The sequence below is a fragment of the Aythya ferina genome (assembly GCF_964211825.1).
Source record: "Aythya ferina genome assembly, chromosome: 1".
NCBI lineage: Eukaryota > Metazoa > Chordata > Aves > Anseriformes > Anatidae > Aythya > Aythya ferina.
The window spans coordinates 199,653,705-200,739,250 of record NC_140296.1 but is presented as its reverse complement, the minus strand read 5'-3'; the positions used below and the strand labels follow the sequence as shown (position 1 = coordinate 200,739,250).

At 44.9% G+C, this 1,085,546-nt stretch overlaps 14 protein-coding genes and 6 long non-coding RNA genes across 62 annotated transcripts; 12 read left to right on the top strand and 8 right to left on the bottom strand.

Moving 5' to 3' along the window:
• The first annotated feature begins 15,498 nt into the window (after positions 1-15,498).
• CAMK1D (calcium/calmodulin dependent protein kinase ID) lies at positions 15,499-235,684 on the top strand. Of its 4 annotated transcripts, none has more exons than XM_084517804.1 (11): positions 15,499-15,862; positions 111,120-111,251; positions 147,532-147,606; positions 189,924-190,062; positions 194,462-194,588; positions 203,293-203,368; positions 212,786-212,898; positions 214,910-214,988; positions 224,934-225,021; positions 225,491-225,629; positions 234,206-235,684. In XM_084517804.1, coding segments are annotated over exons 1-11 (1,062 nt in total). In that variant the 5' UTR covers positions 15,499-15,770; the 3' UTR covers positions 234,208-235,684. The 4 variants fall into 4 exon arrangements, with proteins under 4 accessions (XP_084373930.1, XP_084373929.1, XP_084373928.1 ...); XM_084517803.1 differs by having other exon boundaries at positions 231,792-235,684; XM_084517802.1 differs by having other exon boundaries at positions 231,766-235,684.
• A 12,471-nt stretch (positions 235,685-248,155) lies between these two features.
• Positions 248,156-288,035, bottom strand: CCDC3 (coiled-coil domain containing 3). The gene is made up of 3 exons (XM_084514542.1): positions 287,546-288,035; positions 286,481-286,655; positions 248,156-250,717 (listed from the first exon to the last, which is right to left on the bottom strand). Exons 1-3 carry the CDS (start codon positions 287,956-287,958, stop codon positions 250,442-250,444), a joined length of 864 nt encoding a protein of 287 aa, XP_084370668.1. The 5' UTR covers positions 287,959-288,035; the 3' UTR covers positions 248,156-250,441.
• On the top strand, positions 288,030-292,394 carry LOC311434383. Its single transcript, XR_014691441.1, has 2 exons — positions 288,030-291,040; positions 291,436-292,394. It is a non-coding gene; the product is annotated as an uncharacterized lncRNA (long non-coding RNA).
• Positions 292,395-292,843: 449 nt separating this feature from the next.
• LOC311434378 lies at positions 292,844-299,054 on the bottom strand. Its single transcript, XR_014691440.1, has 3 exons — positions 298,947-299,054; positions 294,600-294,849; positions 292,844-294,430 (listed from the first exon to the last, which is right to left on the bottom strand). It is a non-coding gene; the product is annotated as an uncharacterized lncRNA (long non-coding RNA).
• Positions 299,055-314,948: 15,894 nt separating this feature from the next.
• Positions 314,949-334,042, top strand: OPTN (optineurin). 12 transcript variants are annotated; one of them, XM_084517615.1, is made up of 14 exons: positions 314,949-315,118; positions 315,983-316,162; positions 317,931-318,133; positions 320,747-320,902; positions 321,705-321,781; positions 323,884-324,018; positions 325,155-325,236; positions 328,549-328,664; positions 329,347-329,496; positions 330,108-330,201; positions 330,841-330,999; positions 331,683-331,813; positions 332,773-332,852; positions 333,079-334,042. In XM_084517615.1, exons 2-14 carry the CDS (start codon positions 315,997-315,999, stop codon positions 333,198-333,200), a joined length of 1,671 nt encoding a protein of 556 aa, XP_084373741.1. In that variant the 5' UTR covers positions 314,949-315,118; positions 315,983-315,996; the 3' UTR covers positions 333,201-334,042. The 12 variants fall into 12 exon arrangements, with proteins under 12 accessions (XP_084373741.1, XP_084373737.1, XP_084373734.1 ...); XM_084517611.1 differs by having other exon boundaries at positions 314,951-315,118; positions 320,747-320,929; XM_084517608.1 differs by having other exon boundaries at positions 315,064-315,131; positions 315,951-316,162.
• Positions 334,043-338,614: 4,572 nt separating this feature from the next.
• Positions 338,615-354,423, top strand: MCM10 (minichromosome maintenance 10 replication initiation factor). Of its 4 annotated transcripts, none has more exons than XM_084517507.1 (20): positions 338,615-338,663; positions 338,993-339,067; positions 339,860-340,180; positions 340,975-341,079; positions 341,684-341,818; positions 342,301-342,475; positions 343,276-343,441; positions 344,174-344,341; positions 345,663-345,779; positions 346,744-346,943; positions 347,719-347,819; positions 348,824-348,925; positions 349,023-349,140; positions 349,834-350,062; positions 350,300-350,459; positions 350,765-350,883; positions 351,667-351,780; positions 352,298-352,443; positions 352,646-352,688; positions 353,053-354,423. In XM_084517507.1, the coding sequence occupies exons 2-20, from the start codon at positions 339,061-339,063 to the stop codon at positions 353,134-353,136; spliced, it is 2,610 nt and encodes an 869-aa protein (XP_084373633.1). In that variant the 5' UTR covers positions 338,615-338,663; positions 338,993-339,060; the 3' UTR covers positions 353,137-354,423. The 4 variants fall into 4 exon arrangements, with proteins under 4 accessions (XP_084373633.1, XP_084373634.1, XP_084373632.1 ...); XM_084517508.1 differs by having other exon boundaries at positions 338,648-338,669; XM_084517506.1 differs by lacking the exon at positions 338,615-338,663 and adding an exon at positions 338,670-338,758.
• Positions 354,424-359,472: 5,049 nt separating this feature from the next.
• Positions 359,473-368,427, bottom strand: PHYH (phytanoyl-CoA 2-hydroxylase). The gene is made up of 9 exons (XM_084517588.1): positions 368,164-368,427; positions 367,086-367,141; positions 366,576-366,686; positions 365,968-366,133; positions 365,794-365,875; positions 364,132-364,313; positions 363,181-363,330; positions 362,453-362,584; positions 359,473-360,464 (listed from the first exon to the last, which is right to left on the bottom strand). The coding sequence occupies exons 1-9, from the start codon at positions 368,254-368,256 to the stop codon at positions 360,411-360,413; spliced, it is 1,026 nt and encodes a 341-aa protein (XP_084373714.1). The 5' UTR covers positions 368,257-368,427; the 3' UTR covers positions 359,473-360,410.
• An 8,584-nt stretch (positions 368,428-377,011) lies between these two features.
• Positions 377,012-398,374, bottom strand: SEPHS1 (selenophosphate synthetase 1). Of its 5 annotated transcripts, none has more exons than XM_084517536.1 (9): positions 398,238-398,374; positions 395,571-395,838; positions 392,459-392,562; positions 388,250-388,357; positions 387,307-387,461; positions 386,443-386,533; positions 383,054-383,153; positions 381,611-381,823; positions 377,012-377,392 (listed from the first exon to the last, which is right to left on the bottom strand). In XM_084517536.1, the coding sequence occupies exons 2-9, from the start codon at positions 395,761-395,763 to the stop codon at positions 377,178-377,180; spliced, it is 1,179 nt and encodes a 392-aa protein (XP_084373662.1). In that variant the 5' UTR covers positions 395,764-395,838; positions 398,238-398,374; the 3' UTR covers positions 377,012-377,177. The 5 variants fall into 5 exon arrangements, with proteins under 5 accessions (XP_084373662.1, XP_084373663.1, XP_084373665.1 ...); XM_084517537.1 differs by having other exon boundaries at positions 395,571-395,834; positions 398,238-398,354; XM_084517539.1 differs by lacking the exon at positions 398,238-398,374 and adding an exon at positions 396,877-397,272.
• Positions 398,375-407,034: 8,660 nt separating this feature from the next.
• On the bottom strand, positions 407,035-453,189 carry BEND7 (BEN domain containing 7). Of its 3 annotated transcripts, none has more exons than XR_014692467.1 (10): positions 452,886-453,189; positions 448,875-448,958; positions 439,254-439,553; positions 432,987-433,109; positions 430,304-430,569; positions 425,284-425,509; positions 421,084-421,203; positions 419,139-419,249; positions 413,238-413,288; positions 407,035-409,000 (listed from the first exon to the last, which is right to left on the bottom strand). XR_014692467.1 is itself a non-coding variant. In XM_084517382.1 (10 exons), exons 1-10 carry the CDS (start codon positions 452,944-452,946, stop codon positions 408,939-408,941), a joined length of 1,353 nt encoding a protein of 450 aa, XP_084373508.1. In that variant the 5' UTR covers positions 452,947-453,189; the 3' UTR covers positions 407,035-408,938. The 3 variants fall into 3 exon arrangements, 2 of the variants coding, with proteins under 2 accessions (XP_084373508.1, XP_084373509.1); XM_084517382.1 differs by having other exon boundaries at positions 419,190-419,249; XM_084517383.1 differs by lacking the exon at positions 419,139-419,249.
• On the top strand, positions 453,087-454,603 carry LOC311435926. The gene is made up of 2 exons (XR_014692490.1): positions 453,087-453,216; positions 453,973-454,603. It is a non-coding gene; the product is annotated as an uncharacterized lncRNA (long non-coding RNA).
• A 1,253-nt stretch (positions 454,604-455,856) lies between these two features.
• PRPF18 (pre-mRNA processing factor 18) lies at positions 455,857-481,588 on the top strand. Of its 3 annotated transcripts, none has more exons than XM_084517405.1 (11): positions 455,857-455,954; positions 457,151-457,220; positions 466,288-466,365; positions 469,148-469,252; positions 470,493-470,606; positions 471,855-472,001; positions 474,000-474,068; positions 474,987-475,127; positions 475,603-475,674; positions 477,880-478,035; positions 480,900-481,588. In XM_084517405.1, the coding sequence occupies exons 4-11, from the start codon at positions 469,232-469,234 to the stop codon at positions 480,978-480,980; spliced, it is 801 nt and encodes a 266-aa protein (XP_084373531.1). In that variant the 5' UTR covers positions 455,857-455,954; positions 457,151-457,220; positions 466,288-466,365; positions 469,148-469,231; the 3' UTR covers positions 480,981-481,588. The 3 variants fall into 3 exon arrangements, with proteins under 3 accessions (XP_084373531.1, XP_084373530.1, XP_084373529.1); XM_084517403.1 differs by lacking the exons at positions 455,857-455,954; positions 457,151-457,220 and adding exons at positions 464,847-465,059; positions 466,492-466,518; XM_084517404.1 differs by lacking the exons at positions 455,857-455,954; positions 457,151-457,220 and adding an exon at positions 464,822-465,059.
• Positions 481,589-483,729: 2,141 nt separating this feature from the next.
• FRMD4A (FERM domain containing 4A) lies at positions 483,730-834,147 on the bottom strand. Of its 10 annotated transcripts, XM_084517308.1 has the most exons (25): positions 832,896-834,147; positions 832,662-832,796; positions 599,419-599,484; positions 572,626-572,720; positions 565,266-565,358; positions 553,977-554,061; positions 550,096-550,152; positions 547,428-547,450; positions 540,852-540,935; positions 534,505-534,570; positions 534,246-534,303; positions 532,369-532,455; positions 518,871-518,947; positions 515,627-515,765; positions 508,958-509,099; positions 501,684-501,817; positions 498,623-498,745; positions 495,575-495,803; positions 494,353-494,409; positions 493,912-494,149; positions 493,413-493,577; positions 491,020-491,879; positions 490,025-490,121; positions 488,370-488,441; positions 483,730-487,224 (listed from the first exon to the last, which is right to left on the bottom strand). In XM_084517308.1, exons 2-24 carry the CDS (start codon positions 832,704-832,706, stop codon positions 488,372-488,374), a joined length of 3,090 nt encoding a protein of 1,029 aa, XP_084373434.1. In that variant the 5' UTR covers positions 832,707-832,796; positions 832,896-834,147; the 3' UTR covers positions 483,730-487,224; positions 488,370-488,371. The 10 variants fall into 10 exon arrangements, with proteins under 10 accessions (XP_084373434.1, XP_084373431.1, XP_084373432.1 ...); XM_084517305.1 differs by lacking the exon at positions 488,370-488,441 and having other exon boundaries at positions 832,896-834,143; XM_084517306.1 differs by lacking the exon at positions 488,370-488,441 and having other exon boundaries at positions 833,257-834,143.
• Positions 671,763-688,540, top strand: LOC311435930. Its single transcript, XR_014692491.1, has 3 exons — positions 671,763-671,855; positions 672,461-672,606; positions 686,545-688,540. It is a non-coding gene; the product is annotated as an uncharacterized lncRNA (long non-coding RNA).
• A 63,685-nt stretch (positions 834,148-897,832) lies between the features above and the next one.
• Positions 897,833-950,444, bottom strand: FAM107B (family with sequence similarity 107 member B). Of its 6 annotated transcripts, XM_084517438.1 has the most exons (6): positions 950,305-950,432; positions 949,436-949,722; positions 932,511-932,724; positions 905,460-905,643; positions 901,151-901,304; positions 897,833-899,155 (listed from the first exon to the last, which is right to left on the bottom strand). In XM_084517438.1, the coding sequence occupies exons 4-6, from the start codon at positions 905,585-905,587 to the stop codon at positions 899,039-899,041; spliced, it is 399 nt and encodes a 132-aa protein (XP_084373564.1). In that variant the 5' UTR covers positions 905,588-905,643; positions 932,511-932,724; positions 949,436-949,722; positions 950,305-950,432; the 3' UTR covers positions 897,833-899,038. The 6 variants fall into 6 exon arrangements, with proteins under 6 accessions (XP_084373564.1, XP_084373561.1, XP_084373562.1 ...); XM_084517435.1 differs by lacking the exon at positions 932,511-932,724 and having other exon boundaries at positions 950,305-950,444; XM_084517436.1 differs by lacking the exons at positions 932,511-932,724; positions 949,436-949,722 and adding an exon at positions 913,970-914,161 and having other exon boundaries at positions 950,305-950,444.
• A 186-nt stretch (positions 950,445-950,630) lies between these two features.
• On the top strand, positions 950,631-951,514 carry LOC311429640. Its single transcript, XR_014688317.1, has 2 exons — positions 950,631-951,071; positions 951,170-951,514. It is a non-coding gene; the product is annotated as an uncharacterized lncRNA (long non-coding RNA).
• A 38,763-nt stretch (positions 951,515-990,277) lies between these two features.
• On the top strand, positions 990,278-1,000,482 carry LOC311429885. Its single transcript, XR_014688444.1, has 5 exons — positions 990,278-990,373; positions 992,166-992,487; positions 995,597-996,022; positions 998,296-998,372; positions 999,524-1,000,482. It is a non-coding gene; the product is annotated as an uncharacterized lncRNA (long non-coding RNA).
• Positions 1,000,483-1,033,933: 33,451 nt separating this feature from the next.
• HSPA14 (heat shock protein family A (Hsp70) member 14) lies at positions 1,033,934-1,046,245 on the top strand. 2 transcript variants are annotated; one of them, XR_014691940.1, is made up of 14 exons: positions 1,033,934-1,034,062; positions 1,035,153-1,035,233; positions 1,035,311-1,035,393; positions 1,036,148-1,036,196; positions 1,036,766-1,036,859; positions 1,036,978-1,037,068; positions 1,038,050-1,038,154; positions 1,038,982-1,039,143; positions 1,040,123-1,040,278; positions 1,041,423-1,041,525; positions 1,042,711-1,042,926; positions 1,043,362-1,043,486; positions 1,043,955-1,044,025; positions 1,045,558-1,046,245. XR_014691940.1 is itself a non-coding variant. In XM_084515735.1 (14 exons), the coding sequence occupies exons 1-14, from the start codon at positions 1,034,006-1,034,008 to the stop codon at positions 1,045,634-1,045,636; spliced, it is 1,521 nt and encodes a 506-aa protein (XP_084371861.1). In that variant the 5' UTR covers positions 1,033,936-1,034,005; the 3' UTR covers positions 1,045,637-1,046,245. The 2 variants fall into 2 exon arrangements, 1 of the variants encoding a protein (XP_084371861.1); XM_084515735.1 differs by having other exon boundaries at positions 1,033,936-1,034,062; positions 1,043,313-1,043,486.
• A 1,447-nt stretch (positions 1,046,246-1,047,692) lies between these two features.
• Positions 1,047,693-1,057,768, top strand: SUV39H2 (SUV39H2 histone lysine methyltransferase). The gene is made up of 6 exons (XM_084505579.1): positions 1,047,693-1,047,811; positions 1,048,788-1,048,933; positions 1,049,902-1,050,573; positions 1,051,994-1,052,140; positions 1,053,668-1,053,797; positions 1,054,703-1,057,768. The coding sequence occupies exons 1-6, from the start codon at positions 1,047,748-1,047,750 to the stop codon at positions 1,054,810-1,054,812; spliced, it is 1,269 nt and encodes a 422-aa protein (XP_084361705.1). The 5' UTR covers positions 1,047,693-1,047,747; the 3' UTR covers positions 1,054,813-1,057,768.
• Positions 1,057,769-1,058,055: 287 nt separating this feature from the next.
• On the bottom strand, positions 1,058,056-1,070,166 carry DCLRE1C (DNA cross-link repair 1C). 2 transcript variants are annotated; one of them, XM_084505577.1, is made up of 14 exons: positions 1,070,032-1,070,166; positions 1,069,784-1,069,835; positions 1,068,306-1,068,390; positions 1,066,393-1,066,452; positions 1,066,005-1,066,060; positions 1,065,275-1,065,376; positions 1,064,970-1,065,042; positions 1,064,660-1,064,800; positions 1,064,424-1,064,525; positions 1,063,841-1,063,977; positions 1,063,621-1,063,675; positions 1,062,501-1,062,589; positions 1,061,577-1,061,677; positions 1,058,056-1,060,406 (listed from the first exon to the last, which is right to left on the bottom strand). In XM_084505577.1, the coding sequence occupies exons 1-14, from the start codon at positions 1,070,138-1,070,140 to the stop codon at positions 1,059,418-1,059,420; spliced, it is 2,151 nt and encodes a 716-aa protein (XP_084361703.1). In that variant the 5' UTR covers positions 1,070,141-1,070,166; the 3' UTR covers positions 1,058,056-1,059,417. The 2 variants fall into 2 exon arrangements, with proteins under 2 accessions (XP_084361703.1, XP_084361704.1); XM_084505578.1 differs by lacking the exons at positions 1,069,784-1,069,835; positions 1,070,032-1,070,166 and adding an exon at positions 1,067,646-1,067,783.
• Positions 1,070,167-1,070,317: 151 nt separating this feature from the next.
• MEIG1 (meiosis/spermiogenesis associated 1) lies at positions 1,070,318-1,076,768 on the top strand. Of its 2 annotated transcripts, XM_084505580.1 has the most exons (5): positions 1,070,326-1,070,391; positions 1,070,863-1,070,954; positions 1,072,440-1,072,569; positions 1,074,431-1,074,593; positions 1,076,621-1,076,768. In XM_084505580.1, the coding sequence occupies exons 3-5, from the start codon at positions 1,072,466-1,072,468 to the stop codon at positions 1,076,747-1,076,749; spliced, it is 396 nt and encodes a 131-aa protein (XP_084361706.1). In that variant the 5' UTR covers positions 1,070,326-1,070,391; positions 1,070,863-1,070,954; positions 1,072,440-1,072,465; the 3' UTR covers positions 1,076,750-1,076,768. The 2 variants fall into 2 exon arrangements, with proteins under 2 accessions (XP_084361707.1, XP_084361706.1); XM_084505581.1 differs by lacking the exon at positions 1,072,440-1,072,569 and having other exon boundaries at positions 1,070,318-1,070,391.
• The last annotated feature ends 8,778 nt before the right edge of the window (positions 1,076,769-1,085,546 follow it).

The window sequence follows — 1,085,546 nt, the reverse complement described above, 5'->3', positions numbered from 1 at the left end:
GGAGGGAGATCACACAGAATCACAGAATTTTCTAGGTTGGAAGAGACCTCAAGATCATCGAGTCCAACCTCTGACCTAATGGTTATTGTGATCCAGCCAGTGTTTATACGTAGGTTAAACGTGGTCAGGATTTCCATGAAACCATAACCTGGTCAATGCAATGACATGGTGTCCTTCCCATTGATGGGTTTGTAGATTCTGAGCTGAGCCTTTCCAACAGAGAGGCACCCCTGCAAGTCAAACGCAGGCCTAAGTGGAAATGGATGTCTTTCAGTGTCTGAAGCTTTGATATATAAAAAATAAATAAATACAAAGGAAGAAGAAAACTTGCTTTATTGCCTATATCCTTGCGTGTGTCTCTGGGGTAGAGTAAGGTGACTTTTTGTTCCAGCTTGAGTGTTTTAGCTGTGCTTTAGGTATGTGGGTGGAGATGCTTTGTGAACGTGTATGTTTAGCTTTGTGCACAGTTATGCAAGAGCATATTTCTTGAATAAAGGAATCCTGGGGAAGGGAGAGACTGCAGATCCTTCCCTGGTGCTACCAAAACCTCTGCAACACCCTCATACCTCCTCTGAGAGTCAGCCCCATGAGGAGGAGGAGGAGATTTACACAGCACCGTGCTGCCTGGTGTTAATGGAAGTTGCCATAATCTGATTTTCTTCCAATAGTTAGTGGGGTTCCCCACGAGATAGCATCAGCCTAACTAGAGGCTCTAGGAAGCAACCTGTCCTTGAGATGGAAGGACAGTGTGCCACAGAGGTAATTCCCAGTGCCACACTTGAAGCAAAGCCCAGAATGGGCTGAGCCCCATGGTCTGGGGCATCCCAGAGGAGCTGCTTACATCTGAGCAAGGGGACCAAGTAATTCTGGAGAGGAGCCCCACTTGGCACAGCCCCCTTCTTGGCTTTCCCTTCAGCATCAAGCAGGAGCAGGGAGCTGATCCTCCCCCTGTACTCTGCTCTGGTGAGGCCGCATCTCAAGTGCTGTGTTCAGCTTTGGGCCCCTCAATACAAGGACATCGAGGCCCTGGAGCGTGTCCAGAGCAGGGCTATGAAGCTGGTGAGGGGCCTGGAGCACAAGTCCTGTGAGGAGTGGCTGAGGGCACTGGGGGTGTTTGGTGTGGAGAAGAGGAGGCTCAGGGCAGACCTCATTGCTCTCTGCAACTACCTGAAAGGAAGGTGTGGGGAGCTGGGGGTCGGCCTCTTCTCACAGGTAATTAGTGATAGGATCAGAGGGAATGGCCTCAAGTTGTGCCAGGAGAGGTTCAGCTTGGCAATGAGGAGCCATTTCTGCTCAGAAAGAGCAGTCAGGCACTGGGACGGGTTGCCCAGGGAGGTGGTGGAGTCCCCGTCCCTGGGGGTGTTCAAGGAGAGGTTGGATGTGGTGCTTGGAGACATGGTTTGTGGGTGACAGTGGTGGTAGGGGGTGGTTGGACCAGGTGATCTTGGAGGGCTTTTCCAAGCTTAATGACTCTGTGACTCTATGTTTGAGGAGGTCTTGGGTGCACCAGGCTGGCTTTTCACCTATACCATTCCTGTCCCAGCTCTTGGAGCATGTTTGGGAACCAGGAGCTTAGCACAGGTTTGTGGTTCCCCCCAAAAACAACCCGGGGGAAGCTGATGCTGCCTTCTGGGCATTCCTGAAGTACACCTGAAGGCTCTGCAGCTCCTCAGAAGTTCAGCCCTGTCTGTTCCATGCTCTGAGGCCGCACACCTCTGTGCCCTCCCTCCTCCTGGCTTCATTCATTTCCTTCCATGGAAACATTTCCGTCCTCCAAATGAGAGCTTTATCAAATTGTATTCACAGCTCATTAGGGCTTGCCAATTCATCTAGGGGAGCACAAAAGCTAATATTCCTTGTGAAAAGCCATTAAAGCTGAAGAAGAAAGGCACCCACAGGCCTGCTCCAACGCATTGTGGTGGTCTGCAGCACCAAGGCCCACCTGAACCTGGAAGTCTGAAAAGAAAATCCACACAAAACAAGGCTGGGGGCAGAACAAGTTACCCAGGACCCAGGGCCAGGGCTCAGCTCTGGATGTGATGGCTCATGGGCACTTACCAATTTTTTCCCGGGAACTTAAATGATGGTACCAAAAGCTGAGAAATGTGTTTTCTCAGGCCCAGGTGCCTGAGGAGGAAGGTGCCAAGGAGCACCTCCTGCCAGCCTCCCCAGGCCCTGCACCAGCTGACGCAGGGATGCAGCTCCAACAGCAGGGCAAAAGTTGGCAATGTAAATTGAAAATTATGTAATGTAAATTAAGGTAACTGTGATGGTGTTGTCCTATTACAGCAGCTGGGCTGCTTTTCTCTGTGAAGAAGGGCTAAACCACTAAAGCAGCAGCAGGTTTTAGATGCCTGGATTCCAATAACTTATTTTATAAAGGCTCTGGGTTAAGTAGCATCTGATACGATGGGTATTTGTGTGTCAGTCCTGGGGAAGTCTGCCTCAGTTACAGTCCTTGAGGCACTAAAGCATCATCTTTCCTTGGACAGCTTCTAGAACATCTGGAAAACTTGACAGGAGATGGCAAGAAATATTGCTGCCTGTTGGGCCAAAAATACCGCACTTTCCTGGGGCTGTAGAAACATTATCTGTGCAGACTGCATGGGCAGAAAGGCTTTTCTGCAGCACGTTTTAATGTAAGGACAAAGCCAGCTGCCCCGCTGTCGTTGGGGGAAATGCCACGAGAGAGTCAGGCACCCAGCATACAGATAAAGGGGGAAAATAGCTTTTCATCTTTGTAGTTGGGAACATAGGAAAAAGCCACTAATTCAGATTTTCAGTTGTGCCAAGGAAGAGAGAAGAAGCAATGTTTTCTTACGGTTAGAAGAACAAACTGTTATTTTACGCACTGGGGGAGAGCTGCTAGCAGGCCTTCAGACCTTCTCCCACACCAAGACGAGCCATCCTTTCATGTCAGATACAAAAGCGGGAGCAAACGTGCTTCTTAGTACATGCCTTCTTTGTTCAGAACAAGAAAAGAGCCTGCTTCTTTACTGATATAAATCAGCACAGCCCCAAAATTGCACTACCTGTGGAGCTGACCGTTGCTGCACCAGCGACTCAACGAGCAGCGCTGTGGCTCTGTTAGCATTCGCTGCACGCCAGCAAGGATAAACTCACAGTTATCTCCTTGCCGCCTTGGGCAATGCTTGGTGCAAACCAGGGCTTTGGCACAAAAAGATGTTCCTTGGGGCTGCCTGCGGCCCCGCCGATCTACTCAGCGATCTGAAGCAGTGCAGAGGGAAGCGTGTGCTGCATTTGGGATTCATCTCACCCGTGCCCAGCTGCTCTGAGTGCCCATGCTGGTGCCTGGTGTTCCTGTGCTGAGACATGGTCGGGATGCTGGGACTGCAGCTGTTTTCTCCCACTTTCAATTTATCTATTGTAAAATAATAATAATAAACAAGCAACAACAACAAAAAAACTTGTTATCTTTTATGTGCAATGCCACTTGCATTGTAGAAAAATCCCTTTAGCCCTGACTCTCCTCGTTCTTTTCAGAGCTGGTCAAAAAGGGGATGTTTTTCCCCCAAAGTGTTTCCAGGCTGCCAGGGGAGGATGAGCGAAGTGATTCTGGCTGGAGAGGACTGCATCGTCACAGCAGAGCAGCAGTGAAATGATGTTTCTTGAAGCTGTTGCAGCAAAGGAGGACAGATTTGACGGTGGCTACCATGTTGCTACCATGTTGGTTTGGGGAATATATTTTGGGAGCATCCCTCCTGCAGGCAGGGCAGGGTGGGAGGAAAGTGCTTGTTTCACAACACAGCTCTGCATTCGTTTTGCCAAGACTGGAAACAGCCCGACCAAAGAGACTTGCAAGGGAAGGGGGAAAAGCCTGCAGAAAATGGTAGGATTTATTCAGCAGCTTCTTGAGGATCACATCAAGATAGGCACCAACCTAAGAAAAAAAAACCTCACACAGATGGGTCTTTGCAGATTTTCAGAGCATGATAAGGTTTAAGTGGGAAAGATGGTGCCTACAGATATATATATATATATATATATATATAAAATATATGTGTATATATATAAATAAATAAAAATTCTGTTCTCTTCCATGCTGTGTCTTTCTTTCATGGAGTATGGAGTGACAGGGCTGCAAAAGGGAAAGCCCTTTGGTACCCACACAGCCATAACTCACCATGGCTGGGTGTCCCAGGATGGAAGTAATGCTGGCTTCTAGCCTAAAAATAACATCTTCTTAGTAATTTTTTCCTATGTTTCACAGGCCATCCTTTGTTCCTGTACTATGCCTGTAGCCAAAAAGCAGCGCCAATTTACCTTCTGCATACCCCCATCATTTCATCCTCTTTGGGTCCTTGCTGTTCTAGGAGAACCCCAAGCTCTTTTCACTGAGCATTGAATTTTCCCCTGGAGTGTTGTTACCAGGGCCACCCGCTTCAAAATGACCTTCAGGAAGGACAGCAAGTGACCTCCACAGAGGTGCCACCTTCATGTTTTTCAGCCATTGTTTGGCACATTGAGCACCAAAGTATTAAACCATCTAGCTCTGCTTGCTGCTTTGCCTGGGGAAGCAAACACCCTGTCCCTGCCGTGCATCACAGAATCAGAATCGTTTAGGTTGGAAAAGACCTTCAAGATCATTAAGTCCAAACTAATAGATCCTATGAATCAACATAAAGAGAAGTTGGCAGTACAGCAGAAAAACAAGCTGTCAGGATCCAATGAATCTTCCTGTCTTTTTCATTTTTTTTTTTTTCTCTACCCAATAACCCCAGATTTCCTACCCAATAACCCCACAGGAATGTGTTGCACACCGTAAGGAGAAATGGTCCCGTGCTGATCCTTATGAGACTCACCCCCATAGCAGCAGCTCTTTGCACCCTTTTCTCCCCAGCCATGACTGCCCCGTGGGACTTTGCATAAAAATTGCTTCCCAAAAGGAAACTGCTTAGACACCTGCATGGCCTGGCTTTTCCAAGTGACCCCCAGAAGGGAGAGGGCTTTTTGTTGCTGTTTTGGGAGGCATGGGGGCAAATGGGGGAGGAATAATAAGAGCAGTGAAAAATAAAAGAGAGTAAAGAAGAGGAAACAGCCTTTTTTCCCACATAGGATATCCCATAAAGAGGCCTTTATCAGAGGGACAGGTGGCGTGGAGCTGGGGGATGGAGGTGTTGTTGTTCTGGGAGATAAAGCGGAAAATAAATGAGCCTGTGCTGGGTGGAAAACATCACGGATGTGGCTGGTTCCTGGAAGAGAGCTGTTTGTCTGAACAGCGTCCTGCGCACTCCAGCCCCCGGCAAACACAGAGCCCAGGGTACGAGGAGACCCGTGTCAAGGCACCCCAATGAAACACGTGGCAGCAGGAACAGTACTGCCCCTTCCAGGAGACCAGCAGACGGCTCTAGAAGAGTGCTTTTCACTAATTAAAGCAGGTCATTTTGGAAATAAAACCGCTGAAAGCTTCGTGTTCCTATTTGGTGTATAAATTAAGGATCAGGCAGGCTGGGTCACACAGACTCTTCCCATCCACGTCCTTAACATGAGTAACCGAGGCTTTAGGGAAAAGGGGGTACAGCTCGGGTGCTAGTACAGGGTCTGGCTTACATGAGCTCTCTTTCAGGATGTAATTTTCAGCTCATTGCCTTCAGCAGATCTGCTTTGCTTTTACAGTCTGAAACCACCTCGGCAGTGGCCCTACTGAAGCTCTCCGCCTGCCTAACCTGCCCCGATGCTGTATGCATTTGAAGGCTGAAGATAGGCGAGATAAGTCCAGGTCTTTGTCATGGGCTTTGAGGCAGAGCTGCAGGTGTGTTGTGGTTTCTCCAGGCGTTCATCCACGCTGTGACTGCCCCACAGAACTGCATGGGTAAGAGGGCAATGGCCAATGCTCAGGGGGCGCACCCAAAGTCTACAGGTGAAGGCAAACAGCGCATGCACTGGGTTCCCATGGAGCCCCAAAGGCAAATTGCAGAAATGGCAGAGCTGAGGCATCACTGTGTGGCTAATCTCCTTGTCCAAGCAATTAGCCAACATTGAGTGACACTGGAGGAGCAGCTGGGGAGACAGGCACAGCCAGGCTCCTCGGCTGCTTTTCATACCAGGCTTTTATTTAGTTGGAGACATGGACCTGCTTTTGGGGGCTGAAGGCTTGTTTAGGTGTCCGTGAAGGGCTGTGATAAGGTGCAAGAGTTTCAGTGAGACTCAACACGATTAAAACATGCCAGTGACGCTGTTGATTGGGCTGATGGCTTTCCTGCACCTCTACAATGGGGATGAGGATGCTTACTGAACAGCGTGCAGCAAGCATAAACCAAGACAAGAGCTTTGACAACAAATAGGACTGAATTTACCATATCCCAGTAGGAATTGCTGCAAAGTCAAGGTGATGAGCCCCTTTTTGGCAGCTGTTGGGGGCTGATGTAGAGCAAATTTTCTGCAGCAGTCTCTGCTCAAAGCAGGTGCAAGAGGTGAGTGAAGGCAAAGAGCAGAGAGCTGCTAAATGGAGCTCAGGAGATGGCCTGAAAGGAACCGGGTTCAATAAAGCAGGCTGGCTTTCCTTGCTTTCTATGCCCATGGAAATTTATTTAAGGGAGGGTGCTTAAAATGCACCAGAGTTTATGAAGAGCACCAAGTGAAGCTCAAATCCGTTGGAGAAAGCCACCTGCATTGTGCTGCAAGGATTAGAAACACCTGTTTAATTAGATACTGTATAACAACCTTAATGGGGCTGTAGCTTTCATATCAATTAGATAAATGCACATTTTTTCCAGATGAGTTATAGATCTCTGGAAAAAAAATGAGATTCGTTCTTCTACTAGAATCCTTTCCCTGTCCACCATTCTGCATAACTCACCTTCTGGAGATCTTTTCACAGGCTGCTCACATCCCAGTAGCAACAAATTTGGACAGCTGGAAGAATTACAGTGGCTGGCGCTGGTGGCCTGGAAGATGGGAATTCCATTAAAACTTTCCAAAACACCCCTGCTTCTGCTAAATACTGGCACCTTCTGCTTTCAGCTCTGGCAGGGAATGAGACTTTTGGCAGAGCTGAAATTGCAAAATTGAACCCTTTCTTTGCTTGGCAACTCGGTTGGTAATTCATTTTGTGTAAATGGAGTGTGGCTTGCAAAGAGCAGAGGGCACTGATCTAGCCAGGGGGCAACTTTAGCTCAGCTCCGTCACTCGATTGCTGCTGGGGATGTGCAGGACGAGGCAGTGTTTAGGCCTAGATCAAGTGCCCTGCACCAAATCTTTGCTTGTCACTACTCTGACCCTGTGAACAGGATTATTTCTTGCATTAGTTGCCCTCTATCAACCCAACCAGTGGCATCATTTTGGGATGTTGACCCTCTATGCAGGAAGGGCTGAGCGCAGGGCAAAGTGTGAGGCTGTCCTGCTGGCCCCTTTCTGGAGGAACAAAGCTCTTGTCCTTTGCCTAAAGCACCTACTGAGTTTGGTTGCCTGCCAGGGAGCACTAGGGCATGACCTAAACCCAAGGCAAGAGCATATTTTATAAAAAGAACAAAAGTTGGGACTTGAGCAAGTTCTTGCTTAGCTTAAAGTCTGCATTCCCCTTCCATGCAGGTGGGTCGCATTTCTCCTGTAGGTTCTGTTGACTCATTAACTTATCTTCCAAACCAAGCATGAGCTTTTGATGGATTTCCCTGTGGATTTGGAGGTCTGCAGCTTCCTGTTGGCTGCTAAGTTTTGCCTGACTATTGCAGGCTGGGAAGTGGCAGGGGTATGCCTGGCAAGGTATCTTTTTCTTTCCACCATCATCCCTGCAACACAGCCCTGTTGCCAAGGAGCTGGTGCTAATGGCTTGAGCTTGCCTCATGCAGCCCCTCAGGGCACAAATAACGTGATGGAGAGGGAAATAGGGTGAAAAAATACGAGATCAGTCTGTGTTAGCGTCTTCCTAGCTTGCTGTCCAGTTAGCCAGGGATGCTGGTCCTCATCAGGGTATTTTTCAGGGAAAGGTGAGGAAAGTATTCCCCAGCAGACCTCCCTGTTAGTAGGCAGGCTGGCCGCTATCCTTGGAGATCTCTTTGTGGGAGATAAAAGTGCTGCCAGTTTACTTTTTTCACTGCCTGCTCCAGGGCATTTACTTTTTTTCCTGGCAGCCAACACCTGGAGTGAAAAGCCCAGGGGATTGTCTCAGCCCTCGTTTTATAAAAACAGCAAGTTTCGGTAGAAAACCAGGATGGAGAGACTGCCCCAAGTGTGCATTTCTGTGTCACATCATGACTGAAAACAAATAAAATCGTTTTAACCTGGAATCCCATCGTGATTAGAAACATATAGTAGGAAACCACAGAAAGCAGGCCTGAATAATGCATTTGGAGGGGGAATCTGCTCATCAATAAAGACTACAACACTTCGTCTGTCTTCTGGGATCAGTTTGGACATCAAGGCTCAGCTCTGGCTGTTGCCTCACGTGCTCATGCGCCGATGGCACGGCGCCTTTTCTTGCGTGCGAGTGCAATGTCAGCCTGGACTTAATGCAGTGGCTGCGGTTAATTAACAAAGCCGCTTCTCTCTTCATTATTCAGCAATGTTAATGGCTGTGAAAGGAAAGAACAAAATGAGCCAAGTTAATTTCAGTTCTGTGAGAAACACAGGAAAACAGAAATGTTCACCAAATGGGAAAGAGAGAAAATGAGGGAGATAGAAAAAAAAAATTAATTTCCAGCTTCTAAGAGGACTTTTACCAATAACAATATAAAAGATAGCTGAGTGTTCTGCTTAAATGAAAAAAGTGATTACTTCCAAGGCAAGTGAATGGCTTTCCATATCTTCTTCCTCTGCTTGTGTCATTTAATTTTTGTTTTCCTCTGCTTTTCACTTATTATTTGACTCCATTGATGCAGTGAGATGTTGCTGGAGGCTGTCAATATTTATCCTGGGTGCAATCAGAGGAGACATCCAGAATAAGTTCCTTCCTTTGGCTGAGATGACCCTGGGCTGTCACCCCTGCAAGAGAATTGTGTTTAGGTGACATTCATGTGGTTTGGCCATGCGTGTCAAGCTCATGGTGACAACTCGTGTAGGGCCTGAGCAGTAATATTGCATGAAGCTGGGGGGTTGTGATCTGCCCTCAGGGTGAACCTGGACTCAATGCAAGCATGGGCTGGGAGGGCAAAAAGGCTCTTCTGTGGTGTCAATGAAGTTGTTTCGTGGAATCATAGAATGGCTTGGGTTGGAAGGGACCTCAAAGACCCTCCCAGTGCCACCCCCTGCCATGGGCAGGGACACCTCCCTGCAGCCCAGGCTGCCCAAAGCCCCATCCAGCCTGGCCTTGGGCACTGCCAGGGATGGGGCAGCCACAGCTCCCCTGGGCAGCCTGGGACACAGCAGCACAGGGGCAGCTACACCAGAGATGCCCATGTCCTATGGACTCATATCTCCAGTTTTGTTTGCATCTCCCATGGGCTCCCTAGTGTGCAGCAAGGCGACCCGTCTCTCTGGAGGGGAATAGCCGGACCTTTTCTCTCTACTCTGCCTCCTAGCTCATTGAAATTTTCTCTTTTTGTGGTCCCTATAGTGGCATTATTTTTGGTTGGACTTGGTATCAGACTCAAAAGTTATCAGGGGTGGGGTAGGCTGACAGACACTGAGATAGTGCAGGGCGAGGCTTTGGTGAGATAAACCTCCCTTCCTCTGGACACGGGCTATAAACCCACATGTGGGCAACAGTGAGGTTGCAAAGTCAAGCTCTCAGGAGGAAATGCCAGAATTAAACAGCCCGCACAGCCATAATTTGGGCCTTTGTGCACATCGAGTGCGATGCATCCTTTAATTATCCGATCACCTATGATTTTGAGTTATTTTAATCCAGCGAATTGCTCTAGGCCACATTAACACACGCTGTTCAAACCACACGCTGAATTCAACATTAATTTCCTTGTGAGCTTCTCTGTAATGCTTCAGCATCTGATCAATATTAATGCGTTTATCTGCACAGCGCTCCTGCGATATCACCAGCTGGTGAACTGAGGCACGGGGAGATTAAGGCCAAAATGATCAAAGGCGCTTGCTAATTTTGGGTGCTCAATTTGCAACACCAGGGACCTGATCTTCCAGGGCCCTTGGCATTTTATAGCACTTGGCGCGTTTGAAGCACGGCTCTTGTTGGCTTGTTCCTGTCTCCAAGTGCGAATCCAGCCTGAGTGTCCTACAGGGTGTCAGGAAGATGGGCAGAGCCTTGTGAGCAGCTCCTTTGCTGTACGGGCAAATTCCCAGTGCTGAACCGTTCATAGGAAAGGAGAAATTCTGAAAAAAAAAACACCCCAAGAAAACCTGTAGCATAGTGCCAAATTGAAACTATTAGGACATCTTTCTTTTTTTTTTTTTTTTTTTTTAAATTTAATTTTATTTTTTTGTAACTTTTGAGTCTTTATCTCATAACCTAATTTTCTTTCAATATAGACTTTGTAGATGCAACATCCTAATTTATTTCTCCCTCCAAAAACCAAGCGTGCAAAGCCAAATCATAGAAGGATATAATAGTTTGGATTGGAAGGGACCTTAAAAATCATCGGCCAAGCCAAGGATGCAGTTCTCATTTAGACCCAAACTTGGCTCATTGGCAGGGCTCGTCCTTTTGGACCCAAAGCCCAGACCTCCACCTCGGCACCTCAGAGACTGAGAGGGAGACATGCGAGCAGGGCTTGTACTCTCGTTAAGAGATGCATTTTGGCAACAATTTCTTGCAGCATGGGAATGTTGAGATTTGGGACTTCAGAGCTCAACGTCAGGAAGGAAGGGGGTTGGGTTCTGTACCGTTTGCCCCCTGGGACCATCTCCTGCCCCTCATTCCTCTGTCCTACCCATCCCTCGGCTATCCCCTGCTCTCCTATCCAGCCTCTGCCTGCTCTCCATGGCTCACATCCTTTTTTACCAACATGTTGCTCCTCTTGCTCCTGCTTTGTCAATGATAGCTTTTTATGCCTCACCATAATTTTATATGACTGTGATTTATGATCCTGAGTTTAAAAGATTTATTGCAATGCACACATGGTATGGCAGGCTTAAAGGGAGGTGTTCAGCTTGGTTATTATTCTCTTAAATCCCATTTTTTCCATAGTTTAACAAGCAGCCTCCGCACCGTGTTTTCATGACTCTTGTCCCCTACCTTTCTTGGTTTATCTAGATGAGGAGAAAACCAGGGAAGAAAAGTTGCAGCTTTACAGCTAAGAGGTTGGCTGGCATCTATGAACCTCATGAGTAATGTAAGCACCTGGGCGCTTAATAAAGCACTGGATGGTCTTCAGGCAACTGGCTGCAGGGTGAGGATTCACCAGGATCAGCACTTGCTTATTCCACCTTACAGAGATGGTTTAAAACCCTACAGAAATTTGAGCTCCTTCCTCCCCATGAGAAAAGCAGCACATACAGCAAACATCTACTGTCTCTTCTCCCTTGCATTTGTGTGGTTTTGGACAGTGTTTTAACTGCCTAAGATGAGCAAGGGCCTTAGGTTGTCTTAAAGAGCTTAAACTGATCAAAAGCTATAAAGTGCTTAGAGGTGGTTTAAGGACATCGATTATAATTAACCAGCAAAAAGAACACAAAACACCACGTATCAAAGACCTGCGGCCACCTCTTGTTTGGGGAGGATTTTTTATTTTTTTTTTCTTTACACGCCTCTTGTACAGCTCAAATCAAAGTCCCTTGAAGTCACCAAAAGTCTCTGACGAGCTCGAAGGAGCTGTTGGCATGGGCTGCAGCAGGTTCAGCCTGGGAAAAACAGGCTGCCATGGCCATGCTTAGAGCTGAGCTTCTAGTTTTGTATTCTGGATTTGTGGTAGCAAAACAAGCCTGGCAAACATTAAAACGCAACCACAAGCACTAGTTTCACCCGTGGTGAAAACCAAAAAGAACCCACAAGCCCTGGTCCCCTACCAAAAGGCACCTTTCAAACTGTGGCTCTTTTTAATTACCATCCTGAGGGAAAAAAAAAAAAAATATATATATATATACATATGTATAAAATTTTCTTATATAAATAAACATTTAATTTTCTCATTTTAAATAAGCAATTTGCTCTCTCTTCTAAATAAACAATTCTTCTCATAAGTTAATTTTCTCATGACTCAGCATAAATCCCAAGAGGATTTCCTCCCAGTTTCCTACCAGGTCACCTTGGGTCAGAGACTGCATCCAAAGCATTCCCCTCCTTGCAAATACTGAGAAATGCTGAAAATGTATATAAAAGGGAGTTTGGAGGGAATGCTTATCATGCTAGTCAGACTTGGCACCTACTATAATTAAGACAGTTACACATGCTGCCAAATATGAAGACACTTTGCTCCAGGATTTTAATGTATCTTAGGCTCATCCTAGGGACTAGGAAGCATTGGGGATGTCACTTTGAATTTCTTGCTGAGGTCTGCACCCACGTGTGGCAGCGGTGCTATCAACATCCACGTGAGCAAAGCCCCAAATAGCATCAAATAACTTTGCCTCTATAGTTTGTACACATATAGTTTGGGTGTTTATGCGTGGCTGAAACCAATAATGCACCTTCCCAAGAGGGCTGGTGAAAAAAATGATTTGCCAAGAGCAGAAAAGCCGCTGTCAGATGTTGCTACGTGCTGGATTTTAACCCATGCCACGGACACGGACCTGTGGGTGCTCGGACATCAGGCTTAGACCAGGGCAGCTGAGGAAGAGAAATGTTCCTGCCGTTCTTGAACAAAAGTGCTGATTTGTAATTGAAGTGGGGAATTATATTGAATGACTCAGAAACAATGTTGGGGAAGAGATCTAATAGTGTAGTACTTAAACAGAAGAAAATCAGGTTGTAAGTGGAAGAGCTTGGAAAGTGGATGTGGCTCAATTTACACTCATTATAATGTGGTTTGCACAGTGCCAAATTAAGGGCCAACAGCAAATGTGGCCCTACACAGCCATCCCACCTGTATGTAACCCCAATACCGTTGGTTTTGGAGCATTTATTTGAAATACATTTCAAAAGTATTTGACAGGACTGAAGAGTTAAGGAGCATGCCCAGGCAATGAGAGGCTGCCACCAAGCAGCCATAAGAGGGCCCAGGACTGATGTCTCCTTGGCAATCATGATTCTTGCATTTCTGTGTGCTTCGTGTTGCCACTCTATTAATGTTTGGTAATCTGGTTTTAAGTAATCAAATACTGGATACAGCCATCTGGAGCCACTTCACTGCCGCATGTCCTGCTACAAAGAGAAGTTTCCTTAAAAGATTTTTTTTTTTTTATATACCTGTTCTTCAAATAACTCGGTGCTCCACAATGGCTCTGTGGGATATTGTCAATCAAGCAAAATTAGAGGCTGACATGATAGACAGTAATGGCTCTAAGGGGTTCGTTACCACCTATTGTGCCAGGGGGCCCTGCCTAATAGGAGTCTTCTCCACTTCTCATTAAAACTGCAGTGGCTCCCGAGATTTTATACATTACCGGTTATTTCAAATACAAGATATCACGCACACACACACACACAAAAGCACATTCATGGCATGTTAAAAGTGCAGGCTAAATTAGAAAAGGAAACTTAGATTTACAGGCTAGCATTATGCTCAGAAATTGCAGCACGGGCAAGGATTTGGGTAATTTTAAGTAAAATTTTTGTCCATTGAAAGTTGGAATGGCAAAGTGGGTGATGCTGCTTGGGTGGTGAGATTATAGCATGATGCTGTATGGACAGACATGGCTTCAGAGATAATGGCAGTGGGTGGTTTGGCTATGCCATGGCTCCAGGATAAATTATGGCACCAGCTTCTTGGACTGACGAATTCCTTTGGCCTCTGTCAAGCAAGGTCAGGGCAGATGATCGCCTTTGCCCCTTCTGGCCTCAAATTCTCTCAATTTTCTCCCAAGGACAGCAGGTTACTTTTGGCGGCCCTGTTCAGCAACCCCAAAAATCTCAGCATGGCATTTCTGGCCCCAAGCGATTTATTAACTTGTGAAAAAGGGAGAAAATACCACATTGGTGTGGGTTGAAGGGAAAATTATTCAGTGTCGGCTGCATCCTTTGGGGTCTGTCCCACCTCCACCACTTCCCAGGCGGGGGCCACCAGCTTGGGGATCCCTGGGGACATGGACACGGAGAAGAAAGGGTGATGGCATGAAGGGGATCCCCGTGAGGAGCAGGGGGATGTGAGTAAGACAGCAGCAGAAGGAAAGGTTTGGCTGCTCCAAGAAAACACTGGGATGGCACACAAGCACCCATCGCAGGGAATCCCGAGCAATTTGGGCCACCCATGTAGCGGGATGGCCACTGAAACATTGCATTAAACAGGGCACTAATTAATACAGGAGCTGGCACATGCTCAGCCGTGTGGCTGTGCCCAGCAGAGGGTAGCATTGCCCAAACACCCCGGCCTGTCTCGGTGTTTTCCCCAGATTTACACCTCCCCACCTGGCTGAGCTCCCCCAGGCACCAAACCCGCGTGGAAGTGGGAGCCCCAGGGGAAACCTCCCGGGCTCACCAGTGATGGAAAATCCCTTTTCAGAGTGGGATTTTAAGGATTTTGTGAAAGGACACGGCGCATTTTAAGCAGTTGGGCGCACATTCGCATCTGTTTATGAGTCGATGCTATTTAGTCGTGTCACGCCTCATTTTCAGCCGCCTCATTTGATAACCGAGGGTTTTGAGCCGCCCCCAAAAACACCCGAGGGTCCGCACCTGCCTCTTTAGTTCCCAACTTGGAGGAGAAATCCACTTTTTTATTTTTTTTTTCCGCTTTACCGATTTGCAAGACATTGGCTGGAAACCTACCCACGGGGACAGTGCGCATTTCTGCCGTGTCACCGGGGGCGCATCCTGCCCCTCGTCCCCGTTGCGGGGTGGGCAAGGGGCTGGGGGCCACGTTTGGCCCCTACGGAGCGGCTGCGCTCACGGTGGGCACCGCAAACCCAGCGCAAACCCCGCGCATCCCCCGCGCAACCCCCGCGCAGCTCCGGACCACCCCGGGCTGCCGCCTGCGGTGTGGTTTTTATTTTTTTTTTTTAATTTTTTTTCCCCCCCTGCTTTCCCTTTTTTTTTTTTTTTTTTTCTCTTTGCTTTCCCTCCCCTCCCGTTTGACGTGCGCGGTTTTGGTGCAATGCGAATTATCTCCAGTCATTCAGTCAGGAGGGGCAGCGCCAGGCAGCAGAGCAGCGGCGGGGCTGCCTCCTCCTCCTCTTCTTCCTCCTCCTCTTCTTCTTCTTCCTCCTCCTCCTCCCATTGCCATAACAACCGCGCACAGCCGCACCGCGCCCGGGAGGCTCGGAGCATCCAACGGGGCCCCCGCACGCCCTGCTTGGGGACAGCGGGGGGGTAGGGAGGGGGGGAAAAATCAGTGACCTCCCTCCAAAAAAAAAAAAAAAAAAGAAAAAAGAAAAAAAAAGGGACTTTTCCTCCCGGGGTGGGGGGAGCGAAGTGTCCCTGAGGGTGCTGAAGGAGGTGGGGGGGGACACGGGGCAGCCCCGGGGGCGGCACGGGGAGGGGCGAGGGGGGGAGAAAGGACGAGGGGAAGTGGGGGGGCAGAGAAAGTTGGGAGGAAATAGCCCAGGAAAAGTGGCACTCGTGGAGCCCGCCGGAGCGCGGAGGAAATAAAAGCGGCGGCGGGCAGGAAGTGTGAGGAGGAGGAGGAGGAGGAAGGGGAGAAGGAGGAGGAGAAGAAGGAGGAGGAGGAGGAGGAGGAGGAGGAGGAAGAAGAGCAAGAGCCGGCAGAGGCAGCAGCAGCAGCCGCTGCTTTCTCAGAAGAGAAAGCAAAAGCCGCAGGCGGCTCGGTGCCGCCCGGCATCCGCGGGGCTGCGCGGGGTTGCGCGGAGCGGCCATGGCCCGGGAGAACGGGGACGGCGGCGGCTCCTGGAAGAAGCAGGCGGAGGACATCAAGAAGATCTTCGAGTTCAAGGAGACGCTGGGGACGTAGGTGGCGGGGAGCGGAGCGGGGCGGGAGGCGCCGTCCCCGGGCTGCGCGGGATTTGCGCGGGGGGGATTTGCGCGGGGGCAGCCGCCGGGGTCGCTCCGAGCATCCCGGCCGGCAGCGAGCCGGGATTTGAGAATCCCGGGACCAAACGGCACCGGGGTGGGTTGGTAGGAGGTGAGGGGTGAGGATGGCTGCGGGGCAGGCGGCTGGGGCTATCCCCTAAAAAGAAATCAAAAAAAAAAAAAGAAAAAAAAAGAGAAAAGAAAAAAAAAAAGAAAAATAAAGAAAAAAATAAAAGAAAAAGGAAGAAAAAGGAAAAAAAAGGAAAAAGGAAAAAAGAGAAAGGAAAAAAAAAGAAAAAAAAAAGAAAAAAAAAGAAAAAGGAAAAAAAAAGAAAAAGAAAAAGAAAGAAAGACCCCCCCCTACGGTTTAAAATGTTAATAGGATGGGGAGAAGGGGAAAGGCTTTTTCTTGACGGTGCCGCTGTAAATAAATGCGGTCTGACTTGCGTGCTGTCCCCTAAAGCCGATGGCTGCATCCATTCGTGGACAGACAAGCAGAAATAATCGGAGTGGATTGGATGTGTTTTAGCTACGATGCTTAACTGTTGTTGGGCTTTATTTCTGTTATTTATAGTGGCGGGGCATAAAGATTAGTAAAACGTTAGAGTTTTTTTTTTTCTTTTCTTTTTTTCTTTTTTTTTTTTTTTTTTCGGAAGGCTCAGAATAAACACGCGCAGATGGTGGAAGGGAGCAGGGTGCAGGCTGATGCTTTTTTGGCTGAGCGGGGAGTTTTATTTCTGTTGAGAGAAATTTTCGCTCGTCGTCGGATGTTGTAGAGGCAGAGAGCCGCGGTTGCTGGGGAAGGGCAGGGTGCGGGCTGCCGTGTGGGTGGGCGAGGACGTGAGCGCTGGGTTGGACAGGACAGGTGCTTTATTGCCATGTCCCCTCCTGGTGTAAAGTCAACTTTGAGCACATCTCTAAGCAAAGCATCGCTGAGCCCAAGCAGTGCGTTTTTAATCCGCATGCCACTTCCAAAACACGGCTGAACAAGTTTCGGACGTGATATTTCAGTTTCTTGCTGCTTCCAAGGGAGGGCTCTCTACAAACGGAGTATTTCTGCTTCTGCTCATTTCCTACACACCAAGCACGAGTGAGAAGCAGGCTGGGTGCTTGGTGTGGAGGGGGGTCACGCTCCCATGTGGGGATGAGCAAAAAACACCGCCCAGCTGGTGGCATTCGTGTCTGCCCAGGGCTCTGAAGATGCAGGGTCAGGTGTCCCTGAGAGACATGTCCCTGCCTGTCACCTTCAGCACCTTCCTGAGCAAAAAGGGTGTAGGGGAGGCAAGTCCTAACGCCAGGAGACTCGTGGGAGCAGTAGGACAGTTTGCTGTGGTTCCCATCACACAGCCCCGTGTTATCTTCCAGCCTTTGGTGTATGAAGCACCTGCGAGGGTTAACTTGCACCTTTAGAGAGGTCCAGAGAGAATTAACACCGTGGACTTGGTGGGTATCCCACTGGAGCTGAGAGGAGCAGGTGTAGGTCCCAAGGTAGGTAGAGCTGGGTAGAGTTCATCACTGTGCACATTGGGGTGGCTGTTGTGAATGAAACCCACTGACCACTTAGTGCCTCGCACTCTTAAACATCATTGTAGCAAGGCCCTCATGATGAGAGGGCAACCTGTGAGGCTTTAAAACTTGACCTAACAGTCAGCATAGAAACTTTCAGAAAATTAAAATAACTGCATCACAACCCTGTGCCTGTCTAAAGGACGCAGAGCTGGTTTTTATTTTTTCCCATACACAGGGACACTATTTCTGGGTGTAGGTGCCTTTACCAGCCTACACCTCAGTCACCTCCTGGCTGTGTGCTCCCGAGTCACCGAGGGCAAACCGGGCAGATAAGGAGATGTGGATGTGAGTTTTGGATCTGCTGTGAAACTTGTCAGAAATCGAGATTATTACTGTGCAAATCATTACAGGATTTTTTCAGCTCCCACTGATTCCAACCAAGGTCTGTTCACTGGCCCCAACAGCAGATACACGGGAGCTCAAACCCTAGGACACATTCAGAGTTATTGATAGAAAAAAAAAAAAAAGAGGAATTAAGCAAAAGTCTAAATACCTTTAGAGCATCTGGACCAAAAAGCTTTCTTCTAGCTTTATTTAGGAGCAGGGATAAAATCTGCTTTGATCCCTCCTGCAGTGTAATGCTGAACTGTGTTGGACATGCATCAGTCGATCTCATCAGTTAATAGATTTTTCTCTAGCACGGCTGGGGCTCGGAGTGAAAAACCTGGCGTCTCGGCTGAGGTGTGCTGGATTAGGGTCGTGGCTGTGTTTTGCATTGCCCTGCCACCTTCCCTCTCAGCACCTTTAGCAGAAGAGCAGCTCTTTTTCCTGTAATCTCTGCAGCTCTCTTAACTCACTGTGATCAGCTACAGTAAAATAAGCCCCAAACCCCTTAAATCAGGGAAAAAAGTCAAAGAGAAACTTTAAAAACATGTTATGTCAAGTGCATGGGTTTGTGAATGTTTAATCTGTGTGTACTCTATTAATGATTTGCTCTCTGAAAGGAATCTTTCATTTGAATAAAAGGTTTTTACCAGATCTCTAGCAGGTGGAGAGATAAAATTGCTGGAATTATTAAAAAGATTGTAACTCAGTTAATCATGATACCTTTTGTGCTTCAAGAAACCTCTGATGAGTACCCGGTTCTCTTCCAGAACAGCGTTACAGCAGGAATTAATTATTTACATGCCCCTCTAAGTCATGTCCAGCCATATTGATAATGAAATAAGCATCCTGAATTGGACATCACCTCCAGAAGTAGAAAAACGGCCTTTTACACCCAAAGAAATGCTTCCTTCAGTGTCTGAGGTCCCTGCTGTTTGCTCTGCACAGTGCTGGTGGCAGTAGGGTTTTCCTAAAGGATTTCTCAGCGATGCGTCTGGCTCAGGTGGTACCGAACCCTGGGGATGGCTGCAGCCTCCCACAGGTACAATTTTTTTTTATTTTCATTCCTAAAGAGTTTTGCTCATACATCTCAGCTTCCCTGGTGATTGTGGAAGTAGGAAGAGGGATGGAGGAAAAGGATTTAAGGCAGACATCGGGGAAGGGCACTACAAGCAGAGGTGGAAGGAAAAAGGGGAAGGAGGCAGAAAAATGAAGGGGGAGGGGTGGGAAAGTTGAGAAACTGAAGACATAAGACTCACTTTTTGTTCTGTATTTACACCGTCCCTAAGCATGTGCGATCATAGGTTTGTGATTGCCATCTCTTGGGTATCAGGGTGTCAACAAACTATTTTGGTCATATTACTCATGAAAGTATAACAAAAGAAACGTGGGCAACATGCTGATAAAATGCGGTTCAGTTCTGTGGTCTTTAGATACAATTCCTCTTAGCCTCCAAAGTCAGGCTTTCTGTTTTGTGTTTGAGTTTTGTGGCCATGGGAGCTGTGGTCCTGATTCATCCACGTATAACTACGGCAGCACAGCAGTGATTCGTGCTCTGCATGAGCAGCTTCGGTGCAGGAAACTGGACCCGGTCACTCCTGAGAATTGAAACTGAGGTTACAGATCCTGAAAAAGTAGCTAGGAAGGAATACGCAAAGCAAATCAAGGAAAAATAAAATCATAGCGGCGGGCCAGGTGCTCAGTGGTTGCAAATTTGAATCTCTTCCAAGCTGAAACAGGTAGGCTTGAGGAAAGAAGAGGATCTGATTAGCTGTTTATCTTCTTAAATTTCCACAAATTCGCCTATTCGAGCTCTGCTCAATTTACAAGCCTGTCTGGAGAGGGGGATTTCTGCCCCTGGGAGACGTGAAGTTTCGCAATAGCAGGAATCTGATGAGAGGTCACTGAAATACCATTTTCTCTCCACGTTTAACTGATATTATATCTAAAGCATTTTAAAACTAAGATTTTGATGGTTTGAGAAGTAATGTTACACAATGCTATCTTCAGCTGAACAGAGGAAAGCCTCTGATCATTCGGTCCATCTAATCGGATCAAGCTGACATTTCTAAGATATCTGTCATTAGGCCTTACTGACATTCGAGTTATGATGAAGTTATCTTATTTAGGAAGGCTCAGGCTTAATAACTGCGGAAATATTTGTATTTTCTGTAAAACTGCCATAGTAGATTCCTTACAGCATAGTAATGATAACGTAGGGAGTTGCAAGAATGTAGCCACAACATAGTAGTAGCTGGGTAGGAAGACAAGTGCACTGCAATGATGTCTCCAGTACTTAAAAAAAATATAGTATAGAGAAAACCATAGGCAGTTCTGTTTTTCTTAGAGGATATTATTGTAATTTTTGTTTCCTCAATGTCCTGAGTCTCTTCCATAGTCTTATGATACCTGATGGGCTTCTGGTGCTCTGCTTGAGTCATTTATGCACCCATAGGGTGCTTGTTCTCAATGTGAGATGCAATCACCCGCAGCCCTGACCTCACATCTGTTTTCCTTCTCACGCATTATCCCAAACTCTTGTGCTTCATCTTCTGTGTTTTTGTCCTCTCATGTCCTTCTTCATGCCTACTCCAGTCTCATGCTGACACCCAGGCTTGTCCTGAGCAGCTCTGCCTCGTGCTCCCTTCTGCTTGTGGCTGCTCAGACCCTCACGGGGGACAAGGCTGATGGAGGTGATGTTGTCCCTAACTCAGACTGGGCATTAAGCCTCCTCTGCTACTGGGAAGTACAAAAAGATGCTTGTGGTAAGGATGGATCCTGGCAGAGGTTCTCCAGGTGCTTGAGATGCTGTGAAGAAAGGAGGTGCTGGGAGGTGCCATTAGGTTCAAGCTCTGCCTCTGTTCAAAGACCTTCCCTTCGCATCAAGCAGGTGCCCAAACCACCAGTTATTGTAATCAACCACTTGTTGTATTCAATACAACAAATTGTACTGGTTAGCTCATTAACTTCAGGCATTGTGCGAGCTACCCAGTTGTTTTTCTCTTCTGATTTTGGGGATTCTCAAGACTGAAAAAAGTATCTTTACTGATATTCTTGAAAATCTTGATATTTGGGCTTTTTCTGGCTGTGAAGACTGAAGAGTTTCTGATTTCCATGTTTGTGCTCACATTACGAGTAATTTCTGCCTCTCTTTTACGGCACCCTGGTGAGGCAGCAGTGGCTATGTCAGACTGTTTCATCCACTTCTCTGTTCAGTATTTGTCTGGTTTTTAATTAAATTAAGGAAGCATTTCACAGTGAAAAACATCTTAAAGCTAGAAAGTACAGGGTTCCAAAGAGCTGAGGTAAAGGCTTGTGTTTCCAGTAGGAAGGCTGATCAACCTCTGGGACAAATTATGAAGGCGAATGGTTCTTGTCTGCTCCAGGAGGAGTTGATGGCAGAAGTCCTTTTGCCATCTGAAAGCTCTCAGGCTTTGTGCAGGAATCACCAGACAAGAGCTTCTTGTCCGTGGGTAAAGGGGAGGACATTTCATGGTCCTTTCTTGACCTTAAAATCTGTGATTCTGGGAAACTTACCATCAAAACCATGGAGGTAGGGATAATTAGAGGTGTGTGGTACCCCCAGCACCTCTCCAGCATCTCTGGGAGGAGAAGAAAAAGCTGAGATATCTGGATATTAATATCTGGATACAGATATTAATGTTTAAGTGAATGCTGTGAAACAACAAAGATATTTTGGTTTGTAGAGAATGTAGAGAAACCAGAAAAATACTGAGATGACTCCTTTAGGGTGACATATTTGTTTTAAACTAAGGAATCCTCACTGCTATCATGTGATGTAGTTTTACTATCCAGTGTTCCTGCAGGCTTAAAAATTACTTGTCCCGGTATTTGCAGTGTGAATTGTAGTATCTTATGATGTAGATTGTTGGTCTCCCTTGAAGCATTACAGAAAATAGCAGGTTTGAGCCTTCAGCTGGAATTGAAATGGAAACAAAAAAAGGAAAGCAAGATGGCCAACTGATTTATAGGCTGAGCAAGAGGACTGGGAAAAAGTCTGCAGCCGTTGGTAATTTTCACAGCTCCCCAAGTGTGCTTCACGGGTGCATTTTGGACACCGCTTATTTGGAGCAACAGGGTAGCATAAAGGTCAATTTTCTTTCGTTGACTAAAAATAAGATTCCAAAATCCTCAATAGCCAGAGGCTTTCAGGAAAACACATCATTTTGAGGGCACCCGGTTTCCTGCATTGCTGTTTGGGCTGGGATGTAGTGTTTGAGAGGGACTGGAGACCTGGTGGAGTGCGTGGAGCTGAACCCAGCTCTTTGGAGTCCCCTAGTAATCCTTGAACCAAAAGTCTATTCTTCCCATCACAGTCACAACACAGTGGGTGTGAGAGCCTTCTTCTCCGCAGCTCCTGCCATCTGGAGAAGCCTGTCTGCTTCCTTCACCCTCCATCTGCTTTCACATGGGAGCTGAAATATCTCCTTATCCATTTTTTCCTTCCTTTCTCCTTCTTTTTCTCTCTTCCTCTGTGACTGACCTCAATTATTTCTGCTGCCCCTTGCACATGATTCTGTGTGCTATGTGCAGAATATCGGCTGGAGTTATTTAATCCTTTCACGCATCCAAAGATGCAATTTATATTGAATAAAGTTGTATTGTTTTGGCTTGCCTGACAATAACAAGCATTTATAATAGGATTCTGAATTTATTGCCAGTAATGGTATTCACTTAACTGGTGAGTCACAGTTTATGTTCATGATTACTTAATAGGACCTAATTTTCTAGTCATTTTAGATAGCATGAAAACAAGTTGGAACTAAAAAGATGCTGTTAGTAAACAGGTAATGAGTGAAAGGAGGGAGAAAAAGTTCCTTGGGGCATCAGTCTGTCATTTTTTGTTGGAATTCAAGCCACCTTGTATTGCAGTGGTTTTCTGTAAATAATAATTAACAACAATAACAATAATTTGCAAACTTGTGTGTGTGTGATTGGGCTGTTCTGGAATGACAAATAGCTCAGCAATCAGAATATTTCTCTTTATAGAAATCATACTGTTCCTTAAACCTTTCTGTCAAATCTTAGCACTGATATGCTTTTGTGTTCTCTGACTTGGCGGTTCCTGTAATTTTCCTCTGAATGTTGTGTCAATCACTTTTAAAAAGAAAACCACAAATAACAGATTGTTAATAAACTTTTCAAGGCCCTTCACTGCTGTTTTTATGTTGAAAGCTGTGTATTGAGCCTTGTGCCAGAATTACTCACCAAACAGATTGTATGAGGTTAAATTAAAATAATACTTTTAGCAGATTTTTTTTTTGGCTGAATTAAAACGCAGATTTTTTTTTCCCTAATTAATTAATTGAGTAATTAATTAATTTAACACTGGCTGTGCTAAGAGAAAGCTACTGGGAAGCTCTCTCAGATTTGCTCTGTGTACAGAACAGTTGAGCACAGGGCTGGAGATCCTCTGTAACAATAGATCACTGATTTTGCTTGATCATTTCCAGGGCAATTTCATATGCTAGATTTAAAAACATCAACAGCTTTGGACAAGAGGACTACATAACCACAAAGACAGTTCCTAAAATACCTTTTTCAAGGGTCGAAAGGGGAAGAGGCAAGTGAGAGAAAACATGCTGGCTCAGCTGTATTGAGGATTTATTTTGATTTTCGTTTGGATGTTCATACATTACAAAACTGAGCTAAATTAAACAGTTTCAGTCCTGTTCTGGTTTCCAGGAAGGACCAAAGGGAGGTTCTTTCAACAATGCAAATAAAAGTGAGCATTTACCATTGGCAGCAACAGGGCAAGACACGTCTCTCCCAGACCCTTTGCATGTGCACGCCTTCTGCTAGCCATGCATTCTGCTCCTAATGCTCTCCCTGATTTAGGCTGACTATTTGAAGGTGGGTTTTTCAAGCCTAAGTGGGAGAAATTTGGGACTTACATCAGATGCTCACGTTTCAGAGTACAAGACCTAGAAGCTTCATCCATAGCTGATGAGAGTTGAGCAAGTTCAGAAGTGGAAAGTCTGATGTCTGAGAGCCTTTAACCTCTGTGTCTCTTTCGGTGAGGGTTGATGTGTCAGTTCAGACTTCACCTGTAAGAAGAATTACATCCCCCGATCACCAGCAGTGGGATGTGAAGGTTCGCAGGTCTTTCCAGGAGCTTCAAACCAAGGGTTGGATATTAGGAAAAAACTTCTTTACCTAAAGGCTTGTTAGGCATTGGAATGGGCTGCCTAGGGAAGTGGTTTAGTCACCTATCCCTGGAAGTCTTTAAAGGACATTTAGATGTAGAGCTTAGTGATATGGTTTAGTGGAGGACTTGTCAGTGTTAGGTCAGAAGTTGGACTAGGTGACCTTGGAGGTCTCTTCCAACCTAGATGATTCTGTGATTCTGTTTCTCAGGCATGACCATGACCAAAGATGATGATCCAGTATCATCCAGTGCTTCAGAGTGGTTCTGTGATGTTGCTGTGTTTTAGCTGAGCAGTGTGCTTAAAACCTCCCTGCAGACTTTATGGCATGGGTATCTGAGGAATGTGGCTGCCCACCTACCACCAGATACATCAGGGTCTCAGAGATGCCTGGGTTTTTGTGGGTGGTGCAACAGAAACTCATGTAGCCACTCATGTTTGGTTTGAAAGATTTGCAAAATGTGAAAAGTCAGTGTGTTTTTTAGATTTGGACAGTAGAAACTAAAATATGAAGGGTGTAAAATACTTTTTGTATTTTTTTTTTAAATTTATTTCTATGACTTTTATTGGCCTATACAGAGACCAGACTCCGTTGTGCTAGGAATTCTATAAACAGCAGAGTGAAAGACAGCTCCTGCCCAGAAAAACTTGAAATTTAAATAAATAAGACAAAAACCTAACACGTCTTTGTTGAAGACGAGGCAGCGTGTCGGTTGTAAAATGTAGAGCTGAGCCTGAATCTTAACTCCAGCCTTATGCAACGGGCTGTCTTGCTTCTTTCAGCTTGTCAGCAGTGGCTTTTTCAGAATGTATTTATTTCTTTGTGAGTCACCCAGGGGCATCACAAATAATTAGTTTTTACTAGTTAAGGTTTGTAGAAGGCTTTGAAGATGCAGAGTGCTGTGCCTGTGCTGTTGGTAACAGCACGGGCGTGTTATTGCCGTGTTGTGTCACAGATGCTCACAGGAACTGAGGTTTTCCCAGGGCTATAAAGCATTGGAGAAGACCAGGCTGCTCTTGGGGCAACGTGGGATTGCTTCAGTGTCCATGATGGTCTCCGGTGGTGGCATTTCCCAAGGGTTGCTTTGCATCATTGATCTTTTTCCAGCATTTTTTTTTGCCTCTTCTATGCAGCATAATGCAATGCAGAGTCAAGCACCGAAACCAGAGTCACTATCTACGTTCCTACCACTCCCTCCATGCTGGGCAAGGGCTCAGAAGAGGGAAACTCTTTGACGAAAAGCTGCTGAAAAAGCTAAACAAAATAGTAATCCCCCAAAATGACGTAGAGGGAGTCTGGGTGGGGAGAGAAGAGTCTTTGGAGAACGTGCAGCCACATGGGAATCTCCTTGGGGAAGGCAGAGCTCATAATCAATTTCATCCGTGGTTGAGAGAGCCTGTCGGAGCATCCCTGAATGATCCTTCACTATTACTTGGAGCTGACTTGGAGATTTCCTTCCTCTGATCACTCTCATCTTCTGCTGCCTCCCAGCTTAAGCAAATTACTACACTATACCTATCCATGAAACCTGCTGTGTTTTGGAAATTTCAGGCACAGCGGAGTGCTTGGTGTGTGCTGTCAATCGCAGAAGACACTGGGAACATGTTCAACTTGTTTCGTGTTCCCTCCTTATTTTTTTGCAGAGTACTTGAACAAATTCAAAGGCTTCATCTTTTACTTGAGGACATTTTGAAGGTGGGGCCTGAGATATCTAAAAGACTATCTAAAGCTCTGGGATCACTGTGAGCCTCACACCTCTGCCTTAATGGGATTTCCTGCTGTAGGGGTGTAGTTAATTTGTTCAGGAGACAGAATATTTTTGAGGGGAAAATCTGACACCATTGAGCTTCAACTTGGGCTGATGATTGCCACAAAAACACCACCCCCCCTGAATACAAGCCACAGTGTTTTGATACACCTTCTCTAGCATAATTACATAGCAACCTGAATATTGCAAAGCAAACAAGCTCTCCTTCCCAACACAAAATCCTTCCAAGCTTTAACACCCAACAAAACAAACACACAAACCCATCTACTAGAGGGCTGCTGCATATGCACGTCCTTCTGCAGGGACAGAACAGGGAAGCAAATTACATGCGACACCTTAGCTGAGTTGCTTGATGCACCATGGGAAGATGCTTAGATAAAAACACATATGGGGCAAAAAAATGGTCTGGCTCCTATTGGCCGTATTACCCAGGTATAGGGGCATAAGACAAATAAATTATAACAAGGGAACTGTATCATGTCCAAGACTTGATTTATAGATTATGTTTTTTAGGAAGCTGGATGATGTATATTTAGAAGGGAGGGGATACACCAAGAAATGAGATAAAAAAAAACAACACAAACAAACAGGGTTTTCAAAAGCATGCAGACACAGGACCTAGAGGTACTGCGGGCTGAAGGCAGGCTTCTGCTCCTGGGTATGTTCAGGTGTTTCTGAAGTAATTTAACTGCCTAATTTTCCTGGCAGAAGCCATGTAAGTGTAATTTATGTTATAGACATAAATCCTATGCTCTTAAGAGACAGACCCCGAAAAAAATCTCTCAGAGCTTTATGGGCAAGTCCATTGAATACGATTTCTATTGTGATGAATCTTGTATTTTTAATGGAAAGAAAATCAATTGATTCTAGGATTCCTGAGTGACAGCTGAGATGGTTTGTACCCAGAGAGCAACCTGGTGCCCTTCTGGCACTACTGAAGGAGAATATAAAGAAAATGAAAGCTGAGTGCATGCTCATTCTGCAGGTGAGTGGAGCTACACCAGGGCGAACATCAAAAGGGAGAGGTTTGGGGCAAAGAATAACAATGAGGGTTCAGCTACGGATCAAAGCCAAGAAAGAGATGTCTAAAATGAGGTGGGGTTTAGCTTAATTGACTCCCACGGACAGCTAGCCTCCCATGCTTGTTCATGAGACACCCGACTGCAAAAATTTGTAGCTGCAGGTTCTTTGGGCAGAATTGTTAAAAAATAGCACCAGGCAACTTGGTCATTTTCAGTCAAGGGCCACTGGAATTACCAGCAGCCTCAGTGCCTGTGTTTGCTCTGCTGTGATGCTGCAACATCTTTACATAGCATTGCCACATAGCTACGAAGTAGGTGTTGGAGTCTTTTATATATATATATACCTATATATAGTGGTATATATATACATTAAAACACTATTTATGTGGTGATATATAGTGCTATATAGTGCTATATACTGATATATAGTGCTAATTTCTTACTGCACAGCATGCTGTTTGGCTTCATTAATAAATTCACAGAGAACGACCTGTGCCATTTTGTGAAAGCCGTTTAAGAGCACCATGGAGCACAGTTAATATATTCTGCAGTCTGAATTTCACTTCTTATTGGGGTTACATTTAGGTGAAGGCAGGAGATTCATGACTGCTTGTATCACCTAAGCTTCATTATTCCTGGTAGCGTCTTACTCAAAATTTAGTATGAAAATGTTTGCAGAGACGAGGTGATTTTTGCCCTTGGATGCAAGCTGACTTTAGCTGGTTTCTAAGTGCCTTTGCCTATGGCATGACTTCTTGACAGATGCTTTTGTGATGCCTTTTTTTGTTCTTCCATCTACTGAGATGAGACTTAAGTTTTACCAATGGCTCCATGTTTCTGCTGTTGTTCATTGTTCAGGGTTGCTTTAAGTGATGAAAGGGGAAAAACAGCTTCTTCCCATGCTGTTCTCCTCATCAGGACTTGGTAGTGCTGCCACAGCTGCTCAAATACGCAATGTTTGACCTTGCTCAGTTTGTGACCAGAGATGATGAAAAGCTCTCAGAGGTGGGAGGTCTTGGCTTTTTGATGCCCAAGGTTCCCCGCGGCCCTCTGACTCTGTTTCTGAGACCCTTCTGATAGGTCTCTCAGAAATAATTAATGGAAGAAAAATGCTCACTTTGTCCCACATTTAAACAGGAACTGCGTGGTGCTCCCTTGTTCATTTAGCTAATGGGACCGAATGCAGCCAGGACAGAAGTGTGCAAGGTCCTTCCCTGGTGCCACGGCCACATCCTGCAGGTGTGCACAGCCGGGAAGCAGAGCTGGAAGCCAGCACAGCTCCTTCCTGCGGGTCAGCCGAGGGCTTGGTTTATTTGGGTAGCACACCCTTCACGTGGGGAAGTGAAAGCGGCGTGCAGCAGATGGAGTCTGTTTGAGCTCGCCGGGTGCAAACTTGACCTCAAGCGTGTGGAAGGTGAATGAACAAACACGATGCTTGGTGCTAGCAGGTCTGGGAGGTGGGCCACTTCTGTGGGTGGGGTGGTTGGTGCATCTTCACCGACTGCATTAACTCCTGCTTGCACCACTGCTCACCAACTGATGGCAGCTGCCTGTTGCCCTCTCCTGCAGCATGGTCAGGGCTTGCAAGCTTGTGTCGATTAGAAACCTGCTGTTCTAATGTCATTAGGGAGGCAGGTGCATTAATTTCTGTAACCAGTTCCCTTTTCTGCTATTATTTAAGCAATACCACTAGGGACTTAACAGTGTCTTGGGTATTCTGGTACTTCAGCTAAAGGTGATAAATGGAAGAGAGGGAGGCTGATAGTAAATATATTATTTAAAAACACAGTTTTGCTTTTGAAAGGTGTCTGTAAAATGTCTTCCTAGAGGTTTCTGTGTGTGTTGGCTTAGTGCTCAGAATAGATCTTCCTGAAGTCAGAGGGTAGCACACAAAAGCACACCAGGTCTGTTTTCCTTCTGATTTCCTCTTAAATCATTTGTAGCAGTGCAAAGTGACTGTAAAATTCTGCCTTTGATGTGCACAGCTTGGAGGTTTTCCTCTGGGAGTCCAGAAAAGCCTGTATTACTCAGCATCAAGCTGGAACAGCAGCATTTTATGCTCCTTACGTTTGGGTTTCAAATGGCAATATAAAATTACAAGGCTGTGGAGAAACAGGTTGCGATTCCAGGCCGGAATAGGAAGGGGCTGTGCCTGTCCCGCGGGGTGGATTGCATCTTCTGCCAGCCCAGTTGTTTGCAGGGATGTGCCATGAATGTATTCAGAGAAGTGATAGAGGTTAAAAATAACCTTCCAAAAAGGAGGCGGGGGCAAAGGGACAAATACAAAGTTTTCCTTTTTTCCATTCCATAGAAACTATAAATCAGCAAAGAGGTGACATGTGTTGTTTTTTTTTTCTTTGTCTTGCATCGTTAAAAAATCATCAGCCACTGCACTGAAATGGTTTGCAAGAGCCACTTCGCCGGGGACAATATCTGAGTGAGAACAATAAAAAATTGGTGGATGCCAGGTCGAATTCGTGTGTCAGCAGTTGCTGAATTCAACTTAAGAGCTGTAAATGGAACCAATCATCATTTCTTAATGAGATATATGAGAACAAAGAATCACAATGCTTGAACAATCTGTCACATCTCCGTCAATGCTGCTTAAGCAATTATGCAGTGTGTTCAATGGTTTGACAAGGTAACATGACAAAATCAATTTACAAAGCGGATTAAATATAAATATGCAACACTTTTTTCCAGGAATGTCATTCTCAAAGCCTTAAGTTTTTTTATCTTAACGATCCCTACCCAGTCATCTGCTTTCAGGACTGCTTGGATGAAGTCCTGCATGGCCCACAGTGACATTCACCAGATCATTTTTCACTTATCCATCTCCAGCCTAATGATACTGTCATCTGGGCCATGGTAAAAATGAATGATGCATTGCTTCAATATACCGTGTAAGTATGCTTTTCACTCAGTGCTAAGCCTGTATTTTTCCAGGGTCCTTAAGGAAGCCTGGTCCTCAGCCCTTTTTACCACTTAATGTAAATCTTTCTGAATATTTGAAGTGTTTGGCAGCAAATGCAGGAGAAACTTGGTATTAGTTCCCTAGGAACTAAATAACAAGCAGTGTACATTGAGGTGATACAATCATCTATTTTAATACCAGACCTGTCATCACATTGCAGCAGACAGGGACTGGGACAGCCCCATCCCTGTTCACAGAGATGCGTATCTGCAGAAAACCACAAATAAGAAGAGGTTACAGGGACCATGACAATAAATGTCATCCTTGAGGATGAGGTGGCTGCTGGAGAGTGCTGGCTGTGTTTAGGTGCTGTAACAGGGCAGTGCTGGGGAAGCCAGGCTGGGAGAGCATTAAAAAATGAAGAATTGTGGTTTGTAGGACTGTCAGCAGGAATTGAAAAGAATTAGGAGAAATTGAAAAGATTAAGAAGGAGGGAGAAGCACTGTGAAATCTGAACTTGTTCTGCCCAGTGCCAGGACAAGAGGCAGTGGGCACAAACTGGAACACAAGAGGATCCCTCTGAACACCTGGAAACATTTCTGCACTGTGTGGGTGGTGGAGCAGTGGCACAGGATGCCCAGAGAGGCTGTGGCGTCTCCTCCTTGCAGATTGCCAAAAGCCATGCTGGGCACCCTGCTCTGGGTGGCCCTCCTGGAGCAGGGGTGGGACCAGACAGACCCAGAGGTCCCTTCCCACCTCAGCCACCCTGTGACTTTGTGTTTTGCTGCTAAATGGTGTGCAACAGCAGCTGGCTTCTTTCAGCTCATGTGAGTCTCCAGTCTGTGCGTATTTTCTGGTTTTACATTTTTCTTCCATAATCGAGTCTCCATCCTTCAAATGCACTAGTGTAGTGTGGTGTAATGAAGCTGGCACAGAAAACTTTATTTTTTTCCTCATGTAAAATGTATGCACCTCTCATCCTCTCCATGGGAAACTCAAGGATAGACGATTTCTGTTCCCCATACAAATAACTCTGGGATTCCCTCAGTCCCTTTGTCTTTTACAGTTTACAAGATGCCACTGGTGTACCTGGCTGCATATCTCATTTGCCTCTAACTTTGATTGCCACTGGGTTTGATATTGCAAACAACTTTTAGGGAAATGTAAGCATTTTTCTTTTTTATTTCAGGCAAGGTGACAGCATTCCCAGCAGCCTTTTAAATATACCAGAGGATCGTGTTATGGAGGAGAAGAGTATTTTTTAAGTTATCATTACCATATGACTCTTGTTGCTACAATTTCTGAGCAAATCTCAGTTCTTACAAAATCTGTGATACTGAAAACTCGTATGCTTGTATTTTTGCTACATTTATGCATGACATATGGACTTCAAGTATCTGGTTACTCAGTTTCTGCTCAACATCTTGTATTTTCTGATGACTATTGAAGTATCTGAATATGCATGGTATTTCCTTACGTACTATTAGTGTTGCTGCAGCTCCTCAGTCTTTTGTGGCGTGTTGGCTAACCATCAGATACTCATGGCTTCATCAACAAACAGATGTACAGGTCTACTCTTTGTTTTTGTAGCTGCACTTTTGACATATTGTAAACGTCCTTAATTGATTTTGTTCAGGATAATACCATCTGCTGGCATCTGTTTCTACTATGGCTCTTGCTAAATACTTGTGTGTATCACGGTCTGTAAGGACAAATTACAGAGTTTCAACACAGTATTATGTCTTTTTTTTTTTTTTTTTTTTTTTTTTTTCCCTGAAATAAATGAAAGCAGAGTTTGGACATTGAAAGACCTTCTAGAATCATAGATTCACTAAGGTTGAAAAAGCCCTCCAAGATCATCTGGTCCAGCCATCCCCCTACCACCAATGTCACACACTAAACCCTGTCCTTAAGCACCACATCCAACCTTTCCTTCAACATCCCCATGGATGGTGACTCCATCACCTCCCCGGGCAACCCAAAATGTGTTTCAGGAAAGAATTAGGTCCTGTGACCACATTGGTCTCTCTTAATCTCTCTTAATTAATTTTTGGCATACCTGCAAATGTATCAGAGCTCCCAGACAGGGAGAAAAGCAGCCTTTGAGTTTATATTTGGCTCCTTTTCATCACAGAGTGGTGTGGAATAAACTTTTAGATCTGCCTGAAGCCTTGACACGAAACTCTGTCTAATAAACAGTCAAGCTAAGTTATCTTTAAACATCACTTACTGTATCTGTAAGGTTGATGGACTTCTTGCCAGCTTTTAACATAGCTGAGCATGTTCTGCTATGAAGCTTTTGGCGGCAAAAGCAATGCTGGACGGGCACTGGATGAGATGTCTGCTGAGGATGCAACTAGGAAAATGCGTGCTGTCTCCTGAGATTCCAGACCAAAGTCCTCCTTCTTGTATAGCCAGCTGTCGTGCTGTGTTTAGCTCTCCATCCTCAGATCAGTCCTTTTTATTAGGTGGCATCAGCACTTATGGTAGATTTTATTACAGCTGCCATGTCCGTGTCTGAACTCTGAAATGCAATAGAAATTTCATTTCTTGGCATGTTCTGTCTCTGGTCATGACAAGTGCAGGCAAGCGTCAAAAAAGTATCCGGGCTGGGATTTATCTGTAGTGGCCTAACTGTGCTCCCAATAAAAATAATGAGAGCTGGCTTTTGATGTCAATGAGACAGCGTTAAACCAATTTTGATGCCCTTGAGAAGCCCTTCCCTCTCTCTGCACCACTTGCATGTGGCAGTGACAGAGGGAGGGGAAGTGGGGTCATGCAGGGCAATGAGAGCCCTTCAAACATCATCGAAGACAGGGAGTTACATGTGCTTAGTGTTTCTTTGGAATTGGCTCACCAGGCTGAAATACCTGGTGTCCCAGCAGGGTTGGATTATTTGAGCTGCTTTGTGATGCTTCGTATGGGAAGGATTCAATAGAAAACTTAAATATGGAGAGTCTTCCCTGCCATGCATGGGCTCATATGAGGGTAACTGCAAAAGCACAGGTTTCCCCTTTACTTTGCCAACCAGTTTCTTTGGCCCATCATACTTGCTGTCTCACCATGTTGGTACCACTGTATTGGTACCCACAGCTGGTCAAAAGCTCAGGAGTTTGGCTTTGTAAAGCCATGAACTATGGAAGTCAGGAGGACTAGTGGTAGAAACATTGGTGGCATTGGGTGGAAGAGCACTAGATAATGATTCAGGACACTTGGATTTCATTTCTGACTGTGCCACTGGGCCTTTTTATGACCTTGGAAAAGTTGCAGCATCTCTCTGGCCTGGTTTTCCTGTCTGTCAGTCACCAACCAACTTTGGAACTCAATTTGAGATGTAACTGATTAAAGCTTGCTATGCAAAATGTTCAACATGTACTGTGCAAGGTGTTGTTTTTGTTATGGCAATGTGGCAGCAATCTCCACTATTGTCTTATGTTATATTTGAGTGTGTTGGGAACTTGGCTGCGATGCTGGTGTTTTTCAGTTGATGTTTTTTTGTGGGACATGCTTCTGCAAGAACCTGCTCCCTTTCCTGACAACACCATTGACTCCAAAAGGAGGTGAACAGCCCTACCAGTTTCGAAAACACTAGAAATGGGACAACAGAGAGAAACCAACTGAAACGCATTTCATTTTCTGAGACTGTTGTAATTTTTCAGTGTGTTGGAATTCTGGCAGGGCAAAAAGACGTTCCAGAAATGTCTCTTAGCTCCCAAATCCCTCCTGCTGATGGGTTTTGCAGCAGAGGTTTGCTGGCAGATGGACATCAGGGAGATGATTGGAAGCAGCTGTAGAGCTGTGAGGCAATTTTCCCCTCCTGTGCAAGCCAGGTTATAAGTGGGAGAAAAAGAAAATGAGAGTGGTTTTCTCATCATGTTGCCAACAGAGTGGGATTTGCAAAGCAGTGGATGCAGATTTGTATTGCCCTGAAGAGCTCTTCAGTGATAAGACAACGTGGTCTTGTCTTGAAAATAACCCGGTATCATTACTGATCTGTTAGTTATCAGTTAATTATGTTTTTCAGCGTCTAACAGTTTTTGTCCCTCTTGAAAAATCACTTCAATTGCTGAAGTCAATGTGGTGAGTATCCATGGTGACCCTGAAGTTACAAGCTTTCTGAAGCACCTTCAAAGAACAATTAAAGCAATTGGAGTAATATCTTCATTTCCATGTCTTTGTGGGGAACACAGTGGTACCTGTGAGATGCAGCAGGAATGTAATTGTGTTTCCAGTCACTGCAGCACTACTATTTTTTAAAAAGCACATTTTTTTGTAGGCAGAATACATTCTGTTTTTTCTCTGATTCTGGAAAAAGTAGAATTAGTGCATAAATTGGAAAGCAGGATTTCATTTAAGCAGTGTGATTTGGAACTGCTGGTGAAGTTTGCTGCTATAGGGCATTTGGCGTTCATCAGAAAAATTTCCAAGTCTAAATAGCTTTATCATGCAGAGTTATATACTTGGAAGGTAAACTGCTGTGTCTTTTTCCACTTTGAAGACCAGTGCCAGCTGATGGATGTCCTGTTGAATTCCTCATAAGGTTGCAGGGGAGGTGAATAGCTGTAGGTTTCACCCTTCAACCTATGGCTGCTATAAGCAAGGAGCTCTGGGGGAAAAGGATGCTCAGCTCGGCCATGAGTAGGAGAATAGCCTTGCTGAAGGAGCCATGTGGGTGTTCTCAAATCATGTGTCAAACAAGGACTGCGTTAGCAAACCACTGATGCCTTCCTGGATTAAGGTCCCAATATTTGCATCTTTCCATTCAGATTTTATTAGTATTGCTTTTTATTCTTATGAAATACTTCCACTGCTCCACAGGCAAAACATAGTGCCCTTTCAGACCTGCATAGAGATGATCTTGAAGTGAATTTTCCTTCGTGATGTAAGGTTACAGTTCACTAAAACATTTATTAAGACTTTGACTTGTTTAGTGCATGATTAATTTGCTTATGAATATTGCCAGGTACACTTATCCCCAAGCACCTGCTGAATCCTATTAGAGACGTGAAGTCAAAGGGACTTCAGCAGGAGCCAAAATATTAAGCACGTAATTGCTTTTCTGATAGGCGTGGATGACTGAAAGGTGACCGAGAGCCTCCTGAGAGGTTGTTCCATACATTTCTTAATAATATAAGGGACCGTGTTTGTAATCCCACTGAGAGCTCATCACAGCAGCTGAAAAAAACTAAGTAGAATGGGAGCCATGAACCAGATCTCATCCTGCAGCAGCTTTGCCTGATCAGGGCAGCCTGAGCCATGGGGATGGTGTTGCAGGAACAGCCAGAACTGGTGGGGTTGCAGAAGAGACGTCTGGTCCTTGGTGGCCTTTATCTGCTTGGCACTGAGCTGCAACCAACATGAACCAGAGCCCTTTTAAGTCATTTTGTAAAACTGCCCTGCAGAAATATCTTGGCAGGGTGAGAGGGGGAAAAATGTATTTAGCTTAGCACGCTGTTGATACACCACAAATACTTTTCTTGGTGGCATAGAAACTGCAATAAGGGAACACCAGCCTTTATGAAATGCCCTTTAAAAAGAAAACTCAGCATATTAACAGGTCCTATTTAATCAAGCAGCCTTTTACAAATAAAATAAACTCTGAGAGCTCAGAAAAATAACTTTCCTCCATCACAGGCAGAGGAAATGTGTTGTTTCTTATCTTTGGATAGCTTTAGCTTTTCTGGGAAGAGGACCGTAGCAGAAAGAATAACCCAAGGCAATGAGCTGGGCCTTGAACAAAAACATTTTCTTGCATTTAATTTGGGTTTGTTCTCAGATGAGTCTGTGCTTTAGGTGAAACGTCTAAAACTTGGTTGTCCTTCAGAATGCTAAATAAATATGGGAAAAAATACATTATTTGTTTGCCTTGTGCATCACAGGATCTGCAGAAATTTAGAAAGCACTGCTCTTTTTCAGACTAATCTGCTGTTACCCAGGAATTTTTAAAAGCAGCAAAGAGGCTGGGGGGATTCACTGCACCGATAAGGACTGGGGGTAGTTACCTAAATTTAGGCATTCAGCGTCATTTGGGATGTCTTAGGGTGTCTGAAACAGCCACATGAAGACTGGATGTGCTGGAGACAGGCACCTTGTGTGAGCTGAAAGTTGGATGGAATAACAGAGAGGGTCTTAAATGGCATTAAATGGCATAGGGGTAGGATACTCTTACAGGTTTTTCAGTAGCATCCCTGACATTGGGGTCCTGAGATGAATGCAGGAGAGCCCTGCATGACCCTCATCACAGGAGGGTGGGGGAGCTGATGTGCTGGTGTCAGGAGGAATGAGCTGGGTGAACACTGTTGGTAATACAAACACTGCCCTAAGCTTTCTTCTTTGCCTCCTCATGGTCTTAGAGGTAAGAGCAAACATTTAATAGTCTTGGTGGTCTGCTGCAGGTAATGAACTCGTGTGAAATTAGGCCAAAGGTACCTCAAGCTGGGTCACCACAATCAACAGCCAGCTTCAAAATATAGGTTATGTGATTTGTCTGTATTCACCCTTGAGAAAATTGGTTGATTGTCATGTTTCTGAACCTGAAGCTCTTTGCTGGGACTATTGCTGGCCAAGTAAGTTAACACCAACGTGGCTTTGCGGGATTGTGTTCTTTCTGTGAGCTACACCCAGATGTCCCGAGGAAGTGATGGGTACGGCATCTTCTTCTTTCTTGTCTGGATCCAGAACTTTTACTTGCTTGCACAATTTTCTTGGTGTTATGGAACTACAACATACCTGGAAGACTGCCTTAGCGTGGCAGTCAGTGATGTGCAGTCAGGTAGAAAAAAGGACCCAAGGAGTGATAATTAAAAATTCAGCATGTAAAATCTTCCATTAAACAATGCTGGCAAAAGTCAAAACTTTTTTTTGGTTGGATCTCACTTTATGCTCTTCGCTTTTTCGTTTCATTTGCCAGATGTCCAATTATCTCTGGAAACTTAAGACAATCTTTTTTGGTCCGCTGAGGCTGGCGGTAGCACTGTTTTCTCTCCCTGGATCTGGCACAAAGCAGGCATTCCTTTGATGTTGGTCATTTTCAAATAACCTCTTGCAAAGAAAAAGTAAAACCACACACATCCCCACTCAAAGCACTCGGGTTGTTTTCCTGAAAAACCTCTGGTGTGAGAATTACATCCTGGGTTTGTAACCCGTTAGGAATCCTCTGTGATCTTTGTCCTTATAAAAGCAGCATCTACAGTCATTCAACATTAACTTTACCTTTGCTTGAAAATAGCTGGCATCATTATTCTTTGCAGTGGTGAGATTTTTTTATTATTATTTATTTATTTATTTATTTAGTGTGCATACAGCTTATAGGCCTTTAATGCACATGCCTGATTTTTATCTCAGTTTGTATTTGCACTGAAAGGTGATTCAGATCTTGTGGTTTCACGTCAACGTGGACAATCTGCTTAAAATCTCTTCTGGGTCATTATGCAGAAAGGCAGGATTTCTTTGCTCCAGGTTCAGTGGTTGGTGGAAGGAGCTGTTTTCTGCCTTCTCGTGGTAAAGTCAGCAAGAGTGGAGGCTCAGCCACCTGGGGATGTCTTTGATCGAGCATTTCTTTAGAGAAATGTGGTTTTGGGCAGAGGAAGGTTGGCAAAGGTATGGATGGGTGGGGAATGGAAACTCCAGCTCCACACCAGGGTTTCTTCAGCTCCCTTTTCTCTGAACCATCCTCCAGCTGGCAACGTCTTCTTCCGTCCTGTGGCAAGGGGATGGTTGGGCTCAAAAGCAATGATTTGGTTGGTTTTGGCAACTTGGTGTCCTGCTGGCTTTCATAGAAACAGAGTAGTGGCTGAGGTGGCAGGGACCTCTGGGTTCATCTGGTCCCACCCCTGCTCCAGCAGGGCCACCCAGAGCAGGGTGCCCAGTAGCATGTCCAGGCAGCTTTTGGAGATCCCCAAGGAGGAGACCCCACAGCCTCTCTGGGCATCCTGTGCCACTGCTCCATCACCCACACAGCACAGAAGTGCTGCCTGGTGTTTGGATGGATCCTCTTGTGTTCCAGTTTGTGTCCATTGCTTCTTGTCCTGGCTTTGCTGGTTGCATTAGTGCTGCTGTGAGAGATTGTGCGCATAAATCTGCCTCTCTTGCACCAAGCAATGATGGCTGGGTGTTACACAGCCAGTGGTTGCAGATTGCTGGGGCCAGAGGGTGAGCCCTACAAGAACTGGAAGAACAAACCAGACCCCTCGATCTTATCCATGTAGGTGAGCTACCAAATAAAATACAAGGGGGCAAGAGGGATGGGGAAATATGTATCATACAGGGATGTGCCACATTAAAGTTACTTCTTGGATGGTTTTAAAGGAAAAATCACAGAAAAAAAAAAAAAAAGAAAAAATAAGTTGGATCATTCTTGGATCACAGAACAGTGAGAAGCACTCATCAGCATCTTCTTCTGGACTCTGACCCCACAGTTAGATGATTTCCAGTTCAGGGCTGGCTGCTACCCAGCTGGTGGGAACATGGGCTGAAACATCTCCTCTACACCTCCAGATGTATGTGCCAGTCTAGCACATACGTCATGGCACAACATAGAGGTCAGGAGTGGGGGCAGCTCAGACACACACATCTTTTAAGGAGAAATTTGGTCTTTTTCAAATTTGCATGTGGCTGCTGAGCACTTTCCTTACCTTCTCCTCTCCTAATGGGAAAATTGTCTTTAAGTCTAGCAAATTTGCACCCTGTATAGTACAAGTGTCAGACCCTGTATCCTGGGGAATTTGTGATGATTATATTCAAAAGGAGAAGAAGTTGGTGAAGTGAAACTTGCTGAGATGCAAATGTTGCAGTGAGCAGGATGGGATCTATGGGTATCTTCTGCATGGCAACGTTTAAAAAAATGCTAATCAAGTAATTTCTGCCATCTGTCAGTGCCAGCCTCTCACTATATTTTGTATTTCTTGCCTGAATGGATGTTTTGAGCTCTCAGGGTCAGGGGCCAACACTTCTGTAATGATTAGTTGTTCATCTGTAGCAGCGTGTGGTTGTTTCAGCATCTTCCCCATCGCTTCCCCTTGACTAGGAAGCAAATCTCAGGAAGACATTTGCCTCGCTTGGCTGTACAAGAGCCAGAAGCGTGCTGTTTCTTTGAGGTTTTGATTTTTAACCCAACCAGCAACTGCAGAGATTGAACTATATTCCCAGGGAGAAGGTGCTGAGAACAGCTGTGCTTGAGTGACCCTGGGACAATTCGGCTCTGGTGTCCATGCTGAGGAGTCAGATCGGGTTCATCTGCATCTGATTGTAGACTCAGTTTAATTAATCTTTTCTTCAGAGTAGATTAAATTGATTGCTTTGCAAAAAAAAAAATAAAAAAAAAAAACACACACCAAAAACAAAATCTCCCTTTGCATTGTTTTTCAGTAGCCAGCTGGAAAAAACAAAAACAACAAAAAAAGAGAAATTACATGGGTTCAGATGGTTTTGACTTTTAAATCTTTATTCAAAAGGACCCATGCTATAGGGTATGAAATGAGAGGCTGTTGTACAGGTGGCCCCCTCTTTTTTAGTGTGACATGTCCTGCAAAAGGAGAGGCAATAATGGAAATAAATATTTGCTTTACAACCCAGTAAATGAAGAGAGACGCCTCCAGCTCCAACCAGTTCCCTTCTCTCCCTGGCAGACCCTATAGAGACCCCGTATAATGCATTAAAGCACTGCTATTTCTATCTGGGGTGTGTGTGCATGCACTCTGCCATGTGTGCCTAGAATATCCTTTGCACCTGGGATGGGATGGATTTACTACTTGTGTCTGGAGCCGGGGCTGTACACGTTGGATGAAAGCATACATTGATTTTTATGCATGCACATGAGCAAAGCATGTGGAGCTCCTGCCGACCAGGACTTACAAGATTTTTGGATGTCCTGAAAGTCTTGCATTCACTGCCAAGTCTCTCTTTTTTGCACTTACACAAAATTTCCAGACAGAAATGAGGATCTCTGTGGGGAAATTCAGAGAGACAATAACCTAAAATTAGAGTGGTGAACAATGGATTTGGGCAGGGTAGGTAGCCCAGACCCCCCTAAATGGAATTTTTGTTTAATTTTTGTCTGGATAATTTTTTTTTTTTTTGAAGTGAAATATTTCATGTGGCTTGTTAAATCTTTTTTTAAACATTTTCAAGTGTTGCAAAATGTGAATGTTGCCTTGAAAAGTGAGAGAAATAATAATAATATAAGATGATTTTTCCTTTCCAAACTGAAACTAGTTTGTAGCTAGTTCTAATGTCCTCCAGACCATATGGTCTAATGAATGTAATATTCATTATGGTATTTTTTACACCGCAACTGTTTTGTGTGTCAGTTTTTCCATCTGATAACTGAGGATAAAGAACAGGATATTCCTCTTTTCAAAACTGCTTTGAAATCCACTTTAAAAATCCCAGGCAAGTGCTGTCTACTGCTATTGACTGCAGGGAGGGATTGTGCAGAAGAGCTGCCTCTGCCTTGCCATAATCTGATTGTAATTTGCCTTAAGTTTCCATTTGCAGGTAACTTGCAAAGGGCTGAAAGGTAATTAGAAGACCTCTTGTAATAATAAATAAAATGGCCAGATGGGAATTATATCAGCATGGTGCCAGCAGCAGCCTGGCTATAACCATCCACGATCCCTCTTATAGGTGCACGTGTTCCCATCGCTAATACCTTGACCAGACGCGTTGGCCAACTCTCTCGTTTCATCTCAGCCATTTAATTGTGGGAATCAGGGTTTGGCCTTTGCCCATGTCTTCAGCTAATCCTCTGCCCTGGTCTTTCATCCTGAGCTATTCAGAGATTTGCTTCTTTGTGCCGTGTCCTCCCACTTAAGCTTTTTAGGTGGCGTGTGATCTCCTGTAGCACGTGTGAGTGTGGCTCTACCAGGTGCTTCCATATAGGCAGGGATACACGTGGCCAGACATAAGGGGCAAATTTATTCTCTTGTGAACTAGAGCTACAACCTACATAGATTCAAAGTCCAGACTGCAGCTTGTAGCTGACTGTCTCCTTTGGTGGCAGTGCTGGTGTCCCACGTCACTGTCCACTGAGCTGGGTTTGCTCCCACTGTGGCTCCTCCATTTCAGCCTGAGAGATGGGGAGACATCTGGGAGGAGACAAAGAAGTGCTGCCAGACAGACTTGTGGTCATAGTTCTCTTTCAAAGGCTGAGCTGGGCTGGCCTTTTGGCAGGTGATGGAGCAAAGAGACTCGAAGGACCCTGGGGTGTCCCAAATGTCTTTGACTTCCTGACCAGGGATGCTCCTTTCACCCAGGATGCCCAGGCTTTGCACAAGCATTCCCAACCTTCAAGAGCACCAAGACCCCAACATGAGGGATAATCCTCCCCTGCCAGAGATCAGCAGTGTTTAGGTACCCCAGTTTACCCCCATGCAGACCCCCCCCCCCCCCAAGGAAGAAAAAGTGTCTGGGAGTAACCTTGAGGCCTGTGAGAGCTAAAGATAGAAGTGTGAAATTTCCCAGTGGAAAAAGGACTTCTTGGATGACTAAGGCTGTCTGCAGCCCATAGTTTCCTAAAGCAATAACCAGGGGGTAGGCTAATCCAGGGCAGAGATGGAGGAAGAGATGAGAGGAGCCGGAACCATGACATCACTGTGTTTTCTTTCCTGGTGTTGCTTAAAGCATGTGGCTATGTTTATATGAGCTCAGTTTTATGGATTTAATATGTTTTGGAAGCTACTTAATATGAATGTAACTTGTCCATTTCTGTGGGGCGCAGAGATCAGTGGGGGAGCTTTGTGTCAAGGAAATCATTCAAATTAATGTAACTATCTGGTTGCAAATCTTGGTGGAAAGCCCTTTACCAGCAATGCAAAAACACCATCTATCAGGGTTCACTCCGGTACTTTTTAAGTACCAGATTTGCGTGGATACCAGGGAATTTTAATCTCCTGTTTGATACTGCAGGGATTTGATGAACCTGGAAGCCTGTGCACACTGCCTTGGGTGAATGGTGGGAGCATGGCTGCATTTTGGGATGGATGGGATGGCTGAAGAGAGCATAAAGGGGTGTTGTGCTGGGGGCTGGCTGGAGAACACCTCTGCGGAGAGGGGAGCTGTGTGCCACCAGGCTTTCTGCTGCACCATGGCCAAAATCTGTTCTCCATTTGGCTGCTTTCCAAAGCACGAGCACCTAATCTCACTGTGGCTTATTGACTTTAATGGAGTTTATTATTATAATTTTTACAATGGTGTAAGTGAGAGCAGAGTTTGGCCAGTAGCCACTACAGTGCTGGCAAACAGAACCGGTGAAACAGAAAGGGCAGAAGCAAACACAAGGCAGGGTGGCTTCAAATTTTGAGATACCAACCCCACTGTGACGGGCCCAGGTTTCTTGTTTTCCAGGATTGCTGGAAGTGGCCCATTTCTTCCCAGTTAAGTCTCACCACGTGTAGAAATAAAGAGTTTGGGGCCTTATTCCCAATTCTCATTCTTTTCATACCAATTGTTTCGCTATCCTCAGCTGTGTGTTTTGAGTTGATAAGATGTGTTGCTTTCCCAAGTGCTTCTTGATGAGACACATGCTTTTTCTCCCCAAGATGACAAAGACCAAATCAGAAAGAATGGGCAAACCTGTCATCTCTGTGCAGAAAGCCAACGTGTAACCATTGGCTCAGGATGACACATTGACTTGAGCGGTAGAGGCAGCAGTTGGAGCTTTCAGAAGAGCAGTAGCTGTGGTCTTTGCTAAGAAAGACTTTCCGCCTAGTGCCATCCTCCTAAATTTGCCCTTTTAGATACAGATTAAAGAGGTTTAAAGATGTGAAGAATGAAGCTGTACGTGTAGGTGTAATAGGAAATTGTTTATGTAGGCATGAGCAAGTGAGAGAGGAGAGGAAGGTGAGGGCTCAACCATGCACATAATTTCCTAATGACTTCTGTTGCTCTTCACACACTAATTTCATTGCCAATGCAGTGTCAGTAGCATTGTCTCTCCTCTTCCCTTGCTTTGTGGCCTCCACAAAATGCTGTGGAGGGAGACATAGAAAGCAGATGTGTGGGTTATCCTTCCCCCATTCCTTATTACATACCCTTTTTGATTTCTCATGCTTCAAAGACTGGTTTAAGCCCCGAATGTGACCTTCAATATGCAGTCAAAAAATGTTTACTCATTAGCTGTAACTCTGTTTAGTCTCATTATCTGTATAAATGCTCAGTAGTATCATACACTACTATCAAGTTGGACATATAATTAATTAGCTCATGCTTTATATTTGATCTGATGAGTTTTAGTCCAGCAGATGCTCTTAGCTGATCAGTGTTTTCCACTTGTATGTGGTCTTCCTCTCTTGCTGCAAACAGAAATGTGTTTATACTCATTGAACATATTGTAATCCACGCATACACAACATGTACAAAGGGATGTGCCTTTTGGGTGCACGGCACATGGAGAACAAGAGAAGGCACCTGTACGAGTGGGCCTTGGCTGCTCTCTGGTTTGTGTTTAACTGGTAGCCTTGCACTTGGAAAAGATTTCCTTCATTTGGCAGTGTCTGCTCTTTAGTAATGTTCCAATTTGTTTTCAACACAGCCTGAATGTAATTGAATGGCCTCTTTTATTTCTATGTAAAAAAATGTCTGGTTTACATGCCTCCTGAGGATTAGGCAGTGAATTAAAAGCAAGTGGTTTTAGAGAATCACAAATAAAGCTTTAACCTCCCTCCCCACTGAAACCGATGAATGATTCTCTAAATAAACAGATTTTCTCTTGTATATGTCAGGCTGGAATGAGACGAGAGTCTCTTTCCCAGCTGGCCCCCTCCAGACCCTGGCTGGACCCCAGTGGTATATGAGTTATTGTGGGTTCACCAGCCATGGAGTTCATCCTCCCTCGTGATGGGGAGCTGCTGAATTACTTCACACATGGCTTGCCTGGTCATCTGGGTTGGTTTTATCTTAAGTTGCATAAAGAGTTTAGAACAAGACTGTTCCTCCGTGGCTCTTTGACTATTTTTAGTTAATCTCTGTGACTTCCCTACAGCTCTCTCCCCCCTAATGCAGCTTATACTAATAGGCAGAGACAGTCACTGGGGACGTTAATGACTTGTCTGTTGAGGTCTGTCACTTGCTGGCGACTTGTGCAGTCAGGTTGTTGTTTTTCCCCTTGGAGCGCTTCACGATCCTTTATCTGAGCCTCTCTCTCTTGTCTTGCTGGGATTACTAGAGAGATTTTAGCCATAGATGCACTTCATCAAAGACAAAGTACTCTGCATTGTTTGCCGGGGTGTTTCTTTACCTCCTCACGTGTGCCTTATGGAGCTGCTTGTTAAGCAGAATTTTAAAAAAAAAAACCAACTAAACTTGCTCCTATTATCAAAGGGCTCAGTTAGGAGGGAACCAAGCATGTTTTGTATTGTGAGGGTTTAAGTCTGTATGGATTAATGATGGGTGACAAAAATATTGCGAGGACGGGAGGTGCTGACAGTTTGGATGATGTAAGTCTTGTAGCTCCTGTGTTGCTGCATTTCTCTTAAAGGGTCTGTCAACAATGTCCAGACTTTTGGATGATTTCCCTTCAGTCAGGTTTTCCTTTTACTTTGAGCTATTGCAGCATGTGGTTTGGGAGAGCATCTCAGGAGGAGCTGGGGGATGCCATAACCTCATGCCTTTGAAAGTGCTTGATTTTCTGAATGGATAATGTTGGGTTTAGTTTTATTTTTTTTTTATTTTTATGAAAAAAATCAGAGTTCTCCGTCAGAGTGGTTTCCCTCATCTTATCATGAACTCAGGCACCTGGCAGATGCTGCATAAAGTTGTCATGTATGAGTAGATTATTACCTAGAGCCTTGTTTTTGGTCTCCACTGCCACAGTAACGTACGGTCTTGCTGTCAACTTAATTTGACTGCAAAGTCCAGTCCATCAAGGAGAGACTTCCAGCTGTGCTTATGGGTTGAAACTGGGAGAGCATCGATGAGACCTTCACCTCTACCGTCTGACTCAGCAAGCAGACACTCAGTCTGGGTTCTATAATTATGTTGCATATTACAACTACACAAACATATAGGAAAGCCAGGTCTCTGCCCCTGGCTCTCGTACCCAGATCAAATGGCTCCACTTAAGGCTCAACTCTTCTGTGTATTCTACTTAGTGTGCTCAAGCTGTAGCTGAATACCTCCTAGTAGTACAAATCACATAGCTAATTTCTGTCATACAAAGTCTATATTTATTTCCTCTTATAAAGACAGTAGGAAAAAAAAAAAGTTAATCTGGAACACAGAATTGGTAAAAATGGAGTACAGAGCTATTGCCTTGTACTGCATCTGACAGCTGTAGATATCCAGACAATGTAGAATAGCATACCCACTCTAAATTGTCTCCCTTCTTCAATAAATACGTTAAGTAACAATAGTAATTTCACATGTGCCAGAGCTTTGTGAAAATTTGAGTATGAATATACAGGTAGCTTTGAATTAGGTAGTATACTCTTCTGTTGGGTCTAGATATGAATCCACATCTCAGCTTTGGGACTTTAGTTCTGTATTTAACCACAATAGTTTCAAAAGAGATGAAGGAATACAATAGTGTAAGAAACAAATGCATTAGAAACCCAAAGTGTTGCAATTACAGGGCCTAAGAGGTGGAAAGGGGATGTTGGTGTGGCATTTTGCATCACTGCAGGAGCTTTCAGGGAAGCAGAATTCTCTGCTGGTGTGGAGAAACCTCACCTGAGGTGTCACCTCCCCTCCCTGTGAGCATCTTCTTGTACCAGCAATGCTCTGATAGCAGGGGGGATCTCATGGGGTTGGAAGAAGGAGGCAGTGGCAGAGGTCATTATAAGACATAAAGGGAAGTGGGTTGGTGACTTCTGAGAAGATTGCCTTGGGGACATGCCTGTGGGGCACAAGGGTTGATATCACGGTGTGTAGGTGAGTCCCTGCTGTTTGCAGTGGAGGAGCAGACAGTCCGTGCTGGTCCTGAGGACATGGGGAGTGTGCGGGGGGTGTCCTTCAGGATAAGCTCATGCTTCTAAGAGGGAACTGGAGTCCAGGATCTCCATGTTAGCACTCTGAGATACCACCAGTGTGACAGGTGAGACTGGAAATGTGGGAGAAGATCTGTGGTCTCAGTGCTGGGAAGAGATGGTGTAGAGAACCAGAGGGGTAGTCTTTGGGTCTTCAGAAACTGGAGGACCTTGGGGGGACAGGAAGACACTGCAGAGTATCTATTTTTGTCAAAACAGATTGAGATTCAGAGCCGTGCTACTGGTAATGAACAATAAAAGGGTCATAGAGGAGCATTCAAACTGGAAGCTGGGAGAAAGCTGGAATAAGGTGCAGAGAAGTGCTTGGATTGGACTGGTGCAACCACTGAGCTGGATGTGATTGGTGCTCAGTGCACGTTTGGAAAGTTTGGGTGGACCACACAGCAAAACTGAAGTAAATGGAAAAGCTGAATCAGACTCCCCGCAAAAGCAGCTGAGTGACATCGCAATAACATCAGGTGCTGGAGTGAAGACAAAAGTGCAGGTGCTGGTACCCCAGTGCTGAAAGCCTGAAAAAATGTTAGGGGAGCCTGAGTGCTTGGTGTCAACTGACAACCGTGACATAGCAGGTACCTCGGGGACCTGGTGGAAGGCAGATAATTAGTGGGATGCAGTGTTGCCAAGCTACCGGTTTCATAAGAGTGCTGGAGTGGGATGTATAGGTGGGGGATTGACAGTGCAAGTGAAGGATAATACAAAGTGCAGCAGCGTAGAAGTGTTATGGGAAAAGAGAACCCCTATAGTATCCTTGTGGGTGGAAATCCTGACTCTAATAATAAGTATAATAATAATAAGTCAGGAGTTGGACTTGGTGATCCTTATGGTTCCCTTCCAACTCGGGATATTCTATATTCTATGATTCTATAGTGCTTAGGTTCTACTGCTGCCCCCCACCTCCCCAGTCAGGAAATATTAAGGTAGATTAAAGAAGATGCCAATTTGGGACGGGTATTAATAGCAGGAGATTTCAGCTACCCATACATAGATTGGCTCAGTGCCTCATTGGGATGAGATGTGGCAAGAAAGTTTTGGACAGAGTAAATAGTTGCTTCCTAGAACAAGTAATCCTAGATCCTGTAAGAAAAGACGCTATTCTGGATTTGGCCTGGAGTGGTGCACAGGACCTGGTCCAAGAGGCATTAGCAGACAAGCTCACTTGTAGGGAGTGCAATACAATTAGATTTAACATCACAGCAGAAAAAGGCAGGCCACATAAATCTGGCATGTAGATATTTGATTAGGTAAATATGAGGCAGACTTTAAAAGGAGCAGTTCAAAAAAGCAAGGAACCTACATGCAGCTGGAGGCTGTTAGCAGTAATGTGTGAGAAGCTAAGATAAAATGTGTGCCACAATTAAAATAGAAAACAAAGTTGACACCCAAATCCCCTGCAGATTCAGTAGGAAAGTTATGCAGCATATCATGGGGAGAAGGTTGGCACCTGAGAAATGGAAAGCTTGTTCAAATGAAGAGAATGGGAAAGCCTGGAAAATATAGCAAGCCACATGTAAACAGAGAACTGGGTTTGCAGAAGTCACTTTAGGTAGTCAAATGCCATGAGGCTGATGAAGAAGTCCAAAAAAACCTTGTAAAAATGACTGTGTGTCAGAAAGGTGGCACACAAGCTTCAATGTAGATAAATGCAAGGTAATCCATCAAGGGAAAAGTAAACCATGCCTTTATGATGCTGAACTCAAGTACTGGAAGTAGAGCTTGGGAGAGAGATCTTGGAGCCACTGTTGGCAGTTACCTGCAATCGCCTACTCTGTGTGCAGTGATGTCCAAAAAAGCAAAAAACCTTTTCCAACCTTAATGATTCAGTGATTCTATGCTTTGTTCCAAGCCAAGGGCTTCTTTTAATTGTGCAGAAATGTATTGATTGTAAAGGAAAGCAATCAAAAGAAGTAAATGGGCAGATGCATGGAGCCTCTATGATATGTGACTGGCCAGCAGCTGGCCTTATCTAAACATCAAACTACAAGGCGATGGCAGCTGTTGATACCTGGCAGTGTAATTTGACTTCTCACCAGCTTTACATTACACAATGCTCCTATGCAAATTAAAATATTGTCGCCCTTATTTCCCTTAAAGGACAGGAAGGAAGTGAGGATGGAGGTGGTGGGAGAAAGACTATGGGTGCGGATAGAAGGACAGAACATCTAGGGTAGTGTAAATGCCCCAGGTACAGAGGAGGGAGTGTGTGGAAAGAAAGTCCAAGAAAGAAGTTCATGGGGAGGGATTCAGAGAGCCCTGGTATGGGGCTGAGTTGAGGAAAGCAAGAGATATGTATTATGAGGGTGATTTTAGTACCTCTGTAGAAGCCAGTTTAATGTGCATCTAGATCTATTCACCCCCACACCAGACCATGGCACATATATGTGGTTAAGTAGTAAAGGGGTAAATTAGCTGGTTACTTCATAAATTAGGATCTTGGTGCAATGCTGATTGGTTGGTCTAGAGGTTCTTAAACCAAACTATTTTGATGCTAAATCAAATCTGGAAAGCAAACATGAATCCTGCCTGGTGCCATGGCTGTTATGAATCTACCCACCCTCAAACTAATTCTAATACAGACAGGAAAACATTTTCCTGATGAGGAAACTCTTAATAGAGTGCACGAATCTTAAGGCAAGGAGAGGACTGTGGGCTCTGGTGCAGCACAGCAGCCAGGCTGGGATGGAGAAGGAGACCAGTGGTATGAAGGATTGTCCTCAGTAGTTATGGCACGGGTGGGTGGCATTTCAAGATGACTATGACTAAGCTGTAGAAGAGACCCCTTTGTTTTGTGGTGTAGAGGCAGCAGATAGCCTCAGGGGTTGTTTGTCATGTAGAGCAGGAGAACGGCAGCACCCCATTGCCACAGCCATGCTAAGGTTGGCATGGAGGTCCTTGGCCAGCAACTGCATGAGTTAGTGTGTGGAAGTGGGAGTGGGTGCATTTTCATCAGCTTTACACCATTCTGAGATGTCTTTCCCAGTGAGAGGTGTTTCACTTCCCACTTGTCTGTCTCTGGGTTCAGTCAGAGGACTTGGAGCCCGTGGGGCCAAGCAGACGGGGATGGAAAGCCTCCAGGAAACTCAGCATTTTCCTTTGGCTTCCCCTGCTGTTTTTGTTACTTTCCTCCCCTCACTCTGCAGCCATTTGCACTGGCAGCCCTCACTCCCTGCGAGGGCTGAGGTGCTGAGCCTGGCAAATGTCCTGAGGGGCTGAAAGGGTCTGGGCTCCATGCTGCCAGCTCTGGCGAGGGGCTGGGAGGCCTCACAGCTCCCTGTAACCTGCCTAACAGGGCTGCGGATACCAGCTCTGCGGTATCTGGCTGCCTCTAGGCCTTCATCAGCTGTCTGGTTTTTGGTGGAAGCCCTCCTGTACGAGTCAGCTTGCTTATAATAAACTAGTGAGTCACGCAAATGCAGCGTTTCCTTCTGCTTTACCTTGGGATTGAGTTGGCATGGAAGCAGGCTCCACAACTTCGCCCCATGAGGCTCTGGTTTGCTTTGGCATCCCTTCGTCTCTCCCAGGGGGATGTCATTTTGTTGTACATTTTTGAGCTGCCCCACAAACTGCACACAGAAATACAACTCCCATGGGAGCAGCGAGGGTTCCCTGTCAGTCTGCTGGGGTCTCCAGCATGGCTGTGCTTGGACCCAGCCCCTCCACAGGCTGCAGGGCAGTGATTTCCCTTTGTGGTTTGCCCCACGTAGCCTCTGTGGGTCAATTGGTGCATGGCAGGTGGAAGAATCCTATGGCAGGCATCCCTTGTCCTGTGATGGAAATAACACCGGGGCCCCACTCTCAGGAATGTGTCACAGCTGCTCTATTTTGGGAAACAGCCCTACGAATGAGAGATTTCAGCAAGCATCAAATCCAGGACTTGTGTTAGGCTCTGGCAGGCAGGAGAAGGCTGGTTTGCTTTTACTAGGGGGACGATGGCATCCTCTGCTGTCCCTGGGAGCTGTTCCCATTCAAAGCCCCCTGAACCCGCAGAAGCTGCCCTATCATGGCTCCATGGAGAGCTCCAAACTCATCCTCAGAATTATTGGGGCAGGCAACAACGTTCCCCTGCAGCCCCCCACCCATGTCCTAACCACAGAGAAGGATTGTCACCATCCAGAAAGAAATGTGTGACGGGATCTATTTATATAGAGTCTTCCACCATAGATGATCCCTACTCATCTGATTTCACTTCTGGAGTTGGTTCTGTCATTAAATTTCAGGCCTGGGTTCTGGCTGACTAAAAAAATTGGTAATGACTTCACCATGAATTTGGTTTGACACTCTGAGTAAAGGCTCTGTGGGGCTGAGGATTTCACCTGAGCAAGGAGCACTGATGTGAACATATAGGATTTATACTTTGAAACCCTGTGGTGGTCACAGCAAATCTCAGTTGCCTTGGTGCTAAGGCTGTAAAATGGAATGGTGCCTTCTGCCCAGGTGTGATGGGCAGGGATAGATTGGGGGAGTAACTTAACTGTCTGGAAAGCTGCCCAGAAGAAAAAAAATTAAACGGGGGTGCTGGTCAACAGCCACCCGAACATGAGCCAGCGGTGTGCCCAGGTGGGCAAGGGCATTCTGGCCTGTATCAGAAATAGGGCAGCCAGCAGGACCAGGGAAGTGACTGTCCCCTTGTACCTGGCACTGGTGAGACCACTCCGTGAGTACTGTGTTCAGTTTTGGGCCCCTCACTATGAGAAGGATATTGAGTTGCTGGAGGGTGTGCAGAGAAAAGCAACAAAGCTGGTGAAGAGAGAAGAAAATAAAAGTTATGAGGAGTGAATGAGGTTTTGGGGGTTGTTTAGTCTGGAGAAAGAATTTCTTCATGGAGAGGTTGGTCAAGCATAGTAATGGACTGCCCAGGGACATCGTGGAGTCTCCATCCCTGGAGGTATTTAAGAGATGTGTGGATGTGGCAGTGAGGGACATGGTTTCATGATTTTCCAACCTAGATGATTCTATTATTTCAAATAATTTGTAGACCTTTAAGGCTACGGGGGAATGTAGTGACACAGAGTTGGAAACACGATCATAGGATCTAAATTTGAATTCGATGTCTACACCCTTCCCAGAATATGTACAGAACTCGCTTTTTCCAGCACGGAGATCCAGCCCACTGCAGTAGAGGCATATGCTTCATACTGCCCTGCTCATCTCTGGGTTGTGGCAAGAGATGAAAAACTTCATCATCCAATGGAAGAGCAAGGAGGTTTTAATTAAGCAAATTATTAATACCCAAACTTGGTTTTGCTGAGATAGAAGAGACCAGTGCCAGCCAACGCAATGCTTCCTTTCCCCATGGAGATGTAAAGATTTACACTAAACAAGGAGCTTCAAATGTGCATCCAGTAGAGGAAGTGTTACGTAGGATTTTGGAAGAAAAATATCTTCTGTCCCTTTTAAAAAAAGGAACACTACTATGCTGTTTTCTGCAACACAAATGGTGCCACACACTTGGAAGAGCTGGGACTGGGATGTGCTGGTGTCTCCTGAGTTCTGGAGCTGGTGGTGGGAGACCAGCAAGCAGAAAAGCCCCAGAATTGCTGCTGCTCAGTATTTTTGAGTGTTTTGCTTTGCTGAGTGCTTCCCTTGCTGAATTGTGGCTGCAGGTCTGGCAGACCTTCACCTGAACAGTGGTTGATAAGCTTCAGTCTCCAAGGATGGATTTATTTCAGAAATGAAAAGACAGCGGTATCTCCAAAGGTGGGAGGGTCTCCAGGGACCCCCCTGCCCATCCATACAAGGTGGGTTCGAATTCCCTCTCCAGCATGGCTTTGGCCCCAAAGATGAGATTGCTTTGCTGAACCTATTAAAAGCCAGATTAAGATCTCTTGCAGAGGTCATTTAGCAAGCAGTGAGACGAATTGGCAGCCCTTCTCTGAGGAATACTTGGTTTCCTCCCAGTCCTCAAAACAATTTGGGGAATGTGTTCGGAGCCAGTTTGTTCCTGCTGAATTTAACTCTCTTGTCCCCAGGAGAAACTATCCGTGTTGTGTCCAGGTGCCCAGGATGGGGAGAGCTCTTCCCCAGCCCATGGGGACCAAGAAGCATAAAGATGCTGTTGCAGCTTGTGGGATGGTTCTGCCTATAACCAGCTCCTGTCCTGGCTTTTTGAGCCACGTTGGCTTTCAGAAGCAGGCAGCAGGGTTTGTGATGTGTATGTGTGGGGGTATGCCTGCGTGTGCGTGACGGGAGGGTGACTAAACCCGGCTGCTGTGCGGTTACATAAATTTGCATCAGCCCCTATGTTGTGTGTAAAGCGCAGGATGACTCAAAGGCAGGATCTGCAGTGGCACATAGTGTCTGCTGGCTGCCACTGATTGTCAGCCCGGGGCAAAGCTGTTGGATTTATATTTGGGGCTGGCTGGGTGTCATCCTCACCTGCCATGGGCCATGACACTGGGGGTGCCGGCATCTCCTGCATCCAGGAGCTACCAGCAGGTCAGCACCACCTGGAAATGCAATATTGTGCATGCGGGCTGTTGAAATGCAAAACAGCTGATAGGAAAATGAGCCCCCTATCTCTGCTGTGGTGACTCCCCCACTGCCCGTGTGAGGTAAGGCCATGGTTAGGTGTAATGACAAAGGATGTGCTGCCAGCAGAGCTCAGCTCTGAGCCCTCTTGAGCTTAGGATCCGGACTAAAAGCCTAGCACAAAACACCGGAGCACAGAGAGAGATTTTGCTAATAAGGCTCCTTACTAATTTAAAACAAATAATAAATAATAGTTTTATACAGCAATTATTGCATTCTTTATGGCTATCCTCAATATTCAGAGTCATGCCTTCAAATTGCAAGGTTGAAAAAAAAGCACTAAATTTTTAATGTTCAAATTAGCTTTCTAGGCTTAGATTTCTTGCTTTACTTTTTTTTTTTTTTTTTTTTTTTTTTTTTTTTGGTAGTTCAGAGGTGTATTTGAAAAAAAATAAATAAAAGAAAGCAGCACCCCAGTTTCCTTCCCTTCTACTCCACTCCAAAACTCCTTGGGTAGCTGCTGGTTCTGGGAGCCAGGATGTTCAGAGAGGACCAAGAATTGCAGGATGAGCAGTTCACCCCAGTAATAACCACACTGAAGGCAGATGGTGAAGTGCATTTTTATCATGTTTTACATGGATTAATGATTTCAATAAACATTTTTTCTTATTTGTGTATGTTAGGGGAAGCATCTACCTGGCATCTAAGAAAACTCTGAGCTTTCTCTGGCTTTCCTGGTGGCTGCACTCGAAGGCCAAGTGTGTTTGATCTGCCTCAATCCCTCTAATGTTTGTCATCTGTATTAGCCACAAGACTGCAGTGAGACAGCAGTTACTGGTCCCTGAGGGGTCTGGTTTTCCCTTGATGTGTCTGTAACTCCTTTTACAATAATAAGAGTTATTTGTACATACAGCAGGGATTAGTTAATGACCTGCGATGCGCAATCCAGCAGGGCATGGCTCTCCAGTGACTGCCATTATGCGATGTGCCGCGGTGATTTCTGAGTGCTCCGGAGCCGTGCCTCCATTAAGCCACAGTGCATGGTGGAGACAAATATCCCTGCCCTTGTTTCAAGATGGGAAAGCTGAGATATTTCCCATTTTGTGGGTAAATAACGTGAGGTGCTGCAAAGCGAAACAATTTATAGCAAGCCAAGCTTTGTACGTATGGTCAGGGTGCTGTGGTTTAACAAGCCACATCTCCTCCTCTGTGCTCCTGCAGGGGCTGTGGGTGTCCTCTTAACTGGGGGTAATTGCTGGGAAATGAGCTTAGTCGAGGAGAGAGGTGATGGAGCTGGGATACGTGAGGCTAAGCTTGATGAATACATCAAGTGTGCTCACTTTTCCCAGGGCTTTGCTTATAAAGCTATTCAGCACCTCACCGAAAAGCCTCCAGGGTCGGGTGCGGGAACCAGGCTGGTGACATGCTTGGGTCCGGGAGGTGTGGGCCCCATACTACCTGCTCATGCATTTCTATGGCTGTCAGAAATGCTAGAAGCAGTCACCAAGGGAGAGGATGGCAGCAGGAAGGCTTGCTTTGACAAGGAGCATTCCTGCTGTTGCTCAGTGTCAGCGCTTTTACTTTTATATATTGTCCCTGTGGTGTATGGCCCTTATCCCAGGGTGGCGTACAGCAGCTGGGAATGACTCATGTAACCACAGTGTAACACATCTGCTCCTGGCCAGATGTAAAACAAACACACGGTTTTGGTGTTATCTTGACCTAGACTAATGTCGCTATTTTGGAGTTTTATGTCAGAGGCACAGAAATCCTGGAAATCACTGATGGAAAAGACCTATGAGATCATCCTTCCCACCCACAAGCTTGTTCCCTGCAAAATATTCTCCGTTGCTTTGTCCAAAGCAGGCAAAATTTGCTCAAGTGATGGGGATCCTAATGCTTTCCCTTGGGGGGAAGCATTACATCTTGCAACATACCAAAGACTCATTCATCCCCAGTCTACAGTCCAAAGTCAATTTTACTCAGTTTAAACCTGCCAGTCCAAGTTCAAATCCCTGAAACTGCTCCTCTTCTTCCTGCTGGTTGTACCCTGCATGGCACAGGGATTTCCAGCAGCAAGAACTGAAGGCAGGCTGCTCAGCCATCTGTAATGGGATGAGTTTGTCATCAGACCTCAAATAGTTGTGGGGGATCCCAACTACACAGCTCTCACAAGGGTGGTGCAGGAGAGTAAGCTTCACTCCACAGGGCTGCATCTCCTCCTTCTCCTTGAGGCACAAATTTCCCAAAGGGTATTTTCCATTCCATTGAAATATCTCATTTGTGGCTTCATGGGGATGTGAAGATCCAAGCTGGTAGCCCAGATTTTTTTAGTATCAAAGAAAAAGGCAAAATTTACACTGAATGGGAGAGGGCTGCAGCTGGTGTCTCAAGTTGCACCAGGAGAGGTTTAGAGTGAACATTGAGAAGAATTTACTCACAGAGAGTGTGGTCAAGCATGGGAATGGGCTGCCCAGGGTAGTGGTGGAGTCCCCATCCCTGTAGGGATTTAAAAGATACATAGACGTGGCACTAAGGGACGTGGTTTAGTGGTGGGACTCAGTGATATATAGGTTGATGATCTTGAGGGTCTTTTCCAACCCAGGTGATTTTATAATTCTAACTGTGTAGCAGCTATGTGATGGATGAGAGCTGGTTTAGACCATCTCAATGAGTCCACGAGCTTGAGCTCATGGGCAGGGTTGCTGTGGGCACCAAGCCTTCTGTCAAACATTGTCATGCCTGAGATGCTGCAAGCTATTAACAACTTCTGCTAATGAGCACCGTCACGTCATCGAGAAGTCTATTTTTAATGCAGAATGCAATCGCAAAAGAGCAAAAAAAGTCCCCCACTTAACAGATTTTACAGATATATTGGAAAAGAAAACACTCCATCTGCAGGGCGGGGACTCTGGGCGCCTGCTCCCTGCTCCGTCCCAGCTGTGTGCCTGTTCTCGCCCTTGTGTCCCCTGGGAATGGGGATGGAAACCTCTGCACTGGGCTTTGGCAGTACAAGTGGATGCCAGGGAAAGGTTTTTGCCAGGACTTAGCAGGAGCCAGCTCTTGCTTCACTGTAGCAGTTAAACACATCAGTGCAATGAGCTGGTGCAGTCCTGTTGGCAAGGACTGAATAGAGGTTTGTGTTTTCTTTTTCTTTTTCTTTCTATTTTTTTTTTTTCTTTGCACAGGGGTGGTTATTTTCTTCTTGGGCTTCTGAGCACTCATTTGAAACATGAAATTGCCTGACCCCAAAGCTCACTGTAGGGTTGGTGAGATCCATAATCTTGCAATGAACAACATTTTCCCTCCTTTAGTCATGGAGGAGTCTCCAGACCACAATCACTCAGCAGCTGGCAATTTTCAGACATCTTTCCTTTGTGTTTTCAGTGGGATTTGAACATCTTTGGAGAATGTCAATTTACAACAGATGATCACAAAATGAGGCCTCGCTCTGTGACCTTCTTTGGGCAAGCTTTCTGTAGGGACCAGTTGCCACCTTTGATGGGCTACAGTGGCCAAAGAGCTGCTCTGTGGGACCCACACAAGATGCATGGCTCCAGGCTGCACACAAGGGATGTGCTGCATTGTTCAGTGCCACAGTCTACATGCAGACTAAGGATTTATTTTTGCCTGACAGCAGATCCTAGTTAAACTGAGCCTTGTGCAGTGCTGTGCTGCTTGTCTTGTGGCACCCCATTGTGGGATGCTGATGCACAAACGTGGAGGAAGGAAAAGGTCCTAATGTCTGCAGAAAAGTCCCATATATTCTGAGCACTTGCTGGGGATAAAAGGAGTAGGGCAAAAAGTGTTTTTCAGAAAATCACCTCTTGCTGCTCCAGTGGTTCCAGCATTTTTACTGAAATCTGATTGTCCTACCCCCAGTGCCCAGGATGTAGCTCTACCTTCCTCCCATAAATCTGCCTCCTACTAGCAATATTCCTCCCATCTCACTCCCATTAATCATCCCATATTCATCTGACCTTCTCTTGTCTCATTTATTTTGCTCTGCTTGCATTTATTTGCTCTGCAAATTCCTCAGGCCAGGGGCTGTGTGTATAAAGCATACAGTGAATGTCCAGCAGGATTTCTCAGTGTGATTTTTTTTTTTTTCTTCAGTTCACAGAAAAAATGGCAAGTTCAGCCCTACAGGCTGCTTTTACAAATTGCTCCCTGTTTGATGCAACCCAACTTTTAAAAATGAGATTAATTCCTGCAACAAAAGAATATAAATCTTAGTTCTCATCAGACTCTGGCTCTACAATAAGTGAGTCATGTAGAAAGGAAAGATAAACACGCAAACATTCAGTTCTTCCCAGTACCAGGCATAAGCACTTGCTGTGCATTGGGTCATTTTTTTGTCATCACCACCTTACACGGTGCCTGCGCCCATTTCTTGCCACCCACAAAAAGTGCTTTTGGAGTAACCAGGCTGAGTCATTAGTGTCCTTAGCGGCACGTTTTGCTCTTCGAGCTTCACGCTGCTGCTTTGCTTAGCGCATTTGTGCCGATTCACTGAAGCTCAGTTCATTTGTTTTATCGATGCATCTGCGGGACAGCGGGGAGGGTCGAAGTCAGGCTGGGATTGCAGTATCGAACATTTTGTTTCCCAAATCATTGCAACATGCCCCGGGTCAGCAGGGGACAGCAGCCACCCCAAGTTGATGGCCTTTGTGTGACAAGCTGGAGGTCACAACAATGCTCATAGCAGCCACGTGTCCATTATGCTAAAAACTTGCATCTTTCCCTAGCTCAGGCAATCTTTTGCTCTGGTATTATAAACTGTAGACCAATTATTCTTGCTTCACTCATACAAAATTCAGAGAAATCGACTGTTGGTACAAAGCCCTTCCACATTTCCTGCCTTGCATTCATTTCAAACTAACAGTGGAACCACAAAATCTCTTGAGTTTTATTATAAAATTACTAAAAAACCAAGAGGCTGAATCTGCTTTAAGTGGAAGTCTCGGTGCAGCCTCAGTTATGAAGCCACTCTCCACTTTTGTAATTGCCCATTTGCAAAATGAGAGAGTCTGATATAACAGCCTCGCAGACACATTGTTGGAAATTATTGGCAGCACTGGAGACTCAGACCATATTTTTCTCTGTTGTTGGAGGTGCTCTACAAAAGCGTGGACTTGTGTGTTTATAGCTTGGACAAGGTCAGCCGAACTCTTGTTGCTCTCCATTATTTACATCCTTTTGTGTATAACACAGGAAGGAGTCAACCACAAACCCACCAAAGCCTGAGAATCATAAAATCATTAAGGTTGGAAAAGACCTTCAACATCAGCTGGTCCAACCATCCCCCTACCATCAATGTCACCCACTAAACCATGTCCCTAAGCACCACGTCGAAGGACAGCAGCCTGGTCATTATGCATATCACTTCACTGGGGGGCATGCAAGCACAAACCACTTCTGCTGCTTCTGTGTGTTTGTCGTGGAGCTTAACCTATGCCACACATATTGATCACTTGTCTCAATAAGATACACTAAGTGTACTTGAAGCCAGGGTAACCAAGTAGCTAATACGAATCTATAAACTTCCATCACTAAATCAGAAAAATGTTTTTTAACATTTTTCACCATTTTTTTCTCTCCTGGTTTTCTTGGGTGTGTCATGAGGACCACAGCCCATCTCCCAGAAAGTCCTTGTGGTGGAGCACAGACCGACTCTGAGGCATGGGGACATGGGAGAAGAGCTTCAGCCTCACCCCATTGCCTCTTCCTTCCCAGTGCAGTGGGGTTGTTCTCTGGGAAGAGGCTCCATCCCTCCTTTCTTTGGGGTATGTACTATTGGGTAGTGGTTTTGTTCATTGCAGGGTATGAGTGCACCTCGGGACACTGACTTTTTGTAGGAGAACATCAGGATGCTCTTAGATATTAAAGTCAAGTCATGCAAATGCAATGCCACTCCAGCTTGTTTGCTCTTCTCTGGTTAGTAGAAGAAAATCATACCCCTCCCCTTTAATTCCTCCTTTAATTCCCTTTCTGAGTTTCCATGGGCTGCTTTCTGCCAGCAAGTGTCCCTTTTGGCATAACTTAACCCTACTGAACGAGGACCAAACCCTGGCATTGCAAGGCTGAGCTGCAAATGCTGTGTTTGCTTTGGAAGCTGATCAGGAACACTTCTCATCTGTGCGGAGATTTCCCCTCAAAGAGGGTTTCACACTTGCAGGAATACTGGGGGCACTGTAGAAATAACTCCAGCGTTTGAGGGACATGAAGGGAGCAGTGCCTTGACTGCAAAACCATTCCTGTGAACCCTGATAATTCATAGGCTTTAAAGGTTTGTCCATGCCATGGACCCAAGTATCACAGAGCCACTGGTCTTGCCAGCAGCCCAGACTTGTTTGCTTCCAGCCCCCAGTAGGGCTTGCAAGGCTGGGCACCAACCCAAGGTGATGCAACTGAACTGCACCTGGAGCAACCTCATTTGGGGTATCCTTGTGTACTGTGTGGCAGGATCCCTTGCTATCCATGCAGGCTATTTTATTTTCACAGCAGCCATGTGGCCAAACTGTTAGGGTAAGGACTGGTTGACCCCAGGGATTTGTAGTAGCAATTAAATGGTAAAACTGTGCAGTTCCTTACCACTTGAGCTAAATGGCAAAGTTTGCCATACAGTGTTCTCATATCCTGCTGTCTGAGCACAGATAGGGGTCATAAGACAGGATCTCAGCAGGGGATAACTTTGTGGTGCAATCCTTCCTTGCTGTTTCACAACCTAGCCTCTTTTTTTTTTTTTTTTTTTTTTTTTTTTTTTTTTTTTTTTTTTTTTTTTCTGTGTGCAGACTTTCTAATAGAAACATTTGTTTGTGACAGGTAAGACTGCTGTCTCTCTTCTGATACTTTTAATAAACAGGAGAATGAAAGGTATGATCTGATTGTTTTAACAGGGAAAATATAGAGTATATATATCTATATAGTCGGTGGAGATGGCCAGCCCCAGAGAAAAGAGGGTATTTGCAGTATGATACTTTATATAAACAAAACGCTCTATCCAGCTCCCGTGGCATATCTGGATGATTAATAACAATAACATGCCAGTTGCAGTTGGCAGGAGACGCTCTTCAGCGTTGGCACGTAAGTGCAGAGAGCTGAGCAATCAGGAGGTTTGCATATTGTGTGGGTACAAAACCAAGATGTGGTCCTGTGGCTCCAGCATGTGAAAGATGCAGGAGGGTTATCACAATGAAAACAATCTTCTTTCTTTTGGCTGCATCATTTAAACAGGGTAGGCTTTATTAATGTCGATGGCACAGATTGGGTGTCAGAAGATGTTAGCTTTATTGCTGTTTCTTGCAGTGATTCCCTGCATTCCCTTCTTCCATAAGTATGACTGCTCATTGCCTCCATTTCATTGCCAATAAAATGGGGATCACAACATCACTTATCTCACAGGAGTATTATGAGCTTGAATGAATTAATATATCTGAAGCACTCTGATGGAAGGTAAAAAGTCTTTTCATTAGAGCTTACAATTCCAGCTAGAAAAGAGTTTTGTGAGATGAGTGCTGAGGTTAGAAAGGTGTGAAGCCAATTTCATTTCCAAATGTTGTGGGCCCTGATGCTGCACCAGATAGTGCCTGAATCCAGGTCCTTGACACTTTACAGCTTTAACCAGTACCAAACTCTGCCTTGTGCATACTGAAACCAATAGGTCTGTGTGCATAATAATGTAACTCTGATCCAAAATTTTGTTAGTCACATGTTCTGTGAGTGTTTGATTTTTTAATGTACCTCCTAGACATCTTCAAAGATAGAAATAATTCTTTCTTTTTTTTTTTTTTTTTTTTTTTTTTTTTTCTTCTCTTTTTTTCTTCTCCTGGGAGAACCTCTTATTTGCTGATTGGGAGCTTTTTTACTCCAGAAAAAAACAGCAGTCTCATCAGGAGCTGTGGCTGTGAAGTCCATCACAGAGTTAGCACTGCAGCAAAAGCTATTTTCCTGTTCGAAAGTTGGAGTTCTTCACAGGGCCATGTGTTTATGATGTCTAATTTCCCACTCTTATCTAAGAGTTACTTAATCTCAGAGTTCCCAGTGGGATAAATGGGACAGGAATGAAGGTGATAGTTTGCAGCTGTCAAGGTGAAAAGAGAGAAAATACCCACATATTGCACTAGGCGGGCACTTGGAAATGTTCTAGCTTTGCCAGGAGAGATAAAGGTCTCTCCACAACTGCAAAGTTTCCATGAAAGATGCTGTAAATGCTGCAAAAGAGGGAAAAAATGTCATCCAGATTGTACTTTGGGGATGGTACCCAGCCTGCTCCACAGACACTTCACGCTTCTTGGTCTTACCGACATAGTCATTGGCCATCAGCTTCAGCTCCTTATGAAAACCAGCAATAAAACCACATCCCTATATCCCTTGGGAATGCTTGATACTGGACATGTTACGTGACTGAGTGTGTTCAGTGACCCAAGGCAAAAAGCCTGTTTCAAGACACTGCTCTTCCCCTAAGCCTGTTGCATTCCCCTAAACCCACTGGGAAGAGAAGGGAAGTGCAGTGTAAATGCAACGTGGTCATACAAATAACTCTGATTCCTGCTCTGAGAGGTGTGAAACTGCAAAAGAGGGTGTTACACTCCCTAATGGAAAAATTTTGTATTAGCTATGGCCCTACTGTGGTGGTCTGAGAACCTTCAGGATCCTTTGCCAAGCATGGGTAGATGCCTCCATGGGAACTGCTCACCTTGGTTCCCTTTGGGGAAGGTCAGATGTAGCAGGTCTCTCATGGGTGTGAAGCTCTGCTATCATCGAGTGAGTTGCTGAAAGCCCTCACCCTCACCTCAGCTAAATCCTCAGGGGTTCCTGAATTAATTTTTAAATTAGGCAGTGGAATACAGTCAGATACATGTATCATGCGTATCATTGACCATACAGTCAGTGTTTCACTCCTGGGTCTTTAAAATGGATTGGAATGGTCAAACTCGTGTTTCTGGAGGTAGACATGTCAATAATTGGGTTTTATGGGGTTATGTAAGCCTGAATGTGGGTTTCTCATTATACAAAGATGAAAATTTTAGCTCAGGAATCACAATGTGCGGCAGCCTTAAGAACAGAACTGAAATCTGCAACGAACCGGCATTAGCTACAAGACTGCTTGGTGTTACACTCTGTCTTTGAATGTACTTTTATAGAATACCTCACACTGAAAATTTAATTAATCACAGAAGGGTTATCACATTACCAGCCCAACTGAATTATTTTTTATTGAAAAAATGTGTGTTTAAATGTCTAAATGCTCCTGTTACAATGACTAATTATCTCCAGAAAATTGAAAGCACACAAGAAATTATCAAGAAAGAACATTTAGACATCATCTGTCTTCCTAAAAACACTTGTCGGAATGTATTAAGGAGAAAATTATTGCAGCATAGATGTTGGCCATTTGGAATATATTTTTTCTGCCTTCTCTTTAAATGTATTTTTGCTACATTTTTTTTTTAATACAATGTCTGAATGGATTAAAGATTTATTGAAATTTTTAACCGGGATGATTCTCTGGAGCAGATTGATTTCTCTGCTGCCTCCGATTCAGTATAATTTTTGTGTTACTTATGAAATAATGAGAAATATACATCAAAGTAATGGGGAACAGCAATGGCACAAAGCACTAGTGGCATGCCACAACGTGTGGGTCAACAAGGAGTCTCGCCTCTTGTATTTATGGACCGTGACGGTATTGCAGAGATCACAGCTTGCAGAAGGAAACCAATTGCCAGAGGCAGAAACAGTGGAGTGTACACCCAGCCACCTATAAATCTGTGTGCTCTTATTATTTTTTAACTGAGGATCAGGGTTTATTAAATATATAGGACTTGATGACATATCTTGAAAAAAAAAAAAGGCATACAGTGAAACTGTAGCTTTACATAAGAAAAAACAAAGAGTGAGCTTTTACAACCCTGCAGGGGTTTAGGAAAGTAAAATTTATTCCTGCTTAGAGGGTTATACAAACCGAGACCATCCTTTAGCAATGGACCAGCCTTGTACCAATCATTTGCAACAGACTGATATGTGCAGCAGGGAAATGAATAGCATGCAGTTGTTCTTTCCTAGGAAATGATACCAGAAAACAAAACAAAACAAAAGAGAAGAAGAATCCCAGGCAAATAAATAAAAAGGTTATTTATGTAGATTACACAGAATGAATAGAGAAATCAGCATACATGTACCTGCTGACCACTTTTGGGGCTGACATAAGGCAGAACTAAGACTATAAATGCTACCTTCTGAGAAACAAACACACAAACAAAAACAAATCTCTGTAACAGAGAGCAGTAGTGGCTGACACTGTCTCTGGGCCAGTGTGGAAGAGAGAGCAAGGAGATGGGAACAAGTGCTTGAGGAAAGCAGATTTTTAAGGCATCCTTGCTCTGGAAGCCAGTGTCCCATTGAACTCAAACTTCTGTCCACTAAAATCTTTGGCTTGTTGCGCAGGGCTCAAGATCATGGTCTGAATTAAATCCATTTATAGTAGCTTTGGAGGAGAACTGGGCAGAGTGGAATGCCTTTAGAGAAGAAACTGAATGTTAATAACAAGCCCAGTGAAGCAAACAGCTGGCCAAAGAAAATAATAACAAAAAGGAAAATAAAGTACCTATCCCTGCTGCAAGAAGTCCTCAGTTCGGTCCTGCATCGATCCTTGTATAAGGTCTTAAAGTCAAGGACCTGAGTCATATGTAAGGACCTGAGTCATATGTCTGAGCATGGCAAGATGAAGTTTATTCTTAGAATGAACATTATCTTTTGTTTTCTAAACATTTCCAAGATTAAGAAAAGGACTCCAGTGTCCTGGTATAACTTCTGAGCCAAGTGCCCTGCTAGCATTCTCAGTGCCTCCATTCAGCAAGTTTAGGTAGGCTTATATATCAGAAATAGAGAGAAGAACAAAAGGAGTTAATGATCAGACCAAATTAATGGCCATACATAAACGAGTAAGTAGACATTGTGAATTATTCTCATTTCTTTTTTTCTAATGGTTAAGGAAGACTGCACTGGTGCAAGTAATAAATATATGCTGGCTGAGCATGTTTTGGAATTCCCGTGGAGCTTTTCATCAACAGAGAAGGCCTAGCCTTGCTGCTGTAATTACATGTTGCACATTGCTATTGTCTCACCCTTCCTTCTCCTTACATGAACAACAACCACTCTGTCATGCCTGCTTTAATAAAACAACCAATATCTCCAAATAATTACTTGGCACTAATCATGTTCTGAAAAATATTCCTTCCCAATAATGGCATCCCTTTATCATTGGTGCAGCAAATTAAGTTGCATTAGTTTCTGGAGAGAAGCAACATCAGCTTTCATCTTGTCTTTCTGACACAGTGAATCCAGACATCACCTAATGTGCTACGTGTATTTTCGATGAAATCCTTAACAGGTCTTAAAGAGATGCTGCAGCTGTTCTGAATTTCAGTGAGCATAGAAGGCTTCATAGCCACAGGTTGCTCCCTCCAAAACCTTTCTTTCTGAGCAGTGGGGGGATCTTTTATCACAAAACAATCAGATTATACCTGTTAAAACAATCAGATTATACCTTTCATTCTCCTGTGTTTTTCCAGTTACCTTGCACACAGTCACTCTTTCTTACTGTTAATTTTCAACATTCACCACCCATCTTACCACAGCATATATCCTATATAGATAGGGGCATATATAGGGGCAGAAAATCATTCACTTCAATAGCTGATAGACAAGATTACCAGAAAGGATTAAAAAAAAAAAGGCTTTGGGGGAAAGTTTTGTCCAGATTTGTCCTTAAGAGGTCTGATGATGTGTTTGGTTTAGGATAAAAGAAGCAGTGCTTGTGATCAGAAGTGGCTGCATTACCACCATTCAGTGACCCACTGCTGTGGTGGGTCAGGCTTTATCTGGCTGCTCTCATTGCAGGAGGAGGAGTGGCTGCACATGACTGTAAGGCACGTGTAAGTCCTTCACTTCTGGCTGTACATCTCTGCCCTAGGATTGCCATAAGATAAGTCTCTGTCACCCTGAAACATCAATTAACTCGAAGACGTGGAAGGCCACCAAAGTGGTGTAGGGCTGGAGCGTGTGGTGCAGCAGAAGAGGTTGGATTTGTTCAGCCTAGAGATGAAATAGCTCAGGGAAGTCCTTTTTGCTGTCTGTAAACTCCTACTGGGAAAACATAGAGAAGATGGAGCACAACCCTGCTCAGAAGTGTGGGGAAACAGGGCGAGAAGCAATGGGCATAAGTTGTGGCATGGGAAATTTTAATTGAATTCAGGAAAACCTTTTTCACCGTGAGAGTGGTCAACATTGGTGAAGGTTGCTCCAAGTGGCTGGGGATCTCTGTCTCGGCAATGTGCAGAATTTGGCTGGACAAGATCCTGAGCCATGGAATCTAGCTGGATGTGCTTTGTCTAGTGGGGTAGACTAGAGACCTCCGGGGTTTCCTCCCAAGCGAAATTATTCCATGAACTCTAACAAACGCAAGATATAAATAAAATTTTTTTTTTTTTTTTTTTTTTTTTTTTTCTGTTGGTTACCCCTGTTGTGTTGTGGGGCTGTGCTCATGGTGCAGACAGTGCCAGCTGGGTTAGAGTGGGTTGTGGATGTCTCAGAGGAAGATGAAAGCTGCAGATGGGGTTGGAAGTGAACATCTCTCAGTGTGGCACCCTACCTGGTGTGGGACAGGGTTTATGAGTTGGATGTGGAGGAGCCCTGCTGTGAGCTGAGAGGGGGCACTGGCTCTTGTGGGATCACAGGTGAAGAGTTTTTACATGCTATTCAGCAAGTCCTGACCTGGCATTCCTTGCTTCCTTGAAAACTTCACAGAGCTGAAATGGAAATTTCCTGCTTGCTGAAAATGCCCTCTCTACATCCTGCTTCATGCTTGCTAAAATGTGCCCAAGGAAGCAATACTGGAACAAAATGGGGGAGGCTCTCAGTGAAGCCCAGAACACCCTTCTGGAGTCAGTGCATTGCTATTTGCTCTCAAACTGAAGAAAAAAATCTCCTGTAGTTAAAATGGCTCTAAATTAAGCAGCTGTTTACTGGGTGGGCTCTTAAAAACGTTTCAGAGAAGTTAAGCACTAGAGAGTGGAGTGAACCAGACTTGCCAGGACATCAGTGTCCACAAACTGAATTTTCAGTTTTTGGAAATGTGACCAGTCCATCTGATTGCTTAATCTTCCAGTCATCCTCAGCTGAGTGCTTCAAAATATTTGTCATGTGTATTCTTGTCCACCTGCTTTATCTCTTCTTGTTGCTTCGTAACCAACGTGAGCGATATGTGGCTAGTGTTTACAAAAAGAAATAAGATTCATCATGATGCCAGGGGTTTGAAATGTCTTTACTTAAAAAATTTTACAACACAAAGTGGGCACCAAACAGTTAAACTTCAAAACATTTGGGGTTGCAAAGAGATGTAAAAATTGTTCTGAAACGTCTCTTTTTTTTTTTTTTTTTTTTTTTTTTTTTTTTTTTTTTTTTCCTCTTGCTTTTGGTTCACAAGTGCAGTCTCATTTTGTACTCCAAAGCCCATGTGTCCTGTCCTCCTGTCTGTGCTGTCCTGTGCTTGTGATGGCTGTGTGGCCTGGCATCCCATAACAAAGCTCTAGCACAACAAGGAGCAGAGTGTCCTGATCTCAGGCAAATTTCTTTCTATTCCTGAGGGAGTTTTTGCCCGTTTCCCAGCTAATTCCCTGGAGCACCGAGGGACATGAAAGCAATGGAGGGGGAGAGGTTGATCCTGGCTAGCAAAGGTCTAGTAGAAAACCACTCAGCCTTCCTGTTAGGCATTAAAGATTCCCAATTCTATGAACTTTACTGGAGTCATGGTAGTGATATGCAAAGCATTTCCCGGTACAGCCCAGCAGACTTCAGTTTAACGGCTTCCACAGATCTCTGCCCACAGAGGGGAGCGTCAGTGCCTGGGGCTGGAGCCAGGGACAGCAAGTGTTCATCTTATGGAGGCTTTTTGCTCTCTTAAAGGCTGTCTGGGGAAGAAAAAAAAGAAAAAAAGACAAATGTTGGTTGCACTTCACTATTGCTATAATAGGAGGATGAAGGAAAAAGTGGAGCCAAAAGCAGAGGAATGGGATCAGGGAATAAGGTGGCAGTGAAAACATTCTCCCTCTGCCTGGGATGGAGTGAGACCATTGCCCTTAAATCACGGGGTGCTGCAGTGCTCTTGAAATAAACTCCATGTCAGGCGGTAAGACAAATGGATTGGAGGAATGTTTAACACTTCTTTGGCTGCAGACCAGAGTTTTGGGTAGTTCTGTATTTTATAGTGTTTTGCCGATGGGGCTGGAGGAGATGGCTTCTGGGTAGGCTAAAGCCAAATCCCTGTCTGCCATGAGTTAATGAGCAGTGTGGGATGGAAAAAGTTGGCAGGGAGAGGTGGAGCAGAGCCAATTTCTCCCGATGCTGGTTTGAAAATGATGGTAGGGATGTCTGGGTGCTTAGAAGCTGTATTTAGGTAACATGGTCCGTGGTGTGACTATGTCTGGTTCACCAGCTTCCCCAGTAAGGCTGTATCCTTACTCATTTTGGGGTGAAATTGGCTAATTTCTTCACAAAACCGAGGTGAGTTGGCCTTTGTTGTTACTCAGAAGGTTTTGTTGTTTATTGGCTTGTTGGTGGTGATAATCCTGGCACTGTGAAAGGCACAGGGAGATGTGGGGTCTGCCATTTGTGTTTTACACTGTTATGTTTTGAATGAGGAGGAAAACTACCAGACACATTATTCACTCTTAATATCACTCTATGAAGCTTTTTGCTGCTTGCAGCTCCATGGACGTAATTAGTCGTGGGATCTCTTTTTTAGAAATAATTACTCCATTAAGCATACTTTCACTTCTATGGCAAAAAAATGCATGGTTGGACTCCGTAATTACACCACTTAATGACATTACATAATTCTACGTAAGCATATATGGAGCAAACAATGTATGGCTCAGGCTTCCTCTGCCTCGCTGCCGCTTTGATCTTCAAAACAGTCACTGGGTGTGCAAAGTCCATGTCCTGCATCTGGGTGCGCTGTGCCTGAAGGATTCATTTTCTACCCAGAATTACTCCCTCTGAATGTGATAAGGCTGCTCAGGTTCATGACTAGTTGAAGGATCCAGGCTTATGTCACCAGTTATGGTGTTTTCGAGCTTTTTGTAGAGGTGTTGAGTGGTTTAGAGACTCACCACAGCCCCATAGCTGTTTGAGTTGGTGTCTCCAAAGAAGGGAGAACGTTAGGGTCAGTCTGGTGTGGGAACAGAAATAGAAATAGCATGGAGGGGAAGAGCAGGAGTGTAGCTGCAATGTGAGAGCATGGCCTTTCTGGTTGGTGGGCCTTTGCCTGGGACTGGAAGCACGCTCATCCTTGTCTATCCTTGGCACTAGTAACTATAGACCTTAATGTGGGTGACACATCCGTTTAGAAGAGAAGGCAGCTTCAGAGCATATCTCAGATGTTTGCTGCATGGTCTCACTACATAGTGTCACCCACCTATGGCTGACACTGACCTTGCTCATCGCAGTGAGGAAGATGAGGATACGAGGTACTGAGACTGGCCCAACGATGGATGTGTCCCCAAAATGGGAGCTGGAAGGTACCAATAAATAAGGGTGCACACCCAGATGAAAATACTGCCCTGGCAGAGCTTGTCTTGCTTGTGGACATAAGCATAAGGCTGGGATATAGCCCAGATGATGTGGCTTTCATCCACCAAATTGCAAACCTGTAGTTAACTCCTCCTGGCCTAAAACCTCTCTGTTTATGTTTTCAATGTTTTATAGCTTTGACATTTGTTTTTACTGCTTGTTTGAAAAAAAGAAAGCAAAGCTGTGTTTATTGTGTTTCTTTAGTTAAAAGGATCAAATGATGAATTCAGTCTTAAAAAGAAATCAAAATCAAACAACACAAGCTTTGGAGCTGCACAAGTAGCTCACTTCCTCTGGGTTTCTAAATAAGTACGTGTCCATGATACATGTTTTTGTTCCTGTTTCTTCTATACTCAACAACACAGAAGCTTTAAGTAAAATCTGTCTCAAAATAGGCATCCCTGGGACATGCAGCTGCCAAAACAAAAATCAGGCAATAAAACTGGGCTTGTGTCCTGCAAACAATTTATCCTGTCACCCTTTTTTTTTTTTTTCTTTCTTTTTAATCCCTTCCATTTAGCTTTCTTGATTATTTTTTTTTTCTTTTTAAATAAATACTGTGCCTGGCCAAGGTTTTATCCTTCCCATTTGGGAGACTACAGCCATTTCAGCACAAGGTCAGAGTTTCTGGCAGTGGCTGTGTGAGCTGCCCCATGCCCTGCCCTGGTACATGCTGCAGCTGTAGGCATGGCTGGAACCCCATGGCACTGTAAGCTCAGGTGTGTGATGGTTTTGTATTTGGTGGTGGCTTGTCCACTACACATATTATATATATATATATATATTTGGAAATGGTGCAATGAATGGCATATTTGGGTTGATGCAATTAAATTGCATGTAGTTCTATGAAAGGCTGTCCTTACAAGGACAGCACCAGCTTATTGCATTTCTGCTGTCTGCATGGTTCCTAGGGCAGTTGAGGAACTTCTAAATTAGTACACTTCCATCTCCGTGTAAAACCACCTAATTCCCTTTTGTAAGCTACATTACTCTGCGTTTGGGCATCATGTAATGATCTGCCCTTCTGACACTTGACCAAAATAAATGTCTGCTTACATAGCATCACCTTTTTTATTTGAAAGGAAACTTTATCTGCTGCTAGTATTTAAAAGCCTATGCAACTTGTCTGTAATAAGATATAGTTCTCTTACAAGCATAGGAATACTTGTTTTCAGCTCTCAGGGAAATCTATTTTGTAAAAAAGCTTGGTGTTAAAGAAGATATTTATTCTGTCATGGAAAGGGTTACACTGTAAGCCTCACAGCTCAGAAAGTAGCTCACATTAATGGATTTTTTATAGGCAGTGGAGACACCAATTCTGAATTTAGGGCCAATCTAATATTATTCATTATAATGTTTTCTCCATCTGCATTTTTATTGTTGCTTTGGTAGCCTCTTTGTTCTCTATCTGATTCTGTGAAATTGCCTGCAAAATAGTAGTTTATTAAAGACCAGAGCAGCAGGTCTGGCAGCAGACTAGGAGTTTGGAGACAGATGCTGATCTCTGTCATCGAATAAGGGATAGAAACCGAGTTACTTCTGTTTGGAGGAGAAGGTGAAGGGCACAGAAGAGGCTGTCTTGCCCTGGCCAGTGCCCTCTGAAAAGCTGCTGCTTGAATTGGGGCCACTCCTAGGGCAGCTCCCCTTCAGTTGCTGATGAAAAATCATCTGATGTTTCTGCCCCAATCCCTGGTAACAGTGCTGGGGTGGATGTGTGGATTTCACGGGTCCCTACTTGGTTGTGCATGTGGTGAGCTGATAGTCACACACACTCAGTAGTGTCAGAGATGCAAAACTTGGCAGCAGTTTGGGAGCCTCTCTCAAAATGCACAACAAATTATGTGTAATTACGTGTACAGTGGCAATGACGGCCTTCAGGTTTCCTACCTAGCAATGTGAGTCTGTGAACGTTTTGTCTCTGTTTCTGCCCTCTGTCCTGGCTCTCAGTTGAATGCATCAACCGGTTTGCGTCCTGTGTCTGCTGCCAAAAAATCTTTCCTGGAGATTGTGACCACTACATATAAGATTTTCCCATGATGAGAATTAAAAGCATGGAATTTGTTGCTGCAAGTTATCAGATCTCATCTCTTTCCAAATGACATGAAAATCTTCATGCTTTGGCTTAACTCTTTTCACTAGATAAATTCTATTCTGTTTCTTTGTACATACCGAATGTGGATGAATGAGTGACACTCATCAACAGCAAGTGTTTTGCTTTGTTGAAGATACATGGACACAAACTCAGGAGAACAGCACTTTATATTACGACATTAGTGATATTGTGAATGTGTGGCACAATTTTGGGATGTCTAAAGAAAAATGCTGCAAAACTGAGACTAGCAATAGTGAGTGTTTTATACAAAATCTAGATTTTCTCCTGTAATAGCATTTATTTTCTCTCCAAAATATAGATTTCACAGGTTTATCTCTAAAACACCAAAGCCCCTCATGTGCAACCTCCAATTATATAAAATAAAGCAAAAGGAAACTGAGCAGGCCTTGGAGCAAGAAACATTTGCAATGTCTACAGCCTCTCTCCTACACTTAGGTGCAGTCATTTGGGCTTCTCTTGAGAACTGAGTTCCCCTCCACAGCGTCCTCATCAGCAGCTGAGTGTGCAGACATGAGCCAAGGGCATGGCGTGTAGCCCATAGCTTTAACCTGGACAATTATGCTTTGCAGTTATTAAATTGGATACTGATCTAAACATAGCTGATTTTCCAGTAGCTGAAAAAATCTTAAGTGCAGTCTTTTTCACCTGAATTACCTTTACAGTGCATTTTCACACACATACACATACACACACACCGCTTATAGATGTGTAATTTCCTGAAAGATTTTCCCCCCACAAATTTATTTTTAGGCTTTTGTTTGTTTACCAGAATCTGTCTGAAGCCTGGCTAGATAGCAATTTAATATCTACTCATTGATTTCTTAGCTCTCATTAGCTTAAATACTTACTTGAAGCTGAGGGTAAGGAGGTCTTCATCTTTTATTTTAAGAGCATTTGGTTTTAAGATGGTCTTTTGTGATCTGTTGCATCTGAATCAATTTAAAAGGGGACCATTTATGTTATCATTCTCTTTAATGTTTACTTTTTGGCATGAGCATCTGGCTGTTTCTGCTTTATAGTACTTTGAAACGGAAACTTAGTTAGATATAGAAATTAATGAGCTCACTGATCGTTTGCCAAAGAAAACATGACAGAGAAAATCTATGTAACAAATTAACCCTAAGATTTTCCTGAGAAATGGCCTTTCTTTTATCAGAAAAAAAAAGGAACTTGGAGGAACCTAATGATTAAGCTAATTATTTTGTTTGCGAGGAGGTCGTTGTGCTTTTTGGAAGGCAGAATTAATAAAGGTTGAATTGATCTTACATGTCCTGTATTAAGTGATTTCAATTTTTTAAGCCTCTGGTTACTGTCTATTATATCTAAAACTAATATATATATATATAATTTATTTATTTATTTATTTATTATTATTATTTTTTGTAAAATGCTTTGTGGCCCATAGGAAAATGCTCTAGAAGAGCCAAAATGAGTACAACATTTGTGTCTGTAGCATGATTTGAGCCATGCTTCAGCCTTTCATCTCTTCTCGGACAAGGAATGCATTCCCTATACGGTCTGTCCTGCTAAGCAATGTTTTATCCTGGTTGGTTGTCATAGCACGTAGGGGTCTGGCTTTTCTTACTGCCAAGGCAAGGCTTTAGGGACAAAGAGAGTCAATTAGCAAAAAATTTCTCTGGGGGCAGAAGAAAGATGATTCCCATGTAGAAAAGACCAAGAAGAATTGGACACTGGAAGTGGAGAAAATAAATACTACTAGAAAGGCTTTTTAATTTCTTTTTTCTTAAGATTGAGCCAGAAATGAGGGAAACTTTGAAGGAAGGAAACGAGAAAGAGGATTTGAAAATGTTGCAGTTACCACTTTGCATGGTTTTTAGCATAACCCCTTTCAATGCTCTTGAATTTTGCGACGAAGAAAAAGCATTTTTCATGGGGACACACCCAGGCAGCAAAAGTGTCTTGATGTGCTCTGTAACTTCAGTGAGTCTGACTGAAAGCCAGTGGTCAGCAGGCACGTTTTGTTTCTCAGCTCTTGCCAGCTAGCTAAAAGAATTTATTTTATTTTATTATTTTTTTTTTTTAATGTGTGTGTGTGTGGGTATGGGGGTGCAAATAAATTATTACATATGCAATATTGGTAACTTTGCTTCAGAAGGCAATTTTGAAATTGTGTCTGCTTCTCTGGTTTGCCAAAAGACTCAGCTGAATTACTGAGGATAAGGCAAACAAGCCCTCATGTTAACTTTCATTTGTCCACTTATGGCCTTTGTTCATGCAAGTGCACTATTAGTTATTGCCTAGATGAATTCTTTCAAAATTGGGCTCCTGGAGAGCAAATCTAGGAGCATGCACAAATACTCTTAGTATATTTGATTTTCAGCACCCCAAATGAAAAAAAATAAATCTTTACTGTTAGAGTTTCCAGCTCTTTGTATCCCTCTCCTATCCCTTTCTCTGCCCATTTCTACCTGGAAATAATAGGGAACAGATCACTTTGCTTCTCCCAGCCTGGCACATGGGATGCTATGCAGATCTTCAACTATTGATGGGCTATAAAAATGATCCTAAACATCCATCAAGTTCACCTTACTGTGAGCCCAAAAAATTAATGTGGACCCAACAGTAGATCTGGAAACATGCTTGGGCCAAGACTTGCAGTGTAGATAAATTGTCACTCTTCTGTCCAAAATAAGCGTGTTTTTTATGGGGATGGATAACGGATTGTCCTCAGACATGGGGCTCAGATTCATCATTCAAGCTGCTAAATCAGTGTGCTAGGCAGCCTGTCTAGCAGCTGTCTTCACTGACATCTGTTTGCAGCAAAGTACAGGGAAAATGAAAGGTGAGCAGATTGCAAAGGTACTTCTGCAGAAGGAATATTCATTTTTAATGTATTATGAAACTACAAAGCTCAGGCTGCAAGTGAGAATAATTTATTACAAAAATTCTGCAGTAAACAGCTAGCCAGAATACAGAATATTTCACAGGAGGAGGATTTACTGAAGTAGGCTGTTTTTTACTGGGAGAATATAATTGCAAATAAATGCAGTACTCTATAAAACATTAGAAGGGCAGCATGGCACACTTCCAGCCTTCTGTGCTGAAGTTTGATGAACAAATATTTGAAGGGGGGGAAGATCCATAGTATTTGCACAGGCAGATCATTTTTGGCCTGCAGTTGTTATGTTTCAGTAGGGAATCAGTAGTGTCAGCTGTTTAGAAAGCAGTGTCAACACAGAAATGTGGGCTTTAAAGAGTAAAATGTGTGGTGTCTTATCTTGCCAACTCATCTTGCGATGCTGTCGGTTGTCAGCAGCTGAGCAGAGCTTGGTTGGGGCTGTTTGTTTTGTTTTTATTTCTTATCCTGAATCCTACCTAATCTTCCTTCTTTCCTTCTTTCCTTCCTTCCTTCCTTCCTTTGGCAGGCAGGCTTCCTCTCCATCACTCAAGTATCTTTGCTTTGGAAAAAGTGTTGAAGAGTGTGCCTTCCAAAGCACAACTTTCATGGTGTTTAGGAAGCTTCTCAGAGAGGCTGGGGGGAGAATCCCTTGAGCTGGGGGAACTGGATATTTGTCTACTGGTGTTGAGAGAGCTCTGGTGGCATTCATTCACTTTCTGTAGACATCTTGGTTAGTTGTCTGAGCATAAGCTGGTTTTGTTTATGGTTATGTGTTTATGTGGTCAATGGGGGAGAGAGGCAACCCCCAGGGCTGATTCCTCTGTCCTTCCTTAAAACAGGATGTATTGCATCTTGGAGTATCTCTTTCTCCATAGCATAGACAAGGTTCTCAACTTTAGACATCGCCACTTGAGAGAACCAGATCCCAACCTCCCTATTTGTATTGCGGGTAGCACAAGTGGGAAGGGACTTTGTCTCTTATCCAGCCTCCTGCAGGTCAGTTCTGAGATCAGAATGGGCTGCTCAAGGCTTGCTTCAGTTGAGTCTTAAAGGCTGGAGACTGCCCAGCCTACTCAGTCTGAACCTGTAAATCATCTGAGTATTTCCAATGGTCTGCAACCCCTTGTAAGACTTATCTCAAGGCCATCTCTTATAAGAATCCCACACAGCCCACAAAGGCCAGGAGACTCAGTTTTGGGACAGCCAAGGTGACAAAATTTTTTGCCAGTAAGTGTAGGTTCAGATGATGTTTGAGATGGTCTAAGAGGTCAGACCACGTTTCTTGGATCACTCTGTTACTTAGTCATCCTTATTCCATTTGTGTTACACTTTAAGCACTAAGTGCTATAGTTTGGGAAGTGTTTTGGGGTGAATGGTGCTTTTTAAGTACACAGCTTCAGAGTGCTGGAAGAATTGGGCATTGTCCAGGGAAAGTGCTCTGGAAAAGAGCCTCTCTGGGTTATTTTAAGAAGGGATTTCAATTCTTGATAAGAATCACCTCTAAATGTCTATTCTGGTGCATATTCTGTGTGTTGTGTCACTGTGAAGTGTCAAGGAGTGCAAAATTCAGAGTTCTCACTCCAGCCTTTAGGAAAAAGGGAAGAAATAATGAATTTTATTTAACAAAGAACTCGTCAAGAAAATTAGAATAAAGAGTCTGGTCAAAGAAAAACTGTTTGGGTTCTTTTTGTTCACTGTTAGGCTTCTGAGCTTTTCAGGTTCAGGATTTCAAAGCTTTTTCCACATTCAAATGAATAATTGAGAGTTTCTGCTTTCCTCCCTTCCTTAAGCAACTATGCGTGGAGCAAATCCATAACTCCTGAGCCTCAACCTAAGCCCCAGTCCTGCTATTTTATAACAATGAGGCATCCTTCATGGTCTCATTTCCAGCTACTGAAGAGGACAAAACCTACTGCTGGGCATTAACAGTTGTAAACTCTGCATGTGCATCTATCTTTTCCTTCTGTTTCTCTCCTATCATTTAAGAATTATGTGAGAGCCTAAGGGTTTTATTCTTGAGATTGACTCACTCCCATGGTGGCATTTTGATCTTGTTGCCCAGAGAAAGCTACATGGATGCAGAAATCTATTGCTGTGCCAAATCTTTACTGGATGTAGAGTAATCGGCAACAGTCCCAGCTTTACCTTTTTCAGGGAGAGAAAGAACAAAGGAGATATGATATTACGCTTGGGCTGCAGTTGTTCAAGGAACTACCATAGATTGGGGTGATCCACAAGGGCTGAAATGGTCAAGAGCTAAATGTATTTATGGCAGTTTTCTCTCTTTTGTTTTCTTTTTAAATGATTTAAATTATCTTCCATATATGCATGTTATATCATTGCTTTGCTGATGTTTTTGAAGTATGGCATTTTATTACAGATGTCTGTGCATCTATGTGTGTTTATAGTCTGTATATATATATAAGCTTATATTGGAAAATATAGGACAATGTTAGCTTTAGTGTGTAATGTCACACCAGAATATCTTCTCTCTCTTGCCCACTATGTTTTTATTTCACTGGCCTTGCAAAGTGGAGTGCTTGGGCTCTAGGAGCATGGCAGTTCCCGGCTGGGACAGCTGAGACCTGAGTGGAACCTAAGGATGCCCTGTGCTCTGGTTCCTGAAAGGGGCGCTTCTGTGAAAGTCCTGTATTTCCCTGTGTGATTAGAGGAAGAGGACATGCCCCCAGTAGTTGAGACCTGGAAAAAGATTTGTCTTTGGACCTGAACTTTTCTGCAACTCCAGTTGTACCTGCTGAGCCTGCATTTGTCTCATGGCGTTCAGGGAGTTTCTTTTGGTGCAGCTAACCATTTTGACCATTTTAACCATACAGCATACATTTTGATCCTGAGTGCCTTCAGTCTCTTTAGGTACAGACTTATGCTTTCTGGGAGAAGCAGTCAGGAGTGGGGCTGGATCTGAAGTTCCCAACTCATCCCTCATCCTGAGAGATGTTGCAAACTCTTCTTGAGGGAGCCTTGTACCTGCATGCAGGTGACCTTTCAGTCACAGTGGTGGGGTCAGGGCTGGTCTGGATGTTCCTGAACTGCCTTTATAGTCACTAGCTTGGTCCCATTCATGCTGTAGGTGAGGAAGATGAGGTCTGACAACTTGGCTTGCAAGTCCTCCAGTAACCTTGCCCTTCGCACAGCCTGTATCTACACAGCTATGGTGTTGCAGATGTCTCATTTTGCAGTAATAGCCTCAAAATAAGACTCAGTTCCTCTTCGGCTTACTGCAATACCAGCATTGCATCTGAACAGTTGTCTTGTATGGAGTCCATTGAAAAGTTTCCCTTTCCACCATCCCATCCTTCGCTGGATGCAGCTCTTGAGTTAGCCTGTGTGTTTCCAGTGCAAGGCTTAGTGTTGTGTAAGAGTTTTGTTTGGGATTGTGCTTTTGGCTCCAGCTACACTTCCTTCCTCAGGGGAAGGATTGAAGGAACCAGCCCACGCATGGGGCTTTATATCAGGGTTATTGTAATTCTGTTTCGGGCCCAAGATATCGCAGTGATGGGAAATGATGCCATTAAAGGGGAAGACTGACGGGACCCAAACATACCACTAAAGCCACAAGGAGTGTTTTGGCACAGCAGGCAGTTGTGAGCCTGAGAAGGAGAGTTTGAGAAGGAAGCAGAGCCCAGGTCTGTCCTAGACACAGGTTTTGATCATAAATAGCTGCTTGCGGATAGAGACCTGTACTTTTAATAGCAGATCTTGTCTTCTTTACATGGATGAGGCAAGCCCCTGGATGGCTGGGATTGCTGCAGTTCATCGGTGTGATGATAAAGAGCAGCTCTGCGCTCAGGAGCCCTATGCTCTGGCATTTCTCTACGTTGGGCTCTTGGTCCCCCTCAAAGTGACACTTCTGCAGAGGTGGGTGTCACCAGAGTGATATTTTCTGTGAAGAGCAGGAGGCTGTAAGATGACGTCTAATAACCACAGCCATATCAAACCTGCACGGCCACCTACGATAAAAGAGGTGCTGGCACCTCACTTTGCATGCCAGGAGGTGCTGGTGGGGCTTGCACGTGTTGCTCTCGTGGCAGCCACCACCTTGGGGATGACGGGGTGCCCATGTCCCAGTGTGGTTCCCAAGGGGAAATCTACATACTTGGGCTTGTGCAGGGAGAAGAATATAGCACTATGTGTTTCTGCAGATTTTGGCTTCTCATCGGCATTGTTGTGGTGTGCTGGGTGGGAAATGGCACAGGAAGGTCACTGGGGACAAGTGATGCCAGCCAGTGTGCTAGGCCATGGGAGGGGAAGAAATCTCATGCATAGGGGGAGAAATGGCATTTGGGGATGTATTGAGTGAAAATTGGGTGAGCACAGAGGAGAAGCTATTTAGCAGGCTTCAGGGAAACCAGGCTTCCTTGGCAAGCAGAAGTACTGTAGGAAGTTGAAGACAAATTTATCCACGAATATAGTGATTTTATTGGGGTTATGTTAAGGATAACTTTGTCTCGGTAGCACAAGCCCTTTAGGGTGCAAAACACTTCTAACTGTTTGGTAGTAAGAATGATGAATATTTTCTAAACTTCAGTTTTTGGTCTTTTTTTTTTTTTTTTTTTTTTTTTTTCTTCTCAGAGATGTTTCTTAAAAGTCTGGTATGTTTTTCTTCTCTAGATATAGTTGAAATGTTTAAAAATTAAAAAAAAATATTTAGAAGTAGCTATTTTTTTTCATACAAATGTTTGTGGAAGGTACTGCTAAGCCTGTTTTTGTGCTGTTGTGCAATAACCGATCCGTTTACTTCAGAAGCTTTTGCTGATTGATTTCTTAGTTGCACTCATTTCCCTTCTTGGTTATCCTGATATTTAATTATTTTTAATAACAGGAATATGAATCATATTTTTCAATTTATTACTATTATTCTTCATCTTTTCAGGGACAATGGAAATAGATAAAATTGTGTATTTTGATGTGCTTGATGGAAAAATAATGGATAGGAGATATTTTTATTTAAAGGTATTAGTGCTTATATAGGCCCACATTCATTGCTTGCAAATTGAACCCAAATTAAAGTAGTGCAAGGAGGGACACATGAAATGAAGGTCCAGCACTGTAAACAGCTGTGAATGGAGAATCAGCATCCCAGAGAGCTTTCAGTGTCAGATCAAAAGTAAACTGCTGAGGTCTTGCTGGCAACCTGGAACCTGATGGAATGTGGGGTCAGACCTCTTGAGTTAAGTCTTTCAACCACAAGACCATTCTCCACTTCCCAGCATGGTGATTTAAAACTTAAGGCCAAGTTCTTCCTAAGTGCTGAGCATCCCAATGAGAAGAGGCACTGCATGGTGTTTCATTTTTTAAAAGCAGAGGGAAAAAGGTCCATGCTGAATATAACCTTCCTGGTTGTACTCTGATCATTTCCAGCAGGCTTTCTCAGCTGAAAGTCGGTGGTATATTACCGTGTTTTGTGAACAAAGTACATCTCTCTGTTGTACTTATATCCCCCTTAGAAGCTACTTTTTCTTTTACAAGCTGATATCTGATATTGTGCCTTTGGGCTATATCCTGCAGACAGGCTCAGACAGTGCTCCCCTCCAAGTCGTATCACATAATGACTTGTGAATGAAAGATATTTCTGATCAAGGAAAACAGGAAAGTTCAGTGCAAAAAAGTAATAGCACAGATCTTATCCAATTCTTTTCATTCCCTAATCTCCAAAGGGTTTGTGAAGGAAACTGTTCATTTATTCATGTTCTGCAGATGGGGAAACACCCAGCAGGTCCAGCATCACTCAGTAAAACAGAGTGAATCAGAACTAGGTTGTTCATCTCAAATCTCCAGGCCAGTTTCTTACTCTCTGCCATGCCATTTTCTAAAATTATTATTATCTAACAGAAGCTTGCATGGCTATTTTTGGTAGGATTTTTTTTTTTTTTTCCCTGAGTGAACACTATAGATTTTGACCATTCAGTTTTCCCAGTGAATTTATCGAAGAGATGTGTTAGAAAATGGGACTTTTTTTAACCGAGGCAACTGGACAGATACCTGTCATCAAGAGGATGGCATTGGAGGGTGTCGGAGGCATGGAGAATACTTCACACACTGGGAGTGACTGAACTATCAGCATCCCATGGCATACTTCAGTTGGAACACATGTCCCAACTATAACAGAGGGTTCTGCCAAACTGATAAGGCTTGAAAATTGGCCAAGAAAGCAATTTCATACTACGGATATTGCATAAGAATATATTGGCTTCTAATTTATTTAGAAGAGGATGTATATAAATCTGAATTCTCTTCTCTGGTTCATGGTTATTTAAAAGAGATGGGAGAAAGAGGTTGTAAAACCTTTTTTTTCTTCTGTATTCATTTATCTGTAGAGAAGGCATTGCCCCATATGTCGCTAGTATCTGGTGTGTGTGGTATTTCTGGGGACTTGGCTGCATTCAAGCCTGAGTGCTTTGCTAATTCTGATGGAGCACAATCTGTTTAAGATAACAACTTAAGGAAGCTGGATGTTCATGCTTGTACTCGTTTGATATGTAGGACAGTGGAAAATAAAAAGGGTCATCAGAGCCAGGTTAACATTTTTTTAATTTATTTTTTTTTAATTTCTGCATGGCCAAGACATGCTTAGTGATACACAAACCATGTAACTAGATGTTGTTTTTTAAAACAGGATGTCTTATTTTTTTTCAGGCTCTAGATAACTGTTTATCTCCTTGTAAAACCCTGTCCAGTTCCCCAGAAGCTACTAATTGGTAGGAAAGGAAGGAAAAGGATACACCTTTAGGCTTAGCTCCTGCAGCCATTCTTCATGTTTTCATCACGTTTAATTCACTGGTAATTGAGAAACACTGGTATCTTCTTCAGCCATGAATACTCATTGATCAGGGGTTTTCTCCTGATTTTTGTTTTTCTTTATCTGTGTGTGTGAAAGGAAGACCAGGGTTAAATCAAGCACTTAATTTTTGCGCGGAATGTGTGTTTCTGGTTTTGAGTAGCCAGGTCTTTAACAGGATGGATGGATAACTGGATGGATAGGTGGTCAGGGCTGTGGTGGGACAGGGCCTATATCATGTCGCAAGTGAGCGTTCAAAGTTGTGCTGTTATCTTTCTTCCTGTTTTTATCTTCCCTTCACCAACTTTCTTAATTGAATGCTTGGAAATAGGTGTTCTTACACCACCTGAAAAATGAACAACAGCAATTAAATTAAAAAGTGACCTTTTACCATTCCTAAGCCATTTTGGAACTCTGAAAAAGGCTGATCACTGCTGCAGGTCACAACACACCTGATGGAGAGATGAAGGAAGTGGAATTAATAATATAATAGGTACACATTCATTTTGCTCTTCAGCAGGTGATTTCATAGGAATCATGTCCCTGAAGAGTCTGATAAACCTGCTTAACTCATCAGAAAGTTATGCTGAATTGGAAAAAATAATGCTAGCAATATGTTAAACACATTCTAAGACCTACAGTGGGGCTTTAGAGTTTCCTTCCAGATTTTTAAGCGCACAGAGTTATACAAGCTAACTCAAATTCATTTCAGAAGCAGACTGATGTGGAATCCTATGTGGAAATCGGTGTTATGACAGGATTGGATGGAGCTGTCAGTTTGCTTTGCTTTGCTATTAGTCTGTTTACTAATGTTGAGTAAAGCCATCAAAGTTGGCTTTATGTGGATTTGGCAGCATCTACTCACAAACCAAAACTGGAACAGCTAGAACAACTCTAGACAGGCTTTTTTTTTTTTTTTTTTTTTTTTTTTTTTTTTTTTTTGACAGACCAGGGTATCTTTCCCATGTAATCAAATCACATGTTATGAGGAATCTGAACCAGGAGAGTTTATTTCACATCTTTCCTTGGTAGGCTCCCGAGGTTGCATTATCTGAGCTGGGAGTTGTGCAGGAGTGTTAGAGGGAGCGATAGCTTGCTTCAAAATTAATTACCATGAGATAAGGGTTGTGAAATAGAGCTGTTCCTCTTGGAGCTGTCAGCGTCTCCCTCATGCTCGTTCGATGGTTGTATTGCTTTTTGTGGATGCTGATGGCATCTCAGGTTATTAAAGCCACTTTGTAATCCATACCAATTACACAGGGTGTAGTGAGATCTGGGTCTACCTGATGACATTGAGATCTGGTGTTGCTGTGCCAGACTGGGAATGTTTTCTGCATTTGCCCTTTTGTTGGAAACAGTTGAGATCTGTTCTGAATGTTATCTACAAATTTCTCTGAGGGAGGAGTGTGAGAAGATCTCAAAGGTCTGCAGCCTCCTCAGGATAAGTCCAGCCAGGATCTCATAAATTCACGATCAAAATATGTTTATCTGATAAGTCTCGATGAATTAGTCTTTCAGAAGGAGTGTGTTGGAAGGGCTGTTTAACTGAACTGGCTCCCTGACTGTGCCCACATAGGCAGTTGGTTTGGAATTAGTTACTAAAAGTAAAAGGGTGGTGGGAAGAACAGTACTTCAATCTGACAGATCTGAAAATTACATAATTTCAATGGTTTGAAGAGTCTGTCACCTGTTAATAGTTATTGAAAAGCTTAAAAATAATGTTCTGAGGAAGATAGAGGCTAAAAAGTTGAACTTGTTATCTATTATTATTTTTATTGTGCAGCCCCATTGCCTCAGGCATGAACCTGTCTTCCCTCCTGTACCCCAACTGCTCTTGGTATTGTACAAGAGGAATAAAAATATAAGATTTTAATTGTGCACATGTAAAAGCTTGAGGTCTGTTTTAATGCCTGGGAAAGGACGAGAGAGGGAGGGGTATCTAATTTAGGCAGGGTTGGAGCATTTCTCCATGGAGCATAGCTTTGGACCATCACTTTTCAGTTGTTTTGTTACTCTTTTAACACAGTGGTAGCTACAGTAGTTCAAGCACTAGTACTAGGCAGGCTGCCTACTTTTCCTCTGCAGAGGAAACAGGACTCACTATACATGCCATATTTAGGATTTGGTGTAGGCTGTGGTACTAACACAGTTTGGTCTGTCTGTGCTTCTATCTTTCCATAAATTAAATGGAATAATATTTGCCTTCTTTCGTAAAGTGTGTTGAGGTATAAGGAGGAAAAAAAAAAAAAAAAAGAGAGAGAGAGAGAGAGAATCAAAATTATGGTTGTTTTATTTAGTGTTTTATTGATTTAATGTTATCTTATCGTTAGCTTAAAAGATTCCCATGGAGAGTTCCTAGGAATTCAGTATCTCCAAGAGGAAGAAAATTCACACAGTGCACTAAGCATGCTCTAAAAGAAAAAAATAGAAGAAGGTCTCTCAGATCAGATCTTATTAAAGGAGATGGTAGATGAGAGCCTTATACATTTTTCAAAATGTAAATCATACTTAGGGGACACATCTGAAGTTAATGCAATTAGACATAATGTGATATTAATGTACTTGTTTCAAATTATCCTGTAATCAACCCTTTAATGAAGGCACTAGGTCCAAAACCATATAAATGATAAAGATGAACGATGAGAAAGTGTTTAAATGAGTGAAGAGCAATAATAATAACAGTCTCTATTTCTCCTTGATTCCAACTAAGACCATCTTCATTGGGTGTGTCACTTTCCATGTGGAACTGCTGAGGCAAGAATGAAAGGGCCAGTGTTTTCATGTGCACCTGGTTTGTTGTCTGCATAGGATGGATGAATCATAGGATCCCAGAATGGTTTTGGTGGGAAGGAACCTCAAAGCCCACCCAGTGCCACCCCCTGCCATGGGCAGGGACACCTCCCTGCAGCCCAGGCTGCCCAAAGCCCCATCCAGCCTGGCCTTGGGCACTGCCAGGGATGGGGCAGCCACAGCTCCTCTGGGCAGCCTGGGCTAGGGCCTCACCGACCTCAAAGTAAAAATTTCTTCTTGATATCAAACCTAAACTTCCCCTCCTGTAGTTTAAAGCCATTCCCCCTTGTCCTACCACCACACCCCCTGACACACAGTCCCTCCCCAGCTTTCCTGCAGCCCCTTCAGGCCCTGGCAGGCCGCTGGGAGGTGTCCCCGGAGCCTTCTCTTCTCCAGGCTGAGCACCCCCAGCTCCCTCAGCCTGGCTCCACAGCAGAGCTCTAGCCCCTGGATCATCTTTGTGGAAAGGAAAGCATGACACGGGCTTTTTTCAAGGGTTCAGAAGAGAGAAGGTGCCAATCATGCTACCTTCCCTCACCGACTGCCAGTATCAAATATATTGTCAAATGGATGGGGAGCAATTCTATTTAATGACAGCCTTTAAGTTTATACTTTTGTGAATCAGATGTGATTGAGTCTCACTTATTAAAGTAAATATAATTTTGACAAATCTAGACAGTCACAACTCATCTGTGAAATAGGATGCATTAAATTTTTCAGTGAAACCAAATGAAGGAGATGTGAATATGAATGAATTTTACAAGTGCTAACCCCCTGTTATATATGCACACATCAATATATATGTGTACACACACTCACGTTAACCACCTCCAAACTTTGCAAAATCCCTTTCTGTTCTTTTGGCTGAGCAACAGCCTCAATTTTTGACATTTAAAGTTACAGGAAAATAAGACTGGCTTTTGAAGTTAGACCTCCATGAATTTTGACACAAGAAATCTTTTGCTGGGACTATTTCTCCCACTGCCCTTTAAAACCTTTTTTTTTTTTTTTTTTTTTTTTAAGTAAATGTCCTGTACAAAGATTGAATGCATTTCTTTGTTCTTCTGATTTGATGAGCCATTCTTTGAGTGATCTCCTGAAATCATCTCATTATAGTGATGGCTTTAGGATTTTTCTGGATTTTGAGTAGATAGTTTGATTGGACTCGTTCTGTAATCAGGATGGGAGAACAACTGAATCAATTTTAATCCAAAACTGGCTGCTTCTAGTAGCTTTTTTAATTTTTATATTGTGTAAGACTGCAGGTAAAGACAGAGCGTATAAATTGGTCTTGAGTTTGGCCAAGTATTTCAATACACTATTTTCTCTTTGTCTTCAATATATGGCTTTGAAATCTTTTAGATTGCTGGTCTCCTTGTCTGTCTTGTAGGACGTCAATTTACATTTAGTAGTGTGTGACTAGAAGAGTCCTCACCATGTCGTGTTTGTTAAACAAATTTGTTGCAGAGGACGGGAATATCTTTGGGGCAAAGCTACGATCTCTAGGAGGACAAGTCCCTGTCTCTGTAGGAGGTCTCAGCACAGGGACTGAGGATTAAGCAGGCAGAGAAAACTGTTACAGCTGCCAAAAGAGCTTTGAGACTCACTGCTGGGACAGCAGGAGGCTGTTGCTGCCTCTCACCAGTGCCGTGCTGGGCTCATAGACCTTGTCTGAGTGCTTGGTCCTGTCCTGAGACCTTGCTGGTCCAAAGGCAAGAAGAAGTAAGAGTGAGGAGGGGAGGGTGATATTGCCTATGTCTTTGTGTCCTGTTTTGAGGGTCTGGCATATGAGACCTATCTGGGTAGATCGAATGGGATTTCAAGAAAGAATTCAAAACTATGCTTTAAAAGATAGTAGAGCTCTTTGTATGCTTAATCAAGGACAAGTTTTGGAGGACTTGGTGAGAATTTTTCAGAGGTGTGCAAAGAATAGAAGATGATTCTTCAGCCTAGCAGGCACATCTCCCGGGCAGCTTCTTGGGATGCTGAAGCTGGGCAAATCTAGATCAGAAGCAAAACACAGATTTTATTGTAGTCATTCATCACTGGACACAAAATTGATAAATAATGCCCCGAGCAGGCATGCCCTGAGAAACATATTGTTTTAAACTTGGGATTAATTCAAGGAAGAGGTTTGATGGCCTGTTGTATAGGAGATCAGACTACCTGATCTTCACAGCCTGTACATTTATATTCATTAATGAATGCACCACTTTAACCATGTGGAGATGATCCTGCATGTTGGAAGATGAAGCATTTTGTGATTTGTCTTTCTGACTCTCTGATTTTTAGTCTGTTCATTTACCTAGATGGCGTTCCCTACCATGAGTCCCCCTTTCAGGGTGTCCCATCTGTGGTTCCTCACCTGCAACGCCTTTCTTTTCCTTTGTTCTGTCCCTTGTAATCACACACATGCTCATATTTTTTCCTTCCTAGACAAGTCTATACAAATGAATTCTGTAAGATATCCTGTAATTCTGAAAGATATCCTTATGATATCTTTCATAAGAAGGATGGGCTTTCACTATTCTGGAGAAATGATCCATATGATTTTTCAGTGAGTAGGTACAACTCAAATGCAGCTATCTCTTCCTTAAATAACTGTTTATGAAATGGGATGTACACAAAACATCAGGTTTTTCAATTTTTGTTTCTTGTCTGCTCATTTAGGGCTTTGCATACATAGTGCTTTTTTATTTAGTGGTTGCTTTCTACAGTTCCTCCAGTCAGCCTGAGTACACAGCAAGTCTGTTTCTGAAATCCTGGTCCTGTTTGCATCACCACATTGTGGGAGCCTCACAGATGTGGGGTGTTTACCTCTTCTTCTACCTGTCACTAACAGTCACTCCCTTTCTCACCAGCTTTGCTCCCATATACAAGGACATATATCAAGGTACACCACAGGGACTCTCGTGTGGATTTTGAATGTTACAGGCATCCTGAAATCAGAGCAGACATGACCTGCGAACACCTGTACTTTCCTATTCTGTTCAGATTTGATGTTATTTCTAATTCTGGTTAATTGTTTAATTTGTCTATTTGAATCAAAGCAAATGGATTTAGGAAGGAAGCTGTGCTAGCTGCTGTAATTTTTTGGAGATGTAAAAGGAAGCAGTGGTTTCCCCTTGCCAACTGAACAAACTGATGTGATTCTCCTAATCTCTTCACATTTACTGAGGAGTAACTAATTATGTCACTCAGTACAAATTAATGTTACATCAACACATTTATCCATTTGTATTGTTGAGTAATGCATCTTTACAGAAGGAAGGGAATCATGTAATTAAGGATGGGCAGGTACATTGACATGAATTTGCCTTCTTTTGAATGTTCCTTGCTTTAGATTTGGCCTGAAAATTGCTTCTAAAATTAACTGGGGCCAAATTCTGCCCTCAGGTGCATGGAGGTATGGCTGGTTGAGCCATCAGGTGAGATGAGTGTGTATCTGCTCGTACTGATCAATGAGCTTCAGATGGAGTCCTGCATAGTAAAAGAGACCTGAAATGTCTCACTGGTTTATGATTGCTTTCCAAAACAAATGTCACCTCTCTGCCCATCCATTCAGAGTGGGGCAAACAGATCTAAACAGTGCACAAACCTGGCCACAGCCCCTTTAGCACCAGCAGTGGACCAGGGTGGGTCCAGGGCCTGTTTTCAGCTTGTATCCACCGTGGCCTCCCTGGGCTTGTTCATAGCAGTGGCTGTTCCAAAGAACCACAAGCAATGAAGCTTCATTTCAAGGGAGATTCTCCAAGGTGAGAAATCCAAATGTCTGAAAAGAAGGAATTAAGGCTCACTCATAAGTCAAGTAAAGAGAATCAGCCTCTATCTAAATCCTTAATGGAAGACCTCTGTGTCTTCCATAAGGCAATGCTTATTTCATATTTCTTTCTTGCTATTGTTGTCTGTATTTTGTGCTATTGTATTTCTGCTGCCGTAGCACCTAGAAAACCTGGCTCTTACTCTTCCAGTGTCTAAGAGTGCTGTACCCAGAGGCTGCAGAATAAATGCATTAGAGCAAATTTACCCCACAAGTGCAATGAAGCAGGAGCAGGCTGACAGCCAGCTGTTGTCATCTGGCTGGTGGGGGATGAGCAGCATCAGTCTTACTTCTCTGCAGCCCAAGCATACGCTGAGGGGTCCTCTTTGCTCAGAAGGGGTCACAGTATAAGATGGACCAGAAAGCACATAAAAAATCACATATATTATCTCAGCTTCTAGCCTGTGAGGTCTCTTCCTTTTATAGAGTTTTATTGGAATTAAAGGCTTTTTTAATTCTTTTTTTTTTTTTTTCTTTCTAGTTGCTAACATCAATTATCCCACCAGCTTCTGTGAGCAGCTTTGATTTAGACCTATAAGCCTGTTCTCATAACTAATCAAAGCTTTTAATAACACTAGCTGTAGTGATGCCTTTGTAACGTTGCTAAAAATTATCTTAACACCTGTCAGGAGATTTGTTTTATTAACTCAAACGACAAGATTTATCCAGTCAGTATCCAGTCATTCTCTAAAGTAGCATTTTATTTTGGATGCCTACCCATTTTTCAAATGCTTAATATTTGCATGTTTTCCTCTGTCAGTTGCGAGTAACTTTAGTACACGTTCTGCTCGGCAGGAAAATCAAATTGAAGGTCCTTATCGTGCAGTGCTTGCAATTAAAATGAGAGTACCAGACAGCTGGCAACAGACTGTGGAGGGGTACATAGAAAGACAGAACAAGAAGAGACAGATACACATTCTTGAGGACTTTTTTTTTTTTTTTTACAAAGAGTACAGCTTGTATTATGACAACATTGGATGAGGAGAGTCTAATTGTGACCAGTGATGGGTTCAAGTGGGCCAACTATGTATTTGCATGTTTTAAGTACAAGGCATATGAACTTGGTGAAAATCTTGGTCCTTCCAAATCAATATTTTGCCCCTGATTTCAGTGCAGTCTTTATTCACTCTGCCATTTTTAAGAATTTTTCTTTTTGTCAATGCTGGCCTAGTCCACATGGCTGGGAGGATAGAGGCATTTTCTGGGACTCTTCCTGAAGACTGCTACCTCCTGTTTTAGAGAGTCCAGCATCTCCAAAGCACAGCGATTGCATCACATTCATCCCAGGGAATAATTGCCTTAATTCAGTAATGATCATATCTGCAGTTTGCTCTGTGAACCACCTCTTGGGAGAAATAACATCTTTGTCTATCTTCATCCTTTTTTTGCCATACTGTTGAGATTTTAAACATCTCATGAAGGGACTGTGTGTTGGTATGAGGTCTGAAATGCCCGAGCTCTGGTTTTGGTTGAGTCCTGATTTCATCGAGCACCTTTTGGTTAATCCCCATGGGAGGTGTGTTGTCATGTCAAGTGGGAGCACCTTGGTGGAGCTGTATTTGCTTCTTGCATAGGCAAATGGGGTAGCACTGGGCATCAATTTTCCACTAAAGTTTCCAGTGAGTTTTCAGTTCACTTTTCAAGTAAATTTGAAATTCAAATTTCCAAGCAAGTAAGTCCACTTCCCCCTCTCCATAGCCCCCATTTTTCACAGGTAAAACAAAATCATGAATGTTTTTTCCATTTCTAAATGCTCCACAAAACATGCAGCTCGTACTGTTGCCTAGGTGAGCACAACTCTCGATCTGCACCTGCTGGAAAAAAAAGTGCAGATTTTATTTATTTTCTGTCTACTGTCCCCTACCTACATGCCACATCCTCCCAATTCACACAGGGGCTTATAGAGGCAGTCTGGCTCAAAGTTTCTCAAATCAGGGTAAACAAAATGACCTAAATTAAGATTTTGTTAGTTTGTGTTGAGTATTCTCTACTGCATCAGTTCTGCAATGGAAATGAAGAAATTAATTCTTGTCCTGTGTGCTTGATACTTCAGCCTTGCTTACACAGCCAGGGTCAAGTCTGGCACAAGCAGTAACTGGATGTCTTCATGGGCACTGCCCAACATGCACTGTGGAGCAATTCTGGAATTAACTGCATTGCAATGTATATTTAATACCCTTACCTTTCAGTTAGGTATTGAAAACAATATGTCAAGTTGAAAGGCAAATAAAAACCTTTGTGTAAAGATACCCTGGAGGTAGGTTGATTGAACTGTATATATATTTTTTTAATCCTCATGTCTTGTGAGAAAATTCTTTGTTGGAGAGGTGATGCCCTGCTGGATTTTATAACAAAGTTCCAACAGAAGTTCTAACATAGTTATTTTTATTGGTTTGTTTCAATTCAGCTCAAGTGCTCTTAACCACACACTTTCTTACAAGAGTTTTATATAAATGTCCTGACCAATTCACATCAGCTTTTAGAAATCTCTCTCTTTGCCAATGTATGGTGCTGTGATACTAAGCATCTTTCTTACAGTTGTCCCCAATGGATTTGGTCGTGGTGGCAGACTCCCACCTTCTACTGTAGGCCCTGAATTTTGGTAGGTTCTTCAAATATTCATAATGGATTGAATACTAGCAGAGTGGTTTTGCTCATTTTATACTATAGAATTGCTGAGAAATTGCTGCTGTACATACATACATTAGATTTTATTTATGTATTTATTTCTTTTTTCTAATCTGATAGCATCTGAATGCTCATGTAATGGGCACACATGACCTAAGGCTGTGGTCAATAGGGAGAGAGGGATAGGGGGATCTCATCAGTGTTGCCTGAGATGCTTTGACAAACTGTCTCTCCTAAACCAGGGAGCTATTGAGCCCCCAGGGTTAAAAGGGAAGGAAAAAGAAACAGACCTTGAGCTATGGACATTTTGCAATTTTTGATTATCAGGAGTTTCATCATGAAAGAAAATCAGGTGCTAAATCTAACTCTACAGACAAGTCAAGTCTGAGTTAAAAAATCCATCATCCAGTGTTCTTGGAAACACATAAATCTCTCTAAAAATAGCAAGATTATGTAAAAAATTATAGTTGGGTTCCTTGTTTTGAGCCTTGAGGGTGTACTTGAGCCATGTGGTCAAACTGTTCCCTGTAACCGTGAAGGCTAACAGACACCAAAATAAAACAAAATAAAAATGAAAGCTGAGCCACAGCATTACTCATGTCTTTACAAGCTCAGGCTTTACTAAAAAAGCCCACAAATACCCAAAGACTGAGGACAAACTTATGAGCCTTGGCAATATCATTACTGCAGGTGAATGAAAAACAGAGAGTGAAGTTGTCTAGAAGCAGATGATGAACTTAGGTTGTCTGGCCTGAAATGTGCAAAATGAAACCAAGGGCATTATTAATAACAAGAAAATAAGTCCCTTACAAATTTTATTTATTTTTTTCCCCTGAAATATATAGTTTAAGATGCCATTTGGAACTTAGGAAAGAAAAAAATATTTTATTTTTTAAGATATACTCTTTCCAACTTGACAGTGTCCTTTTAAATAATTCAATGAGATTGGTGAGCAGAAAAGGGAGCCGTAGTGAGTCAACTCTGCAGCTCTGCAATGAGTGAGATGCACTGCAGTCTAACCATAGAATAAAAGGGAGAAAGAACGAGCAGGAAAAGGAGCCTGTAAATGAATAAAATTGGTGAAACATTCCTTAGAGACAGACCTGTGGAGCACAGAGACATACGGCCACTCTTTCTCATTCTTCATGAGGAAATTATGCCTTGTAAGTAGCCAGAAAAAAAATCATCATGTAGAGATCATTACATTTGCTTCTTGGATTTACTTTAATTTTTCCTTTGGTGGATTTTCCCATGGGAAACATAGGCACCAAATTTCATTTGAGTTATGCTTTACTGGATTTTTTTCTTCTTTTTTTTTTAAAAAAAAAATGATCCTTTCTGCTTTCTTCTGAAAATCAGGGAAAGAAAAGGAGAACATGACCTCAGTTGTTCATATGAAATATGACAGGGCAAGCAGTGGTACTAAAACAAGAAACTTCCCCTTTTCTCCTTCCAGTCACAGGAAAAGCTCACATCATCATTCAAACCGTGCATTTTAGGATTCTCTCCACTGGAGATGTGCTGGACTGCAGGGCTTTAACCACAGACTCTCACAATTTGCTCAGCTGATGAAAGGGGAAGTTCTCACCAGCAGATCTGTGTCTCCTGGGCCCATCTCTAATTGCACACAGGAAGGGGATGAAAAAAAAATAAGAAGTGGCTTCTCTGCTCTTGCCCAGCAAGGATCAGTGTGGGAACTTGAACTCAGCTCCCCGGCAGCTGACAAAAGTGAGAACTTTGCCCTGAACCTTTGAGGCAGGGAAAAATCCTTCAGTTTGCTTTTGTGTCCCGCTCTGGGGCAGGTTTAGGGAGCTGTCGAGATGTTGGCTGATCTCCCCAGTCCTGCCTAGATGGAAGTATTTTTGATTAACGCTGGAGCTTCCAGTCCTAAATATTTAATAAGCCTCCCGCTGACGCTAGAAACCAGAGCTTGGGCCTGAAATTGGCTTCACTGATCATAAGGTGACATCAATGCTTTTATGTGACAGCGAGCATGTTTGCTCTGGCGTGGCATGCAGCAGGGCACACGCTCTCCAGTGAGGACACTGGCACGGCTTGCACACAAACAAAATCTGGAAGAACTCAAAGAGAGTCAGCCAAGGCAATCATTTGTGGTGCAAGCGGTGGCACGGCTGCAAGCTGCCTGCCAGCTGGGGATGCCACCAGCATGTGGGTTTGAGGAAGGCCCTTGCATGTTTCACACCCAAAATAATTCCTGGACGTGACAATACAGGCAGGACACACACAGGGGTAAAAGCTGCCTACAGGAATATTCCCAAGGAAGTTGAAATTTGGAGTAGTGCCTCCCAATGGGTTCGGTTTCTTCCTTCAGCTCTCACTGGTGCCAGTGTTTTGTTGCAGGGGCAGCTGGAACAGACACAGTGGCATGAACAGAGATATAAAATGGACTTGGCTGTTTCTGGGAATAAACCCAGGTGCCTTCTCCAAAGCAGGATGAAGAAGCACATTTTTCAGAGCTGTGTGTGCAGTGTACTCATGGTGATGAAGGCCTCTAGTGTGTCCCATGCTATGTCCCCTGGCACCTTACACTAGCAGGGATCAGAACAACCCAAGGGATTTCAAAGCATAGAAAGGCCCATCTTGAAGGAATAAGCTGATATCTATGTAATGAGGGTTAGAAAGAAGCTTTTCCAGTGCTGGGGTACTTTGTCACAGCACCAGTGGCACAGCACCAGCTCAACAAAATCTACCTTCTTTATGGATCAAGAAGGTAGAGCAGAAACTGCATATCCCTGTATATCAGAGATCAGAAAATCTGTGAGAGCCAAGAGGGAGAAGAGGAAGACCCATCAGCTGATATAGAGCCGAACAAACCCATTAACATCAATGGCATGCAACTGGCACCAGATGTGGCTTGTGCTCTTGTACAGCTTTTCTCTGGGGAGCTGTAGCAGGTTGCTTGCTTGGTCAGGGGAAGTCAGGGGAGGGAATCAGGAGTCTCCCTACATTTTCTCTCTCTTTTTATTTATTTATTTATTTATTTATTTATTTATTTATTTATTTAATGCTACCATTAGTTACAAGCTAGGGGGTATTTAGCTAGACTGTCCTTTGGTGTGGCCCAGCATGGTGGCTCCTCTCTTCTTACCCACAGGCAGCGTTGAGTGTGCCAGTATTTTCTGCAGTAGATGGACAGAAGGGAAGACGCTATGACCTGCTCTGTTCCTCTTGCTCTGCTGGACTTAACTTCTCTGTTTGAGTGTGGGTGAGCAGTAAGAGTTCCCCTTGCAGGGCAGGAGCACGCTGGGGTGTTCTCCATTAGCACTTTGCAGTGTATGGGTGAGAGGGCAAGCCCCTGGCAGAATTACTCACCCCGTGTAGCATTTAGAGAGAAACTTGGCCAAAAAAAAAGTCTTGAAACCTGCAGAGTATTTTTTTTTTTTTGACGGTTGTATTTGTGCTGTAAAATTGTTAGAAACGCAGGCTGGGATTTCCATAGCTGACAAGCAGTGATAGCTCATGGGGCTCTGCTGCCAGAACCGAGGATGCACCCTACAGCTTCTCCTTCCCCTTTTCCACAGCTGGTGCTCTGGGCATCTGCCCTCTTCTTGTGTTTTATGTCACTTGGGATCGTCTGTATGAAAGCAGTAGCTTTGGCAATGCAGAGCTTGGTATGAGCTGATTTTCTTCTCTTGCAAAACAAATATTTTCTAGCTCATATCTAGCTCAGGTATCTCTGCAGCTGATCTAATACTGATATACAAGAAGGACAGAATTTAACTCTTGTTTAGTTGGACTGACCATGCAAAAGGAATGGGGGTAAAAATAATGAAATCCTAATTTTTATTTTTTTTATATCTTGCTTGGGAGTGCTCTTGAGGATGCAAAGAACAAGCAGGTTCGTGGAATAAGATGCTTTTACAGACACTTATTAAAGAGCTACACTTGAAACATTTTGTTTAGATTTTTAAATGTCAAGTCATTTTTACTGGTTAATTGAGATTTAACTACTAAATAAGTTCCCAAATAAGCAGAGACTGTGCAGTGTCATGTCTGATATTAAAACTGCCACTCAGCTACCTCTGTCCCCTTCCATTTAAGCAGAAGAAAATCAAGCATGTGTAAAATTTGGAAGGGGTGCATTAAAGGACTGCCTGCATTCCCTCATCCTCTCTCTTTGTTAAGTGCTTAATTATTTTTGTTGTCTCCTTACCTATTCATAAGTGGGAACTGCTCTGCCTCTGATGTGGGTGATTTCTCATTGCGTTGTGCCTCCAAATTGACATTTATGAATTAAACAGCAGTGTGCTGTCCCAGGGAGAGCCCCATTGTGGTACAATTAGGAAAGTAATTGCAGGGAGCCACCTGGGAGGCAGCTGGGACGAGGAAGGCATCGCAGATGCTAGAGACAAGGACAACATAGGTAACACTGATGTGCAGTACATCGGGGTGGCAGAAAGCTCACCCAGATGATCCCAGAAGAATTGTGCTTGCCGGTTTGCTCTGGGGAGGGAGGATGGAAAAGGCATTAGAGAGCCGATGGCTCTGCTTTCGTTGAACTCAGCTGAGATTTTTCCCTTTGACTTTACCCAGAGCAACATATTGATTCTTCATGTAGAAACCTTAGATGCCTTATGCTAAGCACAGAGAAAACACCAGAGTGAGCAATTAATTAGTGTCCCCCTGCATGCTGAGACCTATTGCTTGGGCAGTCCAGGGAGAGGACCGGTCCGTGGGTCCCTGAAGAGCCACGCTGCTGCCAAATACTCTCCTAGGCTGGATGTTCTCCCAGATAACATCAGGAGCCCTTCTGTGCTTTTCAAGTGATGGACCAGTAGCACAGGTTGCCCGGAGAGGCTGTGGGGTCTTCTTCTTTGCAGATCTCCAAAAGTCACCAGGACGTGGTGCTGGGCACCCTGCTCGGGGTGGCCCTGCTGGAGCAGGGTGGGACCAGATGGACCCAGAGGTCCCTGCCCACTTTGGTCTATGGGGTAATGCTGCACACGGCTGAGCTTTCTGATAAAGATAAGCCAAATGCAGGCTCAATGAACATGATGGGTGAAGCCCTATGCTTTGTAAGCTGACCGGAGTTATGTTTCCTTGGGCTTTTATCGCACATGTTGGCTTGTAGCCTCCTTGCAGATAAGATTAACTTCCTGATTGGCCCTAATGAGAACTGCACATGCTGAGGAAAGGGGATAACATGTGTTCCCTCTCCCAACATTGTTCTGTCTCCAAATTGCAAGTAATAGGAAAAAAATATGTCTTTCTTTACATATATCCTCTTCGCCGTGACCTTCAGCCCCTGAACGTGCTGAACATAGGATTGTTTTGTTCCTTTAGGCATATGGACAAAAATGTGCAGGGAATTTGGGGGGGTTGATTTTCCCCTCCTGAACTGGAGTTAAGATGAACCAGACAACTCTGAAGGCATAAAGCTTCCTACTGGTGACTGCTCCAGGTCCGTTCTTTGTGCCATCAGGGCTCGCCAGCCCTGCCTGGGGAGGGACAAACCTCCCATGTGAAGCCACCCGAGTGTTTGCAGCTCCCCAGCAGCATTGCCCGTGCACAGCTGGTGCCAGCCAATGCTCCTGGGTTTTGCAGCATGAGCACATGGCTGGGTCGAATCCATCAAATTTGTTTCTCACTGAGTAAACATTGCCAACGGTCATATGCTGGGGGCTGCTGACCCTGGCTGAGCTTGAGCACATAACCTCCTGGGGAAAGGGGCCTTGACAGCTTAGTGATTAACATGTTAATGGCACGCTAACAGGGGACTTTTTTTTCCCAGGAACAAATACCAGGAAAAACCCACATCGCCTTAACTGATCCTCTGGTTTGAGTTGCTGCACTCTTGTTAGGTGCACTGGGGGTGAGGAAGGAGAGGTTTCCTTGGAGCTCGCTGAGGTCCTCACTTATTGTTAGGAAGGCAAAAACCCACTTGCATAATTTTATCTCCTTCATTTTAGGCTTAATTAGATAAATGACACTTGGGACTGTTGGTTAGTCCAGGCTGTTTTGATTCTCTGGATGATGTGTGGAAGGATGCTCCCAGTTCACTGGGGTTGCATCGAATTTTGGAATTGGGTTTGGTGGGGCTGTGCATAGCCTGGGTTTTACTGAGGCTGGTAGAGCAGACCTTAAGCTATACTGGGGAGAAATTAGGTACCATCCTTTGTTTTTATGTGCCGTCTTGGAAGCAAGGGTCTGCTGTAGGCACAGGTGCAATATGGAGCAGCAGACAGAGACTGTTCCTGGCCTCACCGTTTACTCTGTTTACCAAGACTGGCAAGTGTGGCAATGCCCATGATGGGGCAAGAGTGGGCCTCCAAAGGCAGCAGATACCTCCCTAAGCCACCTTCCTGGTAACAGCAGGAGGAGGAGCAGCAAATATGCAGCTTTCCAAGGGTTCCTGCTCCTCCTGGGGCAGCAAAATTCAATCATCTGGCTTACATTGGCAAGGAGCTTCAAATTGACTCTGTTCTTACCCGACGTGACTCAAAGTACCACAAATCGGTATAGCTCCATCAGCACGGTAACACGGGTAAGTACCAGCAAAGGACCTGGCCCACAGATAACTTAGAAATAACATAGAAAGCCAGGGTTGAATAATTTCAGAATATAAATGTAGTCATGGTAGTAATAATAATAATAATATTTTCCCTAGTGGGAGAAAAATAGACCTTTCATGGTTGTTGTGCCTGGAGCTATTAAATATGGATGAGACAGATGAAATGCTGCTTCTCCTATTACACAGAAATGAATAAACAGTAATTCTCAATCACTATATGCATCTCAAGCTTAAAAAACCCACAAAAACAAGTTAAATATGAACACCTGCTACTGTTCGTGTATAATAAATGCTACTCTGAAGCTTTTGTCAACAAAGTGAAAAGATCTGCTTCCATATAAAGACTCTGATGGCAGCTTACCCAAGGTGTCTTTAATAAAGTTAGGAAACTGGTTGTGCTGTCAGGCATGGGGCCCCGATAAACGAGTTTATTTATCTGTCCTATTCAGTGGGTTGACAACGTTGTTGGTTACTGTGGGTTTAGTAATGTGTGGTGTAGAAAGCAAGAAGCACTTCTGAAATTCTAATTTTTCATGGTGAGATGGCAGACACTGCCAGTTTTTTACTGGATTGCTTTTCAGGGGAAGAGCTAAGCTTCAGCCCTTACCACGGATGGTGTGTGTTTTGGGACAGCTGCCTGTGATATGGGAGGAAAGGAGAGCTAAAGCAAAAGACCTAGGGAGAAAACAGGCTGTATCTGGGTCCCCTGTGATCCGGCAGCATGTGGAGATGCTCTTTTAGTTAAATAGTGGGCGTTAGACTGGGGGGACCTGGGGTTTGTCTGCTTTATGCCCTCTCTGCCCAAGTTCCAATGTATTTCATATGAGTGACAGTACTGCCTAATCCTGTAGGGATGTTGTAAGGATAAATGCATGAGAAATTTTGAAGTTTGGGTCCCTTGTAACTGAAGGGATGCAAAGGAGAATTGCTGCATTCCATTTAAGATGTTGTAACTAAGTCTTGGGATGTGACCTTTATTTTAATTAGTGGCATCTTCCCTCTAATCCTGCAAAGAAGAGACCACTGCTATCTGCAGTGGCAGTAAAAGGTGCATCACACGGTTAGCCAGATGAGAGGCAGCCAGAGGTTACATTTATCTGAGAGAAATCAGTTCAGTAAGATAACAAAGCCTGTTTCCTCCGCAGGTATGTGATAAACTTTCAAAGCTGTTTTTTTCCCTGGACACCTCATAACTCTCTGCTCCTCTAATTCCTCTCAAGTCATAGGCTGTATTTACTTCCAGATATCCTGATTGGGCTACTAGGGTGAAAATGGTCTCATTGGCATTGGACAGTACTTTACATGCACTTTTCCTTGCTTTTGCCATGGGTTAACCCTAAAGATGTTCCTCTTTGTGTCAGCAATGGGCTTAAATCCCCAGGATTTCACATGCCCATTTGTTATGTGAACTGCTGTTGGCTGCTGCTGGCTCTACCACATCAACAGACCGTAAGAACAGCTGTCCTGGGTCAGACCAAAAATGCAGCTCATCCCGTGCCCCATCCATGCAGCCAATGCCAGATGTCTGGGATGGAAAGCATAGGTCAGTGTTTGACAATAATGTAATTATTATCATACTGTGAGCACTCCTCTAGCATTCAGAGAGATGTGTGCAGGCATTTTCGGAGACTCAAATTGTGCATTTAGTAGTCTGGAATGGATTTTATTGTGAGTATTTTTCCAGTCTTTTTTTTTTTTTTTTCCCAATCCCTGTTAACATCCACTGTGTCACACAGAAAGTTGCATGAAGTTTGTTTGGAGGTGGGTCCCTGCTACCTTCATTTGCCATCACCTCATCATTGCACTGGAAGGAACAGCGGCACTTGCCCTCCTCCTCTCAGGGCTTAATTCTATCCCTCTCAGTTGTCCCTTCCTGAAGAGGCTGGAAAGACCCAGTTTATTTGGTAATTTCTCATAGTGGAGCTGTTTCATACCTTCAGTCTGTCTTCTGCACTGATTCTTCCATGTCCTGCAGGTGATGAGGAAGATCACAACAGCATGCAGCATTCAGGGGTGGTGAACAGCAGTCCTTAACACTGGTTATTTAATGGATTTACCATTTATTCCTTGCTGTTTTCTGTCTTTTCACTAGTTTTTTACCCATGCAAGAAGATTCTGCTATTTGTTAAGCTGCTCAGAGAGCCTGTACTGAGGCAGCCCCTTGAAATTAAGCTACATCACCACATCATTTCCTCATCTGCATACACGCTGGCCCCTTCACAATACTCCAGTACATTCCCTTTTCAAAAGTCTTTTTAGTTTTTCCTCCATATATCATGTTTTTCCAGGTGTTCAATAGTTCTCTCCTTTACTAGAGGGATGTTTATTACAGTTTTTACTGACTTACTGATGTCAAACTTGTTAATGTGGAGTTCCCTGTAATTCCCAAATTATTGCTTTGAACCCATTTTTAAAAAATCGTGTCACATAAGCCGCCTCCTTATTTTTGGGTACCCATAAAGCTTGAAGTAAGAAACTTCAGCCCATGGTTAGGTGACACTACTTCGGTAGTGTCACCTGTTAAGTTCCCCCACAATGTTTGGGTCAGTGCAGTCTATAACCCCTTCTGCCAACCTTGTAAAGGTTTCCAGTGTAAAAAGCTCCCCATACCTCTCTACCTCTCTAGTGAGAACAGATCCCCCCGAAGCCTTTATTATTATTATTATTATTATTATTATTATTATTATTTTGCTACTGCTGTGTGGCTTAATTCATGCTGTTTCTATACTTCATTTCTTCCTCACCCACCAGTGATCTTGCACGCTTCTGGCTTCTGATATGTGCAAATATGTCTTTATTGAATTATCTTTCTCTTGCAACTTGTTCTTCAAATGCTTTTTCCTGCCTTTCAATGTTTTCAGGTTTTACCCACTAGAACTTAAAAATTCATTCTCGTTTCCTCATTTGGACACGCATTTTCCGATATTTGAGGATGCTGTCTTCTCATAAGTTCCCTTTCCTGGTTGATTGGCCTTCCAGACTTCTCTATTTCTCAAGTTTTTCAAGCATTGATGTTTATAAACAGAACTTACGTTTCTTGCGAGTTTTAACTCTCTTGTTTCTACCTCCAAGGATCTCACTTCTTGTTAATAACTTTCTTCATTTTTATAGTTCTCCTTTCAAAATTAAATATGACGCTGAAGACTGAGTACAGAGATGTAGTACTCATTTCCTAACAATTTTAGGCTTTTCTCATGCATATCCTACTTTAGGTTGAGAGTTTCTTGCCTTGGATAGTGAAGGGGAGTCCCGTTCTGCAAACCCCTTTGCTGATCATTTCTAGCACAGCTCTCTAGTTGTTCAGTACTTTCTTGATTTAAAACAAACAAACACTTTACATGACATAGGAGAGCAGTTTTCTAGTTAACATCTTTAAAATGTGTTTTAATAGGGAGTTATGGAAAGAAGGTATTTAGCAGCAAATGTTAAAATGAGCAAACAAGGACTGCTTCCTCCTATAATTTGTGCCCAAACAGTGGAGCTCAATACTACAGGAGGCTGTGAAATTCAAAGTAGATGGGCTGAAGAAATTGAATTATACAGAGTAGTAGAGCATAGGTAGGTAATATGTGAGGGGTCAATGCAACTGTCACTTAAACAGAGATGGCTTTTCTGGATCACTGACTGCTGGAAGCTAGGGAGATAAACTAGGGGAAGTCTTGTGTTGCATGAACTCCACTTCATAGGCTCTTTCTTCAATTATCTGTTATAGCTATTACTAAAGAAAGGAGCCTGGACTGGGCAGATCTGGTTGCTTAACCCTGCTGAGAGGTTTTTGCCTTCTTAATTTCTTCCTATAACTTGGTAAAAGGATCCTTTTCATGAGCAAGTCACATGGAATTACAGTTCAGGCTCCTCAGCTCTCTATTTGCTTGGAATGACTTCTCATTCACTTAGAAGTGGAAACATTTTGATGGGGAAAGGGCTGTGTTTCAAAGAGGTCATAAAGTTTCTAATCAAATTAGGCTCTTATTCGTAGCAGAAAGCAAAACCTTTTTCCCCAAGGATGTATCTTGCTTTTTTCTGCTATTCTAACAGTTTCATAGAGCTCCTTTCAACCTGTCATATTTTAAAAGACTCAAAATCCATAGTTAACCTCCCATTTGATCGTGGTGAGGACAGACGCTGTCCTACATTGATCTATTCCTAAAAAGACCCCAGGGATCAACTTGTGCACTTGCTGGCAGGATTAGGTGTCTGGCCCTCCTTCCCATCCAAGCCCCTTTTCACTGACAGCAAACAGAAGTTCCCCTGGAGGGCAAATTGCTGGATTTTTTTTCTAGCTTTTTAATTTTAAATCAACATGTAACTTGTTTTGAGTACTCTGTAGCCCATTCCTTCTGTGAGCTGATGTACCAACTACAGCACATCCACAGCATATGTGACTTGAGGCTGCTTTTACCAGCTTCACCATAGCTCCCCAACTCACTGCCAGTGGCATGCTGCTGGGGGTATTTTGGGGAATTGGCTCCCAGATAATCTTTACAGCATACTGGGAGAGAGATTCCTGCAATCCCACTGCCCCTCCTCACTCTTCCAGAGCTCTTGTGCTATCCTTCTGGGGAATTTTCATATTCTGGGGTGCATGTCACCTGGGAGGATACTATGCCACGTCCTTTTTATTAATGCTTAAAATTATGATACAGATTAAAAAGGAACAGAAATTATTAGTGTCAGGCTTGTAGAGCTGTGTTCCCCTTTCCCCAGCCTCATCCAACTCATTGTGTGTGTTGGTACTGCTTGGACCTGCTGTCCAAGAGCTGAGCTGGGTTATCAGGACCCGTGTGAAGGCAGAGGAGCACGGTGGTTGTGCTGGCTGGTGTGTGTGTAACATGTCAACCTGTGTTGGAAACGAGTTCTTAGAAATTCCATTTGTAAAAATAGGCAGGCAGCGTGGCACTCATCTCCTAGGAAACCCCTCGTTGTGTTATGAGGCTATAATGTGCTATGATTACAGTTCAGATAAAGGGAAGCAGAGTTGCTGTCAGCTTGTTTCTGCTGGAGTTTTCCAACACAGAAGGTCACCCGTATGTAACAGTATACTCTTGCTGGTGTTTGTGGACTGGTTGGGGCACTGAGCTGGTTTCTCTTGTGCCGTTGCTCACTGGAGACTGGGAGGTGAAAACAGAAGCATGTGTAGCTAAGAGTTTTGCTGCGTGCAGAAACCATGGGTGGTTGGGGTCTAAAGCTTTTATGGGTGATGTGACAGAGATCTCAATGCCTGGTGGCTTCCATCGACCAGGCTCACCTCCCTGGGTGGGGAGATCTGTCATTCTGTCAGATGAAATGCAGGAAACACCAGCACCTTTTTCCTGCTGTAATTCTCTAAGAGGCTCAGCTGCTTTGGTGCAGGTGTGCATGCAGGAGGGACTACTTCCCTCCTGATGCTGTCTTCTACCATCATATGGAGAAGGCAGGAATGGCTCCTGTCCTCGGGAAGATTTCTGCATGTGCCACTGCCTTTTTTGGGTGATAACAGGATAGGATAAACCCAGAGGACTGCTTTTGTTGGGCCTCATATACTCTCTGCTTCATCTGGACACAGTGCCCAGGCTGGGCATAGTTTGGACAGAAGCTGGTGCAAGGTTCTTATCCTTAGATCACCTGGGGAATTTCCTCTTGGTCAGTCCCAGTGCAGTGACATCAGTGTCCCTTGACATCAAAAATGTTCCTTCAGAGCAGTGCAGAGGCACATGATAATAGGTTTAGGAGGGGAAAGTTGTGCTGGTGCTGCGTCTGTTTTGTGAGTAACTTCAGGAATCTGGACAGCACCTTGAAGGTGGAGCTGCGGGGAAATCCCTTGCCAGCAGAAGCTGATGGGAGAACCCTTTTTGCTCCGAGGTTTGAATGAGAGCAGGACTGAGACACATGCATAGAAACTGTGTGGCAATTCTTTTAGCAGAAGGATCTGTGAGTTTCAGGAGCGCCTGGTAACTGCTGGATACAGCTACGCTGAAATAATCTTTGCCAAAATGTTTGTTTGCAAGCCTGCTGGTTACCAGGCAAACCCGTCTGCTAAGATTTCTTAGCATACCTCAGCTCAGACATGAAACAACATGTGGAAACGCGAGTCAAGAGGTGGGGGAGAAGGGAAGCAAACACTCCTCTGGTGTTTTTAAAAGTGGCCATTGAAAGGAAGGCTTCAGATGGAGCTCTGGGTATATTGCAGTGGCTTTTCCTACCAGAGCTCAATTCTGAGCTACAGAACAAATTGCATTGCATTTTACTGAATTGTCCCTCCCCCCACATTTTATTTTTATTTTAACTCTAAGCTACTATTTGGAGTGGGCAAGGATACAAAATACACATCGTTTTTAGTCCAAATATTTAAAATAGATACACGAGACTGGCTGGATGGGTAACAACAGGATGAGAACAAACCCATTACAGTTTTCTAGAGGGACAGAAGGGCTCTTACATGAGGGGAATTGTTCAGCTGTGCTTGTGACAGCTCTGAACCCTGTGGCCTCTTCTTTCAGAGGCTCATCATGCTCATGGGGAGCACAGCCTGACCAGGGGCTGTCCACTGGGTCTGCACAATTGATCTGGAAGAGGCCAATCCTATTTGTGCCCTGGTTGTGTGATCTGATTAACTAACCTAAATTTGTCCTTGAAACAGGAAGGGACTGTGCTGTGATCAGGGGCATAAAAGCCTTATGAGTCTCAGTCCTCATTTTGATTTGAATATGTGCTTATTGTGCACACTCAGGTCCCGTGAATTAAGGAGGAGATTTGCGTGCTTAGCTTTCAGAGTGTCCACACTGCAGATGTTTTCAGTCGATCTCTCCCCTGGGGCTCCCTTTCTCTCAATGAAGATCCAGAGACGTGTTTAGGGTATGTTTTATCTGACCACTATTAGTTACTCCCAGACAAGCTGATGGCACTGCTGTATTGGCCATCTCTCATCTGTAATGCATGGGGAAGTAGCTCAGACATCAATAACATCCACGTAGTTGTGCTCAGGACTTTCCTTCTGGGTGGCCAAGCTCTGCTTTCTCTTGAAACAAGACCAGACCCTGAGGCTGAAATATATCTCAGCTCATTGCAGCTGCCGGACAGGCATTTTGGAGCTAGATCTGGGCATCTCAGATGATCTGTTTGACCAGAGGTAGGTGGCAATTGGAGCGTGGGATTTTTGGCAGAAGGGGCGTAAGGATTTGTGCAGTGCTATGTTGTGCTTCCCTCAATATATTTTAGGATGGGATGTAATTGCCTGTTGGAGATGCTTTTCTGAGTACAAAAGGAGTGTGCACTTTTAGATTATGCGATGTTCTTTGCTTTTAAATAAATGTTACTGAAGGATGGGTCCATGTGGTTCCTGTTCCTCACGTAGCTCATCTGTAGAATGGATCATATAGTTCCTGAAAGATGGTCACTGTTTGAAAACCACATGTCAAGTAATGCAGTCATTTGTTTTTGATTACTGAGGAAGAGCTCCAGAGATGATACTTAGGCTCTGATTCTTAAAGATGCCACCTGAAGGCATGGGGTGACATCTTTTGCAACTTGGATTTGAAGGTCCAGGCACCTTTAGGCAAAACTCTCGGATTAATTGGATTTTCCTATGGTTCAAACCCAACTGACAAGTTATTTGCTCTTTAGGCAAGTTAGGCTAGTTTCGTCTTTACTAAAGATGAACTGAAATTCACTTCAGAGGGAACATAGAAAATGCTGAAAGCAAAACTAGTGTTTACACTATCTTTGCTTTGCTCCAAAAGATGCAGTGTCATCCAGTTCCTAAATTGATCCAGCCTCTTTGGAGAGTGCCAGATCATTTCTTACATTTCCGCGTGGAGGAAGAGGAAGAAACGTGCTTTTTCAAATTGGTGTAATTTGCTTTATAAGGCCAGATAAGATCTCCAGAAATCAGATGTGTTGTAATAGACCCTGCATATATCAGTGTCAGAACAGGGAAATGCTTTGAAAAACGTTATGGAGCTCACTTATCCCTCAAGAAAGGTTTGCGGTCATTATTAGGAAAAAAAAAAAAAAAAAGGGTTATTTCCCAGTGAGAATGCTGTCATCAGATAACTCCTGGGAGACAATGAGCTCTTTTCGTCTTATAAGATGAAAGTGGAAAAAAGGTACTTAAATATTCACTTTGGAAAGAAAGTGATCATCAGTGGAGAAAATAAACTGCTTAACAGCCCATTTGTGAAATGCATAATGGAAGGAAGAGCTCAATACAAAAGGCTGTATGTTTTGCTTTTGATTCTGGGTAGCTTTACCATGATTACCACAGAGGATGTAAAGTAAGCATAATAGGCCTTTAAAGACAACACTTCCCTTTCTAATAGGGGTCAGGATTAATCAGAAAAGAGCAAACAGTTCAGGAAAGTAAAACACTGTAATAACAAACAAGACTGGGTATCTGTGCTGGGCCAGTTTCCCTTTTTAGCATCCATGCATCACTGTCTCAGACCAGACTGCATAGCATCCTATTGAATTAGCATACACCAGGCAGCTAAAACAAATTAGTTCATCTCAGAAAGGGAAGAGTTTCCGCAGAAACTTTTCGTTTTGGCTTAATTTTTGAGCATTATGTGGTTTACTCTCTTCTGCTCCTCAGTTTGATGACACCAAAACATGCATGCCTTGCTCTGCTCTGCACGTAAGGGCTTTATTTGCCCAGGGGTCTCATCAGCCACGTACTTCAGTGCCATTACCCTGCTGGTGTGTGAGCTGAAGTGCCCCAGGCCCTGGTGGATTCCTCATCCACGTGGCTGCAAGCTGTGCCAGCAGCTTTGCTGATGCCCAAAATGTCATATCTGGAGGAAGGGAAGGGGACCTGGCAGTGGCAGGGGGCACTGGCGGTGTGTGCCATGCCCCACTGTGAACTTGAAATTCATCCTGGAGTCAAAATTTAATTTCTCGCTACAGCATTCTTTAAATGGTTCCCAGCAATTTTTCCCTGGGTGAAAATTGTTGACCATTAAGGAGGCGGTTGTGTTCTGGTGAAAGTGGTCTGGGGGAAGAGGCAGGTCTGTGAAGTCTTCCTTGACTATATTGTCAAAATTTCATGCTTCATCATGTGCAACTTAAACTTCACAGAAGTCTCTCTCCTCTAAGTAGCTTTCCTTTAAGTAGCTGACATGGTTTTTCAATCTTAATTCTAGTTAATTTCTTTTTTTTTTTTTTTTTTTTTCTCTGAGAGTATAAAATACTGAGGAGTTAAACCAAGAAGAAATGATAAGCTTCAAATTGCCATTAAAATTCTCCCATCTGACTGGTGACAAAAACTGTCAAAACACTAAGCTGTTGTAATTGTAGATAATAGTACCCAAGAAAGTAGAAGTTAAATCCAAACAAATCCAGACGCTTTTGGTAACTGCACGAGATGAAAGCTTTGTGCTGCTTGTTCCATCGTAGTTAGCTGCGGTGTAATGGGAGGAGAAAACCAAACTGGTGTATAAGGAGGGGAAAAAAACAGCTCTACCTGGAGCATGAAGCTGTCATATGTCTGTTGTGGTCATGGCTATGAGTCCCAGCAGAGACCTGTGGGTTGTTGAGGTTCCTATCCCAGAAGCTGTACTTGATGGGGAGCAGCAAGGTGGTGGGAGAGGTGAAGCCATGAGCTTAGGGGTGTGCTGCCTGGCCCCATGCCCAGCAGTTCCCTGGCTCCTTTCATCTTGAGGGTAAGTGGGGACCTATCTGGAGAGAGATGTGTAACCCCAGTGGTCTTAAAGTGCCTTCTAGCTCGGACAAAATGCTGAGGGTATGGAGCAAGAGACATGCTAGTGGTGAAAATCTGCTCCTTGCTGCAGGAACATGCAGCAAACGGTATTTTTGCCCCTTGCTGTTGTTATTTGTGTGTCCATCAGGCAAGATCAACAGCATTTTTGGAACAGCTGGAAGTGCTGTTCATCATCTAGAGCATGTAATAGCAGCTCCAGCCCTGGGTACCAGGCACCTCACGGGGAGGGAGGTCGTTGCTGTGGGTGCAGGTCAGAATCAGCCCTGGGGAGGGAAACCAGGGTCAGAAATGGCCCAGGATGGCCAGCTGGGTTAAAGCAGATATTCACCCGGCCCTGAGGTAGAAAAGAGCATTTCTTAGGTTTTGGCTGGGTGGTTTGGTGGAAGTTAAACGAATAGGGAGGCTAAAAATACCAGCGTTAACAGTGTTAATCCTGGTCGTCCTGTGCTTGCAGAGGCAGAGGAAGCATTGCCATAGAAGGGGCTGCAGGGCTGGGATAGTGTGTTTGATGAATGAAAATAGCTAGAAAAAGCATTTGTCCTCTAAAGAATAGATGGAGTCAAATAGACCAGTATGCGTGTTTCTTTTCTCAGAAATTTATATTAAGCTTCTTGGGAATGTGTAGGGATATTTGATTTCTGTACTGTGTGTAACACAGCCCCGAGAGCCTCCTCTCTGCTCCTCTGAGTGAAAACACCCTCTTCACTTCAGTTTTGTTACCTTTGCATTCAAACTTCACTGAGCTGTTGAAAATTTCATTGTAAATTCATTTTCACACAGACCTCAGGACACTCGCAGACATGACTTTGGAGCAAAAAACAATTTCCAGCCTTTGTTCGGGTTTATGTTGGGAAATGCCGGGGATTTGGATGAGTGAGGGCATGTGTACAGAAATGACAGAGTAGAAAATTTAATGAAAAAAATAAAGCAACTTCTGCAGAAAAATGGCTTGGGAGAAAAATATTCTGGAGGATCAGAATCTCCTTGGTATGTATTGGTTATACAGAGCCTGAGCTCATCCCACCGTTAACTCCTTGAGGACCGTAAGAAAAGCCTTAAAAGTGCCAGAGAAATTTTTTTCTTACACACCTCCCTCTGTCTGTAGTGCAGCTCAAAGCTGCCTTTCTTTGGGGAGTCGAGGAACAGAATTTGTCTGTGGTTACCAAAGCCACGCTACAGAAATGGCTTATTGGGTTTGGTCGGTCTCACCCATTCTGTTGGTCTCCCATCTTGGGGTGATCTTCTAGGTGGATGTGGTAGATTTCTCAAACCATGAGCGTTCACTCATTTTTTCCATGGTTTGGCTGGGGCAAAGTACACACAGAAGGCCAACTGTACCATAATTAAGATCATTAGCTCCACACAGCCTGAAGATGTGAAATCTGTTTCCTGACTATGTCTGTTGATTTAGTGTGACAGAGCACCTGCTAATGTAGTGGAAAACTCTCAACGTGGAGGTCTCTGCAAATGGAAAAATTAAGTTTTCTCCCTCCGTCTACTCTTCGTCTTCATTTTGTTAGTGCTTTTGTAACAACATTTTTTTTTTTTTTAAGAATAAGAACAGATTTATTGTCACATTATATGTTGTATATCTATTTTATTTCAGAAATTAAGCATTCACCTTAAATTATAGTTCAAGCAGATGAGGAAAAGTTATTTGGCATTTATTTTACTTTGATCTGCAGGATAACCTAGCCTCGCAACCTTTGTTATCTAATAGAAAATCCATTCTGTTTGGATATGAATGCCATTCATATTGCAATGATAATCTTGAAATCCTAATCTGAAAATCTGAATTAAAGAAAATAACCAAATTAGAAATAATTGAAACAAAAACTATAAAATATTGACATCTCATAGGATGCTGACATATGCAAAGGGGTGAGGAGTCAGCAGGTCTCAGCCACCTTCCAGAGTTTGCCATCATCTCAATGTCACTTGTGCAGTCATTTAACCTTTTTTCTTTCGCACTGTTCCTAATTCATATGAAAACGATCTAGATCACAAAATTATTCCACACTTTAATTAGAAGTTTAACGAGAGCTGATCCTCTAGGGTAAATGATAATGTGGTCATAACTTTCAGAAGTAGGTTCTGTTGCCACACACTTATTTCAGCAGCTAGCTAGGTGGTTTAATTTTGCAGAAGTTTCTTGCTTACCCATTTCCACTGCTGTCCTAGTTCCTCAAAACTGTGATGCTTTTCCTATTCATTTACTCTGACCTCCAGGAAGGACCTGCAAAGCTCCCTGGGGGGTTTGTAGCCCCCAATTCAGAGAGGCAAAGGCTGTGTCCCCAGGCACAGTGGAAAGGTTGCTGTTAGCTATTTCCCAGCTCTGGGGAGTGGGACATCCCATTCACTGCAGATACCTTTGAAATGATGACTTTTATTTAATTAACCTCTTCTCCCTGCTTTTTAAAAAACCTGTGTTGGAGTGTGAAAATAATTTTTGGACCAATTTCTTGGGGGAAAGGAAGAGTGTGTGTTGTGGAGTGCAGTGAGAATAAAAATTCCCCAGATATTTTCTGGGTAATATCTTGGTAATTTTCAGAGTAAACACATTCCTCAAGATTTCACAGAATTTAAAAAAAAAAATAAAAAAATTTACCATTATTTGCTGGTATCCTTCCCAGAAATTGCATTTTTCCATGCATGAAATTTCAGATAAAAACTCATAATTCAAAATACAAGATTCACCGAGTGGCTTCCGAATCTCTTTCTGTCTCAGTGCTGATTTAACATCACTTGGTGATGTTTAATAGAAGCCACATCCTTTTTACAAGAAGTCTTGTCATTTCAGTGGTGAACAATGCATCATTTTCTAAACCCAAACACATTGAGAGAACTTTGGACACAATTACCTTTTAACCCTCAATTAAAAAAAATGCAATAAATTCTTAGAGATAAACTGTTGCCTTCATTTATGTCTTGATTTTAAAGGGCACATTAATTCTTTGGGGGGAAAAATATCTCCTTTAGTAAGCCTGCTAGACTGGTGTTCTGGGGATTTTTTTTTTTTTTTTTTGAGGAAATGGGGAATTTGCTGTAGGATATTTTACTGTTAGCAAGAAAACAAGCAGCTTTGTATTTCTTTCTCTCTGTTTTTTACCTAGTCATGTATAAGTCAAGAAAGATTTAGTGGAGGCTGGATTGGATTATTAAGTGTGGGTGAATTCATCTGTGTATTTGAAATTAAGATAATTACTTGTCCATCTATATACTATTATTTCTGGCTCTCCCTTGACTCCAGCACACTGCAGGAGTGTCTATGCTGCCTATTGCTTGGTGATTTTTTTCTGCTAATACTTCCTTTTTTTTTTTTGCCTTTCTTTCCTCCCCAACTGTATTTAACTCTCTGATCCCTATCTGCATTTCTTCCAGCACTCTTCTCTTTTCTTCCAGCACTTCTCTTTCTTTTGTCTGCTGCCTCTGTGCTTCTTTTTTTCCTTGCCTGTGACCGCAGGAACTGTGCAGCAGGAACACGTGTAGTGCAGCAGGAGTGTGCAGACCATCAGTGCCAAGGGCTGGCATTTATGTGAATGCTTTAAGTGAGGGTCAGCTCATTTCTTGCTTTAACAAGAAAGACTGCTAAGAAGATATGGAATTGTTTTTTACCAGTGTATATCAGAGTTCCCCCTAAAAATGCATTTATATACACAAAAGCTGCTCCAACCCCATAGCTGTCCTGGTATGTGGAGGAAGAAATCCAGTAAAATGGTGAATCCAGCTGAAATAGAGGCATTTCTCCAAGCTCAGTTTATTATATAGAAGGATATAAAGGGATTTCATTGATTTTGGCGTCTTAGAAGAGCAATGAAATCCCGATCAGAACGGGATCTCTGTGCTTTGCAGTGTTGTAAACACTCAGAGAGCTGCGTGAGCAGTAAATGACCAGTATGGATGTGCTGCTTCTAATGGCATTTAACTACAGCCAAAAAGATTATTCAAGACACAGCTAGAGTGAAGTGGTGAAAGCTTAAGTAGATAGGACTTTAAGGCGTTCATGAATTATAGCTGGGAGCTGCCCTGTGAGTTTCTGAGCATCCGAGTCTTCAGCCAAAGCCGATAAGCACTGAGGGGTCTCAGGATTTCCCAGTAAAGGGATTTTATTGCAATTCCAGTCTGGCTGTTCCCAGCATGAAGGTTAGAAAGAAAGCACCATTTGGTGAACCAAGTAATTAGGACTGTTGACAGGAAAGCAAAGAGTAGGTCTGCAAAAATACGTTGTGTGGCTCGATTTTCTTTTTTTATTGCTCCAGCCATTGGGACTGATTGCATGGACTCTGAACTGGAGTCTGTGATGCTCCAACATGCCGTGGCAGTTTATACACAATGCAGAAAACAAAGCTGTTCCTGTACTTAGTGCGGCATAAATGAGTCTGGACATTTTTGGGGTCCTTTTTGCCAAAAACGCAGGGCAAAGCATTCTTTGTTCAGAGGGTCACTGCCACATGGACACAAACCACCAGTTTGCAAAAGTCTCTTTTAATCCCTTCCTAAACTTCCCCTCTCATTTCCCTTTTGCTGCTAATGACCAAAACGTTTCTGTGTAAACAGGCACTTTCTATCCAGCATCCTTTTCTGTCTGCCTGCTTCGCTTACCCCTTGGCTCAGTGATTCACTCGGTCCTTTCGCAACTCAGGAACTGGTGCTGAGGTCAGGGGTGCTTGGTCGTGTCGTCGAGCCTAACTTAGAAAGGGAGAGACAGGAGAGGAAACGTTTCTGTTGGTCCTCAAACATCTAGGTAAGCAGTGACTGTGGGCAACAAAAGTCAGGGAAAGTTTGTGATAGCCAAATGAGGCTGTGATCAAATATTAACGTTTTAGGAGTAGGTTAGAGTGTGGTTGGGGTTGCTCAGCCTCTTTTCAGAGAGAGCTATGTAGAAGAACAGAATAACCTAGTGATGGATAACCTGGTGTCCTACCTCTTTTAGTGTTGTATATATAAAATGTGATCCTTCGGCTCTTGGACTTTGAGTTGGGATTTGGGTAGTGCTACGTTTTGGGTGGTGCTTGGCTCTGGTGTCTCGGGCAAGGCAGCTGCTTTGGGAGGAGGTTTTGGTGAACAGGAGCAGGGATTTGCTGTGCCTCAGCAGGCTGGTGGTGCTCTGCCATGCCCAGTACCTCACCGCTAAACCAGTAATGAGCTAAACCTGATAAACCAGGAATATCAGAGCAGCCCCAGTGTGCCAGAGTGAAAGTCCATCCAGATGCCAAAAGGTTCTGAAGGATGCCCAAATCTCAGAAATTCTCAGAAAGCAGCAGCAAAAGCACATAAGGGTCCTGCCTGTCACATGTGCCTGGCCTCTTTGGAGGATGCTTTGGAGGAAGACATGAGAGTGCAAGAAATAATACTGTTACGGAATAACCCAATGAAGGAGAGGCACTGCCCACTCCTGGCAATTAGCGACTGGCTGCTGTGATGATGTTTCTGCATCCTTTATTTGTGTAATCCTCTCTGGGGTAACTGCGGGGAAGCTGCTATTAAGGCAGACATTTGGGCTTGTGACTTAATCCGATTGTTTGGCTTTAGCGATTACACAGGGCAGTTTGTTTTGTGGAATAACTCTGTGTACAGAGAGGAACTCTGACGCTGCTTCTCCGTCTGAGTCAGGGTTGAGTGAAGGGTGAAGAGATGCTCAGAGAGGACCAGAGCAGAGGCCCTGACCTCTTGTGGTCACTGAGGAACCGAGAGCGCGTTTGGCACCCATGGGTCATTTGCTCCCAGGGACTTTGTGGTGCTGTGTGAATTAAACCTCAAAAAAACTTCAGAGAAGGGAAAAGTGCATCATTCATCATACGTCAAATCAGCAGCTTGGCTGCGGTCCTTGCCCTTGTGTATGGAAATGGCACTTTCTGATTTTTGACCTTTGCTCAAACTTCTGCTGGACTGTGGTTCTTTATTAATATTGTTGGGTTTGGTGAGCCTTTAATATTTTGCTTGAATGCCTTTATATATCTGTAAAAACAGTGAAAGATTCTCATAATGCTGTGGCTGTGATTAACGAGAGCAGCTATCAAAATCCACCAGAAGAATAGATTCAATTGCTGTATTTCAGATAACAGCTTGCGAAGAAATGACACCACTTAAAATCTCTGCTTTTCTTTTCTTCCTTCAGGGGCGCATTTTCTGAAGTTGTTTTGGCTGAAGAGAGAGCTAGTGGGAAACTATTTGCAGTCAAGTGCATTCCCAAGAAGGCACTGAAGGGGAAGGAAAGCAGCATAGAGAATGAAATTGCAGTCTTGAGAAAGTAAGTATCAGACCTTCGTTTCTGCTTCTTTGCTTCGATTAGGCTCCTGCGTTTCAGGCACAGGAGCAGTGACTGACAAGTGTGACTGACGGGTTGTTCAGCCCGTCACCGGCAGACAAGATCAGCCGAGTTTAAATGATGCTGAAAATGTTTTGAGAAATGCTTTGGTTTTCTTTTATATTAATCCAGCTGGATGGCTGTGAAATAGCAAAGAAAAGGAGTTAGGATGGAGTAAAAGCAGTGATGCCCTGTAAAAAACCTTACCCACTAATAATGTCAGCAATTGGGTTGTCGCCTTTGAGGAGAGCAAGAGTGGGGTTGTTATTTCCAGGTGCTTAAAGCAGTTGATACACTGATTGTTGTAAAACCAATTAGGCATGCTACAGATTGCTCAAGGTGACAGTGGTAGCCTGTAGTAGCTCTGTCACCTCTGCTCTATCAGAGTTGTCCATGGAGTGCAAGTTTTTCCTGACATAAATCAGACATAAACGAGCAGCTCAGGAGTGTGGTGAGTTCAGAGCAGTCATTAGAGGCTTGATCCGTACCTCTTCCTTACCTCATGCCCTGAAGGCAGGATTCATCTCACCTGGCTTGAGACACTTGGATCTGAACTTGTCACCCTTGCCTTTCTTTCTAGTTAGTGGGAGGAGATCGGTAACTTTAGGACTGGTCTATATGACCCATTTTAGATTTCTAAAAGCAGCTTTTCTTCTCATTTAATTCAAAGTAGCACAACTATATAGAAGTCTACATTGAACTGGGGCTACCAAATTCCTGCTGCTTTGCTGTACCTAGTGGGGCATTTTGCACCAGCTCTTGGTCATGTAGAAGTTAGTGGCTCATGGTCTGAGCACTGCAAGGCAAAAACTGATCCTAAATCTTTAGATACTTAGATACACTAAATGCTCAAGCAACCTAAGCCAAAGGAGCAGGTTCTAGGGCAAACTCAGCGATCTCAGGAGGCAGAGGGGGTCCTTTTCAGCAGAGAGGAGCATGTGGGGCTCTGAAAAAGTACAAGGATTTGTTGCAGTTGCTTTCCCATTGCTGGACCCATTTGAGGGAAACTCAGTGATAACTGCAGCATGTTGGCTTGCTGGTTGGTGGTACTGAGAACCCCATTGCCATCTCCATGACCAGGTAATAAAGGCCAATACCAGGCAGCTTGAAACAGTCTCTGTGGGTCTGTCCCCTGATACTCATACATTACTATAAGAACAGAAGAAGCAGCACCCAGGCTGGGCTATTCGTGCTGCAATGGCATGAGAGGGAGTAGGCAGAAAATTCCTCAATTCCATGCAATTAAATCTACTCAGTCTCTTGTCCTGTGCACGCTAGGGCCATGAGATTTTTCCTTTTTTATCTCCTGATGTCATCTACTTAGCTGTTGCTAATACAAACTTTGCATGTTATTGTATTTATTCTGAAAATAGGCATCTTTGCTAGCAGATGCAGTATTGAATTTGTATGCACCACCAAGAAAATGCTTAGAAAATAACATTCTGGTTCTGCCTGGGATCGAGGAGAGGAGATATCAACCTATTTCTCTGTTCAATAAATTATCTGCTTCAAAACCTGTCAGTAGAAATATATTTGAGAGGGGTGGGGTGGGTCTTGAGCAGCTGTTGCTAAGCTCCAAAGGTATCTAAGTGCCTTGCTTTTGTTTCTGATAGCTTCATACTGCGTAGGGATGGCTAGTGTGTGTGTTGCCTAATTAGTGGGTAGGATGCCAGGGCTCCAGGCTGCCCTGGATGGCTGCGAGGAGCCACAGCTGTAACAAACCATGCACTGAACTGGGCACTTCTAGGGAGGATGTGAGCAGGGGATGCCTGCAGGGAGGGATTTGTCCCTCTTCCCTGCAAGGAGTGCACAGAGCCATAGAGGATGGATGCAAAGCAGATATAAATCAGCACATGTGCTGTCCCCATTCTCTGTTTTTGCATCATGCTTTTGGGGGGTGCTTGAAAGCTGATAGGATTAAAGTCCCAAATGACAGCCTGTGAAGCTGAAATGCAAGCAAACACCTTGTGTCCTCTTAGAGGTTGCCTGTCAGACAGGTACCTACCAGGGAGCCACAGATATATTCACTGCATCCTCTGCCAGCTCTCTGAGCTGCTCGTGCTCCTGTGTGTGTGGTGAGCAGGGTTTTGGGGACAGTCAGAGGTGGTGCTGACTGTGTCCTTTGCACCCTTTGTGCCCTCTGGAGGAGGTTTGTCCTCCTGTTGGACCTCCCAGACCACCCACATCTGGCAGAATCAAGATGCAGGAGGGTTTGGATGCTGCTGTCTGTTGAACCTGCATTTAAATGATATCTTTTAAATTCAGGACTGAAAGTCTGTGCGTGGAGCGCTGTAGGAAGCAGAACCTGGTGCTGAAAGCATGAACTTAATGACCAAAACCCTTGCATCACCTCTCATTTCTGCTGCTGGCTTCCAGCATGACCTAAAGTGCCTTCTGTCTGAAATAGCTGTTGTCTGTGACAGAGCCAAAAGCCTTTAAATAAAAAGTTTTACCTTCAGGACCTTTGCTTTCCTTTTCTCATGTCAGCAGATGGAGAAGAGTGGGTCCAAGAGGGGAAGTTCCTGGTCTGGACTTTTAATGCAAAACCATTGCAGTGTCCCATCAGCCCTTCTCTGTCTTGGTTTAAAAAAAAAAACACACTGGAAGTGTTAAACCAAATATTACATGCTGGGGAAGGCCGGTGGTCCCCACATGTAGTTCATGGAAGGTAGGAGATTTTATCTTTTGGATGCTCTCTGTCTGTGGGCTTGGCCGCTGTTGCTGCCAAAACAAAATGACACATTTTAAAAGCGATGTTCTGCTAACAGAGGAGCTGCCAGCCAACTGATCTGCATGTTTGTGTGAGTGCCAGAGTGAATCATGCTCCCTCCAACATTTTATTTTTCCAGCCATGGCCAACAAATCTGTTCTTAAAAAAGAAAAAAGACGGAAGAGCCGTTAAGTCAATATTTACGCCTAGCAACCTTAACAGGGTTCTTCCAATATGGACTCTCTTGTTTCCCGTGGAAATCCATGGCAACATTCCCCGAAGACTCAGATGGGTGGGGATGCAGTGGGAAGGAGCTCGCTGTTGGACGCAGTGCTGGCAGAGACAAAGTCTGCAGCTAATCCGGGAGCCCCAGCCTGACGAATTCTTTCGGCCCCATTTCAGCAAAGCATTTAAGCATGTGCCCAATTCTAGGTGATAATTCATCCCTCTGAATTCAGCTCATCCTTCTGAAATCAGCTCATTCCTTTCAGTTTGAGCTCTCCTTGTTGAACTCAGGGCTAAAAGGATGCTCCATGACAGGGGGGAAATCCCACTGGGCACCTCTGTTCAAGTCTGCATCAGGAGTGGAGTTTTTAGTGTCCCCATTCCATGCCCATCTGATGGGCTGGTGCACAAGGACTGCTGTTTCTCATAGCTGTGTGCTGGCTGAATGGAGCTGGACACGGTGCAAAAGGTTGCATCTCAACACAAAAAAACAAGTGAGAAGCTGGGCTGCATCAGCTGCTCTGGGTTTATTTCTTTTGCAGTGGAAAAAGTACTATTTTTTAGAATCTGTCTGAGGAAGAAAACTGGATCTCTAGGGTAGGACTATCATGGCTGTGTAAACTGCCTTGATTGCAACCCAGCACACTGTGTTACACAAACTTTTTCTAACCTGAGATGTGGGCAGTTTCATAACCAGCTCAGAAAGCAACCCATTTCTGCTTTTTAAGCAGAGAAGTAAATGCAGTTCCTTCCATTGTTTGCTGTAGAATAGTGGAAATTTCTTCCCCGTATGCTAATTGTGCAGGTGTGAACACGCTGAAAGATGAATCGGCTGTTAGACGGGCTCCTGAAGGCAGTAGGTGGTGTGAAGAGCTGGACTGCAGTGAGCATCAGTTTGAGGCTAGTGAAGTAGAGAAAAACAACCTTGGAAGAGAAAAATATACCTGATATATGTGCCTTTCCTTTCCTTTCCTTTCCTTTCCTTTCCTTTCCTTTCCTTTCCTTTCCTTTCCTTTCCTTTCCTTTCCTTTCCTTTCCTTTCCTTTCCTTTCCTTTCCTTTCCTTTCCTTTCCTTTCCTTTCCTTTCCTTTCCTTTCCTTTCCTTTCCTTTCCTTTCCTTTCCTTTCCTTTCCTTTTTTTTTTTTTTTTTAAATCACAAAGAAACTTTCTAGCTGGTGGTATGTTATCGGGGTAATACCTGCACAATCAGAAAGGTTTGGTGCTGAGTCAGAAGAAGGCAAGGGGAGGAATCAATGCAGGTGTATTGATCGTAGCAGCCACGTGCACAAATTAGAGTCTTGTTAAACAAATGCTGTTTAGCTAGCACATCAGACTCTGCTTTAGCTAGTTTCTGCTGAATGGGGATTTTAAGAATCTTTTATAAACTATTTAGGTATCTCCCACTCTCCCCACCTGCTCTTTACTCTCCTAGATCCTCTGGGAGAGGCACCATAAAATTCCTCATTACAAATCCAAGCCTAATTGCAGTGAAGCCATTTTTTCCTGTTAAACAGCATGATCAAACCGTTTCTAGCAGGTCAGCTGTATTTCTGCCCGTGCTTTCCATTCCCATTTCTTTGGAAGAGGTGCTGGGTGTTCAGGCAGTGATTCATGCCCAGACGGCAGCTTCTCTCCTTATACGCCTGCACCTACAGCCAGGAGCTGCAGCTATTATAAAAAGGGAGAGAGGCAGCCTCCTGCAAAGTCTGCAAAACCTACCTCCAAACCCCCCAGAAAACAGAGATTAAAAGTTTTCATCAAGCAGGTGAAAGCGTGGCTGTGCTTGGTCACACCATTAAAGGGGACGTCTTTGATAAGGAATATAGAAAAATCACCCCGTCTCAAGATTTACCTGAAGGCTAAAAGGGGAATTTCAGAAGTCACACAGGTTTGTTCCTTTTTGGTAGCATATTGGCAAGCTTCCCCTAAAACCCCTCTGTCCCCTGCTCTTACCTCTGGCAGGGCTTATCCCTCCCAGGCTAACCCCATGGCCTCTGGGAAGCCAAATCCACGTTCAGTTTTGAAACCCATTAGTCACCCCTTATTAAACTCCTCTGTGCAATTTAACTCAGGATAAAAGGCTACATTAATTCTGAACAAAATTGATCAGGCAGAAATTTAATGTACCTTAACACAAATTTGGGCACTTAATTAATTCGGCTGAACGTTCCTGAGTGACTTTGTGGGACGGATCCTCCTATTTAAGCCGTGAATGTTTCTGAGTCAAAAAATAAAGCCCTTGCAGGCCTGGATGGTCCTGTGCTCTATTTTCCTAATCCAGAGTCTCTGCTGGTGCCCACCAGTGCTCTCCTACAACAATTATTTTTCTGTGAGAGGTTACCCAGCCAGAGTACAGGGCCAGCTAAACTTGAAGGGGAGGCAGATCCTGTGTTGATGGATTTAGTTTTTAGTGTAAAAACAATGTTTTAATGTAAAACCAATGGTAATTAGGTTGTGCAGCTGGTGTGTAACAGAACAACTGTGGGATTGAGGTTTAAGAGGTTAATGACTAATTAGGACTTGATGCCCCAGCAGTGAGAGCTCTTTTCCTATAAAGAAATGAATGGGATGGTTAAGAAAAGAAAACAAATTGAAAACACCACCAACAAAAGCCAAAACACTTGGCACCTCTGTCTGTCAGGTAACATTATTTCTCTGAAGCTTTTTTTACCCTATAGACAAAACAGGCTTGCTGCTTTTTTTTCCCCCTCCTATTTTCCCCCACCCTGTGAATAATGGTGAGAAGTTAGGCTGCCTCAGCAAGAACTGCAGAGACAGCTGGTTGTTATATTAAGTAATCACTTTCAGAGAAAGCTTTTATGTAGATTTACTTGCTAAAACCTGGCTTGCTCATGCTGTTGCGGTTGAGCCAGGGTGATAGGAGGCTGGCTCTGCCCTCCCCATGTGGCCATACTCTGAGCTCTGCTAATTGCAAATCCGGGGCATCCCAAAAAGTGCATCCCCAGCAGTACCCTGCGGATGGATTGGGGTGCCCAGGTGTGAGGTTGCTGCAACGGGGTGACCCTGGGTGGTGTCATAATGATGTCGATGTCAATGGTGAAAGAGTAGGGCTCCAAGAGAATATTCTATCTGCTGTTGTCCCACGTGGATGGGCTTTGTCCTTTGGAGCCACTGTTACTACTGCAGGCATGACCCCAAGAGAGGCAGGTTAGGCATGGAAAGGAGCCAGGATCCACAGCATGGCAGGATAGGGGCCATTTGGACATGCCTCAAGGCTGACATCAGCATTAAGCCATGAGATCATCTTCTGAATCAAGGAAGTGCAAACAGCATGAATTGCCCTTCTCGGGTGTCAGGCAAAAGTGAATCTGACCCTATATATATAGGTATGGCACAGGACAGCTCTGCATTGGCACTACAAGGTGGATTCTTGCTAAGCTGCTTATTTTGCTGCGAAGAATTCATGCTGATGGGAAACAAACAAACAAACAAACAAACAAGAAAAAAAAACACACAACTGAAACAAAGCTGACACCGTTTTTGATCACTGAGATGCTGGAAACTTTGCAGGGGAAGACTTTGCAGCCAGGACTGCCCAGATCGCATTTCATGCTAGATTAGATGTAAGCAGATGTACAGAAGCAGATCAAGGCATCTTAAAAATCCTAAAATACATTAGATGAGAAAGAAAAAAATCCCTTCTGAAAGAGTAAACACAAACAAAATCTCCGATGTCTTCTCTAGTCTTGTGGTTTTATTTACATGTAGCGTTCTCCTAAATAGCCGTGGTGATCCCGTGTTCCTGCCTGAGCTTCTCCAGTGTGCACGCAGACCAGCGTTACAGCATGAGAAGTCATTGCAACCTAATTGCTGGGTGACAACTAGGTGACAACACGGCTGTCCTCCCTTCTGGGGAGCGGTGGCTTACCAAATCTCCCTTGCATAACTGTTCTTCTTCAAGGTCAGCTCGTACCCTGACCCAACTCAAAAGATGGGCCCCAAGAGATGGGGGCAGGTCAGGGGTGATGAAAGGGCATCAGAGCTCAGAGCTCCAGCCTGAGAAATAATTTGGTGCATTTTGGAAGAAACAGCTGCTTTCTGAAATGGTGCTCCAAGATGCTTTCAGATTAGCAGAATGGGTTTTTCAGCCTTAGCTGGAGCCTGCTTCTGTGCCAAATGTCTGTTTTATGTGGACCCCATCCTGTGCATAGCTGCAATCACAAAGCCAGGGTCCTTTCACAGCTTCTAGCTAAAGAATGAGAACATAACCCTATTTTCATGTACTTATTACTCAGGAAGATGGTTACAATTGTATTTTGGTGATACAAGTACCTGATTATATGCGCTGTTGTCTGTTACCTAAAAGGAACGAATTGTTAACAGGCATAAAGCCTCTTTAATAAGATCTAACAGTTTATTAAATGACTCAGCTTTGTATCTGGATGCATCAGGTCTGCCTTTGTCACTCCCACATGTTCAAAGCTAAGTCACCTTATTTGCAAGAAGTGCCTTCAGCTGGGGCCTATGAAGCTCAAAGGATCTAAGGTGGGCCTGTCTGTGCATGGGAGGATGTGCATCTGTGAGACTAACCCAAGAGGTGGTAGACCTGGGGTAAAGTTTAGAGGCTGCAGGGTTTAGGGTAATAGCAGGGAAAGCATTTTCACAAGTGCTTGCAGCCCAGATACATCTTCCAGGATCTGTCACTGCCTAGAATCTGATAAAGATGTGGTCCTAAGTGGTTTCATTGGGTAAAATACTTCCTCTTGCTTTTGTTTTTGTTTGTTTTCACAGAGTTCTTCATAGGTCGTCTGGAATATTCTACCTAAAAATAAGTTGTTGTTGTTTTTTTCCCCATGAAAGTCATTTCTTCATTTGGAAAAGGTTTAAGAGGTTATTTAAAGGTCTCATGGTATTTACAAAATGAAGATTTGTGTCAACATGCTATCAACAAATTGCATTTTGCCTGTCTTTTCTAACTTAATCTTGAAATATTAACTGGAGGAATTAAATGTTAAATATTAAGCTATTGCGATGTCCTGTTAAATATTAAGCTATTGCAATGCCCTGCTGGGAGCCAGTTAGCTTAACCATAGGATGACCATATTTTAATGATGGGTAAGTTACTTACATACACAGTCCAAGCACCTCTATGATATTCTTTCATCTCACTTTCATGCTATTAAAATCTGTGGCATTAATTTACATAGCGCTGGAGAGTAGCGAATTAGGGTATAATTTTCAAAGCACTGCATAAAGTAAACCAAGTAAATGCAAGGTAGGATTCATCCGGCCAGCTGGAAGCATCCTCAAGGTACACAGCTGCATCTGAGCTCACATCTCACTTGTTGTGGAAATCATCAAATATGCATTTCTAAGTGGATCAGAATGTACAGGGGGGAAAAATACACAACACAAGTATTCCAAAAATGTCAGTTCAAGAAGGTAGAAAAACAGAAATCTCATCAGAAATGACAGTTTTCATGAGCACTCCTTGTCCAAAGCAGTTGTTTGCTCTTAACAGCATGCTAAAATGCTTTGTGAATACAAGTTACTGCATTTTAAGCCTCCATTATATGAAATTAGACTAGTAGTGTTATTGGTGGGCCAGTTTTTGCAGCATATGAGCTCGGTGCATATTTAAGAAATCTCCATTGGCAACTTCTGCCTTCTATTTTCATTTATAGAAGATGAATCACACTTACATTTTGTCCCTCAATAAGGTCAGGATTCCAGGTATCTTGAACCAGATGTTGACACGGGGGGACTGTCTCTGACCATAAGAAAATGGGTAAATATTTGTACTCCATCCCACTTGCAGTTGCACCAGGTTAAACCTAACAGCAGCCTCTGTGTTTTGAACGCATCCTGGATTGACAACTGCATAAATTAACTGGTATTTGGCCAACTGAGCCTACATTTGTCATCTGTACTACATATTGATTCAGTCTTACAATGCTTACTCATACAACACTTTGCTCAGTAGGAGTTTTCCTGGGAAAAAAAAATAAAAACCACAAAAGATATGCAGGTATGGACTTTGTCTTTGACCAAGGAAAGAGCGATCACAGTTTTGTTCTGAAATAAAAATTCATTTCTTACAAAAATCAGAAATTCAATTTCTTATCATGCCTTGCATTCATAAGGCATTGACTTAAGCAGAATAGATTGTTTTTATTCTGAAGTGAGAGTGGTCATGGTAGGAGGCTGTGCTTCTGCAACTAGAGGACGTTAAACCTATTAATCAAATCAGTTTTCAAAGTAAAGCCTAATATTTTCTTTCAGTATATTCATGTTTCTGTGTCTCTGGTTTTCAGATATATTGCCCAATTCTTAAGCCTCTGTAAGTGCACAAATCTTTGGGTTAGTTTTAATACTGACAATTTGTAAGTGGCCTATGAAATCATTTCCCTAAGGAAATGTGGCAGCTAGCTCTTGCTTTGCCAGATATTTTATCAAATTAAAATTATGGAGCATTACATTAAACAGGGATGTTGTTGCCTCCTTTACTTCCTCATTATTATTATTTTCTTCCGGAAATACACATAAGTGAATTCAAGCTTTCTTAGAGAAAAAATAATATTTTTTTGAAGGCATTTTCAAATATCTTAAGAGAATTCATTTCTTTTTCTCTAAAGTTTATTCAAAATCTTTGAGAAGGAATATTAGCAAGAAGCATAAGATAATAATCTAATGTATTTTATAGCTCCACATTGACTCAGAAACAACTGACAAATGCATAACAGTGAAGTGTGCCAGATATGTTTATGCACACCAGCACTGACTCCTTCTGAGATTAGTCCAAAATTTCTATATATAATCCATCGGGGTCCCACCAAATGGAATAACAGCCTGCTTCAAATAGCTTCATAGCTTTGTGATGTCTGCTGTCTTGACTGACGCACCAGGGATTAAATTGGGACCCTTTTGGACTTGTACATATGTATTTGTACAGCCCCAACCAAGCAGCTCCTCTCAGCAGGCAACTGGAACAGATTCAGACCATGGTGGACCAGGCACTGAACACAAGAGTTGACTCCTGCTGACATCCTTGTTTGAAAAATACACCACCATGGGTTTGTTTTTCAGATGTTTCAGACCCTTTTTTTTTTCTCTTTTTTTTTTTTTTTCCTCCATCCACCGAAAGCAGAGGAGTCCACATGCAGCAGCCGTATTTGGCATCATACACATTGCCAAGATGTGGCTCTCCGGAGCGATGCAATCTGGTTACTCCCATGTCTGCTGTAAACTCGGTAATTAGAACAGAAAACAGAGGCTGTTCACAACTTTTCTCTTAAAAGGGAGAATAAGGGGTTTCTGATTGCATGCAAAGAGGAAAAGGCTTTTTCTGTTAGTTTTTAAATGCTCTGTTTGTGAGTCACAACAAATATGTGAATGTGGCACGAACCACAAAGACGCAGTTTTTATTGGCATTTATATAGAAACGGCAGTTCTTCCCTTTCTAAAGATAAAATGTTGCTGTGATGGTGATGGCTGCCTGCTTTTAGCTTTGCTACACGTGGGTGCTGGAAGGGAAGCCGAAAACATTGGTGAACTTTGAAACTTTTCCTTCTGTGTTCCTTGGGCACATGAGAGCATTTCCTTTGGGTAGGACGGCAGCATGCCCCACAGTGTTTAGGTCTCGAAGGCATTGTCCTTCCCTTTTATGGTGTACAAAGCCACATCCAGGCCATGTGGCATCAGCATGGGTAAACGAGCGGTCGTCGTTAACAAATAGACATGGGTAATATGATCTAATGCTATTCTGGTCAATAGGAAAATTCAAAGCCGTTGAACTTGGTTACATGAATCTTCAAGGCTCCCTTGAGAATCTCAGCCCAAAGCAAAAGTGGAAAGAAGCCCAAAGCTGAGGGTTGCGGGGTTTTACCTTGTGCGGTCATGCAGTGAGCACGCAGGGCTACATGCACAGCAGATGTGCTGTACAGCATCCATTCCCATTTTCCTAACCTGCTACATGTATACCAGGAAAAAAAAGGGCAAGAGCCCACATATGTGGATTTCCTCTTCCAAAGGTAGTTACTCCATCTCCAGTCCCATGTAAGTCCAGCACAGCCAAGCCAACACAGGAGCCCAGCTTTGCCACTGGGATAGCTCTCCACCACCTCTGGGTGATAGGTGGGAGCAGTGGGTTCATGGGTGTGAACAGTGGGGTTTATGGTGTTACTGCTGTTTTAGGCTGCCTTGACTGAGTCCGGACTTCACCCTGCAGAAGGGGAATCTTCCAGGGACCGGCCATACCTACTCTTCTCCCTCCGTGTAACTTTGGAGCTGGAGCAAGGGAATCCAAAAACTTCTGTAAAAGGAATGTGGTCTCCATCTTACAAAATGGGGTTTTCTCCTCCTAGGACGTGCTGCTGGCATTCAGCTGTTTTTCCTTCTAGAAATGGAAAAGACCAGGCACAAAGTTCTTCACCAAACTTCATCCCGTAAAGATGGGGATGACACATAAAGGTTTTCTCCTCTTGGTCCTGATTTACTATGGGGGCCCTAAATTGCTGACTTTGTTTAAAATTCCTTCTTTCATTGGAAGCATATGTTTCTGATTTTCTTTCTTATGATGACACAGTTTGCACTCTTACCCGAGAGCTGTTTTCTTAATAGGACCAACTATATTTGGAATCACTCTGAATTGCTCTTGAAATGGAAGATTGATGTCAGTATTTCTGGCAGATTTTCACTGTTTTTCTTTTTCCTTTTTTTTTTTTTTTTTTTTTTAAAAATCCCTGTAGTTGAATGTAAAATAACTGTTCAGTCTGGGTGCACCTATACCATTTTACTTGAACACAATTTGATTTGTTTGATTTCAACATAGTATATGCTCCTAGTGTAGCTGATACAGGTAAATGCATTAGCAGAGCAGTCAGTGTAGGATTTTATAGAATGCATAAGTCAATGAGTATAGAGGGTTATGCTTTGCATCAGTTTATATACAGGAAAGTCTTATAAGCTTTAGAGACCTGGGTCAGGTACCAGTTCTCACATCCATGTCTTGGGTAGATGTGTGTTGCATTTTTAAAAGCACCTGCACAGGAGAGGGATCTGGATCCTACTGAACACCCTTAAACAGGGGATGTTAGGAGAACTCTTAGTTTTGGTAGTCAGCTATAAAATTTCCTATATCATATCAATTATGCCTTCTATTTATGTAGGTTACAACTGCTTTCTGTCTTGGGTTTTCCAGTCCCTTGCTGTTTTGGACCATAAATGAAGAAGAAATCAGCCCTAGCTCTCATGACTCAGTTGCCTGGAGTCCCTTGGTTAACGTCTCAGTTGCTCCCGGCACAGTCCTAGGCCTTCTGCTTACTTGAAGGAAGCAGCTCAGAAATCATGGAGTATCTCAAAGCACAGGGTTTACAGGCTCTTTAGTATAGATTGTATTTTTAACCCAAATTACTTGTCAGAACAGGTCTTTCACCATTATGGAAACATCTTTAAGATTTTTATAAAAGAGCAGCACACCTTTTTCCAGGAGAAAACCAAACCAAACCAAACCAAACCAAACCAAACCAAACAAACAAAACAAAACAAAACAAAAAACAAAACAAAACAAAACAAAAAAAAACAGGACCTGAAATGCCCAAAATCTTGTGCTCATTTTGAACTGGAGTTTAAGCTTGGGCAAGCCATGTAAAATCAAGCCATCCCTATAAAAACATGTATTTAATTCTGGAAAGAGAAATTCACTCATCTGGCCTGACCTTCTGCACCATGTGGATTCACCATGTGCACTATGGGATTTCATCTATTTACGTAGATGATGATAGCTGGATTTGACTAATGCATAGTAGTTAGGAAGGTAGCCAGGCTTGGTTCTGCCTGATGGGAAGTCTCCTGTTGTTCACTGGAACTGTGAAGGCATACTTTGTACTCCTATTTAAAAGAAAACACCCTACTAATTCCCCCTTGTTTGGATTTAACTTCTTTACGGAGTTCTTTTCTGTGTGTGTTTCTTGATGTATTAAAAAATCTGATATTAGTTTAATTTTCTCCCCATATGGGTTCTTGTTTTCTGTAATCAGTCTAATTTCAATAAGCAGAATTTTGCAGAGTTCTTTATAGGCACTGGCTGGTGCTTGGGGAACGTTTTGGTCCTTTCCCATGTGTAATCTGCAGCAAGAAGTGTTCTCACGGCACATCATGATTTATAGGGAGAGTGACAGGAGGAAAAAATACATTTGAGAGCACTGTAATCCTGAAAAGAGAGCTTGATTTGGTGATAAAACTCAGCTGTGTTTTATCTTCATTTATAAAGCTGATTTGGGGAGCACAGTGAGATTGGGAGGGGATGCAGGGGGGCAGGGTTGTAAGACATGGCAAGACCCCACAGCCTAGGACATGAAGCATGTAGAAATTGGGCAAAAATAGGGGTTTCTATGGGGGAATCAGCTCCTTGACTGATGTGGCCAATTTGCTTCTTGTTTTTAGGAAAATGAAAGAGTGGAAGCCCAAGAGTTTATTCTAAAAATGGCTTGATAACAGTGGTTTTTCAACCATTTGAATAGGCGTGTACTTTTCATTTTTTCCTCAAAGATTTGCACACCCCAGGGTGGAAACCACCACCTCTCTGTGGCATGGGGGGGATGAAAGGAAACGTTAAAAAAGCACCCTCTAGAGAAAGCAGAAGCTAGCCATGGCAAGTTAAAACCAGTACAGCAGAAAAATCCTGGGTGCCTCCAGTAGCAGTACAGTTGCTGAGGAGTTAATATCAGACACAGTTTTCAGGAAATCCCTATACAAGTATTTTTCCTGGTAAGTACCTGAGCCCACAGCATTATTCATCAGCCTTGCAGGAACCACAGCCAGCCCTTGCCTGTTGCTGCACTGTGGTTTTCCTAAGAATCACAGTGAAGGTAAGCTTAAAAAAAAAAAAAAAAAAAAAAAAAAAAAGCAGAAGAGGCATTCTTCCCCAGCATGAGGATTGCATGAAAAAACAAGACTTTTCTCCTCCTATTTTGGGCTAAACTTTTAGTTGGGGGGGTCCTAAAAGCATCTCCTCCCTGAGCCTCCTCCTGCAGCCATGCATACCACAGGGCTCGTCGGGTCGTTGCAGAGCCCCACTGAAATAACATTTGTAGCAAAATCATAAGCACTGCTGAGTTACATAAATATCAGTACTATTATGTATCAGCACTATTATGTAGAGCCAAAAGTATTGCCGGGAGAAAACAGTTAATTAAAAACTGCTTTGCAGTGCTGTGCATCTCTTTGTATTAAAACTGAAGTGGAACATCGTGAGTAGTTGGTCAAGCTGTTTTGTAAGCAGCATTCCTCGTGCTTTCTCCTCTTTAATTTTGATAACATTGAGGAATTATGCTGCTGATCAAAGAAGTTGCCTAGGGTCTGCTATGGTAGGACCAGAAGGTTTTCTATAGCTCCGCCAGGGAACCTTACTTATTCTATAATGTAACAAAAATGCTCCTTGCTTGTAGAGTATGCTTGTAGAATAATCCCTTCCGAGGGAGGCATAACACGTGCAGACATTACTCTAAATAGAAAATATATTTATACATGACACATGGCCACATAGATGTTTTATGACTGCATAATTAAAGAGAAAAGAGGAATGATGGAAGTATGGGAACAAAAAGTCAAGATTCAAGAAAAGAGTTTCACCAACTTGCATTCTGAAAGAGGTTCCTAAACAGTTAATTCCTGTAGTCAAGAAGTGTTGTCAAGTGCCAGGAATATGAACTGGAGCTGTGAACCCCCTTACAAAGTCTTAGTTTGTTCAAATTTGCCTTTAGTATTTTATAGACTGGAATTTTACAGGTATGCTCTGGAAGTTATAAGAAGCCAAGGGAAATGGCATGCCAGATCACACCTGCATTTGAGGAATTCCAAATGTCACCAAAGGTGCATCCCTATGGTTGAGAGGCAGGGACAGATTCCATCCATAGTCACAGCTGGAAAATGAACTGAAAACACTCCACACACACACGGGCTTGAACTTCTACCAGTCTTCATTGCCTGAGTCAGTGGGGGTTCAGGTGCTCGTATCGTGGGCTAACCCCATGTGCACCATGTGGGAACGGCTTGAGCTAGCGCTTCCAAGTCCTCTCTATTCTGCAGCCAGAAGCCCATGAGGATTTGTGTCAACCTGAGAAAGCTAGTTTTGTGTGTACGTTGCCTCTTACAGAGCACAGTGTGCGCCGTGTAATACAAAATAGATTTGTCTGTAAACGATGCTGACCTTTACCGTGGTGCGGTCTGCTTGAAAAGAATGCCCTGAGGAGACATATTCCACCGAGTAGACAACGCCGTGATTTCTGTAATTTGTGTGTGGTATTTCTGACTTAGGAAAGGCTAAGCCATTTCATTGCTGTCGCTTCCCACCAGACACCTTAACATCTTCCTGCCCAGGCTCTGGGCTGGTACCACTGCTATAAGCCCTATTTCATCTACCCCTATTTCTCTAGGGGTAGATGTGTAAAATGTAGTTCTCCCAAAAGGAACTCCAGTATTTTTTGCTGTTTCCTCTGGTTGGAGTTAATGGGGTTACTCACACAAGTAACCTGTCTGCTATGAGCAGAAAGGTGCAAGCTGTCATTGATGTGATGTGCACTGTGGTACGGACCATATTATAAACCCATTTATTTGTCAAGAGAGTGCAAATGTCTCTACAATTCCTAGTCCCAGAGGAACAACCTTTAAGCATCATGATTCATAGTAGTGCTTCACCATAGCATCTTGGCATTGTGTTCACAACACTGCAAACAATGAAGTGCATTAAAAATATATATATATATATAATATTATTTTTTCTCCACTTTAGGGAGGTGGCAATGTTTTCTGTGGGAAAAACTTACTCAGACAAACAGGTCTTTCAGCAGATTTGATGGGACATCAGTAAAAATCATCATTTGGTTTGTGATGGTGCTTCAGGGCTGAAATCCTGGACTAAGGCCTTGTAATAGTGATTCCCACAGAAAAACAAAGCAAAACATTATCTCACCAAGTCACATACTGTGTCTTTTCTGCTCTTCTTCAGGAAGCTCACCTAGAGCATTGGATCAGCTTCTGAGATCTTTCCTCTTTTTCCTTGGACCTATTAAACCAATCATGTCTGACAGCTACTACTGAAATAACAATCTGGTAGAAAGGAGGACGCTTTCTTGGTTAGTGTAAGCTTAATTTACTATGAGACTTTTTTAGATTAGTACCAAAAACTGTTCTTGATCCCCTACACAGCAGGGCACTGGCACAGGCTGAAATGCTGTGGTGTGAAGCAGTGCACAGATGTTTGATCACCCCATGGGGAGAATGAAACTAGGCAGCCAGCCCTGTTTCTTTGTTAGCTCTTTGATCAGATATGGGAAAGGCAAATATTCTCACCAGGTGTCAGGGTAGTGATCAAGTCCTTTTGTTTCCATCCTGGGAACTGGAAATGCTCCTACCTTGCTCAAGACATTGCCTGTCCTCAAACAGTTAAGTGCTGATGCTTGCATGAGTTATTTCCCTCTTCTGGGGAACGTGTTAAACACTAAATGATGCATGAGCCCCAATGGAGGGAAGTGATACATTCTGCACACAGACTGTTTATTTTTCACTGATGATTTTCTTCTGGTAGCCAGGTGTGGTTCCCGGCTAACATGACATGTTAAGGAGGCCCCGAGCAAAGCAGTCATTTGCGCTCCTCTAAACAAACACATCCTCTAATTACTGTTTTAAAGGTGATCTCACATAGCAAGAAGCAATAGCAAATAATTGTATAGGGTGGGACACATGTCGATCTGGCACTGGAGTGAAAGAGAACATTTTGAAGTTGTAACAACTTGTCTTTATACTTGGCTTGCTGCTTTGCTTGCCTCAAATTTAGCAAGAACTTGGGTGATATTTCTTAGGAAATTTTGTTATCTTAGGGATCAGTATCTGCCCCAACTGCAAAAAAGGTCTTTTTTTTTTTTTTTTTTTTTTTTAAATCACTTTGTTCTTTGCTTTATGTTTTTGCTTTAAGTATTTGCCTTTTCCATGCATATTTAACAGGTGAGCACTTGTAAGGTCAACTAGGGACTGAACAGGGCTCTCCTGTGGTAAAGACACAAGATGCTGTAGGTTGTTAGAAGAGCCCATCTCTTCAGGAAGGGTTGTAATAAGCTCTTAACAACCACAAATAGATGAAGAGGGTGATCTGATCAGGCAGTCATCAAAGTGTTACACCTTGAGGAATATGCAAGCATGACAAGCCAAAGCCTTTTAGTAATTTAGATTGCAGTCAACTTTCATTACAAAACCCAACTTTTGATCCTCTCTTCTCCCCCCTGGTCATGGCTTGCAAAACTTAATTGGCCTTGCAGATGACATATTTATTTTGAAATAGGTTGCTTTGATTTCTGCATTGTGAAAAGGAAATTAATCCAATTCATTTTTAGTGACAGACCACTAGACAAGTTGGCATTTGTTGAACACTGCAGCATGATCTTCTGAGGTTTCCACTCCTTACCTTTATGGTACCACCAGCAGTGATGCTGGGTGAGTTATGGGCCTTGGGCAACATCATTCTCTGCTCTCCTTTATGCAGGATAGTAATGACAGTGGCTTCAATCTGAGCTTTTTTAGTTCATGTGTTGACTAGCAAAGTTAGAAGATCTCCCATGCACTGTGTCGGAGATGAGAGGTATATAATTAATATCATTTATTGAGTCTCCCTAAGAATTCCCCAAATGCTCTTTATGCTATCACTTTAAAAAATGTATATATGAAATAATTAGTAAATATCAGGTACAATATTACATGAGATTGCCTTGTCTCCTGTTTATTTAGCTTGAGATAGTTTCTCTTGTATTTGTATGCAGCTTTTCTGTCATTTCTGTTACACATTTTGCATATTATAAAACACTCTTCCTTGCAGACAGAGAGGAAAGCAACGTGCCTGAAAAAAAAAACAACAACCCATTAAAAAACATCCCAGCACACGGGAACATTGTAGTCCATAGTTATTTAAAGATTTGGTCAGAAGTCCCTGTCATCTGATCGTTCCACGTTTCAACAAAACATGTCTGATATCAGCACTGACTGCAGACACACGTTGTAGCAATGTGGTCGGCAGTGGGGTTCATGTAGCAACACTTAAGATAATACCCAGAGAGATAACTGGCAAACAACATGGAGATATAAAGAATAGAGAAGGGGAAAAGGGCGCTTTTAGCTGCACTGAGCTGTATGAATCAGTGTGGTTCACCACCAAAAACCTGTTTAAATTTCAGAAAACAAACACTTGTTTAAACAATTTCTTTCCAAGAGAATTCAGTCAGAGGCTTCTTCATTCAGACTCTTCCAAGACGGTTATTTATTCTTCATCCAAAAATATTTTAGTTTCATCAGAGGGAACTGTAGCATGCTCCAGCTAGCAATAACTTGAATTTACACAGAAAAACATTGCATCCTGCCTTGGCAATAAACAGGGACTTTAGGAAATGTATGTTGCCTTTCCCAAGTGTGATTGTTTGTGATACATCAAGAATTGCATGCAGACTGAGGGATGTAGCTGTTGTTTGTGTGAGTATCATGCACAACTGAGTTTACATATTTGATACGATCCTGTCTGACTCCAAGGAGATAAATGAAATTAAGTTCTCAGAAGGGAAGTAATTAGGCCATGAAACAATGGCAAAGATAAGGCACTATGGGAGAAAATGTCCTTGAATAAATAGGGAGTGGAGGGAGCTCTTAGTGGAGCGATACAGTTTTCCTTAGCTCCAAATATATTAGCAAGGCTGAGGCTCTTCAAAATTAAAATGAGAACCAGTGGGACTGCTACAGATCTAAGATCCTGGCTTTGGGAAGAGGAGGGACAGATTGGTGGGGGAACAGTGCTGTCAAGAAATCTCCATCAGAGTGGGAGGAAGGACTGCAAGGTGGGATAGATCCAAGCTTCATCCTTTTTTTCTTGCTTGCTGCAGACCTTCTGTGAAATAGCATGTTGGCTTAAAGAGAAAAGAGGCTGAGAGGTGCCAGACGTAGACGGACGATTTTTATCTGGAAAACAAGGAGTCTGCTGATTGGAGATGTTTGGTGAGAGGGTTTGGACAGTGGCGTTCAACCCAGTGAGAGGTGGGAGAGGTGAAAGAAATGCTTGGCAAAGTATGCTGGCTGTTGACATGAATTAATTTCTTCTAAAACTGAGCGAATTCCCAGCCCTGAAATCTGCCTTTGAAGCAAATGAGACAACAGATTTTTATTATTATGCCTGACCTTTAGTTAAACAAAAAATAAATGCTACCACAAGGAAATGCTGGGTAATCTTCATTTTAAAATATCTAATAGCAAAACTTGTTTGTTTGGAGAACTGGGTTCTAAATCTCTTCCTAGTTACGTTAGTTTTATATCTGTTTAATTTCTTTGACTTCAACGAGGTTGTTTCTGAATTAAAATCTAACTGGATGTAATTAGCTGTTAGCATGAGCAGCTTGCGAACAGTGCCAGTGGGATGCTGAAGGGTTTTTTGTGTGGATCATCCAGAGCATCTGGAAACTTGCAGTTGTAAGAAGCAATGGCCTGTTCTCAGTTCAAATGCCAGAAAGTAGCTCTTGTTCCAACTTTTCTCATTGGATGAGAGATTATATTGGGATTGGCACTACACATGGGAGGGATCCTCTTTCTCAGACTACATTTAATCATACTGAATGCTTAGAAGTTACTTGGGTTTAAAATAGGTCATTGTCTTAAATGGACTGATTTTCAAAAATGCTTAACACTCCCCATTTCAAGGGCACTCAGCTGGAAATCAGGGGTCTCTGCATTAGAAATCCATGAATATTTGATTAAAAAGTCAGTCTGTAGATGAGGTTTCTCAGGACAGCTGGAAGCAAATGCTCATGTCAAGTGTTAGGGAGGTAGGAGCTTTGCATCAATTCTGGACCATGGTATGAAGCTCAGTAAAGAACTTGGCTTCTTGATTTCAGCTGTTGGTCTCATTCCCCACTGTGGATGGACACTTCATCCACAAACAAACCCATCAGCCTGTTTATAAAATGATGAAAAGTAAATCCTGTTTGAAATGGAGGATTAACATCGTCAAGGAGTGAGCAGAGAGGGTGCGCACACATCTGTCTGTTCTCTTGTTCTCTGCTGCAAACCACCACAATGACGTCTGAGTAAGGCACCAGGTAGATTAGGAATTGCTAGTTCTTTTCTAAACTTAATGGCATGTTAATCAGTTTGCTTTTGCTGTTATAAAATGCAGTCCATACACACACCTGTTTAATGTTTTGTAGCTAATTTTACATTTCTATGTTTGAAGCTTCTTTTTAATATAATTTTTGGGTGCAATAAGAAGGCAGCGAGATGTTTTAGTCTGGGAAGGAGTTAGCAACATTTTCCAGAAGGTTGTGTTCTGGCTTTTTCTAACCACCTTTAGAAATGCTTTTCACAGCTAATGTCCCCAGCAGGCACATACGCAGGCACACTCTAGAACGAGGCAGCATCTTACGCAGCGGGTGGTTTCATCCCAGGAGGCAGCTGGCAGAGTTATTTTCAGAAGGCAAACTCCTTCCTCGGGGTTTCTGCAAGGGAGAGGAAGTTTTCGGTAGGAGCTATGCTCACAGTCTGCCAAGTCAGCATATCCTCAGCCTGCTCTGCTTACGCTGCGTTCCCAGCTGGCATATCTGTCTCAATGGGTGCTAAGAGAGAGAAATCTCAGCTCATTTCCAGGTCTGTAGTTCCCTCCCTTGGTGAATTTTTCCACTTTCAAGGGCCATTTCTACTTTAATCAACTGGAAGTTGAGTTCCTTTGGACCATTAGACATCTGTGTTCTTCCTCCCAAGTGGATTGCTATTCTGGAGAAAAAGAGATGGAGGTTGTTTATCTGCAGCGATCTTTGGCCAAGTCCCGCCTTCAAACTGTAGCATTGTTATTTGGAAGGAAAAGGAAACACTGAGAGCCAGAGTAGGATGGAGATTTACTTAGTGTGGTCCAAGGCTTGTGGAAATGATCCACAGAAGGAGCTGGAAACCTTGGAGGAGCCTTCCAGAAAGTCAAAATGCTGGATGGAGATTTGCCCAGAATTAAAAAAGGCTCTGTGGAGCTTGGTGACCTTCTTGCAGGCTGTACATTGTCTGTTCATTCTGGAACCAGACCTTGCAGCTCTTTATGGAGATAGGCACCCAGTTGGGAGGGATTCACTGCTTTGAAGAAGTAGCAACAAGTGATTGTGTGGTCCATTCCTGGTGGGGACACATGGCCATGCAGGGAGAAACCTGGCAGCTCACCAGTTCCATCTCCCTGTGGGGGTTTGCAGCTGCCGCCAGACTAAGGAACCTCCTAGTTTTGGGTGTTTTCATCCATTTCTATTAAATTGGCACCAGGCATTGGGAGCACAGGATTCAGGGATCATAAAGAGACCATCCCATAATGTGATCACCTAGTTGGGGATAGGAGCAGGAAGATGTCTTTTCTGCTCCGCTCCTCTGTCTTAACAGGTGTTGGATCAGGAGCACAAAGGTTGCCGATAGGTAGAAGCTGTTACAATGTGGAGCAAAAATTGTTCATACTGCAGGGGCACATGTGGTATGGGAGACTGATGCAGGCAGAGGAGAGCACAAGGAATCAGGAAGATTGATTGGAGGTTTTTAGGACCCTCCAGTGATGGTCACTCTAAGTAAAATTATCAGCTACAAAATATGTGGACATCCAGCAAGTATAACTGGCAGCATAAAAGTACATGTTTGAAACTCTTGTTCTTTTCCTGATGGGCACCACCACCTTGTGAGTTGAGGTGAGGAGTGAGGTGAGGTGAGTATTCAGTGAGATAGGTAAGATGGGGAATAGGCTAAGATTCTAGAAGATAGCAATAGATGTGTTATATTTCAGGGAATAGATAGTGGTAGAACCACCAAGTAGTGTGCAATGAATAACATGGACTAGGAAATAAATGTTTTATGTTTCAGGGAGTATGTAGAATCACCAGGTAGTGTGCATTCAATAACACAGACTAGGAAATGTGCTTTGCTGCTGTATGAGTGCATGAAAAACACCAGAGAGGAGACTGCAGTAACCATAATATGTACATCTGGGGCTCTTCCCTCCCCTTCCTTAGCACATGTCCCTGATTGTCCCTCTGAGTGGGGTCTCACAGACAGCACAAATAGAAGCACAAGCCTTTGGAAGCCATACATGACCCTGTGCTGTTACACAGCATGAGTAGCACAAAGACCAGCTGCAGAGCCAACCTCTGCACGCCAGAGAGCCTGACACGGAGCAGGGAAGAGCTTTCCACCTTCAGGCAAACTTCTGACAAAGAGCAAATTGATGGGGAGGAGGCAGCTGAAACCAGAGGAGAAAATAAGAGGTGAAAACAAACCCGAAAATCCAAACACAATGGGAAGCACAGAGTAACAATTAAGCTAATGCAAGATTAATTTTAAGTGTTTTAACTGTTCCTGCTGAGTGATTAAATGCTCTGAGATTTGATGACTCTGATTATCTACTCAGAAGTATATTTATGCCTGTCAAAAGCAAAATGACAACTTAGAAACAGATCCTCACCTTCCCCACCTGTATCTGGTATGGAATTTGCAAAACATAATTCAACAGTCTTTATTAATCCCAGTGACAGCAGTGAATTGTGTGTGAATTAAGCGCATGCACGACTGATGTAATGTTAATTGCTCAGCAGATTTTGTACATGGGATTATGACTATGTGGCATGACCAGTACTACAGACATGGTTTTGGGTCACTGAAATCTGTGTTACCCCTTGGGGAGCTTTCTTGTCCGTTGTCTTGTGTGTTATGGCTGTCTCAGTGAGAAAAAACAAAAAGAAAAAAAAAAAAAAAAAAAAAAAAAAGAGAACATATTTTGGAAATGTGGATTTATGATTCTTTTTTCCTAAATATTTCCAGAGCATTTGTTTAAAATGTTTACCTGTAGCTTGTGCCAGTGTGAAGCCTGAGCATGTTTCCATGCTAAGTCTGGCTCCCTTTGAAATGCTCTTAACTTCTTGAACAGATTCCATTGGTTTTACAAGTTTTTATTTTTGGTCCTAGCTCAAAGGTGGATTTTTTAAAAGTGTGAGAACAGTGTTTTCAGTCACACTTCAGAGCTATGTGAGTGGGGAGAAATGTACTTTTTTCCATATGCTTGGTTTGAAGGTCATGATTTCATAATGAAAAATGGTCCAAGTTAGGAGGTTAATGGAAACTCAGAGCTGCAAGCATTAACTCAGCAGGTAGCTTCCTCCTTCTTGCAGTCCTATTGAGAACACACAAATGTCCTCCTGTCTGGAGGAAACAATTATTTGCATCAAATATGTTGTTATTTTAAAATCCCATCAGAGCACAGAATAACATAGTAATGCAGTAATGCACAAGCTGAAGTGTAAATCGGTGAGTATAGCAATAAAACGAGGCAAAAAGACTGGGATAGAATGCCTAAATAGAAACAAATGTACCAGGATTTACAATAAATTCCAATATCAAAGTAATTCAAAGTTAAACTGGAAGAGGTATTTCACATGAGAATGTGAAATGTGAGAAGACATAATAGATGTGGACCTGTGTAATTCTAAGTTTTAAGCTTAGGCATAAATTACAATTGTATAGGAGCATCTGTGCTTGTATTTGTGCTGCATCTGGAAGTGAGAGGTTCTATAAATTTTATTCTAAATCCACCTCTCAGGAGATCACCAGATTGTGGCTGATGAGACCTGTGAGAATGTCTACATTGGTCTAGAAATGAACTTCCAACCTCTAAAGTTTGTGATGCTGATCACATCACCGACTACTTTCCTTGCTGTTTATTTTACTTCCTGTGCTCATATCTATGAACTAATTTACTTGCAATTTGTATCAAGGCACTGAAGGTATGGAAGCTTCGTAAAGCTGAGATAAAAAAGATGCAGTTTTGATGTCTGTTTCATGAAGTGATGTAAACTTAATGCATTGTCTCAATCGAGCACACAATAAGCAGGAGTGAGTGCTATAAAATCACACCCTTTGCTTTGCAGCTCTTTTTTTCTTGTGGGAGAAGCAAGTGAAGGCTGAGTTGGAAAACGCCTTCTTCCCAAAAACATGCTCCACTCAGCACCCAGCTGATGCGCCCTTGGTGAAGCAAGATTTGTTGTTTTGGGGGTCCTCTAATATCATCCTGACAAGCACTATCAGCAGAAGCACTTTACAAAGAACACGATTTAAATGTATTAACTCAGTGTTATTTGTAGTGTACAACACAGAGGAGAGGGTGATGTTACTGGAATGCCCTATGTCCATCAGCTCCAAGGCTGCATTTAGTACCATTTATTTTAGACATCGTCTAATAGCTACCTTTCATTCTAAATACCTTGAATTAATTAGATGTATTGCTTAGGAAAAAATGAGTCACTGTGTGTGACTTGTATGTGTGACTTGGCTGCATAAAATATTAGAAATCTATAGCGCTGTAGTTTAGAAGTCATTTGGTTAGAAATCATTCTCTTAAATGCCATGAAACAACCCACTTTTTCATACTGATTTCTCCTTAGTTAAGTGAATAAAAACAGGAATTGATAAAGATAAAGCTGCTGTCATTATCCTTTGAAATATATTTATGAGCTCTTATTTTCCAACTATTTTCATTCCCATTTCAGCTTCATTGTGGCACATAAAGAATCAATGGGCAGTGATAAAACCTAGTAAAATGGAAAAATAATCCACATGTCGTTGCAATATTGTTCTTTAGCCCTGCTGTTCTTACAGTCTGACTTGCCTGCATTTTGCAGGAGGTATTTATCGTCTTTTAACATTAATAAACATTAATAATGTCATAAACAGTAGTTTATGACACTAATATTCTCCTTGTTGCTGTCTGAAGCACTGGCATTGTTAACATCCATGTTCTTGAGCAGGATAGTGCTGTAGTGACATATTTAAAAAAAAATCATCTGCAGTGATTATTAGGTTTTAAATCTATGGAAAGAGTCTTGGCTTCCAGCTCTTTAGTGCCTATATTACCCTAGCAATCATTTGCAGATATATTTTAAAAACATTTAACTATCTGAAGATTCTTGGGAATAAGTTTGAAAGTGCTTTGATGCATAGTTACTGTAGGAAGTTTCTTGCATCATAAGGTGACTAATAATCTCTAAAAGTTTGGTCCTTGACTACTAAGTGGGTGTTTTTGGAAATTTACTTCCATGCTATGGGCAAAAGAAGGAACAGCAAATTCAAGTACTCTTTATTGGGCGGGTGGCTGCAAGTATAGACCTGGCTTCTGGTTTAACCTCCTCTGCTACCTCCCCGATGGCACACTGGGGACATGTGAATCCAGGTTTCTCTCCACTAAAAATAGAAACCTATACATAGGGTCCCCGTACGCCACCGTAAGACAAGTAGCAAGAATAAATGAACTTCAACACTATTTAATTTTTAATTAGACCCTTTTTATCATATCCTTTGTAAAACTGGGGAGATTAACTTTTGCAGCCCTATTCTCACCTGGTTAAAAACCAATTAGCTGTCATACACAAGCCAAATGCATCCTTATTAGCAAGAATTTGTGCTAATTACACTGTTACGGTTAAGTGACTTTTCTGCCACTTGGTGCGTCAAGTTCAGATCTACTTTGTACTCTACAGCGATGTTGCCAAAATCTGAATCCAGCCAAGTGAGGTTCCCAGCGGCCTTGCCTGATTAAATATTTCAAGATTTGGCCTGGCTGAATTATGCCATGATTAATTCTCCCCATTGGGTTTTGGAAAACACTGGGAATTTCCTTTCTTTTCCATCCCTCTGCTTCTTTCCTGAAGATGGCGTGCAAAGCAAGCCCAATAGCAGTGGAAGTAGGAGACTTATTTCTGCCTCCACTATCAGAGAAGATTCAAAATAAATCAAGCTTGAACATCAGTAGCCTTCACTTAGTTTTAAAATGGCAGGCACAGTTACAGAGGACTGTACTTTCCTCTGTCATTACGTGATGTGCAGAGCAGTGGCTCCAGGACATTCGGGAGTCCCACAGCTTTCACGCCGGTTGCAGGAAACGAAAATCTGCCCTGGAATTTGGCTTTCTCAACACCATGATTGAGAACAGTAGCTCATAATGAACACAGAGCGCTGTGATCGTCCTCTGAGATCAATCCCCCGCTGTGCAGAGCTTTCCCACTTACTCTCTTATGTTATAGGGTGTATATGACTCACCCGAGGGCTATTGGCACTTCCCACAGGCAACTGGGGGAGCAGCCTTCTGTGTAGGAGTGTCCTAATACAGCGATGATGAAATGTGGAAACCTGCCTAGCCTCTTACTTATCCTTCTGTCTTTCTAAATAAATAAAATATATTGGCTTCCCAGTAGCTTGGTGGAGAAGAGGGGTGTTTCTGGCAGTTTTTTCCTCGTGGTTTGTCATGTGGCTCGTCACAGCAGACCAAGTGTTTGAGTCAGGCCAGTGCTGAGATGCCTGCTAAGGATTGCATGGGGGAATTGAGAGAGCTGGGCTGTCCACTGTGGTCTGCAGGACACAAATGTGCAAAACTGGGACTCGAAAGCACACGTGCTAGTGGAAGCAGAGTGATTATTATCCCCCCTGTACCCACAGACACTCCCACCGCTTTTGGAGAGCATTCATGTTTCTCACTGTGGGATACAACTGCAGCTGGGCAAATCTGACAGTGTTGGCCTCTAGCATGGCACTGAGGAACTGTCATGGGCTTTAATTATCACACACACACACACACACTGACAGGATTCAATATAGGCTTGTGATTTACCAGGCTGCCCAGCAACAATTTGTGATAGCCCCATCTGCAGCGCTGAGCATGCAAGGGGCTCATCAAGCTCACTGGGAGGCAAAAAAGTTTATGCTCAGGATGCCAGGCGTGCTTGGTTACCTGTTTGCTTTTCAGCTTTGCTTGTGGAAAAAATGTGATCATCCTCTGAGTATGTACATGATCCTCATTTTTTTGCCATTTCTTGTCCTTGCCATCAGCAGTATGGGTCCACCTCAACCATATGTACTGGCTTTTAGGACAAACCAATAACTAAAGATCCTGTGCAAGCCACAGCTTTGAGTCCCAGCTGTGACACCTGGGTGAAAATTACATTTATTTCCCATATGGTGGAATGAAATACTCAGTTTTGTTCTACCTCTCAGTCCCTTGCTCCTCCAAACAGGCAGTTTTCCATGTTTTTGTGTAACTTCTGTGTGTGGGTGGTATAACATTCACCCTTCATTAGTATGTATTCAAACCAATGAAGGAGATAATAGTAGGCAACTACATCCCCGTGTCTGTGTCAAATGGATATTTCACGGATGGCAGAACTTTCTTTTCAGAAGTGTACTATCTGCTGTCAGGTTGCAGATACCAGCGAATGTATGTGTACATACTGCACTCATCTGAGAACCAGGAGGCTATGAAAAGAGCATTATACCCATTATTCACCCCTTCATTTGCTGTAAACTAAATAAGGGCTTCTAATTTGGTGAGGCAAGGTACTGGGATAACCACCCTCCCCAGGAGTGTCAGCCTTTAGGGCAGTGTTTTTCATGGGTTTTGCAAACCTTGCCTCTTTTTTTGTTGATTTTTCATTGCATGAAACCTTGTCAGAGTGAGCCACCTCAGCCCAGGAGCTGCTCACCACTTTTAATGGCACATAGCTCCCACATCTCCTGGGCAAGGGAGTGGGAACCCGCTATAATTACTGGCTGCATATGTAAACCCACACTCCTCCACGCTGGAAAAACAACGCCGCTGCCAACAACTAAAAGATGGCTCTCTGTTTTTGGCTGAGATAAATCCCTGCAGCCACTACTTTTATCTTTTTCACCTTTAATGATTAATTCATTATTAATATTTGTTTTGATGTGTTTTGAATTAAACAGTCTGGAGAGTTTTTGCTCAAGCTTTGCAAGCCTTTTTGAGCACTGCCAATTGTAAGCCTCTGCTTGGAAACCCTTGTTCTGATGGCTTGGTCAGCTTCTCGTGGAAATTGGGGATATTCCTGAAATCAGGGATGGCATTTATGTAGGGATATCTCAGCTGGTTTATAAGCAGGTGCTGGTCCTATTGTAGGAGTCCAAGCATGTTAGAAGGTTATTTGGTCCTAGTCTTCCTTCTAGAGCTGTGAGTTTCTGCAATAGAACTTGAATTTTGCTTTCTTTAAAGGCTACTGAGCAGCCTTCGCATTAAAACACTCAAGACAAGTACTTCACTTATTTTCGTATCTAAAATAAACAGTTGGACACAAGTTTGGTACCTAAGTCTGGGTGTGCAGTCCAAGAAACCCTCACTTTTAGTCTCAAAGTGCCTACACTCATTTGATATGTTTGTATGGGGTTATAGTGAACATCAGTGCCTAGTGAAAACCCATATGTCTGTGCCGGGGATGTTCAGCCTTTGTCTGAGCTTTGTTATGATCTGGAGATAAGGCAGAACAGGGCATAACCTCAGCTTGTGTCCTGGGGAGGCAGCAAAGCCTGTGGGCTCACTCCTTGCATGCTTAATGCACACAGCAGCACAACAGCTGGAGCCAGCTACTTCAGAAACTGCCAGGATATTGCCTTCAGCATGCCTTTGGCATGGTGCCTGGCAGCTGGAAAGTGCCACCAGAAGGAAAATACAGATGCTGTGTGGCTGAGGAGGTTCATACAGCTCTCTCCCCTCCCTAGGAGGAAAACAAGCTATTTTTTAAGATGAGCAAAATTCCCCTTTTTCAAGCTGCAGTGCAGAGCAGAGTGGTAAAGGAAGAATGCCACCATGCAGGCTGCTCATCAGCAAGTGCCCCTGGTGGTGAAAAATCCAGACTAGTTTCTGCTCACAGGATCTGGAGAAATTAGAAATGAAAAGAAGGATTACATGGTTTGGGAGTACAAGACAAGGTAGGGCACAGAACAGAAATGGTGAGGTTTATGTGGGCAGGTTTTGTCACAGCCAGTTAGTGCTACAGCTGCTGAACTACAAAACTCAAGTTTCCAGCTGTGAAACATCTCCAAGTTGACACTGCACTGAAATCTCAAAGAATATATTGTGAACGTGGTGCATAAGGCTGGCATCGGTGCTAGAAGTGCAGTGCTGGGGAAGGAAGGCCATTGAAAAGGTTAGAAAGATTTCTGGATCTTCACCCTTGAGGAGGAACGGATCATGGAGATGATGGGTAGGATATGAAAGATGAAATGGAGAGAGGAGAACTTATATTAACACATGATGAGGTCTTCTGGCACATCTCCAACTTTTTTCCTCTGGGCAGAAGGTAATAATCCCAGGCAAGCCCTGAAGAAGGCAGCTCCATGGATAGCAGAAACACTCAGCACCATGCTGGGACACCTGCTCGAGACAAATCCCATCCCAGCTCATTTATTTACATACAGCAAATTATTTCTCAAATTGAAGTGCTAAATCATGAAACAACTAAACCAGGAAAAAAAATAAATGGAAAATTATTATCATCTTCTAAGGTTAATAGGAGAGGGCCTTTTGGTGGGCATCTGCCTCCTGGATTTTGGCTGTCCCTTCTTCCCTTTGAATGCCTGCTATAGGCTGCTTGCCACTGGCTACCAGTACTGGGGCTGAGGGAAGATAAATGAACTGATACATCCCACCACGTCGGCCTTTAAGTCCCATCTTCCAAGGCATTCAGGGTCTTCCTCTCCTTGCAGGTTTTTCAAAGCAGGCAGTAGGATAATATTTCCTATCCACTCCAGTTAACGTCACAGAAACGCAGAGATCCTAAAGATGCTAGAGAAAATGTTAATTTCCATCCCATGTTATGAACAGTCTGTGGTTTGCAGACCACATGTGACCTCAAAGTTCAACTCTTTGGCCTTCCAACCACAGAGGGTTAGCTATTCTGCCATATGGGGTCTGAACCATCTGGCTTTGAGCTGAAATTAGCTCTCCCTTGCCCAGTCAATAGATCCAGCAAGGCAAGGTGGGCAGTGTGGGTGGGAACAAAAGGTTTTGCAGTGGAAGAAGATCAGACGAGGTCAAAAATGCCATCTGGCCATGAGACATGGTTAGCAATGTTTCTGTTTTTCTGCTCATAATATGAGTTCCCTATTATTTCAATGCAAGTGAATATTCAATACTCAATCCAGTAATGCTCCTTCAGATCTTTGTAATAAGAAAATTAAGGATATAATTTAAAAAATAATAAAAAAGGGCAATCTACGTGCAGTTGGGGGAAAAAAAAACAAGATGTTTTGATTTTGTAAGCTCTGGAGAGCCACTTCTGTCAAGAACAACTGACATCTGCCTGCTTTTGTTCACACCTTTGCTCTGTGGCTAGTGGAGGGTTCTCTAAGTTTCCCATTATTTGCATGTGTGTTGTGAGTGAGCAAGAGGGAGACCACTGAACTGAGATGCCAGAGACCACAGCCCCTTCGGTAGCCACAGAACCCACCACTGCTGCACTACCACGTGCACGTTGGCTGTTTGAGGGGGAAAGAGCTGCTATAAAGTCATCTTTTAAAAGATACGAGGGAATCCATGGAGGAGAGACCTGATAAATATCAGCTGTGTGAAGAAGTCTGGACTGGAGCTTTCATTCCTTCTGTTCACACCAGAAAGTCCACGTAGGAGGGAAACCTGGACGATGGGAGAAGTGTCAAGCCGAACTCTGCTCATGCAAATAGCAGTGGAGCTATATGGGGAATATCCATCTGCAAAATACCCACCCTGGAGGATGCTTGGGGGCTGTGGGATAAGAAGGGGTGGGGATGGAGTTGGTGGTGTGACTCCTTCCATCATTCATGTCCAGTTGATTTTCAAAGATCCGACTTATAAGAGACCTCACGTGGAGAGGAGGCACCACAGATCCCACTGCTCTTTCTCAGAGAACTGTGATTAAAACACTTCCCTTGGCCAAGGGGTGAATTCCTCAAACCCGTAACCCCATGCTGCTGTGGGGCATAGGTGGAAATAACTGAGTACTCAATTGCAAAGGCATTTGGTTACCAAAAGCCACAAATACTTACAGACTCAGGCTTTGTTAGTTTGGGCTTTTGCAAAATTATTTTTGCTTTCTTGTGGCATTTCATCCCTGACACGTGCTGTTCGTGGAGGTGCGGCATTAAATGTCATGTCTTGGAAATGCAACGCTCTGGCTCGAAAAGAGTTGTTACATGGGAAACCTGCCCTACTTAAACAGCTCTCGTGTTTGCCCAAGGTTTATGTACAGTATTCTTCTAACTGATCCTCGTTTTCAATGTTAAATATGATAGATGTTAATATAAGTGATTCAATCACAGTTTGTAGCATGCCTTTGCAGATAGGAGATTTAACGCGCTCTCCTGCCAGCTTGGCAGCCAAAGGAACAGCAAAATCTGGGTCCTTGGCTTTCATCTGTGCTGCCCCTCTAATTAATGATCCGCAGCAATATGCAACCAGTTTTCTTTCATCTGCTCGGCCTCTGCGATGGTTGGGAGCCAGCAGAGGTGCATGGGAAGCTCAGTCATTAAAGGATTTAGCTTCCTTTATTGTACATCAACTTCCATAATTCAGTCCTTTGCTTCTTAATAGCAACCTCCAGCTAAAGCCTGCAGAGTATATTGATTTTATTATTTTTTTTTAATTTTTATTTTTTGTTGAATGTTGAAGTGAGCTTTACCTGTTGGGGCTTGTTCTGATCCTGTGGCACTTCTGCCCTTCTGGTGGCAGTGAGTGGGACGTGGTAGCTCTCTGCTGTCTAGTGATGAGAGTGGATTTTGGTATCACTGGGGTTCCTCACCACGTACTCATTGCTACTGCGACACCACAGCACACCCAGTTCGGCGTGATGGGAAGTGTTGTCCAAACGCCATTCCTGGTCAAGTCAGGTCTTGTTTCGTGGGCAGGTTTCAGCTCCTTCAGAGGAAGATATTTCTGCCTTTCAGCAGCACTGGGTGCTGTAGCAGTCAGGGAAAAATGACGAGTCCCCAAACGCTCTTGCACAATGACTCCACAGCAAGCAAAGAGGACCGGTCGGTGCTTGGTGCTCTGCAGCAGATCAAACGCTCTCCCGTCAGCCCTTGTTTGCACAGCTGCCATGCTTGGAAAAGCCACCCGAAGTCCTTGGTTGCCCTGTTCAGTTCATTCCTCCAAGTCCTAGCTAGCAATTAGATCATTGGTTCATATATGGTGTAGTTTCTTATATTCAATCTATAAATACATATATTAGATTATTAGATTCAATTCTTATATGTACATTAGGTTATCTATAAGTATTTTTATTAGATTTTTATATTTAATCTAATCTACAGTTTATAGTTCACACATGTTATATTGCTCAGGTACAGCACTGCCCCTGTTTGCTCATGTTGCTGACACCTCCGTAGAAGCACATGAGCAGAATAACAGACTGGAAAGGCCAGAGGGAAAATCCTATAATTTTATTCAGTTGCATCTGCATCATGCCTTGTGGCTCGTGTCTGCCTGCACAGCTTTCAAACCAGTGCTGCTCTGAATTTGATGAATCTGTCATTTCTTTTCCTAGTTTCTTACTAGGATTAATCACTCCTTTTTTTTTTTTTTTTTTTTTTTTTTTTTTTTTTTTTTTTCCCTATACTTAAATTTCCCTGATTCTCGCTTCCAGCTGTTTTTTCCCCTTCTTTGTCCCCAGGACTCCAGCAGCTCCTGGTCTTGTAGCTGAATCTCATGGGAGGTGGCACCTTCCCTTTGTGTCAAACACAGGGGGATTTCTGGGGACACAATGGGGTGCGGGAGATGGAAGCAGCACCTGGGGCTTGCCAGGAAGGAGGGAGAGCAGCCAGAAAAATATCAAGTGTGAGAAAGTGGAGGTTGAAAGAGTGATAAGGGAGATTTCCTCAGATGGATGTTTTCTTGTTTGTAACGATTTATATAAACTGATCTAAAATGCTTTATCCAAGCCCAGGTTTTGATGTTTGCTTTTGGGGCATTGTCACCACTGTGTCCCTCCAAGAAAGGAAACTGGAATAATGAGTCCCCCTGGCTTTGGGCAATCTGCTTCATCTTCCCATCAGATTGCAGATAACCCCTTTAGCTTTTCTGCGTACTGCCTTCCTTCTGCCAAGTGAGAACAGCTCCTTTGAAAGAATAAACCCCAGCAGGTGCTGAGGAGCTCAGGTAGCTGGGTGAGTATCTCTGCTGAGAGAGATCGCCATGAGGCTGCACAGAGGCGTTTTGAGCAGCATGAATCCCTGAACCTCTGAGATTCACGTGGTGCTTCTAAATGGGGATAAAATCAGAGTTCAGTAAGCCATCCCCAAATCCTTCCTGATCTGTGACCATCAAGTCACTGCCGCTGCATGGTGTTTTTCTCATTTCTTGATTTACCTGAGCATCTCTGCAAGCCAGGAGTATCTGTCCCCATTCCCCATGTGTCTGGTGCTGCTGAGGAGTGCCTCACACCTGCCTTGCTCCCCTCTGGGCTTTGCAGGGTGGACAAAACACCACGTCAGTAACACACCTGATCCCACAAATCCCGAGGTGGTGTCATAAAGAAAGGTGTTCAGCCAGGGAAGCTTCATTGTTTTGTAGCAGGACTCCAGGTGATCGCTCTCCCATATTTTAAAGTAATGAAAGGATTGCACAAACTTGCAGATTAAGCAAAGAGCAGCAGCGGTTGCTGCTGGCTGCAGTGACCTCTGCTGGGTAGCTCACAGCTTCTCGGCTTCACCAGCCCAACATGCAGCTGGATCTAACCCGTAGCCTTCTGCCCGAGCTAGCTCCATTGATTATTGTCATTTTCTAATTTTGAATTCCATTTTCCTTTAAATAGCGTATCGTTCGGGATTCCCTCTGAGCATGGAAATGTTGTGCGAGCCAAGCGATGTGCGCTTTGGCAGGAACATTAAGCACTGAGTAACAGCAAGGTGAAGGCCCTGCTGATCATGGGGAGGCTGAGGCAGAGCAGAAATAAATGCCTCTGACCATCACAGTGAGCCTGTCCAGTGCCAATGGTCGATGGGTGGCTGCTGTGGATGGTTGTCACCACGTAGGACATCTTCTTCCAAATATCTTAACCCCTACAGGGTGACTCCTTTTATTCTTTGGGGGTGATTCAGCTTCTGCTGCCTTCTTTTCCTTTCTTCTTGGGTTTTCTGTCCCCTGTCTCGCTCCTTCGTTCTGCTTTCTTTTTTCTCCCTGCATCTTTTGCCAAGGAATCGCTTTAAAGCTGAGCAAGTGCATCTGCCTTCAGACAGTGCAGCAGCACAGGGCCCATTTGCTTTGCAAATAAGGAAAGGGAGAAGGTCTTGTGGCAACCCTCAGCCTGCAGCGCTGTGTGTCTGATAGGCTCCTCTCTGCCCTCTGCCACCCCAACTGCTCGTCTTTGTGGGTGCTCCCCCCTGTTACCCACGGGCGTGCAACCGCTAGGTGTTGCTGGCAGCTGCCTCACAGGGGTTGGGTTGAGTTTGGAGAACCTCCGAGGTTCTCAAAATAAAAAGGAGGCTCTCGAAATAGAAAATAAAAATAGAAATGCAAAGCGTTTGATTTGCCACACACATATAGAAAGGCATTAATATATGTGTGTGGCAAAAATGTGCAGCAGACTACGTTGGAGGCTTTACACAGCTATCACTACTGGTATTAAAACCACCTTCTCTGTCATGATGGTATCAGGTACACAGACGATCACATGCCTGTGCGTGTGCATAAAGGAAAATGAATAAACACACATGAGAGTTTCCATTAAAAGTGAATATTTGTTGGAAATGTCTTTTGGGAGCTAAGAGTGCCTTCAGCTCACCGAAACAAAGCAAAACTGTCCTTGCCCTAATTGCAACCCTTAAGGGACCGTACAAAGCCAAGTGGGTGGTCTATTGGTTTCCTGCTTTCAATAAGAAGAACTTGATTTGTGATGGGGTCTACCAGGAAATTTTGCTAAAATATCATGGGATTTTCCCAATATTTAAGCAAAGTGAAGAGCCTACTCACGTATTTTCTGCTCTGACATCCTGTAGCGTATTGTATTTAGGCTCACTTGTTGTTGAAGTTAAATTTCCTGTACATGGAGGTCCTTATATGAAGACAGCTTTTGATGACTGATTGTGGGCATAAATTCAGGTCAGTCGTAATCTTTCTGGTGAATTCAGAGGAAATTGGATTAGTCTCTGTTCTTACGGGAAAGACCCTGCCAGGCACTGGGGACCTTCTGCTCTCAGCATCATCACACAGACATTGGGATGCTTGGGAGTGCTGAGGACAAGGTCTTGACACATAATTAAGCTTTTTAATTAATCCTCTTGAACCTTGAGACATGTAAAGAGCTCTGCATTTGCTGATAAGGCATTTTTACCTTCTTTCTGAGCATGTCCGTATGCTGTTTAATAAGCAGACTGTGCATGGCATTTCCCAGCTTTCTCTTGCTCTTAAAACAATTGTCTGTAATTGGTGTAATTAATATTCTGCCCCTGGAGTTGTACTGGTTGTCTCTTTAGGGCTTGCACAAGTTAAATGCATCCTTTGGAAATTGTTTGTTAAGTATTTAAGGAGCAAACCCAGAGAGGCTTTGCTCTGAATAGTTAATTACATGTATGTTTAGAGAGATGATTTTTCTCTTTAAAGCTACCATTTTGACAAACCAGAGGTCCTGGAGGCTTGGTGGGAACAACCCATGTCCTTAGCCCACCTGCTGGGCTGTATTTTAAACCTGGTTTCCTTTAGAAGTGAGGTTTATGTCACTGCATGATCTGCCTGTGCATGTCCCTCGTGAGAAGTGTCAGCGGAGGCTCAGCCCTTAGGAGACATCAGAAAATCCACATGGCAGAGCACCAAATTCAGTCACTTTTCAGAAATCCTGTGTTTATGTAACTGTGTTCAGAGGGAGAAGAAAGCAGCTCTATGGAGACTGAAGCAATTCTCAGGGGTGATGATTTGAAGGATTTCTTGCTCCGTGTCATGAGGGTGTAGAAAACCTGCCAGGAGCCTTTGGATGGAAAGCACGCAGTGCTTAATAACACTTCAGGGAAATTTGGGCATACAGACTGGGTGTGACATCAGAGTGGGCCAAATTCAGTGGGAAGGGGCATGGAGCTGTTGTATGGCCTCTGTACACATGCTCCAGCTTCTGCATGGGGGCAAAACCCTCCAGCCCCCACCCTGCCTCCATCTCCTTGCACCCAGCTTTGCTGCTGTGTGGAGACTTCAACATCCAAGCAACCATCTCCATTCACCTGACACAAGGTCTTTAAACCTCCAATGTCCCAAATACCTAACCATTGAACATTTTGACCTTGCAGCAGATTGAGGGAATTTTCTCAGAGTAATAACAGAATTCTGGGCTGTGAAGCACTTGTGACTTTATTTTGGTCAAGATCCTATTTTATGGTGCTGATTGGAGCACTGGCAAGTTGTGTCTGACTAAAAGTAGCTTTCTGCTTTGCAGCCCCTTTTTAAAAATCTCTGTTTCATCTTTTACTTATTCGTCTTACTTTTTTTTTTTTTTCCAGGATCAAGCATGAAAATATAGTTGCCCTGGAAGACATCTATGAGAGCCCAAACCATTTATACCTGGTCATGCAATTGTAAGTACTGAACATAATCAAGTTTCTGTGGCAAATCTGCCAACTCTTTTTGTTCTCATTTTGTTTTTTATCTCAATAGATGAGATAAGTGAGAAGTATCTGTCTTGTGTGCTGCAGTCTGCAAAATCTCTGGCTGGTGTTTAAAATAAACCTTCAGGTGTGATGGGCTGTGTTGTTGCAAAATTGGGAGCTAAGGTGTCTTGTGAATGGTCTTGCCTTTAAATTAAATCGGAGTAAACAGGGGATCCCTAAGGGATCAGAACTGGCCCCCCATGCATGGAATTGCCATGCATGGTTTAGTTCCCTTTCCAAGGGAACTTTTTAGTTCCCTTGCTCAGTACAGACCAGGTATCTAGTAGATAGCTGGTATCTAGTAGATACCTGGTCTGTACTGAGCAAGAGCTAACCCAGGATGCCACCATGTGCATGGGTGGTAGATTTGCAAGAAAGCTTGTCTCAGCAGCAGGACCATCTCATAACATGTTCCTTGACATATATTTCTCACCAGAGTCCGTCTTGTTCCCCATTTTCCCCCCACTCTGAGCCTGAGCAGAACAGGATCCCACCTGGTACGTGACGTGTTGTGGCTGACCTAGCCCTCCTGTCACATCCACTTGGTGGGAAGGAGGGAAGTAATGCTCATGTTGCTTTTGTTTCTTTTTGAAATCAATTAGAAAATATGACGTGAAGTTAAAATTTCCTCTTACCATCTTGCCTCTCCTTCAATGACGAGGTCACCTGAAACAAAAGTGGAGCAGACATAGGGCAGAGGGATAAAGTGCACCTGTGAAGAGCCAGATGTGCCATAGGGGAGCTTGGAGCATCTGACAGAGGCAGCTCTGGAGTTAAATACCCTGCAGGAAGCTGTTGGGGACCAGATGTCATTAATAGTTATCCTGCTGGCAGTGTGGGAGAAATACTGCCCTACGCATTTTTAGTTTGTGTTTGTAGTCCTACATTTCTGCCCAAAATGCTGCAAAACAATTTGCACAGGCACGTCAGTGTTATGCAAATTCCAGCACGCCAGCTGGATTGTGGGAAGTACCAGTTTCATGACCAGCTGATTTACAAATCCTTATTTGTGTTTCGGTAATTACTCCTAGTTATTATTAACTTGCTTAATGTAGAGTAACCCTCGCTTTTCCAAATTTCTTATGTCCATATCATTGGCTTATCTAAGATGTAGGGCTGTAATCATAGGTAACACTAAATATGTTATTATAAACAGAAAGGAATAGAACAGTTTAGTTTGAAGGGACCTTCAGAGATCATCTCATCCAACTGCCTGACCACATCAGGACCACTCTGGACATTGAGGGCATTGTCCAGATGCCTCTTGATCACTGACAGGCACAGGGCATCAGCCACCTCACTATGAAGCCTATCCCAGTGTGCAACTACCCTCACAATAAAGAGTTTTTTCCTGATGTCCAGGCTGAACCTGACCCAGTTCAGATTTGTGTCATTCCCATTTGTTCCCATGTGCATCGCTGGTGACTAGGGAGAGAATTTCAGCCTTATTGAAATTCTATTTGCTCCCAATTCAACACTTAGCTAAGGAACTATTCCTTCAGTCATAGCTGTATTTGTAAACCCAGACAAATGATTTATTTCCCAAGGACCAAGCATTTAGCTGTTGTAAAGGGACATGGTGTCACTAAAGAGGATGGTGGTGGGACGTCTGGCTGAAGTCAGCACTAGGAATTCATCTGGAGGGCTCAGGGCTGTGGCTTCTTCTACAACTGGGATGAAGAATCCAAAATTTGGGAACATTTTGTTTGAATTTGAGCACATATCTGAGTGTGACCAAGTGACAGCAATGTGAACTCCCACTCATGCAGACCTTGTGTGGTGAAACTTGTATGTGTCGTGCACTTAATGAGCCTCAGCTATGGGGTAAAACATATTAGTTTAAGATTATTTTATTAAAGACAGCTAATACCGGGTCACGTTATTTTTAGCCCTACTCACTGCTGCAAATCAAGACAAGGCTCTGTTGTCCTGTGTTCTGGACAGGCTGTATCCTAGGAATAATCTTCTGTGCTCTTTTAGAAAAGGGTTATGCAGTGCCAAGGTGGAGAGGATGAGAGCATGGTCGTCCTTGTCACCATGGGCATCACACCAAGGATGGTGCAACCTCTGCAACCCTTTTCTGTTCTGAGTTTCCATCAATAGCTGGGATTTGGGGCTGCATCTCTGCAAAGTTCAGAAGACTCAGAATCAATTCCGCATGCCTCCTTTCCCGGTTTCCATCAGGGAGAAGGCATGCATAAATAATCTCTTGTTTCCAAGGTAACACCAACTTGTTGATACAATAGCTCCGAAGCATTGCATGGCATGAGGTATCTATTTGTTTACATCTCTGCCCTATTTATTATTAGATTCCTTGTGGGTTTTGTAGCTTCTGATTTTTTTGTATAATTCTCCTAATCGAGGCAATGGTTATGAACGTTTAAAACTGGGGTTTGGTGTGAAGTAGAAGTGGTTGTGATCAAGCAGGTTCTAGGAAGCCCCATTAAGATAAAAATAATAGGGGGTAAAATTAGGACCAAAGACCGGTATCATGGGCAGAGCAGATCTGAAGTCCACATGCCCTTCTCTGTGACTCACTGCTTTCTAAGTGGGCACTTACTCACGATTGCCAAAGGAGATTTTCTGTTGCACGGGCAGCATTTTCAACACCAGCCTTCAGAGCACTCCTTGCAGTTTTGGGGAAAATCCACGTTACAGCCCCTGAGCATCTCATAGCTCACCGTGGGAGAAGGCTGTTGGAAGCACTCCATACCCCTGTGTATGTTTACCCTCTAGTTCATCTGCTATTACTTGAAAGCCGTGCTTGTTAGCCAGCCATCCTAAAGGATAAGTATTGCACCTCATTTGCTCTGTCAAAGATATGGGCAGGCACAGGTGGCAGCGTCTGCACTGGAGCTCATAGGAAAGGAGGTGAAGAGGCAGCTGTCTGCATCTACCTGACACTTAATTTATTTCTGCAAGTCCCTCTGGGAGCTGTTCCCAGATTTAGGTAGCTGTTGGTGAACGTCCTTTGTGTTTCCTGGCATGTTCTTGTGGAAATCTCACCTCCAGCTTTGGTTTCAAGCCCTTACTTTTACATACTTTTTATACAAGCCATCATAAAACTGTTTTGTCCCAGCCTTGTTACTGCAAGGTAGACCAGAGATCAGGTCAGGGATCTCCAGATCTGACAGCTCAGATTTTCACATGTTTTCTCAGGGCATTTACCCGTTTCTTAGAAATGTCTGGGCCATTATTCCTTCTTTTATTTACCTCAAATACAGGATACCTCAACCCAAGAACAAAGATAAACACCAAAATACCCTGAAGTTTTCATTCATTCTGGATGCTGGGTGAGATTTACCCGGAGGATATCAGAGAAGAGAGGGGGAAATAAAGTAATTTCAGAAATAAAAGCTCTATTGAACTATGTCTTGACATGACAGTAAACTTTGTTAGTGAGCAATTGCAGGTTGCTGCTGGGTCCACCTGGTAAGAATTACCCCACCTATATTCTAGACTCCCTGCCTTGCTTCATCTTGCCAGTATAAGGAAATTTCCTGTTGTGGTTCGTATTGTTAGATACTAACATTTCATTGGCATAAATGGTCTCTTTGGATATTGATGATTCATCCCCTGCATGCTGGAAAGTCATGCGTAAAAACGGATTTACATAAACATGCACTTTCCGTCCAAGTACTATGGGACCGTCTGGATGCGCTGTTTCAAAAGGTGCTGCCCGTGCAGGTCAGAGCAGATCCCCAAAACTCGGCTCTGACTTCATCAGTATTTTTTGCCTGCATCAGGGTGTGAAACAGCAAAGTCTGATCTCCTGCAGGTCTGTGTGCACCCTCCGTTGGGCATGGGCAATGCACGAGTCCCCTCCATGCCTTAATGGAGATGTGTTGCTCACTGCCACAGCCAAAGGGCTGGAGCTGTTGCCTCTCCAAAATTATATGGGCCATGTTAAAAATCAACGATGGTGTGAATTTCCTTGCTCTCCTTTATTCAGCCATTTTCTTAAAATGTGTAAGAACGTAATATTTTTGGCATTTCCAATCCTCTGTTGAAGTTTGACCGATGGGTCAGAAGTCAGTAGGATTGACAAAATGAGATAGACAGACATCAACCTCATGTGCCTCACTTCCTTTGGAAAACTGGCTAAAAAAATGTCTAACAGGCACTATGGCATTCACCTGGCCTGTCCTTAAAAATCTGCAGTCACACTCTCCCCAGGGAATCAACACCACTGCTTAACACTGATGAGCATGGAGCATTCCCTAATTACTCCATCTTCCAGGCTGTATTTTAAACTTATGCTGAAAGTCTTATTTCTCTAATTCCTCATGAAGGTAACAAGGCTGTTCAAATGGCTAAACGTTATGCCAGCAGGCCCTGGAAAGCATATAGCTAGGTAAAGTACTGATTGAACCTCAACACCCACCTCAGAGTTTCTCTGAACTTTTTTTCATGCCAAGCATAGTGCCAAATTCAGAGAAATTTTTAATACTAGGGTCTCAGAACATTTGCAACACCAAGCTTTGCAACACCAGAGCTAACTTTTGAGATGTTTCAGAAGGACATGGGGGTTTCCAGCAGCACTAAAGCCTCAGAGCTGAGAAGAAAGGGAGGGAGGTGCATGGTCCATGGTCTGGTTTGAGATCTTCTGGATTCCAAGAAGCGAAAGCTCCATCAGTGGGCTCCTTGGTGGCTGTGCAATCCAAGAGTGACCTTCTCTGTAGAAGGGCTGTTTTACCCAGATCCTGTCAGTCTGTGTTCCTGATTCCTGAGGAAGCTGGAGGATTTCCCCCAAATGAGGTTGTTTGAGGCCGTGTTGTTACTGCTCAGGGCAAGTTTTTATGGAGAGCAGCCTGCAGCAGCTGACCCTGAAATGCTTCTCTCTACCTCTGCAAAAACCAGCCCAAACTGAGCTTAATATCCTGACCTCAGGGGTTTTCCAGCTTGACATCTTAATTCTGCTGCATTATTCAGATTTCCAGCAAAGAAAAGCCAAGGTGATAGGGACTCCCCCAGAACTCATGCATGGAGAGCCCAGTCTTTTGCAGGCCCAGGGTTTTGGTGCCCCATTTCTGCTGTTTATCAGCTTTCTCCTGCCACACATGAACTTGTTACAACCCTGCAAGAGAGGTAGCTCAGACAGGCATGCACCTACCTGCAGTACAATCTACAGAAGGTTTTATTATTATTGGAACCTACAGTGCTTGTGATTTTGCTTTCCACCTGTATGCTTTGCAAATAAGCTTGCAAGGCAAGTGGAGTGCTAAGCTGTGATTAAGTGCTGAATTCCCTTTGTTTTTGTTTTTGTTTTTTTTTGAAAGCCAAATGCCTGAGCACACTCCGAGAGCAGCAGAGCATGGACAGGCTTTGCTAGTGACATTTCAATGAAAATATTCAGCCTCTAAGAAAAACAACAGACAATTGAGGGAAGTGCCTTGTTTGCCAGGTTCCTTAAGGAGCCTAGCAAGGACGTGCTGTGTTACAAAACAGTGATACACACGCCAAGCCGCTATCACATCAGGATGCTAATTAAAGCAAAACATAGATCTGCCGCACCGCATTCCTTAGATGGGATTTATTCCGTACTTCGTTTTTGTGCCCATAAAACATTATGTAAAAGACAGAAGGAAATCTCTCTTCATTCACAATGAGACTTATATGAAGGAGAAAAGCCAGCTGGGTTCTTTAGCAGCAGAGAATACTTATGTCCAAGCAGCTGAGAGAAGCCCCTCACATCACTGCTTTCTGTGGATGGTGTGTATATTATCATTATTAGTAATTATTGTAGCAGGAACAGGAGAAACAACTCCATTAGTGAACAACCCTGGAGCTGATTGACCGGGGGATTCACTTGCTTTTGTGGTACACAAAAAGTGCATTTTCAGCTGCACACCCATAAACTCTGCTCTTTATTTTCAGTACTACTGGCTCCTATGAGGCATTTCAAATTAATGCCTGGTACCCACTGAAAATGCACTGGGTCTACGTTGAAAGGATTGCATTCATGCTCCTGGCACCTCATCATGCTGCATAGGATGATAAGTTGATGTGGCAGTTGGCTCTCAGAGGGTTTAATGACTAGCCAGGGAAAGATCTGGCCAAGCAAATATTCATGAATTTTCTTTTTTTTTTTCTTCTTTTTGAGCAAATGTTGCCTATGAACTACAGCATGAGGAAGGCTGGTGCATATTAGGTACACTGGGAAGGAGACTGCAAGATGCCAAGGGAACTTTGCTTGGATTTTTACACAGCTGAGCAAAGCTGTAGGGGTTCTAGCTCGAAAGACTTCATTTCGTCACAGCCTGTGGGGTGAAGCATCACTGATGTGGGCAAAAATGCCTTTGGGAGTCTGCAGTGGAACAAGAAATGGCACTAACTATGTCCTGTGGTTGAGAAAAAGCCTTTTGGTGTTTCTATGGACCAGAGTTTTTTGACCAAGGGATAGGATGCTGCACAAGGAACAGCTCTCCAAGGATGGATCTAGCTAGTGAACACAGAAAATGAAGTGGGACAGCAGCAACAGGGTTGTGTATTTGTGGCATGGCTGGGAGAACCAGGCACGACCATGGGAGAAGTGCTCAGAAAAATGAAGCCTAGGCCCATCTCGGCTTTCAATATGGACATATCACAGGTGCACACCCAGACTGCAGAGCTGGGATGTTAGTTAGACTTTGAAATCTTTCCTCACTGTTTGGGTATGTACAACACAGGTTTTGTTTTCAACCCATTTCTAGTGCTTAATGCAGTCGGAGATTGGGCTAATAGTATAGCACAAAAAAGGTATCTTTAAAAAAGGCATGCCTTATCAAGGTCTTCAGAGGTGTATTGCCTGAATAACACAGGTCACCCTGTTGCAAGGTTAGGGGAATTAATCTGACTGTACTTCAGTACTTTCCCACAAGAGTTTTGCAAGTGCTGAGCAATTCATAAACTGACCCCTGGCATCATGCCCCTGGGAACTGGGTGGTAGTTATTAATCCAGCATCAAGTTCACATTTTTTAATTTTGGGAGACGAGATTATTGCATCAGTTGAGTTACACTGGTAAGTGTTCGATAGCAAGGAGTGTATTTGCTTTTCCAGTGGTTGAGAGGTTATAAGCAGACCAGGAAAAGTCAGTGTCAGGGCAGAGATCAGGGCATGGACAGATTTGTTGGTAACATTGATAGACCACAGAGTGATCTCTGGGATCACTTCTAGACACCTGCAACTGCCAGGATTGTGTATGGTCCCAAAAGTGCAATACATGCTCATCAGGTAGTCCTAGATGCCCTGAGCACTTGAGCTTTTCTCCTGCTTGCTTGTGGCTCTGGCAGGACTTTTAGTAGCTCCTGCTCCCCAAGTCCTCTCCAAACACAGCACCTTCTCCTGGGAATGGCACTGAGCAGCAGCCCTGTTGCTTCCTTGCAACTGTTTTATGTCTAAGGACTTCAGCCCTGGCTAGGAGCAGGACATCTCACAGTCCTTGTACATCAGCGTAGCCTTCCTCCAGAGAGAGAGAAATGAGAATCTTCTTCTTCTTGGGGACTGTGAAGGACTTTCTCATGATGATTTCTTTTGTAGGCAGTCACCTTCAAGAGGTGTAGACAAATGCCAATGTCCTTGTTCCTAAAATTGCACTCATTACCAATAACTTAGTATGAAGAGTCTTATATGGACTCTGACACATTAGCAAGGCAACACTGATTTTTTTTTTTATTTTCAATCAAAACACTGTGCTACACCTGATGGGGAGTGATCCTTTTTCTTCTGTAGCCTTGGGAATGAAGAGATAATAGAGAAATTTTTCCACATTTTCCTTGAACAGACACCGTGGTAATGTTGTTTCTTTCTGCAGAAATGTGAACGATTCAGATGAAAATGGATCTTTTCTTTAAGAGATTTATTGTTGTGAAGCTGCTCTTGTCAATAAAGAAAACAAGAGGTTTGTCCAAACCTCCCAATAGACCTTGTTCTAAAGTACTATTTAAAGTTGCAGAAAGGCCTGGGGGGCTCATAAATCAGATGGGCATACGATTATCTTTGGGTGAACACAGTAAAGAGTCCTTTTTGAGGGTACTCATTCAGGGCCATTCCTCCACCTCACAGCAACCCCTACCACACTCCCAAAAGAAGGGAATGAGCCCAAAATGAAAAACTTGCTTGGCGTAACCTCCAGTCTCCAGCAAGGACTGGCACCAAATCCTTAAGACAAAAGTATGTGAGTTGATTGTGGTTTTTTTTGATAGCAAAATTCTGGCAGCATCGACTCGAGTCTCTTCCATCAGCAGCTCCTTTGCTAACTCCCCACTGCAGCTGGGCACGGGGGCAAACGTGCCCCTATTGTATTGCTTGGGGCTGGCGTAGGCGATTCGCAAGGCAGCAATATATATCCGCCAGCAACCCTTTATAATATCACTGCTTCTCTGAGAGCAGGAGTGGGGCCTTTCTCTCCGAACAGCAGGCAGGTGGCTATTTAGAGCCCTAGCAATTTACACTCCATTCTGTTGGCTTTGGATAACCATCTCATTTCTTTCATGCCTTGCCCACAAGTTTCATCGCCGCCGATGTTTGTGTAGTAGCTGAATTGCTCTCGCACATTTAGTTCTGCATCTCTCGGTACCTGGTAATTTACGCTGCGGTGCACTTACTGCCTGCACTAAAATCAATTAAATAGCTGGTGTTGGCTTCAGGAGGAAGGGGCTTTGCAGCAAGGCAGATAATAAACGTTAAATCTATATATGCCCCAGCATGAGAATTCATTACGAGATGGTAGGATGCCTCTTGGGCACTATGCGGAGGCATTCTGATTAAATGGTTACACGTCCTTAAACAGAAAAGGACTTTCATAACAACCTGGAAAGCTTTGAATTGAAATACCACAGCACTGAAGCAAAATGCAAAATTAAAATCAGTGCTTACAGGTTTGTTCTTTCACATGGTGGCACCGTTAAAAGTTGTTTTTCCCTCCGAGTTGTCTTCTAGAGGAAGGCTGTACAGGCTGGAGACAGTAGGAGGCTCATGACAGTTTCATGTCAGTGTGTACCAGAAGACACCTAATGGGTTTGTGGCCAAAAAAATGCTTATTTTCCCAAGCATATCTCAGCTTCAACCTCTTTTTAAGGTAATATAGTCAGGTTATTCTGCTCCAGAGCCTATAAGAGAGCCAGTGTTGCACTACCTTGCAGTTGTATTTTTATTGTCTTATCAAGAGGCTCCGCGTAAAACTTTTAGAAGATCCCATCAAGAGCAAGGTGATGATGAAGCATTATTACCCCATACAAAAGCCTCTTCACACTGAAAGAGAAGATCTTTTGCTTTACTTTTTTTTTTCTTTTTCTTTTCTTTCTTTTTTTTTTTTTTTCTGGACCCTTCCCCCAAAGACTCTACATAGTATGTAGTTTCAAAGCCAGGCAGATACATACAGTTTTATGCGGTTGGGGTCAGGACTCTAAATGGGATTATGTAAAATGTAGATTTTTTAATGGAAATACCAGTTCCTGTCTAAAATCCTGTTTTGACTTTCTTTGGTAGTGCTGTGGTTACCTCTTCTGAGAGAAACTATTTTCGTAGAGCTAAAGAAGTTCTTGCCATAGTTTTCTGCTTTAAACTTTCTCCCTTGGAAAAGTTTTCAATGGAAAAAAAATCTTTTTTTTTTTTTTTTTTTTTTTTTTTTCCCCGAAACAGTGGTTAGGTCTGTTGTAGCCAAACTTTTACTTTTTTAAGCATTTTATAGAAAAAGAAAATACTGTTGCTGCTGAAGCCTTTCTTTGATGCATTTATTGAGCATATGCTCATTTTGTTCTGATCATGCCGCATGGTTATATCTTAACCTGTAAAGGCTGTTTTTTCCCCTAAACTGGATGAAAAGTGTGTTCAGAGACCAAAAACCTTGTGTCTCCCTTTTCCTTCTCTTAGACAAAATTCCCATGTGGGCCTGTGTGATCCTGGCTTAGTTGTCAAGGGATTTCTGGACTGGAGTGCTAAAAATGTTTTGGAGAAGTTTGGTGTATATTCTGTCTGATTATTCTCTTAGTAGCATTTAACCATTTCATAATTCTGTTTTCTTAATCCCTCATTGATAATACTCCAAGGAGCACTGGCATAATATCCATGAAAAGAAGATATTTCTTCCAAAAATGTATTGTAACAAAAAAGAACTCAGAAACATTCTTAAATCCACTGAAAGAAAGTGGAGATAGTAAGACCTACTCAAGCATACAAAGAGATTAAAAAAATAATAAAAAAATAAAAAAATACTAAAAACTGTGGTTTAAGTTCCTACATTAAAAGCCAGTTAGCAAAATGAAATTTTCACTATTCACCTCCAGCTTAGATTTTCTGCCATTAAAACTCTGACGTGAGTCTCTTTCAGCTCCTGAAAGAGGGAGAAAAATAGACGAGCACCCATCTTGGCACCATGGGGAAGCTCCTTGTGGTGGTGGGATCTGTGCTTGCTCCTAAGGGTTGTGGTCACCCTGTTGCCAGAAGCCACCAGCCAGGAAAATGCAAACACAATTAAGTGATAGAGAGAGCACAGAAGAGAGGAAAATGACCTTATTCTGATTGCACACCAGGAATATTCATCTTCTTGCAGCTTAGGGTCTCTTCCATTGACTCATGATGGGTTTCTTGTGAGCATGGGGCAGCACCATCCACAGAAAGCACTGCTGACATTTTGCATCTCAGGGCTGGAAATCCTCTGCCAGAAGCTTTTAAATCTGCTCTTTTCAGACAGTTTCACAGCTGGATTTGCCATGTAAAGGGTTTTCTTCACCTTGGAGCTGTCTTGGCAAGTTTGATGGGTGGCGAGGGAAATCTAGGTAAGATTTCTGTCACTGGAGATATCAGGTAATTCTTTAGACTGTGCCAAATGAAACGAAATATATTTTAAAAAATTATGCCTGGGGAAAGACATTTTATTGCACACCCTTTTCATCCTGGAGCTCAACTCATTTGTGTGTATGTTCAAAAATTTAATGCAAAAAGGCAATTTGCACAACAGTATGGTCAAAAAGAGAAAGAAGAGAAAATTAAAATAAAATAACTAATGCAGTCACTGTCTGTGGACAGGGCCCTTAATATCCTTTTCCATGTAACTAAATGTGACCAAGATAGTCATTCAGTACATTACCCCTGTGCCTGAGCTTCTTTACCTGCCCACACATGTGCTCCCAGCCTGCTCTGTTTGTGCTCATCTTCATCCGAGATGTTCTTCCTGCATGGCTACAGCTTGCCACACTTTCTGCTGTCCAGAACTGCTACATCACCTCAGGACAGGAACACCCCAAGGGGGACTGCCCGTGATACTCATCTCCTATTATGCCGCAGGTCCCTTAAAGCTGCTCTGTACATTACAACCCATTGGATGCTGGTGGGAGACAGGTGCAGGTATATTTTATTGCTCATTTGCTTTTCCTGTTGTGTGACAGCCTCCGGCAAGGCAAATGACTCAATGGTGAGGCTCTAAAGTCCTAAAGGACCAGTTGGCTCTGAATTTCAGCACTCAGGGGCAGGGGCAGAGGCAGAGGAGGCAGCTCACGGCTCAAAAGAGGAGGAGGAAAAAGCAGAAGCTGAACCATATGGTACAAAAAGTAGAAGCAGACACGGTATCTCAGTGGTAGGTGCTCATTAGACTGCTTCTGATGTGCTGGGAAGGCTGAGTGTATCCTGCTAGAGGGACTGCAATGTTCTTGTATAAGCTGAAAAACCTAGCAGGGCAAAGTGGGTAAGGGACAGGTCTCTTTATTTATGGAAAAATATTCTAGCTGTTTTCCAGAAACGTGTAACAAGAACCAGGGGCTGCTGGTCTCCAGAGTCTTGAGAAGATGTTTTTGTGGTTAGAGCACACAGGTCTGAAAATCTGGAGCTCTCGTCTAACTCTGTCATTGATTTATATTGTGGTCTCTGGTCATTTTGTGTTCTAATTTCCCTGCCCACAGAAAGGGAATACTTTCCTAATTAATTCTGGGTAAGATTATTTTTTTTTTCTTCAAGCCAGTGCTACTCTTTGTGCAGTAGGTTGTTACAAGAAATAATAGTGCTGCAGTCTGGCCTCTGGCTTTGTCCACTGAGGAGCACTGTGGTACGACTGGGGATGAGGAAAAGCCAATGGGTTTGCTTGCTGGGACCTGTGACTATTCTGAAAAACATATTCAGCGATGCCTTGATCCATACTATTTTTTTCTGTAGGTACCCTGTGCAGTAGCTTTTTCTCTCTATCCTGTCTTTCTAGGCAGAAACCTCTACAGATCATAACCCAGGCTGCCCACAGTGGCGCAGTGTATAACAGCATGACCAGTGATGGCCACCATCATCTCGTAGATTTATTTATCCTTATGGTGTTGCTGTGTGAGAATGTAAAACAGCAGCAGTATGACATCCAAAGTTAAAAATTCCACTTAAACAAAGCCAGGATGTCACCTACTGTGTGCAGATGTGGCTGCAGCCAAATGCATCATGCCAGTGATGGAGGGTGACAATGAGAGGCATCAATAAAAACTTCATTCAGGGAGAAATATAAAAAAGCAATTTAAACCCAGGCTGGATAAAGACCGAACAGCAGTATCCAGAACTTGAATATCCTTTTCTTTATGTTGCAGGTAGATGGAAATGGTTATTGCAAATAAGGGGATGAAGGCGCACTGTGTTCTAGGACATGGTACAGCAGGCTGGCTCAAAGTGATGGATGCTCCAGGATGCATTACAATGAGAAGATAACTAATCATTGGTCCTATGCCTGAAATAGTTATTGGCCTCAGTAGACAATAAACACCAAAAGAGGTCTTCAGGGAAGGATCCTTGGGGGCATGAGAACCTTAGACTTCAGACCCACAGACTCTGCTGGGAAGCTTGCCTAGATCCAGGCTGTGCTTGAGCATCTTCTTTTCTCTCTGGGGACTGGATATGAATGCAGGGGTGCATATGCGAGGAATGACCTTTTTGTCTACATCTATCCTAGTAAATAAAAAGATCTGTACTGGTGTAATTCACCGAGCTGTGTCCAGGTACTGGTAGGAGTACAGCTCGGCATGGGCAGCAACGCCTCTGTGCCTCTGTTCCCAGTTTCTGGAAGTGAGAATAACAGCCCTCTCTGCCATTTACTGGGGCTGTAAGGATAAATATATTAAACTCTCCAATGTCTTGAGATAATAATATCAGTCTAGGCACGCAAGTGCCTCAGACAAATCCTGTGTGCAAAAGCCAAGTTGTTGAAAGCACAACTTTTGGCACAGTGAAACTGCTTGAAGGAGACTTTAGTTTGATTTCAAAGGGTTTCTGAGAATAACTGTTCTGAATCCTGCTTCCTCCCTGAAAAAAAAATGAATGCATAGTGTCACGAAAAAGACATTAAAAGAGGAAAATCAAAGCAGTTGGAAGATTGCTCCTGGTTTGGCTTTTTAGATTTGAGAAGCACACATCAATTCATCTGTTGAGCATTGTTGGTCTGGCACTGGTATGACAGTCCGTCGCCCTGCAGCACAAATCACTGCTGCAAAAGCTTCTTCAGGACACAGTTATTTATAATCATGGAATCACAGTATGGTTTGGGTTGGAAGGGACCTTAAAGACCATCTAATTCCAGCCCCCTGCCATGGGCAGGGACACCTCCCAGCAGCCCAGGCTGCCCAAAGCCCCATCCAGCCTGGCCTTGGGCACTGCCAGGGATGGGGCAGCCACAGCTCCTCTGGGCAGCCTAGGACAGGGCCTCACCACCCTCAGAAGGATTAATTTCTTCCTAATGTCTAATCTAAATTTACTGTCTTTTGATTTAGAGTCTTTACCCTTTTCTGTATCATAACACACCCTGTTAAAGTGTCTGCCCCTATCGTTCTTGTAGACCCTCTTTAAATACCAGAGAGCTTTAAGTATTTAAGAGCTTTCTGGCTCTGACACAATTCAAAATTCGGTCTGTCCACTGGCATGGACATGGTTTTAGAAGTAGCTTACAGAGGTCCATTCTGCCACCCACCTCACACCTGTGGATGTCAGTCCTTACATAGCCACGGATATCTGCATGGTGGTGATGAGGTCTCTCCCAACTGCAGGACAAGGGGAGCAGGAAAAGGGAGAGGGAACCTTAATCATTAGCAGGAAAATTGGCCCTTTGTATGCATGACACCTTCCATGTGCCATCAATCATGCATGCAACACACCACGTGGCTGTTAGCACAAAATATACTTGCTGTTTGCTATTGACATCCTCTTGGTAGTAAATTACATTCATGGCCTCCGGGTTCTGGTCCTGTTGAATAGTTATTTGCAAAGCAAAGGAAACACATACTGTTTTTCTTCTATTTAGACCCAGAATGCATAAAATATTCTCTTTTCAGTCTGAACATGCAGGTGCCCTTTAGAAAGTGAATATTAACATTGCTTACGGAAAACATTCTTTATTTCCAGGTAGTTATTTCTCATGTAACAACACATCTTAGAGAATTCACCATTATTTATGTTTCTCAGAGAAGCTCCTAAAATAAAAGCTGTCCTACTTTCCTTAATCTTGAATCCTCACTTGGTAGATCGCATCAGATTTCAGTGCAGTTCTGGCTTGTGCAATTAACCTGTGAGGAAAAAAATCCCCAAACCTTCACCTTGTAAAACTCACTGGGCCAGACTGATGAAAAGCAGGCACAATTGCTTCTAAGGTTTTACTTCTGGTGACGTATTTACAATTACTTTGGAAAATTCAAAAACATTATGTTCTGACAGATCATGGATAATCAAAATTTTAAGAGAGAAATCCTGTAATTAGACACAAAGAAGCAAAGTTTAACCTGCACCAACAGCTAAATTAGACGTAATGAGACTTGTCCAAGGTTCTTTCATCAGGTATTTTGTTTGCTGGACTGATGCCTTTGCATCCTGGCTGTGCCACAGGATCTGCCTGTTCTTGGAGTTCCTCTGATGTATATGACATGTAAAAGACTTCCCTTATAAGCCTCATCTTTTAATTACTTGTCTGGGTGTCTGGAGGGGCTTTGCCTTGGCTCCTGCAGAGAGGCAATGCGATGGTGTCAGGCCATGCAGGGCGTTCCAGCCAGCCTTCTGCAGATGAATCATCTGAAGGGCTCTTTCTGAAAGGCTGGGCTCTTGCATTTATTTCATTCTCCTTGGTGAGCTGAAAATAGTGTGTATTGTTCTCATAATCCTTAGCAACTTGAAAACTGCCATAAATTGAATTCTTAATCTTTACCTACAGCAAGAAAATAGGCTAATTCAGTTATTCCTGCAGTTACTTAACTAATGCTAATTAACTGGGATTTTGATGGCTTTGTTTTTTTCAGCAGTTTTCTGAACATTTCACTTATCATTTCAATGAGTCCTGTACAAGTCTAAGCCATAGTGAATAGCCTTGTTTCTACGGTGCACATTATTAAGTCAGAGCAACATATGTAAAAATATATGTACAGGAAAAAAGAACTACTCCCACAATCTCATTAATCATAGATTAGCAAGATTCCTGATAGCTTGAATATGCTTTTTGTGAGGATTTTTTTTTTTTAATATAGCCATGTCACAAGGCAGAAATAAATGAAGACAATGTTGAGAAGTGGTGGTACAACTGCAATTTAAACATATTGGTGTAGTTGTAGGTTACAGGTCAGAAAATACAGACCCACCAGACCTAGCTATTATGCCTTGAATTTATCTGGAGGACTGTGAATTCCAGTTTTGGATATTTTGAGGACTATTTTGAGCTGCATTTGCTTTGTTTCCCTTGAAATCTTCTTCTCACCAGAGTTACAAACAACGTGTTGAATGACTTAGACAGGGTCAGAAAGATGAGGTGAAGGATCAGGTGTATCTTTGTACATAACTTCAGTCTGATGCTAATCGCTAAAGGGTTATAGGCTGCAGTAGGGAAGGTCTTCTTTTGGGTAACCAGCACAAGTGGCCACACACTATTTAATACAGAGGGAACACCATGTATGTGCCTGCAACATGATGGGTTTTGCCCTCAAAAAATAGTGAATGGTTGTTCTATGAGCCTATTATGTAGCTGTAATGATCCAGTGCTTGCCACCAGTTTAAGGAGGGGTCATAGCTATGTCTTGAAACCCCATAGACTCAGTGATTTCCAGCCTGTTCTGTCTCCTGAGTTCAACTGCATTGAGCAAAGGCTTGTGTCTTGTATCAGAAGTGCATTAAGCAATGGGCTGATGAAAATTAACAACCATCAGATGAGCTGGGAACATTAGATAATCTCCTTTCACATTCAGTAAGAAACGTCCTCCTTTTACTATAAGAACCAGATGCCTCAAAGGGATCTTCAAGGACTGTGTGCAGGGACTGAAAGCAAGACAGCAGAGGAACAGGAATAGTGGGATGAGGTTGTGGGTGAGTAGCACAGATCTGCTTTTGGTGCCCAGCTGAGAAGTAGCTAATGGCTCTGACACTCAATGGACCTTCCTCAACCCTATTTCTATGCCTTGTGGAGCGCAGCTGAGTGTGCCCATGCTCACATCTAGGGGCACAAAATGCTGGTGCTGACAGCAGCCAGAATTTTTCTCCTAACTTTGATAGGATCCCATCTATAGGCAACAGATTTGGTTTTGCCTCTGGATGGAGCTGTAATATTTGAACCACTTTCAGCACTGTATGGGATGGTGAAACACTTGTGATGTGCTAGGGATTTAGAAAAAAAGTGTCAAATAAAATTCTCTGATAAAATATCTATGTAAAGCCTGCACAGGTGATAATAGACCAAGCCTGGTACTCACAGTAAAGAACTCTGCATAGTTCTTCTGACTGTATTGGTTTGCTAAATAAAGAGTGGAAGGGGCTTGTTCATGGCCCTCAGGTCAAGTGGTTAGGACAGGCCTGCATCTGCTCAGCCTATGCCCATCCTGCTCTGCATCCCAGCTACACGGATGCCACAGAGCTTTTGGCCCTTGTTTTCCTCTAGGTATCAGATGGTACCATGGTGGCCCTCACACTTGATCACTACGTTGTTTGGCTCTTCTCAGTTCAGAGTGTCTCGATGGGCATGAAGGACTGTGGTGCAGTGCTCCATGATGGTGGGTGTGACATGCATGACCTGGGGACCAGCACAGAAAGCTGGAAGTGTTGGAGAGAGATCTTGCTGCAGTGGCCCCAAAAGGTCATGGTGTGAGCTAAAACAGTATCCATGAATCTCAGGCATTTGGTGCTTAAGTGAATGCTTAAGATCATTTCTTGGCCTTCTTTTAGCTGGTGTTGTAGAAGTGTCCCATACCTCCTTCCCAACAGAAGAACCCTGAGTCCTGAAATTTCATCTACAAGGTGAAGCAAATCCACAACCTCTTTGAGATGACCAGCTCTTCTTCAGCATGTTTGCCATCCCACCCAGTGTCAGGATTGGGGTCTTAGTGCTGGTCTTGCCTCTGGTCCCAGAGGCTGGCTGGTTGTTACCCCACCAGAGAGGAGAGGCCACTGCTGATCCCAAGTGAAGCGTAGCAGCTGGTAGGTAGGAGTCGGTGCTAAGGCAGCATCCTGTGCTTCCCTGGCGGTGTGAAGAGCTGCTCGGTGATGAAGGAGGGGAGGAGGGAGTATGCTGGGAGGAAGCTGTCACGGATCTGCCTCTCAGTGCTGCTCACAGTCCTACGCTGGCTGAGTCAGAGCTGGCGGGGAAGGCGAGACGCGTGGGTGGCCTCTGGGGAAAGTCCACGCTCGCATCAAAAAAAGGTTTACAAGGAGGAGAAAACCAACAGGACCCCCTCTGCAGTCTGAGGTCCATAAATCCAAAGGCCTGTGCCTGATGTTACACTGTGGATGAGGGTGAGGAAGACTATCCAGAGCCTTTCTTTGTGGTCTGTACTGCCTGGGTAACTACAGAGGCTTGCTGCATGTTAAAAGGCCTTCCCTCTGTGGTGGCCGTGCCTTTCACACCAATGGTACCATCCTGCTCTGGTGGTTGGTAAAAATTGGTTTCCATGCTGTGAGTCCCCTCGGGAGCAGGACGTAGCTGGTCATGGATAATGAAGTCTGATTTTTTGGGTAGGCAGGCTCTGTGTGTGCTCTTTGGGTTGTTTGCCACTGGCGAGTGGCACTCACCATCAAAAGGGCCTTGGTGGACACGTGTAGCTGGGTCTCATACCCTTGAGAACTGGGAATTTGTCAACATTGTTGGACAAAGCTGTGAGGCTCAGCCTTTAACATGGACCAAGCCACTGCATTCAAGCTGCTGAGAGCAAACGAGCTAGATGGTGAGATCTCCACCACAGCATCCAGCGAGTTTCCCTCCCTCACTGCCCTGCTGCCCTCATGTTGTGAACTCACCAGCACTCGTGTTTCCATCCCTACACACAAACACTGTTCTCATAGATAGCACTTTTTAAAAGTTCTCCAGGATTTACTTTAAAATGGTTGAATTTGTTCTTGGTTGAGATATGCAAAGCCAAGCATGGTGAGCTTTGAAATCAAGCTTATGTTCGGAAATAATCCAGAGACGAATTAGCAAAGACTTCAAAGTTAAATTAGCCAAGATAACATGTCAAGCCATTGAATTTCAGTTTAACAGCATGCCAAAATATCTCAAGATGTCTCTTATGATGTATTGCATTGTTTCTTACAATTTGAGCAGTAGAAAAGTGAATAAAAATAAGTCTGCATCCTTCTGTTTCTCTTTGATTTACTGTCTGAAAATTCAAGATGTTTAAAAAGGTATTTATAATTGTACATTTAGGCTTCGGCAGGCATTTATTTTACTGTGCAATTTGAAAGTGATTCAGTTAAGCAATTAAGGACTAAACTAAATTGTCACACACAAAAAGGGATATTTGCATACGTTACTTACAGCATCCATTTCAAGCTGATTTCCAGGAGTAAAACATGGGTCTTGCTGTTCCTTTCCCACATCCTTCCTAATAATTTTTGAAAAATTGGCCATTTTGAGCTGAATTTGATGAAGGAGTAGAGTTCTTGGGTATAAATAGATCCCAACGAGTTTTGTGAAGTTGTGTCCCCAAAATATAGAGCACCTGTAAGTGCTTCCAGCAGAAGGAAATATTCTTGTGAGTTTTGAAAGTGGTAGCACGTGCCCCATAAACAGCTCAGCATTTCCCAGTGGCTGAAGCAGAGAGGTGTTTCCTTTTCTAAGTATAGAGTGGTTATTTTGAGGGCTTGACAGGGGAATGTGGAGTTTCATGCATCACCCACGATGTTTGAAAAAGCATTAGGATATTGAGACTATCTGTGACAAGAAGTAGAGAAATGATTTAAGAGGCTGGCAGAAACACCAGGGAAGAGTTTAAAAGAGCTTGAGAGGTTAGTCTGACCAAGCAATGATTAATAACGGATATGTTATGCACAGTATCTGGTGGATGCAGACTGCTAGGAGAGACAAATTGGCTGTGGTTGGGCCTGTGTGACAGGCCTTTTCTGACTGCTCACTCTGACTGCAGGTGTTAAAGAAGACAGAAGATATGATTCTGCAGATCTGTTACAGAATCCCAGAATGGTTCGGGTTGGAAGGGACCTCAAAGCCCCCCCAATGCCACCCCCTGCCATGGGCAGGGACACCTCCCAGCAGCCCAGGCTGCCCAAAGCCCCATCCAGCCTGGCCTTGGGCACTGCCAGGGATGGGGCAGCCACAGCTCCTCTGGGCAGCCTGGGCCAGGGCCTCACCGCCCTCAGAGTGAAGAATTTCTTCCCTGTAGCTAATCTAAATCTCCCACTTGTAGTTTAAAACCACTCCTCTTGTCCTACCACCACATCCCCTGACACACAGTCCCTCCCCAGCTTTCCTGCAGCCCCTTCAACCCCAGCTCCCTCAGCCTGGCTCCACAGCAGAGGGGCTCCAGCCTCTGAGCATCCTTGTGGCCTCCTCTGGACTCGCTCTGGTCCATCCCTGTCCTTGTGATGGGCCCAGAGCTGAACGCAGGCTCCAGGTGGGGGCTGAGGAGAGCAGAGCAGAGGGGGACAATCCCCTCCCTACCCTGCTGCCCACGCTGTGTTGGTGCAGCTCAGCACACGGTTGGCTTTCTGGGCTGCAGGCGCACATTGCTGGCTTGTGTTGGGCTTCTTGTTAATCACCACCCCCAGGTCCTTCACCTGCTCTCCATCCATTCTCCACCCAGCCTGGATTTGTGCTTGGGATTGCTGCAGCCTAGGTGCAGGGCCTTGCACTTGGCCTTGTTGAACTTCATGAATGTGCATGTTAACCTGCTCCAGCAAGTACAGCTCTTTAAACCTCCCTTTCTCTGGAGGAGGATATCAGCAGGCACCCAGGCTAGGACTAGCTATGGCCTGAAAGGACATTTGTGTTACTACCTTATGTCTGTGGTGGAGACACTGCTCAAAACCATTGAAGTCACTGTGAGTTTTTCCATATGCTCAGTGAGCTGTGATTCAGGCTCTTGCAGAGGTGAGGACAAGGATGTATCCACTTTTTTAAGAAAAAGCAAATACCGTCTGCAGAAGCTTCTGTTCAGCAAGAAATTCCAAAGAAAGCTTTGGATCTCATCTCTTCTGTGACATTAAGTTATGGTAATTTTAACATATTCCTTTGAATTTTAAAAGTGAGTAGCATGTGCTCCGTAAACAGTTCCACGTTTCCCAGTGGTAGAGAAGAGAGGCGTTTGTGGTGTTGGTACCAGTGGTGGGGTTTCCGCACACCCTCAGGAGGAGGAGAAGGAGATCCTGATGTGGTTTGTGTTATAGCAGCAGTGGTGATTCCAGCATGGCTCACAGAGGAAGAACAGGAGAATTTTAGAAGCGTCCCTCTTGGTGCAAGACCATAGGAAACAGCCACCTGCCCAAAGGACGTTGAAGCTGAGGTTTCCGTGATGTTGCTCATTTTGAGACATCTGCTTCAGAGAGGGTAGCAATGGAGTAAAAACAAGGAAAGAATGAAAGACAAGGACATTTTTTTGATGTGTACCAGGACACACTTTCCTAGTGGTTGAACTTATCCTCTGAATGAAGCGTGAACAGATCTGTGACTCAAAGCTGAGCAGCACAGAGAAGTTGGGAGCAATTCTGCAAATTCAGAGGAAATGATCAAAAAATTGATGGACAAAATGATGCGTGAGCTTTTTTTCCCCACTTCTGGTTTCTGCAATTTGAAATTGCTTCTAATGCCAAGAAAATCAGAACAGAAACTGGCCAGTATTGCAGGTGCCTCGGGTACAGTCACGCCTGATATTTAAAGGACCATATAATGAATTTCCTCCTGAAATTTTGCAGAGTACATTTTGTATTTTAGTGATGGAAAGCTGGGCTCAGATTGATTCTTCTCTGAAGAGTGAGAATTTCTGGGTAATGTTGATCTTCAGGTTTTACCACATTTTATAAATGCAGTTCTGTTTTCTTTTTCCAGATAGGAAAATTCATGATGTAAAAGAAAATTCTTTTGAGACATAGTTTGGATAAAGAAACTACTTATGTGCAAATGTGAACATAAATTTAAGAGAAGAGACAAACTAAAAAAAAAGAAAAAAAAACCCTCTTGAGGTTATTACATCAATCTCAAACTTAATAAGCTGGAAGAGAATGCATTTTGGATTTTATATTAACTTCCTTCAGACTGAGAACCATTTTTCCTTGCACTTCGGTTTCCATCTCATTAATTTATTAATAATTAAACACCTGAAAAATAAAAGATCTGTTATTTCTCAAGTAACGTCAACCTATAGATTTCTAATTAACCAGCCTCAGAGCATGGAAAGCCGTTCCTCCAGCAACTGTTGCTACCACCAGCAAATTTTAGTTGCAGAAATAAAGTTTAATTATTTTTCTCTGCCAGAAGAGAGACCAGAGGACAACAGAGATTGTGCTTAGCACAAAGGCCGTGTCTAAGGAGGAAGCCTACAAGCATCTCTGGGTGTCCTGGGCCTGAGTATGGGCTCTAGGTGCATCCTGGCTTGTGGGGTGATGCATCCCGTCCTGTGTTGGTTGGAAAACCTGAGTTCACGGATGAGGAAGGATTCATCCATGCTCCCTGCTGTGTTCTTGAGGATGCTGTGCACAGGGAGGTTAGAAACTGCACGGATGCATTGCCCTAACCTTGGAGACCTCACAAGCCCTGGAGCTTCATAGATGAAACAAACAGCAGAAGGTGAAATGAAAGCATTTGGAAGAGGAATAAAAGTGGTTTAGGGCACAAAAGGAGCCTATGGTGGTGTCAGAAGAAAAATGCACCATTTTCCAAACCTGTTTTTGCCTTTTTCCAGGATGAATCTGTCTTACCAGCTACTCTCTAGCACTACAAAAACCTCCTGTGAGTTGTGGGCAGAGAAACTCTTTAAGGTGTATTTCATCTCATGATCCCGCAAACGTCTTTTGACGTAACTTTTACCCACATAAATAATCCTCTCTGCAGGGATTTGAGAATCAGGTTCTCAAATTATAGCTCCTGATGTGCCAAGTGCCTCTGACTATGTGGATCTCAGCCCACGGCAAATATCCTTAGAAACTTTTTTCCAGATTGATCATTATGTTCTTTTAGAGTCATTTAAAAAATAATAACATTTCCTGCCTCATAACTGAAGAGACAGCTGTGCATATAGGGTGAAACTGCAAATGCTCCTTGGAGCTCTTGTGTTCTGCCTGCTAGAGTGGTGCTGAGGCTCCTCCTGTGGGGATCACGGAGAAATACAAACGATGAAAATACTGGAAACAAGTAGGAAAGAGTGGCTGAGGAGTTGGAGAAGGGATACTGACTGGCAAAGGATGAAAGTCTTAGCAATGAATCATACAATGCCAAAAATATTAAACAAAAGCAGAATCTCTCCTCCCCTTGCTATAGAACTTCAGAAGTTCTCTATTGTTTCTGGGTTTCTCCTCTGTATTCATTGCTAGAAGTGGTGGCACCTATTCCAGCTGAAATCAGGGACCTGTAGGGTTTATTTTTAAGGAAATCCAGGCTGGTTAATGATACTGTTCAAGCTCAAGGATAGCTCTGATATCCTGGGGTTCAGCCTTCACTGTCCTCCAAAATCTATGCAGCTTCTCCCGATGTCTTGTCGTGTCACCAGCTTTCCCTACCCCTAGTTATCCCTTCTCCATAGTCCAAGGGGAGGTTTGCACAGGTACTGTTGAGACCTGTAAAATATAGCTCTGCAAAATTAGATTTTCTCCTCCAGAGAGTTCCTTATTGCTTGTGGCTGCTGCACCTGCCCTGTACTGGGTGGAGATGAATGAGTTTGGGGGGGGGGGAGGAAGGGAGAGAGAAAGAAATAGGTTGCATTTTTAAAGGCAAAACTGTGAAGTGGAAGGAGCTGTTTTCTCCACAGGGAATGGTGACTGAAAGGGAGATGGCTCAGTATGACCAAAAAAACAAACACACAGATTTATCTATGAGATAAACCCAGTTACGACAGCGATGACCTTGTTCCCCATTGGGTTTTCTCATGAAAATGCAATTAAATGTCTGCTGTAGCCCTACAAAATCTCTTGGATGCTGTTTTGCTGTATACACCCCCACAGCCAGTGCCAGCCCTGCTGGGGACCAGGAAGTGACAGAAACATTGTGTGCTGGAGGTGGGATTGAGCAAGAACATCCAGTCTGGCCCCGTCTGACCTTCTGTTTGTTCAAATCTGGAAATAAAACTTAAAGAAAACAAGGAAACAAAACAAAACAAAACAAAACAAAAAACAACAACAACAACAACAAACACAAACTAAATAAACATTTATGCAGGGATGGAGAGATAGGGGCCAAATGCAAAGAAGGACCTGGGCATCCAAAATTATGCCTAGCTGTAATGTAAGCATCGACATCCAAAGCTGTCATGGTGAGGACTTTCACGCAGCATCCCTACCCCCGAGGGTGCTCTTTGCAAATCCCTGCCCCAGGAGGTGGTGCCAGGATGCTGCCTCCGCCCTTTGCAATAGCAGCAGCCAGGTGGGTACCCAGCCAGGTGCTCTGATCCCCTCTGAAAAAAATGCCTGGGGAGTGTCAGCAAGAATGGATGCCTAGCTGCAGTTTTTGCTGTTTTACTTCTTGTATTTTTGTTTCCTACATTTTCAAGATGTATAAATTTGTGGGGAAAAATATTGAAGCTTTCTTAGAGACAAAACCTACTCATTCCATAGAAATGCAAAATCAACTTACTTAATGCATTGTTTTTCGTTTTCTCTCATAGGGGTGATTTTTGTGAAACTTTGTTCCACTGCTAAAGGTTTAAAAAAGATAAAGCAGTTCAAAAAAGTCGGAGAGTAAATGCATCATGGGTGCTTTGTAGAGAGCTCACATTTACAGAGTGGTGGCAAAATCTTCTCTGAAATTTTGAATACTTACATTTTATTTTCACACATCTTGCGATGCTCAATTTTTCTGCTTTTATGCTCTGGGCTGGCCAATTTAGCTCAGAATCAGAGGAAGTCAAGAGCCCAAGAGACGAATTTTAATTAGAAGGCAATCAAACCACCAGATGGCTCCCTGATGTCTTAAATCACCACTTGGGCGAAATAAATTGATTTTTCTTGAAAACAGTGCTAGAGTTAATTTTAAACAAAACCCCAAAGCTGAAACATAAAGTAGTTTTGCATAGTTGTGAGAATAATTTGTGGACTGTGAAGCATACATTGGAGTGGTTTATTTGTTTAATAAAAAGCATTAATAGCTGAAACGCTGGTTACTTTTGCAGCGTGCCCTGTGATCTGTTCTCAGCGTGGCTTTTGTTTAAAAATATGTTTAATGCTTGGATTTGGCTGTACTAAACAAAGGAAAATAGCACAAAAGAAGTTAATTCTTCCCAATCCTCAGTTTCGGTATCGTGCTGCTTCTGAGAGCTGTAGAAGTTTGGGGTCTGAACCAGCTCTGCGGTGTGTGTTTTAGAGGGGGCTGCCCTCCTTTTGGACCTTGCAGAGCAGCTGTGGGACCACAACTCTCTCCCATGTCCCACCTGCCACTTGAGGTCCAAATTCAAAGGCTGTTTGCAGCAAAACAGATGTCCTACAAGAAGGACATCGAGGTGCTTGAGCGGGTGCAGAGAAGGGCGACGAAGCTGGTGAGGGGCCTGGAGAACAAGTCCTACGAGGAGCGGCTGAGGGAGCTGGGCTTGTTCAGCCTGGAGAAGAGGAGGCTCAGGGGCGACCTTATCGCTCTCTATAGGTACCTCAAGGGAGGCTGTAGCGAGGTGGGGGTTGGCCTGTTCTCCCACGTGCCTGGTGACAGGACGAGGGGGAATGGGCTTAAGTTGAGCCAGGGGAGTTTTAGGTTAGATGTTAGGAAGAACTTCTTCACTGAAAGGGTTGTGAGGCATTGGAACAGGCTGCCCAGGGAAGTGGTGGAGTCACCATCCCTGGAAGTCTTCAAAAGACGTTTAGATGTAGAGCTTAGGGATATGGTTTAGTGGGGACTGTTAGCGTTAGGTCAGAGGTTGGACTCGATGATCTTGAGGTCTCTTCCAACCTAGAAATTCTGTGTGATTCTGTGTGAAAAATTTGTGAATATTTTTGTGCCATCTGCCTCTGGAGAGGCACAAAAGATCTTGTGATCTAAACCCACCACCAAGGAGGCACCACTCTGCAGCCACGTGCTTTTTTTGCACACTGTCTATATATTACCCTTGTAGCCTGGTCTCTTGCCTTGTGCTGCTGTGTCCCGGGGGGTCCTGGGATAATCCAGGGATGATCGATTGCAGCTGCAATGCCATTTCCCCTTCCACATCACCTGGCCACATTTGTGGGGGTGTCTGCTTCATCTACAAGGGACATGCACACATCAACCTGTCACCCAGCAGGTGACCCAACACCTGGAGTCTCCTGTATTAGACCCCAGGGAGCTGGGAGGTCTGTTCTTGCAAGCAGAGGTGTTTTAGGATAGTTTTATTATTCTACAATAATGTTGTCAGTCTATTGTACTGTTGATACCTGTTTGAATCCGGAGACACTGCTGTGAGCAGGATGTGCCACTTGATTTCCGTGTTATTTCTGCTGGCTAGCCTACAGGAGCTGAACAATGGGGAGAAAGAAAAAAAAAAAAAAAAAAAAAAAAAACACAAAACACATAATAACATAGTTTGGTTTTGTATCTCCAAACAGGGCTTTGGTCAATGCTGAAAGCCAAGTCCAGCTGGTTTCGTGGCTGAGCTTTCAGCGCTGGGGGCGCCAGGACACAAGACATGTCCTTGCCTCAGGTGCTGACCCTGAGCAGAAAAAACAACAACCGTAAAAAAAAAAAATATCATAAAAACGTCGGCTCCGTTTTCCCAATAAATATTTTATTTTAACCGAGTATTATATAGAGGTGCTTTTACGTACTGGCATAGCACTTTAACAAAAAGTACTTTAACAAGGGGGTTCAGCCCGGTGCTCAGCAGCTACGAGGTGGGGGGGAAACATTTGGCAATTCTGTTTTCCTAACCTCCCGAGAACACACCAGAAAGATTCCTCTTAATTGAACCCTTAAACTTTTAATGCAGTCCCTGGACTGATATGCGTTTGCCATATGTTTTACTTAGCTGTTAAATGGTTGACTAAGGCCTTTACTTGGCCTGTTAAGCTGAATTGATGACATTTTAATATTGTGCAGGGAATACCACAGCCAAATAGAAAACAGACGTCTGTGGTGCTGAGATGGGTCAGTGCTGGTGCAGGGTGCGGAGCCGGACCAGGGAGCTGCATTCTTGCAACCAGAGCAGCATAAATAACACCGGGAGAGCAGGAGAGAGTTTGCAGCAGTGGCTTTGAATGTTCATACCTAGTTATAACTCATTATTTAAAGGCTGTCTAAAAGCACTTTATAAATCACCAGCGTGAAATCTGTTTTCCATGCCTGTCTATAGCAAATGGCTAATATGAATGGCTCCTTCCACTGCATAAATATACCTGCTTTGCCTGCCTGAGGGACGGACACATTCCCTCTGCAAGACCAAACTTGGCTTGGAGATTTCTCAGTTGGTTATGGAAGACAAGGGATAAGATTACCATTTTACCAGCGTGACAGGACAAACATGTTTCTCAGAGGGATGAATTTGGCTCCACGCAAAGGTGAAGGGAATGACTGACGTTCATTTTAATGGCCCTCGTTACCACTCCGTGGCATTAGCATCAATAACGCAGTGACAGTGCTGAGTAAGTGTTACGGCACTGGGGGAGTCTTGAATTAGTTTCTGAGAAGCGGAACATTTTCAAACGGAGGTATGGAAAACACCCTGTGGTTTGAGGCACTTTCCAGGAGTTGGAGACGTTGGCTTGAAGCCCCTGCCCTCCCTTCCAGCTGGAGCAGGGAGTGGAGTTTGTGCCCCACGTCCCAGGAGCTTTGGTGCTCGCAGTTAGCTGCATGGCAGGTCTTGACCTGTTGGCAATGGGTTATCTGAACCACACGAGTGATACTAAATGTCCAATTCCCCCTTGAGACACCTAAGTCCCCTTTTAGGCTCACCCTTTGGTGATTTGCTCAGTGTCATGAAGGAAATCAGTGGCAGAGCGAAGCTTGAACACCGGTCTGCTGGCTGGGGCTCTTGCCATGGCCATGCTTTTGTGTCCCAGGGTATCATGATGGTCCTGCAGGTCTCACACTGCCCTGCCTGTTGGCATTTGGGGCTTGGGAAGAAGAATGATGGGGTTGTGTGTGGGCTTTTGTGAGTACTAGATGTAATTAGTGCAGTAAAAGTTGTTTCTTTGCCAGCCCTGGTGTTAGTGAGGCCACATTTGGTGTGGAACAGGGGTGGGACCAGATGGACCCAGAGGTCCCTTCCCACCCTGGCCATCCTGGGACTCTGGGATGCTTTAACAGGCCACTGGAAGATAACCAAAACACTTTGGTCTTTTCCTTAAGACCAGCATAACAACAGTTTGCTGATTTGACTGCACCGACTTAGAGAGACTCTGTGCCTTCCTGGCAGTGCCTTGGACTGAACGCCCTCCTTTTTATTACCATTTCCTCAGTTTTCAGCCTCAGAATTGCCATCATGCAGATAATGAGTTGCCCAGACACTTTTGCACTAATACTTGTGCATCAGCATGCAGGCTGCAAGGTGCTGGGTGGCAACAGGGGCAAAGTCTCTCCCTTGCATTATAGGCAACTACAAGGCACGGGCTTTTTAGGAGCTCAAACAGCATCATTCTTTGGCTAAGTGCACTGAGCTTCTAGTCCTGTGATAATCAGATCTTGTTTGTACAAGACAGTGTCTGGAGTAGCTACCATACACATGCTCCCTATAGATATGCTCTGTGCCAGAACAAACCTTTGTGCTCTGAACTAATTGCCCTGCTCCACAACTTGTATCACTGCTGTGCCACGTCCTTCACAACCTCAGGGTCGCTGCTGGTCTCACTGGCCACAAACTTGCTTCCTTGTCAAGTCCCAGATTAACTCTGAATGAAATCCTCCACCTCTGTAACCACTGCAGCCCCACGGGCACATCCAGGGCTGCCTCACTCAATATTTCCCCACTGAAGAATGCTAAAGCTGGATGCGTGCAGGACACTCAGATCACTGTGCAGGGCTTGTGAGCCCCACGGTCACAGTGTCTGCTTCATTTTTGTCTCTGAGCTTTTGCAATGCACTCTCACTACCATATTAGCAAAAAACCCCTCTGTATCCAGCTGTTTTCTCAACTCCCAGGCATTCTTAGTCTGTGTATAAATCACACAGCCCAGGAGCACAGTGAGAGCTATATTTGCTAGATTATTGTTTGGGTTTGATCTAATCATTAGTTTAGTTTCAGCTTGGGATGGGGGAGGAACTTCTGATTTTAATTTTCACATTGGGCTTGATCTAATCACTGCTTTAGTTTTGATTTGAGTTGGAGGAGGAACTTTTGGTTTTAATTTTCACATAGCTGTGTTTATAACACATGCAAAAGATGCTAAGGAGCTACAACTGGCACTTAAGAGTATGACTGTAGCATGAAAAAGGAAGATTAAAGCCTTCTTTTTTTTTAAATCACAGCTGAAATGGTGAAGTCATCCTTTTACCTGCAGAAATGCCCAGGATGTTATCAGATCTTACACCGGCCAAATGAAGTAGACAGCAAGTAAATGTAAATGAAATGTCCTATGAAATGCCCTATGAAATGTCCTGAGCTGTTGTGGTGGCATCTCAGAGCAGGTTAGCATCATGCCCATCAGCACAAATATTTATGTCCCCCAGAGGTGGGATAAGGTCTCAGACTGTGTGAGCTGGCTTGCACCTTGTCTGTGGCTGGCAGAAATGATGCTCTTGGGTCATCTCCTGCCACGAACCTCTCTTGAGAGCAGCAAGGCTGAGCCGGGAGGGCAGTTCCACGGCTGCAATCTGAAGGTGATGCAGTTTCACAGCTTGTGTTTTTGCTGTTGCTTCAGGATTGCTCATGAATGGGATTTTATGGGGCAGTTTAAGTATGAAATGTGAGACATGGGGGAATTATATCCTGTATGGTCCCCAGCAGGTAAAGCTTAAGAGAAAACTGTGCATGGGGCACAGCAAAGAGCAGGAGGCAGCAAGATTTTGGGGGGGCTTTGGGATAGTCCTGTTGGATGCTTTGTGGGCTGTGGGAAATAGGGACTGTGTCCTCACTCTTCACCCACTCTGCTTTGGGATGGTGCTTCCAAGGAACTGCCTTTGGGATGCTGCTCCTGAGAGGGGGATTTTCGTGGTGCTCTCATGTGGGATGGGCACGAGTGTCACCCAGCACCAGCAGTATCCTCAAGCTGCTGGTCAGACCTTGAGAAGATGACCCAGATACTTGCTGTAAGGTAGAGATGAGGCTTTGGATGGTGCTGTATTGGGCTTCTGGATGTGGTTTCTGAAGATCCTGCATCTGAGAGCAGCTGGTGCAGTTTTGCTCTTTTTTTTTTTTTTTTTTTTTTTTTTTTTTTTCCCAGTAATTATTTTTATATCAGTTATTTCTTTGCTTTTTCAACCATCAGATTTTCCAGTTTGTCATTAATTCACCTACTGAAACATTTTAGGGAAATAGACAAGGGGACAGTAACACAACCTCCTAAACAATTGAGCATGAGCTATAAGGATTTGCTTATTGGCATTGATTTGCTCTCCTGAAAATAAAATTACCATGGGGCGACTTGTGCTGATTAATGAAGAATTAGCCAGAGACTTTTGTTTTCTCTGTCAAGGCAACTCTGTGAAGTGCTGGAGTAGACAGCAGCTTTGGAGCAATAATGTAGAAGCAGATATTTACAGTCTCTCCCAAGGCCATGGGACAGACCCAGTAAAAACCAGAAGGCCTGGCAGTTGGCCAGCCTGCGCTGTTAAGAGGCAGGAGCAAATAGCTACCTTTAAAAATAACAGATATAAAAAATCTTCCCTCTTTTCCTGGAGTCTTCATTGTTAGCTTGAACATGTGTCTGTTTTCATCTGCATGATTAGATTCTTGGAATTCATCTCCATGATAAATTGATGATTTCCATTAGAAACATCTCAATGGCCTGGACTAAATCAGCCACCAGTAAGGCAACAATTGAAGAATTATTAAAATAAGCCCAAGGCACATTTCTTTTCTGCAGGACATTCTGAAAACTCTCTCTGGTGTTCTGTGCTCTGACTTTATCTTTCAACAAATGCTTTTCCTGCAGGAGTAGACAGGGCTTATCCTTTCAGAAGAAAAAGTCAGTTATTGCATGGAATAAAACCAGTAGATTTGTGGCTGTGGCACCTGGTTCGGGTCTGCAGTTCTGAACAGGACTGAGCAAGCACGAGGGGTTGGCAGCATTGTCCTTTTATCTCCGTGCCCAGCTGGTTTCACTCAGTGGATTCCCAGCATTTTTGGAGGCTGTCCTTTCTGCTGGCCAGTTTTGCCTGGGGCTTTGTCGGCTGCTGGTGGTACCTCATTCCTCCCATGTCCCATGGGGACACCATGGTCAGGGTCTCCTCGTGGAGTTCATGAGGAAAAATTGAAGAGCAGAAATAGCTCCTTGGTGGCTCACATGCTCAACTGAGGGTTTGGGGTTTGCTTTTTCCTTTTTTTTTTTTTTTTTTAGTATGAGGAATTAAGGCCAGATGTGGGTTTTTATTTCTTATCACTATTATTTTATTTTTGTAAGAAAATGTCTCTTTTGTGCATCATAAATCTTCTCTTGGGGCCATGAGAGAGTATTTGTGCTGCCCACCCTCCAACCAAACCACAGTAAATCAGCAGGTCCTCCTGGCCCCCAACATACCTTATCTGTGCAAGGGGCACAGCTCGGAAATTCACTGACAGTGGGAGAAGGCAGCTGGCAAGCTGCAATTAGATGTGGACCTTTAGTCACGAGCACTATTCCTGGCCCATCACAAACACATCCTCTGCCAGACTTCCTGCATGGAGCTGGGAAAGAATGGGTAACATGAAAAATTGCAATGAATGGGGTAGGTGAGAGGGAAGTCTCATATGGGACAGGGTAAGGTGTGCTCAGCATTGTGGATTGCAGAGGGGTTGGAGCAGTGGGGTTTAGAGCAGTATTTTGCCATAAACTGTTTTTAACAGCTTTGGGTTGATTGTGTGTGCAGGTCATCCTTGCTCACCATGCCCCATATCCACTGTCCCCTCTTTAGAGAAGATTGGTTAAGAGAGTAATCCACTTGCATACAATCTAGGGGTTTCCAAATTCAATTCGTGTTACTCCAGGTTCTTACAATGACATTACAAATGGCTTTGCAGCTCCAGTGGAAACTGAATTTACTGACTAAGGATATAATATTGCTCTGAACAGTCGCATAAGTTTTATTTAGCTGAGGCTGCATCCAAGCTGTAATAATTCAGTTTGGTCTCTGCCTCAATATTGGAAAAAAATCAGTCTCCACTGTAGAAAATGGGAATATTTTAATTGAACAGTAGTGAGATAAACATCATGAGATGTAGTAAGGTGTAGGACTGAACAAATGATATTTGGAAGAGGGTGGTAATTGGAGACTCTATATTTTATTTAGTTCATTCAGTATTGAAATATGGATATTTAGTACTGGTCCGTGTCTGGACCAGGCATGGCCAGATCATTACTGATGCGGATGTAAGCAAAAATTTTCAGCTTGGTAACTCTCTTTTCCAAATGAAAAGCCAGAAATAAGCATCACTGTGTGTGCACTCAGCTCCTAGGCATCATTTCACAGAGGCTGTAAAAGTAGCTGCTGAATATCATTTTTTGGGGGGGAGAAACATCAGAATAAGGAAGAATGAAGTTACCAGAACCTAAAAAGAGGAAGGTTGCTCTAAAGAGCAAATATCTAAGGAGCCTGGAGTCAATGTTTAAAGGGATCCAATGACAGGTTATCAAAAATTATCATTGGAAAGAAACCCAATGTAATTAGCCGGTGCATGTAATTAACCACTGGACAAAGCAGACAAGGGATTAGCAGTATCATCTAAGTCAAGTCTGGGCACTCTGCTAAATGATAGTCTTTTGCCTGGCCAGGAGCTATGGATCTGAGGCAAAAATTGTACTGTCTTTGTTTTGTCTGAGGTCAGATTGAATTATCATAATGGCTTTAAAATCTATGAATCTGTCATATTTGATTTTAAATGAGTGAATCAAAAGACTGCCTTAATGTAGGTATGCACATTCAGGCCAAAGTTGAGTGAATAATTCAGTAATTAATTCGATGAGCACGAAGATAAGATCATGAGCATTGTTTTATTGGGTCATACCAAGGATTCATCTCTTCTAGGATTGCTCCTCAGATGACAAAGGCTTCTGTCTTAAATCCACCACCTGCTAATTCTACTAGGTCCACATTTCTCGTATGTGGTGTGAAATAATTGCTTCTATTTCCCTTTTTCATCTTCTATTCTTTTCATGATTTGGTAGAGCTCTGTTGTATCTCCTCTGTCATCTCTTTTCTTTGTTAATTTGACCTCTCTTTTCATGGACATGCTGGCTACTTGTTTTTTTTCTCTGTACTTTCCTGGTTTGACTGTACTTTTCCATGTTGAGGCAACCAAAGCATCTTCCAGGCTTTTTTCTAGAAAAGGTCGTCAAAGTGGGATTTATCTGAATGAACACAGAAATGGACACTTCTGTTTGACTTATTCTGAAGTGTGAACCCAGCAGCATCACACCCTAGAAGTGCCTCCTTCTTTGCATTGGCTGAAGGAGCTGAGGGCGATAGCCTCACATATAGGAGCTTATTTTGTAGACATGCTACTTTGGGTGAGATGAAATTTGTCAAAATGTTAAAGGTGTGGGTGAACCATGGGTGTTTACAGGGAGAAATTATTTTCTCCTTTGCATTCAATTTCCTCTCAAACCTTCTGCTTGCTTTCTTATAGCCACAGACCATTTCAGGGAACTGTCAATGATACCTCCAACATTTCTTTCCTGATCTTATAGATGCTGTACATCCTAAAGTCATGTATGCACAATGGAATGGGGTTTTCTATGTATTATGTTTAGTTACTTACAAATTTCTTAAGAAATACTTCATTATAAGCAACTAGAATTTTGTGGTTTTCTTTATCAGTTCTCTGTGCAAGGTTCTTCACACTTCCTCAAGAGCTGAAGAGCTCACAAATGACTTTTTAATGTATATAAATATAGTTGTAACTTGATAAAATGATACTGTAATGTAAAATGATACGTAATTTAGAGTAATGTTGGTCAGTTTAGTTTAATATTTAGCTCCATGTATATTGTTTCTAGCCACTGTTTGGAAAAGTTGATTTCTGCAACAACATATCTTGCCCAGTTGACTGCATTTCTTTCTTTGTTTCAAATTAAATTTTGCTCAGTTGTGTTCATCTAGAACAGAGGAACAACTCAAAGTCCCTACATATAGTGCATCCTATAGAAAAACAAAACAAACACAGAATTTACATGAAATAGAGGTGATAGAAGGGGCTCCAAAGCTCTATCTGTGCTGAGGCAGGAATCACTCAATGTTATTTTAACACTGGCTGTTTCCGCAGTGATGTCTTTCTGAAAATTTACTTGTGAGAAATCATGGAAATCAGACACAGAAGAAGAAATACACATGCAAAAACACATTTTTATTAAGTATTATTCACGGAAAAGACGAGCTGTTTAAGCACTGGCTGAAAGTGATTTTAGTATATTTTCTGTGGTCCTATTTTTATATTTAGGACAATTCTTCCTACTGCATTCATCTTACATTTCATGATTGTTTACTGTACATTGCGTAATTTATGACATCCATTTTCAGTTACTTTGGTTCTCATAATTTTTAGGTCTGTTCTTCCTAGTTCATGCTGGCAGGACATTGAGGTTGGTTTCCACTGGAAAACAAGTCAAAAGGAAAACAAACCCAACCTATTAGTGCTGAAACCTGACCTACTTTTAAATTGCTGTCAGGTGAGGAATCTCCTCCAGATTTTAACCATCCGTTTATTTTATGGAGAACTTGAGGAATATGACAGCAGTTAGGAAGTACATTGTTCCAGACACTGGAAAACATATTTTGTGTGGTTTGTCTACAGAGCTCTACTCCTCTGTTTTCTCGAGGCAAAGTGAGAAAGACCGAGGCAACAAAATCACATGCATGTAAATATATGTATACAACGAGCAGAATAGTTGTACTTGGGCTGATTTACTGGCACCCAACATACAGAGATGAATTAAACAGAGTAATTGCTCCTTTAACACTAATTTTTTTGAGCTATTTAATCCATATTGTGCACGATCTAATGAAATTTTTAAAAATGCTGTTTTTTTCAGTGAAATCCGTGGTGAATATGTTGTGTGTATGGATTCATGTGTGACATCAAACTATTGGACGACACATAGGGCACAGATGGAAGTCACCATCACTGAGCTTTGTTTTTTCTTTTTTATTTAATGCAGAGCTATGAAGAAAAGCAGTCCCTATAACCAGCAGATATATCCGTAGGACTTTTTTTCAAATGGCAAGGAGCACACTTCAGTGGGATCAAGCTGCCAATGCTAGATGCTTCCTTGGCTTCTGTGAAGATGCCAAGCAAACTATGAGAGCTCAGATGAGTAGAAAAAAGATGTGCCCATCCTCTGCCCTTCACAGTGGTTGCAGACCTCAGGGGAGGGGTAGAAATATGAAAGTTTGCTACACTTTTCCTTAGGATTTGATTATATGGGGGGTTAAATCATCAGTGCAGGTTGCTGGACTATAGATATGTGCCTCATAAATAGCAATAGCAGAACTGGGGAGTTTTCTGCCGCTGACAGGTCCAATGTCTCCTGTGTGCACCATTGCTAGTGGGGACCAGCATAGATGGGAGCCCGTGGGCTGCTGATGTTTGAAGGACTGTCATAAGATGTTGGTCAGTAAGGTTTAGTCACAAGAGTTTTAAAAACCTGAGGTCTCTTGTTATTCATTTTCTCTTAGTGCTGTCCCACTTTTTACCACTGGTGGAACTGGGGAACTTTTGAATTCAATGCTGAATATTTGAATGCAAAATAAAATTGTGGCTAACACAAGATAGCATTGACCTCAAAAAGTCATGGACCCTGAAAGAGCTCTGGAGTAGGGATTCGAAGAAGGAAAATGTTGTCTCCAAAGATTTTATTTGCCAGACAACATTGCATCCCTGAGCAAGTTTGAGCTGAGCTTTCCAGAGACTTACAGTTTTTGCCCCTGTGGAAACAGAAGTGCTCTCCAAAGCACAGCCTTACTACAGCTGCTCAGCATTTGTCATACAACACTTATAATAGAAGGGAAAAAGTATTTTATTTTGCACAGTTTGGTTCTGAAAGCTGACAAAATCATTTCTGCTCCAAATTTCCCCCCCTGCCATTCCCAAGTGATTGCTGGCTGGTACAGTTGGACCCAACAAGGTGTTGGGTCATACCATGAACAGTGCAGGGAAAATGTACTGGTAACTGTTGGTACACTCACTGCCCCTGGTGCAACCACCATCACAGTGGAAATCCAGAATAAATCCCACAGCAATGTTGCTTTTAACAGTACTATCAAAGGGGAGCATACTAACAACCATCCATCCCTTTCTTCCATACGCACACAAGAGTATTGTAGAAAAATAGGCCAACATTAATCCTACATCCTTGCTTTGGTGGCTTTGGGGCGTATATTTATGTCACCATTAGATTTTAAGGTGGGTGATTTAAAGCTACAATAAGAAGGAAAGTCCTTGCCTTGTTCAAATTGAATATTTTATGATGTGCTGCAAATACAAAAGCTGGTGCAGTTTTCTGAGATGTATACTGAATAAGGCAAGTCTCTGCAGGACATACAGTATTTCTATAGCAATATATGCCCCTGCCTGGTTAACACCTTAGAATACTGGCGCAAGAAGAATTGTAATCGCATAGTTATTTTTTGCAAGAGGTCAGGTTGAATAATCATAATGTTCCTTTCTGGACTTAAAATCTTTTAATCTGTTTACTCATTTTCTTTTTATGTGTTGCATCATTTGAACAATGAGACAAGGGCAGCCAATTTCTCTTTCCTTTCAAATGCTGAAGTAGCCAGGTTTGCTCTCTGGTTCTCAAGCTTTTTCACAATGCAGAGGAAGTCTAAAGTCAAACAGAAAATCCCTCCATTAAAAACAAAATAAATTTAAAAAATGGAAATATTTGTATTAATAAGAATTCCTTCATTAGAGAAAACTAATACTCAAAGCCAGAACTTCCTAGAAACAGCCCTTTCAGTCTTTCTTATCTCACCTCACACTTCCAGCTTCATGCCCCAGGGGCTGAGGTATGTGCTTTTCCTGATTTATATTGTAGGAAACTGTGAGACCAGCGAGCTCTTCACTGTTGTTGGATAATGCTCATATTTTACCTATTTGATCCCTTCAGCTCCTGATTTCTGAGATCAACCCTCTTACCCCTCGCATCCCTGATGTGCAGGTTTCTAGCCCAGCCTGATAGTGCTTTGCTGATTTGTCCACCAGAGGCTGCATCATGGCTTGAACTGCAGTGAAGCATCAGGTGAACTCCATGCACTTCTGGAAGGAACCGCCTGCTAGCTCTGAAGAGCTTTGATGGCATTTTTTGCTTAAATCCACTGCTGATGAGTTCATCAATAAGACTTTTGATAAAAAGCAATTAAACTGTCAAGCAGTAAACAATCCAGAGCTACTCCAGCCTGCACTCCAAGAGACAGAAAAGAAAAAACATTGACGTTTTGCCAAATGGCAAAGAAGTGAAAGCCATATTTCAAAGGGTGTTATTTTTCAAGCTCCTAAAACAAGAAGAAAGGTTCCTACACTTATTAACAGCGGGGGATGCAGGGGTGAATAAATGAGAGGATTTATCTGTACACACAGATGGTACCAGCAAGAAAGAAAGGGTAACATGAATACATTACTAGCAATATATGACTAATGTCTTTGTAAATCCACCATTTGTTTGTTCTTCCATTAATTTATTTGTTTACCTGAAGGCTAACACCTGCAGCCCCAGCGCAGTGGGGGTCTGGCGGGTACCTGGCAGAGTCAGCTGCGATATAAGGTTGCAGGTGTTGCTCTGCTGGCCACAGCATCAGAAATCCAGACAGATTGGCTCTTGGTTTGTTGTTTACGAGTTTAGGAGCCTTAAATTCAGAGGTTTTGTTTGGTGCTTATCTTTAATCAAAGAGTTTATTCGAAACTTTGCGTGCTCAGCTTTCCTGATAATACTGCAACAGAGTCAGCTCCTTCAGAAAAAGGTTGATCCCATCATTCCTCCTTTCCTGCAGCAGTTATTGTTTTCTTTTTGTTTGTCAGTTTGGTTCTTTCCTGATGAATTTGTTGGTAAAATGGATTAACGTAAAGTCAGGGTGTACTACTAATTCTGAGATGCCTCCTTAACTCTCCCTGGGTTACATCTGTAAATTAGAAATTACAGAAATATAGAAATTCCATAGTGGCAAGGATTGACGCCAGCCCTTGAAGAGAGCCTCATTAATTACCAGGACATTGTTAGAGTGGCCCCTCCTTCTCCTCTAATAAAGACTGTGAGGTCTTTTGGGGTCTGTGCAGTGTACTCAGCCAACAGTGCACACACACATGCAGCCCAACTAACCAGGTAGCTCCTCTGTGTGCACAAAACCACTTGCATTCGCAAAATTGTTTGAATCCAGCCCTAACCTGGGATGTTCAGTATGACTTTACTGGATACTTGAAATGATTAAATGCCAAACTGGGAAGAAAAAGGAGACAAAATTCCCAAATCCATCCAGAATAAAAAAAAAAAAAAAAAAAAAAAAAAAAAAAAAAAAAAGAGAGAAGAAAAAAAAAGAGAAAAATAATAATTAAAAAAAAAAAAAGTGTAACAATGGGTGCTGAGTCTGTTTTGAATATCTGTCTCTGTTCCTTCATTCATCTCCATTAGAGTTATGCAGACTTTCTATAGCTGATCCCAGACCAGAGGACCTTGGGATTTTGTTGTAGACTCCAGCACCAAGCTAGGTTGCCTGACAGATTTGCTTCATCTGCACGATCTATACCTGACATCTCCTAAATGAAATGCTACATCCAAAAGCTTTTATCTCAGGAAAACCTGGAACCAAAGTGCAGTCTGTGTGCCCCCATGGGAATTGAAAATATCTCCTGTTTTATATCATCAAACTGTGTTCTGCTGCCCGTCTTCAACACGTTGGGTTTGGATGGTGATGAATCTTCCTCAGTAGGGTAAGGCTTGTGGAACAGGACATTGCTGTATGGCCTGCTTGTTTCATTGGGACTAATCTGAGAGTTTCTGTCTTTATTTCCTGCAGTGAGAAAATGGAAATAATGTTTCTTCCGGCCTTCTTCATGCCAATAGTCAGTGAAGTGTAATAAAGGAACATTATTTCCATTTTCTCATTGCAGAAAATAGCCTCAGGTAAAAGTTGTAGCAGAAGTGAAAAGTATTGATATTTATACCTTTTTTCAGGTGTTTGTTTTCTTTTTAAAATAAATGTGTCTTTTGAAATTGTTTCCTGTACCCCCAGAGCCAAGCAGGACATGTGCTCAGGGTGCCCATGTGTGATGTAGGCACCCAGCTTAGATCCTTCCCCAGGCACTGCACTTTTCCATGCCCCTTGATGAGCCAGAATCAGTGCTTGGAGATGGAGATGCAAGAGGTGGAGCAGCACATACTTGGAACATGGTCCCAGCAGATGTCCATGTAGAAGATACAAATGTGGCTGCTTTGCTGACTTTTTCCCAGGTCCAAGTCCCTGGGTGATGCTAACGGTGCTCTGGTTTGCAGCATGACACTTGAGCTGTTCCCAGGGTTATATGATTTTCAGGTAACTGCACTTGGCTACTCCTTTGAGTTTTTCTTCTCTGAAAACCTTTTGGCCTCTGAACCAAGATCAAAATCAGCAGGGGAAAGAGGTTCCTTGTGCTGATATTTGGGACAGTGTGTCCAGCCACATGAGCCAGTGCCAGCCTCAAGACAGGATCAGTCGTCCTCCACTAATAAGAAAGTCCTCCTGCCCTCTCTTTCTGCTCAGAAAATTTTGTCTTAAATTTCCTTCAGACAAAGACTTAATTCTGCTCTTGTTGCCTGCAGTTTCAGTTGTGCCTTCTGTGCACTGCTCAAAATTGCAGAGCTGGTGCTGTCGTTAAGGAAAAAGAAATGTATCCCAGAATAACAAAAGCTGGAACAAACAAATTGTGGCAGTGTTTTGTGAGTGCCCAGGTCTATTCAGAGCAGGACGCCAAGTCCCGGCTCAGTGGAGCAGAGGGGACTGGCATCAAGACCAGCTATAGACAAGCGGGACACATCTCCACCATGAGTTAAGAGCTCAGATGCTCTCCCACAGCTGCCCTTGCTGTTTTGCTCCTGACATGTCAGTCCCTGGGCACTGTACGGGGAACAGCATTCCCAATGACATTACATTTGAATTAACCCTATTTTGGAGGAGAAGAGCCATATGGCCACGAGCTCCACATGGGAAGTGGTACCCGTGGTTTCGGGTACTGTGTTGCAGAGCATCCTTGGGAGGTGGGACCCAGCCATGATGCTTTTCCCTAGGAGGGAGACATTATTTGTGAGTGCAAACATATAATTCAAATCCCAAATTCCATAACATAGAGTATCCAAAGAAACATATAGGAGCATGCATACTTCAACTCGTACCTTGTACCCAGGGGTGCCATTGACACTGTGAGTAAGCAAGTGGCTGTAAACTCACTGATGGCTCCTCTTGAGTCCTTGGATTAAGCTCCAGTTTGCAATGCATCATTTAAGAGGTTGAAAATATTTTCCGTGTGTTGAAAGAAAATTATAAACAGATTGAGCCTGGGTACACTAGATCCGCTGAACCCAATTTTACCAAGAAAAGCTTTTGGTTAAAGAATGAGGCATAAGGAGAGGGAGTTGGGATGGAGGACAATGTTGTCACTTTAATGGAAAAATGCATACAGAGGCATATTCTCTGTGAACAGGCAAGGAGAGAGACCTTGTGCAGGAAAGCACCTGGTGTAAATCAGTGCCTGCTAAAGCAGTCCATCACTTGAATATAACCAAAGCAACTGTATGAAATTGCGCAGCAGCACGCATGGCGTTTTCTTGGGGATATGTGCTGTGTTCAAGCGTATTAATTACTGCGTGGGCTCAATTTTCAGTGCAATCAATCCATGGGAAACAAAAGGGCTGCAGGGGAAATATAAAAAGACAGCCAGCTAATAAGAGCCAGATTCAGTAAAACTATCTGCCTACTCTGAATGGTGAGGTAGAGGTTGTGCTTGTTCTCCCTTGGCAAGGCACATGACGTTGTGGTGGGGCATGTAAAGGGTGTAGGGTTGAGAGGGGCTTGGAGCAATGTCCTGTGCATATATATATAAACATATACATAGTTATGTACACAAGGCACAGATCCTCTTGTGGGAAGCTAGGTAAGAAAGGATTGTAATTCAAGGTCTTCTGCAGAGTGTTCAGGGTGTGCTCTCAGTGTTGTGTGATGGCACTTCTGCCGGAGCATCCTCTACCTGCAGTCTCTTTCCCTGCCCTGCTATGAATCATGGGCTCATGGATTCAGTAGGTTACCAGGGGCTTTCCCTGCCCTGCTGTCATCCTGGTATGGCTACACCAGCCCCTCTCTGCTCGCAGCAGGCATCAAGCCCCACTGATACAACCATGGGGCTCCTGGGTGAACTTCACGTTTACTGCAGAACTTCAGTGTAATGCCAGTATTTTAGTAGACCATTTGGTCTGTTTGCCTAGCACTTAATAGGGGGATTTTTTTTTTTTTTTTTTTTTCCCAGATTGCTTTTCAATTTTGAAGTTGAATGTGCTCATTTTTAGTGGTAGCTTTCTCATGCATTCAGGCTCCAAACTTCCCTAGGAAGTGACTTCATGGCATTATTCATGCAGATTATTGCCTGGAGTGGCTGCTGCTGAATTACCTAGTGTTCATATAATGGCAAACTCGCAGTCCATATGTATTTAATGACTGTAATCATTTATTATTTTCCCTTTATTAGGTTTGTTTTTAAAGAAAGTTTTACAGTGCTATTTATGATATGCTAAGTGGTGCAACTTGCTGAAAAAACATATCACATTCATTTTATTTTTTAATAGGCTTTGCTTGTTAAAATGGAAATCTTTTATTTACCCTAATAGGGCAGTTTTTTGCTGACAGTTTTATTATTTCAATTACTCAGACATTTCTTTCCTCTTTTGTTTCCCCCAGTATTCCTCCAGGGAGTTTTAATGTGTCCATTCTTTATTTAAGATTGGGTTCAGAATGTGTTATTTCTAGCAGGGCAGAGGAAAAGCATAATATAGCAGACATTAAATAGTGAGATGTCAAGGTTTTATTTTCTTTCCTCCTTGAGTAGTGGAATCCTTTCCCCATCTGTGTCATCTGGTGATTAATTGCGTTCATAATCTGTGCTCCTTCATCAATAACCGTCTGCTATCAATGCCAGGCAGAGAGAGGCTGTGCTCAAGTAAAACGCATTTGAAAAAGGGTTTGTGGCTGCTGATAAATGAACATACCTTTATGGGTAAATACTTATTTACTAATTCACTAATGCTCTATAGGCAGTGAGTACTTTTCACTCACCTAGGGGGAAAGCAGGGTGGGACCTTGCCTCCAACCCAAGCCTTGGTCAGCATATCATAACCTGACCCCCAAGAGCTCATACTGGTGGGGAATGTCACAGCCTCCACTGGGCCAGGTGTCAGTGGGCAAGAGCAGATTAAATTCACCTCTACTACCTATTCACCTGTGCTATGTGAATTCAGTGTTTGCTCCCCTTGGCTTTTACTGAGCTAGAGAGTTATGACTTTCATTTGCAAGTCCTAGGAAATCTTTGACCACTCTCTGGTGGAAGGTGGTTTTATTTTCCTTTGTAGCATGGTTATCTCTGGTTTAGTTCTGTTATGTCTTTTATTTGCTCCTTGCTATTCTTCTGGTCCAGTCCTCAGACCACAACCAAATACTTGCTGGGAAATTTGGAGAGTTCCTGCAGCTCTAAGTGGATGTGTGCTTCTCCTGACAAGTTACTGCTTGGCCTTGGCCATTGTTTAGAGAGGTATAAAGCATCTTCAAAAGCACATCCTCATACCTCTGTATCCTGTTATGTTTTCCAGAGTGTCTGGGGGAGAGCTTTTCGACCGCATCGTTGAGAAGGGGTTCTACACCGAGAAGGATGCAAGCACCCTGATCCGGCAGGTCCTGGATGCCGTCTACTACCTGCACCGAATGGGCATTGTCCACAGGGACCTCAAGGTATGGCCAAGCAGCTTGACTAGGCAGTGTTAATGAATTTTGCATAATTATGCAAGTTTAAGGCATCTAAGTCCAACCTCCCCTGGGACTGGCTTTCAGTAATGATTTGCCATAAGAGGGATGTTCTAAAGTCTATGCATCCTTGCATTGTAATTGGTTTTAATGAGGACTCTTGCAATCAATGCTGTTATAGTCAATGGGCATTTTGCATGTATGATGTGGAGAAAAAGGCATTCATTAAAACCCAAAACATTACATTAAGACAAGACACTCAGCTGGGATGTGTTTACTGTTGCACGCTATCTTGTAGATTTGCTGTGCTATGTTTATTTTACTTAAAAATAATTAATAGCTAGAAATTGTGTGGGAAAGTTGAACACTTTCCTATCGTACTATTTAGTCCAATGTTTCTGGAGACACTTTTCACAGCAAGGATTCTTCCAAGGAGCATTTTGTGACAGTGTGATTTTAAGATAATCGTCCTTTCAGTTATGCCATGTTATCACATCAGAAACCCTCAGCTTTGCTGGTAAAACCATCACCAGCAACAAACAAACAAACAACATACAAACAAGCAAAGATTATTTCTGTTTTGTTTTCTCTTTATATCTCAAAATGTCATTAAGATAAACAGAAAGGCCTGGATTTCATAATACACAGACTTCCTGGTTTTAGCCATCTTAACTAGTAAATTAACAGTAGGCATTTGTAAAAGATACACATGTCAAAAGAAAGCTAAAAATTAAACTAAAAATTCTGTGAATAAAACAACACCACTGCTTGTGCTTTGGAGGATGCTAGAACCAGGAGTTGCCTTGAATGTTGATGCTGTAGTCTTGAATTGTCCTCACATAATGACAGTGGAATTTAGCAAAACAGGTCAAATTATATAAAGGCTGAATGAATATTAAAGTTGTCATGAGCCACAAAGAAGTCTTTCTTTTTAAAAATATTTAAATGCAATTTTAATTAAATTTATTTTAAAGTTATTATTTTATTTCCTATTGCAGTCCGGTATTAAACTGCAAGTTGGCAGTTTTGGCACATCCTCTTAGTGAAATCTGGAGTGCCTGGAACGTGACCTCATCATTTTGCCTTAAGATAGATGAAAAATCATAGTGATGAGAGACATTATTTATTTGCTTTTTTATCTCCTCCAGAACTAGTGCTGATAAGAAATGCTGCTTGGGGTAAAATAACAAATCCTGGGCTTGTTCCAAACTGTGATGCAGCAGGGCCAAAGCAGAGCCCGTTACCACTGTGGCCATCAGCAGCACAGCTCTCTAAGGTGAAGCAGAGCCCAAGCCAGACAGCCCTGGCCTTAATTTGGGAAAAATTCAATGCATGTTTTTCCCTCTGCTGATGTGAATCATGGGCCATGCATTTTAAAGAAAAATGCGTGGAGGAAAATAATGTTCCCCAAATCAGTGTTTCTGCTTTGGCACTGTGCAGTTTAGTCCTAAAAGTCCCAAATAATGTTTAGGAGGTTTTTGTTTGGTTGGTTTGTTTTATATTTTTCTTGGTTGGTTCCTTGGTTGGTTGGTTGTTTTGAGGAGACACCAGTTACTCTTCTTCAGTCTCCTACAGCCATCAAGTGCTGCCCATATTTCCCATTCATTTCCAGCTTTTGCTCTGAAGGACATTAAAACATTCTCTTTTTACTAGAGTTCCGCAGTGCTTCAGCATTGAAGTGTTGTTTAGTTATTTAATGTCCAACTTTCTCCCAAATTCATTTTGCAAGAAGTAACTTCAGACCTCTTTCTGCCGTGGGAGACTTTGGTGGAAGGTCTAGTCTTAATTCAGATGTTCCTCTGTATGAACTCTACTCTTCCTATCTGTCTTTTAAGGGGATGCTGTAGCTCTTGGAATCACAGAGTCATAGAGTCAGAGAATGGTATCTCTTATTTTAAAACAGATTAATCTTATTAAAAGTTCCCATAATAAAACATAAAATATTTGGAAATGGAAAGTGGATTAATTTGCAAATTGCTTCAAGAGTTTATTTAGGGACATGATGAATTTAGATCAAACGAATATCATTCTCCAACAGTATTTTGGGGCAAAGGCTAGCTCTTTTCTTTTTCTTTCTGTTTGTTTGCAAGTGTTTGTCAGTAGCATATCTGTTGTTAAAATGACTCATAAAATATGCTATATGAGGAACACCTGCTGTGAAATTTCTGTTAACGCAAACATTCCATGATGGCAAAAATAGGAATGGAATAAGGCTTTTTGTGGTTTCAAAATTTCAAGATAAGTGCAGGTTTCACACTGTGATCTCCCCAAATGAAACTCTGGGAAAGAATCCACTCTGTAAAAATACAATCCTTGAAATATCCGTAACAATTATTTATTGCAATTATGTGTTATTCATACACCAAAATAGTACTTGCTGTAGTTAGGAGAAGCAAATCTGTGCTCTAATCTCAATAAAGTAGCAGAAGCTAACAAGAGATGGCAGCAGATGAAGTCCAGTGAAGTCCAGCATTGGCAAAAGGAGTGAAAAGCTGGAGCAGTTCTGCTTGGTACAAAGCCATCTTGTTAATGCTTTTGGAATTAACCAGCTCATTTTATACAAAGTGGAATTGATTTAAACAGGTATTAAAAGAGATTTAAGTTTCAAATGGGTGGGTTTCTGGGCTTTGGTAAACATGAGTATATGGGGAACCTGAGATGAGTCAGTGGAAATAATTAGGAAATAGTTGTTTTTCCCTTAATACCAACTCTACCAGCCCTTCAGCTGATCAATACCAGAGACATTGATTTTCTGTTTAGTTCTACAATTTGGAATTGCTGCCTGCGTTTTGAAACTGGTAAGGTTTTCACTGGCTGGAGGCATCAGGGAGAGCACAAAGAGAAAAACTTTTAGTGGAGGGCTCAAGGGATGGCATGAGTTTGGAAAAGGGCTGCTGGTTGATCAGGAAGGCATATAAAGGCCAGCTAATGCACTGGACTTATGAAGTATAAGAAAAAAACATTAATGCTATCACTCTATAATTATTTTTATTTCTACGAGCAGTTATTTCCCTTTTTGCCTCAGTCCCAGCTGGTTCACAGCTGTGGCTGCAGCTTTCCCTTAGCTTGTAAATCCTCCATCGTCATCATGTCACATGGATGAAGCCATCACTATGTGGCTTTATGCTGTGACCAGGGAGTCAGAAAGTGCTTTAACCTCTGCTTGAGGTTGAACAGGAACCTCAGAGTAGGTTGGAGGCTATGTCTGCCCCCTTCATTTCATACCCCTTTTTCCAGAGAAGGAGGTTATGGTGAGGGAGAAGGGAAGACAGATGCCAACGCTGCTGCAACATGATTGCTCCTCCTCATACATCCAAGCTTGGATGTGTCCCAAGGAATTTAATGGTGTTGCATGGCCCCAGCTGCTTGTTGCCATTTTCTGGAAACTCACAGCTGAAGCACACAACGGGCTGATAGACAAAATGCATGTGCGTAGGTGTTTGTACCAGCTTCTAGGCAAGAAGTCCACACCAGGGTTATGTTGAAGCATTGGGTATCCATCATTTTTATCGATAAAGACTCGATAAAAATGATGGATACCATGCAGTGTGATGCCTTGCTGTTACTGCCAGGCTGTCAGGGTGCCAGCAGAGGCTGAACATTTTTGCAAGTCCATATGTTAAGCAGGGGAAAAGCCCCCAAAATTGTGCTCTCGCAGCACCTAGTGAGAGGTTTGCTGTAGGATATTCACAATGTATCGATGGAGAACTAGCACATTGGTACGTGGATGTTGGTTGGGCCTTCCAGCTTACTGATACTGATGTAAACCACCAGGTCTTTGTGGAGTGAGTCTTATTTTATCTCAGCATAAACAAGTCACTGTGCTCAGTTCTGCTGTATTTTTTCCTAATCAGCTCTAGCTAAAACATCCTTGCACAACTACGTTAACTCTAAAGGCATTTCCTCTTTCATAACCGTTGATTTCCAATGGAAAAAATGTAAAAATTGTCTTCACATCTACTGTTTTCCTTTTTATTTTCTTTCTTTTTTCTTTTATGTTCTCTTTCCTTTTCTTTCTTTTTTATTTTCTTTTCCCTCTTTCGTTTCTTTTCTTTTTCCTTTTTTTTTCTTTTCTTCTGGCATGTTGGACACACCTCCTGAGTAAGAGATAAGGATTTGTTCATATTTGGGGTGCCAAAGGAGGAGTTCATGATGACAGACAAGTTACTCAAAGCTCAAGGTTTCGGCTTCTCCCATAAGTCACCACACAGGAATCTGGAGAGGTTCTCCATATGGATTGTACGAGCAAATCTGTAGGATTTAGGCAGACTGAATGATGTTAGTGTATGTTATAATTAAGGATTGTGTTAAATATGAAGCATTAGCCAACAAGTGCTGTTACTGGATTTATACATTCAAACCCCACTTTGCTTATTCTTCTTTCTAGCCTGAGAACCTGCTTTACTACAGCCAGGATGAAGAGTCAAAAATCATGATCAGTGACTTTGGATTGTCAAAGATGGAGGGCAAAGGAGATGTGATGTCCACAGCCTGCGGGACTCCTGGCTATGTTGGTAAGAGGTTTGGTTATACTGTCCATCCACTCCTCCCAGCTACAATACAGAAGCATGGTGAAAATCAAGGTGGTTACAAACAAACAAAAAAACTTCTTTGCTAGTGCCAATATGTAGTGCACAGGAGATTTTACAGGTGTTTTCTAGATCTAGAGATTTCAGAAGTTGCTGGTGTTGTGTCCTGTGTACTCTTCTCTCTTGAGTCCCAATTTTGCAGTCCAGCTCAGGGTTTGTGGGATTAGCTTTCATTTCTTTACAAAAGGATTTTTCTTAAAGCCTCTGCCTGTACCTAAATTAAAAACATGTGAAGAATGTAGTCAAATACCTCGATTCTGCAAACACCTATAAAACCCAGACGCTTCCCATAATGTAGCATATAATTTTAATCACAAAGAATAGTGTGTCGCAGATTCCCCTGACAGAAGACAGTAAAACGAAAGAGCTACAATTATTCAGACATGTTTAGCCCCACCAAGTTACTGTCTCTTTGATATAATATTTAAAAGCTTTTTAGACCCATGAACCTTTCTTGGTGGTATCAATTTATTTCCAATCACATATATAGTTCAATATTTTGTCCATTCAGAAGTGATTGTACCAGGCTACTGATTAGGAGCACACTTACCAGCATCCTAATATGCAACTGAATATGAAAAATATGTGGCAGGTGATGACAGGGTCTGTTTGAGGAAACACTGAAAGGTTCACTTCATGCACTGGACATCCAGCAAGCCAGTGTTTCTTACAATACCTAGACAGCCAGTGAGGGGGTAAAATTAATCTTAGAATCACAGAATAGTTTGGGTTGGAAGGGACTTAAAGATCATCTAACTCCAACCCCCCTGCCATGGGAAGGGACAGGGACATTAATCTCTGGGATTTATCCACGGTTAAATACATGAAAGTAAAACAATTCCTTCCCAAAGGATTTTTTTATTTATTTTTTTCTTTCCAGTAGGAAAGACCTTATGTTTTCTAAGCATCAGAGAGAGTCTCCTTTTGCTTTGCAGCTACCACCTCACATCCATTTTCATACCTCCAATGATATCCTTGTATGAGAACCCAAACAGATTATGTGGTTATGACACGGAGATCCAGATTTGTCCCAGGAACATCTTTTTTCCAGCAATTATCTTTATGCTGCACAGGCACACTTTGTCCTGATAACGTCAGAAAAAATGTTTCCCATTGTGAAGCCATCAGGCCAAAGTTTTTTTATTTTAAGATATATGAGTCAGGATGCACTCTGTACATAACTGTCTTGTGTAATGACATTGGACTGGAAATCTTCTTACAAAGGCCTAGCAGGAACAGAGCTTAGACAGCAATTTTCATCATTTTTACTGTCAGCTCTTTTCTCTTTAATTAACATGTTTTATTTTGCTCTGAAATGGGCACTGACTAAAATAAGTCTGCGAGACTCATGGAAGTTAAGACGATATTTGTTGAAGCACTGATGAAAATGAGGGAGTGTGATTCTGCTCTGGCACTGTGTGATCTCATATGGCTTCTCAGTATATCCATTTATATAAGAAAACTTGCTGCTTTGGAAAGGAAACTCTCAGAGCACGTGACATGAATTGTAGCACTTGGAGAGATGTTTGAGAGCTTTCATTACTCATGATCTGGATGCTGATATGTACACAAGTGCCTCCAGGTCCCGCATTACCTTACTGAGCACAGAATTCACTCATCACAGTGCAAGAGGTCATGGCCACTTATTTCAGAAGTGCTGACAGGAGTTTTTCTCCTCTCACAAAGAAAACCTCTTAAAATATTTGTTCTATTCCTTTTCCTTTTTCCACAGGAGACAGCTCCTCTTACTGCTGCTTTTTTTTTTTTTTAAAGTAATTAGTTGCCCAGACAACATTTTCCAAGCACCGAAAATTTTTGTCAGTCACTACTATGATGCCCACAAATGGGCCTCTGTTACTGTTACACCTGATTACACATCTTCTGCATACAGTCTGCAATTTGTCTGCAACTGAAAGCATTCATGCCTTCCAGCCTCACTCCAATTTGCTGCACTTGCTTAATGACCTCAAATAAATGCAACAGACTTTCCCCCTAATGGCACAACAAAAATACAGTCAAACCCCACACCTTTCTACCAACTCGTTTTGTTGAGGGTGTGGTTTTTTTTGTTTGTTTGTTTGTTTGTTTTTTCCAAGATATTCCACCTAGCTTTGAAGTAACACTCAAGGATCCACAGCTTACAACATAATTCCTAACATTTTTCTTTAAAGATATGTAGGACATTCCATTTTCTAAGATTTAGTGAGAAATTACTTATTTTGGTCAGTTTAATTTGCTTTTAAAATCCTGATGGGGAAAAAAAAGATAGGCATATATCACATGCCAAAGGCACCAGGACTCAGTTAAGAAGTCATTAACATCTACTACTCTTTATACTTCTCCTCCTGAAATGGATCCCGTCAGATCCTGCTGTGCAAAATGCTGCTCAAGCTTCTGACTTTGTAGCAGACTTGATTCTAACTCAGGTCTGCTGCCCTTCACATTTGCAAGCATGCAAGGCCCGCTGCCATTTCTGTCTAATCTTCCTGAATAAGATATACTTTCAACTCCCTGCATTTCAATTTTTAACTCAGCTTTTCTTAGTTTTAGCTCTAAAGAATGGTGGTATCTGAGACACTAAATTCCTGTCTATGTGGTTCAGAAATTCACCAAATAAGGAAGGGTGTAATTATAATTAAGCTTCTTATGAAATATCAGTTTTCCTTCTGAAAATTGAATTGTATCTTATTGAATTGGAGGATGTCTAAAATGTGCATAACCAGTAATGCATGAGCACATTGGCCTGGCTTTTAAGGCTCTGCCTTACAGATTAAATTACTGTCAAGAGTTCAGAGACTTTATTCTTTTAGGAGACTTGTTGAAGATTATTGTCCTATCCTGAAAATACAATAATTTAACCCAATTAGACATGGTTGGAGCATGTTTATCATTTTTATTAAGATATAAATCTAAATGTTTACTTTTGGTCTGATAATACAACCTTTTCTAATAAGAAGGTCTTCCATTTTCTTACCTGCTTAACACTCTTATGTCCTTCCATTTCTTATGGGGGGAGTCCAGGTGATGAGCTGGGACTAGACACCCAACTTTTAGATAACAACCTAAACTAGGTAAAATAAGGTAGCTTCTGTGATGCATCTTATTGCAAATTATGTGTGGATTGGCTTGCATGCTTCTCACCTCTTCTAGAATGGAGTAGAAGTGGTGTTTTCCAAAGCCCCTGAGTGATCTGTGTGATTATGGGCAAGACCTGTATAAGCCATTAGTGATATGCCATTTTAAACATCACAGATTTGGGCTGCTTGGCTTGAGACCATTTAAAAGAGATTGACTTTGATGGAGGAAGTTTTCAAAACCTGTGTGAAAATGAGTTGTCCTTGAGGTATGTCAAGTTGGGCGCTCACTGAGTGACTCTCCAGTCACTCAGCAAATTTCTCTAAAGGGATTTTGGTTATTTGGGAAGTAGGTCTCACTGACTTGCTTTCTGTGAGAGCTGGTCTCTGAAAAGCTTTAGTTACTTTTGCAGATGGAACTTAGACTCACAAGGTACTTAGGAACACTGGAAAGTTTGGAAAATATGTTAGAAACTCTGTCTCAGCATTCTCATCTCCATTTGCAGAGACACTGAATTATTAACTGTGTTTGTGGCTGGCTAATATCTTAATCCTGCTGAGATTTAAAATTTTTGCTCAGGGGTCCAAAGCAACTTTAAGTAAAATTTATTTATATTTCACTGTTATAAGGATTGGGACGGACCCCAAATTTGTGATTGATCTCTGTACACCCCACCTCACTTGCTGTTTTTATTCTCGGTAGTGCCTTTAGGAAAGGTCATCTCACACCTTTTATCTCTGACAGAAATCCAGTAGAAGTTCCAGATCTTATCAAAGCCATTTCTCTTAGCCCTGTGCACGACTGAAGCACTTAAGTAAACAACAGATTTCCATGTTTACTTTTGACTTACTCAGTATCCTTTGAATAAAAGGTTTGAAAATATTCAATAAGCCTTTGGAATATACTTATTAGCAAAAAGCAACCCCAGGAATTGTTTAGGCAGTAACATGAGTAATAAAGTAAAAATAAAGCATGGGAACTGCTCTCATCAAGGCACAGGCTGGTGACAGTGGAGTTGCTCAGCTCCCTGAAATGGACTGTGCTGGTGTGTGGCTGTAGCTGCGTTATGTCCCATGATGGTTCCCTTCAATCTGACTCAGTAACATCGAAAAGGGACAACTGGAGCAAACGAAACCAGCAGGGCTACACCAAAACCCCACTGTCATTAATACACAGCACCAAACTGCAAAGTATTGGTCAACCAGAACAAGCTGAACTCTGTAGGACTGCGTGAGAGAGGGAAAGAAGTGCTTTTCATCTCAGGAGTCAGTGGAAGAGGGGCTCTGGTCTTGTGGTAAAGCTGCTTTGTATGCCTTTTAGCCTGTTTGCACTGTGAAGAAGATGTTGTGCATGGAAGCAGTGGAGTTTGTGCTGCTCTTGCACCATCTTTGGCTCAAGGCGAGAGAGTAGGCCTTGGTGCAACCAGCTGTCTGCTCAGTGGTGTGGGGTTCCTCTCTGTCCAACTTCTCAAGGTGGTACCCTCAAGAATCTTACACTACAGGGCTTACACCAGCTCTGTATGGTGCCCCTTGCAAACCCTGCCTGTTAATCATCCTCTTTCTTGGATTTCATGGCCGTCTTGTACCCGCCTTTCCTTGTGAGACTTGCTTACGTGATGGAAACTGGCACTAAATAGTTACCAGCTGAACTCCCAGCCTTGGCTTGTACAAGGCCCCTTTGTAGGGCAAATTGAGCTGCGTCCCTGCCCAATGTAAGCAAGTCCCTGATTATTTTAACTAGATTTAAATATTTTTATTTTTTATTCATCCTACATTTATGGCAGCATTCTGATTTGTCAGTCCTATGGGGAATCTTCAAAACCAGCACCCTTTGTTGACATGCATCATTCCTTCTGGCATGCAGCTTGTGGGAAGCCATATAAACCACAGAAAAAAATAGCATTAGATTGAGTTCTCGTGAGACAGCAAAATCTACGGGGAGTAGCACCATCATGGGAGTGAAGGACAACTGCTTTTAAGTATGAGGCTGGTATGAAGAGCAGGCACCCTCATGACTCACTTGTACAATTAGTTCAACAGGCTTAAAGTATCAGAGCAATCCCCATCAGTTGAGCTCTTTGCAAGAGCATGGCTTGCTGGTTTTGGCATCTAGCAGCTGCATTTTTAGGGAGCTTATCAGCATAGCTGTGCCCACTGGGGGTAGTGGCGCAGTTCTCTGAAAGGTTTCCAAACTTCTTTATTCTGAACCCTTTCTTAAAACCTCAATTTTAAATAAGCCTTCAAATTTTTCTCTTAATAAAAAAGAAAGAAAGAAAAAAAAAAAAAAAAAAAAAAAAAAAAAAGGAAAAAAGCACAAAACCCACCCCTAGCTGTAAATCAGCAGATCATCTGGCCTTGAAGTGGAGTGCCCTCATTATCCAAAGAAAGGTATAACTCACTCAGGATTGGTTTTCCTGTCCTTCCGATTGCTTTGGCTGCTCCAAAAGAATGAAGGTCTTCTTTCTGCTCAGCTGGTGTTTTCCTGGCACCAGAAATGGGAGTTTTGACTTTTCCATTCTCCTTACTGCTGTTTTGCCTCCTCAGTCATCTGTGTTGATCCTCTAACACTGTCAGCTCTTGGATTTTTTTCATTGCATTTCCTGCTTTTGCAGGCACTGATCTACTTTCATTTCTAAGGGCTTCTCTGACTTGTTTTTCAGCTCATTAAATATTTCCATCTTTTCTACATCTCAGACACAGATGATGCTTGGCTATGTTCTGCTTCTGTCATATATTTGCTCTTTGGAATAAAAAACAAAAACAGCCATTTGGCCTCAAAATAGTTATTTAAAGCTTCTGACTTTTTTCATTAAAGTTTACCAAAGGTGAGGTAATAGCCTTACATTTGCCTTGGGCTTCATCCTGTGGTGTCCTTACCTGCCACCATCCACAGCAACAATTGCCTGTTATCGGCGCACTTCACTCCTGTAAGACAGACAGAAATGCTTCAACACAGCTTTGATGTTTAAGAGAGAGAGAATCTTTATATAGTTCACATCCTCTCATCTCAGATTTGTTTTCTGTTATGTTAATGTGGCATATCTGTATAATGTCAGGAGCTCACTTGGATCTGTGGTGTTCAAGAGCCATTTGCATAATATTTTCTTTGGGGGATATGGAATGTATAATGTTTACCAATCTTGAAAATGGTGCAAACAGGAACAGACAGTCAAAGGTAGAAGAGATATGTGAATGAAATTTTGGAAATTTGGAAGAATAGGAGAGTTGGAAGACATATAAACACCTAAACACAGGGGAAAATGAACTCACTTCTTCAGCATGTTTTGTCACAAAATGCAGTCACAAGGGATGGGACAGAAAAAGGAGCCGAGTCTTACAAGCCCAATTTGATGCAAATTTTGGGAAGAAAAAAAGTCTTTTTAGAAGACTTGAATTTTGGTGAATCAGGAAAGAAAGTGAAGTTAAGGGATGCAAAGATTGTCTGGGAAGGTTGTCCTAATCGACTTTGAGGAACAACTGTTAAATGAGCAACAAGAGAAATATAAATTTGACATGCTAACAGCTTGCCAAGTCACCTGGGAGGCAATAACAAGCCAAATAGGATGGCTCTCCAGTGCTTCATTCTTTTTTCCCCAGTTCTTCAAATTCACTCCCACTGGATTGACTAGCACCAACCTGACAGACAAACCCTCACCCAGCCATTGGGAATAGAACTACATTTGGGTGGCAACAGAAGATGTCTTTTATATTCACACAGCTCCATTCACTGTTGTAGTAAGAACATTTTTATCTTTGTCTTGATAAACTACAGCAGTGTTCCAAAGTCCTGGAGGGAGTCAGGGACTTCTTAGGAACTGGGGTGCAGGTTTTTGCCAAGCACCCAGTGCCAGGTCAGGAACCTGAGTGCAGTGGAAAGAAACCTCCTTTACCATGCAGTGGATAGGTGTTGGGGCATTCCCACTTTGCAATACTGTAATAAGATTAACAATATATAACAGAAATATCATTTAAATTTCTTATGCATGCAACGATCCCAGTTTGCTGGATGACTTGAAGACTGAGGTTACATTTACCCTGTGCTGCAGGCTAGGGCAATCCCCACACTTCCAAAGCCTTCTCAATCTGTCTGCCAGCTATATCTTTACCCACATTCCCTTGAATTTTCTGCTTTTTATATAATATCTCCCCATTGTGACTCAACCCTTTCCATCATTCTGCTCCTTGTGGAAATACAACCCAGATGCCCTCGCTCATCTGCCCTGTCTTCCCTTCAGTCCCTTCTTTAAGCTCTTATGCCCAAGCACCAGAAAGCCTTTTCAGTTTCTCATTACTACTTTCTGTTCCATTCCTTGCTGGCACTTTTGACCTTAGTTTTGTTGGCTTGTCTAGCATAGGAAGATAACTCTTTGAAGAGTCCTTACCAGTACCCCAAGGCATATATAACAAATGAATGTGATGCTCGAGTTGTAATACATATATATGCTTCACACGTTTTTTCACTGTGCTTCAAGTAACTGATTTGTGGTTGTTAAGAATACTAGCATAGTAAGGCATAACACTACAGAAATACTTTTGATGGGACTTACCCTCCACTATTTTTTTTTTGTGGAGCATTTGAACTCCAGAGATCTCAAGAAATACTGTGTTTTGAAGAGCCCATGTGGTGAGTCTGCTTTAGGAATGCCACAAGCAGTGATTTGTTGCATTATTGTGGACATTTTGCTTTGAAAATGCTAAAGCTTCTTTACATGAAAAAGATTAGAGTCATGGGTTTTTAAATTTTAGGTTTAAGCATTTGCAACTAAAAGGTTCCAACAGGGAAAGCATAATGCTCCAGGCTCCCAAATAAAAATAAAAAGCACTTTCAACTCTCACTGGTTGAAGAAAGGAAAGCAGACTCACAAAGAGTTTCAATAAATGGCCATACTCTCACTTCTAGCAAATTTCAAGCTATGGTGGCAGAAAGCTATGTAGAGGCAGAGAAGGCTTAGTTCTTTGTGCATGTCTCCAACACCTGCTGCTTTTCATTTCTTACTTCCAGAGGCAGGAGGACAAATGATTCCCTCTGACTCTGACACCCAGGAGGCTTCGTTGATCATCAGGTGGTAGCATGGTGATGTCTCTCCTTCTCCTGCAAGCCTAGACATCATCTCCCCGACACAGTGTGCTTCCTAAATTGCCTCTTGAAGTCCCTCGTTTGGCAGCACAAAGTGCTGGAGTTGTGAGGCTGTCAGGGTGAATGTGCATCTCAGCACTGCTCCATTTTTCTCAGCTCCATTTTTCTCCAACTCTCCTAAAGTTCCTCTGGCAGGCAGCTGATGGCCCTACTGCCCTCAGACTGCTGTGTATTTTTATGTGCCTGCTTTTCCTTTCTTTACCTGGAGTCAGAAAATAGGGAATTTTCTCATTTTCAGGAATACTTCTCCTTGAGGTTTGAAAACACCATGATTTTTGCAAATATGAGGGCTAAATGTGGAAGGCAACAAAAAGCCTTTGGGAGCCTCAGGATTCAGGGAGCACTATCAAGTCCTACTTCTTGGCAACTTTCAAATGTTTGGTCTTGTAATGTGTGCTTGTTTGCCTTCTGTTTTCAGCTCCTGAAGTGTTGGCCCAGAAACCCTACAGCAAAGCTGTGGACTGCTGGTCCATTGGGGTCATCGCATACATCCTGTGAGTATCCATTGGGTTTTCACAGGTGGCTTTGGGACCTAAAACATGCTCTCCCATTATATATTTTCCCACTTAGCTTGCTCAAAGAAAGTTAATCTCTGACAGTTGCAAGCCAGTATAACGTGAACCTTGGATATGTCCCAGTTACGTAAATTTGGGCAGAAGCTGTAGGAAACGAACAAGAACCCTTCAAAATGGCAAAAATCCCTACTACTGCCTAAATTACATGTTGTATAATAGTATGGGCTTCTTCAGGTTGTGATGTCAATGAAGTTGTTCCCTTTTCTGCTCAGGTTATCTTTGATTAGAAACAAGTTTGGCATGTCCACAGAGCACAGCACCATGCCCATGGATGTGTCCTGAAGCGTCACCTCTCTTGAGGTGTCACTGTGTTGGCTTCCTTCCTTGGGGAGGGCCACAGGCAGACAAGAAGACAAGAGCTTTTTACATACCACTGTAAACTATTTCCATCAAAGTATAATGCAAAATATTGAGACTTATACTGAAAATGGAGGTCATTTTCTTTAACACATCCAACACCTTCAACTTTCAAGTCCCATAGGAGATGATGAGCTGATTCCTGCCCTGTCAATTCCATCGCTTTTCCGTGAAGCTGTTAAGCCTCTGCATTTGTAGCTGAGTTTGCTCCTCTGACAGGACTAATTGCTAGTCAAGAGTGTAGGGTATGGTTGCTTGAGAAAGCTACAGGACCAGGACTTTTGTGCATTTCCCAAAGTGGTGGATGAGTCTCAGAACCCATATATTTAAGGAGATTTAGTGCCTGTCTTCGTTCAGTATCTGCCACTCTTCTTTACAAAGATTTAATAGGACCATAGGATATTTAGGTTAAAAGGGTTCCCGGGAAAATTCTAGTCCTGTCTTTCAGGTCATACCAAGTTGTCCAAGGTTTTATCCAGTTGGTTCTTGAAGTCCTCCTCAGGGACTATACAAGGGCAACCTGTTCCCTGCTTAGACTGTCCTCATGGGGAAGAGGTTTTCCTTATATCCAGGCTTGTCTCCATGAAATGGGACAGCCGGTGCTGTGGATGTGGCTGCACCTTCAGTGTGTGAGCCATAGGAGTGGGTGAGCCCCCTCCTGTTTCAGTGACTGCAGAGGTGTCTTGGCTACTGTTGTGGTGGGGATATCCTGGTACCAGGGGTCATTAGTGCTACCCAGAGAAGAGCACCCCTAATATTTCAGGAAACCATCATCTGAATCCAGCTGAGTATATGAAATCACTGTGGATTGAGAGGGAAATGCAGAACTTCTTCCCCATGAACCTGTAGGAAGGCCTGCTCTAACTTAGGGTACCATCCTGATGGGCTGGTCTGTGCTCAGGGTCAGGTTCCTGAGCTCATGTACGCCATTCAAACAGCAGTTGTGTAGTTGCATCTTCACAGTGCAGCTGATTTTGAAGCAGGAGCAATCCCTACCTTGTGCAGGTCTTCAAGACGAGGTCAGGCTGTCACCATGGGCTGACTCAGGGAACCACACAGCACAAGGATCCTATTCCTTGTGCGCAGGAGAGCACATCTAGCTGTTGACTGCTACAGAAACAAACGCCTTTTCATGCCAGAACTAGCAGTGCTTTCCTTTCTATGTTTTTATTTTTTCCTTTTTACACAACTGTCAGAGTTATACAAGACTGCAGGAAAAAGGCAGCTCCAATGAGGCTCAGCATTAAAGCATTCCTGCTTTGTTCCCTTTCTCCTTATGCAAACATTTCATGGCTTGTCAACATGAATAACTTTTCGATGGTGTAGTAGAACTATTTTTGCCAGGACACACCTCATTGCTGCATTATCCACTCTGTGCAAAGTTCATTCTTTACATTTTCATTTAACCTTGAACATAAACTATATATGACCCAAAATAGCTTTTATATATTAAAATAGGGGCAGGATTTGTTTATTTGCATGTATGTTTATATATTTAAAGCAAAGCCCTGCCCACACACATCAGCCTTGTGACTGCCTTTGCCATTCTGCATGAATATTTGAAAAGTTCTTGAGTACAAAACTTTGAAGGGGGGTGGATTTACCTCGGAGAAACCATCAACAGCTGGATTCAAAAAAACTTTTGCATAACAAAGCAAAAATCAACAGTTCACTGACTTTTTGTCAAAACCCAGTGGGACATACCACAGCAGCAAGGAAGAGAGCAGACATGCCAAGATAACTTAGAGGCTGCTTCACACAATATTCCCTAAGGCTCTTTTAGATGAGGATGGGGTGTGCTGATGCAAGATTGCCATCTTGCACAAGCAAACATGAGCATGGGAGCCCTAGATATTTTCTTGTTGGTTTTGGCTCTTGCTAGCCATGGCAGGACAGCCAGGTAGGGTCGTTCCTTTTGTTTTCAGAGTACTTTGCTGAGTACCAGTTTCAGAGGGAGATAGAAAGGAGGCTGCAGGTGGAAGACAGCGGTATGTTGCCTTGCTTCCAGGCTTGACCACTCCCCAGGTTCAGTTTAATATCAAATTTTCACCATGAAAATATGTCTCCACCTGGCAGCCTGCAGGAGGAATGAACTATTGCATCCTGGTTCCTGGAAATAAACTTGGTTCTGCTTTTTGTCAGGTTTTCAGTCCCATTCAACCATGATTCATGCACCGAAGGTCTTTTCTGCTGGCAGACCTGATATGATTTCATTTGCTGCTTTTATGTGTGAGGAAAATAGGTGAGACAGAGCTAAACAATATCCCTGCCACCTCCTGGTTCATGAACACACCTTTCAGGGGGGAAAGGTTTCAATCTCATCCATAAACCTGGCGAGGCTGCTCTTTCTGTGAGGTTCACCTCAGCAGTTTCTTGCTCTTTTCCAAATCAGCATGTGCTGGTCTTGTCAGGCAAGGTGTATGCACTTCTCAAATATTAATTCACTATTTGCTTTACAGGGAATTCCCAGCCCTGAAGGCTTAAATCAGTTTAGTGAGAATGAGTCCCTATGAATTTCTTTCTGCAGGACAAGGATGCCTTTTGGGAGTTTCTGCACTTCATGTAATAAAGACCTGATTTGTATTATGTGCAGCAAAAATGAATGGCAATAATATGTTTCCTCAGGAGTGTGGTAATGTGTTCACCAGACTGTAACTCGGTCTGCTTGGGTGGGATTGGGTCTGAGATCAAATCACCTTCTGGATTATTTCTGCACACGAGCTACATCTTTCAGCTCCCTGGTACAGCCAGCAGCACTGCAGGACCCACGTCAGCTCCCTTCACATAGGTGCTATGTGCTGTTTTAGTCACTCACAGAGGCCCACCTGGTCTCAAGCTGTCACTGTAGGATAATCCAGCCCCCCATAGACCCGTGACCTACCTTGTCAGGTTGGGTGTCCCATGTGCTCCAGGGACATGGGTGTCCCAGACCTTATCCTGTGCCACTGGGCTCTTCACATGGGTACCTCAACCCAGCCCGTGTGGATGCAGGCAGTCCCTTCACTGGGATGTGCCATTCAGTTGCCTAAAATACACATTTAGAGCCACGCTGGGGTGTCCAGGACAGCCACGTGGATTTGGCAAATGTAACGCACTGCAGGGAGCTTTCTTCTGGAGCAGCAGATGGAGAATAGCAGGGTACCCACGACCATGTTGCACAGCACCAGATGCCTGTGTTTAGGCAACCAAATCACCCCCCTGCTCCATTCCCAACCCCCTGTCTTCTCAGTACATTTCCATTTGCTTTAACTTTCATTTGTGTCACTCTCCAGTCTTGGCTGACTCCATCTCTGATGACTGTACTGTGGTGTTAGAAACCCAACCCACAATTATGTGTCCTAATCTTGAACTGGATCTCCCCCTTACTTCTAGGAACAGCCAGAAGCAATAGATGTGTCCTTATAGAAAATTGTATGTGAGAGGAGCAGTAAAGATAGAGAAGAAGAAGGGTTCTTCCCACTCTGGAAGGAAGCAGCCCTTCCTGGGTGTCTGATACCACAGTGATGGGCACAGGTTTAACAGCTGGCTTGGTTGTCTTGCAAGTGCCACACCAGCAAACCAGATGGAGACCTATTTATGCATAGGGAAATCAGAGCCCATCAACTTGCATCACCTCCCCGCCTCTCCCACGACTCCTCACAGCCACTCTGAACAGACTGTTATCATTTAAGAAGATGGAAACTCAGGGGAATCTGACACAGAAGCCAGGCATATATTAAAGATGTTTTGAGCTATTATTACTGTAAGTGGCTTGAGTGCCTCCAGACACATGCTCGGTCTCACATGAGAGCCTTCAGTTTATGACACTGGAAGAACAAACTGTTTCTTGGGCAGCGAAGCTCTTGACAAATATTTGTTTCTGTAATAGGCAAGGTGAAGTATGTCTTAGGAAAGAATACCTTTGTTTCAGTGCCAGTCTCTAATGCCTCTCGTTAACGACATCCAGATTGCAGAGGCTGCACCAGCAGAGCTTTTATCAAAACCTGTTTTGCATGAGAAGTCATTATTCACAAGAACTAATTATAGCAGCTTGAAATTTCCTGTTATTCCAGTTGCAATATTTCTCAATCTGAAACAGCCTCATTGTTGAACTCAGCTTTCTGCCTATCACAAGATAGTTTTGATATGTGTTCAGCTTCAAAACATAAAACATATGAGCAGGAGACCTCACTGGATTCCCTTCAGCTGTGTTTTGGAGCTGCCTGGGTCACATGAGAGGTTGCAAAAGCCTGCAGAGCTAAAATACTGATACCATGTATACCTGATATAATGAAGATTAAGTTAACTGATTAAAAATAATAATAATAATAATAAAAATAAAATAAATGTTCCAAAGCTGGAGAAGAGCCTGGGGCCACAGGATGCTCTGCCTCAGCCCCTTGCCATTCACGCTCAATGCATCCTATCTCTTCTGCGTGAGGCTGAATGCATATTGCCTTGAACTTTCTTCTGATTCTGTTCATTGATAGGACAAGTGAATTTCTGTGGGTTTTTTTGTTTGTTTGTTTGTTTTGTTTTGTTTTGTTTTTCTATTCTTTTTATAAACAGTGGGTATCTGAGGTAATTCTTGGGTCATATTCTTTCCTAGACTATTTTTGCTGCTGATTTTCAAAAACAAGTGCATGAAATCATTAATGAAATGTTTGTATAAGAGGATTAGCCATGGACTGTACAAAGTATTCCAGTAAAAGTTTCTACCTTTGTCCTGAAAACATCTCGCCCTCTCAGTACCACACGCAAGCCTCAGCAGGATAGTGAATGATAACTTTACTTGTTTGGTACTGCAAGGAGAATTAGCAGAGGGAAAACACACATAGATTGATACATTGGGTTGCTCAGGAAGTCAGAGTTAGACTGGGAAAACAACCCCAAATTATTCCTCATCATTGTTTGCTTCTTGATTTATTTTTTATTCCCCACGCTAATATGTCCTTGTCCACAATTTCATGAGGGTACTAACATCAGCCAGTATGGAAGGCCGTTCCCAAAATAAGAACTACATGGGTTTAACCATATAAATAGAATTTGGATGACTTCCCACACCATACGTCTCAGGTCTTTGAGCACTTACTGAATTCTTTGCTCTAGTCTAACCAAAAAAAAAAAAAAAAAAAAAAAAAAAAATTTGTAAAACTAACCTCTGTGCCTCCTGCATTGCAAGCTGGACAATGCCCATGAGAATGGGTTATTTAGCCTTTAGCGTCACCCCAGTGTGTAATGGGAGCTTGCAAGTGTTTGCTTTCTCTGCAAGAAAGAAGGCATTGCTGGTATTATTACTGTGCTCTCCTGATGGCTTCTAGAAATGACTTCTGGCAATATCTTTCATTTGTTCATCCACCTGTGTTTATTTTTTTTATCTGCATCCCATTCTCTTTTAAGGCAAGACTGGGAATAGGAGGTTGATGGAAGATCTGTTGCTGATATTGTAAGGTTGTTAAATAATTCTAAAAAGCTTTTATTTGGTGAAACTGCTAGAAAATGATGACAACTAATAGCTGCCTGAAGCTCCCCCAGGACTAGGCAGGATTTTTTCACATTGAAGACAGAGAGGATATTTTTGTATTTCTGCATATCTAAATAAAAGCAGCAGAACCTCTGATAGTGAGGTCATTTTTTTCACACAGAAACATCCCAGCAGATGGAAATGAAGTCGGTGGGATTTTGATTCTATATGAATTAAATAAAAACTTAGTATGGACTTTGGAATGTGGCCCAGTCTTTGGAAGTCCAGTAAAATTTCCTCCAGCCATAAATTGTTTGTTGGGCTAATTTACTGGGGCTTTTCCATCCCTTGCTGCAAAGCCAGTGCTGGCTATAAGTTACAGTAAACCTCTGTGTCATCCCAAACTCTGATTTTAAGGTAAAGGACAACAATATTTTGGCTCCCACCACCTCTATGTGCCAGGATGCTTGAACGTTTCCCTTTCACGTGCCACATCCTCTGTCCTAGGGAGCTTGGTCTCTTCCTCTAATGCTTTCTACTGTAGGTTCTCGGTGGTTTGCCTCCTAGAGGAACATCTTTGAGACCCCCTTTGTGGGTCATTTGTCCCCCTGTTGTCCCCAGATGAGCCAGGACCAGCCCTTGCCCTGTTCTCAGCCTGCTTTGGGGCAGGAGGCTGGCTTGGAGGGATGTCCCTGCCCATGACCAGGGATAGTGGCCAACGCTTCTCAAGCCCTCCCCACTCATCACTGAAGCTGCAGAATTGGGAGCCTGGGGGTAAAACTCAAGGGGTGATCACAGGGCTCATCCTGCCACTGCTAAGGTGCTCGGATACCCAGATGTGTCGATACCCAAGGCACACCGAGGAGCTTGGGAAGCTCTTGGGATGTGTAGGAAAGGGATGAAAGGCTCTGGGAGGACTGGGACTCTTGCTGGGGCAAATTTGTCTCAGCTCTCCCCGCTTGCAGGGTTCCAGCCCCCCAGCTCTGTGCTGCTCAGCAGTTTGCTCCTATGTTTTGCTGCCACAAGCATATATAAATCATCGCTGTCCTAACTTGTGCTCTTGTACCTCTGCCAAGGTAATTAGTACGATGCACATTTTAAGAGAGTTATTTCTCTCTCCGGAGCAGCCTGACAGCACCTCAGCAGGCACAGTGCTGTCTGCTCGCCTTAAAATGCTTTATCAGAACACTTTGGTTTTCTTGAAGGAAAGTGCTGAGGAAGGCAAGAAATTAATGAAGGGCTGTCAGACTTCTTGTACGGAGCCCCCCAGGAAAGTGGGGCAGAGGAGGAGCAGTTTTCCACCAGCCTGGGCACCTCTGCACCAGCGGCTGTCGTAGTGGTTGCAGCAGCTGGCTCCAGCCTCTCCAACCCATCAGTAACACTCCCAAAATCTTGCGGGTTGTGTAAAAGAAGAGGAAGGTGAAATTCTGATTGTGTCCCCAAGACTGTGGGAGCTAAGCACTGAGATTTGTTAGATTAAATCATGATATACAAATGTTCTTCAAAGACATCTGTGGAGCTGGATCCAGTTTCTGCATTCAGTTACCAGGTTATTATTATTTTTGTGTGTATTATCCAGATGGAGAGTGGCTTTTGGGGGTTTTATTTAAAAACACCATTTCTAATGGCCCTTCCTATGTGCCATTTCCACCATGGGTCTCGTACAGGAATTGCTGCATCAAGCCCCATACACAGGCATGTGCCCGTCAAGTAGATATGCAGTCTTGCTCCAAATGTAAATGCTTGCCTGGCACGAGGTTATCTTTCTTGCTTTTGATAATGGCAGTCATCCAGTGGGACACAAATGAGGACTGACTCATCTGCTTTGAAAGATAAAGAGATGTCTTATTCGGTTGAAGCGCAGGGGTTTCATTACGATGCTGCAAATTTCAGCAGAGTTCTTCCAGGTCAATATGGATCTGACGCAGATCAACATCTCACTCTGCATTTAAATTATTTATCATGCACACTAACTCTTCAGAGCTAACAAAACACTGCTCCTTTCACCCTCAAGTGTTGAGTTGGTTCAAATAACCTCCAGGGCAGCCGACTGGCATAGGGTTATAAATAACTTGAGTATTTCATTTCTTACAGTTTTTTCCCCCCTTGCTCTGTTGTTGCTGCAGTGTGGTGTTTCAGCTAGATCTTCAGTCTGTTTATAAGAGCAGACTCTGCCCAGTTAAATACTTTATTGAGATTGATTGGTCTAGGGTTTAAGAAAATGTAGGAAAAAAATCATTTAATTATCAAGGAAGCATGTGGAAAAAATGATTTACACCATAGGCTTGAGGTAAGAGAAGAAATTAAGAAGAAATTAAGACGTGTCTATTCAGACACAAAAAAGGTCTGGGTAACTGTGAGCAGGATGGGTTGGCTAAAACCAGCCTCAGAAGTCAATCTGGCACTTTGTAACATTAAAACCTGAAGAAGGGATAGCTTTGCTGATATGTCCGCTCAGAAAGGGACAGACTATTGCACACAGCATCTGCTGGATGAGAAGGGTCTCTGACACACAGGCTTTGAAGCTGTTTTTGCTCTGTGCAATGCTGGAGGTAGTGCTCCTGTACACAGCATCTGCAGGGCTGGAGGAGCCGTGCCTCGGCAGAGTGGATGTCCTGCTGTCTGCAGCACTGCGAGGGTGCTTCACAGAATCACAGAATCACAGAATTTTCTAGGTTGGAAGAGACCTCAAGGTCATCGAGTCCAACCTCTGACCTAACGCTAACAGTCCCCACTAAACCATTTCCCTAAGCTCTACATCTAAACGTCTTTTAAAGACCTCCAGGGATGGTGACTCCACCACTTCCCTGGGCAGCCTGTTCCAGTGCCTCACAACCCTTTCAGTGAAGAAGTTCTTCCTAACATCTAACCTAAAACTCCCCTGGCTCAACTTAAGCCCATTCCCCCTCGTCCTGTCACCAGGCACGTGGGAGAACAGGCCAACCCCCACCTCCTCACTGCTTTAGTTCAAACTGTTCACATAACATTCAATGTCCTGCTTGTCCTGGGGCTTGGCTGTCTGGTTATAAACACTGAAGACCTGGGCAAGGATGTTATCCTTAGGCAGTTTGAAGAAGACAGAAAAATAGCTTGCAGAAGTGAAAGAAAGGGAGAGATTCTCCCAGTGTAACAGCAGAGCTGCACCCAGCCCAGGAAGGCTCTGCTGGTTTTGTACCCCATGAAAGCTCCTCTTACCATACGAAGGGGAGAGGATGGAAGGGATCATGTCCGTATTTTAAAACAATTCCTCCTCTATGCACCCAAAAACATGCAGAGGGAAGTCAGGGTATCTGTGGGTCACTGTAGGATCAGCTGCACCAGGTTGCAATCCAGAATTCCTCTTTGTCATGAACAGTGCTAATCTTCAGAAGTGTTTTTACATGTTTCTGAACAAAATTTTCTCATGATAGCCCTGCCCTGATTGAAAACTTAATGGGACAAGTCCTAAATAAGAGTTTCTCCTCCCTCCCCCTTTCTCACCTTCTTGGCAGAGATGGGTCCAAGTGTCACTTGCCTCTTCTCTTGTTCTCCATTAGGCTCTGTGGCTATCCCCCTTTCTACGATGAAAATGACTCCAAACTCTTTGAGCAGATCCTCAAGGCAGAGTACGAATTCGATTCTCCATATTGGGATGACATCTCTGAGTCTGGTAAGAAGCTCATTTATTTGCCACAACCAGGCATGCATGCAGCCATACCTTTTGTAGGTGTTCTCCATATGTGCTTTCCATTGTGTGTGGAGCTCCTTTTAACTAAAAATTATTGGGAATGGGCATTTCTTTTAGCTAAATAGTTACAGGAAGTTATTTTTGTGGGAGAGCAAATTAAGTACCATTTCATCCAGTCACATACAAAGCACTAAAATGTAGCTGGGACAGAAGAAGATAGCAGAAGGCTGTCCCAGAAAGACAAAGCAGTTCAATATCTCCATCACATCCAAATAAAATGCAGGTGTTTTATGTGTCACTAAGAATAGAGAAAGTAGTCCAGCTCTGTTACTAAAACTGTGCCGCAGGTCCAAAGTGAGTCTGCAGTGTGTACAGCAAAGACAAATGCAAAAAATTAATGGCTTCTAAACAAGGACAATAAGCAGATTTGGAAACTGGGAGTACTGTCCATGTGGCTGGATCCAGGCAGCTGCCCATGTGCTCCCCCAGTTCCCCACCCAGCAGAGAAGCCATTTAACCCATAGCACCTGCCTGTACCTGCAGAGGCTTGCCAGCATTGCATCCCATGGGTGCCACTGATGGGCTGTGGCCTCCAGGAGGTCGCACAAGGTTGGTGTCCTTGCTCTATCCAACCTGGAGAAACATCTGCCATTTCATGCAGGAGGAGAAATGAATAATAGGAAAAAAATATGATACAAAAATATCCTGGAAATACTTTTTTTATTATTATTATTTTATTCCTTAGTAATACCGATTACTTAGGTGAGACATTAAAGAAGTGTTTTATTTTAAAGATGATCCTTGTGGGTCCCTTACAACTTGGGTTATTCTCTGATCCTATGAGATATCCTGCTATCTCCTCATAGAACAACATTTCATGCTGCTTACATCTGCAGTCCAGATATAGTTGGGAGAGATTGCTTTAAAATGTATGTGATGAGAGGTTTTTTTAAGCTTGTAAGAGTTTTCTGAGCAAATATGAAGGTCTGCTGGCAGACTCCTTTGCATTTTGGGGGAGAAAGTCCATCACCTACAGCAGCGCAAAGATTTTCCTGCTATATATGGCTTTGCTGTTGCTCCTTCAGCTGTTCTCTCATGAAACTACTGGATACATGCCATGCTGTGATCTCCCTTCCCTCCATCCTAGCGTCAATTAAAAACACACTACCACATGCCCAAGGGAGTCCCTTTCCCTCAGTAACTGGTTTTTAAATACACAACATGTCCACTTCACTGCCCACGTGTGCGGTTGCTTGGAATGAGCCATGAAATGCTCCTCTTGCTGCAGTTTCTGACCTTCTCCTTGCCTTTCCCTCTCAATTTACTGACATCTCCAACAGGTATGGCCATATTCAGACCACTAAGGTGCTCAGAAGCACTTGTCTGACCAGGGAGCTAGGAGCTGGCAGAATCAAATTCTTCTGACTCCAAATTATTCACCCCACTCCTAAGAGTACCTGCAGGAGTAGAGGCCTTAGACTTCTATCTGTCACATTAAATTCCTTAGATTTGGTCCTAAGTCACTTTGGTTATGTGTATACCAATAAATGACAAATGAACTAGGACCATTTTCTGGTACTCGTGGCACTTGGTGGTCTGGTCCCTCTGTTAAATCTCCTTTTGCCTTCAGAGCAAGGGAGCATCCTGCTGACGGGAAATGGGCCATGCTTATTCCCAAAAGATGCTTGGGAAGGAGCAAGGTGGTCTTGAAGGCAATTTTAAGAGGGACAGCTCAAGAAGGTAGATGGTGGCTTTCCATCAGCTGTGAGCATTCCCTGACAGTTTTGTTTACTAGTTCACATATCATTTGTTTACTAGTTCAGACATCAATCTTTGTATTATCTGAGCAACGTGTTCCATACCTATGGGGAGCTATGGTTGCTGTTGTATGTAAATAGGAAACTTAAGTGTAGGTCTGGCTATATTGCAGAACTCAGTATTAAACCTATTGTTTTAAATGATTTTTTTTTAATTAATTTATTTTTTTTTATAGCTAAAGACTTCATTCGGAATTTGATGGAGAAGGACCCTAATAAAAGATACACCTGTGAGCAAGCGGCACGACACCCTTGGTAAGCAACAGCCACTGCTGTGAAACTCTCGGGACAGTGAACATTTTCCTCCAGGTTTTCCTGGAAAAACGTGATGGACTTTAATCTCGTGCATCAACCTGTTGAGTATCTGCAATATTTCAGTGAAAGGCTGCATTATGTTGACTGTAGTGCAGTGGTGGGATACACTGAAATGACTGAGCCCAGAAAGCACATTTGGGGTTGAAGGCAAATGGTCAGATTGTGCAGGTGTGCAGAAAGCTGGGTATCAACCTGCTCATAAGGTCTTTGTTAAGGTAACAGCAAAGCACCTAAGAGGACATTAGGAGGTAGAAAATTCTCCTCTGTGCTTCACAGATGGTAGCCTACCTCTTCACCTCATGCTTGCAGCAAAGGTCGGGTTTGGCGTGCTGTATACCCTGCCTTGTTGAATGGAAGAGGCAGAAAACACTAAGAGAGGGATAAGCTGAGACTGAATTAGTCTAACAATGCTGCTTCTCTGCAGTGACTACAGAAAAGTGCCTGGTCTGGCTGTATTCGTAGTTTGGCCCTCCATTAAGTGCTTTATATGAAATGATGCCTTTGAACATAGATGACTTGACCAACATTATCCACAGATCACGTAACTGAAACAGGAATTGCTCGAGGCCTTTTGACCAACTCGCTTAGCATCACCCCACACTGCCAGCTGCACCCAAAAATGGGCTTTAGACACAAGTCTTTTGTCAGGGATCATTACATATGAGGCAAGACTATCTTTGGTAGTTACAGTAGCTGCAAAAGAAAGGAGTCAATGATGGTATTTTCACCCCAGGTATGCATTAGACTGTGCTTTTATGTCATCACAATTACCACGAATACCATTTCCTTTTGCAATTTCTGGAGTGTTAGCTGGATAAGAGCATTAGGCTGTACATTTCTCAGGGAACAGAGGTTTTTCCTGAGTGTCTCTAGCCCCTCAGGAAAGCCACTGAGCCAGTGTCATAACTAGCTAAACAGCTTGATGGGCCTTAAAAACATCCTGGTGATGCAGTCTGAGCCCAGTGATTAACCTCACATAGTGCAGCTGAGTGTAAAATGCCTGCTAGGAAAAGCATAGGCAAAGAAGTTATTGGTGTTTTTCTGGGTAGTTTTGGCTTCAAGGTGTTTATGCTCCTCTCCCTGACCCCAGCTGGTTTGCCTCATCCCACTGCTGCTCTCAGTCCTGGGACAACATGGATGGTAAATCCGTTCAAAGGTTTTTACAGAGGAAAAAATACCATTTTGGCTCACTTACTGATGATATTTTACCAATATGCAGGGTGATGAATTTCCCTGATTATTAACTAATAGTTTTGCACTCATGAAGGAGGCAGAAAGTTACAACTACAAAAGTAGGACATCATGATGGCACTGACTTCTTCACGGTGGGAGTGATGTACCAACGTCTGACTGCCAGATGCTGTACTACAAATTATGCTGAAGATAAGATTGAGGGTCACCCTGTAGAATCAAAACAGTTCTAGGAACAGTTTCGGATGTAGAAAGAAATATAAATCATCGAGAAAATCAAAGTTGTTGCTTTTCATTTTCCGTATAATGACAACGAGAAAGATTTTACAGATGGTTATTAGCTGGGTCAGCAGGGTTATTGGCTGGCATCAATGCAAATGAGAGATGAGGGAAAGTCAAGACCTGGGTCTGCCCTTTTTCCAGTGCCCCATCAATAAACGTGTTTCCCATCAATAAGTGCGACAAAAAAAGAAATCTGGGAAATGAAATCTGACTTTGGTGAGAGGAAAAAAAAAAAGCATTTCTAAATGATACTGACCTGAGCCTCAGGAAATTAAACAAGTTACAAAAGTCAGTATTAGAAATACAGAATAAATAATGGGAAGGCAAATCCCAGCAGGGAATGAGGTGACCATTTGTATAACTGAGAGGCAGATTTTCCAAAGCCCCATATCCAAGATACACAAAGTGTAAGCATCCAGCTCTTGGCCCCGCTACATCTGTGTTGGTTGCTGGAGTGCAACAAAGAAACGTGGCACTTGTAACACACACAGCTTCTGGGCCCTCCTAAAGGAACAAAATGATAAAAAGAGTTTTCATTCTTTTTTTCTTTTCTTTTTTTTTTTTTTTTTTTCATGGCCCACAGCCAATGGAAACTCACAGGCTGCTCCATAACGTTTGGTATTTTCTACAGAATCCAATCCTCCATTGAAGAAACCCCCCCTCCAAAAGGGATTTCCCCCGTTTCTGTGGCCGGGGTCTTTTTCTGCCAGTCTGACTTTGCAAGGCAGTGGTTCATTTACAGGGCTGCCTGCAAAATTCCCAAATCCACCTCTCTCCCACATGATCTGCAGAGCACAGCAGGTGGCGAAGGCAGTACGTGTCAGTGGATTAAAGAGCAGAAGGAGGATTGTACAGTGAAAGCAATGCATGAGCGTATACAGAAAAATGGCTTTGGATCTGCCTTTGTCCTCCCCAATGTGCTCCTGAGCAGATGTCTCAATGACTTCTTCCTCCTGACTTTTGAAAATCTTCCTGTAACATAAATGTCGCTGTTTTGGACCTCTCTGGGGAGAGGTGCTGTGATTCTTGGAGGGTCTGGATCCTGTAGTGATAAACACTGCTCGATTGCCTTTTTGGATCATCGAGGCTGCTCTCCCAGATATCATCTGTTATTTCAGAGTTAGTGGTGAGACCTCATTTTGCCAAACCATTGCTCAAGAAGCATTTTCCACCCAGATTGCTTATGCCAGGAAATAATGAGGTTTTTACTGTTCCTGTTCTCTTTTTAGCCATTATATCTGTTGCAATGGCATCCTTCCCTCCCCTTCCAATGCAGAGGAGGAGGTGGAGAGCTTGATGGTTCTTCTCAGTGGTCAACTGTGTCCTTCCCTCAGCCTGCATATAAGCTTCCAGCAAGTCTAGGCTTGAGTTCCTCTGTCCTGTGTATTTAGTGTCCCAGCAGTCAGGGACAAGGGTGCAAGCATTTAGCCAACAGAGAGGGTACAGTGACTATTATAATGGGGACATCCTATCCCATCTTTTTGTCTAAACACGTATTTTTCAGCATACCTCCCTGTCGCAACCTCACCTTCCATAGTGTTTGCATTGTGTTATCTTCTGCATGTGATCAAAATTAGTGTAAGTGGATAAGTTTCCTGGCTTGGCTGGAGGAGATGATGAGGTAGAGAAGCATAAATGAGGAGGTGGCTCCATGTAGTGACAATTTCTAGCTTTCCCCTTTTACTTCCTCCTGTATAAAACTTTTCCTGCAGTGCCAGATCTTTGGGATCAGCCATAAATTAGAAAGAAATATGTCAAATCATGAATACTTCTAAACACATAGATTATAATCTAAATGTGATAAAAATATATATCTATACATAAATTGGCAACCTGGTCATGAGATTTTTTTTTGTTTCAATGTATAACATTTGTGAAAATCAAACTGATTCCAAAATATTCCACTGATTTTAGTTACTCAAACAAGTAAATTGATAAGGTTTCCAAGAACTAGATCTTGCAAGATATTGCATTTGTGCCTTTAAGGTTAATAATCTCCTGGAATTTCAGGAAAATGCTCAAGAATAGCCAGCTATTCACATGACTAAATGTTTGTACAGGATCAGACCCTAAAAAAAGTAAATACTTCTTCCTAATGGCCCACTTTTCTGTGCTGTATCTGCTCCCCACATGCCTGCATTTACGTGATGTTTTGCTATTTATAATCAAATGGCCTTGGCAGGAGGACAGTATGTTAAACTTGGAGCTGGCAGAAAAGGAGGCTAATAATTGCAGTGAAGTATGGTAGCAGAAACAGTACAATATGTAAGGCCTGTTGGTATAATGATTACACCGCAGCCTGCACAATCTGTGCATTTATACAGATTTCTCCAGTTTAATATATAGATGACTTATGCTTTCCATTGAAAAAGTGATTTGTTTTATAGCATATCTTTCGCCGAAGTTTGCACTGTTTATGATGTGTTGCAAAGGTGCAATGTTCTATTTCATTGTTCCATTGTGACTTTTCAAAAAGGACGTGGAAAATGAAGGTACCAAAAAAGTGGGGTAATTTTGCTGCAGCTTGATACATTTTAATGTTTCCCGAGCTCATATTAATGACAGCAATTAAGTTTATTAAATATATTGCCATGTCAAAACCCACATCCTGTTTAAGGCAGCAGCTCAGGCTGCAGTGATTAAGGGCGAGCAGCAGAAATCCACGGATCTGTTTTTTCCAGCTGTAGGACCACACTGTGCTCCCCATCAGGTCAAGCTGGGTCCTGGGTGCCCCGGGGCTGGCCCCAAAATCAGCCTTGGCCCAGGGGGAAAGAAAAGAGTCCTCGTAGGGAGAGGAGAAGGCCCAGCAGTTAAGAAGCTGAAGTGGGAGCTGGAAGATGTGCTGTGAATTTATTTGCTTTGTCACGCATTTCCCAAGTGACATTAAATAGGATTTAGAGCAGTGTGCTGCTGCTGGTTACAGCATTGCAGACAACTGGGGACGTGGAAATTGAAGGGTGTTATATGTATCACCTCCTTATATTAACTGCATAGGAGAGAAGAAGGTTGTGGCACTTAAATTGTTGTGACACCTGTGTTAGTGGATACAAGCGTGGCCTTCACCTTCCCCACTGCTCATGGGGAGGGAGAGCGGATACTTGGGACGTGCCGACATCCATCCCCACCTACGTCAGGAATCGCAAAGCTTTGGCAAGGATCGAACCCCTGCAAATTGTGACCATGACCCTGTGTGTTTATTATGTGCCAGAGAGCACGAGCCAGATAATAATTTCCACCCAGGGAAAGGACATGGTTTACAAAGAGCTCAGTTCTCAGACAATGTTGTTTGAAGTGCGAAAAGGGCTCTCTGAAGGGAACTGCTGATGTTTACAACATTAAATCAAACCCTTGTCGAGTTCATCCCCACACTCTATTTATTTTGGAGCACCACTGATACCGTATGCGTGTGTGTATATTTATACACATGCATGTGTGTATCTGTGCATATATGTGTGTGTGCGTGCATGTATAGAAGAGTTGTGATCCTTCAGCCTTATCCATTCCAGCTAACTCCACGCTTCCTGTCATCATACTCAAGAGTATTTCCAAGCACTGCTTGGCCAGCACAGCGTTTGAGTTGGCTGCCTTCAGTGAGTATGAAGGGTCAGAAAATAATGCTAGATGAAAGACTCTGCTTGCCATCATGGGCAGGGAGGACGCAGCGTGCAAGAGACATATGCTTGCGGTATGTTAACAAAGAACCATCTAAAAGGAAACTTACTGTTTTCATCTTTGTTGGATGTTCCTTTCAAAGCTTAGAAGTGCTATATCTAGATAAATTGCTGTGATAGCTTGGAACCAAAAAAAAAAAAAAAAAAAAGAGCTAACATAAATTTGAAATAATATCTGATCATTAGATTAGATTCCTCTCATGTACAGGACCATATTTGCTATGGTTATTCATGAGCAGAGTCCTTTTTAGCTTCAGTGGAAATATTTGTGGTGGAGAGTATTCAGATCATAGACCTTGGTATCTGATTCTTTGTGTTGAGACACTCATATATTTGTGACTTGATGTAAGCCCAGCTTCAGCACAAAGTTCCCCAAAGAGCAGTCAGGATGTAGCTGCAGAACAGGGTCCCCCAGAGAAAAGTCAGGTCCCAGTTAGGGTAGTGAGTCCTTGCTCAGTCCCGGGTGATGGTCAGCATGATAATAGGTTGCTTCTGATTGTTCAGATTTATTTAATTTTATTTTTGTATAAGTGTGTGGTAGGTAGAAGTAAAATCTTTTAGTGGACCAACATGTATAGTTGGTAGAAACAATGAAACCTCAGTGCTGACACAGTTAACATCAAAGTGAACTGCAAAGTTAAGAACTATTGCTCAGGGTTTGAGTAGATATGCATCAGTTTGCTTATCTCTGAAAGAGAAGATGGCTGTTTCTCAAGGCAAGTGGAGCAGATTCCTGTAGCAGAATGATATGTGCAGGGGAGGGAGGAAGAAGAAAAAATGCTAAGCTGTTTCTGTCCTAAAAGAAAAAGCAAGACGGCTTATATCTTCTAGATATGGAGAGTTAGAAAAAAGTGGAAGGGAGATTATAACATGCCCTAAAACCAATATCTCTAGTAGATCTCATGCATCAACTTCTCAGCATGGTAACTGAGTTTCATGATTAAACAGATTTAGTACAGATGTGATGATGCTCATGATCCCCACCTCAGGGTGAATTTGTGTGCCCAAAAGCTCATCTGACTTTTCAGACTCTACCAGTTGATTGTGTAAAAGATATGACTTCTACCTGCTAACTTCCATCTCTTTCACCTCAGTACTTAAGCCACCACATCTCCAGCAAAACACGCCAGAGAATGAGTACTAACTTTTCTTTTGGTTTCCTAGAAGTAAAACTATACTCTAAGCACTATAACACTGTGAGTATTTTATAAGATTTATAAGATTGAAGATCCTCCAAGTGCAAAGTACAGTATAAATGCACAGTCCTCATGTTACAGTGTTGCGCTGTTAACAGGATAATTCTTCAGAGGCGGCTTGGAGAGCAATCCCACAGCCAGCTTTGGCAGCTGGGGCTATGTTTTGGGCCACACCATTCAGCATTCCAGCACGTGTTTGAACATCTCCTGCTGAGCTAAACCAGCCCCAGCAGTGCTCTTATTTTGTTCTGATTAAAAACTTGCATCTGCAAGGTGCTAATGCTGCTGAAGAGACCTTAGACGTTGGTTGGTCCCCACCAGTGTAGCATTTCAGGTCTTCACAGGGTGTCTGTCAACCCCTTAGTGAAGTAGACAAGGACTATTCTTATTTGGGAAACATCCAAATACCAAGGCTATTTTTTCAGGATTACCAGAACTATGTCATCAACACAGAGTTAGTGGTGGTAGGAGACAGTTTGTGTGCTATTGGAACCAGCCGTTTCTTACTGAAACCACCGTCATTTTACAATATGATTCCTAAACTTAATATATATAATATATATAGTCTGTATTTGAGCTGCCTGCCTGATGAAAAGTTTCATATAGCAAAAATGCACTTGTGAGTCCTTCTGGAGACTGATGGGAAAGATCTTCTGGGAGACCTGGCAAGGGTAGCATACCCCAGGACCTTGTTCTGCCCATGTTTCCAGAATAAAATTTGACAAGTGGGAAATGTGATCTGTGCTTATACAGCTTGGTAACAAGCTTGTTCATAAAGCAAAATGCTTCATTAGCTTGGGAGGAAAAATGTGCCTTGCAAATGTAAGCAATCTTCTCTCTGCAGCTCTGTCATTTTGATCAGTTAGTGAACAGATCGTTTGGCTTGTAGTTGTCCACACATGAAGAGCTTGGCTAAAAAAATTAGTTTTCTTCCACAGATCTGTACTATGACAGGCAGTGCTCCCAGCTGGTACATGTTGAGGGCACATGTCTACACCGAGGAGGTGTCCTTGGACAGAGCAGAGTGCTCATGACATTTTGGAGTGACTCTGACTAGCAGCTGGCATTCCCATCAGGAAAATTTGCTAGGGCCCATGTGCACCAAAAGGCTAAGCAGTGTGCAAGGAGTGCACACAGATCTTCATGTACTTTTGCACCTAAGACAGAGAGCTGTACAGGCAATGCTGCTACAGTCTTCTCAGGCTGCTGGCTCATAGAAGTGACCTGGAGGCAGTCATGGATATTCTGTTACGTCAGATGGGTCATGCAGGCCTTTGGTAAAGCTGTAGAAACCACCTCACATGATGGTTCCATGACTGAGAAATACAGAAAATGCATGAAGGGTGCAAGGGTAGCTGGGCTCCGTGTCTATTCATGAGTATACATGTATGTTGTATGGGATCCATCAGGGACTGTGATGGGCCTGGCTGTATTCCCCATGTGAGTAGTGACCACAAAGTTTAAACTAGATGCTGCCTCAACAAACTTAGAGCTGCATGGACCCAGTGGGAAATCCAGGCCAACTTGCCTTGCTATCAGTGAGAGGTGATCAGGAGTTCTCTTGAGAGGAAGATCTGAAGATCTTCCATTTCTCCTCTCCATCACACCTCACCTTCTCCATCAACAGGACAGGGGCCCAAGAGGTGTCAGGTGCCACTTGGGAGCCCTGTTCTGTTCATGGCACCTGTTCTTTTATTTACTTTAGGTGGTGGTTATGTGGTGGTGGTGGTCAGCCAAGTACCATTCCCAGTTGGAGGTGGGCTACCCTGAGTGGGAACCCTGCTCTTGCCTGCCCACACTTCTCCTGGTTCCAGTACTATTGAATAACTCAATATAGAGTAGGTCAGCTCCAACTGACTGGAATTGGTGGCTCTCTTGTCTCATGAAGTGAAAGTTTAGTCCCTCATTTTGCCTCCAAGAGTAAGTATTGTCTCTTACATCTCTCACTTCTTGGGTGAGAGCTACCAGCAGGAAGGAGGGGAGCAGTTTGGAAGAGACTGGTCCCAGAGAGCACTAATTTGATGTGCCACTGACACGAAAGTAGAAATTGCGGCACATCCTTTGAAGAACAGGGTTACAGTTTAAAACAATCTGGGCAAAATGAAAGGAATGTCTCCAATTCATGGGATGCATAAACGGAAACAGCAGGCTGGGGTATGTAAGCAGAGTTTCATCTTCTAAGAAACACAAAGCAGTGCTGCCATTCTGCTGCCTTAGTTGGAAAAGAGCAAGGCTTGGGTACCGCCCTCTGAGGAAGATGTGGACTAGTTGGAGAAAGTCCAGAGAAGCTCACTAGATCAGAGGATTAGAAAATATGAGTTATGAAGAAACAGTGAAAGAATCAGTTTGTTTAGTCTAGAGCAGAGAAGACAGAGGGAAGACATGATAATAGTCCTCAAATATGTGAAAGGATGCTTCAAAGACAGAGGGAACAAACTAGTTTCCATGTCTTCTGGGAGATAGCGGGGCACCGGAATAGGTTGTCAGAGAAGTTTCCATCTTTTGCAGATCTTTAAGGATTGATAAGGCAAATACCTGTCAAAATTATTTTGACAAAGCTGGGGGGAGGGAGGGGAATAGATGATCATTGTGTCCCCCAGACCCTCTGGTTCTGCTATTGGAAGTCCCCAGACCAGAAGGCTCTGTCCCTGACAGATGTCTCATTTCTTCAATTTCTTAACATTTGCTATTGCTAATAAACATCAGGCTTCTACACTGGGGCTAAAAAATTGATTTCTGAAAACATCACATACAAGATAGGAGGCAATCTTTGCTTCTTGGCTTCACCTACAGCAGGTAGTGTTATTTTCCCCAGCACACAGCCTTTTAAACATTAGTTCACGAATATGCCTACACTTCCAAAAGATCTTGTGCCTTGGTGAGTTAAAAAAAATCAAGAAAATCCTCTTGAAATAATTATGTTTGCTAGATAATTGAATGTGTCTATCTGTTCAGGAAACTGCACAATATCAATGAAGTTTCTCAGTCAAGTGCTGTTCAGCTTAAGCTATTCGTGCAGCCTGTGCTAATTTAGTGAGAGTCCATGTATCTGTTTTACTGTTAATCTACATTAATCAAGACGAATGGCTATATACGTTGTCAGGTGGCAGGAAAATCTCCAGTGCAAACAGAAATCAGACAGGTTGGAGTGGCTCTGGAGGCTGCTGCATGGTTGAGGCTAAAAGTAGTCTCAGCCTGTTGATGTTAAATCTTTAGATGTAAAGGGAAAAAAAAAAAAAAAAGTACAATGTTTTCATCAAGGGCTGTAATGGTGACAGAAAGCAGCCACGCAGCAACAAATGGTCGTACCTCTTTGTAGCTGCCAGATCTACAAGCCTTATCTATGCTTGCTTTTATTGCCCCAGATTTTCCACCACTGCTGCCAGCAGAGACAGCGGTGGGAAGTTGGAGGCCTCATGTGAATGAATTCAGCATCTCTAGGAGCAATCACACCTTGGACCAGACTTATCTGTTGAGGAGACAAAGAATGGGTATTCAAGGAGAGCAAAAGATGTCTTAAAACCTGCCTTCTCTGCCTGTTTCAGGATTGCTGGCGATACGGCACTCAACAAGAACATCCACGAGTCTGTCAGTGCTCAGATCCGGAAGAACTTTGCAAAAAGCAAATGGAGAGTAAGTGACCCATCCTCAGAGAAGATGCTTGGATGCATAATTCTGCTACTGTGGCACTTGCACAGCCCTTACAGCATGTCAATGTTTTAAATGGAAAATTGCTTTTGTGGCCCAAAATTTTGGACATAATAGTTGGTCCCATCTTAGATTACATGGCTTTGCTGCTTATAGAGTGTCCTACATAATGTACATTAATGTAATGAGGACAAGAGATGGGGCCAGGACTAAGGAACCAGTGGTTGGAGAGCAGGGGACACAAAGCAATGGGGGCACCTGTGCATTGGTTCAAGGAAGGATATGTCCAACATGAGAAGGGATTTTGGGCTACGACATCCCATCTGATCAGATAGGGAAAAGTTGAGATGATGATGGGCTCCTCTACTTCTGCCAACGTAGAGTAACCAGGGGAATGGTGGAAGTTACACTTTCACCTCCACGTTTTAATTTTTCTTTCATTTTTTCCCCCCAGCAAGCGTTTAATGCCACGGCAGTCGTGCGACACATGCGGCGGTTACACCTTGGCAGCAGCCTGGACAGCACGAGCGCCAGCGTCTCGGGTACCCTCGGTCTCACCACGCCGCTGTCTGATGCAACCACCCGGAAAGATTGTGAGTAGGGGGGTGAAAAATCTCTGGGAAATGCTTTTTCTCTCTGCCCCCAGGCTGCAGTCCTCGCTGCCAGCAGGTGTTTGAAATGAGGACCGAAAAGGGACTGAGGCTTTCGTGTTTAGCTGGCAAAACAAAACAAAACAAAACAAACAAACAAACAAGTAATAATTTAATTGGAAATATTTATGCACTGAAAAACTGAATTTTCATCGCAGTGCATTTTTGGGAGATCCTTCTCTTGTGGGGCACAGAGGCTTTTGATTGGGAAAAAGACCCAGACAAACACAGGAAAGAGTTATGTATGTGGCTGAAATCTGGCAGAGTTTAATCAAAATGTTTATGTTTAAGTTTCCAGTTCTGTGATAAAACTTTTTTTCTCATAAAAATTGGCTTGCTTAAATTTTCCTTGCTCCTGCCAGTCCATCCCAGCCTGGGCCAAAAGAAGCTCCTGTACAGGAGGCTCACTTGTCTGAGCAGAGCTGAGGCTCTGCACAGCACCACAGGGTCTGGCCCCCTGATTTGCTTGTTCCCTGCTGCAACTGAGATTTTCAAGCTGCCCGATGGAGTCAGATGCTTGGGGTGAGTGAAGCCTATTTTTAATCTCTGGCTTCTGAGCATTTATTTTATTCCCTTCTGTCTATTGGTAGAGATTTTTATATCATGAAATGAAGGGACACAGACTTTACAACTTTGCAGAAGAGATTATTTCAAGCTGCAGTACCACAAAGCTAGTAGCCTGTGATGTGGCTGAGCCCCTTCCCTTTGCATCCCAGGTCTGACGGTGATTCATGCAAGAAATTCTGACAAAAGCAGCTTCTGTCAGTGCCCAACTGGTTTGCAATGCCCAGTGCAAAATCCTACAGGTGCTGCCAAAAAAGTTTCCCTGTGCTCCTGGTATGCACCTACCTCCTGCAAAGGAGCAATGCAGCCCTGACCAGCAGCAAAGCACTTTAGCCAGGAGCTGGCAATGCAGTGAGGCTGAAAACCCATTTCAGGGGAGAAATGCACCTTCATCTTGGTTCCTGCCTGAGCTGGACCCCAGTTAGATCTAGAGTATCTGGTGGGTGATTCATCTCCATCCGTGCAGTTAATGGATGATCAATACCAGAAGGCGATAATTAATTGCACCGAGTAGTCTGAATAATAATGGAAAAAAACATCCATGCACAACAAAGGTGGGAAGAGATTACAGTCTATTTAATGGCTACAGCAAGTCCAGAATCCAGCAAGTCCCTGTGCAGGACCTGGCCCTCTTTTTGCAGTGATGGAGAAGTCAACCAGGATACGAAGGTTAAAACCAGGTGTGTTGAGAGGTGATTTTTTTTTTCATGTCAGAAATACAAGGCAGAAAAGTATCCATCTCCAAGCATCCCAGATTAAGTCCAACAGAAGAGCTTGCCAGCAAATACTGAAGAGCTTCCCTTTTGCAAAGAAATTAATTAAAGAGAAAAGTTAGGAAATGCTGGAGCCCCTGAGAGCCAGTGAGAAGAGCCAGGAACACATGCAAGGTGTGACATTAAGAGGCAGCTGACATGTCAGGCACAGCCCACTGAATGCCTCCTGTTGGGAAAAAGGAAACCTCAGAGGTCTCTTCCCTGCCTCTTTCTTTCTCCATCACCTCTGAAGACAGATTTTGTGCATGGGAAAGATCCCATCCATGCAGCCAGTTACACGAAACATCTGTGTCACCATTACAAAATGCAATCCTGCCTAATGCTATTAATAGTGCATTTAATGAGCTCTTCAAACAGTTTCAAATGCAGTAGTTTCACATCACTGAGGGCAATTAAATACAGCCCTAGCCCAAGAGGAGCTTATATCAAGCTTTATCCTAACTCTGTTCTTGTATTAAGCCAGAGAAGATGCATTAGGCTGGGTTATGCTTCCTTTCAGGATGGTCTAAGTGAATCCGTTGGGATTTCTCAAGTGGATTGCCCTGATTTTCAGTCTTCTGTGCCTGGCTTATTCTGTTTAGACATGGTTGGGCTGCCTAGATTGATTACAGAACCCAGATCTCTGTGTTTTTAAGGTAATGCATAAATTGCAGCATGAAGCCAAGGTGTCAGCTCTGAATGCTGCTGGGAAATGGGATATGGCTGGGTGTGGGTACAGGATAATCATCCCTGAGGCTGAAACATCACCTTCAAGCTTGGGAAAGTAGGTAAAAGTCACAGCAAGCATCAAAAAGATCCTGAGTATTCAAGGGACTGTACCAGACTCTAGATTGAGATATATTAATACAGTTTTTAGCCATCCTCTACTCACCAGGCTGGAAAAATGAACCGTATTTCTCATCACACCAAGCCTGCGTCTTCTCAGAGCAAGGTCACCATGCTGGGATCCCGCTCAGCAGCGCAGGGGCAGGTCACCTGTGGAAAGCTATGGCAAGAATATATTTGAGTGCTCAGCATGAATATTTTCTAAGGGAACTGCTGAGGTTGTGCTCGAATAACCAAATCTGGAATCTGTCATTCCAAACCCAGCCTGCTTTGGGATTTTCAGGGGTTATTTGGAGGGCTGTGTTTTTTAGAGCTGTGCTGGAGGGTTCGCTGGAAGCGGACACATTCTATAAATATTCCTATTTAGCTAAATCCCCATTTTTTCATTAAGAAAGTCTGTGAAAAGTCTTTGATTAGTTCAAAAGCAGCCGTCTGGGTAAAAATTGGGTCCAGACACTCAATCCATGTCAATCTACATCTCTTAGCTGGAAGTCCTGGAGACATACCAGCAAAGCCCGAGGTGACATAAGGTGTCACTAGAATGATGTCCAGGTCACACAAATTTACCTTCTCTCTAGATTTACAGGAACTCACCAACGAGTTTGACCCACTGCACTTTTTATCAGCAGCTTTGCAGGATGCCTGGGGAAATGTGCTTAGCTTGTCTGTTCATTTAGCTAGATGGCCGTGATGAGAAGTTTAATCACCTTTGAGGTGCCCACGAGGAAAATTACCTTCAGCAAGCACAATGCTGGAGGGATTTTTGAGTCCCACAACTCTTTGTCTTCAGCCCCAGAAACGTGGCTTCGGTCTGGCTGGACACATACCAAAGCCAGGAGCACCATCTCCAGCAGCGGTCCCCTCTGCTCTGGAGCAACACCCACATTCCCCCCTCCAAAAATAACACTTCTAACTCTGTTTCTGGCTTTCCTTTTAGGTATGTCTCCATCCACTCTCTGTAGTTTTGTTTCATCTGCTTCTTCAGGCGTTTCGGCAGTAGGAGGGGACCGGAGACCCAGACCCACCACAGTGACCACAGTGCACACAGGGAGCAAGTGAGAGCCCGGGCGGCCGGGGCTGAAGGACTAGAAGAAAGAAGATTTTTTTATGGCCATATTTTATACTGCAATTCTGAAATGTTTCATTTATCACAAACTGCAATGACTCCAGGGGGAACGGATCTAAGTCTCTGGTGCTGTACATATATATACATATATATATAAATATATATATATATATGTGAGTCTAGCAATGTTCTAACTAATGAACACTCATTATTTTCCCCAGTGATTTACTCTTTTCTCAGTGTAGGTAACAGTATATGTTGTATTATTTGTTTTTTCCATTAACTACAAACATCTCAACTGGATTATTTAAATAGAGATACTTTTCTGAGCATTATATATATATATATATATTATTTTTTTTTCTTTTAAGAAGTACTTCCAGTAATGTCCCTCTTCCCAGTTTGCTGGGGGATAAGCTGTTTCTGTAGGTAGGAGTTGATGTTAACTTGGCAACCCAGGAGGATTTCAATGGCATGCCATTTCTCACTCCTCAGACTGGACTGCAAGCCTGGCTGGCTTTAGCAGAGCTACTGCTGCTCCAAGTAAGAAACCACTGCTTTCCCTCCCCTCCTCCTCCTTGAAAGCCATGGGGAGAGTTCAGTCACCACCAGCCCCATTACTGCAGTGCTGGCAGCCTGCAGCACCCTTGTTGGAGAGGAGAGGCTGGCACGCGGTACCTTTGAGGAGCAGACCAGAGCTGGGCAAGTGAAACAACAGAGCCTCATCCTGCAGCAGTTCCCTCCTTGGCAATCTCTTCCAGCCACTGCATGTGATGGGCAGAGTGAAATGATTTCTGTGTGCCTCGGTTTCTGCCCCTGGGAGAGGGCTAATGCTTGCACCCCTCTGTAGAGCTCATAAACAAAAGCTAATTCAACATTTTTTTCTTTTTTTTTTTTTTTTAAATTACTTAATAAATGCATTTCCCAGGCTACACATGCTGGTGCATGATTTGGGAACAGCCACCGTGTTGCATGTCCATGCACCCTGAAATAGAGAGAAGAGCAAATCTGCCCTCATTTGCCCAGCAGCCCCAGTTTATTTCTCTTGTACCCCAAACAGGCTCATCTCCACCCAGAGGCACAAGCCTTGTGCTCAGTCACCACGTTCATGTCCTTTATCCTGCACAAAACTTTGTTAAGGCAGTACAGGTGCAGCTGAACGGATCAGGCAATAGTGACTGTGCTGTGAAAAGCCCTAATTATTTGTCATTGAGACTTCAAACTCCTGCTTCAGCTTCACTCGGTTGGCTTTGACCAGCAGAGTTGGGATTTCATCCATCACAATTGGAGTGCCACTCCTTTGATGGCACTCAATAGAAGTCCAGTTTCCTTGCTCTTAAGCTATTCCCCATTTTTGGAGGGCTCCAGCACATCTGAATGAGCCCCGCTGCTGGGGACAGCCACCCATGCCTGCAGGGATTAGCAAAACCCTTCAGATTTGGGCAGACCAAAGGTAAAGGGATGTCCTTGCTGAAAGCCATGCTCCTGTCCCACGCTCAGACCACTGTCACCATGAGATCATTGTCACCTTGACAAAGGTCGCTGAAAATTGTTATCGTACAATTTACCAATGCCAAGGCTACTTTATTTCACCAGCCTGAGGAATGAAGCTTTAGTTTGGGAGACTCCTATCACAAGAGACTGGAGTTATTCTGCACCCACCTGGTTTCATACGCTCAGCTCTGCTCCGGATGTATGTATGTACATGGGCAGTCCCCCAGCTTGGAGTCAGTGGAATTCCCACATTTATGCTCATGCCACCAGAAGCAGGATTTGTTTAGGGGATATTTTGGTCTTTGAACAATTGCTGCTAAGGTTGGGGCTCAAGCATTCCCTCTTTGCATTCCCTCTTTTCTGAAACCCGAGGTTTGATTTGAACTCAATGTAGTTGCTGAAGCTACTATGCAAAACATAACATTCAAATGTATCTTGCAGGAAAAAAAAGAAAAAAAAAAAAAGTAGAAGAAGAAAAAGGAAGCGAATGGATTTCCATCTGCAAACCAAAGAGCAGTAATGGGAGTAAAGGTGGATGTGTTGTCCTGTATTCAGGGGGTTCTTGTACACCAGCTGCCCTATATGCTCAATGTTTTCTGTGTTTTTTATTGGAGGGGTATTTCTTCTTTCCAAACATGCAGTTCGCTTTTTTGTCCTTCTTGTACCTCGTATTCTGCCATAGCTGTGTAATTTATCATCGTTATCTTAGGTTTGTTATCAACCACTGGGATGTTAAGATGAGAAACAAGAGCACTTAGAAGCAAAATTGTTTTTTTCTGGTACATTTTTTTGTGGTGGGAAGCTCTTCTTTTGGATCGGTGAGACACAGCTGGGGACCTGACCAGGTTCTCCATGCACATAGGGTAGAGGTATCTCATCACCGAGTCCCAAAATATCTCTTGGATAAAACTTAACTCTGACCAAATCTGTTAACTGGGATGGCTTAGCAGCACTTGGGATGAGTGTCTGGGGGCTGGAGCTGTTTTCCCTTGAGCAGCACAGCTTGGCAAGGCAAACACCCCAGCATCACCTGCCTGGGATGCTCCAGTGCCACTGTGAGTCCTTCCCCTGCACCAGTAAATGGTGTGTGCAGGTGGGGAAGGGGCTGATAGCCCAAAAGTTGAAGGTTCAAAACAAACCAGACCTTGCCAAGCTGGAGTAGGTAGAACAATCCTTCTGGGCTCTTTCCCAATGGGCCGTCCTACTAAACAAGCTGTGATTTACTCCCCGCACGAGGACTTCAGCCTGGGCTTACCTGTCTGTTTCCCTTTTCTGCTTTACTTGACCGGCACCGATGTGTTTTCCATTTGTAACCTGTTTTCCTCAGCTCCTTCCCCTTCTTTTTCTTTGCTTGCAGCTTTGATTGTTGATTTTTACCTCCAGAGTCACAGAGGCCATCTTTGATGCCAACAGCAGAGTGCTCTTGCTGGGAAAATAAAACTAAAAATCCAGAAAACCTCCAGCTGGCCCCTTAGCCCGCAGAAGAAGGGTGAGGACAGGCTGCCCGTGAACTCTGCGAGCTGAAAGTCAGTGTTGCAGTGGCAGGGGCTTACGCTGCTGATTTTGCATGTGACTTCATTCCCAGTGCATCCTCACTGCCTGCTGGATCACCCCTTCTGCAGCACGGAGTGGACATGCCGCACGGGGGGAAGCAGGAGTACGGGGAAACCTGGCAGTGTTGCTTCCCTGAGACTGTGTTACCCTGCTGGTGATGTCTTTTCTGTCCTGGTTGCTCTTGTACAGGTGCCATTAGAGTAGTGGGGTAAGAAAAAAAAAATAATAATTGGATTTTACCTACTCCTCGTGTGTCTGTTTTGGTTGTGGCACTGAAATAAAACCAAGAAATGATAGAGGTTCATTCCTGAAATGAATTGAACCATGGAGATGGGTGTCTGCCCTCTGGTCATCATGTTCATGTAGTCTGCGATAGGCATTGGATTGGGTTTTGCTCTGTGCGTGTTCCCTGCATACCTCCATAGCTACCAACAGCATTTTTTCTGTAAGCAGTTCTCCTTCTTTCTGCTCAGCTCCAAGGAGCTCCAGAGCTTGCCCAGAACTATTTCCCAGCCCCAGGAGCCAACACAGCCAGAGGAATGCCCAAGAAGAACAGTGTCAGTGGCCCTGAGGCTACCCCTTCCTTAAATACAAGCCTGGTTTTAGCAAAACAAGCCCCCAGGGAAAGCCAGACAATATAGCCATTGGTGAGCAGGGAGAGTTTTGTCCTTCAATGTGAATTTGGAGTCAACTAGATAAGCTATAAGGAAAGCTCTGCTAACATTTCCCCCTAGGGTAATAGCTCCAGGTCTGAGCAGTGCTAGCTAGGTGAACTCTGCTTAAAAACACCAGTCTGACTCCGTCAGTGAGTTCAGGCAGACAGTAGGCTGTTGCTTTTGGTCTTTGTAAAGAGCTGAGGGATTCATATACCTGAAAAAAAAAGAAGCTTCTAGCCTGAGCCCTGAGGTACAGAAGTATCTTTCCCTCAGCACATGGAAATTGCCATTTAATGGGATTACTTGTGTTCCTGCTCTTACTTGCATGTTGATCTGGTTGAACTGGAGCCTGGACGCATCCCTGAAATTATTCATGGGAAGGGAGTTTTGCCTTCATTGTCGTGCTTCTTTGCACCAGAAACTTGATGCTAAGAACCACACTCATTCAAGCAAAGAGCAGAAACACACACAGAGACCGCAGCATCCAATGCAAATAGCATCAAAACGGAGCACAGAGGACACGCTGGCAACGGCTGAGTGCAGGAACGTGCCCACAAGCACTGTGCAAACAGGGTTTCCCCTGGTACATTACTCATCCCCGATTTCTCACCCAGCAGCAGTTTTATTCCATCCCTTTCATTTCCCCACCTTCCCTGCAGCTGGGTCCTGCCTGTCCACCCCTGCGTGCGTGTGTGTGTGTGCGTGCTCTGGCCCCAGGGATCGCAGGTCCCACTGCTGGGAAATCAGGAGCTGGTTCAGGTTTTTTGGTCCAACATTGTGCTGTTGGGTCAAAGCTGTGTACATAGTGTTTATAGCCGAGGATAAAGGCTTTTTATCCCAGACTCTGGTTTTCAAGACCCCTTCCCCACCTCAAAGCGTGCCACTGCTCTGTCCAGTTGGTTATTTTATTCCTCCTTTTCATAAACAGTAAGGTCAGAAGAGCAGCTCTTACATTTTTCCATGCCCCAGAGCAGAATCATGGCTTGTACACTCGCAAGCGCTGAACTAATGATGACACCAAAATGTCCAATAAATGCATGTTACTGCACTGCATGTATTAAACTGCTGTTCACTGTTTCTGTATTTCCCGAGCCTTTTCTTTATGCACATTCGATCCAGCCTTTTCTTCAAGGGGTTTCTTCTAGATTTTGCTTTTAAATGACTTAATGTATCTGTAACTTGAAATCCATCGTTAAGTTTGAGTAAATGCAAAAGCTGATGTTTTGTGAACAAGATACTGCAAAACCTGATAATGTATTTTGTCTTTCTGTGGAATGCTCCGCAGCATGTGCAGGAAGAGTCACCATCCAGAGCAGCTGAAAACTATGCAGCAGTCACGTACACACATCTAGAAACAGGGAGACGGGGAGGGTCCCCCTTTGAACATGATGTTAAAAGTTTGGCCTGCCTCTAAAATACCTTCCCTGGGTTGCTGATGCTCAGGGCTGCCAAAAAGCACGTCAGTGTGTCTCTTTAGGGTTGTTTTCCCCCTTTTTTTTGGTTCATTTTTCTTGTGAAAACTTTGGCTGGTTTGCTCAATTCTTAGTATTTTTCTCTTAGGAGATATTTCTTTCTTACCCGTTGCAGAACGAACTGCATTTTGTGGAGCAAGATGCTGTGATTATTTGCCTGCATGAAACAGGGCAACGAGCTGAGCTAATTATACCATCATTCCTGAAACATCAAATACAGAAGCGCCTTCCCCAGCATCACCACCTAAATACTTGCAACCAGTCCTTCAGTCTCCATGTAGCCGTGCCACCATTTATCCGCAGAAGAGTTTGGCATGGTACTTGTTCCACATGGGAAACATGGCCTTGCCTCATCTTCCCTTAATCATCAATCCATTTTCATGTGTGCTGGTCTTTCTGTGGCAGGGCAGGGTACAGGATGGCCACGTGTTGGTTCTAGCACATCTGGCCCAATCCTTTTGTGAGTGTTGGCAGGGCAATGGTCCCAGCTCCTCCATGGTGTGGAAGGTGTTTGTCTTCTCAAAGCTCAAAACAAAGACATCTGAAAGGGTTGGGTAGTGGGGTTGTGATAAGGGCATGCCAAGTAGAAGGTCTAGAGAGAAAGTGCTGTGTTGGTAGCATAGGGATCAGGTATCAGTCCTTGGAAATTATATCAAGGTTTGTTCCATGGTGGCTGAAAGCACCAAGAAGTCCTGAGCCCACCTTCAAGGCTGGTGCTCGGTGAGGATGCCGTGTCATCACCAAAGCACTGCCTGGCAGTGCAAAAATCATCATTAATGATAGTTGTAAATCAGCCCAAGTTCAGGTTGCTGAGGCAGCACATGGCAGGATGCTCCATAAGGAGGTGGACGTGTCCTGTGGTTCCCAGCGGTTGGGAGACCCTAGGAGGTGCTCAGGGCAGCCCTAAGCTTTTCCATCTTTCATCTGCATCCTGCCAGTCCAGCCTGGTGTTGTGCATGCTGTGTCTTACCAGGCCAAGCTGTAACATCACCCCCAAAGCAAAGAGCATGGAAGATCATACATAGCTCAGTGAGAGATGGGGCGTGACTCACATTTCTGGTCAATACAACGTCAGCACCTTGTTGCTTATTGGCCTCTAGTTAAGAAACAGCATTTTGGTCAGTTTGGGCCTTTTTTTTTTTTTTTTTTTTTTTAAGAGAAATATTTGAATTGGGTCAGCAAACAACCAAACAAAGCCCAGTCTGCCCAGAGCAGTGACTCCCCAGTGACCTCAACTGCAAAACATCTCTTGGTCAACTTTTAACGAAAATGCAAGCATGTTTTCTACAAAGGCTTAAATCTTAATCAAGGAATGTCAGTGTGCCTAATATTGCAGGTCTTGTGATTGATACAAGTTCATAACAGCATCCATGTCCAAAAAGAAGGGAGAATGTGTATTTACTCCATGCATGTATTAAGGCATCGCAAAAGTTTTATCTGCATAATGAGTTTGCAATACTGCAAATTGTTAATGGGGCTACGTCGCAAGTGGTTCTCTGCCTTGACAATCATGTATACATATCGAGATTTCTATCATAATGAGAATTTAAAGGGATGACTAATTGTTTTCCTCCAATAAATCCAATTAAATCACCCTGATGTGAAGTGTGTTGTTTTTGAGTGCATGAGTCTCCACCTGTGTGCAAGAAAGGAAGTAAATAATTTCTATGGTGCCTTTGCTGTTTTATGCAATGACTTCCAAATGAGTGTTTTATTTGTTTTTCCTCCCTAATTCACTCCATAAGGAAATGAATTAGAAGGAAATGAATTATTAGTCCACTAGTTATTTCCTAAAACTTCTATTGGAAGTGATGCTGTATGGCAACACACGGAGACACAGCTATCTCTTGGGGGTATCCTGGTACTCTCCTGAGTGTCCATGTGGAGCTGGGGTAAGGAGATGCAGTTGTTGGTGCACCTTTGAGTTGGTTCTGGTGGTTTACACGGCCTGTGGTGAGAATCGTAAAAGGAGATGGGATCTTTGCTAATGTTTGGGTCACACTGCAGTCAGCAGTGGTCTCCAAAAGTCATTGTGTGCATTTCATTGTTGGCTTCCTTTTCCTCCAGACTATGTTGCTGGTGTGTGTTGACTTGCTATTTCCTTTTTTTTTTTTTTAAGCCTGATTCTTCATTTTCACCATTTTATTTCTGCATTTCTGGCTTTCCCTCATTGGCACACAAGAATTCCTTCCCCTTCGTCCCTCCTTTACAAATAGCTAGCAAAATCTTTTTGCCCAGACAAGTATTGGGCGCCCAGCAGGGAGGTGGGCCCATGCTTGGGGTTAAAGCCAGGTGGTTTTAGATATCAGGTTCCATAACAGAGCTGAAATGAACAGCAGTGATAATGGCCAACCCATAGCAATATAAAGAAAAAGTCATATTACATAAATAGCTTTTATACTGCCAGTAAAGAAACAAGCACCAGAACCAACCTGATTATGGTTTCAAAGCTGTGGTATGTGACTGTGGCCACAGAACTAGGATTAGATGATGGGCTCCACAACTTGTCATTGTGCTTCAGAAGTACACATCTATAGGAATTTACATCTTTGGAAAACTACATCTATGCAAAAAATTATCACAGGGAGTGGGATAGATTTGCAACAGCCATGTTCTTGCCAGAGGGAAGGGGACCATCCTTGTTTTGAAGGCTTTCTGTGCATTGGTATTCTCACATAAGATGCCATAGGGACATGAGGGACATGTTGTTCCCATCACATTATGCTTTCTCCCAGCTCCAGACATATCCATTGCTGTGGGTATGTGCCCTGCCCAGCACATCCATGTCCTTAGTATGGCGGAGCCCTTCAACAAAGCCAAATTACTGTGTTAATAACCAGTGTTGATAAATATGGGAGTGGAAAGAACCATCTGGATCAGCACTGCAAGCATTCAGCTGAGTATTTCCAGATTGTTTGCCATTTGGGCTTTCTGGATTGCACTGGGATAAATTCCTGACTTCCAAGTTCTGTTTATTTAGCCTGAATACCACATTTTCTTTCTTTCTTTTTTTTTTTTTCTTTATAACTGCAACATTGTGATACAGTTACAGTCAATTAATGAGCTGTTTACCTTCTTCACAAAGTGTTTTGTTTATGGAAATTAATAATAATAATAATAGAGCCGAGAGGTAATTTGTTGTTCACATCTAACTCATGAGCTTTATGCTTTCCTTGGCGCCATATAGGCTCTTGTATGTTTTTCATTTCATTATCTGGGGCAGAAGCAAGAGCTGTGTTCACTTCCTTACCTCAGTTTACAGTCTAGCAGTGATCAGAAATGCTTCAAAAATCTCAAACAAATGCTTCCTTTTGCTGGAGGCCAGCTGGGCAGGTAGCCTCAATTCTGAAAAGGCGCACATCAGGTTTATACCTGAGCTGCTTCAGGTTTGTATTTGCTCAAAGTAGCACCTGGATAGTAACTTTCCTGATCCCTGATCCACTGCAGCTCAAAGAAACACCAGAGTAGATCAGATCCCCAAACAACTGCAGGGAAAAAATGTGCCACCAAAGTTATATTTACCCTGAGCCCAACCTGACCCTAAAGGGAGTTGATGAATAAACTCACATCTCTATAGACAGAAAAGCACAGGTATGTGATGAACACACACTGAAGTGTGTATATATGTTATACCACTATAATAATATATATCGTATCATATCATTGGGGTTCTTTGGCCTAGAGAAGAGAAGGCTCCAGTGAGACCTTATTGAAGCCTTCCAATACATAAAGAGGGCCTACATAAAAGGTGGGGAGGGACTCTTTGTCAGGGAGATTAATGAAAGGAGAAGGTGCAATGACTCTAAACTAAAAGAAGGTAGATTTAGATTAGACATTAGGAAGAAATTCTTCACTCAGAGGGCAGTAAGGCCCTGGCCCAGGCTGCCCAGAGGAGCTGTGGCTGCCCCATCCCTGGACCAAAGCCAGGCTGGATGGGGCTTTGGGCAGCCTGGGCTGCTGGGAGGTGTCCCTGCCCATGGCAGGGGGGTTGGAACCTGATGATCATCAGCAGAACCTTTTCACCAACCTGAACAGTCCTTTGGCACCTCAGTATATCCTCTCCACTGCTGGAAGATCTTGTATCAGATCTTGCCAGCTTTATCTTATCTCTCTCAGAGCCAAGATCCCAGCATTATTTTCCTGCACTCACTGCCTGAATTCTGAGGACAATGTTTAAATTCACAGCCACCAAATGTGCCAACATCAGAGTCCGCTGTTGAGTCAGATGATGATCACAGTGGAAGCCTGTGTTGGGGAAATTCTAATTTTTCTCCCTTCCTAAGTACTTACATGATTCCTAAAGCACTTTTCAGGGATTTTGAGTCATTACAAATAAGAAAATTGTTGAGAGGTTGGAAGGGACCTCTAGAAGTCATCTGGTCCAATCCCCCTGTTCAAGCAGGGTCACCTACAGCAGGCTGCCCAGGACACATCCAGCATCCAGGTGACATTTATTCATCTCCAAGGAGAATCCACCACCCCTCTGGTCAAGGACTTCACCAGTCCAGAGCAACAGACTGCAGAGTTGACTGAATCTTCACTATCAGGTCCAGATAATGTAGAAGTTAGTTAAAGATCCCAAGGAACAAAGAAATAGATTTTCAACCTTTACACTGTGTTTTCCTTTTTTTTTTTTTTTTTTTTTTTCTCGGAGAAAATGAGTCTCTGTACAAATACATGTTAATACATAGGTACTCAAAATGCTTTTCTGAAAGACAACTTGCCATGGTGCTTGTCAGAGGGTCATTCCCGGTTGAAAAATCACATTATACAGCAAGTGCCATGTCCTTAACTGTACCAATAGGTCATGTTAAATCTGGGCCGAAATGACTTTTCAGCTGGAAGAAAGGCAAAGACCTTCAAGAAAGAGCCAACAGTTGCACTAAATAAGGATTTGTTAGCAGGACACCATGGGACTTAGCTTAGCAAAGGAGGTGGTGACTGACCGATGAGATGATTCAGCTCCAAATGTTTCTAAACAGATGGGCAGGTTGCAGACAGATGCACAGGGTCCAGGCACCTGTGCCTGAAAGTCACCATGCCCAGGGCTACATGGCCACTACAAGGCCAAGGAGAGCTGTATGGCAATGCTCCTCAGCTGACTGATCAACCTGTGCCAGGCTGTGCCCATCACCACTAGGTTGGTTGTAACAAGATGAGCTGGGGACCTGAACTGGAAAGTATTTAATTTTTTTAATTCTCCCAAGGCAATGTTAATACAGTAAATCTGTTCAGCATCATCCTCATAAATTGTTTTGATTATCTGTGGTCTTATGGTGGTGATTTAAACCTTTTGATTTACTGATTCATTCTTAATTGGGTCCTGAATTGGGTTATTGCATCATTTTGTCTTTAATTGCTTTAGTGAAAGTCTAGTAAATTAGGCTGGTAATATGCTTGCTTAGGGGGATTTTTGTCTGTTCATGCTTCTTAATAAAATCCATAAAAAGTTAAAAAGGAACAAGCTTATCCTACTGAATTGCCACTTGTATCATGAAGTCTGAAGCTCAGAAAATCAGTCTACAGTGCCTTTGTCTCTTCATCCAAATACATGTCCTCAGAGTGAGAAAAAAATAGAAGCAAACATCCCCACAGCAAAGGGGTGAGTGGAAGAAAATGGTAAAATGTGAGTTTAAAGCCTAGGTTCCAGTTCCTGCTTTCTGGACTTCCTTTGACTTTGCATGCAAGTTATTTAGGAGAAAACCTAAAAAATGTACTTAAGATCCCAAAAATGAACTACAGCCCATGGCTAGAACACACCCTGAGAATCCTTCCTGTCTTGGGAGATCAAATCTCTTTTTTGTTTTGTTTTGTTTGTTTGCTTGCTTGCTTGGTTGTTTTTGTTGGTGGTGGTGTTTTGTGTTTTGTGTTTTTTAATTATTATTTTGAGGTCTTTCGTCATGTCCCAGATTTTTTTTCTCATCCCCACTCTAGCAGCTCGGTGTCCAGATGAACATTTAGGTGGAGGCACAGGCAGCACCTGTGAGAAGGACCACCACCTCCAAGGATCTCCCTACAGTATGTCCTGATATCCATGAGAAGAAGTTTTGGCCACCGTGGCTGCCCTACATGACTGCTAGGTGCTGCCCATTGCTGCACAGGTCTTCACAACCTCTTCCCTGCTGGATTTCCAGCAAGACTGCTGCATCTGCAGTGCATTTTCTACCCACCACTAATGAGCTCTGTGCTGCCAATGCTGCCTGTAACTTCTTACAGCTTCAAGCCCACTGTTTTATAGCTGGAAATACGCTGCTTCCTCCCATTCCATCAGTAAAGACCATTCATTGCATCTTGTTTGACAGTGGTTCCTGCTGCAGAGAAAATATTACTTCCCATCTGCAACACTGCTTTACATTATTTCCCCTCAACATCTCTGCTCCTACACCCCAAAGCCTGCTTCTATAAAGATTAAAAAGAATCTGCTCCAATCTGCAGCAAGATAAAGTTGTGAAACCAAAGAAAATCTGCAGTTAATTAAAAATGGTGAGAATTAAGCACAGAGCAAATGTGAATACAAAGTTCGGATCAGCTTGATCCCCAGCGTGACGATGCATTTTATTTTATCCATTTAGCAGAAGAGAGATTTTTGTCTTCACACAGGCTACAGAGACATGGCTGGAAAACTTCCACTGTCTTTAATTAAAACAGTGTGATTACATTTTCCTTTCTTCTTCCTATGTAGACCCTGAGTCAGTATGCATAATTAGGTACAGGTGGTCTGAGTGCAGCACTAATTTTGCTCTGTTACACTGGAACCAGACCCAACACCCTCATACCCCATCCTTGAACTGCTCAAGGCTCTCTATAAGAGCAGCACCATCCCAGCACACTGGGGCTGCCTCATTTGCTGCAGTAGACATCAGTTCTTCTAAGCCGGCTGCATCTGAATTCCTCATATGCATTTTAGGACAGCTACAGCTGGTATAAAAAAAGCTTGATGCCAGGTCAAACCTATCAAATATGAAGACGGAGATATTGATTGCAAAGCCAAGACCAACATGTTGTGTTTCAGTTTGGCTTGGAAGAGGAAGATGACAAGGTCTGCATTCGCTGCAGGATGGCTTCAGATTTGTTGCTTTTGATGGATTTTGGGCCTTACTGAGTCTGGTTTGGGAACTGTGTGAGCAAGCGTGGGGAGGGTGGATTTGCTTTTGCTTCATGGCTGCAATAGCTGAGACAATGACCTGGCCCACAGGAGTGAAATGGGCAGATTCAACACAAGGGAATGTGTGGAAACTAACCCTCTTCCCAGATCCCCTGGCCCTGGATAACCCACAGGACTGAAAGAAGAGCAGCCCTTGCACACAGCATGTAAAGCTCAATAGGTCCGTGTGGCTCAGGTTGGATGTTTTATCCTTCCTTATCCTCCTGGCACACGTGAAACACCTCATTAGTGGTGCTGATGTCTTCTGCCTCGGGCTGTACCTCAGCAAGTTGGGTGTTTGCTGTCTGTGCTTGCCCAAGCCTTCAGGCATGTTGTGGCATATCCGGGTATGTTAACCTCCAGGTCTGGCACCTTCAGGATTTCCATTTGAATATGTGCACTCTCCTGGAAGCTGCAAGGCCTGGGCCTGGGCCCTGCTCATTCCTTTTCTGTTAAATTGGATAAAAACACAAAATAAGCCCCTGAATCATGCTTTGCCATGAAGGCTTCTCCTTCGCTTTGGTGTCGGTGCCACCAAGCTTCAAATTGGCTGATCCTGGTTGTGCCTTGGTCCAGGCCTGGGTGCAGGCCTTTGGGGGGCTTCAGCCACTGCTGACACCTTGGGGACAGGATGGGTGCTGAGGGGGATACTGAACTGTATTTTCTCACTTCACACAGCCTACGTGTACGTAGTCGTGTGCTAAACGTTTTCTCACTTCGCAAGGCCCATGCGTGCATAATTATGTGATAAGCAGTATATTAAGCCATACATTAAAACCAGACATTGTCACTAAGATGGCAGTATTGGCTGGCTCCACCTTTATGGCTATTTTTTAAGAGATCTACGACTATGAATTTTGTAATTAATTATTACATTAATATTTGCTTAAATTTTCTTGTATAATTATTTTTTTTTTTACTTTTTATTATTCTGGTTATTTATTCTAATTTGATCTATTATTTATTTGCCATTTAATTTCCCATTTTCTGATTTTCTGGGATGTCACCTGGAGCAAAATCCCATGCAAATAGCTACCATACGTGTCTACAGGCAACACACACAGTGAATCAGTTGCGTACATTCCCATACCAGTTGTGCCCAGTGCCTGCTCTGAATGGAAGTACTTCGTGGTGCCTGGGAAACCATCCCAGACCAGTGGGGCAAATGTTATAGTAACAGCCCCAGAGAGGGGGTATCATTGTTGCCTTGTGGAAATAAGAAGGGATATATGTAAATCTGGGGTCTGGATGGATAAGGTAGCCTCGTGAGGTACACTGGCAGATGCTCAGGACCTTGTCCATCAGACAGTCCTGTTTTCTCCGTGCTCTGCTGACAGATCTGATCTAAACACCTAACTGAAGACATCTGTCATGGGGGCTTTAAGGACTATTTACTCTTCATGATTTCCAGGTGGACATTGGGTTTCCATCCCCACAGGGTGAGGTAGCACGTGTGTGGCCACAGGATGGACTTCCCTGGTGACATGAGGATGCAAACACATGCAATGCTTCCTGGCAGAGACTTTTAGCAAGTGGTACCACTTGACCCGTCATATTGCACCCTAATACCCAGCTGTGGTACAAAGCCAGCAATGCCACCAGTGGCCAGCACCAGCAGGATCCCTAAGACCAGGCCAGCAAAGCTGGTTAAGGAGTCTTGTCTGAGTCTATGCAGCTGAAGGACTCATAATTATTCATTAAAATTTAGGTGGACTTTCCACTGAAATAACAAACCTGATATAAAAATATCTTCATCAGACTCCAGCTTTGGAGATGGTGATGGTAAAAAAATCAGGAGAAATATTCAGAAAAAAAATAAAATGTTTTTCAGCTGCAGACAGCCTCAGAGATGGTTGACAGTTTGGAAACATTTTTTTTCATGCACTGAAGCAGAGACAGGGACCAGCATGGAAACTTTCAACTTGAAAAGTGTAAATACAGCTACTGAAAATGTTATAAAATCAGAGCTGTCTCACCCAGAGCAATCAGAGCAAGCAGTACAGGTTCCGGCTCCAATTATATGATCCATTTCTTGAGGCAGGAATTAGGTCTTCATCATCTGCTCATGGGGAGCAAAATGGAGCCCTCATGTTGTGCATGTGAAGAAAAATAGATTGTAAACCTAAAACTAGCCTGAGTCACCATCATAGACACAAGAAAAGAGAGATTGAATTAGAAGATATTTTCTTTTACTACAGAAAATGTTTTCCTTGCTGCCAGCTTCCAACTAACACTCTGTAGCTATTGGTACTTATTGCAATTTCTAACATATCTAAACCAAATAATTTTAAGATAGTGTAGCTTATGATCTGTTTTTCTCCAGCAAGAGCTGCTTTTCCTGGCATCAAGAAATAGGAAAAATAATTTATTGACAACAGTCTGTTACATTTCCTCCTCCTTATCTCTTGAGGCCAAGTCTCCAGCTAGCAGGGTATTTCAGAAATAATCTTAAAAGTAATATGAAAAAGAAGAGACCAAAACAGCTGCCCCATTCCCATGGAAATGCATGGGAACAGATCAAGCGAGCACCCCTTTGCGATGCAGGCATGTGTTTGTCCTCGGAGAGCATGCAGAGATCAGGCATCTCATCCCCTCTGTAGTCTGCTGGGGTGTTACTGGCATGGCAGATGAAGTCCCTTTTGCCCCAGAGGTTTTTCTCTGGGCAGAGGAAGTGAAATAGTATTGTTAACCTGCTGCTCTGTGCTTTCTGCCTCCCCTGGTGAAGCTCTGTATGATGTTCCCCTCTGTCCTCTTCCCAAACCACCAGAGCCCCAGGCCCCAGGTAGGCACCTCTGCCCATCAGGCTTATTTCCTCCTGGGGGAGAAAGAGATGAGGGAATGGGCCATGAAGGTTCAATGACCCCAAATAATTGTTGATGGGGCTGCTGCTCCCCTCTTCCTCTGCTAAGTCACAACACAACCCACCAGATCTCTTGCTGTTCTGCAGCAAGCTAATGAAACACCTCGAATGCAATTTTCCTGCCCTTTCTGTGCCTTTCTCATACCCATGAGGCAGATTTACTCTTTAATATGAGCAATTTGAACAATTTGAGCATCCAGCTCTTTAAAGACCTGCTTGTAGCTGCTGCCAGGGAGGCTGTGGGCAGAGAGGACAATCCTGAGCATGCAGGCTCCAGCACACTGACTCAGCTGAGCAAAGCCCTGGCAAAAGCAAACATTTCCTTTGGAGCCTGAGCAACGTGTGCATGGGGCAGGGGAGCAGAGCAAATGACAGGGCTGATACTTATAAACATCAGAGAGAGGATTTGATGGAGTTCTGTAAATTTAGGGTTTGGATTGTGGCCTATCTGCTAGAGTAAACAAGAACAAAATAGGAAAAATAGAAGTGTCAAAAATCCTCTCCTCTCTCCAAAGAGTGTTTCTAGCCTGCAGGGGCATGCTGAGAAACCCACACCAAACAGTGGATTTGGGTTTTATACAAACCAGTTCCTTCTCTTGACCCACTGTTTTGAAATGCTGTATCTGTTTTGATATGCTGGAACAGGCTGCCCAGGAACGTGGTCACAGCACCAAGCCTGATGGAGTTCAAGAAGTGGTTGGACAAAACTCTCAGAGATGTGGTTTGAATTTGGGGTGCTCCTGTGTGGAGCCAGGAGTTGGACTTGATGATCCTTGTGGGTCCTTTCCAACTCAGGATATTCAGTGGTTCTGTGATTCTGCCTGTGATGCCTACTTTGGCATCTCAGTTGTCTGTCTGGGATGAAAACTCAAGAGAGGCTCAAGAAGTCTCCGTAAGGGCATTCATTGCAGTTTTAGCCATGAAGCACTGCAAAGGCTTGACTGGGCATGCAAACATTGCAAAAATGAAATATTTCAAAGGCCTCCTGCTGATTTTTGTTTGGGGGATGGAGGTGAGGGGTGGGGGTCATAAGGATTTATGCCAAATTTCATCGTGACTCCAAAGCATGGGAGTCTGCTAAAGAAAACGCCACTTCACTGGTTGTATTTTAACATTGCAAAACAATTACTTCCACCACCACCTTGTTCTGAGAAATGGCTCCTTGTTTGTGGAAAATCTTAGTAAAAAGAAGACTTTTGCAGCAGGCAATTGCTAAGAAGAAACCCCCAACAGTGTCATGATGCCACCAAGCCCATAGAATGGAAAACCAACCAAATCTTGGACTACTAAGAGGTGGTTCCTTGGAAAGGAGGCATTGCTCCTGCCCCACTACATCTATATTTTGCCTACCTCCTGAAGTGTGAGCTCCAGGGAAATCCCTGCCGGGGTGACTTGGCCATGTTCCCCCGAGAGCCAAGGTGATCGGAGCCAACAAAACCTCCAAGCACACCACCACGTACTCTGGAACAGGCTGTCCCGCTTGCTCTGTTTGTTTTAGGGGATTAGGAGCATGCCTAAACCCAAGCACATGTTGGGAATGACATTTCACACGCAAAGCAGACTGGTTTGGAAGGAACTAGCGATATTTCTGTGATTAAATGAAAATAATTGGGGTTCAATGGGGAGGAAAATGAAATTTCCTTGCAATTACTTAGATTTATTGTAAGAACGAATGACATATCTTGTCAGTTTTATCTGTTCTCCCCAGTTTTCCCTGTATATATTTTCTCTCCTTTTAGAAATTAATTTAGGCTCCTTTGCCTCATTAACGAGAGATTACCTAGCTTGGTGAGAAATTTTGTGTATAGGAAGTGGGATTTACTGATGCAACTCTGAATCGCTGATATGCTTTTTTGCTCCAAAAGCCTTTTCTGCTAAAACCCAAACAGGATAGCATATGGAATTCATTCTCTTCTCAATGGTTTTGGTGTTGAGAAGCAGAGAAAGCTGCTAGTGTTGTCTGGTCTCCATAAATCCTCCTCTACTACTACTTCGTTCTGCTTGAGCTACCCACGTGCGGCTGTTGAATCAGGAAAATGTTTGTGATTTTATGAGGAAATAACAGAGCTTCTTCGGTGCACTCTGTTCTATAAACATCCCCATTAAAAAAATAAATAAATAAAAAATCAGAAGAGTTCTTCCTATTGTTCCCATTGTAATATCTAAGGACATAAGGTGCTTTTTGGGCCCAGAGCAGCAATAAAAGTATCCCCTTCAGCTCTGATGAGGCACAACCCCTAGAAAATTTTAACCAGTAAGTGAAATAGCACAACAGAGACCCTTGTTGGAGGTGATGGTAAAAAGAGGAAAATCTCAAGATTTTCTCTCCTGTTGCCTTGAGTCATTCTTCTCTCTCAGTTCATCTCTTCTGCAGCATGGGGTCCTGGAAAATATAGTTGCCTGCAATATGAAGCTAATCCAGATTTTGGATTTTTCTTGTTGCCTCTCACTATATATTTCCTATTAGATGCTTTTGTTTTTGAGGTGAGGTATAACTGCCCACTGCATCCCACATGTGGGCATACCTCATATTTAGAGGGTTAATTACGATCTCTATCCCTTTCCTAATGATTTCTACCACTTCACCTGCTTTTTTGATTGAATGTTGAGTCAATGTTTTCATTGAATGGTATGGAGTGATCTCTTCATGATACTAGACTGATCCAGATGATGGGGTAATTGATCACTGACTTTATCCAGTTATACTAGGTGGCCAATGCCTGCTCAGAGCATCTCAATTCACATGAAATATATATATATATATATATATATATATATATATAAAATATATATATATATTTAAAATATAATATATATATATAATATATATAATATATACATATATATATATTTTTTCCCCCCATGGATATCCTTTCACATTACTTACATTGCATTTCATTTATTTTTGTTATCAGTCACCCAGCATCACTCAGCTAATTCTCGACTTCATTACTGTTCCTACTCATTTGCTCTCTGGCTTTGCAATTTGTTAATATTCATTTTTCTCCTTAATTTCTTTTTGTCACCTTTCTGGTCCTTCAAGAAAGAAAAAAAAAAAAAAAAAAAAAAAAGATTGAGCCATGAGAGCATCCCTACATTCCTCCACAGTTAAGACAGAGGCCAAAACACCCCTTTCTGTCCCCAGTTCTGGCTTCATCTGCTCTGGGAAACTTTAGCACCAGCCCTACCGATACTCTGGTATCCTTCAAGCCCCTGATGTGTTCTCAAAAGCAAATGGTAATAATTTATAAAGGATCTTTGAGCTTCTTGTGTGGGGTGCCTCATTTGATGGTGTTTCTGAGCAATTGTTTCCTCATTGGAGAGAAATTTCTGCTCTCTCTTGCCTACTCACCTCCCATCCTCCTTTTTTTCCAGCATGCTCTCTGGGTTTCTATACCACCCCTTGCCAACTCACTCTGCACTTTCTGTACTTTCACCAGTCTGTCATGGGTACTTTTAAACAGAAACATACCCAGCCATGCTCTTCGCATTAATTTGGGAAATAGTAAGAATTTATGCCTTTTTTTTTTTTTTTTTTCATTTCTGGATTAGCTTGTCATTGAAATAGCTGCAGAGTGGGTCTGAAAATCAATGTCTGTGTCAGGCCCTATGTGATGAGTCCCAGACTGGGTTAAGATGCATAAACTACCCTTCACATTCATGCTTCCTGCCCATAAGACAGCCAATGATAACACTCCAATAGCATTTTTATTTTGGCATCCCCTATTATGTGTTGAAAGAGCTACAATGTGATCTGATCTGACTGCTAGTCCTTATCTCTGGAAATGGTCCAAAATCAAGGAGGAATGAAAGAGAAAATCCCACAGGGATGCACCCTCACTTGGTTTTGTACCAGGGGAGATGTTTTGGGTAGTGTTTGGATTTTGTATTTCGGCATTTTGTTTTCATTGTCTTAACAAAGTGACAAAACTCTCATGAGACCGACATGAAGAAAAAAAAAAAAGGTTTACTTTTTTTTTTTTTAAGCTAGAGAAAGAGCAAAAATAGGATGAAAATTCCAGTCTTTTCATCTAGAGACAAAAATATCACCCCAAAAAAGAGCATTTTCCAACATTGTGTTTGGAAAATTTGTAAGAATAACAAAGGTGTAGCTATATTAACTATACTTTCTCATCTTTATAAATCATTTATAAAACATAAATGAATAACAGAAGGAATGCTTTTATTAGCAAAATAAAAAATAAAAATAATAATAATAACACAAGCTTTTAATACCTATACCAGGAAAAACAGTCAATTTATTCAAACAGCAGTGTAGAAACCAGAAACAAACAACAAACAAACAAAAAATTAGTTATTTTCTTGTGGATTTACATTTCAGAGTTAAAATCTCTTGATGGCTTCTAGGGAAGCCTTAGGTCTGTAGTAGTTCTCAGGAAATAGCATTGCTGACTGCAGCACAAAACAACTCAAATTGTGCTGATTTGGTAGGCGAAGCCTTTGAAACCAGTGGAGCTTTTGGAGGAGTCAGAATCTTAAGAAATACAAATATTATTTCAAAGGGGAGGGGGAAAGCTCTATTTCCAAAAGGAGCAAAATTGGAAGGCAATTAAACTCTGCAGCATCCTAGAAGCCAACACAAGGCTTAACTTCTGAGCTCAGCTTGGACTGAAGCTCATGGTTGAAAGCTGATACGGGCTTTTCCTAGCGCAGGGATAGTTAAAGCATGGTCCAGCAGGGCTGCAGCCTGGATATATTCTATTTTTAAATGCTGAGACACAGCATGGAGACCATGCAGCAATCTGGTAAAGCACGGAGAGTTAGGAGCAGAGCGGTGGTTTTCACGGTGCTATTTCTGAGGACTTCACCTCTGTCAGCTGGATCAGTCCAGCTTGTATAAACCAGGTTTAGCCCTGGCAAATTGTTGATGTTCCCTGGTGCTGAGCATGGGTTGTCTGTCCCTGTCGAAAAGCATGAGGCATATCTACACTTGAGGCTCATGCTTGTGTTAAGAAAAACTATTTTGTGAAGGGAAGGAACACAAAAACTATTCTTCCACCTTCCTCTCCTGATGGTGCCCTGTTATGAACAAAGGTTGTTTGACTACCAAGACCAAAGACGTGCTCTAGTACATTAACACAGCTGAAAAATGTGTCAGCCATGGATACTGATGCCTTAACCTATGTTGCTTGAGCAGAAGTTTGTAAATGCCTAATGTAAATGTCTAATAAAGACTGTGATGAATTTTTTTTTAATGCGATAATGAAGAAATGGGATTTACTTCATATTTTAAGAAATTAGACTATATCAAATGTGTAATAAAAATATTTTCTATAGGATTTTAAAATATATACATATATAAACTACCTTAATTTTTAATGCCCTGTTGATATTGTTGTGATCTCTACAGTATCTAAATCTAACTAAACAAGGCTGCCCAGCAACCTCCATTATACCTCAAACAGTGATTTCAAAACTTGAAGACTTGTCCACACTGTAAATGAAACCTGCTTGAAAACAGGATCTGAAATTGTCTGCTGGGCCTGTAATAGTCAGGCTAAGTCTACTCCTGATTTTAGGAGCAGCATTAGGCCTTAGGCACAGACCCAAAATGAGGTGGGTTCCAACCCCTTTGGCTGGGCAACACAGAAGGCACCTGAGGGATTTATTGTGACTCTTAAGGCACTTCCTGGTTAAATGAAAAATATTAGAAATTTTGTTTGGAGTATTTAGGGATATTTAGAAACAGTCTTAAGACAAAGTTGAGCACATTTGCATTTCATTTTGAATAGGGGCCCAAACTGACCATAGGGGCCCATCCTGGACATAGCCTTTGCTCAGACACAGAAATATAGACTTTAGTCAAGCTTAAGGGAAGGGGGAAGCTTGGGGTCATGATGGAGCAAAGAGCATTTATGCCTGCATCCTTCCTACAGCACCCATCTCCATATATTCACTCGGCCTTGCTGGCCCAGTCCATGTGGAGCAGGTAAGAGGGCATCAGATCCTTCCTAGAAGAGCTCCTGTGCCTGCAATGGCCCATGGGGCAGAACAGGCACTTCCTTCACACCCATCCCACCACAGGCAACCTAAAACTGGTGACAGAGGCAGATGAATGAGGACCAAGAAGCAGCATGTGCTTTAGACTACAGTCTGGCCCTACATCCACCCAGGACACCATGGATTTGGGTTGGGATTGTTCCCCCAACATCCAGATAAATCCAATTTCCATTCCTGATTAATTCCTAGCACCATGCCTAGAGCAAGTTCAGATTCATTTTCCATGCAAGGTTTGAAGCACAGTGTAGACAAGGTGTGAGGGCCAGATCCTGATCTAATGCAGGCAAAATTTGTCATCATCTTTGGCCTGAGCACTTACCCTTGCATTATACTTTAAGGTAGGTAGCATGGGAGTTCTCCTGCTTTAAAGAGTTAATATAGGGGATTTGACCACCTGCAGAGGAAAGTTTCTCACTGAGCTTTCGGTTCATCTGCTCCATGTGCCTGGTGTTTTTCCTAGCTTGCCGGAGAGACCTCTTGACTTTTTTCACCCGATCTCGCAGCTGTTTGTTGCGCTTCTCCAGCGTCGCCACCTTCTGCTGCAGCTTCTTCACTCTGTCCTCCTCCTCAAACAGTGCTTTCTGCACCGAGGAGCACATGAGCTGGGGACATCAGAAATGAAATAGGAACAAAAAGGTTATTAAAGTAAAAGTTAACTCAGGTGTTCATAGAAAGACCTCACAGCTCTTCAAACATAGAACAACTTTTTTGAAATTCTACTTTTTTGCATCTTTCTAGTAAAATCCTCTTTTTCTTTTCTGTATTCAGATAATACCCCAAATTGTAGCTTTTGATGACACTAATAGTTCACAAAGACTTGTGTGAGCTACTTTGAGAGACCTGTTGAGCTCATTGAGGCTAACTTGAATTTAAGAAGGAAGGCTGCCCTATTCATGGTCTGAAACTGGAGTTCAATCTAAGGTGTTGCCACGATTGTAAAACTCAAGATTAGATTCAGCTCAGAAGCACTTCAGAAACTCCAGATTTTGACATGAGCCTGCCCTGTGTTCTTTATCTCAACATACAAAATAAAGTCAAAACCTGCAAAACACAGTTGTTTTTACCTTTTCAAGCACGGAGTTGCCTTGAATAGCTCATTACTTGGGCTTCTTTCAGATGAAACCTTAAAACATAAAATCCTAGCACTTCCCAGGAGCATTCAAGATCCCATAACTTTAACAAAGAGGAGGTGCCTGAGATCAAGGACAACCCCACCAAAAATTCTGTGATCTAGAGCAGTGATCATGAAACCTATTTCTGCTCAGGCTGACGTGCCCTCTTCTGTTTTTTTTTTTCCTACAAAAAAGCATCCTGAGATATTTCATTGTGCATGTGGGATTTCCATCTGATTGTCACACCGGTGTGCTATGGGGAAAGGCAGTGTCTTCTGCTGAATTTGTCTCCTGTATACATCTAGATTTTTAGTGTGTCTTTCAAGCACTCCTGGAGCCTAGATGGGCTTTCTCTGGCAGAACATTTGGAACAGTCAGGAAATCTAAACAAACAAGCAAATCCTCACTGTGATGATGAAGGATTACATGTTTCTTTCCATCTTCTTTTGTAGTACTTTCAACTAAAAGTTGGGGAGGGAGCCCGCTTTGATGAGTAATGCTTCGTTTGCTTTGGAAACCCCCAGCAGCCAAAAGCCGTGGCTGGTCAACACAGAAACTGCTTCCAGTAGCCATAAGCTCTTGTATCTTGTGCAATAGCACCACAAGGCTTTACTAAGAGGGAAATGCTTACCCTGGTTGCCCTCTCACCAGGGATCTTTTATAAGTGCCTGCTAGGAAAACAGGGAGTTGAGACTGAGAGATGAAGGCCAGAAATTGCATGACAGAGGAGAGAATTTGATTTTGATCACAGCTCATTCCAAGAGCTATTTGAAAGCAGCCAGCATCCCTTGGCTTCTGTGTTTGCCAAACCCTTGAAAAGCTTTAAGCAGACCAATTCTTGAATTTAAGTCCCTACACGGGAGAGCACTGTTAGGAAAAGATATTTGTTGGGAAGACAGAAGGTAGAAACTCCACATCCTGAGGGATTTCTGGTGTTTTTTATTGCTGCACCAATAGGCATGGCATATTACAGAGTCCAACACAGAGTAACAGAGAATTCATGCACCTCAAGTGTGCCATGATATGAACCCAACCATATCTCATCTACCTGGGCTGGCTGTGGGGGGCATGGCAACTTGTGATGGCTGACATCAGGGATGGCAGTAGCCTCACCCAGAGGTGCTCCCAAACCTTTGAGGTCGGTCCTCTGTCAGCAGAGGTAGTACAGGTGTACTGAGCCACTCAGAAACTTCTCAGGTATCATCAGAAAACTAGCCAGCTCATTTCCTTATGCCATTCCTCTTCCAGATCTTGACTTTCCAGCCTGAAGCCAATAGTTTAGAGCTTAAATCACCTGGAGATATCCAAAGAGATCACTGGAACAACACAAATATATGATTCTGTCGGACATACACATCTTTGATTACCAATGGGAAAATGATAGAAAGAGCCAAGTCCTGCAATCTCAGGACTACTAGCTGAAAAATGAACTCATTTGCTCTTTCTACATGTGGAAATAACAAAGTGGGGTCCTTGCATTCTCGCCAGCTGGTTACAAATGGCATTTTTCACAGAGCTCTGCAGTAAGCATCATGTACAAATGTGAGTGCTGTCCTACCCCTGCTGTTACTGCTGGAGCTGTGGCTCAGATGGATGCACCCAAGTTATTTTTAAATGATTAGATCTGGTGCTGAGAGCTGTGCAACTGTGGCAGCGTGGAGCTCAGTACAGCCTGTATAGCTCACTAGGAATAAATAAGTGAGGAGTTAACCAGCCCTTGGCCCATGCTGCTACTCAGATACTTGTTGCTTGCAGCCAGCTGAGATATCCCCGTGTTGCGCAGTCCTTCCTATGGAGCATATCTACAGGCAGGAATTTCACACCCTATTTTCTCTGGTCTCTTGAAACCATAAATGCGCATAGTTTGCACTGATTACCAGCAAGATCAAGCTTGAAACCAAAAGCATTGCAAAAAACTACAGAGGAGTGGGGTTTTTTTGTTTGTTTTTGTTTTTCCAGTCTGCAGCTGTCACTCCCCTTGCCTTTAGCAGATGTGCTTCAACATAGATCTCCAAGCTGGCACACAGTTCCCTCCTTCCAGGCAAAGAGGGATGACACCAAGCATCCCCTGGCCTGCCTGAGCTGGGCAGGAGTGCAGGCAGCCAGGTGGCACAGTGAGAAGATGCTGAGAGGAGCCAGTTCCACCTGGTGCCCCTGAAGGGAAGAACGGATCTGGCAATTAATGGACAGCTGATGACTCTTGTTCCCAAAAGGTATCAGCAGCAGACAGACGGTTAAGCAACAGGTCAGAAATGCTGCACTTAGCATGGCATACATGACCACAGACCTGGGAAACTGAGTGAATGACCAGGACATGACTCTTCAGACAAATCTATGAATTATTTTTTGGGGTTTCCTTCTCAAGTTACATTATCTAGTGACCTATGCAAGATTTATTCATCCTGAACATTTCTGATTGCATGTCTGCTTGTTCCACAGTTGTGTTACCAAGCCATGTTCAACAGTGTTTAAACAAATCCAGAACAGTGGTAGAAGATGTAGCAAGAAAGGTAGCACAAAAAGAACCATACATGTCCTTAGGATTTAGCCCAGACAGCCTACAGCTGTGACACCACAAATTACATATATTTCAGTATTTGTCTGAAACATCCTGTCACAAATACACCCAGACTGAAGTCTCACCACATCTAGATGATTTACACATTCTGTCCATCTGCCAAACACATCAGCACTGTGTTACTTCAAACTGCTTTTCTGAGTGTCACATTACAGGCATGTGAGCCCTTTACCAAACGCCCTGAATTGCCATATGTATAAATTTCTGTCAGACACACACATCTGCCTTCTATAAGCTTCATCAGAACGGGACAGTGGACAGAAAACCCTCCATGGACAGCGGTGTAGAGGGGGTGTTCTTCCACCCTTGTCCATCTGGTTGAAGTAAGTTTCAAAATCAGGCAGTGACCACCAAATCTTTCCTTTCATTTACCAAAGGGAGAAAAGTTAGGTTCTTGGTAGCTTCTAATGCATGCTCCCTACGGACAGCACTGGCACCCCATTAACTAAATGTCTTTCAGGTCAGGTCTCCTAAAATATCTTTCACATCAACCAGAATGTTTGGACATGGGGTGTCATCAGCTAAGATAGTAGTGGGAATGTCTTTAAAAGCATGACAGTCAGACCTAATCTCCTCTGCATGGACATGATGTTTTTAGAAGAACTGGGCATAGGCCACGTTGGTTTCTTGTCCTCAAATCTTCTTCCAGACCCACCCTGTTGACCGGAGCAGTGTCCAGCTGTGCTTGTGCTACCATGGGATGCTCCCTCAGCATCCCACACCCAGCATGGCCCCAACACAACCTGTTGGGAGTGTCCAGTGGAAGAAACAAGAGACAAGTCCCTCTGGAAATGCAGCCCAAGTGCAGTAGGTTGGCAAGCACAGCTCCTGCTCTGCTGCTGAGCCTCCTCCATGCTGCACCCCAGCCTGCTCATCACATCCCCACACCACTCTCCTCTCCCCTTTCCCTGCTGTAAATCTGCCCCACAGAAAAGATAAAAGCTGACTGAAGTTGCTGCATGTTGTCTCACTGCTCTGCGTTTTACCACTGTTAAAGTTATATAAAACATCTTAAACTGGAACCTCATGCAGCACGAAGCATGTTCCTCCATCTCTCTTTGTCTCAGCACAGCAATAATTCATGCACTCTCTCAAGAAGATCTTGGAAGCCAAACACAGCTCTTTATTTTTCTTTAACTCCACCAGGATTTATTTCCCCAAAGCCTTCTGTGTGCTCAGCAAGAAGGGCTCTGTGCTTCAGGGGAAGCTGATATGGATGCGACACAGCTCAGGCAGTCAAACCTTGCCTCTTCTAGCTGGAGCAGTCCTCCTTGAGCCCTGCCTTGCCATTGACAGATTTCAGACTCTGAGCATCACTTTCTCCTCTTGTTCATCTCCTTTGGGCAGGCTAAGTGGGAGTGAGCATGCTGGACGGACAGACAGACGGTGCGGTGAGGGATAGGAGGAGGGATCTGGCAGTGGAGGGTATGGGGTTTGGGATGGAGTCACTTAACCTCCAGTTACCGGGGCTTTTCAGCCAAGACTAACACTCCCGCTGAAGTGTGGAAAAGCCCCTGTCAGCACTGTTAAACTATCGTGCTGGATGGAGCTCGGTTAAACCACCTCTGCTCGCTGCAAGACTGCACCTTTGAGAGACACTGAATTAGGGTCCTGGGGCCAAATCCAGCATCACTGGCATTAACGGGGATGAGTCGAGATTTCCATATGGGTTCATATGGGTTCCATATGAACCACCAAGATATATATGATCTGGACAGAGAAGGAAATTGTGGTGGTTGTTCTTGCAAGGATAATAGGGTCAGCTCTTGCTGTGGGAGGTGTAAGGCTTGTGGCATAATCCAAACTGTTAGAGGTAAGGACTTCACTGGGGTAGGAAACACTGCCCACAAGGAGCCTCTGCCAGGCTACATCCACCATGAGGTGTCCTGGCACTGCAAACAGTGCCTTTCTTCCTCATACCACTGCCCAGTGAAGGCAGATTTTCACTTTAAAACTCTAAGTGCCTAGATAACTTGCTCGGGCTGAGGTGGATCCCACCCTGAGGCCCACAGAATGGCAGCTGGCACCACTAGCTACCCCAGGGAGGCTGCAGTGGCAGCATAAGTGTAGTTTTCTTGGAGTTTGGAAAATTTTGCCCTGGAAATGGACTCAAATCCATGTCTATGGTCAACTGGGAGGTTTTAAAAACAACCCTGTTAGTTCTGATCTGCATCAAACTGCTGTTTGGTGGAAAGCCACCTGAAGAATCATTCAAGGGCCTGCGAGGGCAGCTCTTGGCCTATGCCTTGGCAGGTCTCTTGGCTGCTGCTTGGCCCTGACGTTCCCCTGAGCAGATGACAGTGGCCCATCTCCCTGGAAAATAGGAGTGATGTTTACAAGCTGTGACAAAAGGGCCCGAGTGCCAGCAGCTCCACCAAGACACCAGCTCAGCACAGAGGATGGTTTACTTCCAGGGAAGAGTGCTTTTCAAAAGGAAAAAACACCCACAACTTAATCTTTTTCTTCTGATCTCTTTTTTTTTAAGCTGAACAACAGATTTGTTTAAAGAAGATACTTCCCCGTGATGAAGTATTTTGAAAAAACAGACCTTCCTCTCTGGCAAGGTGTCTGAATTTCTGGTGGCTCCTTGTCTGCAGTGGGTACGGCAAGCATTCATCATAAAACCCTGCCCTTTGCCTTCAAGCTTGGAGCCCTCGCATCCATGCTCCCAGATTAAGGGTGGTTTTGGAGGACACGGTAGGATTAGGAGGCACTTGAGGGCTGGTGAAAAGACTTCAGTGCTGAAGGTACATGGATAAAGGTCTCTGGCCCCCAAACCACAGACAGATCGTGGCCTGAGGCTCTTCTTTCCCTGGAGACTTTGAGCCCTGAAGCCTGAGATGCTGCTAAGGGGGAAGAATAGCAAGGATAGCAGGTGACAATCTGACCCCATCCCATGTGCTGTGGTTGGGGATGGTGGTGGAAATGCTACTCTGTGATATGTGCTCTGATCGTTGCCAGCACCCAGGAAGGGACCAACCAGCCCATTCCCTATTTTTGCAAAGGAAAAAAGGCAATCTTTAAAGAGGAGAGAAACCCCACTAACCAAGAAGTCAGGAAAGGAGAAAAAAAGAAAAAAAAAAAAAAAAAAAAAAGGGTGCATATGAGCCAGGCTGCCTACCACAGGCATTTAGCTTGTGCCAAGTGAGCAGATAAGTCAGTCCTGACAGTAAATCCCTAAATTCCCTGCACAGGAACCAGGAGACAGAAGGTCTCCAGAAAGAGAAAAATAAATCAAGAGGGCAGGACCTCACCCTGGGGCATCTCCAAGCCCCTTCCCTCTCCTCACTGACCACGCAGGCAGTGCAGCGTGGGTGAGGGATGCACACCAGGAGCCAGCCGGCTGCTTTTTCCAGGGGCTCTGCGCTCGCCTTGTTTCCTTTCAAAGCATTCCTCCCAGCGATTCGCCCGAGATGCCACAGGAATGCAGCGGTGAGGGAGGGGAGCAGCAAAGTCTTGTGTCTAAGCGGTTTAACAGGAGCAGCCGTCGTCCTCCTCCTCACTCCACTGGAGCTGCAGAAGCAAAGGCTGAGCACACAAGCGTTGGGCTCAGCGCTTGGTGTTCAGCCCCACCAGCCCCATACCTTGTGCTTTCTGCATTTCCAGGAGCTTCACAGCTTTTGATTTCGCTCCTGGCTCAAGGCTGGGTGATGGTTGGGTGTCTGAGATAGGGCAGGGCTGTGGGTCTTGAAGCCCTCCCAGGAGTTTAGCCCCAGGGAGAGGTGGTGCCACCCTGTCAGCCTCTTTGCTGAGACCTGCATCCTCCCTCTGTGAATTCCTTTACTTACAAGGAATTGCATTTGCAATTTATATCCTGCAATCAGCATCTGTTCTGGTTCCTTCTGAGTGCTGTCCCAGGTGGTAGATATTCCCAATACACCCGCACAGTTCCTGGGGAACACGGTGCAGCTATTGATTAAGCCAGTTGCTTAAAAGTAAATGACACCAAAATTTTAAGTGCACTACCCAGCTCAACCTTGCTGAGCATAAGGAAAACTATTTAAAGTGAAGACTAATGCATATTTTGAATAAGGAAAACAATGTCTTTTCTCTGTTGCTGGACGCAATTTAGGTGTTGAGAATGAAGGGGTTTGCAAGTCTGTCTCACAAGCCTTGCTGCTTCGTGGATTTTTGCATTTTGCTCTGCCTAAATTCTAAATTTTTTTTTTGCTTTTTTTGTAATCATTTTTGTCTCAGAGCTCAGGCTGCAGTTTCAGCTGGGCTTCAAAAATCTCTGTGAGACTTTTTTTTTCTATAACTCATACAGAAACTTTCCATTTCCACAGCTACCAAACTTTCCAAAACTCACAACCCACTTTAATTTCCAACTCAGCTTTTCCCCATGCAGTATTATTAGTATCACAATAAGGCTAATTACATCTGATATGCCTAAAACTACTTTGCCAACATACCTTTCCCCAAGCGTATTGTTCTCAAATTGAAAGTTGCTGCATGACCGTGTCTCCAGCTAACCTTGTTTTCCTTGGCTTGTATTTCAATAGGATTAGGTCACTATTCCCCCTCCAAACACAATGAATTAATTAAATATCAATGAAGGGATACAACAAACAAGACCCAGGCACAAAATATGTTGTGTCCTTCCCTCTCGCTGATGGGAACCCAGGGAAAGGAGACATGGCTGATCAGTGCAGCACAGCGTCTTATGCATTGCTCCTATTTATTGAGATGTCAGTGTTGATTTCTGAATGAGCTGGCCTCTGCTTCATGTTAGAGTAGTTCCTAGAAAGTTCATTTAATGGTCCTGTTAAATATGCACCCTTATATGACAGGGTAACAGTGAAGGAAGTGCAATATGTTCAAATAAATCTTCCCCAGATGTAGATGGAGATGAGAACCAGCATCAGCTGGTGAGGAAACATATGTACCTTTACCAATAGTCATTTCATTAAGAATAATATTCGTTTAGACCAAGGTTATAACTGATTTGGGATATTTGAGCATGGTGTATGTCACTGTAATGTGTTACAGCCTGGAGAATTTCCCTGGAGGCCCTGGCAGAGGTGACCAATGCTCTGGTGTGGTAGGTGCTGTCTGGATGGCTGTAAGCTCGGGCTTATATTAACCATGGCTCTTAGGAGTACAAAATAGGTTGGAGCCATGGGTGGTGGCAGGATTAGAGCGGCTGAACCAAGACGTAACAGCTGTGCATGAACTGCAGGTAGCACTTGGTAGCTGTGGCAAATGCTTACGAGGGCCCAGCGATGCCACATGCACCCAGGGGAGAGGCAGTCAGTGGCCACACTGAGCCCTGACCTTTTCAAATCCCCAATTCCCCATCCACAGTCCTAATATGGTGTTTAAATGGTCATTTATTGCACACAGGAAGGTTGTTGTATCATTTTTTTACACTCACACAGCACAGGAAGGATAAGCACAGGAATATAGCCACAGCACAGCCCCCCAAAAGAACCAGAGAATAAGGTACTTCACAAGAGGTGGGAAGAGATGGGGGCAGGAAACAGGGAAAAAACATCAACTGAGGGTTCAAATACTTCAAAACCTCCTGTGGGTAAGGTGATGCCAGAGCAACAGGTCCCCTGCAGCAGGTTCAGAGCACAGAAGCTGGGTGCCTGCACCCTCTGTGCCAAGAAGTTAAAGCACCATTAAGAGACCTCGCAGCCCCAACTCCTCTTCTCCCCCCATCCCTGGGGCTGGCTGCTCCCAGGCAGTGCATATATATAAACCTTTGTTCCCCTGTCACTTCTGGGTCCAGCTGGAGAAGGAGAGAAGCAGAGCAAATCCCAGCAGGGGTCAAAGAGTGAGCTCATTGCGTTAAATGTCATCTCGCACAAAAGCACAGAGACGGGGACATTTGCTGGAAGTGGAGCCCACGTCTCCCCCCCATCGCATATATCAGACCTTGGGGAAGTTTTATGCACAGGAGGAAAACCCGTGCTGAGAAAGGCAAATGTTTGAAGTTAACGCAACGTCTATAAAAGTCGTGTTCCCCTATAAATCCCTCTGCTCTGGACATTTTGGCTTCATACTTCACATAAGCTGCTGCTGCTCAGCTGCCTTTACAAACAGATAGGATTTCCTTGGCTGTAGGCTTGGCTGGGAACCCCGCTGCTGCAGGAAAACTTCTGGGTTTTGAAGAGCAAAGGCAGGTGCCCTGGTGCAACCTGCTGTCCTCTGGTGCTGCCGGAAAGCTGAGGTGTCCTCATCTCTCCTGAGCATCCAGAGGAATTGACAGAGCCTTTTTATTTCATTTATCAGATCCACTTGGGTGCAGGAAAGCAGGGGGATTGAAGAGGGCATACTGACACCTGCATTCAGCTGTGCTTGGTGCATCCCTTAGGAGAGTCTTTGCACCACCCTGCTTAATCTAACCTAGATCCCGAGCAGGAAACGTTGGTGTTATGGGCTCATTTGACAGTTACTGGAGAGAGAGAAAATCCTCTGGAGGATGAGTCAGAGAATCTAATTTAGAGCAGGGAAGCAGGCACTGGAAACAGCATGGAAACAACTCAATTCCTGCTGCTGCACACAGCTGGAGGAGGCAGGAGCAGCAGAGGCTCTACCAAAGCCCTTTCCTGTAAGCAATAAGAGATCTGTGAAACCTCGAGGGAAATAGCAGCAATGACTGAAATCAGTCTAGACAAACAAAGCCCAGGGGCTTGACAAAAGACATCTGCATCTGCAGAGAGTGGAGCAAGCTGTCCTGCCCCTTCACCAGTGAAGTCCCTTCCCCAGGACCCTATGGGGCTGTCTGAAAGGTTTTTTTGCTCTTCTTCCAGGATGGGGACAAAGCTGGGTGCTGGTTCCTGAGCTGCTCCACCAGCCCAGAGCAACCAGGAGACCTCAGCAAGGAGCTGTTGTTGATGGAACAGGTGATGAGGAATAGTATATACACAGCAGAAGACCAGGCTCAGTGCTAACCCAAGTGCAGAAAAGCTACAGGCTCCCAGAGAGGTGAGGTTGGGGGAAGCAAAGAAAAAGGCACGGAAAAACAAATATCTGCGATCTGCAGGCACTCTCTGGCTAACGTCAGCCTGCTGAGAGAGAAGCTGAGGAGGCAAAATGCCTTGGACAGTAATCAGCAGCTCCGAATAACAAACTCGGAGCACTAACATCTGGCTATTGGGATCTCGCTGCTGCTCACAGATATTCCTGTCCCACCAGGCAGCTCGGAGCAGCCTGTCCACAGCTCTGTCCGCTGCATGGGCTGTAAATCCTGAGCAGCCCCAGACCACCCTGGATGTGATAAATGAGCAACAGGCTGCTCTGAGCATGGCAGAGTTTGGTAAAGGACCAGTCTGGAAGGTGCAGAGATGTGGTGTTTAGGGGGTCACCTTTTTGCTTGCCTGGTTTTGAATGGCCCTAAGCATTTGGAGCATTAATTGCCATTTTCCATAGGAGTCAAAGACTGCTGCTTTGTTCCAGGACGATCCCTAGGATAGGATCATGCTCCTGCATCCAGTCTGTGAATTCTCTTGAGAAACTTTGGAAACTTGATAAACCCCTATGAGCTCCTGGGCAACCTACTGCCTTCTACAGGGAAAAGCTCTTCACACAGGGCTGGATTTAATGCATGTGGAAAATAAGGTCTCCAGGTGAGGATGAGTTCAGTCTCCCAGCACACACAAGCGTGCAGCCCTCTTCTCAGCCTGATTTCAGGAGGCAAGGAGGAGGATGGCACCTGCCCAAGTGACAGTCAGCACCGGACAACGTGTCCCCAAGCTGGTGGATGCCCTGCGGTGAACTTTGCTGTGCTAGCACCTAAATTACTGAACACACACTCAACTGCTGGTTAATGTAATGATGGTGGCTCTCGACTGTTTAATCCTGAGTTAATAATTGTGTTGGGGTGAGATAATTACATAGCAAGTGCCGCAGCACTGCACAGGGAGCACATGGTGACATCGCTGAGATACAGTCACGCACTGGTTTCCTTGGCTCTTTTGTGAAAAATTGCCCTGTGATCTGAAAAATCTTGTAAGATCCTGCTGCCATGCTCACTTACTTGTAAAATATGTCTTTATACTTGCCCAGTACTTAGGGTCAGGTACCAAATGTGTCCCTGTAGTCTGTTACCATTTGGGTATGAGTGTGCATATGAGGGCTTTAGACCTGATTATGAGCTTAATTTTCTGTAACAGTTTGAAAATACTGTGGATATTTATTTTGCTTTTCTTACATTTCTCTGACGTGGAAGTTATCCATGCTTCATCCGTTTTGTATCGCATCCTTTTAGCAATAGCAAGAGCCAGGACCTGGACAGCCCTGGAGGGCAGATGGTGGGAATTGTCCCCCAGCCATCCAGCAGCAGCAACCTCAGAAACACCAGGCACCATCCACACAACCCCATCTTTATAACCTCGAGGCCATAAAAAACAACAACAACAACAACAACAAAACACTGTGAGAAACCCGGAACTACCCAGATCTCCAGTCTATTCTCTTAACTAGCACGCTTTTGTTGTCTTTTGGCAACGGTAATTTTGGAAGAACAGAATTGCAATTCTTGCGAGCTGCATTATCTGAACAGCTTGTTCTCATTAAGCTACACGCACACTTCACACCTAATCAAAGTGGGCAGATAAAATGAGTGTTCTGTTCAGAGGAAAGGAACTGGATGTCTCCATTACAGAAAAAGCAATAATCAGTTAGGAGAAAAGCAGTCCCAACGAGAGCTAGTTTCTCTGAACTTCAGTTCTCCCTATCCAGAATGGGGATAACAGGAAATCTGCCATTTTCAGAGCTTTCTGAACTAACATATCCAAAAGCAGAAAGGTCTATATTCAGAGTTTGGATGGTACAAGGATGGAAGCAACTGGGGAGCCGGGATCTGTGGTCAGATACTTTATTTTCATGCAGAATGGTCTTGGTGCTTCCCTGACCAAATTCAGAGGTTGAGCCCAGAAATCAGATTTCCATGAACAGGACTGCTTCACATTGCGTGCCATGGCATTTCCGTCTCCAGCGACCTGGAAACCCATTTTCCTGAATCCTGGAGAAATCACCTGGCACTGGAGCACAGAACTAGTTAAGTTTTCAGTAATTATGGGTTTGGTCGATAAAAGTTAGGAATACAAAAACTGGATCTCTGAGTGTCACAGATAAAGGCATGTAAATCTACATTATCCAAGAAAGGAAAAATTCTAGTGTGAATGTTTGGGTCAGACAGGTTAGCAATGTCTATGGGATCTGGATGTGTGCTGTGTCACATTTGTGACAGACAGGAGTAACTCTCAGAGATGGGAAGATGACAGATCCTGATCATTGGGCAATTTTGGAAATCTCCCCATGTGATTTACCAAGAGTTTGCTCTAAGTCTTCTCTGAAGACAAGGGTAAGGTGGTTAAATGTGCAGAAATCCTGAAACCTTATTCCTTCAGATGCTGGAATAAACTGTAGAGTGCTTCAATTGCAGAAGCGATTTTCACCAGAAAAAGAGGGATCTCTGTGGTATTAAATAATTATTTTTTATCCATATTTTTTCTTCTTCACTGTAAAGCCTGCCTGTCTGCAGGACAAGGGCATACCTGTTCAAGTGAATTACAGTGGAGTTGTGTTGTACAAGTGCCTTGTAGATTAGAAAGAACTAAGACACACTGGGCTGTCATTTCATTACTGGAAAAAAAAAAAAATCTTTTGGGGGAGCTCAAAGCTCAAACCTGGGCCATTAATTGGTCGATTGAACACATTCAGATCACATCTGTCATCAAAATGGGACAACTGTGCCCTCTGCTAGGTGTGTGACCTAGCACATTCACATGTTGGCATTTGGGAGGGTATGGACGTGTTCATGCCCCTCCTTGGCTCCAGGTGTATCCAGCAGAGGACGCAGATGGGTAGGTGCTGTAGCCCCAAGACCAGAGTTTTCAAGCACGACCAAAGGGACAACTTCCATCAACTGTGCTCATCAGGACACGGATGAAGGAGCCAACCATCCTTTAGTCACCATTCATCAACAGGAGCAGAACAGGTGAGAGCACCTGGGCAACAACGTGCCAATGGTCACACCTCTTCTGTACTTAAAGGCCAGCAGACTAGCAGAAAAGCCAGCTGAAGAAACAGGAGGGCTTTTTATAGGAAGGATGGGAAATATATATTCTCATTCATTGGCTAGGACAGAAATTAATGGAAATTTGAGCTAGTGGAAGAGCAGAGCAAGAACAGAGCATATTCCCTTGGAGGGACAAGTACAGACCCTTTCCTGAAGGTATTTGAGGTCTCTTTCCATCATCCAAACGTGATTTAGGGTTAATACAAGTAAACTGCAGCACAAGCTCAGCTGGAAAGCCTGGATGACAAATTTGTTTAATCTGATTCCAATCCAGGCAGATCTCCCAGCTCTGCCTTGGTCTGTTTAATCCTGTTAATAAGTACATTACTGTACAGATATTCAGCACCTACACTTCTCATTGCAGCCAGTGTTACTGAAAGACAATCAAACCTGTGATCTACTCTGCTCCCGCAGTAGAGCTCTGAGCCATTTCAAGTGCAGAAGCACACACACACAAAAATTGCATCATTTCAAGAGTGTTTCCTTCTATCCACTCCCCACCCCAGAGGTCCTGCTACTTACTGACATTTCTTTATTTAATCCCTTCCTAAAATAACCTTTTTCCATTGAGAAATTTGGAAGTATTTGGGAGGGGGGAGGAGTTGTTTGCTGTTTTGATGGAAGGAAAGAGAGAAAGAAAATTATTTCCTGGCTGAGATTTATATGTCAAGTTTTAGCTTGCAGCCAGACTTTTTTAGCCAAGTTATAAAATCTGAAGATAATTCCAACTCTCCTCCTCAGTAACTTTTATGAAGTAATTCCTGATATGTGCCGAAATAAAAGAAGAGTTTGTGCCATGGAGGCTTTCAATGGAAATGAAGAGACCTATCCCTGCACAAAAGGAAAGGGTAGAAACGTGTCAGCCTAGGCAGAGCTGGTCATCAGAAAGCAGCAGCTCAACCCCAGGTCGCTAAAAAGCTGGCGAACACATTGACAAATCTGCACATCTTAAATAATCTGGATGCAAATTGAGAGCAAGGCATAGGTAACACAGGTAGCTTGCACTTGATGGTGGATAAAATGAAGCTGAGCTTTTTTTGAAGCATCAGGATTGTTGGAAACTTGAGAGCAAATACCTTAAAGATGCTCCTGATCTGCTGAGATGCTACAGCTCAACTGTGATCAGCTGGAAGGTGTTTTGATCATGTCTTCCAGCAAAAGGACACAGAAATCCCACATTGAGCCTTCGGCACTATTATATTCTTCCCTTCTATCACATTTGCCATGACCAGATGATGTTGGGACACTGAGGTGACCAGAACCATGGGTGACCAGTCACCCATGGACTGGCTCAGAAGGAAGAGCAAAGAAGCAGCAGAGATGAGTAACCACATCTTGACTGAGACTCTGAGAAAAGGCTAGGTCTGGTGGGTATGTCCACATTAGCAAGCTGAAGCAATAGGAAAGTATCTGCATGCCGAAGCTGAGATTGCTTTGATTTGATGTGACTTCTTGACAAACCTGTGATGGCTGCTGTTCCCCCAGGTGTTTCTTGTATCTGCGTGGCTTGGGAAAACTTCAGAAAACAGTAGCCCTTGCAATCATTGCACAGCTTGCAATGCAGCCAGTTGCTCTCCTGCCTCTTGTCCTTCCCAATGGGCTGGGTCCAGCCTCTCAAAACCTCTGAGCTGGGCTGCAGACAGGAGGTGGTGATGAATGTGCAACCGCTCCGAGCCACGCAGCTCTGGGATTGTGTAATCCGATTGTAACACAGAAATAGCAGCTGGCAGCTCCCCAGCGAGCCAACTACTACAGCAGCTTGCTCTGTTTCTCTCCATGAAGTTTCACTTGAGAGCTTGAGTGAAGTGGATGGCTGTCTGGGCTCCAAAATAGCCCACCGTAATTTCCCTCCACTCCACACCCTGCAAATCCTTGTGGTGCTGACATTCACGCTCTCCCAACCTCTCACATTTTTCAAGAACAGTTGAACCAAGTGCTGGGAGAAAGCAAAGCCTGTGAAGCCACCTTGGCTGTGTTTTAATGCCTTCTGGAAAGATCCTAATGCAACACAGACGTTCACAATACATTTGCACTTGTAACTAAGCTCTGGCTATGTTTGAGCTTGGCTGTAACGAGCTTTCCCCCAAATACCACACATGAAATACAGGCAAAGAGACAAGGGGATTGGTTTCAGAGTTACATGTGATGGAAGACTGAAGTCTAGGAGCAAGAATTGAGTAGATACAAGGATTCCCATACTCCTTCCCATTGCTGCTAATGACTGTCCACACCTAAAAACCTGCTTAAATTTGTTTTGATGCTCCATTTCTGAAGCAAGTCCCTTACACACAGCTAAGCCATGATCTTTAGGTATGCCACCATGCTAGAGCTGGGCTGCATTCAATAAAAGCCACAGATGCTCTGAGCTGCTCAAAAAATGCCAAGAAATTGAGGTTGCCCCAAACTTCTGCTTTGTGTGAGGGCATGGGAAGTAGCAGACCAAAGGTGATGCTCTGCTACAGGTTCAAGGTAACGAGTCCAAGGCTTGCTAACTTGACCAGGTAGAAATTTGGACAAGGTGACAGAAAGGAGACCAAAAGTAATGCAATAGCATCTAAATAAACTGCTGTTAGTCCAGCAGCCACATCAGCTTCCGTGTGCCTTTTGAAGTCAATTGTATCACTGCTGGATAGGCGAAAGCTCATGTCTTAGCTCACTAATTCTGAAATTGAGTGAAGACCATCGAAAATGCAGGCCACATCCCTGCGTAAGCCTTTGATCACTGAAGAAATGTTTCCCAGGCATTTCAAAGCTTGGATATTCAAAGGCCTTTTCAGGCAGTTAGAATAAAACCGATGTGTCTGCAACAATAATCAAGAAACAAGAAATTTATAGCTGGCAATCCAACATGAACACGAGTTGATTCAATTACTCATGTTCTGGTTCACCCTTGGGTTTGCAGACAGCCCTTTGCCCCTTTGTTTGGCCAAACCCAAACCCACGGCTACTCCAGACAGTGGTGAAAGAGCCTGTACAGCAATGCTTCACCATTACTGCTTTGTCTTATCAAAGTAGACCGATACTCTAAGCTAACAAAGCCACTTCTGTGAAAAAAATAAAAATAAAAATCTGAAAGTGGCTTCATGTTTCAAACTCATTTATTATTTTACTTTTATATGCATGAGTCACAGCTCACAAGGTCTACACAAAGCCACACATAGGGGAAGAGGAAAAGGGAAAGGTTCCTTAATAAATGAAAATGTAGGTGAGCATCTTCCAGGACCATCTCACCTCGATGTTAAATTACAAGAAGGGGTTATGCACGGTTGTAACTAAATAACAAATCAGCAGTTCTGAGCTGAGTTTTAAACTGTGGATGAATGGAAATGCAGTTTGCCTGGACTTTAAAAATCCAAGATAAGGAACAATGAAGTTACAGTAATGGCCACAACAAAGCATGTCTGTAGGATCCGCAGCTGGGCACTCCTCAGTCTTCGTCCTGCGTGTGTGTTACGCATTAACCCATGATAGGCATGGCAGAACACAAGTAACGCACACACAGCATCTGTGAGGCCTGCACAAGTCCAGGGGAAAAGGACACAGATGGAAGAAAACCTCTTCTCTGCTCTGACAAATTACAATTAGCTCACTGTTGTGGCTTTTCCACGTCTCTCAGGGCTACGTGGTGTCAAGGGGCACTTTTGCTCTTCATAGTCAGCAGAGTCAAACGCTTCCCAAAGACTGCCTCAAAAATCCCTCTCCCAATTTCTATCGGAAGCCTAAAAACAAAACCCTGTAACAGCTGTGTGCAGATGTTCTTCCAGCATCCCTTTCGACAGCTGCTGGACACCTCGGAGCGCGATGCACTACCGCATCCCCAGCCCGTGGTGGGTCAAACCTCAGGCTTCTTCCTGCTCCTTTTTTTAACTTCCCAGCATCAGCTGAGTTGAAGCAGTTTTCTGGATGCTTTCCCACTTCCTTACTACTTAACAAACAGCACTAAGAGCACGGAAAGGCTCAGCGTGCATTTTTAAAGGAACACAGGCTTGACAAGCACTACTTGGCTGTCACGGCTGTGATGGAGATGTATTGGCCTTTGGTTCTGCCCTGTTTTTAAAGCTGCTCTACAGAGTGTTTGACTGCATTCGATGAGGAACTTTAAAAGGCTCCCGTTCTGAAGTGATTTCAGAAGACAGCCTCCATGCAGCAATGCTTTTTCTCACCCTGGCTCTTCAGCTACAGTCGACCTTGGTAAAATGGTGGCTTGGACAACTTCTGACCTTGTTTTCAGGGCTAATTCTTCTTCAGCCCCATGGTTTGATTTCCTTGTGGATTTCCGTTCCATGGCTGTACAAGGTTCCCCTTGGCCAGGAGGGAGGCAAATCACTAAGGATGGGCTTCAGGGCAAGAATAGTGCATTCTCTATCAGGTGATGCATGGCCCTGAAAACCACATTTTTGTTGGCCAGACTAGAAAATACCTGAGAAATAACATGCTGAAAGATCAGGTCCTGTATGACCCAATGAAAGAAACAAAAACCAGTCCTGTTTAAAACAGATGAGTTTATAAAACTGATCTTCTGATCTGATTTCCTGTATAAAATTGTCCAAAGACATCTCTTGAGCTCAGTGAACGACTTAAGCAAGTGCATATCTTTCCTAGAAAAAAGATCCAATGTTTTTCTCACTGACAGGGAATCCATCACGACCCCTGGCAAACTAAAAGAAAGATTAATGATCTACTTGGGTCTAAAAATGCATTCAAGTTGGGTTACATATGGATGTATTGCTACCAATTTCCACTTACAGATTAAAAACTAATTAAAAAAAAAGATCTAAAGGAACACAAGTCCTGGTTTGATTTCCAAGTCAGGAAATCCTCTCTGTAATTGCAGTCTCCTAGGTAATTCCCGCTCTCCCACCCACACTCCATCCAGGTGTTTAAGGAGGTGCTGCTTTCCTCTCCAGGGAAATGTGGTAGCCTCCAGCAATCGCTAATTAACACCTTGCTGATCCACGAAGCACCGAAGAACACTTGCTTCTCTATCACTGCTGGCTCCGTAACCAGTAATTACATTCTTGTCAGGCTGCCAAGGTCCTCGCACACACCTGCATGCTGCCCGCACGGTCGTTAAGAAGAGATTTATAATAATTAATTGTAACATTCCTATCACAAACCTTCCCACCCACTTCCAGCAGTGGCATGCAAGTCCAACAACAGGCATGTCTGATTTCCCCTGCTTGTTAGCAGAGTTCACAGCACGAGAGTTAAGTCAGTTAAGATTGTCTTCTCTCTGCTTCCTTTGATGCTTTGATTTATTTTTTTCCCCTGACATCTTAATTTACATCCAGGCAAGGAACTGTGCTTTTTTTCTTCTCCTTGCCTGGTTATTTGTTCGCGCCTTCACGACTAGTCTAGACAGCCCTACCACTTACGATTTTCCCAAGGTGGATGCTTTCCAAACTGTACATCTCTCCTCCCACTGAAAGTGAGCCAAGCTTCACAAAACCAAACCTCTTCCCACAGCTCACCATTTCCCTGGCTAACAGTTGGCTTCCAGAGCTGAAGAGGTGGGAACTGAAGGCCGTGTAAGGCATTCGTCACCTCCAGTACTCTTCCCAGTTACCAGAGGTATCTAATGTTCATGCAGTGTCCCACCAAGCTGCATCCCTCATGTTGATATCCCTTCCCCCTCCTTACTTCATGCTCACCCTTTTAGACTCAAACTGATAAGGTTGACAAGCACAGCTTGGGTGTCTGCTGCGTTACTTCTCTTGCTGGTCTCGGTGCTACCCTTCTTTGAAAAAGCAAAAAAGCCCTGTTCAAATTTTCCTTCTCCCTGATTTACTTCTAATCTGTTTTGCATTTTATTCTTTTTTTTTTTTTTTTTCCTTCTTTCCACACCATATTCTGTTTTTACATCCTTCTCAGTTTTCACTTTCTCTCGCAGGTTGCTGGCACCATTGACATCCATCTGCACTTAATCTTTTTTGGGGTTAAGTCTTACACACAAATATTTGCTTTCCCTGTTGGCACTTTCAGCAGTCTAGGCAAAACTTTGAAATTTCCCTGTGGCAATAGCAGTGGGAGGTCCCAGACAGGCAGGAAAGGGGCTTCACTCCCTCATTCTTCATGGCCTTGCATCTCCGAGCATTTGTGGTAGCTGATTCCCATCCAGGATAGGACAGAAACAACATCCTTTGAGGCTCAACCATCAAGAACAGTCTGCAACCTTGGATTCTGTGCTACGAGAGGATACAGGATAGAGAGCTACACAATCGTGAGAGTTTACATGGAGAGTAAATAGGGACTAGGGGTTTAGGGAATAGGGGTTTACATGGAGAGTAAATAGGGACTGACAGCACCTTCCAGCAGGAGAACTGGCTGTGTCAGATGGTATAGTGGGCAGGAGGTTCAAAGCAGGCCGTGGTGATTCTCAAGAGGAGACTGGACAGCTTCATGAAAGATAAATCCACTCCAAGTCACTAAATATACAGAAAGAACTAAATATATAGAAACCAGTTCACACCAGAGAGTCCTTGAACTGATAACATGGGAGGCTGGGAGATCATCAGGAGGAATATCTCATTATCTCCTTCACGATCTCTTCTCTAAATACCTGCTTTAGATGTCTGTTGTGTTTCTTCAGGGGGGCAGGTGAAGGTGGACAGTCTTTCATTGCATACGGAAAAAAAATAAACTGTCACAACTGGTTCGTTTCAGCTCTTTCACAGCCAAGCAGTCAGCAAGGAACATTTCAGCACTGAAGCTCACCTCTGCCTGACAATAAGACTTTAGGTACTGATTCTGCACCCTCCAGGTGTCCAATGACATGGCAAACCTGGTTTTCACATCATGATTGCTCTTGATCCACAGAATTTGTGTCCTTCCTTTTTATTTCCATCTTCTTTGACATCAGTGGGAATAAGCATTTTTTGCCAATTTTAGGAGGCTGAGCTGTGAACAGTCTCTGGGCATGGATGCTTTGGCCATGGTGGAGACAGGCAACTGGCACAGAGACCATTGTTGTGATCCAATATAACCAGTCTCCATTTCTTACTGGTTAGATGGGATAACTATAAAAGCACTACAACCCCTTTTAAAATGGGTGGAATCATGCAGGGGAACAAGAATCTGCCTGTGCAAACAATGTTAAAAGACAGAAGGTGAAATCTTGATGGTGTCCCTGGAGAGGTCTGAATGCTAACTGTTGGCTGTTAATTTTTAACTTCCTACAAATTTCCTCTTGGCAGGAGCATTTGAGGAAGATTCTAAGAAGTTTTATTCCCCATTTTGAAAAAAACAACCCGTGAGTGTCATCTTCCACCATGACAAGAACAGCATGGCTGAGGCAGGCTGCATTCGGAGATTTGTCCCAAGGGGTCAAAGTTGCACCAAGTGGATTCGGCTCTTCACAAGCACTGGAGTAATGCCTGTGCTTTCTGACCCAAAACCAAGACCCCACACCCTATATACACCCACAAAGCATGTCTTGAGCCTCTCATTCAGCTTCTCCTGCCTGGGCAGCTCCCTCCCTTGTTTCAGCTAGTTCCCTGCGTGCTAACCCAAAGGTTTTCTTTACACTTTTTCCTATAGTTGATAGAAGTAGACCAAAAAGATACCCTCTTGGGTATGTACAGAAACAAAAACAAGCTAGCCATCAGCTCTTGGAGGCCAAAAAGAGGAATGACACCTTTCTTCTGGCAAGTTTCCCTGCAGCAGGTGCCAGAAAGAAGCTGCCACCAGCTGGGAGATGCAGCGGGGGTGACTGCTTGCACAACCCAACAGCACTTGGGAAAATCCCTCGCAGCTCACTAAAGTCACCCCTTGTTAGCACTGGAGTGAAACCCCTCCCTCTGGCTTCCCAACAAACTCATCTGAAGGACTGCCTGGAGCTGGCTTTGCTTGGCTCATGGATGGTAACTGAGATACCTCAACACTTGTCCCCTTCACACAAACTTTTGAGAGCAATTTTTACAAAAAAAAAAAAAAAAGTTTCATACTCTTATTTTCTGTTGTATTTTCACCCGTAAACATTTGTGTGTGTGGTGCTAGGGAATATGAGTGACTGCGATTTGCTGTTTACAGTTTGCTGATTGCAACTGTGCCTGAACACGTTATCCCAGCAAATCCAAACAGTGACAAACAAGGTCCCAGACACAGCCTTCCATCTCCAAAGGTCCCAGTTGGGTCTCCTGGCAATGAGTCATACGAAATAGAAGTGGACATGATGAAATTGTTACCAAAAATCCCTTGGTTCATCCACAGCTCCAAACTGCCCTGCTCTTATTAATACTTTTCTTTTTTTTCTTAAGGCTGCAACCGGCAATATTTTATTTTTGAAATTAGTGAAGCATATCACCATTCCCTTGTCATAGCCACACAAATAGATGATTTCATTTCAAACAAAAGAGAAGCAAAAACTTCAGCACTAGGGGTGGGGTGCCAGCTTTTCAGTTGATGAATCTCCATCGATTTCCCAGCCCTGGTTATCTCAGCCTTTAAGCTATTCATTGAGTTTCCCTGACATCCCCTGGGGGAAGACACTTCACTTAGCCGTGCCAATCTGCCCATGATAAGGGTGGTTAAATATTCACCTGATCTCCTGGGAATTTCTGACAGTGTGCCAGGGAGGGGTACTGATAAAAGCTGACCTTTGGTGGACAAAGCACTCAAGAAAGATGCCCAGGGAAACAAAAAATACATGCAAAATGTATGATCAAAGCCCCTTCTACAATATATGCTTGGAGATCAAATAGAAAGAGCCCTAAAATCACTGTTGAGCCCCATGTGAAAGGTCGTCTTACATGATGGTTCCAACAGTGTTGCCTGGATTAGAAAGCTTATTCTGAGTGTTTCTTCAGGTTCTGGAGTCTAAGACTTTCTATGGTCAAAGGTATTGTTCCCTTATGATAAAGTATTGATAATATATGCACCCTTTTTTTTTCTTCTCCTAACACCATTTTGATTTTTTTTTTCTTTTTGTAAATAAAGCCCTTTACACCTTTTGCTCCATTTCCTAAATCAGCCTGTAATTGACTGCAAGCATTTAAAAAAAGCAGCGACGGGGGTTTCGGAATTTCAAAACACACGGAATTGCTTTAAAGCAATTTAGAAAATTGGATTCAAATCCACAAAATAAAACTCAACGTCTTACAAGCATTCGGTAATTCTTATCCAAAAGGCTTTATAAGCTAGAAGATAAAGGCTCCAAAATGCATCATAAGCTCTAGGCAAATTTAAGCCACCTGCTCCACACAGCATCACACACAAAAGGAGGACTCTGTGCAGGCTGTGGTGCTTCCTTCAAGATCTGGTCTTTTCCAGGGCACACTGAAGCTAAGCCCAGGACCATTTTATGCTGGAAAAGCACATGGTGAGACAGAGCCATAGTCGTGGTTAGGGTGCTGTGTGGCATAAACGCTGCAGGACCACACCACTCCCTGCCAACTCACATATTATGCTGGGTATGGATTTCCAAGTCACTGAGCTGCTCTAGACAAGAAGACAGGAACACCAAATGCTGACACCGCAAGCACAACCTGGAGAAGGACCAGTCCTGATGTTTGGACCGATCCCCTTAGCCCTGCAGAAATCATTAGGCCTTGATAAATGTTCAAGACCTTGGCTTTGGAAGCACTCAAACCTCTACTTTGTCACTACACTGAGATATGACAGAGGCCACTTCCCTAACTATAGAGGGGGGTCTGGTGGTTCTGGCACCGCAGATCTGGAGCTCAGCATCAGAAATAGCTTTTATCTCTAAGAGAGAGCAACCAAGCCTTTCCTATAATGGTTTTCAGTGGAGCCTTTTCACTTCGGACTCATACAGGTCCCTGCCACGTCTTTCTTGACACAAGATGCTACCTTCGTCAACCTGTCACTTTAATATTGTTTTTTATTTAAAAGGCTAAATAAATCAGGGGAGATATTTCAGCTCAGACACTAAGACACTCCAGTTTAGATAAAGGTAGCTGTTTATAGAGAAGAGCAGTATCTTGGGTTTTCACAGTAGTGGAGATCTAGAGCCCAAACAAGGTGTCTAGCTCCTTCTTGGACTATTTCGTGAGCCAAACACATCATCAGAGGACCACAAATGTCTGCTCAGCTTGTCCTAAAACAGACACCTCTATTTGGGCAGCTAAATTGCTCTGTGTCCTCTTTGATCTGTACTGCCTAGGAATGGGATTTAGCTGCCCACCTTGCGACACCCAGTTCCACCTGAAATATCCATGTGGTCTCCAAGCTGCCAGTGCAGAAGGGGATGTTCAGGTGAGCATAAAATTTCCTGCTGTTCCTGGTCTAGTGCTTGCTCCCTGAGATCTCCCAGGACACCTCAAATGACCACAGGCACCTGCTTCAGGTGACAGAATTGCTCCCATAAAGGTAGGTGTCTCAGTCTTGCCACTCAGGGGTGGAAATGCCAGAGACATCCAGCTGGCCTCATCTCAACCTTCTGGGCTTGAGGGTGGAAAAAAAGAAAAAGGGAAAAAAAAAATAAAAGCTTTTGTTCTTTTAGTGGTTTCCCTTACTTAAGAAAAAGGCATGTTACACTAACTGGAACCACATTTCTAAGATGTTAAATAGCAGAATACCACATCTGAACATCTGCTTGGTGCTGGTGACCTACTAGAGTAGGCAGAGATGAAACTCTCCATGAAAGCACAAGACAAGTCTGCAATGACCTCTGTTCTGCTCTTGGGGTCCCACACTGCTCTGAATTCTCTTTTAGCTAGATAGGGAGCTTGTCTCCTTCCCTTCCCCACTTTGGTTGCTTTTGCTGCTGCCTTCAAGGACTGCCTACCTCTTTCCAGGATGGAAAAAAAAAAAAAAAGGAAAGAAAAGAAAAGAAAAATAAAAAGAAATGGAAAAGGAAAAAGGAAGAAGGAAAGAAGGGAAAGGGAAAGGGAAAGGGAAAGGGAAAGGGAAAGGGAAAGGGAAAGGAAAGGGAAAGGGAAAGGGAAAGGGAAAGAGAAAGGGAAAGGGAAAGGGAAAGGGAAAGGGAAAGGGAAAGGGAAAGGGAAAGGGAAAGGGAAAGGGAAAGGGAAAGGGAAAGGGAAAGGAAAAGGAAAAGGAAAAGGAAAAGGAAAAGGAAAAGGAAAAGGAAAAGGAAAAGGAAAAGGAAAAGGAAAAAAGGAAAACAAATAAAAAAGAAAAAAAAAAGAAAAAAAGGAAAAAAAAAGAAAAAAAGAAAAAGAAAAGTATCCAGTATCTGTAGGGAAGGGACAAGATACTGTTACTGATGAATACTGAGATCAGTGCTGCAATATGCACATCCCTAGCATGGGTTTAGGACCAACCCTGGACACCACCAATGGTCTGTTAATGTTTAAAGCTACACGTGGGTTTAGGAGCAGGTCAGAGTACACAGTTAGCCCTGGGCAAGCTTGAGATCTCTGCATTTGAAAACATAGGAAATGCTGTAAATACCACAGCAAATGTAATTATCAGAGCATGATAAACACCACTTCCTTAGCAGTGACCACGGGAGGCATCTCCCATTTCAGATGTTTCTGACAATGAGCAGAAACAAAACCTGAGGCTGATCCTGAAGTCCAGACACGGAACAGGGAGACAAATCCCTCGGGGATGCCTCTTGTTTGGGATTTTGTTTTTAGCCCTGATGTGTGTTTAGCCCCAGGTGCTGCTGCTGTGATGGAAGGAGCCACAGCACATCTTTAACATCTGTATGGCAGCAACGACCATCCATAAGAAGCGGGATGCACTCCAGCAGCTCCTGAGCACCGCTAACTTGGAAGCACCGGGACATTTCACAGCAGTATTTTAGCTGCTTCTAGACATGGGTCAGATTTAAGAGGGTTTTGTCACTAGATGTGCTTTTGAGCCGTTTTTATGGCAGCAGGAAAGATTTGAGCATAAATTACTATTTCCTGGATACATTTAATCTAAGTTCTGCGTTCTTTGGGGAAAAGACCCAAGAATCACATTTGTTCCCTGTCCTTTGAAACAGAGACTTAAGAAAACACAGGCTCGATTAAGATTTTAAAGGACAAATCATGAAGTGTTCCCTGAACTCAGACAAAACGTGCTGCCAGCCAGTGCCTGAGCCTAAACCACATGAAAGGCAGAACCACGATCACTGATGGCAGCAACATCCCTTCCATGGGTATTCTTAAAACTGTTTCCAATCCACAGACTTTTCTGAACATCTGCTATCATGTCCAGTTCTAGCTGTCTGCAGGGCTCGGGGAATTTGCAAGTGATTGCTAAAAAAATTTGCCTCCAGGTTGTCTTTGAGAATCTGGCAGATGGAGGGGGGCTGTGGATGCTGCTACCTCCTGGGGCTGTTCTTCCAAGGGGACAAGACTCTGCTGTCACCCCAGTGGGAATGGGAAGTGGACAGGGACAGAGCACACTGAAACCTTATATAGTCCCTCCCAGAGCCATGCCCCTTGCAATAAATCTTCCTGCAGACACAGGCAGCAAAAGGAGAGACTCTTCTTCCAAGCAACTGCCCCACTCCCAGCTTGAACCAAACTTCATAAATGATGGAGATCTCACCACATCAGTTGGTTATACATTTCAGTGGATTATGTCCTCACATTCTTTATTTTTTTTTCAATATTTTCTCTCATTTACACCTGTTATTTTTTCTTTGTCTCTGCTTAGAGCTACCTCTCCAGCAGAGGTAAATGCACACCAAAAATAAGTTGCCTGCTTCCTTCCCACAGATAAACCATGTACACGGAGATTCCCACATTAAGGTATCATTTGTAGACCAGGAATAAACTTTCAGCACCTCTCATCCACCCTTTTGAGACCTCAGAGCATGGACTGGTGTCCAGCAGAGCTCTCCCACAGGTGCTATCACTAAGTCCCCTCCTCATCATGTCTCCACCTCCACACCCCAAAATGATGTTTTTAGGTGGAAAAGAGCTTTCCTACTGTACAACAAAACAGATTTTCAGTGGATGTGGCTGTTATGTTCATGCTTCAGAAACTGAAACAGGATGTTTTCCTCATGCAATGGAAATGGGGACTTAGAGCATTTGAATTTCTATTCGTATCCTTGGCCAGCATCAGTACAAGCTGTTCCTCCACTCTGACTTTTCTTGCTTTCTCTCCCCAGCTACTATCCAGTTGTGCAACTAGCTGAATTTTTTCCACAATAAAAAAAAAATATATAATCAAAAACATCCAGGAGAACATAATTGTGTTCAGACCCTGTGCAAAGGCTCTGGAAAGACCAAAAGCAAGCCAAACAAGTGAACATGCTCCAAAACAGACTTACATTGAAGTTGAATGGAGGTGACAAACTCATTGCGTTTTGAGGCAATGAAAAGGATGTGTCACCATCCACCTGAAGAAGTCAGGCTTCGTTCCAGCCACGTGCTTTGGTTTGAGTAAGAATTAGACGAATAAGTTAAAAGATAGAAAAATATTCAGACTGCTGTTTCTAATCTTACTGGGGATAAATCCTGTGTCAAAGAGAATTGACTCCACTGGACTAGGATACACAGCCTATCATACCTGCCTTGATTTTACAAATCCACAGAATGGGAATGGTTCTCCCTCCACACTTCCACAGGAAATGAAGATGAGTCTATTTGAGGATGAAATTATTTACATACTAGCTTACATCTTTGTCTTACATCTTTTCTCATCTTGAAACACCCCATTGATTTCTGCAGGAAACACAGAAATACTGCAGAACAAGTCCATTAAAGGCTTTCAGATCTCAGGAAATATATTTTTTTGCTTTCTTGCTTTTAAGTTTCTTGGGCAGAAATTCAGACGTGGCTTTCTAGCTGTATTATTTCCCTTTCACATTACACAATGTCATGGAAACTTGCTTCTCCTTGAATGTGTTTTTTTCCTACTGGCATTCATTTTACAGATAACTGGACTGAAGTTGTAATAGTATCCTTCCAAAAAATAACTCTTTAATTGGGGCAGCAAAAGGAGGCATCCCCTGTGCCAGCTGCCAGAGGCACCTGCAACAATTTGGGCAGTTACTAGCTGCAATCAGCCACACCAAAACCCTCCCAGTCCCCCCCAAAACAGCCGTTCTGCTTTGTCACTTTGCATTAGCTATGTGTTTCCAGGCTGACATCAAAGCCAAACCTGCAACCACGTGGCTGCTCCTGCCCGAGCGCCACGGGGCAAGGATGCTTCTGGGGAATTTGGAAAGGCACTTGGCTGGTAGAGGCAGGACAGGCTTTAGAAAGCTCCGTCTGCAGCTTCCATTAGGGACTCGAGCTACCGTTGCCTCAGAGCCAACTTGGCTTGCCCTTCATGAAAATAAACATCAAAATGCACGAGCTGGGAGAAAATATGTCCCCATTTGAAAGACTTCATCTCCCTTCAAGGCACAATGGCTGATCCGGTTACAGGCAGTATCACAGGTGTCCCATCTGCCAGCTGCCAGCTGGATTTTCGCGGTTGTTGATTTTAGTAAACATTTTCTCCATCTCACAGGTGCATCAGGAGAGACAGAAGAGGAAAGAAAAGACTTCTGCCTGCATTCACGTTTGACTGTGTCCAGCAGCTAAACTAAAGTCCAGCCTTACCCACAGCCAGACCACTGTGTGCACCATGGACAGACCCTGGCCCAGGACTGCTGATCCTGGACCCCATGAATCATCCTTCCCAACTACTGAACTACACAAAGCATGGCATACACAAGAACATTTAATGTGTCTACAGACTCACAGATTTACAGAGGGTCTTGGTGGCTCCCATAATTGGGCTGACTATTCTCAGGCTAACTTGGTGCTGTCACTCTCTGTGGTTGAAAAATCATGGGACAAGTATGAATTATAAGTACAACTGGCTCAAAAAGGACAAAAACAAATAAGAAAGAAAGAAAAAAATAATAAAAAATGATCTGCTTCTTTGGGTCATAGATTCTGTTTTGCTTTGGGTTCACAGGATAATACACCCACCCTACAGGAACACAGGCTTCAACCCTCCTCCTTGGCAGCCAGGGATATCCCGGGCATCACCTTGCCTACAGGAACCTGTGTTGAGGAAGGTGATTTGGACATGGACAGAAGCACTTTCAAGCACGTGTTACCCCACGTCTCTTCAGGTCCCACCTCCAGTAACTGCCCAAGGCCCCACCAGCTGCCTCCCCTCACCCACCAGTGCTTTCAGCCTTCCCAGTCCATCTGCAGTGGGGTACAGACGTTCCCCTTCCCCTGCTGAAGGGGCTGTGAGCAGGAGGACCAAAAAGCAGAGGAATTACTCAAATGTTCACACATGGGAAAGGAGAGAAAGGTCCAAAGTCAGCCTTGGTCTCCTCATATCTTCTTGTCACTGCTTATGTCATGCCAGTGTCATCTCCAGAGATTATGGGGGGAGATTTCCATGTCTCACTACAGTGCTGCTGTTGCATGCAAGGTGGGAAGTAAAAAGGGTTCCCTCCAGACAGGGCAGCAATTTGGGTGGGGATTGCTTCTTGTGTCATTGTAAAAGTGGCTCCAAATACAGCTGGGATTCGTAGAAAAATAAAGTGTGTTTCTTCTAATATCTCTTCCCCTTTCCTCCCCTCCTCTCCTCTTCTTTCTTCTTCCAGGTGAGCAAAGCATTTGCAGCAGATGTGTTTCATTATGCAAATTTAAATAACGTATTCAGCAAGGCTACAGTAAAGCAAATAGTACCTTTGCACAAAGTTTCTGCCTCACCTACAAATGCCAAGCAGTTCTGAAGGCCTCCTGAACAAACTGCTTCTTCCCCACCATTACATGTGGGTGCTTATGGGGTAGTTTCAAATTTCCCACTGCCCTCCCCAGAAGGAGGTATCTCTCAGCCCAGCCTCTCCCAAACTTTTTGGTAGTGCAGAGGGAATGTGACCAGCTCAACAAATGTCCTGCCTCTCCTGGATGCTATGAGACCGCAGCAGTGACATCCTGCCTGTGCCACATGCAATGGAGCTGGCCCCATCCAGGCTGCTGCATCTTTCTTACACCACGGGAAACACATTGTGTCTACCCTTGGCTAAGAGACTACTTAGTCAAGGGCTTGAAATAAAAATAAATTTTAAAAATATCTTTGTCCAGTGGAGCAAACACTGTGGAAGGATTCGTGGTCAGCACCACCACCACAGGGCCTTCAACCACCTCTGGGCTGGGAGCCCCAGGGGTACAGCACTGCGGGGACAAGGCTCCCCACAACCTTGGCTGCAGAAGACAGGAGGGACACTGGGGTCCCTCTGACCCCGTGTTTGTGTCCCTTGGTGTGCAGAGCTCAGCCCCACCACCTACAGCCACCTCCACAGCCACCAGCAGTCTCCCACCCTGAAAGAGAAGGACCAGGCTGAGACCCAAAATGTCACACTGCGCTCAGGGCTCGAGGCCTGCTCACATACAGCAGCAGATAGCCTCATGCCATGAAATCCAGAGTGATTTCATGCATTTGGCAGACAGAATTTCTTGAAAGCGTGGCTCTAGATAATTAAAAGCAGCCTGGAGCCATGTGGGTGTCTGCTCATCACCAGCTCCTGGAAGAATTGCCTTTGGAGGCACATGCACGCACATATCCATGGCTGCCCAGGCGTCTCCTTGCCCCACAGGTTGGAAACAAGATATTTGTCTGGGTATCACACACTTTGAGGTGCATACATGTAGGTCAGAGAGAGCTGTGCTCTGGAGTAACCCGCACCTGCTGATAGGAGCAAGTTGGTCCAGACTCCTCCGCCAGGAGCTGGGACACCGATGTGGGACTCTCCTCACCTTGTCCTGAACCCATGTTGGTGCAAAGTCGGGGTCTCCCCTCAGCAGCTCCCAGTCGGTCACAGAAAGAGTTCAAGGGTGGGGAAAAGCTCCCTTTTCAGCCCCAGATTGGTTACAACCGATATCAAATTCAAGGCTCTTACACGCTACATAAGGTCAACCCTCCTGTGCTGTATGATGGCAAGCAGCCAAGCTGCCTCCTGACAAAGAAATAAGGTGCCTCTATAAGGCGACCTAATAATAGAGACATTTCCCCATTTCCCTTCTCGGAAGCATTCAGAACACTTTCTAGCTGCTATAAATATATATACTTGTATATATATATATATATATATAAAGACCATATGGACCATATGCAATGGAAACATCCCATGGATAAGACCATTTCGTACTCCTCCGTGATCTTTTATCCTCTATTTTCTCAGCCTGTGTGGTTGTGAGAAGACAGAAAACTGATAGGGAGCTGCCAATCACACCCCTAAAAATCCTCTACCACAGGATGGGTGGGAAGTTTTGGAAATGAGTCAATGCCATTTCCATGCTGAAAGCCTCTTGGGGATGTTACACAAATATATCAACTGTCTCGTGGTCTCCCTTCATCCCATACACTTGTCAGCAGTTCTCCATCTCATCTAATACTGCTCACAAATATTCAAATCAAACACAGATTGTAGGGATGGGGTACACTCGGGGTGGGTTACTGGGAGGAAAACAAAGACACTGTAAATCATTAATAAAATAACCCAGAAGCGATGTGCATTTTCTATCATGCTATTAGGCTGATGGAGAAAGAAAAAAAAATATCAAACCTCTATTTATTGGACCCTATTTTTATTAACTTTGAGGTCATTTTGCCCTGCCTTTGCCACGTTGGAGTGTTTTAAAGTGAGAATGCTTTCTGTTTCCCAGTCCTTAGGGCCAGGGAAGGGAGGATCCCTTGTGCAGCTCATGCCACAAGCAAACACAGAAGACCAGTAAGTGGGAGTTAAAGAAAACTGCCTCAAGCAAGCCAGGCTTCAGTAGCTGTCCAGGTTCAGTATGCTGCACACCATGCTCAAGGGCACGACAAGAGGCTGCCCATGACCTGCCCTTTCCCTGGATGCTTCAGGGTAACTGCAAGTGAAAACTGTTAGTTATCAGCTAGTTTTTCTAGTGCCCATGCTTTGCACGATTCCTGTAGAGGGGTCACCTTTAGCACTCCCTATGTTCCTCTCAGCCACAGCAGGAAGAGCCCTGGTCCCTGCACCCAACTCTGGCAGAGAGTAGCTCTCCAGCAGGCACCTGTCCACAATTTCTAGCCATGATATCATTTAATTACGGCTCAGACTCAAAATCAGAGAAGTCAGAAAAATTATGGAGACTTCCCCAGCTTTTCCTCTTCTTTTCATCTCTCTGGGGGTAGCAGCAGCCCCATGCCAGAAAGGGATCAAGACAGGTCCCGATGGCAAATATTATGTAAATCCTCCTCCAGTAGCCCAAAGAGCTTTTGTGGAAGCTGCTGTTTTTCCATGCCCTCATGGTCTTATGAAGTGTCTCTGAATGTGAGCCATGACCATCCGCCCAGCTGAGATCATTAAGGCAAGAAACAGGCTGCAAATTCACTGCTGCCCAGGGATGGGGTCAGGGAGTGATCCGACCCAGTGGCTCCCGGTGTGTGCACATGGTCTTTGCTAAAATACAGATAGCTCTGAAACTATTTCCTCTGCTTCCGCAGGGGAAGAATGCCATTTAATTTAGTTTTTGCTTTGCATAATAATGGGAAGGCCAATTATGCAATTATATCGCTTTTCTTATCTGGTTCTCTTTTTAGCTGCTCCAAAGCCTTGCAGGTGTTGTAATCAGGTCATTGGGTGCTTGTTACAGCAGCCAAAATGCCACCGGGAGAGGAAGACCTGAAGATGCTATGCAGATATTTGTAGATTGCCTGCTAACGAGCTAATTACCTTGCTTTTTATTAGGGTCGCTGACTATTCTCCTAAAAGCCTTATTATTACCCAGACAAATCTCTGAAGGTCTCCCAGAATGTGAGAATGGGGTAATTCAACTGAAGTAGCAGCATGACCTTGGATCTGATGCTTGAGAGGGGAAGAGGCAACACATGGAGAGACTTAATAAAAGATAAAATCTTCCCCTGCAACCTCAGCAAGTTTAATGGAAGTTACTGGGCTCCTCATGGAAGTTATGGGGCTCCTCAGCTTTCATGGGCTTTATCACCAGTGCCAGTGCTCTCAGTAGCTCATGGTCAGTTTGACATCCTGCTGTTAATTCCCTTGTGATGGACATGGGGTCATCTTGCAGCTCTTGGTGCCCTGCAAAAAAGCACTGCATGGCCTCAGGCTGTGAGCATCTCTGCAGCTTTGCCCAGCGAGCTCCATACGAGCTTAAATGGAGACCAACAGACTGTGCCTCCCTACCAGCTTGTTGACAAAACCAGGAGATGAAATTCCTTTGAATAACAAATAGTTTGACACATACACAAGGGCGTTTGACAGCTCCATAAGCCAAACCTCAAGTCACTGCGGTGTAATCCCTCCTGTGCAGACAAAGCAGCAAGGTCTCATTCAAGAGACTGCACAACCCTGCAACAGGCCAAGTCAGGAGGAGTAAAGGAAAAAGGCCCCTGGGCACTTTTCAGAGCCTGAAGGGAGATGGAGGTTGTGCCTTGGCCAGCACAGGGCAGCCTGGCATGGCCATTGAGGAGGCTGCCAAACCTTGCAAACTCTTTGATGTATCTGCAGGTCCTCCCTCAGGGCACCGATGTGAGGCTTGGGTACAAACAGGGAGCTTTTAAGAATTTTAATCAGGTTTTTATTACTCCTTAATTGGTCCTTTCTTTAATAAAAGCACCTTATTAAAGGAAACTGCTGCGACTGCAGGATTCCTTTTATAGGCAAATATTGCAGCTCTCCAAGGGGAGGGAGGGTGGGAAAAACTGACCGAAACCATAACTCCAAGGGGAAAAAGGGGAGTTCCTATGCCGTTATCTCCACCAACATCAGCTCTTCAGCTTTAAACAGAAGGGAGAGAAGTGGCAGTGACTTGTTACAGCCCCAAGCCCAGAGCTGTGATGGGAACTCGGGGCTTTGGCAGCAACCTAGCAGCAAACCTAAGTGAAGCAGGAGGTCTGCAAACATCACTAAGGGGCTGTGAGAAAAGTCAGAGCAGGGCCCTGTTAATTACAAACCTGGAAGCCAACATGCAAGTGCCTAAAGAAAGGACAGCTTGAGCTACTGTTGCTCTCCAGAGTGGCCAGAACAGGCACCTGAGTGAATTTACGAGACTGTGGGGTTATTGGAAAGCCGTGGAAAGCAGCTTCTGGCCCTCAGCCCAGATTGCAAGGGGCTTAAAAACGCAGCTGGAATCAGCTTCCAGCAGCAGTAGCAGCCCAGGAGGAGGAATGTGTTATCCCCAACAAGACGCGCCTGGGCTCTGGCCTGCTTTTCCCACGTGCCCAGGGGCTTTCTGAAAATTAAAAGGTCTTCCCATGCTCTGCATCTCTTTACTGTGTCAGTGCACCAAGGGTTTCCCACACATCTATTTGCTCTCTTTTCCATCATCTTCCCCAAGCTTCAGGCACAGCAGCCAGAAGGAGGAGAGGAGCCATCGGTGTTCCCCTCATTTCACCCCATGGGACAGCCGCAGTGAGGCTGGCTGCATGCAAGGAGCACAGGAAAAAAAAAATAATAATAAAAATAAAAGTCTTTTGGAGTACAGGATCCAGCTGGAAGCAGATTTCATCACTTCCAAACCTGCTAGGGCCAGGCTGCTTTTTGACAGATTGCTTTTGAAGATGTCCCAGGACTCAAAGGCAGGACCTTAGCTACTAGCTCCTAAACCAGACCTTCACCTTCTGGTCTGAGGATCTCAGCATCTCCATCTCTTCCTTCTGTCTTCACAAAACATTCGTGAATTATTTTTACCAGACATCTATGTCAAAAGACAGCTAGCAAGATCCCCGCCAGCTCACTACTGAATGTGCTTCATCATCTGTATAAGATCTGCACCACTTGACACCATCACAGAGCCCCTTTGGTGTCCCAAAGTCCCCTAAAAGCCCATTTTTCAAAAAGCTCCAATAAATAATTCTCCAAATCATGTTCACAGAGCACATTTGGAGATGGAAACTGTTCGCACCATGGTGGGATGCAAACAGCTGAAGCAAGCAGATGCAGGAAAGTCACCATTAGATGTGACATAGCAAAATGAGGAGCAAAACCCTAACCAGAGCTGCACCCTGGATGCAGGTTCCTGCATTGGGAAGATGTGGGGAGCACTCACAAGAAGGGCAAGCAAATTCCTAATGCAATTCTTATCCATCTCCCAAAATGGGAGCACAGATGCTCGGGCTGAATGGGAGCACAGTCAGCCTGAACTATTTTTAACTGGTGCAGAGGAAGCATTTACTTTTCATTGCTGAAGGAAGCAGTGGGGAGACAAAGCAGCCAGCAGTAGGGCTGAATTTATTCCCTTGACGGGTGTGTGCCAAAGTATTTAAAGCCCCCAGCCCCAGCTGTAATTCCCCCTTAATCTGCTCACAGCTGTGCAGGGTCATGTAGCACAGCAGCTGAAAGGCACTTTTGGTTCGTGCTCTCTGGGTTGCTCCAGCCTGCCCTGGGGGATTCTGCCTTGTAGTTTCCCTTCCAGGTAACAGGTGAGATGTACTGTTGGCATGAATAAGCACCAACCCACAGGTTCCCCTACATTTAGCTTAAAATGTATACTTGAGCATCACCATTCCCCCTTTTTTCCCAAAAATATCAATGATGGGAAAACTGGTGCTCGCAGGGTATCCCACAGACTGGGGTCATGCCCATTGTGCTGCTGGCCAGGTGGAAAAACAACAGCTCAAACTTTGCACATGGGTGGCCGGGCAGCTCGTGGGGGAAAAGGCTGGGTTTGCTGCTCAGCTCCCTCCCAAACGAGCCACCAGAGCTTCTGCTGCCGCACGTAAATATTGTGCCTTGCAGGGATCCACAGGAAACACGAGTGATGACACATGTCCCATCCATCCTGACCTAAAGAGGTGCTTAAAATGTTCTCAGCTACCAGTGGAAACCCCCCAGCTGCATAAAACGAAGTCTGGCACTAACACATAGAGGTCTCCAAGTTCCACTTTTGGAAGCGTGGATGCACATCCACAACATGCACACCCGTAACTGCAGGCTGCTCCCTGCTGCCAAGGAAGTGTTTAGTAAAAGGCTGCCTTTATTAGAAACACTGCAGCCCCATAAAGCTCAGAAACTAGTGGCAATGGGAACCGGTGGACTTCCTATGCTAAAAATGTACTTAAGGGAGGAGTGCCTACAGGGTGAATTACTTGTGGTGGTCTCCCTTGGCAGGAGAAAGAGGCACTTCATTCAGCCTGCTCTGAGGCAGGTGCTGGCACGGCTCGGTTAAACCATACCCTCAAGAGGCTTTTGTGTTACCCCAGCAGCTACGAAGGGAGCTTTGGGCACTTAGTCCAGAAGCAGATCTTTATGCTGCTGTGTGGCGTCAGGCAAGAATAATTCCCAAAGTCTGCCACGGCCCAGACAAGGGCACAGCTCTTGCTACCTGAGATGAGCACAGGAGCAAAAAACCCAAGCTCTATTCCCAAACGTTTCCACTTGAAGTTAAAGTGTGGGGGCTGCAAATAGCAAAACCTGGTCAAGGTAGGACAGGAGAACAGGCAGGGCTGGTTCCCAACCTGTTGCTCATGGACAGGTTGATACCAAGCTTTGCTCAGGTCCACGGGAAGTTTAAGAGCTGACACAGAAACCAGAACATCTCCTCAGCAGTGTGTAATTTTACCAGTGATCCTGCTAATGGGCTAGAATAAGAATTATCAGGTCACAGAATGGCTTGGGTTGGAAGGGACCTTGATGATCACCCAGTCCCAACCCCCTGCCATGGGCAGGGACACTTCTCACCAGACCAGGTTGCCCAAAGCAAGTACATATACACACATACGTTTACAAATGATATGAGAATGCCTGTGCCCACTTAGAAAACTGAAGAAGTAAATCCCTTACCCGGTTGTCCTCTTGAATCTCCCAGTCACTGGAGAAGCTCAGGGCATGCTGCGCCTGCGAGCAGTTGGAGAACTGGAAAAGGCTGGCAAACATCCTGCGGTTCTCCTGCGTGTCCGGGAAAATCGCCTCCTGGAAGTTCACGCCGTGCGGCAGGAGGATGTAATTCTCATCCATGCTGCAACACAAACCAGGCGGGCAGCCCACCGTGAGGCTGGATTTTGCTTTCTCTCCTGCCGAAGTCACCCTCCTGGCTGAACAAGTGCCACCAGAAGTTGCACGGACAGGCTTTTAGCCAACGCGGGGCTCTCAGCTGCCAACTTCCACCCCGGGGCATTTGGCCAGACAGCAGCAGCAAGGACCTAGCACTGATATCTGCTGCTTTGTGATAAAAACAAACCCCCAGATCTACACGGCACGTCTGTATTTTGGCCTTGGGTTCCTCCTGAATATGCATTGCCTTGCCCTTGATCCCCGGGTTTAAGGACTCCTTCAAGCAGTCAATAAATAACTGGTGCAAAACGTGCTTAGAGACACTGCCTCCGAGCAAGCACTGGACAGCATCAGAATGTGTTTTGCTACACACCCAGTGTAAGAATATACCCAGGATTTCGAAACAAGCCACTAAGTAATATTTCGCAAATGCTGCTGGATTGAAAGGTCACGGTGGAGCCTTGTTCCCACATCCCGGTTTATTTTTCTTCTTCTTTCGAGCAGCCCGGAGTTGGGATTTGGCCGGGGTTGGGGAGAGCCGGGAGAAAGGCTCCGGGTGCGTTATTTGGGGATCGCTCCCAAACCCCGGAGCCAAACTTTGCGGGACAGGCGGCTGGCCCGGCTCCAGCACCAGAGAGCAGCCCTGCCCTTAAAAAAAAAATAATAATAATAAATAAAAACCCGAGGGCAGCGGCTCAGCCTGCATCAGGAGCGCATCGCTGGGCACTTCTGGTCGGGGTCTGTTTTGGGGTTGAAGGATGGGATGCTGCGACCCCCCCCCCCTCCACCTTCCCGGTCCTGGAGCATCCCCTACAGCAGCGGGACCCTCCCCGACCCCCCAACCTCGGCACTCACCGGAGGAAGAAGAAGTAGGAGTAGCCCTGCAGGACGGTGTGCGAGTGGCAGGAGAAGTACCCGAGGCCGGTGAGGTTGAGCCGGGAGCCAGCGGGCACCTCCAGCATGCTGCCCCAAGCCTGGTCGCACAGCAGCTCGATTTCGGCCGAATAAAAAAGCCCCCCCGGGCCGTGCTGGCCACCGGCTGAGGCGGGGGGGTCCCTTTGCCAGGGGAGGTAATTGTAAGCCCCGTAGGGATCGGGATGGAGAGCCAGCACCCGGGCGTAGACGATGATCGCCGCCAGCTCGGCTCGGCAGCCCTCGCTCAGGGGTCGCCACTCGGCCGGCAGCTGGCAGCCCCCCCCGGCCCCTGCTCGCCCCCCCAGCCCCAGCGCCAGCCCCAGCAGCAGCAGCGGAGGCAGCGGGGGTGGCATCGCTGGGGAGGGGGGGGGGACACAGTGCAGGTATGGGGGGTAAAAGGAGGGGTGAGGAGGTGGGGGGGGAAAGTGGGGAAAGAGGGAGTGTTATTTGGGGGGGAGGGGGGAAGGTGGAAGGCAAAAGGATCCTAATTTGGGGGGGGAAAGTGTTAGGGGGGAAGGAAATGGAAAGGGGGGGGAGAAGTGGGAAAGGTGGCACCCAAAAAGATCCTTGGGGGGGAAAGGTGGAGAAGGGCTGGGGGGAGAAGGAAGCGAGGGGGGGGGAAGAGGAGTGGGGAAGGTGGCACCCGAAAAGACCCTAAGGGAAGGAGGGGAAGGTGGAGAAGGGCTGGGGAGGGGGGGAAGCGGCAGGGAGGGGAGAGGAAGGTGGGGAAGGTGGCACCCAAAAAAAAAAAAGACCCAAAGTGGTGGGGAGAGGCAAGGGGGGGAGCGAAAGGGTAAAGATGCGAAGGGGAGAGGGGGGAAGAGGGTTTAGGGTGCGGAGGGGCCGAGGGGAGAGGAGCGGAGATGCGGAGGGGAGGGATGGGAACGGGCGGAGATGCGGAGGGGCAGGGATGCGAAGGGGAGGGATGTAAATGAGAGAGGTGCCGAGGGGGAGCTGGAGAGGGAGGGATGAGAAGGGGAGGGATGCAGAGGCAAAGAGGGATGCGGAGGGACGAGGTGGCCGAGGACAGAGGCAGAGATGCCAAAAGGGCGACCCTAAAACCCAGCCCCGGAGAGGGGAACCTGCTGCGGGGCAACCCCTGGCCCCAAAGTGCGCGCTGGCGGTAGCCGAGGTTTGGGGAGGTGGAAGGGGGGTCTCAGAGGGCTGGGAGGGAGGTGAGAGGTGCTGGAGGGGCAGGGGGCTGTGCACAGCTCCTGGCTGGGGGGAAAAAGAGCCTGAGAAGCTGGAGGGGAGAGGGGAGAAGAGCCCAACCCTCTGCTCCCCCTCCAGCTGAGGCTGGAGGAGAAACTCGCCAGCGGATCGTTTTTCAAAACGCATCTGGTGGGAAGGGTAAAAATAAAAAGCCAGGTCTCCGTGGGTTTGGGCTTCCCACTGTCTCTTCCTAGGGCTGGCTCAGGCAGCCTGGGGCTTCTCCAGCTTTTTGGCAGGCGGCTGGGAGGCTGACCCCGCTCCTGGCACACGCACTGCTGCGGAGCTGCTCCCGAGCATCCCCGAGGGTCCCGCACCACTCGCAGCCTGAAATAGCTTCTTTCTAGCTCGGTTTTGTCCTTTTCCCACATTAGATTTCACTGGCAATAGTAGGGCCAAGAAGGGGCTTGGGATGCTTCAAAAACATACTTTAGAATATGATGATCGTGCCGACATGGTCCCGGTTACATCTGTCCCTAATGGCAACAGTTATTAAAAGTTTGACAGTGAGTCCTGGCTGGTTCCTTTAATTTCCTCCTCCATCTGTCCGTCTGCCTGCATCCATCTGTCTCTCCTGTCCCGTATGAGGACCAGAAGCCCCGGTAGCAGAAGGTGCCTTTTTGTTCTGTGTCCATGCTGTGCTGGCGTAGGGGGTCCTGGTGCAGGACGGGTGTTGGAAATGTTGTGCAAAATCATCACCCGTAAGTTAAAGAGTGCTGAGCCAAGCCCAGGACAGGGAGACAAGACTTGTGACAAGTGTCTCCCTGGGGAATAGTTTCATCACACTCAGCTGTTTGCAGAAAATAGCCCGAGGAGTTTAATGAAGGTAATATTCATGTTTCGTGGTGGTGTGGTCCTACAATGTGTTTCATCATTGCTTAAGCAAGAGCAGCAAAGTTGGTTCTTGCTAAAGGAGAAGCGGATTTCTTTCTAAGAAAAACTCCATCGTGACAGATAGAGCTTCTCTAACATTTCCATAATCTGTTTCTTGGAAATCAACAAATTGTTGCATAGCTTTCCAAAAAAAGCTTAAAGGAAAATCTGAAACTTTTTTTTTTTTTTTTTCCTTCTGGAGAAAATATCCTCAGGAAATTCCATTAGATCAAACAGGTAACTATTGGGTAAAATATATTTTAGTGTTAACCACCAGGAAAAGCTGGTTTTGCTTTGAAACTGAAGGGACTAACCTGTGCTGGAGAAGGAGGTCTCACAGCCTTGCTCAGTAGGTTTTAGACATGTAAATAAGAACTAAGGAGGAGAACAAAGAACTGAGGCTGTTGACTCCAAGCAAGGCTGTGGCCATCGCCAAGGCATTTTGTGCAAAGCAGTGTACAAGGAGGCCTCAGTACTATCCTCGTAGATAGGTTTCTTTTGAGATAGGATGCTTTGAGATGTGGGGAAGCCGTGGGGTCATGTACAGAAGGAGGGAGGTGATAAAAGATGTTCAGCCCCTCTGAGGTGGTCTCTCCACGCATGATGGCTCCAAAGTGGATCCCACATTTGGTGTGCGCATCAACATGCAGGCGTGTTATTACTCCCAGCCTCTTCAGAGCCAGAAGAAGCTGATGAGATGTTCATAACCATAGCTTATTTCATCCCAGGAACCAAATTCTTATGGCCATGTGAAAGGCAAGTGCTTTTTCTTCTCTGTATACATAAAGAGATTGATATTTTCTGGGCAGAAGAGAGTCAGATTTAGGCTCCGACACTGTTTACTGTGTGTTGCAAGTGAGTAATGGCCAACTGTCCTCAAACCACTCTGGAAATATCTAATCTCAGCTGAGATTTGTTCTGCTCTTGCTCACAGTTGGGTTAGCCACCACGTAACAGCTGGGAAGGAGCCCAGGGAGGGAGAGGGAGGGACACAGGCAGCTCAGACCCAAAGTGTGGAAGTGTCTTTAATTACTGCCACTGCTAATTGTCTGAATTAAAGTGCCTACATGTGACCAGAGGTTTTGAATCAGTGAACCGTCGCAGAAAGCACAATAGCATTTGCTGGCACACTCTGACTGATGCTCCCCAGTTCTCTTTTCAGCGGTGGTTACCGGAGCCTGGAAGCCTTTAATTAATTAATTAACACTCTTTGGAATTTCTCTACGATCCTGCAGAGGTGGTAGCACCAGCATTGGGAGGATACGGGGGGAGCCTATGGAGCTGACTTGAGAGCTGAATGAGCTCCACGGAGGTCTTGGCTGTGACTCCTGAACAAACACAGGACGCATACAGGTCTGCACATAGAAGTAAAAATTAAAATACCTCTCACTTGGAAGTGCCTGCTTTCCTCATTCCCTCCCATTTATGTTTGCTGTTGTCGCACCCAGTGTCAGTGTAAGGGCTGGGGGTGGCTCCTCTTCTGCTATGCCCTCTGTGAGACACCCCAGCTGAGACCTTTCCCTGTCGGAAGCTCGTCGGAGATGGATCAGTGTGTAACTTTTCCTTCCATCCAAGCAAGCTGGTCCCTGGGTCTATTTGCTGTTTTCCTCAAGCTCATAGACCACTTTCGGATCAGTATTTTAGTAAATAAGTGCAACCATCTGCACTCAGATCCCAATGATTAATGAAGTTTTGCTCTTAAGTTTTTCTCTACAGAAGCACCATCAATTTTCTCCTCTCTTCCTTAGTTTCTGAGGTAGCGAAGAGCAGCACGAGCATCTGAATCCTTTCCAGGAGTCCTTTTGCTTCAAGCTCTGGATAACACAGGATCAGTGACACAAAGGAAGGATTTAGAAACCCTCCTCGGAGACAGCATCCTTCAGATCTGAGTTTGCTGTTGCTCTGCAGGGATCCACCGGCTGAGCTGAGATGCTCTGCAGGGCAGCGTGGATATTTTCCTGCTGTGAACTCAGCGTGGGTCTGACAAGTGTTGGAGCCAAATCGAGCTAATCAGAGGAGAGTCAGTAGAGCCAGTTAGCACTCAGACTGTGCTTTCAGCCACTCATGCATGTGTCACAGTTACTCATTTACTTCCTCTGCTTAGATAGGCTCCTGGACTTTGGGACAGACATGCGGTTTTCCCAGGCAGGAGCTCTTCCTTCCCTTTCACGTATCTTTACAGATATTTCAACTAAAGGTTTCTCCCTCCAGGCTGGGTCATTTTCTTTGCTGTTTCTATGGCAAAGCAGGTGATTTAAGGCTTTTAATAAAACACGGCTCGGCTCTGTCTCTCTTTGCCTTTAAAATATTGATGGAGTTGTGTTACTCCAGGTATCAAATGAGAGGACGGTGCTTGGAGTCTGGCTGCCCTTCTGATGGGTGTAGGTGATCTGAAACCTCAGCCCAGATGTCTTCTATTTCTATATCCACGATGCTTCCTTCACAGTCCAGGGTACAACATATCAAACCCAGATTTCTTCCCCTGCGCCCACCCCTCTTTAAAATGGGCAACCTACAAGTTGCCCTATTAGTGTTAGGAAAAAGATGTTTTTTCTACCTTCTTCTGTCTGTGCTTCTCTAAGTTGAGTCATTTTTCTCTTCTAGTTTGACATTTGTTCCATCATATTTAATTATTTTTATACCAGTGGCTGGGTTAGGTGATTCTGATAAAAAAGAAATAATAAAATAATAAAACTGGTCAACATTTCCCAGTAGTTCTTTTTGCTTCTTTCTTTCTTTTGAACAACAATCATGACCATGAAGAAATAGGGTCTCTCTTCGGGGATCAGCTAGGAATTCACTGCTAACTCAAGGAGTTTGCAAAAAGGTACTTTATGCATATTATTGAAAAGAGTGTTGTTTTTTTTTTTTAATTATTGAGATTTTTTTTAAATTATTGAATGCAAAAATAAGTAGAAGGATTAAAGAATTGGTATGGGTGGAGCCTTTTTCTTACTCCTCCTTCTTATCCTTCTTTCCTTTATTGGACCCTTTGGGCTTTTCTCTTCCCTGCTCCCCATTGTCCCCATCCTGCAGTCATGTATCCACAGGATCACACTCTTCTCTCCATCTGTCCCTAATCTCTGATGAATATCCCCAATTTAAATGCAGCTCCCTTCAGATAGGGAACTCTCTGAATCACTGCTGAAGGGGAACTGTTCCTCTCATTCCAACGGGCCTTTTCTCCCTTTATCAGTCACTTTTCCTTATTACCACCTGGGCTGACAGCCTGGGTCTCATCCTTAGCTGACTCTTGTCCTTCTGTTCTCAGGGTCACATAGACATTTTTCCCCTGGTATCTCCCAGACGTGACCTTTCCAGCCACTCACACAACGAAGATGCTCTGCAGGCTCTTGCCTCTGATGTCTTTACTCCTGCAGGAACTTTTCCCGGGCAGACTCAGTCTTGGCCCACGGCTGCCCACCCAACTTGCTGCTATACACACTGATTTCCCACCACAACTGATACTGTTCACCACCCATCTCTTCCCCTTGTCTCCTTCGTCCAACACCCACCCCTTGCTTCATGCCAGGCTCTTTCAGAAGAGCTCCAAGTCAAGGACCTCCTCAGCACCACATTTCTCCAGCATCTGGTTCACGAGCCATGCCTGCAGGTCCAAGAATAAGAATAACAACATCGTGCAAGCTGATTCCAGCCCAAGGCAGCGGAGGCCAGAAGTTGCTGTGCTCAGAAGTCTGTTCATAAATCAACGTGAAATGCGCTGTCTGAGCGGGGCTCCCAGTAGACACACATCTGCATAACACATACCACTGACACAACTGGCAGTGGGAAAAATATCTAAACATATCATTCCCACAGCTGTGGAGGAATGAATAAAGATGGCTAGCTCCCCTGTCCCTAGGGTGAACCCTGATCCAGGTAAAGGCAGTTTTTAGGAGTTAGAGGTTTTAAAGGCAGAGGACCATTAGAAAAGTCTAATCTGACCATGCCAGCTAGAAAATGTCCCCAGGACCATAACTGAATTTGAAAGAAGAAAGCTGAAATAAAGACACCCAACCCTCAATTTAAAAACTCAGAAGGTGGAGAAGCTCATCCTTCAGTGAGATCTTACAATGCTAAAATCTTTTGTTTTCTCCCATTCTGAATTTATCTGGCTTCGGCTTCCAGCCATATGATCAGGTTGTGCTGTTGTCTGCTACATGGAAAAATAAAAATAAAAAATCCACATACATTAAAAACCTTCACATGGTTTCAGCATGTATAATTCAAAAGTCAATTATTTCTTTGAGTAAATTGAATACAAATAGCTTCTTTCACTTGGTGACAGAGTGACCGTACTACCGGTCATTATTTTAGCTTGCTTGCCCCTGATTTTCATCATCCTTTTCTCCTGCATAGACCAGAGATGAAGGCTGTATCGTAGAGACTGGTCTCCAAAGAGCTAGTGAGTGGGTAGCACCACCTCTCTGATATAGTTTGCTGCTCCTTCACCCAAGCATGGTATTTATTCTGCCAGCGAGTCTTATTACAAGTGTGGAGCAATTTGCCATGGTCACTCCTGCAGAAAAACTGTATGGGCAAAGTACAGACATACCTCAGTCAAGTGGAGGCAATTCTGGCCCAATTTTTGGCCAGAGCAATTGTCCCTCCCACACCTGATCAATCACAGTGGGTCTATTCAGCTACAGGATCCCAGGGGAACCATGATGAAAGTGGTGCTGGTCATGTCCCAGTCCTGCAGTATCACTGAAGCAGTGATAGTACAGGATTTTGACTTTTTGTCTGGAAATAAAAAGATGGAGATGCGTAGTGGTTTTTGTTTGTTTGTTTGTTTGTTTTTTTTTGTATTTATATCCTGTCCTCTGTTTTTGAAGAACTGAGCCATTTTTCAGTTTTGAATCACAACTGGAAGCAACGTGTTTGATACCATCATTTCCCAAAGTGAATTTACCTGATGTGCAGCTAGATCCAGCAGAGGCAGGTCTCCAGAGATGTCTCTCACCTGTCTGTCACTCCGCAGGATTTGCCTTACCCTTCCTTCATCACCCAGAAACCAACACCTGACCACAGAGGGTTTTGTGTAGAGCCCATGCTGTACATAATGAGAATTATGAGTCTCAAACTATCACTGACTGAGTAGGAATGGGCACTCGTGTCCAGTTCTGGGCCCACGCAGACCAACCTTTCTTCTTGCACTTTGCCTGGATAAAACAAAAAGGGGAGAGAGGCAACTCTAGTGAGTGATCTCGGCACAATGTATAGTTAATGCAATTGAACTTACCCTGTGCTCAGTTTTCACAACTGGGTTCTTATTCTGATGAGTTAATTCCCTTTGACATCTCTTATGTTCCTCCCCTGCTTTCATTGAGTCTAAAATAACCCAACTGTCCATCTTGCTTATGGAATTACTGAACTTTTAAGAGAACACAAAGTGCACTCGCATGAGGATTTGGGATTAAACCTCTCTTGTTTATGTTAAACATAACATCTTAATTCATCCTTTGCTGGAGGGCAAATGAGTCTCCACAGCCCCAAAGAAACCTGCTTTCAAGCCCTGGAGCAAAGGTCAGTGCAATTTGTTTCTTATTACAGCTGTTCTTTCCAGTAAAGTTGTCTCATGGTATATGACAGTCCTCTTACAAAACACCTTTATGCAATTTACAGCATTTTTACTTAAATATTTTCCATTGGAAGACAGTATATGCTTAATTTTCATCACGTTTCTATTCTCAGTCTGCACAGATCAGTGGAGTACCTGACTTTTTATCCAGGGATGTGATAAGGAACATAACTCCCTGCCATGTACACCTCAGCGAGCACCCAAAGAGCTCTGGATTTGGGGAGCGAATCCCACTGAAGCTAGCAGTTCTCAAATTGGGTTGGCTCCAGCCTCCCAGCTCTGTGGTTGTGTATCTTGGGTACAGAGGGGCAGACCTGTGGGAAGAAGGGCAAGGCAGCACTGAGTCGTAGATTGCTGTTGGTCACTAACGGGGTAAGAAACACCCCTGAACCCCATAAAGTCCTGGAGGTGAAGGGAATAGGAAGTCCCAGGAGGGATAAGGCAAGCACAATGATGCAGAGCCCAAAAGTAAACCAGATATAGATATTGGGGAAAAAAAAAAAAAAAAAAAAGAAAAAAAAAAAAAAGGAGAGGACATTGGAGGAAAGGCAGAAAAAGACTTGGGGTAGGAGAAAAGAGGCAGTGAAGAAAGTAGCTGGTCAAAGAAAAATTTAAGGCAAAGAAGGAGTGAATGAGGGAATTAAGAAGTTTACAATTTAATTTATTCAACACTGTATAGTGAAACTACAGAAATAGCGACAAGAAGCCTTTATAACCTATGTCCCCAGCGAGCTTGTAGCCTTTCCACATCAACTGAGCAAAACAACTTCCATCAACACTCCCTTGAGATCCTTACAACCCACTCATTCCCCAACCATGGAAATATGGAAAAGAAATGGAAACCAGCAAGTTTATCCCTTTCCTTGCTACTGAGAGGGCATCAACCCATCTAGATAGACCTCCCCAAATGGCTCAGGGCCCTGCTGAGTGCAGTGGAGTGTGGGCTCTTTATTTTTTTTGTGCCTTCTGGTCTTGCTTTTCTCTGGAATGCTTTTAAATAGGGCTTTGACACAGACACTGTGTTTGCAGAGCAGTTGACACAGAAGCCCATCACCCCTGCTGTTGTGCTGGAGGTTTATTTGGATTTTAGAAATTGCTCTCAACAAAGGATAAAAAAAGCTGTGCTTAACCCCAGGAGTTGACCCAAATGGGTGGCTATGATGAAAGGGGCTCTGATCCAGCTCTCCCAATGCAGATTGCACCCTCCTCTCCTGGCAATCAGTTGGCTCACTGCTCACCAGCACACCTCTTGATTCAGAGCACCTTCATTTCCCAGTACAAAAAAAAAGACAGGGATCTACTTGAAAGAGTCCAGCAGAGGGTCTCAAAAATGATACGGGGCCTGGAGCATCTTCCCTATGAGGAAAGGCTGAGAGACCTGGGGCTGTTCAGCCTGGAGAAGAGAAGACTGAGAGGGGATCTTACCAATGTGTACAAATACCTGAGGTGTGGAAGACAGAGGGATTTGGCCAACCTCTTTTCAGTGCTCTGTGGGGACAGGACAAGGGGCGATGGCCACAAAATGGAGCCCAGGCAGTTCTGCACCAACACGCGAAAGAACTTCTTCACGGGGAGGGTGACAGAGCACTGGGACAGGCTGCCCAGGGAGGTTGTGGGGTCTCCTCTGGAGATATTCAAGGCCTGTCTGGATGCCTACCTGGGCAGCCTGCTGTAGGGAACCTGCTTTGGCAGGGGGGTTGGACCCAATGGTATCTGGAGGTCCCTTCCGACCCCTACAGTTCTGTGATTCCCCAGGACCTGGTCTAGAAATGCCACCACAACCGAAAGATATAAGTAGGAGTCAGTTTGTGTCCATGTATGCACAGAACTTGTTGAGACACCAGGAAAAACCTTCTCCTTGGTTCTCATCTCCAAGTAGAAGAGCACAAAGAACCAAGAGCTTTAAAACCCATTTGTCCAGGAGAAAGTAGCTCATTTTAATCTAGAGAAGAGCTGCTTTCTGCAGGCACCCTGCTAAAAACCCAGCTGGGCAGAAGCTGGCTGGAGCTGGACACAGCCATAGCCTGAGGTCCTGAAGGAGTCTGAAACACTTAGGAGGTTGTAGACATCCTGAATAAATTGTCCTGAATAAATACAGACAGCCTGAATAAATTGTCCCCATTGCTTGGAGAGCCACCACAAAGCCACCTGCAGCCCATCCATCCTCTCGCCATGAGTTTGGTGCTGAGGTTCAGCCCTGAGCCTTGTCTGCTGCACAGGTGACGACATAACCAAAGGGAGAAGGAAAAAAATCTCTTTTTCATAGACATCTCTGTTAATCTACAACTCTGCTTAAATATATCCCAGCTGCTAGGAACAGCTGTGATTTTTTTTTTTCCTTTGCCTTTTTCAAGTGTGATGCATTCCTCCTCTTCACCATCCCATCATGTAGGAGGGAAGAAGAGCCTTGGATAAAAGCCTTGCTCCGGGGCAAGCAAAATCCGAACTGCAGCTTTGCATAAATCTGTCACTTGGATTCCCTGGAGAGCAACTGCAAACTTGAAAAATAGCATTGTGAAGCAGGCACAGGTGTGAACTCTTTATTTATTTGGTTAAAAAAATAAAAGTTGCTGCGAACAGCCTCCAGAACATGATTTCTTTCACTCAGCTTTAAGCTTCTTCAGCTCTTCTAGGACTAGCCCTGTGTTGACAAAAGTGTTATTTGTAAACCAGAAATGAAGCTGTAAGGAGCAAATTGTCCTGTACCGGTATCCACTGTGGGATCCCCATTGACCACCCTGTCCTTCTGCTGCTTTTTTCTCCCTCTGGAACAATTTGTGAGGGAGTTTTTGCTCTCTTCTAAATGTAAATGCATCCAAGATTTGCTGGGTTTGGCTTGCAGTGGGAGGGCAGCCTCGGAGGAGGCTCAGTTATGTCTTTCACCCCAGGGTCAGCTTTGCATCCTGCGGTAAATTTGGCTCCTTTACTTGAAACAAAGAAACACTGTTATTACACAGGCTTCCCCTCTCCTCCGTCCAGGCACTTTCATGCCCAAGATCTTTGGCAACAAGTGGCCGGAGCTGGCTGGGGCCGGCGGAGGCGGCCGTGTGGGCTGAGCTCATCCCAGGCTCCCGGCGGGGCTCCTCTCACCCCCCACGCCCTACCTTTGTCCCCAAATCTTTCAAGTTCTCAAGAAGCAGGAGGGTGTTTGCTGCTGTGTTAAGACTCCTTTGTAAAGGAGGAAATTGCTTTTGCAGCCGCAGTCCCAAGGGCTGTGCTTTTCTCGTGCAATGGGACCTTTATCAGACCTCATGCTGCAGCGATAACGTTTGCTGAATGTGTGTATGCCAACAGACACAGACCTATAGCCCAAAAAAATACAGGGGCAGCACTTTTCAGCCTTTTGTTTTCCTTTTTTTTTTTTTTTTAAGTCCTTGCCTAGTCCCTAGGTAAAGCCATATTTGCAGTAAATAAAGTGAAATATTTGGGACTGTATTGGGTATTTCTAGTCACCGTGCCTAAGCCTGGCAAACCACCCTCAAGGCATGATGGTGACTGCTTCTCTCCTGTGGGGACACAACCCAGTGGGACACAACCCACCAGGCTCATCACCCCTTTCTCACACCAGAATTTGCTGTGCTGGGCCAGCAGATAACCCTACTCAGCAGATAATCCTACTGGACAGCTATAACCCTACTCAGCCATAACCTGAGAGTGTACGGAAAATGGTTTACCCACCTAGGTAGTTTTGCGTTTCAGCGCTGCTCCGCCTGTGTTGAAAGCCAAATTAATAGGAAGGTTTGGCCAAGTTCTGCATAAGTCGAAACCTGACTTTTTGGCTGGGTTTCTGCCTGACAAAGAGCGAGCTTTCGACGTTCCTTTTCAGCAGCGTTGCTTCCTGTGCCAGCAAACAAGCTGTGGGTGGCTTTTCTCCAGCTTGAGGATCCCGGTGGGTCCTGTGAGCTGTGATGGGAGGGTGACGTGGGGCTGGGTTTAAAGAGGTGAAGAGCTGGAATTTGTGAAGCTTTTGCAGCCTGTGCAATTGATTTGTAACAACAGAGCTAGCATAAATCCTGCCACTGCAGCACGGCGGTGCCTGAGTACATGGCTGTGTGGCTGGGAGAAACCTCAGCCTCCTTTTGCCTGGAGGAAAGCTGATGAGAGAGGGAGGACCTGAGGAACTACAGGCTGGAGTCAATGCTGGGAACACAAGAGGATCCATCTGACCACCAGGCAGCACTTCTGGGCTGTGTGGGTGACAGAGCAGTGGCACAGGCTGCCCACAGAGGCTGTGGGGTCTCCTTGCAGATCTCCAAAAGCCGCCTGGACGTGGTGCTGGGCACCCTGCTCTGGGTGGCCCTGCTGGAGCAGGGTGGGACCAGATGGACCCAGAGGTCCCTGCCCACCTCAGCCATCCTGGGACTCTGTGACATGCAGAAGCTCAAGCTGCTGCCCACTGTGTGGAGACTGATGGATCCCACTGAATCCTACCAAGAGCTGTGCTGGATTATGCTTGGATTTCTCATTTTAATAACTTACCAACCCAACGGGAGGCTGAAACTGATGGTTGTGATGTCAGTTGGATTGTCTGCTAAAACCCAACAGTGTTTGACATCTCCTCTCTTACTTTCTCCGTCCGCTATTCCAGAAACTTACTACTGACATGTGCTGTCACACGTGGGTATGATGAATATGTGGCATGACTAATACTGCACAGGTCAGATCAGAGTTGTCTCTCTTACAAAAAAAAAGATCTCTTTCTCCTCATTATCCAGAAATGGTAGAACTCCCTATGATGAGTCCTTGATTATAAAAACTCGTATCCCAGATTCCTATTTGTAAACTCGAGATAACACCATTTTTTTGATCACAGTGTTGTGGTGAAGCCAAGATCCTAGAGTATCACATTGGGGGGGATGACATGAATAAAGCTCATCTGGTTTGTTGTAGGGAGGACTACTAGCAAAGAATTTATAACAAATTGAGGAGAAGAAATGCAGCAGTGAAAGGTTCAAGATTGCTAACGGTGTGTTTAAAGGTTTGGGAAAATGCCTAGAGCGGTGAGTAGGTGCCTGAGAAATTAATTATGATCATAAAACTTCTGGGAAGAGGTGGAAATGCTGGAATGATCTAATCATGTGTAATTACGAGGAACATTTTTTGTCTTGGTAACGCAGCGCTGCAGGGAATGTGTGTATTGCCTCCAGAAAAGTTAGGGGCCGGGATGTCATTCCTTCAAAAACAAAACAGACAGGAACCAAAAGGGGGAAAAAAAAGAAAGAAAGAAAAGCCAAACCAAATAAATGCCTCACAGGTCATGACAGAGCAGCAAGAGCTTTGAAATGAAGGTGAGGGGAAATTCCCTGAGAAGATTCACTCTGCTCAGGTAGGAATTCCTCTTTCCCCATCCTTCATTTGGGATCAGCTGGACCATGTTATATGGCTTCATTTCTCTGTCCAGCCGTACACCAGTGGATGAGTGGCTGGTCAGGGACAGACAAGCCTCTTCCTTTCTTTCTTCCAATCCTCATGAGCTACTCAATTGCCCCTTCATGGACATATTTAAAGGCATGTTCAACAAACTGCTACTCACTGCAAAAAAATATTCATAAAAACACTGCCTTGGTGGCAAGTTGGCAGCACAATTACCTAAACTTGCTGTGCAGGACCTCCAGGTCACCAGCAGCTGTTTAAGGCTGTGCTGTTTCAATTAATTGCCTCCTGGGTTTCCCCTGGCTCTGCAAGGCTTTTCCTGGGTTCACCCACACCGCCAGTGGGGAAAACTAGAGCTGGAAGAGAAGAATACGGATGGGCCCTGTCTAATAAAGCTTTGGTTTTGTGTGCTTCTGGAAACCATGATCTCTTTGTGCTGCAGTTTCTGTTGCGCTGCAGGCCATTGAAAAGAAATAATAATAATAAAAACAGGCATTGCAAGCAATGCAAATGAAAGGCTTTGACCTTACTCTGCTGTTTGGGAGGACGACTGCAAACTCCACCCCGCATTACAGCCTTCATCTGACATACACACGGGGCCCAGAGCTGCAGCATGTGCTGTCCCGTTAAAAAGGAAGCTTTGGTACACAGCAGTGGGATTCCCATGCACCCTAGGATGGAAAGCTTTCTTGATTCTTATTCCTTACAGAAATAGCACGTGATCCTTATTCCTTATAGAAATGACATATAATTCTCCATGGAATAACTTCTTTGCATCACACTTACCATGGTACCCAAAAGCCCTGACACGATGAGTGTCCAGCGTCTTCCCAGGGCACTGTCCTGACGGATGCTCCCATCACTCAGCAATATTTGAACATCTTTAAATCAGGCTGTCTGCCTTCTCACCCTACTTAGGATTCAAAGCACTTTTCCTGGATTCTCTGCCAAAGGATCCCTGGAGATCTGATGAAAGAAAGGAAATCTTTACCTTCTATTTTCTGTCTATTGGCTCTGCAGTGATGCTATCGGGTATCTCACAGATTGCTGACATCTTGGCATTGGTTTTCTTTGCCTCCTATATCCTGATGTCTCAGATATGACTTAAGCCTTTACCAAGAAGTTTGTTGCTAGACAGTCTGCCCCATCAAAAGAACACAAACCCTAGAGAAGGCCCCTGTTCTTAGTATTTATAAGTGGCTTTCATTTGGATTCCCAGATCCCTTTATTTCAAGGAGCACACCGCACACCTACCTTCCATTTGTAAACTGCAAAATCCTCCTACTGCACACCTTCCCTGCAGTTTACCAGTACTGAGAGACCCCTTCCCTTAACCACGGCATCATTTTAGCAGGGGTGGTAGAAGTTTATTGCAGTCTTCTCCAGGGATGTCAGCATTTCAGTCAGGGGATGCTGTGAAGCACTGTACTTTAGCTGGGTTCTCACCCTGCGTTGGGAGAGTATCCAAAAGCCTTTCAGAAACACCTCCCGCCGTGTACCTATCATTTGCTGGAGATGTTTATTGCCTTCTTTTTTCACTCCCCGAGTTAAAAGCTATTATTTGCCAGGCTCTATTCTTCCTCATGTACTTCATGTATATTATCAGCTCTCCATGAGTGCATCGTTTAAGCTTTAGGATGAAATCTGGAAATAACACTTAGACCCCTGGTGGGTTCATTCCTACAGACTGAAGATGCTTTCAGACCATCCTGCCTGATTGCATCCCGATACCAAATGATTCAGAAGAGCAATCCTTTACACCTCTGTTGCTCCTACTGTGAGAAACATGATAGCACGGGGAGGAGCTGTCGGTTTGGCTTTGTAGGTTTTGGTGGTTTTATTCCCTTTTCCACCTCTGCCAGCACCTAATTCTCAGCTAGGTGAGCTCAAGCTAGGAAGTAACTGTTCTGATTTCAAGTGAGATAGGGGTTATTCAGCTTGCTCCCTGCTCTGCTCAATTATTAACGTTGGACCACTATTGATTTTGCCTCCCTGAGCTTGGTGGCAAACAAGCGCTGAAGAATGGAAGTGGCAGGCAAAAGAACAAGGGGAAAAAAGCCTCTGCTTTGAAAGCAATTAGGTTATCTGTAATCCAAGTGCCCCATGATTTACTTTAATCTGTGAAAAATCCTTCTCTGGGAAGTTATTTTCTCCTTCTCGGATTCCTCCAGCTACTTTCACTGAATATATTCTTCTCCATTTCCTGGGTTCAAGGATGAGGTGTTTTGGGGTAATGGCTCCGGGCAAATGATCCTTTTATGAGAGCTGGCTGTAATCTAGGAAGCTCTTTGAGGTTTGGTACATAGATATCCACTGAAGCGCTTACAGGCAAAATGAGTTACAAAATTAAAGTGATATATTAGGGCAGCTCTCACTTGCAAAAGCAATCTTCCCCACTCAGTCCCAAAGCGTACTTTACTGGCTGCAGTCTCAGCCGGTCCGAAACCTCAGATGACCCCTTGCTTTCAAAGAATAAAGCAGAGAAAATGCTTCTGAAGAAGTTCACTTTCATGAGCTCCCCGTGCTTCGGCTCTGAGCTTCCCCATAGCTTACACATCCTACACAAAAATCCTCCAGAAGCCCAAAACAGACTTCAACAGGGTGTCTCTGCTCTGGGACACACCTCTGCTGCCCAAACCTGTGGTGTCCAGCTGGGACTCCAACCACCTTTAGCCTTGAGCAGAAACTGCTGGGATTTTTAAAGAGATCTTGTACTAAATCCCCACCCAAAGCACAGCCTGCAAACAGAGCAGGTGGTTTCAGAGGGGAAGTTATCAGGTCAAGAAAAATCTTTGCAGAAGTCAGAACTAGCCATGTATAGAGATCAGTAGGGTTTTATTATGATCTCAGGGGTGTCCAGATCCTATAGTGATGCACTATAGGAAAAACTGCAAGTAAAAGCAATCCCTAAAGCTGAATCCCTGATGGGAATTGTGCAAAATCTTAGTGATATTTGATCCTAGGGTTGATCCAGATTTTGTCACAGCTCTTTTTCGTGGGAGGAATAGGCTAAGCAATGAGATATGGACAGGAGCTTGGTCATTTGGGCCGTACTCTAACATCTTAATACTAATAAAGGCATAAGATAATATATATATATAATAATTGTATCTCAAAGCCTTCAGAAAGGTTCCTAAAAATCATTAAATTTCCTTCATTTTCAGTGTCTCTGGAATAAACTGCTCCCTTTCAATAGACAGAAGCTATGGTGTAATGCAGTCAGAAACAAACCAGATTTTTCTTTCTTTGCAGCAAACAGGGGTGAGTCCAGGTACCCCTTCTCCTTTGTACCCATTAACCTGGCAGCCAGCAGAAGAATCAGGCAGCAAGAGAGGAAGAAAAGAGATTAAAAGAGCTGGCTGCAAGTGAAACAGTGAAATAGAAATAACTGCAAAGAAGCTGCCTACGGTCTTGTTTAGATTTCTATCACGTCCTGTGCAACTCTGTCCACCTCATGGGAGCTTAATAAATAGAAATGACCACTTGTGTTTACCTACAAAAAGCTACCCCCCCAAAAAAAATATTTTTTTTTAGACAAGAAGGCAGCAGAACAAGCAAGTGAAGAAGTGTGAAGAATAAAACGTATAAAGCAAGCATCCGCTTTGAGGTTACAGCCTGTGGGTTTACAAGATTTTTAATAGGTTGTTTCTTTGTCCTCACAGAACTCAGCATGTCTAGAAACACATTTTTACAGGAGGATTTCTGCAACATCAGCTTGTTCTCATGTCTGTGACTGGTTTATTGCAACTATGATAATAATTGATCAACTTGTAAAGCTGATTATAAAGTCTGCTCCTTGTCTGCTTTGTTCCTTAACTGGCTCTCGCTTTTGAGAGCAACAAGGATTTACCGTGGGGGCTGTCTGCAGCATCCATCCCCTCCAGGGCTTGCCATTAATGCTGCCTGGTCCGGGAAGCCCAGCCTGGCTCCTGTGGAGTGGCTAAGGATGTCTGGTTACAGAGCCTCCAGCCATTAACCCCACCTGGACCTGCTCCTAGTTGAAAAGAGAGCACCAAAGTTGCACAGAGAGGCAGGAGGGCTGGAGGAGGGGGAGAAATGCCTCTGTCTTGCATTCAGGCATCCCCCAGTCCTCAGGGATCACGTTTGTGAGGTACTAAACTGCACAGAAATGAATGCCTTTCAAATATCCCTCTGCATCAAATAGTTATGATGCTGACAAAAGCACCTGGAGGCTAAAGATGGACAATTTGTTAAGCAGGAGGTATCTGAGAGGGATCACTTGCTCCTGGGGACATCCACAGGCTATACCTTGAGAAATCCAGACTGCATCACCCCCAGCAGACCCAACAGGCATAAACTACTCAGCTAAGGGTTTGGCATCTGGATTTGGTGTCTCTGTAGGAAACTGGACCTGATTTCTGCATGCAGCAACGGCTCTTCCTTTATTACCCAGGTCCATCCTTCTGTGGAGAAGCAGATAGCCACCATGCTGCCTGGTTGTGACGTGAGGAACTTACATGTTACTGAAGCCATTTTTTAATCTGTTGAAATGCTGAAAAGACAAGATGTCCCTTTAGAGCTGAAACAAGTATAGAAACTATTGCCATGATGACTATGCCAATCTTTCTTCCCAAGGATGTGAGGTAGCCAACTAAGGAAGAATTTAGTAGCAGTAAGTATTTGATTTAAATAAAATAAGTGCATGTATCAAAAGCTGCAAAATACACAGCTTTTTATTTGTACCACTGCTGGTAATAATAACGGTTAACAACTCAGAAGCACTGTTTCATGTTCTAAGGAGCTTTACAAGTGCTAAGGAATTAAGGATAATAATGAATGGTGAATAAACAAAAGTCAGAGGGATTTTAGGAAGCCTGTGTTATAGCAATCAATTGAATATAAATGAGAAACCAGATAAATCTGGTATATACTAAAAATCCCTAAAAACTCTAATGTAATATGGTCTGGATGAAATTAATTTGGTGTCTCTTTCCAGAACTGGACAGATGTGCCACAGCACAGAACCCACCACAACAACCCACAAAAAAAAAACCTTTTGCTGGGAAGTTTGGGCAGATATAGATGTTGATTTCAGACAAGGTGCCTCATCCCAAGAAGCATATCACAAAGGCAAGGATATTTAACCAGCTCTGGGCGTTTTTCAGCTTTTATTTTTTTCAGCTTTTTTATATATTTTATTTTTATTTTTCAGCTGTTAGTAATGTTAGAGCCTAAGCCCCTGCTCAGGCTTTGTTCACCAGCAGCACCTGGTTCAAGCATCACTGTATTTAGGAGTTGTGTCTTAAGGCTCAAACCTGCAAAGCACCAACTTTACTAAAAATGTGCTGAGCGCCCTCAGCTGTCTGAAAAGCAAATATGGAGTTTGTGCCTTTAATAATCCCAGAAAATTTCTCCTTCTCTTCTTTTTCTAGCAAACCAAATTCTTTCTGATGTTCACTACTATTCCAGTGGCCATATAACGACAGGCTGTGATTTATAGCCTGTTTTGCAGAGGGCGAGTGCTTGTCTTGTTTGCAAGGCAGATGCCCTGCTGTGCCCAGGAGCAGAAGTGCTGAGCACCAGGACTGGCATCCCTCTGGGATCCAGGGCATCACTGAAAGCTGGAGTACCCTACTGCAGTCTGCAGGGCAGATACACATCAAAGTCCTCTTGCTCTAGGTCCCAGTGATGATAACATCTTTTCCTGGTCCCACTTGGGAATACCCCTGGGATTCACAGTGTAGTTTCATGCAGAGTTTATGCTGGCATACACCAGCATGGCTGTTGAAGGAATCAGCCCTTTTCCCCCTCTATCCAAAACCACTTCTTCACAGTCTTCCACCAAGGCTATGTGAGCATGTGGTTGTGGTGAACTAGCTCAGGGGAAACCAATCCAGGTTAAAATCTCTGATCTGGCTCACTCTGTTCTGGTTGTCTGTATGTCTCCACCTGAACTCTTTTCAATGGCAGTTCTTGTACAGGCTTAAAACACTACATAAAATTATGGCCTCAAATGCTTTTGATATTTCAGTCATAGTCAGAGATTTCTCAGTGATTTGCCTCACTTAAGGCATTATGTGTATTACATGCATTACTAATTCTGTTTATTGACACTACAAGCCCCATTTGAAGACAGGAGCCTCAAGACATGTTTTGCCCCATGGGTTTTATAGTTCAACAGTTCAAGTACTCTTTTTCCTTGACAAGGCCCAAAGAGATTACTACATCATCAATTATCTAGGCAATACCAGAAATCAAGCATACTGAGAGGAAATATATATATATATGGAGATTTGCAAGGGTGAGTTTATAACTGAAAATCAAATGACTTGACAGGAAAGAAAAGGTGAAGATGGCTTTCATGTTCAGCACTCCAGGCCTCTTTGCAGCAGGTGCACTCCCAGGTTCACTGGGGTGTTCCTTAGGCCATCACAGAGAGAAGTCAAGGCTTCAACACAAGAAGGTTCCCTATGTGATCAGAGAAATACCACAATTTGTGAGATGTGCTTGCAAGCTTCACTTCCATTCAGTAGCAGCCAGAATATCTCAAGAGGAAGACAAGGATAGATATGGTCCCACTCCAGTACACAGCTCTCTGAACCACTGATGTTCATGGCATCTACAACCAAAAAATATTCCAGAGGAAAAAAATAAAATAAAAAAGGAGAGCCAGCTCCTATCACGGGTGTCATCTGAGTTCTTTGGGGAAACTCTGTACTGTCACAACCTTCATAACATCACTGTCATTGTTCTCTTAGTGGTTTGTAAGTAGCCTTTGCTGCACCCTATTAAAAAAGTCAGTGCAGAACAGTTCACCATGATATCGATGTTCCCTTCCTCCAGATTTTGTAAAAAAGGGAACTAGTGATGAATGCACTTACACAACCCACCAAAAGTGGTATTTTCATACCTAGCAGGAAAACAGCTTGTGGAGTCACAGGGAGCTTCAACTGATATCATTGCAAGACATTTGAGGTTAAAACAAAATAAGGCGCATTTGCAACTACAAATACTAGAAGGGAATTTTCAAAAGGATTTAAGTGGTAATATTAATGAAGATCTGGGTGTCAAAATCCACTTGCCTCTAGGCTTTAGTTGAAAGTTATGCCTTTTAAAATAATGCCATGCTTCCACTCAAATATTATTCTTTTGACTATCTCTCTGAAGCCAGGAAGCAACGTTCCCTTAATGTTAAAAAGTGTGATGGGAGCATGGATCATCTCTCCCTGTGGCCTGTATGGTGGTATGGAGCTGCAAACACTGTTCTCTTTTAGTGATGAACAAGGGTGCACTTCAGGCCAAAGAAAACTATATTGTTTGCAAGAGATTTTCTTCTTTTTCCACTTTGCCACAGTACTTTCAGAATAGAGGCTTCCTCGTCACCATTCTGGCTTGATTTCCTCTTTCAGCTTTAAAGAAGCACTACAAATCCCCCCATACATGGAGAGGTGCTGCACTGGACAGACCCTAACAAGGTGCACTGCCATTGCTCCTTGTCCGTCCATGACTTCATTTAGCCTGCAGTCCCCGTGCTTCAGTTTCCTTTCTCCACGGTCTACCAATTCCTGCTCAGTAACTCCCTAAAATAGTCCCACTTTTACTTTTGACCATCCTTAGTCAAAAGTAAAGCTCTCTCCCTCACTTCTAGCCCTCGGTCATGATTGCTGGTTGATCTGCCTGTGTTTTCCTGGCATGACTCTACTTGGCAGCAGTACCACATTCCGAGGGCTTCAAACATTTTCTCAGTCTGCTGCCTTCTTGGTCCAAATTTCACACTCAGAGACAGCAAAAGAAAAGGGCAAAGATGCTTGTGTTTTTAAACACTTCTGGTATTCCGGAGCTCCTGATTTGTTCAGCTGATGATGATCTGGAAAGAGAATTAGTGCCATCTATCGGAAAATGAAAACAAGGACAGCTGTCAATTCCTCTTAACTTTTTTTGCACTTTTATCCATTTTTTTTCTTCTTTCCCCTTTACCATCAAGAGTATAAGGACAAAACCAGAAGCACCTGCTGGCATGGTGGGTGTTGAGTGAAATATACTGCTTTCCGAGTGGACACCGGTACTTGTTGAGTGGTCAAGAAACGAGAAGATAGCTCAAACAAGGATCGTGTAGTACTGTCAGTGTCAATTATTCCAGTCAGTGCCCTTCCTCTGAACTGCCAGAGACGAATCACAAAACCACCAGACTTATAGAATCACAAAATCATAGAATAACCTGAGTTGGAACAGACTCATAAGGATCATGATGTTCAACTTCATGAAGTCCACACAGTACCACCCAAAAATCAGACCCTGTGTCATGTCATGTCATGGGGAGCCTGTCCCAGTGCCCGACAACCTCTGGGTGCAGAACCTTTCCCTAACCCCCAGCCTGACCCTCCCCTGTCCCAGCTCCATGCCGTCCCCTCGGGTCCTGTCGCTGTCCCCAGAGAGCAGAGCTCAGCACCTGCCCCTGCGCTCCCCTCGTGAGGGAGCTGCAGGCCGCCATGAGGCCTCCCCTCGGCCTGCTCTGCTCAGGGCTGAACACACCAAGGGACCTCTGCCTTCTATACCCTTCACCAGTCTGCTTTGCACACTCTCTAATAGTTTTATGTCCTTTATATACTGTGGCACCCAAAACCACACACAGTGCTCGAGGTGAGGCCACACCAGAGCAGAGCAGGACAATCCCTTCCCTCAACCAGCCAGCAGTGCTGTGCCTGATACGCTTCAGGGTATGGCTGGCCCTCCTGGCTGCCCACCGTTCCCTGATTATCTTGTGGTTATTATGTGGTTATGACTTGTGGGTATCATTTTGCTCTTCTTCTCAGCAAAAAAAAAAGTCTAAGGCATCCTACTGACAGGCAGAAAATTACTTTGTTGTCATGCTTCTTAATGCAGAACCTTGAACTCAAAGGACATCACACAGGGTACTTTTCATGGATGCTGTTCTTGCTAGACTGAAAATAATTGGTGACTTTTTTGCCAATTTGACCTCAATCACTAAATTTATTAGGAAAAAAAAAAAAAAAAAACTTTTTCTTTTTTTTTTTTTTTCTTTTTTTTTGGTGACTGGTGGCAGAATGCATCTGTTTCCAGAAGGAAATCAGAGCTGATGGTGAGGAAGTCCAGCAACTCAGCACAATCAAATTGCAACTCATTTCAGGGAAGGAAAGCTGAAAAGAAAAACTGTTAAATTACAATTTCTCTACATACCAGCAAGCTCTGAATCAGATCATCTAAAAGCTGCACTAGAGGCACTATTTTTACTCTTCTGTGTCATTGCACAGGGATGTTATATAATTGCAGTTGTAAAAGAAGTTATCCATTCGGCTGTGCGCGGGAGGGAAAGTGGTACATGACACACTGAGTACTTAACTGTGCAGAACAGGCCAAAAGCAATCAATTAGATACATTCTTTGTCACTACCATTTGCTTTACATATCCCAACCAGGATCCTTGCCCACAATAGGTTTATCAGACTGAAAACATGATCTTAATTCTTTTTTCTTTTTTTTTTTTTTCGAGGTAGTAACAGCATCAATAGAAATCACTTCAATACTGGACTGGTAATCAAAAATCCATGAAGCTCAACATATCATCTGTTTACAGCATTTGGTTCATACATCTGAATTTCATGCTTTTTGTAGTTGTTTTACTGTAGATGATCATGTAAGGTCTGACAACTTTTAATGTAAATTTTACCAGCTGGCTCTGAGCCATTTCCAGGCCACGGTAACACTTAATTGTTGTAAGAAATGAATGCATTTCATTATCTTACTTTTCTCTAGGTTATGGTGACATTCATCACACAATACTGCTGACTGCAGAAGTTGGATGCACTTCACAGCATCCCCTCTCCCCCGCTTAATCTGCTCAAAGCCTGCAAAGAACATATCTTTGTGGTGCTTGCACATTACCTATCAATTGGAAATTAACCTTAATCAGCAAATCTGAAGGCACAGCAAATACTCTAGTATTTACTTTGGCAAGAAGCCCAGGTATTAATCAAGGGTAGTGGTCCTTCCACAGACCCATGGACCCTTCTGCAGACAGAATAAAACAGTGCTCTTTAGGAACCTGAGCTCTTCGGAGGAAGCAATCCAGACTGGTGTAGTGGATATTCATGGTGTCCTGAGAAAGAAGTCAGTCTTTGGGTTATGTCTGTAGAGTATCTATGGGACCCTGGCCAAAATCAGGAGTTTCCAGCAGCTAACATGGCATCAGTCAGGAGCAAGAAGGCAACACAGACCAGAAAGACAAGAAGAGCAGAGCTAACATAAAAGAGTCAAAGGCAGCACGAGTTCCACATTATATAAGACAGACAGACAGACGGATAAAACTTAAGCCCTATGTGTATATACATAGAGATATACATAGAGAGATGTTCTTCCTACCTAAGCTTTCTGAAGTTGAAGCCTTTGTTCCAGCTATGTTAGATTCTCAGGGTTCAGCTCCTGGACAAATGCAAAAACAGCCTCCAAGCTGTTAGCCTGGGGTGATGTGAAGATAATTCAGCACAACCCTCTGCCTTCTCAGACAGAGCTAAGCTGCGTTATCTCACATTTGCTAGGGAGTAAGGATGTATACAAAGACTGTTTCCATGGCTCAGCTGCCACAAGGGAATTTCTGAGCCCTCAGACCTGGAGCTGACCAATGCCTATTATTGCAAACAAATGCTATAGTGTGACTTGGGGAAAGCTAGACACTTCTACACATCTGTAAGCTATGTCTGTAAATATTTACCCTCAGTGCAGTACAGGCACAGATAGATGAGCTACTTGTAATTCACTCCAGCAGTTCAGGCCATCATGGAAAGAGTTAGAATAAAGTTTCCTTTATTCACAGGTCATACATAGTACACTCCTGCATGTTACTCATGACCTGCAGAATGGACAAACCAAATCGTGACCAAAGCCAGTGGTGAAAAAAAATATCTGAATAAACTATGTGGGCCCAAACAATAGCTTTCTGAGTTTTATTCCCACTGTGCTGATGTGTTAAAACAGTGTTTCATGCAAACACTGTAACTTTCCTTAGATATAGAGCAATATTTCCTTATCATTTAAAAAAATCAAACTTTATTTTTTTCCTTTTTTTCCGCAAGCCTCACTGGTTATTTATCTTCCCATTACCCCTATCTACAAAGATTTCAGTTTCTCTTTGCCTTTTAAAAAAAAAATGTTTCATTGCAATTAAGATCAGATTATATCACTTCTGATTCCCAAGAACCCCTAACTCTTCAAAGAATTGCAAGATACACATATTCACTGGCAGTAAAGCACATATTTAATAATAAATTGTTCCCTCAAAACTTGGATATTTTTCTGTTTAAATAAGATCTGTTCCCAAAAATGAACTTTTGGTAATAAAATCAGATCTGGGATTGCTGGGGGAACAAACAGCTATCAGAAGCATAATCAAATCGAAAATGTTTCCTTAAATTGTGCTGTCAAGTAAAGCTCGGTTGGTCTTTATTGCTCTTCTTTTGTCTTTGCTGCACACACAGTAAAGTCCTCCAGTTTGCCAGAACTTAGTCCAGAGCTCAAATAAAAAAAGTCACAATGAGCTAGTGCTAGTATTACTGCTCCTTGTCTTCACAGAGGCTATGTTTACTGCCTCTCTATGACTTAAATGCTCATCTAACATATCAGCCATGGATGCCATGATGGGAGGCAGCAGTAATGCAAAGATCTCACTCCCACAAGCATAGGAGATCTCAGCGTATCTCCAAGGAGATGGATTCCCTTTCTTAGCAGTATAAGCAGAAAGCACGTGCATTATGGACTCAGCATACATAAATCTACTATGAAACCTGTTCTTCACCATGTAGATGGTCCCAAATGTTTTCTGATTTTATTTCTAGGGAGACTGGTAACCTACAGCCAGGGTTTGAATGCTGACATTTCTCAGCTGATGACCTAGTAAAAGGATGGGTCCCTGCCAGTGTCCACTGTCCACCACCCTTCTCTCCCTTGTAATAGTAAGTTTCTGGCTTACTCCATAGAAAGTCACAAACTGCACCAACCACAATGTTTAACAGACATTAATAGGCCGTGTCCCTTGAGTGTGGTGAATCCCTTCCTAATCTAGTCATCTCTACAGTACCCTGTGGCAATATTTACCAAAATGTAATTACGGTCTTGTATGAAAAGCACCTCATTTTGTTCAATTTACAGCAGTTGTCTGATCATTTCTTGGGGCACTTTTTAGTTCTAGTGTAATGAGAAATCTTTCCTAACCAATCCTATTGATGTTGGTTTTCTATTGTTCCTTCAGTAAACAAGGGAAACTGGAAGTTTTAGTTAAATTTTAGGGCTATGATATTATCTGCCTTAGTGAGACATGGTGGGACAACTTACATGCCTGAAGTGCTTGGACAGATGGCTACAGGCTCTGCAGGAGAGAGAGGTGGAGAAGGAGAGGATTACATTAGGGAATGCCTAACTAGCTTGGTTATGGTGATGAAAAAGTTGAGTTTCTTTGGCTAAGAGCCAGAAGAAAAGCCAATGAGGCAGATATTATGGTAGTAGCCTGATATAGACCACCCAACCTGGATGAAGAGGTAGATGAAATACTCTGCAAGCAACTAGCAGAAGTCTCACAATCTCTGGTCCTTGTTCTCATGGGGGATTTCAAATTCCCAGATGTCTGTTGGAAATACAGTATGACAGAGAGAAAACGGTCTAGGAGGTTCCTGAGTGTGTGGAGGATAACTTCTTGACAGAGCTGTTGAAGAAGCAAGCTAGAGAGGGTGCCCCAATTGACCTGCTGTTTGCAAACAGGGAAGGACTTGTGGGTGATGTGATGGTTGGAGGCTGTCTTGGGCACAGCGATCACAAAATATTAGAGTTTTTGATCTTTTGGTGAAGCAAGGAAGGCAGTTAGGAGAACTGCTACCTTGGCATTCCAGAAGGCAGATTTGGGCTAATTTAGAAACCTGATTGACAGAGTCCCTTGGAAGGCAGTTCTGGAAGACAAAGGAGTGCAAGAAGGCTGGACTTTCTTCAAGAATTAAATCCTGAAAGCACAGGAGCATGTCATCACAGTGCTCTGAAACTCAAGCTGGCAGGGGAGAAGACCAGCCTTGCTAAACAGAAACTCGGAAAAAAAAAAAAAAGTTTATGAACTCTGGAGGAAGGGGCAGGCAATGCAGGACTATAGAGCTATTGTCAAGTTGTTTAGGGGGAAAATCATAAGCCCAGCTGGAACTCAGTTTGGCTAGGGCAGTAATAGAGAATAAAAAAATGCTTTAATAAATACATCAACAACAAAAGGAGGAGGACTAAGAAGAATCTCCATACTTTACTGGATGTGAGGGGAAACATGGCGATGAAAGATGAGGATAAGGCTGGGGTATTTAATGGCTTTTTTGCTTTTGTCTTTATTAGAGAGGTCAGTTGTTCCCAGGGTACACAGATATCTGAGCTGGAAGATGGTGACCAAGAGTGTAAGGAAGCCCCTGTAATCCAACATAAAAGAGCCTGCATGGAAAGGCAGCTACCTGCTAAAGGACTGACTGCAGCCCTCATTTTTCCTGCTGGATTTTGCTTTGGGTCCCCTCTGGGTTCCACCCGCTGCCTCCTCTGTGTGGAAACTTGTATGGGAAGGAAGGTGCTGTGTGCCCAGATGTGGGCCAAGGCCATGAAGCTGTGAAAGACATAGAGCTCTCTTCTCCATACCTACCCTACACATGGTTCCTAGCAGGTCCATGGGGTCCATAGCCCCATAGTGGGGGGCTGATGTGGTGGGGTGTGCTGCATCTGTCTTGCAGCATTTGGTTGCATGGGATTTGGCTGCTCTACCACCTACGAGACCTCTACCCTGACAAGAAAAACATAGAGCCCTGTGAAGCAGCACCCAAGGGAGGCCCAGGCAGATGGGGACAGGTCCTCAGAGGAGCCTGTCTTCTTCAGTAGCCCCAGTGCTGGGCTCAGCAGGATGCTTTGCCCGTGGTAGTCTCCTCTCTGCAGGGTGTCTGGGACCGGAGCTGTTTAACATCTTTGGCGGTGACATGGACAGTGTGGGATCGAGTGTATGCTCGGCAAGTTTGCTGGCAACACTGAGCTGTGTGGTGTGGTCGACACGCTGCAGGGAAGGAACCTGGACAAGCCTGAGATGTGGGTCTGTGTGAACATTATGAGGCTCGACAAGGCCAAGTGTAAGGTCCTGCATCTGAGAGGCTCGTCCCCCTCTGCTCTGCTCTCCTCAGCCCCCACCTGGAGCCTGCGTTCAGCTCTGGGCCCAGCACAAGGACAGGGATGGATCAGAGCGAGTCCAGAGGAGGCCACGAGGATGCTCAGAGGCTGGAGCCCCTCTGCTGTGGAGCCAGGCTGAGGGAGCTGGGGGTGTTCAGCCTGGAGAAGAGAAGGCTCCGGGGACACCTCCAGTAACACACCCAGGCTCTCCCGACCCTCCTGGCCGGGCAGTGCCGCCCAGAGGCCGCTCGGAGCTGGGGAAATCCCTGAAGGGGGAAGGCGGAGACGGCGGCTGGCGGCGCTGAGCCGAGCCGCCATGGGCACGGCGTGAGGGGGGTGAGTGGGGACGGCGGCGGGCACGGCTGAGGCGATAGGGCCGGGAGGGGACCGCGGAGGTCGCTTGTCCCCATCGCCGGCCTCAGGCGGCCACAGCCGGTGACTCAGCGGCTCCGGGGCGGGCCTAGGGGGAAGGCAAAGGCGAGGGGAGAGCCGTGACTGGGCGCGGAGGCGGCCGCCTCAGCGCCTCCCCCGGTGAAGCGAACTGCGACGGCAAGAGAAAACGAAAGCTGGCAGGGAGGCGGCGGAAATGTAATCCCGGCGGTAAAGGGAACCCAGAGCTTTCCGAGGCCTCCCGGTAGGGCTGTGTGGGTGGACAAGGGGGGCCCCCAGCCCCAGGGAGGGTCCCGCAGCCCCGGCGAGGCTGCTGGGTGCACCCTAGGGACGGGGGGAGAGAGTGGAAGACGGCTTTGCTGCCCTTAAAGGCTTCCTAGTACGCAGGGGAGAGGATTAAAGCTTCTTTTTACGTTTTGTTCCCAAAGGAAGGGGCTCCCAAAGAAGGGTTTTAGGCTGAGAGACGTCTCAACGTCTCAGTGTTATTCATCCAAGATGTCTCAGGAATTAAATGCCGTATTCATCCAGCCCTCTCTTTCTGGGGGGGTAAATGAGATATAGAGGCTCGTGGATGTCTCAGCTTTATTCATCCACTCCTCTCTCTGAGGGGGTTAATGGGATGTAAAGACTCGTGGATGTTTTGGAGTAGTGGGGTCAGAGGGATCGGGTGGTCCCTGCATGCTGTGACTGGATGCGCAGCCCGTCTGGAGGCAATAAAAGTGTCACTGTATTTCCTTTCCACGTAGCTATGTGGCAAGAAATGAGAGTTTTCTCTTAGAAATGAGAGTTTTCTCTTTACCGACCTTGTAGTGGTCGCTTCAGAGATGTCCAGCAAGGTGCAGAGCCGTCCTGCGGAAAATGGAGAGCATCCCAGGAGCAAAATGGAAAAGGGGACAGACGGTGGGGCTGCCCCCACCCTCAGCACATACACACCTGAAGAGATGGTACAGCAGATGAAAGAACTGATCAATGAGAACAACGAGTTAAAAGGTGAATGTCAATGCAGATCTGTTTGGAAATGCAAAAGGAGTCTCTTCTGCATTTTTTTTCCTTTGCCTTTGAATATGAATTCAGTGCTCATTTGCCCTTGCAGGATAACATATTCTATCTGGGTAGCATTCACTGTACCAGCAACTCTGTAAGTGGCAAGGCCAATTGATAGGACACATCAAGTTGAATCGGTATGGAAGATTAGGGGGAGAACAGCCCACTTTATGGGCTTCAGAACTTAGTTGCTTCAGAACTATACACACAGTCAATATAGCATTGTGTATTTTAGGAGGTTTTGCTCATCAGCCTTTAAGAGCTTTTTTGGTTTGTATTTTAGAATGGTTGGGCATTTACATTACAGATAGACTAACATTTTGTCATAGCTGTATCAGCAAAGTGTATAGTCCACAACACCCAGAATAGTTCTGGTTTGGATATTCTCTGAAAGGTGCTGAATCCTCTCAGGTAGCAAGGGAAATTGAAACAGACTGTTCTACACCGTGTGTAGTAACCACTTTGAAAGTTTAGATGTGGTAGCACCTTCTGTGCTTCAAAATGAAGTAGCAGTCATGGCTGGGTCTGTCTGGGAGAGACCATTAGGTTTCTCTGTAAATGCCTAATGATTTAAGCTTTTTAGGTGAGAAAGCTTTGTTTTGCAATCCCAAAAGTTTAGGTGTTAGATACTTTTTTTTTTTTTTTTTTTTTTTTTTTTTAATAGAGCAAAACCCAAAGGATTTGGGGATTTTCTGCATAAAAGGCAGAGGTACCCAACTGCTTATATGGTAACAGAGCATGAAGTCATGTGTCCTGTGTGCTGTGATTTTAACTCAGTGTTCAATTTCCACCTGAATCATTTTTGGACCTAGTGCAAGTTCTCTGCCTTGGAGTCTCATGAGTATCTGGCAGGAAAGTCGCTTCAAGAAGCACCTCTGGTATTCTGCTAAGAGGTCCTATGCCATATAAGATAATGTTTTAGGACCATAATTGCAGCTGCTGTAACTCATACCTTGCAAAATGGCATCAAGACATAATGGCAGTCACAGGAATATACAATGTATGAAAGATTTTCAAGCAACTGGCTTTGAGAACGTTGCTTTAAGAAGCAAGTTTGAAATCCTTTTGTTAACTTTATAAAAATATTGTAAGCATTTTGCTATAACGGTGCTGTTACATACTGACTCACTGACTTTGTTACATAAAACTTGCCTTCCTAGTCAGGGTGAGCTGACTTTGCTGTAAGTTATCTGTTACATTTTTTTTTTCAACATTTTTAATCAAATCTAGACTGAACGTTCAAGCAGAGTATGGTTGAACATATTTGAGACTTTCAGTTTGATAGCATCTGCTTTCATGTGCTATTTCACCAGTCTAGAAAATCCACTTTCCCTACTGACTCAGTTTCATAATCTCTGTTCGGTAGTTTCATTTGGGTTCATCATGCACATAGCACGTGCAGCAAGATAACGAGAAACTTCTTGTGAGCAATACTTCATGCTTGTACTTCTTAGCTATGAAGTAAATCAAGGAGTGAGAGCGTGTGGGCACGTTATTTCAGCAATGGTTTTAATAGTATTTATTAAAGTGCTAAGGAGCTGTAGTACGTTTTGTTTTAGTTCACTAAGACACATGAGAAGGAGGTTTGCATTTCAAACCTAATTACTGCTTACCCTTTTGATACTGAAGAATGCTGAGCCCATGTAGAGGAAATCTGCTGTTTCATTGACATGTGTTACTGTGAATCAATGACTTGTCTCTGGCTATCATTTAGAAGCCATGAAGTTGCATAACCAAGCTATGAAGGAGCGATATGAGGAACTTTCCATCTGGCGAGAGAAGCAGAAAGAAGAACGAGAATTCTACGAGACAAAGTTTAAAGAAGCAAAGCAGTGCTTGCTAGCCAAGTGCGTTGAAAATGAACAGCTACAGCAACAGCTTCAGAGCTTAAAGGAAAGAGAAGAAGGAGCAGAAATGGTAAATAAGGAAATTGTTGGATTGACACACTTTGAAATTGACTGAAAGGAGCTTTTATGCCCCTTCATCATACTGTGAGGTTTGGAGTTCTGTTAACGTTCTCCATTTTTATCTTTATGCTGTAACAGGTAGTCTTGGCCTGACTTATTTTATGAAGTGAGTCTTCTCAGAGTGTAGTAACAGAACATAGTGCCACACCAGAGATAACTATCATTTTAATAATAATTAATAATAACAGTTAACATTATCAACATAAAAAATAAGAAATGAGCATTTCTTGCCAACTTATCATTCTTTATCTTGTTTACTGTTCAGTTGGCTTCATCCCTCCCTTTCCTCCTTAGATTCTTTCTCAGGAAAGTTTGATTGCTTTCGTTTTTGTGTTTCCGGTGGGAAGCTGGCCTTTAAGCAAAAAGAAAAAAAAAACACACCCTGCCATCTATTTTTATATCTTTCTCCACTCACGAAAGCCTTTTTACTAAGGTTCAGATTAGATTTGTTCTTCAGCTGCTCTATTTCAGTCTGACTGAGCTTTGTCCCTCTGTGTTACGTTTGGCTCTGTAGCAAGTAGTTTCTAACATTGCAGACGATTGCGTAGGAGTCAGGTAACATCAATTTGCAGGTACTACTGAATACATCTATGGACAAAGCCTGTTAGAGCAAAACCTGCTTTGTGTCCCACATTGTTATGTGAAGAGATGATTAACGAGAAGTTTCATGCAGAGCCAAATCAATCAATACTGGCATGTGGTACAGAATAAATGCAGATTCTCAGTTGCCTGCTGAAGGATGAGTGTATCAGCCTTTCTCCCCACAGAGCCATTGGTAGGATTTCCCTTCCTCTCGTGACTGCCAGTTTTATGGAACTCTGTAAGAAATCTCCCAACATGTACATTGAAATTGGCCAATGAGTTCAAAAGCTGTGAAGGGAATAAGGGAAGTCATGTATAAACATGTGATTGTGCAAGTATGACCGTATTAGGAAACCGGGCTAAAAGTTGTGTTTCAGGATTGTCAGGGAAACTCAGAATTTCATAAATCTGGAATAGATTTTAAGGGGAAGTAGGGGACTTACTCTGCCCATACCTGTTTCAGAACTTCTTGTACTTCAGATACTTAACGTATGTTACTGACAGAGTGATCCAACCTTCTTGGGCAATCCGACTAAGTAAAAATAAATCTCTTAATTATCTCATCTGTAAGAGCTCCATAAGGCAATTCTTGATTCTTTAGTGATTCTTTGCAGTTTTATCAGTCAGCGATAATTTAATTTAGTTAGAAACATTTCATTTCTGATCATGATTTTCAGGCTGACAGTGTCATTTAAGCCAAAATGGTTTTCTCTCTTGAATACTTTGGCTATACTTTAATTACATTCTTTTTTTTTCTTCTTTTCCAAATGAAAGCATGAAAAAATTTTCTCCTAATCAAAATACTGACTAAAAATTAGTCTAATTTCTCTCCTCTCACCTCTGTTTTTTTACTCTTTACTGAGATGCATTGTAGTCCCTTGCTACTGCTAAGTGATGTGCCTGTTTCACTCAAAGCACATCACAGATATATACTGTTGCTTTCCTTAGTGATAAAGCAGCATTCAGAGGAGGGTTTCTCGCAAAACTATAACTCTGGGAGCACTGGTGGCTATGAAACTCTCTTCTTCACTGGAGCTGACTCCTGTTGCAGCCTTTTACAGCCTGAGCACAAAATCACAGTGAGTCATGTGTGTGGGGAAGTATTGCAAGATGAGACACTGTCATCATGGCAAGAGTTTGGAGATTTGGTGTGAATGATGGGCTAGAATGTAATTCCGACTCCAAGAATTGTTCAGAATTTATACTGATGGAATGTCATATAATAAGGCATTACCAAGAGATAGAAGAACTGGATTACAAAACAGGGAATAAAGAAACTCCAGGGAGAGTTTCGTAAGGGGGAGAGGCATCTAAAGGAAAGGGAGAAGAAAAAGAGGCTTCCTGGTTATGGGGGGGCTTAAAAGAGGCTTTTGAGGATCCTGGGGAAAGGGAAGAGGCAAAAGGTGAGGGAGAGATTAAGTTTGGGAAGCTCTGAGGGACAGAGGCTGGAGCAGAAAGGACACAGAAGTTGGTGTGAAGGTTAGGGATATAGGCAGAAATTTATACATGGATGTGGAGTACAGAGAAGTAGTTTTATGGTGGTAGAAGATTGAAAGTGGTATATGCAGAAAGTCTTTTTGCCAACTGGTCATTCCTCCCTAGAATCTTTAGTAGATTTAGGAAAAGAAATAAGGATATGGGGAAAAAAAAAAAAAAAAAAAAAAAAGCATAGAACAACTGAGACCCTACATGGTAGTGAGAGGCATAGAGTCGGGCAAAGGTTTACATCCTAATTATCTGTGCATTCAGCAGACCAGGTCCGTGTTTTCCAGAATCGTGACACTCATCACTTGATGAACTTGGTTGCATAGTTTACTCTTCTTGCTGTCTAGTGAACCAAAGCATAGCTTGGGGATCTCTATACTGGATTTTTCCAGGCAAACCGAATCAGAGAAGTAGGGCGAAGGGACACCACTGTTACGTTCAGGCTCTGTGTGCTGTTTCCTCTTTGTTGGCTAATGCAGGTTTTTGTTTATCCCAGGAGGGCAGCATGGCTCCTGAGAAGGAAGCGAAGCAGCTCAAGTCCCAGGTGCAGCGGCTCCAGGCTGAGAAGGCAGATCTGCTGGCCATCATTTCAGAACTGCAGGTCAAGCTGAACATCTCCGCAGAGGACTCTTTTGTGGAGATTGGGATGAATGTAAGTGAGGGGAATAAAAAGGACACGGTGAGCTGCAGCCAGATACTTTGTTTCAAGCTTGGTCCTAGTGTTTTTTTTTGCAAAGTGATTTTTTCTTCTGTGTTCCCTAGAGGCACAGAAATCCATTTTTTCTACTGTTCTTGTATCTGAGAAATCTTTACAGGCAAAAGGTGAAATGTGAAAATACGGGTCTCTGCTACACCCTAGTAGCACATCCCTCTCTGGAAAAAAAGTGCAACAAGAAATTAAGAGAGAATTTAATTAAAAATTCTTTGCAGTTGTCAGAGAAAACTTCAAACTGCAGGAAAGCTTCAAGGATGCCTTCTCCTTTTTTGCTACAAAAAGTCTTCTTTGGACTACAAAGGTCATGGCTGAGTTTTGCAGTGGGAAAGAAGGGTTGTTCTCTTGGCAGGCAGGAAAGTGAGTGGTTTTTAGGCTTATATTCAAAATCTATTGGCAGTGCTGTGTCATCTCTGCAAGAGAGAGTGGCCATGGAAATTGTTGATGAAAGGAGAAGGCCAAATCTCATTGTTGTTTCTCTTCTCTGATCAGTCCTGAAGAGATACAGGGAAAGGCATGTGAACTATTTAAGTTAACACAAAACTGCTGTGTAGGAGTTCTGTGTTTTATTTATTTTTTATTGCCACCACAGTGTTTTTTCCTGGTATTCTTCCTGCCTTAAGTAAATAAAACTATATCCCACTTAGTCCAATACCAAGCTAATTGTTGTGGTTTTTTTTTGGTTTTGTTTGTTTGTTTGTTTTGTTTTGTTTTTGTTTTTTTTTTGTTTTTTCTTTCTTAGGAAGGAGAAATAAACAGAGCTGCAAAAGAAAATCAAGATAATAGTGGTGAAGTGCCCAGTAACGTCGCTGTCTACATGTATGTAGATTCTCCTGTGATTCAAACATCTGCAATGTGTTTTGCTTTCACTGTAAGGGATTTTTTTTTCTAGAGGAATGTATAGTAAATCCTGTTTTTCAGTGGCCTTGCATCCCTCCACTGCAGTAGCTCTCCCTTCCTACCACATTGGAAAGACCCCCAGCTCTCTGGCATTTTTACCTCCTGTTTTTCTAGCTGACAAGAGGGAGTGCATGTTGGGGCCAGTTGGCCAGGCAAGTCTTGCCAACTGGCTGCTCCTTTTCAGGTTTTTAAAGGAGGCCAAAAAGAGAAGATACAGGCTTCAAGGACTCCTTCTCATCTAGTCACTCTGAACTCTGATAGAGTCATCTACGTGGTTATAATGATACTGCTAAGAATCAGAGGTCTTGTAGCCTTTCAGACCCGATCCCTGCCCGTTCTGCTTGCGTGTTGTTTGTATAAATTTGATCACAGTAGGGCAGGCAGACAGTGCAATGACATAGTCCTCATTTTTTCAGGGTACTAGGCTTAAGATATCGGCGTTCTGTTGAAGTTACTTCTCAAAATTTGATCTTTACGTCAGCTCCAGGGCACAAGGGACTTTCTTGCCCCTAGTTGAACCTTTACTCCTCATGGACACAGACAGCTGATACTATAAAACTTTCCGTTTGGGATCCTGCCCAATGTGGCAGCTAGGTGCTTGTGGCTGACCTGTCTTATTTACTTTGTGGCCTTGCTTTTGGAAGGGAAGGAGATAGAAAATATTCGGGGCAAAGCAGGCTGGAAAACTGTGCTCTGTGTGCATGTTTTCCTTTGAACTCTGTCACCGCCCACTTCATTGCAAAGGAGATCAGCATTTTAATGTAATAACATATTAAAATTTGACCCTCAGCCTGTGGGTAAGAAGCTGAAGGCAATAAAACAGTTATGGTCAAGTTATAAAACAAAGATGCTGACTGCAGACCAGGCTGCAAGCATTCAGGTTGTCGTTAGCAGTGGCTTGGCAGAACACTTTGATTATGAGACAATATTCTTTGTGGGACCTGCTTCCCTTCTGATGAGCGTCAGCCATGCCTACAAGAACAGGGGTATATAAACCTCTCACAAAATTTCCTGTGGCACCACGTGTCTTTGTCCAGCACTGAAACCTTAGACTGGTGCTCTTAACAGCTTCAGAGAAATGTGAGCCACTCAGGACAGGTTTATTTCTGTAAGAGTAGGCCGATGCACTAAAAATCCCCTGATAAAAGTTATTTACTTAATATATCCTGGCTGAATGCTGTCTTTGGGGAATTGAATTTTGCTCACCAAAGATACAAGGCTCTCAGGAGCACATACAGGACTGTGCTTTACTTTCTTTTCTGAATTGCAGAACCAAAGTTGTAAACGTGTGCTGTTTTCCAGCTGAGTTTCTGAAATGTATAACCTATATCTGTTACCATATAGTTTGTGAATTTTGACTTTCTGTCTGGATGGACATGGAAGTGGAGACAATAGAATGCAGTGTTTTATCACAGAAAATTAACTTAGTTTATTTTTTCAGAGTGTTTTGTATTTGTTTTGTATTCGTTTCTGTGGTAGCATATGCAATTTTCCAAAGAGCTGTAGAATATGATGGAGGCAAAATACTGAAGGATTTTTATTCTGAAAATGAAAGTAACTCCCAATGTCCATTGTTGTTGGAGCATGCCTTCTTCTCCTGGAAAGGAATGAGACAGAGATAAGAAATGTTGCATATTTCATTGGGAAAAAAGTTATTTTGGGAACATACGGCAGCACTTACCAGAAGGGGATGCCAAGTAGGTCAGAATAAATGCACCGGGTTTTGTATTGTCTCAACTGTTTTTGTTTTCTCTGCTTAAATACCAAATTGTTCCCCCAGCCTGATGAAGGACTGTCTGAGCACTGCACGTAGCAAGGACAGTGTTTGCACGCTCAGGGACTGTGGCTACAGGTTTGTGGGCAGGTCGTGGTTCTTGGGAATGAGCTCTTTGCTCAGAACATTGCTTTTCAGCACTGTGTGAAACTGTGGGCTCTCAGATCAGGTCCCAGAACCACCAGGGGTGAGGAAGTGCTGTCATAAAATCACAGCTGTTGTTACTTACCTCTGGTTTGTTTTGTAGCAGGGGCAAATATGCAGATGAGTCCAAGAATTTGGAATCGGAGGAGCTAACTGTAAGCCAGCTGCTCTGCTGCCTTAGAAATGAAACTCAGAAAAGGGAAAAACTTGAGAAGGAGCTGCAGGATCACAAAGACAGGTATGGAATAGGTGCACTGTAATGTTTGAAGCTGTTTTCTTTCAGGGCTGCTGCAGTTACCAAGTCTGTGGCTGATGGGAGACAAGCTGAAATATCAGCATGACCTGGCTGGGGAATTTCCTGAGCGCTCACTAGTAATAATGTCTTTTTGTCATAGCTCTGATAGGGATAAACCACAAGTTCCGTTCTCTGAGCAGAAGAGTTTCTCTGTCGTATTACCTCCTGTAGCACCACAGATCAAGACAAATTACCTGGTGCCTCTTGGGTTTCAGCTTTGCGCAGGTGATGTCAGAACAATATGAGAACGAGCTGAGGCTGTTCCTTCTGCTCACTCCTCTCTCATTATTTGCTTTTATATGAAAGCAATTTTTGTATCTACATGTGGGGCTTAACCAAATCACTCTGTATAAAACAGGGATTACAGTTCTCATTGTGCTATTGGCAAGCTACGTTTAGCAGTGTGAGCTTGGCAAAGCTCCTCAGAAACATCTGAAATGATTTTAATTCTTAACTTACCTAAGAGAGCACTTTTGCAGTGAGACCTGTGTGAGGGTCCATCACAGCTCAGTTATAGATGTATCAGCATGACTGTTCAGGCGTGGACAATTGCCCAAGCAGTAGCTGCTCCAAATCCCCAGTTTGCAGAGGCAGAGTAACACTTCCTGGACAGTACTTACTACGAAAGGTTAGTGGCTCAGTAATTGTTTCTCCGTGGTCTTCCTAGAAGAGGTAATGAGCCAGAGCCAAATGATTCTTAGAAATCTCAACCTCTGAAAATATCAGACGAAAATAGAGGCAGTATTAATCACTGGATTCAGTGAACAGACTGACCGGTTTTCAGAGAGCCAGCAGTTTTGGGTTGTACCAAAAACCGATCGGTGAATAAATTGATCAGTCACAGAACTGATCAGTGACTGAATGTCATTGCCCTTCACCACACCCGCAGACTTGTACATCCACTTAAATGTACATGCTGGGGGTCCTGTATTCAACAGGAGGCCCCACGATGGCTTTCCTGCATGATGACTTTCAATTCTGCCCCAATTAATGGCTGTGATGTTGGAAAGGCAGTACATCACTTGCATGAAAATTTCAGTCACAATATATGTATTGAACTGGATTCTTCTGTTTTCCAGAATTTCAAAGCTGGAGAATGAAACAAGCACCTGCCTGGAGAAAGGGACACAAACTGACCAGGAAGAAGAGAGTTCAGAGGCTGTAAGTATCTGTCCTGCTGAGCTGAGTTTTAACAACATACAACTTACGTGTTGAGACCAGCAACTTCAGGGTCTACATTTGCACTTTCTGTCAGGGAGCAGGGGGCAAATATCCTGCATGAGCCATGGAAGTGAATTTTGAACTCTCCGATCCATATCTTATAGGTGGTTCCAAATTACACCAGCCATGCAGAAGGGGTAAGATTGATGGCAAGAATTAGGGAACTGTGACATGACTTCAGGTGCACCTCATTGTCCTGGCCATGCCCATTAGACAGAGAAGGATGCAAACATTTCTGCCCCTGCAAAATCTTCTAAACTGGATGAATTTTCTAACTGCTGACTAGGTCAGCTTTTAGATGAGAATCACTGACAGCTGACTGTAAAACAGACTTTAAACGTGGAGCTCATGTGGAAGCTGGTATGATTTTTTTTTCACGGTTCTGGTGAGATGCAGTGCGATGGGGGAGCATAACTATCTTGGGTAGTGACACAGATCTGGGCAAACTTAGTCCTCGTGTTTTCAGTTAAGGCTTTGAATGGATTTGGGGTTGGGATTCAGCTCCAGATTCAGACATCTAAATTTACGTGCCTACAGTTGTAGGCCTCTCCGTGTGGGCTAAGTGTGTAAAAATCACAGAGTCCCAAGATGGCTGAGGTGGGCAGGGACCTCTGGGTCCATCTGGTCCTACCCTGCTCCAGCAGGGCCACCCAGAGCAGGGTGCCCAGCACCACGTCCAGGCGGCTTTTGGAGATCTCCAAGGAGACCCCACAGTCTCTGTGGGCATCCTGTGCCACTGCTCCGTCACCCACACAGCACAGAAGTGCTGCCTGGTGGTCAGATGGATCCTCTTGTGTTCCAGTTTGTGCCCACTGCCTCTTGTCCTGGCACTGGGCACCACTGAACAGAGCCTGGAAAGCTCCCCTAACAGTAGAGATCCATTCAGTAGAGATCTTTAATTTCAGTTTGAGCCCCGTGCTCCTTACCTAAGGGCTGATATCGAGGTCAGAATAGTGGCATCCTTGTGGCAGAACTCACTCTTTCCATGTATGTGCTGTTGTATATGTCCCTTCAGAGGTTTCTCATCAGCTTAGCTCTATGTTTTCTCCCTCTGTTGTAAAATGTAGGTATTTAATGAAACAGCATACAGTTGTGGTATGGCCTCTGAGGGCTCCACAGTTGGAAGACATCCTGGGGAGAGAAGGAAGTGTTTCTCAAAGCTGCTTTACTCTGTTTGGAGAGTGAGGAGTGGCTGGGCTAGAAGAGGCTAGAGAATATCTGCCAAACACTCACGTGGACGCTAACTCAAGCCAGGTCTCCTGAGATGAGGCATCTTAAAGCACCACTGCAGTTACTGCTCTGCCATCCCTGGGAGGCTGCTTGCAAACTTCCCAGAAACAGATCTAGAAAGCTGTGATTTTGGTGTTCCCCTTTCCTGAGCTAGGAAATGGTTGTTGGAGAGAGGCAGTCTGTACTGTGTGATGGGATTTTTTGAGTCACCTTAGTCGTTTCCTTCAGCAAGATTGCTTCCCAGAAGTATGCGACGATAGTGTCCCAATTAAGTAAAATATCTTGAATTTTGATGGCTTTCGTGAGGGAGCAAAAATTCACAGTGCAGCTTTATTAGAAGGCAGACTTTTGCCAGTGATACATGGTTTCATTTGCTGGCATGCTTTCTGTTAAAGAAATTGCTGCTGTCTGCAAATTGAAATGCCATCACCTTACAGAAATGAGTGCTTTCCTCCGTGAGTCTGATTGGATTTGCTGGATTGCTCAATAAAATATTTTTGTGGCTTGCTTTGAAGCTATGGTGGTAGAAGAAAGATCTCTTTTTGCTTCAAAGATATAAAAAGCATAGATATAAAAACACAATGTGGTTTGTGTTTACACCATCATCTTCAGTCCCTTTTGATTGGCATGACTGGCAAATGATGTTGGCTTTGGCAGCTTATGGAGGGTGACCTCCTCAACACCTGTCAGTAGAAAATTGTGTTCTGCCTACCTGTCAGTCTCACTGGCTCTGCTCCACACTTCTGCTGGGAGATAAAAGCTGGAAGTGTTCACAGGTCATCATAGATGAATGACTTCTGTTGCTTCAGTTGCCTGGTGCAGTGGTGGACTTTCTCTGTTAGAAAAGTGAAAATTTTCTTCAAGGATGTAAAACAGCAGCAAACTCTTGCTACACCTGGTGTCTTTTTCAGCCACAGCCACCTAGCTTACTCCCAAGCTGGATTGGAGACTTCCCATGCATTTGAGAAAAAACATTTTCAAATAAAATTTGAGTATGAGGGACAATTACACTGATGCTAGCGTGATGATTAGATCCTGATGTTTCTTTAGAAAAGCTCAAGGATGTGCCTCGAGAAACCACAAAGCAGAAGGAGGCAAAGGTTTCACCTCTTCTAGAGTGTGGGAATATATTTTAGCAACTGAAACCCTGAAATGTTTCAGGAGGAGGAGAACACTGCTCCTGTTTCTTTCCTCCTACTACTTTTTGCCTGTCTTTTGGATCTTTTGGTCTGAAGCCCAAACAAGAGACTCACAACAAAACTGGTAAACTCAGAACCATCTAGGTTGGAAAAGACCTTCGAGATCACCAAGTCTGATTAATAGTTGTACTAGAAATCATTTTCTTCTTGATTTGCAAAGTTGATTCCTGAAGAAATGGTGATGGAGTCACCATTTGTTTTTATTTTTTTTTCTGCTACAAAAAGCTAGAGCCGTAGAATTCCAGTTCTGTGACACTCGTGTAGTGTGGCAGAGGCTGGTGTGTTTAATCTGTCTATAATTCTCTGCTTCCAAACTGCTTCTTCCATTCTACACATGCTGTCACACCTCTAAAGAGCTTACTAATGGTAGGAAACTAACCTACCTAAAGATACCCATGTGTTTATGTTTCTTTGACAGACTAAATGCTGTTTAGATGAGTGGCAGTAATCACTGTCTGCTTTGCCCACAGGTTTTAAATCATGAACTCTGAGGAAGGAAATGTAGATGTGTTACACATCTGTATTCTAGACAAGAGCAATAGACATGTCTTAGAGTCACAAATGCTTTATGAAAGTGTTAAGGGCAATGTTAATGTTAAAGTGTAATGGGGTTCTGCCACGTTTAGGAATAATTGCTAACTGTGAAGTCTTGCAGAAGTAGCCTTACTATTGAACATAAAGTGTAATGGTGCAGACTGATTCATGCTGTTTTCTCTAGAAAAAGAAAACTTCTAACCAGTACATCCTGGTTAGATCTCTTAAACTGCATTTTTTTTGGTCTTTAATTATCCGTGTATATTTTTCCATATTTATTCTCTAAAAGGTTGGCAGTGAAGTAGAAGCCCTGAATACTCAAGTTTGCGCTCTGTTTAAAGAGCTTCAGGAGGCCCACGCGAAGTTAAAAGAAGCAGAATTGATTCAGAAGAAGCTTCAAGAAAAGTAAGGTTCAGAAGAACAAAAGTTTTGCTGTGACACCCAGTAAATATTTGTATGACATCTCCCACCTAGGGAAACTCGCTAACTCTACAAATACCAACTTAAGTATCTGTCTCATAGAAATGCTGTAAAAGATTGCTCCTTCTTTGTAAATAGAGATGAAAGTACAGCAATACAGAAATTGTCAGCAAATCCAAGCTGCCAACCTAGTTCTACAAATAGAACCCCGCTGCCTGGAATTTGATCATTTGGGTTTTAATCCTTCCTGTCATAAAGACAAGTCTTTCTTGTTTTCTGCTTCACATAACCAATCCGTGTGCTAGTCTTAGGGGAAGAAGCTGAGGGACCTAGTTACAAGCCTTTTCACATGAACTGTCTGTGCTTTTCAAGATTGATCCTCTAGGTCATAAAAAGTGGTTACAAGAACCTCGCTGTATTTGCTTAGTTTTCTGTCAAATTCCAGTTCTTTGAAATTCATAGTAGTAAGAAAAAAAAAACAAACATTAGGTTTAGTAGTTTTATTTTCTGATGGTTGTGTACAGATTTATTTTGTATTTCTTTTTTCTTCATCAAAATAAGCCTTTCAAATTAATTCTTTTTCTACAATGCCCACTTCTGCCAAATTCATCAGGAAAAGGGGATCAGGGTGGATCAAGCTTTTTCTTTTTCTCTGTTGTTCTGTCAGGTGCCAAGTACTGGAAATAATGAACTCAGCTGCTGCATCAGAATTGGAGGAGAAGCAGCAGCTAGCATACACCATCAAGAAGCTGGAGCTGCAGGTGGAAAGCGTGCAGGCAGAGGTCAAGCTAGAACAAGCCAAGACACAGGAAGAAAAGTGAGTATGACTTGGTTTTGTATCCTGGGGAGATGTTGCCACTCCCTTTCATGTGCAACATGGAGTGTAAGCTGTATGTGTGTAGGCTGAACTGTCTGCAGGTACTGTTGTTGGCTGCTGGAGGAGCTGCTCGTTACCTGGTCTGTCTGGTTCTTCTCCTGATGAATTCTCCATCACTCTAAATGAAGGCATCAATGTTTTCCTAAGAGAGGTGTTAATCTGGAATGGAATTGGTGAGCTTGATATAAAGATATCTTCAATCTAAAATGCAGACCATCAGTAAGGACATCTGTTTGGACTCAGTCAAGGGATGAGCAACACACAACTCCTTGGAAGAGAGATGTTGAGAGAATGGAGCACAACTTTTTTCTCATCAGAACTACAGATTAATTTGCAAAGAGTTGAGCTATTTTTCTAAAGACTGATAGATTTAGATTTGTGTATACGTTTCTAACTCTTAAAACCCTAGGAAATTGAAATTTTACAAGGAAGAAAAAAGTCTTCAACTGGGACAAGTGGGATAGTTTTGCAAAATGAAAGATGGTAAAAAGAGCACCAGATCTTTCAAAGTAAGTGTTTCAAATTTTTGCCTCTTTCCTTTTCAAAAACAGGACAAGAAACAGTAACTTGCAGGATGCATACAGCAAAGTCCTTTCTGAACTCACTGAAGCAATGAAAACAATCAGTGAAATGAAAATCAAAGAGGTAAACTCATCACCAGAAGAAATCATAATGAATTAGGGGGGAGTGGGAAGGGATGTGAGAATGTATCTGGGAATAAATTCAGGCAGTTGTGATCCCTTCACATAACATAGCATGCAACATAGCAGCATTGCTCTGAGAAAAATAGATTCTGTGCTGTCAATTACAGAAAACTTACTGCACATCAGTACTTACGTGGTGTTTTCTAGATATGGTTTAATCTGCAGTGCAATATGAAGTCCAGTCCTTGGAGATCAGTGATACACAAAGGCATATGTGTGTTCCCACAGCATAGTTCGTAAATGTAGGAGGGTAGAGCTCTAAACATGTTTGTTTTTTTAAATAGAATGTCTACAATATGTCCTCTTCATAACTGAGGCTCCACATAAGTGCCAGATTTTGGAAAGTGTCCTTTGGAGGGTCCATTAGGGAGTTCTGTTTTGACTTGATACCATGTAGTTTGAAAGCTCAAAAAGAATTTATAAATTGAAAGATCAATCACTACTTCTGTCTTAGTGCAAGTTGCTTTGATGGCCATGGAGTTGAAAGCTTTTCCGAGGGCAGTAGGAGCAGGTAGCGAACTTCCACTTCAAGCAGTGTCATATTCTGAGTTCATCTCCTAATCATCGTTCCTCCTTGCAGCTGGACAGAGTGGATAAAGCCGTGGTGGAAGAGCTGAATGCAAAGGTGTTGCTGGCGGAACAAGCCCTTGCTGCAAAGCAGCTCCAGATGGATGAAATGAAGCAGATAATTACGAAGCAAGAGGAGGACCTTGAAACCATGGCTGTGCTGCGTGCTCAGGTATGAGTTCTCCTTTGAAGTTGGCTAGTTCCTCCATACACTATTCAGAAACCAGAAGGAGCTATTTAATGGCTCAGCCTGGAATATTGTGTCTGTGTTTCCTCAGTTCCAAAGCACAAATCCCTTACTCAGCCTACAGATCCCTGCAGAGCCTGTACCACCACGTCCTACAGTTATGTAGAGTACGCCAGAGCACAACACATAAAGGCTGGGACTAAATGTTTTCATATTTAAAACCACTGTCTTAAGAATCACTGCATATGTTTTAGGGCTTATTTATTCAAACCTAACACTGTGTGAAAACAGTGTCTAAAAAGGGGCTGCCTCACCTTTAAGGCAAAGGAAAAAAAAAAAGGCATCTTGGTCTGGTTCCACTCCTTATCTGTGCCACCAATTTGTCAGTGTCATAGGTCAAGTCACCTCCTCACTGCTGTTCTGTACCTCATTTCAGCATCTACACCAGTTGTATGGTCCCAGTAAGACCCCTGAAGTCTAAATGGAGAAGCTACTCACTCTTCTTCACCTCATATACAGTGCAGCTGAATATTTTGCATTACATAGGACTTCAGGAGTGTTTTAAGTAGATGCAGGCTATGATAGAGGTTTACTTTTTTGGCATGTAATATATGACTTGGTTCAGTCTCAGTTACAAATTCTCAGCACGCTTCAATTTCTCTGATCAGATGGAGGTTTATTGTTCTGATTTCCATGCTGAGAGGGCAGCAAGAGAGAAGATCCATGAGGAGAAGGAGCAGTTGGCCGTCCAGCTGGCATACCTGCTAAAAGACCAGCAAAACCTTGAAGATCTTGGCCGGTGAGAACAGATTTTGGCTGAGCCGTCTTTGGATTGTCTCATTATCCCATATGCTGGAGATGACCAGTGTTATGTTGTTAGCATCTCAGTAGAAAGGCAAACGAGTTTATAGACATGTATTTCTTGGTTAATTTGAATTTTAAAAGAAAAAAAAAAAAAAAGAGTTGGCTGACTTCTCTATTTTAGTTTTGTGATAGAATCTCAGAAGCACAGTAGCATAAGGCACGTCAGCTCTGACTTGGATACCTCAGCAAGATTTCACTTTGGATGACTCATACTTGGTCCATTCTCCTTGCTGACTCAGTTGAATTTCTTCGGGTTCTGGCCTCAGTTTTAGTGGTGAATCTGCAGCTAAGCTTGCTGCATGTGTGCCAGGGATATGTGTTGCTTCTCCAAGTAGTAGTAATAAGTGAGCATATGCAGTTTCAAGTACTGTAATGCCTTGTAGTTGCACTGTTTTAGCACTCTTAACTGTAAACTACAAGAAAGAAATATTAACCATGTGTTCTCCACTCATCTTGTGGAAGCCCTGGATACAGGAAGAGTGACCAGAATTTGAAAAATCAATTTACATTATCAGGTTAACAACCCTCTGAATCCATTCTCTTGTAAAACTTGCTTTTCTCCTTTAATCAGATATGCAGTTTGCCTTGAGTGGCTCAGAGTTTTCCAGGGGAGTATCCCCTGGATTCCTGAGTGCATAGCTGCCTAAATCCTGCTGGTGTCAGTTGTTTGACCCTGATTTCAACAGGCACTGTCTCACAAAGCAGCAGTGTTTCTAGGTCCTGTGTCACAAAGCAGCAGTTGTGAACTAAAAGCATGACTTGTTAACATGAGTTACTTGCAAATCTCCTGATTTATTTTGAATCCTCTTAGCTTTTCTGGAGGCAAATGGAAGATACCTTCCGTTCTGCCTTCTTTTTCAGAGCCCTTTTAATTGACTTATTTCTTCTCCTCAGAAACTCTTTGGCGGAGATGCAGAATCGCCACGGAGCCAGGGCACCAGAACAGGAACGGTCACCTCGCCTTGTCCAAAGAGGTACCGTAAGCACCCTCCCCTGCTCACGGGGTCAGGCCTTGCTGTGTCCAGTTTAAAACAGCTTTGCTTGGCTGCAAGCAGCTCCCCAGCTCCCTTATTTTGGCAACTGGGTAGCTGCAGAGAGTGTGATTCTCTGGCCATTGGGAGTCCTCTTTCAACTATTGCACAAAAAGAGCGGAAAAATAAAGTAATGTAACAGGTAATCATTTATCTTCTCTGCTTGCAGGAACTGGTAGTCAAGAATGGCCAGAGCAGCGGAATATCTCAATGTATTCATGCCCAAAATGTGAAGAAATTCTACCTGATCTGGACACGCTGCAGATTCACGTTATGGACTGCATTAATTGAATAATGCCCTCCAGTTCTTCATCTACTGGAATTTCACTTGCCAAATACACTTTTATTATTTTTTTTTTCTGCTGAAATAATGCTCATCTCTACATACAGTGAAGGAAGTTTTCAGGTTTTTTCTCATCCTGTGAGAAAACAGGAAAACTCCTGCCCTACTCTGCACTCACTGATCTTGTTGTAATCTGCTTTAGGAAAAGAATTTTTATAGGTTAACAACATGGATGCATTAAGAAACTCACAGAGTGTCTGCTGCAATTAAATCTGTAAGGAACATTCCCCTGATGTGCTCTGCTCTTATGGCTAGTCCACAGAACTGGGCTGAATTACTGAAATCAGAAGGGAGATGGGATATATGCTGATCAGTTAAACTACTGTAAGCCTGTAAATACTTCATCTGTCATATACTATCAATCAGGAAACTAATATATTAAAAAGCTGTTTGAGAAGCTTCCAGTGAAACTAAGTACTGTCATATTCATCAAGCATTTAAAATGAACCCTGCTATTTCTCCAGATGGCAGTTTTATTGCTGCCCTCGTGACCATACTAATCTGGTGTTATATTTTTGATGGCTTATGTAACTTCTTGCTTTAGCCGGATGTGGGTAAGGTTTAAGACAGATCATTAAGGTCTGATATATGTAGCTCCTGGTGTACCCAAGTCACTGGGTTTTATAGAACTTTATTTTTAAGGTGTTGTCTTGATTATTCTTTGTTGTAATAAGTTTATTTGAATCTGTACAGTATTGTGCTAGAAAATCTGAAATGGATGTAACCTAATTTAAAGAGAGGAGTATGATGGATTTTCACATCTCAAAATAAATCTATTGCAAGTATAAAATTATCTATGCCTGAGAATACTTTGGAGGCTAAAAGAAGATTGCTAATCATGTAGAAAGAACTGCAGTATGTTAGTTCTGTTCTTGACCTCACTTCTGTTTTATCTCAACAAAAAACAGTTCCTAACATGCTCTTACAGAAGGGAGAGTAATAGACAACTAACGAAATATAAATGAGCACGAACAGCAGGAAACATTATGGGATCCATATCAACGAATAATTTAGTTTCTTTTGCAAATAGCTAAAATTTGCAGTCCTGAAAACTGGCAGCAAATGGAAGCCAAATGTGTGAAAGCCTTTGAGCACCCAAAATGGCATCTTCTAACGGCATCATCTTCTTGCTCAAGGAAAGTGTGGGTCACTTGGGCATTTCCCAGGTGGAAGGAAGCTTCCACATGGCTTTGGACTGATCTGCCAGCCTTGGGATAAGGAAAGGTTTTTATTAGATTTTTATTTATTTCCTCCACTGTTCAAAACTGAACCTCTAGAAACAAATATACCGAGGCAACACCCTTTAACTGCGTTACAACAAAGTAATTAAATCTCTCCCATCTTGTTTTGGGGCAGTCTGTTTGTCTTGCAGAGGGCACCAACAGGTTTGATTTGTGCCTGGTCCATTTCTTCCCAGTTTTCAGAATTGTGGGCTGGGTATTCAGAAGGAGCAGAGTAGGATGATTACACTAAACTGAAAATGAAAGTTCAACATTGTATTCTTAATACCAATTTATTACTTCTTGGTTCACCCTTCCACTTCAAAGTCCACATTATAATAAGCCCGAATGCTTCCTGATTTGACATTACAGTGCACTGGTCTCAGACGTGTTGGATTGCCAGAGTTAGGAAGCCTGAATTTTCCTCCTTTATAGATGGTGTGAACGGCAGACACTTGGACCTCTGGAAGAAGAAATGCAGGAAAGATTGCATTTATAACTACAGCACTTTTACCAGAGTAGGTTTAGGTAGGAAAGTGCCATAGTTGTTATAAATTGCTGATATTACAGAGTCTGATGAAAATGCTGACTTTTCAGCATCAGCCTAATAAAATGGTAGAAAGTGTATTTAATAACAGAACATAGCAAATCGTGGTAAAAGACTATTTTAGCATTAATTATTCACCAAGAAAGCCTCAAGTAGTCCAAAGGGGAAAATTAGACAGGAACTGCTGTCTCTGATGATGTGATATGAATAATCACTGTGCCCAATCACAGGAGTTACAGGGAATAGCTTTAGATTTAGTAAATCAGGTGAGGGACAAAAGATGGGACAGAATAAGATGAGTTCAGGATTTCACAGATCTCCATCAATGCCATCTTTTTTTCTTTCATTTGAGAAGAACAGCTACTTCCATATCTGTTATGTAGATAATCATGCAATACAATTCAGATAGAGCATATCTTGAAATGTCTTAAATGTAAGGACAAGTTATATAACTACAATTAGCAATGGTTTTAGCCTTGAAAGCTGAGGTATCTCAGTTTCCACATACACCAGAAATGATGAAAGTATCTGCAACTACTGAGCTACAGAAGGACTGTCCTTTCCCTGCAAGCATTAAGCCAGGAAAGTAAGACTCAGTGTTCAAACACACTTTCATACATCTGGCACCCTAACTTGAGCATTGTGTATAGGAAGGAGTCATGCACTCACCCTCTGTAACATTGCTTATGAGTTATGTCACGTGTCTATAAGAAATATGAGACTGCTCTGTGATCAACAGTGGCAGGTATGTGACCTTTACTGCTGACATTTCAGGGAGTTTCAGACACACTGAATTCCAATTTTAAGAGATATTAGCTAAAGGAAATGTACAATAATTGTACAACCTGTGAGAGAGGTGCATGTGCAGTAAAACTTGTATAGTTTATATAATCCAACAATGTTTAGCTAAAGAGAATGGAACAACTCTATAGGAGAAAGCCTTAAGGATGCTGGATACAACAACTGAATATGCAGTGTTATGGCAGATATTTTGTACTGGTACATGACAAATTCTCCTGTCAATCCACTCAAGAACTAAGCACTTATCCAAATGGTCCTATGGATGAAGATCCAATCACAGAGGAGAAAACATACCGAACAGATCAATAGCAGAATTAGAAATAAAAGTTTGGTAACTCAATATCTTGCTTCAAACCTAGAGTTGATTAATTCAAAACAAAGACCTCGATACAGTAAGATTTACATTTTGGTTCAAACAGATTAATATCCTTAAAGCATACACAAGAAAAATATGTGTAGTGTTTCTTGGGGGGAAAAAAATATTCCTTCAATGTATTTTAGTGTGCAGAGACAAGCATTTCTCATATTATGCTGTCAATGAACTCTCAGCTACCAACACCAGGAAAAATAGTCCTTTTTTGCCCTTGTAATTAAAGTTTTTGTTTATTTATTTGCTTTTTTAAGAGGATTCGGGGTATGGACACAATGTTGGGGGTTGGACCCAATGATCTCTTGAGGTCCCTTCCAACCCCTACAATTCTGTGTGTGATTTGTTTTTATTTATGAGGTTGTCACGATTGTTCAACTTCTCTATTGTAGCTTCTGGATTCTTGCTTTCTGTTAGCTATAGCTCATGCTCTCACACGTGGCTTCATCCATAATTTCAGGTAATGCAAGAGCTGACTGAAATCTGTTGTGAAGAGATATTCATCAGCTTGGTTGCAACCTTCTTCATCAATTACAAGCACCCCCAGCAGATGCAATCTCTTATTGACTTTTAATTAGTTCCTTGCGACAGTAGGATTTATGGGCTTTTTCCTTGAATCCAATTTTATTACAGGAACTTTGCGATAGTTATGGATTCTGCAATGATCAAAAGCTGTTGGAAGTGCTACTAGGCCAAAATCAAACTAATAGAATGTTAATAGAGCTCATTTCATCTGAGGAGCGTTAACCTTAATGAAAACACAGAAAATCGATGTGAAAGGCCAAAGGAGGAATTACTTATGCATCTGTCAAGCCAAAATTAATCATTTTAAGAGGCTTCGGTAAGAGAAGGGATCTTAGCACAGGAATACCAACAGGACAACATGGGCACTGGCTGAAGCAGGTCTTCATAGAGAGATCAGGTACTGGCTCTAAGATCACAAATCAGGAGGGACAAGGAACTGCAAGAAATAAAGCCACGATACACTGAAAGCTGCTGATGCAATAGGAAGGATTATTTTTTCTGTAGATGTCATCATTAACTGCAGTCCATTTAACACAGAGGACAAATGACCTATCATGACAGGTTACCATGGTCAGCAGATGCTCATTAGCACAAGTTTAAGAGTAATTTGCTTTCCCTTAGACGACAAATAAGATAAAATGTTTTTATCCCTTAAAGTGACTAGACTCTACGTGCCAATGAAGGACTTGCTACCTGTCACATATCCCTGTTTTTAACAAGACATTCCTGCTGTCACAATGTGTCCCATGGTCAGCACCCTATCTCAGTGTGGAACAGGAGACAGAAGTCCAGGTTTAAAATCCAGGCTGGGAAGAGGCCAGGAACAGTCCTGTAGTTTGGGTTTGAGATTTGTGAGCAGGAAAGTACCTCTGGATTTGCAGATCTCAAATCCCAGGGCAGGCAAGCCAGTTTGAGAAATGCCTGGGTAGGAGAGCCAGGTATCTCCAAACGTACCATTGCCTACCCAATGATTCCCACCCACCAAGATGGGCACCCATCTTCCTATCCAACAAGATGGGTACAAGGTGGTGGATATGCCTGAGCTATGGGCAATTGCTGCAGCTCTGATGGGGCCAGTGGGTCAGGGAAACCTCGGCCTGCAACCAGGTCCTACGGCTGTCCTCCTTACTGGGACAACCACCCAACCGAGCCTTTCAACCACCCAAGTGGTTGAAGTTGTCTGTCGTGCATCCATCCAAGTGGCTGCATCCATCCAACCAAGCCTTTCAGACACCTAACTGAGCTTCTCAGCCACACAACGGAGACTCTCAACCACTCAACTGAGCCTTTCAGCTACCCAATGGAGCCTTCCAACCACCTAACAGATCACTTCAATCACCCAACTGAACATTTCTCTATTTGCTTAGGATATTTGAGTGCATCTTCATATTTTTTCTAGTCATCTGCTGGAACTTCTTCATGATTCCTTCAGTTCCAAAGAATTTCTGTCTTGTCCTTAATTTACCTTTTCTAACCAGGTACTGGTACCACTGGCCTTCAAATACCAGCAACACCATCTCTTTTTTTTTTTATATATACCATCCTGCAGGGTTGACAATACCCTTCTGGTCTGAGCCCACCTCCTCCCATTTTTGGAGCAATTTTGGGGTGATTTCCGTGTACAGTAACAAAAACAAGACTAAACCACTAATTTGGGGGCGATTTCTGTATATGGTGACACGAAAACACTAAATTCATACATATTCAGGTATCTCATTTTTCACAGAATCTTGGATGCTCACCCAAAAAAAAACAAACAACAAAAAAAATGAGACCCCACCCCACCCCTCCATCTGCCCACAACCAAGATGGCGCCCGGCTGCGCCCCCCTATAGCTACCAGGACTAAACATGGCGCGGGCGCAGCGCCCGGTGGTGCCGGCGCGCATGCGCTGAGCAGGGGCGGGGCCCGCTTGGAGTTTTGGCGGGCGGCGGCGAGCGCGCGGCCGGCGGTGAGAGTAGGCTGTGAGGGGATGGGGGGGGAAGGGAAAGTTTGGGTTTAATTAAACCTAATTACGCCGTCTGACCGATGAGGTGGGAGAAAGCGGTAAGCATTTCGTTAAGCCTGCCCGTGACCAGGCTTTTTATCTAAAAATAATGCCTTTCTGCTGCCCTGAGTGCCTCAGAGCTCGGGCTGCAGCTGTAGAAAATGCGCTTGGGGGGGGGGTTGAATTCAGTGGGTCCCTCATCGGGAGCTGTGAGGAAAAGCCACATTCGTGGTTTGCACGTCTAATAAAGAGCCAGAGCAGCTCAATATAGCTGGTTATATCCCTTCTGACAGTATGGATGCTGTTCTCCCGTGACAGAGGGCATTTTACCTCAAGCTCCTGAAGAGATCTTGGTGAAATCATGGAAGGTAAGGGGTAAAAGTGCTCGTTTGCTTTCAGTAGGGAAGCTCTCTTTTGACCAATAAGTTGGTTAATTTTGTCCAGAAAACTTGGTAAACCTCTTAATGAAGGAAGTTACATTGCACTGACTCCTCTCCCAGAGACCTCTGGTGTTGCCCCTTGCCTTTGTCACTGTCGCCTTTGTGTGAGGCTGCTCTGCCTCTTCCCTGGATTTCTCTTTTCTTCAGCAGCAAATGCTAAACACATTCCTTGTTTTGTTCTCTATTTAATTTCTGCTCTCTATCCTATTCCTCTCCTTGTTCTTTATTTTTCCAGTTATTTGTCCTTTTGCTCCATATTCCTTTGCTATGCTGTTCCTTGAGTAAAGCATATCCTCTGATATGCTTTTTTGCCTGTCTGGCATCTTCCTCCTTAACTCCTATTGCCAAAAGCCATTTGGGTGTCCTTGTAGAGCTGTCAGCTATCCTTAACAAGTCCTAAGACTTCTTTGTAACAGAAGCTGTTTTTCAAGCAGCTGCACAGGAGGAAAAGCCAGTGCTAAGCGGCCTGCAAGCTTTCTGCTGACCACCCTGAATCACAAGTGGAGAGTGTCTGCAACCACGTTTCTATCTGACCAGGTGGCAAGAAGCTGCTTTATCTTCCTGCAGCCAAAGTTGAAGCAAATCTTAAAAATACCACTTGTTGCTCTGATTTAGTCTTGGTTGTCACTAGCCTGTGATTAGACTATCTTGAATGTTTTATTCCATGGCAGCTTTCCGCTAAATGTACAGAAGTAACATTGAGTTTAATTTTTGCCTCAGCTGATGATGACTTGGACCTGCTGGCCTCCCTCCTGGAAGAAAGTGAGGAAGCTGAGGAGGGGAACTCTCCTGAGGAGGAAGATGCCCCAAAGGATGAGGGGGGAGAACCAGATGAATACGATGAGCTCTTTGATGCAGAAGATGATGCATCCTACACTGAGGAGGTCAGTGCTGAGGACAGCATAATTGACGAGCAGAAGGAGAACCTGGCTGCACTGTTTGGAGACGTGAATGACCTGCTGGAAGAAGAGGAGGCAGAAGAAACTGTTTCTACTTCAGCTCCCAGTCAAGAAAAAGAGAAGACTAATGAAGAATTGCAAGGTTTGTAACAGCATCTTTTATCTGATTTGTCATATCTATGTTTCTTTTTTCAAGAAAGCTAATGGGCAGAAGCCTGCTGCTTCTCAGTTTAGGACAGTAACCAGACAGGGAATACAGAAAGTACTTGTGAACAACCAAGGCATTCAAAATCCAGTTTTCAGTGCTAAATCCAGCTTTCAGTGCTCATTAACCAAACACACCGACTTATTTTCCTAAAAGAAGGACATGGGACTGAGTAAACCAGGGAGACTCAACTAGCTCTGAACAGGATAGGGAAGGTTTCCTATGTACTTGTGCCTTGTCTGATGAAGAGCAACATTGCTTCAGTCTTCAGGGCTGTCATCCTGGCATCTTTTACCAGCATAACTCCCCCTGCTATCACAGGGCTTACTGGTGGGAGGTTCTGCCATAGCAGCCAATGTTGTAGCAGCAGAGCTGGTCCCTGAGCCTTGCACGTATTTGCTTACACTGGAAGCACTTCTTTAGCTATGGAGTGCAATTGTCAGCAATTTAAATTGTCTTCGTTAAGAAAGATACATGCAACATGTCAAGGAACATATACCAAACAAGTCAAGTATTTATACAAGTCAGCTCCAGGCTGCACAGAAACGTGTTTCTTCACTGTGAGCTATGTAGAATAAGAGCAAAATCTGTACCATGGCTCTAGGCTTTGTTTTCTGGGTTTCTGTGATGTAGTAAAACTGCCAGACTTCATAAATCCCTGCTTGCAATGGCTTCCCGCTGTCTTCATTATTATCTTTCTTTTTTTTTTTTCCTCCTTATTTCTTTCCTAGCTGAGCTGAGAAAATTGCAAGAACAGATGAAGACGTTACAGGAGCAGTTGCAGAAGACAGCTATTGGGCAGCAATCCAGTTCAGGCCCTGAGAAGAAAACCCCTGGTAATGAGACTAATTAAATGAGTTCCTGATTTGTTGGCCTACCAACATGCAAATTACAGGCAAGACTCCAGCTAATCTAAAGTGAGCACTGAGCAGCAAGGAGGAATGGTGGTCTGGTGTATTCCCACGCAGATTGTTTCCTGCAGCTATGGACTAAATCAGTGAGCTGCAGTTTTGGCATCTGCATCATCTGTTAATCCTTCGTGGGGCAATCTGTGACTGAGGTGCTCCAGGGTCTTCTGCTGGAAGTGTTCCTTCTTGCTGGCAGACCTCGGTACGCCCAGAAAATACAGCTGTGTTTATTGCTGTAGCACACTGGGTGTAGTAGTAAACTACATGGGGGAAATTGAAAAGCAAGGGGATGTGCCTGCTTTTCACAGCTTTGTGGTTTCAGTGGCATACAGAGTTTTGGGTCATCAGGGGAAAGAATCACCAGGGTTTTTCTTGATGTTGCATTTCAGATGCTGGAAGTTTAGCTGAAGGATTTCCATGTGGGACCCTGACTTGGCCTCTTTATTCAGAAAATTACTGAGTTTGGAACAATCCTTAGTATTTGAGTCTAGATCCTGAGATCTCATAAATACTTCTTGGTTTTCTTGCCCAGGTAAATCTCCCTGTCTGCCCTTAAAGGAAATCAAAGTTCAGAAGCTGCAAGAGTCGCCCTGTTTCTCGGCTCAGCTGGGCAATCCCTTACTGACAGCCAAGCGAGGAATCCAGAAATCAAAAGCCTCCTCAGCAGGTAGCATTCTCACTGAAACACACTGTGCTTTTGTCAAAAACCTGTGTAGGTCACAGCAGCAGTGCAGACACATCCAGGGTAGTTTTTATACCAGCCAGTGCACTGGGAGCAGTCTGGCCACAGCAGAACAGAGCTCATTACAGAGTTAATTACTGTGTCCTTTGCAATGGGTGCTATGCTCTCTGCTGCTATGGTTAATTTGGACACTGGCAGCGTGTACTTTTAAGCTTACCTGCCCTGGGAAGCTCATGTTGAGGCAGAACTCACTGCTTGAGTACACACAACTGATCCGGAGCTGTCAGTTCCTAAATGACTGTGAGACCAGTCCTGTACCAATAAAACTGATTAATGTCTTTCCTCTGCTCTGTTAAATTAGACTTCTGTTTCTGGTCAGATGTAAGTTGATGTTATTTTTATTTAGATATTTTCTTTTGTTATCAAGAGTTGTATTTGTTTTTTTTCCCATTTTTTTCCTGCTAAAGAAACCAAGACTCCTCCTCCGCGACAAGTCCTCAGTCTGGCATTCCAGCCTCTCAAGTCTGCCCCAGGGAACACGCCCAATAAGGTGACCAGAGAGAAGACTCCTCAGATGCCTACGTGCTCCAGTACAACATCTCAGCCGGTGTCTGTGGAAACCTTCTCGGGGCTGAGATTAAGGTCAGCAGCCCAGCAGTATCCCTGCCTCTTTCTGGGGATATCACCCTCAAGTGATGGGAGAGAGAACACAATCAGTCCAATCTCCAGCGATGCTAATCACAAAGGTGGAGAGCGGAGGACTGGATTTCTGATTTGCTGTTTATACATTGCTTAACCGTGGCAGATTAGTCAGTCATCAGCACACGCTGTAACACAAAGCTATGGCATTGTCTGGTTGTCGTTAAAGTTCACATTAACTTTTTACATGGCTTATTACCTTGTTCCTAGTTTTATCTTTGCTCCTTTCTAACAAAAATTATAATTTTATTAGCCCTTACTTCCCTGAGATGTCCTAAGCAGTGGACACATACAAGGACTGCTTGTGCCCCAGCAGAGCAGATTTCATTTCACACCAAGAAGCCTCAGGAGCCACTCGCCATTCCCATACTCACTGTAGCCACAAGAGGTCTCTGAATACTTACCGTGTCTTCCTCACCAGAAACTGCTGGATTCGCAGCATATTTCCAGATAGCTGTGATACCTGGTCCTTCCTGAAATGAGAAGAGGTAGTGAAAGCTCAGGTCTAAGTTACAGTGCGACTGTTTGGACAAGGAGCAGTGTGTGGTTAGTAGGTTTCCAGGATTTGGGCGGCATTTGGAACTAAGGGGTTTTGTTTCATGTGAACTCAGCATGAAATGATGCACCAAAACATTTTGTTTTGAGACACAGTCTTTCACAGGAGAATGCTGAATATTTTTGTTCATGCTTGTCCATTTATGTAACAGAATGTGTTCTTTTTTACGTGCTTTCATTTGATGTAGAAAACCCCGGGTTTCATCAGCTGAAATGGACAGAAAAATGGCTAACAGGAAGCTGATCCGACTGTCCCAGCTGAAAAACAAACTTGCTACAGAAAACTTGGAGGAAACAGACTGGGTGACATTTGGAGTTATAATAAAGAAGGTCACTCCTCAGAGCGCAAACAACGTAAGTAACTTCGTTGTATCCCAATGAAATGCTGGTCTTCTATCCTGAGAAACTAATTAGGTCTTCAACTTAATCAGCTTCCTTTGTGTAGTTACTGAAAAGCTCCTGTATTAAAGAGCTTGGCTCATCTGGCTTCATGCAGTAATGCTGCTTTTAGTCCTCAGGGTAAGTCCTCAGCTTATCTGGAGCAACTGTCCTGGGCACTAGTGTAAGTGTAGCCGTGGCATACATGGGTGAAAAAAATTTCGACAGATTTATGCCATGTTACATGGGAAACACCAGTGCAAAAAAATGTCTTTCTGGACAGCTCTCTTGTTTAAATGTGGCAACATGTTGTGCCTCCAGCATTTCCCTAGAGATCATTCTACCCTGTGTGGTGCATGACCTGTGGACTTTCACTGATGAAACAGAACTGAATATGCCTTGGTTTTGATTGTTCAGTGGGGTCAAAGCCTCGTTATTCAACAAGCCAGAGTGCTGTCCAGCTTTAATATCAGGAAGATTAGTGAGAGCAGCATTGTTGCACTAGTTTGGCCTCTAAGAATCCTAGAACTGGCTGTGTGGCTGGATGTATTGTATCTAACCTTTACTGAGGTTACAGTTTGTGCTTGTCTAAACCAGGAAATCCCAAGGGAAAGTAATTAGAATAACTCGTTCAGTGTGACAGCAAGAGAGGATGCAATCAGTGTCTTCTTTGCTGAGAGCTGAAAGGAAAACAAATGTTCATTCCAGGGCAGAACCTTCAGCATCTGGCGGCTGAATGACCTGCGGGATCTCAATCAGTCTGTCTCACTCTTCTTGTTTGGTGATGTCCATAAGGAGCACTGGAAGACAGACCAAGGCACGGTCATTGGGCTGCTCAACGCTAATCCTATGAAACCTAAAGAAGGCTCGGATGAGGTGGGAGAACTTTTCACTTGCCCATCAGCTGTGGAAGAAAACAAACAAAAAAACGTAGCTGAACTTTTTCATATCTGCCTGAGATTTAGCTTTATAACATGTTAAGGTTGAAATTACAGTAGTCTGATCTAGCTATTTGCATGATGTGTATGTGCTCTTGACTTTTTGGTAAACTAACTCCAAGAAGTCCAATCAGACATCTAAAACCAAAGTTCATTGTAGTGTTTAACCTGCTTTTGGTAGCAGTCAGCTCCTCTGGAGTTGTAGGAATTGTATCTTCTTGTCAGTTTGTTCAGCTACTTCAGTGCAGTGCCCGGTCCAGCTGAAACATCTCGACAAGCTGAAAAAAGGGGGAAGCTCATTTCTCTCCCCTAATTTAAGCATGAGATGTGATTGGAAATGCTTCCTGGTTCCAAAACTGTGGCTGAAAAAGGTCTTTGATTTATAAAACAAATCATATATTATGTATAGTAAGTTGATACATAGCACTTCATTTGTTTAATCAATTACTTATAAATGCAGAACATGATGAATTACTTTTTCTTTATGTATCAAAACATGTAAGGTAGCTTCATTTTGCTAATAAGTTAAATGTTTTCTTAATGTCTTTTTAATTGCACTGGAATGGAAACCGTTTTTACTGACTTCTGTCAAGGGTAATTTCAGTCTAGTTGCTGGTGATGTGGTGTTTTGCATTTTAAATTCTCCAAATGGAAAAATTAAGAATCTCATTAATTGTCTATTAAACTATATAATTGCTGAAATTAACATTAATAAGCTGTAGAAAGGCCTGCTGGTGAGTAGGAAGGCGCATCGGATTTAATGCAAGGCCTGTACTGAATGTTTCTTCTTAGCTAAAAATGGACACCTTTAGAGCTACATAAAAACGGATTTTGCTGAATATTTCTTGTCTACAAGTCCCAGTATCTCTGGGTGGCATGAAGATGATGCTTTTGTTGTCCCACAGGAGACAGTTTTGTCTGGATCTGGACATATGGAGAGGGACAGAGAGTTCCAGTCCATCTCCACTTCTCCTCCGCTGCCAAATGCGGTTGCCATGATGCTGTCAGCTTGCTTTCCTGAGGCTCCGAGCATAGAAACACAACATCCTTCATCTCCTTGTGGGAAATAAATCTGCTTTTTTTGTTTTTAACTGAGCCTTTTTCTCAACCTGAACAGGATGTTGTAGCTTTCTTAAACTAGGCCTGCATTTTTTTTAAAGCTGCACTGCTAATACCAGAGGTGCCAAACTAGACTAGAAGCAAACCAGTGACATCTTGAGAGAAGCCCCTCCTCAAGACATGTTCTGATTTCTTTCTAGGTGTGCCTGTCTGTTGACCATCCCCAGAAGATCCTGCTCATGGGTGAAGCTCTGGACCTGGGTACATGCAAAGCCAAGAAGAAGAACGGTGGTTCCTGCACACAGATAGTGAACCTGGTTTGTACCTCAGTAGTTAGGACATCCTGAAGCTGTTGGTGAATTTTAGCTGCTGCTTTTGTACTCATGCTCTAACTCTTTTACTTCTTTCTGGATCTTGTAAGTAATTAAAGTGGGTGGAAAAGCTGAGGAATGAAACTCCAAAGAGCTGTTTCTCTGATAGCCCTGTAGCAGCAGCACTGCAGCTCCCTAAAAGCAAAGCTAGTGCTGCAGTGGAAAGATAATGGTCTCAACTCAAGGCTGTGACTACAGACCCACTCCAGGAAGTGGCTGTGCACAGGGCTATCGGTGTCAGTGAAATATTTCACGGCCACTTGGAACAGACCCAGATGGAGGCTCTGGCAGAAGGACCTCCTGAAGCAATTGGCTGCTTGGTTACTTAGTGACAAAAGATGTGTAATTATGGGATAATTGTAGCTATACAAACATGGGGCAGATGGATATCAACAATAGAAGAGTAATTTCTTTTTGTTGGTGAGAAGAATCCCCTGAGAGAGTGCATTTATGACACTGCTTTCTCTGGCAGGCAAGTTTACTAACTTAAGTTCCAAACTGCCCTGCATTGATGCTGAAACCTGATGAATTAATTTGGAATCAGTGCATGAAACGTGCTCCAGTTTATCTTTGTGTTCATAGCAGTAAGAAAATGGCATACAGCTCAGTCAGGAGCACAGAATTTGGTCAAGAGGACCTGGAACGTCAGTTGACCTGAGCCAAGGAGTGGCCTTAAAATTCCTGGGATGGAAGAAGTCTTTGCACAAGCTTTTTTTTTCCCGTGATTAGCACAGGCAATTTTAATTTCACTTTTTATTGCTGAGCGTGAGCGTATGTTTGCTGATTTGGGTGATTGCTGGAATGCTACAATGGAGATGAGACTTCAGTTTAGCCACAGGTGTGGGTGAGGGGAATGAAGTAAATTGTATCTAATCATGTTTTGCAACAATCTTCTTCCATTTATTTTCAGAATGACTGTGAGTATTGTCAGTACCACGTACAATCCCAGTACAAGAGGCTCAGCTCGAAGCGGGCAGATCTGCAGTCTACCTTCTCTGGGGGCCGCATTCCCAAAAAAATTGCTCGGAGAAATCCCACTTTGAAGGAGAGGCTGTGCCAGGATGGATTCTACTATGGAGGAGTCTCTTCAACAGCATACGCAGCCTCAGTGTAAGACAAGCCACACGTTTCCTTTGGGCTCAAGCACAGGTCTAAGATTTTGAACAAAATTTCCCCCTCATATATAAATGAGTGTGAAGCTCTCTCTTAAGGGTGGCTGTTTAGTTAGAGTTCTTTTTCATCATTTTCACCTGCATTCATCAAACAGGAATAAATGTCCCACGTATGGTGTAATACTTTTGGCCTCACAAGGTAACAGAGCTGCTGTCTGATAGGAAAATTTCATCAGTCAGTGCTAAGATGTTGGCAGGTGTGTTTTTATCTCTGAATTAATACTGTGTTGTGAAGCCAGATGATATTGGGTGTCAGTAGATAAATGACCTTTTACCATGAGGTCCCAAGTGTTCAAGTTGAGTATTTTCCAGTGCCATTCCCTTACCCTAATTTGTCGTGACTCATCAAATTTTAATTCCAGTTTCAGTGTCGGTGCATTCTGTATTTCTTCTTCCTCCTCTTCCCTTCCTTGACTGAAATGACACAATATCACCGTGTCGATGAAGAGGCAGTGGTACACCCTGTGTATTATTAAGTTACCAAAGCTGGTAGATCCCTGTGTATCACAGACTGAAGTGGAAGGGTCAGGCCCTTTAACCAAATCCCACTGAAGACAGCTGTGGAAAGACTTGAGTCACAGCTGGATCAAGCTCTGTGTTTACACACTGCTTTAATTCCCATACCACTGCCATCTGATAACTGGTGTGACTCCACAGTAATGAAGCAACCCCCAAAAAAACCCTGACGTTCTGGTTTTGTTTCTTCTTTCTAGTGCAGCAGCTGCCGCGCCAAAAAGGAAGGTTCAAACCACTCTCTCCAATCTGGTCGTGAGAGGAGTTGATGCAATTGTCCAGGAAACCAAGCAGAAAATTGGTACTTAACTACCTGTGTAGTCTCTTCACCCTCCAGATATTTTTTTTGACTTGATGTGTAGCTGTGTCCCAGGACCCTGAATGAATCTGGCAATTTGTTTGCTACAGAGATAGACGTTTGCAGGCTGCTTTCCCAATTGATCTAAACTCCTCTTTCTTCTTGAGATCACAGCTGCCAGGCAAATGTAACTAAGCAACTGTGTGGCTTTGTGCATCTTTTTTCAGCAGCGCCCCTGAATTAAGTCTCCCGTTCTGTCTTTGGACAATGACAGAAGATCTTTGCCAGATTAATGGGAATTGGAAATTCTAAGAACTTTGAACCAGAGAATTTATTTTAATTGATTAAAATAGATGGCTTCTGTTAGTCTAGGAGGCTTCCAAGGAATACTAAGTATAAATCGGAGACAGGTCTGCAATGCAGGGGGCCTGCTGGGTGCCTAGCCTGTTTCTTGTGCTTTTCTTTTGTCATCATCAAAGCATGTTCCTCCCGTAGTCTTTGGAAATTCACTGATCTTCTCTACCTGTGTTTCTTTTCTGCAAAGCACTTAATATTACACCTTCTTTACACTCAGTGGAGAGCAGATGACAGATTATTCAAACCACATGCTCCAGACGTTGCTTAGATGTCTTATCCATCTTTTAGTTCCTTCAGTTGCCACCATTTCAGGCACCATAGCCTGTGTAATTTCTCTAGCTGCTCTTAATTCCCCAAGAATAACATTTGATGGCTGTGGGGCTTTCAAGCAAAAACTGTTTAAAAAGGGGGATGGTGGGAACACTACAGATCAACAAGGCTGGGGGGGGCTGACTGATGAAACTGCTGAAGAGGTAGAAATATTTGTGTGACGTGCTGTTCTTGAGCAACCAAATATAATGTAGAAGTTGCTCCTGCTCTGGGGGGTGCTTGAGCAGATGACCTGCAGGGGTTATTTCCAACCCTCTGAAGCTAGGTCTGCTTCCCTTTCTGGCTCCAAGTCTCTTATATTTATGCCTCTTCTGCTCCAGGTGCAGCAAAGAGGCCCATGCCGTGTTCTGAGGAGTTCAAAGAACTGCTGGCACAGCCAACCTTTGGAGCACGAAACCTCTGCAAGCACTGGACCAAAGCAGGTGTGTCCTTGTGCCTGAAGGAAAACCCACTCCTGAGAGCTCTTGGCTCCTTCTAAGCAAACACTGGTGTTTTTTTTTTCTTTTTTATTTCTCCCAGATGCTGAAAATAAGCAAGGGGGCACTTTTCAATCTCTCTCTGCATCAGCACTGCTCAAGCAACAGAAGCAGAAATTGCTGGAGGCCAGAAAAAAGCGATCTGAAGAGATTCAGAGGAGGTAACACATGCTGACTTTCACAAGAAGGGGTCCATTACTGTGGCCTGTTATTGTACAGAGATAGTTTGCTTTTTTCATAAAAACTTCGTTTAAATAGAAATACTGCACTGGGGTTTTTGTTTGTTTTAGTAGAGACCTGAATACTCTGGAGTGGTGCCCAGTAACTGGGAGGCATGATGGGAAGAGGTTGATTAGAGTAGGAAGCTGGCATCAGGACTCCTGGTTCTGATCATTGCTGGCCTGAAAGGGTCTTCTGAACCTAACAATTTGCCAAGTGCATCTCTGTTAACAAACCTAAGAAAAACCCCATAAGGGCCATCCTGGATGAAACTGAAACTGGCAGAGCCTAGTAGCCTCAAAAGGCTCAACTAGAGCCGAAACAAAAGGTTCTAAAACAGAACCTTAAGGAGAAAAATAAAACTAGGTACCAATCATGATGATTTTTTGTTACAGTACCCCTGAAAGGATTTTTTTTTTTCCATGAACCTGTCCAACCTCTGTCACGACTTACGTAAACCTATGTATTTATGTGCTTAACTACCAATTCAACAAAAAAGTCCATTTCTTCGTGATCTTTCAGCTCCTACCTGCTAGCTTTATTTGAGGTTTCTCTCTGTTTGTTTGTTTTGGAAAGAACCCTTCTGTCTCTGTGACTTGTGTCACTATCTGAGTGGATTACTTTTGCCTTACAAGGTTTCTCCAGAACACGAGTAAAGCTGACAGCCCTGCTCTCCCATCCTCCTCCGGGCAGTCCTCACACCTTTCCCCAACGCCTGGAGCAGAGTTTCCCAAAGCTGCAAAAATGTCAACTCCTCAGAGGCCCAGGCTCGGCACAGGCTTCTCAGAAGGAGAAGACATCCTCTTCTTTGATGGGCCTCCACCTCCAACACCAAAACTGGGCAGCTTGGCAGAAGCCAAAAAGGTAACAGCTCTTCGAATGGGTGGGTTTTGAGTGTGAAGAAGGGGAGGATAAGGGAAGCTTGATCTGGGGTAATACAGGAGTCATCAGGAGCTGGGGATTTTGTTGGTTTTCTCTTTGCTCTGTTCTGTGTGGATCTTTCCTCCTCCATTTGACAGACTTCCTCTGCTACTGCTGGAAGTAGGAACATTGGAGCTAGGCTGGTCACCAACCCGTTCACTGCTCTTTCCTGTTTTCTAGCTGGCTGCAATACAGCGACTGCGAGCAAAAGGCCAGGTTCTTGCTAAAACTGATCCAAACAGTGTCAAGCGGAAAAGAGCTGAGCTCGATGATGTCCTAGAAATTGTTGAAAGAGTTGAAAAAAATGTTGCCCAGTCGCAGAACACAGATGCAAGCAACGGTAAGTCCTGTTATGTTCTAGAATGGAAAAAAGTGTGCTTATGTTCTGCTGAGCAGGGCACTATTCCTGGGTCAAAGACAGCTTTGAGAGAAGGTGCAATGTTACCTATAAAATGCTGTTATTTCTCTGAAGCCATCTTTGGCCTTGGCATCACATTCTCCTGGACTATTAAAGTCTGTTGCTTGACCTGAACATTTGCTTGAGACATCTGAGACTTCCAAAACCTCCTCCAGTGACCATGCTTAGAAATCACAACCTTGTTTTGACCTTGGTCTCTAGAGAACTGAACTCTTTTGTTTTTCTAGAAGTGGATGAACTGGAGCCTGCCCAGAAGAAGCGACGTGAGCAGCTGGCCTATCTGCAGTCAGAAGAGTTCCAGAAAATCCTGAATGCCAAGTCCAAGCACACGGGTATCCTGAAAGAGGTATGGCCTCCATCCAGCCATGACTGAGGGCTTAGACCTAGGGAGCTGATAGGACTCCTCATAATGATTTCAGCAAGAAGCAGGTACCCAAACATGCCCCAGGTACCACGTCACCCTGACGAGTAGCATCAGGGGTCTGAGCACACGGAGCACCTTGCCTCCAAGTCAACATTATTATGGTACCTGTGCTAAGGTCAAGGTGCCATCCTCTCTTTTTTTTGCTGTTTGCAAGAATCAGTGAAGCTTCCCAGTTAGTGGATGAACAAAGAAATCCTGCCTTTAAAAACAAGTTAGCCACATGTCTATTTTTTACCTCACTTCTTGTCATCTTGGCCATGTAAAGGTTGCACTGAAGAGCTAAGAGCTCGGGTTTCTCCCATCAGGGTCCCTGCTGAGCATGTTACCAGGGGATACCAGCTCTCCAGAGGCACAGGGCTCTTGTCTTGGATATGTTGTGTTATGAATTCCTAGTTATTTTAAGGTCTGCTGAGGAGTAATATTTTGGGTAAGAACCAATCTTATCCATTGCATCTGCCTGCCTCCCCTTTATCTGCACGATATGTGGTCATTTCACTAGTGCCTGCTGTTTAACCCTTCCACTCATATGTCTCAGTGGTGGTAGAGCACAGCACGGATTATTCAAAGCTAGAAATATTTGGTCCTCCTCTGGCTCCTAGACTGCAATCTTCCCCCAGACAATCCCAGTAACTTGTCCAGGGGTCACATGTGGAGTGGCTTCTCCCATCTTTCTCCCCATAACCCTTTTTCCTGTTCCCCCCACAGGCTGAGGCTGAGATGCAGGAACAATACTTTCAGCCCCTGGTAAAAAAGGAAGAAATGGAAGAGAAGATGAGGAACATTAAAGAAGTGAAATGTCGGGTTGTGACATGCAAAACAGTAAGTGAGGTGGAGCCAGGGTGACAGCAGGGGAGTGGGGTGCAGATGGTACAAAATGGTGCTGGATCATCCTGCAGCCTTCCACCAGTCACTCAGTTGGCCGTAGTCCAGTTCAGGGATCAAATGGGGATGGTTTTATTCCTTGCAATTCTTTTGGAGAGCAGCACATGCCCTGAGGGACTTTGAGACATGAGGATGCTGGCGTGGCAGGCTTTAGTCCTGTGCTCAACATTGATTTGGTGTTTATGGCAGTGAGTTCCCCAGATATTGGTGCTCTGGCATCCATTTACCAGCACTATCCCTGAAGTGCTTGGGACCAACGCCCTTGATTCCCCATATTACACGGTCAGTGAAGCCCCGTGCCTTCAAAAACATCTCTCTCAGATCTCAGACTGTTGGGCACTTCTAGATGGGAGAAGGCAGAGGGGCTTTGGTTTGGATATTCAGCTGTACTCAGCCCACAGAACAGGCGCTGTGTGCTGGGGAAGCAGTCGCAGCTCTTTCTTCTCCCTGACAGTGTAACTACACCTACTTCAAGCCTCTGGAGACGTGCGTGCAGGATAACCACGACTACCACTGGCATGATGGCATCAAGCGATTTTTCAAATGTCCTTGTGGCAACCGAGCTATTTCCCTTGACAGGCTCCCCAAAAAGCCCTGCAGGTAAGAAATGAGCCTTGTGAATTTGTGACTTGGGTTTTCGTACTGTCTGTTCACAAGTAAAGTGCTGGGAGTCACAGAATCATGCCCTAAAACTGGAATGTCAGTCTTCCTGCTGAGTGCTGTGGGAAAAGCCTGGGGCCTATTTTGGATGCCCTCAGCAAACACACCGCAGTGGTCCTCACCTCCCATCTTCATCTTTCAGCACCTGTGGCCTCTTCAAGTGGGAGCGAGACGGGATGCTAAAGGTAAGACACCAATTTCTGAGCACCTCAGCACTCTGCCTTTTGTCCCAGGCTTTGCTTCAGTGACCTTGGGACCTGCCAGCAAAGCCCAGCAGCTCTGCACCTCATCAGACCCCTACAGGAACCTGCAGACTGTGTTTAGTGGAGTTTCTCTTTTTGCTTTCTGCTCTTGAAGCTTTGTTTTAATTAACCATGGGGATGGGGAAATTGCTTTTTAGCAGATCTGTGAAAATTCAGAGTGCCAAGTTTTCTAGAGGGTCTGTCAATGTTTAATCAGATAACTTAGGCCCACCACAACTTCTGTCACAAAACTGGGAAACCTCTTGCTACATTTTTAACTTCCTTTCTCCATGATTTGTATTTCTAGGAGAAAAAAGGTCCGAAGATTGGTGGAGAAACACTTTTACCGAGAGGGGAAGAGCAACCAAAATTCCTCAATAGTATGATGTGACCTGGAGTTGATGTTTTCACAACATAAGGAAGGATTTCTATGTCTAACCCACGCATTACTGGAATGCCAGGAGGATTCTGGCTTGATGAATCAACAAGGAAGTCAATTTCTCTTGAGAGGGACATCCACAAAGTCTCCTCTTGACTGGATCACTGCATGAGCATTCAGCATTGATCTTTTTAAAACTACCTGGAAAAGGCTGCATGTGAAATACCCCTTCGTGTCTGTTCTGTCTTAGTAACAGCTTGTTTACAAGATTTAGCCTAGAAAAGAGACAGGTACTATGGAGTAATCCCACAATTTATGTTAAATGACTAGTGTAGAATGACCCCACCAGAATTTTAAGGGACAAATCATCATGAACTGGGAGAGCTCTGACTGAGAAGTCTGATTCTGTATGCACTTGTGAAATTAATGTTGTGCTGCTTGATGTCAGCCTTGTGCCTTTTCAGCTGTTGGCTGAAAAGGGATGTGAGAGGGTTGTAACCACACAGTGATCTTCATTAGCTCCAAAATTACTCGCTTGGAACCCTTAAGAGCAGGTTTCAAGTGGTTCTGGAGTTGTTTCCTTGGCTTATGACTTCAGAAAACTTCTGTGCCCCCAGGTGTCTGCAGTGCAGGCTAACCAGAGCCCTTACAAAAGCCTTTCCCTTTCCCAGCTGGATTCCCAGCACCACCTGCACTACAACACTCCTACAGCTACAACCCTGCAGCTCCCACCTCAGAAAAGGCATTTTAACGAGTCTGGCACTCCTGTGAGTGGTCTTAAAGAGCCGAGTGATTCTGTTGCACAGCTTTTCCCTTTTTTCTGGCATTTTAAATCTTCCTGAAAACCTTCCCATTTGTTACCTTGTGGACCTTGGATGCTGCCACAGCTGCTTAAGGGGACAGGAGACATCTCAGCCCAAGCAGGAGTGATCCCAGCAGGATCACAGGGGATTTTTAAGTACCTTATACCACCCGCATCTCTGTGTTTTGGTGAAACTGCCACATTCTTAGGTCACAGTGGCTTCATCAATGGCTCTTGTTTGCACAGGGGATGGAAGCAAAATGTTCCTGCACTTGAAGCATCTGGGCAGGTTTACCTGCGTACTCGAGCCCTCTTCTCCAGGTGGTGCTTCTGCTGGGCAGCTTTGCTTGGCACATTGCCTTCATTTCAGTCTCGTTTTGGTACTGTTTGTTGGGTCAGGAGGTGTCGCTGGTTGGTGACTGTAGATATGGAGCTGTGACAGAGCTTGGAAGTGTCCCTTGTTGCCTCATCCAGAATAAACACTGTGTAATGGAGCACTCCCTGCCTCTGGATGGTATTTCTCTGAGGAAGAGGAGGTGTGAGGTGCTTGCTCAGCATCCTTGCTAGCTCATTGCTGAATCACCAAATGGAATTGGTCTGTAGCTGGTTCCCAGATGGTTTTTCTTAGACCAGCAGGAGTTTCTCATTTGGAGTTCCATCCACAGCAGTATCAGCCTTCAGCTGGCAAGTTGAAAGCTTCACATGTTTTCCAGTTCCTATCTCTTGGGCCAGTGGAGGGGAAATTCCTGCAGAAATAAAACTACCAAAGGCAATCCTTTATCTTCACCAGTGCGTGCAGGCCTGTGCTCTGTAGGCCAGGTATTTTCCTCCTTGAGAGATGAGGAATGAAAGCGCAATTCTCAAATCTGTGCAAAAGAAGGGTGAAGGTACTGAACCAAGCTGCTTTGCTTAAACCCCAGCAGTAAATGAGGGAGTGCTGGGACTCGTAATGGAGTCTGTGCCTCACTCTGTTTCTGGGGAGATTTTCCTTGTGCCAGAGGTGGCTCCAGCCCAGCAGAAGGAGACAGGATGGGAGCTGCCTGCTGGGGCACGCTGCCTTGTGAGTGCACACCCTGCACGGTGCCAGGGCAGCCTGCAGGCTCTGCTTGGTACCGAGCTCATGCATTCCCACTGATCCTTGGGAGCAAGAGCAGGCCGGAGGTGCCACGACAAGCCCAGCTGGCCCTGGTAGCCAGCTGTTCTCATCAAAGCCTCCCACGGAACCAGGCTGGGGTTTGGATCTGTTCAACACCTCCTCAGCCCTCAGCTCCTGCTGCAATGTTAATTTTGAACACCTGGCCCCTGCTGCCACAAATTACCTTCCCCTGGCTTTTATGAACACTGGCAAAAATTAAACCTTTAGCGTTTTATCCCTCTGCACTAATCAGTCGAGGCCTACAGGCTCAGATAAAACCACGTTAATGAGAAGTTAATGCCTGTTTGAGTAAGCACTCAAAAATAAGTCCTCAGAGAGGACTTTCCTCTGTGCCTGTCAGCTTCTCATGGCAGAGCCCACGCAGGGCACAGCGAGCTGGGCTCACCCAGCCCTTGCACCTCATTTTATTTTCCCAGCTCACTGCCTGGCTTCCCTCTCCCAAAATTAAGTGTTTGCAGGATGAAAGTGGGCAAAACGTTCTTCTCCTGGGCTATCATTTCCTTTACAAGCCATGGTGAGGATCCTGCTTCATTCTGCCCTGCGATGCCCACATGGGAAAAACCACGAGGTGCAGCTGGAGTCTTCCACCTCTCACTGACACAGCAGGGATGAAAAAGGTAAAACAACCATTGTCTTTGGCATCCTCCTCATCCTCAGGGGTCAAGGAGTGGTGAAACTGGGAGCAGGACAGAGCAAAAGGCACAAGGTGGGCGCTGCTCCGTGCCCTGGGGCTGCAGAAATTGCTGCAGCTTTACTGGGGCTGCTGCAATGTCAGGGTGCTGTGGGTTAGCTTAGGGTGAAGCAGCCTTGCTCCCTGTTTTTTGGGATGGAAAAGCTTTTCTGGAAGTGGTATTTAAAGCTAGGAAATAAATAATTGAGAGTAGTTTAAAAAAAAAAAAAAAAAAAAATCCTCAAAAGTGGCTATTAGACAAGAAAAGGGGCCCTCTGGGAAGCTATTTCTGAAGTCTTGAAATAAAACAGCCCCAGACAGGGTTTCCCTCTAATTTCCTCTTCATTTCAAAAAGAAAAGTGAAATCTCCACCTTCAGCTGCCGTCCTGGTGGCACCTGAGCTCACACTAAGGGCTTGCAAGAAATGGATTTGCTGTGCTTCCTTCACGTGGAGAAAGATGCTGGAGACCTGAAACGTAATCTTGCATATAACCTTATGGTAATAATATTAATGCCATCTAATTATATGTTCAGTTATTAATAACCTTATATTAATATCCACCCAAAAGTATATCAAAAGAGATATTAGGGGGAAAAAAATCATGAAACGAAGCACATCTGTCGTCATTCCTCTTTGATTTTCAGCTCAGGTTTCTTTTGAAGTGCATCAGCTGCTCAGCCTGGGGGCAGTCACTTTGTGCCAGCATAACACGCTTTTGCAATGCAGTATTTGGGTAAGTTACTTATGTTGAGGGCAAAAAGCACAGAAATCTGGCTGGAGAGCAGTGGCTTTCCCTGCTCAGAAGCTGCTGAGGCAAAAGATTAATTCTCTCACAACTCCAGTTACAGTCACAGAAGTGGCTGCTGGAGTAAGTTTGCCCCATCTGGGTCTGATTCGCACTGAAAGGCACCACGGGGTGCTGACAAAATCCTTCTGGGCAGCTCCACTGGCGAGCGGAGCTGGAGGAGGAACCTGCCGAGCTCCACAGCTCTGATCCAGAGCCCAGAAGGGGTTGTGGGGGCAGCAGGGGCACCCCTCGGGCACAGGCAGCAAGAAGCAGTCTCAGGACAAAGGCTGGAAAGGTTTGCCAGTTCCAGCGTAAGGTCACGATTTAAGGTTACTGCATGATCTGAAGCAGAAGTCACTTCATATTTTGCAAGGCCAAATTCCACCTCTTCCTCTCTCCAGGTTCTCTTGGATCGTGGTCTTGGCAGCAGCACTGCAGCCCTCCCAGCTGGCAAAGTGACAGTGACACCGGTCTTGTAACCAGGTCTTGGGTAAGCAGTTTTATGGTGTTAATTTTATTGATTAAACTAACAGTGAAGCTGCAGGCAGAGGTGGTTTCCTACCCCTTTTCTTTTTGACCTGAAACGGCTAGGAGAAATTCTCATCTCACAGCTAACTAGCTCTTTGCCTGCTTTCTGGAGGTGAATTCAAACACCTCACGCCTTTTCTCCGCTGGAGCAGTGCTCCAGCCTCCCTGAAACATGGGGAGCTGCTTCATGTGCTTCAGCTGGGAAAGAGTTTCCCCAGGAATGGTAAACCACTCATCGTGGTACTGCGGTTTCAGAAGCTGCTCCAACACAGTAGGGGAAGCCCTGCCTCTCTTTGCTGACACAGCTGAGGCCAAATTAGTTTAAATCTCATTTTGTTGCCCAGTGAAAGCCCAGGCTTGGCTCTGTGCTGGTCACAGCTGCTCTGTGGAGTTGCTGGGAATGACATCAACCTGTGTTGTAATAACTCAATACTCAGTGTGCCTGTGCAGAGTCTGGGCACCTCCGAATGGGAAACAGCGTGGGGCTCAACTTTGCTAAACTACAAAAGCCTTTGAATAGTCAAATCTGCTTTGAAAACCTGTAATATAGTTAATTAAGCTTCCTTTTCTTCCCCAAAGTCAGACTTTGATCTGCAGCAGTAGGAGCCAAAACCAGGCTTCAAAAATCCTTCCTTTGGCACCTGGACAAGTGTCTTCATATCAAAGCGCTGAGCATGCAACAACTGTCAGCGAGGGCAGGAGTTAGAGGCTAAATTTGACGTGTCTGACCTCTCTGTCTGGAAAATCACACACCAAGTCTACGCAGAGGACCTTCTCTTTATTTATTTTCATTTATTAAGTTCCCCTGAAATATCATTTCAAGTGTTTAGGGCACACAGTGTCTTAAACAGCGGGGCTTCTGGTATGTGCAGACAGCTGGAGAAGTGAAAATGTGTTGGTGCCCAGCACTTGGCCTCCTTTCTACCAGCCCTAAACCAGCAGCTCCTCAAAGCAGGGCCCAGAGGGTGCACTCCAAAGGCTGTGCAAGGTGAGCCAAATGCTTTTTGAGAGCTTCTTTAAGTGCTGGTGGCCTCACAATCATTGAGCCTTCCTCAAAAAAAATGAGCGTGGGGCAGCAGGGGGCTTGGGTAACTATTGCCTTTCCTCTCCTTCGTGGTAATTCAAAGAAGTGTTAGCTTGGGACCAAGGCTAGTAAGACCATGCAACTCCTCTACACCCACAGCTCCTCCCTTGCATGCCCTGCTCAGCTCTGCCAACAAATTCAGATTTTTTTTACTGTGAAATTGTGCTGGAGCTGGTGCTTTCTGTAGGGACTGCAGCAGGTGCAGGCAGTGATGCTTTGTGCTGCTCCCTGCCCTCTCCACCTGAATTGCAGGGGGCTGTGGCTCTGTCCTGAGCACAGGGGCTGGGATCTGCTGCCAGATAGGCCCCAGCTTTTCAGGGAGGGTTGGCTGGAAAGGAGGTTAGAAAGAGTTTTCTAAGAGTAAACCAAGGAAAATCATTGAGACTTGACTAAGAATGGCCTAATTAAAATCACTTTCTGAGCTCGCTCTTCGTTTAGAGAAAGCTTTTATATCACGTCTGGAAGTGCCACAGGAAGCCCCTGCCAGAGGTGCTGCGCTGTACTGCAAGGAAGCTAGACCCTAAAAAGGACAGGTCTCTGGATTTTGGTTTTGTCTTCCCTAAAAAAAAGCTTAAAAAAAGACACTGATTCATTTCAGGGGGAAGGGATCTGACTGCTTTGCAGGGTGAGGTTTGCACAGAGGTGAACTCGCCTCAGGTTTGTCCTCCCCAGGCTCTGGATCTGTTGTAGGAAGGAGTGAGCACCCAAGTCTCTCATCAGCTGCTGAGTGCAGGCGATCTGCGAGGTCTTTGGGTTTGTTCTTCTGAAAGAAGAGATTTAAGCCACAACCCCTAGGCAGAGATGCACACGTTTTTAAAAACAAAGCCAAAGCTCTTCTTTCCCTTCTCTCCTCCAGTTGTAGAAAGGGAAACTCAAAGAGTCTGGCAACTCACAAGCTCTGGGACTCTGTGGGACACCCGTGGATCTTCCCTGTGGTCGCAGCTCCCTCTGCAGCCAGCTCAGCTGCATGAGCAGCACCAGCCAGCGAGGTCTTGCTTGGTCCTGTGTCAGGAACAGGATGGGGATCCCCCAGAGAGCAGCAGCTGGGCTGAGCGGAGCCTCCAGCCCACTGGAAATCTTTCACTCAGGCCCACGTAGCAAGCAAAGGCAGTCCCCAGGGTGAGAAGGGTGTGAGTGGTGTGGGTCAAGGATGGGATGCACCTGATCTGCTTTGCCCGAGCAGCCTCCTGACCATGGGGCAGCAGGTGGAAGGGCCGAATGGAAAAGAGACACAGACAGCAATTGTATACTGGAATGTACAACTACATGTGTAACACCAGGATTTCTGAACGGCGGAAGTAATACCACGTAGCCTCCGCATAGAGTTTTGCTCTAATTTAATAAGCATTTCCAAAAATCTAGGTTCTGAAAGCAAAAGAACCTTCCAGAAGTCAAGGAAAAACAGAGTGAAAGGTGAGAGGATGGTGGCAGTACACGTCAGCCCATCCCGAGGAGTGCCCAACCACCTCCCGACCAGCCACCAGCACCAGGCACTTTTTCCAGACCTGCCAGACTTGGAGGACTCCCCCCTTGTTTTGCACAGCCCCGTATTCTTGTGCAAGGCCAAGAGGAGGCTGTTTGGCCGGCCCAGCACTTCCCAGCCCCATTACCCACACCTTTATCTTGTGCCAGGGCTGCTCAGCCTGCAATCAGACCACACCAGGCTACGTCTGGAGAACTCCACCAGCGATCATGTTCCAGCCCATGAATTCCATTTCCCTGTGCACGTGGTTGCTGCCTTCCCTCTGCCCAGCTCCTTGCCCAGCTCCCTTCTGCTGGTGTCACTGTTTCCATCTTCAGCAGCTCTTCTAATGACTTCCCACATACTGAGGGGCCGCAGGAACCTGAGTCCCTGTGCTTACTTTGCATAGAAAGAGGAAGTTAGGCACTTTAAAAACCATACCCTTGCATAAAAATCTTATATTAACATAGCATCAGCTTCAAGGTACGGAACTTTTAAACCACAAAGAGTGAAAACATCAAAAAATCAAGGTGCTCTTTGAAGACCGTCATTCTTTGATTGGCTAAAATAACCACAGCAAATCTCTGTTTTCCTAGGTTAGATTTTCCTTGACGTATGTCAGCTGTTCAACCTCAGTGCGATTATTTTGCATTAGCATAAAAAGGTTTTGTGGTGCAGCGTTTAGCTGAGTTACCAGTACGCAGGTCACCAAGGCACACACAGCTCTGCTGTTCTCTCCCATCAGAGGCGCTCAGACTCAGACAGATGTTTTCCATCCTGGTCCTCAGACGTTGTTCTACAGATTAATCCTTTCCCCTCGCACAAGCCGTGCTCGGAAGTTCCAGATATCCTTCAAAACAAAGGAAAAAAACACACCATCAAACTTACTGAACATCAAATATTTCAAATCCTAAATACCAAGGAGCAAAACACAGACAGAACTGGGAAAAAGGCACAGCCTCCACCCCCAGAGGGACAGCTCATTGGCAGGCTCAGTTCTGGAAGGAAACAAGCAGCACAACGAATATTATCCTTGCAGAAGTCGTCCAAACGTGCTGGCACACACCATGTGCACCTTGTGCTCCTCTGAGTGCCTGGAGAAGCTCGGGAGCTGACTGCGTACGGCATCCTGCTGCACGTGAGCAAGTGACTTGCTCTGTGCAGCAGAGCCCAGCAGGAAATAATAACAGAGATGAGCTGAATACGATCCCTTTGCCAGAAATCGGGTGGCAAGCAGACATCAATGTGGACTCTAAAGCAGAAGAAAAGAGTGCTTCAAGGAGGTAAGCCTTGGGCAAGCTCCTGTCTCAGTTTCCCTGTCTGAGGATTGCTTAGTTCTCATCATTGGTCTTGGGAAGGTAAAATATAGGACCTGAGCACTCCTCCTTGGGAAAAAGCTCCGACTCTGGTTAAAGAAAGCATAAAGCTACAAGAAAACACACAGCCTCATCTAAGGCACATATGGGCACACACTTATTTCTATTCCCAGAAAGGAACTTTGGATTTCACTACCTGAGTAACTCCAGGAATCAAAAGTCAAGCAGCCGTAACTGTGCAGGCAATCTGCAAGTCCAGGGTTGCAAAATAAAGCCTGATACCCAGCCACACCCCAGCACTCCACAGAGAAAGAAACAACACAGCCAAAGGAGAAAAATAAATTCCTCTGCTCCATAATGCCCTACACACTGAGTAACTTGAAGAGGAACTCACTGCCTTGATACTGGATGTGTATCTGTTAGGGAACTGCTGTGGATAAAGAAATTCAGAACACTTGAAAACATTCAACCCCTGTAATAAGGTTTGTTCTTCTGTCAGGGGCTTAATCCCTGGGGAATTGAGATTTGTTTTATATTTTACACATTGATTTCAATTATTTATAGCAAGAATCTGTTACATTCATCTCTTTTTTTTTTCCTTTTTGTGGCAGATATATAGTGCTGCCTACATTCCTGCTTTTGCCTCCAGTCTGAACAATTGATGTGGGATTACACTTAACCAAAACCCAATCCGTCAGCTTCTGCAGTCAGATGTGGCTGCTTGTTTTAAAAGGAAAATCCACCTGCCACTAGGAGCTGAAACCGTAAGAACTGGGGACATGCCAGATAGGGACAAGCACAGAATTTATTATTGCACCTCCTAATTGTTGTGAATTCAGGACAAGAGATCGTTACATCTTCCTGTTTACGCCCTGCAGTCCAAACACAGCTGCCAAGGGCTCTGCTTCAGCAAACCTGGAACCAGGAGATGCAGCAAAGGGTAAAGCTTGCAGAAAGTGCCCCCTGCTCCTGCCTTGCCACGTTAGCCCTCCCCACTGCTACCCCACTGTCTGGAAAGGCCAGACAACTTGTCAGAAAGCCCAGACCCCCTTGGATGGTGTGAGAAGAGCTGAGCCATCACTGCAGCAGAGCCCAGAGCTCCTGCCTTACACAACAACTCCACTTTCAGTCACCTGAAGAAGTGCTGACGTGGTCTGCACCTTCCCAGCTTGCTGAGAAGGGACCAAGGCACATTCACAAAATCCACTTGGATAAGCAGAGCTGGAGGAGGAACCGCTAGAGCTCAACCAACACGAAAGGGCTGCCTAGGGAGCAAGGCCATTTCTCCAGCACAGGTAGCCAGACAGCAAGAAGCAGCCTCAAGAGCACAAAGGCCAAAAAAAAAAAAAAAAAAGCCTGCAGCCATCCTCATGGTATCAGACCATCAGACCTTTTATTTTGCCAAGCGTGGCATAGCTTTACTGTGAAGCTGGGAGTAGCAAAACCACAGAACTGCCATACAAGGGGTACGTAGGAAAGGGAACTGAACTGGATTGTAACAAGGGACACACCGAAGCCTTACCCTGAGTTTCATAGCAGGCAAGCTGTATTTCTTTTGTACCATTTCTTGCAGTTCTTTCTCCAGGTCTTCTTGGATCGTGTCCTTGACATCGATGTAGTAGCCCTCGGAGCTGGCGAAGTGGCAGCTTATGCTCTGTGGGAGGAAATTGGGCATCACACTGCTGCACTGATTACAAATAACAAAGGGAAAGACAAATCCCGTGTCCCTGCTCGTAGGCACCCCCCTCTTTCCTTACAGAACAACCCAGCAAATTCCTTCCTCCATTCAGAGAACTCCTGCAAGGGTTTCCCTGGAGAAATGTTCCTGCTCACTCACATGCCTTTCTCCCCTCCTCTCAAAGTGTTCTCCCAGACCCAGCAAGAGCTCCACTCCCATCCCTCTGCCTCCCCACACCAGCGTTAGGCAGGATGTTTCCAGCCACCCTGGAAATGAGAGAGAAGCACTGAGCTCACCACCTCACAAGTTTCTAAGCACTTCAAACAGAGATTCAACACCTAATTTCTGCTCCTGCTCTGTTTTTTCTCAAGCAGCATGCTCTTCTCCCAAAACACAGAGATGTTAAAAAGGAAAAAAATAAGAGAGAAAGCAAAAGTATATCAGGAAGTTAAAAAACACCTTTAAAAGCTCAACAAATACTCATGAGTTTGGGGGTGTGAGGCAATTTGATCAGTTTAAAGCAAGCAAGCAAACAAAAATACCAGCAGGTACAGCAAGAGATGGTTTCCTACCTTTCGGAACCCCGACGTCCTGTTTATCCCAGAGCCATGAATGAGCAGCGGATGGAAGAACACCGTGTCTCCCTTCTCCATGACAAGGTGAACCTTGGGACCCTTCTCGTCGTAATTAATAATCCCATGGAAAAGCTTGTTTGTTTTACCCTAGGGGGAAAAAAAAATAGCTGGGTTGAAATCACTCGGTTAAAATTAGAGCAAGGGGAGATTGTCTGTGCAGGGAACGGTGGAGACAGCTCCTGACCTGCGTTCCTCTGGGAGGTTATTTGGTATGACCAACTGAGAGTCACTTGCATGTCTAAAAGTCTGCCTACTACAAGCCTGAGGCATAGCAAAATCTTATCTTTTCCTATTTTCTGAAGCCAGATGACAGCAATTAAGAGGATTTCTCCACTGGAGAGAACAGAGAAGAGCAGCAGGGAATCCCACAAGGGATGCCACCTCTGGGATCCAGCCTTCTGCTTCATTCTTAACAGGAAGCTAACATGAGCTATCATCCCAGCCTGTTGTTTGCTATCCCGTTTTGCTCCTACAGGCAAGTCCCTGAGCTCTGCAAGCAGGAACAAATTCTCAGGAGGAGAGAGAATCCTCAGACTTGGCAGGGGCACTGGAAAACCGTTCACGTGTTCAGGCAGCAATGCCACAACGTGACGGACAATTCAGAGGCCCCAGCCCCTGGCCCCAGACTATGGTGCAAGTTCAGCTCCAGAAAAGGATCCCCTCCAGCATCTAGGTCTGGAACTAGGGGGGTATTTTTGAAAGTACACCAATGTTTTGGCATGATTTATCAGGTACTTTCCTCTAATGAAGAACCAGGGCGACCTCACTGAGAAAGGCTTTGGGTGAAGCTGGGAATGGGAGCGAATCTGCCCAGAAAAAGCCTTGCTGAGAGCCTCAGCTTTGTCTCATGCCCCACGCTGCCATGGTGAGCCCCCCGTGCAGCTCTACCTCCCACTGCGGGTAGGCGTGAGGCTTCAGGGACTCCTTGTGCGTGCCCGGCTGCACCACCAGGCACCCGTTGGTCTCGTCAGCCCTCTCCATGGCGGTCCAGGAGCACACGATGCGGTCGGCCGGCCGGAACGGGAAATAGTGCAGGTCCTGATGCATGGGGTGGAGAAAGGTCTGCTGATCTGCAACACAGGGAAAACACCTTCAGCATCATCAAACGGGGCACGGCCTCCTCAGAAAGCTCCTCTGGCGGCCTTCACCACCACCACCACCCGCCTGCCAAGCTTTCGCCTTCCATTTGGCTGCCCTCCTTTGTGAACTTTAACCAGCGCGGTGTTGCATAAACTTTTCCCAGCACAAAGATTTTCAAATAGCTCCAGACAGCAGTGCCGGGAAGGCTGTCGAGAAGCCTCTTGATCTGTCGCTGTGCTGCAAGGAGAATCAACCCTGCCCGTGCTGCACTCCACAGCTGTTCATTTAGCTGTTTATTCTCTTTTTTTTCTTTTTAATCTCCCCAGACAGTCTACCCAGCACTCTACTAACCTTCCTCCTAGAGACTTTTTCCCTCTAAAGTCAAAACAAAAATATTTCTGTATGCTTGTTATTTCTATTCCTACCATGGAAATGGAAACCTCTCATCCTTTTTTGAACCAAAACCAATATTAGATGATTTATTTAACCACTGAGTGTGCTCCCAGGACAGATATAGTGAGGGGGTTTCTACTTGCTTCATTTGTCATATTACTTAGACTTCGAGCAGCCTAGAAAACTCTCCTGAGACCTGCAGCTCTCCTCAAGTACTCTCAAAAACACTAAGTGGAGGTTTTATAGTTACAGAGCAGCTTCCCATTTCTTGACCACAACTGTTTTCCTTTTACACTAAAAATGCATGGTCTCCCGTTGAATTCCCAAACAAAACCAACACGCTCTCCTGCGACGTTTCTCAGATGGCAAGTGGAGGTGACTTTCACCAGCTCGGTATTTGAATAACTCCACCTGCCGTGTGTCTGCACACCCAAGCATAAGAAACCGCTCAGGTCTCAACTTCCCTAAACTGAACCAGCTTACATGGGGTCAGAGCTACTTTGGAAAACTGTAACACGGTTGGTCAGGTTCTCTTCTCTCTCCCTGCTCATCATCTTTGTGTAAATTATGATTTCAATTTCCAGCAGAGCCAGGCTTCAAACTCTTTCCTTTGGCACCTGCTCAAGCGCCTTCACATCAAACCGCTGAGCGTGCAAGCCACTGTCAGCAAGGTCAGGAGCACATGAACTCTGAGCAAAAGATGATCTCTGTACTTATTGCCTTTTACTGAGGTCCACAGAAGGACTTGTTATCACCACGTTTGAAAAGTCAGGCTTACAGGCACGGCACATTTCCAGCAGTGGGCCCTTACGCAAGTGCAGCTGGCTGCACAGGGAGCTCGCTTGCCCACTTCGAACACTTTGGTGCAGCCAAGAAAACAAACAAAAAAAATCCACTGCAAACTGAAATACAAGAAGTGTTATCTAGGGAAGCTACAGTTAAAAAAACCCGAAGTGTTACCAAAGTGGTCTCATAAATTAAAAAAATATATATATTTTGTTTTAATTTGTCTCACATTATTCAATAGACAGCGTACACAAATGATTTCTGCATTTCTCTTTTCCAAGTTCTCCTTACCAGAGTCTGGAAGTTTGTTAATCAGCATGGTGTGCATTGCCATTATGTTTGGCCCTGTGAAGCACTCAACGTATTTGAGGATCTACAAGGGAGAAAACATCAGAAAAAATATCAGAAACGTGAAAGACAAGAGAGAAGATCGCTGAGGGGCTGCATTTTCTTATTTTTATTTACCTCGGGCAGGGTGCAGTATCTGAAGAGCTCTTCATCTTCCTGGAAGTCCTGCACTTTGTTAACTACATTTTCAGACTGGCCATACTCAGATTTCAGGGCTGTGTTTTTCATAATCATAGCTCCCGGGAGGCTCACCTCCTTCTTACAGATCCTGATGAACTCCTTCCTGTAAAGTGGGAGACAGAGAAGACAGAGTGCTTTGTAGCTTTATTTGGGCAAACTACTCTCCTCAAAAGCACTGCATCCAGCACCACCACGTCTGTTTTCATAGAATCCCAGAGTGGTTTGGGTCAGAAAGGACCTCAAAGCCCCCCCAGTGCCACCCCCTGCCATGGGCAGGGACACCTCCCAGCAGCCCAGGCTGCCCAAAGCCCCATCCAGCCTGGCCTTGGGCACTGCCAGGGATGGGGCAGCCACAGCTCCTCTGGTCACCTTGCTCCTCTCCACCCTCTGAGTGAAGAATTTCCTCCTAACCTCTAATCTAAATCTCTCTCTTTTAGTTTACAACCATCCCCTCTCATCCTGTCACTTAGTTTTGGGGCAGTCCAACTTCCCCAGGCTCCCCTCATGCCCACAACCCATCAGCACCTCGGCCAAGCGTCCCATACCTGAAGCGCTCGATGTCTTCATCAGAGACGAGCTTCTTAATGAGCAGATAACCATTATCTTCATAGAACTGCCTTTGCTCTGGGGTGAGGACGTTGTTGTCCAGGGTGTAGCTGAGACATAGGAAAAACACGGTGCATTAGGGCATGCAGGGCATCGGTGCTAGGGGCAGATGGCCCCAACCAAACCCCGGGGGAAAATGATGGAGAAACCCTCTCTCAGCAGGCACCAGGGCACAGGGATAGTCTGTGGTGAAATTATCCGCTGGGACATTTTCAAGATTTGGGGTTAAGCTCTTTTATTAAACTGCAGTTAAATAAAAGGAGAATGCAGCCCTGCAAAATGGAAGGCTATGAAAGGCTGGTGATCAACGCATGGTGATCAACGCAGGAGCGAGGTTATGCAGGGTGAAAACAAAACTTGAGCTCAGAAGGGTTTTTGTTGGTGGTGTGGGTTTGTTTGTTTGCTTTTGTTTTGTTTTCCCACTCTGTATGGAAGATGATCTAACTTACCGAAACCTCCCTGGCTGAGGAGCAGCAGTAACGTGTGCTGAAGTAGGAACGCTTGTCTGGGGTGCAAATTAAGGAATGTACACACAGACACAGAGTTAATGAACATCCCCATGTCCTGAATCCTACTGTATGGGTTTATGTCTGATTTTGTGCTCCTGCTTGCACCTGTGTCTCTTATCAGCCTGAGATAACTGCTACCCATACATCTTTATACTTTTTATACATTTGGAGACTTTTATGTCCTGCCTGATCACATCCCCTTCACTAATTTATTATAATTCAGAAAACTTGCCAGCATTCAGCTCTGTGAATCAGCAGCATTTTTTTTTAAACGTTTATTTTTAAAATAAATAAATAAATAAATAATTTTTTTTTTTTTTTTTTTTAAAGCAAAATTTAAGGCAGCAGCTTCAGAAATAGCATCAGCAGGCAGTCTGCACTTAACTTTTGGAAATGTGCAACAGACCAGGGTGAAAACTTTCTGCCCCCGTCTTGTTTCTTTGATCTATGGTGACAGGCAGCCTCCAAAGCCTCCACATCCTTTCCCACTCGCCAGTACAGCACAGACAAAACCTCAGAGCTTTTCCTGGCGCTGGGCTAATGGTCAGGTCTGAGACTTGCTGTGTGATTGCTGAGCCCTGCAGGGTTTATCTCACCCCAAAACATCAGTCTCTAGGGCAAATGTCCCTGCTTACTGCTCCCAAAACACAGGCAGCTGTAGGATGATCACGCGCGTTGTGCTTTCGGCATGTTTTATCATCAGACCCCAAGAAACGAGCGAGCAAAGCTGATCAAAACATCAGGTGCCGTGGAGCGATGCCATCAGCTGCACGCCCCCATGCCCGGGCTGTAGGGCTCAGGGGAGAAACTCCAGGCAGCGAGAGGCTTTTTGGGGCTTTGTTTTTCCCCAAAAACAAAGCACCAGGGCACACGCTACCACCCCACAGCTGGGTGCCTGTGCGTCCTCGTTGCACAAACCACCACCAAAGCCCTCCTAGGTGTGCAAGAGCATCCAAAAAGCCCCCACCCTAAGAGGGTCAACGCCTGGCCACCCCCTCCCCACCGCCACTAAGGATACAAGGGCAGGGGCCGTCCCCAGCCGGGGCGAGAGGTGCCGGAGGATGGTGTCCAGCCGAGCCGCCGGCCCCGACTTCTTCCCCAGCTGCTCCATCGCGCTCGTCCCGCAGCCTGACCCTACAAAACACCTGGGGAGGAGCTGGGCCCCGTCACCCTCTGCAGCTCCAGCCTCGGCTGCACATGCGCCAGCAGCCGTGCATGCTCAGAGAGGCTGCAGAAAGGGAGCCAAGGCCTGGCAGGGGTTGCGAGTGGGAGGGCCCGCTGGAGGCTGGGAAGGACGTGGGGAAGCTCAGAGCGTGCTTTTCTTTGCTCTCCCCTTCCTGTGTTTTTCCCTTCCTCTGCCAGCAGTCGCTGAGCCGCGAGGATTTAATCAACCCTGGGCGGAGAGCGGTGCTTGGCATGCTCGGTCACAGAGCATGGATGGGGCTGGCAGGAAAATTCTCTTTATTTAGCTCTTGTCGCTCAGGAGACTTTCAGAGCTTGCCTTTTTCTCCATGAATCGGATCTTTATGGCCCCACAGTCACCTCCACATCATATCAGGTTCTTATTTGCATTGACACAGACCTGGAATGGTTGCATACTCCACCACAGCTGTACTGGATGCAGGACACTGAGCTGGGTGGCCTTTCTGCCCGGTTCCTGGGGCAGCTCCGGTGCTTTTAAGTCAGCAAAGAGGCCAAGGAGCAAAGCAGTGCAGCACCTGGGGAGTTTGGGGTGAGGAAGAAAGCCTGGAAGGGAAATCCTGGTGGAGGAGGATAAGAACACCAAGCATTAAAACGTCCATGTGCTCAGAAGTGCTGTATGGGTACAGGTTGCTCCTAGCATCCTCTCCTCTGCCTTAACTAACACCATTAGCACATCACCTGAGAAGTCTGAGAATATTAAGGGACTTAAAACACCTCCAGCACGGCTCAGAAGGTGATTTTTGTTATTTTTGCACACCTGCTGTTGCTGGTGCTCCATTTAGAACTTTACTGCTCCTCCAAAGTGGGCTTCAGGTCCCGTGTCACCACTTAGACCAGCTTGTGCCATCGCTGTGGCAGTCAGTCCATCCTCACTTTCCCTTCAAGTGCTAAGCTGTGAGGCAGGCGCAGCTGAAAGTTGAGGTTTCTGATGATGGAATTAGCCACCCTGCGTCCTTCTCCATTCCCTGGGCTAGGGGTGTTTGTCTGACCAGGACAGACCAAAGCACTGCAGGGAAAAAAACAGTAACGAACACTTTGCAGCAATATAAAAACCAGCAGCATTGGGGCTGGAAGGAAATTATGCTAAGAATTCACATTTTTGTGCCAACCCACTGAATGCCAGCACCTGCTCAACTCATTCAATCCTCTTCTGCAAGGCAGCCAGGCCCTGCTCCTGCTGCTGCACCATCACCACTGCTGTGCAGCTCTCCAGGAGAGCACGTCCCCTGTTGCTCCAAGGCATCTCATGATGATAGGGTGTGAGCCACAACTTCTCCAGGAAGCTCAAGTCCATTGTGCAACAGGTTGTGCTTGAATCCAAGGTGGCGTCTTGAAGAAACAAGAACTCGGCTGTCAACATCCTGAGCTTCAGTACATTGGCTCTACAGATAAACAGCAACGAAGGCACGGATAGGAAGAAGTCCTGTCCTTCTGAACGTAAGCTGCATCCTAAAACCAAACCCAGATTATCAAGGACTTAAGTAAAGATGTACCACAGCAGGGTTTGTGGTTATTTGTGGCAGCTGCCCGGACTGGAGTGCGATCCTGTTTCTTGCTCATGCGGCTAGCAGCCCCATCATGCTCGGTGTGGTTAGTCACTCCCTTCAGGGACGGTGACAGAAGGGAGGGTGTTCACAGAAGTGGGAAAAAAACAGGATCAGGAACCCAGAAAAACACTTCTCATGTGACAGAACCGTTTTGTGTAGTCAGAGGGAAGCACGCAGGCATGACAAAGGGAAAACAAGCGGCAGCAGTGACAGCACACAGCCCTTTATTGCCACTAACAGCAGACCTTTGACTCCCGATCTAAAGGAAAACTTAGAGGTAAACAAAAAGTTAATAGGAGTCTCTCTAAAAGCAAATTCAAGGGAATGGAAAAAAAGCAGCAAGAGTAACAGTTTTATTACAGAAGTTGTAATTACAACTGCACCGAAGGCTCTATTTATAATTCAGATATATGCTGTAATTACCTTCACAATCCAAACTGAGACAGGAACCCCAATAAATCTTCACCTGGGACAAAATTCAGGTAAGAGACATCAAAAAGATGAAGATGAACAATACTACACATGCCAGCTCTGACACAGACCCATTGCAGTGTAGCTATTTCTTCCCCTGTGTATGTTTAACAGCACCTGATGCAAAGGTGTCCTTCGTGTCTGAAAAAAAATAAAAAGAACGTGTAGTGATTAATTCTGCTGTACTAATTTAGGAGCTTGAGAACTAACATGATTTTATACATACATAATACACATAGGTATGTGCGTGTATGTACATATATACATTTTTAAACAAGAATTGAACAAACCTGAAAGAGTTCATCTCCCTGTGCAGTGTTTACAGTTATTCCTTTTTACTTATTGCTTCTCTAGTGATGTTGCTAACACTACCCATGTTGGCACTGGTAATACTGGATAATTTCCAGTAGCACTGGCTTGCACAGCAACTGCCATGTTCTTGGCCCACCCTGTGATATCCCCAAATAATTCAGGATACATCACCCACCTTGACACAGGAAGGGATGGTCGAGGTGTGACTGCCCTTTATTTGTACCATCGCATACAGCCCATGCCCAAAGCATTTTACACGTGTACTTTAATCCAACAAAAGGTTGATTTCAGGCATCGCTGCCACTGCTCTGTGCTGCAGAAGTGAGAACCACACCGTGACATAAACAGCACGGCTGCTGTGTTCACTCTCTAAAAACTGGGCAAGGGTTTGCTGTTCTATAACACAGGTGGTGTCCTCTCATATATAACACGATGGTCTGTTCAAATGAAAAAAATGTCCTTTGTATCTTATTCAATAAATGAAAAACCACTACAGAGTGAATCATTTTCAAATATATTCATAAGCGTCTCTAAAGCACAGACTGAATATCACCAACCTAGGAGAAGAAAGAAGGAAGAGACTTCCTTTGTTAAGATAACTGATGGCGACATTCATCTTTTTATTAAAATTAATGGCATTTGACAGTGGCCGTGTCTTTGCAAATTATTTTTACAGCTATGTCTGTCAGTTTACCAAGTTTTATAGAACGTTTTTATACAGCTGCTTTGCATTTGGCTTTTCGTTTTAATGTTTTCTGTTCATTAAATCACAAAACTAATAAAAACTAAACGATCAGGATTTCTACAAGCAGCACTGAGATGGTTCTAATGCGCGGCACTGTAATTTAATAAGCATCTCAATCGACTATTAAAATCCACATTATGATCAGAACTGTAATTCCAAAGATGAGGTCTTCTGAAAGCCTAATTTACTGCAATGGGAAGTGGCAGCTGCTGCAACTCAGCAAAATTAGCTTTTTTTAACTTAGATGTCAAGGAAAACGGATGGAGCCACTAACAAGAACAATAAAATCTACCACCAACACACAGGTTTTCATCATTCAAAAGATTCAAGAAGGGCTTGTACAGATATATTAGCAGCAAAAGAGATGAAAATGTGGTCCCTGTGGGGAAGAAATATAGGGGGCTTGTGATGAAGGACGCAGAAAAGGTCAAGGGAACTGCATGGGAACTGCTGGCATGGTCTCTGAGGTTCCTGAGGTCGGGTTCCTGAGTCAGGCAGCAAGATCCCAGGGCACAAAACACCACTCGTGTTGCACAAGACTGAGTCAGAGACCACCTGAGCAAAGTGGGCATTGTCAGATCTGTGGGACTGACTACATGGGATGTGTAGGCGTGAGCTGATACAACTGCAAAGCTGCTCCCTCTGCTGTTCCCAGATGTTCGTGATGGCTACAAGAAGGCAAATGTCATACCTGTCCTCACAAAGGGCAAGAAAAGGCGTCTGGGGAGTTACAAGCTATGCCCCAGTCTCCAAAAAGATTATGGAGTAAATCCTGGGTTTGCTGTGTCCAGCTACACCAAGGGCAAGACAATTGGGAACAACCTGCACAGATTTACCAAAGGCAACTTGGAGCTGGCCAATCTCCTCACCTTCTGCAATGGAACAGCTCTATGGACTATGGCAGGGCAATGGGCAGTGTTTACTTTGACACTAGGAAGGTTTTTGCCCTGTTGGGACATGCAGACCATGAAAATGGGTGGAACATCGGCTGAACTGCTGTTCAAAAGGCCGTGAGCAGCAGTACAAAGTGCAGCTGGCTGCAAAGCAGCTTTGCAGGAAATGTCTGAATGGATGGGATGAAGATGAGCAAGAGTACACCTTGTACACCTGCAATCCAAATGGTTTGGGGTGGGGAGATCATCTAAAGGTCATCTAGTCCTTTGGGCACAGACTTATTTCAGGTTGTTCAGCGGGAAGGGCTAACTGCATGCTGGGCTGCATTATCAAGATGACCCCAAAGTGTGGAGGGAAGGAAACAAGGAAAGGCTGAGAAAATAGCTGGAAGAGAAGGTTCCAGAGAAATCCTACAGCTGTCCTCAAGTATCTAATGGGAGATCTAGAGAAGACAGCCAAACCTTTCCTGAGTGTTCACGGCAAAATTAAGAGACAACAGGTACAAGCTGTAGCAAGGAAAATTCCTGTTGGATAATATGGAGAAAATTAGGCCAAATTTCTCAATTAAGTCAAAATCTCTATTTCAGGGGTGGCCAAAGACTGGAATAAGGGGTATGGAAGGACTGAGCAATGTCCACCTGTCCACCTAGACTCATACAGTCCTCAGAAACTGAGTGTGACCGTCCTTGCTTTGGACCAGAAGCCTGCAAGACATCTGTTCCAGACCAAATTATTTAAAGAGCTCATTTACGGTAGCAGGTGCATCCTCTGAGTGACCTATTAATTCCTAATTAGTTCCAATAAGGAACGTGTGTTGTATGCAAACACAAATATACATTTACCTTAGAAACACCAGGACCGTTTTTCTGTGGTTATATCTCCCTCTTTGATGGTTGGAGACGTGAAGTAACAGCTTTTTCATACCTTAAAAAGAGGCAACAAGGGAATTTAAAAATGAAATAAAATAATTTAAAAAAGGAAAACCAAAACCACACAATAAAACCAGCCTCTTCCTGTGTAGCAGGCTCCTGATCCCTACAGATTGTGAGCTGAACTGCCCTTCATGGAGGTGTTGATCCAACTGAGGTCTCCTCCCTCTCCTCACGGACCACCTAACCTGGGACAAATACCCCCAAATTATACGGGGATATGCGTTACCTTCCCCGACTCTGAGCACTGGCCAGAGGTTGCAGTCCTATCTTGTGGTCAGAACACAGACACTCCTCCCAACTGCTTGCCAAACATTTAGTGGAAAAAAAAAGTCAATAAAACAGAAAATATTGGTGACTGTGCCCATCTGCTCACCCTCCAGTCGCTCAGGTTTGCTGCCTTGTTCCTGCAGCACTCACACTAACTCTCGTGTCTCTCCCAAGTAGAAAACAGTTGGCCAGTCCTCAATTACTAGCAAAACATAAACTCAAAATAACACCTTAAAAAAAAGAAAAAAGAAAAAAAAGAAAAAAGAAAAAAAAGAAAAGAAAAACAAAAAACATTCTGACACCATACACCATCACAGCTAATTTCAAGAGCATTATTTTGCCCCCTGCTGCAGGCGAAAAGCAAAAAGACAGAGGAAACCAACGCATTAAAGAGAGATTGTAATAGATATTGGCTATCTAACAATCCATGCTACTTATCAATTGTATAGTTCAGGCTAGGGAGCTTTCCAGTTATTAAATTCCTTCTTCTTACTCTCCACTCCTGCCAAAACTTCGCTGGAGTTTTCCAAGGAGCCTTCTCACCGAGACTGACTCGTGGAAGCTGGTGCCTGCAGGTACCTGTGGATGCAAATGAAAGTACATTAAAATTACATAGGAGACTGGAAAAGCTAATAAAAAACACTAGTTGTTGCTTTCTCGTGGCTTTTTGATGCCAGCAAAACATTATGCATTAAAAAAAAATAATTTAAAAGGCTACCTTTGAGTGCTACCTGCTGATTGTTTAAAGCCATACAGCTTTGGACTTGCTAGTCCTCTTCATATAGCCTCCTATAGGTTAGGCTTGATCTAAAATCTGGTTTTTAGCAAGTAAAACTTCTGCACAAATCACTGCAGCCGCTAGGGGAGAAGAGCAGATTACAGCTCAACGTTATCACCCTCTGAATCCAGTGGCACAGCTGGAATTAACAACCCACATCAGCTCTGAGCAGGGCACACACCACCTCTGGGCTGTCAGCGCCAGGAAGCCCTTTGGGATGCAAATCGCTGCCATCAGAAACCAAGAGGGCATTTCCCCTGGCAGTGCTGGTGGCTGGATTCAGCAGCTCCAAAGGGAAGCTTTCTCTGAACAGCAGGACAAGAAAAAAAGGGGTTTGCCCTGAAAGCTTTTAGGAACAGGATGACTGATGGTTGCGAATTTTCACTCACCTTGCTGATGATGCAGCCTTCCTCCGGGCACCTTTAGTCCTGAAAAGAAACCTTCAAAGCATGCCTGGTAAAAGAGAAGGGTTGGTTTCACACCTGGCTGATGAACTTAGCGACAGAACAGCGAACGGCAGCAGCTACAAACCAGAACACATACAAGCCCCTCGCACACATCGAGCACCAGCTGAAAACACAAGCCATCTCTGTAACAAGTGCTTTCACATACAAGTACCGACCACTTCATACACATTTCGTCCAGTTGGTTTTGTTTTAATCTAATGGAATTATCTCTGTAGTGACAGTCTTTCCCTTGACAGTAAAGAACAGAAGCCCAGCCACAGGGTTTTGTATCAGAATACAGAATGCATTTCACAAAACAGTAAAGGAAAAAGCCTCAAATCAGGACTTTTTGCATAGACAGCTAGTTTTTGACGCTTTATTTTGGTGTTCAGAATGGCTGTGAAAACCCTAAAACGTTTTGTCCCGTTCCCCCCACCAGTTACTGCTTTGAGGTTGTGTTGCAAGCACACAACTTGGACTTAGTTTCCAGGAACAGGATGGCGATGTCCTAATTGTTTTGTTACAAAAGAAAAAAAAAAAAAAAGATGAAGAAAACTCTAGCTTTTCCTAGGTGTCTGTTGAGAACACTACTGAGTGGAAAGAGATGAGCCAAGTTTTGCCCCAGACTTCGCTAGGAGCAAGCCTGGAAATTCAAGCCTTGCATGTTGCACGCGACAGGTTCATCTCTGACGAGTCATTTTTCACAAGCAGAAGCCCTCGTTATTCTTGCTGGGAGTGGTATTGATTAGCAAAGCTTTCCTTCTTCCTGGACTGAGCATCGAGGAGCTAGTTCCGCGGTGTGGGAAGCTTTTGCAAGGAGCTGGTTCAGAGAAATGTGCTTGGTTCTGTTCCGCAGAATCGCACGGCGTGGCTTGGCTCCTGGGGGCTGGCAGCGCAGAGTTAGCAGCGACCATGCAGCTTTACACACACCCTCGGAGGAAAGATGGGTTTGGCATTCCTTCCATGCCCAGGACTGCTCAAAAACCCTCATCTGGGTTAGAGCAGGCCCAGCCAGGAGACTTGCAGAGGATACAGAGGAAACAATTCACATCCATCGCATGCTTTGCGCTGACAAGTAAAATAAACACAGTGAAGCAGACAATGTGCTCGGAGATAACCTGCTTGTCCCCACATTCTGGCACGCAGGAGGAGATATTCTCCATTACCAAGGGACATCACAGCTTGCAGAGCTGACCGAAGGAGTAACAGCAATCAGTATAATTACACTTGCATTAAAACAAAAGATAAAAGGAGGATTTCTTCTCTTTCCAGTTTGCAAGTCAGGTAGGAATCAAAAAAGTTCATGCGTTTATACAAGAGCAATAAAAAAAATTAAATATTTATTTTGAATAACAAGCTTAAGTTCAAGCTGCAATGTTGGCAATGTAGATTTTAAACACAGATCACAAAAGTGTGCACAAAAATGTATTTGAGTAAAGAACAAAATAATACTAAGAATTATACTAAACAGCTGCTGATTTTAAAGAAACAAAAAAGGCCTGTAATCACTATACAAAATATAAAATGTATTAAACACTACCATCCACAGAACAGAGGTTTATTTTAGTTTGATTATATTTAAAAATTATTTGTGTAGTTATTTATATAGTGAATTGTAAATGAATATTATACAGGAACCTCCTTTTGGTCTGCAAAACCTTTGTTGCACTATAGCACATCCAATCACATTGCAAAAAAAAAAAAAAAAAGATTATTTTTCCTTACTATCAATAAAGAAAATCATTGATAATACAGTAAATATTGTCAGGTCTACAAATAATGAAATTAAAAATGACTCCTTCGACTCTGAAGTGCTTTCCATGCAAAGTCAGCACTTGCTCGTTTAAACAGAGTGCACTACCAAGCAATGTCCAGGGTCGTAGATGCTCTTGGTAAGACTAAACCTTACAAAAAAAATAAAAAAATTAAAAAAAAAATAAAAATCAAAGATTGAATGTAATCATGCAACCATCTTACTACTGGGCATACCCACTGTGTCGCTTCTCCGATTTATTGCCTCTCTGGAATATCACTCAAGGCATCAAAATTAGACTTATGATAAATATACATATAATGAAAGGACACAAACTGCTATTCGACACTACTACTGGTAATGTCTGTGCTACGTGAAAGCACCTTTAAAAAGAGCCTATGCGGCAAGAGATAAGTGTCTAAAGATTCAAAATGAATCAACAGTATTGGATAACAATATAATTCTCAACTCAGAAGCTGCCTCAAGATTAGGTGCATCTTCAGTTAATGTAACAGGAAAAAAAGGCAATGGATTTTATTTCATTAATTGTATCCACTCATAAACTGACCTAAGGCCACCAGATGTGCAGACACAAGTTTTCTTTTCTTTTTTTACAGTTCCTTTTAAATTGTAGGATGATAAAGGAATAGATCTATTTAAAAACAACCAGCTATTTCATCTACATTAAGAGGTGGCACCCGGCGTTGGGTTCACATTCTGAGTGGCCACCTGTGGTGCAACTTCGATGATTCGTGGTTTGTCTATAATTCTGGCCGTGCGGTTGCCCTTCTCTACAATGCCAATAATCCATGCTTGGTGACCCTCGCCGTATTTTGGAGACTTGATCTCGGCACAGAACCGTGCTGCTTGTTCCCGCGGTAAACAGATGAGGAGGCCTCCTGAAAAAGAACAAGAAAAAGCAGGGCGTTAAACGTCTGGTCGCAAAGTGTTTCAACCTAAACATGCCAAATCTCTGTTTGGACACACATTCGGGGACTTCGGTGGGGTCTGTTAAACTGCAGGACTCCAAGTGAAGACACGGTGGAAGTCTGCGAGCTCTTGTTGTACAGAAAAAGTTCAGTGTTTGGTACGTAAATGAAGCCAGATACACAAAAAAAAAAGATGCTGGCAGAAGGACGTGGTGCTGATGCCAACAAATGACATAGGAGAACAACGCCAGCATTGTAAACTTCCAACAGAGGACTGCAAAGTGCCTCCGCAAGAAGCGTACACAGGAACGTTTTGGATAAAGGTCACATTCAGATACCTATAAGCACAGATTGGGAGCAGCTGATTCTGCGAGTAACCCCACTGCCTGTGAGGAAATCCTTCATCAGAACAGGGCCGGTTACAACAGAGCACAGAAGGCCGAAAATTAAACCCAGGCTCGACCCAGTGCTCCGTGACAGTCAGTCCCTTTGACCCCTTTGTCAGAGGGGAAGTTTTCTAACCTTGTTTAGCCTTTCCTCTAAGATCTTTTCTTGCAGAGACAAGAGAAAAATATTTACTAATGAGTGCTTTTCAGAGGGAAAACCCTAACTAGCTAGCAGGGTTGCCATTTGGTCAGTAAGAACCCCTGCATTTGAAGAATCCCAAAGCACTGAAAAGGTGATTTTGCAAGTGAAATACCAGAATGAGTTTTGTTGTCAGCTCTGGCACAAATTTCCAGGGGGTTCTAAGTCACTAAATATTTTGGTGCTGCCCTCTAATACCAAAAGTTACAGGTTTCCTTAATTGCTTACCTCTTTTTTTTTTTACATTTATGCTGCACTGCAAATCTGTGGAGCACTGCAACACAGAGTAACAAATTCATCTCCAGATGCCTAATTAAACCTCAAAGCGTCGTGTGCTCCACACAACTTGCATAGTTCATGCCTACACAGTGCTACATCCCAATAGACAGCCTCTTGTAAGGATAATTTATAATTAGATGTCTTTTATGATAGTTTATAAGGATATGTGGAAGCATTAAAGTTATTTTTGGGGTTCTATATGAAGCAAATGAGTGCACCATCCAGAAAAATGCCTACTTCCTCACAGAGATTTCAAAATATAACACCCGGGTACCTTCATCAAAAGCATAAACCAATAAAAATAAGGAACATGAAAACATTTAAGCTGCTCTACACATAGCAGACAAATCAATCGCAAAGGAACTACGTGCTGTTCCTGTGGAAGGCCCTAAATCAAACTGAAGAGTAACTCATGTCACAGTGCAGGTGAGGCAGGGAAGAGAATTGTAAGTAGCAGGGCACAGAGAGTGCTGACCAGCCAGAAGGGAGAAGTGGAAGTACAGGGGGAAAGAGATCTAAGAAAGAACACGAGAATCTTCATTCATTATCTCTTCCCCATACACTCTTCCTGCAATTTTGTTATCACATGTATGCTCACCTTGTTAAAACTCTTTGGCAAGATCTGAAAAATGTACCAAATCCCAGCTAAAACGTACTTCCACCTGCTGGCTGCACCCCCCAGTTTGATCAGCAATCCTTAAAAAAAGGTTATGGGGTACTCTTGATCAATCTCTTATCTTTGGGCAAGTCCTAAGGAGGTTTTGAGCATTGCTGCTTTTAAGTGTTGTACTGAAAGCAGGAACTGGCCACAGAAAACTCCCAAACAAATCTCCTTGCTCCTGTTAAGGGCATTCTCTCACAACTAACAATGGGATAAAATCATCAGCCTTACCTCTCAGTGACACAGCAGCCCTTCCTTGCTATCCATCTGCCCATTTTCACAAACTGCACAGAATTACTGATTGAGACACTTCTACCATGCTAACAAAGTAGTCTGACACCAGTCAGCAGCTTCAAAAGTTATTAGAAGAGGACTGGCAAAAATATACACACGCTCAAGTATCCTAGAGCATCCCCCACAGAATAATTCTGTAACTTATTTCTACAAGAAAAACTAAGTAATAAACAGAATTAAGTTTTTTGAAACTGCTACTTTAACCATTACCAAGGAGTTGCCTAGAAGAGAGCCCAAAATGAAGTAAAAATGGGATTTTCAGAAAACATCATAAGCAGCAGTGCCTGGAGGATGGAACGGATGACACACGAGATCTTTCCAACACTGACTTTTGTCAACAGGTGCCCAGCAAATGTGCGCTGGGGAAAAAAAAAAAACAACAGTCTTAAAATCCATTCACGTTGTTTTCCAGTAAATTTCTCGCTGCCTGCCCACTCTGCTGAAAAACATCTGTTCACAAATGAAGAAGCTACAGACAGAGCATTTCTGGAAGCTTCGGGTATCAGAGAAAGAGTGTATGTACATATTACAGTAGGAACAGCCCCGAGCAGCCCTAAAAGGCATCCTCACAACTGGACATACAGCTGCTGCAGGGCACACGCTTGCCTCCAAATAAATCAACCCTGGGATGAAATCAAATTTAAGTGTTTTGAGGCACCCGAAGTTCACAACTAACCAGATAGTCTCGTTTTTTCCAGTCATCACCTATTTCTGTTGAAAGCTCAGGCAATTCTGAGTTTCAAAGATACTTCTTACTCTCATTCCCCAAAAGGGATTCAGAAGATGACTTTTCCCCTTCCATACTCCCTCTTTGTTTTTCCATTCCTTCAGTGAAAGGACAGCATTGTCCCCGGGGTGCAGAAGGGGCAGCTCTGAGGACTCCAGCACTCAGTTTACAGCTAGACCATTCCCATGCCAGCTGCACGAAGCCCATGTCACAGCCACTCACCTGAAAGAGCATCTTGCAGCTCCACATCTGCAGCCAAGCTATTTTTCAGCCCCTCTGCAACTGATAGCAAATGTCCTGTATTGAGGGCAAGCAGCAGTGCCACCTGCACTCCGGTTATGCAGACTCCTAGGTAGAAAGAACCTGCCTGGTGCTACCAACCTTATTTACAGCTCACCAAACAGCCACCAGATATTTCTGGCCTCAGCTGACTGAAGCTGGATTTGAACTCCTGAAAGGGTTCATGTCCCATATCCTGTTACACAGCATCTGAGCCACACGCTCCCCGTAGGACAGAGCATCTGTTATAAACACAGATGGCTGAGGAACAATTCAGCAGATCGTGGCAAGTTGTGTATTCGCTGGGGGAAAAGTTTATGGCTCTCACTGTGGTGCTTCTTTCCAGAGCCTTAGACTGTTTTGCTTCAAGGGGCCCCCTCTGTTGCGAACGGCAGAGAACTTGGATAATACTTTTGGAGAGCAGGAAGAGGGTGGGGAAGAGAGATAAGAAAAAAAGGCAGATTTGTTGCTGTATCTTCTCCATTTCCCAAAGAGAAAGAACAGCGAGATTGAAGAAGAAAAACAAAATGGAATAGGACAGTTCAAAGGGAAAATGAAGCACAAAGACTGCCAGCAGAGGAAGGTGATTATTCTGGTAGGTGAGGTGGCCTACCCTTAATATGACAGCGTTCAAATAGAACATCACAAGTTTTAAAATCACCTGATTAGTGTTTAAATGTTCATCTGAAATTAACTTGATGCTCATAGCCTGATGTTCAGTATGTCTGCATTAACTGTCACTGCAAGGGGCAGCTGTATTAAGCAGGGAACTCAAGAACTGAACGGGTCAGAGACCAAATTCTTTTCTTGCTGCTGCTCATAGCCCCTGAAGTCAGGTTGCATAAACTCAAGACAGAAAGTTTGTATTCTTGACATTTGCGTGCTGTGGACAGAGAAGGCTTCCCTCAGCCTGGCCCATTCAGCACTCAGCTTCACACTGCTTCAGAATGAGAAACCGAACTCCACTCGTTTAATTGGCAGCCTACTGCAGGAGGCTCTACCTTTCTGAGAACGCTGTGCCAGCCGTGCTGGGATTTGTTCTTCTGGAGCTAATAGCTATGAGAAAAATGCATTTCAGAAGGATTCAGAACCATCACCGACCCTTAACTGTAAAATGTTCCAGATACCGGACATGGTGATGGTTTCTGTAGTAGTGTTTCATAAGGAGACGTTCAGAGCAGGATGGTGGTTTGGAAATTAGGCTGAACAACTTAATTGTGAACAGTTGTATGGCTAATGCTCCTCAACTTGGACATAACCCAAATGAACTGTGATTCTCAGCACAAAGCGCAGCATTTATACCTCTGAAATGTTATTTAACTCTGATGGAGAGAAGGAAAAGGGTGGAACAACTGTCGCTTACCTGAAGTCTCTGGACAAGTCCCATGCATAAGGCCAAACATGTTTCCGCAAGCCTTACTGACAGCAGCCATCTTAGCAAGAACAGGAAGGTTGTGAATAACGAAGGACACCTCGTTTCGCTGCTGCTTGGCAAGGTTCTGTGCATGTCCCAGGATTCCAAACCCTGTGATGTCCGTAGCTGCGTGTGCGTTGAAAGTGTGCATGAGTCCAGCAGCTTCAAAAGAGGGAGAAAAACCAAACAAATCAGGAAAAGAAGTACCTGGGAAAGTAACATTTCAACAGTATTGTGCACAGTTTGAATGAAGTTGCATACCTTTGATTCAAATCAGTTCTGCTTACTGTTTAAATTTTAAAAAAAGTGTTTGAGAAAAGATCACACTGGAACTTAAGTTCTTAAGCTCTTAATTTAAGTGTCCAGAGCAAATCCTGCCGGTTGTGGGGGAAGGGAGTGAAGCTGGGGGATGGACAGCCGCAGCCAGCCCAAGCCCCAGCCTCCCCACCTATGCATTCATTAAATTCTTGGGCATTTGCAACTACAGAGCCCTGGGTATCAGAAAGGCACCTCTGCATGCAGGACAATAGCTTCAGGTAGGAACATTTAAGCGTTGTTAGAAGGGCCTGACAAAAGTGAGGGCAGAAAAACAAAGCCAAGAAATTTTTGCCCTTCTTTGGGGCTTCCCAGTACATGAGCAGGAGCGAGTTCTTTTCCACAAGACAATCCTGGTCATTTATTTTTCCTGGAAGACTTTGTGAAAGAATGAAAAAGCAGTGGGATGATGTAACAAATACCAAATGAAATCTGAATAAATGGGAGAAGAGCAATTTAACTGTTCCCGTTCCTTCAACTGAGAAGGAAGCATCTAATTCGATTCTCAGCTCCTCTAAAGATACTTTGAGGAAAGGGAAATCCTGACATAAAATTTCTACAGTAAAAGCAAAACATCCCCACCACCAAAATTTAAAGAAAAAATAAAGAATACATGTTCTACATATTCCATGCTTTGGGAAACACGTAATGTGACAGAAAATTAAAAAATTAAATTGAAGCACAAATAAGAGATTTTCCTTTTTTATTCCATTTCATATATTTTTTTTAAGCCTTGTTGCAGTCAGGTCCTCCTGAATTCTCTAAGCACAAAAAATAAAAAGGAACAAATCCCATATATTTCCCTTTAAAACATCCTCTAACTAACTCACTCAGATGAGTCATAATCATCTCCAGCAGCATTTGTGTTTTTGCTGTATAATTAAAAGAGGGCGTTTGATTTTAATTTGCTTGCTTCACAAACACTGAACAGCAGAAAGATGGGGAAGAAGGAAGGGATAAAGCAGCTATGTCGCCCTTCCCCACAGCAGTGAAATGAAATTAAGTATGGAATTAGGGGAGAATGACCAAAAACCCCACACTCTCCCCCACCTCCCCCAACACATGCGTTTCCTTTACCTGTTCGGTTCAGCCGTGCCATATTCATCATTGCTTCCTGGTATGCTAGCTCTACATCTTCCTGCGTTACCACTAGTTTGATTTTATTCCACTTTTCTGGCTAATGGATGAAAGAAAGAGGATTTTTTTAGGTTTTCATCTACAGATTTTAAAGCACATCCTTGTCACTTAAAATCTTTCATTCAAAACGCACTTGTGATTTTTTATTATTATTATTTTTAAGCTGAGTTTAAGAGGAACAGCCTGAGTGCTTCACTCAGAGGTTCTGAAGCCTGCTGTACGTGCTTTACCCTGCTTGCACCCACGTGAAGTTCATTTAAAGGTCTATTGAGCACCTAAGCACCTCTAATATTGCTTTCACCTGCGGTGTAGTGGAGTGGAATGACCTACCCTGGGCAAATTAGTCCTTCAAGGCAACTTTCTGGCTTGAACTCTGTAACCAAGTGAAAGGAACTTTATCGCTGGATGTTGAGAATCTCTGGCCTCTTTGTTTTTAAAGAGAAAGTTCTTCATTTCACACCTGGGCACTCTGACCAAGAAAGGCCACTGCTACCCAGAAGTCCAGCTCTCAACAACGTACACTTCACTCTCGTGAAGCAGGATTAAGACAGTTTCATAAGCTTCCTTTACAGACTAGTATCAGCACATCCTTCCACCCATTCCCCAGTCTCTTGCGTGGATTCATGCCTCCGTCACATGCTAAGAAATGCTTTTCATCCCAAAAGGCTGTCAGAACAATTTAGGAACTGGTACCTTATAAAGAGCAATTATTGTGTTCAAAACTGAAGTAATTCCAGACCCAGAAGGAAACAAAGCAACCATTTAACTGTTTAGATCAACACTACAAGCGGGCTTATTCTTTCTGCAAATAAAGTAAAATTACAGCGAACTGAAGTAAATAAAAATACGATTATTTTGGAGCCACAAAGCCTACACTGCCATTCCACAGCATAAGTGGATTAAAAAAAAATTCTTACTTAACCAAAATTGCAAAAACTGCTAAGAATTGCTGTATGATGCTGTGCCAGGGAAGGATCTTGTCAAAGAGGCCCTTATCCTTAAGAAGTGAGCACTGACTTCCAGGGGTGTAAGAAAAAAATCCAGAAAGGGTGTAAGAAAAAAATCCAGGAAGGGTGTAAGAAAGGGAAAGAGGCTGGTCAACCAAAACCAAATCCTTTTTTTAAAGACTAAAGAAGTACAGGAGTAAGATGAGAGCTTCTGAAATGAGGTTGAGCTTGGTCTGACCAAGTAAGCACAACAAGCATTTTTATTTAGGTAAGGGAGAAAGCAGGAGGAAAAAAATCAATGAGATTATCAGCACCTAGAACAGAATAAATATTAATCTGGCTTTGGGTAGGACTGAAAAACCTGATCAGTCATTTTATGCTAGTTTTGAAAATATCTTTTTGAGGCTGATCATGAGGTGGAACAGATCAGATGCTAAGAATGGAAATCAGGAATGAGGTGAAAGCAGAACTAAAGGCTGAGGCTCAAACACAGGTAGGCTGTAAATTAGACACAAATTCCTCCCACTATAACAATCAGATACGGGTACAGTGGGATTAACAGACAGGAAACAGAAGGCAGAAAAGTTCACAAAAATCCTCAGAGAACTTTTAAAGCAAGCTTAGATGGACCCTTCCCGTTCATTCAGAGGTCTCTCACAGCAGGGACTACAAAACCCTTCCTGGTCATGCACATCAGAGCAACCCCTTCCATCCCTGACCTGGTCCCCCGGAACCCCTACAGAGCCCCTCTCCCTTCAGCCTCTTCCCTTTGCACCCTAAAGAAGCCGCTGCCAGCAACACAGCCAGGGCTGAGCTGCAACCATGCTGCCAGGAACCAAGCAAGGAGGAAAATTTGAGCCTCCATTTGGATCTTCCATCCATAAAAGCAGTTCTCATGTGGTTACTGCCATGGGTTGTCCTGTAGTTAGTTCCTTTAACTACTCACTACTGCTCTGTGTTTAAATACCACTTTTTGTTTGTTTGTTTTGATTTTTGGTTTGATTTTATTTTTAAAGCTTGTTTTGTAGCCACCTACCTCTACACTCCGTTTTTCCTTTCTTGCCTGAGTATAAACTTGCTGTGCTACGTACCTTATCCCACATACTTTTCAATACAAAGTCAAATTCCTTTCTGAAGTTTGATTTACAGGTGGATTTGTGATGGGTAATTCCAGTTTTATTTCCCTCCCCCTCTTTCACAAGACAAAGCAGCACAGCTACTCAGAATTTTTCCTACCACAAAGATATATGCTGTTTACACGGAGTAAGAGAATTGATTTCCTCGCTGTCCCCATTTTTCAGACCAGAAAGTGTTGCTGGTTGACAGTCAGCGAAATTAGAAGTACTTGAAATATGTGGAAACGCAGAATATCCTTAATTTGCGAGTCTGTTTGTCAGTATCATAACAGATATGTTAAGGAGTGAGATTATGGCCAGAAAACATGCTCTAAAACGAATGTCTTCTTTCATTTGATTTTCATATCAGGATCATCTGAGGCCTTGATCCTCTTATCTGACTGGAAAACAGAGGATTCAAAATGGCTAGGCCATACTCTACAAAAGGAGGAGAAACATTTCCCTAATTGCTCACACTTCAGACCCCAGTGAAGGTTTAAGCTGCTTCTCTCCCACTTTTTCTTTGGAATTAGGATTCATCTGACAACGCAGTGGGCGACAGTCAAGACTAAGTAGATTTCAGCTCACTCCTCTGCCTGCCTATTGGCTCGGTAGTCCCAAAAGTAGAAAAAGCTGCATCTTTTTTAAAATGTAAACTGAGCAGTTCTAGTTCTGAAGACACGGACTGGGAGCCAGACAACATAAGCAGATGCCTATTTTGTAGTCACTTTTCAGTTCAGTAGTTCCATTTTTGCCCGAAGTAACAGATGGAAATATGTCTACATACATAATGCTGCTGGAAATATTCTTACCGAACGCACAGGGTGAAACATGGAGCTAATTCCGTGTACACGAGCAGCAAGCCCATGAACACAGACAGCAATCTTGGCCTAATTGACATCAATAAGCTTCTGCCAACTACTTTGGCACATGGAATAGGGCATAATTTTACCCAGGGTGCTAGTCTGTTAGTCAACAATTTTGTTTATTGCAGCAATGCCTGAGAGCTAAGAATTAGACCCAATTAAGATAGGTTCACGAAACACAAACTAGTAAACTGACTCGATTCCAAAGAGCTTCATGTGTAAGTGGAGAAGGCTGACACCCCAAGGAGGAGGGAGGGGAGAGAGGAGGATCAGTCCCAGCTGAGGACTCAATAAACTTCTCACACTACTGAATTTTTTCATTTTGAGATGTTGAGAGAATAGGGAAGGTCACCTTTACCCCATGTCCCTCTTCCCTGCTTCTTTTTCTGCAGTGTACTCACAATATCTAGCCACTGGTGGACAGCTACGGCCACTTGTGTTCCCAAGGGTTTAGTTAATACAAGCACATCTCCTGGCACTGCATTGTCTGGCCTGAAAACAAAGAATTCATATATTAATTACAGAGAGCGATTCACACATTAGTAGGAATAAGTGCTGATAATTATATTTTCACAGACCCGTGTATCTTATTGTGCAGATAAAAAAAAAAGACTAATTGTGGAATTACCCTTTGGGATTCATTGCCAAGGGGCATTACTGAGCAAAACAGCAGCAAACTTATTTAAAAGTGCTAATCCTCCTTTCTAGGAGAACAATGCTTGCAGTCAGACACGCTAAATTACGTCTCTTCTTTCCATTTACCGGAGACATAAGATAGGATAGGGGAAAAAGTGGGCTAGGTCACTGAGGACATAAGCCTAGCACCACTAGGATCCCAAATTCCTTTGTATGCTGCAGCATGCCACAGTAGGATATTCAGGACTGGCTACTGTTAAACAGCCAGGCTGATGTAAACACAGCAATTCTCCCGTTCTCTACAGCAATTAAAAGGTTAATTGGGAGATTTTTATACATGCATTTTAAACCAGGACAGAAATTTATGTCCCAAAGCAGTCTTCAATACCTTTAAAGGTTAGAAGCTTAACTCTCAGAAGAGACAACAAGATCAAAAGACACTGCGGGGAAAGTAAAAGGCCATGTAAAAGAAGTAGAAGGATGTGGCATCTGTTGAGTGCTACGGACAAATGCAAGCAGGAGAAGGCACTGCTTTATTCATCAGGGGACAGATCACAACACAGTATTTAAAGGATTTTTACTGTATCCCTTCAGACCAATGCCTTTGATTGTTCAGTGATTTAACTTACATTATAAATTCATTAGGCTGACAGACTGTCGTGGCCACTCCTCCTAAAACAATCCAGGGATTTAACACTGTTTGGCCACCAGTAACAGATGTTCCTGCCTCTTCTGCTGCATCTTTGAAACCCTGGATAATTAGAGGCATCACTTTGTCTCTTTCCTAGAGATCAAAACAGAAGTCAGAGTTCCGTACACAGCAGTACGAGCCATTTCAAGACCAGTCCGGGCCTTTAATCACTCAGGTCAAATCCCCTCACAGCAAATAGCTCATGAAGAAAAAACAACAGCCTCAGGAAGAAGGCAGCTTCCTAAAAATTGCATGTTATGCCATAAAGCAGCTCCTCCATAAAGGATGCTGAAGAAATATTCTCCAAAAGTAGAATATTAAATATAAAAAGTAGAGAATATTAAATATAAAAGTAGAGAAGTCAGAGAGCTCTGAAAACTCAGAACTGTCCTGCTGCTGTAAATCAGGTACAGCCAGCAGTGCAGTGCAATCAGGCAATGTTAAATCAGGATGCATTTAGCCTCCCCTAACTTGGAAAATTTCAACTTACTTCCTTCTAAGAATAAACACTCTTTTTTTTTGGCTAGAGCAAGTGTACATACATGCTGGTCACTTCCACCACAAAGAAATGAAAATAAAAGCAATCTATTTCAGTTTCTTGTGCATAAAGTGCTCAAAGCTTGCATGAGCAAACCAGAAGTTTCTATTTCTGTGGTTATCACAAAGCAGCAGCAGATTACAATGCCACAGAAAACTTTTAGCAAGTAACCTCAGAAAGTTTATGAGGCAAGACCCGCACTACGAACTGTGGCTCTCACTAAAACCACCTCTTGTTTAAAAGGTTTCAAACTTTGAGGGGAAAATACAACAATAAAAAATACATTCTGAGTACGCATAGCTGTTTGGGTCCTTACTTCAAACGCAGTTACCCCGAATCTTACCCTATCTGTCATTTTATTGCTGATTCCAAGGAGCATCAACATGTTGTCGCATTCTGTGACCCCCATGGCATAAAGGTCACTTAAGACATTGGCACACGCTATCCGTCCCTGAAAAAGAAAGAAAAAAAAAAATCTGCTGGGCTGTTTGTGTACGTTCAGACAAACACCTGCCATAAACGAGACATCTAGCACGAGCTGGGGCACAGAGAGCTGCTTATTCTGTGATTCTGCAATTATTCCACAGGCTCCTGCACTCAGAAACCCATCCCAAAACGTGGTGTGATCCGTTCCATACAACGTGTCCCTCTAGAAATGCAGATACCTGCTCCTTTGGCAGGTAAGAAGAGAATTTATCCCAGCTGCCTTGCTTTCAGTAGCTACAGAGGGACCTCATGAGTTTAGACTCTTATTTTAGAGGCTGACATTAGACCCAAGAAAATCCAGCTTTGATAACGAGCTCAGCTCACTTAAACTGATTTGCTTCTGTTCCCTCTTGTCCAGCACAGAACCATACACATTGCTGATGAAGACTACGGTGTGTCAGTTTACACCTGCTAGGCAGATGATCCCAAAATCTAAAGCTGCAGTCTCTTCTGAATTCGAATATATAGGAGACAGGGAGCTGGATGAGAAAGCTCCTCTGCACCACCCCAGAGGCCACGTTACTCTCAAGTTTTCAGGACAGCACGCTTCTTTGCAGGGGCCACAGCTGTGCTAGCAGCACACAGGCACACTCAGGTGGCTCTTGTGTTAGGATTTCAGTAAGAAGCTGCCTGCAGAAGAGAGCACGTGCTGGAGATTGAAGAGCTCAGGTCTCCCAGATGCTGGCCGTGTCACTGCTTGGAGGCACGCACAGCTGCTGAGGCAAGGTGTCTGCCTGATCCACACCACCTGTGTGAGGTGGGAGATGTGCCTGCTCTGGCACTGTTCAAGCAAAAGGAGTTTTCCTACAGCACGTAGGCTTTTATAAACTTTTGCGCGTACAAACATCACCAATAAAACCCTCTCCGAGAGATGCAGAGGGGTCTTCGACAGGAGACTAAGGAGTCCTGAAGCTGAAAGGACTGAGAAGGGTTCACCGGGGTCACGTAAGCTTAACTACTCTCATTTTGCTAAATGAATGGATCTCAATTAGCCAGCAAGTCAGGTGGGTTTGGGTTACGAACCCGGCAGAGACAAGACATCAAGTTTCCTGATGAAGACGCAGAACCTTCTGACATGGGAGGTGTCCCAAGGGAGGGACAAATAATTTCAAAATACTTTCTAAAATAACATTCTGGTGTGTTAATCTGGAAGACTCCACGCATATTATTAAAAGATTTAGGTTTACAGCTGCAAAACTGCAATCAGCATCTGGTTCGATGATCTTAAATCTATGTTTTTGATCAAATTCAGAAGCAATGCCACTGCGGTAAAAACAGCACACTTATTCAACATGATTTGGAACACAGAAATATGCTTTAGCTGGAAGACAGATGGGGGGGGAGAACATTTGAACACATTTCCACGTTTCTGCCATCCCCCAAACTCTTTAGTCACACACCCAGGGTTTGGGGTTTGTTATTCAAGAACTGGAATTATCAGGCAGTTGCTTGCCTTTCTGATGACCTGAAATAAAACCTCCAAATCACAATTAAGCACAATCCAGTTTTTCATAAATTAAAGAGCTTCCAGTGGCATCAGGGGAATCCCTTGTGTGTTTGGAAACCAGAGTATGTTTTAAATTACACTACTAAGAAGAGAACGAGCTGCGGACTGTGTGGTTTGATAGATCCTGTTAAGCTCCTGGATGCTTAAGGACACTAAAGCCTGTCGTTTTCCTTTTCTGGAAGAGGACTATCAAACTGTTCTCCACTATCTTCAGTATTTACCAAGCAAACTGCTGGTTTATGCCCTCTTAGGCACAGCAGATAAGTTTTTCAAACCACACTGACAAGAGCTCTGTATCGTAGCACTCAGAGGCCAGCCTAACACCGCCCTGCCAGTTGGCAAAACCTTTCTGGAAACAAACCCGGGGAGTGCAAGCCTCAAGTCTGAAGCAGCAGAGGGAACGATACGTGGCTTGCAAACACTGATAAACGGGACAGGACTCACGGGCTGGTCAGCTGAGATGTGTCCCACACGGCTCACTGGGACACAGCAATCTCCTCGCAATACCAAGAGGTATTTATGAGGGCAGAAGAACAGGTCCTTGTAAGAGAAGGGGGAACGGAGCCCACCCTTTAAGCATCCGATTTCCTGCTCTCGTACTCCAAAAGACATCTCCACACCATCCCAGAGGGGTGGCCGGTAGCAATCCTACTACTGGTGGCTTGGTACTTAACTGGAAACCCATTTTCAATTACCTGTAACCTTTCCAACCTCAGGCCATCTAAACTGAAAAGTCCTGTGCAGGACATAAACTTCACAGACACACATCCTGGGATGCTTCAGCCAACGTGGGTCAGGTGTTTTCAAGAGCAGAGCTGAAGAGAAGCGGCACAGGGAGGAGGAGGAGGGATGTTTTGTGTGTTTGTTTTTCTGCTTGGTTTAAAGCAAAGTATTTCGGTTAGAAAGTTTAAAAACTTTGTCACTGTCCATTTTCCAAAGCAAAACTCAGAAATTCAGCTGGAAGGAAGTGGCAATCCCTGCTTCCCCCAGAACTCCAGCCCCTGAGTGGGAGAGGTCTGAGAGCAAGAAGGCTTATGATACATCCCATTCTCAGGCAGCTTTTAAGAAGAAACACCTGCCTGCAAACAGATGGGAAGTGGCGAGCCATCACACCGCCATGGGTGCTGATAAGGGAGAGAAGTGCAGAACCTGAGAGCTTGGAAATGCCAAAGTTACAGCTGCGTGGGGATCCCAGCAGAGGCTTTAACTGAGATGCGGCCACAAAAGTCGGACTAAGGCCAACTTGCCATTCCTCTCCTACCACACAGGCCTAAACCTCATCTGCACACAGACTCAGCTCTCACCGCTGCAGCATCTCAATCCCTTTGGGTCCCCAAACACAACAATCCCCACCCCCACCACCTCCTTCTTATGCTACCCCTTACAAGTTTGGGTTACAGGGTGAGAAAAGAAAGTTTCTCAGCTGGTGAAGCTGAAAGCTACTCACTGACAAGATCTTTTTTTTTTTTTTTCCTCTGCTCCCTGGCAGTTCCCAGCTTGAAATCTGAATCAAATTTCTCAGGAGAGCTGAACTATGAACTCTAGAAACTAGTCAGGGATCTTGGCTGCTCAGTCAGCAGAAGGAGCGCTCTGCTGGAGCGGAAATCAAAGGAGCTCTGCTTGCTTATGTGCACAGGCAACACCTGGTCAAGCGTGCTGAAAACACTGCCCCAATCGCAAACTGCACGTCCCAAACCTACCCAACAGGTCTCACAGACACCTGAACAAGAAGCGATCACATAAACAGCAGTACAAGCCTGCTGTCATGCCAAGGAGCCACACTGAAATCACGGGGAACTCAAATTCTAGCATTTTTTAACTGTAGTTTAAAGAAAGCTTGCTGGGGAGATCCTTCCAGCTTCACCAAGACCTTTTAATAACACACATTTGTCTCTCCATCATCTTCTGTTCGAGCCAACACTGATCACCATCTCACAGCACCACGGAGGGGTCTGTTGCAATGAACTAAGTGAAATGAATGCAGAAAGAACCAAAGACGCAGAAAATGTGACTTCTGACAAGTCATTTCAACTTGTCCTGCTGTGAATGGATAGTAGGGTGGGAAACCTGTTGTTCACAAGGCACCCTGAATTGCCAGATGCTATTACCACCTCCTGACATTTAGCAGTAACAAGTTACCTGGTTATTTCAGAACCTCAAGTTAAAAAAAAAAAAAAAAAGGCCAACTACAATGCAGCGCTCCTCATAAGCAGAGGTTTCTGTCTGCTGCTTCGTGGATGGCTTTTTTCCCCCCTTTAAGGCTTTTCAAGCCGAATCTCACGGAACAGATGGAGGGAAATTTGAATTAGAGGTGACAGATTGCCCAGCTTTCACCTCCAGCCACAGTGCTGCAGCATTCCTGGCTGACACGGAAAGAAAGGACTGCAGGATAAAACAACGCCTTCCCCTTCCCACTGCCATGTAGGAAAGGCTGTGAGCGCAATTAAACAATTAACGCTGCACATCTACAAGAAATGGCCCCAAATGCCATCAGATAAGCGAGAAGCACGAATCAAATCAGCAATGTATGTATTTAGTAATTCCATTTAGCCAACTTACCATCATATAAGGGTCATCCACAATAGGATAAATATAATCTGTTGTCTGAACCAACGACAAACCTCCGTGTCTTAATGGAATAACGCAAGTGTCCATCCCAATTCCTGCAAAGAGAGAAATGCATCGGTGAGGCAACTCTGTCCTCAGCTGGCTGTTGCTCCAAAGAGGAGCCCTTACAATAGGCATCTGTGAAATCCAGCTCTCAGTGCTGCCTGAACAGAGGTGGCAAATCCCTTCCCTGCAGAAAGCACGGAACAAAAAGAACAGGAAAAATGAGAAAAGAATGGAAACTCCTGCTTGGAACAGAGCAGAAATGTAAATGGCTGAAAGGGAGAAGGAAACTTTCTACGGTTTGTTGCAGCACAGTGAAAGCACGCTGCTTTTAGCATCTGTGCTTGTATCTCTGTGCACTTACAGTTAAAAGGAACTAGGTAAACCAACGTTGTCACAAACTAAAAGGTTTTCCCGTTACTCCCATCTCGACAGAAGCATAATGACAGTTCTCAAAGGGCACAGCTTCCCATCAAGGGCATTTCCTCACTTCTGGAGGGAGAAAAAAACCACCCTAAGCCACAGCCTCGGCCCTCAAAGGGTGATTCAGCCACTTGCAGCTTCTGCGTTCACCTCGTCTTACTTCTGTGAGACCGAAAGGCAGCCAGGCGATCTGCCAGGCAGGGAAGCTCCTTTGAGAAAAACCACAATACCACACCAAGAGAAGCCTTCCCTGACGGGGGAAGGTTTCAAACAGAATAAGCAACGGTAAAAACCTCCAGGCGCTCGCCGGGATGTGAGGGCCTGCCCAAAAATGCAGCGGGTGGCAAATCCAACCCACGGCAGCTGCCCCGTGTCCCCCCTGTTGATAAATTCTGATAAATTCTGCCTTGTGGCAGCAGCAGGTAGCTCACCTCCTCCCCAGGCTGACAGCGAGCTGCCTGGCTTTACTTTGTGCACCTCACAAGGAGAGACCCTTCAGACAAGCAGGAAAGGAAACGTGCTGCCTACCTAGAGCTACGAGGCAGCATTTGGCAGCGTCCTATGCAGGAAGCCAGCAAGCTGCTGCCATCCGAGCTCCTGCTGAGGGCACGGAGCTGAAGGCCTGCCAGACAGCAGCCACACAGGCAGGTGGAGAGCTGCAGAGGCAGAAGATGTAGCCTCAGAAGAGAAGGGGTACTAAAAGCAGTAATTTAGGGTTGCTCATCCTCTGCAGAAGCTTCCAAGCTGCTATGCCTGACACTTAACATCTCTGGAACAGTGCACTGGAGCAGTTACAGAGGAGATACAGAATTTACTTTGCCCTCAGCTCACCCCTCCGGGCCATAATGTTGCAGGACTGACCACGCTTGGGAGGGTTTTGACGTTGCAGCCAAAGTGCTGTTACACAGACGGGCACCACGGCCTTTCTGAGGCTACATTTATGTTCCACACAAACAAAAACACAAATGAAGGAGGCTGATTAAATAAGAGAAATGGAATCAGAATCTAAAAACGTGTAACAGCTCAGAGAATTAGTACCAAGCTTGTAGTTTCTGAGATTGCTCTGGGTATCGCCACATTAAAACTCAAACTGAGTGAAGCTGAGCCTGTTTGTGGGAATTTCCCTTGTGAGCGCACCTCAAAAGCACTGTGCGCACACACAGCCTGGAAAGCTTCCAGGCTAGCCCTTCTAAGCACGAGGCATCAGAGGTAATTAATACCTCATTTACCTGAGGACAAATTTGTCAAAGGGATACTCACCGTAAAAGCACATATAAAAAGAGATCTGCTCTCTCCACCTCCTACTGCTAACACATTTCCTGCTACATCGCAACACACCTAGGTACTGATGGCATCACTCTGCTTTTTACCTCATCATAAAACTGGAGAAAAATCTCTTAGCAGTTTCCATTACAGGTTAGAGCCTCTAAGCTTATAAGAGCAAAAAACCAGCTAGAATATTAAACCTAAACCAAACTGTTACTGATTTCAGAAATTGGCCAGATTGAAATGTTGCCGTGAATAACATTTAATTAAGGAAAAACCAACACGTAAATAGCAATTTGGGTATAAAAGAAGCTCCAAGTGTCCCTCATTAGGGAATATGAAATTACGGTGCCACCCCAGCTCCACACAATAGGATTGCTATTGTTGAAGCCAGAACACGGGCTCCTTACTAATCTCTCACTGAATTCAATCTCCACTGGAATAACGGGTTGCAACCTGTTAGCCTGCTACCAGACAATTAGCCATGTTAAAACAATTTTGAAAAAGGCTATCGGGTACTAAACTGATAATTAAATAATTTCAGAATAAATACTACATTGATATTCCTAAGCTGAGGGAAAAATCCATACTGCGCTGCAAAGCAGAGCTTGAATACGCCGGGCTGAGTAAATAGGCAAACAATTAAACGTGTCGTTAAGCACATATCTACACTCATATCTGTATCAACGTTAGGCACAGGAGCTGGTATCAAAACAACTACGTTCGCCCTGCTCCCCGTGAAGGTGGCTTGTGCGGGTTGTTTTCCCTCTTTGCTTGCATCATTGTGCAAACAGCAAAGAGAAAGTGAAGCTGGCAAGAAATGCAGAGGTCTTGGAAAGAGCCTCTCCCAGGCAGCTTCCACAGGTGAGCAGAAAGGTTAGAGCAAGGTGGAATGAAAGGGAAAAAAATGACAGCTGCGAAACAATCCGCTCCCAGCCTCAGCTGGGGTGAGAAAGTTTCCCCTCACTCACTTTTCTCTGCCCCAGGAATGAAGGGAAAGGGAGGGAGAGGGGAACTTCACCTCTAAGGACTACTCATTGCACAGATTTTAAAAGGCAGAGCGTTACTTTAACACTCCAGAAATTAACTGATATTACTTCAGTTTGCAAAGCATCTACAGGGAAGAGGGTGAAGGGGGAGACTGCAATTCCTACGCACGTGCCTATTGTTAATTAAGGCCGTTCCTGACCATTTTATTTTCATAGCTGAGCGCACTGCAGGATGATAAATAATTATTCTCGCATCCCAGATGCCAACCAGATTAATCCTTCCAACGTCTGGGTGATAACGCATGCGTTACACACCACACAACATCGTCACAGGGGTTAAACAAACAGCAGGACCACGTGTGTCTAGAGGAGCATCTACTTACCCAGCCTGGGCATAACTGCCCCCAGGAACTGTTCGTCTTCCTGAAAATGGTTTTCTTGGAGAGATTCGAGCAGTTTCTGTAACACATCCTGAGGCACTTTGCAGCCTGTCCCTTTCAGTTCGGTGAAGCGGGTCAGTCGGAAGCTCTTGTCCAGCTCGTAACTCTCCGGGTTAAACGACTCCCGAACAGACATGGTTCTCCTGCACGCCCCGCTGGCCCTTCCCACCCCAGAGCAACGGGATCAGGGCTTCTCCGCCGAGCAGTCTGACTGGGAAAAAAAATAGGGACAATTAGAAAATCCCAGGAGCTACAAGACGCCAGGCCCTGCACGAGGTTAAAAAGAGAAAAGCGCCCCGTGTAGCCCACCTTAATTAACATTAATCTCACGAGCGAGCCACTTTTTTTGTCTAGTGGCTCGGCTTCGGGTCTGATGTAAGAGGCTGAAACTGCAGCATCCACCTGCTGTCCTTGGGGGAAAACACAACGCTGGCGCTGTGTTCGCACAGGTAAGAGAAGAACAAAGAGGCCGCAGTTCCTCGGGGCACTGTACCCACAAACACGCCGCTTTACCTTGCCCTGTGTGCACGGGCCTAAAAATCCCTACAAGTTTCTCACTTCTCGAGCCCCTTTTTTAGTCAAGCAACCAGCCCGAGAGTACACAGAGAGTCGTCCGTTAGAGTGGTAATGTAAAAAGACACTGATGTAACTCATTTAATAAAATTCTTAACAATGCACGTCTAATTTTAGAACGTTTTTCCACTCTGACTCACATACAGCACACTCCAAAACTAATAAGGGGCCTAGCTCAAACGCTGCCTTCTAAACAGGGCCGGCCGTGCTACAATGCAGTTTGTCTTCCATGGAGGAAAAAAAAGCTTGCAGGAGTTACTAAAAATGACCCATACGCGGCGGTTTCTTAGAAAGCAAGGGTCCTGCCACGAGAGAAAATGGCAAATAAGAGAGCAGCGTGCCCAAACCTGGCAGGAGGTTAAGCTGGGAAGTTAGAAAAATGAAAAAGAAGACAGTAAGTGCCTGGCGTTGAGTACATTGAACAGCACAAAATGTATAAAGAAGCGAATCTATGGGGCTGTGCAACCCATCTGCCAGTTGTTAGCAGTTATGCCAAGTTATATCAGAACATCTCAGCCTGCTGATTTGCTGGATGTATTGTGTACGAATCGGAGCTGGAAGCTCGCTGTGATAGGGAGCCCAGCTCCCCTGTCCGGCACTCTCCCTCCTGGCGGGGAGGCGTGTCGCTTGTTTAAACCCAAATCTCCCCAAGCACAGGCGCGGGCAGAGATCCAACCTCCAGCTCCAGGAACGTGTCTTGGATGAGCAATGAACCCGGTCCGGAGCTGTCGCCTTCCAACGTGAGCCACTAATGCACTCGCCATCCAAAAAAACCAACAAAACAATAAGAAAAGGAAGAAAAATAGAGGCTGGGAAGGAACCTGTCAGCGGAGAGAGGAGACAAAAGCTTTGCGAGGAGGGTTTTTTGGGGGGTTTTAGCACTTTTTAGCACTTTTGGTTTCAGCCTGCAGGACCCCAAGGCACAGCCAGCCAAGCTCCCTGCTCAGAGAAGGAAAGCTGAAAGGAGCCGGGACGCCTTGATTTAATGGGAAACACCCACAGAGAGAGGACAGTCGCTGTTTTTTGTTTTAAAAAAAATAAATTAATTTAATGAAGGTTTGAGCAGAGCGCGCAGCAGCGCCCCGAATCCTGCCGGGGCGGCGGGTCCTGGCGGCAGCGAGCACCTCCCGACCCTTGCTTTAAGGGAGCGACATGATAAATAGTCAAATAAATAAAAAATAATAATAAAATAATAATAAATAAATAATAATAATAATCAAGTTTCACCCTTGAGCTGAGGGCTGGGAGGGGGGGGGGATACAAACGGTGGCTCTGGGACACCTTCAGCGGCCGGTTGGTGCCTTCGGCCTCTGAGGGGAGGAAGAGTAGGAGGAGGAAGATGAAGGAGGAGGATGAGGAGGAGGAGGAAGAAGATGAGGCGGATGAGGAGGAAGAGCAGCAGCCGCCCGGCATGGGGGAGCCCCCCCCTCCGCCACCACAGAGCGGGCACGGGGCCGCGTGTGAGGGAAGAGAAGGAGGAGGAGGAGGGCGATGAGGATGATGATGAAGGTGAGGAGGAGGAGGAGGAAGATGAGGAGGAGGCGCGGTGCAGGTAAGCCGCCCCCCCCCCATATTCCCCCTCAGCGCCTCAGGCGCGCTCCCGCCTCCCCCCCCCCCCCCTTCCCCTCCCCTCAGGAAACAAAATGGCGGCGGCGGCGGCGGCGGGCGGGAGGGGGGGGGGGGAAGAGAGAGAGGAAAAAAAAAAAAAAAAAAAAAAAAAAAAAAAACCGCCGGTTTAACCCATTCGCTGCCGGCGCGGGGCGGGTTTTCCCTTTTTTTTTTAATATATATTTTATTTATTTATTTTTAAAGCGGCGCGGCGCTCGCCCTCCTCCTCCTCCTCCTCCCCCTCGCCTTTCTCCTCCCTTCTCCCGAGTCCTGACCCCGTGAGGGGGGGGGGGGAGGAAGGAAGGAGGCCGGCGGGGAGCCCGAAGCCGAAGCGCCCCCCCCCCTCACACCCTCCCCCCCGTTTCCAGCGTGAGGCGATTTCCCCTTTAACCCCCCTCCTTCCCCTCCCTCCTTGGGTCTCCCCCTCACCGGCTTCGCCTCCTCGCCCTCCGCCTCCTCCCGCGAACGGGGCTCCCGGCCCAGTCCCACAATGCACCGGGCGCGGCGGGGCTCCCTCGGCGCCGCCTGAGCAGAAAAGAAGCCGCCGCCGCGCTCCGCCGCCCGCCGGCACCGAAGGGGTTAAACCTCCCCCCCTCCCCGTTCCCGTCGCCCCGCCCACGCCGCGCGCGCGCGCCCCCGCGCCGCGCGCTCCCTCCCCGTTCCCGCGCGCGCGCGCGCCCCTTCTCCCTTCGCGCGCGCGCGCGCCCCGCGGTGCAACCGCGCCCCGGGGCCGGGCTGCAACGGCGGCCGCGCGGCAACGAGGCCCGAGGGTGTTTGCGCGCCTCCCGGCTGCAGCGCTGCTGCTGTGTCTCGAAGGGGTTCTCTCGCCCCCAAAAGATCCCTGTTCCCAATCTGTGAAATGCGAAATTTTGGTGGTTTATCTCACCTCTCCCCAAATTGGGCTCGCTTGTATGATTTTTCCCCTCAAAAGTTGCCTCTCTTGCATGGTTTTCCCTCAAAAGTTGCCTCTTTTTCGTGGCTTTTCCTCAAAATTGGGTTCTCCTGCATGATTTTCCCTCAAAATTGGGCTCTTTGGCATGACTTTCCCTTAAAAGTTGCCTCTTTTTCACAATTTTCCCTCAAAATTGGTCTCTCTTGCATGATTTTCTCTCAAAATTTTCCTCTTTTTCATGATTTTCCCTCAAAATTGGGGTCTCTTGCGTGATTTTCCCTCAAAATCGGTCTCTCTTGCATGACCTCCCCCCCCCAAATTGGGCTCTCTGCCATGATTTTCCCTTAAAATTTGTGTCTCTTTCAAGATTTCCCCTCAAAATTGGGCTCTCTAGCATGATTTTCCCTCAAAACTGGGTTCTCTTGCACAATTTGCCCTCAGAATTTGCCTCCCTGGCATGATTTTCCCTCAAAATTGGGTTCTCTTGCATGATTTACCCTCAAAATTTGCCTCTTTTTCATGACTTTCCCTTAAAATTTGGCTCTCTTTCAAGATTTTCCCTCAAAAATTGGGCTCTCTTTCAAGATTTTCCCTCAAAATTTGGATCCCTTGCATGATTTTCCCTCAAAACTTGGTTCATTTGCCTGATTTCCCCCCAGAATCTCTCTCACTTTGCACACCAGGCAAGTTTTCTGCTGAGGCAAGGGAGATACAGGTAGCGTAGGGCCCACTGTTACACTGCAGAATAATTTTTTTTTTGAAAAAAAAAAAAGCTTATTTCTTGCAGTTTGCAGCTAAATACCTAATTAAGTAATTGCCCGTTAATTCAAAGATGGTTTAATTCTCAGGCTGCCTTTTGTGCAACTCTCTTTGAAAACGTCCGGCTTCAAATTAAACAGAGGAGGAAATTAAACCCCTGCTTTTCTCGCCTGGCTTTTAATTTTTATTTTATTTTATCTCCAAGCAAATGCAGCACCCCTGGACCACAGCACTGAGGACCAGAAGAGCGGAGACACCGAGCACCTTTTGGAGACCACCAATATTTGTGTAAATTCACCAATTTCTCCCTCCAGACCATCTCAGAGGTCTTCTCCAACCTTGATGATTCGGTGATGCCAGGCTCCGGTGAGGCCACCAGAGGATCTCAGGATCTTTTCCGACAGCCACCTGAGCTGAAATGCTGGGCACTGCTTCCACGTGCTGTGTGCCCTGTGGTGGATGATTTCAGTCTAAAAAGTCGCCCCTAAGTGCCTTGAGGGGCCCTAATCATGAGCTACAACCTAAAGTTCCTCGAGCTTTTCCCTATTGCCTTTATCACTCCATCTCATTTAAAAAAAAAAAAAAAAAAAGAAACATACAGAATAAAATAAAATAAAATAAAATAAAATAAAATAAAATAAAATAAAATAAAATAAAATAAAATAAGGAGCTCTGTAGATTTTAAAGCCCTGACTTAGAGATTTTTTTCTCTTCTGATTTCTTTGTAGAGGATGGAGGAACTGAATCCCATTCCCATTTTTCTCACAAGGGTTGAACACTTACTTCTTTAATAGAGCAGGGGAAAAAAAATAAAATAATAATGAGATTCCAGATATCAACATGAGCAAAAGAAAACCTGAATACACCCAAATTCACCCCAAGGTGGAGAGGCCTGGTGACACCACCCCACGCCCCACGTTCTGTTTGGGAATGGCTGGGTTTTGGGGTGAGGAGAGGGAAAATGGGGCACGGGATGGTGCAGGGCAAGGATGCGAATGGCAGGCTCCTGCCTGGAATTTTTTAAATAATGGTGTTGGACTCAACAAACAAATAAATAAATAACTAAAAAGGATTGAATGGCTTTTTTTTCCCCTCTTTTAAAGGCTTTTTTTTTTTTTTTTTTTGCTGTCTGGCTTGCAGTTCTGCAGAAATCCCCCAATCTGGAGTGGTTTGGTCCAGCGCCACGAGAACGGTCTGCTCCGCACACCTTTGGAAGTGGAAAAAAACAGGAAAAAAAAAAAACAAAAAACACAAAAAGAGATAAAGAGCCCTCTGTGCATGTCCCGGGGTGCTGCCTGACGGCGCTGTCACATCAAAGCCCGATGCTCCTACACCAGGAGCAGGCAGCGGGCGGCCTTCACCTTTACAGGTGCGGCCGGGGCTGGAGCTGCTCAAATTTCTGTGGCCAAAGCTAAATCGGAGCGATGGGCCTGGCGATGCAGGTGGCAGGTTTGGTTCTGCTACTTCAGAGCTTGTCAGATTCAGCTTGTGATCTCCCCTTTCTGTTTCTTAAACGTCAGCAGAAGTGGTTTTGTTTTTTATTTTTAATACCCACAACCTTCCCATGGCAAGGTGTTGAAGGGAGAAGCGTCGTCGTCACAAAAGCGTGATAAAGCAGAGCTGATTAAAGAAATAAGCAAGAAATGGCAATGAAAAATGACTTTATTTATTGATTTCCAGTTCCCAATCCCCACTGCTGGGAAAATTCGTTTCCATTTCAGGATTCTCATTGCTGGTAAAATCCAACCAGCTGATTCAGCCCTGATGGTGCTGGATATTGAGCTCGGTGCGTCGAGATGACTTCTTCCACTGACGTGTGGGGCTTAAACACATCTTTACTTAACACTGACAGAGTTACGGCCTTGTATCTTAACTCTTCTCCCAGTCTGAGGGGGAAACGCCGTGTTTTCTTGCTGCAGGAGCTTTAACCATGTTGCTCTACCTTCATTTCTCATCCTGCAGCACCCATTTCTCAACACAGCATCCCGCTTCGACGAAGCGACCCCGGTTTGTGCTGTCCTCAGCCCCCCTTGCCTCGCTGTCGTCTCCCTGCCTCTCGTTAACACGCGGATGGCATTAATTAGTAACGATGCCAGCAGTGGCCTCCTCTGTGCCTCAGTGCTTCCCCCGCCGTGCCCCGAGGAGCAGATGTTCCTTACCTCTTTGTTTCCCGTCGCCAAACGGGGACTTTGCCCCGTTCACCTCCGATAAGGCGCTTTAATGGGCTCTGATGGGGGATTTTATCAGAAGTCCGTGCAAAATCCAAACGGAACGCTGCCCGCCCAGCGGCTTTTATGCATTTTTTTTCCCCCCTTTTTTTTTTTTTGGACCAGAGCTGGGGGCTGAAGCAGGGGGTGATGCTGCCCCCGAGCAGCCCAGGGGGGTCCCATAAGTGGGTTCCTGTTTCCTGCTGGTACCAGACGGGGCCCATCCACGCAGATAACATCTGCCCCAGAGGGGAAAATCCTCAAAAGCCGCTCCAAGCCTTGCTGTGAAGCTGTGCCCTTGCAGCTCCCGTCTCTTCCTTGCTTCTTCTGGGGCGTTTCGTGCCTCGCTGCCACGCGTGTTTGCCTTGAAAAGCACCAGGGGAGCCTTCAGCTCCTGTTTTCCTCCTGTTTATGCACCCGGGTGTCACGGGGTTTGCACAAACAGCCAGGCAGTGAGGGATGGCCCTATATAATCTCTCCTAAAATGCACTAGGCCATGCAGTTCTGCCTCTAGGCTCCCACCTGCTTCTTCCCCGCTTCCCTGTTGCGACCTGGAGCCTCACTCCGGGCCACGCTCACCCCTCCTTCCCCCTGGCAAACAGCAGCAGCCGCTTGCTTTGGGTCCTGCTGTTTGCAAGGTCAGGAGGCAGCAGGATTTACTGATTTCTTTTATAGGATTTGTTTTTCTCCAGCATTAACAAACACCAAAACATTCAGGGAAGGCACAGACCACACCACTAAATCCTCCCATGCCTCCATCTCTTTGCCCTGCAGCCGCTTGCCCCTTCTCTCCCGCTGCAGCACCTTCTGGGTGCATTTTCTCCTGCCCACGCCCGGGTTTGGCACTAAATAACCCTCTCTGCTGCCTTTGCAGGACCCCATGGGGCAGGAAACACGAAAAACTCCCAGCGGCGGCGACGGCAGGGACAGGCGCTTTGATTTCCAGCAATGCAATTAACACCCTCGCTAAACAAAAACCATCGAGTGAGATCTCCGTGCGGGAGAGCAAACCTGCCGGGAAGAGCGGCTGCTCCAAAAGGCCGGCATTGCCCTCCTTCTCCTTCTCCTTCTCCTTCTCCTTCTCCTTCTCCTTCTCCTTCTCCTTCTCCTTCTCCTTCTCCTTCTCCTTCTCCTTCTCCTTCTCCTTCTCCTTCTCCTTCTCCTTCTCCTTCTCCTTCTCCTTCTCCTTCTCCTTCTCCTTCTCCTTCTCCTTCTCCTTCTCCTTCTCCTTCTCCTTCTCCTTCTCCTTCTCCTTCTCCTTCTCCTTCTCCTTCTCCTTCTCCTTCTCTTCTCCTCTTTCTCCTTCTTCTCCTCCACCTCCTCTTCCTCTCCCTCCTCCTCCTCCTCCTCCTCCTCCTCCTCCTCCTCCTCCTCCTCCTCCTCTTGTTCTTCTTCTTCTTCTCCTTCTTCTCCTTCTTCTCCTTCTTCTCCTTCTTCTCCTTCTTCTTCTCCTTCTTCTCCTTCTCCTTCTTCTCCTTCTCCTTCTTCTCCTTCGTCTTCTCCTTCTTCTCCTTCTTCTTCTCCTTCTTCTCCTTCTTCTCCTTCTTCTCCTTCTTCTCCTTCTTCTCCTTCTTCTCCTTCTTCTCCTTCTTCTCCTTCTCCTTCTCCTTCTTCTTCTTCTTCTTCTTCTTCTTCTTCTTCTTCTTCTTCTTCTTCTTCTTCTTCTTCTTCTCCTCCTCCTCCTCCTCCTCCTCCTCCTCCTCCTTCTCCTTCTTCTCCTTCTTCATTGTCTGTCTTTTTTGTTTTCTCAGTTTATCATTTATTATTATTATTATTTATTATTATTATATCACATGTTTGCAGTGTAACAGGTCAGGGAGCAGCCCCGTGCTCAACCAAATGTTTTGGTTTCTGCTGTTGGTGGCTGTGCCAAAGCTGGTGGCACTTCTGGAGGCGAGGAGCGGACCCCGGTGGTCCATGGGGTGGATGAGGGCAGAGGAGTGCAGGTTCTGCTCACACCGCTCCATCCAGCACAGCCTCAGCCCTGTGCACACCTGAGTCTCCACAGCTACAACCAGGATGAGGAAACCTCCCCAATTTGGGCCCAAATTGCTGTCACCGGAGCAGCTCTTGCCCTTGGTGAAGCCGATGGGCACAAGCCGTGGTGCTGCAGGACCCCTGCGGTGGGCAGGACACGGCCCCAAAGCCTTTGGGCTGCTCTGAGAAGCAAAGATCCCGTTTTGGAGTCAGCCTCCTCGCATTCACAGCGATATTTCTGTGAGTTACCAGCAAGGAGGCAGAGTTCAGGGTGGAAAATCGCCTCCAAGTTCAGGCATTTAAGGCGGCGGAGAGAGCCGTGCTTCCGCAACCCGCCAAGTGCGAGCAGGAATCACCTCGCCCACCCACGCTCACTAAATATTTAGTCATTTTTAACAAGTTAAACAAAGCCCTTTGATTGGATTTATGCTAATGGCTCCTCCGTAGGCATCTCCGCTTCATTTACATCACGTTGCTGAAATCGCCCGTGCGCGCTGCCGGCACCATTAGCAGAGGAGAGGAGCAGGCAGCGGGTCACGGGCGCCACAAGATGGCAATAGCTGAAGAGCAATTTCTTTCTGGGTTCCCCTGCAAAACCCTGGCGTGCATTAACCTTTGCACCTGGGAGCCTTGGAGGGGGGAGCGGAGAGGTTTCCTTCTGCCTCTGGCCTCATCCTTCCTCCCACGGATGGCGAAGGACGGAGGAGAAGCCGGGTGGCCCAAGGTCGCCCAGCGCCTTCTTGAAGCGGGGTGCCCACCGCCTCCCATCCCGGGCAGGAAATTTTGCTCTTTGAGTCTTTATTTCCAGTTTTTTTTTTTAATTTTATTTCTATATTTTTCTATTTTTTTCCGACAACCCCAGAAAGAAACGCGGTGCCTTGCCGCAGAGCAGGAAGGGCAACCCCCCCGTGCCATAAACCCGGACTTTCCACCTGCGTATCAGCCAGAGGAAAGCAATCACCAGCTGGAGGAGATTTTCTGCTGGAGGAAGCATCCAGCAGTGTTTTTTAGGGCGGGTGCTGGCTTACGGGAAAACCCTACAGCCTGGGACTTGGTTTAGAGATGAATCAGTCATGCTCAGCGTCCTCGCTCTGATCCCACTCACACTTTGGGGTCTCAGTGGTGGCATCGCTGCCTCCACCCTGGTGTCTGCAAACGGGGCAGAAAATCTGGATTTGGGGTAGCAGGACAGGGCTTGCTGGACATCCATGAGCGTTATCTGCATCCTCACCAGCCAAAAACCCCGTGGGGTGGAGTCGGGCTCTAAATGCACGTGAATGGGTTGGAAAAGGGAACTTATTGGGGAGCTATGAGTTGCTGGGGACTTTGGATGGGCTCGTGGTGGACACCACAAGCTCCCCAGACGCACAAAGCTCCCCTTGTCCCTCTCCTGCCCACGTTTTCTTAGCCTAGTGCCTCCGGAGATGCTGCAGGACAGGAGCATTGCTGTGTGCGAGGCGTTTTTGGGACGTCTCCCGGGTGGATGTGTCCGCAAAAGGAGGAGAGGAGAGCAGCGGGGAGGACATGGGGTACAAAACGCAGCCTCCTCTCTTAGCACCAGCCCTCCGGGCAATGGAAACCTGCAATTACAAGACACAAACGATGTCTTTGTTCGCAATTAGCTCCCCTGCTCGTCTGACCCCTCCGTGAGGGCCTGGCTGAAGGGAGGACCCAACGCAAAAACACATTGGGGGCATCTCCCCGGCATCCAAATTCCCCAAGTGCTAATTATTTGCTGCCCCCGTTATGTCACACATAACAACGTACGCAGGCAGGGGAGGGGGAAGAGCTGATGGAATCCATTCTTTCTTTATTTTTTTTAACCCAGAATCAATGTTTACACAACCGAGCTAAATTATTTATCCCCATAATGTTATAGGTTTCACATCGGTGCCTTTTATTAGCTTCCGTCGGATGAGAAATCGTAGCTGACCTACTTGTAGGGACTCCTTGCCTGCCTCTCCATGACGCAGCCGGTGGTGGGGAGGGGGTGAAGGCGCTCAATTTATTTGGGATTTTGGGGAGAATGGTTGGTTTTGCTCAGTTTGGTGAAATATCAGCTGTGGCTGTCCCTTTAGGGGGCCGTGGCGGTGGGGTCGGACACCCCAGCTGCCCGTCATCAGCCCTGGGGTTTTCCTGGGGCCGTGCCTCCTCTTTGCCATGATGATGTGGAGCTTTGTAGGGCTTTGTCTTCCCACTGACAGCTCCAGGGTGGGATCTGTCGGGGCCGCCGGTCCCCCAAAAACCCGGCAGCGTGGCGGCGCGCTCCCTCTGCCAGCCGCTTCCCAACCAACGTGTCACACAGGCTTCAGATGACTTTCTTCTTGCCTCGCAACTAATGCATTTTTTATAAAGCCTGGGCTCCTGTTTCCTTTCATGTCGCTGCGAGGATATCCTTTTCCTGTTCAGCTTCAGAAGGATTTTTTTTTTTTTCACCCGAGGAATTCGTCGCCAGCGTCCCGTAAATAGGGCGGCGGGATGCACGGTGCGAAGTTCTGGAGCATCCCTGCAGCATCCTTGCCACGGCCTCTGATACATTGAATTTCCTGGCACGCGGTGACATTTCTTGTCCTTGATCCTATCATAAAGCTGTGTTAACCTGCCCCGGGATTAAAAAAATCAAGCAAAATCAACCCGCACAAGGACGACTCGCAGCGCGGAGCGGGAGGGTGAAAATCACCGCTCAGCGACGGATGAATTCGTTCCACCAAGTTGAGTGAGCATTATTTGTAGGAATGACGACTTGCACATGGATCCGGAGCCAATTCAGACTCAGGTGGAGCTCTCCCAGCTTGCGGCGATGGATGAGGACCCAGCTGGCTCACACGATGCCCACCGAGACTCCGTGCAACCACCGCAGGGGAAACAAAACCATGGCAGGGCTTTTCACCACCAGCTACTGCCCGGTGCTCCTCGCAGAAAGCAGCCAAGCTTTATCGAGGTGTTTTTCCTCATTTCTCATCAGCTGGAGGTTCCCAGGAGCGTGTGTTTGCTGGGAACATTTTCCGAGGCTAACCAACACTCGACGAGGGTGCGATAATAAATGACCGGGCGTATTTCTGCGCGGCCACTCCAAATTATGGATGTTGGGTTTGCCCTCCCTGCGTGTTGTTTCCATAGAAGCAGAGCTTAACCTTTTAAGCGAAGATTATAAAGGCACCTAATTCAATTAAAATTAGACTTCAAGCATATCAGCACTTAATACTCGAGGGTTATTACGCGATTGGCTATGGCCATTGTTCTGACGGCCGGGGCAGGATCGTTTCCATCAGACAAACAGCACCGTGGCAGCAACTTTTAGGGTTTTCCGTCCATTTCCCTACCAGGTCCACAAACTGCCAGGTAATTCCCCTGAAACACCACAACCCAGCACAGAACACAGGAAGGCACGTTCAATTAAAGTTATTTATTGTAGGTTTTCTTTTTCTGGACTGACAAAGAGGGTTTCCCAGAGATCGGTAACACGACACAATGTTATACACCATATCACAACTAGTCCCTTCTCGCTTTATTAAGAACATAGTCATTTAAAAATATCTAAATATTTACATATTAATAAAACATATATACAGAAGATTGAGACGTTTTTACCTAAATATGGAATGATTTTCTTCTTTTTTTTTTCTTTTTTTTTCTAATAAACCCTATAAAAAGATTTCTGAAGAAAGTCTGAACAGTAGTCACAGTAAGTAAACACCAACGCAATCTTCAAAATTTACAAAAACGCTGATTCCATCGCTGAAGTGTTACGATACGGACACATGGCGTGGGGGCACGGCTGCCCCCGCCCTATGCAGACAACTCCAAGCCATGAAGGAAGGAAAGACTCTGTTTTTTTTTTTTCTTTTTTTCTTAAGGTTCGCAGTGCACATTCAATATATTCCACAGTTTTCCAGAAGACACGGTCATTCCTAAAAGCACATCGCTGGCGGGTGGGGAGGGCGGGCAGCCTGATTTCTTGGGTGCTGGGGGAACAGGCCACCCCTGCGGGTGTTCGACAGCTTCCCAGAAACAGGCTTCGGGGGTTTTAAACCAGAAAGAAATCTTTAAATACTTTGAAAAAATAATAAAAAAAAAAACATCCCACTCGGTAATAGCACTTCAGTTGAAACACTCAAAGGCCAAATAGTGTCAAAGAGGGGGGGGAAGATGCACCTAAAATACACAAAGGAAAATGAAACACAATGGTGAAGGCTCTAGCAATCTCTCCCTCGAATGGCAGGAAGCCCACTCAAACTCTCTGCTGATCGATAGGTGCTGCAGGTAAGACCTTCGAGACTTTTCCCCTACGTTTCTTAAAGTGAATTTAGTGCTGTTGAAAGGTGCAGAAGCGGCAGTTTGCACGGAGGAGGGCCGCGTACGATTTTCCCTTAGCCCTGACCTGAAAGGAGGCTTTCTGCCTCTAAGAGGGTGAATTCCTTGATCAATTCACTCGTCTTAACTGCCGAGCCATCAATAGAGTGCGGGTCAAAAGGGGACTTTTTAAAATTTATTTTAAATATTGTCCCCAAGGGCAGTGGTTGCGAAATCACAGTGTGCAGACCCTTGCCCTGGAAATCAGCAAACGAAGCCGTTGTGAGATTGAGACGGTAGGGAAAGCAAGGAGAGCGTGCTCGAGAGAGCCACGTAGGACAACTCCAGCTTGCTCGAGGAACAGCTTCTCCCTGCTACGTGTGCAGAAATGGGCGCTGCTGGTAGGAATCCTGCTCTTTTTCCTGCTAGATCCAGCCAGGACCTTTCAATTATAGCTGTGTACGACTGGCTATTTGCACTACGGGTCTCTAAAATAGAGAAGCAGCAGCCAGGAAAGGAAAAGTGGGTCTGCAGAAGAACAAGAGCAGGGCACTTCTACCACTCATCGAACAGGGCCCCTGTGTTTGGGAATGAGAGATGCCACCACGGTCCCCATGGAGGGGAAGAGTCATCCAGCTGTGTTCACCCACCTCTGCATAGCTTAAGATGAAACACGAGCACACAACCATGTGGGAAAGTACAACGGCAAAGGGAAAAACAAAGGCAAGAGAATGTCTTCAGGTAGAGTGGCTACCATCCTAATTAAATAATGGGTTAGATATGGAGGGCAATCATCTTTAATTAAGACGAGAACCGGCGAAACGACCTGGTGGTTTCGTGGCTTGAGGGTTCACGGAAAACGCGTGGAACAACACAAACTCGAAGGGAAAGCTGTACGGACGCCCACGTCCCGCAGGAGGCTGAAGGTCTCGCGCCAATCTTGCAGGAACGTTCCCCGAAGGAGAGGATGTTTTAGAACCGCTACCGTCACCGGCATGGAGGTTAAACAGAAAAATCTGGGTGTGCATCAATCAGAGCATCCGTTGTGGTGTCGAAAAGGTTACCTGGAGGAAGAAGAGTTGGAGGAAATTAGCTTAAAAGGAAAACGTTTTTAAGAAATGAAATTAGGCTAAAAGGAAGTAACGTTTTTAAGAAATCAGCTCAGTCCTCTGTTTAAAAAAACAAAACAAAACAAAAAGCTGGAAATTATATATTTAGATTCTAATTCTAATTTGCGATGGGGCCGAACTGTTGGTATACGTGCAGACAGCAGCTGCTGAAACCCATCTAGGGTAGAGCCCGACCGGCTAAAGAAAGCAAATTAAATGGATTTATTTTTATTAATACTGAATTCGTGAGCAAAGTTTTTCACCGAAAAGGAAGGACGCCCCACTTGAGATGTGAAGCGCCGCGCTAGGCACAAACTGCTCCGCGCTGCTTCCCACTTTGAAGCTGCGTTTCTGAAGAAGTGAAAAAAGCACCCCGTGAATTTGAAACCCAGAGTGTGTATTTCTGGATGTTCTTTAGAAAAAAAAAAAAAAAAACAAATGGGGGGGGGGGAGGAAACCCCACTCCACAGCAGTCTAAATGCATACGGCATAATAAAAAATGTAAAAAAAGAACAACAAAAAACCAGAGGTATGCCAGATGATTATATCCCGTCTTTGTAAGCCACTTTAAGGTGTTTTTTTCTAAACAGCACAATGAAAGATGGACAGAAGAATTACAACGACAGCGCTAAGAACACAGGGCAAATAGGAGACAGACATCAATCAGTGCAGAAGGCAAACGCAACCCAATGAAAAGGGAAGGCTCACAATCAGGCACTGAAAGGATAAAGATTTATATTACAATAAAGGATTTATATTTAAGGTTTCAGAAAGGGTCTTTTTTTTTTCTTTTTTTTGAAGTTTCATTTTCTTGATGTTGTGTTTGGAGAGAAAAGGAGACAACCTGTACAGAATCGGCTCGTTGCTGTTTTCTTATCACTGGTTTCTTCCCGAAGAGATTGCTCTCATCTCCCGACAAAGCCGTATCACCCCCGGACCCGAGGATTGGGATGTTACTGATTCTTCTTCTTTTAGGGATATCAAAATCCTTTCTCACCTCAAAATTAGCCCTGGAGAAACCGTATGAAACCTTCAGCCCAGCTGTGGTCCAAAGCACAGGTATGAGGAGGGCTCCCTCCCGGCCCTGGGCTGCGCATATCTTCCACTTGTGATTTACACGATGAGGATGCACAAGAAGGGTGTTGCAGCTGTCTTAAATTTGCTTCCATGTGCAGAACTTATGGGTTATATTTAAAAAAAAAAAAAAAGTCCAGATGCTTTATATAAACCGTAGACCAAACTAAAATGAGCTTTTTTTGCAACGCCAACTTGTATGGGAAGACTCCAAAAGCTGCCACGTCTTCATCCCGATAAAGACATATCCCACACCTTTCAGGTTCCCACATCAACGAGAAGCTAATCAGTCCTTCCAGCCACTCCACAGTAATTAGCCTGGGAGCTGTCTGATCTGTCTCAGCTCCGCTCCGGACACAGACTTCAGCTTAAGCAGCAGCCCACGTTAGCATGTGCAGAAGCTGGAGCTATCGGAGTCCTGTGCTTTCCTAGGGTTTGTCAGAGACAACTCTTCTAGCATTTTCGTGAGCTTTATCTGTTATTCTGCCAAAGTTCCCGGCAAGTTTAACTGCTACAGTTCTTCCAATTTTCTTTAAACACCCTTCAATCATCAGCCTTCAGAGCGCAGGCACTCTCAGCATCTCGGGTGATTTTAAAACGGGAGCACGATTCTTGCTCTGAAGTGCTAAAATATAATTGGGCAAAAACATCTCCCTTAGTTTTAGGAGAATGTACCAGCTACATTTTTTTTTACAAGGCTTTTGAGTTGCAAAGGAGGGTTTTGGAAAGAAAACACCTCTTTTCTCCCCGGAGACCAGGATTTAGCTGCTTGTGGGCCCAGAAGGAGCAGATTCAAACCTGGCTGGAGGCACCTATGTAAATGAGCAGTCATTCAGAGCAGTCCTGGCACCAAAGAGCAGGCTCCTCCAACCTTGAACGTAGCTGATCTGAACTTATTCCTTCTCCTATCAACTGTGAAGAGAGCTGGGAGCAAGCATGCTCCCAACGGAGGTGTCTCAGCTGAAATGCCAGCCCTCCACAGGCTGTGATCTGAAAACATGTGGGTTGAAGAACTGCAGCACCGAGAGCCCACACATCCCCGGATCGCGTTTATAACCTCGCCGGGGTCACAGGTAGCCCTGACTGAGCAGAAAAGGCAGGTGAGAGAAATCTCAGTTCTCCTTTTTTTTTGCACCAACGCTTACCATTGATTTAATTGAGCTTTCACTTCTGAAATTTGTTCAGTTCGTGAAGACCAAGAGAGCAACCACTTGATGTTCATCACAAATGGCTAAAGTGACCTGATCCAGCCCGATTTCACCCCACTGCCACCCCACGCCAACCACTGATCGCTCCTGATCTGTCTCCTATGAGCGAGGGAGGCCCCCCGCACCAGGCACTGCACAATCACCGTCAGCGAGGCTCTTCCCCGCTGAAATTTCAAGTTGAACAGAGAAGACAGCCGAATACGGCCCGCTAAAGCTCCCTGTCAGCAACACCCCCTATCAAAGCAGCTGTGCTAAGGCAGGGAAAGACCTCCATCAAAAGTTCCGTCCCACCTCTTTTGCGGCACTCCTCGATAGCAAGCATCTGTATTTTGGCTCTCCATCGTAATTACTGTCATTAGGCTGTCTGTATATCACTTTAAATCACTCGCTTCCAAGAACAGTGCGATGTTGCATTGATACGTCCTACGAAGAGGCACTCGCACACGCACATAATAATGGGTGTGAGTCAAAGGCTTGGCGTGCGGCCCGCCAGCATCGCCTCCCCCACCGATGCACATCGCACCGTGGTTTATCCGGGCGTCCTTCCCCGCGTAGTACGGAGAAATGCAAAAAACATTTCAGCTGGAGAAGCGTGTGCATGTGCGGATGCGATCAGACCGCACCAGTGGTGATTTGCTTGCAGGGTGGCCGGGGAGTTGGATTCTCTGCCACGAGCATCTCGCTTGCTTCCATCGCTAGCACGAGGGGCGAGAAGCAGCTGTGGAAAATCCAGCGACTCTGTGCTGTCATACGATTACTCCAGCAATGCAAAGATAACGCCGCACAGCGTTAGCGAGCTTTATTAGAGCCCTCTTTTGATGGAATTGCTTCCCGCGCTGATAAAGGAAGCAAACAGGATGTCCCTTGGAAAAGACCTCTCAAAGCAGAGCTTCCTGCACCCGTTATCGCAACAGGGCCCTGAAATATTCACCGGCTGGCCAAGAAAGCAGCACGGCAGCTCCCGGCGAGCGTGTGCTCCCAGCCCCCGCTGGGTCCCTGCCAGAACCAGACTGTAGCTGCTTGTCCTCGCCGCTGCATCACTGCTCCTATTCCTTGGTAACTGCACGTGCTCTGACAGCAGGATTTCAACTGGGCGGCTGGCGGCTGCTGCTCTGGCCCCCAGCACACAGCGGTGGCTGCTCATCCCTCCTTTTCCTTTGGTTTCGGTGGTGTTAGGCTGCATCCTTGTGAAATTACAGGGGAATGGCCATCTCCCCACACTCTGGCTCCACGCAGTTTTGGGAGGATGGGAACTCTGTTCCGAACACCAGGGCACTTACTAAATGAACTCTTAATGAGAGGGTGTTTCAGAATTCGCTCTCAGCCTCTCTCGATTTTAACACGATGTGCAACAGCACACCAAAAATGTATTTCCTGGCCCCCCTCACTGCACAGCTACATTGCTGTTTAACAATTGCCAGGCTTTGAGGCAAGGTGCCTGCACTCCAAGAGAAAGTAAAACAACACTTAGCTATCATAACATATGCATATCGCATGCAATCCTTCTGTAAACCCAAGATCTTATTGCTACTGCCTTGCCCAACTGAACAGACAGTACAACAGGAATCACTGAGTCTGTCCCTACCAGTAACACTGTTCAGAACCCCCAAAACTCCCAGAAATACAAGGGATGAGCACAAGATCCTGTTTGGGATAAGAAGGGTGACTTACCGGCCTTATTAGCTTGGCTGCTGCCACGAACCTTGAGGTTTTATGAATATGAAATAGAGGAGGAAATTTTAAGATTCTGGTGCATTTGTTTTTTTAATGGGGGGTGTTCAAAACGCAGATAGCTGGGTCCGTGTGCAATTACCCGAATGTAGATGGCACGGCAGGATTACTGCAAACTGCTTATGCACAATAAACAAACACAAACATTGGAAGCTGATAAAAATTTTAATGCATTTTACCTGTCTGTAGTAAAGAAATGTCCGGCTTCTCATCACAGTCAGTTGCCTCTGCTGATTACAAATATAAACAAGAAATGTCATTACTTTTACTGAATACAGGAATGTGATTAAAGAGCTACGTACTCTAGAGCGATTTTGCATTTTCTATCTACTTTCCTCAGCTGCAATTTGCTATTGCTCGGTTAAAAACTCACTGCTTGGAGGAAAAGGTCATATAATAAAAATGCAAACTTAGGAGAGGCTTTGGTATTAATAAGCAGTTGTGCCAGCAACGGGCTGCAGTAACGCTTGCTCCTTGTAAGGTTTCAGGACAGAAGAGGTCGATAAGGGGAGCTGCAATCATTTTATAAGATCACATAGGAGAAATCCTGTTTGTTAAGCCATCTAAGGCTTGCACTCCATCCTCCTGCAGCTGCCACCATCAGACACCCAAGGGGAATGTATGAACACTCCCCTTTCTGCATCCAAACTTTCCGTGACCACAGGCAAGCTTGTTTGGGGCGAGAGAGATTTGCTAGGGCAGGAAATCTTCAAAGGTACAGGTGGGCACCTAGCAGAACTACAACAGCAGGTAACCGTGCGGGCACAAAGGCAATTACAGCGTACACACACACATGCTTTTAACTCACGGCATGTGCGAGATCATTTGCCTTAATCTAGCCCACGGTAAAGGAAGGCTAAAAGCCTAATTTGTTCCTCTCCTGTTTGCCACGGGCCAAGGGAATGCATAAAGATGGTTCGTGTGGCTCTGCGGATGTGCAGCGACTTGTCGGGCTGTAGTACCCGGCAGTGTGCGTTTGAACCCCAAGTAAATTACAGGCGTTTAACAGGAATTAGGTGCCTAACCCACACAATCCCCATTCAAAATCCCATTACCTTTGTCTTTTGACAATTCAGCACGATATTTAAGGCCTTTCAAACACAATGAGATCTTCAAGAGCCCTTAAGCAGGCTCGATGTGGTCATGAAGGTGAAGTCCCTTACACTGTACAGGTGCAGTGTGGTGGATGTACATCTAACCACCTCCGTTCTGTGCACGTTTTCCATAGGCAACAAATTTAACCAAGGCTCTAGATACCTCGAGCAACTTAGTGCAGGTCTCTCTTGACGCTAACTGTCCTGGTCACTTTTATTATAGATGTACCCAAGGATGTTGAGTTGTTCCCTTTACGAGGACATCATAAGATGAACTAATCCAGCTGCTGAGCTACGTTAAACATCCCCATCCCTTCCCCCAGCTACCCCCGGCTATCCATCCCTGGAGGTTGCTCTTTCCTACTTGTGTGGAAGTCAGAGTTTTAGCTCTACGCTTTCCACTCACTTCTACAAAATTAGCTGACCTGAAGAATCACAGGATCAGCTAGGTAGGAAAAGACCTTCAGTATCATCTAGTTCAACCATCAACCTGACCTACCGAGTCCCACCACTACACCATGCCCCTAAGCACCACGTCCACACTTCTCTTAAATACCTCCAGGGATGGGGACTCCACCACCTGGGCAGCCCATTCCAACCCCTTCTATGAAGAAATTCCTCCTAAAATCCAATGTAAAGTTCCCCTGGGCCAACTTGAGACTTTCCTTGTGTCCTATCATTTGTCACCTCAGAAAAGGGACCAACACCTCCTCGCTGCAGCCTGCTTTCAGGCAGCTGTAGGGAGCGATGAGGTCTCCCCTCAGCCTCCTCTTCTCCAGACCAAACAACCCCAATTCTCTCACTCGCTCCCCATAACTCTTTTCTTGTCCCTCCACTAGCTTTGTTGCTGGAAAACAGAATACAGAATAATAAGGAAAACAGAAACAAACAAAAAACCCTAATATTAAACAGCTTTCCTCCCATGGATAGTTTAAATTGAGAGCTCTAACAAGTACACGACATAGACCTGCAAGTTACTCTGATTGTGCCTTGAACTGATACCTTCTTCTGCTTCCTCCGAGAAGGCAGCACACTGAGCAGAAAGAAATTAAGTTCCTGCTACAGCTTATTGCAAAAAAAAAAAAAAATTTTGGAAGGAGCATGGAGCTCAACGAATGGGATGAGGTTACACGATTCTCTGCCTCTGCGTTGGTTTGCATCAGGACTGGACTAACAGTGATGGAAGGACTGGATGGAGGAGACACAGTGGTGAAATGAGTGGCTAGGAAAAAAACAATAGGATATATACTTCTGGACAAGAACTCATGGTCTGAGGCCAACTTGTAGCTATGGTACGAGGAACTACCTGCACCAAGTGGTTCTGCAGCATGGCATGCAAGAGATGAGACCATAAACAGCCCCGTGGGCTGAAGGGACCCAAGATATGAAAATGTGGGAAGCAAGACATGACATGAGTGCTGGCAATAGGCTGAAATCCCATGCCACCAGCTATGCTGTCCACTCCAGCGAGAGGTTTTCTGGAAGTCTCAGCAGTGACTCCTGAAGTAGCCCTAGAAATGTGGTTTTCTCTCTGCCTTATTGCCCTCCTCACACCTGGCTGAAGTTGAACTCAGAGGAAGGAGTCGCACAGAAACAAACGGAGGCTGGGAAGTACTGGGCTTTCTGAAGATAAGGACTTGAGTTTCCAAATTTGCAGAAGCAGCTTTGTTGATAACAGATAACCTGGCCATTTTAATCTGGCACGAGAATGATATGGTGCTGATAGATGAGGTCCAGCTCACTGCTGATTGTTCCAGCCCTGTTCCTCATGCCAGCACAAACGTTCATATGGCCACAGCAGTCAGATCAAGTTAAAAACTGACAACGTGGCCACATGAATGGTTTTGCCAGTGCCAGGAAGGGAGTGGGAACAAGACATGCACTTCTCAGTGGCTGTCCCAGTTTGTATTATGACACTGGATGCGTAGCCACAGCTTCAGGTGAAGTACAACCAGCAAAGCTCCTTCTCACAAGTGTGTGATAAACACTCTGACCTCCTAACATGGATGTAAAGCAGCATCTTCTCCCATTGCATTCCAAGCAGGAAAGAAGGTTTGCCTTCAACAACCACACCCAGGGCCTGCCAGCCAAACTTCACATGTCCTGAGCCAGCCTGCAAGACAAGGCAAGCAGGAATAGAGTCTGCTGTGGGAATTCTAACACTCTTTTCTGTCCTTTGCTTAGGTAGAGCTCAAGAGCTACTGCAGAACAATCCTACTAATCATTTCCTTAGAGGTTTATATTTTTTCCTAAAAAACTGTTTAGCTTCTGGTGTCCGTGTTTGTTAAGTGCACACCTGCTGTTTTGCTCCTTGGACAGAAGTACAGGTATGCTCAGGGCTGGCAAGGTTATTGCAAGAGTAGCTCATTTTAATATCGCTATCTTTATCTCAGATACTAGCCACAAAAGCAGTGTGTCACATCTTGGGCTTACATCCTACATCCTTCCTGGTCTTGTGTTTATTGCTAAGCAAAAAAGAAATCAACACAACCTCTAACATACATAGATACTGTATCAAAAACACAAACCACGGAAATCAGAAGGATGAAGAGAAATAGAAAGCAAAACCCAAAAAACAACCAAGCCCCTCTACCCCCTCCCAAAACCTTACACAAGGCAATGGAAGCAGTGGAATGGAAGCACAAGGATGTGGGAGAAAAGGCAAATTTCCAAAAAGCCTGTAAGCATTTGTTCCTTCCTTCTTTCCCACTGTTTTACATTACAACAACGTAATATTAATTTTAAACAACACTTCAAGGATGAAACGTCATGGGATTGTAATTTAAATTAATCCTGCCTGAAAAGTTTCAGCGTGTTTTCCAGCACTGTTATGTTGTCCTTTGTTGTGTATGGCAATCAAAAGCTTCCAAGTTATGCACAAAGCAATCACTTTGCGTGAGCAGCTCTTACCCTCGGTACTCCAGGAGTGTTAGTCACACAGCAGCAACTTCCCTGGCTATGCAACGGGCAGACGCTACAGCATAATGGCTTATGTACTCTCTTCAAAACATAAAAAGGGAGGAAGAACTTACTGCAAGAGCTGTGTGGCCCCTGACCGGCTGCTTATTAAGGGATGAAGAGTTTAGGAATCAAAAGGCTTCCATACTATGTCTAGCGCAGAGGTGACATGAGCAGCAAGTCAGCTCCTTCTGATTTTGCCCTTCTTAGATCTTTATGCTAATGCTCCCTGGCTCTGTAATGCCACTGGCAAGGCCACCAGCCCCCAACCCACATCCTCTCTGTAGGGTGGAAAGACCACGCGGTGGGGAATGCCCCGAGTAAATTAGGAGCTGATTTGCACAGTAATTCACACTGCTTTACAAGAGGAAACCTACACATCTTTTTTTTTTTTTTTTTCCCTTTGACTTCCTTCCCTTCCAGGGCCACTTTGCATCCCGTGCCAGAAGCCAAGAAGCTTCTCTGCTGGGAGAAGGCAGATCTGGCACTCCGAAGCTGTGCCCCAGGACGCTGTGCTGCTGCCATGAAACGGGACTGATATTCAAGGCTGAGGGATATTATCATACTATTTAATTTTAATTATAACATCTGTTTATAACGTTAACCTCGCAGTCTCTTCTCCCCTTTGTGACAGCCGACTTGTGAAATTTTGAGAAGACTGAACAAGGCCAATAAAAATTTAATGGAAGTGACAGCTTTATTCTCAGATCTAACAAATAAAAAAAAAACCCTACCCAAGTCTCAGATCTCAGGCAATAATCTCAAAGAACTAAGAGAAAGCCAAAGCAAAAAATAAATAAATTAAAAAAAAAAAAGAATATTTCTAGCTATGGAAAATATTGTCACTGATTCCGAACTTAAATGAATTTTTATTTGGCTTAGGATAACAACCTTTCAAAATCCACACAGGGGAACTATTTTCTAGAAAGCAGAATTTTAAAGTGGATTTTTTTTATTATTAGCTTTCCAAGTAGGGAGCTTTTCCATCCCTAATTCTAGGAGATGAGCCAAACATGATAAATAAGGATGAAGCTGGACAGCATCTATCATCCAGTGATCATGATTTCAATTAATTTGGGAATCCTCGAGAGAATACACCCTACAGAGAGAGGTACAAAAAGCAGACCTATCCCACTCATTTGCTAGAATTCTTTCAAATTATTAATATCACTGAAAGCTAGCACAGGATTTATGTTATCAGACTGAAATAATGTTTTACAGGATAAAGCAGACAGGGCTGCTCATGAATGCAGTGCCTTATTGCCTGGTTTGAAGTGAGAAACTAATCAGAGGATAGACTAAATGGCTCAGGGGAAGGCAAACAGAATGGAAAGCCTGCCCCTTGTCTCTTAAATACTTCTGCTGTTCAAATTTAGCACAACTCAGTGGTGACTAAAAAGTTGTTTTGTGGTTTCTGTGAAATAAATAGACCACCTTAAGCTTTTCCCAGATAAAGCCTGTGCATCGAAACAAACTCGAAACTGATTTAGATAAAGCAGCATGAGCAGCCAGCAGGGAGACACGGCAGCTTAGAAAGTCTCAGATCAATCTAGCGTAATGCTGGCTCCAATTTGTTCTTCAGGCACCTCAGCCCAAGCCCACATGGCATGTTTCGGGGAGCAAGTGTAGACAAAGCTAAGAGAGGGTGACTGGGGAGCAGGGAAGCGAGGACACCTGCTTGGGGGGTTTTCGGGTTCTTAAAAACAGCGTTTTGCAAGATGAAGGCTGGGAAGATCTTTTCCCCTAAGCAGCTCAAACCTCCCTCCGTAACTGCCCTCCTCTCCCATTTTGGTCTCGGCGAGTTACCCACAGCGCCGACAATTTTAGAAAGGTTTCACAATGAATAGTTCACATTTGCATTGTTCCCACGCTGCCAGGTCTAAATCAGGCTAAGACTTCTGAGGGCTGTGAGACTGTGCTAGCAATCACCCCGTCTTTCCCTTGGCCCTGTGGACTTCCTTAGGGATCTCTTAATGGGCATTGTAGGAAACAAAACAGACAGAGATGGACCCTTATTATCTTATTCACCCTCACTATACTCAGCCTCGCTTATTTTTCTTCACAGTCTTGCTCACGTACAAAGAATATCCTCTGCTTCGATTCTGCCATCCCAAGAAAGGACCAGAGATGGAAGTGGCCCTGTTTAAAAGGCAAAAGCAGAAGGGCATCGTCATTTTAATTAGTACCCTGCAGAGGCACCAAGAACAGCAAATAAAAACGGACGAAGGAAAACAAAAATCTAAACAAAATTAGGTCAATCCTCTTCCCTGAGGGATCTTCTGCAGACAACCCAAAGACCCTCTTTTCCCCACATCCCACGCTGTGCAATTCACCTTCCCAGAGCCTGACATTGCACTTCCACCCTCCTGCCCAGGCAGCCTTTGGAAGGGGCAGAAATCAGTCCTGTTGTACACCCTCAGTGAGCTGACACTGCCTTTAAGGAGATTACCTTGTGTCCCTCTCTCCTCCCACCCCAATGTGCACAAGAAGCCCTTTTTAAGGCTAGTGGTTTGCTGCTCTGCTCAGGGAAGCTCATGCTACTGAATTATTTGTATTCCCCCCACTGCCCTGTGGTGCTTCTGTCTCTGGGTGCTCCTCATTTTCTTTAGTTTTATGCCTTTCCCTCCTGGCATTAACAGAGCTGTGGATAAAGAATTCAGATGCCAGCGTGTGTTTGGACAGAAAATGCTGGTTCTCTGACACACGGAGCCGGAGAGAAATGTCTTTGCCTCTTCCTGCAGTCTATCTCACCTCCCCATAACTAGTGGGACCACTGCATCCCCTGCTGAGCCTTTGAGTTTCCCGTTCCTCAACCCACGGATGCTAACAGGCACTTAATTGTGGTAAGGGGCAGAAGGGAAGAAGGGAAAAGGCAGGCAGGAACACATGATAACGGTGAAGGAACATGTTTAAGGACGTTGGCACAGGTGATGCACCTCAGACAGTGAAGTCAGATGCTCCAAGGGAGAGATGGGCAGGAAATATGACCACAGGAGAGCCTTAAGAGACACCAGAAGGGAAAAGTAGGAAGCACGAAGAAAGCCCCTTGTAGGACAGGAGGCCTGAAGATGGGAAGGAGACTAGTTCAGGTTTGTAAAGTAATTAAACAGCTCTTAATCAGCGATATTGCTTTTGGATTTCTGTGAACTCCACAGGGGATTTTGGGACTGCACACCACTGCAACGGAGAGCTCATGGGCACGGTGATGACCTGGAGGCTCTCAGGGTGGATGCTTCAAACTGTGCCTTCCCTGCACGGGGAGCTCTGTCAGGCCGGTCCCAGGCTGTCCTGCATGTTCCTCTGCAAAGCTGAGCAGCTTTGCTGCAAATCCCTACCTAAATTACCTGTTACTCACTGCTGGCACGCTCACTCCTATGCTTTGGTAGGTCCTCACAGGCACAACCAGCGTGGGATGGGCTTTTTTTTGGTACAGTGATGCTGGTTCTTTCGCAAGGAGTGTGAGAAAACTCCTCTCTCCTTCCAGAGACACAGAGTTTGGAGGGAAAGGTAACTTGGGTTATGTCCTAACAGTACGGTAAGTGGCTTGGAAGGCCAAATAACAGGGAATTTAACAACTTCTACCCACAGCCCTGGCTGGATCAGCTAGTTTATGACTCAAATCCTATAAAACATTGGGAAGAATGCTCATAGATATATGGGTTAACTCTTAGGTTGCCCTGTGTGGGATCAGGAGTTGGACTCAGTGATCCTCATGGCTCCCTTCCACTTCAGGATATGATTCTAAGAAGTTTTTGGTTGCTAATGGAAAGAGGTTGGAGACAACATTGAAAAAGATTTTTAAAAAGCTGCAAAGAGCGCTCCTAAACGTGTCACCCTGTACTAGAAACCTGCTAAAAGCTGAGAGGTCAAATTTTTATAGAGTGACCATGTACAACAGTTACAGTCACCAAGAAAAGGCTCTCAGATTTTAATTTTCCACTCACATGTTTTTTCTTTATATTTTTATACATACCTGAGCCTCTTTTTAATCGTCTTCTTGCCAGTTTAATTTGATCCTGAAGAATCTGGACCCAGTCCCTGGGACCAGGAAGTTTATCCACGTGGTTCGCCGTGCAGTATTTTTCTGTGAAGACTGAAATAAAAAGACACCAGCTTTTTCAAACGTGCCACCACAACTGGGGAAAGGAGGCTGAAGATTACAAACAAACTGCATCAAATCATCAGCTTAACAAAGAGCTTTTCAATGGTCAAGTCTAGGATTGCAAGGACATGGTCAAACTCAATGTTTCACTAAATAAGTACTTTGAAACGAGTCTCCAGATGTGGCAGGCACTTCTAAATGCTGCCTTCCATAGGGTGTAAGTAGAGAACTGAACATCTGGTCATTTGGTGGCCTCTCAGACTTGCTTCTAAGTCAGCAAGCAAGCTGTTGAAAGACACAGGTCCTAGCACCACAGAAATCTCGACAGTTCTCATACTGCCAAGCTGGATGGAACAGAACTTTTATAAAGCTACTAAAAAAACAGATTTGATTGAGAAAAATAAATGTCATATAGGTCCAATTTTATATTTTTGTAAAAATAGTACATGTATGAACATAGTCCTTATTCCACATACAATGGAAATTCTGTGCCATATTTACAACAAACCAAACAATTTAGGAAATTATAAATGTAGCGAAACTGATGCAATTGATTTTCATCACACAACTGAGGTGTGTGCAAAGGCAACGAGAGCAAAAATAGAAAAAACGTCATGGCTGTTAGTATTGCTGTTGTAGTCCTGGGCTTAGTCCTCAGAGCCAACTGTCCACTAATGACCAGCAAAGAAAGAAAGAAAACTGGTCCCAGCTGAAGGAATTTGTAATCCTTGGGAAGAAATGTCACACAAATAGGGTGGAGAAGCACGCAGCAAAAACTGTCCATTTCAGAATCCTTATGCACAGACTTTTGAAGCAGTGCTAAGTACAAAAGCTGCTAAGTACAAAGGGACGCAGAGTAATCACACCCTCCAAATTCTTTTCATGTTAACAACTTCACAAAACCATTTCATGGAAGGCATTAACAATATTTTTCTCTGCAGCCTGGCCCGACTCAGGAGGTTTCCCAGAGAAGTCAGTACAGCCCCGTACATTGCCAGTGTCCGATTTGCCACACTTCACAGGCTCCTCGAAGGCAGAAATGCTCTTTCCTTCCTGAATTCATACGGTCCCTGATACAATGGGAGCCTGATGGATGCCTTAAGACTCCTACTTCAAATGTGGGAGAGAACTTTGTGTTTGTGACCAGGGCCTGGGGACAACGTGGGACACCAGGCTGTCCCTAGGCCACCCTCCACATGTACTCGAGGTGGATTTTTGACTCTTGCTCGCTGCTGGCTGCATGGGTAAAGAGGGTACAGCAGCCTCGGAGAGCAAGAGTGGGAATGGAATAGGAAGGAGGCAGATGTGGGACCTCACCTCTCCGGTCCATCTGAGCTGTACCTCACTGTGCCATAAATCTCCCCAGCAGATCTGATCACAGCTCATTACTTCTGCAGGAGCAGAGCTTCGTGCAGGGCTGGACTTCTCGGCAGGAATGTAAAGGAAAAAAAACAACCAACCACTTCTGATCTGTCCCCCTCCCTCCTCTGAGTGCTAAGGGAAAGATTGATGCAGCTCACAAGGGAAATTGATTGCCCGGGAGAAGCACTGCAACTGATTCAACAAGTGCCACTGAATATCCAAAGTCAAAAGGGAGAATTTATTCCTGGCTAATCATCCTGTTACAGAGGTGTTAAATTACCCGTAAGGATGGCAGTTAAAATGTTTTCAGACAAGGAGAGCAATTTTCAAGCAAACAGTCTCTCCTTTAAGTTCCCTGCTCATTTCTGTCATGAATGTAGCCTTTTTTTTTTCTTTTTTTTTTTCCCCTACTTTTGTGTCTCTGTCATGGAGGAGGACTAAAAGCACCACTAAAGGATATCTGGTAGAGGAATGTCCTAATGAAATAATGCAAACAACATGATGTTGTTCTCATGGAGATTTCATACTGGCTCAGTCATTTCTTGGAATAAATGAAACCACAGTGCTCGACAGCCCAGCTCTTTGAGGGGAAAAACGGTGCCATTGGAGCCAGGCTGAGTAAAGATCCTCAGATGCCCTCAGCATCTTCCTCCATCACAGCTTTCAGGACGGGGCTCCCCTACCAGGGATCACGCACTAGCGTTTGGGCAATCCTGTAAATGCCACTAAAGATCACTGTTCTTACAGCGGTACCTAGCAGTACCACCACAGACAAAATTTATCTGTTGAACCTCCTCCTCCTCCCTTTCCTCCTCTCTGGGGCCAAGGGAAGAGGTTAAGCCAAGCTTCAGGATTTGCACTGGCAACATGAGCTCAGCTACTGACAAACACTGATCTCTGCAGTGGGTGACGACTGCTATTTTAATAGTGCCACTGCATCAACTCAGAAACATTTTTTTCTTACAACAGTGCCGCTCCAAGTATTTTATTTTATTTCTTTTAAGTAATTTTGAACTCCTTTCTCTTCCACTTAACTTATTTATTAAAGCTTTTAGGGAAGAATGAGATACAGATGGAGTGAATTCAACTGCAAATTTTCACAGATTATTGATCTCTAGAAGAACAGGTAGTGTTTATAATTGAACCCTAATTATAGGCAGAACTGTAAGAAAGCCTGCCAGAAACTCTGCAAGATGCATTAGCACTATGACATAACCACTTTATTACAGCATTGCACAGGTTGAAAGGGACTCCTGGACGTCTCCATGTCCAACCTGATGCTTGAAGCACACCCAAGTAGATCATGATGCTCTGGACCATGTCCAGTCAAATTCTGGATACCTCAAGGGATGGAGATCCTGCAGCCTCTCTGAGCTCCCGTTCCACTGTTTGACCACCCTCGTGCTGAAAAAGCTTCTTACATCACATTGAAATTTTCCCCTGTGTCCAATGCCTCTTGTGCCTCTGAGAGGAGTCTGACTCCGTCTTCTCTATGCCATCCCTCTAGGTAGCTGTGGACAGCAATGTGGTTTCTCCTGAACCTTCTCTTCTCCAGGCTGACTGAAACAGTTCTCTCAGCCTCTTCTCATTTGCCACTTTGCATATCTGCTTCACCACTTACCTGTTTCAGTCCTACAATAGTCCTGGTGGCCAGCCACCGGACTCACTCTAGTATGTCAAGGTCTTTCTTGCATGGGGAGGGGGCCTGAAGCTACACACAGCACTGGCTGCAAAAGGTTCCCCTGCCTCCTTTTGTTGCCAATGTGATTACAGAAGTTCTTTTCATTGCCTTGTTTGTCCTAGATTACCAATCTGGACCTCAGGACAAGTCAAGGGCCCTAGAATAAGCCCTATTTTGCAACACAGCCTTTTCGTAACCCGGGTATTTTTCTTCCATATGCCATTTCATAGAGTCATAGAACATCTTGGGTTGGAAGGAACCTTAAAGATCATCTAGTTCCATCCCCACTTCCACGGGCAGGGATGCTACCCACTAGATCAGGTTGCCCAAAGCCCCACCCAACCTGGTCTTGAACACCTCCAGGGTCAGGGCAGCCACAGCTTGTCTGGGCAAAACAGTGTTTTCCAAACAGTGGAATCCAATCCAGAATCTCTGATGTAATACCAGCTCTTTACATGTTGTGATCACAGTGTTTGACAGTAGATATTTCCTTCTGGAACCCGGAAAGCAGTGATTGCTAACAAAAACACCCGGCATAAGGTCACACCAACTAAGAAACTTGCTCCCAGTTCAACCACCACAGCTCTTATGAGCATCAAGCTCATCTCTTGGCCCCAGTAAAATCTCCCCCTATCTCTCCCCAGTCCAGCCACCAACTATTGAACTATTTACAGAGCAGACACAGTCAGATGTAGAGAAGCATCAGAATTTTGACTGAAGATGAACAGTTTCGCTGTCATTATGTTTTCAACATTTCCTCATGTTGCTGATATCCAAGAAAAAAGCATTCTTAACCAGAACACTGAGATTCCAACCTTACAGCCTGACTTCAGAAACTGGGATCATTGGCTTAAACTTAACACAAGCTGTCCCTGTAGAATCTATTTTTAACAAGTGAATGAAAGGGAATAAAAATAAGACTGCATATTTTAATAGACCTAATGCACGTCAGGAAGTCTAATCCCATTACATTCTCCTTAGCTGCAAACGTGGTCTAATTACACATATGAAAGTAAGGAAAAACATACCTTTTATTGCACCCACAATATTTTGGTCTAGTCCTTTTCGGTTGTCATTGAGCCCTCTTTTCCTTTTGCCATTTGGTAAAGAGTTAGCCAAAGTCTTGTCATCAAAAAATGCACAGACCAGCTTCCTAAAGAGCAGACTTCCTGAGCGAGTGTAGTTTGATAATATAGAGTCCAGCTGAGATTTCGGCATGAAGACGTCAAAGCCTTCTGCAAGTTGCACTTCTGGCTACCAAAAGAAGATGAATGTTTTAATTAAAATAGCATTCAAACACATTATTTTACTTCAATCATGCATCTGGCGAGATTTACAATCACTTAAATAATCAAACCATGAAGCTTCTTCCAGCTATTCAGCACCCCATTCAGCACCTACTTCACTGAAATCAAACCCCATCAGTGAATGAGAACCTTAAAAGGCAAATCAAATAATCACACTTCTGTCTGGCCACTGTAAGAGTTAACAATCACTGACATTATTTCAAGGCGTACAGCTAACAAAAAGAAAAGAGATACCTTTCAATATTGGATACTAATTACAAACCAGAGGATCATCCTGGAGCAATATTCCTATACAAAGCTTTTTGGACATTTATCTCCCTGTTTTATGGACCTGTTTCACTGCCAAATGATGCAGATTAGCGTGCTGCGAGGCAGCCAGGCGCTTCCAGGAAGGACAACGGCAGGGCCAGCAGTCCATTCCACGCAGCTTCCCAAGAGGGCTTCTAGAGCAAACACAGCCCGTGCAAAGTAGAGGATGACTTAGAGGTTGTCTCTGTAGCCAGTGCTTGCTGATTAGCTACTTCTCCCTCAGTTTCATATCCCCCAAACGCAGCCTCAGAACAGGATGATGTCATATACATAGATTATTTCAACGCAGAACAAAAGCAAACAACAAAAACAACCAACAACCCTCTGTGATAAATCACAGAGATTTATGTTACTTCCAGAAGGGGAGGTGGAGGGGCTGAAGAAGGAAAAATCATGCTGTGTTACACACGACTCATCTCAAGCACACTTTGGGCCAAAGCAGACAAAGGCCTTTGAGGAAGTCCCCTCTCTGGGAGTTTTTTTGCTGCCCCTGTCTGTACAAATCAGAAATTACACGAACATTTATAGCATTTTCTTCTATGACTACTATGCAATGCTTCCACAAGGTGCCTGTATGGAAAAATTGTATATCTAGAATGAAGATGCATCGTGAAAAGAATATATGTTTTAAGATATTATCTGGAAGTTGGAAAGGGGTAAAAAAATAAAAAAATAAAATCTGTGGTCATGATGGGAGAAAATAACAACATTACAGCATTGTTCCTAAAGACATGCTCTCTTTTTTTTTTCCTTGCATGAAAATACATTCACCAGCGAAGGTGTATTTTCAAAAATGTTTACAGAACAAGAGCAAATGCCAGCCTGCATCAAATCACCTGCAAGCTTCTTGAGTCTAGATAGAAGAAATGGCTGCCACTCGCAGAAGGATTTGGCTGTGTAACTCTTTTCCCATGGATTTTTAAAATCAATATCAAGAGAGTTACAGCAAGCAGTACTTCCAAAGCATACACAATGTACATTGTGTGATAAACATGAAACTGAAGATCACACACATTGCCTTTGGAAACCAGGATGAACATTCTTAAAATATGCAGATAGTAAGGAAAAAGTCAGAAAAATGCATAATATTTTCAGCTTGTTCAGGACAAAAAGTTTTTTGTCCATGTTACTCTATTTGACAATCATCTGACGTAGGTGGATTTTATATTTTACTTCTAAAGTTTCTGGTGACAAAGAATTTCAAGCGTAAATAAACGTGGACCAAGTTTACTACTTGGGAAAAATTCTACTTCACGTTAATCAAAAACCAGAATGTAGTTGTCATGGTGATGAAGGTATCCTACCATATTTTTGCTACTTTGGTCTTGGGTCTTACAATAGCAATTTAAGATGACCTCAATGATACAAGCAGGCTAGAACAGACAAGTCATTCTCACTAACACAGCCACAAAATACAGTTGAGACCTCACCTCTGCATCATTATAAAGGAGTCAATATTGTTTTAGTTTTGATCTTTTTATATTAAATGTATTAATTTCTATGTAAGTGAAAGAATTTGAGGGAAAAATACCGATTCTTGGTTTCCTTTAGTAGCAAATTATTTTTCAATCCAAGACAATCAGTATCTAATTGAACATGATGATCATTTAGAATGTGATTTCTCAAAAGGAAAAGCATTTGTTATAATGATCCTGGCATAAGAAACTGGTGTGTAAACTACTCCTGTACAATGAAATAAATAAAAGCTGAATACCAATGCTAGAATTAGCAGGTAGCGAATTAGAGTTAATCCTAGACGTTTCAGTAGGTCGTACTATTTAGATTAGAAATGATTAGATTATAAATGAAATCTCCTAACAGTAAAACAAACACAAGAAAATTTATCTAGTAACAGATCATTACATTTAAAAAATGGGTTATCTGATTTGTGGGCCAGATTAAGGGTTGACCTCACTGAGCCAAATGCAGACTTTTTCCATCTCCATAAGCAGCAGTGTTTCATCTTAGCAAATCTCAACTAACTGCACTGGTTTGGGTCACGTAGCCCCATTTTTATATAAATGAAGCTGAAATCTTCATTTGAGATGTTGACAGCAAGCTGAACACAACCAGCAGTGTGCCCTGGCAGCCAGGAGGGCCAACAGCACCCTGGGGTGCCTCAGGCATGGCATGGCCAGCTGGGCGAGGGGAGGGATTGTCCTGCTCTGCTCTGCACTGGGGCGGCCTCACCTCGAGCTCTGTGTGTGGGTTTGGGTGCCACAGTATAAAAAGGACATAAAACTGTTAGAGAGTGCCCAAAGTGCTACAAAGATGGGGTAGTGTCTAGAGGACAAGACTGAGTGACTCAGGTCCCTTGGTGTGTTCAGCCCTGAGCAGAGCAGGCCGAGGGGAGGCCTCATGGCGGCCTGCAGCTCCCTCACGAGGGGAGCGGAGGGGCAGGTGCTGAGCTCTGCTCTCTGGGGACAGTGACAGGACCCGAGGGAACGGCATGGAGCTGGGATGGGGAGGGCCAGGCTGGGGGTTAGGGAAAGGTTCTGCACCCAGAGGTGGTCGGGCACTGGGACAGGGTCCCCAGGACAGTGGGCACAGCACCAAGCCTGACAGAGTTCAAAAAGTGTTTGGACACCGCCCTCAGACACATGGGCTGGTTTTTGGGTGGTCCTGTGTGGAGTCAGGAGTTGGAGTCGATGATCTCTGGGGGTCCCTTCCAGCTCAGGGTGTTCTATGATTCTGTGATCGTCTTAAAGTTCAATAAACGTTGGAAAAATAACAGCGGCAGCAGCATTCGTGTATGACCCACAACGCATGCAATATTGTAAAGAGAATGCTAATTTATGGTGCAGTGTAAAATGTCTTTCAGTTTCTTTAAGCACTCAGACATGCTGGTTGTGAGCACGCTAGAGATGCTTAGGACTAAATAGAAAAACATAATACCACCATTCAGTCTGAAAGAAATGACTTTATTTAGCCTTTTCAAAATGTTTAAGGTCACATTTTATTTTCACTGTTAAATATATCTGTTTTCAGAACTCGACTGTTTTCTTTCCAAAGGCAAAACAAAATCAATTTGTTTGTCTTGGGGTTCTGGCTCTGTAAATGTATTCAAACAACTGCTGTGGCAAACAGGGGCCAAAGCACGGGAGGGCAGATGAAGATCTGATTTATGAACCACATGCTTTCTGTTCTTTTTTTAAGTTCAAATTGGCACCTACAAAGGATTGTGTCCAGCAATGAAACACATTCATAAGGCCAAATTAAATTCCATTGCAAGTACAAAACTGTTTTCAAAACTGTGTTTCAAACTGAAAAGAGTGCCACAAGTGAAGACAAATTACAAGCAGAAATCACGTATTGGAGCTAAATTACAAGTCCCTCCCCAAACACATTCCTTCAGACATTATTAAGCATCATACAACAAAAGCTTTGAAAAAGCATCAAACTAGTTACTTTATATCACCACACAGGCTCTATGGCATGAGACTGCAATCTAATTAGTGGTGTGGCTTGCATCTATATAACTGAATTATCATGACTACTCTCTTTTATTATTAGTTCCCACTTTCAGAAAGGTAGAACATTATCTGCAGCATTGTTTTCATTTACGCTTATTGATACTGAATTTAATTATGTTTTTCTATCTCACAGTACTTAGGAAATTGGAAACTGCCTTCTCAAAATTAAAAATGTATTAGAGAAATTAATGATCAGTTTACTCATCAGTGAACTGTTCAGACTACATCTGTTTGGTCATTAAACAAAGCCAATCAGCCACCAGATTCATGTAATTTCTATCAATGCATACATGTTATGTGAATCAAGAAAATATGCTTACTGCCATTTTATATGTGACAAGTACATGTTTTAAAAGCAGCAAATTTGGGCCCCTTTAATCACAGGGACATCATCAACAGTGCCAAGGCCTTTATCTAGCAGCCACAGCAAGGAAGACTGAAGAACCCAATTCAAAGACAGGTATGAACTTTACGAAGGCAAGGAGCCCTCTGAGGTCAGCAGAACCAGCCAGGCATTCAGTGAAGCACATCTAGGCAGGATAAGGGCTTATGTGTGGACTACTTGAATTAATCAACAAATAACAGGGTTGTGAATCGTTATACACAGAGCACTTTCCACAGCTCCTGATCTCATGGTGGCTCTTGGCAACAGGACAGGTAAAGAAAAACAATTTTCCACTGCAAGCTCAGACAACAGGAAGCCTTGAATTCAAGACCAAACTTCATGTTCATGAAAGATGGAAAACAAAAAACAACAACAACAACAACAACAAAAAAACACCCAATTTTTTTAATCAGCCCTCTCCATGTTGAACTCTACTGCCTCCATCAAATCTACCCAAGTCTTTCTTGTTTATTCTTGCAAGAAGAGGAAATCCATTTCAAGCTGACATGAGTACAGATTCTCCCAAATTAGCACTTTAAACACATGTGATTCAATGTACTGAAATATAACTTACATCTGATGAAGTTGATTCAAGGATAATTCCAAATCCTGAAACAGGGGTTTCTGAATTTAGGGGAGGTTCAACTGCTTGCAGATTTGATCTTTCAGAGTTTACTGACAGCTTCTTTTCATTCTCTGCAGTGCTGGTTTTCTTATTCATGGTAATTGGTTCAACAGTTTTGAGGGGTAGTTTTTTCTTTTTATTCCTCTTTCTTGATATTGTCGACTTTTGTGCACAAATCAGAGGAACAGGAGGCTGCTGTCTGTTTTGAGTTCCAACTGAATGAAAAAAAAAAGTAATGAATTAAATTTATAGACAAAGAAACATGCATAACCACACAGACACACCATTAAACTACAGGCATACTGAACTCATCTTCTGGATAAATGGTACAGTTTTCAGTGCTGTTTGTGCATGTGGAACAGTTACATTTTATCACCTTTGCATAATTTTCCAATCTGTACAATGGGGATAATGACACTAAGCTCCACTATGAGGAATTTCAAGACATATTGATGAACAGTTTTTGGAAAATCAGGAATACGTGGCTCTTCCTCCTAGTGTCCACTGGATGGTTAGTGACATAAAAGGCTCAAGCAACGATTAATTTGTATGCTCTTGAATGACTGAGAATCTCATTGTCTTTGAGCATCTTTTCTTGATAAAATAACACAAGAGCTAATGCAATTACAGTTATTTTTCTGAATGTAGTCACCAAGTTAATTAGCTCAGCAAGAACATTTCAAGTACCATTATGTCAAGAATGAGTGAAAACACTATTCAATAGTTTAATTTCTAGGAAAAAAAACGAACCCCAAGTTGGATCAGTTTGTTTTGCTCATACACAGAAACTGACAGTTCATGCATTACATTTGAAACCCAAGAGACCGTATTTTATAATTATTGATATTTTGCATTTTCTAATATCCACTGTCATTTGTATAAATGAAGGCACCAATCCTGAACCCGTATCAACATGACCGAGTCCTCCAGCAGAACACCATGCAGATACAATGACTTGTATTAATACTTAATAAGATCAAGAGGAAAACCAAAAAAAACTACTAAAGTGCTAGACATCTATGTTTCACCACATGCAAATCAAGATCATTCAAGCTACAAGTGAACTACTAAGGGTTCTCACCTACAAAACTCAGGGAAAAAAAACAAACCTTCTGATACTGTTTATTAAATTATTTCTGTGGTATTTAATTTCTAGTAAGGACTCACAGTGCTGTAGTTTATAGTTTATCATTTAGACAGAAGGGTGCGTGAATACCAAAAGAAGTGATTACACTTTCACATATACATTTGCATTTTCCATTTTTTCTTTTATCAACAAAAATACCAAACTTTTACTTTTTTCTCTGCAAAACCATTTTTTCCTATGCACGCCAGAAACTATGAACCTGGTCTTTTCATCAAGAGATTCACTAATTAACAACGTTTTTATATTGTAAATACATAATGAATAAGAAATGTTCCTGCTATTGAGGAGCCAGCTCTTCTGGCATCAACTCCACAAGTAATTTTTAATCATGCACGTAATTTCAATAAAATCAGCACAACTGTGTAAAGAAATCCCTATCCCAGAAAATATTGTAAAACTGGGCCTTCGTGTACTTTGTAAATTGATGACTTTTTGAAAATCATTTTCATTTGCATCAAGAGATATTACAAAACCTGCCTGATCTTCCCCTTAGCTCACTAAAGCACTACACACTGTGGATACAAGGAGTTTAGTCAGCCCTTCACTCCACCCATATTTCAGGTAATTGCTCAATGCTCTCTTTTCTTACAGGGTTGTTAACCAGCTGCTGTAAGAAAAACCTCCATGGATCCACTCCCTATCGCTCACAATGGATGGGGAGCTCAGCTGAAAAATCTCCAATGCCTCCAACTCCTCATTAGTATTAACACCACCATTTACGAAGCACAGAGGCTGTGAGCTTCATGGCAGCCTACAATCACCCACCTAACTCCCAGCCGCCAGTCTCATTATCTCGCTGGCTCTAGTGCTCTTCTAGCTCTGCACTGTTCTGTTTCAGCTCCTAACCTAGCAGAAACCTAGTCCCCAAAGTCTTCCCCAGTGAACAGATTTCAGCTAGTTCAGCTAGTAGAAATAGCTTAGTACAGGAAATGGTAGACCAGGCTGAAGAAGGGTGGAGGCCACAAGACTCAGCAGCTAGCTCAGCTTAGGCTATTGCAGAGCTGCAACTTGCAAGACCTTTGAATGAAGAAGTGCTATCCCATAACTTTGGGTTGTCTTCCAAATTTGTTTTGGTTTTGTTTATCTTCCCTAAGATTAGTGGACTAGGTAATAACAGACAAAGTAGCATTTGGCACCTCTGAACAAATCCACACAAACCAGGGTTAGTGGTGGAGTATTAACCCACCTACTCATCTCCCACTAGTAGAGTGTCTAACCGCATTGTTATTTTTGTAATTCAGCTTCAAAAGGTTCTTACAAGTTCACATCCCACGTTACAGTAAAAGTAAAAATTACGCTTCCACAGAGCCTGTGAAAATTTGACTTTGAACAACGTGTCAAAACCCAACCAACCAACCAAAAAGAAACAGTCCAGGTTGCCCAGGTTTTGCTGAATGTCCAGATAGATTTCTGTCTTAACAGACTATTTTTCCTAACAAGAAGATGCTAGACATGGACACAGATGGATGGGACCAGTCTTTGTACCTGCTTGAATCTGCATCAATTTCCTCATGGTCTTGAGCTCTTGAAGGATAGCCTGTAGAGTTGACTGGCAATTGCACGTGCAGCAGCTTGGTCCAATTGATGAATTCACCATTGGGATTTCTCCTGAAAGAGAGAGGAAGGAAATACATGAGAGGCGACAGAACCCCTACAAACCCACGCAAACAAAAAATACCAGCGGGAATCCGAAACTGTTATCACTACACCTGGTCGTGAAATTAGATCCAAAGCAAGAGAGCAAATCATTTGCAGCGTGGTCCCTTTTAAGAGGAAGAGGATGCTAAGTTTTACCCAATTACTAGCACGCGCAATTATATACAGTAAAGGATGCAATGGTACATGGGCTGGAGAAGACTGCTCGGAGCGTGAATACAATGCACTCCTCACAGCGGGGCTCTCTATTGTTAGGCTAGTTCATCTTGAATAACAATAGCACCAAACCTCATTATAAACACATTCACTTTATCACACACAAAAAAGCCCATCTCCCAGAGCAGCCTTACAAAGAATGAAGACAGGCTGCGTAATAAAGGTTTATACTGCACATTAAATGAGGGCCTACGGATGTTTAAACTGCTTGAATGTTACATGCGATTCTTTGCCACACGAAGAATTGAGAATGAAAATAAAATCCTCTATTCAGAGAATGAGACACGCACACAAAGAAAAAAAAAAAAAAAAACAACAAACCAAAACAAAATAGAAAAAAAATCACCAGCAAGAAAAGCTTTCAGATTTCCTCCTCTGTTTGCTAGCGTGGAATTGTTTTCTGGGGCATGTTTTCCAGCACTCTGACCTACGGGATGGGTTTTCCATAGTTTCTCCTTGAAGATTAATATAGTAGTTCAACAGATTACCCTTTTCTAGTAATTCTTACTACTGTTTAACTAAATCCACATACTTTTCAAATGCTGTTGTTACCTGCCTTGCCTTCTGAGAGTTTGGCACCGTAGGTCTTGAATTAGGCTGTAAGAGTTCAGAGTTCTCCAGCTTTACCTGAACAGTTACATCCCGTGCTTTAGTTTAAAATACTATATGCTTTAATATTGCCAATAAAAAATACAAAATCCAACCAAACACCTAGCAGCGCCTGCTTGCAGCTGAGACCAGATGGAACACACCTCCCTTCGTTTCAGAAGGCGCTTGGTGTCATTTAAATTGATGGCTGTTTTACTGCTCATCAAAGCATGCAAGAGGAGGGATGCTCATTTTGTGAAGACACACACAAATGGATCTAACAAAAATCATCTCCCTTGGTGTCACATGTGGTGGACTTCAGAGAGCGTGTTTCCCTTTTTCTTCCATATCCTGACAGTTATCAGGTGCCCTTTTATCATTACTTAGCTAAAGCGAACATAAGCAACTCATTTAATCTTCGCTCGTAAACCCTTCCATTTTTCATTATTACTTTTGCTTTCCTCTGAAGCCAAACGGGTTTATTAATACCTTTCTGGGTTTGGTTTGCATTCTTTTCATCAGGGCTCCACTGAGGTCAGACTCACCCTCATTTTCAATGGCTGAAAATCTGGCCACTGCTAGGCTGATCCCACCCTTTCTTAGTTTTTCCAACGTGCCCCTCATTCCTCAAAATTCCCTTCCCAGGTACTTATTCCTTGTCCCATTCAGTCTGTCAGACCTTATGTGTCATTTATCAGACTTAAGAAATCCAGTGCTTTTTTCTCCCAGAGGTGAGTTACTTCCAAAGCTAAACTGACACGTCACTTAAAGGTTGCTCGTGTCTTCTGGGTACCACTCTCCTCCTTTCCTCGCCTGTTTTGATTGTCCCCACTACTGCAAATTTAGTAATCCACGGACAACAAAATGCATGGACAAGAACCGTTCACACTGCATTAGGATAAATGGAGCATTTTAAGAATCTCTGAGAATCTAATAAATGTGAATGTAATGGTTCCGCCGGCTTTTCTTCTTCAAGGTTACAGCTGTAACTATAACAACTTCTAAAAGTAAAAAGCAATCTGGAAAACAGGCTGAGAGCCTCATATTAAAACAAAACCAGATTACTGACTCAGCACAACCCTGCCTAGTTTGAAATCATCCTTCCTTTGTACCCTGTCTACTCACACTGAAAGCTCCTTGGGGCATGGATAGGATTTTATATTTTCAATGGTCCATAACATGTTTAGCTCATTGTAACAAGTACATAGGAGAAAAAAAAAAATGTTATCTTTGGCTTTGCAGATTACTCAGAATCCCTGAACTTGGCTCCACCAACATCCTTTCACCTATTTGTTAATGTAGGCTTTTAAAGCAGATGTGAGGTTCACGACTACTTTCAAATTTAACAGCACCAGCTGAGCTCTGCACTCTTCAGTAGGACAAGCAGGTACTGCAGAAAGGGACTATCAGCATCTCAGAAACATGGGGGCCCAGAAAATTAGGAGATTTTTATTAATAAGAGAAATACTGAGTAAAGAAATCCTCGTTATTCCTTCCTCCAGGCTTCTCCGGTGCTTCCTCTCTTCTCTGCTGAGACTAACAAGTTCCTTAGGGTAAGTTCCTTGGGATAAGGCCCAGCCTCCTTCCTCATCAAAACCCAGTCCTTTAGCAGGCCTCTGGAAATGATATCTGAAAAGCCTACAGTGGGAGACGGGGCTGGTGGCTTTTGTTGTCTTCTTAACAAAGACTCTGCGTTGTGCTGAATTACGTGTAAAAATTGGACAAAGCCAATTCTATCAGTAAATACCTGTCCGTCTTCCCTGTTGCAATATAATACAACCCTAATGAAAGCACGCAGGCACTCAGCCTCCTGATGGAAAACCAAAGGGTCTATTTTCCCATTGAGGCATGGGGGATTTACATTATAATCCCCATTAGCATTGATAGAAATTACCCATGTAAATCTACCATAGGTACTGGAAATGGGAAAAAAAAGAGACCACCAATATTTCAAATCAAAGCAGGGTTCTACTGACTTCATACATATTCATGAGGGTTTTTTATTTTATTCCTATCCTCACTCTTCTGATCAGTCACTGTTTTGTAAGAAACATCTTATAGAGTGTTCTCAGTCATTGTTCCAAGCACTATCTTTATCATTTTTAGAGGACAAAAGCAACCCTTTTCAACTTGTTATAAATCAATTTTTAATTTTAAAAAGAGAACAGACTTTTTATTTTTATGAAGGAGTCTTTAAAGAGCCATCTCCCTCTCTTTTTGGAAGCTAGCCAGCATGTGAATTTGATACTAGCTCGTATGATTGAGGGAAGACACAAATACATTACACAAACACTGCTTCCCCTGTGTGAGCCGCGAGTAGCCCAGGACAGCAGTCCTCACAGCTGGATCTGCTGAGAGTAAATTCAATCGGGGCAAAATTACTGCACAAGCTTATATTTGAAAAACCATGCAAGTGAAATCCATTGCAAACAGTCTTGGTGTAAACAAACAAAAAAAGAAATCCAGCTGCTGCATCACTACTGGATTTCCTACACAACTCAAGAAATGAAACTGAAATATTTTAGCCAGACAACGAGTTTGTTGATTCTAGGTGGACAGGCATGCTTATCACTGCTTATGGCCCCAAGAGGGGGCCACTAAAATCAAAAATCCACTAAAATCAGTGGGTCACAGGTGTCTACCTGACACCCTGACTTGTAGAGCTGCCACCTTAGGTCCAGCTTGGAAGAAATCACTTTGCTTTTCAACTATGTTCCTCTTCTTCCCTCTCTTGCAGCAATTTCTCATCTCTCCACATTAGCCCTTTTCTCTGTCTTTGCCAATACCTTTTTTTTTCACACCTGTCTTCTACATACCAGTATCTATTAAACATTTATTCCAGCCTTCCTTTGAACAACCTTTAGCTTGCAAGCTGCTAACCATACTAGTTAGATGGATTCAGATGTTCATTACTTGCAAACCTGAGTAACTCAGGCAGCCTGCAATGTGTATCTGCCAGACCCTGGCTTCCCATACAGTATCTAATGGTTGAACCTGATGATATTAGAGGTCTTTTCCAACCTAAATGATTGTATGGTTTTATCTATCCAGTGGACAGAAGCAGTTTCTGGACTCAAAGCACCAGCTATATGTGCCTGGACATCTCCCCAGTCATGACCTAAGCCTAACAGCCCTAAATAATAATCTTACTTTCTGTCTGAGCAGTTTTGTTCATGACTTTAAACACTGTGTTAAGTAAATCCCAAGAAATAGCTTCTCCCTGGATGTTAACCAGCATTAAAAGGACTTTGTCTATCCTTCAAATAATGTGTAAAACACTTAACTAGATACTTGGGTTCCCAATGCAAGGGATGGGAGGGAATTAGGGACATTAGAATAGCTCCCCAAAAAGAGCTGTGAGCTAGCTGAGAAGCTTCAGAACATGCCTGCAGCAAGAAATGCCTCAGCAGCTTTCTTTTTGCAGAGATCGGGCACCATAGCCCCAGCAGAGGGACTGCCCAGCAGGATCCCAAACACCCTGCTGCGGGCAGACACCCCTCACCTTGCCCTCAAACACCTGGGCAGGTTGCTTGGCGAAGGTGACCAGAGGAGAGCGCCCACACCCAGCTTTATGTAATAGCCTAGAGATTGCATTCCTTTCTGCAGCAGAGCAGCTGCAAAGGGAGGGGTGGAAGGTGCCTCCACCCAAGCTCCCTTGGTGCACTGCCCCGAGAGATGGGAGATTTGGGCACCCAACCTGCCGAGCTGGCTGTCTCAGAGACCCTGCTAACCTGTACGTCATCATAAATCAGAGAAAAAAAATATATCTTTCCTCCTGTGGAAAGCTAAAAAGCTGACATTTTCTTGCAGATGGGGCCAAATCCTGTCGACGTGGTTTAGCTCACCTGCTGAATCAGACCCCTAAGGGGATATGGGTGCTGCTCCACCTACTTGCTGGATCCGGGAACTAGGCACCTAAGCTGTGCAGGCTCGGGCACTCCCGTGCATGCTGAGAACTGTCCCTGCAGGTGCCCAGGGACTCTCAGGCCAAGGAGGGAGATGTGTAATGAAATTCAGGTCCTGCCACACTTAGAGGGCTGCTACAGTGGGATTTTGAGAACATAGTTTTAGACTTGAATGCAAAATCCAATCAAGCATCTGCTTTCCCCTCTCCACTGGATCTGCTTCCAAGTTAGTAGGCATCTTAAAAGAAAAACCACCACTATTTAATAAACATTATAAAGCAAACCAACCTAGCATGGCTTACTGCAACATCTTTCTCCACGTCACCCAGCACATCTATGTGAAGCATTATCTGTACAGAGACACAGTCAGTCCTGTGAATTCTGAGACTGCATGCCTTTTAGCGTGGGGATATTAATTCCTAAAGGACACTACTGAGAATAATAACAATACTTTTCTTTTTTTTTTTTTTTTTGGTATGTTACAAGCAACGAGAACGTGTGCCTTTAGATAAGGACTCACAACAGATGCCCCTCTAGGGGAAACATGAATACCTTCAGAACCAACTGGAAATTGAAAATTGATAGCATTTTCAGATTCAATCTGACCATTTTTTTTTTTTATTTTCTAGATGTTCGCACCTCAATATGAAAACTTTTCTAAGCGTAGGGCTTAATATCAGGAGAAAAGCCTTAATTTCCTTTCCTTTTCTTAAAGAAGTCCTTCAAGAATTTGGTAGTAAAACCTTCTTTCTCTGGGAGTGAAAACTAAGAGAAATACATTTAAGAGGCACAACCCATCCACTTTTCTGTCAGATCAGGATGGACCACAGCCTAAGGACTTGCTATTCACAGGTAGACTCCATCCTCTTTCTTCTCCAGTGGGCCTAATCAGAATAAAACCCTAGGGCTCCGGTGGGGTTTTGCACCTGAAGTTCAGTGGCCAGTTATGTCTGATCCCATCACTTTATGGAAGTCAGCAGAATCCTGCTCCACAAGTGGTGTCACAACTGAACTCCATTACTCACTGCAGAGAGGAGTGGTACCAGTTGACATTTAATTAGCTATGAATTTAACAACAATGGCAAAAGCTGTTTTAATAAGTACCGTAAAGGATTTAAGCCTATATAACAGAATTGAGTAATTCTCGTCCTATCACCAGGAATCCATTTTAAAAGCTAAGACAGATGGTAGCAGAATGCACTGTGCCCACTTTCGCACCTTTTCAAAGTGATAACTATGTGCTCATTTTGTAGACTCTGAACTATAACTGATTTCAGCGCCGTGGTACAATAAATCATCAGAACAAAGGCAGATATTCAGTACAGTACAAGGAAAAAAAAAAAAGAGAGAAAAAAGCACTATTTTCAGTATCTAATGTAGATCATACCATTGGATGTCACGGCTCGCGTTTGATTTTGGAACGTTTTGGATCGGGTTCCGTATTGCCCTGAAAAATGGCTGGCTTGGGGTGATAATTCGTTCCACGCACCACTCTGGGAAGGATGAAGGCTCGCTTGGGACTCTGCAGGGGCATTCAGGCGCTGGGCCCAGGCTAAGTCTAAATCCTGGGGCTCCTCCTTCAGTTTTTCTCCTTCTTTGCCAACTCGCTGATAGATTCTTCCAGTGCTGTCATTCAGTAATCTTCTCATCCCTGTAATTTGTTTTTTAATTTCCCGGCTTTCATCTCCTAATGAAAACAGAGCCACAGTTATCACTGTAAATTAGCAAAAACGGTAATGGGTTGAGATTAGTGATTTTAGATGCCAATATGAGTTCCTAGCTGTTGGAGGACACAAATAAATAAATAAAAGAGAGAAAGAAAAGACACGGCTGAGCAGTAGTTGGTACACACCAGGCTCTGCTTTAACGCAGCTGAAGCTGAGGTCTCACATGGTTAAAAGACCTGCTGAACTTGGCTTTCCTGACGCCCTTTCCAAGGCTTTGATGAGCAAGATTATTTCTCTCCAGAAGGAAATAATAATAGCTGGAGCAGTTGCAAATAATCTATCCTTTTAAGAGACTGATCCCATTCAGGCATTGACATCAGCGGATATTTTCCGAGGATAGCCTAAGGAAGCAGACCTTTGTAGAGCAGTTTGCTGTACGCTTAAGGACAGATTTTACAAAGGAAATAAAAAAATCAACACAAAAAAACACCACACCCTAACACAGAGTAACACTGCATCTATTGATTTTAATAAACAGGATCAGTTCCTCACTCCACAGAATTTAATAATGCTGGATTATCGGGGAATAAATTAAAAAAGCAGCTAATATGTGTCTAACCATACACAGCCTAACTGCTGGGTGTCCTAGAGCGTAGATTAGGAAAACAAAATGAAAATACACACAAGAAAAATGGGACTGCTTCAAATAAATCCAGGGCATTTAAATAATAACAATTACATACTTTAATACTCCTGGCACCGTTTAAGTATTAATTTTATGTAGGAAACTGCTGATTGCACACTGAATATATATGTTTGGGGCAGATAGCAGCTATTTTGCTCGTTAAAGCATACATTACATTTCGCTGGTAATAAGGACGTGTTCATAACCACTTCTGAAATAAGAAGCTTCTATTTTTTATTTTTTATTTGCTGGTAATAGAAAAATCAAACACCCTAAGCAAATGGAATAACAAAGATCAAGAAACTGATGAATTAGTAGTTCTCTTTTCTCTTTATAGTATACTTCATACAGTAATAATTGGGATGCTGAATTCAATTTCCATTCCTGCTTCCCAAAGCAAACTTATTTTGGAAAAGCAGGAATAGAGAAGAGATTTCAGCAAACACAAACACAAAAATAAAACCTCTCCAAAACCCAAACCTAGCGTGCACTGGCTCTGGTTCAACAAGGTATTCGAAAGTGTGCTAATGCCAGGCATTTGAACCGTTTTTTCAATTCAACAGCACCATTTTTAGGTGCCGAAACCAGGGAGTTAAAGAAGTGGCACCTCCCGCCCCAGCACCCTGCACGAGCCAAGCTCCACGTGCTGGGACGCCAGCAAGCCCAGTGCACCCAGGGATGCTCAGGCCGTGGCCAGGGAGCAGAGCAGAGCTGAGCCGAGTGATTCGACTGAGCCTGGGCTGAACCCCAGAGCATCTCCAGCCCACTCCAACCAGGAAAAGAGTTTTTTTTTTTTTTTTTTGCAAGAAAGCTTCCAGCCCCAGCTCCAAAACCACCCGGCAGCCCCGTGCGTAACGGCATCTCCGCTCCAGCCGAAGCGTCGAGGCAAGCCACCTGCAAGGAAGCTCGACGTTACGTTTCATCTTGCTGTTTTGTCTACAGATTTATGCGCGGGTGATTTAATTAACAAATTACGCTCCTTGGACCCGAGCCAGCCAGGGGCCGACTGTTTGCAGTTCCCAGCCTCGCTGGGAACCGGGAGGCCCCCGAGTACCGCGGGACTGCGGTTATCGAGGCGCTCGGATCCGGGTGCTGAAGGCTGCCTTTCATGCCCACATCTCAGCTCCCAACGCTTCCACGGCATGACAGCACCAAAGGATCCCTTCCCATCGCACCACTCAGCACCATGCAGTGCTCTCGTGGCTTTATGTTACCCACTCGTGTCAGTGTTTAATAGCAAAATGTACCTAAACATCAAAAAAGCTTCCCACCCACCTCCTCCTATCGGGCTTACTGACTGCTTGCTCCGCTGCTGGTCAGGTGACACGTTGTTGGAAAGATTAAATTTCCCTTACCCAATTACATCAAATATTTATGTTAATTGAGCTTATTCAGCCCTGATTCTGGTTGCATGTTCCTTTTTATAGAGGTCTTCCTATATAATGATGTGAGCACGCTTATCTCCAAAGAGAAAAATCCCTACATTTATATCACAGCACATCCTGAAATTTCAGCAACTCCTACCCTAAGTGTAGCTTTGCATTTACCCAGATCCCTAATTAAACCGGGGAGATTTCCCATTTATGAACTTTTTTCATAATATGTTTTAATAACATGGACTTTTTCCAAAAATATGTTGTCTTTGGAAGGAAGGTCCTTGAAAACACACCCTGAAGATTAGGTCAAGCCTACAGCGTGCAAGTTTACAACAACTCATCCACCCACCCAACCCAGTCATGACGTTTCCATCTTTTTATGGCTTTTAATTTGTGACTGCCCAGCCGCAGTCTTCTCAGCCCTAGTGGATGTTACACTGCCTGCCTGAATGTGTGGGCTGCTGCAGGAACAGATTTAAGTTCTTGCTCCCCAGTTATCTCATCTGGCTATTAGCTCTAGAGCCCAGCGATAGCATTCTGCTATCAGCTATTCCACTGCTGATGATCTTCACAGATCATAATTAGGTAATTTAAAAAATAAAATGAAAAAAAAAAAAAAGGAAAAACCAAACAGCTCAAGCTGCTACGTCCTACGGAAGAGCCAGCCTTCCTTTCCAAATGCTGAACTGGATAATTAAGAAAAAAAGAAGTTTGCTGCTGCGTTACCTGTCTGTGATAAGCCTCCTGAGAGGCTCCTTAGCTGCTGAGGACTGGGAGGAGCAGTGTTTGCAACACGCATCCCAGCCCATCTGCCAGGATCCAGCCTCTCTTCCCCTCTTCTGGGCTTCTGAAGCACCACTGCTGCGGTGCAGCCTTCCCCTGCAAGCCATGTGGGTACATACCCGAGAAGGCAGCCAGGTTTCGCCTCTCAGATTGCCCGTGTAATCCCCTTGGGTTTATCTGAAACCACTGAATTCACTTGCAAATTACCGTTCAAAACAGATAGGCATGGCAAGTGACAGCCCTGTTTAGGAGCTTGCATGGGAAAATAAGAGTGGTAGCAGAAACGTATTAGCAATGCTTTTAATAACTGTTATAGTCATTTCTATGATCGCCTCTTATATATAATTTATTTTTTCCACATGGCTTGACTGTAATCTTATAGAACAACAAAGGACAAAACAAAACCTTCTCATAGATTCTACATCAAATATTCATAAAAAGTGATTTCCCCCCAAATTACTCTCAATCTCCTTCCCTACTGCAGGTATGCACAGTGTTAACACACTCACACTTACATACTGCTTTGAAAGGTGTAAGAATGTTAAAAATATCAAACGCACAGGTCTAAAACATAAATGTCCAGCTAGGAACTGGCATCCACATGCTCAGCGTGCCACCAGCTGAAGTAACACAGCTGCTAACCATTTTAGTTAATAAAGTATCACTGATAATTCATTAATTCTCTGCCTCTGGATGCTTGAGCATTTTTTCCCTGTTATGCTTATTGAACTCAATACAAATATGGCTCGCTGCCTACAAGCAGGTTATTAGACTTTTCCAAATAATTTGTCAAATACTATCACAGCGCTACAACGAGCGATAAAGCGACACGCAGCCATACCCATTCGTTAAAACATTAATTACATATTTGGTTGCCACTTCTTTTATACTGCAATGTAATTAATGCATATCTCTCGAAGTGTATATATGAATGAGTTAAGGTTGGATAATGGACTGTATAATGTTTTTCTTTTCCCCTTTTGACTTATGTAAACGAGTAACTGTAATGTTCTCTTGGCCTGATATTTTGCAATTAATTTCATTATTTTTAGCATTTATGGGAAATGTTTTGGGAAGTATTCGTAGCTGACTTAATAAAGTCAGGTTTTCTATGAATTAGTGTCTCTTCCTGCTGTGCTTTGGCAGATAAAACTCCTAAGGAAATTTTCCCTGCTTGGCTATATAAACAAGACTTTTATCTCTATCAGGCTGCCTCCTGCAAGACTGTTGTATCTCCGATTTCTGCCTTTGTGTCAAACTAGGCTGGAATTGGTGAACAAGTTCAGAAGTTATCAAGAGCCTAGGAAATGCAGCAAAAGACACCAAGGAAAATACACACGAGGTGACAACATTGGTCCGGTTTGCAAGGAAACGAAACTGCAGAGGAGAGAAAAATGCTGAAGTCGATGCATGGCTTGCAAGCTTTGAGGGCTCAGAAAAAATTGCGACAGAGCACGCAGGTTATATAATCAAAGTTATTAAATGCCAGTTTATTAGGCACCACTTGAACGGTGCTCCTCCTGGAACGGGGCCAGCAAAAGTCAGCTGCTTGTGTTTGAAGAACTTGTAGAGGGCTAATTCGGTGTACTGCAGGGAACTGGGGAGGTGCACGCATGCACCGCACGCACCTTCAGTGTGCAGTCAGGCTGAACTGACCAAAACACCGCTGTGAACATTATGTGGTGCTCAAGGAAAGAGCAACAGGTAACCTAGGAGGGAGTTAGGCAACCCTTCTCTGCAAAAACTACACCTTCATCATGCCCTAACTTTCAAAACTTTGCTATTTTTGGCATTATTGTACTATTTGGGGCTCCTGAAATTGAAAATTGCTAAGCCCAGCGCGAGGAAAATAAAGGAGCCGTGTGCCTCTTTCCTTATCAGATCAAAGGTTTCCTAAAGCGAATGGAAAGTTGTTGTGACTGCTCCGTGGATAAGCTGAATTGAGCAACTGTGGAGCTAAACCGATGGGATAAGCACTCATTTCTCAAACGAGTGATCCCCAGCCTTCGCTGGCATGTACGAACTGATGCTGAACAAGTAACACAGGCAACAACACGCTTTGCAAATTAAAAGCTTCAAACCCAAGTCAACGGGGAGCGCGGCGGTCACGAACAATGTCAGCGGGTCACACGAGCACCATGAGTTATGAGCCTGGGACTTTTACTACCCCTATCGGGATATTGGAGCTGTCTTAGGTGAAGCATCTTACCAGCGCTCTGAAATTATGCTTGAAAGCAAGACCCAAAAAGTTAACAGACATCACCAACACTCCTATATGAGCACAGCAACCTGCAGAATCAAAGCCAGGGGCAGACCTGGAGACCACTGTGAATCTGGAGGGCTGTTTCCTTGGAAGAGGAGGTGGCCACAGCAACAAAATAACTCTTCGGAAGAGCCTGGTAAAACAGTTTCAGAAACACCCAGTAGGATCAGACACTGAAGTTGCAGACTTCAGGCCACACTGGGTCAACTAAATCACTCAGGAAACTGCAAGTGAGCAACTGTTTCTACATTTATATGCTAACAGGGTCATAGAATTAAAAAAAAAAAAAAAAGTGCAACAATGTCTTCTTGGAAATGCCCCGTGTCAAGATCATGCTTCAGCCCCAAAAGGGAAATGCTTGGCAAAGTTATTTTATAGATCTGTGTTCTCAAATGATCTTTTTTGCAGCCTTAATAATAGCAGCTATTACTGCAACATCCATACTTGGGATGTAATTCTATTAAAAGTACCAAGTAACTTCACAGACTTGCGTTAAGTCAACTTTCTCCTCTCCGAATAAATTGCAAAGGGTATTATTTCTGGGACAGAATAAATTCTTGGAATTAGTGAGTAACTTATGCATCATTCCCTGCTCCAAGAACCCATTATTTATTTTATCATGACACGCTAACGTTATTAATCTGCTGCCTTCCATTTCAACAACGTGAATCGCTGTAAAATGCAGAGACACCTGCATTACAGTGCATTTCAGCTCCCCTTTATATCAGTCATAAACATCTCTGGTTTGGACATCTCTCCAAAACAAATGCTCCGAGCACACTGCGCGCAGCATTCGATTTTATGAAACTATAAAAGTTCTTCACTGTTAATTACACAGACAAATGTCTCATCACACATTTGGTTACCAGGATAATATAATTAGTTTTCTGCATTAACCTTTCAAACATAGAGCCTGAATTTCAAGTTGAAAGCATTGTAAAAACACTCGGTCTGGAGGTATATTTTTTTTTCTGCTTTTTTTTTTTTGTGTGTGTGTGTTGATAATAAAATATTATGACTGGGGGGAAAAAAAAAAAAAAAAAAAAAGTGGTATATACAAAAGATATTTTTACAGACAAGCTGGCTTTAACTGGTGTTGTCCACAAACCCTGTGTTGCACGGTCCCTGCATGGGCTTGTGTTCCCAAGCCTGGGCTAGCAGCCTTGACAGCACATTAATGCTGATACCTGCTAAAAGCTGCAGACAGGGCCGTCTTAAATCTCGATCACATTCAAGGTTTAAGCACTTCACTCTGGGCTGTGTCCTGCTTTTCAGAGGGAGCACTCTCCTGATATTAGATATCCCAGCCCTTCTCTTCAAAACAAAACAGGAGCCAGCCCTCACCTGCGAAAGGCAGCAGCAGCAAGAGATTCACCCGGAATTTTGCAAAGGCTGCGCTTGGTGCATCCTTTGTCTGGGAAGCTGCAAATTGCCATTTATCATCTTATCAGAGGAAGGGATTAGAAAAGACATCGGGGTGATCTCCCATGAACTCAGCTGCTGCAACACACGTGCAAACTTCCTAAGCTAACGAGGCTCCATTTAAAAAGCACTGGGGCTGTGTGCCCTCACACCCAACAGAAGTTGCTTCCACACTACCACACTTCTCTTGTGCTGAAGCTTCCTTCAGTTCACAGCCCACGTGTACACAAAAACCCATTTTGTGCTGATGCAAAAAATAAAAATAAATAAAAATCCAAGTTCAACAGGTCTTTTCTGACACTTGATCCCAACAATGCATTAAATGCTTAATCATTTAGCCCAGAATCTCCCTTCTCGTCTGTGCATCCCTTGACCAAAACATCCGCACATCTTATTCCCAAGCTTCACTGCTTCACTTGTAAGATGACATTAACATTTCCCCTTTCCTGCAGTAAATAGTTTCTCTGACATATCTTAACATCCATTTACATACTAAAGGCTGCAGCACATTGTGGTTTTAACAGCTGTAGTCATCCCACGGATCAGTCAAAAGACCTAAATCAAAGAACAAACTTGACTCTAAACCAAGGACCCGAGCACTCGATGGAGTGATTATCTAATTTTGGCACAGAACATTGAAATTAAGCGAAGCAGGGATTACAACCTTATTAGGGGACAGGACAACGAGCCGGGGGAAGCATCGTTCTCCCATCCTCCCTGAAGTACAATGAAAAATTATGGCATGCAGCTTGCAGTTCTCAAAAGGGAAGCTGGAATGCCAAATGCCGCTCATCCCATCTCTCTGCTGGAAGGTGGGAGCTCAATTTTCAAGTGCTTTCAGCCAAGTTCAGTTCCCAGCACTGCTTTTCCTACATCTCAGACCACCTCCTTTGTCATTAAGAAGCTGGACACTGGCGTGAGGACAAAGCAGAAAGGGTGATGTGAGCTCTGAGCAACCCACCGAACCCAGCTCCCACAGGAAGAAGAATTCCTCATCTGCAGATCCTGCACAGTCATAAATCATGGGTTTTGTCAAAATTAACATGCTTTGAGGAAATCAGGCCGTCTCTAGAAAATAGGGTCTTCCTTCTTTTCACAGCACCTGAAGGTGGGCTGCAATTCTGGACTTCAACACCTTGAAGAAAGTCCCTTGACGGGACTCGTTGGTAAGGACTAAATGCTGACGTGCTCCTGCTGCAGGTGAACTTGATGCCAGAGCACATTCAGAAGCTGGTCGTAATAAAGAAATCAACCAAGCAAACCAAAAGCAACAAAACCAAACAAAAAGCAGGTAACAAGCCTGCCCTCAGAAGACAAAGCAGCCCTCAAAAGGCAACGCAACCAGACCAAAAATCAATTGGTCTGAGTCACGGCACAAATGTCAAAGCACAAACTCCTGCACAGTCCTAGAAGCACCCTGGCTTAGGCAGCTAGATGCCTAACTCCTGACAAAGCCTTATTCTGATTTGGGGTTGAAGAGAAAACATTCGTGATAAATCTCTAGTGCGGTTCAACCCCAAAGTGCTTACACAACGCAGAATCCAAACACAAAGTTTAGCAGCCTCCTTCACGCTCCCTGGAAATAGGCGAAGAGATGAAGTATTTGCTCACAACCCTAACGGTGAGAAGCTGAGAAGGGAATTTAACCCAGCTCTCCCCCCTGTGTAAATATTCTAATCAGCAGAAGACTCCACGCTGCCCAAGACGCCCCCTTTCCTCTTCCACTTGCTGTTGACCTCTAGGGAAGGCTATGGCACAATCAATTTAGCAGACCAAAGCTTTTTACCTGCAGCTTGATTTCAGGTGCTGCTTCTCGTGCTCAGGACTAGCGCTTCTCACCGGCTCTAGGGGGCAACACACACAGACTCCAGAAACCTTAAATCACCTCCACGCAAACACTGAGGCTCCCGGCACAGCTGGGGAAAGGCAGACACCTCCAGATTTCCTGCTGTGAAGGCACCTGCTTTCTCCAAAGCCTGAGCAAGGCGACCAAGAGCTTGCTTTACACACTAAGAGTCATTACTGTAACTCAAAACCTCGCCTTAATTCTTGTGATTTTGGCCCACTGTCCTTTTTTGCAAAAGGTTTCAGCACCCAGAAGAGGTCCTGGATGAGACAGAAGGGGGCTGGGAGCAGGAAGAGAAGCAGTCTACAGAAGAGTTACAAAGGACACCAAGCACACAGGCAAGAAGGATAAAGGTTCACCGATAACTAGTCCTATCAGGCTATGGTATACACCACGCTGCAGACTATACATTACTTCTCTGTTTTCTTTACACATTTTTAACTGTTGATTTAATTTAATTTAATTTTTCCCATGGCAGGATTAGCAGGCACGCTACAGAGGTGAAAGGACATTACATTAAGACAGCACATTAATCCTCTATCCCACCCAAGGCAGAAGCAAAACCAAACAAATAGCAGCTTCCTGGAAATTGAATTTCTGTTATCCAGATGTCAAAGATGTAATACCCCAATTACACAAACTATTGCCAGCGAAGCATGCCAGAGAATATGCAATGTAAATGGGGTGAGCAGAGAGCTGCAAAACTGCAGAGTCAGCATCTGGCTCTCTGAGTGAGTGATAATTAGCACTGTGTGTAGACACTAATAAACATTTATGTCTGAAATTACAACTTTTAGCAGTGTTAATAAAGGATATATTGGCAATTCGTGGAATAAAAGGGTCTTGAAAAGAACGTCATATTAAACAATGGCAGGCACTTCCCATGCTTGCAGAGAGATTTTTTTCCTCCCTAATTGCAAATGGCCACGCTATGTTGCTCTGAAATTAATCAACACAAGCACATACCTAAAAAAACGGGTTGTGTTTCTTTGGTCTCCCCATTAACATCATTGCTGTAGTCAGAGATCTTATATATCTCATGATGGTAATCTGGAATGAAAAACGATAAAAAAAATTAGAACTCAAGTGATCTGGAAAAAATGAACACCGAACACATTGCTACAGTTTTACTACATAATTTATCAATATATCTGCAGTTTATTTCATGTACATCGAATTAACCACAGAAAATGCGCTCTGTATCAGCACCTCCTAAAAAGAAAAAAAAAAAAAAAGGGGGGGGGGAAAAAAACACACAAAAACAACTTTGCTCACACTGGAGAGGCTTAGCTAAAATATTTCACAGATTTTAGGGAATAGCCATGCCTGCCCTAAATTACTGTGTTCATTTTCACAGCAAATTATCCCACCAGATGCCAATTATCTGGCTTCTTGCTTTACAGATGGAAAGCAGATTTATAATGAAAACTTCACCTTCCCAGAGACCGGGAGAAACTTTCAAACTTTGCCTTGACAAGAAGACCAGTGACGTACACTAGGGCTGCACCTTGCAGCTCTGCTGACTTATCTTGAGGTCACTGGCCCCTGAGTTCCGAGGAAAGGAGGCTCAGGGACACCTTAGGGTATTCACTTACAGAAACTAACATCCATGCGAGATGACCCTAAAAATAAACACTGGCATCTTTTATTCACAGATCTGACAGGACACGCACGGAAAATTGAATTTCTGTTTCAAACGAAAGAGTATTTTCTGTGGAGGTCTCTGCTGTAATCACAGGCATGCGTTGAGCAGAAAAACAGTCCTGTTTACACGTGTGTACAGAGGGAATAGTAATTACAAGAGGGAAAACAACAACAACAACAAAAAACCAACTATCTAAGGGCAGCTCTCCTGGATTCTATTTCTGACTCTGCTACTGGCACACACTTTGTCCTTAGGCAAGTCACTCAAGACTGAACAATATATTCAGTGTCTTGAAATAGCTGCCTCATCACCTAACTCCTGTAATGCTGAAGCCCTCCCAGCCAGCTCAGTTACTCCCTCTGAAAACTGGTTCTTATGTTTACCTGCCTCGCAAGAAGTCAGGTGGAGATTAACTCCTGGAAGAGCACTCGGAGGGATTCAATTAAAAGGCACAAGAGGACCTGAATGGCACCACAGGCAACTCCTCCTCTCAAGAGGAACACACCTGCCTTGCTGACAAAACAATCAGCTACGGAATTATAAAGGTCTCCTATAAGCCAAGCTTCTTTGTTACTATTGTTTATTTGTACAGCATGACTGTCTTAACGGCACAAGAGGAGGAACTACCCAGTAAGTAAACCAGAATCAAGCTTAATACGGCCCTACAAAAGAAAGAAAAGGGCCTGGAAAGAAACGTCAGCATGGTAGGGAAGAAAAAAAAATAAAAAGGAAGGTAGCGAGGCCAGGAGTGAAGTGCTAACCAAAGAGGTAGCATTGGGGTTTTGCGTGTCACTCCGAGGGAGTGAAACATATGGGCTGCCTGACGTGTACTGGGTAAAGGTGAAGTCTGAGCCACAGCATCGAGGAAGTAAAGGTCCCTTCCGCGAGGCTAAAAATACAGAATTTATGCGAGCTGCACTCCGTGCCCATTAGCTTTTCTCCACATTTTCATCCTCCAGGAGAGCTGCTAGGAGCGAGCACGTGGAAACTCGGAACTAAATAACTCACAGATTCGCAGTCCTTAGGTATATGGATTGCATGGGGTTGCTTCTCTAGCACTTCCCTGTGCTCATCCAGCCGGGCACGACCGCTCTCCTGATCTACAGCTGCTGCCTGGAAGTCACCACGTTGCACCTCAGAGGTGGCTGCGTTTTAGTGCAGGCAGGGACCTTCCTTTCAGTCTGAAAGGAACTGATCGTGCTGCTAAGGTGCTCTGAAGTTTTTTTGGGGCGGAATAAGCGTCGTACATGTCACTGACAGGCTGTGCATTACAAACAGATCGACCCAGCGTACCATTTTCTCTTTGGTTTCCTTCTTCTGCCTCAGATGTCACAGTCCAGGCGCTGTGAAATCCATATCAATTTCACAACAGTAAACACTAAACTGTGACATTACTGAATGACTCCAGCAAGAGGCAAAGGCCAATTACAAGAGACAACTATTTATACATAATTATCTTCATAATCAACTGTGATAGAAAGAGGGTACGTGAGAGCAGACTCACATGCAGAATGTGATTTTTATCTTCTCTGCTCTCAAAGTGCAAAGACATATTTTCTCCCAGGATGTGCTTTCAGTGTAGCTTGCTATTTGAATTCCTACATCCAAAAGGAGACAGCAGATAAAATAAGAAATGCTAATAATTAACCCCCATAAATGACTTTATCCAACGAGGTTAAATAGATTGCTTTATACATGGAGAAATATTTAATCCAGTTATGGAGTGGCGACCGACAATTTGCAGAATATTGACACGTTTTTGACAGCGCACACATTTTTACGGCTCTATTAGGAGAAAAATAAAACCCAGGCTTTGATTTCAGTTTTGCTTGTCCACATGTTTCACTTTCAAGCCCCACGCTCCAGCCCTGCACGAGCTGCCTGAGAGGCGACTGTGAGCATCAGATGCTAAGAAACCCCACAAACCAAACCTGTCCTTTAGAGAAATGAAAGCCCTCCATGGGTTGATCTCCAAGCGGATGCTAGCGTTTAAGAAACCTCGGATAAATTTCAGCAAGTCTGACCAGTCGCTCTCCCCCTAGTTTGGGGACGGGGGTAGGTGCAGCGCTCCAGATCCTCCTGCACTGTTTAAGCAGTAATTATTTACTCTTCCTACCAGGCAAGTTCATTTCCAGCTTCACATTTCTCTGCTTCTAATCTGATTTTGCTGCACGCCTACGAAGACACCAGCCTTCATCCAGCAAGCCCTGGAAGTCGCCCTCCACCCCCCTGTCCCTAAGTGTGACATTACCCCAAAGCAGCCACCTGCCCTCAACTTGGCATGCAGGACACACGCAGCATTTCAGGGAGATATTGCAGCCTGAGACTTCCAGACACAAAAGGGGAAAAATATATATATATATAAAAATAGTAATAATACATCAAATCAATCAGGGCAAGAGATCTAATCAGCTGAAGGAGCAATACCCAGCCCAAATGAAACCCTAGGGCTGGGAAGTCCACCTGTTAAAATGCCTACCAGCAGCTGTGTCATTTTTTTTTTTTTTTTTTAAATAACACACAGGACTGAGGGCTGTGCTCCTTCCCCGACATGAATCCAAATATTTTCCCGGCGATCCCTTTTAAAATCCCCTCTTTTCCGAAAAGCAAACACACGCCGAGCGAACAAGTTGCATGCCAGCGATTCCTCCTCGCCCACGTACAATTCGTTACCTGCGTGGATTTTAAGCAAGCAGCCTCTGTGAGGCTTTTCTCTGGAATACGTGTGTGTAACGCAGTCCAGAGGAGGAAGAGAAGAAAAAAAAAAAAACACCACACACAACAAATCCACAGGAGTTGCATGCTAAAAAGCTCTGGCGCTGCTCAAGTGTCATCGTTCTGCTAAATTCTCCATTTCACCTTTTTCTCCCTCCCTCACCCATGGGGGGATTTACACCGAAACGCGATCCAACTTTATTCTGTAGGAGATCTGCCTGGAAAAAAACAAACAGGTCCACCTTCGGAGGTGTCTTTTTATTTATTTAAAGCAACGTGTAAAATATACCCGTAAATAGCCTCTGGTTGTGCGTGCAAGAAGTGAGAGAGGGGGGAAAAATAAAGAAGGGGGGGGGGGGGATAAGAAAATAACGCCAGAAAATAAAGAGCTGCAACGCCTCGGGGAGTTGGAGGAGACGATTCCGGAGTTAAATAATAAATACGAGGAGGGAGAGACATGACAGAGGTGGAGGAAAGGGAGCACACACACACATTTCATAACATCCTGCTCGCCTCCCGGGGAAGCCAGCCCCGTTTATGTAAAAGTCTTCTCTGAGGCGCAAACAAACAAACAGCACAAAGCCGCCCCCCCCCCATCCACCCCTCCCCACTTTTACCTTGATTTATCAGTTTAAAGCTTTGGGATTTCCTGCTTCTCTTCCTCTCGGTAAACTCCATGGTGCGGCCAAGGGGGGGTAGGGGAAGGATAGAAAGGGAAGGAGAAAAGGGGATGAGAGGAGCGAGCAGGGCGGCCGCGCAGCGGGGAGCCAGCAGCCGAGACCAAGGTCCGTCTCTTTAATCAGCAAAATAAACGCAGCCTGGCAGATTTCGGCTCCCACTGCAAATAAAGGCAGCCGGGACAAGTTGGCTCCGGCCCCCTAAAGGCGCCGCCCGCCCTCCCTGGCCGCCCCAAACTTTGAGGGGAAAGCGGGGTGCGGCGAGAAGAAGGTGGAAAAGGGGATGGGGGGGGGGGGGGGGGGAGGACGGCCGAGCCCGGGGCGATGCCGGGCAGCGCCGCCGCCGCCTCCCCCGCTGGCTGCGAAGGGCGGCCCGCAATGGCTCGATGGCACCGGGACCCCGCTGCCACCTGCTGGGGGGAAGGCGGCGAGCCCCGGCGTGGCGGTGCTGGAGGCGGAGGAGCCGGCTCCTGAAGCCGGCCAGCAGCCCCACGCCACCCCGGGGACGCGGCCCCAGAGCTCCGGAGCCCGCGCGGCGAGCCGGGCTGGGCGCCGTGAGGGGGGCTGGAGGGAGAGGGGCTGAGAGGGCAGCGCCATTTTGTGGCCCCCCTGCCGCCTTCCCCTCCCTCCTCCCTTCCAGCCTCTTGCTGGCTCCCTCTGCCGTGCCCCGGCGCTGCTACACGGCCCTCGGAGCCCCGATGGCTTCCCTCAAAGCACCCGGGGGTGCTGAGGGGGTTCTCGGGGTGGTCCCGGCTCCCCCCCGTGGGGTGGCTCGGTGTGAGGCAGCGGCGGCCCTCCTGGCAGGGAGCCCTCCTGCCAGCCCCCTAAAGGGCTGTGGGTGGTTTTTGGGGTGCAGCAGAGGCTGGAGGTGACCCCAAGCTGGGGACGGGGAGGGTGGGGAGCGGCGCGCCAACGTTGGGCTTGGCGGCGGTGGAGCTGCCACGGTGCAAGCGGGGCATGCGGGGTGGGTGAAGGGCAGAAATAGGGCTGGGCTGAGGATCTAACTGCTCCTTGTTGTGTTTTACAGCGATTCTTGCTGTGATGTGCCAGCATCTATCACAGAGCACATCAAGGAACAGTGCAGGACCATGAAGAGCGCGTTGAACCGCTGTCCTGCCGAGGGATGCCAAGTTTCACTCTCCACAGGCAAACATGGAGCCCCACAGTAAAACAGCCTCGTTCCTTGGAAGGAATAAGATTCACAGCGTCTGGCAACCCTCTGACGATAACCAAGGGGGTCACCATAGCCATATGGATGATCCAAATGCGGCTGAACTTAATGCTTTGATTTATCCGCCAGTTGACGCCTCCAGCCATACTTGTGGTTCACTTATGCTGCACTAAATTAGGTTCTGGTGTAGCTTTTAGTTTGCACTGTCAGGAGTGCCTCTGCTTATTGCCTGTAGAGGAGGACTCAGACTTTTACAGTTATGACTACGGATAACCAAAACACAGCTCCCGATCATCATCTTGTGTTTTAAATGTAGTCAGGCTGTGTTATGACAAGGAGAAGAGTATGTGAGAGTTGCATACGCGTACTCGAACAGAAGCAGATCTTCACGTGGTCTAATCAGAGTACCCAGGAGAATTCCGTTGGCTCCAGTAATATTGACTGACCCTATCACTTTGAGTAATGAAATAAAATTAGTAAGAGGAAAGCAAAGTGAATATTAATAACAATGATTTGTTTCATAGCAGTGTGAGCAGACACAGATCTGAATTCTCTGGTGGAAGGTGCTGTCCAAATGCCATGCAGAGAGTTTACCCAGTTCCAGAAAAGCAAAATCAGAAAATAGGTTTAATGGTGAAGCAATATCAGAAAATATGCCTAATGGTAAAATTTATTAGACTCTGGAAAATTAAATTCATGAGGGAGGTTACGGAAACCTCACAGATTGGGTAAGGGTGTAATTTTCTATTAAATTGCTAAGTGGAAAATCCCAGAGGCAATCAATATGCTACTTTTGGAATTTTCCTAAACTTCTCTGTAAGACTTTGTGAAAGGAAACTGGGCTAACATACTATTTAAAATCCTGTATTATATATTTTTGGGTGAATGCTGAAACAGCAAAGGTAGATGGATGTCATATGCTGTTTGCTAAATTATATGGGGCCAATTAATCTCTGGTACAGTGCAGGTTTGAGATGCAGAAGCAGTGTTCCTAAGTTCTGTGTACAAAAAAAGGTTTTTTTTTCTTTTTTTTTTTTCTTTTTTTTTTTTTTTCCCAAACAATCTGCTGATTCCTGTCTGCTAACTTTATTTACCAGACTTAAAGCATTGCCGAAACTGTTGTATGACTCTCATCCTTACTGGGACAACAGGAGAATTTTATGAAACATAAGGCCTTCATTTACTGCTCAACTCACATGATAAGCTTTATCCTGCTTTTGCCAAAGGAATGTGATACAAAAATAAAAAGGTCTTTTCTCTTTTCCTTGGTTATTCAGTTTTGTTTAACATCTGGTATATAATTTATGAAAACATGTTTTATCAACTGTTTTTTCCTCCTTTTAGTTCTTCTTCTGTGTTAATTTTTTTTTGCTTAAAGGAACACTTACAATTCAAAACATCACTTTAGTCTGAACACTGCACACAAGTTTCAGGTAACATTTTACAGGTTAGCACATCCCCTTTTTCATTAGTATTACTCATTTTGCTTCCCATACGTTTGACAAAAGAGATTCACCCTTTTCTGTGTGCAGCATGAGCTAGGTCTGCAAACAAACCTCATTATGGTTACTTGGATGAGTAAATCTTGTGCTTTTCATTTATGAAAGTATTAGCCAGTTTGGATACCTAGGCCCCGATCCTGCAATCTCATGTGCTTAAAAGTGAATTAGAAACTAGGACAAGGTGACTTTAAGTCAAAGTCTTCTAGTTATCCACAGAATGTGTAGGAGGATCCAATAACTGCAAAACAATCTTTCCGTCCTGTACTGCTCATGTTTCTCAGCCATCACATAGAGAAAACTACTTGAACTCAGAGGCTCCTGTAGTCCACGTATACAGTAAGTCGCAAGATTCTTTCAGGGGGTGTTTTGGGGCTGGTATCCTACAACTGGACTCAGACCATCTGCTCATTTTTCATGGGACACCATCACATTATTCCAGCTGGAGAAACCCAGGGATGAAAGTCATCCTTATTCCTTGCTGCCTTGTGTCACTCCAACAGCTGGCTACATCTCTGTGGTAGCCAAGTGACTTATGATGAAGTGCACTGGCTCCAACAGGCAGCCAGCTTTTAATTTCATCTTTTATTTCAGTTAATGTCTCAGTATTGGATTATTATCATTACATATTAAGAAACTGTAGTTTTTGTTTGTTTGTTTTTCTGGTGAAAACATGGAGAATTCAGAGCATTGTTTCATATATTCCTGAATGGTCGCAAAGTATTTCCTCAATCAAATCAGTAATTGAGTAATGTGTTTTTCAAAATGCCATGAAATTGGCTAACTAAATAAAGGCTTTATCTTGCAACATTTTCCAAGTCAGTATGATCATCCCTGGCTATTTCCTAGCTACCATTTTATCCTGCTGTAAGTAACTTTCAGAATATCCCCTCCCCAACCTAACTGATAATAGTTTTTCAGACAATTTTCTGGTTTGTAAAATGATGGTTTTATTTCATGTGTAGAACACTAGCTAATCAATTAAATATAATTACCCTTGCAATATTTCGGTATGAATAGCAGCAACGCTCTTCATGCCAGGATGTTGCAGACCATTCCTTTGTTTCCAGCCTCATCCCCAGAACAGGTGTGTCCAGTTAATCACCAGGTTTTGATTATTATTCACAAAGTAGGCTTGAATAGGAGCAAAATGACTGAAGAATCCTAGAGCTTAGGAGAATTTCACAGGTCATCTAAGAGATCCTTCAGTTTTTCAGGTGGGAAAATTACACTGAAAAACGTTGTAAAAACTGGATGGATTGATTTGAGGCTTTAAATCTGTCATCAAAGAACACACGTAAGGCCAAGAGAGGTAGGAAGAGGCTCCTGTTGTATTAATATTGCCATGATTGCGACTCCTTTTGGAGCCTGAGGAAGTTCAGTGCAATATTAGAAAGCAGGAGAAGGGTGAAGAGGTAAAGTAGAGATCAGGAGTTGCATAGGTGGCAGGTTAATACGTTAGCTATTTCAGTTAGTTATATTTATTGAATGTCATTGAAGATTTTATAAACTCTGATAGCGTTTTTCCTTTGCAGGTTTCCAGTGGTGTTTCTGTGGTCATACAAAAAACATAGGCAGTACCTTTTCTCATCTTCCAGTTTGACAGTAAGTCACTGATGTTGCTCTGTCTTACTACAAACCTTCGCTTTTGGGGGGCTTTCACGTTGGTGTATCTGAGGACTGGGTCTTCACAGAGGTAGGGTTCTGGATGTCCAAGTCTGAAGCGTGGAAGTGCAGTTCAACATGTTTTCTGAACCCCTGTAAGCTTTCCCTGTAACATTTCAGTTGCAGCACTAGACATCTTAGTATGTCTCAATCCTTACTCTCTCTCTCTCTCTCTCTCTCTCTCTTTTTTTTTTTTTTTTTTCCCCTTTGGGATGCTGTTTTGAAATAACTTCTTGTCTCTTCTGCTGTTTGTTAATCTTCCTCACATAAATTTTAAAGAAAAAGCTACGGGACGCAACGATGTTTTTATCCATTTGCCAGCTCAGGGAAACTAAAACATTCCAGAACTGGTTCAACAATAAAGAATATAACTCAAGCTATGTACAAAGTGCTCTTTGTGTGGGTGTTACAAGCCCTCTGTACACTTCTGTTTCAGACTACAAAATCAATTTTGACCATAACGCTGGACTTTTCCTTCCTTCTGTCATTTTATGTGCACCTTGGATGGAAATGGCAAGGCAGGGCAGTAGAAGGGTCAAATGTTGATGGTTATCCATTCTGATTGAATTCTCGTGGGATAAATGGATATTAAGATAGCAACTCTTCCCTGGGATAAGCCACTTTTCAAACTTGAACTCTGGGAGGAGTGGGAAGACCGAGGTGTCCAAGCAACGGATTTGGTTGGAGGATAAAGAGGAAAAGGTTTCAAAAACCCTTTCATGAAAGCTAAAGTGAAATCGGCCCATATCCATGCCTATTCTGTGCTTCTCCACAACATGGAAAAATCACAAGCTGCACAAATCTTGCCCTGCTTCTGACTCAAAACCCAAGATGCTTCGAGGTAACTGAGGGCAATGTGAGCAGGGCTCATTATTTTGCCTGAAACTCAGAATTTTTTTGTGCTCTATAAAGAGTGATAGTCTTTAGAAATCTTAGCAAAGTCTGGATGTGTCTCTGCATCGCTACCACCTCTGTCTAAGAGATGAAGTGTAAACCCAGGCTGGCACTCAAGGAAAGGGCACGGTGAAGCTTGGGGGAGTTCAGGGATCAGCGTTAATCATGGGAAGCCAAGCACAGCTAGGCTGAGTGGTCCTATTGCTGATGAATGCTCCAGGCACAAATTGTGGCCAGCTCAGCTCAGAGTCCGTCAGCCCAGCGAGTCCCCTGCTAGGAAGAGTTCAAAGAAGGCTGTGCCGCTAATCACACCTGCATTTCTGTGGCTGTTTGCTCCAGCCACAGCAGCTGAAGGCAGAGACAGGAGCGCAGCCATGGAGAGTCAATCACTGGAGCTACAGACACCAAATGAATGCAGAATCAGCTGCAGGAACAATAGCGTTTAGCGACATTAGACAGCTCCTTGAGGCTGCGGGATGAAGGAGCCCAGACAACAACCATCCTCCTTTGAGTCCTGGTGTGGGGACATTATGCTGTGCCCCCCCAGCCCAGTCTTCTTGCTGTTTCCAGCTTGCCACAGGGAGCTGCTCTCTGCGTCTTGATCCTGCCTTGATCCCCCTCCGTTTCTCCTGCCACACATTAGTAAAAGCACTTGCGCTAGAATCAATGGGACTTTGAAAACTAAAAGTAATGTGTGCTTTGGTATGCTACTAATCCACTTATTTGGATCCTCTTACTGCTCCTCTGGGCTGCCCTGATCCCCTCTATCAGCCCACCCAGCTGCTCTGATCTGCTCTCTAAACTTCCGCCGCGGCTCTATTAGCATCCCTGTCAACTCACAGGGCTGCTGCCTCAACGCCTTCAATCCCCGCTCCCAAGGAGAGTCTCCCCACTCAATTATAATCCTTGTAGCCGAGAACACTGATGTAAGCTAAAATACATGCACGAAAAGTTGCTGCAGCTCCTATGAAGATGTTCGGTTTCCCTAAAGGTTTTCAAACAGCACTTACATTTCAGGCAGGGGAAATAGGTGAAGACATGTTCGTAACTACCTGCCTGCCTTTCAGTTCCAAAAAAAAAATTATCAAATTTTATTGCAAGATACAACGTGGTTCAAAATCTACTTGCTGCACACTTTTTAAAGACAGATTATGTGAATTTAATATCTGTGTCAGACTGGAGACTGACAACATCTGAAAATGGTGCTTTTATTCAGCAGGAAGATATATGCAGCAGCATTTTCATTAATGTGGCTCCCCCTGGATTTATCTTTAGAGATGTGTAGATATTGAAGACTTCATCACCCTTTCAGTCCTTGACCTCTCTGCTGAGGCAGCCAGTACACCTGAATGGGCATTTTGTCTGAGATGGACAAATCCTGCAGGGATCAAACTGACAACAGAGACGTCTGATCATTTAGTAACAACTTTCAGAGATTTCTTGCCTGGGTTGGATAGAAACTAATGAATTCAAACTTAGAGATACAATACGCTCAACCATTTATCTTCCATACACGTAAAAATAGAAGAAAAATAGATGTTTTTATGAGCTTTTCTACCATTCAGCAAGAGCTGTTTGGCATTTGAAGGCCTCCATTGTGTTTATCCATCTATAATTTGAATACAGCTAAGATGTCTCAAAAAGTGAGGATTGTGATGTACAGACCTTCCTTCAGGGAAGTTTCAGGAGAGAGACAATTGCGTGGATCTGAAGCTCAGGGCATGGAATTTGACAGAGCAGCCTGCGGCTGCAGGTATTACTGCTCTTACTGCATCTTTCCTGGAAAGAGTTTGGGTATCAGTTGTGCAGACTGATGCTGAGAGTACACGTCCTGTATTTAATGTGGTTTGCCCCGTACTGACAAAGTGATGGAAATAAGAACCGTCTACAGAAATATCAACAATAAATTGCACGATCATTTTCCTGCAAGGTGCTCTGAATTGTTTAGCTGTCACAAGCAGTCAGCGTCTGTGTTTGCACTGCTGTCAAAAGAGCACAGTCTTCCTACTGACATCCAAGCCATGGATTCCTTACGGGCTCTGATGACATGATGCCATAAATTGTTTCCTGAACAACAAAATTATCCTCGGATATCTCCCCTACCAGCCAGTTTGGCACTAATTAGCTGTTCCTAAACATAAGGCTTTTTAGAAGCAATAATTACTTTCTAGCACAACTCAGTTTCACAGAAACTAAAAATGCTGGGATGAGAATTGACTCATGTGTCCTTTAGACAACCTGAACAACTCACCTACCTATTCCCTTATCAAGACCAGAGGTTAGTTGTCATTCAAACAGTTATTTCAAGCGTGTTTCTGAGAGCCACACTAGCCCTACTAACCAGTAACGCCCATATGGAGTCACCACCTTCCTAAGCATTTTAGTGGGGCATGACATGGGGCTGTCCAGGCAGACAGGAATTATGGGGGCTGAATTGCCACAAGAGCTACTCAAGAGATTGTTTAAAAAAGCAAAACAAAACAAATTAACCTGCTTCTTGGATCCTTCATGGATGTTTTGAAGAGTTCTGTTTGCTAGAAATGTTGGGGACTATTTTCTGCCATTGCATCAGCCATGAACTTTCCTTGTGCTTGCAGGTGGCATGGAGGAGTGCTACCCACCTTGTCTTCTTTCCTATTCCCTCTTGCTGAGTGTTTCTCCATCTGTGACCACCTGGAGATTGTGTCCCACTGGCTACAGGTTTCTGAAAGGAAAGTACAAAAAGCAAGCCCAGTATAGGTGGCTTAAATTCACTCTATGGAGGGCAGGGGCATGTCCCCAGTGCAAGAATTTTAGGGATGTGCCATTTGCAAACCGTAGCAAAGGTGCTACCAAGGCTGTGTAGAACAAACTGTCCCATATGTGGAGGTGACCTGTGGATGTGACAAGCTGGAGATGCCTCTAAACAAACCAGGTGAATGTGGGGGCAGAGAATGGGGAACTAGATGGGTTAATCCCCTCCTAAAAGTTCATGGCTGCCTTAATAAATGAAGAAAGGAGTGAGCCTGGACATGGAGCTCCCTTTGCCAGAAGTGGGCCTATTTAGCCATGGCATAAAACCACTTTTATCAGATATCATCTTTTGCCACTGTATTTTGAAGAAGAATAAAAGGAACCACACACCTATTTGAAAAAGGTTTCCAAGAGTGATCTGTGCCCTCCGTTACTTGAAATGAATTCTTTTGCAGTCTCAGTCAGCAATAAGGTATCGGGTTTACCTCCTGTGTACAAATGAAAGCATACAATGGCTGAGCTGTGGTTTTCCTCTGTATTAATATCAGATTGAAAAGTGAAACTGGATAGCCATAAATAACTGAATACAACCTGAAAACAGCTGAATATAAACTGAATATATACTGAGTATAAACTGAGTACAACCAAAGTCATTCTGATCAGCTTCACCACTTTGGCAAACAGATGACATCTGGGTTGTTTGAGTGAAATGATGTATTTCTGAGCTGCCTTCAATAATCTCTCTGCAAGCTGACAGTTGGCTTGCAGCAAATAAAGCTGAGCAATCAGTTAATCATCAAGAAATTGGAATGAAACACCTTCTGTATGTTTTAAGCTTGTACTTCTATTACTTACAAGGCTCTTATGAATGTTCCAAGGTTTTGAGCAGCTTCTAGATTTCCCTTGTCAGTCTTGATTTAATATGGAATGTTGTGAAGTGAATTACTTCAAAGCAGGCTTGTGGTTAACTCTGTGGGGTTGTTCCAGAGGTCTGCGGAAACCTGGATATAGGAAAAACACTGGTAATGCTATTGCTTCCAGACCCAAGCTCAGCGGCAGCGAGCTCTCAAGACTCTGCAAGTGGTTTGGGGAGAGCTTAACGGCCTGGCTACAGCCTGACAGCAAATACAGCATTTATTAATCACATGTGAGATAGAAATACACAGGCATCATGGTACTAAACCAGCCACATTTGCCCTGAGAAACAAAACACAGGCAGTAGAAAATAAATAGTCAAGCTAAGGATTTATAGCAGTGACCTAATTGATTTTAATGAGTAGAGTAATGCCATATATGATAAATGAGAAAGATAGAGTTTGCAATACAGCTTGGAAACGCACCCATTTTACATGCTAAAAATATCTTACACGCTGATGTCACCGAAAGGCTTGCTGCATGAATGAGGGACCAGCACAGTGGAGGAATTGTGTGCTTTCATAACACACGGCTACGTCCATAGCAGTTTCCATAATCACATGTCCTGGGAGCGATGGTGCGTGTGGAGACTTGGAGAAACCCTCCCATCGCGTGGAAGAACAACGTGTCCATGCCACGTTGTCCAAGGAACAGAGCTCATAGAGTGAATTGTCATGCATGCCATGAGTTTGTCCCGGGATGGAGGCTCCAGGTATCCATCCTACACCAAAGTACCATGTCTAAATGGAGGCAGTCAAAGGACCAGAGGTTGGTAATGAAGCAGGAAGGGACCATAATGGATTGTGAGCGCAGATATACCCTTGGGAATGCATTAGGAGGAATGGAAGAGCTTTGAGCAGGCTCCAGCCAAGACTTGACCCAACTGTCTCAGTAATTTATGTCCTGCAGAAAATGTTGCCCTGAGCCCAAGGCAAAGAGGAGTCAAACAGATTTGCCCTTCCAGAAACCAGAGAGCAAGCTGGATTGGATTTCCTCATGAGTTACTAGTGAAAGAAAAAGAAGGAAATACTACTTGTATACAGCAAAATAGTTTGTAATCTCTTCAGGAAAAGAAATCTTGAGGATATGGATGACACCAAATACATATTTTTCCTTTCACTCTTCAGAGAGATACACAGAAACAGAGCCAACATGCATAGATATTTACATATATAAGGCAACATTTGGGAGAAGTTTTATTTTGTAGATAGCCGCTTATGTTCCCTAGGACAACTGTCTCGATCACAGAGAGCATTTTCATTAAATGGCAATGGGATTTGGAGGCAAGTGAGCACAGAACCAGGAGTAGGAAGAAGGGCACCAAATCAAGACTGGAAGCTAAGACTGGAAGCTTGTGTCATCTTTAGCGAACTTTTAGATACCTTTTAGAGGTACAGTGTTAATTTCAAACCTAGCCAAATCTGCTTACTAGCATAAATTGTTCATCTGCTTTCCTTGTCTGTTATAACCCCTCCTGCTACCTTGCTAGTTTGTTTTGATTTTTATAAACCAGGGAAGTCTCTGGAATAGGTATCAGCTCAATGTAATTGCATTATTGGGAATACTGTGTGTAACTTGGCTTTCCTCTTTCATTTCGTACTGTCTCTAATTGAGATATGATGTCAAACTGGAGCAAGAGAATGAGGCAGGAAATGAAGCAAGGTCTAAGGTTATATCCGTGCTGCAGCTAATTGAAGGGGGCAGCTGGCACTCAGACATCAGTGTCCGGAGCAGTTTGCCATAAAGCCCACCACAGAGCATTTCTACAGCTTCCCCATTTCTGCCCTGCCCCAGTGTGAGCACATCCCCATGGGCCTCTCTCCTGAAACCTGCTCAGATCCTTCCACCCGTCGCTTGTGAAATAATTTCCTTTAAGAGAGCTATGAAAAAGCGTAGGAGGACTGTTCCTGCTTCCTCATTGCACAGTGATTGCATTCAAGCCTGAGGTAAAACAGGGCTTGATTTCTAACCCATAACCCTCCAGCCTGGGGTTAAAAACACCCTTACATTGATGGGCCTTATTGTAGTCTTAATTTTCTCTAAGAAGGAGCCTTAGTGCTCAGGTTATCTAAACCAGGTGGAAAGCTGGTTACAGTGGCAGCCCTCCAAAACAGCTACCAGGGCAAAGGAGTTCACGACGGAGAAAGTGAAAGAATCTGGGAGGACTGAAAGGTGGAAAAAGGCTGGCAGAGCAGGAGCTGCCCTGTGCCCCAGGGTTTAAACCTGGGTAAATTCTTCACTCAGAGGGTGGTGAGGCACTGGAGAAGGTTGCCCAGAGAGGCTGTGGATGCCCCATCCCTGAGGTGTTCAAGACCAGGTTAGATGAGGTCCTGATCTAGTGGGAGACATCCCTGCCCATGGCAGAGGGGTTGGAGTTAGATGATCTTTAAGGTCCCTTCCAACCTGAACCATAGTACGATTTTATGATTTCCCCTTATATGATGAATTTAATTCCACATTTGGCTTTTCTTATCCAGTCTCTGAGGCCTGCTCAGGACCTTTCTGACCTCCCTAGCCACAGGGTAAAAGCAGGTCAGGAAGGGGAACAGGACAAATTTCAGGGTCCAGCTCCCTTCTCGCTATCTCCGTGTGTGTCACAGAAGCTGCATGCCCCGTGACAAGCTAACAGCGGCTGCGGGTTTCACTTTCACTGGTTCATTTCCAGTAGGTTTCACTTCCCAGGTTGGAAATGAGGAGAAATTTCTCCTCAGAGAGGGCGGTCAGGCACTGAAACCAGGGAGGTGGTGGCGTCACCATTCCTGGGGGTGTTTAAGGACAGTTGGACGTGGTGCTTGGGGACATGGTTTAGTGGGCGATAATGGTGGTAGGGGGATGGTTGGAAAAGGTGATTTTGGAGTTTTTCTCCAACATTAATGCTTTTATTCCGTGACTCAGCCTTGACCTCTCTTCAGCCTTTGAGCACAACGGGGGAACCTGCGGGCTCCCCGCGCTGTCGGCCGCCCTCCTTTGTCAGCCAGGGACCCCCGGAACCCCTTTGAAGCCCCCGGGCCCCCATTTTGAGGTCTCCCCCGACACCCCCAAGGCGCCAGGGGTCGCTGTGAGGAGCTCGGCGGCCCGAGGCCGAGCCCCAGAAGTGACGGCGTTGTTTTGCTTCGCCACCTCCGGCGGAGGAGGAAGAGGAGGAGGAGGAGGAGGTGGAGGAAGGCCGCCATGGACATCCTGAAGCGGGAGATCAGCCGCAAGCGGCAGCAGCTGGAGGACAAGGAGCTGGTGGGGGTGAGGCTGGGGGGGCTTGGGGACACCGGGGGGGTCCTTGGGGACAGCGGCCTTGGGGACAGCGGCCTTGGGGTCAGGGCCCCGCCGCGTTCCTCTGCCTGAGGTGTTTTGGCTGGGGGTTAGGGAAAGGGAGCCCTGCTCTGGACACGCTCCAGGGCCTCGATGTCCTTGTAGTGAGGGGCCCAAAGCTGAACGCAGCACTAAAGGGAGGTTAAGGGAAGCAGAGTGCTTTTGGGAACGGCTGAGTGTTAGGATTTGGGTGTTAGGGGGTGAAGAGCTGCGGTTGGCGGCTGTTGTGGGTCAGGCAAGGTACAGAGAAAGGAGAAGTACTTCATGTTTGAGCCAAAGTTTATTGTCATGTTTTGGGGTTAAAACCATCGTTTGGTCTGCAGCAGAAGTGTACTTGTTAAACACACATTAGGGGGAAAATTTTCCCTCTGAGGGCGGTGAGGCCCTGTCCCAGGCTGCCCAGAGGAGCTGTGGCTGCCCCATCCCTGGCAGTGCCCAAGGCCAGGCTGGATGGGGCTTTGGGCAGCCTGGGCTGCTGGGAGGTGTCCCTGCCCATGGCAGGGGGTGGCACTGGGGGGGCTTTGGGGTCCCTTCCAACCCAAACCATTTTTTTTGGTGACACTGGGAGGCTTTCTGGTGACCTCAGTTCACATTTGTCAGTTTGATAGCAGTGGTTGCTCATCTGGTCCAACCGCCCCCTTACTACCACTATCACCCCCTAAACCATGTCCCTAAAACTGCAGTTACCAGCCAGAGTCTGGATGGTCTCATCAGACACATTTCTTCACAGATGCACCGATCTAGTATACAGAATGCATTGCACAAAGATGAGTACTCCCATTCGGTTTATTTAGTGTGAAGTCACATTTTTAACGTGTTTTTTAAACATCTTTCCTGTACTGTACAGTCTGAGCCTTGTTGTGCACATCTGAAGTGGAGCTTTATGCTACCTGGGACCGTGATCTCTTGTGACAAAGTTTTTTTTTTCTCAAGTGCTGGTGACCTCATTGGACTTTTCAGGCCTGCTTATAACTGTGCCGTGAAGTCACTCTGTATTGCTGATTTTCAGAGGTGCTCCCAATTTGTGCTTTTTACATGGCACTGCAGCCAGCTCTGTGAAAGGAGGTAGCTGAATTCACCGCATCAAGTAAGGAGGTTCGAGCTGTTTTCCCACAGGTTTCTGAAACTGTAAAATGTTAACGGCTTTCCTCTCTTTTAGGGAAATAAGAAATATTTCAAACGCAGTGAGTTAGCTAAAAAAGAAGAGGAAGCCTATTTCCAGAGATGCGGCTACAAGGTATTGTACTTACTCTTTCAGGAATTTGTGTGTTTTGCTTTGAAGTCTACATTTTATTCTCAACAGTATAAATGTTGTTAATGATAATTGTTGTTCTTTGTTCAATCTGTTAATGTTATACATTAGCCTGTAAATGAGAAGCCACCTGGAGAGGTATGAGTTTACGAACCCATTTTCAATGCAGGAAAAGATATGCATGACGTACAGCTACTTAAGTTTGTGTTATGGTTTGGCTTTTCCTTTTCTTTCTTTTATTTTTTGTGGAAAGCATGAAGTGGCTTGGGATCAAAGCTTGTCTCCTTTCTTTTTAAACTGTGCTTTTAGGCATGATGAACACTGGATCTGATATAGCCACCTCCCCCTGTCGAAAAGAATGGATCCACTGTCCATTCAGCTCACTTTCAAAATCTTGTCAAAACGTCCAAAAGAAATCAGTATAGTGTGGGTGCCTATTAAAAAACCTGCCAACCCTTCCTACTGTACGGATTTGTTCCTTTGGCCATCAGCCATCCAGCACTGAAAGAGCGCGACACCGCGTTTGTTTTCTGGCTGGCAAAACAAGAGCAAACAATTGGTAACGTAGGGTGCACTTGGAAACAAATGAGTGATCTGGAAGGCTTTTCCTCGTAAGGGTGTCAGGGAAATAGTTCTCCTGTGATGGAAAGAATGCAGTTTTATTTTGTGTGCGTCTGCCTGCCTGCCTGATTATTGTATGTGGATGCGAGGGGGTCTGCATTCTCCTTAGAAAGACAGAGGCTCACCATCTTGTTTACTGTTCCTGGGCACGGACAGGAACGTTGTTCTCAATTGGACGTGTCGCAGTCGGTGACTTATTCTGAAACCTTGATCCGTTTGTAGACTTATTTGAACACCCGCGCCAAAACGACTTCTGGAACGTGCAGCATATAGTCATGGGGAAGTGGTCTGTGAATGCAGCCGCTTTTCTGAGTGGAAGTGATGGCATGGTGCTTTGTGAACATTAGCCTGAATTCTTCAGAATCATGCACAACGGTTAAATGGGATCTCTGTGCTGCTACGAGATGGGTTTTGACTTGAAATGTAACCCTCAAAATGGTTTTAAAATAAGTTGCTTTGTTTAGTAACTCTTCCGAGCCTCCCAGATTTCTGCATTTGCTCTTTACTGCATTAATAAGATGTAGAATATGGACTGATTTCTTTTCCAATCGAGGTGCTTTTCTGCTTTGCTGAGATTTAATAAGTTAAATTCATCTGATTTGCTTGAAAAAGAAAGCGCTGAAACCAAAATAACTGTGGTAAAAATACCACTCGTAACTTGAAGTCCATCTGACAGAACGGACCAAATCTTTTTCCCCAATGCTGCTGTCTCTTTATGATTTCAGGAATGTTTGTAAGTTAAAGTTTGTACCTATCCTTCTGCCACGGGAGTGTATTTCTTTATATAGTTATACAGCTCTGTATTTTCTGTCCCCTGTCCACTCCCCCTCTCCTGCACTGATGGAAGTTTATTTTTCCCCCTCCCTTTCTGTGTGAAGCGTTGATTTGATTGTCCTTCCCTTGCTCGCTCTGAACACCTGTGACTGTAGGACTGATTTCTGTGTCGGGTAGTGTAGCACTGAGTAGAGATTTGGGGCTGAACCTTGGATCTGGAGCCATCGGGGTGGATCCCTGCATGGCCATGGAGCTGCTCTGCCTTGGGAGAATATAAAAGCTACTTTAAAAATAATCTGTCTGGTACAGTCATCAGACTGCTCAGCCTGAGTACACACACTGGAAATGACAACGTGCTGTCCTGGCACAAAGAATGGTGTGGGATTAAGTGGGATTATTCCCTATTATCAAGGACAGAAAGGAAATAAATTTTAATAAGTCTCAGAGAAAGCAAGTTATGAATGAGCACTGGAAATGTTTCCTATTATAGGAATATTACTGACAGCAATCTGCTCGTGCTATCAGCAGTGTCAAACTTGAGCTTACAGAGGGAACTGTAGTTACATGGCTGCTGTCTCCGAGTTACTTTGATCAAAGGGGGATCTTTTTGCATTATTAAAACATTGAGTAATGAAGAAGGAAAGCTCTGTTTGATTCGGGGACCTTCTTTTAGATGAAAAGAAGTCGTTAATGAGATGCTATCTTTATGAGGAGGTGTAGGTATCTTTTTTTAAACCCACAAGAAGCTGTGCTCATTTGGCAAGCTTGCTAGGAAGATTTCCTTAAACAAGCACCTCTCGAAGCCCAGCTGAACAGGTACCAAACATTTCAGGCTGACTGGAAGTAGCAGCCCCGTTCTCTGTCTGCTCTTTCTTGGGTTTTCATTTCTGCCTGTGTGCCCAGGCTTGTGTTTGTGCTACTGCCTGGTGAGCTGGATGAGGTTCAGTGGGCTGAGAGGAGTACCTTTCTGTTTGTTTGCCAGATTATTTTCTGTTTGAGTTGTTCCTCCCATCTGGGCCATCGCACAGCAGAGCGAATGCCTTCGTGTGGGGATAAGGCAGGGGCAGGAACCAACAGGCAGAGGGTGGGTTTGCTATTTTTGGCACTCATGCTGACACGTGATTGACAGACTGAAGCAGTTGTCCTTTCCGGTTGCAGGTTGCTTCCTGCAACCTGCAGAAGGCTTTGTTAAATACAGATACTTTTAAAAGCTTTTATTGTTCTGTGAAATTCAATTACAGTCAATAAAAACTGAAACTAGAAGCTCGTAGTTGTATTACAATCTATGTCGCAGAGTTCCTGTACTTTTACATTGTTATCTGTATGTAGGTTTATTTCCATCTGCTTATTAGTAACTGTCTGTTAAATGTAGGTGCAGCAACAGGAAGAGGAGGAGAAGCCACTGACTTCAACAAATCCAGTGCTGGAACTTGAACTGGCAGAAGAAAAATTACCAATGACTCTCTCCAGACAGGAGGTAAAATCCACAATCAAAAGCTGCATTTTTCAAAGTATTTTTTTCCCCAACTTCTGTTTTAAGCCTATAGTTTCTAAACCTTGTTTCAGATCAAATTGTAGGAAATTTATCTTGATTTCTAGAAGAAATCCCAAAGCTAGAGCAAATGGTGTGCCCTTTTTCCTTTCTAAGGATAAGACTACCTATGGGAATGTGAATTCATAAAACAGATCTATACCCCAAAGTAGAAGAGAAGCAGGAAGTTTAGAAATAATATTAAATACAGAATAAATCATCTGGGAAATACCAGAATTCACAGCTGAGATCATCCAAGATGTCAGTTTTTCCCCTTAATTTCACAAGAACTTTTTGTGTGGGCTATTGGTTTCATGTTTCATTTGAGATTTGGCTTGAGATTTTGGCCTGCTTTGATCAAGGTGTGATCCACCCCCTAGTTCTGATGTTTTTGCAAGTTAAATATTTGCTAGTGTAGGCGAGACACTTGGAGAACTGAGTGAATGAATGAATGTCTCCATGAATTTGGTTGCAATTGTCCAGCCACTCTGCTGGTGTAGTTTGGTCACCAGAATATTTCTTGGTGCATCGCTAAGCCTATTGCTTGGTACACCGAATGAATAATGTGTGTAAAGGCTAAACAAATTCATCAAGCAATGCATGTGCTAAAGATTTGGGAGAATGAAGTTCAGTTCTTGGCTTTGCCCATAACTTTGCAAACCAGCTGAGGGAGGCTGTTATACCTCAGTTATCCTTAAATCATATTAGATTGTGGGACTTAATATTTGCCAAATGCTTAAGGGAGAGAATTTTCACTGTGCTGGGACAGCGTGCAGCCTTGTTGGGGCATATTTTATTGCCCCTGACAAGTGAGAGTGCAGGAGACAATCATCAGCTTCCTTTGTGATCTTGGAAACAGTATTTATGCCCTGCCAGCGCGATGATTTTTGTGTATTTGTTTAAACAAGTCATAGCAGGAAGAAGTTAGATTATAGGAAACGGCTTGGGGTTTTATGCAAAATTTAGATTGGTAATATTTGGAGTGACCTTTCACTGAAATACCGTGGGAATTCTAAATGTAGATTGTAAAGTGTCTGGAACATTTTTATACTGCTTAAAATATCGCCATTTCCTCTCCAGTCCAGCACAGCTTGTTATTTTAAGCAAAGCAAATAAATCTAGCCTTCAGGATTTTATTTTGCTTCCTTTATGGGTTTGCATAAGGGGATGCTTTGATTCTTTCCAGGTTATCAGGAGGTTACGAGAGAGAGGCGAGCCGGTGAGACTGTTTGGAGAAACAGATTATGATGCGTTTCAGCGGCTGAGGAAGATAGAAATTCTTGCACCTGAAGTGAACAAGGTAACTCTTACTTACTTATTAATGGTGGGATAACCACTGAGGAGTGCTCTGATAGTTCTGTGCACAAGTAAAACGCCTTATGCTAGCCAGTTCCACCCTAGAAACCTTCTAGGCCTTTTCAGATGACAAAGGGGCCTCCAGGTGGCAGTAAAACCTGAGACCTTTATAAGCAGTAGAGAAGACAGTCACTTACTGTTCACACTAGCCTGTTTGTTCAGGTAAGAAAGAAAACACTCCTGTGTTCCTGGTATGTTAGTAAATTTGCAAATCCCTCGATTCCAGAGCTATAACTTGTTAAGGAAGCTTTGTTTTCTCCTCCTTCCACTTAAAGTGTCGTTTGGCTTCAGAAATGACTAATATATATATCAGAGTTTACTGATTTGTTCCTTTTGGCTTAGGAATCGATCAGGTAAGTGAAGAGATGTGACTGGAGTTTGTGTTGCATTTATTATCGACCAGATTTGCAAGGCAGCTGAGAGTGTGAAGCTATGGATTTTCTTCCATAATTTGGGATAAACTAAACAGTTTGAAAAAATTGTTGCTGGGGCTGCCTAGAAAAGGACAACTTTTACCTGTTCAAGCCCTTTAAAAAAGGCTAAACAGATCTGAAAGTTTTAAAACATAATTTTCCTGACAAAAGCTTCTCTCCCACCATTGTTATCTATGATAAAATTCTTGATGGCAGTAGTAGGAGTATTAGGAAGTAGAAAGGTCATAAGTAGAGATGTGTTGGAGAAGAGGATTTTAAACCATCTGTATAAAACATTCTGCTTAAATCATTGGTAGTAAGGGGAAGCTACCTAACTGTTTCATGTGCCAGCACTCAGGTAGTGCTACTTGCATTGTTTTCAGCTTTTTCAGGGTGAATGTGAAGACTTGTAGAGCTGATGGTGGTTATGCTTTTTGTTCTGTTTGTTTTGGGGTGGCTCATTGCCTTGCTAGGAGAAAATGTCTTGAAGGAAGCCCTAGAAGTTGATACAGTCCTCTGGGCTCATATCGTGAAGCTATGGTTAAAAAGTCTTGCTTCTAGGTGTGAACATTTTATGCACATGTTTTTTGTTAGGTACTGAAGCAATCCAGAAGCATTTGTTGAACTCAGTTAATATTCAGACAACAAAATTAAACCTGTGTGTATATTTTTACAGGAGTTGTATGCTCGCTGTGACTGTTCTGAACGGTTTTTAATTTGCTTGTTGTGTTGTTTTTATTATTTTTTAAAATAAACTAATTATTTCTTATCTTTTCCAGGGTCTGAGAAATGACCTGAAGGCTGCCTTGGATAAGATCGACCAGCAGTATCTGAATGAAATTGTAGGCGGCCAAGAAGCAGGAGATGACGACTCGCAGAATGACTTGAAAGTCCATGAAGAGAATACTACTATTGAGGAACTGGAGGTATGTGATGGATAGAATTTAATTTAGGGAGTTCAGATGTACATGTATTTATTGTTATAATGTGGTGAGAAAGCTTCAAGATTGTTTTCAACGTTGAATTTAAGCATTCTAAAAAGTCCTTAAATATGCTCTGTTAGGAAATTAAGGTTGCTAAGCCTTGAATTGCACCCTAGGGCTTACAGTAGACATGTGAAAACTCAAGGGATCATTGTTTACAACACCTCATCAAAAAAGGGGCAGAGCTTTCTGCAAGGCAAGTGGTGCAGTTAGGATTCTCCTGTAGAGTTTTAGAATTAAAGAATTAAATAAAAAAGTATTACCTGATCACAAATTCTACAGCTTTTCCAATGGGTATTTGAGATGATGATGAGCTTAGAGCAGATGAATTTTCCTTGTACAAGAAAGATGGACTCTGAAAAACAGATGCACAAAAAGAATGTTTGATATAAAGGCGGTCAGGACAACGAAGTGAAAATTAGAAGCAGGCAGTTAAAGAAAATACAAGTGCAGTGAAGATGTGCCCCGGGAACTTCAGTGCAAATGACTACTGTGCTTTGAAAGAATACTGAAGTATTTGTGTACGTGAGTGCAGAACGAGTGCCATGAAATGCACTCAGCACCTGGTATTTCCGGGTGGCATTTGGAAAAGCACATTAACTTGAGCTAAAGACTTTTACCCTTAATCTTCAAACTCTTTGCAGAAGTTAATCTTCTTAATATCCCTCCAAATACGTGTTTAGAAATAATCTGATTTATAACCAAAAGCTGAAATGAATACGTTATTAGGAGATAGCTTCGACCTTTTTCTTAGGGTACCTACCAGGAATTCTGGGGTAAAATACCTGTAGTACCAGAAGGGATACCAGTTGTAATGGGACTGCTTTTAGCAATCTGTTAGTTCTCAAAATATTCCCTTTTTGATGTCATAGTACATCACCTCATGGTTTGAGCCATGAAAGCAGTCTTTATTATTATTTTATTTTTTACAAAGTTTGAAAACACTGCAGTCTGAATAGCGCACTGCTTTCACTGCATTCTCTTGAGCATAGAGGGTTACGCTGAAGGTAGTTCCAAATCTAGGAAATTTTAAAAATAAACTCACTTTGGAAACGTGAGGGCGATGGAAATAAATTATCCAGGTGTATCTACTGGAAAATATTTCTAGAAATCAACATTAGTATTAACATTTCCAAGGTTTTAACAGGAAGATGGAGTATTGGGATGACATGATAGTGTGTTGTTTATTTTTATTTTTATTTTTATTTTTATTTTTATTTTTATTTTTATTTTTATTTTTTTAATTTATTTTATTTTTGGATTTATTCCCTCAATTTCATAGTTACAATTACATGAAATGGTAGAATGGTAGAAAGCCCCGGTAAATCGGAGAAGTGAAATAACTTAAGGGGAAAAAAAAACAGCAAAGAATTAAGAATTATTAAAAATATTAAAATGAATCATAAAATAATATTATTAAAGAATTATAAAAAATAATTACTGTGTTCAGCTCCGGGGCACCAGCATAAGAAGGGCATGGACCTGTTAGAGTGGGACTGGATGAAAGGCCATGATGATGGTCAGAGGGCTGGAGCACCTGATTTATGATGAAAGGCTGAGAAAGCTGGGATTATTTAACCTAGAAAAAAAGAAGGCTGTGGGGAGACTTTATAGTGGCCTTCCAGAACCTAAAGGGGGCTACAGGAATAATGGGGGGACTCTTTTCAGGGAGCATAGTGATGGGATGAGGAGTAATGCTTTTAAGTGAAAAGAGGGTTGATTTAGATTAGCTATTAGGAAGATCAGATAATATTTGACTTAAATTTTTATTAGATTACTGAGCAGTAAGTTACATAGCTGTATCATTCCATTTCCTAGCTAGTGTTTGGGTTTACTGACGGGATATTTTACAGTTCACGCTGCGGTGAATCACGCTCTGCTATGGTGGTGGAAAATACCTAGACAGCGTGGAAATCATTGCCTTTTTGTTTCCTGTTCTAGGCTTTGGGAGAGTCCTTAGGACGGGGTGATGATCACTATGACATGGACATCATAACAAAATTCTTGAAGGTAAGCCACTCGAATAGACTAATTATTCTGTAGCTGTGAGATACCTTTCACTATTATGCAGATACATTTATTTGGTGAGGTTCTAGCTGCTTGGAGAGAGAAGTTTTCATTGTGCTTTTTTTTTTTTTTTTATTATTATTTAATACTTCGCTTTCCACTGCCTTGGTTAGTCACAGTAGAGACTTCTGTGAGACCTGGGAAAGAGCTGCTGGGAGAGCAAAATCTGGTTCTACTTTCCCAGACAAAATAAATCTGGTTTTGATTTCCGCATGATGATTGGGGCAGTTGGATGGAATTGCTTCTATGTGCCATGTTAAAAACTCACAGGGAGTCCCCACCTGCCTTCCCCAGGAGCAGTGCAAATTAAAATGAAATGTCACCTGGTGCTGCTTTGTGAAATAAAAGAACTTAGTGGCAAGTCTGCTGGCTTTGCTGAGGAAGCAGGTTCAAGTGGGTTGTATGAAATTGTTTCCTTGTTTCCTGTCAAGAAGCCTGTATTGTCTCTCATCTGAGTCATTTGCTCTTTGTGTAACTAATGTGATTATCAGCAGCCACAGCAAGAGTTGAAGCTTTTATTTGTGTAAATAGGATAAGTTGGCATTTTGGTAAAGTTCAGGCTGGGCAGGAAGACAAAGAAAGCTCAAAAATGGTTTTCTGGGTGGACAGAAGGTACATTTGGCAAGTTTGTTGTAGTGTGTTGAATTTTTACTGCATTCTTTACCATTCTTCAGGCTTCTTCTCACAAGTTGAGAACCCATTCCTCCGTGCCCATCCCTCTGAAAGAGGATTTTTGCCTCTTTAATTCATTTTTCTCCCCAAAATACTCATTTTGCTGTGTTGCCTTAAACCACGGTTCCCATCTGCTTTGGTGAGGTGGTCACTAGATGGCACTGTGACACAAATTTGCTCCTTGTGCAGTTTCTTCTCGGTGTCTGGGCCAAGGAGCTGAACGCCAGAGAGGACTACGTGAAGCGAGGAGTCCAGGGGAAGCTGAACAGTGCCACCCAAAAGCAAACAGAGTCCTACCTGAGGCCTCTCTTCAGGAAGCTTCGGAAAAGGGTGAGTCACTTGTCAGTGTCACCATCCTCTAAGACTTATTTAGCTGCTGCTTTCAAAGCTCACAGTATTTAGTGCCTTTTCCTGAGGTTCCTGTTCCTTCAGCTGAAGATGAGAGGAGGAGTGCGTTGGTCAGGGTTTTTGTGGCTGGAGCCCATGACCCCCAGTTCTGCCCTTCTTATCTTGACCAGTGAATTCTTCTGCCTACCCACTGCTCTTCCAGGTGTTCCTTTATGTACCACATGTTCAATCCCAAAGAACTGGGATTGTGTTTTTGCAATTTGCCACTAGCTACTATATAGAACCACTTAACCTCTTGTGCTTCAGATCCACCAGCTAAACAAGGAAGATGTTTTCCTTCATTAAAGTCCTCAAGCTGGGGTGCTAAACTTTGTCTAAATGCTGAGTAGGATGATCTTCCTCAGTTGAATATTTGAAAGTAAAGCTCTTGTGTGTTTTTTTTTTCCTTCTCCTGCAGACGCTTCCTGCAGACATCAAAGAATCAATAACAGATATTATTAAATTCATGTTGCAGAGGGAATACGTGAAGGTATGTTTGTACTCCCCCCGCGTGTTTAGGCTGGCTGGTCTTAATAGATTGGATTTGTACTTCAGCATCTCCCTTTTTGCATCTTGAAGATACATAGCTGGAAATACACACAGCGCATGTTCAAATAAAATGAAAAATGGCTCTTAAAGGTTAGGCTGCAGATAGTGTTTGATCCACGGTCTGTCAGAAGGTCTTTTGATGGTGAAACTGCAGAGCTTGCAGGCACAAACACAGTTCTTCTCAGGTTATATTAAATTGCAGAGGAATACTGAGCTGCAAATCTGATACAGTAAGGTTAAATGAAGGCATTGAATTCACGGTAATGGGATGTTGATTAATTAATTAGCAATTAATTGAGGTGAATTGAGGTATTGAATCTGAGACACTGTCCCTTTCTTTGGCCATACTCACATTAGCTGTTCTGGTAAGATTGAGGCAAACTAATGAAACATTTCTGGACAAAGTCTGCTTTTAGGGAGGAGGCAAAAGTACTTCACACAAATTTAGAGGGAGCATCGGGCCTTCAGAAGAGGAACTCAGCTACTGATAGAGTTTGCTTAAGCATCCAGAGGAAATTTAGCTTTGTTTTACCTTTGGTTATCTCGTATTTCTTAGTAGACTTGTGAGGACTTGGGGAAATTTGTCTAGTAAGCAAGCAAACCTGCTTTGTTATTGAAAAAAAAATTGAGATGGCCTAAGGCAAGTTTAATCCAAATCGTTTTAAAGTAGAACCAGAAGTGTGGGATGTGTGATAGTGGGGTTTTGTTTTGGGGCATTTTTTTTTTCCGTTGGCTGTCATCATTATGCCAAAGTTGCTGAAATTGCCTTTCTGATGCCTCCCCAGTAAAGCAGCGAGTGTGCAGGAATGCAGTTTATCTCCTAGGTTCATCACCTGTGCTCCTCTGTCCCACAGGTGCCTGGCTGTATGTAAACTTCACAGACTCTGATTTAGGGGGAGACTGAGTACATATTTGGAAGTGTTTTTCTTTAATGAGCCTGATGAGCCTCGTGCTTCTAAAGATCCTCGTATTCTTTTCTGTTTTGTTTCCTCAGAGAGTTATTTCTCATCTCTGTCTGCCTCCTGTTATTGTGTATTTTAGTTCTTATTTTTTTGCTTTGTGCAGCCTGGCAAATGCTGTCAGCCCCGATTTCTTACGGTTTTGTTAGGTGACACGCTGCAAAGATTTAACTTTTGAAATCAACCTGTGATGGCAGGCAAATGGCAGAACGCAAGTTGCCCACTCAACCTTAATTAACCTCGTTGTGACAGTCCTGGAAGAATCCTTAATTGCACGCTCACGTACCATGTTTCATTACAAAGCCGTACAGCAGTCAGCAAGCAGGTGTTTGACTAAGGCTGTGCCTCTGAACAGTGCCAAATGTAAAGAAACTGCACGCACTGGTCATGCTTGCAACTTCTTACCGTGTAGTCTCTGGGAGATGATAAATGAACTCCTTATCAGTGAGCCTTACAGCTCTTTGCTAATAGTGGAGGAATGTCCTGCTGAAGCTGTGTGTGTGTCTGTCCCCCTCGCTTCCTGGTTCTCAGATGCCATGCTGCTTTTTTGTCCATGCTCTGTGCCTTTCACCCTTTTCTTTTTGTGCTTTTCTCCCTTTCTTTCTGCTTATCTTCCCTTACGCTTTATTCTCTTTCTTCCCCAGGGCTGGTGCCTGCCTCAGCTTTATGTTAAGAAATGGGGGCTGCTATCTTCATGGGGAGACTGCAGAGTCATTCAGTGCTGCTGGGCCGTTCATAAACAGGGTTACAAATGTGCTTGTTTGACCCAATTTTTTAGAGAACTGGTTCTCAGCCTCTTTGCAAGCTAACCATTCTGCCTGATAGCTGCTGCTTTAGTCTGTAACCAAAATAGGAGAGGTGGTAAGGTGATTGCAGCAGAAACAGGAACCTGAACAGGCTGAGTTGAAAATAATCCCAGGAATCTTTAGATGTTAGTAAGTAAATATTAATAAATAGCATTCAGTGCCTTCTTTTATCACCTATTAGGTAAAGTCTATAGTCCTTGCTTACCTGAGAGTTCAAGTGAATCATGTTAGGAAGGTGTCGTGTAAAAATTGCTTAATACCATGCAATGAAACCTGATTCAGAGAGGCAGGAATGTGTTTACAGCAATGCAAAGCCACGCAAAAAACCCTTCTGATGCCCTTTCTGTTTTTGCTAAGTGTGTGTGCGCTGTGTTTCTTCAGGCAAACGACGCCTACCTTCAGATGGCGATCGGGAACGCTCCCTGGCCTATCGGGGTAACCATGGTCGGCATCCACGCTCGAACGGGTCGGGAAAAGATTTTCTCCAAGCACGTAGCCCACGTTCTCAACGATGAAACTCAGAGGAAATATATTCAGGTAACGGTAGCTTTGGAAAGCCAACAAATTTGATTTTGAAGTTACGGGATCCCTGAGAGGTTCACAGTTAAAAGTGATGGGGTAAAAACATCCCAGAACAGGCAGTGTGACATCTATTTAATAGGTAATTCACCCTGGACCTGCATCATCTTTCGTGCTGGCCGAGGAATGAATGTCTTAACGCTTAATGCTTTCATGTCTAATGCTTGTAATCCTGCATTAACACCAAAGTAACTGTGACCACATGCTTTATTCTCCTCCGTTCCCTCACTGCTTAACTTAAGGTTTTAAGGAGTTTGATGCTCCTGTTGTGCTGTCTTTAACCATGAAATACAGCCCTCCTGACTATTGCTGCAACTAGATAATTGCTTTCATTTCACAAACACCTCTCTTTAATGGTGTGGGCTCAGAATTCCAGGTTTAATTCCTTCTCTTCCTATTCATACTCATGTAAGGAGGTTCTGTTAGTTGTGGCATTAATCGTAGTGCTGTTTTTTCTCTGGCCTTTCAGTGCAGTGGGTCATCTCTCCTCAAACTGGTAAATGTATTTGCCTTTTGCCAGTTACAGTCTCAACAATCTAAAGTCTTTCTGGCTTAACTCTGTAGCCTAGGAGCAGCATCACAGAGCTCGGAGCCACTGACAGGAGAGGTTTACACAAACACCTTCCTGCTGCGGCAGAGGGACTCCCACTGCAACTTCTGCAGATGCCTGCTAGTTGATTGCTTGCAAAATACAACTTCCCCTTCTATCTCCACTCTCTTTTTGAGGCTACAAGTATAACCTTTTGATTTGTCTTCAGCTACAGTTTTTAATATGACAATCCGAGGAAATACCCTTGTGAAGTCAGGAGGAGCTTCAGACATTTACAGAGCCAACAAATCAAATTTGATCAATTCTTTTGCAAGGTAAAAACTGATGTGCAGGTTACACATCTTCAGAGACAGGCTCTGCTTAGTTTAATACTTGCTGGGAGTTATCTAATGGATGAAGTAGCTTGTATAGACTACATAGTTTTTTGTTAGGTTATGTTAAAAAAAAGAGATTTGGACTGTGAAAGAAGGTTGTTGTGGACCTCAGCATGGTTCTAATGGTTCTTCTCTAATTTTGGTGAATAATTAACTCTCTGTGTCCATTTACCACTCTTCTAGCAGTAAGATCTCAACTCTGTAGTGTTTTTTGATCTCTCTTAACATACCCTCTGGAAGATACAACATACATGAATTCCCCGATTTGTCCCTTCTGTCCTGAAAGTGCATCCATTGGTGAAGGAAATCCTCACGTTCATCTCCCCACTGTGAGTTCTCATCAATAGTCCTGAAGTACACAACTTAAAGAGCCAATACAAAGTTGGCTTTCAACATTTATGTTCTCGTTGGTTTTAAATGCAAGGGCTTACTCAGCTGGTCTGCTTCAAACAGAGCACGTGGAGTATTCTCGGTGCTCCCAGCAGTGAAATCGGGATCAGGTTAGCTTGATGCACAACGAACCTGCAATCAACATCCCAAACAGCGAGTCTGTACGCTGCTGGGACATGCTTTTGCCTTTTCAGTGCAGGCAGGAGTCTGGAAAACATCTTCTGCTTAATCGTTTTCTTTACAGCGAGGAGCTGTCTCACAGATGGAGGATGTAACGACAGGCACGTGACTGCTGCTGTGGAGTTAGTGTTGTTGCAAAATTACACTGCTACCACAGCAGCTCTCCTTCTTTTTATTAGGCGTCTATGTATGACTTGAAAGAAAAAAACCACAGGAGTTCTGTCAGGTTTTTTGGCAATCGATGCTTTAAAAGCATTAGAGAGAAAATTCCCCATTCTGCCTTTCTTCTTGATTACTTCTTAAGCTTGCCTCCACTGCGCAGGGCAGGGTGGGTGACGATACAGGGAGGGGTGACACCTCTGCTTGCAAGACATTCAGTTTCTAAAGGAACCTGGTTCTTCTCCGTATTTGTGCAGCATGTTTTGGTGTCAGGAGTGGCTTTTTGCTCTTTTAGAACTCATTTTAATATTGAGGGTTCTTTTAAGTATCATTTATTGCGGTAATGCTGTTTTCCACCTTGGTACTGAAGAGGGATTAAAGCATTTCTGTGATTCCTCACTACGTAAACATATCATGAGGGTTGAAATTTCCAATTGCTTCGGTTATAGAATCATAGAATCACAAACTCCTCCAATATTGGAAATCCTCGAATCAGCTAGGTAGGAACAGACCTTCAGCATCATCAAATCCAACCATCAACCTGACCTACCGAGTCCCACCACTAAACCATGTCCCTCAGCACCATGTCCACACCTCTCTTGAATACCTCCAGGGATGGGGACTGCACCACTTCCCTGGGCAGCCCATTCCAATGCTTGACCACCCTCTCTGTGAAGAAATTCTTCCTAATTTCCAATCTAAACCTATCCTGGTGCAACTTGAGACTGCTTCCCTGTGTCCTATCACTGGTCACCTGAGAAAAGAGACCAACACCTCCTCTCTGCACACACTCCAGCAGCTCCACCTCCTTCTTGCAGCGAGGGCCCGAAACCTGAACACAACATTTGAGGTGCACAAGGGGACAGTCATGTCCCTGCTCCTGTTGACCAGCGCCCCCAGGTCCTTTCCTGCCGGGCAGCTTTCCAGCCTCTCTTCCCCCTGGGTGTTGTGCCCCAAGCGCAGCATTTGGCATTTAGCCTTGTTGAGGATATTTGTAATATTTAGTACTTTGCAGGGAGAAAGGTTAATAAAAATGGAATACCAAGCGAATAAAAACCAGAACAGCAACCATTTGTTTTTAATTCTTCACGTTAAGCTGAGCAGTCACTGTAGACTGTTTGACAACGGCAGTTTTATTACAGAATTGTCCTTGTTTTGTTGATTCCCAGGGGCTGAAGAGGCTCATGACCATTTGCCAGAAGCACTTCCCAACAGACCCATCGAAGTGTGTGGAGTACAATGCTTTATAAGGCTCTCTGCAGGCCAGGCGTGACTCACATTTTGATCTCCAAGATCCAGGGAGAGCGGAAGAATCGGAGCAGTTTGTGCTTGAGCACTGACAGAAACTTCGTGCGGGCTCTGCAGAAAACCCATAAAGCAGCAGATTTCTCTACAGCTTCCTTTCAGTATGCCCCACTTCTGTAGATTCCTTTTTAGGTCTATCCTTTATGCTGAACAGATCCTAAACAGATCCTGTACACGGCAGAGGAACTTCTGAAGGAGGGATGACCACGACTAGGGGGTGTTGACTGTACCCCTTGCTTTTATTTCAATTTATTATTCGGGGAACTGTGTAGACCGAGCTGAGCCTCGCTGTTGTATCCTAGAGCTTTAGGTGAGACTCAGCCCCGCCAGGGCTGGATGCTGGAGGTTTTTGGCAGTTTTCCCACTGGAGGCTGATGTGGGTAGATGATTAGAGGGAAGCAGTCGAAGCTGAATCTCGGTTGTTTCTGTAAATATGAAGACTTTAATGGCTAATCTTTCATGTGGTATTTATCAGGGAAAAAAAAAAAAGGTTTATATATTTCTCAGCTGAAAAATACAGCCACTTGCAGTGGAAAGAGTTTTTGATCTTGAATACATCTGATTTGGCTTTTTTTTTTTTTTGTAATGGCATTTTTAATAGAAACCTTCTGGGCTTGGGGGAAGTAATCTTACGGCTCTTGAGGCTTTCAAATCCTGTTTTTATACATCTGGAGAAAATTTCGGTCCACGGGGCATCGCAGAGAAAACAATTAGGACCTCCCATGACCAGGTACAGTTGAGTAGCGGCCGCAGGACTTTGCCATCGTGCATCTTGTCTGGGAACAGGCAGGAGTCTTACAGCTTCTGAGCTCTAAATCTGTGTGAGCAGTGAAACACCGACAGTTTTCAGTGGTGCATCTTGAAAGTCTAATCTGAAATCCCGTGCTTTTTGTAATTACAAGAACAGCACCTCCACAGCAGTGTTAAGGTGGGTGTTCCTTCTCATAAAGAGGCCTTTTAGGACGTAAAGTGAGGCTCCAAACAAACTGCTGAGTAACTGGGGTTGGCATTTGGTAGCTTGTGGTGGCTTTTCTGAGTCATCTGGTGCTCCCCATGTCCCCTGGCACCATGAGACGCGGTGCTGGGGACTGGGGGAGCGTCTAGGGGGAGCTGCTGAGGTTCTTCTGGGGGCTCTCCGGGTTCTCGAGGGCCGTTTCAGACGTTGCAGTCTGGAGTGTCTGACCCCAAAGAAAATGTCAAGAGCTTAAACAGTTGAGAAGTAATAAAAACGAGGCTGACAAGATCTAACTGGAGCCTGGGGAGGGCTCTTTGGGGAGCAGACGGGGATTTGTGGGGAGAAGCTGGGCAGATGTCAAGAGCGTGGAAGGGTTTCATTAACATCAGCGTCTGGGGATTTTTCTGCAGCGTACAGAGGTCCTTCAGAGGCATTATTACAACAGGAAACGTTTACAACACCGCAACTTTATCCCTCTCCCCACCCAGATGATTTCCTGAGCCGTTTCTAAATCTTTAACCTGACCTCGAGTCCTGAACTCTTTAAATAATTGCGAGACGATGCTGTCCCTCGTTGAGAAGAGCCATAATTTCCTCGGAAAGTGCAGCGAGGGAGTAGCCAGGGGATGGTTTAGGGAGCGTTGTAACATTTGCTTTAGTGGGAACTGGATTCCTCAGGGCCTCTATAATAGCATTAGCCTGACTTTTTTCCCCCCTCCCACTCTTAAGCTAATTACCGAAGAGCAATTTAATGGCACCCCGAGCACCGGCTTGAACGGGGATGCGCCTCCTGTAGGGACAGGATTTGGGGTTTGGAACGTTTGGGGCTAATCAGGTTTGAGGAATGTGATTTGAGCAGCGTGTCTGCTCGCGGACAGTCCCTGAAATGCAGCCTCATGGCTCGCACAAGCCCCGTGGTCGCAGAGCTTCATCCCCCTGCAATTTGTGGAGTGGCTCTGTGCAGGGAACTGAGGCACACGAGCGCCTTCTCACGCCGCTCCCATCCCTGGGGGATGGCGGAGGGGAGCAGTGTCAGGGCTGCTGCTTCTCATCGGCGGTCTGAGGCTCTGTGCAGCGGGAATGCCCCAAATTGCAGCGACCAGACCGGGCCCTACTGGCTAATAGGGCCTCCTAACCAACCGGCCAGCCCAAACCCCAAAGACTTGTCCCTCTGGGCTTCTCCAGATGTTTGTTTCTGATAATTCTCGCCTTAGCCGGAAACAATTCTGCTGAATCCGATGACTCGTAGCCTGGGGCTGAAGTCATGCGTTCCCCATGGAAGTGTCAGGAGTGTTTTTAGGACTTTTTTTTTTTTTTTACTGCCCCCGGCCGTGCGTTACGGCTCCCCCACCCCTTCCCACAGCTGGAAGGGGCCGCCTGATCCTGTGCAGGCTCCCGCAGTGTGGGCTTTCTGCCTTGTGTCCCTGTTCCTGCGAGTCGTTACGCGCCTGTAGTGCCTTGTTTGCTGCTTGTAATGCCAGAAGGGGCCAGGAGGGCCCCTCCTGCAGCATAAATTTTGGTTATTCCCAGTTACCCGTCCATCCCCGGAGCCCAGCGCGCGAGAGAGCGCTTCGGGTGCAGCCAGCAGGGGTCTGCTGAGCCCCAAATCCCATGGGGTCTGTACAGGGCTGGGTTTTTGGGGGAATACTCAGCACTTTTTGCAGCAAAATTTGTGGTGCCCAGCCGTTTGAACGTCCGCACCCCGCGGTGGCCGCGCGCAGGAAGGATCAGTGCCGAGGCTCATTTTGAAAATGCTTTAATAAGGAAGTGTTGACAACACCGTTCTGCAAAATGTAAAGGTAACTATACAAATTCTTAATACAAAAAGAATAAATTAAAAGCAGATCTCCTTTAATTCTGCAGCTTTTTCTACAACATACAGATTTTTGTCCTTGGTTACAATTGAACGGAATCCAGTAAAATCATTTTACATGCTCTAAAGTCAATTTCAGGAGAGACCTAATTTTTTTTTCTTTTTTTTTTGTGTTGTTTTTCCTTTTTTTTAAACTAGAGAGTCCATTTTACACAACTCGTAATAAAACTATTGACATTAATATATATGTAAAACTTTACACCTAGTTAACTAAGCAGTAACTGGTCATCTGATAGCACCTGAATGGGGGTCGGCTATGCCCGGAACTAAAACTAAGACAGAGTGAAAACGAATGGGACTGCTTCAACATTTCCAACACGCGACTGCATATAAGAGCATTTAAAAATAAACCCTGCCTCGCAGCACAGCCGGGCGCACAGATGTGCCCCGGGCCGCTGGCTGAACAGGGGGAGCTTCGGACGTGGAGACTAAGAAATTGTGGCTTTATGTCGGATGGAGCCTGGAAAAATAATAAAAAAAAAAAAAAAAAAAAAGGTAAAGGAGGGGTTAAGTTGGTAGTCAAGTGCTTGTATATAATAGCTATGTATATACCCCTCCGTGTTATACTTAAATATGTTAATCCCACATGATTAACATTTTATGTACATTTGTGTTTAATTGAATTGAGCTAAACAGTAAAACCTGTTTTACTTAATCTGTCTTTACTACCAGACTGGCTGCTCACGTGTGCCTTGATTGCAAAACAGAAAAGCAGAACACAAAGCTAAACTCAGTCCGTTTCTAGAAAGCTTCTTCTCTACTCGAGCCTGTTTGCAATTCAGGCTAACCATTTATTTCATTTTTTTGTTGGTTTTTTTTTTTTTTTCCTAATTTCAGGGCTGCCACCTCTTAACCTTTGCTGCAAAACTGCAGATCTGGGCTTGGAGGAATGAGTGTGTCTTCCTGCAGTGCCCAGAGGCCTCGTAGTGCCGCTGTTGTTGAATTCTTTTTAATTAAAAGAAGGTACACGGAAAAAAAAAACAACAACAAAACCTGAAACCACTTAACCAGGGAAATTAAAAAGAAAACAGACAGTTGCTCAGAGCCCCTCAAAATCCGTGGGCTGAATTACCTGCTGCTGCTTAATTTGGTCCTCATTTAATCCTTTCATTTTACCTCCAGAATCTTACTAGCGCATGCCAGCGATCGGCACCAGCTCCTACCCAGCTCAAAATCCAGCTAGGAGCTCGCAATAATTCCCGTGCTAAAGACCCCAGAGCAGAGAGGGATGTTAAAATAAAACAGGATTTTGTTCCAACCTCCAGGTAAGGGGTGCGATCTCACCGCCGCCTGCTGGATCTTTGTGCAGGTCTGGGAGCACGAGGCTTGCGTGGCTACCTTTAAAAACATCTTGCCAGTTTTAAAAATTAATTATTATTATTATTATTTCAGAGGGATAAGTCATTTATGCTTCATGTGTGGACATTAAAGGGCTTCCTTCCTGGCTCTGGACAAATAGCTCAGGTGTTTCTGCCCAAGCAGCCCAGTGGGCGAGGGCCGGGGAGCGAAGCCCACATTTCTTACACCTATCGGGGAAAGGAATTAGCACGAGCAGCTCGCGGGAGTTTTTAGAAACCCCCTCCCCTTGCCAAATCTAATTAGGAAGGACCCATTCTCTTTCGAAAGCCTGGAATGCAGTTTTCCAGCAAGCTTCATACCAAAAGGTGTGGCAGCCCCCGAGTCGCGGGGTTTCGTTCTCAACTCCTCGCCCTCCTCGTGTCTGGTAGATGCTGTTACTCTTGGAACACGCGCACGCACACTCACACTTCTGTTTTGTTTTGTTTTGTGTTTTTTTTTTTTTAATTATTTTTAAACTAAAGCTAACTTCAGTTTCTGCTTTTCGCAAAGTAACCCCCCTCCAGCCGTTCCTGTAATGCCTTTCCCATAGGAAATCATCGTTTGCACGCGCCAACAGGGGGCAGGGACCTCCCCCCCGTCTAGTGGCAATAAAAACAGCATAGCACCGCAGTGAAGGCTAGACGTGCCAGCTTCGACATCCACCGAGAGAGAGAGAGAGAGAGAGAGATTGTGCACTGGTTCGTTACAAAAGTGTCTTTGAGGCCTTTTAAAGTTCCATGGCTTGACGTGTATAAAGCATTGCTCCAAAGTACGTGTAAACTTGCAGCTTCTTCCACGACTCTCGCGGCCGATTTCCTTCTGGTAGCAGGCGGCAGGTGCCCGGCACCTCCTGTCCTTCCTTCCCTTCCTCGGGGCTGCTTCTTGCCCCAAATCCACAAGCCCCGCTGCCGCTCCCCGCCTGGTGCTGAGCCCTTTGCTACACCGCTCGATTTGCCGGTCACGCTTCCTTGCGGAGCTCCATCAGGATTTATTGGCTGTGTCTGCTTGGAGAATTTGGCAATTTGGATCTTCATCAGAGTATTGGGGAAAAAAAAAAAATCACCCCCACCCCAACCTCGCTAGGTGTTGGTAAGGAATCTGTGCCAGCCGCAGAGCTGCGCCGAGTCACAGCACTCGCCTCTGCTGTAATTAATGCCTCTGTGAACCTCGTTTGCCCGCTGTAATTGCAGCTCGTAGATGCTGTGCTACCAGCCCAGACCTCCAGCGGGTCTTCAGCACGTGGGGTTCGGTTGCTGCTGTGGAGATGGGCTCAAAGCAACGAAGGAGAAGCTGTTTGCCAGGAGGTGCTCGTGGCTGGCGTCGAGGCGAATGAGATGCTCCCGGAGCAGGGCCTTGCTGGACAAACTCACCCCGCTGATGTGGGTTTGGTGATTTTGGGCAGCGCAGACCTGATTGTGGGAGTCTGACACATCTCTGAAGTGTCAGGATTTCACTTTTTCCTTAAAAGAAGCATTTTCAAGGAGTATTTCTCAGCCTCTGTCCCGTTTTGTGTCGAACCCACCCCCCACCCCGTTGAAACCGATGCTGTGTTGGCTTCGGATCGCAGGTCATGGATGTCTTACTGCTGGTACGTGCCACAGAGCAGTAAGATTTGTGGAAACCTCGACAGGCTGCCATCGTTTAGAAGGAAAACCAGCTTTTAAATCGCCGACTGGCTGCTCCACGCATCCTCCCTGCGGGCTCCGGGAGGGACGAGCACCAGTCTGGCAAGGGGAGGCGCTGCCGCGGTCGTGGTGGATGTCTCGGGGCCAAATGTTACCGAAATGTCGAATTGCATCGTGAGAAAAGTGCTTAAAGAGTTGAAGCTGGTGCTGGGTGACAGTGCATCTGGGTAAGGCAAATGAGAGGCAGTGAGGTGAGCTCCGAATGGCGTCGATGGGATTCGCTTGAGGTCAGGGGTTCACACTAGAGTCCCAGGCTTGGCTTTTTCCTGTCCATACCACTGGACGTCTGCTAGTTCTGGATAGAGGGGAGGATCCAGGAAACAGCTATCGGTGTAGCTCCTGCGGGAGAAAGGGAACTGGGTTAGGGGCAGCCGGGGCTCGCAGAAAGCATCGGGCTGCGGGTGGGGAGGATCCCAGAGCCCGTCTTTGGGGTGGAGGCTCCGCATCGCCCGGCAGCCCCGGGGTTACGGGGCAGGAACAGCAAAACCTGGTGGCGAGGGAGAGGCGTGCTGGGGGGTAGCCCACATTTTGCCTCAAGTAGCCCGGTTCTCGTCTCGCAGCACCTCTCGTGGCAAGCTACGGGGTCATTTGCCACGTGGCTTTTTGGTTGCTTGCACAGAGCCCATGAGGGACTTCAGGGGAATTTGCTCTCCAGGCTCAGATCAAGGTCAGCTCCCGGCTTAGGCTGCGGAGCTCCTTGCCTGGAGAAAACCCTGAGGTCAAAATCTTGTTGAGATGGGGGGGGAACCTGAGCAAGGCCAACCCCTGCTGCCCCTTAAAGAGCTTTTTGTTTCCCGGCTCCGTGCCGGAGCTCTGTGGGTTAGCTCTAGAAAGCCGGGCTCGAAATACTCGCCAGATGCCAGCTGTGAATGGCTGCAGATTCAAACGAGAGTTGCCAGACAGTGGCTGCAGTTTAATTAAAACAGAATCACTCGGAGGGTTTTTTGTTCCCTCCACCCTTCCCCCTCTGTCTTCCCACAGGAAGCGGGCCAGGGCTGCTCCTCGCTCCGTGAAGCCTCGCAGCTCCCCTCTGCGGCAGGGACAGAGGAGAAAAGGGCACCCGGGGCCAGGCTGGAGCGCTGCTGGCAGCTCCGTCCTGGTCACCCGTGCTCATCACCCCACCACGGTGCTCCCAGAGCCTCCCCACACTGCTCCAAAACACCCCCAGCCGTGAATTTATCCCTGCTGCCCGCTCCCTGTGCCTGCTCAGCCTCCGCTGCTGGCCCCCAGCCCGTTTGGGGCGAGGAAGAAGCCCTCTTTCTCTGGGAAAAAAAAGCCCAGCAGCCACAAACTCGCTGAAGAGGCACAGGCAGGGCTCCGAGATGCTTTCAAGTTGTTCTTCCGAGAGCCGAAGGAAGCTTTGAGGCCAAACAGGCACACGACTAAAAAAAGGCTGCTTCTGGGGGTTGGTTCTTTGCATTGTGGCCGTGGCCCACGGGCTGTAGGGCAGAGGGGTGAAAGAACAAAACATTCCCTTACTATACCTCTATTCATCAGTACTTTGGTGGGTTGGAGACTGAGACTCATCCATAGTGGGTGAGTTGTCTGTTGCTTCTCTGAACAAAGGAGAGCGGAGAAAAAAAAACAAGGAGGAAAGAGGAGAGAGGAAATGTTAAAGAAAAGAAGTGACACGGACATTGTTACGAGCTTATTAATCCAGCGGGGAAACGAGCTGGTGAATCATCTTCAGAGAAAGGGTTAGCGACACAAAAACACGTCGGGGAGAGCTGTAAATCTTTTAATTGGTGCTGGGAGGGAACAACCTGTTCCTGTGGGGTGGGGGAGGTTGTGTTGTGCTTCTCATGGCGAGCTCTATTTGCTCCTGCCATATTTATCCATGTGTTTGGGGAGTTAAGCTCTGGCGTGAAGCAGGCACTGATTTGCCTCCAGTTCCTTCTGCACTGGTTGTTGGGGCAGGGCCTGAGCTATAAATCCTGGTGACTTCACGTTTGCCAGCTAAGATTTTGGTGTTTTGCTGGGAGAGATGGGGAGCAGGAGGGCTCCTGAATGGGAAAATGGGAGAAGTTGGGGTTTTCTGAACAGGTTTCTCAGCTGGCTGCCAGCCAGGTTTACTCCTGGGTATTTACCATGGAGAAATTCAAAGGGTTTAGGATTGGGATGGAGATGGAGACTGAGCCTAGCTTCGAACCCTTAATAGGGGAAATGTCGGTGTGCAGGCACGGTCACTGCCATTTCGCTGATCTTATCCTGGCTTTTTGTGAAATGGGACCTGGAAAATTCTCGGCTTCTAAAGCTGGGAGCAAACACAAAGCCCACGTGAGGCTGGATGTCAGCGGGGTGAATTTAAAATTCAACGAGGGCCTGCAGGGCTCATGGTTACAGCTCGCCTCATCTCCATTTTAAAAGTGCAGTCACGGGCAGTGCTGGAATAAGACCAGAGGGCAAACTTGGCCGCAGGTGACCAAAGAAATTAAACAGGTGAGGGTTTTTTTTCAGTGGCTGCAGAGTGAAATGTTGGTGGAGTTCACTCCACGGGTCCCCAGCCACAACTCAGGGGATCCGACCTGTTTTCCTGTGCCAGGGCCTGTAGTGTTTTGAGGATTTTAGCCTGAAACTATCTCACAGAGAAGAGAAAGAGAAGCTTTCTCTGCAAATTCAACTGAGTTGCAAAAATTTGGGACATGCTGGGTTAGACAGGATCTGGAGATGAGCTGTATTTCACGTGACAGGACAGAACTGCAGGAGATTGCTAGAGAAAACCCATGGGAGCTCACAACAGGCTTCTTGTTTGCTCCTCGAACTCCTCGCCTCTCACAGAGGTGCCAAAGAACCCAATTAGCAAATTGATGTGAGCATTGGCTGCCCGCATGCAGGGACCCACTCATGCTTTGGTGCAGTGCCTGAAGTTAGTGGTAGCTGAGAGAAAAGAGGAACTTCATGGTCATTTGGTCACGTTGCTGGGGAAAACCTAGCAGAAAAACGTGGCTGCTGCACGCACAAATAGGGCAGGCACCTCGCCAGGCCTTCAGAGCAAAGGTTTTGGTCAGGAGGAGAGCACTGGGTGTAGGAAAAAGCATGTCTGTGTGTTTGGGGAGGTTTTTTTCCTGAAGCTCATGGGATTTTTGGCTTCCTGCAGTGAAGGAGATGAGTCCCCAAAGCCAGCCCCGCAGACACTCACCCGGTCTGCCAGGCGAGAATGTGGTGGGGGCTGCCCGGCGGCGTGGCCGCTAGCTCGCTCGATGGCGTCGAACTCCTCTGGCTGTGAGGTAAGGCAGCTGGAAAACAACCACAGGGCGGAGAAAAAAGAAAGGGTGAGGTGAGGGGGCGAGGGTCAGGGCGCTTCAGCCCCGCAGGAATGCGTCCAGCTGGGAGAACCCAACTGGCAAAGTGTGACAGGAGCAGCTCTGCCCGGAGCTGCTGTGTGTGTGTGTCACGGGCTGGAAATCCACCCGGCCAATCTTCTCAAGCCTCCAACTTTAGTTCACCCTCCAACTTTATGAGTATAATCCTCATTTAAAGGACAGCGTGAAGTCCAGCAGACCTCCCACCTAGAGCTAAACCAGCTACACGATGGGTGTCTCTACCTGGCCCCCCCCTCCTGCACTGTTCATTTCCCTAGCTGCTGCCAAAGGGCGCTTTTAAACAAATTTTCATCTCCTCCCCGCAGCCAGCAGCCCCCGAGGTGAGCTCCTGGTCTGCTCCAAGGGGCTGGTGAGGCTGGGGCAGCGGTGCCAGGCACAGGGCAAGCATGGCACTGAATCTGCTCAACCAGCTCTCCCATCTGGGTTCAAGTTTTTGGCATGTCCTTGATCCATCCAAATGGGATTGTCTGCTGGTGAGTGATGGCCAGCAAATATTTAACCTTGGCCTGTTCCACAGCACCCAGTGGTGTCTGCAGGTTCAGGACTCAGACCATTTCCCTGGTTAATATTAACAGCAGAGCTCTGTGTGTGACAGGGAGGTAAATTCCTGCCCAAACTGGAGCACTCTGAATTTCACAATGCTCTCAGCACAGCTACTGGAGTCCCACGGGAAAGCCAAACACCAGCAGAGCCCAGTGATGCCACCGGGCAAACATTTTCGGGGCGGGCAGAGGGCCCTGGGAGGCTCCCCCTGTAACTTTTCACCTTCCCCATGCCTCATTTTTCACGCCGGCCCCCCCCAGGCTCTCACCTGACGTCGCTTTACACATCTGAGGCATTCTCGTGACCCTGCTGTGCGCCACAAAGGTGCTTTGCGAAGACGTGCTGTACTGGGAGCTGCTGTCCGAGGACGTGGAGCTGGTGTGCGAGAGGCGGCTGTGCTCCTTGTGGGAGGCCGTGGAGCGCTGGTACCAGAGCCGCAGCTCGTCCGACACGGCAGTCCTACCCGAGCCCTTCTCGTGGCCCTCCCTGCCCAGGGACGGAGTCCTTATGATCTGGGAGCGGGACGGGGTGAGCCGCACGGAGTCCGCTTCGTCCCCGTGCCAGTTCTCCTTAAACATCCCCCCCGCCGTGTAGGAGTTGGAGGTTTTGAATTGTGCTTTCACGCTGTAGTGGCCCTCCTGGTCGTTCTCCAGGCTGCGCACCACCACGGGGGTGGAGCTGCCCTCGATGTACAGGGGGTACTCCTTGATCCTGTACTGGGAAGAGGGTTGGCTCTGGCTGTGCAGGTAGACCCGGTGGTGCCCCGTGCCGTTCCTGGCGGCCAGGTTGGGCATGCTCCCCGAGTTGGAGGAGACCAGGTTGCCCGCCGATTTGTGCCTCTGCCTCTGGCGCTCTCTGGCTTTCGACGGGGAGTCCTCGGCCAGGGTGGAGTAGTTGGGGTTCATCTGAGCGGGGTAGTAGTGCTCGGAGCTGGAGTGGCTGGTGCAGGACGAGCAGTCGTCCATGGGGTCGGAGCCGTTACTGCTACGAGTCCTTGGGGTGTAGAAATCGGGGCTCCCCGTCTCGTTTTCTGAGCCGAGGAGCTTGCCTTGCGACTCCAAACTGGAGCTCCGGTGTCTAAAGTGCTGGGCGAGGCTGTGCAGCCTGGTCGGGCTGATGTCTACTGACCTGCGGGCACCAGGGAGACAGGCAAGCTGGTAAGGCACGAGGACAAAACGCTCCCTCTCCCCTTCCACGCACCAATCCGGCCTCGCTAGCAAGGCAACACCGAAAATTTGGACCTTTTCAGGGGCGGCAGGACAACTGCTTCCCTGCTGTGGGCTTGGGGCAGTGAGGTCCAGCTCCTGCTCCTGCCCAGTCTCCCTGGTGGTGGCATTCACTCTGCAGCACCACGTGGGACACAAACCCTTCCCAAACCCAATTCCTTGGTGGCTGCTCCCATCTGAGGCCGTGGGGACCTCAAGCTTTGTGGGGGTGAACCAGCCCCATCCTGGTGTGTGAATCCCCCGGGTGTTTCTCCCATTAGTGGCAGACAGACAGACAAACTGGCTGTATTTAGCCCCAAAACGCAGCAGTTGTGGCCTTGGAGAACGCCAGCTCCGGGAAGCAGCTGGGTTTTTGCTGGGTAAGGCTGTCAGAGGGTGACAGCCATCCAGGCACCCGTCCCGAATCGCAAATTTCCAGGGCTTGGATCTGTGGCCAAGCCTGGGTGGTCTCCATTCATCCCAGCCGCTCGGAGAGCTGCAGCCACCCGCTGCAGGAGCAGCAACGTCGCGCTCAGACAAGTCACACCCCCCAAAAAAAAACACAGGCGGCCAAGGCTGGGTTGTTCTGAGCACCCAGACAGCCCCCACCTGCTCCAGGCCCCTTCTCAAGCCCCGTGCCAGGCTGGTTTCTCACGCAGCTCAGCTCTGGTCTTAACAAACATTGTGCTCTTGACAGGTGCTTTCAGCCAAAAGCTCGTAATGAACACAACCCAGGGCCTCGGTTAGCAGCACCCCTCAGGGCAGGACAGCTTGCAGCACGCAGCTTTGGCTCAGCTCTGCTTCTCTGAGCGTTTGTGGGGTTTGCCACAGGAGCAAGAAACAACGAAGTTGAACAGTTCCTGTTAAAAAGCAGGCAAATTGGGCCACGCATATCAAATCACCTCCCTTACGCTGAGATTTTAAGCCTTTTTCTGTCAACCCTTGGCTTACACCACTGCCACCTGGATCCTCGAGTGTGCAGACCTTGGGATTGCTTTGTACAGCCTCTTTCCCCGGGAGATCACACCCGTGCAAACATTTTACATGCCACTGTGAGAGAGAATTAACACAACCCAACATTTCCGATGGGAAAGGAAGCAATGTGTTATCTCCAGCTGGATCCGTGAAGGAATTCACTGCAGTTTAGCAGCAGCATCGCGTCCCTTCTGGAAGTTGGGCCGTGTGGGGTTTGTAGGGCAGCAACTGGGATGAAACATCCCATAAGAAGAAAAGCTCCATTACTGTGAGGGGGGGGAAGAGGGGCAGGATCACGTTGATCTGAAGGGATTTCAGGATCTCAGCTCAGCAGATTTCCTGCTGGCAGCGCTACGTGAGCCTCTGGTGTGAAAAGGACTGGTTTGTGTCCTTTCCTGAACTGGGAATCACTGGATATCCTCAGGGAAGGATTATTTCGGGGCAAGCAAGGTGGCAGCGTTGTGGTGGTGGGAGGACTTACCGCGTGGAGTGGACGTAGTGCGGGCTGCGCACCCGTAGGTCTGGCGTCGAGGGCATGCTGGACTGGGAGTTCCAGTGGGGAAGGCTCCGGATGGGGCTGTTCTGCAGGGAGCTGCTCCCTCCTGCCTCAGCACAGCTCCCGGTGCTGGGGAACCGCTTGTGGCTGCTGCAAGGCAAGCACCCGGCTTCAGTTCCTGGGGTGGGGTTCGGGGAAAGGGCTCCCTGCCTCACCTGGGGTCTCAGGCACGTGCCTGCGATCTCCTGGGGTGAGCGGGAGTGGGGTCAGCTGCTGCTCTGAGTCACATCCCACAGCCCTGAGACAATCCCCTGTCCTTCCTTCCTCATTACTGTGAGATACCAGGCAGCACTCGTGACTGCAGCCTACTTTTTGTCATGTTAACCAAAAAGCCCCGAATTCTCCTTTTGCCAAGGGACTGTTTTGTGAGGACCTCTCCAAAAGGAGACGCCTGCGTGGCGGGGCCGGGAGGCAGCCGGCTCACCTGGCATGGCCGTGGGAGGAGCGTTTCTTCACCTTCTCGTAGGGTTCGTCCAGGGACGACTCGCTCCACATCTTGGGCTTGATGGGGGACTTGTCGTAGTCGTTGCGGTGGTAATGCATCTGGCGCAGGCCCTCCAGCGACTGCGGAGGGGGCGGCCTGTTGTGCAAGGGCGGCCGGGGCGGCAGGCCTTTGTGCGGGGACTGGAGAGGGGAGATGGTGCTGGTGACCTGGGAGTCCTCTGTGGAGAGAAGAAGGGGAAGAGGTGGTGGTTGTGCGGCACGCTCGGTTCCAGTGGTGCTTTACGGGGCAGGGTGGGGTGGTTTTGGGACTGGGAGGTTTGGGTGGGTCATCACACAGATCAGTTGCTCCGTTTGGAGCGTGAATCAGGAATTCACACAGCCCTCCCCGTTCCCTTCCTGCCCTTTCGAGCAGCCAACGTACCATCCTCCAGAACAAGGGCATCCGAGAGGGAGCTGTCCTCACTGGCGATGTTTCCTTCTGAGGAGAAGAAAACAAAGATGGTCAGGGGGTCGTGAGAATCTCAGAGTGAATGGCACCGTCACCTTCCACTGACTCACAGCCTCCTAAGGCAAGAAGCTTCCTAGAAATAACCGGCTCAGCCCACGCTCCGTCTCAGAGGGCAGAGCTGCAGGGCAGGGCTCTCAGCAGCAGGCTGCCGCTCGAGGAGCTGCTAACTCTTTTCAATTAACGGGGATTAAGAGTGAGTCACAACAGAGAGCTGAGATCCCCCAGAGGATGTGAAATGGCAACGGGACATCAGCCAGATTGCTATCTGCTGAAGAGCTCGGCTTTAAGACTCTGGGTTTCATCTTGGCCTTTCTACAACGATCAAACTGAAGGCCCACGCTAGGCACCAGTTTTGTGTGATCTGGGGGAAACGCTTCCTGAGCATCCTCTGTAGCAGCAGATGGAGAAGCTCTGGTGTCCTTGGCACACATCTTTGGGCTGCCTCCCCCATCCGCATCCTGTCTGTTATCCCAGGCTGCGGTGCAGCTTGGTACCCAGGTCACAAATACAGCAGCTCTAATCTCAGTTCCCGCTACAAAGGCACAGGGAAAAAAAAAAAAACACAACTCCGCAAGTCAAAGGGAAAGGGCAAAATCAGCAAGGGAGAAAGACCGACAGCAGCAAGTTAATGGATTTCATGAAAAACCCATCAACAAGCTGGTAAGCCATGAAGTGCCCTGAGAATTATATTGTAAAACAAAAAAGAAAAAGAAGAAAGTATTTGAGCACAGCGATGCCCCTGCTCCCACTCTGATTTTACAGATGCCTTTCAGCTAGAGAGCTCACCCCAATCTGCTCCCGTTAATTACATTTGTTCAGCACCGCTCTGGAGGAGACGTTAACAGAGCGAGTTTATAGGTGAACAAAGGCGTCACGGTCTGCTTTGGGGACGTGTGTGTAATCCACAGCGTGACACTGCCTCTTGTGCCGTGAACCAGCACATCTCTAACGCAGGTTTCATCTCTGGGCATCTGGAAACCCAAACATCTGACAGCACGAAGCTATGGGCAAGGACAACCTGACTGCCAGCACCCCTGGAGCCCTCCAGAACATGGAGGGAAAGAGGAGGGAAGGGAAATTCGTGCCCCAAACAGGAGATGGAGCCTTTGGTGGTGCTGCGGGTGCTGTGACTTACCATCTATGATCAAGGAGGCTCTCTGGGTCGGCTTCTTGCCCGACTTGATGCGATACTCGTTGATGGCGTTCTCGATCTCCTGCAGCTTCTTCAGCGCGTTCAGGTAGGACGTCTTCCTCTGCTTCTTCAGCTTTTTGCTGACGTTGGGGTCGCTCGCCAGGCGCCGGGCGGCCTCCGTGATCTGGGACTGAATGGCAAACTCCCTCTCCAGGCGCTCCAGCTCTGCCTCCTGGGAAAATGGAAGCAGATTTTGGGGCTGCCACCAAAAAACACACCTGGCCTGGCTCTTGGGAAGCTCCCCCTGAACACGGCCAGGGAAATCATCCACTATCGTGCTGCTCCTCTCATCTCAGGGCCTCCCTAAGTGTACCCACCCACCTTCTGGGAGTTTCTGCCTCCTGCTCGCTCCTTCTCCCTTTCCTAGCTCCATATTGAAGCCTCGTTTGATAGCAGAGCTCTGCATAGCTGCTAAGCTACGATTTTAACCTTCTCGACAGGCTTGGCACTCACTGACCCGTCTGGGTTAAAGAAGAAGGTGAAGATGGGCTCATTCCTCCCTGGTGCACGGCTGCTAAAATCTGGGGAGGGCAGGAGCTGAGCTAATTACGGGCTGCTGTAACTGATTGCCCCAGAAAATTGCCTCCTCCAGTTACGAGCCAGGAGGGGGATTTCGGAGCAATCAGCCTCTAGCAGCAGGCTGCCTGCATGCCAAAAAGGGTTTGTATATCCAATGCTAAGTTGATACAGTCCTAAATGCAAACAGGTGTCCCCTGGAAGCTACCTACTGCTCTGTAGTCACGCTCCAAAGCCCAAGGATCTGGGTCAATAAATGCCGAAGCTGCTTTGGCTTGGCCTGCACCGGGACCCCAAGCTGTGATCTTCAGAGGCACTCGCTATCTGTACTGAATTTGGCTGCCTTGCCCAGCTCCACAGAGCTTTTGGCGTTGGTCTGCTCGAAAGGGAAACAGGATACATCACAAAACTGGGCAAAAAAAAAAAATCCAAGTTCTTCTAGCGAGCTGTGGGTGTTCAGACACGTGTTTGTGGAGATCCTCGTTACGCAAATCCAAACCCTTTCTCTTAGCAGTAGCACACGCTGCAAGGACGGATGCTGTGGGAATGAATCAGGTGGAAATCATTCCCTCAAGTTTGTATTCGGGGCTCCTGGCTTGCAAAAAGCTCCTTGCTGTTGGGGTGAGCCAGCGTTGCCTTGAAACTACAATGAGCGTTTTGGAAAGACTGAGCCCACCCCCATCTTTTTAACGGAGCCCTTTGAAGCTCTACCAACACTGAGCTTATTAAAAGTGAATTTGAGGAAGGGGGTTTTAAGGCCTGCAGCCTGGTTCGCTGCCTTCCTGGGGCTGGGAATTGTGGACCTGGTAGAGGTGATCACCAAGAACTGCAGTAGAAGCCTCCTCTGCAGTCCACGCTCTGACAAAGCTCTCACTGAAGTCATTGGGAGTTTGGCGTGAGCTGTCATTTCAGCCCTTCACTGATTCACTGCTAAATCACTCAGAATATCTGAGAAAAAAAGGTCTTAATTTTCTTCCCAGCCATAATTGTCTCTTTTCATCCAGCAAAGCCCCTATAAATAGGGCCTTAGGAGATGAGGGCTATCATCTACTTTCAGATGGAAGTGCCTTGCTTCAGGTCCGTGTCACAGCTGGTAATTTCAGTCCTGGATTTATGGAACCGGGGAAGAATTTCACCCTTGTTTTAAATGGAGTTTCCAGTGTTTGCACTTGCTGAAAAGCCCACGAAAATCAACACTGGCCTCTCTCTAAACGTTCTCAAACCGGCAGCCAAATAAACACAGCCCAACATTATTCTTCGAGAACAGAAATTTAGGCTTTTCAACGCAGTCCTAAAGTTTGACAGATGAAAAAGGGGACGGAGGGAAGCTGAGTCAGCGTGTTTGGATTGCTGCTGCCAAAAGGCAGGGTGCCTGCAGCGGGGAGGAGCTGCTTTACCTTCGTGCCGTTCCTGCTGCTCAACCCAAGCCTCGCAGAGGAGCGAGGAGATTCCTCACCCAGCGGCCCCAAAAGCTGCCTCGTAGCAGGAGAGATGTGGGGAAGCTGGGGATCGGGTTATAGCAGAGCAGCCAACAGACTGCAGGGCTTTTAGGAGTAACTCAGCTACGCTGTGCCTCCCTTTGAAAAGCTTAATTAAATGTGCTCGTTCATGAATATTTGACTTGGGAGGAATTCCTCTCCCAGGCTCCATTGAGAACCAAACTAAGGAGCTCCAGCTGTTTATTTTTTTTTTTCAGCCGGAGGAAAACGCCAACAAAACGCCAAACAGTTAATTCCCTTCCTGAGCCGAGCCTTAACCCACGCGGTCACACCAGCTTCAGCCTCTCCTCTTACAAAAATAAAAAGGAAACTCAAAACTGGAGTACACACAAGTGTCTTGAGACAAATGCCTCTCCGCAGACAATGGCTTTTCTGTGAATCCGGTCCCGCCTCCCAGCTGCTGCGGGCCTGTTTTCACAGCCACGGTTCAGGGCACTGACCCAGCACATTGTGGGAGCAAGGGAAAAGAACAAACACTCCCTGGCAAACTTAGCAAAACATCGTTCCAGCTCCCCATAGGTAGGGACGAAGGCTCTTTTGTTTGAGGAGCGGGGAGCAAAATGCTTTCCTTCTGCTGCTGCGGGGCTGCGATGGGGAACTGCGATGCTTTTCCCCTCTGTTAGGGGAGAGCTGAACTGGGATCAGACAGCAAATTGCATTTTTGTGACAATCCCACGGGGCAGCAGCAGGGCTAGGAGGGCTCAGGGGGCTCCTGATGTGCTCCTGGTTGATCATCCTGGCTGTTCCTGGTACCTCTGGCACAGCCAGGGCCGAGCCCGGAGGGTTTGAGCTTTATTTTGAGCCTGGCCTTAAGGCAACCAACCCTCTCTCTGCTTCATTTTTTCTGATGGGAACTAAAAAAAGGCACCGTGACCAACTGCGGTCATTTACAACCACAACATTTTGGCTCCTCCGTGATGCACAGCGGGTGTCGCAGAGACCCCGAGGGGTCTGGAAGGGCAGGACCAAGCCTCACCTCTCCCTTCGGCAGGATTTTCTGCTCGTCCAGCTTGAAGGCAGTTCCTATTCTTCTCCTTACAATAGGTGGCTCCTCCCCGGGATCCAGGGGGTATTCTCGTGGCAGCTTTCCCGTCAGCTCCTGCAAGCAGAAAACGCTGTTAGCCACCCGGGAGATGCTGCAGCAGAGTCCTGTCCCTGCAAAACACCCCACAGCCCTTCAACCCTGGCTGTAGAATGACAGATCCAGCCCAGCCGGCTGATAAACACCCAGCAGAGCACCCAACCCTGCGGTCCGGGACCTGATGCTGAGGGTGGGGAGGTGTTTTTCTTTAACCCGTGCATGAATACGGATTTTGTGGCCTGCCCAGTGCAGGTTCGTAGGTGGTGCCCATCCCTAGGGTGTCGGGGCCCGAGGCTGAGCAGATCGCAGCACGCAGGCTTTCATCTCCGCTGCAGGGCTCGCAGGAAAGAAAAATAAAGAGGTGCTCGGTGCTGGACTGCTGCTGGAAGGGGGGGGGAGCACACCTGAGAGCAGGATGCGCGCCTGCTGCACCAGAAAGCCCCGCTGGCACCAGCTGTGCAGGTTACGACCTGCAGAGGAAAGCCATTCCCAACCTGCTTCGTGATGTGCTCGGGAGGAACGCGGGGAAAAGAGGCGCTGGAAGTGGTGCCAGGTGATGGCAGGGGCAGCTTTGGAGGGGTATGAGGCGATGCTTTGTCAGCCTGCTGGGGTCGTTTGCAAAGGTTTGCTCAAAACCCGAAGCAAAGCCCGCTGAGGAATATCCGTGGAAGCAGCGAGCACCAATACTGATGTTAAATCTGCTTTTTAAAAAAAAATTATACTTTTTTTTTCCTGGGCTGCACAATACAGCCACACACATCGGAATTAAAGGCATTCAAATGCCTACAAAAAAAAAAAGGCAGGAGCCTCGTGAGGAGAACAGCCCGGCTCCTTGTCCTCCCCAGTCTCCCCATGAAGGACACAAAAGGCCTTTGTGTTCTTTGGCATCAGCCTTGAGAGGATCCAGCTGGCAGAGCAACTGAAATCATCCCAATCCCACAGAGCAGCAGCTGACCTTAGTGTGAGCGCCGAGCTCAGGCCCCTGCCTGCCCCAGCCTCTCCCCCCACTCCTTAATGGGGTTTTTCTTTCCTCGTGTGCCCCGTTTGGGGTTGTCTGCCCAGCCCTGTGGGGTTATTTCAGCTTTTCTTCTGCGTCCTGTTCCCTCCGGTGTGACGGGGCTCGAGGCACTGCGTGGAGGCACAGCTTCGTGTCTCCCTTGCTGAGGGAAGCAAGGATTATTTTCTTTGTAACCCCAAAGGTAACACCAAGCAGGGCAGCAGGGAAAGGGTTAACACCTCCCGTAAAAAGCTCAGGACTGGGGCAGAACAAAATGAATGCAGGCTACCAGGCTGCCTCCATAAGCTGCAAAGTATTCACAGGCACAGGCCTGAAATGCAATCCAAATTAATAAGTAACCGGAGTGCTGATGGCCTGGAGTAACCTGATGCCACTGCTAGGAATGGCTCTGGCCATGCTTATTTGATTATGCCCCCACTTTTAACCCTTTTTTCATCCCTTGGTTCTCTTTCCCCCTCTGTTTTGGCCATTCCCATGCCATAGGACCATGGGCAGGAACCCTCCCAGCTGCAGGCTGCTGATGGATGAGGGCTGCAAGACTGGGTCAGGTCCCAAGTGCCCATCAGCTGCCCCTCTGGGCTCATCCACGGAAAGCAGAAACATTTCCAGCAGCTCTTCAGGTGCTGACAGATGGGCTCTGGCCAGCCCATCTGGCCTGGGATGTGGTTGAGTTGCTCAGCGTGGATGGGGCTGGGGTTAAAAGGCACGGGGCTGTGAGCTCCTGTCCAAATCTTCCCCTCCATGCACGCTGCTGCATGGCATTAGCCCCAGGCAGCGTTACCTTGGGGTGGTAAATTGCTCCAGACCTCGTCCTGCAGCCCCCAAAACATCTCACTGCTTCCTGCGGGTGATCTTAACTCTGTGCTCGAGGGGTTTATGAGACTGCATCTCCTCCTCCTGACCTGGATCATCAGCACGAGTTGGCTGAAAGGATTGCTCGTGGTGAATAACGGAGAGGAATTTGGAGCTGCAAAGATTCCTGCTGAATTTCTTTGTTGTGAGGTGTTGGTGGCACTAAAACTACCAACAAATTGAAGTACGAGAGCTGAATCAGTGACCTATTTCCCCCATTTTTGTCAGAGGCAAGGTACACATCAAATATTAATCAGCAGCTCAGAGATCTCGGTGCCGCTGTCTGCAGCCAGCTTCCTGTCGTGTTCAACATCACCGTTTGTTGTTAAATTCAGATTTGCAGGCCTGGTGAACACAGGAGGGCTGCTGAATGCCCCGAGTGTATGCTGCTGCTGAATTATGTCTCTACACACAACTGCAGCAGGATTTTGATATCCCAAAATTGAAAACCAGTCCCCTGTGTACTCCCAGAACGAAGAGGCAGGTGAGTGGGATGGTTATGGGGATGAATTCCATCCCCAGGGTGACCACAGTGGTCCCTTTTTATAGGATCTGCCCTTCCTCTCCAGCAGTGCCAGGGCTTACCTGAAGGATCTACATGGAAAAGGGAACTACACGGAGCAGAAAAGACCTCAAGTGCTGTACAACAGAGTATGCTGGGAGAAGAAAAGCACAGAAAGTCCAGCCTGCTCCATGAAGACAGTGCAAGGGCAGGTATTTTTTTTGGAAAATGTATTTGAGGAGTGATTAGGAGTGCACAGAACAGCCTCCTTCTGACATTTAGGTAGCATATTCCCACCAAAGCCAGCAAGAAGCCTGTCTGAATGCATCTGAAACACATCTTCAAACAGCAGCCAGGGCTGCTCAGCACCCTCCAGCCCTAAACCAACCAGGTAGCCCTGGGGTTCCCCTTGGAGGGCAATGCCCCGTGACACTGCAATCCGGATTTGAAACAGCTGGACCTTGCTGAAGCTTTTGGACCACGGGTTTTAGAAGAGGAATTGCTGCTTCTGCCCCCGCAGCACCTCCAAACAAAATGCATGCAAGGAGCGAAGTGCAGGGAGCTATAAAACACGCGTGGCCTACCGCTTCTCGGAGACACAGCTTCTTCAGCTCTTCCAAGCGCTGGCGCAGCGTCTCTTCCAAAGCCTCCTGCCTGGATTTCAGGGCGGCCAGCATGTCTTTCTTGGCGGACTGAGAGCTGTCTGACTCCTGGGAACCTGTCAATAAACAATGATTTCACTTAGGGCAGCTGACAGCAGCGCACACATCTGGAGCGCCTGTAATTTTACCAAAGCCTTGGATGCGCTCCTTCCAGAAAGAAATCGGGCTGGGACACGAAGCAGGTGTTACCGAGCCGTGTTTGTTTAGGGCAGACTCTTAGTGCTTAAGTTCACAGAGACCGGACAGCGGGGCACACAAGGATGTTTGTAATCAGCACGCAGAAAAATAAAAACAACAAAATCATTCATGTAGAGATCCTAAAAGAAAAAAAAGACATGCCGTTCCCATGGAAGCTCCCAGTAACAGCACATTTTACAAAGCCCTGGAGATGAGTTATGGGGAAAGTGAGCCTAGGAGAAGCCATCTGACAATGCAGGCTGCTTCTTTAAGGGCTGCAATTATCCCAGCAGCAAACGCTGAATTCAATCCGCTGGAAGTGTCTGCTTTATGAAAAAAAAAAAAAAGTAATGGGATGAAATTCTATAGCGAATTTCCTGTAAGATGCACACTAAGCTGTGAAATGAAACCAAAACAGCAACAACCCGCCGGTGCTTCCAGGAGAGCAGCTGCCTCCCGTGAAGAGGTAGGTCAAGATATTTAGACGGGGGGGTCCCGATGGCTTGACTTTTCAAGTGGCAATTACCCAGCGACTTCCAGCAAAGAAAGTCCTGGTACGGCTCCAGAATGAAGTCAAGACTCTGCTGCTCTGATGTCACGACAGCATTTGTAACTTCAGTTCTTCAGGGGAACTTATTAATGGGATTCCTGATTCCTTTTTGTTTTTGGGGTGGTGGCGATGCCTCGATTGCCATCCAAGTTCCTGCATCTCAACGAGGAAATTTTGGTTGCACAAATTTCTGAACCCTTGCCTTGGCAGACATGACACAAGACCCCTTGAGACCCATTGGGGTTGCCCGTGGGACACTCTAACCCACCTACAATGCACAGGACACCAATGTTTAGACAGCTGGATGCCCATCTGAGTGCCCTGCAGGAACTTCTTGGGGGGGGATCTGTGCCTGCAGAGAAGCCTTTGACTCAATAACGCTTCAGGGGGCTTCCTCCTGGTGCTCAGTGGGTCCTCGGTGCCAGCACCCGGTGACTTCGGGGTTGTCCCCTGCCTTTCTGGAGCAATGGCACAGAAAAAGCAGGGGTTTATTTTCTGCAGGAGTCAGATACAAAAGGATGCTACATCGAGGTTTGGGTGTGCTTGTAGGGTGAGAGTCAGAGGGGACTTGTAGAGGTCCTTGCAGCTTGGTCTCACAGCGTAGGGTGAAGATGCTCAGCACAAGCTGGTTGAACATGCTGCTGCCGTTTCAGAGTGCTGGAAGGAAACTAGAAACAATCCTTTGCTTTGGCAGCAAACCAGGGTGAAAGTTGTGCTTCCAGCTTCATCTTTCATTGCTACTGCTCTAAACCAACAGAGGAGGAAGGCAGCCGGTGCCATGAACCAGCTCTGCGTTGGCCCAGGGGGAGCAAAGCCTCTCACCGGTCTCTTCCACCACCATTTTCTGCAGCTTTCATGCAGGAAAACAGCTGGCACTTATTCTGCAAAATGCTGCCCGCCTTTGTTACACCATTTCTTGGTCTGTCCTGGAGCGGGGGGAGGTGGAAGAAGGCTCTCCAAACATCAGCCAGGTTGGAGATCACCAAGCAAAGAAGGACAAACTCACAGTAACGTGCCTGCTCATTGCTGTGGTCGCCCCCGTTTCATTTGGGTTTGTTTGGCACTCACAGAGTGATAAAACCAAACCCTGCGAACACAGCTGCACCGCAGGAACGTCGCAGGATCTCCTGGAGGAGCCGTGTATTTACCCTGGCAGGGGAAGCCCTCCCCAGCATTTAGTGCTTCTTCATGGTAACCCTGGTGCGCAGCTCCTAGCGAGAGCTGATCCGCTCCATTCCTTTACCTAATTGCCAGCAATCTGCTGAGCCCTGGCAAAAAAAAAAAAACAGCTGCTCGTGATTCCAGCAGATGTTTCGACCTTTTTCATTTATTTATTTTTTTCTTTCAGGATAACTTTAATGATCTACTCTTTCCTTTCAACCGCTCTTCCTCTTTCCTTCCTCTCCCTGCTCCCCACCTCCACGCCGGCCTCTGATTTACTTTTAAAAGCTGTTCATATTTTCTGGTTGCCACAGCAGCTACGAAGATGCTGAGACGTTTAAAAACATGGGAACAGTCAAAACCCTGCCCAGACATTCACTAAGTGAACGTTTTGCCATTTTTGCCTCCGCTGCCTGAAAGGAAAGGACCTGGGGGAGATGTGGAAGAGCACTGCCATGTCCTGAGTTAAGTGGTGGGGTTGCTGCTGAAACCAGTCGACCTCTCCTTCTTGGCACTAACGAGGCACTTCAAATTAACCTATTTCAGGTTAATTCTTCGTATCACAAAGTCTTCTAGAGCAGTGAAGGTTTAAGGCACACTCAAAGATCATGCCCATGATGAACTTTGTGAGCTCGACTGTACCTGACTTGGGTGATGTCTCAGGCAAACTGCAGGACTTCATTCTTCAGGATTCCTGAAGAGAAGGCTTGGGCTGGGGTTTCTGTCCAAGACAGCTGACCTGTTTTGGGGTGTATTGCTAAATTTTTATGGGTCGGATTCTCTGCTTGCTCTGACAGGTGAAAAGCAAACTTGATCAGTCAAGAGAATCACACCAGAGTGAGTGGCTTGTGAAAATCGCAGAGAACAGGGCTTTCTACTGCTGGGGTGCCTGCAGCTTCCATTAGAAGCTCTTTATTTATAAAAATGTATTAATCCAGCCTCGAGCAAGGCTGTGACCACAGACCCACTTCTAAATCCCGTGCTAACTGACCCCAAAATGTCAGAACAAATCAGAAGACCACAAAAAAACAACCGAAGACATGATCGGAGACCAGCACAAACCAAGCCAAGCGAGCAGTCACTACCTTAAATCAGCCCTATTAAATCCGATGCTCACTGAGTCTCAGCTGCCCTGCACCTCCCAAAGGGGAACATGGGCTGAGAAAAACCCATTGTGAAGGATGAGCCCTGATGTGAGGAGCTCCTGCTGCAACAGAAAGGGTTGACTGGGAGGCTTGCTCAGGTATTTTAGCTGCCACCGTGAGGGCTAGCTCCTAATGGAGTAATACAGAGAAATCCAGAGAAACTGTTCTGTGAATATTATTATTCAGCCTCATTTCCACTGGCTGTGTAAAGATTTAGCAAATCCTGCATTTCCACAGGCTTCTGCAGAATCCTTTGATGTCCCTAAAACAGAAAGGGCTGTGCAAGCACACCAGGTAGGGCGCACTGGTCCCTCTCATTCCAAAGCCAAGGAAATTGTACGTGCTCCTGCCTCAGCACACAGGTCTTGGTGTCCCGAGCACCCACACAATTCCCTGTTTCTTTGTGGATGAGCTATGTGTCTTCTGATACCCTCTTGGCCTTTCTGGGCAGCTTCTTCCACCAACGTTGAGGAGAACAGGAGCTGTGAAGCGGGGAGAACGTCGTCCTCCCTGCTCAACTCACAGCTCACAGCTGAGCTCCTCCACCAGTGCCACGGGGCTGGTTTCAGACCCCTCCGATGCTGGTGATGTTGGGAGAGTCTTGACCCATCCTGGTGATGTCTTGGTGACATCAATGGGGTCATGAAGTGAGTCCATACACTTACAAATCTCACCAAGGCGATGTCCTGTGCCTGGCCGGGTCTACAAGGGTTCCTGGTTGAGAAGTGCCTGCTCCAAGACAAGCTTTGCTGTAAGGGTTGTTGAAGGGAAGGATCCCAGCAACACAAGCCACAGGTTTGTGGAGCAGAGCCCTGCTGGTGGCTCACTGTTTGTCCCCATTTTCTCCACCTCCTGCAGCCTGGTGGAAGAAAATTATGTGTCATTTGTAATTATTTGTAAGTGAGAATGATGAACGGGGAGGATAGATGGGATGCTGAAGAGCAGAAATTGCTGAGGCTTGGTGCTGGTACCTGCGAGAGGAGACGAGATGCAACAAGGTGTCTGAGCAGCAGCGAAGGAGGAGCATCCAGCTCTTCTCTTTCTTACTTTGTGTCTCCTGCTCCAGTGAAAACACCTCTAGGTATGACAAACCCTTCACTCTACATCCTGCTGTCGGCTCCAGCGTGCTGGCACTGCATCCAGGTCCCCGCAAAAGGCTGTCCCTGGAGCAGGGAGTGGAGTTTCCCCGTTTTTGCTCCGTGCCAGAGCCGGGGCTGACTCATGGCCCCAGGATGTCAGCACGTAGCAGCCTCAGCTGGCCGCTGGCTCCGGGCTCTGCCAGACAAATAGGAAATCCTCCTCCGTGGCGCGTGGGGAGCCCGGCTGGCCCTGCTCCGCACAGGATGCGCTCAGACATCCTGCGGGCAGCTCGGTTTGGGGTTCAGGTCAACAATAACAGGACTCCTTGCTGGCTGGGATCACTGCAAAGCTCTTACAGCACAGACTGCTCTGAAGAAAATAAATCTGTCTGAGACCTCATCTGATTTCACCCCAATGATTATCTGCTGGGTTTGATCGTGGTTCATGCCCGCAGAGCTTTTATTTGGAGGCAAATCTTGCCCCGAACACTCAGAAAAGGCCCAGAAGATCCTAAAGATACATCCCGGCAGCCCTCTGTTTTGGGCAGCCTCTTAAGCCTTGAAATGAGGACGGAAATGAAAAGGTGAGCTTGTAAGAAAGGAGCTTGGGGGCATCAGGGATCCAGCTTACAACTGCAGTGGACACTGACTGAGATCGAGGGCCTGGAAAACGCGGAGGAGCTCGGGCTTTGGTCCCGAATCGCTGTGCCCACACGAAGTCACTGCTCCAGGAGCAGGCTCCGCTTCCCCTCTGCTGTGTCCTGAGACTGTAAGTGACGTGGGGCAGTGGCTGCAAGGCCCTGCACAGTGGGATTGTGGCCAGTAAACGTGCTGGCTGTAAGCAACACCCATGATTTCCTTGCAGCCTTGCTGCAAACCCAGGGGAGGCACGGCAGCTTCGGTGCGTGGCAGCGACGCTGAGGAGGAGCAAGACGAAGGGAGGAAACGGCTCTGGGAGAAAAGGACAGGGAAGAGCAGGGAAGTGGGGGCAGGAGCGACAGATTCAGCTCTGCCCTTGTGATTTCAAGTCACTTGGGGTATTTATAGCCTGGAAATCCACCGCGGCCACTTAATCATTTGCAGTTCTTCTCTTCGGCACACGGGCTGTGCCGTGATAACCCCTCATTGTTGTGGCTGGGCGCCGGTAATGTGGGCACAATGGGAGGAAACACCAGAGCTGGGATGGAGCTGTGATGGTGCCCACTGGGAGAAACATTGAATGCCCCTTCCCACCCACTGGGACGGGGCTGGGTCACCTCTGCCAGCCAGGCTCGAGGGAAGGGGCTCCTGGGTGACCATATGGAAGACATCCACGGTCTCCTATTCCCTGGTATCTGCCCTACAAATGTCTCCTCTCTGCATTTCCCTACCCCCAGGAGCGTGCTTCTAGCTCCAGAAGGCACAGAGAGCTGCAGGCGCTGCGGTGCTCCTTAACATTTTTGGGAAAGTCCTGCCCCCAGAGCTGGTAGGAGCTAAAAGGCAGCTCTGAGTGCAGGAACGCAGAGGGAGCCATGCTCTCCCGGCCCGCTGGCAGCACCTCAACCCAAACAGAGGTTCACAAAGTCCTCAGTAGGCATCGGTGTAGGGTCATCCACCTACGCAGGCCAGAAGAAATGACTCCTCTGCTCAGTGACCTCTGCATGGGTCTGGTCACTACTGCAATCCTGCTGAGTCCACAGACCCCGTTCCCAGCCAGAATGGGTTTGAGCAGGGAGCAGAAATAAATACAGAAATAAAAGCACGTGCAGGTGGCCGTTTGGGACTTCTGTCCGCACAGGTGTTGGCCCTACAAGAGCTTTTCTGGGCTTGCTGCTGGCTTTCACCTGGCTGCTGCTCTCTGCCAGTGTGAGAGCAGAAAGCAGGCCGCCACGTGCTTTGTAGGGAGGCTACAAGTTAGTGTGTGAACATGGAAACAGGATTACTACCGAGCAGCTTTCACAAACTTGGGAATGGTGCCCAGGAGGCCGAGATCTTGGAAAGACCTTTCGAACTTCCTCGGGGTACTTAGCGTTATTTACTTTCCTGCAGGAGAGCTGGAAAAAATGCCAAACGCAGAGCTCCAACAACCCGCCGCCGGGCCAGGAGCTGCTCGGCTACCGCATCGCTCCCGGAGCCATGGGAGGTACAGGCGGGGGGTTGTGTGCCGTGTCGGGGGGACCTAAGGAGCAGAAAGGCAGTTCTGTCTGCAGGCAGGGCGAGGAATCGCACAGCAGGCTGAGCTCAGGAAGCACTGCACATTTTAACCCCTTACTGGATATTTTCCAGGTAGGAGAGGGTGGATTTTAAGAGCCACGGAGGGTATGGTGATGCAGAGCTGATCTGTGGGTTCAGTTTTAAAGCACGTGCATTCTTACACAGACCTTGTCCTTGGCAAGCACGAGGAGGTTATCCTCTGCTGCTACAGATCTCATCGCAGTCAGTTCCGATAACTCGATGTAACACTTAGCAGAGGGCATTTAATTGACTGGAACTTTGCCCTCCTGAAGAGCTCACCACGGAGCAGCTCTGAGCTCTCTGCAAATTACCAGTCCTTACTTTTGCTCCTGGAGTGTTTTAGCACTTGTTCAGACTGACAGAAAAGTCTCAAAGAAATAGACAAGTTCCAGACTCCCCTTCCCTGTTCCTTCTCTCCTGATGCTCTAGCTCTGTCCCTTCTCCATTCCTCTTGAGTTTCTTTCACAGCCTCAGTTTGCCCTGTCAGCTGCACTGGCTGACTGCTTCCCCACTGCTCTTTGGGGACTGCATCACGGACACGTCTGCCTAGGGCAGCAACCAGCCTGGGATGAGCTGGGTGAGCACAGCAGGGACTGTGAAGAGAGACCAGGTGACAGGGAGGAAGCGAGAGGCTGGTGATGGCATCCTGGGGCCAAAGAGGAAAGGAGCAGCTGTAACGAGACAGGGGGGAGGCTGTGGCCTGTGCTGGTCGGGGGGCAACGCGCCGAGAGACAAACTGACACCTGGACAGGCAGAAAGGCTGAAGGGAAGTGGCTTTCATTCCTGCAGTGCAGCTTCTGGCAGCTCCCCATGACATTATAGCCATGGCCCTTCCCACCGCGTTCTCTCGTTACAGGATGAAGGACCTACCTGATGACAGAAGGCTCCCGCTGCTGCCGCTGATGATTTTGCCTTTACTCCCCATGTTGGCCAGCTTTGAGGTCTTGAGCGTTCCAGTTTCCGTCAGGTCAATCGCAATCTCACTCAGGCTCCTTGCAGCATGGATCTTGGACTGGACAGGGACACGAGAGTTAGCAATTACCTAGCACGTCTTTAAAGCTCACAGAAGCAAGGAGTCATTTCCCTGTGGCAGGAAACGGGCCTCCACAGCAAACTCGGATTATTTTACTAGAATAGAAGCAATCTGGCACTGCGTCCACTGCTGCACTTTTCACATTCTTAAGTGGGTGCAATTCTGGCATGGCTTGCTGTTGTTTGTGACTTTCTCTGCTTTGCCACGGACATTTTTCCCTCTTAAAGAAACTGTTTATGGACTCACTGTGCTAGAACACACAATAAGAAACCTCCAGAAATGCTAACGTAATCAACTGCAAAGCCTGAAGGCTAAAGACCACCTCTAGCAACTGAAGGAAGCCAGGAGGGGTCTTTCCAAATCTGCTATGAGCTCTGGACCAGCACAACGTGAGGATGTGGCTTAAACGGGCTGTCATGAGGAGCTGGAAGAAAACATTGGCAGGAAAACATGTTCTGGTTCTGGTCCAGACTAACGAGCAGCATGCAACGCACCTACCTGGGGGACTTTTCCAGAGGGATAACATTACTCCAGTAAGAAAACAGCCAGCCCCAGCTCGGGAACTGGCCGTGCTGGGACAAGGAGTCACCCACTGTACACCACCAGTCAACAATTTAGGCGCCTCCAGGGGAAAGAAAACCCATCTCAGGAGAAAAAAGACTTCATCTTGGTGGCACCAAGCGCAGAGGCTGGGTGCAGGCTCACCCACTCCTAGCGGCTGCCTTGCCTCTGCCATCCAAACCCCACGGTCAGTGGATTGCCATCTCTTTCTGCTTCGTATCTATTTGCATCTATCTCTGCTTTGTGTCGCTGGCAGCATCTTGGGAGTGCTGAACATAGACAGGAGGATGAAGCACATCGATCACAGCTGATGGGGATGGCCCTTCAGTGACAGCCCTAGAAGTACTGCGAGGACGAACTCTGCATGTGATGGTGACTTGGGTGGCCATAAGAATTTTCCAGCCCTTTTTCTAACCAGTACAGCCTTTGGATCACCCTAAAATAGCAGCTGCTACATCAGAACAACCCCCAGAGCTCTCTAGTCCCGCATCCCATTTCCGACTGAGGTCATCTGCAAGCGCTTCAGAGAGAAATGTGAGGAAATTTTCACTAAGCCATTGTGGAATCATCTGTCCACATGAAAAAAATCCCTCCTGCCTCTTCTGAATTAAGGACTGGCTTATGTTCTGAGCTCTGTTTTATGTGCTGGTTGCTGAATTCACCTCGGCTAACAAACCACGATAACGAGGAGGAAGATGAGTCAGGAGGAAGCTCGCTGTCCGTAACATGCTGTGCGTTGCACGCAGAGATGACTGCCGTTCCATCTCCCATCTGGAAACTGGCTTCTGAATCACCGAACCTCCTGGGAGAGAGCTTGGAGTTCAGCCCGCTGCCCAAATCTTGCAAGCCTCGAGCTGCTGAGCTCCAATTAGCTTTGGCTTCCATGGCCACCGACCTGGGATCTCCATTTCCCAGAACCTAGCAAGCTGTGGGCACGCCGTGCCAAGGCTGCACGGAAACTTTTGTTTGGGAGGGTGGTGAAGACCCAGTGACCACCAGAGATCACCAGAGCCTCTCCGTAGGATCACCATTCACCTCTGCAAAGCCAGAAGAGATTCTCATCTCTGGTTGTATGTGATGTGTTACAGCACCAACAAATCAGGAGCAGATGGACACCCACATATCAGGACATGATCCATTCCCACTGGAGCTAACACAGGATGGGAGCACAGGGAAAGCTGGCCGTGATGGGATTTTCAGCACTCTTTCACATCCTCAGAAAGTAAAGATCATTCTAACAAGAACTAAGGATGGACCAAAGGCTGAATGCTCACCACGTCGAGCTTCACTCGTGGCTCTGTTACTGATTTGCTGTGGGGCTTTGGGTAGGGCACTTAAGGTTAAGATGCCAGCCATCCTCTGCCTCTGTTTGCACATCAAGGAGATAATGAGGGAAGGAAAATGTCTCCCTGTTGCACGCCGTATTTCTAAGATTAATTTAAGACTGCAAATGAAGACAGCACAGGGAGAGCCTCATACTGAGAGCACCCACAGAAGTACCATTATAATGTAATATTCCTGGGTATTTATAGGCTCTGCCATTACCGCTCACAGGTACCTGAATGCCTCGCAAGCTTATTTCCACAACAGCCCTAAGAACAAGGGGTGTGCAGTCACTCATTTGAGAGAAAGGCAGAGCTACCTGCCAAGATCTCGGAGCAGATCAGACAACCAGGACTGAGCATCCTAAACTAATGCTACAGCCAGACAAAAACCTCTCATTTCCAGCAACTCCTCCCCAGGCTCAGCCCAGGGAGAAGGATAACATTATTTTTGCTTCTGGATCTGAGGTTTCTCGTCAGAAATAAGATGCCACAAGGTTTGTGAAAAATATTCTTCAAGCAGCTTGGGAAGGTCAGGTTTAGGTGAAGAGGAAGGCCACTGCCTTTATCGAACAAGATTTCCTCCAGCTTGAGTTTCGATAAGGAGCCCGAGTGTGAACTGCTGTTTTGTTGCAGTGCCAGACCTTTGGAGGCAACAAAGCTGCTGCCACCCCGGTGATTTATCACCCACAGATGTATATATGCTGTATAACCCTACAGTTATTTAGGGTTGTACCCCCGGAATACCCATACTGGTCAAACCTAGCTCAACAGTCTGACTCTTTGCAGTGGCTCTCTAGGACAGGCTACAAACCCCACATCTGCACAGACAGGTCCCGTCCTCCCACTCTGTGAGGCCGTGGTTTTCCTGTATTTGTAGGGCAGTTACAGTGGGAAGCCCTGTAGTTTATTTTCACTCATCCAGACTACAAATTGGAGCACGCTCTGGCCCTACCTGTTTGACTAGGAAAACGCTGAGTGAAGGCAGGGCAGCGGGGTGCTGTGGTCCTGGCCAGCATGGCAAGCCAGCAGCGGCTGTAAGAGCGCAGTGGGGAAATGAAATTGTAGGGTAAGGCCAAAGCCTGGCACCCCTGCAGCCCGCACGGGGGAAAAGCAAACCAAAAGAGAGCACACGGGGGATCAGCAGGGAGGAGTGAGGTTCCTCCACGGAGGGAGCAATGCGGATCTGCTGGTGGGGAAGGTGTTGGATCCCACTGCAGTTGTGCTAACAGAATCACAGAACTGTAGGGGTCGGAAGGGACCTCCAGAGACCATCGGGCCCAACCCCCCTGCCGAAGCAGGGTCCCTACAGCTGGCTGCCCAGGTAGGCGTGCAGACGGGCCTTGAATATCTCCAGAGAAGGAGACCCCACAACCTCCCTGGGCAGCCTGTCCCAGTGCTCCATCACCCTCACCATGAAGAAGTTCTTTCGCGTGTTGGTGCCGAACTGCCTGGGCTCCATTTTGTGGCCATCGCCCCTTGTCCTGTCCCCACAGAGCACTGAAAAGAGGTTGGCCAAATCCCTCTTTCTCCCACACCTCAGGTATTTGTACACATTGGTAAGATCCCCTCTCAGTCTTCTCTTCTCCAGGCTGAACAGACCCAGGTCTCTCAGCCTTTCCTCACGGGGGAGATGCTCCAGGCCCCGTATCATCTTTGTGGCCCTCCGCTGGACTCTTTCCAGGAGCTCCCTGTCTTTTTTGTGCCAGGGAGGCCAGATCTGGACACAGTACTCCAGGTGAGGCCAGACCAGGGCAGAGTAGAGGGGGAGGATCACCTCCCTCAACCTGCTGGCCACGCTCCTTTTAATGCACACCAGGATCCCGTTGGCCTTGTACGGTGCCCTGTACGAACCAGAGGGGATGGGGCATCTCCTGATGGGAACGGGGTGGACTTTCCATGCTGCTCTGTCCCTGTCTGATTACTCCAGATCACTGTTGGGTGGCCTTGCACTTGGAAAGCCACTCGGCAGCAGCAGGAATCAGAGCCGCAGCTCATTTCATACAGGCCACCGAGCAGCAGCTAGAGCAAGGCCTGGGCTAGACTTTGTAGGGCAGCACAATGGTGGAAAGCAAGATTACAGCCCATTAGCCCTCCCTCGGGCCCTGCAGTCCCTCTAGGCAGAAGCACAACGTGAAGCACTTAGTGCAGAGCTGCCAAGTCTCATTTAGGCAGAGGAGACGAGCTCATTCATGAGTCATTGCAAAGCACGGGGCCAAACGGATCCCCAGTGCTGTTCTGGCAGGGTCACGGGGTGAGGGAAAACCCATCAGTGAGATGCAGGAGAGGATGGACATCGGGGACGAATTTATCCCTCCTGCTTGCAGCGATGGGGTCTGGCTGCAGGTGTTTGAGCTTTTCTGAAAGCCCAGACCTATTTTCTGCCTATTTTCAGCCAGAGAGCCCTGCACTCGGAGGAACGTGCTGCTGGGAATTTCCACAAAAGGAAACTTTTCAGGGCTTTTAGGGCAAGTGTTTGATCGACTTGGTGCAGCCAGCAGAGCAACGGCATGGCTTAAAGTCCTGCTGCATTTGTCACGTGCAGAAAGGAGAGCTGACAGGAGTTCTGCATGCTGGCATGTTCACTCAGAGGGCCGGGGATGTTTTCAGAGCTTTCGTTGCACTTTGCACGGAGACGCAGACAGAAATCAGCAGGGAGCGAGCCGCTGGGAACGGGGCGAGCTGGCAGGAGTTCAATGTGGAGCGAGACCGCGGGGAAGGCTGGGACCTCGCTTCCTTGCAAAAGGAGCAAAAGGCATGCGAGCTGATTTGGTCTCATTTTAAAATCGCATAAATAGGCTTCACCAGTGGGGCTGTGCAGCAGGTCCAGATCCGACTGGTGCACGGTGCTGTGAGGAGCATGGAGTTCGAGCTTGCTTCATCGCCGTCTTATCTCCTGCCATCTAATCGCTGGGGTGAAGGCTCAGCTGCAATGAGTTCCAGCAGGCTTTTTCTTCTCAGTTTATTTTTATTCTTCCTTCTTTTGTCAAAACCACGTGAAATGCCAAGTTTGGACATAAAAGCAGGGGGTGTCTAAGTTTCGCTTTGAAGCTGGGGACTCATCTGAAGTGGGGACTCTGATTTAAGGGGATGGGGAGCCACGTGACTTGAAACTCAAATGTTTGCCTGAGCTCCTGAGAGCTGAAACAAAGACATTTCACATCAGCCCCCTCTAGAGCATGCTTTACTGGTTTTCAAAAGCGAAGTGCACAAGGATACAGCGTCCTGAAGTGACCAGAGGGGATGAATTGAACGGATCATTTAAAATGGATGGATCTATCAATCCTGACGGTGTCACGTCAGAGATGAGGACGACAGGCTGAAACAGCAGCTCCCTTAAGGAAAAGGCACCAAAATGTTTGTGTACCTTAACTTCAAAGGCTCAGCGTGACCGCTGGGGTTATTGTGACAAAGCGCTCTGACACGGCGGCAGACGTGACAGATTGACCAAGGAGGGCTGCTGGGTGGTGCTGGCTGTAGGGGTGTGGGAGAGGGGAGCTGGGATTGAAACACAATCTGCCAGCAACAAAAGAAGTCACTGAAGGGAAGTCCCGGGCATTTAAAAGACCCAGTATCCTACCAAAGAAATGGGAGGAGCGGGAATCTCCTTTTGTTTGTTGCTTGCTAGTGACCTAAATACCTTGCAGCTAGATCAGTGAATCCATCTGGCTAAAAGTAAAAAAAAAAAATAAATAAATCTAAACTCTTATTTGACTGCAGGCTTGTTTTATGGAGAGCAAGAGCTGGGCAAAACGGGGAGGGTGGTGGCATTGCCCTGGTGGTGCTGAGTAGAAGTGGGGGACTGGAAACCCTTCCTTGCCATCAGGTGAGTTTGCAATTTTGTCCGTGTTCACAAGCAGGCACCCACTCGATACAGCTTTTATCTGATCTGTAAAGTTTTGCACCAGCAGGCTCGTATGAAGAGGGATGTCTGCACGAGAAGCCTCTCTTCTGTCTCTAAAGGATCTTAAAGCGATCAAAGCCATCTCCTGCTGCTCTGGGTATGCCTAAAATTACTGTTGGTGAAAAGAATTAGAGGGAATACACACGCTCCCCTGGCTTCAAGGTGGTTTCTTTTGTGTGTTGAGCAGCCCTTTGTGTGGCACCACCTCAGGACAGCTCCTTGTAAGACCAGGCTGTCAGCAGCCTGCCCCAACTGCTGTGATGGAGAGACAGAAATCATGCCCCTCCCCTCATTTCTGGGAAAAAAATGACAGTAAAAGGCAAAGGACAGCAAGAAGAACTCAGAGGCAGGTGTGTAGCCTGAAGCTGCTTTGCACTCACTTCTAGGAAGCTGCCCTAACTTTATGACAGAATTCAAGAACCAGAAGATGTGTGGAAACCAGACACGGACACGACCCTATCTGCCTGCAAACTTTGGCTTCCCCACGTTGGCCACAGTTCAGTCCAACTTTCCCTTCAAACCTCACTCCTGCAGACACGAATTCATCACAAATTCCCTCAACCTGGCCAAAGTCAGCAGGCATTTTGAGCTATTTTGCCCTTCTTTGACCTCACGTGGAAAGGGACGGCAGCAAAGGAGCCACCTGGACCTTGCTGGGTGCTTGGGTGGTGAGAACGACTCACGCAACGCATAAACTTCCTCACCTCCAACATGCTTACCTTGCTTTGCTTCCTGTCCAGGTAGAACTGATGTTGACTAATGGCCATAGCCCAGATAGATTTTATCAGCGCCGGGCAGGCGTACCACGTATGCACAGCGATGCCACTATGCCCAAAGGTCCTCCTGGTCACAGATGCCCTAGGGAGAAAGAAAGAATGAGCTGGGGTTACGCCACGGTTTCCTGAGATACGTCCTGCCTCAGAAAACAACCACAGACCTCAGAGGAAAAGCAGAGAAAAATGCTTAGAGAGCAGAGGGAAATTGCTGCTCAAATCAAGGCAGCCTCTACTCTAGATGACTCCTCCAGTTAGAAAGCACCGGAGGTCTACCAGGAAAGATCTTCCAGTTTGTCCAGTATGAACTGGACTCCTGGCTTCAGCCGAGCTGACGCCAGCCACAGGAGTCACTGATGCCAAAGTTTGGGTGAATCCTGCGTGTCTCATCCCATGCTGAGCCACCCGAGGCCAAATCCTCACACCCTCCACTGCCTCCGGATGGTGGATCTCAAATATCAGGGTCCTGGTGACAACCAAAGAGCCCCAGGATCGACGGCTGCTTTAGAGGATGTGGGAGAAGCTCTTCAGGTACCTCGCTTTCCCCACTGGTAGGCAGATGCAGCAGGGCCTGCCGTGTGGGTTGGGAAGTTGTGAGGCTCGGAGAGGGCTGCCCGGTGCCCTGGAGAGAAGAGTGCTACTCAGAGATTAGCTGAGTGAATATAAAAACAGGAAAAATGAGAGCCGTTTCCTCTCTGGGACTCACAATTGTCCTCAAAGATTAGCAAAAAAATACAGGTTAGGTTTTCCCCTGCTTTCACAGCTGTACACAACTGCCTGCTTGTCCCATCCTTCAACTCTAACCCCACCAGCAAAGCCCTGAATGAGAGCGCAGGCTAGGTCAGAAATGGGATGCTTTTGTTATGGGCTTTGATATAGGGACACGGATTGGGAAGGGGAAGGGGGAAAGGGAGCAGGGGATGCTATGGAGGGGCTCCGCAGCCCCTTTGTGCAGTGCAGACGTGGAGGTGACACTGCAGGAGCTCTACTGGGAAGTGCAGGGGTTGGTTGATTCTCTGCCCAGTGCTCTGAAGTCCTCAAATCTGCTCAAACGCTGGTTCCCCTCCTGCCACCTCTCCGGCATGCCCGGGAGCTGTTTGAAACCAGAGGTGAAGGTGGAGCGCAGGGCAGGCACGTGGGGAAAGGGAGCAGTGACAGAGCCAAGAATGAAAGAAAAGCAAAACCCTGCTGAGAAATGGGAGCTGCTGGCCAGGATCCGCTTGGAAAACGGGGGACACAGCTCTCGTGTCAGGGACTTTTCAGCGCTGCAAAACATGTTCCTGCATCCCCATCGCTGGATGGGGAATGAGGGCTGTGCAGGGAGGTGCTCCTGGATCCAGGCTGGAGAGGGGATTCAGCTCTGGATGCTTTGTGGTGATTTACGGGACACCAACCTCTGCAGCATAGCGGCGTACGAGGTTCTGAAGCTTTAAGGTGCTTAAAAACTAACTTGAGCCTTAATTCTGGTGCCATCCTATACTCCTTCACGGGATAAGTAACCAAGACGAAGAGAGGTTAAAGGGTTTGCTCGGGACAGGAAGCCACGGGCAGGGGCAGGGCTGAGAAACATGCGTTGTGCTGCCCAGCCCTGGCCACAAGCACGGAGCCGTGCTGGCCCTCCCGTGCCTGCGAGCGTGGCTTTGCTGACTCAGGCTCTGGTTTGGCTACAGGGAGAGGAATGCGGAGGGAGCACTGCGCTGGCCAGTCCTCCGCCTTGCAGGGTCCTTCCCCCTCGGCCAGGAGGCTGCGACAACCTGAGCCGTGCTCCCACCACATTGCCAGGCTGCTTTAGAGAGAGAAAAAGCCACTGATAAAGTGCCAGAGTGCCCGTTTGAGCCCAGCGGTGGTGCTCTCAGGCTGCAAAATTAAACCCCGCTGATTGCAGAGAGGAAGCACCAGGCTGAGAACAACCCACGCTGGACAGGGTTTTGTCTTTCCGGTGTTGATTCAGAGGAACAGCACCGGTGGAATAAAAACCAGCAGCTCTCCAGCGTCAGGAATTCCTACCCTCTGAACACGAACGGCACAGGGTTGGAAAGAGAAGCTCCTCCGGGTGGTCACGTTTCACGCGTGACCCCGAGTGGCAAATATCATCACGCCTCGAGCGTCCCGGAGCTATTTTTTTTTCTCCTCCTTGCAATTTCTGCTTCCAGCAAGCTGCCAGCCTGGGTGTTTGGGGGCTTCTTGCAGCTGGCTGCTCCCAGCCCACATTTCTGAGGCCTTGCCCGCTGCCGAAGGTTTGGTGGGGGGAATGAACGCCCCCTGCCCCAGCTCCTGCTGCTGGAAGAGCTCCCGGAGCCTTCCCAACGTTGGGAATTGGCTCTGCTGGATTTCATGCGACTATTTCCATGCTTAATATCAAGCAGATGCTCCGAGGCTCTGCTGACCCGGAGCTGTAGCCTGGTATCAGCTGCTCTGCTCGTTTTTTGCTTTGATAAAACCTACCTGGGGACACAGGCACCACTGTGTCGGCGTGACCCTGCTGCGAGCAGGGCAAACGCAGGGAGAAGCTGCATGCAAAATTTCCCCCTGAAAAGCCCAGGGATTAGTACACAGATCGGCACGGGAAACAGGTGAAACAGGCTCACAGCTGACTGATCAGCAAAACACGCTGCTGCCAGCAGCCCATCAAATCGGCCCGGGGAAGGGAGCGGGTTTCTATCAGCTGCGTTCACGTTTACTGTGCAAGGAGGAGATGGATTTGAGTGGGAAGAGCTTAGAGAGCAGTGCACACGCTGGGCAGTGCCTGCAGTAACGCAGATGAGCAAGGGGGTGCAGGCTTTAGATGCAACACGGTCCCTTCAGCTCGCTCTCTCCCACGTTAGGTCTCTAAAATATGAAAAAAAAAAAAACACAAAACTCCTTGTTGAATAGGCTGATGGGCTTTCATCCAGCCTGCCCCTGGTCCGGTGCCATTCCTGTCCGTCAAACTGCTGAATATTTCCATCCAAGGCGGCGTGGGTACGAAACGGGGCGCCCAGCTCCCAGCGGGATTTGGGGAGGACGCTCGGAGGGTGCTGAAGCGGAGGGAAGGAAAAAAAATCCCGCTAGGAGGGGAAAGCAGGGAGGCACACAAGGGCGAGAGCAGCTCCAAAGCCCGAGAAAAGAAGGAGCAGCCCCCGGCTGGAAGCGAGCCCCCCTCCCCAAAAAAAAACCCACCACGGAGAGCCCGGCACGGCTCGGCTCTCACCTGCGCGGATCGTGCACCTCCACCGAGAACTTCTTCTCGCGGAAATAGAGGTTCTCCAGCTGCCTCCATTGGAAGATCTGCGGGGGAGAAGCAGGGGGTGAGGCTCCTCCTCGCAAGCCCTGCCCGCGTCCCTGCCCTCCGCTCCCTCCCGGAGCCGCGCCGGGGGCTGCCCCGCTCCGCCCCGCTCCGCCCGGCCCGGCCCCTTTCCCCTTCCCCTTCCCCTTTCCCGATCCCTTTTTTTCCTTTTCCCTTTCCCCGAGCCCCTTCCCCGATCCCTTTTCCCCTTCCCCATCCCCGTTCCCCGCAGGGAGGTGGGGATGGAGCCGGCTCCGGCTCGCCCCGCGCGCTTTCCACCCGCAAAAAAAAAAAAAAAAGACGGAAAGCCGGGATCCGGTGCCTTTTGCTTTTAATATTGCATTTCTATTTCAGTTTTGATTTTTTCCCTTCGGGGGTGGGCAGCTGGGCCGACCCCACAGGGCAGAGAAGAGCTCGGAGGGGCGACGGCAGCCTCGCTTTGTAGGGCAGCTGCTTGGGGTGCGGGTCGGTGTCGGGGTGCGGCTCAATATTGGGGTGCTGGGTCCCCAGCCCGGCTTTGACCCCAGCTGCTGGCACCTCAAAATAAGATACAGACAAAACCAACGCTGCCCCGAGCAAGGAGGGAGGCTCGGGGCTGGTTCCCTCGGCCAGGAGCGAGGCAGCAGAGCTCTCCCTGATTTATGCTCCCTCTGCCACTCCAGGCAGCTCCCGTGCAGTTCCTGCCCGACCCCCAAGGAAGGAGCTGGCTCCTGCCACGCCAAGATAAGCCGCTTGCCAGTGTCAGCGCTCCCGAGATAAGTAAACAGGAGGCGTGATTTGGTTTTGCACCGATGAAGCTCCTAGGGGAGGCGAGAACTCGAAAATAAAGCAAGCCACAGCGGGGACCCGGGCGTTTTCTCTTCACTAGGGGCACGAGCGTTGAAAATAGTTGTGTTTGTGGGAGCTTCCAAGGGTTGTCTTTCTGTATTTTGCTTTTTTTTAAATTTCTTTCTACGAGTGGACAGCCCCACTGTGCTAAATTTCGGTGTCCCCCTCAGACGCGCAGTTGCTCGGTGTCCACGGGGTCGTTCCCGTGGTGGGAGGGCAAGGAAAGGAAGGGAGCCAAGGGGGACGGGGAGCTCGAAGGGCTGGGTTTTACACCCTTGGAAGGCTGATTGATTCCTCCTGTGGAGAAATGAGTCCCTGCGTAAAAGCCACGAGGCCCGGACGGAGCACAGAAATACCTATTATATTCCCTGCCGAGATAGGACGGGCTTGGGGTGAAAGGGTTAAGCCGGGAACTTGCGAGCTGAATGTGAAGCCTGTCTCCCCTCCGAGCCCTCAGCGAGCTTCAGCCGAGCTTCAAAGGCTCCCAAAGGAAGTTTGGGGCCCAAACTCCCGCTGACAACAACAGGGGTCAAGCAGGAGACCGCCACGTGGGCCTCCCAAACATCCCTCTGCACTTCCAGATGCCCGTGCGGACCGCAGAGGGGGGAACGGGGCTGCACAGCACGCGGAGGGGACGTGTCTGGGAGGCGCTCGGACACGTGGAACCCATAAGCGGCTCAAAACCCGGCGGTTCACACCCTGCGGAAATTCTCCCCCCGTCCCTGCATCCCCTGCTGTCATTCTGGTGTGGCGCAATGGGAACTGGAAACCCCTTTCTCCCAAGCCGCTCTCTTGGGATGCGTTGTGCAGGGAGACGCAGGGATTTGGGGATTTCCTACCCTCAGTCTCCTCCGTGTGGCTCTCATGCCCTCACCCTGTCCCATTTTGTCCTCTAACAAACCTCCCGGTGCTCGGCTCGTTAGCTGCAGCTCCGTTTCCCTTCGCTGATTAACTCCAACTGTCCAAACACATGCACCTCTGGGGGAGCTGTCAGATGGCCAAGCACAGGCACCCAGGGACATTTCTTGTGCTCTGGGGTGCCCCAAAAGGCCCCCATCGCTATCCCAGGGGGGAGCAGGACCCCTGTAGGGCCAGTGCCGTGTGTGCCAGCCCCACACGGATGGCTTGGACACCCAGCAGTGCCCCAAATGGCATTCAACACCTACACCTAACGGTGCTCTCCCTTTGCTGCCCAAATATCATCCAGCCTCCCCCTCCTTTTTGCCCGGGTTGATCCGAGAGGTCTCACCCTTCCTCCTGTCCTGGTTTCCAGGAGGAATCCCACCTGCACGAAGGCGACTGCCCCCAAGAAAACACAACCCCGCAGGAGGAAAACGCCTGATTCCTCCCTCCAGCCAGACCCCCTTGTGGAAACGAGCTGTTCCCTTCACCGGTGGCTCGGCTTCCGTGCAGTTTCTAGCAGATGCCATTAATTGGGTGCCAGCTGCACGAGCTGCCGTGAGTGGGTCTTAAATGGAAGCGTAATTTTTACCCATCATGATCCTTTTACCACGCTGCTGCTCGCAGCCTTCACAGGGGAATAAGAGCCGCAGCAGGGAGCTGGTCATAATTTCAGCAGTCTCATGGAAATGCAGCGACAACGGAGGCATGCAGGTTTTGGAGAGCCCGTTTTGGGCTTAGTTTGAGCCAAAGCATCCAAATTCGTGGCAGGTTTGCCTCTTCCCACACAGACAGGGTCTGGTTTTGTGACATTTGGCTGTCTTTTTTGGTAGATTTTGCCCCCCCTGTTGGCTTTCCTGGGGTTGTGTCAGGGACGGAGGGACCCGAAAGTCGAGATGGAAAACCACAGGTCTGGGCTTCCTCAGCCCAAAGGAACCTCACAGCAGGGACAGGGACAGCATGTCCCCAACCACGCTGGGAATGAGGCTTAAGGAGAAAGCCCCTCGGTAACACAGCATGTCCCTGAGAGCACAGCTCCCCGGGCCCTTCAGAGGCTGCTCTCACTCGGAGCCTGCAGGCAAGGGGGCAATTAGTGGGGCTTGCGGCGGGACGAGCCGCTGTGATGTGGTATTTCTCCCCCTGGGATCTCTTCTGAGGTCAGCAGCCCGCTTTGGATGGAGCAGCAGCGGGCAGCTTTCAGATGGGAACAATTTCTGGTAGTTGCCATCATTACAGGCTGCGCATGAGCTCATTCGGTCCTCGCTGGATGCTTAAGGAAGCCTCCCCGAGACGGGCTTTTGAGCACAGCTGCACACAAGAGAATGGGAAAGAGGCTGCTAAAAGAGAAGAGAAGAGAAGAGAAGAAAAGAGGAGAATCGCCCTTTTTCCCTCTTCCTCTGAGTCAGAGATTGCGCAGAGGGCTCTGATTCATCCCGACAATATGACTGGAACCAGAGCTATCGCTCCATTTTGCAAGACTGCTTCTCAACCTGCAAACATCCGAGGGGCAGCCCGGGGAATAAATGTTCCCTATCGGACCACGCGTGCCGTTTCTGATGCTTTGGGGCGGCTATGGTGGGGAAAGCAGTACCAGAAATAGCTTTTTTTTTCTTTTTTCTTTTTTTTTTTTTTTTTTTTTCAAAGCTGGCAGCTTAGAGAAGGAGCCAGGGGAGGGACCTGAGCCCTCCAGGGTGTGTTGTGGGGAATTCAGGTGCAAGCTACAGGCATATTCTGGTTGCAAAACCCTTCCAAGAGGCCAGCAGGCTCGCCAGGCACCAGATGCTTGCGACTGGTTGCAAAGAGCTGCAGTCAAAGCCCTTCAGACGCAAGCTCCTTTTGTGGTTTGCTAGCTGCTCCCTAATTAAGCTGAGCCTGGAGGAGAGGAGGCCCGGGGATCTGCATCCACTCCAGCCTCGTGAGCCTGAAGAGGGTTTTTTACCGCTTTTATTGACCGTGGGGATGACGCGGTGGAGTTTGCACCCAGCAGGAGGTAGGGGCAGTGCGAGAGCACGTGAAGAATGCCAGAGGCTCCTGAGGAAGGAGGGAAGGTGTTTGCTGAGTGAGCAGAGGGAAGCGTTTCTGGCTGGGTCACTCATGCCCTGGTGTGGGGAGCAGAGTTCGTCGGTAGCTGGTGGCAGGGACAGGACAGAGAGGGTTGCCGAAGGGCAGCCAAGGTGGTTGGTGCCCAGTGCCCTCTGGATTCTGCTTCCTAAAGAAAAATGCCCAAATAATAACACCTGGAGCAATGCTCAGGCTTCTCTGCCTCACGGTGGGGCAGGTTTCCTGATGTTGTCTTCTACCTGCTGTGCCCAGAGAGCTGGATTTGGCGCTGGGCTGGGCACTGTGCACTGCTGGGGACATGGTGGGAACCAGCAGTCAAACACTAGGGCCGTGAGTAACCTGATTTATCTGGGAAGCTGGCCCAAATTTGAGCAGGAGGCTGGGCTAGAGACCTCCAAAGGCCTCCTTGACCTGGATTTCTCTTTGTAAGCATCGAATGAATGACCTGCTGTGACTGCTGCTGGACTCACCGACCTACACGGCATCTCCCGGTCCTTCAAGTCTTTCGGCTTCGTAGATGATTAATGCCTCGTTAAGTCACCCTATGCAGAAGGAACAATTGTCCCTCTAAATCACCACCGTAGCACCTAGACTGAGCGCTCTGAAACCCTTCTAGGAAAGGCAGGGAAACAACGTGGCACGTTTCTAACAGCTCAAATGCAACCCTTTGCTCTCCTACGCTACGGGCAAGAGCCAACCCTGGAGGATTTCCTGGTCCTAAAACTGGTCCTAAACAATGAAACTAAACAATGGCAGCCTCTTCGCACAGCTTGCTTGAGTAAAGCTCCAAACTCCCAAGTCTTTTTTTTTTTTTTTCTTCTCCAGTTTAAAGACAAAGCAAACAGCAACACAAAAAATTCCTCCTCAGGAATGTAATTCCCTCCTCCGAACAAAGCAGCAAGCACAATTCTAGGGTCTGAGTTATGCAGGAGGTCAGGGCGGAGGCTCTGAGCGGTCCCTCTCTGGCTTGAAGCTCTGTGGAAATCACAGCTCCAGCCAAGTCAATGGCAGTTTTTGTCCCAGCGATTTCAGCGGGGCCACGGTTTCCGGCCATGGATTTGTGTTCTGCCTTGAGCCAGTCCTGCTGCCATCAATCATACCTCTGTCAAACGAGCCGGAGTGAACGAGGAAGGGTTTGATCCACCACCTCGGCTCAAACAAACGGGATCTTGTTTCGCTGGCAGATTTACCAGCAGATTTCCACGGGCTGTCACCTCTGAATTAGCGTGACCCGGCGCTCGGGGTGCCCCCCGGGTCAGGAGATGAGGATGCTGCTGCACCATAACCCAGCCCTCCCTCCTGCCATACTTCCCTTCATTCCCGTACTTCTATTAGTTTGGGGCATTTCTTTTTTTTTTTCTCTTTTCTGGAACAAAAAAATAAAAGGTTTCCTGTGTGGTTTGATGTGGGGAAGCAACCCCACCAATAATCTTCCCAGAGGCTCGCTGTCCTCCCTTCCCCCAAGGAAGGAGGGAGCGGTTTGGCTAAGCAGGACTTTTGGTGGTCTGTCAGCAATCCCAGCTCACTATCTAATTACTTCTTCCCCTCAGGCTTTGGGACTCTTTTTTTTTTTTTTTTTTTTTTTTTGGCCAAACCGTTTCTGGTCCAACTCGAGATCCTTTTTGCTGCGTGCTGTTCTCATGGGACCACCCCACCAAGAAAATTCTGGCCTGAGCAAGCAGAAATGACATCTAGGTCTATATAATCACCACTCCGCCTTCATTTCCATTCCGGAGACACGATTCCCTATTAAATTTCAGAGTGGGTCATTGGCTCCGAGTGACAGCAAAGCATCAGATCTCAGAGCGAAGAGCCGTTATTTGGACAAAACATTATTTGCCTACATCAAGTCACTTGATATTGGTGTCTATAGCTGTATACACCCCGGGAGATCAGACTTCGATCTTATAGCTGACCAAACCCACCTACAATGCACAGACATTTGGCAGATGCTGTTAGATGTTGCGCTGCTGTCACCACGCTGAGTGCATCTTGATCAATACATCTGTAGAGAACTTTTCTTACCGATTCTTATATTTTTTCCCTCCCTTTTCTCTCCTCTATGTGCACATCCAAGTGACTTTCTGACACACTGTTCTATGTCTTGCATAAAGGATGCCCAAGCTATTGCCCAGGAGCCAGCTATGGCTCACTCCAATGATTTATGCCACTCTCTTACCTGAAGATCCCCGTGCCTTCTCCAGCTAAAGGGGATTGGGCTAGATGATTGAGGACTAAGGGATTGGGCTAGGTGATCTTTCAAGGTCCCTTCCAATCCCTAACATTCTGTAAAGCACATCCACCTTGGAACCCAAACACAGGAACACCCATCCCCACCCCCTGCCCAGTCATGGGATGATGATGCACAAACTGATTGGATTGTGTGCCTGAAAATACACCTGCCATGCAGGGTTTCTGCTTATAGGGTCCTACAACAGCAGGAATCCCATACACATGGCAAAGTGCTGCCACGCGTGACCTTCTGAGCCTCCTGCCCAGGCCACTCACTTCAAGATGCCTCAGATTTGCAGCCACTGAACTCCTGCCTGGCTTCAAGAGATGTCCAGACCTTTGGAGCAGCAAGTCCTGGTGAGCTGAGACAGCATTTGGGAAGGGTGAGGAGCCTGCTGCCACTTCAGAGCCAAGCACGAGTGCTGGGGGAAGCCTCGGTCTTGCTCCAGATCTCTTCCCTAACTCCAGGGTGCTGAGCTCCAATTTGTTTCACCTCGTGCTGTCAGAGTGATTTGTCTTCACATCTTGTTGAAGCTCCTGCTGTGAGCTGCAGAATCATTTAAGACTTGGCGGCTGCTTTAGTAGGGAAATACCCTTTAAGACGTGAATATGACACTTAGAGCAAGTGGATTTTACTTTGATGGGTACTCCTGTATTTTGTGAATGCGGATTCTTGCAGCAAACCCTGGGATTTTATGCCTAACAGTATCACCACATACACCGAACCACCAAAATAGTGCCGGCTTGCTTATAAGACAGCAGTGCCCCAGGCTATGTGTTAGTGCTTACAAGCATTATAGGTGATCGAGGAACCCATCTACATCGATAAAGGAAACTGAGCATGACTGTTGTGTGACTGGCTAGCACGTTTTTAGAAGTCACTTTACCTAATCAGTCCTCCTTAGTCACAACCTCCTTAGCTGTCTGAGATCAGCCCTGTTTGGGAGAGACACTGAACCGAATTTTTACTAGCTTATGTATGAGAAGAAGTGGTGCTTTTGTACCTTATAGTTAATTCATCCTGATTCAGCCACGGCAAATTCCATGGAGCCAACTCTTTCTGTCTTGTCCTGAGCTGTGAAGTCCTCGTCTCACTCCACAATGTCGTCGTGTAGGTGAATGATAGTTTCTTTCTCTGGCCACTGTGATTTATACCCAGCTCCTACAGCTGTGCTTGGGGATAAAATCTTGCTTTCCAGCTCAATGCACTTTGATCCGATTTATTCATCTCCCAGTGCTCTTGGCAATTTTTTGGCCCAGTGGGGTGCAGTGGCAAGGCTGAGTGGGGTGCTGAGGACAAGTAGAGGAAGAAAGCAAAAAGGAGAAAAGCCTGGTGCTGGGTGGAGGGCACTCCAAACCGAAGCAAGCAGCCTCCAAAAAGGTGCTACTGAGGACACGTTTCAGCAGGGAAAGGCCTTAAACTATGGGTGCTCTTCGGTGGCCACAGGTCTGGGTCTTAGATTTTGATACACAAGGAAATGGGGTGAGCAACCTCCCCCACAAGAAGGACCAGCAGGGTGAGGAACCTCACTTTGTGTCTGTCTCCCTCCTCCAGTGCACCGCATTTCCAAGCACTAAACCAAGACTGAATTACTGCACTATAAAACGAGCTGAACCTGCTGTGACCTGAAGACTGGTTCAGTTTACAGCCGAGTCCATAATCCAAAAAGCATGAAGGATCAGCCAAGGGAAGAGAAATAAAACCGTTGAGCAGAAGGAGTCAGCAGGTAGTCCTTAACAGCCAGCTAATCACGGTGAATAATTTATTACAGCGATGCCACTGAGACTCTACTAGCTTTTAAGGCAGCATTTCCTGGAAGTGTTTTCTGCTCCTCTTGCATCACTTGTAAATTTTAAATATTTTATCCCTGTCTGCTGTGCAAAGATGATTGCAAATGTCTTAGGAAATGATGCTGTTCTAAGAAAGGCCCAATTAGCCACGAGGACGATACGCTGTGTCCGACCCCAGCTGGTTGTGGGTGTGCTAGAGAAAGGCCATTCTTTTCTCCATACACCCCGTGGCATGCCAGTGAGAGGAGTGCTACACGTGCTCCATGCCTCTGACAACAGAAAGCAACTCGCTGCCAAATCAAACACCCTCCGTGAGTGTGAGGGTTGATGGCACCTCTTAAAATCCTGCCTGAATATTACCAATTCAGCGTTGTAACTCCGGATAGAGGGGTCGCCCACCCCCACCCCCAGTCTTACCTTTAACCCTTCTATGCTCTTTATCTTTAACGCTTCACATGGCAAGGATTTAGGCAAGTGAATTGGGCTCCCTTTAACTTATTTGAAACGTTTCTTTCACCTTTTTGGCTGTTCTGATGGTCTTCTCCGACCAGCTGGGATAGGGACCAATTTGTCAGCTTCCTCCTCCCCAGCATTCATTAGTTTCTCTAAATTTCACATCAAGCCCTACTTTGTGTTTTTTTTTAAGTTACTGGCCTGTCATTCCTTCACCACAGGAAGCACAAGTTTAACCACTCCATCAATGAAATTACTGACTTGACAGTGCTTCATTATGCCCTAAAGCGGAGAGGATCGCTATTTGTTCTGCAATAAAAAGGCTCTTAATTAGGCTGTTGCTCCTCCTGTGTAAATATCTCATTTTGCCTCTGGAACTGGGAAAGTTCACTCTATCTCTTGCTGTTCAGAAAAGGCCAAGTGACATCACGCAGCAATCTTTCACTTGCTGGACAAAATTAACGTGCTGATTATTTTGTTCCTGCTGGTGACGAGCAAGTGATTTGTCTTCAATCAGACCCGTCGAGTACTGATTTTGCCCGTGCTTTGTGTTGCTTGGCAGGATGGCTCCAACTCAGCTCTTCTTTTCACATGTGTAAATCAAGCTCTCACTGTTGTTTTGGATTTCCAACAAACACTGCATATTAAATTCTTCTACAATGAGAGTCCATAGTTTTGTGGTGACATTGCGGCAAGGGATAAAGTATTTTCACAGCATGCTTCGTTTGATCTCAGAGAAAGGATAACGGGGGGAAGAAATGGCAGAAATGGATGTTTGGCTGTCACAGGGGAAATTTTTGTCAAGCTACAGCTGAATTTTGGGATGCCCCACATTTTATCTCATTTCCAAAACTATTCTTTTTGGATTCTCTTCAGTCCACCAGAGAATGAGAACACTGATAATGTTTATGAGCCTGAAAAAAAAAGGCTCACCCTAAGTTTCTTAGCCACTAGCTTCTGGTGAAAGAAAATCAGATAACACCACAGAGTGGTATATCTTTCAGGGCAACCAAACCGTACCAGGCTCTCTTTAAGGTCATTTTATTTTTGGTGGTAAGTTAAACAATTTATCTGTCTGTTTGTTGGAAGTCCTTTGGCTGACTTTGTTCATCATTCATTCTTCAGCTTCGAGTTAATTGTTTACTAACTGCTAAGCTTGTGTGCACTGAAAGATGCCTTTGGGCTCTTATGGCAGTGCCAATATCCCCCTAGAACAACAGAGACGTGCCTGGTGCTACTGCAGCTGCTGGAACATGCAGATCTCACAGCTACAGGCTACAGTGCCGCTGCTTCATGCATGAGTCTCTCGGGATGGAGTGGAGTTATGTTCCTACCTGCTGGTTAAAATGAACCAACGTACCTGGACAATATAGCCGCAGAGAGGCTTATTCTTGCTGAAGACCTGGCTCCAAAGAATTTGCTTTGGTTTATCATGAATTTTGGAAGGTGCTGGCCCAAGATGGTGGGTCTTGAGCCCAACAGGACAGTGACTCCTTTGTGATGTGCTTTTCCAAGGCACACCAGGATTGAAGGGCCCTTTCCCTTCACAAGGAAGAGTTTGTAGAAGCTACGCCTTCACAAATATAGAAGGAGATAGACCTTATCCATCCCAGAAGCTGTGCACTGCTGCTACAAAAATGACCCAAGTTCTGCAAGCCACTGGTGAACTTCTAGCATGCCTCGACATCCTGGAGGATGTGCAGGACAACATCTAGCAGGACATTCTCTAGCAGGACAGAAGCCGTCTTTCCATATTCTCTTTTTCAGCTGCAGTGATGGATTTTGTTACGTGTACTCACATGAGACTGAAACTTTTGTGTTTATTTAGCACCTAAGAACGAACTGCTGTCTGATTGTAACTGCTATGGACCAAACCTGTGTTTAAACAGTGAGCATTTCAGAGGCAGCCTGTGGCAGGGCTTACTGAATCTGGGAGCTAGCCCCTGGACGTACCGGGAGAACGATATGCCTCAAAGTGATGGCTTTGGTTAGCTTTGGGGCTTCCACAGATCGAGGCAGGAGGGAACATAAAAATAGAAGCTCAGAGTCCCATTAGGCTCTGCAGCCCAGCACAAGCTGCATTCCAGTTTAATGGCCCTGCATTCCTGCCTGAACCACCTCCAACTAGGTGCCAGATACCCATCTCAGCTGCACCCCCAGTAATGCTGCAGGACTTCTGCCTCTGCTGCCAGCAAGATCAGGTTCTGGCCCCACGTCAGCCCCAATTCTCCTCTCCAGACTCATGCAACTCGCTGACAAACCCAGTTAGCTTTCTGGAGACACGTGGCTGGTTTACTTCAGCAATTTAATAAAAACATGGTTTTGACTGCCTGCTAATGGGATCTCCCGAGCTAGGCTCAGCTGCTTAGTGTGGGTTACAGTTTTACTTGCAAACACAGTAAGCATGGAAATCTATCTCGGATGACATCATAGGAAAACATTACCAGCTCCCTTAGAAGACAAGCAAGGTTTTTGCATGCATTTTATATAAATGCCTTGATTTCAGCTGGTTTCTCGCTACAATTTTCTGCTTGTGTTTCTTCCAAGGCTGATTTATTTTTCCGTTGCATTTTTTTTTCAGTTTGTTTCTGGTGTTGGCAATGTGAGGGGATGAAACGATAAATATCAGAAAAGACACAATCTACTCCCTCCTCCCCTCTAATTTTACCTTGCAGAAAAGTTCATCAAAGCTCGCCCCTCCCTTTTGCACAGCGGAGACTGGAACCAGCCCATTCTGGTGCAGTGAAATGAACCAGATCCTGTGGTAGGCTCCCAGATACCAGGGTTATCAAGTGCAATTTTACAATTTAATTACCAGGGAATTAAACACTGTGCTTCACTGAGGCTGTTGGGTTGCTCTCGCCAGAGGGTTTTACCACCTGTGTGGGGTAAGAAGTCTTTTATACTTGGTCTTCTGAGGGTAACAGCACACAACAGTGAAATTTTGAAGCCTTAGCTACTCTGTATATGTCCAGTCCCTGCTTTAGTCTGTGCATTTGGGAATACCCCGACCAACAGATGGGGTTTGAGAGCATCATCATCATCGTCATCTAGGCTGCCTCTTCACTGCTATTGTCTCTGGATTGTGGCAATGAACAAATTTGAGCCTGGAAATTCCTACTCTCCCCTCCCACCCAACCTTCCCTCTCTCACTTATGACCACCTCTGCTAAGCTGCAGAAATTCTCAGTGGTTTACACGTCAGGCGGCGTTAATGTTTGTAGTTTCCTGGATTTCAAACATAATTTGCTGAGAAAAAAAAAAAAAATCTGAATAAAGAGAAACGCCCTAGCTTTTAGGATTATGCTTGGAGAAAAAGGGTGGGAGATGCCCATGGTCTTTCTGATTCTAGAGGCAATGGGAGAGCTAGAGGCAGGTTACGGGGGACACAGAGAGCACAACGAAGATGCTTTCAAGCTCTAAAACTGGTGCTACAGATCAGATCACCGTGTGCAGCTGAGAAAAAAGTAGAGAAGCCAAGAAAGGAGACTTGACTCTTAGGTGGAAATGGATGTCTTATCTCTTGAAGTTGGAGTACCGAGCCTCATTTCTTCTTTCTTCTGATGCTCTCCCCTAACGCTCTCATCCCATCAGGGCTGAAAAAAAAAAGGCTATAGCTTCTGGATGGTTGAGTCCTGCCATGGCAAGGCACTGTTTTCCTCCAAAGTAATGTTTCTGCCACTAAGACTGACCTCTGAAGGTGTGTCTTAAGGACATATCTTCCCCAGGGGGTTGGCACTGTTGGAGATGTGTGGGTGCAAACACCTCGTCTAGGCATGTTTTAAATTATCACGTGTGAGTACGACTTGCCCTGCAGGTAATGATTGATCCCAAACAGATATGTCTTTTAGAGCACAGATGCTCTGTAAAGATCCCCTTCCTCCCCTCATCCTCATTCACTCCTTCAGTGAGTAAAAAGCCCCATGAACAGCCTTCAGTGAACAAAAGGCCAGTCAAAGAGCCTACCACCTCCTGCTGCCTCCTTAGCAGTTATTTTTTCTACTAAAACCTTGCTTTTAGTTTATTTTAACAGAAGGTGCTATCCTTGAGGACCAGGCAATGTATGACTTGAATGTGATCAGAGGAGGGAAAAGAAAGGGAAGGGGACACCTTGGCACAGAGACGACACAAAGAGAAATGCAGTGTGTTAATTCAGCATTTTGATCTCCAGAAGAGCTGCCTGGGTGCTCCGAACCTTCCAGTTCTGAGACCTTGCCTCCTGACATCCCCACGGGTTTGCAATACAACAAATACTGTTGCTGATAGACTGTCCATACCAGCCTGCAGAGATGAGCTTTTTTTGTACTGGACTGCATCCTACGTAGCAATATCAGAGCACACGGGTCTGCCTGGCTGGATGAGCTCAGGAGACCAAAACCATTCTCCTCCCTAATGAACAGGATATTTGGCAGCTGGATTTCTCAAAAGATGCCTTGAAAGTCTCACTAAAAATAGCAACAAGGAGACCGGAACAGCCAGTCATCAATGAGTAAGCACTAGTTTTATGATCAGATCTTCATGCGCTCTGCCTTGATTTGTGAACTGTCTCAAAGTAAAGTTCCTAAACAAATCGGATACTGGACAGAAACCTTTTAATGCATTTTCTTTAGGCACGTGATGAAAGTCTTCTTGCCCTATTAGCTTGACATTAACTCTTCAGCTGGTAAAAGCATTGCTTGTCAAATGTAATGCTACTCTGGGGAGAACCAGATCTTTTCTTGTTGTAATACATGGAAGAAGCTTTCCTGTCTCAACTCCCCTCTCCCTCTCTCAGACTATTTATAGCTTGACAACAGGCTATTAGAAGGTGCTTAGGTCAGCTGAGCACCTTCAGTCCCACCACAGTTAGTGGGCTGAAAGGTCTGCAGAACCCTAGAGCACCAGTCCTACTGTTCCCATTTCTGTCTTACGAACCACACTAGAAAGAAGCATAAGGCACAGGATTCGATGTCACTTATTGTCCCCCCATACCACAGCATTTAATGAGTGAAGAGCTCCTTTTATCCGTTGATTCTCTGCAGATATTCAAAGTTTGGGAGAAACTTCACATCCTTCAAAATCACACGAATCAATGCCAGCACTTGCCATACATCACACCCTCAATTCAAGCTATAACATGAGAGGCAAGCCCAGACCTTAACAGAAAAGTAAACACTTACCTTTCTTGGTTTCACTTTGTCGTGGTAGTCGTATTGAAAAATTCCTTTGTAGCTAAGTCCTAACCACCAAGGAATTCCCTGCTTGTCCTGAAAGAAAAAAAAATAGAGTTAAACTGAATGGGAAGAGGAAATGCTGGAGATTTCCTGGGTTGTATTTCAAGGTAAATATTTGTTTCTAAGCAATGTCCTTGAATGTCATGGGTGCCATTAAATGGCCCTGGCTGAATTACCTCAAGTCGCAAAGCTCCTCAGTGTTAAAGAGAGATCTTTTTCATTTTTAGCTATGACATCGAAAACCATTTAGAATGCATCACCTGCGATCGAGTTACTCAAAATGTTGCCAGGGGAGGTTTGGCATTAGTCCCTCGTGCAGTGGTACATCCTCTTTCTCTACCATGTAAATTATTCAGTCTGAACACTCAGAGATCGGAGAGGAAGGAAAGAGAATCAGCCAGCTGACTTGAATTATGTGGAGGGATTTTAGCATTAATCTTGAAAATGAAGCAGTAATGGGATCTGAGAGCTACCAAGTGATAAGGTCTGACAGGCTTGGACCCAACTGCTTTGTGTCTGAGTGCGCAATAAAATGGCCTTGTGGAGTAATGGCTGATATCTGATACTAGCCCCTTAGCAATTTACTGAACTGGAGTCCTCAATGAAATTACATCTGTTCTGTTAATGCGATAAAGAAAGGCAGGGTAAAACCCAGCTAAACCAAACCCCCCACATCAAGCAGAAGCAAAACCTATTATGTGCAATATTTGTTGCCTCACTGATGCTCACTGGCATTTACTGATCATGGAGAATTCACTGGAACAGCTCGCAAGAGCTTGCAGGCTTGGACATGCAGCCCGATCCATCCGATCTTGCTTGGTCTGGAGTAGTCCAAGAGATGCAGAGGGTATTGGAGTGATCCTAGCCTCTGGTAAAAGATGAGGCTAACGTGTTTCACAAAATTCCTTGCACATTAGCAGGAACAGACCAGGAAAGCACATCTCCCTGAGACAGGTACTGTCAGATCGTTGTGTTTTTATGGTAGCCCACGTGTGGGAGATGTATGCAAAGCCCCTATGATCCGTGCAGAGAGATAATGATGAAGCACAGCAAAACTTCAGGGGTGATAAATGGGGGAATACGCTGTGGAGGGTGTGGATCTAGCTTTCTCTATATTCTTATTGATTTCTCTACTTAAGAAAAATAATAACTCTTCACAGCTGGTCAGGCAGGGAAGCAGTGATAGTAGTATGAGACTGGAAGATTTGGTGATAAAACACTAAACAAAAGAAATAAGGAATTTCAGGAATAGCTGCATGAAATTCACACAGTTAGAAGCAGAGAAGGGTTTTGTGTGTGGAGGGGTACAACACGCCATCCCTAGAATACGGTCTGGTGTTTTGGCATTAAAAGGGTGTACTCCATCTGTATCCATCTTCTATCTCAAGTGAAGGGAGCTGGTGTCTGCAGATTATGGCTGGCCCTAGTTAGTTGCTCTTGGATGTGCAGGTTAGGAAAAATCTGACCTTGTGGAACTACGAAAAGGAGTGGAACACTGAGCCTGCCAGCAGAGTGGCTGCTGGTCCCTTTGGTGCTGGTTCACTGGCATCACCAGAGCTTGCTGCTGCCTGTGAGCTGAACATCTCTAGCACAACAGAAAGACTGCGAGAGTTTTATCTTGAAGAACAGGATTTTCCTCTGGGGAGCTATATTTACCAAACATTCACTACTCACTTGAAATAAGTTTATCCTACTACAGGAAGCGAAACAAGACTTTAGCAATAGGCATTGTATTCTGAAAGCAGGATGGTTATTTGCACCTCTCCCCCTTCCTCTCCACAGTCAGTTTAATTCAATAAATAAACCTCATTTGTAGCACGTACCTTTACTGCGTAATAATGCACTCCATATGTTGGGAGGGATTCTACAATGCTCATGTAACTGCAAAACAACACATAAGAGAAGAACGTGTCTGAGAAGCTGAGAGAATGATCTGAAGTGCTTAAATAAGAAGTAAGTAACTACTTAAAAAATAAAGCATTAGATGAGATTTGAGGCATAGTTACATATCGGTTTTACAGGCCAGTATATACATTTCCTGATAAAACAAAGGTCACCAGAAGTTGCTTTTATTTCACTTACTTTACAATTGCTTGACCTCTTGTCTGACCGTTTAGTTTCTTGTAATGTTCAATGACTCGGTCCTCACTGGAAAGGAAGAAATGAGATGTTACATTTAAAGGCAGTATCATGACTTACTCACAAACACGCTATCTATTTGTAGATACTTTTCCCTCTCCACGTTACTCTCCTTATCTACAAATGGTGCCTACAGTGTTGTAGAGCATGGCAAAGAGATGTTTGCTGCTCAAGCTTTACCCTAGCTGGTGCAACTTCTTTCCAAGCCCACCGAGTTCTCTTAGTGAGCAAAGCTTTCTGAAATTGGTGGCCACTAATAGCCCTAAACTCCACAGATTAGTCCTCACTGCAGCTACACAAAACCATCTCCAGGAGAGCTAGTGGCAGTACTGTGAGACATCTCCCTCAGCAAGGAGTTAAATTCCCAATGTACACGGAGGCAACGTCTGCGGCAGGGAATGTGTCCAAGCCACTCAAAGTTGGGTCCCTTTACTGTTAAAGTATCGATGTGCCTTTGCATATTTCTTGGTTATATTAACTTGCTTTCCCTCAGGCAACGCTTGGCCATGTGCTGGCAGTTAGCATGGGTCAGGACCCATTCCCAGTGCTGCTTTGGAGACTAAGAGAGTTTCATGGCACAGAAGGAGGGCGTTCTGTGCCAGCAGAGAACAGTTCTACGTGTGTTTGATAAATTCACGCTGAGACATTCACCTCTACACAGTAGAGATGCAACACCCAAGAGCAGGTCAGCACACCCCAGATGACAGAGACATCTCTACGCTCACCTTTAAAGAATCTCATTCCTGTTCTCTGGTGAATGAGCCCAGAACCAGAGCGATTGGATGCTTTCAATCATGTGTCAGCAAGGTGACAGCATGGCAAAGCATAAGCCAAGGTCCTCCTTTCAAAGGCTCATGGTTCTCTCTTTTGATTTTAATAGCATTCTGCTTCATCTACAGCCATGCAACTCATGACAGCCTACAGGTTTGGTACTTTCAGGCTAGTCTGACTTTGGATCTTTAATTTCCAGCAGTGTGATGCCCACAGGACCAGCTCTGCTCCATCGGCATGGCAGAATGCCCAAGTCCTCATTCCTAAACCCAATCTCTCGCTCCTCATCTTGTCACTTCAAGAACAAGGAGTCTGTTGAGCCTCCCGGAGGTACATTACAGAACTTGCTAGGGCAAGAGGAAGGAAACCTGAACTGCCTACATGTCACCTTTCTGCCCTCCCCACCTTGCAGGGCACAAGCTTCCAGTGGCACCGGGTGGCCAGCTAATGCCATCATGCTACGTGTAGTTTAGGTCAATGAGAATGAGCATTGCTCCTTCCCTGCATTTCCTAGGTCTTGCTGGACCTTTAAGGGCAACCACACGGTTCTCCACGATGTGGTGATCCTTCCCCAGGCAGAACTGAAGCTGTTTTTGCTGAGTAGACCCTCAGAATAATTTTAATGTTTAGAAAATACCCGTAAGGAAATTCAGCAGCTATGAAACCATATCCAGCCCGCTGATCCGAGCAAGTTCCACAGATGTTCTGGGCGTGCACATGAAGGCAGAGCCCAACTCTCCTGCTACGATTATCATAAACAGGATTACTTTTGGAGAAGTAACTGAATTACATGAGTGTTCAGGACTGGAAGATCTCCAAACCCCATCATTTTTAATAAAAAAGATGGACTGAGAGGGCTTACAGCCCTTCGAAATTACCTCGTAAACCCACAATTACATGGGGATGCAATTCCTCTCTGTCTCAGACAGGAACAAACCAGGATTGACTTCTCAGAAACCAGTGGAGTTTCTCCAGCAGAAAACGCTCTTAGCTTTGGTTTCTGCTCTGGGAATTTATCAGAGAGGTCGAGCTCTGATATTGGTGCTGCTCAAGGAAAGGAGAGGGGCACCCGCCTGCTGTTACCTCATGTGATTCTGGGTGGGCTCTGCTTTCTCACAGATGATTATTCTAAGGTTCTGGATATGTTCCTAAACCATACTCCTCTGGAAGTATAGGGACATCAATTAATGGCCCATTTCCTTCAAAAGGATAGACTGGATGTCAGGGAGCCCTCCTGAGCAGCTAGATGAATAAAATTATGTTCTCAAACCATACCAAAAGACGTGGGATAGTCCAGACTCTTCTGTTTCCCTACAGAAATACAGGCAACACTCCCTGTGCCTCCACTGCCCTGTTGGGATACTGATGATGTTCCTTTCTGCTGCATAATGTTTTGAGGTCTACAGGTGCTAAATGCCAGATGAGCATTATTCTCATTTCTACTTTCTTCTGGACAATAAATGAATAAATAAATAAAATAAAGCCTGAACTATCAACTGGGGCATGAATATGGGGATATACTGCCTCCTGCCTTTCTATAGCACTGAGTTAGTCCCATTGGGAAGAAAGACAGGGGTGCTCCAGAGCACCATTCACGCAGTCTGTTTGGATGGGAGGGGGTTATTATTATCATCACTTCTCCCCACTGACAGTAAAGGGCCCATTGTTGCGCTGGAGATGTCTGCACCGAAGAAATGTTCGTGCTCAGATGAATCCCACCCTAGCTGCCTGCCAGACGCTCCTCAGATAGTTCCTGGGGCTCCTTTTTCATCCCCGCAGCCCTGTGCAAGGACGATTGTGCAGTCCGGAGGTCACTTTCTGCCTCCAGCTCTGGGGTGGAGGGGCAAGCCCAGCACGTGCCAGGGAAAACAAGCAAAATCATTCACGGGTCAGAACAGAGCATTAACAGAGCTTATAGACCTTCTCCTCTATCGTTTCAGCTGCTCATCTCCGAGCAGCTGCCGTGCTGCTTTTGACAGCTGGGAGAGAGCTGGGAGGCTGCCTGGACCACCAGCTGATATCTCCTCCTGCCCAGCTGTGGCTGGTTGCTGTGCCAGAGACACAGAAACTCATTCAGAGCTCATGTGGAGGCATGGGGGAGGCGGGAGCACTACTGTCTGCTTGTCAGCTCATAAAATGTTCCCCCCCGAGCTCCGAAAATTAATACTTGGATGATATCCTGCAGCAGATAACTCTGATAAAGATATTTAGAACTACCAACAAATCCCTTCTGTCCCAGCAGCCTACAGAACTGGGCAGCAGGAAATCTGCAAGCAAATGCAGGGCCAGAGTTTCTTATCACCAGATCCAGTTTTTCAAAGGTATTCACTTCTCCCCTCTCTCCTCAGCACATTGAGCTGTTTATTTTAAACATTGCTGTACCTTACTGTTACTCTGTCTGCAACCTGATTTGTCCATTTTGATGATATTCTCAAAGTTACTTACAATATCTTTGTTTGCAATGATTTGTGCAGTCAAATACGGCCCCACTGAACCCAGCAGAGCATTTCTTGGGCCAGTGGGACCAAGAGGATGATCAGAGCCTGGGGTCTGTATTGTATAAGAGAAACTTGTGATTTCCAGTTGATATTTTCAGTGTTAGATTTTTTAGGAATGCTGATGGTTGCTAAAAACAAGTTTGCACTCAGTCTGTTGGAAGCCAGGGGGAAGAAGGGGGAAGTCTGGCTTCCCCCTGCTTAGTTGAAAATCCACTTCTAGCATCCACTTTTGTGCCATCATCTCTGCTCTTGTGTTCTTACTGGCAGTTTGGTACTGAGCTGGCTTGCTGGGGAGGATCTGGATTGAGATAAAATGCAATGAAAATGGCTGCAAAGGAGCACTGGGAGCTAACACACTTTCTAAAGATTCTCTCCAGTCTCACCGTGACTAGTTTTGCATCTAAAATAATAAATCCTGTGAGCTCTTTCCACGCATGGGCAAGAGAAATCAAAACTCAGGGCCTCAGTTCCTGGACTGTGTGGGAGGACCAGAAGCTCAGCTTTCATTTAAAAGTAAAACAACACAAAAAAAAAAAGAAACCACCCTTCTTGCTTCAATCAGCGATGCTATGGAGACGCTTGAGAACAAGCTGTGGAACTGATTCGTCTTAATCTACAGAGAGCTGGAAACAGCAACTCCGTGCCACACAAATTACAGCCTTCATCTTTGTTGTGATGTCTGCAAATCCCCAAGGAGAGGTTACAGTGGCGAGGCCTGCAGCAAGGGTGTGTAACCTGCAGACTCCAGGAAGGAGGAGCTGGGGGCCACAGGCTGTCTTCCTTCAGACCTCACTGCAGCGAAGAGTCCAGGACTCATCCTGCTGCTCTTACTACACTCGATAGGAGCAACAGGTGATGCTTTTTCATGGTGTGACAGAAATGACATATTATTTCTTGCAGTTCTAGGTCAGTAACTTGCTGAAAGTATTGCAGTATCTACCTGAACATCTGTATTATCACTTCTTGGTCCATTTCAGATAATTTTTTGATGCAGTTGTAAATACAGTACAGGGTTCTTTGGTAGGTTTGTTTTAAACTAGAACAATCAGTTGTCCAACCCTTGACATTTTAAATGCTCCTTTCTGGAGCTGGAAATTCACTTGCTATTGCTTTGTCCTAATACTGAAGAACTGGAGCATAAAACTGCATATAGAAAGGGACAGGATAAAATCTGTATCTGGTACGCAATCTGTGTGAGATGCAAAAGAGAAGGGATAGGGTAACTACGTTTTTTAAAACGTTGTCCTCTTAGATCACTGAAGTTTGAGCTTTTTGTCTGGTTCACCAGCAGCCTCTTCTTGAGAGCGTTCAGCATTTCAGGGGGGTGTTTATGAAAAAGCCCCCATTAAAAAATAATGAGCTACTGGCACATAACAGCTCCCTGCGACCTGGCCACTGAAGTGAAATCACAAGGGAGTCACAGGACTGTAGCCACTGGTTTTATTACCCCCTTGGAGACAGCCAGCTTCCCAACCTGCGACCTGCTCTGAGTCACAAGGGAACTCCCCCAGAATTAAGCTGCTAGAAGTGCTGTAGCCCGTGTATAACCACGAATACTCACATCCTGAGCATGAGGCTTTCACATGGCTCTTCTTGCTCCAGGTTGCCCAAACCGAAGGAGGGGATGGAGGCAGTCCCAGACCTCGCTGGGATTTCCCAGCAGAAGCCTCTAACGTAAATGTTCTGACTAACTCCTGCTGACAGTGGGGGCAGACACGTCCTGATGGGCAGACGGAGCCTCACAGGCTGCCTGGGTTGTCACTGCTTTCCTCTATACAGATGTTATCACAGGCAGCCGAAATAAAGCCTCTGTGGGCACTTTATTAAGACCTCACTCTGTGTCAGTGCTGGAGAGTCTGATTTGCCTTCTTCCCTGTCCATGGCTCCTCTGGTGGTGGCTTTTAGCTTGAGCTACCTGCCTGTCAGTCAGACCAGGCCACAGATCTGGCTGGAAATGGACTGGTTTTTAATTTGTTTGTGATTCGGGAAGTATTAGTATGTGAAAAAATGAAGGAGATGCTCGAAAGAGGGAGATCATTCTGCCTCCAGACTGTGGTGATCCACATCTTTTGTATAAATGTCCCTCATCTCAGCCTGGGACTCTGGCTGTCTCCTGATGTGCTCAGAAGATGATTGGGACCTCACAGACTGGTTTGTCTGTGGCCTGACACTAGGTACAGCTGTCTGCTGTTGTAGCCATGCTACGAAAAGCGAACGGACTTCCTGGCAAAGTAAGAACTGAACTCTTCCCCTGCCATCCTCAGATTACCAAGATGCAGGAATTAAAAGAGGAGCTGATAAAGAAGTTCACTCCCACCCTCAGGCTCAGAGCCTAATGCTTTAAAGACAAACATGAAAGGGGAACAAACAGAAAAATCAAGTGAAAGCATCTCCCTGTTAATGAAGAGTGTTTCCCCAAATTCTTTCCTATTTGCACAGATAAAAGGGCTGGGCAGGGTGGTACAGAAGCTATCTGTGGGGCACACCAAACTTAATTATGGCCTTTCTCCTACCCTGCATTCTATTCTCAGTGCAATAAAAACTAAAGTTACAAGGCTCTACCTCTGACCATCACCTAGGTCACTAAGAGGAGGAATAATTTCCTTTTCGTTCAGCTGTGCCACACAGAAAGGGCTTGCAAGATGAAGCTCAGTCACTCAAAACCAATAAAGAGAAGAGCAAAACATTGACATGACAAGCTGTGGTCACGCTTTCTTTGGACACATATAAAGTGCAGGAAAAGGGAACGGCACATTAGGTCCCCTGCTTTCATTTTGCGTGCTTACGGTGAATTTTCTGGCCAGGCATTAGGGCAGACATTTGGCACATGGGGAAACCGAGGCTCAGGGTGGTAGATTGACGTGGGCTGAATCACACGGTGAGTTGGTGGCAGAGCCAGAGCTAGGAGATGGGAATCCCTGCATCCCTGCTTCACCCTCAGATCACTAATTGCTGTAGCCAGGCCCTGGATGAGACACTCCAAAGCAGTGATACGTTAAACAAAACAGAGTGATACGTTACCAGTAAGCAAGGGAAGGATGCTCCTTCAGCGCTGGTGTTGGAAGGGCTGGCAGCTTCTTTAATTCATTCCTTACAACTTCATTGCTGAAAGAGAGTTCAAAAGGAGGATCAGGCTACAAGAAAACAACCACAATATTTGATATGACCTGACCTAGCTGGCAGGCTGCTGCAGCTCTACATCTGTTCCTCCTTAACAAAAAGCAATGGGGTTTCCTTTCTCTTCTCTCTTTATTTGTTTTATGGCAGACCAGTTAACTTTTCCCTCTATTATCAGAATTGGAGAGAAGCTGTCCCAGATGGTTAAGCTGAAGCTCTGGGCTCACTAGTCACCATGTCACATTGCGTCGAGCAGGGTTCAACACGTTCACATAGAGAAAAGAATAAGGGGAAGAGAAAAAAAAAAAAAAAAAAAAAAAAAAAAAGAGATGCAAAGAGATGCTTTCAGCTGCAGAAAAGCACCTTTCTTTAATGCCTACAACCTGCTGCAAAAAGTAATGATTTGCTTTCTTAGCATCACAGGTTGCTCTTAGCCTCTTGCCCCAGGGAACTGGCCTTTGCACAATGTCTTCACTGATGAGGTTCCAGCTTGAATTTATGTCCTGCTCCGCAAAACCCTTCGTTATTCTCCGTGCGATCTCCAGTGATGGCTCCAGCCAGCTGGAGCAGCATAACTGCATGAAATAACTCCATGAGCTGGGAAAGCTCACGGTGTGGCGAGGCAGATTTCATGGCGGGCAGATCCCCACAGATGAAATTAAACCATGGGGTTTTCTCCTAGAGGTCCAAGATGCCTCCCTTCCCACTTACAAACACACACGGTATTGTGAACACACAACAAAAAGTCCCTCAAAGTCCTGGGAAGGAAAGCAGTGCTGTTGCTGCTTTTAAAATCTTAGAAATGGAAACCAAGAGGGACAGGCAGGACACCGAGGATTGCCCAAGAACTAATATTTATTGGCTAACTTCTCAATAGCAGGTTTTTTTTTTTTTCTACCTTCTTGCATCCTGCTCCATTAGAGACTCCAAGAGTCCCGGGACATTGTCCTGAGCTTTGTTCTGGTCCCTGGGCCAGGCTGTGATGGCTCGCAGAGATACGGCGCTGCCTCAGCTGTAAATTCCTTCCCGCAGCATTTCTCCATAGGCACAGCCCAGCAGCAGGCTCTGCCTGAGACCTCGGTGGGGCTGCCTTAACCGGAGTTTGCAGGTTAATTGCTAGGTTGAGCCATAGGGTAAAGCACTAACATAAATCCTGGATTCGCTATTTTGGGGATGCCTACAAGCATTGGTTATCACGGGAGCTCTCTGACAAGCAATTCAGTGGTTTTAAAACGGGACCAGACCTTCCAGTCCAAGACAAATCTACAACAGAGATGCCCAAGTATCAATCAGACTTGAATTTTGCAGTGTCTGAAGACCCACTCCTGCCTAAATCTCACGGTCAGTTGAACATCAGATCCTCCTTTGTACGTGCAAACGCTCAAAAACCACTCCGATGTTTCCTTCCACGGCAGGTAAATATCTGCACAAGCCTGAACACGAAGCTGCTCTGCTCCACGTTATCTGCTGATCTGGCCACTCTGCTCCGTGGTTGACAGCCCAGAAAACAAGCTGCTGCTGTTTACAGAGTTCGCAGGATCTGCTCAGAGACATCCCCACGGCGTGTACATACTCAGCTCCTATCGATTTTTTTTTTTTTTTTTGACGTTATGAAAGAAACTGGAAGAAAAAAAAAATACAGACAAAAAAAAAAAAAAAAAGCCAGAACAACTGGAGCACAAGCAGCAGTCCCCACCCTCAAGTGAAGACTTTCTGAGGCTGGTTTCTCACAGAAGGAAGTTGAGAAACTTCCAAGACTTTTCTGGGAAGACAGGGAGGAATTTCCAAACAGGGGCTTTCTGAGCCCAGACAACTGTCAAGTAGGACGATTAGCGGTGACGAACTATCTCGGCGAGGCTGGGAAAAAGCCTGAACCAGCGCAGGCTCCTGTGAAAGCAAGGGCTAACACCACTCAGCTCCCTCTTCTCTGCCAGGGAGGAGCAAAGCTTGCACAGCAATAAAAATAAGTCTTCAAAAAATCAGATGAAAAGACACACTTAGTGATGCTGTCGGATGGGATCGGTATTTCTGATAGAAAACGCCATAAAGGTGCCTCACCACTTCAAAGGGTCAAACGCATTTCAGGTAATCACTTCCAGGAACAAAAAGGCATTTCGTGCCCTGCTCCATATATTCACCGAGGCTTCTGGCAAGAATTGTCTCCAGCCAAAAGAATTTAGGCTTCCCAAAGGATGGCAAATCAAACCGAAGGAAAAAACTAAGGACTGATGTTGCATTTAACCGGTGGCCAGGGGGTCACTTTCCCTTTGGCTCCTTTGAAAACACCAAAGTCCTTCATTTTTAAAGTGTTCCCGGTGGGATTACAAATGGTTTCCTACTTACTGCCTTTCCCACTCTTCCAGTGAAATATCTCAGTGTGTTTATTTTATTACTGTCTTTAGAAAGTGTTTAACCCTGTCACTTGTGTTGCATTTGTTTTCTGAGGTGTCCACCCCCAGGGCTGGTATATATGGAAGGGTGCTTTTAATGCAGATTTGTTAATGTAAAGGGTAAAAAGCTCCAACCACGCTTTCTCCGTGTCCTCCAGACCACTTCAATCCTGCACGATGGTGGAAATTATTAAAAAGACTGAATAGCAATATGAAAAGTGAACCGGGAAAGCCATCTGCGTGGGATCCTGAATAGTTAGCCATCCAGAAATCGGGCTGGCTGGCTGGAGAGTGGACCTCGAAAACAGGTCCTTTCTGCCCTCGTTATTTCCTAGTTTGCTGGGAGATGACTTGGAGCTGAATTGAAATGTTGAACATTATTTAACTGGAGGAAATGCAGCAACAAAGGCCTGCCTGAAGAGCTAGCTGCAATATTTCAGGATTTTCTTTTATTTAGATCCCCAGCTTTTCTAAGCTAGATCCTCAACTTTTAAGACCAACGTTGGCATGGGTTTCCCAAAGGTTTTGGTCAACATCAGACTGGCTTCTGAAGCCGGTAGGATTAATCACGGGGGGAAATCTCAACAGCAATATGCCATGCCCCATTCCCAAATAAGCCAGAGCACCAGTTTCCTTCCTCTTTGTAGGCCTGAAGAGGGTCACACCTTTAGGATTTACATTCCTCTAAAGAAATGAAACTTGAAACTGCCTTTTGTCCACCAACCAAGTGTGACTCGGCCTCCCAATGACAGGCAATAGTAGCTTGGGTTAACAGCCTCTATATCAGTTTGCAGGATACCAATTCAGGAGCTTTACACAGGTGATCCCGTGCCCTTGAAATCCAAGTTTTTATAACTAATAACAAAAAGCACCGAGCAAATCTTAAAGGTATTGTTTGAGCTGAGAATCAGCCGAAGGGGGATACCTGATAGTCCTAAACGAAGTGATATGTACCCGATTAAATGTAAAAATGCTTCAGTCTTGTTAGCTGAAGCATTTGGGGAGTCTTAAATAAAGTGAAAACCTTTCTCTGTCACTGCAGAGGACTGGAAACTTCTCAAGGAGAATAACTTTTTACTTTAAAACCTTGCTCAGCTCAAGTTCTGCCTCAATCTTTATCAACTCAGAGATGCTCCCTCTGCACAAACCTGCTGAAACCCGGAGCTAGGCCAGGCCACTTACGCCCAGCACTGCGAACTGCTTGGCTGAGGTCACCTAAAAACGTTCAGGATCTCAGGGTTTCTGATGGATTCAGTTCTGAAATGAAACACATGTACGAGATGGAAAAATACTTAGTCAAACTGTGCGCTGTAGAGGCCAAACTGTCAGGGCTGCTGCGGTATCTTAATTCAAGATAGATCAGGGTGGTGCAGGCTGTGTGCTCTCCAGGTCTCCCAAACAGCCACTGGGGCTTTTCAGCAGTTCTTTTCTAGATCCAGGCCAAAGAGAAACTCGCAGTTGCACAGGCCATAAATTGGACGGTGGCAGCAGACAGCACAGGTGTGGAAATCTGCAGTCTGCATTCCAAGCATGTAACCCTGCTGAATGAACTTTTTTTTTTTTTTTTTTTTCTCAAAAAAGCGGGAGTTCAGGAGTTCAGCCTTCGCGCAACATGCGCTGCCATGAACGAGCTGCTGTCTCCGAATCTCAGCAGTGAGGCATTCCCAGCTGCAGCGCTCCCCTGTCTCAAGGAGCAGCCAGTTCCATCCCTAACAACATTTCAGCAGCAGCTAACTGCAGGCGTTGAAGCCAGCGTCAGTCCTGCGAGCAGCCAGCCCGTATGTCTTCAGCTGCAGTTCCTCTTGCCGGCCCCAGGTTCCTCTCAGATTTTGTACTCCTGATATGAACGAGCACAAGTCTCAGTGGGCAAGTCTTGACCGCAGTGACCTCACGGTGACTCCGGTAGCTCCTGGATCTCACCCAGCACGTAAAGCTCTGTCAGTATACGTTACAGGGGAGGCACTGGACAGACATCCCCGGAGATGCTAAGTCTGCTCCTACAACGTGGTCGTGGAACAGAATTATAGAACATCTGGAGTTGGAAGGGATCCACAAGGATCGTCCAGTCCCGCTCCTGGCTCTACACAGGACCGCCCAAAAATCAGCCCATGTGTCTGGGAGCAGTGTCCAAATGCTCCTTGAACTCCAGCAGGCTCAGTGCCACGACCACTGCCCTGGGGAGCCTGTCCCAGTCCCTGACACCCTCTCAGTGATGAAATGTCTCCTGATATCTGATCTGAACCTCAGGAGAAGATTCTTCATCCTTCCTCCAAGAAGAGGCTTTAAACCCCATTAATGTGGCAGATTGCTTCGCCTCCAGACCCTGTTTATAAGTTAAGATCCCCGGCATTGTCAGCAAGTTGTTATTACAACAGCATTTTTCTTGCCTTGGCCATAAGAATTCCCCTTTTCACTAAAAACCTTTGAGATGCACAGGTGAAAAGCAATAAAAGCTAACTTTTAATGGTGATGGTGATGGCTAACACACCAGCATGGAGGAAGCAGTTAATAGCATGTGTTGTGGTATCTTCTGTGCTCTCAGGGCAATGCACTTTGATAAACTAAACCATTCCTTTTACAAGGGGCAACAAAGATGGATGCTTTCCACTGGCTATTTCTACTTCAGGTCTGGAAAGAGATAAATGAAAATAAAAAGTCCTCTCAGTCCTTTTACCTCAGCCTTCCAACCGATTCCTTTCTGTAGTGAGGTTTGCAGTCTGAACATACACATTGTGGGTGTGTTTTTATCACATCCAAGTTATTCTGAGAAGCTTAAAACATTTTTCCTCCTAGCAAAAGCAATGGAAGCTGTGGTTTATCATAGATCTGAGCAGCACAGATTCGGTCCAGCTCTTCTGGGCTGAGCGTGTGGCAGTGCGTAGAAAACCACACAGGAAAGGAAAAGAACCACGTGTACTGCAGTGCTCCCCACCTGCTGATAACTGAGTTATTTAAAATTGGACGGAACTGAAAGACGAAGCAAGATTGTGCTTGCGCTTCTGTGGTCAGACGCATGTCAGGATTTTGTGAGTTCATTAAGGTTCTGGGAAAAGATAAGGCGGGATTTTAAACTTCCTCTTTAGCAAGGGTTGTGTTATGTCATCTCAGATTCCACGATGCACAGGCAATATTTGCAATCCCTTTTCACTGATTTGTCCTCATTTCAGTGGGCTGTAAGTCCCAGTTCACTGCAAGATGGGACCTTATGTTTATCCCATCAGTGTGTTATTCACAGTCTTCAGTGTGACAAAAAAAGATACCTCTTCAGGATCATCTGGCAATCAGACTCACATTTTTTTTCTTCCTATTCACAATATTTTTTGGGGTTTTGTTTTGTTTTGTTTTTCCTCTGAAACCAACTTCAGTGATATTGTGGTCTCCCAGCTGCACTCAGTTTTAGGTCAGCAAAATTAATATATGGAATAATGATATATGTGAAGTGCTTAGCACAGACGGTTGTCCCAGGCTTCAGACGAGGAACTTTCATATTTCTCACATGTGGCATCAAACAGCCATCTGACCTTTGGGTGCTACTAATGCAGAGCTGACAAACGTTGTCAACTTGAATGAAAATTCTTGGGCATTTCATTAATAGTCCCCTGAAACACCAACCACACTCACCTCTTTGAATATCTTACAGCACTTCTAAAGATTTGGATGAAGGGATGGCAGAAGTTATTTAAATTTAAATTTAGAAGTAATTTAAATTCTGATTTTGAGGACCGAGTCCAAATTCAAGCTGAAATATCAATTAGTGATGGAATTTTAATGTTACCCCTGGCTAGATCTGCGATATACCAGTGATTGCAGAGTCATTTCCTTAGTAATTTCCTTCTGAAGACTAGTCTATTTCCTGAACTTCGTAGGCATATAAAGAGACTTGTCAACAAAGACGCAAACAATGCTGTTTGCAAGGCCATGGTCTGGTCAAAGGCTGTGTTTTGTGAAGAAATGGTTTAAGGAAACTCAATGTCTATGCTGGCGATGCATTCCTGTTGCTACACACCTACAGCTCAGTCACATCACTCACAATTTCATCAGATTCATTCCCACAACACACAACGACAGAAAAACTTTTAAGGTCACCTACCTTGAAAAATCTCCCTTTGCCTCCTGCAAAATGAGGGATACAAATAAGTTAAGTCATCAAAAATAAGAAAAAAAAAAAAAAAAAGAAGGAAAAAAGAAAACTACTGTTCAAGTTTTTCCATTTGCAAAATTCATTTAGCAGCAATTTCCTGTTGTAACTGACTCCTTATGTATTTTCTGGAACCAGTCTCTGCTGTCAAGTGCCATGCCACATGTGGTGAGCTGGTTAGATTAACAAGCAACGGGTTTGCCTAATACAGTGGACAAATGAGTCCTCATCCTGCTGGTGGATACCCAAGAAGCCACAGGAAATAATGCTAGTAAATAAGTAATTATTTTGGTCAACACGGATGATGTATTACTAGAAGATCTCTGAAGTCTCGGTGGTTTTGAGAACTGAGAACCCCCTGACTCTTTTTACAAGTAGTCTTGGCATTTCCTATTAAGCAGATTTTCAGAAAGCTCCCTCTCAATTTTCAAGGGGATGCAAGACTCAAGATTCCCTAACTCCTTGCTGGGTGTTTGGGGGAGTATTTAGCTCCTTTATCTAGATATTTTTTATTAGAATTACAGCCTGATGCTAAAGGGTTGGGTCATGTTCCACTTCAATAGTTAGATCAGTATCTGTCTTATTGGCTATCTGGCACACCCTCAAAACCTAGTGAGCTCCCTCTTCAATAAATGTAATACACCTTTTGCATTTTCCATGGACCTTATACATTTCATATGAAATATGTTAAGCAGCTCATTTGCTGACAGCTACACACAAAGCGTAGTGCAGTAATGTACTTGGGAACTAGTCAGTGATGGAATTCCTGCAGTGAGGGAGTTTCTGCTGCCAAGAGGACCGAGTTTTGCATTCAGGTTTTGTACATCCACCCGCAAAACCTGTCAGCCCATGTCCAGTGGTGCTGCAGTCCTGAGGCTGGGGTAAAGTTCAGAGCTTTGGTGGTACTTTAATTTGTTCTGGTACCACAACAATTTGAAATAAGGCTGCACTTGAGTTCTGACAGTCCTTTAGTATCTTCCCATCTCCCTCTAAGCAAACTGAAGGGCAGACAAGCTCTCCTGTGGTTCATAGGAAGGAATCCTTGAACGTATCATGATTATAGTACAACACTGAGTAAAAACCAAAGGATATGCCCTGGCCTGCACAGGGATGGGCATACTGAATTCAGAAAACAATTTTGGAGGGTAGATTCTCCATACTTCAGCCCTTTGACCTAAATGCTGCAGTGAGGAGTAAGACCAAACGCTGTGTGATCCACCTTGTTTTGCAGGGATCCCGTCACAAACACGGGCTGTAGTAATTTCTGGTTACAGCCAGCAGAGGTGTGGCTTGTTTTGGACTGTTTTCATGAAGTTACACATCAAACTACTACAGGAATACACGCAACATCCTGTGTTTGTGAGGAGAAACAATCGCAGCAGCAAGGGTTACAGCGGCAGATCTGGCTCTGGGCGTACAATTACTAAGCGCTCACGTTATTCATTAGGGTGAGCAGACAATAGATTCATAACCCTATTGCTGCTTCTCACAATAAGCCCGTTGTTTGATGTCTATTCCCCCAACAGCCAGTATGCAATTGCTGTAATGTGCTTTTAATTGAGTCCCCCGTCCTGACTCTCTCGCTCCATTTTTGTCACATAAAATGATCTTAATGAAGATTCAAATCCCTACGCATTAATTGCTTCCTTTAACACGAAAGTGCCATGGAAGTGCAAAGTGTTGTTATTTATTAGTGCCGTCTGGTGAGGTGCCTCGTCTGCTTACATGGAGCCACACAGCTTCAGGCTGATGGGAAAAAAAAAAAAATCTACACAAAGAAAGGGGAACAAGAATCATCTGACAATTATTTCTGAGCTGCTCCCACAGCCATGCTCATAAATGTGATCTTTCACTAAAAAAAATCCCCACCTCCACTATCCTGAGAAGGTTCCTCTTTGTGAACCAGATATATACCAAACCCCGCTGGTAACTCGTTCTCTGACCCTTCCCCTCTTCCTGAAGAGGGAAACGCAAAGATAATATTTGTTTCTGGAGGAGTGTTTTTGGAAAATCTTTAAGCCCTCCTGCCCACGCTGGAAAATACAGACAGTTGTATGTACGTAAGGTTATGGGGATCATCAGAGGGACAAATTTCACTGGGAAAACAAATGCAGCTAAAGTCAGTGGAGTGAAGTCTACCCACTGGATACAGATTTCACCCAGGAATCTCATTCCTCACTTAGATTTTCTCAGACTTTGCATCATACCCCAAGGGTTGTGGTGGTCCATGTTAACACAGCATAATATGTATTTATGTGAGCAAAGTGCTGGGCAGCAGCATCTGCTTCACATGTGGAGTGTTCTGGTTCGAGAGCCTTCTGTACTGATTTTGTGTTGGTATAATTGATGGAAAAGCTGTGTAAAGATGACTTTCACAGTTGATCTGCTGAAAAGTCTTTAAGTCTTAAGGTTGTTCTCAATGCACACCTGTCAGGAGCTGAGGGCTGCATGCACCCAAATCTCAGCCACACGGAGGAATCTCCCCTTTTGGTTCACAGGGACTCTGAGACTCCTGGAAGTTGGGGAGTCCCTGTGCTTCTGTCCAGCCATTCTGGATGTTACAAGTCAAAAGACTCAATGCACATGAGGAAGCATCAAGCAAGAGAAGGCTAGTGCTTACCTGCAAGATGTAGGCAGCTAGTTCAAACACCACTTCACTGTCAACCTCGATGAGTTCCTTGAAGGGTGAAGAAAACAAAAAAAAAGAGAGTTCAGTGAGTCTGAGCTCCTACATGACCGTGCATCTCCTACTGCTGGGTGAAGCACGTGGTGCCAGTTTTCTCTGGCTAGGCTTCAAAGCAGTCCTTGTGCTCCTGGAGACCAAAGTGAAGCTGAACCTGCTCGCTCTTATGCAGAGAAAGACAAATATTCAGTGCGACGGCCTGGAAAATGAAGCATAACTGGATGTGGCATGAAGGGATTCCTTAGGAGGAGGTAGGAGAAGGCAGGTGGAAGGGAGAGGAGCAGGGTCATTTTTATTTTCATTTATCATTTACTGAAACGTAGCCTGGGGAATCCATTTTGGCAGATCTTCACTCTATAGGACCTGGCCCCTGACAAAAGTAATCTTGGAGGATGAGGTGAAATTGTGAGCATTTTGCTTGGACACCAGGGTCACAAGGACACTGAGGGCCCTATCTGATCCCTTCAGGGTTCTTCTGCTGTGTCTGAGGCAGTGGTCACAGGACCAAGGGGTGTGTGCACTGCTTTATCTAAACGTGTGGGATGCAGACACCAAAAATGCTTGGGATGGGTGGCAGGAGCATTGATCCCATGGCCAAGTGTTGGTTTTTGGGAAGACAGTGAGCTTTTACTTGGATAATGCTTAGGCGTCAATTATGCAACTAGGTCTCTGGTGTGGCCACATACAGCGGGTCTCTGCTCAGCTTACTCCTGTGGTGGATTTTCTGTTGTGTTTATTTAAACTGCTGTTTTTAATATTTTATTTCATCTGGCAAGAAGCGAGTTATCTAAATATAAATCATGGCTGTGATCTGTGCTCCAGCCAAGTCAGGGCCGCACCTCATTTACAAGCCACAATCGCGTTGCTTCGTCTCTGGCAAAATCCAAAACAAAGAGAACAAAACAGAGGGTAAGATCCAGGTGTCCTTGGCTTCCACCGGTGCCAGCTTTTTAAAACAAGCACTTCCCTCCCCTCCTGCACGATGACTCCCCGGGGAGTGAAGCCCAGCTCTGCTACAGGCGATGAACACACCTTCCCCGTGATTCACACAGGCACCTGCACCACCGTCTGCCTGTGCCAAGGGAAGCAGCCGGTGCACGATACAGATGCAGACGGGGCCAGGCTGGGACATTTGGGCATGTCCCACAGCAAATGGTGATGTGGAGAACCAGAGTGCTTGGTCTTCACTCTCCTTGATGCAGCGGGCACGGCGGGGATGAACCAGCCCCTACAACCACATCTTCATATTGCGGCAAGTTTGTACTAGTAGGTAGAGTGGGCCAGGGCCCATTCTCTGGCCCTAAGGGTACACGGCAGAGTAAAGCTCATGACTAAACACTTTTCTTCCCTCCCCCAGTCCCAAACAGAGTTAGCTCAAGTGCATTGCCTCTTGGGAACAGGTGCTCATGCCTGGACAGTGCCCCAGCAATGCCCGGGTCAGGGCTAGTTAGCACCCATACCAGAGAGTGGTTTTAATTAAACACCGTGACTGGCAGAGGGACAGCATCCAACGCCAAGCCCTGCCTGTTTGGTAGTACAAATGTGGCTTGGCTTTTTTGGGCAACATCGGCTGTGCTGGCCCTGTGCAAGGGTTTGGGTATGTGGGTCAGTTGCATGACCCACAGGAGCAGCACAGCACCCAACACAGAGCCAGCTGGCAGCCCAAGGGACCAGCTAAACAGGACCACACTAAACAGGCCACAGTTTTCTTCTCTCCCAACATGAGCAGTCCTGTATTTGAGGGTGTGTGCCGTCAGAATCAATGGGGGAAGGCTTGATGTACAAACACAGCGTTACTACACATCCCATACCCAGTACAGCCCTTCCTGGTAGGGGAACTGGGGATGAAGCCTTCTGTGAGAAGTCCATCGAGGAAACCTTTTGTTGGACAAGGAAGGCACTTGCAAGACCTGCTACTTGTAGGGATGGCAAGCACTGAATCCCCCCTTTCTATACCTATTAAATCCCTCCTTGCTGGCTGGGTTCTCGCTCTGCATCTGAGCAGAGACCTTGAAACCAACTTTGAAATTCAGCGCCTTTTTTAATAAGACAGCACGGCTTAGTGTGGCTGGAAGTCAGACAGGGAAGGACTCGCGTGGGAGACTGGGAATCCAGCAGGACTATTTTTGGACAGAGATGACAGTCAGCATGAATGTGCAAAGTAATGGTTTTGGGAGAGGTCAGACTAAAATAGACCAACCTAGATCTGTAGGCACTTTTTTCCTCTTTTTTTTTTCTTTTTTCTTTTTTTTCTATTTTCCGTCTTCTTATTAAGCTTTCTCCAAAAAAAGAACAACAGCGTAAGCTTTTCCTGGCAACACTCCAAAAAGGAACTATCCCCGGGAACCAAAATGTGATGCTCACTGAGCTTGCTGCTGGAGAGGGCTGACTAAGCACATCTCATTGCAGCCTTGCCAGAGAGCAGAGCTCTGTGAAGCTCAGCTCAGCAACTCCATCCCTTCCCTGGTGCTGGAAAAAAAAAAAAAAAAAAGGTATTTTCTGGCTTCCTGCACCTTACCCTGCATTTTAGGATGTGAAGATTTAGTCCCTGCATTTTAGGCTATGCAGATATCAGGAAGTGAGGCCTCAGATTTGGTGTAAGCAGTTCACTTAGCCTGTCAAAAACATGTTCAGGGTTGTGGGACACGATCACTCTCTGACTACAGATTTCTCCTCCTTCCAGACAGAGCGGAGTTATGAGGAATGGCCCCTACCAGCACAGGGATGAGGGATCCTTCCAGAGAATCCTAGCTGCCGTAAAATCTCTCCCATATGCAGAGTCATATGCAGCCAAGCCTGCGCTGTAGCAACTCTTGGACCTGGTTATTATTTGGACCCGGTTATTTTTTGGACCCTTCCTTTTGGACCTGCATGTTTGGCTTGTGGCACAGAAGCCAACCCTGCTGCTGCGGGGTGGTGGAGGAAGGCTGTGCCAGGAACCCTTATCTCCAGCACACAGCCTTGCAAAGGGTAGCTCTGAGTTACCGTCCTGGTGACAACAGGCTGGTGTTTTCGCCAGGACTATTTTTGGCACAAAAAAACATTTCTCCATGCTGGCTTGCTCCTGTACAATGTGGTCCTCCGTACACAAGCACCGCCCCACGCTCACTCACAAACACACTCACACGCTCACTCTCCCAACCAACAAACTCCCAGTCACACTCACACACACAGGCTCATATACCTCCCTAACAAGTCACACTTTTACACACACAGATTCATATACATCCCTCACACTTCCACACTCACCCTCCTGCAGACACAAAATCTCACAAAGTTCCTGTCACACACACACACGTCGTCACACGTGGTAAGCACTCCTCAGGTGCTCACCCCCCCTCTCGCACACACACACACAAACTCACACTTTCCTTACACACACACAGTCTCACAAACACATTTATTTACACACTTTTTATTTATTCACCGCCGGCCACACTCCCTCCCTCTCCCCCGTCCCCAGCCCAGAAGATGGCGCCCGCCCGCAGCCCGCGCAGCCGCTGCCGCCCTCTTCAGGCGGGAAGCGCGAACGACGCTTTTTGAGCACAAAATCAAGATTTTTCCTTCTAAGTACCAAGCACTTTCTCATATTAACAGCTGCAGATTTCCTCCTGTCAACTACAAGAGCTATTTGGAGGGGGGTATTGCCTCAGAACCTCAAAGTCCAGAGATGAAACCCAAGCATGCAGCTTTTAAGGGGATTCATAACTTGGGGACGGAGGTTTGGGGGCAACACAATGCCAACTGCTCTTTCAGAGATTCACTTTTTTTCTCATTTCCAGACAAAATTCAAAATCCTGAGTGCCCAGAATCTTTACCTTGTAGATGCAGGACTTGGCGTTCAAGAAAAACAGCTCGATGGTGGCATTGTCCTTCAGATAGGAGATGCTTTCAATGTAGAACCTGGAAGGGGGAAAGCAAGAGAGGTGAGGCACGTGGGGGAACCAGGGCAGAACATGAAAACGTACTCATCACATGAAAAGATGTGGTCAATGGAGTTGTGATGTGTATACTGAAAATGAAGTTTCTTTGTTTGGTGCAGAGACGTCATTTGTTGATGAAAGAGGCTCGTGCGTGCTATAGGACATGAGCACTCAACACCACCCAAGACATACTGAAGCAACTGAATCATCAAGTGGTTTATTTTGTTTCTAAGTAGCTCTTTGTTTTATTTTTTTTTTTATACTTTAAATAATCCTTTATTCTGTTTGTTTGCAAACTCCCCTTCATTCTCCATCACATTTTGGCACTTTTTCTTTGCCCCTTTACTCTTCCTATCCATTTTTGTGCTGTCGATCTGCCACACATAAAATGTTCACTGCCAGAAATCCACTTCTGTGTTTCCTCTCTGTCCACTTCAGCTCTTAATACGGCACATTTCATAATGGCTTTTTATATATTTGTTCGTGGGTAGCATGCAACTTCTATAATTACAGAGTAATTAACCAGCAGTAGTTAAGGACCTCGCACAATTTAACAGTACCATGGGTAGTGATGCTGGGGATGATAATAATCTATTTTTTAGCAGAGTGAGATGAATTCTCAGGACTCAGTAAAAATCTGCCCAATCCAAACCCTCCATGTTCAAAAAACCCAGTCTATTGCATTGACTGATTACCCCAAATATTTGCAATTACATTGGAAGTTCATTGTATGTATGAATGATCCTTTGGCAGTGAGCTCTAGTTTTGCCACCAGCTTGAATAGACTCCAGCCCTTAATTCTGCCTTGTGACCTTTTGGGGTAAAAATCCCAGGATAAAAATAAGTGCAAGATATATCATCAAATTTAATATCAAACCATTACATATGAGTATGCTGTATGCTTTTAGGATTCCTGTAGTAAGAGACAGCCTATTCAGGTAGTGATTAAGGTGATTTTTTTGTTTAGTTCATGTTTTAATTGAGGAAAAAAAATACATCTATCTGCCCACTCTGTTTCAGAGCGATCTTTAAGTTTCAGTACAGTGGCAGCAATGTTCCTTACATAAATTCCACTACTATCGTGCATTGTCAGAGGCAATTAGAATAGGGAAGGTGCCAGGGAAATGCTGTCTGTATTAGGAACTTAAAAAAAAACAACAGATACCTTAGAAATCTGGGTAGAGATGCGGAGTCCAGTTACAGAGAAATCTTACTCCGTGACCCCGCTGCCTGGGAGTGAAGCTATGAGACCTGCTGAAACTCTTGGGGCTTCACACAAGCATTAAAGGGATTGTCTGTGTTCAGTTGTTTGCAGAATTGAGGGCCTTAAATGTAACCTTCTCAGGGCTAAAGGTCAAAGCTTTGTAGTGCTCCTAGGTGTCTTCTGAAGACCCTTCAAAACAGTTTATTTCCTGACAAGTACAGCCAACTACATACTCGAATGAAATATTTTGAGCTTTTTATGTTTATCTGCTGAGATGCTCCTGCAATTACGCATCCTCCTCCCCCTCCAGAGCAGTTCAAATGAGAATTTTTTTTAAAAGGAAAATAAAAAAGAAAACATTTGAACATAGGAACCATCAAGCATAAAAATTCAACTTTATGTATTTATTTATTTGGCTTCCCCTGGGTTTCACCTGCTGTCCTTGAAGCAGGTGATGGTCAGATCTTTAATTCCAGGGTCAGAAAAAAGAGGGAACATTTACTCTATTTTCAAGTCCCAGTGAAGGTTAGCAGAAACACACTTTTTTGTTTCATCAGCGGATCAAATGAGACCATCCTCATCATCACTAGAGGGCAATATTGCATTTTCTTTCTGCTGCACGGCTCTTTCCTAAGGCTTTCCACATAGACACATGCCCAGATCATTTTCTGTACAAAATTGAGTCTCTCCTAGCACAGAGCCTGCACATGATACTTCATCTTCAACAAGAAAACACAATTCTCGAGTGATCTCCGGTGTGGAGAGAGTGCAGGGGAGCTACTGGCTCTCCACATGCACCCAGGCAAATACAAAGCATGTGCACCAGGAAATTGTTGCTACTTAAAAGAAAACAGATTTACGGAGAGAAGTCTTAGGGGATTTGCTGTGTGGCAAGCTCAGAAAACCCGAACTGGAGCAGAATGCTTTGAATTCACAGCCTGAAAGTCCCGTGTTGGTTTTTTTTCGCACTGATTGTGAATCTGTCAGACCTCCTCCTGTTACCACCTCTTCCAAATGCACCGCGGTTTAAAACGACCCATGGCAGTGCCTAAGGAAGCAGGAAGAAAGCTCCAGCTGCTAAGGCAATGAACCAAGCCAGAGATCTGGGTTAAATTCCTGACTCTGACACAGGTTTCCTTCGTGACCTTCAGCAAATCATGTAGCTGTTCAGGACTGTTGTGTCGAGTTTGGAAAATACTCCTCCCTCCTTTGACCCCCTGCGTCTGTTTTGCCTATTAAGATTATCAGCCCATTCCTATTGCACGGAGGGGCAGCTATTAGGTTTCTGTCGAGGACTCCCCGGGGAGCAGCATTCCTCCATGTGCTCTGAAGCTGATATATCCAGGAAATAAGGACGGGCTGGACAGAGATGCAGACGGTACCGTGTGTCTGACGCCTTAACTCGGCTACCTGCGGCGCTGAGAATGCAACCAGCAAACAGCTTTGCCTCAAACGGCTCCTACGGGAAGTTCCCTGATAGCCAGCAACTGTTGCTTTGAGAAATGAGGTGCCTGCAAGAAGGGTTAAACCTCCCCAAGACTATGTGTGTTAAAACCAGAGAAATCAGTTTGGAAAAGGTTTCAAACGTAAAGAAGGTAGATCGGCCAAAGTTAATCTATTTCTGAGTTTCCCCTCATCTTCCCCCCTCTCCTCCCTTAGCACCAGTCACTTATAATTCATCCAATCTATTTTCTAACCATTAATTAAATGGACCAGGGAATATTATGCTGGGTAATGGACACAGAGTGCCTATCTTGCGTGCTCCCTCTCAGCGGCAGGAAGATAACAACAAGGACTGCAGAAAGCATCTTGGAAGACTTCAGAAGCTGCAGCATCAGAGACATCTCCGTCTTCCAGCTGCGAGGACGAGCCTTGTGCTGATCAGATGGCTCTGCACGAAGTGTTGGTTAACTGGCAACTCGCTCTGACACAGCTTGATGCCGCGATGAATGGAGATTCCCACCGCAGCCAGCCAACAACAGGTGGTTATGCAGCGGTGCTTGTGAGAAGCAACTGTGGAAACTCCTGATCCTTGGGTGATGGGAAATTGGTATTGCTGTAATTTCCCCCTTGCACTTCATGGATGCTCACCTTCGACTTGTAGCAGATAGAAATGCCCAAGCCTTGACTCACCATCAAAGCAAGACAAGTGTGATGCTCTCTTGCTTTAGCAGCAGAGCTGGATTGACCAGCGCTCCCCGTTTCCACACAGCAAAAGAAAGGGTAAAATAAAAACTATTTAGCATCGCTCCTACCACAGCCCTGGACACATCCCATCAACCAGAACCTGGACATCTATCACCTCGCAGGGACCGGGCTCTGGGCAGTGTAATTCCCAACTTACAGTTGTAAGATCTGAGATCACGAGCCAGTGTATTTATTTCCGAGTAGAACATGCCAAAAGATAACAGTATTTCACCGTGGCCTTAAACACAATGATATTTCAAAGCATGACCACAGCAAATGGATGTCTTATCTATCTCACGTGGATCTGCCCTGGGGCAGCGAAATCATCCTAGCTCCTCTGAAGTTTGACTCCGGTGACAGCTGGCGTAAAAGGCTTTTATCCAAAAACAACCCCCCTTTTTTTTTTTTTCCACCAAAAAGAAACACCTTAAAATGAGGAAGATGTAATCAGAGGAAGGCTGAGGGTGGCCCCAGAGGCAGAGGAGGCAGCTGGGTGAGAGGGATGCCTCCGTGCATCCAAAGGGAGGTGAGCAGTGCCCGGCAGCGATGGGGAGGCTGAGGATGGCACTGAGGCTGCTGGTCAAGGTGACCGGGACTGATAACGGGGTGGGAGCGATTTGTGGGAGGGCTTCTGCCTTTGTTAAGGGGCAGGAGCTGAGTGCACAGTGTTGGCAAAAGGGATTCCTTTCCTTCCAGCCCTGTGACACTGCACCTGGGCAGGGAGACAAAACACCTCTCTTGGGCCTCCTATGAAAAGGAAAAAAAACAAAACAAAACAAAACAAAAAAACAGAATAAGAACCTCAAGCAACTCTTCTTTCCCTTGCTAATAATATTTTTTCTTCCATGAGAAAGGAAAATAAAGGGGAAAGCCAGTTGTCACAGAAAATGTCAAAATGAAGCAAAAGGATTTTGGTGTCGTTGCGTTGTCACCTTCTCCAGGGCTTCCTCCTGCCCGAGGTGGGAAATGCAGTAGGACCCAAGGGAAATGATGGCGATGGGCACTCCGTGGGCCTTCCCAGCTGGATGCAGGACAGAGCTGCCAGCAGACCCTGGGCTGTCTCTTATTTCATGATTACACAGCGATGGCTAAAAGGAGAAGACCCCTTTCCTGCCTCACCCACCCCGGGGTCCGGCTCATTATCCCCCACTATGTCATTTAAAACCTCGGAGGATAATTTGAAAAATATGAGGCCATTTGCTAACCAGGGGAAGAATAATCACACCCGTTGGTGTAATGGACTTAAATGCAGACGTCATTATGGCCAGGGTCTCGTGCTAAATGAGCGTTTGGAGCAGCTCAGGCTGCAGAGCTCCTTTTCTGTTGCAGCCCTCTTTGCTAACAGCTATAGGTGAGCACTTTGCGCACTGACATCTAAAGCAGGCAGCGGTTAAATAGCTGGCCTGTTAAGTCATCAGCCAGGAATGAAAATTGGAGACAGCAAAAAGCCCCGTTTACATCCTCTTTGCATTAATTTTGGTTCTGGTGCCGTGCTCTGTCCCCCTGTGCTTGTGCCACGCTGCGCTCCCCTTGCCCAGCACCAGCAATCGGGGTGCGGGGGACGGGATGCAGCAAGAGACCTGTGTCGACTCCTGCCTCGTTGCACAGAAGCTACAAACCCTGGAGGTGAACGTGATTCCAGAAAGATGGAAAACCATGAGATATTTGCTCATTCCTGTGCCTCCCCTTCTCCAGGTCCAAAAACCCAAGTGATCTGCTTTGGAATACATTGGGCTCCAGCTGTTTTCCAGGCTCCACATCTGGGAATCTCTGCAAACCACTGTGTGCTCCAGCATCAACATAGAGAAGGAAAGGCCTGACAAGACCACAAAAGAAGCAGCCAGCTCAATCTATTTTGCAAATGGCTTCACCCTGAAAAGTCCTGGGGAGTTTAGCTGGCCAGGAAAGCGCAGCTCTGCACAAAAAGGCTGTTGCTGCTCCTCTTGGCCTGGAGCGATGGGGTTCTCTGCCCCAGGTGTGAGCTGAGAGCCCCTCTCCCTCAGCCACCAGGGGATTTCTCCTCTCTCCTGAGCTCCAGCCTGGCTCTCTGAGTGCTCCGTGATCCTCTCTGCTTGCTTCGCCGGTGACAGCAGATCACACCCATGGGTGTAAGGAATAAACGCACAAATTGCAACGAAAATGGAAGCGGTGCCTGCACGGCTTTGACCCAGCTGGAGGAGCTCTGTGTGGGCATTGCCGTAGCTGTTGCTCCCTGATCCAAATGAGGTACAAATCTTGCACTGACAGCATCCATCATTTTTGCATAGCACCCACCGCGCCGTCTCAATGCTTCCCCAAATTAGACAAGACAACGCTGCCAGCGTCAACACACTCAAAACGTGGCTGCAGCCAGCACGTTTTGTGCATACTGATTTCCTTCCCCCTCAGGTGGCCGAGTGCGGAGGAAAAACAACTTCGCCCCTTTTCTAAGCACAGCCCGCTTATACAAACATATTCCCCGTTAAGCAGAAAAAGGGGAATAATGTTATGGGACCCGAGAGCCAGGCTGCTATTAAGACGTGTGCGTAATGGATGGCTCAGCTCGGAGCTGTGCGCTAAGTAGCAGAGCCCCATTAGTTCCCTTCCTCAAGCAGAGGTCACTTTTCTCACGAGTAAATCTTCCGACTGGACACAAGTTTCTCGTGTCTCTAAAGACGCTCCGAGGAGCTCAGCCTCCCCGCAGGCGATTTATTACACCTCCCTCCCGGTGAACGGAGCAGGGGGCCACCCCGAGGAGGCGGCAGTAAATTGTCTGCGGGGAGCCTTGTCCTCCAGCACAAACAAGGGCTGAGCGGCTGTATTTATATCCTACGGCTGGGTGGGAGGAGGGGGGTCGCAGGGTTGCTGGCTTTTGAGATCTCCCCCCTTTGCTTGCACACCGACCAGCCTGAAGAGTGCTTCACAAAGAGATCTGGGTTCTGGCACTGCTTCGCCGGGGTTTTTTGGGGCTCATGGGAAGCCCCGAAAGCAGCCTGGTTGGGCTGGGTTGGTTACGCAGATTTCATGTTCTGATTTTTGCTGTTTTTACAGTATCCCAGCAGTGCGTGGAGCTGGAGAAATGCAAATGAGAAACACAAATGCGCTTTGTCTCCTCTTATACGTAGCATAAACTGTCCGGGAGCTTGGAGTTAACATCTCTGTGCTGGTAAAGACAAAAGGAGCTCAAAGAGGTGAGAGCAAGGCACAGGAATGAGGACAGAGCACCCCGAGGTGCTGAACATTGCAGGGCACTTCTCTGAACTCTCCTGGGATGATGAAGTCCCGTGGCAAAGTGGGGTCCAGCACTGCCCTCCTTGCCAAGGAGCAAGGCGGTGGAGTGCCGCAAACCCCTCTCCGGTGAGGAAGACCATGGGTGGAGAAGCACAGCCCGTTACGTGCGAGACAAATAAATTGCTCTGGTTAATTTAGTGCGGTTCTGTTCGTCTCTCCCTGCCCCAGCAGGCTGCTGTCATCACCACCCCCTAATCTAATTTCCCAGAGACAGGCGAAGCCGACTGGAAGGGAATGGCACACACACGCCGGGGCGTGCTGGGATCATCGTGTGAGTGGTTTGGGCAAAGTGCAGGTGGCGTGCTGTGAAACCGCACCCCGTTTGTGTCCTCTGGGCAGCGGGGGAGGCAGCAATGAACCTCTGCAGCAAGTTATCAGCAAGTCCATCCCCGTGAACAATTGATACTGGCAGCCACCTTCTTCCTTCCTTCCAGGGCTGGCTGTTTCCAAGTGATCTAGAGCTCCTTTTCTTTTTCTTTTTGAACGGGATGCTGTTTTAAAAAATGGGTATAAAGGAGTGTGAAGAACTAAAATAGCCCGAGGCCTCATTAGCAGCTGAAATCTGGTCCAATTCCGTTCAGGTAGCCAGGCAAAGCTCTGCCTCTACACGGATCTACAGGGAACGTCTTCTCAGCCCTGGCTGGGCCAACTGGCTTTGAAAGAATCCAAATTTACAGGCTGCACATAAAGCACACAGAGGGGATTGATCAGGTGAAAAGAGGAAGCTACGGTGTGTGTCCTACATCTGAGCAGGGGTCTGGGATCAGAGGAAGGAGGCAGCTCTTTCAGCCTGCCACTTCCAAGGTAAGTCGTCGAGAATCAGGTCAGATGAATTGTTCCTGAAAAGTGCCTGCTTCTTTCCAGTGATTGCACAGAGAGGCTGCGGTAATTAGCCCCGACACAGAGCTAATGTGGAAAACATCTCGGGTTTGGTGTGCTGAGTCCCACCTCAGACGTGTGTCCCACCTGGCTGAGGCCAGGGCCACAAGTGGTGCACACCCAGCTACGTTCCTAAAGAAAGCATTGACACACATGAGCTGTGCACCCCGTGTTTCAGTACTGGCCTCCTATTTAGGGCCACTTCATTCCGTAGTAACTGTGGCAACCTGGCAGAGGGTCTGGCCTCAATATTGAGCCCTGAGATATTGAGCCCTGAGCCCCTGCAGCTCTCCTGCTGACTTCAGCCTAGCCGCTGCATGTGAACAAGTGCCAGACCTTTCTGGACACAGGCATTCCTCTGGGGGGACACCATGGGGCCATAGAGACAAACCCTGCCCCACGGCATATTTGAGCACTGAGGATTTATTTCACATTCTTTTTTTCAGTGCCTTTCTGTAAGAAAAGCCTTTCCACGTGGGGGATGCTCTGATTCAGCGTGACGACTTCTGCAGCGTGCTGTCACTGTTTGGCTGGTGGAGCTGCCCTGAGAACGGGCGTGCTCGTTCCTGGGAGAAGATCCACCGCTGAAGTGAATGTTATTTGCTGAGCTTGTTCATATAAATTAACAGCAGGACAAACACCCAGGAGATAAAGAGATCAGGCTCATGCTGGTGGTTCCCTAGCTAAGGATCGCTAATCCCACCAGGCCATTGTTTGAGGAGGAGAATTCACTGCAAAGCTGGGCCAGCTTTGCTTTCCGTGAACAAACAGCCTGTCTGCGCTCTGGTCCTCCCTCACTTCAGGGATTTACACAAAGGGAGTGACTTTGCCTTTCTTTTTCCTGCCTATGTGAACGAGAGCTGAATGCTCCCTTCCCTGCTGAAAGCAGAAAGGCATTTACCCGACCCCCTGCCAGCTCTGTTTTCCTCTGACCTCCTCACTGCCTTGCTGGCCACACTTTCCTTAGGTTCCTGCCTTTTGCTGTGCAGCTCATGTTGTCAGATACAATTTCACTGTCCTCTTCTGGTCTCAAAACAGCCAAGCAATCCTTCCTTCCTCCCCCTCTGTCCTTCGCTTCTCCTGGACTTCAGCTGTGACTCTCATCCGCCTTGGTTTATCTGCTCTGTAAACCCTCGGAGGCAGGCAGTGAGTTTCCCCCACCACCGAGTGGCCAGGGCTTTAGGAAGCCACCCAAGAAGCGACTTCAAAGATGAGAACTAACATTGCCAGACGTCCCACCTCCCCTCGGAGACACGGGACTCTCCCTCTCACTGTCGTGTGTGGCTTTAGCGCTGTTTAAGTGGCTGTTGGCAAAGAGTCTCATAAAATAATATTGCACAAGAACTGCCACGGGGCTGTTCACAGCTGCCCAAGCAATTCTGATCTCTTCTGAAATACCTACTTTGTTCTCAGTGGTGACAACCTGAAGACAGAGGTTGCAGTTAGTTCTGCATGTGTCCAGGTGCAGTAACCATTCCTTCTGAACTAATGCTAAGGACGTCCCTACAAATTCCTCCTTCTTTGATTTTTGGTCTCTGATTACGGAAGAGAGTAACGACACGGGACGTCACTGCTCAACAACGTCACACCCCAAGGAAATGTAGGGCAAAAGACAAAGCTTCAATGATGCTGCAGAGATTTGAATAAAGGAGGAGGATTTCACGCTGTAAAGCTTGTGAAATTTCCTATCTGCAGCGTCCTTCTTCCAAGAAACCTTTGCTTAAAAAGTCATGCTTCCCTACGTGTAAACGCACATTTAGAGCATATGGGTGGCTCTGGAAGCCCCTGTGCACCTCTAGGCTACCAAAATACAGCCCCGCCTATGGGCAGGTCTCTTCACAACCCTTCCTTCAGCCCTTGCATTAGTTCCCAAGCCTGAACTCATGCCGCTGGGTAACAGACGCGTGGGGTCTCGCCAACTTCTGCCAGCTGCCTGGAGACAGTTTCTCCTCCAGTTGCTTGCGGCTCAGCTCAGATTTGGGGATGGACATGGGAACTTGCTACACGCTGGGAAGCTTTTTCAGTGTCTTTCTAGCATCTGACATCCACATGGCAACTGAAATCACAGTCAGTTAATGCCCATTCCTAACTCATGAGGCATCTGGCCTTCCAGCCCATTCCAAAACGTGTGACAATCCAGTCATTACTATCAAAAATAAGAGTTTAAGTCCAAACTTGGTGTGTTTTTTCACACTCTTTTCAGCCACCGAATGCTGACTTTTCCCCCATGGGTTTCCCCTATGGATTACGATTCCGGAACAGGAGAGTTCACTCAGTTACTAACTGTTGAATGGATCCATACTTCTAAAATGTCTCTTGGCTAAGATCCTGCTAGAATGACTTGTCTCCACTCTGCTGCCAACTCTCATAAAACAATACAGATGGCAATATTTATGCTCGTTGAGTGGTCTTTGAAATGAATATGAGCAGCTTTCACTGGCTCCACTCCTGAAATCTGCACTTAGCTCTTGCTCAGTCAGAGATTTCCTTGCTTTCCACGGGATCCCTGCCCCTCCACAGACTCCTCAATTTGGCCCCTAGGTAAGATGTTCAATAAATGGGTGCCTGTGGTGTTTGTTTATTTGTTTAGTTTTGTTTATTTGTTTGAATTGGCCCAACACTCTCATATTTCTGCAGAAAAGCACCATCAGCTTTATGTGGTTCTAAGCACAGGTGGGTCTGGATCGCATACGCTGGAAATATTCAGCTCTGGATCTATCCTTACGGTTTGAAGTACCCAAAATGTAATAGAGCAACCTCTTCTCGTGGCAGAGAGCAGGCCAGTTCTGGAGTCATGGGGCTGTGTGCAGCCTTGATCTGTCCTAAGATAAATCCACCACTAAAGATGGGGACGTAACCGAACAAAGAGGCTCTTTGGAGAATCCTCCCTCGTAATTGAAGTTAAATGAATGACAATCACCGCGCGGGGAAAAAAAGCTGCACTCAGGGGAAGAAACTCCAAAGTAAGTCTTCATTTTTTATGGGTACTATGAAATGAATGAGGGTGATGTCAGATGTAATATAACACTGGAGCGGAAAGGCTAACAGAAGACGACACAGTTACACTGCACTGCCTAGCTCTAGACATGAACTGTGCATTAAAAGTAAGTCAGCCCCCCCCCCGACTTAATTTCCTACATATGCCAGCCCAACCCCCAGCCTCTCTCGGGTTGTTTTAGGGCTGCAAGAGCAAATTTGTCTTCTCAGAAAGTATCTCCCTTGGAGGCAAAGATGCTGTGTGCACAAGAGCACCGACTGCTTTCTAGCATCTCCTAACAGCTGCTGCAAAATTCATAGGTGAAGAGAAATTCTCCCAAACTGGTAAATTCTTCATTAAAATCTTTCTAGTCTGGTTGAATCCGGTCTATGAATATGTTACATACAAACGCGGAAGCCAACTGGTTGCCAGAAATTGCCACCATTTGATATTTTCAGATAACCCATTGCACCATGGTGTGGTTGAGCCCAGAAGGTAAGTACAGGTCATACTGGGATTAATTTAGCCCCTGACATAATAACGCACAGTCCGGGCACAATCCAGGGGAAATGGATGGAAGCAAGCGAGGAAAAGAGTGCTCTCCATGCAGGTGGCTCCTAGGGAATGAGCTGTAATTCGTGGGAAGGGTTTGCTGTCACGCACTTACCTGACACAAAAGTACAAAACAACCGGTCCTGACTTCTTGGGGAAGTCATGCTCCAGCACCCTGCGGTCCAGCTGCAGCCAGTTCAAGTGTCCCCTGGCGAGAGAAGAGAGAGAGAGAGCTGTGAGCCCAGCGCCTGCATTGAGGTCGGAGGTGCTCCAAAAGATGAAGCCAAGTGCGTGCTGTTTGCCCTCGGCCCCTGCGTGCTGTTTGAAAGACGCACAGCAAATGTTTGAGGAGCGGGGGCGATATCAGCCTGGCAACATTTCAGCCTGGGAATCGAGCAGCGAAAGTTCAATCCGTCAAGGGGGGCAAGCTGGCAGCCCCAAACATTATGAGCTTCACCTTTTTTATTGCAACCCCCTGGAACAATTGTGTGGTTGAAAGTCTGTCAAGATTTTCATTAGAAATCCTGGTTGTTAAGAGTTTCCACAAAGCCTGCAATATTTCACTCGAGGCTCAGCCTGACTGTTTACAGCCTCGGACAGTTTATTTACCACCCACATGCTTGCAGTAGCCTCGCTGGGCTTGCCCAGCCTTTTGCTTTTCCTCCTTCAGAGAGCTCCTGAGAAACAGCTGCTCCCTGAAACGCTGCAGCCCCAATCCCCACACGCTGCTTTTCTCCAGCCTCGATGGTACCTGTCGCTGTTATTTTCCCCTGCAATTTACCCGGCGGTGCCTTGCAGCTGGAAGCTTTCCTGGGCAGCAGCTCTGTTCTTTGTCATGTTCCATGAGCGGCGTTTTATAAACACCACGATTTGTATTAAGGGGGCACAAACCACTCCCCGGCTGAGAAAAAGGCCCCGTTAAATTAGGGGCTGTGGAAATACAGAGGGTGAAATTCAGGCTCCTGAAGTCAGCAGGAATTTTGCCGCTGCCTTCAGTGATGCAAGGGCTGCATCCTGTGAGCATTTTGCGATTGATTTCAGGCAGAGCAGATTTCACCCAGAGGGAGAGGCAGCCCGTGCCTTCAGCACTCTGCTGTCTAGACAAGCAAGGGGAGAGAGAATTGAAGTGATTTTTTTTTTTTTTTTCTTATTGTATTTTATTTTTGGGGTGGGGGTGAATCGTGCAGCAAATAAAGCAGGAAATGGATTTCAGATGTCCTGAGCTCCCTTCCAGTGTCTATTCACCAGCTCACGCTAATCCTCGAGATTAATTCTTCACGCCACCAAAAAAGAAGAAGAAGAAAAAAAGCTTGCTTTGAAAAAAAAAAAGTGTCAATTTAAGTTCTAGGGTTGCCACAAGCCTCAACAATGTACTCTGTCAGCAAACACACTCGGCTTTCACAAGTGCCTGCCCATTACTCCTTAGCAGCGCATGTACTTTGGGCAACCGAGAAACTCCCTTGGCAATTAAGCAACAACAGCTCTTTAGCAATTTAACCAGATTTGTAGCTCCCTCTCCGTTCTAGAAAAATAAATAAAGGGGAAAGGAGCGATTTCAGAATGCTTTGAATCGCCTGGGTTCAGTCTGAGTTTCCAGACGGCTGCCCTGGCTTGAAGCGATGCAGATGAGGGTGGGCAGATTTCTTGCCCCATGCTTTATATACTCATCAAGTATGTAGTTTCATAAAGTTTATCTCTGGGATATTTTAACGTTTAGAAGGCTTTTTCTCTAGATAAATCTTATAAATAGTTTATATATATATATATATATATATATATATATATATATATATGTATTTTCTCTAGGTAAAAGGCAGCTTGAGCAGTGTAGGAGCGCACACAAACCTACTCGCAGCCTGGCTACTGAAAAGCTGTGCCAAGGCCATGATGCAGATTTGCAATCCCAGCTAATCGATGTCTCTGCTGACAGCAAGTCTGCCCAGCCTGGGACAGTGCTGCACAAAGGTGCTGCCCAGGATCGGGGTGAGGATGGCCCCAGTAATGGGGCTGGGTGTATGGGCTGGCTGCATCCCTCTTCTTGAAACCCAGTCTTTTTCCTGCTTACCACTTTTTTTTTTTTTTTTTTTTTTTTTTTTTTTTTTTTTGTGGCCTGAACTCCCATTATGTTTCTTTTAAGGAGAATCAGAAAAGCTGAAATTAACCGTGAAGGCCATAGCACGCACGGGGCTTGAAACTAGACACACTCCCCCTTTCCTAGCCACATTTATCCGTGTAGGACAGAGTGTGAAACACTGTCAGAGCACGGCAAAGTCACACTAAGCCTGGCATCTTATCCTGAACCTGTCCATCTGCATTTGTGCCTCCAAAGCAGCAGCCACCAGTGGCTGACGGCGTTACACACGGGCTCCGACCAAGACCGATTTGTTGACAAAGGACTTGTTGTCTGCATCTATGTTTGTCCAACAGGAATGTCAGGGTTTGCCAAACACATACAATGAGGTGTTGAGAAGCCACGGCGCACAAAACACTAAGCAATTTCAAGGTATTTTACATTTTGAAGACTTGCTCTTTTCATTCTCACTGCCTTTTACCCCGAGAAACTGATTGATACAATCAAAAAAAGAAATATCTGCATGTGTGTGTGCATACCAGGTTACACGGCCATGCTGCACACATTGTGGGTGTGGGTAATGCTCGTACTAAGTGCCCACCGAGTTTTGGGTTGGAGAGTTTCATTGCTCTCATCTGCATGGAGCTTAAATCCAAAGCTCCTTCAGAGGAGGAAGGTCACTTAAATCGCTGCCAGGAGCTAACTGCTCGCTGTACTCCATTTCCACTTACAAGCTTTCATCGCTGAGGGCTCCTACGCTGCAGATTGTCACCTAACTCTTTGTTTTCTAGCATCCATGTGTGGCACGTACAGAACAGCAGCCCTGAGCAGTCCCTGGCATCCGCCCGTGAACGCGGTTTATCGGGGAGCCGAGCTCCAGTGCTGTTATACCACAAAACGCTTTGCTCTGGAAGCTGTCGTGCTGTCTTCAGCAGAACTATTCACGGAGCACAATCCCACGTAGGACAGAGAAGAGTAAGGGCATACAACCCTAGGCATGTAGTAATCCCGACAGTATTCACGGACCAATTTAGGCAGCCTGCACTGGGATCCCATTTGTACGTGCCTATGTCTAGCTGTGTTTCCTTCACACTTCAATTTAGAGGCCCAAAATAGCTTTTGTTTCATTATCTCCATTGATTTGCTCATTGAGGTATTTACATCAGTGTACTCGCGGATAATGGTGCACACAGTTTTGGGTGACCTATGTGGCAGCTGGCTATTGGAAGCCAGCTCATTTTTCTCTGCTGGTTGTGCTCATCTTGGCAGTTAAACTGGTGTGTCAATAGCCAAAACATCACTGCCTTTAGAAACAGGAACTGGGTCCATTTAGGTTACAGACCAAGTATGGATTTTGGTGCCCAGCTTTCGCATCGTCATTTGCAAGCAGCGGTTTCTGTTTTCTTTTATCAGGGCTTTCAGAAAAGAGTGGCGCATCAATACTTTGCCTCCAGGTGGATCTGTTTACACAGATTTCCTGGTTAATGTCCACTTTTCTGGGAAGTGGGTCCACATTGATTTGTGTTATAAAGATACTTGGGCCAATAAACCAACTCACGTTCCTTCAGCGTCAGACTCACTGAGTTGAATGGACATTGAGACAGACCAAGTCAAGTAACAGAAACCATAAACGCTATTTTACATTTTCATCAATCACTGCAGAAACAAACAAACAAACAAACAAAAAAACACCAATAAGCTCACAGATTTTATCATTTAAGGTCTTCAGCCTTTAACAGAAATGTTTTTGAAAGGACTGCAAAGCTCAGGTGGATATCTGAGTCCCTAGCTCTGGTTCTGCTACATGGCTGGAGGGTGCAAATAGGTTTTTCGTCCAGTTCCTGGAGATGAGGCTATTCCCAGGAAGCCTGGTGCCCTGCTCTCCCTCTTATACTCTTCCCTTGCTGTCCCATGAGCCATAGGATCTTGGGATGAGCAAGGGCTCTGTCATTCCCTTATCATATTAGTGCAGCCTCTAGCACAACTGTAACACAAACAGTTAGGGCCCCAGCCCCTTGCAGTTTTTATCTTTTATATTATGAAGCTAAAGGAGCTGCTCTGCAGGATCTGCAGTGATGAAGGCAGGACAGGCATCAGCAAAAGGACGCGGACCAGCTTTTGGCTGGGTGCACGGAGAGGGGGAGCAGTGGGATACAAAAGTTGGTAATTCCCCATGGAGCAGGTGACTCCTGTTTAAGGACAAGCAAAGGACACAGAAAACCCATGTGTGGCCCCAAACAGAAGGGGAATCCTGACCACTTTCTCTCCATGAATGCTGCAAGGGCCGGTGCTAAGGGAGAGGGCGGCTAGTGCAGATTCATGCTCAGCTGAACCCGTTCCCCATTCCTTTTCACTCTTAATCAACCACCAAATAGATCTGCTGGCTTCCCATGAAGCTTGGCCCCACGTGCTATGCAAGGACACCCTTTTGACCCGCGCTCTCCCTCAGTTAATGGCTCACACCATAAAGCGTTCCTATGATCACTAAAAAAGGAGGCGTTATTTTTTCCTCCGTAATAGGCTGACAATCTAATTTTAGTCACACTGAGCGTGGTAACGACCCTATATTATCACAAGAAACTATTAAGTCGCCAACGCAAAGGTTGTTCCTATTGATTTTCTTCTCAGGTTGTCATGATAGAGCGCAACTAATGAATGGAAATCCCCAGTCCAAATCATTTCTAAATAAATTACTCTTATGGAGCTTTTACTCTTAAATAGAAGAATTGATTTAATACTTTAGTGGCTTTTCTTCTTCCTAAACTTGCAATTTAGCCAACCCCAGATTACATTTATGAACCCAGTCTGTCCTGTTTCAGCTGCTTATGGGCACCTTTCAGGGAAGGCACATGAAAGCTCAGCAGAACGGTATCAGCAGGGGGAAGGAAACCCCTGAGGGTCTGTGTCACAGAATTAGCAGCTTGCTCTTTGCGTTTCTGGCCCGTATCAGTTATAGGGCCGTGTTCGGTGCTCTGCAAACACATGATAAGAGACTTTTTTTTCCCTGGTTTTGAAGAAAATAATTCTTTTCACTTCCATTTCGCATTACAGGTTGGGATCTGAGGTGCAGACAGACCAGTTTACTTCCTGAAGGTGACATGGGGCATCCATCTGCAAGACCCAGTCCAACAACCCAGCTATCATTTTTTTTTTAATGCTGCGTTCAGTCAAATAAAGTTGGCTGTTTGTGTCAACTCTGCTCAAAGCTTTTTACAGTTGAGGAGGACATATTAGGCAAATATTATTTGTGTTACAGCCACAGCAGTGAGGAAGTCTCAGTATAAGGGTGAGAGTCACGGCGGGGCAGCAGAAGGGCTGCAGGCCAAGCTTTATATTAGCTGGCATATACCAACCCGCTGCTGGATTGGGCTGGCTGGATTTAATGAGGGTGTTCCCAAAGCTTTCATCTGGGCTGGCTGAGCATCTGCTAAAATATGTTGTGCTTCATCTTGACCACAGGTTGGGAAGGTGACCAAGTGAGAGGATGCCTCAGGCTCTGCCATCCTGTCTGGTCAGTGTGCATCCATCTGCATCTGCTGCTCATCTTTGAGCTGGGCCTTGACAGCTGCTGTCAGCCTCTCCTGCTTCTTCCCATTGCTAACCCAGATCCTTGTTCACGCTGTTCTGTGTTAAACCTGGAGGCCCCTGGAGAGGCCGGACTCTGCCTTGTTGCCGACACCTCCTCGTTAGCTTGCCTTGCACTCTCAGGGGAGCCCTGTGCCCACTCCTCTCAGCTGAGAGCTGGGCCTTGCTCAGCTGCTCCGTGTTTTGCAGTCTGACACGTTTCTTGCTTTTCAAGAAAATTTTCATTTCTTAGTCTGCTTGGGCTTCCCTGCACCCCTCAGGCAGCGCCAACTGAGTAACTCACTGTCTCCAGTAAGAAATAACACACTGGTGAAGCCATTTTCTCCCCCTGCTTTATAAATTGTCAGCGTCTCCTGATGTTCCTCCTTTGAGGCCAGTCTCATTGAGGTGTGTTGGGCTGGAGATCTCCTACAAGGCTGAGCCTCACAGAGAAATGGGACAGATTCTGGGCTTTCCTGTGATTCAGGTCCTTTTTTTTGCACCTGTCTGACACTGAGCATCCCTTCACCCTGTGAGCCGTGACCTGAGATGGCCTCAGGCAGGTGCTTGCCAAAGGAACTGTCCCTAGAGGGGCAATCACGGCTCAGCTCAGTGTGGGTATGTCTGTGCAATCATTCAGCAGCTTCTCATTACCCAATTCCAAATCATTATTCCAGCAGATAATTTCCATTTCTCTGCCACTTCTGCAGGGGAGTGGAGCTGGCTCATGAGAGCCGTGCTGCTGACTCAGCTGTCCCCAAAACCCATCACTGGCTTTGCACTCTTGTCTTTTAAGATGATATAAGTGTGTGGGGCTTCCTTCTGATTCATCTTATAGAAAAACCTACTGAAAACTAGGGTGGGATTGGGTGGATGGAGTTAGAGGACAGAAATGTGGTGCTGAGGAAAGTCTACAGAGAGAAAACAGAGAGCTGGAAAAAGAAACAGGGGCTGTGCAGGGCCTGGGAGGTCACAGTTGAGGACTAATCATAGCATTTGCCAAACATTTAATGTTTACCCAGTGCTAATTTTATACATGCCTTTTAAACAAGGGGTATAAATGTCCTATCGTGAGAGAAAAACTCAAGTTTTATGGTGAACACAGGACTCTGGGAGCTGGGGTTGAAGGTGAGCAGCCAGCATTGCCTGAGGTGCCTGCAGTGGCAGAGGCCTGCTCTTTGGTTCAGCTCAGCCGTAAGGCTCTTGTGTGATTCCTGGCAAGGTCAAATCCTCTTTTATTTATTTATTTATTTTTAATGGAAATTTTATATTTATAAATATTTTTCCTTCATGTTAAATTTGGCAATCCTTTCCTTTCTCATGCTTTCATCTTCCCATTTTTAAGACATTCTAATCTAGGATCTAAAACATCAGATTTTTATTTTATTTTATTTTATTTTATTATTATTATTATTTTAACTTGAAATAAATTAGCATTACCTTTAAACCTGCTTAACACTTTAACTGAAAGGTTTTGCCAGTCTGACAACATCTTGGAACTAGCGAGTGGATCTTAAGTTCAGAAGAGCTTAAGCTAACATTTTTCCAGTGAGAAAAACATGGGATGAGGAAGGGATTTTTTCTGTCCCTGTACACTTGCAGCAATGCTGAACATGTTGTGAGAGGCCTCCAGCCTTCAGAATGAGAGGCTATACAGGTCAGACTCAGATGTGGGACACGTCTGGGGGACACATCAGTGGGATGTCCACTCCGTAAACATTGATCTAGATGTTGGTCTTGGGATACAGAGGTCTTCTACACTGGTCATTTTGGACAACACTCCCCTGGATTTCCTATGATCTAACAGACTCCTCTTAGGTCTTTGATTCCTTGCACTTACGTTTCATCTGTGAATGCAATTCCAAAGTATTCTTTCTCCTTCAGGTTGAAATGAGATGCCACCAAGTCAAGCAACTCCTTGGCCAAAAGCTTTGGCTGGAAAACAAGAATGAAAGAAAGTGATTAACAGAGAGAAATTTGGGGTAATGATACTGTGCTTCTGGATGGACATGCCGTCCTTGAAGGTGCTCCACTGCTGTTGGTTTTACATTCCCTCTGGTGTTCAAGCTAAATGTTCAAGCAACATTAACTCCTCGAAACAAGCACTAGTTTCTCTCCGAGGTAAATAATATAAAACAGGTGGTTCTGACCTCTTCAGTGCTTAAGGTCTCTGCAGGCAGAAGATCTGCTGCCTGCCCGTGTCCATATTTGCCATGACCCGCTCACTCATGCCTCTCTGATAATTTTGTTGTTAAAGCTTTTTATCAAGGACCTTTGCAAGCACATTTCAAACACCCACTCTCACATGCACAGCACAGATACGTTCTCATAACACTAATAAAATACACAATGCCAAAAGATAGGATGTGACAGAACCAAATGAGGAGTAAACGACAGAACAAAATAGTTTCCCATTCAGCATTGCTTGTCATTTGCAGAGAAGGATGCATCCTAAAATGTAGGCGGTGGGAAGAAAGGAAAGTAAAACACATTTTCAGAGTACCCTTGGTAAGAGCATAAAAGCCAAGCTCAAAGAAACTGCTCACCTCATATATACAAAGGCATGTTACTATCACGAGGCAATTCTGGCTTTCCTGCAAAACCTTCTTTGAATTTTACCTACGAATCTCCACCCGCTCTGCTGAGCTCCTGTGTTTTCTTTTGGGCTAGTGAAGTCTTGGCCACAACAGAGCTCTTGTGCTAGCTCTCACTGGTAGCAAACAGGGGTAAAAAGGATCCAGGTGGGTGCTCCTGTGATCCCACAGACCTGTGCTAGCCCCAGACCCCAGAGCTGTAATGGTAATAGCAGCACTGGCACAGCTGGCACAGAGATCCCTGCTGACCTCTTGTAAGGTTTTGGTCTACAAATCTCCGTGCTGCAGCCTCGGTGGAAATAAATCCATCCACAGGCTTGGCTGCCCCAACAAGTCAGCCAAGCAGCTGAGTCAGAGTTACCCCAGACATGAACCTGTTGTTAAAGGCAGATGTGACAATGATGCTGTGCAGAAAGGGAGTGGTGAGGACCTGAGAACCCTGCTGTCCTAATTAATCACCCTGTCCTGTAAATACAAACCCAGTTTGAGTTGAAAAAAACACCTGATCTGTACTTCCAAACACATTCATAGGACTCTCAACCTCTCTCCAAAAATGTCCCTAAACCCTATTGCTGTTCTAGTACCTGACACAGCAATGGCCTTTCCTAAATGCAGCACTAGCTTAAAGCAGCCCTGCAATACATCTGAGCTGTTGTAAAGGAAGAACAGCCTGGTGGATAATTAATGAGGTGGCATGCAACAAGCTTCATTGGCATTCCCAAGTCAGACTTCTCTGGCAGGACTCCTGGAGTCTTTGCTATGAGCACACTACCTGCTGCATTACCTTTCACATACCCTTGAGCTAGCTCCCAAATGGTGCTCAGAGCTGAGCAGACCAGATTTGGGGCTGTGGTCATTTCCCTTGTCCCCTTAGGTCCCTTCAGTGACCCCAAAAAAGGAGCACACCAGCTATGCTGATCTCTCTGTAGGCTCCAAGCAGGGCAGCGAGCTACCCGCCAGCCTTGCTGGCTGTCCTGAGAGGGCAAGGGTGGTGGAAAAGCATGCCTCAAACACAGCAGCATTGCCCAAGCCTGGAATAAGCTCTTGGTGGGGATAAGTTGAGCTTTCAAATTTTGCAAGAGAGCAGAAAAGAGCATTTTCCCCTGGCCACTGAGTGAGGAGCAGCCTTCAGTCACCTCCCCAGACAAGATGGGCAAATGCAACGAGCTGCCTCCTTCCCTCTGCTGAGTGAGATTTGGCTGCCGGAAAAACCCTGGAAAGATGGTTGGCATGGCATGAGTACCCTTGCTGTGCCCAAAAGGATGTGCCCAAAGCCTATGGTGCCAGATAAGTGAGGATAACCCTTCGCCTGGCAAGACAAGGGAGAAGAACAATAGCTACAGTACAATACCTCCATCTACACAGCCCTGGAGCGCTGCCAGGTTAGTTATGGGGCCAGCATCCCCAAAGAGGCTTACAGCGGTGAAGTTAAGCCCTGCTAGCCCCCTCCAAGATTACTTTCCACTCTGCTCTTAAGCTCTGCAATGTTACTGTCCTTCCCTGTAGGATGAGTCCTGTGTCCTAACAGAGATAGGCAATCTGAGTCTTTGGAGTGGGCGTGGAGGAAGGTGCCTTCTCCAGGTAGCAAAGACTCCTCAAGACAATTCTGCAAAGCAGGGATAAGGGCAGGAAAACCCTACAGGCACCGAGCGAGCTGCAGCCTGTCCCGCTGTCTCAGGAGAGAGCCACACACTCCAAGTTAGCGGTTAATCTGCTTGCTGCTGGGATCGGCTGAGCAATGACCTCCTTTCATGTCAGCTGCACAGACAAAGAGCTCATTAGCGATGCCTGTGGCAAGTTGTTTTAATTCATTATTAATTTCTGGACTTCATTTTCCAGAGGGATATTCATTTTGCATTAATAAAACTCCCGTTGCAGACACGTTGAGGAAGATGGGGGCTGGTCTCTGAGAGCAGGGAAATCAGTAGGAAGTGGGTGCAGGACCTGCTGCAGCTAATATATCAGGGCACTGCAGGCCAGCTGGTGAATCCCTTGTGTATAAATCAGGAATAACGGGTGGCATTCAGCCACTGAATTGTGTCCTCCCTGCTGCAGAGCCGGATCCATGGTAAAGGGAACTGCCAGGGCACTGCTGCTCCTCGTCTCCTTCCTATCCATGCCTGCCTGGTGTCCTCCATCTAAACTTTAAATCTCTTAAATTCTAAATCTTTTCAGGAAAAGCAAAACGGGGCACGTGTAGTTGGCTGGTGTGAGCTTGGGACAGGGTACACCAGCAGAAACCCTACAGCTGAGGTACCAAGGGCTGAGTACTTTGATGAAAGGGGTAAGTTGTCAGAGAAATCCTGTTTAGCCAGGGATTCCCCTGCTGGTCCCTCCTCCTGAAGGCCTCTCTCTGCAAAAATACACATAAAGAATGATGTGGGATGGATGTTTTTTATAGAAAAATCCACGGGGTTTGTGGTCCCCCGAGGCTGGGGGAAGAAGAGCCCCCAGAGGAGGAAGGCCTAAGGGCCCTGTGCTCCTGTGCACAGACTGCTTCTGAGGACAGCTCATCTGGTCCTAAAGCAGGCCCAAAGTCCATAAAGACTTGGTGATGGTCTCAGCTGAAGATCAACCCCTCAAACACCTAACCTGAGCCAGGCCAAAACCTAACCCAAGCCAAATCCTGCCCTGAGAGGGCAGTGCCACCATCTGAGGAGGCCTGGGGGCCACAGGCCTGGTGGCACGAGCCCCACCAGGGGTACAGCAAAACCCGAGAAATGCAAGGATCGCTCCACACCTCCAGCAGGTCGTTCTGCCAGCCGTTGTGGAAAACACGGCAGAAACGCCAACACTTCAGCATTAAAGATTCAGTATGATTAAAAAGCCGTGTGACTGGGATTCGAGCAGCCCGAGGAGCTCCGAAGCCGCTTGTTTCCTCAGAGGAGAGACGGGCTGCCCACTTCTGGCCGAGGAGCATGTTTCTCCCTGACAGCTTCCCATTACGTTTAGAAATGAGTGAGTTATGGAGCGAGATTATCTACCCACAGCCCGGCAGGGCCATGAATAAAAACCAGATGACATGGTATTAGCAGCTGCTGGTACGTCCCTGGAAATGTGGGCACACACAAAGTATGTTTTATTGTTTTATTAACGGCCAAAGGAGCCTGTCTGCTCGCCCTCCCCCGTTTCATCACTTTTCCCTAATTCTCCGTGGCAGGAGGGTTCTGGGAAAGGCACGGCTTCAACATGTGGGCAGACGCACGCCGCCTGCATCCAGCCAGCTCAGAGACACGCTGAACTGTGGGAAGCAGGTAACGAGATCATGCTTAGTAATGCCTCGTTTCATTAGATTAAAAAATCCACTGCCCTTCCCTCCCTGTCTCCTTCCTGGGGGGACTCGCAGCGAGGACCGAGACGCTGCTGTGCCAAGTGCTGCAATGCTAAAGGCTGTCTGCTGTACCAAAAAACCCACATGCTCAGCCTTTATTCCAGTGTTGGGATAAACATCTCAGCTCCTCGTGGCATTAACAGTGGCATCCTCAAAATTCAGGGAGTTGAAGGCATGCATACACCAAAGAGCTGTGCCACAGGGCTCTGAACCCCACCAGTAAGCCCCAACTTATATTATTTATGAGCACAGATAGAGCAGATGCTGTCTGGCAACAGGTTGGTGTCTGTAGGACACGCTGTGAAGTGTGTCTGGCCCAAAACAGCCTCTTGAGTCATGTTGACTCGGTCTGATTTCGCTACCGTCCAAAGGTTGGGCACTTGAAAAACATCTGTTTGGTGGCTCGAGTTGAAATGTAGGTTGGGGGGTGTGGTGCAACCCGTCCATCAGCTGGATGGGTGAGGTGGAAAAAGGAGCAATTTGCATGGACACGGAGTAATTCCTGCCTGGGCCATGCCCCGAGCAGCATTGGGGCTCACGTGCCTCAGGGTGCCACGCTCCATCGGCAGCCAGCAGCAGCTCTCGTCTGTCTCGAGCCTTGGGCGGTGCAGTCAGGAGGAAACAGAAGTGCAAAGTGGTGACTCAACGCATGGTTCTTCCCCTCTGCCACCCCTTATAATGTGCTAATGAAGCAATGTCCAGGTGCCCCCACTGAATTAGATCAGCTGCTAAAAACAGCCACAGAGCAATGCTGCAGCACCGCAGTGAGAAGGGCAGTGAAGATGCCCGCTTGGACCCTTTGTGATCCCGCTCTGTTTCTCAAGGCATTGGTTATTCAGAGGCCAGCAGCCTTATCTGCTTTTGGCCAGCAGCTCACGTACAACCCCATGCATGAGGCAGAGCATCTCCCCGTGATGTGTTACGGACGATAACTCCCTCCCATCCCTGCCTTCATGTGCATGAAGCTCTGAAATCTCCCATCCAGGGGCTGCCGAGCTGTCACCCACTGCCAAGTCTCTTCTTGCCAAATTGGTTCTGCCAACAGCTCCATCATCCTCTAGTTTAACACATTCCGTGCACTTTGGAGGAAAGAAAAATCCCAAGTCTTTCCATAGTAATGTGTAAATACTAAATAACGGTCCTTTCAGCTATTGTCTCATCCAAATACAGCACAATAGCATTGTACAAAATTGCTCAGGCTGAAGGCTTGGGGACTTTGGGGGCTTTGGCTTTGAATTTCCCCTTATGGGATTGACCATCCATTTCTTGACTCCACGTCAATACATGGAGTGCATATAATTAAGCCAGGCTGAGATATAGTTACGGGAAAAATTATTCATTGAAACGCAAGATGCCCGGGGAGGGAATGCTTTATTTTTTATCACGAAACAGCTGAACCCTGTCAGCATCAGAGGCTGGCGATGGCAGCACTGCTCCTGCTGGCATACACGGCACCTCGTTCCAGAGTCAGCGGCTGGCTCTCAAGTCTCTTTCCTTCATTTATTCAGGAAAATGAGACAACTTGCCTCTAGCTACCTCCTCGGGAGCGTGGAGGGTGCTGACAGAGCGCCACTGACGTTTTTCTTGGAAAGTCAACACCCACAAGTTGTGGGAATTTAGATTTATTAGGGTCAGAGAGACAAAGACAAAAAAAAAATCCTCAAGATTTTTAAAAAAAGCCTGTTTGGTAAAAGGATTAGAAACACCCTACTGACAAGATGCCTTAGCAATATTCACAGATAGCTGCATTTCTGAGTTCAGCTAATACCTGACACTCCATAGCTTAAGTTCGAAACCATTGCTGACAACCTCTAATTCCCCTACATATTAACAACGTGAATCTGCTTAAATATTTTTGTAGGCAGAGAAAGCGTGAGTTTGCCACATCTGCATGGAAAATTCAGGTCAAAGCCTGAATGAGAAGCAGCTAGTTGGAGGAAAAAGACACTTTGGGGTCTGTAGCATCCCTCCTCCCCTTCTCGCCCGGCGCAGAGGCAGCTGCACGCCGGCCCCATTCAGCTGGATCCACGTGGGTGCTCAGTGACCCCATTCCTCGTCTGTTGCCCACTGTATGGCCCTATAACTACGACAGTGTTTTCAGGTGACTGCATCTGAAAAGCCCAGCCAGCTGCTGGTGGTGCTGGGATGGGAAATCTGCCTGTCTTCACAGCCCCGTGCTCAGGCCTGTCTCTCATGCGTGACAAAAGCCTCGGTGCTTCCCTCTGCCCCCTTCTGCCTGCTCCACCTCCTCCTAGCCCGGCTGGAAGCAGCTCCCATTCCCACCTAGAGCAGAAAGGCCAAAAAGATGCAGGTGGGAGAACTTTAGAAGAAGTTGGTAGCTGAGTTTTGTGGTCTGGTGTGCCAGCAGGAAGAGCACACCGTCAGGTATTCCTGCCTGGGGTCCCCCAAGAGCCTGGATATCTCTGCTGTGTATTTTGGGAGTGCTGGCTGGGCACACATCACCCTCACGGAGCATCTCGGCCAGGTCTGCTGTCTCAATGTACCCCTCATATGCCAGAGAGCTGATCTGTGCACACACACAGCCCTTTGCACGAGATTTCCAAAGGCCTGAGAATTAGAGGCGAGTGGCCCAAATCCCAGCATCGCCCCTTGATAAACTTTCTGGGCAGCAAAGGAGGTTTGTTGCGCAAGGTAATATGCATCACGTGCTTGTCTGGTAGCTATTCTATCCACCGGTTTGGGCAATATATGGACAAATCCCACAGAAGCATACTTGATATGGTCCTCCTCTCCTCCACACTCCCTTCCCACCTCACGGCCCTTCCTCCTTGTCCGTGCCCTCAGCTCAGCACTGCAGCCCCCCCTCGAGTCCTTTGCAGCTGAATGCTGGCCAGAAGCAGGGTGAGAAGGTCTGGCCAAACGCAGAAGGAAGCCCAGTCTGCGTGGGCAAGCAGTTGGCTTTTTAGGAGGGGGTTGATGGAAAGTGTGGAATTCCTTATGCTAACTGATGTCAGAATTACTTTTGTAGCTCTGCCAAGGTCACTGCTGGCTCAGCCAGTCAACCATGAAAACACCACTGGAGCAAATTTACAAGTTGCCCCAAGTCAATTTGGGCATGCAACTTTTATTATCCTTTATTTAAATGTTCTAGGTTTGTTTTCAGAGGGTTGGAGGAAACAGATCCTTCCCCTACTATCTCTCTTTGGGTTTCTCCCAAAATGTAGCACAATGTCAAATCTGGTTCGTCCTTTACAAGGCAATCCTGAAGATGAGCTTGGCTGGCTGCTTGCCCTGCTATGTGTTTACTCGAGCAAACACTGTGTTTTCAGGGGACTACACTGGACTCCACGGAAGATTTTATAGTTATTGTCAGGGGCTGTGATCTGTGGATTAGTCTGGCTTTGATGAAAATCCATCCCAACTTTGACAGTTTTGACTGAGAGTTTCTTTGAGCTTTCAGGGAGTTTGGAGCAAATTTATGAGGTACAAACTCAGAAGGGCTGGTACGAAAAAGGTGCCCACTTTTGTGAACCCAAACAGCCAGCTTTCAAGCAAATTTACTTCCCACAGAGCAGATAAAAACATTCACAGCTACAATGGCTGGATTCGCTTGCACAAATCATTGTCAATGTCTTGAACTCATTAATGATCTATTGAAGAGCTTCCCATTTCCTTCTGCATGAAACATCTGTGGGATTTCCAGCTATAAATGAAAAGCGTATGGACAACAGATTCGCAGAGCTGGAGGAAGATACCCACATGCAGGAAGACTTTGCCCTGCTTGGAGACCATCGGTTTCAGATAAGTGGAAGACAGAAACATCTCTCACTCAAAACAAAACACTATTTTCAAGGTCACGGTGGCTTTAAGCATCTCCCAGTTCACCTGTTCTCCAGATAACTGGGACTGGGTTTATTTGGCATGCCCATTCCCATGATTTAGCAGCCCTGGCTATGTCAGTACCAGGAAACTGAGGAAGGCGTGGACTTGGCTGATCTCCAGTCTGAAGCATCATTTGCATGGCCATCACTTGCCAGTTCTGTTCTCCTAGACAATGCCCGAGCACCTTTTGTGGGATAACTTTGCCCAGGAACCATATCTAGATGTTGGTATCGATCCACCCACCTCATTCTAGGGCAAAAGAGCTTAGCTAGGTGGATACAAGCCCAGCCCATGAGCCAGTGAGCAAGTTCTGACTTTCTTCATCCACTAAAACTGACAAAATCATTGATTTTCCTCCCCTCTGAGCAAAGTAAGAGAAAGGATGGGCTCAAATCGGCCATCAGTTGTCACAATGAGTTGAACCAACCCAGACTACACATATTCCTAAACCAGAATAGTAAGCTCACGTGGTATCAGGCTCTGTGGCAATGTTTTCCACAGATTACAAGACACAGCACAGACATGCACAGCACATCCCAGCCTTTCTGCCTGTCACCTAACCACAGCCAGCCAGCCCTGCACAATGCTGTCTTCAATCCAGCTGGCAGAGCGCGAGGCTTTGTCCCCTTCCCTTGGTTTGGTCGCACAGTGGAGGGCACCCTAAGCTGGCCAAGCAACAGAGACTTGTGTGGGTTCTGCAGCACAAAGGCACCTAACCTGCAGAGGCTGCCACTGGGCCATGCTAGCAGAGACAGTGACTGAATTTGGGATTTCATTGCCGTTATCTGCAATCAATTTAAACAAGCAAAGAATGAAGTGAGAGTAAGCATATCTGATGTTTTTATCACTGAACTGGAGGCTGCAGAGGATTTTTCACTTTCCTTTGTGCATGACATAGAGCAGTGATGGATACAGAGCCCAGATGAGATGGAGCACTCCAACTGGAGATCGGTGCTAAATTAATACAAATTGAAGCAGCTCAAGATGTAAATTGCACATGCTGTGGATTTAAGAGGGTTTGTGTACAGGGCTTTGGTTCAAACCCTTGTCTAAACGCAGAGGAGAAAAGACATGGATATGGCATTCTTTGCAGCATGCTGGGTTGAAAGTTATATGGCCTAGTTTGAGAAAGCACTTCAGACATGACAAATTTATGCAGATAATCTGTCTCATAAATGATTGGCTTAAAGAATTTTGGGTCTTCGCGTGTGCTCGCCTTTCAGTTCCTGGAGATCTGTATAATTTTGCAAAAGGGTAGTCAACGGCTGCAAGAAAATCAATTGTGTGTTAAGCCTCCCAACGGCATCACACGTGGCAAATCAAACTTTGAGCATGAAGCGAGTTTCAGAGCCAACTTTCAGTGGCAGGAATCCATTTCACACTCAGCTGACAACAGGGTTTGATAAGAGCTCGGTCAGTGTGAATAACCAGCTGCCTTCTATATATATTCTGATTTGGGAGCATCTGTTGAAGTTTTATATCACTGAGAGGTTGCTGGTTTTCCTTCAAAGTATTAAAGCTACCTTGACAAGGTCAACAACAATTTTTACGGAGGTCAGCATTTTTTATTTTGAAATATTTGATCATAATTCTATCAAACATTAAAGACAGATTTTGGTTGGGGCACATAATGAAATTGGACAGCTCACACAATTCATTTATCTTTCTGACTGTAAACCTCTGAAGCGCTCTAGTTCATCCAGTTTCAAATCAAGTGTAGAAATGTCCATCTCCCTCACCCAGCCTACAGAAATTGGTGCTTGGAAATGTTCTCGGTCTCTTATTGCTGATGTGGAAAAGAAAAAAAAATAATTTCCCAAGACACATAAGCTTAGCAGCATTCTTACGTTCTATTTGCTTTTTAAAAATCTCTCCTGAATAAGGATGTTTATTTCCATCATGACTCAAAGTCACTTCTTCATTGCTGAAAGTGTTTGATAAGGTAAGTGAATGCTTATTTTTTGTAGCACGTTTTCTAAACACATTAAAATCATTTATTAAAAAAGCAGGAAAACCTAAAAGACTATCTTATGAATCATGACAAGCTAGTTCAGATTTTCGCATACCCAATGGCAATTAAAATAAATAAAATAAATGATAACACTAGGTCTGAAGCATAGAATTAGATCTTCCCATTTTATCCTACACACCATTTGTAAGGGCAGAGAGACTAATTAAAGAGAGCTATGTCCTGATGTGCTGGGAGTGGGGAAGGGGGATGCCTTCAGAAGGATAATGGATGCATGTTTTTTGTGCATCTGTCTTTATCTGTTCTGGTACCTAGGGATGTAGTCATGAGAGCTGACTCCATTGTTAGATTCTGCAAATATACAGCAATATGAGATACCCCCTCTCTAACGAGCTTAGAGTTGAACTGTATGGGTCTTCCTGGATCTTCTCATCAATTTAATCACCTGTGGTATATACAGTTGCCATATTAAAAATATACCACGGCTTAAAACCTAAAGCTTCTGGCTTAAAACCTAAACACAAAACACGCCATGAAAATACTGCACATCGGGCGGACAGCTCTTCCCCTGGGAAAGGCAGGAGAGAGAAGCTGAACCTCACTTGCCAGATGTTGGCTGCAATGCTTAATGCCTGGTGGCAAAACTCAGACACTCCAGGGAGCTGACTGGTCAGAGACAGCAAGAAATGGGATCGCTACATAAAGGACTCAAACCTCGGAGCTGAATAAAGGAATGATGCTTTGCATAGGTCCAGCTCCCACGGCACAATAACTCAGTGCTTCTCTGCTTGCATCCCCACAGATAGTCTGGACTCTAATTTCCCTTGCATGAGCGTGGCCCCTGGGTTCACCAGTGTGATGCCTAAGAGACTGTGACTCCTGTGGGTTATGAGGAGGGGTCTAACACACCTGTCCTGCAAGACAAAACCATAGCGATAAAACCATGCTTATTTCGAGGGGAACTGGGGAAGCCAACAACTTGTCACCAAAAAAAGGGACAGAAACCCTGGGCACAGACAAGTCCTGCCTCCACTTCTGGGTGGTCTGAATTTTCTGTGGGCTTATAAAACTAAAGCAGCCCCCTGATACTTGAAGAAAGACGCAGTTAATGCTCTTTTTCGCTGCTTTAAATGTGGAATGGTACACATGTGTGTGCTGGGATTGTTAGTCTACCGTGGGGCCTTGCTGAACTTAACAGATTTCACTTCTGAGGAATTTGGTAGAGAAGAGCCATTATTTACACACGTGCAGACCTGACACGAGAACAGATTGAGGCTGCTGCAATTGAGAAAACATGGGATTTTTCTCCTTTATTTGACACAGATATCAGCACCTCCACTGCGAGAAGCCGCGGGCCTAGGCCTTGCCCACCTCAAGGCTTCTCTTGGAAATCTTCCTGCATCCCTTCTGTGCCTTGAGCAAGAGAGTACTCCCTTGAACAAAAACTGCAAATCAGCCCACTGACCTCCTTCAGTCCATACTTATCAGTCATTTCTCCTGTGATACCTGAAGAACTAGCACGGGGAACACTGAACACAGCACAGCCGAAGCACGGGGACCATCCCGGTGCACGGTGCACATCTCAAACCACCACCCCTCCAAGCAGCTCTGCTCCTTACACTCTCGAAGACACGATCTGGTGGTGGACAAGAAGGGGATGAGCTTCTTTTCTGACATTGGGCTTCATTTCCCGACCGCAGACTCACCATCGTCACACAGTGACCCCCATAAATAAAGGAGAAGACAAGAGAGAGTACTGATAATTGGCTGCAGCTCGAAAGGGAAGCAAGCAAACTAATACTTGCTCACCATAGGAATTAATGGGGGATGAGAAAGGATTATTTCCCCTGATATTTGTGCAAAGAAGTGCTGGTGATAAACCAGGCCCATTAAAAAGGAGGAGGGTAAAATGAATGACGCTTCTAGACCAGATGAAATAGTCAGCTTCTTTTATTAAAAAAATAAAATAAAATAAAAAAATCTCTTTTCCACGCTGAAAAAAAATAAAGAAGAAATAAGATGGAGTGATTAGGAGACAACTCAGGCAGGGCAAAAACTGTTAGTGATGAACTGCGACTGAGGAAATAATTGGAAAATGTAAAAGCATACAAATGTGGATGATGACCCGTGTACTGGGGCGATAGCAGAATTAGCCAATAAATGTAATGAACCGTGGAAGGAGAAGCTCGGAGACTTTATGGAGAACTGTGGAAGGGTTTTCTAAGTGGGGGGGGTAGGAAGCAAACAAAGGCAATTTGATTTCTGAAAAGAAGTAATCCCGTCTCTGGTAATGGGAAGAGGGACAGGGAGGACAAGTGTGTAATATTGGAAGAGGGAAAGGATCTAGGCGGTGATGCTGATACCAGCTCCACCATTACCCATGCTTGAGGGAAGGAGCGTGTCCAAGCCTGGAGGAAGGGGAATGGCCAGAATTGGTTATACCCACTTAGTTATACACACTCCAGGAGCCTCTGTTTCAGGTAGAGGCAATCCTTGGCTGCCTCATTTTCTGTTGTCTTTGCAGAGCGAAGGTTGAGGAGATGGTCTGTAACTGGCCCTGGTGGTCCTCACCCACTGATTTGGGTCTGGGATTGACTTACAGCGGTGGTCTGTTTTCTGAGGTGAAATGTCATATGCCTGCCCAGAGGCTTGGTGTCCCCACAGGGACATTTGGGGCATTTTCTGTTCATGAACAATGCAGAGCAGGCTGGAGGCATGGCAGAGAGATCTGCTCGCCATGGGCTGAGTCAGCTGGAGTTGTGGGATGTGGGACACGCTGCCAAAATGAACAGTCAGCTTTATCCCAAGGACAGCATGGCTCTCGGTCCCTTAAAATATCAAAAAGCTTCCTCAGCACTGCAGGGATCGTGAAGATGGCTTCATGTGGCACTGACCCAAACCCTACACTGCAGCCAGCACTCTCCTTGTGTGAGGACTGTGCCTGCAGCCCCAGCACGTCCCTCCACGAGCAAATCCAGGGAACGATGTCCTTCACCACGGCTGTGTTGAGGCCACGCTTCCCTTGTGGGCAAGACTGGGGCTGTCTACCCTTGGGGGATGCTGGAGCCCTTCTTCTGCAAACCACCCCAACACCTGGTCCTACCACGAGGAGTAAATAAGTGGCTTCATCATTGCTAATGCTGAAGGGCTGCAGTTTTGGAAAGAGCTGTACATCATACGCAAGGTTGTGCAGAATAATCGTATTTGATGTGATCTGTGCAAACCTGAGGAAGGTGAATTGGGGCAGAGGGAGGGTTTTGTCTTTCTTTGTGATAAAACAGGGTGGAGATCTGACTCACAGTGGGGAATTTGACTACTGAAGGGTTCCTGTGCCGCAGCGACACACTCCTTCCTGCTTCATTGTCTGTTCTGCAATGATGATGTGATCAATGAGGTGATTTTTATCCCTTGCATTGAAAGCAAGGCATGGACCGAGAGGATGCCTGTGCCTTCAATAAACACTCAGAGCTTCATTTTTTAATTGGTGGGAACCGCGTTTCCATTGATTTTCTTTTCCAAATAACTTAAGCAGTTGGAGATTAAGTGCAAGCCTTAGAAAATGGGTGCTGTGCGTTCAGCTGAAGAGGAACATCACGGGCCATTAAATCTCATGGTAGCGTGCCCTGGTTTTTCACCTCAGGCCTAGACTCTTGTTGAACTGACTTCAGTAGGAAAATATTTGCACATCTCCCCCCAAAACAAGATCCCTCTGTGTAAACAGAACTTCCAGACCTGCTGCTTGGTCATTTTAATGTCTCAGTGGCTGGACTCGGACTAGATTATTAAGGACTACAGGAAAGAAACAATATTTTTAGAAAGACATTTTCCATTCCTCTTGCCACAGGGATCTGGAAAACATTTGCCTGCCCGCCTGCTCTGTCAGGAGGCTCTAAAGATGCAGCTGCAGTTTGTCCTGGGAAGGAGATGCCAGTAGCTCTTCAAAGAGAAAAGAAACTAGCTGGCAAAGATATTTTGCCCTGTAGTGCCCAAATCCACAAAGGGACCCTTACAAGAAGTGAAACATTAAAGAAAAGTGAGGAGAAACCACAGGCCACGGTACTAGGCAGGCAGAAGTTTCAAATGCAGACCTGGTCTTAGATGGAAAGTGGTTAAATGAGAGTGAAGAGATATATTATATCCGAGCAGTGTAAGCCACTGCTGTTCAGTAGAGACTCATCCATCAATACCAGAAGAGAAGCTGGCCTATGGCTCTTGGCTGGTTTGCCAGAATTTTATTAAATGCACAAGAATGCCAAGTCTGTAATGTCTAAAAGTGAATTTATTTAACAATGAACTCTTTGAAAAGGGAGTCCCAGATGTGTAATTAATAATGAATCAGTGATTTGAAATCTGATCCAAAGCCTACTGAACCTGATAGACAGACTCTCTGACTTCAAGGAGTTTGGGATAAGGCTCTCATTAAGCAAAAGGAAAAAAAAAAAAAAAAAAAAAAAGAAAAATAAAAAGCTGAGCCAGCTAGTTAGTTAAAAGAATATCATAGCCTGGATTCTGCACTTAACAGAGACATACAATAATCTGCACCGCACATAAATCCCCTCTTTGCTGACAGGGGACTCACACATTTCAGTGTCTGAAGCCGAACTTGAAATCTAGGAGAGAAAACAAAACAAAACAAAACAAAAAAAAATGCTGCAAGAGAGCCCCCAGAGGAAAACCTCCAGCGGTTTGAAACACAGCTCATTTCCTCTTGGCACGAAGCAGGAGATGGCTGTCATACATGTGTCGTTTGGAGGCAGCGGATGCTGCTCCTCCCCACACCGAGCCCCGCTCCTCAGCTGCCATCGGCTCAGGGGAGAAAATCACCCCCAAAATCCTGCCAAGCTCAGCATAGCGTGGTGCCTGGGTGGGGACATGCGGCTTGTCTCCCGTCAGTGCCCCTTGATTCAATTTGTCAGGGATGCGGGTGGCTCATCTGAGCCCAATCCCAGCATCGCCAAATTTTTCAGCAACGTTTTGGGATAGGGGTTGCGGCCGCCCAGGGTCCCTTATTTTTCATCTGCCCTTCAATCCGAGCAGAATCAGAGGGTGGAGGAAATGCTGGCTGGTGAACAGCTTCACTGTCCCACATCTTTCTCGAGAGACACACCTATTAAATCATTCCCTTGAGTCAAATATTTTTAAGCACAGTAACACAGCTCATTTTTTAGAATAATCAAATAATAATTAAAAATGATCAGCCCCCCCTTCTCCTGAAGAGCCAGTGCATCTGACGTTGAATTTGCTATTTTAATAGCAAAATGTAACCCAATCTAAATGTAAATTCCTGGAGAATCTGCTATCTAATTCTCATTATTTCCACTTGCTTAATGCAATTAGAAACATCTGCCACTGATCAACTGTCCACACAGTGAAAATAAATAATAATTCATGCTATCTGCCTCCATAGTGTTTTTCAGGGAAAGGATTGCAAAGTGCTTTAAAACCGTTCTCTAAAGCCCAAGAGCTAGAGCTGTGCAAAATGCTTGTGACAAGCTCTGAATCATACCCAAAGTGCCTGACCGGGAGTCTCCGTATCTCGGATACGTTTGTTGAATGATTCAAGAAAATCCTGAAAATATATTGAGGGGCCACCTCGGTCTCTGGGAACGTTTGGCTCACATCTGCCATATCCAGGTCCTGGTTTGGTTTTGCCCATGAGAAGAGCAGAGGGGAGCAGTGGAATGGGGAGCCCTGTCCCTATGAGATGGACCAAGTGAGGAAGGCAGAGTGTGCTGCCTCATCTTTAAAGCTCGTTAGTACATATGACCTCTCTGTATAAACACTCTGGGCACTCAAAAGGCAAGAAAAATCAAAGGAGTAAAGAAGAGAATCCTGGAATGGGCCCCAAATAATTGGCTTGTCCATGCCCTGCCTGCTACCAAGATGGGCTGGGGAAGAAGTGAAGGGAAAGCTTAATGGGAAAGGTACTCTGATTAGACATTTACTCCTGAAATGCCATCAAAAGAGGGAACCAAACTAATCCAAAAATGGTTCTTCCTGTCAACCAAGAGAAGCCCATCGCCACAGTCAAATCCCTCTGTGCTTTTGCCTTAGAGCTGCTCAGCAGCTGGTGCCCATCCCGTGCAATATCCCGGCCGCTACACGAGGCTGATGCATGGTGCAGCCTCCTTCCGTGGGCATCCCAGGGGCTGGGGCATCATGCACATGTTCCTGCCCTGCTGTGCACGTTGGGATGACTCCATTCATTAAACTCTCTTCCTGGCTTCAAAATAAGGGGTGGGAATGAAGTGTAAAAGGCTTGCTTGGTTTCTTTTAATTTATTCTTAAAAAGAACAACTGTAAGGTTTTTTCTTTTTCTTTTTATTTTTTTCAGGGAGACAAATATAACTTACAGACCCTATAGCTTGCAACTTGGCAAGCCGATGTCCCTAACACCGAGCCAGCACAGCTGAGGGGAGAGTCCTCTCCAAAAACAGGGATGCATCACTAAACCAAAACATGTGCTGTTAATTTTCCCAAGGGAAAACACCTTCCAGAACTGTCGGATTTGACGGTTCAACCTCCCAGCATCTGGTTCAACCTGCTACCAAGGCAGCGTCAGCGCAATCGGGACGGAGACTGAAGCCGCCACCCCGGCAGGTTTAGATTTGTGCTTTTTCCTGCCCTAATATGGGCACTTTTACGGCAAAGGTAATAACAGAAGAGGTACCGTTCAAACACGATGGTGATGAACTGGCCACGAGCACAGACAGATGGCAAGGGAAAAGGCACCCTATCATCTGAAAGGATTGCTTCTCCGGGAGGGGAATGCAGGAGGAGAATGAGCACATGTCTTGCTTCTCATGATGAGGTCATGCATTTGTGTTTTTTTTTTTTTTTTAAACACGGCCAGTTATAAGCCAAGAGCCATCTCCTCTGTCCTGGAAATTAGAAAAGCTGATGTTTTCTCTGCTGACAGCCCGGGCCGTGGCTGACACGCACACGGATGCCACAGGCACCGTTTTGTGCTGCGCCTGCCTCGCTCCTTCTCCCGTGCTGCTGCAGTCAACAAGCTGGCACATCCCTGGGGGAAAGAGGGGGAATTCGGGCAAATAACCCGGCAAAGAGAGAGACAAATGCGTTCTGACATCACATCTCCCAAAGTCCTCCTTGTAGTCGAGTGGCATGAGTAGGCACTTCCCCCAGCTTGGGATGGAAAGGGCTGGTGGAGCATGGAAATGCAGCGAGGGCTGGGGGATGGAGGCTTGCTCCATCGCTTTGGGATGGCATTATGCATCATTTCCAAAGAAACTGGACCTTAAAAAAAAAAAAGACAGCTTTGACAAGCTCCTGGGTAAAGGCCCTTGCAGGGGGCTGGGAGGAGGCAGATATCTCACCCTCACACAATGCACGTGGAGGCAGGTAGCACTGCGATGCTGGACCCAGCTTCTTTCTGCCGTGCTCAGTGCCATTTCCAGATGCTTTCATGGACCCAAGCACCCACGTGCTGCCCGAAATTAGCCCAAATTCATTGCTTTGGGCAAACTGGTCCAACTTAGCACTATGCAGCCACAGCCAGCTGCCTGCTGCAGTCACCTGCACCAAGGCAAAGGGGAAGGAAACCTTTTCCCAGTGTGCTGGTAACAGCTCTGGGCCCTTTTTACTCATTTTTTTTTACTCATTCTGTGCAACACCCCTGAGCCCAACAGCCTCACTCATGGCCAAGGCTCTCTGTGCCAGGAGGAAGAGTCTTTTGGCTGGGAGCTGAGAGCTTTTGTCTCAGCTGCACTCACTGGGGGCTGAAAAGGAAAAGGAACAGGAAAAGAAAACAATTTTCTGCAAACTGAGTAATATCGCGTAGACAATCAAGTCTGGCATCCTTCATTCACTGTCAGCCTCGTATTTGTATGGTGCAGTCTGATGGCAGCAATGATGAAAAATGCTCCATCCCGAAATGCTGGCTCAGACTGGAAATGCACATTTTTTTTAACCTTGTATTGAAAGCAAATCTACTATGCTACCTTGCTTGTCTTTTTTTTTTCTCTCTCTCTCTCTTTTTTTTTTTTTTTTTTTCCTGAATTACTCTCTTCTAAACTACTCAATTTCTCCTGAAATCATCCGCTACGTACATTATTATCTTTTGAGATTGCTCGCTCAGGCCATATCATAAAAGAATAATTTTCTATTTCCATTCCCATTGCCTTCCAGGAGGCAGCTTTTGTCCTGTGCCACATTTAGCATTTCCCTACCTAAATTTACCACCTCCTTGAACAGCCAGAAGGACATGAAAGGGGGACTCCGAGCCCAGGAGGGACTGATGTGCCCACCCGCGAACACCTACAGTGTGCACACCCACCCAGGAGTGGATTGCAGAGGATCCTGTTGTGAGAAAAGGGTTGGGATTCATCTCAGAGGATCTATTTCAGGAGGAGCTCATCCATGCCCTGCTCTCTCCACCTCCTTCAAAAGTAGCTCAGGTTAAATAAAAGGCTGGGGACAAGGGACAGGACACGGCAGGCAGGGCACTGACACGAGGACTACAATACTATGAAGAGCAGAAGCATCTGCATACATTTTGTCCCCACCATTTTGCTGCTAAATCCATTTTTTTCCCCATCTTTGTGCTTGGTGGTGCCCCACGGCTGCACCCAGGGGAAGGGGGTGACGTTGCTGTGCTGGGGGACGTTGGGTTGTCCATGGCTGCAGCAACATTTTGGGGCAACAATGACGTATTTCACTGCCCCTGTTGGACATGAGCAGCTTCCAAACAATAGCTCCACTGAAGTCACGGAGCAGCTGAGCCGGGCAGAAACAATAGTGAATGTTTGAGCTTATCCCAAGCAATTGTGAGGGAGAGGTTTTCTCTGTAACGTGGCCGTCAGATGCTTCTTGTTCCATTTCTGTCCTGGGGTGTGTGGCGGGACGTCACCAGGACGAGTTATACAGATGATGCTCTACGAAACTAACTCACCAGAAAGGGAAGAGCTTTCTCCCTTCATCAGGTACTTTCCTGGGACAGTCACCAGCCCTCCCAGTGAGTGTGAAAAGCTCCACGACTGCTCAAAATTAAGGCTATCTGACAGCTTTTAGCAGAGCAGCTGAAAAAAAAAATATAAATAAATAAATCGTGGAATATTTCCACCCATATTTGGCCAGCTGTAAAATATATCCAGCTCTCAGCCTATGTGGTATGAATAAACATATGTCTTTAGCTTATCTGTCTCCTGACAGCTCACGGATAGCTCCCCAGCCTGTATTAGTTTAAATGCAATTTATTCTGGAAGACTGATAATAGGGATATTGATTATGCAGGCCCCTGGAAATCACACCTTCATTTCGCTGCACGGAGGAGCATGATTGCCGTGCCCTGCTCGTTTTCCTGCGAGGCTGTAGGCACTTTTCTGAGACCCTGAGGCTCCTGACGTGGCACCTGATAGATGTGCAGGGCTCGTTTATGGCAGTCTTTCATCATGAAAGGACAAAACCCATTTAGAAACCAGCACGCAGCTTGGGAAGGAGGAGCATTACCATGCCAGGGAAGCGCCATCCCCTCCAGTTAACCTCGTGAAGGACCAGATTGCCTCTCTGCCGTTCTCTTTCCCCTGCCGCAAGGTCAGCCAGAGCCTGACTCATCCTCCAGTGTCACTTTGCTCCCGGCAGCTCTTGCCCCCGGCCTCCTCTTGTCCCATCTTCTGCTAATTCTCCTCCCATCCCATGCCTACCTGCAGGCAGATGAGGAGCACATTTGGAGGAGTGAAGCTATCCCTGCTGGGTTTCATTAATTTCCACTCTTGCCTTTCCTAGATGCAGCTTTCCTTTCTCTAAGCCAGAATGACCTTTGCTGCGTGTACAGATCCTCTTGGAGGCTCTCCATGCTCTCTGTCCATCTGGGCTCACTGCTGATCCATGCCCTGACGCTTTGCATCTTTCTTCTTCTGCAGTCCCTCTCCCAGTCCTGCTCACGGTGAGCCTCACCACCTAGCACGACCACCCTTGGTAGGGTGGATAGCAGAAGCTCTTCCACCCCCAATTCCTAAGCCCTGCTCAGGATTTCCCTTTTTAGTGGTCATTTCACCTCCTGTCCCAAGCCCTTCAGTTTCGCCCTCATCATCAAGCCTTTCCCTGTGAGCCGATCTGCTTTGTCACCTTCACCCTGCCTCAGCTCCCTCCTGGCTTTAAGCTGAGTTGTTCCCTCCTGTCTGCACACCAAACTCATTTTTCTCCTGCCCCCGTGCTCTTCTGTTTCAATTTCCCAGCAAACCCTTCCCCTCCAGGCTTGACTTCTGTGGGCTGCTGTGTTCACTGGAGCCTACGCTGAGAAGTTGAACCCCCAAGCTACAAACTGAAATGGATTAAAATCCAAGGAAATTTTCTTATCTGCCTTCTACTCACTGGCATTGTGCAACTCTTGGTTTGGTTTCCCGTGCTGAGGGGGCCCCATATGTCTCCATCAGACATCAACGTCCCCTTGGTCCCCCCAGAGGAGCTGCTGTGCCCTCCGGACTGACACCAGATGCTCTGCAGACTTCAGATAGCAGTAGTGGATGCTTGCTGAGGGCATTTATTGGGGCTCACAGAGAAGCTCAACTCAGTCACAGGCTGAAAAACTGGACCTGGGAGCAGACCTAGCTCTTTTAGTCCATTTTTTTTTGTTTAAATATTTACCTGGTTTAAGGCAACATCTGCGTATTGTGCCAAAACTATGCCTGCAGGAGGTGCGCTGATTGTGAAAGCATCCCCAGCACCGTGTTGCCCTTAGAGCAATGCTAAACGTATCTTCCTAATGCTACTTTTTGGTAAAAGGCCAACTTTTCAGCTGAAAACCTCTTAACTCCTAGCTGCTCAGCAAGAACACAGGCCTGAATGACTGGTCTGGGCTCCCACCTCCCTACGAGCAGAGCAATCCCTCTCCATCCTTCTCCATCCCACGGTGACCCAACCCTGCCCCATTTGCAGTCACACTTGACTGTCAAACCCCTCCAAGGGAGACCTGAGAGCCACTAAAAGGCCAGGAGGAGCTTTTCCTGCAACACACAAATGGTTTCACATGGCTCATCTCTCAGGAGCGACAGGCTGTGGTTTGTTGGTTGCTTGGTTTGTTCTGGTGATGTGAGTCCCACCTCACACACCGCTTGGTAGGGTCCTTAGATGGTTCCCAGGTCAAACCCAAGCTTTGGATCTCAATAATTTTTAGTGTCAAAGTTGCTCAATAAAATGTACTTTTCAGTTTTCCAAAACTGTGCTTTTATTCTTGCTGTAGTAAATCACGATTTGTTTCTGAAGTCAGACTTATACCAGAGTCTGAGTGTTGCCATTTGGGAAAATAAAGCCTCCTTTCCAAAACACAGATTCGAACACCCCTTCAGCTCTGACAAATTTAAGATTATGGGATTTGGATCAATTTTTGATCTACTATTTGTACATTTTATCAGTGCAAAGGACTGGATTCTGGTATATTCACAGCAGAAAACTCCGGTTGAGCTGTCAGCTCTCCAATTATTTCCCTGCCCTACAGAAAACATACATTATTTTTAGGAAGAGGGGCTACAGAATAACACATAACCTCCAAAAACAGTGTGGGGACTGTCACGAAGCCACCGTTTGAGAGGAAAGGCCATTTTCCAGCTGCTGTGCTGCAGCATGGAGAGGCTGGGTGTGAAGAAGGGATGCCGGGAGCCTCCCTCCTCCAAGGGTGTCCGAGCCAGCCCTTCCCCACTCCCCATGCCCTATAGGCATGCCCTATAAGCAACCCCAGCAATTTATACCCCGTGCCATGGGTATATTACTCACCCTCACACCCACTCCCAGTGCTGGCTGCTGCCTCCTGCCGCAGAGATGGTTAAAAAAGCTTTTGGAGCAGAGCCTGCAGGCGCTGCAGGGAGCCGTGCTGGCTCTCTCGCCTGGCTACTGGCACCCAAACGTCTCCATTTACGGTCAGGGCTGCGCGGCTGCATTTCTGCATCTGGGAGCTTTGTAAAACAGGCCAGCTCCCACGGCCCTGTCCAGACCCGGTTTTGGCAGGGGAACAGTGCTGAAGCCCCTCTTCTGCAATCTCTGTGGCATCCCAGAGGAGGTTCAGCCTTTCCTGGGGACTGCTTTTCCTGCTGTGAGGCTGGGGTGCATTGCTGTGCTCCCCACACAAATCCTCTGCCAAAAATGGGGCAGATTTTCCCGGCAGTGCCATCCTCAGTGCCACCTGAAGAGGAACCTTTGCAGTTTTTCCAAGCCAGGTCACAATCCTACTTACTGACATGTAAAAGTGAGGCAGCAAGAAATGCTGGCAAGCCCCAGCTAATTGCAGTTTCCTGGCCATGAGTAACGCTGAAAACATTGAAAAACTCCAGCAGCATCTTGGGAGGAGATGAGAACATTTTATTCCTCCCTTTTACCATTATTATTATCGCTCTCCAAAGGTGCTGTGTGCTCCCCAGGACAACCCCGCGTGCCCCAGCCTGGCTCTGGTGAGGCTGAGCCCAGAGGAGTGAGGGTCACCAGCACTGAGCATCTCCCTCAGGACCTCCTTGCAGGTGATGCAGCTTTGCTGGGTGATACACATGCACGTCTATCTTACCCCGAGCTTAAAAATTACTTAAGAAGTGACAACATGTGGATTACCCACCCAAAAGTCCATGGACAGGCGTGGTGTTAACCCCCATCTCCTTCCTGGCTCTTCCATATGTGCTCCTCAGGGAAAACCCAGACCCCGGTATTTCCTACGATCAAATTTCAGCCCCCCCAGCCAGCTCTGCTCCAAGCCTCAGATGAGCTCCGTCCCCGCAATAACTCTTCCAGAGGGAAGGAATTAGGGGGCTTAGCACTTTTGGATGACGGTCACTGGAGCTGGATAACAGGCACCGGCAGCCGGCACAGACGTGGCAAGGGCGTGGGACTCAGCCAGCCCAGAAAAAAAGCTGTGTTTACAAAAAAGCAAGATGAAAAGGAATGAATTGCCAATTACGCAAAACCCTTTAAATAGAGCAGTGCAAACCTTTCATGTGCAGCAGACAAATGATCTGCGGCCACGTGGAAACAGCATAACGGATAGGAAGGCTGAGAGCGGGGAATGCGAGCAAGTCCATTTTCTGGAAGCAAGAATTAGCTGGATTAGCTGGATAAAGCCAAACACTTTCTAAAAAAACCCCTCATGTATTAAAAACTAAACACGCATCAAACAGAAAGAGAAACAGGAAAAAAAAGTGGCTGTAGGAAGATCCGAGGAGCCACTCTCTGTTCCCGCTCACGATAAAAATGCTATAAAAAAAAATTCGTATGTAAACTTGCCACACACAACACATCATCAACAGGCATTTATCAAATGAAACACCAAATGCAACTCCTCTTCCTAATCCCAAGTCAAACAGGCTTTGAGTCTCAGACCCTCAGGAAGAGATTTCCATATGATCCTCCTCTGCTGAGTTTATGATTAGACCTTCTGAATTTCAGCATTTATCTGACACAACGCATCAGGGAGGGCTTTCCTTTATCCACCACGCCTGTGGTTTTGCTTTTCCTTAGCTGCAGCCACTCAGCTTGGGGGGAAAAGACTTTAGTCCAGACTGCTTGATTGAGTAAAGCCAGGATGGCTTCTCTGGTGGGGGTATCTCCAAGCCCTCGCGCTATGTGCCAGCACCCAAGCGAGCCAGCATTCACAGAAGGGCTTATAAACGCTGCCTCTGAGCCAAAACCTGACTTTTGGGGCTCAGCAATGCAAAGAAAACATATGTGCACGAGGGGGTCCCACCGAAAACGTCTGTGTGGCCAGCCTGCGAGGTCTTTGTAGTTTGGGGAGAGGATTTGTGGTGTTGAAAACGCTTCTTTGTGGTCTGGAGGAGCTGTCGCACGGAGCCGGGGCTGACTCCTGCGAGCAACCGCAGGAGCACATTCACCACTCGCCATCCCCCCGTGGACTGAGGTATGGTCCTCATTATCCATCAAGTGATACGTTTCGAGCAATGTGTTCGTAACCCCCCACGTCTGATCGCAGCTAATTCGCAGGCGAGGAGGGAGTGCATTTGCTTAATACACTGCTCTTTGCAAACAGGCTGATCGCTCCCAGATGCATCTGGTTCTGCCCGGCAGCCCTCGAGGCAGCAGGAGAGGAAATCATTGCAGCTCCCCAGAGTCTCCGGCCAAAGCAGTTTCAAGATGCTCCAGAAGCCCTCCCGCGTCCCTTCCAGGGAGCTGTACCCATCTCCCTCATTCCATCAGACCTGGCTCCTTCTGCTCTTTTTTTCCACCCCAAAATAAGCTTCCATTCAGGCAGTAGGATCCATAACTATCCTCTGACCCGAGCACTCGATGTCGCACACAGTTACTGCAAGGCTGCATAAAGCTGGATCCAGGTAAGAATAGCATTTTGATCTCACCCCAGCAGAGAGATCAGTTCTGCCGATTCCCAGTGGTCTCCCTTAAACTTACCATAGAAATGTGAAATTTGCTATGGAGAAGCTCCCAGGAAATGCTGAGCTTGGTGGGAAGGGACAAATTTTGCACAAGAATTTGAGAGTCCTGCTCACGTGCGATTCAAGCCAACACAGCTCGAGATGCTAAAGCCCAACACAGCAATGGGAGAATTTCTTCCACGGCATAAACCAGCAAATCAGCCCTCAGCTTCAACCCGTGGTGAGACATCCGTGGCTAAATACAACTTTGAAGTGACAGCCAGTAGCTGTGGGTTGGATGAGCATTATATTTACAACTTCTTATTCACTTCAGCCGCGAGATAAGGCAATAATCAAAATAAGGGTGCTCAGATCTTACAAAGGGAATTCCAGCTACAGTCTCAGCACCAGTTCCAAGTGATATGGGGAGAGATTTCCCTTGGCAAAGAGCACGGCACTCCCGGTGGTCGGGGACCTGCCAGGACAGAGCACTGCTCCCTCCGAGGAGCTTCAGCACGCTCCTGCCCCGAGTGGAGCAGCCCTACGACCACCCCAGAGCTGGTGGCTTTGCAGGCAAGCCAACGTGTTTTGCCCAAGTTTGCAAAACATATTAGTATTGGAGATGTGAATCCAAACATCCTCTTCCTCTGCTGTCTGCTCCACCCTGCAGTGATTTAGTTACTAACTCTCCGAGCAGATGCTACTACCTAAGGCTGTCGAAGGGCATCGTTTAAGCAGAAAAAAACATCCTCAGTGGGTAATCCCATCCACACACACACAGGCACGGTACTGATCAGAGAGCTGGGTCAACCCCCGTGCAGCAGAGGTTGCTGCTTTTCCTGGGTATGAATTTTTCACAATCACACCTCCTGGCTCTGCCCATTCATACGGTATTTGAAAACAGCAAGATGATTTATTGTGTGAATAAAATTCAGCCACGGGTCACTTGCAGACTAGTTAGTGTGATTTACAGAGCAATTCGCTTCCTATATTGATCACTAGAAATTCCCACTGAAGGTGTGATCAAACACTTAAAAAATATATCACGTGAATATTGTTTCTGCTCCTTCATGGAATGGGCTCCAGAATGGACCCAGAGCTTCCAGATTCAGCCTCCTTCACTTTTGTCTTCACTGTGGTTATTCGTGTGCTTTATTGTAAGCCCAATGCTATTGAGAAAAGCCCCAGGAAAGCAATCGGCCAGTGCAATTCATACAGATTTACTGCAGCGTATTTTGAACTGTGATTATTGATATTACAAACAGCGCTTTAGCAGAACCATTCTCCAAACAGCCAATTCATCTCATGAAACTAAAAAAAAAATAATTCAAAGGCATCTCTGTGAAATAGGAAGCCAAAAGTCTCCTCCTTGTGATGGATGTGCTTATGGCCATGCATATGGATGCAATGCAAAGATCGGCAGAAACCCCTGAACCTTCTGCTAAGCCTCAGAAAACTGTGTGCAGGGATGCTCACCATGCAGAGATACAGCATCGCTGGTATGGCATTTTGCTCAAACTAATTAGTCATCATTATTTAGCTATTCCCCTTTCAGCTCTGGCTCTCTGATCACACAGACACCCGGTGCACATCACGCGTCTCCGGATTTCACCTCCTTGGTGACTAAGGACTCAAAACTGCACTACCCGTTAAGATATTTTTAGTGGTATTATTAAACCACCTTTCAGAAAGCGGAGCTGAATGCAGTTCCGATGATTCACCGTGCCTTCAGCAAACCCCATTCAGGTTTCCCTGGGTGGGATGCTTCCCCCACCCTCAGCGTATCTGCTGCCCGTGATTCAGCCGCCATGGGAAGTTTCATTTCCTGCTTCTGGGGCTGCCCAGCAGCCTTTGTAAAAGGAAAGGCATTCTTCTAATTCCTGCTGTTAACCCCTTGGTGATCTCTGAGGCGGGAGCCAAAATTGCCAGAAAAGCTGAGGATACGGCTGCATCCATGAGCCCATAGTTACACATCCAGCACCAGGCTCTCGTTTTCCTAATTTTACCTTTTTAAAAATAAAGAATAAAAAAGGTGGATGGAACACAGGTGTATTTTAATGCATGTTTGTGTTTGACACACAATTTATAACCTCTGAAATGTCTCCAGTGACATCCGCCCTTGACACCAGCACCGCATCCTCTTCTGCCACGTGATGCACCCTGAGCATCATACATCAAGTTCAGATGACAAGAAATGGGGACAGAAACCCAGGCTGGGGTATTTTAAGCAGATGCTTAAGATGCTTTTAAGCAGTTTCTCAATAAAGGTTAATTAAAAAATAACGAAGTGATATAAAAAAAAATAGCAAAGTGATATAGTAACAGTGTCAAAAAGACCCAGGCTGGTTTTCCCTCCCACTGGTGGGGACAGGGACTGGTTTGTCACAAAGTAAAGCAAAGCCCATCATGAATCAGCCCCCACAGACATCTCTGTGCACATCCTCCCTCAGCGCTAGTGCACGCAATCACAGCGTGGAGTTGCTGAGAAAAACGTATGAAAACCCTTTCCATTCCCTTTTTATCTCCCCAGATTATTTGGAACAAACCCATGGACAGAGAAATGAGCAGCTCCTACCTGGACGAGGAGCTCCAGCTTTCTGTCATCGAGGAGGTGCACTTGGCATCTGCGGCCCTCCGTCATCTGCAAGAGAGAAGAGGCACATGTTCAAGGCATGCAGCTTCACATTTCTGGCACGCAACTCCAGCAGCCGGCTCCCCGGCTGCAACCTAAAGACTTTCATTCACCGCCTTGCTTTCAGCTTTATTTATTTATTTATTTATTTATTTATTAAATTCCCCTTCTTTGGCACCAGGGAAAGAAAAGGCTGGAAGGAAGAAAAGGTGAACACCTGGCCATGTGTCTAAGGGTGGTGTACAAATATTTCTTGAACTCCAGCATCTCGGGGCTGTGCCCACTGCCCTGGGGACCCTGTCCCAGTGCCCGACCACCTCTGGGTGCAGAACCTTTCCCTAACCCCCAGCCTGACCCTCCCCTGTCCCAGCTCCATGCCGTTCCCTCAGGTCCTGTCGCTGTCCCCAGAGAGCAGAGCTCAGCGCCTGCCCCTCTGCTCCCCTCGTGAGGGAGCTGCAGGCCGCCATGAGGCCTCCCCTCAGCCTGCTCTGCTCTGGGCTGAACACACCAAGGGACCTCAGCCGCTCCTCATACGTCCTCCCCTCTAGACCCTGCACCATCTTTGTAACCCTCCTTTGGACACTTCCTAATAGTTTTATGTCCTTAACTATTATATTGGTCCATAGGTGTATCCATACCAGTATAATTTACTCGAACTCTTAACAGGCACAATAATATCAGTAACACTTTTACTTCTAGAACACTATTTCTTTCAAGGTCCTGTAGATCGGGGTGGTAAGAAACAAATGAGCCCTGGCCTGAGGAAACTTCCCTCCAGTCAGCCAAGGCCTTTCCTGACGCCCTGTCACACACACAGCATCATGAAGAACAACTTTGCTTTGCACAGCCCCGGATCCAGGCTCAGCCCCGTAAAGCCCTCCAGCCGCACACACAATCCCCTAATGGGATATGGGCAGCCTAAGCCTCTTTTGCTCCTGGAAATCTCTTCCCCAGCATGACTTGGGCAGCACGCAGGCAGCCCCAGGGCAGTCACGCATGCCTGGACTAAGCTTGGCCCTGCTGTGCTGCTGTTCAGGCTGCTGGGGACACAACACACTCCAGACAAGGCATATCCTGGTGACTGGGTGAGTTGAAACGATGTCCTCCAGCACCCATAGCACAGGCAGTGCATAGCCGTGGCATGGGGTCTTCAACCTTAGCCATCTCCAACACCATCTCCAGCACCATCCCCTCAACCTGTTCATGTGTGCTCCTGTCCTCCTTGTGAGATATGTCCCTTGTCCATCTCCTCCTCTGCTGGGGTCAGGACAGACCAACCCTTGCCCAGAGAAGCTGTGGAGTCTCCTCCTTGGAGATCTCTTGGAGATGGTCCTGAACAACCTGCTCTAGATGCTTGAGCAGAGAGGTTGGAGCATATGGCCTCCAGAGGTCCCTTCCAACCTCAGCCATCCTGTGATTCTCTGAAAATGAGCTTTTCCCTTCAACTCACCCCAAATTTACAGTCCTGGCATGCTCAGCCCAACGCAGCCCAAGCAGACTTTACCCAGGTCATTACCTGCACCGGAGTGGCTCTGGCATACCATGCACAACCTCACTTTCCCACTCATTTTCCGTGAACACAACTGGAGCCCTGGCACTGCAGCCAAAGCAAAGCCTTGTAAAACAAGGCTCCTCGTAAATGTCAGCCAGTTACTTCAGTGGCTATAAATTGTCTTCTTACGGGAGTTTCATCTTGTAAGTAATGTTATGCAAAATATTGCTTCTTATAGGTATATTACTCGGTGAGAGAGATTTCCTCTATGAACTCTGAATTAAGCAGCTGTCAGCACTGTCTTGTAGGTGCAGGGAACCACAGGCTGTCTGTGCTGGACTTCCACCAAGGAGCACCATGGATAAAGCTCTGAGCAGCCAGAGCTTCTGTCTCTCCCTCTCTGCCTCACCCCTTTGCTGTCAGGTATCTGCAGCATCCCTAAGACGGGGAGAGTGCATCGATATTGCAGTTTTAACATGAGTTTACCCAAGGCAAGAAATAAAGCTGAGAATTTCTCATGGCAGTAACGCACCATGGCAGGAGCACAGTCCAGAGCTCATGTGCTGTACTTGAGCGGTTACACAAATGTGGAAATGAGGAAAAAAATAAAGCAAAAAGATGCAAAAGGGAAAATTTTCTTAGATGTTTAACTTTGTGCTTTAGTATTTCAGGAAAATACTTGCTTGGGAACTTCTCTTGTTCTCCACACTTTCCCAACCCAGAGTTTCGTCTCCTCTTAGTGCTTCTGCTGCTTCAAGAAATCCCAAATGCAACCAGCTGGTAACATGAAGTATCTAAATAAAGTGAAGCTCTGAAATGCAGCACAGATGATTGACAAATTGCAAGCAGAGCATTTCATAAGCATCACTTGCAGAAATGGGGGAGGGAAGGGAGGGAAACAATGCTGCTTCCATGTCAGCTTGCCCCCAGCACTTCTGTCCATCAGCAAAGTCCTTGGTGGCTCTCAAAGACCATGGTAATTTTTACAGTTTGACTTGAAGTGTGTGAGGACACAGCAAAGTGCATACTTTAATTCTTTAGTGGCACTTTGCTTCTGTGCCTCTCAGCAGTTTGAAGGTTTATGTTACTAGCTAATGACCCCAACTGGTGGCCTGCAGACCATTTCCACCCAGGTTTTCCTACATGAGAGATGGTGAAGAGATGCTCCAGGAGCTGGGGAGGATGCACCACCTGCTACACAGCCTTGGGGGGAGAAGGAGACGCAGCACCAGTCCCTGCTCCCAGCCTCAGGCACCTCCACAGATAGTGAAGGAGCCTGTGGTTTTGGAAATGGAGGCTCCAAGTTCTATCTTGGTTGATCCTTTGATGCTCAAAACCCTTGTCATTTACATGGCTGATCTCTGATACAGCATTTTCTTTTGTAGGCAGGATGCCCAGCCACTGGGCTATTTCATTTCCCAACTGAAATAAATGATGCTTTCCAAAAGAAGAGAAAAGAAATGGAGACGGCAGAAGACAGACTTCCTAGCTGCTATAAACTAAACCATGATGGTCCTTCCTTCCCTCCTCTCTGCTTTATTATTCTGCCAGGTGCCTGAAGCCCACGCGGTGTGCTTTTTGCCATCGTCAGAACAATACAAACTCGAGCAGTTTGTCAGAGCAAGAAAGGGGAATGTTTCAAAGCACAGCAAGAAGGAACTGTTTCAGCACAGCCTGTCTGCATGGAAAATGGTGCCTCTGATGCTTTGTAAATCTGCTGCTCTGAGGTACCTGCTGCACTGTGATGAGGCTGTGGCTGCCTCTTGTGGGACAAGACCAGGAACTCCTTCTGCTCCTCTGTGTAATGAGAGGGGAAACCAACAGCAGAGCCCTTTAGATGGGACCGTGGGAACAGGAGGTCACTAAAGGTGAGCTGAGCAGCATGAGGAGGGAGGCTACAAGGAGTGAATTGAGGTTCTCCACTCCCGTGCTCTTTCTCTGAGAAAGATGGGGGAAACTGAAAGCTGAGAGACACAAAGGCATGGCTTTCCCTTCGACATGGCAAAGTAAAATCTCAAGAAAGGGAGAAGAAGCAGTGGCTGGGCAGAGCCGTTAATGGTAGGCAAGGACACTTGATGCGAAGGGGAGGTGGTCGGGTTTGCTCCAGATCATGTCCTGTGAGCTCAGCACTGAGTTTTCCTGCATTAACACAGCCTTCCAGTTCCCTTCTGGAGGCAAAGAGCCCTCTAACCTAACTGCAGAAAGGAAAAAGTCAGGTGTCTAATCCACCCTGACAGTCTTGATACCCTTGATGCTCAAACCAGAGCGATGCACCCTGGGCAGGACAACTGATCCTGCTGCATCCTAAACCTGGTTTTCCCATACCTGAAGCTGGGCTCTAGCGCTCAGCCCGGGAAAGCTCTCCAACACAGGATACTACATCCACCCCCCAAATTTCTGATGCTTCTCGAGAAGTGTGAAGGGGTGGGACTGTGCTACAAACCCTGCACTAACCATATGGCAGAGAGCAGCATCCTTCGTGTGTGAAGAGGGGTTACATGCATTTCATGGGCCAGACTTATCACGAAGTCGGATGGGAATTATGTGCCAAAACACATAACAGATTTTTTTACTTTTTTCCCCCCAAACTGCTCAGTACGTCACATTCTTCTGAAAATCTGCTGTTGCTTTTAGTGCCTGCACATGCAGCGTGACCCCCGAGTGCTCGAAGAACTCCACGCTCGCGCTTTTAAAAATCTCTGTCAGTTATGTAAAAACTGGGGATAATGCATCTCCACTGCACAGACACAGATGGTGCTTGCAAGGCACGTGGAGATCTGCAGCAGTGTGTTTGTGTGGATGGGGTGCTGGAGGAGTGCTCAGGAGAGCTGATCGGACACAAGGCATGGGTGCAGGTCTGCACCATGAGTCCTGCACCTGCAGGATGGGAGAAACACTGCTGACCTCCTTTGTAAGACACTTGGAGAGATTTTGACGTGTGCACTTGTTCGCTCTGAATATGCTACCAAATGCAAGTATTTTGCCTTGTTACTTGTGGGATCTTCTGGATCCTGGATGCCTTTCTCAAGAAAAGGAGGTTTTAGTTACCTTTGTCACGAACAGCAGACTTTAAATCTCATTTGGAGGCTCCTACCCAAATATTTACATGACGGGTTTCCTAGGAAAGACGGGCTGGCAGCTGTTTTGCACTGCTGCACGAACCACTCTGGCGACTTCCCTCCTCTCTATTCATCTTTGCTGTAGCTCCAAACGCTGTCTCGGAGCATCCTACAAACCGTCTGCAGCGCAGCCCCAAAACCCACACCGCACTCTGCTAATCCCTGTGCTCGTGTCATCTTGTCACTAAATTACCAGCAACCGTCCGCACAACTGCTGCAGCCACCACGAACAGCAGAGGCGACGGGAGGAGACGGCTCCAAAGGGAACCTTTCCCTTTCAAAACGAAAAAAAATAAAAAATCCTCTTGGTGAAAGCACCGTCGCACTAAATAACTCCGAGGCACCAAATGCAAATGCTATTTACAGTGGCAGTTCTATAAATACCCGTGGCACGTTTCATTAGCCGGTGACTGCAGGAATAAAGAGGGTACGGTGTATTCTTCCATGACTCAAATCAGAAATTATAATTGGAGGCAGGATATTTCCTAAATGCTCGGTGCATGTAGAGGAGGCAATTACTGTGCTGAACACACAAAAACCGGTGTCACTTTGCCTGTCGGTTGGACAGACCCGCTGAAAGGAGATAGAGAGAGATGACAGCCCGCTGATTAAAATAAACTATTAGATTAAATGCCCTGCTCCCACTTGACCACTTCTCACTGCCTTCCATCCTGGCAGCTCCTCTGCTGGTGAGGAGGGAGAGGGAGAAAGTGATGTGTTGTGGGTTGGTGTGTGCACATAGATGTATTTTGCTTTGTCAAATTGGCGCTGGTCTTGCCCGTGGCTCTGTCACACTGACCAGCATGGCCCCTTTGGTCATCTCCTGTCCTTACCCTCACATTTTAACATGGAAGAAAGGAGCATCTTTGCAGCTCTGTTCACGCCTGCTTGCTTTCCAGGTCCAAAGCCCTCCCGTACACTCGTTTCCCTGCTCTTCCCTCTACCAGAAAGATCCAAATTGCTGCAGGCTTATTTCCACCCAAACCTCGGTGGATGGAGGCTCTGAGGATGGGGAGGCAGCCAGGAGAAACTTGAAGCAGAGGGACTGCCACGCAGTCTGAATGTGGTCCTCATTTCTACTACTCATTTCCACGAATCTTTCCTAAGCCTATAGCAGGAAGCCTGGTCTGCAATTTCTCTTTTCAAGAGGGAGAAAAGTGATTTTAATTTGGCAGAAGGCTTCTGGCGTAGGCTGCCTTCTAAAATATAACAAGGCAGAAGGACAAATGCTTCTCACTACAATGCACCGAAACCCAACACAGAGCACTGCTGCCATCCAGATTGGTTCCTGTGATGGTTTCTTCTTGGAAAGGCTACTTGGTGCCCTGGAGCACGAGAAGCCAGTTGTAAGCCAGATGCTTTTTCCTTAGGAAGGAGACCCAGCCATACCTTCAGAGGTTTGCAATCTTTTAGCAGAATTTCTGTAGGAGAACTAAGATGTCACATTTTCAACAAAATGGGAGCAACTTGGTAGCAAATAGAGCTTTGGACCCTGAAGCACAGGCCCAGGAGAGATCTTGTAGATGTGGATAGTGGTGATGTGAATAGCGGCAGTGCTGTTGGTGATGCATAACCTGGCACCAGCTACTAAAGCAGTGTGGGTTTCCCTGGTATGGAAGTGCTCCACATCTCTGTGAAATACACACGTGGCAAACAGCTGGATGAAGGGCCAGAAAATGATATTTTCTGCCAGCAATGAGGCAGCATCTCCTTCAGGTTCTGTAGGACCAGAGGAATGTATCGCAAGCAAGACCTTTGGCTTTCCCTGCAAGCATCTTTATCCCACCCCTTGAAAAACCCATGACCATACCCCACAAATTAGGGAAAGGAGATGAAATTTCTGAAAACATGGTTGCATCTGCAGCTCTTAAAACCTCTCCAGCCCTTCAGGAGGGAAGAGCTGCTGTTCTTTTGAGGAACTTGACATTACCCAAGGGGACCCAGTGTGAGCAGGATGTGTTTGAGAGGAGCAACCTCAAACGTTGCAATCATTTCTGCAAACACGTAGCAAAGGAGAAAGAAAATAACATCAGTAATTAGGCAGAAAGAGTCCTCCTCAAGAAGGAGGGATGGTGGACACATTGGGATGGGCTTGGTGTGACCCACCAACTGTGCAAGTGCCATCAGGGAGTGATTGGATGAACATTAAGGCGAGCTGCGGACTGGGTGACCTGGCGACTTCCCTGCTTTGTCCTGAGAGTTGACAAAAGAGTTCCTGGCCTGCCCAGGGGCTCTGAGCTTCCTGAGGGCTTCAGGCACTGTTTTCCAGCTCCCAGCTCCCCCCCGGGACATCCACACAGGTTGTTTCTCATGCCGCCTGCAAACAGCCATCAGCAAAAACGCTCTGATTCAGCAAGGCACAGAGCGGCGCACATAAATCCCTTTTATTTCAGTGTGACATAAGCAAGTGTTTAAGTGGCTTACTGTATCCGAGCTGAAATGAAAAACCGTTTCCTACGGTCCTTAAGTCCATTTACAACGTCAAGCAATAACTCTCAGGCGAACTTTAAAGCCGGGAACGCCGCTTCTTAACCTCAAAACACTCGGTGCTTGAGCCGTGTAGTTAGAATTAAATCTAATTCCAACGCCGCGTCTTAAAGTGAGCAGGGCAGTACCCAGCAGACGCCTAAATCACTGCTCCGAGAGCGGCTGGCCACAGAGGTCTGCTCTCAGCTATATCCTGCGATAAGAAAGCCCTTTCCTGGCTGGGCCGGCTTCCTCACTGGAGTGAAGGTTGTGCTGTTTTATGTCACGTATTGTTTTGTTTCTTTAAAATAATACAGATCCCAATCTTCTCAGATGGAAAGGAAACCAGGACACCGCGCACCCTCTCTGCTTTCTGAAGCTGATGCAGAGGAGGGCATTCCCAACGTGTGCTGTTTTACCACATTTGACTCTTTCTCCCACGTAACTCTTGCTGTTCCCTTTCTCGGCTAGAAAATAACAATTGGCAGCTTAAAAATATATCAGCTTCTGAGCCTTGCCCCCACTGCCTACAAGAGATCGTTGAGCTCTGGAGCTCCCATAGACCAGGGAGAGGTGACCCAGGGCTTTTAGTCTAGAGGATTCACTGGCCACAGATATCTTAAACCTTACATTTTGTAGCTCCTCCTGCATTCAGAAAAACTGTTCTGCTCCTGTCTTGATAAACCTTGTCTCAGCTGGCCCAATGCGGACACTTGCTTTGAGTCAATGTTTTTAGGTCAAGGACATGCCAGAGCTCCTAAAGCTCTTGGGACAGCTCTATTGTACAAACTTTAGAGTCATGTGGCAAGCTGTTTGCACCCAGCATCGCAGAGCATCTTTAGGAGAGGTGAAACCACTTGGTCTACATGAAACCATTGCAGCCAGACAGTCCCATCCTTTGGGAAGTAATGGGCATGAGCTCAGACAACCCATGGCCTTATCCCCCCGTGCTGACCATGGGACATGCTATTCATCCCCACTCCAAAGTATTGCCCAAGGGCTGCAAAAGGGGATCAAAGTGTTAGTATCACCAAAAAAATATATAGCAAAAAATAAGACCCCTCATGGCTATATTAATAAAGCTTGACGGGTGAAAAATACTCCTTGCTGCAAGTTTCCCAGTTAAAACTCCAGATAACCTGCACCTCATGTGATCTTCTCCTGGGCTAACTCAGCTCAGCTAAGCTGTACAACGAACGTCTTTATTCACAGAATCACAGGATCATCTGGGTTTGAAAAAGCCTTCAGGATCGTTGAGTCCAATGATCAGCCTCACCTTCCGAGTGCCATCACTAAACCATGTCCCTTAGTGCCACCACCTTATAAATACCTCCAGGGATGGGGACTCCACCGCGTCCCTGGGCAGCCCGTTTCAATACTTGGTCACTTTCTTATGAAGAAATTCTTCCCACTACTCATTCTAAATCCCCTGTTTTATTTTGTATTTCTTTTTCCTAGGGTAAAGTTATTCTCTAGATATAAGCACTTTAAGGTAACGAATGCTCTTTCACCCCATGCATGCACAGCATATACTGGAAGAGCTCCTGCTCTGCTTGCTATGCACAAAGGACGTAGTATGGTCTAAGGGAAAAGGATCTAAATTAGTTGTCAGGGCTCTCCTCTACCAGTAATGGACTCTGCAGCCTTTTATAAGTCACACCAACCTCTCTTTGGGGACTCCTGGTCACCTTCTGGTTCACTCCCTGCTCCGTACTGCGGCAAGCACCATGAGTCATCAGCATAATAATGACTGTGCGGTACTAATGCACGTAGCAATCGATTATTACTATTTTTCCCAAAGATGTTAGAATGTCTGTTAAGCTCTCCTACATCTGACTTTTAATTCCTTGTAAGTATACATATATATATATTTTTGGTACAGCTTCGCACTTCAAACGTGGCATATTTTCAGCAAACTGTTCCAGATATCACTCATTTGTGCACGCAGACAGGGTGGTAATTACATGAGAGCATCCAAGTCTCCTGGGAAAACATTTGTAGGAGGCTTAGTTTAGTTATGGAAGAGAACAGGGAGATTTATTTGTTACTGAAACTTGTGAGATTTGCTGCAGAAAATATATATATATATAAAAAAATCAATGTAGGTTCATAGGAAGATGACCGAAGTGACCCAAGGCACTAGAAAGCAGTAGTATGCATGAAAAATTTTTAAAGGACAAATTAAGATTTAAGGCTTAAAGTGTCCTTTTAGTGCTTATTGAGTCTCTTGTACTTACTGTATCAACCACTACTTCGAGGTGTGAGCGGTGATTGCCTGGATCAATCGAGCCAAGGCACTGGGCTGTGCATCACTCAGCTGTTCCGTAGCAGAGCGGGTCAATAGTCTGCACTAAACAGTGTTATATATAATACATAATGGAAAACACACTTGCAAAAGTCATTCCAGGCATGAAAAAAAAAATACTAATCTGTGCACATAATTGCCTTTTTTTTTTTTTTTTCTTTCCTTTTTTCTTTGAATAACACTGTGAGAACTGATACGCTTCCAGTGCAAGACCATGTCACCAAGTTGTTTCCAGCCATGGCTACTCAGCAGCCTTGGCAAACAGCAGATTCTCCAAACCAGGGCTACAGAAAAGGGACGTCTCCCATGGACACGGGTGGGGGCATCTCCCCAAACAACTGGCTGGGTGCTGGGTCCATCCTGCCTTTCCCTGTCCTGATAGCTTCCAGCGCTGAGCTTGCTGAGGACCACTTTGGGCTCAAGCACCCCTAGGACACACTGCCTGCACTTTTACACTCCCATTCATCTTCTGAGTGATGCCAGGATTTTGCATCGCCTGTGTTGGGAATGCTCTGCCTGTTAATGCAGAAAAACTCTAGGGACAGAGGGCAAGAGTTAGAAATGGGTCCTTTCTGCATGAAGACACCCACGGAATAATAAATATGGTCATCCTGTATTCTATGAAAGAGAGGAACCAGGAATAAACCTCTCTACCTGAGCTTTTCTCCCAGGTGCCTCTGCCTTTTAAGAGCAGGGGAAGGATGCTCTGTTCTGGAAGAAAACACAGCAGCTCTTTAGTACTGTGCAGAATCGATGAAGAAGAGCTGAGATGAAGAGGGAACAGCCTGATGCAACGTCTGCAAACTCAGCGGCTGGACCCAATACCCCAGAGCCCAGCTCTCCAAGGATGTGATGCCTGTTTTGGAGCAGCTTTCTGCCGTGTAGGCAATTGGCAGTGCTGGCAAGGGGACACCAGGGAAGAGAGGACACCGCCCGGTACCTCTGCATTTACAAATCACCCCCAGATTCTCTCTTGGTGCCCCAAGAGCATTTCAGAAAGCGTCTCCTGGGGTGCAGTGCAGATTTTTTATTTATTTAAAATTTTCCACCCCACTTTTTAAGTCTTTCCAGTTCAGAGTAGCGAGAGGCTATGGAAATTGCCTTGGCAAGCTGTTTGTTTTCCAGCGTGTTTCTACCCTGTGCTGGGTGTGTGTGTGTGTGCGTGAGGCAGGCCCTGCATCTCATTAGGCATCCCCTAAATCATCCGTGTCCCCCTGAGAGCACATTTCACTGGGAAACGCCAGTGCCCGGGCTCTCCCACGGTACACAAACACACGTGGCAGCCACGTGCTGTGATGATGGGCACCTCCAAAAAACCCAGCGGACAACCAGGAGAGAGACCTTCCACGCAGAGAAAGGACAAAACCGAGTTTTAAATATGGGAAGAGCTCAATCCACATCCTCCTCCCTAGGAGGGGTGCAAATTTCAGCTGCAGATTTTGTGCTGGCTCTCGGAGCTGCTCAGTTGGGGTGGTGGCTTTCCATCCTACATAAATTTCCTGGTGTGGAAGTAGCAGGGTCATTCTCCCGCAGCTCCCCCATCCACAAAGCAGTTGCTGGTGGCACCTGGTACAAAATATTTTGTCTCAGACGGACAGGATGCCAACAGTGCCGCGGTGTGTGTGGGGCGGCTGCAGCGGCGCTGGATCCCACGCGGTCAGGAAACCCAAACAAAGCCAGATTTATTTTGGTTGGGAGAGCTGGGAACTTCTAAGAAGGAAAAAAAAAATAATCCAGCCACAGAGCCTGAGCCTTGCAGGTTGGCAAGCCCAACAGCCATTGTTGAGACGTTGTGTGTTACACGTGGATGCGTACACACACAGGATTTCTGCTCGCCAAAATGGAAGTTTTGACCTCTTGCTTTTGGTTTGCAGCTTTCTAGGAGATTTTTAGTCATCCCTTTTAAACTGAGTTTAAGTAAAAAGGCTCATATCACCTCCCTTTTTGTGCCCGCAAGGACTTTTCCAGAGATTACTACACTGAGTCGCATCACATCCCAACAGTGCAGACAGAGGGTGGAAAAGGCATTTTGCTACACATGCCACAAAGCAGGGACACAGTGGGAAAGATACCTGCACCAGGCTCTTCTGCTCCCTGTCTTGACAGGCAGCCTGTTGGAGCCAGGCATGGGCAGGGAAAAAACCTCCAGGCTCCCTTTGACCCATGAGCAGGTGGGCTGCAAAGGTGGCTTGGAACAGAGGGAGGCAAATCTTTGTTACTCATCCACACAGAAGTGCTTCCAGAAGCTTGGAGCTGATCGAAATTCTGGCTGGGACCTCCTCTCAGTATCTGACTGGAGAGGAAACCAGTAAAAGTCATTTTGGCCCCTTAATGGCATTCATCTCCCAGAAGCCAGGGACTCCAACTCACTCCACAGCTTTGGAAAATCATTTGTGGTTTTCTAGGAAACGGGACATACTGAGATTTATAGCAGTGCTGAGGATTAAGTTGTTAAAAACCTGGGAGAATGAGAAATAGCAAGGGGTGTTATCAGCTGCTGTTGTCCCCAAGGCCACACAGGACAATCTGCTGCTGACTTAGGGAGCTGAATCGCCTGAGAGAGGCCGGGGCAGCCTGGGCTTTGGAGCTGGAGGAGGCTGGAAAGCAATTCAGCTGCTGCTTAACCTGGCCAGAGTGTGCTGAGCAGGGGACACTGCTAAGCCCTAAACCTGGTTGGGATGGGATCAAAAACCTCCGACAGCCCTGTGGGACTCACACCTCCATCGCCCGACCCTTCCTTCTCCTTCACTCCCCTGCCAGGCTGGGTCTCCAGACTCCAGGCACTCCACTGCTCCTCTCAAGTTCTCCCTAACACAACTTTTTTTCCCCACATCCAAACCATGCAGTGGTGCTTTTGCTGTCCTTTAAGCCACACGCAGACCTTCTGCAGTTACTCAGCCCCTCAGCAACAGCAGCAACAAGGGGGATGTGTGTGACTGTGGTAACCTGTGGCTGTGTGGGATAAGACCCCATGACTCGGGATGTCCTTCCTGGGCTTATGACCACAGTAACAGCACCCAGCAGCTGTCTGAAGCCTGGATTTTGCTGGAATGTGCCACGATCCCTGCAGGAGATCCTCCTTGCACCATGCGATGCTGCAGTGCTGTACGGCCCCGAGTGATACAGCGCCGTGACCACGAGCATCACCAAATATTGCCTCGCACTGCCAGTGCAATAATCAGTGCAAATATACAACAGGACCTGCAAATATACAACAACAGGATTACCTGGCACTGTCTGCCAGGAGAAATGGGAAAATAAGGGCTCTCCCTGCTGCGGCACAAGGCACATCCCTGCCTGACACCAGCACTCGTGGCCCTGGATAAGGGGAGCCAAAGGCAAGAGCACCCCCACAGCCTGAGGACATCCCCCCAAGGCTTTCCTGCAGAACCAAACCCTGAAGCTGCTCTTGGGTTAAGGTTAAGGTTAGCACACACGCACACACAGAAACAGAGTTTGCTTTATCTGGCAGGGACAAACCCCAAACAACTCCCACGCACCGAGGCCAGTGCCTCAGCTGCTACAGATCAGCTTAAAACCTCCTTAAAATATTCCTTGGTGCATATTTTTGGAAGTTAAGGGTAAGTTGTACCAGAAAGGTCAGCACAAGCAGGCAGGCAGGCTGGCCAGGGTCAGCATCGGGGTTCAAGGAGAAAGGGGCTCAGCGCGATAGTTGCAGCTCCACCAAGACCCCTTTGGTGCCTGGCAGGCAGGAAAAATGCCGCAGACACCCACACCAGTGATATCCCCCTCCATGCACGGACAGGAGATGCTCTTCAGAGCCTGGGGAGGGAGGCAGAGGGGGCGGATGGGGACACCCCGGTGTCCAGCAGCACAGTGCAGGGCTGAGATTTCAGCCGGGCTCCATAGAGCCACCGCGTGCGCTGTGCGGGCACCACACCCCCTTCCCGGCAGAAAGGGCGAGCGGGGCTGGGGTTTTGTTCAGGATGAGGCTGAAAAACCCCGAACCGAACCGATCAGCCAGGAGGAGGTCAGATTTCCCCGCGACCTGGCTTGCCTGGGGAGGAGATTTCCCTGCTCGCTCCCGCGTCTGCGTGCGCCGTGTGGCTAAACCGCTGCCAGGGCTATTATTAGAAACAATTGTCTCCCCTGCAAATTTTACATCGGGGCTGGAAACAACTTTTCTCATGCCCTCCCCGGCAGCCAGTGGGCTAACAATGCGGCCGAGAAAGCCTCCTTCGGCGGAGCATGTCTGTGAGGCGTGCGGATACACCCCACCGGCACCGCTCGCCAGCACGGCTATTTATTTGTCTTCTCTCACCCTGGATCCGCAGCAACTTTTCTGCCCCGATTTAGCCAAAGGTGCATGGGGGAAGGGAAAATCAAGCCGGGGGCTTAACCCCTTGGGAAGCTCCCCCCCCACACACACACACACAGCTCGGCATTAAACTTGCTGCAGCCATTTGGGAAGGGAAGGAGCAGTCCATCTTAGCGGGGACAAGCATCCAGACTGGGGGGGGGGGGAATCACACATCAACCGTTCTGCCCCCCACCCTCTCCTTCCCTCTGGTGCAAAAATAAATAATAAAAATACACAACAAACCCACACCCAAAACCTGGTCGCCCAGCTCTCCTCCGTTACTCGCCCACCAAATTCAAGGCTGATTTTTATTTTATTTTATTTTATTCTATTTTTTTTTGGAGGGGGGAGGAAAAAGGAGAAGGAAACGAAGCGGCAGAGCAGAGCTGCCCACATTTCTCTCCGCTTCAGATAAATGGAGGGAGGGGGCGTGGAGCCACTCGCACACTGCGGCTGGGCTTCCCGGCGGGATGGAGGGGACCCTGGGGCCACCCCACTGCAGACAAAGACCCCGTTACCTTCTCCCTGTCCCTCGGTAGCTCCTCAGCTCCGCTCCGGGGGCGAGAGCATCCCGCTGCGGCAGCGTTGGAGGCCGCGGCGCTACCGCCTCGCATCCATCTCCCGCACCTCCTTGGCGTTTTGGCGGCCCTGCCACTCCTTTCTGCTGCCCTCCAGGGGGTCTTTGGCCTCCCTAGGAGTGGGGCGATGGGGAACCCATTCGCCCCATGCTCCTCTCTGCGATGCCGCAGCCCGTTTTCCCTTTCCTTTTCCCCGCTCGCTGGCCTCCGGCTCCCGGCTCCCGCACGGCCGCCGCCGCGCTGTGAGGTTGGAGCTGGAGAGAGAGAAGGAGGAGGAGGAGGAGGAGGAGGGGGAGGAAGGAGGAGGAAGGCGGGAGGAGGGCAGCGAGCAGCAGTTGGCGCTGGGTCATGTGGAACAGATGAACCCGGCTCGGGCCTGCCGACATCTGGGCTCCCTCTCGCTTCGGGGAGGAGGAGGATGGCGGAATGAAGGGGTGCGAGGAGGAAGGGTGCAGGGGTGGGGGCATTCCCACCCCCCTCAAGTCGCCTAAAACCCATGCGTGAACACCTTATGATGATAGAGGGGGATGCTGCGAGCATCCACACAGCCCCGGCAGGGAGGAAGAGGAGGGTGAGGAAGGCAGCGAGGCGCGAGGGTGGCCACAGGGCTGGGGGCTTCCACCCTCTCCTGGAGATTTCCCCCTGCCCCCAGCTGAGCGGAGGTGCAGCTTGTGATGCTGTGAAAGCACTCGGAGCAGTGGGAGGATGCTACCCGGCTGTAAAGCATCTTTACAACCTCATGAGCAGTGGCCCCGGAGCAAGGATATTGCTATTAAATAAAGAAATCAGTCAAAACAGACTGCAGGTAAGCAAAAAGTGCTGTTTTGTTGGTTTATGGGGAACACAGCGAGAAGCACCCGCACCACAATGCCTGCGGTTATGGCTCTGACTTGCTACCACTGCTTTGCCCCCCCCTCAGCATTTTCTTTCCAGGCTTGGGGTTATTTTCACAAGATAAAACTCTCAGGTTGCCATCGTGCCATGCTCTGGCACGGGGATGGCCCCAAATTGGTCTGCTTTGGGAGGGGGTGGGGAGGCGAGCCCTTTCCTTCATTTGGTTTTAGTCAATGAGAAATGGGAATTTTTCTCTTTGCCCTGTAGAAAGGTGACAGAGCTGCACTTGCAGCATGGTGGTAGTGGGTGGGCTGGGCATCTGATCTTAGCTGGGCCATGCCAGGAGATCACAGAATCATTACAGCTGGAAAAGCCCTCTAAGATCACCTGGTCCAACCGCCACTGTCACCCACCAAACCATGTCCCCAAGCACCACGTCCAACCTCTCCTTGAACACCCCCAGGGACGGTGACTCCACCACCCCCCTGGGCAACCCGTCCCAGTGCCTGACTGCTCTTTCTGAGCAGAAATGGCTCCTCATTGCCAACCTGAACCTCCCCTGGCACAACCTGAGGCCATTCCCTCTGGTCCTGTCACTGGTTACCTGTGAGAAGAGGCCGACCCCCAGCTCCCCACACCTTCCTTTCAGGCAGTTGCAGAGAGCAATGAGGTCTGCCCTGAGCCTCCTCTTCTCCAGACCAAACACCCCCAGTGCCCTCAGCCGCTCCTCACAGGACTTGTGCTCCAGGCCCCTCACTAGCTTCATAGCCCTGCTCTGGACATGCCCCAGGGCCTCGATGTCCTTCTGGTACTGAGGGGCCCAAAGCTGAACACAGCACTTGAGGTGCGGCCTCACCAGAGCAAAGGGAGATGATCACCAATGATTGCCCCCAGCTTGGTGCCATCTGCAAACTTACTGAGGGTGCACTCAATTCCCTCATCCAAGGCATCAATAAAGATATTAAAGAGAATGGGCCCCAACAGACACCCCAGGGGTACAGCACTGGTGACCGGTCGCCAGCTGTATTTCACCCCATAAATGATGGAGATGCCACAAGCCTGGGCATCCCCTCCTCTGCAACAGCCTCGGGGGCTGCAAAGTGCTTTTGGGTGCAAATACCAAAAACCTGAGCACCAATACAGTTCTCTATCCTTTCTTTAAGGGCACAGACACTAGAAAATAGAGATGGATTTGCAGTCACAGACAGACCCCCTGTCCAGCTCACTCCACCCGAGGTCTGGCTCTGGTTAAGGGGCTAAATGTAGAGGTAGCTCTGGCCTCTGTCTGCTGAGGGTCAGGAGCAAGTGGCTGAGGTGGACTGGCTCTGCTCTGAAGGCCATCTGAGGTCAGGATACCATGGCAGGAGGCAGCAAAGTTGCCTGTCTCTGCCCCAGGAAAAGCAGGGGGCCAGGGGTATGTTTCCAGGGTAAAGCTACATCCTGGTGGGGTTTGCTGGGCACATCCAGTTCGGGTCTGGATCGGTCCATGAAGTACTTATGAAGGGCAAACCAGCAAAACACAAACTTCCAAACAGCCAGGAATTTTAATCTCATAATTTCGGGCAGGGGCAAAACTTAAAGCTGCCTGCTGAATTCGGTTTTGCTCTTTTCCTTCAGCTGAGGTCACAGCAAATCTCCAACCGGTTCCATCAGCAGCAGCAGTAGCAAAGAAGCACGTGTGAGCCTGGCCCCCCAGCTGTGGTTCAACCCAGATCCTGACCCCTGGTTAGTACCAGGGATGAAAAACCCACATTCCCAACCTGCCTCTCACTAAAACTGAAGGCAAAGCTGCTTCAAAGGAGCGCTCACCATGCAGGTGCCTGCCTGTGCTTGCTGTGGTGCAGGAATACGCCAGGGCCCTGGGCTTTGCCCTTGGGGTGGGCAGATCCTTCGAGCAGCAGGGCCCCAAAGGCAATTCCCCCACCTGTCGCTGCATGGCACACGTCCTCCTCCCCTACACACCCTGCCCTGGCAGGATCTGCCCCCAAACCTGGAGCAGGGCCAGGGCATGGTGAAGCCCATGCAGCTGGTGGGGAAAGAGCTCACCTGGAGGATTAAAGAGGCTGCAAGAGATTGGAAGCCTCTAATTGGGAACTAATTTGTTTCATGCATAGTAGTAAAACCTGGAAAGCACAGCTCGCTCTGCCCAGAATTGCAATTTTCACATTTCAGTGCAGGTGTGGGGAGTTTCATCAGATTTGGCTCGGAATTACAGGCTCCGAGCAACAGACCAGCCTCTCCCTTCGACACAAAGGCTGGATAAGCAGGTATGAGTTTTGGACAAGTCTGGAGGCAGCCAGAAAGCATCCCTTCTGATGGGATGAGAAGAGCTGGTGTTACGGTGGGGTTGTCTACTGGAGGTGCCCAAAGAGCATCCCACCACTGTGAGGTTCTAATAGATACACCAACATCTTTGGGACATTGGTTGATATTCCAGAGATGGAAGGACCTGGGTCACAGACCAATTTCATGTTTCCTTAATCCTCTAATTCATGATGAAGCATTTGTAATAAAATAAATTACCGCTTTGAGTGAAGATAATATCCTCTGGCTACCTGATGGAGCTAACAAAGAGCCTTGAATTGGGGCCAGTTTGTTATAATGTGGAAGGATGGTGGAGCATTGTTTCTGCCAAGTGTTCATCACAAAAGCCTAACCAGAAAAAGGTTGTTTTCTCCTGGAACAGGCCAAGAAACTTGCTTTGGATCTTGTCTTTGGTTCATTGCACACCTCCTTCCCAAAGACACCCTGGGGCCTGTGAGTAGAGAGGAACATTGCAATGAACGCGGGGCTCACTGTTGGCTCAGCAAAACAGCTGCTGAAGCTCACACCAGCTTGATTAAAGCCTGCAGGGCAGCTGCACTGCAGTGCAGGGACAGCACCTTGTGCCACCCAAACTCTCCTCTCCCCTTCTTCCTCTCCCAGACACAGGTGCTACAATTCAGATTTCCTCAATAGCATCTTTTCAGGAAAAATAAAACACACACACACACAAAACAAACAAACCACACAACAAGCACCATTCACCTCATGCACGTTCCACTCTAAACCTAGTTATAATTCAGCAGTGGTAGCAGGAGTACTTTTCTTCAAGGAGGTTCTGTAATTTCACAAGGTCTCGGGAGCTGTCAATACCCAAACAATACGACCCAGTAACAAACATTTAGTCTGAAGGCAGCAGAGCTGCAGTCGCTGCGATGATTAGAAGCAGGCAATAGCTGCCTCTCTTCCAAGCTGCTTGTATCGTGGCAAGACCCAAAAAGACAACAGTAACCCAAATATTTAACTTTGACATACGCAGAGGGAAGCCTCCAGCAAGCAGCTGCCTGTGAGCCAAAACAACAACCCGCTGATTTCTTTTTGTTGGTTCCTGATAAGCCAGGAAGAAACACCGTGGCCTTGTGCTGGAGAGCCACTGCTGACAATTCACTTCCACTCTCTTTAGCAAAGATTAAAGCACCAAAATGCTTTACAGAGAACGTGGGGATAGGACCGCGGGTGCCATCAAAATGTGCGAGCTGTTACATGAACATTTCTCATGTTTTCGGAAAAGCTTAATGAATATTGTCTATCCTGGAGCTGCATTAATTAGCACTAACGAGTTGGAGGAGATGTCTTGTCACCGAGCAGCGTTCACACTTACACGGCGATTTGCATCCGTAAGCGGTGCAGCACGTTGCAGGAGTCAGTGCCGTTCCCCCGTATGGCACATCAGAGACCCCTAGGAGGGGAGGGAAGGCTTTCAAAGAACATTTAGGATATGCTGAAGGTATCTAACTGCCAGGCTTCCCGTGGGAGGTGTTTAAGGGCCTAACTCCCGTCGATTGCCCAACCTGCAATTTTTGAGTGGCAGCAAAAGATTCTGAAAAGTTCTGAAATTTAAAAAGCAACAACACGGCCCTAAGTGACTTAGGACCTGAAAAACATTTTCAGAGCTGATATAAGCACATGAATCTCACTGTGAATCAATGAAGCTGGCTTATTCTCTCTATCAAGTGGCATCCCGCCCTAGAAAATGAAGATTAGCCTTAGAGTTAATTCATGCAGTTCCTCTGAAATTCTTGGTATAGCAAGCTCTTGTCTGCCCATGAGCTCTAATATAAATTTGATGGAGAAGAAGCTACTGTCCTCCCCTCTGTCCAGCTGAGGCAATCTATATCCTCCATACAGCAAATGTACCTTGACAAAGGGAAGAAGAAACTGGACTGACGTGACCCATCTGGCCACCCAAGCCACTGAACTGCTCTCATCCACTTCCATGGACCATGGCCAGCGAGAGCGAGATGAAGAGCTGTGTGTGCCACTACCGAAACTGTCCCCATTGCTTCATTTTTCCTTCTAAATCAGACTGGAATGAACAATGTCCTTGAGATACATGCTGAGAGTTTTGGAAACCAGGTGGAGACCATGGTGGATGGATCTCGTTCAGAAATGTAAAATGCCATCACTCAGGAGCAAGACTTGACTCGTATAACTGGAAGAGCAATGCCAACTGTCACAGCACAGCACACTTCAGACTGGGAATATCTCCAAGGTTGCTGTGTGGACCACGAGATGTTTCTAATTAAGCCTTTCACTGAAGCGCTTCGCTTCGGAGATGAACCATGGGTGTTATTTCCCATGCCATACTTTCATTAATTTCCAGCACAATCCCTTAAGTAATTGGGGCACAAGAGAAGGGGGGGAATGGGAGAAGCAGGACTTTAGCTTTGGACAAAATAAGCCTCTAGGGCATCTGATTAATTTTCACACAGGCTTAAAGGATCTGGAGAGCTGAAGAGGGAAGAAAGCAGACCTTGACGTTCCCAGAGAGCCAATGCAATAAATCCCCATTCATTAGGCAAAGAAAGTGCATGCCGGCAGGATGCTGAGCTATTAGACAGCAAATGAAGCTGAGCTGGCCCATCTATAACCTTCTGCCTTCATGAGGCAGCCAGAATGGATGGTGGGGACAATTCCAGCTGGTTGGTGCTATGACCCATGGGGTCACAAATCCTGCCTGCTGCCTCCAGCCCAGGGCTGGCACAAGAGGGACACGAGTCACGTGGAAGTCACCCGTGTCCCAGTTAGCTCCGGGTAATCCTGGCCTCTAAGAGGCCAAACAAAACAAGCAGCTGAAATGTGAATAAAAGGGAATAAAGATGACTTAGGGATGCTGCCAGCCCTCCCTGAGTGATCCATGCCTCACTGGGGTGATGCCAGAGGAAGGGGGATTCTTGTCGTCCCCAGTTCTTACACCAGTGATGTTGTAGAGAAAGAAATAAAGTGCCACTAATAAGAGGAAATCTCATTCCTGCAAAGGCTAGTGGGCCACTTCCATGTCTGTGAGGGAACCACTGAGTAAACGGCAAAGGAGAAAATGGCAAGAACCTGAGAATAAGCATGAAGAAAGGTGAGGTTCTGCTCCCCACCTTTTCCTCAGATGTCACAGTGCTGGTGAAAGCCTCCCAGGAGCCTTCTCGGATGACAAAAAGCAGCAGAGGTAATTGTGAAGGACATAAAATGAGTCAGCGGAATGATCTGAGCCCAGAAACATGCCTTCTGAAAGCAAAATCTCCATGTAGCTCTTGGATGGGGCTGCATAACAAAGCAGTTTCTTGTACGGAAGAGGAAAACAAACTAATTCTTATTTTATTTGGCTATTGTACCCTTTGTATTTACCGTGATATCAGATAAGAAGAATATTTTTGTAGTTTTACACTGCCTTCCACTGAGGATCACAAAACATACACATGTTGGAAAAGCTTTGTATTTCAAAAGGTGCCTCATTTTGCAGAAATCCCAAGGACACTCCAAAATGGCATTGAATTAATTATTGACAGAATTTGCTAAATAAATAAATGAAAAAAATATATCAAAAGATGTTTAGACAATGCTTTCTAGACAACGTCAAAAAAGCCTCATGGGGACTTCAAATGCCTTGAAATGAAAGAACCTCAGCTACTCTACTTTCTTATGTGAAATTATTTTTCCAGCCACCATACTCAAAAAAAGGATCAATATTAAAGTGACACAGCCAAACGACAATCTTAGCAATTGAAAAAAAAAGTGCTGCAAGCATGCTTTCCAATTTCTATTACTTTTCAGGCATACTGCTTTGTTTCTTAAAATGTTTTTCTCTCATCCATCGCTTGCCCTCAAAACAGCACCAGAGAGGCCTCCTGACTATCGTAGGAAATAGCTGTTGTAGCCAAAGCTGATGTAGGTGTTAGCAGGGGGTAGCCTAATTTCAGATGCAGTTGTGATTTTTAAGGTAACATTTTCTCCTTATTGAAAGTTTTCGCTGTCTCTGAGGCAAGATCATTACCTAGGTTGAACAGATGGGAACACGGAGGCATAGAGAGATCAATTTACCTGGGTAAGGTCCCATACCAAATCAGAGAGAAATCTGGAAATAAATCACATACCTTGTGACACCGAAGCCTTTGTGCAAACTCAAGGTCCTTCTTTTCCCCCCAGCTAATGAATTAGGGATTAACAAAGGCTGTTCCATTTCTTACAGTTTAATCGGTGATTTCTACTTCACACTTTGGTTTGCTTTGGCTTTTTTTTTTTTTTTTTTTTTGAATCTTTATGAGGCAATCCTTGCAAAGAGAGGAAGCAAACAGAAAATAAATCTCAGAGCAAGTAAGCCCTCATGTCATAAAAGAGCAATGAACGGATTTCATTTGCCAGAAAATATTTATCTGACCAATAATGTTTGCATGTAGGCCCAGTCAATTGCTTTAATAGCAAGCGCTCAAAGTATATTTAATATGAAAACATTTAAATGGGCTGAGCATCTTCTAAATAAACATAGAAATAGTCATAATTGTGCTCTGCTAGAGCCAAAGGCTCAGTGTTACTTGATTTATTGTTTAACTTGAGTCTAATTGCTGTGTATCCGACGTCGCTGGGAGCATGGGCTTCTATGGCTCATCTGACCACAATTTCCTTTTCATTACTGAAGCATACCAGGAATAAAACCCAGCTCTCCTGATACCCTGTCCAGGGCGGTCACCACAAGACTATTAACCCTCAGCTAAGGCGATTGAAGCACTTGATTAATTCCCTCCACAAAGGTTGCTCATTTCCCCTCCATAAGCAGTGGCCTGGTTTCTGAGCACCCCGTGGTCTGCCCATTTTGCTCCTCAAAAAAATCTCTGCAAAGGTTCAGGTTGGAAATGAGGAGGCATTTCTTCTCAGAAAGAGCAGTCAGGCACTGGAACAGGTTGCTCTCCTGCTCTCTTTTACAGGAAGAGATGGAAGTGCCTGTCTCCAGACAGTGTGCTGATTCCTAAAAAGTTAGTGTTAAATAACTAATACCCACGTTGGGTATAGATCTGACCTGGCCAACACTACCTGAGGGCTAGGACTTGCAGGCAGGATGTTAGAGGTGCACCAAAGCACCATTTCCCCTTGCCAACTTTCTCTCCCAGAAGCAGAGAGCAGAAGACACTTGGTCTCTGAAGACTGATCAACTTCATCAGCTGCTCAATTACCACTAAAAACACAGTTTGGTGACTATTACAAATGTAGTTTTTGCAACTCCACAACGTCATTGCAGTCTTTGAGCTACAGTAAACTAGGTGTGTGTGTTTTTTGGATGGGGAATGATGGGTTTGTGATGAGCTCTGTTCTCTCCCACCCATTTCTCAGTGACATTTTGCCTCTCACTATCCTATCCTCGTCTATAACCCGCGTTTGATCATAGCACACTTGCCTGTCTCTTGGGAGTGCTGTGAATTACAGCTCATTAAACCTTGAGAAGTGAATATAGACTTTAGCATAACACATAAGTCAACACTTGCTAAGCTGATATTTCTTGCTCCTTGGGCTTGCTGTATTTCAGAAAAAGGGAGAAATTATTTTCAGATTAACTATAGAGGCGTATGTCACTGGCCAGATAGGATACATGGCAATTAAGCTACACAACAAACAAAATAATATTTGGCTTTTGGCTTTGCAGGAATGCTATGATGCTGACTCCAATCTTTGTTTATAACATTTTGAGTACATTTAAAACATTTTCAGATTAAGTGTGTTGAGAGGGTTGTTATTAAAGCGATTCAGCCGGCTTGTGTGCAGACATGGTTGGCTAGATGCATATTTCTGGGTACAACAAGGCTCCTGGATTAGAGAAATGCTGATTTCCCCATTTCCTAGCTCGCCCACGTTCACTTCTTCCCCTCACTTTGCTTCCAGAGGGAGCTGCTTTTCTGCCATGGCAGTGACCTGGTGCAGGGGTGCCAAATCTCATGATACATTCACCTGAAAACCTGCTCTTCTGGACTGCTTCCAGTAAGTGAAGGAGAAGAGAGACCAACTCTATGCTTTTTAATTAATTTTGTTGTTTTAGGGCTTTATACTTTTTGATCATTAGCACTTTTAAAAATGGAACTTGCTTAGCTGGTTAGAGTGAAAGAATTAATTTGACACATTGGCTTACTTTTTTTTTTTTTTTTTTTTTTTTTTTTTTTTTTTTTTACTGTCTGGTGATGCACACTTGCATATAGGAGACTCTCTTGTAGTCCATTTTATAATACCAGCAATCACTTTTCATATAGGTTCACTTATTCTTGGTTCATGAAAGACTATTGTGTTTGGTGGGTTCAAAAAGTTCAGCTGCCAGCTTCACATGAGTCAAGGACTGAAATAAATGGGAACTAAATGAGAGGAAAGTGGACAAAGCCAACAGTTAAAAGATAGCAACTCCTGTACAGGAGGGAAAGAAAGAAAAAGAAAAAGAAAAAAAAGTTGTTAATTAAAGCTTTTTCTCCATAATTTGCCTGGAAACACAGAATGAAAAGCTGACCTGGGTGGTCTTGCTTCAAAGGACATAAAGATGTTTGCTTTGTGGAATTCCTGCAGGAATAGGCAGAAGTTTTTTTCCTGTCCCAAGTGGGAGAAAGGAGTCAAGTGTGGAAACAAGTGTTGGGAGGCAGGGAGATGTACAGAAAGACAGGAAAAATGCTGCCTGTAAAACTCATCCTAGAATTGACAGTATTGACATCAATCAAAAGGGCGAGCAGTCAATGAGTTTTGTGCTGCTGATGGTGGCCCAGCATGGGGACAAGACTGGGTGTGTACCAAGCACAAAATAAAAGACAATTTTCCAGCACTGAGATTGCACTTGCAGAGCACCCTCCATGCTCTGCATCCCACACCACACCGGCAAGCAATATAATTGCAATGCTGATATATTAATGGGATCAGTCCCAGGACAGGATGAGCATGCTGGGGGCTGCTACTCATACTGGGGCGCCAGCCACCCAGCTGGGCACGAGCACAGAGAGATGCCATCCCAAGGAACGACTCATATTTAATCCAAAACTTAGCCCAAATTTGGGCCAGAAATCCAAGACAAGCCTTGGGCAACACAGGACCAAGGAACCAGGTGCTGCCACCACTGCTGCGAGCCCAGATAACAGAGACCAAAGGATGGGGACAACCCAGCCTAGCTTGTCAACCCAAGAGGATTAAATTGGGAAAACTTATCCAGTAACAAAATGCTGCTGGTATTGTCACTCTGAAAACTAATTTAAAGGGAAAAAGCTGCCTGTGCCTCCCAGTGCCCTATTTGTACATAGGTCTTCCCCTAAATTGTAATCACCATTTTCCTCCACCTTCCTCTTTGCGGCTATTATTATCATTACTGGAATTATTGCTGTACAAACAGAGTGTCTTTCCATGTGAGACGACAAAGTTACAGTTTCACTCCTAGATGGCAGTATAAATTATTATGCAGGCTACCCTATAATCTTTGGTCATGTTGTACGGCACAGTAATTGATTCCCAAGTCACTAAAGCTAACTAACCTGACTGTAAATCTAATGCATGAGCAGTGTTTGCTATTAAAAAGTCAACATCTACAATAGTTACTACACTGCAATTACTGGGAAAATGTTGATTTGCTCTAGGCTTGAGGCAAGGGATAATTGTAGACTCTCTTGAGACCTTGAGTGTGATCATTGGTGGTGAACAGGGGTGTTTCTCCGGGGGTGGTCACGTAGTGTGTGTCCCTGCACATTCACACCCAGAGCCTCACAGCATCACCAGCCTTGTCAAACACAGCCACCAACACTGGGATGGGTTCTTCCAAATGCATGTGGTCAAAATCAATAATAAACCCTCTAGCACACAAATTCAGATTTTGTGACTTCATTAAAGTGCAAATATTGCATTGATACACCTGATGGAAACCTGCTGCTTTCTGCTCCCACTTAGGCAGTAGAGTCAAGAAATCCAATGGCCTCTGAATTCAGGCCCTGTGGTTAGATCCTACCTAGAAAAATGAAGATATTTAATATTTAGGTGTCTAAGTTAAGGGCCATACATTGGATATTTGCAAAGCATGCTCTGTACGTTTATGCTTTGTAGATAGAGAGCAATTGGGAGAGCATGCAGCAGCCACTGCTTTGCTCTTCAGCCACACTGGAGAAGCTCTGGGCACCAGGACTTGGCTGGTCTGTGTCCTGGTGGCTTTCCGTGGCACCACGAGGATGAGGAGAAGGCTACAAGGCTGCTGAGTTTCCCCACAAAGAGGATGGCGAATGTCAAGGCCATTCCGCTCATCTCAGGGCAGGAAAGCACAACCCTTTAGAGGAGCTGATTTCAATAGCAGGTTTCCAAGTATTTTATGTAGGGCTGTGCAAAATATCTGGAGGGAAATCTGGAAGTCATTCCCTTTCATGGCTTTCACTAGAAGTTCCTTTTTCCTGCTGATTTCCCCTTGCAAAGCAACAAGAAAGCCCAAGCAAATAAACAAGGCAATCCATAGGAAATACCCCATTTCCCTCTAATTTTTTACTCCCCCTAAAAAAAAAATAATCCTTAAACCTTGGACGGCTGAAGACGGCTTGCTGCTTATGACAAAGAAAAATGAGAATCTGCCACCCACTTTGACATAAAATTGACTCTTTTTTTTTTTTTTTTTTTTGCTAAACTAGTGAAGACAACTGATTTCTACATTACCAAGTGGCCAGGGACAAAATGACATAAATTATGGTGAAGGGTTGTAAATGTCATTTTTATACACTCCCTGGCAGAAACAGCGAATAATAATCATAATAAAAAAACGCTTAGGAAGAGCGATTCATTTGACCCTACGGCTGAACGCTAATGAGCTCGGGTGCCAAAGCCAGCATCCTGCTGCTGTTCGCACGGTGTGGGCATGCTGCTTCGGCCACATCTCCCAAACCCTGGCACCTAAGGGTGGGCATTCAAAATGAGCCTGATGAGCAGGAGAAAAGTTGAAGGAAAGGAAGAGAAAAAAGATGGTGGTGAAAAAAGAAAAACAAACAACACAAAACGCACAAAAAAAAGAAAGCCAGATGTAAGGGAATAGTTTTTTAAACGAGTCCGTTTAGCGGTGCCTGTATTGCAGCCGAGCATCATTTTAATGGTGTGGCTGCTCGTACATCATTGTGCTAACGAGGTAATGAGTAACTAGGTGCCTGTGTGTTATGCGACGCTTTATTTCCACCGAACAACCTGAATCCTAAAATGTTTGAAAAGCAAAAACAAACAGCTGGGAATGGTGGTAAGGGAGGGAGAGTGCTCAGAGCTGTCCCCTGGGCAGGCGGCGGGGTTTTGCTGGGTTCCTTGCTCGGCTGACACATGAGCTGGGCTTAGCTCAGCTCCTGCAGAGAGGAGGAGGAAGAGGCCCCTGCCCTATCTCGGCCCCCAGCTCACTTGGGAAACAAAAGAAAAAGCAGCCTGCCTTTACCACCGATTACCCTGCAACAGGCTGGGGCTGCACAGAGCTCTGCCACCTGCCTCCTGCCCACCAAAAATCCCCCCAAAACCACGCAATCTGCAGCAGGATCAATGCCCAAGGATCTGGGTGCTCGCAGCAGGACCAAAATGTTAAATACCTCCAGCGTGCTCATTTATTTATGACTTCAGCCTACAGTAACTACAAGCAATAATTGGACTGTGCTTGGCGGAGCTGGATTGATTTGCTACTTAATAATAAAACCGGGCCCTCCGTTGATAATGGCATCCCTAGAAACCAGGAGGCCGGGTGAAAAATGCATTCAAGGCACAATGCTAACCCCAACAGCTCACGTGGCTCCCCATGCAGAGCAGGACTCTTGCCAGATGCAAATTTTGTACTGGTGACTGTTAAAACATGCTCTTTGTGGCCTCCCGGGCCTTTGACAGAATATTTACCAACTTTGGCATTGCTGCTGCTTAGCATTTTGACAAAAGATGACCAAACACAGCTCCTTTTTTTTTTTTTTTTTTTTTTTTTTCCATAGCTCATGGTTTTCTGAAGGTTGTGGCTCACCCCCGGTGCAATCTGCAGCAGCCGCCGGTTGCCTCAGAGTGAAAAGTGGCATTTAGAGTTAATTAGAGAGCAGCTCGGGGAGCCAGACAGCCCCAAGCCCCTTCTTCATCTGCAGCCAGCGGAGCCTAAAGGGATGCAAATATCACAAACCTGGCCCCCACCGTGCAGTGCTCTGCTGAGGGACTTTTGTGCATGCATGGATGTTCTTCCAGAGCTGCTCCTTGCAGCATCCTCGGGGCATCCCAGCATCCTGAAGGGATGATACCTGGGACAACTATGCCTCAAATCACTCCAAAACACCACTTGAGACTGCTTTGCATTGGGACAGGCTTCAGGAAAGCCAAGAGGAGCAATTGGTTGCTCAACACATAAGTTAGGGACAAAATCAGCTTTAAGGTGCCACCTCCCCTTGAAGATTGCCCAACCTCATGTGCAAATAAGAAAAAAGCCAAGGGCTTGAGGTGTGCACACTAGAGGAGACAAGAATATGATGGGAATGAGAGCATCGCCCACCTCATGCTTGCCTCCATGCCTGCTGCTCTGGGCAAAAGCACACACAGTGCAGGCTTGCCTGCCTTGGAAATGCCCAGGACCTCTGTGCCCTCCATCGTCCTGCACCTGCAAAATGCTTTGAGCAGTGCCAGCCCCACAGCCATGTCACATGGGATCCACATCTGGTGCCTTTACACTCGGCTGGACCGAGGTATGTGGTGTAGTAAAATCAAAATGCAGCCATCACGTAGGTAATGACCCGTGCTGAGGCTGTGGCTGTGCTCGGTGCCACGGCTGCAAGGGACTGTCGGTGGAGGAGAGGCTGTCAGAAATGCTTTGCAGGAGCAGGAGGTTGGGGAACGTGCGCATTTCTCTTCCTATTATGTGATTTCGAAAAGATGCCTCGCTCTTGTAATTGGCTTATCATTATAATGATGTAATTATGGTTTATAATTATCCACAGATAATTATAAAAGAAAGAGGGGGGTGAAAGCGGGACTCCAGCAGAATTTGGTAGGTTTTCGTTTGGAAAATCTCAGTTCTGCCCTAGTCCAGTCTCATGGTTGCACCGACCTGGAGGCAGCTCCTTCTTGCTGGGCAGTTAGAGAGATGGGAGACCCAACATTTTTTGAGTGTTGGAATTGGCTTTTATTATTATTATTATTATTATTATTATTATTAGTCATCATCATCATTTTTTTTTATTTTTTTTTTCCTACTTGGATGGGGATCTTCATTTTCAGCACAAGAAGCAATGCCCTAACTCAGAACCCATCTTCACCTCCTTGGATTTACACACACACTCAACTCAGTTTGCTGCAAGAAGAGTGGCAGTTTGCTTCTTGTTCTGTGGACCAGTTTCTCATCTATATGCATATGTAAATGGGTAAATTTGATGTATTTTTTGCTCTAATGATGCATACATCCGAGTGAAAACCAGTGGCTGGCTGTGTCAAAGCAATTCCGAAGGCAATCCTGAAGCTGCTGTGCTTTATGTACATCACAGTCTCATCAGCCCTTATGCACCAGAGATGGATGGGGTTGCCCAGCTGTGACAGATTGTATTTTGGTCATTTGAAGTTGTAGGACAGCTCCTTCCCTGCCCTAGACATCGTTAAATGGAAGAGAGTAATGCAAAATGCACAGTGATGGGGGACAAGTCCTTCCTGGTGAGCACCCAGAAGAGAGTGGAGAAGGAGAGCGGGGGGGAAATTCCTCCAGCCCCATCCCTTTGGTGTCCCCTGCAGTGGGTGGGAGACACCTACTCTCTTTCCAGGGTTTAGGGAACCATGTGTGAGGCCTTCTTCATTTGGTTCTCCCACTATTACAGTGTCATCACTGAGGTCCTGCCAGGGAGATGCCTGGGTCAGGGAGTGGGCTCTCCTTCCCTGTCACCTCTCAGTTACCCTCAGGGCTGGGGGAGTAAAGGAGAAGCGTCCCCAGATGATGCATGGATCTTCTGCTGTGCACCACCTTTCCTCAGCTTTGGTGGCCAAAGGGGAAGGAGATGGGGAGGTTGTGCAAGAAGGCAGTCTCAGCAGAGAAAACACAGGCAAAGGCTCACGTCTCATTATCCAACACTGTGGGCAAAGTGAAAAAACAGTCCTACTACTCAATCTCCTAGTTTGAGGGAATTAAAGCAATGCCAAAATCACAATATGGCTATACATCCTGGTGGGGCAAAGTCTGATCCAGCCTTGAGCTCAGCAGGACCCTCTCGAGCAGCTATCTTCACCTTGAATTTTACCTTTGGAAATCTTAGAATCATGGAATTATTAAGACTGTGAAAGATCTCCAAGATCATCTGGTCCAACCATCATTGTCTGGTCCAACCACTAAACTCATCACAGTTGTTATGAAAATGAGATTCCCTTGGCCTGCACAAAGCAGACTCTTCCATGGAGAATGATCTGAATAGCATGAATCTATCCTCCTTTTGCTGTGCCTCTAATGTGCCCAGCTTTTCCACAAATCTCTATCTCTGAACACCTGGCACGGGGGAGCTGGGTGGTAGAAACTCCCATAGCGTGAGCCAAGAGCTGCTTTATTCTGCAGATTTGAATATTTTGAAATATTTTACATTTTATACATGCTCCTTCAGCTGATGCAGATTATATATTATCTTCACATAAATGTGTATATTCTTATTCTTACCCTTTATAAGGAAACATAATTTATTCTTATTCTCCGCACAGGAAATGAGCTTCCTGAAACCACAGCTACAGGGCTCAATTTTTCGGCTCAGGTGGCAAACCCAGTGATATCAGCAGGGACAACGGATGCGACGCATCACGTTGGCCATGTGGATGGCCATCCCAACAGGGGCGCCAGCTGCATCGTTACGATACCCTCTGGCAGTGGCTCAGCAGCTGTAAGAGCGTTCAGGATTAGTAATAAATTAAAAGCATCCTGTGAATGTTGTTGCAGGATATGATTAATTTTCACATGTGCCAATACCATGGCGAGTCAGACCCTCTGCTAGCATAACGCTGATGAATTCTTGACTGTGGGACTTGTCGTGGTATGTGCTCGCTCGAGACTCCCAGCCAGTTTGCCCATATCAGCATATATTATACTGGCTCCTGCATTCAAGGTCAGATCCTGGTGAAATTAGCAATTTATGGCAGGGAAAAGTTTGCCTTGCAGCAATGGATGGAGATTAATATGAGTTGCTTTGCATGTTAAGCACTGCATTTCAGGAAAACATATGAGATTTGCGGATCTGGGGAAAAAATTCCCAGGTTCTTTTCTGTTTTTTTCTGGATTTCTGTTTTTCTACATTTTATTTTATTTTATTTTATTTTATTTTATTTTATTTTATTTTATTTTATTTTATTTTATTTTATTTTATTTTATTTTATTTTATTTTATTTTATTTTATATTTTATTTTATTTTATTTTATTTTAATGAGAAACCTTTAGGACGAAGATTTGATTTGGTCACTGTTCCACTAAAACCTATCCTCCCCCTGTCTTCAGGCACAGGGAACACAATTTTCCTGCCATGAGGAACTGCAAAACTAGAGGGGATCATTCAGAACCAGAAGAGAATCCAGAATGTTAAAACATGAGAAACTTTCTCAAAATGGCATGGCCTATCACGTCTAGGTCTTAATCAGCATTGTTGGAAAAGATTTTAGGATTCCTTGCATCTCCTGAGCTTTTGGAGATAATTGCAACACCTGCCCTATGTTGCTTTCCTTCTGATGCAAAACCAGGAGAGTCTTTGCCAAGCTGCGATATATGAACAGAGTCTAGACAAAGCCCTTGCAAGATGATGATGTGCAGAATAAAAAAAGTGCTTCCAGATCTGAGGATTATAACCTGCAGCATATTTCCAGGTGTTTTGAAAGCCTCAAAGTTTGAAGTTTCCATGTCAGAGAGTAACAAGGCAACAGCTGGGGGTGGGCTGGCTTCTCCCCGGGTCAGAAGCTGCTGCCCTGGGTCATTGGCAGGATTGTGCTCCATGGGGCTGGGGGCTCAGGACCCCACTCACCTCCTTCCTGGGCAGGACTTGCTCCATGCTAGGAGATGGGAATTATTGAGTGCCCTCGGTCAAAGGGAGCTTGCATGCGTCCAAGCCACAAACCCAAGAGCCAGAAGAGACCGCAGAGGGCAGAACCACTAGACAAATTTTGGGACTGAAGTATGTTTTGAAACACAACATCCATTGCAACATGGGAGAGTGTGGGGAGTGCTGGCTCCTCTGCTCTGCTCCTCACCCTGGTGCCTGTTCCCACACCCCATGGAAGCAGCTGACCTGACCCAGTTCTCCCTCAGCCCACTGCAAACCCACTGCTGTAATGCACATTTACCCCAGGGCAACCATAGACAGAATTCAACCTTTTAACCTTTCCCATTTCCCATCCCACTGTCCTTTCCCTGGACTTACTTCAGCCCTTCAAGGGGAATAGGATGGATACAGCCCACTGTGGCTGAAACATCCTGGATAGGAAAGAAATTCCTCATCTCCCTCCATGGACACTTGTCTCCCGCAGCATGATCACCCACCTCTCATTTCAGAAAGAAGTAAAAAGATAAAAAGCCATTTCTGGAGAGCTATGGGGTGGAAAACCCGATCTTTGAGGAGCAACTTGCCTAGGCAGCATTCAGGCTGTGTTTTCCTGGTGCTTGGGAGGAGCAGGTCTTGCGATGACACAGTTGTGTCCCCACTGAACTGTTGGCCTTTGCAGCTTTTGGGTTTCCTGGTGACTTATTGAGAAGGGCCCCATTCGCTCAGCCGTGTTTACCCAGCTGCCGGAGCCTCGTTGGGGCTGCCAAGCACGGGGGCCAGATGTAGCATCAGGGATTGTGGGACAGAGAAAAGCAAAAAGTTCAAGGAGAAATAAGTTCAAGGAGGATAAAAAAACAGGAAGAAATCCTGTATTTACCATGGGATAGCCACGTGTGTGAGATCCCTCATCCCTTGGTGGGAGCGAGGACATATTCCAGGTGGGGTCAGTGTGCTTGGTGGCCATGCATTTTGTTTTAGGACAAAATCTGGGGAAGAAACCTGCTGGAGACCCTACCAAATATGTAATTTCTCTGTACTCAGGTGATGTAGATTTTAGTGCCTGAATGACACACAGTATTGGGGTTAGAAATCCCAGCCAATGTTTAGCAGAGGATCTCTGATGAAGTCAGGGAAGTGACACCCATTTAAACCCCCTGAGATCCACCTCAGCTTGCCTGGCGTACAAATCTTGAATGCTTTTTTGCAAGCGAGGGGCTGCCTATCAATGGTGCAGCTTCTAGCCAAGGTCCAGGAGAGGTCTGAGTGTCCTTTCCCTGGGACAGCTTTCCCTGGGCAAGAGGAAGGGAACACTGCCACAACCTCAAGGCCAACACTAATGCTGTTCCCAACCCTAACCCTAACCCAACCCAAACCTGATGTGTGCGTCCCCTCCTGTCTGTTCACGCACAGCCCCAGCTCTTTCCATCCCAGCTGTAATTCATGAAACAATTAAAGCTGTGTGCCAGGGCTGCTTTCCCTTTGAGAGTTGGTGGCATGAGGGCTCACAGGGTTTGCTGCCTCCCCCGAGCTGCAGATCCGTCCCCAGCCACGGAGCCACCTCTGCACCCACACACAACGACCAAGTGGAGCCTTTTAGCTCCCACTCCAGAATATACATAAAGGGACTCCAGTGAGGAGCAGGAATAAAACCCATCTTAACCCCAGCAGCTTGGATTGTGAGTAAATCAGTACCGGGAAACCCCACAGATGTGGATTTATTTACTGTGCTTTATGCAATCTCAGCCTTGCCAAAAGGTGACAGAATTCCCATCTCAGTGCTGGGCTCATCTCTGAGAGCTGGGGAGAGAGGCAAATGCCAGCGAGGTACAGTAACGGCTTTCTCTTAGAAGAGAGACTAAGGAAGAGGAGCAGTAATAATAATAAAACAGGACAAAGACACACACTCAGCCCCTAAGGCTTATAGAAAACAGCTTAGCCTTCAATAAGCAATTCTTTGAAAATAAATTAATGGGAAAGGTTACAAGCCCTCTCTTGAGCAGAGCCCATCAGGCTGCTCTTTCACATTGTTACTGCAAGTGGAACAAGGCCTTGGCATTTATTTCTTTTCATTTCGGGTGCCCTGAAAGGCTGCGTTACTCACTGGACCTTGCGTTTTTTCCTATCCCCTCTGCACAATGCACTGAGAAATTCTTCCTGCGTGATTCAGCGAGGGATTTGAGCTAAGCCTAACCTGAACACCCCGAAGGGCAATGAAAACGGGGCTGCCTGCCGGACTGGGAGCCCCATCTCACCCAACCTGAGTCCTCCTCCCAAGAAGGAAGCCAGGAAAAAGCAGGAAAAAGTCAGGGCTGCCCAAAGAGCACTGCGCCTTTGCCCACAGAAGGCAATAGCGTGGTAACAGTGGAAGGGAAATATGGTTAAAGACAGGGTGGGGACACGGACCCCGCATTTTGTAAAGGCTTTTTGAAAGCGGGGTCCCTACAAAGCCGTGCTCAGTCACTAGGTGGTACTGTGCATCGCGGCTTCATGCCTGCGTCTAATTCCTCGCTGCTGTGTTTGTGCATCCTCCCTGCTCGAGGTTTTGCTGGTAAATGTTGTGCTTTGAGAGAGGGAGCCTCTTGTCCACGTCCTCTGGTGTGCTTCCCACACAGGAAGGCTGAAGGCAATAAAAACCCTTCTGACTCAGCTAATGTGCAGCGCTGGTGTCTGATTTGAGTTTGTGCTGTCAAACAGCACACGTTTAATGCTGCCTTGCTGAGCCTTTTGGTGACACCTTTTGGCTCCAGATGCTCAGGCTCGTGAAAGGAAAGAAAAATCCAAAAAGAAAGAGAAAGAGAAAGAGAAAGAGAAAGAGAAAGAGAAAGAGAAAGAGAAAGAGAAAGAGAAAGAGAAAGAGAAAGAGAAAGAGAAAGAGAAAGGAAAAGGAAAAGAAAAAGAAAAAGAAAAAGAAAAAGAACTAAAAGAAAAAAAGGAAAAGGAAAAGGAAAAGAGAAAGAGAAAGAAAAAGAAAAAGAGAAAAAGAAAAAGGAAAAGGAAAAGGAAAAGGAAAAGGAAAAGGAAAAGGAAAAGAGAAAGAGAAAGAAAAAGAAAAAGAGAAAAAGGAAAAGGAAAAGGAAAAGGAAAAGAAAAAGAAAAAGAAAAAGAAAAAGAAAAAGAAAAAGAAAAAGAAAAAGAAAAAGAAAAAGAAAAAGAAAAAGAAAAAGAAAAAGAAAAAGAAAAAGAAAAAGAAAAAGAAAAAGAAAAATCAGATGTGTGAATCTTTTTGTAATGAAACCTTTAGCTCTTTGAGAGATCTTTTATCAGTTCTACCACTATCTGGGAAAAGGCAACAGAGGGGTTGGTTGGATTTTCTTTGTGTTTTTTCAGCTTTCTGGCAACAATCCAAATTAAATTAAAGGGGCTCAAAAGAACATGGAAAGGGCGATTTTGATGCCTTGTGCTGGTGAGCCTAAGCAGCCCAGGGCTGGTTGCTGAGGGCTGCCCTGTCTCAGCACAGTGTCACATCTTGTCCCACACCTCTCCCTGCTGCCACCACGGGTGTCTGGAGCCTTTCCCAGTGCCCAGAGCTGGAAGGCAGCAAGCCAACACGGCTTTCCTCCTCCTCTCAAAGGCTTCAAGCAGAAGATGCTACATGCCACCAGCCAGCACCACCAGAAATATTTGTATCCCCTAGGGACAAAAGGGTGAAAGGGGTTGAAGGCCAAGGTGAACACCAAGAAGGGTTGTTATGCTCCTGATATAGATATGGACAATAGTTTCCCATCCTACTTCCACATACATGTATATGGTCTCAACCCCATAGAGCAACTTTCACTTCTACCAGCCCATGATGTCGAAATCTCTCTCATCTGTAAGACCTGAGCCCATGATGCAGTCTGCATTGCCCATGTGAGCTGTGCTGTCTCACATTAAGATATCTGTTATGCTTATTGCAGCAGATACAACAGTTTACTGTGTTATAAACTCAGACCATCCCAAACCAGATCTGAACAACGAGAGGAGGAAACACCGAAGTGCAGGTGGTAGAGAACATACAAGATCCATATATCTTACAGCCCCCCTTGGTGAAGCTGGGTGCAGAGCCTACATATCTTCATTTTGGGCCAGGACAATGGACCCAAGGCACATCTCACCCGTCAAACTAAAAGCATTGCTCATTTCTGCATTTTCCCTCCTCCCTCAAAAATGAAGCAGCTTATCCACCACTTCCCAGCTACCCCCGAAAAGACTCGTCCAGTCCAAAACAGCCCTTGAAAAAGTGCTGATCTCAGGCCCAGCTATCTCGCAACCTGTCTCCAGACTTCCCGCTGCTGTGATGTTACCAATTTAAAATTCCCTTTATTTTTCTGGCTACAAAGCTGTCAGATGATTTGTGATCCTGCAGATTTCCCAAACTGCCAAACGACCCAGCAAAATCTTTTCACGTTATTATTATTATTTTTTTTTTCCTGAGGGCATTTCAATTTGCATGGAGACCTTCTGGGTATTTTGATGTAAAAAGACAGTGTATTGTGGGTGATCTAATTTAGGGCAGTGATGACTAAGATGGGAATCTTCTTCAAAGGGTCGTGTGCTCCACAGCTGCCGGAGCACAATGCTCCATCAGCTGCACCCTCTCCTAGGGCTCACCACGGACGCGTGAAGCTGCACTTGGCATCCTAAGTGGTGTTTGGCTTTTGCCTCGGAGGAGCTGGGAGCAGTGTCATCTTTAAAAATGCAAATCGCAATAAAATTGCAAAGCAATGCACTTTAATTTGCTTATGAATAGGAGGTAGGGTGGGTAGAGGGGTGCAATTCTGGGCAAGGAGAGCTAGAGCAAAAAATACTGAAAAAGAAGGGGAGAAGCAGCAGATGGGAGGGAAGCAAGTTGGCTGATTCTGTAAGAAGGCAGGTACGGGGTATTTCTAGGGCAGTGGCGCTCTTCAAGGTCACAGGCTGGTCAATATTTTGGGTTTATCCCCCTGTCCAGGTCTCATACCAGCTACTGAAACGGAGTCTGCTTGCACCAGGTGCTCTCTTTACATCACCAGAGCAAATAATGTCTGAGAATGAAAGAGGGTTTATGAATAGAAAGTTTTGGAGAAGACCTTTCCTTCAAAAAAACTTAGGAGAAAATCCCAAGAAGCCATCCCGATGTACTCATTCCTAAAACACAGCCTTTGCTCAAGACACAGGAGCAAATGTACCGCTGAGAAATACTATGGTTGGGCTACATTACCAGCAATTAGTCCCTGGAGACCTGCAAGGTGTCTGGAGCCCTGTTAGAGGGGCGGGGAGGCTCTCGAACAGCGTCCAGGATAATGAGATCTACTGAGAGTCGGGTTTGTGAAATGGGAAGGGGTGAGGTGAACCAATGGTTGTCAGCTCTGACAAAAATTAGCTCTGCCCACCCTCCAGCATCAGCGAGCCATTTCAGCACTGTGTGTGCTGTATTCCCTGCTGCATTTTCCTGGCCAGGTTTCAGATGCTCCCAACCCTCCCAAGTCTGATGCAAGGAGGAGAGGAAGCTCTAAGGGTGATCCCTCCTTCGCCACCCACAGCTCTCATTAATAAATGAGAGATGGTGGCACAGGAGGAAGGCAGAGTGGGATTGGGCAATCCTAGACCTGTGCAGGACGGATGGGTCACTTCTGGTCTATTTTTCGTTCCAATTGTAAGGTGAAATGAGTCAAGCGAACAATTTTGTACTTGTTGAAGTACCCCCAGAATAAATACATGAGCAGTTTTGCTGTTATGAAGTGGTGTGGCTGGGAAGGACAGACTTCAGTCAGGGGATGGAGGTGGACAACTCCTTGGGGCCAAAGCTTATAGAGTGATGGGTCAAGGCTTAAGCACTCCCGCCTGGTTCGGTGCTTGGATGGAGTTTTTCTGTGTCATCATCACTCCTTGTCAAAGTCAGCAGCAGCGCTTGAACCCAGGGCTTTGCACACCCAGCCACACAACAACCCCCTCGCTACACATAGGTGCAGGTTAACAGGAGGGCAGTGCCTTCAATTTTAGGTGGCTCTGAAGCTCTGTGCCCTTTGCTGGAGCAGACACCTGAGAATAACGAAGCCCTTAGACATGAAGAACTTTGGCCAGGACACCTACAGGAATGTCTCCTCGCTCCTGCTGGGACATCCAGGCGCTGTGATGATAACACACAGAAAAGCCCCAGGCAGCAGCAAGTCCCCCGGTCCCACAGACGAGTGCTGTTGACACTGGCTCCTCCGCAGGAATTCAGGATTTCAGCTCGGTGCTATATTTAGGCTGCTCAACTACTGATATTTTCGAAGGTCCTTGGCCTTTGACACGTAAGCGTATTTTCTGGGAGGAATAAATCCGGCTCTTTACTAAATGGTGGGAAAATGCAGCCCCCAGAAATGTGAAAGTTTCTGAAACTGGAGCTAGGAAACGAGCAGGGGAGGCTGCGTGATAAATGCTGTCTGCGGGCTGAGCCAAATGCTGAAGGCAGCCCCATGTCAGGGAGCCTGGGTCTGAGTTAGTGGGACTCAGCTGGCTCCTGACACTACGAACCTCCTGACTATTTACATTGCAGCTTTTACCACGGGAGGAAGAGGAGCTGTTGAGAGCTGATTATCTTGGGACGAAGAGGGAAGAGGTTGAAAATGGGACACGCTTCTTGCTTGAAACGTATTGTCTGCAAAGCAACATCTGGTGTTTAGGAAAAAAAAAAGAAGGGAAAAAAATCCCACTTCCAGATTCCTGCTCTGAGTGTGTTACAGGACCGGGGTCCAAGGGGAAAAGATTTCTGCGAAAATGGCTTGAATGAAAGGATCCCTTTGTAGGAGGCTGTGACTGAGAAATTACAGGAATGTTTGTGATGTGATATAATAGTGGCAATTAAGAGACATTTCAGATGATGAATGCCTGAGAATATGCGATGCAGCACACTTCCCAGAACTCCTCTTTTTCCAAGATGAACAGTGACTCTGTTCTCCCCTTAATTAGAAACTATCCAACCCCCGTGCTGTGTTTTCCCCTTCCTTCTTCCCTACCTCCTCATCCCGATGACTGCTGTAATGTAATTTGCCTGGCACAATCCGTTCCTCGTTTGCAGGCTGGTTTTGCAAAATCCTTAATTGATTGCCTGAGGTTTTGCAAAGCCGGGCCCAGCCAATGCTCCTGCTGGCTCTCGGGGTTGCTGTCCCAGCTGTGACTTCATGCACGATGACCTGCCTGACTCTAGGCTCCTGTGGGGCCCTAAAAACTATTAGAAAAATGTTAAAAAAGAAAGCAAAAGTGGAGTTCAGCCCAAGTACAGCCACTTACAGCAACATAAAATTCTCCGCCTGCAAGCAGCTCGCTCTCCATCACACGAGCTGTTGTTTCGCTGGGATGGGAGTGACTGTACAAACCCCTTAAGCACACAGGGGTTGACACCAGGCCCTGTGGAAGTGGAGCAGAGCAGGTTTGCAGGGGCTGTAAAACCCACATTCCTGCCCTCCCGGAGCTTTATGAGAGCTGCCAGCACCCCCGAGTGCTGGTGGCCGAAGGCTCCCACGTGGCACAAGTGGTCGCACGCAGCAGGGCTTGCAGGTTGTGCAATGCTGCAGACATCATCCAGCTCCTGCCAGGTGCCGGACGGACACTGAGCCCCCGTTGGGGTGCCAGAAGGAAGTTCACAACACGGAGGAATTTGACCTTGGATAACTTTTTGCATTTGAGACTTCGCTCTGGCCGCCTTGCGGAGCTCTTCATTGGGACTGGGGATAGGAGCAGCCCCCCAGTACGCTTTGTCAGCTGTTCTGGAGTCCTCAGAGGACTCGCGTTGTTAAAAAAAATACCTCCCAAACTGAAAGGGGAGGAACAAAAAGAGGCAGAGTTTGAAAACCCGTGATTATTTCCCTCCAGCTCGGCTCCATAAGCTTCCAATTTAGGCAAAGGACAACTCTCCTAGGAGAGCCCACGTGAACACATGCAGTGCGCAGCAGGTTTAAATAAAAAATATCAGAGATTAATCAAAATGAGCAGACAGTAAAAATGGCTCTTTATACTTAAACTACAGAAGTAATTAATGTATGGATGTTGCTAAAAGGCTCGCTGTAGCCACTTGCTTGTGTCAGAGGCAGGCAGGGTTAATATCCTCCTTGGTCCAACCTGGGGGAGAGGGAGGCAGGGGAAGGGAAGCAGGACATAGCCCGACTTCAGTGCCTCCTGATACTGCCATTATGGCATTAAAAGTCTTTGCTCTGTTTTTTTTTTTTTTTTTCCTTTTTTTCCTCTAAAACTGCCATGCCCAAGAGCAGCTGTTTTCTCCAAACAGTTGGATGCTGCACAGGATCGCATTAATGGCACAAATCAGCTCCATCTTTGCTCCCTGAGAACCTCCAAAAGAAATTTCATCCACTGCCCAGAGCCTTTGGTGGAGCAACGAAGGCATTTTGCAATGAAGAGGAAAAGGCAGGCTGTCCCCATGATGATTTCAGTTTGCACATAGGAAACAAGTGGAAACCTGATGGGAGTGGACCCATCCTGGAGCTACCCTGGCTCCCAAATTCAGGATGGATTTTTTTTTTTGCGGGGGGGAAACACAGCAAAGGGGTTGAATTGAACAAAAATCCTCCAGGAAAACTCCCCACTGGTCTCAGTTGCTTCGGAGGACTGAATTGTTCAGAAATGTGTCTGAGGGGAAGGCAAAGGTCTTACCAAAAGGTCTTTCTTGGGGCATTCTGAAATGCCTAATTTTTGATAACTAAAGCAGCATGAGATGCTTTCCATCTCGTGGCTCAAAATACTGAGAAGAAAATAGTTAACGCCTCAGAATACTGCAAATGCAATACCCACCTTGCCTTGCTGTTAGGTACATTTTTTTTTTTTTCTAAGCAGGGGATCCTCCCTGGGGATCCTCTCAGTTTGGGAAGGCTTGTGTTCCTTGTGGAGAGCAGAGTTTTCACCCCCTCACAGCCAAAAGCAAAGATGGGGACAGGAACCCCCAAATCATTGGCGGTGGACTTCAAGAGAGCTCAGCTTTGGGTCAGATTCAAACCCATCCCTGGCTGGAAATAATTCACATCACTTGTGTCTGCAGCTTGGCTGTGGCCTCTGGAAGCTGAATTGGCAATCTTAACCCATTTATTAGTGGGCTACAATTAGTACCCTGAAAGAGTATGCCCATGTTCATAACCCCGGGCAGCCAGGCTCCTCTCCCAAGAACAGACTCGTGCTGGAGATTGAACGTTTCTGACAGAGACGCAGGTTGGAAAAATCTATGCTGGGACAAAAGGATGCCCAATACTCTTCCTGATTTAAGAGGCTGCTATTTTTTTGTGAGAAAAAGACATCGGTCACGAGGCTTGACCACTCGCTCTCCTCCCACGGCCACCCCAAGGCGATTTAATGACTCAGACTCAGGCACTGCCCAGCAAACCCCTGGCGTCCTGTCCCTGCCCACCAGGAGATCCCTGTGACTCTTGCCTTGACCCACAGCTGCCTTGGAGAGCAGAAGGAAAGATGAGACAGCACGAGCTGCTGAGAGTAGGTGTTTATGACTATCCGGGGGGCAAAAGGGCTATTACCCCTGACTTCCAGATATGCAAGATCCTCTGTGTTCCTCCAGTGAGCTCCACAAACACTTTTTATCTCAAAACCTCATCCCTGGGCAGGACATCCCACCCATCTCCCAGGCTTCACCTGGGCTGAGCTGCTATTGCTCCCTTGAACGATGCAGTGTGGGATGGAGACCAGCCCTGGACAGGCTGACTTGGTGTGCCCAGGGGGTGATTAACACTCATGCCCAGCTCAGGTTTCCTCCATAGGCTGATTTCTCTTTTTCCTGCCTCTTTGGATACTTTCTCTGGCTAAGATGAATTTTTAAGATTTGCATTTGCATTTTCTTTTCCTTCCCCTGCCTGTCTGAGCCTCTTTGCTTCTGCCTGTAACGAAGATGGGGTGAGAAACTCTGCGAGCCAAAAGCTCCCAAGCAGCTTTCGGAAACATGCGAGGCTCATTAGCCCTTTCTGCAGCTCTGGGGCTTTTGGACAGAGGGCTTTTTCCTCTTTTTTTTTATTTTTTTGTGTGATTAGTGTCGGTTGCCATTGTTGCTTTCCTCTAAGGGAAGCAGTTCAAGTCTCATAAATGCTTAAATATGTAGCAATAAAGTTTGAGACTTCTCAAGGGCAGCCTCACAGCCCATGGGCTAGCTCAGCAAAGTAATAGAGAAAAAAAAATCACAACTGCCTCCTACTAAAGTGGGAATTGAGCAGGCTGCAAGCTCAGAGGGGCCTGACCCAGTTATGATACCTCAACGGACTGTTATGATACCTTTAGGGAGCCTGAATCCTCCTGGAGGATTCCCTGGAGCATCTCAGTGCCCCAAGGACAGAGCATCCCCCAGCAAAGAGCTCAAAACCCAACTAACCCATTGAAAAACCCTCTGCTTGTAACAAGAGGAGAAAGGATTTGGGTTTGCTGGCTTGAAGGGAGTTGCTTCCAATAGCCTCAGCTACACGCTGAGACCTGGATAAGGTTTTAGCTACTCATTTGTGGATTTTGCTGGCCTTTTCTGCTGCCCACCCAACACTCTCATGCACCTAATCCCCCATTTCCTCAGCCTTCATCGTGCTCGGAGCTGACTAGATTAATGGGACATGCTAATATGTCAGGCCTGAAAGGAAAGCAAAGAGCTGGTTGTGTTTGAATTCCACATTAATCTACTTGGCAATGAAGCTATAAATCAAAACCTGGAAGTTTTACCAATCTGAAAAGATGTGTTTAACATTCCAGCCCTTTCCTTCCTCTCTGCTGCCCAGCATTGATTTGCAGAGCCATTTACAGCGGCATGGCAGGCTTGCAGAATTCTGCTTTTACTCCTGAGTCCCTAACTATTCATAGGCACAGTAAGCAGGATGAGAAATGACAGTGAGGCAAGAATGAATTTCCCAGATTGTTCCCTTATGAGCAGAAAGACCCCATTCCTGATGGCCAGTTCCCAGAAAAAGGGCAGAAGGGTTTGGGGCTGAAGCACAACATCTCCCAACAGCTGGCTGCTCACCAGAAGGCTCAAACATGCTTGTCATTCTGCCGTGACTTCAGCAAGATGCCAAAGCAAATGGGTTTATTCCCTGCTCCCTTCAGGTCTGCTAAACCTCTCCACGAATGGGGAGGCGTAGTCCTACACCTCATTTTGCTCCCTTCCAAACCAGGAGCTCTGAGTGAGCCTCTCTCAAGCTTTCAACATCTGTTGGTGTGTCCTCTGCAGGGAAAATAAAATTGTGGCTTGGGGCTGGTGAATAAAAGGAGTGAATTATCTGAACATCACGCTCAAGAGGGATGGAGGTTGGAGGCTGATGTGGCTGAGTGCATCGGGGTGGGAAGGATGGTGGCAGACAACCTGGGCCTCCTCTGCTGGTGGAGCAAGGAACACAGAAACCATGAAAACCACCTTCTGGGCTTTGATACCTGCTATCTCTGGTCCAAGAGGAATAATGGTGTGTTCAAGCACTGCAAAAGCACCTTCAGTGCTAAGGGGCTAAGAGTAATGGGTGATTGATATAGCTGGAAACCAGCTAGTGAGCTGGGAGCTGCAACCTGATGTTGCCTTGCAGCAACCTCCATCCTGGCACTGGGGTGCCCAGAGCCCCCATATGTTCCCAAAGGACGTTGGCTTCTCCATTTGTTCCTACAGAACCTTCTCCATCACTCCTTGGCCCTTTATCCTCCTGTCAGCATGGCAAAAGCAGTCTCTTGCTCTTCATTTCAGGTTTAACGTTCAATCCCTGGATGCTACAGTCCAGCTCCCTCCTTAATCCCATTGCCTCGAAGTGGATATATGGGGAGCAATGAGGTATTGAAGGCAATTCTGCTCTCCTGTCTGTAGCCCCCAGCGAGTCATTTGGGCCGTCTCTGCCTCAATTTCTAGGGCAGTAAAATAGACATGATGCTACTTAACGCCTTTGCAAAGTGGTTGGTGAATACAAAGCAGTGCACTACTGCTTGCAGGAATTAAACGGCTGCGAGGTTTGGTCCTGCAGCTCCTCCAGAGGCTGCTCTGCATCCTGCCTGGGACTCGGTGGGAGCAGTTGGTGGGATTTGGAGCAGACAGTCACATAAACACATTTTTACTGAAGATGTAGGTCCCGGTCTGCTTAATGTTCTTTGACACTGCACAGGCAGGGCCGGGAAGCTAAAACATTTGTTGATGGATTTGGAGATTAAATAAATAGTGAAGTATCTTCAGGATGTTAAAATACAGAGCTGACTGCCTGCAATAAAGCAGCCCTCCCCCAGCAGCTCCTAAAAGGGCAGTGTTTCCGCAGCAGCCAGCGCTGTGTTCATTCACTGGGCTGTTTTTTGTAGGTCAGAGCAGCCAGACATCTTCTGGGCATGAGTAAAAATGCACCCAGCAGCTCAGTGGCATCTTGCACAACTGAAAGCTTCGGCTGGAAGTTTATTCTTTGCTATCTCCTTTCCTCAATGGGTTGCAATCACGCAGTTGGAAAGCCACGTGGTGGATCACAAAACACAATTAAAATACAGCAAACATTCAGCACAACTGACCTAGAGTAAGTAGATACCAAAGGCCTCTAGTTCTCATGTGTCCTGAGTGCCACAGCATCACTTAAAGACAATGAGAAATGGTTTTACTCAGTACCTCTGAAATTAAAATCCAGCTTGGAGATCAAAAATTTTTGATTGTTTCAGTTTCTCTTATAACTACTGCTCACAGCCTGAGCAAAAGCAGACTTGTGTTTGCCACGTCAGTATGGATCTGAAGGCTGAAATCTGCAGTGGACAGGATGGGATCCTGATCAGCACACCCAACATCACCCCAAATTGCTATTCCATCTACCTCTGCTAGTGTGTTGCCACTGAATTCCCTACAGCCAAGAAAGCAAAGTCTCACTTGGTCTCTTCCAACCTAGAAATTCTGTGATTCTGTGATTCTGTAAATACAGGGAAATGGTGCCCAGAGATGGGCAGTGACTGCAAGACCTCTGGGTTTTGTCTGTTTGGAGAAGGTAGAAATTCTATTAGGGTGAATTTGGTACCTTGGGTTCTGATGCCATTCAGGAGGGAAATCCCATGCTCTGGTGGGAACCTGCACAGATGTTCTCCAGGGCCACGAAGTAAATCCAGGTGTCATGAAGGTGCAGAAGGTACAAGCTATGCACGGACAGGCTGTGATGCAGACACCTACAGATCTCCATCAGGACAGAAAGGTGCTGAGGAAGCTGCCATGAACCAGACTGATGCTGTTGGGCAAAGCCAGGCACCTTGCCCTGCTCAGATCCCTTGGACCAGGCAAACCCATGCCTGGTCTTGATGCTCACACCCACATGATCACACAAACATATTTCCCTATCACCTGCTCCTACCTGCTCTGAAGAAAAAAGGAGAAAAAATGAGAAAAATGTTTTATGCTGTATCGACACCCCCAAGTCAACTTCAGCAAGGCTGAACCTGCAAGTGATTCCAGAAGAACAGATTCACTGGGAGGAGATTAGATCAAAGAAGAAAGCATAAAAGAAAGGGATATGTATATAGTGGTGTATGAGAATATTTTGCTCAATTTTACAAGGTTATCTAACATTTCTTTTTAGGGCTGTTTCAGTTCTGGTGCCAGGCAGAGGTGCTACAGCTGATCTATGCTCCGCTCTCAAGATGCAGTAGCAGCAGGGATTAATATATTGCAGCAACAAAACTAGCACAGTCAAGAGATTATTTGTTCATCTAAACACCAAACAATGTAAGAACTCTCTGTGTCCGGGTAGGAAGTTATTAAACTGTCGGGCTCTCTGTCCCGGCAATACTCCGCTAAAATACTCCGTCAGCATTTAAGCAGGAGGATGCTGGCTGCTGGAGGAAATGTAGCTAGGATTAACATGCATAAATTCAGAGCCTGTTATCAGCTCATGCTGGTCACTGCTAATACCATTGCTTCTGGCTGGGAAGAGCAGCTATGAGATGCCTTTCCCAAGCAAAACCCCACCCAGCAGCAATCTCCCAGTACCCGGCCCACCATTTCTGGCCCTCTCCAAGCTGGAAGCTGATGGGTGATAAACAAATAACCTCAAGCAAATAAGGTGGCATGGTTTTAATGAGCTTCTGCAGATGTTCACTGGTTCTGGCTGAGAAATGGGCAGCCACTCAGGCCAGTTTGTGTCCCACCCTCTCCAGTGAGCGTCAGGCTGCATCAATGCTCATGGGGTGGGAGGGGAGGCATCTTTGCCAGTCCCATTCTCCTGGTGGGTCTAAGGGAAGGGGGATAACATGCCATGGACATGATATAATGCCATGCAGGGCAGCTAAAGATGTGCATGTTGTAATGCAAATAGTGCACTTGTGCATGTGTTCAGTGCACATCAGGGCAAATCAGGTATTAGACCACCGATCCCAAGAGAGCTGTCACACTTCCATGGGCAGCAGCATCCCCCAGTGCCTGGTATTTAGGCTGGCATAGGAGATTTATAGTCTGAGCCTCGATGCATCTCCTGGCTACTCAGTTTTTAGGGATGGTTTCACATGGGTAGACGGTAAAGCGAGATTCAGCACTGAGCTGCCTTGCTTCCCCTTCCCATGGCCAAGTGGGAAGCTCGGTTCACATGGAGCCATCACCTGATACCTCCCACAGTGGTTTCAAGCTGTACCCAGGGCCACCAGGGTAATCAGTGGGATGTGGGGTCCTTCTGGGCAATGGGTTTGTGTTATTGGCTGCAGGCATCCTCTAGGATAAATGAATACTTAGAATAAACACACTGCCCATGCCTGCTGAACTCCAAAGGCAGCCATAAAATCTATTCTTGAAGTCGGCAGAAACCAAAGCATGATTTGAAGCTGGTTCAAAACTTGCTGAAATTGCTCTAAGCCTTCCCTTGGTTTCCCTCGATGCAACACACACAGTTTCTACAGGCTCTTAATCTGGCCTCTTCTGTATAACTTGGCTTCACACATGGAGACTTCCAAAGCACAGGAAAAGCAGAACACTAAGCAAATAGGAGTAGCAGAAAATGCCTTTTCCAAATGCAAACACCCATCAGTCAATTCAATGTCCAGCATTAGCCAAACCAGTGAAGCCGATAAATATTGTAATGGGTTTATCCCTGCAGCAGAATAAACGTCTAGCCTCAGTTGTCTGATTAAAAAAGCAGACGAGCTGGATGCCGGTTGGCTTACAGCAACCTTTCAACCTGGGCTCACCTACGGACTGGAATAAAAGTTGCTACTCAACTTGGCATCCAGTTCCAACATCTTCGCTGTGACGTTAACGCAGAGGATTTAACCCAGTTTTGTCGGTCCCAGTAACAAACACAATTTATTAGAGCTGTTAGCTTAGCTCTCCAGAGCAGCCAGCCCCAAAACTCCGCATCCGCTGCTCAGAGCAGCAGAGGGGAAGGCAGCCTTCATGCCACGTAACACATTTACGGGATAAAACAAAAGGTTTGGGCAATCAGATGCCTCAGACTTGCCAGACTGAGCAGTCGGAAGGCATTGCACAAGTCACTTAGGGACAACCAGTGCCTCTGCAGCTTAAAACCGACTGTGCCTGCCCATTTTCTACCAGCAGGTTACATGTCTCGAGGTGTCCTTTCCTCCATGCAAGTTATAAATTGCTTTTGTGCCACCATGGGGACAGCTCGAGGACACAGCACAGCTAAGGCTGGCCATACTTACAGGTATAAAGCTTCATAAGGAGAGAACAGAGCAGGGTGACACTTAATTCCCATTATTCCCCACCACGCTATGGGAAGGAGATTTGGGACCAGTGTTCAGCCTCAGGAACCCCACCACCATCCCCAAATCCTGCGTTTCTCCCCCACTTTAGGTCTCTGCCCCACCACCCGCAGTGGGACCCACAGCGGGTGGTAGGAGCAGGACTGGAGCCCGTGTGGCTCTCCAGGAGGTTTCCCTGCTGCAGCACCAGGATTTGAAGGTCTGGCCTGGTGTTTTATAACCCTACCTGATAAACGGCTCTGGAAATGCACCATGGTTTCAGCATGAGCTGCAGGACCCTCAGATTTCCAAAGCGGCAAGTCCTCAGAGCTCGGGACGTCAGGCTCCACACCAGGCTGTCCCAGCTGTAGAGCAGATCCTCAAAGCCAAAGAGCACAGCAGCCATGCCAGCTCCCCCTGTGAAACGCCCGCGTCTCCCTGCTCAGGGGCGATCGGCTGTTCCCCAGGCGCCTTTAGGGACTGCAAGGTTAAAAAGTCACAGCCATTTCCATCAAAGGAGGAGCAGCAAAAGAAAAGGAAAAAAGCAAAAACAAAACAACAACAAAAAAACCAACCCCCAAAAAATACAAAACCACCAAACCAAACCCGACAACAAAAAAAGCAGCAGCCAAAATAAACTGGGGATGTGCCTTTCTCCCTTCGCACACACCCTTCAGGATGTGGTTTGTCCCTGCCTGTGTCTTCTCAAGGCGAGTTCTGCTGCACCCGGGGGCGAGCAGGGAAGAGGTGAAAATACCCCTCCTGACTTGGGGAGGCAATCGCACATCCCTCGCGGAGGGCTTCGTGGATGCACTGCATCACCTCCCAGCTCTCCGCGGCAGAACCAAGAAGCAAACTCGGATCCAAAGTCATCACTTTGAAAGCTCGGCGCTGGGACTCCATCCAGAGGGAGGAAAAAAGCCGCTCGCTCTCCCTCTGCCAACATTCCCAAGACATTCCAGAATGGGGCTTAACTCTTTCAACCACTCCCAAACAACAGCTGAGAAGACAGCTTTGCCACATGCAACGTTTCATCCTTTTGTTTTACACGTTGACTAGCCATTGCACGGTTACAATCCAGTCTTTTTTTCACCCAAATGTCTCTTTTGGAGTTTTTACACATTTTGGACCCAGAAGGATACTCGGTCTTCATGTGAGACTTATGTAACTGTCTGAAAACCAGCCTATTTACCCAAGGGATGATATCTTGGAAAGTTGCATGGATTAAACAATATCTATTTTAAATCAGTCTGATTCAGCTGCTGTGGACATATTTTTAACCCTTGCCAAGCTTGAATTAGTAAGGGGGGGTCTCATCCGAGCAAGCACAGGAGAATGTCATTCAGTTCTCCACAGCTGAGCTGGACACAAAAGTGCCTTTTTAATATGGTTTTGGAAATAATTTAACACCACAAGGCCTTTGCAGTCCAATTAAATCACCACAAAATCCATGTGGTTAAATTGCAACGCTTTTTTTTTTTTTTTTTTGACTAAATTCTTCTGCTCCTCATCCTATGCTTTTTCTGATAAGGTTTAATAGCCAGGTGGAGAAACTGAGGTGGAATTGTTTTTTACCAAAACCATAGAACAAATCAGCAATCTTGGTGACAGCTGTCTATCTTTTTTCACTCATTTCACTCTCCCTACAAAGAATTGTGCAGGAAAAGGACTTGAAGGGAGCGAGATGGGGATTGCCTACATGGAGGCATTTTTTAGAGGGTTAGACAGGACAGCCCCACTTTGAGCTGAAATTATGAGGGACCTGCAAGCACTGAGCCCCTAAAACATCGGATGTTGGGTTCTCATAAAACAGAGCTGAGAAGATACCACTTCCCTAAAGCCTCCATCGTTTCTCTCATTTACTCTCTGGATGGGGAAGGAGCAGGGACATTCATTACTGGCTGGTTTTCCATAGCCTTGTCCCAAGCTGACCCCAACCATGGTTTGATCTGGAGGGCACGAAGTGAGCGGTGCATCACGACCACATCGTGAGGATGCTCATCAGCCCATTGACAGGGAGGTGAAGGGCCAGGAAAATAAAGCTGCAAAATTCACGTTTTCAACCTAATTGCTTCTTCAGTGCACCATTTTTAGAGTGGCATCATAAAAAAAAAATAATATTTATTTCGACCTTATTAGATGCTACTTATCCTGCAAAGTGCTGTTTTCTTCCCTCCTCCCTCTGACCCCATGTGTCTGTTTTCTTGGTGTCCAGCCTCTGCTCCTAGCCCCTCCTTGCTCATCCCCTCGATGATTTCTTTGCCTTCCTGTAAACTAGGTAACACACTGCCTCCATTTGTAGCGAGGTAGACAAGGGACCAGGAACTATAAAGCCTCATTTGGAAGAAAGATATTTTTTATATAACTTGACAAGACAATATTTGCTCCAGGCTACAGCCTAGTGCATAAGATCTTTGCCTGGGAGCACAAGAGAGGAAAAGAAAGAAATGTGTTTGATAAAGGAAAACAGAAGGGGGAAGAAACCATCGCGAGTGATTGCTCTGGGATGTGATCTAACCCCTTTGGTATTCTGCAAGGGGGAGAGGAGGGGAAATGGAGGATATGCCACAGGTTTAAAATTAGCTGCTCCACATGTGCATTTGGTCTTTCTGTGTGTTTGAAAGGAGACTTTTGGCCCCCTGTCCCAGCTTGGTAATTACTCAACAGATGAAGGCAGCTCTGAAGGAGCATTTTCACTCCGCTGATGACATAATCAGACTTTCAGAAAACACTTTCCCTACATATTTATTTAACTGATAGACTGGAGCAGGCTCCTTAGGAGTCACTTGAGTCTATAGGAGGCCCAGCGAGCATCTGAATGTGTAGATTTACCTCCATGATTAGAGCAGATTGTTTGGTTTCCTGCAGAGGTTTTCCTGCTGATTAGACACATACTATTTTTGAGGGGGTAAAAGCTGCCTGAATGCAGATTACCCGGCCCAGCTAGCAGCTTCCGATGGAACTGCAGCCCTGGATGTTTCTCAGGCAAAGGCAGACCTGTCCCCTCCAGAACCCAGCATCTCTGGACCCTGAGGGGGAAATTAGTCCTGGAAAAAGGGTACAAACTGCCTGATTGTGGATTGAGCAAAATAAGGTAGGTTTGTGATGAAATTCTTTTCTGGAAGCACATAGGAGAAGGTGCAAATGTGTATCCAAAGAGGCCAGAAGTACTTGCTACAGGGAGCAGCAGAAGTGAGAGGAGTAATAAAAGAACGAGACTCAATGACTTTGCTCTTCTGCTGGAGTACACGCTAAGTCCCTTCTGTAAAATCATCTTACATTTCCGTAAAACACAGTTACATTCACCTTTTCTGAGTTCAGTTGGGAAAAAAAAAGGTCCTCTGCACTCTACACAGATCTATAGATATTTGCAGGTCTTCCCAACGCAGCCTCTCTAATTATGCACTGATTATTTCCCGCTGTCTCTGAGAAAATGTCAGGCAAAACATTTACTACGAAACCTCCCACGTTTTACTGACAGTCCAAGGGCTGTTACTAGGGTATAAAAATAGCTCCTTATCTTCCATGAAAAAAAAGAAAAAAGAAAAAAAGAAAAAAAAAAAAACATTGGGCTGCTGCCTTGTTTCACAGGGCTGTCACCGAAGGCTGAGGTTGGGTTTCTCCACCCAACCCCATCACCGAGCTCCTTCTCACCGTGGTCCCTTGACAGCCCCCCCGGTGCTGATGTAGGTTGATGCTGCCTGCACTGGGAGCTCGAGAGATGGGTCTACATTTTTTCCTTTAGGCAGATGTTACGTTCTGCCCTCGGAAGGAGAAGTGCAGCATTAATCTCCAGTGCTCTTTCGAGTAAGTCCCTACCCACATCTTTCCGATGGGTGTGGATGTGCCTGGGGGTGTTGACAGACAGACGAGCTGGGTGGAGAGCGGCTTCCTTTGAGTTTGCTGTGGATGTACCAGAAATATCCTGTTTCTGCTCAGCATATGGCCCCAACGGTCCCTGCAGCTCCAGGCCAATGGGCTCTTTTAAGTCTTATTTCAAATCCATTATCCTTTTTGATCTTTATTTCTCTATAATGTTAAGAGGATAAATGTTGTTAGATCTTCCTGTGTAAAGTTCCCTTTAATGTGGAATCTTCATGCTTTCTTGTGCTGGAAACTGTTTTTTTTTTTTTTTTCCCAACAATCGTTTTCTTGGAAATCTTGTGTTTTCCGAGATGTTTAGCTAGCTGCATTTTCCTCCTTGTGCCTTAATGACACATCGTTTTCTTGGCTGATGAGACAGAATCAGATAGGGATGACCCACAGTCAAGTGAAAAAACACATGGAGAAGGAGCTACCACCTTCCTTCACGTGTGCCTACAGCCAGGGCCTTTGGTGGGGGCTTACAACATTCAGCTCCCTCCCATAACTGCTCTGGACCACAAACTCTGCAGAGATTTCCAGACAGGCATTGGGCTCCCAATCCCTTTGAGAGTCTGAGCCTCTGGGCTTGCCCTGTTCCCACCCCAACCAAGGTGGTCTCATCTCTCAAGTCAGCCCATCTGGTCTTCTCCCTCTTTCCCCTGGCAAGTGGCCTCACTGCCACCCAAGGAGGGACCGTGGAGGGTTTCTGCGTGTTCAGGTCAGTGCAGGCCAGTTGGAGCTTCCCAGAGTACAAAGACTAGATACCAGGGGCTTTATTTCCAGTAGCTTTGCCAGGTTTTGAAGTTTGTATAAGCAAACATTGGAGGAACGGGTTTTAAAAGAAGCTTGGCATGGTTTTTTTTTGAGTTGAAGAAGCAGATCCTCAGACTTTGAGGGCTATAATAGACAATATATATGTTCTAGGCATAGGAAACATACCTAAATTTTAAAAAGAGTAAAAATCGAGTATGGATATCTAGACTGGCCTGCTAAAAGCTTTGTTCAAATGCCTGTGCCCATTAGAGCAATGAAAATGAAGAGTAACTCTGCTGACCCTGCAATCATTTTGGATTGCTGTAATATAATGACCTCCCTCTGGCTGGGCCATGAGACCTGGGCAATAATCCTGCTTGCACCCGTGCAGCATTGAATAGGGGGCACAAACCCTCCTAGTTCCCTTCTCTGGAGCTGAAGGTCAAGAAGCCACTTGTAGGATTATCTTCTTGGAGGTTTTCTGCCCTATGTAAATGTGAGGGACACATCTGCATCACACCTTCCAGCCTCACCCATCACATGTACCCCAGCCACGGATGTAAAGAGCTTCCACCCCACGCCCCCTGGCCACTGACAGCCAGGCAACTCTTCTGCAGAGAAAATGCCAGAAACTGAAGGCTTCTCTGCCAGTTGCATTTTAAGATGAACATCATGAGTCGGAAATCCTGGCCAATTTCCTCAAGATGTTCTCACGAGCCCATATGGCCTAAAATGTTCCATAATGAAAAGAACTGCTGCTTTGCAGCAATAACTGAATGAAAATTTACTATTCCAGTCATCCACCTTGATCATAATATCTCTAAAGCTTTCTGAAAATGTGAAGTTCTCTGGCAGTGCTAAGTATTATCGTTATGCGAACAGCAGCTCCTTCAGCAGCAGGCTGTACGTGTCCTCACTTTAGAGGGATTTTTATTGACTGACACAGGAGAGTATGTCATATCCTCAAATCATACACATTTAATTTCCTAAAGTAAGCTACGTTAGTGATTTAACAAGGTTTAAAAGTAAGCGAGTCCTACGAAGCTGGGCTCGTACTTGTCCCTAATGTTCAAGCTGCTCAAGTGATTTCACTTCTACGGCGCAGAGATGTGAAAGAGATTGTGCAGAGATTTGTTATTAAATCCTCTTTCTCTGTGAGCGCTGCAGTGAATGAGTCTGCGGGAGGGGATGTAGGTCAGAGCAATGTATTAAGTAAATAGTGCAGAACAGCCACGGAAAGTGAATGGCGAGATCTTAAATACGATTATTCACTTTGGAAACCCAAGCTTATGATTAAGTCCGATCCCACTGGGGACGGTGACGTCCTGTGACTGGGGTGCCCAATCAAAGCCGTGCACACTCGCACATGCCCATCACTGCTAGGTTCATCATCGTGCTGCTCTCCTATATTGTTTGCAGAAATGCTCAGGAGAATTACTTTTGGCCAGAAGGAAAGAAAAACTAAAAAAAAAAAAATCCCAGCCTGCTTAGGAGGCACGTATAGACAGAGGGCAACGGAAAGCTCATCCAGCAGCTGAGCTGCTTTCCTTCCACGTTACTCACTGCCGTCTAAAATAGCCTTTGGCAAGGTTCAGGGGGAAGCAACGTGAACCTCAGGCAAGGCTGTGTTTGTGCCCATCAGGCAGGCGCTGAATTTCAGATGAGATTGAACACACCTGGCTGCTCACCGAAGGAGTCACACCTGTTCACTTACACTTGCCTTGCTTCTAACTTTTCTTTATCCCTTTGGTGGCTGAAGCAAATATTTGCATTTACGAGGGGTTCCCCAGTACCCACGTATTCACATAATTCCTAATTATACATTTAGCATGTGCTTCTCACCCCTTCTCAGAAGATGCTGGACAAGCTGTCGAAAGTCCATGGCCTTGGCCGTGGTTTGGAGGACACATTGCTGCATGTTGCAGGTGTCTCCCAAGCGGCGCTATTTGCCTGGGGGAGAAGACAAATCTGGTGGCTCATAAAAAGCTAGTCTGCAGTTTTGCCCTATGGCAAGAAGGATAATTTAATGAAGGGCGGCCTTGCTGTCTATGTACAAATGTCCTGTTTCAGTAGAACATTTTCTTATAACTACTCCTGCAGATATATTTAAGTAGTCTGTCTGATTCAGACCCTGTGGTAACACTCACAGCATTCAGCGCCTAATACAAAGTCTGTTCTGTTCACAGACAAGAGCTGACCGTTTCATTAAAAAGAAGGAGGGCAAAGGGAACATATTTTAGAAAATCAATGGACCAGATTTCTCACGTTTGATGTTGCTTATGGGTTGGAAAGCCTGCTGCTGTCTAAGTTAAAACACATATGTTTAATTTATTCTGAAGCTCCTTATACACGATCATTTCAAATAAATGCCTGCTGCTTAGGATGTAATAGTCACTGGGAAGGGAGGAAGGATATAATATAAGCAGGTCAAATTTGACCTTCCAAGTAGCAATGAGAAGGAATCTGGTCCTCTTCCAGAAAAGTCATCAGTTTCCTGAGTAACATTAGACAAGTCACATAACTTTATGGGTCTCCATTTCCTCAGTAGATTAATTCACTGGCATTTGTCAGGTGCTATGAAATCTCAGGGGAGCTGTTTTACATTAAAAAATAAATATGTGTTCAGCCTGCTGGAAAGCCAAATGGTCCTATTCCGCAAGAGTTATGCAGCAAAAAGCAGAAATACTGAAGATATCTTTGATCCATAATGCACTGTCTGTGTTGAAAGATCCTACACTGATTATCAAAATAGGCACAACTGTGGGTGAATAAATGATCCCCGGGGTGAAGGCTGGTTATGTACATACACACCCCCTGTGGGAGCAGCACTGTATACATCCAGGTGGTGCTAAATGCACCTGGGGAAGGTGCCGTGGAGGAAGGTGATGGCTCTGCTGACTCTGGAGTACAGAGGTCCCAGGGGAAAACATGGCCTGAGCTGCTAACACCACAAAGCACGATGCCTGCCCACTCATTCATAGCATCTCCAAGGGGCTGACACATGGGACTGCTGTGGTTATCTCTGTTGCCACAGAACAATTAATCTGCAGATGGGAAACTTGGGAGTCAGTGCAGGGGGATTAAAGCACTGCAGCAGATCTTCACACAGAGAGCATCTCCCCAGCTGGGACCAGTCAGACCTTCTCCGCAGAGCATGAGAGCTGACCTCTACCCCGTTTACTCCCGAAACACAGACCCCTGTGGTTGATGCTAATGGAAAATCTCCATTTGCGTTGCAGGACAGTGCTGGATCCGTGCCATCTGAAGTGATAATGCATGCACAGTTGACAGAAGATGATAACTTGTGCTTACGTTGCTGCTCAACTTAAAACCCTGTACAAACACCAGTTTCTATTGCCTCACAATGCTCTGGGAGATTTGCATCTTTGATCTGCCACCAGAGCCGTGGATAATCTGGGACAAGAGGCCTGATGTGCCCGTGTGGGACAGCCAGTCGCTGTTTTCCCCTTTTTTAAGCTAATTTCTGTAGCTGCTGTTACACCCACATACCCCCCAGCATCCCCAGACGGGGTGCAGAGCTCCAGGAGGTATAAATAGCAGCCCAGACTCCGTCTGCGGAGGTGGAGTGCAGTTAATCAAACTCCCCCATGCTCTGCCTTCCAACCTGATGATTTACAGCATGGAATTCAAACTCACTGCCTTGCTTGTTTGCTAACACGTCTGGAAAATGGATCGAAAGCTGACGGATCGAAGCAGCGAGTCAGTCACCTCGTTGTCTCTATGGACAGAAGACCGAAGCTGTTCAGAAGTTAAAACAAAGAGGATTTACACTCTTGACTTGGAAATTTATGACTCATTCCCATTTCGGTCGTTGTTCGAAGCAGCTGTCATTTCCCCAGCCCCCAAAACATCCATGCCATAAAAAATAAAACCCATAAGCTCTTTGCTGCCCTTATCTCGATGCACAAAGAATTCAAATGTTCACGTTGCTAACTGAAACTTGACTTCCTGTTATTAGGAAGGACATCCTAGTATTTAAAAACATGAGATTTTTATTTTTTTCCCCTTCTTCAATCCAGGCAGAATGTCTAATGATTCTGGGGTTTGTTTCCTGCTTGTAATTAAGTAGGTCACAGCTGCAAAGCAAGAGAACAAGAAAATATTCAGATCACACAAAGCCAAGAATGATTAAATCATTTGCAGCTGAAGGATATGGCAGATTTTTTTTTTTTCTATTTTTTTTTTTTTTAAGAAGCCTCAAGTCTGAGGAAAACAAATGCAGGAACTTTTAAGAGAATGATGAACTTGGAAGTTCTGCCCAAGCGCCACAGTAGCTTGGAAAGAAAGAGTGATCAAAACCCAGCTAACGTTGTTCACAAGTCAAATAGCTTTCTGTGGTTGAAACGAACTCACTTCGTCACTGCTCAGGGCCATATATTCCATCCCTTCAGTTCTCTTTGAACCACATGTAAAAGCACCCTAATTTCTCCTGGGCAGTTGCCACCAGGCCAGATGTGGCAGAGCTCTCCGTGTCGGCCTGAAATGCCGTGCTCTGCCTCTCTGGTGGGTCAGACACAGCACACACACCCTGTGCCACTCCAGACACAATTCAGTCACACCACAACCTCTCCCCATTCTGGAAGGTTCCACGGGGCTGATGGTCCTTTGATCTGCACTCACAGCTCTTGGTGTCACCCCTTTTTGGCTCCCACTCCATCTCCGTTTAGGATGGTGAGCCATTCTTGTTGCCTACATGACTACCTTCATCCCACAGACAAGTAGTAGGGCATGGTCCTTCACCCTTAATGAGCCATTTACACATGGGTTGGAGAACCTCCAAGAGCAGGGTTAGGATCTGGGGTTCATCCTCATCCCAGACAGGCATCAGCTAACAAAGTCATGCCACAACCTTGCAAAGCAGGGAAAAGCTTCCACTGTGGAGCTGGGGTGTCTGTCTGTGTGAACTGGGCACTTCAAGACAAAGTTGGTCCTATCTGACCTCATTTGGGTTATTGCAGGATTCAGAAGGAGAATAGAGAGCAGAACATTTCCATCATGGTGCTTTTTGAGGGTGCATTTGCCTAGGCTTTGGTATAAACCAGAGCAACACCAACACGCCTCCAAGACATTGCTCAGACAAAACAGGGGATGGAGAACAACCTCCCTGCCACCTTCACCTTGCCCAGGTACGGTACTTGGGATCACTCTGCACGGGATGGAAAGGAGATGAAACAGGATACTCAGACATGAACATATTAAACCACTACCTAGGTTTATAGGGCAGTGGAGACACGTCCCCAAAACACTGTAGCTCTAACAATAGGGCTGTTATTCTGGACAGTGAGAGAAATGGTCTTTGGGAGGATTTCTGTCTGAAACCTACCAAAATCAACAACAGACAGGGCAGTGGTGCAGTCAGACGAGGAACACTGCCTTGGGAGGGAGCACCCTGACTCTGATTTCAAAACAGGGCTTTAGTTTTGTCAGAAAAGCGGTTGAGACAGCACAGAATAACAGCGACAAAAACATATCGCTGTTTCCATAAAACCGTGATCACAGGATACACAAATCCCAGCGATTTTAAATTGCTGATGACCTCATGTTTTCTCAAGCTCTGACTGGGGAGCCGTGATGGGAACCAAAAGCCCACGTCCATGGTATTCTGGGCTCTGTCCCTGCCTGACCGGACGCGATCAGTTCACTCCGGGATAAGGGAACGTGGACCTTTTATGTGAGCATTTCTTGGCTTGGCAAGCTAGGAACTCGGGGCGGGGGGAGAGACGGTCACAGCCTCCCTGATGGGTGATCGTTACAAAACACAAACAACGAAGGGTTTCTTAGAGCTTGGTCTCTGGGGAATCTGAGGCCAGTCCTGCAGTCTCTCCTTGCAAAGCGCTGACCTCATGGGAGAGGGACTGCGTGCAGGAGCGTGGTGACACATATCGGGGGCTGCAGAAGATGCCTGGTCCAGCTTCATGTGATCTGGGACATCTGGAGTTGTGGTCTTCTGTCTGGAGTTTTTTTAAAAGATGCCCATTTTTAGAAAGTTTTGCTCCCTTTCCTCTGAAACGGGGATGGAGGACTTCTAGGGAAGGGAAGTTGTTGTCCTTATCAGTGCTGGGCTCTGTAGGGAGTGTTCAGAGACCTCACAGCATCTCTTGGCCTTTGCAGGAAAACATTCATGCTACCCACACCCTTGTCCCGAGTCTTTCAGCAATTTCCCTTCCAAATGAGGGGGAAAACAGACCCCACGGATTAGTACAAAGCAAAGCTCAAGGACAAAAATTTTCAAAATGCTGCCGTGACTCTGAGCTCGGCCAGCACTGCACGACCTGCTGCGACTGATTTTTAAGGAAAAGGGGCTAAATCATCAACAGGCATCAGCCTACTTTTCTTTTCTCTGGCAGCAGCCCCCAGAAGCTGGAATTTGGCCCCAAGGCCATTTTAACTGCTCTCCGGTGACTGATTAGATGCGCTGGCATGTGCTAACATAACTGAGCTGACTGTGCTCTTAGAAATCAACGTCCTCTGTTTTTATGACTCTTCTTGGCCAGGTTCCCACGTGCTGTAACTGAAGCAAATCCTTTTTTTTTCATCTGCAGGAAACTGCCACTATTGGTGCATTTGAAAGTTTACAGGAGGATACTAGATGGCTGCCTTAGCGAAGGCAAGGATGGAAAAAAAGGAAGCTTTCCAACAATTCAGTGTGGAAATTATGAAAATTGGAAGGCCTCCTCCCAGTCCCTGGTGTGGTTTGCAGCATGGGCTGGGTGGAGAGATGCTGGAGAAGGAGGAAGGGAGTGTGGATGTGCATTTCCAGCCATCAGGAACCCTGAAGCTTGATCCTGCTTGAAACTCACCCGGATTAGGACAGTGTCACCAATTCACCTTGGCTCTTACTCTGAAAGCCCCCTGTCTGCCAAGCAGGAATGACAGTACTGGCTGGGTCTTGTACAGTTTGGTGAAGATTAATGTCTGTAGAGCCCTTAGAAGATGGAAAGCCCTACATATAGTAAGAAATCATTTTTAAGTGTGGCTAGGACTGCCAAGCTTCCCTCTTGCAGTAGCCTATCTGTCATATTAGCCTTGACAGGTTTTCTTGGCTGATATTTTCAAAAACTAGGAACTCCATGCTCTGCCCTTAGGTGGGCAAGGGTAACAGATTTGAGCTCAGTTCTGAGGAAAGGAGACCCTGTGAAACATTCAATACTTGCTTTTCTTGTCTTTCTCTGACAATCTGGACCTTCTAAAGAGGACAAAATACCTGTGGGGTTTTAACTTTGCTACCTGCTGTCTGCTGAAGCATTCAGATTGATTAAGGGAAGACTGAAGGACAGAAAGTCACTTGTTGCTGTCCTCATTCAGCTTACCAAGATACTCCAAAGCATTGTGGATAATACTACAACCCATGCAAGACAACCCTACTGGTTAGGGGTTTACTATGGCTACTGACTGTGTATCAAAAGGATTAATTGAAGGAAGATGCTAGGGAGCTTTTTGGCATGTTGTGGAGGAGGAAAAGGACATTGCCCTTCTCTCTGAAAAGCAGTCTTTTCCCACAGGTAATACTGATCAAGGGGAGCACACTGATCCTGTGCTCTTCCCCTGAGCATCTCAAAGTGCTGTTACCCAACAAAAGCTCAGCATCTGTTTCAGATGCAGTAAACATAGGCACCTATGCAGAGAAACTGATATGGGATACACATTGCTCTGAATGTCAGGATCTATCTATCCTATAATAAAAGAGAGGCATTTGGAAGAAGTGCAAATACAGAATCTGATCCCTTTCCTATTTCCCCAGCTGCTCACACAGGTGAGGTATCTGGCACTTTACCAAGCCTTCAGTAATAAAGTTGTGCATTTTCAATAATCATCAAAGTGAGGTAGCACTTACCTCAAGCCTGTAAGAAGATAAATGTGGAAGATTAACCCTGAAGATGGCCATGGGGCTGTCCTTCAGAGCAGGCTCGGGCATTTCCTCAGGGTCTCTGAATGCAAATGTCTCCTAAAGAAGCAGCAAGCACCACGAGCTTCCCAAGCGAGATGCAAACACAAAGACTCCCAAAACTGAATGACTGCTTCTGCTGTCTGTGGAGATGCAGATATCTGAGCCAGGCTAGCCTGGATGCCCCAACTGGATCTGGTCTCCAGGAGTGAGCATGCAGAGCAGAAATGGGAGCCAGTGTTCATCTCCTCTAAATGGAAAAATTTTTGTTCCCTCTAAAGCTAATGGGAGACGGATGTCAACACAGAGGGCAATTCATCCCATCTTAAATTGGTTTTGAAGATATGGGATGGGTTGTCATCAAAAGACACACATTACTCTCTTCTTTCTCCACTAAAGATGCCTGAAGGGGTAGTAAAACCTCTTACTGTTGCATGAGATAAACTTGTAAAAGTAGGCTGAATGAAGTTGAAGGCAGTTGATGTGGGGAATACAAACCAACCAACCAGGACATAAACTCCTGCCTTAAATATCTTTTAGATGAGTTTCTCCAAAGCACATCTCATAAGTCATCTGTTGGGAGTTAGCAGGGTGGAAACTCCCTGTGGTAGAAACTTTTGAGCTAAGGTCAGTTGGGTTCACTCTCGCAGCGATTTCTATTTTGAACTATATTTGTAGTAGTATGGTATTTGTAGTAGTATGGTATTTGTTCTGCATGTCAATCTCCAAAGGGTGGATGCTTAGTGCAACAACATTAATTGCAGGTTATCAGTCCTTAGCTCTACTTTCACAGAGAGTTTACTTTATCTGTGATGATGCAAAACATGGAGAGAAAATAGACATCCTTGATCCCACACCATCAAGTCTTGGCGGCTTTTATAGAGGCTGTACTGGAAGCTAAGATGAATTTCAACCTCGGTTAAGAAGCTGGCTCACTTATTTCAAAGCCTGCACAACCCTAATTACACCTTCTAAATATATTCCAGAAGTACAGCTGGATTGTGGAGTGTGTGAGGGTGACTAAATCGCATCATTTGTGGCCCATTATCTTTTCAAAAGCTTTTCATGTGGTATCATTGGGAAGTGGAGACTAATTGCGCTCCTTGCCTGTGCAATTTGGAGAGTTTGCTACTTCAGTCCCAACAAGAAAAATTAAAGTCTAAGAATCACTCATATCCATCTGCTGGTAGAATGAAAAGTCACCATTTCTTTGACGCCATTAAAAATGATTGAAACAATGAAGATAATACATATTTCACCAGAAAATAAGCTAAGCTCAGACAGAAAGTCTGACCATGAGTTTTGAAGTGTGTTTGAAATTTGAGCCCAACTTTCCAAAATTCTTGAATCAGCAAAATACAAAGTGCGTGACTGCCTTCGGAACAGATTTCCTTTTGGTCTGAACAGCCTCTTTTATGACTTTTATTGGGCTGGTTAGAGGGGTCTGGGTGTTTGTGAGCTTCACTGAAGCTGCTGCTGTTATTTAACCAGCCTGGTCTGCACCAGAGATGTGCCAAGAGTGATAATGGGAAAGCTCTACGAAGGCTGAGCTCTGAAGGCTGAGTTGGTGCTCATCCACGTTTCTTTTTCCATGTAAGACCATTTACTACATCATGAACTAAATGGATGAAAAAAATGATCAAGATAGCAAAGACTAGAAAAAGGCATGCATCGTACTTTGTACTTGATGTCTGAAAATGTTGTTAGTTCAGATGATTGCTCAAGCAACATTTAAGCGACCCCTTCAAAGGATCACAAATTGATTAAGTCTAGAGGTATTCTGTTTGGATCTTCAAGTCTAGCAGAAGGCATGTCTAAGTCTTTCCAGGGATGAGCCCTGGCTGGATGCTGAGTTAGGACTAGGTTTTCAGGACGGATTGGACTGGAAGCTCATAAATCAGGAATTTCAAATACACAAGCTACCACTTTGCATTATCTTTTACTTGTTGATCTTGCACAAAACTCAGTCTTTGTATGGAAAAGCCTTTTTGGAGGTTTCCTGTAGGGGTGTAGTTCCTGCTGTTTGGACTGTAGAACACTACCTTGAAGCAACCTGGTTTGGTGCTAAAGCATCACATCTCCTGAGCTTTGGGCTTCTGGTAGGCTACACGATCCAGGCATGGTACTAGTTGCAGGCTGGTTAGCTGGATGGCCAAAAGGTTCCATGAACTACTGGAGATTTTCCGCAGCCATCCTGCTCCAAACCCACATAACTGAATTTGCGTGACCACCCTCTCCTTTCACACAGATCCAAAAAAAAAAAAAAAAAAAAAAAAAAAAGAATCAGCTCATTTTTGGCTCTGATCTCTGCTGCTTGCCCTGCTCTTGCTCGTCCCCCTGCTGCCCTGCCCTTGCTCTCCCAGGGTCTGGCCAACATGAAGGCAACAAATGCCAAACTCTAATGAAAAAAATCTTTTCATTTTCTGATAAAAACAAGATTACAAAGCACTGGAAATTTCACAGAAGTGCCTCTGCTCATGAGGACTCCAGGCTTTGAGAGCTTCTGATAATTCAATTAAGCTCCAACCATTTGAAAACCAATTTGAGCAGTATCCCGGTTCCTAGCTCTGCAGAGTTCACCAGTCACTATCTATTAGCCTCTGCTGCACTCTCACCTCTTGCACTCTTAACCTGCTTAAATTTGGGGGGGATAAAGTCTGGCACAGCTTCTGATCCATTCCACAAAAAGTCTGGTTTGATTTGTTACACCTTTTAGAAATGTCACAAAATATTACAACTTCCAGACACCTGAGAGCGTGTGCCAAGCATTTGTCTGTCTAGGTAGAGTTCAAATTAAACCAATTCCCCCCAAATACTTGTGAAGAGGTCAGGAAAGATAAAGCTCAGATGAAGCAGATAAAATTGATGTTCTGGCAGTCACAAGTGATTATATCAGAGCATTATACAGGTGACAGTTTTGCTACTTAAGCTTATCGTCTTATTCATTTTTTGTTTGACACAATTATTTGTCTATAGGGCTGGTGAATAATTCATTGCAAATAAACTGTGTTGCAAAGTGTTGCTTCTTATTTTTCCACTGCCCTAAGTTTGTATATTAGATTCATCAACTTGAGATTCGACTAACTTCACGAGAAAAGCTAAAACAACAGGAGTTCTTTGCTTCAAGGTCTCCCTTCTCTCTTGAGCAACTTTACACTCAATTATCTACTGCTCTTTTGTTATCCACAGTACCTGAGTAATTCTGCTGTCACCTTGGCAGTCTATCAGATCGGTACTGATGCTGACAAGGTAAGAGGCATGTCCAAAAAATGTCACTGAAACAAAAGTCTGCAGAACCTGCATGCCAGGTTAAGAGTTTGCAATCAAATAGCGTGAACTGGAAAGATCAACTTCCCCCAGAGCACTTGCTTAGTCGTGGTGTCAGAGTGAGCGCTGGCAGCATCACTCAGAGCTATGCACGAGAGGGTTTAACAAAATGAGGACCACGGCACCGCGAATGCCATGAGCTCTGCCTTGTTCCACCCCGGTGCAACGCTCACTACAGCCCTTTGTGTGAGAGGTTTCCAACCACTCTGCTCTTAAATGCACGCTGGAAAATGATTAATAACAAGCCAAGGGCTGAATTATGCTTTGTCCAGCAGGAAAAGAAAATCAATAACTCAGTAATAATTTGTGCAGTAGCAATACACACCCCAACTCTTTTGCTGGGCTTGCTCGAAGGCAATCTACTCTCTTGCCAAAAGCAAAGGTCGCCATAAGCTGCAGAACAGCGTGGGAAAACCTGCCTCAGACTTGGCCTGCAGAGCAGAGAGGCTGATTTTTTCTTCTTTTTTATTTTTTTTTTTCAGCCCTGGGTTCTCTCTTCTCAAGAGAAATTTATTTATAGGAGGAATGACGTTTCCTGCTGCATTCTTAACATGCTTGCAGCTTGGGATAAGAACATGGGAGCTTTGTCTTTCACCATCTGTTTTTTTATGGCAGTAAATATCCATTTACAGATTTATCTCTGCCCGATGTGTTACAAAGTCATGATACGAATGAGTGTTCGTGGATATCCATTCAGAGCAGACGTGTCAAAGGTAAATACCAGCCCTGGCTCCGTGTAGATTTGCACATGTGTATTGGGCAGTTGAGTTCTGGCTTGGGGCTGTGGAGGCATTTTTAATCTTAGCTTACATTCTTCAGGGGGCACAAGAAATAAAAAGAAATGATCGAGACTGAAATCCTGCTGAGCTGCAAGCATCCATCGATATAGCTGGGTACAGGGCCTCTGATTTATTATAGCTGAGAGCTGGGACTTAAAGCTGGGGTGCAAACTGCAAGACCTAATTTAAGATGGCTTTTCCAGCCATCTCACTCCCAGCTTGGTTTATTTCTTACAGCACTTCATTTAGTCTGGAGATGGCCTCCTTTTTTTACACAGCATCTGTAATACCATCCTTTGGGCCTCGAAGGCAGAAGAGAGGGCAGACTTGTTCTTTTTTTCTTTTTAATCCAAGAAAGCTGCATGCTTTCTCTAGGTTCTCTAACTCGAAAAACAATGCCTTGTGTTTATGGTGAGAGACATTCCCGTGGCTGGAAAATAGCCAGCGAGGTCTTGAGAGAGGGAGCAAGGATCTGCTCCTCTTTGCCAGTGCCTCGCAGGAGCGGACGGCGATCTCTGAATGGAGCTCGGCATTTGTTAGGCATTAGCGGGCCTCTATTCATCTTCCTCTCGCACACATCCGCAGCACATGGATGTAATAAAGATAGCTCGCAGGCACAAACTGTCTCGCATTAATAATGCAAAGGGAGAAAGGACCAAGTACTTAACGTCTGCTGGTGGGGGAAGGAGAGCCGGAGAGGGATGGCCTGGTGGGGAGGGCTCTGTGCTGAGGAATGGTGTGTGAGGGGTGGGATTCATATCAGATGGGGCGTCCCCTTCTGACCACGGTGTCCTTGCACGTGCTGACCAAAGGGGAGCTGTCTGGGGCTTAAGATGTTAACTCAGCCAGACACTGGTGGTCAGGAGACCACAGCATCCTCTGCAGAGCATTTTGCCTCTGCAGTGAGGTGCTGGCCAGGGTGGAGATGTCTCATAGGCATTGACATCAAATGTAGGGGATCAGTGCCTGGCAGCCCTACCTGGTAGGTAAATGACAGGGAAAGGGAGCACGATGCCATGCTTTCACCAAGTTGACCACCACCTCCTACCTCATGGGCCATTTGCCCCATGGGGCAGCCCTGTGACAAGGCAGAGAGAATAATGACAAGAAAAGAGATTTAGGACCTAGAACTGGTTGCCTAGAACTGGACCTGAGAGCTGGTTGCAAAGATGATTGTACCAGCACAATTCACAGGAAGGTTCCAGTGTTTGTCTAACCAGAAGCTTAAACCACCCCAACCTTAGGTCAGAGAGTGGGAAGGAGAGAAATAAACTGTGGAGGCAAGTGAAAATAAAACAACACAAAGCCCTCTAAGAGTAGAGGGTCCCTGTGCTGTGGCCACATGCCTCTGCCCACCCACCCACCATAATTCCTGCCCCTGTTGAAGGGCTTCCAGACAGCTTGAAACCCCTGGGGATGACGCCAGGCAGCGTGCTGGCACCGATGGCACACTGCCCCTTGCCGTCTGTGAAGCACAGTGAGGATGAGAGACTAGTGTTACACATCAGCTTTAGCTGTCCTGTGCATGAGCTATGACTTTTGCACATGTTTTGGCACTTGTGATTAATAGCCCTTGCTTCCTATACCCACACCCCATTTTTTGTCACTTGTGATTAATATCTTTCACTTCCTATGCACACGTCTATATATCGATGCATCCATCCATCCCTCTCTACTCGTGTGTGTATTTTTTCCCAATTTTGGGTGTATGACTGCCTGTGATGCAAACCACCACCATCTGCAGTCCGTTCTTGCCTCCTATATAACTGATCATCAGGATCATCAGGTCCAACCTCCAGCCTAACCTACCAAATCCTACCACTAAGTCATATCCTTTAGGGCCATGTCCACATGTCTCTTAAATACCTCCAGGGATGGGGGCTCCACCACTGCCCTGGGCAGCCTGTTCCAATGCCACCCTCTCCATGAAGAAATCCTTCCTAATATCCAATCTGAGCCTATCCTGGTGCAACCTGAGACTGATCTACATGAAAACGTGCTCAGCCTCCAGCTTCTCAGCTTGCCCATGGTGCTGGTTTCCTTCCAGCCAGGGAGGAAGCATGCTTGAGACTGTTGACCCCAAAGCAGTGGAGAGCCTGCACCTTGTGGGAAGCCACCTTTAAAGACAGCAGATGCTCCTGCTCCCCTTGCTTGCAAGAGCAACCACAAAGTCACCTCTGGTGATCTGGATGAACAAAATCACCTCTGTGGAGTGCCAATCCCTGTACTTTTGGGTATGGGGGACACAAATAAAACCCCTGCTCCCAAGGAAGGGTAAGGCTGCAGGACAGACAGCCTGCCCTGGCCCCTCTCAGGACCAGCATCTTTGAACCACAAAGCCCACGTTTGCCAGGAGGGACATTTCTGAAAGTGCTCCAGAGCAACAAACAACAACCAGACAATAGCAGACCAAAGCTGTGTGAATAATTGATTATTTTTGGTTTGCTTGACGGACTGGAAAGGCAAAGAAAATATGTTCCAGGTTGACACAAAGTGATTCTGCTTCCCCTTCTGCCAAATGCAGAAGGAAGAGTGGCTTTGCATTTAACTAAAACAGTCTTTGACCTGCATTGAAATTTTGGGATATTTCTTCCGATCCCTTTAAAAGGAATCAAGACGTTGATCTGAAAGAAATTACACCACTGGAGAGAAAAAGTGAAAAAGAATTTGTTTTGCAGTGCCCCGGGCCATACTTTTGCTGAATGACGCATGCAACACACTCAAAGTAAACTCACAGGTGGCTTTGGCTGCCACGAAACTGCTCCCCCGCAACACAGGACTGCTTTGATTGAGGGTTCCCCTCGGCTCTGCCTGCAGCAGCTTGGAGCTGCTCTGTCCTTGCAGAACTCCTGCAGGTACCACCAGCCAGGGACTGCAGGGTCCTGCACCCTCATCCAGCCCATGCCCCAGTGCTTGTTCCCTCCAGCCCAACACCGTTTTGGTGATATCGTTGGTGATAAGGAGAGGGGATATTGTTGGTGACAAGCAGAGGGGTGTGCAAGGTGTGCCTGTCCCCCTGCCAGCCCCCCTGGAGGCAGCGTGCAAAGCAAGGGCAGCCCCAAGAGCTGGGTTGGTGGCAGCCTTGGCTCTCCCGCACTACGGAGATGCTTTTGGGAAATTAATGACGTAATTATGATGCTCAGCCCTGTTTATTAATTGGGAGTGCCTCCTTGAGCCTGGGTGACAGCCAACACCACCCTCTGCAGCTCCTGAGCTTTTGGATGCTGCCATGTCATGCCGGAGGAATGGTGTCCCCCAGAAGACATCCCCTGGGGAGCACCCCCACCAGGCACTTCCTTCGGACCAACTGCTGTCACCAAAACAGCAAGAAAGTGACAGCATTGCTTGGCTGAGCAGGGACTGCCAGCCCCACGTTGTCATACTGGTTGGAACTGATTAGGGTAACGCAGCGTGCACCACATAGCCCATACTGCGCTGTCACCCCTCCTTGTTATATATCTCTGCTGGGACAGACACTGGTGGGCATCTGCATCCCCGTTCATGTACATAGAGCCCTTCTGCATCACCCCGAGCTTCCCAGTGCTATCTGTTAGCTGACATTGTCATTTGCTCCTCACTGCTCCTGGCGGTGGCTGCCATGCGCCATCACCCTGCCTCAACAGGTACTGGTTCTCAGCAACCACCTTCTGAGCAGTGATTGCCTCCAGACATCATCACGGAGCCTCTGACCAGCTGTAATGACTGCATGCTATCACATCATTCCTGCTGGCACCCATTAATGCCTTAAATTATCACCCAGCACCAGTAATAATTCCCATCCATCCCCATACGCGTCCCACCAGCAGCAATTTCTGTGCGCCGTGGCACAACCCCTATTAGCTCTGACTGTTAACGGGGCAGGCAATTGCTATCAAATGGCACCCTCCTCCTTCTCTGGGCATGCATTCAGTACAAAGAAATCACGGCTTACCCTCTCCACACTGCGTCTCCTCAGTGATCCATAGGGTATTTTGAATAAAAGTCTTCGGGTCCTACCCGGAGTCACGGCTGTCTGCACTACCATAGTGCGGAGCTAAACTCGTGTGTGTGTGTGTGTCTGTGCGTGTGTAAGAGAGAAGGAGTTCACAGCACACACACACACACACAGGCTTCCTTTGAAATAACTTACAGTCTCATCGAGATTTCCCAACTATCAAATAGCTGAGTGGGTTTTCACATCAGACCGTATGAGTCAAGATGTGGCTTGTTTGAAAGAAGGAGGGGGGGGAGAGAGGGAAAAAAGAAAAAAAAAAAAAAAGGAAAACCCAAGCCTTGTAACCTTAACAACATGTTTCAAGCAGCGTATCTTTAGCTCCCTTCTGTTTCTCGGTGTAGATTGCTCAGCAGGATCGCTGTGCCACAGAGGTGGAAGAATTAAGCTTCTGGGGAGAATGTTCCAAAAATGTCAAGCTTGCTTCTTGTTGCTCCAGATGGTAACCAGGTCAGTTGTCTAATCAAAGCTCTATCAGACTTATTATACATTTTGTCATGTGACTGCAGACCCCTCTGGTTTGCTGTACAGTCGATCACATGTTCACCTCAAAAAGAATATCTGGTGTATCACCATCTGGTGCAGAGATTAATGATAAATCCTACGTTCGGATATTCCTCTCTCCTAGACGCTGGAGAGCACATGCACAGAGCAGTTGGGCTCTAACAGAGCCCTTGGGCTGCTCAGTTTGGCACAGGCACTCACGGGTTAAGGCTCCACGCTGTGCACGGTGCAGCACAGCACATGCAGAAGTGCAAAGAGCACACATTGCACCGATTTTCACTCTGTGCACATCTATACATCTGTGAGAGCCTGCTCAGTGCTGCCTACAACTCCTGTGTGTACTCACAGAAATTAGGGTTGTCTGTAACAGAGTCAGTCTCACCACCTAATTCTTTTTTTCTCTTCAAACACCCCATTACAGAATAGCAGACAATGACATTTTCTTTCTATGGAAGAGAAGTTCAAGACTATTTTGGCACTTCAAGTTGCACACAAGTGTTTGGTACACAGGCAACTCTTTTCCCTTCCCACAGACTTTGTGCAACACCAGGACCCCAAAAGCAACCCCAAAGCAGCCAGGTATGATTTTACATTTTGGTAAAAAGTGTGGTTTGGATGTTGTGTTCATTTTCATGCACACTGCAGGTACATGATCCAGATTTTTAGTGACACATTTTAAAGTGACCGTGGGCAGAGCAGGAGCTTCCCAATCCACCAACTCCATAGTGCTGCTCTGAGCTTGCTTAGTAAAACGGAAAAGATGTTGGCCCACTCTCCTTCCCTTCGAGCTGTCTAGCTGGGAGACCAAATTCTGCTGAGCTATGGAGCCAATCCCTTCCTCCATGCATTGTTCTCATTTTAATGCAAAACTAAAAATACTTTGTTTTGATCGAAGTCCAAGAGGCAGGATGAAGGTGTTAGGGACATGACATTAAAGCAACTGTTTAGAATAGAGCAGAGAAGCTCTGTATCTGCTCAGCATATGTACATGCATTAAAACCAGTCAAAGAAAAAACCCAGCGGCTTGATGTGGGAAACTCTAAATATTAAAACAATCGGCCTTTGTTCATAATTAGTTCCATATGGCTCTTGCCAAAGAGAGTGAGAGGGACAGGAAAAGATGGAAATATCTTAAGCATGCCTGACTTATACAGAAACTTTATGTGGAATAGGTGCAGAGTAATGCTCTTTGTTTCTTGCAGTATTTTTAATGGTTGTTAACCCCCCTGCTATCTCACAGGACGCCTGCCTGTTTATTTAAGACCCAGGTACCTGTTTATTTAAGACCCAAGTACCTGTTTATTTAATAACCATGTACCTGTTTATTTAATAACCGGGTACCTGGCATCTCCTAGCTGCCCGTGGAGAAGCCTCACTTGCACCAGCTGAGCCACTGGGGACCTACTGGTGGAGAGAGGGCAATCTGCTTTACTGGGAGCTCTACATGGACAAAAACAGAGTCAAGCCTGAGGCAGGACATCAGTGGTGAGGTTTTCCAGTGGGAGCAGGGCAGCACAGATCTCCCTGCTGTCCCAGTCTGAAGCCCTTGGCTGGGGGAACTCCTGCTCACACCAGACCCATTCCCCAGAAACTCTCATATTCCTGCAAGCCGAGTCTCCTGCAGGTCCACTTCTTAGACCAGCCTTGTAGGTAGATCTTTATCCACTAGGGGGGATAAGGATCCATAGCATGCGTTTCCACCAGGAGCAATCAGTCCTGGGGACCAGGAGCAGGCAATCTTGTGGTACCATCATGAAGTCCACATGGACTTTTCCTCCTTAAGGGAGAGGGGAGCTTTAGTTCAGTCTTTTGCACAGTCCACAAGTTCTTTGTGCAGGTTTTTAGGTCTTGTAAATGAAATGCAGATCTGCAGATTGCTTAAGGCAGCTGAATAGCAATACAAATATTCTTTGCAGGAAGCCTCTGGTGCATGTGAGAAGTAGAAGGAATTTATCCATATGTATGGTACGGGAGCCAGTTCCAACAGGATCTCTGCTTACCGTGGGCCTGACTCCCCCTTTACTGGCTGTGCTGCACCCCAGACACAACCCTACAAGTATTCTCCACAGAACCACATAAAACTGGAGGCCTGGACCCATTATGACACTTTTTTTCTAGATTTTTCTGTCTCATTCCTCACTTCTCAGTTGGTATGAACCTGGATGCAGGAAACCAAACCAGAATCATTAGGACTGTGGAAATCATCTGGAAGCATGGATTTTGGTGTTATTTTTAGAGTTGTTCAAGACACGTTGGTAGGCAGGTGTATAGGTCTGTTAAGATTAGTTTGGGAGATTACCTAGAGGACAGGGAACATAAAGCAGTCTCTGAAGACAGCATTTCATGGGAATACAGCACAGGTGGAAAATAATCTTATTGAGGTCTGTGTCTTAATCTTGTTCTCCTTAGAGCCACAAAACCTAATGGCTCTCCCTGGGCTCATCGCAGTCCCTGTTGCTGTTAGGATGTAATTATTTTTCTCCGAGCTTTTCAGACCCAAGTGCCAGAGCGGTGTGTGGGAGCAGAGGCAGGTTAAGATGACCAGACACCGCTGAGGCTTCATTCATCTGCGTGTTCTGCAGAGACCACCTCCAGCTAACTGGCATAGTAGGAAAGGAAAGCCAAACCATTGCAAGGGAACGTCCTGGCCTCACCACCACAGCCCCTCAACAGAGGCACGCTATATTTACTAACTGCTGAAAGACGAAACTCTTTAAAGCAGGGGATGCTTTTCAGTGCTAATTGCAGGCTGCCAGGAGCGGCGGTTTGTGGTAACGATGCATCAGAGGAAAGTACATTCCAATAGACTGCTATTTAGACTAGATTTTTTTTTTTTTTTGGTCTTTAATGAAAAGGAAAGAAGACTCATTTCAATCAGTGTCTGCTGGGGGAGATCGGTGAATGGAAATCGGTGACAGCAGCGGCACAGATTGAGGTGCAGCGTGCTGGATCTATCACATCTGTCAATCAGACACCGCTTTGCGAATCTGAGAAGTCACTCAGTATAGAAACACCCTGTTCAGTGCTGTACTCCATGAAGACACGAGTACAGCAACAGAACAAGGGAACAATGGTAGCTGCGGCTTCTGACAGCGTTTTCCATCCTGGATGATAGCTATGGTTTCTATCAATAGCAAAGCCAAATTCTTCCCCGGAGTCCCGATAGGGAAACCTCTTGTATTGAGCTCTGCAGCAGCTCTTATTCATTTTGTTGGAATTTCTTACTTCCCGCTGTAAGAAACCCTCCTGAGATGATTTGTTGGGCACGGTGGAGCGATAGGAAGGCAATGAGAAAGGGAGATGCTCTGGGGCTACGGTCCCTGTGGTGACAGGTTTTATTGCACCCAGAACCAGGCTGTAAGGGAAACTGCCACTTTGGGAGAGAAAGATAAGCACTGGTTGTCGTTACAAATCCAGCTTGTATTAAAGTTTTTTTAAAAAAGCAATTTTCCAGTCTTACACAGTGTTTCAGAGAGAAATATTGTGATCACTCTAGCCTAGGGAGCGATGTGAGAAAACACGCCTGGTGGTGCTCCCCTCCCGTACTAGCCTTCTCCATCAGAGCTGGGAATAACCCAGCAGCCTGCTGGGGACAGGGGAGCTGCTTGTGGTCCCCAGCCACAGAGGTTTCCTCCAGTCACCTCTGGACTCAGAGAAGTTCATATCTGATGTGGGTTGACATAGGTTAACCCAACATGTACCGTTAGATGTTTCTAAATTTCCACCTTCATCAGTATTTCAGCAGAAATGTCCACGTGTGGTATGAACACAGGACCCCAGGAGTAATAACCTTTGGGAACTCATTGATCCCGTGTTCTTGAGAAAATGGGTTTGGTTGACAAGTCAGAGGCTTTTCTGACATACTGAAGTATCAGAAAGCAAAACGTCATCTCCAAACAGAGCACGGTGTGCAAACCTGCTTCTGCTCTTGGAAGAAGCTGAGTGGGGTATGACCTCTAGGGAAAGTCCTAGGGCAGATGTAGACACTCCAGAAGGATGTCTTAAGGAAAGGGGGCACTGAAATCTGCACCCTTCCTCTTCCCCTGCTGCTCTGGGAGCAGCCTCTGTCCCTCTTATCCCCCCCACTCACCGCCCCATGCACAGACCTTGTGTAGGGGAAAGTGTTCCCAGTCTCCATGCACCCAGATGTATGGGCTGCAGGCAAACCCCGGCCAGAAGACGAGCAGCAGACAGCAAGCGGGGCCTCTGCTGGATGGAAGGACATTTCCCTTGTGTTTTGGTGTGCCGGCAGGTCGGCTCTTTTCCCACACCACTCAGAGGGGCAGTAATTAATTAGGGAGGGAGCTCGCCTGACCCCACTACCCCGGAGATACGCCCCTGTAAACATCACCAAGGGATCGGAGGGGCCGCCGCTGACTTCCAGGGCTTGTGTAAACAACAGAGGAGATATTTGGCAGCGACCTGACATTCCCACATCGTGGATGTGCAGCAGAGGCTGGATGCAATGCACAGGATAGCAGTTGTGCACTCAGCTGGGACTTTGAAATATTTCTGTCAGGGATCTGCTCTAAAGACTTTGCACATCCCAGAGACTACAGGGGAACATGCAGATGCTTGGTGCATCTCAGCACCAAGTCCTAAAATGCTAGTGGGTTATTAAACGTAGTGCTCAGCAATCTGCTGATTTTATTCAGTTCCTGGAGAAATTGGGGTTTGCCCGGCACAGCATGGGAGGTACTCAGCCTTGAGCTAGATGCAAGTCTTAAACAGGACCCGTGGCATATGGACTGTGTCAAACATGGGGAAGATAAATGCCTCTTTGTGCTGTGTGATTTTATTTTTCTTTTCAAACTTCATTCTTGTTATATCGCTTTGATTAATTGTAATATGTTGCAGGGAAGTGCTTGTGAAGTAAGGAGAGCATTGGTGCCCCCAGAGAAAAGCATGTGGACAGCAGAGAGGCCATCACATCCCTAAAGAAAGGAGGAAAGTGGAAGACTCCTGGGTGACTTTAGGAGTTTTTTTAAGCCTTATCAGAACTGGTAAGCAGCCTTTCAGGCAAATTTTGTTTGTAGCTGAGATCTTGCAGGCGTGGAGTAAAGACAGTTTTTCTCTGAGTGAGGAGAACACTTTGTTTGCACAAAGCTGAAGGAGAAACTGATAACACTGGCAAAATATAAAAAGAATCGGTCATATTCTGTGCTTTGTAGATTTATATGGACAGATGAAGAATTGTGGAAAGTTTGTCTGGCTCTCTGGTCTGGTCCCGGAGCCTCTCCCTCTAACTCTTTTTGTTTTAGCTTTTCTATGCCTTCCAGTGGTAACAGCACCCTACTTCAGTTGTAAGGGACATCTGGAGTGGCATTTACCTCCTTTAGATTTGGCTGCCTTCACCTGAGCTTGTTGTCTGCACTCCTCTTGTCATCAGTGAGGAGAAATGGGCAGTAGCAAGGCTTAAGGAATCATACCTACTTCAGCTGCCTGCATGAGTCGGGTATAGATGATAAGTAAAAGTCTCACTGATTACAGAATAAGTTTGGTAGCTGGCCACTCTTGATCTGTGTCTCCCAGCTATCAGAAGTTCTGCTGTATTTAATTTCCTTGCCTTTCCTATCCTTGCTGGCATTGACAAACCTTGACTCCCAGCCCTTCATTCTCACCATCTTCTTTCTGTGCGTTGTTCAGTGCAGGCAAGCAAGCCTGGACTGCCCCACAAAGCTCTTCTGTTCCTCAGAGGGTTTCTGAGGGCCAGCAGCATGACCTGACTCAAGTGAGGGTGAGGCTAGGAGTTTTCTGCAGTTGACTGCACTGTTCACAGGTCTGCAGCACAACACTGCGGCTTTTCTTCTGCTCCAGAGCTCTTCGTGGCAGCTGTGCCTCGTAACTCACATCCCTGGACCGTGTTCAAAAAATCACTTCGCAGATTCATAAAGGAATATCTACAATGGGTTGCTGAGTCCAAAAACACAATTTTTGGGTCAGGAAGCCCCTGAATGCACACAACTGGTGGTTGGATGATGACTGTGGAGCCTATGGCTATGTGCTGGCCCTGCTCTTACATTCATCTGTAGGCATGTGATGTTGGCTGCTGCCCACGACACAATGCTGGACTAGATTTATTGGAGAGACTTGGTATGATAATTTTAATATTCTCATGTTCAGAAGTGTCTCTCTGAACAAATCCTCATGAACATTTTCCTAAGGGGAACCTTTTAATGTCACAATATTGCTGAACAAACTCTACTTTCAATACAGGTCAAGAGACTGGCAAAATTCAGGCTTTTCATCTCCTGCAAACCAGATGCTGAGGATAAATTGGAGGATGCTGTAGTTGCCAGAGAGAAATGCCCATTACATTGTAGAGGGTGAGGTTAGCACACATGTTTGCTTTGTGCATGATTTGTGCCTGCTCCAAGTACAAACTTGCTGCTTGCTCTTTGATTAGCAAGTCCTAGCAGCCTAGCAAAGCCACACAATTTATTCCTGTGATGGAGGTTAATGAATCACTTCACAAATTAATAATGTCTTATTATTGCATTGGTTATTAAGAACAATGTAGCACAGAAACTGGGAGATGATAGTAAATTCAGGAACATTTGTTTGGTTACAACAGGGATGACGAATGCTGTGTGCAGGGTGCACTCGGTGGCTGAAGCAACCACCTTTTTACACCCTTCTTTACCCTAGATTGCCCATACTGACTATGAGAATGACTCTTGTTTACCAGTGTTGATGATGTGAGAAAATAACAAGTTTAATGGTGTAACCACCACAAGAACAGACAAAGAATAATACCTCCCTATGCCAGAGATGCTCAGACTAGATGCAAAGGCACACACTTTGTCCTTGGCACCGGAGATGTGCACCCCAGACCTGGCCAGTTTGGATTATTCTGCAGTTGTGGTGAAGTGTTACAGTTGGAAGGGAACAAACCACCACAACGGGATTATCAAAGTCAGATTTCTATTCCCTTTTCTAATATGCGACGGGGGAGAAAGGTGCTGCTTATCTTTCTTTGTATCCTTCTGTCTGGTTCCCTGTCTGTAAAGTGATGATGAAAAGGGTTGGATATTATCACAGCTGGTTTTGTTGCCACTTCTGTGTTGCTACTAAATGCCAGGTCACTTAAATGTTCCTCCCTTGACAGTTCAGGGGCTGCAATACATGGGCCTAGGTAGTGGACTCTCCAAATCCTTACTGGGATGTGGTGGCTTTGTCTGTCTTGTGGTGACATCCCCATTGCCAAGGTGTGCTACAGAGCCTTGCCTCCTCTTAGCACTACTCTTGTCAAGGGAGCTGACCCTCATTTTGGACTCTTCAGGGTTTGGGTTTGATGCCTGCTCCTTCAAACAAACAACTTAAGATCTGGCTGGAGACAGGAGTTTGAATCAGAGCTCAGTTCCCATTCACAACTATCTGTCAGAAGAATGAGCCAAACTACTTGCAGCATTCCAGGTATTTTCCTCTGACTTCCTCTGACTAAATTATGAGATTAGAAACAGATATTAAGCTTCATATCTTTGTTATTTTGTTGGAAGGGAGAAGAACAGCTGTTTCCCAGCGTGATGGAAGCTGGAGCATCACTAATCAGTTGTTTTCTTCCAGCCCTGGTGGCTACATCCACCCAGAGCAAGGCAACCACAGCCCTGCCACATGCCAGGAAGCCCTCATGAATGTTATTTTCATGAGGTAGCCTCCTATATATTCATTCTATATCTATATGGAGATATAGTATATGTGGGTTATATACATGTAACCTGTGGATTGTGGTGAGAGGAAGGCTGAGTGGCTGTCTGTGGGAATAGGTAGTTACAGGAATATGGATGGAGAGGATGGTGGATTTGGCAGGCTTGGTTGCGTTTGGATGGTGTCTAAGACCCCATGAACCATCAGAAATGCATTGCCCGTTGTTTCCCAGATTTTATTTGGAGTGAGCTAAGGATACAGTGCCCGTGGTTGAAAGACTTGATCTAAGACTCTCACCTGGGTCATCCACTACATCTCCATCATGCCTGCCTTCAGAAATCAGTCTCCGTTTTCATGCCAGCTGATGTTTGAGTACTTCAGGCTCACTTTTCTACCAGGATTATTATACATTTGCCTGTTTGAGCATCTCTTTCTTCCAAGCTTAAAGCTATGCCCATAATGCAAGGAAAAGCAGAGAATCATAGACCCATTTAGGTTGGAAAAGGCCTTTAAGAGCGTTAACTTACCATTGCCAAGCCCACCACTAAACCACGTCCCTGAGCACCACATCTACACGTCTTTTGAACACCTCCAGGGATGGTGACTCAACCACTTCCCTGGGCAGCCTGTTCCAATGCCCCACAACCCTTTCAGTGAAGACTTTTTTTTCCTAATATCCAAATTAAACCTCCTCTGGTGCATCTGGAGGCCATTTTCTCTTGTTCTATTGCTTGTTGCTTGGGAGAAGAGATTGCCGCTTTGCTGCAACCTCACCTGAGGTCTCCATTCACAGATCACATGGCAATAATTAGCCACTCTGGGGGTGAGAAGGGTTTAGCTCACGGACAACTTTTGCAAGCAGTGAAATAAGCAGTCGGAGCCCCTATTTCTTACCCAGACCCCTTTTATCCTTAGCACACCCGAGGGACCTGCTGAGCTTGTCCCCACACCACCTCCCTGCTTTGGCCCCGGCTCCTTGGCTGGGTTTGTGGAGGCAGCCAAATCCAAGCAGCTCGGTGGCAGCCCGCCGGTGATGACAGCTAATTAAGAAATGTCATGTCAGAGGCTTCCCTTTTATCTCATCTCGTAGAGGCCAGCAAAGCTCTCCGACACCCTTTATTAATGGAGGAAAGGAAGTGTCAGTGCAGCAACAGCTGCCTTCCTGATAGCGGGCTGACAGCGCGGCGAGTACACCATGTCCTGGAAGGAAGCAGCAGCTCATGCCATCGGGATGCAAATCCCAGGGGAAACGTTAAACGTATCTGCTGCCAAAGCTTGCCATCCTTACTCTGAAACTCTGATGAATTCACTCCAGGTGAGTTCTTGCAGGAGCACTTAGCTAAAGACCTTGTGCAGAGTAAAACTGGCCAAACCCTGTAGCATTTCTTCAGTCTGTGTTCTTGCTGAAGCCAAATTACATCAAGGTGGGTTAGTCTGAGCTGAGCTAGGGCTCGGCTTCTTTAGAAACCATTGGTTGCTTCTCTTTTGTTGTCTGCTGTAGCCTTTCTTTCTACACTGTGATAAAATGGGCTTGGTACAAGCTGTTAAAGAAGGCTTTGTCAATGGTCACTGGCCCTGTGGTGCAATGATCATTAAAACTAATTTTCTTCAAAGGATAAAAAAAAAAAGGAAGACAAGACAAGGCTTCACAGACCACAGTTTCCCAGTTTCATAAGTAATTGCTTGGTTCAGAGCAATGGAGGGCACCAGAGAATTGGAAGAGGAACATTACGGTGATAGATCGCTCCACTCTGTCAGCAATAAAGCTCACATGGACAAAGATGCACGGTGTGGAGCAGCCTTTGAGATTATGCCCAGGAGGCTCCTGTCACCTGGCAGTCCACCTGCCTTCAGCTGGTCTGGCCCCATGCTCCTAACCCAGGTATTAGCCTTGCTGGTGGTAGCAAGGTGCTTGGTAATGGATCAGTGACCTCTGATGAACTGGGTGACTGGAATGATCTGCCACAGCCACAGCTTTACGTTTTGCCCTTCTTTCATACTGAATTTCATATTTTCTGTTCTCTACCCAGTTGTAGATACTGCTTTTAGCATCACTCAGTGGACAGGGGGTTTAAGATCAGACAGCCACAAGGCAAAGCAATGCATGAGTAAAGCCTGAAAGTCGTGCCTGATCATGCCAGGCAGAATGAATCTCCATTTGCAATATTTGGTCTCAATTATCCAAAATTCTTCCTGCTTTAGCTCCTGAGTAATTTTTAGAAGAACCCAGGCAGTGGAAAACATGATTGCTCCTCAGGGAAAACTTATTTTCTTGATTTGCCTACAGGCTAGATTAGATTCACTGCCCTGATACCCAAAGCAAGCCATGAAGTCTGGATGTGCTACCACTGCTAAGTCGTAAAGCCTCAGCCTCTGTAGGGGGACAAGTGGGGTGAAGAAGCACAGAGCTGACACTACTGCACTGTGTCCCTGCACAATGCTGCTCTGACACACACCCCAGCTCTTCCAGAGCCAGCTGGGGGCTCCGACGCGGCGCAGCATGGCACCGCACGACACATGGAACAGTGTCCCTTCGTCACCGTCTCAGCTGTGACAGCAGTGTCCCAGCTGGGGACGTGTCTTTGGGTTTCTGGAATCACATATTTAAATATTGCATATTTAGTTCAAAACACAACCTGAGAAGAGATCCATTGGTTTCATGGACAGAAGCCACCTGGAGAATTTAGCCCACACTTTACTTTGGTCTTCTGTATCCTCATTACAGAAAAACAAGCAAGCAAAGAAAAAGAGCACCCCCCCCCCCCCACCCCCAAAACAAACAAACAAACAAACAACAACAACAACAACAAAAAAACATGAGGAAGACATTTGGGTGGAAATAAGATGTGGACATAAGAATGGCCAAAACCTAGACCCAGCTCTGAAACTCTGTGGATGATGGGACATGAAGGAAAAACTCCCTATGACCTCTCCTATAGGGTTGGGTGGCTCCCAGCAGAGCAGGAGGCTTTTCTTGCCCTTCAAACACAACCACACACATGGAGCATTGCAGCTTTGGCTCTCACTGGCCTCAATCAATTCAGTCATCCTCAGGTTCCCAGATCTTGGCAGTCTCTCAGATCCTACCCAGCAATAAAATGCCTTTAAGCACCCACTGTTCAATGGCACCTGCCCCATAGAGGACAGGGCTCTCACTCTTCCAAGTTTCAAGCACTCAGCTTGACGAAGTGATGCCAAGCAACAAATAGAACAAGAGGCATCGTGGTGCCAAGCTCATTCTACAGCAACTGCAATAGTCCAAAGCAAGCATCATCCCCTCTCCACACAGAGAATCTTTCACAGTGTGCTGCTGTCACAAGATGTGAACATTAAATCTTTGCCTGCCACAGGGATTTACACTCTTAGGAATTTTCTCTAGCATGCATGGTACCCTTTGCTGGGGAAAATGGTAAAAAGGCTTTAAATTGATTCATATCTCATAGCCCAAGGAATATTTTAGTGTTTCGTACCCTACAGAGAAGCTTAGACAGGGCAGCCCCAGGTGTTTTCCTCTGCCCCCATCTCAGCAACCTGTGGGACAGGGCACTCCCAAAGGACTGTGGGGAGATGTCAGCACAGAGGGGCTTGAATCTCTTTCTCTCCCAGCACAGATGGGCACTTTAGTAGCTGGACCACAGGCTGTAAAGCTGGCAGGCTCTCCTGTTTTTTGCTTTTGTGGTTGATGCCTAAGATTCCTTATCAGTAGACCCTGAAATCTGAGGCATTTCATTTAAAAGATGCCAAAATGAACTCTTTTGAAAATTCAGAATGCCATTGCCTTCTTTTTTTTTTTTAAATAACTTGAATTTACAAAGTGTCCAGATTACCTTGGCATCACTTTTTTGAAGGAGATAAAGGACCTGACAACCCCTCATCATTGTTTCCCCCCCGCAACCCCTCCAAAAACTTCGAAAACTTAGCTGACTCTGGCTATGGCAAAAACCACCAAGCTGTGTTTGAAAAATCGGGAATCTCTTTTGAAATGTTTCTGTATTTTTAAGAAGCTTTAAAAAAGAGATTATAGAGACAGATTCTTATCTCAGATGTGCAGAAGAAAGTCATACATCGCTTCACTGAGCTTTAATGATTTCTAGGAAGCAATTCCAGATTAACAGCAGTTTAAAGTGTGTGGCATACCCAGGAGGAATAAACTTGATTTTAATGAAAAGACTTATGCTTGTTCCTTCATCTCTTTCAAAACTAACCCAAAACTATAACTAGTAAAAGAATTTAATAACTATTAAAAAACTAAAGCCAAAGATACTTGATGCCAAGCTGTCCATAGCTTGAAGTTCTGTCAGTGCACTTCTTTTACAGAGACCTTCCTTAAACTGTTCTGACCAGATCTCTCCTCCTTTTTATGTGCTTCATCAATGTTGTCAATGATGCACAAAACCAATGTAAAATGCATCCTGCCCTGGAGTCACACTGCTCCAGTTTTACATATTACCCCTTGTGGTAGACCCTTTAGCTGTACCACAGCACACTGCTGGTGTGGGATGCATGGTTTATCAGGAAACGTGAAGGAACGAAGCCAATGCAACACTTGGACACACCATTAAATTTGTATGCTGCCTTCTGGATTGCTAGCATCCCGCTTTAAATAGGAAATTGTAGCTTACTTACGAACACATCCATTAGTAGGTGCTCCAGCGTCACTTCAATATCCTCTAATTTAGCTGCTAAAGTCATTGTGAAGTCAAATGTTTGCTCTGGCCAGAGAAGAGCCCTCAGGAGTTCCAATCCAAGCTGCCCGTGGCCAAAGCTAACTCTCAAGCTGCAGCAAATGAGTTTTCTCACAGATAAAGAAAATCCGAGAAATCAAAACACAGCATCTGAGTGCAGCTGATGGCTGGACTCCGTGCCGGCTGCCAGTCCTGCTCGTGGGACCGAGGCTTATTCCATGTGTGCGAAATGGGAGCAGAAGCTGCAGCGTGCGTGCTGCTTCCCCTTCAGAGCTTCACAGTCAGAAACATGGAGTTATATCTGGGAAACCACAACAGAGGGAGGGAGAGACGCACACAGAGGGAGAGCGAGGGGAGGAATGGAATAAACCGCCTTTGACTATGACTGATATTTATAGGACTACTTGTTTTTGACTCCAGTCCATTTCTCTGTTCATTTCTGACCTTTCACAAATGGCTCAACACACTGGAGCGTATTGTAGGACGGGGGCAGCAGGTCCCACAGAAGTTGGCTGTGACCAGTGCTGGGCCAATTCACACAAGCTCCCAATCAATAGCTCTTTGTCAGTGCCTATCAGGCTCTGCGCTGTAGCTAGTGACAGAGGGGAGCACAGACGTGTAAAAAACAAGGAAACAAAAGTTGTTTGGATGCTAATTTTTTCCTAAGAGTATTAATAGATTCCCTTACCAGCTCCCCAAGGCATCAGACTACAGTAAGCACTGTGGTGACGGCTGGGGTTACGTGAAAAGGGGAATAACCTCACATAATCCTGCAGGGTCGGGCTCTGCAAACTCCCTGGCACCCCCTCCAAAATGTCCTCCAAACTTCACCGCATCCCCGTGCAGGATGCAGAGCACTTCTCGGGGTCAGAGCGTTCCTCTTACTGTATTTGTGGGAAGTTTAAGGCGTGATCCTAAGTTCTTGGTCCTCCTCCACACATCTGCTCCTGCTTAAGTCAATGGAGAAGAGGTGACACCGCTGCTTACTTAGCACTTCTCATCTCTACCTCACACAGCACCTCATGGAGCAGAAAGGTGCTGGTGGACCTGGTCCAACCAAAGCTAAACCCAACGGGAACACTTCAAGGATTTTGGTTAATGCTGGCTGGGAACCGAATAGAAAGGAAACTGAGGCACAAAAAGGATAAATACTGAAAGTCTTGGTATGGCAAGGAGTGGGGCTGAAATCTCCTGGGTCCCAGGCAGGGCCAAATGCACTAAACTGCTCTCCATGGTGTCCACATTCCTCTGTAAAAGTCTTTTATATTTGTTTAGTAAGTACACACAGAGTCTGAAATCTCAGAGTGAGATCTTGCACGTGATGTATCCCAGACACCAGGGAAAAAAAAAAAAAAGGAAAAAAAAAAACAAAAACCACAGAAGGCTGCCCTACAGGTTTCAGAAATTGAAGATCGGTATTATTTATAAAGGTGTGAGATGGATAGAGTTGATGGAGCTTACAGGGACCTCAAGTCATAAATTTCAAGTAAACGTTCTCAGAGTTATAGCTGAAATCACGTTTTCAGACATCCAGCATCAGCATCCAAACAGGAGCTGCCTTTGATGGCTGAGTTTTACTAGACAACGACATGATAGACCATTTGGGACGCAATATGATGGATAGTTTCAATAGCAAAGAAGGGCACGTAATTCATTTTCCGGGTGGACCAGCTCTCATCCACACAAGGCCCTGCAACAGATAATAGGTTAGCTGCTCCAGAAATAAACCAAGCACGGGACGCTTGTCTGCTGCAGGGAGAGCCTGTTCATCACGCACGTGACGCCCTTTCGGTAAAGCTTTCACAAAGTGCCTATCTTCGCCAGTCTGAGCAAAGGGGTGTTTTAATGAGTAAGACACAAAGAAATGGGCTGGGAGAGTGTTACAATGGAGGTGGTTGAAATTCAGGGGACCACAACGCAGGATGCTGGTGAGGGAGCTGGCATGCAAGAGGCTGTGTAAGTTTCCCTGCAAACAGGATTTCATGTGCTCTGCTCTCTGGAAAGTATTTCCAGAAGAAGACCAGGCTGATGGCAAGCTTTTGTCTCACCTGACATCCATGGAAATTCAGAGATCCCAGGAAGCTTCCAGAGTTTCTACACGAGCCAGCTGGGAAAGCAGGCTGGGTGCAAGGGCTCCTGGCTTCCTTCTGCATGTCCCCATTTCTACTCCCCAACAAGCAGTGCTCAGGCTGGGTCAATACGAGTTAACAGAGGTCCACCAGGACTGAATCATGCATTTGTCTACCCCTAACTGGTACTACTGTCCGACCAGTCTAGCCACAACAAGAACCGTACTGGGACCAAGCATGTGATCACTTCTTCCCTCCCCACACCCTTCACTTATTGCACAAAGGCTGTGTGTTAAATACTGAAATATGAGGTTAAAGATCTTTCTCTGTAGTATCTCGCTGTGCAATAGCACAGGGCAACCATGTCACTCGTTCCCCTTGGCTGTCCCTCTGTCTGCGTTGTGTTGGCCACAGAGACAAACAGCAGGGGACATCTTCCAGGGCCAGAATGCAAGGTCCACGTGACAGATCCTTTGACACAAACACAGGCCCATTTTTCTCTTCACAAAGATGAATTTCAAGATTATTTCATAACCAATGGAGAACGCAGTGTCAGGCAAAGGAAAGTGGCTTTAGGGTTCACATAATGCCTCCCCTGATTCCCACTCCAGAAACACCTGGCACTAAAAGCACCATGTGGGCTGCTGGTGATGGCAAGGAGGATGAAGGGGTTCACGCTGAGCTCTACATGACCTGGCCTTCCCATTATCACACCAGTAAATAACAGAGAGATGATTCTCTCTGAGATATACCAGCTCTTGGACTCTTGCAGTTGCAATATTCAGCATAGCAGTTCTCCTGCTGATCCATATTAACTGTCTTCAGCAATGGTCAGAAATTTGTAGAAAAGGGTGTCGGTGGAAAAAGTTGCTTTGTTGAAGTAAGTTCTGTGGAATTTTCCTAAATCCTATACAGCAGGGTATGTTGTACCCAAGGGCATATCACTTTCTGTTTTTTCTTCAAATTCCAATACAAGTTTCAGGTTCATAGCAAAGCACAATGGGGGAATGGACTAAATTCAAGAAAGTGTGCAGAAGATGAGAAGAGTTTGCCTCCTTGTTGTAGTAACAGCTGAAAGAGTGCTTTGGTAAAAAAAAAAAAAAAAAAAAAAAAAAAGGGCAAAAAAAAAATCAACAACCTTGTAGACAGCAGAAATAAGAATTACAAAAATGGATCAAATGGATCTAAACAGAACTTTTTCACACATATCAGTTCTCAGGGACCTCTGAATCTGTCCTGTCGGCTGCCTACAAACTCTCATTTTAACTTATTTTACCCCAAATGACCTCTATTATGGAAACAGCCACTTAAATACAATAAAAACAAACGGAATTTAACTGAGTTCCCTGGGGATTATTCCTAAACCTACTGTGCATGTGTGCATTGCATTATAGGTGGACATAAATGAGATTGTGTGTGATAGTGAGAAGCTCTAACTTGGGCGATTCTTTAATGCAGTAAATCTGAACAGTTTCTTTAAAAAAATCACTATTTCCATCTTTGCTAATTCCTGAGAATTTATTATTTTGGCCTTTGCGAGCATGAGACCTCTTCTATTTAAAGCAGAGTATCCATCTGACAACACACCAGGGTATTTGTGCAGAACAGGATGTTCTTCTACACCCACATTTTCCTTTCACTTCCTTCCTAGTTTTCTTCTACCATTTGGGAATAAGATACCAGAAGAGAGCTAAAAAGTGGTGACTACTGGAACATTATTGCCAAAATGAGAATTCACCAAAATATGCTATTTTTTCAAAGCTGAAATGTTATGTGGGGACACGGTGGGTCCCAGAATTGTTTTCTTAGGGCAGTTTTAGGAGTGGAGGTGATTGGTGATGGTAGGAAAAAGTCACTCTGCATCTGATTGCTCAAGGGTTGGCTTGCAAAGACAGTGGTGCTAACATCAGAGCACAAAGTTTAGCGAGTAAAGCCACAAGCTGCTAAGAAAGGGTTAAAGAGCAGATCTGAGCCTAATTAGTCCCAGGATACCATGTTTGGGCTGGTCCAGCTTTCCAAGATGGAGCTGAGGAGTTTGGGGAGGAGAACAGGCAAATTGTCCTTGTATGAGGCTCATTGGTCATGGAGACCTCTAGAGAAAGGACCCTGGATCACCTCCACTGATTTATTAAAAGGTTCAAATCCTCAGTAAATGTGGATTGTGAACATGCACGACACCTCTCCCCATATTTGCTGTTCATCATGACACCATATGGTATGGAATATCCCTTTGGCCAGTTGAGGTCACCAGTCCTGGCTGTGTCATAACACTATACATAGCACTATACCAGCCACTATAAAGAAAATGGGACACTTTTCCAGCCCGTGGGAGTGTGACAGTATAGCAGGTCAGCTGTAGCATGACAGGCCATGGCTCTACCTGAGTAGCAGAGAACATTTCTGAACTTCCCTACTTTAAATAATCGAGGTGGGGTTTTGAAGATATCTGTTTGGTCACCTACACAGGATTTTCTATGCTCTGTCCTGTTCAGAGTAAATAGGTCTGTTGCAACAAAACATGAAGCTGTTCCATTTGGGGAAGGTGAAGACAGAGGTCTCATCCTCTTAATCAGCTTGGATGACTGGAAAACACCAAGCTTCCCAAACCCTCCTTCCAGATCCTGCTTTCCTCCCACACAAGACCTTGGCTTTAGGAACCCATCAACCTGATGCCTCCAGGTGGATTGCAGTCATTCTCTGAATCTGGAACTAATGGTGACTTGTAGTGGGCTCCAGCTGGCCAAGGATACAGCCATCTGCCTTCATCATGGCTCAGGGAGCTGGAAGTCAACCTCGTCCTGCAGTAGTTTTCAATGTCAGCTGAAAGCCTTGGTTTTCCAATGAATATATTAACTCAACGCTTCATCAAAGGCTCGTCTGGAGGCATCAGATATTAGCTGGGCTCCAAGATGAGGTGCAACAAATTGATCTGAAGAGTGGGTCTAGCTATGACGATATCTCCAGAAGAAGATTCCTGTGAACCTTGAGTTTGTGCAGTTAAGGCAACAAGGAGATGTCCTTTCAGTTTCTTCAGGGATCTGGGCTGGAACGTGTGCTGCGCTACCTCAGAAAGAGTACAAGCAATGAGGGAGCACAGTTTTAAGATGACACCATGATATTCAAGGTAGCAAGGACAAAGGCCTGCAGCAAGATCTGATGAGTCTAAGTGAATGAGCAATAAAACAGCAAATTAAATTTAATGTAGCCAAACTTGAAGTAATGTTCATGGAAGGAAAAATGCTCTGAACTTCACATATAAAATTATGGGCTCTGGGCTCACTTAGGAATAAGATATTGAGATATAATAGTTCTATGAAATGTCAGTTCATTGCTCAGTAGTGGTGGAATCAGCAAATTAAATATTAACAAATACCAAGGGGCAAGCAAAAGAGAGAACATTATCGTGCCACTGAATACACTGAATAAAACCAGGGTTCACTCACATCTTAAATTGTGTCCCCTGACCCCTTTATCTCCAGAAATGATATAGTGGTGATAGAGATGATTCAAGGAAGGCCAGTAAAGATGATTCAAAGTTAAAAAATTGTCCCTATAAAGAAATGACTAAGTAAGCAATCAATGTGGGCTTTCATCTGGGAAAAAAATGCCTGAAAAAGAAATGAAGGAGAACAACTGAATGATGGTGAGCAGCATGGAGAAGATGAACAGGGATTGACTGTTCACTATTTCTTCCAATACAAGAATAAGGGTGCATCAAATGAAGCTGGCAGGAGCCATGCTTAGAACAAATTAAAGGAAGTGAATCAAAGACAGCTAATAGCTGATCTGTGGTATTCCTTGCCAAAGAACAGCAAGGATGCAATATTTTATCTGGGTTCAGAAAAAGGCTGGAGAAATTAAAGGATGATAAATCCATGGAGGGATGTTGGATATCTAGAGGCTACATCCAACATAGGAGGTCCCTGAGTGAAAACATTTGGAAGGTGGGAGAATATTCAGGGAAAATATCTCATGGTTTTTCCACTCTTCTCTCTGCATAACACACGGACACTGCTGGAGACAAAACACTGCATCTTTGCTCTGAACCAGTACAACTGCTCTTGAGTTTCAGCTCCATATGAGATGCTGCCCCAAATTTATTATGAATTTTCCTAAATGCCTAAGCCAGTTCTCCAAAGTTCTCAGTTAAGAACCTTGGCCCCCGAAAGACAGAAATGTCAGAAACTCCATGAAAATGCCAGGCACTTAGATATTACTGTTGAGCTTACATGGAAGGTAAGCTCAAGTCTTGACTTGAGCACGGAAGCCTGCTCAAGTCATGGAAGTGGTGGTCAATAGCCCAAGCAACCCACAATTGCAATCTACTGAACAAGAGCTACCTGTCTGTCCAACATGCTTTTAAAAAATAATGGTTTTTTGTTTTATTTTATTTATTTTATTTTATTTTATTTTATTTTATTTTATTTTATTTTATTTTATTTTATTTTATTTTAAATTTTATTTTATTTTATATTTTATTTTGTTTTTTATCTTATTTTAAAGAGGTGTTTATGTACGTTTATTTCTCTTTATTTATAAGCCTTCCCGTTCTCCCAAAGTGATGGCAGTCCACGGAGGGGAAGCTACCTTGGCTCATGGCCGTATTGGGAGCTGGCAAAGTTACCACGTGAACCTGTGGATAAAGGGGCTGAGCACAGGTGATGGCAACCTGTGACAAAGATGCCTTTCCTCAGCTGCACGGACCAAGACTGCAGGTACACAGGGCAGCGCTGGGTGGTTTGGGGACCGCTCAGAGGGCCATCTGGGACCCCACGTGGCTGTCCGTCCCCTCATTTTTTGCAGTAGAAGGCTTTGCCAGGCCAGGGCTGGCCAGCGCTGCCAGATGAAGAATGAGCGTGGGAGTCCCATTCCTGACCTCTTGCCTGCAGTGGGATTGACATAACTCCATAACGGAGGAAAAATGCAGCTTCCACACGACAACAAGATAAACGTTTTTATAAGAAAGTCCCCAGATGGGGAGCGCCAGCAGCCCTGAGGTATTAGAAAGAAAGGAAAAGATGAGTGGAATCAAGCTAACTCCTGCAGGTTTAGCATCAAGGCTTACCCCAGCCTTTTTACAGCCTCGAGCATGGACATTTCTGTCTGTTTTATGAAGCCAGCTTCAGTGAAATGGAGTCCTGGATCACCCTGCCCCTGAAGAATCCCAGGTGCAGCGTGGTGCCCGGCTTTCTAGCTTCAAAATCTGAGCTATAATTTCTGTTTTATTGTTGCTGCATGCAGCCAGCATCTCATCTCCTCCCTGGGCATGGCTGCTGCTCTCTGTCTTTTTTCACCACCCCCCTTGCATTTCTCTCTCCTCACTGGGTGGTCCCTCCTTCCCTCGTTGGCCCCACACCGCTGTCTGGAGCTAAGACATTGTTTTATTTTCGTGTTTTAACTGAGTGCCCCGAAAGCCATCCTTTTGGCTAGTAGGCGTCTGTCTCTTGTCCTTCTCACATCCACTCTCCTTTAAAGGCCACTCTGGGGAAGGGAGGGAAAAACCTCAACTTCCAGACTTCCCCCTGGGCCACGCGGATGGAAGGCAGTGTGGTCCTTTCATCTGCTGCACGGGTGAGCTGAGCGGGTGATGCTCAGATGGGTCTTGGCTGTTTTAGCAAGATGAAGAGGGCTGTGCTCATGGAGAACATGGAGAACACAGAGAAATCAAGACCTCTACCTTGGTTAGTCTAAAGTATACCCAAATCTCAGCAAGTTCTGCAACGCAATTAATGTAGGAACACCATACAACGTCCCTTTTTCTAATCCTATTTACCTCAGCCTCACCATTCCATGTCCCACTGGATTATTTATCCCGCTGGGGTCCCTCTTCAGCTCCCCTCCTTGATGCAGCAAATCAGCTGCATTATTAAAATGATTAAAAATAGACTGAGCTTGCCCGAGACTGCATCTATAATGGATCAATTGCTTTTTATACATTTTTTGGCTCCCTACAGTGCTGCTTTGTCATGTCGCTTGCACTCATTTGGGTGAGATCTTGAAATAATAGGCACATTCAGGAGATATAAATATAGCTGTTTGTTGCCTTAAAATGGGTCTGCAGACAAATCGCAGTCTCAGCTTCAGGTATTTGGAAGTTAAATCTTCTTCCTCTGTCCTTTTCCTCTTGCACCTGAAGCAAACACTGGGCTTTGCTGCTTGTAAGCTGCTTTATCTTAAGCTATAGGTACTATTTCTGCTGCATGCAATTCATTGCCTCCTAGGCCACTAATTTAAGCAACTCTTGGTGCTAGATTGGATTTGCTTCCAGTAAGAAATAGTACCGAGTTAACATTGAAAAGCTGCAGTACAGTGAAATAAAAATAAATGTGCTGCATTGTGTAGCTTAACAGGGTGTTAATTTCTTGGGAGCGCATAAATAGGAGGCACAGAGCACATCTGTTTGCTGGTGTTGGGCTGGGGAAGGGGAAATTTGGAGTTCTGCAGCAGGGACAGGCTGAACTTTGTTCCCATGTCTCGCAGCACTGCACAAAGTCTCCTCTGTAGAATAGCCAGTTAATTAAAAATGATATTTACGATCCTCTTGTGATGCGTGCCCGTAATTCTGCTCTTAGGATTTCTACAAAATTTGGTACTGCGTGAGGGCTGGGGCCCCAGTGATCTTGCAATCACGGGATCACAGGATGGTTTGGGTTGGAAGGGACCTCAAAGCCCCCCCAATGCCACCCCCTGCCATGGGCAGGGACACCTCCCAGCAGCCCAGGCTGCCCAAAGCCCCATCCAGCCTGGCCTTGGGCACTGCCAGGGATGGGGCAGCCACACCTCCTCTGGGCAGCCTGGGACAGGGCCTCACCACCCTCAGAGTGAAGAATTTCTTCCTAATATCCAGTCTAAATCTCCCCTCTTTTAACATTGCTAACAGCCATCCTCATCCACATGCCACTGGAGTCCACACATGACTTCCTCATGTCTACTGAGGGGTTTTATCACCCAGCCACCCTTCTGCGTTCCTGGGTTTCCCCCAGAGAGCACAGGACACCCCCTCCACCTTGTTCTGAATTTCCCAGGGATTCTATAAGCAGAAGTGAATGAATCCACCCAGCACAGTGGTTACAATGCTCTCAGCAGAGGAGGAGAGGAAATCAATGCACCTGAAAATGCCCAAACGATGTCCTGGGCTTGTCCCCTTGCCTGCTTCCTCCTCCAGCTCACCTCACACACAGCTCACAGAAAACACCCCCAGGCACTGACAGGGTTTTTCCCGGGCACTGCTGGTAAGACAGGGCCTTTAGCAGCATTTGCAATGTTTCTTGCTATGTGATTCAAGGGTTTTTAGGTTGCAAAGCTTGACAACCCCAGAAGAAGCAATGTCCTGAACTTTTAAACCATGCACACTACAAAATGTTGTAAAAGTGTCTGGGGATGGAGGAGAAGAGGGAGATTTTCAGTGATTTTAACCCCTTTTTTTACGTAGCTGCTCTGCAGCCAATGTGAGGAAGAGCTTCCCCAGAAGCAGACTGGAGCTGAGCCCTGCACCTCAGCTGGCCACAGATGGGGATGAGGGAGCACATTTTTCTGACTGCTCTCAGCAGCCCCTGTGGTCTCCCACTTGAATTTGAAATGACTTCAGGTATAAAATCATAAAATCACAGAATCAGCTAGCTTGGAAAAGACCTTCAAGATCATCGAGTCCAACCATCTGCCTGACCTACCGAGTCCCACCACTAAACCATGTCCCTCAGTGCCACGTCCACACCTCTCTTAAATACCTCCAGGGATGGGGACTCCACCACCTCCCTGTGAATCTCATTCCAAATCTTGAGCACCCCCTCCATAAAATCCAAATGTAAAGTTCCCCTGGGACAGCTTGAGACCATTTCCTTGTGTCCTATCACTTGTCACCTGAGGAAAGAGACCGACACGACGCACTCATTACAACCTCCGTTCAGGCAGCTGTAGAGAGCAATGAGGTCCCCCCTCAGCCTCCTTTTCTCCAGACTAAGCAGCCCCAGTTCCCTCAGCTGCAAAGCGATCTCAAAGCATTGGCAGCAAAGCAATCTCCCATTTAACCCAGCCAGAGGATGCTCCAGAGGTCTCCACATCCCGAGGAAGAGGTGCCCACCTCCCCACCCCTTTCCATCCCCTCCTTCCTTCGCCTTCAGAGCATTTCATCCCTGGGAGAGGCCACCATGACTCCAGGACTGAATCCTCCCCTGCCCTCTCCCATCCACGAACACGGCACCCACCTCCTCCATCCCAACACCAGCAGCTCACCTTGGGCAGGGGGGCGCAGACCCTGAGCTCAGCTGGCACCCGCGAGGGCCTGCAGAGCCGTGGGAGCTTGCGCCGCATCCTCGCGTATTTCTTCATGCTCTCGTTTTATGTAAAAGCAAAGCTCCTCTCACTGCTGGCATCCAGTCGCTACTAGCTGCTCGTCCTAACACCTGGACACTGCAAATGGGTTTGTATAACCCTGGCAAAAAGCTGTTTCAGCTGTTGAATGTGTAGCTGATATCACAGAGACTCCATCCTTACACCACCGAAAATAAAAACAAAAATATCTTTATCGCTTTATTATCAGACCCTTCCCTCTATTCCTTCATACACGCTGCTGCTCAGCTGAAAAACGACAGCTTCTGCTCACAGAAAAGAAAAAAAAAAAAAGATGATGAAAGCTCGAGAAACTCCTTTGCATGCTTCTTTTGGCTTTATGTATTTCACTTTGAATTGGGATGCCAAACCAGGAGAATGACACTGCAGACTTCCAAGGCATTAAAAAACCATGAATCATACCTCAGGATTATTTTTTTTTTGGCTAAAAGAAAACAAAACAAAACAGCAACAACAATAACAACAAAACAAAACCAAAAGACTCCACCTACAAAATTAAAAAATGAAAATACTTTTCTGGCCCTTCCTTTGCCTCCTAGTGTGGTAATAACTTGGTTGGAGGGCCTTGGGCTTTAGGAGGGGCTCAGGGACTGTGAGACTCCCAGGGGATACGCTTCTCCATGACCTGAAGCCTGGTCCCTGCAAAGGAACACTCATAGGGCACACTAAGGGGTGTTTTATTGGCTTGTGGGGGCCTTGTCTGGATCTTCACGGTCAATGGAGACCAACAAGGACTTCCAAAATAAGGGCACACATGTTGTGGGCCTTCAGGATTTCCCTCTCCTGACTCCTGGAGGGAGCCTCGGCAGCTCAGGGGGATGAGTCCCCTCCTCAAAGCCTTGGCAAGGGCCAGCAGCAAGAGGAAGACCACCAGGAACTGCCTTGCTTGGCTCAGCCACTCCACTCTCCTGCCACTTGTCCTAGGAAAGACATTTAGTTTAGAAAAATCCGGAGGATATCTTTTTTGTGTCCTCTTTATCACAAAATACACGGACGCTCTGTCATGGACGAAGCTGGAAACTGTGGCATGAGCAACCAAAATGCTCCTAAGCAATCAAAAGATGCATTAGTTGAATTTCCCAGACTGTTCCAGTGGGCAGACCGGAAGCATCAGGACATTATGATCTGGGGAAATTATTTTCTGGTGCCACATCTGGAGTTTGTTTTATCTCTGAAGGTGTGATCAGGTCACACAATGCAGGCACTGGGGAGATGCTGACAGCTCCAGCAGTGCTTCTGCATCACCTTACACCCTCCTCTTATCCCAGTGAGACCCTCAAATTGAGGTGACCCCAAATGGCTGATCAGAGAGAACCCCTTTTCTCCCTATCTGTCCCCAAACTGAAAACTGTCTTAAAAGAACATAAAAATAACTTGAGGAGACAGCAATCTGCTCCATGGCAGTGCTTCGCCGAAACAATCAGCGGCAATCCCTCCCCGTGCTGCAGTGCTACGGGGTGGAATAGAGATGACAAATCTGTCACTGATTACGCTCCATTACATCCTCACAACACTTCCCGTGCTGCCTGCAGAGGAGATGTTCTCACTTTGCTTTTTAAAGGATTTCAGGTAAAACAGACAGCCAACATCTCCGGCGGCGGCAGCCTGGTGCTCTGGCATTTGATCCTTCCCCAGCTCAGCCTTGGGGATGTATAAATGCTCAGAGGACATAGAAATCACCACTTTTCTGAGTCATAGGGGCATTTATAGGACAAAAGCCTATTAAATTCACGTGGTATCTGTCCCCCTATGCAGGAATCCTACTGCAAAAGCAGACTCTGGTAGGTACAATGGTAGGACCTGAACCATGTGGATCAGTGGGTGCCTGGTGGGGATGTAAGGATTTGGGGTGAGTACAGCGGGGCTGGGTTGTTGATATGGAGTTAGCAAATCACAAGGACTGAATGGGTATGTGCATGGGAGGTAACACAAGTTAATTCCCACCTTTGAAGAGCATCCGTGAAGCAGAACCACCTGAAGATGCTCCACAGCCAGTGCTTGAGAGCAAAACAGTTGCCTGGAACTCGTTGCTTATGCTACACAACAGCACAACCCTTAATACATTTGCTTCCTGCAAATGGAAAAAGATAGAAAAAAAACAGCTGCCACTTCTTCCTCCTGGCTACTACTTCAGATGGACATTGGGAGTTCAGCAGCTTGGACCTCATGTGTTTCTCAGGAGCTTTCTGCCTCCTCTTCCCCTCTTCCCCACGTGAAGCAGCACTCAGCCATCCTCTACAGCATCCCTGTGTGCCCAAAGGTTCCTGCCCAGGCTTTCTGCCCCAGAGACATGTGCACGCAAGCCAGCTCTACCTGGCTCCTTGAATGTCCCCGAACCACCCAAGAAGAGCCTGAACTCTCCTCGTTGAGTTCAGTGGGGGACAAGCTGAACTCATCGAGATGAGAATTGAAATGAAGCTAATGCTCGCTCCAGGGTGACAGGTTTTGGTCTCCCGGGTAGCCCTGACAGATCCATCAGGAGGCACTTAGCTAGAAACCCCTGAGACCTCTGCAAGGGAATCCTTGTCTTGCTTCTGTGTTTATGCTGCTCTGAAATGCCTAGTTAATGTAAAAGCAAAAAAAGGCAACATAATGGGCCTCTTTAGAGGGGTTTTAGGCTCTTAATGGAAAGCAAGAAGCCAAGGCCTGTATAATTAAATTGCTAATCTCTCACCAGATCTGGCAGCCTACATACGCTTGTTAAAAACAGGTTTAAGCCCTACAGCAATTTTTGTTTCAACTCTAGGTTCAAGCCAGGAGCCTTCATTCCTTCAGCCCTGAAACACTTGCAGGAGTGCTGTGCCCTTCATTAAAGAGCTGCCCTATAGCAAAGCCCAGACACCAGGCAGAGTCAAGGTGACCCAATTCTTGGTTAAAACAGAGACTATTAATAAGATGAAGGTGTTCATTCCCTCTACTGAGGCCCCTCTCTCAGCAGTGTTTGCTCACATCTTCTTTTTAATGTTTCTTCTTTCTGTACCTAGGAAGCCACCCACATGAGGGTCCCACCGAGCTCATCAGATCGGTCCCTACAGCTGTATCACTACACATACCTGCAGAAGGGTTTTCTTGCTGTCTCTCTACCTTTGCACAGTTTCTACCAAGCCCTAGATGTCCCCCTGGCTCATCCAATGGAGCACTGGGATAATTTTGGAAATGAAATAAGCTCATAAATTACTTGCTGTTACTTCTCTCTCCCTACAGCAATCGGATTTAATATATGGTCAGAAAATAGATGCAGAGTACTGTCATTTTGCTGAGGAAAACAGGCAGGTGTGGAGGTATGAGATGGGTTATTTGGTTTTATTCACTACTTTAGGGAAAACGACCACAGTAAAGTGAAAAACAAAACAAAAAAAAAACAAAACAAAACAAAAAAACATTCCTTTCACTGCCCTGGCCACAAACCTTGGTGTTTATGTTCCCCTACATCATTTGCCCACCTGGCTGGAGGTCACACTGTTGGAGAGGGTGTCCCAAGGAGTACTGGCTCATATCACTCACAGCTCTGAGCCTTCAAGAGCAGCTTTGCCCTGGGACATGCCTCATTCCCCAAGGCAAGAGCATGAGAGGAGTGTTGGGACAGACACAGGACAGAAACCTCTAAAGACTTAAAAATGTACAGCAAATGTGCTCCCATGTTTCTGATGTCTGGGGACATCAAAATGTATGGTCTGCTCCATTTCAAAATGATGTTTTGGTGTGCTCTGAGTCAAGCACCAACAGCATGTAAATTTTAGTTATTTCACTGCAGCAGTCACCTACCAATGGCTAAAACAGCAGGCAGAAAGCTTTGCCTTAGCACCCAACTGGGCAAAGTGCTGAGTGGATGGAGGACAGCAGAAGACATCTCGAATGTGGTTCTCCCACATCTCTAGGGCACATTTCACCACCAACTATTACAACCTGTTGCTTTTTCTTGTACGCTCTCCCTTTTTCAGCTGTTGCCTCCCCATGTTGGAAAAGTCTTGTGTTCATCCTTCTAGTGTGAAAGGCAACTTTGAAAAAACAAAATGGGATGGGGAAAGGCAGCAGGTCGGATTGCTCAGGAAAGTCTTTCGCAGGTGGTTTTAGACACACAGCTTCTGAGAATACCATCTGAGCACAGGGAAGCAAAGGAGAAATGCATCCAAGCTTTAGATGCAGTTGCCAACCCTGAACTATTTTGACTCTCTCATGTATATTTGGCCTGATTATAGCAAATGCTGAGAATCTACATTTCCTAAGGACCTCTTTGACCACTAAGGACATCAAGGGATGAAGCCTGAGTACATTAGAGTAGCTTCTGGTCTACATGGCTTCTCAGAAAAAAAAAAAAAAAAAAAAGATCTGTGGCTTCTCCTGAAAGGTCTGCAGACTTTTTGGGATCTGTGAATCCCAGATAAGTAGGTCAGCTTAGCCCTGAAATGCTCGTGTTCCTCAAATGGCAAAGGGAACTGAATCAGGCCTCTGCGTTTGGTCAGCTGGATCGCTTTCCCTATAGTTTAGGCACCAAATCAGATATGGACAACTACAACTGTAGGGACTCTGTATTTGGTAGCTAGAGGAAAATCCCATTCTAGGCTCCAAAATTTTTTTATTTATTTTTTATTTTTTTTGGGTGCTGCCACTTGAATTGGAACAGCAACAACAGCCATGTTCCCACGTCCCTTTGAGGTTGCCTGTGTGTCCCTGGTGGCAGCTGATCCTCACTTTGGACACTCCTGCCTGAGAAGCTGACAGCAGCAAGTAGCCCTGGATGCTCAGGAAATGGTATTGATGTCCTGAGTGGTCAGTGACCCATTCAGCCAGTGAAAGCCAAGGGGATGCCACAAGATAGAAGTAGAAAGCCAACTCCAGTGTATTTGAATTGGCTTATTATTTTGGCTTATTATTATTTTTTGCCTTATACATTTCCTTCCCAGAGCCAGATAAATAAAATGGTTTCTGTTCCCTTCCCTGTGCCCAGTGCAATTCAGTCCCTGTTGTGTGCCATCTCAGAGGTACCTGTTCTGAAGATTTGGGCAAGGGGAATGTATCCTCACTGCCTGATGCAGCATCTTGCATTAAGCTTTAACAACTGGCTCGCTATATAGGTAGGAAGCAATATCCTATGCATCAGGATGAAATAGGTAAGGAGTATTTGGGCTGAGAAAGATGACAAAGGGAAGATGTGATCAAAGAGTACAAAATCATGAAAGACACAGAGATGGTGAATACAGAAGGATTATTCTTTTTTGTTGTTGTTATTTTATTTTCTAACACCAGGACAAAGGACAGTATGAAGCTGCAGATTTAGAAAAAGAAACAGCTTTTTTTTTATTTTTATTTTTTTTCCACAGCATATGACAGAAATAGGGAAAGTATCACCGGAGGAAGCAGGGGAAGCCAATATCATAAATGGGTTGGAAATAAAGTTAGGCAAATTAATGTAGGAAAAGTCCATAAAGGTTGTTAAGCATGACAAAGTCAGGAAGTGGCTGAACCATTGGTTCTTGGGCAGCGGGAGGATGCTCTGAGGAAGCAGCTCTCCAGCCTTGCCTTGGTTTTCCCTTCTCTGTGGTCTTGGTGGATGGCTTGTGGCTGGGTGTTGGGGCAGGTTTGACCTAGTGGAGCTATAACATGACAGCAGGGGCTGTGTTATCAAAGACAGAGTCCTCCTGAATGCGATTCGGAGCAGGAGGGTAATTCAGCTTCTTCCCTCCCACAGCCTCCATGGACTGCAGAGCAGGGCAGGGACATCACAGCCCACTTAAGCATTAAATACATTAGACACCTGAAGCTGCTTAGTTCAAATGCCCTTTTTTTAAACCATGATTTGGAAAATGCAAGAGCAAATCAGGTGTCTAAACCCCACTGCTTTTAAGAGGCCTTGCATGCCCTTAATCTCCTTAATGTTTTTTCAATCTCTCCGTGAAATCTCAATGAAAATCAGGCCTAGAATGATCTCTCCCTTTTTATCTTCTGAAACACAGATAGTACTTGCAAAACGCCTTGTTAGATAGAAGCTATAGCTTCTCTGCACTTTGCAACCATAATTAATGAGGCTTCTCAAACATTAGATTGTCAGAAAAAGGCATATTTTGTTTGCATGGACTACTTCAGCACATTTTCTTCTCACAGACCACGGACAGTGAATGCAGACACTCTGGTGTCAGCCCCATCAATCTCTGACTTTCAGAGCTGATCCTTATGCCTCCCATCTTCCTCGCCTCATAGAAGCAAGATGAGAAAAGAGGAACTTTGAAGCTTGGCTGGACGGCTTAGGTGCAACCATGCCAGGCTCCAGAGTGAACCACATGCGCCAGAAACATAAATCAGGTCTGCAACGTGAGGCCACTGGAGGAGAACTCTATTTAATGTACCTGACCTGTGTCCAGGGTTCATTTCCACGTGCCCCTGGTGTAACTTGCTTTATCAGCTGTAAAGAAAAGCTCGCCAGCTGCACATTATATTCACACTCCAAAGTCAATGGAAAAAGCAAGCAAAGTCCTAGAGCAGACCTGTGGAAATAGACTAAATAAATCCCTTCTAAATTTTTTTACTTTCCCTGGTATAACGGTTGAAGAGTTTATCTGTGATGGACCCAAAATAACATATTTCACTTAACTGGGGGAATGCTTTTCAAAATAAAGAAATAAAATCAAGCTAAATTCTAAGACTTGGCACTCTCGAGTGATTTAAATGTTGAAATAATAAAATGGAGCTTTTGGAGCTTTGCTGGCTTGTCAAGAAAGAAAAGGTCTCCCTTGTTGTAGCAAAAAATATTAGTTGAATTCAGCCTGAGTCTATGGATAGTTTCAGTCAGCCTGGAACTGCATTTATTAGCAGCTAAACTATCCATCTGAAAAATGTTACCTAGTTCTACCCCAATTGTTCTCCCCATTGCTTAAAAATATCCTACTTACAGACAAAGCTATTGTTCAGCGTAGATTTAAGATGTTGTGGTTCATTGTCTGGCGCTGCATCTCCTAGGGAAAGCAAACCAATTAGGCACTTCTATTTCGGTGCCTCAGTGCCTGTTTGTGCAGTTATTATGTCATATGAAGGAATACAGCCTTATAGTCTTTGACAGATATGACCGCATTTCTTAAAAGAAAATACCATGTTTTCAGAAAAAAATACCCTGTATCTCAGCTTTGGGATAGAAGTGGTCACAACACAGCTTAGGAATTGCCAGCTGAGACCAACCGAGCATCCTGCATCCAGGTCTCTGCTAAGTGCCTGTCCCAAAAACTCGCCCCAAACCTGCCAAGCAGTAAAAAAAACACAAAACACGGGTCCTGAACCCCGTTATTACAAGCAGACTTATGGTTTGAAGCACAAGGAACTGCGTCCTTTTCAAACTTTTCATTACACAGCCAAAACCAACCAACCACCACCAACAAAAACACAGAAAAAAAAAGTGCGGATCTCCTAACACGTCTACTCCTGGACCTGTACCTCCCCTTGCAGGGCTGGCAGCTTGCATTTCACAGGCAGCAAACCAAGTCCACTCGTTTTATATTTATTTGACCCACTCATTTTTTATTTATTTGACCCACTCGTTTTATATTTATTTGACCCGCTCGTTTCATATTTATTTGACCAAGCAGACAAAAATGCATTGGCCAGTTTTACCCATTCAATGCCTTTGCTTTGTCCAGTGAGGCAGATGGACCAGGTTCACAGCTGCCTCGTGCCCCTGCATGACCAAACTCTGCCTCCTCATCTGCATCTGCTGGCTGCTGCCGACTCAGATAGGACTTAGTGTCGTGGCCTGTACAGGAGAAACCTCTCATTTTCTCAGTCTGCTGCCTCCCTGGGATATTTTCCAGCCATCAGCTCAGGAATGAAGTTAAAAAGGCAGGTGCAAGAGCACAGATTTGTAAATATTAGGTTTGCATATAAATTACTTGATTGGATGTGGCAGTGAAAGGGCTGCTGCTTAATCTGACTGCCTGGCTGTGGCAGCAGCAGGTGACACGGGATTTCCAGAACCAAAACCCAAAGTTTTTTTTTTTCAAACCCACTGAAATTATCTGAACTGCACTGCAGGAGGAAGAGCGGCTAAAAATCCACAAGCAACCCAAAAAACACCACAGGTAGTCTGTGTTTAGGCAAGAGGCTCCTGGTGGTCCCAGCTGGTACGGAGCTGGATTAACTGGGCCAAACTGGAGTGATGGGGCAGCACACACGGACTCGGTGTGGCCATAGCCAAGGGTAAGAACATCAGGCAGCCTGGCTGCTGCTTGCGAAGGCATTTCCCTTCATGCTGGCAGTTTAACACCACCGTGGCCTTGTGTTCATCAGGTGCAGGAGCAATGCACTGAATGGTCTTTGAAGTGCCACAGCTTCCTGCTAAATTAAAGGAAAATACCCCGAGCTCCAGTGTGCTGCAGGAGTGTGCACACAGCAATGAATTTTACAGAGCTCAAAATCCCCACACCGATTTCACGTGTTCGTTTAGAAGCCTTACGGGGGCACAAGCCCTTCTTTACCAGCAGGAACACAAAGAGCCTCTTCTTCAGGAGCTGCGAGTTTTCTTTGCCGTGCGAGGGAAACAAAGCCAACACGCCGCTCATCTGAGCGCTTTCCCTACCGAGACACGGGATTACTTTTTGCAGCAGTTTGCTAAATGCTCGGCTTCAAAGGTAGAGTGAAATCAAGCATTCAGCATGCTTAAAGCAGCACAACGGAGGGGGATGTAAAGCACCCTCCTTCTGCACCCAGCTGGCACCATTTGTGCCTGGCGTCAGCACACGGCCGAGTTTGTACCCCGAGATAATTCCCACCTTATTTTCCCCTCTCGATGGGAAGAGCAGGAAGGTTAATTAAACCCTCCGAACTGCTGCTGTTATTCATCATTCCTTCCCTGTAATATAAGCAGCGCTATCTCGCATTTGAGCCCTGGTTCCCTATAAATACCTGCCCTCTGCTTTTACCTCCGTGCTAAAAGCCTTTCACGCAGCAAATGCAATTAATTTCCTCGCAAGAACAGCCAAGCAGTGTGACCAAAGTTCTCTGCCTACTCACAGCAGAAAACAACCCTCAGTCCCTGGGCAAAAGAAACGTGCACCAGCACCAGACTTTGGGGGAACAGCACGCCCTAGTGTTCCCTCTGCTCCTCACTGCCGGCTGGTTTGTGGGCTCCCTACTACTGCTGCCCAGACTGAGCTCCCAGCAAAACAGGATTTCTTTCTGCAAACCCTGAATTTCTGTTTTGTCTCCCCATTGAAAGTCTTCATGCCCTTGGAGAAGGGATCAACCACAAGCACCCTGGTGTGAACATGCAAGACAGAGGCTGGATCGGCTCTGTTCTGCCATCACCAACACAGCCAGGGAAAATCTGGGTAGTGTAGAGGGTAGCTGCTGACTACTGCTGTCCAGACAGACCTTAAGACATGCCTCTGCTTTTGACCAGGCCTGTTATTTGTCAATAATTACAATAATTCTTAAAGATCTGTCCTTCTCAAGACACATCTCCATGCTGGAAAAACCCACCAGGCTGTTTGCTAGAGACTAGGATCGTGTGCTTTAAACAAAAGGCACTGGATTTGCAAAGCAGCCTTAGCTGTGCACTGCTGCCCTGAGGACCAGTGCTTCTTCCTGACCTCAGGGCTGATCACTTTATTCCCTGGAGCCTGAAGATGCCCTAAAGTTTTTTGTTTGTTTATTTATTTTTTGTTGCAGTCAATGTAATTGCAAATGTTCCTGCTATTCAGGGAACTCTAACAACAGAGGATGCTCCTTGCAGATGCTCCTCAGCCAACATCTGGACTGGATGCCCCATTAGACCAAAGCCAGACCTCTCTTCTGCACAAAATCAGATACACAGGGGACTGTAAAAGATCGCTTGTGACTTCCTCTGTGGGCAAATTGTGAATGGTTTGTGGACGCTGGCAGAGCTGGGAAGGAAAGGGCAGATTGGTTTGCAGACCATCATGGTTATAATGGGATGGTTGCTGTGTATGTCATTAGAAGAAGGAGCAAACAAGGACAGAGCAAGTATTTGGGCACGGCTCTTAAAGACCCTGCAAGGCCCCAGGTTTGGCAAAGGTCATCCCTGCTACACCCTGCTTTATAGAGCATGGCATGGGAGGCGTGTGTGACACAGCCGAGCTCCCAGCTACTCATCCTCTGGAAAGGGGAGCCGACCCATCTCTGCACTGGCAAGAATCTCTCTCTCCTCTGCTGTATAAATACAAAAGCGAATAATCAGACCTCAAAGCAAGACCCAGCTTGCCTAACCTTTAATCCAGGCTGGAAGCAGCAGTGCCCTGACAGCTCCACTGGCACAGAGCCCCACGTGTTGGAGATCTGAGCCAGTCACCAAACGGGATGAGAGGATGGCCTGGCAGCAGATAAAAAGCCATCTCCTTATCTATCACCCACACCATCTGGGAACCTCTCTCCTCGTCTTCCCAACCCTAATTATTTTTTACTGCTTGATCTCAAGAGGTGTTCATGGCATGACCCACAACCAAGCAAGCCTGCTGCTTCTTGCCCTCTCTCTGGCAGTTGGCTTTTCAGCCCCTTTATTACCATATTCACCTGTGAGTCAGATAATTGCTCATGTGATCCCGGAGTATTAGTCCTCCTTGTGTCGTTGCAAGCGCTCGGACATTCCAATTTTCAGGGGATTATATGCAAAGCAGAAAAGACATCAACCGTGCCTTTAATGCTTTCCCCTGGTCTCTCATTTCCCCGGGGACAACCCTTTTATCTCAGGGAGCCTTACAGAGAAATCAGCAATTCAATTGCACTGTTTTTTTGGCCTTCAATTTCAGATACTTATTCCTGTTTGATCATGTCATGCAGCAACTCACAGAAAAAGAATGAAATTGCTCCTCGTTTCAGATGCCAGTTGCTCGCTAAAGCAAAAGCAGACTGCACTCTTTTGTTTACTCCACCCTTGCTTTGCTCACTCTTTCAGCCTGTCAGTCTTGAGCTCTGTTCCTCTGCAACAAAGACTTTAGGCTGCTTGAGCCGTGAGTTCACTGGGTCTGACCTGGCTTAGTTTTAAGCTCATACCGAAATCCCGCTGATGAAGATCACTGTGAGAATAGATTAAGCCTGGAAGGCAGCTCGAGCCTGGCTCCAAGCACTCTTCCTGCAGGACACGTTCTTGGGAGCAGATCATTTCTTACTGCTGCTGGTGATGCAGGAGTGAGGCTGCAGGCCCGTGTCATAATGATTCCTCCTAAGCACAAAACCTGTAGTTAATCAACGTGGTATATTAAATACAACCCAGCTCAAACTTGCCTCCCAAACTGCAAACAAACACAGAGCTCAGCCATCTTCCATCCAAGCACATCCTTCGGGGATGGTGACCTGCAAATGTTGTCACCATGTGTCCACTGCCCCCAGGCCACTGCTGAGCCAAGAAGGTGGCTTTGGACCCTTCTTTGTAGGTCTTGATGTGCGGAGGGAGGGTAGGTGATTGAGCTCATGGGGCATCACCTAGTGTGAAGCCCTCCAAGACTGCAGCAAGAGGCAGGGGGGAGCCCTCTGCCGGGCTGGGAGGATGCTCATGACTTGTGCTTTGGCACGTGAGGGAAGATCAGCCAGCAAACCCCATCAAATCCTTGTGCTGAATCAGGGTCTTGATACTAGAAAGCAAAACGAGTTCGTTAATTACTGCTGTTACCGGTAAATCTCTAACTGAAGCTAAAATTATAAGGCAAGCAATTTATTTTATGTGCAGATTGTATCTATTTTAATGAGTTCCGAAAATAGAGCTTTAAAGCGGTGGCTTTAAGCTCTGACGTTGTATTGGGATTTTTTTCCTTGTGAAAATTTCCAGGGTGTTTAGTGAGGCTGTTCTTTCCTAGAGATGGAGCATCTCTTTTTTGTGTTGCGGTGCACTGAAGCACACCCATGGGTTCAATCTCTCTTGACTGGACAGTCAAGGACTTGGGTTGTTCTTCTTGGTTCTGATTCAGGCCTTAACTTATTATGGAAAGAGATTGTATTGGGGTGCAGAGGTACCTTTAAGATGTGAGGCAATTCCAGCTCCATCATGAATTTTCATGCTCCTGAGCAGGAGACATCCCTGCCTCAATTCCCCATCCAGAGTAAGAGATGGTAAAACACACGACTGTGCCACTTGGAGCCCTCTGATGTGTCACTTGGCTGTACCAGCCACGTCCTACTTGTCTGTAGGACTTTGTCCAGTGCTAACTGGCTCTGGAGATGCCCATTCCCATTGCCACCTTGGCACAGAGGTAAGGGTAGCCTCAGGGACAGTGCCACTGCTGCCATGATCCACAAGAAGACTGAGTTGCTTAGAGGTTGCTTCAGTGCCTCTTCGTGGAGGTTCCCATCACGTTTGGTCCCCATGAGATGAAGCAACCCTTCTGCAACCAAAGCTGTGGCTGTTGGAAAGAGACTGCAGGCCAGGGGAAGGGATGCTGTGAGCACACAGACTGCTCTATCAGCGTGGCATCTGGGGATTTCTGGATGGGCATTCCCCATGCAGCTTCGTTAATATAATCAAGGCCAGGAGTTACTTAGTGCTCATCCAGTCATTGCAAAGGGACTGATTACAGGCTGCTCTCCTGGGGCATTATTTCAGGCTGGGACTTGATGGAGGAGTATAAATAGCATGGCAGCTTCACCGAGGAGGTATTCCTATGTGACAGAGAAGTTAAAGCCCGTGTCGAGGCCTCTCTAATTGCTCAAATTATTGCTACTGTTAACAGGGCAGCGAATTATGTCAGGGAGCCTTTCAGCAGTCATACTACTCTAGCTACAGATGATATACACTCCTGGATTAACGCTGACAAACAACAATAAAAAGGGGTCACATTAATAAAATCTGAATGCAGGAAATAAACGTCGAATTAAAAGCAAACAACACCTGAAATATTGACTTTGGCAACGTAAAGTGGTGCTAAGAGGAAGAGGAAAATGTTACGGTTGATCAAGAGCAGCGCAGTTATGCTCAGGGCAAGTTTTACGCGGTACACCAGAAAGTGAGCTGAGCCCTATCTGCTTGCAGCCAAGCTCTGGTCTGCACCAATCGAGCTGCAAATGTCCTCTCCTAATAGAGCTATGGGAACTGGAGGAGAGGAAATCCCAAGAGCAAGACCGCATGAATTCAGGGCTAGAAGAATTTTCTGATAACAATGGAATAATAAATACCACTGATTTCTCATTTACATCAGTAAAATTGGGACTAACATAACAAAATGAAACGAAACAAAACAAAACAAAACAGAAGAAAACAAAACAAAACAAGACTTACTCTGGTTTAGGTCCAAACCAGGTGGAAACCTGGCACCAGATTTGCAGCTTCCCATCCCTTAGACCTGGAAGAACTGAGTCTTCAGATCTCAGATCTTCAGGAAATCTGACCTGAGTGATGAACCTTCTCCTTCCAATTCATTCATTACAGCTGCCATAAGCCATTCAATTCACCTGAGGCTGTTCTTTTAATTATACTGTGTCCTTCTGTCTTCTTTCTATCAGAGTTTTTTAATATAAAAAGTACTAACAGTAACTTCCTCCCAAATACACATAAATGTGTAGATGTCACAGCACCTTGAGAAAACTGCTTCAACACCTTGGGATCATGGTAATGTAGAAATCATGATCTTACACTTGACCACATCTGGCTTGACCACCTATATGCAAGGAATAAATACAATTAAACCAACACGGACCATGAAGATGACCCCTTTGCAAACACTGGGAGCTCCTGAACCAGGACAGACAGACCCGTCTTTTCAGTAAGGCTGAGGGGAGGTGTGTGATGAAACAGATTGAATGGATCCAAAAATCAGAAAAACTAACAGCAGGCTGCTGATGGCCAGAGAGTTGATCACACACTTTCCCATAGTATCACAACTGGGATAAATAAGCTCCTGAACCATCATGTTGCAGTGAATCCCACTGCCAAATCGTGGTCATAATGCTTCTTTCACTAAGGAATGTATTTATGGACATTAATTGGGTGAGAAGTCTGTCTTTATTTATTATGTGCCATCAAAAGACTTGGATCCAGGCTAACAAACATGTAGGAACATGCTGCCCTAAAGATGTTATGGCCCAAAGCACATGTGGCACATGGGATGCACAAGGGAACCCAGAGCCTCTGCTGGTTTTCATTTACTCCAAATCTAGTCTTGCTCTATATGAAATCCAGCTTGGTGCTGTATGCTCCCCTCCTCTGCTGAATGATGCCATTCCAAGAAACCAGTGGTGATTAATAGATTCCTGTGAACATTTATGAAGTAACTTAGAAACTGACCACAGTGGAAGGGGGGAGTCTGTGGGCATTCCTCGGAGTGTGGACTGCGTTGTCCCTATTGGGGGATAGGCACTGCAGTGACATTTCTGTGTAAGAGCTCACCTCTAATCACACTTCCCCTATTTTCTAAGAACTCTTCTCAATGGCAATTTTTGGTCTCTGGAAAGCCTTAGAGTCTGTAATCTCATTAGCAAGCAGCACATCTTCCTTTGTAGCAACCTAAAAGCTTTCAGAAAACAGCTATTTGTAAAGAGCACCTATGAATGGAAAGAAAATACTGATCCTGTCCATTTCTGGCTGGTATTCTCAGTTCTCTGCTTCTTTTCCTTTTTAACTGGGGTATTAAAATGTACCATATTTCTTTGATTCCTTTCCTGTACCAGTACAATCAATGGCTGAAACAATCCTTGCAGCAGAGACCCGTGGCTTCACAATAATCAGCATCAGAGTCTTGCAGAAGATGCAGCAGTCCACTGCTTGCAGTAACCTTATTTCAAGTTATTTAATCTTCTTAGTGAGGTGTAGATTACATCACCTCAAACCAACCTTGAAAGCTCGTGATCAGCCACATCAATAACACGAGCGTTGCAAGCAATCCCGTGCTCTGGTCTTGCTAAGCTCTGTAGTAGCAAATTAACACGACCCAGCTGGTGCTTTCAAAAGCCTTGCATTTGAGGTAACTGATACAGATTTGGAGTCCCTGCTGGGTTGAGCAGAAGATGGCTGTTCATGCCCAGGACTGGAGAGTCTGATATTATCAACATCAGTGTTATTACTGAAAGTTCAGTTTTGCCTCTCACTTTAAACAAATCCAAAATTTGAATGTTACTTGCTTGTAGTAATTTTAAGAGTCTGAATAGCAATGTGGTTGAAAGATGGCTCAGGCCTCATGGGAAAACGTCTCAGAGTTTCACAACAAGCATGTGTAAGGAATTGCTGGGATTAATAAATTTATTTCATTATCACAACTTCATTTTAAGTGGACATATGGAACAAAAATGAGTCATTTCCCATTCCCTATTCTTGCCCTGGGAAGTCACAGGAACACCTCCCTCTAGGGCTGCAAGGCTGCACGGATCTTGCACAGCAAACCCCCAGGGACAACCAGGATGCATTTGGGAGTTGTTACTTCCATTAAACTAAGGTTGATTTTTTGCTGCTGAAAACGACATTGTGTTGTTCATCTGTATGACACTTCAATGTCCCTCAGGAAAGGAAGGATAATGAAAGGTGAGAAAATCTGTGCATAGCATTACCAAACTTGTAAATCAATTCAAGCAGCAAATATTTCATTGGAAATCACACTTTAGAAGGGACTTTCCATTCTAAATAACTTTCAAGGGCTATAATGAAACCAGGAAGACTTGGGCCTTGCAAGGCTATTTCTGTTTGTAAGAAAAATTGATATGAGACATCTAGCCTTGTCTTTTGGATCCATCTTGCCTCAGTCAGGCATTATATCACCTGAATGTGAAGTGATTAGCCCTGAGTAGGTTACCTAGCACTCCTAAAATAAAAGTCCTTATTCCCCTGAAACTCAATGGGGAGGGGTAGATCTCTCCTGAGACCTTTCTATTAGGGACACTGGGTGTGACATGGGAGATTGCAGCTGGTGTCCATGAAGAATGGTCCCAGTACCAGGCTCCTGGGCTTTCTGGGTATGGATGCTCACATGGATAATGGATCTTCACTTGTCCGTGAATAAACAGTCCCAGCTAAAGGAAGAGAGATGTTAAGAGACACTCTTCCCTTTAATTTGGAAATGCTGGGGACTCACTGGTGTTGCATTCCAGACTTTGGTCCTTTAAATCCACATTAGCTCATCACTAAATTGGATATAAATGAGAGCAGATTGTTCTTTGCAGCTCAGCAGACCTCCTTGTCTGCTGCTCCAGTGAGCTATGTGGTGACAGAGCCTCAGATCATTGCAAGCTTTTCCTTGTCTTTTTCATCTTAATTCCAAAATGTGAAATGTTATTTAAGCCTCACGTTTCCACCTGGGAGACCCTGCTGCGTTCCCTGGGTACCCTGTGTCTTCATGGCACTGAGGGGCTGGGTTGCTCCTTTGTGGGGCCTATGATGAGAGCTGGCTAGAAAAAAAAAAAAATCCCTTTCAAGTAAAACAATGAGGTTTTAACTTTAGGTTTTGTTGAATTTTCTGCAGGAGATGAAACTTGAGAGACCCCTGGCCCTTCCTGCAGGAGCCTGGAGAAGTGGTGTCCCCTGGTCAGCAGTGCAAGGCCTGACAGGGCCGGAGCACCGTATCTGATCCTCCTGCCTCACTCCTCCCTGCCGGCTGGCCTGGGAAGCCTCCTGTGGAGACTTTTGTTAAAACAAACGTATTTTGACAAATCCTGCCTTTGACAACCCGCCTTTTCTGACAGCACATCCCACGGTGACTCCTGCCTGCTCTCCTCAGCCTGCTTTGACAATGTCTGCGGGGAACCTCCAGGGAAAAGTCTCCTGGCAGCAATTAGCACCTTCTAGTCTGACATGGGTTCGCCTCAGATATCCCCACACGCTGTCTGACACGGCAAAGCAGCCCCCAGGTGGCACACATGGTGCCTTGGTGTGACTCCTGGGCACTGCCACCAAATTGTGCCACCGAGGAGGCAAGGGAGAGGGGTAAACCCAGTGCCCAGCCTCAAATCAAAGGGTTACAGACACCGAGCTGAAGGCTCCCCACCCCAACCAAAGGGCAGATGCTCTATGTCTGGCATGCAGAGACCCTTTGAGGCTGTTTTGGCCCTTTGGACAAAGATGGGCTTCCAAAGAGTTAAAATAAGAGCTGACAACACCAACCTGCAGAGACCGAGGCTGGGAGGCAAGCTTTTGTATCCCTGCAGCAGAGCTGGCAAAGGCAGGAGATTTCCAGCTGAGTTTTAGTGTCCTCACAGTCGCAGCCTTCCCAGAGGTTGAAGAGACACAGTAAACAAACCCTGGCCTCTTTTAGGAAGCTGCTCCTTCAGGGAGCTGCCTCTTATTTTGGGGTGCAATGGGGTAAGCAGCTTGGTCGCTGAGGTTTTTCACTCAGTCCTTCCAAAGCGTGGTTTCTAACTCATTTCCCTTACTTACTTACTGCCATCTAGTGCAGCTTGCTGGGAAGACAATTGAGACTCCTCCACCCTCTCCCCTCAAAAACGAACCAAAACAAAACCAAAAAGCACATTAAAATGAGGAGCACTTCTTTTAGGCAATAGCCGTTCCAGGCAACTTAGTGTGTAGCAGCAAGATAGATAAGAAGATGCTTTGCATTTCATTTCTGAAACTTTAAAATGTCTGAAAGCTTTACTGACTGCAGAGATTTCAGATCAACAACTGGTTTAAGCAGCTGTCCTGCATGACTTTTGCTCGTGTGATCATCCCTGTGCATTCCTCCAGTATAGGTAAATGCATGGCTCATTTAATTTAGCCAAGGGGGGGGTTTGGTGTGGGGCTATGACAGTGAAGGAGAGCTGACAAAAAAAAAATAAATGTTTGCTTTCACGAAACAGGTTAGAAAGATGGAGCTGGGCTCTCCTTCATATGTGTTTAATCTCTAGAATACAATTATGGACATCAGTGCAGTCAAAACACAGGGAAAGATCTGGTTGAGGGATGTGAGTAGCTGTAGCACAAGCAGTTGTGTGCTGAAATAAAGGGCTACAAAAGCCAGACCCAAAGCAGGGAATGGTAGGCTGGATAAAAAGAGTTCTGTTTGAAGAGAGCAGTGGTGCCATCCTGCTGAGGGCTAGAAGATAGCCAGAACCTCAGTGCCTCAAACACAGAAGTTTGCTATGCCAAGCTCCTGATCAGAAAGCTTTTCTTCTAAAAGAAGAGGTTGGCAAGCTATATTAAACCATAGACAATGTGCTTTGCTTCTTATATATAAAAAGATATTTATTCACCATACTTAAACAAGAAATAGCTAATTGTTAAAGAAACATGGCATTTCTAACTAGCCTTTGTGCTGAATTTAATGCATTCTGAAATTCAAGTTGTCAACTGTCTCTCCCCTGCATGCTCCCTGAAGAGCATAGGAGCATCTCAAATCTTCCAAGCAAGGCAACAAGTAGGGGTTCATTTGCTTGGAAAGTATACAGCCAGTAATGTTTTTCCACAAATATTGGTCAGGCTCATGTTCTGCACATTGTGCAACTGCCCAGGCTGCAGCAGAGTTACATGACATATTATCCAAAACTGTGGGACAGGTGAACTTCAGGTAGAGATGAAAAGCCAAACAGGAACAAAATAGCCCCCAGAAAAGTCAAGAGGGAGTTGAAGGTACTGAGGACCTTCCAGGAGATATTTACTTGGCCAGATCATGCCAGGACTGGTTGAAAAGCTGATAAGAGCTCCATAAGAGGGGCAGAGGAGGGGATGTTCTCCATACTTAGTTCTCAGCTTTGAAGAAATGCCCAAGTCTTGTGGTCTTGATATTGAAGGTTTTGAGGCCAAGCTTTATCTTTTCACATGGTCACGTCAAAAGAAAGGGTGACAGCTGAGGTAGAGGGGTGGAAAGACCTGCTGTGGATGTCCTACCAATTGGGCCGAATCATTTTGGCATTGTAGCTGATTTTGCTTTGTTCTGTTATTTTAGGGAGTCAAAGATACTCAGAAATGAGTGCTCACAGCAGATGAATACATAAATAAACATGATCAGCATCAGACAAATGTGCTTTGCTGAGTTTCTGAGTTTCAGTGAAGTAGGACTGCTCTAAATGAAGTAGGATTTCTCTAAAACCAGCAGCTATCAGAGACATCATCAGATGATGGAAAGAATTTGCAAACTCATTCTATATTAACATGTACTCAGGGTCCAGCCCTAGCCAAGTGCTGTAAACATGGGTTGAAGCCCATAACTCAATCCCGTTACAGTCCTTTCTCACAGGGGATGCTTTGCACATTGTACATCCCTCAGGATCAAGCATTTATGGCACTGCTAACGCCACCAGAGAGTCTGGGGAAAAGAATTTTAATTCTTCGGATGCTGAGCTTTCTTTTAAAAGCAGCCCCACCATCTACAGTCCCAATCTGCATAAAGACTCACCATTCGGCCTGCGTGCATACTGAGCATGCAATTAAGTACATGTGAGGCAGTCTTCAGCACACTGACTTGTACTTCAGGTCCTTAATTACACCAGACTTGATTCTAGTGGATGAAGATATTGCCCTTTGGTGGGGCCTAAAAGCACCAAAGGGAGCTGCTGCAGCCAGTTCTTCATCCCGATCAATACAGAGGGGAGGGACAGTGCAGTTACTGGTGGATTAAATTGGAGACAACAGCAATTTCATGATGTACTGGGAATTTGGAGCATTTCATCATGAGGAAGAGAGAGGAAAAAACAATGTGGTAAAATTACTTTTGAGAGAAGAGGAATGGCTGCATTCTTGGGATACCATAAGGATATTTTTTTATAGACTATTAAAGCTCCAGTTTGACAATTTTCATTATTTAGTCTGACCTATAGACAGCAGGCTATAGAATTTCACCTCATCATTTTTGCTTTGAGAGACTATTACCATTTTTAAATTAATTTAGAGGCAGAACTACAGATAATTAGAAAAATGTCCTGTTCTCACAGTAACATTTTGAAGTGTCCTCTAGGAAATATTTTCTAGAAGCTTTCCAAGGCATTTTATGTTCCAGAAGCACTCAAGTTATGACCTTTTTGTAAAACCCTATCTTGGAAGTAAAATAAAGACACATATTGATTTCTGAAAAATAACCAAATCTATCTGCAATTTTGTTTAGAGTTCAACAAAAGGATTCATCTCCAGAAGGACAGAAAAACTGGTAAATACGTTAAAATGTTTTAGCAATATACACAATATATACTTTTAGGGCTCACTACTGCCTCTGTCATATTTCAATAACTTCAAAATGTTCCATTACTTGGAAGTTATTATAATATTTGGGGTCACCATCTTTAGTTAAATTGAAGGTCATTGTATTTTCCAATGTGCCAAAAATTTTCAAAACTTTCCTCTCTAAGGACAGTCCAGTGTGTTTCCTTTGACCTGACCAGACCCTTATGTAACATCCTTTAAGGGATAATTCATCAGTGGCCTTAACAGAACCTATGAGCAAAATAATGTGTCATTAATAGATTTATTAAGAAATAGTGGCTGAATTCACATCTTTGCCTCTTTCAGTGTCACCCCTGTATGTCTTGACAGATGTTTTTCTGTTGGTGTTACAGCTCTAAAAGCAACATCTTTAATGAACTGACAATATTTTTATTATCTGGAGCTATTCTGGGAGCGTGCTTTTTGAAAAAAGCCTGAAGAAACGTCATCTCTTTTCTCTGCATTGCCTCAACGTCCTTTTGGCAAGCCACAGCATTTACAACAGAAGGTGCTGACCCTGCTAACCCCCGCAGATCTGCTGGGGACTTCGTGTAGGGGAGAAAGACATTGTTTCATAGACCGCAACGAGACAAACAGCTTCATCAGTGCTGTAGTCATCTTCCATCATTTGCTTTTGGAAACACTGCTGTGGGGTGCAAAACCTGATGTCTTGTGCTGCAGTTCATCTCCATCACCGCCAGCTCTTCACCCTCCGCTGGGAACAGCTCCCCGTCTCCGCTAACCTTGAAAAAGCCTACTCAGCACAAATTCTCCACCTTCATTTCACTGAGAATCAGGCAATACAGAACACAGATAATAGCCCATTTATGTTGACTCTTGTTTTCCCATCTTGTAAACACCCTCTGAATTTATATTCACATCATTTTTGCTATAATGCTGTTCCCCAAGCCATAAAAAGAACAATTCTGAGCTTCTTGACAGCTAATATTTCTGTTGAGCGATATTAATGCATTGTGAGTCTGACCTCAATACTGATGCACCGCAGTCTGATCCTACTTGGTACTGAGCTCCTCCTGTGCCTCTTAACATGCTGTGATGTTTGTGGAAGGCGAAGGTGCTCAGCAATCAGCAGGATCAGACTCCAAAGCCGTGGTTACAGCACAAAACAGACCTAAGATGCTTACTGCCTCTCTGGTGTAAAGGTGAGATGCACTTGCAGGAGCTAAACTCTGCCAGTAAGGATTCCTGGAAGAAATGGCATCCCCTTGGGATAGATCTCAGCAAGAAAATAAAATGCTTTATATCTTCATGCTGCTTTGGGGAAAAGCAGCAGTCAAAAGCGAGATCTGTGTAAGGGGTAATTCTAACTGATCACCAGCGGGCCGCATGCAGAACACGTCCATGAGTGAAGCTTAGCTTTGGGTTTCTTTAGCTGTATGATTCATTTTTATGTTAATCATTGCATCTGCAAGAACAATGTTCTTAATAACTTAGCAATGTTCATGCCATGTGAAAGCCACAATGATATTTGGAATCACACTTTTAAAGAGCAACAGGCATCTGTTTAAAAAACGATTATGTGCTATAAACACACACGCACCTCCACATCTGCTGCAGCATATCCGTTTCCCCTCCCAGGTATCCAAGAGCCATCTCAAATCCCAAACTGTAATTTATGCACGGATACATTCCAGCCTGGTTTCATCTCAGTGTCTCTTGGACTAGTGGGGGCAAAAGCCTTCAGAAATGAAAGCAGAAATCTTGCTTGGATGACGATATACAAAATTAAGCCCTGATTATTCATGCTTCATTCAGTTTGGTGCAAAGATGTCCTGAAGTTCTTCTAGAGTTGTGCACTTGTCTGCAAGCCATGATCATGGAGAGGCTGGGAACAACCAAAATGCAGAGTGGAAGGGCCAGGCTGTCCTCTTGCTTTTGCTCTATCCTTTTCTCTGATTTTTCTTCCTAATTTTTAGCATGTTTCAAGCCCTGAAGACTCTGGGTAGGAAGGCAGAGCCAACAAAGACTTCCCTGGAGGATTTCCCCTTCCTTCTAAGGGATTTAAATGGAATCAGAGCTGCTGAACGTAGCTTTATTTCCTGGCTACTCAGCATTGACTGATAAAATTCATCGAGATAATGAGAAGTTCATCCACATGAGACTCAAGATTTCCATCTGTGCTAAGTTTCAGGAAGGTTGGCTGTGCTCTACCTGTTGCAAATCCTATCCACAGAAGTCACCAAGGCCAGGGGAGCAGAGATCAGCCTCCCCCAGAGCAGCTCCCTTCACGACCACCTTTTGGGTGCACCCCAGGTTCTGCAGATGTGGAAGCTGATAATGGAGATTAAAACCTGTATTTTCTGCTTGGTTATTTTTCTTCTCTTGTCACTTCACATTTGAAGTAACGCCCAAATTGACAATTTATTACAAGTTGCAAGCTGCAGCCCAAGACTGATACATGAGGGTACTTTGGAGGAATTTATGGATTAAGTCCAAGTCAAAAACACTGGAGCGTTCTCCCTTCATATTCTGCAAAATTAAATCACTCTGGACAGTGAGGCAGAGCTAGCATCTTTACAAAAATGAAACAGAAACTCAACTGCAATATTCTCAGACCTCCAATACAGATTGATAACACTTTTGCTCACATAGCCTTTACAGCAGCAACTTCTAAGCTGTGCAGAGAGTGAGAGGAATTGGGGATCATGGTGCCACCATGGCCCCATGTTGCCTCCACTGGAAAAAGGTTCAGGGTAGTGGGGTACCATGGTAATGGATCTGAGAGATGGAAATTGCAGGCAGAGAAGCTGGAAACGTGGCACTCATATCTGACTGGGAGGGCTGCTGGCTGTGGGAATGGGTCTCCCATGGTCTCATCGTGGTTTTGCAATAACTTGAGGCTTATTTATTTTGTTCAGAGATCACTGTAGCTTTTTCCTAGAGAAAAGAGCATGATCTCAGGATGTATCCTGAGCTATGCAGGGACTCAGACTTCTAAGAGTCTTCACTGGCTTATGTCTGACCTTACTGAGCAAGTAACATGTTGGGGAAATACATTCTTCTTTTTCCCCATTAAGCCGGGCCACAGCAATGCTTACCTACTGACAAAGCAAGGAGCAACTCATCTTGATTTTCATAACAGAGCTGCCAGCCTTAAAAATCTGTGCCTCTGTAGTGAGAGAGATGGCAGCAAAGGGAAGGGCTGGATGAAACCAAAGTGGTTCAAACCATCATACCTGGCTTCATACACGTGGCAGCAGCACTGACAGAAGGTGTCCTGGTCACCAGAAGTGTGCCAAGGCAAGAAGGCAGTGAGCTGTAGTCCTTTTCCTTTTGATATAGACACCCCCTTATACACACAGAAGTTAAGGTCCGTACTTGTAGCCCATGGCTGCCTTAGGCTAGACATTTAAATACATCCACAACCATCTGACTGGCAAATGTTTGCACACACGATTCATGTGGAAAAAAAGTGACAGCCTGCTTTGAGAAGTACCTTTCTGAGCTACAGGCTTAAGCAAAAGACTTTATATAACATCTTTCAAACACTTTGGAAAACCCTTGTGCCAGTGCTTGTCCTTTTTCTGCTGAGTTTGAAGACTTCTTCTTGGGTTTCCGTTTTTATTTTTATTTCGACTGATTTGTTTATTTTTATATTTTTTATTTTTTAATGATTTTTTTTAATTTTTATTTTTTTCCACAAGTGCTCTGGATCACACCAGCTGCATTTTACTGCAACTTTCTCTGCTGTCGCTGCTTATTCCCTGGGATCCTCAGCCGGAATGCACAATTCATGTTGTTATTGTATTAAGTAAAATCGTAAGTGCTGAAATGTCAACTGATGTCATAGGCTCATAGAATTATTTAGGTTGGAAAAGATTGTTGCAAATCGTTGTAAGTTAAATGCTTTGTTGAACACGTCCAGGTCTCTGGGCTTAGTTCCCCTGGGATCTGTGCAGGACTCTGCTGTCCTGAAACAACGCGGAGCAGTTGGCTCTCTGCTTCGTACCTAGAGGCAGACATGCCTCGCACTCAGCTTTGTGATCCTCAGAGCTCTCCCAGAGCCAGGAGGAGGTGTCCCATTTATCTCTCACCTTACAGGAACAAGGATGTCAGTGCCTCGTACAAACTGGATATGAAAATTCAGTGGCTTAATTTTTTAATGCTAAGATGGCTCCATTAGAGTATCTGATTTGTATGTTTGCTGAAGCCTTTTTGCATCATTTCTCCAAGCTAGGAGCACTCATAGCTACAACACTGAAGCCCAGAATACACGTTCTGAAGATTTTTCTTGTAAAAGAAGCATCTAAGTGTACCTCTGTCCACGCCATGCCATTGCCAAGCTAATAGACATTGGCTATTGGCCACACTCTCCGTGACAGCTATTTCTGGAAATGCATCTCATGGAAGGAAAGAGAGAGAATGAGACGCTGAGAAGTGATGGAAGGAGAGCTATGGCTGAAAGCCTTCATTAAACCCACTGTGGAGACACACTGTGCCCTGCACTTAACTGAAAAGCTCATTTCAAGTTTCCCATGTACCATGTTAGAAAATTAAGCTGTCAGATCTGCTTATGGGCAACATGCTAGCCTATAAAACACATTTTCTCTGCTCACCAGCATACTGCAGTTTAGCAGGCCTTTTTTTTCTGTTATTCCCTCAACTTTATTGACATTCCTAGAGCAAAACCCATCTTAGCTGAGTGGGGTTTTGAGGTCTGATACTCAAGGTGCTTCCAGTTAATAAGTAGCAATAACACTGTAGGTTAGAAAGATGCCAAAGATCTACATCAGAGTTTAATGCCAGATCTTAATCTGAAATTGGGCAGACATCTATTGAAAAAAAGAAGCATTTGTGGCATTCAGTCTAACTTCTACTCCCCTCCCTGCTGTGCCTGTCTCTCTCCATACAAGGAGCTTACCCCACTAAGTTAGGTATTTCGTATACTAACAACTGCAATCAATCCAGAGTACAGCTGTCTTGTGCTCTTTGCTTGCTGAGGACAAAAATTTACCCCCTTCTTGGAAGTGCTGTGCTCTTAGGACATTAAAGTTTCATAGTTAATGACTTGCTGCACACCAAGGAGCTGTCCCCCTCTTTGATTTTTCTATGCCCACGTTTTCATATTTATGCAATGCTACATTCATGCTGCTTTCCCTGCACAGCTCTGGTATTCCCCAGGTTCTCACAGAGGCAGTTCAGACATCCAAGTCAGCAAGAAACCAAGCTGGGGGAAAAAAATAAAAATATATTATTTTTTTTTTCTACTGGTTTAGAGCTCTGCACAGGTTCAGTTGCCTGGTGAGAACCAGAGCAACAATAAAGAGGCAGAGGGTCTTCAGAGCCAGCACTGGAGTGGAAGAGGGGTCCTTTTTGGTAGTAGCAAGACATTAAAGCTCCGGCCACCTTGAGAAGTCAAATTATGGTGTAGCTCAGTTGATTTCATTCAGATCTGGGCCTAAACCTGCTTATGTACAGGTGTCTGGGTGGGTGCTGCCCTTGCTCTTTTAACAAACTGCATAATGCTGATGACATATCTAACTACAACATTGCCAGTTTTCTGTTTTGAATGAATAAATAATGAGCAGGTCTGTTATAATGTAAATAATGAGTAGAAAAAAACAACCTACCTGCACTGTTAGGACCCTCCAAAGCCTAAAAATTCATTCTCCACCTGCCCATTGCAGTGCAAATCTTGTTGATCTCAAACAGGTCTTCATTCATAGGAGGCAGAAAAAAAGTCTAATTTTGCCAAAGAACACTACACCAAAATACATTTATCTCAGTACTTCTTCCTGCAGGTATGATTTTCTTCCAGCTCAACAACCTGTACTAGAAATCTATCTAGAGCTCTATTTTGTCCTGCCAAAGAAATGAAAATTACTGTGCCAATGTCATTCTTCTTATCAGCAAGTTAATGAAACTAGACAGCCCCAGCTGTAATGAATAGAGGGTTGTCAATGAAGACTTTTCAGCTGAGAGAATCTTGGTGTCAAAGGGAGTCCTTTCTGGAGCAGGCTGGGTTGCAGGAGGGTAAGCTGAAGGACTCAGCATCACATTACTCTTTGTGCAGAAGTGTTTCAGGAGTTAACAGGTGTTTATGAATGTGCTGAATATCTAAGAGCCTGAAAGACATTTAGCATGAATAATTCAGCATCACTTGTTACTTGCTTTCTGCTAATTTCCTTTTTAGAAGGAGAAAATAAAAAGATCATTGCAGCTAATCAAGGATGTCAGAACTTTGAGGGGAGATCCTCCACTGGTGTAAATTAGCTGCCTCTAACTGCAAAGTGGCTACAGCAGGGTCTATGATGAGAGTGAGGCCTCTTACAAATGACTGATCGACTGAAGTGTGTTAGCATGAACTGATGAATACGTGGGTGTACGTAATGCATTGCTGCAAGGAAGAGCAGACCATGGTGCCTTGACCATGGCCAGCATCCACAACGCTGAGCAGAGACATCTCTTCAAGATTTGGCACCATAAAAAGCACTGAGGTGATGGATGGCGCTTTGATTTGGTTAGCAGCCTCTTTGCTGTAGCCCTGTCCAGTAATCTTGAGTAGATGACCTCAGCAATGAGGTGATGCTGTCTCTGATCATGGGCAAAGGTGTGAAGAAGCTGTCTGTATGTTTTTTCAATATAGACACCCATCCTTAGTAATGAATTCCAAGATGGCATCGACATCACTTCTTCCTAAACACTCCAATGTGACTTTTCACTTCACCAAGTATTACCACCAGCACCAGGAAGCAGAGAACTCAGAGAGGGATAGGAGAGGTGCTGCTGAACCATTCTGTACTATGAAGATATGATTCCTGCCAAGACAACATTTCAGGAGTTTGCATTAGAAATGTTCAGATCAGACTATGAACAACCTGTGGGCTTGGAAGAAGTATAATTTCCACACAGACTTGTAGAGCATTACTTTTAAAGGCTGTGGGCTCGATTTCCTGGATTTTCCTAATGGGAAAATAATCTTGAGAAGAAACAATCTTTTTATTAAATATGCTTCTATCTTCTCCTCTTTTGGCTCAAATGCCACTGAGACATCTGGTGAAATGTAGTTTGCAGACAAGCCCATAATGAATTGGGGGGATTGCAAGCTAATTTTAATGCCTGCGGGCACATGGAGATCCATGCACTCAAAGCTTTTACTCTTATCAGCAATCCTTTGCAGAGCTCTCTCTGCCAGGAACTATTAAAAGTTTGTTGGTTATAAGTGAACTGATAATAAGAGCGGTGTTCCCCAGGGGTCTGTGTTGGGGCCCATCCTCTTTAGTATCTTTACTGATGATTTGGATGAGGGAATTTGTGCACCCTCAGTAAGTTTGCAGATGACACCAAGCTGAGGGGAAGTGTTGATCTGCTGAAGTGTAGGAAGGCCCTGCAGAGGGATCTGAACAGGTTGGGTTGATGGGCAGAGGCCAACAGGACGAGGTTCAACATGGCTAAGGGCCTGGTCCCTGACCAGGGAGGAGATTTGTCACCCTGTACTCAGCTCTGGTGAGGCCACACCTCGAGTGCTGTGTTCAGCTTTGAGCCCCTCACTACCAGAAGGACATCAAGGCCCTGGAGCATGTCCAGAAGTGCTACAAAGCTGGTGAAGGGCCTGGAGCACAAGTCCTGTGAGGAGCGGCTGAGGGAACTGGGGGTGTTTGGTCTGCAGAAGAGGAGGCTCAGGGCAGACCTTATTGCTCTCTGCAGCTACCTGAAAGGAAGGGATGGGGAGCTGGGGGTTGGCCTCTTCTCAGAGATAACTAGTGATAGGATCAGAGGGAATGGCCTCAAGTTGTGCCAGGGGAGGTTCAGGTTGGCAATGAGGAGACATTTCTGCTCAGAAAGAGCAGTCAGGCACTGGAACGGGTTGCCCAGGGAGGTGGTGGAGTCACCGTCCCTGGGGGTGTTCAAGGAAAGGTTGGACCTGGTGCTTAGGGACATGTTTTAGTGGGTAATATTAGTGGTAGGGGGATGGTTGGACCAGATGATCTTGGAGGGCTTTTCCAACACTAATGATTCTGTGATTCTATAAGAGGGAAAACATTCAAATAAATTTTCTTTCTGGGGAGCAATCATTAGCTTTTATCCACCACTGATTCAGCCAGAAGATCACATTGCATACAGTTCCTCTTGTTCACATACCTGGTCCAAAAATTCATGAAGATAGGATAAGTATTACCATTAATTTTGTGGCTCGTGGATCAGCTCTGTTATCACTTCTAGACCTCAAGTGTAAAATGAAGACACTTTTTATCTTGAGTCCTTTCTAGGGGTTTTAAGAGACCTTGTTCCCATTCATCTCCAGTCTCTTCATTTATGTTGCTTCTGGCTGCTGACCCTGAAAAGGAGCAGACTGAGACCTTGGCAAGGTCTTACAAAGACTTTTGTTTCCGCATGTGGTTGAACACTGAGTGGCTCACACACGCAGCCCATGAACCTATACCTGGAATTTCCAGGCCAAATCTGGGTGAAGAATTGATTAAAGTTCATGCCATTCTGTGTCACAAGGGCATCCTATTGGATGCTCCGGTTCTGTATTCAGTCACTGGCATAATTATAATCATTATGTGGAACACACAGAGGGGTTATTAAATAGCCATACTGTTTAAGTACGCACTAATTATATAAAGCATAGTACAAGGACAGCATGGAATGTCTCCTAATAAGAGTGGCCTGCATCTCTGGCATCCATCTAAATTAAAAACCTTCTCAAAATGATAACCTTAAGTAACTATGCACTTCAGAGGCAGCTGTGAAAGAGTTAGAACTAACTCAATCAGCTAAATTATGTGTAAATGGCTCCGTTTTTATTAGCGGTCTCCAATGTATACAAATTTCAGTGGTAAAGCAGCCACAACAAATGGATGAGTCCATTATCTATTACCATCCTTGCCTCTCTGTCAAAACATTTCTCCAACCCTAAAGACCAGCTTATGAATTAAGAAAACAACCAAACAACAACAACAGCAACAGAAAACCAATCAGAAAAAAAAAATAAAAATCCCTGCTTAAAATTCCATCCCTTAGTTGGTTTTCTGGAAGATAAAAGATGCACTTTGCACTGAGATATTTGCAAATGCTGTGGAGGGGAAAGCAAAAGGCCATTTTTATTAGGCACACTTTGGTAAAAGCACTCCAGACAATTATGATACTTGTAAATGTAATCTACTCCAAACACTGCTTGCATTAAAAATACATGGGAAATAGAAATCCCCTGTCAGCTTCTCTTCTTTCTCTAAATGCAGGCTGCTGTGCTTTTTAGCTGAAAAAAGAAAAAAAGATCAATACAAAAGAAATTGTCTTTGATTTAATGGTGAGTATGGACCTTCAACTGTTTGGACACAGTCTTCACATGATAAATTTTATGGTATGGCCAAGGATGGGGAACTATGGGGCTGATAGCCCAGGCAGTCACTATGTGCCATAATGGAGCGATATGGATGTAGTCTAAAGATGCATGTACAAGATGAGAGGAAGAGTATCATGAATGAGAATAAGCACATGATGTGTCCAAACAATTTTAGTTGGAAGAGAGAAGAAAAAAAAGTCTGTCAAACTCAGTATAAGAATTTAGCCTAAATTGAATCAACAGTCAATGAACAGCCTCAAGAATGAGGTTGGTCCCATGGTGTAGCATTGCAGTAGAGTTTGCCTTTAGTCAGTAAAGGTTTCCAAAACAAACTGAACAGATGACCACTCTGAAGCACTGAGAAGGATCTGTGCTCAACCATAGTAAATGTACAGTGTTTCTTCACATATCTCGTGCCTTAGAAGCCAAATTCAGCTCCAGGAGATCCGCTTGTGTCTCCCACTGTGTAGAGGACACCCTGGCACAGCCGTGGTTTTTGGCCTGCAGTTATTTCATGGTTTTCCAGGACAAACATGTTTTAGATGTCCCAGAGATGAGCCTGTGATGCAGAAAAGCAGACAGAATTAAGGTCTCTGGGCACATGCGTGCTTGCAATGGAAGATACCACAAACATCCTTGAATAAATAAATGTTTTACAGCTCTCACTATACCTGATGAATGGGTTTACAGGCTCTGTGCCTGGAAAGAAAATATTTGCATACACAGAAGTACATTCACAGCTACTTCCTCCATCGTTTCCATTGCCAACTAAGGTCAAGAGCCTGAAGTTTTAAATAAAGTCAGCCTGGGAAAAGTCAGCACAGAAAGTAGGCTCCAGTCCTTGGTAGATTTGGTATGCTGCATTTGTTAGTGTTTCTTTTTTATTGACTTTTCATAACATACCAATCCCTCTGAGCTGTCCATTATCTAACTCATTATCCTGGGAGATGAGCAGTGAACGTTTGACACCTCCTGACAGAGGCAGAGATGAAAACTGAACCTTGTTGCTTTCTTTCTTAGGAGTGTAACTGTGTAAGATGAGAGGAGAGATCTTTTCACTGCCATAATACTTTTCTTTAAGCAAGCCCTTTTATTTTTTGAAGGGAAAGCTGCAGATAACTACTTACATATCAAATTTACAGGTGTAACTCCCTGTCTTCTTCATTGTCTCCAGGCTAGCTGCAGGTGATCACACTGGGGACCCAGCATCCCTACTGTTTGTTATAAGCCAGGTGTTTTGCTAAGTTGGAGCCAAACATTGAAAAATACTAGGGACATGTAATTGAGGTTTGTGATATCTGAATATAGCTCTGAAAGTGTGGACTTCAGACAGTTCCCTGCTCAGCCTGCTTCTAATTTCTATTCTGAGTTGCCCAAAGCTCCCCTCACACTGTATAGAGAGAGCGTCTTGGTACCCAAATTAGCACCACTTTCTGCTCAAGACATCTAAGTCCTTTCTCAGATCTGAGTCTTAGCCATAAAATCATTTATTCTGGAAATACACAGAGAACATGTAATGGATTTCCCTATAAATTTTTGGATGGTGATTTCGTGAGTTAAGCTATAATATTTGCATAGGGAAGGAACATCCTCTGGTTGACACTAGGTTCTCTGTAATTTGAATAGATTTTCCAGACTTTTTCAACACGGATTTTTCAGTGACTGCTAAGCCTTTAGAGCACTGAGATACCACTCCAAAAATGTGCATATTCTCCCTATAAAGCCATAGAGTCATCCAGAACACACAAGTGTAAAAAGTCAAGGTGAGGCATAAGAAAACTGGCTCACTGGAGAGCTTCAATATCTGTGTCAATTCTGAAGAGCAGCTCTCTTGAAAATGTAACAGAGACTTTTCTATAATCCATGCCTTTAGTTACTTCCTTCACATTCAGACAGGAAACAGGGAAAAAAAAAAAAAAAAAAAAAAAAAAGAGAGAGACAGAAATATGTATAGGGGCTCAACCTTCCCCACCATCCTGGCAGTAGATGGGTACACCTTAACTTCCCAAACTTGTTCACCCGTTCTTTAATGAAATGCTGGCTATTTTTTCCTGTTATCCTGTGAAAACTTTGTGCACTTCACTCCTGGTGGGTTCACCAGGGCTTCTACTTTAAGACATCTTTCAAGGTTGGCCTGTAAATGGCATGATTATGTCCTCCAATGGCTGGAGTATGCAACTAGGAATGAGGTAACACGTCTGCCTCTATTGGCTTTACCGAGGATTCACTTTGTGACCTTGGACAGGGTATCTTTCTGTGCCGATCTCTGCTTGTAAGACACAAATAATAATTCTTCCTATACCGTACATCATAGGGTTGTTGTGATGCTTAATTAAAACATTTAGAAAGTCTTTCAGGAGCAGCAGTCTATAAATGTTAAACGAGGCTGTTATTCTTCTTCTCCCTTGGTTACCATCAATTGTTTTATTGATCTAGTCCATTATAGACTCGGAAGAAGAGTTGTTTATTACAGCGAGAACTTAGAGCTGAAATATTTCTATCCTCCTCACTAGACTCAAAACTTGCTCCAACAGATATTTTTAATCATCAAACATGTTGGCTTAAGTCTACAAAAAGGGGATGGAAAATACTGGATATCATCCCCCACTAACTAAAAGGCTTCTTCAGATCTTCCCACAGCAGACGTGCTTGGTTTATTGGCATCTATTGGGACTTTCATATCAAAGTACTTAAAGAAATTCAACAGAAAAAATGTCTTTGCTTTTCAGTTGCAGCTGGATGAAAAAGTAGTTGATATCAATAGGAGGCTTCCCACTACTACACAAGGTTTTGAGTCCGATTATTAATGTCCTGCAAGGCAATGGTACATAAAACCTCAAATGATTTCACTGAGAACATTGCATGCAAAGAAATTTCAAAATCAGTCCTCAGTACATAAATACTTTCAGAACAAGTGAATTGATGCCAGTGTAAAGGAATGATTAATAGCAGCAGATAATTTAGCTACACACACTGGCAAATTTTCTTCCTCGTTACTCTTAATGTATTCATGTTAAAAATCCAAAACATGCTGTACAAGCTCCATGCAAAAGCAGCATTTCCAAGATGTCAAAGCATGTTGGCAGTCCAATTATTACTTATTGAATCCCTGAGAATTCTACATACTTGTGCTATTCAAAGAACTATTTTTAATTAGTTCACAAGTTAGGCAGCAGTTGATAACACAGCATTTAACATTTCAGAGAAAGACGAGCAATAAACAGGCACTTGTTGCTGTGCTCACTTCTTTTTCAATTACAGAGACAATAATGTTTTTACAAGGAATCCAACAAAGGTTAATTTGCAATTAGAGCTTTATGATTGGAAGAGGCTCTGTTGGTGAGTCCTATGACTCACGAGTCCATCACTGAGACACAGAAAGGAAACAGAGGTCAAAAAAATACTCCATGGATATGTTCTGATGCTTGTCCATTGACTGGCTGTTCCCAGCTCAGATTAGGTTCTATTAGTGAGGCACTAAGTGTGCATATCAGAGGTGGACCCTGCAGAGTGAAGATGAAAACTCACCTAAATAAAACAGGGATTAGGAGAAAAAGTGTTGTCTTTTTAAGTGTTATCTTTTTAAAGTGTCATACCACAAAGTGTTATGACAGAGATGGGAAACTGTGATTCACCAAAAATTGCAAAAGAAATAGGAACAGAACACCAATCACTTAGCTCCTAGCTTGGTGTCTCTTTTTAAGCCTTCATTTCATGCGCTTTCTACTGTGGTTAATCCGTGGGAATGGCCACTTTCTGTGGTGTACTGAAGGGAATAAGGAGGGAGAGAGAGCACAAGTTCAGGTATTTGCTGGAGACCAGCTCAAGTTAGTTCACATTCCTTACCCCTAGTAGCCATACCAGTGCCTGCATGGCATCTAAAGAGCTCTGTACATACTGGGGTCTGACATGATACTTGGGTAACTTCAGTGAAGTAACGCTGCAAGAAAGACAGATGCTCAGTCATTCCTGAAAATCAGCTGTGTTCAGAGGAAGAGGAAGGTTTGCCTTAGAAAGGAAAAGTTGAAAAGAAGTTGGGTAAAGACACAGGAATCCTTTGTAATGGGATCATGGGGTCTACTCTGTCCTTGGCCAACACAAGCTGCCCTTCTCTGATCTTTATGATAGGAGGACTGCTGTCAGTACACTAATGAAAGGTGATCTTTAACTCTTCTTAAAAGGGAAAACCCTTGCTCCGCCTGACAGACAGGACACACATCCATCTACTGCTAGCAACATGCTAGGAGATCATCCTTACAGATAACTTTAAGGTGCTATGGTTAAAAAGTCTGGGACTCTTGAGTTTTCTACAGTAACTGGAATCTAATCACCCACCAATTTCCTTATTTTATAATAAAAACTGAATAGCTCTGTAGGACTTCCTTACTATTCAACTACATGCTTTTTAACAGAGTTTTCAACATAAAACCAAGGCATATGTTTACCTCCAGGGCAGCCCAGGCAATTTTGGATACTGATTCTTTTTTTTTTTTTTTTTTTTTTTTTTTTTACTATCCAGCTCTCAAAACACATGAACAAGGATGAATAGTAAAGGTTAGCCCAGCCAATGCCAGGTATGGACACACAGTGGTATGCAACCCAATCATATAGCATATATGAGGATATACAGCCCTGAAGATGGATAGCTTTGGCCATGAAAAAGGAGTGTACAAGTGCTCCAGATACCTTGACTCAATTGCTCATGACTATCTCTACATACCTAAGCCATTGAAATTCATCATTAAATGGAAAAAAAAAAAAAAAAAGAAGTACATGAAAAAAAAATGATTTAAAGTTTGTATACGCCATCTGACTTTTATGCCTGTAATAATCCTTTGGGCTTTACTGTTAAGCTTCTCTTAACAATCACAAAAACTAAAGTGTGCTTTAAAAAGAAATCCGGCAGTGACTTCCAGTATAACCTGACTCTGGGAGCTAAGGATCTAAAAACAATTCCAACAGCATAAGGTTCATTCTAAAATTATTCTACAATTATGGGAGTTGGCAACTGCAGTCAGATAAACTGGCATTTCTCTAAGTTCTTAGCAGAAGGCGGGGAGAAAAAAAGGAAAAACCAGTCTGCGCCTTGGTTGAAGCTCACACCTACCTACCCCTTCCTCACACCTCCCTGCACCCCAGCAAAGAAGGATGTGTTATAGCCCATGCATGCCTGTTCCTTGCCTTTCTGAATCCCCAACCTGGACTTATTGCTGAAGAGTTAAGGAAGCAAAGTGACTTCTGCTTGGACGTGTAATCCGGGAGCTGAGCAGATACGATCAGCCTCGTGGCAGCATGACAAATCACCAGCGTCTCCAGCGAGCACTGCTGACTGTGTGCATGCTGCAAGCTTGTCCTGTTCTCAAGTTAATGAACTGTGGTGGAGAAGGGTTGCATGCAGCCACTCATCCCAGGCTCCCAAAGCGAGCAGAGGGATGAAGAGTGTCAACCGTCCTTCAACCGCCCTAAGTCAATGCCATTTCCTGACCCTTTCTTGCTGCTGAAACCCATGGTGGGTTTCAAAAGTTGGTGATGTGATTTGGAGAAGTGGCTCTGGGCTCATTTCAGGAGGAGGCTGAAGCAAACCACAGCGTGGCCCAATTTGGGATGCTCTGCTGGTGCCTACAGTGATCGATGGCCCCAGCGTGGGGAGGGGTCACCGCGGTGCAGCACCTTAAATCAACCTGTCTTCCTTCCCATTTAAAACTTCCCCTGATTAATGGTGCTGAAAGCCTGATAAATGAGAATCAGCCGAGTTGTGCATACAGATATCTGGGCAGATTAAATAATTAATCATACTGTAATTAATAAAGACAGATCCTGGCTTTTTTTGAACTTTCCCTCCTTCTCTCCTCACACAAGCTTTCAAAAGATTTTTGACAAAAATAACTACAGACACGAGTAGCTAATCCTGCTTTGGGGGGGAGGGAGAGCCTGCTGCTTCGTTAATGTAGCAAAAATCAGTGCATACATTTGAGCAGTAATGAGATCTCCAGGGCAAAGTATGACATCTGCTCCAGAACTTCTAAAATACAGGTTAATTTACACCAGCCAAACCTCTTTGAAGCCAGGCAGTTTGATTTTCGCTTGTAGACTTAATGTAGTAGCAACTGACAAGCATCCAGGCCTCAAAGGCCTTGCCATTACTTAGCTCCTGGTAAACGAGCCTATCAAAGCACTTTATAAATAATACAACCCAGTAATCCATTGGTGGAGGAGCAGCAGAGTCCTTGGGCATCACACAAGTGGTCACTTGCCCCAAAGGTGGCCATGCCAATAGGGCTGCACTGAAAGCCACAGAATTGGCATTATTTCTATTACAGTCATCATGAAACTCAAGCACACGAGGAATGTAATGAAGAAATGACATAAGAAGGTACTGATAGTGATGGGAATTAAAAGAACAGGTAAAATTGGAAGCTGGAATTTTTTCTTCCTCTAGAGTAGACTTAGCTAATTATACCCTTTACTTATGTGGCCAAACATAGCCTTTTCTTCTTTGTATTTATTTGTGCATTTATTTATTTATTTTAAAAGGAAAACAGCAAGGGTATTACAAAGGGTATATCAAAGTATTTTCAAAGTACTTTCAATGCATTTAATGGGCAGACTGAGGTAGAACATCTCATCAGCAGGGATCATTTGTGGTGGGTGATGGGTGAACTGGGAAGTTGGTTCAAGTGCCGTAAAGAAAGGTTTCTAAATCCATTCCTGCTGGTTCCCTCACCACTTTTTTTGCACCTTGTGACCCTGCAGTTCTGGTCCTGGTGGAACTAGAAAAAGCCCTAATGTGAAACACAGCAGAGGCCAAACTGGAGTCAGAAGCTGTCCAACGAGAGTTCAGATCCCTGCGCCCAGCAGGACTGCTCACTTCTGTTAAGCCAGTTTATCTGTAGTAAATTATCCCTGGGAAGGTTAAGAGATAACTCGATTATGACCTATTAGCACTTGCATTAGAGGACTTCACACGGCACTCAGCTCTTCAAGCTAAAGTAAAAGTCCTAATGAGATATAAGGGGTTGAGGGTGAGCAATTTCAGACTGCAAATAAGGATCTCAGCTTTTTCCTCATTTCTTCTTTTTTGCTTGTTTGTTTGTTTGTTGTTTGCTTTTGATGGTTTGAGAAGAATGGTGACTAATAGCTAGAACAACTTAGAAGGAGATACAGTAGTTTACTGACCAGCTGCAGTCCTCCCAGCAGCTCCTTCTAAAAGTACACGCCACAGCCCATTGAAAAGTTAAGGTCTTGGTGCAGAAATTACTGCCTGAGTTCCTAATGCAGAAGACTAGATGGTCCTCATGTTCTGTTTTTGTTTTTTTTTAAAGCTGTGAACCCACAATCTGAATAAGATAAAGAAATTGAATAACACAGGCCACCAGGACAAACAGGTAATGAGACAGACCCCGATGGGTCTAAGACAAATCAGTTTATTTCCCCTTGTCTGAAAAAACCCTCCAACAAATTATTTAATGAGATTATTCTAAGTCTTTTTTTCACAAAAGTCACCCTCAGATCTGATTTTGGAGATTACCTGCTGTAGTAATCCAAACATAATTCCTAAAATACACTCAGGAATACTGTGGGGTTGTATAGGAAGCATCTAGGAGAGCTGCAGGAGGCACCCCAAGAAGTCCTGCTCACTGGGAGCATCCAGGAAAAGGAGCTGTGTTATTTTGCATACTTGCCAAACGCAAATGAGATTAAAAAAAAAAAAAAAAAAAAAAAAAGACACAAAATTAATGGAGCAATATGGACACTATCAGGAATGCAGCAGGAAGTAATCAAGTACAAGATCACGTTGCTTGTGTGACTGTTGCCATGACATTCAAAAAGCACTTGCTATTATCACAGACTATGAATATTCTGTTGGCTGATTGATAGTCTGCGCCTTTTTTTCCTTGTAAGCAAATGCAATGACAATATTAAGCAATTACTGATAATGTCACCCAGCTGCTTTCCCACTGCCTGGGTGACGGGATTTCTGAGCTGAAGAAATAAAAACAAATTTATTAAAGCAAGGTACAGTCTTTCTCCCCCTGTGCTCACTGGCATTACACATCTGACCGGTGATAGCGCAGCAGAAGGTTTCATTATAGCAAATTGAAGAAACACGTCCTCAGCAAACTTTACTATGGGAAATACCATGGGGCTTATTTAGCTCTGATTAGATCAATGAGACTCTCTAAACACAGCAATTAAAAATACAATTGGTAGCATTGCAACCTGCTTTAAGGCATCTGCATATCTGAGGAGTTTATACAGGAATAAACATGCTGAAGTACATTTCCTGATTAGTAAATAATCAATATGTCAGGTACTTGGTAAATTCACAGAGAACAATGGCAAGGACCAAATTTTCCTCAATTAAACGTTGTGCTTGCAACCTGCCAAGAGCCATTGTGTCGGGCTTAATTTATGGGTGATTTACCAAATTGTGGCCATTTTTTCCCTTAATTATTCAGCAAGGACTATACGTCCCAGCACATGACGACTTACCACGAGCCAAGCAGAAGTTCAGGCTTGGCTCAAAGACTGAATGTTGGCTCCTGCTGTCATCAGGTGTGATGGAGCCACTGAAAGCATAATGAGAAGGTCTGTAGCCAGCCCTGGTGTAGGATTTGGGGTTGCTCTGGCCACAAGCCAGACATATATCTAGAACTTATCAATAAAATATCAGCACCTCATATAACTACTTAGCGCTGAGGTTTTGGAAGATACCTTTGTTATTTCATGCTTGAAAGAGGGAGATTTATCTGCATTATTGTGCCAGTTTTTTGTCATTTGTTGTGGAAAAGATAAATCAAGGTCACACTGCAGATTTGCAAACATTTCTTCTCCTCCCATCACTTATGCTGCTCCCTCCTCTCATGCACACGGCTCATGAGGTGTGAGAAGATCTGTCAAAGTATGGTTTGGGGAAGACAACACCTAATCTCAGCTGCACATGGTGTAGCCCCAGGAAGTACAGTCCCTCTGGCTTGCATTCTACATTAACGGCTGGCTCCTTGCTTGCTCTGAATTAATAAAGCTAAAATGAAGTCAAAGCAGATATGGCAAGATACACAAGCTAAAGTTTTAGCCCTAAATTCATAAGGTTTTGTTGGAACCTCCCTAAAGGCCTATCAAATGTAACAGAGATGAATATTCTGCTTGTGGTGTTTTAAAGTGCTTTACAGCAGGGCTTTTATTTTATATTAATTTTTATAGGATGCTGAACGTAAACCTATAGCAATAGTAACATTTTCTGTTAAATTTTATAACACTTTGTCAATGAAAATTGGCATATAGCTAGGTGCAAAGAGAAAAATAACTGAGGCTGGCAAATTAGAAAAGATGTGAAAGGTTTCACAATAATAAAAAGCAGCAGTTTACTGGGAAGTTAAATTTCCATCACATGTAGAATATAGTTTAGGTGGCAGCATTTTGAATCCCAAACTGCACATGACTCAAAAGCATGATGTTGTATTGCAATAAATAAATAAATAAATTAATTAATAAATTAATAATAATAATAATAATAATAATACAGAAGACCTCATCTGAGGGATGTGTTCAAGACATAACAGACATCTATATGACCTTGAGATTGTGTTCAGATTTGGACATCAGCTCCTAATAAATTACTGGACATTTTCAGGAAGAGGGCAATAAGAATGATTATGGTTTAGAAAAAGTGATCAACAAAGGAAGGTTAAATGATGTAGGTTTCTGTGGTCCAGAGGAGAGAAGCCTGGGGGGTCTTGAAGCAGTTTGTCACAACGCAGTTGTAGATGGGCAGGGATTAATTGCAAGAGGAGGAACAATCTGGCTTGCTCTGCAGCAAGAAATGAAGTGGGCATTAGAAAAGCCCATTTTGCTGTAAGACTAATTAAGCACTGGAAGAGGAGCTGGTTACCTGGGGAGTCAAATCTCCTGTGCTGGAAGTCTTGAGAATGGTTTGGACAAATTCCTACTGCAAACAGTGCAAATGCAGCTATGTTGCCTCCAAGCCTGAGCGCCTTCCAGCCCTATTTTTAATAATTTTACTATATACTAAGAGTGCTTGGCATATGCTGTTTCCCGAGCAGTTTGCAAACAAACAGAGCTTCAAAACATTCTTTTGAAAGGTGAGTAGGTGGGCAGGTATCACAACTTCAATTTAGAAAGCTGGGGGGAGATAAAGACAGAGATTTAACTAACTTCCCTAAGGCCAGGGAAGCACCTTGCATGTGAGGTGAAGTTCACCTACTAATGTTGCTGAATCCAGCAATTATCAGGAGCTCACACCCACCCTTTCCCCCTCAGAGAATCTGCCTCTTGGGGCCTGATTTTCATCTGGCTCTATCTCATGCAATTGCCTGGCGGCTTCTGTGTTGTGGTTTTTTTTTTTTTTTTTCTTCTTCTTCTTCTTCTTCTTTTTTTTTTTTTTTCTCCTGAGCTCTTTGCTAGCGACCATGTTAATAGTTGCTTACCCTCATCCTGTATCTGCCTTGCTGCAGGTGAATGCAGATGCTAGCCAACTTTCAAAGCTCAGGTGAGCTGCAAAAAAAATACTTTTATGGGTCACTGCTGGTACTGAGACTTTCAGACCATGACCTGACCACTGGAGAAGATGCTGCTTTCTTGCAGAAAGCACACAGCAAGAGCCCTGGGTGGCAAATCCTGGCTAACACGTAATTTCAAAGGTGAATAAAAAAAATCCTTTGGATTTAACTTAATTAGCAGGACCACCAGAGGTGTCATTTCAGACCTGCAGCCATTTTTTTTTTTATTGCCTCATTATTTATTTATTTATTTATTTTCCCAATTAAGACATCCACGGCCTTGGAGGATTAGGAGCAATCACACTGAGAACAAAGCGGACATATTTTTCACCCATTCCTCATCAACACTTATGTGTTCATTCACCAAAACATCCTTCAGCTTTCTTCTGCCTTTCTACATAAGGCATGAAATATTTGCACTAGGTATTAATTAATCTCTCATTGTCAGCTGGCTGAGGGACCCTATTATAACCATGGTTTCTTTTGTGTTCAAGTCAGTCCAGGAAATCTTTATGCCTTGTGCCCATGGATTAATACTCTGGTGGACTTCTCAATGGAATTACTTCTTGTATTTGAGTTAATTCCAGTGGAGACCTTCCCGAGCAGCACCAGCACTGCGCACACCGGCAGTCGCGGCTAATTGGTACATATGCTTCCATTGGACAGGCGCCATGCAATTAAGAGGACGCCCTCCAGGCGTTAACATTTCTCGTCTCACAGTAAGTGCGGTGGGAGAAGGCAGCAGAAGTTTATAGGGTGTCATCCACGGGAGCGTGTTATTTCAACAGTATTTCTATGAATCTGTGAGGATGTTTCAGAGCTGGGCAGGGAGCCAGCACAAAGACGTCTCCAAGGCCACGGAGGAAATCTCTCAGTCCCTGCTTGCTGCAAGATGATGCAGCATGGGACAGTGACGATGCTTCTACAGTGGCCTGTTCTTTCTGGAACCTGGGTGCCCACCCTCTTTAGAGTCTTTATAACCCCTCATTTTCCTCCTAGTCCCAGGAAGATGCCCATCAGCTATATCCCCGCGAAGCCACCAAACCCTGTGCTGGATGAGGATTAGCTCCCCTCTTGGATTCTTTGCAAGCTTCAGGAGTTTGGAAACCCCATGGGACCATGGAGGGTTGATGCATCAGGGCCAGTCAGCTACTGCCCATGCAACAAGAACTGCGGGACTGTGCTCATAAACCATACTGTGACCATGCTGGGTCAATCTTTGCGTGCTGCTGAAGCGCACCTCAGCCATGATGGGAGCAGAGTGCAGATGAAAAGGATGACTTCCTCTGCCTTATCTCCATCCATTCAGGCACCAAGGCTCCAGTAGAGTGATGACAGTTGCTCAGATGTGGGTCTGTCCATTCCTCAGATTTTGTGTGTCTTAAATGGTGCCACAGCCTAATTAGTGTACTTGGCTAAATCTTTTTGGAGGAAGCACAACAGAACAGGAAAGCATGAGTCACCCTAAGGCAGCAGAGCTTCACCAGTACACATTATCCCAGATATGAATTTCTATTTTCAGTGAGCCAGCCTGGAACTTCAGGGTGAGGTCTGCACTTTGGATTTCCTCTAAGTGCCTGTTTCAGTGCTCACGAGCTCTGAGTGTCAGCTCCATGGTAGGGAATATGGAAATTAAAAGAGGTCTAACTCTATAAAGCCTATCAAGGACTTCACTCCTCGTGGGACAGAGCCGTGACACGCTTGCCACAAGGACACCAGTGCTCATGCACACCTGCCTTTTGCCAGGACCAAGCCCTCACCATGTCCTTTCCACTGGAGAACTGCCTTGGTGAAGGGAACCTGTGGGTGAATTTCCTTGGGCAATCACAGAGCCTCTGATCCTGGTCCACCCTCTGTATATTCTGGAATGATGGTGAAACCTTGATATAGATTTGAAGAAACTCGGAGCCTTACCTGTTTTGACCAATATATCTTGGAAGCAAGCACTCTGAAAACACTTGGACAGGGAAATTTGAAGCCACATCTCCCCCCTGTGTGGCTCTTGGGCACTCAGTGAATCCCATTACTACCTGGCAGAGGGATCCTGGCATCATAGTCCATCCCAAGCTGTGTCCAGACGGCCCTCTCTAGGACCACTTTGGAAAGACAAAAGTCTGCCCTCACAAGTCTGGCATTAGCTAGACTGTGCCTATCCTCTTAGTCAACGTATTACAGGGAGGAAAGCTCTTGATCCCACTCCTGTCTTTCTGTCTCTCTCCTGTACTTAGAAAACCCCAGAACATATGGAATAAATTTGTTCAGAATATTGCACTTTCAGCTGCTCTGGTTTGAAGAGAATGAGATTCAACTCCACCATCAAAGTGTTTGTCCCCAGGTGCTAAAATGATGCACATCAAGGCTCCAGTGCCACTGGCTAATTTAGGAGTGTTGTCATCATCATAAAAGGAAGAAAATCAATTCGAATCAAAAGCCCACAACAAACTATGACCTTATTCAAATCAGGAAAAAAACAATCCCAACCTCTGACAGCTATGGTAGGATGCCAGAGAAGCTGAAGAGCCACGCAAGATGCATGGTATTGATTACTGTGTAATAATGATTTCCCTTCAGCCCACAAACCCCGCAATATACTTCATTCTGCATTCCAGAGCACGTCTCTGAGCATCGCTGGGGCTGGGAAGTAACACACACCAGACATCGCTGGGGGTTGCAGGTTAAGTACTGCACTTAGGTTTTATGGAGCAGAAGAGTAGATAAATTCCATCAAATGAATGTAAATGCTTAGCATTAATTTTCGCTTCTAGGAAACTTTAACCATTTCCTTATGTTTTTAGAAATATATTGAAGATTTCTCATTGTCATGAATTGTCAGGTGTGTCTCCTTGGTTCTGAGTCTTGGTTTAGTTTGATTTTAATTTTAATTTTGTTTATTGTTACTAATGAAAATATTCCTGATTCTTTGCTAAAACTTTCCCTGGCTTGTCTACAAAGAATTTTCCAGATATTGTATAGGATAAGCAAAAATTTAAAAGGATTCCTAATTCTTGGTCCTTGTTCTGTGCTGTCTGGAGCGAAGACAAAGGAGTAGCCACTTTCCTGCCTGAGTAACAACTGTCAGAGTTCATTCAAGGTAGGTGTTATAACATGAGCTTGCATTGCTGAGCCTCTGGCCTGTGCTTCACTCCCTCTAGGTTTGGTCTTTTCTCCGCTGACGCTAATTCTTCTACACCGTATGTAATAGGCAACACAGCTTTATTTCATCTCCCTGTTATTATGGTGGGTGATATCTCCAAGGGAAGATTAATGGCTAAAGCTGATTTAATGGTGTACTTACTGTTCACAGAAACAAATAAACAAAGAAAGAAAGAAAGAAAGAAAAAAAGCCTACCACTTTTTCACTCAAGATTGAAAAATATTATCTTTTTTTTTTTTTTCTTTTTTCTTTTTTTTTTTTTCCCCCTTTGGTATTTGTTGTTTTCCTGGCTTAAATGGTCTCCCAAACAACTTTACCATCTTTCTGTGCATCTGTGATGTTCCCATATTAATGTGAGTCATTCCCACAAACAAGCCTGGGACTTGGTTGCACGTATGAGAAATTAAAATTTATCTCCACCAAGTTTTGGGAGTTATGCCAGCAGAGAATCTGATTCGCTGTAATGTAATCTCGGTAACTCTCTTGTTCCACCACGTCTCCCTTGTTTTGGTTTTGGTTTTGGTTTGGTTGTTTGTTTGTTCTGTACTGGGGAGGAATATCAGCTCACTTTGTAAAGAGGTTTGTGATGTCTGTGAACAGGGTTTGAAACATTTGGCTGACTTTTCCCCTTGAGTTTGCTAAAGCAACAGAACACTGCTATCATCAATTTAAGAGGATATTCAAAAAAACCTTCAAACCCAGGCATATTTCTCCATGAAAAAAAACTGTGGTCTAAGCAAAAATTATATTTAGAACCTGAAGAGAGCTCATTGTAGGTTAAAGAAATGTCAAAAAATCACATTTTCTGCTTAATCTACCTGACAGTCTACCTCCATAACAAAATTGTGCTTGTTAATTACAAAACCTACCCTCAGCGAGAAAGCAAATGCCATCAGTAAATGTGCAGGAGGGATTTAAGGCAGGGTAGCTGCTCACATATGCAGACACATATTTCCAAAATGAGTTGCAACACATGCTAAAAGTCACACCCATTTTATAAAGCTTTCTTCACCGCCCTATCAAACAAGTGCAATAATCAGATACAGCTCCTCATATGTAATATGCAAAGAGATTTATTCCAGGCAAAATGGCCCTTGGAGAGATGCAAGGGGAAGAAAGTAGATTCACACCCCACCCTCGGTGTATGGCTTTGCCACATTTTTATTTTGTGCTTTCACAAGCTGCCTAGCCTTTCCATACAGGCAGCTCAGCTCTGCTGACATCTCACACAATTGTCTCTTTTGTCAGTCTGGGTTATTTGGGAAAGGTGCGAGGAGGAATGATTAGCAGCAGTCAGTTTATCTTGAGTTCTTACAGGGAAATAACAGCATGAGTTTATATTAAAAATAGCCACATGACAACAGCCATGTGCACATTGGTATTATGCACATGAAAACTGCTTTGGGTGAATACCAGGGTAAAAACCTAGAAGATGCCAGGTGTAAGTGGATGTTCCATGATGAAAGTTTTAATTGCGTGATCATACGCTCCCTTTGCCCTAACCTCTGCCCCGACGATTTCCTTCTTCCTTGTGCAGGGTGGAGCTGTGGTAGGGATGATTCAGTGAAGGCGTCTGCTTTCCAAAGGGCTCTTTGGCATTTGTGGAAGCCACAAGGTGTGCAGAGAGCGAGGCTGAGGAGCACTGCAGAAGATGAAAGTCTTTGGGTGAAGTCTGTTGGTGATAGGCGATTTATACAACCCAAACTTTTACTAATGATCCCTGACATCTACTAATTATTTTGGGGTTTGTGAGAGACACCCCCAGCACATGGCTTGAAGAAAGCCTGGGTTGTGCCAGAGGCAAGTGGCAAGCGGCACAGTGAATACAGAAAGTCTTGTATAAAGCTAAGGATGTGGAAAAGTCAGAAATGGCCCAAAACTGGAGGAAACCTTTAACAATTCTTTCATGGCTGAGTTCTGCCTCAGTTAAACAGACATAAGCCCAGCATCTGATTGCAGGTTTTGATGAACTTTGATACTGTTGCAATTAGTGCCACGGGAAATTAATAAAAAAAAAAAATAGAGAAAATGAATAATTCTGTTTTCAGGCAGTGCTCAGTAAATAAGACCCAGGGTTACTCAGTGAGAAAGCAGGAGAATACAAAACAACGAATAGATGCTCATTATCTGAGCACTGACCATCTTATGTGTGAGATGAGAAGGAACCTGTGGAAAAACAGCGTGGGGCTGCATAATTAAACAGGACAGGGCTGCAGGGATGTCCCTTGTTCTCGTATTTTCCCACTTTTTGTGTTGATTCTTTGCATAGCAGCCCTGCACACGCGTGTTTTGTCACCAGAAGAAGGTTCTCACACCATGGGTGCACATCACAACAAGCCCCTGTCTTTCCATCCCTCACTCACCCTCTCCCAAATGCATCTATCTAGTTATGGTCACCACTTCTCAAACAACTTATCCCAGCCCTGTTCCTCTGTCTGCATCCTCCCCTGGCTCCCTGATTGTTTGTTCCAGCTTGGATTTTTCTCCACTCCACCTACGCCAGCCTGTTGCCTTATTTTCCATGTTGCTGTAGGCATTAGCAGGGATCCTGGGGATCCAAAGCAGGCTCCCTGCCACCGGGGAGGAGAGATATCACTAATCTGATAGAGAGAGGGGCAGATCCTGGCTTAAATCTCAGAAGAGCTGGCTTCAGTTGTTTTTGAGCATCCCTACCCCACTGGTACCCAGATATGTGCAACCCAACAGCCAGTAAGGGGTGAGGGGAAATGTGGAAGTACTGGTGCTGTGGGGTGGTGTCATCACAATATGGAGACACTTTTAATCTCTCGTCTCACCTGGTCTCTCTCTAAAGATGACAACACATTAGGGAAGGGGTTGTGCCATCCGTTATGAGGGTGAATATTGCTTTATATGTACAATATATTTCTTGGGCCAGCTCACGGAATATTTACTGAAAAGATTAGTCCTGTAAGTAATCAGTCTTGCTGCAAAAGTGTTTCAGTGGCACCAGATAATACTCTAATTCCTTCTACCCAAAATAATTTAATCTCCTCTAAATGAAATCCATTTTTCTAAAGAAAAACTACTTCCATTACATTATTCCAAACCTGTCTGTGGAGAGATCCAGCTTTAGATGAAGTAGTAACAATTTCACCTAACTTCTTCGTTCAGCTCCTGAGCTACCAGAATTAATTGAGCATGTAATTAAGGAAGGGTTTTCTTACCACTATGATCATACTTATAATTAAAATCTCACACAAATGCGTATGTGGAAGAATAGGGCAGGGCAGCGCAGGCATGAGACCAAAGTGTCTGACAGGTTTACATCAAAGGACCTGAGCTCCAGCAGCTCTAAGCCAGAGGGAGGGGAGGAAGGGAAGCCAGGACGGGCTGATAACTGACTTGATATATTGTTTTTGACCTCCTGTCTACAAAGCCCCAAGTGGTTTGAGTGTTGTCTACCCAGGAGATTGCTCCTACCTTTCATGTTGCTTCAGCAGATTCAAGCTTTGCAAGTGTTGGTGCTACCATGCCCCGTGTGAGCAGAGGAGCGATGATATCTGCATGACTAGAAGGGGTTTGGCTGCTGCATCAGCAGCACTGTGCCCAGGGGACACTGTAATGTGCCATGAGAGCCACCATTTTCCCCCATTTTTTGCTGCACAGGAGACCTGAGACCAAGCTTTTGTTAAAAGAGGAGCAGTGAGGTTTTATTACTGCTATTTATTCTGCATTTACTAGTAAACCAGCCTTTCATAGCAGTGTTTAGCCTGTGATGGGTGACCCAAGGCAATAGCTGTGCCTGGGGATGGCAGCATTTTTGAGAGTTTTGGTGCTCTGGAGGTGGAGAGAGGCAGGGAAAAACAAACAAATGAACAAACAAAAACAATAACAATATCCTGCACAAAAGGGACAAAAATATTCCTTAAATAGCTGAACAAAAGAAGGGCTTGACTCCCTTAGCTTGCCTGCCAAGTGTTGTGATAACCTGTGACTGGATTAGGGAGGGAAAACCAGCTCCCATGTGGTGCACCCAAACCAAGGACCAAGGCATCAAGGAAAAACATGGGTGTGGATGGGTGTTGCATGGAGGAAGGCACCCTGAGCAGAAAAATGCCCTCTCATTTGTTTTCATTTGTTTGATTCTTGCTGTGCTTGGGGAAACGGGACTTTGTAAGTTTATTGACATTATCATATGTTTATAGAAGGCATCAAAAAGACACCTGCATCTGTCCTTGGGTCTCCTCTGAACTGGAAAAACCTACAGGGCCTGGAATTTTTGCCTTGCTGGTTAGATCCCAAACAGTTGTAGGCTTGGTGGGGTTTATATTGCAATGTAGGTAATGTAGATGAAGGAACAATGAAAGGAAAGTTTAAATACATTAAGTATACATTCTCAGGAAGAAAGCCCACATGCAGAGCTGTACACATACTCCAGCATTTATCTAAACCCAGTACGAAATGATGAGGAAGAGTGTCAAATGATGATATTGAAGCGTGTGCTGAGGTGCTTCGAGCCACGCAGGTATGCAGTGAACACAGACCAGACTTCTTGTAGGTGAAATACACACTGTGCAAGTGCTTCACTGCATTTCAGGTAGTCCCAGACATTAAACATCCCCTACCAATGGATTTCAGACTGATCTTGTGTATCAGGCAGCCACGCAGGAGTGCCGTTTTCCTCCACAGACAACCACTACGCTGGTATTTTGAAAGGATCATCATTTTTGTTTCATAGTCACCCTTGCAACTTTCCCATTGCTGCAGCAATTGTGTCTTTACAACCTTCCCCTGTGGATGCCTGCGTAACCTGTGATTCACAGCTAGCAGCGGGCGGCACTGTCTGGATCTTGCTTTTGAAAAGCATGGCAAATTGCCTTGCCAACAGCTGCCCATTAAGCAAACTGCTTAATGAAATGACTAGAAAGATGGGTGTTCACCAGTACGTCTTATTAAAAAAAATCTGAAGCTTATAACCCACGCAGTGATCTAGTGAGATCTGTGCTCTTCATGCCATCGTTGTCGCTGTTCTTTTACTCCTCCACTCCATGCCTCGTCCTTCTGTATTTTAAAGTTCATTATCATTATGTTACTGGTGTTATTTTCTTTATTATTATTGTTATTATTACTATTATTCATTTTAATTTGGCATTGTTGTGGTCTCTGCATAACTTCCTGTCGTGGTTCCGCTCGAACAGTGCCTGTGATTTTCTGTGATGTCCCATGGAAACCAAAAGAAGGTTGTTGGGCACTTTCAGGCAAATTCAGCTGCATGAAGGTTTTGGGGGACCTGAGATGTTCTCGAGCACCTCTGCTACAGCCTGGGCTTTGCACTGTGATGAGACATAGGGAATCAAGGCCAGGGTGCAGGATGGCTTTATTTGGGACATGGTACCTGGACAATGGGAGGTGGGCAGGGTACTTTCCTCTTTCTATTCCCTGAAAGAACCCAGTGACATATAAATGTTTATAAGATCTTTGGTCATCAAGACATGTTGTGATCATCCCAGTCTCCAACAGGACAGGGTGTCAAGCCAATCTGTCCCCCGGCAACGTGGGTCCTGATGCTAGACTGGCAGTGGGAGAGGAGGGACCTCAACCAGGTGACCGTACTGCTTATGAACAGCAAAGCAGCCCCAGTGTTGAGTCCATCCTGGCCACATCTCAAGGGCTGTTTGGTGGTCAGCATGGGAGAACTCATCAAGAGCTGAACCAGCTCAATCCAGAGTGAACCCAAGGGTGCAAAAGGCCTAGACTGGGCACAGCTGTGCCACTGAGGGTGCTGAGAAAGGACGGCATCACCCAACCATTGAATTACAGGCAAGATATCAGACAAGATACCATGATCTTAAAAACAATACAAAACAAAAAACAAAACAAAAAACAAACAAACAAACAAACAAACAACGACAAAAGCAGAAGCAAAATATCATCCTTTCCTCCCAACCCTCTCTAGAGAGCTTATGGAGCCTTCTCATCACTTGTTTGGCCAGCACGAAGCATGTGAGACCCCACGCCAGACCGTGACCTCCCAGTGCTACTGCAATGCAAGTTGTTTTAGAAGCACAGTGTCCAGCTTCTACCCAGGTGCAATGGTGCTTGTGTCGTGTCTGGTAAATAACCCACTCCTGCTGCAACTGTGCACAAGGGCAGGGACCGTTCAGGCATGGTGGCTTGCTGCGCTGATACAAAGCACAGCCGGAGAGGAAAAATAACCTTTCGGTTTTATGTTCAGTGATATATTGTTCTTAAATCTGCATGGATTTAGGAAATGTTATGGAAGAACAGAAAGGGCTCTGCTCCTCCAGAATCATAACATTATGGAAGAGTTATTCTGAAACAAAACTCTGCTGAGTTATGCCCCTGCAACCCCTCTCCCAGGTATTTATAAAATCATGATTAACAGTAGCAGACACAGGACTTCATCATTTCTTGAACTGCCTTCCTTTTTTGCCGTCTACAAGCTCAGAGAATTACATATGGCCTCATTAACCTGAGAGTCAAACTGCTAATCAGACAGGGAAGGAGGAGCTGTGCTACACTCTTTGGCAGGTTGTGTGTGCCCTCCTGAAGGGCTGCCGAGGTGGCACCAGCACTTCACAGCACATACCATGGACTTCATGTGGCCAGCTCATGGGAGCTTGCACTTTTCGGAATTACTCCAGGCTGGAGGATTGGATCTCCCAGGTGATTTTGAAAATCCCAGTCTCTAAGTGTCGTTAACACCCGTGTGTGTCTATGTCAGTGGGATGTTCAAAATGGGAATTCAACATGCAGTGGTATTGAAACGAGGATCTAAGACTCCAGAAGAGAAAAGTGCATACTTTTGGGGGAACATACACCCTCTTTTGCCATTTTTTCCCAGGAAAATTTTCATGTAATATGCCAATATTTTAATATTGGCATATGTCAATATTTTTTTTTGCCATTTTTTTTTTCCACCAGGAATGGTTTCATGTCATATGCAAAGGACTTATTTTGCCTCCTGACTTGTGTAAGAGTGCCATTTTGTTCCTTTGGATGTGTAGCTCTCCATGTAGTGCAGGATCCTAACTTTTACTTCCACAGAACAACTTCTGAGCTAAGAGTGCTCAAGTGCTTTGCAGGATTCAGCCTCACAATATGATAAAACAGCTGCTTATGTAAAGCTCTTTTTAGCTACCATCCAAGGGAGTGAAATACTGCAGCAATCCCATCTGTAGGTGTAATCCAAACTCCAAGCTTGCCTTTCTCTGGGGCAATTTTCCCTTCCAATTTCCTCCTCTGACAATCCCAAAGGCCAGAAGTCCCAGCCCTCTGCTATTTAAGACTCCCAGTGGATGTAGTAGGTCCCAAAGTTTCTTGTAGTAGCTCCCAAAGTTTCTCTGCTTCAAGGAACTATGAACTTCAAGTCAGGCACAAAGGACAACTTAACCACTCTTATTGAAAGATCTAGCGGTCAAAATCTAAACTGCTTTGAAAATAGAGACAAAACAGTTTAGCAAGTAAATAGTAACATCATGGGAGTCTGCTAATCCCCAAAATCTATAATAAACAGATAAAGTTAATAAGATTCAATAACAGAGAACAGCACCATTAATGTATTAGGAGCACTATCTAAACATTACACACATTATTTGCTCAGTTCCCTAGCTGAATTCTCTGTGCAGAGGAAAACTCAAAATTCATTATCTTTGGGTGCAAAGCCTAGTAAATTCAACGGTAATTAATCTCCATTTACCCTCTAAGTGTGTTTGTGAACAGACGAAAAGTTCATTGAAAAAGTTCTTTCAGTGGGTCTGAAAGAGAAGCAGAGCTTTGATAAACAAAAAAAAGCACCAAGCACAGGCTTCTCAAAGGAAAATAGAGCAGCTAGCCAGCTCTGCGTGGTTCAAGCCAGGTGCTCATTGCAAATTCAGTAGCATGCACTGGCAAGTGTCAGCGGCGGAGAAACTGAAATTACTGAAATTCTTATGCCAGTGTAATTTGCTGAAGGCAATGCACTGAGGGTTAAGGAAAATTGTGCATGTGTTGAGGATTATAAAACAAATTAAAATGGAGGCTAACAAAAGGAGTGCAATATTTATGCATTTCTTCATTCTTTTCACTCCATGGTACTCAATCAACTTCACAATCTCTTAAGGTGGCATGGGGACATTGCTATTGTGTACACTCATTTGCTCTTAAAAAAGGACTCAGACATATTAAGCTACATAAACCAACCGATTTTGGTAATGTTTATCAGTATCATGATTAAATCACCAAATACTTACATCCAATTATTACTTGTAGCCATATGAAATCTAACCATCAATGCAAAAAAAGGTAGCATAAGTCTACTGTTCAATGAGTTCCACCTATCTGCTTCAGTTTTGATATGCCAGCCCATTTTACCACATATTCCCCCACTTTCCCTTAAATTCCTGCATTTGTACGTCCCAGTTATGTAAAAGTAGAAATGTATTAACCACCCATGACTTACTGCAGTGGAGTCCATTACATGGTGTAATGCACTTAATGCTCGAGATCCAATTTAACTCAACAAATATTTTAAAGAGTTTCTAAGTTATTAAGCACCCCACTCTGTGATCATCCAGCATGGCCCAGTAACCAAATGGGTTATCACTTTGTGGAGTGGGAAATGAGGCCCCTATGAAGTATGTTCCTGGCTGCATATTCCCAGCTTCGTGTTAGCAAGCCCTGATGTGGAGCTGGCTGGGGAAATGGGGGCGTGTCCATGTCTCCACCTCACTGTGCTGTGGCTGCCTCAGCTCCAGCCCTCCTGTACATTGACCCTCTGCAGAAGGGAAGAGAGGTTGAACCTCTACAAGAAAAAGGGACCAAAGACAGTCATATATTTGGTTGCCACCATGATTCTTCCAACTCCAACTTCAGGGACTTTGGGCTTTTTAGACCTTTGGCTATGGCAGGCAGATGCCAGTTGTCCTCACCCCTTGGTGACATTGTGAGCTGTGCCCACAGTAGTCAGCCCTGATCACTAACTGCTCATGGAAGCAAAGCAAACTTGAGGATGTTTTGATTTTTCTGTCTAGATTTGAGCAGATTGAACACAGCTGTCTGGGACACTAGAGATAAAGTTCACCATTTATTTGCATTTTATCATAATGTGGGGATTTTCTTATGCAGGATAAAGTCTGGGAGCCCACAGATGCTCCAGGCTTGCTCCAGGCAGTGCTGCTGGAGGTGACCAGGAACTCCCCATTCTACAAACCAAAGGACAGAAAAACTTCCAGCCCACCTCAAACACTTGCAGCCTAAGTGTGAAGTAAGTGACAACAGATGGGAGAAGACAGACGGGGGAGTAGAGGGGAAAAAAGGAGGCAATATTAGTGAGTGTGACAGGAAGGGGTCTCGGCACATCGGCAGCCTCGTCATTGGCAAGTTTTTTTGAAGGCATCACGTATTAAGGTTGTATTTGGAGAGTTATAGATTTTACACTTTATTTTCTGGCAAGTAAGCAGGGAGCCTCTGCCAACTATGAAATATCTTGGAAATGAGATTAGTTTCAGATCAATTCAAGTGATTTTCTCACTGTTATTTCTTTGAAAGGTAAAGACACAAGGGCCCAATCCTGATCTTTATTACACAGAATCTGTTTGAATATCTCCAGCACCTGCCACAGAGCCACCCCAGATTAACACCAATGTAACATCAACATCAGGGTCTGGACCTTCACGAGACTCACACCAGTTTTACACCACTGTAATTGCCGCTTTAAAATCCCATTGTTTTGGCCTGAAAGCAGATTGTGATCCAAAGAATTAAGGCTATATTCCTGAGCAGATTCCTCTGTAGGTTCAAGAAGTAACCTGATAATGGTAATTGAGATTACACTTTATGAATGGCATTATTAGGATTTACATTCCAGCCGCAGCTACGAAGCAAGTCAGAAGAACAAACATAATATCCAGTCCTGGTCCGCTTCCCTTACTCTGTCATTTTTATAGCTGTGTGCATGCTGCAGGTGCTGATAGTACACACATCTGACTTAATTCACGCGTTAACCTGATAGTGCACCAGTGCCGGGAGAGACTGCCTCCAGCAATCATTTCAAGCCTGGTTAAAGAAGCAGAATGGAAACATCAACTAAAATGCTGGAAGTTGCATTGTCTAATGCTGAAAGGAGATCTGCTGGGCTTTTTTTTTTTTTTTTTTTTTTTTTTTATTATTATTTTCTGTGATTTAATAACAAAGTAGTACTCCGAAATGCCTTAGAAATACTAATAGTAATTTACATATTCTTCAGTGACAAGGGGTATGGATGCCTGGTTCTACAGCCCCTAATAAATCTTTTATTTTATCAACTGCCCATTAGCATTATTCTCTTATAATGAAGAGCTATATGAAGTTGGTAGGTCCTTTTTTTTTAATGCCCAACTTATTAGGCAAGACAAAAAGGAGCTGAATTAAAGTGGGAAAAAACATTCCCCTGGAGAATTACAGTACAGCAATTTGCTGGCAAATTATTATTATTTAAATCACTTTCCTGGCTTTTAATATTGAAAATACATTCAATCATTGAAGAGCCTTTAATTTAAGATAGTAGATGGCAGAGATGTAATAGAGGAGACCAGACCAGCCGATCTGCCTCTGTACAGGGGCTGGACCAGATGATTTCTCAGAATCTTTTCTTGTCTTGCATTTATATGAAACAACTCTGGTCCAACTATACCTTCAAAATTGTTTGCATTTGAGACGTATGAAGATACCCTTTTGCCAGTAATAACTGCCATTGAATTCCACTTCTCCCAGTCCTGAGATACAACACAATGGGGCTGCATGTGGTGATAGACCAAAATCAGACAGATTTACGCAAGCTAGATACCACATGGGATGGAGGCAGTGACCAAATAAAATACAACCAGGATTCAGTCTGTCCCCCAGGACCGTGCAGAAATAACAGTATGGAAAGACATTTTGCAAAGCAAACCATCACCGTATTTCCCTGCCTGTGGCTTTTCCCTGCAGGAATCCAAGTTTCTTTCATAACGAGGATTAATGGCAATCCTTTGAAGAGAGTTTGGAGCATGAGAAACCAGCAGACAAGTGCAGCAGTTGCTGAGGTCTGCACGCTCACTTTCTCTTTTACAGCTTTTTGTCTGGGTCCACACCAACAGGTCTCCCCCCCTGGCAGGTTTGTGGGGCACAAAAGCACCCTCTTTGTAAATCCATGCACCCCTTGTTGCCAAAAATGCCCTGCCCAGGTAGCCCAGCAGCAGCATCCCTCCCCATGCCGCAGGTACGCTTTCCACCAGCCGCTCCCCAGGGAGCACACACAGACAGACACAATGAGAGCCTCCGACTGGAAATTCAAACAAAAATATGGCTGTCTACTCCAAAAAGGCAAACTCATTTACAAAGGTCAGCTCTGTCGAGGAAGAGTGATGGGTTACTCCCCTCTCGGAGGCGACTGCTGTCGCTCCTCTGCCGAGTTGCATTCACGAGTTTTGAAAAAGAAAAAAAAAATAAATAAAGGAAGAGGAGAAACAGAGACAAAAGCTCGGCAAGCCCCCTATTCACAAAGCTAGCCCCACACCTCCCCTTCCCTTCCTCGGGTAAAAACAGCCTCAAAAGCCATTAACATCTTCCCCTACCTTCGTTCTCATCGGAGACAGAAGCCCTTCCATGTTGCTCCGATCCTCATGCCAATCCTCGTCCCCCAGCTTAGCCTCTGGTGCCGTCCTCAAGCATCCCACACGAACAAGAGCATGTCAGGGGCCGTTGGCCACCCCCTGATGGCCACTCGGCCACCCGCTCACCAACTTGCAGCCCTCAGTGGTGCAGAGCGGGGTTCCTGGAGAGACCTTCCTCCTGCTCTCCCTCGTGCTCCTCTCTCTCTCCCTCTCTGCATAATCTGCCTGCAGCTATGTTTGTACCATCGCGGCTGACAAACGAGCCCAGCCTTACGTAATGCGTTCAGGACAAGCCATCCCAGCCCTGCCGCTGGGATCGGGTCAAGCAGGAGGGATGGGACCAGCCGCTGCCTATTGTGCCCGCCGGCTTTTCACGCCGGGCTTAATTCAGCAGCATCCCCGTGCACACGGGGCTGACGCACGACAGCTAGCTAGGAAATCACCGCCGAAACTTCGTAGAAAGGCTGCGGATTCCCCGGGATTTACTTTTTTAAAGGGTGTATCCCTCATCCCCCGTGCCGGCTTGGGGTTGGCAGCGGTTGGAGCGTTTTCTGCTGGGCACGTTGGCTGTGGGCGAGTGACCAAACCCACGCCAAAAGGCAGTTCCTTTCAGTTGTCAGCTGGGAAATGAGGGGAAGAAAGAAAAGAGAGGGAAACAAAAGGAATATAGTGCTGCAAAGTTGCTCAGCCAAAGATACTCGGTGAATGCCTTTCTATTAGCATTTTAATTCAGATCGGAGCACGCCTTTGTGGAGAATCCCTAATTGCCCCTGCTTGCTGCATTTTGGCTTCCAGCACAGGGTGATGCAGGGAATTAATGTCTTTTGGGAAGGGGATTCAGCCCTGCACCCCACATACTCCAAACACATGGGCATTCGGTCCCTGGGGATGGAACAGAGCTGCGTGAAGCAAAACCCCCCTGAACCATCACTGCCCAGTGCATGCCCTGCTTCCTCATGCAGACAGAAATGGGGTTCCCCTTCCCTGACCCAGGGGATAACCTTCCACACAGCAATTGCTTTTTTGAAAATGAAATAAAAAACCTTGCTACACCACCTTATCAAAACCCTTGCTACACCACCTAGGTGCTAGAAAATGATTGCCAGGCTGACTGGAAAGTATCACAGGTGAAAATTTTTAATGCCCTTTAACACCAGCTCTTTGAGGCCCCAAAGTGACACGCTGAGGAAGAGTCACTGTGTGATGAAGGTGCTGGTCTAGGATTCAGTAGGTCTGGTTAAACTTCTGCATATTCCCTGAATAACTATGGGGTTTCACCTCATTCAGCTTTCATCATCCAACACACTCTGAGTCAGCCTCCAAGGCTCCTGCAAGGCCACCAGATAGAAAGGTTCCTTCCCACGGCTTTTCACCCCAAATTTCCAAAGGCACCCCTCCATAAACTTCTCCTTTTGCTGTGGCTTCATGTTTTTTGGGAGTGGAAACCACCTCTGCCTACACACAACCTTCATGCTCCACACAGGCTTTTGGAGGCTGCATCCAAATGGAGGTGGTGCAAGGGAATCTGTTCATGGTGGTGCACATGAATGTAGGGTGGAAAGCCTGGGATAAACATGTAGAAATAAAGAACTCCTGTCCTGGCAAGCCCCAGCAGAAGTGCACCTAGACAGGGAAATGGATGAGGGTGTTTGGCCCCACACATACTTTTCCTCTCTATCCTTCCCATCCTTTCAACCCTGTAGATCTTGCAGTTCGGGGGCATTTTTCTTATTATTCCTTATGGAATAAATCCTTATGGAGTAAAACCAGGGAGGGGAGGTGCCCCCTAATGCATCACTAATATTAATTTCAAAGTAATTAACTGTTCTCAGCAAAACTCAGCTCCTTATTAAATGTGAAGGAACCTGATCATATCGTGTTGAAGGCAGCGATAAGTTTTCCTGAGCTAAAAAGCCACTGTGCAACTTCTGGCAGGCTCATCTATTTCTTGCTGGGTGTATAAAAATATATTTTGCTATTGCTATTTACAGGACTTTAATAAGTGGCCGAATAAATGGCAGCAGGAATTGCAGGCTCCAGGAAAACACAGTGGTTATATTTTTTGGTGTACAATGGAGTGTCAGACGCTGGTGTGAGGTTCACAAGCCTGTGCATCTGTGAAACAGCCTCGCCTCCAAGCCATCAGAGTAATTTGATGCTCCGAAGTGCCCAGAGGAACCTAATAGAGAGCAGTATTGGGGAATTTCAGAGCTCTCAGGCCACGTGGGCACCCTGTAATGCAATATAATCATGTATATGGTACATTTGTGATAGCATGAATGCTCAGTTCTCTTTTAAAGCTCATTCTGCTTTGAACTAGGCTAAACCACAGTGCCTCATGAAGTTTCCTGTGTTATTTGTTTACCAAAAAAAAATAATAATAATAAAATAAATGCTTTTCCTGAAGGCCAGAGGAGTAATCCAGCCTGGGACCAGAAAAGCAAGCCACGGCCTTTCTGGTTCAGCAGCACTCAAAGACTCTGATGTGAACGGACCAGGGAATTGCTGATAGTGCATGAGTCAGAGCAGAGCCCAGCCCAGCAGGACAGGCAGGAATGAGGAAGAGGATGGGGCTGTCTGAGCAGATCCACAGGTCAGCCTGTGCACTGGGGACCCTTGTCCCTCCACGACACTTCCCGAAGATGGTTATGAGCCCTATAGGGATGCTGTGTGCCACAGCTGCAGTGGTGTGTGACAGTGAGATCTGTCCATATCCACCTTCAGCAGTGGGACCAGCAAACCCAACTGGTTCTGCCTGAATTCTGTGACGTGTTTATCGGGTGAATTCTGACGTGGTTATCTCAGAAAGCACCAGGGCTGGTCATTTCCAGCAGATGTAAGAGCTGGAGTGGCAGCAAATGGATGGGGTCATGTGTCCTATTTCATCCTCCTCTCAGTCTCCAGGCACCAAGTAGGACTTGAGCTCTACCACTGTCTGGGCCAATGCTCAGCTTCAGCCCATGCAGCCACTGACCTGTCCTTTGAGTGACCAGCAGCAGGACCACCACCCTCCCTGCACATATCCAAACCTTTTTGCAACACCCAGTCTCATTCAGAGCAATGCCTCTACACCTGTTTGAACCAGAGATGTGTGTGTTTGCTTTAACACAATGGTTTTAGCCATGGTAGCCAGCACAGCAGTGCTGCGATAGCACGGGCCGTGGCCTGACACTTCGTTCCTCCCTTGGGCCGCGACACATGGCGGTGCTCAGGTTACCACAGACTTGTTCTACAGCCTCTCTTCCTGCTGTTTTCAGATCAAAGGCACTGCAGAGGCAAAAGGAGCATGTGAACGCTTGCTTTCCCATCCTTTTTTTATCTGGGGAGGAGAGCAGCATTTGACTCAGAGTCTGGTCAGCAGCACCCAGCCTATCTCGGGTTCTCCACCTACCAAAGAGGGGAAAGAATCCATTCAACCAACTTGTGCTAGAAGTGTTTGAGATGGGAATGTAATTACTCTCAGCTCTGTAACAAATCATGGGAGTGAGATATGTGCCTTGAAAGCCCCTTATATTGCCATAATTTGAATGACCAATGTAGATGTCTGCCTCTTGTTACAGGCCCTGCTGACTGCACTAAGACACCTCCACAGGCTTGAGAGCAGAGATCTAGATGACTTTTAGTGAAGTAAAGATAAGTGTCTGAATTCCAGTGTCTGACTCTGGAGTGAGAGAAATGGTTCCAAAAGTGTTATATTCAGCGTTCAGCTCTTGGCCAAGGGGCCTGGAAGCAGCTGGACCCTACAGTGTATATCTGAACCCTCAGCATTCCTTCCATTCACCTGCTGTGTGTGCACCCAAGCCTGAATAAAACTTCTGTAAATTGAAACACTTCCTAACCTTTGGGGTGGGGATCCCAACACAGGGAAAGTTACAGTGCCTGCCCTGAAATCCTGAAGGGCACAAGGAGTCTGAATCCAGACCTGATCTCCACTGCTCTCAGAGCAGCCATCAGATCCTGCCCACCATCCTCCAGAGCTGCTGGTGGCCAAAATCTCCCAGCCCATGGTCCCACTTCCCTTACAGAGCACCGATCCCCTTTTTGGGGCTGCTAAAATCCACTGTTGCATCCTTGACCACAAGCTGGCCAAGTAGCTATCCCTCAAACTAAATGAGGGAGGGAGAAGCAGCAGGACCCTGTGTGTTTTTCACCCCTGCCAAGTCCGTGGGCATTGCCCATGCCCCCAGGCAGGACAAAAGACACTGCCATGGCTGGGCAGCATCCTGTATACACGCTGCATGCCGGCCTCACCCCTGGTCATTTCATCTGGCAAACAAAAGGTAGCATCAAGGTGTTGCCATGGCGACTTCCCCACCATCCAAATCACTCTGGCATCATATATGGGAGAGGGAGGCATCCCAGCCATACACAGGGGCTGTGCTGAAACGCATCTTATATTTAGAACACGCAGCGTAGGGAATACTAATGAATATTTAACATTTGGAGCGCCTTCCACCCTCGCTTCATTTTTGTTGCATATTTTCCATAAGTGCAACATTTGCCTCCAAATGTTAGGGATATTGTTGCTTCTCTCTTCACTGCTTCTCCAGATTTACCCTGCTTTTCATTTCTATGAATAAAAGTCAAAAGCAGCAGACTCTTAAAAGTACCATTTGTAAATCAGAATAAGTGCCTGCAGAAGGTTGGGGCTTGGCTGGGGAACTGGGAGGTTTGTATTTAGGTTGTCACTCTTGCTACAGGTCCACTGATAGAATAACAAACTGCTCAGGGGTTACCTAAAAAAGGGTCAGATTTGCTTATGCCCTGCAAAGACCAGCCCCTTTTAGGGATTTTTAGTCTTTGCTTTCTTGTTAAAAATAGCTGCTTTCAGCAATTAATTTCTCTGCTGTGAAAAAATAAATAAATCACAACACCTGACTTTGTTTCATTCATCCAGAAAAAACACACATTTGAAAATGTCCTGAAATTCCTTTCTTCCTTAAAGGCAAAACAGACCAAAAAAAAAAAAAAAAAGGAAAAAAAAAAAAGTGAAATCACATGGAATTCCAAATTCTGAATTATTTCATGTGCTTATTTATATGATGCACTGTCAAAAAATGTAAAGATGCTGGGCACGGTGGTGAGTACCATTCACTGCTGCCAGAGCTGTGCACCCTGCTGGTTGGGGGGCAGACTTAGACCTCTGAAAAATGAGGAAGCTGATTTTTTAAAACTGCAAGGGGATGCACTGGGAGCCAGGAAAACCCACTCTGGCTGGAGTGGAATGAGCTGTATGCACTCACAGCTGCCTCCTGCATGGGTATCCCACTATACGAGAGGTGCAGCATGGGCACAGGTTGATGGTTGGGTGCTTCCTACCTGGGATGGCCCCTTTGCAACTATAGATTGAATTATAAACACGGTTCAAAAAAGTCATCTTTGAGTTCTCATTCTGAAGCCATCTCCTGGCATATATAAAGCTTTGTTCTCAGAAAGGCCATATTCTCAACAGTGATTTTTGGAGTAAAAACATGATTTTTTACTAGCTGGTGGTCATGTATTGGGGCCTTTTATTTATTTATTTTGTGACAACCAGCAGTACAAAAGCTGTCCAGCTCCTGAAAGCTTATCTCTATGCTTCCTTCTTGGGATTGCTCCAAGGTACCAAGGATACAGGCTCAACTCAGCTGGCAGCTCTGTCGGTGATGCAAGGGGAGGAACAGCACCGCACTGGGTGTGTTGTTTTGGCAGCCCTGAGAAACTGGAGCTGTGTTTATTTGTTGCTGGTTATAGGGCGTATTTTCAAATCAGAGAAGGGAGGTTTTCCCCTCCGAGGCTGCTGGCTGCAGTCCTTTGAGATCCACCCTGGGGCTCCGGATGGAGGCAGAGCCGCCTCCGGGGAAGTAAACACAGGGCAGCCCCATGCTCTTTGCAAGCTGTTCCACTGATGCAGCATTTGCATGAGTAAGTGGTGTCAAAATCGCTTGCCAACTTACCCTCATATGGCTCTGGTTGTAGTGAGGGCTGGAAACACCAATTACTTTTTTGGAGCTCATCTTTAAGGCACTAATGACCTGCTTTTTTCCAGGACAGTTATGCCTTTTCCATGAAAGCAAAGCAACATGATTAATTTTAAGGTCTCAAGGCATTATTAAGATTGTTTTAGTTGCCTTCCAGATTTGGAAGACAGACATTAAAAAAATCATATCTGTACTTATGACAAAGCCTGTTAAGCATTCTGCCATCAGGGACTGTCCATCCTTCTCCAGCAACTGGAAGGCATTTATCTTTACAACACATCAAGAACCTTAGCCAATTATTATTACTTATTATTATTATTATTATTATTATTAATTATTATTATTATTCCTGTTAAGTCAATGTGGTAGTTCGGGAAAGAAAAGCTGCCTCTTGACATGCAAGAAGATCACCCCAGCAGAGATGTGGACCCCAAAGCCTTGCCACCAGCTCAGTTGGGTCTCCAGGACCAGGCTCTGACCACCCTATTTCTCCTTCTCTCCATCCCAACACATCTGTGCTTTGACGATCTATAGATGAAAAATAGGAAGCTGTAGAGATGAGGCTTACAGACTAAAATAATTACTGCTGTCCAGAGTTTCTGCCCCAGCAGAGAAGATGGCCTCTGGCTGTCCTCCTCCCTGGGTGCAAAACCATGAGGCTGAACTTCATGTTCAGTCTTCTGACAAAGCATGTACTGGAAATATGATAAAGCTTTCTTCCCCACGCAGTAACTGTAGTTTTATTTTCCTTTCTCTGCTAGGTGTATTTGCTATTCTGGGTGTTAAAAGTCAAGACACATTCAGAGCCTTTTACTAGAGCATTAGGTTGGTAGATGTGTTTCCAACAGCCAGGTAGATGATTTATTCATCCACTTCAGTAACCACCCAAACAGGGCACGGCGTTTGCTCCAGTGTGGGAAACAACAAACACCGAGTGTGTTTGGTTTGCAAGAACAAATCAACAGAACAAGATAACAGAAGCTGTTTTTCCAATGTAAAGGACTCCACTACCATCCCTGTTAATATCTCTGTCAAATTAAATGCCGTTTCCCCAAGCTGCAACTCTGGTAAAGCACGGCTATTATGCTCTCAGTTAGAAACCTGATTATAGCCATTTTATGTCTGTAAAAACACAACCTCTTATGCAAGGTGACTCCCAGATACTCCGCAGAATCTTGTAAATGCACTTGCTGGTCTATAGACACGTCTGTGTGTGCATTGGGAGAGGAGGTCTAGCTCTCACGAGGCAGGAAAGGTACTCCGTGAGAAATAGCCATTTCTCTGAAGGATAATGTCATTACAACTGTGTAAATCCTGGACTATGGTCATTTTTCCCTGTAAAAAAGGAAATGGGGAGGGTGCGAACGCAAAGGCTTGGGATAAAGCAGAAAGAGAAGATGGACAGACAGAGCTGGCAAAATACAAAACAATTATTTTTGTCTTGCCACAAAGTAGTCCTGTAAAATATTGTGTCATGGCTAGGTGCTTTTATCTTCTTTGAAGTTTGGGTTAGTTTTGAAGCAAATTAGAACCCAAAATGAAGAGAGTAGCTGGGGGCCATCCCTTCTCCAAAATGTCAACACGGTTTTGGCCTGACCAACTCTAGAAGATACAACTACATGAAAAATGGCCCATTAGACAAGAAAAACGGCCAATAGACAAGAGGTTGGCAGAGTCTGAGGAAGATCCTGCATGTCCCTTATTTAATGGAGATGGGCTGCTTCACAGGACATGATCATGTGCCTGAAAGCAGGACCCTAGGAAAAACAGGAGACTGTTTTCCCCCATGATGTGCCCACATTTTCTTTCATTTACGTATTTTTATCCTGGTTTGTTCAACTCTTGTGGTCCACGCACTGCTTGTAAGCTTGGAGTCATCACCAACTCTGGTAGATCTATCTTCTGGAAGAGGTGACAGCCTGCCCTCTGCCACTCAAGTGGGGGGCCTCTGTGGACCCCCCAGATAAAACCCTTGTCCAACTGATGCCAGCAGCATGTGGCTGCTTTATTCTGTAATAGATATTGCTGCACATGTCCTCCTGATTCATTAGGTGTCTGTAAGACCCTCCTTATCTCATCATCCCATGAGCTCCCAGCCTCCCTGGGCACTCTTTGTGTCTGATCAGCTATCAGTCCCTTCATATCCCATCTGTGACAGTTTCTGAGCAAATTTCCTTGGCTTTGGGAAGAAGATGAGGACTACATGGTAAAGACACACAGAGATCTGGGATAGCCTTCTGCTTTCTTGCCCATCTGCTTTCCGGAGCCCTTTCAGCTCATTTAAACCCTAGGTCCTCTCAAACCTTTTAACCCCCTTAGACACGTCACTTTGGGGCAGGAGATCTAAGTATGTGCATTTGTGTTACCCCCATTTGGGTGCTCCTTTCACTGCAACAGGCTACAGAAATATTCTTCTCCTAATACTGCTGATTCTAGGTCTCCCTGCTGTTTAATTTCTCCATCTTTACTGGCCTAATGGGACATTTATTCTGTCTCCCCTAATGTCAATAAAGATGCAAAATAATGATGCCAGCACAACATCCCCAGCAAGGCACAGGAGAGCTTCTACATATAATGAATACATATCATCAGCCTGTTTTCGGCTTAAGCAACGATCCCCACTTACATCAAAGCCTCATCTGAATTAATATCTGAAGCTGGAATTCACGCCACTATTAGACGCTGTTAAAATTCAGGGACCCCAATTTTTCTTCAGCTGGAAACAACAACAAAATACGTGGATCAGGGTCAATCTTCAGAGGTGGGATTTGTCTCAGACAACTTCAAATATCTACACTTATGGCTGCCTCCAGCGCAGCTGGTTCATTATCATTTCTTTATAGTATGTGGAGTGAACTGGCACTTCTAAGGCTCTATTCCCTTGACCTGTGTTAAAATAAGGTGATGCGTGTCCAAGCTGCCTAACAGAAATGCATTTTTTATGTTTTCTCTGCCATAATCCTGGCAGAAATAAGGATGAAAACACCTCATTATGGTTCCTGCTCATTATCTTAATCCTGTGATTGCTCATCTGAGTTATCCAGCACACAGTAAGGCGGCAGGCACTACAATGGTGGATCCAAAAAATTTAAATAAAGGCAGATGATGTGTGCATCTTGGGACAAAAGCCAGAAATTTTGGCTTGGGGAGATGGAGTCAAAATCATACATGTTGCCTGAAACCTGCCTGTTGTACGTGACATTTTCAAATGTATTGGACAGCAGTTCAGTAAGTTAATCAGCTAATTCATTTTACACTGAAGTCTTAACATCACCTGGATGTAGTTTCTGCTGGGCACCCGATTTTTCTAAGTGTTTTCTCACCTGATTTTTAACGGCTATTACATTTGCAAGGTGCTCACTATTTCTTACCAGTCCTTCTCTCTTTACCTTTCTTTGTTTATTGGAAACAATTTAAAGGCAGTTCAGCATCCTTCAGCAAACACAATTCAAAGAAAGAAATCTGTTGTGGGTGGTTGTTTCCTATTGACTCGAAGGAGACTGATGTTTATATTCTATTAGCCCTCATAGGATCTATGCAGATGTAACCCAAAACATGCATTATGTGTCTCCCTCTAACCAGCAGCAGGTAAAAGTCTCTGACAGCTTCCAGGAAGATAAAACTCAGCTGCACGACCTGAGGACTGAGCTTTTATCCCCTTGAAGAGCTCTAGCCAGGATTGTTAGAGACATTGATCTTCAAAGCTTCAGCACAATCGATGCAGCTGGTGCTGTGGTGAAGTCATTGACTCCAGGATGATTGAAAATAAAAGCAAACCACATGAAGGTGGTTATGGCATTTCCCCACTAGCAGCTCATCCCTCAGTACTCACCCATGGGGCTAGAGTAGCTCCATGTCTCATGCCCTGGCCAGGCCCAACAAGTCCTTGCTGAACATTTTTGGCAGTTCTCTGGTCCACTGGGTGTAGCACGTGGTGGCATGACTTCTACATCTCCCCAAGGAGAGGTAGCCTACCTTGGGTTTGAGGAACAGGGACCAGGGCATCCCAGGTCTACTCTGCCTTGTAGTCCCTTGAGGGCTCAGGGCAAATTGAACCACAAACCCTTACGCACTCAATTTTATCACTCTGAAAGTGGAGATAATCTATATCTCATAGGAACATTGCATGGATAAATCAATTAACCATGAAATCACAGATGGAAGATGCAAAAGAAATGTAAAGGATTCGTTCTGCAGAGCAATCCTTCCAGGCACAAGTACGTTTTTAGATCCCTTTTTCCCCCCTAACTGAAAATCGGTAGCAAGCTGCTCCTTACAGCCCTGCTTAGCCTGTTAATGGGGCACCTGCACCAATATCTGCTGCACCTGTAGCTGACTGTGCAAAGATGGGAGTGAAACCATCTGGGCTCAGTACCTTCACCCAGGGATCTTGTCCTGGCAGGAGGTCACCAGTGGACTGTAGAGACCCTTTCTCTACAGCCTTTGTCCAGCAAAATACTACAGATCCAAGGAACAACAACTGTTCTCCTCATCTGCATGGACAAAAAAATAGGCAGAAAATCAAACCAGGATGCAGAAAGCTCCTTGCTGGGCTGCAGAGGTGGGCTGAGCCAAAGGAGACTCCACGTTTGTGACTTGCTGTAAGTTCCTTGCTCTCCCTGGGCCCCAGGGTAAGTTTAAGGTATGGCCAGGGTCTTGCTAAGAAGCTAGATGATGCTCCTGAACAAAGTCACCTGAGCAGATAAATTACAAGAAAGCATCACCAGGAGTTTTTAATAACAATCTCTTAATTTATTTGGAGCTCCTCTTCATCCAGCCACCCTCCTCTGAAGCCACCTTTCTGGTGTGCTTGTGGAGCTGGGCTCCAGGACCATGCTGGGCTTGGGGACACCCCTCAGGGGTATCTTTAACAGCCAGGATTTTGAGAAACTGTACGGGCTATATAGATTTTCTCTAAATCAGTGCCCAAGAGATAATTAAGTGGTCCTCATTTTAAAAAGCCACTTAGAAACATCGGCAGATTTATTACCCACTAAGTGATAAACACCCAGGAGGTAAAAGTATCTCACCCTAGGAAATCTCATCCTGCAGAAAGGCAGCCTGTAAGCACAAGCATCAGGCATGCACAGCACACATGGTTTTGTGTGATGATGCGTCTAGCAACAGCACGTTGAGGGACCTCTGCCTTCCTACAGACTCCCCAAACCCAAATCCACCCCCCAGCCCCCATGCCTGGTGTGCCTGTTTATCTTGGAGGTGGCATTGGATCAGAAAAAATAGTCTCAGCTAAAATAAAAAAACGTGCAAGGACAAAAAGGTGAAAAAATGAGGTTTATATTATTTGCCCTGTGAAGAGCAGTGAGCTGCAGCAGAAGGATCAACCTGCCATGAAGAGAAGGTTTTCATCTTCTGATACAGAAAGTCTATCATGGGCTCCGGTTTCTGCATGAAGTGTCACTTTTCAAATCATTGGTAAGAAGTAGCTTGCTGTATTTTTAAAAATCATTTTTTTTCTTATAGAGACAAAGTCCTTAGGCATTCTTGCAGTAGCAAAATAATGCTTTTGCTGGCAATCTATTTTGCTAGAAAAACTTCAGTAAACTACATCAAGACAAAAACCTTTTTTTGCCCTGGGCTGCCCAACCCAGGAGGGTTGGGCTATAGATCAAACCTTTACCAATAGCTTTTAATAATGCAGAATAGGCTATTGCACTGATCCACTGCTTTCTTGAGTTTGACGTGGAAAATATGTGTTTTAGAGTCCTTATTCCAGCCTCAAGTACCTAGAAATTCAGCATCACTTTGTCTTCTAAAATACCCGAATCAAATACTTGGTTGGTTGGGTGTTGATAAAGTCCACAGTGTGTATTCACATGGTAAGGACTCACTTAGTGTTGAGCTAGTAAGCATGGCTGCAACGGGAAAATAGGAAAATATTCCAAAGTGAACAGCCTGCAGGTTAGCTTTGTACTTAATTCTCTTCTTGAGTTTGCTGGCAACGTTTCCAGCAGGCATGAATACCCACTGTCATCCCAGGTATATTAGCTTAGGCCTGGTGATGACATTCCCAGAGCAAATGTGCATTCCTCTGGAGAAATATCACTGCTTTCTTGTCAAACCTACAGTGATGCAAAGGTGGGAGAGTGATCATGGTCCAGAGAACAGAGTCCAAAGACTACCCTCTCAGTTTCCAGGATCTGGTGGATTTAGAGCAGAGGACCAAGACCTTTTTGGCCTCCAGGCTGACTGTCAGTCCTGCCTTAATGGGGGCCAGGTTGTGCAATGCTTCTTTGCACTGAGAGAGCAAACCCAAACATAAATGACAAGGGACTGTGTGGTGTCTGCAGCAGAGAGATCACTCCAGATGCTTAGCCTCCAGGACAGTGCTGAGGTTGATGTGACTTTTCAGGCACTCCCAGCTCAGTTTTTGAAGCAGTTGCTCATACATTGTACATTGGGTTAAGGTACAACCTGAACACTGACCACATCCCTGGCAGAGGGAGCAATCTGCCCACCTCCTGCGTATAAATTCAGATTCCTCATTTTGACCCCTTTGGAATGAAATGTGCTGTACAATCAGTTGGTTTTTTTTTGCTCTCATCTGCTTAGGTTCAAAGCCAAGTCTTCCACTGAAGCATCCCATCCTCCCAAGTATTTTTGCTTCCCTTTCTCTCCTCTCATGTTAGTACTCCAACAACACCAATAGATACTCTCTACAACCATGACCCCATCACGCTTGGGGAAGGTTTCTTTGCATTATAAATTTTTAACAAGACATAGAAAAGTGGATAATCAACAATCCTGTCTCTCAAAAATGTTCTTCCAGAAACCAAACAATCAGATACATACATTAATCCTAACTGTGTGCCACCATCACTTGAAAAGCACCTATGGCCCAACTTTGCATATTTCAGCTCTTTTCTGTTCTCTTGTCTCCTGTGGATGAATAAGATTTGGCTGCAATTACGTGTTAGAGCAATCTGGAAAAAAATCCAGCATCATTAGCGTGTGATCATGGCAGGACTTTTATAATTTAAAAACAACATCTTTCTGCCTATATTTTTGACAAACACATTTTTAAAAACCAAATTAAAACCTGCATGTTTCTCTACATACGGGTATTGTTGAAATTGTCACACCTAATAAGAGCACGAAAAGAAAGATGAAAGCACTGTGCTCATTTCTGAGCAGCTGGGAACGGCACCGAGAAAAGCACAGCAATTGAGATTAAGAGAGAGCCTTCACAGTGCAAGATAACCCAGCTGCTTGGAAAATCAAATCTATTGAACATACAGATTTCATGAACAAAACAATGCTTTGCTGATAAAGGAAAATAACAATGCTCACATGGAGTTGTATAGTCTTCGATTTAATTTGAAGATAAACGTGCAGTCCTATATTTTTCCTCTTTAGAAAAAGACAGATTTGGCTTCCTAATTATGACTGTTTATTGTCTCTTTTAGTCAAATCTGAAAGATCAGCTCAGAAATTTTCATGTGATAATAATGTACCCTGCGATTTACTTGAGAGTGTACTTGTACAGGGACTTAGGATGTGCAGCTTCCTTTCCAGGGTCTTGCACAGGCTCTAGGCACCTCCTTCAGTTCTCCTTATCCTCCGTCTTCCTGTACCAGGGAGACATCAATGCCTTTGTAAAATGTTTTGACTTCTCTAGAAGAAAAGTGTTATACCACAAATCCATCATTTCAGTACTCCCATCTAATTCATGCCAAGAAGTCAGGAGAAACACAATTTACAAAGCTGATCAGAAATTTTATTTCCCTCTGATGTAGGATGTGTGCATCATAGGATGCTACAATTTTATCTGAGGCCCATTTGGGCCCAAATGTTTTAGGTTTTCATGAAAAAAAGTTTGGATATTTTCTTTTGGAAAGCAACAATTTCCATGATCTTTAAACCTTTGGCTGAAAATTACATTTCCATCAAAAAGTGATTTTATGGGGTCATTTTTGATTAGCTGTTGCACAGCAAGCTGCTCTATTGGGATGTTAAATTTTCATTGGCATCCAATTAGGATCCAAATAGATTATTTTACCCACGGTGTGAATTTTTGATCCAAAATATTGATCATGACATCCATTCTCCATTCCTTTCATCTGCACTTTGGAAACTATGAACCCAAATACACTTTTCCAGAAATAACGCCCAATCTTCCTTCCCAACTCCAGAAATACATCAAACACTGGGAAGAGCATTATAAAAGCTGTCTTTTCCTTATCTTGAATAGACTATATTTTTTGTAACCTTCTAATAATCGAAGAAAGTGTAAAACATTAAATAATAAAATATCAACAACACTTCTGGAGTTTCAGTTGGATTTCAAGGAAATATAATACTTTTAACTCCCCTAAACAAAGCCTTTTATTTATGCATGAAAAGATGGCTAATATGTTCCCTATGACAGCCTTTTATCAGGCTTTTGGTATTGTAAGAGCTAACTAGTCATTCCTGCTCTGTTTGTTGACCTGGCCGGTTTCTAAATCAATGGCACAATACATCATCTTTCACCAAATACCTCTGGTTTCCTTAACAGCCTTTGTGAGAAACTTCGTCAAAGACCTTGCAAAGTCCAAGGAAACCATTGTTGACCAGTTTTCTTTCAACCCATTATTGTACTGGTGTTGAAAGAGTTCAAATAGTTTGGGGGAAGGATATCATATTCTGCAGAGCAAGCTGTTTAAGTTACAAGCCTTTAATTCCAGTAGAGTCCCCTACAGAAAGCTACTGGAGGTGCCACAGCCAGAGCTGCTCCCTTCTTCTGCTTAGACCAGCAATAATATACATTACAACTTGTAGCCCTGAAATTACCCTCCTGGGATGAATTCCTAGCACCACAAGTCCTTTCTTGAGAGGATATAATTAACAATGTTTTGATTCTCCCTCCCTTCTTCCTCACGGACCTGGACTCAGGCCTTTACATCTTTGCCTTGCTGTCCTCCAGCCCTTGTGAAAACGATGTGAGTTTTGGCCTTAATAACAAGCCGTGTAAAATCTACATAATTGACCCCTTTTCTGAAAGTAATTCAAAGCTTTCTCTTTAATCTTTGAATATGCATGTGTGAAAGGAATGCCCTCATTTCAGCAGACCCCTGTTGCATTCGGCTGCATTCTTACTTCCATACAAAAAGAATAACTAGGGAATAGTAAGAAATGGAGGATTTTGCCTCCCAGATGTCCTACTTTTTCATTATGAGTGGTTTTATGAAAAGGAGCTCAATCTCTTTTATTTCTGTGCAAGGTATCCATGGTATTACTGCAAATATTATAATCCACATATCCAATCAGGCCGACTGGATTCCATGTGAAGATCCAGGGGCCACTGGTGACCTCTAGGGGTAAGGTGAGCAGTCTGAAGCTGGTTAGCAGCACCATGTAGGATGGAAATATTTCTAGGCCTGTTTTCCAGTACAGTGAGGTCCCCTGAGCAAGTCTTAGGGGCGAAAGCTTGATCCTTGACCCAAGGAGCTGGAAGCTGCTCATCAAGGAATGGGAAGTATTTAGGCACTTCTGCCTCGGTCCGAGGCATAAGCTGCCAACATGACCATTTTCAACTATGTATCATCTTATTTGACTACTTTCAGTGCTACCTGGTCAAGCTCAGGGCTAAATTCTGAGGGCTGCTAAGTTCAAAGTCCACTGAGTCCGCAGTAGCTCTTCATTAATCTTGGAGGGATGTTATTTGCAGAGATCTTCAAGCATTGCTTCCATGTTCCTTTTCCAGGACTGGTGTCACCATGGGAATGTTGTGCAACAGGGATGTGATAGTATCTGGCATTATGAATAAAAGAGAGAAGATTGCTGTACTTTAAATGGCAAGGAGGTGGGGGTCTGCTTTAAGAATTTTGGGAGAGGGCATCAAGGCTGGTCTATCCATATACAGCTTGTGCCAAAAAAACCTTGAGGATTCCTGGGAATCCCTCCATAAGGCATAGGGAGATTCTTTTTTTCAATCACGGGAGGAAAATGACTGTCCTAAGTTATTACTGTTTGTCTTTCTCAGCTTCTTACACCTATGCCTCACCAAAATCTTTTTATTATTTTTTTATTATTATTATTATTATTTTAACATTTCTGTATCACTCAGATATAAACTTCAGCTCAAGTACTGGAGACCATGCCTTACCCACCACTTGCTTACATTGTTCTGTTCACCATCCCTTTTCCATCAATCCACCTAAACCACTTCCTTTATTCTTCATCCTGTTATGAAGCCCTATGGTTCTTACACCTTTATCTGCCAACAGACCTGAGAAAAAGGATGCTGATCGTATTTTCATATCTGTGACTAAAACTCATCTTACCCAGTTCCAGAAAAAGACGTCCACTTTTCCACCCTTTGGAGCCAGTCAGTCCCTCCACTTGCTAAGAGGCAGCTTCTCCAAGTCAATAGTACTCACGTGTTTATTCAAAATCAATACCTCTTATTACAGCTTCTGCAACTGTGCCTCACTATCTCTGTCACCTAGTTAGCTCACAGCCTTCCTGGCAGACTCCGAGCTCACTGTGGAGTCTTGGAGTTGCAAGATTGAGAAAGAGATCATAAAGTCAGATGGAAATTGAGACCTGCTGACAGGGGATGTCACATCAGACGGGCTGCCAAGAATTCCCTCGCCTGCTTCTCATTCTCTCTGTTCAGACATATGAGGCCAGATGAGAGACAGCCATAATCTTTGAAATCTCCGCGTTACTCCCGGTTTCTGCTTCCCCTCCTAAACAAAAGAAGCGATAACTCACACCTAGTTCTAGGGTCAAGGCAAGGATCAGCCAGTGCTCAGGATAAAGCACCACCTAAACAGTGCGTAATGTTTTTATACCTTGATGCTGCCCCTGCTGAAGCAGATGGCAGGCTCCCATTGACTTTAATGAGGCCATAAAAAGCCCGTTGCGTGCATGCAATATGTAACAGCTACAGTGCTCCTCTCGCAGCCCACACGCCGTGAAGGCTGCTTTCCCTTTTGTTGTCTCCATGTGCTCAGCAAGACCTCTGCAGAAGCCAGGCACCCTCTGTGTAAGGCTGGACAAGTATGGGGGGAAAAATTGTATTTTGCAAAGATGTTTCGCCAATTAATAATTGGTAGAAATAGAAATGGAAAGGGGATGGATAGAAATAGAAAGGATAGAATAGATAGAAATAGAAATAGAAAAGGAAATAATAATTGGTAGAAATAGGAAGCAAAACTGGGATCAAAGGTTTTTGCACTTGAGGAAGGGCAATAACTGTGTCCATGCTGGCACCTCTGCTATCCACCTTGCTTCTAACCGAGACCGGGAAGGAAAGGCACTGAAGTACCACAGCTTGCAGGTGGCACAAAGCATTCAGGAGGGCCAAGTCCAGTGTTGACCATGGGGAGCTACAGAAGGACCTCGGGGCACAGGGTTACCTAGAAGTAAAATGCTAAGATGAAATTCTGTGTTAATTAGCACAAAGTGAGACACCAAGTGAAAAACTAAACCTATCTATGTGTGTTTTCTGAAAACACTGTCCCAATCTGAGCAGCAAAAAATTAAATGAACATTAGGGACTCTAAGAAAAGGGATTGAGAATAAAATACAGACTTCATTATACCATTGTAGGAATCTCAGTACACCCATATTTTAAAGATTCTCTGTTGTTCTGATGACTCAAAAAGCTAAAGAAGAAGGAGAGAGACGAGGGGCAGAGTTGATCAAAGGTATAGAAGGCCTTTCACACACACACAAAATAATAAAAGAAAGTGAATAGAGAACTTATAGGATCAGAAAAATTATAAAAAGGAGCTAAAGATAAATGTCTTTTAAATCATAAATACTGTAACGAAGAGGAATAGAAAAAGAGTGCTGATCTGTTTCTCGTAATATAGGAAGGAGTAGGCGTGCAGCAATATCATCAAACATTGGTTTAAAATGAACCTAAGAGAGCACTTTTCATACAGCACATCATTAAACTGCAATCTATATTGCCCACAGATACTGAGGAGTCCAAGGTATAAAAGATTCAGAAGGAAACAGATAATTTTAGAGCAGTTTTAGTCCTCTCAATGGCCATTAAACACAAGGGGTTGAGCAGGACTTTTAGCTTTGGAAGAAAATTTATTCATTGCTGGGAAGCAAGATGGTAAACAATCTTTCTTCTTCTCTTTACACCCATTAGAGGACAGAGAATACTGACTTCGATGGCTTTTTGTCCTATGGTTTTGTGGTGTCTTACACCCCTGCACACACTACAGACCCTGTCCTATGGGGTAGCACAACTGCAAAGCACAGATCCCTGTGATGGAAAAATGATGTGTGGCATAAAAATACAGCTCTTGTGTCACCAGCAGACTTGCAGATCCCTTACAGCAGCAGAGGACTTGGCTTATGGGTGGCTCATGAAAATAACTGCATTGTGTAGTAGTTTCCAGTGAAGACCTCTGTATCACGTGTGCACAATGCAGGGATATACACACACGCACGTAACCTTTCTGACTTTGAACCTCATTTTTCCATTGATTAACTCAAAAATCAGGGGCTATTTATACACATTACAGTCTATAACTGTCAACCTTGTGACAAATCACCCACCCAGCGCCTTGTCAATGGTGTGGAAAATAGTGGCCATGCAAACAGACCAAATGAAGTGGAAGGTAGAGTGTACAATGGTGTCAGAGCATAGCCTTTGATCTCCAAGGGCCAAAGGTCGAATTTGTCTGCACTGAGGAGTAAAAATGACTTTGGGAGCCCAGCCTGGTACACAAGAAGCGATGAACGAGCATCTCTGCTCAGGAGAGGTGCAGAGCTAGAGCCTGGGGAGGGTATGAAGTTTGGGGCTGGGAGTGATGGACTGTAATCAGTAATTCTGGTGGTGCTACAGGAATACTTGGCCAGGAATAAGCTTCTATTAGGAAATCTGCATCTCCAGGAGAAGGCATGCAGGATGCAGAAGAAAACTGTGGGGAAAAGGTGCTCCTCTACATGGCATGTTTCAGTGAGTGGGTACCAGCATCCATCCAGAACTACAGCTGGGGGCATCCCCCTTGCTGATTTTAATTTGTTTGTTTTGTAGCAGTTGGTTTTATGCAGTCATAGTAGAGCACTGGACAGGGAGCAATCTCAGATTAAGTCTCTTTCTTACTACTTCACCTGTGTTTTCCCGTATAATAAAATATCCTTGATTACTGGGGAAGAAATAGGTGATTTTCAGGCTAGCAAAAGCACTAGCTTTTCCATCCCACCCAAGGGACCATCCCACTTAATTTTTTTATTGACCCACTATGCTTTTCCCACTTGATTTACAATTTGACAATTGCCTCTAACTGCACCTTTAACAGTTTCTCCTGGCTGCTTTCAATGCATGAAAGTTAAATATTGGGACAAGAAGTACATTAAAAGCCATTGCAATTTTAAACCCTGGCAGGCTTGTGGGTTGTTTTTTTTATTTTTTTTTTCTTTTTCTTTTTTTGTAAACCTACCAGCCCTTAACTGTAATATTTTCAACTACATTACCTCTTGCATTTGATAAAAATGTATTTGCTTGGGTGTTGTGCAAAGCTTGCTGTGTAGAGCAGGGAGAAGGGAGGGCAGGCAACACAGTCCTCATCCCCTACCACCACTGCTGTTGTGAATAGCAGTGCTGCCACTGCTCCCCTGGGACATCGACCAGTGATTTTATTCTGCCCTGGGTGAAGCATCAGGGGTGCACAGGACCTCAGTGCTCCCCAGTTTTGAGCCCCCAAGGGGAAGCTCAGAAAACCCATTGTTCTGCCAGAGCAGCCAAAGCTATAAAAAAAAAAAAAAAAAAAAGTCATTTTTTGGATGCCAGACTCTGTGGGGGTAAAGCACTTGTCCTTCTGCTTGACAGCAGACCACCTGTTCTGCTACAAGCCGTGAATAATCAGCTCCGCATGATGTGCATTCGCTGCCCGAGATTAATCCTCGTGCAGTCACGTGTGCTTGGACTCGGCAGCCAGGTACAGCTGCATCCTCACCTCCGTTGTCATTGCTGCTTATCAGGTAGGAAGTTCGCAGCCTCTGATGATGGCCCAGGGGCTCCCAGCAAACTGTTCCTTCAGTGATGGTGAAGTTGATCTACGGTGCCAACACGGAGCAGCGTTCAACCATCTGGCTCTGCAGATGCAGCGGGGCAGAAAGGAGCACCTCGTGTCACCAAGGGACCTTACAATTTATCTTAGTGTCCTGCCTTTTTCATGGGATGCAGACCAACCTGGCAGACCCTCACCCCTACAAGCCACTGTGGCTGATGGTAGGAAGAGCTGCTCCCCTGCTCTGAACCTCTGTGGAGCAGCACAAAGCAGTGCCACGAATCACAGCTCTTGGTAGAAAGAAACTGATAAAAAAAAAAAGGTCCCTCCCTCCCCCCCCCCGCCCCCCCCCAAAAAATAAAAATAATAATAATAATATGCTCTGGGAAGACCTCAGACGTCCGAGAGCTTTCCTGAGTCCAGCCTGAAGGTGTGAGTTAGCCTTACTCTGAGTGAAAATAGTCATTAAGTGAAGCATTTCTCTCATTTGAACTCAGACTTGTTGAAGCCAGATGGTTAATTTCAAGCTAGTCACCATTAACTGAGTTTCCTCCTAGCCACAGGTGACCACAGGCAACTTGTCTGATCTTAGAAGCCAATTTTGGGTTAAGATGAATGACCTGTTAGAGGCGCCTACTACTTTTCATCAATTATAAGGAGAGAGTAGGCTGATTAGCCCAGAATCAGATGTCTACTTTTCAGATGTCCTAAACTGGGGCAGAAAAATATCCTCATGGGCAGGGCTGAACTGCTTGGGCCAGCGCTCAAGGGACATGAGCACAACCCAAGTGGGTGATGGCAGCAAGTGAAGGAAAGTGTTGGGGTGCTCTTTGCCGTGATTGGGGTGAAGGAAAGTCAAACCTGATTGACCTCGGTGACAGATCCAGGCTATAATCAAATGGGTTGCACTAGTTTTGGGCTCTAATGAATGCAATCTGAAGATGATAGAGCATTGAGGGCGGATAATGTAGCAGAAGAGAAGCCACTGGGGATAATTTGAGTGCAGGGTCATGATATGGTCTTTTATTTCTTTTCACATGTTTTTGCCAGCTTTGTGCCTGTGTTGTCTGCCTTGGGTTTTGTAAACGAGTGGTGTTGTCTATTTGCAGCTTAACAAGCAATGCGTAAAAGGCATTTCAGGGATAATGGGTAAACACAAAGGACTTCATTACTTTGGGGCAGTATAATGAAAGTCAGGGTCATGACTAACTTTACTTTTTAGTATCTGGTGTTTTATATAGAAATAAATATGCGTATATATGCATTCAAAAAGCAAGAGGAGCCATTTCAACGTCATGGTCAGCTCCTTGGTGACTAGCAAGGGCATATGTATGAAGAACAGCAAATTCTAGAGAGCACTGTCTGCCTGGCAAGCTTTCCAGCAGGTGAGAAGAGAGCAGAAACCAACCCTAACATCCTCCATTGGCAAAGGTCTTGCAGCAGCCACAGAGAGAGAGACTGCATCACGAGCTGACGCAAAGCAGAGCTCATGGGAGTACATTCATCTACTCTTTCCCAATCAATTGCTTCAGTGAGATTATCACGACCATGATGGATTGGATCACTTAATCCAGTTGGATGGCAGCTCAAGCGGACGGGTAAATAAGGGGAGCCAGGACTCCAATGGCCTTTACTGACCTGGAATAGCAGCTGATGCAGGTGGGAGCTTTCAGCTCTGGTCTTGACCTGCTTCCCAGGATTGACATTGCTAACAAAAAGCACGTGAGTGCCACCAAAGCAATATGTAAATTCAGGCAATGCATTTGCCATCAGAAGACCAGGTGCTGGAAAAAGCTGCGTTAGTTATTTTTTCTTTACTTTGTGCACCTTTAGAAACAAACAAACAAACAAAAATCTTTCTCATTCAGAAAACTGCAACAAAGAGAAAGGAAGATGAGGCTTGAAAACCTCTTTAGCTAATCCTGTGCAAGGCAGAGGACAATGCTTTGAATACAGGACAAATTGGTGTCCATAAGGCTGGAAATGGGGATTGCACCACTGGATTTGGGAGCGTAGGGCAGCACAGCTGAGCTACACTTAATGAGGGTGCTCTGACAGCACTAGATCTGCATGGCAGCCAGTCCCTCGCACACAAAGTGCAGTCGTTCCTGCCTGGTGATATTTGGTATTAATCAGCACTCTGCCGTAATTAAAATTTAACACCTGAATTAGAAAGATTTTGATCATTAATGACTGCATGCAATGCCACACTCAGCAGGAACCATCAGATAAGCATTTTCATTTTGTGTATGTAAATACTGCAGCTAGAAAAGGCAGTATTTGGGATTTTTTTTTTTTTTTTTGCTTTTAATTGAAATAATTTCACTCTTTAGTCCTGGTAAGACCAACAAACATTTTATTCTCCTTTCTAAGAGAGAGACAGAGAGAAAAAAAAAAAAAAAAAAAAGTTCTCAGTGAAATAAAAGCACGTGTGTTAATATAATATAAGCAATTCATTATGGTCTGATCAATGATTAGACGTGACGTTCGACTCTGCCCTCTTAGTAAGTTTTATTTAATGGGAGAATTAGTGCTTAAACTGGCAAACAGGGGAAGGTTGAGATCTAGAGTCCTGTATCTTTATACTGAGTAAGCAGACATCAAAGGACTTCTCAAGTAGGTTGTGGGTGAGGATTTTGTTTTAGGAGGGAGAGAACAAATCTTCCTTCAAAAGCTGAAAAAGAAAATGCACGGAAAGAATATGCATTTTGCTGACACCAAGCATTTAAATGTTACAGTCAGAAAATTCAACTAGAGCCAAAAAAGAGAAAGGAAGAAATAGTCAAAATGAATAGCAAATGTCCGTGCTCCTTGCATAATCACCACATATATGTGCATATAAATATACAAATACATATTCAAACATACTTAGCTTACAGATGTTTTCAAAACTTAAAAAAAATAAATAACAGGTTTTTATAGTCTTGCAAAACCCTGTATTTTCAGATAATTAAGCCTGATTGCTTTCAGAACTGCCTGTTAATAGGCTTTCTTTACTTATCAGGGGTCATTTAACATTCACAGAACACAAAACATTCCCCCAAATCATCAAGCCACTTTCCATGAACAAGCCTGCTTAAATAGATGACATTTTGGGTCTGCATTAAGCCTCTCCATGGCTCATGCTGCCTGGTACCAACTGCTCTATTTTCCCAGCAGTTTCCATGCTGAACATGGGAGCAGCAGCTCATTGCAGGGGCATTGAGCTGCCTTGCCCTTCAAGTTCCCCATGTGGGGATCTTTCATCTCTGAGGAGTTCAAAGGTCGGTCAAGGCTGTCATCCCACCTCCTTATAGTAGGGACCTTGGGTAATATGGGTGAAACAAAAGCTGGGGTTTTCTTACAGATCCCTCTCTGTGAGTCTTTCCTCCATGTCAGCCCTGATGGAGGGAGGTCCCTTCCAAAGCAATGCCACCCTTCAGGGGCTGAAGCTGGTCAGAGGAACCAGCAATTCTGGTGGTCTCTGCCAAGCAAATCCAATGTCCATGAACCTCAGAGACTGCAAGATTTACAAGAGCAGTGGCTGATATGAACAAGAGGGGTTGCAAAACTTATTCTTGGCGATGTGGGGAAAAACTGTGCTCAAATCCACATGCTAAGAAGGGGCTACACTTTGTGGCTCCTCAAGTGCATTCGTTCCCAAGTGCAGCCAGCCCAGAGGCAATAGGAAGTGGACGTTTTGTGCAATTATTTCTTCACAATGTATGTATTGTGGGAGAGGGTATGAAGAGGTGTGATTCCTTGAAGAACCTCTCATGTGAATAGCAATTGGCAGTAATTAAATAACTGCAGACTGTTTCTTGGGGGAAAATTCAAATAATAAGCTGACAGAAATATGAGTACAACAGTTTGCTTCCTCTCCCACAGCCACAGCTCTTCTCTAATGTTCTGGCAATGCTGGCTGCAGAGTGATGTGTGAACTTCCAGTTGTTCGATGGGTTTTGTCTGAAAACCTCACAAAATCTGGCTGTTTTCTGAAACCAACTTGTGTCTTAAGCACCTTAATTTACCAGCTCTGCTCAGCTCTGTGGTTTGATTGCATATGTCAAGTGTAGAGCAAAAGTCTCAGAGGAATAGTAAAAAAAACAAAGCCAGAAATAATGCTTGACTCTAAGGGAGGGCTGTAGATGAGTAAGAGATAGAGAAGAATGAGACTAAACTAAAATAATTTCATACTATTTCAGAACTGCCAGCTTCCATCTGCAAATCCTACAGCATTTCTTTTTTTTTTTTTTCTTTTTCTGAAAGCCCCAGAAAATACAAGACATAAATGTCTCATTCTTGCAAGAAAAGCAATGAAAACTATTGCATGAATCTAAAAAAACAAAAACAAAAACAAAACAAAACACACACTCACAAAAAAAAAAAAACAACAAACAAACAAACAAACAAAAAAAAAACAGAACACAAAACAAAACACAAACAAACAAAACAAATAGAAGGTGGCAAGTAAATAAGCCTAACCCTTCCCAAAATTTTTAACCCACTATCCTCTTCCCTCAGGATTTATATGTGGAGTTTGGCAGCTTGAAATGCATGATAGCCAAATTCAAGTGCTATCCTGGAAATCTGGAATGAGAGGATTAATTACAAATTACACTTTTTGAGCATTTTTGCACTGATATTTAAGAAAATGTGAGAGTGTTTATTTAGTTTGGTTAAAATGCAAAGTCTGAAAACCAAACCAGTCGACGAAAGCTTTAAAGTCAGCTTTTAAGTATGCAAAAACAAACCCAAGAAAACACAATCATGTTTTATTTAAAAACACACACATGCACCCTCTCTGATGAATAATATAAGCTCAGCATAAATCACTTACTCTCGCTACTACAAACACTGAACTCGTGGGTTGGGTGAAGCAGTCGCTGATCCCTCATTCTCGTAGACCATCAGTTCTGGAATCCCAGCTCAGATGCTTGCAGCCCTGTTTTTAATGTTTTTGAATGTTGACATCTCCTGGTGCTTCCCTTACAGACCACTCGGGAGCCCACAGTCCCAGAATGGCTGTAGCTCTCTCTATTTAAGGACAGGTAGCAATTAAAGTGTCATTAAGCTTCAGAGTTAAGATCCCCCTGAGTTAGGGCGGTCAGGCTGCCTCTTCCATGACACTGCTTCTTTCTAGGTGTTGTAACACGTGAGATCAAATCTCATCCATAAGGTTTTCTTCACAAGGAGACAGACGTGACATCTTTTAAAGGAAGATAATTCTGCGAGGACTGATGAGGTCACTAAAGAAATACTGACACAGTGCATTAGCAAGGGCCAGCGTGATCTGACCTCTGCTGTACCACTGAATATTGTGGGATTGCTTTTAATATCGACTGTTCTTCAGGGAGCAGGGGGTCACGAGCTACATTTTTCATACGGTATGTGAGTGGTTTGCGGATGACTGATGCCTGCTGATCTTTGGGGCTGCATGGATCACTTGTAGTGAGAGGCACCACGTGTGATTAAAAATAAGTCTTGGGCAACTCAGGATTGCTGTGGGGCAAAAGGTTATGCAACCTGACTGAGCTTGTTACTGAGATTGTCTAGGGGCATTCGTGTGATCTGTTAAGGTAGCTGAGTTTGGGGGGTAGAGCCCAACAAATACAAAAACATCTTTAAATTGCTCTGAATACGTCCCTCAGAGTGTGTCTACATTTAAGATAGTAAAGCAGACATGTAGCAGTATGTCTTCTCCTCTTCTTGCTCTGGTCTGGAATTCACGGCCAGCCTCTGAATGCCCCTTTGATATGACTATCAGTTTGTCCCAGTGCTGTACCTGGCAGGGTTTACATTGCAAACCCTTTGTCTTTAACAACCTCTAACATTCATAAATTTAAGATACATACTCCCATAAAACACTGACAAAGTTCCATTCATTTGTATCGTACGATCAGGGGAAGCAGTGTATTTGCAAGGAGATTACAATAAACCAATTTCTTCCAGACAGTAAATCTGACTTGGGAAAGCAGAAAACCTAATTAATAAAGGTCTCAAAATCATAGCTCTTTAAGGACCTTAATGGCTATTGAGAACTGTGTGGTGGTGCTAAGGTCTTTCTCAACATCTGGAGAGGAGCCAGTCTAGAGCAGATGAAGAAGGAATGTTCCCCTGTGCCCAGGTCAGCTGAAGTCTCACAGCAGCCTGAAATTATTGACAACAAGTTAATTTGTCCTCAGTGACCTGGCCTTTGTCAGTCCAGATGATCTTTGCCCTATTTTATGTCCCTCTGTCTTAGCTACTGTGTAAGCTAGAGCAGATGACAGAGCTTTTCTCTATTAGGACAACTGACCAAGGTGATTTCTCCTACTTTTGGTTTGACTCTGCTCATTTCTAGCCTGTTCTGGGCTGTTTATAAATTCCTTAGTAACATCACTCTCTGTGAGATTTACAGGACAACCCCTGGTGATTAACGACACCTGCTCTAGCAACTCTCATGTGTGAAGCCATGAACAACTCAACCCAGGAGAAATCCTAAGAGGAACAGCAGCATCTCTACCCAGCCTGGGGGCAAGCAACACAGGTATTGCCAAATGCCAGAGTACGGCCCCTGCAGCTCTGCCACAGAGCATGAGTGGAGCCAGGCCTCTGCCCATACCAGCCACGGCACCTTTCCAACAAGCACCAACACAGCGTGGGCAGCAGGGCAGGGAGGGGGTTGTCCCCCTCTGCTCTGCTCTCCTCAGCCCCCACCTGGAGCCTGCGTTCAGCTCTGGGCCCAGCACAAGGACAGGGATGGATCAGAGCGAGTCCAGAGGAGGCCACGAGGATGCTCAGAGGCTGGAGCCCCTCTGCTGTGGAGCCAGGCTGAGGGAGCTGGGGGTGCTCAGCCTGGAGAAGAGAAGGCTCCGGGGACACCTCCCAGCGGCCTGCCAGGGCATGAAGGGGCTGCAGGAAAGCTGGGGAGGGACTGTGTGTCAGGGGGTGTGGTGGTAGGACAAGGGGGGATGGCTTTAAGCTAAAAGAGGAGAGATTTAGGTTAGACATTAGGAATTTCTTCACTCTGAGTGTGGTGAGGTCCTGTCCCAGGCTGCCCAGAGGAGCTGTGGCTGCCCCATCCCTGGCAGTGCCCAAGGCCAGGCTGGATGGGGCTTTGGGCAGCCTGGGCTGGGGGGAGGTGTCCCTGCCCATGGCAGGAGGTGGCACTGGGGGGGCTTTGAGGTCCCTTCCAACCCAAACCATTCTGGGATTCTGTAATTCTACTTGCTATGGAAATCTGGCAAAAGACTTCAAGCACTCTCATTCCAGCATAAATCTCATTATTTGTATGATAGGGTGGTGTTCTGAAATGGTTTGATAACAAGACAACTTTACCCTCTTGCAGAGAAGAGGATACCAAGTCAAAGCACAGGTCCAATAAGACAACACATCCATAACAGCTCAACCTAAGAGGCACACATGAGATGCTCATGAGACCAGCATGGCAGGGACCCCAGATTCATACACTGACAAATGTTAAATCATTTGTTACTACATCTTCTTTGTTATTCTTCCCCCAGTTATTGCAGAAGTGATGCACAATTGCTCCCTTTTGTTGCTTTATATAGCATTTAAAACTGTCAAGGACTTTCCAAACATTTCAGAGGTTGGATTAGACAATCAGGTCTGGATGTCAACAGACTGAAGTGCTCTAGACTGGTGAACATGATAGAAAATGCTGGTTTCAGACACTGAAGAACTAGGGGAAGGGTGGGCTGGTGAATGACTTGGGCTAAAATATGGGACAGTGGAAAGTTCATTGGGGAGCTGAGAGCTTTCCTGTGCACGGCTGTGATAGCTCCATATGGTCTGTTATGGAACCGAGTAACATAAACAGAATGTGGGCTATATACAGTATACATCAGGCATTTTATTTGGTGAAATTAGTATGGAATTGCACTTATTTTTGACACATCATCTGGGCCCCTCAGCCTCGTGGCTTTTTTTTTTTTTTTAAACCTAAGCTCTGTGAGACAGCATTGAAGTCCCCAACCTTTGATCTTGAAGAATAAGGCATCAAATCTAAATTTCCAAAAAGCAGCAGAAAAAAAAAAAAAAAAAAAAAAAAAAAAAAAAAAAAAGAAAGAAAGAAAAAACACTTTTAGTAATATCATTTTTAAGCTGATATCATTATGGAAGGAAAGTGACTCATGATTTTGAGTGTATGGAGCTGGTACTCCTTTATAGTGCAAAATTTAAATCAGCCCATTCTCATATGGTAGTTCATCTGTCTGCAAAAGGAAGCACAGTTATTGTACATGCAGTGTTAGACCCTGTATGACACTCGGTAGAAGCATGACTTAAATGCAATTGAGATCTGCGGAAAAATAAGAAAGGGGAAGTTCAGAGGAAAAATTCAATTTCAGTCTGTCTGTGGTCCAAATCTGACCCCAGGTGTCAAACAAGCCATGTAACAAAACCTGCAACAATTCAATAGGCCATCTATAGCCAGAAGGGGCCCACGGTGGAAAGAAATTGAAAAATTAATTCCATGCACCTCTAAGAAAGAGGGAAATGTCACTGAGTTAGGAATAACAGAGAAGGGGTCACCGCCGAGGTGTCTCAGCACACTATCCGTTACAGTCTAGGACAGGAGTCACAGATATGGATACATCAAGACTTTTCCTGCATCTTCTCTAAAAACATATTTCATATAAAAAAATATTTATCTCCTTGCATATCCTGTCCAATTTGGATCCTGCCTGTTTTCGTATCATAAATTCCTGCTTCCTTATAGTTTGTAGTGATGACTGATGGAAACTGCTTGGATGCACTTTCCCAGTCTGGGTGGCTGTAGCAGACTGGTTAACTCCCTGAGTCCAGGAACTGGGATATGAGAGATCAGTGCCTTCATGGGGACACCTGAACCCAGGTGGGATTTTAGAGCACTTTCAAGCAGCATATTACTGGCAACCTCAGTCCAGCCCTCAGAGTATTATATCCATGTCCCAGCCAGGGTTCCAGCCAAGGAGCCCAAACAGCAAGCAGTTTGGAGGAAAACCAAGCATTAAATGCAGGGAAAGGTGGTTCATATCTCCCTCTGGAGACATCCAAAAGCACCTACCTCTCTGCCAATCATATAGGGATTTTCAGCCCTCCCTTCTGGGATGGGGTTGCTAGGCACTTAAATTGTAGATACAAATTGGGAGCTTAAATTAGGCAGGCTCAGTCCCACACCTGGTACTTATATATTATTAAAGAGGCTTTCATTACACATTCACATGTGTTTTATTCTCCCCTGAGAAAAATCATTTAGGACGCAGAATGGTCCATCACTGAGGATGAATCGAGGCTGAGTAATCTGGAAGGGTGATGCTGCAGGACTACTGAGCCTGGAGAGTATGCAAAGTGTGCCACAAATGCACATGGAAACAGAAAAGTATTGTTTAGGCTTAATGCAAATGAAGTTACTTAGACATAGGGCTGAACAAGCGCTGTTCTATTTTACACAAGTTCAAAATTTGTTTTTTTTTTCCTTGTTTAGCTTAGAGAAAAGGAGGCTTAGGGGAGACCTTGTTGTACTTTACAATTATCTTAAAGGATGCTATAGTGAGGTGGGGATTAGTCTCTTCTCCCAGGCACCAATTGATAAGGTAATTGACAAGGGGAAATGGCCTCCGGTTGTGCCAGGGGAGGTTAAGGTTGGATATTAGGAGAAAATTCTTCACTGAAAGTGATGTGAGGTATTGGAACAAGCTGTCCAGAGAAGTGGTTGAGTCACCATCCCTGGAGGTCTTCACATGATGTGTGGATGTGGTGCTTAGGGACGTGGTTTAGTGGTGGACTTGGCAGTGCTAGGTTAAAGGTTGGACTAGATGATCTCAGAGGTCTTTTCCAACCTAAATATTCTATGACTCAGTTTCCTGAAAGTGCTGTTCAAGCCTGCTAGTTCAAACACTCCTTCCTTTCCATGGCCACACCAGCTTGTATTTCAACTTTGCTAGAAATGACAAAAAAATTCCAAGCAAAAGAAAAAAAAATCAATTCACAATGTAGAAGAAACTATTCAACTGAAAAATTCACATTTACCTATTTCATTTATACTTTTTTTTTCTTTTTTTCCAAATGTGAAAATATGTTCATATAGTCCTTTTCCATTAAAACTTCCATTTTAGATAACTACCATTTTACCTGATCATGACATATTTTCCCAGTGCTGTTACGTGTTCCTGCTAAACACCCAGGGAACACCTGTATGCTACCTTGACCTCAACCTCTGCCTCTGCCTCTGCCTCTACCTCCACCTCCACCTCTTCCTACATGGCACTGGGAACCTCACTCCCTTTCTCCAGTCTGTAATCAAGAGAAAAGCCTGGAATTTGATTTGGTATAATACCGAGCACAAAAATCCATTTTAGTAGTGCTTTACAGCTATATTGTGTTGTACAATGTTTGGAAAAATTGAGTTCTGGGTGTTTCTAATAATGTAGCTAAATTGAGTGGACACTTTTAACCTTAAACTCTCTTGTATAGCAGCTCATCTGTAAAATGGTGGTAATAGCATCTTTGCTTCTCATAGAGGTGTTTATAAAACTGATATTTGTGAAGGTCCCTGATAAAGTATGGGGAGCACATTAAACACACCCATGAGGAAATTTATAGTTCTGCCTTCAGAACTGTATGTGAATAGTACTTAGTAATAGCGTGCAGCATTTTACACATGTTGGTTTTTGTTTCATTTTGTTTTGCTTAGTTACAACTTCTGTTTTATTTTTCAGTGTCAGTCAAACAGCACAGCATAAAAGTTTTTCTAAGTAAGTGACATTTTTCTATATTCAAATGAGAACCAAGCTGGCAAGGAAATTACATGATCCTAATTATGCTTTGTGCATATAAATCAGCTGTGAAATCATTTGAAACTCTTGTGTGTTTGGGATCTTTATCAATGAGGCAGAATAATTATCAACAAACCTCCATTAAGCCTCACTTTAAAAAGATCTCATTATTAAATATGAACACAATTCTGCACTTCAAAGTCAAAATGACTCCCCAGCGAACTGGGCAGATATTAAGGCTTGTATACATCAATGTGCATATCTCAAAAAGTAAAAAAAAATATACGTATATAATTATTTTGTTTTTAAAATATGAATTCCTGCCTTTACTTTTTATCGGAGCAAGAAATTGCTGTGACCTAGAAACAAAGTTAAGCTTGGTGAAGTGCAACACAGCTGTCAAATAGCCAGTCTAAATGCAACGTCAATAAACATAAAACAAGCGTTGATACAATTCTCAATAATGTATATTTGCAATAAGCATGGAATATTTTATCTTCCCAAGTACCAAACCGTGTATAGATCAAGCGATAAAAGACATCAATTTCACTGTTCGATCTGGTCCAGTAAACACTGATAATAGATCTTGCAAGACAGGCTGAGAAAAGTCTATTACGGAACATCAGCGATGAAATGTTAAATTAAAAGTTCCCATAAACAGATTCAGAAGATAAATAACTACCTCTCCCACAGCTCTTTTCAACAGCACACTTTTTGAAGAAGGGAAATGATCTTCCTTGGGTTTTAAGGTGATGAAATGAGCTCATGGGGGTGAGGCCACCTGCCCCAACTTGGTCAGAAAGTTGCTCCCTCACTGCTGTATGTCCTGTTCATGTGTGTTGGCCATAGTCCACTTTACTTGGAGATTTATAAACCCCCACGTTTACCCTATAAATTGCCCATTGGAGTAAGGAGGCACTGCAAGAGCTGCTCCTATAGACACCCTGTGGACAGGGACAGAAGCCTGCATATTTAAATCTCAGTTTTCTCCTGATTTTTTGTAATTAGTCACTCATTTTGTAGATGAGCAACAGAGTTCCCCAGAACACAACGCAGCCCTGGGCTGCAGATGCAGGACAGGGAGGAATTGGGTGTGCTCCTGGCTCGCAGACCCCATGGGAAACTCCTGGTGTTGCAGCTCCCTCTGTGGGCTCTTCTTCAGGCTGGTTAAAAGCATCCTCCCTTGGTGAATCCGGCACACTTTCTGAACACAAACCATGCTGTACACACAGTATGGGGTCTCCCCAAACACATTTAGGATGGAAGTAGTGTTTTCATATGCCAAGCAGCATGGGAAGCTGCTTGCAGAGCTCTTCACCTGCACTGGCTGGTGGTTAGAAGGAAGATTGTGGCACTAGATCTCTTTTTCTCTGAGACATTTGCTTGGCTCTGATAATAAAAAAGCTCCCACTTGCTCACAGCAGAGGTGTTACACAAAACATCACTCATGATTTCTACAGAAAATAATGTGAAGGTGAAAAATGGTAGCAGTTATAAATAAGTGGTCAAAATCAAATACAGGTGCATATTAACATGTCCTTGTGGAAAAATTCCAGCTGGTATTCCTTAGCTGCCCCTTCATGTTTATTGAAGGTGGTTTAAAGCAGTGTTTCATTGAAAGGCAACAATTGTGGATATGGACAGTGAGGTTTCGGTGGCAGAGACTTTGTGCTACATAAATTACTGGTGAGCAGAGCCTGTTCTAGCCCAGCTCTGCTGCTCCACCAAGCTCAGTAGCCTCATGTTACAACAGATATTAGGACTTTTATTATGCCCTGGACAGAGAAATAGTGGAATAAAATGAATATCTTAATTGTCTGGATATAATACTATAAGCCCTTCAGGGGAGAAAATAAAAAGACAAACTGGTAGTGAGTGGAGTTTCATTTTGATACCCAACAGGCCACTTTAGACCTGGGGGACCACCAAACCCTGGGGGAAAAATGAAGCATGGTATGTTTATTTATTTTTAGTCTCACCCACCTCCAAGTGAGAGCAAGCTTTATACACTCTAAACACGTTGGATTGTGAGGGCTCCTGCTCTACTCCCTTGGGGGATCAGCACTCTCCCACTGAGGACACAGGAGGACACTGCAGTGTACATTTGCTATGATGTCCAAAAAATGCCTGTTAACACAGGATCTTCATGTCTGTGCTCTGGAAGCAGGCTAGCAGAAAATAAGACATTGCCTGTAAGGAACTGGTGGGGCTGGTGAAGGGTCTAGAGAACAAGTCTTATGAGGAGAGGCTGGGGGATCTGGGGTTGTTTAGCCTGGAGAAGAGGAGGCTCAGGGCAGACCTTGTTGTACCATTACCTTAAAGGAGGCTATAGCAAGATGGGGATCGATGTCTTCTCCCAGGCACCAAGTGATACAATGAGGGAAAATGGCCTCAAGTTGCACCAGGGAAGGTTTAGGTTATATTTTAGGGTAGATTTCTTTACTGAAAGGGTTGTGAAGTATTGGGACAAGCTGCCCAGGGAAGTGGTTGAGTCACCATCACCATTCTTCAAGAAACATGCAGATGTGGAACTTAGTAGGATGGTTTAGTGGTGGACTTTATTACTGTGCAAAAGTTTAGACTGGATGATCTTAGAGGTTATTTCTAACCTGAATGATTCTACAATTCTATGAGCAGAGGTTGTGGCCAGCCTGGAAACTCACTTCAGGCATTTTTACCCTAGGGAAGTTGTATAAGCAGCAAACAGCCCTTCCTGCAGGCAGTTGGGGTAGTGCCTAGGGTAACCAGGCACATCCCTCCTCGTGGGCAGAGGAATGGGTAAGAAAGTTGCCGTAGCAGACATGGGGTACCTGCATCATGAAATTATTGCTGTTTTGTGCAAACAAGTCTTAAAGAGATGGGCAAGTGAATACACCAACCACTGTTGCCCTGTATTCTGTGGTGGAAGACGATTGCCAAGCTTAAGGCACCACATCCAGGATTTCATACTTCTCCTGCAACAGCTGCAGCCTCGGAACATTCAAACGTTGTTTTGTGTGTCAGAGGAAGCCAGGCTGGTCCTATTCAGCCTCTTTGGCTCCTGCTGTCACATACTGATGCAGAGAGGCTTGTGGTGTCGACATGCTCCACAGCTGTGCACAGTGCTGACAGCTCTGTCACTGGCTTGTAAACCCACTCTGGTGACACGTGCCAGCTTCTGAGCCAGCAAACAGACAAAAAGGATTTGACGCTTCCCTAAAATGGTCTCACGTTCCCAAACAGCCTCACCTGGTGCAATGATCTGGGGCTCGTGAGGACACAGATGCTGGGCCAGCCTCTCCTGGCTGCCATGCCACATGCCGATCCAATACAGGCCCTTCCTTCAAAGCGTAGTCCACGTATGATTATGAAACCCCTGCTCAGCTAATCTTTAAAGACTTGATGTTTGAAGGCATCTTAACACTCCCATTGCAAAGGTCTCACCGCTTTGGTGGTTGCAGCAATTACATTTTAAGCACTTAATTTCATTACTGAACCTAGCCCAAGGGTCTTCAGACCGCGCTCTCTGCCTTGCAAGAATTGATCTGAGATCTTCCTTCCTATCTTGGAGTAAATGTAATTGAGATTTGAAACAACTGGATTTAGCCTATTAAGAAGCATTAATGCTCTTTGAGGATGGAAGTTCCATTACCTTAACATCTCACTGCTGAAATTCCCTTGTAGCTGTTTATTGACCTATAAACAGGTGACACAAATGCATCCTTGACATGAATAAAATGGTGAGGCAGGTATGACATTTCTCCCCGAGGCAGCCACTGCAGCTTCAATTATCTTATCTGCAGGAAAAGTGGCTACAGAAACCTAATCACTGCTTAATTTACTTATAGCCGGCCAAAAAAAAAGGCCAGTCAGCAACCGTACTTGGCACTCTGATCATCCCCCCAGGAAGCGCTGCCAGTGATTATCAGGTGTGCTAACAAGCGTTGCACAACCAAGAAGGGAATAATTGGGTTGCATGGTCATTTCTGTCAAGTTGGCATTGTTTTCTAACCTGATACAAAATTAAGTGTTTGGTTAAAGACACCACACCTCCACCAACAAAAGTCCTGTCCCTAAAAAGTCGATAATGATTCTATCAGTCCTGAATTAACCTGCAATCTAACACATCATATGATCCCCAACTTGAATGCAGAGATTATATTGATTAGCCAAATTGGAAAGGGTAATAGTAAGAGGGAAATTAATATTCAGGCAGTAGTTAAAGCAAAGAGCTGGAGGAGAAAGTAGAGGCATGGAGATGCATTCCCTCCCCCTTACATAGCCCTCTTCTAATTACATTTAGCTAATCCATTCAATTAACATTGATGAATTTTATGATGAAAAGCATAATGAATCCATTAAACACAAAACAAGTATTGGCATAAACCCTTTTCACCCCAGGAAGTGAATTATATCAGGAGGTCTACAGTAATTTACTAATAAAGTGATCTAATGATGAAAAGAAGCCATTCATTTTGTGGCCAGTTAAGGTTTAGGCTCGTGGAAGCTGGGTCCTCCAGGTTCGATGCTGATGTTAAGGGACTCGCTCCTCTCCTAAACTGCAGCAATTGGCAGCAAAATTGGGCCAAATGGATACGTCACTCGCTGCCACCTAATCATAATGTTATGTTGACGTTGCCGGTGCTCTTCATCCCCTGTCAGACTCTCCTATAAAAAGCCCGTTTGCTAAGCAGTTACTCACTGCTTTATAATTCATAGACTCTCCCAAAAGTTTTAATGAGAAACTAGGAAAGCTGTGAGAGGGAAATACAGATGGAGACAAGCACTGAAAAGCCACAAATACCCCGCTATAACGCCGTCTCCTCTTGCCACGTGCGTGTTGCGTTTCCATCGTGCATGCACTAAATTTATATGTCATGCATCCCCTTAACAAGACTACTCATACAACTATGATAAATAGGGCCATAATCTGCAGCGATTCCAATCCTTCTGTACGCCGGCAGGAGTCTCTTAGCAACAGTTGCTAGTGGCAACACCAGCATCCAGCATCTTTCGTCGAATTCAGCGGCAAGCAGGCTTCCACGGGCTTATGGTGGGGGCTCCAGCTATGCCCTAGAGAACACAGAGCCTCCCTTCCCCCTTCCACAAGCCCACGCATCCAGGAGAGAGGCACTGTGCGGCGGGTAAGGCTCAGCAATTATTGAAAATTATCAATTTAGCACGATCCCAACGTGGACATGATGCATCCTGTCTTCTATCACACGAGAGGGCTGTCGGCTGGTTTTGCGAGAGCCCAGCAGCCCTGCCTTCTCCCCGGCCTGCTTAACATTCGCCACATTGTCTTTAAAGTGGGCTAGGGAACCTCTGTAGTGTGGGACAAAGAAACCCCTTTACTGGTCCCCTGAGGAGATGTGTCACCGAGGCAACTCCGGAGCGTGGCTCAATGTGTGTGCCTGTGAAGCACGGCCATGATCTTAATGCTCCTTTAATTTTTTATTCCGGCTGTAGCCTCGTGCCGTCTCCTAATTGCTCAGCATCCCCTGCAAGAGGAGCTGCTATGTTGCATCCATTTTTACAGGATGCTGTTTGTTGTTTTTTTTCTCCCCAGTGACAACACAGCCAGTCCTTCTTGTCCAGGACTCTCCAGATGAAGCAATGCTTCCAGATTAAAGGAGAAAAATATAGCCGGTAAAATCCCCCTGCAAAAGAAGATGGGGGTCCTATGACAATCAAACCAAAGAGTGTATAGAGTAATGCCAGCTTTAATGATGACATCTGTGATACAGGCTGAGAAGGGTACTGGGCCGCCTCTTCTCCAGGGAATATATGAATATTTCATCCCAAATCAATTACTGAGTTGCTATTCCCACTGCTGTCCTTAAGGCTGTCAGCCACCTCAGTCTAAAACCCCATTCTGAGGCTGTTGACATCTCAGTCTTAAAAAAATAAAATACAATAAAGTAAATATACCTCTGTTCTGAAATTTCACATCTGAAGGGCTTACCCTGGAATCACGTTTTGATCAATGGCAAACTTTTATTATTTAAAAAATAATTCCGGCACTTTTCACATACCTTTTTGCTCATTTGCATTTAAATTACTTCATTAGGTGGTGTGCCATTTTCCCTGTGTTCTATTTGTCTGCTAGGAATAATTTCTCCCCTCTCCCTTTTAAACTTGCAAATATTGCAAATACTGCAAGTTTAACCCAAGCCCCACGTTGGAGCAATGCTTAGATCCCAATCAAAAAGAGCGAGATGTGTCAAAGTTGTGTGTGACACTCTTTTCTTCATGAGCAGTTGCACAGCTGTCAGATCAGTAAAAGAGATGAAATATTATTTGCCATAATACTTTGGCATCGCTAGTTGATTTATGGATCCTATGTCAGACGTAAATTTGAATTTCCTTGTTTATCCGATGGCTGAATCATGATTGTCTTGTTGCTCCCTCCCATGAGACCTAGTCAGGTATTTCAAGCTCATGTTGTATTTGCTGGACAAGGACTTGTTCAGCTCAGCTTGAAATTAGCATCACTTGCTCAACCCCAGCTGGTTAAATATCCCCCTGTCTCTCTCAGCCTTCTGGTCCTGATCAGACTTTCAGGATTCATCAGTGAGCTTAACAGCTCCTCTTCACAGGTTTCAGAGGCTTTTAGGTGAGGAATCTTCTCAACTCTCTTATTTTGCAGCACTACAATGTAAATCTTATAGCCTAACTCTGAACCAGGCATTCGACCCCTTCCCAGAGTCAATGGAAGGAGTGAGATCCAGCAACCCACCCTGTGGGTGAGCTGGATGTAAAGGGAGATGACGGGCCCTTTTGACATTCAGGTGTCAAAATTTAGGCCTTTACAGCTGAGAGGAAGAGCGGGACTGTGATAAAAAGTTAACTTTCTGCTGTACCTTGACCTTATACAAGCAATTTAGGGTTAGCCACAGGTCTTCCCATTTGGGAGAACATCTTCCAGTGTTATCCCTTCTCCCAGTGTCTGTCTTGCCTTCAAGAACTGGAGCTCTTCTGGGAGGGAACCATGTTTTGGATGTGTTTGCACAGCACCCAGCCCCAAGCAAACTCCCCCGGGACAGATTTTAGCATGATGCTCCGACAGAGCCTGGGGCTGAGCCCAGCCCCTCGCAGTAACACAGACCCCCGTTTGAATGAGGGTGAGAGATTATCTGAGAAAAACAACATCTTGCTTCAGCAGGGCACTTCCAACACATAAATGTCAGTGTGGAGGTGATGGGAACAGCAGAAGCAGCCTATTAACCCCTCTTTCCCTGAATGTTATGAGCAACTGAAGGGAGCAGGGGAAGGCACTGTGCTCACTTCTGGAAGATCAGAATCACCTGCTTGCTTACAGGATGCTCACAGGTTCATTCAGCCTTTGTTACAAAGCAATTCAAGTCCTGGGGAAAGAATGGGATGGAAAGAATGGGATGGAAAGAATGGGATGGAAAGAATGGGATGGAAAGGAGGAATAAAAAGAGCAAGAATAGAGAGAGGAGATAAAAAAAAGTCAGAGGAAGAAACACTACACTTGAAAAAATATCTTGTCAATACCATGAGATGATGGGAGCCAGGTATAGAAATGACTGAATGGGCAAGGAGCCCAAGGAGCTGGTTAAATCCAGCTTTGGAAAGAGATGCCCTGCCTTGAGTGGATGGGGCTGCTTCACCCAGTGTGCCCATTGCAGAACCCTGTCTCTAGATGCCAGAGGGAACCACAATGTTTTAAGTATCCTGGTAGTTAAACCCCCATACAAACTGAATTTGATTTTAAGGATGTTTTTGTTTCTGAAGTTTCTGGGTCCAAGTAAGTTTGAGAAGACAGCAGCTGATAAAATACAACTTATACTTACTGGTATCCCTACTGCTCACTGGTACTACCTCTTTGGTACTTTAATGTGGAAGACCTTTCCGTAAGCCCATGCATGCTCCCAGTTGTATCTGACTTCTTGCGTTTGACATGAAGAAGCAACCTTCAGGAAACTGCTAGCTGTAGGTTTGCATTAACTGTAAAACAGATACAATTTCGTTTGTGACTGGAACTAATGCGATCTGCAAGAAAATCAATGCAGGTTCACGGGGAAATAACCAGAGACTTCTGAGAGTGTGCTGCAGTCTAACAGAGACATGGTCTGCTAACGCTGAAAAATGCTCAGTAGCCGTGCTTTGATCTTCCTGCCTTCACATTACAGTTAAGCCTTCCAGACTATCAGTAGTGTATCTATCACAGAGCTTCCAAACATATCAATCTTGCACTCATTTTTACTGTCTGTGCTGGTGTCTGCATTATGAAGACTGATCTGGTTATTCAGTGCTTGGTCCAGAAGTGAGTATTCTTTCTACGTTCAGCTGGATTATCAAGATGAAAGTAAAAAATCCTGGCAGAATACAGACTAATTATTTTAAACTGGTTTTGGGTTTTGTTTTATTTATGTATTTATTTTGCCTTACAAAGGTGCTGGGTCTACTTACACCACAGCTCTGGTCCAAGAGGCATCTCTTCCAATCTGCAAATCAGAACTTCTTTCAAGGCATCATGTTTGTGTGTGAGTCCTAGAGCTTCTTTTTATGCTCATTGTAAATGCAGCATTTATTTGTTGTTGTTGTTGTTGTTTTTAGTTTAAACAGGCTCTAAACACATCACTCCTTATAATGCCTAATCTGGATGGAAAGAGGAAAAAGAAACTGGTCCTAAATCAGTGGGGCAATGCTGAAAGAAACACTTGTGTATCAGAAGAGCAAAGAATCTGAAAACAAACAGTGGAATTCATGTAGAGCTAAACATAGTGCTGGAAATATGGGGAAAAAAATGTGCAATACACAAAGAGGTTGCTTTTTTTGCATTTATGAAAAAGAAGTATAGCTGGCACAAATGGATTCCCTCCATAGATGGGACCAGATGAATGTTGGTACGAAAAGCCCAGAAGTAGAAAAGACATTGCTGCTCATTCAGAATGTTATACCTGAGCTGTTATGAGCTGAGGATCTGGGCAAAGGCCTGGAGCCACTGAGGAAAAGGTCTGGAGGACAGAACTTTGTCTAGCTGGTCAGAGAATTTTAGCAAGGACCCAACAAGAGAGGAAAACTGGGATGAGATTAGACAATTAGTGATGGAGAGCAAGGAGGAGCAGGGAATGAGGGTCAGTGGGGCATGGCTGAGATCAGGGATGGAGAGGCAGGAAGAGGAGTGGGAAAAGAAGCACACACCAGCAGGGCAGGGGACAGCAGCGGACAACTGCTTGCTCCAGTTGCACAAGGAATCTCGAAGCATTTCCTAACTTTCAAATGCGTGACCATGCTGCATAATATTGCTCTTCCCATTCCTTTTTCTAATTACTGCATTAAAAGCCAAAGAACAAAAGAGTTTCTTGAGGCAAAAGCAAAATCTCTCAAAGAAATCTCCCAGGATTTCTTGCAGGAAGCTGTATTTAATACTGTGATTACTGATGTATGAAGATGGGTCAGCAGCAGGGCAAGAATCAGCGCACGTTGTGGATCGTGCAGAAGATGCAGCATGTTTGGCATCCAGCACTGATAACGGCAGCAAACTCACAGCAGGCTGTTGGAGATGTGGATGTATCCTGGTACTACCTAAACCCAAAGCTGGTTGGCTTTATCCTCGGTGGTTCCTGCCCCAGAGGTGCTGAGCAGCAGAGCACTTGTACTGCCAAAGCAGGAGGTGACAGGCTGATCGATTCCCCTTAGCAGGTACAAGAACTGCAGTGAAGACTGTAGTGGGTTTACGTGGCAAGGTTTTGGTAGCAGGGGGCTATAGGGGTGGTTTCTGTGAGAAAGATCTAGAAGCTGCCCCATGTTTGGGAAGGGCCCCATTGTTTTCCAGATCTGAGCCAATAAGCGATGTTGTCTGCGCCTCTGTGAGAGCATATTTAAGACAGCGAAAAAAACGCTGCGCCAGACAGCAGCCAGGAGTGAGAGAACAGCCTTGCAGGTGCCAAGGTCAGTGTAGAGGGAGGGGGAGAGGTGCTCCAGGCGCCGGAGCAGAAGTCCCCTGCGGCCTGTGGTGAGGACCATGGTGAAGCAGGATGTCCCCCTGCAGCCCATGGAGTACCACGGTGGAGCAGGGTTCCACGCTGCAGCCCGTGGAGGAGACCACGGTGGAGCAGGTGGCCCTGCACCGACGGAGGCTGCCGCCTGTGGAAGACCCCTGCCGGAGCAGATTCCGGGCCGGACCTGTAGCCCGTGGAGAGGAGCCCACGCAGGAGCAGGTGACCTGGCAGGAGCTGCTGCCCGTAGGGGAGCCAGGTTGGAGCAGTTTTCTCCTGAGGGATGGACCCCGTGGTACGGACCCATATCTGGAGCAGTTCTGGAAGAGCTGCTGCCTGTGGGAAGCCCACGCCGGATCAGTTCATCAAGGACTGCATCCCGTGGGTGGGACCCCACAGCACAGGGGACGAGAGTGACCGAGAAGGAGCGGCAGAGAAGAAGTGCTGTAGACTGACCATAACCCCCATTCCCCCGTTCCCCTGCACCGCTCGGGGGGAGGAGGTGGGAGAGGGTGGATGGGGGGAAGGTGCTTTTGTTTTTTTTTCCTTTGTTTTCTCACTTCTCTCGCTTGTTAGTTGTAGGCAATAAATCTTACTATCTCCTTATGCCGAGTCTGTTTTGCCCGTTACAATAATTACTGCGTGATTTTCTCGTCCTTATCTCAATCCTTGAGCCCTTTTCACATATTTTCTCCCCATTCCTCTTTGAGGAGGGGGAGTGAGAGAGCGGCTGTGGTGGAGCTCGGCTGCCCACTCGAGCGGAACCACGACAAAGACGAAGTTGACACTGAACACAGTAATCACACGCTCAAAACAGAAAGGGTAGGGTTTCTTTTCTCCCGTTGGAACAGCAGTTGAATAAGTGGTTTTTAAGATAAAATATGACAAGGACTGGGGTCCATCGGAGCTCACTGTGGCAGCCTGTTCCAGGATATGGGGTTTATAGACACAATATAGCACATTTGCTGCCAGCTCAGCAGCCACCATGGCTTGAGCAGTCTGTGTGCAGACACCTTCTGGAGTCCTTCTGGCTTTGGGCAGAAAGCATGACCGCAGACAGAGTGATGTATTGAGGGCATCCTAGCACCTGAAGCAGGATTTGAGAAATAGAGAAAGATTATTCATTGCTGGGTATGGATTTCAGTTCTAAGAATATTAACTAAGCGGTACAGATCTTTCCGGGAGTGCAGAAGTGCCAGAGTCTGATCTGAATTCCAAGTAGGGTACGCTTACTCTCAAGGAATTACTTGAGGAAACTTTGAACTAAGTACAGATGAAAGACAGCATCAGCAAGGCCAGTTGCATAAAGATCTGCAGAATCTCTACTAGAAGGGATTTATGTGAGGTCCCACAATTTCATTAGGACAGAAGTGGATAGCATCAAGCTGGCCAAGCTGTGAACTGCCTCTGTAGTCACACTTCTCCCAGCAGGTGGCCATGACCTCAGACCACCAACACCTGGTTTAGTACAAATTGAAAATAGAACTGATTTTTTTTCTGACCTAGGGCAAAGAAAAGCAGATACACTCAAGCAAACCAAAACCCAGAGCTCAACAGGCAAACAGATATGGGAGCAAGCAGACATAGATGTCCTTCAGTGGCAACAACTTCAGCAACAATATTTTAAGCAAATCAATTTGAAAAGCTAAAACTGCAGGCTGAAAATGGTGGCGCCTACAGATTTGGGTTCCAGCCACCAAACTGGGTATCTTCATACCCAAGGAAAGAAATGGAAAATGTTCTTTGCCAATGAAAGCTTTAGTATCCATGCCACCAGCATGGACATGTGCTGGGGTGGTGCTGTCACAGGCAGGAACTGTGACAGGAGCTGTCGAGGAGCCCCCAGTTCCCAGCCATGTCTGGCTCCTTGGTTCAGATTGTAAATTCTGCCGTGAAGCACAGCTGACCTTTAATAAATGTCTTCTCCATATGCACAGCGTCAGTCACAGTAAAACCCCCTTCCTGGGGTCTGGTTGGTCTCCAGCTATTACAGTAATAAACGTGATTAACTGCAGCTATAAAAAGCAATTTTATTCTGACTGGTAACCTCACAAAAATAATTTTTAAAAAAAGTTAAATAAACCAAAGAGTGGGCTGCAATATATGACATTTTTACATCCCTATTGTTTTATCTCCTACCTTTTGACTGTGAACCTGATTGCTTGTGATGGGAACAACGTCTGCTTTTGCACGGTCAGCATTTGCCATCACTGGGACCTAATGCAGGCAATTTGTGTTACAAGAAGGGAGGGAACTGCAGCCTTTCCCCAGGACTGAGACTGTTGTAGCCATTGACAGGCATTGGTGATGATCATTTGTTAACTAGCAGTACAACTGGGGTCCCTTACCAAAAGAGCTAAAAGCCATTCTTGCAATCTCAGGTGACCAATAACATTTGCTGAATGAGCAGAGCTGCAAAGGGCAGGGCTGGAATTAATCATGAATTTATTTAATCTAATTTATTTAATATAAAATAGAGGAGTAGGTTGCCAAGGCTCAGAGCACATAATGTCATGAACATACATACAATAGGAACTTTATGGAGTACATGGCCTTGTGTAAGTAGTTCAGTTTTCAGAAAACTTCAAGCAAACTGAACTTCAAATACGTTATTTGTTATTTTCTTTTCTTTGTAGACTTTTAATCACCAAGAGAATATAATAAATCTCTTTGATCATCTTGAAGAATTCACTCAACAAAAAATAATTCCATTCAGGAGCTTTTTGATTTACCAGGAAAGAGTATAACAATATCCACTGGCCAAAAGCTGAGGTTTGCAATATTGAGGTAGAGAGAGGTGTATTTTTAACAACAAGAATTCTTAATTATTGAAATAATTTACCTAAAGATGCAGAGGATTCATCATCAGCTATACCCTTTCAATAATATCAGATTTTTCTGAAGGATTGGGCATTTCAATGTCCAGTGTCTAAGAGTATGGGCTACACTGGAGTCATTTCCTATGACCTGAGTCTTTTCTCTTCTCTACAGATGGCATCTTCTCCATGTTTTTTTGTAGTTTTATAGCCCCATTTGCCAAACTCTGTATGCCATTCTCTTAATTTTGCAAACAAAGCTGCTTTTATCATGTCCTAAATTAAAGGGAAACTTGAATAGGCGGTTTGTACAAAATATTCACAGCTGCATAAATCACCTCAAAGAGGAGATTAGTTGTTTATTAGCAAGAAGGCATAAGCTATAAGAGCATTCTTTGTACCTTCATTTCTTTGCGCTTGTGTTGTCAAACATTAAGGATGTCCTAGGATGTGAGGTAATTAGGTAGATAGTGTATTACAGGCAAATAAATGCCACATAGTCCCTCCTCCCTGGACAGCTTGTAACTCATTGTTTATTTCCTCACTACAATATAGGTGTTTCAGGAAAGGCTGCACTACTCTGATATGGAAGCTATAAAAATACTTAATTATCAGAGTTTATGCTATGAAGATGCTTGAAATGCATGTGAAGGGATGTAATCAGAGTTTAAGATGCACAGGAAACACACAAAGAATGAAACAGGAGCCAGACAATCTTGCTAATGCTCAGCGCGCTTCATACTGCTAAGTTAAAAGCAACAGAAAATAACCAGACACAGCAGCACAAGGGTCACTGTCTGCATCACGTCAGTGGTGGGGGAACATGAGATTGCCCACTTCAGCATTTTGAGACATGGGACTGGAAGCCTACGGTGTGCATCCCCAGCCTGGAGCTGTGGTCTGTCCCTGTCCTCTGTAAGAGGCCTCCCATGGCCTTGCTGCCTCCCAATCCCATCCCAGATTTGGGATTTCCTCTTCAGGGAGACAGCAACGATGAGAAACTATGGCCAAATGCTGTGATCATTCACATGCCCTGGAAATCCTTCCTATAAACTCTTCCCACTTTTTATCTCTCATGGAATCCCAGAATGGTTTGGGTTGGAAGGGACCTCAAAGCCTCCCCAGTGTCCCTGCCATGGGCAGGGACACCTCGCAGCAGCCCAGGCTGCCCAAAGCCCCATCCAGCCTGGCCTTGGGCACTGCCAGGGATGGGGCAGCCACAGCTCCTCTGGGCAGCCTGGGACAGGGCCTCACCGCCCTCAGAGTGAAGAAATTCTTCCTTATATAGAATCTAAATCTCCCCTCTTTTAGTTTAAAGTCATTCCCCCTTGTCCTACCACCACACCCCCTGACACACAGTCCCTCCCCAGCTTTCCTGCAGCCCCTTCAGGCCCTGGCAGGCCGCTGGGAGGTGTCCCCGGAGCCTTCTCTTCTCCAGGCTGAACACCCCCAGCTCCCTCAGCCTCCCTCCAGCCCTGAAAGGTTTTCACAGGGGAATCTGTTTCAGCTGATGCTGCTGTGAAACCTTTCAGGTGCTTCCAGATCAGCTTCTGTTAAACAACAGCAGGCCCCTGCCAAGTGCATTGTTGTCAAGGCAACGTTTTCCCTGAAAAACTGGACAACAGCAGAGATCTTATCGTTTAGGGAGATTATGTTTCCTTAAGTGATCCTCTGTCATTATTTCTGCATTGCACTACTTACAAAATTGAGCGTTGAACATCTGCAGATAGATTTTAATTGCTCACCATGGCTCTTTCCCATAATTTCCACCTGTTTAGTTAGGATGGCTTCCCGGGGTGAGCATGTGCTCCTCAGCAGTGGCACTTTTGGCTTTTCTAACTTCTCCCATCTAGCCAAATCTGTACAGAGACTACATGCTCAGAGAAACAGGGATGGCTAATGTAGCAGAGACCCCTTTGGCCATCCCAGTAAAGCCCCTCTCAGATACGTGACAAGGTATCTGTTAGACCAGCAGGTAAAATGACCCCAAAAACATCAACAAATAAATATCTACGCTAGAACTTTATAGGACAACTTACAGATAGACCTGACCTCACATACAGCTATGAGTTTATATATTTGTGCACTCAGGTATTTAAGGCAATTTCAACTCATCACCGTTATCAGCACGAATTTGTTGGTTAAAAGGGTCTAAATGTCTAAAATCCTTCCCTTATGTTTTCAGTCAGGTTACTTTACACCATCTAGATTTCACAACTGGCTACAGCAAAGAATTTTAATGAACATTTTGAAATTAAAAGCATGTTTGTCTCATGAGCAGTGGCTCAGCATCGCAGATGAGAGGCTACACCCAGAGTGCCCTCATGTGTGGAGGAATTGAAAGGTCTGTCCCATTGTGGGTCCTTATGCCCAAGCATTTTAAGGCCAGGAAAGAGCATGCTTGATTAGCCAGAGAAAAAGATAGGAAGGCGCTGTTCCTTCTCAGTCAAGAGCTTCTCAAGAAAAAAAGAAAAAAAAAAAAAAGAAAAAAAAATCAAATCTGTATTTAAGCACAGAAAGCACATGCACATCAACCATATCTCCACAGAAGGTGCTCCTGTTTTAGCCCCCAGCATGTATCACCCTGCTGTTAGTTGCTGTGTGATCAGAAGCATCTCTGCAGTCCAGCAGCGGCTGCTGGAAAATCAGAAACAACATCATGCTTGTAAGACCCCAGATGCCCTTCTTAGGGGAGACCTCAGACCCCTTCCCTCAACTGACAGAATCAATAATCTTCATTATTAGCCTCTTCAAGGTCCTCCTAATGACATGGGAAGACATGAGGCTCCAGGCAGATGCCTCAGGCTCCCACCCCAGTGCCTTCAAGAATGTCATCTTTTCATATCTCTTCACTCAAGCAGCTCAAACTCTCTTGGAACAATTCAATATGAAGGAAACTTTTCATTTATTTATTTATTTTTAAGAAATTATTTGGCCTCTTTGAAAAGAGGCCTTTAAGAAAAGGAAAACAGAGGAGAATTTTGAGGGAGCTTTCAAAGTACTATAGCCAAAGGTGCTTCTTTCCATGCTTTCTCACACACACCCCAAAAGGTCTGTTTCCAGGATGTGCTGCCACATGACTTTCTTCAACATTTACCTATGTTTTTCAGCTTGCGAGCATAAAAATGTCAACTGTAAACACAGAATGACCCTTTCTTCCCAGTCTATGACAGCTTGTTCCTTTTCTGTAAAACACATTTATTGTCAGAGTAGTATTGTGGTTTTCTCTTTCACTTTCCTTCAGTCTTGTCAGAGTAGTTGAGAAATGAAGACAAGGTAAGGTGTGGGACTAAGATGTTGATTTTTGCTCGTGTTCATATTGGAGAGACCCCCACACTTCAATTCTTCATCTATGTTATTGCAGTATTTAGAAGAAGCTGGCATGCTGCTATGACACTAGAAAGATATGTATTTTTAAAGTCTGTGCCCTGCCAAAAACTGCAGCTGCCCTGCATCAGTGCACAGCCCAACCTCCAGCTTTGACAGTGCTCCCAGGGGAGACCTGAAGGTATGCTGATGGAGAACCTCAGAGTCTGCACACCGCATCCCTATCAGACACAACAAACGCATTTGATGAACTACAATGAATTCTGCCAGCAAATTCAGAGCTGTTGCAATGTCAGTCATTGAGGCTGTTGTTTCTGATTAGGAAAACAAGGGGTATTGCTTTTTCAGCAAACCCAGCCCCTGAGATCTCTCTTGCTCTTCAGGCAGTAAAGAGGATGAGGGTGGGCAAAGAGGTCAAGCTGCAAGGCACAGCTATGGTGCTTCCAAACTGAGGCTTTCAGGTGTTGATGCCTTTGCTCTGTTGGTGAGTGTAAGCCATCTATTTAAGGTTATATATTAACATTTCTCCCCTGTTCTCCATGCAGCTGAATAGAAATACCCTAAAAATGTGTGTGCTAAAGTCTTTTTGTCTGTTATCACTTGCAGAAGGTCACTGCAGCTGAAGCAGTGGCTGGATCACGTGTGGTTGCATGGTTTGTGCTGCAAAGAGAGAAATCTTGGCTGCAGGGAAGGATTTTGGCTTTCCAAGGCTTGTCGATGTAGGATTGCAGATCTTTTTCATCATTGATATCTGCCTTTGTGATTTGCTCCACACAGGATCAATATCGGCTTCATTTATTTTGCTTTCATATCCAGGACAACTTAAAAAACAACTTTTGTATGAAACGTAACTGTGCAAAGATAGGACCTAAAGGACACTAAAGGCAAGACTGGGCTTTGAGTGGGCTCTACCTTGGAAGCCTTTTCAGTTGTATTGCCAGCTGACCCAGCATTTATTTTTCCAAAGATATCCTTTTCCCTCTCCTCCATTTATTCCACCTGTATTCTGAACAGGTTGTGCTTTTACTAATGCAAACTAATAAGACAGATTTTGGTCTCTGCTGCAGACCAATTTGGCAGTAGGAGACAGGCCAGGTTTCTCTGACAGATGCAAATATTTACACCAGATAGCAAACATGTCACGAGGTCAAGCAGCAGAGAAGCTTCAATACCAGCATAAAGCCACATAATGTTCTCTTTGGCTCCGGGTTCACATAATTGATTGAATCAGCAGATAATCAGTTACACTAAACACCCACTAAATCTTCTCTCTGTCAGCAAAGATGCAGCTTCTTACAGAGAGAGACATTTATAGGATGAGATAAAGCTGTTTCCTACAGTTGTGGGTAAACACAAGCATCATTATTCAAAGTACACAGTGCACACTTCTAAAATACCCACTGTGGCCTTTGGCACAAGCTAGCATATTCATAACCTGTTTTTCTCCTTAACTGCCATTAAATAAAGAAATATCAATTTTGTACTGCAAGTCTAGAAGGGGATGTTCCCAGCTGGGACACCGGAGCTGGGCTGGTTGCACAGGCTCCCCCTTCTGTTGATGGAAAGAAGCGTGTTTGAGTCATGAACCAGCTTGTCTGATTTTAGCTAAACTGGGATGAGTCAGGTCCTCTAAACGTCTGTTTCTCTCCTCTGATAATACAAGATGTTGGGGTAAATAGCACACATGTAAGCATATATGTTGTAGAGACTACACTGGGAAGACTTCCCTGCTCAGCATCAAGATTAGCCTCACTAAGTGATAGTAGTAAAAATCTAACAGAGAATGTACCAAGCTTCTAGCTTGGTCAAAATACTCAAGTGCAATAAAAATCTGTCCTCCTTGACAAATTTGAAGCCTCCTTGAGACTTCCCCAAGTCTCATTCCACTTGGTTATCCAAATTTCTGCTCTGGTTTATCCCACCTTTCTGCTAAAAACCTACCCCCTGAATACATTTGGTAGGCCTTCATCCTGTTAGTCATCACAAGAACTCATTCCCTTCATGCTCTCAATAGCAACACTTATTGATTTGTTAAGGAAAACCCATTATTTATGTATTTGTTTATTTTTATTTCTTATCGTGGTTTCTTCTTTCTGACAGCTGCCAAGCAGTAGACAACTTGTGGTCCAATAGTCTGAACTTCCTAGGGCACACTCCACCTTGTAAAAGACACTTGGAAGACCTTCAACATCCCTACAACACAGGAGTAATATATGATAACAGTGTGAGCAATGCTTACTATAACACTAATGAATCTGGGCCAGATTACAGAAGGTAGTACAGACACCTAGCTTGAGCAGTTTTGTTCTGACGCCTTTTGGGAGATTCCTCTTCAAAAGAAGGCCTTAAATCCAAGCATCTGTGACACTCCCAGACAAGAAAAGAGATGGTGTTTTTTATGGCTCTGGAGCACAGCTAAATGCTGGGATTTGTTTTAATCTTCTGAAACAGTTCTGCCCAAATTGTAAAAATGGAGCACAAAAAATTCCTCCAAAATGAGCTGACACCTGAGAGGGGCAGGTTGGTGGGAGGGAATTGTGCTGAAATTGGACTTTGCATGCAGATCAGGGAGAACGCTTCCATGCAAAGCCATGCAATTGTACCCATGAGCCTTTCTTTATATTCACACGTATTTCCCAATCTCCAGTCTTCCTTGAAATTTGTTTGGCTCTTTCTGTTGAGGAGACTTCCTCTGGAAGCAAATATCTGTGTGAGCAATGAGAAAGGAGAGTTTGGATGGGAGGAAAAGGGGATGAAAGACTCCCACTTTGCAAGTTCATAGATAAAAGGAGGCCTGAAGGTTGCTTTTGAACCTGTATCTTTGTCTCCCCGACCCCTTCCCTTACTCACATAATCACAGTAAGAAAAATATGCTCTGAGATCAGCTGAGAGCATTTCAGTGATGCTGGGATGCATCTATGTTAGAAAGATTTGAGGGCAGCTTTGCAGGATGCGCTTCCCCTTAAACGTAAAACAGCCTCCCCATTAATGATGAAAGTTACCTCCCTGGAGAGCTTGGGAATAAAGAGAGACACAAACTGTGCAGTCCCTTTATTGTGCTTCAGTGGGAGAAAGCAGGGTGTCAGCTGATGCTATCCCACAACATTTTTCCTTTGCTGGTTAATCATTTGAGCATCTCTGCTAGGAACAATAGCGTAAAAGGACATTAAGTTTAAAAAATGAATGAAACCACAGAGTTTAAATATATGGCTCAACATAAATAAGTCATGAGCTGAGGCGCTCATGGCAGATTCATAGAGAGGTAAATGAAAGGAATACAGGAAAAAAGAAAAAATGAAAAAAAAATCTGCCTTTATACAATAATCTTTATATCTCTCTCAGGTGAGAAACCCTGGTGATTTCAATGGAATTGCACCAGGGATGGATATGGTCCCATATGTTTACCTTAAAGAATTTATCTGCCACAAAGCAATAGGTTGTCCCTGAGGACGTGATCAAAGCTCTGATGTGGTTAACAGGGGAGGGTTGGTACCTTGCCACCTGAATTTAGCACATATCAAGACACATGAGCGTGCAGGAGAGGACTCTGGAGGAGGCAGGTTTGCAGAGCGATGCTCCATTTCATAGAAGCAGTGTGCATTCAACTACAGGCACAAGCTGAACACATTGCCTGTCTTACTATTCCTTCTGCCCTGGGAGATGACTTCAGGGCAACTAAAATCGAGCAGTCTATAAAACTGAATTGGGACTTGAACACCTACTGCTGGTGTTCCTCAGTGGGCCCACAGAGCTGCCAATTGCTTCCATTTATATATATATATTTATTTTTTTCCAGAGCAATTTGACCAACCTTTCCCACTTTCTCTGTGTCATCTTCCATCCTTCATCTTTCTTTCAGTTGTTATTTCAGTTTATCAAAGCTCCCTTTTTTTTTTTTTTTTTTTTTTTTTTTTTTTTTTTTTTTTTTTTCCCTTTTAGGGTGCCCAGGACACAGAAGCTTTTAGTTCTGAAGTGACTAGAGGAAAGAATAAAGGCAAATCTGAACCTGTTATTTGCATTTTGTAGGATGTGGAAACCACAGCTGATACGTGTACAAGGCAGTCACAGAGGAGTGGGCAGCTGTGTCCCCAGTAGGCTTACAATATAAGCAGAAAGAGGTTAATTAAGACTAATGGATAACAGGAAAAAAGAAATAGCTGGTGTAATTTGGTGAAGACCATACCAGTGTCTGGTGTCAGAAACAGAAATTCACACAAATCCTACTCCATTTTTTAGTGATGCTTCTTGATCAGCCTGAACAGAAGAATCAACTGCAACAAAACGACAGGTGAGAGGAGACACAACCCAGGCAAACCAGAAAATGGCTTGTACAGCGATTGTCTGGCAAAAACACAGCAAGTTTAATGAATTCTGTTGCTGCCCCTGCAAAAACACCTTTGTCTCCATAAAAGCATTGAACTATTTTAATGGTATTGATTTTGGTCAAAGTGTACAAGCTCTCCAAAGCAGACACAATTATGTTGCTATAAAGAGGTTTTATTTCAAATACAGGAAATCAGAAAGAAGAGTAACCAACTTTTCTATATATATACGTTCACTGTGGAGATTATCCTGGTTTAGGTTAAACTTTTCTTGCATGAAAAAATAATCTGAACTAAAATAGTTAAAGCACTACATAAAATATTAAACCACTACAAGACTAGGACTAAATACAGATGTTTTTCTGTTTCTTGAAATGTCATTTCAGCTAGCGTTAACTAGATTTTAAACTACTGTAGTTAAATATATCCTCCATCAGGGTGTCCAGCTGGGAGACTCACAACTCCTGACAAAAGGCTCTGCCAACGTAGCTACACCAATAGTCCGGGTTATAACCTCCTACAGGTGGGAGTGGGACCCTTCATTTTAGTGCAGCATTTATAAAAGACTTTAAGGACTGATTTCAAGAGGAACTGTATACATTGTCTTGCAGATGAACAGATTAAGCATCCCACATTGCCTTTTCCTCTGGCTCTGTTGTATAATTCTCACACAAGGGGTTGTCCTCTTAGCTGATGGAGGCTATTTGAGAGCTGTACTTAAAAGAACAACATCTGGGTCAGGCCCCAGCACACTTACAGAAGGAGATTAGTGCTTAATGGCTTAGACTGTATCTTTGAGACTTGGGAAAAATAGAATAAATAATATATCTCTGAACCAAAATCTTATTTTCAGCCCAAGAACCACTAAAACTGTTTCGTAAGACTCTCTAAGAGCATAATAAGTGAGATTCAGAATACATCCCAGGGACTCTTCCTTGCAAATAAATAAGCCAGATGAGCATGCTGTGCCACACTGCAATTCATAAAGAGAACCAGAGGGCAGACTGCAAACAGAAGGAAATTAGAAGAAGGCCAATAAAATGCAATCCTGATCTCATACCATCAGCTGGACTAGGCAACAGGGATAAATAAAGTCACAGACTTCTATATTTATGATTCCTTATTGTTGCAGAGCTCCCCTCAGAACAAAAATGAGTCTGGAAGGGAGGCGGTCATGCTCCTTTCAAATGGCAATGTTTAAGAAAGGAGAACCATATGGTTTTGAGTCGGCTCGACTGCCGCAGCCAGGAAACTAATCCACAGATTTATTAGAGCTGGCATACATAACAGAGTGGCAATGCTCCTTTCATTTGCTGCCAAGAAACCCTCTGTGGTGCTGAGCTTTACCTTGAACAGCAATTGCTTACTGGGCATATGGGCCTTATTTCTGCAAATGGGAGTGGAAGAGAGTCAATTTGCAAACCAAATTGGAATTCTTCTCCTGCCGCTCCAATTTACTACGCAAACTTTATTCATAGTTGAAGGAGCCTGGATTTCTGCCTCTTTTTTTTTTTTTTTTTTTTTTTTTTTTTTTCTCCCTCTAATGAACTTGTTCTCTTGATTTAGGATTTCCAAATGGGAAGAATAAGATGAGGAGAGAAGAAAACATTTAAATCTTTGTCACTCTCCAGATAAAAGTTATTGCAATAAGTACTTTACCTAATAGCTTATTAGCATTCCCAATTGCTAGAAGACCCCTGGCTATAATCATTAGAGTTCCTGACATCCTGATTTTTCTTGAAAAGGTCATAAGAGAATGGTGAGTGACAGATCAGTCAGGAAGCTGCCTAACGTATATGATCAGCTGTTAGAGTGTTTTTTCATCTGGAGAATGAAGCACGATAAAAAAATTCCCAAGAATCCTTTGGGCGTATTCAAAGAAAGGTTTTCAGAGTTCCCTCGGGCTTTCTCAGAAAGAGGTATCAAAGGCTTGGCTTCGGAGGAGAGGCAAGGTGGCAAGGGATGATTGATAGGTGAACTGCAGGCCCTTACAAGTGCAAATGCAAACACGGTTAGGATTTGAAGTCAGCCCCGGTCACTTGGGGAACGCACAACCTCACGTCCAAGGTCTGCAGCAAGGCACGAGGTTTCTCACGGGGAGAGATGCACTAGAGCAATATTAAATGCATTTCAGAGATTTTCTATAAGCAACAGTTAAAGACACCATGAAATGAATATAATTTCTCTGAGAAGCTATTCCTGGAAACCAGGCTGATGTATTTTACAGTATTTACAGCACTATTTTCTTTTCTTTAGCAAAAGGAAAGAATAACAAAGGAAAATGGGAACACTTTATTCAGTAAGATCAATCATCGATCCTACCACAAACCTGCTCTTTTCACTGTGCTCGATACCAGACACATCAGGGAAAGGCAGGAATGGCCATGATGACCGCTCGTGGACAGCTCTATAATATACCTCTCTCTAGCAGAACTTCATGCCCAATTCCCAAGGATGCATCTTAAAACCTTAGTGTGCCCAGTAGCAGCACTGGCCTGTGAATATAACAGCTCCATCAGCCTTTGATGCTAACCAGCAGAAGTCTGCAATGGATTAGGGGAATAAATTATTTTGCTTTTAAAGGTTAACATTTACCATCGCTCTCTGCAAGATGACTCCTCTATGAAACTGAGTGTTGCTCCGAGCACAGAAATATTATTGAAGAAGTTAAATTGTCTCCTGACAACTCTGTTAAATCTGAAGGTGACATTCAAATTAATTATGCACTGGTTCAGGGCAGTCAGCAAAGACAGACTAAACTACAGGGACCCTCACAGGTCGCTCAAACCTGTTGTGGTCCAATTTTGGTAAATCTCTTAACAAAAGCAGTGGGAACAAGGCTTCTCTATGGCAGGTGATTGAGGTATTCACAGTTCCTTCCCTTCATTATGTGCTACAGGTAAGAGGGCAGAAATATATCATTAGACATGGACCCAAAGGAATTCAAAAAATATATATAATATACAAACAGATATTTGAATCTAGAGGTGTACAGGTTCAAGGAGGTGTAAAGGGGTGTTCGCTTTTTGCCTGCCAAACCCACATCATTCAGCACACATAACAATACAGAACTAAATGCAAACAAACATCCTGGTTTTCACTGAAGGGCATTAGGTGGGCAGGAATCACTTTCCAAAGGACAGGAATTGGTTTCTGTAGGGCACTGCATGGGACGGGTCAAGGCAGGGATTGCAGCGCTGAATCCTCTTCATAACTGAGAAGTCTCATCACTGTGTTGAATTGCCCAGAAGTAAAACTGTGGTGTTTTTTTTCATTCTGCCTTCTGAAGAGGTAATAAAGAACATATATGCACACGCAGACAATGAAAAATTAATTACATGGGGAATAATTCCACATTTTACAACCTGAACTTATCGCTTTGGTACAGTTGGCAGTAGAACTTCTTCATTTCGAAACAAGCATCTATACACACAAATATATTAGTCTATGTATTTGCACCATTGAACTAAAGTTCCATAAAGGAAGATTTCAATCATCCACCTCATGAAGTTAATGTTTCTTTCACCGTATAAATGATTTTATTTCAAGAGGTGGTTTTTGAAAATAAGTATCCATAACAGTCATAAGCCATCTATGTCTGAATTTGTCTGCAATTTCTATCATGAACATTATGAGCACAGAATGGTAAAAAATATAAATAATCAGATATCTGTCAAAATAACTCTGCACACTATGCAGAAAAAGGGAGGCAGAAAGCAGTCAGTTCTATCCGTACATCACTGAAAAGCAGCACATGAGCTAACACCAACCCCCGGTATCTGTAATACCATGTCCTCATCTGAAAGATGGGGAACAAAACCAGCCTGATAAATTCATGAGAAAGGGGTATCTATGCATCAGTGAGAGAAGATACGGACACTGCTATGTGTCCTTTGAAATTGCTTTAAAGATGATGCGAACAGACAAGAAGCCTTCACATTGCCGAGCAGCAGTTAATATGCCTTCCCTCTCTGAACTAATGGATTAAATAATTTGGAATTCAGAAAGCGACTCTACCAAAATAAGATCAAGATCGGATGAAAGAAACAAATCGCTTTGTGCATGCATGTGGTGAGGGTTTCATTCCTTCTGCCACAGAAGAGTTGTCTTTAAAGCAGTGGCCCCCTCCTAGCCTACCCCTGGGGTGAAGAAAGAGACCCTTCTGTTTCTATGGGGTGGTTGGGAAATGGACATTTACTGCCTATGACTTGCGTTGGCTTTGATGGGACTTCTTGCTGTCCACACTGATGTTGTGAACCACAACAAGCCCAGATTATGCTATGATAGGGGTCTATCAGACATGGGGAGCACTGAGATAATGGAAAGGCACTGCCCTGGTGCAAGAGAGGTCCTGCTTCCCTGAACCATGCTACATTGCACAGTGTGACCTGGAGTTTTCTATAGGGACGGTGTCACTCCAGGTCTCCATCAGGGCTGGAAGCTAGCGAGACAGAGGGGAGGAGTAGAGCTGCCTGCCCAGCCCCAGTGTTCCCTCGGTAAGCACAGATCTGCAAAATCCCACGGTTTTACTCTTAAAAACTCAAGTTTCACAATCTTTTCCCAGACTGTGACAAAGATGGAGATGGAGAGAGACAGCCCTATAAAGCAGCCCTTGTTGGTGAGGCTTCCTCCTGCCATACATACTCACACCTCCCATTTTACCTGTCTGTTTAGATATAAAGTCCTCCGGGGTTTTGACTACCACTATGAACATGTCAGTAAGCAGCAGAAAGCTGGGCCCTCTGGAGGTAGCCTTAATATACTATTGCCAAGAACACTTCTTTGTATTAGGTAACTCTTTATCATGATATTATTCCAGCATCCGTGGCTATAATTTGTTTCTGTTAACTATTAAGCATAGATCTGTCAAACAGCTAAGCAAGAAATTTACTGTCTGAGACATGAAGTGCATTATTTTAATTGCAACCTTCTAACTTGCCAAAAATGTCAGGTATTGGTCTTGCAAATGCTATAGTGAGCAGTTCGCTTTGCAGCATGAATAAATAATTCTGATATTTCATGCAAGCAAGCCTTTTAAAAAAAGGGGGGAGTGGTGCTTACAAAGACCTTCCAAATTAAAGGTGCTTGCAAATAATAAATTAAAAATAAAATACAATTAAATTAAAAAACCTTAGAGCTTCCAAGAGATTTCTCTTGTCTGTTCAATCCACATTTAAAAAGAAATAGCTTATTTCAGTCCACTGAGTCTTCATTTCACTCTCTCAGTAAAGGAGAATGGTTCCTTTCAGTACTCTGCAAAGATGTCTCCCACTGATGGTTGTAATCCATAATCGAAACGAATGACAGATCACGCAGCAGGATTTTTGTTTGCAGATCTCTGAAATCAGCGAGTGCATCTTAACACCTCTCATCTGTATCACTTTGTCCCAGGACCTGTTTGTTCATTGCAAACAGGCCTGAACACCTTGATTTAATAGATTTCGGAGCTCTCCTGTTTGCTTCTCTGTTCATTAATCTTCATAAAATAATGTGGCAACCAGAATTGCTGGAGTTCTCCCTGCACTCCCCGCTGCACTCTGGGCTCTAGTGAATAAATGGAGAGTATCTAAAATGTGGAAAGAAAGGTTTAAGTCTGTGTTCTTTTATGTATTGGAATATCTACAGCCTCTGTCCCCATGGAAATGTGAAGCTTTGTATAGACTGATTTGCTATGCAGTGTGCATAGAGCAGGACCATCTGAAGGCACGTTCCAGAGGAGTTAAAACAATGAAGCCAGTTACAGGTAGCACAGTGCTTTGTGCAGTGTATAAATCAACCTATGCCACATGATGAAATTCTTTTTATTTTTTTTTCCTTAGGCATTGGTTGCATTAAATATATTTCCAAAGGGATTCTCAAAAAATAATATTTTTAGACCAGCAAAAAGTGTATTGCATTCTGCCTTTTGATGCCACAAAGGCATCTGCAGCTTGCAAAGCCTACTGCTGAACACACATATCATGATGTCCTACATCTCAGAGTGGCAGAATGTCAGTGCAAGCCCCAGGAAGATGCTCTCAGAAGGGAACAAAAGTATCAGCAAATGTTCTCAGGAGGATGCCAAAGCAGGACTCACACCCTGCATCCAAAGCACAAGGTTGGTTGGCCTCAGGATGTCACCTGAAGCTTTCTTTGCCCACTGAATCACAGCATGCTTACCATGAGAAGGCATCTCTAGAGATATCTCATCCAACCTATGCTCAAAGCTGGGTAACCTTCAGACACATCCCATTGGGCTTTGGATATTTCCAGGGATGGAGACTCCATGAACATTCTGGGCAACCAGTTCCAATGTTCAACAATCCCCATAGTAAAAAAAAAAAAAAAAAAAAAAAGTGTTTTCCTTGCATCTAACTGGAAGTTCCTGCATTTCAGCTGGTGCCTGTGGCTTCTTCTGCCACATGAAGTTCTTCCAGGTATTTGTGTTTTGCTTGGCTGAATGTGACAAGGTTGCCAACCTATTTTGCCAAGGTGTTGAACTCCCTCTGAAAGGCAGCACAATTAAAATGGGGTGTCAGCTACTCCTCCCATTTTCGTATTGCATCCTCCCTTTGTAACCTGAATAGTGCCAAATTAGGAAGCACAGTTGTCTGGCAAAAGAAATACATCTCATTCTTGGTATTATCTGATGTATGTTGCATCTATAAAGTTGGCGAATGTTTATTTGTACAGGGCACGGCAGCAATTTCATGATCCTAAAGTACTCACATTGGACACGTGAACTGTGGCAAACGCTAAAGATGTTGAGAACGTTTCAACAATTTATCAGTGTTAAAACTGTGACACGTCTTCTGTCCCAGTTTAAAGAGAGCACTCTTCAGAGACTAAATCAGATACAGACTTATTCCCACAGGAAATATTGCTCTGAGACATAAATAACGTTGACTGTCCATATTGACAGGAGGTAGCAAAAGACTTGAGAAAGCATTGACTATCAGTGCTTAGTTCAAGAAAAATTACATATTGAGCTATATTGGACATGTCCTAGATAGTGGTGAGATAAAGATAACTCGCGTGGTATCCATCAAGCCACTTACACATTCCCATGTGTAAATGGCTCTTGCTTAGCTTCCATTTTAGTTAGAAATATGACCTCAAATTCATCACATCCTAAAAAGGCACATCAAATGGCCAGGCTGAATCACAGAATTTAAGAAAATTTGAGTTAGAAGGGACAACCATGCTCCAAAGTTGCCTATTTCTTTGCCCTGTTGTAAAGGGAGGTCAGAGCATCTGGATAAGGTAAAGACTTACTATGGACACAACTAAGCCTGGCCAGAATATAAAGGCTGATATTTCTCCAAGGACTACTGAACACACAACAGCTCTTGCACAGTGCGAGTGACACCTTGTTAAGAGAGCAATTTAGATAAGGGCACTATCATTTAAAATCGTTTTCTCTGAGATTTCTTTGTTAATGAATAGCACTTGGCTTCATGAGGGTTGACAGACCATCTGCTGCCCCTCAAAGAAACAGAGATGAAGGTGCTGAACTGAACTCAGACTTGCTGAGGTGGTGGCACAGGACTACAGCCCACAGTCCTAAAATGGAGGGGAAGAAACATGGATTTCCAGATCAGCCTGATGGTGATTCTGAGGCTCAGATCTAAGGGAGCAGAACTAGAGGGGAGAAGAAAAAGATGTAATAGTTGAAAGAAATACAGAGAGGGTTTGTGTATATGCAAGTGCTCTGGCATAGGCCCCAGATGAGTGTCATATATGTGGGAGAATTTTTCATCCCTGATGGAAACACTGAAATGGGATATTTCAGTGGTCTTGCAATTGAATATATATTTAAATAAAATAAATGCAATCAAAAGTGCCCCTTTCTTGAACAAGGAAGAAAAACGAGCTTTGACTTTTATAACTGTACTATAAACTGCTCTGATATGAAATTCTCGGTCAATAATAATGTCATAAGAAACAAGATCTTTCCTACTGGTGCTCATTGTGAAAAATGATCATAAACCAATTCAGCTTGCTATTATCAATATATACCTTATGTCTGCATCCAGACTGAAATTGAGAAATGTAGTGGTGTGAAGTTTTCAGGATATATGAGCCTGGTATTCTCCTGCTTGCTTAGCACAGAGTTTAGGCCATTGATAAAGGGTCATTTTGCATTTCAAAGCTTTATGTATTTTTTTTTCCTCGTTTCCTTTGAAATAGCTCACAAGGAACAAATAAAGATTGTATTTCTGACTAGTATTCTCCTCCCAACGTTCCCTCCCTCTCAAGCCCTCATTTACTCTGCACCTTCTTCAGGGTATAGCTTGTTTGTTTGAACAAATTTAATTAGCAAATGTCAATAACTATACATGTGCTCACAGCAACAATGTATAATCACTGGGATTTCCTTGGAGCATAAATGTTCTTGGGATGAACAGAAAAAAAAAAGTTTTATGCTCTTAAATGTGACAATTTGGAAATGGATCCATCAAAAAAATAAGTACGTTCTATGTTCAACATGAAGATTTTGTTTCTAAGAAAGCTGTAGTTTTAGGAAATGTATCCTGTTCAGTCTTTGTTCACTTCTATTGACAAGATATTGTGTACTTCTAAACTGGAATTAGCCAAATACTTAACTTCCATGGTGGTGCTGAGACCAGGTCAACAACTGGCAAGTTTAGGAGGGTCTGGATGCTAGACAAAATGATTGTGTACCTCCTTTCCACCCCTCCATCCTCTGAAGCAATTTGGGGAATAGAAATTCATATCTAAAGCAAAAGAACAAAGATGACAGAAGATTTAGAAAGGACTCACAAAAGAAGAAAGTACGCTGCCAAAAAATGCCAGAGGAAGAAAGAGGAAGTCAACAAAATATGTCGAAGGTCTCATTCTCTAGATCCAGACTATCATTTGATCAGAAAGACAAGGTGGAGTCCAAGGAAGCAATGACAAATCTATTGCTTGGGTATTTGTGTGCACACTTGTGACATGCTTTGGAGGAGTTAAATTGGAACCTAGATTAGCACAGAGGACAACACAACCAAATCTCAATGTCACCTTTTCTGTAGATACTAATAGAGGATTTCTGCCCCCAAAATGGTGTTCCAGCATCCCAAACAAGCAACAGAGTTGAGGTACTACCCAAATGAACACTTAAATCATCTCCATGCCACTAGGATCAGCCATTAGGGTGACTGAGTGATGCTTGCTATGCTTAGATTTTGGGGTATTTTAAGTTTTTCGTTTTCATTCACACAAAGAATAAGACCTGGGATGGAAGGAGAGGGTTAATAGCTGCAGACAGGTCTGTCTTTGGAGCTGGACCAAAGCAAGGAGAGCCCCAGGCAGGTGAACCCCAAGCTTGTGGTGCTCTAGTAACAAAATCCAACAAGGGCCTTGGCCCCACAGCAGGGCTTGGGCATTTAGCCTCATGAGTTTGGAGAGGGGAAAAAACAGGCTGAGGTTGTGAACAGAAGCTTCATTTCAACCAAAGCTCTTTTCAATCAAATATCACAGAGGGGAAAGAAAAAAGAAAAAAAGAAAAAAAGAAAAAAAGAAAAAAAAGAAAAAAAAAAAAAGAGAGAGAGAGAGAGACAGAAAAGAAAATGGGAGGGAGGGCAGAAGAAAGCAGGGGAAGGAGTGAAATCTTGATGTGAATTTTACAGCTGAAAAGTCCCCTTAAGCCATTTCTGTGATCTGCCCTTTATTCGGTAGCACAGGGCAGGACGACAGGGTCTGCTCCTGCTGTTTTAACCTTTGCTCACTGCCCAGGGAGCACAACTCAAGTCAAAGGTTACTCATAAATGTCAAGCTCACCTTTGAGAGAGACCATGGGCTGCAAGAGAATACTGGCAGCACAAAGCCAGCTCAGACTCTCTCGGAGGGGCTCTAATCCCCTTCCCAGTGCATGGGATGCATGGTCCCTTGGGATTACAACCTCCTTGTTTCATCCTCACTGCTTCACAAGAAGATACAACAGCAGAAGCACAGCCCTACAATGAGCTGGTGGACCTTAGCAGCCTCTCGTTCATCACATGGATAACAAAATATTTCCTCCAGCAAAAATGGATTCATTTGACACTAAAACTATGATGTACTGCCCCTCAGACAACAGCCCGAAGCTGTACCCCGTATGTGCTTTATCCCCATCTTGCCAAGATTGGGTTTATCACAGTTAATACAGTCAAAACTGCCTGCATGTTGTCCTGTTATTTGCTGAGTTTTTCACTCAAAAAAACATGAGAAAATGAACTTCTCATCTTTATAGATGGATAAGGATGGGAAACAATATGTAAAATAAAAAGAGAGAGAGAGAAATAATCAAAATCAGTAATGATACTTGTAATACTCCTAATACCATTATTCTCTCACATAGGTCTCAATCAGGCCTGGACTGTGGATTCATTTCATTTTCACATGTTGACTACTCATATCCTGAGCAAGTATTGAAAAACAGGGAAGTGGATGAGAAAAGCACTTACAGAAGGTGTCAAAGGCATAGCATTTGAGAGGTTGGATGAAGTCTTTGCTCTCTTCCAAAAGAAAAATTGGATTTTCATATATTTTCTTCATAAAATAAAAAAATAAAAAAATGGGGTATTTGAACAGGGTATTTGAACATTGATAGCTTTGGTACTTCTTGCAAACCCAGACAAACAGAAATGGGTTTTGTTTGTTCTTTCTTTCTCCTGTAATGAAAAGCAATAGAGTTTCCGTAGTTGATGGAGAACTCTTTCAGGTGTGAAGTTCTTTGTGAGGAATCAGGTCTAAATTTTATGACTAATGAGGTCAGAAACCTTGTCATCTACAAATCAGGATAGTTTCAGTAAATTCAAAGTAGTTATGCTGGTGTATGGTAGCTAAGGACACGAGTAAATTCTTGAAGGAAGAAAATTACTCTTTGAAATTACAGCAAGACATATGCGAGCTGTCTATAAATTAAGACACCTTCTCACAACTCACAAATAGAATAAATCTCTTAACAAGTGTTAAAAACTAATAGGGAGAGCAGAGAAGGAGATCAAAGCTAAAGTAGATGCTTCAGTGAACTGTCAAAACATCGACAGAAAAAAATCTTTCTGCTTTAGTTCATAAGAGACCAGAAAAGCAGTTCCCCTTTGGTGGAATGAAGCAGGTTTAAATCAAATAGAAGAGGATTTGAAATGAAGTGTCGATAAGGAAAGAAGTCTCCTAATGCTCCTCCTAATGGGGAGAACTTGCTTGATCTGAAATCAAAAGTTGTGAACTGATCATCCACTTTCTCACCTGAAATGTATCCAGTTGCCTTCAAAGCTGAAGAAAAAGGACGTGTGTGAAATCCTTTAGGTCAAGAGGCACACACTTACAAGCAGAACATGCACTTACAGCTGTAGAATTATCCTGCCAGGATAAAATGATTTTGGAAAGAAGTTGTTCTAGCTGCAAGTCCCACCTTTCAAACTGCTCAAGGCAGATTTTCACTGTGTTTGTTCAAGAATAAACTTTCCACCATAGACTGGCCTCGTGCTTGTTGTTCCTCATCTTGATTTACTTGGCTCCTGACACAGTTGGGTGATGGGTGCCATAAGCCATCCACTAACACCCCAGTACTGCTGCTTTCTTTCTAAGAAAAGTACCCTCAGAGAACAGGTCAGGTCAGCAAGCATTGGAGAAAAGGACTGATCATGACCATGAGGTATTTTAAATAGCATAATTCAGGCTTCAGAAATACAGTGAGGAAAAGGAAGGAACTATTCAGCCCCTCAAAGCTAACTTCCAGCGACCCTCAAATGGTGTTCATCAAACATCTTGCTGATGTTGCAGCTACATGTCACGTAACAGCAGACACGGAGCAAAACCTTTGTGACGACAGAGATTGTACCTGGGTCAGATAGGGATTAACGCAGAGATCAAACACTTTGGCAGTCCTGCAGAAATCCAGATGTTGGGTATCAGCCCAGGTTAGCCGTCTGAGCTCATGCTGTATCTGGAGAGAGGCTAGTCCTCAGTGGATGGTTTGACCCATTTTTAGACAAGCGTCTAGAGCAGAGGACCAGTCTTCCTGTTTTTCTCTTTGCTGTCCATAGGCAGAGTCCTCCATCAAAGAGAAGCTGGAGAGCCTGGTGCTGGAAGAGGGGAATCTCACCCCACGCAAATTTCTTGCCGAAGTCACATAAGCAGCTTATTGCAAAGAAGGTTCTTAAATTCGAGTTTAGCTCAGGCACTTCTTTATCACTGTTCCCTGGCAACAAGACAGGGCCCAGCTTCAGAGCTCCCATTTAGCCTCGCAGCCTTTACACGCACGGCTGGCAGAGAGACCCACGCAGCCTGTGACAAGCCTTGCAGCATGCAGACAAGCCTGGGAAAGATAAGGGCAGGCCACGGAACACATCTATAATTGCTTTAAAGAAAAAAAGAGAAGGAAAAAAAAAAAAAAAAAAAAAAAAAAAGGTTCATCTACATCTTTCACAGCTCTCAGTAGGGCAGCTAGACTTTATTTTAGATCCATCCTCTCTACAAGTATCATTTTCATTTGTATGAGCAGAGCAAAGGCAATTAAGCTAACAAACAAACAAACAAAACCACCACAGTCATTCATAAAAATAGCCATGGACTTATTTTAACAGCAAACGGTATTTTTAAAGAGTTGTTTTAACTTCCATCTTCCAACCAAAGGGCACATTTCCTTCTGCTAGAGTTATTGACGCTACTCTATTTTGAGGCTACTAGTGGAAAACAAACGACAGGGAGTTTTCCTGGAGCACATATCCAGCAGCTTTCAAGACATGCTGAAAAGGTAAGAGTTACTGTCCCTTTCCAAGCAAGGAGCAGTAAAATACTGCACAGCCCATGTCTTTTGGACTGCCTGACACAGTCTAGCTCCACTGAACCCCTTCTGATTTACACCACTGATAAAAAGGGGAGGGGGAGGGAGCAGTCAGACATCATAAATCTTTTCACTGAGTGGCATTTTGAAGGGCTCATACATCACATTGAAACTAAGGTCTAGATTCTCAATACAGATGACCTAAAGAATGGCTTATATGCCCCAAAGACTATTCTCTTTTCCTCGGATATCATTTGCTTCAGAAGGTATTTATTCTCCCTGCAAAGCCTGTCTCACTGGACTCTCAATAGCATTTAGAAGCTAAAGACCCACTGACTGTAAGGCTAACACCTCCAGGATATTTATTTAACACCATCCAGTAATATTAAAGGGACTACAATGTTTTCATAAGCTACATAGCAATTTAATAGCCTGATTTTTATTGAGCACCAAAGGGATATATTTTCTGAATCATTTGTGAAAACACCAACCTCTATAGTTCATTTGGCATCCCGTAGGAAAGAAGCAAGTATTGGCAGTCCATGACCTGGCCATGCAAAAACACAGCTGTGGAGCATTACAAGACACGTTCATTATCATGCACTCAACAGCTCTGTAAAAGTCTCTGAACAAGGGACAAGATGAAGCTGTCTTTTGTACAACGCAGCATATCCCCATCTCCCATGGTGTTGGAGATACAATATTAAAGCAGATGCAATTCCAGCTTGCCCCAGTGCATGCGTTGTTGATTTAACAATATCAGATTTGTTGCCTATTTGCCATATGCACCTCCCCTGCAGCTTGACAGTCCATATGGATCAGAAAATGAAAGGAGTAACTTAACAAAGTGGCTTCTCCAGATCTTTTCCCAGCTTTGATTCTGTGTGACTGAGACACTTAGAAAAGACTCACTGGGCTGAAGAAAGGATGCTGAGCATCATCCAATTCAAAACAGCATAAGACCTTAGGTTTGAGTATGCTCTTGGGCAGAATTCAAAGACTTTCTTAGGATGGGGCTTTGGCATCCAGACAGTCATACGGATACCTTGAAAAGAAAGGTGCAAGGCCTCTTTCAACAGAATACAAGGAATATTATATTGAGCAGTGCCATAATAATGTGCAGCTTTAATGAGTTAATGAGAGGAGAAAGAGCTTCCAGTCCAGTAATCTTATCAGTGATAAGATCTATGTCACCTCAGGTTACACATCCACACTGTAGGACTGAGCATCTGAACAAATGTCTGAGGCTTCCATCGCAGTATACAACGTCATCTCAATGGAGTTGAGGATGAGACTCGTGTAGCCAAAAGTAGGCTGCACTGACAAGTCTGTATTTGAATATAACATATTATAAAGGGATCCTAGACATATTTGTATTTATATCTGATAGACACTGCAGTTTTTCAGCTGAATCCCAAGCAAGTGTCCCAAGCACCTAAAGTTATAAAGCTATACCCAGTAATTTCCTGGGTACAGAAAAGGATTCAACTGATCCAGCTTGAATTACCCAATGTAAAATCTAGGTGAGGAAAGAGTTAAGTCCTCGACCACACAAGCACATATTGCTTTAAAGCCCCCAAAATCCACCAGCTCAGAAGCACCAATACAATCATCAGAAAACAGTGATATATTCCTGCACGAGCACTGAAACTTGTGAGGTTAAAATGAGACTGGAGGTATCCCTTATCCCTAACTCAGACACGAGGCTGACACGCTATATTTGACCAGATGTCAAATTCAAGCTCAGAGGACTTATCTAGTGGTGATGATAAAATTACTGATCTGTTGGTGACAACTCTATCGGTCCTTAAAACTGCATTAGCAATTAGCCTGCTGAAATATTAAAGATAATAGTTACAGCTCTAACAACATACCATTATATGGTGATTCACAGACTGAAAGCATAACTAATTATAGACTGAATTTTGCAGCAAATACATTGGTAGGGCTTAAGACAATATTTAAAGGCATGTGTGGGCAGTTACAAAATACTTCCAGAAACCTGAACAAAGACTTTTGCAGAGGATTATAGAACCAAGCCTTTGAAGAGCAGAAGTAGCGTGTTAGCTGTGTCCTTACCTCAGACCATATTACTACACTGTCACTTGCTGAGCAATGGATTAAAGTGCTTTGTACTGGAATCCTATTAGTGGCTAACACCAACATAATACAAATTCTGGGTCTTGGAGGTGCAATGTTGCAGTTATGTCCTGCCTGCAGCACTGCTGTAGAGAGAAGGTAGGAAAAATATCTTATAAGAACAATGAATTTGAAACGTTTCTGTACAATCTTTAAAGAATGTGTCTGTTGCTACCATTTTATAGCCACAGATTTCCATGTTACTAACAGTCTGTTCAAATCTAATAAACACACAGATATAAGAATGTTAATAATGCCAGGGAAGAGGGCAGTGAGGGTCACCTGTACTTGCTTACAAGGGCTGAGCTGTGTCATTTGGTACAATCTCCTCCCATCTTCCCCAGGGAAGGGTTAGCATTCAGGTGACCTGCTCCATCAGGGGACAGAGCCTTAGAAACACTGCTATATCCATTTTTTCCCTTAGGTGCAAATTGCAACTTTTATCTTCACAGTCTATACTTTTCCTGACCCATTTATATACGTGATAGAATGAGAAGAGAGACCAGCAAAACAGTCTTTACTCCCTAGGTCTAACCTGTGGCAGACATGCCCAAGTATTGCACAGAACCAGGCTGCAACCTTGCCCTGAATTACTGCAGAGATTAAGAGATGCACATCAGCACTGATCTGCCACAATGGCTCTGGTATCCTGCTCTGGACCCCAGGATACAGACTCGAGCCTCAGCCCAGACTGAAAGGCAAGGCTGACACAGAAATGTATGCCTTTCTTATCTTAGGGCATCTCAAATAAAGGTGGACACCTATGAATGGGTCACTGAATCTCACCCTTTGAACATTTAGTCGGTGGGATTTATCTCTTCCTAAAGCAGGTGCCTCCTGATGCAACCAAGTCTCAACTCCACTGTCCAGATCTTCACAGATGGGAATAGCATAAACTTGTACTGTACATGTAGGTATCTTAACTGAGCATCTGAATGTGTGAGCTGCTTCCTAGGGGACATGGATACCAGCCTAGGGAACTTAACATGATGCCCGACAATTGATTTTTCAAATCTTTTTAGATTTCAGATGCAAGTTTTAATTGGGCCATCATGCACAGCAAGGGCCACAGGCTCGTCCTCCAAAATGTATTACAATTTTTATTCCTTTACCACTGTCACTAGTATATGCACTAGCATATGTATCTTACTGAAGGTGCCTCCTTACTGAACCTGGCCTCCTTTGGGAGTTCATACTCAGGAATCCTGCTTTAAACATTTGGAAAAAAGCTATTCTACAATCTTCTTTTTTTTTTTTTTTTTTTTTTTTACATTTCTGGTATCATTTCTCTGCTTCATACTTGTCAAGGTAGATTTAAAAAAAAAAACCGCAAGAATCAAGTCAATCCTGGTGGTCTTTTCTACCAGTAGCCAGCCAGATTACTATTTAATTTTTGCCACAAAATAGTTTCACAGTACATTTCTCAGTGGTCTTGTCTAAGATTCAAAGCAGACAAACTTTTATAACTTGGCTGTCTGCCACAACAATGTTCCTGGTCCAGTTTCCATTTATTAATATTTATTGTTGCTAGTTTTTAGCCTCTTCATAGCAAAATACAGGCTTATAAAGAGATTAAAAGTGTCTTAAGAGACAAAGGCAACATTATGAAGAGTAAAATGGTTCTAAATTCCCAAGCAGTATTCTATATTGTACCTAGCAAAAAATAAATAAATAAATAAATAAATAAAATCCCTGATGTAGCTGCATTTCACAAGTAATAGCATTAGTACTTACAGTCCCAAGTGTCATCATCTCATTTCAGCTCTAGCATATTGTTTGCAAAAACTCTAAAGAAGAATCTCTGGGGATAAAGCTTTCCTCTGTCTGATAACTTAAACTTCAAACAGGACTTAGCTGAATCATCGAGATATGTTGATCAGACTTCTTAATGGGCTTCAAGACTAGATATTTATTCTCTGCCTTCTAAAATTCACATATTTTATCTCAATGGAGTTTCTTCTCTTCCTAATTATTCATGATACCATAATTTTTGTATGCACATACCCATACACCAAACTAGTCAAATTACTTGTAACTAGAGATGACATATTTTGGACTGATAACTTCTTTCTGAGCAGTAAATACTGGAATTACTGGTCAAAAACTCTGTTGCCTACATTTTTCAGAAGTTCAAGCTCCACTAGCAAACTGCTGGTTAGCCTTATACTCCAGGAATAAATGTCAGAACTGGGGCAGTGCTGCAAGTGATGCATCTTGGTGGTTTTACAAGAAAGTACCTCTACAAAATTATGTCCAAAAGAAGCCAGGGATTGCATCCAGGAATCATCAAATACAGATTAATCTCCTTTAGCTGTAAGCCAGACCTTTACATTCTCTTTATAGTAAATGAAAGAAAAATAGATATTTCAAAGCCACAGTCTTTCCAGCTTCAGAGATCTAATTCCTCCAGAACAGGCCAGTGCAGTATATATCCATCTTCCTTCTTTGGCTCACACAGGAAAGCAGGTGACAGCCCCAGATGAACCCAACACTATGAACATTTTCCCTACCCAGGGTCAAGTGATGTTCACAGCCTAAAATCTGATCCAGCCAGGCAGATTCATTTGCTTCTTGTAGACCAGCTGGGGTACAGAAGATCAAATTTTTCCAGGCTCCCAGTTAAAACAAAAAAGCATTTTTATTTATGCATTTATTTTAAACATTCCTCAGGACCTTCCACCAGCAGGCTCACAAACAGAAATCAGCTGCTGGAGGATATGATGAAAACCTGTCCAAAAATGCAATTCAACTTAAAGAAATTCATTTTGGTTTTGCTTGCAACAGGTCACGAGGGATTTTTCCTATGGTAGGGGCATCGTCACTTGTCTTTTACCCTCAAACAACCTCTGTTTGTGAGGATGGGCAGCTAAGGCAGCCCATATCATAAGCTTATAGTAGGACAACTTGCTTCAGGCTTGACTGGAATAGGAATCAATGCACTGATCTTTCAACATGAATCCAAAATAAAGATCTGTGACAACTGTATAGTAAAATTCAGGACAGAAGTTTGTGACTAGATGGGCAAGTTTCATGTTTACTTCTAGGTTTTAATTCTGTAAATAAATAAATAAATAAATAAATAAATAAATTGAAAAAAAAAGACTGGCTCATTAGCTGCTAAATCTCTTTTTACTCCCACTTAATTTCTGAGTCCTGAGGTATTTGGAAAGGGCTTAACATGACAAACAAAGAAACAAAAAAAGCTAATACAGCATCCTTTCATTTGCTTTTGGTGTGGTACATGAAAATAGTCCCTATATTACAAAGCTTTTTCTTCATGAATCAACACCATTAGCAATCAAAGAAACAGCTACGAGCACCAAGAGCAAATGTTTGAACTTCTCTAATTTGCATGCCATTAATAAGGGGCCTGGCACAGTTTGGTCAGAAAGTTTTCTGTGGAAGTTCCCATTGCTGTCACGGCTTGAATCATGGTAGCAGTGATGAGATGCCCAATTATGGCTAATTTAGGTTTTAGGGAGCTGGGAGTCACATCTAGCACCTGGGGCTTGCCAGTTGCTGCATGAACCTCCACTTGCACAAATATCCCTCAGGGAGGAGGCAGAGTTTAAAACCACTCCAGCAAGATCTCATTTTCCCCTATATATTCATTGTTGAGCATAGGTCAGCCACCCGTTTTATTTCTCCTCGTTTTTGTTATCGGATTACTGGACTTCTACAAAATCCCGTCCTCAAAATTCAATTCTTGTGCCCTGAGGTCTGGGAAGCAAGGAGTAAAAACAGGCAGCTGTCACTGAATTATCTGTAGATTGCTGTTGGGAAGCAGAATAAAATACTTCATGCCATACAGACAGACAGAGATGATGAAAAAAAAAATAAAGCACAAAAACAAAACAAAACAAAACACCTAGTTGACTTGGCTAGTCAGATTTTGCTTATTTTCTACCTCTAAAATTCGTGATTCATGTAGTTATTTTCATCACCTTGTCGATTTGCAATAATCAGCAGAGTGACACAAACTTAACCGACAACCAGAGAAAATAACTCCGACCCTTTTGATTAAAAATAATCAATAATGCAGCATGGACAGCTTTAGCAAGTAGGTCCTTGATGACTCAAGGACCGTGATGGGAAAGGCCAAGCGAGTGAGAGGCTGAGTGGGTTTCCCCTCCTCTCTTGTGGCTGAAAGCAGGAGAGCAGGGACATGGCCGCAGTTCGCGGGTGAGCGCAATAACTCTGCCCAATATTGCAGTCTGAAGTTTGCTGACCCCGAATGATTACTGCACATCTCTCAGACGTGCAGTCATTTTCCATCCTGATTCAGCGGGATTCCAAGGGGCAACCTAAAAAAACCATAGGCCTGCTCAGAAAAACAAACTAAAACGTGAAATCACCACTGCCTGATTCCCCACGTAAGTTTTAGTGTCATGTTTGAGAGTCGGTTTTAAAATACCTTTCAGATCTAGCCACAGGAGTGGCCACCTCACCAGTTCAACTGTGAAATGGCCCCATCCTTAAAGAGGATTTAGGTAATTTAAGACAATATCCAAAAAAAAATCTGCCAGCAGACAACTTCTGCACACTCTTCCGCCCCAGCTCAGAAAGGTGCCAAGGGACAGGTTGGGTTCCCTCAGATCATGTTGGTGCTCCCACACCTTGCAGAAGCCCTAAAATCCCAGCTGTGGCCAAGCAATTAGTGTGACATTAAGAGAATCACAGAATCACAGAATTTTCTAGGTTGGAAGAGACCTCAAGGTCATCGAGTCCAACCTCCAACCTAACGCTAACAGCCCTCCACTAAACCATATCCCTAAGCTCTACATCTAAGCGTCTTTTGAAGACTTCCAGGGATGGTGACTCCACCACTTCCCTGGGCAGCCTGTTCCAATGCCTCACAACCCTTTCAGTGAAGAAGTTCTTCCTAACATCTAACCTAAAACTCCCCTGGCTCAACTTAAGCCCATTCCCCCTCGTCCTGTCACCAGGCACGTGGGAGAACAGGCCAACCCCCACCTCGCTACAGCCTCCCTTGAGGTACCTATAGAGAGCGATAAGGTCGCCCCTGAGCCTCCTCTTCTCCAGGCTGAACAAGCCCAGCTCCCTCAGCCGCTCCTCATAGGACTTGTTCTCCAGGCCCCTCACCAGCTTTGTCGCCCTTCTGTGGACCCGCTCAAGCACCTCGATGTCCTTCTTGTAGCGAGGGGCCCAAAACTGAACACAGTACTCGAGGTGCGGCCTCACCAGAGCTGAGTACAGGGGGACGATCACCTCCCTAGCCCTGCTGGTCACGCTGTTCCTGATACAAGCCAGGATGCCGTTGGCCTTCTTGGCCACCTGAGCACACTGCTGGCTCATATTCAGCCGACTATCCACCATCACTCCCAGGTCCTTCTCTGCCTGGCAGCTTTCCAACCATTCCTCTCCCAGCCTGTAGCTCTGCTTGGGGTTATTGCGCCCCAGGTGCAGGACCCGGCACTTGGCCTTGTTAAACTTCATGCAGTTGACCTCAGCCCATCGGTGCAGCCTATCCAGATCCTCCTGCAGAGCTTTCCTACCCTCAAGCAGATCGACACACGCACCTAACTTGGTGTCATCTGTGAACTTACTGAGGGTGCACTCGATGCCCTCGTCCAGATCATCGATGAAGATATTAAAGAGGACCGGCCCCAGCACCGAGCCCTGGGGGACGCCACTAGTGACTGGCCTCCAACTGGACTTGGCTCCATTCACCACGACTCTTTGGGCCCGGCTATCCAGCCAGTTTCTAACCCAACGAAGCGTGCGCCAGTCCAAGCCAAGAGCAGCCAGTTTCTTGAGGAGAATGCTGTGGGAGACGGTGTCAAAAGCCTTGCTGAAGTCAAGGCTTTTGACATATCAAGAAAGATATGTCTTCAAAGAGAATAAAACCACAAAAAAGCAGGAGCTCCAGGAATTTGCACAGGTAGAATTTTTATCAAGTAGGCAAAGTTTAAATGCTATGTTTTTTCCTTTATTTTAATTGAAGAAGGAAAAGTGGGTGTTGAGGGAGAAGAAGAAGAGTGACCCCAAAGGTACCCCAAAAAAACACTTTGCTTAATTGTTTCCCAAAAAACTTTCTTTGCTTGTTTTCCCCATTTAAAGTCATCCATGTTGCTTAAAAACTTAAGAAAATGTCATCAAATGTGTTTTGAAGATGTACTGGCCACAGGACCTGGGATCATAACATCTCTGGAATTGGGAAGCTGTGACAACCCACCCTCATGCAAGAGGCTCCAACCCTATTTATTGTGACATTTGGACCCATGTCCAACTTTCCATACCATTCAGGCACACACAGTCCCATTTCCCAACCAGTTCTCAAGCACTGGCAGCCCTGTGGTCCCCATGAATGTCCCTTGAAGTGGGACAGCAGAGAAGAGAGAGATATCTCCTGGCGGAGCTTGGACTTGTGCCGTCTGGTGTGTAAGGTGTATCAAAACACTAAAAACTCCTCAGTTTTTACTCTGGGTGCAGGGGAAGCTTTTCAGCTGTTACCTTGTCCTCTAGGCTTGCTGGTCTTTCCGTCTGTTCCAGTATGATCCCACTGGTACCAGTCAGCTGGCAGGCTCCAAACACCACCATCCTCAAACAGCCCCCCTGGCTTAGCCCCAGGCCAGAACGGGGCTGTGAACAGACCCGTAATTGTTCAAATATTCCCAGCATGAAGCAAATTTTACATGAATATTTCATACAGGCAATTTTCAGTGGAGAGTAGCAATTTAGTTAAATCTGCTCTACCCAGAAGTTGCCACCTGGGCTGGCCACCAGAAATTACAGAAATAGCGTCGGTCTTCCCAACACAAGATGGATGATTTATCCATAGTTTAATATTCTCCTCTCCTGTTTTTACTGCAGGCAGCAGCATTCTCTGCTGTTGACACTTCAATCCAGATGAGTTTTAATTCTGTTCAGCTACACAAACATACACACTTGTTCCTCCAGCAGTCAGCAACAAAAGCAAAACAGACTCAACTTTTATAAGCATCAAGCACAGCCCACATACTCGAGTTACATAAAAATGTTTGGCACAGTACAAAATTTATGGCAACCCTTTTAGTACGAGATGCATCACAGCAAAATCTTGCTTTGACTAACTGTTTGATATTCTCATGTAGCCATTACTGCTAACAGGATTCATAAGTCACATTCCTTTAGCATACGTAACTTTAAAGAGGACCATTCATATCATATTTAAATCTTACTATAAATTTCCCTAAAGGAAAAACCTGCAGAGGATGCAGTCATCCTTACCCACCAAGGGAAACAAAAGTCCAATTTACAATATTCCAAAAGATTTGGACTCAAGGATGAAAAGGAAATATTTTTATTTTTTTAAATGATATTTGTGGAGTTTCTGTTAAAATAAAATAAACTTTGTACCTCCAATAAGAATCCAGATGCTGTGCCAATGCAAACACACTGACAGCATGGTGGCAGATAGAGGTATGACTGGGAGCAAGGGAGTACGTTTCAGGTGATCCTGGCTGATTGCTGGGATGTAGAGAGGGAAATAAGAGTGGTGAATTCCCAGCAGGAAGCTGATTCATCTTCCTAAGGGGAAAGAAAGAAAATCTATCTACCACTGCCACCGATGTCCCATCCTGTGCTAAAAATGCAGGCGTACCTTCCAACCTTGACACTTCTGCTATCTTAGATGATGGCATGAAGAGTACAAAAGGGGATAAGCCCACCATAACTGCCAGAGCTGAAGCAGCTGAGGTTGCTGTTCCTCAGCAGATACCTAGAAGTTAAATTTTATCTGCTGCAAAGCAAAGGAAAATAAATTCACCCAAACTGTCACGGAAGAGCATGAAGAACAGGCAGGGAGCATCCACAAGGCCACATATGGCACCTCAGCTGGGAAACCAATACCTCCCACACTGGCTTGATCCCTTGAATGACAAAGATCATCCCACTCCACATTCCCTCCAAGCTTAATGTTCAGATAGAGTTACTTTCCCTTCTGTCCCATGAAGACTTTTGCCCCTGCTAGAAGAGGTTGTTTTTAAGAAAGAAGGCAGAGACCTCCCAGGACAGGAGAAACATCTTTTTTCAGCTTCCTAGCAAAGTCCTTCACACTGCTAATGGAAGATTCCAAAAATAAACCTTCCCCCAAACTGCAATATTAATATGCAGAATCAAAAATAAAGTTTGTTTCATAAGAGGACTGCATCCTGAGATATTTCACATTGGGTTTTAGACAGGAATACTGCCAAACCCGACTTAACCCAAAGAGGGAGTCAAGGATCTAATCCGACCCCTCTTCCACACACCAGTTTCGGACACAGCACAGCTCGCACTTGCTGCTTACCAGCGGGACACCTTCAGGTAACTCGATTCTGGCAATAGCACTTTTTCTAATCACAGCAGCCTCCCTCACCAGACATTGTGCCCTGGAAGCCCTGGATGTGGTTGTTCACACCGTGGTGCCTTCGTAAATGCTGCAGCTCATAGCTGTTCTGTATAGGAATACAGGATAAAAATTAAGACCCTTTATGTGAAGTTTTGAACGCTGCTCCAAGGGGAAGCTGCTTTCTCACTTAGACTGGCAGAACCAGAATTGAAACTAATAAAGCTGTGGTGGAAGGAGAGATGGGAAACAAGTGAGGAGGAGAGAAAATGTGTCTCTTCCAGGTCCTTTCAGCCTGATGCCTGGAGGATAGAGGAAGTAACTAGTCGCTTAGATTGCTCACACAATGTCTTTTTTGGAAATTCAGTGGAAATCACAAGCTACACCTTGTTAACATACAAATAAACTGAGCAGAGATAAGGGAGGGCCAAAACAATTTGAAAAGCCTCTGGTGGCCCTGTCACCTGCATGGGACCTCTTCAGAGGACTAAAGCATCTCCTCTGAATGGCTATCAGGCATGGTCCAGTATCCCCAAACACATTGCTTTGTTACCATGGTGGGACTTTTGAAGAACGAAACCTCCATCACTGGATCTCCTACACCTGCAGGGACATGAGCTTTGAGGAGAATCCATACCTAGGTGTCCCAGAGCACATTCGTCTCTCCTTCCAGAGCTGGACCACAAGGAGAGGAAGGATCCAGAAGGCAAATTGCCATGCCCCTAAGCGTCCTGGTTCTGGAAGCTCTCAGCTGGGCGGCAGTGGTCCACATCTTTGCACCCTGGATGAGTTCTCCACCTCTCCTAGAACCTGTTTTATGCAAACACACATGCAGTGCTGGAGCTGCGTTGGACTCCCCCTGCATTCCTACTCTGCTCTCGTAGTCATCTGTGTTACTGGAAGGAAAGCAGGCCCACATATTCAAGTCATTTTTAGTGAGTTGTGAAACAGTTAAGTATCCAATGAAAATGAATTTTGACCCTTTGTAATTATAATAAACATTGAAAAGTATTGTTGAAGTTTGACTTTCAAGCAAGCAAATTAAACAGTGACAGAAAATGCATTTTGGTGACACTCTGTGCAAATAGGAACTGAACACTTCAGCCAGTCAGTGACTGATATTCAAAACCATTTTCTCTATGGCTGATTTGCTTACCTGTAGTACAGGTGACTAAGAGAACACTGAGTGTTTAAGTTGAAGGGGTAGCAGTGAGACAACTGGTGCTGAGTTAGCAGGTGGATGTCACACAGGAGATGCTCAGCCTGCTCCTCCCAAGGTCTGGGATCCCAGCTCCATGCTGCCTCCATTTCTGTGCAAGCTTCCAGCTCCCTTTAATCACCGCTGTGTCCCCTCTGCTTATCCCTCTCTATCAGGCAGTCTCCTCATTTCCTTCCCAGAAAGTATGGACCTTATCACCTAAAGATGAGCCTTTATACTACAAGCATATCCAAAAGCTTGTTAGAGGAATTAGAGAAAGATACTGGAAGTCAGAAATTAAAACAATCACACAAGCAACAATATGAAGTTTCTCTCCTTCATACGTCATCACTCCACATTCCCCAAGTAAACCTCAACAAGAAGATATATGGGTAAAATTAACCATTCATTGTGCTTTAGCTGCATTTCTGCTTGTTTATCCCAAGAAGCACCCATCATGGCTGTGATTAAATGTTTTGTGGAGAAGTTCCTCTCCTTGAACAGAACAGGCTTGATCTGCAGTTTCCTGCAGCCCCATTTCCTTTGATTTCATACCACCTCCCCAAATCCTTCCCCACACCCCTTGCTTTCCTTCTTCAGCATCCTTAGGCCCTCACTTGGTCCTCTGCTTATGCTGCCCCCTGAGTTAAGGTCATCGCAAGCCATAACCATCAGCCACAATGTCCTTTAGGTACAATTATGCTGCTATCAATAAATTCACTGAAATATGAGAGCAAGTGCTCAGCCCTGAGAAGACGCAGGGGATCCTCTTACATTATTCTGGGTGCCATGTACAGGCAATGGCTTGTGAAAAGGGAACAAGTTGCAAGAAAATGGACCTTGGTTTCTCCGAGTGCCTGGAGAACTGACTTCAGATTTTTCCTGGCTCAGGAAATGATTGCTCTCCACATCACTTGCAATGCAGTTGGATTCAGACCCGTATCACCAATTTTGCCTCCCTTTGAAGCTGAATGCAAAGCCCTGGACAATCACTGCTGCTCCACAGTGAGTTTAACTGATGTGAGTAAAAGCCACTGCTGTCAAAAAGAAAGGCAGCAGTTTAAAATAGAGCTGCTAACCTCCTGCCCTTGCAGTTACTGGTCACATTTCCTTTTCTTTCAGGATGAACAGATTCAGGCCTAGAGTACTTGCAGAAGGAAAATCTTAGAAGCCAGTCATACTTAAAATTAAGATCAAGATTTTAGCAAATGCATTCCCTTTAAGTAACAGCAGTCCAAAAAATAAAGTAACACATCTCTCTTTTTGCATGTGTTCAAAATTCACTACTGTGTTTTTTACCTCTATTTTTTAATTTAAATAGTCTTTGCTGTGGAGAAAAGAGCCCCTCTGATGTTACAGTTGACCTCTGCGTTGACTCTACATAATTTTCTTTTCTCTGAAGAATGTTCCCAGCCCTGTGAAAGATGTAAAAATAAATCCAACCCTTTTCTGTAATCTTAGAAGCATCCTACATTTATATCAGTGTACAATGGTAAACAGATTTGTGATCAGCATGTTAATTTTTCCCAACAAGCTTTATTGTATTAAACCGTGGTTCTTCAGGAATAAGACACCTCCCCCCCCCCCCCTCCTTTGAAAACTTGCTCCTAAGTCACCAGACTCCTGTAAGATTTTGGTTTAGCTAAATGTAAATTATCTTTTAATGAATCCACCTTCCGAGTATTAGGGAGGTAGTTATACTTCTGGTAGGGAACACGTGAGGAGGAAAATTCTCACATGGGTATTTAGGATCATACTGTATAAACAATTACAGCATTCAATGTCTGCAAAAAATCAAGTGGCAAATCAGCAGTGAATATCAATTATACATCTGCTGCATCGCAGAGGCAGATGGCACTTTAATTGTACATCAGAAACATTATGGACAATTTTCCCCAACCCAGCCTCATTGAAATAGTGGTTTTAACACCTAAAATATCAAGGCAGGCTATGCAACGCAATGACTCATCACTAAGAATTCATTTCTTTTTGAAAATAAATATTCCACCAGTAAACCACTAATCATCTGCAAGATTTGTAACTCTCAGGCAGCAAATCCTGCTATCTTGATGTAGGTAAGGACTCATATTGATGAAAAGCAATAGGGCGACTGCACGGGTCACATCACTCAGCTCAGAGTGTGAAATTGTCTAAGTGCAGAATTTGGAAGAAATGTCACAGAGATAAGTAGAATAATATGGATTTACACTCCCTTCCCCACTTGATTGTAAGAGAACAAAGATCAAATCCTCCTTCTTCAGGCAGGAATAGTTTTCTGCAATGGTTCAAGTTTTATGGAACTTAAAGAGACTCAATACTACAACTATTGACCATGGAGAAATCAATTGACATGAGACTATGTATGGAAAGAATGACTCTGGCTAGCCAGAGGCAGTTGTATTAATGAACAAATACCCAAAGTGTTGCGAATGCCTACTTAATTAAAGATTATTAAAAATTAAAATTGACTATTCTCTTACTCAGAGATGACAATTTATTATTCTGTGTGTATACACTTTGACAATAAAGCTACCCCTGCTTTATTACAGACAGCCAATCATGCAGAGTTCAAAGAGAATTTGTTTTTTACTCCCATTATATACAGAACTCCTGTGCTTCTCTTTGTTTGTTTGTTTGCTTTTGGTTGGTTGCTTGGATTTTATTTTGTTTTGTTTTGTTTTTGTCATTTATTCACACTCATTAGTTTGCACACTCATGCAATCTTAAAAATGTCCAGTAAACCTCTGGCACTGGTTTACATTTCATTGTGCAAGTGAATAACACTGATTTCCTTCTCTCCTCCCCAAATGTATTTGGGGCTAGCCACAACAGACACTTTCAATCTGCAGTGTGAGCACAGATACATTTTGTTGGGAGAAATGTATGATTGCAATGCCTGAAACCTGTATTTGGAAGTGGTATCTCAGGGAAACCCCTAAACATAAACAAACCAAAACAAAACATTCAAAATAGCATCCATGGCCAAGACAGCAGACACCCTCTGGACTTCACAGCAAAGGCTTAACTCCTGCTGGTGAAACAAAGCTTCCAGAGAAATTTCATATGGATAATTCTTTAACTCCTTGAATTTAAATGATGCTTCAAAAATGGGAAGCTCCCTAAAATGATATAGGCACTATCTCTCCAAAGAAGCCTAGAAGTAATGTTGAAATAATGGCTGAGAATATTTCTGTGATAGAAAATCATTTGTGTTGGAACCAATGCAAGCAGCACATTTTTATTTTTATTGTTTTCCTCTTGCAAGGCACTGGACAGCAAAGAGGCTGTATCTGGTAGATACAGAGGAGGAAGAGAATTCAAGAGGAGCAATACATCAGAAGTAGAGGGCTCTGAACCAATAAGCTTCTGCTTAAATACTGCAGTACTGGTAATGAAAAAAAAAAAAAAAAAAAAAAAGAGAGAGAGAGAGTTTCTATAGCAATTATAAGTATAATACAGGTTTCTTCATAAGGAATTGTTTCACTCCTAACTCCAAAACAAAATTTCAAACAGGGGGAACACTGCTAGGAACTTTAGCAAGTTAAAAAACATCTCCATCATTTTTCTTGTGCCATCACTCTATCTCCTGCTGTCTCTAATTTTGTTTAATTAGAGCTGAAGTGGTTCCTTGCAATCTCATGAAAGCTTTCGAATACTGATTCAAGGACGTTGGTTTGCGTGAAATACTCACCCTTGCTTAAACATGATTAAAGAAAACAGCATTCAGCATAAACCTGTATTTAAAATAGTAAGCAAGTAGTAAGTGCTAGTGCTATTGTCTTTTTAAAGGAAGGAACTAAAATACATTTTTTATTATTCTTTTCCTTCATTAGCAGTTTCTTTGTCTTTAACTGGAAAATAAGTAGTTTTCACCCATAGCAGTCTGCCACGGGAAGAGGGACAGTAAAAAGCAAATTTCCCCAAAGCTCCTGCCAGAGCTGGAAGTTAGAAGCCCTTCTGTGGGCCGTAGGATAATGAGAAGGGTGGTTTTTATAAGGAAACTGATTTTGGTCCATCAATAAGAACTTGAAGGCAAATAAATAAGTAAATAATGAAAGAAAAAAAATCAAACCAAGCCTGAGATATCAAGGCACAAACACCACTGATCAGACACGCAGCAACAAGCTCCCTGGAGTGCGTGACTTGCTGTTAAAGAAACAAACAAAAAAAAGAGGGGTTTTTGCTCAGTCCTCGTCCCCTGGGACTACCAGCAAGTACACAACCTGTGCTGATCCTCTGGAAAGGCTGGCATTTTTAGCCCTGCAAAGCTAGATGATCATCCTCTCAAACACTTCAGCCATTTGGTCTCTGTTTTTCAGAATGTGGGCAAACTCTACTCTTCTAAAAAAATCAATGTCAGTGCAGAACAATTGAGAACAGTCTTGGCTCCCTGATCACTGAAAAGGGAACAGAATAGGGAAAATGGGTTTTTGAAGAGCTCACGCCAACTTTTTTTTTCTATTTCAATAGCTTATATAACAGCAGTAATAATGACCTTCACTAGACATTTCCTTGAGTACTAATGACCTGGGGTTAATGGCCCAAAGCATAGTTTTATGCAGTCAGCTATCACAGCCAGCAATTAATTACCAGGAAATACAATGTGCTCTGACCACTACAGCTCAATTAGCCTCATATTATTCAAAAATGAAAAACATCTCAATCTTATTTACTGTGAAGCTGTCCCAGATTTTACTTTAACATATTAGTGAGAAAAAAAAAAAAAAAAGCTAGAACCTATATTAAGCCAGACATATGTTCTACAACACTCCTCCATTAGCTTCAACCAAATTACAAATTACAGGGAGCCAAACCAGAGTGTCTTGCAATACAAGGATCATCACAGTTGGCCCACAGATGGAAAAATATTGTGGAGCAAGGCTCTGGGTGCATTCTGCTTCTGTACTAGCAAAACATCCCCAGAAACCCAGAAACAATTTTCAGCTCTCTGGTGGCTGTAAATGGGCAGAGAGAAGGGAGGCCAGAGGAGGACTCACTGCAGAGAAAAACCCTTCAGTGGCAAGGGGTGGGCAGTGGGCACTGGGGGCAGGTAAGGGAAGGGATATTCTGCTTTTACCAAGTTGCATGTTGAACAAATATATCTGTACCAGAAACAGATTTACAAAGAATGCCAGGGTAGATAATGTTTGCACCCAGCTTTATGCTCTCCTGGCTTCCTTCCATTCATTACATTTGATTATTTCAGTAACGTGCCCTGAAAACAAAGCATCTTAGTTTCAAATCTCTTTGTTCCTGGTTAGTTGTTGGAATTTTAGCATTATCACTAGTGTTTTGGAGTCTCAAAAAACTAAATCCAGACACTAGGGCTAACAGTAGGAGATGCTGTTTTTAATCTGGGGATTCCTAGCTTTAATTCCATGAAGGATGTAATAAACCACTAACATTTTGTGTATAGGTTTGTCCCTTCAGGCCAAGCCAGAAATTAGTTTAAACAAAAGAATTCATACCACTTGAAGGTGATGGTGGATTGGGGTTAGTTTGTTACTCACCGCCATTAAAACCGCTTTATGAAGTGACTGATTTCAACCCCCTTCTGCAAGTTTCTCTGCTTGTTGGTATTTAAAAAAGGGATAATTAAGGGATGTGGGGGGCAAAATGGATATAACTCCCTGAAGGGCACTGAGGAGATATTTACCTGAAGTTTGCCATTGATAGCAAGAATGGAAACACCCATTCCCTGGCAGTAATTACAGGGGTTATGTAGAACTGGGGACAGCACACTGGATAGAGAGAGCCTAAAACTTGGTCCCGTCCCCCTGCCCACCCAATATCCATCTGGGGGCTTCTGCTTTCAAGAAGACACATGGAAAGAAGTGGCTGTTGCAGTTGTTGGAGTTGATGAGTACATATGTGACCAGCCACCTGAGCACAACAGCTACAGGCGCCAAATCACAAAAATTTGCATTTTTGTGGGATTTACTGGGGAAGGATCCATGTGGGATTTGTGTAAGTCTCTGAGCCCTGATGTGCTAACCACATTAGCCTGGCGGGGGCTGGATCTTTGCCACGCTGAGAAGTTAAGAGTTCGGTAATTACGGAAGTATGACATTCATAACCAGAAGGCAAAGAACTGAATAATTGCAATTGCCCAACGTTACAAGTCCTTCCTATGTATGAGTAGCTATTCATAGCCCTGCATATTAATTATGGTAATTACAGCATTTCTAACATTTTATTTTGGTTTGATGATATCAGTCAACTTTTCCACTACATTTTATTAAAAAAAAAGTAGTGACGCTATTCTTTCATATATGTACAAAAGGAGTTGTCATCTTTAGTGATCTATTCAATGTCCTAATATATTACTTTCCCCCAACCGCAGAAAGGCTCTAATTAAACTTAATGATCATTTACTCAAATGCCCACTAATTCACTTCCACAAATAGCCATGCTCTATACCATGATACAAAAATAATAATAATAAAAATCAATGGCTGTGCATTTCTGACAAGATAATTTTCTCAGACATTCAGAATGAGCAGCTGGAATAAAAGGCACAGGAATATTTATAATGAAGAAAGAAGAAGAAAAAAAAAAAAGATAATAAACCTGTAATCCCTCTTACTCTTGTTTTAAAGTGTGGTAATAAACGGGAGAATTCAGATGTGCAAGCATTATGGTCTGCTTCTCCTACAAGATTTCAAGATTTAAAAAAAAACTTGTGTGCAGGGGAACAAGGAAGAAGCAAAGTTCTGGCATGCAGCACAGCAGAATTGAAGGGATAATGATTTTGTAGTCCTTCAGCTCAGACGGGTAAAAGGTGACAACCACCACAAGGAAGCCAAGAGCAATCCTGGGAGGTGTTTAATCTCATTCAGCTGAATGAAGTCACTGTGTTTGAAGTGTTGCTGTGAGTTTACAAAGGCACACAGTGTTGTAGTTCAGGTACAATTCAGTGCTGCAAGTTCAGATGCAACTCAGAATAACTTATCAATAAGAAATCTCTAAATTCCTGGTCTGTGGTAGCAAGCAGCCACCACGAAGGAATTGCTGCATCCTCCAAAAGAGCAACCAGCACAGCTCAGCTATTTACTGCTCATGAAGCCTATTAGAAAATGAGTGCCTTGATGAAACAAGGAAAGAGACGAGGAGGCAGGGACATCTGAAGGCACCGTTCCTCCCCCAAGTGCCACCACACATCATTGTCTCTGCTGCAGGCCTTCAGGAAAGGCTGAGGATGAAGCCCACACACCTGCATGGTAGAAATATCTACAAAAGGAGCACAGAGAGGGATGCATAATAAAAGATCTCATTTTGGATGTGAAGCTGAAGAGGGCCTGACATCAGCTGTGCGACCGATCCCTCGGGGATGGTGTAAGTCACTGCCAAGCATTCCCACTGCCAGCTGACAGGCCTCAGGGTCTCAGCCATCAAAAAGGAGCTGTGCTGTCCCCAAACCCACACAGGGGTGACAAAAGAGTGGGATTTGGTGTAGTGGAAGGAGCATGCCAGCCACAGCTTGCCTCTTATGGGCAGCACAGCCTGTAGGTGAGCCAGGAGGTTTGGAGGCCAAGAGCTTTTGCATAAAGGCAGAGATAATTTAAGGCTGAGGTGAGGCAGGCAGAAAAATGACTTCATCCCACCACTGAAACCTTGCTGCTCTCCGAAGCTTTCATCTGATCCTCCCATCCCAGCTGCATTGCTGCGGATCTGTGTGGAGGTTTGAGAGGAAGAAAATATATTGCTTTTTTTTGTTTTGTTTTGTTTTGGGGGGGAGTAGAGGGCAGAGTGTTCAGTCCTCTGTCTAAGAAAATACATGTACAGAGCTTCTATGCTCTGCTTACTTTGTTTCCCCATTTTGCCTTCACTAGAGCAGACTTAAAGCATAAAAAAGTATTTAGCAAACATGAAATATTTTATGAAATATCCAGAACATTGTCAAGTCCAACACCTCAGAATTCAACAGAGCAGGGTACTTAGTAGCATTACAGATAATATGTATGAGTATTTTTAAGGGAGATCCTACAGGGATTGGTGTAATGTTTCAGGAGAATAATCAGGTTAAAGATATTGATGTTGTTTTGAAGACTCCAGTTTAGCTTTGCTTGAGGAAGGATAACCCATACGAATCTCCTTTAAAAGGGGAACTGGAAGCACAGCACTGAACTGGGATTTTTGGCGGTTGATAGCACTCAGACACCAATTAGTTACATTAAATTAACGTGGGGTAATTTTCATATGGCCTCCTGTTGCAGGTTCTGCCTCAGACAGACATTGCAAAGCCTTCAACACAGGAAAATAAGGAAACTGAGGCAGGCAGCCCTCATCACAGGCCACCAGATTCTCATTCTTCATCACGGGCATTGTAAATATTATGGCCTGAGATAATGCCCTGAATTCCCTGTTGGCAGCCTCTTTTTCTCCTGTAGCTACAGAGATAACCAAGTCCAACGTGGTTAGGGTCACCTAGGATATCTCAGATTCACCTTTGCTCCAGCCTCAGCTTTGAATGTAATACAGACACAAAATAATAGTTTAGAGTGTGAAAGCATCACAGCGTGCTCTGGAATGAAATACTCTCCTCCAAAGACAAACAGTTAGTGTTTACTAAGTGCACCTGTTTTCTAAATTGTATGCTGTTATTTCTTGAAGGAAAAAAATTATATATACAGACCAGAGGACAAAGCTGGATCATAAACATGGGAAAGCTTCGATTTTTATGGGGAGGGTGAGAGAAACTAGCTGGGGCTAACTTTTCTGAAAACAGAAAACCATGCTGCTCTTACCTACCATTTTAAGACATTTTGGACTAATTGGCATACACCAAGCTGTATATCTTGTTCATCTGAACCTCTGTTGTCATTTAATTAGTGTTACTGTTACAACCCACAGTTGTTAGATGGTCAAATCCTTAAGATCTGTTTTTATGACAAGTGATAATGTTGTCTTGAGAGACACCAGTATCATAACTTACTGTGCTGTTAAAATCTGTACAATCAATATGTCTGCAGCTTTAAAATTTTACAACAGACTAATAACATAGACATAAAATCCTAGTAGTATTGCACTTGCTCCCATCAGCATTAATGATCTTAACAGAGCAGGTGTTTTCATGCCTAACAAGGCATGGTAGGTGCTATTGCATGCTTAGATGCTCCCTCCTCTTGGTTCACAGAAGCTAAGGAAGCCCCATTTTATTCTTTAGATAATGCTATGAGCAGAGCCACTTTGGGTATAGTTCAGCCCAATTTCCCCCATGATGAACCAAACTGTGCCCCTTGTCTCCTGTGATCTCTGCAAGGTAGAGGCAGGAGTCCTGCAAGGTCAGGCACAATCTAGAGTTACTTGCAATAAAAGTCATTCACCAGAAAGGACAAAATGTGGTTATATTTTCCAATTACAGTCTTTGTATGAAAACAACATGTTAGGAAAATACATGTCTAAGAATCAGACTCTCCTTTATTGAGACTTTTCCTGGCCTAGGAGAAAAATAAAATAAAAGAATATAAAAGAGAGAGAAAGAAGAATCATCTGAATGGTGAAAACAAGACCAAAGCCAAGACAGATTCAATCCAGATTAATCAAGGCCTTTGGATCCTCAATATTTATATCACTAAACCAAAGTCAGAGCCATCCACTTAAGGCTACAGGTTTAATGAGATTCTGCAGTGTGCTTATGGCTGCACACAGGAGCAGCTGGTCTGGGAGCTGCTTTAGCCCACTTCAGCAGCATGTGCTGGGTAGCTCATAGCAGGCACAGGCAAGCTGCTGTGAGCTGTCAGCATGGCTGGGACTTGGAAAAGCAGTGCCCTTCCTTGTGCAGCTCTCTCTGCTGGGACATGCTGATGCTAGATACCTATAGGTGGTCCTTCTATAGGAAGGAAGCCATGGAGATGCACATCTCTCTTAATTGACCAAAATGTAGTTTTGGATGAGCAAACTCCTAATTTAGGTCACTCAATTCAATGCATCTAGTTCCAGGAAAAAGTCAATTAATGGCTCTGTAACTTAGTCTCTTTACCTGCGAAGTGCTTTGCAGCATCCCATTGAGAAGAGGATATTTTAAGACTGATGCAGCACTGCCAAATGCTGCTGCCAATTACATCTCATAAAAAGCAGAGGGTCGGATGCACCTTCTGCATGCTACTGCAGGGGAAATGCTGTACTGAAATATTCCTTGATGCTAAAAGAGTTCTCTCAATGGAGAAAGCCCATCAAAGTATTAAAAGGTACTTCTGTGGACTTCCCGAAGACATCTAATCCTTTAATCTCTGGAGAGCAGCAGTTCTAGAAGAGATGCCATTATAGCTGCTCACTATGGGATGAATTATGCAAGAATTTATTATTGATTAAAGGGGAGCTGCTCAAGCATGCAACCAAAGCCAAGGCAGAGCAGAGGGGAAAGAACGAGGTTTCCATAGTTAACTAAACTAATTCATGGCCCAAGAAAATTCTAAGGCAAAAGAGGGGTTGGCAAAGTGAAGTATTTTATATACCAAATCACATTTTGGCAACCATAACAAGCTTCTAGTACCAGACCATCCTGGAGCAGAGCCCAAGGAGTTACACAAGCCCTCTCCCTCCCCAGAATTACGTCCTCACCACCTCCACCCCAACCATCCATGGGGTGGGAAACTAGAACCTCTAACCCAACCCATCTGCTGGGGGCTGGGAGGCCACAACAACCCTGTCCAGATCCATGCCCAAGGTGAGGAGACCCAAGGGGTCCAGGCTGTGGGTCAGAGCTGCAGAAAGACCCAAAACACCACAAAATGCTAACTGGGACAATGCCATGCAACCACAGAAAATCACATTTTAAAATAATTTTTTGGGGGCAGCTTGGCACTGTACCAGAGTTTGACAGGGTCAGCTCAAGGAATACGTAGGTGGGGGATGGAGAGAAAGAGAGGTTTAGCTTGAGATTAAAAGCATAATTAAAATAAAAACATATACAGCCCAAAGAATGGCAAGGGGTGGCTGGCACCCATCAATTTATCTTTAAAAGAGAAAAAGAAAGAGGTTATTTAAAATGCCAGGAAGGCCAGAGGTAAGCAGGAGGAAATAAAATGAACTTGTACAGCAGGTTAGTCCCTGGCAAGTATAAAACAAGCCATGCAGAGGTTTAATAGCATGTTTAGCATTTCGAGTAATGGACATAAAATTTGCTTTTCTCAACTTGACCTTTGTCACCAGCCCCGGGCACCATAAAGCTATTATCCTGCAGCATGCCCTTGCAAAACTCATCATGTCTCTGAGTGCTAGGGACCATTTCCTAGTGCAATCGAAAAAGAGATCAGTGATAATAATTATATATAGAGAGAATAAATATATATGCATCCATGCACACACACATGCTCTTTGCTTGTAACAGCTCTCCAGCAGAAACATTACGGTGACATTTAGGCAGAAAAGCATCCAGCAGAGATATTACACTAAAACTGTCCCTTGATGCTGCTGTATAGAAAATGGCAACAAGAGTTTAAAAAAAAAAATCAGTAAAGCTAAATAACTCTCTAATACCCCCACCAAAAGGTTTTATTTTAATTGCAGCAGGACAGGGACATGTTTCTGGACTCAGCCACGTGTTATGCTAAATAATCTTCTTTGGAATATTATAAATATGCAGAAGTTTGAGAAGTAGGTCAGTAGCTCAACACGTTGTAGCAAATACCTCAGGTAAATGCTGGTCATTACTGCAGTCTGCAGTCAGCAGCAGGGCTGACACGGTCTGCAGCGAGCCGAATGGCGATTCACTGCATCAGAGGACCGGTCCCCAAGTGACACAGCACCAAAAGCACCTGGCTGCAGCCAGTAACACGCCCGTTAGACAGAAATCAAGGTCTCTGGCTCTGCGGGTAAGTGGCCGCACAGTCAGCAAGGGCAGAAGGAGGGGAGAGAAGCAGGACGTGAGAATTCACTGATATGAGGAGCAAAATGAAATATCTACAGCTCAGGATAAACCCCGAATGTGAGCGCCAGCTGTGTCAGAAAGGAGACTTCAAACACCTGCCACGAGTGCCTTGGTCAGGACGCATTAAAACCCATCAAGGGATGAGTGCTTCCACCTGAGTCCCTCACAAAGTTCCCCAGGACCTGTAAAAGCCAAGAGGTGGCTCAGGCAAAACCCTTCTGTGGATTTTGTGCCCTGAATCTGTGCGGCGCAGCATCCCTCGCCCCCCCTCCTTCCCGAGCGGATTTCAGCAGGCACTCACCATCAGCAGGCTCAGAGCAGCCTCGGGAGCACGCTGCACGGCCATCGCCTCTCTTCCTACGTACAAATCCTCCCTGCGACGTGCTCAGCCCTCGGCCCTCCGGCACGGCACGGCATCCACAGAGCCCACGGCTGGCTGCAGGGAGAGAAACCCCAAATCGGGGTCGGAGAGCGTTCGCGAGAGGAGGGGAGGATGGATGAAGGGGGTGGGGAGGAGAGGAGGGAAGGGAATAACCTTCTCAGCCAGGGAAAGAGGCTTAAGCTAGGCCAAATTTTACACTGGAGAGAGGAGGAAAATGAAATGCAGAGCCTGCTGGAGAAACGAGATATCGGGAGCTGCAGGATATTTAAAGCTCGGATGCACGCCCGCCACAGCGAGCAGCAGCAACAGAGGACACATCAAACACCTACATGACAGGTTAGGTCCATGCCATCCTCCCCCTGCCCCAGCACACCGCAATTAACTGTTTTTAATTGCCACTCTCCTTCCTCCACCTACATCAATGCTTAAGTCGAATAAGCCTGCCGTGCCCCTGCATCTTCCTCTCTGCCCTGGCAGTGCTAGCGCAAAAGCAATGTCAAATATTGCAACGTACCGCTTCCAACAGGGGCAAACCTCTTCTCTCTTCTTGCCAAGCCCTGCTTCGCCCGCTTGTGAAAGCAGATGCCTGCATAATACAGACACGAGCAAGAGGAGCCCGACCCGGGGAGCACCTGGCGTTCACTCGACAGCAGCGATTACCTTGAGCATATTGCAGCGAGAGCCACGTTATGCACTGACCCCTTTCACCTTACCACCCAAAAAAAAAAAAAAGTCTCTTCCTCCTCCTCCTCCTCCTTTCCAGACTCAGCTCCCTGTGGAGCTAGCACACTTCCTAGAAACATGTAATTACACAGCCTGGTCTGTCAGCGTTTTGATCAGGCTGCTGGCACCGCATGGAGACGGCAGCCAGGCACCCTCCTCCCTTCCTCCCTTTCCCTCCCCTCTCAGGGTTGCATGCTGCAGAGCCAGAGCCCGGGGACAACAAACTGGGGAAATGTACCGGTTAAGATGCCCAGACAAATTAGCACCTGGTTTAAATATTAGATAGAAGGCGGATTTCTTAAAGCTTTTAGGAAAAATAAGCAGCACCCCCGTGGGAAGGCCACCACTGTCACGTCGACGTGGCAGAGTATCTGGGGATTCAGCAGAGCTGGAGCATCTGGAGCGCCCTGCCAGATCTATAGGAGTCCTGTTTTGTAGGGCTCAAAAGCATCCTCTGCTCTGCAGTGCACCAGCTCTTGCGTCACGCCTCTAAACAAGCAGAATTTGGGCTTTATTTCTTAAAATATTAGGCTTCATGTAATGCTAATGTCAACGCAGTTTCCATCTCCCACCTGCATGCTCCTCCCCTCCCCCACCATCATTTTGGAACCCAATTCAAAGTTTCAGGCAAATTCGACTGGAGAGAAACTGTCTCTGACGCACGTCATTCCTGCAAGTGCCATAGAAATTGGTACAAAAGAAAATCAAATTGCTGTCTCCATGAAGGCAGGCAGCAGTATGCCAGCCCTCGTGCTCTGCAAGCCACATCTGGCAAGTCAATTAGGGTACTGGTGTCCTTGTTTGCCCAAATCTCTCATTGCTCACCAGTCACGATGTTTTACTGATGTGGAGATATGGGAGATTTGCAGATATTACTCCAGGAAGGTCATCCAAGACTTCTGCTGCAGACCTGTGCCTCCTAGCACACTATCCCATAAGCCAGGGTGCCATCCTTCTTGCTTTGCACTGCCATATAGAGGATCTCAGTTGTTTCCATGTAAATGCAGAGGTGAGTGAGCTGCTCCCACCCTGCAAAGCTGTGCCACCAAGCCTGGGTGACACAGGGTGACCACAGGGGCTTGCTTCCCTGCCAGGTTCTCCACCAAGAGGAGTGAAACACACTTCAGTTATCTCCGCACCTGGAGGCAACTCATCCCTACTGATGCAGGATGGAGTCTCCACTTCTCAAATGCATTATAGCACCAAAGAGCTCCAGGCTTCTGCAGTTTGCTTCCATCAGACCAGAGAGCTGCAGCAGTTTCCCAGTGCTTTCAGACCCACAGGGCCCATCTTGGCTGTCTGCACTGAGTTATTCTTCGTCTCACGCTCATCTGAAGCTATCAGCTATCAGGCAACACAATCCGCTCCCTTCCCTCCGAAGGGCTTCATCTCCCCTCTGACAATAAACAGGTTGCTGGCTGTTAGAAAGGAAGGGAGAAGTGGGCTGCTTAAATGTCTCTTGAAAGGGGAAAATAGGCATAACAAAAGATGAAGGCAAGTTTTAAAAAATATCTCAAGGCATCAATTTACAAAATATGTAACTAAATCTTTTCCAGCAGTACCATGACAAATATCCCCAGGCTATTACTTTTCTTTTTTTTTTCCTTACATTAACCCAGACTGAAGTACTGTGAGGAGGTGGCTGCAGAAAAGTGTCATTCAGTAACTCTCATATCTGACAAGTAAGGTTTCTTCTTTCCCAAGTAATTTCAGGGGACCAATCTGACCCCAAGCTTTTGAACTTGGCTAAAATGAAGAATCTTGAAGTGCAGATGACTCTTTCATCTATAACTCCTGAGTTTGTTATGCAGTTGTGTAGAGTAAAATCCAAGTCAAGCAATAGGCTCTAGTTATGATTTGTGGTGTCCTTGAAAAATTCAAGATTTGTCCTGAGCTCTGCAAGTCTCGGGGTAATGATCATACATAGGGAACCATCTGTGCACAAGGACATGATCTATGGCTTCAAGGTACATTTGCAAACTTGCTTACAGGTTTGCCACTTCCTATAATTTAGGTGAATAAATTTCATAGTACAAGAAGAAAAAGAATTAGATCATTATTCACTTCAGCTTGTCCAGAGATAAGAGAAATCTTAAAATTGAACTTATTGGATAGATGGTTAAAACTGCAGCCCTGTGGTTTTGTTTCAATGGCATTTGAAGAAAAATAGAGAAAGAGAATGAAAAGAAAAAAAAAAAAAAAAAGAGTTTACTGTCTAATAAAAGTAACTGCTTACAATTGCTCAAATAAAACCTGTTCTGATAAACACTGGATTAATAGAAGAGTTGATACCAGTAAGTAGACATAAAGCACTTGGAGGCTAATATATGGAGAGGGATCCTGTTATTGCAGACATTCTGTTGACATGGACTCTGTAAGTATGGATATGCCATACCATAGCATGGTGGGTCACCATCATTAGAGCTGGTGGTTGCTGGGGCTGGAATTTGAGGTTGTGGTGCTGCAATGCAGTAAGAAAACCCTCAGCCAAGAGTACATTACAGTGACCTCTCATGGGCACACAGAACCTGAGAGGCACCTATCATCCACAGTAGGAGTCATTGCATTGGAGGCATCATTAATAGCATAGACACAGGCAATTCAGAGCTCGTATTAATTGCAAGACTATTTCAGCTGGTATGGAGCTTATATTTCTTACTAAATTTATGTCCTGTGTTTTTCTTCAATGAGCAAACAGGAGCTCTTGTTTTCAATGGAGTCAATGTAAACTTCTTGTACATTGCTACCGTATATATTTTAACCACTAAAAATCAAAGCTTTTCCTCCAGTCACCTATGAGGGGATCCAGATTTGATTTTTAATTTGCCTTCTTCCATCAAATGTGAGTGAAATGCCCAGTGAGATGACAACTGCCAGGAGGTCACTTATTTAAGGACAAGCATGTCCCTAAATAGGCTTGTACAAGGAATATTGTTTGATCAAGAAGAGTCAACTTTTTAAATGCAATTTAAAAGAACATAATTAAGCAAGTCATGTTATCATTTTGGCAAGAAAATAGTCAGTTAAGGTTGATGGTACTACCACAAGCACCAATGTGACCAGAATCACACACATTTACAAGAACCTCCCCACCCAAGTAACCAGGGGAGAAGCCGAGAAGCATTTCTTGAACTTGACATACATAAAAGTTTATGCCATGCTTTTAATTTTTTTAACTTATTTTGAAAGATGATAGACTTCCAATGATATGAAAGAATAGGTGATGTAAAAGCATGGAAAGCTGTCAGAGTTTATTGAGTTTCCTTCAGCCATTCACATGTTTCTTGTGCATCTAAACTGTTTGCTGGAAATTAAGTGATTGGTTTCAAGTACATGTTACTGCCAGAAACCAAATTTGCATTAAGAATGGCCATGGCAGAAGTGCTTCTGCTTTAGTCCACAAAGGCGGAACCATTTCATACAGCAAATTTCAACAAAGCAACACAGCTGGGATGTCTAAGATGCTGAACCAAGCTATAGAGAATTACACAAAAAGATATTTTCATATAATTCAAACAGACAAATATTTGGACCTATGTTTTGCTTGTAGCATATCTCCAAGGAAGATAAAAGGCTGATGCCAACAAGTAGTTTATTCATTATGAATTACTCTCTCAGTTTTAATAAAGATCTGGAAATAAGTTAATGTATTAACTCTTGTCCATACTTCCTGTGCTCCCTTCCATCAGTCCAGTTGCTCTAAAAATCACTTGGCATGCCGCATAAACAGATACCACCGGGGCTGGAGCTGTTTCTTTTGAAAACTGTCTTGAAGGTGTTGATACTTACAACTGCAGTGGTAAGGATTATCCTCCAAGCTACCAAAGCTGTACTATGTAGGAACTACATAGGAAGGGAAATGGAGCCAGCAGTTAACTGATGCTGCCTGCTGGCTGGAGAGGGATCATCTCTGGGAATCATTTAAGTTGGAAAAAGACCTTAAAGATCAAGACCAACCATCAATGTGACCTGACCTACAGAGTCCTATCACTAAACTATGTGCTTTAAAACCCAGCCTTTTTAAGACACAGGCTAAAAGAATATCTGATTTGAAACTCATCTCTGATTTCCATTTTATATGTTGATTGGTACATTTGCCTTGCCTTACTTTTTTTGGCAACTCATCATTAAGAAGATATTTCAGTCATGACTGGTATAAACCAGAGGCTCTGCCTCCATCTGAGTGCTTCCCTGATTGAACCTCTCCGGATCATTTGTCCTTACAGCTGTGCAATCAATCCACAGGCTGCTCATTGCTAAGCAGTCCCACTCCCGAGATGACTTATGTCTGAACGCTAATTAGCTATGATAGGTACTGCTTTGGAATAATAACAGTTCCAGAAAATTATTTTTATTATAAGGACAAGGCCTAGATAGCACAGAACTTCCCTGTTATATTGCCATAGCTAGAGGCAGAGAAAACTGCTGGTACCCTATGAAGACACTTCTTACTGACAATGACAATGGGTGGAGAACAAAAGACTCTTACAAGACAAGGTCATTGCACACCTCTTCCACAGGTGCAAGGGTGAGACCCAGCAAAGCAAGATGACTTGTCCAGCACCCCCCAGCAGACAGCTGCCTGGGCCAGGAAGAGAACAGAGGCTTCTTGTGGCCTCTGTGCAAGTCACAAAGCAACGACCAGCATTAAACTACTTCCAAGGGGCCAGGGAAGTCTCTTGTACAAGTGTATGGACTGGAATGTCCAGAGGGAGTTATGAGTGAAAGGGCTGGAAGAGCCCTTCACCTACAGAAGTACACCGCAGTCACATACAAGAAATATTTGGTGGTCATCAGCTGGCTTCCCATCAGAAGAGGTGAATGGACACTGACGTAGGAGCAGACCCATTGACTGCTCTTGCACATGGCCAGCTGCATCAGGTGCTACAAGGTGAGTTTGGCCTTCTTTTTTCTGTCTCTGTATATGAGAAATATTTGTCTTCCAGGTCCCGCTTCAACCTGTGCTGTGCGAGACTTCAGGGTATCCGAGTAGTCTGCACTGGGTATTTGGGAGGCAAAGCTGAGCTCTGGTCAGTGGGAACTGACATCCAACAGCATCTCCCAGCCATCAGTGCCATCCTTCCACTCTGAGCTCAGCCTCAGCATGCAGGTCAATAAGTTATTGTTGTCCTGAATGGGGTGGGGGTTACAGCTCCTTTAGTCCGACCTAGAGTCTCCCTCAGTAAGAAGCAGCAGCTGTCTCATCCCCAGCTGGGCTGACCTCTGTAAATGCTTAGTATGCATAAATCTCAGACCTATCTATGGTTTTTGTCTGAGCTCCAGTTCCCCAGTACATCCCCACCCAGTCATCACAGCCAACAAGCAAGCCAGAAGAAGACTGCAGATCCAAGCAAAACTCTGAACTGCCTCTACTTCATGAAACAGCCTGTAGCATTTCAACTTTTTTTCTTTTTCTTTGGGTGATGAAGGGAAGGTAGATAAAAAGAAAAAATTAACATAAAAAAAGCATTCAAAAAACTGACCTATAAAGTCCTTCCAGCCTATATTCTGTTTAATTTAGTGTACAAGAGCTTCATGCTAACGGTGCTCTGGGACATCTCTAAATTAAAAAAAAAAAAAAAAAAAAAAAAAAAAAGAAGGTTAATAACTAGAAAATAAACATATCATAACTTAAAGTATGACTTAATAATGGCATAGTAATTAACATTCAATAACCATCTAACTCAATTTAAAAACCCTGGGTTTCATATTATCATTGTTTAATATTAATTTGACATTTATAGGACGGTGACCTCAGCAGACTGGGATAGCAGGAGGCTGGCTGAACTAGTCCAATAAAGGGTGTGGGAGCCTGCAAGTCTGCATCGCTATTGCAGTTAAATTTGTTTTCTGAAAATGCTTTCCCTCAGTGCTATCACGTGAGCTATTGGGCTTCTACTTGTGCTGCTCAACTTGATTTGTACCTGTGCTAGTGCCATTTTAGTGAATTAAAAGAGCATTTTTCAAATGGTTCCTTTTTCTAACTATTTTTTTCTAAGTATCCATTTAAAAGAACTTAATTGGGAATGTTGTGGAGGGGAGTGATCTGTCATCAGCTAGGCTAGTTCTTCTACAGACAGCCTCTGCATAGACTGAACGATGATGAAAAGCTTATTAGTTTTTGTTTTACCATGCATTTTTAACTTTCAATCTACAAGTATTCGTAAACAGTTATTAATCTTTGTGCTGACACTATATTTCAACTGAAGCAGCTCTAGCTCCTAGCAATTTATATCTAGTTATACTTGAGATAACCAAATTTCTTCTGCGCCTTTGTTTAGCCATGTGTGGGTTTCCTAGCAGTCTTCCATGGAAAAGAAAAATCATAAATCCTGTACAACCCATACCAGCTGGAAATTATCTTCCCTGAACAGCACTGACAAACACTATCTACCTTATTTCTGACATCTTCACTACACTATGCCACATATTGGTGAGCATCATACAAACACCTTTTTGTCTGGGTCAGGCTGGAGCATTTGAATCTTTTTCTCTTCTGTGCACCTCATTCATGTTTTACCACGTTCAGGTTAATGTATTTCATCCTTCTTTAGGCCCACCCAAACCCTAAAATCACAGCATGAACAGGGATGAGTACATATGTACAAGACTACGTGCATATGGTTAAGGCTTTATGAAGGGAGTGGGACTTACCTTTGCCCCTCTGTGTTGTCCAAAATACAGCTTGGATTTGAAAGGTGTATTCAACAATTGCTAATATAACATGTCAAGTAGACCAACATTCAATGTCTGGAAACTGAAGACTTAAAGGCTCTACACCTTGAACTTGAGCTCCATTGGTCCATTTAGGGCAGTGCTATGAGTTGCCCATATTCTCAAAGAGAGCCTGTAAAGTAACGAGAATGGCACATCCATCTCTTCAGTCCCACCTGTGTCCCCTATGAAGTGCCTTTCTTCTCCACACATCTTCTGCCTATCGGCCTCAGAACAGCCTCTGCCCAGTGTGGGTCTCATACAGACTTGGTTGACTGGATGGTAAGTAAAGTGGCTACAGCCACAGACTGCCTTAGGACAGAAAGAAAAACAAGTTAAGCAAATAGCACCTGCCTGAATGCAAGTGTTACCTAGAACAGCCAACTCTGAGCTTCTGTCCTTGGACCAGGAGTCACCTAACCTAGTATACACAATTTATGAGTAAGATGTCTAGCCAAAGATAGCCCACTAAGGCTCCTTCACCAGCCAGTGTACTAAAAAATGCATCTCCAGAGGCAGGTTATACATCCCTTTAATTTGCAAGTGGGATGAGTGCTCTTTGGAGAACCTGAACTCTCCTTATGGGCTACTATAAAATCTTAAATGACAATTTTAATATTGTCAGTGTAGTGGGTTTACGTGGCAAGGTTTTGGTAGCAGGGAGCCATAGGGGTGGTTTCTGTGAGAAAGATCTAGAAGCTGCCCCATGTTTGGGAAGGGCCCCATTGTTTTCCAGATCCGAGCCAATAAGCGATGTTGTTTTGCGCCTCTGTGAGAGCATATTTAAGACAGGGAAAAAACGCTGCGCCACACAGCAGCCGGGAGAGTCAAGGGAGTGAGAGAACAGCCTTGCACCAAGGTCAGTGTAGAAGGAGGGGGAGAGGTGCTCCAGGCGCCGGAGCAGAAGTCCCCTGCGGCCTGTGGTGAGGACCATGGTGAAGCAGGATGTCCCCCTGCAGCCCATGGAGTACCACGGTGGAGCAGGGTTCCATGCTGCAGCCCGTGGAGGAGACCACGGTGGAGCAGGTGGCCCTGCACCGACGGAGGCTGCCGCCTGTGGAAGACCCCTGCCGGAGCAGATTCCGGGCCGGACCTGTAGCCCGTGGAGAGGAGCCCACGCAGGAGCAGGTGATCTGGCAGGAGCTGCTGCCCGTAGGGGAGCCAGGTTGGAGCAGTTTTCTCCTGAGGGATGGACCCCGTGGTACGGACCCATATCTGGAGCAGTTCTGGAAGAGCTGCTGCCTGTGGGAAGCCCACGCCGGATCAGTTCATCAAGGACTGCATCCCGTGGGTGGGACCCCACAGCACAGGGGACGAGAGTGACCGAGAAGGAGCGGCAGAGAAGAAGTGCTGTAGACTGACCATAACCCCCATTCCCCGTTCCCCTGCGCCGCTCGGGGGGAGGAGGTGGAAGAGGGTGGATGGGGGGGAAGGTGCTTTTGTTTTTTTTTTTCCCTTTGTTTTCTCACTTCTCTCGCTTGTTAGTTGTAGGCAATAAATCTTACTATCTCCTTATGCCGAGTCTGTTTTGCCCGTTACAATAATTACTGCGTGATTTTCTCGTCCTTATCTCAATCCTTGAGCCCTTTTCACATATTTTCTCCCCATTCCTCTTTGAGGAGGGGGAGTGAGAGAGCAGCTGTGGTGGAGCTCGGCTGCCCACTCGAGCGGAACCACGACAGTCAGCAAAGCTCAGCTAGAGCATCAGCCTTAGGAGTTACCCTCAGCTACCAGCATTGCTGGTTGTGTTTGTTGTGAGTGTCTCAAATCTGCTCCAGTGCTGGGTGTGCAAAGCACAGGCTCAGACTGAATCCAAACACTGGAGGTCACTGATCCCTCAGGGTGCTCCCAGCATCATTCTCAGCTTCCAGAGGCTGTCTGCACTCCCTGAGGTTTATCTTTTCCTTCTGCTGCAGCTTGGGGTAAGCCCAGAAACAAAAAAAAAGTGATTCCTAGGAAGCTTCTCTTAGGGGAACAAGAAAAAAGTATGAACAGCTATGGCAAGGGCAGGGTGCTTGAAGAGGTAGCTTGCTTATGTTGGACTAAAGAATAAAAGTAACACCAGCTCACCTGTGAAAACATGAACAACCACTCATGATCCCCTTGTTGAAATTATTTATTTATGCCATAGTTGCATCTTGGATGTCCATCAGAGGTTTAAATGATCCAGCGGTGCTGGGCATACTGTACAAGTCCAGGGATGTTATCAATTATTTATTAACACTCCCACGTCAGAACAAATCATGTGTACTCATCTGCTTCAGAACAAAACCTGAGCTTAATAATAATAATTTTAAAAACTGATGAATATCTGCAAAATTTGTTCACCTGGCTTCCAGCAAAGTACTGTAACCTTTCAAGCTATCATGGCTATTTCAGCAGTGATTAGTGTAGCATGACCTAAGTAAGATGTATTGCTCGCCCTGAAGAGTTGAAAATCCACACCAAGATGGAAAGAACAAGAACAGTGGTTTAGGAAGGGGGGGGAGGGAGGGTGAGGTTCCACTCACATCAGTAAGAATCAAAGGTTTAATGCATTCAGGGTATTTACAGCAATCTGTGTATTGATTGCCAGAGTAAGTTATTCAAAGCATTAAGACTTAAGCATTCAGTAGCTATTTCGTAATGTAGTCAGAGTAACAGTGCCATATTTAATAGAAGTCAGCTTTAAAATGAAAAGGAAAATTAATTTTACTTGCTTATGAATTTCAGGCTATTTACTGTTACAAGCAACTAATTTATGGGAATAGTAATAAAAGCAGAACTGTGTTCGCTAGGTAACGACCACAGTCGGGGAAGGGTATGACCATTAATAAATAGGAGTGCAGAATTTTAAGTACCTTTCCTCAGCCTAGAAATATGTTCCATGAAAGCCTCTCATAAGGGAGCGAACAATTCAGTTCAGTCCATTAATTGCCCTAAATATCATGGCTGGTAATCTGCAAATTAGATTATAAAAACCTCATTGCATATAAACAAATGCTAAGATAGACTGCCTCTGCTTTCTTGGCAATTAGTTTGCAAACAGTTACTGTATTTTATGTTTAACTGCTTTAAAGAGCCAACAGTGATTTCACAGTAAAGCAGCTTCATAATGAATATTGTTTTTATGAATCCTAAGTCCAGTCATTACTTTTTTACGGTTGCCCATATAACTTAATTTTTTAAGTTACTTCTGGTCTTCATTTTGTCTAATCAGCTCCTACATACAGCACTTCTGGGCAGCCAGGAGTTGGGCTTCAGGCCCACGTAGGGACATTGTATGTCTATTTTTTTTTTAGATGTGCCCTCTTTTTCTTTCTGAGGAACATCAGCTGGTGGAATACTGAGAAATTACATTAGCCAGGGATTTCTGGACATCTGGTGTCTCTGAGAGGTGAGGTGGGTGGCTGGGATGACCTACTCCTAAAAATCAGGGGCAAACTTAGTGCACATACAGCAGCTTTCATATTTTGGGAAAAGGAGGATTTAAATGCTTTTCCAGACCACTGCAACTAACAGTTTGGTCTACAGGGAAGCCACCCAGCCACTAGTTACTGGCTCCTACCTCGGGACCAGAGACTGGCTGCAGCTACCAGATGCTAGCATCAAGTACTTGGCACGGGGATGCCAACAGAGGGCTGGAGATCTCAAATCACATAAACACAAGGGACGTCACTGTGCTTTTAAGCTTCCTTCCGACAGCCCAGGACTGCCTAATGGAGGGACAGCAGGCCCTGAGTTCTGAACAGAGGAAATGAAAAGTTCTTCCATCTGCCTGTCCTCGGAGATTTTGGCACTCAACCAGGCTGATGTGGAGTTTGCAGCCTTCCTGGGCTCAGGCATCCTGGCTGCTCGTTCAGAAATTCAACAAGTAGAGGAGGACACGGATGAGGCAGTTGCTTCAGACAGTTTCCAAGAGCAAGGACATCCCCAGACTGTATAGAAAGTGAAGGGCTGATGCCTGCAGCACCACAGGACTTCAGACTCCTGCATTAAGTTACTTACCACCAACTTTCTAGAGAGCATTTAACAACAAGGTGGAGGTGGCAGAGCTGCACTTCACTCTCCCAGGAGAAGAACAGCAAAACCTACACGACAACGGCACAGGACATGGCACTGGGCATACTGATGGCACACTGCCTGGGAGCACCAGTGGCTCCACACACACACAGCTAACCCTGCTGCTTTGTAGTGCTGTTCTGTTGCATTTTGTTCCTTGATTTTCCAGATTCAAATACAGTGTTAACACACCAAGTTCTCCCCCAACTCAGACACAACAGTTTGATTTGCTAAATACCATACAGCTTGGACCAGCAGTTTAAGTGTGCCACTTGGCTTACACAGGAGGCTGAAAAAAGCATCATTTATTCCTTCCAAGACAAATAAATGGAAAATAATATTTTATTCTGCATTTTTAACTATGCTGGTGTCTACTTTAGATTCCGCTGAGCTCAATGCATTCTTCTGATGAAATTAAGGAGGATTTAGAATCAACTTCTCAGCGAGAAAATATATTTCAGCTCTTCTATACACAAAAGCAGCTGGTAGCTCAGAGACATACATTTAACTTGGCATGCCTTCCCTTGAATAAAGCAGTGCCTGTTAATTTCTGAAATGCTGTCACTCAGCATGCCACACATGCTTGTGCTGAGGACAGTGTTATCTCCCTGATATTGCACTGTCCCGGTGCTACTACACCTAGGTGCCCAGATGTGCAAAGGTCAAGCCCTGATGCCATATTCAGACCATGCATTTTGCACTATTATCACAACTCAACAGCTCTTATTTCCCCAACAGACAGGAAAGTTAAGGAAGAAAGCACAGAATTCCTCTGCTTCGCACCAGCAAACAGCACCAAAAAGGGATGTGGCAAAGAGCCAGTGAATTCCCACTCTACACCACCTGGATCATCACATCTGGAGGCTGCTGGGGGACTGATGAAATCAGTGTCCTGAAGAGTCTCAGCTCAGCTCTCGGTAAGGATGTCAAGAAATTTCCCACTCTGTAGCTAACGAACTTAAAACAAGAACAAAGTTTAAAAGCCATGTAGATGGCTTCCATTGAAGGCATTGAAGAAAGCATCCACATCTTCCAGACACCAAAAAAAGAACACAGATCCAGAATGACTGAAGGTATTCATAAGTCATAGTCACATTTGGCGTGAGGTTTCCAGGAGAAAATTAATGGGAAGGAAACAAACTAAAATTTCATTTTAGTAATTTCTACACTTTATTATGAGGTTATACTTAGAGTTATAGCTTATATTGTTCCCCAATGATAAAGATACTTGTGGTTTGTGGGGTTGTTTGATTTGGAATTAATTAATTAATTCCGCTTTTTAATATATCAAAAGATTACTTCTTTTCCTTCTACTTCTGAATTCAATCAAATAAAAAAAATAAAAAAGTCAATTATATGCTAAGCCTTGTGAGTGGCACACACACAGAAACAGGTAATTGAACTTCAGCCTCTTGGATTTATCTTTCCATCCTCCCTTTCATTAGAGACAAAGAACACTGACTGTTTTCATTAAAACACAGTTAAATACTCTAATTCTACTGATGCAAATCTTTTCAAGTATATTTTGTAATTTGAGGAGGTCTCCTTACAAGCGTGTGACCTTTTACAGCACTGGATCTAAGCAAAATGAAAACAGTTTTCTTTGCTGCCATTCCAAATAGCTTTTTGTGAATTAGATAATGACAATTTCCTTTAAAATGTCAGATTAACTTAAATCAATTTAGTCCTCCCAGCTTGCATTATGACTCAAGTGTTCTCAGGCAAGTTCTTATCCAGACAAGATATTTAATGCTATGTTTACTGCAAATGGCATAAATAAAGCCCGTATAGCTCATATTAGGTGGTGATGTTTGTTAAACAAAAATGTGATGCATTTGTTTTACGTTCTGGGAATACATCTAGAAAGCAATTTGTAGCCTTGATATTACCAATGGTTGAACGATTGCTGCGCACGCTAAGTGCCATATGCCTTTTAAAAAATAATGAACCCAAATGTCTTTATCGCTTTGCTAATTAATACAAAGTTTAGTTCAGGGCGCTAACATAGCATGAGATGTCATGTATTTCCTTAGCACTACAGTGACTGAATTTCACTTATTGAGATGTAAAGAGAGGGAAAACATTTCTACAGTATTTGTAGGATATTCTGTGAAAATCAATCGCTTGGCTAAAGTTTTCTATAATGAATTGTGAAATGGTGAAAGGGGATCATGTCTTTGCTACTGCATTTTGAGGGTTTACTTTGAAGTTCTCAATCTTGAACATTGCTAGGGTCATCTAATAAGAAAGCCAAAAAAGGGGGCATGGAGGGGAAGGTGAAAGGAGGGTTGAGAGAAATAAAGAAAAAACAAGTCTGAGTACCTTTTTCCAAAATAGTTAAAAAAAAAAAAAAAAAAAAAAGAGAGAGAGAGAGAGAGAGAGAGAGAGAAAGAGAGAAAAAACAAACAAACAGAACAACAACAACAACAACAACAACAACAACAACATTATTAAGACTTTGAAAGAACACAAACTGAAAAAAGGTTTTTAGCAGAAAAATACAGATTTTGGCTGTTGCTTTATCCATAAGTGTTTCAAATCATCAGCACCAGTAAGTCACCTGGCCTCAGCTGATGCTGGTCAGGATGCTTTGAAGGCATTCTGGTAACTTATGTGTTTGTGTGTGCTAGATATCTAATAACAGGGACGTGAAGAAAAATAAAATGAGCTCTAGGAGGTCGATAAAATGTAGCCCTCTGACCTTGTGGGTGATCCCTGTCCATTTGTCAGAGTTAGGTGATAAAATCAGTGCAGAACAGGGTTTTAATCTGCCCATTACTGCTGCCTCGTGCCTGTGAACGTGTGCATTCATTGGCCGTGGTGATCTATTTTTAAATATAGATATAGTCCCCCTAAAGATGAAACCAAATTCCTGATTGGTATTAAAAGTGGCTTTGATTTATACTCAGATTTTTTCAGTTCTCAAAGCTTATCTTGGGAACAGAGAGGGCACTGTCTTTTCTGCTGGGAGGAAAAAAAAGAAAAAAAAGAAGGCAAGATAATAAGAAATGGAGCAGATGGAGTAAATTTTCAAAGCTGTGTGTGGGAGTCAAGCATTCAAATTCTATTAACCAATAACAGAGTCAGAGGAGCAGACTCCTACTCACCAGGCTCTGAAAACACCAGGTTTGCATTTCTCCAGTTTCCTTTGCTTCTTACATGTCCCTGACGCTGTCCTGGCTCCCTCCTGGCAGGCTGACATTTATGCAACAGCACAGGGCCAAATGTGAGCTTACATTTGGGGCTGGGCTCCTTATCTGGGAGATAGAAATAGAAATGCGTGAAGTATAGACGGGATCTTATGTATACACCACATGTGCGTAGGGCTGTGGTATAGAGAAGGGCCAGAAATGATCCGTGGCAGCATCCCATGCCAAGAAACAAGCCACGCATCATCAGTAGCATGCTGTAGGCACCCCCAGTAGTCATGCCTTACTTCTTTAGGACAAACAAAGGGTGAAAAGCAGATAGATGGAGCCAGCGTGGGCGTTCAGCAATGCTCCAAAGTCTGTTAACAAATGTAGGGTTGCATACATCAACCCTGCAACTCCTTAATCATCAGAAGTGCTCTGCTCAGGCCAATGCGAGGACCTCTGCGGGAAAACAGATCCAGTGCCAACCTCCTGCACAGGAGATGGTAATGAGCACAGCTTTTGCCACTTAAGATCATCTCCTGCACTCTGTACAAAGAGTACCACGGCCCTGCATGTTCAGCTGGGACCAGCACATGTCGTCCAAGCCTCAACTGCTCCTCTGGATCCTCTCCAGTTTTCTGCTGTGTAACTAAGCATCCTCTTCTGCAAAATCAGGTTCTCTGTCCTGGACATCTAATAAGAAGCGACTGTCTTCAGCTCCACTGCATTTTATCATGGTAGCTTTATTCTTAACTGACATTAATCATCCAATTATTAAGAGTGACACAGCACTTACACCCTTATCACTGCAATCTAATTAACTTCTGATCTTATAAATCAGTCTTGTACATCAAATATGTAATATCTATGGGCTGAATCTCTTATTTGCTCCACAGGGACACCAAGCAACGCCAGTTACAAGCAAAGTGCGGTACAAAAGGAGAACAAATCCGTGCATCATAAAAACACTTCCTTTACTCCCCCCTGCTGAGCTTAAAACACCCTTTTGCCACAGATGGGCAGCAAAGGCACGATCACCTGGCATCCCAAAACTGCCACAGATATGGAAAATGGATGTGCATGGGAGTGTTTATTTCTTTGAGTGTCGAGGGTACAGCAAAGCTGACAGAGTCAAATTTGGGTGACTCGCAGCACGAGGCTTGAGGTGTGTGTGAGCAGCAAATGTCTGGTCCTGGTCTTCAGTCTGAGCTAGGAAGGAACCTGGGGTCACACCTTCAGCTGGACACACCTTCAACAGCATCCTCAGAAGCTCTGTCTTGGGCTGTAAGTCCTGCAGAGATTTTAGCAGCAGGAACAGCTGCTGATTTCTTTGTAAAAACACAGATTTTCCCACTGGGAAGTTTATAACAGACACCCTGAGGACACTTAGGCTTCTTGCCCACTCCAACCCTTCTAGACATCCCTGCATACCAGATGCCTCTTCTTCCTCTTCCTGACCCCTGTGGGTTCGTGCATGAAGGATGTCTTGTCACTTCCCATGCAAGCAGAAATATTCTTTAACTTACATTAAGGTAAACTGAAAGAACAGATCTTTCTTCACCCACATGCAAGATGCATGGTAGCCATCAATATTTATAATAGGCATAGCTCGAAGCAACGAAAGAACAATATTGAACAATCTGATTACAGGGAGGTTAATTCAGCCTGGTTTCTCTCGGTCCTCCTCCCGCTGCATCCCAATGACTTGCTGCACACGCCATCCTGACGTATCCTTTGTCAGGGGCTCAGTCTGGGCTGCATTCTTCCAAGCACCTCTTCACGGTGGATGACACTTGATTTTATAGATAATTTCCCTTTTGGATCCCTCAGGAATGCCTGGCTAGGTTTAATCTTTCCTTTTGAAAGATATTTCTTTCTAACGTCCTTAGAAGAAAACCCCGATGTAACTTTAATAACAATAAGCACCGTTCCACTTCCTTGGAGAGGCGAGCACAGCTTGGCCAGTGCAGATATCACATCCTTAACAGTCCTTGACTCACTGAAAATTTCCCTCCATCCTCTCAGTATGGAGCACATCCACCCTCTGAACCTTACATTTGATATTCCTGTGCACAACAACAACCTGTATATGGTCACTGACTACAAGCCTCTTTCTAGGGCTCCGGGTGTGGGTGCAAGAAGCTTTATCCATCACTGCACCGTGCTCTGCTGCAGCCCGTGGTGGCTGTGGAACTGCAAGCTTCCTAGCTCCGATCACATCCAATGAAACATGACGGTCTCAATGAAATTTATTTTGCTTCCCCTGAGTAGACGATCAGTGCTCCCAGCAACTCTGACAGTTTCAAGCATCATCAATTACTGCTTTCACTATGCAGTGACTCCTTCTGTGTTGTACCTCCTATTGCAGAGACTTTTGAGATCTGCTTTGTTTAGAATGGCTAGAACCAAACCAGAAAAAGTGATTCTTCTTTTCAGACCAGTCTCCTACTAAAAAATATTGCACCTTAATGTTAGGAACCCGAGAAGAGATTCACCTGATGTGGGATTTCTTCCTCACAAAGTTCTCAGGCTGGCTGTTGGAAAGTTGTTCTCAGAAATTCAATGCTATAACCCATGTCTTTTGGTTCTTTACAGATATTGACCAGAGCGAAGCCACTGGAGCAATGCCCTTGTCAGCAGAATAAATCTGCTAGTGTTCATGGACAACCATCGTCCCCCAGCTCTTTGGGTTCTTCCATGCCAGGTCCTGATTCTGCTCGTCACAAGAGCAGAGGGGTTGTGTGAGATGACTGAGCACAAGCTGTCCATCAGGACAACAACCCTGTTGAGCTCCCAGTGCTACACCTCCATCCTGCACGCCCACAGACCAAGTGGCTGGGCCTGCAGAGTCCCAACTCATCACTGTGCAGAGGCACCCACCACGTAGAAGCCCTCTGCTCCAGGCCACTTTCCCAGGCAGGAGAATGAGACCTTTGCCTTCAGCATTGAGGTGAAGGAGGACTGAAGATCTGGTTTCTCTCAGGACGTGCTGAAGGACTTCACAATTCCCTAATTCTCCACATCTCCATCCCAGGAACAAGCACTGGCTGCAAAGCCAGGGAATGTGCCAAGGATGGGGCAAATCTCCCTGAGAGGATGCTATGGTCTTGGACAGCACCAGGGTGGGATTATCTGCCACCACAGTTGCTATGCGGGAGATAAAAGAGCTTCACTCTTGGAAAATAAACATTTGCTCACTCCAAACAAAAAGAAATCAATTAACACACTAAGTCAGAGTATATAGAGAGATCAGAAGTCTCCAATTTAGGCTGAGCCGAGTTAGGCATCAGAAGACCTAGGCTCAGCTTCTGGCAGAGCCACCAGTCTCTGAGGGGACCAGACCAGATGTTTTGCCTGCTCTGTGCCTCAGTTCCTCTTCCTGTGGAAATGAGCCAGTGGTACTGATGTGATGTAAGCCCTATTGATGAAAAATCAGATATGAGAATTGGTATTATTATTATTCCTCACTCAAACACAAACTGTGATGCTCTTTTCAATTATCCTTAGCAATAAAGAAAATGTGATCTTGTTTATTGAGCATAGCTCTGTATGGAAGCATTTTGTGACAGTTTGTCTTCAGAGTGACCTCAAGTACTAAGATCTCTTTGAAGAATGTGGTTTTCCTTCTCATTTATTTCCTGCATAAGGACTCTTCATGTCAGCAGCAAGTGTCATGCTTTCCCATATACACTAAGGAGCCACTGGCTATTTCAGACTGAATGACATTTTATTTCCTGGTAGGAAGAATACCCCAAAATCCAATAAGGAAACTCTACCAGGCAGGACTGCTCTCTGCAGCTGAACAAACCTGGCAGCTGCCTCCAGCTCACCAGCTACCTTCCAGCAGAACAATATACAGCACACAACACACATGGGCAAGGCAAGAGAACAGGAGCAAGGTCCCCAAAAATGGTTCTGCAGTCTTGTTCAGATCATGAAAGATGCACACAAAAGAAATCTTGAATTTGTAACAGTCTCCTTGGAAGTGTCTTTCAACGCCTTTATCTGCAGCTCATACTTAGATCCATACCTGCCATCACCAAGGATGCTTAAAGGCTGTGGTTAAGACTGGCATTCAGCTTTGCATGTGGGACCATCTTCCAAACACTGCAAAGTTAGACAATTAAGCAGCCTCAATCTTTGGGATGCTCGGGGGCCTGAACGTGTCTCCAAGTCCGCATTCTCCTTCTGCTGTAGGAGGCTACAGTTTTGTCTGATGCATGCAGAGCAGGAAGCATTGCTTGATTTCCAAGGCTTCCACTAGCCCACAAGTCTCAATATAAACTAATCACGGTGCAATATTATTCCACTTGTCAACAGTTCGGGAGGAACTGACAGATCCTGGTTTAACTATTTAGCTCTGCCAGGGGTAATGAGTTCTCTCATGCATTAAATTAAAAATGACACTTGAAAATAAGTACATTATGGACCAAACACAGCACACAAATAGGGGGCAAAGATTTAAACTGCTGCCTGGTGGAGAATTGCCAATGAAGCAACATGCATCTCATTACCCAGACTTGCACCGCTCACATCCACCATGCAAGCCCTTTGCATATAGATGCATTTGCTGTGGGCAAATGCTGGCTATCAGCATGGACAAACACGTCTGTTTATTTTCCATTCCAACAGTGTTTGAGTTAGAAAACCTGCTGAGGGCTCCTTACGGTGGGCAAACTCTGGGCAAGGCGGTCTGCTCTCCTCTGTCATTTTTGGATTGTGCCCCATGGCTTGTTTGCAGAACTCTCCTTCCCTTTTGCTGCTGTCTGACAACCAAGGAAAAATACTGAGTGGTTGAGCTGATAAGACACACTTAAGCTGATAGAAGAAGCAATAACATTAATAAAGACAGATTTTACTTGTAAGTGGAGCGTATTTCTTTCAGAGAGAAGGGAATTTCTTTACAAGCTCTGGGTTTGATATCCTTGACGTCTCCTACTGCCACTGTCACTGGGGTTTCTTTGTATGTCTGCTATGGACTCGTGGCAGCCCATGTGTTTTCCTCCATTCCGTGTTTTCCTTTGCAGCACTTCTTAACCCATAGCTGTTTGGTTTTGCACTAATATCTACAGTTTCATACATAGCTTCACAGCTCTGTTCAGTGCACATTTCCTGTCCATTGTTAGGTAGAACTGTAGAATCCCACAAGGATCCAACTCCTGGCTCCATATAGAACTACCTAAAATTCAAACCATATGTATGAGAGCGTTGTCCAAACACTTCTTGAACTTCGGGTGGGGTTTTGTGCCCCTTTATCCAAAACTGTAGTCAGCTATGTGAGTTGGTCTCCTTTTCAGTCAATGAAGAGTAACGGGAACTTGTAAGGAACAATTTGTCTGGTCTTTTTGAATAAAATGAATTACCTGCTCAGTAAGTAGGTCTTAATAAACTGAGTCACTCCATATTTTTCCAGGTTGTCAAACAGCAGTAGGAAGGGAGGATTGTGATAGAAAAGACTACTGGCAGCCTGGCCAGCTGGCTCAGGTTTAGTCATCTATCCTGCAGACTCCTGAAGTTAGGAAACAGGAATCCCCCCACGTAAGTTATGCTTTTAAGTGAGAAGACACCTCAAAAAGGAAACTTTGGATGAAGAACATGTGAAATACTCAGGGCCATTACTATGAGCTGAAAAGGAAGAGGTAAAAGGAGATGTAATGAAGTCTGAAGTTTGCCAAAAGCTGAGAGCCATGGGCTGGAGCTATGAGCATGCAAGGACCAGTTCTCATAGCCAGGCTGGCAGATGTGACAGCTGACACAGGTATTTATATACTTCCCAAGGCAGGATGTAGATGCACTGCATTGCTTAGGCACTGCAGGCAGAAAGCAAGCCCCTGCAGGAAGGTGAGTGAGTGTGGCTGTGCCCAAGAGCAGCCCAAGTCCAATGTAGGATCCACGCTGTGCCCATCTGTCCCAGAAGGATAAAATAAATGTCAACATTTTATTCTTGTAGTTGCTGCTAGCTTCATATCTTGCATAATACAGAAAGCCATAATACAGAAAGTGCTTTGAAAAATAGTCGCTCTATATTTTTAGCAAATTTGCAGGTTGTCAATTTGCTAAATGTATACAAACTCATTTAAAATTCTATCACAAATCTGTCCTCTGGTATATGGATATGGAAAATTTTCTATCAAAAATCTGTTCTCTAGTAAATGGTGGGGATTTGTAGAACAAAGTTCTTACTGGTTGGACACCCTTTCAATTCTATGGGGAATAAGAATAAATTATCTTACTGAAAGCAATCCTAATTACATTACACTGCAGTTGTAAGAAGACATTGGGACATTTCCTTTGACCAAAACCCCACTGCAAGTAGGTAAAAGGCATAAACGGGTGTTGTAGGGTCAGGCCCTGCATGCTGACATATATGCTGAATGGGTGAAGATATCCATCTCCAAAAGAAATAAAGACATTTATTCCCACAAACAGTGAAGGTTGAAGTTAAAAATATTTGGGGGTTTAATCAGGGGCTGCGTGGATTGGGTTTAGAAGTCTTCCTCCTGAGACTGTAAAAACACAAACTCACAAAATATGGGAAAGAGGAAAACCAACAGAAGTGAAGCATCCACAGGCAAATGTCAAAGAAAGCCCCACCTGAGGCTTGTTCTCATCCTCTCCCACTCCCCAGATGCAGGGGAGAGGGTATTTAGAAGAAAGAAGTAGTGGTCCCACTCATTTTCCCAAAGCACACAGAAAACGGAGTCCTCTACCTCTGGGAAACCAGGGGGGGCACCCAACTGCCCCCTCCCAGCTACATCACGACCACATTTTCTAAGCTGTCTCATGCTTGCTCCAGCAGAACATCCCCAGAGCCTGGCTCCTCCAGGCTGTACCAGCTTCATCCCGCGGGAATGTGAGGGAAAATCACCTTATCTGACCGAAAGGGAGAAATCAAGATCAGTCTTTTCTCGGCAGTCCTGCGTGTCACAGCTCAGCTGACTGCTGCCTCGAACAATGCCTTAGGTGCAAACAAAATTCTCAGAAATCCTTTCCTGGATTGCTCAGAGTCATTCATATTCATTAGCGGTTATCAGCACGCAAACAAGGCCCACATTAATTAAATATCTTTGGCATTTGGGAATTGAGGAGTTTGGTTGTGTTTTGTTTAAGTTTGCTTGTTTATTAAAAGAAGTAGCTTATTCCGACCTAACTTTCCCTGAAATATTTTTCAATTAAGGGCAGATGTGATTATAAAGAAGGTATTGGAAAGTGCATAACAGACATGTTGGAACCAAAAATTCCAACCTCCATTTAAAAAACTAATTTTAAGGCATATATGAGAAAAAGAAAACATGGGGGAAGTTCTTACCTTCTCGGCTGTTTCTGAAGAAATCATTGCACCAAAAATGCTAATTACCTTTGAAACTGAATCTAAATTAATCACTTCCATTACCAAAATAATTTCATAGACTCACAGAATAGCGTGTGTTGGAAGGGACTTTAAAACTGGTTCCAAGCCCGCTGCCACACCTCCCAGCAGCCCAGGCTGCCCAAAGCCCCATCCAGCCTGGCCTTGGGCACTGCCAGGGATGGGGCAGCCACAGCTCCTCTGGGCAGCCTGGGACAGGGCCTCACACAGTCCCTCCCCAGCTCTCCTGCAGCCCCTTCAGGCCCTGGCAGGCCACTGGGAGGTGTCCCCGGAGCCTTCTCTTCTTCAGGCTGAACACCCCCAGCTCCCTCAGCCTGGCTCCACAGCAGAGGGGCTCCAGCCTCTGAGCATCCTTGTGGCCTGCTCTGGACTTGCTCTGATCCATCCCTGTCCTTGTGCTGGGCCCAGAGCTGAACACAGGCTCCAGGTGGGGGCTGAGGAGAGCAGAGCAGAGGGGGACAATCCCCTCCCTGCCCTGCTGCCCACACTGTGTTGGTGCAGCCCAGCACACGGTTGGCTTTCTGGGCTGCAGGCGCACATTGCTGGCTTGTGTTGGGCTCCTCATCCACCACCACCTCCAGGTCCTTCTCCTCAGGGCTGCTCTCCATCCATTCTCCACCCAGCCCTGTTTGTGTAATCTGTACCAGCAGAGTTACACTCACAACACTTACACAAGGCAATTAGCAGCATTGTGTTTGCGGGTGTGAATTACAGGCTTGTTAAAAAAAACAGACACCCTCATTCAAAATCACCATTCTCACAAAGTTCGCTGCCTGGTTGTATTTTTTAAATAGCATCACTCTTCATTGTTGCTAACTCAATATCTTTACCGAGATGGCCTGCAGGGTCACATTTCAGCAATAATCCTGCAGTGACTGCATCTGGGCATTGATTTATTCCTTCATTTTTGTCCAATAGAAAACCTTTCTATTGTAACATTTTCCTCGTTTACTGAAGGGTGGAAAAAAAAAAAAAAAAAAGAGCTAAATTGTTTCAAAAGCATGAAGCAATTTATAACAGGTGTTATTCTACTGATATGAAACAACTACTCCGATGGGGAATGAACTGCAAATATATATATAAATTAATAGTTGTACAACTTTGCATCACAAAGAAAACCCCATAGAAATCTTTCCACAAAAAGAAGCTGGAGCTCTCCTCAGCCTCAAAGTCACAGCCCTGTCATTAAAATCCCTTGTCTCGCACAGCCGCAGCTTCTGGAGGGGCTGAGGAGTGAGAGGAGGATGGAGACTGAAAAAGATGAAAAAGTGATATATAAAATAAATCCCCTCAATGCTGCTGGACAAGGCTTCCACAGCAGATGATGGAAAATGCATGGGGAAGAAGGAAAAATGTCTCAGCCTCAAAAGGAAGAGCAGAAAACTGAAGGTTTGGACCATGTGAAAATGAGTGCTTTTTCCTTTCTTTTTCGCTCATACCTATCTCTGCAGCTGCTATACTAATAGCACATGACACTTTAGTCTAATCCAGGAGAGTTACAGATGTTTTATACATTTATTCATAATGAGGTGGAATTTTTATTAAACTTGTCTGTGGAAGCTATTGTGGAGCCTGAATTTTATTTACTTCAGTATAATAAATTTCCAAAGCCGTGGTGACACCATGGTAACAATATTGCTAATGTAATTATTCCTGCCTCTAAAACAGAGTTAAGTCTTTGTAACATGTAGCAACACTATACAATAATTGAATACGATTAGGTTTCCTTTTTTCTAAGCAGGAGGTGAGGAACTGAAAATACACTTCTCTGTGGTAATTTGAATCAGTAATTATTTGCAGAGATCCATGGGAGGAATTACCCATTCACAACCACTCTGTTTTGTTGCTTTTCCTAAATCAACTAAAATTGAGCATGGAGTTTTTGGTCTGTGCATCCTAGCGATTCAGGAGTAAAGTAGGTTGTTCAAGGTGTACGCACACACAGAAGTACAGCTTCTAAGAATACAAATTTTCACAGAGATAATCAAACAAAACCTTTTTTCATGGCTTACATTTGAACATTGTGTTGCAAATTTCCGGAATATAACAAGGGAGGAAAATCTTATTCAGGTAAACCACACATAATGATGAAGTGTAATTGCTTAGCTGCACTGCCAAAGTTAACCTTCAGATGGAAATACCTGGAATAATTTTCTAGTGCTTCTTATCAGTACTGGAGAAATGTCTGGGTGAGGATGATCTATGAAATACCACAAGAAAAAAATGTTCATCTGTAAAATGACCAATGTCAATAAAATATTTAGAAGTCAAAGGTAATTTTTTACTGTCCTCATTACACATTTCTCTTCTTATGATGAAAAGGGAACGAACAAGTGGACACAGGAGCCCCTCAAGAACCATAAGCTCTGTAAGCATGTACTTACTGAATGGCTGCTGTAGCTACTGTGCTCCAGATACATTACTTACAGATACGTTGATGTAGCTCAGCCGAAGCCAATTGAACTTCACTGTAATCTGTGCCAAAAGATACATCTCCCTCCCAGTGTTTGCTAACAAGGAGAGAAGTTATTCTAATGTTATCCTTGCTAAAATTAAGTTTCCTCATTAGTTTCCCCTGTATAGTTAGGAGGCAGTTGATGGAGTGGAATGGAAAATGTCATGGAAAAGGACTTGGGATGTGGATTTCAGACTGTTTTAATTCACTTTCACTGAATTTATACCTCAGCCTCAGAAACAGTAGGAAAACAAGCTTATTACTGTGTCTGTGAGTACAGGAAAGAGCAATATCTCATGTAGAAGAAATTTAGTTCCTTGAGCTCATTGAAGGTATTTGCTGAATTTAGGTGTATTCAGCATTCACTTTTGTCCATGCCCGTTGCAAAGACTGCTCAGCATTTGCCACACCACTGGAAGTAAGGTCAGGAAACACCTGAAGGGAGGCAATAAAATAACTATCAAAGGAGGCTGTTTTTGCCAAAAGACCATTGCAGCGATTAGAATTACTTGCACGCTTAATATTAAACATGTTCTTAAGTGCTTTGCTGGACAGAGGCCAGAAGGCTCAACACTTTGCAGAAACGAGCTCTTAGTGAAGCTTCCCCGAGGCCTGGTTGTCCTTCAGCCTGGTTCTCCTTGGCCTTGTCAAGAGACCTAACGCAGGCCCACTTCTTAGTTATGTCTCTTCAGAAAGGACCTAGCCTCTTTGCTGCTGTGATGACAGATTCTCTGGAAATTCCTAAAAGATAGAGATGTATTTCTTAATAGAATATTAATTTTGGGCAGTTAATTTTTTTTTTTTTTTTTTTTTTTGCAGATCTTTTGCCCAGATCAGCATCACTTCTTAAGCCAAGGAGGTCTTCACTTCTCAAAAGGACTGAGCACATCTCAATCTTATCTTTTTGAGATGCAGATGGTGATGTAGTGTGCTTCCTCTTTTCTTTTACTCCCCAGCCAGCCTGGGCCGTAGGAGACTTACAGTCAATGTATGTACCAGGACAAAGCTGTCTTTCACAAAATAACCCCAAGAACAGGGGCAGAGCGGTGTGTGCTCCATCCTCCTGAAGATGCAGGGTCGCTGCAGCACAGGACACCAGTCCTAAAGCAGAGAGAAGTACCCAAGACCAAGAAGAAGCAAATAAGACCCAGTAGCAAGTCATTGTCCTGGGACTGACAAGTCAGGATTATTTCTGGGGTTTGTTTCATGTAAAATATATGAAAGATGTTGAGCTCAGAGCCAGCCCAGAACTTGTCTTTTTCAGATACCTGTGTTAACTACTGAGCTTAACTCTTGTGAGCGCACTTTGGTGCTTTGTTTTTTCAGAACCTAAATAAATAGAGACACTGAACTACTTTTGTTCATATCACAGCTGATGGACTTCAGCAACAACATGGTTGAAGTGGTGCTGAATTTGAAATCCTGTATTTAGCCCAAAGATAAAATTTCAGGAGTCCAAGTACAGGTGGAAGAAAACGAGTCCCTTGAACAACACTTTCTGCTGAGAGAAAAGGGTGAAATAAAAACTTGTTTGCAACTGAAATAATAATAATTAAAAAAAGGTTATTTTTTTCTTACCTTAAAACCGTGTCCTTTAATTTCTAACCCTATTGCTGTAGTGCTTCAGACAGGGGCTGTCTGACTACAAAGATAAGGATAGATGTGATGACTGGTCTGTACAGTTAATGATACATACTTTATTGTCAAGCTTGGTGCTGTGTAAAGTCAATAAACCTCATAGCTATTGATCATGCTGGAAAAGGAAATTAATGTGGACACGGCTTGTTTTTGCAATATGATAGGTATGTCTGCATGTCATCACCTAACAGCCTCAAGCTGTTTGTGCTTGCTCGAGTTTGATGGGATGCAGCTATCCAAAATCTGGATAAATAATAAAAATCAGTGGTGACCTTTGAGGAACTTCAGTTATAATCATGAAGTTGAGGGCTGCATCTGGGAAGTGACTTACAGAATCTTTTTTTGGTCAGTGTGGCATATTAATCAGGGTTAGAATAAGCACGGTGAGGTGCAGCAGCCAGTGATCCAGTGATCTGTCTGCCCATATGAGCTCTGCTTTGAAATCTTAAATAAATAAATAAATAAATAAATAAATAAATAAATAAATAAATAAATAAATAAATAAAAAATCCAACTGATTTGCAGGTCTTGTCCACTCCTTTTCAGGACTTTACCCTTTCTTTGTCAAAAAACATAAGGAAACTGCTCCCTGTTATTGTCAGGGATACACTGTTATAAACAGAGTGTGGATGCAGGGGGAATAGCACAGCTCATTCACTGAGGGCTCTCCTGGAATGAGCTCTCCATTCCCAAGCCCCAGCCCGACTCCTCTGACCTGCTCGTGAGTCAGCAGGTCCTCCCCAGTGGTCAAAACATTTGGATGGATGGATGGAAATTCTCCCTCTGTTACCACTGATATCAATCACACTGTAAGATGGGAATGGTTTTCATGAGTCTGAAAGATCAGCCTTTGTTTCTGTAAACTTAATACGTGGGGCTTTGCAGTGCTGCTTGGAAAAAAAGTGCAGTTGCAACTGGGCTGTTTCTAGCACTCAAGCTAGGCATCTCCAAGTAGTTTTAGGGTGCCCAAAACCAAGCTGCACTGGGGGCCTAAGCAGATGCAAAATGCCCTAAGTTCATTAATTCATTCTTGCACTTCATAATAGCAAATTGTGGCATTATCCTCCTTCTACCAAGTCTCATATAGACAACTATTTCTATTCCTAAGCAGATCTATAGATATCAACGCCAGCTGGGGACATAAAGTTTGCAAGTCACAACCCTTACTTTGCTCCCTATGACTCCATTTAAAAAATGTTACTGATATTACTGCAAAGTTCCTTGCTGTTCTCACACTTTGGTACATTTCTCCTGCAATCCATCACTAGCTATGGCAGGGAAAAACCCACAAAACTTAATCGGGTGGAAGTGGTTTGTTTTTTGAAGGAAGAAATTTCCCCTGCACCACAGTGCATTATGAATTTTCCATCCCTCGTAGATCGACAGAATGATATTGGAGTCACAGTGAGAAATGGAGCTGCATGGTTGGATGAAAGCGGTAAAAACAATCAAGTGCCTTGCTGAGCATGCGGCGTTGCTACTCTGCTATGCTCCATCTCTCCATGAGTTACTATCCATTTTACTGCATCAAATGAGGGAAGACACTCTGGAAAACAACCTCACAGAAAGGTCTGAGCTCTGCATGGGTATTTGGACTTCTTCAGTAGGTAATTTAAATGCAAAAAAAAACCCACATTCTTCCAATTTTTCAGCCTACTGGCTTGCGATTTCTGGTTGGTATCACACAATCTGCAGACAGTCAGTATACACACACACAAACCAAACCGACAGAAACAAGTTGTTCCATCAGTGCTTGTATGCCTGGAGTTTTGCTTGCTGATATTTACAGCAGAGGTGATGGCATCAGCAAAGCCAGCAGTAAAGGAACCCTGCTACTGCTCTTTGGAGTCCCGCTGCTGCCCCAAGGCAGGATCCCTGGTCCCTTTAATCTGATTTTTCAGCCCTGACAAGTCTCAGGCGCAGAGCGGCTCTCCACAGACATGCATTTGTCCCACAGCTGGATCTGCCCTTGGGTGATCACACACTTGCCAGGGATAAGAAACCTCAGCCCTTTGGATCTGGCTCTATTTTGGGTCAGGAACTTGCTTCACAGCAGGGCCCGTGGCTTCAAGAAGTGCTACAGACAGGAATCCTGGAATCATCATGTGCTGATAATTCTCATTTACAGCCCTTGTAGCAAGCTTTAATCTTTTCTAAACAGCTCTCTATGGCTCCAAAGGGACACATCTGAATGGCCCTAATAGGTTGTCATCATTTCACTAATGGGGGTTTAGTGCTTGACTTATGGACAGAGACCTAATTCCACTTCTCACTGCTGCCCTGCAGAGAGACTGGTCCTGCTTTACATTCCCCCTGCTGGTGTCCCTCTGTGGACAGGAATGACATTAGAAAACAAACTTCAGAAGGAACAACCCGACACCCTTTCAGAGTTTAACTAAACTGAAAACTTCAGCCATTGCAGCTTGGAGCAGAGGGAGGAGGTTTGAAATCTTGCCATGGAGAGATCCATGCAGTATATCTATTGTTTGTTTCAGTGCTGCTCCAGATGCACATGGAAACCACACACAATGGGATGCCCAGCATCCTGCTAGGTGCAGGCATGCAATGCCAGGAGGTACAAAGGAGAAAAAACACTATTTGCAAAGCACACTGAGTGAATGCTATATGCAGAGGCTCAAGTGGGAGTAGATTGGGCTTTTGAGATCTCCCTTGAAAATTTGCTCCCTATTCCCTGCAGGTCATAAATAGCTGGAAATCTTTTACTGACATCACATCTAGCTACTATTGTGCCTGTGGCTATTTTCAGTATTCTCTAAGAACCTTCTATTGGAAGAGATGCCAACATTTTCTGGCATTAGGAAACAGAAATATTTTCAGGCTCCAGCTGCCAAAACCTGCATTAAGGCTCCAGGAGAGCACATCTGCTACAGGATGCCTCAGGGCTGTGTGGCTAACACTGGGCCAGTGCAGACACTCATTTGTCTCAAACCTCTTGGTTTAAGCTCTTAAACTACCTGAACGAGGAGTCGTATCCCCTCCCTCCATAAATGCTTTGGTGGAGCTGTTAGGAGGCTGGGGTTTGGTGTTATTTCTAATGGTGAGGATATAAATAGCAAACTGTTCTCATGTCCTTCACCACGAAAGATGGGCAAAAGGTACTGAGCAAAAGCTGGAACAAAGAAAGGTCTGATTGGTCATAAGGAAACAATTATTCACCTTGAGAATAATTAAGCAGTGGAGCAGGATGCCCAAAGAAGCTGTGTAATCTCCATCCTTGGATATTTTCAGAACTCAGCTGGACATAAAGCTCCAAACAACCTGACCTGATTTGAAAGTTAGGCCTGCTGTGCACAGGAGGTTGGACTACAGACTCCCTGGGGCCCCTTCAACCTATATTATTCAGTAAGACTATGACTCCATAGGTGGTTCAGAAACTGGGCTGCCAGAGTTAACACATTCAGAATTATGGAACATCCTGACGTTAGCTTATTCTCTTAACTTCAACCTAAATTTAAGAGAGAAAAAGCTTAATCACAAATCTAAATCTCAAAATAAACAAAGAAAACCAATCTATCTCTTATTCAAAGAGCAAATTAATTTATTTATCCTTTCTGTCCATCTGTGAAGCTGAAGATCTAACTCATAGTTAGGTCTGTAAGTCTCTATGCATATAGTACATCAGGGTGCAATTACAGGTGAGAAACCATATAACTGTAGATCTTTATATTCGGTCATTTTACTGGTATCTCCTAGGTTTTCATTTCACACTCTTCTTTCCACATCAGTCCTTAACCTCCTCAGCAGGCAGGTTCAACAATGCCCACTCCAAACATGTAGCTGTCCTCACTTTGGAAATGTCTGTGCTCCTTTGGGCAGACCAGACCTGATGGACTTCATACAGTACCGGTGAGGAATCACTTCCATTTGCTTGGGAAACCACATAAGTATCTCAGTGCAAACCTTTGCTATGCATGATAGTTCATACCAAGACATGAAACAACAACAAGACTTAAATATAAATGAAGAATTATATTGTACATCTCATTGCTGATGCTCCTTTAAATCAAGGCACAATGGTAATAAGAGTTGGAGGCCATACTAGGCTAGGCACAACTAAGCATAGTGTCCTCTCCAAACCCTTCTTTGAAGGATGTCTCAGTTACATCCTTAATTTAGAGGGTGTGGCATATCCCACAAGCAAAATCTGTAACTGTATTGCATTTCAAGTCAAAAAAAAAAGAGGGAAAAGGTGGGTTATTACAAATACCATTAAATGGAGAGGCTGAGGGTGTTAGTCACTCTCTGAAATGGCAGCACACCGCTCAGCATGGACTAATTGACCTAGTTTTTCAGCATCACATGACTAAATTACCCTAGAAAGAGTGCCCTGACCTCACACCTTCTGCTGGAAGAGAAGTCCTACATCAAACCCACATCCTGCCATGAATTCACTAGGGGCTCTTAGGAGAGTGCAGAACATATTAACATTAAACAATGCTAATGCACATATGTTAACCCAACAGTGGGGATCAGGTGTTGAAATGTGAATCGAGAACACGAGGTGTAATTGCCAAGTCCTGCCTACGCCTCTGATTATCCCAGGTCAAATCATTCCCTAGGCTTCCACCTGTAATTTTACCTTAGCTTTCCCAGCTACATCTTTTGCAGCAAAAATAGGAGAGGTTTCTACCCTGTGGAACAGGCTGGGGAAGCTGTGGTTATCCCATATACACCATATGATTTGATTATTTTTTTTTCTCCCAGTTCTGTGACCCCGTACTCTTAGTTCACTCTGACATCATGTTTTTCAGCTGTACATATTATGAAGTGTTGTGCATGATTGCCTGGAAAGCACATCCATTTTCTTTAAAACACCATACACTACATAACACATGTATCAGTAAAGAAAGCAATTTCACTGTAAAATCTATGTGTTTCATTATATGCTCCACATGATGTATATATTCTATTGTGAAACGTTGCCCTCTGTTTGCTACTTTATGTTACATTTCTCATGAGGTTACCTTGACTTTCATGTGGCTGCTATACCGGATTTTTTTATGCCCACATAACCTTTTAAGACATATATGTTTTTTTTTGTTATGGTACAAAAGGAGTTAGGTTCACATATTGCAGCTTTTATTAGTGCTCACAGAGAGGTCTGAAAGAAACAATAATACCTGCTTTAAGGCAAGGTTTCATCTTTTCAATGGCCATATACGTTCCTATTGTCTGCACAGTAATTTTTTTCTTTTGGCACTGAAACAGGAAATGCTCAGTGAGAGAAAGGGTCTATTCTTTATTGACTTCACATAGTACTTTTTAAATCAGTACAAGGGATGTAAACCATTGCAAAGGCAAACTTCACATTGATGGTGGGAGCAGCAGTTTATACAGCCAACAGTCCTGAGACTTTGCTGTTGAAAAATCAATTCTGGTCCATTGGAGTCAAAAGCCTACAATGGTATAAATGAGTGAAGCAAATGACCTATTTTCCTATCACAGCTTTTCTAAAAAGACTAATTAATTGGCTTGTGGACACCCTTTGAAGTTGCAACCCTATGTTTTCCATCACCTTGTCCCAGTTTTATGCCGTTACATCACCACCAAAGTCACACCAGTTAAAACAGGAGCAATGAAGTGATGAACTGCTGTCACCAAGTCCATAGCACAGGCTTGGATGTGACGTCCAAGATGAGGCATAGTTTCACATGGAGGAAAGGTGTGATCAAACTTGATACCTGCGGCAGGTATCCCTGGATACCCTTTGTGCATGGAGTAGCATCATGCTCTTGTAACAAGAGGTGACTGGCATGTATAATGTGTGATAGTGGACAGCCCCCAGTTACAAGGAGTTCATAAGGGATCTGCCTGACATATCTTTTTGTAGAGCAAAATCATTCTGTCCAGAGCAGGATTGCAGTGCAGGAAGATGGTAAGCTGTTTGAATCCATGTTGTGTAGCCACTGTATGTTATTTCTATCCTGGTAGTTCTTACAGCTTCGCAAGGATTATTGCATCCAACTCGTGGCTCCACACAGGACCACCCAAAAACCAGCCCATGTGTCTGAGAGCAGTGTCCAAACACTCCTTGAACTCCAGCAGGCTCGGTGTTGTGCCCACTGCCCTGGGAACCCGACCACCTCTGGGTGCAGAACCTTTCCCTAACCCCCAGCCTGACCCTCCCCTGTCCCAGCTCCATGCCATTCCTTCGGGTCCTGTCGCTGTCCCCAGAGAGCAGAGCTCAGCGCCTGCCCCTCCGCTCCCCTCCTGAGGGAGCTGCATGCTGCCATGAGGCCTCCCCTCAGCCTGCTCTGCTCGGGGCTGAACACACCAAGGGACCTGAGTCACTGAGTCTTGTCCTCTAGACCCTGCCCCATCTTTGTAGCCATCCTTTGGACACTCCCTACTAGTTTTATGTCCTTTTTTTACCGTGGCACCCAAACCCTCACACAGTGCTCGATGTGAGGCCGCCCCAGTGCAGAGCAGAGCAGGACAATCCCTCCCCTCGCCCAGCTGGCCATGCTGTGCCTGAGGCACCCCAGGGTGCTGTTGGCCCTCCTGGCTGCCAGGGCACACTGCTGGCTGTGTTCAGATCCCTTTCAGCAGGGCTGCTCTCCAGCCTCTCAGCCCCCAACATGTACAAATAGCAAGGAATAACCTGTCACACATGCAGAATCCAGCACTTGCTCTCATTAAACTTTATACGGCTGGAGATTGCCCAGCCATGTAATTTGTCAAGATGTCTCTGCAAGGCCTCTCTACCCTCAAGGCAGTCCACCACTCCTCCTAATTTAGTATCACCTGCAAATTTAATATACATTCAAGTGCTGCATCCAGATCAGTTATAAAAACGTTGAAGGGAAGTGGTCCTAAAATGGCCTGTTGAGGCATAAGTACATTGCATTTCATACACTGAGTGAAAAAGATCTAAAGAAATGCAAAACCACTGCACTGCATACTGAAAGCACATTTTTGAAAAGGTAGTGATAGTGCATATGAAAAGGGGAAAAGTTAAGATTAACACAGTTATCCTAATTTTGTCATTTATTAACTCAATTAACTCCTGAGCTCATTGTTAAGCTTGTCTGCCCTGGTAAAGGGAAGAGTTTTGCCAGGAATATTAATAGGAAATACAGTTTATTTTATCTGTGTTTAGGGGCAACTTCTATCAGTATTAATGGGTTAAACAAATGCAGGGAATGTAGGAGGAATGGGAAGAGACAAAGAAAAGGGAAAGAGAATGGGAAGGAATTTTAATATTCAGATGTTAACTTTCAAATGTGGCCTTTAAACACTGGGCTGTGTTTAAACACTACCCTTCACCCAAATGGAACCTAGCATCCTTGAGTTCCCCTCGTTTTTCAATGGGTACAGTCACTGTATAACCAGAGAAACATTGCCATTCTTATAACATGTTTGATAATCATTTCATTGGAGTCATCTACCAGAGAAGATGAGAAACAGAAGGAAAGCTCTAGCATTAAGAACAGGATTCGTATCTCCATGTTGATGCTTACTCCCGTGAAGACTTTAGCCATAAAGAAGCATTTCTAAGCAAAATACTGCAAGCAGTTTAAAGTTGGTGCTGCTGAAAATGCCTTTTGTAGGAAATTCTTGTCATGTATTTACAAAACCCCTGCCCCTACCAGATAATAACAGATTACAAATTACAAATGAATGCAGCTGTATTTCATTATTAATTGTAACAAGTTCCCAAGCTGTTAAGTCTCATGGTCTGCTGATCATGCCTGACCCACAAATGGAAGTATGCAGTGCAATAAAATTTCGCACACTCTCGGTGTCCTTTCTAATTAGCGAATGAGTCATGCCCTATATCTGCAGAGTGGAACCACACTTCCTAGGTTCCAAGAGCATCGATAGATGGGCATGTAGATGTCAATTCAGGCTGTGTTGCATACCACAATATTGAAAGGACCAAAAGTTTGGGAGCTGAGTTTTACTCCAAAATTGAAGGCACCAAAAAAAGTTCGATTTTAGAGCTGGCTCTTTCAAAAAGTGGTTTGGGATTTTGTTTTAATCTTAGGTATACTTAGGAGGTTTGGGTGAGCCTGAGCATAGACTAACTCTTTGCTTGTGCTTTTGTTTCTGTGTGTGACAGTACAGTGTCCTTCAGCTGGAAGTGTAAGCAGGGAGGCTGTTTCCAAGGGTACTGTCAGAACATCACCACATGGTGTACACAATTAGTTGTGATGTACAAATTGCTGCTCTAGTTAAAGGGCTCTCTGCTGACAGTGAAGCTTGCTCTGCAACTGAAATAACTTGCTGCCACACAGTTCTGCTGTTCAGGAAAAAGAATAAGCTAGTTTAAATGAGGTCATTAAGTCACTTGGCCAAATTCCTACCCCAGGCATTTATCCTATATGTCTTCTCCGATTCTGTAGCACGGCTGTTAATTGAAAGCTGGATTTTGCCTAAGAGTAATACAAATCTCACCCCTCCAAGCAATCTGAACCACCAGGAAATCTGTAATTCTCAAAACCTGGTGGAGGCCAAAGTGACCCTTTTCCCATAATTTGTATTCCTTAAATACTCATTAAGTTATTCCAGCAAAAGCCAAACTGCCTTCTCTACCAAACCCTTCCAGATGGGTTTCACCTTACACCTGATCAGAAAGATGATTGTATTTCTGACCAACTGGCTGTCCTTCCTTTCTTCATGGCTGGCTGAATCCCTCTCTCAGCCTGCCACATGGATCTGAGGACAGTGGCAAGGACAACAGAAAGGGAAAAGAGCCCCAAATGACAGATTAACTCCACTCTAATCTGATTTGCTGGACAACAGGAGCTAAATTTCCCCAGTTTGCACAAGAGAAGGAAAGTTACTCAGAGTAACATCTGATGGATATAAACACCACTAGTCTACTGGGCAAGTGGATTTTGCTGCTGGCCATTCTCCCAACACCCAAGCTCTGAGGACATGAGAAATTCTGATGAGAGCTGTAGGAGCACACAGCAGCTTTGTCCAAATGGATGGCTTGCCCACTGTGAAACTTCCATGCAAGTTCAGAGAGCTCAGCTGTTTTGCTCCAAAGGAATTTGATTCTATGATCTCTAGGCTGTCCAGGATTTGAATGGTACTCACATAGATTAAAAATTTAATTTGTCTTCGGTCCTTTTCTTCCTGCATTATTTTGTTCGAATAGATCTCTTACAAAATTCCTAATTAATCTAGTTGTATTTCTCTAGGCTCAGTTAATTTCTATGTTGGAATTATTCTTATTTTTATTAGTAAGTTCAGGCTGAAAGAATGAAAGAACAACAGAAATACATGACTGCATGAGGCTGAAGTGAGTTTTCACGTGAGGTTACCAGGCAGCATCACACACCCCTGGTGGGTTTACAATGACTCATGCATGGTTCATACGTGGCTATGGACTACACTCACAGTGATGGGCCTCAAAAAGAGCACAAACTGCAGAGAATTGTGTCGCCTGTGCAGTTTATGTGGGTGTTGACTGGACAGATGGGACAAGAAGTAATGGTGCTCTTCATGTGAGAGGAAGAAATTTGGTGTCTCCACTTGCCTGAGTCACTACCCATTGTTGATCTGTACTAAAACCCTCATCATCTCAGAATGTCCTGAGAATGGTCTGACTCATATAAGTAAAATGCCCTTAGAAGTCATCTCTACTTGTCTTGCTTAGAGCCACATATAAAGGGTAATCAGTGCCTTCCCTACACTGTCCATATCTCATAATAAGCAAGAGCTTGCCAGGGGATTTTCTTTATGTCATCTGAATAAAATAAAATAAAATAAAATAAAATAAAATAAAATAAAATAAAATAAAATAAAATAAAATAAAATAAAATAAAATAAAATAAAATAAAATAAAATAAAATAAAATAAAATAAAATAAAATAAATAAAAAATGCAGGGGAATGGCATGTACTGAAACGTCTTACCAATGCACATGAGCAATATGTCTTGCCATTTCTCATTGTGTGAGGACACAATCACAATTTCCCTGACAGTAGCAGAGGCGAAACAGCTGGTTCTCAGAATGAAGAGGGATAGATGCAGTAAAGCTAGACTTAATTATACTGTAGTCAATCTAGTGCTGAAGCAATTAAAGTCTGCCGAATTTAAAGAGCCAGTTCTCAAAAGACGTGCCTGGAAGCATCTTCTGATGCTTCTGCCGGGCTTCTGCCAAGTAATCAAAACCTTCAGTAATACCAGTAAGAGTCCAACTCATAGCTGAGGACACCAGGTTCAGCATGTAGGAGCTCTGGAGGATGGATAATGCCCCACTAACAGGTACTAATTCCAAAGTTTTAATACCACAGGAACTTCACAGAATGGAGAAAAGTGAAGAATTTGGCATGAACTTGGAAGATGCTTTCATAAATACAAAAATAACATAAGGTGGAATTCGCCCCCCGAGGCCACATAAGTAGCAGCCCCAATCACATTCTGAAACTTAGCAGTGCTTAATAAGACAAGTTGATGAATAAGCCCATTATTTCCCACTCAGATTTTTTTCTTCAACATTAAAGGAATGTGAGTTAACTTAGGAACCTCCCCCAGCCCTAGAGGATCTTGTACTGTCAGTGCTGGATGAGGAGATGTTTTTTTGTAAGGAAGGCTGGCTTGCAGTCACTAGTGAAGCTGCAATTCAATCAGACTCCTAACTAAAGGCTAAAGGTGGCTGAAATTAATTCCCCTTTGGAAAAAAAGGTTGACATGAGTTTCTCATTTTCCTAATGAAATAATAACACTGCCGTATCCCATCAGGAGCTGTGAGGCGTAATAAGCATTTTGAGGTATTTTGTTATTCTGGCAGCCAGAACCAGCTGTGCATGAGAAATAAGCATCATATAGACCCCTTTGGAAAAACACAGAGGAGCTTCATATCACAAAAGCACAGACCTAGTGGACAATTTAGGTTGAAGAGACTTTCAGAGGGCTCTAGGTTCCCTGTACAAAAATGGGCTCGCTTCCTAATTAAATGGTCTTGCTCCAGGCCATGGCAGTAGTTTTGAAAGTCTTCAAGAATTTTCTTCCACCTAGGATGTGCCATTACATCTCTGTCTTCATCTGGCTTCATCTTCTGTACAAGCCACTCTAGGTCTCAGAAAGCTGATATTGCATTCTTGCTAATCTCTTCCAAGCTAAAGAAGCCCAATTCTCATTGCTTCTCCTCTATATCATGTGTTTAATCCGCCTAAATACCATAGTAGTCCTTGGCTTTCTCCAGTTTACTAATAAATCATTATCCTGGAATACAAATACAAGGTTTTTAGACACATCCAAGACACCAGGCTTCATTCAGATCTGCCATGCAGTAATGTGCAGGAAAGCCAGCTTAAATGAGTTTGTCAGCTTCCAAATGTATTAGCTATATACTTCTGTTTTAACTTTCTTAATTCATGTAATTTGGACACCTGGTTTTGCAGATGGTCAGACAGTAAAAATATAAATATATTCCTGGTACATCTGTTTAAACATTTGCAAAATAATGTCTCCTTAAAACTTATAGCATATGCAGCCTATTACTAATATCCTCATTTAAAATAGTATCCAGCGGCACTACACACTCAGAGGTGATGCTTCATGGGTGCTGCACTCCCTGCGGGGCAAAACAAGCTTGTCTTAAAGAGGTTAACCCAAGGAATTTTCAAACTATACTACAAAAATTGCAGGAGATGAAGGAGAGGCATGGAAAAGGGAAATTGAATATATTGTTCACAGAAATTTTCACCTGAAAAACAAGAAATAAGATTCAAGTCTTCAGACTTGCAGAACACTCTTCTATATACATCTTTTCTTGTTGCCCACCTTCAAGGTTTTATGACATACATTGAACGATACTGACAGAAGTTTTCTGAAGCCTTCAGAATTTACAAGAATTATAAAGTATGAAGTGGCCATTACAGTCTTAACCCATTAAAACCTTTATTTCCTATCTCACCATTGTATATTTTTCTGTTGTGCACTCCTTCCTCACCCTATTCATGCCAAGCCTGATGCTGAACACCATAATGCTACCCTAATTTCACTCATTTGGAAGTGGTTGAGGAAATCTCACTTGGGTTAATTTTATACATACAGATAAAGGCAAGATTGGTGACCTGCAAAATGAAACTTCCTCTCAGCAAGGCAAACTGTGAGGCCAAAGAGGATATGGGAATTCAGCAGGAAAGTATTAGCAGTAAAAGTCATCAAATGGATGTTCAGCCCTACTTACAGAAGCACAGGACTGAAGGGACTCCTCAACTCACTACCTGAAGCCAGGCATTGCTCCAATAGGCAATTGTGTCATATAATTTCATTTCAGATTTCAAAAATTTTCTCCATCTTCCTTTACCAGCTCCCTTTTAGGCAACTAAATTGGGTGGAGGAGAGAAGCCCACCTAAGCCAGAACCTTGCTCAGGATTACTGGGTATGCAGAATGGGACTCTCATTGTGGCTTTCCCATGCATGCTTTGGCAGTGGGATTGGACCCGATGATCTCTTGAGGTCCCTTCCAATCCCTACAATTCTGTGATTCTGTGGTGTGCCTGTCTACATGACAAACCGGTTAGTTATCTCTTGACATGTTCAAGAAGTCTGCTATTTATAGCACATAGTCCCCCCATCTCAGCTTCGTGTAATCCCTTCATCCCCTGAGAAAGTCTGACATATTTAAATACACGCTTCTCCCTGCAGAGGAGGGCTCAAAATGCAGATGGCTGCTCAAATGCATATTGTCTGCTGGTGTTTCAGTGAGCTAATGATTTCCCTGCATCTCCTGAAATTCATTCTCCCTGCACAGGTCCCCCAATTGCAATCACGGGACACCCTTCGAGCCCCTCGGTGGCCAAGTGCCTTATCCTCTCATGTAGCCCAAGGAGCCCAGCAGTAATTAGAAAAGCTCTTCTAAAAAGTGGCAGCTCTTAGGAGCAAATGGCAGGCTGGCAGAGATCTGCTTAGGGTGTGGTGGATTTTAATAACTCTCTCTCCTACCTGTGGTGCCTGTGATTGAAACACAGCTAGTTTAATGGGAAGGCAAACCACAGGCAGAGCGGGTAGGGACAAGAGAAACAAATCTATTTAATCTATAAAATAAAGCTTTTGATATTGTGATGCCAAATGGATTATCCTGAAGAACGAAAAGGAATGGAAACAAGCATCTCCCCATTCAATATTTATATATCCCTAGATAACAGCCTTCATTGAGATGGATTTGTCAGAGTTACAGTGCTGAGCATCCTTTTATGGTTAGTTTCTCAATTTTATGCCTAGCAATAAATGGCAGCTATGCTTTCTATTAGCAATGCACAACAGCTGGATTTGGCATGAAGCTCAAAGTCTGATTCCAAAAATGGCAGCAATTTATGAGGCTTTGACAAAAATACATAAACGCAATAAGAAAATATTGATTCTTCTGACTTCCGCTTTACAGATTTGACACTTGCACTTATGGCCCAATATAAATGAATAATAACAACAGTAGTAGTGATTAATTTCCTTCTTGGCTTTCAGTTCTCACCTTTGAAACTCTGCCTGGCTTTGTCTTACTTCCATGACTGTTAAAATTCCCCGACGTTAATCTTTCTTTTAGTATTATTGGCTATATCTCCAGAGGTTGCAGCAGTTTAAGGCTTCATTGCAAAAAAAATAAAAATAATAAAGTAACTTATTTGTTCGTTTGCCAACACATAATGTCTCCATACCGAAGAGTTTACGATTTTATTACAGGTAAGACAGAAGCAGTCAAACATATAGAGCATGAGAACATTTCCCATTGTCTGCTGTAACTTGCCTTAATCCTTTGTTTCTCTCTTTTGTTTATCTTGTCATAACTTGTAGGGATGTCTTCCCATTGCAGTCATTGTTGGTGTCCAAGATATGTACTGACTGAATTCAGACCTTCGCTTGAAGTGCAGTTCCATGTGAAGCTCTTCTTTGTCATCCCACCAAATAAAGATTTCCTGCTGACAGAAACATTTCTGCTAGCATCATAAAGGTGGGTCAACACTAAGCCAGATCCCCAGGAACAATTCATGATGGCTGGTGTCTGTCTTGGCATCATACCTTTATCTGGACAAGAGCTTGTTTGCTCTACGTATAAGATGTGAGATACTATTAATCAGGAGTGGTGTTAAGAAGAAACATTGCTTCTTGCTCTAGCCACTTGCTTTGAGTGAACAAGCTGAAGTCTTAGAAATTTGCACTATTTTGTCAGAGATGGTTGAGACCAATTGGCCTTGAGTATTTCAGATGATTTAAAGAAAGAAGGGAGAGTTTCCATCATACTTCAGATCAAAGAGGAACGCTCAGAGATGCAAGTTAAGAATGCACAGATGTGAAAATCCAAGAGATATAATAAAACCAACTCTTATTTATGAATTGTTTTTTAAAATCCTCTTGATCCTTGGGCCTCTGATGTTTTCATAATTTCATAGATCTAACAGCATGGAAGTCAGCGTCTTGCCCTAGGAATCAAAAAAAGGACTTGTAAAAACCTGAGATTTGTTATGACCTATGCTGATTTGGAGACTGCACAGACACAATGGTGCATTGAATGTTCTTGATCAGTGTTGAAAGAAAGGATGTGCATAGACATTCCCAGAAGATTTATTTAAAGGAGAGCATGGAGCTCTTTCCAACCACAGTTGAAGAGTTTGGAACAAAGTCGTGTCTTTTTAGCTAGAAATTATGGACTCTTGTAAGCTGCATTTTATTAAACAGTCTTTCAAAGTCTGGAAAATCAACATCAAAGACAAAAAGCAAATGAAATGCCTAAGAGGGAAGATGATTTTTAGCTTTTTAAAACACTACTGAAGTCCATTCTACAGAATACAAATATTGCCACCAGGCCCAGGATTTCTGCCTTAACTTTTCTGTTTGATTCCCTTAATTGCCATTCAAACACCTGAGGAAAGATTGCTCAGAAAAAGCGTTTGTTAGATGTTATTATGTCCCTACCTTTTTAATAAAGGTTAGGAAAAGCATAAAATAAACATCAAAGTTTGCTGGGTCAATCTCCAAATCAAAGAATACTAGTACTTTCTTAATGTATCAAGATGCCAAAAAGTCTTTTTTTTTTTTTTTTTTTGAAGACAAATAAAAGAATTCCCAGATCTTTTTTTCACACACAGAGGGAAGCAAAGGATGGAGAAAAATTCTGGTTAATTTCTTCCTCTGTGAATTACACTACTGCACAATGCCACCACCGAGGTGTAGAAGACAACTGCATCACATCTTGTCTGCTTTGCTGGTGTTCATATTTTCTTATTGCTCCCCTGTTAAGAGGGAAAGCAGGAGACGGGAACCTGGAAGTTAGCAGCTTTGCTGTTAAATTGCTGTGTGTCTTTGGACTTCAATCCTAAGTCATTCTCATCCGCCTCAGAGTAGGTCTATTGATTTCATCCAGTGCCTAGGGATTATTTGTAAGGTGCTTTGAGCTCTTCTGACTGAAGCTACTTCTAGAGAGTATAATATTATTGGATTGCCTTTTGGAGGCAGACGACTGCAAAAAATCTATGTTTTAAACTATGATTTTAGAAAGGGAGAGAGATAAAGACATGAATCAGACAGATATGTTAATCATACAACTTGCAGCAACAGGGTTGTTGTTTTTTTAATACATCAAGTCTTTGCAGATATTTCTGATGGATCAGTTTATTCATTGGTATTCTGGAGGGGGTCTACAGGAGTTCAACTCATATTTCTTCTGTCAACACCTTTTTCAGCAACTTCTTAGCATGTCTGACATATTATGAATATGTGGTTTTGGAATCAAAAATATATCAGGACCAAGACGTACACTTCTGACACTTGCTATAGACACTGAAGGCACCTTGCTCTCATAGGAATCCTGGCATCCTTTTTAGAAATGTCAGTCATAAAAAAAGAGAACCCCACATGTTTTCTTGCAAGCCTGTTAAATATTAAAAAGAACAGTTAAACGCATATTTAATTTCCTCTCAATTCCAGTCGTTTGTATAAGGCCCAATTTGATCAGAAATTTGCATTATTTCACTATAGGAATGAGGTTTGCAGTGCTGCAAATATGAAAACAATAAAACCTTCTGTTTCCATTTCCATACTGCTGCTTTCCAGAGAGCTCACCTCTGGGCAGATCTCCTATGCTTTTGTCTAGGGAAATAAAGGTTTTTTAAGCAAATTTACCATCTGCTTTTCATTGAAATAAAAGCTTTTTTTCTTAAAATTCAGTGAATCACAAATTTCCTACAGAAAAAGAAAAAATATATATTGACATCCCCTCTCAAATTAGGGAAGCTGGGGATGCATGGAGAAAAGCTGGAGAGAAAGGGTGGAAAAATGATTGCCTGATGGAAAATCGTTTTTAGAGAAATGCTGAATATTTTGGTTTTATAATACAGTACTTTCTTCAGAAAGGCAAGGCATTTTTAAAACAGGCTTCCTTCATAACAAGAACTGTTTTTGTGTCTAGCACTTAGAGATTTTTGTGCAGCTTGCAGAAATGCCTATGGTTTGCTAAGGGAAAATGAAATTATTCTTGGTGTTTTGGGCTCAATTTGAGCAAAATTCCCTTTGTGGGAATTTTTGTTCTTCCTTCCCAGAGGTGGCTGGGCACTCAAGGAGACAAGCTGGCTGCAGGAGGCTGGCTCCAGCTCTGCCACAAAGCTGATAACTTAGCATTTTAGCTTAAACTGGGGGCTCAAACTGCTCTCACACCAGGCATACCACATTCAGACAGCCCATAATCACTAGCATGGCTGCACCTATGTCAAAACATCGTTCACCTCCTGGTTTATTTAGGCTGGAGTAAAATTCCCCAGCATGATAAAAGCTTGGGGTTGTTAAAGGGAGGGTTTCACAGGATGGTCGTCACAGCAACTATCTTGATGGGCTCGTGCAGTTTAAAATAACATCCTCTAATGTGGTCTGTTGAAACAAACATGGGATATTTGAACAGCCCTAACAATCCGGACCAAAGTTTGTCTGACCTAGTTTTGGAGATAAATTTTTGAAAGGAGATAAGAAACAGGGTGATCCTTAGCCCTGGCACTTCCACAGAGCTTCTCATCACTTCCAAGTTACGTGCAGCATCAGGTTTAATAGTCCAGGGTAGATACATTTGCTGTGAATTTGTCCTGCCCCTCTTCAAACCCATTTTTACTCTGATAACTTGTTACAAGGACAGATTTTCACTGGTGTTATGAAAAAACCTATTGCCATTGTTTATTTAAAATATACTGCTTGGTTGTTTTGAAGACAACTCCTCAGCACTACACAATAAAAGCATAAGGATGGATACATGAGTCAAGGATAAAAAAAAGGGGGCCCAGCCTGGTGCTCTCCGACAGTGACCAAGAAGAGTTTTCATGAAAGAAGACAAGGGTAGGACACTGAAAATGTGGTGAATCCCTGAAATCTGGTTGAAAGGCTCCCTGACTCAGACTCAGTGTCTTCGTATTTAATCAACTTTAATGGGTTTCCTTCCATCAACTTGTCTAATTTCTCTTTGAAGCCTTGCAAATTTTCAAGACTATCCTGTGGTGAGCAGTCCCGTAATTTTCCATAATTTTAAGTCTATATTGTGAGAAAAAGCAGCACTCTTACTACTGTGCACTCTCACGGTACAGCTGTTCATATGCTTTTAGCTTTTTTTTTTTTTTTTAAAGCCTGGTGCTTGTGGGTTTCTTTTGGTGCAATTCTTGATAGCAAAAACCAGAGGAGCTGGACCTTGGGCACCTTCTCCTCCAGCTTTGCTCTACCCTCAGCTCCCCAGACACCTCTTTTCCAGCCAGGACTGCTCAGTTATTCTACACATCCTCTCTGTGAACCTTGAAGGGCTCCGACACACCTGCAATGCACAATTTCTCTCTATAAAAGTCACCTATATTTCCCCAATATATTTTTTCATGTGTCCGCTGATTATTTTATATTACAGTTGCAGCAAATTTTCCCGGTGTGGAAGTCAAACAAACTCATCAGACACTCTAGCAAACTGACACACTTACACAGGTACAGTAAATAACTCTTTCGGCCCAAGTAATATTTCCGTGGCTCCCCAGAGTCCTTTTTAATGCAGAACTGTTTGTTCTCTGCTAGTGCAATTGATTCCAGCTACACACCAATGCAGGTAGTTTAGCAATTTCCTCTCTGAGTTCCTTTAAATTGAAAACCTCCTTTCGCTTGCTTCCACCCAACAATCCATCAGAGGGAGTTCAAAACGAGAACCTGAGACCCACTGAAAAGTACGGGGTCCTTCTCATGCTAAGCACAGGGTCCTCTTTGGACCTAGGCAGCTGCTGATCAGAACAGAGGAGAGCAATCAGGAAGCACCTTTGTCCACTGCAGGCATTTAGGACTCAATTACTGTGTTGTTTTTTTTTTTTTGTTTTTTTTTTTTTTTCCTTTTAAGGCTTCCTCTTCAATGGCAAATAATACAGCGTGGTGGAAACAGATCCCAAGAAGTAAGCTGAAGGCCCTGCAGCCACACTATGGGCATTTCACGGCAGTTTGATTTAGTTTGCTGCCTTGCACTGCATGTTCCCACCACGCTGGATGTCTGAAGGGTGATCATTTGTCTTACTGGAGCCATATGTCCCTACGAGAGGATGGAGAGCAGTAGTAGAGCCTGTGTGTCTTTCAGAAGGAATTTAATCGATGCGCACAAAACCCAATCCAAATTCTGCATGGGGACTGCTGGGGGATTTGTTTCAAAGCCTCACCAAGGCTCTGAACCAGCTGGCTATCATGGATGCAGCTACAAGATTTTTGAAGTCTGTATCTTACCCTGATCCTTGCTGGGGTCTCTGTATGTTACCTTGGTACAAATTGCTGTCTTCAAAATGCCAAACTGCCCTTCAGTAGTAATGTACAGCCTTGGTTTTACTTCTATTTATGTAATCTGAAATAATAAGAGCATTAAAATCTCCTGAAATAGGAGAGGTCAGCTTGCACCACAGGGCAGGCTGAATCCCTGTGTGTAGGAGATATCAGGAGGTTCCTATTTCTCTTCTTTTACCAGGCAGCAACTGATCAGCTGTCAGGCTCTGGAAATCCAAACAGGAACCTGAACACAGATGGTTTTTTTTTGATCTCTTTTGTCACATCAGAGGGGGATGCCTATATGTGGTGCTGAGTTCAGCGTGGTCTGCCTTCTTGGTTAGGGCCTCCAGGTCAATCAGAGCAGAGCAGACACACAGTAAAACTCCTCCAGAGCACTGCAACAGGACAAATCAGCTCAGTAACTGAGCTAGAAAATGATTCTGATTTTCCTGCTGCTCCTCTAAATCCATACAAACTCTGTGATCTCATTTGAGGTACTCCCAGCCTGCACCAATGGAAGGATAATTTGGGATTATTGTGTCCAGCCCAAAGCTCCATAGAAGGAGGAGGAATCTTTGCATTGACTTTGACAGGTATAGCACTCTATCCACCACAGCAATCTCTAAAGCACAAAATACATTTACAGCTCATTCCTTGTTACCATATGAAGAGAAGCCATGTTGGTTGCACAGCCTAAGATCCTTCACAAGGTATTTTTCAGGCATGGCGATGCAGCTGAAACCCACAGGGATACTCCCCAGCCCTCTCCCAGCCCGCAGTGGTTGAGCTGGGGTGGTACCAGTGCGTATCACCAGGAATATATGTAATCATCTCGTTGCAGGAGCTGTGCCACTGACCTCTGGAGATTTCCAGGAGGTCATCACAGTGGTCATACAACATCCCAAAGACACTCAGAAAGCAGTGAGGCACCATTCAGGCTCGGTTCGGAAGCACAGACCATGTGTTGCGATACTGATGGAGAAGACAGCTTTGAACATACCTCTTAGGAGCAGCTTGCTTTGGCCAAATACAGAATTGCTCTGTATGGCACTTATTTGTAGGAATTAAAAGGCCATTTTCTGAAGGATACACCAGTTTGTGGCTAGGAGATAAACCTATTGCCCTACTGGGGAGGAGAGCCTATGGCTGCTCCTCCGTCAGAAAAGCTCTTGCCCAGAGGGGCAGCACACCTGCTGCTGTCCCTGCATGCCCCTGCCTGGCGCTGATATTTGGGGATGTGCCAACAGAAAGGCCTGCTCTAGAGGGCCAGGCTCTAACACGATTAACCTGTCTCTCACACAAGCTCTGGAGGTCACTGTAACTAATAAAGCATAGATGCACCAAACAAAAGTGTCCATGCAGCAGCAGGGAGCAGTTTCCTAGGAGTGAGGGATGTGTGTGCCACCATCCACAGAGAAACCTTCAGTGTGGGAGCTGTCCTGGGGACACACAGGAACAGAGGCAGGGGCAGGAGCCAGCTCTGCAGGGCAATATCCAGCACCACTGGTGCAGAACCAAACCCCAATCACCTTTATGGTGGTTGCCTTCGCAACTGGTTCATAGTAATGCTAATTCTGCCCTCTCCTAAAGGCAGATGCCTGATTTCTCCCACCTAATGTTTCAAAGCTGCTGTGATAGATACCTGCAGGAGCTGACTACAAGCACACCTGTCCGCCTGGCTCCCAAGGACAACGCAGATGGGGCTGCCTCCTTCAGCCCCGAAGCAATGCCGGTGTCCTCTTAAGAGTAAGATATTTGGAGATGACAAATAGGGGAGGGAAAAAGGGAGCGTAATGGGGGAGGAGGTGCTGGGGAAACAAGAAAGCAGCACTGCTCATTAAAGGCATGGGGAAATGATGCCTTTCATACCTGCTTTTGCTCCTTCCATTCTTCAGACAAATGAGATGCCCACGGCGCACGCGGCACACCAGCGTGCTTCCTCAATTATTAATGGGGGATGCTTTGTTTTATTTAATGCCACGGTTTTGATTAGTTCATTCTCCTGGGACATGTTTGGTTTTTTTTTCCCCTCACCTTTTTATTTCCTCCTTCTTTCTCTGGTCTGCCATTAATCCCTTTTTTTCCTGTATAGCAGCTCTGTACCTTTGCTGGTGCTTCTGCCACCAGGAGTTCTGCTGACCCAGGCTCAGGTGAGCCGGGCAGGCAGGGTGTTTCTCCAAAAATCATCTACTGCCAGAGCCCCTTCTTGGGAGAGAGTGAGGCTTGCTGGAAAATAATGAGAACTGGCAGGTCTGATGATCCAAAGCCGAGAAACATATGCCTGGCCTGCCTCTTTCATCTCTGTAATTGGGTTTTCCCACTCCTGTCAATTAGGGCTTTTTTTCTCTTCCTCCTGCCCCGACGTTTCTCCTTTGGCAGAGCAGGCTGTGCGTGTCTGAATGGCTGATCACAAGGGGGGGCCCTGGGGGAACGGAGAGTGGGGCAATGCACGGAGGTAGGCTTGTACGGGATCACGGGAGCCCTCTATAAAATCCTGCAATTACCTTGACAGGAGAGAGGGGACTTTGTCTGCCAGAGGTAGATGACATCTTTCGGCTTTATTTTCCTGCTTTCAGAACACCCTGGATGCTATGTGCTGCTTAAGACAAGCTCCCAACCCCGTGCAAGGTTTTTCCCTAATTCCAACCACGGGCTAATCTTAGCACAGCCCCTTATCTGCTGCTCCAGTGGTAAAAGAGGGATGTAAAATAAACAGAGACTCTTTTGGGAGAGCCATATCTACACTTCTCGTCCCCCTCAATTTGACCATCTGGGGCAATGGGGCTGGAGGCTGCCCCTCTCCAGCCTGGATGTACGCACCATCCCCTTCATGGCAAGGACAACAAGCCATGTGGATATCATATTTTATGATATTATTCCTGTTTCTGAAGCCTTTTAAAAATCGCTGCCTTCTTTACATAAACACAGGAAAGCATCGAACTCAACAGCTCAGAAATTGGTGAGAAAGGTGAAGGCTACGTGTTAAATCCTGCCAAATAATTCAAAGAGCATATCGTGTTGAAGCCGGGCAGTAGCGCATTGCTTTCATCTCCCATCGCAAACACCAGCTCTTTTCAAACAGGAATTTGGAGCTGGGGACCCCAGCTCCCAGCTGAAGGCTGTGACTCGGTGTTGGCTGCACTCACGGCTGTGGTCACCAGCTCAGTTCCCAGTCTCCTCATGCTGGTACAACTGGAAGGGATTGAGGTTTTTTTTCCATTGAGTTGAGTCAAAGATATGTTTGTTCTACACAAGAAAGGGAGGCAAAAGCTATTGACTTTGAAAAGTACTTCAAATTTCACATTGCTTAACACCACCATTTTTCTTTTTGTTTCTTTTTTATTATTATTATTGGAAAGGTAGTGTGAAAAAATGTTTTTTTCTTATTTTTCATTTTTCTTGGCAACTGCAAAACAGGTTTCAAATTGAGCTCCTTAAATATGAGTGTATCCAGAAATTCCAGACCCCTTCCTTCTGCTTGGTCCCAGCCTGTGCTTTCTGTGCATTTTGATCTGGAGGCCAGAAGTCTGCTGAAAGTGTCCAGTGTTTTTTGACCTGGGGTGGATGTTTAGGGAGCTGCTGTAGGGTGACTGCTCTTCAGGATTCTGCACCCAATGCTTGGTGTTCACCACTGTGGAACCAGCAGCTCTGGACCCAAATCTACAACAATCCAAATGAGAGGACACAGATTTTCCAGAGAATTGAGCTATGTTGTAGATAATGTAGCTAGAACTTTCCTACTTCACCGAAGACAATGGGGTCAAAATTCAGGCTCCAATGATAGTTTTGTATGGTATATAACAAATTCTGCATGATATTTTTCTACTGGATTGCCTCCAGAAGGAGCAAACAAGAGTGGTTTTGCATGTCCGTGTGTACATCTGTGTATGCAGAAAAGGAGGCAGTGCACACGTTCTTTATATTTCACCCATTTTTCACCTGAAAAACATGCTGAAATAAGCGAATATTGCAATATTTGATATAATACCTTTAACCAACTAACTAGGTTTATCTGAATTGATAGCAGCATCAGAAGACTGGAGGTAGTTATACATCATTTTGTGTCACCAGATTCAGGAAAGACAAATTATTTCCCAAGCCTCGATGCCAATTAAATCCGTGCTTCATTTTCAAGTGATATATTGCAGGGACCTACCCGAGGAGTGAAGGGCTTTATTGCTGGCTGTCTCCTTGTCTGTTTATTTGATTTTTCCCCCAGTCTGCTCCTTATGTGAAGCAGTAAGTGCGACACACCAGCAGAGGAGCACCGTTTCCTTCCCAGATATTTCCAGGGACATTCAGCTTTCCCAGCAGTTCATCCCGTGTCCCACCACGCTGCTGGATTTAATGGGCACCGAGGAGAGAAAGAGCGAAGAGCGATTCGTGGGAGATGAGAAAGGGGCTTCCCGGAATGGAGCAATTAGCATTTCTGAGGAATAAACTCAGAGGAGACTGTGGCTGGGAACAGAGATGTGCTGATGTGTCTATTTAATCTTAGCAGAGAATTAAACATATCGACGGATCAAATTCTACTTAGATGCTGCGACTGAAATTGCACTGGACTCAGTTGAATCCTGATGAATTATTCCAATATCTTAAGAAAAAGTACCTTATTTGCAGGGATTGATGCCTCTCCAAATCTCATGGGAACAGGAAAAAATGAGAGAAAAAAGCTGAATATCACGGCAGAGATACTCTGTGGATGCATGGCAATCTAGTTAAGCTAAAACCTTTGAAGCTATCTCACAGCATACCAGCTGCTGCTCATGTTGCCCAGCCACCAGAAACCCAAAGCAAGAGCCACAAAATCAGGTTTTAACCTGGACCTCTAAAGATATCACAAAACATCTCGAACAGTAAGATCAACCTTAAAGCTTCAGCTGGTGTCACACTGCCAATCCGTTCTTCACAAAGTGATGATAATTAGCTTAGACGTTTTGGCAACAAAATAGACTATATCAATGGAAAATCTAGCTCTGAATTTTCTTTGTGAGTAATTTAGGGCATGCTATTACCTGGATTTATATTATCGGGCCTGTAGATCATTTGCACCTTTTAAAATACATGTAATATTTTGATAATGTCTTTCATTTGTAGCCCCTCCCAAGCATTCTCATCTGTTTTCTCTATTCTTCCATCTCAGTTATCATAGAAAGTGGCCAAACACCAGGAAGAGCAGACCCAGCTTGTGACATCTCTACATGCTCCAGAGCTAGGTGGGTCCCAACGGAGGAAGGAGCCTCGAGGTCATTGCAAATTTCCAACAACAAAGAGGAGGGACAAACATCTGCCTCAGAGTCAGATTCCTGTGTTTTATAAGGCTGTGATGCCTTTCTGAGAGCCCTCATAGACAACCAGCATAAACCTCCTTCGCTTCTCACCAGCTCCCTTGTTCTCACTTGTCCAAGTGCTAACCCTAAGCAAATTCTGACCCCTAGGAGCCAACTTCAGCCAGATGGGTGATATATGAAATACACAGAAGATGCATCTTTGGTAGAAATCAGGGACTCTGCTGTCTCCTTCATCCGTTGCCTACTGTTGCTGAATGCGATTCAATGTATGGTAGCTATAAAAACAGTAGAGGTTGATTCCCACCATCCCTCGATGTTTATCTTCTGTCCAGCTTGCTCGAAATCCAGTGGTCAGCCTCACTATGTCTTGACACCTGCTGGAGCAGGGGTTGGACCAAGAGGACTCCTCCCTTCCAACCTGGGACATTCTGGGATTCTGTGGCAGCTCCAACATCTCCGTGGCAAGAGAAGGGGCCAGCTGGGAGAGGACTTTTTAATATATGTATTTTTTTTTTAATTTATTTATTTATTTATTTATTTTAAATGATTGTGTAAATAAAGAAACAAAAGGAAGAATCAAACCTTTAGATTATGTTGCATGGCTGCTTCCCTCAGAGCAGTCATTAATAATAACGAGCTCGAGGGGTGCTCTTTGGATGGTCACACCTACATGGTGCACCCAGCCGTATCCTGCTCTACTCACTAATTGCAGCTCCTAATTGAAATCTTCCTCATGTTCAAAGGCCATGGGGAGGGAACTTCACAGAAGGAAAACTCTCCTACTTGCTACTGATCCAAAATTCAGGGAAGCCACCTAACCCCCTTCTAGTCTTTCTGACTAGCTGTAGGGCAAAAGATAAAGAGCTCTTCCAACAAGTTCCCGAGAACCCGGACTTGTGGCAGTTAATGGATATTCTGCAATTATTTGGGACAGAAGAAAAAGAAGCAAGAAAAACAAAAATAAAAGCAGTAGGAGGAAAGAGATTCTTGCTCTATTCCATAAGATTATATTTATTTCCTTACAGAGATTTGAAATTTGAAGTAATATATATTATTGAAATGAGAAATATGTTCTTGAAATGAGAATAAATTTAAACCTGCCTTTCCAGATTTTGGGGCATTTAAAAATAAATTTATAAAGGGAAAAGGAAGGTACTAAGTTCCTTAAATGAAGCCATGTGTAGCTGAGATCATTCTGTGTTGCAATAAGCACAATGGCTTTCTTTCATATCTTCTCCTTTCAGCCTCAAGACCAGAGAAGGAAAAAATCCCCATTAGGTGATGAAGGGTGAATCACAGCTGTTCTGGTGCTGGAGCCCGATGTGTTGTGTGAGATTTTAAGGTCATCTCACTACACAGAAAAAAAGAAATGATTACAGGAAATATTACGCTTCATGCTTCTGCAGCTGGATTAAGTGTTTTATTACTTACCACTGAGGACACTTCTGCTTGACACAAATATATTTGTTAGAGTATTTTATTAAATTACACCAAACATCTGAATTCAGAGTGGAGCTATTCAGAAGCTAAATGTAAAAAGAATTGACATTACAGTGTCTTAGCAGCAGTAAAGCCGTAATCAATTTTGACAGATATTGCTCATGTGCTTGAGGCTCAACGAGAAGTTGTTCAGATACCACCAAGGTGAGGCAGACAGGAATGAAATATCAGGAGCTCTGTGGAAATGCAGCACTGTGGAGAAAGACTCTCCAGAGTTGCTTCCCCCTACTTTTCACCAACAGAAAAAAAAATAATAATAATAAGAGGGCTGTAGGTAAATAAGAGGTATACTAAATACTTTGGTATATCTAAATACTTTGGTATTTAGAAAGATTTGGCATATTTATCAATAATCCGGTCTCCTGACCTTTCATGGCTGCATGGAGAGCACATGTATCACTTTAAAACATAAACTTTTGGCCCCAAATCTGCAGAAAAATTGTAAGCGGAAAATAAAGTTTTCTCCCTGGGTGTTTTTAAAGCTATACTTTTAAGACTTATTTCATAAGTTTCCTAATTCTCATTTGCTTTTTGAGTGTTTGGGATCAATAACTTTGGGTCCTTGATTTAAGCTCTCTCTGGGAGGAAAATTAGGAAGAGATGGCCTCTGGTGCCTGCTGTACCCCAAGAACACCTGCAATGACCTCCCAAGAGAAACCTCAGGTAAGGACAGCAGAAGGGCACTGGCTGGCTCTGCCTTTCTCCCTTTGACAAAAGATGCAGAAAGAGAAGTATAAAAAATCACTGGCATCTCCCCACCAACACTGGGGGATCAGATGTAAGTCATTTTTAATGCCAGGCAGGAAGGAAATTACATTCAGCAACAATTACAGCAGTCGTTCATAACGATGTGGGGTGCAATATGGTCCCATTTTATTGCTAGCTCCCACACAAGAACTACTGTGCAGGGAATATTTTTCACAGCCGCAATCTGCATTTACTGGGGTTAAAATCTTCTTGCTTAGCACAAGACAATGAATTTCCCAGAGGAATGGCCTCGGGCTCAAGCTTTATCCCCCTCACTCTGCTTTATAATCCTGGGAGTCATTAGAGCACAGGTACATCCCGAGTCATTTTGAAATACCAAAGGAGTTGCACAGCAGAGATTACTTCCTCCCTTTAGCATGCAAATCATCCCGAAGAGTTTTCCTATAAAATAATTCCATAGATTTTTTCCAGGGGTATGTGCTCCTTAATTTGTCCGGGATCAAAATGCTTACATGAAGATGCAGGAGGAGCTATTTAAACCTAAAGCACTTTGAGGTAGAAGCAGCTTTTTATTTTCTGCCCTTCTTTTTTTTTTTTTTTTTTTTTTTTTTTTTTTTTTTTTTTTCCCATTTGTCAAACCTTCACTGTGCCAGAAGATGGGAAAAATCTTTAACTGGTTGTTCGATGTCTTATTGTGCTGAAAGAAGGCAGTTTTTCTGCAAAATTCACCCAGGCTCCAGCTGATTGACTGTGACTTCTTGTTGTGGATGAGTTTTTCCTTCATCGGCACCTTGGATTTCTCCCTGCTCGTAGCTTGCCTGTAGCCTCTTGCAGTGAGCTCCATCCCACCCAGACTCTGCAGGGCAGGATTATTCTGAAATGTGTGCTACATTTCTGTTGAAGTTCCTCGACCTTTATCACATCTTTAAATTCTCCATCCAGAAATGCTGAGCGGGCACCAGACTTCAGAAACTGGATATTCCGCATGAAAAATCCCCTTAAAATATCCAAGTTTTTTTATAATCAATAGAAAGAGGAAGATGTTTTCAAAGATTTTCAGGTATTAAACCCAACTGAGGAGATATACTTGATTGGATCTCTCTGAAGGCAAGTGATCTCACCCATGGTGGTCTCACCCATGGTTAGGTGTACTTCTAGATGGTGATGTTAAATGTATACTCGTGTCTCGGTGATTTCAACAAGAATTTAAGGCCCATGCCATGGTCACAAAAAAATCACACGCACCAGGACTGAGATTTACATAACGAAGCAAGAGCGTTGGTGTCCAAATGTACAACACATTTCCAATGTTCTAATTGCTTCTGAATTCCAGCAGCCTGTCAACTCTTTGCGTTGGGTCTCCCGGCCCGTGCCAAACGCGCAGGCTGTGCTCGCATGGAACGAGCTGTTCCATTGACTGACTCCATGGGGAGTCCTTCCTCCAGACTTTGTTTTGTTTCTTCACGAAAATAAAACCCTTACAGTTCAGCTTCTAGAAGTCTCCCTCCAACTAAAGCTGGCTGATGAATCTGTGCGTTGTTTCTCTTGGTTTCAGCCATCCCAGGCCAAAGACACTGGAAGTGACATCTGGTAGGTGAGCTCAGGGGCCTAACGCAACAAAGGACCTGTGCGTGCAGCTCTTTTTCCCCCTCACAGGAGCAAAGCCTTATTTTTTTTTCATTTTTCTCTCTGAAGAGACCTTTATTTAAAATTCTGTTTTTACATCTTTCTTTCTTCAGTGCCTCTGGGCCTTGAAAAATCTGAAAGCTTAAGGATTCAAACTTCAAGGAGGCTGTTTAGAAAAACTTCAGCATGCTACAGCCTTCCATAAGCCTCAGATGCAGGCTGGTGCCTTTGATTATTGATACACACCAATCGGATTGTGCCTCCACCAGACATTTTTATTTTTCATGTTATTGGCTGAAAAATTCCCCATCCTGCAATATGCCTTATGAAGCAGAAAATGGTAATGTTTGCGTCTATGGCAATCCACCTGCAGCAGGGACAGAGGCTCTGTGCAGGGAAATCTTCATGTTGTCAACCCCTCCTTTTCAGGTGGAGGATGCACCTATATCACTGTATAAGTGTATAATCACTGCAGGTTGGATTCAGCAGAGAATAAAGAGCTGAAATTTATGGCTTGCCTGCCTGTGGTTGTACCCTGCAGCTCATTTGACTATTCATCATGCTGCACACCCTCACTCCTCCATACAGCTGAGGATGTCATCTATCAGAGGATAAACCCTCGGTCATGTCATAAATTTAACACTAAACATTACATGTATATATATTATTTTATTACTGACATAAGAAATTTTTATCTGCAGCGTATATTAAATCTCTAGAACACCTCGCAAAGAGATTTTGTCATGTCCTGCTCAGTTTGAAGCTCCAGGAATTACGTGATACTCCTGCCATAATGAACCATATTTTTAACTAATTAAAAAAGACAATGTCAATTGTCTCATAGCCAGTGTAAGGATGCTCAATCCTTGCTGGGCATGGGGAGACTGGAAAGCTGTGAGGCCACAGACGTTTTGACCTGGCTGCAGACAGAGAAGATGCAATATCAGTTTGACTTCATGGCTGGCCACAAGATTTTGTGTCCATGCTCTCCCATTGAGTGCCTTAAACATCTCTGAAGCCGTTTCCAGAACCTATTTCTCAAAGTCATGACCACAGATGACTTTGCCAAGTGTGGTGTTATCAGGGATGCTCTGTCACTGTCCTGAAACAGGACTGAATACCAATGTTTAGTCAATTTTAAATCCCCAGGTTCTTTACCTAAACAAGCCCAAAAGGGGAATACAGAAAACCAAAGAGAGATACCGAACAAAGACCAGGATGAGGCCCTGGAGCAGACTGCCCTGAGAGGCTGCAAAATCTCTTCCTTGGAGATATCCAAAACTCAACTGCATTAGGCCATGAGCAACCTGTCCTGAGGTAAAGAAAGGCCACAGCATCCACATCACCAGGTAGGAACTGAAAACAAAACACCAGAAAGGGCAGAGGAGGTGGCCAGGAGCAAGGAGCAGTGACCAGCGACCAAAATGTAAATGTGAGAAGCTGAGCAGCCAAAAGCAAGTGGTTAAGATTGCCTGAGGCATCCCCAGCTGGGAAAAGTTGGGACGAGGCCTACAGGCCTACTGTGAGACTGCTCTGGCCCCACCAACACTTGGGAAGGGATTTATGTGCATCCCACCCACTGGCATGTTATGGGTTGATTTTACGGAGAGGAACCACAGCCGAAGAACAAGTGTATTTATGTGATTTTTTGTTAGCTAGGCATAGAAATAATTAATGTCACTTGAACTCTCCTTTCGCTTTCCAATTTTACATATTTTTCACAGAAGGCTACTGCAATTTAGAAATATTTCCAGGCAACCTTCCAAAAATCAGAAAGTAGAGACTATCAAATACCATTTTCCCTCTTCTAGACTACCTAATCAATTTAATCACTGGGGGATACATCTTCAAAGTGGCACTTAGAGGCAGACAAGCCATGTTAAAAAGCACCAGGATTTGCATCCCTACGTCACCACGACCAATTTAAAACTGTGACTTGAAGGCAGCTCATTTTTCTGTCCAGGCAGAGGACAAAAAGCTCTGGATACAGGAACAAGTCTGAAGCTCTTGCCTAAGGAACCTACTTTCTTTGTACATTTCTAGGAAAGATCCCAGAAGTGGCTGGAACCCATGTCCCCAGTCCCACATCCTCTTCTGGGCCTGTTTTTGTCACCAGAGTCTCTTTGGCTTTTTAACTTCGGGTGAAGTAGTGCAGCAGGATTCTCCATAAATAAACAATATGTCAGCCAAAACAACATTTATGTTTTTCATTGCTGCAGACGAGACATCAGCTTCGCTGATGTTCTGGATGTGTGTTCTCATGCTGTGCTTTTGTTTTAATTACAAAATAACAACAAGAAACCCAGATACAAGTATATTCGTCTTCATTTCTCATTCTTATTCATGTTTTTTTGGTCCAGGTACGTGATATATATGATATCCTAACACCAGAACTCCTGGCACCAGAAGATGAAGGCCCAAAGACAGAAGCACTCAGACTCCGGGCGTCCCACTGACATGAGCAGTCTGCTGAGAGCCTACACAGGAGTCAGGAGCTGCAATGGCTGGCTGAATCGGAGCAGAAAGGAGGAGGCCAAGACCACACAATAAGCTAGAAAAAGTGCCAAGAACACAACCCAGGAGCTTTTCGGCTCTTTTTTCCCCATTCAGACGACAGAATCAGGCTTCCTCTCTCTGTTAATTTCATGTAAAAGTAAATGGGAAAGCAAGAGATGATAGCTGCAGGCTGCTCCCCAACTATTTGTGTGTTATCTGGAGGTGGTCAGAGCATCTCTGCATTCACTCTGAATGATGCTGCAGGTAAGCTACAAAGAAAATATTCGAGGAGAGGGAGGTAACCAAATCTGAACACAGTTAATAGTGAGAAATAATGAAATGGAGCTGCACAAAGAACAGAGTTGAAAGCTATGATCTAAAAATAAAGAAATACATAGGTCATGATATTATTTTGTACAGCAATATGTGATCAAAACAGTGGACTCCTGAGAGTGTGATATTTGTAGGATTTGCAGGAACATAAACAACTTTGTAAGAGGCTTAATTTCCTTCAATGCTACTGAAACCCCCTTCCAAAATAGATATTTTTAAATACTTGAAAAAGAACATCATATTTTGTACTGAAGGAACTGTTACAGTGGCCATTCACGATACAAAGACACTCACTGAAGCATTTTTATTTTTTGTTAACAGAAAGGAAAAGAAGAAACTACAAATGTAAAAAGAACCAAACATGCCTCTCCACTTTTGTTTTTCTTTAGGCGCTTTTCCCCTGGCACACACACAAAATCCGGCCTGAGCCGTGGTTGTACTGCAGTGGATTCAGGCCACATTTAAATACAATGGAGGGAGCTGGAGCTGCATGTGCTCATAGTGCTGGCCACAAACATCTCCATCCCTGCTGCTGGCACCTTCTGAAAAACACAGACATTTGTTCTGCTTGTCTTGAACAGGGGTATTGCTGACCTGGCTGCAGGGATCTCTCCATCAGCAACCACTGCCTCACAAGAGATGAAACACCACGACCAGTCATGGCTGGAGGAAGAATCACGCATGTCATCTAGTCCCATTCTTGCTACGTTTGGGATAATCATGACATTTGCAAGAGAATGAGTGACTTTTGGAGCTTGCTTGGCTGAATCCTGGCCTTTATGAAGACAGCTTTCAAGGAGTGCTTCATTAAAAATGTCTTCACTGAAAATCATCACTTAACTATGTAGGCATACTCTTAGATGCTTTCCTCTTATTTGGAAGCTTAGACATCCCAAATATCCTCAGTTTTAAATTAGTCTAAGTACAGGGATGCCACCATTGGTATACTCAGCAGTAACAAAACCCAACTACAAATTCAGAATTCAGAATAAAATGCAGTAGATTGTTAAGATCCTAAAGAATTTGAATAACTTGATAAATAGCCTTCTCTTTTTGTGAACGCTTGATTGCATAGATTCATCTTCAGGTGAGAAAAAGCAGATTTGGGAGGTCTTCTTTGACACATCTTAGTTGATAAGGGCCTATAAGGCAGCTTTTCTGAAGCATTGCTCAGATCTGAAAGCTTGCAGCGAAAGGACTAAACAGGCACGTGAGCTACTGAGGCTTAACACCCTTTTATTTTCCTAGCACTGGCCCTACACATCATGGCGAGTAAAATGCTGTGAATGGAAGAAATACACAGCCTCACAGCTTAATGTAGCCTGGTTTTATTGGAAGTGTCCTTGTTTTGTGATTTAGGGTATTAAATAGCTGAAACTCATGTGGATAGTCTCTGGCTGGAGGCAGATTCTGGCTGATTCTTCCTGAAAAGCGAGGCAAATGTGGAGGTCCCTCCTAATGCCCAGACTGAAATAATGCACCATCCACTGCCGGTATGTTCGGCTTCATCTGACTGGGGCTGGAATTAAAGCTTTGGAAGAAATCAGGGACTGACAGAGGAATAAATCACGGACAGACGGAACAATAGGTCGTGTGTTGGTAGAAGAGGAAGCCCAAGATTGCTGTAATCAAGAAGTGTAGCATGGGTATATGTGGGATTAAATCCTTACAGGAGACAGTGTATGGGAATAGAAACACTTCATCTACAGGAAGAAGTGACACTCAGACACTTTGTTCTGAGATCAGACAGGCACTCTTAAAGCTAGTGAGGAGCAAAGAGCCTCAGGTTATGGGGAAATAATGATGTTTTTAGGAAGTGTCATTTTCCTGCAAAGGCCCTTGAAATGACGTGGAAAGCCGGGAACTATCATACAAACCTATTTGGATGGGCTTAAAGAAAGAGTGATGCTTTCTTCAGAGGAAATGTGTGATGCAGGATCACTGGTGCCAGGTGACCTGCTGCTGGGATTTCCTCCATTTCACTGGGTAAAGGAACTTGGGTCGAGGGCTATCTTCTCTGTGGCACACCGTATCTCTCATTGGTACTATTGGGACTGAAATCCCAAGCACAAATTCAGGCTGGGTGGAGAATAGATGGAGAGCAGCCCTGAGGAGAAGGACCTGGGGGTGCTGGTGGATGAGGAGCCCAACACGAGCCAGCAATGTGTGCCTGCAGCCCAGAAAGCCAACCGTGTGCTGGGCTGCACCAACACAGCGTGGGCAGCAGGGCAGGGAGGGGATTGTCCCCCTCTGCTCTGCTCTCCTCAGCCCCCACCTGGAGCCTGCGTTCAGCTCTGGGCCCAGCACAAGGACAGGGATGGATCAGAGCGATCCAGAGGAGGCCACAAGGATGCTCAGAGGCTGGAGCCCCTCTGCTGTGGAGCCAGGCTGAGGGAGCTGGGGGTGTTCAGCCTGGAGAAGAGAAGGCTCCGGGGACACCTCCCAGTGGCCTGCCAGGGCCTGAAGGGGCTGCAGGAAAGCTGGGGAGGGACTGTGTGTCAGGGGGTGTGGTGGTAGGACAAGAGGAGTGGCTTTAAACTAAAAGAGGAGAGATTTCTGTCTGGCAAGAGAACCCACAGTGAGTGCTGTCTTCGTTAAAGATACCCTCTCTTGTTCCTTCACAGGTGACATACTCAGCACACAGGGGCACCAACCCCAGTGTCACACGAAGAGCATACGCTGCCTCCCGATGTAGGAGTGGTAGCAGCGTCTCAAATTTGTCTTGAGCCTTTTCCCAATTATCAAAACCAGGCTGTGTGAAAAGCCCATCTGTACACTCTGCCAAAAGCATCCTGCACCTAAAAGGTGCTTTAAAAAAATAAGTAAGATCAGTAGCTTTGGAGTAAGGGAGCTTTTGAATCCAGTGATCAAAGCTGAACTGAAAGAACTTTTTTTTTTTTTTCCTTTTTTTTTCCTTTTTTTATTGTTTTTAATCCGAAGTTACATATATAAAAATAAAAAAATAATGTTGTATTGAGGTCGACAGCACAAAAGCACCAAAAATACTAGTCGCTGATACTCGGTTCCAGCTGCAGGCAAGACTACGAAAACAGTTCATTGCTACAAGCGACAGGAATTGCCCTAAGTATTCCAAGCTTGCTTTTTAATTATTTGGTTTTGAAGTGATTTCACGTCGGTTTAGTCAGTGAGCACCAGACAGAAATGCCAAGGGGCTGGAGAAGTTAAAAACGTTGCTTTGGAGGCTGATTTTTGGGGGTTTTGTTCCTGTTTTGGATTGTTTGGTGTTTGGTGTTTTTTTTTTTTTTTTTTTTTTTTTTTGGTTATGTTTTAGGCATGACCTTCTTTGAATGCCAGCTTTCAGACCAGGACACAGCTCAGGCCATACATTTTTTTTTTCACCATATTTCAGGCAATTCTCCCATTCATCGTGGATTTTATGGGCTTCCCTCGAGCATCACCAGACCTGAGCCCTGCACCCTGCTTGTCCAAACTGAGCATTTACCAGATCTGCAGTGTGTGTACTTGTAAATAGCTATGTACAGATCTGTAAATATATATATATATATTTGTAAAGCCAGCCCTTGAATTACCGAAATCTTGAAATGCATTCAAGGCCTTTTAGCGTGATGTCTTAGTGCAAAGGGACTGCAACGGCATTGGCCTAACAAAATCGCTAAATAACCCCGCCTTTCCCCAAAAAAGCGCCAGTTTATGGTACAGCAAGCCCCCAGAGCTCGTCGGGGGGGATTTCAGGAGGAAAACTTCGGAGGAGGGAGGAGGGAAAGCCTCCCCTGTGCCCAGGAGATGGCAGCAGCGTGTGCGAGCTCTGCGCCCCTGGGAAGGGCACATCCCTCCCTCACCTGGGCGCTGAAGGCATATTTTAGGGCGGTGTTTGGGTGCTTTCGACGGGATGTTTCGGCCTTGCCCTGAGATGGTGCCATATATTTGAGGCTTTTATCACGCGGTGTGCGTCATACAGCCACCTGCTCGCCTCTGTCGGGTTTTTACCATCACGGTGTTTGGGTTTTAGTGGGGCTCTGAGACCCAAAATGTAGTTACACGCATCCTGATTGCTCTGTCAGACATCAAATCTGAATTTTCTCCACCTTTCCCTCTTTTTTTTTTTTAATTAATTCTGTCTGCTCTGTGCCCCTGCCTACCCAACAGGTCCCATTTTCCCTCCCCATGCTCACACCTGCCCAGGGTTGGGGCTGGGTTCCCCTCGCTCCGATCCATCCGCTCCGGATCCAGCCCCCAAAAATTCCTCGCTAATTAAACGCCTTTCGTTACAAACCCTGGGAAATTATCCAAGGGCAGGGAGGCCTGAATGGGCAGCAAGAGCTTGGGTGAAAGGGAACAATGGGGAGGGAATGAAAAGCACAGTGAGGCTGCAGGGGGAGGAGAAGGAAAAAAAGAAAAAAAAAAAAAAAAAAAAAAGAGAGAAAAAAACAGAAAACCCATATGGTACATTAGGTTTTGCACGGGGCTGTGTTCTGTCCTCAGCTTTTGAGACAGGCTTGGTGTCTAACCTTGGGTACAGGGTGAAAATCTTCATCACCTTGCCAGTGCCCGGTCCTGGGGCTGCTCTCCTGTGCCAGCAGGGGCCCTGGGGTGCTGCAGGTAGCTTGCGCTTCACCTCTAGACCGGGCAGGAGCCTGATTGCCTGGCATCAGCTGGGAGTTTGCGGTGGAAATCAGAAGGCAATCCCTTGGAACAAGAAAATTACCCCCCAAAAAAATTAATAATTGTGTTTTGAAGAGGTTTTGCTCCTTTGTATTTAGGGAGTTAATTCATCGCAGTCGCCGATTTCTCTGATGAAGCAGAGCTCTTGAAGCGCAGGTACTGCCCGGATAAGCACATTTCCAAAAGCCTCTTTTTTTCAGCAGAGCCTTAGCTCAGCTTTGTGAGTCCTAAAATGCACAGAGGACGATTCACCTGAAGCATGAGCCCAGAAATCAGCTGACTGTAGGCAAGTGCCGAAACTCTACATCAGGGGAAATTATTACGGTCCGCGGCTCCCGTGATGAAGGCTTGACAGCCAAAGTGCAAGGAGCCTTTCTCTTTCCCTGCTGATGAAAGCAAATTCCTCATCAGCCTTTCATCAGAGAATCCTTGAGGCTCCACCTGCCCGAGAGGAGCTCGAAGGCAGACGTCCTGCTGGATGGAACACCAAAAGCCCCCCCACGACCCCAGACAGAGCAATCCCCGTCTGCAGGGACAGTTTGGGGTGTGCTGGGCTGCCGAGCTCCCAGTCCAGAGCGAGTGGGTCTCAGCTGAGCACCCTCTGCCCTTTCATACCTGCGGTCCCTGCTATGAACGAGCCCTCAGTGAGGGGTTTAGGCTTGCTGGCTGCCCTTTAATTTTCAGGCACGATGAAGCAGAGCTAGCGTTTTAATTCCATTATGGAAGCGGTCTCACAGCAGCTGAAGAGGGGGCAGGAAGGACGTTTCTTCCTCCCCCCTAATCAGACTGAAGCTTCCCGGTGCCAACCTCAATCTGTGTTCAATTGCTCGTGCCATCCAGCAGAGAGAGTGGAGTTGGGTACGTGGTAGAAGTTAATTCGGAACGTGATTACTCAGGTAATTAAGTGCTGGAGATGTAGTGAGGGAGCAAGCAGCAGCGTGATGGCTGAAGGCAGCTTTTAGCAATATCTACAGTGTTGGCAGATGGTGGACCATGGAAGACAAGCAAGGAGTGGAAGTCAGAATATCTGTGCTCTTACCACCATGAAATGCTTCCTCTGGTCATGGTTTCCACCACGGAGAGCCATCGCTGATGTCTACAGGGGCACCACAAACCTTTCTCCGCCAGATCAAAGTCAGTTTAAAGAGGTGGGGTGGGGCAAGAAGACGTCTTGTAGCTCCGCTCCTCCGGATCTCATTACCCGTGGGCGTTCTTCCCATCACTGTGCTGAGCATCCAGCTCCCCACACACACCCTGGAGATGTCAGTTCTGACCCTACAGATACGGCCCCACCGAAGCTGTCCCATCCCCAGCCACCTTGCTCGGTTCTTTATCACTGCTCTCCCAAGTGCCACCTGCCCTTCTGAGCTATGAGAGGCATCCGTGGCTCCTGCAACAGCAACCAAGACCCCCGGGCAGCAGGCCTGTGCTCACAAAGCCCCTTGACAAAACATTTTGGCTCCATGCGATCCGAAAAAGCACACAGAAGGAAGACCATCTTTTCCCCTGGATCTGCAGCTACAGCAGATCAAATGTCCTCTGCTCCGTTTTCTTTCTTTGAGCTGGGGTGAAATATCAAAGGATAATTCCAAACAGGTTTGGCTGTGCCTGAGCAGCCTCAGCAGAGCAGAGGGCAGTCTCTCCACCAAGCCCCAGAAACCCAGAGGCAAACCTCCTCTGCCACCTAATTTTAGCAACAATTTTGCATATACAAACACAGTTGTAAGGACCCAAAAGCCACCACGCTCTTGATACTCCTGCCTGTATGCCATGGTTTAACAAAGCTGGGTTATTTCAGGGTGGTCCCCGAGGTTTTGGGTCCAGCAGGACGTGACAGACAGCACCGCACTCTCCGAGCATGTAGTAGATTTTATTAAGCATAGCTTTGGTTCTAAGTGTTCCTCGTTTCTGTAATACTTTTAGTTAAAAACAATTATACAAGAGCAAATACAAAAAATATTAAATTATGAAAACAAATCCATTAAGGCTCCCTTTTTATATTTATATATATTTATATATGTACACTCAAACAAGTGCAGATATTAACAGAAGGTTAAAGCCACAAAAAGTTCTAAAAATTTACTACTGTACTATCAAAAGCGAGAATTTTTAAAAAGTTCTGCCTTATTAGAGGCAAAAGTGGTAAAAGTGAGCCATTTCCAAATCGCTGAAGTATTTGCAGGATTGCTACAAATCCCACAGAGCTAAAGGGCAGGCTGGGAATCACTTACTGGCAAGGGGTTTCTTGAGGAGCTGCACAGGACACTCGTGGTGTGACTGTTGGGTTGCCCCTTCTAGCCCTATCCTGACTTTAAAGACAAGCTTTTGCTTGTCAAAATGATGTGGGTGGTTTGATTCCTACACTACAAGGTCAGCAGGGTTCAGAGATGCCGTAACAGACACGCTGATGTTGTGGCTGTACGCAGAATTAACTCCAAGTGAAAACAAACAACAAAAAATCTGCTTCACACTGGATGTACAAGGGAGTTCCCTGGCCTCCTGTGTTTCAGAAAGAGAAACTCCGCCTGAATCACGAGGTGATGAGGACAGAAAGCAGCAGACTTTCAGCCTCGAGCCCAGCACTCACCAGAGTTAAGGAGCAGCCGGTGTCCCCCCTGACTCTGGTGGCATGTGGATTGCACCCACCTTCTGCTGTGCCTGCACAGGAGGACAAGGGGCTGAGAAGAAATGGTTTTCTCAAGCCAGGGGAGGGTTTCCTCACCGATTTGAGACGCTTCCATGCTGAGCAGGAGGTTAACTGCAGAGTGGAAGCTGACAGACGTGAAGTGTTTTAGGCTGGGGATGGCTAAAGGTGAGCGTGGCATGGAAATCCAGCACGTAGCACTGCCTCAGCCATCAGTACGAAACGAACTCCATCAGTGCAAGTGTTTGAATAACGTGCTGCCCAGAAAGGAAGATCCTCTCCTAACAGAGGAAGGAAGGGAAGGAGGGAGGGAGGGAAGCATCTGCAGCGCTCCAGGTGTTCCTCTGTTGAGAAAAGACGTGGAAAAGTCTTAAATTTGGCCTTTGTCTGCTGCATGCCCCTGATCAGAACGGCCTGGGAGAGCATCTTCACGTTTAATCTCCCAGACGTGAGTCACGCTGCAAATCTGAATCAATGGCAATACACTTACTGCAATTCAATTTGCTCGTGATCTGATTATGCCCTCATAACAAATGCCTGGATCTTGACAAATTGAAGCCTGTAACTAGGAAACATTGCTAATTATGAGCATTTCGTCCCAAGTGCTGCACTGAAATTGTATTTTAAACATCCAATACTTACAGGAAAGGCAAAAGAAAGCAAAAAACAAACCAACAAACCCTCCCCCCCCACCTTTACAACACAAACACGCCACTGTTGATATCAGGGAAAAGTGTTCTCCGACAGTTATGCCCAATGTAATTACAGAGTAGAAATTATTTCGTTTAGCATCCTAAGGCAAAGCCCATGATTAGATCCCCAGCTGATAAGGATGAGCACAGCCTCAGCGAGAGCCAGGAATACGCCAGTCGAAGAAGAGGAGGGTTTTTCCCCAGACTCTCAAGATAGAATATCCACACCCAGCCACACCAGGTGAGAACCCAGCCCTATAACCCTACGTGAGTCACCTGTTCCCCCCTCCTCCCCCCAGGCTTCCCTGGGTGTCTAGTAGTCATAAGCATGAAGGATCAGATTCTGCCATTCCTCTGCAAGCTGAGGAGCATTTATTTAACAGCAAGTCACAGGGGCAACTCGCAGAAAGGCAGAAGGTGACAGAACTGGACCCGAAGACGCAGTGGTAACACATTTCCCCTCTTCTTTTAGGACGGGATAAAGTGAGGTTCACTTTATGCCTCGCTTTAGGGATTTTGTTTCCATTTTGGTAGATTGCAATGATCAGTTTGGTCTGGGTTCAACGCTGCTCTGTTGCAGCGATTGCAACGAGTTCCTGCAACAACTGAGCAGGGACTGAGGGCAGACCAGACTCCTCATTTCAGCTGAAGACATCTCGGAGAGTAATGTGCTAACACCGCGTTCAGGCCAGCGTGTTCTTGGAGGAGAAAGGCCACGACAGCAAAGTAGGGAGGATTGCAAAACACAAGGACAGAAGACAGGTCGTTTTGCATTGAGAGATGAGAGAGGTAAATACACAGGTAGCACTGCACAGACCTTCACACAACATTTCAAGGGAGAAGTTTGAAGACACTGGGAAATCAGCTTCTGGATTCTCTCTGGTGAGAGGATCATCAGATTTCTGCTCTTTCATAGCCCAAATTCTGCACATTCAACAGGGAGAACTGGGCTTTAAGGCTGCTCAACAGTTCACTGCTGGTGAATTTTAAGCATTCCCATCTGGCCTACACCTGCCTATCCCGGTGGGGATGGGCAGCAGCGATCGTCATACCTCATCTCCTCCAAAACTTGCTAAAAATTCCAACCGAACACAAATTATTGTGATACACACACAGGGTGTAGGTCTGGATGGAGGAAATTTACCTGCACAGAAAAGTTTCATTAAGATACCACAGGAGGACTTTTGTTTTGTTTTAAAGCAAAATATAATCTGTGTATCTCCACTAAACTAGGATCACAAGAGATAAAGCAGTGCAACGCTGAAGAAACTTCCCTAGTATCCCTGGTTAAAATCTCAGAGTGAGCACTTCAGAGCGGTCCGTGACACTGAACTGACAAGCAGACTCCTCATCCGCCAATCTCAGGACTGCATTTGGCAAGTCGATCCATTTCTGTTAAGTCTTTTTAATCCACGCTTCCCAAGAATTGAAAATCTCATCTTCAGTGTCAGCTGGATGCTTTTCTTCTCCCTCTTGACAAGGAAATCTGAGACAACTTGCAAAAGCCTCTCTGCAGCCACCGCAGGAAAGCTGGAAGTCTTAGCAGGTGCTGGCTCTAGGAGTCTGGTGCTTCTGTTGCTTCCTGGACCGTCCTCCTCAAGTTGCCCTTGACTTTGACAAATTCAGGTGCATTTTCCTGCTCTTCCTGTATCTTCTGTTGCTCCAGTTCCAGCTGAAAAGGAATCCGCATGTTAAAAAGCGTATAAAGTAGATCATTGACATAAAAGGCTAAAAGCTAACAGCTTCAATAACTGGCCATGCATAACAATTTAAACTGCTTCCTTTCTTTCTTTCATGGAAAAGGTAAAGTTGTATTTCTTTGGGAGTATCTGTTCTCATAAACCATCAGTCTTTTCAAATCCTTGTCTCCAGCTCATTCCAGCAGGCCTGCAAATGCCTTTGCCAGATGGACAAAAACTCTGCTCGTCCAGTAAGAGCATAAGATGAAGCATTTCTGAGGAAGTTCTTGGACATCTTCATTTAAAAAAATAATAAAAAATTAATTCCCTTCTCTGGCTTTCAGAACAGGACGAAACCAAATGTGCCTTGTGGGAGAACACGTGTGAACAGCTACTACTGAGCATACTTGCAGAATTTATTTCTGAGTGCCTAGGTATGGATTTCTGTATCTAACTTGACCATCTTTTGGTAGATCTGCCTTCTCTATCACAGAGATCAATACAGCTCCTCCTTGGCCCTTAGCTTTTCATTTTTTGAAGTCCATTCACTGACATTTTTGACCCAGTTGAAGCTCGTGCTCTCAAAGTTACCCTGTGCGGTCAGACTCTCTGCACTGCAGGGCAAAGCTATGTAGTGCCAGTACAGAGCATTACCCACTGCACAGAGTAAGGATTGCTTGGCAATCCTCAGTGAAGGCAGACAGGTCAGGTCACCAGAAAGGAAGAAATAACCCTTCAGAAAACTAACAAAAGCTTCTGAAAGGAGCTTTTTCTTAGAACAAACCAAGGTCTCCCTGATTAATGGGGACGATGTTGTTGGTTCTGTTTAGCTCTCTGAAAGAATCTCTCCTTTGTCTCTGGTTTGCGGACAAAGAACATGCTCTGTTACATGACATGCTCATGACATGCTCATGACAACATTCCTCCATGTGTCATGTTAATTAATGACATTCCCATAGCGCTTACAAAGTCACAACATTGTTTGCAGGGGACAGGCTTTTCCTCTTCTAAGAGAATTCTCTTTTCTACATACGTCCTTGGGTGGCTCAATTCCAAATCAGGCATCTTTTGAAGCTGGCCTTATCTTTCTAAGAGCAGAAAGGACCAGTGACAGGACGATATACTTCAAATTACAATAGCTTTCTCCCCCCAAAAATATTTCTATGCCTCGTTAAAAACTATAATAAAAAACACTAAACCTAAACATTGATTTGACTACACCTCATTCTCAATAGAGTTACTCGATTTAATTGATTTTTGTCAAGAAAAACTGGAGATCCTGTTCTAAAGTGTTCATTTATTTAAAGGTAAATGCAATGTTTTATGCACGCTGACTTGTTTGATGGGGTGTTTCACTGACAAAAATTTGCCTCTCAAGTATGCAAAGTGCCTTAAGAGGCACAGAGACCTTTGGCTGGCCCTGTGCTTAGCAGTAAGCTTCCCAGCAAAAGGTTGCAACTCCATATAATCTCTCCACTTGGGGTCTGAGAATGTTTCCCTTCATTTGGAAAAGCCAACAGACTCTTTCATTCAAAAGAGCTTTTGCAGCCTTAAAAAGTCACCTAGTTTTTGTACGCAACCCAGGAGAAAGAAACAATCGATGTTTTATTCATCAGGCGTCTAGTTTTGATGCAGTAGAGTCTCACATCCAATCTTAGTGATCAACTCTTGATATAAAGGCTACAGAAGTTGGCTAATTCACCACAGTTTCAATGGTTACATGTGGCCAGTGCTCCACAGACACTGCTGTTGCTCCAAACAGGATTCATTTGACCAAAGGCAGAGATCTACACGGAGTTCCTAAATAATATGTGAAAACAAAGAGGTAATTGTAGAGTGTGATTTGAGTCACTGTAAAAGAGGTGCCTGCATTCAGTCAGAGGAACCGCGCCAAAAATCTGCTGCTGCTTCTCTCCTGTCTACCAAGGGAGCATGGGGTGCTGAGCTCAGAGGGAGATGTGTAAAGTTGGTGCTGTTTCCCATCTTACCTGCTCCAGCTTCTGCTGCCGTTTCAGTAGCTCTATTTCCAGGTCGGACTTCTTCTTCTGCGCCTCCTCTTCTTTTTGCTGTTTAATAACTTGATCTCGTTTTCTTTTCTCCATCACCTTTTGTAGCTCTGGTTTGTTCTGAGGTGCAAGACCCCTTAAAATTAAATAGGAGGAGTAGGGGGGCAGGGGAAACAAGGGAGAAAGAGATCACTTTTAATACACGTAAATTCACACAGAACTGTATGCAGGTTTTCTCCAGTCAACTGGCTGCCTCTTTAGGCACTTTGAAATACAAATAATTAATTAAAAGGAAAAAACAGGCAGAAATTTTATTGGTTTCTAATCTAAATCCTAAACTGAAATTTAAGCCATGTTATTACTGAGAATATTTCCCTGCAACATGCATGCTAGTATTTCTCCGGGATAATTCACTGCCATGGCTTTCATAGTCAGTCTTCCTTCTGCTCTCCCCATTCCAGAAAAACAGATTAAAAAAACATCAAGACCCAAGACACTAGCAGGGCTGGAAACAGATTTTGGAGGGAACAACAGCAAGGATTAAAAAAAACACTTCCCTTGACAGCTGATAATTCAGATTGTGTTCAGACAGTCCTACACAGGGTACTATGTGCAGAGAAGACCACATGGGCAGAACTAAAACACGGTGTCCCTCTGGATTTTGTCACATTGTTCCTGGAAATCATGAATTCTGTCTTTCCTTGGAAATACGAGAGCTTTAGCCATGCCTGGCTGCCAAGTTATTTCCGTTGAGAACAGTGAGAGCTCCCAGGCTACACCGAAAATCACACAGAAAGAGGCTAAGACAACAAAAACCCCAAATAAAAAAAACAAGTTGCGGTCACCTTGGAGACCAGACAAAGGACGGAGGATCCTTCCTCTCACAAGATTTCAGCTAGTACAGCAACTGAACGCTTCGAGTCCCTTCAGCACAAAATATTTTCCAAGCCAACTACTACAAAAAGACCCAACCCATGCCTGTTCTTGTCATCTTCCCTGTGACGATTATTATCTGAATACATCTGGCATTAAGTTTAATCAAGAAATTCAATAATCTGCATAAGCTTTCAAAAAACAGTATTTATACCCCTTCCCTACTTAATATGTGGGTGCCTAATTCTTCCGTAACACGTGTATCTGACTGCGTGTTTAATAATGTATTCAAATACCATTTTATGGTGCCATCTCTGACCAACTCCATATATTATGTGCCACTCTATCACTGTACATCTCCTGGCAGCAAAATCAAATATTTAGCAACACCAAATGCTGCTCCATATTTCTCCTAATATCTCATTCCCCAAACGCAACAGAAGCTACAGGATTGTGTTAATATTTTATGTTCCGTGCTAATTTGTAATGGCTAAAATATAATTAAAATAAGTCAGGTAGAGAAAAGTTGGAGCAATTTGATTTTTGCCGTTATTATTACTGCTGGGTAAGTGAGAGCTGGATCAATGGGAACTTCCAGGCTGCTGACTGGCAATAAAGATAGCCACGAAGCAGATGCAAGCTGCTAAGTAAGATGACTTTTTCCTGATTTAGATGTGCTCTAGCTATGATAAACACCAGCAGAAGAACCCTCAGCCTGATCAAATGGGATCGGCAGTCAGATCTGTAAAAGATATCTGAACTTGCTTTCACTCCCATATTTAGAAGGGACAAGCAACAAATAGGCTGCTACTGGATTAACTGGGAGTCTTGAATCACCTCTTTATGATTTTTCTGTCAAAAAAAATCCTAAAAGTTTAGTCTAGAGTAAGCAAACTGTGCTATACCACGAGTTAGAGCTGATGGGGTTAATGTCCCTGCAAGAGACCAGTCTGCAGAGCTAAGGCCGTGTCTCAATAAGTAAAAATAATTAACATGAGTGACCTATGCCTTGAGTTACCACTACCTTGATCTTCGCATCTCCAAAACATCTACCACTTCTGGTAAATAATGATTAGTAAAGAACTACATCAGCTCAAGGTCCAACAGACACTGCTTATAGTAGGCATGAAGAAGGTATGTTGGCATGGGGAAATGCCTTCTACCATTAAAAAATGCATGGCATAAAGCACAGAAGCCTAACCCTCTTTTCAAGAATATCATTTTTTTCTGCTGGCGAAACCCTCAAAAAAGTATTGCATTTCTGCACCAATAAATACAAGTCTCAAATTAACAGCTGCAGCTCACCAACATCACAATAAAAGAAGAGCAGATACTGAGGGCAGCACAACTGTTCGGTGTAATAGGATATTCTTCTAGAAGAAAACAAACTCCACAGTTTTCAAGTGCTTTATACTTTCCTACACTTTAAAAGGAAAAAAAAGACAACAGCACAGACTTAATTTAGTGAAGCCTCCACATCATTCAGAGCAAGGTTGTAATTTGGGGAACTTTACACCTTTCTTTCTTTCCATGCCTATAAACTTCGTGGTGCTAGGAACTGACTTTGAAGTTTAATCCCGTTAACAAAAAAAATAGGACAAACACCTATTTAGGCCACTTTCTTCCAATTCAGTTGATACTCTGTAAAACATTTCTACTTCAACATTAAAGAAATGCTGTTCATTTAGAATTAAGTATCAAAGCTTAGCATTTGTGAGGATTTTGCTATTAGAAAAAAATAGAAAAAAATACCTTTTTTCCTCTCAAAATACCACCATAGAAGATGGGAAAAAAAGAGATGTTTTCAGAATGAGACTTTTCTGACAAACACACAAATCCAGCTGTCCTGGAGTAGCCAAAGCAACAGCCATAATCCCCTGGACCATTGGAATTATCGGAAGAGACGTGAAAATGGTCATTAAATGATCTACTCTTCCACTGGATGTAACTGGCCAAGGAACATGAGTTCCAAGGTCTAGATTAGGACTCAAATTATGTATGCTATTAATGGATTCATAAATCAGATTCCTGAATTGTAAATTCTAATTCATCTGACAGAATAGGCAGGAAGACACCAAGTCTTCCCTTATTCCTGCTAGGATGGCCATGCAGGATTATGCTTTTGACACCAAGATAACAATTAGTATCTTGGCCATATCACTCATTTACATAGATGTTTGTTTCTGTTTGTTTTTGTTTGTTTAAATGGAGGAGTCTCACAGGCCTGGAGGTTTTTTTTCTCTCCTTTGTGTAGTCAGGTGCTTGTTCTCGTAGTATCTTTTTCAAATGAGTCCTCCATTGTTGGAGAGATTTAATAACAAACCCTCAGCTACCTCGAGGCCGAGTCCCTGTGTCTCAGAAGTTGATGAAATCAAGTTCCAGCTCTTTACTTCTACAAAAGCAATATATAATGCAACAGCTGTGCATCCCACCCCAGAAAGGAGGAAGCACAATTTGCATAATATACAAAGAGACACTTGTGTGGCAGCAGAGCAGGCCCCCGACTACCACGCTGCATTGTAAGAAAGATCAAGAAACCGGAGAACAACTTCATCTGAAACAAAATTTAGGATTTCTTTGACTAAAAAGTGGCCCCATCAATTCAGGGTGTACTGGGAATGGTGAAAACACGCAGATTTGATGATCAACATCAAATGTTCAACAACTGAATTTTGTCAAATACCTGATAAAGTTAAGAGTTCAGGACAAATTACAGTGCCTGAAATAAAAAATACGATAGGGGAGAACTGAACTGCTTCCTCATGAAACCAACCCTTAGGGAGTATTCATAAAAACAAAGTGAAAAGTATTTTACAAGAAGCTTTTACAGGGCTTCACCTATCAACAGCTGATCTTGTGTTCAATATCCTCTATGCAGTCTGGTGGTGGACCAAACATGGAAGGCCTACAGTTGGATCAACACCTAGATAAAACAGTGGGGCAGCCTACAGCTTTCTTACACAGCTTTTATTCTACCATTTTTTGGATTTTTTTGGTCTACACAGGTTTGGTTGTGAGTTTGCAAGTACCCCACCTGGGGCCGGTGTAGGCACCACTGATTGTACAACAGGAAACAATCAGGGGACAACATGGGCAAAGCTTTTATACTGGAAATAATGATCCTACATTACAGTGATAGCAAAGGTGTTTGAAAATAAAATTAACCCTTCAATTGTTAATTTAAATTAACAATTAAACAAAGAAAAGAAGGTAAAATTATCACAGAAAGAAGGACCAGACCTATTTATTAAAATTCAAGCAAATACCATGGCTGAGAATCAGTCTTTTCTTCTACAAGATTTCAATCAACAAAATGCACCTGCTAGGTTTTGGGTAAAATGTGTCATTTTGATGAAACTAAACCTCAAGCTGTGCTTTTGGGGTCAAGGGATGGCACACATGCGTTTTAGGCTTTTACCTTTTCTGGTTCATAAGCAGCTCTCTATGGAGATCTTGATGATTCCGGGATGACTTCACAGGATTAATTAATTTCTGAGGTCTAATTAATTCAGGATTGTCATCATCTATGTAGTCTGGTTCAGCCATAATCTTTCTTGGAGTGGGATACGGATCTTTGGGTTCGGTGTCCTTACTCACAGTATCTGCAAAACAGAGGGAAGGGAAGAACTATGGTAAATCTCCACTGAAAAGCCTTTAAAAGATGTCTTAAAACACATCAAGGCAGCATTCTCCACTGATAACATTTACGCTTTTCTACATAGATTTTGTCTGTAGTAAGTGAAGGTGCTCAGAGCAAACATCCTTTAAAACAGATGGCAATTTCGTAAGGTTATCTTCGAAAACCTTCATCCCTTGATTGGATGCACAGATTCCTTCCATCCTGAGAACCAGAAATACTTCAGGTTAAGCACGCAGAGAGCCCTACTGATTTTAATAAATCCACCAGATGAAACATTTTTGTATCAGCAATGCTAAGATCCAAAAGATGTTTTAAATAGTGACTATATCAAATACCACGAATGCTCATCAAAGCCATACAAACACTCATTTTCTGCCATCAGTCTCATGCCAGCTATGAGAAAATACCTCGTGTTGGTTAGCCCTGAGCAGTACCAAACTAAGCAAAAGTTTCCAGGTGAAAATTGCCAAATTTGCCAGTGCTGGGATGGGGGCTAGGAGTTTCTGAGCAGAGTGGTCGGGGAGAAAAAGTTGGATGTGTCTTACGGCCATGTTTCACCCAGTGAAAGTCTACAGAAGTCCACTGATCTGAAGCCAATAAAACCCCGATGACTTATGTCCTTTCCCAATCTGGCATTTTCCTGTCCTAGCACGGAAAACGTAAACACCAAGTCACAGCACTTTTAAGCAACAGATGACAAGCAAGCACCTACCTGCACAAAGGCCAAATATCCAGAATCATTGGAAAATTCATGCCTAAAGAAACTTGGAAGATTTCTATCAAAACTAATTTAGGTCTAAATGTTAGGTCCCCAAGGCTGCCCCCTGAGCAAGCCCAGCACCCTCAGCTGCTCCAGCCCAATGTGGTGGCCCTCGATGAACTGTCTCCAATCCTAACTGCATGTCATATGAAAAAAGCCAAAAAAAACACCCAAAACACAGGCTACGTCTCAATGTACATCACTTAGCTCCATGCCATGAACAAGCATGTACAAGTGTATCCATCACCAATGCTGTATACACTTTATTTCATTTTTTTTTTTTATAAGGATGCAGCAGTTCATATTTCCTTGGTGTTCACATCAGGTTTTTCCCAAGTAAAACAGCTTGGGGATTCAGAGTGCAGGCTTGTTTTGGATATAACCTTTGGTTTCCCTGTGTTCCCCTCTCACTTCTCTTGCACTGAAGGAACTGTGACTCTTCCAGGAGGCGTTCAACATCCACGATTCTCCACAAAAGCACACCAGATGACCTGGTGCTTCTTTCAGACAAGCCTTCCTTTTGCTTAGATGGAAAACAGAATCACCCACAACTGTCCTGGACAACGTACTGCTCTTCCAACACGAGCCCCCGAAAAACAATTGGATTCAATCATTTCTCAGAAAGCCTGATGTCATATTTTGCAGCATGTAGATCTGGTTTTGGCAGTGGCTTAAAATGAAGCCTATTTCTTCTCCTTTCTTCTGTCCCATCCCTATTTTTAAAAGCATGTATTCAGCTCTGAGGTCAGGAACCGCGGTTTCCTAACGTAACATGAACTCTCCTAGCAGCAAACGTGAATGAATAAAGCTCCCTGGAGGACTGGGGATGCTTTCCACGTGTGATTGGGCTGGAACTGATTTCAGCTAGGATTTCCAAATGAAGCCAGCAAAATAGGGCACCTGGCTCCCACTGGGTGAATCCCCTCACACCTTCTGCAAGCCTTAGCTTGAGGCTCCTTCCACTCATCTACACATCAATTGCGAAGGTACAACCCATTTCGGTGACTCACTGCTTACTCCAGCGCACGAGGACGGAGATGTGGATCCGGGTCTGTTTTAGCTGAGCTTGTTTCCAGTTTCATACGCCCGCTGATTTGGCAGGCGCTTCCTCGGTGCGTGTTCTGAATCAGCTGTGGCTGCACAAGCAGCACGAAAGCATCCACCTGCAGCGTCTCGTCCTGCCTGAGTAACTCGCTCAGACTTTGTCCCTGACTTCTTGGAGATGAGGATTTTTATTATTTTTTTTTTAATCCAGAAAGAATTAACTGGGGATCCTGGATTCTGAATTTTGATTTTTTTTTGGATTTTGGAATTTTGAATCCTCAAACTGAACCACAAAACTACTTCAATATCCCACCAGGCAAAGAAAATGCCCCCATATAAAAATCACCTGAAGGATCTTCCAGATAGAAACGTAATGTTTTCGGATGACAAGATGCTTTCAGAGCAATGAAGAAGAACCATAGTGACACCTTCACCATGGAAAGCCAGGAATAAGCCACCAAATACTTGTTTTCCAAAGAAAATACATGAAATAATTGCAAGTAAGCTCGGTGAGAGCAGCAGAGACCCTTCAAATTGGTAATACTGAAAGAATGCAAAGAGCCACGGTGTGCCAGAAGAATGCAAATTCCACATGGAGGAACATCTCCAACAAGCACATCAGCTTCTGATGTTCTTCATTTTTTATTCTACCTAAAGAGTTTGTTGTTTTTTTTCAGCAAAAATCCCAAAGTGACAGCAACGCTGCAAGACGCATGCAAAGAGAGCCGCAGACAGCCCCCAGAATTTTTAGCAGATCCAGAGCAGCCCTGAACAACAGCGGGTTAAGGTTCCTGCAGCTGCCAGAGCTTTTGCTACAGCAGAGCTCGTACGGCTTCACGACGAGATGCGAGCCCATGCCAAGAAAACCCCAGTGTTTATGTGGCATTCAGGGAATCGCATTTATTTGCTCTCTGGTATTCCTCATCCCAGAAATCGCCCTCCACATCTGGAATCTGAATATAAAAATCCCTGGGAGACACCATGTATTTCTATTATTATACTTATATGTGGCATTTTCACCCTTCCAACGGTTCCCACAATTATTTCCAGCTGTGCAAGCAGAGGTAGGCTTGAGGCCCCTCAAAAAGCAGATAAATAAATGCCTAAGCATACAGGCGAACATCAAAATAACAGGATCCAAAAATTACATTAAAGCTAAATTCATGTCATTTCCTTTTTGTCTTAATAAAGCCTGGAATTAATATCTTCCACAGAAGCGTTAGCTCACACACAGAATACCTCCCGAAGAAAGATTTTAGTCCTGAAGAAGCCTGAACATCTGCTCTGCGCTGTACGGCCAGCCATCAAACACCATTTTTTAAGGCTTACATTTTTAGATCTTTAAGCTCCTGCGTAGCCTTGCGGTTTGTTACAAGCAACCCAAAGGCATTCATTGGGAAGAAAGAGCGTTTTTACTCTCCCCCCCCTCTGATTTTGAGAGGAATTGAAATAAAATGTTTTGGGCATTTCTCTGCTCCAGCACAGCGAGCTCTGCCCTGGGTGGAAAGGAAAAGGGCTGCTTCGATCCACGCTGCACTTCCCGGTCACCTCCTCAGCACTGTTTGGACATGAAAGCTCACCGCCACTATCATCTTCATCTCCACGCTCTCGGTGCAGAGAGAGGCACTTGACTGGAGAGATTTACTTGATTAATCCGTGATTACCGACATCATTAATAACTTCCCACGGCTCAGCCTTTAATTCAAAGTGAGAGCTGCTGAAAACAGAATGCAAAACACTCTTTCCTGGCAGGATGCTGAAGCCAGCCGCTGTCCCAACAGGTTGTTTTTTGGCGGGTGAAAGGGCTGGAGAGGTTTGGGTTGAGGCAGGGCACGGGCACAGCCTGCCCCTGGGGGAGAGAGAAGGACAGGCAGGGTGGGCTGGAGGTTTCAATTCCTCCCAGCCCTTCATGGTTTGCTCAAACAGGCTGCTGCCTTCCAGTAGCAAAAAATTTGCTTCTGGATCCAGAGAGTGCATGAACCTGCTGCAAAACTGCACACATAAAGGGCTGCAGGCACCCACTGCGCCACAGGGATCACTCATTTTACATCCTCCTGCTGCCCGTCACTTGCTGCGTTACCATCCTGCCGACAAACGAAGGCTGGCAGACTTTTTAATCCTCTGGCTGCTCTTGTTTCTGGCTCTGGCCTTGCCTTCCTGATCCTGGGCACATTATTTCACCCTCACGCCCTCTCTCCTCTACAAGAGAAGAATTGAAGTAACCACCGTGAGCTCCTTGCAAGACCAACCTCGCTGCTCTTTACCATGCACTTTAAAATCTCCAGACTCCAGCAGACCAAATGAAGCAGCAAGCCTGAATTTCTTTTGTCCATACGATGCCAGAACACTTTAACTAGGAGCACCTTCCTCACACTGAGAGGTTCATGGACTCTCTGAACTCACCCAACTTCTCTCTTCTGCTGTTAAACACAGAGAGAAATGGTTAATTTGTTAAAAGTACTTTTTACCCTCCTCCTTTAATTCACTGCAGTCTGATGGCAGGTCTTACAGCAGCGTTCCTCATAAAAAAAAAAAAAGTTTGAGCCTAATGGATGACATTGCAATTAGGCCCACATAAACACAATCACATTATCTCCGAGCATTTGCTTGATTAGAATGGCAGTGAGCAGGGTCAGCCGGGCTCCAGCCTCAAACCTAGGGAGCAAGGTGATGGTATCAGCACTGAACAGTTTATTTATTTACTTACACGGCTGCCAAAAGACTGAGAAACCACAAAGACTTCTGCTGCTGCTCCTGCTCACTTGACCAGGGCGGCCCAAAGCAATCTCAGCGATGGCAAGAACACGGAGAAAAGCAGGGCTCACCGGCCACTGAAACGATTCCTATCGTCGCTTTAGAGGATATGAAAATGAACTGCGGCACTCCAGACCTCGAGGATATCCAGTTAACATTCATTTGCTTCCCTTGTGATCTACTGAGAATGCAATGTCAACAGCTCACAGCGAAAACATCCACTGGATGACAAACCTGGAGGCCAATTAAAGATGTTTGTGGTGTCACCGAGACAGGAAAGGAAAGAGCACAAGATCTGGGGCAGTGCCCCATGCTGTCACAGCTCTCTCAACGCAAAGCCCTGCCTGTGGCTCTCACTAGGTTTGACCCCACCAGCAGTCTCTGGTCCCGTGCTCCGAAGTTCAGCCAAGTTTGGGTGCTGAGGGGAAAGCCACAGCCCCACCGAGGCTGAGGGACAAAGAGCGCTGCTGGTAATGCAGAGCCGCCCGTCTCTCTTGGTCTCCAGTCCACCAAAAGAGATGCAGAAAGAGAGACAAACAACGTTAAGGCTAATTTCACCTTCTGCTGAACTCACACAAACCAACGGATGGGAATTTACGGTGATCCAGGAGAATTCTCCCTACAGCTGCAAGCACTGCAACGAAGCTCTCTGTCAGCAGCTTTGAAAGCAGCTGAGTGAATGCACCAGCAGCCCTGCACGGGCGCGTTTCTTCTCTTGCTCAGTTAAAAGGCTGGAGAGGTACCAAGGAAGCTGCGCAATTAGAGGCTGGAGAAGGAAGTGGCTCTCACAGATCTGCAGACACAGGTGGCTGGGAGAGCACAGGGAGGGAAGAAGGAAATGTTGACTTGTTCGCCCTCCCCTTTTTGCCAGATAGACAACACTCAGATAGGGACTTCCCCTGTGAAACCACTTAGCATCTGATTTTTAACAGAGTGCAGGAGGGGCAGAAAGACACAGGATAAAGCCTAGAAGGCTGTGAGGGGCACCCATTTCCCCTAAATGCCAGTCCATGCCCAACCCACCAGCACACCGTGGATTAACAGCAAATAAAGCACACTGTGCATCTTGTTCACCTTCCAGTCCCCCAAAGCCCTGCCTGTTTATCGAGGATTTCTATTCTCCATACCGATTTATAACCAAGGTCCCTGTGCTGGCTGAAAGCCCTGGATTCCGTGGGGATGTGGAGAGCTGTTCTGATGGCCAGGAAAAGGTGCTGCATGTCCTGCACCTCCTGCCTTGGTGTATGGCCTCATTCCACAGCACAGCACACACACACCTCTATTCCAGCTCTGTCATCCACCTGGCAGGGATAAATCATCACCAGTAGAGGCATGCAGCTGAACACACACACACCCAGCACGCTGCACAGGTAGTGGCTGCACACCGCAGTAAACACGACGTCCAGAAGTAGGTCACTGAAATTACGCCTCCTAGGAAACAAACTCCACTGCATAGTTGGCAGCTCGATTCACCCCAAAAGGCAGCCAGCAATTTACCCACACGCAGGTCAACAGTAACACAGATGCAATTCTGAAATGACCCATTTTTTTTTCCAAGAAAATACAAGTTTCAAAAGGCAAGTAAGATCAGTTCACACTCCCTGCAGCCACAGCGCATCAGTCAGTCTGGAGCACCACATTTAAGACCGGGTCAGATTTGGTCGAATGAAGTTTAGCTAAATTAAAACACAGGATTTCATATGAAAATGAAGTATTGATTCAAAATCAGAAGTCCAAAGAGCCAGAGGACAGTTTCTTCAGGACTTTGCTGTTGCAAATGTTAAGAACTATCAAACAGTGTCACCCAGTGGTAAAGGACTTCCTACAGACAGGAACAGAAGCCATTGCCACAGAGAAGGCAGGGGGGGAGAGAGGGCCTAAAATCCATGTTTTTGTACAAAGCTGTTGAACTTCTGGGCAAATAAACAAAAATCTCACAGCTTTTTGCAGAAGGTCTATCTTACTTTTAAGATATTCCGTTTGCGAGTACAGCAGCTTTACAGGCCAGTCATTCCCCTGTTATAGAAAGTTTTAACACTAAGGAGAGGTATTTCTGGTCTGGAAGAAAAAAAAAAAAGATAAAAAATAAAATAAAACAGAGCAGCCAGCAGCAGCTTATTAAAATGGAGGGCGGAAACACTTCAAACACCTGTCATAGGGTGCCAAAAGGAGACTGGTGAGTCTTGAATGCTCTTCAGATCTAGGTCACAAGATTTCAGCAAGATTCTTCCACAAAGGAGAGCAACGTGCTGGCGGTGGTTGTTTCTGCATTTTTTTTGTGCTATGTGCACCACGATCTGGTGTGCGAGGTGAGGGAGCAATGCACGTCTCAGGGAGGCCAAGCAAGGGCCAGGAGCACAGGAACGTGGGTCGTGCTGCCGAGAGGGAAATCCTCTTCTGGATGCCATGAGGATGAGAACAGTGAGGATGACCAAGAGACCTGGTAAATATTTACCCAAACCAAAGCACAGGACAGCTGAAAGGCAAAATACTATTTGATATATATATAAAAATAGGTATATAAAAGAGAAGGCAGGTTGCTTGCACCCCTGTACACATGACCGGCACAGCAAGCACAGCTTTGCTATGTGCAAAACAAATAGGATGTGAAAAAGGATGCGGAAGAGCAACAACATCTAAGAACTGGAGAACACGCTGTGTATTGACACAGCCAAACGAGCTCAGTCCACTCGGTTTAAAAAATGGGAAGATTAAGACCAGCTGTGATTATCCTACAAGCAACACGCCTGATGATGGTTTGATGCATTTCAGTGACAGGAGATGGGGACTAGACAACTCAGCCCGAAAAGAAGGCACACGTGGAGGGAAATCAAATGCTCAAGTTACTGAAAGACTTGTGCTAAGAAGTCAGAAGCAGTTCGATTGCATGGAGAGAGCAAATTACAAGATCATAATTATCTCTTCTAGTCTTACAAATTGTAAATCTATGGATGCAATTAATAAGCATATGAAATGAAAGCTGAAAATGAAAATCTCTGCATTAATCAGGTAGTTATGCATGAAGTGGGAGCAGCAGCGAGGACGAGACCGTGTGAGCTAAGCCTTTCACATGCTGCTTCAGTTAAAGCTGTAAAGCTCCAGGTCTTGCCTGTTGAAGTGTCATGGGGTTGGTGCACCTCCAGACCTCGCTGCGTGCCACGTGCTGGTCCTGGGGGCACAGCAGCATCCTGCCCGGTACGATGTGCTGGGCTGTCACGCCTCCCCTCGTTAATAACGGCCCCACGCCGCTTCCGAACGACAGCTGAGAAGAAATTCTACCGCCCAGAAAATTGGGCTGTTTTCACCAAATTTTTAAAAAACTGACATAATGAAAAACACACAGCCCACCGCAGCGTGCCAGTTCCCCAAGCGTATCCACAGGTACTTATGCAAAGCCTAAGTACTTCTTCAGATCAGGCAGATATGAATTGATTGCCTGCCAGCTCAACTGCTCCAGCTCCCTTCATTTTCTAGGAAGAAACCCCTTCCCTAGCTAAAGGAAATAAATTAATAAAGAAGATGTGCACTAGTGAAATTGCTTTTTCCAAGTTCTTCTCCGTGTGCTGGCAAGCAGCTCCAAATGGCATCCAGCTTCGCTTGCTTAATGCAAGGAATATCCTTTCTTAGAAACAGAGAAAAGGAAACAAAAAGGAACACTTTCTTTACACATCTCGTTTCCCCCAGCTCATACACTCCCAGCTTACTCACAGGAAAGAACTAAAGCCTTCACCTCTGCAAGGGAGTCTTGGCTCTGGCAACTACATCCACATTCCAGTCTGCAGTGTGTCCACAACGAGACACCCTTCCTTGCCCAGACCTGTTTCTGTCTGCTCTCAGCTCTCAGAGATGTTTTTTGGGTATGAGGCTCCTCGCTGCGACTCGGTCGGAAAGGGCACCACTACAAAGGCAAGGAAGAAAAGACCTGAAAGAAAAGGCCAAAAGGAGAGCAGTAAAACTCATGACCTGATCTCCCTACAGGGAAGCAGAGCGAGAAATTAAAGAGTAGGCTGCTTCACACCCTGCGCGTGACCTTAACCCAAGGTACCATCATTCCCTAATGGATTTACAGGGAAACAGTGGGTGGAAGAATGTATGTCAGTCAGAACAAGCCCTTGGAAAATGTCTGATGCGGGAGCCAAGGCACACATCATACGGCTTTAGGACAGCCAAGTTAGATACACGTGAAGTTATTAAACTGCAGGGGTGATTAACAGGAGACCCGCAGAGAACATGACATGCCACGGGGCGTTTATTGGAGCATCACCTTTTCACCCTTTGACGGCAGGAGTGAGAGGCCTGGAAAACAAGAACTTGGGAGAAAACAAGGATTGTAAACGAAATAAAGATAAATGTTGACACTTGGGTCATGTCTATCAAAGCCGGTGCCTTTTTACACGGTCTTTATGAGCAGCTACAATCAGCAGCTTCCAACGCGAGCCCATAAATCAGGAAGCTCTGACAGCGGGGCAGGGCTGAGCATCAGCTGGGATGCAGCCAGGGCAAGGACAGAGGCAGGGCGTTGCTTTCCAACGCAGCGTGCCCCCATCCAAGCAGCACACGGACGTGCTCCACACCGAACTGAGGGGCTTTGGCCTTTAGCCTCGCTCGAATGAAGAACCCAAAATGTCAACATCTAAACCCAAAGCAGTCGCACCAGCTCAGCAATATGCAGGTGAGATTTCAGCTCATACTCTGGTATGGTGACGCAGGGTGTTTCTAGGACGGTTTCTAGAACATTAATGCCTTTTTCAGTTCCTTAGAAAGGCCTGAGGAGGTTCGGGAAGGGAGAAAGAAACCATCGCTCCCTAATCCCTCCCGAAAGGAACTGCTCCACCAATTCCAAAGGGTTAATGGAGGAAAATAAGCAACCAGAGGGATGACCCCAGTCTCTCCGTGAAGGGATTGTTTGTTGAGCTTGAGAGCTCTGGGCAGGAGAGGAATTTCCTACAATTGTTGTTACCTTGCTGCCTGACAGACCACCTGAGGGGAGTCCCGGGCTGCCGTCCCCCAGCAGCACGGAGGAAGGGGCCAGGCGTGCCACCAGCCTCAGGACATCCTTCAGCTCTGCCCCTCACATCCTTCCCGGGGGGTTTCAAGAGGATGCTCGCTTGCTTCACATGCTAGTGGAATGGAACTGGGCTGAAACCTGAACTGGGAGAGCTCCCAGGTACGTAAACGGAGCAAAATGCAACCAAAAAACCTCAGTAGCCCTAAGAGGCACTGCAAGGATCTCCAGTGAACTGTCAAAACAACCCCCCTGCATTCCCAAGTCACACGCTAGCTCACAACTGTCTGATAAAGGAACAGAAAATGGGCGTCTTCCTGCCTCTTCTTGCTCGTGTGAGAAAATAAAATAAAAATAAAAAATGCAAAAGCCAGTCTTTGTTCCCCTGTTGAACGCAGGACTTGGGCTCGCAGCACACGCTGGGCCTACAACCAAGAGGGAAACTTTCAGGCCAGCAAACTATATGCTGGCAATAGGATTCCTTAGGAATGCCCTCCTGCATGGTAGGATTCCTTAAAAATGTCACCAGACGGTGTCCCCAGCAGGCTGTCACCTTACTGTCTGAGATATTTGGAGAATGAAGGAAGAAGAGTCAAGGAGTGTTTCTGCAGTCCTCTTCCTGCTCTCCCTCAATAGCTAAAAGGGCTTTTATAAAACACAAATAGAAAAAAGCTGCAATTAAGATTCCACCAAGCCTATATGACCATGTTTTTTTTAAACACATGCCTCTGTTTTGGAAGCAGAAGAGACTGCAACAGTCACTGGTAAATACTCAGAGCACGTCAGTGAACACATCGTGCTTGGTCACATCGGGGGGAGGCACCTGGAGGGTTCTTGGTCTCTGGAGTTCACAGAATCACAGAATTGAAGGGGTTGGAAGGGACCTCCAGAGATCATTGGGTCCAACCCCCCTGCCAAAGCAGGTTCCCTACAGCAGGCTGCCCAGGTAGGCATCCAGACGGGCCTTGAATATCTCCAGAGAAGGAGACCCCACAGCCTCCCTGGGCAGCCTGTCCCAGTGCTCCGTCACCCTCCCCGTGAAGAAGTTCTTTCGCGTGTTGGTGCCGAACTGCCTGGGCTCCATTTTGTGGCCATTGCCCCTTGTCCTGTCCCCACAGAGCACTGAAAAGAGGTTGGCCAAATCCCTCTGTCTCCCACACCTCAGGTATTTGTACACATTTAGGAGATCCCCTCTCAGTCTTCTCTTCTCCAGGCTGAGTTGTACTTCTCTACAGGAAAGGTGGTCTATAAATGCAGCATTATTTTATCAATAAAGGGAGGTGGAAGCTTTTTTACTTTACTGTAAATTCTTGCCCTGTTACTAGTCCCATAAAACTGGGTAAAAACTTTAACCCAGGTTGCTCAAGCTCCTACACCTACCTTAGCTTGCCCATTTCCTTACAACATCATCCCTTTCTCAACCTGCTTGCTTAACAAATATTGCTAAAGCGGAAATTTAACATTTCCTTTTTTTTTAAGATTATTTTTTGTTAGATTAGGCAATCATTATTTTTACCAAGTTTCACTGAGGAAATGCGTTTTAAAAGCGCAAAAGAATCGCTGAGCAAGGGGAAAATAAAGTGGGACCTGTTCATTACAATGGGCTTGGTCGCAGCAGCAGCTCCGTCGCTCCGAAGGAAAGCTGCCCCGTAATTACAGCGAGGGACCGAGCTACGACAGAGGAGAGAGGCTCTATTCTCAGCTCCACCAAGAATTGGATTCGTGATGCCGAGCGAGCCGCTTGGGCCCAAATTCAGCTGGAACAGGCTGAGGCTGTCAGCACAAGACATGTCGGATACCAAATGCTGAGAGCACAAAACAGGCTTTTTTGGGTGAGCGGAGCAGGAAGAAACATCATAAATTAGGACAATGCTATGCTTTGTTCTATTATAGGCAGCATTTTGTCAAAAGTTTTGGAGCCGTTTCATGCAAAGCACTCTTTTTGCTTTTTTTGTGCTGGAACAAATGCTTGTTTTAGAATCGAAAGGCATAATCCAAGTAGGTGACGCGCTGAATGGCGTTTAGAAAACGAAACTGATGATGTTTAAAATAAGCTGAGAAGTTAAAGAAAGAGATTAGAGTTAGCAACACACGGGCTGTGAAGGTTTTCTCGGTGCTGCAAAAGAAATGCCAGGGATTTATGGCTCCTGTGCCCGAAGGACCAGTGTTGACATTTTCACTCCGTGTCTGTTTTTACGAATTTCTTCCTTCCCGAGTTATTAGCAGTCTCTGGCTTTTTCTTTTTAATTTTCTTTGTTGCTGTTGTCGTTATGTGTCTATTGATTTACCATTTAAGCAACAACCACAGTCACATAAAACACATGTTTTTTTCTACGCTGCACTAGTAAATACGCTCTCAGAAACATCTCCAGGATGAAGGGCCACAGGGAAAGGCAAGAATCAGAGCTGGGAGCCCGAGGGCTTTCCTACCCCACTGGTGAATATAGCACTTTCTTCTCAAGCATGTCAGTAATAAGACAGAGACTCATTTATCAAAATCTGTCCTCTTCAGAACAGCATGCACTCTTCAGCAATCTCAGGGCTCAGCAGGGTGCAAATTTTGCATCTTCAGACACTACATCAATACAAGTTTACTTTCTACGGTAGCGTCTAAGATTCCTGTTAACATTTGCCACAGTTAAGTCCCATTTCATCACAGGAATGTTAATAACCATCCTGGGAGCGAATGCTATGAAGTCAGCCTTAATTTATTGTATTTCTCATTCCTTATCTCCTAGATATGCGATGCTGCATGCACAGAACTCCTACCCCCTCTATTTAACCCAGCAGCCTGTTTGCACAGGGGATGCTGTCCCACCTGTTTTAATATCAATCCAAACAAAGGTATCAGAAAAAAAGTGAAGAAACACACAAAAAAACCAGCATGTTTACTGCCAGACAGCAAAGGATCCCCCAACAGTTTTGCAATGCATTAGCTATGAAAGCAAACAGGCTACCTGAAGTCACCCAGGAGCCTTCCCCTGCACGCGTCTGTCTTTAATTCTTCTTCTTCTTGTCTCACCTGGGCTGCCAAGGGCGACGTGACAGGCACTGCCTGCACTAAACCCAACTGGGAAATGTTTGAACACAGCAGACGTGGTTTGAACTGGGTGTAGCTCAACCCGACATGTCTTAAAGATCTCTTACCGCAGATGACAGCTTGCTCCAGTCCCAGATCTGAGAAACCTTATCACGGCCAGCAGCTGGTGCTGCGCCCAGGCCCTGCAAGGAAGCAAAACCCCTGGAACAAAGAGCTGGGATTGTGCAACACGGGAACCAAAATCAGCACACGGGTCTACTTGTAGCACTATCAAAGTTATTCCACACCGGGAACAGCTGTGCCAGCATAAACACGACCAGCTACCACGGGGAATGGTGCTATTTCAACACGGCAGACAAAGCAGTACGAGTTGTAGGAAAAGAGCAGGATTCCTGTAATGGCAGAGATCAGATTAGGAAGTGTAGGTGGGAAAACAAAATTTCTCTACCAACAATATCATCGGGAAAGAAATGTAATATTCCAGCTCCTTCATCTTTGGTGATTTATTCAGGGACAAGGAAGGGGTTACAGAAGGCTGATTGGAATGATTATTATTGTATATTAGATTATATATTCCCACTCATGTTTTAATTAACTGTTCAGTTCAGATTTCCCAGTGAAAAAAAAATGTCAGTTGACACCTTCACCCCCAAACCTCCCCCTGCCAGCACAGCCCACGCACACGGCATCACTTGGTGATAACCCCCCTGTTCCAGGCTCAGCACCGATCTTTCAAGAGCCATCTCCCCCTCACCTGACCCCACCTGCACCTCAGGGCCTGCAGAACAAACAAAAAACCTCTGTGGCTCTCCAGCAGTCCGCATTTTGAGACGGAAGTGTGGGACTGCAAATTAATTTTCATTCACGTCCTACTGCGCTCGGGGCTTTCCTACGGCTTCTACTCAAAATGAACACTACCTCTGAAAAAAAAGGAGAACAGCGTTTGTAGTTAAATTGACGGAGTGATAAAAATGACAGTAGGACTGTTAGAAGTCTGGAGGAAATGGATGAATTTTGAAAGTCAGCAGCAGTGGGTTTACTAGAGCGTGTGTCCACCACCAGAAGTCCCAGCCCCTCTACCAGGGAGCCGAGCACATTTGCTAGCTGTATCCCACACAGCCAAAAATGAGAAGTTTGTAAAGGCTGGAGCACAGGCTCTTATCAGGGAAAAGAGATTTATGCGACCTTTCAGAATCCCTTAATCTCAGCTGAGGGTTATTTCTGTGGCCAGAGGGTGCTGTCGTCCATTTTAAAGGAAATAAAATCCCTTCCCCAAAAAATCTGCCGTGGGACAGCTGCGTTACTCCACCACATGTTTTGCCTGCCAGGAGGGGACAGCATGCTAAATGAATAAGGCTGACACGTGCAAGACCAAGGCAACGGGAATTTCCTGCAAATCCTCACGTCTCACTCTCCCCTGCTTTCCATCAGGGCAAGAAATACTTCCGATGGCTCGGTGTGGTGCAGCCACCTTCCATTAATCTCACTCCCGACCTCAGCTAAAAATTGAAGGCATCAATCACTTCTCACCGTCTTGCCCAGCACCTTTTATGCACCCCACTCTCTCTCTTGTTTACACCGTTATGATATTACCCGACCATAAACAAAGGCTTGATTAAAACTATCCATATTTATAGGAGCATTCATGTCACCTACCTTTAGGCCTTCAACTGCTGTAGCTAAAATAGGAAAGCAAGCTCCTTAGGGCATTAGCATGGTTATCCAGAGGGCAAACCAAAGCAGCTATGCTGAGTGCTAATATCAAATATCAGCGCTGTCAATCAGCTCCCTGAGACACTCACCTTCCCCCAGGGGGGTTTCGGGGAGTTTAGGGAGCCTGGGCAGACTCCCAGACCTGATATTTAGTAGTAGTGGGGAAAGTGCCTTTAACAGATATCCCAATAGTGAGAAATTCCACCCCAAATTTCATAAATTACAACAACACCGAATAAATCCGGCTTGTCACTGCTTCCCATCGTACCTCCAGCATGCCAGCAATTCCCAGCTTCTCGCACTCTCTACCAGAAAACCGTGGAAATTATTCAGTTTAATCATTTCCTGTATTATTCAGCGCATTGTCCCCAATGCCTTGTGGATTAATTACCTAGATAACAACACGGCTGCAGCTAGCAGTTGCTTGTCAGGCTGAAGGAGTCACCTGAAGCCCCAGAGCGATGTGCTCCTGCGATCTGCTGCATTAAGGAGGAAGCCGAAGCGAGGAAGAACCCTTCCCACCTGCCACACATGGGTGACAAAATCCCCTTCATCCCCGTGCAGGAAGGTAATTAAACCTTTATGCAACCGTGGAAAGTCCCCATGATTGGGAAAAGAGGAGAGAGGAAAGGGCTTTCATGCCTGGAAAACAAACTGTTCGAATAGAGGGGAAGGAGAGGTCACCGAGTGGAACACATCTAGTTTTTCTTCATCTGAAATCCAGCAAGGAGCCCGAGCACCTCATCAATCACTACGTTAAATTACCAGGCAGTAAGAATGGTGAAAACAATTTTTTCAGTCCTTTACGCAGAATCCCAAAGAGCTGTGCCATGGCTTCAGTGGTGCTGAGCTCCCCAGTACCACCAGTAACAGGACGTGCTCGCTGCTCCTTCCCAGACCCACACCTGGCCAGAAGCTGGGACATTGTAGGGTCAGGCTGGGGATTACGGAAAGGTTCTGCATCCAGAGGTGGTCGGGCACTGGGACAGGCTCCCCAGGGCAGTGGGCACAGCCCCAAGCCTGCTGGAGTTCAAGGAGTGCTTGGGCAACGCTCACAGACACATGGGGTGGTTTTTGGGTGCTCCTGTGTGGAGCCAGGAGTTGGACTTGGTGATCCTTGTGGTCCCATCCAGCTCGGGATATTCTGTGATCCTACAAAACGCTCAGCTCCTAGCACAGAGGGGGTCAGTCAAACACTGGGTGCAGGGCATAGAAGGTGGGGGTAAAAACACCCCGGAAAAGTCATCGCCTGTGACTCACTTCATCCCCCACCAACTAAAGGACAGAATACCCGGGCTAAGCTGGTGCTTCTGTGCTGCTCTGTGCCAATCTACGCTCCTTCTGTAGAAGAAAAGAGAAAAGACAGCACCTCCAGGAAGTGACTCGCCCCACTTATCTCAGGATCGCAGAACCGTGGTTTCCAGAGCATTTGTACTGATTGCCAAAAGCTGCTCCACGCTGAGAGGTGCTGAAAGCAACAAGAAGGGGCCCTCCTGGACCTTCGTGCCTCTGCCAGCCCCTGAGAGCAGCCTTCCCTTAAAAAAAAAACGTGGGCACCTACCGCCAGCAGCTGAAAATGTCCCATTGCCCCATCCCGACGAGCCAGCAGGCAGAGATGTCTGTCTGCAGGCAGCAGGAACTGCACGGCTGGAAATACCGATGGAAATATTTCTGTTCTGTCCAGCCCGCTGAACACGAGGAGCACTTTATGCTCATTTTACTGTGCTGGTTTTCAGCTGGAGGACCGCCTCGGAGAGAAGGGCCTTCCTGAACGCATACCGAATGCCACTGAGCACAGAAGTGCCAAAACTGTGGCGCAGCGAGCTCCGTTTTGGGATTAACTTCAGTGTTTTCTAGCTTAAAAGGAGGAAAAAAAATGAAAACAGAGGAAAGGAGGAAGAAGGTTTCTTCTGTGGCATTTTTCTTTCTGCAAACAAAGGAGGAAATAAGTGTTGGCACGAGCAGAAAGGAAGCCAGATTTACATCTCCTGGTTTCAAAACAAAGTGCTATCAGCTAAAATACTCGATTATTGATGCGGGGAGAGAGAGAGGGAGAGAGAGAGAGAGAGTGGGAGGAAGTTGCAAAGCTGCTTAACATTTCAAGAAGCTGTGAGGCTTATTGCTGAGTGCTGGAGCTGGGGAAAATAAAAATATTCTTTGAGTAGGATTCGGTAACTCAATAGCAAAGTCAAACAGATTAAATGCTGCATCTGTTGTTATAATTAAATTAACAAAGTACTGATAGACTCCGGCTTGTTTTCCCCTCGTGTACCATACCCTGGGCAAAGACGGGCTGCAGCTATACATATTTCCTGTGCTAGAAATTAAAGCACGAGCCAAAATCACCCTTCCTGCAACGCTATTAAAATCAAGGCAAATCACTCCGGGGATAAATCTGGCCCCGAGATGTTTTTCAACAAAGATGAGTTGCAGCATAAATGTGACCAAAACGGGGCTGCGTGGAAATACTTGAGACGTTTTCACTGCCGTTCCCTCAGCACTTGTTTAAGAATATATTGGCACAGAGAGTTCTCAGGATGAAATAGGTGGAAAGTCTGAAGGCAGTGTTTTACGCTGCTCTGTTTCCAGAGTTGATATTCTTAAAGTCTAGGTGTGGGGTTTATTTAGGAGGCTTTTTTTCTTGCTTTTGTATGGGCAGGATGGTTTTGTGTTTATTTTTTAATACAGCAAAGCACCTGCTCTCTTAAATGGAGGCCACTTTACCTGAAGCTTAGCTTGGGTACCAAGGATTGAGGAGCACAGGGCTGCTTGGAGGAGAGCCACGCGTTGCAGAAACTCCAAGTTTTCACACCGAGATTACACAACTAGATGAAGACCTACTGTAAATAACATAAGGTTAGACCCTCCGCTGGCACGAGCTGGAGCCAGTCTTCCAAACTCAATTAATCTTCCTCGGCTTATCTGCCTCGCCGATGGAGCGAGCACAATTATTAATATCACGGGTCCCTGGGGACTTACATCTGCAGCAGTGCTGGCAGGAAGGGCAGCGGCCTCGGCTGACCTTCAGGTGCAGCAGCGTGATGCTGGAGACCTGCAGGAGCGCAGCCGGCACGCTGCTCCCACCCGAGTGCGTTGACTGAAGGCAGGAAAACAGCCGTAAAGCACGTGGGGGCTGCTGAAAGCAGCTTCTCTGCAGCAATTTGCACAGCTAACAAGCGTTGTAACCTCATTTTTTTTTAAGAATCGTAGAAAATCGGGCTGGAGGGAACTCCAAGAGGTCGTCCAGCCCTTCCCTGCCCTGCGGCAAGCTGTGGCAGCACCTAAGTGCTCCCAGCATCTCTGTCCTCATGAGTTCCTCAGCCAAAATGTTTCGTTCTTGATCTCGGTCCAAAAAGCTGGGCTTTAAGCTTGTTTTAAGCTCCAGGTACTTGGCCTTTAATGCTAATATAATGCCTATCTTCCATCCCCTGGCCCTTAAAAGCTCTTCTCGAAGTCCCCGTGTGATGGCACAGAGCTCACCAGCCCTCCACTGGCCCACACCTCCCTGGCACGGCACCGCGAGGGCCCATCTCCTGCATGTACCCAGCCTCTCTGTGATTCCGAGCCAGAATACGCATTTCTCCTTCTTTTTTCCCCCTCCATATATTTATTTGCAAGCAATTACTCAAGCAAGTCATAGTCTTCAATCTCCTGGCACTCAATTTTTCCCCAATAATGAAGATTTTTTCCCCTCTGCTGCTCTGTTTTTCAGGGTTTTTTGGTGGTGTTTTTTGTTTCGTGCGCGTTCCTTTTCCAGTTACACGGAACCCAAGGCGAAAGTGTAATAAAAAATGCAACAACTCTATTGCTTATTTTTGCAGGCTGACATTTTCCTTTCATGTCATAATGAGTCTAATCAATCTCTCCTGCCTTACGCATGTATCATATTCCTAAGCACTAGCAATTAGAAATAGATATCCGATTTCTTTCTTCCAGAATTGCAAGAAAATTAATGTCGCTTGTCACAAAAAGGGCTCCGACTACAAAAGGCAACACACAAAACACCGAGTATTTTAATTTGACATCGCTCTTTATGCAGTTCTCAGATGAAAAGCAGCCGTGTTAAGTTCTATTATTGTTCCTCCTGCTTGGATCATCGCTCTGAATAGACGCACTAAGGAGACGGAGCCCTGCGAAGCACTTTCTTAGAAGCAGTAACACACAAAATCAAAACTAAAATGGAGCCATTTGGTTCTCCGGGTTAAAAATCTCCAGAAGTACGAAGCAAGGAGTATTTCCAGTGGCTCCATTCCTTCTGTACAGCTGGCATGCGAGGCGTCCCCAGGGAGAAGTACGAGAGCCCCTGGTGCCCGCAGAGATGCTGCACTCATCACTGGGGTGTGGGAGTCGCGCTGGCCCCTTTCCAGCCCAGGGCTCGAATTCCCCATGAACAAATTGTCCCAGCTGCCTGCTCGTGGCACCTTCCTGCTCTCCTCCAGCACACCTGTCCTGGTCTCCGAGAGGCAGCAGAGGCTGTCCCAGCGAGGAAGGAGGTGCCTGCCCCAGCAGCACCATCCCAGAGGTCTCAGCGCTCCATCCCCGGCAGCTGCAGCGAGGACAACTGCTGGGCTGCCCCGAGGAGTGGCAGCTGCTGCCCCAGCCCGTGCAAGTGGCAAACAGTGATGTTTCTTTGTCCTGGTCACAGAAATCATCTTTGTTACAGATGTCATCTTGGCTACAGAAAGTGTCGCCTTGCGTCTCCCCTGGGAGCGCATCCCCATGCGCTGAGTTTGCTCACTCCGCGTGCCTGGAGCTTGCTTAAAAAATAAAACAGGTGGGAAAAGGAAAAGCAAAACAAAAAGATCCAGAAGGTGGAGTGACACTGAGCTCTTCCTAGCTGCTCCTCAGTGTGGTACCAACCTGGAGGGCTCCTCCTCAAGATCCTGACCCGTCCGATGGTGACTCGGAAGCAGAGACCGCAACTAGAGCAAAGATGCGCAGGGAAAACCAACAGCCCGGCCATTTAGCCCAGCTCTCTGCCTTGTATCGGATGTTAAATTTGTTCCATAAAACCCCTGCCAGTTCTGCATCTGTGTTAATGGGGTCTTGGAGAGGTGCAGAGCTCGGACAGGCACAGAACTGATGTGAGAGATTCTCACTGCTGCAAAAGACGGGGGATTTTCAGGGTAGCCTTCGGGCAGCCTCATAGCTCGTCAGCTGTAAGTAAAACCCCATGAACAAGAGGCCAAAACAACACCAGGGGATCTCTTCTTAGGTCCTGACCTGCCATTGAACAAAGTAACAGGGCAGGCAGGACCCAGGACTCTTCTGTATTTGAGTGGTTCCCTTGAGGCCAGAAAGCAATTTTAAGCGTTCAGTTGCGCACCACCAACCTCGCAGTGCCAAAACCCAGAATTCCCACAGTTCCTTTTCGCACATGAAACGTTTTCCTACCCTTCTCAGTCCACGAATATGGATGGAGATTGCCTTCATTTCCGTATTACCAAACTAAACACAACCCTGGCAGTTTGAAGTGAAATACAGGACCCAGTGCAGACTCGGAGTCCCGGTGGTAACATCACTTCCCCACAGACATTTGTAGGGATCTTCCTGAGTCAATCAAAACCCACCGACACAGACAAATGGGGGCAGACCTCTCAGCAGGTACAAGTCAGCGTGGTCTGAACAACTCACCCCATGTTGTTATGTTGCCAAAACCTTGATGAAAAGAACAGAGTAGATGCCAGCATGTGCTTCGTGTAAACCAGACAGGAGGAGCTTTGTCGGATGAGAATTCAATTAAACCTCGTAACAGGAACTGCATCGTACGGTTTAAAAGCAAACCAGGCTACAAACTGTGGGACTGTGTTATGTACTGCATGCAGGGCATGCCAAGAGGACACAGAAACCTGCATGTTCATGGGAGCAGCAGGTGGGTGTGCGTGCACAGCTCGCCACTGCCAGCCAGAGCTGGGCATCACAGACCAGCACTCAAGCAGTCTGCGGTACACAAAGACATCCGCAGCCTCCACGTCTGCCAGTTTTCTTGCTGGATACCGAAAACCCACCTACAGCCAGTCGCCCACCAGCAGCCATTCCTTTTCCGGCTTCAATCTTCTGCTGCACAGCTTCAACAGATCCACGGGGCTTGAAAAATAAGAGAGCGACGTGTGCTTTTTGCTGGGAGAGTGGGAGAAGATAGCTGATAAACTGCGACTTTAAAAAAGAAAAAAGAGCATTGACTAAAACCAAAAAACGGTGCCAAAGCAGTGACTCAGTAGGACTTCACATGCACACACACGGTTTTTGCGCATATTAAGCTAATCCTACCTAGAAAAAAAAAGCACTTAACTTTCCCCTGAAAAGCCCATCAAGCAAGCAGGTATCTAATAAATACAAGAGGACAATTGTAGCCTGGTACAATTCTGCAATTTCAACCCCAAATCTTGCTGGCATTGCGGCTGCAGCCACACATTTTGCAGGAAAGCCACCAGCCCCCCCTCTGGTGTGAATCTTTAATGTTGAGAGCGAAGTGCGAGAAATTCAGCGTTGAGCAGCTCTTCCCTCGGCAGCACATGCTGTGCTCTTGAACACTGCCTGTTTCAAATTAGGGTTAACCAACTCGCAAGCCTGCTCGCAAGACCTCCAGCCCCTCCGACAGAGCCAGAGGAGCTCAGTCAGAAAAGCTGCGGACACCCGGGATTCCCAGCCTGACGGGGAAGTGAGAAGTCTGTCAAAAAGGGCAGGAGCACATCGCCATCTGGAAATTTTTTTGATTTGGTACAACTGAATATAACATCCCGGTGGTTTGCATTTTCCCCCTGTCTTTCACAATAATCCAAACACACACACACACCTCTGCTCGTCCTGTTTGATACCAGCAGGCAGAGCAAAGTCGCCTCTTGCTCAAAGTTTTTAACACCTCAGTGCACAGCTGATGGCACCCACAGGTGGCTCTGAGCACTTTGTTCCCAGGAATAAAGGAAGCAGCAGCACAGCAGCCACGGGGAAGGTGCCAGCACGTGCAGGGGAGGTAGAGGAAATACCTACGTGCGTCTTTCAGCCCCGTGGTTTTCATGGGTCTTGTCAAAAGAGCTGTGAGGCAGCCAAGATTCCCACGCAAATACAACCTGGAGGGGAAAAGACTCACATTTGGGGATGTTTATAAAGAAAGTGGCATTGAGAGCTGGAATTCTGAGCTGAAATCAAGCAGAGGATCTGCGTGATGTTGAACCTAGGTGGCAAGGGGAGAAGCACCCATTCCACCCCAGGGAGATGCTTTATATTCACAGCCATCACCGCAGAGGGGAATAAAGCACAGGGAAGTGTCGCTGCTTCTGCCTCCTCGCATCCTCTGCTGCTGCACCCTCTGCCAGCCCAATTCCCCCTCCTCTCGCACCTTCACAAGATGTCAGTGCGGCGACTTTCGAGGAATTTGATCCCCGTTCAAGAATCCCCATCTGCTCCCGCCGGAGCAGAATGAGCTCAGCCTGTCAATGCGTGACAGACTCCTCGCGAGGAGACACGCGAGCACGATTTGGACGCGTATGAAAGTCGGCCCCGGCTTCCTTCATTTAAATTAAAAACTTCAGGCTCGCCTCTGCCTCTGTAACGAAGCATTCACACGTTGAGTTCATCACGGGTTTAGGTTAAACGCGTGTGCAGGCAAGCACTCTCAAGACACTTCATTAATCTACATTTCTCTTAGAGATGTTTCGAGCTGCAGACGTGCACGCACACGATGCGTTTTTGGAGGCTTAAAAGCAATTAGGTCTCGAGAAAAGCGGCTCTGCTGGTACGTGTTCTCACAGTTCTTTAAATCAATTCAAATCATATGCACGCTGAAATCAGCATAAGACTTCTCATTAGACACCAGCTTCCCCCTCGCCCTCGTTTGAAGAGCCTTTTTGAATTGCTCCCCACTCCACGCTGAGGAGCACGTACTTGTGCGGGTAGCAGCGGGACGGCTCCCCTCGACAAACCCACACGTGCACGCACATCGAGGACACGGGCTCAGAAAAGGGTTTAGTTTGTTGCTGTAGTAGGTAGCACGACAGGAACCTACTAAAGTCAGCCTCCAGCTCACAAAGTGCTCCGAGAGATGCCCTTCACGCGAGCTCACCCATCCTCACCGGGGTGTTCAAGGAGAGGTTGGACGTGGTGCTCAGGGACATGGCTTAGCGGGTGACACTGGTGGTAGGGGGGTGGTTGGACCTGATGATTTTGGAGGGCTTTTCCAACCTTAACGATTCTGTGACTTGCAGGAACAAAGTGCAGGAGCAGAGCCGACAGGAGCGCAGAGGAGCCCACGATGAGAAATGCAATGTGGTGCTGCACCCAGTGCAACCCCGGGTCCCTCCCTGCACACCTAGGCACCCAGTGTAGAGCAGCGACCCCATTAAACAAGAATAAAGAAAGAAATCCAAACTCTGTAAGAAGTTAGGAAAATAAAGGCAGATCCTGCAAGCCCCAGCTGAGCTCCATGAGGTTGGCCCTTCTGTGTTTGGCCATCTGGTACACCTCAGGACGTGCAGCAATTTAAATCCTGCCTGTTACATTTTCAGTCCTGCCTATTTATCCCTTTCTCGCAGAAGAGAGCTTGGATTTTCCATCATGGGAAAGAGACGCCCCTACCTCCGGGAGGGCAGACCAGATTTCTTCACGATCCCAAGCCTCCCCCTTGCACACATCTATTTATTCTTCTTTTAAGTCCAAGATGTTTGTGGCCAAGCAAAAACAATGTGAGCCCATTCTACATGCGGTTAAAGCCTGCAGCCTGCTGCTTTAAACCACAGACATACACATATATACATGTGCATTTGTATCTGTATGCATGCATAGCTTGTGTGAGTAATTGGAACAGTTTTTAATAAATCCCCGCTATTTGATTTCTTTTTACAGTAAGTCTTGTTTAGAAGCAACTTCCCAAATGTGCAAATCATTAAAAAATACATGGGGAAAAAAAGTCTGAATGGCAGGCTAAAGTTGTTGGCTAAATCAGACTTAAGCCTGCTTAGCATCAACACCAAAAGATCCTCTCTCCCTCTAAAATGCGACCTACTATTTGCTTTATTAGCCCTAACTCAACTGCTCATTTAATTTGCACTAAAACCAGGAAACTGGGGATGAACACAGACAATTTACATGTAGAAGTCATGCAAACAGAGTGCTTCTTTGGCACTGTCCCCCACGATATCCTTGTCTCTAACTTGGAGGGACGTGGATTTGATGGATGGATCACTCGGTGGGTAAGGAACTGGCTGCACGGTTGCACTCAAAGGGTTATGGTGAGAGACTCAATGTCCAGGTGGAGATCAGTGATGGGTGGTGTTCCTCAGGGGCACTACTGGGATCGGCGCTGTCTAACATCTCTGTCGGTGGCATGGGCAGTGGGATCAGGTGCACCCTCAGGAGGTTGGCCAACAACACCGAGCTGTGTGGTGCGGTACCCAGGCTGGGTAGGGAATGGATGGAGAGCAGCCCTGAGGAGAAGGACCTGGGGGTGGTGGTGGATGAGAAGCCCAACACGAGCCAGCAATGTGCGCCTGCAGCCCAGAAAGCCAACCGTGTGCTGGGCTGCACCAACACAGTGTGGGCAGCAGGGCAGGGAGGGGATTGTCCCCCTCTGCTCTGCTCTCCTCAGCCCCCACCTGGAGCCTGCGTTCAGCTCTGGGCCCGGCACAAGGACAGGGATGGATCAGAGCGAGTCCCTAAGAAAGTGCGTTTAAAACTCCACAGGCTCTGTCAGCATCACAAAACACACACTCTGCTGCTGCATACCCCCAAAACAAACAAACAAACAAAATAATTAAGTAGGGTTCAGCACACTGGCAATTAACCACTGTCTCACCTGCCTTGTACAGCCCGTGGGCTCATTGCTATCAGGGCTGTGTCCATCTCCACACTGACAAAGAAGTAGAAGGGGAAGAAAAAAAGTCTATGCTAAGTTAAAATCTGGTTTTGTGATCACAAAAAGAACGAGGGAACAACACCAGAGTGAGCAGAAGGAAGTGCAGGAAGGTTACTACCTTCCCATTGCATGCTCTTTATTCCTTGCACTCACACTTGAACACTTCCCCAGTTCTCCAAACCAGTGAGGACATCCCCGTCCTCATTTCTGTGTCATTACCAAATGAACCCTCGACTGGAGAAGGCTTAGAGCTTCAGTGAACGTGAGCTAATGAACTTAACATTTGGGAATTCAGACAGTCAGTGAGTCACCATTACTCCAGGCGCACAAGAGACAAACCCAGATGTGGCGAAGACACAACTGGGTTATTTTGCTAAATCTGTAGAACACTGGGGAGGAAACTCATCCTCAGTGAGCTTCTCAAAGTTATAACCCCCCGTTAACAGCCCTGATGAGGACTGCTGTTACGAGGACAGAGATCTCCAGGAAATTAGCACTGGGTTAAGTCTCATTATTAACGCTGGGCTTCCATCTAAAGCACTCTGTGCTATTTAAGATTTTTATGACCAAGGGCCAGGAGACCTCACCCGATTACAAATGTGCTGTAATAGCCCCTGACTTACCCTGTGTTTGCACAGTGTGTACAACAAACCATAAAACAAAATAATAAAAGAAGGAAATGGGAAAGAGCTAATATGGTGAAAAATAAGAGCCCGAGAAAACCAAGCAAGACAAGAAGAGAAAAAAGGGATGTTTTAAAGAAGCTCTTTGCACGCCCAGTTCTGAAATTGTATCTCCCAACTTCCCTATCACACTGCTGCATGCACTGTGGATGGAAAAAAGCAAGGCAGAAAAACAGGGCCACACTGCCTCTTTTCAAGGGAAAACTCCACCATCATGAAAAGCTAATAAAAAGACTAAAATATAAAAGCAACAGGCAAGACTAGGAAGGCAGGGAATGAAAAGAAATAATATCGATTCGAGTGCTTCATTTTTTATTCATGGATATTCTTTGCAGTGGATACCCTAGAAGCATATTGTGCTTAATAGGTGCCATCGCTGTGCAAATGTTTTCTGAAATAATGGCTGATTTATTCTGAAGTACACCAAAAACAACCACAATTCTCTATCAAGTCATAAACGGCCTCAGTCCCCCCCGGGAGCCTGCACAGAAGGACACGTGTGAGAAACAGCAGAAATATCTGCAAGTCCTATAGAAAAAGGTGATCACAAGAGACAGACGTATGCAGAATTCAAGAACCCAAGTGGCATGTGGGCCACGTAAAACAAAAAGAAACCTTATCCCCAGGGAGAGCCCTTTGAAGGGGAAGCAATTCAATAGGAGCTGGGTGCTACGGCGGCTGAAGTGTTTGGCTGCTTTCAATTGCAAAGCAAATTAAAATGTTTTCGTTTGATAAGCTTGGTTAATTGGTCTATCAGCAGTCCCTGGCTTCACAGAGAAGTCATATTTATTATTAACCACCCTTCAAAGAAGAAGAAGAAAAGGAGAAGCACATTCTGTGTCCTCCAAGGGCAACGGAGAGCTTTATCCTAAGCTGTTGGAGGACTTGCACTGAACAGCAGGAGTTCCTCCCACCTGGCCCAGCCACCTGAAGTTGTAGGGAACCCTACAACAGCTTTAACTTCAGAAGCACTACATAGAATCAGACTGTACTGAGGAAATCATTTGATTCATTTGAAGCTGAAAACAAATCCAAAGCAAGTCTTGAACTATTGTTTTAACGACAGAGCTTTTTATTTTACTCTCTTATGCAAAATGGTTGTTAAAAATGTGACCTTTCTCCCTTGGGATCTAAAAATGTGAAGTTAAAAAATAGGAAAGGCTTCTCTTCAGATAAAGTGTTGTGTTTTGTTTGAATAAAACAATGATTAAAAGAGAACCAATGTTCGGTAATCCAGATGACTGAGGGAAAGAAATAAATGAAGTCAGTCAGATGCACGAGCAGCACCTTATGAAGAGAGCCCCGAGCTGCCTCCTACCTCTCCCCCTTCCTCCTCCTGCATCTGGCTTAAATGCTTTCAGTATTTGCGTTTTGAACGTTTCTTCCCAACTCAGAGTGTTTCCCATACGCTAGCCATAATCTGCTGGCTGAATCGCGGCTTTAAGGCCCATTGCTGAAACTATAAATTTTAATCCTTAATTAATATGCAAACCCGGGCCCCTTCGCATTCCTCTTGCCTCATTTGCTCTCCTCCTTTGGCGGAGGATTTCATTTGGGGATGTTGCACACCGTAATCCCATTAGCAGCCTGTCTCCCGCGCCCCCTGCCATTGGGTGGCTTTTTTTTTGGGGAGATAAAAACTGCTTCAAATGCTGCCTGGCAACAATTACAGCAATCACATCCAGATGGGGCTGAAAACGCTATTTAATCTACTGCGGTTTTGTTAATATCAAGCGTTCAGATGAATATTAAGGAGGGGGGGAAAATGCTAGAGCCCTGGGAAGGACATAAGGCACTCGATACCCGTTTCCTTTATTTACTGAGCAAACGTGCGAGGAAGCACGTGCTCTCCTCCAGCGAGCCAAAGAGGCAAGTGAGAGGGTCACACGGACTGGGAAACTGTGCAGGAATTGCTCCCTTCCTGCTCCTTGGTCTCATGTGCAGTACGGGATGCTGGTAATGGCACGGGAAGGCACAGACCTGAAGAAGGGTCCCTTCTGCTCCTCGCTGTTGTGTTGTCTTCTGTGGTAGCAGTCCTCAGAGCCGAAGGGAACGAGGAATGGGTTTGTCCAGGAGTCTTCCAAGTGGTGCTGTGAAAGCTCAAAGGGTACCAGAGAGAGGCACTGGGATGGGATCGGCAACCAGAGCCTCACCGGGGCAGCTGAGGGACATTCTCCAGCTCAGCCTCGAAGGCCTAGCCACACAAAAAACAGTCCCGTTAGAGCCAACCCTACAACAAACCAGATGCACAGTGGATGGCTGTGCAATGGGCTTCAGCTGCTCCCAGACCACATCTGGTTCAGCTCGCGTGCAGGCCTTTGCAGAATGGCCAGTGTCTTGCCAGCAGCTGACGGCAGGTGACCATTTACTGGCTCTGGTGGCAGTGCGAAAACCCAACTTTTACATCACCAACGTCACCCTCACCTTTGAAAGCCAACTCAGACCAGCTTTAAGACTTCCTTCTTATGACTAATGCCCTTTACCTAGGCATCCATTAGGTCTAAGAAAGAAAGCACAGCAAGCTTCGGTTTTCAAACCTGCTTTTACCCAAGGCAGACCCTTGAAAGACCACAAAGTTTTTCACGATCTGCACACCTAAATACATTCAAGAATGGCCGGGGTGACTTCTGCATATTCAAAGTTTGTAGCCCGTTGGTTTCAATGGTTTACAACAAGAGCAAGGTGCACACGGGCTCAAAACAATCCAATTTTCCACTTCACTTAAAAGGATTCAAGAAGACATACCAGGAGAGAAAACACCGGTGTTGGTTTGTGTCCTAACGCTGGACAGACACTAAAATCAAAATGATTTCAGCCAAAATCTTGACTGTCAAATATTCCTCACTCTTTCCACATTTCAGCCGTACTCTGCAGAAAGGGTGCTGTAAAATGAGCCTTGTATTTGCTCAGCAGGCAGGTAAAACACATACTAATTGGTCACACATAAGTCCTGCTCAAACTCATTATCACAGCAGAGAAAACGATTCGGTTCTAATGTCCAAAGCAAACACGTTTTCAGCTGCTACTCATACCAAGGTTGCACTAAGGGAAGCAAAGGCAGGGCAAGTTCCCAACATCTCTATCACCAAACATTTTAATTACTTAAACAAAGTCGCCTGACGCAGACCGGGCATGAAATGCAGCAGACATTTTGTTTCCAGATCAAATTTATAAAACGAATGAAGTTATCTAAAGCTAACAACTTGATTATTTTTGTCACTGTTCCAGATTTGGAAATTAGTAGAGCTATCCTAACCACGTTCCTGGCTTTCTAAGCTGAGAAAGTGAGCAGTTTGGAAATACTTACTGAATTGGAAGAACTACTTACTGAATTCATGAAATGAAAATCAAGACAACGTTTTCCCTGAATTCGACAGAAAGATTCCTGACAAGTTTTGCTTGGTTCTCACAAAAGTTGGTTCAAATCTTCTAACCAGCAAATTCCAACAGGTCACAGATGCTTGTGGTGGGAGGGAAGCCCCATGCTGCTAGGATCAGGGGTAGGGAATTTAGACTGAATGTTTCATTGAAATAAATCCAAAATTTAGCCACAAACATATTTGTAAAAAAGATTTTTTGCCCTTCATTACACTTACGTATTTCTAATCCAGCTGAACTTCAGTGTTTCGATCTATGTGATTCCAGAGAGCTTCCCCCACACGTACATTCATCCTAGAATGACTCTGTGCCAGGCCTGAATTTACAGTTAGTGGTTACGCCTCGTATCCCCAGCAAAGGATCTAAAGTCTGCTCCTGACCTGATCCTGGACAAGGCTGGCTCCTGCATCACCACACCAGCAGGACGCTAGGTCTCTGTTTGCAAAAAATACAAACCAAACACGAGGTTGTGTGCTTTCTGTGTGACCATCAGGATGAAAGGAGGCAGAGATGGTCAGAAAGGGCTGTAAGTGGCTGCAGCAGCTTTCAGCACACGTGTAGAAGCGAGGGGGAACATGCCAGAGGCTTGCAGACAGCCACGGCAGGTTTGGTTTGAGGAGGCAGGCTAAGAGGCAGGAACAGCGAAACCTGAACTGGTTTAATTGGGTCCTTCTCCTTATAAAATAGTTATAAAAAGAAACATGAGATTACAGGACCAGATGAAACTGGAGTGCTAATAAAACACAGGAAACCATTGATCTCCATATGAGTCATTTACAGAACGTGGACACAGCACCGAGCCCGGAGGGCTAAAATGCCTTTAAAAAAAAGAAGTACAGTACCTTGAGAAATTCGAGCACAACTGGAGAGAACCCACAGATTGCAATGACCCCGGGTTTGCTGGAAACGTGAAGGTAGAAGATACCAAAGCTTTTTCCTGCCAAAACGCCAGGCTGATTATTTCAAACTGTTTTTCACAACCTGCTGAAATAACTTGGGCAACACCGTGCCATTTCAAAACACTCAGGAAATGTAAGGAGTTCAGAGAAAAGCTCAGAAGCATATATATATTTTCTTTTTCCAGGTGAATGGCTGTGCAACTGAGGTCTCCTTAAACTTAAGCAACACCAGCAGATCAGCCAGCAGCACGGAAAGCCAAAAAGCAAAACAAGAACACAGGAGAACGTGGAATTTACTTAAGGTGTATGATAGATCCTGGCAGATCTCAGCCTCAGGAAAAAAAAAAAAAAAAGAAAAGAAAACAAGAGAGAGAAGATACTTTCTGCAGGGTTTTGTAAATATGGGACAATATTTACTCTCGGTGTTGCATGTGGTTGCAAAAATCTGCTCTGTCTCATGAGCTCCTGCGTATGCACCCCACGTTACAAGCGTATGCAAGCTTTTGCCAGATACAGTCAGACGTTTTCCTTCAGTTCCCCAGCTGCTAGAAAGTATTATCACATCCATACTTTCTTATGTCCAAACTTTCCTGGCTTTTGCAATGATCCATGCTTCCTATTTAAAGCTGGAGCTGGAGTGGATGGTTAAGTCATTTCACAAAGGGTTTGGTTATGCATCTCCCTCTATGCAAAATTTAAATCATTTAGCTACGAAGCTGCGTCTTGTCAGCCCAAGAAGCTGCTTCAGCAGCAGTTAAGTAAATAACATGAAGCAAAAACAGGGGAAGGAACCAAAGCGCCCCGTAACTAACACAGACGAGGGTTTGGGTTTGTTTTCATAACAGTTCAAACAGAAAAAGTTTTATGACTTAAGTAAAACGAGCGCAGAATGGTTGAAAGGAGGAAGGTTTCCATTAAAGAGACCTGAACGGGTTCGGCAGTAATTGGAGCCCTGTCTGAGCTCACTTCTTGCCCTGCCACCATCAGCAGCGGACTTCAGCAGGGAAGTCAAAATTTCAGAAAAGCCTGAGAGTGAGCTGATGACAGCTGAGAGGGCAAGAGGCCAGCTCCGAAATAACAACGAGCACTACGCTGCAGCCGGCCATGGGAGAGCATTTCCCACTTGTTTAAAGCTGAGAACGTAAACAGGACTTAAAAGGAAACGGTACTTGAATGGTGAACCGGGAAATGAAGAAGTGGGCTGGAAAAAAATAATGGGTTTTCCTGTTCCCCAAGGAGCAGCACCGGGATGTCCCTGCCCTCAGGAGAGAATCCCACATAAGGGTCTCAAGGTTGTCTGTCTGCAGGGAGCGGGATTTCAAGATGATGTTTCCTTTCCCTCCCTTTGCTGGCCATCACTGGAGGCTGCTCTCAGCTGCTACGAATGCCTCTTTGGGACCTGGAGAGAGCTGTAGGGCAGCTCAGGACAGCTCACACGCAGTAGACTTCAGCTCCTTTGAGGCAAGGAGAGTCACTCTGGTTTAGGGAGCCATCCTGCATCTGCACTTTTTAAAAGTCACATCTGATTCATAGCAAAGTAATAATTCTGACAGAGAAAAGAAGTGCTTAAAATGCTTTCTTGCCGCAGTGATGCCAACAGGAAAGCAGGGCTGGGAAACTCTGACAGCATCTGCAACTTACTGGAACAGAGGAGCAGGCTCAAGGCAGCCAGAGAAGCTCAGCTGCCTGGAGTTCAGCCGTGGCCATCAGCATCCACACTGCCAGAAGACAACCTGAGCACGAAGCCACCCATCTGGGCAGCAGGGCCCTTAGAAAAAGGCCACCACAACCACAGGCCAGCATCATCCCACCCAAGGATGGCTCCAGGAGAGGCAGCGTGCACTGGCTCACGCAGAGCAGGTGTTTCGAGTGCCACGAAGTTGGGCAAAGGCTGGATTTAGCCTTCAGCAGCCAGGTCTCAACTCATGCTTCAACAGGGAGAGGATGCTGCCATCATGCCCTTCCCTTGTGCGCTGCGGGGATCTCAGGAATCTCCCTGAAGGTGACACAGCTCACCCTGTAAACGCTTGGCCTTCGTAGCTCCGGCTGCAGCACACAGTGCTCTGGAAGGACGAGGTGCTCTGGGACCAAAGCTGCTCTCACAACGTGTCGCTTCCTGACGGGGAGTTAACAGAATGATGTTTCATCACAGGCAACGCAACCTAAATGCCAGGCTCCCCTCTGACAGCCTCAGAGGCTGTAGTCTCCACCTAATGAGCCCACTGGTAGGATGTGCAGTTAAACCCCGTCTGCTGAGGCTGAAGATTAGAGATAAGAAGCAAGAGATTCAGGAACAAAAAAGTAAACAAAGGCAGCAGCAGCTCTTATTTCCTTCCTCGTTAATTCCTCACTGCAACTACGCTCAGAGGAAACCACCTGACAGACAGACAGACAGTCCTTACACCAATTCAGCCACTCCTAGAGAGGGGGGCAGGCCAGCATCATTTTTTTTTTTAATAAAAAAATAAAATAAAATAAACATGATCAGAACTAGGAAAACCTCATACAAGGTGGGAGCAGGGGGCTTGGTACCTCCTGGGGGAACACAAGCTGCTGGCTGCTGCTGCTGCAGGCAGCCCAGCTCCAGCTCGGTGGTGTAAATCCTGACTTACCGGGCTTGACCAGGAATTTCCCTCTCCACGAAGTTCTGCAGAGGGCTGCCACATCTTGCAGTGACTCGGGACAACCCCGGGCAGACCTTACAAGTGAAGTCAACAGGAGTCCTAGCACAGATTTCATACGTTGCATGCACAGAGGCAGTTTAAACACGGGACAGCTCGGTAACAGCGACCCTTTAGCACAGCAGTGCAAACACACGCGTGTAGGGAACCACACAACCCGAGTCATCAAGATTTTTTGGCATAGAGATACTTGCTGGGCAATTTTCTTTCAGCTCCACAGTGGGATGAAAATGGAAACTTAAGTATTTTTGCTAACAGATAATAATGACTTAGGCGAGTGTCTCTAGTCCTTCTTTATTACATGGGCAGGCGGCCAGACAGAACATTTAGTTAATTAAAGTTTTATTGAAGGTAGCAAGTAGCATGTTTCTGACATCTTTCTTTTTTTTTTCCCCAGTAGAATATAGCCCTTAGCCTTCCTTTCATGCACTAATAAAAAAAGAAAATTGAGAAAAATAAAAGCCTATGCAACTCCCTGCAAGGTCCAAATAAAAAAGCTGCTGCTAAAATTAAAAATAAAAAAATAATAATGCAGGAAAAATGGGCAGGAACCTTCCTTGTCTAGGTTGCTAAGGGGAAAAGGTGAAATTTGGTGTAAAAGGCAGGAAATAGGATAAAATAACAAGATGCTCATACTCCGGGCGTTGGACAAATGTATCAATTCTGGTTGTATTTGTTTGTCATGCTTTACTCACCGGGCTTGTTCACGCCCTGGGAAGAATCCCAGACAAAACAGATGGTTAGTGGCCAGCAGAGAGCACACAGCTACGAGACCCGCTCCTTAACGAGCGCTTCCCATTTAGCAAAGATTGATCCTGCACGATGTGACAGGCCAACGACCCAAAGAAATTGCTTTACAACACGATCCCTGACTGCAGAACACACGGCCGATGTATTTTCCGTGGGCTCACCGCGTTTCCTACCGGTGTGTTTGAGTTTCCATTTCATGCAGAAGCAAGTTCTGCTTTTTTCAGTGACACAACCCAGCTGCACGTCAAACCCGACTGTTGGGCTTTCAACCCAAAGGCCTGGAGCTGGTTTACAAACACGTACCAGTTCAGAATAACAAGTTTCCTCCCCGCTCAGCTTCTCAGGGTGTCGCCGAATCACAGGAACCGCTCGCTCTGCTGCAAAGGCTTGAAGAAGACACCAAAAAAGGAGCCTTAAATCTTTACAGCGGTAACAGGACGAGGGGACAGAAGTGCCTGGGGTTTCCCCACCCCTCTTCAGCTTTACTAAGTTTTCATACGGTTCATTGGGCAGAAAGTTAACGAGAATTAAAGCCTAGCCAGCATCTCCCAGCACAGCTGCCCGCAAGATGACAGTTTAGATTGTGCTGGAGGAAATCAGTGTGGTTTTCTTTAAGAAGGTAGCAGCCACGTCGTACAGCAGCTAGACACGCCGTAGGAAGAACCTAGAGTGCTGCTCTGGTAACGTTTTAGTTAAATCAGCAAAACCAGGCTGCAAAAGGCAGGCTGCAACAGCCACCGCGGGGAATCCTAATGGAAAGGTAAGCAGCAGAAATACGAACAGAAAGAGGAACTGATTCATAACCGAGAAGCAAATAAAGGATCGGGTCAGGTAGTTAAGGTAAATGCCTTTCTTAGACCTCTCCTCTGAAATTTTAGCTGGTTTCAGCCTAATTTGTCAAGGTTTTGAAGCTTTGGAAGCTCCCCCAGATTTCCTGTAAGCTGGTGGCTGAGTCAAGAAAGGCTCCACCCAGGAGGGAAACCTGCCAGGGCTGGTTCCGGCGCTGCGGGACGGGACGTGCATGCGGCAGCCTTGCGAAGCAGGTTAACACTAAAAAGAAAAACACAATTCTGATGGAAGAATTTGGATTGAGAGGAAGCGAAGCAGCAGGGAACCAAAACGAAGGTTTCTGGAAGGCCTGCCTGGAGGATCCGCACGCTGAGTGCAGGTGAACGGGATGACAGGAGGCATTTGGATACACAGCACGGGAGGCTTCAAGCTTGTGATGCTGGTGTGAAGGCCTCCTGCAAGCTTATCTCCTGCAGATCAGCCTGAAAGTTCACAGCTTCAGCTTGTAGCGAAAATGCGTTTGGTACAAACAGAACCACCTCAAAGAACAATTATTATTTTTAATTTCTCTCACCTCCTTTTCTTTCTGGGCTTGTGTAATAAGCTAGTCCCATAACCTGACTTGCCTTCTTACCCTGCCTGTGCTCCAGCTGGAGGAAGGAGCTTTGCTAGATACCTCTGGCTTCTGTGGCAGATTTGAAACACACAAGAAGCCCAAATGATTTGAGCTTTATGTACAAATATCTTTCCTACAAGGAAAAGCACACCAGCCTGCTGGATGTGATTGAAGTACCACCCTCTCTCTGCTCTCACTAACTGCTCTGGTTACCCTCATCCATGTTCTTGAAAGAAGCACTTTTGGTCCTTTTGCAAACTTTGGTGTCTGCCCATAACTGACCCCTGTGCCCCAAGGCACCTTTCACTTAAAAAACTGTAATAAATTGTCTTATGCTGGATAATGCAAAGGTTTGACCCTCCTGCAGCAAGAATAAGCCGAGATCAGTAACCGAAGGATGAGTCCCGGCTCTGAAAGCCTTTCCTCCAGTTGCTGTCTGCTTCGCCTTTACTTCTCTCGCTTCTTCTGTTCATGCCTGGAGCAGAAGCAGGCAGGGCCCCAGCTGCAGCCCAGTGTCACGCTGTCTGGCTCTGGAAACCACAGCAGCACGCAGCTTTGCCCTCTGCTTTATGCCCTGCCTGTGAAAATCAACACGTGGAGTCCGGAGCAGGGCTGGGAGGAGAGAAAGCGTGCTGCCACCACCAGCACCAGCTGCAGGGCAGATTTTTCCACGCTGGTATTTAGGGCGCCCGTATGTGCACACCTTCACTGGATGTCCGCCAGCTCTGAAGCTGGGATTTAAGCTGTGAACAGCTGGCTCCACATTAAAAGTTTTAAACTCTGAACAAAAAGCACACAGGTGAAAGGGGAGAATTGCACAGTTAAATTAAAGGCTCCCGTTAAGAGACTCAGCAGGCTTAAACCCAGCCTAGGCTTTAAAGGCCCTGAATTGTCTCAAGCTTTTAAACTTCTTTCACTCTTCTTTCAGCAATTAGGTTACAGAAATATTTTAAAATCATTTTTAAGAGCACCACGGTTCACTGCAGGACCTCCTGATTCCCTAGCACTGCCCTATCACTTATTTACCTTAGATTTTCAAATTAGCCAAGTGCTGATGAGTTCAGATTCAAATGAGCCACGAGCACCAGAGCAAACCAGGCAGTTAAGGCAAAGGGAGCTGACTCAAACAGCATCAAGCACAGAAAACATTTCACTGTCCAGAAAACTACAGAAAGTTTTCTTTGCTTCTTAACAACTACGTTTAGAAACAAGAAATGCTCATTAAGAAAGTCCCAAATTACTGCACAGAAACACCACGAAAAACTCCCCACCTCTTCGTTTCCATCGGTGATGCAAACTCGAGGTACTGGAATGAACCACGGGCCTTCCAAATGCTTCTTTAGAAAAGGGGGAAAAAAATCCCAAACCCCGTTACAGGACCACACTGCTCTCACAACACAGATCCTGCCACACGCAGTGACTGCAGGAGTGCTACCACCCCTCCAGCATGTAAGGTAGGGAAAGAAGCAAGCGAGCATCGTGCTGAGATGAATCTTCTTTTGCATTAAAAACAAACAAAAAACCCAACACATTAAGGGTCATGGCCCCTGTGATCCAAAGAACTTATCAAAACCCAAAAAAAACCCACAATGTTTATCCTATGCTCAGTCCAAATCCTAATGAAATGTAACATTTGGCTGGGACAGAGAGAAATTCACTGCAATTTAATGCATCTGTAGCTGGTGCCATCCCATAAAACAATGCCAATCACTCGCCTTTGACTCAGCTATGCTTCCACATTTAGCACGACTGCTTTGGGTGACTGACTCACACAAATTACCTATCTGGGAGATGAGCAAAGAAAATCTCCGGCATGATTCTGCTGCAGCTTTTCAAAATGAAGCATAATTTTCCTGCTGCTCCTTATTTGAACTTCAATTATTTGGAAATTTGATTTGAATTCCCATTTGTCTTAAGGAATCTTCTCAGAAGCACCAAGCTTATTCAGGGTAACGTAAGGGGCACAGAGCTGGCACGTACACAAGCGACCATGACCTAAGCAGATCCTGTTTTCGCGAGGCAGAAGCTTTTTAGGCTGCCTACTTGCCTGAAGGTCTTCATGGGAAGAGGCTTTCTGTCTCGGGGTAGTGAGCTGCTGCCTGAAATACAAAGTTTAACGTGTTTATATTATCCATCCGTTCTGTTCCTGTTTGCAGCATCTCCTCCTGTTTGTTTTTCTCTTGCTTCAAAGTCCTGAGTTAAAATTCTAGCCTTGCACTAATTAGTTATCGCTGGAGGCAAGACGATTCAGTCTTTGTTTCCTCATCAGTAAAAAAAAATAAAATAGGACAACAATAAATATTTATCTATTCAAATACATACTGGAACAATTTGTTTACCCTGACACAGTTGGTTTTTCAAGTACACAACGGCTCTGTAAAATTCTAAGCAGAGATTCCCTGGTTGTGCTACACTACATAAAATCAGGATCATTTTCTGCAAGTGGCTTGTTGAGCTCTCACTTCCTGTTTTTGGAAGGAAACCGTGTCTTGCACCGCACCTCTAAGCCTCCTGTTTTGCAAACCATGGTCCTCCAAGGTGAGTTTGAGGCATCTTAACTCCAAGAAACTTTTAAGAAGAGAAATGATACCTTGATTACAGAGACTGTAAATCTTTAGAATCTGAATGGCTGTATTAAGAAAAAAAAAGAAAAAGGCATTTTTTCAGTCCCCTTCCTGAAGGAAAACACCCAATAAGAATGAGAGTAGGCGCTCCTTCTTTCCTTGTTTTTACAGTACTGAGTTCTCTCTGATATCCAGTATTTTGTTGGCCAGTATGTGTAACGTGGTGCTTTCTAAATCCAGCTCAGCTTTGTGGCACTCTAAATATCTTAGGGAGTAAGTTAACTTTATCTGTAGTTGTTTTAGCAGTCAATTAATCAACTTCCCATTAGAAAGAAAAAATACCTTCAAATGAAGTGTGATGCTGTAGATAAAAGAAAAGATGAATCTTAGGTCTGGTGGACTATCAGATCTAAGCAGGGAATCACTCGAGGCTTCCTCACCATTAAAGGTTAAAAAAATAAATAAATGAACTCATCACTGAAACTTTAATATTTAATTCTACCAGTCTTCTGCTGCTAATAATAAAGATATTAAAATCCACTGTTACAAACGGGAGGAAGGCATTGGAATGACCCCTCAGAGCAGTTATTTAGCAGAGCAATCTGTATCCTGTTCAATGGGACTCGCTGTTACCTGGTTTCCAGTCGATCCTGGCTCTTCAGAAGCACACGTTCCTCTAGCCCAAAGTTCATTACTAAACCCCTGCCTTTCAGCGCACAGAACAGCTCCTTACAAACGCAGCCCTCCCCCTCGTGCTACCAGATGATGGAAGTCAGAGGAATTAAGCACATAACCAAAGTCTTACACTGATATAGAGAAACACAGAAAAGTAAAACAGCTTCAGCAGCTAGACTCTTTTTTTCTTGCATAATTCCAAGAGGGGTAAAAGCAGTTTCATTGAAATCTGATCCTGGGATGCTTTGGTGATGAAGGATTTCACGTGGCAGCCACTAAGAGCTTAATTAGCATGGTATTCTAAAACTTGGGCATCCCAGGTGGAGAGCTAGGGACATCCCAAAGAGCTGCCCACAGGCTCAGCACCACAGAAATGGGAAGAAGCAGAAGTTCCTGTGGCTGATGCTGCCTGCAGGCATGCCATGCCGTGCCATGCCATGCCAGCAGCAGCACGATGGTTTTGAAGAAAGGAAGTGAAGAACTAGTTCGCTGTAGGAAACCAGGGCAGAGGATTGGGAAGAGACCAGGCTGACACCTGAATTACATTTTGGACAGGAAAAGTTAGCTCCATATACCGCTGTTAGAGCATCCAAGAAGTCTCCCAGGATTTAAATACTTTCCTCTCTTTTAAAGTTCTTCCCCTAGGTCCTTTAAAAAGCTGTCCCAGCCTCACTGATCATGCTAAACTCTGACTTTGCCCCTAGAACTGACCCTTCTTCTTTGAGGGGTCTGCTGGAAAATATCACAATAAAAGTGACATCTACTGCAGAGATTTTCCAGTGAAAAGTACTGCTCTGGGGTTCTTTAAGTCCTATTTTCTTAGAAAAGTGGATGTCTTTTAACTACCTGTGCTCCTATACAGGTGTATATGCACGTATATGTCCTTGCAACAGCTTTTGGCTGATGCTGGCAAATGGATTACCTTTAACTAAAGGAGCATGTTGGGTCGTGGATCTGTCAATCCTATGAGTTCCCTGGATGCAGAGAGCAGGTTGGGGAGATGCCTTTTTAGTATTTCTACAGAGAAAAGTAGATCTGAAGTGGCTGGAAGGTATATGGATTCCTGTAAGACAGCTCACAGAGTAAGAATTATTCTTGTAATGCAATAAGCATGAGTGAAAAAGCACTTTTAGGGAGATACATAAAGATACATCTAAAATTTGAAGTCTCCATTTGAAGATCACCATTCTCGTCCCTATTTAAAAATTCCCAGGGCAGAGAGTGTCTCTAGAAGTGGCAGGACAGTACTAGGCAGGAAGGGCCCTCAGGCCCCTGCAAAACAAAACAATAGGTGGCACGCTTATTTACTAACTTGAGGTAGTAATTTTTCCTCACATCCTTGAGCAAGGAGATTTATTTTGCTTACTAGATTAAAAAAAATATATATCAAAGTCCTTGAACATGCAGTAAATGCGTGGATTTAAAGGGAACTTTGAAGGTATGGCACTTCAGTGTGATTAGGAAAAGAATGCAGCACATAAAACAGCCACATAAAACTCTCTCTTTTCACTCAGTCACTAACCAAAGAGGAAACAAACCAGGCTCACGAGCTTGGATTTGATTTTTCTCAGAAGAGAGAACGCTTTGATAGAAGGACATCTGTAACGTGTTTCAGCCCTTTAAACTAAAAGGAAGTGACTAGCATGGACATCCACAACTACGGTCTTCATAACAAGCTTCAAGGCTGGATCCTCGTTGCTGGAACTTCAGGGACGTTTTTGTGCCTCTTTTCGGTGCAATACGGCACCAGCCCAAGAGATGAATACTTTCTGCTTTTCAGGGACGTAACATTTCTTAAATCCTAAAGCTAGCTTTTAAAGCTATTTCCTGAAGAAAAAAAAAAAAAGAATATGTTTGTGTTTTACAGAAGTTTATGATTTGTTTGGTCTCCTTGAACTTGAAGATGTCGTGGGTAAATGAAGAGCCATGGGCATGCCTGGACTGTCTTTGGAGGGTTCCACAGCTGCGGTAACAGAACTGTAAGGACAACACCAGGCACTGCCAGGGCTTCTCTCCAGAACACACAAAACTCCCTGTGCCTGGGTGTTTCCGCTCAGCACGTCCTCGTGCAGCTTACTTGGACAAAGGCACACCTGGAGGCTACCACAGGAAATCTGAAGGATGCGCCAGCAGCACTCAGGGATGCCCAGCAGGTCATCTTTTTCCCTGGTGACACCTCCAAGGGGACTGAGGTAGTGGAGATGCTTTTCATCTGAAAGAGCAGAGCGCTGCATGTATAGAACAGGCTGCTCAGCAACTCGTCCTGCCCGTACAAAGAAAGTTTCCTCTGGCTCCAGCTAAACCCCTTGCTCTCCAGAGGTACCAAACAGCAAAGCTTGTCCTCTACATCATATTAACAGGCAAAGTGACTCAAGGCCATCCATTCTGATCCCCGTCCCCAAGCATATGCACTTCACCCACCTGACAGCGCAAACTCCAGCTCCTCTGAAACCTTTTCAGGCTGTGTAGCAGCACCCAGCACAGCCCCTGGCCTACATCAGGAGAGCATTTATGCACACACGAATGGTCTTGACCCACTTCTTGTCACTTCGTCTGAAATGCTCGGAGCTGTGAACTCCATTTCATCGTTAGCTCTAGAACAAAGGCCTGTGCACAGCCGTGAGCTCTTATGAATGCCCATTCACTGCACAGGCAGGGAACAAAAAGAATCACTCTGTTGTTTCCCGTCCTCCTGCTCCTCTGGCCAGCCCACCAGGAGACCCACTAAATGCCAGCCCTGTGGGAATACCTTCGACTGGCAGTGCTGGGCTCCCCGTCTGAGCAGATGACTTTAATTTCTGCATGGAGGATAAAACCAAGACCTATCATGGAATATCCTGACTTAGAAGGGACCCACAAGGACCACCGAGTCCAACTCCTGGCTCCACGTAAGATCATTGTCCAGCACATTCCACACCTGATCATCCTAAGCTCTCCAGAGGATGCTTAGTGCAGCTCTAAACGTGTCAGGCTGAGATCTGCTAGAGGACAGACCAGGGGTTTAACAGTTGATCCTGCAGGAACACTGCCTGAAGTTTCAGTATTAATGTAAAATAAAGAAACCAAGCTGAAAGAAAGGCTGTTCCTAACTTACTGCATAATTTCTCTTTTTGTAGAGCGCGTATCTGCGCAACAGGCAATCTTCTGGTTCCGTGCTGCCAGAGAAATTTAAAAAATGCAAGCAAATCCAGGAGGTTTGTTGGTAGGGTAAATAACCTTTGCTTTATTTAGCCCTATCGCATTGGTACTCCCAGCTCACACCATGAAGCTAGCAGCCCTGTCCCATCCAAGCAAGCTGATGACCTGCTAAAGGCTCAATTAAGTCCAAGCTGGATTAGATCCATACTGGAACGCAGACTGCACCAAGACCTGCTTTAGACCCAGGTTAGAAGAGTAACAACAGAGCTGAGATGTGATTTGACAATATTAGGCAGACCAGAGGCCACAAATGCCCCCACATCACTGGGGCTTGTTCTTTTATACTCAGAACTTGGAAAGGCTGCTGTCTCACCTGGGATTTTCCTAGCCTTCATTGCACAAAACATTACAGTGTTGGCATAAACACAGGAAGTAGACCCAAAACATTTTTTGAAATTAAACCGAAGGCCACGAGGGACTTGGCAGCTGGCACAGTCACCAAACAGCGCCGCAGCCAAGCGCCAGTTCAAACTTCAGCACTCCCAGCGCCACCACACAGAGGCAGCAGGCAGCCTCCTGTGTTTTCTTCTGCCAACGCTCGCTCACCTGCAGCTGAAGGACCTCCCCAAAGGTCCAGCCAGAGACACATCTGTGAGAGCAGCACCCACTACATGGAGGCAGGTGTAGAAAGGGGAAGAAAAGTGTTTTTATCATTCTGCCTCCCCTGTGGGTGCTGAATGTCTTAGTTTAGGGACTTACAACTACAAAACCCTGCCGTTTTCCATCGCCTAACAAAGACAGCAGGCATGCTGATGCTTGAAGATGCAGCTGCCCACTAACTGCACCTCAGACAGGTTACCAGGTCGTTTTTCATAACCCTCTGCTCAGCCACTTCGGACCGTGCCTCTTCTCTTTTCTTCTCTTCTCTCCATGTGCTCTGTGCAGGCGGAAGGAAGCTCTTTCGTTTCAGCACTAGCCAGCAGTTCAAAAGACCCAAGTTCAAGCTTGTGCACCACCGCACATTTCCTGTGCAATCACAGAAAAGCCAGTTACTTTTTTTTGCACTTTTATGCTCCATTTGCAAAGGGAAGGAGTCTTCCCCGCTGCGCAAAGACACAACACCTTTCCCCTCCAGCATGGTTTTGAGAGGATTAATACAACCAGAGAATGCACTCACAGAGATAAGTCCGACAAGAGTATTAAAGATGTGGAAAAGGGAAGATAAATCACCTGAGTAGGACTTCATTTCACTCTTTCTTAGCAAATTTGCACCTCTATGTTCAGGTTGTTATGTGACCAATTCCCTTTCCACAGTCTAATCTTTTTCTGGCTTGTGTTAGAATTCAACATCAAAACCTTGACTTACACGCTCTTCGGGTAAGTTTAAATAATAATAAATAAATAAATAAGTAAATAGAGTTAAAGAGTTTCAGGCTCTTTGCAGCATGTTAAGCTTCAAACTATACTTAAGAACTTGTCAGGTGTGGCCAAACCTGAATAAACTTCTGACTAGTCTCTGAACTGAAGAAGCATTAAGCATAGTGGTGTGTTCTTTTTTGCCCTCCAAAGTTAAGACTGTGTGTGGAACTTGTACATTTTTGGAAAAAGCAAGCACCAAAAGAACATCAGAACAGTATCAGCTGGGAACTGTGTCTGACGTGCTCTTTTTGGGTACTTAGGAGATGCAAACAGACAGATCCAAAGTTGTACCGTGCAAAAACGCCAGATATAAAAACGGTCCATCAAAGATTCTGTAAATCTGAGTATTGACTCGCTCTCTCTAAAGCTACCACAGTGCCAGAACAGCCTCACCGTTGGCCAAATGTATTTAATATTGTCAACTGCATACAAAGGTAACAATTCCGGTCAATAAAATCATTTTTTGAAACTGAAATGAAGCCAAAATTCTGTTAAGGCCAATTATTGGTTAAACATTTCCACTCTTCCCACAGCTAATAAGCAAGAATGTTGCTTCTACCTTTACCAAGTTTCTTCTGCTCCCACTTTAGATGATTTTTCTTTCTTTAATGCTGTTACACGGCTCATGTTTTGATGTTACTCTAAAACAGGTCTGTTTCTCAGCACCACAAGCATGGCACTACATAAAAGCTCAGTGAATTCCCCCCCACACCCCCTGATCTGCTCTCTCAGTCCATCCCAAGCCTGGCTGTTACACTAAAGCGACTCTGTCAAACAATCTGCCGCTTCAGCAAGTGCACTGACCATAACCATGCACAAATCAGCTTGCAAAGAAGAGGCCTGTGCATGTGTGAGAAACGAAAGGTCTCCGAACTACAGCTGCGTGCAGTTCTTCACTGACCTAGCTGTGCGGTGTTATTATAGGACAGTTCAACGCAGCTAATCCCAAACCCTTTAAACGCTCAACTTGAGCTACAGAAACTTCTGCCTTTCGAAGAGAAGTCCTGAAAGATCTCGAGACTGAAAAGAGAAGGAAGATCACAAAGTGATACGGAGCAAAAAGGAGAAAGCAAGTTGGAGAGTGTTTAGGAGATTTGAGACTGTCTCACTTCTACCCCTTACCTTCAGGGAGCATCAGCGTAACATTTTAATTAGCAACAATTCACTGCTGGAGATAAAATAGCAACATTACTCTGGGGCATTTTGGACCCTGAAAACACAAATGACACTTCACCTGCCAAAACCATCCCTGGCAAAACTCCACTGACATCAGTGGAACTAGCCCAACCATGAAATTGGCCCACAGTTGCTTTAAGACAATAATGGCTTTGTTTTAGGAGAAATAGGGTATCTGTGGTTGTTTTTAATAAAGCCTAGCAAACAATTGCTTATTGTTACTAAGCAAATCTCACTGACAATAAGCAAGCAGCTATCACATTTGCAGTGCACACTAGCTGTCCATTTATTGCTTAGGAAAACAACCGTCAGTAAAGGAAGAAGATTCTCAGTGTCCTGTTCAAATCACGAGGAGATTAAAGACTGACTGCTTCTCCAATTGCCCACAACATCCACAAGTAATTATTTCCATTGTAACAGCGTTCTTCCACGCTCCTAATTCACTGCCAAGTCACCGAAAGTTAAACATCCCAGTTTAAAAGAAGTTAAATATCCCAGATTTAGCGCACATACCCACGTACCACAGCGCTGCCAGGGACTTATTCAACAATACCCCCACCGCAATCCCCATCCAGCAACCACATTATGCTCATTCAAACGAGTTGGTTTTTTTTCCTCATTTTGTTGCGTTTTTGTCTGACTGTGCAGATTCTCAGTGAAAACCAAAAGTTCTTGTGCTCCTGGCTCCTTCTCGAGCGTGCCCTGAACTTGCAGAACCGGCCTCTGCTCCAACACCAAGGCACTGCCATACGCCAGCACTCCTCAAACTATTAAAGAACATTAAACAGAAGGAGGAAACACTTGGTTAAGTCACACTGACCTTCTGTGTTGCACCCCTCGCTCGTTTGAACGCTGAAATTCTCCAAAAACACTGCTCTGTGCGGTCACGCTAACCAGTCGTGAAGCCTTTCAATCTAGCACGTAGGGAAATGGAGGCATTGGGACCGTCCAGGGAAACTTTTGACAGAGCCACAGTTCGAGGGGTGGAAGCACAGGGAGAGTTCGCCAGCCTCTGAGGCTCGCAGTTTGACCAAAAAGCGGGGGTTTGTAGGGAGAAAACCACTCCGCACACCCAAAGCTCAGCTGCGGCCGCTGCTCCGAGCTCACCTTCATCGGGACAGGAGATAAAAGCAGTCATCCCGCCATCGCAAGGCGAGGGGATTGTTTCTCCTTCTCTTCACAGAAGAGACTGTCTTTCCTTCTCAGCCACCACAACCACCCCAAGAGAGAATAAAAGTTACTCTGCGGAGGAAAACCCCCTCCGCCAGCCCCAAAAGCGAGGGCAAAAGCACCCGACACGGGCAAAAGCCATGCTCCAGAGCAGCCCGGACAGAGGGGCACCCTATAATTTCACCCCCTCAAGCTTCCCATCCTAAAATAAGAGAAATTAGGCTGAGGGAGGTGTCCCCCCGGGGTCCCTCATCCCCCTCAGGCAGCCGGGGAACTTCGGGGTGCGCCCTGAGGGGATGCGGGGTGTGCCCTGAGGAGAAATGGGGTGAATCCTGAGAGAAATGAGGGTGAACCCTGAGGAGAAATGGGGTGAACCCTGAGGGAAACGGGGGTGCACCCTGAGGGGGCTCTCCCCCGATCCCCGCCGCCCGGGCTGTCCCGCCCCGCCATCGCCGCGCCTTTGTGTGCGGGAGATCCCCGGCCACAAAACAATACAAAAATAAAAAAAAAAAAACCTACCTCGGCGGGGACTGCTATCCCCGAGCCGCCGGGAAGAGGCACCGGCAGGAGGAGAGAGGGACACCCGGAGGGCAGGAGGAGGGACAGGGAGCCGAAGGGAAGGCTGCAGCTGCCCGCTCCGAGGCGGCCCGGCCTCGCCTGAGGGGAGCGGCGGGGCCGGGGGCGGGCCGGGGGCGGACCCGGCGCTGAGTCAGCGCCCAGGCGGCTCCTCCGGCCCCGAGCACGGAGCCGCCTTTGTTGTCGGGCTCCCTCAGGGCGAGGGGGGGACGAGGGGGAAAGCCCGAAAGAGTGAGGGGGTCAAAGGGGGTGGCCCCCCAAGCCGGCAGGAGGCTGCCCCTGGCCCCCCGCGCTGAGGGGGGGAGAGGGGACGGGCCGCTATGGGCAGCGGTCGCGGTGGTTTTGGGGCACATGCTGAGGTGGTGAGGTCCCTCAGTGGCCTCCTTCACCTGCAGGAGTGACTCTTCTTCCCTCAGGAGTCTCCAACTGCTTTTTTTCAGTTCCCCGTCTTCATTTCTTCTTCCTCTCCCTTGTCCCAAACCCCGAAAACTCAACCTTGTCCCCTATGGATAATCCACTAAATCAGAATTAAGAACCCCAGTCTGTGCATGAACCCATGCAAACACAATTCACTGGCAGAAGAAAGGCCAGGCAATCACAGCAGTTAGTCCGAAATGGTGAGACGTGCCTCGAAATCTGTTTCATAGCAAGTAATAAACGATGCAGGCATGACAGAATCTGGACCGTAACATAGCGTGCGGAGGCTTTGGGTATGGACCAGAAAATGACCCTTGGGGATGAAATGTATGTTTATATATTGGTGTGCATGCTTGGATTGAATCAATTTCTTTTGTATATTTATCACCAGGATTATTCTGAGTTTCTTTGGAGCAGATGACTCGCATCACGGCGAAGTGACAGAAGCGTCTTGAATCGCCCCAGGGATGGAAAGCTTCTGGGACCATCAGACTGGAGCTCAAGGAGCATTCAGCATAGTTTGGGCTCTGGAGACTCCTCCAAAACCCCCAGCCCCAAAAAGTCCCTGTAGGAAGGATGTTGGTGCTCAGCAGATGGTGCTATTTCCACTGACTGCGTCCTAAATAATCCACTGCCCCAGCTTGTCTTGGGGGCTCAGTGGGTACAGAGAAATATGTTTTCTGTGAGGGAAAGCTGAAATCATGAGTGGTGGTATGTATTAAAAGTCTGCTCAGGTCTTTGTGTGTGGCTGTTCTTTCACTAGGAAAAAAAAAAAAAAAAAGGCAGCTGCAAAGTGCCTGTGTGAAACGTAGCAAATGGATGACAACCAGAGTGTGGGTGGCCACTATCAGTTCTGGTTCAATCTAAGTCTGCTGCCAAGTGCCAACGTAGGCAATCAGAGCTATGCTGTGGACAAATGAGATGTTATGAAATCCACCACACTCCTCAAAAAGTCACTAGCAGCTCCACAAGTTGGGACACCCATTGGTGTTGTCCATGTTCACCTTTTCAGCCAGGATTATGACTTGCCTCATGCCCCAGGTGACTGGAGATAGCTGTGAGATACATTTGTTCCTGTATGTAGAGCCCATCGATACTACACAGAGAAAAACCTCGTAAAAATTGATTATTTTTTATTAAATGCAGTAAAATAATGTGCCTAGAAGGGTGAGGGAGCATAAATATTGAATAGTTCCCTGTTCTGTGAACAACCCTCTGTTTGAAGCAAGCAGGGAAGGAAATGGTGTATGAGCAGAGACGTGCAACCAGCAAAGGAAGAAAATGAACTGCAAAGCCAGCTGGAATGCTGGATTTCCCTATCTTTTACATTCTTGACCTTACAGACCTCTCCGTATCATTCTGCATGTAAGCATTAACCATTCATATCGTAAAGGCGCTTTGTAGTCCTGATCCAGTTTTATCGCCACTGCTTTAGACACTGCACAGGCAATTGTCCCTGCTCTGAAATCTGACACTTTACATCAGTGTTTCCCAACACTTTCTGGGCTCAGGCAGCTATTTTGCCATGATATGTACCATCTCCACAGCAGATACCTTATATCCACACCTTTAAATGGAATTTAACACTTTGCTGAGGTTACTGAAAACACAACGGTGGTCAAACGATAACTCCGAGTCAAATATCTCACAAGCAAGTTAAGGGGTCAGCCTGTGTCACCTCCTTGCCTGGCTTTGCACAAGAGCTGCTTGGTATCCCAAAGCTGTAGATGGGGAGAAAGCAAGCCAGCCCAGCTCAGCTCCAGCCCATAGCTGAGGATGGGGTCTCGTGAGCAGTCAGTATTCTTTCCCAGCCATGAGCCACGCAAGTTCAAGAGTTCCCCTTGCTTCTTTGGCTCTTGACCACATGAAAATTGCAGTGCATCATAGATATGATAAGGAAATTTGGCCACAACTGCATTTTCCTCATGACAAGCCTTCTTCCTCCAACACTGTGGATACTGAAACTCCAAAAAGTGCTTGAGAAAGCCTCAGGGATCTTTCTAGATGAAAAGCACTATATAAATGTAAGCCATTACCATTTTATTTTAGATGAAAAGTAGTGTATTGGAATCCAAACCGTGAATGAATTTGCTGCACTTTAGAACAACTCTCAGACAGAATGATGCACTGGAAATACTTAAGATAAATCCCTTTTTCATTAACTTTATAGCCAAAAGTGTATAGCCATTCTATTGTATAAGTGTCATAGGATGTGACTGGTTTAGCCTTTTGGCATCTCATGAATCAAATCTCTATAGTATGTATTTTATTTGCCTGTTGCTCTTTATATTTCTTTTCAGCCAAAGTGCAGAATGAAAAGCAAAATCATTGTTTAACTACTTGAGTTGATCTCTTTGTGGTGTAGAGATGTAGAGATTGAGATTTACTCCGTGCCTGAACCATACCTGGCCTTTGAGTGTTACTGTAATATAACCAGAAATAATAATAGTAGTTTTGTCTTCTTTTTGTGGCAGAAACAAAGTGGATTAAAGAGTCAGCTGCTGTGGGATTCCCCTTCTTAATTTCAGCTATCTGAAAGCAGACGTCTAGTCTAAGCAGGTCAGGCAGGGTGGGGGAGAGATAGGCACCTCCAGAGGGAGACTTGTGGCTCCTTAGGTGTCTGTATTAGATTTGGATTAATTGCTTCTGGAATTGCCTCTGCTAGTTATAAAAGGCAGCAGCCTGACAAGCTTCACCTAGATGCCTTCCTCATAAATTCTTTAACTGTGTGTAATTCCTTTACCCAAAGTGGCAAAATGTTTCCCTGTTTCCTACTTCCATTTATAAACATGAGATGAGCGCTGCTTGTATACCAATATTTTTATTCCAGATAACATGGAAAAGCACTGACTTACACTGTATGAGAAAGCGATTTTCTTTCTTCAATTATATTCACTTTAAATGCCTTTTCTAGATTTTTTTTTTTAATTTAATCAAAGTAAATCAGCTGGAATGCAAGCTGCTATAAAGATTTTTCCATACCATAATTCTGCAGAAACGTCAGTTGAGTATCTGAAGAAACATCTGCTGTGCACACAGATGTATAAATATATATAGGAGCTGAACAATGTGACTTTTCAGTTTGCAGGGTTTTCTTCACACAAAGCCAGGGGCATAAAAGGGATTTCCTCCAAGTTTTCCTGTATGTTAATAATGAAGATCAGGATGCCACCTTTGTTTCCTCCCCTTCTGAAAAGGAAAGGAAATGAAAGGAAATGGTTCTGGATCGAATCACAAAGAGCAGTGGAAAAAAAAAAAAAAGAAAAAAAAAAACAGAGTACACTCCACGCTGGCACTCAGAAGTTTAATTATCCAGCATGCTGCATCTTTATGGAAGAAGGAGACGGATAAATCCCATATGTTAATAGTTGGCCCCCTGTGGCTGACCTTTGGCTCAAATATTCCATATTGTGATTAATGTTGCACAGTTGGATCCAAAATATGCTCATTCCCCAGGCTGCAGGAAAAAAGGGGGATTTCATTTACCTTCCAATAGCAGAATTCTGTTTGATCGCTCTTTTGGAGACTGATTTTATCCCTGCCTATAGCCTGGCCTCCAAAGAGCTCCTCTGCTCTTCCTGAGCTAGGACTCTTAAGATGCACCTTCTCGTACTGTCTCTGCTGGCTGAGCAACCAAAAAAAGTTGTTTTCCCCCAGTTTCTGATCTAGTGGAACAACAAAAATAACTCCCTGCTGACACAGTTTGAAGTTTGCAGATAGGAGACACTGAACAACAGGCCCACCTCTAGACAAAATTAAATACTGACCTTTCAAACCTAGAGCTTTCATAGGAGTAGGTCAGGAAATCATAGGGGCACTCGGATGACGGTTTTCTGAGTTCCTTCTGACCTTATCTTGCAATTCTTCTGTGTCCACAGAGTCTGTTTGCCTCCTCATGTCATTGTTGAGCTTTTGGCCATTCTGTATACCTGTATTCTAATTCCAGAAATTCCAATTCTATATTTTAAGGTGCACAGTCTTTCTGTGGACATAAAATGTGTCCCATATATTACAAATACACGGCTCACAGCACTCCGCTGCACTTTTCTGAGGGAATGAGATCCTCAAACATATGGAAATAGCTGGGCTCAGAGTTGGGACGTAGAACATGTAACAGATTCAAACAACGTGTCCCCGACATCTGCTACAGGGTTAAAGCCTTGAGGTGATTAATAATACCAGGATTTCTCTCCGTTTGACTTCTCTAGGGTCAGGTCCAACACAAAACACCTTATCCGAAGCTAATTAAAGGCATTGCTAAAATTGCCCTCAGGTGAGTTTAGTCTGAGCCCTCATTTCTGCTTTCCTCCTAGATGAGATGAAGCAGCAAAGCCTGGTGAAGGCCTGGGAGCTGCTCCTGCTCCCATGAAGATCACAAGGAATTTTGCTTGGATTGGGCCAATAATGACAGACCCAGCTGTCTTCCCAGGGATGACACAGAAAAGTCTATAAAAACACAGCTGTAATAGCTGGAGAGACAGGAAAACGTGACACGGCCTCTGAGAAGGTCTGTCCCTATCTCCAGCTAGGACACATCTGGATTTTTGCACAGGATGGGCGATTTTATTTTTTTTTCCAGGCTGTTTTATTTACCGAAGATGACAGGCTGCTAGCATCCTGTACTCAGGTCGGCCTTACAGCAATAGGAGGAGACCATCCCTTGTCATTTCCCGCTAAAAGCAAATAACAGTGTTTTTTCCTCCATGAAAGGAAAGACAGACAGATATCCTCCGCACTCTGAACCACAAAGTCCATGCAAGTAGCTTTTTTCTATCTTTCATTTAGTAATGATTGCACACCAAAGATCTTCCATGAACCACATACATGCTTGCAGAGAAACGTGCACATGGATCAAGCCTCTACACTATCACAGGACCTCAAAGTGCTGGTTGAACCTAACCACTCTCAGAAATCAAGCAGAAATCAATCAAAATATAAGCACGTCTATTTTAGAAAGGAGGAGACTGAAGATGTTCATTTCCAAAGAATGGCCACCTCTAGCTGAAGTCACCAGATCTGAAAATAAAATAAAAGCAGTGGAGAAAAAAAAAATAATCATGCCTGCTGACATCTGATATTTAAAAGCAGAGACTTCCATCTCCAGATGTTGAGCACAAGAGCCACAGGATGGCAGATGACTTAGAGACAAGGTGGAGTTGACAGAGGCACCCAAGTCAACCCATTGAGTTTGACCCCCTGCCTGCATTATCTCTGGCACTGCATGCTCCTAGGACTTCTGGGGTCATTCTTCCTGGGGAAGTTGTGCTAAAATGAGTTCAAAGCCTCTCCAATTCTTTCTCGGTGAGTCATTAATCATGGGAACACTTGTCTTGTTCTCTAGACACACGGGAAAAACTAGATGAGACAAAGTAAATGAGTTAGCATCCCAAGGGAAAGCAGAGCCTTGGCCATAACCTGCGCTTCCAACCATGGCTTCAAAGTCAAGTGAGAGTGTACTGTGTACAATCAAGAAGGAAAACATGGGAAATGTTGTATCAGAGCCTCCAACGGTGAACACAATAGATCCATTTCAGCTTAATCAGCTTATGTTCTTAGCTGAGTCTCCAGTCACAAATTCGAATACAAAGAATAATAAAAAGTAATGACAGGAACGTGAGCAATTAACAGAAATAGGTTGCCAACATTTCTCCTGCTTTCCCACTTGAAATAATTCATTATTCTTACTTATTTTTTTTCCACCCCCTGTGGTTTAGCAACCAGCTGGTGTTCCTTACAAAGAAATCAGCAGGTTGACTGAGGCTGTGGCTACCCCAAAGTCCTCTGAGGCTTTCTTATTGACTGACCATTTCTTAGATAAGGTTGCCAGTAAATTATAGCTCTGCTTAAGAGCATCTGCCTCAGGGCTGCTCTCCCCTCATTATAAAACCTGATCTAATCCTGCGTGTCTCTTCAATTACTGGAGAGTACAATTCAAGAAGTGGCTTCCCCAGCGAACACGAAATGAGATAAACTATTGATAAACCATTCCTAAGTAGGGTAAACATGAATACCCAAGAGTGAAGCTAAGCATTTCCAGGCCAGTCTCCTTCTGATTTCCATGTGGTTTCCAACCCAATAACACATCACCGTGCCTGTTAATGTCGGCTGCTATTTCACCACAAAAAAGTGAGTTAAAAATTGGATGTCCTTACATCTGTCAGCAGAATTGCTTGTAAGTATTTCTGTCCTCAAGGTGATGGTTCAGGTGATAACCTTGCAAAATGTTCTGGATAATCCACTTGCTTTAGACCTTCCGATCTGCCATGCAAAGCCTTGGAAGGTGCTTCATCCCCGTGCCAAGATGCAGGAAGACATTTCATTTGTGAGATCGATGAATATCATAAGCAAATGGAAAAGGAGCGAGCTTATCTTGGTATTTTAGGCAGATGAATTATGTCCAGGACTGGGGGATGAGTTCAACACATCCGTGCTGATGGAGATGTGTTAGCCCAGTGTACAGCTCCACGCACAAAGGTACCTCGTGCTGCAACAGCATCCTACCGTGCTTGTAAACGGGCCTGTCAGTGCTCCCATTCAATCATCACCTGCTGCAAGTTCCAGCCACCAAATTCACCGCCACCACCATCTGTGGCCTTCCACACAGAAGGACAACTTTGCAGGGCCCTACTGAGCTCCAGTTTTCCTTTTGTGAGCACCCTTTCACTGGAGATAGCGGCAAGCAGCGCATTGTCTTAAACCTAACAAGATATGTTTCAACACCAGTAAATGACTTTTATTTACAGCTTCATATTTTCATCTGGATAACCGGAAAGAAACAGAAGGATTTGTTTCATTTGAGGGGAAATTTGCATCTAGAAACTGAATTAATGGAAGCAGTGAAGCCAAGCCAAGGTTAGAAGGCAGTTTGACTCCATGTAACATTAATGAATTACTCTAATTGTGCATTACAATCCCAAATTATGTTTATTGTACAGCATTATTTTTTTTTTCTAAGGGAAGTTTATTATTCACCCAGCCCTAAATACAGGGTGGATTTTTCCATCTCTGGTGGGAAACGAACATGTTGCCTGATCGCTGCTATCATCTGTGTGTGCTGTTTATTAGATCATTAATTTGTGCTAAGGAGGGCGAGCCAGACTGAGATGCCAGATGAAAGACAGAGGCGCGTGCTTGCGGGGATGTGTTGTGACTACACACAGACCATCCTTTCTCAACCATAGCCTCCGCTGCCAGCACAAGGAAGAGCTGTCTGTCCTCTCAGAAACCTCTTTTCTGGCATTTCCTTTGGGTTGGTCACAGTCTAACGACATAACAAGATGGTTAGAGGAGCTGCAGTGTTCAGACTGCAGATCTGCCCAGACCCATCTTTGGCAGAGAACAAACACAGATGCCCAGGGAGTGGAACAAGAGCAGGGCACAGATGAAAGCCCAAAAATCCCACAGCCTCCAGCCGCCTGAGCTGGGTGCAGGTCTCTATCAGTCCGGTAACTCTCAACAGGTCTTCTCCCAGTGAAACCGCCCAGCCTCCCCTTAAATTCATGGAAAATGTTAGCAATACCTTTTTAGCTCAGTATAAAAACTTGCTATTTTTCTCGTGGAAGAGGATACTCTGCTACCACTGGTAGGAAATATGTTTTGTAAATGTTCATCACTAGCATTTAGTAAAATCTTATAGGAAACTGGATCCTACAGTCAATGAAGGCAACCTTCACAGGCTTCTCTGCTTCTGGATCTCAACAATATGGTCTAACTTGAGTCCCTTCAATATCATTAAGAGATTACCATTAAGAGATTCTTCATTTTAGTTAGGTCCACAATTCAAAAAAAAAAAAAAAAAAAAAAAGATTCAAAATTCAATAGTGTCTTTCAAAGTTATGACTTAGTCAAAGTAAGGTTCAACCTTCCCTAAGCAGCCACTGTCTCTAGCTTCATAATGCTGCTTCTAGCAGAATGCATCAAAATGTTGATTTTCTTTAAAAAAAAAAAAAAAAAAAGCTTCAAAGAGTTTCTTAAGGAAAGATGAAAGGATTAATGCTGATGAATGGTGAGCGGAGCTGCCCTGCTAGAAACAATTATGGAAACAAACAGGTCCAATGAAAAGTTCTGTTCTCATTTGCATGGCTATCATGCACATTTAGCTAAATTATGGCCCTTTTCATCCAAGGATTTAAATCTGGATGATCTCCTTCTAATTCCCTAAGATTTATACCGGTTTTATTCTGGTTTTGCTCAGCTAGTTGCTGCTGTGCTCTTAACTACGGCAGAGGTGCCCTGGAAGTACAGCAGACTTGAGTGAAGAGAACTCTGATATTTATGTATTTATAGATAATATAAATGTTTCCCCAAACTAAACGTGACCCATATAGCCAATATGTGTTGCATTTGCATTCTTTTATAATGCAAGTCAGTTGTAACGTTACGTACAAATAGATCTCAGGGGGCCCCGGCCTCCCAGCTGTATTAAATAAATCCCCATAAGCACAAAAGAAGAAGAAAAGGAAACAAAAAGCTTCCTGCTAGCTTTTCCTGGAAGCACAGAGGTGGAATAATTCTCTTCTTTAGTGTCCCGTGATAATAAAGTGTTGTTAGGAAACATCAGAAATGAACCTTTAGAAAACTACAGGCACAGAAGGGAAACAGCAAACATCTTGCCTTTAGAAACGGAGGGAGTTCTCCCAGTATATTCGGTTCTCATCACAGCCCTGCAGAAAGCACTTGGTCCTTAGCCCTTACTCTTAGTTACTCATAGTTACAGGGCACTTTTTGCCAGTAGTAACTGGCAAAAAGTAAACTACATAAACTAACTCCTCTGCCCTGTTGGACTGAATTGCAGATTTATGGCTTTATCGATGCACATGCAATACTCCAGCTGACTCTGATCTGATAAAAGGAGCTGTTTAGACATATATTTTGTGTTTTCTTGCAAAGTGTTTAAATGAATATTTGAAAACAATTTTGTTTCTGTTTAAAAACAAGCATTTTTTCAAGGTTTGTTCATGCAATTAAAAAAAAAAAAAAAAAAGCCTTCCTAAAGCTGTTGACAAATATTTCCATTTAATCTTTAAAAAAGCAATCTGGGAAACCCACAACAACAAACAAAACAACCAACCAAGCAAAAAACAACCTTCTTTTGGAGATACCAATATCCCTTGTCTTTAACACCAAGCCCTCCCTTTGTGCATCCCGTTGTCTGTGCTCCCCGGATTTACTGGGCAGTGGAGGGATCTTCCACACATCCCCTACGAGGAGCAGTGGTTTTCCATATGACCTTCCCAGAAGAGACAGAATGGAAAATCATGTTTGGGTTTTTTTTGTGTGTGTGTGTCTTGTGGGGCAGATTTTGGGGAGGGAAGCTCAGTGGTGTTTAGTGATGACACTTTGGTTTTGTCCACTGATTTCATTGTCCTGGTCTTACAGCGTCCAGAGTCGAGGCACATTTTGTTAGTAATAAAGTGAAGGCTGGCAAAAGTTTGTTTCGTGACACGTTTCATTTCACAGATGGGATCAGAGAGGGCAAGTTGGAGCTTACCATGCCTTCCCAGCTCTCCCAGGCCAAGTCTTGCCTCCAAACGTGATTTTACCAGCCCAAGCACTGCATCTGAAGCCCTGTTTGCATACAACAATCTATGCCAGATGAGTTCTGTTTTGCAAAATCCAAAGTGGGAATGACTGGGACATAATCAAGCTCCCTGACTGGGAAGAGTTAGATAAATGGTTCTGGTTTCCATCCATCTCCTTTGTTAATCTTGTTATTCGATGACTGCTTAGAGCCATCTCATGCTCATTTAAACTAAATACATAACCCAATTAAAACAATCCTGAGCTATTAGATCTACAGAAGCAGACGAAATTTCAATGCTTCTGACATTTTAGATCTTTCAGACCTCCAGAGCATGAATATCCGTATTGTCACTTTATTCTCTTTCATCTCAGCCATCCCGAATAAATTGCTCCTACGGGTTCGGAGGCTGGCGTATTTCAGATGTGATGCAACAGTTCCAACTTCCTTAATAAACCAGCACCTAAAGAGATTGATGGAAATAGAAGTCCCTCGGTATGGCTCTGTCCCACTACAGGATACAGGGCTTGGGTCTGCAAATCCACTTGGGTCCTTGGGACCACGGGAATGTGCTGAAGGAATTGGAAGAAAGGGCAGAGGAAAAGGGAGGAGCTGGAAGCTTTAGGTCCATCAGCACAACGGCTCCCCTAGCACAGCTGGAGCCTCACCAAAGGCCTCGTGGCTCTCTCTTTTGCTAACTGGAGGCTTCACAGTGGAAGGAAACAAAGAGAAGGGGGTAGTTAGACTGAAACAATGAAATGCTTTTCTCATCAACTCTACTGAAACCCAGCTGCAAGCTGATTTAGTTGCTAGAAATGGGCAAGCAAGGTCTTTCCAGGGGATTCTCACAAGGCTGCAATTAAAAACAAGAAACACTCAAGAAATTACAATGAGAACTTAGCTAAAACGAGGGCAGGAAGCTCACAACCAACATAAAGCTGAGAAAATAACTTCAAGGATGTATTTTCTTCCATGGATTTTTTTACCAATTAAGTCCACAAACTGTTTGTGAACAGATTGCAAAATTAAAGCAAACAAACAAACAAGAAAACATTTTTGCATTGTTGGAATAATTGGTTTATGTTATGAATTAGAGACAATTCACGGCATCCATCTTGTACTAAGCAGGATTGTGCGGCAGTCATAATTCTCACCGTGTAACTGTGTGAAGTGAGTGAGATGGCTCTGCAGGACTTAAAGCAGCACAGCTCATCTCAGTGGTGGACTGGAAGCTCTGACCTCTCAAAACCAGCTGAGGACCTAGAGGAGCTGGAGAAGGTACAGATGGATGGAGCAGCAGCCTTGCAAGGGAGACAGGAATGAGCAGGACTCTTCAGCTTGGAGAAAAGGCAGCTGAGAAGGGACAAGAGTAAGGTTTTCAACCTCTCAGGATTCATGGGTAAGGTCCAAGGACAAAGTTATACATGTGTCCACCAAGAGAAGACCTGCACGTGAACCATCAATCTGAGCATTCAGGCATTTCTTGCATCCTCAGTCCATTTGGAGTGAGGTGCCCTGCACACAGGGTAACTAACCTGAAAAGAAAAGGAGTCCTAGTTGTTTAAACTTGCACAGGTGTGGAAGAATGTGTGAGTGACACCATCATAGGTCTTCCCACCTTGATTTTGGTCTGAAGAGGTCATGTCACACCCCACACTCTTGCTCTCCTACCCGGACTACAACATGCATTCATTCTTTGCTGGCCGAGCAGGAGCTGGGCTTCCCAAAGTCACAAATGTTATGAATTAAGAGGGATGGAGATTTTAGTGCAGTGAAAGAAACTCACAAAGACACTGAACAGCTGTTTGCACAGATGCTCAGCTACGGGACGTTCTTGTGACTGTCTTCTGGTCAGTGGCAGATGTCAAGGACAAGAAGTTCATTAATCAGCATGCGGCCCCCCGCACTGTTTTATCTTCTCAGCTTGCTTTCCTGTTTTTCTGTTTCCCTGTCATGCCATTAAATTCCTTTCAGTACTGACGAAGCTACTTCTCTTTCCCACCCACACCTTCATCTTTCCCTCCCCTGTGCCCTTTCACTCTCCAAACACCAGGCAGACACGGGTCCATGCCCCAGCGCCTTCAGATGAGCACACACAGTGGGAAGACACGAGGGGCTGGCCCTGCCATACAGCATTGTCACGACGTGCCAAAACAAACATTAGCCTTGTGGGAGAGGCTGATAAAGGCCTGGGGAGGAGGACTTCATGCTTCAGTTTGAGCAGAGCTGATCCTCCACAGCTCAGACCCAAGAGGCCAGTCGTCGTGCACATTGACACCTCATGGAAAACGGATTGTGTGCAAATCAGAGATGAATCATTTTGTCAGACCACTGAGATCCTAAATTTCAACGGTGTTTCAAATTGACTTTCTTCTTCCTTTTATTTTTATCTTTATTTTTTGCACCTGCAAGGGGTTGTGGGCGTGATTTGCTGTCATCAGTTATCCAGGAGTATAATTTGTGCCTCTCCGAGGGCTTAACAAAACTGCAGGCACTGCTTCTTTTGTGCCCAGTTCTGGAGAACAAAGCACACCTGCAATTATGTATATGTGGGTGCAAACTATAAGGATAATGCTTAGACAAGGCTGGGAATTTTCCAGTGAGATTGCGTTTTGCTGGGAAACAGACAACAAAACTGATGTACCTGAGCTGAGGTTTCTTGAGGGAATGTCCACACCCATTTCAGCATTTCTGGGGAAAACACAGCACAGTGATCGGCTTTTCTAAGCTTAGAATATCAAGAATTTAGAATTCAGAGCATTTGCTTAAGATCGTGGAATAGAAGAATGGTTCGGGTTGGAAAGGACCTTGAAGATCACCCAGTTCCAACTCTCTTGCCATAGGCAGGGACACCTCCCACTAGAGCAGACTGCCCAAAGCCCCATCCAGCCTGGCCTTGAACATCCACAACCCCTCTGGGCAAGCAGTCTTTGTGGAAGATGTGGGTGCCTACACAAAATCTGGCTTTGCCTAATTCAGAACAAGCAGTTGATTCTCAAGTCTTGCCATCTCCATTGCATGCTCTTTCTACAAAGCTCTACGTGATTCTTTCCCAGAACCTTTAAAATTGTCTCACCTAAAATACTAGGTCAAATCTAGCAAGTCTGACTCCACCTTAGTACTCACAAGACTTGTTAAGTCTTATAATATAATCTTATAATATAACTCTTATAATGTAGTCTTATAATTTATAGTCTGTAAGACTGAGGGTCTTTTGTGTCTTCATTTAGACAGGGTGAAACCCTGCATGGTGCAAGTGCAAACCCTTCTGACAAGCCATAAATGATGGAGTTGAGCGTCCAGGCGCTTGCCTCCCTCCAATAGTTGGCTTAGGGTGTTGGGGGGGTTCACGCTGAGCAGAGAAGCTCTGGATACACTTTACAGCTTGGGAACATGCCTAAAAGCATATTATCTTGAGGCAAAGCCCAGACATACAACTTTAGAGCAAATTCTTCAAACAAAAATGGTATAAAACTTTGAGAGCACTGAACACATCATGCATCGCCCCATGCATCCCACCTTCTTGATGCAGAGCAAAGAGGCTTTGCTAGTGTTGTCTCCTTCGATGCCTGTCAACAAACACATATAACTTTGAAATTCAGGTAATCTTAGTCCAGATGGGTCTAGGTACTACATGGGTATGCTGCCTGCTTTTTTCCAGTAGCAAGATACATATGCACGCATTTTTCTTCATGTGCATGTCTTCTACAGCCCAGTTCCCTCCCCCTAGGAGACTAACCACGTGAGAAGAAACCATCTGCTCTAGGCTCCAGCAGACAGCCCTGGCCAGCTGGAGCTGAAGGAAGCCTGGCTGCAGAGCCATATGAAGAGGTGTCTGTCCCTTTTTCACCTGTCCAGGTGTTCCGGGTTCCCTTTCTGTGCTGCAACACAGCTGAGGAGTGAAGATGAGGATGAGGCAGGTCAATGGCTCCCATACAGCTTTGCTGATGCAAGTCCTTGACTGTGAGGGTCCTATCTTAGATTCAGGATTGGGAGAGGTGATCGTTCCCCTCTGCTCAGCACTGGTGAAGCCACACCTGGAGTGCTGTGCCCAGTTCTGGGCCCCCCAGTACAAGAGGGACCTGGGCATACTGGAGAAAGTCCAATGCAGAGCCACAAAATGATCAAGGGACTGGAGCACCTTGCTGTGAGGAGAGGCTGAGGGAGCTGGGACTGGTCAGCCTGGAGAAGAGGAGGCTCAGAGGAATCCCATCGATATCTATAAATACCTGAAGGAATGGTGCAAAGAGAACAGAGCCAGGCTCTGTTCAGTGGTGCCCAGTGCCAGGACAAGAGGCAGTGGGCACAAACGGGCACACAGAAGGATCCATCTGACCACCAGGCAGCCCTTCTGTGCAGTGTGGGTGATGTGTGGGTGATGGAGCAGTGGCACAGGCTGCCCGGAGAGGCTGTGGGGTCTCCTTCTTGGAGAGGAGACCACCAAAAAAAAGCCAAACCTCCAAAAGCCTCCTGGACGTGGTGCTGGGCACCCTGCTCTGGGTGGCCCTGCTGGAGCTGAGTGGGACCAGACAGACCCAGAGGTCCCTGCCCACCTCAGCCATCCTGGGACTGTTTTATGGTGAGAGCTGTTTTCATCTAAAGAACTGATCTGATCAGGACGAATCTAAGCCCAGACACTGCTGGGTCCCCTGAGCTCCACCTCTTAGTGAAATACATTTCTCCACCGCCCTTGCTGAAAAAGAACAGCACCGAATTGGAGCTCCATTGCGCCCTGCTTCATTAGAACATAATGAGGCAGAATCAGGGGCTTTGCTGGCACCGCTCAGCAATTCACCACCAGGACCATCCTCAGAGCCAGCAAAGCAGGAGAGCTGCCAGCCCCTCCTGCAGCATGTGGCACTGGCTCAGGGGCAGCGCAAATCTACGGAGCTTTACCGAGCAGTCTGCCAGCGCAGCAGCATCTGGTGCACTAACCAAATCTGGGGTAGCCCCAAAGGGAGCAGGGGCACGCAGGGCAGGAGCAGCAGCTGAACGACACCGGAGCAGAGCTGCTCCGGCACTGCCATTCCTGAGGGCTGCAGGGAGCGTTAATGGGCCCCATGTGCTCCAGGAATGCGCGGCTCTGCGTGGGCTGGGAGATTTATGCTCGTGACACAGGGGGGGGAACTTCCTGACTCAGAGCTAATTGCTTTGGCCTGTGAGCGGCTCTGCTCCGAATTACCATAACGTTACTGAACTGCAGACCTAAAGGCACGGCAAAGACGAAGAGGGGTGGCCAACCTGCGTAAGACGCCGCTGGTTTAGCCTCATGTTTCTGAGGATTTGGAACATGCAGCATTTTTTGTTTTATGCAGTTTGTCTTTAGTTGTCATTTAAGTGTCACATAAAGATGAGACTGGTCTCATTATGGTTGTTTTCTAGTGCATGCCTCCAGCAGGAGCCAACACTGAAGGTATGCAGAAGACTGTAGGAGCAGAGCAAACCTGCAATGCTTCCCCAGTCCTCAGTAAGTTATGGCATGTGCTGAGCCACAGATGATGTTTTATTTTAGTAACTTATTTTAGTAACTTTTAGTGATTTCAATGATTTTTATGAATTTGTCCATTATGAACTCATGTAAACCACTGGCAGCACAAACATCCCACTACTTGACCAAATTGTGCATGAAGAGCTCTCTTCTTTCATTTCATTTGTTCTGTATGTGCTGTTTGTCACTTACTACACCTTCAATGTTATTTAGGTGATTTTCTTCTTTTAAGCACAGATTGTAGCGAAATTGAATTGACAGAATTCTATTCCCGAGACCAGAGTCAGCGATCCAACTGTCCCATTTCTTACTTCTCTCTGACTGCTGGCCATCAAACCTGAAGCTGGACTCCCCTTGGGGAAAGCACCAATGTGTTCGAAGGGTCTGCCTGATATGAAATCAGCTGAAGATGTGAACGTTCAGTCGTAAGCTCAGTGGTTGGGGAACTTTGCTTTTACCTGAAGAACTCAACAAAGGTTTGGATGCTCAAACAATGAGAGGAAACATGATGGGAAAAAAAAAAGAAAAAAAAAAGAAAAAAAAAAAGTTGAGGAATGTACTGAAAAAAGAAAGGAAAATAACTCAGAGGGAAAATGAGTGGCACTGAAAAGGTTTGGAGAAGGCACACGCACAGAGGCAGACTTGTAGTAATAGATGGAGATGCCAGTGGGCTGGAGGAAGAAAAAAAATTAAAAAAAAAAACACACTGTGATTGAGGTTGGTTTGAGCAAGGTTTGAAATTCGAATGTGTGCACAGAATTAATAAAAGTCCCAGGTGATAGGAATATTAAAAACTGAGGAAAACGCATTCCCTTTTTAAGGGACACCCCACCACCATGCGATGCACCGAATCTTTATTCCCCTCGTCAATGCAGAATTATCAGGCTCCTCTGCAAACCTTGAATACTTCTAATTCATTCCTGTGGTTCCCTGAGCATCCAAACGAGACAGAAATGTAGTTAGTTAACTTATTTAGGAATGCCTTCTCCTTTTTCCTGCACTGCTCACATTGCGGGGTATTGCTGGCATTGTTTAAAGTATTACTGGCAAATAATACCGCTCTGTGTATTATAAATAGAAATCAGAGAGCAAATGAAATTAAACGTGGACTGAAAAGCACAAATTCCTGCACCGAACAGCCTGTGTGTCTGAGAGAAAATAGAAAAACTTGGTTAGGTTTGCCCATAGCCAGCCTAATATGACCCTCAATTTTTTTTTTAAATGTGGTATTACTTGTCTATAAAATGTAATGTCATCTTGAAACTGAAAACAAAACCACTAAAATAAGATCTCTCCAGAGCATCCAAATTACTGAAAACTGCAAAGTGCTTGGAATTACACTTGCCCGGTGTTCTTGTGTAGCAGATAACTGAACAGCAGCTTACACAAACACACCACCAGAGTTATATGGACAACAATTTGCAGAACAAATGAAGGGCAGGTCTAGTAAGAACAGGTCAGCAGCAAATCTCCACCTTGCTTATAAAATCCTTCATCTGTAGGAAAGATTACGGTTATGTTCCACGTCCTTAAACTGTGTAAAACAGCACCTGTGCTGCCGCTTCTCACTGTTTTTAGCTTCTTTTTGTATAATACGTTGACTAATTTTCTGGATTTTTGTAGTTTTGTTTCCAGTAGTACCTTTCACAAGAACATTGTGGGCACTTTTGGTGGCAATTAGAGTGAAGAATGTCGAGTTCGCAATGGTTTCTATCATTTTCCGCTGAGGTAGCAAGGCCTTTTGGAACGTTAAGATTAATCTTCTCTGCTTCCTAAAGATAGCAGGAGGCTCCCCCCTAACTGGACTGCAAGCTCATTTCACAGCTAAAAGCTCTTCATTAAGAATGATCTGTTCCTACCTCTCCCTGACTTCTTTCTCAGCTGGCTTCATCTTTGGCATTTTAGAGAAAGATTTTGTCTCCCCAACACTTTCCATATCAATACTCAGTATGAGCTGCAGGAATCCAGCCTGTTCATTAAATGTTTCCTCTGCAGGCATCTTCGGGGGCTTACTGAGGTCAAAGAGGATCCTGTGCAGACCTGGAGCTTATTTCATGACCGGTGCACGTGATCCTACATGCATGGCACCACTCCCGTGGATCTTCATCGTGTGGGTTGGGGTACGAAAGAGCTGGGGCTGAGAAAATACTTACTACACAACAAAGCTTTATTTTAATGACACTCCCTTGTTTTAAAAACATAGCCATGTTCCACAGTGATCATTTGTACTGTAAATTTGTGGGAAAAGTATTTACTTATCTTGAGACAGCCAGTGCAATACGGCAAATGGGAGCTTAATAACTTGTTGATTACTTTAGAAATGTTGCCTTGTAAAAATATGTAGAAATAAGTGATAATCAAGGCCGAAAGGATTACTGCTGTTGATTTAAAAGCTTTCTGAGGCAGATTCAAAATCCCAAAGCTAGAGCATTTGTTTTAGCATATAAAAATGCACAGAACAGACTGGCGGAGTCCTTGTTCGAACAACTGGCAGGCAAGTAGCAATAAATCATGAAAATAACATTTCCTAAACTTTCCTTTTTAATAAATTAGGTGTTGTTTGTAAAATAGCCCGGGAGAGCACACTAATACAGAATTGCTAGCTAGGTAACGAGCCAAATCCAGCTCTACGTTTTGGCCGAGCTGCACCAGGGATGAATTTGGCTCCGTCCCTCTATAAACATGAATCAAGCTGTTTGCATTTTGTCATTACATTGCCCTGACCCAGGAGGATACATTTCCTTGGCAACTACAGCTAAGGACCTGACAAAAGCCCTACATATTATCTGCAGCATTTTTTTTTTTCTTCCTTAACGAAAGCTGTATTTTCCCAGCCCGACTCCTCCCTGGGTAAGGAAGATTAAGGGGCCCATCCAGCTTCCTGCGACACTAGAGATAAAATTTCCAGTGGTTTTGATGGCTACAGCAAAGCTTACTTAGTTTTGCAATTATTTGTCGGATTGAAGGTGGCTGTGCTGGGAGCACTCTGGGGTTCCAGGTGTTCGGGCAGGATTACACCAGCTAATGGGGATTTTGGGAGAAATTCACCAAAAGCAAGAGCTACACAGGTGCTTCAGGATCACTCAGATATTTAACCTAGAGACTCACAGAAGACTTTTCTACATGTCAAGGCTTTCATCCAATCAAAACTTTGGCCAAATTGATCCTGGTACCTCCGAAGGACCTTTGTGGCTGTGCAAAGCAGCTGGCCCAGGCTTTGGGTCACACTCCCTTTGCTGTTCCCTTAGATATAGGGTGCTTACAGGCATTGCAGGAAGAAATGCTACACTTCCTGGGTGTCTCTCTGTAGTCAAATTTGCCATTGGGAAATGGGCTGGTTGATCTTCCCTTTCACTAGACACTGGGATCTTCAGGCTCCTCTCCCAGTTGCTTTCTCTACAGCAGAGCTTGGATCCTGGCTACACCTTTAGGAGAGGTGGTAATCTTCACCACCATCCTTCTAATATATCAAACAAAAATCAGTATGTACCCCTCATGTCTTTATACTCTATGAAATACTTCGATGAAAGTAAATCCCTTTCCCAAAACCTTATCAGACTTCTCCTCCCGCTCCAATACAAACCAAGACTAACTATAAGAGTATAGCTAATAATTCCAGGTATTTCCGTCATGTTTTTTCCCTAATGTCACATGTTAGGATGCGAGGAACAGCACGTGCAAATCTCTGCTCTGAGCTGTGCAGAATGCAACCCCCTTCCTTTCAAGAATACATTTGCAAGAAGCTTGTCAAACGTCATTTTCAGAGGAAACCTCAATGAGTGTTTCGGGATTGATGCGCCCAGGCTGTGCCCGGGAGTGGTGCCTTTGTTCCCTTCTGGTGAGCGGAGGTGCTGACAGTGCAAGCTGACTGCCCTCGGAGAAAAAACCCAGCTCCTGCTCACATCGGGCTGGCTGAGCCCCACTGCATCCCCTGGCATTACGAGGTACCAGGAGGCAAATCCCAGCCGCTGCCAGTGGCACCAGAGAGCAGTGCTTCACTGACTGCACCTCACAAACCCACCCAGGCACCCTGTGGAAGTTTCACCTAACTGATGGCAAGGCAGAAACGACAGGAGAACAAAGCAAAATTGGTTTTCCTCCTCAGTTGTTTGCTTGCACGGCTACACGATAACCCCACTATCAGGATCAGCAGCCCTTTTCCATTCTCAAAACGAAGCAGCCACTGCCACCACATTGAAAAAGAGCCTGAACCTGCTTTTGGCTGCTTTTGAGAATTGGTCTGGGGGGGATTTCCACATCTGTTTCCTCCATTCATCCCGTGTTCACAGCCGTGGAGCAGGAAGAGCATCGCTCTGCACAGCAGCCGCGAACCTTCGGGGCGCCAGCCTGCGAGCACGCCTGGAAGTCCTTCGCACTTCATCTTCTGCAGCTTTGAAAACACGGATTGCTATTGAAACAGCCCAAGGTGCTGCGTCGGGGCAGGAGGCTGAGTGGAGAGGGAGTTTGCTTGGGGTGTAATAAGGAAAAAAAGGGAAAAAGAAAGATAAAAGAGAAGGAAGAAAGAAATAAAAAAAAAAAAAAAAAAAGAAAAGAAAAGAAAAGAAAAGAAAGAAAGAAAAAAAAAAAGAGAAAAAGAAAAAGGAAAAAAAAAAAAAGAAAAAAAAAAGGAAGAAAAAAAAGAAGAAAAAAAGGAAAAAAAAAAAAAAAGATGAAAGCTCCATCCTTCCTCGCTGCACATTACTGTTAAATCTTGCACGTTTATTTGCTGTAACAAGGTGTCTCTCTCTTTCCGAGGCTTCAGAGGGTATAAAACCATGTTGTTCTTCCTCACATGTCCCCTCCTCACAAGTAATGCTTATGAGCAACGAAAGACAAACATTTGTCATGCAAAACCTCCTTCCCCACTGACGTCTAGGCGTCCGTCCCTGCCTCTTACTCTAAACCCAGATAAGCTTTCTTCCTGATTTCTTTCAGCTCATTTTCACTTTCCAAAACTCGAAACTTGCACGCTGTTGAGCCCTTGAGACTTAGTTAAAAATAGCCTGTGTTGAGCCAAAAAGACCAGAGAGGTTTCCTCTGCCCCAACACAAAACCTGCCCGTTACGTAGCACCTTGTCGAGAGCTGGTCTCAGGGAGGACGGGGTGTCACTTCAGAGGCCAGCTCCTCAGCTTCAACCTCCCAGCATGACTTTTGGGATCCCTCCTGAGGGCTGACCACCCTCATCAGCAAGGGGTAGGAGACAAAAGGGGAAAGAGGTTCTGAAAGACTTCTGTTTCCTGAAGCAGAAAATAGGAAAGTGATGTTGGACGGCACCCACAAAGGAGCTAAAGGCAGCCCTGAAGATGCTCAGAAATACAGAGAGACCTTTGAGGCCTTCCTGGCAGTGCTGTGTCCTTCTGCAGACACAGAGCGTGGGCAGATGCCTGCTTCTGGGCAGTCGTGTTGGCAGATGCTGCCCAAAAGTGGCTGTGGCACGAGGCAATCAGGAGCGAGAGATCACAGAATCACAGAATTGAAGGGGTTGGAAGAGACCTCCAGATACCATCGGGTCCAACCCCCTGCCAAAGCAGGTTCCCTACAGCAGGCTGCCCAGGTAGGCGTCCAGACGAGCCTTGAATATCTCCAGAGAAGCAGACCCCACAACCTCCCTGGGCAGCCTGTCCCAGTGCTCCGTCACCCTCCCCGTGAAGAAGTTCTTTCGCGTGTTGGTGCCGAACTGCCTGGGCTCCATTTTGTGGCCACTGCCCCTTGTCCTGTCCCCACAGAGCACTGAAAAGAGGTTGGCCAAATCCCTCTGTCTCCCACACCTCAGGTATTTGTACACATTGATAAAATCCCCTCTCAGTCTTCTCAAGGCTGAACAGCCCCAGGTCTCTCAGCCTTTCCTCCAGGCCTTGTATCATCTCTGTGGCCCTCCGCTGGACTCTTCCCAGGAGATCCCTGTCTTTTTGTACCAGGGAGCCCAGAACTGGACACAGTACTCCAGGTGCACATTAAGAGCTGTAGCAGAGCGAGGCCATGGTAAGGTACTCAGAGATCACATCACGCCTTTCTCCAGCATGAGCTTCCCAAGCAGAAGTCAGCAAGAGGCAGTGTTGCTTCTCAAGCACTGGAAGCAGCGTGTTTTCATCTTAACACTGGGCCACTGAGACGTGAACTGGGTGGTGAGGCTCAGGTAAGCTGAGTTTCACCTCCATCTGCCTCCTCTGTATGGCCTGGTGCTTTGCAAACACCAAGCTTGGACATCTTTGGGGGCACAAAAGCATGAGACCCTCTGCGTACCCTTTTGGTCCTCTGGGTTCATATGGAGAATCCGTGGCACACCAAAACCCAATTTGGAGATCTTCTAACCCCTAGACCATGCTCCCCAGATGTGGCTCTTCCCTTCCCATGGTCTAGGGCATTATTGCCATGTGTAGAAGTATTCCCAAGGAAATCAGCACAGACCCACGATTTATTTCATGTACCACAACAGGGAGAAGGCTTCTCCCTCCTCAGACAGCTTGGAGGGGGCCTCAGCGACAGCAGGAAGTGGCTTTTGCTGAAATGTAGGAGCTATTTTAAACACACCAGCAAAGTCTAGCGTGGAGAAGACCCGGCTGCCTCGGAAGCATATTTAGCCGATCTGATCCTGAAACCTGCCCGCATGTTGCAGAGCGTGTCATGTACCCTTCCAGGCAGGACCTGGGGCTGGGAGGCTTCATGCAGTTCCAGACATCCGCAAGGAGAGCCCTTTTTCCATCAGATAGTCAAGGGAAAAAAATAATGATATTAATTCACTGCCTGAGCACCTAAATTCACCTACTTCTTTACTTACTCTTCCTTCAGTGCTGTTTGGTGACGTGCAGGTACCTCTCAGCATCACTCCCATCTTCTCCCACTCCTCTCACAGTTGGACAGAAGGTTGGGGAAAAAAATGAACATTTTTTGCAGACCTGTTCAACCTGGCCACGCTAACCCCTGAGGGCAGCCGTCCTGCACACGGAGGTCCTGCTCTCTCTGATCCTTTTGCAACTTCTCACAGTTTTTCTCCACCTCTTCTTGGCCCTGGGAAGAGGGGTGCTGCCGCTCTGCAGCACCACACTTTCTGCAGGGTGGATGCAGGAAATACTCCGCTAATCTTTCTGGCACTGAGAAGCTGTTTTCCAGTCCGAGCAGACCCGCAGAGGCTTTGGGGTTTGTTCTTGCTGCATGACAAGCAGCAGGCACGGTAGGTGTGGGGTGTTTGGGATGTATCCCACTGCACCACAGCTGGCTAAACGAATCTTTCCACAAGGTTTTCACCACCTGCCCCGTTTCCTCCCCGCAGGAAATCCAGCCTTCCTCCCTCCCAAAGGCGATGGCTGGAGCTGTGTTTGCAGCTCCCCTTTCACAAATCATGCCAGCACTGCCTGGTAAACACAGCGCCACTGAACTGGAAAAGTAACACTCAAAGTTTGGAAGACAATGATGTTCTTTTCTCTTCACTTGGGCAAGAACAGCTGCCAAATCCTTGGACATCCTGCACATAGCTCCTTGTAATTGCAATTTACTTTCCAGCAGCACCCTGAAGCCCCAGCTGGGCCTGAGGCTTTGCTGTAGGAGCAATGGCTTTGCCTTTGAAACCTCGGTCTCCAAAGGGACATGGCAGAGCCCATGCCAGTGGCTTTACCTAACGCTATATAGGTCGTGCTTCATACAACCTCCATAGAGTATTTAGCTATATATTCTGCTGCATACACACATGGCTTTAAGACTAACATTTTGAAACTAGACACTGTGCGAGATCTGATGAAAGCACAAACCTGACTCATCAGGATGTTTACCTGCAGAGACAACAGTATGCAAATGGAAAAACAAGGAACATGAGAATCACTGAACTTGATCTAATCTGATCTGATCTGATCTGAAGTCCAGTTAGCTCAGTATCCAGTCTCCAATAAGGCCAAAACAAGTGACTTCAGGAGCAGATAAGCACGTGCCTTCAGCCACGAGGATTATATTTCTGTTCCAGAAGTGCTGATAACTTTAAATACTTCAGCTGGGTCTCTTTACAGCCCTTCTGCCCCAAATGGCTTCATTAAAGCCCTGTATCTCCCAGTAAAATATAGGGACTGAAGGCTGAAGGATTCAAGATCTGTGAACATTGTATGAACCTCAGCTCCTCTCTATATAGTACTTGATGATCTTGTGTTAAAAGAAAGGGGATTGCTAGAGGAAGAAATAAAACACTGGATCAACCAAGTCCTTAGGGGCAAAATGTCCAATTTCCCCACTGGGCACAGAGGAAGACCTAATTCTGGAGAGGACAGATCTGTGCGGTACAAAATGCTGGAGGAAGACTCCTTGGAGGAGCTTCCAGAAGAGGATTTGTAGTAGGTCTGCCAAAGGTTCATTGCTACCTAAAGGCCAAGTTGACAACAGATTGTTCCCCTGGAATTTGCCTTGGAAAATGGCTTTTAAGATTAAAGCAGAAGTTTTTAAATGGTCAGAAGTTTTGCTGACTTGGTTTCGTGGATACTGGTGTTTTAACCGAGAGTGTCAGATTCTCCAGCAAGATGTTTTTGATGTCTAAGGGATCTGTGGTGGTCCAAGAGGAGTTTTAAAAGAAGTGATTTATACCACTTTCTATAAAAAAGCAGGAGGTGAAGAAAGCCTTGCTGAGCACAATGAAAGAGCTCTGGATTTATATGGAATAAAATAATAACCAGGCTGAACTGCCAGACCTCTTAATGACCATGTTCCCTTTCCAGAGATGGAAAAAAGATGGACCAGCACCTTTTTCTTTTCTTTTTTTAACTTCCATTTCCAGTAACCTCTTTGCTTTGTTTTTCACACCACGATTAGAAGAGGTAGGGTTAAGATATCGAGATAAAGGTCATCCTGGAGTACATTTAGCCTGACTGGAAGTAGGAAATACCAGAAATCCCGCAAGATTCCCAACTCCACTTGGCCATTTCAAGAAATACTGATAAATCCCCCAACATCTGCTTGCTCGTCAGCCACACCGAAGGGAAAATGCTTGAAAACTGATACCCAATGCAGTTCCCTCTTGCACTGGACAGTGACTTCGTACCCTGCACCCTCTCCATGCCATTCATGGATGGCACAAGAAGGAATCCCACAAAGGAGGTGTCCCCAGCTCCTCAGCAGCACTTGTGTTGGTGGAGTGCTCCAAAAGGACCAGGGAAACCCCTTCCTCTGCACATTCACTTTCTAATAAATAAGCAATTGGAAAGGCTCATGCTCTCGGGATGGGCAGAACAGGGGATAGCTCACCTGCAAATAATGTGGAAGGATCTGCTGTCTGAGCCCTGGCATGTTACATGGCATTTGGATTTTGGATCAAGACGTGTCATGGTGGTTTGTTTTAAATAGCATTCAAGGTGAGCGATGTGTACTTCCATACACTGTAAAAGAAGGGTCTCTGGGGTTCTTATTTTTATCCCAAAATAAACAAATGGGTGAAAGTTTGGAAGCATATCTGTGATAATGCCAGTGCTGTGAACAAAAAATACTCAACTTTTGTTACTGGGTGGTAAGCCACGTTGAAGGATTTCCTTTCAATAACACATCCCTGTACCCTGCGCCCCATCTCCCCCTTGATTTCCAGCACTTCTTGTGATTTCCAGCTTTCAGTCTGTACACAGCATTGCAGACAGAAACACACGAGGTGTGGATGCTGCACTGCTCTCACCATCCCCTCGCACCCACAAAGAAAACCTCACACGTGCTTGGTGGAAGCAGAAGGGAGATAAATCTGAACCATGCAGTACTTTCTGGTTTGCAGGACCCAAATCCATCTCTGGTTGAACTCCGTTTGGCACCAGTGGGTTCCTTCGGCAAAATACTCTCTTAGGCCCTGATCCATGTGTCGTTTGTTAGCCTGCTGCTCCACTTCTGCTACAGCAGCTCTTTCTTTGCCAAGCATATAAACATCTTGGCCAGTTCAGGCCTTCCTTCAGTAAGCTGCTACCTCAGAAAGAGTCCCAGATGGCAAAATGTTTCATTCCCCGGTAGCTGAAGAAGGAAGTTGTGGCTTAATGGAGAAGTCCTGCAAGCCATGAGCTGAGGACGGACGGACAGACAGACACACCGAACCGAGGCCACCAGGAAAACAGCAACGCAGATATAAATTACTTGTTAAAAATACCTGTGGCCTGATCCTGCACAGCAGGAAGGCATTTAAAGTAAAATCATCGTGAAATGCTTAGGAACATGCATGGTGCAGGCATTTGGTTTTATTTTATAAGGCACGGTGTGTTTGTTTCTGTGCTGCCAGCAGCAGACTGGCCCAAAAGGCAGCAGAAACAACCTCGCACCCATGTCTTACTGAGCAGTTCACCATACAGTGCTGGCATTCCTGCCCTCTTTATCACTACGTATAGTCATAAAATTAACTTCAGCATCCTCATCCTCCAACCCCAGTGCAGACAAGTGGTGTGGCCAGTTGGACCACTCAATATTTTAAACCACTGCAGCTACGTCCACTGTGATTTACCTGTGAACTCCCTGATTTCGGCTCCAAAATGTGCTTTCTGTTTTCCCTGGACAGCAGCCAGCTCTCTTGTGGTGCAGCGCACAGCCACACCACGGCGGCAAGAAGAGAGGAGCCACCCTGTGGGTTTTCTTTAGCAAGAAGCCAGCACGTTGTTTTTGCTCCCTCTCCCTCGGTTTCCTACTCTGGCTTTGCTCTCAGGCTTCGTGGAGGCGGGATGGGTGGTTTGAGGCTGGTCCACGGAGTTTATCTTTCTCGTGGCACCGACAGCATGGGTTGGCATTGCTCCTGCTCTCAGGGCCAGGAGGGGCTGCAATTGGGTTGGTGAAGGAGATGCAATCGCAAAGTGGGGCAGAGAAGGCTGCTGAAACTTGCTCTTTGCATCACATGGGCTTATCCCAAAGCCGTTGGCACTGATGCCCGTGCCACAAACCTTGAAGCAGAGGCTCAGGGTGAATGAGGGCAGGCTGAGGAGCTGTGGGCAGCCTGATTAAACCCCGCAAGTGATGGTGGAGCAGCCCTCCAGCAAGGTGGGAGGACAGAAAAAGAAGAATCACCAGGAGGGTCCACAGCAATATGCAGGTACGCAGCCACACAGCACATCTCCCCCTAAACTCACATCAACATCTGGGTGGGGAAAGGCTGTTCTGCCCTGCACTCCTCTGCAGGCAGATGCGGGTGGACACTTTCATTTCATTTCTTTTGGCACCATCCTGTTTTTAGGGCAGGAAAATATGCGGATTTTCATTTTACAAGAACGACACATCCCTGTCAGCAGCATCAAAATATATATATGTATTTTCTGATCTTTTCAGACTTCAGATGGAAAAGATTTGCTACCCTTCTGCCCAGAAAATTAACTAAGTTTTGCCTAGGTTCTCTTTCCAGTGAAATCTCGACAAATCCCAGTCAGGGGGGCAACACTTCAGTTTGGTATTGATCTCCAGCTGACCCTCCACACAGCAGTCCCTGAGCCGTGTGCTTCTCAGAGCATCCCTGCTCATTAATTTGCCTGTTAGATTGCAAACGCGAGACCCGGGAGGTTTGCTTTCATTTGTCTGCCACAAAAAATTAAAGCGACCTTGAGACTGATTCTAACCGATGAAAGGCAAAAATTACATTGGAGAAACATTTCATTTCATCACTGCTGCCTTGCAACGCTGCCTCCAGGACATGGTACAGACACTGCACACAAAGCCCTTTCTGTCCAACCAGGGCAGACTCAGCTCTGACATGAGTGGGGAAGACAGAAATAGCCTTTTTTCCCCTGCTCTTTTTCCACTGCTGCATCAGCACGAATGCCTTCCCTTTGCAGCTTTGCACTGCACGGCAGTGACAAGCCATGGGCAGCCCTGGGACGCCTTGCAGCAGCTCAGCCGGTGCTGCTGAGGACATTTTATTTTGGTGCTAAGCTCATAGCAAACCATGGAGGGAAAGGAGAAGGGAACCATGCACAGCTGAAACAGGCTGGCCTCTTGTTCTGCCTTCTCTAGAAAGCTGTGAGGGTTTAAATGGGGTCCAACCTCACAGATGGAGCTCTCCTGCCAGCAACATGTGCCCAGCACTAGTATAGATTATGGAAGGCTGTGATTATATGTGTTCACATGAGGAATATGGATGTTCAGACCCATATTTACCTAGGATCACCTTTAGGTAGGATCTCATCCCTCCTGCTGTTGGCAGGTCTCCCAGAAACAAGCCTGGTCAGGCCAGGGTAGGAGAAGGAGGAGCTCCCCAACAAAAGAAGCAAGGTGTGGCAGGGAACCGACACTGCTGGATACCTTTTTAACAGGCATTTTGGGAGCTGCCAATGATTTTCGCAGCCAGCTCTGCCAAGCCGGAGCGAACAACCTTCAGCCTGGCTGTGACTCACATGCAAAACTTTATAGAGAAATTTCGTGGCCCATCGTTTCTCATTAGAAAATAGAGAATTAAGTTTTTAAAGGCAGAGATGGACAAGTTCCTCCCCACTTCCCCTGCAAGGACATGCCCCTGCGGTACACAGATTGCAGGAGAAAACAAATCCTGCACCTGCTCATAGTCACAGTCTTTTTGCAAGGGATGAGGTCAAGGAGAGCTGCAAGTGCCTGTCCTGTTGTTATCCAGGCACAGATCCACTGTGTTAATAAGCTGAAAAAAATCATAGCATCCTAGACAGGCTATAAGAGATACCTAATGAGTCCCTGTTCTGTTATCACAGATATATCTCTATTTTGTTTGCCATGATCTGGATGTCAGCACATTATCAACTTGACTTGGTTCAATTTATAAAAAGACAGGTTTAAATTTACACCACAGACAGGAGAGCTCCACAAATCACGTGTACCTGGTAAGGGCTCGTTCTCCAGGACTGGCATATTTAGCTCCTTCTGTGTTTCCTCCTCTTCCTCTTCTTCTTCCTTTTAGGTTGCATTTCCCAAGAGAAAGCGGGAAAAAAAAAAAAAAGAAAGAGAGAGAGAACAAACAAGTTATTAAACCATTTGTCAAAAAGAGACAGAAGATTTTGAATGGTATTGAACAAACAGAAACATGAATTACAACAAAAACATCTTTTATCAAACAGTTTTGTAATTCGTGACTAACATGAAAGCAAGCCGTGTCAGACTTCATTTCTCCTTGATGCCACTAATGCAGATGGAGGGTCTGAGTCCCAGAAATCATGTGAAACCTCATAAAACCCACCCAGAATTTGAATGGAAGTTGGCTGGAGATGAAAATCCAAGACTTAATCTTGACATAAAAACCCCACATTGCCTGTCTCATGCTCCAGCTGAAGACGTTAAGCTTCTCTGTCTGTTTCGGAAAAAGAAATAAAATTTTACTAGAGTTATTCAACTTTTCCTTATTAAATACTAACTCCAGTCATCTGAAAAGCCCATTGATGCCAAATGCAGAACAAAGCAAAAGCAACAATTGTGTTTTACTTCTAAGACATCGCCCCTTGGCGAGTGACTGTCTGCCACATTCAGAAGAAAAATCTGATCACGGCTAAACTTCCGACATGTCCTGAATCTTAGGTGAGAGGAGGAACCCCAAAATTCCCATAAATAGGTAAATGTCAGCTGTGGGGTAACCTGATGGCCTCTGCTGGGTGGGGTGAATCTGGAGGTGGCTTAAGATGAAGAGCAGAGACTGTCATCATCCAGACAAAGCTGTCAGATGGCTTTGGTGACACAGCCAGCAATCCCTGCCCTCTACCATGAGATAAATTTGTGTCAGACCCTGAGCAGGTGCTGCGTGGATGGAGCTTTGCAGCTCCTGAAGGCTGCAGGCCAGTGCAGCCTGCAATTCCCTTAGTGAAGTGCATGGGAGGCTAGCAGAAATCGAAAATCGAGATTTCTCTGTCCTCACTTTCAAGTCTCTTTAGGTATTTCAGGTCCTTTTGCCCTGCCAGAAGTGTCTGTGTGACTTAAAAGAGGGAAAGAAGAGGTGCATTCGAGAGATCTGGATGGAGGCTTCAGGCTCCCTGGTGCCCCTCTGCCAATGAATGTTGCTCTGGGAACTCGGAGCAGCTTTGGCAACACAGCCTGCAGCCCTTCCCTGGTGTAAATCGCATTTTGTATTTAAAATTAGTACATTTTTTGCTTTATTTTGCCTCGTTACAGCCCGTGGTGCAGACAACTTGACCTCAAGCATCAAAACCACAGCGTGGCCCAGCGGTCAGCCTGCAGGCCGGGTTTCCCCCCCTCGTCCTCACACGCTTCCTGCGTGACACCCGGCCAAACCACTTCATCTCTCCCTGCCTCGGTTTTCCACCCACAAGCAAATAACACCGGGCTTTAAGCCCTGTATACACCTCCAGTGGGATATTTGGTGGTGAGCTGGCCACGAATGTGAGTGATCCAGCCGTGAGGCCTCTGCCCTGGTAATGACACCATGCAGGAGCTGCTGGAGCATAAAGCAAGCAGATCATATTCAGCTTCCAGAGTTGTATTTCCAGATTAAATATAAGAGAGAAGAGGGGTCAGAGGGGCCGAGCTTCACTTTCAGAATGGCTCCTCTGACATCTGTGAGAGGCTTATGAAAAATGCAGCGTGGATTGTCAACCTGTCACACACTTGAGCCACCGAGTGGAGCAGGAGGATGGATGAGGTGCTTATGGAGAACCTGTTGACAACGACAACAACCTCTCGAGTGACAAGTCAGGGAACAGTTTGCTGTTATTCAGCACTGTTTTGACAGAAATTGCACAAAGGAGCTGCGTTCGGGGCCAGGAAGGAGCATTCACGCCTGCTTGGAGGTTTGTTTATCACCTCTTGGTGGGGAAATATGGCTGTGAATGAGAATGAAGCCCTGCATTTTCTTGGGAAACCCAGCTTAGTGAGGCAGAGTAAGAAGGGGAGAGATGTGAGAGAGGAAATGGTAACGGTGAATAGGAGTAGATGGCCGAAGCAATGACAGAGAGGAGAAGTTGTTGATGCAGCTGGGACATGTTGGGTGAAGACTCAGTGTGGTCTGCTCTGGGAAAAACCTTTTCTCCAGTATCTCCCTTGCTTTACAATGCTGTATCTGCTGTAGAGCACTCTGGTATTTCACCTCATGCAATACTTCTTGGCTACGGTGACATTAATAGCCTAAAGCTGATGGTGTCCAGTGCAATGACAAGCAGGTAGCCACACTATCTTCAGGCAAAGAAAGGTCTTGCATCTAATGCACATCCTCCTGGGTCACCCACCCCATCTTTCATCCCCTGCCTGATAGCTGCCTGGCCACCCCAATAACACCACCATTAACTCGCTGCAATTTGTACTTTCCCTGTAGAAAGATCTTCAATGGAAAACCCTTATGTTTGGTGAAAATTAAAAAAATAAACAGTACTTATCTGGAAATGTTGCCAATATGCCTCATGGGTGTTTAGTTTGGGTTTGAGCTTGTAAATGAGGGGGTTAAGCTATAAATATTCTCCTCTCTAAGCTACATGCCATCTCCAAAACCATTTTTCTTTTGCTGGAAGTGCCTGTGAAAATTTCAGGCTGTGAAGCACCCTGGGAGAAAGACTCCAGATATCCTGGAAGACACAGATTGGGACACAGTGGGATCAGAGATAAGGGACCTGTATTCCATGAGCCTTCTCTGTAGCACACCGAAACAGAAGCATTTTGGTAAGGGAGGCATTTCTTGTCATCGTAACATGTGATATTTTGTATCAGAAGTAGATGTAATGTCAAGGCATCTGGAAAAATGTGGCTTACCACTAAACAGGGCCACCACCTTCTCCTGGCAAAGTTTAATCAGACTTCATCTGAGGGAACGTTTCCTTTTTGTGAGGGAACTGAGGAACATTTCTGTGTTATATATTTATAACAGGACTGGAAAATGTTCAGAGAGGGGCAGTTGGAAGGACGTAAAGGATGGGTGGCTTCACCTGGTGCAGCTAGACAAGTACCCAGGGTAGCCAGAAACCTCCTCCAGCTCAGCCCATCTTCCAGAAAAGTTACTTGAAAGTGAGGCAAGAAATGCCTCTCTGTGCTTTCCTTTGTACGTTCATAAAGGTAGTTGGAGGCGTAGCTTTAACATCTAGAAGAATGAATCCTTCCTGGAGCACATCTCAGTATCTGAAATATTTCAAAAAATATTCACAGATATTGTGAAGCCTCCCTGGGACTCAGCAGCCCAGATTTCCCAGCCTCACCAGTCAGGATGCACTCCTGCCTCTGCCCCAATGTGAGAAGCTGGGGACGTGTCCCCTACCCAAATGGATCAGAAAATGAAGTTGGACAAAGACAACGTGGCTGTTCCTCCCGGCCAAGAAAGGGCTGATAAGGAGGGGACAACACAGTTAATGACATGCCAAGGGGATGAAATAATGTCTTGAGTGAAAGCGTGGTGATAGGCAAGAGCCATATTTATGGGTGCACGGGGCAGGGAATGTTTCATACATATTTCAGCACTTCGAAGATAAAAAGAAAAGGTTTTCTTATAGGCCTTCTGGGATAGATAAGAGGATTTATAATAGCTACATTTCTGGCCTGTAAGCCTTAGAAATGCATGCATTTGGTTCACATGCCAACTATGACATAGAGGCAAGTTCCACCATCAGCTTATTCCATTGTGTAATGTGGGCTGTAGCAATTACAGCTGATCTTCTGGTCCTGCCGCTCGCCGAGCACAGCATGCAGCTGTACCAACCCCGTGAGAGATCATCCTCCTCATACATCGCATGGATGGGGCTGGATCCCAGCTCTGGCAGTGGGACACGCGTCTGTCACAGCAGGATTTGTCCGTCCAGGCCCTTTCCTGACCCACCTCCCCAGGTAAATCACCTCTGGTTTCTCTCCACCAGCCCTGGTTTATATCCAGCTCGCATCAGTGGCACCCTTCTCATAGGAGAGTTATTTGGGGATCTATCCAAAAGGCAGTCATCGTCTCCGTGCCGCAGCTGCAACTCATTGGGAATTTGGGCAGAGATTTGAAGCAAGGCAAGAGCCCCTGGGAGCAGAGCTCTCTGCCCCCCACCAGCTGGTCCCACAGAGAGCCAGAGCCTAAAAGTGCTCTGCCTGGGGAAGCATCTTCAGCTGCCTCTCAAAACAATGGCTTAAATCCAAGCTTACAGTCAAGGGAGACCTTCCAGTGCCATGCCCGAGATCACACATGGGCACAGGGCTTCCTTTTCCTTGCTGTCAGCAGTTCATCTGAGACTTGAGCCTCAGCCATGAGCTAGGTGACCTCTTCCCTGTGTATTAGGATGGGTGTATTGTATCGGTGTGTGCACGGAGCTGTACAAGGCTGTAGGGTAAATAATTCTTCCCTCGGTTTTCCTATTTGAGAGCTGCTGGAGCCTGTGCAAAACTGTGATAAGGTTACCCCTACAAAACCCGACAAAAAGGAGGAGAGGAGACTGGGCAGAGAGGCAAACGCATGGGAACAGGGCTGAGTGGGTGAGGAGCATGAGAGGTGTTTCTCTTCCTTCCCAGAGTCATTCCTGCTCCCCTGGGCAGCTCCTTGGCCCCGTGGGATGTGATCACAGCATCCACTCTTCCCCCAGTCAGATGAGGGCTGTGCTCCTCTCCTCAGCTCAGGTTTGGGATGCTTAATTTCAGGGGCAAAGACCTGATAAGATTCAGAGGCTGGAAGCTGGGGCTGGATAAATTCGAATAAATTCACAAAATAAATTTTACACTTGTTCTGAATACCAAAATTGTGTGAAATGTGGGCTTCTCACACACCTTCGCTTGGTGGCCCATGGACACAGGACTTCATTCTCTATGTGGTCCTGAGATGTGGTCCAGCACGGAAAGGGACACCTCGGTCACACACACTGAAAAGGGAGCACGAGGATGTGGCAAGTGGCAGATCGGTAACCATCCAGAGCTCAAACCAATGAACCCTAAACCTTCCTAATTCACTTCTCCAAGACCAGGTCAAGGGGAAGCAGAGAGAGGATACAAGAATATGAGGACTATGGCTCTGGCTGGACTTCCAGCTTCTATCCCCATCTCCTTCTGAGGTGCTCCTACTGCTCAGAGGCAGGCCACAGCAACTTCCCCTTAGTAAAATCAGCCTTCACTTCTCTCTGACACAGACTCTTTGGTTGCTGACATACAAAACCCACCAAATCTTCAGGGATAAAAGTAAAGTTTGCAGAAATACGCAGCATCCTGAAAAATTCATTGATACTGGGAAGCACAAAAAGGCTGGAGGATGGCTGTTCAGATGCATGCTGTCATTTCACTGCCCACCAGTCCAGCAGGGAGCACTTGCTCTGACAGCTGGTTTCCTTCAGCCCGGATGGGCCACAGGGGACACCAAGGGGATATCACACCCACCCACACTTCCCAGCTTCCGCTCCCAGGCTCTTGCAAATCCCAGCCAGGAACCACGCTGCCCTTTCACACAAACGCCTGGAGATTAGTAGCTGCCCTCAAAACGTCCACATCCTCCTCCGAGAACTGCCATAATTACTCCTGCTAAGGAGAAAGGACTTTCTGGCTCATCCTGACCAAAACCCCTGAAGACAACACGTGTTCTGCATGTCCTCTGCAAGGCTTCTCTCCTTGGTGGGGCAGGAAGATGCCACTGCAATGGGGATTCTTATTTACAGCATGGACCCTCACAACACTGACATCCAAATAATTCAGAATAGCCTGAGAGTTATTATGCAAACTTGAATTTTCCTCAGAAGAACCACGAAAGAAGTGTCAAAAGCCAAGCTGAGCTGCCTAACCCAGGACCCAGGAGGTGGGGCACAGCACCAACCACAGCAGCTGAATAGTTCTCTGCAAAGAATGAGAGATTCAAAGATGGAGAGATGGACAGGGAGCCAACCTAACCAGATCTGGCTCCTTTCTGGATTTTCTGCATCACTCAGAGTCTGGAGAATACTGTAGTGAAAGCTCAGTGGTGTATCTGGAGCTGGGTTTCATGGCAGCAACAGGAGTGTTGGAACCACCAGATCACCGAAATGCCCCACTGGAGTTCACTGCTGGTTGGTATCACCATAGCTGGGCTTCATGCTTTTCAGGCCAGCACCAAAAAGGGCTTAACCTGCTAATTGAATAGGAAATGCCCATAAATCTTTGGGAATGTGCTGCTCAGGGTGCTGCGGATTAATAAAAAGTGTGGGAACAGTCAGACTGTGCCCAACAGAGCTGTGCATTTGGTTGACCAGACACTGGCTTTTGTAGGCTTGAGGGCGGCTAAATCAGATGTTCAGTTTGTTTTGAGGACGGGTTATTAACACAATTATTCTGCATAATATCATACCCACATGGCATGCCCAGCTCATATCAGAGCTGAATTTTCAGCGGTATGTTATGGGCACCAGTGCACAATAACCACTGTCCGCAGCCTGATGAGCAGTACAGTTGGATTTACTGATCTAGTTATAACTGAGTTTATTTCTACATATTTAAAACTTGATATAAACTGGAAAAAAAAAAATCACATCTCTTTCCCTTAATATAAAAGTCTTGATTTTTATTTATTTATTTATTTTTTAAGGTAATGCTCTCCATTTTGGTCTCTTATCAGGAAAACTAATGAGTCTTGACTAGTGAGTTTGACAAAAACCTAAGATGTGTAGAAACGAGGGAGACAAAAGTAAGTTAAGAGGAGAGACATCATGACTGTCACTTTGCCTGTTAGCTTTATAAGAGGTTAACAGCATCTGTACACCTATACCTTAGGCACCTTTGCAGGGTTTTGCACCCCTATACAGAAATGGGAGATCAGGCTGAACACTATCCAAAAAGCAACCTGCTATAATTAATAATGGTCTTTACCCCAACTTGTCATGATAGCCGTCAGAAGAATGAGCAGTGGTCCACACCATCACCCACCTCCTCCTCTTGGAGGTCTCGGATCCGTTGCGAAGTGGCAGAAGGACCAAAGCATTGTCTGACCTCACCTTTGCTGCAGCAGCAGTTGGTGCCAGCGTGGTCACCTCCTTACACCTCTGGTTTTACGGGATGCTCTTCCCCTTCATCTGGAGCCCACGTGGCCATCTGGATCCTTGCGCTCAGCCTTTGTATGCTGCCAACCCTGCAGTCTCATGGGACAAAGTGTTCTGAAGGAGTAATGGATGTGGTCTGCCACCAGTGTTGTCTCCCATCTGCTGTCCTGTCCAAAGTCCCATCCTCACCTCAAGATCAGAAAGCAGTTCCTGGGCCACACAGCCATCCATCTCTCACCCGGGTCAGCGGTCCTTGAGAAGCAGAGATTCCCCTCGTGTTTAATTTAGGGTGCGGGTCTAAGGCAGACACATTTTTCTTCAAACAATGCAAGTCACACAGCCCAAAGCATGTGGAAGCCAGAGGTTGTTCTTGGCTTGGGGTTTTCAGCTCCAGAAGAAGCTTCCAGATGTGTTATGGGTTGTATATACACTGCCCATTGAGATGGGATCTGAGCTCTTTCTGCATAAAATTGATTGCAAGTCACTGGGGAATTTCCTGGCTTCTTGGTTGCTTCTCTTTCTTTTTAATATACATATGCACATATATAAACATCCAATGTATCTCAAAATTATACGTGGAGGAAGCTTTTTGATTCTGAGAGGGTTCACTCTTCACCTCGTTTATTTTTTGGCTGGCAGAGTTACGAGGTCAGTGGGAATGCCAGCATTGTAATGTGTCATCTTTACGATAGAAAGGTTTTTTATAAAGGGGGAAGGCATTTTCAGGGGGGTTAGGGCTGGTCAGACTGGGTTTGCCTGATCCCTTCCTGCAGTTTGCTCCCTCGCTGGTTTTCCTCAAGCAAGAATGCTTTGTCACTAGCTCTCCCCAGCCTTGCCCTGGGCTTTGTGATCAAATGCTCAAGCCCGTATAAACAGCTTTTGTACTTTCTGCCTGGAAAACCTCTTTGTCTCCTTACAGACACATTTTCTCACATTTTCTTTGGGCAGAAACCACTTTCCAGTTGAAATAAAAGCCTCACTTTGGCTGCCTCTAAGCCTCTTGATTGTATTAAAATGCACTGAATGCATCAACAAATTTTAATTCCACCTCAAGATAAAAAAGGCTTCTCAAACACTTAGCACTAATGTCTCAGCTTGGGATCATATTCCAGTCTCCATCCTTTGTGTCAGAGCAGACATTGAAAGAGCAAATCCTGGGTTTCCACCCTTCGGGTCTCAAAGGTGGCCTTGGGAGTAGGCAGAGTCTGCAATTTGGGGGTATTTCTATATTGAGAAGGGGTTTGTATAAACTGAATGATAGGGAAAGATGTCTGGTTTTATAATGAATGGAGGAAAAATAGATATATATCTGGAAGCAGAACCTCTGTGGACTGGACTTGGTAGTCCTCATACAAGCAGAGAAGTGGTGGGAGGATGGAGATGTGCAGCTGAGCTGCTTTTGGGGAGAAGTCAGAAGAGTTACACCTCTTTTGTACCTAAAAAAGCTGTGATGCCACCTCCTGGGAAATGCTCGTAAGGAGGCATTTGTTAAAGCTGAAGGGTTAGAGCAGGGTACCTTGAGGAGGATTTGGCCGATTCACAGGACATTGCTCCAGCTGGAGCTGCCATGGGTGGGAACGGGGAGTCTGGGCTTTGCAGCGTGTCCTGGGGCAGCCTCCAAACCCTTTCACCAAACCTTTGGGGACAACCACAGCAGCCCTGGCCCTCAGCTCCAACCCTCTTCAGCTCCTGGGCACCCCATGGAGCCAGCTAGGGCTTGGCTGGCAGCTCTGCCCCACGGGCAGTGGATCCACAACCACCTCAGTGGGGTCCAAGGCAACCACAGAGTGGTGGCTGGATCCACCATTTCGTGTCAGAAGCACTTTTATTTCTTCCCCTAAAGCCAAACTTTCCTGGAGACCTGGAATATTACTGGCTTCTTTCAAAATATTCATTTTGAAAGCTCTTCCTTTTGGACCAGTTTGGAGCAAATTCTCATTTATTTTCATTCTTCAATGAAAAAAAGTACCCACTAGAAACCCTGTGATTCTCAGACAGCTCACCTACAACCAACTCACTGCTATGACATGGCACATTCCCTGGTTCAACTCATTGATTTCAGTTTTTTTCTCTCCTAGTTTCTGCCTTTCCTGCAATACTTACTTCAGTGCTTGCAAAAGGACACACACAAACAACTGGCTGAGGGCTGATCCTGTTCCCCAAGGACAGAATTCACTGACAGCCGCCTGGAAGAGCCAAGTTGTTCACGATGATTGAGTGGCCAAAGCCGTGAAGTAGAAGGAGTTGGAGAGATTAAAGCTGTGTGTTGTTAGTTTGGGAAGTTAAGGGGACAGGAGGCTACAGTAGAAAATCTTGCTTAATTTTTGTGCAAAAAAGAAATCTCTTTGCATCCCTTTTCTAAGCTGTTTACAGTACCACAATGAATTCTTCCCAGATAAGAAAGAGAGAAGAAAGCTCACAAATCTTCTTCCCACTTCCAAGCTCAGAAGTGTAACGCCATTTCAAGCTAGAAACATAAAGATAAATTAATCTTTTTAGGTAACACGGCAGGGGGCATTGGGAAGCATTTGAACATGAATGATCAGTTCAAAAACATTATCTTGTCCCTGTGTGTGCTAAAGGAGCACCCCAGGGATGACCAAACCTCATCCTCCTCCTGAACCTTTGCTGGACCTGATAAGCCTCCACAGCCTACGCCAGGCACAAGCCAAAATTAGCAAAGAAAAGCTTTCACAGGACATAGACTGAGGGAAGTGCTCCTCAGCAAGAAATCTTGGAAGCAATAAAACTGTTCAGTGATAAGGTCCGATGTGGTTTAACCACTGTTTGGCCATGAGATAGCAAAGCTGGCCCAGCTGCTAGCCACATGGGTGTCGGTGCTGCTTTAGGAAGCAGACAGCAGAGGAAGGTCGTGCTCTCTGCTTCCTAAAGGCCAAGGTGCTCCCTACCTGTGCTGGGATCTTTAATCTCTGAAGAATGATGAATGATTGCTGTGGGCTGGCTCTCTGATAGCATTTCTTCGACTCTCAGAATGCAAAATCTAAAATATTACAGTGTTTGTTTTTTTTTTCTGTTGCATGTTATAAGTACATCTACCTTCCCTATACAACATTTGTGTTGCATTATTCTCTATTTGTGTCCCAGGATTAAGATTCAGCAAATTTCTCTCCAAATCTTCCTGCTATGTTTGTTTTTTGGGGTATCGTCTCCTTCAACTTCTGTTGCATCCCGCATCACTTCTGGTGATCCCACCAATGTGTGGCTTTATTTGAGAGATCTGACATTTAGCGTGCACATCCTCTGACATAATTTGCTCAAATAAACATTTTACTGCATCTTCTCACCCCCACTGTGTGTGAATGCAGCCTTGGAGCTCAGGGAAGATGCTGCTGGACATGGCCCTGCTCAGCACAGCCATCCCTCCAGCTGAGACCACCCTCGGCTGCCTCCCCCTGTTTGTATCCCTCACATATTTGTAGCTGAGGTAATCTCCACTGGAAGGGCCAAGGCACAAGGAATTGCTCCCACACTGGTGTCCTGCTCATGCCAAGATTTATATCGCCCGTGGATCTGGATTTGCTGCAGATACTTGGACACTGACCATGTCGGGAGAGCTCCAGGCAAGAAGCAGCTTCCAGAAATGCTTTAATTTGGTGCTTTAATTAGGAACCAGCACAAAATGAAATCCAGCCTCGATCACAGCAGAAGATCCTGCTACAGGAGGACAGGTTGTGGCTGTATCAGCGTTAAAGGACACCGCAATTTCCCACAGCTACCAAAGGCAGGCAAACCAGTTGGCTTAAAGCGAGCGACAGGGTTGAAAGCAAAAGGGGAAGAAGAAGAGGAGGGAAAGAAAGGAAACCCTCATCAAATCCTCTGCTATATATCTGCACTTCATGCAGCAGTACTGCCAGATGACGGAGCTGCAAGGCCAAGTTGTGCAATCCTGCAAAGGGCTTTGCAATAAAGATTGAGAAAGCAGAAGTTTCTGGTTCCTAGAGCTAAACCAAACTGCCCAACACCCCGGAGTGGGAAGGTCCCACACCAGGGCCATACCTGCTTAATTTCAGGCACCCTGGCACAGCTCCTCCAAATTTGCAGAGACCTATCCTCCTCTGGGGAGCTTCCCTCTGCCCTGCGGAGCTCTGGGGCCACCCCAGGCCCAGTCCCACCTCTGATTTCCCTACAAAGCCCCTTTTGCTGATTCCCTTTTGCAGGAGGCAGAGTGAAGGTCCTCAGATCCCATAGGAGCTGTGAAACAGAGATTCCAGCATTTTAGGCACATCAAAGAAGTGGAAGAACATGAAAGGTGGAGCAAGAAAGGGATACGGGTTCTGTGTCCAAGCATGACGCTCCCGTGGTTATTAATCAATGCAGGAAGGATGGGGGGTTTCTGGGGAAGAGGTGATGAGAAAGCTGCAGTTCTCTGTCTTATTTATTAATTAGAGTTTATTTTAAGAACAAACGAATGGCTCCCTTCTCCTTCCTGCCCTTCGTGTTGCTATGAAAGGGGAGGAAATGGGTGGAGGGGGAGCAACGTCTCACTTCTCCTTTTGGTGGAGGACTCGGAGCTTTCAGAGGTTTACAGGTGAGTGGAGGGGAACTGTTTCAAAAAATGCTTTTTCTTTAGATAAATCAAACCCGTTTCTTCCCCATATGCAGATTAAGATCTTACAGAACCTCCTGACTACAGCTCACCCATAGACAAGTGGCCACGTGAAGGTGTGGAGGTGGCTGACTTACCAAGGGCGTGCAGGTCCTGCGCTTTGGCTCTCCTTCCTAGAGAAACCCCACAGGTAATCAGCTTATAAAAGCAAAGCTTGAAGCCTGCAGCACTGCCCTTCCCCTAATTGCCTCCTGATGGCTTTATAAATGTGGGGGGGTGGTTATCATTTCCCATTAAGTCCTTTTCCAGAAGGTTGGAGCTAAACCTGTTTGCAATTGTTATTGTGCTCCCGCGCATCGGGAGAACAGCTGAGAGATTTTCTTTGCATTTTTCCCTTTGTAACACTCAGCTGATCCCCATCAGGTGACAGCAGTGGAAAGAAATAACTCTGCTTGGGGATGGCAGAGGAGAATACGTGCATGTTTCCTGTGAGCTGAGCCACAGAGGGGCAGAGAGGCTTGGGGCATTTGCGTCTCTGCACCAGCCCAGCCTCACCTGCCCCTTTGCCTGAGAATCCTCCGTGATAGGATAAGCCAAGAGAGGGGATTAATGTCCCGTTGGGTACACTGTCCCCTCCTGTCAGGCAAGAAGTCACTGCAGCTCCCAGGGAAACCAGAGAAGCCCAAAGGCTCATCCAAACCAGCCTTAATCACATTTGGATGTGAGTGTGGCAGGCACACGCCACCTGTGCTGCGTTAGCATCTGGGTTATTGGCCATAAAACTCAAAACACTGTCATCTTTGCCTCCCTCTCCTCGTATCTTTTTTCAATGACCCCTCTCCAGAACAAACCATCCCCCAGCAGATACCTCCCCTTTGGTCAGGGGGACACGCTGGCTCTCTTCTGTGTGTTCCTCAACAGGTTTCTCTACCTACATCCCCTGCCATGGGGACATCTCCAGGTGCTTTGTGTTGGGTTGGATGCATTTGGACCTTCCCAAGGTCCAAAGATGAGCTGCAAGGGATCGCTGCATGTGCCTTCCCCATCAATACACCACCAAGTTCTTGCAACGCTTGCCCTTGCCCACACTGCTTTGTTTTTGTGTTCGAGGTCTAGAGGCAAGGTATGCATCCAGTGGTGTGTTATTCTGAGAATAATTAAGAAAACAGAGCAAGAGCCGTAGCCACCAGAGTCAACTTTAAAAAGTCTCCGGTTACTTTTGCCTCAGACTCCAGGGATTCAGGTCCTTTCCATCTCACAAATCATCTGTGAGCTAAAAATACGTGACCTCCACTAGGGGAAATACATAAATCTGTCTGGCCTGTACAAGTCACCAAACTCCCAGGGTAAAGAGCGCTCTGCAGTCTCTGGTTATTTTTCAGCTTCACTTCTGCAATCATAAATGTCTAACAGTGCTGAAAAACTGGGGTTGAACCGCACCATGGAAAAAGTGCTGCCATAAACCGGGCTGGGATTAATGTCCAGTTTGGTCTGCTCGAAAGTGCAAATTAGTCATGCAACTTCAAGAGGTTCGGATAAGTGTCGGTGAAAGGCAAATATTTTTCTTCCATGAGTGGTACTTAGCTGTTAATAAATTAATTAGTGTAACAACTTCTTGGCTTTTAATTAGTCACCGAGGTAGAGGTCCCTGTGCTTTTGTCCCCCGGGTGACTTGCTTTAAATCCCTTATGGTCTTCTGCATAGGAGCTTCTCTGATCTGATCTTTTCTCCTTGTGAAAGTTGGGCCACTGTTGAATCAAAAACTCTTCAGTAAGTGTCCCCACGCTCTGCAAAAGTGCAGAAGATGAACTGAGGTCCGTGGGTAGCAGAGCCTAAACACATGGGCCAGTGCTCCTGGGCAGAGAAAGCTCCTGGAGACTACCAGAAAAATGGCAATGAGAAACCAGGGTTTGATGCACTTATTTTTGATTTTATGGTGTAACAAGGCTGCAATGAGGTTTTCTTTTCTTTCCATTTGCTAGGATGGTCTGATTCTGCAGAGCCTGACCCATCCTCGGTCATGGAAAAGGCAGTGAGATGTCAGCCCTGCAGAAACTTCTTCCCCCGGGTTGGAAGGAGCAGGCCAGTGACCTTGTACACTCGATCAGAGGTGGGCTGAAGGTGGACCAAGTCCCTGCATGTGGCAGTGTCCAGCTGGAAGGACACTCCTGAGCCATGAAGGCATCACCCCAACCTCCCTCTGCGACTATATACCATGGGATGGGCCGGCCAGGAGCAAAACGGCAGCAGTCTTGGTGCTCCTGTGTCTGTGGGAGCTTGGCAGAGCTTCCAGGGGGAGGAGGGGTGAGATATTTATCAGCAGAGCAGCTTTAAGGCTTCGAACAGTAAATGCATTGTCTAGCAGACAAATCCTCTGGGGAGTTCACAGCAGAGCCTTCTGAACAGGATAGGGGAAAACTGACGAGGAGTTTGGGGTTGGGTTCGGACCAATACCAAGAGAGATGTGGGAGAAATCTCCACCTGCTTTCGAGGAACTTGGGCTGCTGCAATTTCACTGCGGAAAAGCGGAGTCTTCAAAGCAGCCCTCGACATAAAAGCTCCGAAACCAGCTGCGGCGCTGTGCCTGCTGCTCAGGCTGTGGCTCACCCCCATGAGCAACCAGAGCTGCGTGGGGAGTGTGGTCGGGCCTCTCAACAAGGCTGCTGTGGTGTGCCAAGAGCAGTGCCAGTGCTGGCCAGGCAGCCCAGCAGGAGGCACGGGCAACATCTGGGTCCTGCATGACCCACACGTGGGGATTGGGAACCACAGGGCAGTGATCTCACAGCCTGGGGGGGAGTGGGAGGGCCTGGGAAGGCTCAGGGCGGATGGATGCACTCTTTTCCTCCCATACTAAAAGCCACAGGAGGAGCTTCAGGGGAGCGAATCGGGTTGGAGTGAAGGATTTCTCTGCTGCTGTCGTTTGCAGCCTTGCAACCCTCTGACAGTGCCAGAAAAGAGTTCCCTGCTCCAGGTCATGGTATAAATGCAATGGTCTTTGTCCCAGCACAGACAATTTTGGGATATGAGGAGAAAACAGAGGGTGGAGAGGGCATGGACTGCCCCTCCTGGTGCTATTTACAAGAGTAAATTCGATCTTGACCTGATTGATGCTGGTGGGAGCCTTGAAGGATGGCTTCTTGGCCTCAAGCACTCTGCCTGCTCCCTTGCTTCATTGTGGCTCTGTCCCTGCATCTCTGAATGGGGGCTCCCATATTTCCAGCTGGGATTTGCCAAGTGGAAAAGCCCCACTAATGGTTTGGGAACAACATGAGGGCATGTGCACAAGGGAAACATCCTTGAAAAACTCCTTCATCTTTAATCATCAGATGTGTTGGTAGAAATACCATCCAAAAAGATGCAAACGACATGCACAGCCTCACAGCATCTTAGTGCCGGGCTTTGTCACGTCCCCCGTTGGCAGGCAAGTTCCTTCTCAGCAATTTGTTCCCTTTTTTGCTCCTGCCCCCTCCTGTGCAGGTGGCACGCGGGGTGCTGAGCCGTAGGACGCCAGCCGCAGAGCTGGGGGCTGAGCGCAGCACGCGTTACGGCACGGGGCGTGCAAAAATGCAGACCAGAGAAATGATATCTGGAGAAAGGCATCCCCACACTCAGGGTGTGTGGGGAAAAAAAAAAAAAAAAAAAAAAAAGCCTGGGAGCCAGGAACAGCCCCTGTGGTGTGCGTGGTGGGGGAGGGCACAGCTGCAACGGGAACGGAGTCATTAGCATTGCACGACTCATTAAATGCGTGTTATGCTGGGTAGTAGTAATGGGGAGAGGGGTTGCCACTTCATTTATTTCCCCAGGAAACCCACCTTTGGTGTCTGCGTGCAGAAATAGAGGCAGTTTATGAGAGGAAAGGGGATGGGGCCTCCCTGTGTTCCTTCTTGCACATGCACCACTGGGAGGGAGACACCAACAGCTCTGCCAAGGGGATTTATGACTTTATGGCCACATCAATGAAAAGGGTCAGGGCTTTATCAAGCAGCTCCTGGCCACAACAAGCCTCGGCAGGGCAGAGCTGGTGATGTGATCCCACACTTGGGTGCTGGGTTTGGGTCCCGTCACGCTCAGCCCATGTTCCCCATGGTTGCAGTCAACACCGTCCCTCCTCATGACCTCCTTCAAGAGATGTTCTGGTCTGTTATAAACCTGAGCGAAACAGGACCTCGCTGCCCCAAACCAGGACCAAAACCTGTATGCCCTATCAGCTCCACCAGTTCACAGCCAGGTTAAGTCAACCGAAGGCCACGTTGTCACCAAAAGGTGTGCTCCTGCCTCCTCCTTGTCCTGACCACCTCTTCCTGGCCGCTCCCTTGTGTCAACATAACGCTCCCTTGTGCCGTGCAGCTACGCAGCGAGTCGGATCAGCTCGGTGGGTCATTTTTCAGCCAGATTAATGGGCTGCCCTGCCTCACCAGGTGGTGTCGTGAGTGGGGTGGTGACAGGAATGCACAGCCAGGGGTGGGGTGGGGTGGGATGGGGCAGGGGAAGCAGGACTGCCCCTTTTGGCAGCCAGGCAGACTTGGGCTGGCTCGAGCTACTCGTGAAAACCTGCTTTTAATTTTGCCCTTTGGTAAAGATGAATAATTCGCTTTTAATGGGGAAGCTGTGAGGCCTCATTGTGTTTTGGAGGCTCTCTAACCACAGCATCTTTCTGCAGATCATAACCCAGTTAAGTGTGTTGAGCAAATAATATTTCAGCTGCTAACAGTTGAGTCAACAGCAGGGTGATCAAGATTTAATCTTTTATTTCACAGGGGGAGACCGCACTTCTATTTTACAAATCCTTTTTCATCACAATAGGATTCCCTGAATCAAAGGCTTACAGGTGCGATTTTTGGCTGGGAACAAGCGGCTGCATTCCTGTCAAACGTATTCTACTTTCCAAACACAAATAACCTTCAGCTCCTTGCAGTTCAGGAGAATTGCTTTCCAGAAAAGGTGTTACCTTCCCCTGAGTTCAAAGTCCCTTCAGGAACGTGTTGGTTAGGATGCTGCTAAAAATGTATCCGTCATTACCAAGGAACCAATTCCTGGGAGTTAACCAAGCAAAAAATGCCTACAGGAGGCTAAAAAACAAAAAAATTGGACAAGGAAGAAAATTAAACTCAAGTCATCAGCAGTGAGAAGAAGGCTGCCTCTCCTTTCTTCTCTCTCTCTTTTTTTTTTTTTTTTATCGGTACCAGAAGCAAATCCTTAGCTTTAAGCAATGCCCCTTTCAAAACCAATAGAACAAAATGGGCATCTCTTTCAAAACCAAGCTGAAATTATGCTGAATATTCCTGTTGATCTTTGTAGGGTTATCACTATGCAATTGTCAATGGCTTTGCTCTTTGAGAGATTGGATTAGATGAGCGTAAAGATTCCTCCTGCCCTTAAAGGCTGTTCACTTTGTCATATGGATTTCTTTTAGAGTGCCTCTATTTGTTACATCAAGATTCTGGAGAGAGGCAGTGATTTCTAATTCTGCAGAGGATTTCACGTGGCCACACCAGCAGAAATGAACAATTTTACCCCACAGGGATGTGGGATTGCCATACATCAGGGACTCCCGATGTGCGAGATGTAAAGGAAGGCAGTTCCTTCCCCAAGAACATGAAGTGGACAAACCTTTAACAGCCAACAGCACTCTGATTTCAGGTATCCTATGAGAGATCAAAGGGACTCGCTACAGATTCATTACTTGGCGATTTATTATTGACAGACTTCCTGGCAGAGTTTGTGCAAGCTGTGGACTGAGGCCAACGGGATCATCCGAGTCTGGAGATCATCTGCAGGACCTGCGTATCCTGGATTAAGGCAGGAAGGCAGAAATAAAAGGATGGGCCAGTCCTCCCAGGTGGGTGGGATTCACCCGTATTGCACAAATGCTATAAGGCTACTCAGCAGGGAAGCCATTTGCCCCTACGTTGCTTTAGGACATCTTACTGTCCTAGAACCTTATTGTTATAGAACCTTATTGTTCTAGAACCTATAGAAACAGTACCGATGACCACAGTGACCCCAGTGTTTGCACAGGGTGGAGCAGAGCTCTGTTGCAACGCCAGCAACTTCTGGTTATGGATTACTACAGTAAGACTGTGCCCTGCCTCACCAAAACCTGCCCCAGACCTCCTCGGTCCCATGTTGTGCCAGGAAATCTGGGGCATGGGGAGCAGAACAGACAAGAGGACAGAGCAGGACTTTAGAGGCGTGTAAGATTGAGCCATGTGTCCATCTGCAAGCCAAAGATGGGGGAGAAATTGGGCTTTGGAGAAGGGTGAGAAATCTGTCAGTCCCTCCATGAAGAGACACCTCCCCTCCACCTTCCTGTGCCAGCCTGAAAAGGATTATTGGCTGAATATCTCCCTTTGAAATCACAGCTAAACTTTCAGTGCTCCTAGGCCAGCCCTGGAAGCGTATGAGGTTGTAGAGCCTCACGCACCCCAGCATCCTGCTTACCTCGGGCATTCCTTCCCAAATATCCCCTCCCTGTTTTCAAGCCAGCTGAAGGACAATGACAAATTAAAAAGGAAAGCAGAGTAGTTCATCTCTAATTTATTCCCGAAAAAAATGTAAATGCCATATTAAATTGCCCATATCCCCAGAAAGATCCAGAACATTAGTTGCACATGTACACCACGCTCTGCTTAGGTGAGAAAGTCTACCTGATGCCAAATTCCTGCACCAGTTCAAGAGCTCTGCAAAGCCTCTCCTCATTGTACCACTTGCAAACTCGATGTGAAAGACACCAGCTTTGGGTACGTGCCCTCCAGTCCCACCTGCGCAGAGCAGGCTGGCACTACGAGTGAAGCACAGCAGCAGCAGATACATATCCATTATCTTATTACCCTTTGCCATCTCCAGAAATCCATAATGACTGAGGCCCAAAACACATTAAAAGCTTTTGAACCAATCATTTACAGAAAATCACCAGCATCATTGCAGTTGGGTATTTCTCGAGGTTAGCAGGTGCCACATTGCATTTTACGATACAACCAAGAAATGTAGGCAGGGAGATGAAATATTCATGCTTGTTTCAGGCACCAATACTTTTTGAAGCTGTATTATGAAATTAGAGGGTCTGGATGTACTGCCATGGCGAATATTAATAATCTTATCAGAGCTGATCGAAGTTTTCCATCTTGGCTTTTTGTTTGGTTTTGTTTGCCAAAAAGAACAAGCAAACAAGAAATTCTTTATTAAAACCAGAAATCATTTCAGACATGATGTACGCTTGTGCATTGGGGAAATGAATAAAGAACTGAAACTGCAAAGTCCATATTCAGGTCTCCATGCTGCTCCTGACCAAACCACGTTGTCTTTGGGAGGAGCAGGAGGGGAAGCAGGATCAGGACCAGTTTCGGTAACCTCCCAAACCTTGCCTCATTTCCAGGTTTCAGCACTAAGGGAGTTTCTCTCTCCCTCACACTGACTTAAGAGGCTCACACCCCCCTGCATTCACCTCTCAGCCCTTCCCTTCCTACCTAAGCCCTCCATCCTTGTGTTTGATCCAACTCCACTGGCTCTAAAGCTGTGAGCAAAAAACAGCTCCTGGAGCTCATCAGCCCCAAACCTACTTTGTTTTTTGGTCTCTTCTGGAGGGGATGAGCAGGGCTGGTGGCAGCCCAAGGAGCTGCACCCTGCAGAGCTGGAGGCTTCCAGCACACCAGGAGCCCCAGCCCTCCAGATACCTTGGTCAGCATTTCTTGTTGGATATTGCACAGCTTTGCCAGGTTAGGGTTTATGACTCTTGTGAAACAAGTGTGCTTAAGGGAGAGATGTGAAGAAATAAATGATGAAAGGCAGGCTGAGAGGAGGGGAAGGCAAGGCGTGTGGGAAAGCACCAAGGGGCCAGATCCACCTACTGCAAGAGATAAGAGAGCAGAGGCAGGATTAAATTAATGACACTATAGATTAGAAAAGAAATTCATTATTTGAGGTTGTATAGACTTCTTTCTTTTAATCTGGTACATCCCAGAACCACAGTCACAGTATGACTGAGGCTGGCAGGGACTGCTGGAGGTCCTCTGCCCCAAGCCCCCTGCTCAAGCAGGGCAACCTTCAGCAGCCTGCCCAGGGAAATTGCCTCATTTCTTTAAATAATCTGCATTATTTCCATGGGTCCTGCAGGTTACGGAGTGTTCAGGACGAGCTAAAACAGCCTGGTCTGAAATATCTCCCTCTCAGCTGGAGCACAGCAAGGGCAGGTAAAGGCTGGGGCACGATCGGGAAATTTAGGGTGTAAGTTTAGGGTGAGGAGATGGAAATCAAACACAGGGATCCCCGCTGCTCCTGCTGCCCCAGCCTCTTGAGGCAGGGTGTGAAGGGGGAATGGGAGCCCAGGGCTACCCCCAAACCCCCCAGATTTCCCTCTGTAACACGGAGGAGCCCCAGCACAGCCCCTTTGGTTACATACCCCTAAGGGCAGAGCGAGGCACAGCTTCATAACATCAGCAGGAACTACATGGCTTTGTCTAGCACCCAGAGTAAGTCTCCTAGGATCAGCGTTAAAGCAAGCTGGGCTCCAGATGCTCCTTTCCATCTGAATTTGTGCATTTCTCCCTCTCGGGGTTTAAGACCTAACCAGGCAGATCTTACTGAGGAATTATGCCCGCACTGCGTATGTGTGATTCTGCTGATTTTGTTGGAAAATGAAGCTCCTCCCTGCCGCTGGTAACTTTTGTTCTCAGGCTGGGAAATAATGGATGAAAAAAAAAAACTGAAACAATGGGATTCAACCAGTGCTTGCATCCAGGGGGTTCTCTCCAATGCAGCTCCACGAGCAGAACTAGTGATGATGAAAAATGACGCAAGTGTTAATATTATCTCTGAGAAAACATTAAATTACGCCAGCCTGGGGAGCTGCAAGCATGGTTTAATTAAAATCTGCTTGTGTCAGCTTTCTTCCCTCACACGTACAAGCAAAGCCCACTGGGAGAATCCTCCTGTGGAGAAGACAAATCCCTCTGGAAACTGGAAAGCCCACCAAAAATTAAAGCTGTAAGAACAGGCTCTTGGTGAGCAGTTGCTGAAGGCCACGAGCTTCAGCTGGAGCCTGGAAAGCTGAGTCTGGCCCATGCTGTCCCTGGAGAAGCATTAGGATCAGGGCAGCAGGCACCTTTACTCTCTGGGGGGTTTTCTCTCCCTTTCCTGAGGGGCTGAGGATGGCAAAATGCAACCTGGGTTCTCTTCCCAGGAGGCCTCCAAACGCTGCTCTCCGCATGTGTGCACATGTGCTCGACTCCAGGGATGCTCAAATGAAAAGCCAGGCATGCTCAGAATAATATTTGCTTTCATACTAAAACAATGTTAATTTTATTTGCTTTCTGCCTCTCTGGGGTCCTCCTGCTTTTCTCAGCATCCACAAGGACTTGAAACATGCTCTTGTGAGCTGGAAGAGTCTGATTTGAGTGGGGAGACGAGAAAGGCCACAGCTGTTTTTGAAGAGTCTGAGAAACGTCCCAACACGTCGTGATGCTGGATGACTTCTGCTGTTGAGTTTGGGCCAGCCACAGCTTGGCAGGGTGAGAACCAAGGGCAGGAGAAGACTTCCAAGGTGAAACTGCTTGGTTTTGTGACACCATTTCTAAGGTAAAGAAAGATGCCCGGAAATACCCATCTCCAGCAAGGAAGAGTCATGTTAAGATGTATGTCAGCACTTATCATGGCTTTTAAGAGATTTTGTGGATACAGAAATGTTCTTCTCCTGCCCTCCTACCTTACCTATGCATCATGTATCACCTTGTGACCATTTTTGGACTTCAAACACTCCCTATTCTGAGTTAAGTGCAAAAAGACACAATCCTACTTATGAAACTACCATTAATCTTCTGCCAGTAGATGACGGCTCATTATAAATAATTTTCACTTACAGCTTGAGTTAATTGTTTGACCTTCCCAAGAGATGGGACTGCCACTGTTTCCTTTCTGAAGTTTACATGATGTCAGAGCAGAGGATTTCAAGATCTAGGACTTGATTTCATATGCCTCTCTGCTGAACAAACCAGATGACATGCTGCAGAATTCTTGTGCAAGGGAAGCAGCCTTGTCTTGAAAATTGTGAGACTGAGACACTCCACATGGAGGACATGATTATATTTGCCTGAAACAAGAAACATCTCTTCATTTTGTTTTTTTTCTTTATGGTGTGTGTTGTTGTTATTGCTGGTTTTGTTGTTGTTTGGTTGGTTTATTGTGTTTTTAATTATTCATTTACAAATGCCATGATGAAGAGAAGCTGCAAAGGGTGGAGGCTGTATACAAGAAGAACTCTGTGGTAACAGTTTAATGAATATTAGAATCGTCTGTCAAAGAGGACATATGTCTGTGGATCATCTCTGATTGAATAATTGCAGACAAATTGGGAAAAAAAATCTTACATACTCCAGAGAGAGGAGTAAAAGGCAACATGAGGGACTGAAGTTCACTTAGGTTTTGCAGTTGTGTAAAGAGAAGCAGAACTGATTTTTTTTTATTATAATATTTTTTTCAGTACAGGACTTTTGATTGATTTTAACTTCTTCGAGGCCACATAACTTTGCAGAAGAGGCAGCTGGTACCAAGAAGTTTTGACATATTAAGAGAGGTGGGTGCACAGAGGAGGCTGGTAGCAGCCAGAAGAACACACAGGGAGGTTTGTGGAAACAGAGGAAAAGTTGGGGTTGTCACTGGAACAGGAAGAAGAAAGAAAGAAAAAAATCAGCCAGAAAAGCTGAATACTTCCAACTGGGTTATGCAGGTGCACACGTGGCTGTGCTCACTGCTGATGGGGAAGAGGGCAAATTTGTGCTCACACAAGTAAATTCTGGCCTGAAAAATACCCCTCTGTGGTGGGAGATGGGCCTCATCCCATGTGGGTGCCAAAACCTGTTTGAGTCTGTGCTTCAGCACTTGCTCTTCCCAGTGAAGACACCAGAAAGCAAGAAATTGTATTGGAGCTGCTTGAAATCTCATTGAGACGAAGCCTGGACAGCAGTCACACTGCATTTAACTATTTTTGATTATTCCTTAGAAGTATCTAGATCACTCTTATCAGCCATGATAAGAGACAGGAAGAAGTAAAGCTTGAACTCTGTATTTTATTTTATTTTTTTAGATTTTAGATAAATTAAGTTAACAGCCAACAAGGTCCTTTACTATGACTAGTTTCAGATGCCCGATTTTGATTACCTGGGGTTGCTTCCTACAGATGTTGAGTGAAGGTCTAATGTTCCTCAACAGCAATAAATATCTGTCCAAGTTTCACTTTAGGTATCTAAAAATGAATTGAATATTTTGGCATCCAACTATGGTTCATAATAAGCCAAGGGACAGGCACAAATTCCATGATTAAACAGTTTAGAAGAAAGCAAGCCTTTTTACCCATTTCCACCATTATTATTTGAAACTGAAGAGCAAAGAATATATGTTTTATGATATGTGGGTATAAATATTATTCAACAACTTTTACCCTCTGAATTATTTGTAGAGTCTGTTACACACTTTTGCTTAGCTTCTCTTCTCAGAGCTGGAAAAACAGCAGGAGTGGAGGCAGCAGTGAACGTGTAGAGGTGAAAAGACTGTCTTGTCCCCAGAGAAGGCATCATCTTGTTAGCCAGGGCACGTCTGCTTTGTGTCAGGGCAGCAAAGCTAAGGGTCCCTTCTGCTATTGCTGTGACATTGTCGCGCTTAATTAAAGAGTTACAAAAAAGCACTGGTTTGAACAGAGCAGCTGGAGAGCCGTGACCACCAGTGTATGGAAGAGAAGGTGACAGAGGAAGACTACATTCAAAATGTATGGTTGATCCCAAATTATAGGAACCTACCATTACTCCTGGAGGGCTTTTGGTCTCTCGGTACAATCCTTACCCAAAATAAAGCTCCCTGTGCACATTCTGAGGCTTTCTGAAGCCTGCAAAGTTCAAAAAAACAGCATTTTGTGTCTGCGGCTCAGGCACTGAAGTCAACAATGATGCCTCTTGCAAAGGACCGGCCACATCAAACACCTGGGTCTGTCTGTGCCCAGTTGTTTCATTAGGGGAACTAGTGGCTCAGATGATTTTTATTTTTATTTTTGCCACCATTGGCACACTTATTTCGTGGTTTCAATGCTTCCATTAAAAGCAATCAAGAAATCTGAACTTTCTTCTTATGGTTTAAGATATGACTTTTCTAAACATCACTGTGTAGGCACGCCGGCTGGGAAGAGGTCAAATGCTTTCATCACTGTACAGCTGGGCTGCTGTCAAGCTACTGCAATCAAAACTGAGCCAGACTCTTGATCGTCTTCTTGCCTTTAGCTGCTCTAAGGACCTGGAGCAGGAGGCTGCTGCAGCTGATAGGGGAAAAAAGAGCCTTGTGGTTGGAGCTAGACCCTCAAGCTCCTGTGCAAGCCAAGCATGTCACTAGGCTCCCTGGCTGGGTTTGTCTTACCTGAGACCTCTGGCTAGGAGAGCAGTCAAGACTTGCACATTCCCAAGCTCTCTGAAGGTTTCTGGGAAGCCATGTGTGCTTTTAGGTATCCTGAGCTCAGCCCTTCTTCTTTAGCAAGGAAAGATGCCCCCAAAGCATCAGCCCTTCTCTTTAGCTCTTGCTGCCAGGAAGGGGGTGGCCGTGGCTGTATCAGTTGGGAAGGCTGCTCAGCAGCCAAGCCTGAATCAGTAAAAAAGCAAAATATTGACAGAGTTTGCTTTATCAGTGACATGAACTGAGCCACAAAACTGCCGAGCAATGATGTGTCAAGTCATAAATAACTCATCGTGAGGAAAGGGTGCGCCACCTGGGCATGGAGCCACGGCACTCATCCTTAGATACGCATTCAGATCAGCTCCATTAGTATCATATTCTTCTGTAATTACTCTGTTGATTCAAACTGCATCTTATCTCCCCTCCGAGAGACGCTAATACTCTTTCATTTACCGAGAGGCAGGAAGAAAGAGAATGCTGACATGACAGCCATGGTGTGTGCAGAGCAGGGCTATGGAGCACACAAAAGCGGGGAATGAAAGCCTACGAAGGCTAAAAAACACCAATTCTGCAGGTGCTAAACTCTGCAAAAGCAAAACAGATGCTAATGGGATGCCAGTATTTACTTCCACTGCAAAATCCCAAGACCCTCATGCTCACGCAAAGAGTAGAAGGTGTATGAACCCCTCAGTGACCCTGGGTTATCCTGTGCCGGTGATGAAACCCAAAACCTGCCAAGTTTCATGCGGTCTCCAGTTTCCACATGGAGGTTTCAAAGAGCTCATGTTGCATTACCTTGTTTTCAGAAGTACTTTCATGAAAACTTTACAAATTCTCCTCCTTAATCCCCTTTAAATGAGGCTCTCATGACTTCCAAGAGCTCCCTGAAAGCTTTACTATTTCTATTATTATTGTTGGCACACGGGAGGCTCATTACTACCCAGAGCTGCTGGAATAGGTTTCAGGGTGAGAGGGGGCATGAAAGAAGCTCTCAGGCTGTCCCTCATCACTCGGGTGTGCAGGAGCTGTCACAGAGCAGCAGCTGAAAGCTGCCTGACCTCTCTGCAAAAATAACACAGCTGATGGGAGCTGAGAAACGAGGGGGTAGGAGCTAGGTGCAGAGAAAGGAAAAAAAGAGAGAGAGGGAGAGAGATGGGGAGAGAGTTTCTTGACAAATAGAAGAAACGGCACCATTTTGGTCAGGGTCAGAGCTGGGGTAGTTATGGATCAACTAAAGCAATTTCATGCGAAAGATGAAAGGGGAGATGGCTGGATGGGGAGTCCTGTGGGCAGAAGAGGGGTGGCAGCGCAGAGATGTACCAGCCGAGTGCTAGCAGCCCTGCTGCACACCAGCCCAGGCTCCCTTTGATCAGAACTTGCTTCTTCTATTAGCAGGATGGGTTTTGTCTATGTGCAGGCCACGGAAGTAATCGAGTTGTGCCTTGGTCAGGATGAAAGGCTCTGCGCTGTCCAGTGCCATTACCTCTGTATTTATGTGGGAGTGGAAAGCAAAGCAAAAATGTAATGAGAATGTCTGGTTTCATTTAGGTGTTGTTTATATACAGAGTCAAGACCTCCCAGCCCACACGCACAGCTACAGAATAAAGATTAAGAGGAAGAGATGCAGGGAAAATTTTACAGTAGCCTGTGCTACTAAGAGCAGTTTTGGTGGTAAAGCACAAAAAAAGCAGAGTCACAAAAACTGAATCCTATCCAAGGACTCTTTCAGGTTCCGTGGAAGCTCTGCCCAACTAGCCAAGATCATAAACTCCCAGCTGAATTTGCCAAAGTGTTAAAATATAAACATCGTTTAAATAAATGGCAACATTTTTGAGGTGCTAAGCTACTGGAGAAGTCAAGGGTGTTAATGTTTCTCTGGCAAGCAGAGTGCATAGCCAAGAGCCCAGCCTGAGCACTTTAAAGGGATGGGATCCACCCTCGGCATTTAATTTGCTTAAATCAAAGCAAATTTGCACCAGAGTAAGTTTGGAGAAAATAAAGGTAGAGTTTTTGCTTGTTCCAATGGAGGAAAGGCTGTCCACATGCAACTCCCATGATAAAATTGTGGTAATGCTTCTCTGCTGGAGGGTGGAGGGAAGCCTTCACAGATGTAAGCAAAGGAAACAGCATCAACTAGATCACCAAGTACTGCTGCTCATTTCCTGCTGATCTTTGGCTGTTAACTAGTCATCAAAGCACTTAACCACTCACAAAATCTGGGAGAGTGTACTTGAAATGCACCCTTCAGCAGTTGGACTCAACTTTTGAATCCTCAGTGTAGTGCATCACCTGATCCTCTTAGGCATAAACCAAAGCTACAAATTGCCCAGAGGAAGATCCACAGAACAAAACAGGGACGATAACAGAAATTTATCTTCTTCTAAAGGGGAAGGTATATTCATGAGATTTCTTTCCAATTTCCCAGACAGCTGCAATTGTATCTGTAAATTTGGGAATCTGTCATCATCATCTTGCCTCTCAGATCAGTTCTGATCCAAAACCTGCTCAATGTGAGTCAATATTGCATCAACAACCTCTCTCTTCACTTCCAAGGACTTGAAAATGAGCCTCGTTGGGTTGGAGCCCCTCTCTAGATTCTCTAGCAAACAACTTACCTAGGCAACAAAAAGGGACAGAGGATAAAGAGACATAGCTACATAGTCAAGGCTTGAAATGAACCATAAACATCTCTAATTAAATCTACCTACCCTAGAGCTATGACTGACACTTTATAGGAAATCACAGGTGAGGGCATTTGACCTCAGTGAGGCTCCCCAGGTGCAATGGGAAGCACAGCTTGCTTCGCCAGATGTATTGTTCCCAGGATCTCTCATTTAAGGTCACAAATCCTGAGTTTCTTGGAGTCCCAGAGAGCTTAAGATAGCAGCAATGATGCATTAGAAATTGGGTTTCTTTTGTTTTGGAAGAAAAATAAGCTGAAGTCCAGAGGTCAACAAAGTTCAAGCCAGGTGAATGCCATCACTAGTTATAAAGCAATCACTAATATGCTTTCGTTGACATGAAACATTTATCGGAGACATACCACAGTTGTTGGTTCAGAACAATGAAGCCTTTCTTCTAAGTTTCCACCCCCGAGTTTATCAGTGGCTAAAATTGGATTAGGAAATAAAAGATAGGAAAATTTTTGATGTTGTAGCAGGGGCTGAAAGACTAAGCAAGCAAGTTTCAGTGTGTAGTTCTGGCAGCTTTGATTTATGGCCTTGCAAAGGCTGATAAAGACCCTCCAGGCAGCACAGAAAACACAAAAGAATTAATTCTTTACATGCCAGAATCGGGACAAAGATGCTCAATGTGAAGAACTTCATTGACATTTAATCAGGCTTTATTACCGAGGCAATCTCTAAATATTAAAATGACGGTCAGGTATTTACAAGCACATTGCTGCCACAGTAATTTGTGATCAAAGGGTCTAACTCAATCTCTTTGGTAATTATATTCAAATCTAATTTTTGTCGGAATCATGTTTATATGGGATTTACGGTTGGCTCCATCTGGAGCAGATGCAGTCTCCTCATAAAAGGAATAATTGATCAAATTCTGGATTTGGTTACATGCGTGCGACTCCATTGCATTCCAAAACGTGTGACCACATGTCCCAGTGGGGAGGGTCAGCTGGAAGAACTCGTTAATTAGTGTATTATGTGCTCAAATTAGAATTTTATGCTGCTATTAGTTAAAACTGGACTGATCCTCTGTCTGAACGGGATTATGCTGACAGGTAGACAGCAGGTCTCTTGGAGGTTCTCACTATTTTTGTCCTTAGCCTTGCTGATGTCATTTTGAAAATGAGATAGAACAATACGTGCATTTTTCTTGATATAACTTCAACTTCTTTTCAAGGATTTCATGCAAGATCATGAATTAAAAGTCTCCTGAACAGTACGGTGAGATTCCTGTAACGTTTGCTTTTCACCACTTAGCAGTTAAATGTTATTTTCATGCAATGGTTTCAGTCTGACTGCGTAGAACAGAGAACAGATCTTGTCCCTTTCACAGCTGGAGAAACTGTGATACAAGGGGAAGGTCGGCAGTGCCAAGAGGGACAGAAATTTGTGTCTTCTCCACTGGGCTTCACTGGGTCCTTTAGCCATCCCTGGAGATTATTTATGTGTGTACCAGTCATGCTGAAAATTAAAAATGTGTTCAGTGGCAATATCAGTGCTGAAGCAGTAGGTATTTTCGGTCAGTAAATGCTTGGTGTGGTATTTCACTACACACACACTCCTCAGGCAGCAGGACCTCGGGGGCTGCCCCCACAGCCCATCAGCCACCTATGTGCTTGCTCAGGTTTCCTGGGGTGGGAGGGGAGGAGGTGGACTGAGGGAACGAGTTTTAGGACAGGCATGAACTCTCCTGCAGGGATCTTCCATCCCCTATTCTCAGGCTGCCCCAGGATTTCTCTTTCCCCTTCCTCTCTGTCCTCCCACCAAGGCCACCCACGCCCTGCTCACGGAGGACCCTGTGCTCCTCTTTCCCACCCCATGGCCCATATTTTCCCTCAGTCCCACGTTCCAGTCCCTTCCCCTAGATGTATACCAGATGTCCTGTGTGCCTCCCACCACCTTTTCTCTACATCTTCTTCCTCCTTCCCATGCCAGCAGCTGTGGGTGGCCTCCGTCCCACCAGGCACCACGACCGTGACCTCTCTGTCCCTTCGTTACAGGGCTCATCCCCCTTCTGTGCTGCAGTGCCACTGCTGGCACCCTCTTCTGCCTCCTAAAATTTACCACTCTTCTTTCCCTTCAGTGGCAGAGTCCAAATCCCCCGGTACCTCCATTGTCCATGCTTTTATTCTCAGCCCATCAGAGGCTGTACACACTCTGCATGCCATCTTCCACCCACTGCACTCCTGCTTCCACCACAGAGCCCCCGTGAATATTTCTGTTTTCTTATTTTGCTTCGCTTCTCTTGTCTTTTTGACTGGGAAGGCGATCACTTAAGGTACTAACATTTTAAAACTAGTTGTGTTGATGTGCAGAGATAAGAAATAGGATACTGTTGTGTAGAAAGGCACAGAGATACTGTTGTGCAGAGTTACTGCTGTGCAGAGAGCTGCCACTAAGCAAGTCTCCAACATTTAGACCCCTGCAGAAAAGCTGGAAGCAGGCACTCAGACACTGAGACCTTTGTGGGTCTTGTTTCTCTCCTTCATGCCACCACCACCCATTCCATAGACCCCACAGACCTTAGCAGGAAGATCTCAATTCTAAAGGGCAGCATAAAACCCAGTTCCTAGCTGTGTCAAGGAGTTTCTTCTCCCAAATACAGGAAAACATCAAGGCGCATAGAAGAAGAGGTTCAGCAGGACAGCAGGACCTCAGGGCAGGACCACACGTCATCCTGACAAATGTTTTTGTAGCTTGTCCTTCAAAAAAATAAAAGTGATGGACACATCTTTGGTTCAGGACAGCCTCAGCCCTTCAGCACTGCCTGCTCCACCACCACCGACCCATGGAGGTTAGCGATGTCTGCTCCCAACACAGCATATCTCTTCTGCTATAGCAGACAAACATGGGATGAGACAAGTATTGGAGGTGGTACTGACAGCACAGAGAAGAGCAGCAGGTGAGCAAAAGCAATGTGAAGTGGTTGGAAGGGAGCAGGGGCAGAAGGGGAGAAATTATCACCAAAATGTTGTAAAATCCACAGAACCAGCTGTGTTGCTGTCTCAGTGACAGCAAAGAGATTTGTCAGTCTGATCCCGTTTCCTTGTGTGTATAAGCAGCATACAAGCATCAAAATCCATGCATCAGAATCACAGAAATGTTTGTTGGAAGGGGCCTCCTGAGACTTCTTGTTCAGCTTTCTGCTTGTTTCAGCTTTCTGCCCAAAGCAGGACTTCTGCCTACATCAGGTCAGCTCTGGCTCTGCCAGCCAAGCCTTGAAATCCTCCAAGCAGAGCACACCCATCACTTCTGGGTCACCTATTCCTATGCTGCGCTACCCTCTGGATGGGAAAGTCTTTCCCAACACCCAGCATGAATCCCCAAGCCAAAATTTATAACCACTGCCCCTATCGTTATTATTTGGTGCTGCTGAGAAGCGTTGGGGATGATCTGCTTTAGAAATGCCCTTCTACCAGTTTCAGGCTGCTGCTAGGTCACCTTCCACTGCTGAAGCAGTGGACTGAAGCAGCCCAACCACAGGACAGGACAAGTGAAGCTGCAGAAATGGGCTGCTGAAGGAGACCTTGACATACTCTGGCTTGGCTGACAGCAGCACCGAATGCATTTAGTCCCTCCCCAAAAAACAGCCAGCTAGCTCTTTCCCAAAATCTCCTGTGAGAGAGGGGTCCCAGCACCTCCAAGGCTAGCCCTTCCTTTTACACTGAAGCAAATTATTGCTCTGTCAGACAGAGTTGTTCCTTATATTCTATGTAGGGGCTGCAGTTGATGGTAACAGGACTGAAAGAGTGGTCTACAGAGCCCCCAGTCCTCGTAACAACACCATAAACTACCTGAAAAGCCAGCAGGTCACCTGGTTCTGTTTATTTTCTTCATTCCAGCAGCTCTATTTCATATTAAAAGTATTCCTAAAACTTCTACAAGAAAGATAGGTATCTTTGCCAAGCATGATATTACTTGACAGGGAAGAGGAAACACGGAGAAGCAGTCTGTACATGTCATCTGGCAGGGAACTTGCCAGAGGAATGGGCTATTAAAATAAAAGCTGTGGTATAAAGAAGTTGAGTCATGCATGTGGCTTCTATTCCTGTTATCAGGAGGGGAAAAAAAGTACCTGATCTCAAATTACCTAACCAAGAGAAAATGAGAACAGCGCTATTTGCCTATCACTATTCATTATTTCAGTAGTACCAATGGCAAAGTACCCTGCTTTGAGATCTATGTATTTAGTCAAGAACAAATTGAATTCACCAAGTGTCCTCAAAACCTTACTGTTGCCTCCATGCACATGCAAGCTTAAAATAAGATGGAAAAAGGGATTCTGCAACCACTGTTGCTGCAGCTTCAGGACACCTGGCTGAAGTGGCAAACATGCAGTGTTCACTCCAGTCAGTGGAAAAAATGCCTGTTCCTTTCAAGGGATTTGAGATCAGGTCCAAAACAAGTAAGGGTCACCAAAAGATAGGAAGAAGCCTGGGAACGAAAAGTGCAGTAAAAGTGCCCAGTATTATTACAAACATCCCCCAAGGCTTCTCATAAGAGTGCAGGAAAGCAATAGCTGTCATATTGTATTATTTTGGTAAGAATAGCCATTAGTCCCATCTTGACTGCATTCCAATCAATACAAGATAAATGCTCCTATGGATTTTTTTTCTCCCTTTTTTTTTATACCTTGTTAAAGTGAGCCAATTCTCTTACCTTGTTACACAGCGACTTCTAGAGCACTCACCTTTGGCACATGGATGATGGATGGTCTGGGGATGTGGGTACAGAGTACAATAGCATCTTGGCTCAGCTCGTTAGCAGCAAACACTGATGACTCTGTGATAGCAGACGCCGACTGAACAGCAGTATGGTTGCTAGAACTGCTGTTTGTGCGGCTGTGTTTTTCGGAGTGTCTAAAAGCCTTGAACATCTCCTCGCTGCCTTTCTCTCCTGCCTGCCTGAGGCTGCTGGCTGCCCTTGGAGCTGGCTGCAGGCACACTGCTGAGGTTGCCTCGGTCTTCTGCTCGTCCATGGCTAGAGGGCTCGTGTTGGGCTGGTCAAACGGGGTGTTTTCGTGTGCATTTCCGAAGCAGGTGAGCAGGGCTGAGCAAGGGAAAGGATGCATCTTGGATGACAGGTTATCGGATCCGCTTAGCCTGCTTTCCACATCAGCATAATCAACAGGCTGCATTCACATCCAGAAGAGAGCCCCGAATTTACACCCAGGCACAATGTCATTCCAGCCTTCCCAGAGCAAGCACCCCCTTTTCGGCTGTCGGGTGCACCCAGAAGCGGGGTGCTGCGCATCCCCCTCTGCTGCAGTCAGCCTGCTACCTCCTCGCGGCCGTCTGCTCCTATTGTCTGCGAGCCAAAGAAGTGCCGACACAATGAAAATGTTTGCAACAGTTGCATGCTCTTCCTCTGAGCTGTCAGCAGCTAAACAAAGCCCTCACAATAGCCCCATAACCCCGGCGGGCTACGGTTACAGAAGCGGAGGCTACGGCATCAGGCAGTCTTCAGTCAATAGCGCTGCAGCCTCAAGTTACCTGGTGAAGGAGGCAAAAAGATAATGTAGCCCGAGCTCTCCAGCCATAATAGCAACATCATGTGTATCAGTGTCATCATAACAATAGTATAACTGGCTCCAGTTACACCACTCAGATATTTTTAGCCAGAAACACTAAAATTGTTCATCTATCAATGACTTAGCTCAAAAATGTACTTTTCAGGCTGTTGGAGGGGTCATTCGCTGTTGAGAAGGGAAGCTGAGAAGTGGCTCTACCTGGGGAGAAGAAAAGATGCGGGCATCCCATGCTCATGTCCAGCACACAGCCCCTCTCCTTTGGTTTGACAAATGGGAGCTCCTCCATCACCATGCAGCACCGCTGCTCCCAGCTCTTCTCCATCAACACCCACAGCTCTCCTGATCCTCCACTCCATGGGGAAAACCAGGGCAGCATCCTACTGAAACTCAGTGTCGGGTTGGTGTAAGAGGAGATGTTTCCTTTTGCAGCATGCAGTGGCTTGAGGCCGGCTGCTAAAACAAGAATACAAGGGAAGGAAGGAAGGAAGGAGGGAGGAATTGTTCATAGTTAGGGCATCTGCTTCCAGAAAATCCCTGGTCTTTTCCTTTGTGTGCTGCCAGAGGCTTCCTGTGTGATAGAGATGATGTTATTCAATCTCTATCTCCCTTTGTATAAAGGACGAGAGTAATCACTCCTCTTTTTTTCCACATGCTATACAGCTCCTGTCTCTTTGTAAAAGGTTATAAACTCTTGAGGGAAACAGCTCTTATTTGTTTTCAAGCTGCTGGTATACGAGGTCTCCAAATTCCAATGCGGCATCTACCTGCTAATAGCACCTAATGTGAAATCTGGAATTTTGGTTTTTCCCAAGAAAACTGTACTTTTCCATTTACTCCTGATGTGTTGTTAGTGGGTTGTTTGTTGTTTATTTTTGGTGGTGGTGGTGTTTTTTTTTGTTGTTTTTGTCAGAGCCTCCATGTAACTGGGCCTTTGATCGTACTGTAAGGCTTGACATTGAGCAAAAATATGATATATGAAGAGAAACTCATGTTTCCAGTAGATCATGAGGAACTGCACTACAGAAGGTTGAGGGTTAAATTCCCATTTTGTCAATTGTTAGTGCCTGAGGCTCCCAGAGCAACAGAACAATCTCAAGTCCCTCATCCAGCAGCTTGTCTTCACCCATCAGCGTGTCCTGATTTCCTCACTCCTTATCGCACACATTAATTCCAGCTGTCTTAATGAAAAAGATGAGTGCCACTAAAGAGATCTGTCAGACACTCTGATGCTTAACAGAACTCCTGAAAACCCACTGCAATGGAGCACTACATATAACCGTCACGAGATATAGAGGCAGATGTGAGGCTTGGCATTACGTTTCCATTTGATAATTGTATTTGTATTACTCTCAGAATCACAGAATATCCTTAGTTGGAAGGGACCCATGAGGATCACCACATCCAACTCCTAGCTCCACACAGGACCACCCAAAAATCAAGCCATGGGTCTGTTTTTTCAAGTACTTCTTGAACTCCAGTTGGCTCGGTGCCTTGACCACTGCCCTGGGGGGCCTGCCCCAGTACCCAACCACACACACAATGAAAAACCTTTCCCTAACCCCCAGCCTGGCCCTCCCCATCCCAGCTCCATGCCATTCCTTCGGGTCCTGTCGCTGTCCCCAGAGAGCAGAGCTCAGCACCTGCCCCTCCGCTCCCCTCGTGAGGGAGCTGCAGGCCGCCATGAGGCCCCCCCTCGGCCTGCTCTGCTCAGGGCTGAACACACCAAGGGACCTGAGTCATTCAGTCTTGTCCTCTAGACCCTGCCCCATCTTTGTAGCACTTTGGGCATTCTCTAACAGTTTTATGTCCTTTTTATACTGCGGCACCCAAACCCACACACAGAGCTCGAGGTGAGGCTGCCCCAGTGCAGAGCAGAGCAGGACAATCCCTCCCCTCGCCCAGCTGGCCATGCTGTGCCTGAGGCACCTCAGGGTGCTGTTGGCTCTCCTGGCTGCCAGGGCACACTGCTGGCTGTGTTCAACTTGAAGTCAAACAGAACCCCCAGGTCCCATAACTCTTAGGTGGGACCATTCTCTTTACATCAGCTTGTCTAATTGTCCAGAGTTTGGTTTTAGAAAGGCCCAAAGTGCAATCTGAGTGCAATCTGGGGCTCTTGCTGATCTGTGTCACATGCCTTGATTTGTAAATACTGCTGCAAAACTGGAATTTCTTTAAGTGAAGTGTCACATACTGACAGTATTACACGGAATAAAATTACTTTGGCTCAGACCCATCTTGCTTCTCTCATCAGCAGGAGATGGCAGCAGCAGCAATCTCAGTATTCCCGTTCAGTGAGTGCCAGGAGATAAAAAACTGGTTGTGTGATATGAAGCATCTTCCCCTTGTTTTGCATCCCCCAGGAAGGACACGGATCCATCTGGGAGCAGAGCTATTGCAGATGGATCCGTTCAGCACCCATCTGGATGCCCTGTTCTGCATGGCACCATAGGTCCCTGCCTGAAAGTTTTGGGCTTTGCTTTGGGTTGCAGGTAGATGAAAGTTCAGCAGGTTTTTTTCTCCTAACCTTTATCCTTTTATTAGTTCTGGCTTTGGATGCTTCTGTCCCTCAGTTTCTAATTTACCAAAGGTAAATAAATACTGATCTATCTCAGAGGAGTAGGACATTAAGAATTATGAGTTGTTCAAATATTGCAGAGCTGAAAGCCTGGCAGAATCAATCTCACGTATCAGGGAACTTCAGAAGCTGAGGAAGCACTCAGAAGCCTGGTTATTTATTTGAGTTTTACAGACTTGTTGAGGATGTGAGAGTGGCCCTATGTCTACAAACAAACTTTCTCATGGGATTTCTGGTGCCTCCACTCATTCCTGGGCCCCTGCAGGACAAAGGGCACAGGCAAAATGTTTTCAAGAAATTGCTCAAATATTCAGAACCTCAGAAGAAGTTCAGTTTGAGCTTAAACATAAACAAGTTTAGAGACTGTCTCATTTCTTGTAAAGCAAATACCCTATAAGGACATTTCCCTTTACTAATCCTTAGGCTTCATAAAAATGTCTGAAAGAAATTAGTAAAGTCCTCTAGGAGTTTTTTCTGTGTTATCTTCTAAGCTTAGCTCTACATTTATGAGTGTTTTTTCCTTGATTTTGCTAGATATGGTATTTCTACCAAAGATACGATATTTTCGACCAAAGGAACAGCTCCTTTTATGGGAACAGCATTTGATGTTTAGATATAAACTTTAATTTTGGTGATACTCAAGCAAGACTTCAGGCAATCTGACACATCTTTAATAACACAGTAAGGTGTCCCTGGATTTAAAATAATTAAATCAGCAAGTCAGCCAACAACTTACAATTCAGTTCTTTCCAACCCTTTAGTTGGCCCTACAAACACCTTTCTTCACCTTTTCTCAGATCCTTGTGAGTTTATTGGGACACTAGGCTCTGTGAAAGCTAGATACAAAAATGAGTCATGATCACCATGCTACACGTATATACACCTTTGTGAAGAGGGGTTGTTTTAAAAATAAGATGTCTGCCTGTATTACCTCTGAGGAGAGAGGATATCAATTGCTTTTTCAGTCATTAAAAAGGACAAAGTACTCCTTTCTCATAGGTGAATACAGAAGTGGTATGTGTAATTAACCTGTGAGTTTTGCCTTGAGTTTAAAGACAATATAAGAAATCACCACAAGTGGAGAGCTTCCAAAATGAGGTGGTAATAGCATCTAACAGAATCATATCATAGAACCATAGAATGGCTTGAGCTGGAAAGGACCTCAAAGATCACCTATTTCCAATCCCCCTGCCATGGGCAGGGATGCCACCCACTGCATCAGGTTGCTCAGGGCCTGGTCTTGAACACCTCAGGGATGGGGCATCCACAGCCTCTCTGGGCAACCTGTTCCAGTGCCTCACCACCCCCTGAGTGAAGAATTTCCTCCTAACCTCTAATCTAAATCTCTCTCTTTCAGTTTAAAACCATCACTCTTTTTCCTGTCATTGTCAGCCCAAGAAAAAAGTTGCTCTCCATCTCTTTTACAAGCTCTATTTAAGAATTGAAAAGATGCAATAGGGTCTCCCTGGAGCCTTCTATTCTCCAGGCTGAATAACCCCAGCTCTCTCACCCTGTCTTTATAGGAGAGGTGCTCCAGCCCTCTGTTCAACTTTGTGGCCCTTCTCTGGACCCACAGATCCACATTCTTCTTGTGCTGGGGGCCCCATACCTGGAAATAGGTGACAGCCATGAGCTCCAGCAGTCACCCCCCTCCCTCCCCACCCCAGTCTTCTCCCAATTTGAGGTTATTTGTTTTTGGCTTGAGCCCATCACTCTAGCTATCTCTGAAGACATGATTCAAGGTTCATTTCATTTGAACAGATCTCCCTGTACCAATCGAGCAGTGTGCTAACCACAGTTTTACGTGTGAGGAGATATTATTAGGGCAAGTGACAAGACTTGCTTTATTTCTCTTGAGTGTGCTCATAAATTACTGATGAGCTAAAATGTACTGGCTTAACGCCTCAGCAAGTTGGACATTTTGAGTAAATGGAGAAGGTGAATTTCAGCCAACTCTTGACCCTTCTTCAGTATCATTCCTTCAACAGAAAATTTTCCTTCCCGTGGTTGATATTATACTCTTAGCAGGAGACATTGGGCTAGATTTGGCTCAGGCATCTCATGCTTCCAGCAAGGATTAAGTTTGTTCAGTTACCTTGGAGGAGCCTGTTTTACAGCACGTCATCCTGTTTGCAGGTTCAAATGCTGTCCTTCTTTCCACACCATTGTGCCCTTACAGTAGCGCTGATTCTCCAGCCATCTCCCACAGCCATGTCTGTCTGCCGGGGGTTGTCCACAGCCTGGTGTTCCCCAGCTGCTCCTCTTCCTCATCCTGCTCTAAGCCCCAGCCTGTATCTTCTCTCACCGTGCTGCTTGGAGAAACAAAATGTTCATTGTGCCAAAGCATGTTTTAGGTTAAATCTGAGCTATTCATGACCAGTACAGATCCACTGTGTTCAAAGCATGGGGGTCAGAAACAATGTTCAGAGGAATTGAATCCAGCCTCCCACTGATCCACTTTTGTAGGCTACCCAAGCTTTAGATGAAAGTCGGTCGAGGTTCTGGCTTCCCCTCCTGAATATATATTTCCTATATATACATAATATTTATGTTCTATAGAAAAAGATGAGTAGGATGTGAAAAGAGTGTATCAAAACCATGAAATACAGCTAGGAACAACCTGGCACTACTTAGCTGGAGCTTAATGGAAGGGAGATCAGAGAAGAGCCATGTGGACGTCAGAGCATCCAGCTCCAAGGGAAGGTTTAAAGAGCTTCGCTGGACATGCAACAAAAAAGCAATATGCACTATATTTATCTGAAAAGAGTGAGGATTGAGGTTTTTTAAGCTCATTATGGTAGCCAAAACACTCCCTAAGATCTTCAGTGTTTCTTTCAACTTCTTTTCAACAATAACGCCTGCTATTGGGGATCACTGGGGATAGGTGACTGGGTTAGAGGGACCGTTCATCTCATCCAGTTACGGCAGTTCATGTGTTTCTAGACAGGTAAAAATGAGGCCAAGTAGGAAAAAAAAAAAAAAAAAAAAAAAAAAGTTAATAGTAACATAGTTACTATTGCAGGAAAATTGCAGGAAGCTTTATTAGTTTTCTTGACTATTTTCTGAAATTTCTAATGCTCAAAGAATCCTAATTCTCTACAGGTCAAGGATTCAAGAAAAAATGGTCATTTTTCACGCCTAAAGTGAATACTGATCCATTGAATTCTGAAAGTCTTGAGCAGGTCTGTTTAGTGACCCCCAAAATCTTCCTCCTGGGAAGTTGTGAAAACCTCATATTCCTTGCTGCACTTAAAACTCTATAAGACTACATGAGCAGCTGGAGGTAGGCACCAAATATACCTCCTCTCTGTCTTCCTGGGGTGGGCCATCATGCTGAGGGGCTATGAAGATGCTCATCCTGTTAAAGGATTCATGCTGGACACTGTGTAGCTGGAAGAAAGAAAGAAAAAAAAAAAAAAAAAAAAAGCTGCCAAAAGCAGCTGGTGGGATTCCAGCTGGCAATGAAGGGCTGAACTTAAATCCTTCTCAACAAATTGTGCCATCCTGCATTACTGAACAAAAAGCAGGATGACAGCAACAGTGTGACGGATGCATGCGTATACTTTTAATAACAATAGAGAATCCTTGTTCAGATTTCCAATTTCCAGCCACACAAATAATGTTCATACTCATCCAGATGGAAGTCCTGGGCCCAGAAGCCAGCAGCTCTTGTGACCCAGGTCCTGGCTCTGCTGCTGAAATGGGTCCGAGCGAGATGATAATGTTTCCTTAGCCATCTTCCAGCTGGGCAGCTTGCTCCCATCAGCGAGACCTGAGAAAATCTGAAGGGTGCTTAATATGTGAGTTCTTCTATACCAAGCTTTAGTAGTTTCTGAGGTGGGCTTAGAGCCTCATTCTTGAAGTTATCTGTGTAAATCCAGCTGGTTTAACAGCAAATGAAATAAAACTTCCATCTGAGTGCAGGTTGTCCTTGAGACAGGAGCAGAAACTCTTCTGTCTGTAGTTTAAAGGACTCAAGATTAAAAAACTTATTGTTTTTAAGTGGCCTTTCAGGCACTGTTGACACTTGAAGCTTCTGAGGCAGAAGAACATTTTAATATAACTGATGCTTTGTAAACGATCAGGTTCATTTATGTTCTGCCCTTTCCTCAGCGACACAGCCAGCTTTCACAACTTTATACATCTCTAGCAATTTTCCATGTTTTACTGTCGCCCACTAATGTTAACGTGCTGTGACCATGCAGCAAATCAGCGCATTATGTAAAACAAAAGAGCAATGGCAAAACACTTCCTTAGCTTCAATTGTTTTATATTAGAGCAAGATTCCTCGTGAATTTACAAACAAGCATGCCAGCCTCGGTGCAGCCCTTTTAAAATAACACAGGCCTGCCTGATGACTAATTTTTTATCAGTCTTTATCCAAAAGGCAGCCCACCCTCAAGGAGCAACAGAAAGGTGGTTGTGTTGTTTGCCACTTCCTCAGACTGGAGATGGATCTGAGATGCAGCAGGGGAATTCGGGGGCCCTCGTGGCTGATCCAGCACCCAAGCAGTCCACAAAGCACCTTGCTGTGACTCCTGGATCAGGATCTGTGGAGGCAAATAGTCCCCAGCTGGCTGCGGGGTGATGTGCTGCTTGCACGGCTTGGCATAAGGCTGCAGCAGGTTACCAGAAGCCCTTTTGGAAATACACACACCGATGTCTGCTTTCACAGCAGGGATTTTCCCAAATAGATCTGATTTTCACAGCTTTTGCACAAGTGGCACATGGAAGGGGGTCTCACCCTTCCCTTGGAGAGCATGCTCCTGCTCCCTGCAGCAACGGGCAGACTCCGGTGTCAGCAGCAACACCCAGCAAGCTGAGGTTGGGGCTTCCTCCTCTGGCTGCCCCTTCCTGCACTGCTGGCTGAGCCAAACCCCTTCCAGCCTCACACAACAGATGGCTAATTAGGGTCATGGGGAGAGGAAAGCTGCTCGGGGCCTTCTGTGCCGGGAGCGGGCTCATGGTTACGCAGCTGACATCCATCGGCGTAACGCATTCTGCCCTCACAGCATGCAAATACAGGCACGGGGGGACTGCGGCTCAGTCCTGTCCTTGAGTTCTGGTGAGCTGGATTTGGGCATGGAGGATGCAGAGAAATTGGGTGTGCAAAAGGAGGGAATGAGGTCCAGGAGCATCTGCCTTTGAGGGCATGGATGAAGGGTCCCGAGGAGGACACCAAGGCAATAGCTGCCCTTGCTGGATGCCCTTTCCATTTTTTTTCACCTTCCTCTCACTCCTCAATCCCCTCAGAGGATTTCCCCTGGCAGGAACATTTGGTTTCCAGCATCTTTTCATCCCCACTGACCTCTTCTTTGAATCCTACCTGTATTCACCTGAAAAATACCATTAGTGCCATCTCAAGGCATCGTCACTGTCTCTGACCCTTCCTTGCCTCTTGCTGCTTGACTATGCTAATTACACTGTGCCAATTAGCTCTCCATGTAAATTCACCCAATTAATTTGACATTGAGATCCCATCTTCAACCAAGTCTCCATGGCCAATAGGTCTGGGATTTAACCAATACGTCTGGGAGCCACCAGGAATCACAGATGTGCCTCATACAGGGACGAAATTGCCCTCTGAAATTCCTGATGCAGGGAGAAGTGTTTGTATTCCCCTTTTTCCCTCATTTAGGCTTGAAAAGACACCCTCATGTAGGACATCAGCCATATGTTGATCCTTGCATCCTGTACGCTCACTGAACAAATCCTGACCTTCATCTCAACGCAGTAACGATTTGTAAGTCATAAAAATAAAATCAAAAGGGCAACGTAATGAGATATTTTTAGAACGTATAATTGCCTTTTGGTTTGTATTTTCCTGTAAACCTTTGGGTGCCTTATAGAAACACTTCAAAAATGTTGATGTTTCATTTATCACAGAATCCCAGAATGGTTTGGGATCGAAGGGACCTTAAAGCCCATCCAGTTCCAACTCTCCTGCCATGGGCAGGGACACCTCCCACCAGCCCAGGCTGCCCAAAGCCCCATTCAACCTTTTCTTCAATATTTAAAGAAAAACACCTTCTCTATTTCCTCTGTATAAAGAAGTCATCTTTCTTGCTAAAAGCATTTTTATGGGGGGAAAAAAAATTAAAAAAAATTATGCCAATGGCTTTGACCAGAGCCAGGACTCCAAACAGGGTCCACAACCATTGTGCTTGTGATTTAATTTTGGCTGTACATTGCTTGGTTTTGTTCAGTTTACAACATCCATGCTTGATGCTTGGACAACGGAGAACTGAGCCATTGGCTGGATTCTCTGTTTCATCAAGGCACAGCATCCAGTGCCTGCCCAAAATTCATCTCAAGTAGAAGCAGGAGACTTAACAAACTTCATCCATCAAGTCCAGGACCCACCGCAATCAACCACTGGATGGATGGCCTCATCTCCCAGAGCAAAATTTGGGTCCTGATCACTGGGGCTGCCCTTTGAGGCTGTGCTGGCTGCCTGGGCAATGCAGACAGTATTGGACCCACGATGTTAAAGACATATTTTTAGGCAATGCACTTGCTTAACATTTGCTAACCATGCTGGAACAAAATGCAGACGGTGGGTTTTGCTCATGCCTCGGCAGGCATTTTGCTGACTCGGTTCTTTTTTTAACCCTCACGGGCAACGATCCAAAGACATCATTGTAATATTCATAAAAAACTAATTATCCAGAACTTCAGGCAGTGGGCACGGTAACCCTTCTACACAAGTTTTAACAGAGGGTTGTCGGTTTTACAGATTTTTTTAGGAAATTTGCCTAAGCACAGATGGCTCCTCACCACGAGACAGAGCTGTTGCTGTTTCACCTCCATGCCACTTCCACCCTCCAGGTTTCATTTGTTTGATCGAGTTCCACTCTTAAAATCTCCTATTTTCTTACACACACAGCTTGCAGGTGCAGCTTTCCAACGCCTGACTTCCCGGGGTGGGTTTTGTTGCCTGCAGTGGGCTGCCCAACTGACCAGGCAGGAACTTCCATGTCAGTGCCCAAATCGCATCAAACAGCTGTCTTCATCTCACAGACTGCTCCGATTTCTATGAAAATGGCTTGAAATAGCTGTTTCCCCCTCACTTTCAACTTCACAGTGGTATAATCAGGTCATGATAAACCACAGCACGGGTGTGTTTTGCTCTACCTTCAGGAACAAATATTTGGCAAGAACAAAAGTCACTGACTGGCACACTCCAGGTGCTTCAGGCTTGGAAAATCTTGGAAAATCCATTTCCTTGCATGCCTCAAATAGGAAAATAACAACCAAAAAAGCAGTAACTCTGTTATTGCAGCAATGTGTTTTCCAAAGATGTGATGTGAGGGCCACCCGGAGTGATTTAGGTGTGGAAGAGCTGAGTCAAGCGGGTGTAGGGCTGTCATCCTGCTGCTGCTGTGCTATGGGGCTGTCCCATGCTGCAAAGAGATGTCACCTGTGCTTTGTGCCCCCCACAGCAGATGCAAAAGGCCACCCCATCAATGTCCCGCTGGGTCTGTCTGCATTGAGCAAGGGTGACTCGGTGGGAGAGGAGCAGCTGAGCTTCCTGGGCTCCAGAGAGAATTAATGCACCACGTCTCCTACACCCAAACATCCTAAAAGCCACTGCTCTGACCCTCTGGAGCTGCTGGCATGCAGACAGAGAGGGCAGGCACAGACAGGGGCTGTTAAGAAGATGGATTCTAGGAAATAAAACAGATGCCAAACTCAGCTGGCCTGAAAGCTGCCCGGTCCTGCATCCATCCTCTGCTCCAAGCCCCCTCTCCCAGGATATTAGTTATTTTAGGATAGCTACCAATTTCATAGCTGAGGTCCACAATAATTGCCCAAATTGCAAAAACCCCGCAGAGAAACGACTGCAGGGAAGCACTATCAGTGTTTCCAACCCAGACCCAGACCTCTGCAGGGGCACTGACAACAGTTTCACATCCGAGGAGCTCTTGGCTCAGCCCAGCACGCCTCCATCGCTCCCACCAGGAGGCTGCTCCACCTCTGATTTCCACAGCCACGAGCACAGTGGGGAGGGCAGATCCCAGCCTGTGTCCTTTGGACAGAATCCTCCTTCACGGCTCACTTGCCAGCCACATTAACCAGTGCTTCCCAACTCCCCTCCCCACCACCAGCCCCTCTGCAGGTGGACAAAAGCCTTGCTCTCGCCACGGGATGCCGGGAGACAGAAGGCATCTCTTTTGCCAGACTCTCCGAAACGGTGGTCTCAGCAGCAGGGGAAAAAATACATGCGTTTTCGGGCCGCTGAATTTGCTGGCATCAGCAAATGTCGGCTTACAGAGCACGGCTGCCCCGGGGTGCTGCAGGCTGATGGCAGCTCTTTCTGCATCACTTAATTGGGCACGGGAGTCCCACCTGGTACACAAAACATTTCCAGAGCAAACATTTGCTTTCCCCCCCTAATTTTAAAACTGCTATTTAAGCATGTACGTGATGAGTGCCTTTCCCACTGAATCATTTTGCATCGGAGCCACGGGACAATGGAAATGTGGGGGCTCTGCTGAGCTCGTTTGACTCGTGGCAGCAGTGATTTTATCCTTGTGTGCACACCTGGCTCCACAATCAGTCCTCAGGCAAATCAAGTCACGGCTGAGCAGACAAGACATCTTGAACTGAGATCTAAATATTTACCCCCAAATAAATACATGTTCTTGGCCACAAGGAAAACTGGTCCTTTGCAAACTTTAGACAAAGAGTTTCATTCATTGCTTGAAATGCTTTGGCAAGGAAATACACATTTGTGTGTTTTGTACCTAGCTTTACCTCACTGCAAAATGATATTGTCATTTTGGATAGGAAATGAAGAATATCTTACCCAGATGAACCTGGGAGGAGAATGGAGGTAGGCAGGAGGGTTTAAGGTGTGTTTGGCCAGGTCCCCAGAGTAGTATTAATGTAAGAGTATTAACTGCTCTTTTACAAAGTTCTAGGAAGCTTTAACAAGCTGGAAGGATGGGGAACGTGGGTTTAACTTCTGCAGCAGAGCATGTCTGAGAGACGAGTAACACCAACAGTAAAGCGGGGCCTTGGCTCGTTACTGATGTGGTAGGAGCAATTCGTCGCCAAAGTTATCTTTACCAGCATGAAGATTGCATTACACGGTCTGGCCAATACTGAGTTGCTACCCCATCCCCTCCAAAACACGACTAATAGGAGTATTATCGTGGGGTTGTGCTGCCACCTCGATGCAGGAGTGCTCACATAGCAGCTGGCTGGCACCATCCCAGCGCCTCCTCTGCTTCAACACCTCAGAGCTGGCCTGGCCACCAGCACGTGGCCTGCTGAGAAACAGAGCCCTCGGCTCTGACACCCCAAAACCTAAGATTTCACACATCAGCCTGTAAATCCTACTCAGTTTCTTGGTATTGTGCTTACTGTGCAGCAGAACCCACCAAGCCCCCCCAAGCCGTGTCCCAGACCAGGTGATGTGACTGCTCACCTGCTAAGGTGCAGGCAGATCTCATCAGGAAAGCAGCTTAATTGATAACTGATAATTAATGAGTGAAGAGAAGAAACCTGGTGCTTCTCAGTGCCTCGCTTTGCTTTTCTTCAGCCTACACAGAATGGAAAAATCCATGTTATATTAATGATGTTTCCTTGGTCTCTTTCTCAGAGAGGAGAAATTTGTATTTTTAACCTCTTTTCCAGTTCAGTGCAGTTGTCATCTTCTCTAGGTTACCTTGGGAAATCTGAAAGGAGAGGAGGACAGCAGAAGACCCCTAACTGGGTGAACCATCTTAAGCAGATTTGCAAATGTTGGGCTATAATTGATTTCAATGAAACCGATGGACAACTATGTTGATGCTGAAGACCACAGAATTATAACAGATCATCATTTCAGGGGGATGGATTTGCTGATGGCCCCTGATAATGTAACCCTTGACATCCACGACCTTCCTCTCCCAGCTGGGAGACCTGAGAGTTGTCCCTGTGAACACAACGCCTCGCTCCTTCGTGCAAGAACAGCACCAGTGGGCAGGTGGGTTTGGCCCTCCGGTTAGGTAAGGATGAGCCAAGTGGTCTGTAATAAAGATATAGGGCATTGTAACATCTACTGAGCATCTTCACCTGCTTCTTGGAGTACTTCAGACACGTTTGAAAGATTAATTTCCGTGCAGTTCTGCACCTCCTTGTTTAGAGCAGATATACCAAAATATCTTACAAATATATACATATAATTTTCTATCCATCTCTATCAATTTCTCCATCTCTTCCAGACAGTGCAAGGCTGCCAAGGTTCAGATGTGAGATTGCAGGCGTTTCTTAATTTGTAACACATTAGAAGTTTGCTTGTTGCTCCTGGGAATAGAGCCAAGATGCTTTTCTTCCCTTCTGGTTATGCTACAGGGGTGCACCCTGATTCTCTTCTTATTCTTTCCCTGGCCTTTGAAAAATCTTAGTGACTTTGCTTTGGGGTACATGTAAGAAAAAAATAAATAAAAAATAGGAAAAGGATCCTGATGTTTGGCCCAGCCTCTGAGGAGAGCACAGGCATGAAGCCTGCTCGTGGGGCTGCTCCAAGGCCGCATCATTGCCCGATGGAAGTTACAGCAGCACAATGAGCTCTTTAAACCTGATGCACTGAGACAGAAAACATGCCCACAAAGATGGGCACGTTGGGGTAGAGCCCCAATAAAATAAGAGAGATGAGAGCTCAAAATACATTGAAATCCTCTGAAAACTTCAGTTTAGCAGAGTAAAATGAGGTCGCAAAATCCCTGGATATCTATGGATTTGGGGGAAATATAATGCACCAAGGTGGACAGAGATGGATTAAAAGAGTTCTGTGATGGATCAAAAGAGGTTAAATAGTTTCTGGTTTAATTTATGATGGCTTCTGAAGTGCATTAGACTGGGTATTTGTGGCAAGCTGCTGCAAAGACAACACGTAAAATAAAATGCAGGCTTGTTCAAGAAATATTCCCCAACTGGAAAAACCTACAGAGTATGGGATAATCCCCACGAGGTAAATCACAAATACAGATCAGGCAGGAACTGGCAGGAGCAATCCAGTAAATCAAACAGGTCCTCATCTTCGAACTGGTCTGTGCTTCTGCTGCACAGCTGCAGAGCGTATCACATTGTCACCCTGGTGTAGGAAACCTTTGTTTTAATTAGAGCGTTGCACGTATTTATGCCACATCGATCCTGCTGCCCGTTATAAGATTCCAGGGGCAAAGGGGAACACCTTAGTTCTGTGGTCAGACTTCACAAACACAGTCAGGCTGTTGGTTTCTTTTCCAGGATTCGGCCTCATTCAGTAATATATAATAAAAAAGGTCTCCTGCAGGGTCCCTCTCTTCTTCCTTCCCCACCAAGACGAAAGCCACGAGGCTTCCAGGAAAGCCAAGACAGATTTATGGTGCCACACACCCTGCATGAGATTCCAAGGTGATTTTTGCTCAACTTGCAGCGCACGAGGAAGCAGATACACGTCAGGAGAATTCACGTACCGACAGCCACCAGCAGACTGGGAACTCATCAGTGTTAAAACCCCTCCAACTCCCAGCCCGGACCGCAGCCGAGCTTGGACGTGGCTCCTGCCCCGTGGCCGCAGTGATTTAAGCCCTGCTCACATCGATGTATCTCCTGCTTGTAAATTACAAACTCTGCCAGTGTCAGCCACGCTGCAAATCAATGGGGAACCTAATCTCCGCTCCGCTTGGGTATTGATCGAGCTCCATTGACTTAAATTCAGGTATGGTAAATCAATGGAGCTCCCCAGCACTGACACAGAAACCCAGGTTAGAGGTACTTTCATCGCGTAGCTTGTCCGAAGAAAAATCATTTCAGCAGGATTAATTTTTTGCCCGGGTTTCCTCATAGGCAAGGTTGGACTAGCACAAGCAGGTGAGTTGGTTCCTTAAGATATTTAAGGGAAAACAGTGTTGCTGAAAGGAAGAAACCTCCCCAAAAGGCTGGCAGAGCAGGAGGTGGGACACACCGCCTGCTCCTCCAAAGGTCAGACGTCCCCAGGGGCCTGATCCCAGGGTTTACATCAGCCCACGGACCTGGGGAGGAACAGGTTCACTGACAGCTTCCAGCAGAGATTTCTTACTGGGTCTGAGGCAAAGAAGAAGAAGAAAATCAGGAGAGTATGTGCATGCAAGCAGTGATGAGGCACAGAGTGGGGCAGATGTCTCCTGGCAGCACGGGCTTTATGGGGGCAGTTTTGGGTAGCCTTCTCTGGCTAGTAGCCGCACTTCTCTGCTGTTCATTTGCCCAATATGCCAAAAAACAACAGAGGACATGGGCTGGGATCCGTCTGTGCTAAAGCAGATGTCTGGAAGAGAGATGTCTGCTTGCGAGGGACTCGGTAGCGCTCCTAACGCCGCTGGGCTGCCCGCAGTTCTCGAGGTGCTCGCTCCTGCCACGTGTGACGAGCTCAGGTCTGGACCTTGAGCTGCAGGGACTGCAGCTTTCACCTCCTTCTGCTTCCCTTCCCTCCTTCCCACCTCCATCCCACAGCACCGCATGCTCCAGAAAAACCCCGTGGCTACATCTGCCCTCGGTGTCATCAGTGGGAGACCTTTGACTTTGGCAGTAATAGGGCAGAGCCCTCGAATTTTATTTATTTATGGATTTCTCCTGTGGCTTTATGATGGCAGGACGGCATCAGAAATTAAGGTAGGAAACCAGCCTGTGTGTGTGTGTCCAGGTCATGGCATACTGGGTCCTCTGCTCACCTACTGCAAGGTAAATAATTAATGGCTGCACGTCTGCTAGGGAGCTTTTTGGAAAGTGTTTGAGAAAATGTCATGCACTGCTGGAGTGTCACAAAGGCAATTTGGGATAAATCCCTGAACAATTCCTTTAGACAGGATCCGGGAGTGAAATGGGCTTGGTACGGGCGCCAGCTGAAGGTGTGACCTGGGGTTTCTGCATGGACACGTAGGGGCCGGCTCCCTAACGAGGCTCACGAGATCTGCTTCCTCCTCGCAGGCCCTGCTCCTTCCCAGTCTGCCAGCAACCTCAGCGTCGCTCAGCCTGGAGAGCTCCAAGGATTTCACGTCCAGTTTCCTTTCTGCGAGAGGAAAGAATGCGAGAGATGCCTTGGAGAGCACATAACTCCTCGTGTTGTCCTTAGCTCCTCTGTGCTGCCAGAGAGGAAAAAGCCACCCCGTTCCTTGCAGCCCTCATCCCTCCAGCCTTCTGTGCTCCAAATATTCAAAGCCTAGACCCAGTGCTTCGTTGGCCCACGGTGTCCCCATGCTGGTGGCACCAATTCCTTTGTCTGCCTTCACTCCCCACGGTTTGGGTTCCCCGCAGCCTTCCTAGCCCCAGGAGGAAGGCTGGAGAGCAAACCCTATCAGCCAGCAGCTGGGAGAAGGGCTCACGCCTGCCCTTGTGCTTTGCTAGGACAAAAGCAGCAGAACCACAGGACACGAAGCCACATGAAATGGGTTTCACCAACTCCCTGCACTGGCTGGTTTTGTCCCACAGCCAGTTTGTCCCACCAAACTGTCCAGGGAAGAGGAAAGCAAGCCAGTTTTTGACACGCAAAGCAAGCAAGGCCTAATTAAATGAAGGGGAAGCAGAGATTGCATTTATCAAGATTATTTAAAACTCCTCAGCCTTTGTTAGCAGCTGCTCAGCTGGAACAGGCAGCCTCTCTTTCAAGGATTCAGCATGTCCCCGGCTTCACTGAAGAGCTGGGAAGGTGCCCGTCAGCACGTTGGGTCCGGACAGAGAGTGGTGAGAATTAAAACCCCAAACTCTGCTTCTCCCGGCGTAGTCTGAACAGAGAGGGAGGGAGAACAGGATTACTGATATAATAAACGTGCAATTAAATGAATTAATGTTTTAAATCGAGGGTGAGAGCCTTCTGCCTTTTCCCCTTTTAACCCGTCCCACTGGACCCGTGGAGAAGGAGCACTTCTCAGGGCAGGAGCTGGAGGCTGAGCCGCTCAGAGCTCTGCACATCCCCTGGCCAGGCTGATTCAGCGCTGCTCTGCTCCCCAGGGACCTTCTGCTGGTTTGGCTCTCTTCTTTGCTTCTCGCCTTTGTTATGGCTGCGAGTTCTTCAAGACCTTGTGTTTTCGCTCTAGCGGCAGAACAGAACTCTGAAGAATAACATCTGGGCAGGAGAACAACCCGGGAAAATCCTCCAATGGTATCTCGGGAAAATCCAGAGCTGAGAACCTCGTGTGTGCATTTCTTGAAAGCGGAGCTCCTTGGGAGGGATGCTGCAGGTGGCGTCTGCTGTGCTGGAAGAGACATCCAAAGACGGGAGGAGTCCCTGCAGAAAGACAGATTAACATCAGAGCACAGAGAGCCTTCACACCATAAACCCCGTGGCTGCACAAAGCTCCTGCAGTAGGACCAGCTGATATGGCCTGTCCCGACGGCACTGACCTCACCTCTGCCCCAAAATTGGAGTCCTAAAGCACGGGGAGCTTCCCACAGATATGACAGCTACTTCTTTATGTGCAGCCCTCTGGACCTGGGTGGGTAATACAAGGACATCACACCATAAAAAAATATCAGGTGCTTGAAATACTTCAGCCCTAAAGTGCTCCCCTTCTCTGCACCCCCTGGTTCAGCCTGGAAAGGCAAAAGGGGATTTTGGTGTATCTGCTCAGTCATCAGCCAGCAGCTATGCTGATTTTCCCCCGCTGCCATGAACCTTTTGGGGTCCCAGGCAACGACCGGGGAAGCTGCTGGAAAGCGTCCCACCGATTTCAGAGGCTGTCCAACACCACGGAGCCGTGTACGCTGAAAATTAAACGCAGACCCCTCCAAATTCGTTCCACGCTGGGCCGCAGGACTGTCCTCTGGTACTAGCAATTATCGTTATTATTGTCACTACAGGATTTGAATGAATGCCCCTGAATGCAGATGGACGGAGATTTATATCTATCAGAAATGCTGGCACGCAGGGAGGACTTGCTCAGAACTTGAAACAAAAAAAAAAAAAAAGAATGGGTCCAGATGCTGCTCTGCTCCTTTGGCAGCCCCACAGCTGCTGACCAGCTACGGCGTCCACAGCAAAATTTGAATTTCTTTTAAGTGAAATGTAAAAATCTGTCCAAAAAATGAATTTACATACTGCACCAGGAAAATAAAAACCTTAAGTTGAACAGCAGAAACTGGAAAAGCTGCCAAAGGAATGTTAGCAAGTTAGCTAAAGACAGGGATCGTTAACACTTACAAACAAAACAAAGCAAATTGAAAATAAGATGGCTCTGTAGCTTAAAAAAAGAACTCTAATTTCATCTTTTACAGATAATGGTGGGTTTGTGGGAAAGGAATTTGTTCTGTGGGCTCTGTATGGATCCCATTAACACTTTTTTTTAATAAAAGGAGCTCAGAATCTATCAACACTTTCATCTCAGCTCAATAAAGCTAATCTCAGAGCCAGTTTTAACATGGACATTTAATTGTGTTTAATCACCGTCTGCAAAAATCAATTTAGGTGACATGATACTGACCAGGACTGGCCAGCAGAGATAAGCAAGAGTGATGTTCCAGCTACCCCATCCTATAACACTCACCTCTAAGCAGGCAACTAATTAACGTCGTTATCCTTAGGTGGAAGGGAAAATGCTACTTTGGGTTTCTTTTTCAGATGCAGGACTCAGGAAACAGTAAAATTAAATGACTTCCTTGAGGTCATGCAGTAAATCTCTGACAGCACACAGAACTAACTTCTTGTTTCCAGCTGGGACCCCCACCCCTAAATCGTTTTTTATGCCCCAAATTGAGGTATCTGTCCTGATACCGACCTGATGCTGAGCATGATCCTTTTTGGTGGTCAGTTCTTAAACTGCCTAATCTTAAGGATTAGACGCTGTTCGGTTTTGTAGGGAAGTGGTGCTACAGAGCACAAAACTCACCCCAGAGCTCAGAGAACACCAGGTTTTCCACCAGAGCACAAATGTGAATGTCATACCTTGGAACGTGCCTGCAGAGCTCTGGGATGGCACCACAGCACCCTTTGTAATTCCTGTTGTCACTTGGGTCTGCATTATTAACCATAACACATGGCACCCTCCAGCAAGGAGCTCAGCACACTTCTGATCTGTTATTAAAGACTTCCAACGTTCCTGTAAAGTGATTTTGGCATCGTTTAGGAGATGGAAAAACTGGGACATGGAGAGGAAAAGGGCCAAAATGTTAAAAGGAAGATGTTAAAAATGTTAAATGTTAAAAAATCTGGAGATTTTCTATTATTTTCCTTGGGGAATTAAAATAAATAAATAAATAAATAAAAATTGAATGTATGTTTGAAAGTTCTCAGACTCAACATAGGTGATAAAATCTTTTGGGCAACCATGACCACCATCAATGTGCCTAGAGATGACAGTGCCTAACACAATCTACAGCAATTCCCAAAACAGCAATGAGCACATTGCCCATTTCTGGTTTTATTAGCATAGACCACATGCAGTTATCTGTAGCACGGGCTTATTCTTGCTCTGAAGAAAATCATACGTGTTTGACTTTCATAATCACCAACAAAGCCTTTGCAAAGGCGACTTGTGGGAGTTCTCAGTTCTAGCTAGGACATATATTTGCCCTGTTTAATTAGCCATCGGTGCCTTCTTGTTCCTCGCAAGGATAATCTGCAATTGGATGAATGCTGGCAGAGAACTTGGAAGAGCATTTCTTCCATGAGAAGACTCTCTACATGTGTCAGGGTAACTTGGAAGAGGTTTGTAGAGGACAAGGTTGCTTTCAGACAGCCTGCTGGAGTCACTCACCAAATCCCTCAGGAACTGCAGCGTGTTTTGACCACTCACCGCTTGAACACCGCTCAATGACCCAGGGTTTGGGTGGTTCAGGTTGGAAGGCAACCACATTTTGCCCACTTTGCGATCGAGCTTGTGACGTGGAGTGCAATAAGGGATGGGTTATTTTGCAGGCACCCAAAGCTTTTTCAAGAAGAGGAAGAAAACCGACCTTCTTGACTTACAAGCAAAAACAAATAGTTGTGTAAGATGCTTTATGTCACCTACAATATAAAAATTTTCTTGGGATACTCTCTAACAAGCACTCTGCTGTAAGTAAAAAGAAAAAAAAATCTGGCTTCAACTTTACTCCCAAACTGCCGAGCTGCCAAGCTGGCTCAGCGTTGCAGATGAGTTGTAGCATTGCAATTACATGCTGCGTTGATGCCACCTACAGGCATTAATACCAGCCTTTCAACAGATCGGCCTGCCAAGCTTTCAGTGTACTTTTTCTGCCAAATATGTTCTTTTTTTCTTTTTCTTTTTCTTTTTTTTTTTTTTTTTTTTTTGGACTGCAGTGAATGACTCGAGAGCAGTCAGACCTTCAACCCATAAAAACATTTTTTTCAGCTTGTTAAATATTAAGACAAGTATTTAATTCATCTGATCCACTAACCAAACTTGCTTTCTCACTTGGCTACTGGGATTATGAAGCAATGAGGACACCGGAATCAACTTTTTTGTGTGCCCTTTGTAGTGGGTGGCAAGTGTTAAAGAAAACCCTGAAGTCATCTGCATTCTCCAGCCCAAAACCCAGCAGTTTGGGGGTGGTAAGCAGTGCAAGGAATAACAATGGTGTAACCACTTCTGGGGATTTAGGCAAGGAGTCTGAGGAGCCCCTCTTTATGCATATATCTGTATATAACCTGGATGCTTTCATGACGGCAAGCGAAGGGGATAGAAGTTTGCCATCAGCAGAACGTCAACACCTCCAGCGGGACTGCAAAATTTCATGTTTTCTTAGGGAAAAGTAAATTTTTGAAAATCAGGAGGGAAGTGCCACCTGGTGGACTGCTGTCCACGTCTCTCCACAGCCAGGCTCTCCCCAGAGCTTTCCTGGGCATCCACTGACCCCATCCGCATCCTCAGGCTGGAGAAGATCACAGGTCCCGCAGCTGCCGTCTCCTTGGAGCTTAACTTCCTGATAATTAAGTCAGAACATGCACAAGATAATTAAAAGGAGCTCTCTCATCCTTCTTCCCTCCCCCCCAGGGACATTTTAGAGTATATACTATTAACCAGCCACAAAACAGCCTGTTGTTCGATAGAGACGCTCGGTTCCACTCTAAATACTTCACAGATGTTGCTGCTTTTTTGCCGTAATCTCCGTGGTTTCCCTGCAGTCAGCCCGCTGCGGACAGAGTTATTTTTGCTCTCCAGCCTCTCGGGCTGCCTGCCTTGGAGCTCTCGGCACAGGAGTAACTTGGGCGAGCTCACGTCACACCGCTCTGACAGCTGCTCTCCCTGTGGCAGGTCTGGTTTTCAGAGGGCTGACAAATTCCACTCGCTTCCTGAGGCCAGGCTGTGCTGGTGTCAGTGCTCCCCTCCACAATCCCACTTTTAAGAGACAGCAAGCATGTTAAAGCTCTCATTTATTTACAGAACCGCCATAACAAGTGGGGCAGCCTTCATTTTCTTTAGGAGCGGGTTGTTAGCCCCATCTCTCAGCTCACTCAAGCTCAGAGCAACCTCACGGCTCCCCATTAACTACGGATGCCACCAGAAAACACACAAAGAGCAGGCAGAGGAGCGCTTTTCACTCCTCAACATCCACTGCTGGCTGCCACAAACTTCTGCCAAGCCATTTCCAGTTTCCACGCAGGTTCACTTACAACTGGAAGGAGCATTAACTGCTTCAGTAAAGATAAACAGAACTCGTGTGCGTCTGTCCTGTTGTGTCCATGGCATGACATCTGGTCTGGAAAGCAATCATGGATGTGCTTAGGCATGTAGGTGACGTTAGTAGTGCAGCCACAAGCAGTTTTGGACACACAGCTTATACATACATTTCAGGTTCTAATCCCATTACCAATCTGTTGGCATAAATGGTGCAACTGGCATTAGGATCTGAGGGAAGGACAGGAAAAATCAGGTTTCTGTACTAGAAGCTTCTGTCTTTCGTTATCTTCCTATCTTTAATGTGTCTTCTCCGACTCCCTCCTCCATTACCTGTGCCAAAGATGCCTTTGCATTCATTGCTTTCTTCTGTAATGTCTTTCTCAAGTTCCCACAGGTCCCTCCTGCTCACCTCTACCCTTCTCTTTCCATTCCTCTGTTTACAAGAGGAAACAGAAAGGAGCTGCAATTTGGACACACTCTAAAGGTATTATTTTCAGTCATACCAGTTTATTTTATTGACACTGGGATCATCTCAGGAGCACAGACTGCTGCAAGCTGAGCTCCAGCCAGGGACTTCCAGCCCTTGGTCAGACTTCTCCAAGCTTGGTTATCGCAGAGGGGATAGTCCTGTGACTTAGGAAATCCAGCATTAGTCTGGGGACACAAAATCCCTTTGGAAGTTTTGATAACTCCTTTAACTTCTACATGATCACAGAACTGTAGGGGCTGGAAGGGACCTCCAGAGATCATTGGGTCCAACCCCCCTGCCAAAGCAGGTTCCCTACAGCAGGCTGCCCAGGTAGGTGTCCAGGCGTCCACCCTCACCATGAAGAAGTTATTTCGTGTGTTGGTGCTGAACTTCCTGGACTCCATTTTGTGGCCATCGCCCCTTGTCCTGTCCCCACAGAGCACTGAAAAGAGGTTGGCCAAATCCCTCTGTCTCCCGCACCTCAGGTATTTGTACACATTGATGAGATTCCCCTCTCAGTCTTATCTTCTCAAGGCTGAACAGACCCAGCTCTCTCAGCCTTTCCTCATGGGGGAGATGCTCCAGACCCGGTATCAACTTTGTGGCCCTCCGCTGGACTCTTCCCAGGAGCTCCCTGTCTTTTTTGTGCCAGGGAGCCCAGAACTGGACACAGCACTGGATAATCACCCAAACTGCCCACACACACCAGGTCGGGGAAGATACAGACACTCAATCTGACCCCAGCACCAGGCACAGGGGCTGTGATCCTATAACCCCGTACACCCTTTTCTCCCTTTTCTCCCTATTCCACCTCATTCATCCTGCTCCCCCTCCCAGTCCAGAGCCTGAGCAGCTTTTGGCATGGTGGCAGGAGTTGGGCTCTGACCCATGTTCAAGTCCCCCAGCCTGAGAGCTGGGTTAAAAAGCACACTCATTAGACATCATTTTGTTGGTTTTTATTTTATTTTACTTTTTTTTTTCAGTTTTAACACAGATGGGCTTCTCCATGGCAGCGTAACGTTTCCACGTGGTGTGATTTACGCTCAGATGTTGGTCACAGCTGGTTAGGTCACGCAGAGGCAGCCCTTCAGCCCTGCCGCCTCATTAACGATATTTGGGTAAAAAATGTATATATTTATACTGCCTCGTGTGCTTCACTGCCTGCAATTACACACTGAGAGAAGCCAACGGCATAAAATACACACACACCCCGCCCGCCCCCGGCCTGTACACGCAGGGAATAGCTTCCTGCGCCTTTCTTTGCATTAATCTTTATTTTGGGGTTAAATAAACTCAAGCCCGGCACTGACGAGCTCCCCTCACCCCCCCCCCCCCCGCCCCTCACGCACAAAATCTGCCGCGTTGCCATGCGCGATGACGCGCACCCCCCCCCCCCCCGATTTTTCTGATTGGTCACTCCGACGCTGCGAGAACGCGGGGGAGAGGAGGGGGGGGAGCCGCGAGCCGTGTATGAGAGACGGGCGCTGATTGGTACGCGCGGAGAGAAGCGGGGCGGGATTGGCTGGCGGCGGGCGCGCGGGGCATTGTGGGGCGGCGGCGAGCAGGAAGGGGCTGATGGCGGCCATCGGCGTGCACCTGGGGGCGTCCTCGGCCTGTGCCGCCGTGTACAAGGTGCGGGGCGGAGGGCGAGGAGAAGTAGTAGAAGTAGTAGTAGTAGTAGTAGAAGGAGGAGGAGGAGGAGGAGGTGGTGGTGGTAGTAGTAGTAGTAGTAGTAGTAGTAGTAGAGGAGGTGGTAGTAGTAGTACTAGTAGTAGTAGTGGAGGAGGAGGAGGTGGTTGAGGAGGAGGAGGAGGTAATAGTGATAGAAGGAGGAGGTAGTAGTAAAGGAGGTGGAGGGAAGAGGTGGAGGAGGAAGTAGTAGTGGTAGTAGAAGGAGGAGGTGGGTGGAGGAGGAGGAGGTAGTAGTAGAGGAGGTGGGAAGAGGAGGTGGAGGAGGTAGTAGTGGGAGGAGGAGGTAATGGTAGAGGAGGTAGGAGGAGAAGGAGGTGCTGGGAGGAGGTGGAGGAGGAGGAGGAAGTGGAGATGGAGGAGGTGGGTGGAGGAGGAGGTAGGAATAGTAAAAGGAGGAGATGGTGGTAGTAGCAGAGAGGGTGGGGGAGTAAGAGGTAGTGGTAGGAGAAGGCGGTGGTGGTAGTAGCAGAGGAGGTGGGGGATGAGACTGATAGTAGAGGAGGTGGTAGAGGGGGTAGTAGTGGTAGTAGAAGGAGGAAGTAGTAGTAGAAGAGGTGTGAGGAGGTGAAGGAGGAGGTAATGGTGGTAGTAGTAGAGGAGGTGGTGGGAGGAAGAGGAGGTGGAAGTAGTAGTATAGGATGTAGCATGTGGAGGAGGTGGTGGTAGTAAAAGGAGGAGATGATAGTAGTAGTAGAGGAGGTGGAGGAGGAGGAGGAAGTGGAGATTAAGGAGGAGGAGGTGGTGGGAGAACGAGGTAGTAGTGATAAAAAGAGGAGATGGTAGTAGTGGAGCAGATGGTGGAGGAGGGTGTAGTTGTGATAGAAGGAGATGGTAGTAGTGGTAGAGGTGGTGGAGGAGGTAGTGGGATGAGGAGGAGGAAGTAGTAATAGAAGGAGGAGATAAGAGTAGAGGAGGTGGTGGAGGAGGAGGCAGCAGTGGAGGAGGAGGAGGTGGTAGTAGTAGTAGGGGAGGTGGTAGGAGGAGGAGGAGGTGGTGCCGGGGCGGCGCTGACAGACGTGTATCCCCGCAGGATGGCCGCGCAGACGTGGTGGCCAACGACGCGGGGGACCGGGTGACTCCTGCCGTGGTGGCGTTCACGGAGAGCGAGGAGGTGAGGGGGGCCCGCGGGGTGGTGCCCCGGGGGAGCCGCTCTGCGTGGGGCTCACCGAGCGCCTCTTTGTTGTTCAGGTGGTCGGCTTGGCGGCGAAGCAGAGCAGGATAAGGAACGTGTCCAGCACTGTAGTGAAAGTAAAGCAGATTCTGGGGCGAAGGTAAGTGCACAGGTGGGGAAGGGAAGCTGAGAAGCGCAGTTCTCCCCATGAAAGCTGCTCAGTGTCCAAGGCGCTGATGTCCAAGGCACTGTACTGTCAAGCAGTAGCAGTAAAATGAGTCTGGTGCTAACAGCGTGGTTCCCCTGGTCTTAAACATCGATTGAATCATTGAAACTCCTTACCCAATATTTAATTTTAAAGTGGAGAGATGCAAAGAATTCTAGGCCTGAATTTATTTAGGTTTAGGTCTGGCACTGGAGATGCCACAAAACATTTTAGTGATAACGTGGCTGCGTGTTCCAGCTCTTCCACTGAAGCAAGTGGAAGAGAACGTGTCCACTCTGCATCTCTTAGTGCTTGGCAGATACTTCGTTTTTTGTCACAAATAGAGGACAGGCAGCTTATTGCTGTCACCTTATCTCAGTCAAGACAACAGAAATGCCACCAGAGTCTTTTATAACTGAATGTTGTGGGTGGTGGGTTACAAACAAATGTGATGGGTTCTTTTTTTTGTCACTTTCCACCAGCTAGCAGGTGTTTCTGCTATTGTTAGCGTGGGGAATGGTGCTTGACAGATAGCAGCAGAACCATTACGTTGTGATCTTTTCTTCCACGTAGATGTATACACAGTGTGAAAAGAGGAATCTTGCCTGGAGTGTAGCTTCTTCACGTACTGTCAACATCACCAAGATGAATTTCTGCAGTTACCCCGGAGCATATGGTTTATCTTGCTGTTCTGTTTTTGTCTTCACAGCTCTGGTGACCCCCAAGCACAGAAATACATTGCAGAAAGCAAATGTTCGGTGAGTATGAGCTATTCTGTTTTGTTTTTATCAGAATAACTTTTCATTTTATACCGTGCTACTTTGCAGTTTGTGCCACGCTGGTTGTGTTCTGCAGCGATCGGCTCTCCCAATATGAAGTTTGTTTGCTGTTGTATGGAATGTGTTCCTCTAGAACGTGTTTCTTTCTCTCTTTAGAAAGTAGAGAACTCCTTGTTTGGAGATCTGCTGCCATAATGTAGTCCAGCAGAAAAAAATACATACATCTCTTGGCCATTCATAAAAGACAATTCTTTTAAAAGTATTTTCAGAACAGTATTGTAGAAGCAGCAAGTAGTTGAGCTGTTTTACTACAGAGAGCTTTTTAATAGCAGAAGGAAGCCTGGATAATACAAAGTTTCCTTGTGCTCTTTGATAAACATTTTGGAAATGTTTTCTTATCACAGAATCCAGAGTATTCTAGATACAATAGAAAATATCTACAACCTCCTCCCTTTTTTTATTACTTTGAACAGAAACTAAATAGGTTATTACCAAACACTAGCGTTCAAATTATGCTTCTAACAAGGGTGTGTTGTCTTTGCTTACAGGTAGTTGAGAAGAATGGGAAACTTCAATATGAGATAGATAATAAGCTTATTAACCCAGAAGATGTGGCAAAGCTAATTTTCAGTAAAATGAAAGGTACTTAACGAGTAAAAGCATTTAAAAATAATATTTCTAAGCTTGTCCTCACATTTTTAAGATATGGCCTGTTGGTACTTTGCTTTTAATCAACATGTTTTGCCTGTGTTTATGACAGAAACTGCTCAGTCTGCAATTGGTTCGGATGTAAATGACGTTGTTATCACTGTCCCATTTGATTTTGGAGAGAATCAGAAAAATGCCCTTGGGTAAGAGGATTCAGATTTTTCTGTTGTTTACCGTGCCTAAAGCAGACCTCCTGGCAGGTGAGCAACGGGAGTTCTGCTGGACTTTGCTGTCACCGCAGCTATAGTGTGGTCTTAGATGTGGTATTTCTGCTACCTCTTCAGTGTCCCTTTTGAAATGCAAATGATTTTTCAGCCCTCCATAATTTCCCTCCACTTCTCACCAAACTAAATGGTGCTACCTGATTTTATCGAGGACTCTTTCTTAGAGAGCAGGTATTGAATACACACCACTGTTCTGCTTGGAAGTACAGCTGGAGAACTTAATTTCTATGAAAACTTAAGTAGACTTGCCACAACAGAAGTCAAAGCTGCACATAAATAGCAGCATTTCTCTCTACTTTCAGTATGTAGAAGACATTATGTTGGACTGTCATGAAAAACTTAAAATACACTCAAAGTTAGTCATAAAACACTTGCTCTGGGTATCTGCGGTACGTGTAATAAAACTTTCTACTGCTTTGGCATCCGAGTTTCAAAATGACTTCAGAATGGAGGAAACTATTGGGGCGGTTTCAGGGCCACTGGGTGCCAAGAAAACATGTAAAGTTAAAAGTGAGCTGTGGTAACTTGATTTGGAATCAAATCAATTTGACATCTGGTGAAATAATGTACTGAGGACACTTAATGCCACAGATGAAGACGCGTTACCCAAGCTTGCTTGAGGGTGGTGTTTTAAACTTGATTTTCTTCTGCTGTTTTTATGGGGTATGCATGTCTGATGCATCAGTGTTTTCCTTGACATAAGCACACACCAGATCCAACTCCCTGAAGAAAGCAGTTGCAACTGAACTTCATTAATTTTTTTTTTCCCAGTCACCTCTCTTTGTTAATAGCATGCTGTAACCAAGTGCTGAGTTGATGTCATATCTAGTTCTGATGAAGTCTTAATAACTACAGTGAAATCACTAAAGTAAAACTCAATGCTGTTATGCCTTATCACAGGGAAGCAGCTGCAGCTGCTGGATTTAATGTTATGAGATTAATCCATGAACCATCTGCAGCTCTCCTGGCCTACGGAATTGGCCAAGATTCACCCACTGGGAAAAGGTAAAATCCTAAGATCTTACTCCTTAAATTTAAGCTGCTGTAGTTTAAATCTGCGTGAGGTTTAGCACAGCACATTATATACAGAGAAATCATAAATGAGGGAATGATGTGTTCCCCTAACAGCCAATACAAAACTAATGATTTGAAGCCTGCTTTTCTCTTTCTCTCAGAGCCAATGGAAATTCACAAGTTATAAATCTGTGACTTTTAATTAACTCCATTATTCTATTTTGTAAGAAATTGTCTTAAAGATTTGTCCCCAGTTTGTGTCTTGCTTTTTAATGAGCTGATTGGCTCGGGGAAAAATATAAGTGTCTTAAGCAGACTTAGGTGTAGCTAGTTTTTAATTGTGGGAGATGGGGTTGTTTTACATATGCTTGAAGAACTAAAGGTCCTGCCTAGGAGGTGCAGTCAGTTTCCCTCATGAGTACTCAGATAAGTCACAAGGTTTTCGAAATAGCTGAGACTGCTGCTAGTGAGAACAGATGTCTTTTCTTCCTCTTGTTGGTATCATTTTTTTTTTTGACCCTTCTCATATAATTGGGGCCCACAACTGAGGACTCAGCGTTACATTTTAGGTTATGTTATGGGATAAACGTGGGCTAACTCTGGCTGTATGATAGTGACTTTTCTTTAGGGAATGTGGTCACTAGTCAGTGATAACAAGACGTGCTAAATCCAAACTGCTCAAATCAAATTCACTGGACCAAACTGATAAAACCCTGCAATATATTATTTGGTGATGGTCATCTTAGAAAGTGTGTCAAAGGAAGCGTAATTTTAGATGACTTGTTAATACTGCTTTCTTTTTTTTTTTCCTGTGGCAGCAATGTGTTGGTCTATAAGCTTGGTGGCACGTCGCTTTCTATCACGGTGATAGAAGTAAACAGCGGAATATACCGCGTGCTGGCTACTAACACAGACGATAGCATTGGTGGAGTGTGCTTCACAGAAGCTCTAGCACAACACTTAGCATCTGAGTTCCAGAGGTAGGTTCTGAATTCCAAGCATGTTGTTGGGACAAGAACATAACATGTGATGCTTGCTTGTAGAAAAGAATTCACAGAATCACAGAATCGTCTAGGTTGGAAGAGACCTCCAGGATCACCGAGTCCAACCTCTGACCTAACGCTAACCGGTCCTCCACTAAACCATCTCACTCAGCTCTACATCTCAATGTCTTTAAATTGATGCTAGTTTGGCGGAGCTGGTGGGCTGTCTGAGCAAAACGACTCAGATAAAGATACAAAAGGAACAGTCAGCTGCTGGGGGAGTTGGGGAAATGGTTGGGGTGAGCTGTGAGGGCTCAGCTATGAACTGTTTTAAGTGATGTAGGCATGATTATATTGTTTCAGTCACAGATGTGGTTGTGTTTGGAGGGAGGGGAATTCACTTCTGTGGGTTTTGTTTTTTCTTGTTGACATGAAGGACCATGGACTGGCCGGCTTCATCAGGCTGGAGCCTGTGTGTCCTGTCCTACAACAAACAAAACTGCACTCAAATGTACTAGCTATGATCTAGTGCTTTTTTTCCCTGTCATGGTCAACTGCATGCTATCACAGAAGGAGACTTCGGATGAAATAGACTCTTTCAACGTGTCTTGTGTTCAGTGTTCTGTTTCTTACAGTAATATGATTGAAATTGTTTAACTCGTAGGCCTGTTCTTGCTGTTTCTTCCAGTCACTTCCAGGATCCGTTCAGCCAAAAACCAGTTCAGAAAGACTTAAATCTGTATGATAAACATTAATACTTGAGTTCCCAGCAGTGCCTCTACTCAGTGTTCTTTAGTTGAAATTGAAACACGTGCTCTTACTCTCTGTCAACTTTCCATAGTGTCATTGTAGGTAACATTAAAATGTCTACAGAAAAATGTTAATATCTTAAACACTTTCTTAAAGAAAAAAATGAGTTTATGCTCAAATGCCTGCCTTTCTAAATAGACTTTTTTTTTTTTTTTTTTTAATGTAGGTCTTGTAAGCATGATATTAGAGGAAATCCCAGGGCTATGATGAAGCTAATGAACAGCGCTGACGTTGCAAAGCACTCGTTATCAACCTTGGGAAGTGCAAACTGTTTTGTAGATTCACTGTATGATGGATTGGATTTTGATTGTAATGTGTCCAGGTAAAACAAATCTTGAGGCTACTCATGTTACATAGAAGTAAGCTTTAAGTATTTTTAGTTTGTGTTTAGGATTTTAATAAGCTTTGATTTTTGGTGATGCCGGAAGGCCAACTTGCTTTTTTGAGCTTTCTTTCATGTTATTTCCGTTAATGCATGATCTGTAGGTAGTTGAGAGGAACACTAAAGGTGTTCTTGTAAATGGTTAAGAGAGACACTCTGAAAAGGTCCACAGAGACCCCATCTTTAGAGTCTAGTTGATGAAAGGGAAATAAGCCCTGTAATTAATCAAGGTGCTTTCTCCTGTGCCTCCCATTATTGTTTTTGTTGCTGCATTTTTTCTTACAAAAGAGGGTTTGGGGCTCTTTCATCCAAATGAGCTCCAAAATGATAGTCAGGGATATCTTAGTATCTGTCTTTGACAGGTGGAGTGGAAAAATGTTTTTTGTCTTTTTGTTTATAGTGCTGTGTCCTACTCTTAAGTCTCTTTTCTCTCTCAGGATTAACTCTTTTTGAAGTGTTTAATTAAACTTCATTTGTTCTTCCTGTCACCAGTAGAATTTAGCAAAATAAAATTGTTTTGTGCTGTTGCTGCAGTTGGATCTGGTGAAGTAAGGCACAGTATGCCTGGAAGCGTGAGAAGCTCTACTGTGGAGCTTGTTTGGTTCAGCTGAGATAGGGAATTTGACTTACTGCAGTTGTGCAGAGTAACTTTTGTCTTCAGGCTTGAAAGAGCCTGAAGCAAGCACATTTTCTTTTGATTTGGTTAAGTAACTGTTCCTCCGTGTAAATCAGGAAGCAGCTTGACTTGCCTCTGAAACTTCAAGAGGTGCGTTTTGATGTGTCTGTTTTAAAGATGAGGGACTTTTTGCTTCTTTATTGTTTTGACTCAGATGTGAAAACTTTGTGTTTTTCCCAAGAATGCACTAAGAAAAATTGCATTCCATGGTAGTGATGCAATCAATAGCAGAGATACTTGTACAACATAAATCACTTACTTGAGATTAATGGTTGGGAAATAAATTTTCTTGACTGCTTAAAAATCTCAATATGAGGTATAGTTAGAGAAACAAAGTATGTTCTAAAAATGATTGTTCTTCTGTTCTGGATTTTTTTAATGGATGACTTTTTTTTTTCCCCCCTTTAGGGCCAGGTTTGAACTTATCTGTTCCTCACTTTTTACTAAGTGTGTAGAAGCAATTAAAAAGCTCTTGCAGCAAGTTGGATTTACAGCCGATGATATTAATAAGGTAATAATAGAAATCACTTGTCTGTGCAATGCTTTATAGCTCTACAAGAACATTTGGGGGGTTGTTTTCCTTGGACTGCGATTATTTCTGAATGTGTTTAAGCATTTTTGGCTCAAATGCAACAGCGTATGTAGAATCAAGGTCTTTGGAGGTTATTTGGAGTAAGGTAAAATTAGTCAATGATGGCATTTACTGATGTATATTGAGGAAACGGTAGAGGATTTGTCCCATTTGGTGTGTTAGTGTAACTTTTGGTAGAGCTGAGGAGTACTTTCTTTAATATTCAGAAGTTTGTTTGCCCTCACTGAGTTTTGGATTGGGTTGGCTGACACTTGAAGAATTCCTGAGTTTCAGCTCAGTCTTACAAGCTGAACAAGATACTTATTGTCTGCTTGGTGTCTGTGTTCCTCCTCCCTTCATTCCTCCTTGTTAGCTTAAATTTAGGAACACATTAGATGCCAAACTTTAAAGCCAAAAATGGTGATTAAAGTAGTAAATATAACTGGTTGCTTCAAATGTCTCTTTCTGTTTGGTACAAAAGTGACTTCATCTAAATTCCTGTGCACCAGTCTGTGGTAAATACTGCTGTACGTACTGCTTGTGGAATTGGTGCATGAATTCTGCAGCGAAGGCTAACTGGCACTTGTAATGATACTGGATGCATTTCAGACTCCTCATTAGTGTTACCACCAAAGCTGTGTCACATCCGAATTACAGTTGTAGGATAATAAGGCATTCTAAGCCATTGTTCAATGAGTGTCTTCTGTTTTCTGGTGGAAATATTTTTAAAGTTGTTGTCTGCTCAGGCCTTAATGGTGTGGGTTTTGTTTTACATTTTAAATATATTAAAAAGAACCTAATTCTACAACTCTTAAGCTATGCTTTAAGCTAAGAAAAGTGTGAATTAGCTTAGTTTTAAGATCTAGTTTTAACATTAGGAACAAGGAGAAGAATTTTTAGTGTGAGGGTTATCAAACACTGAAAAAAGGGCTGGCAGAGGTTTTGGAAGTTGTATTTTTAGAGCTGCCTGTTGTAACTGCATGTGTTCTGAGCAGGAGGTTGGACTAGGTGACTTACACCTACAGGTGCTAAAATATCCCAGAGGGGTTTACACTTCCATTTTGCAAGTTGTAGCCTTTTCTTATCTTCTGAAGCAAGGTTTGAAATCATTGTCTTGTTTTCCAGGTGGTTCTGTGTGGTGGGTCTGCTAGAATCCCAAAGCTACAGCAACTGATCAAAGACATTTTCCCAAACGTGGAACTCCTGAGTTCAATTCCTCCCGATGAAGTTATTCCTATTGGTGCAGCAATAGAGGCAGGGATTCTGCTAGGGAAAGAGAATCCATCATTAGAAGAAGATGCATTCCTTATTGAGTGTTCTGCCAAAGATATTCTTTATAAGGTAAGGCTAAAAATCTGTTTAGCCTTTGAAAATGCTATAATGAATATGTAGAACCACTTAGGCTTTGATATTAAAGAAATAGTATTGTTTTAATACGCTAATTAGCTTTAAGTGGCCATTTAGATTTATCCAAATCGTTGGAGAAACTCCTATTGACTCAAAGGGGGGATGGATTGCATCTTTGTTATTTCCTTAATTGCCATTTCCTCGTCACTGCTGGATTTTTTTCACTTAGGGAAACTTCAGGGATTTTTCTTGAATTGCTATTATGGTAAATACAGCAGAAGGAGTGAATCTTGGATTTCTTTGCTCATGGAGCACTGTTACAAAGCATCTAGCTCACTGAAGTACTTAGAAAGGCGTGAATTTGTTCTTTCTTTTTAAAGGGAGTAGACGAGTCAGGGGCTGACAAATTCACAGTGCTATTTCCATCAGGGACACCGCTACCAGCTCGAAGGCAGCATACCCTGCATGCTCCTGGAAACACGTCTTCTGTGTGCCTTGAGCTGTACGAGTCATTAGGAAAAGGTCCTATGAATGAAGAAAACAAATTTGCACAGGTGAGTGTCTGCACGTGCAAGATTTAATGTGAACTACTTGGAAATTAAGTGAATCTGGGGGGAAAAAAAAAAAAAAAAAAAAGAACCAACCACACTTACCAGAACCTTATGTTAAAAAAAAAAAATCAGAACTGAATGCATCTGTCTAAAAATTGTCCTTAAATGTTATTCTACAAATGTGTTATGAATTACTGAAGCATCTTTAAAGAAATTTCCCTCCTGAGTTTCTAAATACTTGTTTGACTTTGATGTATTGGCACTGCTGTGGTGCAGCTCATCTGGGACAAGAGCCCATAACCAGGTGTTCCAGTAGTACATAGATCACCAGCACTTCAGAAATAAAATTGCTCGAGGTAACAGTGTTGCTAGTGCATGTACTAATTATTATGCATATCACTTTTTTCATTAGACTGCTGTGTAAGGATTTTAAAAAAAAAAAAGATTGTAAAATTTTTCTCTGTTAAACAGATTGTACTCCAGGATTTAGATAAAAAGGAGGATGGCCTACATGACATATTAACTGTTCTCACTATGAAAAGGTACTTACCATATTTCTTGTTCTGACATTTAACTTGCTGCTTCACACTTGTTAGAGAAAGTTTAGTTTTGTGTTAAGAAATTCCAGCATTTCCTTGCTTATTGGGCTCTGCCCTAGCTGGGGCAAATTCTGTAAGAATGTGAGGAATGTGTGGGGTTTTTTTGTTTGTTTTTTTAAGGTAGCACTTTCCGTGCTTGCGTTCTTTGATTGCTATGGAAATAAAACCTAACACGGTTGTATAGATGGCTTCTAGCAACTTGAGAGCTGCTGATCAGTTTAACCATGCTTGAGAGCAGCAGGTAGTCCTGCAGAATGCACACACTTGTGAATAACTAAAGTTAAATCATCCTTTTATTAGTTGCTGATGAATACTAATGAGTCCCTGAAGGACTTATAATGCTGCATTTATGAAAAAGACCTGTGGCCTTTTCATTTTAGAGTCAGGGTTGTTAAGCATGAAAAACAATGCCATAGGAAATCAGGTTTTATAAATCTACTTTTTACAGAACTACCTGTTTTTTACAGGGAAAATACAAAGTGTCATATGGTTGTGGTAGGAGAGGTGGGATGGAACTGACTTAGAAGTGATTTCTCAGACTTCCCTTGGTCTTAATGGTTGACTACTTTGATTTATGTGAAATAGTCGAAGTAGTTTACAAAGATAACGGTGGAGTTCCAAGTAGTCAAAAGATGTTTGTCTTCTGAGGACTGTACTGGAATTCTTACTGCTTTTCAAACTAATGAGAAAGTTGTCTAGATGTTGCTGAGAAACTAAATCCCTACATGCTATTTGAATACAAAATACTTTTTATTTTCTTAAGTTAACTATCAGGTTTATTAATTCTGTATTAATAAACTGAACTTTAAATACCTCCTTAGCCATGCAGAAATTTGCTCTTAGCATTAGTGAGAAAAATCTTTTCGGCTATTTACATGCAACTGTGAGGCACAGAAAGCTTCATTATTTTAAGGGTTTTGGTAATGCACAGAGCAGTGAAAGTTCACTAGAATGCTTCCTATTTCTGTCTGAATCTGAAGTGTGACTTGAATGCATAGGTGAACTAGGATTCATTGTTATCTTTCTTTAAAGTGAAGGGTTTTCTCTTTAAGAAGATCCTTGGTATTTAAAAAGCAGTACTCTATAAGAGTTCTTGTGATTTGAGAAGATGCACTTATCTGTTGGTTACCATTAGGCTGAGTTCTTAATGTAATTATTTTGAATATTACTACATATTGTATTTCTGATCCTGCATTAAATTAACTTAGTTACACATGTTCCTGAGTCTGTTCCATCATATGTGGAGAAGATGCATGCTTTAATGAAGAACAAGAAGTATCTAAGTACTGAACACAGTAATTTCATAAATATGTTATTCTATGGATATTTTGATGCTTATTTGGCTTCCACTGTTCTGCATGAAGACTACTATTTGTTCTCTATAGAACATGTAATAACATACTAAATGAGATGGTCCTAAATATACCTTTTTTTTTTTTCTTTTTTCTTTTTTTTTTTTTTTTTTTTCTCCCTAGGGATGGATCCTTACATGTTACCTGCACAGATCAAGATACTGGAAAGTGTGAAGTCATCACTGTTGAAGTGGCTTCATAGCCTCATTTGAAAGGCAACGTTACCCTGAGTTGATTTTGTCTCTCCTTGGCTTGTCCACCAAAGTGGTGACTCTGAGGCGTCTTTAATGATTCATAGAGAATTGTAATAAACTGAAGTAAAACATTTAATTTTCCACCAAGTCTGTTTGGAGTGGAAGATGTGGTGCAAAATGTTAATCTAAATAGGAAGAAAACAGAGCATTGAATTTATCAGCACCTTTTAATAAAAATTTCAAAGAGCATATCTCAGGTTTTTGGTTTAGCAGCAACATATTATGTAGTCTGAGGACTAATCAGGTCCTGTACCCATTCAAACAGTATACCTGTGGCTTCAACCAGCATAGCACTGAACCAGCCAGAGCTAGATACGTGAAAATCCACTCCCAAATAACTGTACAAATTATACTTAACCTGCGTGGTTTCAATATTGCCCAAAACCAAGGAGGTGATGCCCTTTTGAGCTGGCATCTTGGGCAGGATATTTTTTTTTGTGGCGTTACTGTAAGATGGTTTTGTGATGTTACCTGAAAAACACATGTGAGGGTTATATGTGCTTATTTATGTGTTTATTAATAAATAAAAAAATTTATACAGATGCTGGTATTCTCCATACTGTGGCACTGTTCGAATCTGTATATCGGTATATATCGGTATATATTTGTTTGGCTATAATCTGACATTCTGTTTTTTTTGTTTGTTTGTTTTTGTTTCTAGATCTAGGTAGGGAGGAAAGTAATAGAAAGTGGAACAGGCAGCTGTAGTTACAGGATTTGAGGGTCTTGGTCTTGCATACAGTTGAGAAAAGCACCAGTTCAGCCCTTAGGTAGGGCCAGATATAATTTTGTCAGATATTCAGAGTAACCCAGTAGTACCTCAAAGGCATAAACCAAAACTAGAGAGAGGGATGCCAATCTGGATTCGAAGAGACTTGGATTCAACTACTGCTTTCCTACAGCTTTCCCAAGTGTCTTGAGCTCCTCAGTTACCTGTTGCAGGACATGCATTTTCATATTCTTTCTACCTTATAAAATCCTACGTAGATACAAATCTTACTGCATTTCAAACATAATTCTGGCTTACCAGACTAAGCATTTGATTTGAACTTGTAACACTCAGAAAATTTTACCTCACCTAGCACTAGCTCCTTGGTGTCCTGAAGGTAAGTGAATAAATAGTTCATCAGTTCCTGTCTGGAAGCTTTTAAAAGGGGTCTTGGAAAACCCAAAGCCTTACTTAGTGTGGGCAGTGGAGTCCCTTAGCCCCATACTGTTGCACATTAACATCAGATTGGAGTAAGTCCTTGAGAAGAGACTGGAGTGCTAGCTAGTGGCTGGGCATCTTTGGGGTGTGTATTTTGTGCTCAATAGTACAAACTGCTGAGGTTTGGGGCTGACTTGAACAGCAGACCTTGTTTTTAGGAAGTGTATTGTGGTGAGAGGGTATATTTTTGGTTCCAAGTGCCTGAAATATTCCCCTTTGACTCCGGAGGTCAGTATCCAGCAGAGAACCAGCTCGGTGCCTCAGGGCAGCCTTCCTGGGGCCTCCAGTTCCCCCTGCCCCACGAGTGGATGCTGAAAGTGAACAAAGAGGAGCCTGGGCCTTCCTCCACCTGGCATACGATAAGAAAGATGGGGTCTGTAAAAGCCGCTTTTACATACGGTTTAGGTTTAAAGCTATGTAAGATCCGTTAAAGCTGCTTTAATATACGGTTCAGGTTTAAAACTTGATGTAAGAGTTTTAGTATTAATGGGGGGGGAGCTGAAGTCTTGCTATACTTATTTGATGGGGGTTAATTTTCCTTACAGCTGTTAATTTTGTAGGTTTGTTTCTGTGGAGGAGTCAGTGTGTGGGGGAGAGAAGTGTTGGGGGGGGAGGAAAGTGTACGTTAAAGTAAGGTGAAAAACGCTTTATTTTTATTTTTTTAATGTAGTTAGAGAACCTCGCCGCCTTGCCCTCACCCCCGCCCCCTAACCCTCTCCTTTCTCCGTTTACACCCCCCAAAAAAACCCTCCCTAACCGTGACGGGGGTGGAGGTGGAAGAACGGGGCCGCCTCTGAGGCGCCGCCATGGCCCCGCCCCGTGCTGCGCGGAGGAGGGGGGGGAAGGCGGAGCATGGCGGGCCCCGACCCGCGCCTGGCGCCTGCGGCCCCCTCCAAGATGGAGGGCTGGCCAGGAGGTGAGGCCGCCGGGCACCGAGCCCCTCGCTTCCCCTCCGCCTCGCCGAGAGCTGAGGAGGAGGAGGAGGAAGGCTCAGGGGGCTGAGGGAACCGCCGCCGAGCCCTCCCACCCCCTTTCCTCTTCCCGTAGCTGGAGCCTGGCAGCCCGGGCTCGGCGGTGTGGTGCGGTGGGGGGTGGGTTGGGGTTGGGGTGGGGTTTTTTTAGAGGTGTGGGGGGGAGGTTGGAGGCCGGAGGGGTGAGCACGGTGTTGTGGGGGGGGTGCCTGAGGTAAATGTGAGGGGAGAGGGGTTGGGGCTGCTGTAGGGGGGTTGGGGGAAAGGCAACCGCCCCCATTCCCTCCCCTCTTCCTCCTCATTCTTCTCATCCTCTTCATCCTCCACCTTCTCCTCACCCTCCTCTTCCTCCCCTCAGCCCCTCACCGCCTCACCACCTTCCCAAACTTCCCCCCCTTTACCCCTTCAGCCCCCAGCAGCCTCCCTCCAGCTCCGCGATCCTTCTGGAAGAGCCTCGGGGCCAGGACTCCATCGGTCACCCCGGTCCCGTCACAGGGGCTGGGGTCCCCTACAAGCTGCAGGGCTCTTGGGGTCCCTTTGGAGGTCCCGTTGAAGAAGGGAAGCTGGCTCGGAGCTGCGGCTCGGTTACGGGACGCTTTCACCGTAGGGCAACGCTCTCCCTCGGTCTTAAGGCGCTTTCCGCCCCTGGAAGCGCGTTGCCGCAGTGCCTGCCCTCCAGAGCGTTGGTGGTTCCCTGTAAGTATACGGCCAGGCACGCCGAGCCGAGGTTCAGGGAGGGAATCGTTGCCGTGCTTCTGCCTGGAGCCTTAGGGTGAAAGCTGGAGAGACGCCGAAGGCGTGCGAGAGGCCGCTGGCGCAGGTGGTACCGCGGGGACTTCGGGTTGAGGCACGTGGAGTGCATAACGGGTTGAACTCAGCCGAGACATTAAATAGGATTCTCTACCGATTTTCTTATTGTAGCCTGGTATGTGCCATGTCTAGCTTCACTTGAGACCCTCCAAGAATTATGTAGGAAGGAAAATCTCAGATGTAAATCCATTGGAATCACCAACAGGAGTCTAAAGAGTTATGAGGTGGAATATTTGTGTGACTACAAGGTAGAAGAGGTAAGAGAAACACAGACCGATCTGATCACTCTTTCAGATGAAATTTGGAAGCGAGACAAAGGTAGTTTTGCTCCTAATATAAAGAAACAGGCTGCGAGTGCAAAGCCGTTGATTACATCGCATGAAATATCGTTTAAACTTTGAACTGTAAACAGAAAGCAGCGTAGCTACTTCTTTCAGTACGTTGACGGAAGTTTTGTCCTGAAATTACAGAGATTTTGGAATACAAAATGCTTCACCTTTACATATCTAGAAGCAAAACCCTGATGCTTTTAGGTTGTAGCTCAGTATGTCTTACGATGCTTCTTTATTTGCAGGTTAACTTTGTTTTTCTCTCGAATGTTGTAGTCTGTCTGATGAAGAGTTAGGGCCATGTGCTGCTGCTGGATTCCTATGGCTTGTTCTTGCCGGTGGAATTCAGTGTCAGGATTTGGCTTCGTTACATTTACTACAGTTATTTGGCCCTTGTAAAATCTGTGCAAAGCGTGTGCTTCTCGACTGTAAATACAATCTGAAGTGTTTTAAACAGATTGCTTCTTTAGGAGCATGGTTGATACAGGGCAAATAGTGTTTTTTTGGCATCTGCTTGGGAAGTTTAGGATTTTATTTTTTTGTTCTGTGTGTGACATGATTATATTCTGCTTATGCATGAGTCACACAACTAGATAGTTTAATTTGCGTAACTGCTTTAAGAAACTAGCTTCCTGGTTTAAGATTAGTGACCTCAGTTCTTCTCAGCTGTGTATTTCTGTGCCCCAGAGTTTCCAAGTTTCCACTGCCCGTGGAGTATCCAAAGTTGTGCTCTAAGTTAATTTGCCAACAGCAAACTTGCTTTTTCCCTTTCTCCCCAGTTCTAATTGTTTTGGGGCCATCAGGACCTTCTGTACTGTGTGGCATTTCTTAACTGCAGAACTCTGCATTTCAGTAAACAGACGTGTGGCTAAATCTGTGTGTTTCTGTATTTCAAGGGCACAGAGTACTATCTTGTGAAATGGAAAGGATGGCCAGAGTCTTCGAATACTTGGGAACCTCAGAAAAATCTGAAGTGTCCGTTGCTTCTTCAAAACTTCCTTAGTGACAAGAACGAATACTTGTCTCGAGTGAAAGAAGGCAAAGCGCTGAAAGTGAGAAACCACGTTAAAGCCTTGAAACCTGCGGTCGCAGATTACATTGTAAGGAAGGCTAAGCAAAGAATAGCTCTGCAGAGATGGAAAGAAGAACTCAACAGGAAAAAGAATCATAGAGGAATGATTCTGGTAGAAAACACTGTGGATCTCGAAGGTCCTCCTTTAGACTTTTACTACATTAACGAGTACAAACCTGCTCCTGGAATAAATGTAATCAATGGAATAACGACTGGCTGTGAATGCTCAGACTGCCCTGCGGAGAAGTGCTGTCCAAAGGAGGCTGGCTTTATTTTGGCTTATAATAAAAAAAAGAAGCTGAAAATCCAGCCTGGCTTGCCCATCTATGAATGTAACTCATTTTGTAGGTGCGGGCCCGACTGTCCTAATAGGATAGTACAGAAGGGCACGCAGTATTCGCTTTGCATCTTCCGAACGAACAACGGACGAGGCTGGGGAGTGAAAACCCTCCAGAAAATTAAAACCAACAGTTTCGTGATGGAGTATGTCGGAGAGGTATGTATTTATCTCATATGGATTGATTGTTTATGGTGAAGGAGGAAGTCTTGATGAGCTTTCTCCTGGTTTTAACACTTCTTGGCTTTTGCTCTATAACAGAAGTTTTTCTGCTTCTGGGCAGAGGAATACACTGAATAGATGTTCAAGCTGGCAGTGAAATTACCTAGTCCAATATATTCTCCATTCCAGAGTATTGTACAAGGCTGAATGCGAAGAGAATACTCGTTACCGAATTCCTGTAGATATGTGCCCTAGCAGTATTTCTAAAGATGAGTCCTTTTCTTTCCTGGCAGTCGCATTCCTCATTCTTCCCTTATCTTTATTGTAGTTTCTGCTGTTCCCCAGGCACACTTGTTACCACACTCCCCACCCAGGCTCGGTCCCTTTTCTGTTCTGTCTGGATAATCTGTCTCATGCTGTTCCAAAGCAGAACTTCAGTGCTGCAAAGTGCAGACTTACGTTGCCTTGTGTTATCTGGTGCAGCTCTGTCTCAGGGCTTTTTACACCAGTAGCTCCTGGCAGCCTCTCTGATCCACTCTGGTGTGCTTCTGCCACGTATCCGCCTTGCTAATAACATGACTCAGAAGAATTAATTCTATCCCCACTTACAAATGTTTGTGGTCTTCATTGTATTTATTCTTGCCTCAAATCTGTGAACTCTGCAGCCTTTTAATAGAACCTTGTCAACTGACAGGAGACTGTTGTGAGTGCAGAATTCTGTTGCTGAAAGCAAAAAAAAGTACATTTATCCTCTCATGTGAATTGGGTGATTCCCTACTGCTGCATAAGTTCTCAAATTTGGTCTGTCAGAAATATTTGAGGTGTTTTTTTCCAATTCTGTTACTACTTTTATCTGTCCTGCTGCCAAATTGTGATATATATATATATATATATATATATTATTATTTTTTTGCTGATTGTGCACAACAGAATACATTCAAAGTAGCAGGCTGCAGGTGAAGTTTTTAAAGCTTAATTTCATAGATTCAGCTTCGCAAAGTGGTGAGGAGACCTAAGGTACCATGAAACCAGGAATTCCACAGAGGCAACAGCATCTTTCATTACAGACAGAAGTCATAGGAAGAGTTGTAAAGACTGGTAACTGCTGTTCTGCTTCCATACAAATTAGAGAGAGAAAATAATTTTAGTTTTACATGAAGTTAACAAAAGGTTTTGTGGGTGTAATGAAAGAACTGGATGGCTAGAAACTCCAGTGGTTTATTTGGCTTCATCAAGACACTTAATGCAAGTGATGATTTTTTTTTTCCTGAGGTGAAGTAGTGCACCAGGCAAGCTACACCAGACAGGACACGTGCTGTTTTTCCTAAGCAAAGTTTTCCTGACTTGATTGTGATGTGTGTTTTAATTCAGTAATAGTTAATAATATGATGCAGGTTTCTTTTTTCTCTCTCTTTAGGTGATTACAAGTGAGGAAGCAGAGAGACGGGGCCAGCTCTATGACAACCAGGGCAATACGTACTTGTTTGATTTGGACTATGACTCAGACGAATTTACAGTGGATGCGGCTCGCTATGGAAATGTGTCCCACTTTGTGAATCACAGCGTAAGGCCTCGTTTCATATCCTAACTGCAGACAAAATCACCCCAGTTGTGCCAGAAATGCTCGCCTACTGCGAATATTTTACTGTCGTGTTCACCGTTTTTCTGAAGTAGTGTGTTTTATTCCAACACATAGAACATAACAAATATAATGGCATACTTAGCTGTACTCAGAGTGGGGCTGCCTACACGAATCTGGGAATGTGAGGCTGCATCAGGTGGACATCTGGTAGTTCCAGGGGAGTCACCGCACTACCAAAATAGGGTTTGTTTTGTTTTCAAATAACCAACTGGCATAACGCAGGAGAAACACTTGATCAAGTCAGTGAGGAGTTAAAGACGACGGAGCTGCTGCATTATTTTGTAGCAGGGCAGGGTGTGTCAAATACCCTTCAAATATTAGTAGATGAAGAAAAAATTGCTATTTTCTTTGGCATTTCTCTTGTGTAGATACCTTTTCCCATTCTTAGTATCAAATCTAAATTTGCCAGAGAACCTGAAAGTACATTTTCCATGGGAAACTTCTGTTGTGTTTTATTTGCTATCAATTCAAGTACCTACAACACAAAGGCTGAGCTGCATCTGTAAAAGAATTACATGTTCTAGTTCAGGAATGAGGTATTTGTGAACGATGTGGTGTGTACGAGGTCTGCACTCACTGTTGTACAAATAAAGTAAACTCGTCTTCAGGTCAGTGAGCTGATGACATCATTTGTGTGTCATGCAGGCTTGTTAGGGAGGAGGATGAAGAGTTTTAGAATTGCAATTGCTTGCTTTTGGAAGTGGCAATAAATTATTCCTGCACTTGAGTGCAGAGTTAGAAGTCTAACTTCAGTTCTGCTTTTGTAACGTGAAATATTTTACCGTTGAATAGCAGAAAAGCATGCGTGCAGTTTAACAAACTGTCTTAGAGGCTGCTTAAACTTAATCTAGTAAAACTGAAAAAGTGGTTTCTAGTTCCTGCCTAGTTTATTTGACAGGTTCACCCCTCCCTGCCTGTAGCAGATAATTCAAAAGCCAAGCAGGCTAGCGATTAGAAATAAAAATTTACCTATAGTTTGAGAATGTTATTTCTGTTTTTTTCTGACCTGAAATCAGCCTTTACTCTCATTATTCTGTAGTTAGGTTTATGTGGCTTGAAACGCTAGGTTGTTCTTCTCTTCTCAGCTTTAATTATTTTTGTGGGTTCAATAAGTAAATCTTAACCCCAAATATCGGTTAAGTTGTTTTGTTTGCCATCTTTTTTCCTTGCCATATTTTGAAGGTGCCATTTTTTTAACTAGGCTGTTAGATATTCCTGTAGTCTCAGTACCTTGTAAGGTTATCTTCTTGAAAGAGCTCTACTCTGAACGTTCTCCTTTAACGCTATTTCAAAACTGGAATTTGTTGATTTCAGGAGATAACTTGATTTCAGACCTCTGTCACTGAAAGAAGAGCCATTCCCTCCACTTCTTTTCAGTGAAACTTCCGTTTTGTTTGGTTTTGTTTGTTTGTTTGTTTACCAGAAACCACATTATTTTTTTCTTTACAGTGTGATCCAAATCTCCAAGTCTTCAACGTGTTCATTGACAACCTCGACCTGCGTCTTCCTCGAATAGCACTGTTTTCCACGAGAACCATCAAGGCTGGAGAAGAGCTCACTTTCGACTACCAGATGAAAGGTCTGCAGATTTCAAACCTGTTCTCAGGGGAGGTGTGGGGCACTGGCTAACGTTGCAGGCTGAAAAAAAATATGTTTGGATACCTTTAAAAAATTATTTTCTTTATTTAAACTGGCATTTCAGGTACTTTTTGAGGAAACTCCTTGCAAGCACCAGCTAGCGGCAGCCAAGAAGTCAGTTACAACAGCTGAGTGGTCTGAGGCATGTCACTGTTGTGGTGCCTGCAGACGTCAGCTGTGGATGTAGGTCCTGTGCTGCAGATGTTTAGGAAGAAGGAAGGCCCAAAAAAACTGACTGTTGTTTTGCTGGGCTGGATACAGTGATTGTTACTGACTTAAGGAAACAAGATTCTTGGTAAATTATTACCAGCTCTTTGACAGTTGATTTTTTCCGTTTGGGAGTTCTTCCTTCCCACTCTCCCCTCCAATACAATGTAAATATTTTTAGTTTATCTGGCAGTGGAGTTGTGTGTGTCAAGCTCTGTTTGCCTGCAAACCACTAAGCCATAACAAACGTGTCGTTTGCCCAGCTGTTTACTTCCCAAAGAAGTATGCTTATGCTCCAGAGCTGCACCTCATTCTTGTCAACGCTCACTTTCAGAACTGACAAATTACCTTACTTAAATCTCTTCTAAAAACTCCCCCTTTTTGTGGTGTGTATGATGCTGATGCTGAAGGCAGGTTGCAGTTTTAGCTGACCAGGATGAAGGGCTCGAGTTTGTTGAGCTTTGGATTCTGCTGCTACATATGTTGTGTCGTGTAGTTGTAAATAGAACTCAGCATGGCTTCACGCACAATTCTTCTAAGACCTGAGGTGGTAGGAGACTTTTTGAAGCCATTTGCCTGCCTAGCACGGTTTTGGTCTTTCTTTTCAAACATCCCTATTTGTGTTTGTCTGTGCCGCAGGTTCAATAGATCTGACGTCAGACTCTGCGGATGGCCTCAGCCCCTCCAGAAAGAGGATCAGAACAGTCTGTAAATGTGGAGCTGTGTGTTGCAGGGGTTATCTCAACTGAGTTTGGGTGTACAACGTCACAAATACTTCGTTCTCTTCTAAAAGTGTTTTAAGAAGACTCTTCTTTCACACATATATTATTCTTACAGCTAATGTAAACGAATACAATGAAAAGAAGGCATTCTGTTTGTAACTGAAATGGCATTGGCCAAAGAAAGAGATCTAATGTTTCAGGCTGAAACTGATAACAGAGATTAAAGTTTGATTTCTATAGCACTGTTCTGTAGGAGGGAGAAAGCTGTATGGTAAGAAAACTCTTTAAAATGTACCTTGATTTGAATACTGAGTGTGAGCTTACAAAGTGTAGGCCTTTTAGGAGCTGATTTCAGTGGGATGAAGTCGTGTTGCATATTTTCTGTACCTTGAGAAGTCTGGAGACATCCAATTTGAGTCCTGAATCATAGCGGACAGTTCCTTTGCTTTTTTTCCCGTTGGTGGTGTTGAACAAAAGAAAGGCTTGGAGAGATTTGCAATAACACTTCTGGCCCCGCGATGAAGGAGGGCCATCGGAGCGTGGCTTGATGAGCATTCCCAGGAATGCAGACGGCAAAACGTCCGCTGAACTCCACATGAGTCATCGGTGTTAGCAGAGTCCAGACGAAAGGTCAGGTCTCGAACAGTTTTAGCTGATGTCACGTTACTTAGAAGTTTCACAGGTAGAACTTTTCCACTTGTTAGGTTCTGACTCGCAGTTGAGATTCCGGAGAGGATCTGCAGTTCTGCACAGGATTTGTAAATAACGCACTGTTACCGGTTCTGTTACCAGACGCTGTTCTGTTCCTACTGCAGAGAGCTGGAGGTCATTGCTGAAACAAATCTGGTTTGGAAAGAGATAATGAAGAGGGAAAGCAGCCCGTTGTCTAGCAAAGCTGATGCATTCTGGAGATGGTTACCTGTTAGGTGCAGCAATAGCCTGGGAGTTGATTTGTATTAGCAGTTGGTTCTGATTGTTTTTACATACTGTGACTTTTTTTACCTAGTGACAGATTTTTAAGAGACTAGGCCTATTTTTTCTTGTTGCAGAAATGTTAACTTCAGTGAAGTTAGGCTAGGGACGAGCTACCCGTTTGCTGTAGATGTTTGTAAGATGTTCTTGAATGTAAAGGCTGAGAAACACACAGTTCTTCAGCTGCTTGAATCTTTTTTTTTTTTTTTTTATTATCTTCAAGTTGACTTGATCTGTTCGTAATGTATGCTAACTTTTGCTTGGCTTCAAAACACTGAAGAGCAGTCGAGTTAGGTTATGAGTGAAGTTCCAGCCAAGGTCCGGCGATGATCAAAGGGCTTTATTCTCATGGATTAAAACGCTTGTAAAACTTGCTTACAAATGGTGTAAATGTCGGTCGGGTCAGGCAGAATTATGTTGCTCCGTAACTGGATGCGAGCTATGTATCATAGGTCAGCTAGTTGCCTTTATAAGGTGCGCTGCTGTTGGCTCAGGTGAATGAAGTCAAGTACCCAGCATATATCAGTTTACTTAATTAGTTAGAAAATGCCTTAAACTTCACGTTAATTCCTAGCACTCCAAGAAGAGTGTTTCAAAGGATAATACAGGTTGGTTGTTGATGAAGAAGCACAGTTGCATTGGCACTGAACATCCAGCTCGTTGGCGGAAAGTGACATTTTTATATGCTACGAGGCATCAAAATCAGTTTGATGGTTGGGGTGAAGAGCGTAGGCCACCGAAAGTGCTCAGTTTTGTAGTCCACAATACAGAGATCCGCGTTGCAATCGATGTTTTATATTGTTCAATGGGGAAAGTTTGCTTAGATTTCAGAGTATCTGCCATTACCAGGCTCACCTGTATTCACACACCTGAATAAACACTGAATCTAGCTGATTTTTAAAATGCCGTTTCTCTCACCTTTTTTATTTCGGTGGAATGTGGAGCTTTAACGTTACCGAGCTCTAGATGATCTTTTGTCATCTGGAGCTCTGCTTTCTCTTGCATGTAGCCCAGGTCAGCTGTGCGTTCCATGTGGATGGAATCGGCCATCTCCAGCTGCTCAACCTGCTGCTGCCCACAGCATTTCCTGTCGGTGCAGGAGCAGCCGCGGCAAGAACTCGATTCCTTACCAAATCAGTCCCTCTGGCCTCTCCTGTGCGAGGCGACAGGACGGTCCGACACCCTTTTTGGCTATGTCTATGCCCAGTTGGATTTAAAGAATCACAAGTGAATGGATTTTGAAAGCTGAAGTCTTACTAGTTGTACTTGAGTTCAGTGTCTGCCTTTCTCCCAAGGCAGCGTGTGTTATCACCAGCATTGAAATACTGCTGATGTTCTCTAAGGATGTGTATGTTACCTCTTGTGCAACAAATAAAGGACCTTTAACTTACATCCTGGGAGGTAACAGTAGTTTGTATTTATTTGAAGTTAGTCCATGGATCCTGTTCCTAATTCAGAAGCTCGAACAGTGTTTATATTTACATATTCAGTGCATTTGGGATTGCAGTTGGTGAGTTAGCTTAGTGTTACACTGTGTCACTTTTAAAACTTGCTGTTCTTAGGAGTTCAGGGGGAAATTGGCCAAATGGGAAGAGAAGAAACTGATTTTCAAATTCCTAAGGAGTCTAAACCAGCCTAGCTTCTGCTTTTGTTTTGCTTTGTGGTCTGGTAGCATCGTCACGGCCACTAGGTCAGTTGTGTACATGCACTTAGAGTCTGGTAACCTGTGCTCTATCCTCTAGCTTTTTGTTCTGTTTTCTTTTGTTTTTGTTTTGTTTTTTTGAGGTAGCAGAACTAATGCTGCAAGATCATCTGTAAGAAAGCTATTGTCTATTTATTTAATCTCAAAGTTAAGTCAATCCTTTGGTCATTTCTAATGTATGTTTTAGGACTGTGTACGTTAGAATATGCAGTTTGTAAGCTCAGGAACATTTTCTTCTCATAATGTGTGATCTCTAGTATTGCTATCTTCCTATAGGTTTTGATAAAAATAAATTAAATTTAGTTTTTCTCTTGTTGTTGTCATTCTTGAAAGAACAAAATAGGTTACCCTCTCAGCATGAGCTGGAACAGAACAGTTTGCTTTAGAGCTGCCCCCTCTCAATTCCCGTCTTTTAGCAGTGAAAGGACCGTAGCTGAGCACGCAGGAGGAAGTCATGTGTTTCCTTTTCAGTTTATGGCTTAGGGGAGCTGGTCTGAATTTGCAATATTGACTGGCCTAAAGCAGATGGGGTTCCTGTATGCTTAAGCACACTGGAAATGTGTTTTGCTGTTAAGGGAACGAGCCAACAGACAAGATTCTGCTCTGTATGACTTTATTCACAGAGGTAGATAGGTACAACAGCACTTTGGTTCCTTTTAACCTTGCTGAAAAGCAAAATAAAAATCTGTGCTTGGAATCTGTTACTAAATCCCAGGAACAGAGTGGGTAAGGGGACAGAGGAAAAACACAGGGATTCAAATAACCTTTAAGTCATACATCAATGATAGCAAATCTTCGTAATTTTTTCCTATCCCTGTTCCCAGTAGCAGAATGCTGGCTGGTTTAATGTTCGTGGTTCAATAAAAATAGCAGAAAATTTGATGTACACAAAAGGGAAAGCTGTCACAATGGAAGTCTTTTTGATTCTTTAGGCTTTAAGAGCTCACAGAACACTCAGGTAACTTCTGGTGTTTAAGCATTTCTTCGAAATTTAACAACCTGAAGCCACATTTCTGTTGTAGAAGCTAAGAATTTTGGCAAGAAGTTAGTTATGATGGCAAACGTGCATGGAGGACTTGTCTTACTTTAAAAAAAGAAATCTGAACATGACTGAGTTCAGTAACATGAATGGGATGTTGTGGAAAACGTGGAATTTAAGAGCCTTGAGTAACAGAGGTAACAGGTTGGCTTCTGCTGCTGTGATGTAGCTTCCAAAGCAAGCTACTTGTAGTGGCTTTGGAACCAAGCACCTGGCATTTTATTTTTAGGTAGTTCTGGAAAACAACTGAGAGGGACTGATGACAAAGGGGTTGTAGTGAGTTAGATTTAAACCATAGGCAGTGGTGTGTAGTCCCTGCTCGCTTTAAAGACAGAGCGGTTTGATTTAAAGAAATTACAAGAAAAAAAAAAAAAGCCAAAACTTTGCTCAGTCATTCTCTACTCAGTTCTGCAGTCCTTTAAAATGACTGCAGTGCAAAGTCGGAATTTCCTAAAGCCGCAGTGCAGCTCTTCACAGTATCTGAATGGTCATTCCTGGAAAATGCCACATTCTTCCCCCCCCTCCCAACCTCCCTCCAGTTAAAAATGTAGCATTGTATTAAAACCTGAGATTGCTTGCATAAAAGGCAAACTCTTAGAGCTCATGGTAAAAGTAAACACTAAATTTCATTTAGTGTCCCATCCTTACGTTTCTCTGTTCTATCTACCTACTTGCAGCCCTGCAAAATCAGCTTCAGGAGGTAGAAGGCTTTTATAGTCCCCTCTGGAAGTACTTTTTTAAAATACTTCATGGAAGGAACAACAAGTTACAGGGGCTGCAGAATGATATTTATGATAGTAATACTGAAAAATTGTATAAATTAGCATAAGTGCAAGTAGTAATTGGCACTAAAGAAGAATAATTTGGGGCTTAAATAAAAATGCCCCTATTCTCATGATTTAATCTGTTCTACCTGGCTTCAGGAGGGTTTTCTCACTATGCTTTCCCCTGCTGCAAGCTTCTTGTACAGGCAGTACAGCTTGTCTGGTTGAGGTAACTCGGCATCGGGGGTCAAGGGAATTTCAAAGTCTGAGGAGCTCTGGGAGTCCCGCTTCAGTTCCAGATCGGGAGCTCTACAAGTGTCAGGTGTTTCCACCAGCACCTCCTGAACGTGAGCAGCGCCAGCTTCTGCTTCTTTCTCTGAGTCTTTGCTTTTCAAGTCACAGGTGACATCGGAGGCACCAGACCTGTTCTGCCCCGGTGCCTTCCAGCTGCTGTTGTCAGCTTGACTCTCCTTGGCAGCCTCATGTGGCACAGGAACCATCCTGCTCCCGGCTCTGCTGAAGCAGCTGAAGTCAGCAGCATTCCTCTCCTGGGAGGTGATGAGCACCGTGTCCATCTGGCTGTCCCAGCCCTGGCTGCCCCAGCCCTGGCTGCCCTGCTCCGAGATGTGCGTTGACTGAGAGGAGTTCTGGGAGGAGATGTGCGTGGAGTCACTCACCCCATCCGAATCGCTGAAAAGGGACTGGGACCCACCAGCACCTGCTGAGGACGGGAAGTTGTCCTCGTTTTCAGAGCTCTCATCCAGCCTGTCACACTTAAAAAACGTATCCCAGCGCGGGACGTCAGCTTTAGGCTCCTGCTGGTCGCCAGGTACGCCATTGCAATTTGCTGTTGAAGTGGCATCTGACTCCTGGGGAAGAACTTGAGCTGTATTTTTTTCAGTATCTTCTTTGTCTTCTTCGTCATCGCCATCATCATCATCATCGTTTGACTCCTCACAGTCCATGAAGTCCACCTGGAGGGATGTATAAGTTAGGGGTGCTTTGTAGCTGTCTGTGCTCTCCTTCACGTTTCCTTCAGCATTTTCAGGCTGTGTTGTTTCAGATGGCCCGCTCTCTTCTCTCTGCTGCTTGGAAATCTTAGGCCTTGCAGAAGTGAGTTCTGTATCAAAGAGATCATCTTCATCTGTCAAGAGAAGAATTAGCAAAATTTTAGCAGAGGTTTCAATTTCTTTTTTTTTTTTTTTTTTTGAGAGCAAAGTTTCAACGAAAAAAAATAATCATTTAATACAGAGAAAAAGTTCTTTAAGCCAGTTGGAGGCTTTGCAGGACATCAGTGACATGTTTGCCCTGGCTCACAGAGTGCCTTACAAACTACAGCAGTTAATTTTACCAGTTTGGTTTGGCATTACTCAAACACCACGTTACTGGGTTCCGTCAGGGCCTTCCTCGTTCATTGGAGGCCTTAATTTCTAGCATTCTACTGGAACTGTCACTACACTGGTAAAGAGGCTCCTATACACTGACCCTCAGAGGCAGTAATTATTTGCCAGGTCAGACACTTAAAAAAAGCAAAAACTAAATCCAATAGCAGCTAAAGAAAGCGGGTTGCATATTAACAAAATTCGTTCTGCTTGTTAGCACTTACAGACAGCACTGTCAGGGGGTTTGTTAGGATGAGGAGACGTTTAGTCTCAGCAGTAAGGGGGCTCTAGAGGTGTCAAACAACTGAAGGTACTGAAGAAGCCAGCGTTTCTTCCATGCTTTGAATAAAGGTTGACTCAAACATCAAGCAGAAGCTGACAGCTGGTGTCCCTGCCCCTGGCCTCCACGTGCATGCTGCAGATCCAACGGAGCCCTGATGGACGCTGATCTACATTCATGTATTCAGCCCCCTGCAGCAGGCCTGAAGCCGTCCTCCAGTTCAGTGGCTTTCCAGAACCTCTACAGAGCACCCACTGCTGAAGCAACCATCATTAGTTAAAAAAGATACCAGGTGCGGAGAAGCCTGGTGCTTAAGATAATGAAGAGGAGCAATTCCTCTGAAATACCTCACTGTTCGTCCACAGCACGGGATGTGATACAGGCAGAGTCAGAAAACAGCTTTATTAGGGATGGTGTAGGGCTGTGGAATGGAATCCTTCTAGAATGTACAAGGCTTTTAAGTACATTTTGAGATCACAAGCAAGCACGCTTTACTATCACCCTCCTGAATACTAAGTTCACTTCATTTACATTTCTCCTTTCTGTGTTTCTCTTGCTTTCTATACAGACTAGTGAATGCCGTGGCTTTTGGCACCTCTGTTTTGTCTTAGGCTTTCCTTTAAGGACAGAACCACCAGCAGAATTTTTTTACCTGTATCAGATGAGTCTCTTTTGTGGACTCTCTTCAGCGTTCCTAAGGGCTTGTACCTAGGTTCCATGTTTCTCCTGTACGATCTGCATAGCGGCTGTAATCTGAGGTGAATTAAGAAAAAATCAGTATTTAGAACTTGGCAGCTATTTTCAGGCACAAAAGTAAATATTTTGACACTGCTTCATGCCTTTCACAGGCACTGCGGCAAAAGCGTTAAAGCAAATGCAGCAACAGCTAGGGAAAATGTTAATACATTGGTGAGCTTAGGCAGCTTAAAGGGAGAAAATGTGTCATTTCCAGGTATTTACCTTAAAACGTACACCATTTGGAAACTATCTTTTAGCCCCTTGCTTAGAGAAGGAAAGATGACAGGGTTCAAAATCTGACTGCAGGTTTATTCAGTTACTGTAAAGTGTCTCCTTTCCTATTAAGGAAGAAAACAAAAAGGAGCAAAGAAACAAGTCCTCGTTTTGTTCAGCCTGAGTGCCACCACAACTCTCCTACTCCATAAAAGCACTTGCTAAGCTGCCAGCATCTTTAGCAGCACAGGAGTACAGTCGTGCCTGCAAAGAGAGTAGGAGTTCAAGTGCCCAAAGGAATTAATTCTCTTTATAAGAAACTTCCCAGAAATAGCACTGACAAGTAGAAACAGGTGAAGAATGAAGTGAAGTGAACACAGGTGCCACCCAAATACAACGATCAGAAAAGCCTCTCTACGTAGCTGTGCCTAGTGTGTGGAATGCAAACTCTCAGACTCTGTTTTAGTGGTCAGAAAGAAATCTGCAGGACTGAATGTGGCAGGGAGGGAACTGAATTATCAGAAGAGTGAAGTAGAAGACATTGGCCTGCCTGAGAGGCTGGGATTCAGGAGAGTTGTCCTCAGAACAGGGACTAGGTGACCTCCCTTCACCAGCTGCCACTTACAGTTCCATAACTTTGTCTTCTGTCCCACCCACCGGCAGCACGTTGGGGTACACGTTCACTGGACAGATGTGTCGCAAGAAATCCTTAATCTAATTCGAAGAAGAGAAGCAGTTTCATGAGTTACACCAACAACAGTTTGGGTCATAAGCCAAACACTAAATGTAACAAAACCCTGGGTCTGAGAGTTTCTTGAAAATTGCATCTAAACATGTCAGCACTTCACTCCAGCTGAGGTTCTACCAGTGCTGAGCACTGAACACAACTACGTGACTGCAGATTATGCTCCTATCTACACAGACCAGTACAACCCAACTATTTTTGCACGTCCAAGTCCGTTACAACATACTGCCCCACACATTCTGCCAGCAGAGCTGCTGTGCTTTATGTACTACTTAGCACCTCTACCCAGAGGTTATTCCGAACTCTAGGAAGATGACCCTCTTCTACAAGGCAGGGGAAATTCCAACAATTCACTTGGGTTCTTAAAAATGGGACCACCTTCCTAGAGCTCGAAATAATCTCCACTTTGTACACGCAAGGCTTTGTGACAGGTTGATTGGTGGCACTAATCCAGCTTCAGTTCAGCTTCTTATGAGAAAAGTACTTGAAGGACTGGATCGTCATGTTAAATGAAGGCATGTGATTCTAGGCAGGATGCTGCCAGGCCCGATTTCATTTTAGCCTTCAGCAAAGAAAGAGGAGTAACAGTGGCAGCTGTGATGGGAGAAAATTCTGCTTGAATGTGTGGACAGGGGAAAGCTGCCCAAAACTGAGTCACAGCAGACAACCAATGCACTGAAAAACCAAAATGCCAAGCTGTAAGCATTTAAGCTCACATTTTTAAGTTACAGAATAATCAAAACAGTTGTAGAGGTGACTGGTGCTTCAAGCAGAGAAAACAAAACTGGGTTTGTAGTCCTGCCCTACCTTAACATGTTCTTCTGCAGTTAGATTAAAACATTGCTAGTTTGGGATATCTCTGCCTCCAACATCCAGAACTTCGTATCTCATTAGGTAGTGTTTTGTGGGTTTTGTTTCTTTTTTTGTTTGTTTTTTGTTAATCATCACAGCATCCACTCCAGGTTAATCAGTGTCTACTTAGTACAACACGTATACAAACCTCACTGAATGAAGAGTGGAAAGAGAAACAAGCTCTGTATGTACTCTCCCCAGTCCTACAAAGAAAAAAAAGACAGGAGGTATATAAATTAGCTCGTTTTCAAGCTCAGTCATCAGACAAGCATAACTTGCTCTTAAACAGCCCATTTTAAGATTCAGTTATACAAACCTCGGGCAAGACACACACCTGAAACAAGTTTCAGCACAGCCCAAACACTCACCTCACAATTACATTGGTTTTCTTGATCCTTTCTCCAAACCACATAGTGGAGGGTTTGATGCTAATTATGCGCAAGGGAGTTCCATTTTGGCACGTCATTCCACAGGGCAGTCTGTTCCCTCGAAAGTAGTCATCATCCTGCCAAATGCAACATCAAATTAAGTGTAATCCTGGCTTTTCCCCCCCAGAAATTAAGCAACGCAGTATCTAGCCAGACTGTATTTTTATTGTACTTCCAACTCTTTTGAACACTATATCTTTGCTGTCACCTCTTGCTTCCAGAGCTCACAAAGCAAATCACAAGAGCTGGTTTTGATATATTTGAAGGGATAACACCTGACTGATTTAACCTGCTGTTTATCTTACCTCATTTAACAATTTCTAAGTTTCAAATACAATTAAGCCATATGTAGTATCAGATAATATCTTTTCTAAAAACACACCTTAACCCACCAGTTGAAATTTTCATTCTCCTCTGCATTAAACAACCAGTTGGCCACAGCCTGCTGTAGAACAACAGCACCAGAACAACTGCAACCAGTTATTCCGAGAGGTTAGCAGAGGCTGTCTAAAATGATACGCACCCGAGGATGTCGACAGGCATGAATCTGAGTGTGCCGATCTGTTGTAACATGGCAGAGGATTTCTGGCATGTTTCTGAACATATCCAGCTTGTTCACGTGCACCTAAAAAAAAGGCAGTTTACTCTTGATTAGCTTGATGTATTTGGTGAACTGCAGCTAGAGGAACTATACAGGCGTGGTTCTGCTCTCAAAAAACGCTGATAGGTTTTAAAGAATTACTGGTATGGAAGCATTACCTTGATTCCAAGTTCCTCACTGAGGTTAATGAATAAATACTCATAACCATAAGCAGCTTTGCAATTCAGCCACACCACATGATAGCGACTCAGCGAGGTCCAGCTTCGCACTAACTCTAAGATCCCATTTAGACACTCCTCCTGAAAAGTTCAGAAAATATTGTGATTCGTCTTTGAAGATACTCCCAAAGCACCGTGATTTGATAGGCGAATGCCTAAAATGCCATTTTGTATTTTCAGGATTTACCTAAAGGGATGTTTAAATGATTAATTGCTTTTGGACCTCTCCTCTCACGGCTTGTTTACTTACCCTGCTTGGTATATGATAAAATTTGGGATCACAAAAAGTGGTGTCCAAATACACGCTCTGAATGTCCTTTACTCTAAAAGAGAGAAATGTGACATTGTGAGCAATGCATCACAGTATTAAGATGTATCACTTCCTCTCTTCAAAAGGTACAAGCTTGTCTTAATACACCATTTAAAAAATGAGGGGAAAAAAAATGACATTCACGAATTGTCCATGACTGTATGATCTTTTGTTCTTTCTAAACCCCATGGATAGCCAAAGACTTTCCAAAAGTTGAATTAAAATGTGGATTCTTTTCCTCATACCTGGTCCCTGAATGCAAAAGCTCCATTCTGGCTGCTTCTCCTTTTGCAAGCCTGAAATCCCCCGTGTACAGCACAGTGCCATTTTCACCTTGAAACAAAAACCTGCAAACAGAAACACTCCAGTCAAACTCAACAACATAAAGCATTAACTGCCAGCTGTCAATTAGTTTCTTTTGCTTAGAGAAATCTGTGTGACTAAAATACGACATAATAGAAACACTGGGCTCAATTTTGTCCTAGACTGACTTCAAATAAAGCCAGTGATTCAGATTCAGCACATCTGGGACATGCCCAGTGTCAGAGCCCACAAAGGACAAAAGCCTCACAGATTCTGCAGGGGAAGCCCAGCTGTCTTCTGCACCCAAAGGAGTTTATTAGGCATCTGTACCAGGAAGTTGGGCAACTTGTTTTTGACATCTAGTAAGTACAGGCTTTATTTTAAACCACAGTTTTGTGCACCATTTTTAAGTGCAGTTGCAGTCAAGAAAGTTGTTTTTCAAGGCACAGGAAGAAGTGCTCTGCCCTAGCATGGTAACAACTGACTTCTGCGTGGACAGAAAAGCCCTGTGCAATCTGGGTTCTAACGCTGACTGAAGCTGGTGGACCCTGTGGCTACAGTGCTAGTTAGGAAAGGAAGAAAAATAAATAAAGAGACACAACCACAACATTTATTGAGACTCCATAGGACAAATTTGCCAGCAGAGAATTTTAGAGTACTGGAAGGACGTACATGACCGATCCAGGACAGTGACCAGCTGGTAGAAGCGTCACCTCTATATCTTCTTTCTGGAAGAGAGGGGTTGGCGTTATTTTCACACTGCAGTGAGTATTGCTGGTACCTTCACTGACACGGTGAAAGCAACACATTGCTCTTCACAGGCAATGCAGCACTTGGCACTGGTTTGGAATGAAGAGAGAATGTTTCTTCACATTGCAACAAGCCCTGAGGAGCAACAACCATTCTGTCATGCCAGAAGAGGTGACAGCAGGTTGTAAGGTGCTCATGAGAGCCTGTCAGCCAGGAGACAGCACTGCTTCCTTGATTCCTGGTGAAAAAACATCTCGGGAAAAAAACTTGGGATGCTCTACAAAAGAAAGGAATTGTTTTCATAACTTACCTCACCAGAAGTTTCATCTACTAAAGAAATCTGAGTTGGAGTTTCAACTTCCAGTGCAACCTGTAGCAAAATGAACAAACGCATTACATGACTTACTGAACATCTGGGTTCATGTTTAGGGCTAAGAATTCACTACACATACATTTTCAGCATGTACTGCGGCTAATTCTAAGCCTGTAAAATTGAGCTCACTTCTTTCTAGTAAATCATGGATTTTCATTCCCAGTGGAAAAAAAAATTATGTCAAAAAAATGAACTGGAGATATCATGATCAGTGCCTGTATGCTTACAAAAAGGAAAACCTGTTGGCCTATTTCAGAGCAAAAGCACAGTTTTCTCTGGCTGGATCATCTGCCTTGGTTTTGTATAACGTTCAAGACATCCCAGTTCCAGAGCACACCAGTGGATTCACAAGACACCACGTCCCCATTCCAGATTTCTGAGCGGTTCCGAGAGATTCATTGAGCTGGTACTCACACTGAGCTCATAAAATTTGGCTTCTCCATGACAAACCACAATGCTTATTGAACAGACAACTACCTGGCTTTCTCCAAAACTTGCACATACACATCAAAAGCAATTTACACTAAGAATTCAAGCCATCAGCAAGAGTTGTCTTTTTAAATAATTTTATCATCTGCAATTTCTTTCTGAAGCTGAATAAACTCACGAGGTTGCTCTTAAGCCTGCATACTCAACATTTCTCAGTTATGCCCTAATTTCCTAATTCAGTGAAACAACCGCCAAGGTTTAGATCTAAACCGCCTGACAAATTCTTCACTGACAGTATACACGACAGTGTCTCCAGCAGATCTTCAGTAGTTTAGATTTTAAAGCCAGCAGCAGATTCAGAAAGCCTCTCATGTTACATGAACAAACACAGGTCAGACTGTAAATCGTAAAAACATTTGTCTGGAAGCTGATGTGATTGCTTCTTCAGTCTGAACATCAAATCAAATGGCTGCGGGATGTTCAGAGTCCTTCGTGCAGAGCCCAGAATCACGTTCGCTCCTCCAGAATAATTAAATCTTTCAGTCACTCGAGACTTTGTATAAAGGTAATCACGTTCTCCTCAGCCTCACAATTAAACGTACAGGAATCCCCTTTTTCTCTTTTTCTTCCTACCCGGACTCAGCTCCTAGGAAAGAAACTTGTAGGAGTTTCTTTGAATATGGAGCTTAACACCCACAATTATAAAAACTATAAGGCAACTCTGAGCCATAACTGCCCCAAGGAAAGAAGTTTCAGCTTGCCTGAAGTTCCTGAGCTGTCATTTGACTAGAAGACTCTCCTGTCCTTGCTTGGGGGACATCAAATCCTTACACTATGTGACGATGTACGTACACACAGTAGGACATGAAAGGAATCGTGCTCAGTTTCAAAGCCTGCATCTGCAAAGGGAAGGAAATAACTAACTACATCCATCTAACTATAGATAAGCCACATCTACACACGACCACTGATAATTGGAAAGTTGGCTCCAAACAACTGAAATCAGGTAATTTGTTTCCTTAGCGATTTTACATCACTACAACATTTTCCTGCTAGAGATAATTTCATCTTCCGAAAAGTAGAAGGAAGATAACGTAACTGAAAGATTACACTCCAAATAATACAACACTTTAATGAAGCAACAGAGATGTAGAATACAGACAGGAGTAAAGAGACATGAGTAAGGTGAGAGAAAAGGATCAATTTTGTGGAGAGAAAAATAAAATTGAGCAGTAAACAACAATAAAACAATCCGACATAGCAGGCAGTGAGGGAAGTTCCTACTGGTGTAGGAACTTAAGAGCTGAAATAGTGTATCAAAACCAACATTAAGAAACCTTGAGGAAGGGAAGCTTCCTCTTTCCTGGAGCCATTGCTTGAAAACCATTAATCTAAAAATAAAGAATAAAAAAAATACTCACAATGTGATTCTCCCAGAACTTGTATTTCCAGTTAGTCAGCAGCAGTTCCTTAGTTACTGGAGAGCAATATAATTTAACTTTCAGGCTGAAAGGAGACAAGAAAGAAGCGTGCTTATTTGAAGTAGAGACAAGGAGCAACGATGAATTGGTACCTCACACCAAGTACACCAAAACATGCACACAGCTCCCTCTTTCCCCCAAAAAAACTAGAGAACAGCAAGCCTGCAGGAGCTGTTCTGCCCCTGCCTGATGTGGGACCAAGACGAATTGTTCTACCTTGCAGGGCTTTTCTTCAGCACAGCAGACACAAAATCTTACCCATGTGTGCCCACAGATGTGCATTTTTGGTACGTGGCCACGTGCACGTACACCTTTGCTGGTTTCCCAACCTACCAAGGTCTGATCCAGCCACATATGGGCTCCTTGAGACTTGGGGCAGCTAGCAGGCAGCACAACAGCATGCTTCCTACAAAGCTCCTGCTTTTGCACAGTGCACAGATAGAGCTGATGAGCAAAGAGAGATTACCTGTGTGCACGTGAGGAGATGCAACACCTACTCTAACAAAGGTAACAGTGTCTGGGAACATGGCAAGGAACTGAAACTCAATTATCTGCAGGTTCAGATGTTAGACTGCTTTCAAGCCCACTGCTGGTCCCTGCCAACTAACTCATCCATGGAATTCATGGCTTCAGGAGATAGATAATCCCACTGAACAGGCAAAAAAAAAAAAAAAAAAGTCCTCCTCTGTACAAGGACATTTATTAAAGCACTGCTCAGCTCCTGGTCCAAGAAGAGCAGTCAGAGCTCAAGAGGACCATGCTGTGATGGACCATCACAAGTGATGGAGCTCTCTGTAGTTTGTGATATCAAGTTTTTGGGGTGCAGACCTCAGTGGGAGTCAAGTGACCTCCAGTCACAGGCGATGTTTGGTTGGAAAACAAATCAAAACCCTTCATAGTTTAGCTTTTGGGAGTTGGTGAAAGAAATATGGTAAAAACTGAAGTTGTGCAAGGTGAATGTTTTCATGACAGTGCTTCAAGTTGAAGGAAGAATTGGGATCCAGAGCTGTGCCCCTTTGGAGCCTTCCCCCAGTGGCAAACGGGCTGCAGGCATTAAGCTGCCTACTTTTGTGTGGCGTAACCCTGAGGACAACGGCATTTAGTGGGCAAAGCATTGATGTTAGTGCTTAAATCACTGATGTTCCACACATTTTGGTTAAACCGTCGATGTTTTGGCTGAAATATGTGAGAAATTAAGGATTTGAGAGGAGAAGGTCCCAGAACTCAGGAGACCTCCTCCAGCAAAGAGCCAGGCACCTCTTCGTGCCTCAAACTTTACTTTTTCCTCAAATAAAACATAAAATTCTGACAGGCCATGAGCCTTCCTGTCAAAAATAATAACAATAACAATTCCCGCTGCCTTTCTTTCCAACCGCCGCCTCCCAAGCCCTGAGGGGGCCGTTCCCCTCACGCCGTACCTGCTCTCCAGCCTCCTCTTCAGGGCGGACGCCCTCAGCCCCTTCATGTGATCTGCGGGGAAAGATGGCGGTCACAGGGGGCCGCCACAGGGACGGGCGGGAGTCGCCATGGAGACGGGCGGGAGGCGGGAGTTGCCATGGCGACGGGCGGGAGGCGGGAAAAGGGGTCGCCATGGAAACGGGCGGGAGGGGAAGGGGGGGGTGTGCCGTCGCCATGGCGACGGTCGCGGCGGGGGCGCGGCGCTCACCCTTGTGGCAGTGTGACAGGAAATAGGCGCGCGCCCGCAGGTTGTCGCGGTCGAAGCGGTCGATGGACAGCGCCGGGTACTCGCGCAGCCGTCCCCCGAACCGGCTCATGGCGGCCACTTCTTCTTCCGCCTTCTGGTCGTTAGTCCCGCCTCCTCCCCAGCTCTCGGCCAATAGGAAAGATGGTTCCGCCTCCCTCCGCGCGCTCGGCCAATAGAAAGGCGGTCCCGCCTGCCTGCCGGCCAATCAGATTGAAGCCGGCTGACGGGTTCCTCAAAATGGCGGCGGCGGGAGAGGTTGCCTAGCAACGGGGCGCGGAGGGACCGGTGTGGGGCGGGGAAGGCCCCGGGGCGGGCCGAGAGGTCTCTGAGGGCCGGAACGGGGGGACGAGGGCTGGGGAGGGGTTAAAGGTGTCCTGAGGGGAGGCACCGTGCTGAGTCGGGGCTTGGGGTGGCGGGATGGGGGTTGGAGACACCGGCAGGGCGGTGAGGAGGGGGTTAGGGGTGGGGATGGGGTTGTGGGGGGGGAGTTGGGGTCGCAGATGGGGCCGTGGGGTGGGTTTTGGGGTCTGCAGGTCGTTTGTGGGCATGGTGAGAGGCTGGGGTCCAGTCAAGATCGTGGGGTAGAGTCTTATGGTCATGGTGTCTGCGCTGGGGTGACTGCCTTCTGCAGCTCCTGCTTATGGGACAGGGAAAATCCCAGCGTCTGCCCTTCATCGCTACCTCTGCATGCCCCATGTTTTTTGGTGGAGCAGTTTGGTGGTCATGGTGACAGTTTTTTAAGTGCAGTCTTACCTTTTAGAAGATGTTTCATTTCCCTTTGTGAACTTTAAGGAAACAGAATTGGAGAAAGAAGATAAAAAGAAGCATTGTGGAGCAGCTGTTTTAGGGAGACACAAATACTACACTGTCTCAAGAACTTGAAAGTAAGTAGTGAGCTGCTCCTTGCTTCTCAGCTTTTAGTGGTGCTTAATACTGCTAAGGGGAACCAAATCCCCAGGACTTCAAACACCAGGGAGTTCTCCTGTTCCAGCCCCACAGAGGCAAGTGTTTCCTTTTCCAGCAAGTAGCCAGGATGATGATAATATTCCTGATAGGTGCACGTGCACACACACTCACAAGCTATACATTCAGCTGGACACACAGACTGAAAACAGTGCATTTACTGGCACCCACGTAAATACAAACAGCACTCAAATAAACATGAAGTACACAGACCGTTGGTCCTATTCTCCCTTTCCAGCTGATCAGGATTGAGGTTCAGTTGTGACCCCCCCAGCCCAACTTTGCTACAAATATACGTGTTCATGAATCCTTCAAATATTAGCTTTTTACAAAAATACTAGCTTTTTACCAAAAAAAAATGCCTCCGGACAAGAGGCACTGGATACTGAAATAAAGAAGGCTTTCTTTGAACATAAGATTAAACTTTAGTGTACAGGTGACTGAGCAATGGAACCGGTTGCCCAGAGAGGTTGTGGCATCTCCCTGCTTGGAAATACTCAGTAGCCATCTGGATATGGTTCTGGACAACCTGCTCAAGGTGTTCCTGGTTGAACAGGGGCTGGATCAGAGGACCTGCAGAGATCGCTTCCAACCTCAGCCCTTCTGTGGTTCTGTTTAGTCAGTGTAACGTCAGGTTAGGGGCCTAGACATCTGCCACAATACCTTGGCAAATACAAAAAGGTCTCATGAAAAGTCTGTTGAAGCCATTGGAAATATCTGACTGGCTGTTCTAGGAAACAAAATAGATCCTGTGAATGCTGACTTGTATAAGCATTAAGGAAACGAACATATGCAGGCCCAGGCTAGCTAGAATTCCTTAGAAATTATGGCGTGATAACATAAAAATCTTTCCCAAAGCCAAAATAGAGACATGTGAAATGTCACTATTTCCCCTAAAGTAAGAGTAGGCAAACATTGTTTTAGCAAAGTTTACTGTTGAACAATACCATTCACATGAAAAGCATTAGTGTTATGCTGAATTGTATTTTCTTACTATTGTCTTGCCCTGTGTTCAGGTTTGGGCTCCTCACTACAAGAAGGACATCGAGGTCCTGGAGCTTGTCCAAAGAAGGGCAACGAAACTGGTGAAGGGCCTGGAGCACAAGTCCTGTGATAAGCAGCTGAGGGAGCTGGTGTTGTTTAGCCTGGAGAAGAGGAGGCTCAGGGGCAACCATCATGGAAATGATGGTTCTGTTCTGTAGGCTGTCTGGAGTACGGCTCATCTCGTGCTCCTGCGCAATGAAACCAGATCTCTGTGCAGCTCAGGGGCACTACAATAGACGAAGAGCACAATTTGCAAAGGGCTTAAATAGCATCATAGAAAGGATAGATTTTTTTATTATTATTATTTGAAGCCAGCAAGCTGGCACTTTAACTTTGTGACCTTTGTACCTGTGTTTGAGCAGGAGCACCTGTGGACAGGCCACCAGCAATGGTGAGTCAGGAAGTGCCAGGCTTGTCTAGGTGTCTTGGAGAAGCACACACATCAGATGAATTCAGCACATCCTGTGATGAAGTACTTAACCCTAGCAATGTGTAAGTTACCAGAAAAAAAATGAGAAATACTGAACTATTACAAATTCTAGCTCTAATGTCATCGCTAATAATGTTAACTGTGTCGAGTCCCACACTGACAGCAGTTCTCAAACATGGTTGAGCACGCACAGGATAGGAACAGCTCTGTAATGGCTACAAAAGGGCACTTTGCAGCAAGGGATTAATTTTTTTTTTTTTTGAGATAAATATTTCCAAGACTACACAAAAATTTATAATGATATATGCTAAGCATGTAATTTGTACGGGTTACCTCATAACTGGGTGGGAAAATCTACTTTGTTTTTTTTGTTGTTTTGTTTTGTTTTTTTTTTCAGTAGTAATTGTCAGCCTGCCATTCCAAAATGCCAGTAAAGAGCTGCAGAGCTCTTACTGCTTAATGCTTGCAGTGCTGAACTGCAAGATGCTTAGTGTTGCCAGAAAAGAGTCCTTGTGCATGGTTTTTATTGATCTTTAATAAAGCATATGTGGTAAGAGATGAAAGGCCCTTTTTTTGCTAATGGCACTTACACGGTCAGATGGCAGAACTGCAGGCTTCTGGTTCTACATTATGATAACGATAATTCTTGATATATTCCCAAAGATGTGTATGCTGCAGCCTGACTTTTTTTTTTTTTTTTCCTTTCCTGCTTCTTTTAATGGACTAAAAGCATTTGAAAAGGCATCAGCTTTCCACTTTTCAAGCCCTCAGTTGATACAGGAACTTGCTAAGTAAGGAAATTTTACTTTGTGCAGGATTTGGAGGCAGCGTTCTACCCAAAGGCAGTGAGACTCTTCATCCCCTCTCCACAAAATCCATAAGCTTTTTGTCCTTCCTTTAAAATACGTTCCTAATTGCAAAGCTGAAACCTGGTGACGTTACGAACCTAGGAGAGGACCCATTTCTGGTTATATCTTGTAGATATGGTAGAGTTCTGTATGGCTGCTTGCAGAGACAATATAAAGTTCTGGTTTTAGTAACAGAATAAGATATACTCAAGAAAGTAAATGCAGTGAAATTCAGATACTAGGTAGAAATCAAATGATTCATATTTTTGAAATACAGTTCAGATCCACCATTGGTGATTTTTCAGTCCATTTTTTTAAATTGGTTAAATTTTTATTTGTTTGATTTTTACACTCTGAGTTTTACCTCCCAGGTTTAGAGCTGACTGACCTATTCACTATTTCTCAGCAGACTTGAACAAATGGGTTTGGTGCGGGGAGAATGTCAGTGGCAGTCAGTGCAGATTTGGGTTGGGCAAGCACAGACTAACATGAAGTTTGGTAGGTTGTGTGCCTTTTCTTTTCCTTACCTCACCCAACTTATTTCTTAAAATCAACTCCGTTGTCTCCATATGTGTGGCGGTGCATTTCTCCCTTCTTTTCCATCCTGACTGCGTCCCGTTCTTCAGTAACATCCCAGTTTTTCATTTTGTGGTTGCCAGTTTGGTGTCCCTTCAATAGGAAGACAGAAAAACCTGAAAAGCTGCCTGGCTGAGGGGGCAGTGACTGTGAAAATGTGAAATTAGAAACAACCACAGGGTTTTGTTTAGTTTTTATGCATCAATGGGCACCAGTAAATTTTATGCACCGCTGTTAACTCAGGGTGACAAAAATACCATGATAACGGTTTCCTAGATGTAGAAGTGTAGGTGACTTGGGTTTGTATGAGATCAATGAGTACATTTAATTTAATTCTGATTGCTTATAATGTCTTTTTCTTTTTTAACCTCAGACTTTGAGTTGAAGACATTATTGTATTGTGTATACTTTTTTTGTTGTTCTACTTATCCATATTCCTCCCTAACAAAATCACTTACTTTGGCCTTCTCTTATTTCATTTTCAAAAATCTAATTTCAGGATAAAGCCTGAAGCTTCTGCAGTCATGGCTAAAGCTGACCTCAAGCCAAAATCTATACGTCATGCCAAAAATTGGTCAGATGAAGTAGAGAACTTATACAGATTTCAGCAAGCTGGATACAGAGATGAGTTTGAATATAAACAAGTAAAACAAGTTGATACGGTAAGATTTAGAACTCTGCAACAGTTACTGCATTACACTTCTGTCTCCTGTTAAATTATTAAGTAAAAATGAAGGTGCCTCTTATTTCCTCTCATCAGGCTAGCTTCTGGTAGTTTTTTTTCTCCCAGATCTGACTTGAATTCTTGCACTGTTATTAACTGTGCAGAGTAATTTATTTTTCAGAAGTGAAATAGAAACACTCACCAGCCTGTGTTTTTGTTCCACATCTCTTATGCATTTAGAAGTGTTAGAGATTTCTTTGAATAGATGTAGCTGCCATCTGAAAGACTAATTCAGCTTTGAGGAAAGGAATATATCAAAGGTAATTCTCTGTGAAGTTTCCCCATTCCTAACAGGTCTATTAAGAGAGTAAACACATCCATTGCCAGAGGACTCAGTCCTATATCATTGCTACCAGCTTCACTTTTACAGTTGAACTGCATGGTAGGATAGATAATCAAACCGTGCACACCCAAAACTTGGTTTCTACCTATTTCTGAAACTGTCCCAAGCAGAAATGTTTGATGCCAACTGGGGTAAAGGGAGTTGTGGAGGAGGCATTTGTCAGCTGAGCACATCCAGGACTTGGTTGTCCAGTTGCTACAGCTACTGGTAATACTCCTTCGCACATCAGGTGAGGTAATGTAAAATAGCTAGATATTCAGTGGCTACCTGAGATTCAAAAGAGCAACAAAGAGTTTAATACAGCAAACAACCTGTTATCTTTATTAGATCTCTGTAATTGCTCTTCCAAAGCACCATAAATCTCATGAAAAATACAGTTTAAAATATGTTAACCTCCAGTGCACCTAAGTGTGGAATACTCCTGAGAAAGTCATTCCTCATTCCCATTAACTCAAAACAGCAAAACGTTGATGTGCATAATAAGCCACAGTTATTTATTTTGTTGTGGGCTCAGACATCGCCGTAAAGGCTGTAGAGTAAATTCCGGTGCAAAAGGAAATCCTGCAACTAGTGCGGTAGGATCAGTCTGCTCAAGATTTATGGCAGGATGTAAACAATTAAAACCTCATAAAGGTTGAAGAACATCGCTTACTCCGATTGAAAATGATTGTGCATTCCGTTCAGACTTGCCAGGATCTGGTAGAGGTTCTCTTTCAACTGACACGTTTTGAAATGTCTTGTTTACTCTGTATTAGGTTTCCATAATGTAGTTATGGTTAATGATGCAATTAGAATGTAGGTGTCATGAATATTAAGGCTCTTAGCTTCAGACAGAGAATGCAGATAACTGTATGTCTAAGTAATAAGGTAAGGAAAGTACCACTTCTGGAACTTTCCAGTTAGAGAATGCTCTACTTAGACATCCTATTGTCAACTCTGCCTGGAAGAGAAATAAGGTTCTTATTACGTGATTTTTAAGGTTCAAATTGATCAGAAACACAGTTCAAGCTGCAGATAGCTGCCTACCCAAGCCATGAAGCTGTTAAACTAAAGGCTTGAGCACTTGTTTGTTCAAAGCTTCACACTGTGAATACCAAACAGCACCAAGATGATGCTGGTTTCCTGCAGGATTGATCCTGCTGTCTGAGACCAGCTTTTACAGTACACGTAGCTCACTTTATCTTTATGAAATCAGTAATGAAATGTGTGATGTACACATTTTTCATGGTCAGAAGAATCCTGAAGAACCACTTAAGTGTGTGTCAGTCGTAGAGAAGTGGAATTTTACAGCATCTCAGATTACTGAATAAATGAATAGCATCAATGTTTTATTCCTAGATATATTCTAAAAGCTTTGACTGGCCCACTTTCTAAATGACTCTATCAAATATTCTTAGATCCTTATTTCTAGACTTTTCTGATCAACAAAATCGTTATCCCAAACCAGAAAACTGGTTTCTCACATCCTGCTTTTAATCTTCTTTAAAAGTCAAGCAAATTAATAGCAAAGCAGCGGTCAGATGCAGTGAACTTTTCCAGTGAAATGTACCCTATATTTTCTGCAATATAATGCACAGACATTATTCAGTGGATGTCTATATATCCTTTTATTCTATTTGTAGGTGGAGTGTTGGCCAGAAACTGGATTTGTAAAGAAGCTTCAGAGAAGGGACAATACCTACTATTACTACAATAAGCAAAGAGAATGCGAAGACAAGGAAGTTCATAAAGTGAAAGTTTATGTTTATTAATTTTGTTACTTTTCCAATATTTGCATTGTTCTATAAATCTGTTGGTTAGGATCTGTAAGTAAATGGGATTTGTGTAATCTGACTTAAGTACAGATGTCATTCATAGATAGAATGGGGAATGTAGGAAATGTAGAGTGACCTGTAAGTATAGACAGGGGAATTTCTTTTTTTTTTCCTGTTATAATTAAAAGTATTATTATTGCTGGTTACAAATGATTTGATATCAAAAATAAAAAACATGGCAAAGGGACGTCATGTATTTGGGCTGACTGTGTGCAAAGTCTGTTACAAGATGTCATTAATCTTTATTCTGAACAAGATGCACTTGTTGAGGCTGGCTAATGTCAGCCACGGTCTCTTGATATAGCTAAGGACTGTGACGCTCCTGGGGGCCAGAGTAAAGCCAAAAGGCAAACAAACATTCCCTTGAGAACACCAGGAATAACAAGCAGAAAACTTTAATAAAGGACGCTGAACAACCAAGCCACGAGGATAGTGCTGAACTGTAGATTTAAACAACTGGTTATTGTGACAGTTACAACAAGAAATGTCTTTCTGAGCAATAGGTAAGGTACACACAAAATCTTTTTTTTTTTTTTATTTACCTGAGAAGTATTTAAGTGAAGTGAGAGCACAGCTGCCTCCTCCAGGTGCTCCTAAGCCAGGCCTCTGGAGCCCAGCAGCCTGGTGTCTCTGCACAGCCTGCAGGACGTGGTTGCTGCTTTCCTTGTGCAGGGCCAAGCCAGTAGCAAGCTCAGTGCATTTCCCAGAGAAACACAGACACACAGGATGCAGACATAGCCCATCACACAGCCTGCTACAGTGTGATGCCTTCAACAGCACCTACTGCAGGATTCCTATAAAACAAGCACAGCCAGCCGACTCCTTTCTTCCTCTCCAGCTGGCAGAGCCAGGTCACTGGTGCAGGTGCACAGGTGCCACGCTCCAGGTTCACAAGCACATGCACTTCCACAAGTGACCTGAGTACCAGCACAGCTCCTCTGTGTGCTGCTCACCTCATTCACTCAGGTTCCTTGCCAGTAGCTGGTTTTTGGGAACACACACTGTCCCCATCCCAGTGGGATCCCCACTGGTTCCACTGTCTGGCTCCAGTTTCTACTCTCTCACACACACAGGTCTCCCAAGAGGCTGGTACTTAGTCCTCACACCACACATGAGAGGGAGAGTGCGATTACACAGAGAGAGAGTTAAGATTTAATAATAAAAGATTTGTTAAGAACAGGCTCTGTTGGTCAGGTGCAGGGCACAGCCAGACAAGCATAATGACCAGTGCCATTTTACACGTGACCACCTCCTTTTACACCCTTTTTTGCATATTGTCCCTCTTCAGCCTGCCTTGCCCTACATGTTTTGCTGTGTAGATCCCACTACTGCCCCTGTCCTGTGTCCCAAAAACCTCTCTGATTTACAGCCTTAGCAGCTGCAGTGTCCTGGTTGGCTTTCCTAGTAGTGGCTCTAACTTGTGGATGGCCCAGCTCTTAGTCTGACAGGCAGGGTTTGTTTCTTGTCAGTGTCTTCGTGATTGTGATTGCTTTGTCGGATCCATGCCCCAGCGTGTTTGCTTATTGCTTCCTGTTTTTTTTTTGTTTTTTTTTTTTGTTTTTTTTTTTGCCTTTAGCATCCCAATTTAGAAGCCCTTTAACAGCCAGCCCTGCTAGAATAAACATTCTCACACTTAGCAATCACTGGGACTGAGCAGGTTTGTTTCTGGTGTTTGTTTTGTAATTTGGAAGTCCTCGATCAGATAACCCCACTGGAATAAACACTCCCACATGCCACTTCTTTCCTTATCAATGAGTGCAACCCACCAGGTTTGTTTCTGGTCATTATCTTTGTTAACACCAATTGGTCGGGATTTATCTGTAAGTGCTTGTTCTTTTTGTTTTCCTCCTCATCCCGTTTGCAAGGCCCCTAGGCAGCCAATTTTTAGTCAGACAAATAAACAGTCTCACCTGCTTCGGAAATGCTGATTTTGTAAGAGTTGGCAGATGCTTTGGCACTGAGAGAGTGAACTGCCTAAATTTTATTACTAAAACTTCTAAGTGCAGTGTGGGTGCTGAAAGGTTGAATCTCACTGTCAAATTTAAAAGATTAGCAGAAAAGAAAAAGAAAATAAAAAGCAGGAAAAAAAAGCCTTGTAATTGGTGCTGGAGACCAGCTTACAGGCATACCCTTCAGCAGCCATCATGCTGTATTGAGAGTTCCCTCACTTCATTATAAAACAGATCTTGTGTTGACAGTGACAGTTTGGGTTATCATTGTCCTTTGACATAGTTTGCATTCACATTTCAAGGCAGTTCATGCTAAATTTAAGGTTCCTTACAACCCCTTTCATTTGTTCAATTTATTAATTCTTATCTGGGGCTGTGAAGTCAAAGGGGTTCCTTTTCTGTTTAAAAAGAAGCAACTATGGGGTTCTTGCCCAAATGTGTCTGTGATCTCAAGATAACATTAATCTAGTGTAACAATGGTTGCTGGAGTTACTCTTCCTGACACGGAGCTGGTATTCAGCTCTACTTGCTGAGCGTGAAGTTGATACTCAGGTACTAAGAAGCCTTCTTCTGTTACTGGCATGCTGGATGTATCACTTCTAGTCAAAAAGCTATAAAAAATGCCAATATTTTATCTTCTTTGAAAAATCTTTAACTCAAATGTCTTGTCTGTCACCTTGGGTCTTTCAAGCATATTGAAAGCTGTCAGCTTACTTGTGTCTTAACCTAAGGTCTCTATGTTGTAAAAAAGGGTCAGGCTATCGAGGAAGTTTTCAGGGTGATGCTCCAGTTCATGTGGATTATCTAGATAAATAACTCGCACTTCTGAATGCCGTTACAAAAACTCTTCATACTCAAATTTATTAACTTTAAAAAGAGAAAGGAAAACACATTTCTCCCTTTTATTGCCCGGAGATAAAAATATGTGTCATTTTGTTAATTAGACTCCTAAGTAAAAGTAATTCTGTGGAAGTACTTTCATCGTGCTCACTGCTGGCCCTCGCAGGGCACGCTGCAGTGCTTGCAATGAACAAATGGGTGGCAGGGCTCCCTCTTAGCAAGTATTTAACCAGCTACCCACAGGAGTACGTAGTCTCATTCTAATTCACTCCACGGCTTTGTGCAAGGCAAGGATGAATGTTTTCTGTGCCTGTTGAAGCTCATAAAAGGCGGTAAAACAAACTTTTCCAAGACCTACTTCTCAGGCTTTGTATTCAACAGCTAGTAGAGAAATGGCTAAGCTGCAGCCTCTTTGAATTCATCAGCTACAAGGAGGGAATAAAGGCTGTATTTTTGTGTTCTTGGGTGAATTTCAATGTTTTCAGCCTTTATGTGAATTCATTATGCAACAGTATTGTCTGAAACCGATGCAACAGTTATTTGATTGCTTTACAGTCACGGCAGCACAATTACCACACAGAATGGCAGTATAAACATTTTAGTACTCACTTTGGTACCTGAGTGGACAATTCCAGATCTGAAGACACTGGAACCTCAACTTTTCAATGTTTAGACGTGGTTCCCTTGTTTCAAGATGCTGCAAACGATTGACTGGCTTCAGGCTCACTAAAGATGACTTTAACTCAATGGCTGTTGATGTTGCTGGGCCTCACACTAAAAAAAAAAAAAAAAAAAAGGAGCCTGTCTGAAAGCAGCTTGAATCACATTGCCTTATTTTCTTTGCATTTTTTATTACCCTTGTTCCACTGACTGTTACTTACATGTGGGAGCTGCTTCTTAGCAGCCCCCCTGTGCTCACTTTGTAATGACTTACACTGCTCTCAATAAAATATTTTCTTTCTTGTTACAGTTGAGATTTTGCATTTCCTTGAAGCCCAGCATGCTCACAAGAAGCAGGGGAATGCCTGCTGGCAGGAGAGTTCCAGGCTGGCACCAAAAAAAGGTGCAGTGTGACTTTGAACAAGCATAACCTTTTTTTATGGGTACTCCATTCAGCCAGTACATTTACATATCTCACTGCTAGGATACAAAATCTTTGCTGTTTGGTGCTTTTGTGGATTTCTTTTTTCCTCTCTCCCATACTTCAAAGCTTCAATGTTCTTCCATAGATTATAGATGGAAGACTGGGGGCACCTCCCCAGGCATCTCCACACCCCTAGCAGATGATGGGACTGCCCTTTTCTGCTGGGGTCCAGCCCGTAGCAAGGCTGAGCACACGCTCTAGAGCCTCATCACTGTGTGTGCTCTCGCTCACACACTTTCTGGCTTCACAGATCTCTGAAAAATCAGCAAGACCTAGCTCTGTGCAATGCCTGTAGCCAGGCTTCCTGACCTCTCCCAGCTCTTGACCACTTCTAGCTATGGGCTTTCTACTCACCAGCCAGTGCAGCCTGAAGTCTGCAAGCAAATTGCAGGGATGTGGGGCTGAATTCTCTAGAGAAAGAAACACAGCCAGGCTGCTGCAGGTGTTGGTAAACTGGGAGATGATGCGGAAAAAATTGGATTGAATAAGAAGACAGGCCAGACTGTGGGGGTCAGGTGCAAAGTGTGGACAGGTGAGTCTATCCCTCCTCCTTGCTGTCTTCTTGTACTCGCTCCATCCTGATCATGCCTTTTCCATGTCTTTGATTGTTCCCCTGAACAAATTGTAGATTTGTTCAAATTTGTAGAGCTTAGGGATATGGTTTAGTGGAGGGCTGTTAGCGTTAGGTTGGAGGTTGGACTCGATGACCTTGAGGTCTCTTCCAACCTAGGAAATTCTGTGATTCTGTGAAATTCTGTGCAGTGCCCCAAGCCCCCTCAAATAGTACTCCTGCTACTCATATTTCCTCCTTCTTAATGGTCATAAACCAAGGCTGACCATCTCCACGGCTGGATTTGTTCTTTTAACTTCCCCCCAGCCACTGCCTGAGGTGTCCTGGCCTTCATTACCCTCACTGCTATCACCTGCTCATTGAGTTTGTGTGTAGTTAATTAAGCACTTCCCTTCTGGTTTGCTATTTCTGTGGCACTGAATCCTCCTTCACCAACAGCTCACTGCCCCAGGTGCTCTCATTTCTCACGTCTTCACACCAGGGAAACTCCTCAAAGCATCAGCAGGAGGAGGACAAGGGAGGGAGGGAAACAGAGCACATATGGAGGGAAGGGTGAATGTGTGTGGGCAGTCAACCAGGCAGTGCCTTGGAGAGATTTTGTACCACAGAAACCTCCTCCCTCGCTGGCAGGCACTCAGAGATCCCTGGCTGGGAAGCGGGACGTGGGCCCAGCTCCTTGCCGCAGATGTTCGGCCTTGGCAGGAGCACCCCAACGCCTCAGCCAGAGGAAGGTGTCCTGCCTGGGCGCTGCGCTGCTGGCAGCTGCTGGGCTTGGCAGGGGGACGGAGCGAAAAGCAGGAGGGTTTGATGTGAGCCTGGCTCTTTGGTCCTGCTCAGGGTGCCTGTGAAATCTCATAGAATCACAGAACAGAATCACTAGGGTTGGAAAAGCCCTCCAAGATCATCTGGTACAACCAACGTCACCCACCAAACCATGTCCCCAAGCACCACGTCCAACCTCTCCTTGAACACCCCCAGGGACAGTGACTCCACCACCTCCCTGGGCAACCCGTCCCAGTGCCTGACTGCTCTTTCTGAGCAGAAATGTCTCCTCATTGCCAACCTGAACCTCCCCTGGTGCAACTTGAGGTCATTCCTTCTGGTCAGCTGCCCCGAGGGCCTGCTTGTCCCAAACATATGGATTCGGGGGAACCCCCCAGTGTTGGGACATGGGTGGGGAGCCAGCAGGCAGGCTGCAGGCACCAGGACATAGGTGCTAGGATGTGCATGGAGAGACGGGCTGGGGCCATGCACGCTCAGTGTGAAAGATCATAACGCTTGCAACTACAGAGATTTATATAAAAGGTCACTGGATTAACATTTTGTCAGGCCGCAGCACTATTTCTACAGGGTAACTAGATTTATATACCCAAAGGATGAGTTCAGAAGAGGTGTTTAGAACAGATATTAATCAATAAAATGAGTATTGTGAGCAGATTATTGACAATACAAGGCGATGGAAGCAGATGAAATATAAAAGCTTAATAATGCTATTAATATTAAGAAGATATTGAAATGTCATTCAGAACATTAGTTTAGGAATAGCTTCTCTGTTATTTACAATTTTACCACTTGCATCTTTTTATCTTTACCATTTACATCTATCAATCTGTTCTACTATTTGCACCTATCAGATAGAAAACAAACAAACAAAGAACCACAAAACCCACCAGCAAATTCTTGTAATTCCTGTTTTTCTATATCAGAGCAAAGTAGGAAGATCCATCCATGCTGGAGGCATTTTCTTCATATTTTCTTTATATTCATATAAAGAAATATTATATATGTAATATGAAGCATTTCTCTGACTTTTTTTTCTTTTTTCTAAAAAAAAAAAAAAAAAGATTTCTCTAAATCTATCAAATGCTGTGCCTCTTTCAATTGAGATTTTCAGGCATGAAGGAGTAGATGGGAAGGCTTCTATGACACATTCAATAAGATAATGTGAGAGAGGGAGAATCCACAGTCCTGATGAAACTCAAACTGCTGGAAAACATAAAGGAGAAATTTGATTATAATGAATAATTCAGACAGCACATCCCTGACTCTGAATGTCTCAACTCTTTTATTTGTTCAGTCTCTCAAAGATTAAAACATCAATGTGCAAAAAGTAAAATGAATTGCTTTTTGGTGAAACACTTTAAACCTGCTGCATTTGCCAGTTCTGAGGAATGCCACGGGCTGGGGCTGCGTGCTGCATGTATGAGCCCACATCTCCCTCTGCTGACTGCCCTGCAGCTCCCCCAGACTTTGTTGCATATGATAAAACCTGTGATTTTTATTATGACTTTTTTCTCCTGCTGATGGGCTAATGCCCTCTCTATGTCCGAGCCAGTGCCCACAATGTCCCTGTGCTGGAAGGAGATGGTTGTCTTGGGCTCCTCACATCAATCCCCTTTGGGTCTGACTGCCAGTGGATTCTTCCATTCACCCTAAAATAATGCATAAATTCTTAAAAGAAAGTCTCCAATAACAGTAACAGAGAGGCTCAAATAAATTTGCTATAAGCCAAGAGAAGTGAGTAACGAGCTTTTGCTAGATTTCTAGATTACGGTCAGGGTGTGGTAGAAATAATTTTGATGAATTTGGGGTTTGTTGTTTCCATTTGAAGATGTCTGTAACTCCCCTCGGTGTCAGTTTAGAGATCCTTTGGTCCTTACAGGCAGCTACTAAGTAAACCTGACTGTGGGAACTACAGTACATAAAGGGTTTGGTTCCTGTTTTCTTCCTACAAGCAGCCTTCAGAAACCCCGTGTCTTCTCAGCAGGGCATGTCCCAGTGGGACATGCAAAGGCAAAACCCCAGAATTGCAGGACTTGATGGAAAAAAATATCCCTTTCTATGCAGGATTGCCAGGGTTGTGTGAACCTCTCCATGGATGGAGATGAACACACCTCTTTTGGGAGGTCAGAGAGAGATCCCAGTGTCATGATGGTTTGTCCACTTTTTTCTTCTTCCACAGCGTTTCCTTGGGGTGGCTGTTTGATTATTTGTTAGGACAGAGAGGAGTTTAAAGTCCATTGTAACAAAGCAGGTCTGTTAATCAGGTTTTCTTTGGACTTGAAATCAAAGGGAAAAGTAGCTCCTGGCTCCTCGAGGAATTTTGGTTTGTGGAAGCTTTGCTAGTAAGCTCCAAAGGAGACCACATCTGTTCAAAAAAAGACCATGCCAAATAGAACAGCCCAAAGGCCATCATGCTGGGGGCTGATTTAATGGTGCAAAACCCAATTACCAACCTGTAATCACTAACCGTGATGCTGAGAAGCTGAAATCACTACGGGGAAGGAGATGGCAGAGCAGTGGCTGCTGCTGCTGGGGCCAGGACTGAGATAAATAGCAGCAGAGAGCCAGCACTAACAAAGAGCTATAGAACAAAGTGATGCATCACAAACCCCAGTGCACCAGGCTGCTTGGAAGGACCTGCAGAGCTGAGGACGGTGCTGCCTGCTGGCAGCCAGCTGAGGAGTCACAGGGGCAGCGGCAGCAATGTCAAGGATATATAGTTAGCTTTGGGATATGCTGACGTTTTCACACGTGTGCCGAATTAAATCTTCACCCAGAGAGCAGGAAAAGCCACATGATGGCCTTCAGAATGAATAAAATATTAGAGGAGAGAGTTTGTTTTTCTTTAGGAGTCGGTAGAGCTGATCTGAAAAGACTCCAAAGCTCTCTGCAATTTATGTGCCAAATCTGTTTCTTGGAAGCAGTGCCAGGACTATTTTTTGAAAAAGGAGAGCTCCAGCTTGGTGTATAGCTTTGGAATAGCTCTGACACTTAAACACAGCCGGCTGTGGTAAATGTAAAGCATACTAAGCAAGAGTAAGGGAAGGGAAACTGCATGTAGCCTGACCAGAACAAACCGTTGCCATGTTAAACCATCTGAGACTTCTTTATATGTTATTTTAGCCATTAAAAGCAACAACAAAATAACAGTTAGGCTTTTATTTCTGAGCAGAAAAGCTTACCTGCTTTTCACTGAAGACTGATATTTTAGAAAGAAGTGACTCAGTGCTACAGGGCATCAAAACTGTGGCAGTTAAATCATGCCTGACAAATGTGTTGGTCTTCTACGGTGACAAGAGGTTTTCCTCAGGTTCAGTACTGGGACTGGCACTGTTTAACATCTCTGTTGGTGATGTGGACAGTGGGATCAGGTGTACCCTCAGAGAGTTTGCCAACACCAAGCTGTGTGGTGCGGTCGACATGCTGGAGGGAAGGGATGGCATCCAG

What these genes read in the sequence shown, in the direction of transcription:
- OPTN (XM_084517611.1), top strand. Translation starts at nt 315,997, where the DNA reads ATGTCCAGCAAGGTGCAGAGCCGTCCTGCGGAAAATGGAGAGCATCCC. An exon ending in GAGAAGAAGGAGCAGAAATG is followed by an intron (nt 318,134 to 320,746) that starts GTAAATAAGGAA and finishes TGTTTATCCCAG; the next exon opens with GAGGGCAGCATGGCTCCTGA. An exon ending in CTGCAGGATCACAAAGACAG is followed by an intron (nt 324,019 to 325,154) that starts GTATGGAATAGG and finishes TCTGTTTTCCAG; the next exon opens with AATTTCAAAGCTGGAGAATG.
- FAM107B (XM_084517435.1), bottom strand. Translation starts at nt 905,587, where the DNA reads ATGGCTGAACCAGACTACATAGATGATGACAATCCTGAATTAATTAGA. An exon ending in CTGCTTATGAACCAGAAAAG is followed by an intron (nt 901,305 to 905,459) that starts GTAAAAGCCTAA and finishes TTTAATTTTAAG; the next exon opens with GGGTCTTGCACCTCAGAACA. An exon ending in GGCAGCAGAAGCTGGAGCAG is followed by an intron (nt 899,156 to 901,150) that starts GTAAGATGGGAA and finishes ATTCCTTTTCAG; the next exon opens with CTGGAACTGGAGCAACAGAA.
- CAMK1D (XM_084517801.1), top strand. Translation starts at nt 15,771, where the DNA reads ATGGCCCGGGAGAACGGGGACGGCGGCGGCTCCTGGAAGAAGCAGGCG. An exon ending in TTCAAGGAGACGCTGGGGAC is followed by an intron (nt 15,863 to 111,119) that starts GTAGGTGGCGGG and finishes TTCTTCCTTCAG; the next exon opens with GGGCGCATTTTCTGAAGTTG. An exon ending in CGGGACTCCTGGCTATGTTG is followed by an intron (nt 194,589 to 203,292) that starts GTAAGAGGTTTG and finishes TTCTGTTTTCAG; the next exon opens with CTCCTGAAGTGTTGGCCCAG.
- BEND7 (XM_084517382.1), bottom strand. Translation starts at nt 452,946, where the DNA reads ATGGAGTTTACCGAGAGGAAGAGAAGCAGGAAATCCCAAAGCTTTAAA. An exon ending in CGAAGCAGAGGATATTCTTT is followed by an intron (nt 413,289 to 419,189) that starts GTACGTGAGCAA and finishes ATTTGTAATCAG; the next exon opens with CAGAGGCAACTGACTGTGAT. An exon ending in CATTTCTTTACTACAGACAG is followed by an intron (nt 409,001 to 413,237) that starts GTAAAATGCATT and finishes TTCTTCCTCCAG; the next exon opens with GTAACCTTTTCGACACCACA.
- SUV39H2 (XM_084505579.1), top strand. Translation starts at nt 1,047,748, where the DNA reads ATGGCGGGCCCCGACCCGCGCCTGGCGCCTGCGGCCCCCTCCAAGATG. An exon ending in TGATGGAGTATGTCGGAGAG is followed by an intron (nt 1,050,574 to 1,051,993) that starts GTATGTATTTAT and finishes CTCTCTCTTTAG; the next exon opens with GTGATTACAAGTGAGGAAGC. An exon ending in TTTCGACTACCAGATGAAAG is followed by an intron (nt 1,053,798 to 1,054,702) that starts GTCTGCAGATTT and finishes TCTGTGCCGCAG; the next exon opens with GTTCAATAGATCTGACGTCA.
- MCM10 (XM_084517507.1), top strand. An exon ending in CTCCCCAAAAAGCCCTGCAG is followed by an intron (nt 352,444 to 352,645) that starts GTAAGAAATGAG and finishes TTCATCTTTCAG; the next exon opens with CACCTGTGGCCTCTTCAAGT. An exon ending in AGCGAGACGGGATGCTAAAG is followed by an intron (nt 352,689 to 353,052) that starts GTAAGACACCAA and finishes TTGTATTTCTAG; the next exon opens with GAGAAAAAAGGTCCGAAGAT.
- MEIG1 (XM_084505580.1), top strand. Translation starts at nt 1,072,466, where the DNA reads ATGGTGAGTCAGGAAGTGCCAGGCTTGTCTAGGTGTCTTGGAGAAGCA. An exon ending in GTACTTAACCCTAGCAATGT is followed by an intron (nt 1,072,570 to 1,074,430) that starts GTAAGTTACCAG and finishes ATCTAATTTCAG; the next exon opens with GATAAAGCCTGAAGCTTCTG. An exon ending in AAGTAAAACAAGTTGATACG is followed by an intron (nt 1,074,594 to 1,076,620) that starts GTAAGATTTAGA and finishes TTCTATTTGTAG; the next exon opens with GTGGAGTGTTGGCCAGAAAC.
- SEPHS1 (XM_084517536.1), bottom strand. Translation starts at nt 395,763, where the DNA reads ATGTCTGTTCGGGAGTCGTTTAACCCGGAGAGTTACGAGCTGGACAAG. An exon ending in GCAATAAAATGACAGATAGG is followed by an intron (nt 387,462 to 388,249) that starts GTAAGATTCGGG and finishes TTTGATCTCTAG; the next exon opens with GAAAGAGACAAAGTGATGCC. An exon ending in GGCACGGCTGAACCGAACAG is followed by an intron (nt 381,824 to 383,053) that starts GTAAAGGAAACG and finishes CCTCTTTTGAAG; the next exon opens with CTGCTGGACTCATGCACACT.
- DCLRE1C (XM_084505577.1), bottom strand. Translation starts at nt 1,070,140, where the DNA reads ATGAGCCGGTTCGGGGGACGGCTGCGCGAGTACCCGGCGCTGTCCATC. An exon ending in CACTGTCCTGGATCGGTCAT is followed by an intron (nt 1,065,377 to 1,066,004) that starts GTACGTCCTTCC and finishes TTCTGTTTGCAG; the next exon opens with GTTTTTGTTTCAAGGTGAAA. An exon ending in TTTATCATATACCAAGCAGG is followed by an intron (nt 1,064,801 to 1,064,969) that starts GTAAGTAAACAA and finishes TGAACTTTTCAG; the next exon opens with GAGGAGTGTCTAAATGGGAT.
- CCDC3 (XM_084514542.1), bottom strand. Translation starts at nt 287,958, where the DNA reads ATGCCACCCCCGCTGCCTCCGCTGCTGCTGCTGGGGCTGGCGCTGGGG. An exon ending in TCCTACTTCTTCTTCCTCCG is followed by an intron (nt 286,656 to 287,545) that starts GTGAGTGCCGAG and finishes TTTGTGTTGCAG; the next exon opens with CATGGATGAGAATTACATCC. An exon ending in AGATTCAAGAGGACAACCGG is followed by an intron (nt 250,718 to 286,480) that starts GTAAGGGATTTA and finishes TGATGTCCCCAG; the next exon opens with CTCATGTGCTCCTCGGTGCA.
- HSPA14 (XM_084515735.1), top strand. Translation starts at nt 1,034,006, where the DNA reads ATGGCGGCCATCGGCGTGCACCTGGGGGCGTCCTCGGCCTGTGCCGCC. An exon ending in TTGCAGAAAGCAAATGTTCG is followed by an intron (nt 1,036,197 to 1,036,765) that starts GTGAGTATGAGC and finishes CTTTGCTTACAG; the next exon opens with GTAGTTGAGAAGAATGGGAA. An exon ending in AAGAAAACAAATTTGCACAG is followed by an intron (nt 1,043,487 to 1,043,954) that starts GTGAGTGTCTGC and finishes TCTGTTAAACAG; the next exon opens with ATTGTACTCCAGGATTTAGA.
- PRPF18 (XM_084517403.1), top strand. Translation starts at nt 464,994, where the DNA reads ATGGACATCCTGAAGCGGGAGATCAGCCGCAAGCGGCAGCAGCTGGAG. An exon ending in ATGAGAAGCCACCTGGAGAG is followed by an intron (nt 466,519 to 469,147) that starts GTATGAGTTTAC and finishes TGTTAAATGTAG; the next exon opens with GTGCAGCAACAGGAAGAGGA. An exon ending in TTGCACCTGAAGTGAACAAG is followed by an intron (nt 470,607 to 471,854) that starts GTAACTCTTACT and finishes TATCTTTTCCAG; the next exon opens with GGTCTGAGAAATGACCTGAA.
- PHYH (XM_084517588.1), bottom strand. Translation starts at nt 368,256, where the DNA reads ATGGAGCAGCTGGGGAAGAAGTCGGGGCCGGCGGCTCGGCTGGACACC. An exon ending in GATACTGCACCCTGCCCGAG is followed by an intron (nt 365,876 to 365,967) that starts GTAAATAAAAAT and finishes TCTCCCTTGTAG; the next exon opens with ATCCTCAAATACGTTGAGTG. An exon ending in TGCCTGCTATGAAACTCAGG is followed by an intron (nt 360,465 to 362,452) that starts GTAAGGCTTCGG and finishes TTTGTTTTGAAG; the next exon opens with GATATCTGGAACTTCCGAGC.
- FRMD4A (XM_084517299.1), bottom strand. Translation starts at nt 646,885, where the DNA reads ATGGCTGCTGTGCTCTTTGGCTTTGAGGATCTGCTCTACAGCTGGGAC. An exon ending in CATCCTTCCCTTGCTTACTG is followed by an intron (nt 534,571 to 540,851) that starts GTAACGTATCAC and finishes CTTCCTTTCCAG; the next exon opens with TGAGGACCGAGTCATTGAAC. An exon ending in AGCTGTGTCTCCGAGAAGCG is followed by an intron (nt 498,746 to 501,683) that starts GTAGGCCACGCG and finishes TTCTGCTTGCAG; the next exon opens with GAGCTGACGGGAAAGCTGCC.